This window comes from Colius striatus, chromosome 3 (genome assembly GCF_028858725.1).
Source record: "Colius striatus isolate bColStr4 chromosome 3, bColStr4.1.hap1, whole genome shotgun sequence".
NCBI lineage: Eukaryota > Metazoa > Chordata > Aves > Coliiformes > Coliidae > Colius > Colius striatus.
This window is the reverse complement of record NC_084761.1, coordinates 95,333,800-96,487,232: the sequence shown is the minus strand read 5'-3', so window position 1 is coordinate 96,487,232 and position 1,153,433 is coordinate 95,333,800. Positions and strand designations below refer to the sequence as shown.

Genomic DNA, 1,153,433 nt, shown 5'->3' with positions numbered 1-1,153,433 from the left:
CTCTGCCCTGATGAGGCCTCATCTGGAGTCCTGTGTCCAGTTCTGGGCTCCTCAGCTCAAGAGGGACAGTGAAGTGCTGGAGAGAGGCCAGTGCAGGGACACCAAGATGCTGAGGGGACTGGAGCATCTTCCTGATGAGGAAAGGCTGTGGGAACTGGGGCTGTTTAGCCTGGAGAAGGGGAGACTGAGGGGGGATCTTATTAATATTAAAAAGTTTATAAATGGTGGATGTCAGGAGGTTGGGGCATCCCTTTTTTCTATTATAGCCGGCAACAGGACTAGGGGTAATGGGATGAAGCTGGAACACAAAAAGTTCCATTTAAATATAAGATATAGAAAATATAAGAAAAAATTATTTCACTGTGAGGGTGATGGAGCTGTGGAACAGGCTGCCCAGAGAGGTTGTGGAGGCTCCTTTCTTGGAGGTTTTCAAGACCCACTTGGACATGTTCCTATGAGACCTGATCTAGGTGGATCTACTTCTGCAGGGAAGTTGAACTAGATGATCTCTAAAAGCCCCTTCTAACCCCCACCATTCTGTGAATCTATGATTCCCTCTTTCCAAAAATGGCACCATGTCAAACCATGACACCACGTGCCACAGTATGGACTATGTTGAATGTATTGCAGAGGCAAATCTTGGGAATGGCCTCCACACTTTGCTAAGTGTGCTGTCTTTGACCTTATGGCTTGCTAGAAAAGACGTTGTTTGGGTTTGGGGTTTTTTTTGCACATTCCTGCCAAGTTGTATAGACTAACAAAGCATAATAACTTGGACCTGGAGTCTATTACACACCCACCTCCTAAGCCTTTGGAAATTCTATTGGTCCCCTAATATCTTTGGTCTTGTCACCTGTGAGCTTTATAACTGAAATGTCTCTTCATTTTTTTCTCATATTTCTCTATTGCTATGCATCCCAAAAGGTCATGAAACTGTCAAAACCAATTATGTTAAGGTTCTGATTTGTCAGAATACTCATCCATAAATGATCCAGCTGGTTCTTGCAGGATTTATGTTATCTAGTTTCCATGGTCCAGACCTACAGACATTCAGGAAAATGCTAGAGACAGAATCAGCTCAATTGGTTGTGTTTACAGAGATGTTAGATGCCAAAAGAGTGAAAGCATTTTGAGATACAGGCTCTGTCTCAACAACCGATGAGCTTCATAGGCAAGTTAGCCATAACGTGGTGGTGATGCTTTGCTTCAACAAGGCTTCGCCCAACTAGCTACTGTTCTGGAATAGACATCTTTGTAATTGCTCTTTCTGTGCAAAAAGGATAGAGGGGAGAATTTTTAAATTGACTGGATGTGTGAAAATAACACCTTCTGCAGTTGTTCAGCTGATAGGGAGGGTCTGCCAGGTTTGTGCAAAACATCACACCAGCTTTTATGCTTCCTGCCCCTGTGTTTGGTGCATGTCATGTTACATAAGTAAAGATGATGCTATGTGGCTTAAATAGAGGTGATAGAACAAAAATTGGTCTTTCAAACTTAGCACTGCTTTATTCCATTTTGATGTTTATAAAGAAAGATTTTATCCTCAGATTGCATTGAAATAGTGCTAAAAAATTGAAAAGGTGAGTCCTTTGAGTTGAAAACTGTCAGTGCAAGATTGCTGTCAAGGCAGAGTAAGTTCTGTAGGCAGTTCTAACAGCCTTCCTTTAACTTCACCCAGGAAAACAATCTTTAACATAATGATGTGAAAAGAAGACTTTGGAAGCAATTGAAGAAATGGCCTTTTAGCTCTCTTAGAAAAGATAATGTATTGAAAATTTCAGTAAGAAATGTCTGACACAGAGGTCTGAGAACAGCAAAAATTGTGCAGAAGAGATGCAAGCAGAGGTCGGGCTACAGGTTCACTGGATCAATACTCATGACTTATTCTGTTTTTCTAAACCATCTACATGTGGAAATATGGGTACTCTGGAGAGCTGTTGTTACTATTGCAATAGAAAGGGGGGAGTGTTGTGTCACAGCCTTGTAACCAGGCTGAAGGACTAATCATTTATCTAGCTTTCAGTCCTGTGATGGCTCAGCTCTGGAGCCTCACTCAGTCCTAAACCTTACCAGCCCTGTGAATTACACATACCTCTGCCCAGCTGCCTGAGGGAGTAGGAACAGGAAGGATATACAGAACATGACTGGCTGGATGAGGCTCCATGCACCACTCAAGCAAGGAAAGAAAGGCTTTCTACTCTAGCTGGTAATGTAGGGGAATGTCATGCACTCACCAAGTGTCTGTGAGAAAGCTTTGGTGTTCTGTCCTACCTTGTGTGCTCTCAAACCCATATGCTGTAGGCTGGCTGAAAGAAGGAAGAAGGAAGAGAGATTTGAAGCTTTGGTTTTTGACTTCAGGGAAGAGTGGGACCAGAGGGAAGGAGAAAAACAAAACCACCTGACACAGTAGTCTGTGCTATCCTTTGAAAAATGAGTATCCTTGCTCTCGTAGTAGTTTTCCTCTGGTTAAACAATTGCAAATTTATTTATAATACCTATCTAGTCCTTGAAGAAGACATTAAGGTCTTTGTCCCTAATCTGAACTCAAACCTGAACCTGCTCTTAGTGTCTTAATGGCTTCACAATACAATTATCTCCCTTTTCTACCTTTTCTGGAAAATATACACTCAGTTTATATCTTAAAAAGGAAATTTTCAGTAAAACAAATGGAGAACTGTTCTTTTACCTTGCAGCACATGATGCTGTCCTTGAACACAGTGTTTGAATCCAGCTAATGGGAAAAAAACTAGCACTCTTATCTATTTTGTTTCCCCCAGGTGCTCTGATAACACAGCTGTTTTGTAAATATATAGTAGAAACAACCTGTTTTCCAGTGAAATATTGAAATAACACTCTGCCAAGCTCTGCAAAGAAAGAACCTCAGTTCCTACTTTCAGGAGAAGAGTTAAGCTTTATCAGTCCTAAATACAAACGATTTCCCAACAAACAGAGCACTCCAAAGAATGGAGGGAAATGAAGGTAAACTGTTGCCTTCTGCCTTTGTGCACAGTACCCTGAATCTGATAGCTTTTGTCTCAGCGTTATGATTTTTAAGAATCCTGTTCTGAAACACCTTGCTCTGGCATGAACTCCATACAGCAACCCATGTGGCCATTTTGGAGCCTTGGATGCTGCTCTGTGAGGCCAGGTGCTGATCTCCTGCAGTGCTTCTGGCTCTGCATCCATGTCGTTTTGCAACAACAGATGTTTACAGCATCATAGAAGCGAATACTGGGCTGGGAGGGGGGTCTTTTTTCTGCATTTTAATCTGCTTTGATCACAGAGAAAACAAATAATGTGTTTCCAATTGCACCCTGGCTTTCACATATACATATTCCCCACTAATTTGTGACTTTTGTCTCAAAGACTTCTAGAGTGTTTTATGGATTCTGAGTCTTAAGTATCAGTGCTAACAAGCAAGCAAGATTTCTGGCCTTCCTTACCACTAATGAGTTCAACTATGGCCTATTATACTTCACACTGTGAGGGAAAGCTCAGTTCAAAAAAACCTGTGGATGGCTCAAGGTGTGCAAGTTTAAGCTGCCTCGGCTAAATGCCAAAGGCACAGAGCTGAGGTCCACCAAACTCTGTCAAAGCCTTTTATTTATTAACTTCAACAGACCTTAGATGGGGAATTAAGTTTATTTGCCTGTAGCAATAGCAAATTGTCTAATCCCTTCTGCAAACCCACCACAGTGGAGAAGTCCCAGAGCATGTTGATGAGAACTGTGTGCACTTGAAAAAGCTGTTCATATTGGACATTGCTGTCTGCAAATTTCTCACACTTTCTGTAAGACATTTCCTTTCATTTCAATCTTCAGCTGTATCCCAGCTGTGTAATACTTGAGGGCCTTTTACTCTTTACTTCATTTGTTATGTTCCCATTTGAAAGAGAAACTCTATCTGCACCTTTTTTTAAATTGAAGGCCACAGCCAAAGTTTGAAACTTGGCCTGTAAATTCCTTCTGAGGGAAAGTGGTTTGTAAAGGTAAGGAATGGAGAGATAATCAAGTTTTGTGATCAGTTACCACTTTCTTTGAGCCTTTCACAAAGTCCATAACGCAGACACGTATAGGACAAAGTAGGGATGCAAAGTAAATTCAGGACCCTGAGATCTGAGGGGCTACAATTGAGCTCCCATTCATCTGTTGTCACAAACTACTACATCTCATTCCATAGACATGTAATATCTTTTTATTTGAACCTTTTTTCATATATTTGATTCTCTGCTTTTGTTTGGAAGCACAATACTTCTGTTGGAGTGGAAAAGCTTGGTTGCCAGTACCTATTTTACAACCAATTCCCATATGAATCTCCAAATTACTTGTCAGCATTCTTCTTCTGATATTGCCCGAGGACCTGAGTCATTTACACAAAACACCCAGGAGTGTATGATGAGGCCAAATCTGGGAGTTGTTCTTGAGAAAGAAACCAGAGAGCAATCTAACAGGCTTGCAGTGCTCTTGTCAGATCAAAGCACTAGAGCAAAAACAAACCCAAACCCTACAAATTAATCCCCTGAACCCAAAATTGAAATGAAAATTGAACTTCTCCAGGTTCATCTTGATTCTCTGCTTGAAGGGATTCAGATGTTTGTTTCCTGTGAGAATACTCTAGCAAATCATCAGGCTATAAGTGGAGAAACATAGAAAAGAAAGAAAGGGTACGTTTACAATTCTTCTCATTCAACATTGCCTTCAATGAGTAAATGGCCCAAAATGATGAGAGTAGAATTTCCTAAGGAGGTAAAATAATTTTTTGATGCTGAACTGTCCTGTAGTCCAAAGAAAACTACTCTCACAAAACAACTGAAGGTCTGGAAGGATGAATATGATATCACAAAGATTCAAGGAAGACTTCAATGGCCCTGTCCAAATACTCATATCTGGTAGCTATAGGACATGGAGATGATGGTTTTAAACTGAAAGAGGATTGGTTTAGATTAGATATTAGACAGAAATTCTTTACTGTGGGGGTGGTGAGATACCGGAACATGTTGTCCAGAGAAATTGTAGATAACCCCTGCATGGAAGTGTTCAAAGACAGATTGTCTTTGAGCAGATCTAATGGAAGGTGTCTTTGCTCTTAGAACTAGATGATCTTTAAGGTCCTTTCCAACCCAAACCATTGTATACTCCTTTACTGGACTTTTTGACCCAATACTTGCTTTTTCTTTTTTTCCCATAGAAAAGTTTTTATGCTTTTTAAAAACACAAACAACAATTCCAGTACACTTCCAACCATGTCTCTTAATTGCAGTGGAAAGGAATATTGAGCCTGAATCCTACTTCTTTTAGGGTTGAGGTTAGTCCTGACAGACATGATTCTTGGGTCCAAGATTGATGTGTCCCCACAAGTAGCATTCAGGAAAAATAACCAAGAGACCTACATGAAAAAAAAAAAGAACTGCTGGAAAACAAATAAATCTGTGTGAGGTGGAAAGAGGACCTGGTTGCTTGGGAAGAGAATAGGAAGCTTGATAGAATATGCAGGGATGAAACTAGGAAGGCCAAAGCCCTTCTGGAATTCAACTTGGCAAAGGAAGGAAAGGAAAACAAGAATGGCTTTTTCAAATACATCAGCAGCAAAAGGAAGATTAGGGAGAATGTGAGCCCACTGCTGAACAAAGAGGGTGTCCTCATGACAGAGGACGCAGAGAAGACAGAACTACTGAACGTCTCATTGCTTCAGTCTTCACTGCCAAGACCAGCCCTCAGGAAGCTCAGTCCCTGGAGAATAGTAGGATAGTATGGAGAATGGAAGACTTTCCCTTGGTGGATAAGGATGAGGTTAGAGACCTGATAGGCAAGCTTAACACCCATGAATCTATTGGATCTAACAGGATGCATCCACAAGTGCTGAGGGAGCTGCTGATGTTATTGCTAAGCCACTTTCCATCAGTTTTGAACAATTCTGGAGCACAATTGAGGTGCCCGAGGACAGGAGTAAGGCCACCATCACTCCAGTCCTCAAAAAAGGCAAGAAGGAAGACCTGGGAAATTGCAGGCCAGCCAGTCTCGCCTCCATCCCTGAAAAGGTGATGGAACAACTCATCCTGGATGACATATCAAAAGACATGAAGGAAAAGATGGTTATCAGGGGGAGTCAACATGGCTTCATCAAGGGGAAATCTTGATGACCAACCTGATATCCTTCTATGAGTGCATAACCGTCTGGCCAGATGAGAGGAGAGCAGCGGATGGCATCTGCCTTGACTTCAGCAAGGCTTTGGACACTGTCTCCCATAACATCCTCATCAGAAAGCTCAGGCAGTGTGGCTGGGATGAGTGGGCAGTGAGGTGGATGGAGAGCTGCTGAATGACAGAGCCCAGAGGGTGCTGATCAATGGCATAGAATCGACTTGGAGGCTTGTAGCCAGTGGAGTTCCTCAGGGATCGGTTCTGGGGACAGTCTTGTTCAACATCTTAACAACAACCTGGATGAGGGCACAGAGGGACCAAACTGGGAGCACTGGCTGATTCCCCAGAGCCTGAGCTGCCATTCAGCGGGATCTCGACTGGCTGCAGAGTTGGGCACAGAGGAACCTCCTGAGGTTCAACAAGGACAAGGGCAGAGTCCTGCAGTTGGGGAGGAACAACCCCCTGCACCAGGACAGACTGGGGGTCAAACTGCTGAAGAGCAGCTCTGCAGAGAGACCTGGGAGTCCTGTTGGTAATAAACTAACCATGAGCCAGCAATGTGCCCTTGTGGCCAAGAAGGCCAATGGCATCCTAGGATGCATCAAGAAGACTGTGGGCAGTAGATTGAGGGACGTTCTCCTCCTTCTTTACTCTGCCCTTTTTTTTTTTTTTCAAAACCCACCTGGATGTGTTCCTGAGTGACCTGATCTAGGTGGACCTGCTTTGGGAGAAAGATTGGACTAGATGATCTTTAGAGGCCTCTTCCAACCCCTACCATTCTGTGATTCTATGATGATTTTTACCTACAATAAATTTAAAGCCCCTTGACACAGATGAAATGGTAAATATGAGCTTAACATGCACGAGAACTGGGCCATGTTTCAAGAAAGAAGTGTTTTTCTGGAGAGGTTCCCTAACACAGCAAAGTTCCCTTCTGTCTTGGACTGCAACCAAAGCAGCTGCTGTGCACATGGCTGTTCAAGAACCATTTAGGCCAGAGGGTAAGACAAAGACTGTCCACAGGTCTAAAGTATACTGCCAGCATGCCACCATACTCACTCTTAGCATCAGAGTAAAATGCTGTCTAATGCTTCACAGGGTGAAGGATTGTTCAGATACACTTTCCCCAAATTTATAATTCCCTTGCATGGAAAATTAAGAGAAAATATGCTTAAAGCAGAAAAATCAGCTGATGAGTAATTCCTGCTTCAAAATGAGAAAGCCATAGCTATTACCACTCATGTTTTGCTCTGTGAGTTTCCTCTACAGGGTAGCATTAAACCAGTAACCATTCTGCCTAATGATAATAGCCACAAAATGAATTTCTTCAGACTGGCAGTCACAATTAAATTCAACTGAAGGTCTGATATGATTAATGAAACCATGGAAAAATGCAGTTCTCTGAGTCCTAAGACATCCATATGTATGTGGTTATATCAGAGAAAACTGAGTTAAATTCCTAGTAGGACACACAAAGACACAAATGTCAACACATGCATATTTGCCATCATTGTCTACTGTGTTAAAGAGCATTTGTGTACTTCAGACATTCCACACAGATATTTGAAACCAAATTGAAATGGTGTTCATAATGTTAGTCATCATGAAGGGGAGAAAAATTGGCAGGATAATTGACAGAATAATTTTACATGGAGGCTAAATTGATCAAACAGCTCTTTCTATCCTTGCAAAGCAATGTCATAGGTGTAAGGCTATCTCTGTGTGGGATTATTAGATGAAGGAGTAATAATAAACTATGTAATCTCACAATGCTGTGGATCCAAACACAAAGCCTAATAAAGGCTATGCAAACCTTCCTATTACATTCAGTAGCCTCCCTACTGGTTCATGAGAAAATCTGATTATAAATTCACAAAAACTACATTCATAGAATCATAGAATCATAAAATGGTAGGGGTTGGAAGGGACCTTTAGAGATCATCTAGTCCAACCTCCCTGCAGAAGCAGGTTCACCTACATCAGGTCGCATAGGAACATGTCCAGGCGGGTCTTGAAGATCTCCAAGGAAGAGACTCCACAACTCCCCTGGGCAGTGTGAATACAGTGAATACATTATTCATAAACACTTCTGGACACTGTAGTGGAAGAAGTGTCTTGTCACCTTAAAAAACTATATTTCTGTATAAGATGGAAAAGTCACATGGAAAACACCACAGTTTAAAGTCTGCCACCCTGAAACCAGAAAATGCAAGTCATCCAATTATTTGAGCCATCTAAATCTGTCCTGTTTGAACACATGTACTGGGAAAACAGAATTACAGGGCTGTAGTAATCCACAGGCTGAATGGATCTGCATGTGATATGCTGGCAAATGAACTCTACACCACAATTTAGGATTTAGTCTGTGCAGGTGAAGGTAAGAAATCATTAGCAATTCATAAATAACTAGTAGGACCAGATGGAAATGCGCTGAGGGTTCTCAGTGCAACTCCTCCATCATAATTTGCTAGTAATGCTCATACCTGCTTGGTCTGCAAGCACCTTGTAATCTTTATAATGTGTTTATCTGCATAACATTTTTGTGAGACTGGGTGGGCTATTTTCTCCTGCTTTACAGATAGGTCATTTAAATAGGTCTCCAGAGATTTAGGGTTGACTATGTAAAGGAGTCTTGAATTTGACCATACAACATCTAACTCTGGGATAACTTGTGCCAAGTTTTTCCTGTACACAGGAGAAGAACACCAGAATACTGAATGATGAGTTGTGTAAAACATGAAGTAGAAAATGTGTAGGAAATACGTGTGATTTAGATACCTGTGAAGTACCGTGACAGCTTTTTGCTTGGGTTTTGTCATCTATCAAGCTGTATGGAACTCACTAGTGGTCATCAAGGATATAAATAAGGTTTTTAAAAGAAACTCCTAGGGACTGAAGACTGATTTCCCAATCAGAAACTTGATGGCTACAACAAATGAAGAAAGTGTTCTTTTGTGTGGATGGCTTTGCTGAATGCTTGCTCAGCTCTCAATCTGACATTTCTCTAATTTCTCTAATTCTTAATTTTAGTTGAACAACAAGGAATACAGAAGTAACCCTCTGCCACGTGCCCAACATCTCTCCACTGGTTAACATGAGCCTGCTATAAATACACTGTGTATGTGTCCTCACTGTGCAATGAGACAGCAAAATCAGACTTGAAAAACCAGCAAGATGCCATATCAAGCCAAAGAAGATTCAAAGACAAGCTTACTCTTTTTTTTTTTTTGCAGGCTTACAATTTTTCTACATTTCCTTTTATTTCTTACAGTATTTTTCTACTTCATGAGACAGTGCAAAGGACCCTGGAAAGCAGTGTAATGCTCTCTTCCCCTTGGTTATACATTTGAGTCTATTGCCTGAACCATTCATATAAAGAGATGGAATTATTTTTCTCTCTCTGATTGAAGATCAAGAGAACTCTGTAGAGTAATGGAACAGAAGCAATGAAGCTTTTATCTGGATAGCTATGTCCTGGAAACAGTCACAGAAAGGAAATCCTTTGAAGAAAGTCACAAGTTGGAGGAAATTATGTTCTGCTTGTATCTATTGTAATATTCAAGGCAGAACTCAGAAGGCATGGAAGACTGAGGCATACCAAACATGTCAGTGGCATTGGAATCACAGAATGGTAGGGGTTTTAAGGGATCTCTAAAGATCATCCAATCTAATTCCCCTGCTCAAGCAAGTCCACCTAGATCAGGTCACACAGGAACACATTCAGGCAGGTTTGGAAACCTCCAGAGAAGGAGACTCCACACCCTCCCTGGGCAGCCTGGGCCAGGGCTCTCTCATCCTTACAGTCAGGAAGTTTTTCCTTAAGTTTAAGTGGAACTTCTTCTGTTCCAGCTTTTGTCTGTTATCCCTAGCCACATCACTGGACACTACAGAAAAGAATGTTGCCCATTTCTCTTCACATACACCTTTCAAATACTTGTAAGTATTAATAAGGTCCCCCTCCAGTCGCCTCTTCTCCAGACTAAACAGCCACAGTTCCTGCAGTCTTTCCTCATTAGGAAGATGCTCCAGTCCCCTGATTATCTTGGTGGTCCTGTACTGGACTCTCTCCAGAAATTTTTTGTCCCTCTAGAACTGGGGAGCCCAGAACTGAACACAGAACTCCAGATGAGGCCTCACCAGGGCAGAGCAGAGGGGAAGTAGAACCTCCCTCTATCTGCTGACCACACTCTTCTTGATGCCATTGGCTTCTTGGACAAGAGGGCACATTGCTGGCTCATGGTTAGTTTATTATCAATCAGGACTCCCTTTCGATCTTTCTGCAGAGCTGCTTTCCATTAGATCATCCCCAGCCTGTGCTAGTGCAGGGGGTTGTTCCTCCCCAGCTGCAGGACTCTGCCCTTGTCCTTGTTGAACCTCATGAGGTTCCTCTGTGCCCAACTCTCCAGCCAGTCGAGATCCCGCTGAATGGCAGCTCAGCCTCTGGGGAATCAGCCAGTGCTCCCAGTTTGGTGCCAGCAGGGAACTTGCTGAGGGTACACTCTGTGCCCTCATCCAGGTGATTGATGAAGATGTTAAACAAGGCTGGCCCCAGAACCCATCCCTGTGGAACTCCACTGGCCACAGGCCTCCAGCTTTACTCAGTCACCCTCTGGGGTCTATCATTTAGCCAGTTCTCAGTCCACTGAAGTCACATGGAAATCTTGCTTGGCTACAGCAGGATGGTTCTTCCTGCAGTCTATATGGCCACTCATTTTGCATTTAATAAGACAATATTTAGGTAGCTTCCCCTGGTGAAACTGTGGTCTAAGCTAACTCTGGGATCTTAGTCTCACAAAGGATGATTTCTGGTGCTGTGGAACTAGTACCTTATTTTTGCTTGTTTACTTATTATTTTACTCATAGATTTTGTACCTGACACCTGGTCTGAGCAAGGGTGGTAATTTCTGTGTCTTTCCTATATTTTGTGCTGCAAGAGTATCAGATGTGAACTTGCTTGTAAACAAGTGAAAGGATTCTTCTACATTGTTTCTATTACTTTTTCTCTTCTTTATGCTCATTTTTTCCCTTCATCTTGAGCTTTTTTTGGTCTCTCTTCCGCTTTGTGCTATATGTATTATTTTGGACTATGTCCATCCTCCATGTAATTGCTTCTGAAAGGCTAAGGTAAACACAGAAGAGCAAACTGATAAACAATTGCTGTAAGAAAGCCAAGTATAATAAAAGATAGCAGCATGGAGCAATATTTGGGAGTAGGATGTAATTTTAAAGGTCAATAATGTGCCAAGGAAATTTTGCCTGAAGCACAGCTCACATTGATAACAGAGTTGGTATCTTTGCATTCTTTGGCTACTAAATGAGTTTAACAGTCTACCACTGAGTTTATCTTTCTGTGTCTCATTGCTTCAGTCTTTCTTCTTTCTTTCTTACTTTCTCACTTTCTCACTTTCTTTCTCTTTCTCACTTTCTTTCTTCTCACTTTCTTTCTCTTGCTTTCTCTCTCTTTCTTTCTCTCTTTCTTTCTCTCCTCTCTCTATTTCTCTCTCTTGCTCTCTCTCCCCCTTCCTCCCTCTTTCTCCTCCCTGTCCCCTTTCCTTCCTCCCCTCCTTCCTTCCTCCCTCCCTTCCTGCCTGCCTGCCTTTCTCCTCTTTCTGTATTTCTCTATTTGTCTCTCTCTTTCTTTCTCCATACCAGATTTACCATGATTTATGGTTTCACTTGAAAAATCTTGAAACACATCTCTTTAGCATTTATTAAAATTGCTTTTCATGTCCAGCCTTCTGCAGAACAGTTGGATCAGTACCTCAGCAAGCAGAGAGTAAGTTTCCCTTTCCCAGATTGTTCTGCCTGTTGGATAAGTATCTGTATTATCACAGCTCAGTTTTCTAGCATCTCTGTTTCTGTGTGATCTGAGAACAAACTGCTTGGACTTTCTGTGTTTGTTTCCCTTGTTCATTGTGGCAGTTTCAGTTGAAGTCACAGAGAAACCATAGTCTCCCTGGGGTCTTTGAGTCCTACAGGCATATGACCAACAATCTTAAAAGCAAGGAAAACCACTAATTCAAGAGAGCACAATGAGCTGAAAATGTTGCATTGCACATAATAAGTTCTAAACTTTTATGATAATAAAGCCCCTGACTATAAAGATACAGTGTGCTTGCCCAGATTTTTCAGCAATCCCTTAGGACTCCTCTGTTCTCAGCTGGCATTGTGAAGAAACCTCATTTTTGGAAGGTAGGTGCTCAAGTTCATATTTTTGCCAGTTGAGCTCCAAATTCAGAAACAAATATCCAGCAAACAAACATTTCCTTTAAGCAACATGGCTTATGGTATGAATGCAAATGAAAGTAGCCCATAGATTTTCATTTTGATAATCCCAAGGTTTACATTTGCAGACTCTGTTTGCTACTCTGCTTTTGTATATTTATCTGCATGGACAAATTCCAGTGTTAGTAAGTGAAGTAAAAAATGGATGAGAAGAGCAGGATCTGCCTGATCAAGTGTACTGGAGGTTCTGAAGTGTGTCCTGTTTGGTCCTTTATAAAATGGATTTCGGACTTCTTTAATCTGTCCATCTGTAATTAGGAGCTGACCTTAAATTGTGCAAGAGGAGGTTTCGATTGGAGATGAGGCAGAACTTTTTACCTGAGAGTTATAAGGTACAGGAACAGGCTGCCCAGGGAGGTGGGGGAGTCCCCATCCTTCGAGCTATTGTAAAGCCCTGGAGCTGAGGTGCTGAGGGCCATGAGCTTGTGATGAGCTTGGCAGGGGAGGGCTTGGACTCCAGGACCTTAAAGGTCTTTTCTAACCAAAATGATTCTATGAATGACAGCACAAGTTGCTGACTAATGGCCCATACAATTTTCTTCACGTGTTTATCCAATGTTCCCCTTGTGTCCTAGGCAGAACAGAACAGAGTGGCTGCAATTAGGAGCTCTCAGGTAGATCCTTGGCAGGCTCTGTGTTTACAAGCTCCATGATAAATCATGATGGTTTTTTCTTGTCCAGGTTGTAAAAAAGACAGCAGAAATTTATTGCACTAAGACTTTCTGGCTTTTGCATTTATAGACTCCTGAGCTATAGCAACAGATATTTCAGAGATACAGACCACAGTCTTATAACAGACTTTATGCTATGGGCTAGGCATACAGCACTAGGTTGTAAGTGCTGGGGCATATGCCATCAAATGCAACCACATCTAGGGCTGAATATAGGAAATTATGTTCACCTCCCAACTGCAGTATAGGACATACTAAACACAATTCACACAGAAACACATGTTGCTATTTTGATCCACGTTAAATCAGTGCTGTCCATGAGCACATTTGATGCTTTATTATCCCTAAGATATAATCACGAGTATCTACAGCTCCATGGGGAGAATTAGGCCTGCAGAGGGGAAATGTCTTTTTAATGAAGATTTAAGGCAGAATTCTGATCCAATTTAAAAAATCCCTCCATAAAATATTAAACTTAACCCCATTATTATGAAAAATTTTGAACATGAGTGTTACAAGTCTCCTTGGGGAGATTTTTGAGACTTTTCCTCACACAGGGCTGGTATGTCTCTTCTCCTCAGACTTTCCCAACCTTACTTCTGAAATTAAAGATGAAACAGAGATTGTATTTGCAATATAGCTCTTAGCACATTTGACATACAAATACAAAAGGCAATTAATACCATCAGCTACAATTAATAGTGCTAAAAGAGCAATGCTCAGGAGGCAGCCACATATGGATCTCAACACAAGCTAATGATATTAACAAGGAAGGACTATTATCTGGTATTAACTATGTGTTCCTCTAGGTATTTTCCAACTTTTCTTGCATTGTGACCTGTACCACAAGAAGGAAGAAAACCTTTCACTTTTCCCAGTCTAGAGTTCTAACGTTAAAGAGCAGCTAGTACTAATAGGCTAATGCTAGTCTTCAGCAGTTTGCAATTATCCTTATATTGAAGCAAACATTTCCTGTGTAGACATCTTATTGCCTGTTCCTATGCCCATTTTTAGTTCAATAAAATTCAGCCAAACTCCCTCTGGCCTTACTTGCACTATTTTTCTCTCTGTTAGTTCCCAAATAATGTGAATCTGGACACATGACTGAAAGCACTAAATTATTGCTAACTGGCAGATGCCTGAGAAACAGCCTGAATTGGGTCTTTGGTCCATCACAGTTGCAAAACAAAACACACTGGCTTAAACTGCTTTTGTGGTGATTTCACTACATAATTCTACTTGGCTAAGAATATTTCAGCTATTATTATGAGGTTATGAATTAAACCAGCACCTTACACTGTTCAGGATGACCTTGTATAGTGTAACCTTCTAAAAGAACTGTACTGCTCTATTTCTCTTAGATTTCATGGTAGAAACTCTTAGCTGACAAGTTCAATCAACTCAGTACCCTATACTTCCCACACAAGCATATGATTCATGTGCATATTCTGCATGTAGTGCATGCATTCAGGCAAAGATGAGAACCCTCAACAATATCCCTGCATATGTGTGATTATATATGGGGTCTTAATCTGGAAGTAAATTCTGACTCAGTTCAGATGTGACCTGCAAGGCAGGACCTCAACATTACATCTCCAGTACAGAAAAAAACTCTAAAGTAACCTGTCTTATCTCACTCTAGGTTCACCTTTTCCTTCTTTTTAAATCAGTCTCGTTACCTCAATCAATAATTTGTCATTCTTGTTTCTGAGTGTCATTTGTTCTGCCTCTTCCTGGCATTCAGGTGTCCTGAGCTAAGACAAGACTATTCATCTTCCTGTATTGCAGTTCTGAATAAGTGAACCTAACAGCTTTAGTATTTATGGCAGTTTACATTCACCTAAATACATCCTCATTGCTAAAAGGTAGCCAGATACCTCTTTTATATGTCCCTAGAAGTGTTTCTTATCTCTGGTAAGTGTTTAGGGCCAGGCTTAAATAAGCAGGGGTTTTGCTATTGATTCCAAAAGGCTTTAAGTTTGGCTGTTGCTCCTTTGATAAAAGCAATATCACATTTTCAAAATATAATGACATAAACATGTTTTTATCATGTCTTATCATCCTCCTCTCTGTTCTGTGCACTTTTTGTGTAATAGGTTCTGTACCAGTACCCAAACCTAAAGAAAGATAAACAAGGCAGGAGTTAAACCAACATGAAGAGCTGCTTCCTGCAACAGTGTGACTTTGAAAGTGATGCAGATCTTGCAGCTCTGTGGAGGTGACCTCAATCCTTCCACTGGCACAAATAGACATTTCTTCCTTTGGTTTTTTATTGTTTTGTTATACCTTTCACCACCCAGGCCTGTTGACTTTTGCCATGAATCTGTTAAAAGAGTCTGTTTTTCACCCTGTGCCAGGGACTCTTTTACATCTCAGAGACTGCCTTCCTTTCTGACCTTTACTTTCCTGTGTCCAACAGAATGAAAACTCCAGTATTTACTAGCTGTACTTAGTGTCATAAAAAATATCTTGCTGAAAGACCAGAATCATCGTTCTGTGACTCTGTGATTCCCTGGTATGATTCTGTTTAGGCTGGTGGCAATAGTCCCCTGATTTTTATTCCTGTGGAATTTTGTTTTACTGAAGATTATGAATATCTCTTAAACCTAATGCATTCAGTTTGTGCCCATTTGAAAGACTTTCTAGGACAGAGGTGGGGAGATTTTGAAAACATATTATTATTCATTTCTTATTAATGACATCAGTGCATCATATTATTCTCAACAGCAACTATGATCAGATTTAGCTCATGCTGATCCAGAAAGGGGAAACTAGACATGAAAAATGCACTAACTTTCACTTGCGATTATAGGGAAGTAATTAAAGGAGGAATAAGGCAGCTAGAGAGAAGAAGGAATACAGGAAGGTGTATTCATGGCCTAAGGAAGAACTTTAGGGAATGTCTAAGACTATATGGGGATAGTGATCTACTGGAAAAGGATAAAAAGAGAAGAGACACAAACAAGATTTTGAATTAAATGTAGACTAAATGTTTTTTCCATCACATTTAATATTCAAGCTAATAATTCCAGCATGCATTTTTGCATTCTTCCATCTCCTGTAACGGGAGGATCACATGAACTGAGCTTCAGATAGTTCAAGGGTATGACAAATCCAACCAATAACAGCTTCAACAGAAAACCTACTGGAAAGGGGAAAAATTTAGCTCACCTTTCCTCTACTTGAATTATTTGATTTCCACTGAGAGATGCTCAGCAGAAGCTGCGTGACATTTTGCTTTGGGAAAGGAAAATAGAAAATAAACACAGGAGGCAGGGAAGATATGTGCATAATCACTGCTGCATTGGTCATTTATCACCTGGGACATCATTGCATGAAAGCCACCATGCTTTGGCTTGAGCCTAGATGCTTTGAGTGTAGACTGAAACCTTTTGTGCTACATCTAATCACTTCAGATTGTGTTTGATTCAGAGATAAAAAGTAAATAAATCCCCTTGGTGACCAAGGCAAACTCTCATGGACAGAGATGACAGTGGATAAGGTTGTAGGTTACTGAAGACCTGAAGGTAAAGTTTTAGTTATATTATGGAAAAGAGAAGGGAAGGATTATTCTTTGAACATCTTTGAGTTTCCATTGTACTACCAGAGTTTCCTTTTCACATTGACCAGGGCTGTTTCATTGGTAATAATTTTCCTTATATATTTTCTGTTAATATCTATCTGTTATATCTATTATCTTATGAACTGACAGTTTCTCAATGAGAGGACATTTCTTGGCCTTTCTTAAATAACATTTATCACAGTGATTACATTTGGCCCTCGTTTATACATAAATGAGGAAATAACCTATGCTTTTACTGACATGACAGTCACCACTATGTCCTCTCTGTATTTCAAAGAATCATAGAGTTGTTTCAGTTGGCAAAGGTCTTTCAAATCATCAAGTCCACCCCTCCCCTCACACTGCTAAACCCATCACTAACTCACTTCAATATGTCCAGGTGTGGTGACTCCACCACCTCCCTGGGCAGCCTGTTGCAATGCTTAACAACTCTCTTGGAGAAAAAATTCTTCCTCATCTTCACTCTGAACCTCCCCTCATGCAACTTGAGGCCATTTCCCTTTGTCCTATCGTTCATTACTGGGGAGAAGAGACTGACTCCCACCTCGCTACAGCCTCCTAATTTGGAGGATTTGGGATCCTTTTCTGTAGAGCTTTCTCTACCTTTCAAAAACTCTCTGCCCTGTTGGGTGTTATGGTATAATCACTGACAGCAATTATAAAAAGTTCTAATAAGTGTGCTAGAAAAGTGTTAAGATAGAGTCAGATGCAATCTGGACAAAACAAAGGTGAAATTCTTGTTGGAGAACTGAAATTGCAGCAAACTAGAAGGGAGAGGAGAAAATGAAGAATCACAGAATGGTAGCAGTTGGAAGAGACCTCTAAAGATCATCTAGTCCAATCCCCCTGCTCAAGTAATCCACCTAGATCAGATCACTCAGGAGGGTTTTGAAACTGACCAAAGAAGAAGCCTCCACACCCTCCCTGGGTAGCCTGGGCCAGAGTTACCTCACCTCAACAGTGAAATAGTTTTTCCTTATGCTTAAGTAGAACTTTTTGTGTTCCAGTTTTTGCCCTTTACCCCTTGTCCTATCACTGGACACTACAGAAAAAAGTGTGATCTCCATCCTCTTGACACACACCTTTTAAATACTTGTAAGTATTAATAATGTCTCCCCTTCTGTCTCCTCCAGGCTGAAGAGCCCCAGTTCCCGCAGCCTTTCCTCATATGAAAGATGATCCAGTCCCCTGATCATCTTGATGGCCCTGTGCTGGACTTTCTAGAAGTTCGTTATCCCTCTTGAGCTGAGAAGCCCAAAGAAATGAACTCAGTCTCCAAAGAAAACCAGAGAGGAATACCTTTTAAATATATTAGCAGTTTATAAGTGCCTCCAATCTCTCTGTTAGAATTAAACATGGCCACTACTTTTATCAACATGTGCATGTTCTGGGGAGTGATGCATTAATTAATGCTAAATATCTAACCCGTGGTCTACCTCAGCTTTCAAGGCACATTATAAATATTGACAAGAAAGATCATTAAACACAACACAGATCGAATGTTTAGCTTGATTTGTAGAAATTGCCTGGTGGGAAAGGTGCTGTGAAGATGGATGAGTTTGTTAAAAGGGAGGAAGATTTCAAATATCATTTTGTAATGAAATGAATAACCCTTTCCTGCCTCTGCAATGTGGTCACAAACACACACATACAGCGCGAAGGAAAGAAAAAAAAAGAAGGCAAGCTTTTCTCATTATCAGGGGAAACTCACAAACTACTGAAAAGTAGCATGTGTCTGGTACTTTCACCTGACAGACTTTTTCAAGGTCTGGACCACAATTACCAGCAATTTGTCAAGACTCTTCTATCATCCTTTCTTGTCTGCTGCTCTCTGTTCTACCACACACTGACCTGATTCTATCTCTTACCCCCTGACTCTGATGGGCACAGTGAAATCCAACAGTAGGATCCAGGAAACCTGTATTTTTTCTTCCCTTGAGCAATATATAATTAGAAGCCTTTTGGTTTAGGATATTTTAAATCAGATGATAAAACATCTTAAAACACTTAAAAGAGAATTTTCAAATCACCTGGAATACTTAGGGAATCGTCTTTTAACAGCCAAGGGGGCACCTGTAAAGCCAGATGTTTTTGCATCTCAAGTCTTATTTTGAAGATATTCAATATCATAAAGTTGAAAGTTATTTAGATTCAGAATTATAGAACTACTGTAGTTCCCTGGGTCCTCCTTCCTGCTCTTTTTGTAGATAGGAGTGATGTTTGCTTTCCTCCAATCCTCAGGTTTTTCTTCCAATCAACCCTTCCAATTCAAAGATTTTTGAGAGTGGCTTCGCAATGACATCCACCAGCTCAGCACTCATGGATACATCTCATCAGAGCTCATGGACATCTGCATACCTAAGTATTCTTTAACCTGATCTTCCACCAAATGTATGCCTTTCTTGCTCCAAACTTTACCCCTGGTCCTAGGATTTCCAAAGGCCAGTCCTACTAGTAGAGACTGAGGTACAGAAAGCCTGCAGTACCTCAGTACCATGGTGAAAACTTTCCTTAGGATTAAATGAAGTTCTCATTCACAGTTACATCCACCTAAGATGATGTTCCTACTGAACATGCTGATCTTTTCAGGAGACACTCATGGGCTGAAAATACTTTCTAGAGCCAGGATTTTCATCTACCAAGATTCTTCTGTTAAGGTCACAAGAGCTCTTTCTGAAAAAAATTCTCTGATGCCTTTATCCTTAACTACAACTTCTTCCTTGAAAGTGTGGAGTAATCAACATAGAAACACAGAATCATAGAATGGTGGGGTTGGAAGGGACCTTTGGAGATCATCTAATCCAACTCCCCTGCAGAAGGGGGTCAACCTAGATCAGGTCACATAGGAACATGTCCAGGCAAGTCTCGAAGATCTCTAAGGAAGGAACCTCCACACCCTCCCTGGGCAGCCTGAGCCACTGCTCAGTCACTCTCACAGTGAAATAGTTTTTTCTTATATTTAAATGGAATTTTTTGTGTTCCCTTCATCCCATTACCCTTTGTCCTCTTACTAGCTACCATAGACTACCACTCTTTAGATATTTGTAAATGTTAATAAGATCTCCCCTCAGTCTCCTCTTCTCCAGACTAAAAAGCCCCAATTCCCACAGCCTTTCCTCATATGAAAGATGGTCCAGTCCCCTGATCATCTTGATGGCCCTGCACTGGACTCTCTCCAGAAGTTCTCTGTCCCTCTTGAGCTGAAGAGCCCACAACTGGACACAGGACTCCAAATGAGGTCTAACCAAGGCAGAATAGAGGGTGAGGAGAACCTCCCTTGACCTACTGGCTACACTCTTCTGCATGCATCCCAGGATGCCATGTGTAACATCTTTCCTCATCTATGTTCTTCTCTGGACACAGAGAAAAGTTTATCAGTCAGAGCAATTTATATGACCTTCAAAATTTATTTTGTGTCCTCAGATTCATAATATAGTTGTAACTGATTTAATCAGCATCACTCTTCAGGAAATACTTATGCTGCAATCCTGATGCAGAGAGAGAGAGACAAGGTAAATTTACCCAACACCAAGATTTGCTATGAAATTACTAGTGTTCATGTGCTCAGTTGGGATGTGTTTCACAGTTTCATGGAGATAAAGTGGTACATCATAAACTGTATGGAACCACTTTTTAAATTATTACTACAGAGCTTTCACAAAATATTCTCAAACATCTTTTAAGATGAGGCTCTCAAAAGATTATAAGGATCCACACACCCTCATTCTTTTCCTTTATGTATTATTCCTTTCAGCTTTCCACTCTTCTTTTTTTTCTCCAGAAAGTCTCCCTTCCTATCTTCCCAATGGATTTCATGAAACTGCTGTAGTACATAAAATACCGATTTAAGTACCATTTGGATAATATTCCCTTTCTCCTCCAATTATGAGACAGATATTTTCCCAAGACAATGTAAAATATCACAGATTCTAAGATGACAGTCTGGCAATATCTCATGATCTGGCAAGGGAAGACATAGAATCCTTTGGGGAAACTGATGAAAATGTCAAGGATACAGAAGGAAACAGATAACATCTCCATTGCTGAAACATTCTCACCCACTGATAGGTTACATTTTGCTGTAGATAGAAATGATTGCATGGATGTTGTGCATCATAAAGAAAATGGATGTGCCCACTCTGGAATCTCACTCTCACAGCTTTAAAATACCATGGAAGCTTTATCACAAGCCCATCCACGATTTTGACACCAGCACTAAATATGCTGCTACAAACCCCAAAATCAATAGGCTGGAAGGCGAACCAATCCTTCAAACCAACGCCAGCTGTCACAGCCACTACTGTGTGACCACATCCTTGTAGCTACATCTGTCAACGATCCATGCAGAAAACTTCCCTGTCAGGAACACTGAGAAGTTCTATATGAATTCAGAGGTCAGAATAGAGTCAATTATTTAACTTACAATGGCGTATTACAGGCTTACAAATGTGGGGAACCAAAAGCAGTGGATAGGGATGCCCTGAAAATCAAGCACACCTTTACTTCTTTGGAGCACTTGGAGGTCTCTTGATTAAAGTGCTGTGTAAAACTTAAATGCAATTACATCTAAATATTTGGGAAACATTATACTACTAATACTAGTTTTATTTTCCAGAAAGGTTGCAGAATCAAGGCTTTCATTATCTGTAACCACTTGAGATTCCAAGTTACTTTTGCTAAAGAGGGAATGATAGCTTTGGTGTCTGGGATAAGATCCAAATGAGTAATTACATTTTCAAGCCTACATTCCTCCTCAAGTTTTATATTAGATAAAGTTCTCTTTCACTTAGCAATGTTTCTTTTTAAAGACTGATGTCTTCCAAGCCAGAGGCAGCTGCATTTCACTGATGGGTGGAATAATTCCTGTGTAAACACAATTTGAATAAATCAAGTGCTTTGTGGCTTTCAAAATGCAATGTCCACTCCAATTCATGTTATTCGTTTGTTACATGCATGGAATAAAAACCTCTACTGTAAATAAAGCAAAAAAAATCATTAAATCTTTGATTTCAGGGAACAACCTAAGCAAGGGTAAATGGGGAAAATACTTTGGGCAATTCACATTTACTTTCAAGTGTTTTGTTCATAAACAGCCTTTAATGAAATGGCATTTAAACTGAGTATGATGCATGTAAAAATAAAACAGCTATTCACCTGCTGAAAATACCATTAGCATAACTCCAAATAAGATGAACAGAAATTGATAAATCTGTGAACTTCCTTGAGATACATTTTAGAAGTCTCCAGCTCAGTAAATAATTAATTGATATGAGCTTTTGCGTCTGTTCAGAAATATAAATTCAGCAGCATAGACTAAATGTGCTTTACTTACTAATGCTTCTCAATGCATCAAAACTAGAGGTGGTAAGGCAGAAGAACTGAAATGAATAAGTAAAAGGCAATAGTGAAATTGTCAGGCTTAGCAAAGTGTTTGTAAATCAGACCTTGAACTCAAAATGCAGTTTTGTTCACAACGCACATTTCGGAGAGCTGCTGTTGGCAATCTGTGGAACATTACTCAGTATTATGTTGCTATGACCAATGTTTTATTTCACAGAATCCCTGAATGGTGGGGGTTGGAAGGGACTTCTAAGGATCATCCAGTACAATCATCTGCTAAAGCAGGTTCCCCTCGATCAGGAGGAAGTGTCCAGATAGGTTTGGAAACCTCCCAAGAGGAGACTGCACACCCTCCCTGGGCAGCCTGTGCAGGGCTCCCTCACCTCCATAGCAAAGTTTTTCCTTATGTTTAAGTGTAACTTCCTGTGTTCCAGCTTGTGCCCATTATTCATCCTTCCACTGGCTACCACAGAAAAAAGACTGGCTCTTGTCATTCTCTCTTTGGGTATTTATCAGCATTGATAAGGTCATCTTCATGCCACAGAGCCCCTGAGGCTCACAGCCTTTCCTCATAAGAGAGATGTTCCAGTATGCCAATCATTTCAGGTGAGTAGTTATGGTTAAAGGTACAGGGAGTAGTTTCCTTTGGATATTTTTGCCATGAATGATCCTCTTGTAAAGAAGACAGAGAAAGCTGCTCATACAGCCTTTCTAGGGACAAGAAATGCCATCCTTTTTTAGGATGTGATTCATACATAGATTCCACGAGGGAGAAAAAAGAATAAGACAAAAAAAACAATAGGAAATTTGTTCTAAAAGAATAACTTTCTCAAGATGTGTTGTCTGTACCAAGTATTTCTCTGTGGTAATGGTGCTCTTTACTCCTGCTCATTTTGGATGGACTGTTACCCCCTCATCCCCATTCAGCTTCCACACAAGCCAGGAGCATGTCACTTTCTTGTGATACTATCCAAAAGTCTCTAGGCAATAGCACTGCTCTGTGATATTGTTTTGCTGAAAGACATCAGATTTTGGATTAGAAACTTGGAAGTTAAGCAGAATAAATCATAAACAATGTTATTACTGCACAGTAGTTCTTACCAGGCTAAACCTTGTTATTATAAGATATTGATTAGATTGGATAAATCTCTTATAGTTTAAAGGATTTTACATCATTTACAGTAACTACAGTCTCTTCTTAACTGGCAAAGGTATCTCTGAACTCCCTGAAGGACATCCTGGATGGGCAGAAGTGAGTAATAACTTCCCAGTTACTTTTGTGAAGCCAGGATTTTGTCCACTTTAGGCAACAGAGAGCATTTTATTATACATACACATTTCCATGGGTTCTACTGTCCCAAACCAGCCCAGTACTATGAGGAGTTACAGCTTGGGGAATGGAACAACTGTCCCCACTTTTCACATTGCAGTGGATGTGGTTTATCTTCATTTCAGTAGAGCTTTTGACACCATCTCTTACAGCATCCTTGCAGCAAAACTGAGAAGGTGTGGGCTGAATGGTCAGGTATTGAAGTGGATTGTTAATTGGTTGAAGGTAAGAAGGCAGAGAGTGGTGATCGATGGGGCAGGGCTAGGTGGAGGTCTGTATCTAGTGGAATCCCTCAAGGGTCATTGCTGACACTGTTACTGTTCAATCTATTGATTAATGACTTTGAGGAGGGAACAGAGGCACTGTCAGCAAGTTTGCTAATGATAGTGAATTGAGGGGAGTGGCTGACACACTAGAAGGCTCTTCTGCCATTCAACAAGACCTGGAGGATTGGGCAGATGATGAAGGGAGTGGAGCATCTCCTTTATGATGAAAGGCTGATAGAACTGAGGCTCTTGAGCTTGGAGGAGACTGAGGGGTGACCTCATTAATGTTTACAAGTACATAAAGGGTGGGTGTCAGGAGGATGGAGCCAGGCTGTTCTCAGTGATGGCCAATAGTAGGACAAACTCATTGCAGTAGTACAAGCTGGAAAATAAGAGGTTCCAAAGAAACACAAGGAAGAATTTCTCACCTGTTGAGGTGAGGGAGCACTGGAAGGGGCTGCCCAGTTGAGTTGTAGAGTCTTCTTCTCTGGAGACATTCCAACCCAGCTGGATGAGTTCCTGTGTGACCTACTCTAGGTGGTGCTGCTCTGGTAGGGGGGTTGCACTGGATGAGATTTCCAGGTTCCTTCCAGCCCTTAAGATTCTGTGATTCTGTGATTCTGTGGATCTGTGAATCTGTGAATTTGGCACATGTCTGTGCCCCATCTGCAGGGAAATGCCACACATGGTATTTGGTCACATTAATTCTAAAGTTGGAACTCTGGAGACCCTTCATATTCTCTCAGTGCTGTGACTGGAATAAAACCACTGCAGCTTGCTTCTGCTATACACGTGGGCTGACTGATCTGGAATTTCATTCTGAAAGTTTACCTTCCTAAAGGCAATCATTCCCTGCTGTGACTGTGAGTATGAACCCAGTTTAGATTAAGGTACATTAAGGTATCTTTCTGTGCAGGAAACATGTCCATTTTCCCTGGATGAATAGGTGTTTTTCATGACTGTTCTAGGCACAAGCCTAAGTGTATAATCATTGTATGATAATGACCCTTTCTTTTTTTTACAAAGCAATCAAGGGCTGGCACTCTCATAGTAAATAAGTTTATCAAAGAAGCAATCACAGCGACTCATTTTCATTCATCTAAATGACAGGCAGGACATTAGAATATATCTTGGGACATCTCTTCGTTATTAATAAAATGACTGAGAGAAAAGTGCCTTGAAATTATGGACTGTATTCACAGCTCATTGACAGCTCATGGTGGCACTGATGGTTTTGTCCTAGTACCTGCCAGCCTGGGCTAATATTTAGTGAAAAGTCTCCACTAGGCATCTCTGATGCAGGATCAGATCCCCTGGGTTTAGCACCTCAAATTCAGTTCAGTGGGAACCTTCTGACATGTGGATCATTTTGTGAGGATATATTGAGTGGTACAGTGACACTTCAGACCACTGAAAATTTCCAAGTAATAGGAAAATATCCAAGGTTTCAACTTTAGGGACTTTTCTTCATCTGGTAGCACAGTCCAAAACAAGTAAGTAACTATGGTGAGCATGGAGCAAGGATCCTTGAATTCACCAGCTACTCCTGGCAGGAATTTGGGATGTGACCTTGGGCAAGGTCAAGGTCAAGTTCTCTGTACCTCAGCTTGCCCATTTGCAGAATGGCAACAATAATTCTTACTCCACAAGAAGACTATGAGGCTTAATTAACATCCATAAAGAACCTTGAAATCCTTAGATAAAAGGTTCTGTAAAAGGGCAAATGTAATTACTGTTATTATAGTGGTGCAGCTTTAAAATATTCATGGTATAATGGCCAGTCCAGCTAACAGTCTGAAGCTTGTAAGATCAATTGCTGTGCATGAATGCACAAACACATTAGCAGGTTGTACAAGGTGCAAGGCAATTTCCTTCCAGCTATTAGGGTCCTGTGCTGTAGAGGGTTAAGAGCCCCAGTTTCCCACTGAACTGAATGAGAAGCCCTTTCAAACAGCAGGAAGTAGAAAAAGAAGTTGAAATTCTCATCATGGAACAAGAAAAGTGAGATTTCTTTTTTCCTATTGATCAGCAACATTCGAGTAAACCTCAGAAAACTTGTACTGGCACCCAGCACCAGAACTGGACTCACAACTGATATAAATCATGGTAGCATTTCTAAAGTCAGAGCAGTTACATTGACTTAGAATAGTGAAGTTCTTAAGAACACAAAGTCTTCTTCAGTGAGTTTTTTTCAAGACAGAAATGAGAACTATTCTATCAAATCAGGCTATTTTTACACTGCTAAAATTAAAAAAACAACCAAACAAATAAATGAATCTGTACCTTTTCATGACTCAGTGGCTACATACCTAAACAGAAAAAGTGTCAAGATCAGTTGATCATTGAATTATATCTAAAAAATGAATTACTTAGGATCTAGAACAGCAACTAGATTGTGGATTTTAATTATGACTATTCCTTGTGTTCTTGTCTTTTTTGTCACCCAGAGGTTTACAGAATCAGGTACTTGGTTTTGAAGCAAGTTGTAATTAATGATCTTCTGACCAACTGCATGACATTCTTAACTGACAGTGCTCCTATACAATGCAGATATTTAAGGACTTGTAGCACACAGACAATATTAGAAGCTTAATCATTGCTGGTACACTGGCTAGCTGTATTTTCTCACACATCCATCCTTGCCACTCTCCAGAAAACTATCACATCCCACTCCTCCTTTACACCACACGTGAGCTCATGTTGGTGGCTGTGAGCCCACATGAAAGATGGTACAGTCTTCAAGGTCCATCTGAGCATTTGCCATCTCATCAGCCTCCACCCATGCTTTGGCATCCTCCTTTTCAGTTTATTCCTTCCAATATTCATTTGGCATTTCCTCAGACTGGAACTGTTGGCGAAATAAGATTTCTTAATATATGAATCCCAATGCTGCAAAGGTAATATAAAAATGTACATTCCAGTAAGACGTTATGGGACTGTAACGTCATTTTGGGGAGAAAGAAAACATTTCTCTTCAGCTCTGTGAGTGTGTTCCAGTGATTTATAAAGGGGAAATTTCCCACTGCAAAAGAATGCAGCTGAAGCAGTTAACATTTACCTTTCTCCCTTGTAAGCCCAGTGTAAAGGTTGTGACTTGGAAAATGTCCCTGAAGCTCTGGAGACGCTCTGCGTAACTACAGTTGGGAGTTCTTGGAGCAAAGGCTTCTCCATTAGAAATGGTAGAGTGGAAACTTCAATTAGAGCACCTATTTTCACTGAAGATTGAAGACTGAAAATTGTGCCTGAAATAATAGTGACCTTGGGCTCCTTGATTACTTTGTATATTTTCAGGAAGCTTTGAATGTGGATGATTTAGGATCAACTGTTTCTAAGCTTTTCAGGGCTATGACGTGTCATCTAGCTTCCTTTCAGATGAAAGGTACATCAGAACTTCAAGTACTTTGAGTAAAAATCAAATTTCCCTGAGAGGAAAGCATGTAGCTTCTCCAGCTCATCCCCGTCAGAGGCAGAGACACTGGAAAGCACAGTCTTATTTTAGGGAAACGAGAATAGTGGTGGTGGAATCAGACTGCCTTGGTGGATTTGGAATTAAATGTTGAAATATCTAAGTTCTGCAGAACAAAAATGCAGTGAGGAAACATAAAGTAATGCATTCTCCTTTCTGACACTGATTTCAGATTTTAAGTTTTCCAAGACTTCAGAATCATCTGTGGAACCCACGTTTGCTTTCCAGGTTGCTCTTGTCTATAGCATGAGACATAGGTCACAGAATCGTAGAATTGTTTAGGTTCAAAAAGATCTTCAAGATCACTAAGTCCAGCCATGATGATGACCTTAGCAAAGCTCTCTTGGAGTACAGGAGCCCAGAACATTGCTACAATTTCTGGCAGATGTCTTGAATTTCTGTTCATAGACTGTCCAGTACCCGTGACTCTTCATGCATCCTAGTGTTTCTTCAAATCATATTATCACATAAATATACAAATAAAACATTTAAATCCATGGGAGGACTGAGGCAGAAATGATGCACCAAGTGAGGAAAAAAGTTTTTTAAATATTTAGTGTGAAAATATGAATGATATGGTGATATTCAAAAGAACACAGTGAAACGGTGAGTGCTGTGTACATCAGTAGCTAATAAAAACAGTGACTCATGAGAAAAATCTTTCTCTGCCCAAAATATTCAATATCAACAGCTTTTGAAATCAACATCCTTACATAGAACTATTTTTAACAGGAAAGTTTTTATACAATGTTTCATTGATTTCTTTCTCTCCTTTATAAGCTTATTTGGGGAATATACTTGTGCTTTTTTCAGCATTGGGGTGTGCTCTGTATGAATAGCAGTGAATCCTCAAATCCATTAAAACTGCTACAACATCCACAAACTGCAAAATCAAAGATTTTTTAAAAAAATAATCTCTTTTAGAACCTCAGATGAGATCAGTTCACAGCTCTTGAGTAGAACTACCTACAATTCCTGCCCAAAGAAAGTTTGATTCACGCAATGATTTAGACCAACACTTTACTCCTGCAAGTAACAGCCATATTCAGAGGGACTACTGGAGTTATTCAAATTAGATGTGCATAATTCTTTGCAGAATGTCAGATCTGACCAAATGAGCAAGCTCAACAATCAGCAGGGAGGAGGTAATGGGAGGGAGAAGGAATGTCAGGATTTCTACACCTAAGGAGGTGGGATAATCCATCTAGTCATCTTTATTGATACCTTCAGTTCTTCCCTGCAAGAAGCAGCTGGGAAAGAAATTCATGCACTACCATTTAGCAGCATAATCCTCGCCTCCAAATATCGTGTCTTTTGCTTCAAACTCTTGCACATTGCACTTCAAAATGTTCCCATCCTACATCTATGTCTTTTCTTCTGTTCTTCATACTGAAGAAATTTCATCTTGTGGTAACAAATACACAGAATGAGTGAACAATCAGTCCTTGTGAGTAATAAGTGTATGCATATGCATTAGCTTTTATTTTAATGAATAATCATTATATAACTGATTTCTTGATTCAAGAAGAATGTAATTTTGGGTCGCAGACTTGAAGGATGTGAAAATTTAGACATTCCAGGCATGAGAACGATACCCAAAGTGATGACAATGGAAATATCGAGGCTGGAATGAGTGATGAAGAAATTTTAAATGTGCAAGAAAAAAATAAGAAAGATGAAACTTGTGATGGATTTGATGACTAAGATTAATATAAAAATACTAGACTGGGTACAGAGGGGGAAAAATCAACTTACATCAGGAAAATGTGAGGATGAAGATAGGTAAAAACATAATTTCCACAGCCAGGCTCTAGAAGGATCATTTATAGAAGAAAAGAATAATTTGAGAGCTGCAGTTTGTCATGAGCAAAGGCAAGGATGGATGATGTTCCACTGGCATACAGAGGTGGGTGTATAGGTCAGCCACAATATATTTAGTTTGTCTGCAAAAGCCTGGCTCCTCAAGATGTGATCAATGCAGAGCCAAGCAGTCTTGCAGCTAGCCTGATGTCACTAGCAAGAGACAACTGCCCAGGTGGTAGACTGGATCTTGAAGGAAGGGGGCTGGTGACAAAGGAAAGAAAGAAAGAAACCAGTAAGCTTATAATGGGAAAAGAAGGAGTTAAGAATAGGACTTTATTAAGTCATCCCAGAAGAGCTGTCAGAGAGTCAATCTGATACATGAGAGTAAGGTTGAGAGAGATATATCACAGGCTGAGTACTGTGAGGTTTCAGAAAGATGTTAATATATCTCCATCTTTCACACAGGCTGCATGTGGATTGAAGGTCCCAACACAAAATATGTACTCTACAGAGGGTATGTCACACAGAATTACACAGAGATCCTCCCTCAGTTTTCTCCAGGCTAAACAGCCCCTGGTCTCACAGCCTCTCCTCATAAGGAAGATGTTCATCCCCTCAGCATCTCTGTAGCCCTGAGCTTGCCTCTGTCCAGCAGTTCCCTGTCCCTCTTGAGCTGGGGAGCCCAGAACTGGACACAGGACTCCAGATAAGGCCTTACCAGGGCAGAGCAGAGAAGAAGGATGCCATTGGCCTTCTTGCCCATGAGGGCACATTGCTGGCTAGTGTTTAATTGCTACCCACCAGCACTCCCAGGTCTCTATCCTGGAGATGCTCTCCAGCAGGTCACTCCCAGCCTGTACTGGTGCATGGGGTTGTTCCTCCCCAGGTGCAGGACCCTGCACTTTCCCTTGCTGAATTTCCTGAGGTTCCTCTCTGCTCAACCCTCAGCCTTTTCAGAGCTCTCTGAATGGAAGCACAGTCTTGAGTGCTATCAACCAGTTCTCCCGGGTTTTTTTCATCTGCCATTAAAATGCATCCGCTTCTCTAGTGGGTTGGCCCCTTTTCATTTCTCGTACTAACAACACCAAATAGCTTTGGAATAGTAAGCACAGAGTAATTTCCCCTTTTTAAAACTACTGCAGTAATTTATGTGAGAAAAATATAATTATTCAAACTGAAATTTATCCAGCAGACTGGTTTTACATTTCTTCTAAAGCAAAGCCACCAGAAATAGACAAGATTCCTTCCAGCATGAAGCTAGAGTATGGGATTCAATCCTGACTCAAGTTGAATTAAATGGCCCTGAAGCACTGCTCCTGAAAGGTGCTAGCTCTAGACCTTCCTCTTTTCAACATGACAAGGGTGTTCATTGCCTTTTCTCATGCCCTGATACAGTTTATATGAGAATAATTTGAGAAGCTGACCTTTATGAAGGCAAAAGGAGATTTACTCTCATATTCCACTGGTAAAGGGCTTGGCCAAAGAACATATCCCTTTGTGCTGCCAAAAAAAAAGTCTTGTGTTGATCAAACCTGACCTGAAAGAGAATCAGATTTAACAACATCATAATCCCAAATGCTATAGTTGGAAAATGGCCAGGGCATAACTCAGGGTGGAAAATCTATCTGACCAGATTCAGAGTGGCCCTGGACATTTTAACATGGGTGGTGATGAGGAATGCTGTAATACATTGCCCAGACAAGAATTCCCTGGTGGGTCTGCATGCTGGCCCCTGAGGCATTGCACCTTTACTGCAACCTGACTGGATGGGTTGGAAATAAGAGAAAAGATACTGGGGGTTGGGAGCCTTAATGTGGTTATCCTCTGCCATGGCAACCCTCCTCTGGCACATCTTTGCTGAACATAAGGGACAATCTTGCCTTTGTAGTTAAAGATAAAACAGGAGTCTCAGAAGGCAGTCTCCTGAGCATCTGTGTCACTGTATATTTTACTGTTTCATTCATTCTCTGTAGTGTCCCACTGAAATACTGATTTCTGCCTGCAACATTACATCCTGTGTGGGATAATTTTGAAAAAGGGCCTTATCTATCATGTCACAGTTGTTTGCTCTTTTAATGGACTAATATCAATGAGTCCATCTGTGGAATTTCTCCATGAAAACAGGCCATTAAAGAAAAATGAAGAAACTAAATGTACACTGACATGTCTGCATAGCTACCCCTTCCCACTCTGCTCCAGGGTGCTATGAGGATTCATTATTTCATGTTCATAGAATGATCTGCAAATAAAATGTACCACATAGTTGTAATTCACCTGAGCAACTCTTCTTATCCAGTAGGCACCTTGTCTCATTTAGCCACACATTAGTGACCTATAAACTGGAGTATCACAAAACTCTTGTCTAGTCTTGAAAATCATTGAAGATGTAACTTGTGTAGATGCTACTTTGCTTACTGAACTTGGGTGCAAAAAGCATCTGTCTCTCAGAAGTCACCTGGAAGACTTCTACACACTGGCCATCCATCCTCATCTACAGGGCTGCCTTTGCTTTGTGAAGCAACTTTTCTTAATCCAGTTCTAGGTAAAAAAGGGAGTTTAGAGCTTATTCCTCAGTCACTACTCGTACCTGTCTGGAAAGAATGTTTCATGGACTGCCCATAGAAACATAGAATTGTTACCATTGGAATGGACCTTTAAGATCATTGAGTCCAACCAGTCACCTCACACTGCCAGGCCCAGCACTAACCCATATCCCTAAATATCCACATCCTTCTGAAATGACTGTCTTTAGTAAAACCTTTCCTACTTCTCTTCTGGCACATGTGATGAGGGACCAGTTACGTGGTGTGGTAAGTATGATTAAGGGTGGTTACTTTCGCCCAACTTTAACACGTTCACTCCCAATTTTATGCCCAGATGTTTCACTTAGTCATTAAACTTGGTCATTAAACCAGATTACATGATTGCAATCTCGATCTTCATTTAAAACATACACACAGAATCACATAGAATGGTATGGGTTGGAAGAAACTTCCAGAGATCATCTAGTACAACCCCTTGCTAAAGCAGGTTCCCCTCTATCAGGTGGAACAGGAATGTGTCCAGAGGGGTTTGGAAGAGAGACTCCACACCCTCTCTGGGCAGCCTATGCCATGGGTCCCTCACCTTCACAGCAAAGATTTTTTCTCCTCATGTTCAACTACACAGTCTTTCCTCTTGCTTTGCAAAACTGTCTGCCTTGTTTCTACAGTAGGGTCTGCCTACGGCTTCTCTGCAGTCAATACTTGGAGCCATAGAAGATATTAGCCTTTGAGTGAGATAGTCAGCCCCAGATAAAAGTCTGATGCTGAGAAACATATTGTTTCTAAAAGAGCTCTACAACACAGATTATGTTAACACATTTTAGCAGTTGCCTTTAGGAAGCTGCGTATAGATAAAAAGAGAAGCTTTAAAGCTTTTTAAAGCCTTCTGGGGAATTGGTGTCCTTAGGGATCTTTCCATATGCCTTAAAATAGTCTAAGTTCTCTTCTGAGGGTATTGACTGCTCTAATTTTGCATGCGGGGATTGTTGTATTCCCAAGATAAGACAGCACAAGTACACTGTGATGGTTTCCCTGATTGGGACAATCCTTCCAGGTTCCTCATTCGCAACTACTGAACAGTAGCTGGAGCATAATAGATCTCACCAGGTAACAATTCTCATCAGTATCTCATTTCAACCACCTCCCTAACGTATATATTTTCTTATTTCATTGCCTGAAACCAGGTTCTCCACTTCTTCAAAACCCCCCAGACAGCCACTGTATCCTCCTTGGGACAGATTCTACTACTTTGTCTTTTTTAGGAATGTTTCTCTAGCCTACATACGATGTGCTTAATTTCATGGAGCGGTGATCCCTGTCTCATTGAGTTTCTAATCTAAAAACCAAATTGCACTTGGGTTTCATTTTATATACACATCTACTGAGAAACAGAATTAAAGGCAGTTTTTCTTTCTGAATGGTGCAATACTTAAGAAGTTTCAAAAGTTATGATGCATAAAAAGAACTTGCTGGAAACAATTGAAAGATTTTTGTTTTGCTGTGATATTTGCAGTTTTGGCATTGTTTTCCTTCTTAATTGTTTGAAATTAATTCCTTTTATCTTTCTTTAACTTTAGAGCACAATAATAACAAAAACAAACAGATGTCTAAAATACTGTTGTAATAATTTTCAATATTTAACTGGAAAACCTTTTTCTGTTTTCTTAACAATAACCTTGCTCTTTTAAACACAATGTCCCTTAAAGCCACTTAAATTCATTTTTCAATTCAGAAACCCAGAAAGTTTTGTGAAAAAGATAAAATAAAATAGATTTTCACAACTTTTAATAAGAGACAGTAATTTTTCAAGTCTGTTTCTGAAGGAAAACTTTTTTTTTCTTGGAAAAACCTCAACCAGGGGTACAGGCAAACCTAACAAAGTAGCACAGACTTTGTAAATATGTCTTTTAAATGCATGGTGCACTGGTGTGAAATGTGACAACTGTTTAATAATGCACAGCAGCACTGCACAGCAATTGAAGAGGAGAAGACAAGAAGAATGACATATGGAATTGAAAATGCAGGCTGAGTGTAAGTAGGCAAAATGTAATCATCTGAACGTGGATTTTGCCACAGCAACAGAGTAGGCATCTCTGCACTTAAAGATATTCCCATGAAATCCTTAATGACAACTTGTCAAGGTGTCTTTTTCTATCTGCTTTTTAAGAAATGACATCCAGAAACAGAGTGACCCCAACATCCTACTCGAGTATTTGTTCACAACAACGCAGAGGAAAGAGCTCCCCATGGTGAATCATTAGTACCACTTGTTTTTAATAGTGATTGTATTTGTGGAGTTGCTTAAACTTTGGGGCACCGAGGCAGGTAAAAAATGCATCACAATGAAGGGAGGGTTGAAAACTCCTGTTTTCTATTTGTGTTTTTAAAGTTTGATTTATTTCCTCCCTCTACCATTCCTCTAATAGTTTGTTGTGAAGCCTCATTGGTTTCTTCTGATGTGGATATGCTTATTTGGCTGCTGGAGTGACAGTTTAAAGCCACAGGGGATAGATGACCTGGTGCATTTTTTACTTTCTTCCTTTTTATTTTTTCTCTATAAAAAACCAAATGTCCTTTTGTCCAGCAAGGTATATGTCATCAGAGGATAAAACAATATTTCAACTCATCTTGTCTGAATGTTAAAGAATAGTTTTGTATGTCAAAATTCAAAGGCCAAAAGTTACAATAATGTTATATTAATACCTAACAGTAACATTTCCCAATTTATAATGAATGATTCCTGTATTTTTAATAACAACATTTTGATTTTTTAAAAATATTCCCTGATGCCAGTGGTGTCTGTTTCCAGTCATAATTGTTTAATGGGAAATCAAAACATGGCTATTTCTTCCATTTGTTTGATGGAGCTGGTATTAAAAACTAGGTGGGACGTTATGCTTTCCAGAGGAGGAGCTCTAAGATCCTTAGGTACCTTTAGATGTAGAAAGGTATTACCAGGATATTCAGAAGTGCCCAGGGACCAGTTGACCATGCCAAAGGGAATTGGTCATAAGAACTTTGAGGAAATCTCAGAAAGTTTCTGTCTGATCTTGACTGGGTTTTAGACAATGACAGATGTGGAAAAAAACAGCTGAGAATTAATTGCCTTTGGAATGGAAATAGGTCACAGTTGTTTGGAGGATGCTGGACTTCAAAAAACACTTCATTAGAAGGATAAATTAGAATCCAAGTTGAGTATGCAGCTTACTATTAAAAAATCATAACTTTGTGAGTGAAGTGGTGCTTTTTTTCTCCTCTCCTCTCCTCTCCTCTCCTCTCCTCTCCTCTCCTCTCCTCTCCTCTCCTCTCCTCTCCTCTCCTCTCCTCTCCTCTCCTCTCCTCTCCTCTCCTCTCCTCTCCCTCTCCTCTCCTCTCCTCTCCTCTCCTCTCCTCTCCTCTCCTCTCCTCTCCTCTCCTCTCCTCTCCTCTCCTCTCCTCTCCTCTCCTCTCCTCTCCCTCTCCTCTCCTCTCCTCTCCTCTCCTCTCCTCTCCTCTCCTCTCCTCTCCTCTCCTCTCCTCTCCTCTCCTCTCCCTCTCCTCTCCTCTCCTCTCCTCTCCTCTCCTCTCCTCTCCTCTCCCTCCCCCTCCCCCGCCCCTCCTAAAGCAGGTCCATCTAGATCAGGCCACATAGGAATGTGCCAAGACAGGTTTGGAAACCTCCAGAGGAGACTGTAAACCTTCCCTGGACAGCCTGTGCCAGGGCCCCATCTCTCTTACAATATAGTTTTCCCTTATGTTTAAATGGAACTTGATGTGTTCCAGCTTATACCTGTTATCCCTTTTCCTGTTACTTGAAGCAACAGAAAAAAGTGCCACCCTATCTTCTTTGACAAACACTTTTAAAATACTTCTAAGTGTTAATGGGATTCCTCCTTAGTGTTCTCTAGGCTGAATAATCCCAGATTCCACAACCTTTCCTCATAGGAGAGATGTTCCTATCCTCTCAGCATCTTGGTAGCCCTGCACTGGCCTCTCTCCAGCAGTCCTCTGTCTCTCTTGAGCTGGGGAGCCCAGAACTGGACACAGAACTCCAGATGAAGCATCACCAGGGCGGAGTGAAGAACCTCTCTGCCCAACTCTCAGTCTGTACAGATATCTCTGAACAACAGTACAGTCTCTGGTGAATCAGTTCTGCCAGTTTGGTGTCATCAGTGAACTTGCTGAGAGTACATTCCATTCCTTCATCTAGGTTGTTGATAAAGATGTTGGATAAGACTATATGAAGATTTTCAAAAACCAGTGTATTTAGTGATATAATGATGAAGTTTAGAAATATCATTGTCTCTTAGGTGCAATCTCTGCCTTGACTTATGTGTGTGCAGGGTGCTGAGCACCTTGCCCTTGATCTCCATGCTCTTTGATCTCATAATCACAAAACCTAATGGATTATGGGCAAGGAAAAAGCTGAAGCTACAGAAAGAAACATTCTCTTTGAGACAGTTACTCTCTGTGTTGCAGAAGAAGAAAGAGTAGGCATATTATGGACCTATTTTTATATCAGTACATTTTGCTATATGATATTGCCCACTGTTCTATGACTAAAGAAATAAAGCTCTTTCCATCTTCATCAGGAAGAAAATAACAGGCACAGAGTTGAGGCAGAAAATAAGCAGTGGGATCAGAACAAAGAGAGAAGCAGGCAGACTGAATAGTGAGCAGAAGGAAGCACAGTGGTGGTAAAGCCAGGAGTCAGGACTACATAAAATACAAAGAGAAGCCTGAAAAAGTCACAGTAAGAGGGAGTGAAGCAGGTCAATGAGACAGTAGATACCATGGTCAGACTAGCAGCAAGAAAGATGGAAAAAAATATAAACAAAGATATTGGCAACCATGACTAAAGTGAGATTAAATATCATCCACAAGAAAACAGAGATATGAGTAAATGCTTGTGATATCCCACCTTTTTCATTTCTTGTTTGTTTTATTTCTCTTTTCAGCTGCTTGGCAGTTCATCCTGGAAAGGATGAACATCTTGTTTTTATGGGACCAAGATATAAGGGTGATAAGAAAGGAAATAAAACGAAAATCTGTCTTTCCCAAAACCTACAGGGATTTTTCACTGATGTCAGCAGCCAAGATTTCAGCCATGATGCTTTGTGAATATGGCACTAGAGGTATGTATTTCCAAAAGCAGACATGTACACAGTAGATACCTGCACTCCCTTCATAGTTAATGAAGAGAAATGGGCACTTCAAGGCTGTCATACATCTCTTCCAGAGGGAAATGTGTAGAAGAGGTAACATTCTATTTCTTTCGTAAATAAGCACTAAACCTAGGAGGACCTGGCCCATACATAAATGTCCATAATACACTGGGATGGATCCTGCTGTCTGTATCTGAAGAAGTGTAGTGTGTGATGAAGTCATGAAATAGGACCTGTGAAGCAAACTAATATGTTAGGCTGAGGGTCATTCATTTCACACTTCTTCATCAGGCTTCATTGCTTCTCTCTTTGCTTTCTGAGATAAGTAATTCTCAAGACTGAAAACGAGAGTCCTCCAATTTGTGAGTCATTTGAGTGCATAATATTGCTTGCAATGAGGGCTGACTGAGAGGCCCGAGGCAAGTCTTTTCATCAGCTCTACTGGGACGAGGGAATGATGAAGGGGGTGGATGGAGGAACTGGCTCGAGCTGGTGGAAGGGATTCAGACGCTGAATTAGTCATCTGTCGTGATGAGAAGTAGGAACTAAGCAGGTAAGTTATGGGAACACAAAAATAACATGCGTCACCCTTCAGTCTTCCAGACTCTCATTTCCATTTCCTAATGAAAAATGAACAGGCAAGTAAGTAAAAGTTCCAAAAACTTTAAAAGGCCATCCAAATTCTGACAAGGAAAAAGAAATCTGTAGCACTTCAGAAAGTATTAGATATCTAAGCAGATGGTCTGTTTGCCTTCCTAAAGAATGAAAATGAAATTGATGTTTCTAAAGCAGCATCCAGGCCTTTAAAGATAATGAACAGGCATGATGTCGTTTGCACAGGCATACAGAAAAACTCTGGTAATGAACCATGGGACGGGTCCAGTCCACTTCCTATGAACCAAAAGATGGACGGTGTTATAGGTGCAGATGGCGCAGGCGGACTGAGCTGCTCCTGTATGGCTTTTGTTTAGTAAATACTATGTTTAATGGCCTGCCATTAACTGCTGAACATAGTAAGTTAATTTTGCATTTAAATAGTAAAACTTCAAGGAAGTTCATAATTGCAGATCTTTTTACCAAATGACAAGCCATATGCTGGGAAATTTCAAGCCACTAATTAAACAAAACATGCCCAAGCATGTTTTTTAACAAATACTGTACATCATTATTTAAATTCAGGGCAAATACTGTTCTGAGCACTACAAATAGCTAAAATGGTGTTTAATAAGATACACCATCTGCATTTCTAATCGATGCCACCCACATTTAAATCTCTTTAATAATCCCACTGAACAGTTATTGGGGAAAAGAAAGGCATTCATGGCTCTTTCTGCAGATCTGATACCACTGTTCTCAGCTATTCTGGTTTGGTTGTTAAACTCACTGGGGTAAAACTGCCAAAGTGCTTACTGCCAACTTCCAGATTACACTAATGGAGAAGTGTACAAACCAAAGTGAACTGTCCTTTAAGAGCTCTGAAAAGGGAGTAATTGGAAATAAATCAAAATAATTGTGAAGTTGTTTCTTTCCCCCCACCAACTATATTTAGCTACTCAGAGCTACTCACAAAGCCTGGTAACATATGGAACCCTACAGATTGTATCATCTCCGGATAACTGCTAGGGCCATCCATCCCTTAATCAGCTGAGATGCAGCATGCTGGAAAGGAATGCACAGAATAAACCTTGAAAAGGGAAAATTATGGCATTCAGGCATGTAGACATTTTTCCATCTCTCTCCCCAAACCCCCTATCCCCTCACCCCAAGACAATGAGCCCAAAATGCAACAGCTGTTTCGTTTAGGATCCAAACACCCACCATGTACTGGGTTTGCAGGTGTTTGGAGTCCAAAGCAGATTGCATCATGCATGCCAAGACAGCTGGTGTAAAGTCACGGGATAATTGTTACAATTCTCCTACGGAGGAACTATAGGGGATAGTTATGACAATTAACATGGCAGAAATGGAGCCAGAGAAGGGAGGGATTTCAGCAAAGACATCTGCTGGAAAAATAAAGTCAGTACATCCCCTTTCTATTTTTTTTTCTTTTATTTTTTCAGTTTTGGTGGGTTTTTTATCTACCTCACAGCTGATGTTTTCTTGCAGACAATTACACTCTCCCCGAGATTATTTATCAGTATGCTGTAAAAACTACTTCCAGCAAAAGCTGTGGGATTGTCTTAAAACCTCTGAGAGCTTGGAAATACAGCCAAGGCTTGCGTTCTACCTGGTTGGGTCAGAAATATATTGAACTACACCCAGAAGATTAAGTCAGAGCTGGCCCTCACACTATAAATAGCAAAGCAAAGCAGCAGCTCAGGGCTCCTGCCTTTCAGCATTAACTGAATTTACTTTTTTTTGTGATTTCGAAGGGTGGTGTAAAATGAAATGTATCATTTATCTCTGCGGTATGAAAGGCTCTAAGATTTCTGTGCAGAGCCCCATTACAGCTCCCTACAGCCTCTGTGGTGGCAAAAAGACCATATATTTTCATAGGCAATTGGCCTGTTAGAGATACAACCACCAGGTCAGTTTTACTTTATATCTTCTTCTCCATCTGATCCCTTAAGAACAAGTCCTCTGTGACATACTATATCTTCCCCAAAGGTAAAGATAAACCCAATGGGCCTCTGTAGTAGAAAGCACAGCTTGGCTTGCAATTTTGACCCACCAGCCCTGAGGCTCTGAACCACAACAAATTTTTAAGTTCTTGGTTGAACCATCATTTCTGATGCTGCAGTGTAGTTCCTATCTCCCAGCTCTGTACCAGAACTCATCTGCCATGCTTCATTCACCCATGCTTTCTGGTTTTCACTTATAAGAGGACAGAGGTGAGAAAGCTATTATTGCCCTTAGAGGCTTGTGTCAGTTGCATGTAATAATTCCATTAAAACTTTCTAAATCCATTCTTGCAGCATTTGTTTCATTTCAGCTTCCAAACACTGCTACTACACATGTCTCCAGGTTTCTCCAGTCTATGCATTTAATGCCTTTTTCTACTAGTTGCTCTGAATTTTTGAACCCAACCACAAGGGCTCAAGAGAACTCTTTACAGTCCACAAAATCTGAGATATACATAGTAAAGAGCTCAAGATATTTTTTAGCCAGAAAAAGGAAACTGAACTTAATGGAAACTGCAATGTCCAACACCTTTCAGTGTTTTGAAAATGATCCCTCACCACAACTTCATTTGAGTAGAATTTTAAGAAATCTTCAGCCATACTGTACTCCATCCTTAATGAATTCTGGAGGTGTTTCACAACTGACTTCAAACAAAGCAGAGTTCAGCCAACACTGAGTACTTCTGAAAAAACCCTCATCCTTCTTGTATCAATCTATCTATTTTTAATTAAGTACAAAGAGGACTATGCTCTATGTTATAGATTAATGTTAATGGCTTGAAAAATTTCTTTTAAATTTACATAAGCCAAAGAAATTATAATAAAAGCAATAAATCTAACAGTATTGGTACAATTTGTTTTCTTTATTCTGTCTCTTTTCTCTCTTCTTGCATTACCTTCCTTGAAAAACAGCTGAATAAATATTCCTAATTTTCTTTTAAAGAAAAAAAATTAATTGTGTCCATTTTGACTGTGAAGTTACCAATGTGAGGTTAAGTCTAACAAGATTTTAAATGGAAATATCAAAACCTCTTTAATCTTTACAGCAGTGTGAGTCAATATGCATAGCTAAGAAAGAAAATTAATTAATTATCTGTAATAAACAGAAATAGTTTGAAAAGCAGGAGGGAAGAAGGTTAGCACACAAAAATATTCAACCTAATCAGATCATACAGCAGTATTTCCTTTCATTATCTATTTAGAGACCTCAGTTATGATGATCCACACCTGATTCTACTACTTTTTAAACTAATCCCTTCTTAAAATCCTTCTTTTCTGTTATACTCTCTAGAAATCAAATAAATAAGACTAACCTCATTCTATTTCCTTTCCAAGAGATGAGCTATTCTTTCCTTGAGCTTCCCTGCCTCCTTCATTGTGCTCTGCAGCAAGTTTTGCCACCAGCTCTGTGCTGATGCACCATTTCTGTTCCATCTCCAGGGCCAGAGACTTTGTGGCATTGTCATAATGATTTATATAAATAGCTATATACAGGTACAACAATACAGATAGTTGGGGTGAGAAGGTACCAACCAAACGTGACATAATGACTGGCTTGTAGATATTGCTATAGGAAGACAGGACCTTATCCTTAAAGGAATGATAAGTTTCAGCAGCCTTTCTCATTCAGGCCATTTTTTGAGCTGCCTGCTGAAATCCAGGCTGCTGTTTGAAACTGCTTTTCTACATGGAATCATAGAATCATTTCATTTGGAAAAGACTTTTAAGATAGTGGAGTCTCAGCCCTCCTCTCACATTGCCAAGCCCACCTCTAACCCATGGCCCCCAACACCTCAGCTCCATGGCTTTGCACTGGCTCCAGGGATGGGGACTCCCCCACCTCCCTAGGCAGCACTTTCCAGTGTTTGACAACCCTGTGAGTGAAAAAGTTCTTCCTAATCTCCCATCTAAACCTTCCCTGGGGCAACTTGAGGCCCTTTCCTCTAGTCCTATAATTGATTACTTGGGAGAAGAAGCCAACCTCCACCTCACTACAACCTCCTGTCAGAGAGTTGCAGAAAGAGATCAGCTCTCCTCTCAGCCTCCTCTTCTCCAGGCTAAATAACCACAGCTTCCTCAGCTGCTCCTCATCAGACTTGTGCTCCAGCCCGTTCCCCAGATCTGCTGCCCAACTCTGATGACACTCCAGTATCCTTTTAGTGTCCCTCTGGCAGTGAGGGGCCCACCATTGAACACAGTGCTCTAGCTGTACCCTCACCAGTGCCTAGTACAAGGGGAAAAATCACTTCTCTGTTCTTGCTGGCCACACTATTTCTGATTCAAGCCAGGATGCCACTGGCCTTCTTGGCCACCTGGCAACACAAACGGCTTATATTCAGCTGCTGTCAATTAACACTCCCAGCTCCTTTTCCACTGGACATCTTTGCAGCCAGCTGCAAAGGCACCTGATGTGGTGCTCAGCAGTCTTTATTAGTTCTGGAAAGCACATTTTGCATGACCTACACAAATAGAGACCAGTGAAGCCCAATATATTTACTGACTTAGTAGGTGCAGTCAAGGAGACCACACAGCCAGTGAAACAGAACTCCAGACAAAGAAAGAAAATCTTTACTGCTTGCTGCACAAAATGGGAATCAAAAGCTGTTTGCCAGAAGCCTCACCACTGCTACAATAGAGATCTATCTGCACCTTGGCCTCAAAGGCAGAACCTCATAGGGATTGCAAAACTTATCTGTAAGGAAAACACATTTACTACTCATGTCCAGTTTAAACATGCTGGGTCCCAATTGCATGCAAGAGTCCAGTTTGAGCTGAATTTTCCTATATAATATTTGCCAGCACATGCTCATATTTAACCACTTGTCTAAGACATGATGTATTGTTCTGTAATTACTTTTTTATGCCATGTTCCAGCCACATTCTGAATGTCACACTTTTTAATTAGCTACAAGCCCATTAAAATGATGCCTTTTCAATCCATGTGCCCTGGGAAGGTTGAGCTGTTTTAAAGGAGTGATTGAAGCTTGTAAACTTGAGCTTGTGATATGACTAAATTAACTGTAGTCATTGTTTGGAAAAAAGAAAACTAACAATCTGTGGATAATTATTTTCATCCATTAAATGGAATGCCAGGATATTCTCCTGATGAGACTCTCTCCAGAAATTGTTGTGTGTTTAAGTATTTCACTCCATCACTGTTTTTGGGAACTGTGGCATTCTTTTAATAAGTCATCAAGTTACACCTTGTGGCTTTCTATTTAAAGATGAAATGGACCCCTGACACATCCAATAAATCAAACCTATTATATGCATACATCCATAGAATTACTAAACTGCAGGCTTCAATCTGATTTCTGTTTGGGGATACAATAACAATGAATTCTAGATTTTTCCTGTTTTTTCCCAGGGCTGGAATTTTTAGACCAACCTTGACAGAGAAGGAAGGATGAGAGGGAGGAGGAAAAAAACCCCAGAAGGAATGCAAGAAGATAGGAAGTGCTGTGAGCTGATTGCAGGAACAAATGAGACATAACTGCATTCCATAGGAGAGAAGGATATTGTACAGAAGAAATGGGTCAGATTTGTTCAACTATCCTTTATATATAGTCTCAGGGACTAAGAATTTTTTCTTGAGCAAATAAGCAAACAAAAAGAGAAGCCCCCTCCCCTCAGTCCTATAGATTTTCTTACATAATAAAAAGAAAGATTTGAGATGGAAGGTTGCTTAGGTTTGAGGATTTGTTTTGTTTGTTTTAAAGAGACACACTGAATTCCTCACAGAAAGGAAATACTTCCCATTAAAAATAAAAAGAACGTTTAGTTAATGATCCAGCATTCTATCTGTTTAATTTCTGTGGGAGTTCCTAATATGATTTCAAGGGACAGAATTTTTGCCACCACTGTGACTGTGAATAAAGTTGTGGTGGGGGTATGGCAAAGGAAAAAGGGACCAGAAGCCCAGGTGACTGCTGAGAAGTTGTCTGTGTGTCAGGATGCCAGATCCCAGCAGATACTGCTGATTGATAAAAACCCTGTCAACATCAGAAAGGATGGCAAACAGGCCTTTAACCTGAGGGATTAACACTCTTGGTTTTTTGTACCAGCATGGTAGGAATAAATCTTAATTGAAACTAAGTGTGAAACTGAACTGAGGACAGAGTCATCTAACACTTCTGGGTTTGTTTTTAAATAAATTGCTTTTTAATTGCAAACAGTTATTATTACTGAACCCCACAGTATGTCTCCTTTTGCCTGGCTTCTTTTCAAACACTGTGCTCCTGATCATCAGCAGTGAATGTATAATCTTATCTAGCTGCTTAGCTCCTGCAAAGTACATTGTTAGTATTTTAAATATTAAGAGAAAATTGATTTTCCCGTTTAAGGAACTGTATTTCTGTGTCATGGTGATTAGGTGTGAATATTCCATTACCCTTTCCCAGATAAAGAGAGCCTCCTGGGAGTGCTTGGAGGGGAAGTATTGTACTGTAATGATTATTAGATGAGTTCCACCTCCTCAATACGGAAGTGAGCAGTCTTCAGTGATGCAGTTTATTTACTGAAGGGTTCCTTTAGAAAAAAAATCCCACTTTTACAATACCTTGGATGTTTCCTCTATGCAAGAAAATTGAGAACTGGGTAAGAAGTGAAAAGGCAAGCAGTTAATTTACCAACGGAAAGCTATTCAGGATTTCAGTGGCTGTAGCGTAAATAGAAAACAAAGGAAAGAGGACAGTTAGAGTTGCAAAATAACCACAGCAGGAGATGCTAACCAATGGTCCAAGACTTATGGCACCAGCCCACAAATGAAAATCTAAATCAAATTCCATCTTCTGCTTGAAGAGATTTCAGTCTCTCTGTCCCAGAGGAATGCCCATGCTGCTGCTACGTGGCACATTCCTGTGATGGAGAGGGAGCATTCAATGCCTCCTGTTGATGCAGTTCCATCTGGCATTGCTAATTAAACTTTCACCTGGCACAAGGTTTGGTTATTAATTTTCTTGACTGCTAAACTCATTCTTCTTCCTTGCCTTGGTGAAAATGAAATAGTAGTTTATTAAGATCCAGTTCAGACTTCTCTATTCTGCTGCAGACATGTTATTATTCCCTGGAGGCTGAAGCCTTAGCTGTACATGTATGACCTGCTTGTTTCAGAGACTACAACCTTCAGGGAGGATTGTAGTGCTATTTTCTCCTTCAAATTCTCCTGTCAAAGGAATCCTATTTTATATTTGATATTCCCTGAATCCAAGTGTAAACTGGGACACACATGGGAAGCAAGATACTCATCTAATATCTACACTGAGAATGTACTAGCAAATGGGAAAAGTGGTAAAAGAAATAAATATGCCTCATATTAACCCACAACAGAAGACTTAAATACAGAAATGTGGCTTTTCCAAACAGCAAAGCAAAAGCAGGGATGAAATCTATACCTCCTGCATGCAGGGTCAGTGTTTTGGCAGCTGAGATAAGGAAGCATCTCCTGTTATCCAATGAGAGAATATGGTTCTAAATGCTTTTGGTTTTTGTTTTCATCTTAGTGCTCCAAGCTAGAAATGTTTAAGTTTTGTATTCAGCAGAAGGATTTCTCACTTGGCTTGAGGTGAATAGACTCATGTTGTCCAATTTATTTTGGTTTTTTGGCAAACTGATTCCTTTCTATCCCCTAGCACTGTTATTTGTCTTTCCATTATGGTAGCTGAATCTCAGGTGCCTTTGCATTTGGTCCAATGCACTCAGAAGCATTTCAGACTCGAACTAGAAGCTAACTCTTGTTAAAATTCAGCCATAATTTACAGAAAAGCAAGAATCCTTGCCTTGGGTACAGTATCAGAGCAACATGGAAACCTTGGCTGAGGTACAACACATCCAACAGAGTGCAAGAAGTCTCAGTCTCCTGAGGACATTCAGCACGTCATTTCACCTCATTCATGTTGGTGGTCTAGCAAGATGAGAGAGGTGTCTTACCATCAGATCCTCAAGGAAGGAAAGGCTGGTTTTGGGTTTGTTCCATAATGATTTCTCTTTTGCCCACTGAGCGAAAAAGATGACACCAAATAGCTAGTATTCCACAAATATGTCCCTGAGGAGAGGCATCTGCCAGTGACTGTCACACATGCAGACAGACAGTCTCGCACAGTTTCTGCATACACAAAAACCCAGATCTTGAGCTGAGTGTACAAAGCAACATAAGAAGGGCTCTGTGCTGCTGACAGTTTGTTCTAGAGAAGGAGCTCAGCCTCTAATTAAATATCCCGCTTTAGAAGTCGTACAATTCAGAGCTTTTCATGCAGAATGTGGTTTCACAGAGTTTGCTGTGCTCCGGTGTTTCCTCCCCTTAATGATATCACCAGTATCTGCTCATGACCAGACTGTGGGCACAACCTAGGCTGTGCTGACCCACTTTATGTAGCTCTAACAGCTTTACTCCTAGCAGCGGTTTCACTGTTCTTTGAGGTCCCATGATCAGGCTGGCTATTAGGAATAATTAGTTTAATGAAAGGGTTATCAGGCATTGGAAGGGGCTGCCCACAGAGGTGCTGGAATCACCATCCTTGGAAGTGTTTAAGACATGATTGGATGTTGTACTTAGGGAAATGGTCTAGTGGTTGATAAGGATGGGACAAAGGCTGGACTCAACGATCTTAAAGGTCTCTTCCAGCTGAAATGATTCTATGATCATCCCATGTTGATGAGAGCTGTATATGATTTATGCCAGTAAAGTCAAGGCATACCCAAGCCCTTAGATGGAGATTCTAGCATTAGAGGAAAATGTCCTGACTTCATGTCTCTGAAGACTTAACCCTTCTGTGCAGCCTCAGGGAGTTTGGTCAGAGTCCTTCACACCAGGTTGGTTACATCTTTTTCTGTTTACCAAGACAAGTGTGAACCCTTGACTGAATAAAATTGAACTCAAGTGAAGACATTTTCCATCTGTTGGAAGCCTGACAAATTTTGCAATTCACTTAAATGCACCTTCAGCCTAAAGTTCAGCTGTAATGTAGGGATCAAAGAAGATGTGAAGTTCAAGGACACTGTATTGAAGTTCTCACACTGCACTGGAGTACAAATCAACCCAGTTGTGGAGAAAAAAGAATGCTGATCACCAGTAAAACTCAACTTGCTGCCATATTACATCAACAGGACAGAGCTTTTTCAGCTAAGAGATTGTGGCAAAGAGTTTCTGGTGTAAGTTGTAAAGTAAGCCACGTGTCTTTAAAAAGTGAGTGGGTCAGATAAAAATCTACAGAGGGAGAGAGAGGACTAAATTGACCTCCTCAAGAAGGTTTCAAGACTGAAGGATATGGGAAGAGCAGGAAGACACAGACACTGAGAGTTTATCAAGACCTGGAAGGCTACAGGTTAGGACCAGGAGACTGTTGAAGAGAGCGATGAAATTGTGTGGAAATTGTCGAAACCCAGGAAACCACTGAGCTGACTGAAACCAAAAGGAGAAATAAGGACGTAGCATCTTGTTCTGAAAAAAAACTCAATCTTTCTCTGCTATGCTTAAATCCTTTGAGTTGTCCTGATTAAAATGGTAGCTATTCCAGTCAGTGTAAAACCCAGGTTTTTAAATTTAAAGGTCACCATGGTCTTCACAGGAATATTACTGAATTTTCTGGACACTATCCTGAAAGTTGTGCTTGATTTGTGGTCCCATCACTTTAATGAACAAAACCCCACAGCAATGTTTTCTAAATTGAATCAACCTCATTAATGATGTCTAAAGGCAAGTCATTTTTTCTCTAATCTTCTCTTACAAGTAGTTGTGAGGTTTAACAGGAAGAGTTTTGAAGAGCACCAGGTGCACAGTGACAAATAGTTGTCACACCTTCCATGAACTACAGGAGAGAGTAGACAGTTGTTCTTCTTAACTGTAATCTGGAAAGTGAAATTGCTCCCTCGAAGGCTTGTACTCACCTTTCCTTGTGAACTCAAGGACTTGCTGCATCCATAGTCCAAATACCACCACAACAGACGATGGTAGCATTGACTTGAAGAGATGATTATACCTTCTACCTTTCTTCAGTTTTTCCTTTCTGGGAAATGACAGTCAGCAATCAACTGAGGTTGTATGGGACAGAGCTAGCAAGCAGAGTTCAGGATGTTGTGGACTTGCAATCAACAATATAGGATTAAATGAAGCCCACTTCAAGTGTGTGGGGTTAAAGATCAATGGACCTCTTCCACTAAGGGCATTGTTGGAAGAAGACCAGGTTAAAGAATACTTAAATAAAATAGATATGCAGAAGTCCATAGATCCTGAGCTGGTTGAAGCCACTGCAAGGCCATTCTCAATCTTTGAATGACTGGGTTGATTGGAAGAAGAGTCTGAGGACTGGACAAAAATGAATGTCACTCCTACTTACAAAAAAAAAGTCAGGAAAGAGGACCCAGGGAACGACAATTTGGTCAGCCAGCCTCAATTTCATCCCTGAGTAAGTGATGAACTAACCCTGGAAACCATTTCCAGGCACATGAAGAACATCAGGAGCAGTCAGGCACAATAAAGCACGTGAAATCCTCAAGAATGGTAAGCATAGATTCACAAAGAGGAAGTCATGCTTGGTGCACTTGATAAACTTCTGCAATGAAAATGCCTGGCTTGATAGAGGAGGGGATAGCAATGGGCATTGGCTATATAGATTTCAGCAAGGCTTTTGACACTGCCTGCTGTAAGATCCTCACAGACAAGCTGAAGTATGGACTGAATGAGTGGGGTGGACTGAACACTGACTGAACTGCTGGGTCTGGACATGCTGCCATCCAGAGGCACATTGACATGCAAGAGAAATGAATTGACAAGAACTTCGTGAAACTCAACAAGGGGATGTTCAAAATCTTGAATTTGGGGAGAAATGAACACATCAAGGATTGACTAAATGAAAAGCAGCTTTGCAGAAAAGGATGCCAAGTTGATCATTTGCCAGCAACAGAAAAAAAGCCAACATTATCTTAGACTGCAATAGGAAGATATTGTTAACAGGTTGAGGGAGGTGATCTTTCTCCTTTACCCATCACTGGTGAGACATATGTGGAGTATTTGGTTCAGTTTTGCGCTCCACAATACAAGAGAGACTAGGACATTTGTCCAAGCAAGCAAGCCATAAAAATGACTAATATATTGAAGCATCTCTCAGCAAAGAAAGGCCAAAAGTTGGGGCTGTTTGGATTTGAGAGATCTTCCTTACTGAGGATCTTTTCAGTGTGTATAAATAACTAATGGGTGGGAGAGTAAAGATGATGGAGTCAGACTCTCCTCAGTGGTGCCCAACAGCAGGACAAAAGACTTTGATCACAAATTAAAATACAATAAATGAATTTAAATACAATATAAATATTTTTACTGTCAGGGTGATTGCAAGGGAACAAGTTGCCCAGAGAGATTGTGGAGTGTCCATCCTTAGAGATTTTCCAACCCAGCTGGACATTTTCCTTGTCAACTTGCTGTAGGTGGTGTTTCTCTGATAATGGATATTGGAGCAGACAGTCTCCAGAGGTCTCTTCTGAGTTCAACTCTTCTGTGACTCTGTGATATCATGTGCAGCCTCTCCATGTACCAACAACGAGGACCCCAGCTGTGATGGTTTTTTGCTAATTACTCCAAATACTTTCCTAGAAAAAAAGAGAGGTGCTGTAACCTTTTATGTAATTAAAATGATTTCCTTAATGGAAGTGGCCATGATACTAAACCAGGAAGTTTTGACCTCTCTTTCCATTGATAAGGGTGTTATGGTATTAAGGGTATTATTTTCTGTCTGATGTCCCAGCATGTCCCTTCCCTTATGCTTATGGGAAAATGAATCTTTCCATCTGTGAATTACCCAATATAAATTATTCATCAAGCACTTTTATCAACCCTATTAGCTACACATGATTCTAGGTAAATGTCAAGTCATCTTCGTTAATCCTTCATTCAGGCTGTTGGAAGTGATACTGCACTGAGTGGTAATGCATTTGACCTCCTAGAGTATTCACTTTGCCAGAGACTCACATTTTGATGAGAAAGTCTAAGTGCTTCTCTGTGGCAGAGCCTGGACTGAATTCTTTCTGAATAATTGGGTAGTAGGGAATGGCCCTGATGTTCATGTATTTTCTTCTGGGTTATGTATTTTAAATGGAGGGAAAAAGGACCTATTCACTCATCTCATGTCCATTTGTGTAGTGTCCTCCCTGGTGAGTTGCTCTGGTCTCTTAACTAGTTTTAAGAGTTGCATATCTTTGCATGTCTTCTCTGACCTGGGATATGACTTACTATCTTACATCTAGAAGATATTTCCCATTAAGAACATAACCAGCAAAACTAATCTTCCACTTTAACATTCAAATGAATGACCTGACTTGAACTTCTCAAAGTCATGGATTTAAAATATGTCACTTAGAGTTGTCTGACACAACAACTTTCCTTCTACAAAAAGCTTGAGCTCTTTGGAAAGAGACTTCAGCCCAAATCTGCAACTGCCTTTACAGGTGTCTATGTCCCAAGGGCTTCAATGGAATTTAAGTTGCCAAAAAAAGAGAACTCAGGTACCTAAATTGGGATATTAGTGGGAATTTCCTTGTATATATGCTAGCCTTCATAGCCCATACACCACTGATTCTGTAGTTTTTATACTTTACAGTGTGTTTAGTCACACATACTTTCTCTCCAGCCCAATTGCTTCCTGGATGCTGACGTGTTTTCCAGAGGTAGGACGAAATGGCCTAAGCTGAGGACATCAGCTGCATATATGGGACACACAGAAGCTGGGTGGCAGCAGATCAGGGCCATGGGATGGAGCCCAAGTGAGTGCTCCATCCTACACAAAGTTGGGATTGTTATTTTTCAGTCACTCTTCCAAACAAACAGTTGTCATGACTGCAATGGTGGGAAACCCAATTCCACTGGTCAGTGTCAGGTACAGTCTGAGCAGTTTTAAAGGCTCTGTACTGCCTGTGGAGATGTCAGAGCTCATATGATGATGAGTCCCTCTCAAAGTGTTTCTTTGTTTGGTGTGGTCATACCTTATTGTTTCACTTCTGGCCCTTGAATACTTTTCATGAGTTTACATGGAAGGTCTGTGGCAGAGTAGAAACATGAAAGCCAGTTAGTGCCCAAATCCTTAATTCATCCTACCTGTGTGTACTGCTGTGGTCTTGCAGAATGGCACTACACTAAATAGTAAAAGAAATGAAAACAGATAGATAATATACTTTCTACTTTCCTGGACCCTTTTTACATCTCCCTTGTTGATCCCACATGTAAAACAGTAAATAGTGTCCAATGCCAGCTGGAGTACTGCCTTGGTATCGACATGAAACGATGTTTCCCCTTGGTAGCCTTCTTTTCAAGAACCCTTTTTCTAATCTGCTGGCAAGGAAAGAAACACCATATTAAAGCTACAGCTGCCCATCTTGGATGGATGTAGAGACACATGTTTGCATATATGTTACTCCGTTTCTGTCAACTCCACAACAATAGCAAATTTTACTCTTTAAGACAACAGTGGTGGAAGCATAGACCTTGGGAACTGGAACTATATGATAGAGCAAGAAACTTGTAGATACACCATGCAGATATACAGCAAAATTATCTGAAATGGGCTTGAATCCTTTCTACCAAAAGGGCACTGACAGGGCTGGAACTTGTCCACAAGTCCAGGAGAACTCCAGAGCAGAGGGATGATCACATCCAGAAAGGACAGAGCTGTATGGGGAGGCAGCCATGGTGCAGGATGGGCCAGGCTGAGCACTGGCAGGGGAGATTCAGGAGGGAGGAGGTGGTGAGGAGCTGCCCTCACAATGGACACTCATCTGAGAAGTCCATGCAAGACTGTCTAACACATGAGGGACCCAAGATGGAGGAGGGGAATGGTGAGGAGTCCTCCTGTCCTGAGAGGAGACAAGTGGCAGGAGCCATCAGCGAGGGATTGACTGCACCCACATTCCCTGGCCCCTGTGCCTCTCTGGGCAGGATGAAGTAAAGACACTGGGATCAGGTGCCTGAGACTGGAAAGAAGAGAAGTTTGGGGGGAAGGTGGTCTGAAAGGACTGGTCCTGCTCTTCATCATCATTCCACTCTGTGGTGTTTTCTGTTTATTATGTTTCTCATTGGTTACAGATTGAATGTTTATTTGGTGTGGTTTTTTTGTTTTCTTACCCAAGTTGAATAGTCTTGTCTGTTTTGTTTGAGATTATAAGTGTGAGTGAGCCTTACTTGTCTTTGAGGAGTTCCATGGAGCCCTCGGGACCTTTCTCTTCCCCATCCTTCTGGAAGGGGAGGACTGAGTGAGCAGCTGTGTGGCTCTGTTCTGGTCTGAGCCTAAACAGTGTTTTGGGGGACATAATGGGCCATCATTTATTTGCATTGGTGGAGAAGGAAACTGAAGAGATTTGAAGGAATAAATATCCTACCTTGAGGTCAGTTGAATATGAAAACACCACCTCTCATTTATCAGAGCTCTAAGCCACAAGCAGATGGATATTGAATGAGTCCTTTGACGAAATAGGATGACATGCATGTCTGCTCCTATACTCTTCCCAGGCATCCAGAATTGATTCCTGTCTGAAAGAGAATACTGGGCTAGGAAATGTTTTAGTCTGATCCAGCACAGTCATTCTCACAGTCTCCTATTAATGGCATACTGTGGAGAAATAGCCAGCCAGAGAGCTGAAAAACCACTATGCTGAGTTTGATGTTGAGCAGCTGCAGGAGAAGCAGTGGAGTATCAAGACCACAGCCTTGTGACTCATAGTTTCTCAAGTAAGTCAGAGACATGGCATGGCCCTGTGCTGTGGCAGCTGATGTGAAGGGAACTCTGACATGGCATTATGTTGCATAATGGGAACCAAAAGCACAAAAAAACAAAGGCCAAAAAGCACAATTAAATTGCTCTCTTAGAGAATCTGTAAGATCTGGCTGGTGGAAGCTAGGGCTAACTTCTCCTTGGAAAGATGATTTGCCATATGAAGTGTATTTTCTTACAAGCTGTGTGAACTCTGAGAACTCCCAGACGAAAAATCCATCAATGGAGTCTCTCTCTGTTTTCCACACGGAGGGCAGCTGAACGTTTCTCTCAGCTCCCACTTCTCTCCTGAGCTTGCCTTCCGTTTGCTAGTTAAAAAGTTCCCCTTTATTTTCATCAAACAATTTACGACTGAAGCATTTTTTTATCCTTAAAATACATGGACCAAGAAGAAAACATTACAATCAATCTCTTGCTTTAGCTGGCCCACCAGGAATGTCAATGCTACAGTGCCTCACATTTTGGCTCTATAGTGGCTCATATTTTGATGTCATAATCAAGTTAGGGATTTCAATTTCACACTGTACACAGTCCTATCTTCTTATCTATACTTTATGGGCCGGATAATGAGCATATTGATAATCAAGATGCCTAAAAATCATGCAGGGAAGGGAGAAGGCAAGAAATCCAGTCTGAATGCAAGAAAAAATATGATCCCCAGAAACAAGCAATTGAATGTTGTTGATAGGATATACAGACCACAATCCAAATGATGTGCATATACAATTTTTTAGCTCTGTAAGCATCTAGATAAGCCTATCTGGTAGTAGCAGCAGCTGATCCAGGGACATGTGGAAAACTCAAATCCACCAAATATGAGATTATGCTTTACATTTACAAAGCATCTTTCCCTGAGGATAGCATACCACTTTCAAACTATTAAATATTAACTTGATATCACACTAGTCCACAGCACATATGATGTGTAAGTGGGCAAGTAACTATATTTTTTATGAGACACTCAAAAGCAAGGACAGAACAACCCACCATTATGGATTATGCTTCCTGTTCCTATCTGTTGTAAATGCTAAAGACTATCAATGCATTCATATTCTCTTGACACAAGTGTAAGCACATATCTAGGGTGTGAACAACCCCAACTGGAATGTTGCAGAGACAGTGCAATGAAGAAACTAAGGAAAGACTTGAATATATCTCTCACTCTTGACCTTCTATCCCTGTGTTATTCTGGGCAGACTGCTCAGTCTCTCCATGCCTGTTTTCCATTATTGAAACAGGAATATAAGTCTTTATTTTCTTTTCCTGCCTTACCTATTCACACTACAGTCCCCCAGGATTGGAAGTGGTTATTATTTTGAGTTTGCAAAGCACATATCATGGAAGGGCTCTAGGCTCCAAATGCCACAGTAGTGTAAGCAATAATAAAAATCAAACAATTCTCTTCTGCTCATTACACAGAACTGGCCACAATTCAGGAAATCATGTCTGGTTTGCTACTTCTAACAGGTGGAAAGATCTCACTTCTTTCCCAAAAGACTTTAACAGTAGTCAGGAAGGAAAGATTTCCTGCTGGAAGGACAGCTTATGTACCTGGTGGAAAGACACAATTATATCCAATCTTAAAACCAAACCTTCTATAACTGATATATGAGTTTGTGTGTCTTGGGTGAGAGAGGCTCCAGGAGCCCACACACCTGTGAGCCCATTGAGCAGCCAAGTGATTATCCCATGACAGCAAATTGCAGGAAAAGGAAAAGCTTGTTGCAGGCTAGTGCTACACAGAGATAATAAATGTTCACTGCCTCCAGACTGGGAGGTTTGCAACCTGTTCTACAGACAAGAAAAAGATCATCTTTTAGCCTGTCAGCAGCAAGGAGACAGATGGTCTTTTATGCACTGATCTTTCTCTACATCCCTAGAAAACCAGGGGATTTTGTCAGTGAGAAACTACCTGGCCAAACTCACTTAGAAGAATGTATTGCAAAACGATTTGGGTCATTATGTATTAGGCAAGCTTCCCACTTCTCTGGAAAACTAAACGACTCTTTAAGGGATCTGTGTCAGATATAATCCTCTTTGTTACACTGTCCCGTGTTGGTGTCCTGAAAGGGACTGTACACAGAGAGCTCCTGATTCTCCTCTCTCTCACACCACTCACAGTTAAAGGTAATGTTATTGTTGGGAAGAAACAAGGGCATCTCTCTCCTTTTCATTGTTGTAATCTAAAAGAGAATAGACCACACATCTCCAGATGTGAAAGCCTAAAGTATGCATTAGCTACCTTGTCTTATTTGTTTCTCTCAGGTGCTTCCTGTTACAAAAGTTTCATTCATTAAATCTGAAACCCCATCATCGTCAGTCCTGTGCATAATGAGAGAGGAAATCATTGGAGCTCAGCAAATGATTTCATGATTACTGACTTATTCCATGAGTTTGCTGTAGTTCATAACTACCTTTCCTGAAATGTGATGCCATAGACTGGTTGGGAATATTAAAATACAATGGATGATGTCTATTTATGACTGTGGAATTTGCATGTCCTCGATGCAGCCAGTCAATTTCTACCTTCCACTGGCACAGGTCACTTTGATGTTTACTTTATACATTTCTTTTGATCTATGATCACCTGGTTTCTCCTGAGTAAGTTCCGTAACTTCTGTTTGATGAAAATGGATGTGTTCCTGGATCAGCAACAATGAGAGGATGAAAGAAATTGTTCTATGAGCAGAGGAGCTAGCAAAATCAGCTTTATTATAGGTTTTTGCCTTCACAGCACTAACTGTAGCTCTCCCTCTGGGACTCTCGGCATCTTGCTGGGTGAGAAACAATGTGTGTTATGCCTATTTCTGAGCTATACGCGCCAGTTGTGGGCCAGTACCTGAGAAGCTGGCCAGCTGCCACCACAGAAATTGGCTAATGTGAATTCTTCCTCTTTTCAATTTAGAGGGTGTTAATTCCCTTCTCTTTTCTCCGCCCAATAACATATTTCACCACCCTTGTGGTTATTAAATTCTCTCTGAATTTCCTACCTCCTTCTATTCAAATCAGACTGGGATTGACTAATGCGTTTCAAAAGTCATGAGGGGATGGAGAGAAGAGCAGGAGGAGAACTCTTTTTTTGTAGACATAAGATATAGGAAGTTAATAATGAATGCAAACATGACTGAAGAAGGAATGAATTAAGTTAACAGAAGAATGTTTATCTTTATTCTTCAAGCTCTGGGGAAAAAAACAAATGCAGAAAGGAAAAAAATCCCGTCCCTATTACATTCTCTTACACTAGCTTGTATTCTCAAGCTATAAAACTACAGCACTGACCTCCAGTTAGGATCTGGCCCTACTCATACTAGATGTTTACATATATATATATATATAAATACAATAAAATGAGCAGTGAATCCTTACTGAACAACAGATTAAAGAGCTAGTAGGTAGATTTTTTTGAATTCTACTTTTTTTTTTCTAGATAAGTATTTGGGAATTGTGATTGCTCCAGTTTTAAGACATCAATGCAGTCATGTAACTTCATGTATTTTTGAGAGCTCTACACTGGATGTACCAGCCATTGCAAAGCTCCAGTGCTTCTTATGAGCCCTTCTTTAAGAGGTCGACATTTGCCATGAATTCATTCCATTTCTGTCCCCTGCTGTGAAACACCAGCTTTTCTTCCCACTTTCTGGATTCCCTGCAATAGCATTGTCAGAACTAATGACCACACAATTGCTTAATGAAGAAATTCCAGGCAGAAAGTAACAGACTAGAAACAGTTATTTTGCTGATATATCAAAGTCTTAAAGTATTGACAGGGAGCTGCTCTATGATCCAACACATTAGATATCACAGCACCACTAAGATACCTATTGGATTAAGAGAAAGAAAATGGAAGTTTTATCAGCTGTATTTATGTTAGCTCTTGTTCTGAGATGCTTCAAGAGAGTTAAACTCTATTAAGCACTGACTATAACAGAGGACATGGATACACCTTATGTGATTTTATAACATCACTTTCTCTGAGTAACAGTGACTTCCAGAGGTAAAGAGCTTTTCCCCTGCATTAGGTTTCTGCAATGATGCAACTCTCTTGCTTGCATCTGCATTGCACAAGCATAGACCCATATTACACAGATGTGCTGCAGTAGTGAGAAAGTAGTTTCACTTAAGTACCCTCAAGTGGTTTCCCTCTGATACCCCAGAGTAATGAGTGCTTGTTCTGAAACAGTTCCACAGGTATGGCTGCATTTTTGTTTAAAAGCCAAATTTTCAGTGACACTTAATTTGGATCTCTGAAGGACCAAGGGCAACTAAAATTGAGGCATGCAAAGCCAAACTGCATTTGTTGCAGTGGGAGTAGTGAGAACCCTGAGACAGCTTCAATAAAAAGTCAGGAAAATCCTTCACCATGTGATAGTCTGTAACCACCACATTGCTGCATAGATCAATTTACAGGCACTGATAAAGGAGAAACAGTCTTTGCATGTTTTATTAATACTTGTTTAAAGCAAGCCAGCTATGCAATATATGACATACATAATTTGCTACTAGTCCTCATTATTGGCTTCTTTTTGAATGAGTCATACATACCTGAATTCTCAACTGAGAATTGGTTTTACAAAAACAAACCAACTTACTGCTTCAGTTCACAAACGATGTGGGATTTTTCAAGCAGACACACTGCGAAATCAGAATAGCAGCAACTGCCACTTTGTACGGTGTGCATCGAGAGGAAAATCCCAAAGACAAAAGCTTGCTCTATCACTTATTCATAAAAGGGAGAATCTATGGAACTCCATGATTTTTAACTTTAAAGTGATGGAGATATTTAAACAGTGTGCCTTAAGTGTCATGATATATTTTATCTGAAAGTGTACTGCTTATAACTGAAGCTACTGTGGGAAAATTTCCCCTGACCTCAAGGGAAGCAAATGAACAGATAATATGGCCCAGAATCTGTCTGCCTAACTGTCTGTCACCTAGACCATTCATTTAAAGACTTTCCTACCTTTGCACAGCTGAGGCTTCACTTTTACCTTCAAATTGTCCTAGAAACTTTAATCATTGCATAGATTACAATAACCCGTTCAAATTAATGCTATAATTCAGTGCCTACAAGTTTTCAGAAAACATTATCACCCCTACTGAAATGAAAACTGCACAGCCTTAAGTGTAATTTTGCTATCATTTTGCTGTAATTAACTGCTGAAGACCTGACTTAAATTTACGAAGACATGGGTCAAGTTAATTGTCTCGTTGCTTAGCAAAGAAGGGAGAACTCAGTGAGGTTACTGGAATAGTAGCTACCTATGGTTAATAAAGATTTTGAAATATTGTCTTCTTGAGACCAATACAGCTTCAAAAATATGATTTCCCACAGCCCACAGAGTTCCAGGAGCAATGACTTGCTTTCTAAACCTCTGCAGAAGAACAACGGAGTCACTGCAATTATGTCCAAAGGTGTGTGAGCAACACAAAAAAATCAGTAGGCTGAAGATTTAAAGTCTGGACCTCCTTTGTTTACTCAGAAGAAGGTGCATAAATAGCAGATCAGCTCTTTAAAAAAAATATATAAAACCCCACCTGTTTTAAAAAATAAGCTTATTTTCTAAAGGGAACAAAGAGCCAATCTCTAAATGGAGTATTATGAGTAACAGTTATTTTTATGGACATTTTACTGCTTATACGAGTTCACCTGTATCTCAATAGGGAATGACAGAGTTTTTGGATGTTTATTGGTTGGAGTTTTTTGTTTTTTCAGGTTAAACAAATCAATTTCCTACTCAGGCAAGGACCAGGATGTCAGTGACACTGTCCTGGTCTGAAAGCACAGAGATAACCAAGGGGTTTAATTATCCTTCGTCAGCAAGTCTACGGAAATGTTGAGTTTAAGTCCCTGTGTCAGTGGAATTTAGATTGCTTGAAGACAAATTTCTGAAACTAGGAACTTGTCTACATCTGTGGGTAAATACTCAAGCTTAAAAATCAAGTTTACTAACCAATGTGAGTAAGGATGCCTATATAAATCTGCAATTTGTTTGTCATGCAAAAGCGTCATATGAAAGAAAAATATTACAAATGTGCTGATTAATACTCTAGTTCTATACTGGCCATCTTTGCTTATGCAAAAAGCACCTAAATTTCCCTCCATCCATAAAAACATAAAGCCACCAAAAAATTATCTACCTATCACAGGTCTCTGCCTTAGGACCAGAAATAAACTCTCCAGAGGTGCTCATTTCTCTATATCGTCTATTGAGACTCCAAATAACCACGTTGCAAGATGACAAATATTTAGAGAGCTACAACTAATTGAGAATAAATCTGATCCACTGAGCCTCCCTAGCCTACCCTTTCATCTCCTCTGGCCTTAGTAGCCCTTAGTATGGTCATATAGAGTGAATAATCCCGTTACTTGGAGGGGATCCCATATGTTTTGCTATAATTTCCTCCTCCTCTTTCTAGTTTTCATAACGTTTCTGGAATACACACTATTGATGTGGGTTTGTATTCCTTCGCCCTACCAGAAACTGGCTGCAAACAGATTTATCTCACTGTAATATAATCAAATAAATTAGCATCCAAAAGAACTTTCTATGAAAGCCTGCAAGCCTAGAGGCACAAGAAAATTGGTGTTACTGCAGAAGACAATTATTTGGTTCAGGACGGATAAAGATTCTGCAGGGATTTGATACTAGCTTAAAATTTGCAGGGGCATTATAGCTATAAATCAGCAGGAAAGTAAAAAGCCTCAGATGGTCCAATTTGCTGACAATTTTTCTTCCATGCTTATTTTAAAAAAGATATCTAATAATAAACATGGTTTGTTGCTGTTGGATTTGTTTGTGTTGTGATAGCATCTAAAATACTGCTGCAAGCTTTCCAAACTCAGTACAAGTTTCAGTATCACTCAAAAGTGTATGTTACATCCCCTTCATGCATCTCAGAAGAGTATGGGAAAGAAATCTCATTAAAGGACCAGATACTGTTGTCCTGACTTTGAGCAAATACTGGAATACTGGATCCTAGTCCAGGTTTTGGAAAAGCAATTAATTATTGCAGGTGATTCAGGTATTAGGTGCTCAGCTAGAGGCACCTTGAAGAAGGTTGAGTTTCAGAATATGCTATGTTCTGAATATAATTAGAGGCTTTCACAAACCTTGGCTTTTCTGATGCTCTCTGATGAGGACTGAATCTTAAATTCCCATGGGTGGATTTATATTATCAGATATTAGGGTTTTATTTGTTTGTTGGATGGCTATCATTTGGGTTAGATATTCATAGAGACCTGGACCAAAAGATCATTCCTAAAAGGCTTTATTATATCTTTTGTGTTATGCATTTATTCTACTGAATAGCAGTATTTAAAAGCATCCAAACATGGATCATTTAGGTTAAAAAGAAAGCTGAAACACAAATGCCACTCTGATTCCTTGATAGAGGTTTGAGTGTTCATTTTCCCTTTAAACCATCTATTATCCAGTCAAAGAAAACCATCTCTGACAGATATGTGATCTGTTCCAGCAGAGTAGACCTCTAATTCTCATGTTGGCACCAGAATTGTATTTGTTCTATAGAATTAACCACTCAATCATCAAATAATGCACTGCTAAACAATATATTTGTTTGACTACTGACACTTTTATATATATATATCTATTTTTTTCAGATAAGCCTAATTACATTCTGCTGTACCCTTTCAGGCTACACAGTAGGATTTTATTCTCCCAAGCACAATGTTCTTAAAAAAAAGTCTGACCCAAGATGTATTAAAATCTCTCCATAGTTTTGAAATACTTTTAACTGCCTACTTTTTGTCCTAATACTGGGCTTACCTCCTTGTATCATTTGTCCTAATTTCCTGAGAGCAAGAAAGACAAATCCATTTGGGAATTTCTTTACATTGAACTTGAATTTTTAGGGCTAAAATTAACTTCTTGTATTGATTCCTATGCCTTCAAAAAGAATGCACATAAAGATGTAACACCTGTGCTTAAAATTGTCAATTTACAGAACTATTAAGTTTATGACAAAAACAATGGAAAAATGATGAGCCTAGGTTTTTTTCAGGCCTTTTCTAATTATCCTTTTGCTGTAGAATATTACTCTACTTGGTTATTGCTGGGATCTTGGTTGCCATTTGTGTGTCTTGATCTACATAACGTCAGTCAGCAACAAATCAGACCTTAAATAAAAAGCTATTTTCTCCCTTGGTTTGCTCTATTTGAATTTCGCTATCAGCAGCATGTGGGGCTGTTATGGTTTAATGTTATGACTTATAACAGTAGGGTATCAAAACATTTATTGAAAAGATATGGGATTTCATGGGACTTAGGGTAGGAGTGTGTGCTCCCACAGGATTGTGTTTGTCTGGATTTGTTCTCTTGATGCTCCTGATCCCTCAGGGATCTTTGCTTTATTCCTGCTTTAGCGCTAATGTTATCCACATAACCATCAAGTACTTGCTTAAAGACTGCAGCTAATCTGGGGTAGCAGGGCAAATTTACAGACCTTTAATGAATGATTTTCAAAATAATCTTGATTGAAACTTAACTAGGATGTCCTGTAGTGTCCAGTGATTGGACAAGAGGTAGTGGAAAAAAACTGGAACACAAAATGCTCCACTTAAGGAAAAACTTCTTTCCTGTAAGGGTGAGGGAGCTCTGGCCCAGGCTGCCCAGGGAGGGTTCTTCTCTTCCTTCTTCTCTAGAAGATTTTCAAAACCCAACCGAACGTGTTCCTGTGTGACCTGATCTAGGTGAGACCTGCTTTGGCAGGGGGGTTGGACTGGTTGATCTTAAGAGGTCCCTTCCAACTCCTACCATTCTGTGATTCTGTGGAATGGTACTACTGTGGATCTCGATCTAGGAACATGTCAGAAAAGACAAGTTCTACCAAAGGGAGATTCTGGCTTATTTCCCAGTGTAGGTTTTTGAAAGACTGTGAAGTCTGTCCATATTGTGACCAGCGGTAGAAACCCACCTTGTTTGGATACAGATGTCTCCCTTGGATAGTAGCATAGTCATAACAACTTGGTGCTTAGTCTCTGCTGCTCACCGAGCATCTATCCTCTCTTGGGATGACATCAACTAGTAGGTAAAAACCCCTTTATCTGTATTCTTTATTTAGATTATTTTACTTTACTGCAATCTAAAGCATTGCTTTGCTGTTTTTTTCCTGCATCTCTGTCCCTCTGAACTGACCATACACAACTCCAACAGTGCATACAGGACTCTTCCCATCTAACTTTATCTGTCACATCATTCTGAAGGCCAGTCACTCTGGTATTCCCTCTTGCCACAGCATGAGACAGACCAGCAATCTCTTCAGTTGCCAATCACCATCTGAATGCACCTCTTCCTCCCAGCTGTAGGTATTAAGCTCTGTCTTTGTCTTATACTTGCTACTTGGAATGAGTCTGCCAGTCATTGCAGGTTGAGATTATTTATTCCTCTTTTCACCAAAAAGATGATTTTTCATCTTCTGGTAGCTACTTGTGATAATTTAACCCTCAGTATACAACTGGTAATGAGGCAAGGGAGCTCAACACTGCCTTGAAGCCTTCTGAATCATTTCAGCTTAACTCAGTATTGACAACTTTAAAAAAGCATTATCCATGCCTCAAAAACAGTGCTGAACTCAAACACATGAATACGTCTCTGCTCTCAAAGCTAGCAAAGGAGAAGTATCTATTCTTCTATAAGTATCACCATGTTATTCAGGTTGTAGGACAGTCTCCACCAATTACAGAGGGATTCTGCCTCTGGGAATCCTTACAAAGTGTGAGAGGCTGAATCTGAATCTCTAACAGCAGTTAGGATCTAGCTGCTACTGTGCAGCATTGCAGCCTTGGGAATGTGAAGAAGGTCACTCCTCACCTCAGTCTTTCTCTACTTTTTTGTTTCATCTGTTCTTCCCACTCTCTGCCTTGGCTTTTCCTGCTTTTTTATCTAGATTTTCTTTTATATCCTTTTTACTGCAAGACTCAGACTCTCTGTTTGCTGCAGCTAGGGGAAAATCCTTATGACAAAGGCATTTGACACTCTGCAACACAAAGGGAAATGTCTGGAAAGGGCAGAGTGATGCAGCACAGATTCTGGATGTCAGATAACATTATCAAAGGGTAAAGTTTAACATAGTTCTTAGCATTTGTTCTATCTTTCAGAGTAAGCTTTGCCCTACGCTTCAATCTGTTCTCCAGGTGGTGACCAATCAGATGTACTTATACTTTCAAAGTTATTGTTTAATAAATCCTTGTTGCTTTTTTCTTTTCACTCCAGTCTCTACTTTTATCACCATATTCTAATCTCAAAAAGATGTTGCTTAATACTTGAGAACTGGTATCCTCTTTTCATTTGTAGAGTTATATATTAACTCCTTCATTCCTTAAGTTTAGGATTCTAAATTACACAGACCTAATTGCACCTTGTTTCACAGTTAAGTGTCCAGTGCATTTTAGAAATTATGAGCCCTTGTGAGTTTAGATCAAGTCAGCTAGTTGTCTTTGACATTAAAATCCATTCTTTTGGGTATTTTTAATCCTGGAGTGTAGTTTGCATTGTATAAGCAATTGTGACCTGAGGCCAAACATTTCAACAGCATTGCAGGAAGCTTGCCACCCATTACTATATTTACCACACAGTTAAAATGATCTATTTTGCAGAGGTGTTGAACACCCTTGAATGGTAGTGACATTTCTGGGATATCCATATGTCTGTTACAATCAAAATTCATGTAAAAGAGGAGACTGAGGGAGGATCTTATTAATATTTACAAATATCTAAATGGTGGGTTTCAGAAGGTTGAAGCAACACTTTTTTCTATTGTATCTAGCAACAGGACAAGGGGTAATGGGATGAAGCTGGAACATAAAAAGTTCCATTGAAATATAAGTAAAAACTATTTCACTGTGAGGTGATGGAGCCCTGGCCCATTCTGCCCAGGGAAGATGTGGAGGCTCCTTCCTTGGAGGTCTTCAAGACCTGCCTGGACACATTCCTGTGTGACCTGATCTAGGTGGAGCTGCTTCTGCAGGAGAGTTGGACTGGATGATCTCTAAAGGTCCCTTCCAATCCCTACCATTCTGTGATTCTGTAATATTTAGATAGGTGGACTTAAGCTACCTCATTTGTGTTGCCTGAATTCATACCTAAATACTAACTCTAAATAATTTCTCTTTATTTTCTAAATACCTTACTAGTGCATAGTGAATAAATTGATGAAAATTGAGACTTTTTTTCAATTACAGATATAGAATATACCCAGTTTGTCTCTTTTTCAAGCCTCGGTACAATTGCCAGTGCAGTTGTGTTCCTATATGTATTTCATGGATTAGATTGTTGAAGAGCATTCTAAAAGCATCCTCTACATGTCAAATCTTACTTAAGAAATGAATCAAATCTTTCTACTGAGTCATAGATGTATTTGAAAAGAAAGTATATATTTGTCAAGATGTCCTGTTCTCTTAACATTCTGGATTTTTGGAGTCATCCATTTTGAAGTAGCTTAACCCATTTCAACTGCTTTTCACATCTTGACAACAGCTAAACCGCATTTGATGATCACATTTGCTTAGGCTCTTTAATGTTCTTGAGTATAGTCCTTATTGTAAAGAATATATACTTGAGACACTTTAAAAAAAACAAACTGATCCAAATTCTCTCTGTGCTGTCATGTTTCACAATAGGTACCACACAGCACATTTACTTGCCCTACTGTGCCATTTTTTGCTCCAGCACATAAAGAGACTTACCAGTTGTGTCTTTTGGTTTGAATCTTGTTAAGATTTCTTTTCATGAGTGGTAAATAGATAAAAGACACTTCCACTTTTCTGATGTCATTATGCATGTAGGGGCTTGAGTAGTCCAGTATGTGTACATCTGCTGTTAAAATATCATGAGCAGAGCTTATATTAGTAGATAAAAGCCATAATAAATAAATTTGGATGTTTTGTTTGAGGGAAGGTCAGGGGACTTTTTTGGAGGCATGTAAACCTCCAGCAGCTCTGCTTGGCCTGGTCGGCCCAGAAAATTAAAAGCTCAAGCTACAGTCATAGGATGTCAATTCTTTCATATCAAAGCCTTTACATGTGATGTTTTCTCCTGAAAATGCTTATCTTTGTAGCTTTTGTAAGTGTTCTCTCTCCCTTGGGACAAATGACTTATATCAGCTAACAAAGGCCCTCAAGGAACCATTCATTTATCCAGTGCACTGTGCCTGTGGCCTTCTTATCTCACATGTCTTCATGTATCTTTCTGCCACATCCAGCAGTTGAAGGCGATATATCATCCAATTATGCCAGCTAACCACTAGCAGAAGGTTTATATCAGATGGAGACATGTGGCTAATATCCAGGATATTTGTAACACAACCTCAGTGCAAAGGTATCGTATCAGGGGGAGAATCAGGCCATCATTGTTGTTTAAAATGACCTGTAAATATTAGGTCAGCTTGTTCACCAGCTGTATTGTGCCCCTGATTTCAGTGACAGTTTCTGATCTGTTGTCTTTAGATCCCAATTGGATTTTCAAAGCTAATTGGATGGCACATTAACTTCATTTTGCTTTTCAAGTTAACTGAAGAAGGTCAACAATGAAAATTCTGGGGTTTTAATACAACATGCTTGGCATTGTTACACTCACATTTAGTATATTAGCAGCTTAAAGCAAGGTTACTTCAATGCACAGCAATAAAAAGCAGACTGGTAGACCTAACAAAGGACCTCAGTAAACAGTAAACAGAAATGTACTGACTGAAGAGAGCATCTCAGATGTGGTTTGTGCAGATTTCAGCCAAGTTTGAGTACATAGTAAAAACACATCAAGAATCTTTCGTCCACTTTTCTAACCAAGCAGGCTGCAAAAATCTTTCCTACTTCACCTGTGAGCCTGGAAAGGATCTGACTACTTCTGAAATTAAGTGCTCAAGAGCCTTCCTGCAGGCACCAAAGGCAGTGAATAGGGCTCCTATTCACTTCAGTGTGACTTTTTTGTGTGTGATGAGCTTGAATGCTTTCTCTGTGCTTTAGCTGTGGAGCTGTGGAGATAATACAGTCCCACTGACACTTGAAGTATTACTCCAGGTAAATGTATAAGAGTCAGAAGTGAACTCCAGCTCACAATCCACAACTTCATATCACAATCCTAACATTTTTTGACCATTAATAGAGGAAAAAAAAGAAAAGAGGGGGATAACGCTTTTGCTGTCGATAAGAATATCCATGAGTCTCTCAGTTCATTTTATAGGCCTTAGTCATTTCAACAACCACTGTGATTTAAGAATGTCCTAGAGCACACATTATTTGGAAATGATGCCCCTGGTAACAGGAATGTACATCCATGCTGCAACTTGACAAGATTTTATCTCCACTGCAGGGGACAGTTTAACTTTGCATCACTCCCACATGACACAACTGGATGAACACATTTTACTGGGTGTTCTTGAACTTCATTTTCTCTTTGCTAAGATCTCACCTACTGCGACTTCAAGGAAAAAAAGCAAAGCAAAGAGGGCAACATTTACAGCCCCTCCTCCTCCAGGAATGCAGAGCAAAAATCACATTATGGCTTTATGTCTACAAAGCAATGTGTGGCTCAGTTCACAGGCTATTCTGCAGAGAATATCAGAGGAAGGGAAACTTCTCCTTTGACTACTAAAAGTAATAGAAAGGCTTTGGAATTTACAGTGAAGACAACTCATTTATGCAAACGCATCTAAAATCTCAGTGCCCAATCTAAGGTTGCTGTCTAGGTTCACTCAGCAGAGGATAGAAAAGGGTTGATTAACCCCACTCTTATATATAGATTTCAAATAAGCGGGGTGTTGTCTTCTCTCATTGACTACAGATGATATGAGTTATGCAAAAAGCTACAATAATACTATCCCATTATACATATTTCAATACCACTGCAGTACCTTCATAGGTCATCTATTATCCTAGCAGAGCGGTGCTATATGGTCTGTGAAGGTGAGTTAAAAGAAAAAGCTGAAAATCTTTTCACCCATTGAATGCCTTCTGTTGGCTTTGAGTCAAGCCTTCAGCTTTATAACTTGAAATGTTTCCATTTGTAAAATCCAAAAATCTGGTATATCATCCAATCAGTAAAATGGAACAATACACGTAAAATAAAACAACAGCTATGAATCTTCAGCAATGACATTTGCCACACCTAGACAAAAGAGTAGAAGGAGCTGTGAAAAAGAAGTCACTCTGTTTCTCCTGATTATATGAATCTTGAGTTGAAGATGGTCAAGATTTATGGGAGGTGTTCTGTTTCTGTATGGTTTTGATCTCATCTGATTTGATTTTGTTAAAGTCTCTTGTTTCAGTACAAGATACCAACTTGTTTCTGTTGACTGAAGGTATACATGCTTTGGCAGCAACTTCCTAAGGAACAGACATCAAAAATCATAGGAGATTTCCTGCATTTTTGTGTTTACACCTACATTCTTGTTAAAGATTCATCACCTCAGCAATAGCTTTAGGGCACACTTATTGCTCCTATGCCATCACACATTTACACACTCCTGGTAGGGCTGATACAAGCTCCATATCCACAGATTCTTTTAACTCCCAGCTTAGACCATAGTATTGCATTGTGTATTAGCTGTTTTTCTACTTTGTCTCTTCTGTTCATCTCTCCTTGCCCCACCTGGCTTTGAGGTGAGGTGAAACGTGGTGTTTGTTTTCTCTGCTTCATCATGCCATTAGTTACCTCAAAGGCTTTGTATCTGATACTTCTATCCAAGGCTTTTCCTGCCTTAGTAAATTGCATCTCATGAAGTGTGTAATTCATACCAGGAGGGAATATCAATACCAATTCCAGGAATACCATCTGAGTAAAGAGGTGATTTTTGGCTCTTTGTTGGAACTGTTAGAGCAGAACTAATTCCTTCTAGAGCTCTGGACCCATGAAAAGACTGCCTAATTGATAACAATAGCCTCTGCCAAAGAATTGAGTGTCCCCACCAGCAGAGAAAATCCTTCCTCCAATAACAGAGGTTGAGAAAAGTGCACTTGTGGGATTGCAGGCAGAGTTTGAATGTGGGGTAAGATCAGCAGCAGCAGCTGAAGACTCTATTGTTTGGTCATCTTTGTCCAGTTATGATAGCTTTAGCTATGGTCTGTGTTTGTAAGCCCACAGGATCCTCACAGCATCTATTACAGACCTTTCCTTGGAGGTGCCAAAAGCCAGAAGTTGAAATATCATTCCTACATTCCAGATTGTATCTCACTGGTCATCTCTTCCTGTGACACCTAAGGATTTACTATTAATTGCCCGAGGAAGGGAGAGTAGGTGGCAAAGGGTGAAAAACTAAAGGCAAAGCAGAACAATGGCCTCAAATTTCCTCTACAATTATGCTTTCTATGGTAAAAATGGACTGAAATGCATGTCTTCATTAAATTCCAAAGAATTTCCCTTGATGTCAGTGAACTTTTCACTGGTTCTAGAAGACTGGACCTCAATCAAGACTGGACCTCAATCAGTGTGGGTTTCCAGTATGATCAAACTTTATCTCTGTGGAAGGCAGAGGTTGTTACAGATCTAGATGACTCTATATACCCCACAGCTTTAAAGTGTCAGCTTCAACATGCATTGAATTGAAGGAGCTTATGAAGGTTTGTAAAAACTCTTCAGGAAGTGTGACTGTGGCCACAGTGTGTATGGCATCTGGGAGCAGGGCAGCCCTTCTCATTCACCAGTGTCTGAATAATTGGAAAATCACTCACCCATTGTTATTTGATGGCCACAGCCACAATCCTCCCCTGAGCTGGCGCCTCAGCTGGGATGTTCATTTCCATTTAATACGATGAGAACCATGTGGCTGTGAATCATCTGGTTCTGTCTCTGCTGTCTTAGCATGAGCACGTTCACTCTATTCGATCAACTGTGCTACAGTTCAAATTGATGGCAAGGCTCACATCTCATTTCCACACACAGAGGCTGTGAACTTTCTGAGGCTGTGAACGTTGCCATTGTCAATCTCCTCAGTTCTAGAGGCCTGCTCATTTTCTTATTTTTTGACTGCTATTATGTGTCAGATAGTGTGCAGACAGAATAGGTACTGTCATTCCCTAAACTTTTATTAACAGTACTTCTTCTTTCTGCCCAAGATTTTCTGCCACATTTACTTTCACACACACTCTGGAACATTTGTGTGTGTTAGGATGCCCATGAATCACCATGTAATCCTAACTCTGAGAGTCCAGTTCCACTGTGCTTTGTCTAATCTAAACCAGAGCTACAACAGTCATTCTCTCTCCTTCATCTCCAGTCTCATGTTCCTATCTTCATCTTCAAGATAACACTAGCAGATTCATTACGAAGGGTGATATTTTATGTCATGCTATGCAGGGAGATAGCTCAGGGAGTTAAAAACCAGTCAGGGTAATTTTTTACCTGATTATGTCATTACCCCATGCTGATAATGCAAGTCAGGGAATGATATCATGTGGAAAAGGATACAGTACACATGGAAAAAATCTGTAGATCAGGCATGGGTAAACTACTACACATAGCACTGGGTGTGTAAAAAGCCTAATGAAAAGTTTGAAAGATCCCATTGGGAAGCCTTTACAGGAGCTGCAAAGTGACATTTCCCACGAAGGCAGGCAGCAGTCTGGTACTAATCTCAACCTCTCTGGAGGTGTCATTGGATGAACACTTCAACATACTAAGCAGTCAGTCAGTGATTAACACAGCCCAGCTCATCAGTAGTAACAAGATGTGACTGCCACAGTTTCCCAGTCCATTTCATTATTGGTGGGATGGATGAAATTGACATCCACACCTGTATTTCTTGAGGAGAGTATAATGAGAGGGATGAGTGAGTGCATAAAGGGATGGTGATGAGGCTAGGGTGTATTTTTTTGCAGCTGGAGGACAAGACTGCAATAACAGAGAGATGAGACTGAGTGATAAGCAGAGGGGAAGATAAATTGGGTACAACAGAGATCTTGGTTTGAAATAGCAGAGAGAAGTGCTAGATAAATGTAGTTAACATCCTAACCCACAAGGGCAGTGGAGAATGCATAGAGATTTTCCTTCATTTCTATTTGGATTTTTTCTAAACCCAGGTGTGGGGATTGTTACTCACAGTAGCTCTAATACCTATAGCTACTGCTGTTATCTGCGGATCAGTCAGTGGTAGTGCATGCAATTACTCCATGATTGATTACAGCTGAATAGCTTGTGGCTGCAGACTGCAAGTACAGAAGGCCTTGCAACAGATGTGGTATAAATTGGGATCCTACAGTAGTAGCTCAGTCTGAGTAAGTTGAACCTTTGTAGTGATATGAGAGAGACAAGGCCTGACACCTTTTGCTGCTGGCTGAAGAAGACATCTTCACTTCTGGACAGCAGAAGGCAATCCACCTCCTTCCACTGTGGTGATTCCTCCAAGAGTAAAGCAGCAGCTTAATTGCCTTAGCAGGTAATTCCTTTTTCTCCTTCCTCCTTTGCACTCCTCTTTGTTCTCTGCACTGGTTGTGATTTTTTTTATTTTACCTAGTTTCCACAATGCTAAAATTCTATTCTTCTGCTAATATTGATTCAGCCTTTATTACAAATGCATTCGTTGTGCCATTATTGCTATTATTTAAGCTTTCACTCCTTCCCCATGACTGACAGCTAAATGAACATTTTGTCCCGTTTCTGTGTATTTACTCACTTTTCCAGCATTTATCCTCTGCTTCATATGTAATACAAATCCTCTTTCCTTTGTTTTTTTTTAAGCTAGCAGTGGTTGTGAATGCCAAAACCAGCTTATATTCCCTGCTTCTGAAAGCCATTTAATTTTCCTGCATGAGTTGGTAGTATTCATCCCACCTTCTGAATCATTTGATGATCAATATTTTGTTGGTGTTGATTAATCGCTACAAAACAGTAATCACTGGTGAGATAAGCAAAAAGTAATTATTTGGATATGATTGTATTACACTTTGATTAAACACTTAACAAATATGCCAAAATGCTTGAAGGAAAAGGCACTTCTGGAAAGGTGAGATTAAACTTCATAAACAATGATTTTCTCATCTTTTTCCTTTTGACCACAGAGAAAACCTAAGGTCGCTTACATCTTAGTATAGTCTTCTCAGTTCTATGTCTTTTAAGTGGGTGGGATGGATCAGAGCAAAAATGTGACTAATGCTGAAGAATTTGCATTAGGCTAGTTTTAGGTAGGTTTTCTTCCTCTTTTAAAGCTTATGGAGAAGGAGAAGAATAACCTTTCATAACCCTTGGAAACCACCTGAATTCTCAGGAAGACCTCCTATATCTGTCTGCTGGACTTTGCATGACAATCCCTTTGAGTCCCTCCACAAATACAACAGTTATCTTAGACCAGAGGAAGTTTAGCTAGAGCCATGGTGTCATCAAGTAAGCCCAGAGTTAGTAAATAAGCTCTAACTCTTGTTTCCAACCTGTTTCCTCCTCCCATCTGCTGGATTTCATAATGCTGTTTCCCATGGTCTTTTTTGATCTGCCATTCACTTGTAGGTAAAACTCAAACAAATGTTCATAATTTTTAAGCAAAGAACTCAGAGACTGATTTCTTTACTCCAGATTCTCCCTCCAGGCAAACTAACGTTGTCTTGTGTGTGATTATGTACCAGTTCAATCTCAGTAAGGTCAGATCAGAGTTTATAATCCTTCCCTGTGATCTCTCTGGGCTATCTTCATTCTCTATAACCATTCTTGTGCTCATCCATGAATTCAGACAGCGTTTTCTGCTTGTATCATCCTTCAGGCAAGGAATCTTCATTGGGATTGGGGAAAAGTTATCTTAACAACCTTAAAATAAAAACAAACCCCCTTATCCTTTCCTACTTGACTCCAAGGCAAAATTCATATTCAAATTCCTATCACTTGGCATTCATCTTTTCTAGCTTTAGCTGCATTAGGTATATTTAGGTATGCCTAGCATCCAGTTTAAGCTTGTGATCATGAACTGCTCATGAGCAGCCGGTAAATAGATATAGGAATCCTCCACAGGTTTTGCTTTCCTATCCTTTAGACAGGAAGGCAGGATGGTGTCAGGGTAAATGTAGCAGTGGTGGGTAAATGTATTTCTAGATGTGCTTCTTTCCTCTGAAAAGTCAGAGGAGACTGTGTCCTGTCAAGTACTATCCCTTTCTTTTCCTCTAGTTCCAAGGATAATTGTGTTCATTTGTCTTTGGTCTCTCTTTACATTTCTATTTTTTAGGGAAGACTTGCTTTTCCAGCAGATCCTCTAACACAGGACAGCCCTGCTCTGTCACTGAAGTTTTATGATACTGTGATAGACAGATATAGAAGTAGGACCAAACACACACAAGTTGACTTAAGAAACTTTCCTCGGAAAGTCATTGACCTCAATGTGCAGCCAAGGATGAATCCAGCTGGTGACTCCTTCCTAGCACTCAATTTCTTTGTCTTCTTTAGGTTGTCAGAGACTGTTATTGTTTTTCACACTAAGAAATAACTGTGGGAAGATTTTTTTACTTTTTAATTAAATTGTATTTAATCACCAGGACATTCTGTTATAATAGATTGTAAAAAGACTTATTAAGCAACATTATTGCATTGAATAAATTCCTACATAGACAGGTTTAGCTCCTCCAGTCAATTGTTTGATCACTTTACTTCCAGTTTGTTGCCCACAGCTGATTCAGTGGTTGCTTTGACCACATTGTCATCTAATAAATGATTGCAGCTTGTTGTGAAGACCTTAAAATGTTTGATATATTTCAGTTCAAGTTCATATGGAATGCTTTGCTTAACCTGTTTGTAACCAAGAAGGCTGAATGTCTCTGTACCCATTAAATAGATTTTCAGCTATACTTTGCTGATATTTGAGTGTTCTTGAAAATGTCAAGCAAGGATTACTCTTAATATCAAGACCATAGACAAGCTGTATGCAGAAACTTGACACGATCTTCTCGCAACTCCTGCCAGGGCACTCTATATGTCCAAGACTTCACAGTTAGGCTTTAATATGTGTTTAGCCTCCCTCATTGAATAGAAAAAATAAATCTCAAGCTAAAAGCTGTTGAAAGCTATTCTCAAACTGAGATCTGTGTCACCTGTGTGGAAGGCTAAATTATTGTCACAATCAAGACTCGAGTGATCCAGCAGAGCCTACTGGAACTCAGTAGCCCTGAAATTTATCTTTATTATGTATTTTAAAATTCACTGACTTTCCAACAATAATCATGATGATTGGCCTTTGTTAGGACTCCAAGCCAGGGATATGATTAAAAGCTCTGTGGTAGAACTGGAAATTCAGCATATTCTTGTATGCCCAGTGGAATTTGAGATTGATTCTCAGGTTATTGGACTTACAAGATGTATTCCTGCCTCTTTTTGGAACTACTCAATGGAATACTGGTACTAGGAATATCTAGCAAGGAAAAGTGTTGGGTTTGTAAAGTGATCAATGCCAACAGCTCCTGAAACTTTTGCAGAGTCCTGAAGCAGGCCTGATGGTACTAGGTCTGAAAACTGAAAGGGTGAGGATAAGGGTCATAATTTTTATTGAGACTTTTTTTATAATTAATAAATTCCCCAGCTGTGGGAACCAGATGGTTGGCTAACAGAAAATCAAAGCATGGCTCCAATATAGAATAGGCAGCAGGTTGGTTGTTAAAGATCATGGAACACGTCACTGAATTCTTTGCTCAGTCTTCATATATTTTGCATCCTCTTTTTTTTTAATATGTATCATATACATAATTGAATGCAAAAGACAGACGTATGTTCACTTAAAGATAAGATGAAGTGAGAGAGAGGAAGCTGAAAAGGAGGAGGAAAAGAACTGAGAAGCAAACAAACTTTGACTACCCCTATAGGAAAGCAAACATTCAGTTTGTCAGCCTGGCTCTGAAAAAAAGATTCCCCAGCCTCTTTAACAGGACAAAAAGTAAGATCTTGTTTATTTACGTATATGTATGGATACACAGATGAGAGGGGAAGTATTTGTGTGACATTCAAATGATTCTTGTGTTTATGTCTGAGTTCATCTAGCAATAAATGTTAAGGTCATTTCCCAAAGGATAGTGCAAGGCTCATCTTAGACTGAACTGAAGACAATTCAAAAAGTGCAATACAAACGTGTTTTGATGACACTGAAAGAAATTCAGGCAGGGAATTGGCAAACTTGAATCTATGCCCTTATTAAAATCTATTTCTCCCATATGACTTAGTAAATTCAGCTGTTTTGTTGGGGTTTTTTTTTTCCAATAATAAAATAAGTACTTGAGGTTTGGTGACATTGCCTTCTATGAGAGGCTACTTCCACTAGGATAATGATTTTTCATGTTTGGAAGTAAAAACATAGACTTTTTTTATAAAAAGAACTTTTTATAATAATGGAAAAAAGTACCTGATGGTAAATGGACACACACACAAAAGGTACCTGATGTTAAATGGACACACACACAAAAGGTAGTCAAGGCGTACGTACTTTTCTGACGCTGATGGAAAAGGATAAGTGAATTAGTAGTCTGAAATTTTACTACTCAATATTCTGTTGAATTCTCAGTGTTTTTTAACTGTTTCTGAAGGTAAATGTACGTTGAATTTCCATCTAATGTTAGTCTTACCCCTAGAGAGCAGATTTCTATCTTAGAAGTAAAGCAGGACTGGGCATTTAGATCAGGTACTTCAGATTACTTTCTACACCCACTGTTATATCCTTGAAACTGCTTTGAATGTGTTTCACTTGGTAACTCAGTCCTACACACAGATTGAAAGACTGACTTACCCTTACCATGGTCTGTATGTATGGAACTTTGGCTCTGATCTTTGTTCAACAACTCAAAGTAGGCAAGGAGGGTTCCCCAAAAACCACTGCTCAGGACATTTGACTGAGGGCACTTACAAAAGTGGAACTTCATCACTTAGAGTCAAATGAAAGAAGGACTTGGGTCAAAAATATGGATCATCTTCTGGTGCACCTTGTGTCCTTGAAAATTCACAATCTTAGTAGACTACAGAGGCCTTTAGTTACTTTGAACTTTTCTAGGAAGAAAGATATTTCTTACATATAATATACAGACAACATCTGACCTGAAAGTGGAGGTAGCAAACAAATGATTGCTGGATTCATCTTATACAAGACAATGCAGCAACAAACAGAAATAAAATCTTAAGTGTTTCCAACAATAAATAATGAAATTATTCAGTGTTACAATAGCTATAGGTTCTTCTACTTTTCATCTGCATTCTGCTTTAGCCATATTTCTTCCAGTTCACTAGATAAACCAGCTGCTGATAGATCAGGGAGACATGTACTCCATTCTAATATGTGATGTTGACATACTCTAAGAAAATAAAGAGCTGTAAGAAACCAAGAATTAAGACCTGCTGTCCATGACAGAAGGCAAGTGCAGTGCTGAATGGAAAAGAAATGTCTAATGAATTTTGTGTCTATAAGTGATAGAGATCTGTCACGTCCCTCTAGTGAAGACACCTGTTCCAACTATCCTTGTCAGGATGATAATTAGCAAGATGACTCTTATAACTGGGATGCTAATGAGCAGTCACATACTTTGCTGCAAAGTGTTCCCAGACTAGTATGGATAGCAAATGAGCTGAACAGTTTCTTGTCAACATAGGAATCGAGGAGTCTCTGATCACAAGAAAGGAAAACTGGGAATGCTACATACTTGAGTGTTTTCCTTTTCTATTAGTATAAAGAGGTTTGGACCAGTCTGTGCAAGTTCCAGTCTCTGAGTGTTTCATGACACACATCTTAATGGATCATTTGTGAGTGTTTTGTTGTACGACTTACAAAAAAAGATTAAGCTAATAACTTTAACAGAACGTTCTTGTTCATTCATACAACAAAGATCCTTTACAGAGGACAGTGTGATTCACGTAGGATCTTTAATCAAAACTCCAGATGCTTTCTTAGAAGGTACAATCAGTGCCAGGGGCTGAGACTATCTTCTGTTACATAGGTTTTGTCAGCAATAGGACTTTCTAAGTTAGAAATGAGATCACATCAGATGGGACATGACAACTCCTTTTAATAGACCATGTGAGAAATACCATAAAATCTCAATGGCTGATCTTGCCCTACATTCATCATAGTCAAATTCCCAGCAGTTTCCTTTTAAAGATTTCCCTTTTCAAGTTAACACTTTCATGAACACTGTTTTAAACACAAGATTTCTTGTGAAATTCTTTGTAGTCCTTTGATATAAGATGCAAATAAAAATATACTTGTGATTTATTATTACATACAATGAGACTTTGTAGTGAATCTAGAGTCTAGTCATCTGTTATAAAGTAATTGAATATCACTACCAGAGAGAGACTGTGGTGCTTGAAGAGAGCTGGTACAAACACACTATTAATGAAGAAACTATTTTCTAAGTATCCACAGATCTGTAGTAGTGGCCATCTGGCAAAATCTGAAACATTCTCTACCACATGTTGTGAAGGAGAGGACAGTCTTGTGTGAAATGCTCATGTGAGGTGATGAAAGGAAAATGACCTTCTGAAAAAAAATCTTGTGCAAGATTTGCACTGACAGATGTGCATGAAGTTTTGACTACAGTAATTATGATTTTACATTGATAAACCATTTCTCATTCCGAGCCCCATGGTGCCCTTTGCATGATCACATTCTTGAGGTGTTGACACTTTCAATAGTAAGATACCAGCATGCTAAATCAAGGCATATTAAGTGTGGCATTGAAGGAATGAGAAAATACTGTACTTGCAGGGCTAGAAACACAATGTCTGGTTTTGATAGATTATTTATATGCCAAGTTTGCTGTATCTTTGAGACTGGTTCATGACTTTTACACACCAATTGCTGTCAGCATCGAATGTGTGTGTTTTGATTTCAAGTGCATAGATCCTTCTCTTTTCACAAACACTCTTTTTATAGATGATCTCATACCCTAGGATTAGTTCAGAGCATTCCATTCTTTAGCCTGAGGAGAATGGACACAGATCCTACCTAACTTTTTATTTGTAATTTGCAAGTTCAGAAAAACAGTCTTATTTCATGCACACTCATATTCAGATGAAGGAGAGAAACAGAGCATCTTCTGGTGATAACTTAGATTTTGGAATGGTCTTTGTTCCCAGCTTCATCTTCAGCTTTAGACATCAATAGGAAGATGTGATGACACTAGGATATACTGGCTACCTTTTCCCTCAGTGGGTACCTTTCTTATCTTTTATTTACTCACTCATTGTCTTTTATCTGTCCGTCAAGAAGTACTTAAATGGTGTAAACTGACCCAACCAGAGAACCTTAAATCTCCCTTTCAAAGGAATGTGTCTGAAGATCTAAAATTAATGATAACCATGAGAGGACTAGTGTGAGTCAAATGGAACTTATGGTTTTGAACTTGATAAGACATCAGTCCAAATCCTAAAGTCTTTTCTGCCATTTGGAGCATTCTGCAAGACCAAAGTCTTGGGACAAATCTCTTAACTGGACATGGCAGTGTATAGATTATTGTTTTACTTTCAGTAGGTAGAATACTTAAAAAGACACCAGTTCTAAAAAGCACCTTGTTTTCCTTCTGCATTTTGAGACTTATTTTCACTCACCTTAGGTTATAGCAGAGGAAGAAAAAAAAGAAACTCTGAGGGCTGTATTTTGAATTCACAGGAGAGCTGACCTCTATTCTCTTCTAACTGGTACTTAATAACAAAAGGATTCGGGTTGTTTTTTAAGAAAACAATCAAAAAACTCAACCAAACAAAAAATAAACCCCAAACCCAAAGAACAAAAGATGCTAAATTTTCACAGGCATTTTGTGAGTGGGGAAGAGAGTTGGGGAATCTGCAGAACAAACATTTGTGTTAGAACTTTGCTAGGAAACAATGTGCTCTAACTAGATGGCAGCAGGCTTGCAGTTTCCACACAGTCTTACTCAGCTAATTAATATTTTATGCTAACTGGGACCCATCATGTATTCTTTAACATTCATTTTTTGCGCTTCACAGCTTACACACACTTCACTCTCTGTGTCTATATGAGATTAAATCAAGGTCTTTGGCAAACATTTTACAAAAGAAAATGGGATTTATCTCTATTTTTTTTTACATAGAAAGGTAAGGATTATGATTTAACCACTGCTTGGACATCTACTTACATGTGAATAATAGAAAAGATAGAGAATTGCCTTAAATTGCTTTGAATTATATGTGTACAAAAGTCCTATATTTCCTTTTACAGCTGGGTTTATGTGCATTCTGCATACACAGGTTTGATTTGGAAGGTCAGGCAGTATGATTTCTCATTGCAAATTCAAAGAAGTAATAATACCCAGCAGCCTCTGGCCTACATTTTCAGAAGTATGTGCCTGGCTTTCTTTCATCTGATGTTTCAGCAAGGCATTTTCAAATGGATTTCAGCATATTGCCAAGCACCTGCTCACATGTAGGATCACCACTAAAATGAACTCTGCTGTGAAAATGCATCTTCTGCACAGATGTTCCTGTCTAGATTTCCTTTGGTAAGAAATGGACCAAGAGACTGGTTTCATCCATTTAGTAGTGAATGCTAGCCCACATGAGCCTTCCCTGGCATTGTAGCAAAAAACCTGTTCTCTCTTCAGAGGCCAACACATAAGGTTTGACAGTACAAATGGAGTGATCATTTTATAGCTAGGGAAAAAATTAACATCAAAATGTTCATCCTTACCTTGCAGTAGCAAACTCCTTGATTAGTTTTCAAGTGTGACCATTTAGTCTTTAAACACACTTTCTGTCAATGTTGCCGAGCCAGAGTTTCCCTGCTTTACTTCTGACATTGAGACAAAATGAGAACCTTAATAAAGTGAAAGTTTACCAGAGTTTATGGTTCCTACAACTTGTCCTGACACCTTTATTGTGCTGTAGGAGGCAGGTGGGTATCAGCAGACCCTTGCTGGACACAAAGAAGTGGTGATGGATATTCACTTACTCAAAACCCTTGCCCTATAAATAAGACTGTAGAGGGGGAAATAGGGACAAAACCTTGCTGGGAAAGAGGTTAACACTGCAGAGCAGATATGTAAAAAAGCAGCTGTGACTTTCATACCAAATTTTTCCATCAAACTTCAAGGAAGCAGAGATCTGTCTCTTCAAAATAATTTTCCACTGTGTAGCCTTCTTTGCTACAAACACTGTTCCTTTTCTGTGGTTTCCTACTTTCCCCACTTTTTCCTATCATTGTTTTTTGTTGACTTATCACTTTCTCCATCTCTCTCTTTCCATTTTTCTTACTAAATCTGTTTGATTGTTTCTTCCCTCTACTACTCTACAACAAAACTGTATTGGACTTCTGTGTGGGTAGTTCTTTTTAATCTTAAAGATCTTTTTTTCATCTTCCATTTCCTTTAGAGGTGAGTTTTCTTTCAAATTTATTCTCTTTTCAGCTTCTTATTTATCTTTTGATTTTTTATTTTCTTTGCAGATTGATATTTTGCTCAGATTTCTTTTTACTGTTGTACAGTTAAATTGCTCTTTCTCTGTTAGGCCTCTGACCTCATAAACCTGTGTCTTCTTTATCCATGAAAGAGATCAGAGAATGAAAGGAGAAAAGAAAAGGGGAACTCACTAAGAGAGAAAAAAATCAATACATTATATGCACAACACTGATTTGTGGGAACTCAGGTGCTTCTGCACTATCTGTATTATTAAAGCATCTATGAACTTTACAGGGATCAAGGTCTTGTGCTTCAGGAAGAACTATCCTTGCCTTAAAGAGTTTATATGCTCTCAGCAAATAGGATGTATAAACACTAGAAGAAAGGAGAATTTTCCACCATACAGATGGAGAATTGAGATAAAAGATAAGGTTTGTCCAAAGAGCTCATCTACCATTTAGGAAACAAAATAAACTCAGCTTTTGTCTTCCTCCCTCAGTTTGATATGTCCTTTGGACTGGCTCTAGGCCTTCAGAGAACAATAACATATGGACTTGGGTGAAAGTCATGCAAGAAGAATGACTTTAAAGGCTAAATTTTCCTCAGGATGTTGGACATGAAGCAGTGAACTAAACTGGAAAACCTGGTCATAAATGTCACAGAAATAATTGAGCACTTCTGAATTTGTGGCTTCTTGTGTGCAGAACAAAGCAGAAGAGCAGCCCCTGTGATTCACTGGATGCTTTCATCAGGGGCTCATCTTTCTTTCTGATCCTCGGTCGATTAGAAAGGTTGTACCTATTTGGAGAAGTATGTTCAGCAGGATTTGGATTTTTACTGGTTTACTGTGAGAAGGGTTTGTTTCTTACATACTTATAACCTTTCAAGAGACTGAGGAGAGGAGGAAGGGAGGAAAGGATGGTGAGAAGTAAGGAAGGTGAGAAGGTTTACCCTGAGGACCAAGCAACAAAAAGCAATAACTCTGAAATAAATCTTCTAAATCTTCTCTTCAACTATCTAAATAAATCTAAAAGAGTCTTATATGAAAATGTCTTCACTATATAGTTCTCCATGACTTCATGGTGGCATTCCTGAATCCCACTCATGTAAATGAAGCTAGGGAAAATGGAAAGTAATAGACTTTGTTGAAGACAAACTTTTTCTTTTCCTAGGAAAAACAAAAGAAACAAAACTTAAACCAGGACTTTTACTGCAAACCGTCTTGAAATGAATCTCTTTCTACAAGTAAGGTCATGGAAGCTTCAGAGTTATTGGGTAGACTTTGATAAATCTAGAGTTTGACTGACAAGGTCCCTTGAAGAAATTGTTGTCTATTGTCTGTATTCAAGTAATGAAACAGTTTCAATTAGATGGAAAAAGACCAATTCAACACTGAGGGTTTTGCAGTGATTCACAGTATACCTCTGCTTCAGTGTATTTATCACCAGGTTGGGTTTCACTTGGGTAAATATGGTGTTGATTAGAATCCAAGCCATCAGGCAGCATGTTTGATGTCTGTTTTTATATTGAATTCACACTGTATTTTATTTAAAGACAAAAGCAATATTATGGGATTTACCAGCATTCTTATTGCTTAAGCAGAGCAGCCTTTAGCATCTCTGAAACACATATGTGCTGAGTAATGTTCTACGAGGTGGTGAAGCCCATGATTTTTTGGCAATCATCTTTAACAAAACATATTTGTACATACATTACCAGAGTAAAATCACTGTCTTTGAATCCTTCTAGTGAAAAAGCAGTTGGTAAATGCTGTTTCGTAACTCCTAAACACATTTGGAGGAAAACAGTCGCTCTTTCTACCACATTACATTTCATTAGTGTAAGGGAAGAACATGACAACAGTAAAGTTCACATAATAAAGGCTCAAACACAGGGCAGCATTTTTAAATTCCCTTAAGATCAGATTTTCAAAGATCTCCAGTCTCCTACAGATGCAAACAGACACTTTCTGGGATTTTCTAAGCATGTCTGCTCACAATAGGTGTCTGAAGTACTGTGGGAAAAAAATAAGTTACAATTGGGCCATTAATTATTTTTATAACACACAGAGAAGACTATTTGTGAGTCATGATGTCTGTGAAGGAAGAGAAATGAACTGATTTATATGTCTCCCTGTCTATGTGAATATTCCTTGTGATGCAGTTTTAGTCTGTATTTTCCAAGCATTTGCTGTGGTAGGATTTGTCCAACAGCCAGACATCAAATACAAACTAATTAAGTCATGCTTGGTTAAGTGGAAACAGGTAGACTCTTCCGATAGGATTCAGACTACTGGTTTGGTTATCTATATGAAGGCAAGATAAAAAGCCTTGTAAAAATATCCTTCATTTCTCTGTTCCTACAGACAACTAACTTAAACACTTAACTCTTACGTGGCTAAAGTTCTATTAGAAATCCTCAATGTAATGGTTTCAACTGAGGGTTAAAATCACTTCCACTTCTCCTCCCTTTTTCAGGAAGGACAGTTGTACTCACATCTCTTGTTCTGGACATCATTTAAAGCATGTTAGAAAATACTCATAGCATTTAATTTCTCAGTGGCTGCTGACCAGAGGACTGACAAAAGTCATCTCCTAAATAAACATTAATGGAATTGTACATTTATGTTCTTAATTTTTGAAATTAAAGAAATTATGATGGATGCAAACACATGAAAATAGAACAAGCTAAAAGAAAAGATATTGCATCACTATAAACCAATTAATCTTTCAATGAATGTGATTTTAGACAAAAATAAATGTTTCTTATCAGAAATAGAGAAGAAGAATCATCCTCACTGCTTGGTCCTTTCTAAGTCAGAATACAAAATGTTAAGGGAGGTGTCAGTTCAGAATGAAATCTTATTTTTGGTTGGTTTTATTTGGGTTTTGGTTTGGGAGGGGGGTTGATATCCACTTACTGTTTCAATAAGTCTGTGAATATTTTAAAAGAGATCTCTAATCTTTAAACTCCTCTACATGAGATAACATCTTGATTTCTTATCTTGGCCTAAGATTTGAGGAGCTGGTCTCTCAAAATTAAACATTTTCTCAGTACTTTGCATTTAACTGTGCATCTGGTGTAAAAAGCAGTTTGAGCACAGATGTTTATAGATGAGAAGTCACTAAATCTAATTTTGTTCCTCTGTAATTGCATTTTGTGCCATCAGCTATGAAAATGTGACCCACAGAAACTTAATGCTTCTGTCTTGCATTACCTCACCTCCCATGTGGATACACAGTCCCTGCTAACTGTCTTCTTGTCAAATACAATGATAAACTACCACTTGTGAGAACAATCTGCTGCTGTTCCTTTATTTTCCCGGTTACATTTACCACCAGTTTGGCAGCAATCTTCCAGGTTGACATCAGTAAGAGGCAGTACATATTTCTAGAACACACAATTTGGCAGCAAGGACCATCCTTTTCATCTCTGGTAAGCAGGGATTTGAGATGAAGGTTGGATCATGTTATTAAAGCAATGAGTTTGCATAAGCAGATGGTAATCCGTGACTTCAGGTAACTCACTTATGTTGGCATTCAGCTGTCTAAAGACATATAGGTTTCCAATGCTACTTTAGACAATCCAGAGAGAGGCACTTGGCTTCCAGCTGTCTATAGGACACTGATATATCTGCCAGTCCCACTGTGTAACTCATATACTCAGGGTCATCTTGGATAGCTTTGGCTTCACCCTTAATTCTACTTGTTCTCTATAAAGTGATTGGTGTAGTAGTTTTGTGCTGATATCACTGTTGTTATCAGTATAAAGGAGCATAGGCATTATTTAGGCTTGTCAAGCAATAGCATCATCTTGAAAATGTTCAATTTAAGCCTCAATTAGAGAAAACAGACATTTAATAAATGAACAGGGATTACAAAAGGAAGAAGAAGACTCTTTGTGTGTATATATATATATACACATATGTGGGCCAGATATGCTCTGGAGCATTTGGGGACATACAATGGTGGTGCAGGAGAAGGTATCCCCTCATAGAAGGATTGTGCCCATAAGAACAACCTTTGACCTGGCTGATGAACCAACGAGTTTTTGTAGATTCTGTTAGTGTCCAGGCAGTAACTTACTGAGAAAATCAAATAAAATCATGAGAAAAAAGAGTTTTGCTACAATTTTTACTGTTATAACCAGCAGGTCATAAAAGAAACAATGTGGACATTCCTTTTAATGACTACAAAACATATCTATTTTTATATCATAAATAGGAAGAATTGAGAATATGCTGCATTATTTTAATGCTTTCTTGAGGCTCTTGCTTTGCACAAGAGGATCTACCCAGCAGACTAATGAGACTCCAGGTTTCTCATTATCCAGATTGCATTCCTGTTGCATACAAGATTATTCACAGTGTGGCCAAAGAACCCTTTCCACCTTCTCCAACACCCACAACCTGCCCTGAGTCTTCCAGAAGGCTGGTCCAAAATTGTTTTGAACACTTTAGCTCTTCTATGTACCAGAAAAAGGACTGAATGAATCAGAATGTGAAGAAAAATCCCTATTGTTTTAATAAAACCCGAGTGCATAACCTGTCCAGAGCATTTAAATCTTGTATGGAAAAGAATCTTTGCATTACCCTGCATTGCATGAGGTCAATGTAGGAATGCTGATACTAGTGTTTAAAAATCCTTAATAACAAATCTGCCTTTGGAGGGCCCAAAGGGACTGTTATTAGCTGCTTTTACTGCAGCTGGAGTTATTCTTTCATATCACTGAAAATGTGGCCACCTCAAAGACATGCAGGATAGGTCTAAAGCATTATCAAAACAGCCTTGACAGAGACAATTGCTTATCCAGTTGGGAAAGTGCTCACTGAGGGTAGGGTTGTATCAGAATTACAGTAATATTGAACATTTACTGTAGATAGTGTGTCTAGTCCTTGAATTTCTCACTTGTGATGGAGAAACTTTGCCTCTGGCCATTTCAGGACTATCATACCAGACATTTCAACTCCACTGCCATTAAAGGGATGGATGACAGGCAGACAAACAGACTGTATCCAAGACAAACTGGGCTTGTTAAGGCTTTTTGATATCATTTCTTCTGCCCAGTCATTCATATTTATAGGTCAGCTTGAGGCACACTTGCTAAATCTGCCACTGCTGGACATTGTTGATTTGTGGGAATGGTCCTGGAAAAGTCACTTTTTTCCCCCTCCTTTGTAGCCACAGTAACCTCCTGTGCTCTGATAGTCATGAGAGGTATATGCCCTCTGGATCAGAGCACTCTCCCAGCCCTTGGACTGGCTGCTCCTGATTTGCACCAGCCCGAGGCTGTCTATTCAGGAAGGCTTTAATTTAAAGTGGTAACGTGTGCAAAAGTGCCAAATTGCCTTGCCTTTGCTAGGGTTTTATCTCAAAGTAATGATGCCAAGTTAATTCAAGTTAAGAGTAAGTAGTTTTTTTTCTTTTCTTTGCTAAGTGAAAAGAGAAGCCAGATAACAAGAATGACTTTTAAAGCAGCATTGTTTTCAAAGCAAGCTTAAAGTGAACTGCCAGCAATCTATCAGCCAGACTTCACTGTGCAAGTGCACTAATTTCCCATTTCCACTTCATTTTCTGTTTAGCACTGTAATTTCTACATCTCAGGACTGTTACTGTAAAGCTTCAGACAACCTCAAAAAAAAAAAGGAAAAAGAAAAAAAGGGGAGGGGGAAAGAAAGAAAAAAACCACCTAAAGCAAACCGGGAATAAAAAGCCACAACAAAAAACTAGAAGTGTCTGGACTTATCTGGAATATCAATGTATCAACAACAAAGGCTCTTTGTGAGTGAGCCTGATCTGCATTGCCAGTGCTCTTAATTCTGCAAACCTTTCACATCTACTTAATTGTTCTCTGTGCTAAATCATGCTTCTGTATTTTAGCCCAAATATATGCAATATATTAATTATCTATCTTAAGCCTTAAAAGTGGTCTGTCAGGATGCAAAAATGATGGCTCTTTTATAGTTGTGAAGAGCTTGCATGCACAAGCAGTAGGAGTCCCTGACATGTTGTTCTAAAATTAAATAACATGTATTCATCAGACAATGGGCTACTCTCATAAAGTAAGGGAATATTCAATCAGCTGAAACAGATGCTTAGAGGAAATCTCATTCTTGAGGCAGCATTATGTTACTGACAGGTGCATAAAAGAGTCTTAAATGTACAGACCAAGGATGCAAAATCAAATGCAAAATCCTTTATACTTTTTTTGGGTTTTTTAATGGAGTTGAAAAACAATCAATTTTAATGGGAAACTGTAGCCATTTTTGCAGCTGATGTAAGTTTTAATTGCTTCAATGTGTGATCCGAAAATCAGCCATGAGAAAAGCAGTGGTGCGGAATTGCTCACATCCCATGGAGTGTCTTACACCCAGCCAGGGGTTAAAAGAAGACCTCAAAAGTAACTTTTCAGTTATTCCTCCTATATAGAGAAGAAAAAATCCAGTATGTCATTCCACTCTAATCCCCATGTAGGGAAAGAGCTGCTGTGCTCCTCATACTGCATAAAAGGCTCATTTGCTAAGTGCCATGCTTCATATGGTTAAAAAAAGGATTTCAAAGATAGGGGTATCCCCTTTTCAGTTGGTTTTGGAGACAGGGAGAAAAACATTTTGTGACTGGAGTGTGTACTGGGAAAGTGAATCATTTAGGTTTGGAGTTACTCCTGAATTTTCCATCTAATTAAGAAACTATCAAAAAAACACTTGAGGCAAGTACATTATTGGTTTCTCTTCTTGCTTTTTAAGGGATGTCTACAGATCTTCTGAATGTATTGGCTCTCCCACCCAAGGATCACACATTTCTAGGCACTTTTCACATTTAGGTAGTACCTGTAAGGTAAAAATGGACAGATAAGGCTTCCAGAAAAGAATTATATCAGGCAAAACAGCATTTTCACACAGGAAACCATTCTGCCAGAAAATATCTGACCAGTTTTGTACAGCAACTGCATAAATTAACCAATACTTTTGCCAAGGGGCAAGGAAGGGGAGAAAACTGTTAGTGAAGTTCACTTGCTTTCATATTTTGTTCTTCTTTTCCTATTTCCCTCCAGAATATCAAAGACCTTTTTTTCCAGGGCAAGAGGAAAGAAAAATTCACACTTGTGTCTTCTCTGATTGCAAGAACTCTCAGTTGCAGGGAGTCGACTTTACTGTCTGTCTTCAGAGGGCTCCTTTTGCTTCACAACTGCAGGGATTCAGTTGAGGGAGGTTAGTGAAGGTTTTCTTTTTTTTTTTTCCTTTTCTTTTATTCTCCTTTCTTTTTTTTCTTCTTTTTATTCCTTTCACACTGTGTTTTACATTTTAAGAATTTCTGGGCTTTAGTCAAAAATGCCTGCTGGTGCTTTCAGTTCCTCTGTGTCTCCAGCAACAATTATCCCAGACCAGCTCCCATTTCAGAATCTCATAAAAATAAACTTTGAGATACAGAGACAGACTCTCATACAAGGGTGGCAACTGTCATTCTCTGTCAATTATTTTCTGTGGGAAATTAACTTGCTGCAGGAGATGGGACAAGTCTTATTGAAGTCATCCATGCTGAATGGTTTCTTGGGGTTTTTTTTTTGGGTTCTTTTTGGTAACAGATTCTACAGATCAGTAGCCAAGACTGTATTGTCTTGAGTTTTGCATGCCATTGGTGAACTTAAAATTGTGCACTGGTACTTAGAGATATGTGCCTTTTATAAACACAGACTAAGGATGGTGATGCAGATGTCTTTACCATCTGATCAGCTCAATCTTTTCATGCTCTCATTTAAATGCAACGCAGCTCTCACCACTGTTCTGGCACTTTGCTCAGTGCTGGGTGACATTCATACCAAATGTAAATCATTTCACTGACCACATCTGAGGGCCTCATTGTCAGCTGTACTGTAGCTGTTTTGCAGCTTGCTACCAGTACAAAATAGCCCCAAGGTCACTGTGATCACAGGAGAGCTGCAGCCACAATTGTGAAAAGCTGCATGACCAGAGTAATGGTTTCACCCTGACGAGGACAAGGGATGTGGTTGAGGATCAAGGGCTGTTGCTGGAAATGCACGTGTCTGGCTTTGGCTTGCTGGTACCCAGCTACTAGAAGAGATTTTGGGGCAGTTGGCACAAGTTAAAGGAAGGAACAAAAAAGAAGGACATTGGTTTTTGCTCTCTCCACTAAACCAAGGTGTTGTCCAGACATTTTAACATCTCTTTTGGTGTTACTCTAGGCATTGTACATTTGCAATCTACATGATGAAAGCTATTTAACTGTAACGGGGGTGAAGATTTGGTCTTGCAAGATGACATCTTTTAAATTGTTCCTCATCCAACAGACAGTTGAGTACACATGGATGAGTGTCTCTTACTGTACTCAATAAATGCTCACGTTTAAACAAACCTTTAAGTACTAAAAAATATTATCTGCTAGATAAAAGCCACAGTTGACCAGCTTCTATCTGCTTTGTCTTTCTAAAAATTAAAATTTTACATTTTGGGATGGATCAATATCTAAATCCAGTGGAGTCTTGGACCATGATCCCAGCCTCTGGATGCCTCAAGAGAGAAATGATAGTTATCAGTCCTCTGGGCTGAACACATGCTTGGGGCTGGCAGCTTATGCTCTGCAAATGAGTGCCAGTCAGCAGGGCCAGAGCTTTAGAGACCTTTTTTTATATAGTCACTAAGTGATAGCACCAGAATGCTGTCAGAAAGCTGCAGCAGAATGCACTCAACTGGGTGAAAGCATTGAATCTGTGTCTCTTTTATCCCTATTCAGCACAGTTTTGTGCATGTTATCTCCAGTTCTTTGAATCTGTTAGCTGAAAGGACTCTCTAAGTATTTCAAAAGCACACCAAACTGCTTTCTGGTTTGGTTTCTTTTTGCCTTTTTTGCCTGTTCACACTGGAACAGAAACGCTCAGAGCTTGTTGTTTGGCTGGTGATACCCTCTGAATGTGTGCTCAGGATGTGACAGCAGCATCCTGCAAAAATTGGTGCTTTGCTCTTTGAAAAATGCCACTGACCTGATGAAAAACAATCTTCTGACCCAGACTAAAGGAGTAAATTATAGGTCAGAGTTCATATATGATATTAGTAGTAAAAAACAAATGATAGAGTCCCAAGGACAGCTGCTCAGCTCACCAGCCCTGTATCAGACCACTATAGGGCTGTGACATGAAACCTTCCCTCTGTTGATTCAACATCCTGGTGAGGCTACAAAATGAGTCACTTCAGCTGCATACAGCAGTTGCATTTTATTACTTCATCTGCTGTCAAAAATGATGACAATGGGAGCCATATAACTACCTGACTGTATAGATCACACTAAATATCCTTCCCACTAAAAGGGCTCAGTTCTTCCATCAAGACAATCCTCTTGTACTATGATAGCATCTGAGCACATGCAGTGGTGGGGACAAATATCTCTAAGTGTGTTTTACCCTCCTGATCACCGAAATACTGCTTTCACAGAATCTTAAGGGCTGGAAGGGACCTTGAAAGCTCATCCAGTGCAACCCCCTCCCAGGGCAGCACCACCTAGGGTAGGGCACACAGGAACTCATCCAGCTGGGTTGGAATGTCTCCAGAGAAGGAGACTCCACAGCCCACCTGGGTGGTTCCTTTCAGTGCTCCCTCACCTCAACAGGAAAGAAGTTTTTCCTAATGTTTCTTTGCAACCTCTTCTGTTCCAATTTGTACCCATTACCACTTGTCCTATCATTGGCCATCACTGAGAACAGCCTGGCTCCATCCTCCTCATACCCACCATGTATGGATTTGTAAACATTAAGTCTCCTTAGTCTTGTCTTCTCCAAGCTCAAGAGCCCCAGCTCCCTCAGCCTTTCATAGAATCATAGAATGGTAGAGGTTTGGAAGGGATCTTTAGAGATAATCTAGTCCAACCCCCTCACAGAAGCAGGTCTATCTAGATCAGGTTGCATAGGAACTTGTCCAGATGGGTCTTGAAGCCCTTTGAGGAAGGAGCCTCCACACCCTCCCTGGGCAGCCTGTGCCAGGGCTCCCTCACTGAAACAGTGAAATAGTTTTTTCTTATGTTTAAGTGGAACTTTTTGTGTTCCAGCTTCATCCCATTACCTCTTGTCCCGTCACTAGATACCATCGAAAAAAGGATGCCCCAACCTCTTGACACCCATCATTTATATACTTACAAATATTAATGAGATTCCCCCTCAGTCTCCTCCAGACTAAACAGCCCCAGGTCTCACAGCCCTTCCTCGTAAGGAAGGTGTTCAAGGAAGATATTTCAGTACCCTGATCATCTTGGTAGCCCTGGACTGGCCTCGCTTCAGCAGTTCTCTGTCCTTCTTGATCTGGGGAGCCCAAAACTGGACACAGGACTCCAGATGAGGCCTCAGCAGGGCAGAGTAGAGGGGGAGGAGAACCTCCCTTGACCTGCTGCCCATGCTCGATGCCCTCAGGATGCCTTTGGCCTGCGAAAGGGAGATGCTCCACCCCCTTCATCATTTTGGCCCTGTACTGAACTCTCTCCAGCAGCTCCCTGTCCTTGTTGAACTGAGGGGCCCAGAATTGGACACGATATTCAAGATGTAGTCTCACAAGGGCAGAGGGGGGGGAGAACCTTTCTCAACCTACTGCCCACAGCCCTTATGATACACTCCAGGATACCTTTGGCTGTTCTTTTTTCTTTTTCTTTTTTCTTTTTTTCTTTCTATTCCTATTGCTTCTTTCCCGACTGTCTCTGCCTTATCTCTGTCTGTGTACTAGCACCCTAACCACTAAATCTTCTCTCATCCTCCTTGGTATTAACTGGTGTCTTCATCACCTACTTCCTGTCAACTTTACCTGATCTCCTTTGTGTTTCACCCTGACTTGATTTATTCTATCAGAAATTCATCAGTATATACAGGGATGAAGATACAAGGTGAGGGAATTCTGTCTTTCAATCCTTCTTTATTTGGACAAAAGTCTTTCTCCCTACATGCACAGCTGAAAAGGGAATTGATTTATGTTGCTGCAACTCTACTGATTCCACATGAAGTTTCTCTAATTTCCACTGGTGTAAGGGAGATTAAAATCCATCTCAGAGTACCTCACTGCTGTAGAATTGCCTTTGACTGGGTAAGAGATAGAAGGCACATTTCCAGCCTGAAATAGACTTTCATCGTTATCTCATGCACAGGGCTCAGCGAAAGAGTGTTATTGGAGTTCTCTGCAAATCACCTGAATTACCAATAATCCTTTAGCAGCCCACAAGCAGTAAAACACCGTATGGCATGGGAAGTAATGTTTCTGCATGCCCTGGTTGCAGTGGAAGCACAAAACCAGCTAAGTGCCAGCCAAATGCACAGTGTAGGACTGCAAAAGAATTTCCATAGCTTGTATAAGGGCTGTATTTGGTCTCTAACATTTCCCACGGGCAACCCTGCAACGTGATGATCTCACTGATTTGCAGCCACAGTCTGACTCTGACTTACCTTCTTAAAACCATTCTTTTAGCAGCAAATGTTTTATTTAAGGCTAGGAATACATTTGAAAAGTATAATATAGTGTCTCAATTCATCTTGCCACATACAGTCCATATATCATGGAATATGTTTTATTTGCTCTTCTATTGAGTTAGACTCATGCACGAATCTAGGCAGGGGCAACATTGGGTTTTTTTCTCAACCATTTAAAGGGAGATAGGAATGACACTACTGGTCCAGTCCCCAAATCACTGCTCCATTATCTTCCAGTTTTCATCCACTAAAGATACAGTCCAAATCTTACCGGTTTCCTAGAATATTCATTTATACCTCCTTCATCACAAGTTCTTCAGCATTTCTCTCTTCAAGAGGAAAAAGTTCTAGTTTGGGCAAAGTTGTCCATCTGTTTCCTTGCCTTACTAGAAGTCTCCTCACTCTTCTCCTCTAATCACTCAATGGCTAAACAGATTATGCCACTCTGAGCCTTTATCTTAGCTGGAGGCAAAATGTTTTTTCACTATTTATCTTTGCACACTATCATGATTTCAGCTGATCAGAAGTGAAGCAGCCACTTACTTGGTATACTTTTGCTTTGAAATCAGGGAAAAAAATGGATTTAGTCATATTCACATTGCAAAATAAATGTGTGATATCCTTCTAAGTGTGAGGATTGGTTTGCAATAAAAACAGCAGGATGCCTCAAGCAATATGGCTGTGCTGAAGCAATCATACATCTTAGGTGACTGAATTCATTTTATTCATGGTTTCAGACATGATGAAGGTATGCAATCTCCATTAGATAATGTGTTGTTTCAGCTTGTGAGAAGTTTACGAACTGAGCTTCTGGGGAGTGTGATTCTAGGAGAGAAAGGAGCCAGTTAAGAGTCTGGATGTTATATGATTGATCTCAACATTTATATCTATGCAAAATGGAGCAGGAAGGTGAGTTCTACTTCCAAGTTTCACTCTCGGTCCTGAGCTGAGGTTCTTTGTACTCTAACAAACATGACAATGAGAATTAATACTAGCAATCAACACAAAGAGGGTTGCATTGGGCTACAGCTCCAGACCTGTGTCTGGTTGTGTTGTTTGTGGCTATATTTGTAAGTCTTCAGCTAGTAAAACTAGTGTGTTAATGTCCAGTTCTGACATTCAGATGTTGCTAGTAATGTTTTCTTTTTATATAGTAAATATTCCCCTTGTTAAATGAACATATCAAACACAGACACCACTAAGGGCATCAGTAGACACTTTTTCTGCAGTCTTGACCATCAGTATTTGATGGACAAATTTAGTTCCCAGATTCATTTTGTTAATCTGTGTAATTTCTGCAACTTTATACAATATCCACACATTCTTTGATTAGATTAGTGACAAAAACTACAGTTCAGCAAGTGAGAAATCCTCAGTGCTGGAAAGGACAGAATCTTTTACCTTTGCTCATAATTGCTGTGAAGCCTCAAACTGTGCCAGCTCAGAGCTATTATCTTTACTTTTTTATCTTTACTTAGCAACAGAAGGGAGCTAAAGTATCATTGCACTGGGTTCTGTACAAATATCTGACCAAGAGGGAATCACTGCCACAGAGAATTCAGGCATGAGACTTTGTAGAAGATAGGAGACACAGAGAGAATTATCAGACAATCTGATCAGCCTGAAAATCAGCAGCCTCATTAAACTATCTGCCTAATCATTGCTGAGGTTGGCTCCTTTCTCACTGGCAGCACCACAAAGGGTTTTCAGGGAAAAATATGGAGATGAGTAGTGACTTTGCTCTTTAAATAGATTGCAGATTTTAATTACAGAATTACAGAAGATGAGATTGAAAAGGAGTTGAGGAGGTCATCTAGTCTTGTCACCCTTCTCTGGTTAAGGGATTGATGACAAGAAAGGAAGAAAATAAGTATTCAATACTTTTAACAGACAGTTGTGAGGTCTGTAGGCTGAGCCTGCAGGAGATGTAGGAGACTATCAGCAAGGCTGGGAAAGGCTGCTGAGGTTCTGTGAAAGTGAAGAAGTGTTTTGTGCTGAATAGTGTGCAGTTTTCCAGTAAAGAAATGCAAAAAAGGGACAAGACGCCTTTGTTCCCTTAGCTACAGGAGCAGTCACTTCACCTCTGGTTTAAAAGGATACAAATGTGTGGAGAAGTTGTCAGGGGAAAAAGAAGCAAATGGAGATGTGAGCTGAGAATGACCTCAACAAGAGATTTCCCTTGCAGACAAATCCTAAAGACATTGCATCACCGAGAACAGTATAGTTTAGATCTGGCTGTGCTGGGAGGGCTTAAGGACAAGTCAGAATCAAGCCAAAAGTACCCATTAGAGTAATAGATGAGAACACCAAGCTCCACATGACCAAAGATATAGAGTCAGTGGGTGCTTGGTAGGGGAAAGAATAAAAATTCAGTTTTCACTAAACTCATTTTAGGTCCACTAGGGACTTTGAGGTGGACAATCATAGAATCATAGAATGGTAGGGGTTGGAAGGGGCCTTTAGAGATCATCCAGTCCAACCCCCCTGCAGAAGCAGGGTCACCTAGATCAGGTCGCGTAGGAACGTGATCAGGTGAGTCAGGGAAAAAGAGACCCCAAAGCCATGTTGCAATTCAAGCATCTGGTAGCTTTCTTGAGCTTTTTGGAAGCTTAAGCAACACAAGATCAAATTGCACTTATGCAATTATGTAAAAGGTTGAGATTTAAATACTGGTAAAGCTGATTCATTCCCTGTTACTGTACTATTTTAAAGGGCAGACTGACAGCTAGTACAACAGTGACCCTAATATTTCTTTAGCAAGTGGGCCTCCCATCCCCTTAGAAACCTACCCTGCTCTTGTTTGATTTGAAAAAACTGTGAGAGTAAATGTACAAGACTATGTGACTTGCATAATTCTGAAGCACAGCAAATTCATAAGCCCATAACTCACTGTTTACAAACACATTTACAACTCTTTCAGTGTTGTAATGTGAATGAATGAGCAAACAGACTCAGCATGCACTTACCTGATTTCCCTAGCACATTTAAGGCATTTATGCCAAAAAGCTCTAGAGGATCAGATGGAAGAAGCAGCTCTTCCTGGCTCTAATTTCTAAACATATTAAGTGAAAATGCTTCATTTCTATGAGAAAATTTAACATTTAACTCTGTGAATATGAATCTTTGGTAGCTGTTCAGATGTGGAAGATTATCATCTTTCAATCTCATCACTTCTGTCACATCTATTAGATAAAGTCCTTTTCTGTCATTCTTCCATCCAGCTCAGGGTCTAAGATTACAAAATTAGCACAGGGCTATAAATTCTCCCTCATATCAGATTCTGTCCTCAACAGATGTATTTTTCTCTCTCAGTTTCTTATTATGTCAGTGCATTATATTTCAGAAATGGCTTACTGCTTTTTTGTTAGAGTTTTTTGTTGTTGTTGTTGATCTTCAAACAATTACCAAGCTACAGCTAAAAAAGTCATTTGCCTTGGTGCAAGAAGCCTTCTTCCTCAGTGTCAATATGTAATACTGCAGTATGCTGCAAATCCTTCATTTCTGTTTAGATTTGGAGTGTGCCTATTAGTTTCTAGGGAATAAATCATGACTGTCTGATGAGTGAAATGACCTTCAGTCTCTATAGTAATTTAAAATGAAGCTGAGTTGATTCTCATTAAAAACCTGCAATTTTGCTAAGCATTTCAGTTACTTATTTTCTTTGTTGATACAGTATGTAATTTAAATGCCTTTTCTGCAGCTAATTAACAAACTATACTTAGTTTTAAGTCTGAATGGTATTGCCAGACATCTTTAGAAGCCGTGGTCACAACAGTAAAGTGTGTGCTCATCAAAGGACCAAGAGTTTTCTGGGAACTGAATTTCACCTTGAGTCACTCCAGGTTAGCCACACTATCTGTTTTATTAGCTTACCTGAAAGCCTCTTTCTCCAGACTTCCCTATGTGGTATTTCTCAGAACTCTATATGTACCATTAGCTGATATCACTGCTTATGATATTTAACCTCTCAACTGCTATCCAGACAACACATAGATTTACTGATACTGATTTCCTATCATCAATGACCATTTAGGCTAGTTTAAGCACCTTCAGCAATAAGACACCTGAAATACCCACACTGCAGAAATTTAATGGTTTGAGAGCCAAGATTTTTTATAACTCTTAAGAGCACTTTTTTTATTGCCTTAAGTATGAAGTTAAATTTACCAAGTAGCATAAATCTCTTCCACCTGTGCACACCATGGAAAAGAAATCATTAAAGGGCCATCATCATATCATACATTAAAAGCACTGAAATGAAGAATAAAGATTGAAGTAATATGTTCACAGGTTGGTGCTTGGATTTTAGTATCCAGGACAAGATGTATCACTTCAAATTTCAGACATCTGTGGTGTTGACACTCATCCTACATTCCTTTTAGAGGCATGGAGAGAAATGTGCCCTTGTAGGGGAAGATTCATGTGACCAGCTCTAGATACCTACTTAAAGATGAGATGATTTCTTTTCCATCATGTCTCTTTTCCTCATTGACTGAAGGCAACGTGGACAACCAAGTCAAATAGAAACATCTACAATGTACAGTTGAAGTTGGGCAAGATTAATTCAGTAATTACAGTTGTATTTAAAAATATGACATTGAGCCCAAGCCAACTGTGTTCCATCTTCTCCTTCTAGGCTTATGCAATCAAAAACTTCAAAATGCCTTTTTTCAGATGGTTTGAGTGCTCTAAGTTCTTATCAAAATAGAGACACATATACCCTCCTTGAAAAACAGTGTCTTGGCTCTCAAAATCAATCTAGTCCTGCCTCCACTCAGGACAGTTTTAAACACAATTTTAGCAGAAGTTTTCTGACTCCAAGCTTTAAACAGTTTCTTCTGTATGCTTTCCTAAATCCATATTTTTAGGCGTCAGCCTTAAAAATGTCCCCACTTTCAAAGTCTCTGTTGGCATTAGTCAGAAGCCTTTGTAACAACTGCCTTTGGTTATGATGATTCTGCTTCTTTTTCCCAACTTTTCATTCCTTTTCTCATTTTTCTCTGTTCAACAAAATTAAATAGATCTGCCTCAATTATAAGCCTTCCAGAATTACCAGACTTGTGTGCTGTTTTGGGATTCTAATGCTGCAAAGAATGTTTAAAGTAACAAGAAAATTGTGAAACCAGATGTAAGCATAACAAATTGGCAAAACCTGTTAGGGTTTTTTTTTTTCAGGCTCCATTTTGGTGACCTACCTACTTGGCAAACAACTTCTAATAGTTAAGTCATTTTATCCTCAGAGGAATTTTTAATTTAAATACAACTCCATGCATTTGGCCAAAATGAGCCTGTGAAATTAACACTATTTTGGATAGCAGCAAAAAAACCCTGGAATCATCATCTAACGGCATTTGCAAGCGTTCCAGGAACATCATTACATATGTATTTTTAGTCTTCCTACTGGCAGCAAGAGTAATGTAAGACAAATTTGCATTTCAAGGCTGGAACCAACTGCATTTCACATGGATCTGATAAAAAACATCAGAACAACGAGATACTTTGGCACATACATGAATTTCCTAAAATGACAGAAAAATGAGGATTTCGAGCATACATTTCTACATCTCCCAGTTCAAAGTCTTGCTACTTAATCTCCCTTGAATAAGTTGCAAATATGTCTGACCTCTTAGCAAAATTCATTCATTTCCACATTTTTTGCCATGTAAATCCCACAAAAACACTGTCTCAGTGAGTTTACAGGTACTGCACTGATACTCAGAAAGACTACAGAAACCTTTATATTTATCAAACACAGGTTTTTGCAATCGTGACAAATGGGAGGATATTCACAGCAATCTCTTCTCACTGCAGCTTCAAAATACCTGCTTTTCAAAACTTCCCACAGCACCCAATCTATTACTGTGTCCCTATAGTGAAGGTGGATCAAGAAGGTACAACATGGCTTGCAGACTCAGCTCTTAAGGTTGCTTCCCAGTAGGCTTAAGGAGCACTGATGGAAAAGTTTCCGATGCAAATTAGAAGGTGCAGAATGCTCTAGATCAAAGTGATCAAAATCTTTCAACACTGTTCTCTGGTAGTAATAGTAGGGTGAAGATAAAATCTAGATTATTGCACAAGGTGCTTCACAACTCAGAAAACTTTGATTGCTTTTTATTGCACTTTCTGATTTTGAAGCATCTTGACCTTCATGTGTTGGCAGAAACATTTAATTTTCCAAACTGCTTCGTACTTGTATAGAAGAGATGTGCAAAGACAATAAAATCTCTCTTGGAGATGTTTTATTCCTCCACAGAGTTTTGCTTGATTCCAAGTAAGTGATGTTGGATTGACAGCACACACTTTTCACTCTATTGAAACAGCATATATTCTTTTAGTATTGCAAGCTTAAAAAGGAGTATCGGAAACCAAACATCCTATTTCTCAGGGAAAAGGTCGGAGAAAATAAAAAGCTTATCTGAATATAAAGTAAATATCCACAACATCTCCCTTCTGACGAAAGGCTGAGGGAGCTGGGGCTCTTCAGCTTGGAGAAGAGGAGACTGAGGGGTGACCTCATCAATGTTTCCAAACACATAAAGGATGGGTGTCAGGAGGGTGGAGCCAGGCCGTTCTCAGTGATGGTCAATGATAGGACAAGGGACAATGGGTATAAACTGCAACATAAGAGGTTGCAAAGAAACATTAGGAAAAACTTCTTCCCTGTTGAGGTGGAGGAGCATTGGAAGGGGCTGCCCAGATGAGGTGTGGAGTCTCCTCTGGAGACATCCAAACCCAGCTGGATGAGATCCTATGTGACCTACTCTAGGTGGTGCTGTTCTGGCAGGAGGGTTGGACTGGATGAGCTTTCGAGGTCCCTTCCAACCCTTAAGGTTCTGTGTTTCTGTGAACTACCGCAGAATATAACTTGATAATATGATCTTTCCAGCAAACAGAAATACATTGGCAAAATTTCCTAATCTAGCTGCTCTGCAACTTTTCAGAAGTTTCATATGTGAAATTTGAGCTTCAACCCTGACATTCACCAGCAAACCTACTGTTCCTCCACCTTTGCATTCAGTCAGGCATAGCTCTCCACCTCTCACTGTGCCACTCCAGCTGGCCTTGAAGCCAGCCAGGGAGCAAGAGATGAGACTTCCTCATTGGTGGTGTGTTCCTGTCTCTCCATCCAGCCACTTCTGGAGCATTGTCTGACTTCAATGCTCAGTCAGTACTGGAAATACTCACAAAATCTTCTGCAATATCTCAGATCTGATGGTATTTTGGGATCAACCTCCTTAGAAGCTACTCCAGGATGAAAATTGAACTGCAGTCTACAGCAAACGATCTTTCAAAGTCCCTTCCAACCCTTAAGATTCTGTGAGAAGAAAGACTTTTTTAAACCTCCTTTCTCTCTATCTGATAACCTATCTATGTGTTTCTCTTTCGAACATTTGCTTAGGTTCAACCAGAAAAATCTCCAAGCTGTCAGGCTCCAACAGACTTTTAGAAAGAAAGAAGAAAGACGGAAGTCTTCATTAACATGTTCATCTTGAAGAAATACCTATTAACTAATCAGTGTGTGTATCATATCCAGGACACAGGCCACTTTCTTAATACAGGAGAGGTGGAAATGAGACAAAGGAAAAGGAGGAGTTTAGGATACAAATCTGTAGGTGTCTTAGGTTTGTTACTTCTATTAAGTAACATCTTTAACTTTATTAGTAATTCCATCATGTAGTGATATATCTCAAAGGTTAATTATGATTTTATTGCAAAAATTCTTTTACTTTGCAGTTTAAAATGTGTTGCCTTTCTATTTCAGGAAATGTTGTTTGTTCTAACATTTTAAGAAAGGGTTAACCAGAGTGTTCCAGCCACTTCATCTGTGTAACTTACTTATTTTTATACATTTATCACAGTCTGGATAAAATTTTCCACTCTAAGGTGAGGCACTTTTTAATAGTTGTTGCTACAAATTGCAAAATCCTTTTCATTTCTGCTGTGTCTAATTTTGAGTTTAGGTGACTGGAGCTGCATACAGCATTCAAGAGGAAAGAGTATTTGCACCAACAGAAGTTTGTGTCATTTTTCTTTATTATTCTCCATCATGGCCTTCATGCACCCTAGTAGTTTTGTTCAACTATCCTTACCTCTACAATTAGTGTTTTCATTGGGTTATTGATAATGATTAACAGTCCTCCTGCTAGAGCTGAAGGAGGTGATGTAGAATTTGCACAGACAGCTATATAAAGTAAATACGTATTTCAAGATACTGTCCATTACTTCTGCATTTCAACATTTAATTTCCTCTGCTGTTTATACAACTTGGAAGTTTCCTTCTGCCTAGCTTTCTCTTAGTCTGGAAGCCATAGTAGTTGTTATCTGCAAGTTCCCATCTTTCCTTGCTCACCATCTCTTGTAGATTATTAAAGCATTCTTTAAACACCATCATGGTTGGAGCTTCCCCACTGATAGCTTCTAACTGTGAAGAAAAATGAGCTTTTCCCCACTTCTCAATGGAATATTGAAGGGTTTCAGAAAATTGCCATCTTTATTCCAACACTTCTACTTACATCATTACACCTGGATGCAGCAAAGTGTTTGCAGATCATGATAGATTGGTATTCTGTGATTGCTTTGCATTGCTCTGGTGATGCAAAGAAGATATAAATTCAAATCAGCTGTCTGGCTGGCTCAGGTTTAGGGTAGGAGAAAAATGAGATTGCTGTGGAGCCCAAGTCTTAGGAGAATCCAGAACAGGCAAGCACTGAGCTATTTTCAGGGTATATATTATATTTAGGCATTACTCTTCTAATGTAAACTGTGGGTTTAAACTGAATGTTCATCCTGGTGTGATGACCCATTCATCCATGAACTTCTAAGCTGAATGTATCAGCATGAGACTCTAGTGGTAGTCTGAATGATTTCAGAACGCTTTTTAAAAAACTGATTCCCATACTCCTTAACCAGGCCCATCAAAAACACTTATAATGAGAGGAGATCTTATTAAGATTTATAAATATCTAAAGAGTGGGTGTCAGGAGGTTGGGACATCCCTCTTTTCTATAGTAGCCAGCAACAGGACAAGGGGTGATGGGATGAAGCTGGAACACAAAAAGTTCCACTTAAACATAAGAAAAAACTATTTCACTGTGAGGGTATAAGAAAAAACTATTTCACTGTGAGGGTGAGGGAGCCCTAGCACAGGCTGCTCAGAGGGGTTGTGGAGTCTCCTTCCTTGGAGGTCTTCAAGACCTGCCTGGACATGTTCCTGCGTGACCTGCTCTAGGTGAAACTGCTTCTGCAGGGGGGTTGGACTGGATGATCTCTAAAGGTCTCTTCCAACCCCTACCATTCTGTGATTCTATGATAATTATGCAATGTCTATCCTAACTTCCAGACAGAAATGTAATATCTTTATTTTCATTCTCCCTTTGAAACTCCCTAAATGTTTAGAATGGATGGGGCTGCTAAGCCTGTCTCGGTTCAGAAGTATTGCAAGGACTGGATAGAGCTGTATTCAAAATTCACACAGAGAAAATGTCATATTAGCTGTATGCAAATGAACAGCCTATACCAGCAGCTGCTCAGCTTTCCAATATCTGACAATTCCATATCAAAACCACAGCAGCATCAGGAGGTGACTTGACCAGAGTTTGATTCATTTCCAGTATCAAAACACACAGTTCATTTTTTGCCTTTAAAGTTACTACCCAAGATAACCAAAAAGGCTGAAGAATGCATTGGCTGTTAGTCTGTGTAAAATAATGCTAAATTTAGCTACAACTGTGATTGTATTTTGGGGGTATTTACTTAACTTAATGAGGAATGTGATCAGTGCTAATGGAGAAAGCACTGTGTTTTCATATATATATGCAAATATAAGTAATTAGCATGTGCAAATGAGGAGTGGGTGTCCAGGGGAAGGTTGCTGTTTGCTTACTATCACTTGTGAATATTAATTATCAAAATAAGATTTGAAAATGGTCCTATATCTTTTTATTCCAAGGTTAATAATACAATTCAATGAGCTTTTAAAAGGCCAGTCTTGCATTACAGCTTTGGCAAGCTTCCCAAAATGTTTCAGAGACTCATAGGCTTTCCTGATGTAGTGCTTTTTCACTCTTCACTTGACAAGAAATTTTCCTTTTACAAGATATGGGCATCTGACCTGGACACGTGTACCTCTGATACTGATATTCTAATCAAACCAAGGTTTAAATTTAAGGTTTATGATTTCAAGCAAAGATTTTAATTGTAGACAATTTGTGAATATTTGCATACCTGATATTAATTGACCATGAATCAGTAATTTGTGACTGAGGAGTTTGCAGAGTATTTCTAGAAAAACAGCCTCATGGAAACATTGTTCTTGAAATCTAGAGCATTTCCTTCAATATTTATATAGAAGTACTTAAATCAAACTCCTAGTGTAGTAATTCTTGGACATGTAAAGTTACAAACTTTTATCAGGCAACAACTATTTGCCTCCTATGAACTATCTTTGATTACATCAGTCATGAGCACACTTATCCTATAAAGAAATTGAAACTATTAGGCATGATTCAGCTTAAAGCCTGCAGCCTACTACACACACTAGAGATGCAAAGTAAGTGTCTGTCACAAAGACACCTCATTTCAGGTATTACAGGAAAATTCCAGGAAAATCCCATAAAACAATACTATTTTATCTCTGAACCCTTCCTTTCTTCGTTCATAAATCTCTATCAGGCCACCATCAACCAAGAACTGTTCCAAATCAAATATTCCAACAGCTCCTGGAGTTACCTGAACCAATACAACCTTATGGTGTTCTGACATAACAAATCCACTTCTGAGTGGTATACTCACATTTCACACCTCATTATGTTAAAGTTCTTTATATCAAGGCAGGTTAACATGTACTTCTACCTCCCAGAAGAGAGAGTGCAGAGATGGAGATGAGTTTCCAGTGGCTGAGTGGATAGGAGATGCTAGAATGATTCACACCTGGTTAAATGATCACTGTATACAGCTGTCCTGGGCATCCCTATTCATCTAAAACTTCAAAACCTTGAGATAAACATTTTCCTGTATCCAAAGCAAGAATTTGCCATGCATTTGCATCCTGCTGTTTTCCTAAGCAAACACTCCAGCCAACTGGCTGAAAATCTAGGATTAGTGAAGGACTCAGAAATGAAAAAGAGATTTGCAGAGACAAACATCCTCTGGGAGGCTTAAAGAGGCTTTTCAGATTCCGAACACTCTGTCTAGTTATGGACACCATAGCTAGAGAAAAATATGGTCCAGATGGAAGGAACCCAGAAAGGAGAACTTAGAGTGATTAAGGTGTTAGGTTGAAAGAAGAGGAGGCTGAGATCAAGAGTGATCATAGGACACCAGCTTTTAGGGAGACACTGAAACCACCACTGCAGGATACTTTTTTAGAAGAAGATAGATCAAATGTGTCAGAAATGGTATGGAAATAGTTGTCCTGTTCTGGGGAAAGACTAAGGGATAAGTCTTCCAGTTTAGAGTCCTTCCATCAATCCCTCTCTTTCTACATATTCATACGGCATCCTATAGTCAGGTAAATATCTATCATACTTGAGAGACCAGGAGAGAATGAGGAAATTGGATTTGCTCAGTTTTCAGAAGAAAAGTCTTAGGTTAGACCACAACTACAAAGTGAAAGGACTGCAGTGTGACAGTGACAGATGTTTCCCAAGGATTCACAGTCCAAGGGCAAAAACCAGCAAACACAAGCTGTTATCCAGTTACATAGAAGGAAAATTTTCCCACCATGAAGGCTCACAATCATTGGCAAGAAGTGGAGTAATTTCCTTGAAGAAATTCATCTGGGCAAAACCCTGAGAAACCTGATCTAATTTGTCTAGTTCCTTACAAGATGCTATCAGCCTCACAAGATGTCATGGAAACAAAATAATACTTAGCAAGTAGATGTTGAATTACAAGAGGAATTTAGTCCTGCAAGCATCAGCACTGGCTGCTATTTAGAGTTAGATAACTGTCTCAGGGAGTAAATATCACATGATGGAGTAAACCACCTATGTGGCTACAAGAGCTTTGGGTGAGTATAAAAAATCCTGATTGAGAGTTCTGGAATTCACATGACAAGCCAAGAAGAAATATCAACAGGAGGTGTTTTGTCTGCATTTCAACATGTCTCTTGCATGGCTGAGGAGATGTCTCCGAGGGCTTCAGCTACAGAGCTGTGCATTACTGTAATTTAGACCTAAGGAAACCATTTCAGTCACTTAAGTCACTGTTTTCTCTAACATACTTTACCTTAGACAATTACTCAGTTAAAGAATGAGAAAAGAAAAGCAGAAGGAGATCAAAGGAAAGAAACCTGCTTTTCTTACCTCTACCTAAATGTCCTAGCCAGTAGGCTATAAAGTCATAGCTGCTGTCCCTGGGATTTGAGAAAGCCTTGTTGGCTGCAAGGGGGTTCTGGTTGAATACACTTATCCCTAAGGTCATCTATGCAAAAAAGTGCACATCAGCAGCCTTTAGACAACAGAAGTGTTTAAATCAATATCCCAGGAGACAGCTAACAGAACTCTAATTTCAGACTCAGTGTAAGGAAATAAAAAGCTATGTCTTTCCACAGACAGAAATTAAGTTTATAGGGTATCTTGCAAGAAAGCAAGTTCCATCTTTCCCTTAGTGCTAATGCCTTGAAACTACTACTTCGGACATGTGGAAGAAGGGAAGAAGTAGCAGCTGCTGGAATTACCTGACTCTGGTGAAGCAGAAATATATCCTAGAGGCTAGACAGGAACATATGATATTTAAAAAACATGAGTTGCCCTTTCCAACTCAATGCTAAAAGTGAGTCCATGCACTGCATTGCACCAACCTGCCTCAAAGGTAACAAATGTTTTCCAGGAGCTCAGGCCTCGTGTGACGTTTCTACATCCCTCAACTGCAGCTTAGTCATTAAAAGAATAAGTTAACTCTGTAAAACAGGAGTTTAGCTTAACTGTTGTCATCAACAATTTAGCCACATAACTGAAGTATAAAGCTTACATGTTATACCTAAGCAGACAGATCCTTGAGAGGTGACATAACCTGTCTGCAAAATAGGGATTGCATTCCAGGCAAGGGATTTTTCAGGCAAAGGCACTTTAGCCAAGCTCCTTCACTAGTGACAGATCTTTTTCCCCTTGAAGTGAGTGGACTTTTGCCATTGTCTTCAATAAAATAAGAATTTAGGCAAAACCTCTCATCCCAGGCTGTTGGCATTTAAAAGTGCAGCAGGACTCAAGTCAGCAGGATAGCCTTGACAGAATGTATTATGCATGTTAAAAATGTGCTTGTCTAACAGAATTGTCCTTGAACAATTTTTTCAGCAATTAATATTTTGAAAACATATTGCAAATGTACATGAACAAATTTACTTTTCTTTTTCTTGCTGGATCTAAAAGAAGTTACAGTTGGGGGATGGCCAAAGAGGGTAACCCACAGCCTCATGCTGTGCTCAAGTCACTTGTGCAATAAAATGGCTTAGAGAAATCAGACTTAGGATTCTGTAAGATAAACTGTTCTTACCTCAAAATAGAAATAAAACTAAAATCAAACCACGTTCAGCTACTCTGATGGAGTAGGAGAGGATTGCTCAATGAACAAGTTCAGTTGCTCTTAATCTTCCAAGCATGTCTTGCTTTTCTTCCAGTCAATACTTTATAATGTAAGCCAGACCTATTGTGGCCTCTATTCATGTATTTCAGGGTATGAAACTAGTAAATACTACCTAGAAATGGAAACTATAATATTGGATATACTGAAGACCTCTATGGGGAAAAAAAAGGGCAGCTCATACAGAGTAGGTCCATACAAGCATGCAGAATCTGTGCAGTGACTGATGTGTTCCAAATCATCAGAATCACTGCATATGTCCATATGTTCAGCATGGAGGTATAGGAGTTCCGGCTCACTGCCATGTATCCATAAATCTTAACGATGAAGCAGCTCGGAATGTGTGACCATGCACATATTCTTCAGTTTTTATCTAAAATCTCCCACAGGGAAATGCTCAGCAGCTTGAAAATCATTTCTAAGGCTGCTAAATGTTAAAAAGTTCCAGATAAATTTTAAAAGCTTTCCCATGTTGAGCAGTTGGAGTTTTTTTATAGGAAGAATTCAAGGACAGGTACAAGAAAATATAGTTATAAAGTAGTCCTAAAATTAATTCTTAGGGCTTTCTTTCATATAATTCATAAATCAGTCAAGCTTAGAAGTCAATTAGGATTCATGATGCCATTTCTTCTCTTGGAAGGCTCTGACACACAATCATAGTCTGCTTGCAGTTAGAAGATGTGACTTCTATCCTGAGCTTAATCAGGTTTAGGTAATCGTAATTTTCATCCCAAAACCTGAAGGAACTGCTTAGTTTACAGAGAGCTTCTAGAGGCCTCTTAAATGGCACAGACTCAATAGATGCATATTAACTTCACAGGATTCACAACCCCACTGGGAAATGTTTAGATGCCTACCAAAAAGCATAAACAAAGAAAGTTGTTGATTCCTGTGCTGGACATTAACTTATATTACAGCTCAAATAGTTGTTTCCACACCCCAGTGTTCAACTGTGAAGTAGCAGAGTGCTATCCAATCATTTTGGGGTTATGAAGTTATTTTAGTTTCCTGTTATATGGCTCACTCTTCATTCACCCAGTTTCACTCTTCTCCATTCCCTCCACTCACAGAATAATTTTGAGGTGTCAGCCCTTTACACCTTGTAGTGAGAATGGTTTATCCTGATGAGGTGTGATCAATTGTTCTGCTAACTGTCTTATAACATCACTTACTGAAATGTTCCAGCTTTCCTTGGGGAACACTCTCAGACAAATACTACTTGGATTTGTCACTTAAATCCTTGTGAATACAGTTTATAAAGCACAAGCTGCAGGTACTGTAGCAGAATGCAATGAAGCATTTCAGGTCATATTGGTATTTGACTGCATCTTTTAATAATTATTGCTTCAGTGCACAGTAACTATTAAATACAATACAGCCCGATTTTTTTTCTCCTCTGCAATAACAAAAGGCCATAAAATGCTCATGTCTGACAATTCATTACTTTGACTTTGCTATGGTTTAGGGCAAAAAAAGCCCAGTAGTGTTTAGAACAAAAGCAAATAGACTTAAATCAGTGTTGTCACCACCATTTAAAATCTCTTTACTGTTCTCTGACTAAATGCAAGTAGCATAATACCTGACAATGTCTACCTACAACTCTCACAGCTCACATTTAGAAATTTCTAAAATGCTCACAAGGGTTTAGAAATGCTGATGTGTTGAAAGACTCTTTTTTTTTTTCTTTTTGTCAAGACAAACATGAGGTTGAGTTCTTAAATAAGAAACAAAGTCCACTGGTACAAGCTTGTACAAGTGTTCAGCTTTAGGAGTATGTTTCATACAACTGGTCTAAACCAACTTTCAGCTAATGAGAATGTGTGATGAAAAATAGATTTCTTGAGTTTTATATATACTCTTTGAATATTTATCAAAAAAATAAGCCTCTGAGGTAAAATATCATTTCTAAGAAGAATAGAATGTTTTAGATGGGTTAAATAACTTCTCTCTTTTTTGTCATTTTAAGATTGTGGTTAACTGCCACAAACCATTAATTCTCTCTACCTGTCATCTTTTCAGCTTTGACTAAAGTTAGTGTGTACATTAGAGAGCAATAATAATCTGTGTAGTAACAGTAATCATAGTCACAGAACTCACAACCATCTGAGCTTCTCTCTTTCTGGGATCTTTTGTTTCTGTGATAGGACTTCCCAAAGGTAGCCACGTGTGCTTGACAAAGCTAAACAGCTTCAATCCTTAAAAAAACCAAGACTTACAATGAGTTCTATTTCTTGCTGTTTTACTTGGTGGTTTGAAGTGTGGTTTTGCCCTTACTGGCAAAATTTTGGCAGCAATTTGGGGTTTTTTTGAAACAACTAGATTTTAAGGTAGGCTTTATCTCAGTCATCTCCAGCTTTCTGAAAGTTAGGGATCTGGCTGAAATCTGTCTTGGTCACTCTGCAGGGAAAGAAAACACTCAAACAGCCTCAGAGGTAGAATCTGTAAGTCTGAGGAAACTTAAGATGAGCTCTCCACTTCTAGCTGTTCAGTAACAAGCAGGATGAATCTCATCCTTGCATTTCTTCTTCAGTGCAAACTGAGATTCCTCCATAATGTCATGACTTTTGGTGATGTGACATTAAGAATGATAACAAATGAAGAGTTGGCAAAACCAAGTTCCTTGTCATACCTGATAAATAAATTGGGTATGATTTCCAGGAGCAATAATCAGTTATGAAATGTGTGACCCTAGGTCACATCCTGTTTCCAAAGTTGACATAAATGAATATATTGCTTTGCTTTGTAACAGGGGTACACCAACTGTTCACATTCATTAATCCAAATCATTCAGTGGCAAGGATGGCTGCACATTTCAGTGTAGATGTAGAAACTCCCTGCAAAGATGCAAGATGAGGGCTAAGTGAATGAATAACTGGATGAATCCAATTACAATTATTGCTCAAAATTGACCCTCCCCATCTCTATAGTCTGTCCAAGCTGAACATTCTTTGGTAGATTTATGTATGTTTTTAAGCTTTTAAGAATAGGCTTCCATTCCCACAGGCTATAAATCTTAATGAATCAAATATGTTTTTCCAGTACTGGAATTTATAAACACAAAAATAAAATAACAAAAGAACTTAAAGAGCTGTCTAGAGCAAGAAACAAAATTCAACTGGGCTAATTCCTTATCTCTGATACTGGCCAGTGGCAGATCTGTAGTGAAAGTATACAACTAAGAAGACATTTATAGTGAAATCTTTTCCCTGGCAAATTCTTCAGGCAGTCAATGGCATAAGGACTTACCACTGTGGTTAATAGCTCCTAGCTGATATATACTCACTGAAAAAGTCTAGTCAGTTTCTGAGTACATTCATTCAAATTTCCACAACTTTCTGGGGCAATTTAATTATGCTCCATATGAAAAAGTTGTTCACTTTGTCTGTCTTGAACTGGTTGCTTGATAATTGAATTGTGTGTCCCTTATACTCTGTGTTCCAAGAAAAGAAGAATAATGATTCTCTGCTCACTTTTTCAATGTCATTCATTGTTTTCTACATCTGTAATTCCAGTTGCTGCCATGCTATAGAGACTATTTTACAGGGTTCTTCCTTGTTGCAGAAGTTGACTATTTTTGTAATCTTTGTGTTTTTTCTCCCCTTCTTCTGAGGGGAATGATCTATTCTGAGAGAATATAGTTCTCAGGAGAAGCTACAGATGTGGATTTAAACAGAGTGGTGGTGGTGGATTGGATCTCCATTCCCAGTCTAATGATCCATAAGTTCCCTTCTGCCTCTAAACACCTTTTAAGTGCTGCACCAGTCTGCAATGTCCCCAAGATCTCTGCTCCAAGCGGCAATAATTAATGTAAAGACTTTTGCTGAAAATGGATCTTTATGGTTTCTTCCTTCCATTTTGTGTTTCTCAGTGCTTAATTTCATGTGCCATTCTCTCTTCCAGACACTCATATCATAATTTAAATTAGAAAATCATCCAAACAAATGACATTTGGTCCTTACACTGCTTCTTCAGTGTCCACCAAGGTCAGCAGACAGAATTAGATGGGCTCTCAGTTGAACACAGATGGTACGAGGTTGCCATAGATTTTACAACGTTCTCAAAGTGGAAAACCACTTCTGAAATAAAAATGTTTTCCAACCGTGTTCAGCAGCTGAGCTGCACATTCTGGAGATTAGAAAAGGACTGTCTTACCCACAGAAAGACTGGATGGCAATACCACAAAAAAAGAAAGTGGTACCATACCACAGTTATTCAGATGCAGTTTAATTCAAATTGGATGGGACTGTGGGGGAGGAAATGCTGAAAGCAACAGAAATAGAATTTTTCCTCTCTTGCTTCAGTGTAATTTAAAACATCAAACCATTTTTAATGAGTTTCAGTGAAACCAAGTCTTGGCTGTGAACTGCTATGCCAAAATTTAGCCTGGAGAACATTTTCAAAGCTGATTTATAAATCCTATAAAACAGAGAGTCTGATGGTAGAAACAATGAGCTGTGGATACCAATAGAGTATACCGTTAGAACCTTATTGTTAACTGTTAATCTGCAGAGAGCCTCTGTAAGGTGTATTTACTTTGTATCCCAGTGCTGAAATTCTGTATGAAACTTTGTCCTTATAAAGCTATGACTTTGATACTTTATACTTTGTTAGAATCAAGGAGAAAACTACGTCAGCAAAACAAAACCTATAGGAAGGGACATGTGCCACCAGGCTCTGATCTTCAACAGAGGGACTTCTTTTACAGTAATAAATTGCAAAAAGACCACTAAATTGCTAATGTGGTAGGAGAGCTTCTAATCTTCTGTTGAGCAAGTTGTTTCTGCACCTATTTCTCATTCTGAGAATGAATGAGGTCGTCAAGGTAGACTTTCTTGCTGTCGATAAGGACAGAGACTGTCTCTCAGAAGAGTATCGGATCTCTAGGAGATAACTGTCAGGCAAATGATTAGTAATGACTTTGGTGCATCAGTCATTTTTTCCTGGAGAGTTAGTAATAATAAGATTTTGCAGTCATCAAGTCTCCTGTGTAAAGCTGCCTTATTGATTTCCTTGTCAACAGTTCATATGCTTGGGACCTTTTGCATCAAAATGTAATTTGAGTTAAAGGTAAAGTCCATTATCTCAGAGCCTCTGGCATTCTGCCTTGTAGATGCCAAGGGCACAGGTACATCATATCACACCACTCATGCATTACCCATGCATCTGATCTAGTCAGGTTCTAGTCAGAACTCTGCACTGGTTCCCAACATCTTTATGTCCCCTCAGTGGCACGTTCTCCTGTGAGCTACATACCTGCTTATGCTTATTTTCTCATCTAAGTACTATTCTAGTTTTACCATAGTCCTCCTGGTTCATAAATGTATCAGCTCTTACAGATACAAGTCTCCAGGGTTTATCATTCCTTGGAAAATCCCTTTCACTACTATTCCAGCACATCCATTTTCTCTCCCCTGACTTTGCTATATTGCAATTATTTCATTTATAGAATTTACATAAACTTAATCAAGAGAAAATATTTCTAACAGGCCAAGAAATTAAGTTAGGAAAAAAATTGTGTAGATAAAGGATTTTTGGTTGGCATTTGCTTTCCTTCTAAATTTTGACCTTAGGTATTGTTGCAGTCTACATCTGAGTTGTTTTTTTAAATGGCTCTCACAGGAGTTACCATGCAGACCATCACAGTATATATTTGAGGTATCTACATGAGGGGAGATAAATTGTATGCTGTAGGAGCATTTTTTTCTCTCTGTTGACTAATAAAGGCATAGTCAACAGCTAGCTCAGAGGTAAACTACCTGCTTTGTAAATGCCTCAAGTCAGATGAGCTAAGTCCTTCATTGTCCTTCACGTACCAAACACATTAAATGAACATAACACAGTGCTAACACTCTGTCTTGCACTGACCTTGACAAAAACAGATTCCTGACTAAGAACTGAAATCTTGACTAATTAGTTAATAACAAGCTGCATTTATCAACCTTCTTTGTAAGAACTTCACTGGCTGCACGCAAATGCTGTGTGCACAAACCACTTGGCAAAGCACAAGACTTTAGCCCTTCAAATCCAGTTTAAAGCAACAACCATTGTGATTACACTGAGCAAAACAGAAAGAAAAGTTCAGTGCTGATGACGAACAGCACTCCAGGGAACAATATAAAAAATGGGTTTTATTCTGCACAGAGTAGGAACAGTGGAAGTTGTTCCATCTCCTGAAGAAAACATGTACTTTACTTAACACACTGGTGATGGAGGTGGGGGTTATGGCAGGGGTATTTTATGATTCTATTGTTCTTTTTTTGTACTTTCCACTTTTGTACTTTATTTCCAAAATAAGTGGATGGGAGCCTGGAGATGTGGTGAATAGCTCCATTACTAACTGGCTGCAGTAAATGAAGAGGTCTCTTAACCTCCCTGTACCTCAAATATCCCATTTGTGAAACAGGACTTGTCCTTTTACCTCTATAAAGCGCTTTGGGACTTAAGAGACTATTATCACTATATTCAGCACAAGGCCAACAGCTCAAGCCAAACAGTCCTGGTGCTGATGGTCACAATGCAAACTACGAGGGTTATCCCTACATAGAATCAATTTACAGAGTGTGAAAAAAAATCTAGGTTGTTTAAATATATTCTCTAGTTTTCCAGTCCACTCAAGGACAAAAGGAGAGAAAGGAAGAAGAAAACTCTACTTCAAAGGACAGATCCCTTGCCCAGAGCACAGAGATCTTAAAGCATGCTGTACAACATGGCTATGATTCCCAAGCTAGAGAGAGATCAAAACTGCAGCTTCACCCACCCTTCTTTAAAATAAAGCTAATCACATTAGCCATTTCACAAGAAGAAATCTTTCATTTCCCTTTAACTTTGATTTTCCCTTTCATTTTTATCTTTAATGGGTGATGGTTTTAATAAAAAGAGTTAAGTACAAAGAGACATATCTGGGATGAGACTGCAAGGAAAGGTCACCACCTGAGCAGGTAGGCTTAAAATTTGACCCAATGGTTGATTAATCTTCTTAAGAATGTATAGCATATTCTACAGTGTCCTGGCTTGGAGGAAGTCTATTTTGTTTCAAAGCATCTTAGAAAGAAACACAGAAAGAGGAAGAAATCAAAGCATAAGCAAGGAAATGTCTCATTTTTCACTCCTATGAGTTTTGTCATTGCAGATAAGGATGAAGTCTGATCTGATTTTACCTGAACCCTTTGATAAAAGCCAACGACAACAAGTCAAGGAAGAAAAGAGATAAAAAGACCAAGAAGGCAAAGAAGCCAAAGGTGCTATCCTATCCTTAACACTTTAATTCGGCTATCTATTCCCCATTACATACAAGCTTTTACCCTAAGACCTCTGATGAAGGAGTTCAGGTGTAGAAAGAAAGTAGAAGAGCCTCATGCTTAGTCCTTGTCACTTAATTTGCAATGTATTGCTATTTTCTCCTTTTGTGTGTTGTACAGAATCAGGCCCTTGATTTTTCGTAGACTACCTGTGAAGAAATAGATTATGTGTAAATATGCAGAGAATCTTGACATTTAAGGCAAGTTTTGATTCTTCACATAAAAAAATTAGCAAATCTTGCTTCATTAATTACTTCAGCAAGTAGCATCTCAGTTTCCATACCCCTGGACTAGTTTGTTTTCCTGACAGGGGACTGTGGAGAGGAAGCAAATAAAAATTACTCTAAAAAAATCAGCAAAAGAATTGCCAAGGTCTGCAAATCTTTTCAGCTTCTGGTATGAGCAGAACATCAACACAGTTTGTTGTCCCCTGAAGGAAGCTATTTATTCATGACAATATTAATCAGCTTTTTTCCATTGTTTTCTAACTCTTTCCCTTCCAAAACCCTTCTTTGCCTACGTCCTTCATTTTAAAGGCTTTAAACAAAAATCACCCTAAATATTCAAATTTTACTATCAGTTTCATAATGCAGTCTCATGCAAATGAATACCTGAGGAAAACTGGGCTCAATTTAAGAGTATTCTCTTATGCTATGTTGTTTTAGCTTGGATAGAGGTCTAGGAGCCTACATGAAAAAGGCAGTGGACTTTCTTTTAGAAGGTTGGAGCATCTGTTTTTTTTTTTTTATGGTGTCTAGCAACAGGACAAGGGGTAATGGGATAAAGCTGGAACACAAAAAGTTCAATTTAAACATAAAAAAGCTCTATTTCACTGTTCAGGTGGGGAAGTCCTGGCACAGGCTGCCCAGGGAGAGTGTGGAGGCTCCTTCCTTGGAGGTCTTCAAGACCTGCCTGGACATGTTCCTGTATGACCTGATCTAGGTCGACCTGCTTCTGCAGGGGGGTTGGACTGGATGATCTCTAAAGGTCCCTTCCAACCCCCACCATTCTGTGATTCTATGATTATTTTTCCTTTTATTTTTTAAATTTTATTTCATTATTTGATTTGGTTTGATTCAGTTTTTGTTGTTGTTACAATTGATTCTACAATTGCAATTGAGGTTCGGGGCCAGAAGCTTGCTGTTCGTGACAAAATGGGATGTGCAACTTGTTCTATAAAGAGCTGAAGTTTGCAGAGAGAGCTCTGGTTCTGTGATTTAGACAGGTGTGTGCCCACAGCTTTTTCTGTCCTTATTACAAAGATTTAAGGAAATGTGTGCTGTCTGGCTCCCTGGTACAAAGGCATTTGTGAAGCTCTTACTTTCAGAAGTCAAGGGGTGATTTTAATGACTATTAGGCTAGAAAAAAAATCTGACCTTCAGAGACCTCAGAGATGTCATGACATCTGCATTGATCAAGGAAAGTAAAAATGTTCTGGGTAAAATCAAGTGCAAAACTGGTAGTGAAGGAGTGCATTTTGCTCACTGCTCTGTGCCCTTCCTAAGCTGGGGAGGGAAGGCTGGATGCTCCCTTCACTGCTCCTTTCAGGAGATTTGATCAGAGCTGGAGTTAAACAAGTCTCCTCTTCTGTATTAATAGACATTTGAACATCACTTTAATAGGGGCCATGTCTCCAAATAGTATCATTAGTATGTATACTTTATAAAAGAGGAAGCTGAAGCACAAAGCATTTAAGTGACACAATTCAGTTCTCTTGATGAGACAAAATTTGGATTCCATTGCCACTCCTAGTTCCTATTAGAAAGAAAATAAAGGTTTTATTAACTGCTATTTACAAAAAGTGGAAAACCAAATACAGTATTTTTAAGAAGCATAAATTATCTTCATTTAGTTACTTAAAGAATTACTATATAAAAATGTATGCAAATGTTTATATGGTTTAGGTATCTGAAAATTTATATCAGAAGTTGAAACGGGTCTACAGCCCCTGCTAAGGAACTCAACATGGAAATAGCTCTAAAATTACATAAACAAAGTACAGGCAGCACAAATTCCTAAACATATTTCAGCAACAATGGGCTACACAATGTGGTCACGTGTGATTGAAAGTGTAAGATTAATAACAGGTCTCTTTGACTGGAGAATTGTAATATGATTCAGGCATAAGGCAAAGGTTTGCTGCTATGATATGACAGAGCTGTCACCTTTTAATATGTGGTGTAAAAAAAAAAAAAAAGAGGAGAAAAGAAGGAATCATAGCTCCCTTCTCAGTCAATTTTAATTAGATTGGGGGAGGAGAAGGTTGTTTGTGGAGGAGGAGCCACCATATGCTGGTAATATCTGAACATATACAGACAAATACAATAAAACATTGCTATTTTTGTGCCTCCATCTATCTGCTGCCCTTTTACTAGAATACCTTTAATAAGGAAATCAGTGGGAAAGAAAACCAATCAAACAGATCAAGCAGTATCTCTATGACTAGTTCTAGATCAGCTGTCTTGTCTGGAAATCTTGGACATTTACTCAATACACGCACTATTTTTCACCGAGGCTCCCATTCTTGCAAATGCAGCCAGCTTTGTTTAATCTCCCACATACAATTTAATTGATTTCAGGGGTGCTGCTTTCACTGCTACCATTGAACATCTGCTTAATGCTTGAAGGAGCAGCACCCTAATTTTCTTTTCCAAATAAACCTCACAACACAAAGTAATAACTGACAGACAATAATTGTAAAACTAATTCACCCAGTGTTTACAGGGCTGAGAAAACTAATACAGAGAGAAGTATAGCTTTCAAAAATCTAAGAGAAATTTTCACAAGAGATGCATAAACAATCTTCAAAGTATTATATTTTTCAGGGCATTTGTACCATGCTCATCCCTAGTGTAATCCTAGTGTTTGATGGAAGAATTAAGAAGGAAAAGAGTATGGGAAAACTGGAAAATTAAGGTGCAATTAAGGTGCTGAGGTGTGATTCACTGCCTTGTTCCCCTCCTATCTCTACAACAGCAAACACCCTTTGCAACCTTGGGTTTTACTTTTCTATAGACTATAGAAAAGGACTCATTACTGGAGCTCTATGTACCTCAGAACAGTGCCAGTCCCAGTGGAAAGCCAATGGAAAACGTTCTTTTCAGGGAGACCTGTGGAAGGATGTAAAGATTTCTACTGCCACCTTCCACTTCATTTTACACAGAGCTTTCTCACACATGGGTCAAAGTAAGTAATACCCCTGGCTGTCCTAATTTTACAGCACAAAAATTTGCCAAGCTTACTTTATCCCTACTTTCATCAGTTAGTTTATTAATTTATTTTGGTTTACATTATTTTTCAGGAAGGGCAGAAGTTGAGCACAAGAGGGACAGAAGTCTTGAAGACTCAAAGTGAAAATAAGCAGACTGGAGTAGGAGCCTTTTGGAAATGTGATACTTTTCAGTGGGGGCACAAAGAAGCAGACTGAAACAGCATAATTGCAACATGTGCCTTTGGAACAAAACATGCAGTAACTGCAACCCAGGGTAGAGCCACAAGAGAGTCAAGGTCAAGTTGCATGAACAACTTTAACTGTGGCATTTCCTGAGTTTTACTTATTTGACTTTATAGCCTGGGCCTTTTGTACTTCTAGCGATTTCCTATTGCATATATGAAACACGTTCAACCTGCACATTCTTCATTAATAGCTGGTGTTTAAAAGGAAATGGAATAAACCCATGTGGGTTGTAGATGCTTGTGTGGCAAAAAATCACAAGAGGAATCTCTGTAATATTTCTTTGGCCTTTTGTTTTGAGGAACTGCAGAGTGAAATATTGCCCTCAGGATAGGAAAAAAAGCTGCCTCAGTGTCACATGAGGAAATTTCAGCCTTTAGCTTTAGGCATTGCATCATAATCTAAGTGACTATCTATCCCTAGGTGACGTTTTAACACATTTTCCCTCCACAGGCATTATTTATAGGCTGGGAGAGACTGCAGACAGTGTGGTATGTTATATGCATGTGGTGGGTTTTTTGAGTCTATGTGAGGAACATGAGGTTTGTTCATAACAATTCAGGCAGTTTTATTTTATGTTCTCTGAACATGTGCACTCAGAAAGCTTTTTCATAACAGTTCTAGAAAGCGTGTTGAAAGAAGAGGTTCTCATATTAGATGATAATGGGGAAAAAGGAACAAACCATCAAACAATCCCCCCAAAAAACATATTTGGAGACCTAAAACCTTTCCCTTTGTTCACATCCTCATTTCTTGAAGAAAAAAAAGCCTCCATATCCATCCGAAAAAGGCTAATTGAGTCAATCTAGTGAAGGCTTACATGGATGTAGTTTTAATCCAAACTCAGTCTTTTGCATAGTATTTAACTTAGCAAATGTGAAATATGTGGTGTGAGAGACTGTGCTATGAAACTGATGGTATAATTTGACTAAGTTGATTTTTGTTTAGTGCCTTTAAGATGAAGGTAGTAGGCAGAGAAGGGTTGTAGAAGGGAAGGGGTGAGAAAACAATGGAAAAAAACCTGATTAATATTTTCATTAATATGTCTCATGCAAATTAATACCTGAGGCTCCATTCATTTGACCAACCTGGACCATGAAAAGTCATAACTAAACTAGGCTGGACTCTTATAAGCTTCCTCTATAGAGTTAATGAAGAGTAACAGAGAATTCATTCCAGTTGAGAATGCATTTATGTTAAGCTTTGCCTTTGAAGAAATGTCTTTCTCTCTGTTGACAATGTGGGTAAACTGAAGACAGTATATATCATTTTTGGATAGAAGAAGATCTAAGATGTGGAATCATAGGAAAATTCAAGTTGGAAAGACCATTATGAGTGTGCTCAAAGCACGATCAACTCTGAGATCAGAGCAAGTTACATAAAGTTTTGTCCATCCTAGAGAGACTGTTCTCACAGCCAAGCAGTGGAGATGTCTTATTTCCCTCATCTTTCAAGTCTGATTTCTTATCACAGAAAAAATCCATTCTGAAGAAGACCTCAGGGATTTATGTAGTCCAATCTCATAAATCAAAGCACATCTTGTCTTTTTGAGGGGACAGAGCACTGCATGGCATATGTCATTCATTATGGACCTTGATATCATAAAGAGAAAGGCATTTTCTCCTTTGTAACTTGTATGGAAGAGTTCTTTGTTGTCACACACATTCATCCTCTGGAAACTTCTGGTTTAGATGTTAGAATAACTCATTTAAATATAAGTGATTTTTTTAATAAGATATTCCAAAGAAAGTGTTCAGTGGAAGAACAAAGAGAGAACAGTAGCTACAAGGTAAGTAAGAGGATAAGAGGCAATTAGAAGATCTCAGTGGACTGGGCTGAAGAAGGAAAGAGGTTTTCTGTGACTTTCAAGGATAGGGTGCTGGCAATGATCTCATTTAATTCTTTCACTAATATATATGGGAAAATATGGAGTATGTTAATTGATGAAAAAGAAAAGGGAAACCACTGACAGGGGAGTGCAATCTACTGAAATAATTGAATGGAATCTGAAATAACAGAAATGAGATGAAATGTAATACTTTGAAGTTAAAATGTCACACACTTGAAGACTAGGAACAATTAATACAGTAAAGCTTCAAGCTTTACAGTGCAAATAGCTGACAGGAAAATATAACATAATATATTAGTCAATCTGAGAATGGCTGTGAGCTGCCAATGTGGTAAGGTCATGGAAAGACAAATGTGATTCTAAGGGGTATCATAGAATACTTCAAATAGGTATCAGGGAGTATTGGGCTTTCCAAAGCTGTCATCTGGAGTTGTGCACACAGTTCTAGCCACTCCATAATAAATAAATATATTAAACATGCAATATTACATTCTTCTTTAGTAGAAGGAAACTAAAATTAGATTCAAGTGAGAAAGAGAGATTCCACTTTGACTTGTGATGTTTTCTGAGACTAAAGAAGATTGAGACTAGAGGGAAGCAGAGAGACGCTCTAAATTTCTAATGCATTGAAGCAGCAAAGAAAGCACAATCCAAAATTGCTCTTCACTGGGGTTTCCTTCTTTAATGCTGTTATAAACACTAAATATGCAACCCATATTCTAACAGAAAAACAAAACTTTGTTTCTTTAGAATAAAACATTTTCTTCTTTAAGCTTTTCTGATGTTAAAAGTGAGCTCAGGTCAGTACAAGTGTGCACATATTCTTTCCCTGGTAGCAATAGGTTCAAATGAGGGTGCTACACCACTAAAACCATGGGATTTGCAACTTGATACATGCTGGGAATACAAGAAGTTAGAGCACACTTCCAGCTGCCCTGTAAGAGCCAATGTGTGTCAAACAGTGAGCACAGAATCATTCCTTCTGATAGGTTTCAACTAATATGTCATTTAACAAAAACCTACCCGTTGGCTAAGGCAGACACATCCCACAATGCCAAATAGCTTCACATTATCGACATGACATACCCCACTGAAACTTTTTACCAGAGACTGCCTTATTTCCCAGTTAACCCCAATTACACTCTTTTCCTAACAAGATGAGGTGGTCTGTGAAATCTTAAAAATTGGTTTATTTTCTGTTTTCTCATCATATTTTTTGATCTTTCTGTGTAAATGATAACTGAGAATACAAAAAAAAACCAAACAGGAATAAGACTTTTTCTAAGTTGCATGTGTTTTTTTGCACACAGAATACTCAAGATAGATAATGAGCCTTGACTGTTTTGCATTGCAACAGGTTCCACATTATAATCTTTAAAGACATGTTTAAAAAGAGCTCTTTCCAAAGGCAGGACTCTACAGGTGACCTAATTCACCAAAAAGTCATTTAAAAAAAATTTGCATCATATCTTGTGTAAAATTTAGAGACATAGACCATGAGCATATTAGCAGATATCCAGCAAAGAATCCTCAAGCATGTTTCTTGAGAAAACACCCAGAGGGAAGCTTTACTAGAGCCAAGGCAGTGGAGCTGCAAGTTTGATCAACAGATGGCTGAATATGAGCCAGCAATGTGTTCAGGTGGCCAAGAAGGCCATGAGAATTGGGGTTTGTATCCAAAATAGTTTGACCAGCAGGACCAAGGAAGTGATTATGAACTTGTTCTGGGCACTGGTGAATACAAACACCTCGAATACTGTGTTCAGTTTTGGGCCCCTCACTGCAAGAAGGACATTGAGGTGCTAGAGTGTGTCCAGAGATGCACACCAGAGCTGGGGTAGGGTCTGGAGCACAAGTCTAATGGGGAGGGGCTGAGGGAATGGGGATGTTCAGCCTGGAGAAGAGAAAGCTGAGGAGAGACATCAGCACTCTCTGCAGCCCCCTCACAGGATGCTGCAGTGAGGTGGTGATCAGTCTCTTCTCCCAGGTAATGAGTGATAGGACAAGAGGAAATGGTCTCAAGTTGCACCACAGGAGGTTTAGATTGGAGATAAAGAAGATTTTTTTCCCTGAGAGGATTGTCAGCCCTTTTTCCAGGCTGCCCAGGGAGGTGGGGGAGTCTCGATCCTTGAAGCTCTTGCAAAGCCATGGAGCTGAGGTGCTGAGGGCCATGGGTTAGTGGTGAAGTTGGCAGTGGAAAGTTAGTGGTTGGACTTGACCATTTTCAAGATATTTTCCAACCAAAAAAGTTCTTTGATTATATGATTCTAAGTCCTTCTTCACTGCGGTCTTACATAGGGGTAATTCCACTAAATTCAGGATCCTGACTCCTGAAAACAGGCTTAGCAAGGAGGAATTGAACAGTGCTGTAATGTTGATATTGATTCTAGGGCTAAGGGAAAGGAAAATAAAAATAAAAATTAAGTCCTACAGAAGGTCACATTTAAGATGGAAAATTACAAGGACTCACTGCTGTGGTGTATGCTCCATCCTACAGATATCCTAATTTTTCTTACTGCTCAACTCTGAATGTCTTTCATAAAGAGATTATGACATTGCAAAGTGTCTGGAGATCAAGACAGTATTCTTTCCCCTCTCTTGAGGAACAAAGCATGCATGTAGTCCACAGAGCAGCAATGCATATACCTCAGAAGGATAGAGAACAAAATCCCCAACCTAGCTCTTTCTGTATGTCAAAAAGTGTTTCACTGAAACCAAAACTAAGTGGAACTGAATGCTCTCAACAGTCATCTAGCCAAAGTGAAGAACAGTGGAGGGAAAAAAAAAGATAGTAACAAGCAGAAAAGCAGACAAATTGAGGATAACAGCACCCAATGCAATAATCATAATAAGAGCAATTGAATTGCACCTTGAAAGGTGACATTTGCTTGGATCCCATCCAGGTCTTGGATGTGTGTATTTAATACAGAAAGCCAGATGGCAGGACCCACCCCCTCTATACACAATGTTCTGTCTCTATCCATGCTTACAGTTCCCAAGGGCACTGCCACCTCTGTTATTTCAGACCTCCTGGGGGAATCTTACTATCAGACACAGCACACGCAGCCCTCCCTTATGTTGCTATGTCTCCACATACTACCCTGCCTTTCAGAACATACAATTGATCCCCAAATCCAGATGTTTTTCTACTTAAAGCAACCACTAGGCAGGATTTATTGATGAGCACTTTGCAGCCAACTGATGGACACATTAAAAAGACACACAGCATTAATTTAATTATGTTGTGATCTGGGATAGATCACTGCATGCAAAACAGACCTGGCATAGGTCTGGCTAATCCCAATGTCTAAAAGGAGCCACAGGTTTTGTGTAGGAGTTACTGCAGTGAATGCTTCTCTATCAGTGAAGTTCACAGCAAAAGCTCAGCACAAATAGCAACAATCTTAGAGCCAGGAGAGCCAAAACCCGATGTAAGATCATCGGCTACTGTGCATTTTCCTCCTAATTTTGTAGTTAGTTATCTTTTCAAACAACAGTGCTTAAATAAATGTTAATAGTAAAAGGAGTCTAAATTCAGGTGACACTTCAGAGTCCCATATCATGTCTGTATCCAGTAGCTAATGTTACCAACATCTACCAAAGTCTGAAGCTCAAAGTTACTTGATAGATAGTTCAGTTAAGTGTTTAGTGAAAGCCATGTCCTTGTACTCCTTCTATAGCCAATGGAGAGCATTAGGTAATTCCAGAGGTGCATTAATTTTATCCTTAAAAACACGTGCTGTGCCCTCCTGACAGCTAAAACAAGATGGAAAATATCAATTTCATGTGAAAGTACAACATTCCCTGCTCCTTTGTTATCATGAAATTGAGAGAATTCTGATGATAAAGTCATTCTTTCCACTTGCATTTGGCCTGCAATCAAAGCATCTCTGAATCTTCAAATGAACTCAGAGTACTCTTAAAAAATATATGTGCAGAGAACGTGAACCAATGCAACAAGGATCTCAATGTCAGTGGCTGGGAGCAGGGATAACATGCAGGGGTGCAATCTTTCTCAGTTGCTTTTTGGAAATAACAAACTAAGTGAAGTATCAATATATGAACATTTGAGGACAAAAGCATTACTGCATCAACATGCACCAGGACGTGAGTTTCTCTCATGCACTCCCCTCCAGAAGTTGCATAACCGTGTTAGCACATTAGTAATTCTGGAGAAGACTAAGTCTGTAAAGCTTATGAGCTTCATGGTTTCCTGACAAGAGCTGGCTCATATTCAGCCAGCTAAGAGCTTGGGCAGAGAAGGTTGGGACTGTCTACACACCACCGATGAGCCGTGACTTTGGTTACATTTAAATGTGCAGTGAAGTATCTGAACTCTTTTAAAGAGGGCAATAGACACTCCTGTTGTTTGGCCATGTTGTCCAGTCAACTGTGATTTAGCTTATAAAGAGAGTGAATGCAGTTGGCCAAGTTCTTGCTGTCTAGCGAACAATAAAATCGCTGTCCTCAGCTCTGAACAGTGAAAGTAGCTCACGTTGTGGGTAGTGCATCCAGGCACAAGTGGATAGATATGAAAGCAATCTTAATAAATGCAGGATATATTAAAGTCAATAATCACTGCAAAGTAAAATGTTAAGAGGAGTTGAGGTGTTCCAGGCCACACAGTGACTGGAGTAACTTCACAGAATCACAGAATGTTAAGGGTTGGTAGGGACCTCAAGAGATCTTCTAGTCCAAGTTCCCTGGCAGAGTGGTTCCAGCAAGTCATAGGCATGAAGGGAATGAGGGAACTGCCTGGGACAATGACTGAGGGCATCAGTTGAAGTGCTTTAATATTAGTTGCAGTTAGGGAAGATTTTAAAGAACACTAATAGTGTGTTTTATCCTCAGCCACATTGCCTTTGAAACAGTCCCTTGGGAACCCTCACTTTGGCCCTTCATAAAGCGGTTTGTACCTATGAAGCTGAATGCTCTTTACAGAAAGGAATCACCTCTCCTGAGTCAAGGCATACAGACATGGGAAATCCTTCACAGCAGAATTAGAAATCAAATAGGAATTTTAGCCTTGTCTCATCCATTTGTTCTCACGTTGTTGCCAATCCAGGCACCAAGGCAACATGCACAGAAGCCTCCCCTCTGGTCCATATGCTAATTTTCTGACTGTGAGCTGTAAACATTTCTGTGATATTAATTACACTTCAAAACTTTCCTCTGTCTCTTCCTGGTTGCACCGGTCTGTCCTTACAAGGCATAGTCATACATTTTGAAATTCATACTATGATATCAAAGTAGTACCCTGTGGCCTGAAAAAAGATAAGCTCATCAGTGTTTCAGACTGGAAGAAACACTATCACTAAATATAAGCCAACATCTCTTTTCCTCTTCCTATCTTTTTCAGTATGTTGTTTCACTAGGTAAAGTAAAATCTTGGTCTCTTGAGCTACAGCAACCAATCCTAGCAGTGAGGCTGAACTTCTGCTTAGGAGATGGTTATGTTTTTTATTTCCAGCCACATGCACTTGCTGCCAAATTCCATGTCATTTTTATTTAATCTGATTCTCTATCAAGCTGGTGCTCTGTCTCCCAAGCCTTCCTTTCTTCCAGCTGGGCATTTTTTTTAAAGCAGTGATTTGCAAAACATTAAAGAAGGCATATAAATAAATTACTGTCTGGAGAGTGAGTCATCATTATTTAATAGAAGACTGTATCATAAGTAGTGGCTGCTTGTTGGCAAAGCAGGCCCATGCTGCCCCCAGTTTTATCCTGTTGTTCTCTGCTGCTCTACAGCTTTCTGAGGGCTTGTTCTGCTCTATCACATCCCATGATATTTTACCTCCTGCTAAATGAGGCTTTTCCTCTAGACCCTTGGTATTACAGGAGCTAAGGAGAGGACAGCAAAAGCACATCAACACCTGAGACACAAGAACTACCCTATGTTAACATGGATTCAGAAGATACCTTATGCCTAGAGCCCCATTAATCTCTATTTGCTGGTGATCTGAAGGGCATTCAGAGCACATGAATCATAGTCTATATGCACACTAACGTGTTTAGGCTTCCCCAAAAGAAATTGTGGCCTCTGTCACATCCCTGTTCCAGAAAATGTTGTCTGACTTTGGGAACAGGCTGGGACACAACTTAACTAAGAACATATACATGCCCCAATGAGGCTGCAAATCATGGTTGAATCTTAATTTCTATGACTTTGGAGCCTAAATTAAAGGACTTTATCCAGACGAAGGTCTGACTGTGCTTTAAGGTTTGCAAAGGAGGGAAGCTGTGAAATAGAGAACAGTTTGTATGGAGATAGAGATCCCTCTCTCTTCTAATAGTCCCACTCAGTTGCGTCTCCCAACATCTTTACAGAGACAGAACTGATTTCCTCATGTCCAAAATTCTGCTGCATAAGCCAGCGGGGATGATACAATTAGAATAAACCTCAAGCACTATTCCTTCTTTTGGCCCACCATACATGGATTATAGATACATAGAATTATATTCTATATATTTAAACCCCACCAAAGAGCCATCTACCTGGGGGTCCACTTCAGATTCTCCCACCTCATCACCAGAGTCCTGAACTTATGCCTCCCAGTCACTCAATACTGCTGGCTCCCAGTCATTATCTTACCAGTGGAAAAGCTCCAGCCAACTAGGCGAGCTGCATTTGCTACCTTCAAAAACACCCCTCTTTTTGATTTCCACTCCTTCATTCGTGATACTTCTGTAAGAACCCATGTTAGCTAAGCCCTCTCATATAGTGAGGGATTTTTTAACTGCAATGCTATTCTGACAGGCAGAATTCCCATTGAGAGCCCCAACAATATTGACAAATTTACATGATCACAGAATCTCAAGGGCTGGAGATTCAACCTCCCTGCCAGCACAAGACCACTTAGAGTAGGTCACACAGGAACTCATCCAGATGGGCTGGAATGTCTCCAGAGAAGGAGATTCCAAAGCCCATCTGGGCAACCCCTTCCAGTGCTCCCTCACCTCAACAGGGAAGAAGTTTTGCCTTATGTTTCTTTGGAACCTCTTATGTTCCAGCTTGTACCCCTTGCCCCTTGTCCTATCATTGACTATCACTGAGAACAGCCTGGCTCCATCCTTCTGACATCCACCTTTTATGTATTCATAAACATTAATGAGGTCACCTCTCAGTCTCTTCTTCTCCAAACTAAAGAGCCCCAGCTCCCTCAGCCTTTCATCAGAAGGGAGATACTCCACTCCATCATCTTGGTGTCCCTGCACAGAACTCTCTCAAGCAGCTCCCTGTCTTTCTTGAACTGAGGGACCCAGAACTGATCACAATATTCCAGATTCCTTTTTATTCCCACTGCCTTGAAGTTGCCATTCCATTCTTTCTGTGTGCAGAACAGATGTGACTCTAGACACTTCCCAATGAGAAAGACAGCTAGAAAAAGGATCACGTCTACATCTGATGTCAAACGTTGTAATTCCTGTGAAGTAAAAAACCAAGAACCATAGAAAACTGAAATAATTCCTACAATTTGAGGACCTGATCTGAGCCTCTGTGCATAGGGCCTAATACATCCAAAAGACCATCATAATATAAACAAAGAGAGCTGATTATTATTTTCCTACTTTTTGGTGGCAATTTTCTTGTTCTACTAAGACAGTTTGTTTCTAGAAGTCACAGAGCAGGATTTGGAGTCTTGATGTCAATTGGTGTCCTTATCAACTCTATTATATTTGCCCTACAATGACTTGTAAAGAAAAGCCAAGGAGGTTAGGAAGAGGACAGATGTAAGATCCAAGAAAAATGCTTTATCAGAAACTAGCCATGTCATTTCAGATTTCTGTACTTCTCTTTCTTCTTTGGGTAGGCAAGGCCCATTTCTTCCTGTATGTTTTTATCATACTTAGTTTAGCAAGAAACCTGGCTTTTTGATAAGCCCTTATAAAAAAAGAAATTTACTCCTCCTAAGTTATGTATTAATGCATGTTTTATGGCCCATGGAGATTTCAAAGGGCAGCACATCCAAGTTAAGTATCTAACTCTCTGTATCACTCCTGTGGAATGAAGACTAAACACTTAATTCCTAAATAAAGCATCTAATAGTAAAAGTGCCTTTTTCCATAAAAGTGACTAAGAAGTAATAGAGGGCAACCTATGAATCCCCAGTTATGATGCTCTGAATAACAAAAGGAAATTGGGAAATATTCCAACATAAGGAATATGAGATTAAATTTGGCTTGGAAAGGAATCCTGTTCTTAGTAATGAGAGCAACTGACAGCAATGGTTATACTTGATATGCATCACCAGGTATGGCAATCCTTGTCCTTATTAATGGCCATTTCTACTACCTGGAGAATGCAGAACAAAGTGATAGATAACTATTATGACTTTATGCTCATGGAGGCTACAGATCGATGATCAAGGTTCTCTCTCCTTTTACCCTCCAGCTTTTTCCTTTCTTTGGCTGAGAGTCAGGAGAGAAAATATGTTTACTCTCAGCAAAAAGCCCTATTAAACTAAGCAGAAAAGAAGAAATAATTAGAGGCCCTTAAAAAAGAACAATTTGGGCTAAATTTATTTCTACTAGAAAAGATGATCACCTTCATAGGTAATTTTTATTTGGTCATGGATTATCTGAAATGGGAATCGTTAAATTGCCTTGACAATAAAACAACCAAAGCTACTAACGAGGTGTAATTATAACATCAGATATATATCATTACACACTATAAATTGAGAAGTCCTCGACAGCCTGTAGTGAGCTAATCTCATGGTACAGCTCACAAGTGTTAGCAGTATTCAGTGCCCTTTCTGAGCTAAATGTACATTTGGATAATACATTTTTCTTTTCCAAGCTCCCCATGTTACTAGAATGCACATTTGTTATTTCCTGGCAGTATTTTAAATGGAATTTTAAAAGACCTATTGAAACTTATTTGTGCCAGTATCCTATAATCTAACACACTTGCATCCAGCACTAAACTACTGTGAAGGTTGATGATGTTTTACTGGAAAGGCTGAGGAATATGTGCACTTCCCATTTTAAAACCCACCTGGTGTTGGTATTCATGTAATAAACTTCATAAGCAGGTGATAAATTGCATTGTTATGCTTTCTTCACCTGCACTGTACCCTTTAGTTTATTTGTCTCCCTGAGTTCCTTCCAACTTGCAAAATCTCTGAATGGATTCAAACAGCCACTATATTATTTTAAACATAAACATGTAAAGCCTCTGGGGTTTTTTTCTCCGTTTTGCTTAAATGTGGAATTTTTCTTGCCTGAGGTCAGGGTACTCTCACTTGGATGCAGAATGAACAATAGTGTTCCTATACAAGTTGAAAATCAAGACTCTTGTAACACACAGAGTCTATAAGGAAGTAGAGGAATTTTGTCATTGCAAAATAAAGATCTCCAGCTCCATAACAGATCCAGCATTTCCCCTAGCTCTCAAACTATGATATATAACTTATGGTTTCTTCCAATTACAAAAAACACTGTTTCAGCTTATTTTATATTAAAAGGTTTTTAAACTTTAGCTTTGATTTCTTCTATCTCTTCATCTTTTCTAGTTGGACTAACAGTAACAAAAGCACATGACTGCACACATGGAATGAAAAATGACTCACTAAAAGCTCTGAACCACATTTAATCTTTTTTTCCCTAATCACGAGTAATGCAGTACTCCAAGAGTGGAGTTTTGCTTCCTCAAGTTATCAAGTTATCCAAAAGTTAAGAGCTTCTGCAAACACTAATGTATAGTATTTCTTTTGTTCTGGTCATGAATAGTTTATGGAGGACTCTATAGATTTCAGGCTTCTCTTACAGCTTCACAAGAATGCTCATTTCCTACTCACTGGCAAGAAAACATCTGTGGTCAGAACCTCAGCTGGTACAAATAGGAATGTAATGGAGACTGGATGGCTTTTGCCAGCTGATAATCTGAAAGAAGATATTTCAGCATTGAAAACTGTCCATTTCTGATTAGACAGAGAAGGGAAACACTGTATGATGTGAACAGCAGCTCTTGAAATAAACATTTTGAAACTGGAATGAGGGAAAAGCGTCTGTGTTTCATGAGTAAACTAGTCCAAGAGAATTTTTCTTCTGTTTTGGAATCTTTTCTATGGATACTGAGTTCACCTCTGTAACATCTGGACACTTTCCAACACCACACTGAGCTATATAATATCATTTTGTCACATTTGTTCTTCTACCTTTGTAGTAATGACAATTATGTGAAGTGCCTCACTTTCAAAGGATTTTGAGCTTGGTTCTGGTTTTATTTTTTTAGAATATTAATTAGGGCACATGAAAGCTGGCTGATCTTTTTTTTTATGGAAAGATGAATACATTTTAAAAAGCAAGTATCTGACACTTTGACTTGAAGATGGTGAGATTTATAATGATAGTGTCCTGGCCTCAATGAATTTAGTGCACATCTGACCTTTTAGCAGAAGAAAATAATAATGTGGCAAAGAAATGAGTTTTTCAGCCATAATATTTACTCTGGAGATTTACATGGTCTTTTTGATACTCTGAGCTGACATCCAAGGTCTTGAAAATAGCAAGTAAATTCATGAATGAAAAACAAACGTCTTATTTTTTCTTAAAACAAATAGAAATTTTATGATTGATCTGTCAGTGATAAAGCAGAATTCACTTAAAAAGACAAAAAAATGTAGTTTTTAGTGATGAAAATGTGGAAAAATGTCAATTTTCATATATTCATAGAATCATAGAGTGGTAGGGATTGGAAGGGACCTTTAGAGATCATCTAGTCCAACCCTCCTGCAGAAGCAAGGATATTCTTAATTTACTCTTAAAATCCTACTCAGATAAAAGAGGAGAAGCTAAAGCATCTCAAAAACATAAAAATGATAAAGAGAGATATACATCATAAGAAAGACAGGGAGTGGGAGGAGACAGTGATAAGAAAGTTGGGTATTAGATCCAGAAACTGTGTATGAGAGTCTCAGGGCCAGATTTTCATTCAGAGCTTGATCCCTTCAGACCACCTCCAAAAGTATAAATACCCTTGAGGAGGGAAGGTACAACTGTGTTGCCCAATAATTTTTTGTGGAAAAATGCCTTGCTTTTCTACCCTTAGAATGACAACACTGAAAGGGCAAAGACTGACTGTGATACTTGCACTGCTATTCTACAGTTACTTTATGGAAAATCTTCTTCTTGCAGAAAGCCACTCTTTTGGTTGGTACCAAGAGGAGACAACAGACTAAGCACTCACCAGAGATGCCTTTTAAACCTATAGTCCTCTGATTGTCAGATGTGGCTTCTGTATGAGCCTTTAAAACACGAGACTTCACCATCTGACTTGAAGATCTTTGGCTGGCAATCTGGGGCAGGCTAAGACTCCTCTTGTGGGCTTCTAGAAAAGGGGGGAAACATTTGGACAAGGGAGAAAAACAGGTCCAAGGATTTCTTCCCACCTAGTTAAAAAGTGCCATAGTTGTATTTCACATATAGCTTGGCTGAAAAGGACTGAACACATGCAGAGAAGGTTTTTGCCTCTGTCCCCACAACATGGAGTCCTCTTATGATTCCAGCAGCTCAGTAAAACCATATTGCCTACTCCTTCAGATTGACCTGCACCATTTCGTTCCTCATACTTCTCTCTAACTCAATTGTCTCCTTCAGTTCTCAGAGCTAATCTCTCTATGCCAAAACATTCTCTCCCCCACTCCGCTTTATACCCATTACCTTGCTCAATGGAGCGTTGATCAATGTCCTTGAGATGGAGATGTGACAGCCTAAACAACTATGAATAACAAAGGCAGCTTTGATAGGTCTTTAGTTCTGGAGTAAAAGTTTTTAACTTAATCCTCTTGAAACAGATGAGGAAGATGGATCAATCCAAACCAACTCATTTTCAATCCACTCTTTCAGCATGAACTGACATAACACAAAACGACGTCTATGAGACCAAAAGTGAACAAGCCACGTTAAGCCCAGCCAGTAGAAAACATGTTACTATTTTGTTTCTGTGCATTGATTCATGTCATCTTTTTTGACTTTTTCTTCTTTTTCAGTTATCTGAATTTTACAAAAATAACTGAAAGCTGTAGTTACAGCAGAAATGGTTTTTTGCTTGTACATGTAGATGGCAATTCCTGAACCAGTAAATCCTAAGAACAGCATCTATTAATTTCATTTTACAAATTTGGTTTGTATAAACAGCCAAACCAAACTATTGTACAGGAGTCAAAAATATGCCAAGCATTTCCTAACTTACAAACACTGTGATCAAACTTGCTTAGGATTCAATAAGCTCTTGCAGAGGTTAATTAAATTTTTATAGATTTATTCTTCATTCAGTGCTGTAAAAGGCTCTTCTGTTTGGCTGTTGTTGCCAAGCTGGTGATGGGGGAAATTGAGAATCCTGATCTACATCAATCTTCTGTATTGCCAGACACTGAAATAATTTGCAGTATATTGGTATGGCATAAATTGAGGAGAGAAGGAAGAAACAGAACTACATCTGAAAGCTATTTGGGTGATCTGTGGGCTACCATGAGTGTTAGATTTCTGCAGGCACAAGTGACATATTGAAACTTTATCTCAGTGGGAATTAGCTAGAGAAGAATGATCACTTTTCCTCTTGTTTTCAGGCAAAATAGCCATTTCTTCATCAAGGCTATACAAAAGTGGAATGTGGCAATCTCGGGTTTATGAAAATCTTACTTGCAAATAGTAATCAAGCACATAGGTGGGTTCTCTGCCTTTCCAAATTACTGGAGAGTAATAGTACTGTGGACATCTACAAAGCTTCATTTAGAAAATCCAAGCGGGGATGAGTGTTTTCTTTAACTGTCAGGCAGACAGGTACCACAGTGAAGCAGTCAGTATCCCAGGAGCACTAAAAGTGATGTCTTTCTTATATAGTAAGTGTCTGAGATGGAAAAAAAAAAGATGAAGGCTGAGAGGTCAAGATAACAATATAAAGAATACTTCAAATGTGTGTATTGGGTTTGCATGGTAAGGTTTTGATAGTGTGAGGAGTAGAGGCTTCTATGACAAGCTGCTAGAAGCTTCCTCCATGTCCAATAAAGTCAATGTCAGTTGGCTACAAAACAGACCCTCAGCTGGGCATGGCCTAGCCCACCAGTGAGAGTGGTAGCACCTTTGGGAGAACAGATCTGAGAAGAGGGAAAATGTTATTGCACAAGAGCAATTGCAGCCAGAGAGAAGAGTGATAACATGTGAGAATAAAAAAAAACTGCAGACACCAAGCTGAGTGAAGAATGTGAGGTGGTGCTCCAGGCACCAGAGTAGAGGTTCCCCTGCAGCCCATGCTGCAGCCCATGGTGAGGCCCTGCCCCTGCAGCCATGGGAGCCCCTGGGGGAGCAGATATCTGCAGCCTGGGGAGGACCCCACACTGGAGGAGACGGATATTCAAGGGAGGCTGTGACTCCATGAGAAGCCCATGGTCGAGCAGCTCCTGGCAGAACCTGTGACCCCTTGGAAAGAGGGGCACATACTGAGCAGATTTGCTGTCAGGCCTTGTGACCTTGTGAGGGACCTGCACTGGAGCAACCTGTAACGGAAGGACTGTGTTCACTATGGAAGGGACCCATGCTGGAGCAGTTTGTGATGTAGCCTGTGGGAAAGACTCACATTGTGGAGAACAGTGTCCTGTGGGAGGGACCCCACATTGGACCAGGAGAAGACTGTAACAAAGAAGGAGTTGCAGAGACAGGTGAGGAACTGACTGCAGCCCCATTCTGTGCTGCTGGGGAGTGACAAAGCAGCTTTGGTGGGTACCTGTCCCCCACAACATTAAAGTCTCTTCTCAGCTTCTGCTTAATCTACTCTACAAGTCACCGGTTGGAAACATGCTTAAGTCCAACTCCTTCAGCAAAGCAGTGGCATGTGTTTAGTTTTTAGCTTGTGATGAAATGTTCTGCCAAATATGGATTGACTGCTGAATCTGAGCAAGAGGATGTTGTTAAAATAGTGGTTAGAGGAGATACAGTTAACATTATTTAGTTAAAAGCTTTTAACAAATTATTTACCATATGCTCTTAAGAAACTGATGTATCATGGGGTAAACCTCTGCCTGGGATTAATAACTGGTAAAAAGATAAGAAGAGTCAGGCTTGACAAACATATGTCATGACAGAAGGATGATTGTCACAAGGGTCCACAATAGGAATGAAACTCTGTATTGTTGCCTATGAGAATACCAGCTCTGTACACTGAGAAGCCTGAATTGTATCTGGGAACAGTTGCCATTTTCCAAGAAGTCATCAAAAATTATTGCTTGTCTTTTTTTTTTCTTCTTCTTTTAAAGTAAAATGTAGCTAATGAACAAGCTGAATATTCCAGTTCTGGTGTGGATCCCTTGCCTAAAAATTATGTTTAATAGCTGAACTCCTTAAAGGATACCTCTTGCTTTATTTTGATTTGGAAAATATCTTGCTTAGTCCAGGCAAACAGCAATAAATATTGTTAATAATCTGGAACAAGGCCTTTAGCAACAAAATATTTGCTTTGCCATGAAAAGTGGATTTTATGTGACAGTTTAAACTGGTGAAGACTAAATAAGACTTTGGAGAATTCTAGATGTCCAGACTAAGCTGTTTGCATGACATTTATGACAGGTGAAATTCACTGCAGATAAATTCAAGGTGATACACGATGGAAAGGACAATTCACTTCTCATACGCATAGCTGAGTTATAAATTAACTGTAATCATTCAAGAAAAGGATCTTCCTGTCACTGTGGAGAACTCCATGAAAACATCTGCTCTGTGCACAGCAGCTATCAGGAAGCAAACAAAATGTCAAGATGTATTAAGAGAGGGTTAGAGTTTAAGGCTGGAGGTATTATAACACCATGGCCTAAGTCAATGGTGTGCAGTCACCTTGAACATTGTGACCCACTGTGGCCACTCCCCTTCAGAAGAAATTTATTGGAAAGAAAAAGGGTTCAGAAAAAAAAAAGATGTGGGAGTAACGTTACAATAAACACACAAACATATGGACTGATAACCTCAGTGTTTCCTCTCCTGCTGCACACATTATGGGGCTAGCCACTATCTAGAAGATGAACTGATAGGATTAGTTTTGAGATTTTTAATCTAATTAACATTTGCAACCTATTCCTACAAAAACTCAGTTCAAAAACTACTCTTAATAACTTTCAGACTTAGAGGTAGGTAGCACAAAAGAGAGACAAACCAACCAAAAAGATGGCAGCCAAATGGCAGGCAAGGACATGTGGAGGAAACATCCCATCTGGCCGGGTTATTGAATATATTTCATATTCATTAAAGACCTCTCAATTTACAGTGAGGTTTCTCCAATTTACCTACTATATCCAATATAATCTCATGCTATTTACAATGGATGGTCCACATGTTCAGATGAATCACATCTAGCACAGGCAGAGGTACACTGGCAGAGAATGCTAACAACATTTTTCACTAGTAGCTATTTTACAGTATTAGTATATTCCATTACTCTTAAAGCTTTTTGGAATTTTACCAGATTACCTCGAAGTGCAAAGCTATGGGGTTTGTGCTGGATTACTTCAGAATAACCTACCTGAATAAATGATTGATGAACTAGTATTATAGAATCAAAGAACCACAGAATGATAGGGGATGGAAAGGACCTTTAGAAGTCATCTAGTCCAGCCCCCCTGCCATAGATCAGGTCAAGAACATGTCCAGGTAGGTTTTGAAAACCTCCCGAGAAGGAGCCTCCACACCCTCTCTGGGCCAGGGCTCCCTCACCTCAACACTGAAATAGTTTTTCCTTATGTTAAAATGGAACTTTTTGTGTTCCAGCTTCTTTCCATTACCCCTTATCCTGTCACTGGATACAATAGAAAAAAAGAGATACCCCGACCTCCTGACATCCACCATTTAGATATTTATAGCTACTAATGAGACCCCCTTCAGCCTTCTCTTCTCCAGACTAAACAGCCCCACGGCTCATAGCCTTTCCTCAAGGAAGATGTTCCAGTCCTCTGATCATCTTGGTAGTCCTGTGCTGGCCTCTCTCCAGAAGTTCTCTTTCCTTATAGAGCTGGGGAACCAAGAACTGGACACAGGACTACAGATGAGGCCTCAGCATGGCAGAGCAGAGGGGGAGCAGAACCTCCCTCAACCTCCTGGCCACACTCTTCTTGATTCATCCTAGGATGCCATTGGCCTTCTTGGCCACGAGGGTACATTGCTGTCTCATGGTTAGTTTATTGTTAACCAGCACTCCCAGGTCTCTCTCTGCAGAGCTGCTCTTCAGCAGTTCAACCCCCAGCCTGTACTGGTGCACAGAGTTGTTCCTTCCCAGATGCAGGACTCTGCACTTGTCCTTGTTGAACCTCATGAGGTTCCTCTCTGCCCAACTCTCAAGCAGGTTGAGATCCTGCTGACTGGCAGCACAGCCTCTGGTCAATCAGCCAGTCCTCCCAGTTTGGTGTCATCAGGGAACTTGCTGAGGGTACACTCTGTCCCCTTATCCAGGTTATTGATCAGTCTATACAAATGTCTTGCAAGGGAATGCACCATGCCAAAATGTTAACAAAAAATCATAGCAAGATAAATCTGAAAATACAGCAAACTCAGAAAATAGAAAGAAAGGTAAAATTTAGACTAAAAGACTAGATAAATGAGACTAAAGTTCATATCCTTTAGCAAGTAAAAAGTATAAGAAGAAAGTTCTGTGAAGGAAAAGAAATATTCATCAAATACAGCTTTGCTTCTCTATGCAGCTGATCATGAATTCCTTCAGGCACACAAATCCTATTGACTAAACAAGGTTTATGTGGAGAAAGCAACAACAGAATCAAAACTGAGGTAGCAGACTGGTAATATCAGAGCTGGGCAGAAAGCAGGTCTTCTGGTTTTCAAAAATGTGTGAGATTTGAATAAGAGCACTTGTGAGTGCTTTTCACAGCAGCATTAATTGTGAAAAGGCTGGGGGGGGAGAGGGTGTGAAAGGAGGGAAGGAAAGGCAGGAGGGAGGACAGGAAGGAAGAAGGGGGAGAAAGCCTTATCTTCCAGGTAACTCTGCTGTTTAGAAGATTGGAAAAGAACAGACTGAAAGATAAGACCTGATGTTGTAATGAACATTCACTCAATTTTATGTATAGTAAAATCCAAAAGATTTTAAAGAGATTTCACTCTTGAGTGGTTCATATACTGTCTAAAGAGGAGATGGATGGAGGTCAAGTTCCTCTTAAAGTCCCTTTACAAACTGATACAAACAAAAAATGTTTGTATCAGACAGAGGAAACCAAAAGGTGTTGCACATTGCTACATTATGGCACTTAGACCACACAAATTGACCTATTTGCATTATGAATACAAGATGCCAGTGTTTGATATCTCTTTTCCACTGAACTAATGGCTCTTTGGAATAGCTGGTGGTGTCTCTCTGCCCCTTATCCCCATTCTTCTAAAATCTGACAAGAAATTCTACCAGCACCCAAATGTCTCTTCTGAGAAAATTGATATATAGTTTGTTTCAAGAAAAAATAAAAAGGGTTCTGAGGAAATTGTGTTTTATCAGAGAAATATCCCAAATAGCCCCAAGTAATAATGTTTTCTTTCTTCAGAGACACCTTCCTTGCCTTAAAAGTGTACACACTACAGCATAAAAATGTACACACTACAACAATACACTGCTAGCCAGCTCTTCTTCCAGACACATAATCTCTGGACATATAGCTAAGTAGTGGAGTTAGATTTTGGTGCATTCAATAATTGTAAGAGCTCTCGCTGCAAGTAAGGACTGTCATCATCAACATAATTATGTAGTGTTAAAAATCAAAGCTACTCTGCAACTGTGCTTGAAGTAAGACACAAGTAAATTTATATAGGCTACTGTATAAGAACCTGATCAAAGGTCATAGGATGCTTGATTATTTATTTCAACTATTGTAGTGTTTGTTCCCTATTTTTCCAGTAGCATCTAGAAGCTGTAAGCTGGGTCAACAGTCTCTTCTATTAACTAGTGTTTGTACAGGTAGATTCTTCTAGAAAGGAATTCTGCAAGGATTGGTGTTACTGTGCTTAGTGCAACACCATTTATCAGCTAAAGTACACTCATTGGTCTTTTGCGTGCTCTTATAAGGGAAAACAAGCTAGTTGAAAATTTCTTAGTTTAAAGAAACACATTCTATTTCATATATGTGGCTGATACCGAGCCTGAGTATGCTTGGAGAACTGAATGGACAAAGCCTAGAGCAATCTGATCTGATCTCTCAGCTGACTTTGCTCTAGGAAGGAGGCTGAGCTAGAGGTCTCCTGAGGTCTCCTCCAATAAGGACAATCTCACAGGTAGTGACTGCTGTTAGGAGGAAGAACGGTCTATAACTCATGGTAAAACAGCCACAGGTGATTGGTTACCTTGAGTTTTATTTTTTGGAGGAATTTTGTTATGTCTCACTGAAAAGTGATAGCAACTGACTATCTCAAGAGTCAACATTAGCCCTCACAGTTCAGGAAGTTGATCATTTGAAATAAACTTAGTTGTATCAGAGGCAAAGCACTATTTTCCAAGATGCTTAGTAAGACACACTTTACCTTATGGCTTTGCATTTGATGCTCACCTCTTAACATAGAACACTTAACATAGGCACTTTGCAGTTTGTGGCATAGAATCATAGAATGGTAGGGGTTGGAAGGGACCTTTAGAGATCATCTATTCCACCCCCCCTGCAGAAGCAGGTTCACCTAGATCAGGTCACGCAGGAACATGTCCAGGCAGGTCTTGAAGACCTCCAAGGAAGGAGCCTCCACAACCCCTCTGGGCAACCTGTGCCAGGGCTCCCTCACAGTGAAATAGTTTTTTCTTATATTTAAGTGGAACTTTTTGTGTTCCAGCTTCATCCCATTACCCCTTGTCCTGTTGCTAGCTACTAGCATCTAAAATGGGAAAAAAAAAAAAAAAAGATGAGTTTTACAGTTCCATCCATTGTTTATGTCACCTTTCAACTCAAGATCAGTGTGACAGTGAAGCAGTTCTCATCCTGAACCCCAAGCTGTTGACAACCATGGTTACCTTTTCACTACATACAATGGGTCCTTAAGTGAAGAAAAAAAAATGTACTGAAGAACAACATTAACCAGAAAGTAGAGGATTTGTTCTGTAGGTACAGTTTCAAAGTTGTATAGCTGGAAATCTGGTCTCTTCCTATTAATTTGATCATATATGTGCCAAACAGCATATGAACTATATTAACATTTGCACCTTTTCTTTCTCCTCCTGACCTCTAGTGTCCTGTAGATGTTCCTCTGCCCTCTGACTTATAAATGTGAGAAAACAGACAGCTGCCATTTATTATGCATGTAGCACATCTTAACGATGGCTTTAGTGGGATTCGTTATCCATTGCCTCTTGCCATATAAAAGAGAGAGGGAAGGAAGTATGAAAGGAATAAAGGAGACTGACAATTAGTTTATATCTTGAGCTTTCTTGATTGCTATTACTTTTTTTTCTAAATCATTATGAATCGTGAACATTACTGTAAGTACTTCAATATATTAAATTATCTATTTAATGTCATATATTGACAAACTCATTGATGTGTTTACAGTCACTCATTTGTTAATCTCTCAGTTCTCTCTCTTTAAGATGTGACATTCACCAAGATGCCATGCAGCCATAAGGAACTTGATGAGAGAAGCATTCAGAGTTGGTGCAAACATAATCCAACGGGAATTATGTTACATTGTCTGTCTTGGTTCAGCTTGAAAGCCATACTCTCATTCCATTTTGAATCTACTTGTATCTCCCATATATTGAAATCTTATTTGGAAAAGGCGACATGGATCTTGATATAGGATCCAGTCACAGAGGAAAACCCAAGGTTCTGAGGACAAATTGACTGTGTTTTAACTGTCCCTGCCAAAGACTGGTTTAACCAGTATATAGTGATGAAGAATCCATCTTCTTCCCTACCTTTATACCAAACTGTCTTTAGTAGGAAGATTTTTGTACTTCTAGGCTTTCCTTCTTGAGAATTTAGTGGATTATCTGTGGTCTATCTGTGGAGAGTATATTAGCATCCTTGTACAGCATAGTTCTAAAATAAGAAAATCCTCCCTCTCACTTGCCTCAGTTTCCTTATAAGTTATGAATCACTCATTTTTTACAAACTGAATCAAGCCTCCAGGCTTTGAAGGTTCCCAGCCTTTAGCCCTAGGAGTACAAAAGAGTGATTCTATGTAATCATTCTCAGATTACCATTATATTTCCTTCTGTTCCCCCACTGAGCATCCTGTGGTGCAGACAGGGCACAACTCTCTGTGTCCCAAAATCATTTTCACTGACCCACTAAATCTAATCACATGCAAGGATGAGACATGGCCATGACACATTATAATCCACTGGCAAAGTGGTATTGTTGAAAAGGGAGCTTTCCAAAATGTTTGTGAGAGCAGACCCATTGAGACTGTTCTGGCAGGCTTACAGTACCAGGGAAGCCTTTGTTTTCTGCCCACATTGTGATAAATATCAGTGCATCCACCTGAACGTTCTTGAACAAAACCAGGTTACAAATATCTCAGCAACAAACCTTGGTCAGCCTTTTATCTGCATAAATGTTCAAAATACTTTTATCCTATTTGTCTCACTCTGCTGCACAATGCTATGATTAATTATGCTCATACCAAAGCACTCCAATGACACCACTTTAGCAATAAATGCATAGAATTATGGGCTTCATTTTGTCTGTATATTTCTTGGAGCCATTTTTCTGAGGCAAAAGTCTGATTTGTTACCTTCTAGTTCTGAAACAGGGCATTATGTTTATATATATTTTCAGAGCAGTGTTGACATTTTTTGAGCCTGTTGTTGTGGGAAGAAAAAAAAAATGGAGAAAATTGGAACATTTGCTCCTTGGAAGACAGAACATGATTAAGAAAAAACACTTCAGTATTTTATTGCAATCTGATATAAAAATGTTCCACCACTGACCTGGTGAACCTGCCACAGAACAGTATCTAATATAGAATTAGTTTCTTTCAGTGTAAGAAACGTTAAACAAATGGACAACTGAGAGCCAGCAAAATTGTTCCAACCACTTGAGCATGGCAAATGGGCAAAGTAATTATACTGTATGCACTGCACAGAACAAGAGGGATAACACAAAATAAAGGATAAACATGCCCTCTGACCATCATTTGGGAGCTAGTTCACAAGCATCGAACCAAAATTAAACTCTCTGAGATGAAATCTGAGTAACTTTAAATACAGAGTATCTTTCACTAAAAGGACTCAGAGGACTATGAGATTTTCTCTTAGGGATAGGGTGTTCACTGGAAATATCCTACAGTACTTAAAACTCCTTAAAGCTCTTTTTCCCACTCATTAATCAGAGCTGAAACAGAACCAATTTAGAGGCATTACTGTTGGGGATAAAGGAGGTCTTGAATAGTTGACGTAGTGGCAGAGGTGCCCAAGCTTGGGTGTTCATGCTCCAATTGTTGTTATTCAACACCACCAAATTTCACACAACTCAGCCTCTCCATGTTCCAGGCCCTGTTTTCTAGCACTTGACACCTTTTTGGTCTCACAAGTCACCTCTTTCTTGGCAACTTCCCTGCAGTTTAAGAGAAAGGAGAACCACAGAGAGATGTGACAGGGAGCTGCTGGAAAGAGTTCAGCACAGCACTGCTAAGATGATGGAGTGGAGCATCTCCCTTATGATGAAAGGCTGAGGGAGCTGGGGCTCTTGATCTTGGAGAAGAGGAGACTGAGGGGTGACCTCATTCATGTTTACAAATATGTAAAGAGTGGGTGTGAGGAGGCTGGAGCCAGGCTGTTCTCAGCGATGGCCAATGATAGGACAAGGGACAATGGGTATAAACTGGAACACAAGAGGTTCCAAAAAAACACAAGGAAGAATTTCTTCTGTATTGAGGTGAGGGAGCACTGGAAGGGGCTACCCAGATGGGTTGTGGAGTCTCCTTCTCTGGGGACATTCAAACCCCACCTGGGTGAGTTCCTGTGTGACCTATTCTAGGTGATCCTGCTCTGACAGCGGAGTTGGAGTAGATGAGGCCCCTTCCAACCCTTAAGATTCTGTGATTCTGTAAAGAATCATACAGAGAACACTATTTTATGTCTGTGCCTACTGATTCAGTTATTTGCAGTGCTAAGCTTAATGTATTATTTACCTGTTTATCTTCGAAGACCATGAATGATGAGCTAGTCCGTGGTTTCTATAATATTTCTGCTACAACTGAAATGTGGGTTTGATTCTCTCTAAGAACCTTTTCCATTGGTCCTTTCTTCTTCGTATTCTGACTTGTCTGAACAGTTCAGTCTTAGAGAGTCAGTACTATTCATCTAGCATAGTGCCTCAGTTTGTACTGACTTGTAAGAAGACAGAGCAAACCTTATGCTTGGAAGGATTACTCCCTGTATAAATGCCAGAGCTAGATGCATATGTCAAATCCTTGCATTAGGAGTGTACAAATATTTAACTTGTCCTTGCATAGAAGGGAACTACTGAAATATCTTCCCTCTCTGGAAAATATGATTGCAATTCACTGATGTCTTTTAAAAATGTGTTGTGGCACTACTCACCTTTCATGTCATTTAGTAGTGGAGGAAGAACTCAAGATGAAAGCAGAATACTTAGCTCACTGCCCTTTTGATTTAGAAAGGATTTCAGCCCACATCCCCCACCTAACAAAACAGAAGTTTAATCTTGTTCAACTTCATACTTCACTCTTTAATGCTACTACTCAATACATGTGTACAGGAGAGAAAAATGGCATAAACCTGTCCCTAGCCTGGTGCTTTCCTTGACATGGGAAGGTCTGTTTTGCAGTTGCCTCCTGGGACAGTTTCTATAATTTAACAGTCATGCTGTAACATACTGAAACTGTCCAGAAAAGATAAAGACAGCGCAGAATTACCCTTTTCTCTGATCTGTCAGCAAAAAATTGTAGTCACCTGTTTTTTTACATTATTATCTTTCCTGGCCACTTGACTTGTGCATTCTTGCTGCAAACAGTAGCAGCTTCAAAATAATGTGACAGCAAGTAACTCACCTGTAATATTCCTGCATGACTCCATGTGTGATCCATATATGTCATCTCTTGATTACTGTCTTCTTCTGCAAGCTGGAATATGTGAGATTGAAAGCTCTTGGGCTGAGGCTGGATTTCAGCTTATCTTGGATGAACATGCACTTCACTAAGTAATGGTATCTTAAGGCTGAGATCACAACCATATTTATGCTTGGGTATCCTATGAAGAAGTCTGGTAGTTGAGGGTCCTCAGTATTCCTTGATTCTATTCCAGCTTAAACCAGAGACAGATGTTAAAATTCTTATTATAGGAGAGTTATTTGTGTGAGGACATGCACATTTGACATGTTGTCAGGCTCAACAGAGCCAGGGATTGTAAGGATCATTATTTATGTGCAATGTTCTTTAATTTCCCACAAATTCTCCTCTGAGTTTCTGTCCTTTATTGGGATCTGCCTTCCATTGTCTACACCAGGAGTCATTATCACCAGGGTCTCCCAGCTGTTGTGCCAGTCACTGTATGTAAGGTGTGGGTTTTGCCAAAGGGCAGTAGTGATCAATTAGTTGAAATGATTGAAGTGGAGAAGGTTGCGATGATATTCCTGTGGCGTATCTCTGATGTTTTTTCTCCTGTCTATATCTGTGCATATTTAAGACTCACAGGTTTTCTTTTTATATTCAAGTCACATCATGCTCCAACTAGTGCTTCTGACTTTAAATACCTGTTAAGAGAGAGTATTTTCTTTTGCCTTTTATTTTCTGTCAGCTGCTTTAGGAGGTTTATTTTTTTCTTCATGAATACACTTGTTCTCTTATCATGTATACCTCAGGACTATTAAAAAACAACAATTCAGAAGGACTGGTTTTATTTGATAATGTCAATATCATACAAGCATCAGATTTTGCCTGATCTCAATTGCTCCCATCCCTGCATTACATATCCTAGCAGTTCAGACTTCTGCTTAGGCTTTGTAATTCCAAAAATGTGTCAGAATTTGTATGTTACAATTGTTCAACATATCTAAGTGGAACAGGTAAAACCTCAGGGAAATTATTTGCCTGAAAATTGAAATGGTTCTGGGTTTGTTGTGTGGAATAAACACATACTTTTTTTTTCTTCTCACATCCTTATGTGTTTGCAGTGCCATGTCTTTTGCTGCAAGAAATTAGCTTTATATTTGCACTAGAAATATTTACACTAAAAACATAGGCCACATTGCAAAAGTCAATAATTGCAAAAGGGCATTTTTTTTCCTCAGAAGCATTTCTTTCTAAACCAACCATTTTTCAACAAAGATGTTATATCCACAAAGAAATATAAAAGAACACATACCAAATCTGATTTAAAGCTTTTGGAATAGCTAAGCTTCTCTTGCATTAAAATATTTGAACATCTCTTTTTGGAAGGGAGATTCAAACCTTTTCTTTTTTTTTTTTTCCCTTTCCAATGCTTTATTTCTTCTGGTTCTGGTCTCACTTTTCAGAGAGGGCTCATCATGCTGGGCAGCTGTGATAACAGACTGATGGGCACCAGGCAGGCTCAGGGGAACCTGAGAAAAGAGGCAATTCTTCAACTGTGTGAGATTTTGCTGTGGCTTTTTTTTTTTTTTCAGGAAGAGCTTTCAGATAAAAAAACCTAGCAATGATCCAGGATCATGTAGCTGTGTCCCTCTGGAAACTGGGAAGTGCTGATTGCTACAAATCTGTTTAAGGCTGGAAAATCTGCAGCTGGCAAAGGCAGCGTTGAGGCTTACAGAACTGCCCCTGGGGCTTTCCATCTACTGATGAGATGATGCCGGATTTCAGTGAGTGAGCACGTGCAGGTGTCATTCAGTCCCTTCTCACAGTGAGGATGGCTGCATTCTGGAAATTAATTCCTTTAAATCAGCCACAAAACATATGTAGTGATGGGAATAAGGGTAGCTAAATCTATCCTGAAGAGAAATAACAGAAATTACATATTGCACCTAAAGGAGGTGTGACACAGTGTAAAGTCAAACCACAAGTAGATCAATGTACACTCAAATTTATTTACACAGCTACATGAAATCCCATTGTTCATGATGTGAATAGTAGCTTCTCATTCTCCACCTCTCCAAATACAGAAAGATTAAAGTAAGATGGAGATTTTGATAGAAATGCAGAACTTTCAGCTGCTGGTGGGCAACTTGCAGCCAATTTTGCCTATAGGCTCCCATGAGGAGGTGATCTAAGGTTAAACTGAAGAAAGCATAATGCAAGCAAATGTGACTGACCACAGGATGCTAATGTGAGCTGCTGCCATGGCAAGTGCTCAAGACAGTGCACATTTCTAAGGCTGTCATTACTAGTATCTCAGAGAGTTTGGTAAGGAAAAAGCACTTTGTTTAAATTATTGCACTTGCTCTGAGTGCAAAACGCTTTGAGTTTAAATGAATCAAAGGCAAGGAACACTGCTTATCTTAGACATGGATGTGTCAGTCCTTCAGAGAGATGAAAAAGCACTAATGCTTAATGACTGTGTGCACTTCCAGTAATTACTAAAGAATAAAGTCTGATATCAGTGCTATAGGACAGTTAGGTTATGTAAAACTTGCATTAAGTGAAGGAAGTTTTGTGGAGAAAAGGATGGGCATGCATGACTTCTTCTTCATTTGAAAACTTTTACTACTGGTAATGAAAATATGCTGTCTCTCTTTTAAATAGAATAGCAGATGTTCAATTTCCCCAGGAATACTCCAGAAAAAAACACTTTTCTGAGTTTAAATCAGGAAGCTTGAACTCTGTATTTTCTGCTTTATAATAACTTCTGTTTCCTTGAACAAATTATTAAATCTAGAAAAAATAAAAACACCTCTGACAAGGCTGCCAGTTTCCAAAGGTGCTCAATGCCAACAAATTTGGTTGAAATCAATGAAGTCTGCAGATGTTCATAACCCCAGTAAAGGCAATGGGTGTCTCAAAATTGAAGCAGTTATAATTAGTGGAAAATGGATTCCCACACATGAAATGCAACATTGAGTAGAATTAGAAAGGGGAAAGGACAGAATCAGAAGAGCTACACCAGATGATTTTGACAGTTTCATGTGATGGGTTCAGTATATCCCCCAAAATGTGGCAAGATTGGATTTATTTTGTCATACTCTAAATATTTAGCACTGTTGCAAGCACCTTTCGATCACTAATTCATTCTCCTTGCATCCTCTTGCTCTGAGGAGCATGTTCTGCATGGAGAAGCAGAGTTTTCAAAGGTATGACCACAAGCCAAACATTTGGGCTCTCTGACAACCCTTGCTTTCCTCATCAGAGTGGAACAATAGATTAATATCAGAGGGATTCCTTGCTGCTCCTTTATTTGTGCTTCTGTGGGGTTTTTTTTGTCTTCCTGTCATTCAGCAGTGTTCAGGCACAAATTCCTGCTCTGCCATTGCCAAGAGAGAAGCCTCCCAATACTTTGAGGCGTGAAAGCGGTGAGTGCCGTTTATTTGAGCACATGGCAGGATGCCAGGCAGGTGAGTGGGTGGGCTGGAGGCAGAAGCTGCCTAACACACTAGATAAGGAATGTCTTGAGAGCCAAAACTCCAACCCTCTTGTTTAAACATGAGATTAAAAACAACTCTCCTCCACTCCCAACACACAGAGATGCATAAAGAAATTGAGAAGTTTTTCACTAGTGTCTGTTGCAAGAAAGACAAACCCTGTGCAGGATGGAGGCATAAAAAAAGAAAGGGCAGGAAGGAGGTCTCCTGAATGAGTTATAAATCAGAAGTGCCAAAGAGTGAGAGGAGAAAATGACTCACCCAAAGGTCACACAGCAACTCGGGAGCAACAGCGGTGAAAGAATGTGAAAATTCTAGCTGGTTGCCCTAGTGAGTGGACCCCCTTGCTTCTTGGGCAGCAGTGCTGGAAAGTGACTGGGCAATAAAAGGGTCTCTCCCTGCCTGTTTCCTTGGAGATGGAGAGCAATGTCTGTAGCAGCAAGTGTAAGGGGAAGTTGCCTCCTTGCAAACAGAGCCAGGTATCATCTGGCCCTCAGCAAAAAGTCTGTAGTGTACAAAAGGAGCTGCTTTCAAGTGAATGTGTAGGACATGGTGATAGGAGGTGAGGTTATTTCAGAGGAAGCTGTAGAAAATCCAAAGTTAAAGCTAAACCTGTCCCCAAAGCCTGTGCTTTCAAGTTGCTAGGAGTAAGGTACATTGAATATGCAAGAGATTGGAAAAGGAAGGAGTTTGCCAAGTTATGTAATTCATTTGGATGTTCTTGCTCTAACTACTGACCTGGATCAAATCTGCCGCCAACTTGCTCGTACAGAAGTCAGCAGCTGTTTCTAGTACTGGCCTGAGACACATTATGTTCATTGCATGTGTTTTCCAGTGGAAAACTTATTAGAGAAATCAGAGAATAGTACATTCTTGTACAGATTTTATATATATATTTATATATATATAGCTATACATTAGCACTAAAAAGACTTATTTTTATGTGCTTCCATACAGTTTTGTGGCTTTTGGCACCTTGTGCAAATATCTGTATTTGTTATGGGGTATTTTGTGGAGGAATTTGTGTCTTGTGATGTGCAGGAGTGACAGGAAGGGATGTGAGACTTTGGTGGGCTTAAGAATCTGTGCCAGACTGCCTGTGCTGAGAGGACTGGACTCTGAACACAGAGCATCTCTTTCAGAACTGCTTTATGAAGAGCTCTTCTCGTTAACTCCAATGTGCAGTGGCTGTGAAGTCAGAGATATGCAGCTATTTTAAAGCACCACCTGACAGATTTATATTGTGTGTGGATATGACATTGCATTAAGCCATCTCAGATTTATGGCTCAGCCTGAAAGTTCAGTTATGCACAGCAACCTCCCAGTTTACCTGACTTTTCAGTAAACTTGACCTATCATTTTTATAGCAGCACCTTTTAGCCCCTTTGTTCATTTTCCCCCTTTATTTTCTATGAATTTTCATTTACAAGATTGGATGTAAACATAGACTTCAGTCACTATTATGGTTGGCTAGCCTACATTTAACTCTTCTCTGGTGTGAAATAATTATGCTTTGAAATACTGGAAGGTTGTGACTTCTCCATTATTCTGCTATCTCCACAACTTGACTTCCTTCAGTCACCTCAGCTGAAACAGAAACACTGTGCTATCATGTTTGCATTGAAGTCAAACTCATTAGTCATACTTGCAGGCAGTCACAGCAACTCCAAAGAATCATTGTTGTAGATAAAAGGGAAAATGAATTTATGAAAGCCAATTAAAGCATAATTAATAATTACATGACAGTGTGAATTCTTAACATGAATAGTGGTTTTTCTAGAGAGAATGCTGGCATTTGACAGTAGAGTCTGTGGCTACGTGCTAAACAACACACCAAAGGAGTGGTGTCACTCTACCAAAGTTAATGAAATATTCCAATGGAGTTTGGTCCATTTTACCCAGCTTCTAAATAAAGTGAAGAGATTTTAAGGGGATACATTTGATGTGAAAAATAAGTAACATATTTAGGGAGTGTTTTTAGATTTGTGGCAGGCCCTGTCTCTAACAGATGTCTCTGTTAAAACTGTTGGATCAAGATTTGGCATAGACTTGCAAAGGGTCGTAAATGAAACAAAGAAACACAGAGACAAAAAAGAATCTGTAATATGGTTACACTTTCCTTCCTCAAGCATTTAACTTAGGAAGGCAGATGTACATCCCAGATAGGGTGCTGTGTGTGGGGTTTTTGGCTGTCACAGGAGATTGAAGGAAGGACATACACTACAGGTTATAAAGCACAAACTTCAGCAGCCAAAGCTCATGCTGCTCAGAATAGAAATACAGATACATCTGTGAATGTAGTTGAGTCTTTGGACATCAAGTGGTGTAGAAGATATGAACAAGAGATTTGGGCAGTGTCCTCTTCCTGAACTTTTCTTATGGTAAGGAAACATCTACAAGTAACATACTTTCAGTTGTTTACTCTCCCCTAAGGCTGCACATTTCAGAGGTTCTGCTGTTAAATGTTGATGACTCTCCAGTTTTCTGCCCCATTTTTTTTATATCAGCTTCCCCTTTAAAATTCTAAGATAACTATTTCCCTGCATGCATCCAGCATGAAAGCACAGTATCCTACCTGAACCCAAATGGTTAGGAAGCCCATATTTTAAATGCTTTCTCTCCCCCTACCTCCTTCCTGTACAAAAAATAACCCAAATAAACAAAGCAGGCTTTCTTGAAAAGTTGGCAACAGCTTTCAGAACTCCTGCTGTCATTTATTCTTTAAGATCTTCAACTTGTTTGTTTAAACGTTCATGTCTTTAGGCCTTTCTTCCTGATTTTATTGCTGGAAACCATGAGAGCTGCTATTTGTTTCAGAAAGCAGATTTATTATTTCTTCTCTCCCCCAAGTATGACTTTCCTTCAATTTAAAGTAGAAAAAAACCAATTTACTCTTCCAATATGTGCTTCAATTCCTGTGACTTAAAGCCCCAAGCTGTGAAATAGCACATCTTTGGTGGGTTCTCACTATTGAAAATTAAGAGTGGAAGGCACTCTGTTAAATTTAGGTGATGCATGCAACAAACAGCTGCAATCTCATCAGTTCAAGGGTATGGCCTGGTAATGGGAGTCAATATGCCATAATAAAAGGTTAAAAAATAGTATAAATATGTATTTTGAATATACAATATCAAATCTTGTTAGAACAGAACTGAGGAATTTGCAGGTAATAAGAGTTATGTGGTAGGTACCTGAAATCGTAATGAAGGTTTCTGGAGCTTGGAGGCACATCTCACAAAGGCATAGGGACTGTGGTGGTTAGTGAGCTTTGCTGGGGAGCATGTGAGTGCTTTGCCTCACAGCTACCTCTGTCCAGAGAAGGATGTTGCATTGTGCCAGCAGAAGCCCAAAGCGAAAGAATGGATTAGCAGAGAGCAGACTTTAGGCACAAATGAAAAGAGAAAAGGAACATCTTCATACATACATATACACAAGTCTTGAAATTGTTTGTCCAATTGCAAACTTTCCCAAGGAGTGAACTTCAGTAAAAAATTACCTCACTCAAATGCAATTTTTCTTAGTGCTCCCCAAGAAAATGACAGATATAAGATAATAACAGAAATCCCAGGGATTCTGAGAAGGATCATTTCCTTCTATCCCATTTGAGCAGACAAGGAATCTGAATCCAGTCATCCCAGACTGCCAGTGTATTCTGGGAAGGCGAGGGGTTGTTTTGTACATATAACTGAAAACATACTTGCAAAACTTCAGTTTTGTTCTGCATTAGAGTGGAAATTGCTTTTTCAAACATGCATTTTCCACTAAACACAATTCTGGACTTCTTGCTCTCTTACTTCAGGCATCAGCATCTAAAACTTTGCAATGGTCTTTTGATTACGTACAGAGTCTTGGTTCATCTTTATATGTAAAAAGTTAATTCGGGTCATTCAGTTGTAAATAGGAAGAAGATTGCTGGCAGGCACTGAAATGACTGTGGGAAGTTATTTATTTTTTACACTGACTGTAGTTCTTCATGCTAACCATTCCTGCTTAAAACACAATCACAGCTAGTGGCAGCTGAGCAACCACCATGCTGATTTTTTGAAATACATAACCATCACATCAAAGAAGAACACAAAGAAAGATTAGTGATAAGAAAGCCTTGGTAAAAATGTTTTTTGTGCTGATTGCATTTAAAGATTTCCAAATTCAAAGTTAAAGCATTAAAAAGCTTTTGATGAAAGAAATTCTGCTTTTAATGAAAGCTGTGTTGTGCACAACCACTATGACAAGATGAAGCACAAGGTGAATAACCTGAAATGTTTAAGGGTCACTATGAGTCTGTAGTACTACAGATTGCACATTGGGAGTTAATAGTGGCTCCTTATATCCTCATGAGTTTTCTTTTCCTTGTGAAGAACTACTATAATATAAAAACTCACTTTAAAGCAACAAGGCTGTATCTTCTAGCTGTTGTTTCTGGGGCAGCTTTGGCATTTTTATAATTTTGAAAGGTTCAGCGATGCTGTGGGTGTCTTCTGTGGCAAGAGGAGATCAATAAGAGTGTGAAATGAATAGAATACAGGGTTGGTATATTATGTACCTTTGCAAGAGTGACTCGGGAAGTCATCCTACTTTGCTAACATTTTATCTACACATTGCACAACAGTAAATGAATACAAATGAATATGAGGGTTGGACGAGATGATCTCTAAAGGTCCCTTCCAACCCCTACCATTCTACCATTCTATGAAGTTTCAACAAAATAGGGAGTGTGCATCTGCAATTGTGTGTGTGTGCAGTTGTGTTTGTGGATTTTCCTTCCATCATTTTGCATCTCCTGATTTTCCCATGGGAGAAGGTTTGTGTTGTGATGAGTCATCTGTGAAGATCAGGATTTCTTCCTGTAATGAGGTATTTTTTTCAGTTTTGTGATTCCTGTTCTGTTTGTCTGTTAAATTCTTTTATCTCACATCACTGGCTGCTATAGAAAGGCTACAAATTCCCTGGACAGTAACTGATACTGCTGTTGAAACTCCTGGGAAGAAAATGCCTTTTGACCAGATAAGAACATAGGTGGCTGATCTTACTCTGGCTCTGTGGTTTGTCTTCTCAGGATTCTGAAGTCTCATCTCCATCACACATAGTGTTAACAGACCTTATCACCAGAAGGCCTTATGTTACACTTGCAAAAAGATGACTTCTCTGAAGTCAGCAGAAATCCAGTCATGGTTTGAAGTCAAGCTGAAAAGACAGGAATACAACCAAACTCCAAGCACTCACTTATACAAATACATGGACATACTTGCATCACGCTCATTTATAAGAACAGTCGCTGACGTGCTACCATTATGCTTATTGCAACACAAAGCTACTAAACTAGAACAAGGGGAATCTGTACAGAAGGAAATCTCTCCCAGCACCTGCAAAGATTAACTTTGAGTCCCATTCTAAAAAAGATTATTCTTACCAGATGTCTTTCAGTCTGCCCATAAACTGCAGTTTAGTCTCCCTCTCACAGCTCTATTTCATTTCTCCAGCCTGGACATGTTCAGATGCCATCATGAAAGGAACAGCATCCCTCTTCTACCGTCTCAGTGTTTAAACAGACTGTAAAAAATACATGTACTAATAGAGTAAATTATCCAAGGACAAATCAAACATATTTATCATCTGTCACAGATATAGGTAACTGGACATAACTCAGTAGGATCTTAAGTAAAGATGTGAAATAATAAAGGAAAGTGATTCAGTTCAACTCATGACTCCCTATAAATAACTATGATGTTGTTTTCATTTCTTTTTCTGGAGTTTGACTGTACTCCCACAGGTCTGTGTGTTTATTTCCCACAGTGTCTTAGTGGAAAAACGTCTGATCTTAATGTGAATAAAATTGGTATATGTTAGCAGCCCCATTTGCAATCAATTCAGGCTACCCAGTATGGAGACAGTGATGTCCTTTCCTTGCAAGAAACAGGATTCAGCCATTCCCGTCAAGCTGAGGACTGATAACTGGGTAGAGACTGAATGGAGTGAGAAGGAGTAGGATCTTTGTCTTCTTGTTTACTTTTATCTGTGCAAATTCACTAAAAAAGATTGAATTCAACTGCTGTTTATTTGCCTTGCCTGCACCCAAACCACTGGTGGGTAAGGATCTGTTTTCTATCTCATATTTGCTGTTATAAAATTTATAAGTGAGTCTGCCATTTCAGCATTATTCTCCTCTGCATTTTGATCCCTGAATCTGAGGAATTTGGGAAGATACAGTTGATTTTTCTTCCTTTAAAAGTTGTCTTAAGCCTCATAACATGCCATATGCAATAGGCAATCATTTCAACAGAACCCACTTGAGGCAACCATCTCATATTATCCTATAAGTGTATCCCTATCTAAAAAGTAAATAGAACTGCATTAAGGCTGGGGAGAAGGAAGAAGAGCTTAAGTTAAACAGAATCTTAAAGCTGTTTCTTCTTTGAAGTAGTATTAGTGAAATCATCTTAGAGTGTAAAACTCAGCATTAAAACTCATGTCTTCTTCTCAGATCACCAGTGTGGAATTCATCCACAGTTTACAGAATGAAAAAGCACACATTATAAATCATTGAAGTATTGCCATGTGATGGGATGTTTCATAATCCATGGATGCTACCAGTTTATCCTCTCAGGTCAGGCCCAAAGAAGCTGCATGTCTAGTTTGGATAACCACTTGATTTGTGTTGAACTGTGTTCACTTAGCACATATTAGTTCACATTCTGTACTGAGTTTTGAGCAGTTGCTACACATTATGTTTGGAGGACCAGAGATACTCCAGCAAGATAACATTTAAAGCATATACAGAATGGATATTGGATGTTAAGCACTGAATATTTCAGCCTATAGATCATAGAATCATTTTAATTGGAAAAGCCCTTAAGGCTCATTGAGTCCAAGCCCTCCCCTCACCTTGTCAAGGACACCATGAACCCCTGGCCCTCAGCACCTCAGCTCCATGTCTTTGGGTTCCCTCCAGGGATGGGCACTCCCCCACCTCCCTGGGCAGCCTGGCACAGGGGCTGACAACCCTCTCAGGGAAAAAGTTCTTTATCTCCAATCTCAACCTCCCCTGGAGCAACTTGAAGCTGTTTTCTCTTGTCCTGTCACTTGTTACCTGTGAGCACAGAGTGACACCCAGCTCACTGCTTCCTGTCAGGGAGCTGCAGACAGTGCTCAGTCTCCCCTCAGCCTCCTCCAGGCTGAACATCCCCAGGGACCTCAGCCACTCCACGTCAGATCTGTGCTCCAGACCCTTCCTCATCTTTGTGCCCTTCTTTGCAACACACTCCAGAACACCAATATCTTTCCTGTACTGAGGATCTGGTCCTATAGTGTCACATTGCTTGGCAATGCAGCAGTGGCCACAGACCATCCCACAAAGCCACAGCTAGAGAGGAACGGTAGCAGTGCTACGACACGGATGCTGAAATCCTGAACGTTATTTCCTATTCTGAACAAACACAATGCATCCTCACTGATTCTTTTTAAAAAGTGGAACATTAATTTAATTTCTCTGCCCATTCTTAGTGGGATCATAGCTTGCAATTGTCCTCTAGTTGCATGCCTCACTGCAATTTTACTTTATCTCACACACTGCGATTATGAAAACTGGCTGTGTGGTGTACAGTGAATCATGCTGTGATTTACTTTGAAGAGGTTAGCTTAAAAAATGTCCTGAGAGGAATGTTATTAGATGCAAACTGCACCACAACTGAATTAAAATGCAGCCTATGTATTCTTATATCCATTTCATCAATATCATTATATTTCTCCCTGTTTCACCATTTTAAACTGATACGAGGTGTTTTGTTCTTTAAAGTGAATGGGTCAAAAGAACTTTTCTACAATACAAGGTCAATTGTATTCCACTGAAAATGATAATAAATAGCTCCAAAGCCTCAGTTGCACTCTGTGATTAAGAGGACAAGATGGACAGAGAACGTAATGGAAGGGCAGGTGAGGAAAGTATCATTTAGTAATCACTCAGCCCAGAGCTTTGCAAGCATTTTACCAATGGGTATGAAATGGTTGAGGCCTCTGTGTAATGAAACAACTATTCCCCTCTTCATTTGAGCCAGACCTTAAAGCACAGGTCTCTGCATGTCTTTTCCAGATAAATAGTATAAATTGTTAAGTATTAACATATCACACAGTACAAAATTAGCTATCAGTGCTCAGCTAAGCTACAGCTGTTGGACCTGATTTCATCAACCACCTTGCACTTTGAAAACAAGACCTTCACCCAGAATTTTTGGATCAATCATGTCATCTTTGTGTGAGCTATGAGACCTTGTAGATGAATATTTGTGTTTAAATTGGATGTTGTAGTTCTCATATCTAAGGTAGCCAGGAAAGACAATTATCTTTGTATGTTAGCTAATAGATAAAGTATAAATAAATGATGCCAAAAACAGTGCAGCAGGGTTTTTTAGTTTGTCAGTAAACTTGTTGTTCTGTTCCAGGAATGAATGTTGTTTGTCAATCTACATATGCTCTTAACAACAGTATGTTTTTATTGTTACTAAGGATACTGCAGAGCTATTAAATAACAAAACCTTATCTGCAGTTTTGGTTGAACTGCCACTTTTAATCATATCATTCCAAATGGTTTATGTAAATCAAAAATTGACTTGAAGCACCCGTTAATCTCTACTTGTCAAGATTGAGAAGGCTAGTGAAAATGCAGCATTTCCTGGCATAACAGATCATCCTGGCAACAAGCCTGCAGATCTGGCAGCATGTAGATGAAGACACCTGGCAGGAGGAGTGAATTAGGGAGATATTTTTAGGATTGATGCATATCTGCTTTGAAAGTAGCAGTGGTCAAGCAGTATGCAATGAGTAAATCCTTCTGTACACTCATACATTTTGACATATTCTACTTCCTATACATGCCACCACCTTGCAGAAAATAATTGAATATCTACTGCAGTGATAATAATCCACAAATAAATAAATAAATAAATAGGTGTTTTTAAAGTATTTTCTGAATTCTACCTATTTCTACTTCTTGAATTATCCATGTTGTGTTTTCTTTGGAAAACATTATTTGTATCCATAGCTGAATATTTTCTATGGCTCATTAGTCAACATTTGATTGTAACGATTTTGCATTCAGAGACTCGGTGATGCTGAAAGACATCATTTTATATACTTAAAATAACTTTTTAGATGACTATAAATCATAGACTTAGGTTTCTAACGAGGCTCTTACGAATTTCTAAGTTGATTTCCAAAATTCAGCTGCTACAGTTGCCTTTGAGAATGGGAATTATTAACAAGAAAATACTATAGTGATTTAAAGGCACCTAAAATTAACATTTTCATGCAATCTTCCCCTGGTACTTGCCGAACTCATAATCAAGAGACTCTAGCTCTCCATTTTATTTAATCACAATGCCTAAGACAAGGTATTTCAGTGTTTATAGACCACTCATTTTAGCTTTGTTAATACCTGCACTAAACCAGACCTTTATGTCAGAAAAGCAGCACTAAAAGTCAGGAAGACATTGTCATTTGAATCCCTCTAATGATTTAATTGTATATCATCTGCATATAATCAGAAGCAGGTGCACTGTCAGGCAACAAAGAGGAAACACTAAAAATTTAGTAAAACAGAGGTCTGAGACATATATAGTACTTAGAGAAGATAATTAATCAGCCTAGGACACTATAAAGACAAATTAAATGAGATATGCAATATAATATATTTAGGAAGTTCATTTGTTCATTTTCCTGAATGACTTAAATTATGCCAAGAATGAAGGTGATGGGTTAAACGACATGCTACATACAGCAAACTGGAGACAGTGAGAAAATTTAGCCCTACTAATATGTAAAACCCAAAGTTCTCTGCTTTGTACCCTGCAACATGTTCATGGAATGCTGGTCCCCCAGCATGGACACCTATTCAGAGGTATGTTTAGAAAATTGGGGCTTATGCCTATATAAACAAGAGCCCACCTATGGACTGGCTTTACTTGTCCTAACACTTGCTTCCCATAGTACCAATCCTTTTCATTTCACGTTTCATGGCTTACGTTCTTAACCCAAAGGCTATTCATATCAAGGGGAATTTTTCCATTCACATTCAATGAGCATTGAATCATATCCTAATTTATCAGTTCCCAAGAAAGTGAGGCTAGGAACTGCTGTAAAATCAGTGTTCAGAAACATTCATTTTGACTCAGAATGGGTGTTCAATTCAGCCAAGACTCTTTCTATTATTAGTAGTAAAATCTCTATAAGTAGGTATTTGCCAAATAAACAGCTGTTCTGTGCCTATATTCTTGTGGGCACAATATGATATTATTGTTATTTGTCATTCACTATTCATTATCCTCCTATGAGACATGATTCAGTTTTTGCCTTTTTTCACAAACCCACCATTTCTCAAGGAGCTGTATTTCTCACTTAGACCAGAATTTGACTTTTAATAGATGATAGGGAAGGAAAATGAAAACCTAAATACATTTTTTAGGAGTCAGTAAGCAAAACAAGATGAGCTTTCCAAATTAATTATGATCATTTCTTACAAATCATCTCCACTTTGAAATTTTCAGACTTCTAATCAAAGGAAGAAGAGTAGAAACAGAAAAAAACCCTGAAATCTAAATAGTGTATGAACACATCATGAACTGAAATGTGTTTGCAGAAATTAGTCACTGAACAATTGCAAACAAGAGGGAAATATGCAAGAAAATCAGGGTGATTTGCAAATTATTTGTGAACAGAAAAAGAGCAGCCAAATACACCAGATAACTGATTAATTGTAATTAGAATGTGGGTTCTTAATAGTGCATAGAAAGTTTCCTACTGATTTCAGTGAAAATAGGTTTTGATCCATGCTAATGAATTCTCAAATCAATTGATTTCAGTTCTCCTAAGGAATGCATTTGGTTCATTTCAGAAATAAAAACTACCCCGATTCCCTAAAAAGCTTCATAAATTTATCTGTTGTTTCAGTAAGAAATTGTAACATGGAGAAGAAATGAGAAAGCAAAATAATTCTACAAAGCTTCTTGATGTATGCTTGACACAAGTATTCAGGTCTCTGGTAGCACAACACAGATGGGAATAACAGAATCAAATGACCGACTCAAAAAAAAAGTGGGTATTGATGGATTAATTTCATTTAAACAAAAGTTTTGCAACAACATACTTGAAGATGTGGATTTATAACTTTCTCTTTCTCCAGTAATACCAGCAGCAGCTTTTGATTTCGTTTTCTAGAAAATCTATAATCTTTGTATGTAGCTTGGCAGAGTCAGCATTTTATTCAGAGTATTGTGCTCCTGGTCGCTTTCCAGATGACGCTGTCAAGGGTTTTGCTCCTGACCTCTTTGAGGGCAGGAATAGCAAGTATGTCTCTGTGTTGCCTGCAAAGAGTGGATACATGACTTCTTTCAAGGCCAGAGCCATTGGCAATTTGCACAAATATGTAAGTCTGGCAGAGAAGTGCACTTGGCAGATGCCATCCTAAAGAGCATCCAGGTGGGTTAGCAAACTGCCCAGGGCAGACGATCTGCAGTGCAGTAATTACAAAGTAGTAATGAAGAGAAACTAACCTGAATGCACTGAAATTGCTCTAAAGTGTGCTTGTTTCCCTTCAAACAAGCTCATTCAGTAACATTTCCATCTTTCTTCCATTACTGCTCAGTCTCTGAAAATGATGTGAGAGTTTTGGCATGAATTTTGGGGCACACGTAGGCAAATGAGACTCCCACTCACAGGAGGAAAATTGGAAATCACTAATGTTAAATCTCTGGTTGAAAATTACTTTTGCTTTCTACTGTGTGCAAATGGAAATCAAATAAGTAGAAACAAGACAAAGGAAAAGCTGTGCAATTGGAATCGGGAAGTTCCTGATTTTTCCAGCTCTAAAAAGTAACAACTTAGAGTTAAAATATTTCCACAGTTCTGAATCAGGGTGTTAGCAACCTGAAGATACATTAATTGTCCCAGTGTTATAGAGACTTCCTCAAGCACAGAAGTGACCCAGATAATGTTTAGTCCAGGAACTGAGACTGAAACTGGTTTAACCATGAAGTAACACCAAGGAAATGCAGGAGCATAGAGGTAGAACCCAGAACTAGGAGACTTGATGGGAGTCTCACAAGAGGCACAAAAGGGAAAAATGCATTGAAGAAAACCAAACCTACCCATGTAACTTTGGAAAGGAAATAGATTTTGTGCATAAAAGTGAAATCCACTGAAGCAATATACTGCAAAGAACAGTATTGCAGAGCTCTGATGAGCATCAGAGAACAGTCAGACTTGTAGTAAATAAATGTTATTACGCTGCCACAATTACGGCATCTTCCTGTTTTCAGGCTGCTTGAGCCATCTGGCACAGGCATCCGGATAAAAGTTATGCAATTATTAAAACAAGCTAAATTAAATTAATTTAAATTAATCACAGTGTATAAAAATAACATGATGACCTATTTTTCCATTTTTGCTGGGCCTTTTCTAATGATGAGATAACATGTTGTCTTTGAAACCAGTGGCAAAATTCCAGTTGAGTGAAAAGAGAGATTTGTGCAGGGTACTGTTTCCCTTGTACACTAGCAGCGATGTGGTTCATTAAACAATGTGCACACACAGCACCTAATGAAGGATACAGACACTTTTTTCTTACTGCATGTTGGCCTGTCATGTAGGATGGGAAGCTACAGCATTACATCAACAAGTTTACCAATCTATTTGGGGAAGATCCAAAAGGCTTTTTGCTTATCTTAAATGTTATGAAAAGTTTGTGTCCTTCAAAATATTCATAAACAGATATGGGTCTTTTTATTTAGATGTTCTGATCCAGGTGGACCTGCTTCTGGTGAAGGGTTAGACTAGATGATCTCCAAAGGTCTCTTCCAACCCCTACCTTTATATGATTCTGTGATTCTGTTTCCAAAACAATTGTCTGAATGTCTCATTTGACACAAATGCATGGTTTCTGTTACAAATTCGGCCAACCTTTTGGTGACATGTTTAAAACACAGTGTTAAAAAATGACTAACTGAAGATGGCTTGATTTAACATGCTGAAGAAAATGGGAAGGCGTTCAGCTAACAACCTCCCAGAGCTGCTAGGAATAAAAGCAGTTGAGAAGGAGAATCCCGAGAAGGAGAATCCTGAAGAATTTATTTCTATATTTACTTGGAGGGAAAAGGCAGCATCTTGCCTACTACTTGGTCAGAAGCAGCCTAGTTGCAGGTTTAGAAGTGTTTTTGTCCTACTGATGCAAGGAGATGTGTTTTTTGTACACAAGGCTCTCAATGTATGCCTGACACCCAGCAGAGGAAACACTGAGGATGAAAGGATTGTAGCTTCCACAGCTCAAGTCACGAGCATCCCTAGATTTAGCTAAAGCTCCCTAAAATGATTTCCTGCATCCTAATAACCCATTAAAAGACAAACAGGAAGGATGTACATATCCTGCTACAGCACAGACAAAAGCTTCCTATGAACTCTATCTGGTTTTCTTATTTTTCTTCTCATTTGCCATTTTCCCCCAATTACATTGGCTTTAGGTAAACTTTCTTACAAAAGTTCTTCAAAGCTACAAGTGAATTGCATAAAGAGCCAGTTCAACTAGTTTAATACATTGGATTGGAAGCCAAGCTGCAGATAAAACATGCTGTTTATTTGGTTTTCTGCTCCTGATGTGATGTCCCCCACTGGGAAGAACTGTGTGTCACACAGTGAAGAGGATTTTGTGGCATGCAGGGAAAGTCTGTACTAGATATTGAAAAGTCTTTATTTCAGAAATGTTCAGGGAGGAGGTTGAAGCCGTTTTAAAACAAATCATTTTACCTAAGCGAGGTCCATATTTCTCGGAAGAAAGCATAGGCAGGAACTTTTATAACTGCCTTTTTTTCTTTCTTTCTTTGTTAAATAGGAAATGGTAAAAATGTATTCAGATGGGTCACTCATCACTTACCTAGCAAAATTTAAATGCAGAGGTGCCCATAGCTGTAGAGAAATCCAGGTATGGAATATGTGGCTTAGGCCAATATGAAATAAAAAGTGAGGCAGAGGGAATTCTGTAACTGTAATTAAGTTTTAAGCTTAAGTAGCTGCAATTTTACAAATTTCTCCTCTTTCCAAATTACAAAGTAACTCTTTTGAATGAAGCTGATAATCTGCATAGTTTTAGTCTAAGGAAATGAAAAGGAATAAATTATTCACCCACAATGACACCAGGCATTTACAATGGGAGTCTTATCTCTAATGGCATTATTATTACCATTATAATTGTTACAATAACTTTGTTTAAAAACATCCTCATAACTCTTTTTCTCACATGTACATTTAATTCAGATTCCCTTTCAAGTAAATACCATGCTTATTCTGTCTAGGCTTCAGTAGACTTGCCTGAAATCTCACCTTCTTAAAATGTTATTGATCCTGAGAGGTAATGCGGTTATCTATCAGGGAGAGGCATTAGGAGTCTGGAGATGCAGTCCTATTCTTGGCCTTCTCATTTAAGATTTGTGAACTGTAGCACAACACCTTACAAAAAAAAAATAAAGAAAACCTCAACAGTGGAACAGGATAATGGCCCACATGATTCTTCTCTATTTCAGTCAGTGAGCTTTGCAAAAGTAATAGACCAAATATAAGAATAAGTCATTTTTTTACAAATAAGGTTTCAGATCGTCATCTGAAAGTCCCTAGAAGTGGTAATTATTTTTATCCCAGCATCTCTATATAAATGATCTTGCTGAACAATCAAATACTGCAGCCTTTTATATTTTCTTATGTGGTTAATTCCACTAGGATCAGAGTTATCTTAAAATATACATGAAAGACAGCACTTATTAGCAAAAGCCTTGGAGATTTGTATTGACAGAGAGTACCAGAGGGTTAAAATCAGCCATTTGGAAATTTCTGTATATAAAAATACCCACTAGACACATCAAGCCCTTGTGTATGTATACAATGGAGCATCATGTCAGCTATCTGCCTTTGTAAGCTAATAAACCCCATGCACAACGACCTGATTTATGTATGTCTACCTTGAGCTTTGAACACATGAAAAAGGGCAAGGCCAAATATCTGTGAGCAATTCCCTTTGCCTTACTTTGAAAATCTGCCCCTTAGGCTCAGTCTGTATATTTTGAGGAACTACTCATCTTCCTCCCGAGTGTTCATTACTGTAATGACCAAGTTAGCTGATAAGCATGGTGAAAACAGGTGAATGTTTAGAAATGGGCAAGAGCAGGGAGTTCCTATCATATGATTAATCAGATAAATGAGGTATTTGGAGAGAACTGTTTGCATGCAGCTGAGTTTTCTAAAATGTTATGAAGTAATTGCATTAGGAAAATAATCAGCTGCTCTGCATTCTGATCATTAGAAGCTGATGATATAATTGTGTAATAATGAAAAGCATTCTGGTGATTATTCCACAGAGAACTTCTCTGCAGACAATATTCAAATGTACTTTATTTTGGCATCGTTTCAAAGTACAATGTAAACAGCTGGACTGTGAGGTAATGTTATTATAACTTCTGAAGTACATCCTTTTTTAAAAAAACTATTATCTTGAAAAAGTTCTTTCGAGTTTATCTGCATAATGCCAGCCGAATTTGTTCATGACTTGTGGTAGCTCATTAAAGAACTTTGTTCTGTTTTGCTATTGGGAACTAACAGGGTTTGTGTTTTGTTACTTTTTTTTCTCTAAAAACTTAATTAGAAACCATCCTAAAGCCATAAAGAATCAATAATACTGTAATTCTCTCATATGTTGAGTGATATTTTATCACATTCTCTCTTCTACTGATACTCTGTGACAAATCTTAACAGCATGTAGTACTGGCAACTTAGATTTATGGCATTATGCAGGGTATAATACAAGTTAGATCATCCTCCACTGATAATTTCACTATTGTTCCAAAATAAGCATGTTGCATTTTCTCAAGTTAATCAGCAATCTCCAAACTAGGCAGCTGGTATATAAACCCCTCATCTAGATGAATGAGGATTGCCTCCCAAAGACAATTCAATCCATTGGGGTTTGATGGGACAAACAACTCTCTGGAGGCATCTGCTTCCTACTGCATGCTTGGCAAGCCATGGCTAAGGGTAAATCCATCTCCCAGCTAAATAGGAAAACTAAGTTATTCTGCTGTCTTGTTAAAAGATGTGTCTTTTTCTGCTATTGCTACAGTATTTGAATGTACCTTGAACACTAAAACGTGATTTTATGCTCTGCTGACTACGTTGCTTGCAGGGAGATGTCTGTGCTACAACATGGGCTAATCTTTGACTTGTAACAAGCTCTTTGTTTTCTACTTACTTTCTTCATTATCCTTCCCCAGATAAATGTGTAACTGCAGTCCTACTTAATGGGTAATAGGGGTGAGGATGCAGAGGTGAACACTGCTTTACTCAGTAAGATGCATTAGTTGCTCTTTGGTACAAACAAGCATTTCCAATCTCAGAATTTCCTAGCTGATATAAATCACCTCCCTGCCTTTTTATCCAGGATACACATGGCTGGTTTTTTGAATTTGTTGTTCAGTTCAAAGAGGAAAAAAAATGCCCGTTCAGCGTGGTGTGGAGCCAGCCAAGTCTAGTAGCAGCAATGGTATCTGGGGAGAGAAAGGGAAATCAGTCATAGAGTTATTTGGCTTAGAAGGGACTTTACAGATCATCTCTTTCCATCTCTTTCATGGGCAGGGACATCTTCCACCAGCCCAGGTTGTTCCAAGCCCCATTCAACCTTCCCTTGAACACTTCCAGGGCTGGGGCAGCCACAGCCTCTCTGGGCAATCTGTCTGAGTGCCTCACCACTTTCAGAGGGAAGAACTTTACATCTTTACATCTCTTGTCAACCTCCTCTCTTTCAGTTTAATTTCTCATTGTTCTGTCACTGCAAGCCCTTGTAAAAATTCTCACTCCAGGTTTCTGGTTGGCACGTTTCTAGTAACATTGAACAGGAGATATTGAGATCTTCACCTCAAATGTCCTTCTGTATGGAAAATGTCATGCCAAATACACTGTTGTTGCATTATTATTTGTAATTATTCCAGTGTGGGGTGAGCTTATCTTATTTCCTATAAGGACTTTTTTTGTAGCTGTGGTCTTTCATAGCTGAGCCTGTTCCACTTTTGCCTTCTTAGTCCTGCTGTAAAACCAGAGTAATCAAATAGTTGTCACACTACTCTCAGTGCACAATATCAGTTTCTCCAGCTTTTCTTATTCTCAGGTCTTTAAAAAGTGTGTTTACATCTTTACCCCCATGCACCTGTGATGTGCTGATTGGAGTGAGAAGGCTGGAATAAAATACACTGTTTCATTTGATAATGTTTTTACAAGGGAAGTAAAAGCCCACACCTCTCATTGACTCTAATTAGAACAGCACATAATTGTCAGTGCTGAAAGTAAAGCCACTAGCACAGATGTTTCTCATTGTCTTAGAAATTTAAAAGAAGGGAAAAAAAGACAGCATAAGAACTAGAAAGGGATCTGTAAACTTCTGATAGATATTTAGCTGCTTGATTCCAAATTGCTTTAGTAAAACTTAAGCACCTAGATATACTTAAAGCTGTACATGTATATATTTGTCTGTGATTACTTACTTAAGACAATAAGTAAATCTTAGGCCTTCAGAGGCAGAATTCTATCTTCTGCTTTAACTATTAAGGGCCACTGCCAGATTGTAAGAAGTAGAAAAAGCAACAGGACAGAAACATGTCATTCTCCTCTAGCCTCTCCAGTTGAGTCAACAAAGAGAGATTCTACAGAGTCCAAATGCATTAAAGCTGGAGTTGATGTATCTTAGTCTATTGGCTCACGAAGTTGATTGCTGACTTACTCAAAATGGCATTGTAATAGCAATAGTGCTGTAACAAGGAGTGAGACTGTGACTCCCCAGTTATTATGGGTTTTTTTTTTTACAGAGAGCTGGATTTTTTTCATGTAAGTGCAATGTAAGTTTTTGAGATGTTGCTTTTTCAGGGCTTTTTATTGTACTGCAGTAATCAAAGGGAAAAATCATTTCTTTGACATGTTCTGTGAATCCAACAGAGAAATGCTGGAGGGAGGCTTTGGGGATTGCTAGCTGCATATTCAACTGGCAATAGAAAGGAAGGATTGGGATAATTCCTGTACTTTTGATGGGCTTATGCTGTCTCCAGATATTGCTTAATCATGGAAGCCATAGAACGTCCACCTGGAACTCATAAAAATGTTGGGGACAAGCAGCATTTATGTCTAGAATTTACCACATTGAAACAGGTATTGGATTACCTTTTCTTTTGTTTTATCTTTTAAATGAGAAAAGGACTGGATGTTCCTACCAGGTCTTTTCACTCTCACCCCCAGCATTATCTAGAGGCGTAAATTGAACCTGTGACTATGCAGTTTTTTTGTGGATATCTTTCCAAGCTTTGCATTACTTCATAAATTGATTTACTAAATAGAATACAGTAAAAGAAGTTTTAATCCCTTACTGAGTATTGATAGCTCCCTTTGACACCTTTTCATTAAGCAGCAGAAGTAGACCAGTTAATGTCAAAGTGAGATAGTAAGTGAATATAAAAACACAGGTGTTGGGAAAGGCTTGGGAATCACTGGAGTTGCTGTTACTAGACATGATCTATAGTAAGATAGCCAAGTTATACCTATATAACTGATTACACCTATGAGCAGGGTCTCCTGAGATACTAGAACAGAACATCTGTGTTTTAAGATCATATCTCTGTCAACAATCCCACTAAACTCTAGTTATATTTGGTTATACTACTATTACATGTACTGCTGTGGCATCTCAATATAACATTAACATACTTCAGCAGCATCTAGACATCAACCAAGCTACCTTCTTCTACCTTCTTTGCCCACTGTGCTAGGCAAATGAAAGGCATAGTTAAAGAAATATCCTAGGCATTCTTGTCCCTAAGCCACACAGTTTAAACATTTTGCATAGCATGGTGTTACTAAGAGATGGACTGTTAGGAGTGTATACCATGAATACCTACTAAGGATTGAATAAATTTTTGTGTCAATATTATGGTTGAGGAAATAAAAAAACCTCATGAAGAGTCATTGCTGTGAGTAAGCAGTAGAGTCTGGTGGTTTTAACTGGGAGGGTGGTGGGGAATAGCAAAAGCAATCATTCTATATGATGGAATAACTATTTACATAGCAGTTAATTCCAGTTTGTAAATAGCACAAAAGCTAAATTAAAGGAAATATTAATGATTCACAGTTTGAAACTTTGCAGAAGAAATTTTTAGTGCATGGCAAACTTTTGAAACCTCTCTTAGAAAGATGTTAATGAATGTTTTGAAAGACCTTTAGTTAAGACAGCTTAAGGGAATCCTTTGCAATCCTACCTGTCCTCAGTATCTACCATAATGTTATCACTTCCTCTGGTAATTATAACTCTAACTTCTGTATAGTGAGTCTCCATCTCTATAAAGCTTAATGTTTCACATCCTGTACTATGCTCCCTTGGCAACAGCAGTCTGCTGCTATTGTTGGCTTTTTGTTTTATGTCCCACCGTTGCTGAATATGGTTCGTAATAGCCCATTTCCTCCTCTCTATATTTCTAATTTAAAAGCAATCATTTTTAAAATGCTCATAATATGCATGTCACTCATAGCTGAAATATTTTGCTTAAGGCCAAAGTCTGCTCCTCATTGGTGGGAAAACTCCCATTCACATCAATGAAACAGGATACATCCACAGCTGTTTATACCTCATCTCATTTGGAAAAGTGGGTTAGGTTTGTGCTTGGTGGTTCTGGTATGTCCTTCCAAGAAGCTGATAACTTTTCTACAAATGCCCTTCCTGAAAGGAAACAATCATCAAAATGAGATGAGGAAGAAATTAGTCAACCAGGAGGTGTTAATGGATTAACTCCTTTCTAGGCAGTGTCCCTACCAGTACCCCTCCACCTTCTGAAGGACAGAGTATGTTACCCTGCAGATCTGCTTAGCAAGAGAGTAGCTCAGCTGATCAGAAAACTATGCCCAGGCCTTTTCACCATGGGCTGAATAAATGATCATTTAATCTACAATTAATCAGAATACCTAATGCAAGTGTCAAATTGACCCCTAATACTTCTTTCTCTGACACTTGCAACAAACTGCTCAGAAGCCTTACTTCCTATAGGCTTTGCCCATCCACTGAGGGAGCTGGTGATGTTTAACTTGAAGAAGAGGAGGCTAAGAGACATGATCACTCTCCACAACTGCTTGAAGGAGAGTTGTAGTGAGATGAGGGTCAATCTCTCCAGTAATGAATGACAGAACATGAGGAAATAAGTTCAAGTTGCACCAGGGTAGGTTTAGATTGGACATTAGGAAGAACTTTTTCACAGAAAAGGTTATTAAGCATTGGAACTGGCTGCCCAGGGAGGTAGTGGAGTCACCATCCATGGAGATATTCAAAAGTTGTGTAAATAAAGTGCTGAGGGACATGGTTTAGTTCAGTGCTTGGCAGTGTGAGGTGAGCGGTTGGATTTGATGACCTTAAAGGTCTTTTCCAACTGTAATGATTTGATGATTCTCATATCCAACTTTTATTAAGCTTTCTGCAATAAAAGCAAAGAAGGCCACCTGATTACATTATGCAATAGAGTATCTGACTTACCCTTATAACTATCTTTAAGATTTTTGCAAACCTCAGGATTGCAAATGTTTAAATCAACAAGAAACAAAATTAGTTCTAGCACTTTTCTTAAGGAAGTCAGACACTAAAAAAGAAAATCACTTGGTAAAATTGCTTCCCACTCTTAAATCCTGTGCTGTGTTACAAGCTAAATAATTCTAAATTCCCATGAAGTCTGTCTGCTCTTGAAGGAAGTAATCTATCAGCTTGGTTGTATTGTGTTTGCAGGTTAAATATTCACTAATGGTTTATTAGCACATATATTGTAGATGATCAACTTTGATTAATGTCGAAATGCTACAGAGTTTCTCATTTTTAATAAATATTTTCAGTACTCTCTTATTGGTTTATCAACATAAATTACAATAACTGTCTAATAATTGTAAATCAATACAAACCCTGCAGTAAATCATTCTGAAGCACAGAGCTGTTGAAAAAGTGATATGCCAGCCCAAACTTCTCTTTCACTGCTTTACTATCACCACTAATTTTTATCTTTTCTGAACCATCAGCAACACTAAAACTGTATATTGCTTGAAATACCTCACTTGCATATAATGTTTCTTCTTGTCTCAATTCACTGAGATTAGGATAGTGTTCTTATTTCTGCTATGGATGAAAAGGCAAGTGTGATTATTGAGGTCTTGTGGTTAACTTCATTTTACTTTCCCTCTGGCTCTCTATCTCTTTCTCTTCTGTTCAGTTATTTTAATTGAAACTTGTGCATGCACTGAAACAAGCATAGCCTTGTATGTATACCTTAAAGAGACTACACAACAGATTCTTGGTTTCAGCATAGAGTAGGCCTTAAAGTTGACAAGAAGTCTCTTCTTTAGCCTGCAAGATGTAGTTTTCCAGCAGCTGCTCTCCTGGGTGTCCTCTACTGGCACTGGAAAGAGGGAAATCTTTCTAAAGAGCAGTTCCCAAAGTAGCTATCTAAAGCAGGCAGGATACATCTTCCTCCACAAGTGACAAAAAAGGGATGACTAACTTTGATTCAACACCTACTTTTTGGATGGCTAAAGTTAAGGAGGATGAATCATGCTGTTACTGTACCAGTCTCTCTCCTCCTTACAGAACAATAATTTTGTTATTACTTCTGCCTTTATGTAGTCCTTGCCCCAAAATATCTACTAGATTTATGGTCTTCCAGAGACATTTTACAGAATGACACTACTGAGTTGAAATCACACGCTGGACACCAGGTATTGGAGACCAAAAGACACTGGATTGAACTGCAGTGTATGTTATTTGTTGAACAGGCTTTCAATAACTTTTAACATGGTTATTTGCCCTGGATTGGCCAATCTGTTTAATGCTTTCTACCCTTTCAAAATGTGCCATTACTTCTGGGATGATTTCAGGTAGTTGGGATCCTAATGTGAGTGAAAGTACTTCTAACAACAAAGCACTATGTTGGAGACAGTCAGCCCCTGCCAGCAGACCTGTTTGTTTAAATTGCAATTCCAGCAATTGCAATTCCAGCATTATTTGTTAAATGTCACTTCTCACCATTCTATGTACTAGCACTGGTGTGCCCTCTCTGAAGATTTCTGCTACCAGTAACTTCTGCTCTGTAAAGTCTTTTGGTGCTTGATGAGCATAGCTTAAATTAAGACACCCTCTACACACACCCTTACAGCTAAATATTTGCATTTGGTTTGCTATAGGAAACAGTCTATCTTAATTTCTTTTACTTAACAAAAGAATTATAAACTCCTGATATTGACAGTTGCCTGCTGCTCAGTAAAGTGAACTAATTGTCATTTAGAAAAATCCACAAGTATTCCCACACAGATTACTCCCACTTGAGGCTTTTAAAAACCACATCCACAACTTCAGCTACAGGTAATAGATGCAGAGATGACCTAACATATGACAGAAATGAAGCTTATAAGAGTATTTAGGTGCAGTTGCTCTGCTGGATTTCTTAAAAATATCAGGGACAACAACATTAAAAAAAAAACCCCAAAAGTGAGGAGTGTGGGAGGATGAAGGATCTAAGATATTAATTCTTAGGAGTCAGTGAGCTGTATGTAGTGTAGAGAATGAAGCTCAGGAACATATGTCACATGTTTGTGAAGTGCTAAATGATACCAACTCTCCTTTTTCAGCAGGCACAACAAACAAGTCAGCTAGATGAGAAGATGCCATGAAATGAAAAGGGAAAAAAACCCCATAGAATTATCTACTTTAATTTTTCCAGAGGGACAAGGCAGCTTATCACAAAAACTACAGAAGTGCACAAACTGTGCCCTAATATTTAAGATTTATAGGTTATAAACTTAGAAGACATCATGATGCTCACCCAGTCTGACTTTTGATATAGTTCATAATACATAGTTTCACTGAGCACTTCTTGCATCAAGGCTATAACTTTAGGCAGCGTTAGGACTCCTTTCCTACAAAAACATCCCAAAGTAAAGACTTTGGAATCAATAATGTGCTTAAGTAGTTTGTTGCACAGCAGCCCCATGGTTTAAAAATGTGTATCTCATTTCCAAAATGATTTAAAGTATTTTGTCCACTGGCTTTTGCCATGCTTCCATCAGCTAGACCAAAGAGCTTTCCACTATCAGAAGTCTCTCCATGTTTCTTCTTATAGATTAGGAGGTGACTCAGTCAATGTTTTCTCAGATAAACTAAATATATCAATCTTGTTTAGTCTCTGAACGTAAAGAAGGCTTTCCAGACCTCTATAAATCCAAACACCCTACTAAACTCTCTGCTATTCCAGATGTGGTTTCACATCTTAAATATCTGATGTATTTTGTGCTTCATTTTTCTATGACTTTTCCTGGGCTATTTAAATTTCTGTAGCTTAAATCATTTCATTTCATCAAATGATTCAGAATGCTCTGTGAAATCAGCCCTTCATTATAGTTACTTCTTGTAAGTCAAAGCTCTTCTTGATAATTAGTGTAAGGATGCTGTCTGATCACTTACCCTAGGTTCACAGTCCAGTATTGATAGGATTCAATTTTTTATTCAGGTTTTTAGAGAGTTCTGACGGAGTATGTTCACATCATGTTGGCAAAGACTTTCTCAGAAAAACACAGTCTTCTTCCTTGTATTTATTTTTATCATAGTTTCAAATACCCGTTCATCTTCTCACTTCTGGCTGATTCACAGACAACTTCTGATGACAAAGCTTGAAAAACACTATGATTTCATGTATTTATTTATTACTTTGTTTAAACAGGTTTCATGGTCTTGGTATTGTTTTAGTGAGTAAATATCTTCCTCTAAAATTACTTAAATAGCTAGTAGACTTTACATAGTGATTGGTCAAAGGCTGCAAATACCACAGACTACTTTACTTGTACATGAGAGGTGCTAACAGTATTTGTGACAGCATATGGGCTAGTTTCACATCATTTCTAAGCTACATCATGTGGTGAAGTAGTCAGAGATACTTTGACTTGTTTACTCTGTCACATATATGAGGAAAGGCTCTTGTAGCTCTAAGCCTAAAGGAGACAATTTAGGGAAAAGACTTATCATATTGCCAATTTCTAATGTTTTTCTTTTAACCTTTCTTCTCATTTACATGTGTTTCAACAATCTTACAGAAGGCAGTAGTAGTTACCCTAAAGAAATCTTCATGCCGCTTACATTACTTTCTGTTTTAGGAAATACATGTGTTGTTTTTTCAGTTGGACACCACTTTGCTCTTTAATCCCATGCATTCTTGGAAGGAAGCAGTTGAAGCAATTCTTCTCAAGTGCAAATATGTTAAGGAACAGGTAAATTTTATGTGTTGTTCATGTGTTTATGGCCAAGAAGACAAATCTAAATCCGAATCTCAACACCATAATCTTTTAGCAAATGTTACCAGCTGTTCAACTCCACACTTTTTCCCTTCTAAAAGCAAGTAAGAAAGTGAAAATCCATCAGATCAGTCAGCTAGTGCTGCTTAGTACCCTTACCTTAACAGATGATACATCAGAGTGCTCGTCTTTCTGGAAATTTCAGTTTTAATGGGCTGGGATTCATCTTCCTGTTAATGCTAAAATAAAAATATTCAAGTCATTTATATTTGACTTGAGCTTACATATATAGCCTCTCTTTTGATATGTTCTTCTGAGAAACAGTACTTAATCAGGAGGTTGGGGCATCACTTGTTTTGGTGGCATCTAGCAACAGGACAAGGGGTAATGGGATGAAGTTGGAACACAAAAAGCTCCATTTAAAGGTAAGGAAAAACTATTTCACTGTTCAGGTGAGGAAGCCCTGGCACAGGCTGCCCAGGGACAGTGTGGAGGCTCCTTCCTTGGAGGTCTTCAAGACCTGCCTGGACAAATTCCTATGCAACTTGATCTACATGGACCTGCTTCTGCAGGTGGGTTGGACTGGATGATCTCTAAAGGTCCCTTCCAACTCCTGCCATTCTATGATTCCATGAATTATTCTTTTATGTCTATTTATTATGTCTGACTATATGCTTCTTTATTGAAAGGGCCAATAAAAGTAAGATGGTTGCTTTAGCATTTTGATATCCTTTCAAATGCAAAGAAGTGTAAGAATAGTAAACAAAAAAAATGTAGAAAGTATAATAGATAGAAAATTCCTGAGCAATTTTCCAAAACATTAAATGAGAAAAAAATCGTCTTGAAAAGGAAATTTCAAAAAACCCAAAGAAAGTATTTCCTAAGTGTTACAATCAATGAGATCCCAGAAAAACCTTTCTTCTTCGTATATATATAATTGTATACTGTATATGTTTCTGAAATATGTATATATAATGTGAATATACCATTCCCTATATATTATATTACCTAGATAGCATTCTTCTCTCATAGCCATGCAGAGCTCTGCATGACAAGAGAATTGATGCTAAAAATAACATTGGACACTACTGTAGTAAAGATCAAGCTGTAAATTTACTGTAATAAAGACAAATAAATTATCTGAGGGGGAACATGGTTTTTAAGTACTATAATCTTTTTCCAGACAATAGCAAAACAAGGTTTAACGCTGGACAGCTAAAATATGTGAGGGAAAATAGCCTATAATCTATACTTTTTGCCAGACAGGTGTGAACTTGGTGGCAATGGGAAATAACAGAATGATTAGAACTGTACGTTTCTAGTTCTATAGAAAAAGTCTTGGAAACATGATTTTTATTTTTTTCCCCCCTCTGATAAATAAGAACTACTTTGAAAAGCCAGTTGAAATCATAAATCTTATCTAGCAACCCCTAATGCAAAAGGGTTTTTTTGACAACAAAATTGAAGTAAGTGCAGAAACAAGTGGGGCACATTTAAATCCGTGACATTTTGTATTTCTATATGGAAGAGCTCGTCAAATATTAGAATAACTCAGATGCAAGCTTCATTTCCAGGTCCATATCAACTCATATCTTCTTGTCTTTAAAGTCAAATCCCTTTGTTACTTAGCTCTAATCTGTTTGCCTCATTAACCTTGTAGGATGCTGACCTTTCCCAATATAATAGAATCACAGAATGGTGAGGTTGGAAGGGACCTTTAGAGATCATCCAGTCCAACTCCCCCTGCAGAAGCAGGGTCACGTAGATCAAGTTGCATAGGAACGTGTCCAGATGGGTCTTGAAGACCTCCAAGGAAGGAGCCTCCACACCCTCCCTGGGCAGCCTGTGCCAGGGCTCCCTCACCTGAACAGTGAAATAGTTTTTTCTTATGTTTAAATGGAGCTTTTTGTGTTCCAGCTTCATCCCATCACCCCTTGTCCTGTTGCTAGATGCCATTGAAAAAAAGGATGCCGCAACCTCCTGACACCCACCCTTTAGATATTTGCGAATATCAATAAGATCTGCCCTCGGTCTCCTCTTCTCCAAACTAAACAACCCTAGTTCCCGCACTGTTCAGCTCGTAATTTATCCTGGATATGCATATTTTCCATTGTACTACTTTTCAAACAGAGGAAAAGCTCCATATCAAAATCCAAAGATTCATTAACTAATGTCTGATTCACACTTCTTTTATCCCTCATGTAACCTACTCACGTCTTATTATTTTGCAACTTATTTACTTCCAAATTCTACCCTTGCATTAGCAGCAACAAAAATACCAGAAACGTATGAATATCTGATTTCATTTTTCTTATTATCGACTGAATGAAATGAAAAAGAAAATCAATATTTTCTTTTGTCAGTCTAGCAACAACAAAAAAGAAAGATTAAATTATTTTGAATAGAAAATTCCTGTTCCTAAACATAGTAATTCAAATTAAGTTCAATTTTTCATAGAATCAGAGAATGGTGGGGTTGGAAGGGACCTTTAGAGATCATCTAGTCAACCCCCCTGCAGAAGCAGAGTCACCTAGATCAGGTCACATAGGAACGTGTCCAGGTGAGTCTTGAAGACCTCCAAGGAGGGAGACTCCACAACCCCTGTGGGCAACCTGTTCTACTGCTCCATCACCCTCACAGTGAAAGAGTCTTTTCTTACATTTAAATTGAACTTTTTGTATTCCAGCTTCATCCCATTATCCCTTGTCCTTAGAAAAAAGGGATGTCCCAACCTCCTGACACCCACCCTTTAGATATTTGTAAACGTTAATAAGATCTCCCCTCAATCTCCTCTTCTCCAGACTAAACAGCCCCAGTTCCTGCAGCCTTTCCTCATAAGGAAGGTGCTTCAGTCCCCTGATCATGTTGGTGTCCCTGCGCTGGACTCTCTCCAGCAGTTCCCTGTCCCTTTTGAGCTGAGGAGCCCAGAACTGGACACAGGACTCCAGATGAGGCCTCACCAGGGCAAAGTAGAGACGGAGAAGAACCTTCCTTGACCTGCTAGCCACCCTCTTCTTGATGCATCCCAGGATGCCATTGGCCTTCTTGGCCACAAGGACACATTGCTGGCTCATGTTTAGTTTGTTACCCATCAGGACTCCCAGGTGTCTCTCTGCATTTTTGATTATAAAGGAGTTGATTTATTTAAAAAAAAAAACTATTTAAAAATTATTTTTTTCTGTCTTTTTTCTTTTTTCACTCTAGATCCAGTTCAGCTTCTTTTATTTTCATCAAAACAATTTGATAGGTAAAAATCTCATATTCAGAAATATAAATGGAATAGGAAATGTTTTAATACTTCTTCACTATGTTCATTTACATGTAAAAGCATCCTTCATGTCCTGTTTCTTGTGTTCCTGTCCTAATCTGTAAAGTTTGCTGGGCAATGATGCCTCCATTTACTGTTTGTGAAAGTTGTCACTAAAAAGTTTGGACCTTAGTATGGACTTTTATTTATAGTCCAAACCAGGAAGGACTATAAACCAACTAAACCAGACATTAAGGGAGGCAAATCATGTACCTTTCCTGTCCTTTCCATATTTAAACTTAGATAAAGTGTCTCACAACAAATACACTGAACAGAAATATTCTCATGAATAAAATAATCGTATTTACACAGCCAAGTGGAAGCACTTAATGGTTGTTAAGTACAGAAACATTAACCAGAACATAAATTTTGCCAAGAATGTTGGCAAAAGATGATATATTCCCTAAAGGATTTATCTATACCCATTAATGTAAACTTCAGCAAGACAACATCACTAAAATTTAGTTAAAGTGTCAGCTTAAAGGTCTGAAAAATGTTGGAGAAGTTTTGGACAGGAAAATTCATGCTTTGATATCCTTGAAATGGCTTTCAAAGCCAAAGCTTCTTGTATACAATTGTGACATTGTTTGAGGAGTACTGAGGTCATGGCACATGGCTGCTGTTAGAAGATGTGTGTAGAAGAGAAAATAAAACACCCAACCAAGCAACAACCCACTATCTATCTAGAGATCTGGTGCAGGCAGGTAAAAATGAGTAGAGTACATATATACTTTTTTAATTCTTATTTTTAATGTGACATTTGGAAAATCAATATTCCCCTTGAGTCAGGTTTTGTTTTCACAGGCCATGTCTATCCAGAGCCATTGCTGCTTTGCCCCTACTCCTGGGCTGTATATAGGAACTGGACACTGCAAAATTGTAGGCTTCTGGAATGCTGGGTTTTTGATTCGTGCCATCATAGCCAAATTGACTATTTAAGAAACAAAAGGTAACAGCACAGCATTAGATTTGTCTCCCGTGCTCCTCAGTGGAAGTGTATGACATGTTCTGCAGACTCAGGACTTCCTAGCTCTATCAGAATGTCCCATTCACTGGCAGAAATGCTGCTGTGGAGCAATGATCATCAATTTTTGGCCTATTTTCAATTAGGATCTGCAGTGTCCTTTCACACAAAGGACACAGTTTTAGTATATCCTTAGGATATCATATAAAATAACTACAGTAATTATTCCTGGCTGAATTATAGAATGAAGAGATCCTTCCCCTTCTGATCCTCCTCTGATCTCACAGCACTTTGCATGTTTAGGACTATAATCAAAAATTCTATCTGAAAACTTATCATCTGATTAAGAACTGATGGTTCAAGCTGATAGGAACGATTGTCTAAAAATAAGGGATCAATTTTGAACCAAGTGTTGTCATTTTAAACCCATTACTTAAAAGGTATATGGCAATGTAATGAGTCAGCAATGATAATTAGAAACATTTCAATGATGGCTTGAGCAAATGACATTTGTTGCTTAGCTGTGCATTTTGGAAATGTTACAATCTGATTCAAGTTTTCAAAGTAAGTTTTGTCTTGAGTTTTCTACTCTCTAGAAGAGGAAAAAATAATTGGCAGTTCCTTTGAGGTGATGCTCTTCTGACGCTCCTCCAAAATGTCTTTGCTAAAATATTGCTCTTGTGTGGTAGCCTTTATTCAGATCAAAAAGCAATTTCAAGTAAACCAGCTTCATGTCAAAATGAGCAAAGACTAATCAGATTTTCAATCTTGAAGATATTCTTTAGGGAAGCATGTTGTACAGATGCATTAATACACAGTCTGCTGACTAGCTCTTTCTTAGCCATCTAGTGAAACTTCATGGTGGAGTTACCAATTTCTGTAAGAAATGCTGGAAGAAGGATCCTGGGAACTACGGGGCTGTCTGACCTTGGAGCCAGGAAAGGTTATGGAACAGACCACCATGAGAGCCATTGTGGGGCACAACCAAGGGTTCAGGCGCAGTCAACATGGCTTTATGAAAGGCAGGTCCTGTTAGAACGGCTGTGGATGTGCTCTACATGGACTTTAGTAAAGTCTTCAACACTGTTACCCACAACATCCTCCTGGAGAAAACTGGCTGCCTATGGCTTGGTCACCAGTGGTGTTCCCCAGGGCTGAGTATTAGGGCCTGTTCTGTTTAACATCTTTATTAATAATCTGTATGAGGGGACTGAGTGCACTCTCAGTCAGTTTGCTGACAATGCCAAGCTGGATGGGTGCGTAGATCTGCTTGAGGACAGAAAAGCTCTTCAGAAGGACCTGGAGCGGTGGGCTGAGGCCAGTTGTATGAATTTTAACAAGGGCTGGGTCCTGTACTTGAGCCACAACAACCCAGTGCAACACTACAGTCTTGAGGATGTGTGACTGGAAAGCTGTTTGGCAGAAAAGGACCTGGGAGTGTTGATTGATAGCCAGCTGAACATGAGCCAGCAGTGTGCCCGGGGGAGCAAGAAGGCCAAAGGCATCCTAGCTGGGATCAGCACTGGGGTGGCAGCAAGCCCAGGGCAGGGATTGTCTCCCTGTGCTGGGCCCTGGGAAGGCTGCAGCTCGAGGGCTGTGTTCAGTGCTGGGCCCCTCACTGTCAGAGGGACATTGAGAGGCTGCAGCACGGCCAGAGCCGGGCAGTGGAGGTGGAGAAGGGGCTGGAGCACAAGGGTGCTGGTGAGCACCTGAGACCTGGGTTTATTTAGCCTAGAGGAGGCTGAGAAAAGACATGGTCACTCTCTCAAGTAATGAATGATAGGACAAGGGGAAATGGCTTCATGTTGCACCAGGGGAGGTTTAGATTGGACATTAGGATGAGCTTTCTCAGCAAGAGGGTTGTTAAGCATTGGGATGGGCAGCCCACGGGGGTGTTGAAGTCACCATCCCTGGATACATTTAAAGATGCATAGCTGAGGTGCTCTGGGCCATGGTTTAGCATTGGGCTTTGCAGTGTGAGGTTAGTTGTTGAATTTGATGAGCCTAAAGGTCTTTTCCAGATGTAATGATTCTAATTCTTAGCATGTAACTGTACATAACAGAACTGCAGTTTACCATCCCTGTGGGCATTCACAGCAAACGCCAAGTTAATTTGACTTAAGCCATCCTAGAATGAAAGAGAATCAAACTTATCTGCACTGGCTTACTTCTTTCACAAGGGCACAGGCACATGCATGAAGAAATGTCACACCGTACTTCTCAGTACTTTCCTCCAAGATCTGAAAACATTACAGATTGGAACAAGGAAAGCAATGCTTGGGCTAAGACTACCTTTCGGCTAATGTTCAAAGATTTGACTGTGGGACAGCTTACAAATAAGGATCATTGAAAACTTACACAATTAAGTGGTATTTTGGAGTTGCCTGTTCTAGTTGGGGTTCTGTTGCCAGATGTCATGAACTAATGGCTTTGGTGGAAAACTAGTAAAGAAAGATGCTTTGTGAAAAGGACTTTGATTTGAACAGAGCAATATGAAATGGAGAAGGATAGAAAACACATCACTGACAGTGTTACAGATGGTTCTACATGAATATTAGGAATGAAAATTACAGAATTTGGGATAGAAGTTGGGATTACAACTGTAAGAACAGGCTCCAGTTTGGCAATATAGATATGAAGCCCTTTACACATTGGGGATCTGAATCTGCAGTTTTATCTTTAATGAAGTATTTGCTTTTGAATAAACCACAATTTGTTGGTCTATTTGAACCCTGTTCATTCTAAGAGAAAACAACAGATATTTTTAATGACTAGATGTTCAGAAACAAACTAGTAAACAAAGAATTGCACATCATTTTGATTCTGTGTAAACAAGAACAAAATTGTATCTCTTCAAGGCTGTATAACCTGATCCCTTTTTTTTAATCTCTGTAAAAGCTGGAGGGTTAGGCCTCTGTATAAGTTGCTGAATCAAACGTTCTTTCACATAATCAGTGATAGATGGAACATACAGATGTTTCATCATCATTTAATAGTGAGTAAACTTCTCTCTAGAGTTTCTCCAGATCTCCTTATCTGGTATGTACTACCACATTTAAAACTATGACTGATTTTCACTGCACTAAATCCTTCCCACAGAGTGACTTTAACAGTGTGTCATTGGTTATTTTTCCTATGACATTCTGTTTCCAATTGTTTTGTTATGCCTGGGATTTTTTTCTTTTCTTTTTTTTGTTAAAATTTGGAAAGGATGTTTGGTAGGGTGAATTATTTCAGGAGAAACCTTTCTTTGGAAGGTGGCGTCAGTTCAAAACCTCTGTAGTCCAGACTTAGTGTTTATTGTATCTCAGCTGAGCACAGGAACATGATAAATGTCTGTATTATGGCAACTGTTTTGTTGGCACAATGCAGTAAGTCCACAGCTCAGATGACACTGCAGTCACTGAAAGAGGGACAGTAACAGTAGACCGATTAAACATCAATGCCTTGGATGAAAACTCTGCCTTGCATCCCAGGATATATTTTTCTTGCTTGTGACATCTTGCAGATTTTTGTTTAAAATGTGCATAGTTTTGTGGATACAGCACTTATAGACTTTAATCAGCAGTAAAGATAAAACAGTAGTGCTTTTGTTTCCCTAATAGAGCTCTTTTCATGTAGTGTCACTAGTTGCTCAACAGTCACATTTATTCTGAATGTCTTGTACAGCCCATCCAAGTTAACATGTGTGGTGGTTTGACCCTGGCTGGATGCCAAATGCCCAGCAAGTCATTCTATCACTCCCCCTTCTAAACTGGACAGGGGAGAGAGAAATATACTGAGAGGTTTGTGAGTCAAGATAAGGACAGGGAGATCACTCAGCAATTAGTCACGGGCAAAACAGATTCAACTTGTGCAGAAAAGGTTTGATTTATTAATGAACCATCAGAATAGAGTAGGGAAATGAGAAATAAAACTGAATCCTAAAAATACCTCCCCTCACCCCTCCTTCTTCCCAGGACTTTCCTTCATTACACTCCAATGGTGCAGGGGATGGGGATTGTGGTCAGTTCATTACAGATGGACTCTGCTGCTTTTTCTCAGGGGGAGACCTCATCACACTTCCCACTGCTACACTGTGGAGTCCCTGCACGGGAGAAAGTCCCTCACCAACTTCTCCAGTGTGGGTCCTTACCATGGGCTGCAGCTCCTCACAAACTGCTCCAGCATGAGGCCTCCCACAGGAGCAGCTCCTCACAGCCTGCCCCAGCATGGCTCATCCATGGGGAGAACAGTCCTTCAGGGACAGACTGCTCCAGCCTGGGGCTCTCACAGGATCACAAGCCCTGAGAGCAAACCTGCTCTGGCCTGGGCTTCTCTCTCCCCACGGGCTCCCAGGTCCTTCCAGGAACTTGCTCCAGGCTGAGCTTCCCACAGAGTCACAGCCTCCTTCAGGCATCACCCGCTCCAGCGTGGGCTCCTCCATGGGCTGCAAGTGGGTCTCTGCTCCTTAGTGGCCTCCGTGGGCTGCAGGGGCACAGCTGTCTCACCATGGGCTGCACCACAGGTTGCAGGAGAATCTTTCCTCCAGGGCCTAAGCACCTCATCCTTTTCCATCGATCTTGGTGTCTGCAGAGATGTTCTCACATTCTTACTCCCTGTTGCTGCTGCAGTTTAGCAACTGCCCAGAAACTTCTTCCTCTTCTTCAATAAGTTAATCACAGAGGTGTTACCTCAGTCACTAATTGGCCAGGCCTGGGTCAGCAGTGAGTCCATCTTAGAATTGACTGGAAATGACCCTGTCAGATACAGGGGAAGCTTCTGGCAGATCTTTGTTTAAAGAAGCCACTCCTGTAGCTCCCTTGCTACCAAAATGTGGCCCAGGAAAAACTGCTACAACATGAGTAAGAATGTTTCTCAATCCCTTTTTTTTCCAAAAACATTCACTTTCAACACATTTTTTATCCTAAGTTTGTGCATCACAATTTATCCTGCAGTAACATCTTGCCTTACTCATTTCACAGCTGTGCATGACCCCACAGAATGTCACAGCTTCCTTACTCTTCCATAATCCTCTCGCTTTGCTGATGGCCATGATTTGGCTAAAAACTTCAAAATGTATATGGTGGAGGCAGAGGTCAAACTGATCCCTAACAAGATAGTTTTGACAAAATCACATAGATTTCTTTTCCTTTCAGACCTGGAGGCATATAAGCAGACCAGAACTAACAAGTGACAGATATAAATCTGGCACCAATTGATCTCTTTTTTAGCTGAGTGGAGCATGACAGCTTTCTCCCATCTGATGATTTGGCCCTTTGTTTCTCATTAGTAAGAAAAAAATACATTTTTATGGATAGTGGAAAAAAAAACCCACATGAGCTCTGAAGACCATTCATCAGTTCTTGTGCAAAACCATGCGTTGGGTTTGTGTGGAGATGTTTCTGGTAACAGGGAAGGGGCTTCACTGGTGGCCTCTGTAAGAAGTTGCTTGAAACTTTTCCCAGCTTTAAGTCAGACTCACCTCTGGGGCTGAGCTTATTGGGTACCTACATAATCATTTTTTAAGATACTGGAATTAGGTGTTTAGAGGTGGTGGTGGAGTGGGATGAGAGATAAACAACCATACAGACACCAAAGTCAGTGAGGGGAGAGAGAAGGAAATGTGCTGAATCAGTGGACTATGGTCATATTGTGCTGTTTACAGAGAAATAGTTTTGTGCTGCCCTCATACTAGTGAGGGACAGGCACGAACTTGACATTTACCTCTGCTGTTTGCCAAGAGCCAGCTGGTCTGATAGCATATGTGTATTAGCAGGACAATTGGCATAAGCAAAGCTTTATGTAGCCATGTGATATCTCTTGGAATGGGGGAGTCAAAAACCTGGACACAACAAAAGCTGGCGAAACTTTAAGTTTTTGAAAGCTGGTGATACTTGAAGCTTTTGAGGAGCACATGTAGAAAATATAGGACAGAAACACACAGAAAACTCTTGTAATACTTATTCATGGAGGAGCTTATTACACTCTATGCATATATAACTGAAAATTGGGGTTCTTTTAACATGAGCTCTCCTAGAAATACATTGCTTGAAGTCTCTCATAATGACACAATTTTGAGTTGATTTTTATAAATACAGAAAAATCCATGTCTGAGAAGTTTTTCTTTCCTGTTTTCACATATACAATGCAGAAAATTATGCCTCCTATTCACACTAGTACAGATTTTTGCCTGAGAAAGAGTGTTTGCCCCTGCAGGACTAGAAGTGGTTAAGAATTTGGGTGTCTTAGGTGACTATCTGACCTTAAGACTCAGAAGGATATTGTTATAGTCTCGCTATTTTGGTGCCTAAGAAACTGTAAATACACACACCCTCTTCAAAAAGCAGCAATCAGTCACAGCCCTTTTCCTTAGTAAGCCCAGCAAAGGGGCAGAACCAACCCAGCCTGTTGTTTAACAGCTTGGGAATTAGACCTAGATTGGAGACCAGTCTGTCTGAGGGATTTCAAATTCCCACTTCAAGGGCTTGAGTGCAAAGCTGGAAGTGCCATAACTGTTGGAACTGACTGTTCTGCTGCAGCTAAACCTAAGCACGTAGATACAGAAACAAGTAATTTGGGGACATTTGCAGAAGGGAAAAAAACACCCAGGAACCTAATTATGTAGCATTTGCTAAAGCCTTCTTGCTCAGAGTGGACTGCAGGAGGTGAGGAGAAGGTAAGCAGTCTCCTGTCCTGCTGTTTGGCATGAGAAGAACCTGGAATCCATTGGTTCACAGTTCCCTTCTCCTTTGGCAGTGAAACGTTGGTATTTCCAATTTTCATTTCACTGACACTAAAATGGTTCTAGAATGGAATATAAAGACACAGGAGGCTCAGAAGACTCATATGAGCCAACGCATGGGAGGTCTGCATAACAGTCAGAAACAGCACCTCCTCTCCTGTTACTATTTCACCCTTTCAGAATAAAGGTGTCAGTTTTACTTCAGCTTACACTTTGGTTCCAGATAGCTGGCACCTTATTTTTAATTTCCTCTGTCCTGTCATTACCTAATTTTCCAAGTGTACATCGTTATGGTCATTTACTTCAGTAATTTGGATTGCCTCATTAAATTGCTTCCTTTTTGTCTTTACAGATGAACAATATTTAATGGCTGCTTTGCATAACATACACCTACCAGGACTACTGTGAACTTTCTTGAAGGGCAGTTTAGTTCTGTTCCATCACATTTATCTAAGCATCTAAGTCTCATTTTGAAGATGCCAAATGTTCTTTCAATTACTATTCTGGTCACTTCTTGAGTTTCATTATAATTTATAATGATACAGTTTTCAGAGAGAATCTGGAGATAAAACAGAGGGAGATCAGGCAATTTTTCAAGAGACATCCACTGTCACCTTATAAAAAAGAAAGATTGTTATAAAATAAAAATCCTCTGCATATGAGAATGTATTGGAATACCTAAATGTTTGCCTACTAAGAAAACATTCTTCCTGAAGCATAATGTTTGGAAATAAACAAAAAACTCTGTGAGGGAAAGATGATAATATGATAGTATTAAAACTTATTTGCTCAATATCTTACCTGTGCTGTTTCAGCTTAGATCTGACATCCACACAGCTATAACTCATCAAACTACCTTGTAATTTACATCTTTATAATTCACTGCAATGAATAAAAGGTACAACAATTAAGGTCTTAACTGAACAAATGGAAGATCCTGTGATAAGAACCTTTGCTCACTCCTTCCTTTTTCCCAGTGATTAGCATTAGGTGCTTCATTATGTCAAACTCAGATCATGCTACTCCTTTGTTCTTACACAGTCTTGTATTGCAGGCAGTAACCTGTCAGCCTCCCTTCTGTCATCAGAGATTCCTTGTTGTTCTTATAATGTGAAAGAAGGGAGTTTCATCTGGAGGCAGACTGAGGAGCCAGTATACATCATCATCATGCTTTTGCAGCACTGAGGACAAAAAGAATTCAAGATTATTTGTCACGAATACACACTACCCCACATCCTATGGCTATTGCTCCCAGTTTAGGCATGTCAAGGTCAGAGGAGATACTCATTGAAGATGTACAGGGTTTGGACCCTTTGTTGTGCTAGCTCCTTCTGTACAGTTGGGATTTTTTTTTAAGGGGGCCTCATGTTGTAAATGCAGCCTACACAAGCCTCGACCCACTTTTGGGAAAGGGATATTATTACACACTACCTAAAAGGCTCTTCAGATATTTTTTCTCACTCAATAAATAATGAAAATATATATGCAGCATATTTCTTAATATCCTAAATGGGTCAAGGCATCACATCCACATTCACTAATAAATAATGCTCATGATTGTTTACATGTCTTAAGTCTTAAATCATTGGTAAGATTTTTAAAACATAGAGTCAAATAAATCACAGATTTTAACTACTCTGACAGCTTTTTGCTCTTAGGTAAGTAGAAAAAGTATCAGTAACACACAGCTTGAGCACCCCTCATGGGATGGCCCATATGGCCATTGACTTTCAGAAGATCAGATGCTGAATGCTTTTTTTTTCCTTTCCACATCACCTTTATTTGGTCATTGCCCTTATGATGACTATGTTTCTGATTGTGCTCCCTCAAACATGTTCATAGCTAGAATAGCAATTACATTCTTAGTACTTACAACCTTTTTACAGCTACAAAAATTTACACCTGTTGAGTCTTTACACAGGTTGACTTCCAGTGTTACACTGCTTCTCCATGTCCATAGTCTGACTGACTGCATGATGGTTCTGAGTGACAGCAGAAGTCATCTTTGGACACACACATTGACAGAATCAATTTCTGCGCATATTCCCAATATATGTTGACATGTTCAGCAAAGATACACAGCACAAAGCATCTGAAGCATGCTATTCTTCTGTGCGTAGTACAAAGTAGTGTAATAACAGACATACCTAAACGTGTGTGCGAACGAGTACACTGTCCTCGAGCCAAATGTCCTTTAGCAGAGTCAGAGCCCTCATATAAAACACCTGTTTTCTCATCAGCTTTATACAAATAACCAATATCCCGAGAGCATTTTACTCTCAGCTCTCCCAAACCATATGCATTTATAACTCACTAACAGGACAAAAACTTTGAAACATTAAAATAAAGGCATAACAGAAATGCATCTTGCTCCTTCCAAGTCCACTGTATAAGTCCCATTAATGTCAGTGTGTTGCAAGGGGGGCAGGAAAGAGTTAAGTTAGCTAGAGTATGATATAGAAAACCCCCAAATCAGGAATTCCCTAATATTTTTCATTTTAAGAATCATTTTTCATATGACTATATAACATCTGATGTACATTTATATGGATCACCTTCCACTCCCAACTGCTTAACATCTCTCAGACAACAGTGTGGTTTGGGAGAGAAGGACAAAAGGAAAGTCTGTTCTATCCCTTCAAGCACAATGCCTTTCACCAGGTGCTGAAAAAATGCAGGTAACACTTGTTCCTGCAGTTCCTCAGCTCATCGATCTTAAATCAGCTCTTTCCTACCTGCTTTTTCAGAGTATTAAACCCCCTGCTTGGCTTCCCCTTCTTCTTCAATATGCTCTCTGGTCATCTTGTTCCTTGTTTTGGTACATTAAAACTTCAGAGCACCAGAAATAAGGGGACATGAATCAAATGATTTCTAATTTCTTGACAGAACCCAAGCATATATTGCTGCTCTGCTGGTAGTTCTTGGATCACATTGTGAGACACTGTGACATAAACCAACAAACTTGTCAGCCAGGGAATAAGATTCATCAATAATCCAGAAATACCCCATTTGCATTAAACCCTATGATTAACCCTCTGTAGAGGATACATCTGAGTTAATTTCATGGAGGCATATCTATGAATTTTAATTAAAGAAATATCTGCAGCCACATTTTATCAACCTCATTTCCTTACAGAAGTGAACTCTACCTTTGACACCTCCTTCTCCAACTCACAGTTCTTACAATGTAATGTAAAAAATCTAAAACCTTAAAATACCCAGTCCTTTCTATACCTCTGATTGTGAAGTCTCAACTGCCAATTTGGTAAATACTACCCTCCTTAAGAACTTTTAAGTCAACTTTATCCTGCACTGACATACAAAGGCACATTTTTTTAACCTGTGCTGCTGACCAACACTGCTCCACAGGCACCAATGAGTTGCCCTATGAAGGATTTTATCAATGAAATCTGTATGGCAAACCTGTGCTGTTGTATGTCTGTACCTCTGAGAGTTTGCCTGTTTCTTATTTACTAAAGGGCTAGATGCAAGTCCCTGTATCTACTTAGCTTTCACTTGGCATTTTGCACCTGGAACAAAACCACAACTGTTAACATTTTCTGGCAATGCCTTTGATCTATACCATTGACTTCCATTTCAGAAACCACTAGAAACAGTTTAGCCAAACTTAAGTGTCATTTATTTTTTCAGTCACTTGTTATACAGAGCAGTAAACAAAATCAATTAAATTAACAATACTGTATCTAATGACATTACTCATTTATAAGACTAAAGCTATGTTCTTGTGGGCTTGTGACTATAAAGATAGAAGTCAGAGCATTTGAAATTTGCCTTCATCTTGACTTTGATGAATACTTAAAATTAAAGCACTGAAAAAAAATGCCTGGAAAACTTTCCCAAGAGGAAAAATTTCTGTTTTGACAGGAATGGCTTTGTCTTGACATATTTATAATACAAAAAAAATTTAAATAGAAATATTTGTAGGACCTGTCATAGTAACCTGTTTTGAATTAATTTGCCAGGATTCTGTTATGAAAATTACTCAGTTTTCACCAAGTATTTGATGTTGTTTCCATGAAAAAATCATGAAACGGAATGGATCTTAGTACCCTGTTGAGTCATTTCCAAAATAGGATAGTGGTAGCATTTTCTTCCCCCACCACATATTGTAGCAAGTCCTATGAGGATTATTTGCTAGAGTTTCCTTTAATATTTCTGAGTAAGTTCATTAATTTAATGAAAAAGCATTTTTAATATTGAGGTTTGTATCTCAATGATGTACACTCATTTCACATGGAGAATTCTTCACACATGTCTCTTACTTCCCTCACAATTTTCAGGTCCATGTGGCTTTTTGGAATGTCATTTTCTTTCTGCTTCAAACTACACCGACCTCCAAACCCGAAGTGGATGAGCCTCCTGCTAGATAACTGTCTGCCTATGTCATTATTTGCACTGGTCATCACAGACAGACAAATACAAAAAGGAATCCTTTGTATCATTCTTTAACCATTAAAGTGATGACAGGGTTCAAAAGGGTGTGAAATGCTCCAGATTTATTGCTCATGATTTATTAATTTGTTCATAATTAAAACCTCTGAATTTTATGCTGCTTTATTGCTACTGTAGATGAGAAAAGATTTCTCAGTTGAAGTACATGATCTTTAGCAGAAAAAAAAGGTCTGACCTTTCCAAAAAAAGTTAATTAACAAGAAGGGCTCTGTAAATTAGGTAAAAAGGTCCATTACTATGCAAGAACATTTTAGATTCCAACAGACTGGACACGTAGCTCTTGTCATCAACTTTCTGGTACTTCATTTTGGTTTTGGTTTTCTCCTCTTTTTTTTACTTACAGCTGTTCCTGTTAGAAAAATCAACTCTGTTATTGTCACGATTCACCAAGGCCTGAAGGAAAAGATCAGAATTTTCCATAGTCTTTTAATTTATGATGCAGACTACCAACAACTTCATTCACTTTCTTCAGGCCATGTTTTAGTGTAAAGTCTTTTGTGCATTTCTACAGAAGTTAATGGAATGATGCATCATCTTGGGCTTCTGTCAATAGAAAAAAAAAGAAATTAGAAATTTTACAGACTTTGAGACGTTGGAGATCATTTCTTTAAACATTCTTGTGTCTAAAACAAATCTTAACTCTATCTCACCACTGCTTTAGGCTCACAAGATACAAAATGTATTTAAGTGATTGTATTTCTTCTGATAAAAAATGTTTGGCAAGTCATATATTACAAGTCTCCCCCTTTAACACTCAATTAAGTACACTGCGTCTTTAATGCAGTGCAAACTAGAAGTTATAAACAAGAAAGGTTAATATGAAGTTTACTTTTCTTGCAGACCAAATGTTCTACAGCTAGATACCCCTAGATTACCATAATGTAATGTCAGTTATGGAAACTTCCTGTAACATTTTGTCTCATAAACACAGGAGTTTGTATAATCAGGCCTTATAAAGGATCTAACTTTAGCCTCATACTCATAATTGATATTGCAGAAAAGTCCTATGATTCAGTGAAGGAATCCATCAGTTTTCATGTGGATGAGCAAGTACCAAAAAACTTTTCACTTGACCTCATATGTATAGAAAGGACAACAGGATGTAATAATTGAAAAAGCAGAAGGTTAAGGATAGTAATTTCCATGAAATGAAGCAAATCCATTGGCTGTTTTCTACAATAGGGGAGTATTTAATGATCTGCATTTGGAGCCATGGCAGCAGCACTGAAAATCCTTCTTAAGAGAGTCATTCTTACTCTGTGACAGTTGTTAGGATCTGGAAATTAATCCTTATGCCTAAGATTTCTTTGGTTAGGAAGAGAAAGGAATTATGCAGACAGAGCAGTTCCAGAAGAAAACTTCAACTAGATCTGCAAAGGCATGAGCCAAAAATAAATACTGCCATTTTTAATCTGTTCATCTTCTGCCTAGCTCCTCTATAACCTCCTGTCCCTTCCCTCATACACTCAGCCCAGCTCACTTTGGTTTCTGTCTCAGCATCTTCTCCTCTATACACAAGACTACCTGAAAATGTTCTCTGTGTAGATATGAATCAATTTGCTTTAGAGGTTATCATATAATACTCTGAGTTAAAAGGGACCTCACAGAACACGTAATTTTAGCGCCCCTGCCATAGAAAGAGACATCTTCCACTAGACCAGGTTGCTCCAAGCCCCATCCAACCTGCTCTTGAACACTTGCAGGGATGGAGCAGCCACAATCTCTCTGGGCAACCTGTGCCAGGGCCTCACCACCCTCACAGGGAAGACCTTCTTCCTTACATTTTGTCTAAATCTCCTTTCTTTCGGTTTGGAGCCACCACCTTGTAAAACATTCATTTCTTTGGTCAGCCTCTTTAGGGACTGGAAGGCTGCTTGCAGTTTTACTTGTTTGCCTTTGGTAAGTCTCAGTAATTGAGATCTTTATTAAGAAAAAATATACTCTGGTATTGTGTAGGATTCACAGTCATGGACAGATTTCTTGTCATTTTGATGCAGTGTGCAAACATAAGAAAATGATAGTTCATTTTCCAAGAAGCTTAAAACATCATCAGAACAAGACACGAGGTGTTTACAAACAACAGATGGGAAACAGCTAGAAGGTGGTGGTCAACATGAGAAGCAGCACTGTCTGCTTAAGAGCTACTTTTCTGATCAAGGTTTTTATAGGACATAGAAGAGCTGTATGGAAAGACTTTTTTTTTTAAATAGTATAATTAACATCACTTAGATGTAGAGAAACTGAGGCAGCTTTAAAGAGGTCAAGTCAGTTATTTAAGGAGGCTTGAGGATGAGAAGTAACATCTTCCTGAGTCTCAATCTTTTCCCTAGTTGACATCCAGATAGAAAACGATTCATTTTATAAATGAGAGAGATTTTATGGCACTTGAATTGAATAACTCCAAATTTATAGCACATTCACTGCACGTATGTAAGATTTCAAAACCCTTCATTCTCTACCTTTCCCTTCAAAATATGGAGGAGCAATAATTCTATCACACATTATCCTTCTTGCAACTGAAGACCTCCATGCACCCCTCTGCCCTGCTAAAAGGTTGTATCAAAGTTCAGAAAAAAATTTCAGCAAAACTTAAAATCTACTTCACTGGTTTAGAGAAGTAACCATTTAAGGAAAAGGCCTCATAATAGTCTGCTACGGTGGTCATTAATCTATTTAATGCTAGCCCAAAACCAGCAAAGGGCACATGTCTGTATTGAGTTTCTTTTGAATCTTAAAGCCACCCTTCTGACAGAAGTGAAGGCAGTTACCCCATCCTTTCCAGAATAATTAAAAAAAAAAAGTGGATAGACATACTCCATGTGGTTCTTTGTTTCCAAATAAACTGCATCTGCTACTTGCCTTCTGGTTACTTCAGAGGTACAAGTCAGGGTAAGTCCCTGGGTGCTTTCACTGGCAGATTCTTCTGAGCCACTGAAAACAGTCAAAAGGGGTGGCAGAGGGCATGGCAGGCAGGGGAGTCTTGGTGTCAGAACCCACCTTGCAAGTGACTCTTGATCCAACAGCCAATTTAAATGACCTGCAGGGTGTGGAGGCTTTACTGTTGCTTACTGTGCTGCTCATGCTAATATCAAGCACAGAAGTGTCTCAGTGCAGAGGAGAAGCAAGAAATATTTGCAAGCCAATGCTCAAGTAAACTGACACACCTAAACCAAAACATAAGTCTCCAAAATACCTACCCAAAAGGTACCCAAATGTGCTCAGGGATGGTGAATGTCTTAAGGCAATCCCTGTATATTCATGTGCACTCAAGACAATCAAGTCTGAAAGGTAATGTCTTATTAATACAAGGCACTGAAATACCTTTCAGAGATGCTGACAATCTCCCTTCAGCACAGGCAGGAAACTATCTAAAGAAACAACCTGTTAGTTGGTGTGTCTGTAAAGAGAACTGAGTCTAAAAGAAGCTTAAAGCATTCGAAGTTCTACTTGCAGATTTCAAAGTCTGCTTGAGTTGCCTAACAGATACAGATCCTCTTCAATTTCTCACTTAGATATTATTTAACTGATTATTTCCAGTTAAAAAAAAACAACAACCCTGCTAGTCTTAGCTTTCCTGTTCTGAGAAATTGTCTTTTTCCATGAAGCACAAATGGTGTCCAATCAGGAACAGGGGTTTCAGGATTAGGTGGTGAAAGAAACAAAGTCTATCTAGACACAAAGATGTATTGAGACAATAACAGAAGAAATAGAACTCAAAAAACTTAATGTTCTTGAAGCAAACAATCAAGACTGTTTCTAGCAATAATCTCTCTTCATGTAGAAGAAAATTCTACAAGAGAAAAAATGAGCAAAAGGTGTGGAGGTTTGGTGTTTTTTTGTGTATGCAGACACAATGCTGAGACTTCATGCTGGGCTAAGGGAGATAATTCCTGCTGTGGTACTTTGCTAGATGTAAAGATAAAAACATACTTTGTAATACTTCAAGAAGTAACCTATTTTAAGATTGAGAACATGTCAAATGTTGGCCTTATTGAAGAAGTCGCTATTATGCAGCATTTGGATGACAGGAAAGCAGAAGAAAATGGAGAAAAAAGAGCTAAATGACATGGCAAATATATTATAGCAAAAGATAATGACCAGTAGCTAGGACAAATATGGGGAAAAATACGATAAATGGGTAGCAATGCTGACAAAAAGAAGAAATAAAAAGGAAAAGGTCTGGAATTATCATTAGGATGTAATATTGTGACTACATTTATAAATATGCTGAGATTAATTTTAGATTTACCCTCAGTGTAAATTATTTTTCTATGCTGGACAAGATAAAAATTCCAGATTATTATCCCCATTGTCCAAAAACAATTCGACAGAGAACATAAGCAACACGAAATTTTATGCAGTAAATCTGGATATCATGTCACAGCTATTGTAATAATATGTAACAGACTATGGTTTAATTGCTACACATCTAAATGGCATGCAGAACAAAATTATTACCAGTACATTGTTACATTGTGTCAAGGTACCTGCTACCTAATGTTGCAAATTAAAAAAAAGGTAGAAAAACATTTAATAGATGATTTGGAAAGTGAAGTTCACATTCTAAATCCCCATATAACTACAAATGCCCACATACAGTTCCTTAAGCAGAGACACTTAAAACCCCCTTGATTTCCTTCACTTTTTATCCCGGGGATTACACAGCTTTGAGTTCTTTAAGAGCAGCAGAGAGTACTGCACTTAAAGAATCTAAATGCTCTTTCAGTCATGCAGTCCCTACAACATAAATAATGCAAATTGTCTGCAGAGCTCACAGGACATCAAGACTTCTCCTGTGCATCAACCTTCTGTTTGATCACATGCTGCTACAGACTTAGGTCCTGCATTAATGCCTTTCAATAATCATCCCACTCATTTCCTGATGGAGTTTTATCTGTACAAGGACCACTGCACCTACATGAGGTGACTGGGCACAACTATCTGGCACATGGTGGCATGATGGTGTGGAATGCTGTTTCGAGAACAACTCTTCCTGATGAGGAAAGGCTGTGAGACCTGGGGCTGTTTAGTCTGGAGAAGAGGAGACTGAGGGGAGATCTCATTAATATTTATAAGTATATAAATGGTGGGTATCAGGAGGTTGGAGCATCCATTTTTTTCTATTGTATCTAGCAACAGGATAAGGGGTAATGGGATGAACCTGGATCACAAAAAGCTCCATTTAAACATAAGAAAAAAATATTTTATTGTTCAGGTGAGGGAACCCTGGCACAGGCTGCCCAGGGAGGGTGTGGAGGCTCCTTCCTTGGAAGTCTTCAAGACCTGCTTGGACACGTTCCTGTATGACCTGATTTAGCTGGGACCTGCTTCTGCAGGGGGGTCAAACCGCACGATTTCTAAAGGTCTCTTCCAACCCTACCATTCTGTGATTCTATGAACTCTTCCAGGATTTTTTGCTCATGCATAATTTACACATCTTCAAGTTTATGTTCTCCCCCCAGTTCTACACATCATCTTTCTACGTCACCTGCTCTCTGCAAAAGCTAAGGTGAATGTAACTTTTATCTGACTAGTTACTCCTTTGAGTAACAATGTATTGTGGAACTCAATACAAAAATCTTAACTAAAGGAAAGGTAAAGATGAAAAGGTCAACAGGGTCCACACTCAACAACAAACAAAAAGCATCTCCTTTTTGTACTTTCTTGTAGTTCTTATTCTAATCACTTATTTTCCACATAAATGCCTAAGAATTGGTTTCTCTATTGTGACTGACAGTTCTACAGTTAGTAGAGTACTTAAAAAACCCAACATGTATTTCCAAAAAGCATCTATGCTTGTTTTACTTCATCAAAATTGCTTTTTAGTCTGTTTGGTTAACTGAAATGCCCAATACTTCAGATTCTTTGGTGATGTCTCTTTTTCTATACATAGGTGAACGGTGGCAGTGGGAGATCCCATGGCAGTTGCAAGCATTTGTTAGGAGCTGTCAGTTGGCCTCCCTTGGCTGGTGAGAGCTATGTTCATTTACAGAGCAGCTTAGCAGCTTATCTCAGTTTTTAGTAAACAGTGGTAATAAATTCTGTTTTCTTCCTTTTCTCTGAGACAGTCAACAGTGATAAAAAAATAAAGGTAGCTGCAAAAATTGGTTGATAACCTACAGGAAAGAAGTGTCTAAAGACTGGACAGAGCCTTCTTTCAGGACCATGCAAAAATTAAGTTCATACAGCTTTTACAGACTTCATGATTCCTTTATCGCCTTCTGTCAGACTTCTTAGCAACAGTCCAGCAATCCATGTCTTCTGTCTTAGATAAAAGCAATCTAGACTAGGTAAGTAATCTGATTTGCTTCTTAAATTGACACACTTTAAACAGAAACATGCACAGATATTTGAGTTAGTCCTTTGGTTTGAATTTGCAAGAGATGTATTTGCAGATCAGTTACTGGTAAAGGGAAGAAACGTCACTTTTCATGATCATGCTTATTTACTATTTGTTGTTCTTAGATGTACACTATAGCTCACGCACATTTTGGTCAAATGCCTGGAGAAACATTTAGCTGACATTCAATTAGTGATGTAATGCACTGTGACAAAGGAGCAGGTAATCTACTATGTTTTTTGGGGGAACTTTGCATCTTTCCATTAGTATTCACAATAGACTAGCCAGGTATTGCACTCTCCTAGAAGAACCAGCAACCCAGAAGATGTGAACTACAGAAATGAAGGCAAGAAACAAGGTCTGTAGGTAAAGGTTTCCTCACTTCACATGGCTCCATTCAACAGGATGGTAAAGATAATACCAGTACTTAGAAAAGTCATTTGATACAACCTGAAAGCCCAATAAAGACACAAACTAAATGCTTAGCTTGCCTTACAGCAGTAATTTACACATCATCATAAAGGGCAGGCCAGCCAAGCATGATCTCTGTTTACACACACAGAATAGGTCATGTTACAGTCCCAAATGATACTGTAAGGTTAAAATAATTCAAAGTATTTCTGTATACTACTGATTGTGACTACATACATCTATTCCCCAGTAGCATCAAGTATGTACCAAGTATGATAAATCTGATCACATTTACATTCATATTAAAATGAGTTCTTGCCCAAAAAATTGTTTTTCCTGCTTCAAACTCTTCCCTGCATTCTGTTGTTGTGCCTTGATAGAGTGAATGAAGGTTCCAATCCGTCTGCCTTTATTGTTTATTCATTGTAGAAATGACTATAGATCCTGATTATATTTTTCTTGGGCTGGGGAAGACAGAAGAAAAAGTCTGGCAACTACTGACTCTACTTAAGGCCTAAGACATACTTGTACTACTAACATTATTCCCTTACAGGCTGAGGTGGAGAAATTGTTTTGCCAAGTTTAAGACTAAAACAGGCACAAAAAGGTAAAAGTGTGGAAGCATCCATCTCCCTCCCCTTCTTGTTGCCTGTGAGTTTATGTAGAAGCTGGGGAAGCAGATGGATGCCACAAGAAGTGCAAAGGATGCGTGGAACAACAGCACGTCAGTGGGATTCACACTGCCTTAAAACGGCAGAGTCCCTTCGGCGACACCTACTCCATAGGGATCCTCCATCACTGGGGCTTGTGGGACTTCAGGCTCAGCAATTTTGGAGCAGGATGGTAGCTGCATGTTCCACACAAAAGAAACAGCAGCAGAAGGTGCTGCAGAGGAGCAAAAAAAAGAGAGAAAACCTGTAAGCTTGGTAAGATTAACGATCCAAGTTAAGTAATAGAAAAAAAGGAAAGTGCAGAGTTTTTTGCAGAGAGGGACAAAACCTGACATTTGGTGCAGAGAATGTAGGGCTGTACAAGAGACAAGAAACGAGAAACCGTAAGCAAAGTTTTCATAGCTTAAGAGGAGAAAAGAAGTTCTTGCAATCAGTCCTAATAGTGCGCTCACGGAACAGTTATCTTCCCTCAGCGTAGTATCTGAAGCAGCACAAGAGATCGTTACGCGCATAAATCCACATAGACAGCCTCCCAGCTCTTTGTTCCTCTGTCCCTCCTGTCACGGCTTCTAGCGCTGTCCCTCGGCGGCCAGGTTGCGCTTGCCAAGACTCCGGTGCCGGGCACAGCCTTTCTGCAACTGTCCCTCGGCCTTTTCTGCGTTATAGCGATGGACCCATACAAGATGGACACGCCATAGCCACCGAACCGCACCTCGCCCCGTCGCCGTGCCGCTTTCGGGGCCAGCGCAGCCTGGTTACTCGCCTCGTCGCCGCCGGGCCCCACAGCAGCTTCACCTTCACCTCGGCTCTTCACCTGCCGCAGCTGCGCCCGGCCATCCCGGGTCTCTCCCCGAGCCCTCTCACGGCCCACACGGCAGCCGGCACTCCTCACTCCCTCCTTCCTCCCGGCCCCCTGGCTGCCTCCCGCAAGCCTCGCTCCCCTCCCTTCGCACCCCCAGCCCCATGCCTCCTACGCCGCACCGCCCCCTCTCTCTCTCTCCCTCCCTCCCTCCCTCCCTCCCTCCGCCGGCCGCTTGGTAACGCCGTTTCCATACTCACAGCAACTGCGCACTTGAGGCGGCCCGAAGCCGGCCTGGAGCCCCGCTGAGCCGGGACGAGCAGCGGCGGCCAGGCCTCCCCCCACCCCGTCACCCCCTCGGCGGGCAGCTCCCCGCGCCCAGCGGCGGCGGCGGCGCAGGCGCGCTGCCTCCTCCCCTAGTGGCTGCCGCGGGGAGGCCGGCGGCCGCGGCGGCAGCTCCAGGGTCCTCTCACAGCCGAGCGAGCGCGGCTCGGGCCGGCAGCGGGCAGGCGGGCAGCGAGGGCGGGAGGCGGGGGCCGGGCGCTGTGCGAGGGAGCCGCGCCGCACACCCAGCCCGTCAGTAACCGCTGCTGCTGGGGAGGAGGAGGCGGAGGAGGCGGCGGCGGCGACGACGAGAGATTCTCCCACCCACACCCACCGAGCTGAGGTGAGGCCAGGGCAAAGCATCCTCCTTTCTTCCCCTCATCCCTTCCTCCCTTTCATCCTTTCCCTACCCCCTCTCAGCTCCTTCCTTTCATCCTTCTTTCCTTGTCCTCCTTCCCTCTTATCTCGTCTTCCCCTCATCATTCCTTGCGCTTCCTGGTCCTCCTTTCCTTTCTTCTCTCCTTAGGCACCTTTCTCCACTCCTCCCCATCCCCCAGACTCCTTTTCCCCATGCCCACATTTCACAACCACCAGAAATAAAGATCATGCCTTCTTTTTTTTTTTTTTTTTCTCCTTTGCCTTTTTTTAAAATGCGATTTTTATTCTCACCCAGTGAAAGAGGGAGAAAGAAACAGAGTTGGTCACAGAGATAATCCTCCCTTCTTTAAAGAATAGATTTGAATTAATGGTCATTTTGTTGTGTGTGTATTGTGAGAAGAGGGGGATTATATTTAGGGAAGAAAAGAAAGGGTGAAAGGTGTGTTGGTTCACTTATTCTTCTAATTACCTAACATCCCTTCGAGGTGAAACGTAGCTTTGTATTATTTTAAGTCCTTTTTTAAAGATATGTTCCTTTCTGCAGGCATCAGAGGTTTCTTCCTCCCTTTTATCCATCCACTGTGTGTCTCCGTAATTTACAGTTGCTGCTGCTCTGATTGTCTCAGCCGGGAGCTGACGGGGAAGGGGCGCGGGGAGCAGTGCTGTGCGGTGGGGAGGGGGCGGTGGGTGCCGGCGGAAAGCAGCTCCCTCGATCCCTTCTCTCTAGGCCTCTCCATGCATGAGTCTGAGCGCTTTCAATCCAGCCACTTCTTATCCCATCCTGAATCCAGCTTGAAAGGTGCCAGCTCCCGTTAAAAGGATTTACTCCGGTGGCAGAGTGAAAGTTTAAAAGATGATGTTTAGGTGGAGCGTGCTGGGGATGGTGAAAAGCTGCATGGATGTTGGCTGAAAGGCGGTGGCCAAACTGTCTCATTGCATGGCTTCTGGAGTGGAAGAAGTTTTTGCTCAGAGGTGGTGGTGGTGGGGAGCATCGTCACTGCTGTGAGACTTAGTTGTCGTTTGGGAGTTGGTGTTGTGGATGCGTGTGCTTAGGGGAGCATCAGTATGCCAAGGATTTTGAAAAGTAACTTTATGTGTTTACAACGAGGAGTAGATAGCATGCACCTGCTTCTCTGTAGATTGGAGGGGGGGAGGCACTCCCTTGTGCCTTGCTGGTTGTGTGTGATGCCTATTTTCTTTCTAAGGTGATACTGTCAGTTGAAATGGTCTGTTGGTGGTTGCACTTCCCTCATCATCACTTGTGCAGTGGCAGAACATTTATTTGATTGTTAGCATGCTTCGGTCAATTTCAGCCTTTTTAAGCTTCTGTTTGCTGAAGTTTGTTTATACTTCTTCAGGATAGATGTGTTTCAAAACTCCTGTTATTTCGGAAATCTGTAGTTTCCACAGCAGCCCATACTGAAGCAAAACTATCAGCCTGAATTGTATTAAAACACACGTTATACATTATTTTGGCATGTATGCCCTCAGAAACGTGAATACTATCAAGTTGTCGAGGTTGCAGCAAATTCTGTGTGTTTTGGAGTACAAAATAAATAAATAACATAAATAGGGGTAGTCACAAGTGATGTTGCTGATGCGAACAACAGATCTTACTGGTGTTGTGGCTATTACAATGCTGCTGGTTGTCCTTTTTACCTGTAGAGTCCATGATTGATATTATGTATTGTATCAGGCTTTTTATGCTCCAGGTCAAACAGAATTCATTCTAGAGGAGAAAAAGTACTGTCGTGAAGGATAAACTTTTTGTACTCAAGTGTGTAAATCATTGTTTACAGAAATACCACCTCAGCTGTGTATGAGATAGAGCCCATTAATGGAATTACAGCTGTTGACAAAAGCCTCAACAGGAAAGCTCCAGTGTAACTTGAGCCCTTACATGGAAATGCAACCCTAATTTATGCAGATTTTTGAAAGCTCCTTATTTAATATTTAATGCTGACCATGTATATTACTACTGAAATGCCTTTGAACCACTCAAAACCAAGTGTAATCATAGACTGAGACTTTAAAGCCAAAGGAAGCAATTAGATCTGCTCTGACCCCTTGTCTGCTATGGTCAGTTGGATTTTATCCAGTTACTTTTGAGTGCAGTAACTTGCATTTGACTGAAACATATTTTTCAGAAAAAAAAGTGAGTTTTGATCAGAAGACAGTAAGAAGTGGAGAATCTGCTGTTTATTAAGTTCCTTGGCTTCAGATTCCAGTTACTGGTTACTGATGTGTCTTCCTCCACTATGCTAAAGAACTCAAAGTATTTTCTTACCATGGGGGTATTTATGTGCTGTATCCTAGTGTTCCCTTTCTTTTCTATTTAGGAAAAAAAACCCAACAAGAAATGAGCTAAAATTCTTTAAATTTGTTGCTGCATGCATTTTCCTCACAACTCAGTTCCTCTGGCTTTATTTTCCAAATCCACCTTTCCAGCATTTTTGTGAAAGCGTGAGCTGGATACAGGACGCCAATAGCTTGTCTCAGGCATGTTCTGTGGGTTTAAGTATGACCTCTCCAGTGTTACTCTTCTGTTTATACATCATATTTACATATTAACCCTTCATCTGCAGCACTGCATTTTGATCTCCTTGTCACAAGGGGCCACTTTGCTGTGGCAAAGCCTTTGCAGGACTATTCCTTTCAACAAGAGTTAATTGTTCTAGCATGTGCTTCTTATTGTAGCTTTAGAACTCTGTACATGGCTTTTGTAAAGAATGTTTTGTTTCTAGGGTAAGTTGAAAATACCAAACACCCCTGACCACTTTTTATAACTGATTTATCTCAGTTGTATGGCATTTGATCAAGTTATAACTCATGCAGATTTTGTTATAATTGGTCATGTATGCTTAAGAATAATTGAAAAAGTGTTTTGTGATAGTGGCTCCACCTTTGGGGAACTCAATGTTAATCTGAGTTATGTTGTGATGTGTTCTTGTTGAAAGCTCTGTTTTTTTTCTCTCTTTTTAAGATGTCATGCAATTCTTCCCCTGTTTAATTGGTGCTGTTTTGTTGTCAGGCTGTCATAGAATATTATACCAAGTGCCATACAAGGTTTTACATGTAAACAGATATTTTTACCAATTGGAATTATCAGCTATATCAAAGAATAAATCCAGATTCATTTAAGAAGGTCAATTTTCATTAATGTTACCTCATGTTATTTGTTAAATAGCTCTGATGTATCAGTTTAATCTCATATAATTTTTCCTGCCATCCTTGTAACCTTCCTAGAGCTATAAACACACTCACTTGCCTCACTTGCTCTTTTAGAGTACGCTTGTAACAAGAGCATTCAGTCAGACTTTCCCTGCTATTTTCAGGATTGCTAAAAATTCATGTTGGTGGGATAACCATCTCCTTGGACACTTCTGTAAGAAGCATCTCCTATGATGACTTTGGTCCTGCTGGCACTATTACTGTAGATCAGAGTCTCTGCTCAGTAGCACACCTCTGTGAGGGCTAAGATTTCGTCTTACAAATCCCCTCCACTCCATGTTTTTTTTTGTGTTGCTAAGAAATGCCTTTATCCTCACCTAATATTGCTTTTCACCTATTGTTTCAGAAGGTAGGGAATTTGTTATCCCTTAATACGACTTGTTATGTATGGCTTTTTACTCCTAATAGTGGTATTTATTGAAATGTGTTTTGTTGCCAAATTGTAGCAGTTATGACAATGCCTTCTAGGTATTGCATGCTGTCTGAACACACGAGTGTGAGATTCTATGTGTTTTTCTTTGTACAGTGACATAGCCATAGAACTTATTACATTTTGGAGCAGAATAAGGTTTTGCATATAACATAGTGTGTTTCAAGCCTTGGCTAAAGCAAGCTAAGCTCTTGATTTATTTGCTCCATGCCGCCTTCATGGGCAATACAAAGCACAGGATATAATTTGATTTTTAGATGTAATACCAAATGGTATTGGAAATATGAAGACCAAGTGTACAGCCATAAATAATACAACATATAGTTGGAAATAGGAAAGGCAGGAATAAAGAAATAAAGACAACACTAGCCTAATCATTAATTACAGTAGCATATTAGTTCATAACTTGATTGGAGTTTTTGTGGCTCAGGTCTGTTCTCCAAAAGCTAATTTGAGTTAAGAATTGGGGAGGAAGAAGAAAGTGACAAAAAATAAAGTGGTATTTTAGAGGCTAGCTGAGAGCTGCTTCCTGCCTAAAATAAATTTGTTTATTTTATATAAACATAACATTTGTTAGGATAACTTTCTTGAGGAATTAGATAAACAATGAAGTGCATCAGTTGACCAGAAGAGCTTTCTCAAAGCACAGCTTCCAACACAGCAGGGTTCTGCAGGAAGCTGAAGTGGTCGAGACTCTAGTTCCTTTGTGGAGCTTCGCTACTGATGGGTAAGGTCCTCCAGCTGTATCAACAACACCACGAACCTGACAGTGATCAAACTAGTCTAGCATGGCTTGAAAGCTGTTGGAAAAGAATTGTGTTGATATTTTAATGCAAAAGAGACAAAAGGGTTTAAGACAAGTAAGCTGAAGACATGATAACAAAAAACAAACCAGGTTTTGGTGTATTAAAATAATGGGTTAATAACTAAGTTATTCTTGTATTTCAGCTTTGTACTGTCTTATGGGAATTCATAATACAGCTAAACATTTCTCTGAGAGTGATAACACTGTTGTATTGAGACTTCAGTTGGGCAGATTCAGCACTCTACGGGTGTGAATGAATTTTGTCTCAGATTTCTGGATAACAGCTCTACATCTCAGTTTTCTAAATGATTTCTGCAGTATCGTACATGGACCTTTGAGAGAGCACTAAGATATTTTGTTCCAAACAGTGGTTGTATACAAGAAGGTGTTCCTGAAAGTTTTCAGTCATTAAGATAGGTTGAAGTCACATTTACCTAACAAAAGATCAGCTGCTCTGGGAAATAAAATTGTGACCATCACCAGTACGGTTGTTCAAAGGTCAGGATTTTCATATTCCTCATACTTTGGAATTGTGTTTTCTTTGGTTTGGAATAAACAAGTGTAGACTGCAATTTTAAACTTAATTTTCCAGCAAAATGAAAATTACTTTCCCAAGTAGCAAAATTACCACCCCCCACCAACCCTCCCATATATATATATATGTGTATGTTATGTATATGTTGTTTCCAATTTCATATGCTATCATTAGACAAAGCATTTAGACTTCATAGGTAGGAAGGAGGAAAGCTTTTCAATAGTTTTTCAACAAATGTGTTGACAAAGCACACCTTTCTTTGAAGTACTTTTGCAGTGCTGAATCAGCATTTCTGAAAGCAAGTTGGGGTTTTTTTTCCCTTTGGAATATATTTGGCTAGCTTCACTCTTCAGTCACATCACCTCTTGCATTAGTATTCTAGTATTGAGAACAGTGGAGAAACATTTTCAGCGTTGCTGCAGAGACTGCTCAAGTTTTCAGGCTTCTTAAGTAACCTGAATTATTCAGTTTAGTGAAGTTGAATCCTGTAACAGTGAGAACGTCTCACAGGGTTCTAATCTGAGAGGTAAGAATAATAGTAGATAATGCACTTATACGAAAGAATCTCTGTGTTTAGAGTCTTTAAAAATGATTTTAATAGATATTTCAGTATGTTGTTATTAGTGGTCTTATAACAATTATGATGTGATGTTTCTCTCTCCTGTGTACTTTTGTTCTAATATCTTTGTCTACTTTAAGCATCATGTAACATGTAACTGTTTTTTAAAATACAGAGCTTCAAAGAAAAGGACAATATGAATATAAGTGGAACTTAAATTCTGAGTACACTTTGATAACCAGAAAGTAGAAGTGGATGTTCAGGCTAGGCTCCCAGTTGACTTCTGCAAATGACACTTAACCTTTTAAGTTATCTAAGACTCCTTATAAATAAATTAATTATTTTGTCCTTTTCTACAACTAATCAACTTTAATTTTCAATACTGTATTAAAAGCCACCTGTCTATATTCTGTCTTTATGGAAATTCTCCATCAAAGTGCATTCAGCACAGCAGGGACACAGCTAATTCTCTCAGTTCTCATAAGAAATGGATCAATTGGAAATATTCCTTATATTTTAAATGCAGAAACTGTGTCCACTCTGTGTGGTGCTTTTATAAATTCTCTAAATCTTTTCAAACATCAAATGAAACTCCAAGGCCTCTTCCTAAAGGTTTAACTTTCAAGTTAGATTTTTATTTTGAGTAAAACATTACAACAAAATTGTAGTAAGCACTGGTTTTATTTCTATTGTAGTACCATAATATTAGTAGCAATAGCTGTGTCCTTTCCAAAGGAACTATGTTAACAAGCATGAATAAACCCTCTTGGAAAGTGGCATCAAAATATTTGCAGTTTGACTTTGCTCAAATAATCAGAGACAGATGTATTTATCTGATAAGATTTTATTTTGCTCCCTCACTGCCTCTGGAAAGTAATTTTGGTTTTTGCTCTTTGGTCTAGTAGGATGTCTTCTTTAGAAGAAGAATAGATAGAAGAAGATAGAATCATTATGGTTGGAAAAGATCTTTAAGATCTAGTCCAACCAACTAGCCCACGCTGCCAAGCCCATCACTAAACTAAACTAAACCAAACCATATCCCTCAGTAGTTCATTTCCATGTCTTTTGGATAGCTCTCAGGATGATGTTCTGTAACTTCATGCAGTTTAAAGATTGTTGTAAATAAATAAATGAGTATAAGTAAATAGACAATAATGAGGTTAATGAATATAAATAGAGAACAAAGGTGATGTCCTCTGCCATTAAATATTATCTTCCCATTATCTTATTGAATAGTCTCTGATAGAAAATATGATCTGCTGTGATAAGGACTCATAGTTAATTCTTCAGGAGAGTTGGTATCTGAACCATTACCTTTCCCCCACTGGATGCAATATTACGTCTGTAAGCAAGATGGGGCTAATGCATGGAGGTGAAATTTGGTTTATGGCTAAAGTTGTACTCTAGAACAACTGATTATTTCCTTAGATCAAAGTAGCATAATATCTATTTCCTGTTAAGGTGACTAGGTCTCATGCTTAAATTCCTGGAAGCAAAAACTGCAGTTGCTTTAATATATGCTACCATGTTTATTGAGAATCTTTGAACATTGAAACCAATTCCTTTTTGGTTTTTTTTTCTGCAGCTCTTTAAAAAAATCATGGTAAAAATGGTTATTTCAGTTTTCATAACTTCATAACATTCTGACACAATTTTTAAAAGTTTCAGTAGAATAAATCACATCATTTGTGCTTGATTTTGATTGAAAATTTACCAAAAGTCTTCATAAATGGTTACCCAATGGTTATAAATGTTGATTGTTCAGATAGGAAAAGACTGTGCAGCCTTTCAAGGAAAGGTGTAAGCAGATAAATAAAATTACAAATGATAAACATCCAGACTAGGAAGAATGCATGTTCAAAGTATCTCTTCTGCTTTTGTAGAGATGATGATTAAAAAAATACCTCCATCTTCTAGGATGCTTACACATAGACAAGCTTGTCTTTAAACACTTGTCATTTACTTTTCCTGTTGTTGATGTGTAATAGTTTAATCTTAATCAATATTAACAGTCCTGTTTGAAATAATTTATCAGATTAAAGCAGGGTAGTAGTTATTCCACTTGTAAAACAGAGAAAAACTGTTGAATTTAGGCCTTGCAATTAAAGTTCACAAGTGAAATTTAAAATGAAGTTACAGAAGTGCAAAGAAACAACTGTCATTTGTCACCAGTTAGAAGGAAACAACTGCCATTTGTTACTAACTTTTGTTTTTGATTTGGTGGGTTTTTTTATGGGGGTCAAAGTGAGAGTGATTAATGTATTTTTATTGTAGCATGTGAACTCGTTTCTACTTCTTATACCAATAGTCTTGAGTGCTTACTATAATCAAGTCAGAAATGCAAATTCAGAATTACAGCTGCTTAGTCTAATTTTAAACATATCTATTATCTCTGTAATCTACATTTGCAGTGCTTAGCTGCCACACAGAAATACTTCTAAGAAAAAGAAATTGTCAGGAAGTCCATGAGTGAAAGAAGATGAGGCTGTGTAGGGATAGAATATGAATAAATATATTCAAACAAATACTCTAGTTGGTTGGGAGCACTCAGAGGCCTCAGCAATAAGCAAAAGTGTCACTTGTACTTGGGTGGGCTGCCCATGCTTTCTGTAAAATTCAAATGTATTTCATTCATCTGACAAAATGTTTTGGGTGTTTGAACTTGGTAAATATTGTTTCTGGGTCACATCTGATATGTAGCAAGAACAAGAGCATAAAGAACAAGAGAATTCAGTGCATGGCTAAGACAGCCAACATACTGAATCCCTGCTTGCTTTAATCTTCACTTACACAGTAAAAAGCGATAGGACAAGGGGTGATGGCTTTAAACTGAAGGACAGTGGATTTTGATGAGATATTAAGTAGAAGCTCTTCCCCGTGACGGTGGTGAGGCACAGGTTGCCCAGAGAGGCTGTGGCTGTGGCTACCCCATCCATGGAAGTGTTCAAGGGCAGGTTGGATAGGGCTTGGAGCAACCTGGGCTGCTGGAAGGTGTCCCTGTCATGGCAGAGGGTTAGAACAAAATTATTTTTAAGGTACTTAAAACCAAACCATGCTATGATTCTGTGACTTGCATCTATGAAGAAAGTTACAGGGAAATATTCCCAGTATGGGTCAGTGTAGGTCAGAGTAAGGGAACTGTACAGGTGTTTTCTAAAAGGCAGCTGGGATGTGAGCCCTGAGCAGGACTGTTTCTGTGAAATATCACAGAATCATAGAATCTTAAGGGTTGGAAGGCACCTTGAAAGATCATCAAGTCCAACTCCCCTGCTTGAGCAGGATCACCTAGTTATTCCCTTGCATGTTTTCCTCACCTTCTAAAAAAGTTCATTTCCTTAACAGTTTTCTACAGCCTTATGAATACCTTTTGTCTTGCCTTGTTATAATTTTGTATTTGCTACCAATAGTAATTTTGTTTACAAATTCAGCCTAAGAACCAGAAAATACATGAGGTATCTATGTACAATATTTACCTTCAGTTGTCAAGGTAACAAATAGCATTATATATATATATTTTTAATTATATTGGATATATTTAATTGTAATTTCTCAAATGTGATCAGAGAAACCATCACCTTGCTTCTCATCAAGTCTTCTTGAAATGCTAGTGAGAGGTGTTGTATGCTCCCCGGTGATCTCAAACGCTGCAGCATGAACTAATTGACACGACAGAGTAATATGGAAACATACATTTTATGCATACATAGCCCAAGAGCCTTCAGAATTACTGTCTTGAAGTAGCTGAGAAAGCTGTGTGGCTGTAGTAGCCATGGTGACCTTTTTTTCCCCTTGTTTTTAAGTAGAAGTGTCCTTGATTACTGCCTTTCATCCGAGCCTTAAGCTGGGTATCCATTCAGCAAGCTACAAATTTGGTGACAGCAGAAGAGAAATCATAGATGGACAGATTCAACACATGAAAACCAGTGTGATTTGGATGTAAAAATAGCAGACTTGCAAACAAAATTAGGTTGAGAGCTGTAATGATGACACAAATGCTTCTTTGAGCCTCCACACTGTGTTCTCCTTGTTTGCTACTGGTTTTAGACTATTTGGGCTTGATAGGTGCTGAAGTTGTAGCCTTTAGCTCAGATGCTGCAAGAGATTTAACTTTGGACTGACAGATCCTCCCAAACTTGGTTGCATCCTAAGGGTGGAGTTATTTTAACTTTACTTTGTTTCATGGCTTTTGGGTACATGAGGTTGATGCTGAGATGCTCTGACAACGTGCGTGTACAGGTCTTCTGTCAACTTAATGAGTTTATTTTTGCAGGGTGGTTGACAGTCTGCCAAAAAAAGCAAAATGAAATTATATAGCCTAAGAGTAGCTTCTTGCCTGTTTTTCCATAAAAAGATCAGTCAAGAGGAAGAGGAAACACGAGAGATCACTATTGATCTTTTAAAATATTTTCCATAATGATGTAAAAATTGGGATCTCTTACTTTTTGCTCTCTCTACACCATAAGTCTGTTGGAGGTGGTCCATTCTGTTGACATGATATCCAGAAGGATTTGTTGTACCCCAAAAGAGATTTCAGGATTTATGATGGTTTAAAGCCTTTCCTGTTCAACCCTTGGGAGATAATCCATGGTAATGAAGCATCTCTTGAAACAGAGCAGGGGCAAGATGGACTCTGTAAGGATTAGGACATGGGTGGACATGGGAGTGACCTTGCTCAGCTCTTGGGTGTACTGATTTGGCTTTTCTCTTTCGTTCATGTTCTTCATTAAGAAATTTCTTTTTCACTGTGGTGAATCCAAGATCATGTAACTGAGGAAAGAATTTTGAAATCACTCTTTTAAAAATGTATTTTTTAAAATGATTTCAACCCAACTTTAAGTAGAAATGATTAAGTAATGTTTAGAATTGAAGTCACCTCTTGACCACTACAGCTGCAACATGGGAAATACAGGCAAAGCAGAGCTGCCATGCTAAATGTATGTTGCAGAGAGACTTCCAACAGCTTCAAGTACTTAAAGCCCTTTTAAATAAGAGGAAAGTGTGTTCACACACACACACACAGAGCACTGTATATTCTTTTGTAGTAAATTAAGTTCCTGCAGTCTGAAATACGTTTCTCCAATCTCAAGAAATGTGCAAACCGTGAGAAGCACTTCACAATAACCAAGTAGAAAGATCTGTTTTACTGGGGCCCTCTTCCAACATTGTCTGGTTTTCCGGGTATCTTAGCTAAGAGACTGGTTTGGACATTTAGATTAAGGAAGATTAAATCCTTGATCCTTTAAAATTAATTACAGATTTTTCATTAATGTTGCAAAGCTCTTACTCAGCCCTTCTGGAGCTGGCTTACTGATGGCTGTGGATTGTGTCTCTGTCTTTGAACTGTAGCAGGAGCCAGTCCTGTGTGGTATTACAATGATACATAACAAGTTGCTTAAATCTCTGGGAAATTCAAATGTTTATCAAATGCTTACCTTTTAGAGCTGTTGTGACTATTAATTCTGTTACATGCTTTAGAAGGCAAATGCGAGCAGTATTTTTTTTAGCAAAAAGAAAAAAGTAACAGTAAGCATCCAGTACATCATCTTTGCATCTGGTTTCTCAACTGCTGTGAATATACAACACACACTGCTCAGACTTTTGTTTTCATAAGTTATTTCTTGTCCCTGTTGTGATCTAAAGATGGCTTTTCCTTTGAAGTGAGAAATTTGTTCTGTCATGTTGGACCAGTTGAATGAAATGTTACAGATGGACTCGGTCATTTACACATGAGCTCATGGCACACCATGGTAGACACCTTACAGTATTCAGCTTGCTCTTCAGTTAGGTCATGGGTTTCATACAGGTCCTCCATTGTATCTGTCGCTGATATCTTGCACCTGTACAATGTCCTGGGTTATAGCTCATCTAAGTGACAAAAAAAGCCCTCAAAAATCAGAGCATTCATTTACTTGATGAGTTTCATTATGTTTCTCTCAAATGGTGCTAAGTTGGGTGGAAGGGACTCATAGAAAGAATCACAATTCTTGGTTAGTCTTTGCCATGGCAAAGTGCATGAAATAATTATGAAAGTTGATGAGAGTACTGACATTTCAGAGGTCCCTCTGATAAGTGGAAATAGGGAGAACTATGTCTGTTATCTTACATACACCTATAATACACATAATTATATCTTGTATGTGGAATATGCTGTATGAAGGATCTAAACTTGTTGTGGATCTGTGTTTTAATTACAGAGACTACCATAGAAAATACTAGAAAGTGAGATGCAATATCATCAGTATCTAAATGGTGGATGCCAGGAGGCTGGAGCATCCTTTTTTTCTGTTGTACCTGGTGACGGGCAAGTTATAATGGAAAGAAGCTGAAACAAAAAAGTTCCATTTAAACATAAGGAAAAACTTTTTCAGTGTTGAGGGAGCCCTGGCCCAGGCTGCCCAGGGAGGTTGTGGAGGCTTCTTCTCTGGAGGTCTTCAAAACCTGCCTGCACACATTCCTGTGTTACCTGATTTGGGTGGACCTACTTGGGCTGGGGGATTGAACTATATGATCTATAAATGTCCATTGAACTTGGTATCTCTAAAAGTCCCTTCCAACTCCTACCATTCTCTGATTCTATGATTCTAAGGTATGTCAAGGATGGTGATCATAGTCAGTATCTTGGAAAGGTTTCATTATTGGTATCTCCAAGGGAATTGTGGTATCTGAAGAACAAGTATTGTGTTTCCATTTTTTCTTTCCATTAAATAAAACAGATAAATTTGAGCAAGGTTTCTAATCACTTAGATTTCTTCTATCACAATATTGATACTAGCATGTGCAGTCCTTGCACATATTTAATCACCACTACAGAAAGTGGAATTCTCTTAAGCCATATTCATCAAAGTCCTCTCCTTTGAATGTGCAAAACAAAACAAAAGAACCCCACTTCATTTTACTTCTGTAAAGAAAGTATTCGTCTATTGTCAGTCCTAAACTTTAGTCCAAACTTCAGTCTTAAAAGTGTATGCCTATATAGTTCTAAATAATTTAATGAAAATTAGGATTTGGTGGTATTTTTAAAGTTTAAAATATTTAAATGTGTTAAAATAAGAGTTTTCAAGAGTAGTGTGGAAAAGATGCAAGATATGCAATCTTATTTTTTTGTATTATAATACTGTATGTATACTTTGGATGATTTCCAGATATGTGTTAACATAATGAACAGTTCCACTGCTAACTATTTCATGCTAAGTTGTGTTCTTAAGCCAAAAGAAAACAATAATTTTTGAGCTGTATTTGTGTGAAAACTGTTAGCAAACGTTCATTGTTGTAGTGAGGCCTCAGTGAAGTGTAATCTATTTTTCCTTGTGTTTTGTTTCAACACAACTGAATCTAAGGAGATGGTTTTTTGCTACACACTTACTCAGAGCTGCTGCAGTCCAATATTTGTTGTTTTATTACTGTTTTTGTGAATGCTTTTTGTGGCGGGGGCTTGTGATTTCATTAATGGCTATTTTAAAACCTGAAAAACCTGTCAGAGGGCTGAACAGAAAAGAAATCAGTTTTCCATGTAGATAAGCACAGAAATACATGAATAAAAATCAGCTTGGCCTCTTCTCCACGCTTCAGAAGTCTCCCGTGTAGCTTTAGGAACCTTTGGGAAATGGGCCACGTTATCTTCAATTTTGTAAATAATTAACATTCTCTGAGTGATTATTTTTATCAAAAGTATATTTCTAGATTAATTTGTGGATAATAATTATTTTAGTTCTTAAGAGGCTTTTCTTTTTTTTGTTGTTTTTTTCCTGTGTTTCTGTCAGAGGAGGGTAGGATCTTATCCCATTCAGCTGCCTTCCTTCTGTGGGAAGCTATGCATTGAATCAGGGAGTTAAACAATTTTCACAGTCTTTGAACTTGTGTTATGTTGAGATAGCCCTTGAAACCAAAACATGTATCTTATATGTGAACTCCACCTATGGTTTCCACAAGTTGTCTTAAGAGAGCTTCTTTGGCACTCAGAGAACACAGGGTTATGATTGTCCTTTGAGTTAAGCAACAGTGATTAAATTATACATGCTTTCCCCATCCCCATTTTTCCTCCCAAACAATGGGATGGTGACCTTTTGTTGACACTGTGGAGAATGTGTGCTTTGTTAACTGCATTCAAGATCTACCCCTGAAGTTTAAGCCAGAGACACTTGTTCCAAAACACCAGCTTTGGTTTTTTGGGTTATCAATATCACATCTGGACCTTCATTACCTGAGGTGCCATGTGGTAGTACTTATTCTCCTTGTATTCCCTATATGCCACTTGCTTAATATAAGAAAACAAGCCCATACTACATTTATTTTTAAGTGAAGAGGAAAAAAAAATGAGTCTCTCTGGATTGATGACAATGAGCTGTTTATTACCACAAGCTGTGCGTTTTATTTTCTTTTAGTTAGAAAGCAGTGATTTGTCTGAATTTTTGGAGTGCTTTTTAAGTGAATAATGATATAAGAGCCTTCTTACTTGAGGATTCTTACAAATGTAGTTATTTATATGAGGAAAGACTGTTCAAGCATGGATTATTTATGCAGGGGAGAAAACTGGCTCTTGGATTGATACAATTTTTCTTTCCCATCTTCTTGGAACTAATTTTGTTTTCTCTGTGCACTGAGTGCTCATTACGCTTGCAGCTTTGAGACACTTAGGAGCTCCCTACACCTTTGCTTTTGATAAAACTATGTGATTCAAACCTCACCTTCTATTCTTCAAGGCAAACTTTGTTCCAGCATGGTTTCAAAGAAGTGTTATGGCCTTTCCCCTTTCATTTTTTTAGCAGATCTGATTTCACAGCACATTTAAAAAGTGGAACTGAGATTTCTGTCTTGATCCAGTGGTACTGGCATGTTCTTTCCTTAATTTCTGTGGAGTCTTTTTTTTTTGTGCAACAATTGAGAGATGGATGAGAAGACTAACTTTGCTTTTGCCCCTCCTGTTTTGATTTCACTTTCAAGGCTAATCCTCTCCTAAGACAAGACCAGTCTATGCCTGGAGCCTGGGCTCTGCCTGCTGAGTGAACTTTATTGTGAATCCACTCTGTTTAGCCACCAAATTGTTTCAAAATCAGTAATTCTACCATTGGGAATGTGCAGTCATCAGTAAAAAGAGCATCCAAGAAACCTTCCTAAAGCATTGTTAATTATTGACAGCAAACATAACGAGAAGATGTAGAGGATTTTCTGTCAATAAAGATTTCTCCCACCTAGAGCCAAGAATGACCTGATTTTTTTTTTTTTAAGATACACCAGCAGGATCTGTCTGTAAACAGTTTCTAAGCAACAGCTGCTTGCCCTCTAGAAAGAATGACACTTTTTATCCATGACTCCTGGGTTTTACAGCCTTTCTGCCCAAACCACTGCCGTAGATTAGAGGGATGTTGGAGCAGTCTTGTCAGCAATGGTAGCTCTTCTTTCTTCTAGTATCAACCACCTACAGTTAGCTGAGGTTCAAATTAAATCGCTGTCTCTTTTATTGTTGGTTTCCCAACAGCTTTGCTGTGGCAGTCCAGCACTGTGAATTATTTGTGTGCAGTTTCGTTCTGTAATGATCGAAGATCCCGCATTGCTACTTCCATTTAAATCCAAGATGACAAACCAGAAACGGCTAAATGATTTATTATTTATTTATTTTTAATGATTACAAGCTTTGAACTGGTTTTAAGGCTAAACTGAGTTTTCCCCATGGCGCACTAGGTCTCTTTCTTCATCAAGAGCTGTGGCATCTGTCTCACAGACTGAGGTAATTCAGAAGCAATGAAAACGAGAAGCCCTTTGTGATCAAATTTTTATTACCTGATAGTCTGCAGCTCAAATGACCATTTTTCTGAGCCTTACTTGCATTAAACTCTGCCAAATAATTTGCATCTAGAGGTCAAGCAGCACCCAAGAATGAGAACTATCCTTTTCCTTGGTAATAGAATGATAAATGGGGGGAGGAAGAGAGAGTAGTGTCACTGGACATTGTAAACTCTTGTGATCAGTTTTAAACGGCTGTTATTTTAAAAGAGCAATCACTTCCGTTTTGCCAAAGATCCATGTAAGATGAAGTATAGGAAAACAATTTTTAGAGAGATTTTTTTGTTTGTTTTAGTTTACTACTGGAATCTTTTACAAGAATGTTAACCTGGGGGCTGGGAAGATCAAGTAATTGTTTTGTGCAATTAGAACTTAGTCATAAATGTCAAGTTCTCTGCCTTGTAGCTGAGCTACTGTGTCTTGCCTTAGCTGAGGTTGCTTTTAATGTGGGGAAACACAGATAGAAAACATAGAATCATTTCAGCTGGAAGAGACCTTTAAGATCATTGAGTTCAGCCTTTGTCCCAGCCCTATGAACTACCAGCCCATTTCCCTCAGTGCAACATCCACCCATCTCTGAAATCTTTCCAGGCATGGTGACTCCAGTACCTCCCTGGGCAGCCTATTCCAATGCCTTATGACCCTTGCAGCAAAGAAATTCCTCCTGAGATCCAGCCTGGACCTCCCCTGGTGCAACTTGAGGCCCTTTCCTCTTGTTCTATTGTTTATTACTAGGGAGAACAGACCGAATCCAGCCTCACTTACAGCTTCCTTTCAGGTAGTTGAAGAAATTGAGAAGGTCTCCCCTGAGCCTTCTTTTCTGCAGGCTAAACAGCCCCAGATCCCTCAGCTATTCTTCATCTGAAACATGCTCCAAATCCTTTCCTAGCTTGGTGGCTCACCTCTGGATCATCTCCAGCACCTCAATGTCCTTCTTATAGAGAGGGGCCTAAAACTGGAACAGATGCTGCAGAGCACAGGTTTTGCACCAAAGGTCATTGGAATGGAGTATAAGTGTAAACTCATTTAGTAATAGGTGAGGAAGAGTCAGCTGGAATTTGCCTCCCATAGTATTCAAAGTAGCTCTAGAAAAGGAGCCTTTAAGAAAATATGGTGGACATTACTTACAGAAGAACTTTAAATTTTCACAAACTAATTCCATGTTCTCACTTCTGCGTTGCTTTTGCCAGCTTTCAGTTTGTTGATGATTTGGGACAAAGTAGCCTCATCAGTTACCACAGGATGGTAAGACCTACATAAGTGTGGTGTTTGTGTACTTATTTTTAATTTGCTCTCTCTTATCTGCTATTGTTAGAGTTAAATAGTGTTTCAGTTTGAAAAGTGGTCTTACTGCTTTTACTGATGGTGCCTGAAGAGAAGCCCTGTGGATGTCGGAATTGGTTAGATGTGAGTAATAGTTATGATTGATAATACAGACTGTAGCCTATGGCCTGATTTTAGGGAACTGTAGAATTTATTTCTTCCCTAGAAGAGGTGAAATCATAGGTCTTTGTCTAAGTGCTTTTGTGAAAAACAGATCATCTTATGTTTCTCTGTTACTGGAAGAAGCTGTCTTGTTTCTTACAACTGAATTTCCTTTGTTTCATTTGAAATTGGAGATTTCTGCAATGTACAAAATGAGGAGTTAAAAAGTAATTGAGGTATTTTTCTGGCTTGCATGAAGAAGTGAAAATAAGTAGAAGGAATTCTGATGTAGAAAAGAAAGTTTAGGTGCTGTTATGAACAACTGCCACAAGAAAGGCAATTTAAAATACGTGTATGTTTGGAAAGCTAACGGGAAAGTAAAAAAATGTTGAGGTAAAAGGACCTATGAAACGTGAGCTTTTGAAGAACTTTATATGAAAAGAGCAATAAAACTATGATTTGTGACATTCTTACTTTTTAGGGGCTGCTAGGGTGGCTTCCTGTCAAATAACATAAAAATAGATTGTGATGAAAGACTAAGTAAATTCTGGTTTTTACTGTTTTCAGTATTCTCACTTTCTCCATTACATTTTGGCCAGAAGCAATGTATAGTTAAAAAATTCAGACTAAAAGTAAACTTTTGTGGATTTGGGTTTTTTTTTCTGTTCATATCTTTTGAAAATGAAGCAATAATCTCAAACACTACCAATAATTGGTTGCTATTTCCCTCTAGATTTGGACCAATCTTACTTTGACAGTTTGTCTTTCATGTAGTAATATTTCCTCATTATTATTATTTCTTTGTTATCCTGTGAGACATGGATAAATTCCAACAAAAGTACGTCTTTATTACTAAATATTCTACTGTATACTAAATATTCTTTTCTGTACAAGTATTCTTCTTCCGTCTTTTACAGGCTCTTAGTTTATTAAAACCCCTCCTTTTTCCATAAGCAAACAATTGTAGCTATGTTTCCTACATATGTTAAGAAAGTATTTGAAGACTGAAGGGAGCGAACATGCCGTGAGTCATCTGTTGAGAATAAAACCTCATACATTTGTGAATGAAATCTGGCTTTGTGAAGCAGAGCATGTAATTTGTTGTTATTGTGTTTTGGGAGATTTTTTTTTCTTATTTGCTGTATTTTTACTTTTAACAAATGTTCAGGTTAGGAAAGTTTTAATTAGACCTGGGAAATGGCATCTTACGTGTTTGTAAATCTGTAAATACTGGGATGAATTTGATTTAGTGCCATTTTACTAGGAATATCTTGCCTAGGGTGTTTTGAATAATTTTTGAAGGTGTCTCCATTGACACTATTGAAGAAACTTTGCTTCCTAAACCTAAATACAGACACTAGGATCACAGAATCACAGAATGATACGGGTTGGAAGGGGCCTTTAGAGATCAACTAGTCCAACACCCCTGCTCAAGCAGGTCCACCTAGATCAGGTCACACAGGAACATGTCCAGATGGGTTTTGAAGACCTCCAGAGAAGGAGACTCCAGATGTGATGAATGCTTAAAAAGTTTAAAAGTGAAATGAACGCCAAAAGCTTGATGAAGATCCTTGACTGTTAACTCTCTGTGTTAGAACAAGTATACAGTTGTAGCAAAAATGTGATCTAGTGGCATCAATGAAATAACACAGACTGCAGAAGTCCAAATGTGGATGGAACAAATGTGGATTGGATGGCTGGGACATCCCTTTTTTCTATAGTAGATAGTAACAGGACAAGGGGTAATGGGATGGAGCTGGAACACAAAAAGTTCCACTTAAATATGAGAAAAAACTATTTAACTGTGAGGGTGACGGAGCAGTGGCACAGGCTGCCCAGAGGGGTTGTGGAGTCTCCTTTGGAGGTCTTCAAGACCTGCCTGGACATGTTCCTATGTGACCTGATGTAGGTGAACCTGTTTCTGCAGGGGGGTTGGACTGGATGATCTCTAAAGGTCCCTTCCAACCCCTACCATTCTATAATTCTATGAAGTGTGTGGTGTACAAAGATCTCTGCAACTCAGAAAATAGGACACATAGTAATGAGAGGCAAAGTTAATATCAAAATCAGATTTTCTTTCTGTAACAGTAGTTGAAAACAAAGGGAACATTTATAGGTTGATTCCTGTCTGGTTATACCATCCTAGCCTCTAAGAGCTAGCTGTTTATGGAGTTCTTGAGGCTCAGGGTAGCAACTGGACAATAGTTTTTAATTGAGGACAGCTGTGTTATTGTTTCATAACTTCTCGTTAGTGTTCCCTTCATCTCTGAAACATCCTGCTGCAATTACCAATTGCAAATCTGAGGGAAGTACTGCCTGTTTGATGCTTGGAAACCTGATGACTTTTCCATGTATTGTGGGAAGTATTGGGAGTTCTTTTCATCTCTGTGCTGTATGTCTTGACAGGATGGTGATTGTATGTTTTCTCTGTGGTTTATATTGAAAGTTGAAGATTGAAGTCTGTTAAGACTCACTTCATATGGAAAGCATTCAATGCCTCTCATCACAGAGACTTCATAGATAGATCTTCTAGTTCTACCAGACCTTTTTGGAGATGGAGGAACACACAGCACTAGTCTATCTGTAGATTGTTATTGCAGGGTCAATTGCTAACTTCAAGCCAATCATTTTACATGTTAAATATGGCCATTTTTCTCATATTTCCTCATATTTTGCAATGGTGGAAAATGCATTTTAATTGCTCCCTTTGCCTCTCATGACTGAGCTTGATAAGATCTGCAGTTGTGTGTGGTGAGGTTTATACTAGAGTGTTCTGCTCTTCTTTTTTCCAATTGTTAGCAAGTAGTCAGTTCACCCTTCAATGCCTTTTTTTCCAAGTAGTGGCAGGGATTAATTTTGTGGGTTAGTACTAACTTACAAGTTATATAAGGAAGGTACAAAGTTGTGCTTTACCTTCCAGAAAGCTTGGAATCCAGTTTGGTAAACAAGTTAAGTGTTTTGACAGGTAATATATTGTTATGTACTGAAGTTCTGTGATCAAGTAAGAAAAGTTGACCAGTGATGAGGCTGAGGTAGTTTGTCTGAAAGCAGCTTTGCTGAGGTGTAGTTAAGGGTCACAGAAGATGAAGACTCTTGGTTTTGAATCAGCATAGGACCAAAGCCATTATTATTGAAGACTTCTGACACAATGATCACACACATTTTGGTTCAAAGCCTTGTAGGAGGTAGGAAAAAAGCCAAATTCACTATAATAGTGCTTAATCTCTAAAAGAAAATAACAGGGAGATATGCTAAAAAGGCAATGAAAAAGAACACAAAAATATATTAATTTCTTTTAGGTTTTTGTTCTTAATTTCAAGGCAGTAAGGAATCTTCATTAAAACAGAAAATGAGCAATAGACACTGAGGAATCAGAACAGTAGAGAAAGCTCTTTTGAGATAAGGAAATCTTTTTTTTTTAAAGTATCATAACGTGCGAGTTTCCAATGCACAAAATGTAAGGGAGCCCAAAACTAATTCTGCAGAAATATTGAAGACATGAAAAGCAATTATAAATCTCTTTCAAATCCTTTGGAAGCAAGAAGTGTTCTAGCAAGTTGGAAGCCTATAGAAAAATAAGGTAGAAAAGTTGAGTCAAAGAACACGAGGTCAGCAGAAAACCCTGAGAGATTCTGTGCATCCCTGTGAACTGTGAAACAGCTTATGAAGGATTTTCACAGAGGAGCTTACAGGAAAGGTGTCTGAGACTGAAGTGTTGATTAAAGATGTTTTAGAGGAAGAATGTACCATGAATAGTGTCAGGTCACTAAAATGGAATAATTTTTTAAAATCACCATGTATTCATTTTTTTAATGATTGGTCTCACACTTCCAGCTCTCTGTGTTGGAGATGTGATGATTGACCCAAGAGCTAGGTTTCATACCACAGTGAGAATTGAGTAATTCAGTCTTTTATAATTCCTCAATTGACATTGTCTGTGGGTTTTTTTTCAAATTTTTATAAATGCTTAATATATTATTTTGTATGAAAAGATATTTAAAGGGACAGTTTCACCTTCCATTGTAATCTTATATGAAAATTACTTGTGTTCCATTTAGGTGCCTGTAATAGTTTATTTACCCTTTTCCTCCCTTTTCCTCCCTTTTCCTCCCTTTTCCTCCCTTTTCCTCCCTTTTCCTCCCTTTTCCTCCCTTTTCCTCCCTTTTCCTCCCTTTTCCTCCCTTTTCCTCCCTTCTCCTCCCTTCTCCTCCCTTCTCCTCCCTTCTCCTCCCTTCTCCTCCCTTCTCCTCCCTTCTCCTCCCTTCTCCTCCCTTCTCCTCCCTTCTCCTCCCTTCTCCTCCCTTCTCCTCCCTTCTCCTCCCTTTTCCTCCCTTCTCCTCCCTTCTCCTCCCTTCTCCTCCCTTCTCCTCCCTTCTCCTCCCTTCTCCTCCCTTCTCCTCCCTTCTCCTCCCTTCTCCTCCCTCTCAGAGGATTTTCAGTTTCAGAAAGTCATCTTGTAGTTCAGACTGGAAAAGTGTTCTGAAAACTAAACAGATTAGATATGTTGGTTTCCTCTGTTGTCAGAGCACAAAGTGATAGTAATTGCTTGGACAGGTTGCAACCAATTCAAAATACAGCCCTGCAGTTACTGTACCTTTTTGTTCTGGATTTAAAGATATGGAAAATGCCTACTGTTTTTAAATATCTATATGTATTATTTTTTCTGAGCTGGTTTTATTCACTTCTGTCTTGCTTCTCTAGATCAGTAAATGATGAAATCAGTTTTCTTCTGAGAATAGCACCAGAGCATCTGTGGAAAAAAAAATTACTTTTCTTTAAAATGGCCTTGCATAGAACCTTGTGTAATAAAATTAGACATTTTGTTGTTTATTGGAGAATATTTTTTGTTTTTCCAATCATATTAATTTTGGAATGACTACTTACAGAACTGGGTAGTGCAGCACTGAAAGCATCTGAAATTTAAGTAATCTGACCATATGGATGTGGCTGTTACTTTTCCACATGACTCAATTTTGAGGACTCTCAGCTAAATATCTGACAATGTATCTCTCTCACTAGATCTGTACATTCTGTATCCGTGTGTGTTTATATATGTCTGCAGGTTCAAAAAGTACACTTGCAGAGCAATGGATATTTTAAGCTTCATGCACTGTTCTTCAGGCCTCTTTATGTAAGAGATATAGAAAGATCCCGTGTTTAAATGCTACTTGTTTTCTGGCATAGGGGTTTTTTTCTGAATTTTCAAGATCAGCCAGTCTGTTTTTCCATGCAGAGTTAAGACAAAACTAAGTATGTCAAGTAACTTTTTCATATTTCTCTGTTACCCCTTTGTTTTGTCCTTCTCCACAAAGATGATGGAGTGGAGCATCTCCCTTATGATGGAAGGCTGAGGGAGCTGGGGCTCTTGAGCTTGGAGGAGAGGAGACTGAGGAATGACCTCATTAATGTTTACAAATACATAAAGGGTGGGTGTGAGGAGGATGGAGCCAGGCTGTGCTCAGTGATGGCCAATGATAGGACAAGGAGCAACAGGTACAAGCTGGAACATAAGAGGTTCCAAAGAAGCACAAGGAAAAACTTGTTCCCTGTTGAGGTGTTGGGGCTGCCCAGATGGGTTGTGGAGTCTCCTTCTCTGGAGACATTCGAACCCACCTGATGGGTGAGTTCCTATGAATTCCTATGTTACCTACTCTAGATGGTCCTGCTCTGGCAGGGGGGTTGCACTGGATGAGCTTTCGAGGTCCCTTCCAGCCCTTAACATTCTGTGATTATTCTGATGATTCTGTGGTTCTCAAGAGCAGACATTCATATCTGGGAAGCCACATCAATTTGTAGAATCATTGAATGGTTTGAATTGGAAGGTACTTTACAGATTATCTCATTCCAACTACTGCCATGGGCAAGGACATCTTCCAGCAGCCCGGATTACTCTAAGCTCCATGCAACCTGCCCTTTAACACATCCAGGAATGGGGCAGCCACAGCGTCTCTGGGCAACCTATTCCAGAGCCTCACCACCCTCAAAGGAAGGACTTCCTCCTTACATCTTGTCTAAGTCTCCCCTTTTTCAGGGTAAAGACATTATTCTCTCTACCACTGTGTGTTTTTGTACGATAAGTGCTCTCCTGCGTCTAGTACAGATGCATCAAGGCGGTTTCTGATCCATAGTGACTGCAGGTTTCTTTGAAGTCAATGGATGTCCTGAGCATCCTCTTACACACTTAGCAGAGGGGATTTTTGAACAGCTTTCTAAGTGTAGCAGGCTTCCCACCAACTCCTACGAAGTGGCTGTACTTTTCTCATCTGTTTAAAATTCATGTGCTCCTGGCTTCTTAAGACTGCTTTTTCTCTTTTGTCTCCTTGGTCATGATTCTCTCGCTGTCAGTCAATAATAGGAAATCCTCTGTGAATTTAAAAGCTTGTAGTACCTGGATGTCACTTGGCAGTCACTGTATTCCTTCAAGTCAGTTGTTTTCAAAGGAGAAGAAGATAGTTAATGATAAATATATTTAATAAAATCACACCACTCCTTCAAGTTTTGCTGATTTGCCTGGGGATTTGAATAAAAACATCATCAACTTAAACATGGCATCAGCATTACTGTAAAAAGTATATTAAGCTTTTCATTACAGACTTACCATTTTCAGAGTTCTATATCACCTACCAATTTACTCATTACAAGAATCATAGAATCACAGAAGGGTAGGGGTTGGAAGAGACCTTTAGAGATCATCTAGTCCAACCCCATGCCAAAGCAGGTTCATGTAGATCAGGTCACACAGGAACATGTTACATGAAAAGTCTGTGTTGAGCCAATCAAATTTTATTTGCAGAAAAATGCTCTCCAAACAACCTTTTCACCTGTTCAGGAAGGCAAAAACTGTACTAAAAAATTCCTGGCCCTTTTGTTCAGAGAGAAGGAAATGTCAGATTAGACTCTGTATGCTGAGAAAAAGAAACCAGTTAAGGTTATGAACTACAAACATTTTTTCAGTAATTATTTTTTCAGTATACAGTGATACTCATATAGTTCTTGATTATTTGTTTTAAGATAAATCTAAGTGAAAGAATAACATCTATCCTGAAATGTTCTTTTTCTCTGTTTTCAACATCGACTATTTACATATTTTTGCTTCCCTTGCCTGTGTCCATATAGCAAGAACTTAGAATCAGAATCACAGAGTCATTGAGGCTGGAAAAGACATTTAGGGTCATTGAATCCAACCATTTCCCCAGTACTACCACAGCTACCACTAAACCATGTCCCTCAGCACCATAGCTACATGGCTTTTGAGTATCTCTGGGGATATTCAGACCACTTCTGCCAGCACCTCCAAATTTAGTTCCTGTTTTAAAGAATTGGGGAGTGGTGACAAGCAAGAGAACTTCACCTTGTGGTTGTCATACACATGTAAATAGTGATGTTTTATGATTTGTTGAGTGAAGAAGAGGCTGGTTTTCATATATTTGAGGAGTGCTTGGAAAAGTCTGTGGTATGTAAATACTCAGCAAAACCACTTTCAGTCTCTTTGTTCAAAATGAAAGATATCAACTGGATTTAGGCAGATGGGATGCAAGCACAGACTGAGTTAGAATTGGTCAGTAAGGTCAGGTTTGGTGACAACAACCCATGTCAACCCAAGCCAACTACCATTGAGTTTCTTGCATGGTGTAACTAAGAAAGTTACTAGGAGGAGACTGAAAGAGAACAATGAAGAAATAGGTTTTTGGAAGAGTTTCTTTGCAGGTGTCAAGCACAGCTCTTGAGAAGGTGCAAAGTTAGCTTTTCAGGCAGCTACTTTATGGGATGTTTATAGCTGAAGTCAACTTCCTGTTGCAGGAGGCTCTTAGTCAGTAATTTTTTAGCTCCAGGGCTAACTTAAGTTGTTGATTCTTGTTCAGTGCCAGCTCCTGAGTACTGATGCAATATTTGTGCACAGCTGATCTCTGCTAAATTATCTTTCCTTAAAAAAATGCTTATTTTAAACCTTATTTTTTTCCCTTCTTGGTTTCCTCAGGTTCATTATGCACCTGAACAAGTGCTTGTATGAACAGAACTCAGGGCAGAGCATAGGGATGGGAAGTGATGAATAGGTGGGTGTCACTGAAACCATTCCTGCTGCAGAAGGAAAGGCTCATTAAACTGCAGCCCAGTAGGTGTCTGTAAGTAAAGTTTTGAAAAGTTTTAGATGTGGAGGTGAGCAATGTGATGCAGAAAGGTGAGTTAGTGGAAGAAGTTTGAGAAAGCACTGACTTTACAAAAAAGTATCTTTGTAATAGTTTCCTGAGTGCCTATGATGGAATAAGATTGCTGTTAACAGAAAGTACAGAAAGTGAGATGCAGGATGATAATATCGAAAAGGAGAGGAAGCTTAGCTTAAGGTATCTGGATGACTCAAAATATCATAAGAGTGTAATATCTGGAAGATTTAGAAGCAGCTTGGACTGGATGATGTAAAAGAAAATACAAAAATAATACCTATATAACAGGACAGAGAGACAGTAATTTCATTTTTGACTGTGGATATGATTATCAAGACACAGGGTGTAGAAGCCACATGACTTCCTTCCGTATCTCTCTAGTTTCTTGGTAACTGCTTTAAAATCTGAATATCAGAACGGAATGCAGTATGGCAGTTCTGTTCCTTTCCATATGACCTTTAAAACCTTTTAGTCATTCCTGTTCACACTATTCCCACTTTCTTCAGAAGTAGCTATTTTTTTTTCCTTCTTGCTCTGTCCTTTTCGTTATAGTGCAACAGTTTTCTTGAGTGATCCTAATTTACCAAATAACTTCCATTTTGTGACTGAACTACTTTCTTTGTTGTCTGTTTTCCTTTGTGATGCTTGCAATTTACTTTACCTGTTTCTTCTTTCTCAATTTTTTTTTATTCTTCTATAGGAAAGATAAGGTATTTGGGGAAAATATTTTATTTCAAGTAATGGATTGATTGCAAAGCCTGAAGAGGCTGAAAGAATTTTCTTCCTGAGAAATCATACCAACATCTAAACTCAGTCTCTTGAGACAGGCAGATAAATTGATTATTCAGGAAGGCATTTGTGCTGGAAAAGTCTCACAGCAGGTAGTTAAAACCTTTGATATGATCAATGCTCATTAGTAATGGTAAGAGGAAGGTAAAGCAGTAAAACATTTTGAGGGATTATTTATATTGGTCACCTGAATCTTGTTATAAGCCTTTACCAGTAGCTGCACATTAAACTTTGATGTGCAGATATTCTTAAATGACACTTCTGTTTTTTTAATATCAATGATGATATTTGTATTGATTTTTTTTTTCTATTGTTTTTGGTTGTGGGCAAATATTGGGTTAATATACTCTACATTGACTCATTTGAACGTGTTCCTTTTTCATTTCTTAAAAGTTTTCTTGAAGTTACCTGCAAGGCTAGGCACACTTTCTGCATAGATTAATACTGAAGTCAGAATTAAGTCAACATTTGAATGGAGATGTATGTAAAGAGTAGCTGATAATTCCAATAATTTACATCAATTGTTGTTGCATTCATAGTATTGCTAGACGAAAAGTATGAGTACATAATTAGACATCATTTTTTGCCCTTATACTTTTGAAGGAACCTTATGTTGCACTTATAAATTGGCACAGAAAATCATCAGGTAGAGCATATTCAATTGATATTTGATATATTAACCCCCATCCCTGCCCTTCAAATCTGAGTGCAGTTGTGTGAAAGGGTTAACACAGGACAGGCTTGTGTGATGTTCTCAGAGACTTGAAGTAACGTAGCATCATTGCAGAAATTTTTAGAAGTTAGAATTAAACTGTTAGCTAAAATGGACCTGAAAATATCTCTGTAGTAAAAATTTGCCTTTTTTTAAAAAAAAAAAGTATTTTAGAACCATTCTATGAATTAGCAGGCCTAAGAGAGTTAATTTTCCATTTACAAGGGAATTTAAATATAGTCAAGCTCTTCTGTGGTGAAATTGTGGTATTAAAAGCTATTCTCAAATACTTCAAGTCAGCATAGTGTGCTCATGATTGATGAAAAATTAGCAAATGACAGAAAAGATTAGAGAGATAATTTGTATAATATTTTCCTAAACTTCTTGGCCTATAAAAGAAATGTTTGTGAGCTTGAAAATAATTTTTCATTTGCCTCAATGCTGAATTTCCTGTCTGTATAGTAAGTTTCTTTGTTCAACGTGAAGTCTTAAGTGATTAAGAAATCTCATCTAGTACCTGTAAAGACAAAACTAGAATAAAAAACAGTTGCTTCTAGAGACTGGACGGGGATTCCTTATCAAGGGAAAATCCTGGGTCTATGAGAAATAAGAAATAATTATAGGTGTCTCTCTACTGTGCCCTGCTGAGGCCTCATCTGGAGTCCTGTGTCCAGTTCTGGGCTCCTCAGCTCAAGAGGGACAGGGAACTGCTGGAGAGAGTCCAGCACAGGGCCACTAGGATGATCAGGGGTATGGAACATCTTTCATACGAGGAAAGGCTGCAGGAACTGGGGCTGTTTAGTCTGGAGAAGAGGAGACTGAGGGGAGATCTTATTAACATCTACAAATATCTAAAGGATGGGTGTCAGAAGATTGGGACATCCCTTTTTTCTATAGTAGATAGTAACAGGACAAGGGGTAGTGGGATGAAGCTGGAACACAAAACATTCCACCTAAACATAGGAAAAAACTATTTCACTGTTCAGGTGAGGGAGCCCTGGCACAGGCTGCCCAGAGGGGTTGTGGAGGCTCCTTCCTTGAAGGTCTTCAAGACCCACCTGGACATGTTCCTGTGTGACCTGATCTAGGTGAACCTGCTTCTGCAGGGGGTTTGGACTAGATGATCTCTAAAGGTCCCTTCCAACCCCTACCATTATATGTGTCAACTTTTTAATTTTGAATTTGTTTTTAAAAGAATTGTTGTGAATTTGGCTTTGTTTTGGTTTTTTTTTTGTTGTTGTTGTTTTTTCCTCTTTCAGGTTGTAATACACCCCTCTAAACATTTAGACTGATACCACTAATCTTGCAGGCCTCACAGTTGAAGAAACAGTGTTATTGTAAAAACCAAACAGCAGTTTGTATTGGCTGGTAAGTTTTCTGAGCAGTCTTTACCTGAAAAAGTGATGTAACAGTTTTCTAATTGTAGCCAGGAATTTAAACTAGCAAATTCATTAGATAAGTTCCAGTTCAGTGGCATATGAAATTTCTTCTCATCTCTTCCTCCATCAGTTTAGTTTTGACGTGGATTAGTAACAGTTTATTAATTCATGCACACCAGAAACTGTAAAATAATAAACTGGAAGTTGCAATGTGCAGTCTCCTCTCTTTGGTCTCTGTATTTTGCTACTGCAATTCAGACACCATTTGTAGTTCATGTGCAGTTGTCCATGGTCAGTGCATTGGGAGCAGCTCAGGACATGCAGCCACTTGTGCTGCTTTGAAGATGAAAGTGATGTTCAGACTGCACTTGGGAAGAGCTGAAGAATCATAGAATCAAGGAATCGTTTTGGTTGGAAAAAACCTTGAAGATCATGAAGTCCAACCACTAACCTCACACTGCCAAGCCCAGCACTATCTGCATCTCTCAGCGCCTCATCTATGTATCTTTTAACTATCTCCAGGGATGGTGACTCAACCAACCTCCCTGGGAAGCCCTTTCCAGTGCTTAACAATCCTGCCAGGGAAAAAGTTCTTCATCTCCAATCTAAACTTCCCATGGCACAACTTAAAGCTGATTCCCTTTACCCTGTAATGTTTATAAATACATAAAGGGTGAGTGTTAGGAGGCTGGAGCCAGGCTGTTCTCAGTGATGGCCAATGATAGGACAAGGGCCAATGAGTACAAGTTGGAACATAAAGAGATTCCAAAGAAACACAAGGAAAAACTTAAGTATGAGGGTGAGGGAGCACTGGAAGGGGCTGCCCAGATGGGTTGTGAAGTCTCCTTCTGTAGGGACATTCCAAACCCATCTGGATGAGTTCCTGTGTGACTTACTCTAGGTGGTCCTGCTCTGTCAGGGGGTCTGGACTAGATGAGCTTTTGATGTCCCTTCCAACCCTGAAGATTCTGTGATTCTATGATTCCAGAATGAAAAGTAAAGGAAAAGCTCACATGAATTAGTTGTGGTCTTTTTGCAGGTCAGGCAGTGCCAGCGATGTTAAGATCTTTTGTACAGAGTTGGACCTTTTGAGGTCAGAGAAAACCAGGAAAGAGCAAATATTTAGGTTTTTACCTCCTTGTGCACCATCCTTTCTGGACACTGAGCAGAATTTCCATGATTACTGTTTGTTACCTGTTTTTTGCATGCTTTGTTTAGATGCTCTGCAGTACAACCTTGCACTGCAGAAGAACATGCTCCAGAAATAAATATTGTTTTCAGATATACATATAGTTACATGGATTTGTCCTTTCTGCTCTGTAGAAACAATGCTTTGAGACCTGTTTTATTAAATAGGGAGATATGGGAAATGAGGGTGCTTTTTTATTTCATAAGAGTTTACCATCTTTATTCCAGTAAGTGAAAGAACTTAAATAGGCTGAGAGTTGGTAAGAGAATCTTTCTTTAGAGGTTAAATTTGTATCTCATATGGAGCTCAGTTTTCAGATAAGAGAATATTCCTTACACCCTAACTGAATCTACTGAACTGTGAAAAGTCTGCCCAAAGGACATCTTCCTCACCCTCAGCATTTTTTCACAGACAGATTTTTCTGTCTCAGCCTTTGGAGTTATTGAATCTCTTACTATTGGAAGTTAGATTGATAGGTCTCTTTCTCCTTTCCCAGGTTCTCCTTTAGGAATTCACGGAATTGTTCCTGTTCAAAATCTATCTCCTCCTTGCTCTCTAAAACAACAATGCAAAGCAGCTATGATCAGCGTGAGGCAGAGAGAGAATGTCATTCCAAGTGGCCAAAGTAAAGTTTGTAAGGACCTGAAGTTAAAGGCCAGCAGTAAGATATAATATTCCACCTTTGCTTTGAAAGTACTGTACATGAGAAGGATGCTTAGCTTGAATTTATTGTTCATCTTTGTCTCAACTATGTTTTCCAAGAAGTTCTGTTACACTGTAACTTACTTAAATCCAGCATGACTTCAAAGAACTGCTTGAAAACTACACTTACAATGTCATAAAATATTGCTTTATGTTTTTGAAGAAGATAAAGGTTGAAAATAGCCTAAAACAGCAGTCTGAACTGCAGAATAATGTTTGGAAATGGGGGAAATAAATCATGAACACAGTTCTCTTCCTTGAAAATCTCAGACCTTCATTCAGTAGAACATCCGTAGGTAGTTAAAAATAATAAACAAGTCTTACCATCTCTGGAGATTATTATAGCAGCATTATTATTCCACTGTATATATTTTTCTCTCTACATATATTTCCATACAGAGCATATGCAGTGGATAAAGCTTTTTAATTTAACTTGGTTTAGATGAGCAGTATTCTTCTAAATAGGAAAGGGTTATTCCATATTTAATATGGCTTGTGGTGACATGTTTGTGTGAAAAGGTGACGATGTAATCAATGGATATATTTTATGCTTTTGTTTTTAATTATCAGATAGCTTAAAATGACATAAGAATGTTACAAGTGAATTTAACACAAGCACAGACTGCTGGCAGACATAATTTAAATTTGAAAGGAGATCATCTCTTTTCTGGTGTTTTATTGCTGACATTTTAGGCAGTAGAGCTATGTCTTAAACGCTTCTTACTCTGTTTTGCTGTGGGGTAATATATGATCTGCAAATACCAAAATCCAAGCAATTAGGGTGGGAAAAGACCCGTCAAGTTTGTACAGATTATTTTCTTGACAATGCAAGGTTTTTTTTTTTCTTAAACAACGTTTCCAAATATGTGTGCCTGTTCTGATCACTACTGCTCTTTCTAAAAGCCTTTTCCACAATGTCTGAATACAGGTTGCCATAGGAAAGACATCATATTTATCTCCACTTCAGTGGTTTCCTTGTTTTACTGCTCATTCATCTTAAAGTATTGTGATTTGAAAAATTCATAAATTTGAACTTTGTTCTATTTTTCTCATCAGTTACTTTTTCTTAGAGGGAAATCATTCATCTTGATCAGTGACCTTTAAAACTAGTTGATTTACATTTAAATACAATCAATCATTTACATTCTTAATAACAATAAAGCCAGGAAGCTCTACAATATTCAGATTTAAACAATTTTTATCTTTCACTGTAAAACCAACTTTTTAAAAACATTAAAGCTATGGGAAATACTGTCAATACTGCCACAAACTGAACCAATATAGTTATCTTTTCTATTTCCTTTGCAATCTTTGGTTATCTACTCTTGAGCTTTTAAAATTCCTTTGCTTGATTTATAATTTTAAGGTAATTTACATGTAAAGAATGCCATATAATGTTATTTGAGAGACTGATATTTTGGTTGAACTTCTGAATGGATATTTTAGTTAAAATGCAGAAAAATTGGCAGATAAATGGTTCTTATTTTAATAAAATCTAAATGCAGGATGAATACATTGTTTTTCTTATTGAAATTAGTATAACAAAAGTTAGATGTAGTTATGAGTCTTTGTGTGTATATGTTCATTATAACCTTTCAATTTTAAAAATCATAGATTTCTGGTGTATTTCAGGTGAGTTCTTTTCTATTTTTTCTATAAATGGTCAAATAAATAGAAAAATCATTTTTAAAACATTTTCCAATAGTAGTTAGTTTCTGAATTTTGAATGAAAAAGGTATAAATTAGACTAAACAGTTAAATTGAAATGAATGCAGTTTTCTCACTGCTTCTCCTGAAAATATCTATATCTGAAAATATCTATAAATGAACACATTGGCATCCAGAGCAGAATTTTCTTCCAGTATTTAGGCAATGAATTCCTCTACTTTAATAGTTTGAATTTAACTAAGGTGCATGTAGTGAATGTCTTACATTTAGACATTATTTTGTTTACATTTTGTCACTTCTTTATGATGTCTTTTTTCCCCCTTATTAGTTTTCTTTAAATATGTTACCCATTTTATAATACTGGTTTGTGTAGTGCGTGTATATTACATATGGTCTGTCCTCTAAAGTAGAAACATTAAAGCAATTGTGATTTAGAGTGTGTGCACAGAACTAAAAGCTGCAGTTTGAGCTTCAGTTCTGACCTTGATATGTCCTGTAGAGACTTTCATGCTCTACCTATCTCTGTTTCATGCATGGATGTAATAAGTATACTGAGCATTGGCTTAAAATATAATATTGTATTTATGGCAAAAAGCAATAAAATATGAGTTTGAAAAGTATTGCTGAATAAAATAAAGAAATATAGAAAAATCTTTTTTTTCAATAAACGATGTTACTGAATCTATCTTTTTACCTCACACTTTCATTTCACTAGTCTGTTCAGTTCCTGGCTCTTTTACCAAACTATCAACTGAATTTTTACAGGGATGTATTGTTGTATTTCCTTCTAGTTACATTTTAAAACCTATTCATTATAAATTGTCTGAAAGCAAAATTGAAGTTTCTAAAGATGTGTGATTAAAAAAAAAAATGAAACATCTTATCAGCTTTGCTATAAATTGATGAACTTGCAAATTTAAATTAACTTTGCTCATTAGTTTTCATCTTAGTGAGCCAGAACTGTGGTGTATTGATCAGAAGTTCTAAATTCTGTGTGATTAAAAACCATAACTACTATGTAGCAACAGAAACTGGAGTTGATCTCTGATGTGATTTCTGTTTCAAGATACAATATAGTCATGTTAATTTGCTCAGATGGATGAGATCTTTGCAGATTTTATAATTCATGGCTGGATTGCTGTGCCAAGGCCAACGCCATGAGTTACAATAAGGCCAAGTGCCAGGTCCTGCACTTGAGCTGCGACAACCCCCAGCAGCGCTACAGGCTTGGGGAGCAGTGGCTGGAAAGCTGCCAGGCAGAGAGGGACCTGACTGTTGGTTGACAGCAGCTGAACATGAGCCAGCCGTTTGCCCAGGTGGCCAGAAAGGCCAATGGCATCCTGGCCTGGATCAGGAATAGTGGTGTTAGCATGAGCGGGAAGGTGATCATTCCCCTGTGCTTGGCTTTGGTGAGGCCGCACCTCCAATACTGTGTTGAGTTTTGGGCCTCTTTCTGCAAGAAGGACACTGAGGTGCTGGAGAGGATCCAGAGGCTGGGCTATGAAGCTGGGAAAGGATTTGGAGCATGTCTCAGATGAGGAATGGCTAAGGAGTCTGGTGCTGTTTAGCCTGGAGAAAAGAATGCTCAAAGGAGACCTGAAACACCTGAAAAGGAAGTTGTAACGAGGCCAGGAGTGGTCTGTTCTCCCTAGTAACAAGCAATAGAACAAGAGGAAATGGTCTCAAGTTGCGTCAGGAGAGGTTCAGGCGGGATGTGAAGAGGAATTTCTTGCTGCAAGGGTTGTCAGGCATTGGAAAGGGCTGCTGGAGTCACCATCCCTGGAGGGATTTCAGAGACAGGTGGATATTTCACTGAGGGAAATGGTCTAGTGGTTGATAGGGTTGCGACAAAGGCTGCACTCGATGATCTTAAAGGTCTCTTCCAGCTGAAACAATTCTACGATTCTGTGTTCTAGAAGAGATATCAAGGATATTGAGTGACACATAGTATCTTACTAATCTATATTTTGAGGCTCAATTTAATATAATATTGAGAACTTGTTAACACATTCTCAATTTCACATTATTTCATAATAATCTCTCACTAACATAAAATCAAGTTTCATTCCAGAACTGGGTTATGCAAGAATGAGGAACATGGAAGCAACACACTTGCAGCTGGTACTTGCCTATAGGCAGTTTCTTTTTTTTTTTTATGTGTATCTGACTTTAAGTATAAAAGGAATAACCAGTTATATCTGGATTACTCTGGAGAAAGGTGCCCTTTTTTTTCCCTTACTGTAGCTGCGCTTAAAATCATAAGCAGCTACTCCTATGTGGAATGTGGAAAAGAAGACTACTTCCTAGCAAAATCTGATAAATGGAAAATGCAGACATTGGAATCCTTGATCATAAATACTGTTATGCTGTAGTATTGTGTGTGTGTATGGAGATATGGATCAGTGGAAACATTTTTCTGCTCTTACCTGCAAATTCTCTGTTATAAACTGCCTGCTGACCAGAACCCATCTGTTCACTTTCTTCTATTGGAGCTCACTGTTGCAAATTCTGGGGAAGAGCTTTTCCAAACCTTCTGTTCCTTGAAACAAGAACAGGGCAAAATAAACAATATAGACACACATTCGAAAAGTAGTAATTCAGACTAAATGGGTTCAGAGTTGTGTAAATGTCTGTGTTAAAGTATGCATTTCTTTATTGAAAACATACTGGGAGAGCTGGAGAGTAGCAAGTTTAAAGAGTGTTTTTTGCGAGAGATTGAAGAAATCTTGATCTTGTCCTGCCTCTCCTCCTAACTTGTTTAATGAGTTGATATTTATTTCTGTTTTGTTTTATTTTGCAGTGACCCCTCTCTCTAGAGTAAGCAACTGCTTGCTTGATTAAAATGAGTTGTTTTACATAATCTAATGGGCTTTTTGCCTTTTCTTCCTTCAGGTTTTTTGGTTTGTTTTTTATTTGGGGATTGTTGCTGCTGATGGTCCAGGGATTTTCAGTTTATGGAACTTACGGCTAGTAGGATTTAGTTTACTTTTGGAATGCATTCATGCATTCCAGTAACGTTCTTTTTGAAGGGCTGATGTAATTTAAGATTAGAATGAACATACAAATTGTGTGTTCCACAGTTGTTTCTCATTCTAACTTTTTTTTAAAATTTTTTCTTTACATCACAGTTAATTGAAGACTTTTTAGTGCAAATAATTTACAGTTCAAAGCCTTTGGACTTTAATACCATGGGATATGTTTGAATTTCCTGGATCTCTGATTTTTTGTGTTTTTTTGTTTTTAAATCAATAGTTAAAGCAACAGATGAACACCTTGGAGCATCCTCTTCTCATTTGTTATTTGCAAAGCTCCTCTACTTACTTCAGTCAGTAGTTCCTTTTTTTTTTTCCCTATGACTTTGTGATGCTTCTAGATGTAGATATGTTGCAATCTCTTTTCTTCTTTCTACTCTAAGTTGCTCATTTGATCTGCAAGTTTACATGAATTTATTTCATTTTTAACATATCATTTACACATGGTAAAACTATTTCATAATGATGAGACTGCCTAAAGCAAAGGTTTGATTATCTATAGTCACTTCTCCATCCTTATCAGTACTTAACTAATACTCACCAGTAATTAACTTATGAAACTTGTAAATATATTTGTGTATTTTCAATCAAACAGTTGACGGTTGATAGTGGCCATTCAATTAGATTTCTTCTGACATTGCTGGAACATTAGATGCTTTGATATCTTTGCATTTAAACATTGTCTAAATGAACATGATAACCCCACTCGCTACTTTTTAGTGTGTTAAAACTAGAAATTTCATAGAATGATGCATTTTGAGGTAACTCCAATCATGTTGTTTATATAACCTTAACCGTAATTTTTTTTCTAAGTAGCACACCTACTTAGGAGAGACAGAAATTGCTACTGCTGTAAGAACAAGACTCGGGGCATGTGAGGAAAGGAGGCTCTGGTTGATGACTTAAGATATTTTCGTAGGCAACAAAAACTCTGGGCTGAGGAAAGTGTCAAAGGCAGCTTTCTTCCAGTCCCAATGAAGACTTGTAACTCTGAGATGGGTTATGAGACACCATGATTACTTCTCATGTTTCTAAATTCAAAGTGACCATTGCTCCTCTTTGAATGGGGTGGATTATTGTAGGAGAGATCCTCAAAGAGAAAGTAGGCTTAAGATATACTCTTTTTTGTTTCCAAACAGCTGTTTCCATTGGTATTCCACTCCAAGTGTGGCTAATTTGAAGCTGTTTATCACAGAGGCAATTTAAATCCTGGACTCCACTGGTAGGTTCCTTCAGGAGAACTCAGAAGGACATGAGGCTTAATAATAAGGATTTTTTTGACAGACTCTCTCGTGGATTTGGTGACACTGAAACAAGGTCATGTAGGTCATGTGAAAACAAACGCACACAAAGGGCATGTGAATTGTGTCTACGGCCTTCTGTTTCTGGTCTCCAGCCTGGTTTAGCAACTTAGCATGAATTTTCTTGTGAAAGACAAAGTGAAGTTAATGTTGGAATGTGCCTTCAGTCAAAAGTGAGGAGAATCCCCTGGTAAGAAAAGGCAATGATATTTTGTACTGTTGTATAGGAATTTTATCTTGATAAGAAATATCACCTTTTTTTGTCAAGAAAACTAATATAAATATATTTTGTAATATGGAAGAATGGAGACAGATATATCTTACTAAAATGAGCTTTGATGTTATGACCCTAAAAATCTTGAGACAACAATTATAGAACATCTTTCATATGAGGAAAGGCTGCAGGAACTGGGGCTGTTTAGTCTAGAGAAGAGATTGAAGGAGAACATTTACAAATATCTAAAGAGTGGGTGTCAGGGGGTTGGGGCATCCCTTTTTTCTATTGTAGGACAAGGGATAGTGGGATGAAGCTGGAACACAAAAAGTTCCACTTAAACATAGGAAAAAACTATTTCACTGTTCCAGTGAGGAAGCCCTGGCACAGGCTGCCCAGGGAGGGTGTGGAGTCTTCTTCCTTGGAGGTCTTCAAGACCTGCTTGGACACATTCCTATGTGACCTGATCTAGGTGAACCTGCTTCTGCAGGGAGTTGGACTGGATGACCTCTAAAGGTCCCTTCCAACCTCTACCATTCTATGATTCTATGATAGTAAAGATTACTATCTAGTAATCTAGTAAAGTTACAGTAGAATTGGAATCTACGTTAAGGTGTTTGAGGCTGATAATTTATATTTGTTTATGTAAAAGAATGATTATACAGTACATAGTACACTGGCAGTAATATGTTGCATGGGAGAGAATAGGAGAGAGGATAAATCCCCCAAATGATTGATACTAACTAATCTAAACGTATTCTACTGCAAAAGTTAAAAAAATGCCAAAAGAAGCCCCCTGGAAAAAGAAATTTAAAAAATTTTCTCTCAGTCTTAATAGAGTCTGGATTCTTAAGCAGAAGCTTTGCTTCTTTGTCTTTTTTGCAGTGGAAGATTCCTGTTTAATGTAAAAATCTGCATAAATGCTCATAATTTTATGTGACCATAGACATTTCAAATATTAAAGCAAATTGTTGTAAGAAATGTCTTTAGGATCACCTTAGAGTTTTTGAAACTATAGACTTTGGAAGTTTAACATCTCAATTTCTCTAGGGATCATAGAGCATTCTTCTGATGAAGTTTAGTTCCTAATAAAGTGTCGATATGAAACTGTTCATGACCAATATTAATATTTCTACTTGAACATAGATAAAGAAATCCATCTAGATAGAAACATTGTTCAAAGAACATAACATTTTATGGTGTGATTTAATGAACTGTATTCCTTGGAATAGTTGCTATGGAAATTCTTTTTTTCCTGGGTTTTTGTTATATATGCTATGAGGCATTTAAATAACAGCAGAAATTACAGAGAAAGGTTGAAAAATAGAAGTAAACCTTTTAGTGGAAATAGTCAGAATGATCATCAAATTCTAGGTTGCCTAGCACTGTCTAATTTCTTTTTGCTTTATCTACTCTGTTCACACAAATAGACCCTACACTTCAATTTTAGTGATATAATAGATTATTTTCCAGGAACATTTAGCTAAATAGAATAAACAGGCTATACTGGATATTGACTTTATAGCTAGTGGGTTTATATCTGACTCTCCAAAGCTAGGAACCATAAAGTTGGTCCTGACCCAACACAAGGAGTACCATTTGAGGTCCAGGTCTCCCCTCAAGCTCAATAACCCAGCAGAATTCTTCCCTGACCTTTAGAATGAGTGACTAGAAGTCAAGCGTCTTCTGTAATATGTATTTCTTCATATATAGGTTGTTTTCTTTCCCCAAGTCAAATCTTAAAACATTAGGAGCTTTGTAGACTGACGCTAGTAAACAAAGGTCTGACACTGTAGTTTAACAGTGATTATTGTTTGTATCACTGGGTTTAAAATGTGTGACATTTTAAGTAGCGAGAGATTTCTTCTGATTATTGTGAAGGATTCTGTGAAGTCCATAAATCAATTCTGCTGAGTGTATCACACACTATCAAAGAATCACAGAATCTGAAGGGTTGGAAGAGACCTTGAAAGATCATCCAGTGCAACCCCCTAGAGTAGGTCACACAGAAATTCATCCAGGTGGGTTTGAATATCTCCAGAGAAGGAGACTCCACAGCCCACCTGGGCAGCCCCATCCACTGCTCCCTTACCTCAACAGGGAACAAGTTTTGCCTTGTGTTTCTTTGGAACCTCTTCTGCTCCAGCTTGTACCCATTGCCCCTTGTCCTATCATTGGCCATCACTGAGAAGAGCCTGGCTCCATCCTCCTGGAACCTGCCTTTTACATCAACTTAATATGGTAAAGGATGACAAGAACAAATGGTATTACCCTCCCATTTCTTTGTTTTTTGGTCTGTACAGAGACAACTTTATTTTCAAATACTTAAATGTACCGTATTCAGTTTTTACTTAACTTCAAAAAACCAAAAATGAAATTATGTTAATTAGAAACTGTCAACTGAAAGTAACGTGTCTTTGAAATACCGTGTTCGTAGGAAAAGATAGTTTTAGAGAAGTCTTTGAGAGTTACTGAGAGAAGAAAGAATAGGGACAAGTCATCTGATAAACCAAGTTTAGAAATAGTCTCCAAAGGTTATTAATAAAGCAATGAGTACTGTGTGCAATGCAAAGGGAATAGGAAATAGGGGAAAAAAAATGATGGCCTTCAAAAAGGCACAACAGTAAATCATACTAGAGAACTTTTGGTGCTTCAGTCACCATATAGTCATCATCAATCTTACCTAATAGGAACTCAAATCTTTTTCTCATTGAAAGCAATAGAGAAAATTGATAATGCTTGCAATGGGTTTAGAGCCCATACTGTAGTCTGTAAGGGGAGAAAGCAAATCTTCGGTCTTGTAAGATCCCTCTGTGTCTAACACATCCTTTTAAATTGTCAAACTACTGGTGAATGTTGTCTTAATCTGCAGCACTCGGGGTCGTAATTAGAACTTTAATGTGATGGTTTGACTGCAGCACCGGGAAGTATAGCCTAAGAAAACCAAAGTGATGTCAAATAATCCAAAGAATGTTAAGGTATCATTTGAGACTTGAGTCTCAAGTTTGACCTTTAGGCTTGTGATGAAAAGTCTGAAAATATTGCAGTTCAAGGTTAGCCTTTGAAATTGGTGTGCTGTGTTAGTGGTCAGATTTTTGAAATGGTGTTTTGCAATGGTTTTTAATGAATGTACTGAGATGGCATGGCTCAGAAGATTAATAAATTGTATGTGTTGATTCAGTTATTGCCATTAAATGATCTTTCATTACAAAGACTCAAGAGGGACAGGGAACTTTTGGAGAGTCCAGCGCAGGCCATCACGATGATCAGGGGACTGGAGCATCTTTCTTTATAAGGAAAGGCTGTGGAATCTGGGGCTGTTCAGCTTGGAGAGGAGGAGACTGAAGGGGGGAATCTTATTAATACTTAAAAGCATTTGAAAGGTGGATGTCGACAATATGGGACAACATTTTTCTGTGTTTAGTGATAGGACTAGGAGTAATGGACAAAATCTGGAACATAACAAGTTCCACTTAAGGAAAAACTACTTTACTGTGAGGGTGAGGGAGCCCTGGCCCAGGCTGCCCAGGGAGGGTACAAAGGCACCATCTTGGGAGGTCTTCAAAACTCACCTGGATGTGTTTTGTGCAACCTGATCTAGATGGACCTGCTTTGGCAGGGGGTTTGAATCTTTAGAGGTCCCTTTCAATCCCTACCATTCTGTGATTTTGTAATTGATTTGACTTCTGCCTAGAATGACTTTTATCTATGAGTAGATTGGTTCGATTTTCCTGTAGTTGCAGTCACTTCCTGTTAGTAGCATAAGCCAATACTCTTCTTGACTGCAAAGTTTGGACACCATTGAACTGAACAGTCATAGAAAAGTGGAGTTATTTTCTTGGGCGCAGTCACTACCATTGTTGCAAGCTTCTGTGTTAATTATTGCAGTTTAGTGAATTACATCACTGCCATCAAACTGTCACTTTCTTTCCACAACAAGACTCATTGGTGTAATCTGTAGGGTGGATACTTTACGAGTGGTGATCCCAGGGGGATTTTATAAATAACTGCAGCTTCACGGGGAGATGATACCTATGACTGGCATTAGTGGTGTAATTCAAAGTGATGTATTAGCGTGGAGATTCTGCAGTGAAATAAATGTTCCTGAAAGGTCAAATTGAATGTATGCAGTCAGGTCTGGCCCTGTTCCCAGAATTTATGAATGAAAACATGACATTGGGCTTGTAAAATCATATCCTTTCTCTTTTAGTGGAAAGTAGCCCTTTTAGCATATTTTCTTTAGAATTTGTACCTGCTTGTGTAATCTGGTGTGAAAAATGAGATACTTAGCTCTTCTGGTCCTTATTTCAGATGATTGCTTCCTTTGTGTTAGGTGGTGAATGCCATTATAACATTTTGGCATGACTAAGCTATGTGTATCCATGACTGATACATTCTTTCCATCCAAAAGCTTGCTCAAATGTCTCCTTGATACCTGAGTTGTAGGCCCCCATGGTTAGCAAAGGAGAAGAAAAAAAGACCCAGCAGGTTCATTGGGAAAAACTAATGCATTTTGCTGCAGTACAAGGAAATGACTTGGTAGTTTCTGTAGGATTTACACAGCAGAAGACAAAGCTCAAGTGGTTTATAATAATAGATTCCTAAGTGAAATATATATATATATATATATATATGTATATGTATATATATATATATGTTTTACCTTGGTTTGTTCTGCTTATTATTTTATGAAGTTTAGGGTTTTTTCTTCCCTAAGACTTTTCACTAAAAAGCACAAAAATCATGATGTGTCTGTCAATTGGAATTGAACTTTTCATTTAGCTTTTCAAGAGCTGCTGGAATGTTTTAACTACTTTTCCTTTTCTCAATATACCCTCGCAATACTCATTAGATAACCAGACTCTGTGTTTTACTTATAATCTGGTTTTGAGCATTTTGTCATGTATGAACTACTTTAATTACATATGAAGTCAATACCCAGGTTAGTGAAAAAATAGCTGTCTGCAAAGTCAAGCTATGACACCAGTATGAAAACGAGTGTGTATTCTGTGCCTGGAGAATTCCCCCAGGCTGGTGAAGTCATTAATCAAACATAATTCCATATTTATCTGATAAAGATGAAAATATTAAGGCAATATGTCTCTCTGAAGTATGACATTTTCTAGGTTCTGTTTTTACATGCTTTTTCTCATTGATTATGTCAAACGGTGACAGTAAGCCAGAACATGTCAAGATGAGATTCAAGGGGCAAGATGTAATCAAGTAGTTGCTAGATGACACTGTTCATTTGTAGTGATACACTTTTGTTCTGAAAAAGTTAGAAGCACTGGCCCAGGCTGCCCAGGGAGGGTGTGGACTCTCCTTCCTTGTTGGTCTTCAAGACCCACCTGGACATGTTCCTGTGTGACCTGATCTAGGTGGACCTGTTTCTGCAGGGAGGTTGGACTAGATGATCGATCTCTAAAGGTCTCTTCCAACCCCTACCATTCTGTGATTCTATGAATTTATTGGGCAAACATAGTCATCCAACAAGCTAAATTTGTGATATGACCATGGAATCAGAGGCTAGTGTTTTGAAACTGTGTTGGGATCTGGCATAGATTCATAGATTAAAAAGTAAACCAAGCCATAACTGTTTAATGTTTAGTACTTGCCACCATTTGTACAAAGGAACAAAAAGTTGATTTCCTGCTTTTCTCTTTTCTTCAACCAGTTTCTTTTCAGAAGCATGTTTTCCTCCTTTTCTGTTTTGCATCAAAAGGGAAAAATAACAGTAAGCATTCAGTAAATGGAGATTTCAGTAATTTGAGATAGAAGAATGCTTTGCCTTTTACTTTGTTTTAGTGAAGTTGGAAGTACCATTCAGCCTTATCTGGAAATTCCATCCAGTTCACTGAGATTCATGAGTTTTTAGTATTACGTTGAGCAGAAATAATGTTATATGTGAAAAATCAATGTTGTGCCTTTCCAATTATTATATGTGAGCCTAGGAGAAATTATATAGTTTTTCAGTTGAAGAAATAAACAGATTAGTGATGCAAGTCATGAGAATTTAAATACTTGGTTAAATATCAGGAAACATACATCTCTTGATAGAATTAACAAAGTGTTTCAAAGCATATATACTGTTGTCTGGAGGGAGATGTGCAGACCAGAAGATATGCAAATATTGAATTTAAAGGTAATTTCTGTAAACTGATGATCTAACACTACTAATGCTTGGAATTTATGTATCTGCTAGTAAGTAGGAAAAACTAATTAACCATTTGTGTCTAATGGTTTATAACAGGAAATGGTAACTTGCAGACAAATGTGTGAAGAACTCAGCAGATGCTTGTAAACAGGAGCCATGATTCAGAGTTTTTTGGATTCAGGCTTCTTTATAGTTAGATGCTGCAGTGTTCTGTTGGAACAGCAATGTGCTGTGTTAAGTTTTCTGTGTACTACATGAAAAAATCCTGTATAAGAAATCACATTTCATTTTGAATTGTGTGGCTTGGCAAGTCAGAGAAAGTCAGATCATGGTTAGAGAGGAAATGAGATTAGAAATGGACTGCAGCATTCTAAGTTCTGGATGACAAACCAATAGACAGTGAAAAGCTGAAACTGGACAGTGGGAAAGGCAGGTAATGTGGATCCTGCCAAAACATCACTTTGTTAGAACTGAAATGACTGAAAATGTGTTGACCAACACTCATAAAGAATTGTTTGATTTTTCAATGGGAAAATAAAAACAGGAATGAAAAGATTTATGTAGAATTTTAAAGCTGTTATGTTTAATTTGAAGTTTAAACCCTTCAGTAATTGCCACATTTCTGGTGAAAGGCTTAAGAGAGTGTATAAATGGTAACTTGGTAAATAGGTTAATAAAAAATGATACAAAAATGTTGAATTCTTTCTTCTAATACAAAGTTGGTTTTGTACAGTTTTGTATTCTTAATGAAGCTGTTACCTTGGGGTGGATGAGGAAATTAAGAGCAACTTGTCAAATTGATCTTTTTAATTTTGGGACGAACTATGCATGCTTTTCTCTTACCTAGAAAGAATAACTTGAATTTCCTAGCGTATTTTAAAGTTCACATACTTTTTGCTTAGTTTGTTTTATATTTAGGGAGGGGTAAGGATACAGAAAAAGAGAAATAATCCTTAAAACATCAACAATCTTTTAGACATAGAAATACATTTGTATTATCTCATAAGAAGATGAGTTAAATATTTAGTATATAACTGTAGATTTTCATACATTTTTAGTTGTATTTTTAAGCTGTAGTTTGCACCAAAAGTAGAATCATCATAGAATGGTAGAGTTGGAAGGGACTTTTAGAGATGATCTAGTCCAACCCTCCTGCAGAAGCAGGTCAAGCTAGATCAGGTCGCATAGGAATGTGTCCAGACAGCCCTTGAAAACCTCCAAGGAAGGAGCCTTCGTACCCTCCCTGGGCAGCCTGGGCCAGGACTCCCTCACCTGAACAGTGAAATATTTTTTTTCTTATGTTTAAAGATAATACTGTGGCCATTTGAGATACTGTAATTTATGGGATGTATTTGTTGTTAGGCAGCTGGTAAGAACAGGACGTGAAACAAAAAAAAAATCATTGCCATGGGGAATTGAAGTGACAAAGGAGACACTGATGGGATTCAAACAGGACAGTGTAAAAGGTTATTTCAGAGAGCAAGGTCAACTGTGTCCAAAGCTTCTTCTGAAAATGTTACATTTTAATTAAGTTTATTTTTAGTGGAACTAGAAGTAGTTAGATCCTTACAGGGTATGGCTTTATCTGTCCAGGTTAAACTGAGCTACTTTTCACTCCTCTGTTACTTGCTGGTAAAGTTAAACACGTTATTTTAAGGTATTCTAGGAGAATGGAACTATGGATGATGGATAGATAAGTTTCAGTGACAGCAAGAATCAACAGTGGTGATTAGGGTATTGATTGTATCAAGAACATTTAAGAAATTGTAATTTTTTTTCCCTCTTCTTGTCTCACTGATAACAGGATCAAGATTAATTCCACAGAATAATCTCTTTTGATTTCATGCTTTCTTCTCAGACATGAACACTGTGTTTCTAAATTAAATATGTAGCATCAATAATATTAATGAAAAGAGAAAATGTGTGGCTCCTGTTCTGAAGAAGATTGAATAGAAATTGCAAAAGGTGACGTTATAACTGTAAAAGTGAAGATGAATGCTGAAGGTCAGCATATTCTCAGAGGCAACACTCGTGTTGTCCTGAGATGAGTACAAATGAGAGGAAAGACTAGGACATGTCAAAAATTATGTCAGCCTTCTCAACTGCTGTCAAGTTATCTGATAATGTGAAATATTTACCGTAATGCCACTGTATAATCTTGCACTCAAGCTTTGAATGTGATACTTCGGTTGCAATAGAAATAAAGTGTTTTTTCTTTGTACGTTTTTTACTTTTGGTATTATTTTAGTAAGAAAAAGAGTAAGTAACTTGAGTTGTCAGCCTCACTTTAAAAATAATGCAAAGACATGTATTTCTGTGATATTACTGGCAAAAAGCTTCTGGCCCATAAATCTCATGTCCAGTATTTCAATTTTTAGTAAATACTATCTTAAATTGCCCCCATAAAGTTACAGATTTCAAACCTGTGTTTCTATAAACAAATTTTACTACACAGAGATAGGCAGGATAATGGTAGATTTCTGGGACTAGTGTTTTTCATTATTCAGTAATATAGTCTATGGCATCCCTTGATCTTTGCATCTGTTACTAGGTTGGATTCATTGATGGATTTGTTTCAATGTGCTCTTTGATGGGATGCATTATATTGTTTCAAGGCTTACATAGCTAAGATGTATCTCCAGTTCTGGGCTCCCCAGCTCGAGAGGGACAGGGAACTTCTGGAGAGAGTCCAGTGCAGGGCCACCAAGATGCTGAGGGGACTGGAGCATCTTCCTGCTGAGGAAAAGTTGCAGGATTGGGGCTGTTTAGTCTGGAGGAGACTGCGAGGAGTTCTCATTAATATTTACAAATATCCATATGGTGGATTGTCAGGAGGTTGGAGTATCCCTTTTTTCTGCGGTATCTAGAAACAGGACAAGGGGTGATGGGATGAAATTGCAACACAAAAAGTTCCATTGAAACATAAGGAAAAAATATTTCACTATTTCAGTGAGGGAGCCCTGGCCCAGGCTGCCCAGGGAGGGTGTGGAGGCTCGTTCTTGGGAGGTTTCCAAACCTGCCTGGACATGTTCCTGTGTGACTTGATCTAGGTGAGACCTGCTTTGGCAAGGGGGCTGGACCAGATGATCTCTAAATGTCCCTTCCAACACTACCATTCTATGTTTCTATGATAATATTTTGATTTCCTTTACTTACTTGCAGTAAGCTAATGAAGCTGTGTAGAGCTAGTTTTTTTTCTTCAAGTTGCATCAGGGGTTACCAATACTTCCTCAAAGATTGCTTGTGATGCCAACTGCATGATGATGTTCCCAAATTCATATCCTTAATTTTGGAAGGTTCAATATTAACTTAATTAATATCTAACTCTCAAACAACAGGGAATTTCAAAGTTATGGAAGGTTCAACATTCCAAATTCATGAACAAAATAGATTAAGAACCAGAAAATTTCTGATGCTACTGCTCTTGCAAAGTTTTAATGTCATTGATGCTGTCACTTGAGATAACTTCAGGGAGAGTGAAGAAAAGAGATAAATAGAAAGAAATGGATGGAAGGATTTACTTTGTTGTAATTTTTCTGGCATTTATACCATTGTCGTTTTACCAACACAAGCTTTGTTACAAAGTTATCTGACACTGTTCTAGCTATTTTTTCTTAGTAATAGTTAAATATGTAAGCACTTTAACAGAATTAAACAGGAAAGTAGAGATAATTTGATAGGGTTTCATAATTTGACCTATCATTTTTTTTTCCCCAATGTGAGAATTTAAGAATGTTTTGTTTGTGCTGGAAAAAAAAACCCATAACAATAGTAATTTATTGGTATCTTTTTGAATATAGTGTATTTTATACTTAAAGAGTTTTCTTTAAAGCTAAAATGTAAACAATAATGGCATATCATTTTCAATGCATTTATTACAAATAAATTGAGGGGACTAGTTTGGTAATAATTTTGTATTTGGAGAAAAGCGATGTCTTTTTGCACTGGTGTTATAGAAATGACAAATGAAAGACAATCATAACATTTGTACAGAATGTGGTGGAATATACTGCTAAAGCATCTAGTTTGATTTGTCAGATTATAGAATTGTTTGGGTTGGAAGAGACCTTTAAAGGTCATCTAGTCCAACCCCCAAGGACATGTTCAACTAGACCAGGTTGCTCAGAGCCTCATCCAACCTGACCTGGAATGTTTCTAGGCATTGGGCATCTACCATCTCTGAGTAACCTGTGCCAGTGTTTCAGCACCCTGGAAAAAATTCTTCCTTATATCTAGTCTGAGTCTGTCCTCTTTTAGTTTAAAAGCATTGCTGTGGTCCTACTGCGACAGGCCCTGCTGTGAAGTCTGTCCACATCTTTCTTATAAGCCCCCTTTAATGACTGAAAGGCTGCAGTAAGGTCTCCTTAGAGCCTTCTCCTGGTTGAATGATCTGAACTCTCTCAGCCTTTCTTCTTAACAGAAGTGTTTCAGTCCTCTGATAATTTTTATGGCCTTTTAGTGGTTTTGCCTGGGCCAGTTTTTTTGGTAGTGGGGAGTCTACAGGGGTGGCTTTTTTAAACAAAGAGTTGCCAGAAGCTTCCTGTGTAGCTCACAGGGTTAGGGACAGTCAATTCTAAGCTGGACTCTGCACCTGACCCAGACCTGGCAAATTAGCGACAGAGGTAATGCTTCTGTGAATAACATATATGAAAAGCATAAGTTGTTCTGCATTTGCAAAATTGCAGCAGCAATGGGGAGGGAGAATGTGAAAACATCTCCCCAGACACCAAGGTCAGTGGAGAAGGAGAGGGAGGAGGGTGCTTAGGCACTGAAAAGGCTCCCCTGTGAAATGTGGTGAGGACCATGGTGAAGCAGGTTGTCCCCCTGCAGTTCCTGGAGGCCACCAAGAAGCAGAGACCCACTTGCAGCCCGTGGAGGAGCCCACGCCGGAGCAGGTGGATGCCTGAAGGAGGCTGTGACTCTGTGGAAAGCTCATCCTGGAGCAGATTCCTGGCAGGACGTGGGAGCCTGTCGGGAGACAGGAGCCCACGCCAGAGCAGGTTTGCTGTCAGGACTTGTGATCCCATGAGGGATCCAGGCTGGAGCAGTCTGTCCCTGAAGGACTGTTCTCCTGGTGGATGACCCATGCTGAGGCAGAGTGTGAGGAGCTGCCCCCGTGGCAGGTCCTATGCTGGAGCAGTTGGTGAGTGACTGTCTCCCATGGGAGGGACCCCACAGTGTAAGGAGTGGGAAGTGTGAGGGGGCCTCCCGTGAGAAGCAGCGACGGCAAAGTCCATCTGTAATGAACTGACTGCAACCCCCATCCCCTGCGCCGCTGGTGGGGAGGAAAGGGAGTCCTGGGAAGAGGAGGGATGGGGGAGGTGTTTTTAAGACAGTTTTTATTTCTCATCCCCCTGCTTTTATTGTTTCTTTAATAAATAAAACTTTTTTCTCCCTAAGTTGAGTCTGTTTTGCCCATGACGCCAATTGCCAAGTGATCTCCCCATCCTTATCTCAACTCACAAGCTGTTTGTTATATTTCTCTCTCTTCTGTCCAGTTTTCAAGGGGGAGTGAATTTATGACTTGGTGGACACGGGGCTAAACCACCACAGACCTCTGGAAACACTCCAACAGGTCAATATCTTTCCTGAGGGCCGCAGAGCTGAATACAGCACTACAGGAGGGGTCTTAACAGAGCAGAGTAGAAGGGCAGAATCTCTTGACTTGCTGCCCACACTGCTGGCGATGCAGTCCAGGGTATGGTTTGCTTTCTGAGCTGCGAGCTCACATTGATTTAATTGCTGATGTGAATATTTGAGTTCCTCTCTGTGATCTAAGGAAGTAATTAAATGCTGTTAAATAGAATCCTATTACTTGAAATGAGTTAACTTTTGTCTGAGTTTTTTCATTAGGTACTATCTAACTGTTAAGTAAATGTGCAAGATCTTCATGGATTAGAATTAGTACTGAGAATTTAAACATAGATTACTTCTTTTGAGAATGCATAAACTATCTAGAGTCCTTTAAATGCTGTGATGAGAGAAGAGAAAAAGTGTAGAAAAAATGTGAATGCTTGATTGAATATGACATTTTCTTGTTAGACTGATATGGTAGTAAGGAGCTAATCAACTTGAAATGGAATAACAAGTGGTCTTTATATTTTGTTGCTTGAAATGAGGCATAAGGGAGAGAAGGGGATGTGTTTTACCTCTGTAGACAAGACAAAAATAAATGTCCTCATTTTGTGTAATAAATAGGTCATGGATCCATCTACATTTTCTACATATATGTTGTTTCTGATGTGTTTTCTATCTCTTTTGATGCCAGTAGCTCATATAGTCTTGTGTGAATCTTCCTTTTGACTTCTGCCGGTGTGAGAGGCATTGAAAGCAGAATTGCTGCCTTTTAGATACCAAAGAAGGTGTCACTACCACTTCAACACTTGAGTTATGCTCTGTGCCTGTCATTCTCAGTACTGATTCCTCACTTCCAGGAACACTGTAGATCTATGATATGAAGTAATTTTCTCGAGTGCCTGTGTGCTAAGCTGAATGATTCCTCTGTGCACGTCTTTTAGTAAATGAAGCTGCTCGTGCTTGAAAGGCAAATTGGAGCTGTCATCTATGTGTTTACTCTCACTATCTAGTAGGTTACTCAATTCCTGATCTGCCTTGTCAGGGCAAAGCTATTCCTGCTGTATTAGTGTAGCACCATATACCCTATTTTTTTTGTCACATAAGGAGAGGAAAGGGAGTAGGTTTCTCTCACTTCCCAAAAGTTGACCCAATCTTTTATCCTTACTACACTTTGTTGGACTGCCCTCCAAGCCTCAGACAGCTTGCAGCTCAGGGGTTTCAGGTCAATCTGTTGGATGTTTTGTTTTCTTTGTGCTTTTCTCCCCCTTCACCTTCCTTTCCCTTCAGTGACTATTATTTTATGAGCTGGTGTAAACTTAGAGCATCTGTAGTACCCTATGCCAAAGAATTTGAACAACTTTCCTGGTAACTTAACATGTAGGTTGTTTACCTGACCTTTTCTCTTTTTTTTAAATGGAAAAAACAAAATCAAAAGATTGTTTCACTTTATCCATGATACTTCAGGCTTTGTCAGCTATACTGTATTCCCCTTCAGTTTTTACTCTGCATAACTATGATTTTTAATCTATTTAGTTGTTACTTGAACTCCTTGATCATCCTTGTTGCCATTATATTTCTCAGTTTTGCAATATTCTTTGTAGAAAAGTGATGGCCAAATAGTATTCGTGATATGGATTTATAATGTCATAATGGTGTTTGCTGTTTTGTTCTTTCCCTTTCAGAATAATTCCTCAATTTATTTTTGGTTCCTTTTCTGTGTTAAGCCGATATTTGCATAAAGCCATTACAATTCAGATTGCATTTCTGAGTATTAATAACCAATTCAGAGTCCATCATTATGTATGCAATCAGGATACTGGTCCCTTTTCCTGGTTTTTATCACTTCACATTTATCAAAGTTAAATTTCATCTTTCTTGTTTGCAGCCATTTTAATAACTTCAAAGCAATTCCGCTCTTATGGTTCTCGTTTGGTTGGAAAGAAGGAAAAAGGGAGAAACAGCTAAATGATCAGATTGTGTGGGTTGATGTTTTGCACTTCAGTGGAGGTATTCAGTCCTGAGTTGGCTTAATTTAGTTTCAGCAACTAGGTTTTTCAGAAACATATGAGGAAGGGGAAAGGACATGAAAGTAACAGAAAATAATAAAGCTTGGACTGTCTATACTTGGTTTGAATTATAAGAGTATATTGGATCAGAAAGGCAGCATGAGATATAGAAGCAAGTCTGGTATCTGTAGCATTGCCAAAAACCTGATGCCTTCTTGAGAAGTAATAAATAGACACCCGAGAAGATGTGTTATAATAGTATTGGAAGTTGATTTTTTCAGGCTATGAAAGACATAGTAAAATCTGTTGCTACCCAGCAAGCCTCTCCAAAGTGCTAGATCTGAGACTGAGATCGAAGGAAAAGATCTATCCTAGAAGGACACAGTAGAAAGCAGATGCAATTGTTCATAACTCCTTTCATTTTGATTCTCTCTTTCAGAATTTTCTGTATTGTGATGTCCAAGCTGTGTTCTAATACAATCTAGTTTTACTAATTCAAAGTCCATGTTGTATTTGTGTTTCATTTAATGGAAAGAAAATTGAGAAGTAGGTCCAGGTCGAAATAGTGGTTGATATAGGGCCCAATTACAGTCACAGTATTGAATCTGAGAAATTATCTCAATCTCTAAATGATGGCAGGTGTAGTCTAGACTGGTCACTGATTTCGTTGAAGTGTCTTGTATTCACTTGCTGTTGATATCTATGATATGACCACTACTTCAAAAAAACCCGTGTTTCTAAAGAACAGTGAATGTAGAAGTTCTACGGAGTATGGATGACATACCCATATGTGTAACAGTCAACTCACAAAAACTAGAAAGTTGAAAATTGAGTTTGCCACTAGTTGCTTTTTTTGTTTGTTTCCCTCCCCCCCACATGCCCCGTATTTCAGATGTTGGTTAATAACACAAGTCTGAGGAATTAATTTATCATTTTGAACCTTTGGAAAGCAGAACGTTATTGAAAGGCCACTTGTGTTCTGCAGGTGTTTCAAGTAATATTGAGTTTGATTCCAAATTAATTCTAAGAGGATGGTACAATTGTATCTCAGACCAAAAAGGAATTAATAAGTCATGAAATCTGCGAACAGGGAAATAATAAAGTTGTAGACTGTCGTTTGTCCTTGAAATGTTTCCTTCATGGATGAGACGGGGAGAAAAAAAGGTTTAGCTATGAGTACCACACAGAAAACAAAAAATACAGACTCATAATAATACGTTGGATATCATCTGGAGTATTAATGGTGTCATACTGGAGTATTAGTGGATTTTCTGAGGAGGCTAGAAGCAGCCATATCTAGGCTGCTCTCAGACATTAGAAAGCTGGAGCTGCAGTGATAAGAATGATTTAAAAAAGTAGCATGGCACAGTGGAATTATGTAAAGACAAATAGGGAATTTAAAGAGTGGGATGTAAAAATGTAGCGAAAACCAACAGAACAACAACAAAATACTCACAAGGGACAAGCTCAGAGTGCTTTCTACGTGGCAGCAGAACAAGTGATAGGATGCTGTGGATTAGTGTGAGCAGAAAAATCACTTATTGACTTGAATACAGCATAAAACCAAAAAACTACTCAGTTTTTAAGAATCAGCTTACCATGATCAGGGACAAATGGTGATGCTGCACATGTTCCATACCTGTGTAGTTGAAGAAAAACAATGATGACACTTTGACTATTGAATTGTCTTGTTTTCTTTAATTCTACAATGAGGACCTTTGTAAAATCCAGCCACGTTCAAGTGTCATTGTGATGACTGGTGACATACACTGAAGTTATTAAAGACCTGGATGTGAGACGAACAAATTTGCTGTTTTGAAGCCAGGCTTTTTAGTTAAAAAGGAGGAAACTTTAAAATAGCATTATGGTTAGGAAATCATCTACAATGGTAGTAACTTTTTATGCTACTGCTCTGTGTGTATAATGTAAATATTAATTGTCACTAGATTCACAGAATCTCAAGGGCTGGAAGGGACCTCAAAAGCTCATCCAGTCCAACCCCCCTGCCAGAGCAGCACCACCTAGAGTAGATCACACAGGAACTCGTCCAGGTGGGTTTGAATGTCCCCAGAGAAGGAGATTCCACAGCCCATCTGGGCAGCCCCTTCCAGTGCTCCCTCACCTCAACAAGGAAGAAATTCTTCCTTCTACTTCTTTGGAACCTCTTCTGTTTCAGCTTGTACTCATTGCCCCTTGTCCTATCATTGGCCATCACTGAGAACAGCCTGGCTCCATTCTCCTGACACCTGCCTTTACATGAATGAGGTCACCCTTCAGTCTCCTCCAAGCTAAAGAGCCCCAGCTCCCTCAGCCTTTATCTCTTGCTTCTGTAAGGAATCACAGAATTGCTGGAGAAACATTGCTTAAAACAAACAAACCTCAAAGTGTTTATTCTTCACATCAAATAGTTTTTGGTGTTTTACTGGTAGTTTTACAGAAATGTGGATTGTGCCAGTCAGTGCCAGTGGTTTTCCATTCATGTGAATTATGTTGCTGTGGAACATAAATCTCCAGGTGTTACTGGCCCATCTGACCTGGGCTGGCACATTTGTAATTAGAGGGAAGTCTTAAATCTATGTGCTTCTTATCTTAATGGAAAGCAGTGTTGTAGATTGTATATACTGTTCACTGCTAGAGTTCAAGGGTTCTGGAATTTAGTTCGATAAAAGCTGAATTTAGTTGTTGCTGGAGCGTGTGAATCAGCTTCTTTGGAAACCTGGTTATTTGTTGGGTTCCATAAAATGACCTTCAAAGCAATGGTACAGAATTTTCTGAAATTAAGCCAGATTCTATCCTTGACTTTTGTTTTGTCAAGGGTTTTTTTATGTCTTGTGGTGCATTTGAGGTTAAGTAGCAAGATTCCCCAGGTGCCGTACAGTAATAGTTTCATATTTTGATTGAACTGAGCATTCCCTCTACAAGACTTGAAGGAGTGTGTTTTCACACGTGGACAGAATGGCATGCTGGAGGGGAGAGATGAGATTAGTGTAACCACCTGCATAACATGCACCGTATCTTTCAATGAAGTCAGTCCTGTTTAAAGTAACCCTTCCCTCTGAGGCACTGGAGTTCAGAATTTAAAATAAGCAGTGATGGAAAGTCTGTGTCAGGTTCTTGTAAATTGTTTCCCATAAACATTTTCTCTATCTAAAAATATTTTAAAAGCCGGTTATTTCTATAAAAACTTGTTTAATTTCAGTTTTCACTCACTGGATTTTAGTACACCTGGGCCTGTACTGAGGAATTTCTTCCAGTGATTTGTTATTTTTACAATCTCTAAAGTTCTCTTACTTATAAACCTATAAATCTATGATACCAACAGTAGTTTTGTAACCTCTGTGTAATACTTTAACAGATTCACGTGTCTGCTTTTCTCACTGTTTTATGAGAGGTTAACATTGAATTGACAATCTTTCTCTCAGATTATTCCGTCTTCAAATTATAAGCAAAGTCTCAATTTTTTCCCACCTACTTCTATTGAATTTATTCAGTACTCCACATATAAAAGCAAAAATAAGGAAATATCAAAATCATTCCAAACATATAATAGATTAAATAGAGAAGACAAGTGTTAGGAGGACTGATCTCTCTCATTACATTATATTTTTTTCAAGAGTGTGTGTGTTTGGAACAAATAGCTGCTATTTTACTTTTTAAAGTTATTTTCATTAAGCATATCGTCTGCACTGTTATGGCCTCAGATGTCATCTTTACATTAGGAATTATGATTTGTCTGCATTAATTAGTCATTTTTTGAATAAAGAACTGTTCTGCATAGAAAACACAGACCTTTGTGATCTTTAATTAAGTTAATTAAATTAAGACTATAATGGTGATGTGATTCTTATGCCACGTTGTATTTAAGTATTTCCAAACTAGCAAAACTACAGCAAATCCTACAGACACACAGCTGAGGAAGATGAAAGTTTTTGGATATGGCTTTGTCTTTTATTTAAAACATCCACCAGCGTGAGAATATCAGGAAAAGCTTCAGTAACAAGAGATGAAGCAACATGAAACAATTTAGTTCTTAGTAAAAATGTGTAATGATGGAAATAAATTTTAGGAATTTGGCCTGTTTTTTGATTAGTGGAACTGTGGTAAATAATGATGGAATAATACATGTGGTTTCAATCAGAACATGGGGCCTATTCTGAATGGGTTTATTAGGGATAGAGCAAATTTCTTTTCCATGTTTAAAGAAAGAGTAGCTTTCATAGAATCATAGAATGGTAGGGGTTGGAGAAGGCCCCTAAAGATCATCTAGTCCATCCTCCCTGCAGAAGCAGGTCCACCTAGATCAGATCACACAGGAATCAAGCAGGTTTTGAAACCTCCAAAGAAGGAGCCTCCACACCCTCCCTGGGCAGCCTGGGCCATGGCTCCCTCACCTCAACAGTGAAATAGTGTTTCTTTATGTTTCAATAGAACTTTTTTTGTTCTAGCTTCATTCCATTACTTCTTGTCCTGTTTTTAGATACCATAGAAAAAAGGGGTGCCCCAACCTCCTGACAATCCACCATTTAGATATTTGTAACTAATAATGAGATCCACCCTCAATCTCCTCTTCTCCAGACTGAACAGCCCCAGATCCTGCAAACTTTCCTCATATGAAAGATGTTCCAGTCCCCTGATCATCTTGGTGTCTCTGCCTCTCTCCAGCACTTCCCTGTCCCTCTTGAGCTGAGGAGCCCAGAACTGGACACAAGACTCCAGATGAGCCTTCACCAGGGCAGAGTATAGGGGAAGCAGAACCTCCCTTTACCTACTGGCCACACTCTTCTTGATGCCCCCAGGATGCCATTGGCCTCTTGACCACGAGGGCACATTGCTGACTCATGTTTAGTTTATTATCAACCAGGACTCCCAGGTCCCTCTCCTGGAGCAGCTCTCCAGCCGGTCACTTGCAGCCTGTACTGGTGCGTGGGGTTGTTCCTTCCCAGATTCAGGTCTCTGCACTTGTCTTTGTTGAACCTCATGAGGTTCCTTTAATGAACACAAGGTTAGATTTTAAATTTCTCCATGATTTTTTTAGGAATGTCTCAGGGGCAATTGCTGAACAGCTGGCCAAATACAGATACCAGCAATAAGACAATGTGTACTCCTAGAAGTTGATGGCAATGTTCAGAAAGGTTATTACTGGCCCTTGCTATTAATGGCTGAGAAAAATGTCAACTCTGCTCCCACAGGACTTTGTCTGAAGACAAGTCTGTTTAATGTGTTAATTGTGGAGTTGGAATATGGAATAACTCGTTCTCCATGCTATGGAAGCTTGTAGACTTTGCTAGGACAAAAGCAGGCTCTTATCATCTAGTATGGCACAGTGACATTGTACAAGCTTTGGGCTGGTTGTATCTGTAGTACTTGTAGATCTTACAAGATGCTATTCAGTGCAGGAAAATAACCTTCCATTTGTATGAAACAAGAGCAAAAACCTGTTAATTAAAATAATTCATATATAGATAGTGAAGACAGACTCATAGAGATGACACAATCAATAATGCTATTATGAAATAGCAGGGAAATAGCCTCCTTAAAAGGCCAATCAAACCAATAAAGGAAAAAAAAAACCCTAAAGCTTTTACACTCCATAGGAAAGAAAAAGTAAATTGTTTAACCCTAACATAGAAAACATTGATCTAGTGAAATACAGAGTTATCTTTCAGAAAAATGAATAAGAGCTGCAAGAATGTGTAGAGGTAAGGTTAATTGTAGTTCCCAACTATGAGGAATTGTAAATAGGAAACTACATGCAGAAGGAGAAGCTTGCCAAGTCAGTGTTAAAGCCAAGTTCAAGAACTCTTTTTTTTTCCTGTATTGTAATTTCCTGACATGCTTAATACTCCTCTACTCTTGTAAAATATAAGCTGCTCTTACTAACAACAGTTTAGTACAGTGAATTAAAACAATGAGTTTAAATAGATTCAGTAGATAAAAGCTAATATATATCTTTTCTTTTAGACATGAGACTAATGCTTTAAAAAAGTTCTTAGAAGTTATGGTTTTACTAATAGGATGCTCATTTTTGTAAATTGATCATATCTATAGTAATCTAAACATCTTATACAGGAATTACTTTGCTCTGTGTAGAGATTTGTAGTCATTTGAGGAGAAATATGATGGAGAGACAAAGCAGAGCATAGAATCTGCACCAAGGGTGTGATTTAAAATAATTTGATTTTCCTGGGCTTTCAATATGACCCTACATGAACCAGCATCTCAGCAGCACTGAGCTCAGAGTCTTTGATCACATCCAGAACTCTGTGAGAAGACTTTTATGAGAAGGCACTGACGAGGTATGTGAATACAGAGCGGTGTGTGGAAAAATCTGCAGTTGTATAGAAGTGACTAAGTGACTTGGCTATCTTTTGCTGCAGCTTGGTCTCCCTTTTGGTATAGATTCCTTAAAATCTTCACTTGCACTAAGCATTTTTAGAAACTCCCCTACCTTGACAGGAAAATTTACTTAGTAGACAAAAACGTTCTTATGAATAATGCAAGATGAATTATTTGAACATAGAATTTTTATGTATAGCCATTTAAAACCACTTTCAAGCGTTTTCATTGCTTACTCATCTCTGAGTAAATTTCCTTTCACATCAAACAATTCTACTCCTAATATTTGTTAGAGCAAACAAATGTGAATATACCCCTATTTTTCATCCTTCCTACTGATAGCCCTCCCCAAATTGTCAGGTTACTACTCACGGAGAACTAACTTATGTTTTTAGGTGATTTAAGAATTAGATATTGTCTCTAACATCCTCCTAGTGTGAGGATCTTCTGGGTGTTAAACTCCACTTGAGACTTGATTTCCTAGTCTGGCTTCTTTCTTGTCCTGGTATCCACAAGTTGTCCTTGGATTCATATGATAGTTTGTCTATACCTTCAGAAATGAGAAGATGATGAGAGGAGTGCAGCATCTCCCTAATGATGAAAAGCTGAGGGAGCTGAGTCTCTTTAACTTGAAGAAGAGCCTGAGGGGCAACCTCATTAATGTTTACAAATACATAAAGGGTGGGTGTGATGAGGATGGAGCCAGGCTGTTCTCAGTGATGGCCAATGATATGACAAGGGGCAATTGGTACAAACTGGAACAGAAGAGGTTCCAAAAATCACAAGGAAGATTTTTTTCCCTGTTCAAGTGATTGAGCACTGGCAGGGGCTGCCCAGATGGGCAATGAAGTTTCCTTCTCTGGAGACATTCCAACCCAGCTGGATGAGTTCCTGTGTGACCTACACTAGGTGGTGCTGCTCTGGCAGGAGGATTGCGTTGGATGAGATTTCAAGGTCCCTTCCAACCCTTCAGATTCTGTGACCCTCTGAAGTGACCCCTCTGAGGGACTGGATGCAGCTCGAAGGTGTGCTGGACCAAATGGGATGTAGGTTTGTACAACCACTGCCACATTGTGGTACCATGGTCCTCAGGAGCAGCTCAGACACTACAGATGGAAGAGTCCAAACAGGCAGTCAATCCATAGCTGTGGATATGTGAGCCTTTAAAGCAGGATTATTTTTCTGAGCCATAGAATAGATGACAACAATTTGGACACTGCACACAGCTTGGCTTCACACAGAATTTTGAAGCGTGTTAACACTGCTTTTAGTTAAAGCAGAAGAGGAAGCAGGTTGTGTGGGTGGGTGTAGGTGGAACCTTGCTGTTATTCTGACCCTTACACTGTAGTTTGCACCTTCTCTGTGAGTTCTTCATGGCCTCTTTATTTCTGAAGGCAATTTTCACTTCCGGCGCAGTCAGGTCTTGGTGTAGGCAGTTGCCTTCAAGACTGAGCTGGTTAATGTGACTGAAAAGCGTGAATGATTCAGCCCTTGCCTTTTTATAGCTTTTCCTGTTTCTATGTCAGGACACTGTGTGGTCACTATCCCACTGTCTGTGTTACCAAGGTAATCCTCCCCTTGTTAAGGTCTTTCTCCTCTTAACGGCTTATTGGCTAGAAGTCTGAGTTTGCATAATGAGCTCCTTCCATTTAAGAACTTTGTTTTCTTGAGGCCAGACCAGAATCTCAACCCAACGTGGAGGTGGAGGGTTAGATAAAGAGGAGAGGGTTGTGAGTTCAAAAGGAAGTGGAGAGCTCAGAAAAGTTCAAATTAAAAATTCTCTACGATATTAAGCTTGGGAATGGGACCCAAAGGTTTGTTTTGGCTTTTAGGAAAGAAGGCAGAGAAGTCACATCTAGGAAACAAAATAGAAAAGTATGTAAAAACCTTGTTTCAGAGTCAGATATTCCTCCAAACTGTGCTACTCCATTTTTTCCTCTCCCCTTTTGAAGCAAGGATGGGAACTGCATGTGTTAACCGATTGTTTCAGCCAGATCTGCTGGAGGCTTTACTAGGCTGTCAGTGACTAATGACAAGTGCTTTTATCTATAGAAAAGGATGTTCTCTGTTCCCTTTTCCAGTGCTCTTTTACTCCCCTTTGTTAGTCTCTGTCCTCTTAGTGTTTTCCCCTCCATTTCTCATCTTTGCAAACATTATGCTCTCATTCTTCTCTGTGTCCTTCTGTCTTATGTTCTTTTATTAGTAGAGATAGAGAGTGGGCAAATGGATTGAGAATACTGTTTGAATCCAGGCTTCCTTGAGTATTGGAGCTTTTGCAATGGTACTTTATGCTGCTCAGGACAGATCCCAAGGTATGACTGCATTGCTCAATACTTCAATGCAAGGAAACAGTAGGATCTCCATGATGTATTCAACCAGCTATCACTTTAGTCCTCTGCCAGCCAGATCAGCCAGGTGGTGGGGTTTCTAGGACTGTGTGTGTGTTGATAGAGTTTCTAATGTCTCTTGTGCTCCAGCCTACCCTGTACCCATGTGAGGTAATTCAGAGCCTGTGTGTGCACCTCTAATGTCACACTGTTGTACTCTGCAGGCATACTCAAGGATATAGCCATGCAAGTATTTAGATTTCTAGCTCCCCAGTGAAGCATAGAAATGTGTCTGTGAAGTCAGAATTTGTATCTGTCTCAAGAGATTGTGTATCCTGCTGTAAGGAATTCCATGTTCTTCACATAAGTCTGTCTCTCTGTAGAGAGGTGTTTGTTTTGACATGGTTCTCAATCTAAGGATGAAAATCAAGAAAGCACAGACCGTCTGTCATTCAGTTTCTCAGTCATCTTAAACCAGTCTGTGTCTGTGCTGCTGCTGAAGAGGCTATCCTGTCCTCTCCTTCCCCTCTGCTGCCATATTTGGAGCTTTGATTGTTACTGGTGCTGTCATGCCCGTGGCTCCCCAGTCAGGCAAGGAACTGAAAATTCGTTTTTCTTATGTAGGATTAATTAATGTTCAACCAGTTTGTGTTCTTGATGGCATTCATAGCACAGCTAGAAAGCATGAAGGATAGAAACCTGTAGGAAGAACTGAACTGGCCTCTCTGCTGTGGAAGACCAAGCCAGTTAAAGCATGTATGGAAATGGCCCATTAATTTCGAGATGAGGATTGTAAGCCAAGCTGGTAATCAATGGGTGACAATAATTACCTCAAGGGATTTATATGGAATATTTAAAAAAGTTTGCTTTACAAGTTATTGCCTTTGGCTTCCTCTGAATTTACTGACTTTGCACCTTGCTGTCTCATCAATGAAGATGATTTTTTGTCTTCCAGTAGCAGATATCCTGTGAGAGGAGCAAATTTCTGCTGTCAATGTTTACATTTCTAGGAAAAAAACCTTAAAAAAATCAGTTTTCTTCAGTAAATGTTGCTGGTACCTGGGGTTCTTCTTTCCCAGATGCAAGACTCTACACCTACCCTTGTTGAATTTCATTAGATTTCTCCCTGCCCAATTCTCCAGCCTGTCCAGGTCTGGTTGAATGGCAGCACAGCCTTCTGGGGTGTCAGCCACTCCCCCCAGTTTAGTATCATCAGCAAACAGAGATTAGGTATCACTGAGACTTTCTGCTAAAATTGCTTTCTTAAGTCTGCAATCATAAAAACACCATGTGAATTTTAATTCAATGAGGTTTACCACAAAGAACAGTCAGTACATGTTGCTTAATTACAGAAGTTGGAACTCAGAGAAGAAACCCAATTTCATGTTTTGAAGAAGGAATGGATTTTTTTTCCAAATATGTTACTGAGAAGTTAAAAAATAACAATGGGTTGGAAAGTCCAGGGAAAAGCAAAAAATAAAGATACTTAAGAAAATGTCTGCCCATCCAGTCTAGATGGTAAGAGAAAAAGGGATGTGTTTTACTTATGGCTGCTACGGGTTTTACTGATGTCAGGAGGCTGGAGCCAGGCTGTTCTCAGTGATGGCCAATGATAGGACAAGGGGCAATGGGTACAAGCTGGAATAGAAGAGGGTCCAAAGAAACACAAGGACAAACTTGTTCCCTGTTGAGATGAGGGAGCACTGGAAGGGGCTGCCCAGATGGGCTGTGGAGTCTCCTCTGGAGACATTCAAACCCACTTGGATGATTTCCTGTGTGACCTACTCTAGGTGGCCCTGCTCTGGCAGCAGTGTTGGTCTAGATGAGCTTTCGACATCCCTTCCAACTCTTAGGATTCTGTGATTCTGAAATACACTTTCATCTTTATATGAGAAGTGTTATTGGATGCCATTAACCTCTGCTTACAGAGGTTATCTTCTTTGCAGGTATTGCCTGACTCAAGCAAAGTGTAAGCTATGAAGCAATTTGTGTTTTCAGTGAATTAGAGCTAATTGTTTGGGGAATATTTAGTCAAATAGTCATATAATTAGCATCCTTCTCTTTATCCAACTGAGCAGTCTCTGTTTAACTGTTCAGTCTAGGAGGATCTTTGTGGATATGACAAGGAGGAAATACCCCATCTATTCATATACGTGCACTGGGGCAGGTAACTTTGGAGCCTTTGGTCATTTAAAATTGCTGTAGTGACAGCAGCTGGAGAAATGTTGGGGAAAATGCACTGATTTGACATTTTACATTTACTTGTTTGCTTTTTAATAGATTTTGCTGCAAATGAAAAAAATCTTACAGGTTTTTCATATAGCTTTTTCTTGAATATATCCTTTTTACACTCGAAAGCATTGCTCACCCTTTCACACTGAATTTTGAAGGCTGTTTTTCTCTTATTCTTACTAAAGGTTAAAACTGAATCAGTATTCTGTCTGAAACAACAAATCCTCCTGGTTTTTTGTGTCACTTTTATGATTGCCATCCAATGGAATTAGTTTTGTATGCTTTTGTATGCTTTGGACTAGGCTACAGCTTTGAATGTGTTTTTGTATACTGAGAAGTGTTTGTTTGAGTAGCCATATTAATAGTTAGTGAGGAAAAGTGTGGTTATTAAAAAGAAAGAAACTGTATCTGACACATGTAATAGTATCATAACTCATAAATTATTGACTAGAATAATTGTCTACCTAAAACTTCCTTTCTGAATACAGATGCTAATAGAGTATGCCTCTTTATATAAAAAAGAAACAGTTTCTGAAAGATCATCAGACATTGTCTGTTGGAAAAATGAATATAGCTCCCACATTGTGGTGTTGTGTTTACAGCAACTAGAATCTGTCTCAGATTTCTTTACTCACAGGTGTGCTTGTTTTCAATGTTGTTAAATAGGAAGCCTATGATTTTTTTTCAGAAGAATGGAAACTGAATAATAGCAATTTCAGCACACTCTAGATATTATCAGATAATTCTGCTACCAAATGTTTACAAATGAGAGGAGGCTGGGAGCTGGTTTTCATCTGTGATTTAGAAATGCATTGATTAGAGAGTTCTGGTACGCCTCTTTTTGAGCAAGTATTTTTAAGTTGTCTGCTAGTATCACAGTAAAAATCTTTAGCAGACTGTGAATGAATTTTGCATTAACTTACTAGGCTGTTAATTTTGAGTGATAGTTAGTCAAGACATTCTGCTGACTAAAGCAGCAGAATTTCATCTGTATATACTGGATAATGTTACTAAGTGCTGAGTATATTCCTTATTGAATTAAGCTTTATGAAGTAGATTGTTATTCAAGGAGCAGTAGCTGAACTTCTTTGGATTTCATTCACTGAGTTGGTTTTTAGGTGCTTTTTATTTTTTGTTGTATGACAATTGTCAATTAAACATAGTTTTTTTGAGAAAGCAACTTTAAATGTTTGGGATATTGTACAGAGGGTGTGATTTGGATCTCACTTGCACAATGTACAATATGGTATTCTTGGTTTGTCTTTCCCAGCTAGAGTTCTCATTGTGTTTTTGGTATATGGGACTTTTAACATTTTTATTTTGAAATAAAGGGAAATATTTAAAGCAGAATTCTCTAAGAGTTTTTTTTTAATCCCATATTTATGTGTCTTGGGTTTTTTTTGTGGCTTTTTTAAGGGATTTTTTTTTTTTTTGTGGATAAGTTAGACAAAATCTAACACACCTTCTTCCACTGTCAGTGTTTTCCCAGTCTCAACTTCACTCCTGACTGATTGCACTCAGCATGTAATGCTTTGTCTCTGCTGCTCCTTCCTAGTTTTAAATTGTTCCAGTGTTGGTCCTTTTCATAGGCTGTGGTCCTTAAGGATATGATTCTTTTTGTGCTTGTGCTCTCCTTGAGATGCAGTTCCTTCAGGACATGTGCATCTGCTGTGGTATTAGGTCCTCTGTGACCTGCAGTAATATCTGCTCTGATGTAATCCTCTATGGGCTGCAGAAAAATACCTGCCTCACTACTCAACCAGGATGGGGAGGTAGATGAGATGTTTTTTAGGCAATGGGGAAAACTCTTGGGATTGCTGACCCTCATTCTTATAGGAGACTTCAACTTAATGTCTGCTGGGAATACAACACAGCAGAGAGAAGAAAGTCCAGGAGGTTCATGGAGTGTGTGGAAAATAACTTCCTCACGCAGCTAGTGAGAGAGCTGAGGATGACAAGATGACTCACTTAGTGGATGAGGGAAAGACTGTGCATTTGGTCTTCCTGGACTTCACTAAGGCCTTTGACACAGTCTCCCACAGCATCCTCCTGGAGAATCTGACTGTCTGTAGCATGGATGGACCTACTCTGAGATAGATGGAAAACTGACTGGATGGTCGAGCCCAGAGGGTTGCAGTAAATGGGAGTTAAATCCAGTTGATGATCAGTCACCAGTGGTTTTCCCCAGGGCTCACTGCTGGGGCCGGTTTTGTTTCATATCTTTATCAATGATCTGGATGAGGGGATTGAGTGTACCCTCAGTGAATTTGCAGATGACACTAAGCAGGGTGGATGCATAGACCTGCTTAGAATCATAGGATCATAGAATGGTAGGGGTTGGAAGGGACCTTTAGAGATCTAGTCCAACCCCCCTGCAGAAGCAGGGTCACCTAGATCAGGTCACATAGGAACATGTCCAGACGGGTCTTGAAGACATCCAAAGAAGGAGCCTCCACAACCCCTCTGGGCAGCCTGTGCCAGGGCTCCCTCACTGAAACAGTGAAATAGGGTTTTTTTTTAATGTTTAATTTGTGTTCCAGCTTCATCCCATTACCTCTTGTCCTATTCCTAGCTACTATAAAGGGATGTCCCAACCTCCTGACACCCACCCTTTAGATATTTGTAAATGTTAATAAGATCTCCCCTCAATCTCCTCTTCCCAGTCTAAACAGCCCCAGTTCCTGCAGCCTTTCCTCATATAAAAGATGTTCCATTCCCCTGATCATCTTGGTGTCCCTGCACTGGCCTCTCTCCAGCACTTCCCTGTCCCTCTTGAGCTGAGGAGCCCAGAACTGGACACAGGACTCCAGATGAGGCCTCACCAGGGCAGAGTAGAGGGGGAGAAGAACCTCCCTCGACCTGCTGGCCACACTCTTCTGATGCATCTCAGGATGCCATTGGCCTTCTTCGCTACAAGGGCACTTTGCTGGCTCATGTTTAGTTTATTATCAATCAGGACTCCCAGGTCTCTCTCCTGGAGCTGCTCTCCAGTATGTCAACCCCCAGCCTGTACTGGTGCATGGGGTTGTTCCTCCCCAGCTGCAGGACTCTGCCCTTGTCCTTGTTGAACCTCAGCAGGTTCCTCTGTGCCCAACTCTCCAGCCAGTCGAGATCCCGCTGAATGGCAGCACAGCCTCTGGGGAATCAGCCAGTGCTCCCAGTTTGGTGTCATCAGGGAACTTCCTGAGGGTACATTTTGTCCCCTCATCCAGGTCATTGATGAAGATGTCGAACAAGACTGGCCCCAGAATTGATCCCTGTGGAACTCCACTGGCCACAGGCCTCCAGCTCGATTCTGTGCCATTGATCACCACCCTCTGGACTCTGTCATTCAGCCAGATCTTGATCCACCTCACTGTCCACTTATCCAAGCCACACTGCTTGAGCTTTTTGATGAGGATGTTATGGGAGACAGCATCAAAAGCCTTGCTGAGGTCAAGGCAGATGCTTGAGAGCAGGAAAGCTCTTCACAGGGACCTGGACAGGCTGGAGCAATGGGATAAGGCCAATTACATGAGGTTCAACAAGGCCAAGAGCCAGGTATCAGAAATAGTGTGATCAGCAGGACCAAGGAGGTGATTATCTCCTTGTACATGGAGCTCACATTGAATACTTTGTCCAGTTCTGGGCCTCTCACCACAAGAAGGACACTGAGGTGCTGATATACTTCTTCACCCAGAGAGTTGCTGGACACTGGCACAGGCTGCCCTGGGAGGTGATGGAGTCCCCATCCCTAGAGATATTCAAAAGACAGATAGCTGAGGTACTGAGGGATATGGTTTAGTTTAGTGCCAGGCTTGGCAGTGTTGAGGTGAGTGGTTGGACTTGACAATCTTAAAGGTCTTTTCCAAACATAAGTGTTCTATGGTGATTCTATGATTCTGTAAATGTAGAACATACTGTCAAATGGTCTAATGGGCTCAGCTATGCCCTGTGGTGGTTCCATGCTGTGTTGGGTTTGTGTAGAGCTATTTCTGGTAATGGAAGAGAGTCTGCAGTGGTGACTCCTGGAAGAAGTTGCTCAAAACTTTCCCTGGCTCTTTGTCAGACTCACCGCTGTGGCTGGGTCAGTTGAGCACCTCTGTGGTCACTGTTTAAGATGTGAAAATCTGCAGGAGGAGGTGGAAGGAGTGGCATGAGAGTGGAATGACTGTGCAGACCCTGCAGTCAGTGAGAGAGGAGGGGAGGGATGTGCTGGAGCAGACACCACCCTGTGTCCTGTGATGAGGTGGGGGCTGTGGTCCTGTAAGTGAAAAGTTATGGTGGGGCTGAGATTTGCTTCCAGCTCGTGGAGGACTTCCAGCCAGAGATGACTATGCCTGGAGGAAATGTGACTTTGTGAGAGAACAACATTGGAGCAGAATGTGTCTGGAGTTGTGCTGCTGCAGAGGAGACCCACAGGGAGGTGTTTGTGAGGAGCTGCAGCCTCAGGGAAGGACTCACACTGGAGAGGTTCGTTAGGGACTGTATTCTGTGGGAGGGACCTTGTGTTGGAGCAGGGGAAGAATGTGAGGAGTTCTCCTCCTCCTCTGAGGAAGAAGCAGCAGACTACTTCTGATGGACTGACTGCAACTCTCGTTCCTTGTCCCCCTGTGGTGTTGAGGGGAAGGATGCAGAGATAGCAGGAGTAGAGCTGAGCCTGGGAGGAGAGGTAGGAGAAAGCGGTCTTACAGGGCTGGTTGCATGTTCTCTGCTGTCTTGTTGGTGGCAGTATAAACTTGTTTCTTCCTCAGGTTGAGTTGTTTTGTCTGTTTTGCCCAGGACTACAACTGGCGAGAGCCCTCACTGTCCTTGTCTCAGTCCTTAGTTACCTTTTCTTCTCCCTGTCACAGGTCATAGGGTGGGGAGATCAATGAGAGAGGGTCTGCGTGGTGCTTTGTTCCTGGCTAGGCTTAAACCACAACCCCAGTATAGGGAAGCCCCTGGCTTCTTCTCTCAAAGAGCACCTTGCAGTCCTCTGCTTGTAAAATCTTGCCACATAGACCTTGTGCAATATGTGTGCAGCATGATAGGATAACTATTCTTAACAAATATAAGAGAGGAAAAAAAGTCAGAATATAAATGTTTAAACACTCAGTGGATGTTCCAGTGTGGCACTTGGGAGTTTCAGGGCTGGAGGAACACTAGGGAGACTATAGAGTAGTATTTTGTACATGAACAGAAACAGCATATATGCTCTTCTCTAAATAAATTATATGCAGCATTTGGATATTAGACTATTAATTTTCATGGATGTTGTGTAATTTTGTCTGTTCCAGGGAGTATGACTTCTGCAACATCACCTATCATTCTGAAATGGGACCCCAAAAGTTTGGAAATCAGGACTCTCACAGTAGAGAGGCTATTGGAGCCACTTGTTACCCAGGCAAGTATCTTTGATTTATTTTGCTTCTTCCTTTAGCCCGATGCTATATTTACTTATTTTATATGATTATCGTAATGGTCTTTGATAATAAAAAAGGTGAACAGTTTTTGTTTGTGATCTCTAGTGGAAAGCTCTGTTCAAACATGTTTAGAAGTTCTGGTTTAAATAATTTATAGTCTCAAAGTATGAGCAGGAGTTCAGTAGCAACAACTATTTACTTACAAAGCAGTTGAGAAATTTATGATACACTCAATTTAAGACAAGGATCAGACCAAGTGCATACTCTTGGTTTCTTATTATACCACAGAAGACAGCTTCACATTAAAGAAACTCTTAAAACCTCTTTTGTTTCATGCTGTGATCTATTCAAAAGCATGCTCAACCAGTTATCTTTCGACTGAGTAAAATTTGCTATTGAAGCTACAACTTTGTCCAGTTATCCAAAAGAAGTGATGCTAAGTAACTCATATTACATATATATTAGTGTTATCCAGGTAGACCAGATCCTTTATTGTCAGAGAAAATCTATGTGTGTCTCTGCATGTCATGATTCCTCTGCCTTTACAAATGTACACGTGCTGTGACTGCATACACAGGGGCAGGAGCTCTGCAGCCCAGAGAAATATGGCACTAGACATCAAACTTCTGTCCTCATCAGTGTGATTTGCTGAGTCTGTGGACAGGTGCCTTTCTGTTCCTGACTTGCCATTAATAACAGGAAGATGGTTAGATGATTTTATTCTAGTAACCTTCAAGATGGGTCACTCCATTGTTTAAAATACACACAGAAGTTATTTTTTCTTGTAAGACTGCTCATGATATTAAAAATGAATGCCAGCTCACCCCATCTGTCCATCCACCTGTTACTGACAATTTTCTTACAGACATCATGGATCTTGAGACTGGTCTATTGGATAGGAAACATAGAATCATAGAATTGTTTCAACTGTAGGAGACCTTTAAGATCATTGAGTCCAGGCTTTGTCCCAGCCCTATCAACCACCAGCCCAATTCCTTCAGTGCAACATCCACTCATCTCTGAAACCCCTCCAGGGACATTGACTCCAGCACCTCCCTGTGCAGCCCGTTCCAATGCCTGACAGCCCTTGCAGCAAAGAAATTCCTCCTCACATCCAGCCTGAACCTCTCCTGGAGCAACTTGAGGCCATTTCCTGTTCTATTGCTTGTCACTAGGAAGAACAGACCAACCCCCACCTCCCTACAACTTCCTTTCAGGTAGTTGTTGAAAGTGAGAAGGTCTCCTTTGAGGCTTCTTTTCTCCAGGCTAAACATCCTCAGATCCTTCGGCCGTTCCTTGTATGAGATGTGCTCCACAACCTTTCCTAGCTTGGCAGCCCACCTCTGGATCCTCTCCAGCACCTCAGTGTCCTTCTTGTAGAGAGGGGCCCAAAACCAGACACAGTATTCGAGATGCAGCTGAGTACAGGGGAAGATGACACTCTTAAATCACAGACTCTTAAAGGTTGGCTTTCTTTTGAGTGTGAGATCAGATTGACATTTTTGTTTTGACAAGAAAACAGTGATAAAATACAAGCCACTATTTCTTTAATTCCCCCCAAATGATGTCTCTGTATTGTTCCTCTGCTCCTTACAATGCTCTTCAGAAAGAAATCTCACATATCCTTTGTTTTTTAAAAAAAACCCCTCACATTGCCTTTCTACAAATTCTTCTGAATGTGAAAGTCTTTAACAAAATACAGAGCTTCACAGACTCAAAGGCACAGAGATGTATGTTTCATTTGACATCACTGTTGATAACATGTTAGTTAATTTCCATTATAAACTTAGATAATTTTGTTGTTGATATGAAAGAAAGTCTAAAGTTGTTGTAGTATCATAGAATCACAGAATGGTAGGGTTGGAAAGGATCTTTAGAGATGATCCAGTCCAACCCCCTTGCTAAAGCAGGTCCACCTAGATCAGGTCACACAGGAACTTATCCAGGCGGGTCTTGAAGACCTCCAGAGAAGCAGTCTCCACAGCTCCCTGAGCAGCCTGTGCCAGGGCTCCCTCACCTCAACACTGAAATAGTTTTCCTATGTTTAAATGGATCCTACCTTTGTATATAGATGAGGAACAACGTACTTATCTTTTAGCAGTATGTCAAGAAGACTAGAGAAAAAGTTCAGTCCAGAAGGGGTAGAGAAATATTTTCCTATTGTTTTATTCAACATTTAGGAATGTTTCCGTTCTGATTTCTTAGTTTCATAGGTTTCTAGATAGTATGGATATGTAAAGCAATCTTTTGAACACTTCATTTCTTGTATTACAGAAATAAGTGGTTTTATTTGTTTTTTTACTTTGAATCCAATAAAATCTGTTTGACTAAAACATATTTTTGTCACCCTCACAGACATAATCACAAAAGCTTGAAATGATGAGAAACATGGTTCAGATTGTGTTTATCTGTGGCATTTTTAGCCTAAGTTATTCAGCTGCTCTTTCTGTTTTTCTTATGTAAGTTAACGATCATCTCAGTTTAAGGGCTTTTCTTTCTGATGCTTAAAATTGCATATACAGTCTGATCAAGTCAAGAATAGTATCTCATTTGCCTCTATTTGGGCTTAGATTGCAATCTGTCTGTGTAGTGACAACCTCCACAAGATACCATGTGCCCATTCCACATACACAGATTTGGATCTCCTTAAAAAGTTTCAAAGCACTTTCTTTCCTAAACAGAACATCTAATTTCAAGGGGACTGGAGCATCTTGTGAGGAAAGGTTGTGGGATGTAGGGCTGTTTAGTTTAGATAAGAGGAGACTGCAGGAGGATCTCATTAATATTTACACATATCTAAATGGTGGATGTCAGGAGATTGGGGCATCACTGTTTCCTGTTGTATTCAGTGACAGGACAAGGGCTAATGGGATGAAACTGGAACACCAAAAGTTCCATTTAAACATAAGTAAAAGCCTCTTTTACTGTTGAGGTGAGGGAGCCCTGGCCAAGGCTGCCCAGGGAGGGTGTGGAGGCTCCTTTTCTCGAGGTTTTCAGGAGCTGCCTGGACACATTGCTGTGTGACCTGATCTAAGTGGACCTGCTTTGGCAGGGCTGTTGGACTAGATGGTCTTTAAAGGTCTCTTCCAACCACTACCATTCTATGATTCTATGAAATGCGTAAATATTTAATGCCTGTTCAGTTTGAACTCTGAAGTCCACTGTAGATTCATAAGAGATATTTAACATGGAAATCATTGAAATGTGAAGTTCTTACATAAATCATTAAAAACAGGTCACCATGTAGAACAAGGAGATTTAATGACCACAAAATGCGACAGAACTCTGCTGCAGAAGTTCTTCAGCAACCTGATCTGACTTTGAAGGCACTTTGACCAAGTGTTTGAAGTAGATGACATCCTGAGATCCCATACAGCCAAAATTTGTCTGATTCTTCGACTTCTAGCATCTCCAAGACAAATTATACACAGAATCACAGAATCTTAAGGGTTGGAAGGGACCTCAAAAGAGTATCCAGTCTAACCCCCTGCCAGAGGAGGACCACCTGGAGTCAGTCACATAGGAACTCATCCAGGTGGGTTTGGAATGTCTCCAGAGGAGACTCCATAACCCACCTGGGCAGCCTGTTCTAGTGCTCTGTTATTCATACTTGAATACTGAGAGAATCCTTTTGTTATCCAAGCTATGTATGATTTTGGAGAATGCCAGAAACTGTTGCACACAAATCTTTGGGCTCCAGAAATGTGAACTGAGCCTTTCACATATCTGTGGTGTCAGGGATTTAGGCTCTGAAGTCAGTGAGCAGAGCACAAGTGACAGATTTTGAAATAATGACACATCCACTGATTTCTACCAAAATGTTTGGAAGTAATACAGAAATTTGGTGTTTATTTAAAAGAAAAACCACCTCAGTAAGTGAGGAGAATGGTGTATTATGATTGAATTGTAGACAAGCTCATTAATGTTCCAGATGAGAAAATATGGATAACCTGTGAATTGATTTAGAAGAAATTATTAAGACAGGAAGGTTATCTGAGCTTGAGGCAAAGAAAAAACCAAAAATCCATTAACTGTTCATGAGAACACATTAGAAATGACAGAACTGCATTTATTCTAGGAAGCCTTGAACTAACAAACTAATTAAAACTCTCTGGCTATCAGAGACTTAAGAATATTGGAACTTGCTGCAGTACCTGTTTTCCCAGTGCTTGTTGTCCTATTGAAAGAGTAACAGATACTCCCTGCCACACATCTGTTATCACATTACCATTACTGAGATTCAGGGAGAAATGTGATGGAAAAATTGATTTAAATTTCTGTTCTTGACTATATTGAATGTAACAATTGCAATACTTTTCTTTTCTCTGGCTTGACTGCCTCAATTATCTAAAAGTATAAGGTAATAGTATTTATTGCTAGTGTTTTTTTTCTGAGAGTTTCTGACAGCTAACCATTTTTTACCTTAAATCTTATCACTTCTAATTCTATGAAATGTTTCTAAGGAAATGTATAACTAAATTATATCCTTGAGGGTTACTGCCTCTTATTCTCAACTTCATGCATAGGAACCAAGATTAATTGTGATTTTTCACAGCTAGAGTGTGAAGGGTTTTCATAAGAAAACAAAAAGACGTTTTTAGGAAGATCTTCACTGCTCTTAGAATCACAGAATGGCAGGGGTTGGAAGGGACCTTTAGAGATCATCTATTCCAACCCTCCTGCAGAAGCAGGGTCACCTAGATCAGGTTGCATAGGAACATGTCCAGGCCAGTCTTGAAGACCCAAGGAAGGAGCCTCCACAACTCCCCTGGGCAGCCTGTGCCAGGGCTCCCTCACCCTCACAGTGAAATAGTTTTTTCTTATGTTTAAGTGGAACTTTTTATGTTCCAGCTTCATCCCATTACCCCTTGTCCTGTTGCTAGTTACATGATAACTCTTACATGATATTATATGTGGAACTGGAAAAAAATACCCATAAAGAATCAGGGGATATTTTCTGGTGGTTTTGAGTAATAATTAAATACAAATATGAATACAAAGTGTATGTATGAAGATGAGAAAAAAAACCCCAACCCAAAATAACAAAAAACAATCATAAACCAGCAATATCAATGTAATTTTTTGGGGGGAAAACCCCCTAGAACACTCATGTGTGAACACATGGATGAAAAGATGGAATTGGAATTGTGTATGTTTCTTGGTGATAAGATTTGCTCTTTTGATGAGATTTCAGTTTTTTAGTGTCACTCTGTTGTTCTTTTCTCTAGTTTTCCCTGGGTATCTTAAATAGCAGTGTGACTGCTTTACAAATGTACCTTTGTGACCAGAGCTATGCAATAGTTGTGTCTTTTAGGATGTTTAAATTTTGGAACTGTCAGGTATCATTACAGCATTTTAACAATACTACAAATTGAGTGAGTATTCCTGTTGCAATTTTTTACAACTGGTTGTGTTTTCCCTTAGACAGACAAAAATGTGCCACACTGGATTTGCTGTGAGGAGATAAATCTGATTTGCAGTGCATTTTTGGGTGTTCTTATCCAAGAAATTTAAGATGCTCATTACCTCAGTACCTTAGAATGAAACAACAGTATGTCCTAAGGCATACAAAATAATGATTTTACTTTTTTCTTGTGTATCACAGAATCATAGAATGGTAGGGGTTGGAAGGGACCTTTAGAAATCATCTACTCCAACCCCCGTGCAGAAGCAGGGTCACCTAGATCAGGTCACATAGGAACATGTCCAGGTGGGTCTTGAAGACCTCCAAGGAAGGAGCCTCCACAACCCCTCTGGGCAGCCTGGTCCAGGGCTCTGTCACCATCACAGTGAAATAGTTTTTTTCTCATATTTAGGTGGAACTTTTTGTGTTCCAAGTTCATCCCATTACCCCTTGTCCTGTTACTATCTACTATAGAAAAAATGGATGTCACAACCTCCTGACACCCATCATTTGGATATTTGTAAATGTTAATAAGATCTCAGTAAATATGGTATCACTCAGTAAAATTAAACATTTAGAGGTTTAAAATAAATCATTAGATAAAATTCCAAATACTTCTATTCAGTGCAATTTCTTCAAAGAATCATAATAACTTTTGCTGATGTTGCACTGCATGAACTTCATGTGCCTAATCTGTTTGCTTCTGCAGTGTGTTTGGAAAATGGACCAGTTTCTATCTTGCCATAAGAAATAGAAATATACTCCAAACCATTCCAGTTAACTGGGTATTATTTGTATTCAGTGAACCTTGCTTTTATTTCATTTGAACCCTAAATCTACTGCACTAACTAATGTCCATGGGCAACATATTATTGATTAGTATCGTCAGGGAGCTGTATCTGAATAACACCTCTACAGTTATAATGACGGTTTTCCTTTTGAAGACTTTGTAAATGTGTATACATGTTTCAAACAGTTTTGGGAACAGCTGAGTAACTGGTGATGGAGCACTCCACTTGTTTTAATAATGGTACATAATTTTTGAGCAGCTTTTCTATTTGCTGGCTGTAAGTTCCTGCAGCCTTTCCTCATAAGGAAGATGCTCCAGTCCCCTGATCATCTTGGTGTTCCTGTGCTGGACTCTCTCTAGAAGTTCTCTGTCCCTCTTGAGCTGGGGAGCCAAAAACTGGGCACAGTATTCCAAATCACACCTCACCAGGTCAGGACACCTCCCTCGACCTGCAGCCCACACTCTTCTTGGTGCCCCCAGGATGCCATTGGCCTCTTGACTACGAGGGCACATTGCTGGCTCATGTTTAGTTTATTATCAACCAGCACTCCCAGGTCCCTCTTCTGGAGCTACTCCCTGGCAAGTCACCTCCAGCCTGTCCTGGCGCATGGGGTTGTTCCTTCCCACATGCAGGCCTCTGCACTTGTCCTTATTGAACCCTGTGAGATTCATCTCCACTCAATTCTCATTTTTTTTTGTTTATTTATTATAGTTTCTTTTGTTTCAAATGATTGTTTTTTTCACTAGAACAAGACTATTCTCCCAATTGTGAAAGTGAATTCTATTTAAGGTCTGTTTCTCTTAGAATACTCCCAGATCTCTGGTGTTTCTGGGAGTGCTGGAAGTTGAACTGTGGCATCAGACATCTCTGGCATGGGCTAATTAGGTGATGGTCATTTATGTCAGGGAGTGGAAGCCAAATCTGGAAACTAATCACGATTTTTTTTCTTTTCTAACTAAAGCTGAAATTTAAACATTATTTATGAAGTTATTGTATTGAAAAGGAATAGAATCCACCATACTTTCTCCAATGTCATGGTAAATAATTTCTGAACTAAGACTTAACAGGTGCCTGTTTACTTCAGGGTGGGTTCTTTCATCTATTAGAATCTGCAAGAATCATATGCTGCATTCTGGCCATCATTGTGTCTTATTTGCTGTCAGATTCACTAACATCTGTGCCTACCTGTGAGCTCTAGTTGGTATCCTTTCAATATGGAGAGTTTTTCTGCTGGCTAAGAGAACCTTTTATCTTTTCTATTTTTAATCTCCTTTGCTAGAAAACTGTGGGCTATTTATAGTACGTAATGTCCTCTAAGGTCTGAACCTTGTCAAGCTATACCTCTCGCTGATTTCATTTACTGTGTAAAGGTGTTTGTGTATGTGTTTGTACTTCTGAGTTCATGCATATGCAGGTTAGCATTTGCTGGGGGGAGAATAAAGACTTGGAGGGCATTAGATTTCATTCATTACTCACATGGACTTTTAATGGAATAATGGTGCTTAAAATCAGAGCAATGCAATATGATAACTACTTCAAGATCTTCATCAACGACCTGGATGAGGGGACAGAGTGTACCCTGAGCAACTTCACTGATGGCACCAAAATGGGAGGACTGGCTGATTCCTCAGAGGCTGTGCTGCCATTCAGCAGGATCTCGACCAGCTTGAGAGTTGGGCAGAGAGGAACCTCATGAGGTTCAACAAGGAAAAGTGCAGAGTCCTGCATCTGGGAAGGAACAGCCCCATGCACCAATACAGGCTGGGGATTGACCTGCTGGAGAGCAGCTCTGCAGAGAGAGACCTGGGAGTCCTGATTGATCTCTAAAGGTCCCTTCCAACCCCTACCATTCTATGACTGTAAATCTGGGATTTTTTTATAATCTGAATTCTTTAACAGGGGATTAACTTGAAAAAAAAAATATATCAAGAAATGTGAATAAAATATATTAAAAATAAATAATATCAGTCACATAATGTGCTGAGTAAAGTGTTGGGGAGAATTGTGAAGCATCAGCTTTGGAATAGCTCTTATGATAGCCAGATGAATGTGAGCTCATGGTAGCAAAAGATAATATGATCCTTAAGTGAATAAGCTGATAGCTACAAAGTAGATTTCATGAGATAATATTATTGTTAAAACATAGCAGTAACAAGATTATTATTGGAAGGATTCCCCATTCTAAAAGAAAAAATATGTCAAATTGGGAAGAGATCAGAGAAGAATTATGTGAATGGTTTGAGTTTTGTCTTTTACTGGAAGACTAAAGACTTAAGCTTTATGTATACGCAGGCTTATCAATAAAAGGAAATTGTCTGGAATTAACTGGCAGTATAAATTTTAAGACTTTTTGGTAGCACTTACAGTGTAAATAATGTTCTAGAATTAAACTAAATTCAACTATAGGAGTTACACCCTGAAACCAAAGCATCTCTACGTTAAACTGATATTGACTAGGAAAGCAAGTTGGTGCTTACAGGAGTAGGCTATACAAAATCCTTTGACTGGAAACTGGAATGATAAGTAAGTATAAAATATAAATAAAGTGTAAATAACATATAAGCTGAAGTAGTTCTCCTAAAATGGTGAGCAACTGCCAAATTCTTAGGTTAAGAAGTGGATATATGTTTGAAGGACATGTTTTAGATCTACCAAGAGGTATGAAACTGGCTGTTCTCAGTGGTGTCCAATGATAGGACAAGGGGCAATGGGTATAAGCTGGAACATATGAGATTCCAAAGAAATACAAGGAAGAATTTCTTTGCTGTAAGGGTGATGGAGCGTTAGAACAGGCTGCCCAGATGGACTTTGAAGTCTTCTTCTGAGGAGACATTCAAAACCTACCTGGATGAGTTCCTGCGTGACCTACTCTAGCTGGTCCTGCTCTGGCAGGGGGTTTGCACTGGATGATCTCTAAAGGTCCCTTCCAACCCTTAAGATTCTGTGATTCTGTGAAAAGAATTACTGGAAAAAAACCCCACAGTAATAATGTGACTTGTCACTTTATGAATCGGGGAGAAAGCAGGAGCAGTGTTGCTTCTTTTCTGTTATAGATCAGATTTGCGAGGGGATAAAAAATAGGTACTCAACCCATGAGATTAAATATGTATGCTTCTAATGACTTTGGAAGCAATTTGGACATTCAAGTTTGTTATCTGTCTTAGCTTCATTCTTGAAAGGGATGTCAAAATCTTATTCTCTGTCTTATTTTTCATTAACTGAATTGGCTGAATGTCATCGATCTGCGGAACTCAGGCTGTAAAACAATCTCGATTACAAAAAGGGTATGCTAATTAAAAAAAAATTGCTTCGAGGTGTTAATTAAGCTAATTATAATAGATCCATGTTTGAAAAGCAATGACTTTTTTTTTTTCTTCATTTCCCTTTAATATGTATTTCTGAAGATTGACTGATTTATTTGGAATTCAAAGAGTGGATGTTATCGTTTCTCACGTTAATCTTCTTGGAATATTGATTCTATTGGATGTGCACCTTTTAATGGCTCCAAATAATTTCTTTAGTGACCTCTGAGTGTTTTATAAAATGCAACAGTATGCAACTAGTGAGACTGGAGCTTTTGTGATATTTTAGAGAAGACATTGATTTTTTCCAGCCAGAGAAATTTAGAGAAATGTGTTGCAGTTTTGCCTTGAGCACATGGGCTAAGTTACCATATTTAGTTTCCTGATTGGTATATTAATTTTTAATATCTCTTCCCACAATTTCTAAGTGGCTGATGTTTTAAAATATGATGTGTCTGGGAAGCAAATACTCACTGTGAAGAAATGTTCTCTTCTGCTTGTCTCTTTCAGCAGAGAAGAGAAATATTTTCCCCTTGAGGTATTGAAGTTTCTCTCCTATTTAGTGTATTTCTGTATACTACCATGGTCATTCAGTATTCATTGATGAGACTTCTCAAAGCTTTTGCTAGTGTATAATGGGAGTATTAAGGATATGTAACTCATGCTTAGCATATTGAAGACAAATGTGGTCAGTATTGTGCAGATGACCTTGGAAGAATACACAAGCAATATTGCTCTACTGAGTAGAAATTCTCCTTTCTGAACATACCTGGTTTTTAGAATAAGTATTTTTGAAATCCTAAATAGTAATAAAATTGCTAGAGTGATACTGTACTAGATTTTTCATTCTCATTTAGTTTGTTAGGTCAGTGTGGAGCAAGAGATTAGTTCAAATTTTCACTCTTGGCTAGTTCATAAATATAAGGATATTTAACAAAACTACCCAAAACCTTATGCTATAAAAGTAGCCCTAACACCTTGTGTTATCCATTTCTCTTTAGAAATCAGTTTTACAGATGTAAATAGGTGGGATTGATTATACATACTCTTTTAAACCAAAAATTACAACTTAATTTTAGCTTAAGAAACTTGGTATGGAAGAGGATAAATCAAAAATAACTCTTAGAATCATAGAATGGTAGGGGTTGGAAGGGACCTTTAGAGATAATCCAGTCCAACCCCCCTGCAGAAGCAGGGTCACCTAGATCAGGTCGCATAGGAATATGTCCAGGCAAGTCTTGAAGACCTCCAAGGAAGGAGACTCCACAACCCCTCTGGGCACCCCTCTTCATCTGCTAAATGTTCCTGCAGACAAGACTCTTCAGATTACACTATCTGCTCTCCTCTTCTAGATCACCTGCTGCAAACACTGATGTAAGTGTGGCTTACCAAAGTCCTGAGCTGTGTCCCCTGCTCTAGGCTGTGCCTGATACGGTGGATCTGGGAGCAGAGGAGCTGTGGCACAGCCCTGTGCAGCTCCCACGCCAAGTTGTTTCTTCCTGTTTTCCTATTGCTTGGCAGCAGCCTGGTGTAGCCCCTTGCTCTGTCATAGCCAAGGACATCGTGTTGTTGGCCTGAGATCTCACACAGCTTTCATGTAACCTGACTCTTTTGACCCATTTTCTTACTCTGTATCCTATGATCTAACACTTGCAGATTTTTCCACCTTTTGCCCCACCTTGAAAACTCTTGATGACATATGGTATGTTCATTTGTTTGCCTTTTGCCCCCAAACTGCATTTTGGCTGTCAACATGCATTTAGGATTAATGAGGTGGAGAACAGATGAATCCTCAACTCTGTTTTCCTGACAGACATGGTCATGTACTTTCTCTGACTTACTACAGAGCATTTGTTGCACCAAGTCCAGGTCTAGTTGTAATTCCTTTCTTAAAGCAACAATCAGATTGAGAGTCAGTCAGCCTTTCAAAGTTAGTTCATGATCCTTAGGATATACAAGAATATACTGACCTTTCAAGTTGTGAAATGTCAAGCCAGCCCTCTGCTTGTGAGCATCACATTATGAGACGTGCACTTTCTTGTTCTAAAACCTGATCTGCTTGTACAAATAGTTAGACTAAGTTTCAGGAAAGGGTTTTGGAGAAAGATTTGCAACAAGACTTAATTTTCCTGATTCATTTCATTTTGCTCTATAGTAATGAAAATGTATTGTATCTGCTTATGCTAATGGTAAATTCTTTTATTAGGAGGCATTGATGTAGATGCATAATGAAAGCAGTGTACTGAATGGCTACTGAATATTGAGTTGTTTCCAGGGGATATGTATTAACCTATTCAATTTTTCCCAGCAAATTATACATATCTGCACTCTATAGTGCAAAATGATTAAGCTTTTACCACTCTACTTGAAATACTTTAATTGCCAGGTAGGTTTTTTACTTCTCTGAAAAAGCAGTTGGCTGAAGGAATTGAGAGAAATGCGTGAGTGAGGCACAACATATATATGTGTGAATATATACAGATATTTTCCTGTCTTTCACTCAGTCATAGAATCATAGAATGGTGGGGGTTGGAAGGGACTTTTAGAGATCATCTAGTCTAACTCCCCTGTTGAAGCAGGTAAACCTAGATCAGGTCGCATAGGAACATATTCTTTAACTCTGCTTCCTTGAGATGTTCCATCACCTGATATCTATTTTAATCCTTTCATGAACACGTAATATTGTGGTTTTTTCATTTATTTCTCAACTAGGGAGCTCAATGCTTCCATGTATGTGCAGTATGAGATTGTTGACTGTTTGAAAGTGATATGTTACAAAAGTTTGTGGTAGTGTTTTTATCCTTTGTAGGCGTTCCTGTCTGATACAGCTGAAGTGCTTGTTAGAGTAATTCTTGGTGGTATACTGACTACCATCAGTAAGTTCATTTTATAATGTGGTCCATGCTCTGTAAAATAAACTCTTCTTTGTGAGCCACTCATGAAGAATAGATTCACTGTCAAATACATATCTTTATTTGGGAGTTAAGCAATGTTCTAGCTTGTTTGTTCAAGACGTATCTGGGTTACATCATTTATTTCCAACCAGAAATGAATGCCACTTCACAGACATGCTTGCTCATCCACAGCATATTTTTAATTGTATTATTGCAAATATCAAGAATTCAGGAAGGATAATTATATTCTGTTTGTGTTTGGACACAGAACAAGAAAATCTAGGCTGTGAGCTACATCTATCTGCTTCCTGATGAGGCAGACGTATCTGGAGACAGAAGTTCCTACTTCCTTGCTGGTTGGTTTGGACAGTAAGAAGGAGTTAGGAATGTTAGTTTCTATTTGTGTATGCTAGTGGGTATCTCATTGCTTGAAGTCTCTTTGTTGGGAGTTTTCCTGTGTTCCTGGCTTGCCTGCGTGTCAAGTTCTCTTGGGTTCATCAAATGCTGTAAAGTCAGGTAGAAGGCTGTAGTACCATATCATGAAGAGTGGAAAGTGAGTCGTCTGTTCTCGATCAAGGTAAAACGCAGGACCCTCAGCACTTTATCAAATGTACTTTATCAGTATTCCTCAGCGTTTGACAGTTTGAACTATGATGACTTGAAAGTGAAGTGGCCAGACCTGGTTTTGAAGTATGCACATCTGCTAACATGACAGGCCACACTTTATTTTCTTTTTATTAGTATACCCTGTTACACAAGTATTATAAATCCTTTTGTGCAAAATGATTGAAGCCATCCCTATTCCCATTACTTCCTGTCAACTTTGTTGATAGATGTGTACCAGTAGAATACTATATGGAATAGACTGATGCAGCTCAAAGCTATCTCTTTTTCTCTCTCAAAGGGCATCTTCTGAGTGATCCTCTTTCTTTATGTTTTAGTTTTGAATATTTTGTAGTAAGTATTAAGAGATTTTTATTAAAGGAAAAGTTGGGGAGAGTAGTTTGTGACATTAATAAGATTGCAGTGGTTGTAGTGCTCTTTAGGGTCGTCTCCTATAAAAATTTACTTTCTTCTGGCAACAGATGAACTGCAAAAGCAGAAAATATTATTGCAATCATCCTCCTAGAGCTTTTGCAGGTGTTTAAATTTTACTGAACAAAAGTTACTAAGTTACTAAGCACGTTGAAACTAAAGTCTGAAATTTTGAGCTCAATGTAGTAGTCACTGAAAAATCTTTTAAGCATCCTTAATGAGACCTAAGAAATGTATTTGTTCTTCACACCTCTCAGCCTTTTTCATTGAGCTAAAAATGCTCAAGAGTAAAATTGGTATAATTGAGTTACACAATTGTGCTTTCTTTTCAAGTGATTGGCCCTGCAGTTTTCTCTTTAGCCTTAGCAGAGTGCTCAATTAATGTGAGGGATTTTGCCTTTTCTGATTGTGTTTTTTTTTCTGTGGTTTTGGTTTGTTTTTTAGTGGGTTTTTTTCTGTGTTTAGGACTGGTGTGTTGGGTTTTGATGGGTTTTTTTTCTTTTTTCCTTTCATAGAATCATAGAATAGTAGGGGTTGGAAGAGACATTTAGAGATTATCTAGTCCAACCTGCCTGCTAAAGCAGGTCCATCTAGATCAGGTCATACAGGAACATGTCCAGGTGGGTTTGAAAACCTTCTCTGGAGCCTCCACAACCTCCCTGGGCAGCCTGTGCCAGGGCTCCCTCACTCTCCCAGTGAAATAGTTTTTCTTGATGTTTAAAGGAGATCCCCCCACGGTCTTCTCTTACCTAAATTAAACAGCATCAGTGCCCGCAGCCTTTCCTCATAAGGAAGATGCTCCAGTCCCCTGATCATCTTGGTAGCCCTGCACTGGCCTCTCTCCAGCAGTTCCCTGTCCTTCTCGAGCTGGGGAGCCCAGAATTGGACACAGGATTCCAGATGAGGCCTCACCAGGTCAGAGAGGGAGGAGAATCTCCCTCAACTTGCTGGCCACACTCTTCTTGATGCATCCAAGGATGCCATTGGCCTTCTTGGATTTCATTGGCTTTTCTTTGGCTTTTCTTTCCTTTGTTTTGCAGCTGTTTTTTTTGTACAACCCAGCATTAGCCCTTTAGGCTGAATGAATCAGCAAGGATATTAAACACCCATAAATAACTTATTTTACATCCCTCATGGATATGAGATAGAAAGCCTGGAATATCAGTTTCTACTGAGCAGTGATAAGTCCTTTGTATAATTAAATAGTGCTAATGGTGTATTTTTATATATACTTTATGTATAATTTCTCAGCAGAGACGTTCTAAAACAGTTATGTCAGAAACCAAGTCAGAATAAATTAAGATACTTATATGGTGCTTTCCTATTCACTAGCAATGGTCCCTCTAAAGCTTGAAGGGTGATGCATCCTTCAGAGGTCTTCTGTCTTTAACCTTCCCTCCAAGTCAGAGGCAAGGGAAGAGCAAGGGAAGCAAGATTGACATTTTTTAGTGGATATAGTAGATAAGCTACTATCAGTTGTAATAGGAGAGCTGTGATCGTATTGAAGATGTCTCTGTCAAAGCTCTTGTGAGCTGATGCCCATAGAATTCCTATTAAGCAGCCAATAATTTGGTGCTTAAATCTTTTGGAAATGGGATCACTACTCCTGTGAGGAATCAAAGTGCAAGTTTCTTTGAGTGGCATAGCACTCAAATGTTGTGCATCTAAAAATCATCAGTTGAAGAAGCTACATGCTGACATGCAGTTCATGTGTAGTTGTTAAACCATTGCTCCATTGGTTCCTTATTCATGACAGTCCCTCTGCTACTTGAGACCAAGGACTTCAATGACTCCAGCACTTACATTTTTATCTGGAGTACTATTCTGTTCTAAAATCTTACATGATGTTGAGTGACTTATTGGTAGGTACATACCACAGTTGAATCCAATTAAGGTTAAAGACTCTTGATGCTTCTCAGGAGTCTATGTTCTGATAGCAGAGAAGTAATTTTATAGAGTATTTCTTAGTCCCACACTAGAATCAGATGTAATTGTAGAGCTGCTATGAAGGAGAAAACCTTGACCTGAAATGATTATCCGCTGCTACTTCTGATTGTGGCTTCAACTAGACTGAAGTCGAATGTTACGCCATGACAGCTGTGGTTGTTTAACTCAAAGTGAGGTGTCAGGTGCCCACCAAGTTGTTCTATCTCTCACCCTCCTAATCTTGACAGGAGAGAGAGAAATGTAAGAAAAGGCTCATGAGATAAGGACAAGGAGATCACTTGGAAATTACCATCATGGGCAAAACAGACTCAACTTGGGGAATATTTGCTTCATTTATTAATGAACAGTCAGAACAGAGTAGGGAAATGAGAAATAGAAATTGAATCTTAAAACACCTTCTTCCTGTGTTTCTACCTCCTCCCCAACAGCAGGGGAATGGAGGATGGGAGTTTACAGTCAGTTCATTACAGATGGCCTTTGCTGCTGCTTCTCAGGGGGAGGCCTACTCACATTTCCCACTGCTACAGTGTGGGGTCCTGCCCAAAGGAGATAGTCCCTCATGAACTGCTTCTGCATGGGTCTCACCCATGGGGAAAACGGTCTTTTAGGAATGAATTGCTCCACTATGGTTCCCTGGTTTAGTCACAAGTCTTGATAACAAGCCTTCTCAGCCTGGGCTCCTCTCTCCATGTGTCCACAGGTCCCTCCAGGGACTTGTTCCAGTGTGGGCTTCCCACAGAGTCACAGGCTCCTTCAGGCATCCACCTGCTCCAGCATGGGCTCCCCCATGGTCTGTAAGTGTGTCTGTGCTCCCCAGTGGCTCCCCAGCTCCCTTACTATGGGTTGCATCACAGGTCACAAGGGAGTCTCTCTTCCAGTGCCTGGGTACCTCCTCCCCCTCCTACTGCACTGACCTTGGTGTCTGCAGAGATATTCTCACACTTTCACTCCCTGTTGCTGCTGCAGTTTGGCAACTGCGCTGTAGTTTCTTCCCCTTTCCAATCTGTCAGTCCCAGAGGCATTCCATTGCTAATTGTCTCAGCCTTGATCAGCAGTGGATTCATCTTAGAGCCAGCTTACACCAGCCCTGTCAGACTTAGGGGAAGCTTCCAGCAGCTCTGTTTTTTTAAGAAGCCCTTCCTGTAGCCTGCCACTCTCAAAACCTGCCCATACAAACCCATTACAACAAGAGAGCAAACGGATCATTATGTAATATAATCATCTCATCTCAGTGTCCTCTCGGCTTCTTCTCCAATCTTTTTATTTTACCAAGTTCTTGGTTTTGTCCTCAGGCACCATTCTGTTCCAAAATATCAATAAAACTTACGAATTGCAAGTCGAGAAAGTGTCATTAAATACTTTTGGATTGGAAGGAAAACTAATGAAAATATTTATGCTCTTGTTCTTTATGGAGTGGAAATTCAGTAGAGACGCAGTTTTAGAACTTTGGAGGAGATGGTTTTAGAAGTTTAATTTCAGTTTTTAGCATCCTATAGTAATTTTAAACAGTATTGTCTAACTAGTCCCACTTGACCATTTTTGTCTATTTCCTAAAATATTTCCCTTGGCCAAAAAAAATATAGTTATTACACCATCAATCTGCATCTTGTGACAATTTCTTCTCTTTTCTTCTTCCTTCTTGTTCTTTTTGGTTATACTATCAGGGTAATTGACATTCTTTTAAAATCATTGCATTAAAAGATTGCTACTCCTTTTAACACAGAAATCCTTGTGCCTTTCTTCAGGCCAAACTCTGTGGTGGTCTGTGTTTTTCTCTGCTAAACTCGTAGTAGGTCCTTGATTTTTACAGTAGGTACGTCAGTAGTTTCTTAAGGCTCCCATGGTAACATCTGATTCCTAGGTACTTCTCTCTAACAAAGCTTTTGTTCTCGTGTGTTTTTATTACAGAAAAGGGCAGGAATCAGCAGGGTTACATTTTTTGGTTTAGAATTTCCTGTTTTAGAGAGAAGTATTTTAGGTTAACAGGCTGTTGGGTCTAAATTCATCCGCTGGCTATATATTGAGTTTTATAAGTCTCATTTAAAGAAATCTCATTCATTTGTTGGACCATCAGTCATGTTACAAGTTTTCTGTGTACTTGGCAGGCTGAACTTCAAATTTAATTACAAATTTTCCATGGAGCTGCTGGCAAATAACTTAGGTAGTGTATCCTCTTTATGAGTCAACTCTGTTGCAATGAGTCATCTGCTCTAAGGTGTCTGTTTTCACTGACATGACTGTCAGAAAGCTGAGGCTCCAAAGGCCACCCATTAAGAAGATATATATTTGAACAGAATAGATCCTTTTTTTTAATGTCCATTTCCTCCATCACACTACCCAGTACTGTACAGAACATTATCTTCATTGATTTCTTTGTCGGTGGCTGCTGTAAGTTTATGTGATATATGCTTTGAGGTTATATGTACTTTAGGTGATATGATGGGTACTGTCACTGCACTCTCTACATAAGGTGATATATTTGTCACTGAACACTCTGCAAGAGGCCTATTTAGCCAGAAATGAATATGTGTAATCAACATCTAATTTCACAAAAGTCCAACAGGGAAGCTTATGCTGGGTTCCTGCCTTTCCACTTACGTAGGGGGGAACTATCAAAAAACTAATTGTTTTGTCAAAATGAGCCTTATGCTTAAAGGTCTGTTCTAACCTAAATGATTGTGTGATTCATTAAGCTCCACTTTGGTCCACTGAAAGTGTGTGAGCAACTAGATATTCCTAAAGCCTTTATTAACATTTATAATTACATTTAATTCTGCTACATAACTAATTTTAACTTTTTGTGAGAGTTTTATGATGTTACTTGCCTTTGTAAATTTATTTACTACCATGGCAATACAGTAAATAAAAGACATTGAAGAATTTAACATAAATAACACCATCACAGGCCTTTTTATTGAATTTCGTTCTTGTTTGACACATTTTCTCAATCTGTGTATTTGAAGTGCTTCTGAGACTTAGTAGAGATTGAGATTTAATAGGTTCTGGGTTTAGTAAAGATTCTATCTTGATATAAGGTGCGTAGATGAAAACATAGTAGTATTTCACATTCCATTTTCCATATTGATCAAGTCAATGTGTTCTGTTGACCATATTGATCAACTCAGATTAACCACCTTAGCCCTGAATAGTCAATTACTTGTGTGGCAAGAGTTGCATGTTACTCAAATGTTTTTCCTTTTATAGAAACCTTTTAGAGGGGTGTCATCCATCCTTATCACTGTTCCTAAGCTAAAGAAAAAAGAAAACAAAGTTTTATTTCATTGTATCATTTCTGGTCTTAAAAGAATTTGGAGAATATTATTTTATTGTCTTATGTAAGACTTTGTTGTATTTTATGCCCCAGCACAGTTTACATTCTAAAATCAGTTCTACTTAGAGATGATATGCATATGATAGTTCATTATTTATCAGGCATTTCTGTTTGCCATGTCATATTTATTCATTTCTGTCATGGTTTAGGCCCATCCAGGGACAAAAGACCACGATCAGACTTAAGTACCACTGACCCTGGAACTCATGAAGGACAAGGAGGGCTTAATTGCCACTTATGGGCCTGGACAAAACAGACCACACTACTCAGCTTGGGGAAGAAAAGGAAATTAATCTGCCTCAAAATAAAACATAACAAACAGAAATATCCAATGGGAAAATAATACAGAGTAGGAAGAATGATGGAAGTGAAATTAGCCCTTTTCCCTTACTCTTGTCCCTTCCCTGGCTCAGAGCCCTGAGCCAGGTATTGTTGTCTCCTCCCCTCATAAGCAGTGCCGGGGGGCAGGGAATGGGAGGTGCAGTCAGTCCCTTCCTGATGCTTATCTTTCTTGCTGCTTATCTCAGTCCTGAAGAGAAGTGCTCCTTGCCAGTCCTTCCTTGCTGCAGCCTGGGGTCTCCCACACACCAGGCAGCCTTGCACGGACCACTCTGACGGGTGCTGCAACCTCAGTTTGTCTCCTCTGGCTTGGGGTTCAAACTCCTCGCTCCTCTTACCTGGAGTCTCCTTCATCCCCTCTGACCCAGAGTCTCTAACTGTCACTCCTTCTGTCACGGGGTGTCCATCTCTCACTGCAGGCTGCAAGGGTGTCTCTGGTCCAGCATCCTCCTGGCCTTTCCTGACTGGGGAGTCCCCATGGTCATCTCCATCTTTCCCTTCCACCTCCTCACAAGCACTTCAAATTTCTTTCAAATAGTGCTGGCAGAGGCACCAGATTGGCCCAGCTGGGCTGGAGGTGAGTCCAAACTTCAGAGCCTGGGGAAAATCTGAGAACTCTTTACTGGGACTGCACTGCAGCCCTTTCCTGCTGTTACCAAGCAAAAGCAGCTCCTCACAAAACCACGACAATTTAACATACACTTTGTTTTTGTAAATTGATCCAGACAGGGAAATATAAGCCAGTTGATAATCTCCATGCAGTTGGTCAGCTAGTTAGCTCATCTGTAGTGGAAAAATGTGTACTGAGAAGCAAGTGATGAGGAGTGGGGAGAAAACACTGCACTTTAGAGATAAAGATGCTTATTGAACAAGTGCTCACAGAACAGTCTTGTCTTACTTATTCTGAGCACTTCATCCAAAACAAAGAAACTACTTCAAGGCTTATCATCCCAAGTTAAATTTTTATGACAATAATGTTGTCCCCAAGTCTCTTACCAGACTTGTACAAAAGATAATCTTGTTATAAGAAAAATCTGACCTGCTTTTGTCTTGCTTCCTAAATGGCTGTTGGGGAAAAATCCCCTCCATGTTTCCAGAGAAGACAGATGAGCAGTCTTCTCACTGCTTGAGGGAAGGACAAAACCTAACAAAAACCTGTGTTTGGAGAATGCCATATTCAAATCTGAATTCTTTAGAGCCCAAAAGAGAGACTGCTGCTTTGTGAATTCGTTTTTGAGATGCTGTGGTGTTGCAATAATAATATACCAATATGCTTTGAAATAAATTTTTAATAAAAGGTTGGTATTTGTTCTGTAGGCTTATGCCAGAATTTTTTTCTGGAATGCTTGCCCAGCCATGGGATATAATTGTAGAACATTCTTTTAATCCACAGCTAGTCCATAATCAGAATACTTGGCAAGCATTGCATTGTTATTAATGCGTTATGCAAAAGATGCAGGTTTCAGATCTGCCCTACTTAAAGCAATATTTTGTTATAGTCTGACATTGGAGAGTGAACTTATTTTTAAAGTACTTGTGAAAAACAACAAAGTTAGGAAAAGATGCTGTGAGTTTGTGAATTGCTCCTGCTTGTTGTTTCATTCTGATATTTCTGCAGTAGAGAGGTGTGGAAATCATTAGGGCCACGTTTTTGAGGATTTTCAAGTGACAGTAAAAGCAGAAACAGCATCTCCATGTTTGTGTTGGAGTCATTGCTTGTCTTCAATAAAGAGAATGCAACACTGGGTCTCCTCAACAAAAGGACTGTAGGATATTTGCAGAATAACGCCTTTTTGAGTAACATTGGTCTGGAAATGGTAGAACCATTGTTAATGATCCTATTCACAAGAATGTAATATAATATGTACATCCAGAGTGGGAAGCTGGAGCAAGCAGGAAGATACAATTCCACTGAAATTTGTAAATATTTGGAAGCAGAGTGTTAGCAGGAGATTGTCTCAAGTCTAATGCTCACTACTTATTTGTCTAGGAGCTGAGAGTAATTAAAATTTCTACTTTCTAGTTCTTACAAGTCTGTATTGTTAGAAATGTCATGCCTAACAAGCATTTTTTCTCATTTACAATTTGTTTTTTGTAATTCTGTTGCATGACTCTGGGATTTACTGTGAGCAATGTGCTGGTTCACTCTTACTCACTTGATTTATGAAAACAATTGAAACCCCTGTTAATTCTACTGTAAGTACTTGTTTAATGCTAAATACATACTTAAGTGCCATCCTGACTACATGTGTTTTCTTGAGATGTGCTCCTGACAAGAATCATAACTTTCAGTCCCATGTGTGTTTTTAGCTCTTTTATGTACAAGTGCCAGTTAAAAAGAAGAAATAGAGAAGAGAAAGAAACAACCAAACCCAGAAACCTCAGGATCTAATTTCTTTTAGTTTGTGACAGTGGAAAACAATAGGTCTGTGCTGGATTGATTTTTGTACCTATGGTAAATAAATAGACATTTATCTTAAGTGGTATAATCTTAATTCTTTTTACAGTTGTGTGCCAACATCTGAAACATTTACATTAACTTTCTTGGGAACGTATGACAGTAACTTGACTATAAAATAAACTTTTGAAAAAAATGAGGCTTCTGCAGGGGGGTTGGACTAGATGATCTCTAAAGGTCCCTTCCAACCCTACCATTCTATGATTCTATGACAAGATTTTAGCTTATAGATTCTACAAGTGGCCCTACATTTCTTTTAAATAACAGATGCCTTTTGGAAACGATTTTTACAGGTAAAAGTAAAATCAAGTCATTCAAAGACTGAATAAATACAAGTGCTTTTTTATGTGTAGGAGTATTATAGCTAAAAGCCTTTTTATTGTTTGTTTTTCCATTCTTTATTTTGTTAAAGGAGATGTCCAAGCTTTAACATTCTGTTTTTCTATATGTTAAAATGAAAAGTATATGGTATGACCATAACCATGCAGAGATGGTAATAAGGTAATTAAAAAATGATGCTGCAGAAGAGCTGTTCGTTGCCATACTCTGCCACTGCACCTGTGAGTAATGTTTCACATTACTCATTCAGCTACTTTAACCCATCTTTCCTTTCCTCACTCTCAAATACAGTAGTAGACCTGGGCAGATTTATTAGCATTTGTTAACATATCAGTGGAGCTGAATGACCCGGTTGCTAGGCAATATTTAAACATATTTTTTCAGGTAGTATTGGATGTGGTTTCTAGTACTCTGGTAGCCAAGAAATAATTTTTCAGTGGCAAAAAATCAAATTAGTTCTCTTGAAATTTTCAAACTCTCTACATTTTAACACTCTGTTACAGGAGTTGCCAGTGCTGTGAGATAACTACCACGTCCAGGCAGCATCTTTTAGAGGCAAAGTCCTGTTAAAAACCAACACGGAACCCTTAAGGACAGATGCTTTGATAAGACATAATGCTCCTAAAGGCTATCAGGCTGAGCTGTGGTTTGCCATGTCTCTTGTCTTCACCAATGTCCAACAGAAGATAGTTATAGGAGATTATAAGGCTCAATAAATGTGCAGAGATTACTGTCTTTGAACCACTGATTGGCAGGATCCAAGTCTTCCTGAGCCTGAGACTTGGGGACAGAAAGGAGGGAGGATGACAGAATTCATTATGATTTCACAGGTATCATGAAGGTGTGTGTGAAGGGATGAGATGATTTGCTGTCTCGGGGCACACCCTCAAAAAAGGTGATTGTGGAACAGGAACATAAAACTGAGGAAGAAATTTGAGTCTCAGCTAGTGGTCACCGATAGTTCTTTTTGAGCTTGTACAAAGGTGTTAGAAATGTGGAGTCTTGCAATTACCTCCTCTAACAGGGACTAGGCCAAATAAGAAAAAGTTACTGTCATGCATCTTGACTTCATTAAGACTTTTAATACAGCCTGAAATGGCAGTCTCAGAAGGAAGCTGTAGTTTAGGTGAAGGGGCTGTGAAATGAGCTTTACTATATAACTGCATATATTCTATGTATTCTATATAAATGTATAAATATACATCAGTGACCTGCTGCAGTAGAGGCAAGGAATGATTGTGGATCAAAGCTGAGCATGTCAAGAGCGTCATGGTTTACTAAACAGACATGCATTAAAATCGGATATAGAACAGAAACACACATTCCTCAAAAACAGTCCTCCTGTGCTTTTCAGCCCTGGTAGAGCTGTGCTGGTCATGTAAGGTGCAATATGCTGTCCAGTTTAAGCATGGCATTTGAGGAGAGATATTTCAAGAGTTACAAGGACTCTCAAAAGAAGCAATGACAAAGATCAGAAGTCTATAAAACACGACCTTTTGTGAAAGATTGGACAAACTGGAGCTGTTGTTCAAAGGAAAGATGACTGAAGTGGAATGTAACAAGTTCTCAAAATACATGAAGATGGAGTGGGACAATTTATTCTCCATTCTGGAGTGGGTAGGATGAAAAACAATGGGCTTAAACTGCAATTCCAGGTAGAGAACAGAAAAAGGTTTCTCATAGTAAGACTAGTGAAGCATTGAAATGGATTTCCTGAGGAAGTCACTCAATGGATGACACTGAAAGATTTTAAAATGGGAGTAGATGACAGTTCTGCCAGCCCACTCCTGGGAATGGCAGAGGTATTGCAGATTCTGTTTTGAGGTGAGATAGTCTAGATTTATTTTTTTTCCCACATTTTCCACACATATGGTGCCAGAATGGTTGGTTGATTTGTTTTTCTAAATTTCTTTCCTGATAAGTCTTTACGTTTTGACCCTCAGTGAGTAGTAATGTTCACAGCATCTCTTTGGTCTCTTAGCAGTGGTAACTTTGTTTATATGCTTGCTTTTTCCTCACCATGCATACCTCTGTGTTTTCAGTGTTGAAGTTAATCTATCATTTTATCATCAAATGCAACAAGTCTGTGTGCTTCTTTGTGGTTGGCTTTAGCTTTGGTTAATTTCATTACCATAATATTGTACTTCATGCTTAACTGTGTCGTCAATTTCTTTTCTACTTTATTCATATATCAAATACCAAAATTGTGCTTGAGTTCTCCAGTATCTTTCCTATGTCATTTGATGAATTTGAAGGCTGAAGTATTACATGTAAAAATCTCTATCAGGGACTCAAGAGGAAGAAAGTTATCTGATGGAGACCTTTTATAATTAGAGGTACTATTTATGTAAGAAGTTGAATCCAGGGAACATAACTGCTACATTTGAATTACTTTTATTGTTAAGTTATATTATTCTGGGGTTTGACTGGGTTAGGACTGCAATCTGAGCAATTTCCTGATAAAAAAACCATATGAACAAACACAGGACATAATATTAAGGTTTTTCTCATAGACAAAGCAGGAAAGGTCATAATGCTTATTTTGATCTTTCAATTCTCAAGACATTTTTCTTTAAGAAGAAAAAGATTGACAGATTCTACTAAGAAAGCTGTAAAGTTTTTATTAACTATTGTGATCTGGATTAAGGACTGAGTCACGAATGAACAACCACAAGGTTTGTCCTCACTCAGAGACTGATAATCAGAAATACAAGCAATCAAATTTTAACTGAATATCACGGGAGACTCTGTGGTGGTTTACTTTTTTTTCTCCTGTGGAAATAGTCTGCTGTCTCTTGAAAGAATGACTCTTTTCTCTGTATTAAGAACAGACAGGTAATGTGCTCCTGGAGAATGTGTGTGTATGTGTAGGTTTTCATTTTAATTATTTTTAGTTTCAGGTCATCATCAAGGCTTCTTGTTCTGGTAACAAATTATTCCCTTCCACTTAGTCTAAAAGTGCCTAATATCCTTGGTAAGGAAGTTCTGGTTCCCCACCCTCCACCCCACAGCTGGTGCTCAAGTTTGAGACTAATAAGCAACCTAATGCCTTCTTAAAAATGGAGACATTTATCAGCTGGTGATAAATCATCAGACATTCTTCCTGTGGTAACAGGATTTTAAACGGGGACTTTATCTTTCAGCGCAAGCTGTGCCCCCAAGTCATTGCGAAGTGAAGTTATGATTCATTACAAAGTGTTCAGGCATTAATATCATATGCCTCATGAATAATGTCAGGTATTTAGACATCAGTGTCTTCTAACTTGTGCTGCGCTGAATCAGAGCTCTTTTGCACCATGTGTTGTACCAACTCACAACAAAGTGACTGTTTATTCTTTCAACAGCTTTTTGCTCCCTTAGTCGGTGCTACTTCCCTGGGTTTTTTTGGTTCTTTGTGCTTCTATCTTTTACATTCAGGGAATTTTTATAAAGCTGTTTAAGAGTGGCTTGTTTGAGAAAAACTGTAGCTTCAGTAGTAGCTTTATCTTTTGTTTCAAAGACATGAAAATGGAAGAGGAGAAACACCCTTCAGAGAACTTGTAAACAGGAAATATTCTGGTTTTCAAAATTATTAGGTGTGAAACCTTTGCTTGTGCAACCAAATATTAAAATTAATCAATTTTCCATTTGTAACTGATATTAAAAAGATCAGAAATACTTGACTACTCAAATTCATATTCTGGATAAAAATATTTAACAAATGTAAGTGGATTTCTGTGGTAGTTTCCCAAGGTTTTCTAATTTGATGCCCTTTCTGTGATTTCAGTTTCATTATTGGAACAAATACTTAAGCCTCTTGAACACTTTGCTCCCACCTACCTTTGCCTATGTAGGTAACCATTAGATTATTTAGCTTTGGGCATCAAATTTGATCATTGGTGTCAGATACTGGCAACACTGAAGATCTGTGTGTGAATTCTGCTTGTGGGAAAAAAAAAAATGATCATTATTTAGAAGCAATTCTTGCCTCATTTAGAAGCAAGGTTTGTTGCTTACCATTTGTTTTCATATTATGAAATCAATTTTTGTTTTAAATGTAATTTAATTATGTCTTAGGTACTTTGTACAGTCAATATTATTTAAAAACAAAAAAACCCACCACCCCAAAATGCAAAAGTTTCTGTTAATTTTGTATTCCTAAATATGCTTTTGAGGGAAGATAAACACACCAATGTCTATTCCAGTAGTGAGGAGCTTCTAGCTCTTCTGAAAATCTGAATGTATTAATAGAAATTCTGCTTGTCTTATACTAGAGAATATCTCTGTGAACTTGGATTGATTTAGTTACTTAAGAATAGAACCTTTCCTGCTGATTGTATATCGATTCATCAATTTCCACACTGTTTGTATGCAGTCATGGGTAATTTTTTTTCAAATTATTACACCTGACAATAACAACAAACCTTGAATACACAGAGGAATATTAGACAAGAGAGGACAACATCCAGGAAGTGTAAATCTTCCTAATTATATGTTACACATTTATTTATCTTCCTGGAAATTAACATTTCCTGCTATTCAATGTGTATAATCCCTTTCTTAATTTCATATAAATACTTCTAAGATGTTTGTTCTCTTTAAACTCATCCCTCTTAACTGCTGATGTTGTCAAGATGTTTGTTAAGATGCTTGTCAAGCTCTAGAGTTTCTTGTTAACTAATAACAGTTGCAACAAGATTCTCCTACTTTTTTCTCACAAATTAAATAACCTTAATAATTCTGTTAATATATTTCTGCAAGTCACTCTGTGGCAGACCTGTGTGATTATCTACTGGGATAAGTACAAATGATTGTTCTTCTAAGTTCCTCTTGACGTTGTGGCTTACCAATTACAATTTAGAACATATTAATTCTTTTTTTGTGTGTGTTTAGAGATTATATTTTCTTACTTTAGAAACAATCTGACCAACCAGGTGGAAAAAAAATTGCTTAGCATGCTTGGAATGTTTTATATTGAAACTGGGGGAGGGGCTGGACTAGATGATCTTTAGAGGTCCCTTCCAACCCCTACCAGTCTGTGAAATGCAGATTCTTTTTTCATGGTAAAGCACAGAGTTCAGAAATCTCACAGTTTCTGGAGTTTCAGAGTGCTAATAGTTTAATTTGGCTGAAATATGGAACAGTCCCTTTCTTCTTCCTTGTGAGTCGTGATTTGAGATTAGATGAAACTGAGAATTTAAATGAAATTATGTCAAATATAGACTAATGACCTGATTAGATCTAACCTACATTTAGCTTTCAAAGGACTACAGGTCATCGGCACTATATAATGTAGAACTGATCAAAGTTGTCAAAAGGGTATTCCACAGGATGAGTTCTATATTTTTTCTTCTACTTCAGATATTAAAAACAAACAAGCAGTGCACAATGCCTCCCCCAAACCCCAACAACATTTAATAGGCATGTGCTTCTGTATATCATATTCCCACATCTACTACTAAAGCCTCTTTCCACCTTTCTGCCAGTTTGTCTACACAGTGAATCGCTTTTATTTGGCCTAAATGCAATGGAAAAGTAGTTCATTTAACAAAGGTCTTCAGGCTTAAAACCTGGGATTTTAAATACTGTTTTAGTTAATAAAGGGTACCAAGTAAGTATAATTTTTAAGACTGACATTTAATCTTCAGTCCTTAATGCTAGTATTCAGGAAACACTTTCTGGTTAAAGCTCTATCATAAAAACTTTGTGTGTGGAAAAGGTTTGCATGAGTTTCTATTAACAAACTCGAGGCCAAAAGTAGTAAGGCAAAGTAAGAATTTGGAATAAAAGAACAAAACCAGCTTGCAGAGTCTTGTTTGAACTTTTATACGTGGTGTCATAATGGATAAAAGTAGTCTGAATGTGTTGACTTATACATAAGAAAGTTCATTTGACTATTATCGTAATTAAAATGTCAAGGAAAATTACATTGAAGAAGTGTGAGATTTACATATTGAATGGAAAAGTGCACAATCACAGTATTTTCATAGGTGCATAAACACTGAAATAATAAGATCAATTTTTGCATAAGAACTGTTCTGCTGACTAACAAGATATTGTTATGTGTATTAAGCCATTTGTAGTCTGGCAAAATTATAAGGCAAAAAGGGCTGTATTTTAAATGCACAGTAATTGGCCATAGTGGGCATTGCTCTGCTTTAACTCAACCAATTTGTGAACCAGGCAATTTAATGAGCTGAGTGAAATTCTGGTGTGGTTATGGTCAAAAGCTGTAGAGAGATCAGCAGCTGCAAGTCAGAGAGTTTTGTTCATGTTGGGCCATAGCTGCTGCCTACAGAAATCCCCGTTGAAGCTATAGGGCACAAAGCAGTTTGTGGAAGAGGAGATTCAGCAACACTTCAGGCAGTGAATCTTTCTAGTATAGATTTGACCTCAGATAAAGTCTTATAGTAATACAAAATAAATGGAGCTGGTTTACACTAGGCTTTTATCTCTCTCTTATCCCTTCTTTTCCATGAACCTCTGGTGACTCCTTCAAAATTTCACAGAATCACAGAATGGTAGGGTTTAGAAGGGACCTTTAGAGATCATCTAGTCCAACCCCCTGCAGAAGCAGGTCCCACCTAGATCAGGTCACATAGGAACATGTCCAGGCACAGGCTGAACACATCATTCTGTCATCCTTGTGAAAAATTCCCATACATAAGAAATCATAGAATTTGCATTGCTGGATAAATCTTACAGAAACTGATGGTCAGTGGTGTAGAATTATGTTGTGTAGTGATTCAGACCCCTGATAGGATGTTGTAGCAAGGACTTGATCTCTTCTCCCAAGTTGTAAGTGACAAGACAGAGGAAATGGCCTCAAGTTATGCCAGGTGAGATTTATTTAGACTGCAGATTGGGAAAAATGTCTTCACTGAAAAAGTTGTTAAGCACTGGCACAAGCTGCCCAGGGAGGTGGTATAGTCCCTATCCCCATCCCTGGGTAGCTGAGGTACTGAGGGCCATGGGTTAGTGCTGGGCTTGGCAGTGTGAGGTGAGTGGTTGCACTTGATGATCTTAAAGGTGTTTTCCAAGCAAACAATTCTATGAACAGAAAAAAAAAAATCACCTGTTATTTCCTTCCAGAATGTGCCTAGGTAAATCTATATATTACACAATATAAATGTAATTCCCTTTTCATTTATGAGAATACATTTTCTGTAGCAACTCAGAGCCCTGTGCTTCATAAAAAAAATAGAAAGAAAATGATTTGTTTTGTTCCTTCCTTGATAATAATGTTAATATAGTTTACAGGAAACAGCAAATGTCTGGAAGCAGTGCAGGGGATGCATTCAGATCTGAATGTCATTTTAATCAGGGTTTTTAATCAGGATTAATTTAAAGAAAATAATCTTTGTAGTTCGTTGTATCTGAGATAAAAGTACACACACAATAGCCAACCCAAGTATAAACAACACCCTCCTTGACACAGCAGTCAGGATAGAACTTGGCCTCTTGTGCAATCTTTCAAGTGTCAGAGCGGAAGAGTCTTTACATTTAGTTTAAGTAAATGATCGCTCCTTTAATCCTTTGCTCTACTTTCACTGTGGTACTTAGCAAACATTTCCACTCATAGATAATAATCTTAATAATTCTACTCAACTTCTAGAGTCTCTTTGGGTACAGGTAGTGTTTTTACAAGCTGTTACACATTCCCCCTGATAGCTGCCTGAAACTTCACGGGTTGTTCATTCAGACGTATTTATTTACAAATATTTCATCTTGTGTTAGTTGATACTTTCTTTTTTCTTTTTCCTAATTGAAGATGTACAAATGTCTACTAATTCTATGCATTGCCCCTAAAATGAAGAAATTAGATTGTTGAGGTGAGGGAGCACTGGCAGGGGCTGCCCAGATGGGCTGTGGAGTCTCCTTCTCTGGAGACATTCCAACCCAGCTGGATGAGTTCCTGTGTGACCTACTCTAGGTGGTGCTGCTCTGGCAGGGGGGTTGCACTGGATGATCTTTTGAGGTCCCTTCCAGCCCTTGAGATTCTGTGATTCTGTGAAACTGCATCCTTAAAGATCATGTAGGGGGGTGGCTTTCAACATGTCTGGCAGCATTTGTGAAAAACTACCTTTCTTTTCAGCAGTACTTAGTGTCAGAAGAAAGTTATGTAACATAACAGTTGTATTCTCTTCTGTAACAGTTATGTTGGAGAATTTGAGCATTTCTGAAAGGCTTTTCTTTTCATAATTAAAGAAAAAGCAGTTAAGAGAAGCATGTTAGGAAGCTGACTGGGGGAAAAAAATCTCCTTTAAAATTTTTTTAGCAGTAATAGCCTACTGAGATAATTGGTCAACAAATGTTATATGGAATTATTTATTGTTAAGGATGACGTCCTTGTTAAATAACTCATTGTAAAAATACAGCCTGAAGTTCATATACTTGAATGTTAATTAATACACTTGTTCTTTAATAAAAAAGCTTATTTTGTGTGTCTTGCCTTGTGCTGGAACGAGCTGAAAACCAACTTAATGTCACTTTCTGTGTTTCAGACGTAACACCCTCTCTTTGGTACCTACTGTTCTGTTCTGCTGGTTGCCACTTGCTGCTTGGAATATATATATCAGATTCTTTTCTTTTACATCTCTAAGACTTTTATTAGCTGTCACTGCCAGTTGGGGTTATTTCCCCTCAAATTTGTAATTTTCTTCGTTCCTTTTCCACATGGTTAAGTTTAATCCAAAGTTATTGGTACTGTGTTACTATTAAGAAAATTGATGCTAACAGTGGTAATGGTAAGAGATAGTGGTTTAGGAAGGGCTATTTCATTTGCAGCAGGAGGGAAAAATAATCTGATCACTTTACCATGGGGGGGAAAAGCACAAATCCAAATTCATTTACCAGGTAGGCAGAAAAATGCCTAATACTGTGGTGATTAGGATTAGATACCATATGCAGTGGGATAATTAGATGTATTACTCACGGTTTTGTTGAAACAAACAATGAAAAAATCATTGATGTCTTCTCAACTAGATCTGTGGAATGTGTGTGACAGAAGTTGATAGTTCTGTGTGGGATGATTTGCTTCTCTCTATTCTGACAAAAATCAAGAGCAGCAGCAAGAGTACAGAGATAGGTTCTGTTCCTGGCAAATCCTGGGTGAAAGCCAGTACTTCCTTCTAGTTTGACCAAAAGTGGGGTTTGGATAGATTGTCTTTTGCCAAGTCTAGAATTCTGTTTCTGAATAAGTTATTTGAATTAACAAGCTGTACAACCATGGCGGGTCCCCAGTCATGAAATTGTAAAATCACTGTGTTTTCATGCCAGCATAGCACAACAACTTTTTAATGCATGGAATATGCTCTACTGAAAAGTAACATATTTTCCCAGCCCAAATGGATGAGGTGATTTTTCTCTAGTGGAAGATGCACCACATGTATGACCATCAAAACCAGCTTTGAATCTCATTTTAGTTCAACAGTAACAAGTGGAAAGCCTAATCAGTTGGTATGAAAAAAGAAACACCAAATCAAACAAAACTATCTTTCTTCAATCTCTTTGAAGTCTGTCACAAGGGGTTTTTTTGGTGTAAAAATGCCATTGTATTATTTTTCTGGTTTTCGGATAGCTTGTTTTCCTGTATTGCTGTGTAAAAGGTACACAACAGGGAAACCAAGTGCTTTGTCAAGGGAATGGATCTTGACTACAGATGAAATACAGTCTTTGCCTCTGTGCAATGTGTAGGTGGTAGCTGGACTACAAAACAGGTCAAAAACTGGCTGCACTTCTGGACTTTAGGAGTAGTGGTCAATGAGTGATGGCCACCAGTTGCCAAAGGCATTCTACAGTGCTTGATTTGAAGCTGATATTGTTTAATGTCTTGTCATTTCTTTGGGCAATGAGGTGAAATGCACCCTCAGTAAATTTCCAGACAATGCCAATTTGGGGAGGAAGGTCAGTCTGCTCAACAGCTAGAGCTGCCATGAGGAATATCGCAACAGGCTGAAGAAATGGGCTGACAGAAACCTAGCAAAGCTCAACAAAAGGCAATGCAAAGTCCTGTGGTGGGATGGAGTAATGTGATATCATGGTATGAGTGGGGGATGAGATATCTGGGGACATATGTGCAAAAAGGGATGCAAGAGTCTGTCCTGGTGCACAAGAAATCCAGACCATGAGATTGGAGAGCAACCCTGTAAGGAAGGTGGCCAAACTCTTCATGAGCTTTTTGGTGAGTTTAGCATAAGCATAAACAGAGGCTCAAGGTAAGTGATTGTTTGCCTCTTGTCAATAGTTAGAAGACTACATCTGCAGTACTGAAACCTATTTAGGGCTTACAGGTAAACATTGCTGTACTGGAAAAAAAAGCCTTATCTTACATCCAATTTGTCCTTGCTTTGAAGAGGGGTAAGGCTGGAGAGCTCCAGAGGTCTCTTCCAGCCATTATTATTATATATAACACAACATGATTTTTGAACTTTAAGTTAACAAAGGAGATTTTGTATAGCATGTGAAATGTGCAGAATAATCATCCTAAAAAAGAACCATTCAAGGAATTCTCCCTTCTGTCTTTTGGAGGGAGGATTCAGAGGTGCTCTGTATTTACAATCTCCATAGTGTTTTCTTCACTCTTCATCATGTAAGCACAACTACAGTTGAATGGTAGATGTGTGCCTACTGCTGCTGTTATGCAGTTCTTTCCAGACAACACTTCCAAACACTTTAGAACTGAATCAATTGGCAGAATAAAATGGAAAGACAAAAACTGTTATTTACCTTTGCCTGTGTATTTGCACTTCTTCTGGAGGTTGTCATCACTGTGAAGGTGAAATGTGCCAATATCTGAATTTTCGTGATCAGCAATGTTGCTTTGTTCAAACTGTGGAATTCAAGTCATTCTTTCTCCAAACTGGATACCTGAGTGATGTGTGCTTGCTAGTTGATTAAGGGTATAAAATGTTGGGGAAAGATAATAAAAGATATAATGATCTGGTCTCATCTGGGCTGTCTCTGATGATACTGTTTTGTAGCGCTATGATTTCATTTAAATAAATTTACTTTGGTTAAGGATTGAAATAACAGGGTAATAGAATTGGCTTTAACCTGTCTGCATTTTGCATTTAAAAAGTTTACACAGTATTCTTGGAAAAAAACAAATTACTTAATTTGTAGTGAGAGGGACAGGGAAGTGCTGGAGAGAGTCCAGTGCAGGGCCACCAAGATGATCAGGGGTATGGAACATCTTTCATACGAGGAAAGGCTGTGGGATCTGGGGCTGTTCAGTCTGGAGAAGAGGAGATTGAGGGGTGATCTTATGAACATTTACAAATATCTAAAGGGTGAGTGTCAGGAGGTTGGGACATCCCTTTTTTCTGTAGTAGCCAGCAACAGGACAAGGGGTGATGGGATGAAGCTGGAACACAAAAAGTTCCACTTAAATATAACAAAAAACTATTTCCCTGTGAGGGTGAGGGAGCCCTGGCACAGGCTGCCCAGGGAGGGTGTGGAAGCTCCTTCCTTGAAGGTCTTCAAGACCCACCTGGACACGTTCCTATGTGACCTGATCTAGGTGAATCTGCTTCTGCAGGGGGGTTGGACTAGATGAACTCTAAAGGTCCTTTCCAATCCCTACCATTCTATAACACTATGTTTTTCTTAGGAGTCATTTTAAAGACTTTTCAACATTTTCCACAGTTTTTCATGATTTGAATATAAAAAAAAAGACTGGAATGATAAGTTAATTTTGTTGTTCTTCATACTATTGGCAATAGAACTCCAGAATATTAAATGATACTTATTTAAAGGGCATTTTGAATTCATCTGTTGTCTAAATAGTGGAAGGTTTTTTGCTTCTGTTTTGTGCTGTTCTTTATGGGAAAGGTTTTCATTAAAAAAAGAAATATTACTTGTTATGGAGAAACTGAAGTAGTAACTCACTGCATATGTCTGAAGTATTTTACTTCTTTCACTTCCAGTGCTTTACATTAACATAAATGAGAACTCCTGGGAATCTTTTTTTCCTTAGGTTTTTAGGGATGTATAAGATTGTTTTAAATGCTGTTTAGGAGAGTTCACAAAGAATAATGTGACCCTAGGTGAGCCAGTCTTCGATACTCTGTTTATAGCTAATGGAAGGCATTCCCAGGAGCACCAGCTTCTCTTCTTTGACTACTGGAACTCTGGGGAGATTAGCCTGACAATGTCAATATGAAAGTGGTGCCTTTAAATCAATGTAAAAGGTGTGCCTTTAAAGTTGCTTACTATCTTAGTTTATAAAACACTAGAACTGTTTAGATTGGTTCCCTCAGCACTGCTGTGGCCACCACTAAATCATGTCCCTCAGCCCCACAGCTACATGACTTTAGGATCCCTCCAGGAATGAGGACTCCACTACAGCCCTGGGCAACCTGTGCCAGGGTTTGACAATCCTTCTGGGAACAAAGTGTTTCCTGATATCTAGTCTAAACCTCCTCTGGTTCAACTTAAAGCTGTTTCCTCTAGTCCTGTCATTTGAGAGAAGAGACTGACCTCTACCTCACTACAACCTCCTCTCAGGTAGTTGTACAGTGCAATAAGGTCTCCTCTCAGCCTTTAATATCCAGTTAAAGATTATTTAAATCCTCTTACGCGATTTCCTATAACACAATGTCTCGTTCATTGTAAAAAATCCACAAACCCAACATAGACAATATTAAAGCTTCTATTCTAGATGCAATATCTATTCAAGTAGGAAATAAAACTCACCCTTCCTCATCCAAATAACTGCAGAATTAGTTAGAAAAAATTGTAGAACGTTACTAAGGTTTGGGGTTTTTTTTCTTCCTAGGCAATACAACAGTTGTCTGGTTTGTGATTGAGTTCCTTTGAAAACTAATCATACATAATGCTACCTTTAAGATTGTTAACAGATTTTTTTTAACAAAAAAGAAGGAAATGGTTCATTAAATTTCAACCAGGAATTTGATTTTGTAAAGTATGTGCTGCTTAGAGCAACTAGTCTCATACAGATCTAATAACAAAGCATAAACTACAATGAACCCGGGAATGACATAAATAGCTGGTTTATTATTGCTCTAGTGTGGTGTGCCCTCATGTGGTTAACAGAAATATCTTCCTTGAACGAGCCAGACACCCTTTGAATTTGTGTATTCTACTGAAGAATTGGGAGAACTAAGGCAATTAGCTAAATGGGTGATAGTTTGATGCTAAGTACATTTTGGTGGCTTTACGGCTCTCAATTGGTTCGTTATGTAGAACTTCGTACAAATACTCTTGCATTTGGTTCTGATGCAAGAACAGATGTGTTCATTTCTCTTGTTTCTTTTAATATATATTTTGAGGGTACACTTACCAATATTTAGGATAAAGTACCTTCATTTATGAGTGGTTAATAACGTGTTGCAAATTAGTGATTTAGGTGTTGGATCATTTAAAAAAAGCACCATCAAAGATGCGATTTTAATCTGAATTTGTAAAAGATGATTTAAGAGAGTTCAGTGGCAAGGTTCCCTCTACTACTTACTACAGAGAAGACACATACAAAGGGAAATCATGTTAAGGTTGTTTTGGAATCATTTATATAGAGATTGGAGACAGAAAGGGTAAGGGATACCCTCCTGTTGAGTCAGGAGGTTCAGAATGGACCTGTTGCTTTCACAAAGAGGAGTCTTGATGCTGCTGGATACAGACTTAAGTTTAGACTTGATCAACAGTTTATGTCAAATGGAATTAATACAGACAGTAAAGAGAATCTTTTAACAATATTTAATAATCATTTAATTATCACAGTAATTAAATAATACTTGCTATAATCAGCACAATGATTTGACAGTAAGGTTTGTATAAAGCTTCTGAATCTGCCTGGATGTGTTTCTATGTGACCTGATCTAGGTGACCCTTCTTCTGCAGGGGGGTTGGACTAGATGATCTCTAAAGGTCCCTTCCAACCCCTACCATTCTATGATTCTATGAATCACGTATACACACACACACAGGTATAGAGGTTAACCCAACTTTCTCTCTGGTTGGACCAATTGTAAAATCAAATAAATAACCTTTTTCTCCCAAATCCTTAATCCTTATCTTCGAATCCGTGTGAAACCCTACTGTAACCAAGATCTCTTGCCCTGTAAGATGACACAGATCAAGGAAAGAATCAGGGGCACATCCTGCTGTGGCCCCAGGTATCTTAAAATGTCTCTTTTTAGGACCACTATTTACAGGACTGCAAGGAGTTTGCCTTTGGTCAGTAATTCTTCATTTTGCTGTAATACTTGTCAGGTAATGTCTTACCTTACAACTCCCAGAGCAGGCTATGAGCCAGACAGTTTGAATGCTTTTTAGGGAGCACTTAATCATTCTAACTCTCTGGACTTGCACCCTAGACAGAGTACAGGGTTGTCTTGACTCACTGCACTGGTAGTTGAGATGAGAGAGTTTTAGGATGTCTTTGGTCACCACACAGGTAATCAAGACAAGAACACAGTGTTGTCTGACTCCAATACAGCAATGCAGCCTAGGGAGAGGAGTCTGTACCACCGTGGAACTCTAAGCATGGAAATGAAAACTTGTTTGTTGATTTTCTCCCACACAGTGTGTAATACTAATAATCTTTTAATTTTGGTACCATTTGAGTACCTAAGTCTTAATTTTGTGATAATAATTCATAGCTAGCAGCTCTACATATCTCATTATGTTTGTTGTATGTTTGTGAGCTTGCCTATTAGTTCTGTATTCAGTTTTGGAAGGCACTAGAGTTTATGAAGTGTTGTGTTTTTTTATATCTCATGATTCACATAGATTGAGATCAGCTTTTCTTGAGGACTTCATATCCTTTTAGCAAATTGCCATGATAATGTCCTTTCTTGTACTTATGAAAGTAGTGTAACACAGTTGTGTCCCAAATGAAAAATGGGAGAAAACAAGAAAATATGCTTATGGCAACAGGGACATTTACTGTTGTAATTAATATAGAAAACAACAGATGTCAGCAGGGGGTGTGCACTAGTAATAACTTCTTAAAAATGCAAAAAATTATTTAATCCTCAATTACTGCTCAGGTTTTGCTAAGGCCATTTGATACAGCACTGAAAGTTAACATTTCTGTCTGCTTTGAGGTCACTTCTGCTTAATGTGTATTTACTGATTATCAGATAGACTGTGGCTTTCTGATTATTTTTAGCTGAGCTAAGATAAACTTTGTATTCTGCTGTTAAAAGGAAAGTTTTTTGAATTATAGCCTATCAACCACTACATAGTTGCACAGAGATAATCATTTGGAGTTTACAAACTTGCCTTTACTGGTTTCAACATTTTAAGTTCCCACATGGATATGTTGTGTTGTCTCAGTAGGATAATGATAAACAGAAGAAAGATGATCATCAGGTTAGAAGCAGGAGGGATTGCTATCTCCAAATGTTGCTCCAGTTAAAATTAAATCTGTGCTATACAAAACTCATAAGCATCCTTGGTGTAGAGCTAGAGAAGACTCAAGGGTATGAAGATACCAAGTCCTTTTAGGTTCCTGGAGTGTAATTCATAAACCAAAGTTATATGATTAGTTTTTGCCTGGAGAAGATGGAGGGGTGATCCCTATCCATGCTCATAAATCCCTAAAGGGTGGGTGTTGAGAAAATGGGGCCAGTCTTTGTTGTATGGTGGCCAGTGACAGGACAAGCAGTAACTGGAACACAGGAAGTTCCACTGGAACACAAGGAGAAACTCCTTAAGTGCTGAGGTGAGGGAGCCCTGGCCCAGGCTGCCCAGGGAGGGTGTGGAGGCTGTTTTTTGGAAGGTTTCCAAACGCACCTGGACACGTTCCTGTGCCCCCTGATCGAGGGGAACCTGCTTTGGCAGGAGATTGGGCTGCAGCAGCTCTGCAGGGCCCTTCCAACCCCCACTATGCTGTGATTCTGTGATGAGCAGGCTCAACTTGGGAGAATAGAGACACTTAGGAGTGAGACTGAGAAGACAGCAAGTGGAAGAGATGTCAAAAAAGTGGACTTTTTTTAATTTCCACTCCTTTCTGGTACTTGTATGCTCAACTGAGCCCACAGAGGGGAGCATATATCATATGGTAATTATTAGACAGCAATTTTGCTTGGAGTTAGTCTGAAGTTGTCCTTCAGGGTGAAAAAATTGATTATACTTCTCTTTTTGAAGCCAACCACAATAGTGCTGTGGCCTTCCTTCTTATATAATATTCTAGATGTTGAGATAGAGATGAAGGAAAAAGACATGGTTCACTTCTCTCCTGAGCCTGAAGTGTACTTCAAAGCCACACTTTTTAACCCTCAAGACGATGCTGTGGCCACTAGTTCATATACTGTTCTCTAAACTTTGTAAAATATCCATCTTGTTAAAATGATGCCATTAAGTGGGAAAGAATTCTTGTTCATCTCTCCATCTTAACACAATCATCAGCTATTCTTACCCGTAACAAATAAAGAAGCTTCATTTCAGTGAACTGGGAGCAAGCCCTTTTGAGAGTGCCTAAGTGCAATTGGAAGGAACACAGTGAATTAGAAAGAGAATGGAACATCTTAAAATTTGACTTTTATGTTTTGCTTGCCTTAAAGACATTGAACGGATTTTTTAGGGGTCAGATTGTGGCAGTGATTTCGTTGGAGACTATTTTCTCAAAGTGATAGTAACCTATTGTGTAACTGGTCTCAGTAAACACCTGCTTAAGCTTTTCTAGCTTGTAAAAAAGCTGGAATTATCAAAATTCCTAAAGAGATACTAGAAAGCCATATTCAGGAAGGGGTTTATTTAGTTCCTGAGGGATTTTGCAATCCACAAGGACAGTATCTTGTAATTATTGTTACTGTTTGTACTGACAGTTCTATGTCCAGTCTTGGTCCCTGTGGTATAACCAGTTGACATGTGTCCACAACACAGTGCAGCACGGCCATGAAGGGCACTTGTTGGCATTCTTCTTGTCAGGCTCTGCACAGAGGCTGAATGAGCTGCAGCAATTGAACAACTATTTCTGTTTCTTAAGGGCGTTTCCTGGGGTCACAGTTGAGGCAAGTTATCTGGGCAGGGTGGGGAACCTTGAGTCATGTACATGAATCATGAATCAAGTGAATCACAGAATCTTAAGGGCTGGAAGGGACCTTGAAAAATCATCTAGCCCAAGCCCCCTGTCAAAGTGAGACCACCTAGAGTAGGTCACATAGGAACTCATCCAGGTGGGTTTTGAACATCTCCAGATGAGGAGACTCCACAACCCATCTGGGCATCCTGTGCCAGTGCTCTGTCACCCTCACAGTAAAGAATTTTTACCTTATGTTTCCTTGGAACCTCTTATGCTCCAGCTTGTACTTGTTGCCTCTTGTCCTTTACTTGGACATCACTGAGAAGAGCCTGGCTCCATCTTCCTGATACTTCTTAGCACACTCAATTTTGCCTTATCAGACTTTGAAGGAACCTAGAGCAGCATGGCTCCCAGTTAGGAAACTTGATGAATATAAATCTTCTGTCTTTCATGAGTGGAATATTAACATAATCTCTTTTTCTTATCTACCAGAAAACTTTTTATATGATGATTCTATGGAGTTATAGGAAAAGAAGCTGGAATTCATATTGACCTTCTAAATAGCATCATAGTAGTTTAGTGCCAATTAACTGTAGAACTTTGTCACAAAAGGAGAACTAAAAAATTTTGCTCCTATTTACTGCAAATTAGAGGCAAAATATATTTGGGAGACATCTTATTAGCTTTATTTATACTGATTTTTGTTTTAGTTGTGGGAGAATCAGTGAAAACATTGCAGGCTTGTATGTCTGTTGTATAAAAGGTGTTGTTCCAGGAAGATTTGAGAAAAATAAGCATGATGGTGTTTTTTAATTGCTATTTTCTTCTTTTTGTTAATCAAACAGGTAGTAGGAAATCTTGTAGAGCATTAATACTTGTTGAAGAACTTTAAAATACTTCCTGGAGGACTTGGAAATAGTTGCTGAAGAACTTTAAAAGTGCCTTATATTATATTCATTCACATTGGCTGGGATAGAGGTCTCTTCCCATGGTGTGAACACTGATAAGGAGAATGTAAATTAACAGTAATGGTGTTGCTATCTCTAAATTACATCCTAAAGGTACATCATGGAGATAGAATAGAAGTATGCAAATTTCTTCAGGAATTTCTATTTGGCAACGGAAATGTGAATCAGAGCAGCTAGCTGTCCCTCAAGCTAGGTTGGATTAAAATATACCTGCTCTAATCAGCATTGCCTGAATTATCTATGTACTTTACATCCAAAATGTAGGTGTGTCACTGTCATTTTTTTTTTTAACATCCCAGCTAATAATTTATACATTAGAGAGAACAGTGTGCTTATTTATTAATTCTTTGAACCAGCAGGTGTTTGCAAACACTGAAGGGAACTGGAAGGAGCACAAAAAGATTGGGTTAAAACACTGGGATTTGGTGTGGAAAGTGAAAGTTATACTTGTCACTGAACATTCAAATATCTATATTTAACAGAAAAAGCATTTCAGTTTTATGAGTTAGGTAGACAGCTGGTGCTAATTGTGAAAAGATAACTACAAGAGTTAATTATGTAAGCTGTTATGATTTATGGGCTCAGGACACTGGGAAATTACTTAATAGGGAAAATTATTGAAAAAGAGGAGTCATAGAGTTATATTAAGGACTGAGTCGTACTCAGCAGGACACTTGTATTTGTGCTTATGTTAGTATAATAAGGAAAAAACCACCCTTTTTTAACAACAAGATATTAAAATAAGGAAAAAGATGGAAGGGATCCAAATTAGCTGCTTCTCTTTTTTGTATGTGGATGGAGAAGTAGTTGTTGGAAAGTATTTTCTACTATTTTTTTCCCAAGAATGTCTTCTGCCTGGATTAGGATTACATAATGAGCTTCTGCTGACAGCCAGATCATAAAGTAAATTTATGATGTGCAGCCATAAAGCAAACACATGTTTTTGCTCAGATTCTGGATGGTCACAGGGAACAAGGTCACTAACAGGTCTGTTCTCCACTTCATTTTGAGTGAGGAATTGCATCTGATCTTCCTACAGCTACTGTAGTGTTTTAACCCATGTCAGTGCTCTTTAACCCATAGCACACATTCTCACCCAAAGCATTTTGAGAGATCTCTGTTTGATACGGCTGCCAAAGTGACCAAAAAAGGAAGATCCAACCCTGAGCTTGTTTGGAAAATGAAGTTCTTGTTTTCCAGACCATTGTAGTGACTTTTTTTTCTTTGATGAAACAAACTTATTTTGGAAACAAGAGGATTTTGACAACCAGTGCTCAAGGGGATACCATTAGTATAAGCAGTGAGGCAATAAGATGGTGCATTTGAGTGGAAGGATAGACTTATATCTGGAAGCAAAAGGGCCCTTGCACTAAAATGTCACTGCCGTCTTTTTTTCAGATAATTAAGGATTTCCAGTAGCTTGCTGATATATGAGTGTATGAGAGGAATAACTTGTAGCTGTTCATTTTCAAGAAATGTCATTGGGAAGAACAAGTAATATTTACTTGAAAATAGAGGGGACAGAGGGGAGAATAGTGAACGTTCTTGCTGATAATGAATGGTCTTTCAGAGAGACCCTTTTGCAACCGAAATAAAGTATTTGGGTGAATGGTTTTCATAACATATATGCTTTCATAGCTGTATTTGATTTACCTGCTTCAGTTTATTAAAAACAATCAAACTTGTGAATGCTATTAATCCTCTAAAAAAAGTCCTAACAGCCTCTGTCATTGGTATTTAAAAAACAGAGAATCGGAGTCATACGGTGATTTGGGTTGGACCTTGTAGCGGTTTTGCCTGGGCCAGGTTTTGGTAGTGGGGTGCTACAGGAGTGGCTTCTTTAAACAAAGAGCTGCCAGAAGTTTTCCCTGTAGCTGACAGGGCTAAGGCCAGTCAGTTCTAAGATGAACTCCACAGCTGACCAAGGCCTGGCCAACTAGTGACTGAGGGAACCCCTCTGTGAGTAACATATTGCAGAAGGGGAAGAAGTTGCTGTGCAATTGCTAAGCTGCAGCAGTGACAGGGAGTGAGAATGTGAGAATATCTCTGCATATACCAAGGTCACTGGAGAAGAAGGGGGAGGAGGGAGCTTAGGCCCTGGAAGAAAGACTCCCCTGTGACCTGTGGTGAAGCCCATGGTGAGGCAGCTGTGCCCATGCAGTCCATGATGGCCAGGGGGAAGGAAGGAAAGTCACTGGAAGAAGGAGGGGTGGGGGGAGGTATTTTAAGATTTGATTTTTTTTCTCATCTCCCTGTTCTGATGATTCATTAATAAATCAGATCTTTTTCTCCCTAAGTTGAGTCTCTTTTACCTGTGATGTTAATTGCTGAGTGATCTCCTTGTCCTTAACTTGACTTACAAACCTCTCGTTATATTTCTCTCTCCTGTAGAGTTAAGGAAGGGGAGTGATATTACGACTTGGTGGGCATCTGGCACTCAGCCTGATCTAAACCACTGCAGACCTTTAAAGAGCATCTGGTCCAATCCCCCTTCAATGCACAGGGATATCTTTCACTAGGATCAGGTTGTTCCCATCCAACCTCATGCTGAATACATCCAGTTCTCTGGTCAACGTGTTTCAGTGTGTCACCACCCTCATCACTAAAAAGAAAAAACGTCTTCCTTGTATTTAATCTAAATCTATCCAGTTTTAGTTTAAAACCATTACCCCTTTTTCTCTCACTACAGGCCCTGGTAAAAAAAATCTCTTTCCATTTTTCTTATAGACCTTCTTTAAGTATTGAAAAGCTGCAGTAATGTCTCTCTGAAGCTGCCTTTTTCAGACCGAACAACCCCAGATCCCTCCGCTTTTCCTCCCAGGAGAGGTGCTCCAGCCCTCTGATCATTTTCATAGCTTCCTCTGGATCAAACCTAACAGGTTTGGTGCTGGAGACCTCAGAGCTAGATGCAGTACTGAAGGTGGGGTGTCACAAGAGTGGGGTAGAATCACCTTCCTTGACCTGCTGGCTGCACTTTGGATGCAAAGCAGGATGTGACTGGTTGTAAGCACAGTTGCAATATAATTTAAACATAAGTATCAATAACTTCTTCTAAAATTGTCAATGTAGGTATATTTTGTAATGTGGTTTTGGAAAATTTTGGTTGATACTGAGGAAAGAAAGGAGGGGAGGTATTAAAAGTGAACTTTTGGCCCATGTGTTTCAGAAATCTGTAGGGAAGACAGTTTAATTCACAGAGCCAGGAATGTTCTTCTATGAACTGTTGCTGCTGACTGGGAATTAATTTGATGAGTATGTGGCCTAGCTCTATCCCCTTTCATTCCTGGCATCCCTGCCTCCACATGACCTCTGCAACAGGGAAATCCATGCTAATAGAATTTTCTGCTTTTAGCAAAGACATCCTCACCTTTTTTTTTCTTTTGTGCTACTGGAGCTGTGTAAGGAAGATTCAATTCAGAATGGGTTTGAACTATTAATTAGTGAATTTCTGCTTTTCCAACAGAGATCTGTGCTAGAAGTGTTTGAAGCTTCTTTAATAAAATAAGAGAACAATCTTCCCTAGTGTGATCACAAAGCAAGGATCATTATAGGGTTGCCAAGTGAGCTTATGGTAATTATCAAGTGATATATTTGATGATTGTACAGAATTTTGGGTGAGGTCTGCATTAATTAGTAACAGAAGCTAATAGAGACATCCTTTCCTTTGTACCAGCATAGGTGGGAGAATATATTTAAAATAAACCAGTTACCTTTAAAGCCCTGCCAGAAAACTGAGCTGATCTTGTCCTTTTCCTTTCTAATTTATTTTTTTTGTTAACATGAGTTAAGTTAAAGTGTTCTGGATAGACTCTTCTGAGGAAAGTATGGTGTTAGTAAGGTAATGACTTATTATTTTTTGCTCTTTTTATCATGTAATTTATATTAAGTGATAGGTTGATACATGGCTTGTCTGAAAGAGAAAGTAGCTAATATGCTATGGGTTTTACTGTCAGTGGTGTAAGAAGTCTTTCCCCTTCCCCTCTCCCAGTACAGCTGACTTTTCTGAATGGTACTTCTGATTTTAGAAAAGACTGCTTTCTCAGCATTTCCAGCTAGTATTTTAAAAGAAGCTGATGCAAGGTGAGAAAAATTGCAAGATTCTCATTTTTATGAGTGGTTTTGTTCCTGTGAAGGCCATGTGCTTTGCAGAGCCCAACCTGTTAGTGGAACGACTAGAATCCAGAGTTGCCCTTCCCCCCAGGTGAATGTCCTAACCCCACACAGAGAATGATTCCTCTCCTTGCTTACTGCCTTTTGGTCATATAAATCTTCTGTCTCTTGCTGCGTGATGGTCCAACTTTGGAGAGAAGACCTTATCATTCCAGTTAACCTACAGTTCATTAATTACATTACTTCCTTGGGAGTGGGAGAACTAATTTGTATCAGGATGGCCTGAACTTTAACTTTTCTTTGCTCTTTTTATTATACCTTTGTGTTAAAATGAAAAAGAATGTCAACAGCCGTCTGAACATGAGCCAGCAGTGTGCCCAGGTGGCCAAAAAGGCCAAAGACTACCTGGCCTGTACCAGAAATATGGTGACCAGCAGGACCAGGGAAGTGATTGTCCCCCTGTACTGGACACTGATGAGGCCACATCTTGAATATTATGTCCATTTCTGGGCCTCTTGCTACAAGGAGAACACTGAGGTGCTGGAGTGTCTCCAGAGACTGGCAATGGGAAGGGTCTAGAGAATAGCTCTTATGAGGAGCTGCTGAGGGAGCTGGGGGTGCTTAGCCTAGAGAAGAGGACACTGAGCGGAGATAAGATCACTCTCTACATGAAGGAGAGTTGTGGTGGGGTGGGGGTCAATCTTTTCTCTCCAGTAATGAATGGGCTGCCCAGATGAGTTGTGGAGTCGCCTTCCCTAGGGACATTCCAGACCCATCTGGATGAGTTCGTGTGTGACTTACTCTAGATGGTCCTGTTCTGGCAGGGGGATTTTGGACTTGATGATCTTTTGAGGTCCTTTCCAACCATTAAGATTCTGTGACACAAGGAAATGGATTCAAGTTGTGTGAGAGAAGGTTTAGATTGGGCATTAGGAGGGTTATTAAGCATTGGCATGGGCTGCCCAGGGAGATGGTGGATTCACCATCCCTAGATATATTCAAAACATGCATAGATGAAGTGTTGAGAAATATGGTTTAATTTGAGTGATTGAACTCAATGATCTCAAATATCTTTTCCAACTGCAATGATTCTATGATTCTGTGACTTACCTCATACCAGTTTTAGGACGAAAGCCTATCTTGTCACTCAACAGAATTGGTATAAATTATATCATAGAATTATAGAATGGTAGGGGTTAGAAGGGGCCTTTAGAGATCATCTAGTCCAATTCCCCTGCTCAAGCAGGTCCACCTAGATCAGGTCACACAGGAATGTGTCCAGGAGGGTATTGAAAACCTCCTGAGAAGGAGCCTTCACACCCTCCCTCGGCAGCCTGGGCCAGGGCTCCCTCACCTCAACAATCAAATAACTTTTCCTTATGTTTAAATGGAACTTTTTGTGCTCCAGCTTCTTTCCATTACCGCTTGTCCTGTCACTGGATACAATAGAATAAAGGATGGATATTTAGTTTTCTTTTGAGGTATGTTTTATTTAAAACTGCCTGGAAATAATTCTTGTTTTATGAGTACAGTATATAAAATGGTTTGTTGGTTTTCCTGAGACGTTTGTTGTACTAGTGAATCCAACACATAGAAACATTTTGTTCAAGAACACACACACAGAGTCACTCTATATGTAGAAATATATATATATATATATATATATATATATACACCACCAAAATATTTTGGAGATTGCAATGGTAAAATATAGAATCATAGAATCATAGAATGGTAGGGGTTGGAAGGGACCTTTAGAGATCGTCTAGTCCAACGCCCCTGCAGAAGCAGGGTCACCTAGATCAGGTTGCATAGGAACGTGTCCAGGTGGGTCTTGAAGACCTCCAAGGAAGGAGCCTCCACAACCCCTCTGGGCAGCCTGTGCCACGGCTCCATCACCCTCACAGTGAAATAGTATTTTCTTATGTTTAAGTGGAACTTTTTGTGTTCCAGCTTCATCCCATCACGCCTTGTCCTGTTACTATCTACTATAGAAAAAAGGGATGTCCCAACCTCCTGACACCCACGCTTTAGATTCAGGAGTTTAGATTCAGGAGTTGTTTCACTACAACAGTCTAATGCCTGTTAGCTTGTTCTCAGTCTGATTTTCTAGGTTCCCTTCCTTGTGAATGATGTCTCATTGACTGTGAAGGCACAAATTTATTGTATCCTGCGACAGCTGTAGTCCCTGTTCCCATCCATTGACTGCATTAATTCAGTACTTCTAAGTGATCTGACAATAGATGTGCTAACTTTTTTGTTGGTAATAAGCGAAAAGAATCTCATCTGATAGTTAAATGATACAAAGAAGGAGCAGACCTGCAGATTTACAATGCAGTAACAGTGATTTTGATTATTTTTCATAGAATCATAGAATGGTAGGGGTTGGAAGGGACCTTTAGAGATCATCTAGTCCAACCCTCCTGCAGAAGCAGGTTCGCCTAGATCAGGTCACATAGGAACATGTCCAAGTGGGTCTTGAAGACCTCCAAGGAAGGAGACTCCACAATCCCTCTGGGCAGCCTGTGCCAGGGCTCCTTCACCCTCACAGGGAAATAGTTTTTTCTTATGTTTAAATGGAACTTTTTGTGTTCCAGTTTCATCCCATCACCCCTTGTGCTGTTACTAGCTACTATAGAAAAAAGGGATGTCCTAACCTCCTGACACCCACCTTTTAGATATTTATAAATGTTAATAAGATCCCCCCTCAGTCTCCTCTTCTCCAGATTAAATAGCCCCAGGTCCCGCAGCCTTTCCTCTTCCGAAAGATGTTCCCTGATCATCTTGGTGTCCCTGCACTGGCCTCTCGCCAGCACTTCCCTGTCCTTGGCCTTCTTGTCCACGAGGGCACATTGCTGGCTGATGTTTAGTTTATTATCAACCAGCACTCCCAGGTCTCTCTCTGCAGAGCTGCTCTTCAGCAGATTATACTTATTTTCAAAATCTTTTGCTTTATAGTCTCTTTATTGCAAAGGTTTCATTTTCTTACAGTAAATTTCTGGATTAGCACTTTGATAACATCCCTTCAGCTGCCTTTGTTTGTATCCTGATTAGAATGAATTGCATCTCTGAGCATTATGGATCCATTGTTATTTTTTTCATGCATTTCACAACTGATGATATCCCAATCAGTGTTCCCGTGTTCTGGAAAGGCAGCCTTTTACTGGTGGAGTGACAAAAGATTTTCTTTGGTTCAGCAAAAAGCTGTGGTATCTGCTGTACTCTATTGTTAAGCTTTGTGGTTCAAAACAGTTTATTGACAGCTCAGTAAGGAATTCCTTTAGGAGATTCTACAAACGTGGGAACAGACTTTCTTTCTTTTTAGCTACTGAGGAGAAAGATGGATCATTTCACTATCTGCTTCACATGGGAGCAATGCTAAACTGAATATTTTTAACCTATATACTCTTTGCAGCACAAGCTCTTCATTCCTTAATGTCTGGAAAACAGCCATAATGGTTTTGTCACCACTTGAGTGTAACGGACAGTGTTTAACTCAAGGGACAATTGCTTTTTTGAATGGTTTCTGACCTGTGTGTGTTAGGTTTTCATTTTCTTGGCTTGTTATTTTTCTTTAATAAAAAACAGTGACAAAAATGATGCTTTATCAGAAATGCCTTTCCATAGCTGTTTCTTGTCTAATTCTCCTTCAGTCGTTGACTGTGATGTGCTTAGCCCAGCCTAACTAGATGTTAAAAGTAAAATCCTTTTTCCAGGTATATGCTGCCATGCTTTAAATTTTCAACTTTGCAATTTCATTTGTTCAATACACCTGTCCATTACATATTTTCAATGAGAAAGCAAATATTGAGGGTATAGAATTAGATGACCATCTATTGTACTATTATTACTCAAAAGAATCATTCAAACTGACAAAAATCTTTGGTTTTCTTTCCCAAAGGTGACAACGCTTGTTAATACAAGCAATAAAGGACCATCTGGCAAGAAGAAAGGACGTTCTAAGAAGGCTCATGTGTTGGCTGCTTCAGTAGAACAGGCCACTCAGAACTTTTTAGAAAAAGGAGATCAAATTGCTAAAGAGAGCCAGGATCTCAAGGAGGAATTGATTGCTGCTGTAGAGGATGTACGCAAACAAGGTATGTGGAACAAAATACTTAATGAGGTAGCTGCTTTATTTGATTATTTCTAAGATTTATTCCAAAACAAGTATTTCACCTGCTTTAATAAGATAATTCAAACTATGTAGAGGATATCTGTAATATGACATATAAAGATTACAATACCTAGGCCTTTGTGAATGGCAATGAGTATAAACAGTGTTCTGACTTCAGTTAAAAAGTGTTTGCTTTTGGTTTGTTTTTGAGTTTGGGGTTTTTTTTTTTCCATTTTAGCTGTTCCATCACCAAATAGTGAACTCAAATATTACTTAGCAGACATGCTGCCCAGTGCCAAAGCTTCCTCTTTGCTTTTCAACTTGCTTTTTATTCTGCTATGTGACCTAATCTAGGTTGACCTGCTTCTGCAGGGGAGTTGGTCTACATGATCTCAAAAGGTCCCTTCCAACTCCTACCATTCTATGATTCTGTGAAAATAACACTAATTTTTCACTAAATTTGAGCAGTAGTTTAAAGCCAGTGGATGGAAGTGTAGAGCTAGGGTTATGGTGCATACATTTCTGAACAATCTAACAATTATCAACCAAATAGTATAGCAATATAGAATGACTTGATTTTTTTCAAGTTTGTATTGAAATATATACAAAGATTATACAAGTCTGAAAATATACATATAACAGCAATAGTAAAACATTTCTTGGGTGTTGGTAAGATAAATGTTAGCATTGAGTTTCATTATTGCATAGGTTAAACTGCAACTTTCAAGACAGACAATGTTACAAAAATGTACCTATTTGCTCATGGGAATTAGTCGTGGGAAAATAACGTTTTCTTTACAGGCAGAAATAATCCTGGATCTGTGCAATTCAATTTTTGAAACTGAAATTGGTGTTGTAAGAAAACTGCTTTCAAAAAAAGCTTTGAAATTTTACAAATATCATGGATATAATTAGACCATTTTCTGTCAAAATGTATGTCAGGTGCTTTTAAATTTACATGTGTGGTAGGGGGAAAGTATGCTTTCAATATATACCCATAACAAAACATTTCCTTTTTATTGCCTTTATTGTAAGGATATTTATTGCAGCAGAATTAAATACCATTCATTTTTTCCCATTGTGAATCCTATAACCTAGAGATACCATCTGCCAGTATTGTCAGTCTTGGGTTATAGAACAAGACTGAGAGATCTCCAACTGAGATTTCAGAACAAGTCTAAAGGACTTAGGTATAAAATACTGATTTTCAGTGAGTTAGTCCCCAGTTCTCATAGAATGTTTTTTTCAGTTTGTGAAAATTGGACCCAAACAATCATATGAGCAGGTAGGGTGAAGATATTGCATACATGAAGTCCTAGATGATCTCCAAAGATCCCTTCCAACCCCTACCATTCTATTAGTCTATGAATATTGCAGTCTCTTCTATCCTGAGGCTATTTCTTCCTCCCACCCACTAAGTGTTTGGCTTCACTGTTTTCCTGTTTGGATGTGGACTTGCTTATGGAGAGGGGTTGGACTAGATAATGTCTAAAGGTCCCTTCTATGATTCTATGATGTGTTTTGAGGTTTTTTAAAATATTCCATTGCCAGTACCTCAGAGTAAGCAAAGAATTTGATGTATACTCTATGTTCAGTGTTATTCCAAGTGACGTTTTCTTCTTCTTCTTGTTGGAGATTTTGGGTTTGTTGTAAAGAGTTGTGATGGTAATTCCTGGTTGTTCTGGCATACAGTTTCATTTGTCAACTACTTCAATTTCCCATCTCTTACATTACTTATTTTGTGTAACATCACATTCTGTTGCAACATTTTTAGTGCTGACATCAAGTGGCCTTGTTGCCTCTGAATTTAAAGCTCTCTCCTTTGGGACTGCAATGCTGACTCAGCTTTACTAGTTTATCCCAAGAAACCTTCTACTGAATTGGGATCATAAGTCTAAATTGTTGAACGCTCTCTAATCTTGGCAAATACACCACATTCATTAGCGTGGTATCAGAGCTTGTTCTTGTCTTTCTTTATCATTAGAGCTTTTATTAGTAACAGTGATTTCTTTGCAGACTTTTGCTTTATGAAGCTGAAGACATCTGAGATGATTTGCTTTAGAGAGTTTTGGTTTTCTTGACTGAATTTCTGACTTTTTAACTTCTAATAAGCCTTTTCTTCTTTTTTTTAATACAGATTTTTTGAAATATGAAACAATGCAGGAAGCAAGAGGGGAAAAAGCTCTTAAAGAGTATTATGCAGAATGATATAGACGTTCATCTTTTGTCAACACTGCAGGCTAGAAAAAACGTCTGTCTGAAAAGCAGAGCAGTTTTTGGGGTCTGTACAACATGAGTCCGTAATTAGGAGAGCAGGAGGCACAAAACACCATTATTAGCACACATGAGCTGCACAAACTAGAGCAGCCTTGGTGCAATGTGAAATGATATGTTTAGCCGAGTGACATAAAGAGCTGGATTAATGAACTGAGGCTGTGTTTTGCCCAGAGTATTGCTAGCTGATTTTCTGGCAAAATTCCAGCTTGGGTAATTACACCATCAACCTAAAAATGTCTCCTGGAGTTACATCTGGCTCTTGTGTGCTTGTTGCAATTCATCCTGAAGAGAGTTGCTTTCTGTTGACAGGTATGAAATGAATGTACTATAACATTTGCAAAATACTTTGGAATGAACATGAATGCAAAGAATAAATAGTTTTAAGTTTCTTGTTACTTTAATAATGTGGAAGCTTAAGATATAGTTGCTGTGCAAAACTAATGATCAACTTAGGAAGCTGATTTCTAAAAAAAGAACCCTACAGAGAAAAAAGATTATTTTTTTTTGTGTCCAGTTCAGGGCTCCCCAGCTCAAGAGGGACAGGGAACTGCTGGAGCCAGGCCAGTGCAGGGACACCAAGATCATCAGAGGACTGCAGCATCTTCCTTATGAGGAAAGGCGGCGGGGACCTGGGACTGTTTAGTCTAGAGAAGAAGAGACTGAGGGGAGATCTCATTAGTATTTGCAGATATCTAAATGGTGAATGTCAGGAGGTTGAGGTGTCCCTTTTTTCTGTTGTATCCATTGTCAGGACAAGGGGTAATGGATGAAAACTGAAACACAACAAGTTTCCTTCTAACATAAAGGAAAACTATTTCACTGTTGAGGTGAGGGAGCCCTGGCCCAGGCTGCCCTGGGAGAGTGTGGAGTCTCCTTCTCTGGAGGTTTTCAAGACCCTCCTGGACACATTCCTGTGCGACCTGATCTAGATGGGCCTGCTTTAGCAGGGGGGTTGGACTAAATTATCTCTAAAGGTCCCTTCTAATCTCCACCATTATGTGATTCTGTGAGTTTTTTAAATGTTTTTAATTTCACATAATTTTATGGAAAGGAGCAAATATTTTACACATAAAACTCACAAAAATGTATCTATGAGTATGTATCCTATTATAATTACATAATAGTCTTAAAAATACCAAAATAGTGAAAGTAACCTTTAGTTCAAAACCATCCATCTGTTGCTATGCCATTGAATACTTGGTGTATGGATATTTATCCCCATGTTGTTAGAGCTGTGTAAAATATCTCCCTGACAAATGAGACTTTGGAAGTACTGATGTTTGTTGTTCATGTCGTCTTATATTAGAGGCAAGGGAACGCAGATAGTCTTCAGCATACTAAAGTTTTGGGAGGATTGAGATATTTTCTGTGTGTTTTTGGTTATAGTAACCCCTAAATAAAACCCTATGAAGCTTGAGAAGTGCAGGGAAATGAAGAAGTACTCATAGAAATAAGAAGGAGGAGGGGAACAGAGAGGTGTGTTCTCAGAGCGTAGGTGTCTAAATGCAAATGAACTTTTCTTGATCATTAAGGAAGAAGGAGATTTTCTGTTCCTATTTTGATTAGAAAAAACAAAAACAACAAAGAACTGCAGGTCCATTGGGCTCAGGTCTGGTGAAATTTATTAAGAAACAGTCCAGGGTGCCAAGGGAAGCAAGACAAGGAAATGGATTATATTTATGTAAATTTATTCTATCTGTTAAATGATTCTGTCAATGTCTATCTTGTAGGTATGTGCTAGTGACTGCCTGATTTTAATATCCTTTTCCTAGAGGTTTTCTGGCACGTAGCTGAAACAATCATTAAAAACATGATTTACACCAGCAGCTGGTTGTTGTGTTTTGATTTCTTTTCTGCTTTTCAAGCAGAGTAGATACAACCTCGCTCTATAATCTGAAATTTATATCTCAGTTGAGGCACAGAAAAGAGCTGTTGATGATTTGTGTGTTTGAAGACAGTGTAAACTTCACATAGACTTAATTTTTTGTTCATGCAAATTTATGTACATTGTGGAAAAAGAATATGATCCATGTACTCTGTGACTGTCAGTAAGCTTGAAAGTATGTATCAACATCTGACATACGAAAATGGCTTTCTTGGTAACTTCTTTCCTCTGTGACGGAACATATGAAAAAGGAATTTTTTAGTATTTTAATGCTTTTAACTACCTAGTTTTTAAAAGTTTTGAAATGGAGATTTTAAACGAAACCCTATGGAGGGTATTATTCCTCACTGATCCTTCCTTCAATTACCTTGGCAGAAAAGCAGGAAATCTGCACATCTAAGGTGATAGGAGCAGATGCTCTCTGTTTTAATAGTAATTTATAATGCTATTCGAGCTCATTATGTTCTTTAGGTTTCAATAACAACCATATGACAAGACCATCTTGAGAGTTGTGATGTCACACACATTGTCTTAGACTCATAGAACAGTTTCAGCTGGAAGAGACCTTTAAATCGAGTCCAGTCTTTGTCCCAGCCCTATCAACCACCAGCCCATTTCCCTCAGTGCAACATCTACCCATCTCTGAAACCCCTCCAGGGACAGTGACTCCAGCACCTCCCTGGGCAGCCTATTGCAAGGCCTGAAAACCCTTGCAGCAAAGAAATTCCTCCTCACATCCAGCCTGAACCTCTCCTGACACAACCTGAGGCCATTTCCTCTTGTTCTATTGTTTGTTAGCAGGGAGAACAGACCAACCCCCACCTCAATACAACTTCCTTTCAGGTAGTTGTAGAGAGCAAGAAGGTGTCCCATGAGCCTTCTTTTCTCCAGTCTAAACAGCCCCAGACGCCTCAGCCATTCCTCATCCGAGACATGCTCCAAATCCTTTCCTAGTTTGGAAGACCGCCTCTGGATCCTCTCCAGCACCTCAGTGTCCTTCTTGTAGAGAGAGTCCAATACTGGACACAGTATTCGATGTACAGCCTCACTAAAGCCGAGTCCAGGGGGAAAATTACCTCCCTGCTCCTGCTGACAACACTATTCCTTATTCAGGCCAGGATGTCCTTGGCCTTCTTGACCACCTGGGCACATGGCTGGATCATGTTCAGCCTCTGTCAACCAACAGTCTTTACAACTATTTAAGTTTTGTGTTTCCCAGAGACTGACGAACTCTTAGCCTGGTTCAGATAACAATTTGTATTTTAGGAGATCTTTCCTGATTGGACAATTTTCTTTTAAGTTAGACCCCATTAGACCAACAGATCTTTCCTAAGACCCAGTCTTCACAGTGCCATGTTATCCCAAGACTTGCTGCCTGGAGCTCTGTTTCTGAAACAAAATCCCTGTTCAGATTTTACCCTCCTTAGAACTGTTCTACTGTCTCTAGATTTCTTTCTGCCCTTTAATCCAATCAGTTTTATTTTTAACTGCATAATACAACCTTGCAGCCATTGCTGTTTCCCAAGAAATCTGGACTGCTCTTCTCTATACTCTTCTGTTTCCCTTTTCTTTGCTATTTCCATGTGGTCAATACTTTGTCTTATTTGCAATTTGGGGCCTGAAATTTACCCTGTCTCATGATCTCTTTAGAATTCTCATTCCCTGTTAACCCTTCTTTCTTTGGTCTCCTCTTTGTACCCTTGTTCTGTATTGGTGTAATTTCTTTTTCCTTGTCTCTTGTGTTTGGTGGGAGATTTATAATGCAAAGCAGAAGGAAAAAAGAACTCCAAACAAATGTCTTTTTATTACTCTCTTTTTTTCTTCCTTCATAAACTTATGATACTTTATTGTTCTAGTTTTCTCTACCAGTACACTGCACTTCTCTTTCAATCCTTCTCTGACCCTGGATACCCAATTCACTCTCTTCTGTTGGTTCATCTATCTGATTGTACTTATTGTCATCGATTTAGTCTCTTTTTCCTCTAAACTGCCTTCCTTTCTCACACTGTAAGCATTCCTAGTAATCCTATCTTATTTACATCAAAGTCCGGGGTGTGAACCTTTTAGTACCTAGCATGTTACATTGATTCCTCAGAAGTACTTGCTTAGCAAAGTCAGCTGTGACAGCAACAGGAGCCCTGATTTACCTGCTCCACTCTCTCTGCTGTCCTTTTGACTTGTTTAAAACCAAAAGAAAATATTTTTTTAAAGGTTTGTAACCATTAGCATCTGAAAGCTTTCCTGGAATAGTTTGGGTGTAACACTTAAAGTGATGTTTAAAACATAAAACCCCCTTAGCTGGATGCATTATACTTTGGTTCATTTGGTTAATAAGAATTCAGCTAATGGATGTGGACTTGCGCTCTCTGTCTCTCTGCTAATTCTCCAGCATTGTCCCTAGTTTATAAAATATATGCAAGTGGACTTGCTTCATGAGGGTGTTTCTGCAGAAGCCATTAAATGGCTTGTCATGATATAACAGTCACTTGATGTGGGAAAGGAGGAAATTGGTTTTTATAGAAAAAGCAAAGGATAAGTATTGCCTGATTTCTGCATCTGTTTCCAACTCTGACTCCCAATGTCAGGATTCAAAATGAAGTGTTGACCTGTCATTGAAGATATGTAAAGGTATATCTTAAAGTAATAACCAAGCACTGATTACTTTAGAGCTTTTTTGTCGTTTCTCTAAGTTTTTCTGGCTGATTGTTATTCCCCATGTCTGAGAACTGTAGGATATTGGATTTGAATCTGACAAATATGAAGGAATAACAGAAACTTTTTTTTTTTAGAAAAAGAAAATCTGATACTAGTATTTTATCCTTTAAATTTGTCTACATAATGTGAGCTATTGTTTCTTACCTGGATTTGGGACTAGATAAATGGTTTTTGAGGAAAAAAAAAAATCTCATCTTCCCTGAAATCATGGAATCATGGAATCGTTTCAGCTGGAAGAGTTGTTCAAGATCACTGAGTCCAGTCTCTGTCCCAGCCCTATCAACCACTAGACCATTCCCCTAAGTGCAACATCCACCCATCTCTGAAAGCCCTCCAGGGATGGTGACTACAGCACCTCCCTGGGCAGCCCATTCCAATGCCTGACAATGCTTTCAGTCAAGAAATTCCACCTCAGATCCAACTGTTCCTCATCTGAGACGTGCTCCAAATCCTTTCCTAGCTTGGCAACTCACCTCTGGATCCTCTCCAGCACCTCAATGTCCTTCTTGTAGAGAGGGGTCCAAAACTGGACACAGTGTTTGAGGTGTAGCCTCACCAAAGCCAAGCACAGGGCAATGATCACCTCGCTGCTCCTGCTGACAACACTGTTCCTTATTCAGACCAGGATGTCCTTGGCCTTCTTGACCACCTGGGCACACGGCTGGATCATGTTCAGCCGCTGTCAACCAGCACTCCCAGACCCCTCTCTGCCTGGCAGCTTTCCAGCCACTACTCCCCAAGCCTGTAGCACTGTTGGGGGTTATTGTGCAGGTCCTAGCACTTGGCCTTTTTGAAACTCATGACATTGACCTTGGCCCAGCCATCCAGCCTATCCAGATCTCTCTGTAAAGCTTCTCTATCTTCAAGCAGTTTAACACTTTTTACTATTTTTTTGCTTACAGAAGTTTGCTATTTCTTGATAGAGGACAAAATGTACATGCATAGAAAGAAATTACTGAAAAGCAGTTACTTTTGACAAAGTAGACTTTCTCTGCATTTCTGATGAGGTTTGTGGTCAGTCCTGCTTAATGGGAGAATGAACCTTAGTCTTCACTTTGGAAAGAACCAACGTATATGAAGCATATTCTCCATTTTGCTAATAGTATCTCTGATGAGCTACTCTGCAACTTGCTTTTTGCACATGTCGACAATGGCTCATGCCTATCCAACAGAAAGCTGTACATATGATAATATGAAATCTTATCTTCAGAAAGTCACTGAAGCCGTGGCCTGAAAAAACTCTGTATTGTTATTCAAAACTAGTCATAATCTCTTTTGAATTGCTTATTACATATAGAAGCCACTTCAATTGTTATTCATGTTTGCAGTGCTCATCCCAAGAAATACAGCATGCTAAATGTCATTGTATGCAAATACTCTAATGCCAGCTCTTTCAGATCCTTTTTAAATCCATTAATTACCTCTTAGAGAATTTAGCTTCTGAAAGACATTGATGTTCCTTTTCTAAAATGATTTAAACCACTTCTGATGAAAAAACAGACATTGTACAGAATCTCAAAGAGTTGCTGTACAGATAAGTAGTGTCAGGGGTTACCAAATCCAGTAATAAGTCTGCTGCAGCTCTGTGGCCCCTGATTCCAGAAGTAATAAGGCTGATAATATATTCCCAGTAGGCACATGCACATAAACACACATATGCAGTGCTCAAATGTATAATACTGTCCTGGTTTAGCCAGGAGCAGCTTTTGGCTTGGTAACAGGGGGAGCGGGTTGCAGTGAAGACCCTCCCCCGGCTCCTAGGTTCAGACCCACCTCCGGCCCGGCTGGGCCAATCTGGCGCCTCTGCGATCCCTATTTAGGGGATGGGAATTTGAAATGCGAGATGGAGGTGGAGAGTGATACAAGATGGAGGTCACCACGCGGACCCTTCAGCCAGAGAAGGAGGAAGGAACGAGAAGCAGTAGACCGGAGACCCCTCTGCAAGCCGTGGCGAGAATACAAGCTGTGCCCCTGAAACCTATGGAGATTCGTGGCAGGACTGAGAGCCACCAACAGCTCCGTGTGGGTGAGCCCGGACGGGCGGGGGACTGTGTGGGGAGATGGCCATGGCCCAGGCCGTGCTGGAGAGCCTGCGTGCCGCAGAGCAGCCCCACACGAGAGGCAGAGAGGAGCTGCAGCCTTTGGAATAAGTGGGCATCGGAGCAGCCCGTGCAAGTCTGCCATGCTTGTGAGTTACCCCACGGACTCGCAGGGAGGACTGGTGTGGAGTTCACCCGTCCTGAGGAGGGACAAACGGCAGAAGCTCTCGGAAACCGACTGACTGAACCCCCCACTGCCTGCCCCCCCCCGAACCGTTCAGGGGGGGGCAAGGTAAAAACACCGGGATCAGGGCTCTGAACCCGGGAAGAGGGGAGGGGTGGCAAGAAGATGTTCTTAAAAAGGCTGGTTGGACTCTCCATTGATGTATTACTCTGGGTTGTTTCATTTTGGTTATGTTTTGGTTGATTTTGCATAAAATTATTTTCTGTTTTCTTCCCCAAAACCGAGTAGCCTGGTCTGTTTTGTCCTGAACCTTAAGCGGCAATTAAGCCCTCCCTGCCCTCGAGCAATCCTCAGCCTCTTCGGTACTCGAGGCTAATCGTGGCCTTTGTTCCCTGATGGGCCTAAACCACGACAAATACATACATACATAACTGACCATATACATCAAATATTCAGCCCTTACTATTCAATGATTCTATGAAAGACTGGAGAAGGTTGCCCAGAGAGGTAGTAAATGTCCCACCCCTGGAAACGTTCCAGGTCAGGTTGGATGAGACTCTGAGAAACCTGGTCTGGTTGAAGTTGTTCCTGCTCATTGTAGGGGATGTGGACTAAGTGATCCAGAGATTGGCAACAAAACTGGGAAAGGGTCTAGAGAACAGGTCTTTTGAGGAGTGGCTGAGGGAGCTGGGTATGCTTACCCTGGAGAACAGGAGGCTGAGAGGAGACATGATCACTCTCTATGGCTACCTGAAGGGGAGTTGTACTGTGTCTTTTCTCACCAGTAGTGAATAACAGGACATGAGGAAATAGGTTCAAATTGGGCAGTTGGACAGGTCTTGAACTGATGGTGATACTGGTTCTGGGTAACATCACCTGACTGACAGCCTGTGCTTATTCTCTGCACTGTTTTCAAAGGGTTTCTTTCCACTACAGCATTGGCTGAAGCTTTCCTGGTATTCATTTAACTTTCCAAGATTTTGTTTAAGCTTATGTTAGTTGAAATTTATGAAAGCAACTTTTATCTCCCAAATATGTTATTAAGGGTAGTTGGCAATTGATATATTGACCAAATGTGACAGCTGAGACAGATTTTACAAATGCATAAGGATACATGTTTGAGAAATAATATAAATTAAGATAATTTTCTTCTTTCTTACTATATTTCCTTTTATTGTCTTTCCTGAAGATTTTATTACTATAGTGACTATAGCAGGGAAGAATGAAATCACTTTAAAATGTCAACTTCTGACAGTTGTCAAACATTAAATTATACTCACAAATTGAACAATATAGAAATTGTGTTTCTTCTTGGATTCCAAAATCAGATCCTAGAAGTACTACTTGTTCTTTAAGAAACAATAGTTCTATTCAGAAAGATTTCATTTAAGAAAGGACTGCAGAAATACATCATAGTTAAAAAAAATAAGTAAAACCCAATCTATCCAGGGATTGTAACTAGGGTATATTTTTCAGTAAATGTTTTACCCCACCATCTGTCAGAGTGTAGTATTAATGTGCATGAATTTACTGAATTCAAGTCAAATTTGGACCATAGTTTCACTAGGATTTTTTAAAAATATAGAGTCTGACAAATTGGAAGAGGCACTGTAGGCAATTATCTTGCCCTGTTCTTTCTGCAGGCAGTAATTCCAAAACTGGGTAGACTTAGTCCACAGTTAGTAATCCTCAGCAGTATTCAAGGTGCAGCCTTTTCAATTAAGTTGAGAGATAACCATGAGCAATGTTCTGCAAGAAGATTTTCCAGCATGCATGAAATCTGTATTTAAGTCCTCTCTCTGTGTAATTCAATATAGAAATTTGAATTGAAGTCTCTGAGGCCTCAGAAGAACAGTGTTACCGTGAAGCCACAGAGCAGCATGGGATGAGCATCTCAGCCTCTCCTTTTGAAGCTGTTCTAATTCGTGTGCTAGTGAAGCACCATCTGGATTGCAGCTGAGCGCTTGAAATCACTATTGATTCGTTGGGCAGAAATGCTGAACTGAATTGCTTTTTGTTCATGTCAACGTTGGAGAAAAAAATAAGAGACTGATTCACCCTTTGAACTGCAAAATCAGTTATTGTAGTCTGTCAGATTGAAAGTATTTGGAAGGAGATTCCTTGAAGCTTGGCAATGAATTGACCTCAGATGACGGTGTGTAGGTGCTCTGGTAAAACTTTCATCACCAATGATGGGCGGAAGTTTTAACAGAGCAAAGGTACTGAGTGTTTCACCGTCTTTCCAACGTAGCAATGGACAGGACAAACTGAGAGGAGATCTAGGGCGATGCATAGACTTTATCTTGGATATTTAAATTGGAACTTAGCCTGTTGAAGGGAGAAAGTCCAGGAGAAGAGCTTCAGATTGGTCATTACCTCATGCTTCAGTTGCGTTGCTTTGAATGAAAATCTGATGAGCAACACGGGATGTGTAATAAAGCCAAACTTCACCCAAAGGGAATGTGATTTCCTTCTGCACTACCACTGTTATCACACAATCACAGAATGGTAGGGAAGGGACCTCTAAAGATCCAATTCAATCCCCCTGCCAAAGCAGATCCCACCTAGATCAGGTCAGGGGAATGTGTCCAGGTGGGTTTGAAAACCTCCAGAGAAGGAGCATCCACACCCTCTCTGGGCAGCCTGGACCAGGACTCCCTCACCCTTACAGTAAAGAAGTTTTTCCTTACATTTAAATGGCACTTTTTGTGTTCCAGCTTTTGCCCATTACCCCTTGTCCTGACACTGCACACGACAAATAAAAGGACTGCCTCATCCACTTCACAAATAGCTTTTAAATATTTTAAGTATTAATGAGGTTCCCCCTCAGTCTCCTTCAGGGTGAACAGTCCCAGTCCCTGCAACCTTTCCTCATAAGGAAGATACTTCAGTCCCTTGATCATCTTAGTGTTCCTGTGCTGGACTCTCTCTAGAAGTTCCCTGTCCCTCTTGAGCTGGGGAGCCCTGAATTACCCTGCTCTGTTGCCTCCATCTCTCTAGTCCTTCCTAGCTGTGCTGAATGATGAATTTTCAAAAACTGTCTACTGGAAAGTTTCAGAGTGATTTTGCAATGATTGCATAGATAAAATAACTAACAAACTTATACAAAAATACTGTTCTCTTGAGTAAGTCATATGAAGGAAATGGTGAAATATATTTTCAGTTGAAAAAATCAAGCTTTTCTTTGTTAGGAATGTAATTATAAATAGTACTATATTTCACCTAAGAAGTAGGAACCTTGGGTTCTGATCTGTGTTACCAGGCTTATTTCTGCTACTTGTCAGATTTAATGATAAAGGTATAAGCAGTCCTTGGAACAATAAACTTTATCTAAACTTTAGTTCCTTGCATTTTCCTCAGTCCTCCTTCTTGTCTAAAGTATGTTTTCTTCTGTGTTCTTTATTTTTTACTGTGTTTTCATGGCAGTCAAGCAGCTTTAAAAACACTTGTGAAGAAGCTTCATTCTCCCATACAGTTTAGGCTCGAATTTTAGATATGGTTTTAGAAAGTGGTATTCGATGACAGGGCTAATCAAAATGGCAGCCTGAAAATTTGAAATACACTTCCTAATACCTGAATCCTAAAAGGTTCTTAGTCAATATATAAAAGACTTTAGTTTATTGTTTTTCCATTCACATAGTACAAAGGCCAGCATTCCCAGTAATACTTTACAGAGTGATGGAGTATGAAGTGTTGTAATCAAATGACATGCAGTGATTTCCTCAGAAAATGTCAAATTACAGTCTTTTGGTTGCCAGCTATTTTGTTCTCTCTGTTACAGTCCCTTTATCAGAGCCAAATACTCTTTAAACTTTAGGTCTGCAAGATGTTATGGCTGCTCTTTATATATGAAAGCTGGAAAAGGAGACCGTTCTATAGTGCCTGTGGAGTATAGGATTATTTTTATGACTGCTAAAAATAAAAGTCTAGACTCTCCATTGATTTTGAGTTGTGGTGTTTGCAAATCTCATTCACCCGTAATTGTTCCAAATTTGACTTTCAGAGCTGTTCTGGGTTTTCTTTATTTGTTTGTTTTAGTTACAGATAAATCAGTTTATAGCCTCTGTTTATATTATTATGTGATTTCTACATCATTTGTTGAAACACATGTTTCTTCACAAAAATGTATCATCCCTATCTTCCTTTCACCTCTGTATTCTGGATCTTATGGTTTTAAGTAGCTCTTATTTTTATTACTTTGGTCATGCTGTTATTTTATGGCTAACTTGCTAGCTATGGTTGTCCACAAACAGGGGCCTGAATTAAACTATTGTTCAGTTATTTCAATGTATTTCCCACAGGCTGAAGCAGTTTCCATTTTTTTTCCTCATTCATCTTGTAGTGTGCTCCTTCCCTATTTCTGCTACATCCAAGAACATTTTCTGTGCAGAGAAAAACCTTTCTATCTGTTCTGGATCTGTAGAGCTAATAGAAGAAACTACTGTTGAGCATTAGGACTGTCCTTTAGAGAGACCTGGGTATGGCAGAAATGATGTTGAATTTATAGTATAACATTGGGGTTGAAATCCTCATGAATACTATATGCTGGGGAATTACAAGTTTCAAAGTCAGAGAAATGAGGTTCTGGAATGACACAGGTACAGCAATAACAAGCAGAAGGTGATGAGGGAGTTGTAGAAGCAGTCTGTTTGTTTGTGATGGATACAGGAAGACTGTATACTATGATTGCAGGTGGAAGCAACTAGCTAGATGTGATAATCTAGGGCACCTTCCAGTCCTGCCTCAACATAATGTAAGGATCATACATGGTACTTGCAAAGTCATTTTGACACATTTTTAATTCTGTCCAAGGGATCATAGAATCATATAATAGTTTGGGTTCAAAGGGACCTTTAAAGGACATCTAGTCCATTCCCCCTGCCACAAGCAGCGGCATTTTCAACTAGATCAGATTGCTCAGACACCTGTCCAGTGTTTCCCAGCATGGGACATCTACCGCCTTTCTGGGCAACCTGTGTCAGTGTTTCACCACCCTCACCATAAAAAAATTCTGTATCTAGCCTGAATCTACCTTCTTTCAGTTTGAAACCATTCCCCCTTGTCCTGTCACAACAGGCCTTCCTTCTTGTCAGCCACCCTTCTTGTCAGCCCTTTTAGGTACTGGAAGCCTGCTAGAAGGTCTCTCTGGAGCCTTCTACAGGCTGAACACCCCAACTCTCAGCTTTGTATTGTCTCCAGCCCTCTGATCATTTCTGTGGCCTCCTCTGGACCCACTCCAACAAGTTCATGCCTTTCCTGTGCTGAGGGCCACAGAGCTAGAGGAAGCACTGCAGTTTGGGACTCACTAGAGCAGAATCCCCTCCCTCGACTTGCTGTCAGCACTGCTCGTGATGCAGCCCAGGATATGGTTGGCTTTGTAGGCTGCAAGTGCACATTACTAGCTCACATCCAGTTTTTCATCCACCAGCACTTCCAAATCCTTCTTTGCAGGGCTATTCTCAATCCCTTTAGTCTCCAACCTGTATTGATACTGGGAATTGCTCTCATTCATAAGGACCTTCTTGTCTCTTGTGCATAGGCCCACTTCTTGAGCTTGTTTAGAACCCTCAGGATGCCATCCTGTCCCTCAGGTGTGATGCACCACTCAGTTTGATGTCTTCTGCAGACTTGCTGAGGACACACTCAGTCCCACAATCTAAGTCACTGATGAAGATATTAAACAGTACTGGTCCTGGTACAGAGGCCTGAGTGATACCACTCGTCACTAGTCTCCATTTCAACATTGAGCCGTTGATCACTACCCTCTGATACCTTGAGATTGCATGAGAGAACAAACTTATTTCCTTTGTTCATTTCTCTGTGTCTCTTCCTATCCTGGATTCACTTGATTCTTTTCTTTTTCCCTCTATATTTTGGCTATGCCTTTCTTGACTAATACAGTCTCCATTTTCTGCTTTTGCCTCAGTGAATAGTAAAGATGTGCAATATGTTTTTTGGGGTTTTTTTTTTTGCAATTCAATGTGAGGTAGAAATAGTCAATTAGCTCTAAATATACGAGTTTAAATAGCAGAGATAGTCTAGGCTAGAATAGAAATCTACATGGACTAATACATCTTCTGACAAATGCATCAAATAGATGCACATCATTAGTTCTGATAGTTAAGCACAGTTTTTACGCCTCTTACATTCCTTAATATGCTTCCACTATGGCACCTCTATATGCACTTCTCACTAATGATTGATTCTTTCTGTTCTCTTTAAAGATCTAACAGTCTTACATTGTTTATAAATGTTTTATGATACTTTATACAACCTGCTTTTTGATATGTTGTTAGTCATGGTCTCTAGGTTGACTTTGTGTTTTGATCCCTGCACCGGAGTATAATTTTGCAGTATGAAGTTGAGGTATCTCTTTATCTCTCTGCACAGAAGCTCTTTCAGTTTTTTAGTGCAAACTGTATAGTTATTTAAGAGGCTATGTTCTATTAACACCTGTATGATACGTGAATTACGATCAAAACAGATAACAAAATGTGAGAACATGAGCATTTTACCAAGTTGAGTTTAAATGAAAAATTTCTAGAGTATTTGTAAATTATGTTATTTAATGTAATTCTCAATTTTGAAAAGGTAGTTTTCATCTAGATTGATGCTCTGGGCAAGATTTCAAAAATCCTTGAGATGTTCTTTAATTGTGTAAAAATAGCTGCCTTGGGTCTTAAATATAAGTTACCATAAGTAATGTGTGCAGGCTATGTGAACAGATTGTAGAAATAACTCTTTAAAAGGGCTGCTGTGCTGTCTATCTCATTCTTTGTGTAAACCTGCAAATATTCCTCGTTGCCTTCTTTTTTCTTATCATAGACTTCCCCTGTGTTGGTGACTCTCCTTGTTCTGCTTGTCTCCTTTCTTATGCTATCTCATACTGGAATACTTTTCTTTCAATTTTTGTATCTACTTTTTTTCCTCTTATTTTTATTGTCTTGGCCACAAAACCATGAATTGCCAAACATTAACATGCCCATTCTCTTAATGCCAGTCAGGGTGTTGCAGAAAGGCCTCTTTTTTGTTTGTACTTTTAGTCATTTTTGTTCCCCAGATTTATATACCATCATCATTTTAATAATCTACCCATTTCCTTCATCTCAGGCCCATCAGAAAGCTGGATGGATGATCAGCAGGCAGCACTACCTCTTGCTATATTCATCCCTAGGCTACACTGTGCTTAGAAAGGTGCTCTGTTCAGAGCCAGGTGGTCCCTGCTTCTCTTACCATTTCCATTAAGTTATTCACAGGTAGAAACTAAGCATAAGAAGCAGCATAAATTATCAGGGATACTAAACTTCCCCTTAAAACATCTAGTGGGCTGATCAATCCACCATCAGTCCTCCTCGCCTTCTGACAGAGCTTCCCATGAGCTGACACTAGTAACTTGCTGATCCTTCAGTTCTCAAAGCTCATTTGGGATTTGTTGAGGAAACGTGGCTTGCTGAAAAATATCAACTCTTTGAAATGGAAGCTTATCTCAAAAAAAGAAATCAATTTCAACTAAACTTTTCATTGGGTAATTTTTTTAATGTGATAATAAAGAATGATGGGACTGATTCTAATTATGATTTTGAACTTGGTTTACAGTGCCTAGGGCATAGATATTATCTGCCCTCTAACTTGCTTGGCTATACAATGTTTGTAAGCCTCTTGAAGCTGCAGAATGAAAGTGGTATCCAGAATGATGGAACCTATCTGCCTGATGAAGAATGCCCACAGTAGTTTTCTTAGAGTGCTTCCTTTTCTATGCCTGTTAGAAATTTATATGAGGTTTTTAGATGTTGTTCTTTTCTATAGATGGTATGTTTCACTCAGATTTATGAATCCCAGGTCTCTTTAATATTCATAAATTGTTACACAGAAACCCATTAACTGATTAAATTCAAGACTTTAATTGCTAGGACTCACAGAACAATATTTTTCTTTGTCAGTTACATTCATTTTAGTCTTTTTTTTACAATAATTATTTTAATGAATTTACCATGCACAGTCCAGGGAAAAGAAGGCAGCTTTTCCTACAAATAGCCACTGTAGTTCTTTGAATAGTTTTATCTTGTTTCTGTCATAAAATATTCTACTCATTTTGAATGTCCTTCTTATATCAGCTCTGCAGCTGCCTGCTAAGGAAGGAAATACTTATTTGTAATTAGAAATCTCAAATTTTTAGAATAAATATAAAATTTATGAAAGGACTACTAGCTGAACAAAAACCCTACAGGCTTCCTACAGTGCTGAATCATATGACCCAGTATCTTCTCAGAATCTTAGAACGATGAGAGTTGGAAGGGACCTCTAGAGCTCATCCAGCCCAACTCCCTGCTAAAGCAGATTCCCCTAGATCCGGGGCACAGGAATGTATCCAGCTGGGTTTGGAAATCTCCCAAGAAGGAGCCTCCACACCCTCCCTGGGCTGCCTGAGCCAGGGCTCCTTCACCTCAGGACCAAAGGAGTTTCTCCTCCTGTGCCAGGGGCACTGCCTGTGTGCCAGCTTGTGCCCATTATCCCTTGTCCTGGCACTGGCCACCACAAGAAAATGACATGCTTCATCCTCTTGAAACCTGTTCTTTGGGTATTTATGAGCACTGATAAGGTCCCCTTTCAGTCTCCTTCAGACTGAATAGCTCAGGGTCTTGCAGCCTTTCCTCATCAGTGAGATGTTCCAGTCCCTTCAGCATCTTGGTAGCCCTGTGCTGGTCTCTCTCCAGCAGTTCCCTATCTTTCTTTAGCTGGGAAGCCAGAACTGGACACAGCACTCCAGGTAGAGTAAAAGGGGGGAAGAAACTCCCTCCACCTGCTGCCCACACTCTTCTTAATGCCCCTCAGGATGTCATTTGCCTTATTGCTGCATGACAGAAATCTGTTCTACTTTTTACTGATTGTTGGAAGACAATCCTACCGCTTTCAGTCTCAGAACTATCCAAAGAAGCAAACTCAGTTTTCCTCTGAAAGGATTTTATAACATTGAGTTCAGTCTTGGCTGGAGTCTGAGAGATAACTAGTTTGTGTACAGCCTCAGACAATCTGGTTTATCAGGCTACTGGAACAAAACAAGGAGTGAGCCAATTTGGCAACACAGATGCTACCCTTGAGATAAAAGAAATATTTTCCTTGACATCTGTGGAACGTTGCAGTTGAGCTGCATGGCTTTTGCCAGGATACAAATAAGGCCACATCATAATTCTTTTGAGTTTGAATTTGTAAATTTCCTTCTGTATTCCTTGATATCTTAAAGAGTTCCAGTGTGTTTTCATGTTCCCTAGCACCAACAGCGGTGTCAAACATCTAAAATGTTAGTTTTGATGTTCTTGAAGTCTCCAATTCAGTGCAGGCTAATCAGTTTTATAGTTTATCCCTGAAGGATGTTGCACTGCAAAGTAAGTGAGAGCTGCAGACAAAAAGAGACGAGAAATGGTAATGAATTCTCATGTCCAAACCAACTGGCTTTTGAATTCAAATTTAATGAGTGTTTTATTGTACTTAAGTATATCAGTGATGTTTCAAATGCATTATTAATCTGACTGTTAAATTAGAAAAGTTCTTTCTGAAATAAAACATTTGTGAAGTAATTCTATTAGAAAGTCATAGATAGATGGTTAAATATCTTGAAGTTGTCTATTCTTGGTATTTTACTGTCCCTTAGGAAAGTAATATTTTGGTTAATTGAAATTACATATTTTAATGGTCTGTGAAGGGAATGAGCTGGTGTGTTACTGGACCTAAATGCAAATAGTGAATCTTAAACATATACTAGCTTTAAGGATACCCATTATTCTTTTAAATTCTTTAAATTCTTTAAGTAGTTCATCTTCCATTGCTGTATATAAATGTCAAATGTGAAGTGAGTAAAACCTAAGTGAACTTGATTGTCTGTATAATCAGTTCCACAGAAACACAGATCTAGTAGCTGAAATGGAATTGGAAAAGATCAGGTTAGATCACACATGGCCTTTTCTGGCCTTGAAATCTATTAATATGATGAAAACATTGGTCATTCTTCCACAGGTAGAGAAGAAAATCCCAGCTGCAAGTGAGAGGGGAAATAAGCTTAAGGGACGTGATTCTATGACATAGTAGTAAATATTTAAAAGAAAAGTATGAGGTAATAGGAGATGAAGTTTTAACAGTCATTTGTGTGAAGCTTTTGGGAATTCTGGACAGCATTTTTCATGCATATTTAGGAAGTATCCAGCATTCTTCAGTATGAAAAGACAAGTTACTTCCCGAATTTACCAAATGATTGTGTTATGTCAAATAGAGTTTACTACTAAAATAAAGTATTTTCAGTAACAGAGAATGGATTTTAAAGTACCATAAGCAAAACATGCTGTTTTATGTGATTATTAAGGTAAGAGGAATATAGGCAGTGAGAAATCAACCATCAAAGACCAGATTTAGATCATTATTCATGAGTTGGAACTGTCTATTGCCAAGTATAACTGGTATGAACAGTAGGTGCTCCTACTCTATTTGGTGAGTTTCTAGACAAATCCAAAAGGGATAAAATTACATATCTTTGCATCCTGAAGGGTTTGATTTTGTTTGTTTTAATAACAGATCAGCATCTGTGAGGAAAGGATTAAAAACCTGCTTACCTTATTTTAAGTATAACCTATGGGTTAGTCATATATTTCATGTTATCATTTAATGTCATCAACACTCTTCTGTATCGAATCTGCAACTCAGTTTGGGTCTATAGTATAATTTAAAATAGACTCATAACAATGCTGTTGCTCTAATTATAGGGTGAACACTCTAAAATACTTTAATTAGGTCATGGATGGGCTGTCATGTCTTTTTAATCTTGGTCATGTATAACAAAAACAAAACCTGTATAGATTAATTAGACCGTAGCTTTATTAATTTCTTCCATTTGAGAACTCAGGAACACTACATACAGTCAAGCTGTCATTGTTTCCTCAATTATTTCCAGGTGATTGTAGTATTGTCAGCATCCTCTACTGCTTTGTCCTTACCGTCTTCTGACTCGTAATAAACAGTTCTTTAGAAAAACAGCATTTTCTCAATATGTTAACCATTAAGATCTTTAGTCCCTTCCTTTCTTCACTGGTAGATGCTTACCTTTATGTCTGCTTATGATTCCAAAATTTTTAGTAGCCCAACACAGTTTGTTTATTCACCTCTACCAAAAAATGTTGGTAATCAACATATGCATCTCTCAGACATCCCTTTACTCTTTTTTCCTCTATGCCACCCCCAGTAAGTTCCACCAGGCTAAAACAAGAACTGCTTTTTCAAAGACATGGATCAGAAGGGATCTTCTTTACCCATGTTAAGTCCAATCAATGGTTTCCATATTAAATGGTACATAAAAATTGTCAGATTTTAAAGTGTGCACATGATGATGCATATCTGTCTCTACACCTCTGTCAGCTGCATGGGATCAAAGTCATAGTTTATTATTTAAATGCTATACATTGTACAATGACTTTCCAATGTATTTTCAGCCTATCATTTTGGCTTTGACATTTGTCTGATGTAAGAAAAGATAGTTCAGTGTGATGAGAAAAGGAGTAGTATTTTTAATCTGATTAGATTTTTACCAGCTTGTAGAAAAACCAGTTTACCATGGTGAGAAATACCCACTGGTGTTGACATAGTGTAGGCAGGAGAGTGCATGTGTGTGTCAGGCAAAGGAAATCCAATTGTTCCTGCTTCAACCTAGACATCTATTATAAAACAAAACAATGACTGAAGAGAGTAAATTCTTTTGACCAGGATTCCTGTTCTATATCCAGAAAATAAAGTGATTGTGCCTTTGTTTTTCAATTGACTGCAAATTACATATTAACCCTAAAGGTGCCATGATCAAGATACTTGTTTTGCTTTTGTTGGTAGTGTTAAACATTGTGTGGCTGCATCTGAAGAAAAGAGTTGGTAAGATCCAGAGAGCAGATTATCTTGACTTCCAGTGTTAAGAAATTGTACAGTTCAGGTTTTGTTCCAACACTGTAGTGGTACCAGCTGTAATGCACACTCCTGAAGTTGTTTGGCATCAGGAGGAAGGCGAAATTTCACAAAATCCAGAGGCTGGGAGAGATCTCTAGTGATGCTCTAACTCAATGCTCCTCCTTAAAGCAGGATCACCTAGAGCATGGTACTCAGAACCACATCCTGTCAAGTTTTGCATAACTCCATGATGGAGACTTCATAACCTCCCTGGGAAATCTGTTCTAGTTTTCAGTCACTCTCTCAGTAACAATAACAATAAAAAATAGTAATAAAAATGTGCAAACCCCATTTCAATTTATGCCTTTGCCTCTCAATGCCACAGAGTAGAGCTTTGGTCTTCATTCCCTCTTTTCAGGTATTTCTATGTGTGGATAGGATCTCCTTGAGCTATCCAGCTCTATCATCCAGTCAGTGTATGACAGATACTCCAATGCCATAGCTGTCTAGTGGCCCTGTGTTGTTTTTTTGCCCCAGTATTTGCATTTTTCTTCTACAGAGGAGCCCAGCACTGGACAGAGCACTCTAGGTATGCTCTGACCTGTTCAGAACAGAGAATAGGGATCACCTTCCCTCCTGCCCTGATCTTGCTGGCAATACTATTCCTAATGCCCAGAATTCCTTTGGTCTTTGGTCAAGGGTACATTCCTGATTTATGTTCATATTGTTATCCACTAGGATCCTGGTGTTCAGGATCCTCTATGTTTCCGTTTGTGCCCATTACCCCTTATCCTGGCACTGGGCACCACTGGAATGAACCTGACTCTGTCCTCTTGGCATCCTCCCCTCAGGTATTTACTGGTAGTAGTACAAGCAGAAATCATTAGAATTCACGAATAAACTGAATTTCCCTGTTAGTTTTCTTGTTGTTGATGGGTATTTTTTCAGGTGATGTTTTTTGGTTGCTGTTGGTTTTCATTTTGGTTTTTGATTTATTTTTTGTTTATTTTTTAATGATTTATCTGGAAATAAAAGCTTTCTCCACTGAGTGTTCTGGGTCTTGTAAATCACCTTCTAACCCAACTAAAACTGTTCATTTACTGAATGTAAATGAAATTCATACATTCTTCTGAAAGCTAGATACCAAAGAATTTAGTGTGTGGGTCGTTAGGAGAAAGTTACTGACACTATGTGTCTATCCAAAAAGGTATATGAATCCTGCAATGTATCAGGTGAAGAATTTATTCTAAATGCAAATGATATATCCTAGAAAACTGCAGGGTTTATCACATGTATTCCAGGGACATAATTGTTTCATGGGACTGCTGTAATGATTATAGGAATGGATATTCTGTGCAATAAGAGGAGACTGAAGTACTGCCTATGATCTGTCATGGCTCATTGCAAAAGTGCATGAAGTGAGAAAGAGACAATAGGAAACACAGTGGAAGAAGAATACTTACTGAAATTGAAGGGCAAATGGACCATGAGAAGAAATGGGTATAGATTATCTACAAATATAGTCAGTATGGCATTTGGGTATCTGTAATGAAAAAAACCTGTCAGAGTCTGGAGTTTACTTTGGAATGAATTTCCTGCTTCCAGTAGGATTAATTGAGGTTAAATGCCTGAGCTGTTTCTAAGACAGAAGTTTGATAAGTTTATGAGTGCATTTATTATCATATTAAGATTATTATTAATTATATTATGACAGGACTGTCTGCAGTGGCAAGGAAGCAGACCTGATGACTCAAGATGTCTGTGTTTCTTGCGTTGACCTAATTTTCACTGAAAGTAATTGAACATAGATTACAGAGTAACTCAAAATGAATTTGGAAGGAAATGGATAACTGAAAGTAAGGTTGATTTTTTCCAGATAAAAAGATTTCTCTGAAACACAATTTGACAAGCTGTAGCTCCAATATTACCTTTGGCTTAGGAGGAGTTCAAATACCATTGCTGTACAAGGATGAAAATATGTTAATTGGCACTGAGATAGACAATCCTTCCTGCCCCATGACCACTAGTTTTCTAGGTTATGAGATTTTAAATTATGAGCTAATAGTTCTTTGTAAGTTTTAATCAACTGGCTACAAAGTTCTATACAAACACTTTTTTTCTTTACTTCTTTGCTTATGTCTATTTAATACTTTCTACTTAATTATTTTGGAGGAGATTAATTTCATCTAACTTCAGCTTTCCAAGGTTAAATGACCAATCCAAATTTGAACTGTCTTTTTTTGACTCTCCATGTATTTTCCCTCTGTCCACTAGTGTTGATTTTCAAATGTATTTGCTAACTGTATCTCCTTGGATGGTCAAGCCTAAGAAGGTAATTTTCCTGCTTGGTTTCCTGGTGCCACTGGTCAATTATGAGATATTGTTTCCTTCTTTCATAGTTCAGTAGTAATATTTATCTGAAGGTTCATATTGTTCATTTTGCTGAAAAAGGTAAAAATCTCTTCAGTACCAAACTGGAACCAGGGATTCTTTTTTGTAGCACTGGGGAACACGAGGGATTTCTCCATCAAATGTACCCACCTCAACCTTTGGATTTTTGGTTTATATTTAAAGCAAACATGAATATTCATCACATTTCCAGGAAAGGATCCACCCATAGTCCTGTCTTGGTCCACCTAAGTTATGCCTCCATCATGCTTCTTTTGGTGTCCTCTTGCTTCCTTGAGTGGTCATTAGGGATTGCTGTTGGATTAAGATCCGAACTTTCCTTGCGATGTATCTTTACTCTTGGATCCTTGGACAGGATGAAAACTGGCCTAAAACCTCTGCCATCCCAGATAACAGTTTTATTTAGGGCTAGGCAGGCCTTGTAATTATCAGCGGTATACAATGTCCAAACGTTCAAGTGTAGAATTAACGTAATAGCTTTGCCATAGTAACTTAGTTTAGGAACATACCAGCCTTAAACCTATCAGTGCTAAGCAATAGTTATGTTATAAGAAATAGCTATGACTTTCTCATAGCTCTTTTTGTGGACTTACAAGACTAGCAGTTTCATAAAACTATGTATGAGATTTTCTAACTGATATTGTAAGTTTTGATAAGCAAGCTTCCATAACCTAAACTTATCTACCTATGAATCATACTATTAAAAACAGTGTAAGTATTGTGATCTAATGTTAGAAGTACTGACTTCTAATCTATTTAAAGGGCTATCCAGTTTCAACCTATGCAAAACAATGTAAACATAATTTTAAAATTGAAGAAAAATGAGCAACTGGAGAGAGAAGAAAGCCAAATAAAACTTCAGACTTGTGTTCACACCAAGGGCAAGGCAGGTAAAATTCAGCCCTGCCTTTGCCACTGTGTCTGGCTGGTCAGGCAATGCATGCATAATCCAGACCAGGCAGAGAATGTAGTTTCTCTCTGATTGAAAGGATTGTGGAGAAAATATGATGGAGTGGGTTTTGAGGAAGTATAGTAATAAATGGAGATGAATACAAATCTATTAATTTATCTGTGCAGACATAAATCAGTTATATGAATTAATAAAATTGTGGTTTGAAAAAAGATCATACCCAAATTTAAATATAGAAATTTCTTCAACTTTATGATGCATTTAGAATATGCTGAATTGTAAACAATCAACTTGTAGACAGAACTTTCTTTTGCTAATAGATAGAAATAACGCCAAATCATTAGCTCATCTTAAAAAATCAGTTTTTGCTTGGCATAGCCACAACATAATTCCAGGCAATATTAATGACATTTTATCTACTACATAGGCTGACTTATTTGAAATACTTTTAATAAGTCTATAAAGCAGAAAACTACATTTTGGAGATACTTAAGCTGATCTGAAAGTGGTAAAGCTGTGTAATAGCAGGGCAGCTATTACAGAAGCTAAACAGCTACAATAGCTTGGATCTTGAGTCATCAGTGTGGCACAGTCCAACCTAACTAGAACTGTCTCTGAGCAAGGCTCATCAGCTGGTACATGACAGTATGCAGACACAGCTTAAATTGCTTCTGAGCGCAGAGACAGAGTGTCAGTTTTCCTCTTGAAGTCCTTTAAAATGCACAAGAGTTTTTCTCCTAGATTGCATTAATAGTAACATCTCTGAATTTCTACTTTTTAACACATCATTTTTTTCCCATTTCTTGAATTATGAAGGTGGATGATGCATTTTCACTTCAGTATTTTTCATCTGACACTGTTAAGAAGTAAGGTGGTTGTGACCTGATCTAGATGGACCTGCTTCTGCAGGAAGGTTGGACTAGGTGATCTCTAAAGGTCCCTTTCAACCCCTACCATTCTATGATTGTATGAATCACCAATTTCCTACAAGGATGAAGGTAGATAGCAAGTGATACATGTTTTCCCTGTTGCTTAGAGTAACATTCTATCAGGTTATAACAATTTTTGAGATGGCAGCTTACTCAGAAAAATTCTAATAACCTTTTTGAATCAGACAGTTTTTCTGGGAGCCTCAGCACTTAGTATTAAGGAACCAACTATTAGGAACTGTTTATCTGCTAAAAAGAAGTAAAATCTTTTTTTATTTAGCTACTAAGTACCACACTTGAATAAGATGCTTGTTGCTGGATTTAAACAGGAATAATATGTGTAAGCACCAGCATGTTTCACTTGAGAGGAAACATGATCACTCTCTACAACTTTCTAACAGGGAGTTGTAGTAAAGTGGGATCAAGTCTCGTCTCCCAAGTAACAAGTGACAGGACAAGAAGAAATAGCCTCAAGTTGTGCCAGAGAAGGTTTACATTGGAGCTTGGGAACATTTTCTTCCCCCAGAGGTTTGTTAGACACTGGTACAGGCTGCCCAGGGCAGTAGTGGAGTCACTAGCCCTGGAGGGAATTCAAAACTGTGTAGCTGAGGTGCTGAGACACATGGTTTAGTGGTGCCCCTGTCAGTGTTAGGTTAGTGGTTGGACTTTTCCAGCCTGAATGATTCAATGATTCCGTGATTGATGCAAAACTAATAAATCTTTAAGGGGAGTGATAGCTTTTCCATGTGGAGGAGAGCCGAGAAAGTATCTGATCATGAAAGCAAGGATTGAAGAGAGGGAATGAAGGACAGGGTTGTAGTTTGAAAGCAGAATGTAGATATACAATTGAGCTGATACCATTGGGGTGCTCTGTCCTGTCCTCTCTACCATTGCAGGTGAGTTCTGTATTTCTGCAATGCATGCTTCTGCTTTTCTTATATTTTGCTGGTTGTGCTCAGCAGTCTCATGGTGTTTTAGTTTCCTTTTTTAGGTGTTACAGGTGACAATTCTAGAAGAACAGATCAGTAATCAAGAAAAAAAAGGCAAAGAGTATTGAAGAAATCCCTGCACATATTTTTTCCTGAGCAATTCAATAATTATTAACTAAGACATTGTTTTTTCCTAACAGCAGTTAGTGAGTTGTTTAATTTATCACATTCAGTGAAAAGATCCAAGTCTAAAAATGATCATTAATTACTTTTTTTGTTTGTTTGTTCTAGGAGAAACAATGAGAATTGCCTCTTCAGAGTTTGCTGATGACCCGTGCTCTTCAGTGAAACGGGGCACCATGGTGCGGGCTGCTCGTGCCTTGCTTTCTGCTGTCACTCGCTTACTCATCCTGGCTGATATGGCTGATGTCATGAGGCTTCTATCACATCTGAAAATTGTATGCATTTTTAACTTTTATATTGTACTTACATAGTTTGTGTGTAGAAGAATAGGGGACAAATCAGTAATGGATGTCACTAATGGCCAAAAAAGCCAATGGCATCCTGGGGTATATTAGAAGGGATGTGGTTGAGGGAGGTTTCCTTCCTCTGTACTCTGCCCTTCTGAGACCACTTCTCGAATGTTGTGTCCAGTTCTGGGCCTTTCAGTTCAAGGAAGACAGGGAATTGCTGGAGATATTCCTTCTAGGTGATTCACTCTAGGTAGTCCTGCTCTTGCAGGGGGGTTGCACTCGATCTTTCAAGGTCCCTTCCAACCCTTAAGAGTCTCTGGTTCTGTGATTTTCTTTAAGTGCTGATAAAGAAATTGGAGATAACACAGTTCTACATTAGTCTCATTTATTTACAAGTTTTATGGAAATTAATTTTTTGAGACCTAAAGTAAACGTTATTAGATATCTCCCATGACTGGAGCAAGTTCAGTAGCTTTCTGAACTGTACAAATCCGTCTTAACGCGCGTCTCATCTACTCATTGTAGGCTATTGCCATCTTGTGGCCGACTTCACGTACTGCAAGTCTAATTTTTCCCCCCTCTGCACGAGTTCTGGGTGTATTAAGAGTGTTTAATTTGGACTGAGGCAATGGTACCAGTGTCTAATCACTCACTAAAGAGCAAAATTAGAGTAAGGAGGAATAAAAAATTGCCAGAGATTTTTATATAGGAATATTAAAAGACTTCGCAATTGAAACTGGGAAATATGATTGAGGGTTTTTTGCTAGTTATTGGACTATTGGACTATTTCTTTTTTTATTTCATTATAAAACTCGAACCCTCTGAAACAAACCAATTTTTTTTTTAGTAATTAATATATGGAATGTTTTAAAGTTTGCAGATGCATGTTTGAGTTTAGCAGAGGACATGGAGAGTTACTTTTTTTTAATGATAGTCCTAAAAGTTGTGGGTTTGTTGATTATTTTTAGTTTTTTTATATTTTAACAGTGTAACTGTACAACAATATTCTATTCTGGTAAAACAATGAGAACCTTTCAACTTGCAAACTGTAAAGCGAAGCTAAATAGTTTTAAAACCGTTTTCGGAATGAAAAAGGCAGGTTTCTCTGCACAGATTCTAGTGAGCTCTGCTCTAATGAACAGAATGCAGCTCTCCTAATTGTCAGCATGTGGCTGTGATTATGTGCAGTGTAAGCAGGGTCTCTCTCGAATATGCTTTTAATTTTGCCCCACTATAATACTCTGTGAAACTGTATTGTGTTGTGTTGTATATGTTCTGGACCCCTCAGTTCCAGAAGGACGGGGAGTTGCTGGAGCGAGTTCAGCGCAGGGCCACAAAGATGATGGAGTGGAGCATCTCCCTTCTGATGAAAGGCTGAGGGAGCTGGGGCTCTTGAGCTTGGAGGAGACTGAGGCGTGACCTCATTCATGCTTACAAATACATAAAGGGTGGGTGCCGGGAGGATGGAGCTTTCTCAGTGATTGCCAATGATAGGACGAGGGACAAAGGATATAAACTCGAACATCAGAAGTTCCAAGGAAACATAAAGAAAAGCTTCTTCCCTGTTGAGGTGAGGGAGCCCTGGCAGGGGCTGCCCAGATGGGATGTGGAGTCTCCTTCTCTGGAGACACTCAAACTCAGTTGGACGAGTTCCTGTGTGTCCTACTCTAGGTGGTCCTGCTCTGGGAGGGGGGTTGCACTGGATGATCTTTTGAGATCCATTCCAGCCCTTAAGATTCTATGAAATCATCCTTTGCTAGTGAGACTAACATTTTAATATTATAAACAACAGCTTTTTTTAAACATTACGATCAAGATTCAGATTCAATGTCTGTTACAGACGATGAGAAGTACTGTTCTTAAATCTGAGATTTCCTCTTTCTATTGCAGCAGTGTATTCAGTTGTTTCAAGCACAAATGTCTGATACTGGTTTGTAAATGAATGCATTAACTTACACAGTTTGCATCCTAGGTTTTCAAGGGCAGTGTGTTGCAGTGTGGTCTGTAATCTCTGCATTAATCAGATGTTATTATAAATGCTCTTTCCAAGAATCCAGACACGTCTGGTTGGTTTTAGCAAAATTCAACATATGAACTTTAAGTTTGATGTATCTATTTTTTTCAGGTCAAAAATGGTAATTAATTTGTGAGGATTATTTATCTTAGCATTTGGGAATGCAAACTAGCTTAGATAAATAAAAGAATGCTAGGCAAAAGCAGTGTTCACATTTTACAGAGCTGATGAAGGGACGGGTCTTTTATTGAGTGAAAGGTAACATAGAAAGACTGGTGCATATTACCCATAAAATTAATGAGCTATAGTCATTCTGCATGTTAAAGTTATGAAGCCTCATATATACTGAAATGTATTGCAATCAATTCTCACAGAAAGCATGTCAAATGCCTCAGACTTACAGGAAATAGTGTATTTTAATTAATGTTTTAGAGTGAATATATGCAGATGCCTTCTGGAGGGACACTTGGGCATTTCTTTCAGATTATTTTTTGGATTAAAAAATTATTAATAATGCTTATTGCAATGAATAATGTGTTAACACTCATAAAGTAGCATATGGCATGTGATATTGTAGATATGTAGAATTATGGGTCTAGTGTAATTAATTACATGCAAGTTAATTGGAGCACATTGGTACAGCTGAGTGAAGCTGTGGTTTTTTTGAGCATAGAGAACTTATTCCAACATTATTGGTAAAAGAAATTATAATTTTAAAAGGGAGTTATACTCATGTCCTTTCACATACTTTGGATAACCAGTTTCTTAATTTTGAAATTTCATGGTCTTAAGCCCAAACTGGCATCATAGAGTATGAACAACATCTGTCAAAATCTGATTATCAGACTGGAATCTGAAGGCTATCCTGTTTGGCCAACCTGATGCCTTCTATGAGTGCATAAGCTGCTGTCTAGATGAGGGGAGAGCAGTGGATGTCATCTACCTTGACTTCAGCAAGGCTTTTGACACTGTCTCCCACAACATCCTCATCAGAAAGCTCAGGCAGTGTGGCTGGATGGAGAGCTGCTGAATGACAGAGCCCAGAGGGTGCTGAGCAATGGCACAGAGTCGAGTTGGAGGCCTGTGGCCAGTGGAGTTCCACAGGGATGGGTTCTGGGGCCAGTCTTGTTCAACGTCTTCATCAACCACCTGGGTGAGGGCACAGAGGGACCCTCAGCAAGTTCCCTGCTGGCACCAAACTGGGAGCACTGGCTGATTCCCAGAGGCTGAGCTGCCATTCAGCGGGATCTCGACCGGCTGCAGAGTTGAGCAGAGAGGAACCTCATGAGGTTCAACAAGGACAAGGGCAGAGTCCTGCATCTGGGAAGGAACAACCCCATGCACCAGGACAGGCTGCTGGAGAGTTCAGCTTTAAAGACTGCTTTTCTTTTTAAGAGTAAAAGAAGAGGCAACTGGTTTCTGAATAAGAGGTAGCTTGCAACTCTCAAACTTAGTATACAGTTTTCAACATAATATCTATGGATTTATAGGCTTGAATTATACATTTTACTATAGAAGTGTATGGATTTGGTGCTCTACTGCCTTGTTATTTGTAAATCTGCAGTAAGAAGCTAAAAAGCTCAAAATAAAAATCTACTCTCTCGCTGGTAGGAAAACATAAAGCAACACAAATGGTAAAAAAGTAGGTTCTGCACATAATTCTGCCTTTCTGATTTCATTAGATTCCAGCTACTGTTGAACTTAGGGATTTAGAGACTAAGGTGCAAACCTGTGCTCGTACTTGTCAGCTTCAAAATTAGAGGTTTCTCTTTGAGGGGAAAGTTTGTCTGTTGAAATCTTCTGTACATTCTTGTGAATTGAAGCACTAGGTTTCAGAAAGAAGGATGAATAGAAGCTTTCCATTTTTCAATGTTTTTGCCTGGAATTGCATTTTTATCTTGTGAGGGAGTGAAATACAGCTTTGGATTCCCATCCATTCACAGGAAAATTTCCTTTACTAATTATATGAAAAGAGCATTTTATCCCTTCAGGTGTTTTTTCTTGCTGTATGCAAAGTAAAGTTTCACAGTAGATTTGGTGATATAACTGGATTTTATACCTTTGCCTGTTATCTACAGGTGCATCAGGGTAACTGCAGGAATGTTTTCTGTGGTAGATTATTTTCTCCATTTTAAAGTGACAAAGCTGAGAGGGGAGAAAAAAAGAATGAATAAATACATTCTGAGTTAAATCTGTTGTTTCATTTATTTCACAAAGATACAGAGTTTTGGATATCATGGTAAATTTAAATCTTAATGGTACATTTGAGCTTATGTTTAAAATGTTATTTCTTGACCAGAATTAATAGCTTCCTCTGGTTTCCCATAAAGCCTGTACCACACATGAATAACATACTCATCTCTTTTGTTTTAAACCCCACAGATATTAAACATTTAATCTGATAACTGCAAGTGGGGAAATGAATAGAAATATGCCATTTATATTAGCTTTACATCATCCCAAAGCACAGTAAATGGAAAGTAATGTGGAATGACAATCAGACAGCTTCTTTATTAAGAAACTTCATTAAAATTAGTGGGACTGTAATAAAGCCACCGTACAGTGATGGACATAAAAGCTAAATTGTGTCCTTATAATAGAGAGTATTGGATAGAATAATTACAGACTTTGTCAAAGGGTGCACTCAGATTGAGATGCTAACACAGTTGATTTCTTATGTTCCAGGTAGAGGAAGCACTAGAAGCAGTGAAAAATGCAACAAATGAGCAAGATTTAGCAAATCGCTTTAAAGAATTTGGAAAAGAGATGGTAAAACTGAACTATGTAGCTGCCAGACGACAACAGGTGAGTACGTCTTGAAGGAGTGGTTGAGAAGGTTGGGCTTGGTTCTGAGGTCGTGTATTTTAAGTTGAAGTCTGGTATAAAATGTACAATAAGTCATTGCTGTGTCGTGGCCTATAATTCAATTGCATTGATATTTTTGAATCTGATGAAATTTATGAAAGATGCAATTTCTTGATGAGTATTTTCCAAGCCGCTTCAGTTAACAGCAGAATGAAGGATGAAAAGGAAAGAATAGTTTTCATTTACTGATTATTCCCATTGAATTCTAACCTATGCTGATTTGAGGTCACTGTAACAGCTAGGTGAAGCACAAGCTCCTTCGTAGTCTAGTGTAATTCAAATTTGAGAAGAACAGAAATCTACTTTGTGTTTTAAACTCTCATTATTAATTTTCAGATACTTAAAAAACCCCTAGTACTCTATTCATTTGTAAGACAGATGGAAAAAGACCAGAAAGTCATGGTGACATATGTTCAATGCCTGCTATTGTATGACTTTGCAATGGAGATAACTTTCTTCTGAATGCCATTTTATTTAAAATTCCAGACATGGCTGTCAATGTGGAGTTGTTGGATATCTCTCTAACTTTGATTGTGTTTGATTACCACCAGTCATTCAGGATTATGCAATCTTTGTATTGTGTAGCACACCACAATAGAAAGCTTCCTTTCCACATTTATCGGTCTATTTTCTGTGTTACAGTAATAATAGTTTTCTTATGTTCCACTCTTTTATTTTCTATTGAAATATATCATTTTCAGAGTTACACTGAAATTAAATAAGCTTTATATTTAAACTCTAGTCACTGCTTCTGCAGGGGATTGGACTAGATGATCTCTAAAGGTCCCTTCACCATTCTATGATTCTATGATTCTGTGAACTACGTACTATTCTGTATGGTCAGACAGTTCTCTTATGCAAATACAGCTACAATTATGGGAAAAAGAGAAAAATGTAGAAACTAATGAAAGTGTATGTCCCTTAAACTCTTGTTGAAGGTGTGGAAAGATGAAAGTCTTAACTATAAAGCTGTTGAAGTTTTCTTCTTAAGGTGCATTTTTATAATGATAGAAAGATTTTCCATATAACTGGAAAATCCTGACAGCATTGGAATATTTGTACTACTACTACTTAGATATTAATACATTTACCTTTAGTTTATTTTGTTTTGAAGACTGATAAAGCTTTTAAGAACTTAATTCTCTCTGCAAACTGTTACCTATTAGTTACGTGTGAACATAAATAAACACTTCAGCTCTCCAGACTTCTGTTCATACTTTTAAAATGCAAGTAATAATGTTTTGTTATTCCTTATGGATATTGTTAGGTCTGCCTTACCTAATGCATGAAAGACTTTCCTGACTAGTGTACTGTATTCTATAATTAAATACATTCATGGATTATTCTAGTGACATATTGTACAGTACCTGATGCATGTTGTCAGTGGAAACAAGGTGATATGAAGGATACAGCAAAATGAGAAAAAAAGGCTAAAAATGATGAGTGGCATATTTATTAGGTCCTTAAGAACTAAAAAATGTGTTCATCAATATAATATTTTGGGGGTTTTTTTTCAGAGTTTACCTTATGATGATTTTATAAGGTACTTACAAAAATATGGCACTTGCTGCAACAGGGTGTTTGCACTCTCATTGCCTTTATGGAATGAGCAGAGTGAACTCAAGCAATCAGAAGAGTTAATATTTTATATAGATTTTCTGTGGCTCTTTCAATAAGGGAAGCATCTATACTCTTTGATAGTCCATACTGTGAGCAGACTGTAGCTGTGTAGAAGGAATGGACTTGGGATAGGAGAGGGATTTCTTTCTATGGTTTATGGTAGATTCTACCATTGACTCCATCTCTGCTCAATCACCAGACTATGCATGGATCCTTAAGCTGTGTAGGTAATACATTCTAACATGAAAAATTTCATTCACATGTATAAAAATGATGTGTTTTTGTATAGGAACTGAAAGATCCTCACTGCAGGGATGAAATGGCTGCAGCTCGAGGTGCTCTGAAGAAAAATGCCACGATGTTGTATACTGCATCCCAAGCATTTCTCCGTCATCCTGATGTTGCAGCCACAAGGGCCAACAGAGACTATGTCTTCAAGCAGGTACAAGAGGCAATTGCTGGCATCTCCAATGCCGCCCAGGCCACTTCGCCCACTGATGAGAACAAGGGGCACACTGGCATAGGAGAGCTTGCTGCTGCACTAAATGAATTTGATGTAAGTATCAGAAATGTATGGAAAATCAGGTGTTCCTCCATGAAATCTATAATGCTTTTAACTAAGTGATTTTTAAACGGGACTTAAATTTCCCTTTTCATTCAAACTGCAAAGGAAAATTACAGACATTGATTTGTGCTATTTTTAATGAGGAGTAGTTGTTTGATGCTAATGGAGTTGAATTATAAGGAGTTATTTGTGCTTATATGTGGTATCTGTGATAAAGAGAAGGAAGATGTCTTTTGCCTTAGTGGCCTTGAAAGATCCGGCTACATTGTTCTAAATAACGCAGAGTCTGATTAATCTGTCAGTTTAGTTCTGTGACCAAGATCTGTGATTGTTTGAATGGTTGAAAATCATGACTGTCTGGCAAGTCTGGAAGTCAAGACAATAAAATAAAGATGGTGATGGAGCTGAGCATCCTGGGAACATTAACATTCAACTAGAATCATGAATCATATTGATAAGATGTAGAAAAAAAAGCACATTTCAAGCACAGGTGATACCAGTCACTTCAACTGCAGGCAAAGGGCTGCAGCCTCTATTCCAGCAATAGCTACAGTTTTGCTTATGCAACTTTCTTGACAGCTAATTATTCAACTGTTAATTTTATTGCCAGCCATGTCTTACAATTTTTTCCTTTCCTTAAGGAATTTTCCTAAGAAAATTGAAACCAAAAACCTTCATTGCAGACAGTATCTGAAAATATTTTCCTCTTTCATTCTCATGTACCAACCAACTACTCAATCCTGCTCTGTTTAGGGCTGAAAGTGGAGTTGTAGTGCAGGTGGCTGATCTCATCTCATGTTGGACTGGACTTGTCTTCTCCTTCTGTGACTTACTGTCATTGAATTTACTGTGGAGACAGTAGGGTAAATATTACAGGATCAATGGAAGCTCCAGGGCTGAGTAAGATACTGAAAAATGGCAGAAAATGAGTATACAATGATAGCAAAAGGGAAGTGGGGTTAGAGGCAGAAACATGGCAGCAGAGAATGTGTGGATAGGTGTAGCAAGCGTCAAGCAAGGAGAGTCAAACCATTCAGAACTACTGCAGGACCCAGAGGTTGACTCCAATTCCATCACACTTTTCAGGTTAAATGAAATATCACTGCCTGCATCGTCTATACTGATGTTATTTTAAGAAGCTTTTTTAAGAGCAATAGTTTTACCTGTAAAACTATTGTGGATGAAGATTTAAGGAATTCTGTGTGGTTTTCAGGGCCTCCTAATCTCATACATCCCTTATTGGTAAGATCTGGAGAATAATACTGCTGTTTGACCTGATTGTACTTTGGCTTCTGTGGGAGACTCTGCATGTTATGGACAGCAGAGGTTTGACAAACAGTAACAGAAAACATGTGACTTCTCAATCCCAAACTGATGATGCTGCTGCTCTCTGGAAAAGGCTACTATTCAATGGAAAGAGGGTCAGTGTGCTCAGTGAAAGTCAATTTAGAGAAGACTATGTGAGACATTTGATATTCCCTGCCTCTTTGTTGGAACAACTGTACATTACTTTTCTCCTCAGGTAAAGGCTTTTCCTCTTCGTGTGAGACTGCAGGCATCACAAACGTGTGTATGAGACCTATGGCCATAGTATTGTGTTCTGTTCTCAGTTACATGTAAAAAGACAACCCGTCCTTTTTGAGGATTTTCTCTTCCTAATTTTAAGAAACTAAATGAAAACTTTCTCTTCTGACTTACTGAATATATAAAGATTGAAAGTGTTGTTTTGTCTGCTTTCTAACCATATTTCCTGTTGTTTTGCTTTGCTGCATATCTCTTGAAAGAGATTTATTCTCATTTAATTTTTCAACGGAGATGACATTCCCTAAAGTCCAGGGAAAACCAAAATTTACAGCTGTGGTGGTGAGATGATTGTGAATTGATGTTTATATTTCACAAGCGAGAAAGCAAGAAAAATTACCAGACTGGTGAAACTGTGTCATGGGTGAAAAAGAGGTAGAGAAAAAAGTTTAACTTTCATGCTGACAATATATTTCTTCAAGGGAAGGGAAGTTTATATTTCCTGTTGCAAACACTTTTGCACTCTCAGTCATATTGATTGAGATAAAGTTGTATTTTGTATGAAGTGCACACTGAATTTGTGTGATGTGACAAGTTAATTCTTCTATATTAAACGTTTTCAGGTTTTCTTCATTGTATTTGGCACTTCTCAGCCTTCATTATTTTGAATTTCAGAATCAACTCTCTGTGGCTTAATGCTTCACATAACTGCAGTGCACATCCTCTGAAAACATTGTCAATCAAAATAGCATCACATGTAATATAAATAATTACCTGTTTCAAGCACTTCAGCTATTGTTTGGTGTCAAGTTAGTGATCAGACTCTGTACAATGGTGACTTGTGATATGAAGTCATCTGTGAGTTATTAGCAGCACAGCTTTGGAACTTCTCAGAGATAATTTATGTTGACATGAGGAGAGTTCACAAATCTGTTTCTTCTTAGATGTGCTGCTATAAAGTGCTGTTTGAAGTTGATTGATTGCAAAAGTACATGTTTAATGTCTCATTTTTTTGTCCTTTAGCTTAAACGTTCCTACTTTACTTTTAGAACATTTAAATTCAGATATTCATGGTTTTATTAGTAAAATCTGGAATATATTTTATGCTCATGAAAAATTTTGGCATTCTTACTGCAGCTGAGGGTGCATCTTCTGTCTCCCCTCATGACACCTGCCCCAGTTTATCCAAGTTACACAGAAAAGTTTATTAAGAACTTACTGTGAATTCTGAAAATATTCTGATGAGTAATGGCTGAGGGCTCTGGGGATGTTCAGCCTGGAGAAGAGGTTGCTGAGGGGAGACATGAGATCTCTCTGCAAGTCCCTCAGAGGAGCTTGTAGGAAGTTGGGAGTCAGTTTCTACTCCCAAGTAATAAGTGACAGCACAAGAAGAACTAGGCTCAAGTTACTCCAGGGGAAGTTTAGATTAGAGCTCATGAAGAACTTTTTCCCTGAGAGGGTTGTCAGCCCCTGTGCCAGGCTGCCCAGGGAGGTGGGGGAGTGCCCAGCCCTGGAGGGATTCCAAGGCAGTGGAGCTGAGGTGCTGAGGGCCATGGGGTAGTGCTGGGCTGGGCAGGGTGAGGGTCAGGATTTGACTTGGTGTTCTTAAAGCTCTTTTCCAAGCAAACAGTTTTATGATTGTATGTGTACTAGAGAGAGGACTTGTTCTAGATGTTCAGCCTGAGAATGGAATTTTGCAGAATATTTATGATATCTCAATTTACTAGTAAATATGCTCTTCAGGGAAGTGATTTGTGATGCTGGAGACAAAAGGACAAAATGTGAGCTCCAAAATAAGACTTGAAACATGTTTGTTTCAGTCTCAAAAATAATAAAATCCAATTACACAAGTATTTTTACACATCCCACATAGCAATCTGAGACTGGACCTGTTGAGTTGTAGTGTCTAGAGAAGCACAGCAGAATGACTGTTCCTGTATATACTGAATTTAAATAGGAATGCCTGTGTTGTTATGCACTGCAGAAAAGTGTGTTGCAAATTCAAATAATGTTGTATTTGACTTTGAATGAGATGCAGGTGGTTTGTTTTGGATTTTGTTTTTCCCTTGTGCAGCTGAAGTGGCTTTTAAACTGGAAGGGTGTTGAGTCAGTCATTTCAAGTCAGTTGAGCTACATCCTGATGCTTCGAAAGCTTCATTTCAGTAATAAGAACCTTTGGCACTTTCTGTGCTCTTCACATCTCTCCTCAGTGGGGAAAAAAGACCATAGAATGGTCATCCTTCGCATATCAAGAAAATAATGAACAACAGCACAATGTTTTGGTTTATAGTATACTTATAAAGTTAATCACTTCACAGAAAACTGTATTTGAGGGTACTGAACTGACCTTTCAAGGCAGGAAGAAGCAGAGTAAATTTTCAGAGTCCTGATAACTCTTAAGAGGGTGAAGAAGATTTTTCTTTCTTGCCAGTGCTGCACTTTCTTGCCCAGCACAACCTCTTCTGTATACTACTTTTGTTGGGTTTTTGTGTGTTTTTTCCACCAGAATTCTACATGCACAACTAGAATAGTTTAGCAGCAAGAACCTCAAATTGCTTTAATCACTTCAATCTTAGTTGTTGACTTTTTGACACATTATGATTACTGTTTTTATTATGTGTGGGAATGTATATAATTTTTCAAATGAGCTCTAGAGTATGAGGGACTGCACTGGAAATGACAGGATTTTCATATCAAAGGCATAGTTGAAGTGTGACCTCTGTAAGTGCAGCACCTTCCTTACTGGTATTCAGATCCATGGTACCTTCCTTTGCCTTCAGCGGTGAGCTGGTGCTGCTGATCTGCATTTGCTGTACAGCAGCACCATCTAGTGGGATTCTTGATAGGATTTATCTATTTATTTATTTGTTTCCCCTGAAGAGTTCCAGTATAGTAAATTAGTGATTGTAAAAAGATATGGCAATCAGAAGTGCTATTTGTAAGATTAACCATACTGCATTGATACCACTTCTTTGGTGGTGGACAAAGTAGTATGCCAACAGATCAGGTGCTTTGCCTGTTTTCCTGTCAGAGACATTCAATGTGCTGAAATTTAACAGCAATGAGTTTATTTTCAAAGGAGTTTTTGTAGTGAACCCTCATCCAAACAATTTGTCAGAGATAGTCAAAATACACAAATAAAACACATTTCAGAAATATCTAATCAATATCTATATAGGGAAATATGTTTTCTGTAGCAATGCAATTAGCTCATTATTGCTCGATATATTACAGGTCACTTAATAATTGTTAATAATGACTATCTGAAATGTTACATTCAAAATATATTCCAATGATGTCGGATTATGTATAATAGCTCAAAAGTTGCACTTAGTGGAATTTCCCAATTAGACTTCACTTGGTACTATTCTGAGTCTATTTATCACCATCTCCTTCTGTAACTCGTGTCTGTGAGAAGTGAACAGCACCAATATTTCAGGGAAACAACATCTTCATTTACATTTTGAGAATGAGAGGACTGCTGGGGGCTGTAGAGGGCTGTTGCTACTCCAACTGCTCTCAGTTGTGTGTTTCAACTTCAATTTACTACTGCCATACTGCTGTGAATTTAGTCATCCCACTGTCCCCAAAGGAAAGGTATTAATTTATTTCTCTGAATTAGTTCTCTGGTCTTTTAACACACCAGGCCAGCTCGTTGAAAGCTGCAGTGTGGCACTGTACTGTCACAGAGTATAGCTGTATGGTGTGTTTGTGAAGCACAGCATAGTGACAGGTACAAACATTTGATTTATCACTAAACAGGAACTAAATAGCCTTGTTAGCACTTTGGGGGACACTGACGTATGTACATAAACCAATCCTGCAAGCTCACTGCATTTGTTTTCATCATAGTGCAGGCACTTCTGACAAAGAAATGCATTGAATGCACTTTATTTATACAGTCTTGACTCCCAAGTTGTTCTGCAAACCTATATATCTCAGTATATCTTTTCACACAAAGGCAGTTTTTCATACCACCTTGTGGTTGTGACACTGTTTATCTAAGGTATCTATCATTTTGATTTTTTAATGGCATTTGTCACTGTGGTTTTGGTTCCTTCTTCTGACATGCTGTTCACTTTATAGTGGCTGTTGCTTAAAAATTCCATTTTCCTTATGCTAAATCACTGAGAAGCATGTTCCGAAATGGCCTCTGCTCTGAAAGTTTTACATTCTAAATAGATGAATTAATAAAGTGTAGAAAGAGAAATGGGAGAAAGGAGGTATCATTTGTCCACAGTCACACAGTGCATTAATACGAGAGTCAATAAAGGACGTGCAAAGCCCTAAATTCCAATTAAGTGCCTCTTCTCCTGTTCTGTAGTTCTTACTGTGGTATGTAATCAACTGTTTGAGTTTATTGGGATTTTCTTAGATGTAAATTTTTGTAAAACTGTCTTATACAGAAGTTTCTTACTCAAAAGTATTTCTGTCTATGATAATTAATCTGCAGAGCCCCAGCTAGACAGTGGAATGATTGCAGCAGCTTCTGTATCATTCCTATGCTACTACATTGTCTTATATGAGTAGTTTTAAAACTGTACTTTTTTCCCTTACAATGTCTCATATTAGATTCATAACTGTGGTGTTCTGCCCTCAAAGATGCTTTTCCTATCTTTGAGAATAAGTCTGAAAAACCAATTCCACTTTCCTTCCTCCCACAGCCTTATAGAAGAGCAGGAGTTGTTTTTATAACTTTGATTTGGGTTTTTGTGTGATGTGGTATATTTTGCTAAACAATGCTTTGAAAATATTTCTTTTCTCAAATAGAGTGTTTTCCTATTAGAACAGAACAAACTGATACTGGGCTTCTTTGATATAATTTCTTAAATAAGAAGTAGTTTCTTTAAAAATTCACTTTTACTCAATTGCAAGAAGAAATAACTTTTGGGGGTTTCTTGTTTGTGTGTTTTAAAGTGCAAAGCAGAGTAAATTATATAAAGGACCCAACAGGAGCCACTTTTACTTTTATACACATATAAACAACTGTACAAACAGGAAATCTCTTCAGACCAGTTTGTTGGTATTTTGTTTTTCTTTCTTCCAAAAATGTTGTCACAATGTTTATTGTTAGTGATAGCAACGGTATAATTTAAGAATCTTTTTGTCACTAGCTCTAAGGTTCTGTGATTTAATTAACCATCTCCCACAGCATCCTCGTAGCAGAACTGAGAAAGTGTGGGCTGGATGCTCAGGTAGTGGGATGGATTTTTAACTGGTTGGAGGGAAGAGAAGGGAAGGGCAGTCAGAGTGTGGTGATCAATGGGGCAGGATCTAATTGGAGTCTGGTGTCTAGTGGAGTCCCTCAGGGATTGGTGTCAGGACCAGTACTGTTCAATATATTCATTAATGACCTTGATAAGGGAACAGAGGCACTATCAGCAAGTTTACTGATGATACTAAACCGGGGGCAGTGGCTGACAAAACCAGAAGGCTGTACTGACATTCAACGAGACCTGAAAGATGTGGAGAGTTGGGCAGGGAGAAATCTAATGAAATTCAACAAGGGCAGGTGTAGGATCTTGTATCTGGGAAAGAATAACCCTATACCTGTACTAGTACAGGTTGGGGAATGAACTCCTAGAGTACAGGGGAAAGGGACCTGGGAAGTGCTGGTCGGCAGCAGGATGAGCATGAGCCAGCAATGTGCCATCATGGCCAGGAAGGCCAATGGCATCCTGGGGTATATTAGAAGCGCTGTGGGCAGTAGGTCGAGAGAGGTTCTTCTCCTGCTCTGCTCTGCCCTTGTGAGACCACATCTGGAATAGTGTGTCCAGTTCTGGGCCCCTCAGTTCCAGAAGGACTGGGACCGAGTTCAGTGCAAGACCACAAAGATGATGAAGGGAGTGGAGCATCTCCCTTCCAGTGAAAGGCTGAGGGAGCTGGGGCTCTTGAGCTTGTGGAGACTGAGGGTTGACCTCATTTAGGTTTAAAAATACAAAAAGGGCAGATGTCAGGAGGATAGGGCCAGGCTGTTCTCAGTGATGGCCAATGAGAGGGCAAGGGGCAACAGGTACGAGCTGGAAGACGAGGGGTTCCAAAGAAACACAAGGAAAAAGATTTTCCCTGTTGAGGTGAGGGAGCACTGGAAGGGACTGCCCAGATGGATTGTGGAGTCTCCTTCTCTAGAGACATTCAGACCCACCTGGATGAGTTCCTGTGTGAGCAGGTCAAGGGAGGTTCTTCTCCCTCTCTACTCTGCCCTAGTGAGGCCTCATCTGGAGTCCTGTGTCCAGTTCTGGGCTCCTCAGCTCAAGAGGGACAGGGAAGTGCTGGAGAGAGTCCAGCGCAGGGCCACCAAGATGATCAGGGGTATGGAACATCTTTCATACGAGGAAAGGCTGTGGGATCTGGGGCTGTTCAGTCTGGAGAAGAGGAGATTGAGGGGTGATCTTATTAACATTTATAAATATCTAAAGGGTGGATGTCAGGAGGTTGGGACATCCCTTTTTTCTATGGTATCTAGCAACAGGACCAGGGGTGATGGGATGAAGCTGGAACACAAAAAGTTCCACTTAAACATAAGAAAAAACTATTTCACTGTTCAGGTAAGGGAGCCCTGGCACAGGCTGCCCAGGGAGGGTGTGGAGGCTCCTTCCTTGGAGGTCTTCAAGACCCACATGGACACATTCCTATGCAACCTGATCTAGGTGACCCTGCTTCTGCAGGGGGTTTGGACTGAATGATCTCTAAAGATCCCTTCCAGCCCCTATCATTCTATGCTTCTACTCTGATTCTACTCTAGGATGAGCTTTTGAGGTCCCTTCCAGCCCTTGTGATTCTGTGATTTTAAAAAATGATGTTTTTGGTGTGCTTTTTTCAAGCTTACCAAAATACTGAGCACCCTTAAAGTTTATGAGTCTATCCATGGAGTTTGCAAAATGAGTTTACACACATTTTTAATCAACTTTTTCAGAACTGGAACTTCCTCCAGCCCCCTAAACCACGAATATTAGTAATGTGTTTAAAAAGTAAATAGAGCTAAAGTTCTGAAGAAACTGCTGTAATTTCCTTAAGACTCTACTAGTGGAAATGAGTAGTTTTTTTTTCAAGAGCAGTAAGGTAATGCACATAGTAAATAAGTTTTTTCAGTACTTAATTTGGACAACACTGACAGTGATACAATAATCATACTTCTTTGGGAGTTGTAAAATGGTGTTAAAAGATGAATGGTTTTGATTTACTTTATAATAACTGTTGGATTTTTATTTGTATTATTGAAAACGTATACCATTCCATATAAATTTCACCAAATGAAATAAGTATGTATTCTCTTATAACACAATGCAGTTATATAGAATATGTGGTTATTTTCAGTATTTTACCTGAAGTGTAAATAATTTGTCTGATACTTTAAATTTCAAGCGTGATGCCCTGTAGTTCATTACTATTTGTAGTAGTTTATTCCTGTTTGAGCAAGATAAAGATGACTTCTAATACTAACTAGTACGAAGAGGTCTCTTTTCTGCAAGTTTTTATTCTCTGTGGAAACATTGTAACTACTTTATAAACACACACAGACTTATATTTTTTTAAATGGAGAGTACAGGAGAAATTAGTTAACTATAATATGCTTAAAGAAGATATCACAAATTTCAGGTTTTAAATAAGTCTCCAATTATATTTAAATTACTTTTCTTGGACTTTGTTTCAGAAACTAAGCCAAAAATTATGTATCTTCACAGTGAAAGTTACAGTTTACATTAATCTGTCTGCCGTTGTAAAGAGGCTTGAAACATTTAATTAGAAGGCCTGAGTTATGATGTCAGTCCTTGATTTATGGCTTTCATGTTGTTTAACTAATTAGAAATGGAAAACAATTCAATTCATTTGCATTCATCCTTCACTAACTGACTATGAAGAAGTCGTGAGAACTTGGGACTTTTAAAGGAGTTTATTTAGCCAGATTTCCTGGTGACTGTTTTTTTTCCTTCCAAGAAGACATTATTTCCTTGTTGACATGATGTTAATAGATATATAAGAACATTGTATGTGTCATAACATAGACTGAAAGTACCAAGCTTTCTTTGAAAAGGAGTAAAACCTTTCAGAAGTAAAAAATAATGTCTCTTAGGGAACTGAATGTCAAGAACTGTCATGTTGCAGGCTCTTTTCTCTGTTCTCTTTTTCCCAAAGCTCCAAAACTTTTGTCTTTTGAGATATTTGAGAAATGTTTAGAATAAAAAAAACCCCACATATAAAATGCACTTTATTTAGAATTTATTTATATAAAAATTATTTGGATATACAGAAGATATGGTTTATTATATAATTATAATGATAATAGAATATATCTATTCTGATGATATTTATTTCTCATCAGAAAGTACTAGACCATTATTTATTATGTTTTTTAGAAAGTTCTCTTTTTTGCCTTAGATTCTCTAAGGTTTTCTTTCCCAGCAGTGTTTCTTGGTTTAAAAGTGAATTCAGAAAGGTCTGAAAGTGAGCTCTGGTCATTTTGTATGATGTTAGGGTTAAAGCAGTGGGACAAACAAAGGCATCCTGCTGGACAGCAAGCTTAGCCTGAATCAGCTGTGCAGATTATCACCTACGAAGCTGCATGTAAGAGTGTAGGCAGTAGGTCAAGAAGAGTGATTTTTCTTTTCCTCCTATATTTGGAGTGTGTTAAAGTGCCTCAGGCCTTCTGGGTACATTTTGGGGCTTCCTAGTAAAAGGAAGACTGACATAGTTAAACAGATCCTGCAAATTTGACAAGATGATGAGGGGGCTGCTGGGCATGTCAAATTTTGAGGAGATGGCAGAGCTGGGGGTTCTTTGGGCTGTAGAATAGGAGGCTTTGAGGAGGGATCTGTCTGATGTCTTCAACATGTTAATAGAATGGCGTAGAGAAAACAGAGTAGTATACTTGAGCTTCACAGTATTGGGGTGAGAGGCAACTGCCACAAGTTAATTTAAGAAAATTCTGTTTGGATATTGGTGAGGAAATAAACATAAAGATGGTAAAACACTAAAACTGAGCATAGAGAGATTTGGAAAATCTCCAAGGATCTCATTTTGACTGAATGAGTCTGAGCAACCTGGCCTGATGTCAAAACTGACTTTACTTTAAGGAGGTGTTTAAAATGGGTAACCTCAATAAGTCCTGTGCAACCTACATGATTCTTTGATTCTGAATTTTCATTACCAGAATATCTCAAGCAAATACTTAACTGACTTCTGAAGCCTAGAAATTAATTATAAACAAAATAGCTTTTGTGAGATATGGACGAAAAATTACTCAATGGCTTTTATTATTCATGAGCTGGGGTTTGATGGCCACAAAGATCTCTTCTTATTAAGAAAAAACCCTCCACAAATATGTTCGTTTTCTATGTATTATAGTGAGGAAAGCTGTCTTGGATTAATTATACACTCTTAATGAGACACAACCTATTATTTAAAATGTAAATGGTATTTGCATGTAGCCTGTACAGAATTTCCCAAAGTTATTAATGGAGTATGATGTAACAGCCTGTGAAAGTAGTGCATTTGGTTTCAGTGATCAGAAATATTGGAGATATGTGATCTGCACTTTGTTTATCCTCAAGACTTGAAAAGGATGGAAATATTTCAGGAATACATTCTTGGTACGTCCTTGGGTCTCATGGAAGACTGACTGCAGGGTCTTCAAAGCCTCTAAGGTGAAAAATGTGATTTCTGACTCAGAGAGGTGTAAGATCTGAAGTTTGAAATTTGCTGTTTATGTAGAGAACCTTACACCTATGGTTATAAGGAAAAGATGGAAAAGTGAGATGTTTCTGGAAGGACTGCTTATGTGACCATAACTGAAACATAAATATTGACATAGTGCTATATGGATATTTCTTTGATCAAATCTATGGACTGAGAAAGAAATTCTGCTCCAAGTCGAATATGTGTTGGGTATTGGAAGTCTTCCAGTCTCTAGTAAAAAAGAATACTTCCTGTCTTTAATAATGACCATTTTTTTATGGACATATAAAAAACCCAAAAACACATGACCATTGACATGACCACTTACTGGTCATTTAAAGAAAACCCACAACCAGATTTGAATAAGAAAACATTGAACATAATTGTCACTATTATTTTTAAATAACTTTTCTTTCAGATAGAATTAGTTGCTAAGGTAGTTCCTTCGATGCCATTTCAGTCCTGCTACTACTGAATTAAATATGATGTTGTAAAAATGAATTGATGTAGTTGATATCTGAAAATCCCAATGCTGATGAAGAAAAGTGTGGCAGCGAACTCTTTTCTTTAAGTATTATCACTGGAAGAGAAAAGCACAGCTACATAAATATGCATAAGCTCAACTCTAAGAGAAGTCATTCCTAATTTAGACTCTTGTAAAACTGCTCTGCTTACTGCAGTAAAACATAGACCCTGGAAGATACAGAGGAGATGTTATTTCACATTCTTGGTAATGCTGCATTTATTTCTGCTAAGTCAGCAGTTCCTGGAGCTGGCACAAGATGCAACCTGATTGAAATTCTTCTATTTGTAATTTTCATTAAAAACTTAGCCTTCATAAATTTCCTAATATCTTTACCTTTATTGTTATTTAACTGTTACACTTTCAGTTAAGTTGGAGATTTCTAAGGGCTTGATCTTTCTCTGTGTAGTAATGAGAGTCAGGGTTTTTGTGTGAGGGGTTAATTGGAAGTTTTATTAAGAAATAAGCAAATCTTTTGTAAAAGCCTTGTTCCACCCATTTCAAAAAAACTTATTCACTTGGAATCAGATTTTAGAATCACAGAGTCACAGAATGGTAGGGATTGGAAGGGACTTTTAGAGATAATCTAGTCCAACCCTCCTGCCAGAGCAGGTCCACTGAGATCAGGTCACACAGGAATGAGTCCAGGAAGGTTTTGAAGACCTCCCAAGAAGGAGACTCCACACCCTCCCTGGGCAGCCTGTTCCAGGGCTCCCTCACACTCACAGTCAAATATTTTTCCCTTATGTTTAAATGGAACTTTTTGTGTTCCGGCTTTATCCCATTACCTCTTGTCCTATCATATTTTAGCCTAGTATAAGTTAATCTGAACATGTTCTAATATAAAGATGTATCCGTATAAACGAAAACAATTTTCAATGCTAAAGGCAGATGCTGGTTACATATCATGTTCCCAAATCCTGATTTACATTTTAATAAACTGGGGTATATTTTTTCCAAATTAACTGTGTCATTTGGCTTGAACTTGTTGATTACTCTTGGATATTAAAGGAAATAGACTAATCATGAAGTTCTGAAAATGTTAAGAAAATTAAAGTGGTTCATTAACAAAACTATAATGTGCTTTAAAATAGGTGTGATTATTAGAGAACAGAATGTATTTAACTGCTTCAGAGCTGCTTCTTACATTTCTGTCACTTGACTTAGTTTCCCTTAAAGCAAAAGCAAGAAGTGTCGGGCTTATAAAGCATTTTTAGACAATATACAGTTATGAAAACTCTTTGCATGATTGCAGTAGAAAGTCACTAAATTACATAGTGTTGCTAATGTGCCTGTAAGTGGAAGCAGGACATTATTTCTTTTGATTTTGTTGCCTTAAACTATGAAGAGAGAAAAGCAAGTAAAAGTTAAATCTAGTGGTGACTCAAAACCTGTAATATTACATAAGCCTTTACACAAATAGGGGTCAAATCCAGGTGACTTAGTCCTATTTGATAGGAATTAGTTAACAGAGAATATTCTACTTTCTCTTCAGTCATAAAGAACTTTCACCTTTCACAGAATCAGATAATGGTAGGAGTTGGAAGGGACCTTTAGTGATCATTTTGTCCAGTCCCCCTGTCAAAGCAGGTCCCACCTAGATCAGGTCACATGGGAACATGTCCAGGGAGGTTTGGAAGCCTCCAGAGAAGGAGCCTCCACACCCTCCCTGGGCAACCTGGGCCAGGGCTCCACCACCCTCACAGTAAAATGGTATTTTCATGTGTTGAAATGGAACTTTTTGCATTCAGCTTTTTTACATTACCCTTTGTCTTTTCATCTGAGTTTCCTGAATATCCAGGAAATTCTCAGAAGATTCAGGAAAGGTTAATATTAGTTTACTTCAAGGTGACATATATACAGATAATATGTCGAGGTCAAGAGGCACACACAGTTTGCATGCATACTATAGTAGTTACTGTTAATTTGTTTTATACTTCATTTCGCAAATGTGTATTTGAGCCAATTATGTTACTTTTGACAGTAGCATTTTGCAACTATAGGTTGTGAATTATTCACAAATATAATGATTTTTAATTTGAGAGACATATATATGGATGTCAGATCTACCATGTATTTCTGTAATACTGATTTTTCAGGAATTTACTAGATAATTTCTTTATATGAAAGGCTAAAAACCCCATGAGGCCGCTGAAATAAGAGAGGAAAAAATACCAAAGGCTCACATACACTCATAATTTTCCTGCTCACGTTTTGTCTTTCAGAACAAAATCATTTTAGACCCAATGACTTTCAGCGAGGCCCGATTCAGACCATCTCTTGAGGAGAGGCTGGAGAGCATCATCAGTGGAGCAGCACTGATGGCAGACTCCTCATGCACGCGGGACGACCGGCGGGAACGCATCGTAGCCGAGTGCAACGCCGTGCGGCAAGCCCTGCAGGATCTGCTCAGCGAGTACATGAATAACGTAAGTTACACGCTTTTCTTACTGCCTGCTTTTAAACCTTCCTGATGCTGCTGTCATACTTAAAAATACCCAATAATGCATCTTTATACCAGGAGTAAAACTAATTCCATTTGAATTATTTAACTTCTCAGTACATGTTTGACAGAAGTTTGGTACAATCAGAAGCTCGAGGGAATATTTTTCTTACCTGCAAAGGACCTCTGTGCTGCCCTTAACTTCAGAATGTTTCTTATGTAATATATAGCCAACAAGTATTTCTTTTGAGATAAAAGACTTTTAAAATGAAAACTAACGGTAAACAATGTAAGTGGGAAATGACCTAAGAACTATTTTCGTAATGATAGTGAACATGTTTAATTTTTGTTGTGATTTCCACTCTACTGGTGGTCATCATGTTTGTTTATTAGGATGTTACTTATAGATACTCATGTTAAGTTGTCAGTTTACTATGTGGGTTAAACCCATGAAGGTCTTCAATTGCTGTTGGAGCTGTTAAATATTCAGTTGCCATGAAAGTAGTGAGTTAAGCTCTAGTGATTTAGTGATACTGCTTAGTAATACTACTAAGTGTCTGCAGTATATTAACTACAGCTATCCTTGTAGGGTTTGGAGAGAACTTTGGTGTTAAGTTCTTCAATATGGTGCTAACCATAGTAATGTGTGACCTTTGTTCTGAGCAAGTTATCCCAGAAGATTATCTCCTCATAACATTGTATATTAAAACTCTTAAGTAGTGTCTTTGTGTCCTTTGGAGGATGTGTGAAAAAATCCTAAGCAACATCAACAACTTTCTTGAAAATGGCAATGTTTGCAAATAAGTATCAATCTGAGCATCCTATAATTTGCTATTTTTTGTCTGCCATTGCTACCAGAGATCAGATGGTACATTTTGATCCAGTTTTACTAGATTCAGCAAAATAATGTTGAAGAAACTGCTCAAGAATGAATTTATAATGTTGCTATTTTCATTGGTATTCTAGTTAGTTGGTAGAATGATACAATACAATATCAACTTCAGTCTTTGTGTCGTTTTATTGGACAGTTCAAAATGAATGTTTTTTAGAGGTGTTATTCTGTATAACAACCATGTCAAGGAATATCTGGTTCTGATGGTGCAGAATTTAAAAGCGTATATTTTCAGGTTTTGTGAAGTGAAATTTGAAAGGTTCTTGTGCTGCAATTGCAGGAAAGTCTGTGCTATTTTGTTACTGATTAGAAATTAGAAGTCAAACATTAACAGAAGATGAGACTGTGGTGAAGTTGCTGGGTTGCTTTCCTACAGAATCTTGCTTTGTAGAGCTATTAGTGTTAGGTGTAACCTTTAGAAGTCTTTTGAGAACTGGTGGACTATGGCTTCTTATTTTATTGTCGTGCCTCTTTCACAGTATATGGGTTTTTAGCAATGATGCAATCTGCCCTTGGACCACAAACATTTGTAATTTATTTCTTACCACATTTGCAGAGGAAGAAGAGTTTTAAATGACTGGAGGCATTTATGACCATGCTGAAAGTGGCTAATATAATTTCATAGATTTTACTTAAACACATAATGGTGTGAACAGATGTTTTTATTGTAACTATGGCATATTCCTTGAATTTGACTCTTCTTTTTACTACTTTTTTTTTTCCTGTTCTAATTAATCTGAGCTGCAGCATTCCTTTTTAACATTTTCTTGCTTATTATTGAAATTAAATAAAATGAAGCGACTTTTTTACAGCTATTGACTAAATACTGTAAGGACTGGATGCATACTTAAATTGCAGAAAGTTAAGTACTTTGAATTTAAACATATCACAGATGGTAGAATTTGAGAATGATATTGCATTAAAGCTTATCTTTCAAGCAGATCTTAGCAGGTATAAGGGATGGGATTTGCATTACAGATTAGGACATTAGAATTTAGCTTTCTATGAGTAAATATAGGCAGATAAACTCAGGGTCTCAATTCACTTGTTTAAAGATAGATGCCTAGTGCCATTTTAAACTATCAGTTTAAGTAGTCCAGTATGCATGTGAACAGAGGCTCCTCAATCTGCCACTCAGAAGCGTTTGAATCTACCATGGATCTTGTGTTGTAGCTGCCAACCCGACTTCCATGTCATCTGTGCTCTAGGGAAGAACAAATGGCCAGGATCTTGCTTTCATGAAATTGAAGCCTCAGTTGCTTAAGCTTCTGTTGTAATAGATGTGGATCAGAACAATATGGGAGAACAGATCAGTACTGCCAAGGAAATCTGAAAAATTCAGATGATTAAATGTTATAATGTAAAATGGGATAAGTTAAGTAACTCTATACTCTGACTGTATTAACAATATCCCCATTAATTCACATAGAAGATTAGATATTAGCTTTTAGGCAGCTCTAATTTAGGCAACTCTGTGCAGTGTAACTTTCACCTATTTGTCTGCCCTGGCAGAATTTGCTTTTGTACTTGACCATTTGCTTGAAATCTGGGAACTGATTTCCTTGGGTTCGTGGTGATGCTGAACATGTTCATTATGACAAAAGATTTTCCTTGGCAAGGTTCTTAAAAGCTTGAAGGGATGTCAAAAGAGTAGAACTGAAAAGCATACAACAAGTATGACATATTATAAGTCTGGGCAAGAGCTGGCTAGACTGTTAGAGAACATTAGCTTTGGGATGATTTGATGAAGATGGACATCTTGAACATCTTCTGCTCATATATCCTTAAACCACTGCAGTCCTGCTCTTGCTTCAAAGCTTGGGAAATTAACAAGACATTAACGTTTTAATTTTTCCTGCTATTCAATTATATTTGGGTAATGATGGGTTACTTTTTGGTTGATGATTGTTGATCAAACGTGCATGCTGCTTTTGATACTTGCCATGAGATACAAAGTACGTTGAACAAAATACCTATTTTGTGGTCATAATTAAAGGATACAGGCATGAAGTGCAATGTACTGTACAGATAATGTTAGTTCAGTCCTTTTCCAGCTTAAAACTGTTTCTTTATCTACTTCCCTGATTTGGGTTCAGAGGAATGTTTCTTTTTGTATACAAGAACATTTCTATTTCTTGGGGGTGAAGTAAACTTCCCATAAGTAAAAGTCCATATAAATTGGTTGTTATTTGTGTTCCAATTTAGATTAAATTTTTATAGACACTAAGGAAAACATCAAATGCAAAAGAATATATAAGGAATGGAGATGTTGTTCTTGAAACTTGACTGATCTTTTGCTTTTGCACCCATGGATGGTATTGCAAGCATGAATTGGGAAGTGAAAGGTTTACAAGCAGCTCTATGAAACGAAAGGCTGACTATGCCATGTGCAGTTCTACATACTTGCTAGCATTTCAAATGATAAATGCTGAAAGCAATGTAAGGAGAAAGAATGATGTTCCCAAGTTTGTGTGCAAGAAAAGAAAATAGCTTCCAACTTAACAATGTAGGAACTTTAGCCTTTTAAGTAGTACAAGATGTATGAGAAAACCTCCTCCACCTCCAGAACACTCCCTTGTGTCCATCTCCATTTTCTTAGAAAGTTCCCTGTAGAGAGGCACGTGTCTTATCTCCCATGCTGCTGCAGAGCTTTTCAAGTACATCCATATCTCTAGGCATATTCTCTGCACCTGTGATGTGTTTTATCACTAGTTGCTTTGCCAGACTTTACTAGATCAATATGCTCTGCTACATGGAAAAAGAAAATTTAACATGAATGACAATGGTGTTTTCCCTGTTTTTCCACTCAGTTTATACAGATCCATGACAGGCTAACAAGTAGATAACTGTGTTCTTACAGTTATACTCCAGAGGTAAAATCTCTCTGTGTATTATCCAGAGTTTTACTGAAGTGAGATAAAGATGTTTTTGCACTTCAGAAAACCAGGTAGACAGTTGCTGCAGGTTGTCTTCTCATTTGATGAGGAGGACACAAGATTGGCTAAACAAAACTTCAGGAAGTGAGGCAAAGGAATTTAAAAATCACTGAGTAAAAAAAAAATGCAGATAGTGACTTTCAAAATGTTGGCAACCAAAGTTAAAAAAGAAATTCTTTAAAGAGGGGAATAGGGCAGATTTCAATGCAGATGAGTAAAAATAACGGGTTTGCAGTTGTATTATTTACCATTGTAGAAGTTATAGGAAAAGTGCCAATAATGTATTTAGAGGAATGCAAAATGACAGGGTTAAATAGATATGTTGTGGTTCCTCCTTTTCATCAGACAAATGGTGGTTTATTCCATTTCCTACATATCAAATAGGATTTAAAATACTTTTTTTTCAAGCTATGTTCACAAATACTCAGATATTCTGATCCTAATCCAGAGGTTATTTAAGCAATTATTATTGTAGGAGGTTTTTGAATGATGAGTGCTACAGGAAAATTAGTCCCTGGGATCTTTAGCAGTTCTGTGAATAACTATGTATAGTGTATTGCATTGACTGGAGTCTCATGATACATGAGCGCTCCACAAGAACTTCCATGGAGATGAGATGTAAACTGTTTCATTGTTATTTTTATAGTAATATGCATTAGTTTTATTTGTCTTATCAGTAACTCTGCCAAAATATTTTCCAAGCATGGTATCCATTATTTCTATGGTGAATTCAGATGAACTTTACAATCTTTCTGGGAGAAGAGGGCAGGAAGACTCTCTGTCTACTATGTCCTGTGACTTTTTCCCAGTCTCACAGAAAATTGATTGTTTTTTTGGTGAGGTTTTTTTTTTTTTTCAGATTCTTCTGTATATGTGATAAATCCCAACAGTGATTTCAAAATCAAATGACATTTCTAGGCTTTTGTCTTACAGAGGACTAAATGGAGCTCCACAGAAACTCGTAATGCAATTGTTTTCCAATTGTCTAAATGAAAAATTTATATAATGGTTGGTTAACTCTTCTTGTGGTCTAGTTTCCTCCTGGTTTACTTTCCTGGATCCTTCATGACTTGTATTGCAATTTATCAGGGAGCATAAATCCTAGAATCCTGAGAGTTCTAGTTCTTAAACTCAGATTCCTGGATGGGATGGAATCCTGCTGGGATGTAGCAATGAGTAATTTGGAAAGTAATTGACAAGTGAGTAAGCCATACCTTTTAAAGACCTCTGTAATCACTTAAATACTGGCTTGGCAGTAATTCAAGTCTGCAAGGCAATTCCTATCTGGTTTAAGCACAAAGTTATCTTTCTTAAACTTTTGGGCTCATTGTTTAAGCCAACTTTCATTTTCCTGCCTTTTTTTCTCACCCAATGCTCCTACTCCAAGCAAACACTTCACAACAGTTTGGAATTTGTTTTAATTGTAACTGGGTTTTGGGACAGAGAATAGTTCTATGTATCCAAGCGGAATGAACAGTACTTTATGAAGTCCTTGTATTAGGGGCAGTAGATTTGATGTTTAGATGTGAAGACCAGAGCACTGCAGGGTAGACTTTTTTTAGATTTTACTGATATTACCCCAGGAATAACATTGCAGAGTGTTTGCTCTTTGTAATCTTGTTCTCTGAAGATATTCCTGGTGTTTGTTCACTGTAACTGAGATGATGTAGGTTCTAATTCTTGAAGAAAAGGTAATACATTGAAAATGCAAAATATAAGGAATGAAAAAGCACAAGTCAACAGGCAGTTTCTCTTCAGAAATATATTGGTAAAAAAAATTTAATCACTCAAAGTAAAATTATAGCACCGCAGTACACGAAAACGAAATGTCCTTAACAGACAGCTGGAGTTATTGTGCTTGATTGGAGAACGAAAAACATGATAGCAAATGAAAATCTGTAAACTGTCAAGATACTGTCAGCTTCCATATTTAACAACTCTATCAGAATTCGTCTTTAAGAGAAAAGTAATAATTCGTGTGTACATTGCAGTTCTGGTGCTGACTTGCATAAGGCAATCTGGGTGGGCAGTAAATTCCAGTTAGGAGACAAGAGAAGTGTCTGTGGATGTCCTGAGATGAGTAATCAAGGATGAATGACAGGAGAGTGACTACTGGGTCACTGGCGTTGACTGATTCAGACATCAATGTCTTAGCAGGAAAATTTTTCCATTGCTACTGTTGCCACATTCCTAGCTTTTGGAATAATTTTTAGAGGACAATGGCTTGTTTAATGCTTCCTTCTCTATTTCAAGCTGTAATTAAGTTACTTTACTATTCACATTCCTTATTTAGAGGCTATATGAACAGTTTTGTCTTTCCTAACTTGGAAGAAAAAAGTGTAAATGACAGTTATTACCGGAGGAAGAGGATGTATTCCCAAATGGGTATATGCTTTATAATGTGCCACAGCACTGCTTCTCAGTCAGTTTAGGCTTCTTTGCACTTATGTGTCCCTCCTGAATGCCTCAACTTCTCATGATTGTAAATAAATCATTGCTTAAGTATGCTACCTACAATGCAACTTGAGCCACCTTTTAAGGAACCTTCTCTCTCTTTTGATTATGTCATCAGGCCTCATAGGGCCTTCCTTTTTGCTATTTCTCTTTAAAGGCATATGATGGTATATCATGAGGAAGGTTCCTTGTATCTTTTTTAAGTAAATCATACAAATTTTGTTGGAATCTAAGGCTAAATTGCTGTATTAGGTTGAGTGATGTTTCTTACAAGATATTTCTCTCCAAATTAGCTTGGAAATTTTCTAGACTGCCAGTAAATCCAACGAAGTGTCTGCACATGAGGATTTATTTTCTTGCTTTCTTTTATGTGTCTGTGTAATTACAGAATCACAGAATCTTAAGGGTTGGAAGAGACCTTGAAAGGTCATCTAGTCCAATCCCCCTGCCAGAGCAGGACCACCTAGAGTAGGCCACACAGGAACTCATCCAGGTGGGTTTGAATGTCTCCAGAGAAGGAGACTCCACAGCCCACCTGTGCAGCCCCTTCCAGTGCTGTTTTACATTTTATGTAATGTCTGGCTATTCAAGGAGTATTAAAGATAATTCTTATGCATTTGTTTTCAGCTACTATGAAGCAATTTGTAAGAGGGATTGAAATCAATACATTACCAGAAAATAATGATGCCTATAAAACGACACCTGACCTAAGTTTTGGGAAATTCTGAAGAATAACATTTACCAAATCTACAAATAATACAGAAATAATTTTCTTGACAACTGTGTTTTTAGTGTTGGCAGTTTTTAATGCTTCTCAGGCCACAGTGTGTCCTAAACATGTTTAAAATTAAGCGTTACAATTTCAGTCATGTGTATGAACAGTCCCATTTCTTTGGGGTTATGAGGGCAGACAATTTTGAGATGACTTGTTCAGGTGGAGATATTTTATCTTCCACATCCTACTTGACATCCCTGTCAGTTCACAGAAGACAATAAAAGTTCATCCAGCATTAGCTAACTCAACTCTTAAGAATGGTATTAAATAATAATTATTTTCTTGTTGTCTCATATCATCTTTTTTTAATAATTAATATTTCTAATATATTCTAAATTTCTATCAGATACTATATTCTCTGCATTTTCCACTTTTTTACATGTCTTTGGCTTTAAAAGTACTGGATGCCTAGTCAGGAAACACTATATATAAATTCTACATGTTTTGTACATTTAAATTCAAATGTTTCAGTTTCATAAAAAGTGGAAGCATATAGGAGAATTCTGTAAGTTGTATTTTCTCTTCTCTTTACTATTTATCTTAGTAGAATGGAATGATTAGTGGTTAAGGCACAGACCTAAAAGTGATTTTCTAGATTCATATAGTGCTTGGTCTTCCTAGGCCTCTCTTACTCCAAAATTGAAAATTAGGTCAAGTCAGTCTTAACTGATTGAAGTTCAGGTGCCTTGTTGTTTCTACATTAAAAAATCCTGTAATAATACTGGATTATTTATGCAATTGTAGTGTTTGACTATTGGAGAGTTGCATAATGTCTGTCTACTCAAAGACACAGGATTTCTCAGTTTAATATCTTCCTCCGTAAGGAGGAGAATCTTCCTATTGAATCTCCTCAGCACTTGCACTGAAGTTTTTGCTGTAACTAGGGAAATAATGAATTGCTTTGGTTTGCCTATTGAAAAGTAGGAGAAAAATGACATGGAGCAGAATGAGATGGACACAACAGTCATGGGAATAAATGATTTATTGACTCCAATAACCAATCAATCAAACTCCATCAATACTTTGTCTCTAGAAAACTTGACTTTTTTTTTGTCAAATATTTGTATTGTTCCTCTTTGTTCTACCTCATATCCATATGGATGCATACAAATGTCTGGCTGTACTTCTGATACCTTACTGGAATATGTGCTCATTGTAAATGCAATGTATTGAGATAAAAAATGTGGATTTTTTGATAGTAGAGGCAAAAATAAAAAGGCATTGCATTTTCTTGCTGTCATTTTCACATTTTAGCTCATTTTATTTTGCATTAATTAGTTTTATTTTTTTCTAGATTATGTTCTTATAGAAGTAATGACTTCTGCATCAATGCTTCTCATATGCTGGGAAGCATTGCCTTAATGTTTGCAAGACAGGCTGTCTGACAATAAAGTTGTTAAAACTATTTGCTCACCTGTAGAAAACTCCTTTATCAATCTCATGTAGATGGTGTGATTCACAACTTCTGTAATTTTTCTTTATACTGAAGTTAGCATTTATGGGTCATTAATTTGTTGTTTTCCATGTTTGCAAGTCAGTATAAGTGTGAAAGAAGTTTTGTATACATGTTACACTATACCAATAGCAAGATAATTTTTAGCTTTACGTATAAGTACTTTTGGTGTATGGTTTGTCCTTTCAGTATTTGCACAGTCTCGATTAACATTGTTATGCATTCTTTTGGATGCAAAGGAAACTATTCCAGATGAATGTAGAGTTATTTGGAGTGCATAAAAATAAGCTTAGCGTGGACTTACTGAAATTAATGAGCTTTCAGAAAACCACAAGAAAAATGTGTCTTCTGGAGGCTACAGAATGTTTTTTTGTGCATTCAAGGTTGGGGTGTTTTGTTTTGGTATGCATAATATGTCTCTTGCGAAAAACCTGTGACAACAATAGAAACATAAAGAGTAAATTAGCTATGCACTTTCATTTCTCTGACATATGATTCTGCTGCAGGTGAGCAGTGGGGGGAATAACTATAAACAGGCTTTGGGCTCAGAAGGGTGCAAATGCCCATCAGCAATGTGTTGTTAAGTATAAGTTTGCCCTTGTTTAGGAAATAAGTCTATAACTCCTCTTGAGAATTGTCAAAATCTAATACAGCCAAATATATTAACATCATGATGTACATTAAATCAGTTCTGAGCGCTTTGTAGTAGTTTTTTCTTAGCTCTTGTTATGACCAGAAGGCTGTAACACCTCTGCTGTGAGAAAAGGCTGAGACATTTGGGGTTGTTCAGGCTGGAGAAGGGAAGAGTCTGGGGAGAGCTTTCAATAATTCAGGAAAGATGAGGACAGACTTTTTAGCAGAGACTGTAATGATTGGACAAGGGATAATCATTTTAAACTAAAAGAGGGAAGAATCAGACTTAGATATAAGGAAAACATTTTTTTCAGTGAAAAATGCAGGATGGTGAAACACTGGCATACATCCCCCAGAGAGGTGGTAGATGCCCTGCCTCTGGAAACATTCAAGGTCAGGTTGGACGGGGCTCTGAACAGCTTGACGTAGTTGAAGATATCTGTGCTTAGTGCAAGGAATTGGACTAGATGACCTTTAAAGTACCCTTTTATCCAAACCATTATGTGAAACCATCACTCATTAGAAGCCAATAGAAAAGCATGTCGAAGTAGGGGAAGAGTAGAGTATGGAAGTGAAATTTGTCCCCTTTAGTATATTAGATCATTATTAGATAGCCAAGGTTACACTATACTACAGGCGAAGGTCAAAACACTTTTGATAGTACTGTCATTGCAGTCTGTACACTTTGATAATTACAATACTGTGTGTAAAGCTGCAGTTTATATATCCTACATTGGTTTACATTAATTGTAGGGGTTTTGTTCATATAAGCAGTTCTTTTACAAATGAGAAGAAGTTAGTGCTGGAAGAATTCAGTGTAATTCAGACAATTGTCATCTGAAATGATAGTGTGAGGTGTCCACGAGAGGGCATGCTTGCACACCAGAAGTGTTTTGTACATCATTATGGATCTGCATGCTGATGTGGTATAGCTGTAATCAGAGAAAACGTAATAACAGAGAAAATGAAGAGATTATCTTGTTTGCAGTTGTGAGATCTTTAGGAAAAAAAAATAGATTCAAAAGGTTATTTGGGGGGGGAAAAATAATCAAATTAATATTAAGTGCATGAACCATCAAATAGAAATAAAGTGTTAAATTCTACTCATGTTTTTAAAAGGCATTGATGTTTTGATTTCAAAAAGACATTTGACAGGCAAGAGGTAAGAGCCTCTTCTACCTTTTTAAATTTATTTGAGGTGTAGGTGAATGATGTAGAACTCAAGAACAGAGGCATTGTAATACAAGCTGATTTCCAACTTGTGTTTTCAACGAGCAAATGTATGATAATGGGAAATGAGATATATCAGTGTTTAATGGGATTTTATATTTGCCCTGGAAAATTATCTTACAACTCCCAAAATACATTCAAAGTGCAAGGACATCATATCTTATGACACAGTATCTTGTCACTTTTTCTAGAATTGTGTAGTGGCCAGATGTTGGGAGCACATGTGTTTTGGTTTTTTACTTGAGAAAGGAATGACAGAAAAAGCACCTCTACAATAACCAATTCCCTGAAAATGAAGTGAAAGAAGAGTGTTTCATTCCTTTTAAGATGACTGAGGCTGAAGCAATAGGTAATTTTCATTTTGACTTGGATTTATTTTGGAATGTTAAATATTGATCCAGTTTTCATAACGTTTAATAGGATTTGAAAACTTTGTCAGAACCATTTTAACAGCTATTGCAACTTTGTAATAACATACATTTGGCTTCAACAGAAAGGAATTTAGCAGTTTGTGAAATTAATTTGTCTATAATAAAGCTTGAAGCTTGCCCGCTTTATAGAGTAAGCTACGATTAAGTTTGGATACACACTTTGACAGTACCTATATTCTGTAGGCTTTTTATTTGTTTGTCAGATTAATCAACTGCTACTTTGATGAATTCTTTCACTGCTTAACTGAATTATTTTAAAACAAAAACAACACTGGAAGAATGACAACCCAGATGTATGCATTGTAATTGTAATTATGCACTAACATTGTAATGAAATTTATACATTTCAGTGTAAAATCAGAGATTCCCCAATAGGTAATTCTGTAGCTTCAAGTGAGCAATGACTGAGCTCTTTTTGACATAATCTAAAATACCTTGGGGCGCGATGTGTAGTAATGTAGTTACTATAAGGCTGTCAAATGCATTGCCAGATAGTATTTGAATCCTGGGATCAGATAAATTAGATTTTAATTGGGTTTTAAGGGTAAGCTGAATAAGTAGATAAGGTGGAATTAAACAGAGACGTATTAACGTAATGAAACCTTTGACTCTCTGAAAGCTATTGTATTAAACACCATACAATGTCTTGTTGAAAAGAGACATCATGGTAGGGTAGAAAGAGATTGACAGTGATGGGTAAGACAGTGATATCTAACAGAATCACATAAACAGATGATAGCATAACCACGTTATCTGGAACACCCTAAGAAACTGGAGAAAATTCTATTACTTGTCTTTTGTTTTAACGTTTTGAAGGGAAAGAAAACAATAAACAAAGTCCAAAACTGAGTTTTTTCAAGCTGGTGGGACCTAGGGAATTTAGTGAGGCTACTGAATAAGGGGTTTTTTGTTTCTTACACAGCAATGTGAAATCAGCAGAACACTTATCTGTGTATTTCTTTATGAACTAACTTACAACAGTCAGTGGAATTTTTATTTTTATTGGATACCATGACCTTTTTCTTTCTTGTAACTTTCCTTTTCCTTCTATAATGACACATCCATGGAATCTCAATTTTTAAGTTATAGAATTCAAGCACTTGAAACCATTTGTTGTTCCATTGGTTTATCTTTAAATGCATTTTTACTATTTAAAATGAAACGATGTGTTTAACTACTAAAGAACTTTTAATGCAAAGTTTAATCTAGATAAAGTATTGCATAATTAAAAATAGAGGCCTACCTCTTGAGTGGGACTGCAGAGTAGCAGAGAGTATCCAAAAAAAATATAGATACTTTTTTTAAAGATTTTCTGCATAAATTAAAAAAGAAAATAGAAAAAAGAGCAAGAAAGTGAGAGGAGGAGTTTTTTATTATTAATACCAGTTATAAATCCATCAGTTCATCACAAAATCATGCCTTATTCTTGTGACTGGTTATGTGAGCAACAATCCCTTATACAGTACTTCTGATTTCTGCATATAGGACAAGAAAGAGCCAAATCCTATGGATATGAGTGAAGATTCATTCATTGTTACAGAAATGCTTAAGGGATTCAGTTAGGAGTATAAAATGCCTGACTTTCAGTTTATAGATATCCCCAGGAAAGGCAAGACTATCAAGATTTGAAAGTTAATTACATACATAGTTAGATTTGGGTCTTGGGTTTTATGGGAACTGGTTCTTCCTGATGTGTTCTGCGTGGATAGCCATCACATGATTAATGTAAATGTTAATTGTGAGCATTTTTTTTGGTGTGAATTTCAATTAAAGCTACAAAATCAAGTGTTGGGGGAAAAAAAGCATAAAGAAATTTTGCAATTTCCTATCATGGTTTAACTACTGAAATACATTTTAAATCAGAAATGCAAAGGCTTATTTTCACTTGATTTTGTTGTTGTCAGAAGCTATTGAGGAACTTTGCTTAAAAGGAATCTGCCCATACCTTCCATGAATTTCCCTGCTCATGCAATTTCTTATTTCAATACAAATAAATAAGTGAATAAGTAAAAGGTGTGTCTGATGGTGAGTGTGCAAGACTAGGCTTACAGAGGAGATCTGCATCCAACCGTTTGTATGTACCAAACAATAAAACTCGAAGGCTCATTAGCTTTGAATGACCCAACTGTGTTTTATACATTGGGGTCATTTCTTTCCTAATGAGCCACTAAGCCAGATGGCTAACCCCACAGTAGTCTAACTGCATTAGGGTGATTTAAATTTTTAGGCAAACTGCCTTATTTTGAATTCTTTTTGTTTGTTTTGCAAACAGGAGCTAGAGAGACAGAGCTTTTCTGAACTGTGTAAAAGGCTTTTTGCCTTAGAAGACGAATGGCTAAAGTGACTCTGTACTTCGGGGTTTATATCACTATGTCATTTTTTTGCTGTTTTTTAGTGATTAGAGTCTGTTAGATACTCTCCTCCCTGGAAACTGTTTTGTGCTTTTCTTTTTTGGACTATCTTTATATTGGAATTTATTTCAATGCATAATAATAAGACCCATTCTGATTGCTTCATTTCTGAGTGCATAAGAAAGTACTTGTGTAAAGTGCGAAAGAATAATGATTCCACACAGGTGACAGTGCAAGAATCATATTACCTTTTTATTGTGTTTTCTTATAGATTTTTTGCTTTTCTTTATGAATTTAAGATGTTTCAATTACTTAACATGAGGAATGGTTGCTTATTTGGACCTAGATTCTTATCACTCAAGAAACCTTTTTCAGGCAGGTAAAAGAAGAAGAGCCAAGTCATTGTAGTTTCCCCTGAGTCAATAGAAAGAGATTAATACCTTCAAAGCATACTGGATTTTAAGTGACCTGGATTATTCTCTGGGAATGCTTTCTCTCACCATTCACTTCATCATGCACAAGGCAAGTTCAGAAATGACTTAAAAATCTATGGAAAGAACAGCCATAAAGAGAAGAGTACTTAAAGGAGGGTCGTTTATGAGGAACAATATAATCAAGATGGATTTGAAAGTTTGTTACAAACATACTGTGCAAGTGAGCACCCATGGTCCTTTCAGCAGTACCATGTTTAAATGAAATTTTGATGTAGCAAGTCATCTGTAACTCTGAAGAACTTCATACGATTTGCTCATATAGGAGTTTGTTGTAATTATGTTGGATAATGGTATAGAAGTTCTTAACACTCAACCTTATACTGAGATAAGGGTTAGTCTTTTCTCCCAAGCCACACATGACAAGAGAAACTGCCTTAAGTTGTGCCAGGGGAGGTTTAGAATAAATATAAGGAAAACTTCTTCCCTGAAAGGATTGTTAATCATTAGCAAGGCTGCCAAGGGAAGTCATGGAGTCTCCATCCGTGGAGACATTTGGAAGATGTATAGATGTGGCTCTTCGGTACATGGCTTCATAGTGCACATGACAGTGCTGGGTTAATGGTTACACTTGATCATAAAGGTCTTTTCTAACCAAAATGATTTTTTCATTCTATGAAGCTGGTCTTTCCTTCAAAGAAAGTTGCTTCATTTGAGGGAATAAGAACATAAAATGGCTCAGAATAAAGCTTCATCTGGCCTAATATCTTATCTCTGATAATAGTCATAAGGGATGACTAAAGAAGAATGTAAAAGCTTTGTGATTATTCTTGGGGAAACTTAAAATCTTAGCCTCCAGAAATTTATGATTCAGGGAGTCCCTGAAGCAAAGGTGATATTTACAACTTAAAAGTGAGTAATTAATGATCCTTAAACAGCCTGTGGAGCATTAAGATTTTTTAGGTCTCTAGAACAGTTACTTTGCATAATTTTGACCCCCTACCTTTTTTTTTTTTCTTCTCCATTGAGTTTTACAAGATGTTTAGTCCACGTGGGTACATGTATCTCACACTTCTTAGCTTCTATCTCTCAACCAAAGTCTAGAGAAGGGTCTAGAGAAGACTAGTCTAGATAAGAGGAGACTGTGGGGAGAATCTCATTGATAGTTGGGACATCACTTTTTTCTGTTGTAGCCAGTGACAGGACAAGGGGTAAAGGACAGAAGCTGGAACACAAAAAGTTCCATTTAAACATAAGAAAAAGCTATTTTACTATTGAGGTGAGGGAGCCCTGGCACAGGCTGCCCAGAGGGGTTGTGGAGTCTCCTTCCTTGGAGGTCTTCAAGACCCGCCTGGACACGTTCCTGTGTGATCTGCAGGGGGATTGGACTAGATGATCTCCACAGATCCCTTCCAACCCCTACCATTCTATGATTCTGTGATTCAAAGACAAATGAAGTCTCTCAATGAATATTAAATATAAGGAAAAAGTTATATCCCAGTCCATCATTGCTTTAAAGATTTATCTGTGAAGATGAAACTTCTACTTTCTAACTGAGAATTTGAATCTGATCTCCAAATCATACCTTAATTTGTAGTCTGGGAAATCTAAGTGGTGGGTTTTTTTTCTCTTTACTTAGTGCTACCAGACTAACTGGGGGAAATAATATAACTGTTTTTTGTCCAACCATGTAATTAAATGCCTATGAAAACTAAAGAGCCTTCCATTCACTGAAGAGTGGTTACACTTTTACTGCCATGTAAACAAACTTGTAATAGCAAAATGATAGCACATCATATACTGTGTATGTTTTTATTTGTTAATAACAAGTTTAAAATGATAAAAGCTTTTCCTTCTGTAAAATTCTTACTGAATCTCTTGAGAATTCGGTAGCAATGTAATTGTAATCTGCAGTTCTTTACATTTATATTTTAAATAGACCAAGTCTAAAGGGAGTCTGCCTATTTGATCTCCAAATCTGCATCACTTAAAATCCAATCAGACCAACTGTTCAGATTTTTATTAGATATGAAATACACAAATGGGTTCAAGGCCATGCTATGTATAGCAAATACACACCTTGTTTTACAGCATGGTTTATCTAACTTGTTACTTAGCATGTGGTTTGACCTTCAGCCCACAAACACTGCTTAGTGACTTCTTGAATTGTTACTATATAAAATCCTTCGATTTTCAGTAACTGGTGTTTTACAGGCCAGCAGATTGCATTTGCTTTTGTGAATTTGGTGTAACATATTGAGTTTAACGGATTTATGCAAGAATGTAAAACAAAAATAATACAGCAGGCTCTCAGATTTTTAGAACACAAGGGCATTAGGCTTGCAGATGGTTGATACGGATAATGACATTGAATAATTTAGTGTGGAAGGTAATCTGGTTTTGACAGAATACATTAACATTTAGGCAATGCATACAGGTGTTTGGGTAGTGATCTGCATGCTCTGATGTAAGGCAGACTGGAGTGACTGTGTGAAGTGCAGCATTATAATCTCAGCGACTACGCTTAAAGCAGCTGCTCAAAATGTGCTAAAATAGATTTAGAAGACCCTCAGTACAGCAGTCCTTAAAATAATTTCTCACTATGTGATTATGGGAGGAAAGGAGGAATGTTTGTTTAATGGTAATTAAACTGGTAATTATCTGTTCATCACAGGGTGGATATAAGAAAACAAAGCGGAGGAAAACACGGCAATTAAAATAAGCGCTTTCTCTCTTTTTCATGTCTCTTATGTCAAAACATGGCCTCTACCTTTTCCATCCAAATTCATGATGAGCTACTCCAATCTTTTTTGCCATGGAAACATCTTTAAAATGTAGCAGACACAATGTTAATCTTGATAGTTGAGAATTAGAAGGAAGCAATCAGTCTAAGAACCTGTGACTAGTGTTCAGATCAACCTACAGGAGCTCTTTGGGTTGCATTTTCTTGGCTGTGTCTGCATTCCAGGAACGAGTTGTGTCAAATCTTTGCAAGTGTCTCTTCCTTACACACACACAAACACACACACAGTCAGTTACCATCACTGTTATTTTAGTTAAAGGCTGTGTCTGGAAGAGAGTAACCAGTTCTCCCCAACTCTTCAATGAAAACCCATATCAATAAATGTAACAAATACATTTGCTTTAGAGACTCTTCATAATGACATTGGATAATGACTTGAATTATGTGCATAATCGTTTTCAAATTTAATTCTGATATATTTTCAGGCAAATCCTGAAGTATTTTTGCCTTGGCAGGAAGGAATCTTCCAGTTTCAGTCTTAGAAAGTTAAGGAGCAAAACAGTTCCATTGTCCACATGTTAATCATAACTTTTTTGGTTCCCAGCTGTAGTGCTTGAACAATGCATCAGTTCTTCCAAGCCATGAGTGTGGCCCTGACTTTACTGTGTGATCAGCAGCAGAGCTGGGCTAATCCAAATATCCAGCTTTCAGCAGAAACATAGCACTGGAAGCTTGCTGATGGAGACATTAAGATTCGATTTCAGATGGAGCCTTGTGTGGACTGGATCATTTTCATAACCACACAAGCACTGCTTGAGTCCCTGAATGATTGTCATTATTGAACCCAAATAAGAACCTGATGGAGGAAAGGAGCTTTCATCAAAGCATATGATAGGGCTTAAATTGAGTTAAACTTGCTGTTTTCTGTGTTTTTTGTCTTACCTATTCAAAAAGGCAATAACTGTCAGATTTTCTGAAAGAAACACTAGTTGAAGGCAGAAGTGGAGAATTTCTGTTGAATAGGTGAAGTTTTTCAGTATCATAGGAATCTGAAAACTGGAGGGTCTAAGGGGAAGAAACCTTAATACAGTTAGTACACACTCTTTTTATAACATAAAACAGAAGTATTATGAATGCCAAGCATAGCCTAAACATCATATTGATTTTATAACATTGTTCCTGACTCTAGTATTGCAGTGCAGTGACATTTCATAGAATCATTTCATTACAGCCATTGGAACTACAGTAACTGAAGTGCAACATCAGCTGATGGAAATGAAATCTATCTTCAGTAATAAAGAAGTGATGTTCACGAAGAATAGTATACCAGTTTTCTGGTTTTAAAATGCTCAATTACAACAAGCTGTAAATAACAAGAAGAATTTGTTGTAAGAATAATTCACATATATGAACTGAGAATCAGATACTCTAATTTCTCTTTGATTCTCAACAAAAAGTTCCTATAATGAAATGTATCTCCAGCCACACTATTGTGAAATTTATATTCTACAAAATATTTAACAAAGTTTCTTAAATATCTTCACACAAAATACCCCCAAAATACCCTTTCTTAGGAAAATATAAATCCAGCTCTGCTTCAATGATTACACAAACTCAATATATTTGGAATTTTAAGGACCTTGAAGTATTAAATCATAGAATGGTAGGATTGGAAGGAACTTTTAGAGATGATCTACTCCAACTCCCTTGCAGAAGCAGATTCACCTAGATCAGGTCACATAAGAACATGTCCAGGCGGGTCTTGAAGACTTCCAAGGAAGGAGATTCCACAATCTCCCTGGGCAGCCTGTGCCAGGGCTCCCTCATCTCAGCAGTGAAATAATTTTTCCTTATGTTTAAATGGAACTTTTTGTGTTCCAGCTTCATCCCATTGCCCCTTGTCCTGTTGCTAGATAAATTAGAAAAAAGGGATGTCCCAACCTCCCGACACCTACCATTTAGATATTTATAAATATTAATAAGAACCTCCCTTAATCTTCTCTTCTCCAGACTAAACAGCCCCAGTTCCCTCAGCCTTTCCTCATACGAAAGATGCTCCAGTCCCCTGATCATGTTGATGGCCCTATGCTGGCCTCTCTCTAGCAGTTCCCTGTCCCTCTTGAGCTGGGGAGCACAGAACCAGACACTGGACTCCAGATGAGGCCTTACTAGGACAGAGTATAGGGGGAGCAGAACCTCCCTTGACCTACTGGCCCCACACTCTTCTTGTTGCATCCCGGGATGCCATTGGCCTTCTTGTCCACAATGGCACATTACTGACTCATGGTTAGTTTATTGTCAACTAGGACTCCCAACTGACATCAGTTGGAATACAAACATCACTTTGGAATACAAACTTGTCCTGTTTATCTCAGTCACTGAGCTATAGCAAGTTTGTTAAAAATTAGTAGATTAACCTCTGACCTACAAAAGAAATACCATAGTCTCTATATTTGAAGTCATGGGGTTGTCCTGCACAAATATAAAAATACTGGGAGTAATTTGGCTCTGAAAGCATTCATAATTCATAGTATAGCCTTGCATGTATTATCTTAAGTTTTTCCAGGTTCTATTTTAGTATTTGAGAGTGTCTTTAATACACTGTTACTATATGAATAGATAGTAGGATTGTGGTTTTAGAGCCTCATGCACATTTTGGCTTGCATAAGAGGCCCAATATTGAAAATGGGATAAAGATATCTTGAAAAGGATTTTGAAGCTAGAAAAAATATAAAGCGAAATAACAATATACTTTGTCAATGGAAAGAAAAGTTAGTTAACATTAGTGGGAGTGGGAAATTTGACACACAGGAAATTACTTCATGTAAGTAACATGATGTATTTACACCATTTGTAAAGCTGGTTAGCAATGAGGCCTTGAAAGAGGAATGTCATTTTTTCATTGTCTTGGGGAAATGAATTTTGTAGATAAGGGATTTAGAACTAACCAAACAAACTTCAATTAACTCCACAAATAAACAAAAAAGCAAATTAAAAGAACCTCAAAACTTGCATTTGGTCTACAGTCCACTTGCTAAACTATAGAGTTTTTGCTCTTCTCGGGGATTGCTATTTCCCCACTGTAACTGTCATGATGTTGGAAAATACAGGTAATAGAGAGCTGTGAAGGAAGTATGATGACTTTTTTAAAGCTCAAATTAAGGCAGCCGCTTGACATTAACATACATTGTGATATTTATATAAGTGTGTGTTTTATCCGATTCAGAGCCTGGACAGACAGAGAGTAGATAGAGAAGCAGGTAATAGATGAAGCCTTTGAAGATATTAGGCTTAAGTACCTGTTTTTTTAATACTTGCACAGGATTTTATGACAGTCTCCATGGCAAAAGGCTGAAACAAGCTCCCATGTTAATGTGTATTATACAATACCCCAGAATTTCCAATCTGAATTAAATCTTCCCAGTAATGGCAAAAAGATCTTTGACCTAGAGATATTTCTTGTTTTGTTTAATTGTTTTCTTAAAGAAAATAAATTTACTGTCTTTGCTTGCATTCTTCATCAGCCATCTTTAAAACCAGCATTTACCCTTGACAAACAACCTGACCTTCCAGCTCACCAACATGGGGAAGAGAACCTCTTGCCTTCCTTTTTGTCCTTTTATCTGAATACTGGTTGAATTAGGTGTAATATTTGACTCTGAATATCCAAGTCATCACTTCAGATGCAAATTTTCCTTCCTTTCTTTTCTGGGACACCAAAAGCCCTTGTGTAGGCATTTATTATGGCTCATTCCATTCATGACATTCAGCTAAGGATTACTGTAATTGGATTTTGTGAATCCAAAGAAGGGAGAAACTTGGGTCATTTGTGGGATCATAATAGTTTAATGCAAAAAGAATGCTAGTGGTCTATTAAAAGATTGGACTTCACAACCAATGTATGGGTAGTTATAGTGCCCAGTTCTTCAGTTCATGTTCTCATAGCTTTCTGTGAACTGCAAACCTTTATGTAGAGAGAGGCAAGAAGGTGGATGTTTCTCTATATGATATGTTATTGCAAAAGAAATTGTAAACTGTATGCACATTGTGCCATAACTAACATGCAAAATGGCATTTTTTTACTATTCTACTATGTTTTTGGAAAGCAAAGTAATAAAAATTATCTTTTTTAGTTCATTCACTTTATGGAAAAAGCACCTAAACTCAGAGTTGCAAAATGACCTTTTGAAAGAGTTATTAAGAATTCAGAACAATTCTTACCATTTTCATCTCAATCTTGATGTCTGTATTACTCTTAGTAGAATCATTTTCATTTCCCTGTCTCCTTTCCAAATTTCCTGACATATATCTGACAAGCTCTACCTGGAACATAATGCGTGAAGACCCTAGCTGAAAGGGAGCAGAAGGAGCCTGACACTGGGATATGAAATGCAACCTTCTCCTGTCACTTTATGATATTAAAGTGAGTCTGGCACCTGTGACCATATTTCTATGAGGGTGATGGTAAAAAGTGGAGTTGAGAGAAGTTGTAAACTGATCTGGTTTTGCTTTCTAATGGTCCTATTTTTTTTGTTGTTTTCTTCATGACTTTAATTTTATGGGTTTGGGGAACTATAAATAACTTCAATTTTCTTCCATCTTCTAGAAAGAATATTTCTTCCTCTCCTGGTGTGTTTATTTTCTTAAGTAAAGGGGCAGAAGTGAATCATGGCTGTTGGTAAAACTTGAGTTATTCCTTTCCCTTTTAAAATTTAAAAACAGTTTCAGTGAGTTCTTTTAAAATACTATAATGTGCATAGAGAGCATTGGGGAATGTGGGTGTGGAAATTAGTGACTGCTTTTCATCACTGTTGTTGTACCAGGGTGCCTGAGGGGCATATGTATGACTTTACTTGCCAATACACATTGTATGCTTTGTTCACCTGGTAAAAGGAACATTTGTAGCTGAAAGTGTCTTGGGCTTCACTAATGAAATTGAAGAAGGGGAAAAAGAACAGACCCCAAAGAAGTCTACATCGCTGAGAAGGGCTGATCTTTCAACTGGTGGTTTCTTACTGAGTTGCTAGCTAGCACCTGTAATTTCTAACAGGGAGTTTTTATTAGAGTACTATGGCAAACTTCCCTAAAGAGATTTGACATTTAACAAGATTATCACTTTTCTTCCAAGAGTGCAGTCAGGCATTGGAATGGGTTGCTCAGATAGGCTGTTCAATCTGCATCCATGGAGCTTTTCAATACCAGACAGGATAAAGCTCTGAGTGACCTGGTTTGGCCTTATAGCTGACCCTGCTTGTAGCAGGAGGTTTGAACTATGTGACCTCTGAAGTCCCTTCCAGACCGGGTTATTTTATGATACTATGATAGTTAAGAGAGTTTAGGCACAGTGGCAGCCTGTTGCACGTTCAGAGTTCCTGTATATTTCCAGCTGGCAGGTATTTGTATTTCTGGCATTTTGCAGAGTGGTAGGACTCATAATCCTGTCAGCTGATGAAGCAGCACAAAAGTAGAGTATTAATTAAAACTGAGTACTGGTTTCACATATAAAGATAGTACAAAGGTACACTTTACTCCCAGTTGATTCTTCATTGTTTGTCATTTTACACAAGAAATAAAAGTATTCTGTCATTAGTTTTTAGTATAATTTTGCTTCTACATGTTTTGAGACCAAATAATTGGTGTACATGAGAGCCAAGCACACTGGCAGTCTTTCACGCTGTCCATTTGTAGTTACCTTTAAAAGTTACACAGTTTTATATTCTTGTCAAGGATGCTGAACAGTGAACACTACTCCTACCCTGTTTCCCTTATATAATTGCAACTTACAAATAAATTAGCTAGATTTGAAGCCTAAAGACTATAAACCAAGAAACTCTCATGTTATTAACTTATGCTACCAACGTCATTACAATACAAAGGAACTTGGCAGCTAACTTATTTTCTAGTTACCATGTCAAATAGAGAGATTGATATGTTCATGTTTCAGGGAAAATGGTGTTGTGCAAACCCTATCTTTCATGAAGTAAAAGACTAATTAAGGCTATCTTTGTTTTAGAAAAGAAATTGAGATTCCTTGGGAATGTTTCCGATTTCTCCTCTTGTGTCTATGTGAATAACAAACTTGTTGATCTGCATTTGGTGGTAGTCAATCTGTAAGTCAAGAACTTGCTTTTGAAATAGGTTTTCCCTATTTGCTTTTCACTAATATTCTTTGAATTCTCTGACAGTAGCTTGTGAGTTGTGTTTTAGTTAACCTAATTAAAACACATTGACTGTCATAAACTGTGCTGAGACTATGAAAATCAATCTGCCAGCTGTAGGAAGCAGGCTTTAAAAATGAGATTTATTTGAGAATATTTTTTTTCCCTTTAGAAGTCTTTAAAAAAGATTAAAATTATGAAAAAACTAATGTAGTTAAATCCCTAAAATTAGCTTCATACAAACAAAAACAACTGTTCTGATCTGATGCAAAAAAAAGAGTTACTGTTTAAAATGAGTGGCCTTTTAAAGAGCTTTATACAATAATGTCATGTTTGTCTTTCCCAAGGTATTCCCTAAAAGGCTCAGATATGTGAAATACAAGTGCTGTTCAGTGGCATTGGAAAAGAGTGTAATTTTGGTTAAGAGATCAATCCATATTTGAATATGTCAAACACTTTACTGGAATAATTTCATGATAGTTTACTGTGCAATCAGCATCTGCATAGAATCACAGAATGTTAAGGTTGGAAGGGACCTTTAGAGATCATCCAGTCCAACTCCCCTGCTAAAGCAGCTCAACCTATATCAGGTCATAATTTGAACCTCATAGAAGTGCCACAGTAACATAACTTTAAGTTGTGGTGTTAGTGATGACTTGCTTAACTTCTTAACTAAGACTATGTATTTGATTAGTAAAGAAGATACTATAAGTATCCTTTGAAATATTGATATTGTAGAGATTCATTTAGGATCAGAAAAATACTGAAACATTCTTTCGATGTTGATCACATGTTGAGGGTGATGAGAGATCTGCATGTTCCCTGCAAGGATGAAAAGAATTCACACATTTTAAAATGCATTCAAAGATGTATAATAGAAATAATACAGTTGTGCTTGCTTTTGTCCCATGTAACAAGTCACACTGATAAGATTTGACTGGAGCATGATGTTGAATAGATCATTTGATTTTGAAATAATGGTCAGGAATGAGAACTTTCTAATTTTGTGTTCATAAATTCTGTTTTCATTCCAAAAGGCATTTTTTTGTTAGTCCAGGCTCTAAGCAGAGGCTCCTATATTTCATTATTGTTGTTCGTGAAGGTGATGATATGACTGATGATTTGCAACACCATTTAATTGTACAAGGGGGGGGGAAGTTACTTGTATTCTTTGCTCCCAGTGTCCCTTCTTATTGTTAAGTGTACTAACCAGGAACATAAGGGTTTTGAGGGATTTGAAAGTACCTTTCCCTTTTCTATTGAAACTAGTTTGATTATGTGTATTGGGGACAAGGAATTGTTTCCAGCACAATGTGCTTTTTTATTCAGATCTTTTGATTACAGTATCTTTTTCTATATGTGTTATGTTCTTAATTTTTATTTAGAAAGAGAAAAGAAAATAGAAACAATAATATTTTTATGGAATGGCAGAATGAATATTATGCCCTTGCTTCTGAAAGAATCTTTTACATCCATATTCATGTTGGAAGAGAAATAACAAATTCCTTGTTCATTTCTTTTTTCCCCAGGCTTTCTGGAAAAACAAGGCTTTTCTTTTTTTTTCTATAGATCTCAACATACTTGCAGTACTTTTCACTCTAAGAGAATAATTGTTATCCAGTCTTTTAAGGTAGACACTTTAGGTGAGTGTTTAAGGCATAACCACTATGTTATTCAGTGGGTAAATTGAAATGTTGGGAAGCCAGAGTAAGTTTTCCTTTGTTCTCTGCCTTCACCAAGGTGAAGGTAAGTGACATTCAGCAGTATATGACTGATCTGTTGCTCACAGTCTTTTCTTTATACTACATCAGTCTGGAAAAAAATATCTGTCCATTATAAATGTAGTGAGACATTAAGGTTTTGCATGTCTTTAATGAGCCACTAACTCTATTTTTTAATGTGTAACTAACTTCTCTTTTAAAAATTATGGATCAGTACAGAGATTAAAAGAAATACAAGCACTGAAGAATTTTTTTTTCCTTTAGGACTATAGCATGGAAATGTAATCACCCTGGAAGAGATCTGGGTTCTCAGAAATGAGTTCACCTTGGCAACAAAATCTTCTCTTATTGTCTGAAAGAAGCTAATCAGTGATTTGGCAGAGCAGGAGAATGATAAAAGGGACCTCTGAGCCCTTTCCTCTCTTTTTGGTCCTCTTCTGCTGTACAAGATGATGGTAAGGAGCTTGCATCAGAAGCTAGAGGAGGCTCCTGCCTTTGCTCAGTGCATACAGACTCTCAGAGGACCAAAGGGAATTAGTGAACTCTCTTGGGACAGCATGTATTCAGCCTTTTCTGCTGATCTGTAACAGCTGGGGTTTCATTCATTGACTAAAAGCCATGATGTGTTCAGAATGATGTGAAACATTTCTATGTATTCCCTTGTGCTCGTTTGTTTGTTGAAGTTTGCCCTGGAGGATTAGACTGAAACTCATGGAGGGTTGATGGGGGATGGGGGGATGCTAGGAAATGAATGAGTACAGGTGGAAAGTATGGGAGGGCTGCTGGCTCAGAACTCATTCCTGGGTAACTGGGCTGTCAAATTGCAGGATGGAGTCATAGAATCATAGAATGGTAGGGATTGGAAGGGACCTTTAGAGATCATCTAGTCCAACCCCCCTGCAGAAGCAGAGTCACCTAGATCAGGTCACATAGGAACACGTCCAGGTGGGTCTTAAAGACCTCCAAGGAAGAGACTCCACAACGCCTCTGGACAGCCTGTTCCACTGGTCCCTCACCTGAACAGTAAAATAGTTTTTTCTTATATTTAAGTGGAACTTCTTGTGTTCCAGCTTCATCCCATTACCCCTTGTCCTGTTGCTAGCTAGTATAGGAAAAAAGGATGTCCCAACCTCCTGATACCCACCCTTTAGATATTTGTTAATGTTAATAAGATCACCCCTCCATCTCCTCTTCTCCAGACTAAACAGCGCCAGTTCCTGCAGCCTTTCCTCATATGAAAGATGTTCCAAATCATGTACAATATCTCAGGATTCCTGAGATTCAGGAGTCCTGCATCTGGGAAGGAACAACCCCATGCAAAAGTACAGGCTGGGGTTTGAACTACTGAAGAGAAGCTCTGCAGAGAGAGACCTGGGAGTCCTGATTGATAATAAGCTAAATATGAGCCAGCAATGTGCCCTCTTGGCCAAGAAGGCTAATGGCATTCTGGGGTGCATCAAGAAGAGTGTGGCCAGCAGGTCGAGGGAGGTTCTTCTCCCCCTCTACTCTGCCCTGGTGAGACCTCATCTGGAGTCCTGTGTCCAGTTCTGGGCTCCTCAGCTCAAGAGGGACAGGGAAGTGCTGGCGAGAGTCCAGCACAGGGCCACCAAGATGATCAGGGGACTGGAACATCTTTCATATGAGGAGAGGCTTTTAGTGACAATGTACCTTTTAGACGTGTCTCCTGTGATGTATCTCCCAAATCATTTACAGGGGCAACTTCTAGAGAGGAAAATATAATTGAATTTTCTCCCAGCTTAGGTAGACAGAGAAGCTTGCTTTATTCTATTCTTGCTTTATTTGTTTGCTTCTGACTTTCCCTGACACACTTTTGCTCACGTGGCTTTTACATTGCTCTAGTAATTAATTCTCTGCCAGTACAGTTCCTTATACCCTTTTTATTTTCTTACTGTGGTGTGCTTGCTTTGTTTGTTAGGGAGACTTAGAGGGAAGATGTGAAATACTTAACCCAATTGAAGTCTTTACATGGCATATTTGGATGAAATATAATCAGGTGAATTATACTCGGTCTTGTACTAGATGATCTAATGCTCTTCTTTGGCTTTGCTTCCTATTGATCAGTGAATCAATAGCAAGACATTATGTATTTACTTGTCTGAGTATTAGCCTGTTTCCTCACCCAGAAAACAATTTCTGGTATTGTCAATAGGGCTTACAGTTTACAATGAACTCTCTAATGCCGTGGTGGAAATCATACAGGAGTAACAGGCTCAGTCTTGCCATGTGCTTTTTGCCTTGTGAAAGAAACATTTGAACCAGATCAGGTAAAGGAGATAAAAGGAGTACAAAAATCCACCCTAGAACCTTTGGAATGAAATTCTGTGTCAAAAGAGGAATTTTAGATACAGAGCTATTGACATTACACCTATTTGGTTAGTGTCAGACACTTGGCTGAAAGTGTCTGTGATTGGAAAAGGTAATTAGAGTCTGGAAATTAATGTTTCTGTTTCTACATAGAGTGGACATCATGTTGAGGTATTAGTCACCAAACTCATTTTTTGGAGCAACTATTTATGAAATCATCAAGAAGAGAGAGAAGCATTTATCTGGTCATCCTTAAGGACCAGTCGTGATTCAAGATATCACTACCAAATACATTTAGGTTTGATGCCGAGAAGCTGTCAGTCAGGATTCAATAGCCAATGTGATTATCAAGCAGGTGTTCTTTATTGCAACTGTGCTCCAAGTGTTTAAAGCAAAACCTTCTACATTTATACAGACTGGATATGCATATTCTTAGAAAAGGCAGGGTTATGCTAATTACTTCTAAGAACTCATTATCATTAGTTGCACCTATTGTCCCACCTTAGTCTGCCCAGGGTATGCCTCCATCACACCTCCTTTCAGTCAATGGTCCCTGGGGGTCATTGAGGATCTAGATTGAAGTCTTCTTCACAGTGTACTTTTCACCTTTGGGATCCTATTTTTTTTTCCCAAACCACAGGACAGGATAAAATTAGTCTCTTTTCAGGCTGGAAAGGTTGTTATTCCTTTGACTCCCTCTGATTGGTCCAAGATAAGTTCTGTAGGCTTGCTAGATAACAATAAGAGTTAGATATTGTGCAATGAAGGCTTCTTGTGACTCTACAAGATTAGCAATTTTGTAAAGCTAGTACTTCTACCGGATCAGCAATTTTGTAAAGCTAATATCTCAAATACCTAAGAGTTATAACCGTATTCTTGCAGTTTTCTAGCTAGTACGTTATGCTTTGTATGATGCTTCCATAACTTCTTAAATTGAGGTTGCCAGTATGCATTTAAAGGGATGAAAAACATAGAGATAAAAACCTCAAACAACAAAGCCAACTATGATCAGTTGCTAGTTACAAGAGCAGTCAGTTGGATAATGTTTCCAAGAAACATGGAGAACTTTTAAATATAGCAATGGGCATGAAGCTACATGCAAATCTGAAAACTCCCTATTTTATTCTGTAGCACAGGAAAAGTGCATTTTTTAAAAAGTGCTACCAATGAGGAAAACTGGTAAGTAAAAGATAAATTGAATGTAAAACCCAAGAAGAGATAGACTGAAGAAATATTTGAGAAATGTGCTGCTGAGGGCCAGTTGATTTCAAATATACCTGAAGAAAGAAATGGGTTGTAACTCATGGTGGTAAATTCAGTACTGTAGGGACACATTAGGTGGTTAAAAAGAAGATTACTGAATGTCCATTCTCACTCACTAACTCTGCATTAGCTGTTATCATTCAGGCCAGTGTAGGAGAGAGGAAGATAAGACTTGGAGTCATTGTGGATACTTTGGTGAAAATATCAGGCCAGTGGCCTCAGAAGGGCAATGGAATACTGGGAAATGTTGGTAAAGGAAGAGACAGTAAAGTGGTAATTGCCTCGCTGTCACTGTGAGAATTTATTGTAAATCTCTGTTTTGTATAGCTGTAGTTCAATTTATATATTAAGTACAAAGATGGTTCAACGAAGCTTGGTGATGATCAGAAATTTGGAGATGCTTTATCATAGAACCATAGAATCATAGATGGTAGGGTTGGAAGGGATCTTAGTAATCATCTAGTCCAAGACCCCTGCAGAACCAGGTCCACCTAGATCAGGTTGCATAGGAACATGTCCAGGAGGGTCTTGAAGACCTCCAAAGAAGGAGACTCCACACCCTCCCTGGGCAGCCTGGGCCAGGGCTCCCTCACCCTCACAGTGAAAGAGTGAGGGTGAATCCAACCCTACCATTCTATTATTCTATGAATAGGAAATGAATGAATGAATAGGAAAGAAATTATTCTGCATCTTGCTTAAGGGATGATTGAAGAGGGACGCTGTAGGAAATCTGAGAAAACCAAGAATGTTGTGTCAAAAATAAATAGGGAATGATCTTTCCATGGTACCATAAAAATAGGGAAAAGGTTAAACAATCATATCTAAAGCAAAGGAGAAATAAGTACATTTTTTTGTTTGTGTGTTATATTTGTAGAATTCTTAACCTTAAGATGATTTGAAATGATTTCAAAGAGGGGTTATATGCATCCAAGGACAGTAGAATCACAAAATCACAGAATCTCAAGGGCTGGAAGGGACCTTAAAAGCTCATTCAGTCCAATCCCCCTGCCAGAGCAAGACCACCTAGAGTCTAGGTGGGTTTGAATGTCTCCAGAGAAGGAGACTCAACAACACTTCTGAGCAACATTTGGTTGTGTCAGATCCAGATAGTCCCTGAGTTTTAAACCTTTAGATTGCATGAAGGCAGGCTAAGGAGAAGTTATAATATTTCCCTGATACGGCTCCTATTTCTTCTACTTTTGCATCCAATTATTACTGATACTGGTTTATAGTGATGTTGATTTAAGGTATGTGCATGCAGGGGATATGTTATTACACCATGTCCTAATGAAGCTGCTAAGAGGTTTACAGCCCTCCTGCACACTGTTAAATTGAAACAAATGTAGGGAAAATCGCATTTACATGATCCTGCCCCTAATTTCATCTCTGATTTCTACTGTAAAGATATATTTATTTTGAATCAATATTTCTATTAAATATCTCTGAAAAACGCCCTGCATGTTAGTTATACCTTAACCAGCATGTTTTTAGAATTGAGCTTGTAGATTAAATCTTGATTGTAGGCAATTATTACTAGAAAGCCTTTGGGCTTGACTGACATTGACTCTAACCATAGGAAAGGCTAACACCCAACGTAGTTCATATACTATTGTATACTGATAAGGTTTTCTCACTGCTAACTAAAAGGTAAAAGAAATAAAGAATCAAATATTTGCATGTTCTTGTGAAAAACCCATTAATTTATACATTTTTTTGTGTCACACTAATATTTAATGAAAAAGAAACCTGACATTGTAGATGGAAAGATGAAATCAAAGCACGAAATGGACATGTAAATTCTTGCTCATTCTGCTAGTTATTCACAGTTCCTCACTAGCTTAATTTTTTTCCATCTGCAAATATTGTACTCACATTTTTTAGGTTATCTATTCTAGGCTTCTATTTTTTAGGCTATCCAGAGAAAGACAGTGTGTCAGGTGAAAAGGAGTGGAAATTCAAAGCTATATGGAGCATTGGAGAATGACTAAAACACAATCACAACAGTCCTTTTTAAAAAGAATGAGGTGCAAACTACAAAATTTTTAATGAAGAATATCTGTGATTTAATTTGATATTTTTAGTTTTAAACACTTGTATTCTGTGTCTTTTAAATACATGGAAAGTTGTGCAAAATAGATTCCTGTTAAATCTTTAACTGTTGAATTCAAGATCAAGGAAACTTTCTTATCAGCAGAAAAATTGACCTGGAAACCAAGCTTGTAAATCCCTGAAATTTGAAACAAGATAAGTTCTGATGTTTTTATTTCTCCCTAATTTAAAAAAAAAAAAAAAAAACAACACACCATAAACCAACCCCTCCCCACCCCATCTCCCCAAACTCCAACAACTGCAGACCTGGATCTGGCAGCTGACTGATGACATTCCTTACAACTGATCTACCTTATATTTAATAGTGATGTGAAGTGCTGTGGCTGTGCAAAATAAGCCTTCATCCTGTGAGTCACTTGATGTGTTAAGTAGGAAATGTTGTATAGACTACAGCAGCCACATACTTGTTACAGTTAACTAGGAATGGAAATCAAAGCTGCTTTTATCAATGGGAATCTATCTCAGTATTTCCAAAGGACAGGACCTGTATCTTTTTTTTTTGTGGGTGAATATCTTCAGATAAGCACATGTGGGTTTTTTTCTATTTATTCAGCCAAGTATGTTTTTGAGTATTTTGATTTATATTTCACAGATTTATTTTAATCAATGATGCAGTTAATAGTCTTGAAATTAGGAGTGTGTTGAAAGCATAGCCACTTGTGTGGATTTGAAAGTCGGTTTGTAAAATACAGTTTTTTTTCCTGTTTTACCTTAATCTTTTTTTCTCTTTTTCCTTTTCTTGCCTTGTATTTAAAAATCTTTTTTTTTTGTATCTTTCTTGGAGTATTGCAAAGTAGAATAACCTGAGAGTTAAGTCCCTGGCATTGTGTAATGGGACTACTTTTATCTCTTTCTTCAGTCTTCTTGTTCAAACAAGAAGTCTGAGGAAGTCATGGATGAATTCACAAGTCTGAAGCCTGAATCTAACACCTTCTCCTCAGCTGTACTCAAGCACTACTGATATTTAGTTTTGCCTCATGTTGTCTTTGACACAAGGACTACCCTGAACATGACTGTTAAATACTCAAATGAATTAATATGGAAAGGCAGGAGATTGTCAAGGCACTGACATAGACCTTTGCTGTATCTGAGCCTAACATTGTCTCCATTTATTAAACCATATTATGTTATGTTGGAGTTTGTAACACAGCACAAGCATGGTATGAAATGTTATCTTTTCACAGCAGGAAATTAATTATTTTCTTCACACAGATAGAAGGCCCTCTTATTTTCACCCATCTTTGGCTACAAGCCTATAAGTGTTCATCCCTTGACCCTTTTTATTGTTAAAGAGAAACAAAATATCAGGCCTAATTTTGTAGAAAAATTACCAGTTGAAGAGGTTGCAAGTCAGTCTTCAAGAATTTGAAGTTTAGGAAGTCATACCAGTGTGAAGTCATACCACAAGTTTATTAATATCCTGCACGATTATTTTCTTAATAATTGATAAAGCAACTCAATTATACTAAACATGATAGAAAAAATGTCTGTGAAAATATTAAACTGGCCTGTTTTATAGTGACCTTCACCACCAGCACAATATCACAATTTCAGCAATAGCACAAATCATAGCTATAGTATGAAAAACACATATGAATGGGACTAAATTTCTCCTGTAACGGTTAATATACAGGAAATCACAAAATGCAGTGTGAGCAAGGGGAGTGGTGAGGAAGAAGACTATACTGGAGGAAATGTGTCACCCAAGCTGAAGAGCAGGAGCTAGTGTGCATTTGTTCAGTGTCTTGTAACAAAGATATTCTTTTTATGATGTATATTTACAACATTATTTGATTTTTAATGATGTATTGTGGTAGGGAACAAATGATCCAAAGTAGGACAGTTTTTTTAGTTAGCAGAGATGAGATCTATTTCTTCCTGATTTTATTACAGGGCATGAGCATCTGTTAGTGCTTGTATGTGTAGCTTAGCAACAGTTCATGTCACTGTGATTCAGAATATAGGTAATCCTACTGAAAGTATGAAAATAAAACTCTCAGTAGTAATATTGACACAAAACCTCAAAATAGGGTCCACTAACTCATGTTAAAACCATTTTTTTTTGAGAAGCTGGCTGAATATGTAAGTGGTACTTCTCAAAATGGGAGTGAACAGAATTTGCTTATCTAGTACCAGCTCTTAGCTTCAGTGATTCAAGAAAGTCTTTGTTTTTGGGGGGTGGGGTGTTTTTTTTTGTGTTTAGTGGGGTTTTTTTAAGTTTTCTTAATGACTAAAGAAAAATTCAGCATTTGAAACGTGCAGAAATTTTGAACACCTAGGGTTTTTTTTTTTCAATTATGCTATTGTGTAAATCTATTTTTAAATCTATAAAACATTAAATTAATAGAATTATAGAATGGTAGGGTTTGGAAGGGACCTTTATAGATCATCTAGTCCAACCATTCTGCAGAAGCAGGGTCACCTAGATCAGGTCACACAGGAAACATGTCCAGGTGGGTTTTGAAGACCTCCAAGAAAGCCTCCACACCCTCCCTGCGCAGCCTGTGCCAGGGCTACCTCACCCTCACAGTAAAATAGTTTTTTCTTATGTTTAAATGGAACTTTTTGTGTTCTGACTTCATCCCATTACGCCTTGTCCTGTTGCTAGATATCATCGAAAAAAGGGATGCCCCAACCTCCTCACACCCACCATTTATATATGGAAAGGATATTTCTTTCACATATTCAGTATGGAGTAATGTATTTAACGTGAATATAAGAGGATTTCTGGTCAGGGAGAATAGGAACCTTTGTTATATTTGTAAAAGCCACTTCTTCCATCTACAGACATTGAATGTGGATAGAGAAGGTGATTGCCAAAAGATGGTAGAAAACTCTTAGAGATCCTAGAGGGTTTGGTGTGAGAAGAGGGAGTACTGATCAATATCAAGCATTTGTGGTAGTCTGCAAGGCAGGAATTTCACTTTCTGTAACTGAGTGCTGCATAATTTGCCACAGCCATTTCATCATGATGAATCTGCAGTTTATTGCACCCTGTGTAGCAGTAGTGCATACATTGCAGAGATAATATGAATTTATTACAAGGAATTAAAGCAAATGCTGCTGTGATTTTCATTGGTAGAACTTTGATATCTTTAATTACATTTAAATATTTTCTTGAATTTTTGATCATGCTGAGGGCTGCCATGTTTCTTTTTTTCTATAAATAGCTTGAATTCCATCTTTATGACTGAGTATATGAACACAAGCTGGGTTTTTACTTGCTTTTGCAAGTAAAACTAAAATGTCTTATGATTTTATCAGGCTTTCTTAGAGAATATAAATTAACTGTCCTTCACATAGGAATAATTGTCTCTTGAAGGTAAAAAAGAAAATAAACCTCTCAACTTAGTTTTGTTTTAAAGGAAACTAGTTAGAAGCATTTCCATGAAGTATGAACTACTCAGTTTTGCTTCTTCAAAACTCTAATAATGGATCAAATTACAGAGTGTTAGGAAAAAAATGGAATTTCTAGTTCTGACCTATTGACATTCTCCACTGAAAAGCCAGTCCATCTTTAAAAAAATAGTGGTAAATTTGGAGTTTATTTTTAAAACACTGATATTCACTTGCTATTTTTTTCTTTTTTCTTTTACCCATAGCAATATATTTCACAATTTACTTACGTCTCTCGTTGTCTGAGTTGGTAAACTTCAGCACTTAATATCTGTAAACAAAGATGCAAACTCTAATTTACTGAATTCCTAAGGTAAAATTACTTAAAGGATCTGCTAAAGGTAACTAACACACATTTTCTAAGAGCACAGTAAACTTCTCCAGAATGCCCTCACGTGATTATGAGGATAAGGAAGAGGTTAAAGAGTTGTTGCGCAAGCTTAACACTCTTAAAGAAATGGGTCCTGATGGGATGCATCCTAGAGTGCTGAGAGAGCTGGCTGATGTGATTGCTAAGCCTCTCTCCATCAATTTTTAACAATCATGGAGGACAGGTGAGGTGCCTGAGGACTGGAGAAAGACCAATGTCACTCCAGTCTTCAAAAAGGGCAAGAAGGACAATCCAGGAAACTACAGGCTGGTCAGCCTCACCTCCATCCCTGGAAAAGTGATGGAACAGCTCATCAATACAGAATGTTCATTGACTTAATTGACCCCCACCCTTCTATGATTCTATGAAAATTAAACACAAAAAATCACAAGAAACCCATCCAAACAAAAATTGACTTTGTAATGCATTTATTTCATTCTGTAGCGTAATGCATAGAGAAAGAGGGCTCTCAACCTTATCCATATTGGAATCAATGTGAAATATTAATCTAAAACATATTAAAATCTAAAATAATTAAAAAATTAAATTAGTGATTGCTTGATGTTATTCTGCAATCACTGAGCTCTTTTAACAGATGTCTGCAGAGGACAATGTACAATTCAGTAATGAATAGTGGTTCCAAATGGAAATTTTTTTCTATGCTTCACTTGTTGGAAGGAAAATTTAGTTACTGTTTTCAGGTGTGAGGAAATTAATGGGTAGTTATATTAATTCCTTTATAAATGGACCCTGAATAGAGCCTGCAAGAAATTATATTGTTTGGTTAATCTCTTGCAATAGTATCAAAGAAATATTTTTTGTTCTGTGAGGCACATTTAATGAGATACTAGTGCACGTAGCAGATTAAAGAGGTACCAATTAGATCCTAGAAAAATGCTTCTCTAAGGTAGACAATATATTGGATATGTAATAGTTAACTAATACCTTCAGTTAACACTAGATTCTTAATTAAATATGATTGTGCCTTTAGTGGCAGGAAGAGCTCTCACCACGCTTTTGTCTCATTGCATCACTTGCTACATTAAGTTCATTAGAAACATTAAGCAGTGAATAAAGGCCAAGAGCAATGAATCATTTTTAGTGAATGATGAATGTTACTGAGACTATTTATTAAGGAGGAATAATAGTTGCAAAGAATGTTCTTCTTCTATGATCTACTAAAATATAGACATTCCTGGTGCATTTTGGGATGGTGTTTTGGTGGGTTTTTTTTTAATTAAATCAATAAATGTCTCATGAAAAAAAAGATAACCAGAGCTCAAAACCATCTAATAATTTCTTTTAATTTCCTTCAAAGTTTTGACAATGCAAGGATAAACACTTATGTGAGCACTTCTATGACAGAAGTGTCACAAGAGGGCAAAAGGTTGCTTCTAAAGATATTTACTTCATCCTACTTTGAATGAAGTATCCTTAAGCAAACCTTAGAAAAGAGGAAGAACACAGAGCTATTCAGCCAGGTCAGAAGTTAGCTTTGGAAACCAAGGATTTGTCAAAAAATTCAGTGACAGTGGCTTCTTCTCATCCACAGGGAAGAAATCTACCATGAATGCCCATGTAGCTCTCAACAATATAAATGTGGAGGATATCTACTGTAACTCAGTTTTCAATAATCTCAGTTTCTATATGTGATTATCAACATTCTCAGTTGCAAAGAACTCATTTTAGACCTCAGTGTACCCTACTTTAACTCAAAAAAATAAACCCCATACCATCAAAGTTTGCTTTATAGAAAAAGTTTGATTAATTCTTCATTCTTTGCTGATATCACAGAATTGTTGAGGTTGGAACACGCCTTTGGAAGTCCTCTAGTCCAGCCCTCTGCAGTTGGTCCAGTTTTCCCAGATCCATGCCTAGTTGAGATTTTAACATTTCCAATTTCTCCCAAAATATTTCCTTCTAAATACATTGTTATACAGCCTTACTGCCAGTTACATATGAAGCCTTATTTGTTTGTGAGACAAGGTTAACACTGGTGAGTTATATATACTCTCTTGCTCTTATTCTGCTTGACTCTCTGTCTCTTACTGAGTTGTTCTGTCCTGCCTTTTTACTTCATCATCATTTCTTTGCCCTACTTTTGCAATCATTTCCCTGTGTATTGACAGTAATTTCAGTTGATACTAGACTTTGTGAATCACTTTCCTTAGGCAAAATCAGGTAAGAAATGAGAGCATGCTATAGAGAAGGAATAAATCATGCTTGCAGAAGCTACTACTGGCTGTAAGACTGCAGGAGCATTGACATTTACTATTCCCAATCTTGATATTTACTATTACTGAAACAGATCTTTGTAACAGTATTATTTAATAATATTTTATGAAGTAGTTTCTTTGTTATTACTAACACAGCTGTACCTGTATCTGAAGGAGGGGATTGCAGTTTTAAAAACTTCAGAGAAAACCCAGCAACTGAATTAGTAGGTTTTGAAATTATTTCTCTTGCCTTGCATGATATTTTAACTTGCTGTCTCTACCCAGGATGTTACCTGTGTAAGATTCCTAGGAAAATGTATTCTAGTTCTACAATACTAGTAATGCTGAACAGCACCAGAAGTTGCTTGCAGGTTTTTTTAAGGAGACTTAAGAAAGCCTGTCAGTTTAACTGGGAGACTTTTCAAGAAATTAGGCTTTTTGTGTAAGAAATTTGCTTCAAACATCTTGGGTACTGTCAAAAGTAAAATTGTTGCTGCTTAGAATTAAAACCAGTAAGTTTGTAGTTTTGTGTGGGTTTTTTTCTTTAAGATTATTTCCTTCTTAGCCTTGGTATACGAAGGTGCTGCTAAAATCACAACATTGTTAAAACTCATTGAAATGAAAGAAACAATCTTTCCTTAAATTAGCAGTTAGAAGCTTTTCTAGTTATGGAAGTGCCACATGAGGATTTTGTTGCACAGGAAGTTCATGTTGATTGATCACAGAATACTTTATGTTTTATCTGATTACTCTCCTCAGAAATTTCTCCCCAACATTAACACTTGTCTTCAATTAAGTTTATATAAACAATTATACATCCAAGTAGGTAGAAAATCGTTGAGGAAATTTAATTGACGTACTTCCATTGCTGCACTTCATTTGGAAAAAGGTCACCTTTTAGGAAGTTTGTGGTATCTTAGTATTTTAATGTTTATGCACAACTTGCGTGACTCAAGTCTGGGGAAGTCAGGAAGATACATTTGCATATTTAAGAAGAAAGTTTTTTGAGTGACTTGACATTTGTATTTTCTTTTCAAGGTAATGGAGTGGAGAATGCATAAATGAATTCCATCCAGAATTATTCTGAGTTTTATAACAATTGTATTGGGCTGTGTTGCTCAATTTTCTTTATATGCTTCATTACATAAATAGTTTTTCCTTATTGTTACAGGATTTTGTGCAGATTAAAATAATTCAGGAAGTGAACAAAAGTGTTAGACAATGAGATACATAGGCTTGTACAGGGAGTTCCACATTTCTGTGCTATCATCTCTAGTGTTTTTAGAACCTTGCTAAGAGGGCTTCTGAGGGCAAACAACTGAAAGTACTTGAGATGGTCAGAACAAAAAGCGGTAAAACTCACAATTGAAATGAAAGAGAAAAAGGAAAATTAAGAAACCATCTTTGAAGTTTTTCTGGTAACCTAGGATTGTTCCATTAGCAACTGAACAGCTCCAGTTCTGTCTTCAATCTTTTCTGATTTTGAAGTCAAAAACACTTCCAGGAAATACATACTACTCATTTAACAGAATCATAGAATGGTAGGGGTTGGAAAGGACCTTTAGAGATCATCTAGTCCAACCCCCCTGCAGAAGCAGGTTCACCTAGATCAAATCACCCAGGAACACATCCAGGCAGATTTTGAGAAGAGAGAGGAGACTCCACATTTTGTCACATTCACAGTGAAATAGTTTTTTCTATGTCTAGCTGGAACCTTTTGTGTTCCAACTTCTTTCCATTACCGCTTGTCATGTTGCTAGATACGACAGAAAAAAATGATATCCCACCCTCCTGAAACCCACCATTTAGATATTTGTAAATATTAATGAGATTCCCTCTACAGTCTCCCCTTCTCCAGACTAAACAGCCACAGGTCTCACATTCAAATGCACTAGTTATCTTTATATTCAGGGCATTTTGACTGTTTTATGCTCAAACTATTACAAGTTTTGATCTTGATCTTTTGTATAACTATATGAAGCAATCAAATGTTCTTTATTTTCAGGATGGGAGATGTTTAAAACAATGCTTAATAAGTGTATCTTTTCTTTATTTTCTTCTTTTATTAAAAAAAATCCAGAGCTTTTTATTAGTGATTGATTTGTTGTCACAGAACTATATTTTTTTCTCCCGTCTTTAGCTGTCAGCTTTCTGTCCCCCTGAAGTCTGCGGTGCTGAAGTGATTACAGGCAAATACATCAGATGGCTTGTCAAATGATGCTGATTCCCTTTCTAATCTCATTGCAAACTTTCACCTCTGGTCTAGGAAGGTTATGAAATGAAATTCAACAGTTAAAGAAAACTTCTTGCAAATACAGAAAATAGCCTGTTGTTCAGAGCTTGTTTTTACTTTATCCATGCTATAGGATTTACCTGTTATCCCAAGGGCAGAGGCTGAAATCAAAATATTAAGTGATGCCAAACAAAAACATAGTTTTTTCTACTTTCATTTTTATGCAGTTGTTTCCTAAGAGCAAAATACAATATCTGTATTTAAAAATATATAAATCACATTCCATTCATTCTTTATTATTTTTGAGTCATTTAATTTTCAGTCTTTACTAAATTACTTTGTTTTCTGTCGTAAATTTAAGCTAGGGAAGTTACTGACCTGCTAATTGTAAAATCTGATTGTTTCTTCATATTTCTGATCCTGTACTTTTCTCTCTCTTTTTTTTTTTTAAAATTCAATTTGAGTACTACCTACTAATTAGAAATAAAAGGATATTACTTTAATTACCTTCCATTATAAGTGTGAAAATAAGCAAGCAGTTATCATAGCCATTACACCAAATGGTGCAACATAAAATTTCTGACCCTACTACTAGCAGACAGAGCTGTTCAGTTGCAATAGCATCTTTGTGTATTTGAGTAGTTCTAATTATTGCCTTCTGTGAATGCTATAATTTGAACTTTGTACCCTGGACTGTCTTGTTCCCAACTAAGAAATAACAAGTGCCTTCATCAAAATGCAATGAATTCTCTGACATTTTGAAGTAGCTGCTGGAATCAGCTGAGGGTTAGAAAATAATTGCCGTTCAAATCTATCATCTTTTGGGGTTTTCCTTCCTGCTTCACTGCTCTCCTGTGCAGTAAAGTTTAGTGAAGTTACTAAACCATAAGTAGGAACAAACATTTTTGAGGGAAATCAATTCTGTTTAAGTAATGTCTCGTTGAAATTTTCTTCACCTTGCTCCAGATGGAGAAGTTTGCTTTAAAACACCAACTGTAGTTCTTTTTAGTGGATAAAGGTCAATTCTCAAAACATCCCAAACTGCAAGATCTGTTAGATCCCCCATCTTCTGGTGAGAGTCTGGGGAATGGGCAGAAATGTGAGGTATCACACCCATTTTGGGTAGTCTCAGCATAGACTTCTGAGGACAGGTGCTCTGATGGTAATAAGAGCCTTCTGCCTGTGCTTTGCAAAATGAAGAGGATGGATTCATATTGTATTTAAGTCTGTTTGAAATATGGGGGAGAGAAAAGGGCAGAAAGCATAGTATTTCATCATATCCAAACTCATGCAGTTGTTGCCTTTGAAATACGTACCTTAGAAGCTAATATCATGGTTTATAACCTATCAGTCTGGGATGTGTGTTCTCTGGCCTGCAAGAGAAAAAAGAAAATGGTCCTTGAAGCGTTGAGAGTTAGGAAAATGAGTTTGCTAGAGTGGAAAAAAGGACATAGCCATAGCATTTTCAGCAGGATAGGATGGGTGGTGTATCTGCTGCAGTTGTCTGTGTGGGAAATGAGATCCATAAGAGCTTAAAGTGTCCAGAAAGCTCAAGAATTGACTAAAGTAAAGGATATTGCAGGAGAGTGGTCAAAGACTTAAACAGTTGCTTCATTGCTGACAATTCTATGCAGTAAAGATCCTGTACATGTTCATCTTTATTAAAGAGCCCAGAAACTGCACTGCATTTACAGAAACAGACTGCCCAGGGAGAGTGTGGAGGCTCCTTCTCTGGAGACATGTTCCTATGTGAGCTGATCTAGGTGGAACCTGCTTTGACTGGGGGATTGGACTAGATGGTCTCTACAGGTCCCTTCCAACCCCTACCATTCTATGTTTTAGAGAAAGACCTCCATATTGGTTACTTAGAGTATGTTGAGGTGTTAATATATTTAATCAGCCCAAAGCCTGTGGTGTTGAGTCAGAAGTTGCACATAAATAGGTGTCCCATTGCTTTTGGTGAAGCATTTTCACACACGTATCAATACACCCATCCAAAACTGAATCATAAGTGAATGAGCTGATGAACCTTCAGCTGCCAGAGAAAATTGTGTTGTAGGAAATCTACTTTAGCATTTCTGCAGCACAAAAATTCATTACATTGCTTTATTTATACATATTTGTCATTTGTTTCTGACATGCATTTGACTATCTGAAATACTGTATAAATAATAGAAAAAGACATATATGTAGTTCTCCTAATTTCCTATGTGAGGGACTCTAACCTTCTTTCAAACACTGAGTGGAATTTCATGCCTATTTTATATTGGCTTGAAGACCAAAAAACAGGATCAATGGAATTGCAGCTTCTACTGTTAACATCTTTAAACCTGTGAAGAATTGCCAATATGGGCAAAACTTGTTTTTCACTTTGATCCTCTTAATGAACTGAGAAACTGATGGATTTCTTTTCCTTGTTCAATGAGAAATGGTAATTTTTTGTCTGCTTGCTGTAAGAATAGTATAGGAGTATTGTCTCTTTGTTCTGTGTTATACCTCTTCTGCTTTAACATGGGCTTTATCTGTAATTTAATAATCACAGATTTACTTGTGCTTAGATAAATAAGTATCCTAGCAATCCCCAGTGAACTGAACTTCTTACTCAATGACCCATATTTATTATTTTGACTTAATTTCATTGATATTTATCAACAGGTGCAATATATACACATTCTCAAAATAGGAATGTAGACATTCTAGTAACTTTGCTCTGTTAGCTGTCTCTGAAATACCCTTTGTAATACTGGAAGAGATTTGTGCTTGGCATAAAAATTTGAAAAGGCAGTAAATAATATTATCCTTATTATACTAATGTTTTCCTTTCTAACTTTGCAAAACCTGCAGGATTGCCTCCTGTATTAACTTCTTAGTATACATACCCTAAATTCCTATTTAAAGGGTGAAAAATGTCTTTGCTTTATGAAATTTTCATCAAAAAGAACAGTATTCTAACTTTTAAGCTCAACACATACAGAAGTCAAAGGATTAGATTTGTGCTGGATAATCAGGAGTACATAGTTAATTGCATTAATGTTTAGTGTTATTATTCCACTCTTTATGATTGGAGTGTTTCTAATTTTTTTCAGTTTGCTTTATATTCAGTGAGAGACCTTAGAGCATTTGAGGTAGGTTTTGTGGTTTGACTTTGGTTAAGTATGTTTCTTCTTAAGTATTTGCCAGAGGTTGCATTGCATCCTTGTATTAGTGTGCCACTGAAATTCTATATTCCAAAAAGCAATCTATTCTTGACTGGCTAATGACATAGACTTTCTCTCTGGTCTATATTTTTCTCTACATTAATGTTTATACTAAAGTTTAATTTATTGATGAGAGAGCCAGTAAGGGAGGAAAGGAATGAGAGGATCATCCATTGATAGAAACAGTCACTACTAGCAAAGACAGAAACAGTGAAGACAAGTAAGTATTGAGTCTATTCCTGCACTGTTGATTGAGAGACGATGGAACAGAGACAAGATTTTTATTATCTATATGCCAAGGGTGGTTGTGGGACGAAGGTGTTGCAGGGAGGTTGAGGAAAAGCATCAGCCGCAATGCCCTGCAGAGACTTAGAGGTGGAAAGTAATAAAACTCCTAAAATATAATACAGCAATAAGTGATGCAAGATAGCTAGACATTTTCTCCTCTTTGCAGCTTGTCTAGGATATCAGAAAGAAAAATATGAGTCTTTAATTGGATCCTGTCTTTTTTTCCTTATTCCATGTAGGCTATATAGCTGGTAGAATGTAAAGGACCTTTACCATAAAAAGTACTTTAAATCATCTTTGTTTATGCAGCAAGGGCAAGCAAGAGACAGGCCAGAATGTCTATCTAGCTTTTAAATGCCTATGCATAGCACCAAGGAATATAGCTGTGGGTCATTGCTATGACTTTCTATTTTCTTTTGTTCTTTGTTTTTTTTTTTTTTCCTGGAAACATAGTAGAAAGCTGGTTATGAAGTTGCTCTGAGGTTTTATGCTTTCCACTGATTCCTCTTGCAAAGTGAAAACTCTGAAGACAATCTGTGCTAGTCTAACACTATAACAGAGCTCTTTGTTTTTCTCTGAGAAAAACAAATGAAAAATAAGGCATTGTGTAGGACACTTACACCTTGTTATGATCAAATAACAAAGTCAGAATTGGCTGCTACAGTTGATTTTGATGAAAAAGCAAAACAAATGAACTTTAATGCCATAGGATTATACAAAATAAATGCTGAGATTAATGTGGTGATGAATTTAAAGAATCTCAGGTAATCCAGGTAATCTCTAGTTCATCCATGTTTTTTCTGTGTCATCAATTATAAATAAACTATTTCAGACAAAAGAAAGAAGTGAGCTTTCTAGTGTGTGAAAAAGATACATGAAGACTCGTGAGTTTGAATTCAGAGGAGGGAAAAGCCAACAGCCTAACTCTTAATATATATAAATATACTCTAAAAGGGGTTATTTTCATTTTCTCTTTGTTAAGTTTCATGATACTTTTATATAGAAATAGGGTTTAACCCCAATGTTTGAGAAAGGACTCCTCTGGAATATCAGAAAGTGATACAGGAAATATATATATATTAATAGAAGGATTTATTTTATAACCCAATACGGCCTTTCCACTTCTTTTGTCTAAGATTGTTTCCACATTTATGTTTTATCTATTTGACTTTCATAGAGAATTAGCAAGGAAATCTATATTTAAGATCTTAGAGTCTCTGTACATTTTAATAAGGCTTAAATATAACATTCTGCTAAACATTGTGGGGAAAAGGCCAACTGAAATCACTAATTGCCAGCCACTTTTTTTAGAATGGCAGAATTATTTTTGCCTGTAATAATCCTCAGCACTTTGCTTTGCTATTGTTGGAACATGTTTGACTACCAGTTGTTAAATGAGCTTGTATCATTTAAGAGTGGGAGAAGAACACTCGAAGAAGGAATTGGAGTATATTTATTTTAAATAGGGAAATTAAGCTGTCATAAATATCATTAAGAATAATTTCTAATAGATAACCTTCACATGATTTTTGAAATTAGCCGTTTCAACCTCCCTGCGTGTAGATTTCCTTTATAAATTCCTTCTGCATTAATTTTGCTTCTCTAAATAATATTTTTCCCTGCTTTTCTTTGTATTTAATTTGTTGCTACATATTCCTAGCTCTTATTTTTCTAATTTCTTTTCTTTTTAACCTCAATTAAATGTTATGAATATGAGAGTGTACAGTTCTGGACAATGTCTGTGCAATACTCCACACATTTTTGTTGAAATTATTTTATCTGTTCAGAAAATTGTGTGGATTTTGAAATCATTCAGTCTCTTATAATACCCAAAAACATGATGAACCAAATTGATACTTTTCACTCTCAGATAAATTCCTCTTATCAATTTGCCTGTCCTTTTTGGTTAAAAAAAAAGACATGATTATCTGCCCCAGTGGACACATCCATCCTCATCACTGGTAACACCATGATGGTGTTATCAGATGTCGGGTAGGAATTATATCACTTAAAGCTGCTTGTGCTCAGCTCATGGCCATCTAGAGCTAAGCTGTCAATAAGTATTGGTATTTGACATTCTCTCACTCCTGGCTGTTTCTCCTAGGAGTGTGGAGTTCTTTTGCCTCCAGCTTGTTTGAGAAATTATGCTAGCAGCTACGTCACACTACTGCAGTCTATATTCCCAGCCTTAAAAGACGTGTGTGCTGTTTGTGTCTTTGGAAACTGGTACAATGATGTGTATCATGAGGCAAATGAGAGGTAGTATTGCATTGTGTTGGAAAACGATGTTTTAAAATTAATATTTGAAGAGCAGACGAAGTGATGCACCTTCATAAGTGAAAGAATTGGCTGTTATTCCAGTTATTTACAAGTTGAAAACTAAAGATCTGTCATTGCAAGAAGACCTATATGCTGTCTTGTCCAAAAAAGACACCAACCAGCAAAGGTAAGCTCCATGCATGTGTGAACACATTTGTGTCATTATTTCACTATATATTTTCTCTCTATCCCTGATGACTGCCTATTTATGATGTAATGTGTTACATCAAATAAAAATGGGTAAAAGTCAGAGTAATGATGTAGATAAGCACTCATTTAAGCCTTAGTTGCCAGAATAATTAGTTTTGAGGAAGATACTTATTAAGAGCACAGCAGTTTTGGTGACATCTTGTAAAAGTGAAAAAGAAACAAATCAAAGACCACTGGGCAGTTAAGGGATTCATCTTGCAAATAAGGGATAGGAACAGGAGAGAGACGTGTTAACTGCCTGAGCAGAATGACACACAAATCAATACAAAAATAAGGAGTGGATCTGTGTAATATAGACTCTGGGGTGCAAAAAGGAGATTTTTGTAAAGGAGCTGAATTGTATGTAGACAAGTTACTAAATAGCGGAGACAGCACATGTGCACCTTAGAAAGAAAGAAATATTCATCTTCTGAAGTAGTGTGCTTGCATTTCAATTAAAGTCTGCTTTATTTTTGGAAAGAATTGCTTCTGGAAGAAAAGAGTTTTTTTTAGTGGAAATTTATTCTGTCCCAGGTTTTTAGAGGAATAGAGTTTTAATCTAAACTCCTTAAAGTGACTCGTAACTGAATATTTCCAAGGAAGAGTGACAGTACTATGTAGTTCCATCTATGGACGACTTGCATCACAGGGTAAGGAGGCCTGAAAGGTTTCAAAATTAAACTTGCTTCATAAATTACATTAAAACAGTTAAAATGAAGAAAAATACCCATTAAACCTGCAAAGAAAGAAATAGCACTTTACTGATTAGGAAAAATATATGATGTAATATATTGCATTCTGAGATGTGATTCTATATGTCCATATATCATATTTATTTTTCATAGAAAAGTGCCTACTGTCACTTGCCTGAATATTTACTGGGAGGAAAACAATGAAGTCAGAAAAGTTGTAAATATGGATTGCTCAAATTAGAAGAACTCTATTACAAACATTAAATATGTGGCTAGATCTGCAGTACAGGCCAGTATGCTTATTTTCTGGAGTGAAATGCAGTAATAGATCATATTAGCTTTTAAACTTCTTGGCACACACATACTAATTTTCTTCTTAAAAAGAAATCTTCATGTCAATAGGTGAATTGTGTAAACAGTTGTAGATATGGGAGGGAAATCAGTCACAAGTAATATCCACTTCTTTTAACGTTTATCATTTTCATAGAATCATAGAATGGTAGGAGTTGGAAGGGACCTTTAGAGATCATCTAGTCCAACCCCCCTGCAGAAGCAGAGTCATCTAGATCAGGTCACATAGGAACATGTCCAGGCAGGTCTTGAAGACCTCCAAGGAAGGAGCCTGCACAACCTCCTTGGGCAGCCTGTGCCAGGGCTCCCTCACCTCAACAGTGAAATAGCTTTTTCTTATATTTAAGTGGAACTTTTTATGTTCCAGCATCATCCCATCACCCCTTGTCCTGTTGCTAGCTACTATAGAAAAAAGGGATGTCCCAACCTCCTGATATGCACCCTTTAGATATATAGAAATGTTAATAAGATTCCCCCTCAATCTCCTCTTCTCCAGACTAAACAGCCCCAGTTCCCGCAGCCTTTCCTCATATAAAAGATGTTCCATTGCCCTGATCATCTTTGTTGCCCTGTGCTGTCTCCAGCACTTTCCTGTCCTTGAGCTGAGGAGCCCAGAACTGGACACAGGACTCCAGATGAGGCCTCACCAGGGAGAGGGAGAAGAAACTCCCTTGACCTGCTGGCCACACTTTTCTTGATGCATCCCAGAATGCCATTGGTCTTCTTGTCCACTAGGGCACATTACTGGCTCATCTTTAGGTTATTATCAATCAGGACTCCCAGGTGTGTCTCTGCAGAGCTGCTCTTCAGCAGTTCGACTCCCCTCCATTTTCTTATAAACAGCTTCTTAAACCTGTGATCAGAACTTTAATACTGGAAAAGCTTTGTTTTCTGTGGTTATTTCTATAAACTCTCTGTGGATCAAAGTCTGATTTAAGGGTTAATTAGTTTTCTCCGTTGTATTTGAAGGCCTACATACATATACAAGTACAATACTAATTTTGTGGGGATCTTGAAAACTCACACTCAAACCTCTTTGGTCCTTATAGTTTGCAAATATAATTTGTAAAACATTGGAGCATTTCACATTGGTGATGAATGTTTTATGGACCAAATGTAGAGAGGAAAATGTAGCTTCAAATATTTGAACCTTTCAAGTTAAGTTGTATTCTGCATAGGCAGAGAACAACCAATTTTCCTTATAATGTCAAGCTCATCTAAGTTTTTGAAAGATGGGTTATATTCTGTTTGCATACAATAACTATGTAATTAAATTAACAGTGCTGAAGGGAAATATTTCATCTAACTCATGGAACTGGAATTTCTGGGGTTTACAGCCTTGTATATATTGTACAGAATTCTACATATTTTTGGTACTTGAACTCCCTGAGAAATATTAATATCTTTTTACTCTTAAAATAGACTCGTTCTCTAAATATCAGTGTACCAGCATTTACCAGAGTTTGAATACTGAAGCAAGAAATGGAAAGAGAAGACTTGCAGCAAATTCTATAAAAAAAGGCCCAAAGGATTTTCAAGTGGGTATCCAGAAGAAAAGCTTGAGGGAGAGTTGAATTAGCTTTGGTCTAAACCATTTGTATGTAAAAAAAACCCATAAAGCAGTGTGGTGTCTTGGATGTTTCTGTCCATTGTAACACTTAAAAGCTGGATTAGGTTTAGAAGGTAAGTAATCTCAAATTCTTAAGTTTTTTATTAAATCAAATTACCACTGGAAGCATAACCCTGAAACAAAATATTACAGTCATTCTGTATGAATGAAGAAGAATGTGTCCAGCAGGTCAGGGGAGGTTCCTCTCCCTCTCTGCTGTACCCTGATGAAGTCTCATCTGGAGTCCTGTGCCCAGGTATGGGCTCCTCAGCTCAGGAAAGACAGGGAACTGCTGGAGAGAGTCCAGTACAGGGCCACCAAGATGACTGGGGGACTGGAGAATGAAGCACTGGAGCTGTGGTAGTTGCAGAATTCCATTTCAAACTAATGAGCTGTTAAAGGAGAACTCTGTGCTTTGAGAAGGGTTAAAAAAATGCAGATGTTGGATAGGCTCCTTCAAGTGAATCTCTTGATTTTTTAACTTCACATACAAGACTTCATTTATTCTTAAACTGTAGATCTGCAACTTTTTTTGCCATAATATGAGGACTTTAGTTTAAAAAATGAAGTATGCTCTTTAGAGGTTATCCTGAAGGTATACAATAAGCTCTAACACTAAAGAGCTCTAGTTAAATGGTGTAACTTTTATTGTCTGTTAGATTATACTTTCTTACTTTTTCTCCCTCTTTTTTTTTTAACATGATATCTTTAGAACTGTTATTCTTGGGTGAAATGTGTATGAAGATGAGCTTACAAATAACTGTTAGCTATTAAATCTTCGTGGTTACATAATGAGTTATTGTTCCTGCTCTTGCATCATTCTCCAAGGGATGTGATACTCTTTTTTTCTTCATCATCTTTCAAAATTTTATGTAAAAAAGAATGAAATACACTAAGGATATTTAATCTTTTCTTTTGGTGTCATTGCCATGGAAACATTAAAAGTAAAAGGAACTGTAGGAATAAGATGAAAAGGTAGAGACAAAGAAGGAGATACAGAACAGTAATGAAGAAAGGGAAGGCATGAGACAGTGCATTAAGTTGTAAGAATCAATATTTGGACGCTGGTTTGGTTCAGAAATTCTGTCATCTTTGGAAAAGCTAGACTTTTTAGACCTGAAATGCAGATTAGTTTGAACAATTTGTTTAAAAATTAGAATTGTTTTTCCATTCGTTAGAAATGGTGAAAATCCCACTTGAATTCCTGTATTTTCTTATGTTTTCATAGTAGTGTGTCTCTGTTAATGGTAGAGATTTATGGCTCAGTGGCGTTAAGCTAAGATGAATGCTGCAGGGCTAGGATGCACATTCTATTTGCTCTTCTATCTCTTTTACATGTCTTGGACCATTGCCCAAACCCTTTGGAAAGAAAGACCTTCCTGATAACTGTGAAGAATTCACTGAAGTCAGGATCCTTAAACTTAATTCGATCTGAAAGACTTAAGAGTAACACTGTTCTTTTCTCAGATATGTGACTCTAATCCAATCTTATCTGGATGCGCTGACTATAAATACCACAATACTTTAACCAGCCACTCCCTTTTCTTCACCCAGCAGCTAGTACTTTATCAGTCCTGCCTCGATATTTGTATATGGTCTAGTTCCAGCAGGTGGCAGCCCTGCAGCATTATCTCTGCGTTTTCTAGAATGACTAAAACTTACTGAGCATTGCAAATGGCTTCTTTTGCAAAAGTCTTTGCAGTAATTCTGAAGTTCTCATCCCTTTCCACTCAGAGAGAATAATGGCTCCAAATCTCCATTCTATATATATTTTGTCCTGTGATGATATCTGCTATTATATTCCACAGTAAAACACCTATTAGTTCTTTTTTTGATTTGTTACTGTTGGAATTTGTTCTTCAGTCCCATATTGTTAACTCAGAAATGCACACAGCATTAAAATGATGAAGCCATTCTGTGCACAAAGACCTGTTCTTTTCTTTAGCTTTAATAAATAGATGTTAAGTGGCTTGCAGCCATCATTTTCTTTTGAGGAGTTAATATCTTGTTTGCATAGTCCAGTGCTGTGTGGGAATGAAGTGAGATGTTGTGAGAATTTAGGCTGGCATGAGCATCTCAGTATCACCTCTCCAGTCCCCTCTTCATAATCTGATACCATTACAGGATTCCCACAGCATCTATTTATCCCCTTTTTTTCATCTGTTAAGTGAACATTCACCTTGTCCATTTTTTAAGATGTCTGGGGTTTCACAAACACAGAATAGAACCTGGTAATGTAGTAATTTCTCCTCCCAAAGGAGGAAGAATAAGTGTACTGAAAACCTATTTATTAGGACTATGTTCTTAAACATTTCAAAGCTGGAAGTTCATGGTCTGTGTAACGTTATTTTAGTCTTCCACGTACTGATTCTGTAAATCTTATTTGGGTTTTGGGATGAGAACCTGCTCCTTCAAGAGAACAAGGACATAAGACACAAGAACTCGGCTTTCTAGATAAAGCAGTGGTATAAATGTCATAAAGCTGTTATTTTTTTGGACCTATTCATACATATGTTATTGCCACAGCCCTTTAAATAGCGTTGGTGTTGCTAAGCAATATTCAAATCACTCAAAGATATTTTGAAAGCAGTGAATACCTGTTAACAGTCCTTTGGGCTATACTAGTTGTTTTACTACAGAACAGTATTCATGTTATTTCCTCTGTTTTTTTTCCTTTTTTTTTTTTTATTTGATTCGTGGTTTGTTTGGGTTTTTTTAGCTCCAAGAATTTAACCTTCATAAGTACAAAAAAATGCAAAAACTGAAACGAGTTAGAGAAGTGAACCAGTGAGGGGAATTGGGGAGGAAGGTACACAAAGGGAAATACTCTGCTCATTAATGCACATTTCCTATTGTTCTGCACCTTGAATTTGAGAAATTTATAAAGTGGAGGTAAGAATTGTCAGACAGTGTGTTGTTGCCTGGCAGCCTGTAGAAATCATACGATGCTACATGAAGCTGCCTGACCTAAGTGAAATAGATATTTTTGCCTCTTTCTTCTTCCTGTTAGTTCTTGAAAGAGCTATTGGGATGCTGCCTGGCTCTATTGCTAAAAATTTCTTCCGTTAAGGAACACATATAGATACCAATATATTTTTAGAGATGATGCAATTCGTATTTTAGTTAGGGTGGTATATTTTTACATTCTTATTTGGAAATGAAAGAAGATGTTCTCATAAAGGAAGGCTTTATAGTGATTTGTGATGTTAGTGTAGGCTGATACTAATTGTGACTAATATAAGTAAACTCTAGATACTTTAGATTTGGCATTTTTATTTTTTTGCTTTTATTTCAAAGACACTGTAATCTTTTCATTTAAATGAATTACATCTTTGCAGTAAATATTCCTCTTTAAGCCTTTAAGGGGTTTTTTTTCCCTAATTTTTAAAGCAAAATCACACTGATAGCAAACCAGAGATATTCTTACTTCAGTATGCTGCATATGAATCTCCTGCATGTCAATACAGCCTGTTAAAGCAAGATGTACAGATAAATCTTGTTAGGTATATATGAGTTCCTCTTTATATTAGCTAGTCCTATTAAGGACAGAAAAGCAGCACTTGAGTTTTAAATTTGTGGAACTCATTTATTAACTTAGTGAACATGCATCTTTTTTTTTTCCACCTTCTAATTGGATCTTGAAGAAATAATTTCCTGAAGAGATGACAGTTTTAAAACCTGGTGTTTTACTGGTGTGTTGTAAAATGTCTACACTGGGTCTCTGTTACAAGTAATGATGACAGCAGTTTATTACAGAAGGAAGTAGATAACAAGACCGTGGTTCAGAGCTCCATTCTGGTAGGTGCCACACATGGTAATTGGCATCATGTTTTTAGGAGACTATTAATGAGTTTTCTGAATCAATCTGAAAATGTTGGAACTCTTTACCAAATAGCAAGTTAATAAGCATTAAGGGAAATAGCTTGTGAGGAAAATATTGGAAAGTCTAAAATATATGTTACAAATACAACTTTTCAACCAGAATATATTTTGAATGTTCCTTGTTACATTTCAATGCAGTTTACATGCAAGAGCAGTTACCTTATGCTTCCTCCTGCCAAAAGAGAAATAATATATTGAGTTATAAGCTATTATGTTCTTCATGAGTTCTCAGATATTATCTGATGCGTTCTTTATAGTCAAAGCATTGAAGATAACAAGTCTGGACAGTGCTGCTGATCTCTGGTTCACTCTTCTAAGGTTGATTTTTTATTGAGCTGGAAGCTTATACTGTACTTGCTTGGTTGCAGATAGTCTTGTTGCAGAGGCTGTAATTTAGATGATTCTATATTAAATCACAATTCATCTTTTATTTTTTTTCTCACGATATTTATGAAAAGATTATGACAATTCTGTTTTTAACTTTACTGAGTATGTGGTCAGATAATCTGGTCCTAAGATTTTTATTACACATATTTCAGCAGACATCATTGTGAGATACAATGTGTTACCCGGGAATATGGAAATGCCAAATACCTGATTTGAAATGGTTAACCTTTTAGGAGAAAATGTTGACAATCCTGCCTTGAGGTAGTGTATTTAAATGCACATTCTTTCATAAGCAATTAAGCTCATAACATTATATATTTGACTGTTATCTTTCATCATTGCTTTTGTAATTTTCTAACAACTACACATCAGATGACATCTGCAGCAGCAGTAGTAGGAATGCTCCTTCTTTGAAGGTAAGACTAAAAATCCAGAATTAATATCTGATGTTTCCCAGATTTGCATACAAATGCAAATCTAACTTTGGAGCACGGATCTATAATGGAATTTTGTTTGGTTTTTAGTGCTTTGAGTGAATTTGTCTTTTTAAGGATGTTTACATGGACACTTCTGACCTCTGGTCCATCTCCTAGTAAAGTTTGAATTGTCCAACTTGTAAGTAATACGGAGACTATGGTTCTTCTGACATTAACAAAACCAGAAAAACTTACATATCAGCAGAGTTTGATCTTACTAACTGGTCCATTATACCTTTTTTTTCCTCCTCTGCAAAACTTACTGTAATATTTACTTTTATTTGGGTAAAGTTTTTGTTGTTCAAATAAAAAATCAGGATTTTAAATACCCTGTTTTAAAATCCTTCTCAGATTTTGACAATTCTTCTCTACTGAATTCAGGACTTCATGATCCTTGTGGAGTCTTGCACTTGTCTTAATTTCTCCTGTTGCTATTACTCTACACTGCTTAATAATGTAGACACAGCCAGCAATGGGCAAAAGTCACTATAAAACCATCTCCCTCAAAAATACAACAACCCAATAATCTAAGGTGTGATGGAAAACCTGGTTCTGGATCTGAAAGACGTCCTATATGTTCATTAGTCAAATTTACACACCTATTCCAACACATTGGTAATTTAAAAAATCAATTGTGATTGAGGTCAATTTGTGTCATCAGTCAGGGCCATTACAGAGAAATACAGCTGTCTTTGTAATTAAGTAAGTAATAAACTAGATAATCCCTTAAAGACAAGAGTTTGACTATGCTAAGAAGATAAATAAACTCTACTCTTGCCACCAGTAACCATGCTATTTCTGTATTCAGATGCTAGTATCCCAAGATATGTCCCAATATGTTTCAGTCCTTTTCTTGACCTATGATATTCCAAACTCCACAACTTCAGAGCAAAATGTAGTTGTGGAGATATTGAACAAATTTTGTCAATGAATGCGTCCCTTTCAATGACTCAGTCTTTCATGTGAGTATTGTCAATGAATCCCATCCCTATCTTTGAAATGCTAAAATTACCCAGCACTAGATGCTCAGAGCTTGCTGAACTTATCCTATTGTGACTATTCCAGTGCTTATGTCACCCATACGTTTTGAGTTGTCTTGCCAGACATATCTATTACTTTATACTAACTGAGAGGGCAGTTACCTTCACAATGCTGCCAGATATTCTGAGTGTATCATAGGCAGTGAAGCTTTTCCTTTTATAGCTTTGCAATAGTGCAAGAATCCTGACTCGTGACACTATTTTGGGATCAAAGAAGAACATGTTTTCTTCTTCTGCAGAACTCCTATCTGTTTCAGTCAAGCAAAACCACATTGCAGTGTTTGTAACTATCAGTGACAAAGAAACTTTCTATTTTGTGTGTCTGCATCATGGGTACTAATGAGCCATATAATGCTACACATTTGTTACTAACTTCAAGATGATTGATCATTTTCATCATGTATGGATAATTATGTCCCTAAATAGAATTCCTAATATCATGACAACTCGCTCAGCCTCCTCAAACTGATTCACTCGTGTAACTATGGCAGCTTCTCGTTGTATTGTGCTGCAAAGATTGTCTGATAAGTAAGGAATTATGATATATTTAAAGAATCAAAGTCAACATACTTAACAAGGAAACAATGCTCTCTTAGAAGTTCTCACTGTGAATTATCTTCTCAATAGCACAATAACATCAGGGTTCATTCCTTCAACTAACACAGAGAATGGAAATTTATGAATAACTAGTACTGCACTAATACAGAATCAGAGAAAAAGTTTGATTGGAAGGAACCAGTGGATGTTATATAGTTCAAATCTGCTCAAAGCAAAGCCATCTTCAGTGTTAGATTATATTGCTCAGAGCTTTATCCTGTCACGCTGTCTCCAAGGATAGATGCTCCTCCACAGTCTCTTTGGGCAACCTTAGTTTAGCAATATGTTAGGATTTGCCTGGACATCCGTTGAACTCAATTTGAAAGAAAATTCTCAATGAGAACAGTCAGTCACTGGAAAAATCTTCCCAGGAAAGTGATGGATTTCCTAGCTTCAGACATCTTTAAAATTCATCAGGGCAAGGTGCGGGGCCTGTGCTTTTGACAAGTCTAGATGATACTTAAGGTCCTTTCCAACCTGGTATTCTATGATTCTATGAAAATGCTTGTACCTAAACTAAAAGAGTAATTTTGTCATAATATTGAACTAAGTAATGTGTAAATAGTGGACCCTCTTATTCATGCTGTTGTTCAGGCTGGATTTCGAGTACTGACTCTGGCTTAGCAATAGTAAACTGATAATACATTTGATTGTCATAATTAACGGCATTTGATTACATCAACTTGGAACATTTTATATAATATGATTAAAATTGCTCTGGAACACATTCAGCAGTTTTACACTTCAATAATACACAATATGAAATGAAAACCTGGCAGCAGACTGATGAAGTCAATGTTGCATGCAGGAATACAGAGTAAGCACAATTACAGTGTTTTAGAAAGAGTGGACAAGGAATGCATTTCAACAGATTTTGCTTTTGTCTTTGCTTAGTCTTCAAAATGAAGCTTTGGATTTCACAAATGCAACTTGTAACTTGTTCAAGGTTAAATGGTTGTTTTCGAAAATGTTCAAAGATCAGGATGCACACTTTATTATTTGTATGTACTTTATGATTTAAATTAAATGCTTAGATGACTTACTTTCTACATTGAAAAATCTTGTTTTGTTTGCTTCCTGATTCTATTTTTCCTCTCTCTCATTTTCAACACCACAAGTATATTACTTATTTTTCTACTTTGACTTCTGTGGGATTTTTTTTTTCCCCTTTTTCTTTTAAACCTCCCATTCTCCATCTCTTACACATTCTTTGGTTTCCCTCAATTTATTTCTTCCCATTAGAGAAATATCATACTGATATCACTAAAGGGATATTCTTTGAAAGGATCTTTCTTCTAAGTTAAATGTCTAAAGGAAACTTTGCTCTCTTTGGTCAGTTTGATTCCTCTTCTTCCTTCAGTGCTATCAGCTAGTCCCTTTTCCTTTGTTATGTCTAATATCCCCAACAGTTGGAGAAAAAATCAATAGAGAAGGGCAGGTTGAATTGAACCTTAAGAGTAACCAAAAATTGAGACATCATGGAAAGGGACTGAGAGCTTAGAAGAGCAACTAAACTGTCAGCAAGCAAACAGTTGAATAGTGCAGAAGTGACATAATGGTAAAATATTTTTTGTCTGTACTGTTACCCTGTTTATTTATCTCCATTTTCTAAACCTGTAAAATTTTTGAAGGATTGTGTATCTTTTTTTTTTTTAGTGCTAAGCAGCATACAAGTATTTTTTGAGCATTAGGGTAATAATTTAACACAGGCTGGTAAGTCTGTTACTCCTATTTTTTTAATTTTCGTCAGCTAAAGTCTTACCCATAGAATGAAAGTTTACTTCTCTACATGTGTGACTAGTATAAATCAATCTCAACCATACTGAAAATGTAAGGTCTGGAAGTGCTGTCTTGACAGGCTCAAGATTTAGTCTGAAAACATTGCTGATAAGATTGTATTAAAACCAAAAGATTTCTTTGTGCCTCTGAAGTGGCAATGTCACAGCAACAAAAAAGTGATAGAATGGGCTTCTCTTGGCAGAAAGTTTACATTACTAAATTGATGAATCATAGAATCCTAGACCATCTTGAGTTGGAAAGGACTCATAAAGATCATTGAGTCCAACTCCCTGCTTCTCACAGCACTACCTAAATGTAAACCATGTGACTTAAGTGCATTGTCCAGACAGGCTTGGTGCCATGTTATTCTAAAGCAAAGCAGCACTCTGGATTCAGAGCTTAGAAAACCTTGATGACTGTGTGATAGAAGCAGATCTATATAAGAAGGAGTGTATCTTCAGGATAAAGGAGTACTGATGCTGTGGAATTGATATACACATTGCATATGTCTCAGGTTGTTTTGTGATGAATCCAGGCTAGGCCTAGGTGATGATGACATGAGTACCTGGCTGGAGCTCCTAAATCACACCATCTGCTTTAGTTTTACCTAGAATGAGTCCAGTTCATAAATCTGAAGACCGAGCCAGGGTATGAACCAAAGTGCAGGAAACTATTAGAGGCACAATCCTAAAATGCAAATGTAGAGTCACTTTTAGTTCCTGAAATGAATGAATTCGGACAGATGAGACTCATCTGGACAGATGAGTCCCCACTCCTCTTCAGCTTTGGAGTCACATATCACAACTCTGTTCTTCCAGTTAAACGTTTTTCTCTTTGCTGTCATGTTATGACTTGTAGTTTCCACTTGATGCCCATGAATCATTGTTAGTTTCAAAAGGATTCACAAAATAATAAAAAATTCTAAGTGCCAGGTGTTGTTTCTTACATGTTCAAATAACACAATTACAATTAAAAAAGCTGTCACTACAAAATGCAAAGAAAGAAATTAAAACCCTAAAAAAAAAGTCAGTGTTATTGTTCATAATTTGATTTAGTGCATTTTATATCTCTTTTTTGGTAGGTGTTAATCTCCAAAAGTAAATGAAATGCTTTACTTTGTCACAGGAATATGCATGCAGAAAAAAAAAAAAAAGATGACTTTCCTGGGACTGAGGAATAATTATTTTTCAATCTAAACCAGAGAATTTAATCACATTGAAATTTAATGATATACAAACTCTACTTGTAGTGCTTTGCATTTTGATTGTTCTATTCACTTGGAAAGAAGTCTTTCTTTCATATACTAGTTTAATTCATTAAATGAATGTGATTTTGTGAGAACTTTTACCAGTACCACCAGCAAATAGTGTCTGCTGTCAGTTCAAACATTTCAAAAGAAGTCGCTGCCTCACATACACATTCACCAGTACAGGCTAGGGGTAACCTGCTGGAGAGCAGCTTTCCAGAGAGAGACCAGGGAGTCCTGGTTGATAATAAACTGAACATGAGCCAACAATGTGCCCTCGTGGCCAAGAAGGCCAATGGCAGCCTGGGATGCATCAAGAAGAGTGTGGCCAGCAGGTCGAGGGAGGTTCTGCTGCCTCTCTACTCTGCCCTGCTGAGGCCTCATCTGGAGTCCTGTGTGCAGTTCTGAGCTCCTCAGCTCAAGAGGGACAGGGAACTGCTGGAGAGAGTCCAGCATAGGGCTACCAAGATGATCAGGGGACTGGAGCATCTTCCATACAAGGAAAGGCTGCAGGAACTGGGGCTGTTTAGTCTGGAAAAGAGGAGACTGAGGAGGGATCTTATTAATAGTTTCAATTATCTAAGTGGTGAGTGTCAGGAGATTGGGGCAGCACTTTTTTCGATAGTATCTAGCAATAGGACAAGGGGTGATGGGATGAAGCTGGAACACAAAAAGTTCCATTTAAACATAAGAAAAAACTATTTCACTGCTGAGGTGAGGGAGCCTTGGCACAGGCTTCCCCGGGAGAGTGTGGAGTCTCCTTCCTTGGAGGTCTTCAAGACCTGCCTGGACACGTTCCTATGCAACCTGATCTAGGTGAACCTGCTCCTGCAGGGGGGTTTGACTGGATGATCTCTAAAGGTCCCTTCCAACCCTACCATTCTAAAATTACATTAAAATTAAATCATGTAGCGTAATCAAGACATCCTGTGTCATTCTTGGTTATTCCAAAGGTGAACTACATAGGAGTGATTTTAGGGTTCATTTACAACTATAGGCTACCTAATATTCAGTATATAAATAAAATCAAAATGAGTAATAGAATTCTCTTGCAAAGATTGAAATGTCATTATTACCACTTACCTTTGAGACATCAGTGTTCATTTATAGGCTGAAATGTTGGTTATGATTGGGGTTTTTTTTTTAAACATGTTTTTATTATTTGGTCAACATTATACTACTGTACAATCAATGTTAATGTGGTAGAAATTGTCAAAATCAGTGAACTTTATGTCAAAGTTGACACAGTAACATAGGCTCAAGACAGCTTTTGAGAAGATGAATTAGAGTAGAAAATGCCAGTGGAATCTTGGGACTTAGATTTAGTTTTCACTTCTATTCATGGGAGAAATGTGCAAAAATCCTCCCAAGAAAGGACTTCATTGTCAGTAGCTTTGCATTGTGCATCTGTGACCTTTACTGCTGAAACCTTGATTCCTACTTAGGAGGAACATAAGAGTTATATTTGGAAAGTGATAAAGTCTGTTTATTTGCATACAACACTACATGAGCCAGGAGTGTCCCACAGAGGTAAGCAAGCCTGTGCTTGAAAATTGACAACAATATTTGGAAAATACTTAAGAGTGTACTCACATGTCAAATTATTTAGAAAATATTTGCTCATCAGCTAACTCTGACAGGTAAAACCAAAACCCAAATAAGAAGATTTATTTTTCTTCTAAAAATGAGATAAATATACTAAGTAATGTTTGCATTTCTTGAGAGATATTAGAAGAAAAAGGGCTCAATATTTTTATTTTTAAAAAGAAAACAATACAAATGGGGGAAAAATACAGAGAGATAATTGGGATTTCAGAAGAAAAGAGAAAATAAGGCCAGAACACAGCTGTCACAGTGGGTCAGATGAGCAGACCTTTAGCTTGCAGTTCTGGTGTTGGTATTTGCAGGTAGCAGATGTGTAACACAGAGTGAAAGGAAAGCCTGAGGTGAGCCTTTCCCTGCTCTGTCCTCCAAGCTTCCACTCAGCTGTGATTTAGAAACTTCCTGAGTTGAAATTAGCATCTGAATCACTGTTTTAATAGCCATCAATGGACCTATAATCCACTCATTTTGCTAAAGACTTACTGAACCCACTCATGTGTTTGAGCTTCCCTGAAACAATGAGTTTCTGAAATTAATTACATATTATATGAAATGGTAATAATTGTTGTTAGTTTAAAATGTTCTACCTGATTATCCTTTTTTTAGATCTCCTAATTTATTGATTACTGCCCAAGTTACAAAATAACAGTCTCTCCCTCTTTTGCTGACTTAATGGCCATTTTGTTTCTTTTGAAACTGAACTGCTCCATCTATTAATCTCTCAAGAAATGCCAAACCCTCAAATACATATTTTGCTTTGTCATTTCATTTCTTAAGAGAGAATACTTTGGTTTTACAATGGGTATATGCTTATCACAGAATCACAGAATGGTAGGGTTGGAAGGGACCTTTAGAGATTATCTAGTCCAACCCCCCTGCCAAAGCAAGTCCCACCTAGATCAGTTCTTGGAGGAAAGTGTCAAGGCTTATCTTTTTTTTTTCATACAGTTTTTAGTAACTTGGTGGTATTTAATAAGTTAAAAAATGTCGAGGCAGTGCTTGTATTTGACTGCATAATGTCTTCAAGGAAAGATGTTGTGATAAGCCTTGAAGTGCACCTTATTAACCTTAGGTGTACGGTTAGCAATTGCTTCATATCTTCACAGAACCAAAAAGAATGGGATCAAATCCAAATCTATACAAATCTAATTTTCAGACAAATGTTTCAGTATTTTTTTTTCCCTTATAATTGGCTGTAAGTGAAAAAGTGATACCAGACTGGAGTGGTGAGTATCCAGAGAGGGTGTCTACTTCATTATTCGCAGCCACTGATGACAGCAATGAAATACAACATGACTAGTTTGTGCTGATCTTACACAGTTTATTATCTTTGAGTGACCTTTGGCTGACAGTTAGCAACAGCTGAATAATATTGACGTATTGAGGTGGATCAGTTTCATTTGCTTTTAATACAATTTGCTAATTACTCTTTAAATTAGATTTTCTTGAGATTTCCTTGTAATGTTGGGAAAGGGTATTGAGGAACAATTGAAAACTTGCAGCGATAAGCACAATGCCTTCATTTTAGGCTATTTCTGTAAAACATTACTGCCATTTTAACAACAAATAAGGGATCAAAATAAGAAGGGGATGCTCGGGGAAAAAAAATGAGGAAGAGTAATAAAGTTACAGCTATCTGTTTAATGAGATGAGATGATGAGGAAAATAAGTTTGCAGATTTGACATGCGCTCTCTCCATTTTGCCTTGATTCATTTGCAATGTTAGGCACATTCCTTAGATTTCCTCAATCCAATGTGTACTTTTTTAAAGGAAAGTAATTTGGCCATCATATGTTAATTTGTAATGTATTAAGGTAATTTGCCATTGCATTTTAGAAATAATTATGGTAGTGTAAAACAAGTTACTGGTCTTCCTAAATTAATTGAAGAATAGGGAAATTAATCATAAGCAGGGGACAACCCAACTGAATGTTAATATAGAAGAATGAAATGGGATTATTTGGAACACACCATCTCTTATCCCTCTTCTGTTAAAAAAAACCACAACAGAACAAGACAGGAAATATTCCATTCTGTGAATGGATTTTCCTAGGGCAGTGTATGAGTGCTAAGCAGATGAGGTCAAGGAATAAAACCTCCCTGTGAGTTGCTGTGTGATGTGGTGCCTTGATGCATGCTGTGCTTTCAGAATGTGGTCAAACTCAGGTTATACTTTGAAAAAATTATAAATTTAAGTCTTAACAAGGTGATGGTATCTCCAAAAGAGAAAGATAGTCATGAGAAAAGCATGAAGGAGAGGTAAAGAGGAATGACTGCAAGTACTTCTGGAGGCTTACCATGTGAGATTGCTTTCACTGGCCCTCTCTGTGAGGTGGAAGAGTAAAAAGCTGAGGACTGAGTTGTCCATGGCTTTGCTCTCTGTTTCTTATGTGACAAGAACCTCCATTCACCACCTGTTTCCATAAATAGCATGTAGAGTGCTCATCACAGATTCTCACTGGTGATTTAACTCAGACAAGTGGGTGTAGATCCATCAAGTTGTCATTCTTTTTGTGCATTGAGAAGTATTCAGGTTTTCTCTACTTACAGCAGGTTAATGTGGTGGAAAAGTACATGATGATTTAATAATTTTACAGACTTAATTTTTGTTTCAAATAAACAGGATCATTAGATAGTTGCATTTCATGGAAATATTTTGTCTAATCAAGGTCTTGGACAACAGAGGATTTTCAGAAGAGAGTAGGTCTTATCAAATATTCTCAGACTATGAGATACCATGCCATATGGGATATTAAGGAAGACACTTGTCCAATCACAGGAACTGTTTTGCCATTTCACATGATGCAAATAGAAATGTATTGAAAAGCTAGACAATAATAAGAATTTTCAATAGATAAAGCAAGGTAAGTGGGATGTTTGACTTTCCAGTTAGTCAGACTTTTCTCATTAACAAGATTGGTTACAACCTGAAAAAAAAAAAGCTATCGTGAGCTGTTTGTTTGAGGTCTGTGTAGATCAGCCAACATCCTAGGCTTTTCATTAAACTACTTTTGTAAAGAATGACAATTTTCTTCTGATACATGTTATTGATAGTTTGACAGCAGCATGAAGCACAGTGTGAAAGCCTGGAGAGTTACCCAATTCATTTTGTACTTTGAGCCTGTGCTTTGCAAAAGAACCCAAACAGCTTTGGACAAACAAATCTGCTTTTGTTATTATGGTAGATTTGACACAATGTTCTTGGATATTTAATATTTGATCATGATTACTTTTGTTTTTATGGTTTTGAATGGTTTATGGCTTGTGTGGTGAGATTTTGCGACCTGATCTAGGTGGATCTGTGACCTGATCTAGGTTGACCTGCTTCTGCAGGAGGGTTGGACTAGATGATCTCTAAAGATCCCTTCCAATCCTACCATTCTATGATTCTGTGTTAAGTAGCTTTGAAATATAATAATTCTGAAGTTACTAGTCAAAGATATGGTTTAGAACCATAGAATCATTATGGTTGGAAAAGACTTTTAAGATTATTGAGTACAGCCACTAATCTTACACTGCCAAGCCCATCATTAACCCATGTCCTTCTGCACCTCAGCTACATAGCTTTGAAATAGCTTCAGGGATGATGATTACACCACCTTCCTGGGCAGCTCATTCCAATGCATAATAACCCTCTTGTTGAAAAAGTTCTTCCTAATGTCTAATCTAAACCTCCCCATGTGCAACTTGGGCCCATTTGCTCTTGTCTTGTAACTATATATATATATATATATATATATATATATATAAACTTAAAATGAGGTTTGTAGCTATGAAAAGAAGTTAAATCCATGCAGGAGACATGAATGTTACCAGAAGAAGTAATATCTAAAACTTTCTTTTAGAACATTTCTTAATGTTTAGCAAGACTAGTTCAAGTTCTGTTACATCAAGTGGTAGTTTACTGAGATTTAGAGTCATTGAATGGTTCGAGTTGGAAGGTACCTTAAAGATCATCCAGTTGCAGCCCCTTTACCATGGGCAGTGATGTGTTGCAGACTGTTCTGTTTCCTTTAACAAGTAATTTTTAGAGTACTTTAAGGCAGCCTCAGAAATTAAACTAGATAGTTCCTAAATTGTCAAAGGATATCAGGGCTCTGGAAATGTTATTTTAGTACTACTGTGCTGGCCTGTCTCTTGCCTGAAGTTATTTATGGAGCATTCCCAAGGTGGTTTGCGTTTGCCAAGAATAAAGTTCATATGCCCTAGACACCTACATTCTCTATTCTCACTTAGAATGTCACAAAACTTCATTTTTCTTCCACAAATGACACTTATTCCAGACACTGTACCCCTCTGATTTTCCCATTTTGGGAGACATTTTGACCTGTAGTACTTTTAAGTGTTTTTTTATCCTCTTCTGCAGGTGCTTCTTCTTATTTCACCCTCGGAGAACTAGATGTGTGCATTCATAGCCTGTAAGATAAGTAAGGACTCTGAGGCAGTGGTGGTAAGGAGAGCTCTGAGAGAGACATCGTACTCACCCAAATAGGATAAATCCAAATACCATAAAATTAAGGTCTGCTTTGACTGATGAATTTGCAGATGTAACAAAAACTTGTGGAAAAAAAACCCTCTTATTCCTGAATTTACCTCTGTGTGATGGAGTACTTTGGAATTGTGGAAGTAATTTTTCAGGTGCAAAAATGGATTTTAGTGTGCTTGCAGCTTGGAGGCTCTTGAAACCATCACCAGCCATCGTGTTGTGCATCTAAATGGCAGAGTCTAAGAAATGACAATCTGACATTTTAATTGCATTTAAAAATTACTACTAAAAATGGGCCTCAAGTAAACTAGTTACTCTAAACCAATGTTCTTAAATATAGGAATTATTAGAAGATGTCTAACACCCGCAACTAGATACTAGCTACTAGGTCAATTAGGGAAAGTGCAGGACTATATGTTCTCTGTGCGGGAAAACTGTTGACAACAGAAGTTCCTTGTGATTCTTCTCTTCACAGAACTATTTCCCAGAAATAGTGGCAAATTTGTTCTGAAGAATACTGAATATTCTAGAACCCGAACAGGAGTGATGTGTGTGTTTCTGAGCCTCTGTGTATTGCTGAACAGCAGGTCACTTGAACACCATGGCTTGTGCTTTGAAGTAATTCGTTTCCTCCCTTCCATTCTTCTGTACTACAAACAGCCCATCTGTTAAAGTGACTAGATTGTAGACAGCATTTTAACTTTTGGTATATGAAATGTTTTTGATGTTTTCTGTAGAAATACGAGGTCCTCATGCATCTGCAATGTACTCATTCTCTGTAGTGAAGGGTTTGCTGTTTTTTTTCCTACATATGAGAGCTAAAAAAGTATAGATATATACTTTTTTATTATATATAAATAATGGTAAAGAGAATGAACAGTACAGATTGGCTCATTTCTGATTTTCCCTTTTTGGAAAAATATTACAAAATCCATGACAACAACGATCACAAGCCATTTACTATTGCCAGATCATCCTGATCTTTATCACTTTGATTTCTTTTTGATGAGCATGGCAGACAAACTAGATTATTTTTGTTGTCTTAATATCTGCACTATGGTCTCATCTTGGACACTCGATACTGTCATGACAGAGTTACAGTTATTCAAATGAGAACATCTTTATAAATGATGGTATTTGTTGTGCAATTGTACCTTCCCATTTGACCATAGTAATTTAAAATGTTTGTAACATCAGTAAATACTATTTATGTTTTGCAAGTTTTAGAGGGATCTGAATCTAACCACTAGACTGCTGGTTCACAAAGTTTATATTGAGCCTTTGGTGTAAAGTAGGAAGAGCCTTCAGTAGGAGTAACTGGCAACGTATACAGGATACTTGAGGCTGAATAAATAATGGCATTGGCATGTTTCATCCAGTTTGCAGTAGTGTGGTTACACATTGGCTTAGTCTCATTGAGGATCTTGTATTTTTGGACTGTTGTGAATTCAACTTCCAGAGAAGCACTGAGAATGGATGAAGCTTGGACACATTTATAGGCTTAAATACCACTTCAAACCCACAATCCCTTCTCCTGTATTGCTGAAGGAAGATAAGATTTGGTAAGACCCTAATGGAAATATAAACTCTAAATATTTGTGTTTCTTCTGGTTTCTCAAAAATCTGTGTGTTTTTCAATCAAAGCCAAAATTTTCATGAAACAGAATGTTGTAGGTTCCCTGGCATAGTCAGTTTGGAATCCCCCAGGTAATGATGAATAGAATCATAGAATCATTTACCGTCCCTCAGCAAGATGACTAGAACAATGGAATCATTTAAGTTGGAAAATACCTTTAAGAACCTTGAGTCCAACTGTTCCCTCAGCAGTGCCACAGCCACCACTAACCCGTGTCCCTCAGCCCCATGACTATACAGCTTTGGAATCCCTCTAGGGATGGGAATTGCACCACTGCCCTGGGAAGCCTGTTCAATGCTTGATAATCCTTTTGGTGATTCTTTTTTTTTTTTAATAGTTTACATATATTCAAGATGGATACTTTCACCAAAGGTATATTATAAAAAGTGATTTAAAGCACAAGGGCGCCATCTTTTTCCTAAACGAGTTGTAGAAGAAGAGTTTTCTTAATGACTGAAAGTATTTGAAAATGCCCTTAAGAATATAAAGGATTTACTGATTTTCAAACTATAAATGTAGTTCCAGTATCAAACTTGGGCTCTTTTATTACAATAGAGGCTATATGTCATATAAAACTTTGAGAAAATGTTAGGTCACTCTTTTCTTAATCTTATGCAACTTCAAATGTCTATACAAGAACCTTTACTAAATTTTTCCCTTATCCTGTCTAAGGAGATATTATGCATATTCCTCCTCACATTCTAGCTGTGCTTCACCATGGGGTCTCTCCCACAGGACACAGTTCTCCAATATGGGTCTTTCCCACAGAGTGCAGTCCTACAGGAATAAACTTTTCCAGTCCAGGTCCCCTATGGGTTCACAAGTCCTAACAGCAAACCTGCTCCAGTGTGGGCTTTCCACAGGACCACAGCCTCCCTCAGGCATGCACCTGCTCTGGTGTGGGGTCTTCCCTGGCTTCAGATGGATCTCCACTCCCCTGTGGCCTCCATGGCAGGGGTAGGGCCTCACTAGGGGAACCTCTGCTCTGGGCCTTGAGCAACTCCTCTTGTCCTTCTTTGCTGACCTTGGAGTCTGCAGAGTTGTTGCGCTGACATATTCTCACTCCTCTCTTGAGCTGCAACTTGTTCCCATGCAGTAACTTTTTTTCCCCCTTCTTAAACATTTTGTCCCAGAGGTGCTGCTGCTGTCACCACTTGACACAGCCTTGGCCTGTGGTAGGTCTGTCTTGTAGCCAGTTGGCATTGACTATATTGATTGTGGAGGGAGCTTCTAGCGGCTTCTCACCATTCTGCTACCAAAACCTGGCCACACACACCCAGTACAGCCTCTTGTTCATTTTAGAATGCTCAAATATTAAGGAGTCTTTCAGTGTACTGGGGAATTACCCAGCAATTAATTATATAATGAGAATTTCTTTCTTGATTGAGAAGGTCATAATGGTTTATCAGTATCCTGTGCAAAACAGATCAAGACACTATTTCAGATCCTGGTGATATGGATGTTTAAAGATAAACTGAATGAACATCATGGTAAAGAATAACACCAAGGAAAGCCAGGAGAAATAGGAATGTGGGCTCTTCCTAAAGAAAACTCCTTGTAAAAAAAGTAAAGTTGAACAGTTTGGACAATGCTTGAAGTTGTTGAATGTCACCATGTAAATCTGTGTGAAATAGTATCTAATAACATTTTGAGTCTTTTCTCTGTTGTTGCAAGCAGGTGAAATGTTTGAGTGTTTTTATTTTCCCCTCAACTCTTGAGACAGGGTATATGCACTGAAACTCTTGGTTCTTGATAAAACAGAACTAGATACTTCCAAATATGTGCAGTTTCTGTGATGTCTTGCTTTTGTGATGGTTCTGGGAAGCATGATCAGGAAAGCCTTGTAAAATGTATAAATACTAATCTGTAAATTTTAATTGTAAGTTGTAAATTTTAATGTTAATTCTGTAATCTGTAAATATTAAATGGAAACTGAAAAAAGGATTGACTTTAGTAGGGTTGTGTTTCACTGACTGCTACTGCTGATTTGATGTTTTAGGTAGAGAATAACAAAAGATTTTGATTTCTTTTCCTCCTCTAATCACCATTTCTGACAAATTGAGAACTGATGGAATATGACATTAAGAAAGCAAGCACTGCAATGTGCCATTAAGGATTTATTTTTCATTTGGGTGACATTTGGGGCATAGGCTGCAAACATCATGCTTTTCAGTTGAAGGAGGAAGAGATGTTCTCTCATTCTCTCTTTTTCTCCATATGCTGGTGATAATATTGGTTACATGTTTATTTGTCTCTATCTCATTTTTCGCACATTGCTACATCCTTACTAAGACAGTGTATTTGTTACTTCTTTCACCAAGTTTTTCTCTGGATATTTCTAATTGTTTTCTCAAGTCCCTGCCTCCAGGTCATGCTGCCATTGTGCTATTTTTTTCTGAGGGGGAATTAATATCTAGTAAGGCAAGCAAGCTCCAGGGTAAGCACAGAAGCCTGTCAATTAATAGCTAAATGACAATAACAGCTGTAAAATTGATCTAGCACATTTCAATCAAATCTCATGTTATCTCAGACTGTTTGAGTCCCATGTTGGACACCAAAAAGGACTGTCATGGTTTAACCCCAGCCCGCAACTAAGCTTCCTACAGCTGCTCACTCATTCACCCCTGGTAGGATTGAGGAGAGAAAAGGAAGGGTAAAAATAGAGAAAATCATGGGTTATGAGCCACACACACTAAAGCAAACCAAGGAATTCACTTACCATGTCCCATTGCAGACAGATGTTCAGCCATCCACAGGACAGAGGGACTCCATCACATGTAAAGGTGACTTGGGAAGACAAACACCATCACTCTGAACATCTCCCCTATTCCTTCTTCCTGCAGCTTTTCTTGCTGACCATGGCCCTATATGGTCTGGGACATCCTCTGGGTCAGTTGAGGTCAGCTGTCCTAGCTGTGTGTCCCCCAAACTCCTTGTGCATTCCCAGCCCACTCACTGGTGATGAGGTAAAGAGCAGAAAAGTCTGTGTAAGCTCTGCTCAGGGGTAACCAAAATATCTCTGTGTTATCAGCACAGTTTCCAGCACAAACCCAAAACATAGTCCAAGATCGTCTACTGTGAAGAAAACCAACTCCACTCCAGCCAAAACCAGCACAATCATTTTTCACATTTTTTTCTGTTGGAAATATTTTAGTTCTGGTGATCCACAGAAACAACTTTTTTACTATTTCCCACTATGAAACTAAGACAAATTGTCCATAGATATTTATGTCATTCCATGTCTATGGGACTTTTTTTGTTTTCAAGGTTCTATGGATTTCTTTGCAAATAGGTACAAGTTAAATCTTAGCCTGTTAACCTTCCCAGCCCTTCAGCCAAATGCAATAAAGCCTCCATGTTGTACAATCAGAGATGTGAATTTCTACCATAAGGTAGTTTTACCATTTATTGTTAAAAGCTGTGCAAACAGTTAATAAACCTGAGAAAGAATAGAAAGAAAAAATAGTATTCTGTCCTTCAGGATGTTAGTGGTCTCTGAGATGAAGGGACTTATTTACTGTACTGCACATGCCTGTGCTATTGTATTGATGCTTCACATAACAAGAGAAAAGAGATAAAATAGAGAGAAGAGTGTAAACCCATTCTTTCTCTTCACTTAGTGCTTTAGCCAGAAGCAATTAAACTGCAGTTAAATCACTGAAGTACAACATGTACATTTAAAAATAGGAAAGGTGATTGGAAATCGGTGAGATCAGCAAAGCTACTTGAAACTACATTTGCATTCTTTCATCAGACTGATAAAATTTCAAGTTGCTTGTGTCCACACAAACAGCTAGTTCGATCTGCAGATAATGTCAAAGTCAAGCTCATGATTAGGGAGGAGATTCATGGTGCTCTGCCCTGCTTAAATCACTGAAACAAAATTTTCTTTCAAGCAGGAAACAGGCCCAATCCAAAACACTTTCTTTTGGCAATCATTTATCATGCTAAAGAGAAATACCAGGTAACTGGATACTTGAGTTCCTAGTACGATATGAACAGAGAAGAGAGGGTTGGAGAGAGAGTATATTAAACTTCTTTGATCTTTTCTTCAGCAAATCCATGCACCTTGCAAGTGCATTTTTGTTCATCTTTGTGCTCGTTGCTATTCTACTTCTTTGCTTGCAATTATTTGTACTGTATATAATTACATAATTGGTTAATTTTATGATGTTTATGTATTCAAAATTGTACTCAGGTTTCTGCAGGAACTGGTACACTTGTAGCAATAGGAGGTTACGGAAATATTTCTGAAAAAGACAGGACAAAACTACTGGTGTGTTTACTTATAACATTTGAGAGGGTTTTTTTTCTTCTCCTTTTCTGCCCTTGAACTGGGTAGCTGCAATGGAATGGCAGAAAGATATAATTTAATCTGAAGGAGCATGCTACGTTGAAAGTAACTTCAAAGCTATGATTAAATGTACTTACAATAATTAGTTTCAAAGCATTCTAATTCCTAGCAGTGTTTGAAGAATTCGGCATCTAATGAAGTAAAATAAATTACACACCACTTTGTTCATTGAATAACCCATTTTTTTTTCTCCTAACCACCATTTATCAACAGAGCCTTTCACTAGAGAACTCAGTTTTCCTTTAAATATACTGAGACACAAGCACACTCTTCATTTCCCCTCACACATACACACGCACACAGTGAGCTTGATTATAAAACCTTCATTGGATTATAATGTACAAAAACTAATAGTTCACTTTGGATTAGGAGTTGAAGCAAGAGAGAGGAAATGTTCAGTGCAAGCTCTGTAGTGCTTTTCTTTAAAGGACTCCTGTATTTATGAAAGAAGAAAAATTCCATTTCCCAAATCTTTTTTTCTACTATTCTTAAGTAATGCTAAACTGAGAAGCCCTGTGTGCTGTGTAATTTGAGCTGTAATTTTTTTGTGGAGGAAATGTGAAACTTTGTCATTATTGATCTGCACCAAATGAATAGGTTAATGGTTTGGATGTGTTTCTATGTGTGTATACGAGTGACAGTATTTGTATGTCCGTGAGAAATCTCACTGACAGGACTGAAAATCTTTACCTTACATTTGGACCAGAGGAGGTGAAGTATCATGTAATGTCCCTCCCAACAACATACTGTTGAAGAAGAAAATTTAGGTGAGAAATTGAGAGAAACAGGAAAGTTTCCTTGTGGGGGTGAGTGCAAGAGGAAAAGGGGCTATCTGGTGGTCGTATAGTCTGACCTTCTCACTTTTTATATATTACAATGAGAAAGTAACTTGAAATTTCTTCTGAACTAGAAATGATTTGCAGTGCAAATGATGCATCAGCTCTTCTGCATATTACCCTTCCAGAATACAAAAGGGTGAGCTGAAACAGGGTACTTGGTAAAACTGAGAATCCAGCACATAGGAACTCCCTGATGCCATTGGGATATCAAAAAGTACATTGGGGGAGAAAAAAAAAAAGGCAAAGAGGTTTGATTTTACCTAACAAGTCTGAAGTAATCTATGTCCTTTAATGGGGTTTAAGCTCTGACTGGCTTTTGAGATGATGCTGTTTTATTTTTCATAAGTAGGAATACAACATAATTAGTCTTTCTATCTGCCCATACAGTAATTTAACCAGAAAACCACGGTACTCATTACTCTTCCTGTTTTAGGATCTAAATAGTGTATTAGTGTATTCTACTGGAGTTTGCAGCACACCTTGATGATCTGTACAGCTTGAACACTGAGGATGAAAAAAGGGAAACTGATGCATTCTTTCTTCTCCAGTTTGACATTTTTCTTTCATGGAAAATGGAACAATTCATCCTCAACATATAAAGGAAAATACAGTTATTGGGGGAGTCAACATGGATTCATTACAGGGAAATCCTGTCTGACCAACCTGATGCCTTCTGTGAGGGCATAATCAGCTGGCTAGATGAGGGGAGAGTTGCAGATGTCATTTACTTTGACTTCAGCAAGGCTTTTGACACTGTCTTCCATAACATCCTCATCAGAAAGCTCAGGCAGTGTGGATTGGATATGTGGACGGTGAGGTGGATGGAGAGCTGGCTGAATGACAGAGCCCAGAGGTTGCTGATCGGTGGCACAGAATCGAGTTGGAGACCTGTGGCCAGTGGAGTTCCACAGGAATCGGTTCTGAGGCCAGTCTTGTTCAATATCTTAATCAATAACCCGGAAGAGGGGACAGAGTGACCCTCAGCAAGTTCGCTGATGACACCAAACTGGGAGGACTGGCTGATTCCCCAGAAGGCTGTGCTGCCATTCAGAGGGAACTTCATTGGCTTTAGAGTTGGGCAGAGAGGAATCTCATGAGGTTCTATAAGTTCAAGTGCAGAGTCCTGAAACTGGGGTTTCACATTGGACCTGTCTAAATTTAGAGTTCACATACTATCTGTACTAACCATTCTTGGGCCTATCAACATTAATAATAGAACTTTGTAAGTGCAGAACAGTTTGAATAAGTTTACTGTAGTGTCAGTCTGTTGATATGCCACAATAGTATTCACAATGATAAAAACACCAGAAGATTAATTTAATAGTAATTATGAGAAATCACATGACTTATTTATTACTGAAAACCATAACATATCAAAATGAGCTGGGATGCACTTTAAAAATGTAAATCTTAAACCCCTGGGAAACTGGAGACAGTTTTTAAAATAGTTTCCTCATTAATTTTCCATTAATAATGATCATTGTACAGGAGCATTTAACACCTCTTGGGAACAGGTTGTCATAAATTTGTCTCTTTGTGACGTAATACTTTGTTTAGTTAGAGCAATGAATAAGCAGACATTTAGAGAGAGATACATATGTATCTCATCATCTAAATACACATGTTTTAGTAATTAACTTTTATTAACAGATATAACAGAGACACAAGTGAAGGCCATAGAACACTTATGACACAAACCAATGAAATGCAGAAATTAGGAACAGAAGGAAATATTCTGTCTGTAATCTAGATCTGTTATTATCATTCTGTGTTGTCTATTGAATTTGGATTACTTATTGGAGAAATCCTGTGCATAAAATATATAGTTTACCCACTCTTCACTGAGGATATGAAGGATTCAAACTCTTTTTTCTTATAAAGTTTTAGTGGATGTTCTCTGCAATCCTTTTTATTGATTTGGCATTATTATTACTGTAACTCTGTATAGATACAAAATGTGGCATTGAATGTATAAGAAGGAAAGTACTTTGTTAAAGTTGTTCTTTACTTTGAAAGCTTTGGTTTCTCACTGTTACTATGCAGAGATTTTAGGACTATACTTAGCTATTCCATGACCATACTAAGCAGGTTTAGCTTTTGTTTTGATTTTTTTGCTTCCTGTATAGAAAATACATTCTGTTCTGCTTGTACTGAATTACCAGACCTATATATATATATATGTGTGTGTATACATATATATATATTGCAGCCTTTGCACATTGAAGCTGCTGCCTCTGTATTCCCGGCACTGAAAGAAGCCTGTAGGACTAGACTTTTGCATATGTTTTTTTCCCCCCCTGTAATTCAATATGCCCAATGAATTGCATAATTTCTTTGGAAAACATTTTGTAATAAGATTCCCACGACTTTGAGAAAACATAGAACAGCAGAGGCAACAGGAGGTGCCTAGAAAAAAAGATACATCCGTAGAACAAGTGTGGAGTGATGTTTCCCTAGAATGCTTTCCCAGCCTGTGATAAATCATAGCTTGTAAAGTAAGATGAGGCTGAAAATGAAAATGCATTTGTTAAAATGTTAGGGAATAAGTTTTTTAAGTTTTTAAGTGTTCAAAGGCAGGTTGGATGGGACTATGAACAACCTGTTCTAGTGGAAGGTGTCCCTGGCCATGGCAGGGGGAGTTGGAATGAAATGAGCTTTAAGGTGCCTTCCAACCCAAATAATTCTGTGATTCTCTGATTCTTTCCAGTACTTCTTTGTGCACTTATTAGAAATATATGTACAATGTGCACAGTTCTGAGCTGTTATGATTAACTGACTTCTGGTATTCTTTGTTATATTTTTTGCAAGTAAATCCAAACTTCTATCAGGATTTATAATCCAGTGCTTTTGTTACTTTATTTCTAAGGTGATTCCATATGTGTATATTTCAAAATGAAGACATATATTCATGCTGATATTATGTCACATTTGGAAAGCTTAAGCAGATTTAGATTTTCTTTTTTCCTGAAGTTTAAATTGTTCTGTTATCTCATCTATTTCTTTCAGTAGAATATACACTCTTATTGAAAGGCATAGGTCATAACAATACAAACCTCTACAATGAAAAGTGTTTTCAAGTATCTGTACTCCCTTTGTTGCTTTTAACATACAGACAGGATTTTTTTTCTTTTGCAAGAGTCAACAGATTCTTTTGTTTCATTGAGTTATCAAGCAACATCACAAACAAGTTATAAAGATTATTAAAATGTTAAAAGGGAAAATGAAAGGAGAAAAGGCCTGGTATTTTTCAAAATGTCTCATCTGGCTGTATGTACACAAACATGTGTTCAAGGTTATAAGGATTTTACAGTAATGAATACTCTGTTTTCTTATTGTATTTCTGCTTTTTGGTATTAAAACCAATGTGAGCTTTGCCACTTAAAGTTCCACTGGAAGGTGCTAAACTGATCCTTTATAGTAATTAGGATTGTATAAGAACATGCCCAGAAAAGGAAAGACCATATTCTTAGGTGCTGAAACTGAGTGTTTGAACTCACAGAATCACAGAATCTTATGGGTTGGAAGGGGAAGGTACCCATCTAGTCTTTACTGAAGCAGACTCCTTGCTGTGCCAGCTTTTATTGTGTTCCCAGCAGAAAAGACAAGATTTACCATCAGTGTGATGATCAATGTCAAATTTTTGTCAATATTTTCTGGATTTGTTTTGAAAATTGCATTAAAAAAAAAAAAAAATAACCCAGAAACCCAACAAAGGAACAGTGGTCTCATAACTGCATCACCTTGATTTCTTGATTTCCAACAAATTGGGGAGAATATGAAGTCCACTTGTTACTTTAGTGTAAGACCACTGGGCTTCCTGATGCCTTTATCAGACAATTTACACACAGAATACCAGAATGGTGGCTGTTAGATGGAACCTCTAGAGATCATCCATCCCAATGTCCTGCTAAAGCAGGTTCCCCTTGATCAGGAGCAGAGGAACATTTCCAGGCAGGTTTGGAAACCTCCTGAGGAGGGGTCTCGACACCCTCCCTGGGCAGCCTGGGCCCAGGCTCCCTCACCTCACCACCAAAGGAGTTTTTCCCCATGTTTCAGTGGAACTTTTGTTGTTTCAGCTTGTGCCCATTTTCCCTTGTCCTGCAGCTGGTGACCATGATAAAAAATACTTTCCTCATCTTACACCCACCCTTTAGGTACTTAGAAGCATTGATAAAGTGCCCCCTTAGCCTTCTCCTCTCCACGCTGAACAGCCCTGGGTCCCACAGCCTTTCCTCATAGGAAAGATGTTCCAGTCCCCTCAGTATCTTGGTGGCCCTGCACTGGACTCCTTCCAGAATGCAGATGAGGTGGAACCCAGTTAATGTATCAGTGATACACAATCTCACAGGCTGTGAGATCTACATAAATTTGCACTTTCAACAGAAAACTGTACTCAAGTCATAATCAAATAATGTCTTTTGTTAGTAGTAGTAATTGTCCCATATTGCAGGAAATGGATCCTTAAAATTTATCTACTCAAGACACAGAATATGTATTTGTGTATAAATTATTTTATTTAGTAATTATGCAGAGTTTTGGGCTCCTACCTCTACTAGTCCCTTCTTTTCCACCAATATTATCTTTCTGGTTATGGTTTGTTGGGGTTTGAGGTTTTTTTCCCCCAAAGGAATATTAATTGGTGCCATATAGATTTATGTAACATTGATGGAAGGCTGAAAAAATTATAGGCATCTCTACAGTAACTAATAGGCATTTTAACTCCCTGACCATTAGTCATCTTGGGACCTATATTTTAAATCTGTCTGCTCCTTTGGTTTAGGTGCTTCCTTCTATAGCTATTTCACTCTGTCCAGATCCACTTACAGGCTCCAACTATCCCCTTTGGATGTCGGAGACGATGGTGAGGCCCAGAGTGCTGTTTTTGATTTGGGGCTGCTCTCATGGGCTTAGGTACATTATACCAAGTAAAAGAGGCAAGGTTATGGTTTTTCATGTACAGATAGGAAATACTAATCAGAGGGAAGGGGGTTGTTGGAAGACCTTGTCCAGTTTTACGTACAGAACAGTAGCTGATAGGTAATGATTCAAAGAAAGACAAATAGATAACTCTTTTGTTTAGTGTTTTATTCATAACATTCCTTTGTGGTACAGGCAATAAAAAAACCCCCATCCATCCTTGACTCCTTCAGCAATGTTACAAAAGAAATCATTATTTCAGCATACATACAAGTAGAAGACAAATATTGCCTAGATGAATGGGGCTAGATTTTATGGGATTTTTTTTTCCTTTTTGACTTCAAAGGCAAGTTCTGCTTGTCCCTCTGCTGTTGAATTTTGCAGAGAGGAGATCAGCCTTTGCAGATCACAGATTAACAATACTGGACTTGTTCAAGGCAAGAATCAAAATTAATAACCTGTAAAGGTTATAGGCCATCTTGTTACTGAAAATCAGATAGTTAAATTGTATTTCTGAATTTGTACTGTAGATCACAGAAATATAAAGAAAATTACTTTCAGAGGTCATCTTATCCTAAAGGAAGAACAACTGAAGTAGTGCAGATGTATATGCAGGAATATTTTCTATGGAGTATGTGCATGTAGCATGTCAAAACGAGCTATCCTGTGTGTATGATAGTTTTGCCCTCAGATCATTATTCAGCTTAACCTTGGATATTTGTATGATCACTAAGACTCAAAGTATTGATACTTTTGACTGGTATCTGGAATATTATGTTAAGGTTCCTGTAAGTCTTTGAACAGGGAAGGGGAAGGATGTGGAAAATCTGAAAAACAATTGGCCATAAATGATAGAGGGACATTTAGAATCATATGCATTAGAAGTGAAAAAAAAATATCCAGTATAGCAATACTTAATGGTATCTTCCATGGACCATTTAAGTCAATGAATTTCAAGTTCAGCCATTTGTGCTAAGCAAGGTTAAAATGGCTAAAAGACTGACTATATTTTAATGTGCTATAAAGGAATTAAGAGCCTCCAGCAGTCCACTGAAATAGCATCATTCAGTTCTGAATGCAATGTCCATTAGCACAGAAAGATTTAGTCAATCATAGGGCACTAAGTAACTCTCTAGGGCTGTTGTAATTGCTAATTTAATTGTATAACTGAGGTTTACCCAATTTAAATTTCATTGTTGCCTATTCCTTTAGCAAGAAATAAAGTTTCTTCATTCTTTAAAGACTTACTATTATATTTACTTCATTTAATATACAGCTAAATAGTCTAATTACTGGTGACATGGTATCTGATATTTAGTTTATTGAAGGGATAATGACACATGCATTTACTTTGAAATAATATACAATAAAAAGTGTTTACTTTTATGTTTCATTCTGGTATTGCAATTAACCCCTTGAATGTCAGGTTGTTTGCAGATACATCATGCATGATATTATGTTGCACTGTTTCAACGCTCTCAGCTCATCAATCTGTTTCTGTGTCCTCCCAATAGTAATTTAATCAGGTAAGACCCATCAGCAACAATACAGTCAAAGTATTTGATTGCCTCTATGTCAAAAGTGAATGTGAGGGATTTTTTTTTTTTGTCAAAATAGCTGGTTTTAGAACTGGATTTGAAACTTTAGATTTAGATGAGTTACCATTTTCTGAGTGGTGCAGATTGTGTTATCAGAGAGATCACTTGGTGCAGCAGACATTACATCCTTCACTGGTGTAAGAGATGACTGCAGTACTGTATGTAGAGGCTGAACAAATGTGTTTGCACCCTTCAGGTCAGGGGTACCTGCAACTGCCAAGAGCTGAAAAACTACATGTGAGGCAAGGGCCTCCTCTTGGTGAAAGTCCAGAAAGGACAAAAAATGTTGCAGTAACAGAGTGAACATAGAAGTGGAACTAGGAGACCCACTCTCTTTTCACTTCCTCCTCTCTGCTCCCGTTTTGTTCTTTCTTTTCTTTTGTGCAGGACACTGTGCTTGCCTTTAGAAAGAGGACTGCTTTTCAATTCCAGTTCTTTCTAATTGTTTCTTTTTATCATCAGAAGCTGACATATTAGACAAGCAGGAACGAAACTTGCTTGCAAGTTAGCAACAGCAAGTGGTGAGGAGGCACTCTGAAAAAGTGAGAAAAGTTGCTTTTGTGTTTTATTTTTTTTTTAAATTTCACTGTGACTGCTTGGCATCTCATTTTGAGCAGCAACAGAGGAACTGCAGCTGTCAGGCTAGGAGGCAGCTATGGCACTGATATTGCTGCTTTCATGTTTCAGCAGTTATCTTTGCAACTATAAATGACAGAACTTCTTTTTAATATCATTTCAAAGAAACGCTAGAATTCTGTAGACGTTGATGGGAATCATGTGGGAAGCATCTCTACTTACCATGAAAATATGGCCATGTTAAGTTTAAGAAAAGAAGTGGATGAGATACCTTGAACAGAAAAATTGGGTTTATTTGCTGTGTTGTTATTGATGAATATGGTTTGATAATCATATGGTGAGTTTTGCAATGGCAGATCCTCTGGTCCTGATGTAGTAGACTTTATATAGAATCATAGAATCACAGAATAGTAGGGTTTGGAAGGGACCTTTAGAGATCATCTAGTCCAACCCCCCCTGCAGAAGCAGGTTTACCTAGATCAGGTCACTCAGGAACATGTCCAGGCGGGTCTTGAAGACCTCCAAGGAAGGAGCCTCCACACCCTCCCTGGGCAGCCTGTGCCAGGGCTCCCTCACCCTCACAGTAAAATAGTTTTCTCTTATGTTTAAATGGAACTTTTCATGTTCCAACTTCATTCCATTACCCCTTGCCCTGTGGCTAGATACCATAGAGAAAAAAGATGCCCCAACCTCCTGACATCCACCATTTATGTACTTGAAAATATTAATGAGATGCCCCCTCAGTCTCCTCTTCTTCAGATCAAACAGCCCCAGTTCCTGTAGTCTTTCCTCATAAGGAAGATGCTCCAGTCCCCTGAGAATGAAGATTAACATCAAGACTCAAGGAGGAAGAATCACAATATGGTTTGAGTTGGAAGGGATCTTTAAAGGTCGTCTAGTCCAAACTCCACAGTGAACAGGGACATCTTCAACTAGATCAAGTTGCTCAGAGCCCTGGTTAACCTCATCTTCAAGATTTCCAGGGATAGGTCATCTACCACCTCTCTGGGAAACCTTTGTCAGTGTTTCACCATCCTCATGGTAATGAATTCCTCCTTGTATCTAGTCTGAAGACAAAAATTGTGTGTGCTAAAGAGGAAAATGTTGTATCTTGGCATTCAAACCTGTGTTAGAGAAGCAGGCTGTTTAGCACGTGCATTTGCTTACAGCGTGATGATGATTGGAGCTGTGCCTTAAAACAGTAGAGAAAGGGTAAGCAGCAATTCTTATCGTACCAAAAGCAAGAGGGCAGGAGTAAGAATTTTTCCAAGTGATGCTAAATTGTGAGATAAGGCCCTTTTAAAGGTGAAAAGAACAAAGAAGATAATATACTACACATTTTTGAATCATGGATAAACAGAAAGACTTTATTGATGTAGTTACCATTTGTTTGTCAAGTACAGAAATAATGAATGAAACAAATGTTTATTACATGCAGAATCCTTGTTCCTATTGAGTGAGAAATGTGGAATAAATTACAAATAAATGGAATTCAAACTGGATTTTTTCATAATGCAAAAAAATAAAGCTACAGTTGAGTGCATTCTCCTAAAACTAAGAGCAGAAGGAGAGTGGGAACAGAAGAACATGATTAATCTTTAACAGTAAACTTTTTCCTTGTCACTCTGAATCAAAGGCAGCCATGCGTCAGATGTTGAGCTTGAACTAAATAAATGATAAAAATGCATGATTTGATGAAGCCAGTGAAAGTTACTGATTACTGATATCTGGTCACACAAAAAGTCTCTTTTCACTCATCTTTAACACTGAGTAGCTATTGTCTCCTATGAGTCTCTTAGTTAACTTTTGAAAATTAAAATTATTAACGATTATGTTATTTTAGCAGAGAAGAGAAAGAGCAGGGACAAGACAAAAGAGAAAGAGGGGAGGATATTTTGGAATTACTTGGCTTTAAGCGTAGGGTAGATCCCATGGACTGCCAATACTGTGTGGCTATAATTATATTTAAGATTTTGCCTTTAAGCAACAAACTTAGAGCAGCCATAATTTCATTCCTACCTGAAAGCTGTAACATCAGTTGACAGTCACCTATTAGCCTAGGGTAAATTTTTGCTATAGAAAGTGGAGCTCAGGAGAAGCTACTGCAGGGATGTCTTTTCATTCACATGGTGTTAAAGAAATGCTCAGACATGAATCCTATGTTGCAGCAATTTAGGAATTGATCAGCTTTGTATATGAATGTCTTTACATTTCCTTTACTTTCTTCAGATGGATGGAGTTGGCAGTGTCTTCACTGCTTAAAAGAAATCCCAAAGCAGCAAAAAAAACAACACAAAATATTGTGAGAGTCAACAAGCTTGAGATGAAGCCTCAATTCTACCTGTAACCCTTGCATATGGTGAGATTATTGTTTCTGGGGAGTCATCCTATCCTTGGTGCAGTTGCACCAGGCAGTGCTGGCAGACCAAATGCTGTGAAACAACACCAGCTATTTTAATTCCTCAACCTGCATTACTGCATCCAACTCTGGAGTCCTTGGTGCAGGAAAGGGATGGACTTTTTGGAGAGAGTCCAGAGGAGGGCCCTGAAAATGATCAGAAGGCAGAAACACCTATGGCTTTGGGGAAAGGCTGAGAAATTTGGGGTTGTTCAGCTTGGAGAAGGCTTGTGCAGATCTTGTTACAGCCTTTAAATATATAAAGAGGGATTAGCATTAGAGTAGGCTTAGAGTAGATATAAGGAGGGAACTCTTTACAATGAGGCTGCTGAAACACTGTCACAGGTTGCCCAGAGAGGTAGTAGATGCCCCATCCCTGGAAACCTTCAAGGTCAGGTTGGACAGGGTTAGAGCAACGTGATGTAGTTGAAAATGTCCCTGCTCATGACAATGGGTTGGACTACATGAACTTTAAAGGTCACTTCCAACCCAAACCATTTTGTGACTCTGTGAATGACAAGAAGAGGTAAAGCTAAGGACAGAAATGTGCATTTCTAAATTAGTACCTGATGCATGAAGATTTCTTGGTTTCTTTATATCTGGCAAGACATGTTCTAACTGTATCTCATGGCACCAGATATTAAAGGTTATAATCAAAACCTGCATTGTATTTTTATGTACTAAAGGTTTGTTTGGGAAAAAACCCAAAACCTTCTTCCTTTCTCTCATAATGACCTCTATCTTTCTACGAGCCAAGGGAAATGTGAAGAAAAAAGGACAAAAGCACCTGCCAACAAAACCCTTCCTACAGAATCTGTGTAACAAAACCGAAACGTAATTATACACATGCATTGAAAGAAATTCTACTTGGCATTGCATGTAGAGGGCTAAAGCCCATCTATGGTGCTAGAGTAAATTAATTCCAGCCTTGTCTCTTTCTTTTTCTTCCTCAATTACCAAGCACTTCAGAGAGTCACTGCAGAAAGCTATGTCAAAAAAAAAAAGGGTTTTTTTGTGTATTTCAAAGCCAACACCAAGTTATACTGTGTGTTTCTTGTCTCCAAATTCATGGAGATATACTTAGAAATACTCTTTTGCCCAAGAGGTTAACTGAGTGCTGTGAGAATCTGTATTCTTGCTGAAGTTGCCAGAAATTTGTTTTATAAGAAGAAAACGTGCTGCAGCACATGCTCTTGGTTTTCTGTCTGTCTGAGTGTGGAGTGAGAGCAGGGTAAATCCTCTGGCTTGCTTATGAAGTGCATTGTGGATACCCTATGAAGGAGAAAACAAGTTTAATGTGCCACAGTAAAGGGCTTGACTGAGATATGTATCCCTTCTGGTTTTTTTTTTTCAGTATTACCAACATAACTTATTGTGTATAAGAAGATCAGTTTAATGAGTAAGGGGCAGGGATCTGCCCTTTGGTTTTGGTGTAGCCTGAAGCATATTCCACAATAGAAACAGGAGTTAAAAAGTCTCTGGTACAATTTTCTGCATTCAGGATCATTTATTCACACATGTACACTTAGTAATAGAGTTCTAACTATCTAACCTATTGTTATTTTTGTGATAGATGCCATCATTTCACTCAGTAACAGAGGAAATGGAGTTTAAAAACATAAGTTTAAGTGTCTGTACATGTGTATTGTGTCCTTTTAAAGTTTTATGGCAATTTAACTAAATGAAACTGCAATAAGGGATGTGAGAAAGGGATGTTAGCTGTAGCACTTCTGCACTGAAACACATTTCTGTCTGTTTGTGAGAAAACAGATGATAGGTAAATAACATATGTATTTTAATGGCTTTAAATGTATGAAAGAAGCCCTTATGCCCCTAAGTGATAGGTAAATTTCTTCTAAGTTTTGTTATTTGAAGGTCTTTCAGATGACCCCTATAATTATGGCACATGCAGAGGAAAGGGATCATCACATATTGAGTACAAGAACATGCCAAGGCAGGGCCCTCTTCTCTAGTCAGTAATAGTGGACATTCTGATTTCATGTTGGTACCAGCTTTTAGTTTACTTTCAACATGTGCCCACTGACAGCATAGACTGGCAAAGCTTACTGTGCCTAGCCTGACAGCCACAGTGTCTCCTCCAGCTCTGGATGCTGTCAGCAATGGGATGGGTTACAATGTCCAACATGCAGTGAGTGCTAATGTCTTCTTACAAGTGGTTATTTCCAGCTTTCTACAGAATAAGCTGCTGTGATCCTGCAACACGGAGCAGTGGGAGAGGTAACAGATAGTGACTGTTATGTAGGACTCGAAGCAATGATGATTGATCTTAATGCTTCACTGCCTTTTGATCACTCTCATGACTTTCAAAGTCATCTCTGATCCCCAGTTTCCTACTGGTGAAGATAAATAGAAATACTTAGCTTATTAATTGGAGTTTTCTATTCCTTTCTAACAATAAGTTGAGTCTCTTCTGCCCATAAATGGAAATTTTTCCACCTTGTTTCAGAATGTCAAGAGTGATGTCATACATAGTGGCATCCTCATGGCTAAAAAAACCGTAAAATCTTTGAGAGATGGGAAGAAATGAGGCATTTTCCTCATCATAAGTTAAATAAAACCCATTGATGCCAACACCTGAAGCTGTGATGTTACTGTGGCATCTGTGTTGCACTTTGGAAGCTGTTTCCAGGAAAGAAAAACAATGTTTCTCACAGAGAGTCTTTGTATAAAAGGATGTGGCTGGTGGACTGTTTCCTTCAGGTGATGCCTCTCCTTCTGTGATATATGCTGGTTTTTTTAGACAGATGTTTCTCCTAGGTCACGATTTTCATTGCTCTTTTGCTTGACTCGATGCTTTCTGAATCAACTCATGGTATGATAGATCTGAGTGTAACATTTCACATATACATGAGCTGTACATGGAAGAAGATCATGTTTATTAGGATGGGAATAAGAATTTGGAAGTATAACCTCCCTCCAAATGTAGTATGTGTGTATATAGGATGTGTGGATTGGAAAGTAAAAGCAGGATGATAAATAGATTGATTTTCTGCTTTAACATTTAATTTAGTGCCTATATTTAACACACCATTCTGGCATACTGGTAACTTATTTTTTTAATCTATTTTTTAAGTCAAGGTTAGGGGTGTAATTGTGGAGGAAAAAAATCACAGCCAACTGTCCCACAAGTGCTGAATTCTTTGTAAATATAAGAAAGGAAAACCAGCCACTGTTAATTCCATATTTCATATGCATATTTCCTCTCTTTTCATAAACAAGATAATTTTAGTATTGTCTGCATTGTCTTCACCCATCCCCTCTTCCCCCACTCCCAATACAGAAAAAAAACCAAACTGTCAAGTTTTTCTTTTTCCATCTGCTTTTCAGTATCTCTCAGCCAGGTTTTTACACCTCCAGGTATATTTATTTCATACACCTTTACCATTCTTGATCTTATGTAAAGCAAGGTGGTCATTACTGGTAATTGGAGAATGAACATAGCTGTGCAGTGGAAATGAGCTGATAGTTGTTGCTGCAGTCGAATATACTAGGGAAACCAAGGCAAAGGTTTGATGGGAATTGATTATTTCATACAATCATAGAATGGTAGGGGTTGGAAGAGACCTTTAGAGATCATCTGATCCAACCCCCCTGCATCATATTTAAGTAATGTAAAATTCTGGAATTGGGAAATATGTCCACAAAGTTATTTAAAAACTCAGACAGGTAGAATTAGGGAAGTACATAAGAATCAGATACACTGACATTATGTGGTGAATCTCTCCTTTTGTTCAGGAGACCAGATTTTTGGTCATGAAGACTTAACTGGCATCAATATAGTTTCATTTTTCATTCATATTTTGCAGTTTATGGTTCGATCACACACTCGTGGTGTCATCATTCTCCGTCACACTGTGCTGCATATTTGTGTCTCTGTCTTTCAGATTGTAAGCACTTTAGGATAAAACTATGCTACTACCCTTTACAATGTGGGCATTTAATATACAATAAATGTAAATCCACTGGAGGATAATTTTAGGAGGAGTTGTCCATCCCAGCTTTTCATGCTCTCTACCAGAATTGCTTATTCTTAAGATTTTTATTGCTTGGTAGGTACTTCTAGCTACCCAGGCATAAGTATAACCATGCATTATGATACCATAATATATATGTTTATCTTAGACATCTCTGTGCCCCATTTGTAATCAGTAGGAGCAAGAGTTGAAATGTGATAAGTGCATGGAGGGAGGAATCTCAAATTGTTAACAACACCTTGCACCTAGGAGCAGTAGAACTGGTGATTTGTGCCTAAACTAAGCCCAGAGAGAAGGAAGAAAATGCCAGTGTAAGTTGAAGTTTTAGACAGGGAGTGTCAAAGCTCCAGATCATGGAATGAAGGACTGTTTTGAAAACCTGGCAGCATTTCAATCCTCCTTCTGCATTATATTTTCCTAAACTATTTAGTCCACATAAAAAAAATAATCTTATGGAGTCTTTTTTTTGTTTATATGTTTGAGAAAGTCAGGGTTTTTGTCTCCAACATTAATTCTTCCAAAGGAGGTTCTTCAGTTCTATGACTCACGGTGCTTTTGTTTTTGGTACAAGCATCAATATTCAACTTAAAATCATTGTATTTGTATTTCTTTTCTAAAGTGTAGTTATTTTTTTTCTCTTACCTTTTTTTTTTTTACTCATGTTCTCCATGTTATTGATAAACTGACTGAGAGGTTTGGTCTCCCCATCTGCACAGCACATCTGCCTTCTGAGTGAAAAGGGATTGCTAGAGAAAGTGAGAGTAAAATGCAGGATAAGCAGGGAGAAGGAAAGTAGGGTGGATATATAAAAGAAATGTAGATGGTACAATTAAAGAAAGTAAGTTAGAGAAAGGGAATTGAAGAAGGGGAATAAAAGGAGGGATAATAGGTGAGAAGGGTGTCGTGCACATTGTTTGTAAATCTTAAGCTCTGACAGCTTTTCATTTCAAGTATGGGAAAAAAGAAATCAATACACAAAATATTGCTGAGGACCAAGCTTATTAGCAAGCAGAGAAGAAAAATACTGTTGAGTCCTGCTTATCCACAATAAGACTGTATAAATCTGTGAAAAATATTTTAGAAGTCTGTGTATAATATAATCTCCTTACATACCAGAAAGTAACACTGAGAACTGCTCAAATGAAAGCAACCCTATAAACAGTAGTACCTCAGATACCATAGGTGAGAAAAAAAAAGCTTCAAGAGTGTACCAGCACCATATTGATAAGAAGAAATATTTACATATTGCTTCCAAAAAAGAAGTGATTTTGTGTATTTTGGGAGTGTTAATACAGCAGAAGTTAGGAGTCTGCATTAAGTTGTGTATGTATAAATTCAATGGACATCATTAAAATATTGCAAATCATGTAATTAAAAAATGGTCTCTCATAAGTCTACAATTAGGTTACCTTATCTTTGTATGTTTCTATATGTCTTATAAATGAGTTATTTTAGTATTCAGTTGAATATCACGTTAGGTGGAAGGTAACTTGACCCTTCATTTCTTCAGCAGTTAAGAGTTTATGAATAGTTTGAAATATTTCTTTCCAAATGTAGATTTCTTTTCCTTTAATGAGCACTGAATAATAGTGAACACATCATTGCCTTTGTACAATATGTTTCCCTAAAAAAACTCCATGTGACTTTGCTGTCAATGGTATAGATTGCAGTGCAGCACAAGTTAAATTTCCCCAGACTTTAATTCATTCTACCTTAGTGAAGTATCTTTCATTCTTATCCTCCTTCACAAACACATAAATACAATTTCCAGTGAAAGACATTTAAAGATGATAAATCAAGGAAGGATCATTTGGATCATCTGTTTTGACCTCAGCATAACACGGAACAAAGAATTTCCCTCATTAAATACCTATTGGTGCTGAGTTTGCATGGTCAGGTTTTGGTAGTGGAGGAGGGGGGTACAGGGCTTCAGTGAGAAGCTGCTGGAAGTTTCCCGTATGTCAGATGGAGTCTATGCCAACTGGCTCTGAAATGGACCTGCTACTGGCCAAAGCTTTGTGATCAGTGATGGTGGTAGCACCAATGGGAGAACACATTTCAGAAGGGAGATAAAGCTGCATAGCTGCAGCCAAGGAGTGGAAGAAATCAGAATGTGTGAGAGCAACCACCCTGCAGACCTCAAGGTGGGAGAAGAAAGAGAGGAGGAGGTGCTCCAGGCCCAGAGCAAAGGTTCCGCTGCAGCCCATGGTGCAGCCCACAGTGAGGCACTGCCCGTGCAACCACGTAGGCCACAGGGTAGCAGAGATCCACCTGCAGCCCAGAGAGGCTGTGACATGGAGCAGGTTTGCTGCCAGGATTGTTACAACGTGTGAGAGCCAAGTTGTAGCAGTCTGTCTCTATAGAAAGATTCCAAGATGAAGCAGTTTGTGAAAAACTGAAGCCTGAGGTAGGACCCATATTGGAGCAGATAATGGCGGACTGTCTCCACTGGGAGAGATCCCACGCTAGAGCAGAGGAAGAGTTTGAGGAATCTTCCCCCTGAGTTGGAAGGAGCAACAGGTACGTGTGATGAACTGACTGCAACCCCCATGCCCCATCCCCCTGTGCCTCTGATGGAGTGGAAGTACAAAAGTCAGGACTGAATATGAATCTGGTAATAAGAGAGGGGTGGGGTGGGAGGTATTTTAAGACTTGGTTTTATTTCTCATTATCCTACTCTAATTTGATTGATGATAAATTAAGCAAATATCCACAAGATGTGTCTGTTTCGGCCGTGATGGTAATTGGTAAATGATCTCTCCCTGTCCTTATCTTGACTCATGAGCCTTTTATTGTATTTTCTTTCTCCTGTCCAGCTGAGGAGGGGCAGTGGTAGAATGGCTTTGGTAGGCACTTGTCATCCAGACAGGGTCAATTCACCACAGTGCTCAAAGTAGGGCATATCTTCCAGAAATAAATCTTTTCTTCGTTTTTAAGTAGTCCATTATGAAAAATCAAGCATAACCATTAGCAGGCTTTTCTAATGATTCATCATTCTCATTGTTTAAAAAGTGTGCTTATTTCTTGTCTGAATTTGATAATTTCAACATTCAGTAATTGTTTATTCTCATATTGTTGTCTGCCATTATCCCATTTTCCTCTTCTGGGGCCAGAAATAGAGCAAGAATCTAGAGGAGCAGGCAACTGAGATGGTAGATACTCTCTAGATGTTCTGTAGCTTTTCCTGGGGGTCTCTGTGTATCATAGAGAAAACAGAGGGTTTCCAGGCACTCCTTTTGAACTCACAGGTTGGAGAGCTCAGTAAACAAAATGCTTCTTTCTTGATGTTTTTTCTGTATCTATCGTTTTTTAAGAAGCATCGTCTGTCAAAAGGTTCCTATGTGAGTGACAGATTTTGAACACTTTGTAATAACTAACCAGTGTTGGCCAGCTTTCATCTTTTCTGGTTCAAGAAGCTTAGAGACTGATTCCAAGCTCATTATCTGTTGTTTTTGACAAGATGATGCCGTACTTGCACTTTGTCAAAATGATTCTTTCTCCTGATGCTGTTGGTGGAGGTTGTTCTTGAGTTTCCCTGTTTTTGCATCTCCAGTCAGGCTGCTTTTGAGAGTACTTGCAGCAGAGCAGTAAGTCACAACGGAAGACAAGCTGGCAAGAACAGAGCAACAGAGTGGTTATGGAGCGCCTACTGCTTTGGCAGCAGGGAAAAAAACAAGGCTAGTTCTACCAAATGGAATAAGAAAAATGTTTGCTAATAGAACTTCTTAGCATACAAAATCAGCTTTCTCTTTCTGGAATGATTCAAACAGGCCTTGATTGTTATGTTTTATCTTGGGTCTCTGTGCAAGAAATACTGATACAGACCAAATAGTCACTGACCAATCATCTAGATGGCAGAAGGCAGGGGCATCTAAAAAATGCAATGTGAAGGGCCAGGACAGGTTTGTGCATGGGGAAGATTGTAGAGGTGGTAGAGGAGAGAAAAGCAGGAGAGCTCAGTCAAATTGCAACTTTAAGATAGCACATCCCAAAAAAAAACTAGGGAGTTCTTCTATATCCTTTGAAGAGTCTGTTTGATGCCGAGGACTGGCTGAGAGCTGAGACAGGGCTGTTAAGAATTACTTACTTTGGCTTTTCTAAAGTGAAAGTTGACAAGTCTTGACCTTTTCCAAGGACATCAGCAGAACCTAATTGCCCACTGAGGCATGTCTCCCTTTGTTTTGTGTTTTGTTGTTTCTTTAAAAAGTGGCTCTTTAACACAGTGTAGTTACTATTTTTACGGAGGAAACAAACCATGAAATACGTTAATGTTCCATGGATCAATAATGAGGGATTTCAAGCCTAAAAAGATAGCTGTCTGGTTTTCTTTCAAGTTCTCAATTGTATGGAAAAGTAAGTTGAAATTTTCTGTGACAGTCTCCGTCATAAGGAGTGGTTAGAGCTCACCCATATGCAGAAGTGTTGTAAGGAGCTTAGATGCAGATGATCTGAAATTGCGATTGTTCAGTGATTTTGCAATTAAGCAGAGAGTAAGAAAATATGATTTGAGGTCAGTAGGTCATTACTTATGGACTGGACTTTAGATTTTTTACATGGTTTCTTAACTATGTAAAAATATATATGTTTTCCTCCATTTTTGATTCTTTGTTAGAAATGACCTGTGAAAATTATAGTCACCACAAGGTCATGCCTCAGTACTTTAATTAGTATTTATCTACAATCTAAAAGTAGAAACACTCCCTAAAATCTCACTTTTACTGAGTCCTGTATAGCTGAAAGTTAAAAAATAACCAGATAATATCTCAATACCTGTATGTGCTCCTGTCTAAATTGATCAGACAGCTAGATGGTAAAAACTTTAATTCATCTAATGTATTTGTTAGTCATAAAAACAGTTAAATTAATTAGAGCAGTGACTTCATAGAATCATAGAATCATAGAGTGGTAAGGGTTGGAAGGGACCTTTAGAGATCATCTAGTCCAACTCCCCTGCAGAAGCAGATTCACCTAGATCATGTCGCATAGGAACTTCATTCCCACGTCTGATAGAGATGAACATAAATGGACTCCGTGTTGCTAAAAGTCATCTGGAAGCAAACACACAAAATTAAGAGCATGATAGGAAGTTCAGAAAGGTGTTGGACTGTTTTAATTATTTAAGGAAAAAGATTCATAACTATTACTGCTAATATCCAATTATAGAAGCAGTTTTTTATCTGGAAAGGGAATAACTAAATGCAGACAAGTTTGGTTTATGCCCATGAACAGAGTCTTCCAATTTTAAATAGTCGTTTGGTTGGGAATCAGGGCCCATAGACTGTGATCCCACCATAATTTAGGGATTCATTTGCTTAGATAAGTCACTTAATCTCCCTGTATCTGTTTCTCAATAGTAAAACAGAAATAACAAACCTTCACACTCTAATTATGGGTGTCTTGTTAGGCTGAATTAATTTGTAAGGAATGTTAATATCCCCATATGAAAACTGGCATGTGGTGTGAAGTGTGTGTGTGTATAATGTAATTATACACTGACACCCCCCACGTTGTTACAGGAGCACTGTTAGGGTTGCAAGGCCAAGCAGTCAGAAGGAGATACAAGTTTTGCATATGAACACTCCCTTGGGATTACTTATTATGGTAAATATTTAATTACACTATCATATGCTGTCATCCCAGCAGAAAGCCTGTCTCATCTAGTTCACATCAGCTGCAAATTTTACAACTCTTTTAGCCAGCCCTCTCTGGTAACTCACTTTAACCATCCAATTGTCCTTCTTTCTGCTTTGTGATCGTACTTCCAGGTCCCTTCCCTATCTCCCTAATGTCCTAAAATAGTTATGCCAAGATCTTTTTTCTTGACATCTCAAGAACAGTTCTTTGGTGTTCAACAGACTGATGCTTATGTGAAAACAGTGGCACTGCCTTCCTGATTACAGATACATGTCATGAGTCAGCTTCTAAGTTGACTTACAAAAAACCAGGACTAAATTTGACAGAAAGTTTTGATCAGCTGAGATGTGAGTGGTGCAGTTCAGCTTTGGGTACTTTAACTTGAATATTATAGTACAGGTATTGAACAGATGCTTATTGACTTTGGAAAAGATTCTAAATTGACCCATTTTGCATAGGTCAAAGAATGCTAAGACTTCCATTTGTTGTAACATTTCCTATTAAATTTCAGATCTATGAACCGGGACTTTTGTGCCAGTGCTCGTTGTTTTACTACGTTTGTTTTGAGGGAGAAAAACCATCTAGTACATGGGGGTTCTGGCATCCACATTTCATGTTCCTAGGAATAACTCTTTTATATTCAAGAAACTGGTGAGCAAGACAACTGTTTTCTAAAATTAGAGATTAAGAAATCCATGGAACAATCACAGAAGGCAATGAAATGGAATTACAGGGTATCTTACTGCACACTTTGCATTGCATTTCCCCAAGCTATATGGATTTGCTGCCTCTCTTGAAATTTTCTTTAGAAAGGTTAATTTTGTTTTAAAGAGCATTTCCTAGTGAGGACTGCAAATACAGCCAATCTATTACCTACTGCAGCTAGTTGAAGTATGTGTATTTTCCGTGTTCAGAGGTGCTCTACAATGCTGTTGCATTGCTGCATGGTGTTGAAATGTCTGTATTTATTGAGTTCCATTGAATAAAGCCTGTTTCACTCAGCTGGGAGAAAGGATTAGCAGAATTAGCAGAAGTCCCATCATTAATACCTATTATTCTTGTATTTTCAATAGAAGATAACCTTGCACATTGTTTTTCAGAAAATAGAGGTGTTTTTTCCAGGGCAGAAATTACAACTTTCTTTTATCTCTTCTTGAAAACTGTTAATTATTTTGAAAGGAACAAGGAAAATACAGTAGGATAGAAGTAGTATTTCCCATAGATTCAGACTTCTCTGAGAGCCAAAATGTTTAGAGAGGGAGAAGATTGTTAAATGAATTTGAAAATATTACCAGTTTTACATTGTGATGGAGACCAACTCCTTGTAGGCTTTTTTTTAATCTTTCTTGTGATAACAGTAAATTGTTCTTAAGATACAGCCTGCATTTTGACTTGCAATTCAAGATGCATCTAGTACTCTAGTGAAGCGGTGATAAATGATAGAAAAGACCAGAAGACTTAAAGATATATCTAAACAGAAGGATGCAGGAGTGTTTTCAACCCTCAGATCCATGTGCATGTATTGTTGTGCTTCAACTGTGTATCAGGAGTAGCTTTGAGCACTGTCTGCCCTGGCTTCATGTGACCACTTGAAGGAACTTGAAAGAATGGGATGGCCAGCAGATAAATGAGTGTCCAGCAGGTTGAGGGAGGTTCTCCTACCCCTCTGCTCTGCCCTGGTGAGGCCTCATCTGGAGTTCTGGATCCAGTTTTGGACTCCCCAGCTCAAGAGAGACAGAGACCTGCTGGGGAGAGGCCAGTGCAGGGCCACTAAGATGCTGAGGGGACTGCAACACCTTTCATATGAGGAAAGGCTGTGGGACCTGGGGCTTTTTAGGCTGGAGAAGAGGAGACTGAGGAGGGATGTCATTAATATTTACAAAAATCTAAATGATGTGTGTCAGGAGGTTGGGCCACCACTTTTTCCTGTTGTGTCCAGTGACAGGACAAGGGGTAATGGGATGAAGCTGGAACATAAAAAGTTCCATTTAAACATAAGAAAAAACTGTTTCAGTGCTGAGATGAGAGAGCCCTGGCCCAGGCTGCCCAGAGAGGCTGTGGAGTCTCCTTCCTTGGAGGTCTTCAAGACCCACCTGGATATGGTTCCTATGCAACCTGATTTAGGTGACCCTGCTTTGGCAGGGAGTTGGATGAGAAAATCTCTAAAAGTCTCTTACATCCCCTACCATTCTATGATTCTATGAATTTGCTCCCATGTGCAGACTAGTGTGTCAAACCATTCTCCCAGTCCAAAGTATCTGGGATGAGGAGCATGCCATGAACTTTGGGGATCTAAGGATGCTGGAGAGTCAAAAGGACACAGTCACACTCAGAGTGTCTCTGCTGGTAGACTGAGTTTCTGTCACTTCCTTGGTTTGGAGCAGTATCACCATTACTTCCTGTAATGTTTGATTGAATTATAGAGATTCAACAAGAAAAACAGCCACTGATTTGGTAACCCTAGGCTTCTGTTTCTCAAGTCACTACATAAAATAGCTACATAATTGGACTGTCATGTTGACCACATGGGCAGCAATGCACGACTGCAACATTTGGGCATTAATTCTCACATGAAAACGGCTTATAGAATCTGTTCCTTAGAAAAACAATTTCAGAGAACAAATACCAAAAACAACAACAGAGAAGACAACATGTAATGAGCGAGCCGATATGTCAACTTATTGTTTGATTTTGCTGCCAACAATTACTTCAAAGGCGTTATGGCCAAGATTATTGCTGCTAACTTTGTAATATTAGTGAAAGCTATAGAAATGTCTTTGAAAGGTGATGTTATATGGTGTCTTAAGTATTTACAGCCTTCTACCCGTGTTGCATGTTTTTCTGTTCAAGGACTGAGGTTCAAATAATTGCAAAAACTCTGAAATGCCAAAATCATAATGATCATTTTAGAAATGACCTTTAGAAGGCATTTGTATACACTTTGTACTCAGATTGTTTTGAGTAATCAAACTTCTACTTTAAATTCTAAATCTACTATAATAAGAATAATGTGGTGATAAACAGACACTAAACTTTAATGATAAAACTTTAATGTACCTGAAAACCTATAACATATATATGCTAACAATTTATGAGCAAAAGTATAATTCTCCCAGGTATTGAATAATTGCAAAGTATTGTCAATGTATTTCTGTAACTCAACTGTGTCTTTCTCTTTGTCGGGCTATGAAGCAATTGTAGGTGCATGGATGTGATTTGAGTGATGAGAGAAATTTGTCAGAATCACTGAACTGAAGGCTCACGTGCTGCAAGGTCCACTAGGAATCATGTTTAATCTCGAATGTGCAGATGGTGAGGATTAGGTGTGAAAAGATGTAAAAAGCAAGTGCAACTGGGGCCGATGAAGTTCATTATAAACCTATTGAATATTTTGAACTGCTAGGTGGGAGCTAGGTGAAATATGAAGCATGAGATGGCATTTTATTGATTCGGTATACGTATTATTTAAAAAAATCTTGCTTTAAAGCAAAGAAGTATTTGATGAGCATCTGCAGCACCATAAAGCTTGAATGTGTTAAACCGATTGGGTTCACCACGTAAATGATCCTTGAAGTTTTTGGATCCTTGAGCTTGGGTGTGTATCTTAAAGGCTCAGAGAGAAAGAGTGTAAGTCCACATGCTACCAAAGCTGGTTAGAATGAAGAGTGAGAGTAAAACAAAAAGTCAGAGGGGTCAGTGATAAGAAAGAAAGAAAAAAGAATAGTAACTTATTTCAGCTGTAGAGTTCAAATTACTTTCTAAAGGATTGAATATTAATAAATGAAATTTAGATGGAAAACTGAAGGATAGAAAGAGGGTACTTGAAGAGCATCCATCATTCAAAAGCAAATGTCAGAACTGGGAATAGGATCCCTGTACCTTGAGTTGCATTCCTATGAACATTGCATGAGGTAATCAATATGTGTTAGCAATCCACTGCAGCCATAATTTACCAGTGGACCACATCCCTTTCACTGGCCAACTCAATGCTGACTGATTTGGCAAAGGGAGAAGGTGGAGCAGGTGGACGGAGAGAAGAGAAAGCAGGGCTTGTAACTGGAGTAGATGTGTAGAAACTGTAGAGAAGAGCCAATGGAGCACACAGTTCCTTTGCTACTCAAGCTATAGTCCAGCAAAAAGAGTTTGAATTGTTCTAAGAGTTTGGATTTGGGGAGCTGACATTTTCAGCATTTCAGTGGTACCACCTGACAAGTGAAGAGGCATTATGCAGTTGCCATTCAGCAAGAGAAAGTCCTTGGAAACAAACATATGAAAAAGAGAGATGTCCAAGCATTATGCAAATTATGCACATGGAACAGAGCAGGGAAGAGCCACATTGCATTAAAACATATTTTCTGTAACTGTTGTCTTTTCAAGGAGATAGAAGATTGAAATTTGGAGGTTGAAACTTTTTGGTTCCTAGAAAATTGCATCAAAATTACTTTTGGTTTCTAAAAACTCCTTTTTTAATGATATTTATATCTTATAGTACCTGTCAATTCTGTCATGATGGTGAAAACCTTCTCATCTTCTCCCTGATGTCTGAAGCTCTTCACTGTTACTGGGAAAGAACGTGTTTCCCATGAGGTTGTCCCAGCACTGAAACCCAAGCATATTGTGGAAAAGCAGTGGAGGAGGTCACTGGCAATACAAAAGTTTATTTTTTGGGAGAAGGCCCCTTGTTAGCAGATCACTGCAAGAGCCACAGGAACATGTTTGTCCAGAAATCACATGTAGTCATACTTATAGTAGAGCCATTTTCATCAATGCTGTCCACTATCTTTGGCAAGAAAAATGGGATAGAAAAGACATTCTCTGTGTTCTTTAAGGTGCTATTCTGAGTGACATGCCTTTCCCTTGATAAGATTCCCAATTCAGGCTCACTCTTTAGGCATTGAAGAAAGTTTTTTCTTAAGGAGATAGTTTCATTAACTTAGAGAGATTTTAGAGAGCTAAGTATGGTAACCAGTGAGTTTAGATTTTCTGCTATTGGATATTAGAGATGTGGTTTAATGTCAGGCTTGGCAGTGTGAATTTGATGAACTTACCGTTCTTTTCCAAACAGAACAATTATAAGATTCTCTGATTAAGGGATCTTAGGCAGCTAACTCTGATATAGACATCTTGTGTCTGTGCTGGAGACATATCTGTTTGCTCAGAGAAGTCCCACTCTCTGTCAGAAGAGGTGTATAAAATTGACACAATAGTGAGCTGGTGTATGGTAACTACCTCCTGCTGGGTAGAAGCAGGCTGACATGTACCAGGGGCTTTCTAATCAACAAAACCTTGGGATCTTTTCCTTTTTTTTTCCCTTAGGAATGCTAAATACTAAGGTAGAATATTGAACTTCTTAAATAAGTAGAGAAGGCTCAAAGGATGTAGTGTAGCATTTAATAAAGCTGAGAAATCATTCTCCATTTGCTGTGTCCTTGGTGATCCCTTCCTCAGCACAGATTTCCTGACCAGCAGCTTACAGTCATTTTCTGTTGAACAAACTCCATGCAGCCTCTCATCTACTCCTAGGAAAGTGGAAGGGGATGCTAAAACGTGTGTTTTAGAAGTGTCATTGATGTCTCTTTTCTCAGTACACTTGTAGTTATATTGCTAGTCCTGATTGTTTACGATTTTATGCTCTTCTCATAAACCATCTCTTTAAAATAAAAATTGTTAAAAGTCTTTACAAAAAGAGAACTTTTATTTTTCTTCCTTGTAACTAAATTGAGTTGGTTCAGGGGTGAAAATTGGAGGTACTTACAACTTTGTTAAACCATAGAAAATAAAACTTTCTAAAGCCTTTGAAAATAGTGCTAAAAGACCAATTTTTTTTTCAAGCAATGCATTGGTCACTGAAGATGCCAAATTGACAGTCCTGCTACATAACAACCTCCATTCACAAACAAAAGCAGTAGATGCAATGGATTGTGATGCTAATTTCCATATTTTGAGCTTTAAAATTGTTCAGGGCACTACTATTTAAGCACAAAAGAGTTCTTCAGATAGTGCTGATGCTATGAAATTTTAATTGTTTCCCCCTTTAGCTCGAAATGGCAAGTGAAAAATTGGTTCTTCTGACTAACTTCTCTTTGTAGATGTATCTCTGCTGAAAGTTCATGCTGAGATTCTCATACATTATCTAAAGACATTTGTTATTCTTCTTTCCCCAGTTTTATGTATTTTTATGTATAACTATTGACTTTAATGGGTCTGCTCTCAGCCTTCCCTGCATGTCTTGCATTTATTTTATTTTTGGTTTTCCTTGGGCACTATTATGAAGTCAGAATAAAGCCACCAGTTTGTCCTTTGGAGATATCCACCATTATTGATATTTATTAGAAGCATTATGACAACTATGAGCTAAATGGAGACTATGTGAGGAGAATTATAATTTGACCGATAGAGAGAACGTAGGCATTTGGAAAATGGTGCCTTTCACCCTGGGGATCAGTTTGATTGTTCTTGTGTGGAAGATTATTCACTTATTCTCCTTTTAATATGCTGATAAATATATATTGTTGTGGATAAAGCTGATTTTTGTTGTTGTTATTCTGAGAACTCCAGGCTAAGTTATGAACTTTGTATTTCTTCTTCTCTAATTTGTTAAAGAAAACCAACAGGGAAAAAAGTAGAAGAATCTAAAGTAAGACCTAGTCCAAATCTTTAATTCTGAAAGCAGACTGATTTTATCTATATAAATCCTATACTTAAAGAAGAGCTGTGTAAAACCTCAGACTGTACAGTGAAAATAACAGGAAGGTGTCTGACTTGATTCTTACTTATAGGCACTGCACATCCTTTGTGTCAAGGCTACAGGTAAGCAGTTTGCATTTTGTTAGTCGATCTGTATTATAAACCATGAGGATACTCTGAAAATCTAAGTCCCAGAGTGTGTTATTAGTGAGGCCAACAGAGAAATACCAGGAATTAACTTGTTGGCAGCACAGTGTGTGGCATCACTCAGATATGTCCCAGTTTATCCCCAGATGTTTATCCCCAGCTGGCATCTGATGGGATGGGGAGGAGAATTATGAAAAAAGAAAAGTAACGTTTGTAAAATCAGTTTGGGTCAGCTGTCCTGGCCATGCTCCCTGCCAGCTTATTGTGCAACACTTTACTGGCAGAGGATGGGAAACTGGGAAATCCCTCACATCCTTAGGATAAGCACTACTTAGTAATGACTAGACTGTAAGAGTGTTATCAACATTATTCTCATACTGAATCCAAAACACAGCACTGTACCAGCTGCTAGGAAGAAAATTAACTCTGTCCCAGTCAAAACCAGGACACTCAGCTGCTACTTTCACTGAATGAGAACTTCAATGAGCAAAGTGTGGTTAATATGCAATTGCACCTTTCCAGACATTGGGATTGACAGTGTTTCATTTTACTGTCAAGAGTTATCAAAATGTGGATTTTCTTCCCCGTGATATTCCCTTAATATAAACTTTGCAGTAGTAGAGGAATGCAATTGATATGCAGTCAAATTGCTCCTGACAGAGAGATTTTAAAAGCTTTTAGAGTAGATGTAAAGGAGGAAATTTTGTCTTCACAGAGTCTACTTAGCCCATCTATCTGCATTAAGCATCTAACAGTTACATTAAACAGAAATGACATCTTAAAGAAGACTAAGTGCTGCTTAACTTTTTTTATGTCATTCTTGGGAGATCTGAAGTTGATCTTTTTTTTTTTTTCTTTTTTCCTGGTTACTGTATCACTCCATCATAGCATTTCACAAAAAATGTGTTCTTAATAGTGGACTTTCTATTCTTCTTTTTTGCATCATGGAGATAGGAGTTTGTGTCTCAGCATATGGAGTGGAAGCACCACACTGATAAACAATTGATGTATGCTCCAATAATATGGATTTATGAGAGACAAAATACAAACGAAAAAAGAAACCTTTTGCATTTCTTATGACCATACCCCCATTATTGCAGATATGTCTTTTAATCCTGCTCTTGAATCTGTGAACTGAGATTCATAGAATGATAAAATGGTAGGGTTGTAAGGGACCTTTAGAGATCATCTAGTCCAATTTTCTCATGTGGTGTTATTTTTGACCAAACACTTCCTGAAAGGTACTTTCAATACCCCAGTCTTGTTATTGTCAGACTTTACATTTTTTATCTTTTATATTTATTCCTACTCAATTAATACCTGATTTTCTGCCAGTAGAGTCCATCTTAAATAAATCTTACTCCTTACAGTTGCACTACATATCTTTCAGTGGAGCAGTTCTACAGTGTCCCCTCACAGCCTTCTTTTTGCTGTAACTACACAATCCCAGCTTTTTGAACACTTTTACCTTTTTTCATCAGTCTTCCTAACTCCTTTTTTCCTGCTTTGCTCGTTTAAATTCCTCTTTCTTGAACACAAATGACTAGAAGTGCAATGTTCCAGATGAAGACCTACCACTGCTTTATGCAATACCATTAATATTCCCTATCTCCGCTCACCCGACACTCCTAGTATTGCATTTCCTGATTCACAGTCACATTGTACTTTTAGATTGTACTTATTTAGAGTAATAGATCTTTCCTCCATTACCATTTCCACCTGATGATTGTCTGACTTACAGCAAATTCTTACCAGCAATCCCTAGTGTAAGCAGTTGAGCTTCATACTCTTAATTTCTAACTGGTGTCTTATTTTTAAACCTGATGGTTATACAGTTCTTCACAGTGGTTGTCATTCACATTTGAGGATTCTATCCAATTCTTCTACATAATCAAATCTCACAAGTGCCAGCACGAATATTTGATGGTGCTATCTACTTAGTCTCATCCACGTTAAATTGAGGTATATCAATCTTTCAAACAAATTAAAAAATGGTTTTTTTCTCCATAGTTATTTTAATTAAATGTAACCACTTCTTAGAACAAATAGTCAGGTCAGCAGCCTGGGTCAGATGATAGCACAAACTCTACAAGTCTATCTCCAGCTCATAGCGTTTGGCAATGAGTTAAATTCTCTCCTGCACTATTTCTCCCTGGCCAAGCTCTGCCCTATCATTTCTCCCTTCATCATACTAGAGCACTCTGCAGGTAGGCTCCAGCCATTGCCTTTTTCCTGGCCCTGCCATTACTACTTTTTACTCAAACTTCCCCTCACTGCCAGGACACTGAGGGGCTGGAGTCTGTCCAGAGCGAGGCACTGGAGCTGGGGAGGGGGGTGGAGCACAAGCCTGATGAGGATAGGCTGAGAGAATGGGAGTGTTCAGCCTGGAGGAGGCTGAGGGAAGATGTGATGTGTGTTCAGGTGGGGGTTGGTCTCTTCTCCCAAGTAACAAGTGACAGGACAAGATGAAATGGCCTCAAGGTGCCCCAGGAGAGGTTGAGATTGGAGCTGAGGCAGAACTGTTTCCCTGAGAGGGGTGTCAGCCCCTGTGCCAGGCTGCCCAGGGAGGTGGGGGAGTGCCCAGCCCTGGAGGGATCCCAAAACCATGGAGGTGAGGTGCGGAGGGCCATAGGATAGTGCTGGCAATGTGAGGGAAATGGGTTGGACTTAACAGTCTTTAAGATTTTTTCCATCTGAAATGATTCAATATTCTGTTTTGCCATATTCCTGACCTTGTTGCATTTGGATGGGCAAAGTGAAGGCGTGCATTCTGAGTGCAATCTGCATTTCTCCTTCTTTAATTCCTCTCCTCAGTGTTTAGCTATGTTTCTATTTGAACTCGGGATATTTAAACCTGTGGATAAGCTTTCATTATTAATGAAATAATCTGAAAATGTAACATTTCTTAAAGTGTTTTTTTGGATTGAATGTTACCTACAAAGGCTTTATTGAAACTGACATTTCTGCCTCTGAGTTATACTTAAAAGAAATACAGAAAAGGTCTATGACCACTTAATGTGCAATAGTTATTATAGCTAAGAATAGTCCAAGGAAGTTTTACTTTGGAGAAGGATTTATTTGAGGGGAAAAGTATTTAGCTATTCACATGAGCTAGATCATATAAATGTAAAAGTTATTTTCAACATTGTATCAAATTCAAGGTTAAAAGCTCATTCAACTTTTATATTAAAGGTAATATTTATGGTATTGGTTACATTGGGTTGTGCTGCTTGAGACATTTTAATATTAACAACGTAAATGGTACAACAATGGTACCTCTCAGAAATATGTAATATATATATGTGCTGCTAGCACTATTCTTATTACCATTATCTACTTTATCTCATTTCCATTAAAGTGATGGATATTGAGCAATATGAAATAGAAATGGCCATTTTCTCTATTTTCTGCTTTGCTAGCTGGCAGTATGCAACTGATGAAAACTCTTACTTTATCAAGCACATTTTATATTCCAAAACTGGAATATAATGAGTGAACAGCAGAAATAATACTAACAATGAGTTTGGTCATTATAGAGATATTTATGAGATGTGCTAAAGGTATTCAGTAACTAGCTTGAGAAACATGGCAATTCTTGTAGCAATGTCTAATTTAAATACCTTTTTGCTCTTTGTAGCCATGTAACAAATATATAGGAAACGACAGTTTATGTAACCAATGAAAGCTGCTTAGCTGTTGTAGAACTTAAAGCCCCAGATAGTTTAAGGCTTCTTTCAGTTTCAGATTTTCCTTTTCATGGGTTTTTTTTTAAAGAAGAAGAATCATAGAGTTTCCTACAAGACATCTAAAGAATTCACCTTGTCCCTTCTTCTCATGTAATGTCAGGATAAAATAAAATACCCCAACCAAAGATGTTCTTTTAGCCTTCTAGGATTATCTCCAGATTGGTATTAATCATGTTGTACCTTATTAATGCATAACTATCCATCCTTTTTATTTCCTAAGAGTAACCAAAGAATCTTCTCTCTTAGGACATATTTTCTGTATCAAATTAATGTGCTTACAGTTCCCTTTGTATTTTCTGCAGATGCTTGCAGTTATCTTAAAGTAGGATGCCATAACTAGAATCACAGAATCACAGAATCTTAAGGGCTGGAAGGGATCTTGAAAGACCTTTAAGTTTCTATGATTCTGTGATAGTTCCTGAAAGTACTCCCTTCAATTATGTGTTGCATGAGTGTGTGGATGTGAGACTCTTAAAAGCAAGGAAACAAACATTCTTTTTTTTTCACTTCATAACTACTTTTTTTTCCAAGAGCCACTAAAAAGAACACTGCAATTTATGTCATTTTCATTTTCCACAGAAAACATCTAAGGGAAAAAAACCCCAAAGTGAATATGAGCCATTAGTATGCAAAGCCATAAGCAAATACAGTAAATGGAATGTATGGGCTTGTGATTACATTCTCCAGTTAATTGACTCACACTTCTTTATTACTTATAAACTGTGAATAAAACTTGGGAAAGGCATACACATATATGCTTGCATTTATTTTATTAATCAGTAAATGTATTTTGTATGGTGATATTTATTTTTGTATTACAGTATTAATATTGCAATTAAAAGAAAGATCCTGAAATGAAAAAAGAAATACATCTGGATCCTCAGCTTTCTATTGGTATCAGCAGCACAGTGAGAACTTTGGGAAAGAGCCTCAAGGCCACCACATATACCTTGTGAAGCTGAGACACACAGTTTTTTTTTTGCTTTCTCCTACCTGCAGAACTCGTAACAACTTTCTTTTTCTCTGTTTTTTTGAGTCACTTGGTTGTGATGTTTCTTTGTTGATAAATAATGCAAAGGATTGAGAGGAGTTACAAGCCCAGGATGCCCAACATTGCTTAATATAAAGCCCTAGGAAATAGGTAATTGAAAATCTTAATTGACTTTATGTAATTATATCCCTAATTTTCAGAACATTGGTATGATAATCCCCAGCCAAAATCTGAAATCCACTCTTCCAGGTTATTTGCTTGTTATAAAAAGAGAATATTAAAAAACTTTGTGTTATTCCCTTGCCTAATTGTGTACCACAGAGATGAAATTGCACAAATATAATGTGCTGGGACAATTCAACACTGAGCACAGCAGCCACCCTGCTATTTAAATGCTGGATAGCTGCCAGACAAACAAATAATTCATTTCATATCACATTATTTTGAACACTTACACAAAATAGGGAAAGGCAACAAGGCATTAATTTAATGGCTCTGCCAAACTCTGCAACTTTTAGCTAAGTGTTTTAACTCTCCTTTGCAAGACTTTACTCAGAATTGAAATGGTGCCAAAATCTGTATGTACTTTTTTAGTGCAGGTTGGGGCCATCAATCTGGAAACTACTTTAGGATCAACAGTGACACAAAAATCAAAATATTCTACTTATTTATTAGTCCCACTGTGTTACAGTCCCATCCTGTTCCAAGCTTTGGTAAAGACTCATATGAACTGAAGCTGAAGGCTAAACCGAGGCATACGGACAGGAAACAATTTGCCTAGATGAATTCTTTTTCAGCTTCTCCTTCTGTGTTCTAATTCCCATCCTCTGAAAACTGATTTGAAATAAGATCCTTTACTGGGAGAATGTAGTTTTTAGAAAAAAAAAAAATTAAGTTTCTCCTCTATTAGTGCAGAGATTGTTCTGGGAAAGCTGTCAAATTCCATGAAGAGCTGTAAATACTACTTTACTAAGTCACTCTATGGGCCTAAAGCCAAGTTGTGCTTTAAGAGTTCCCACAGTGACACAGGTGGTACAGGTGTGTTTCTAAACTCAAGGTCTAATTGAGAGAGAGAACCCTTTTCCTATTAAATACTCCATCACAATGGTCTGAAAGACATGCTAGGAACTCTCAAATGATGTTTATACAACACAGTTCCCAGAACAGATAGCAGGGCACGTTCTGGTGTCCAAATGTATCTACTTCCCTTCACTCTTACTGGACTGTCCTCCTCTGCCAAGCTCTGCCAGATAGAAAAAAGCAAAGCCAGTGCTGTGTTTTGAGTTTCAGAAAATTAAGCTATTTTGCCTGATTTTATGATTGCTGTCCTTTCTGCTTGGCTACTATAGTTTGAGGAGACTTGAGGCAAACAAACCTGGAAAAGATGTGCATCTTTGCTGGCCTGAAATCTTGCTTTTGTTGTGTCGTTTAAAATGCTCTCTGCAATCTTTCCAACATCAACTGGCTTCAGGATGTGTTAAGACCTTGACTTATGGTCTCCCTAAGGTTACAGTAGCCTCTGAGAGCTGTAAGGGGAAGCCCTTACTCCACCCCAGTTCCATGTCAGTTCAGCTCTTTAACACAGGAGATAGAGAGCAGACTGTATTCTTTTAGTGTATTTATAGGAAGCCTTCAGCAGCTGAAGGATGGGGAGTATTTGTGCTCAGCAGTTACACTCTCCTGCTGAGCCAGAAAGGTTTGGCATTGATCTACAGTATCTGTAACCACATAGGAACCATTTTTTCCTCTTTTTTTCATATTGGTCTTAGGGGATGAAACACAGCCTTGCACTTGGGATACAATCTGCATTCTCCTCAGTTTAAGTAGTGCTTGAAAACATATTGCTCAGTGACTCGAGTGGTGGCCAAACAAATGTGAATGTTACTAGAGCATCTACTAAAGAACTGTTAGAAAGGCTGATGGATTTCTACTGATTTTCTTGTGTTTCTACTTGTAAGATTTTAGGCTGAAAGAGGTCTTGCACCTCCTCATTCCTATCTGTGCTATATTTTCTGAATATGCTTTCTGAATGTGCACTGAAGGACTCTCAAATCTAAATCACTTTTTTTTTTTTCCCCAAGAAGTGAGAATGTCAGGATAAACAAAAAAAAACCCACCCCAGTTTAGAGAAAATGAGTAAGAAAAAAAATCCATGGATGTGTTAGAAAGTGCAAAATAAAATGATACCCTCTCAGGTGAACACCATGTGGTGTTATGCTGCTGATCTCAGCAGGTTGGATCTACTATTATATAGAAAGATATGCAGCATTGCTAAATAATTGTGAAAGCTCATGTAGAAAACTCCTAATAACTACATGGCTTGGGTTATTTAGATCAAAATATTTAAGCAAATTTAGAGAACAGTAGAAAAAGGATTGTAGAACTTGGGCAAAAAATTGTAAATCGTGATTAAGAGGATGCCTATATGCCATCCTCTTCAGGATTTATATACTGTAAGTATATACCAGGCTTATAAGTAACAATGAAAAGATGAGATGGCTAGAATTAAAGGATTTTAAACATATCTGGAGGATCCTGTGAGAGAGACAATAACAGTAGTTAATAGAACAGTAGTCTTTCTTGCATTACACATCAAAAAGGGAGGCAAAACACTCCAGCTGTATATAAAGGCTTCAGAAATTTAGAGTGGAGCATCTCCCTTCTTATGAAAGGCTGAGGGAGCTGAGACTCTTCAGCTTGAAGAAGAGGAGACTGAGAGGTGACCTCATTAATGTTTACAAATATATAAAGGATGGGTATCAGAAGGATGGAGCCAGGCTGTTGTCAATGATGGCCAACGACAGGACAAGGGACAATGGGTACAAGATGGAACATAAGAGGTTCTAATGAAACCTAAGGAAAAGCTTCCTGTTGAGGTGAGGGATCACTGGAAGGGGCTGCGCAGATGGGTGGTGGAGTCTCCTTCTCTAGAGACATTCAAGCCCACCTAGAGGAGTTCCCGTGTGATCTACTCTAGGTGGTGCTGCTCTGGTAGAAGGGTTGCACTGGATGAGCTTTCAAGGTCCCTTCCAACCCTTAAGATTCTGGGGTTCTGTGTGATTCAGTCTTTGCCATTCAAAGCCTATGACATCTGCTTACAAACAAGACCCTAAGAAAATTATGCAGAGAAAGGTCTGCTTTGACATAGTGGCTGATTAGTTACACAATGTATCTTGAGATTGATTTTACTTCCAAACCTCTATCCACTTTTTTTCCTTTTTTTTTTTTTTTAAACTAAGAAGAAGAAATCAATCTACTATCAATGAATTTTGTTTGGATTTCCAAAGGAACAGTTAGACAGCAGTGTTGGATGTAATTAGCAGTAGTGAAGCTGCACATGTCAGTACATTCCACTGTCTCAAAACTAAGAGCTTAGACTCTCATAGTCTTTCAGACTGTGAAACTGTCTTGATGGTAGTAAATGGAGCACTCTTCCTTTACTTAAGAAAAAAGGAGGATATTAGTGTCTTTGTGTGGTATGTGGGAGTGTTTGAGACTGACATGCATTTATCTGCTTTCTCTGCTGTGATTTACCAAACCTTCCCCAGTCTGGGCTCCCTGCACAGGAGCCTGACAGCTGTGATGGGCACCCAGTGCTTGCTGCTGCACGGCGCTTCTTCCAGTGAGCTCATACCCATTGCTCATGGAAAGGAAAAGAGCATTTAATCAAGCAACAGAGTCCTATTCAAAATGTGAATAATTGCCATAGTTTAGTTTATACAGATCAGCAGAAAATGATCCCATGCAGTTTCATAATGGCTGGGGAAACAGAACAGATACCATGATTGGGTCACTGAAAAGGAAAGGAAAATTAAAAAGACGACCTTTAAAAATAACGACAACAGCCTTAAATCTTGGAAGGTGCCTCTTCCCTTCTGTTTTCAGTGCCTTGGAGCCACCATTATAGACCTGGAGCCAAACCTTCTAAGAAAGTCACTTACATTAGCTCAATCTTTTTCTTTAACTGAATCTTTTCTCTGTGCACAACAGCTCATCCTGCAGCCATTTAAGTGCATTGAGATCCAGTTTACCACCCAAGTATGCATTAGCAGGGTTGTGGTAAGTTGTTAGCAAAGAGGTACAGAGGTAAGTATTTAACCTTAAAATGTGCTGTCATTGTAGCCTAGATGTAGGCTACTTGAGTTTTTATTTCCCTTTGACTACAGTCCTGCTGTAGGATGAGCTTACTAACGAGAGCAAGAGAAGTTCCAACTAGTCTCATTCTGGGCCAAAGAATGTGTTTCCTGGATTTAAGAAGGATCTCTGGTTACCATTCAGTGGTTTATTTCCCACCTCTATGTTTGCTTTCTGAATTCTGCATCATGGAGGTTTTATCTCATTAAGAATAGATGAGGAAGGACAGATCCAGAGTGGGCAAATTTGTGAACTGTAGATAAGAAAACAAGACAATGCCTCTGAGTTTCATACCTGGATGTGCCAAGCATTTGCTAACAGCCTGTTGGGTATTAAGGCGTAATATGAAACGAGAAACAAAATCTGACATTTAAGAAAAGGAAAACTTTGTCATAGTTAATAGAAATGATTAGAATTGTAATCTCCCTGAGACACGTTAATTAAAATAACACAACAAATGGTGCCTCAGTGCAGGGTTTGACATGCACTGTGGCTTTAAGTTGTTTTTAATAAACATAGTAGACAGTAATATCAATTTAGGAAAAAAAGATAAGCAGGAATAAAATTCAAATTTAAATGCAAAGGTTAGAGTAGAACAGATGACTCATGCTTTATCTATATAGAAGTAATTATACAGTGAGAACTGAGAACACTGGCTTTGGACTTATAAAGAGCAAATCACCACAGTGAGATTTATCTTCTAGCTAATTTTATGGGCAATACAAAAGTTTCTAAAAACTGCTTCTTGAAGGATGGGTATGAAAGGTCATTGCTTCTTCATTTCCCTCTTATTTGCCACTGAAGGACTTAACAATCAATCATGTTTATAAAATTATTTTACTTTTTCCTGAAATTTCCTATTGGGGCTGTTGATTGCTTTTTCTGTGCATCTCTAAACTTTTCAAATTACATTCATGTCTCTTTATATGATAGGCTAAAAATGGTTGCCAATGCATTTGTAGTGTAAGAGTCTGCAGGCATGGTGATAAACAACACATTCTCCAAGGAGATTTGCTAGATTACTGTGCTTTTTATTGTGCCTTAACTCACCTGTGAGCATCTTGAGTGCTTGCTGGGACCGGTAGCTATGTTTTCTGAAATGTTTGATCATAAAACAGAACAAAGACATTTTAGTTATGAGCATTATAGAGATCTTGATTGAAGCATTTTTAAAGTCTGATGCCAATAGATGTCAACCTGCAGTGTGTTAGAAAGTCAGATTAGTGGGAGGCTATAAGGTGGTTTGCAGATGGCAGAAATGCTGCACCAAAACATTAGAAGAGATGATTTGTAATGTTTATTTTCCCCTCAATCACAATTTCTCATTTTAAATGTGTTTCTCTTTTTAAATGTGTTTCTCTTATTTTTCCACTCAAAATCAAGGTTAAAAAATTATTAGTGTCTAATCTGTTTTCTCCCTGCATTCATGAACACCAAATTATCAAATACCATAATTAAATGCTTTACAGATTAGATTCTACATCTTTTGACAAAAGGACTAAAAGATTAATTAACTCTGTGTTGTGAAATTAGTTTTCACTCTTCTAGGGAAACACTTGGAGTGTGCAAGTGGGAAGATGTGTTTTGGGGAGACGCTAAAGAAACCATCCTCTTTCTTTATTGTCTCTTTCCTTCTCTTCTCTTCTTTACATCCAGTTGCAGACCTGGATGAAGTGCAGTTAAACTCAGTGATGACTGGTAAGGACAGAAAGAGTTAATAGTGTTCTAGGAAATTACGGTGAGGTTTGTTTTTCAATATCTGAGTACCCATGCTGTAGAAGTTGTGAAAATAATTGAAGTAGTTACAAGACAAATACATGTTTCTAGCTTAACATTTTGTATCCTATTTACTGGTTTGGAAATAATTTACTCCTTTGAACAGTTATTAAGCATTTGTCTACTACTATCCATCTTCAGATTCCTAAGAAACATTTTTTTCAGTCTTTTAGTCCATTAACCAGACTATTTCCTCCCTCTGGCCACTTAGGAAATTGTCTCAGTTTTCTTGGTAAATTACCTTTCATGTTAAATTTTCAGTTTACTCTTCTGTTTTATATGAATCTTAACAGAACTTGCTTTTCTCAGTGGTATGCTGTGGTGTAGTTCATAAACAGTTTCCGTTTGCATTTTACCTAAGAGTCCCTTTTGCATGTCATGGTAGGAGGATATGGGCAGTCTTCCTCTTTGGGAGAGCTGACAGTCCATCTTCATTCAGTCCTGCTGGCACAAGTAGAGTAAAGCACCAGAAAATGGAGCATGTGGACTAGAGGAAGGGTGGAATGATATTCTTGCAGGATGAATCTGTGGGCTTGGATGTGTGAAAAAAATCAATATCCAGCTTCTTGTAATATTAAATTCCTATTGTTCCTGGAAGTTCTAAAGGGAGGGTTTTGATAAGAGGAATGGGATTTGGTAACACTGGCAACCTCAATCTTCAGCCTGAGTACATGCTTTCGTATATATATGTGTATTTATATATATATAAGTAGATACGTGCACTATTTAATTTTTATAATTAATATTTTTCCATTTCTACCTACATTTTAAAATAGTTTGCATATTAAACTATAAACTTGTGATATAATACAAGAACAACCCTGGTTTCTCTTACATTGCAAAATGTTTGTTTGGCTTTTTTCTCATCAACACTTCTACCTATATGACTTGGGATTATGCAGATGGACTTTACTAAAGGTTTCTTTGTTGAGTAGGAGTCAGTTAAAGGACCGAGAATGGTCAACTCAAGCAAAACCAACTGCACCTTTGTGTCATCCTGTATTTCACTGTTTGAATGTTGCAGCTCAGATACTGGTGTACTGTGCATATATTCAATGCAGATATACACTATGTGATATTTTACCTTATGCTGAGGTGTCATAACCAATGGAGTGAAGAACTTTCTGTTAGATAGTTTGACTAGTACTAAAGGCAAAGTCTTTCTTCTCAAAATGGTGGATAAAAGCAAGAAAACGGCATCTCCTGTAACTCAGAGTCTACTGTGGTCAGTAGAAAAGTACTGGGTAGAGATATTTCTTGATTAATTGTATACCAGTTAGTAATCCATGCAATGAGGGAAAGGCTAAAAGTCCTTGGACTAGCACTACTTATTTCTGGAGTGGGAAGACAGGTAAACCTTCCTCCCTCTTACCTTAAAAAGGCTGTTGTCTTAAATATCTTTCTTTAAATAAAAATAACTTAGCTTCTTTTAAAATATACTTTTTATAAACAGAGTCTTGCATCAAACATTATCAAATCTTCCTGGCTGGCACATAAAATGTTACAGATATTGAGATTCTTTTAAAGGATTTCTGGTTTAGCTTTTGGACTTTTAAGGGATGAATTATAGTAATAAACATTTTTGTTAAAGTTTAGTAACTTTTGATTTAAAAACAAATGAGTGAAAACAGATGTAGTATTTTTTTTCCTGCATAATATAGTTTTGTCAGCTAATCAGTTAAGAAAATAAACTCCCAGCAATAAATAATTTTGTTCAACCTAAAGAATGATAGTCCTTAGAGGGCAAGTGTTTCCAAGACTACAGTATAGAATCCTAGAATCATAGAATGGTAGGGGGTGGAAGGGACCTTTAGAGATCATCTAGCCCATTCCCCTGCAGAACCAGGTTCACCTAGATCAGGTCACACAGGAACATGTCCAGATGGATTTGGAAACCTCCCAAGAAGGGGCCTCCACACCCTCTGTGGGCAGCCTGGGCCAGGGCTCCAGCTTCATCCCATTACCCCGTGTCCTGTTGCTAGCTACTATAGAAAAAAGAGATGTTCCAACCTCCTGACACTCACCATTTAGATATTTGTAAATATTAATGAGACCCACCCTGCAGTCTCCTCTTCTCTAGACTAAACAGACTCAGTTCCTGCAGCCTTTGCTCTTTAAGAAGATATTCCAATCCCCTGATCATTTTGGTGGCCCTGCACTGGCATCTCTCCAGTAGTTCCCTGTTCCTCTTGAGCTGGGGAGCCCAGAACTGGACACGGGACTCCAGATGAGGCCTCAGCAGGGCAGAGTAGAGGAGGAGGAGAACCTCCCTCAACCTGCTGCCCACACTCAACTCTTCTTGAGTATGAAGTGAACCTGGAGCCCCAGTACACTTAGATGCCTACAATTACTTGAAGATGCTTTGTATGTGAAAGAACCTTTGAGTTCTAAGGGAAAAAGATAAATACATGGCAAAAGAAACAAATAAAGCTTGACACCTATGGTAGTATCAGGAGACTTTGGTAGGTAGTAGTTAACAGCAAGTTTAACTATGAATAATTAGTTGTATTTCACAAGAGGCACCTTTTGCTAGAATCAATATGAAAATCTTCTGGCATTTCGTGTCTTCTGTTCCACCTTCCCTACAACTTTTCCCAAGTAGTCCATATGTGTATTAACAAATTGAAATTGGTAAATGATGCAAGCTCTCATGTTCAGTCTTGTTTTCTCTGGAGTCACTAATATAATTTTAGATGGATTTGTGACAGATGGGCTCTAAGGCAGATCTGGCTGTGTGGAAGTTTAGGTAGTTGCTATGACATCACAGGCCCTGAAATGTTGGTGGGAGGATGATTTTGGAGAAAACACTTGGCATACATAAGCTATCACCTGTACTGTGCCATGAATAGTCTTTTGGGAGATCTGACAGCAAAATGATAACTTGGGAAAGATATATATTTCTTTTATAAAAATACTCCACCAAGCATGAAAATGCTGTAAAGGGCAAGAAGGCTATTCTAAAAATAGTCCTTCTGCTAACCTGTTTCTGGCTTCCTGTCTTGAGCAAAAAAAAAAACAAGCAAAGATACTGATACACAGAACTTTTCAAAACAAACTAGTCCTGGACTCGAAGTGTGAAGTAGTTAGGAATCGTTTTTTCTTTCCTCTGTTTTAAAGGTTGGTTTTGAAGGGTAGCTCTGCAGGGATGGAGTGCTGCTCCAATCCTCTTGCCTTCTCCTCTCAGGAGAGTTCACAAAGAAATCCTGTTTGGCATCTTGAATTTCATCATACTGGGTTAAATGTGAACATTCTGTAACCTTTTTTCCCATTTTTGAAATGAAATATTTGGTCTCTCACCGCTGTTTTAATCAGTTAACATTTTTATTACTGAAAAGAACTGAAATGAACCTGGCAGGTAGGAGACACAGAATTTCCATGAGAGCAAGAAATTCAAGCAGATGGGTTCATGCAGGTAGATCTGTTGGAGATTTTGCAATGTGTGGTACTTTTCTCATGTCAGTGGAAGAGTGGTTTCAGTCAAGTCCCTCATGTGGGCTGTTAAACAGTGCTGTTGAGCAAAAGATAAGCAGCAGAAAGCCTTCAAATGTGGTAGTGTCCACACTCTGTCTTGTCCCTTCTCTGAAAGTTATTGCTCCTTTATGAGATTCAACAGAGTAAACATGTGAAGATGCATTTCCATCACTATGCACAAATGTCATCGATGGTGGCCAGTGCTTAAGCATAGTCTGAATTGGTGAATTTCTGGAAACTAGTATCTGGCAGAGGGATAGAGTGAGCAGCTGGAGAACAGGAATATCTTAAATCACTACAGCTGTTTCCTTTTGTGCAGCTGAGCCAGAACTTCAGTCAATTCCCCATTAACTTAAACTGTAACAAGATAAATTGAAATAAAGCAAGGTTATATTCAACTAAATCAAGTTGTGAACGGTTAAATTGAAACAGTGTTCTCACGTAGACGAATCCTATGACACATTAGAAAGATAATTTAAAATGGAGTTAACTGCAGAAGGACTTCATTTAGGAGTCCAGATTAAGAAAACCAATAAAAATAATCTCTTTTTGATTGAGATTTTGTTATACTGAATGATGAAGGAGGATGTTTTGGGAAATAGCTTCAGCCTAATTGAAACAACTTTTAGGGAACACTGAAACATGAGTCTAGTCCTTTACTCCCAGTCACCAATATCTAAACTGCCAGAAAGTAAATGCTTGATAAACAGGTAGAATAGCTGTTTGCTTCAGTAAAATTAGTCTAGATTCTGCTATTGGGGCTGATATGACTGACAGGTTTGTGTGCCAAGGCAGCAGCTGTCTTATCTAATACAAAGCTATGCTGTTGAAATTCCAGATACAGGTGGAAAAGGTACAGAAAATCAGGAGAAGAACAGTGAGAAGTGCAGATGCAGCTGGTTCACAGGTCAGATGGCACCTAAAGTCAGCTAGAGTCACCCACTGACGTTTAAAAAACAAATCAAAATCATAGTGATGGTAGAGAAGGTGAAGTGATAGTTGAGATATGTCAGTGCTTTATTCTGATTACTGTGATTTGCTCTCTCCAAGTTCACATTAGTTTTATCCTCAGATCTATAAATTGCATTTTCTTTATCATTTAGTGCATGACATGGGCATATTTTTTCCAATGAGTTTCTTTTACTTTTCAAGTTTGTAATACCTGTAATACCAGATGGAATTGTTGGTTTGGGGTTTTTTTTTCCTTAGAATGAGAATTCTTTATAGCTCTCTAACATTTAAGGATTTTGAAACCACAATAGTAATGAATATTTTGGGATTTAAAAAAAAAAAAATTATACAAATATTAAATATAAATTATTATTAAAAAATCCAGCTGCTGAAATCCCTACAATTTCTTTCTCTCATGCTTATCAGCTTCTGTTTCTTCCATCTCACTGCCATTGCAGTGGAGTATTTTCCAGTAATATTTATTGGGTGATATGTCAAACAACTGCTATGAACCATTTCTCCTTCCTCTAATCCTTCTCAGAGTAAAAATACTTTTTTCTGTAGGAGACACATTGCATTATTAATGTTTCGTTTTCATTACATTGTTCTCTGGATCTGTTTCCTCATCTCCCTATACCTATAGCTTCATTTTTTTATCTCTATGATTCTACATCTTTATATATTCTTTAACTTTCTCTATATTTTTATTGAATACAGACATTTCTGTTATTTTCTGTGGTTATTTTTTTTTGCTTCTGTAGTTTCAAGCTGAGCAATAAAAGCTATCTCCTGCAGTGAAGAGTTTTACCTGTGTTAAAGGAGAGAAGGACAGGTTTGCTGTTCTGTCTTCAGCTTGCACAACTGAGAAATCAGTGCTGTTCACTACATTGCTCTCTTCTAGCTAAAGCTTCCAGCAGGTTGATGGCATCTTGCCCAGCAGGATGAGACAAAGTTGGTTACAGGTTTTACGAAGGAAAAATAACTCTTAAGTTCCCGAACTAACATCTATCCATGAGTTCCAGACTGTAACTCACTGGAAAATTAGTTCTGTTTAATTTTCATTAGATAGACACTTTTGTTAGTGATTTAAGATACTTTTCTTGGTTCAGTTGAAATTCTAGACAGAAATGGATGGTGGGAAAGAGTTGATAACAGTTTGAGGTGTTCCAGTTAGTTGGCATGGGTACAGGGATGAATTACACATTACTTTGTTTTATTTTGACCTAGAAAAATGTTATTCTGGTAGAGGATCATTGCTTTCACCTTGCAGAAGGCCAGTCCATAGGCACAGTGTAAACATTATTAATCATCAAGTAAAGCATGTGTGTTAAGGGTGATAATCAGATGATGGAAATTAACTAAGGGAGACGATTTTGAAAACCAGATGTATTTTTCAAATCAAAGTACTCTATTATTACTGACTTTCACTGTAACACAAACATTTACTTGAAGGCATAGTATCTTGTGTTGGATAAGAGATTTCTCTCATGGAACAAGAATAGCTTAAAAAGTAATGATTGTGTGATTCTTTTGTTGTTGTTTTCCTTGACTCAGTACAAAGTATCTGGTTGACATTTGGGAAGATTTGAGGCAGTTAATCCCACCTTCGGGTAAATTATTAGTACACTTTCCAAACAATCTCTGCAGTCATAAGCAAGATCAGGTTCTGACCCTTTTTGAATCAAGGGAAGATCAGCTTGTGGGAGAAGAGAGACTAATTAAAATGAAGTCTCCAGGCCCAATCAACTCTCTGTGGCAGGCAGCTGCAGAACTTGAAAAATGACTTTAGGTTGCTCAGCCAAATTCTGGTTATTTGCTTGGCTGGATGATAAAACCATCCATGACCTTCAGCAATGCAGAACACTACAAATCTTTTGTGGTGAGGAAAAACTCAGAAGCAGTAGGAAAACTAAAATTTCTTAAGTGGAAACTCTCAAATAATCTTTCATACTTAAGTAAAAGAATTGGCTAAATGTAGATTGACAGAAAAAAGGCCATGGAAATATCCAAGATGTGTTTATGTCTAAAGCATAATGTAAAATAGTCGTGTTTTAATAAGCTTAACATGTCTGGGTTTTAATGTTTGGATTTATGTAGATGCACAGAATTTTACCTGCTTTACCTGTCCAGCAATATATCAGAAGTACAAAAACAGGCAGTGTTGCAAACAAGTACAGAAAACTGGCCAAATGCAGATATTGTGGAGTGCCAAGCAATTAAAATATATTGAAAAAAACACCTATAAAAGTGCAAAGTTCTGGCTTTTTAGTAGCACTGAATGGGTTTGCTGGTACTGTGATTCAGCTTTTTTTTCTGTTCAAATTATCTAATGGGCAGATAACAGTTGCCAGGGCAAGTGATGTCTAAAACTCCTTCTCACCTTAAAATGGACTCATGCCAATTACTGATTATTATGTTAGTCCATGGAATCTGATGTAGGGATTTGTACTATTTTCTGTCGGCAATTGTCTGTGTTATGTGCTTTGATGTAATATAGCTAAATGCAAGTAGTGCAGCTATATCTACTTTTTGTTATGAAAAGATTTCCCATTTTATATATATATATATATATACACACACACCTTTCTGATGATGTTGGTAATGATGATGAATAATGAGGGCTCATAAATTTACTCAATTTGGGTAATACTGCCATTAGTGCAGCAGCAGCAGCACTGTTTGCCTGCATATGAAGTGCAGGCAGGCCCAGGAAAAGATGTAATCAGCACTGCTGCCCTTGTAGCCAAAAAGCTAAAACTGTGTCCTGGCTGCATCAGCAGGGAAGCAGCTAGGAGGCTAAGGGATGCTCATCACACTACTCAGCACTGGTTATACCATACTTGAAATAGAATGCACAAATTGTTTCTGCATATGCATATAATATTACATATCATTGCATGAGATATACATGGATGTGTGTAATATTGGTATGTGGCATTTTAGTCGCCTATATCATGTGGTTTCAGCCTTTGTCTCTCCTGTGTATGAGTCTATCCCGTTACAATTTATTGATTGCTAATTCATAGAATCAGTCTATATGGGATTGAGTTACTCAACATCTCAGATATTTATTCTTACTGTCTGGACAGTCATATAATTAAAAAAAGAACAAAGTTTCCAGAGCTTTCATTGCTGCTCTGCTAAAGTGGCCAGGGAAAGGAAGAGGAAGTCAGGACCATCACACCATGGTAATAGTGCCAGTGCAGGTTTTCAACTCCCGAGCAATTGCTTTAAACCCATCAGGAGTACAACTGCTGGGGAGACATGAGCAGTGAGAGACATGAGGAGTTTTACCCCTTCTTGCTGAGCACTGGGAATGTCTAAACTCTAGTCTTGCTACACTTACACCTTGAGTTATAACCTGCTTGGTCATTCTATCAATGGTTTGACTGTACCTAGCAATAAAGGCATCAATAGGTTCCTTTAAGTCTAAAAGAGTTTCCATTTAGCCACTTTAATTCAAAATAACCAGTGTTGTTTCCTGTAGCCCTGTATCAGCAGAATGCATCCTTTCAGATATATGATACAAAATATGACCAGAATAAAAAAGGAATTCATTTAAAATCCAATAGTTTTAATATAGAGATATCTCTATAAAGTTTAAAATATTGTAGAGGAGAGAACAACATCTGCTGTTGTTGCAGAACAAATATTGGCTTTAGTCAGACTAACAGTATTAAAAAGCCTGTGTTATATTAAGTAGTTTAACTCTGTAACTCTTGGGGGAAGCTCAATGGGGAAGACAACTTGAAGAGTGGACAATTATGTATATTTGTAAATGAGTGGAAAAGTGTGGTTTATTTATGAGGGAATTTATATGGATATATTAGTACACAGGTTTTATATCCAGATATCTCACTTGAACACTTTTAATTATTTTTTTTCTAAAGTAAGTTGATACTATATATTGATGGGCTTCATTTAGGTACCTAAGTACTTACCTATATGCAGATGGATTCCTTAGGACCTTAAAAGGTTAAAGAGTCATCATGATGCTATACATTCAAAGAGAAAAAGGGAATATGTGGGGTTTGTGGTTTTATTTAAACCTAATTGAAAAACATAAAGCAATGGAAATTCCTTAGACAATTAAAGGTTCATTCACAAACAATTATATCAAGCTTACTTTTGTACCCCAGATAAGAAGGAAAGTGACACTCTGGTGCCACAGAACTCAAAAGCACTGCCTCACTGATCAATAGCTCCTCTAGATAGTTAAGAGAGAGGAGTCATCTGTAACCAAAATGAAGTATTGGCAATAAAATCTTAAAATACACAGATCAAGACCCCCATATCATAACCTGTAGTATGATTTTTATCCCCTTGCAATTAAAAATATGGTTTTATAACACAGCAGCAGTAAGTTCAACTTTCCATATCATCACATTAATGATATTGGAAAAGTAAAGAAGATTCACACTTCCATTTTTTTAATGTGTTTAGTTTTGAAATGGAACACTATAAACACTGTGAACTTTGGTAGTTTACAACCCAAAAGCTGTGAGATTTGCCCCCAAATCATGATTTTCTGTGTTTATAGGGTTCTTCTAGCAGCTATGTAAAAGTTGTGCACCTGCTGTAAGATAATCAGCCTTCCATAGTCAATGGAGAGGTACACAAAGGAATAAAAACTTCATAGACTATTTAAGACACCTCTTTGAAGTGAATTAATTATCCCTTGGAACTGTCAAGTGTAATGATCTTTTATTCTTTCTTTTCCTAACCTAACTTTCTATCACTTAGCATAATATAAAGTTGGATTTTGAAACTCCCTGTAACTAACTACTCACTTTAAAGAGAAAAAAAAAGCAAAAGCTTAGAAAGTTATGTGGATAAAGATAATTGCATTCATCATAAATAGTTTCATATTACTTATCTGTCTTTATGCCTTTTATCTAGAGATGTCAAAATACATGACAAAGGGTAAGTATCGCTATTGAATTTTGCAGACAGGAAAACTAAGTACTGTCTATTATTTAACTCAAAGTCAGAGAAGACTGCAGTAACATCCCAAGTTATTTCACCGTGTCTAATGCCTTCTCCATTGGTACACACTGCATCCAAGTAATGTTTTAACCCAAATTGGATTTCCATTACCACTCACACCTTTGAGTTGAACAATGTATAAAATCTACAGTGCTGTTTAAAAAAGGTAATAAGCTCTAAATGGCTTTCTCAGTCACAGGGTCACATTCAAATTGATGCTTTTCAAAATTACCATTTCTTGCCTTTTTTCCAAGAGAGAAAGAATGAGCTTTCAGCATCCTCTCCTTTTGGCAAAGAATACTTGACCTGTTGCTGATCCTAGGAGAAAGGTTTATTTGTATTTCTTTGACAAGTGAAATTGATATTGGTACTTCATCACAACTGAAGGTGCTTTGTGTAATAGCTGTACAGTTTTTTATTATTTTTATTGTTTATTTAAGAAAATATCTTTTGTACTTAATTATTTCTCTTAACTTTTCCTTTCTTCTGATATTCTACCATCAAAGGGCAAACACTGCAATGTGCAGAACTTCCTAGAAAGTATTTTATAAAGGCATTTTTGGTACTAAAAGTGAGAATCACAGAATCTCAAAGGCTGAAAAAGGAACTTGGAAATATCATCTAGTCTACCCGTCCTGCCAGAGAAGGACCACCTAGAGTAGGTCACACAGGAACTCATCCAACTGGGTTGGAATGTCTCCAGAGAAGGAATCTCCACAACCCATCTGGGCAGCCCCTTCCAGTGCTCCCTCACCTCAACAGGGAAGAAGCTTTTCCTTATGATTCTTTGGAAACTCTTATCACAGAATCACAGAATCTTATGTTCCAGCCTGTACCCATTGCCTCTTGTCCTATCATTGGCCATGGCTGAGAACAACCTGGCTCCATCCTCCTGATACCCACCCTTTACACATTTGTAAACATTAATGAGGTTACTCCTCAGTTTCCTCAAGTTAAAGAGCCCCAGTATCTTTAGCCTTTCATCATAAGAGAGTCATAATTTAGTATTAAATCATCTCAGAAAACGCCTGTGTGTTCATATGTATCACCTACTCCAGCTTTGCTGTGAAGTCGTAGTGTGACTATTATCTTACAGAAAAATCCTTTTCCATGAGGATTTTTCATGTTCCCAAATCACAACAGTTGTTCAACATTTTGGGAATTGTTAGGAATTGTGATATATTTGTAAAATTCAAACTTTGTAAACATTCAGTAGTTTTAAAAGATCATTAGCTACAGTTTATGGGGGAAAAAAAAGAAAAAGGAGCAAAAATGTTCTTCAGTTGCTAGAAAAAAGATCAGTTTTTGTAGCCTAATGAGGCTCATAGGTTAGATTTTACAACCCTTAGTTATTGTGAGAACTCGTTCTGAGCTGCATCTGAAAAGCATCATGTGAAACATGGATAATTTCATTTTGTTTTGCATAATCAGCTGCAGAGTGGAGTGACAGTATGTGAAAACGTGCAGCCCAGATCAAACTCACTGGGGGAAAAGGTTTCCAGTCTATAGATTTTTCCCACAGTTGGTGACATCGTGCCAAAATATAAGATACTTTATCGTTTTAATAAAATAATAATATTTTATAAAGTGTCTGTATTTTATAACAAGAGCAAATAAACATTTACAAGTTCGGTTTTTAATCTTTTAGTGGCTGTTTAAGCATAGCTGTATCTAAATGTGTAGGTGTGTGCATGTGAGGACATGGATAGCTTTATATAAATATATGTATACATAAAATACAAATATATATAGGTAAATATATAGAAAAACAGAGTGGTGGATAGGAAAGCTGAATGTTTAGTGCTTAAGGTACTTTCCAGCATTACCAGGAAGCAGTATAAATATTCCATCTGTTTTCCCTGGAAAATGCCAGAAAATATTGCAGATTTGTTCTGTGGGAGGAAAGAGGTGAAAAAATGATAATGGTGCTGAAAAATTGTACACTCTAGGAGAAAAAATTGGCTTAACTGTAGTTAGTAAAATTTTACACTCTCTGTATAAAAACATTTATTTGGATTTTAAGTTTATAAATCATCCATCTCTGTATATGGGCTGTATGGAAATAGACTATTGCGTTTTGTTACATTTTTAATCATTTTCCTAACAGAAAGGATACAACAATTAAGCTGATGTAGCTTTCTCTTAAGATAAATCAATCCAAAACTACAATGTCCCATCTTCGCTTTTTAATAATGTGTTTTACACATTATGTCTTTGCCTTTAGCCTATGAGAATAATAATATCTTGTCTGTTTTGCATTTTAGGTGAGCTTAGTAGTTAAATGACAGATGTCTCAGTTCTCTAATTTCGTTTACAGTGTCTAGAGTTGCATTTAATTTTCTTTTCTTGCAAGGTGCCTGGTTAAGCTTAAAGAATATATTCTAAACAAACCATAATACACAAAAAAATGTTTCTTTTTAATAATGAAATAGTTCTGCATTTGTGATTTCAAACCAGTGTCATCTTTTTCAACACAGTCATGTTAAATAGATAACAATAAGAAATTCAAGCTTGATAAAATATAAGCTGGAAGGATTTTGGGAGGATATTTTGGTCACTCTTCTACACTACCAAAGTTCAGACATGAGGACCTGGTTGTAAAAAATATATATGATGAAAGGTGAGATGGGGAGAGGGGAAAAGGAAAGACTCCCAAATATCAAACCCAGAAAACTTCTGAACTGAATGGCCAAATATAAAAGGCAGGTTTCATCTCCCAAGTAAATGACAGGTAGATAGCTCAGAATAACTCGTCTTTTAATTAAACTTAAATATTTAAACCTTTTGTCTTTGGTATTTAACACAGATCAGCAATTTATGTTTTGAGATTGTGTTTTATAATGAATGAGGCTGCTTCTGTAGGCTCTTTACTTCATTAAGTGTCCATTTTGAAAGACTGCAGTTGGAAACAGGAATAGTCAGCAGGAAGAAAAAAGAAAAATATAAGAAACCTTATGGGTAAGCTTCAGGGTCCTGACTTCAGTTTTGATGATAAATAATTTGATATGAAAAAAAAGTAGTGTGATACTTATCAAGGTGTGCAGGATTTTCATAGTGCCCAGAGTGAGTTCCTTTACTCCTGACAAGTGATGCAAAAATTGTATGTGAATGTGAGTTACCTCTGATGTTGATGTATGATCTGAAGGAAGCATGACTTCTAGAGCTCTCTTCCCTTTGATCCTTCTCTGAAAAGAGGTTAACACGAGTTATGTGGAAATTTCCCAGTTTAACATTTTTCTTTCCATGGGAAATATTGAGATTGAAAGTTTCAATTTCAGTTAAGTTATGTTTATGTCAGCTGTCCAAGGTCCTTATTCACTTTTTCAGTGCTTGCTGATGGTGAGGGTAACTCCAGATAGCTCTGAGATACTGAAAATACTTGGTAATTGAATGGTAGCTTGAGTTTTAATAAACTAAAACATTTCCACAAGATAAGAAACATGATATTTGTTCAAAAACACTGTCCAAGGACATTTTTTCTGAAATGGGAATTCCAGTTTCCCTTCAACTCTTAGAGCATCCCTGTATTGCATGAGACACTGCTTTTATATTATAAATATAGGTCTGTTTCTGGTTTATGTAGTTTGGGATGGCATTAGTCCACTGACAAGTATTTTGACAAACAAAGCCTAATCAAATCAAGTTAGTAAAAAAATATGGATCTTATGATAAAGTTGAAGAGTTTTAGCAGTTTGCTTCTAGCAAGCTCTTACAGCAAAGAGTGCAAATAATGATTTTCTGAAACTTACAGTTTGGCCAAGTACAAACAGGTTAGCTTGAGGACATCTCCTTGATGACTGCTAACTCTTGGATAAATTTCAAATTACCATTGCAAATTACAGAAGTATTAGGGTTATTAAGAAAACAGCTGGGAAAATGAGTATCATGAGGATTGTTAAATGACCTTAATAAAGGGATTGATACTGTTTTCTCATATCTTCTGACAATTCTCAAGAGGACCTGGGAAAGAAATTAAAGTCATCATCCTGCAGAACTGAGGCTGGAATATTATGTTGTGAGGACATATATTCCAAAACAAGAAAAGCCTAAGATTTTTTTCCAAAACAAGGGATAAAGAGACTGATAGAAAGCAGTCTAGCAAAAAGTGAGTGAAGTTTATATTGCTTTTAATGTCACATATTTTCCTCCCACTTTCAAACACCTTCATGGTATTTATTTCACTTAACTTTCTCTTTCTCTTTGTTATTGTCTTCTTCTCCTTTATCCCCTTTTTTGTGTCTTTCCCTCTCTTTTCTTCTTCTCAGGTTTAAAACAGCACCAGAAGAATATCTCCATGTGCCTCCTAAGATGTACTTTTGAAAAAAAAAATGATAAATTGTATACATCCCTTTTCCCTTCAAAGCATACAGAATGTTTCTCTTGCCCTTTTTTTAGTTATTACAATACAGCCATCCTCTAAAAGGCTGCAGCAGATGCAACAGCATTTGGAAAATACAGAAGAATTAAAGAATATAAATTATATTAGGGCAAAAGTGCAGAGAAGAAAAACAATTAGGCAAATTGGAGTGTGGTGAAAAGGGGCATGTTCATTGGAATTACCAGAAGCACTTTGGAGGCCCATTGCAGTAGATATTGCAATAAAGGAAGAATTCTGCTCTAAAGAACATAACACTCTATGTAAGCAATGAGTAAAGGGGTTTATATCAGTCTAGTTCAGAAGATCTGTGCTACAAGAAAGACTTTTTGCAGGTAGTCCCATGAAAGAGCTTCTTACTGTACAAATAGTCCCATCAAGTAGAATCACAGTCATCTTGAACAGAGCACTATCTTTGTTTCAGAAATCTAATGATATATCCTACATCATGCAAGAAATGTCAGTGGATTATCTTGATTACACTACCATAATTCCTGTGTTTTTTTCATTCCAACACTTACCTTGCCACTTCCATTGACCTCAAGCTGTTCAGACTTTATTTGATGTTATACCATTTGACATCTAATAGTTCACCACTGTCTCAGTTTGTATTAAATCTCTAATTTGCTGTTGGCATGGAGAGAAGTGGGCCAGCTGCAATCTCACATCAACACTGCGGCTTCCTGCAACACCCTTGATTACTGTTGGAGGCTTTCTGTGTAAGTACTGACCACTGCTAGGCTTCTCCTTGCATGCACCAGATGCCACTGTTGCCTTTGAAGGCATGGTAGTAAATCTATTCCTTCCTGTACACTCCAGCATTGAAATAAAGAAGTGTCTTTCTGTGGCGAGGGAGGAAGCGTAGGTGTGCTTCATTCCACCTATGTGACAGGTTGCATTGCCATCTACACAAGTCATGAATCTGGCCATGACTCAGGTGGACGAGCCACCTTCGTTTAACCCAGAAAAGAGACAGCTTGTCTGTCTTTCAAAATAACATTGCTGCAATATGTAAATCACAGAATCCCAGAATGATGATGGTTGGAAGGGCCCTGCAGAGCTGCTCCAGCCCAAGCCCCTGCTAAAGCAGGTTCCCCTCGATCGGGAGGCACAGGAACATGTTCAGATGGGTTTGGAAACCTCCCAAGAAGGAGTCTCCACACTCTCCCTGGGCAGCCTGGGCCAAGGCTCCCTTACCTCAACACCAAAGGAGTTTCTTCTCCTGTTCCAGTGGAACTTCCTGTGTTCCAGTTTATATCCTTTATCCTGTCACTGAGAACTGCAGAAAGAAGATTGGCCCCATCCTCTTGACACCTGCCCTTTAGGTATTTATCAACATTGATAAAGTCCCTCCTCAGTCTTCTAGAGGCTAAAGGAGTGAAGAAAGAGCTGACCTGAACTCAAGATTCCTGAGTGCTAAAGAGATCTGAAGTAGTCTTAGAACAGTATTTTCATCTGTGTTATGTCATTTTAAGTCCCGTTTTTTCAAATATTGCTTTTTTCTTCTTTTTTTCTTTCTTTAAATTGGAATCTACTCACTGCCAAGATCATTGGGGCACTTTTGCTTTCTCTGTAAAATCATTTCACTCCCTTTAGAATAGAAATGCAGCCATTTTCTGAGCTGATTTCTCTTCACTGAGTGTTGCAGGTGGTGATGAATTTACTCATAGTAATCAGTTGAATTGTTTTACCCCCAGCAAAAGAGAAAACAGGTGAGTCTGTCATGCAGAACAGAGGAGGAGTGAGGAGAAATTCTCATGATAGGGACAGGGTGCATTTAAACTGAAACAGAATTTGAAAAGAGAAGACCCATAGGCCATTACTGGTGTGTGTTTAGAAAGGGCATGGGGTTGACAATAGATAGGTGGGGGAAACAAGACGATCTCAATATAGACAAAGCTTAGGGCATAACATGGGAAACCTAAGATATTTTCATGGATCATTTCACTTAGGTGAAGGTATAGAATTGAGGTAATGGATGAAAAGATGTGAGACAAAAAGTGGTAGACGCATATTCAGTCTCTTGTCTATCAGTAGGACTAATTGTCACAGGAAAATTCCAGTGGTAGCTGAGCTTCTGAAATCATTGAAGGAGATTGTAAAATAAAATATAAAGGAAAGGCTATTGTATTAGTCAGAGGAGAGACTGAGCTTGGTCAAAAGAAAAGAAATAAAGAAGAAGAAAAAAAAGAAGACAGAATAGTGCTAGAAAATGGATGTAAAGGGAGAGATAAAACAGAACTTGCCTTCTGTAGCCCCAGGAAGCATGTATTTTTATAGGTGCTGGGTTTCATGGGGGCTTTTTCCTCAAGCAAGGAAGGAAACAAACTCCATGGAATATTATTTTTGATGCTCTTTCTTCAGATTTACTTTTAGTATCCAGAAAGGATCCCTTAATTAACATATATGTTGATGTATCCAAGTGGATATTGCGGAAATGCAAGAACAGATAGAATCCTTTTTTCTCTTGAGCTTAGCCCTCTTCGGTTTACTTTAGTAAGTCACTGACTTGGTCAATGTTATTTCTATAACTTTATGTTTGGATGTTAGTGGATGAAATTCCATGAGTTAATAAAATCAACAGGTTTGGAACATTTTCTCTGCGACACAAGATCTTAAAAGGTTCATATATCATTCACACTCCACATCTACTAAGACATGATGATTTTTATAACACACCATAAGAATGATTTTTAGCTCTTTAAATACAGTCAGGACCACCTTAAACAAGTAGCACTTTTTTTCTTAGAAAGCATACTTGTAAAGTTAGTTTAATTACTTTTTTAAGTACTTCAAAATTACTTTCATTCATTTTATAAAATCAAAAGCACTATTGTAAAAACAAATTGGAAGTGCTTTAGTCAGTGGATATGGGAGATTTCTTCCATGATATTTGGAAAGCTTTGGGGTAAAAAGAGGAAGAAGTTCTTTAAATCAAAATTTCATTACAAATATCGATAGGTTCAGTGAAGAATGAACATTTGTTGAGGGAATTCTAAGAAAAAGGAAAGAGTAAAAAATGAAATTCCATTTTTCTACTGTTCTTGATACAGGATATTTAGGCATAAAATTGGGAAAAAAAAGTCATATTTCCATTTAAGTTACAACTTTTTACAAATGTTTGGAACCTTTTAAAAAAAAAAAAACTGGGACATGGTATATAGGGAGTTGGAATTTTTCATTAACATTTTCTACTCAGTCTTAGAAAAGCATGAAATGTGAGATGCTGCCAGCTGCATACAGATCTGTATGCTCTATGCACCATGGCCTATGGATGGATGAACCTGGGGACTTTATTGGACAAACTGACTGTGTTCTGTACACTATCAATGAGAAAATTTATTATAGAATCGTAGAATAGTAGAGATTGAAAGGGACTTTTAGAGATCATCTGGTCCAATCCCCCTGCCGAAGCAGGTACACCTAGATCAGGTCAAATACCAATGGATCCAGATGTGTCTTGAAGACCTCCAAGGAGGAGCCTTCACAACCCCTCTGGACAGCCTGTGCCAGGGCTCCCTCACTGAAACAGTGAAAGATTTTTTTTTTGTTGTGTTTAAATGGAAATTTTTGTGTTCCAGCTTCATCCCATCACCCCTTGTCCTGTGGATAGATACCATAGAAAAAAGGGATGCCCCAACCTCCTGACACCCACCATTTAGTGGCAACGAAGGCAAAATCATAGAATCATAGAATTCATATTTTCCTTTTTTCTCCTCAGAAATCAGAATGATAAAAAGTGTCCAATGTAGCCTCCATCATTTCCTAAAAGAAAATAGCAGACTACACAGGATTTCAAGGAAACTGAAAGATTTTCAGGTTTGAGTTTTACTCACCCTTCCGTTTGTTGATCTTCTTTCTAGCAACTCCCAGCTTACTCACGTTAACATTACTGTAGACATTGCTAGTACAGAAGAAGGTCAATTTGAAAGACTCTATGTTTTGAATTAACTTCTTTATTATGACACTTTATGCCTATTAATTAGGTGAGTCATATACTTAATTCGCCATAGAGTTTATCTTTCTAAACAGTCATGAAATAATTACTCAAAGCCTGCCAGCTAGACCTCTAATTTGAAGCAGTCTTCTAATAATGCTAAAATGCTAGGATTTATCTTTGTTAAAAAAACAAACAAAACTAAGCAAAAAAAAAAAAAAAATTACCCAATTAAGAGAAATGTAGGAAAGAAGAAACTTCAGAAATGTAAAACAATGGAAATATATGGACCTGATCTATATGGACCTACTTTGTCAGGAGGCTTAGACTAGATGATCACCAGTACAGACTGGGGGTTGAACTGCTGAAGAGCAGCTCTGCAGAGAGAGACCTGGGAGTCCTGATTGATAATAAACTAAATATGAGCCAGCAATGTGCCCTTGTGGCCAAGAAGGCCAATGGCATCTTGGGATGCATAAAGAAGAATGTGGCCAGTAGATCGAGGGAGGATCTTCTCCCCTTCTACTCTGCCCTGGTGAGGCCTCATCTGGAGTCCTGTGTCCAGTTCTGGGCTCCTCAGCTCAAGAGGGACAGGGAAGTGTTGGAGAGAGTCCAGTGCAGGGCCACCAAGATGATCAGGGGTATAGAACATCTTTCATATGAGGAAAGACTGCAGGAACTGGGACTGTTTAGTCTGGAGAAGAGGAGACTGAGGGGAGATCTTATGAACATTTATAAATATCTAAAGGGTGGGTGTCAGGAGGTTGGGACATCCCTTTTTTCTATAGTAGATAGTAACAGGACAAGGGGTAATGAAATGAAGCTGGGACACAAAAAGTTCCACTTAAACATAAGAAAAAACTATTTCCCTGTGAGGATGAGGGAGCCCTGGAACAGGCTGCCCTGGGAGGGTGTGGAGTCTCCTTCCTTGGAGGTCTTCAAGACTCTCCTGGACATGTTCCTATGTGAACTGATCTAGGTTATCCTGCTTCTGCAGGGGGGTTGGACTAAATGATCTCTAAAGCTCCCTTCCAACCCCTACTATTCTATGATTCTATGGAAAGGTGCTATCATGAATAATCTTTCATGGAGCACATGTTAACAAATCACATCAGTCTTCTGTTAGTTTTAAGCATAATACTTCAGTATCTGTAAGAATAATTTTCAAACAATTTCTTTTTTAAAATTAATAGAAGAACTTTCATGGAATCATTATAAAAAGTGGAGAAAAATAAAGTCACCATCAGTAATAAGTTATATAATGCTGTACAGTGACACTGAATTCAGAGACTGCTTATATTTACTCAGGATGTAACATTGGATATCCTAAGATTAGTAGGAGAATTAGAGAATAATGATTATAGGTGTATGTTTTAGTGGAGCAAAACAAAAGGGAACAAAGAGTATTAATAACTGAATATTATACTGGAAAAATGTGAGTTCTTTTTACTTTTACCAGCATGCAATTGCATCTATCCAGAGGGAAGAAGTTTGTTTTTCAAGAAGTAAATCTAGACAGTAAGTTGATTCATCCTTGAGGATAGAAGCTGAGTCTTTCTTTGACAGGTGACACAGATGGATTTATTATTACTTTTTAAGTGGGGGAAAGGGATGTATTTGAGGAAGGAATAATTCTGTCTTAATGTTCGTGTACATGTGGAGAAAAGAAGAGAGTATCATTGATTAAACTTCCAGCCACTGTTAGCATAAAAGATAGAGAAAGGAGCAGATGTGGGTGTTTTTTTTTTTTGACACAGACCTTGATTCATCCATCTTGGGACATCTTATCACAGTGTGAAATACGGTTGTCATTTGGCTTTTATGGCTTTTGAGAACTCAGCGTTTGAGAATTGGTGTGTGTGCTGTATGAGAGGGGCAAAGTCAAGGCCAGCTCTGTAGATGGACAGGACAGAGAGGCATTCTGAGCCTGGTTAAATAAGATGTTTGATTTAATGGAACACAGATGACAAACCAAGTCCATTTTCTTACAGCTGCTCAGCACAGATCTTGCTAAATTAAAAAGCATGTTTCTAAGGAACATGGTGTGAGAGCTGCAATTCATGAAAGCTGCTGTTTTGTCCTTGACCTTTACATTTAAACACTTCCACAGCCTGCTGGAGTCTGTTGTAACACCAGCCTGGAGTTAGGAAGGCATGAAAAATTATCAATTATAAAAAAGAATCACCTTTCAAGTCAAGATCAATACAAATCCTCATATTAAGGCAAACAGAGCAATATGCAAAAGCATTCAAATTCAGCAACACAGGGAAGTATTTGTATTCTGACAGCACAAGCAATGGCAGGGTGAAAGTGGCTGCTTTTTACTGTGGGTAAGTCAGCGTGAAGATCATTGTCACCTGTTGAGAGGGAGACAGCTCATAGAAAAGCAGCCATTCACCATAATACTTGGGAGTTTCTAGCTGTTCAAACAGCAGAGATATTGGGATATGATGATGACATAAGCCAGCTTTTAAGGGTTTTATGCAACTACATCAGTGAAGTTTGCCTATCAGGGGTTAGGGGATATGTAACAGCAGCATGCTTCACCCCAAAGTAGACAATGGTTCATACAGTCTTCCAAAATGCCACAGCCACCTGTCCTTTGCAAAAGGCGTAGTTAATGGTAAACCCAGGAAATTTTAGCAGATGCTTCAGCTGATATGTTTTACACATCTAGTTGAAGATAGGTTTTCAGTGAAAAGAAAGTATCCTGGCCTTATTATACATAAGTATAGGGATGACTGTGACCCAGCAATGTGCCCTCATGGCCAAGGCCAATGGCACCCTGGGCTATATTAGAAGGGCTGTGTGCAGCAGGTCAAGAGAGGTTCTCCTCCCCTTCTACTCTGCCCTCATGAGACTGCATGTGGAATATTATGTCCAGTTCTGGGCCCCTCAATTCCAGAAGGACAGGGAGCTGCTGGAGAGAGTTCAGCACAAGGCTGCAAAGATGATGAAAGGAGTGGAGCATCTCCCTCACGATGAAAGACTGAGGGAGCTGGGGCTCTTGAGCTTGGGGAAGAGGAGACTGAGGAGTGACCTCATTAATGTTTACAAATATGTAAAGGGCAAGTGTCAGAAGGATGGAGACAAGTTCTTCTCAGTGATGGCCAATGATAGGACAAGGGGCAATGGGTACAAGCTAGAACATAAATGGTTCCAAAGAAACACAAGGAAAAACGTCTTCCCTGTTGAGGTGAGGGATCACTGGAAGGGACTGCCCAGGTGGGTGGTGGAGTCTCTCTGGAGACATTCAAACCCACCTGGCTGAGTTCCTGTGTGACCTACTCTAGATGGCCCTGCTCTGGCAGGGGAGTTCAACTGGATGATCTTTTACAGTCACTTCCAACCCTTGAGATTCTGTGTTTCTGTGACTCTATCAGAGTAGAGATCTGCATTATAAATGTATTTCAGAGCTCAGATTTAAAAGCCTTTTTATTTTAATAATTACTACATTCCCCTACTGTGTTGTTTTTCTTACAGCACCCTTAATTTATTGCTCTGTGTGCTGATGTTCACTGTGGGAAGGAAAATACCACATCAACAGATGTAGAATTCAGGTGTGAATTTGTGGGAAAAAGAGAGCTCGAATGATTGAATCATAGAATCAAAGAATGGTAGGGGTTGGAAGGGACCTTTAGAGATCATCTAGTTCAACCCCCACTGGAGGGGGAGCATTGGATGCTCCCATTGGAGCATCCACACCTCTTGAATTTCATAATACTCCATCTATGCTCCAGGACATGTTACATACAAGAGTCTTTGCATTTGAAAATCACAGTTTCCACTCCAAGTAGGGCTCCATGCAGCTCTGATTGACTTTACAATTCAAATAAAGGTGCTTGAAGACTTTTAAGGGTATAGAAAATGCTACCTAACTAATGTTAAGTAACATGACTAATAATAAATGTTACTTCAGAGTGGTAAAGGTTTAGGAAATTCAAAAGAGAATATAAAGAAGGCTTGAGATATTTCCACAAAGGTGCTGATATTTTCACAGCGGTGCTAATTCCCTTATCTTGTGCACATCTACATTTAAAATGTTAAAACAAGATTTTAAGCTGTTCAGTTGCATTTCTCTCAGATGGCTCTGAGTTTTGTTTAAATTTGGTTTTGTTTTTTTTTAAATGCTGAGGCTTGGCCTTGTTCCAGTCAGAATCCTCCCCCTCGCAAACAAACTGGGATTGCAAATGTGTGGCAGAGTGTAATAGCCCTTATTAATTGTGTATATTCCATATATTGTCTGGTATTAATAAAAAACAACAAAAAAGGCATAGGAGAAAAAAAAAGATTATTTCAGAGAAGTCTTGTATGTTCTGGGGACAGATGTATATGCAAATACAATGAAAGCATGATTTCTACTTCCGAATGTTCTAATTAAAACTGTCAGCATAATATTTTAATAGAAAAAAAAACCTGGCATATTAGTTGCTATTTAGAATTGGTAGGCTAAATAATATTTTTAAATTACCTTTACAAGGCTTTTCTAACACTTTAAAATGTTTACAAGAAAATTATATGATCCAGGATAGACTATCTCTAAGTCACAAGCGTGTGAAATTTCAGCTATCTTAAAAATCTGAACTTTGTTTTTCTTTGATATTCCACTTTCAAAATGTCAAAAAAAAAAAGAAGACAGTATAAAAGACAGGAAAAGTTACAATAGTTTTAGAAATTACCTGGTTTCTCTCTTCTGACCTTTTATTTAATACTTGTTATAAAATCTGGCAATAGCACAAAACATATGAGGGCACTCTGAATTATCTTCAAACCCTTCAGAAGGAAAGGTTTCTGTTAGACAGCTGCCTGGTATTATTTTGTTTAAGCACTTTGGAAAATAGCTTCTGAGATGAGATAAATGCAACTGCACATTTAAATTAAGATTATCTTTAGGCTAGTAATCTCATTTACTGTTCAGCAATTTTAATTCAGGTCAAGACAGTGCAATTAGTGTCATCATCCTACTGGTATTTTTCATTGCTATGTGGTTGTATTTACTGTTGTACAGGCAAGACAACTCATATAAAGTGTAAATCAAAATAATACATTATTAAAGGCAGAATACATCAGCAAGTATTGCTAGTACAGCCTGATGAGATGGACTTCCCTTCAGACATTGATTTTGTCTGAAGCTATAAGAAAAATATCTCATTAAAACACTTGAGAAACTTAATAAGTTTCTGTTTTAACATGGAGTTAATTTTATTTCAAACAACATTGTGAAATGTGTTTTGCTCTTTTCCCCTTCTTTTAGCTGCAGTCTTAAAATTGTAGCTGTTTTCAGTATTTATAGGATGGATATTAAAATTAAAGGAGCCATAAGAGTATGATAAATTGTATCCTCACTAATAAGAAGGACTTTAGCTTTTACCTCTTCTAAGTTACATTATGCTGCAGTTGTCATGAATATAAAAATGTCAGCCATTTCAGGAATACAAAGTGGAACAGTAGCTCTGGACATATTTGCCTTCCCAACTTGCACGGGTCTCAGGGCTTTTTATTTGTAGCATTCTTTACATCTACACTAGCAGGTCCCAGAGGGACCCACAGGGTTTCCATGGGTGGATGATTTTCTTCAAGCCTGCAACATTAATTACGTTTCTGAATTTGGAATCCTGGCAGTCTAATATGATCCCTTTAAAAAATAAAATAAAATGTTGTTCATATGAGTGATTCTGGATGTGATCTGGCAAGATATGGTGCTTCAACTAGATTTCAGTAGCAATGTATTCCCCGAGCCCCACCAGTAATGTTTTTCTTTTACAAAGAACTGTTATGTTGCTGCAAGAAGTCCATTCCAGGAAGAGTAAAAGAGGTTTGGTACATACAAGGGATGCTCCTCTGAATATACTGCTGTTATATTCAATAATTTCTTGACAGAGATGAGGTCTCCCCACCATACCATCTGCTAGGTCAGATACAAGTGCAATCATGAGAGAGTTTTTTACAAGGAAAAGGAGAGACATAAAAGAATGAATCAAAAGCACAAGGAAACTTTAAGTAAAAACAGGAGGCATTGGGTTGCACTTGAATTGCACCTTCCATGTATGGTTTAGTGTCAAACTTATAAATGTACATGTCATTTAAAAATAGGTAGAGAGATACAAGAGCATGTCTATATATAGATAGTGTTGTGTGGTAGGCAATGTAAACTGTGACAGAAGTATGTCGTGCCAGAAATGTTTCTAGATTCTGATTGTTCAGGTTTCTTACTATAGCAATGTTTAATGTATACATGTCCTTAAACTTAGGAGTAATGGGATTCTAGTGGACTATTCATGTCTAATTTACTGCTACCAACTACCTTACTGCTTTACCAAACAAAAGTATATGGTGCTATAAAGACCTTGAACTCTACTCAGAGCTACTTGATTGTGTGTGATATGCACACATGGTCTCAATGTATTTATATATTTATATCTGTGTTCACCATTAAGGAAACTATTTTAGAAGGACTTCCCTGCTCTCATATAGATCCTCCTCTTTATGTATTTGTGAATCTATCCTGCATAAAATTACTTTTCTCCTGGCTAATAAATATGCTTTTAAAGATCTGATCCCTTTCTGATTTTCATTTCCTTGTTTTTGGAATATACAGTATTGTATTTAATAAAGAGCATTTGGGGAAAAGGAGGGAGTGGTTAAGAGAAAATTCCACAGAGCATGGAGAATGCTATTATAGCAGTCCCTCATGCCTCTTTTTTCTATAAGATATTGAGTCTGTTTGGTACCATTCTTAAGGTAATACTCTGATTTCTCAAATCTGATAATCCTATTCTGTAGTCATGGCTAAAAATGTTGGAAAGTGGCAGGATTTAGCAGCTTGAGCAGAAAATCGAGATAAACCAGTTCCTAGTTGTTTAGCTATGAGGTTATAGTAAAAAAATAACACAAACCAAGATCACCTGTCAGTTGTCAAGCAACAAGAATTTTGAACTTGTTTGCATAGCTGAATGGCATAAGTGATAACTTTTTGACACTGAAAAGTACCAGAAGAACTTCAGGTCATTTAAGACTGATTCAAACGAATCATAGAATCATTTCAGCTGGAAGAGACCTTTAAGATCATTGAGTCCCTATCAACTACGAGACCATTTCCCTAAGTGCAACATCCACGCCTCTCTTAAACCCTTCCAGGGACAGTGACTCCAGCACCTCCCTGGGCAGCCTATTCCAGCCTGAACCTCCCGTGGTGTAACTTGAGGCTATTTCCTCTTATTCTATTGCCTGTCACTAGGGAGAACACTGACCTCCACCTTGCTACAACTTCCTTTCAGGTAATTGTAGAGAGCGAAAAAGTCTCCCCTGAACCTTCTTTTCTCCAGGCTAAACAGCCCCAGATCCCTCAGCCCTTCCTCATTTGAGATGTGCTCCACATCCTTTCCTAGCTTGGCAGCCCACCTCTGGATCCTCTCCAGCACCTCAATGTCCTTGTAGAGAGGAGTCTAAAATTGGACACAGTATTCGAGGTGCGACCTCACCAAAGCCAAGTACAGGGGAATGATCACCTCCCTGCTCTTGCTGACAACACTGCTCCTGATCGAGGCCAGGATGCCCTTGGCCTTAAATCATGTTATAACAAAGCTGAGACATGGGTTCTTGTGATCTATTTAGAGAAGGGTATATAGTGTTTAAGTCTACATAGGTACATGAAAGCCTGCAGATGGGTTCACAAGGGCACACATGAGTGCACAAACTTCAGTTCCTTGAGGCTGCAGTCGCCAAACAGCACAGGATTCACAGTCAACAAACACAGACTTCCTATGCTTAATTCCTGAAAATTTAAAAGCCCTGTGTTTAAGATTTTGATCAGTAAATAAAATATTTCCTTGGAATAAACAAGTTGATTAAAAGTATTCAGATTTATTGGAAAAGATTGTTTTATTTGGCTAGACATGTTTATCAGCCAGATTTGGGTCCCATGATGCTAAATGCTCTACACCGAAGGAAAATTACATTTCCTGCCCTAAAGCAATTGCTTCATTTATGTATTTTCCTAAACTGAATATTGGATGCAATTTGTTGCAGTTGCATTTCTGACTTTTTAATCAAATGCTGGTAGTTATTTCACAGTTATTTATGCAGCAGATTTATTTGTATTATAGAAGGTTATCATAAGAAGGCTGAGACTGTGACTTTAAGTCTCATGCATCACAGAAATAATTGCCTGAGTAAGCACTGGGAAATGTTTTGTCGTAAGACACTTGCTAAAGTATGGTACCTATGCCAGGCAAAGTGTATATGAAAATGTTCACCTCAATCAGAGAATCTCAGCTTTTCTGAGATGCTGTTTGTATCCCACTTCTCTGTTCAGTTTAAATGAAAGATATGGTAGGAAAAAGGTGAATAAACACTGAATAAAATAGGTTTATATTTCACTTCTGCTTGTGAATGTTTTGTAGGGAATTTACAGGGTAAGATGTTTCAAGTAGCTGTGTCATCTGCAAGTGATGGGAATGGAGAACTTTGCAGGTATTAACACTGGGTCCACCCTACGGGTTACCAGTGCAGAGTTCGTTATTTGATATTTTGTTAGTTTTTCAGGAGCAATATACCGTGTCTTTAGGCAGACCCTCACTATATTGGTTTGCAAATAGTTCAATGTGCAGAAGTTTGTATATATCATACGAAATTCCACCATATTTTCCCCTCTGAAATTAAGAAAAGTACAGATAATAAATGAAATAAAAAATATTAAAATATATTTGACAGCACCCCCTGCAGTCATCTGGAAAATACTTCTGTGTTTGTAGAATATGCAATTGAATACATCTTTGTACACTACCACAATGTTATTCACCTAGATTATGGTCTCCATATGCAATGACAAAGCAATAAATCTAAAGCATTGTGCCGTGGTTATGATTTGGAAAGGAAATGATTGGTTCAGCTTCAAGTAATTGTTCTCTTCTGGATTTATTTCCATTTTTGATCAGTGCTGTCCCTTTAGTTTTCCTTTCAAAGGGTTTCCAAGTATGCATGGAAATGTTTGGTCATTTATATGCAGTTCCTAGATTTTAAACCATTTGCAAAGGCCACATTAATGCTGGAACTTTGATTTTAAAACAGTGGTATGTAGTTCTTTTCCCAGGTACATTGTCCTGGTTTTGCCAGAGTCTGTAATGAATAGCATTAAGTAGGTAAAAATATATTCCTAAATCCTATGCTATACCTTTAGTAAGGTTAACATAATATGTTTTATCCTTTTAACAGATTGAACCAAATACAAGTGGATGCCAAGCAATCACCTCACATTTTTTTCATAATTCAGTTAACACAATGCTTAGACCAGCTTTCAAAGCATGACGGTGGAGTTCAGTTCTAACTACACAGTTAGAAAAGCTTGCCACAGTTCTGCCCTCTGTTTTCTGTTATGCATGATCAAAAGAATGACAACCACATATGTTTGGGGCAAACTCAGTTAATTCACCCTGAAAAAGGAGCAGTCATTAATTGTGCTATTTCATGTGTAAAGGGATAAAATTTATCTGTGTGACTCTATATACACGAGGAAAATTAATGAAAAAGTTGCTTAGGGACCATTCTTCTTAATTTCCACTCAGTGCTGAGCTGGGCTGTTGCAGTTACAAAATCCAGACTCTCGTTTTCTGTGTTTCACCTGCTCTTTAGACAATTTAAATTAAGCATCTCTGTGTTTTCCACAATGTCAGCAAAAGGAGGTAAGAGGATAATTTTATCCACTGCCTCAGGTGCCTATCATAGGATAGGAGAAGGAAGCAGATTCTGAATATCACAGAATGATGGGGGTTGGAAGGTCTCTGCAGAGCTGCTCCAGCCCAAGTCCCTGCTAAAGCAGGTTCCCCTGGCTCAGGGGGCACAGGAACGTGTCCAGGTGGGTTTGGAAACCTCCTGAGAAGGAGCCTCCACACCCTCCCTGGGCAGCCTGGGCTGGGGCTCCCTCGACTCAACACCAAAGAATATGCATTTCTCTTTCCTGAATAAGGTAGTTTATAGACAGAATTTAGGGTGGCTCATATCACATAAGATAATTTTTTTCTCCTTCCCTTTCTCTGCCTTCATGTTCTGCTTTCGGTGCTCACTGTTGTGGGAATGTCAATCCCAAACTGATATGACAGCTCCTTAGTCTTACTCACTTTTGCCTACAGGGGAGCATTACCTATTTGGGCAATAGTTTTGCTCATTCCCTTGACAATGTTGATACAAGGTGAATGAAATGCTGGTTTAGTTTATTCATTCCATTGCTACAAAATCGGGGTTTTTCTCCTACTGTGATGTTTTAAAATCTGCCAATTAAAGATCTTCTGCCTCTTATCCTGGGAGTATATTCCACCTCCAAACACACATCACTTGGCAGAGCTTGACAGGCTTCTTCTTGAATGAATATCAACCAGTATTATGGTTATAGTAATAACTGATCTTATAATATTATAGTTATCTTGAGAACGTTCTCATCTGTGTGTTTTAAGAGGCAATATAATATTGCTTCTTGAAGTTTCCATTTTCCTACTATCTTTAATATGGTCACAAATTTTTCCTGTGAAGTGTAAGTATACCTTTGCTGATGAATGTCATGTTCCATCCTGTGCACATGATGCTATAATTGTATTTAGTTAATTATATCATTTAGTTATACAGAACCTATCCAGAAATCTTGTTTTACAGGTAATAAAAGTAAAAATAGTAAACTATTTTATTTACATCGTGATTATACAAGTTGTATTAATGGAGCTGTACAAAATAGCTGTAGCTAATATTTGTGCATTAATATTTATAGATAAATGACATTTGCAATGGAAATTTTCTTGCAGATACTCCATTATGGTATAAAACTGATTTCTGTAGAATATTTAACCAGCCTCATATACTGGCTTTTGGTCCTTTCTTCCCTACAATTTACGTCTGCTCCATTATAAACCAAACTCTTAATAACAGAGTTTTGTTTAAGTGAAATCTCTCTAACACTTAAGTTACATTTTACAGAAATCAGTGTGTTAAATGTTGACAGTGTTTGTGGAAAAAGCAGTTTTGTAAGGGATCTTCATTTAAACTTCTGTAAAAATTAATATATGAAGTTTACATGGCAATCATGTCATGATAATTTTTGGCCTTATATATTTATAACTTTAGCAATCACCTCTCTTTTCTTCCCATAAATAAGTAAATAAATAAACAAATGAAATTAATTAATCTATAGATTTACTTGATAGTTTACAGTCATGTATTTTAAAAGGGAAATAATTTTTGCAGAGCTTGCATTATAATTCTGGCATTAGGTTAAGCACAGCTGTATTTTTATGCCTGCCACTTAAGGAAAAGTTGAAGTATCATGCTAAGCTCGCTGATGGAAAAACCAAATAGATTTGGCATCTGAGACAGGTGTGACTGTATGAAAAATCTCATGAACCCCATGCAGGTGGAGAAGGAGTAGTGTTTCTTTTAAGATCGCTTCCAGCACTCACATTGACACAGCTTGGGACAAATGCCAGTCTTTGAAAAAAGGTTTAAACACACTACAAACTCACTTAAATTGAAGCTGCAATATGTGTTATTTCATGATTATTGGCTTTTATCTTATAGAATCAGGTGCTCTGCCAAAACCTGAAGATTTTAGTCTCTTCTTCTGCTAGGTTTGACAGGAGATTTATCAGTTTACACTGAAGCTCTACTCTCAGATATCTGTTATTCAGATTTCTTGCAAGTAGTGGGTGTCCTTTGGCCGCTGGAGCAACGTGAACAGTATCCAAGAGATATCATAGTGCTACACTGCTCCAAATATCTTAATGGGAAATAGTTGTAGAATTACAGATTTGTAGAATGGTTTGGGTTGGAAAAGACCTTTAGAGGTCATCTAGTCCCTGTAGTGAGCAGGGACATCTTAAACTGGAACAGGTTGCTCAGAGCCTTGTGCAGCCTTACCTTAAAGATTTTTTGGGATGGGACACCTATCACCTTTCTGGGAAACCTGTGTCAGTGTTTCACCACCCTCATTGTAAAAAAATTCTTCCTTATATCTAGTCTGAATCTACCTTCTTTCAATTTAAAATGATTCCCCCCCTCTGCTGTTGTAACAGACTCTATTAAACAATGTCTCCCATCTTTCTTATAACCCCCCTTTAAGTATTGAAAGGCCTTCTCTTCTCCAGGCTGAACCACCACAACTGTCTCAGCCTGTCTTTATAGCAGAGATGTTCCCGTCTTCTGATGATCTTCATGGCCTCATCTTGACCCACTCCAGCATCTCCATGTCTGTCAGGCTGTGTTCTCCAAGCTGGACACAGTACTCCACATGGACTTTTGTGTCTCCAGTGCAAGACAGTGGTGGCTGTAGCACAAAGTCAGTTTTTAATAATGACTACTCTTTCTTTTATTCCTGTATCTGGAAGTTTGGGTTTGATGTGATAAAGTATCTAAAATTCTATACCTACCTAAAACATATAGATGGGCTTAGTCTATGTGCACAATAAAGTACTTCACTAGAACTGGGCCTAAAATACATACCTTGATAGGAAACTGATTGCTTCTGCTTTATGTAACGATTTACTGCATTTCTTATTTGTGCTGTGCCTTGTTTTCTGTGAATTATAATGGCAGAGCTAATCAAAAACTGCAATAAATACAGATATCAGTGACATCAGATCAGCAAAGAACATTAATATTCATTGCAAAAAAAAATCTGCAAGATAAATTATTAGAGGAAGGACACCAGGAATTAAAATGCAGTGCAATATTGAAATTAAAGTATGCTTTCCATTATTTGATTTGTTCAGTAATACAATCAATTTCTTCAGTATATTTTTCACACTTAGGACATAATAGTTTTGGTTGAGCTAAAAATCAAAACAATAGCACTGCTCTAAAACTAAAACATGTTCTAGTGCTTAAATCCTTTTTACAGATCTTCTTCCACTGAAATATTTCTACTTGCATGTGTAGCAATTAAACATGGCATAATTTGGCATGCTGACATTATTGATCAAGTTATGAGTAGCTCTCAGAATGTTGTTACCCACCAATTCTTTCCCAGCAAATATACACATCCTGCTGCGATCTGCAGTTGTACATTGGCTCACCAGCTGAAAAATGTTTAACCTACATCTGAAGAAAAATAACATTAAGCCTAAGAGGAATTAGTAGACATAGGATAAACCTCCCAACATTTCTTTTTCCATGAGCTCATGTTCTTTAGGAAATCTGTCATCGAGGGTATTCCCTTGGGCGATTGTAATTTTCTGTGTATTTTATTCTGGAAGGAGGAATCATTCTGTCTAGGAGACAGGGAAATGAAGCAAATCTCATTTGGAGAACCTGTGCTGGTTCCTAATTTCTGTATTGTTAAAGCACGAAATTAAATTCTTGGTAGCTATGCAGTTTCATGTAATTACCACCATTTTTCACAGAGTAAGAAAAAAATCAAGTACTGTTTACATTAAGTACCATACAGTGATGCTGCAGGAGTATGTAGCCAGAGTTCAGGTCCTCTAAAAGTACAAATATTGATGAGTTCATACCCTCTTGCCCTTAATCTTTTATTCCTGCAGTCTTTCATCCCTCAGACAACATTCCACTCTGAAATTCATGATGTCCGGCACTGGATCGCAAACCAACAACTGCATCCCAATTCCAGCAGCTGCATCTGACATGCTATAAGAAAAAATGGTGCTCAGATTTAAGATTCATGATCCTAGCTGACCTGACATTTGTGAGGGAATGAGATTTCACTGCTGCTTCTTCTCTCAGGAAAGAAAAAATCCTGTGTTTTCTGTTTTAACATCTCTATAGTTTTGATCCAGCATTATAAACATGCTCACCAGTTCTTCCCTGGCATGTTTCGAAAGTGCAAAATGCAAAATCAGTAACAACCCCTAGAGGAACATACTTCATTTTGGATTAGTTTTTAAGTCTGGGAATAATTTTTGTTTGTAGGTAAAGGTTTCCACCTTAAAGCACAACCACCTTTATCAGAATGTTTTTCTTCACTGTGGAAAGAAACTTATTCTAAGAAGTTCAGTACCGTTGATTTGGATGCCTCTCAGCCTCAGTTAAGCAGTGGCATCTAAAAACACCTGATTTATCGTCTAAAGAAAAGAGCACATGTTTCCAATATATTCTATTGAGAAGCTGAGAGCTCCACTGATAGATTATTTCTCAAGTCACTGCAAGAAATAAACAACCTTGCAAATTTAATCAAACAGGGATCAGCAGCAGTATAAAGCTCTTTAAATGTTTAGAGCTAGAGAAAGAGGGTACAGAAGTTAAGTAAGGAGGAGGAGAGGAGATGAAATTGTTACTTAACTATCAGTTTCTGAAGGGAAATATGTTTAGGGAGTGCATTTTGTCTTGTATGTATTGAAAAGGAGACAGCATTATGAGAAGATTTTTACACCTACTGGGACTTTTATGTTGTTGTAGACAGGAATAGAAGAGCAGAATTGATGCACTGTGTGTAGGAAGCACATCCATTTCAAAATTTCCCTGGATTTAGCAGTGTAACCTATTCTTTCCCCTTTAACATTTTAAAACTTTATTTTTGTTAGATTTCATTGCAGTGCCAGTACAAAAATACATTAAGCTATAATACAGACCTTGGGCTTCATCCAGGTATGATGATGTCAGTAGGAGTCTTCCTACTGACTCTGGATGAGACTTATGAGCATTCTCCCAGCAATTATTTATGCCTTCTGAAAAAGAAGCATTTTTAACACAAAAGTCCAACCCATACACAGGCTCATTCTGGAGTTCTCAAGGTTTTTTAAACCCTTCTAAGATAAAACAGCATAGAAACCATTGAATCCCAGTGTATTTTTAGTTTTTTAAAAAAGATTACAGAAAGGAAATAAATTTCTATTATATCTGCTGTTAGACATTTGAATACATTGCCTGATTGTTAAGGATACCAAACATTCAGCCTTCAGAAAAGCATTTCATGTTAGTAAATGAGGCAGGATGTTTTTCCACCCAAAATGAAGCACAGAAAACAGAAGCAAATGTTCTGAAAATTAGTCACCAGAACCTATTCTGCCTGGTAACAAACTGTACCTGGTTTGGGTTTTTTTTCTCCTTTATGCCCTCCTTTTTTCAGCTTTCAGAGTCATGTAATTTTTTCAATAACAGCTTTCTGCCTGAGGGGTTTTGTTGGATTTTGATCTTTGTTGAGAACAAGTGCAAGGGCTTTACTTCTTCAGGGACAGTGAAATTTGTAGGATCACTCAGCATCAGAGAGTAGCCAGCTCTGTGGCTGGCTGTGCACAGTTTGGAGCCTCATGCAGTGGAGCAGGAGGAGCTGCAACAGACGGGAAGGGCTCTGAGCAGGATTGTATTGAAAGGTTTGAGATGGATGGGCTCCCGGGTTGAATGGGAAGAGATGTTGTGAATGACATCGAGAAGATTAAGGCACAGCATGAAATAATGGGTTCTTTGTGGAGAGAAGTTTGAGATGTGGGGACATATCATGATCTCTGAGTAAGGAATGTGGGAGTGGAGAGAAGTTAGGATGTTTACCCCAAGTTAAGAATATACTTAGATCTGCAGAGGCAGAGAGACCAAAACAGAGATCTCTAAGGTTAACCTGTTTCTCACAGTATCTGTTAACAAGCAACTAACAAGTTAACAAGCTAAACAATAAACCAAGACTAACCCTGAGTGATCTTTCTCTTTAGATTCAAGGAATTTTGGAGATAAAAGTTGCATCTGAGGCATCTTGTGTAATAATTTCTGAATTTGTTTTACTGCTTCTTAGGTACTTTTATATATGACTCCAAGATATCTGTGACAAATGTTTGTATAAGGGAAAGGATTTTTTTTTTCCTCTGACTAACCATTCAGTGCAGTTGTCCCCAAGGTCTTGTGTAATGAGAACTATGAATAATTCCCTCCTATTCACCTTTTCCATTAAGTTTATAAATGCATAACTCTGTCTTTTTTCCCCTTTTCTCCACAAAGCTCATTTTGAATGGAAAAAAAACCCCAAAAACCTTTCTTATTCTTGTATGTATTTTCTGTTCTTTGGTTCACCCGTGGCATTAAAGGCACATGTACACCCTTCATCAGTTTGATTTCATGGCAGTGGTCTCCCTGGTGTTCTCTGACCAGGAATTATTCTCAGAAATTCCTTCTCTTTGTGTTCTTGATCATCTGAGAACATTATAGAAATGCACTTCTAGAAAAAGTCAAACTGGCACAAGATTTCCTTCCTGAGTGAATTGCTAAGTAGTGAATATTGTTGTTAATATGCTTTTGGGGTGCTACATGCACTTTAGTAGTGAATTTTAGCTGGGCTGCTTGGTTTGTTTCTTTGTTTATGAGGTCTCTGAAACCTTTCACACTGTCAGTTAGTTTTGACTACACTGAGTATTTTAGTATCATAAGCAGCTTTCACTACCTCCCCAGCACTATATCAATTATGAACACAAAGATGAGCCAAGACCCAAAGCAGATCCCTGTGGGATTCTGCTAGTAATTTTCCCTCAGGGGGAAAATTGACTGTCTTTGATCTTTTAACAGGAGACAAATCTAGGAGGGAATTTTCCCTTGTACTGAATAGATTATTGTAGAGCTTCTCTTAAGGAATCAATCACAAAATCCTACCAGTGTCAATTGTACCTTACTCATCTATTCTTGCTTGTGATGAGTTTGTATGCAATAGACAGATCTCAAAATCTCTAATTTGAAAACCAGGGAGACACGAACTGACTAAAAAACTGACTTGTACTATTGAGTAGCAAAACTTTGATAGCAAATGGAAAAGAGAACCTAAATCTGAGTAAATTTAATCAAAATTGAAAGTCAGCTATAAAGAAGTACTTTATTTACATGTTTTTCCTAGCAATGACTGTGATGATAAGAAGAGTTTTTCTTGAAAATGCAGCCTTTCCACATGCCTAACATTTGGAGTGTGTCTATACTGTACTCATACCATAACCCAAGGCTTTTCATGATCATTAAGTCTTTACTCCTGTGCCTACTTTGGTTTTGTAATTTCTCTGACTCTTTTTACCTTGTGTTATGCTACTGGAGAATCTCACCTAGAGATGTTTTACAGACAGGATAGTCCTACTGGGATTAAGCTCCTCTGCTTAAGGCTGTTAAAGTCACCAAACTTGGGGTCATTCAGAATTTTTTTCTGTGTTACAAAAAATTTACAGGCAGTTTTGTGACTGAGTTATCTGATCTACTTTTTGAAACTGCCTTGCTCCATGTAATCCATATGGTTAAATGGAGTTAGGGCAATGCTGACGGGCTTTAAGATATTATGTCTTCTTCCTTGTTTACGTATTAACTTGTAACATTTGCACTCAGAATTTAGGCTTTAACTTAATTTTAAGAGTTTTTTTATAGTATTTCATAACCCTCAAGGCAACTGTTACAGGCTACCTGGTTTTCCAGTTCAGTTCTGAGTTTTGAAGTTGAGAGAGTCCAAGTTGTTTTTATTTCTATTTCTTAAGAGTCTTCAGATAAGTAAATTACTGATAAATAAAATTATATTAACAACACTTCAGAGAAAATCATAGCTATAAGATCTGGTTTCTACTATTCACTGAACATGTCTACCCTTCACAACCATGCTAAATGACAATTTCTCTTGTGTTTTATTTTGTTTCTGTTAGTGTATTAATAAAAATGTCAGTATGTGACTAAAGTATATCATTTTATTTTGTCACTGCAGAACTGCAATTTAAGAAAAAAAATAGAGACAGTCTGTTATATTGTTCTGACTGGGGAAAATAATCATATTTAAATACAAATCATGAAGATGCCAAAATATGAAAGGTTTATAGTACACATTTTAAGAAAAATATGTTCTCTGATTCTATTGTGATGTATCTATTTTACTAGTGAATTCTAGTCCTGTACACAGTTATATCTCATTCCTGTTTATGTAGGTGCATGCTTCTGGCAAATCCCAGTGAAAACATCCAAACTGAATGGAGTAAAATATTAGAAGATTGTCAGACAATCTTTATTTAAAAAGGATGTAAATCTGAGGTTATTTCATTTTCCCCACACACAGTCAACTGAGTTATTACATTTGTTAAAGTGTGTGTTTGCATTATTTCCAGACACAAGTCAGAACCCAATATTCTATACAGATAAAATATAATGGTTTGTTAGGAAATGGAAGAATTTTATATCATCTATCTCTTGAGACAGTATTAATATGTATTGGGTAAAAAAAGCCATTTTTAAAAAAAAAAGATGTCAGCAAATATGGGACAGCTTAGGATATATTTCTCTGATGCAAGGTACAGACCATGTTCTCAGCTTTATGTACCTGATAAATGTTGTTCAGATTTTGTCAATGTCACAAGAGCCATTAGCAGATCGCTTCAAAAAGTTCAGTCATTTAAAAATGAACTGAGATGTTCTTTATGGAGATCCATTATTAAAAAAGAAATATAACAGAGTTGCTGTGAATGACTTTCATCTCACATCAATTCCCCATCCATGTTACTGCATTGACTTCAAGGGAACTGTTTGTAATCTATAACCACCATAGATTTTAAAGTCAGAAGTAGCATTTTGATTATGTGTAAGCTGACCTTTGGCATAGCATATGACATAAATTTCCACCTGCATTAGGTGTGATCATTAAACCTGTACTTCTTTTAAAGGTAATGAATAATCTATCTCACATAACTACATCTCTCAAGAAATAGTCATATAGCCTCAGCTTTCTTAAGTAAGTGGAAAAAAGAGAGATACCTTTTAAGAAAGATGCATCCTACATTTTCAGTTGCTTAAAATGTCATAAATTGAGCTGCCTGCTGGGGATCTTGTCTGTCCCCACTACCTGTACACTGGTTTAGATTGGCCTCACACTTCAACTAGCTCAAATTAGTTGATAAGAAACCTTCCCATGAAGCTTTGATCTAAAGATTTCACTAAGCTTTGATCACTTTTCATCTGGGTTTATTATTCTCACTTAAGAGTTTATTGATATTCTGAATTTATCTCCAACAGCCAAGTATTGAATCTTGTAAAAAGACCTCTTTCAGCCATCATAGGTAGAGTCAGAATCTTTTCCTTCTATAAAGACAGGTAAAACTGAAGACAAAACTGGTTCAGAAGACCATGCTATTTGCTTTTCATCCAAAGTCTGCCAGATACCTAGGATGAGTCTATCCAGATGCAGGCTTTTGCTTTTGAATCAATTCATCAAAATACATATCCAGAATATTCCAACTGAATACTACTAAATATCTCAGGGAAAGTACTTGGGATATCAGTGCCTCAGTTCTACTTGTAACTATTCAGGAGAGCCATTATTTTTGTCCATATGTGGATGTATGAACCCTTTAAATGTTAAACTGCTTCCTCCAGAGATGAATTACTGAGTGCCACCAAAACAAATCCAAGAAAATTGTTTCACAATTGTTTTTCTCTCATATCAGGGGATTACATTTTGGTGTAGGATTGGTTTTTTTTTCCAAATCATGTTTCATTGATGTTCAAAGGAGCAGGACTGCAACTTTTGGCAGTAAACAGTCCATAAATGCAGTTGCCCTGCATAAGAGATATGCTGAAAATATGTTCAGAGTAGCTATTGTGACTAGAGATAAGAGCAGTGAATTTTTCTTAGTTACAGATTGCTGCTGCTATAACACTGGACCCTTCTATATTATGAAATTTTTAGTCAATGCATCTGAAAGAAAGGTATTTTAAAATTAATATCATTTTGTATTTTTTTTTTTTCCTCTCAGAGCGTCTTAATGTTAAATTTTCTGCAATGCATGGCATTTACTCCTCCTGCCCTCAAACATGGAAAATTAGGTGTCTTCCTATGATGATCCCAGCCTCACCAGGGGAAAGGACACTCATTTGGGACAGTTTGATTAATCAATCCACTGAAGGTGCCTGTTAGAAAAACAAGGTGTGAACCATATCAGCCTGATGGTTTTGAGATCTCTCCTGTTTCTAGGCTTTTTGGACAAACACCCCTGGGCTAGATGACCCCTCATGTTTCTTTACTCACTGATATTTCAGAGCTTATGATGTCGATGCTGAAGGAGCTCACTGGTCTGGTGACTCAGCTGCCCATCAATTTGTTGGAAATCTGCAGGGCAGTGAAGGGGTAACAAAGTTCACAAGAGCAGAGAGAACAGAAGTCTTGATATGTAGAACTTCACTGTTTCTATGGACCCTCAGATGACTATTGAAATAAAAAAACCCACCTCTTAGTGAGGAACAGTCTGGCAGTCTAATTTGGAGAACTGTTAAAATACAGCCCTGGATGAAAAAAGGTACAGAAGTGCTGCAACTTATTTGTTTCACTGATTATATTATACAACTGCTTTTATTTCTTAACTGGGAGTGAAATTCTGCTGTTAACTGAGTGAATACAGTTTTTGTGACTGTAAGAGTTTTGTGTGCAGGGCAAATTAAACCTTAGATTTCTTTTATTGTTTGCATCATTAGCAGCCAAGAGAAAGCTTTCCTTCTCCAAACATTGCCAAAAATTATCTTGTTGCTTGTTTTAAATTATAAAATTAGTAAGATTGTCAGAGAACAGGCTCCTGATATGCTTCTGAAAGGCATCAGAGACACATACCATCACCTATGAAATGAGGATGAGTGAACAGTTTTTGAGCTACAATATGTCTCTGTGAAAGGGCTACGTAAACTGCCTGATTAACTAATATCAACCCTGGAAAGTCCAACTGAATCGTTACATGGTATAATTTAATCAGGTACTTGAATACATTACAGGGTTTTCTAGTTGCTGTTTCATTCCCCAGTGTAAATGCTAAACTTGGTAAAGCAGTTCTAAGCCAGAATGTTTAAAAATGTGCCTAGTGGTAGGCAATTTATCTTACATTTCTGCCTTTACAATGCTACCACTAAAGATTAAGTCTGTTTTTTTTGCTCTTGTATCCCCTTGGGTGGCACAGCTTGGCCTCCAATTTGCTGTGTCAGTACAGCCTTTGGGCTCTGGTCATAGCAACTGGGGCTTGGACCATCTACCAGCCCTCCTGCACTTTCTTGCTTTATCCTTTAAACTGCCTTGATTCAGCCAGCATGAGTTTGTCTTATTAATAAGGCCAGATGAGTAGCAATGACCTTATTATTGTATAGCCATGCCATATAACATCCTTGTTAAATACATACATTGCAATGGATCTCTTGAGGGACTGGGTTGCAGCTTTATTCATATCCTTCTATGTTATCCATCAGTTCGCATCAGCACTGTGTTTTACACACTGCCTTCCTAGGAACAGTTTGTATCATGCAGTATTTGTAAAGGAACAATGTCTTTTGTGAAGGTAGAAAGAGAACAAGGTGTCTTCAGGTGTTCAGTGCTCTGTGAAGCTGTTTAATGTAACGGTGGTTTAATATGCTGCTTTATGCGTGTTCACAGACCACAGCGAGACAACTCTGCCTGAAGATCATTTGTTAATTGAAGTTTCAAAGTGTTCAGCTGATGTATGTTTTCTGGTAGAGGGTATATTGGAAATAACGTATTTTGTTCAGGACTCATCAGTGGAACTTGAGAGTCACGTGCAAATTCTGCTGCTCTCCTTCACGGTGAGCCAGCAGCCTGCTCTGAGAGGGGAATAAGGCCAGATAAAGAAAACTGAAAGAAAAACTTTATTTATTTGTTGAACTTTAAATGAGAAACCTCTATATACTCAAAAAGTCATTCCCTGCTACTTTGTGTCTTTTAATGAAGAATTATATTTAATCAGCACTGCCTCTGACTTCAAATCAGAGAAGTCCCATGTAAGGCTTTCAGTTCTTCCTTGGAAATGTTAATCCTTTTCATAGTAAATGAGAAAGGACTCCTAATGACACCAATTAAGAGATGTGAAGGCCTTGTTCCACTCTTCATGGTCTGATAGGTCAGTTAAAATGAGACAACAAAACATACAGCTCAGATGGGAACAATTTGGGCTCTTTGTGGAAAGATGAATGTCTGTGACTTAACTAGCAGAGGGATGAATGAGCTTGCACAGCCCACCCAATTATAGTCACTTTCTCTCTCCCTCAGGAAAATGAAATAATTTGGAAACTTCACCAACATCACTGTGTATTTCTGTGCAAAGATAAAAGGGCACTTTTATGGGAGTGTGAAGGTCTGGAATCTCTTTGTCAAACATGTAACCTTTCCTCAACCAAATCTGCCATTATCTGGCTACCATTATACAGACTGAACCCCATCAGTAAGGACTGAACTATTTGTATGACCAAAGCTGGCAGGACTTTGAGGAAGATAGTTCCAACACTGACAGAGTGATCTCTTCAGTGCAAGGTAGAAATTTTGCAGTTTTGCCCCTGCAAAGTGTTCATGAGAAATCTGAAGCTCCATGAGATTTCCCTTCTAATTGCACACCCTAGATTCAAGCTCTTAAAGACGTACATGTTTTATTAATTGCAAAAAAACAACTGTTACTTTTCTTTGTGTTAGCCTATTGCTCTAGGTGTCTGCTCCAATCTCACTTTAACCAATGAAGGATTTGAGTTCAAAAAGGAAGAGGGTGTAAATAATTCCAACACCTTGGTAATTACTTTGGTAGACAGCATATGATGTGTCTGGAAAATCAACCACAGGAAGGTTGTCACCATGGAAGATTGATGTCTCACCCTGATGTAATATTCTTTTCTGGTAAAGCTCTGTCTTTTATATTCCATATTAGAAAACTCAATCACTCAGTTTCTGGACTCAGTGTTGCTTGTTAAATTATCATAGGATCTCATTCACATGAGGGTTTGGGGAAACATTTCTTCATTAAAACCACTTTTCAAGTTGCACTTTCTCTTCCATTTTACAACCAATCCAGACTATTTAGTGTGTGACGTTTTTTTCTGAACATACCAAAAATACATGATCTCAGTCATGAATATCATGTAAATCCTTCCATATTTCAGAGGCAAGTTATGAAAGCCAAGCTGCAAAGAATAAATCTTTCCTTCCACTTTCACCTGGGGGCATTAGATTTGTCTTGTAATTTGAATTTTCACTAGTTTGCTTGAATTTGTTACAGAATCCTGTCAGCTCTTGCAGTCTCTTTGAAGACTGTCTGTGGTCTTCACACCTCAAATTTCCAAATGTCTCTTGAAGATCACAGGGAAGGACTTGTGTTTTGTGGGTTTTGCCTAGGAAATGGCAAAGTGTTTATAAGTTAGGATGTTTCTGGATAATGCTAATAGTGAGTTGATTGGATGGGAAAAGGAGAAACAATACAAGACTGGTAGTTAATCATCCTGTGGGATTCATCATTCTGGAGGGTTTGTGCAGTGCTATTGTGAGGGGGAAAGAAAGCAACGCCTTTTAGGACTGACCAAACTGTTCCTACTGAAATCACAGATGACAGTGTTATTTTGAATGTTTTCAAAGGTCCAACTGCTGCAACTTTTGTAAAACACTACTTATATGGAAATAGTACAAATAAATGTACATGGGAGGTGAGGGGAAAAAGCTTTCCGTAATACTGGGAATTAAAGCTGGTTCCAATACTTGGGCGTCCATGGGCTATATAAAGCTTTTCAATAAATGACTATTGAGAGGAGCTGTTTGAAAACTCATTTACAAATTTGGCATATGAAATTTGAAGTACAAATATATGGTGTGACACTGCATTGTTTGTTCAACACACCAGTATTGTACAGGCATTCTTAACACGAAGAATGAAATGAAGGCAGTTGTTGCTAGAAAAAGGTAAGGAGAAACTATAGGAATAGAGATACAATAGAGACCCAGGTAGGAAGTGACCCAGACACCACCATCTTTGTTAATAATAAAGGGAACTAATCTAGGTGGATCTGCTTCTGCAGGGGGGTTGGACTAGATGACCTCTAAAGGTCCCTTCCAACCCCTACCATTCTAGACCTGAGAAACATTTTCCATTGAGTTAAACACTGTCTGATTACATGGGTGAAGTTATACAAACTAAGAAATGCAATCTGTACAGAGATAGCTGGTTTGCCCTTTTTTTTTTTTTGGGAGGGGGTTGTTTGTTTGTTTGTTCTTTACCCCCGTTACTTTGAGTTAGTTTGCTAAATACTATCCCCAAAAATCACCTTGAAGTTGAAACTTCAGAAAAGTCTCCACTTTGAGTATTTTGTGAAGCATCACCAAAATTGTATCTGCAGATTATGTACTCGTAATAAATGGTACTGATCCAAGAATGTGACAGCAATTGTGCTTGTGTAACAGCAGCAGAGAGGGGTCTTGCCTTCTCCTGCTCTAACTGACGTTATCTGGTGAAGCACCTAATGTGTCAGTATTTGGAGTTACACTGTTCCCCATTGATGAGACTGGTCTGTCTCATTCAGTGCTTAATTCTGATTACCTCTTACCTGTGTAGAGCACAAACCAAGGCACCTCCCAGGTTAAATACACGATGTGTGCCAAGAATTAAGGCAATATGTAAGTTAGAGGAATAAATTAATCACAAAAGAGGAATATTAACATCTAAATCATGCAAATCCAATGTCCTGTATGTAGTATGAAGTCTGTGCAACAGAAGAGAATAGTTTTGCAGTATTTACATTCAGTATTATTAAAACTGAATGGTATGGGCCTAGGATTATAAACATGTTATCACACTGCTGTGACATCTGATTAATAATATAAGTACACTTGTAAGTTATAGTGTTGTGTATACAAATATAAATAATTCATTTAACATGTATTAGAACCCCATTGGTAGCTGCTCACACATCAGCTCTTAACAAATAATGCAATGAGAAGGAATGAAGATTGTTCTTGAGTAGTACCATCTGGTTCCTTATCACAGATAAATGATTACTACGTTATAGTGTGTTGTTTTGTTGAGGTAGAAAATACATGAAATATTTTGAGACAGTAAAATGTTGAAACACAATAAACTAAAAATCAAATTAAATGTGTGGTGTGCATTCCTTTTCATGACTTATATCAACCAAATGCAGAAGAAAATAATATTATCATAGAATCATAGAATGGTAGGGGTTGGAAGGGACCTTTAGAGATTATCTAGTCCAACCCCCTGCAGAAGCAGGTCAACCTAGATCAGGTTGCATAGGAACACTTCCAGGAGGGTCTTGAAGACCTTCAGAAAACCAGTGTGAGGGGATTTTTTCTCTTTTTCCAATAGGGATTCTGTCATATAGCTTTGAGAAATGGAGAAAAGCCTACCTTAATATTAGCTGGCCAGATACTACTCCCAGCTGAGAAGTCATTTCAGAAACCTTAGAATTTTAATGGTTATTTATCTTTTCTGAATTAGTCTAAATTAATTGATTATCATATCTACTTGTTCTTGAGCCAGAATTGCCCTCTAGCGTGACTCTATCATCGCTGCTCCTTTCTTGTAGAGATAGTGACTGTTCATTATACTATGTCCTTCTGGTTTTATTTGCTCATCTAAACATAGCAAGTTCCATGGGGTCTCATTCCTTGTCTAGACATTCTGAGTCTTCTTTCAGTACTTATATTTGGAGTTTATACATCCTGAATAGGCATCACAGAGTTTTTTTATCATGATTGAGTATCAATGCCTCACACAAAGTAATGTTATCTGTCTTTACTGACTGATACATGAACTCCATCATTCAGCTGAAAACCATCTTTGTCTTGCTGTTTGCTGGTTTAAAATCTCAGCTGGACATTTTATTTGCATTAATAAAGAGCAGAGATAGAATCAAGTTATATAGGGAAGGTTTTAAAGATTGTGTTAAAATGTAGAAGGTCGGGACACTAAAGGTAAATAGTTTAGTGTGTCTGGATTGATGTGTTTTTTTGCACTAACTGGCTTGCTGCAGCTACTTCTCTGATGAATATCAGCCTCTCAGCAATGCAGTTTCAACGCAGAAATATACATTGAATTATAAGATTTCAGCACCATCCAGAGTATTATTATTAGAACACTGAAATAATTTCAAGCTGTATTTCAGAAATGGTGTGTTCATCCAGAAATAGCACTGTTCAGACATAAGGAATGTTGTATAAAAAGGCATGGAACAGGTTTTGTTTTCCTTTGGAGTTGGTTTGATATGTTTTTTTCTGAGAACATGACAGCTTTCCATACCTTCAGGAAGGTACATTTTCTTACAAAATAAGTTAATTAAGAGTAGCAATGGTGGTTTTAGTAACAAGATAGGTTCATAAGTAATATGTAGAATAGGAATTTATAGATTTATATATAGAACTTAACACAAGGAATGACTAATACACAGAAATATTAACACAAGACATCTTGGGCACCAGCATTTTCATCCACCCTGTAGAAATACAGTGGTAGCTGACACCTAGTGGGGTTTAACATAACTACAGGAATGTGCCTGAGCCTGCAAACTGTTCCTGATTGGATTTAAAAGAGAAAAATATAGATTCCTGGAGCTGTTGAGCTGTACTGTTCCTCTTGTTCTAGTTACGGATAGGAGTTTTGTAACACTACTGAATTCTTTTTCGTGTTAAAAAACAATAGTCATGATGAGAATGTAACAAGAGGGAGCACAAAGCCTTTTTCGGCTACTACACTTTTCCACTTGCTATTTATTTTATACTTCTCAAGGATGCAGGATTCAAAACCATAAATACATTGATTTTATCTACTTTTAATGTTAAAAAAATCTTTACATAAGATTTATTGTACCAAATCATACTATAGGAAAATCAGAAATTAGCTTTTCCTGACAAAGAAGAGCATCTGTTGTATTTGGCTGTTATCAAGGGCTTTCTCAATGTGTAATGTCGTTACACAAAAAGATAAGCACCTCAGTTATACTGGTTGTCAGCTCACCAAAGAACTCAGTTATTTTTCAGTCTGAGGAGTTGGTTTTGAGACCTTCTTTTGAGTCATGCATTTATTAGGAAGCTTAAATGTTGTTTTACTGGTGCATCAAAAAGAATCTTTCTTTCTTTCTTTCTGTAGATAGCTCAGGGTTAAGGAAATAGGTGTCTTATAGTCAGATGTGGATCCCTAACAAAAATATAGTTCAGTTCTTAATCTGAAGAACATAAAAATAGTGAGTTACAAGAACCACCATTTACTGTGCTAGATACTCTTGGCCTACAGCTTAGTGGATGCATACTGGTTTTGATTTGCAAGATTATTTGGATTTGTGTTGGGAATTACACTCTTTTGGGATGTTACTGACTTTTTTTTTTCAATTTAGTATAGATTTAATTAACATTTCTTATACTTATTTGCTCATGGCCACATTGAAGAAATTGTTATAAACCTATGTGTTGGATCTGATCACCAGTCCCCTGATCATCTTGGTAGCCCTGTGCTGGACTCTCTCCACCAGTTCTCTGTCTCTCTTGAGCTGAGGAGCCCAGAACATGGTCACCTCAGTGAACACACAGAGTTATAATACATCCAAAGATATTTCTGGGGATGGTGTAAAAGGGCAAGTGCAAAGTCCTGCATCTGGGAAGGAACAACCCCACGCACCGGTACAGGCTGGAGACTGACCTGTTGGAGACCTGGCAGTCCTGGTTGATAATAAACTAAGCATGAGCAAGCAATGTGCCTTCATGGGCAAGAAGCCAATGGCATCCTCGAGGCATCAAGAAGAGTGTGGCCAGCAGGTCAAGGGAGGTTCTCCTCCCTCTCTACTCTGCCCTGATGAGGCTTCATCTCGAATCCTGTGTCCAGTTCTGGGCTCCCCAGCTCAAGAGGGACAGAGAACTGCTGGAGAGAGTCCAGTGCAGGGCTACCAAGATGATCAGGGGATTGGAGCACCTTCCTTATGAGGAAAGGCTGTGGGACCTTGGGGCTGTTTAGTCTGAAGAAGAGAAGACTGAGGGGACACTGAGGGAATATTTACAAGTATTTGAAAAGGGTATGTCGAGTGGTTGGGGCAACACTTTTTTCCTGTAGTGTCCAGTGATATGACAAGGGGTAATGGGATGAAACTGGAACACAAGAAGTTCCACTTAAGAAAAACTCCTAGACTGTAAGGGAGAGAGGGCCCTGGTCCAGGGTGCCCAGGGAGGATGTGGAGGCTCCTTCTCTGGAGGTTTTCAAAACCTACCTGGATGTGATCCTGTGTGACCTGATCTAGGTGGACCTGCTTCTGCAGGGGAGCGTTGGACCAGATGATCTTTAGAGATCACTTCCAACCCCTACCCCTCTATGATTCTATGAATAAAGAACATTTGTCCCAGTGAGAGACAGCTGACACACTACCGTGTCTTTCATGCTCTTTATGTGTCTGGAGAAACTTCATTTAATAATCCATCTTCCCTGAAAACACCAGTGGTTGATGTTCCTCCATGACAGATGTGCTAAATTGGCCAGACTCCATTTTAAACTCTCATTTACTGGTTCTGATTATAAAGTCTTGACCTCCCAGCAGATGGGACCTGCAAAGCAGTTCTGCTTTCTGGTAACACAATCTGTGGGCCAATCTGTGCCTGAGCATGTGTCTTTTATATCCAGTGGAGTGGCATATTGGGTCAGGGACTACAGGGTGCTGAGGTCAGAATATAACTCTTGGAATTACTAAACAAGCATACACACATGCCACACAACAAGACGATGACTACAGTAGTCTCATTTCACTATGGTCTCATCATATGTCTTTCTAGTTAGTATGTTCAATACAAGCATTAGCTTCCAAAGCTGTTTGCAACCACTTAGATCAGTAGACAACTCTGGAGATCAGTACAAGTTGCCATGCTTTGTCTTCCAATGATGGGGTGATGATAGGTGTGATGCAACTTTGAGATAATTAACTTTAACAGGAGTATTAGACCACTTGGTAAATGTGGAAGTTGGAAGGTGGTGGTATTTGCACATCTGCATCTAATGCTCAAGTTTCTTAAAAGAGTTGATTTAAAATGTATTCTCAGAAAATAAAGTCATTCCAATGCAGTAGAAAGAAATTAATACATCCATTGATTTGCATTCATTACAGTGTGCTTCATTTACTCTATGGAAACTTCTGTCATTTAATCAAAATGCAAACCACAAATTGTTACATACCCAAGAGTAAACCCTGTTGAACATAGAGGCAGAGTGTATCCCGAGGCAACTGTGATAACCAGAGTTGCTGTCCCCTGGCACTGCTCCCTGTGTGGTGCTTCCTCTCATGCCCTGTGATGCATGAGGGATGTCCATCGCTGAGGAATGCAAGGATGTGCTGTCATACCACACAACCCCGTTGGTTCTCAGTATTGATTGGTGGCATGCGGCCACATCGCAGATGTAATTTGTTTAGACTCCAAATTAACATGCTGATGGGTGTGAGTGCTGGGCAGATGGGCTGCTTTGGCATAATAACACACTTGGACAGTCGCAGAGGCAGCTTATCTTAAATACAGAGGCACAGAAGTCGCATTGCACAGAAATGTTTATGGAGAGCACCAAGGGATAATCATATTATATTTGGCACCCAGTTTGGGAAGACTTAGAGCACCTGTGGCAGACAGTAATTCGATTTCTTCTCTGAATGGCCTTCTAATATCACCTGCATTTGTCTGTTAATGTTATGAGGAACCAAAGCTATATTATATACCTCATGTTAGTTGGCAAATACCCATTGATTTGTTCCATGTGAGGGTGTGGTAGTACCAACCTTATGTAGTTTGTATGGGTAAGAGATCAGAGCACTTTCAAAGTCCTTCTGGTGAATAATTTCTGGAACTGTTCACTTCTGTTATCTCTCATGAAGAGACAACCATAAATCAAAGCTTGTCTTCATCACAGCATGCCTGACTTGAAAGTTGCCACATACTTAAAGCAGTTGCATATACAGCACCGGCACACAAATGCCTTGGTTTCCCTGCCATTTTGCATTTGAGTGAGCTTATCTGTGTGTGCCATGCACTCAGCTGAAGCACGAGTGAGTTTGGTGTTTGACACCAGATGGTGAAGGCAGCCTCATTGTCCCAGATGCTGGGTCCATATGGAAAAATCTAAAATAAGGGGTTTGCTTTCAATCCTCAGAAGTCTTCTCAACTTCACTAACATCAGGCTAGGGGTTGACTTGCTGGAGAGCAGCTCTGCAGGGAATGACCTGGAAGTTCTTGTGGGCAGCAAACTAAACATGAACAGCAATGTGCCCTCATGGCCAAGAAGGCCAATGGAATCCTGGGAGGCATTGGTAAGAGTGTGAGCAAATCAAGCGAGGTCCTTGTCCCTCTCCACTGTGCCCTGGAACTGTATGCCAGGGTACCAGAGTACTGTGTTCAGTGGTTCTGGGCTCTCTGGTTTAAGAATGATAGAGAACTGCTGGAGAAAGTCCATCAGAGGGCTAGAGAGATGATGAGAGGACTGACACATACCTTTCTGGGATTCTGTGATATTCTTGAGGTTTTTGTGCAATCTGAATGTAAAATTACCCACTAGGAGACACTACCATTGGAGTTTCCAAAAGATGGCTCTGCAAAACTATTTGCAAACCTTTTGTTGGCGGGCTACAGAGGTAGGTGAACTCACTCTGCTGCCCTTAAAACCTGACCAGCCTAAATTCCAAATTCACCCAATGTGCTGACTCAGCTGTCACCACTATGAGTAAATCTGAGCCCGAGGATGAGATCTGTATTTATGCAGTGTGTGCTAAGGACAGACTTTCCTCGAGTCAGCGCTTTGGGGCTCAGTGTGTGGTGAATATACATTGAAACAAAACATACAAGTTCTGCCTTGTCCAGCAGCTCACAATAGCCTTGACATTAAAAGAAAAACTAGAGAGCAACTTTCCTGCACTGGTGTTGGCCATGGTGCCTAGAATGAAAAGAAGTTAAAGACTTTTCCATTGCAAAAGACTTGCAAAAATTAATCTTACAACAGCCCACACTGAGGGATTAAATACTTTACTGACCAAATTGGTGTTCAGAGTCTGTTGCAAAAATTAGGAAGGGCTTGCATCAGTTCTTCTTTGCCATATAATACCCTTCCAGCCATACAGCTTTAGGCAGGTCTGGCTCTTTGGGTGTTACTATTAAGCTGCTGATCTGCATTTACTTTTATTTGATACAAGTGGGATAAAAGCCCTGGCATGATGTTCTGTAAAATCTGTAGGTGTTCAGAAGTGTAATACCAGTAGCAATTTCAGCATCTGCTCCACATTTGGTAAAATAAACTGTGGTCTTTACAGTTAAATCTAGCCATGTAATAAGCTGCAGTCTTTGGAAGATAACTGTTCTCTATGGCCAGGCTGGTTTCTGTGCCCTTCGTCTATTTTCCAGTGGGATGCAGGTTTTGGAGCACATGCTGCAGTGATCCTACTTAGATGGAGCAGGGAGACAGCAGCATTGTATAGATTGGACCATAGGGGCAAACCCACATGATTATCTGGCAGGGGAAAGAAAAGAGAAGAGAGGAGAGAATGGAATGAGGCAGAAGTGAAAAAAGGAGTATGTGAAGAAGGAAAGAACAGAGTAAAGACAATTCTTTTTGAAAACTAAAGCCTCTCATGAGATGTGCAATAGTAATAGAGGAAACCATGAAAACAGATGTTGGATCTTATTTTTAGTCCCCAAGTATATATTTTTTTCTCTAATCTCTATTTTCTTATGTTTCTACTTTCTTCATCTTTCGTCATAACTGGAAATAAAGTGAGATTTTTCGTAGATAAAATTGTAATTTTGTCTGGAGAGTTTTACTTAAAGCTGAAGTATCCTTAGGAATGCTTTAAAGTCAGGAATGTTTTGCAATCATAGTTTTCATTGTTTACTTTCTGTAGGGAAGAATTAACTTCATTTGATTACTCCAGACATATTCTTCATAAACTACCCTACCATGTGACTTAACTCCACTTTTATTGCTCCGTTTGTTTGTTTTCTTGTTGTTACAATGAAAACTAAGGTGTTCTGTTGTGATTTTTCCCATTGCTGGTGTTAACTATTGTTAAAAAGAAGTATTATTTCACTTGATACTTGTAATATGCGCCCTAAGCATAAAGCTACAACTTGATAGTCAGGTAGTGAAAGTAGCCAGCTCCATTACAGAGTTTGCCATCTTGATCGTTTTGAGATATTAGGAAAGTGTTGGCGGGAAAGAAAATGATTAATGTAGTAAACAGGTTTGTTACTGAGTGATCTGTGTGAAACTGAAGTGGGATAAATCAGCAGAAAGTTATAACTGATTGGTGTTGGTTTTTAATGGAATTTCTCAAAACATACTTTTCATTTATAAATTGCAGAACAATTGAGCAAATCTTCCTCCAACACAAGGGTAACTACTATTACAATAAGAATAGATCACATGCTGTTAAAATCAGTAGTATTCCTCACAGACATAGGTAGGGTTTTAATCAGACCATACTGTTCTGAGATTGTCCTTCCTCCCATCATACTGGTTACATCAATTTCTGGAGAGTTCTGGGTAATTCTAACTACGATAACTGAAGATATATGTTTTAATAAAGAGCAGCTTGGGCCCTGCTGGTAATCCACTCTGCTTTACATAAGGATTTCCTTTAGGGGAGAGTTTCACATTACTCTTTCTTTGCTAAAAAAAAAAAAAAGAAGTGATTAATAATTTCAGTTATCCTTGGTTGCTCATTTTTACTATCACACCATGCAAAGCTGCCCTCTCGTTGTACTTCTCAGTGAAATAATATGAGACTGTACTGAAAACTCAATCAATAAAGATAGGAAAAAAAATAAAAAGGCAAGGACTATCCCCAAAATAAAAAACTTTTTTTTTTCTTAATCCAAGTATTCTAAATCTGTTTATGAATCTCTTCTCTCCAACATACTCTGTTCTACGTCCTTTATATTATGCATTTACAGTGGTCTATCAGCTGGAGAAATGGTCAAGTGTAGAAAACAAATGTCTGGAGGAGACAAAGGAAAGTCAGTCTTGGAGGCACTTTTCAGTTGCAGAATCTCTGCCAGTGCCCTGTAATGAAGCAAGAGTTTCACTGTACTATGGTGTCTCTTAAATGCTGTTACCTGAAGCAAACATAACTGAGTGGTCACTGGCTGTCTGGTGAATATTAAACATGGAAGAAAATTTCATAGGTATTGCTACCAGGGTCACTGAACATGCCACCAGCATGAAAACACTGAGCACTGTAGAGGCAACAAAAATTAGCAGTTCAAAATAAAGAATTTTCTGCCCTATTTGGGGACAGAATGGGACAAGAAATTCTAGAGGCATTAAGGCGATTTGATGTGTGTTTTGATGTGTTTTGGTGACTCTCATCCTCAATGAGTTGGATCATTGCTCATAAGCTTTCGACATTTTCTCTTTCATGGAATAAAATAGTGAAAGAGGAGACACTACAGAGTTAGAACTGTGGTGTCTGGGAATAGCCTTGAAAATGTTAATGGATCTCTAATTAGAAGCAGGAGTGTTCATGGGAATTGTGAATCATTTGCTGAGAAAAGCAGACCTGAGCAAATGAAATGCCTCCAAATAGCAAAGACAGGGAGCTAAAAATAGAATTGGAGTTCAGGATGACTTTACCTTGGTATCCACAAAGTAACAAAAGGTGGTGACAAAGGCAAAAATTGTAAGCAAGACTTCAAGACAAAAGAAAGCAAGTCAAGAAAATATAGAGCCCAACTATACAGATTTCATGGATGATATTCAGCACCAAGACAAACTAGTCAACCTAGATTCTGATGCCCATTTTTGTTGTTCATTACATAGCAGGATGTGAAATAACAGGATAATTTGAATTGTAAGGTCTCTGATCTAAGCCACTGTCATCTTGGATCAGGTTTCTCAAGGACTTATCTGGGCAAGTTTTGAATATCCTCAAATATGAGAATTCCAGGATAACAGAGAAGGAGCAAAACAGAAATAAGGAAAATTGGATTAATAAAAAGGAGACTGTACCTATTAAAAAAGCTTAATGCAGCAATGGAGATTAGAAGCTGAGATGGACAATGAGTTGATAGTTCAGACCTCAAAAAGTTGTTAATATTTACAAATATGTAAAGAGTGAGTGTCAGGAGGATGGATCCAGGCTGTTCTCAGTGATGGCCAATGGTATGACAAGGGGCAATGGGTACAAGCTGGAACAGAAGAGGTTCCAAAGAAATACTGTTCAGGTGAGGGAGCCCTGGCTCAGGCTGCCCAGAGGGGTTGTGGCGTCTCCTTCCTTGGGGGTCTTCAAGACTCGCCTGACATGTTCCTGTGTGACCTGATCTAGGTGACCCTGCTTCTGCAGGGGGGTTGGACTAGATGATCTCTAAAGGTCCCTTCCAACCCCTACCATTCTATGATTCTATGAAATACAAGGAAGAGTTTCTTCCCTATTGAGGTGAGGGAGCATTGGAAGGGGCTGCCCAGATGGGCTGTGGAGTTTCCTTCTGTGAAGATATTCAAACCCACCTGGACGAGTTCCCATGTGACCTACTCTAAGTGATCCTGCTCTGGCAGGGGGGTTGGACTGGATGAGCTTTCAAGGTCTTTTCCAACCCTTGTGATTCTGTGACAGCAGCTGAGGCTGTGATGAGTCAGAAACCATATGCAGCAACTATAGAGCTCTGAGTAGCACAGATATTAGTAGAGAAATGTAGAAGTAGAGTAGTAGTAAAAGGGACGAATGTTAGAGCCAGGCAGGTATAGAAAAACTTGGTGCAAGAAAGTCAAATAAAAGTAGACATAAGCAATTCAAAGACATTCTAGTCTGCTGTCTGGTGGGGAAAAATCATCAATGGTAAGCCAAGTTTCATCCAACCATGAAAAACTAAACCAGAATTAATTCTTCTTTGAGAATTACTTGAGTGCACTTGAAAGCAAATACATTAAAATAAGATGGCATTCAATACCATGTCTTTGTGCTGAACTCTGTAGTGATAACCCTGGGCTTCCACAGGGCAGCAAATACACGTGTGAAAGGAATATTAACAGATAAAAGGGATAAAATAGGGTGCATGGCAGGCACAGAGCTAAGAGGAAGGAACATGGCTTGCAAGTGCTATGAATGTGATATGAAACAAGAAAAAGGAATATATATATATATATATATATATATATATATATATATACACACACCCTGGGATGCAAATAAATGCAAGTTAGCTGTAGATATAGCATTGCAGTGTATACTACATTATGTACTTGTAGCATATATGCCAGTATTTATGTTAGTAATGAACCAGTCTGAACCAGTCTAGTTGTACAGTTAAGAAATTACCCAGTGCAAGGTATATAGTCCTTAAGTAATCAATAATACAGACTTCAGAGTAAATTTAGAAAGAAGGAATTTGCAGTTTATTACAATAACATGTAAATTTTGCTTCTGTCCAGCAAAGCTGCTACTTTCCTGCTGTGAAATGACTAAAATCCCTGTATTGGAGCAAGGCAGAGTTTATGACCAGCATTTTCAGTAGGAGTAAATGTTTTCAGTTCCTTCTTTCTTTTACTTTTTTCAGTTTCCAATTTCAGACAACTTCAGGCAGGTCCTTTGGGACTGTTGAGGTGCTCCACATTTCTTGAAATCAGAGACAGCTTACCTTAAACTTTACAATCTGCATTTGAAGCTTTTTGCTATTCATATATTCCTTTGGGCTGTCGTGAGCTTGGGCAAAGGCACGGAGGAGTCAGTAGTGGGATGTGGAGTTACTGTCTGTCATTTTGCTCCTCTAGGACTTTACCAAAAGGAGAATTATGTCAGTGAGAGGAGTCTTACTGTATCCTACACTTTAGGTGCACAGCAATTGGAGCACATTCTAGCTCCTGTGAAAATACATGAGAAGCACAAAGTAAGAAATAAATCAGATCACCATCACCAGTACAATTCCAATCTATTTTCTATTTGGCATATAGTTGGGTATAGTACAAGTTTTTCTTTCTTTCTTTTTTTATTCCTTTTAATAGGCCTGAAACAAATGGAAAATTAAAGTCTGAACAAAAGATATTCTACTCCATTGAAATATATTTTCTTCCTCAATTTCTGTTGTGAATTCATTTTCTGAGAAGATCGTTTAGGTCTCCAAAATTTTCATGCTTGATACAAAGAATAGCTTACACCACCTCCTTCCTTTAACTTAGAGTGAATGTTAGGCACAAGATAGCTGACACAGAGTTATGATATTACCAGCATCATTTAACTTCTTGCACTTAATTTACCTCATTAACATTTTTATTACATTTTGCTATTATTGCATATTGAGAAAACTTGGTTGTGTAAGTCATAGGATAAGCACTTACATGTGACTTAGGGTTGTCAGCATGGTTTTATTGTCACATTAAACTGGATTCAATAGTTAAGCTTTCCAGCTGCTCTAGTACCAATCCACTTGGCAAAGGTGGGGAATAATCTACGACTCAGGGTTTTCCAATTTTCAAGATCACATTTCTCCAGTCTGACCAAATGATATGCTGGAAAGAAAAATGGTGTGTTGACCGTGGGACCGGTATTTGATTTCAAGCCTTGATGCACCAATACTTCAGTGGGAAATGATTTTGACAGTTTGCAATCTATCCTCAGATAGCATGAAGGCTGTAAATTACCATACCTGGACTTTACCATTGTTTCTTACTGATAATAGGTGGGAAGTTTCTGTGTGTGTTTATGATGTTTTATTGATTGAGCTACTGAAGGTCATGGATTCAAAACATTGAAGGGTTTTTTCTGCAGTTATGTGGTATATTTTAATGAGTTTTTTTAAGTATGCTATTTTAATATATATCATTCTCATAAGCATGCTATATTATCATCTAAACCTTTAGAGTTCCAAAAGTTCTTCTAGAGTTTCTGTAAATGTCTACAGTTGGATTTTTTTTTGGTAATGTTAATGATATCTGGATATTTGGAACATATCATTTCACTTCAACTTCTATGTTAAAGAACTGGAGGTTATGTAATTTGTTTAAAAATCTCCTTTCCTTTCAATTTTGTAATGTTTTTTTGTAGCTTATGGACTTTTTAATAATCACAGAAGTTATGTAGGATACCAAAAAAATACTTTTCTTTCATAGAGTTCCTAGCAGTCTGCAACTTTACAGTAAGAAGCTCAGTTTAGCCTTTATGACTCAGTTTATTTGAAGTAAGCTATCAAACAGGTTTCTTAAATTACTAATCTCTGATATTTTGCTATTTTAAGTTTCCTATAAATGCAAAAGAAAATAAATAGTTACATCCTCTTTGGATACCTAATCATTACTGAAGAGACTTGGTTATGATGCTTCTGAAGCGAAAGGGTGTATCAAATTTCTTTCATAAAAACTGTGAATCCTTGCATAAACTTGCTAATGAATTTTATTTTTGGTTTTTCTGACTGGCTGGGAGGTATTAAAATCTCTTTTAAATTCAATTGTATTTTTTTCCATTCAATCAATGCTAATAGATTAACTTATTTTCAGCTATTATTGTTACTTATTTGGTAATAAAACAAAAACACCAGGAGACATTTTGAGATGAAGTATCGTTTTGCAGTGAGCAACAGGCAGTGTCAGGGTGTGAGACAGCTTCTGCCATGAAGCATTTAGCAGTTACATTAGATAAGTCAGTGTGGCTAAAATTAGTGTTTAGATCGTTTAGCTTCCTTGACTTTCAATTATTCTCTTTTTTTTTCACATTTGAAGCAGCCACTGGAAGATATTTATATGGAATTAAGGGGTGAGAAAAGAGCCATTAAAGACTCGGGAGTAGTAACAACGAGAAAGGAAAATCAAGTGTAGGCAAAGGCAGGATGAGAGTAAGGGACAGTGCATATGGCTCAACAACACAGTTTATCAACAGCTCTAGTGATGATCTCTGTGGTATGCACCAGTAAACTACTGGAAGTAGGGTTCTGAGACCATATTCACTTAATAGTGAATTTCAAGAAGAGTGTTTGCAGCAGGTCAAGGGAGGTTCTTCTCCCTCTCTACTCTGCCATGGTGAGGCCTCATCTGGAGCCCTGTGTCCAGTTCTGGACTCGTCAGCTCAAGAGGGACTGAGAACTTCTGGAGAGAGTCCAGTGCAGGGCTGGAACATCTTTCATACGAGGAAAGGCTGCAGGAACTGGGGTTATTTAGTCTGGAGGAGACTGAGGGGAGATTTTATTAATATTTACAGATATCTAGATGGTGGGTGTCAGGATGTTGGGACATCCCTTTTCTCTGTTGTAGCTAGCAACAGGACAAGGGGTTATGGGATGAAGCTGGAACACAAAAAGTTCCACTTAAACATAAGAAAAAAATATTTTACTGTAAGGGTGAGGGAGCCCTGGCACAGGCTGCCCAGGGGGGTTGTGGAGTCTCCTTCCTTGGAGGTCTGCAAGACCCACCTGGACATGTTCCTATGTGACCTGATCTAGGTGAACCTACTTCTGCAGGGGGGTTGGACTAGATGATCTCTAAATGTTCTTTCCAACTCTTACCATTCTATGATTCTATGATTCTAATTTTCTGTTCTAATGATAGAATCATGTGTTGTGCTGCTTAGCCTAAACATAGCTATTAGTTTCTCTGCTTTATTAGGCCTTACTTAATTTGGAAAGCCTTCTGAGTACAGACAGAGGACTTCCCTCTGCAACTTTCACTTCAAACCTTAGATTTTTACAATTATTTCAATGAATGACACGTATGTCACAGATGTACCACTTCTATCTCTGAGCATCTTTGTCAGCAGCCTTCAGAATCAGCATCCAGGTTTGATTTTCCCTGAATCACTGTTTATTCATACGGAGGAAACGTATTTCTCTGAGGAATACATCCACATCTGGTTATCACTACTATACTTGGAACTAGACTTTTGCTCATCCCAATCAGTTATTTCTGACAGATGCAAAACCATAATCCCTCTGATACCTGGCATCAAGCACAGTTAAATAGAAAAGAGAGATGTGTAGGTTGGGGAACTGTTAAGAGTATTTTAAAACAATTAAATCAGATTCCATTTTGGTTATTCTGGTGCCATCTGAAAGCTTTTTCTTTTAATATTTGTTTTCAATCTTAAAATGTCTGAATTGCAAAATACATACACTTTACCAGAAAAAGAAAAGCAAAAAAGAAAAGGCAGCTGTATTCATTACTGTATAATACTGTACTTGTACAGTTCTCTAATCTGCTTTTTCCAGCATTTCCTCCCACTTTGCTCTTCTCCACATCTTCCCAAAATGCAAGTTTTGAAACTTGAGGAAAGAATATAGGAGAAAAAGAACCTAACTCTCACCGTGATTTGCTGTCTCCCAACATCTCAAGCCACAAGAGATCTAAGCCTTGATGATTTGGAATAGTTTCTTAAAAGGATCCAAGAGGAGCTTGCTGCTTGATTAATTGAATAATTAAGCATTGCAGTTGTTTAAATTAATATTAATAGAGTGTTATTTCTAAGAATGGAAATAATCTTTTTCAATCAAATCATAATTTCATACGTTGCTCTTTGTGGTTTTCATTTATGCCTTTCATTTTCATGGTGCCTTCGTTGTTTTATCTGCATATATATACCCATAAGTGTATGTGTTTGTGTGTCTACAGACCAGAACAAATTACCACTTCTCATCCTGTGAAGCTTTCTCATGGAGTATAAAAGATATTTTGAAACAGGGACCTATACTACTCTTTTAACACAGAATACCTGAGGGAAACTGAGTCTTCTGTACCAGAATTGATACAGGAGTCTGAACCTGCCAATCAAAACAATTAGCAGGGCCATAAGAGTGTGGAATTAGTGTCTCCCTTTGCAACTCTCAGTTTGTATGCACAATTAAAGATTCACTGGTCTACACAGAGAGGAATTATTTATTCTTCCCTTTGTCTATCTGAATGATTTTATGTCTGTCTTCCTTATTTCAAAGAGTGCATTCAGGAGAGTGAAGAAAAGTCTTGACAAAATTGTCAAATAGTGATGAATCAGGATTTTCCAATTAAAAAGAAATCCCAAACATTGACTTTATCCTGTATACAGATTTGATTTTCCATTTGCAAGTCATTTACAGAGACAAAGAATTTAAGATCACAGCATCTTTTAAGATAACAAAAAAAAAGCAGTTGGAAAAATGGCATGATGTGATTAACGTGGGAGTTCTGGCACTGTTATATGTCGATTAGGGAGAGATGATTAGCGTGGAAATAAGCCTGTGTTTGTAGATCAGTTTATCTTCTCAGATGAACTCTATTGTCACCCATTCACTTGAGAGACACAGTAGCATGGATGGATCTAGAAAAAGTAAATAACAAAGCTAGTGAGTAAGCTGAGAATAACAGATTTATGTCATAACTGTCTTGCCCGTTTTACTGAGTGATTTGAGGTAATTCGTGTATTTGTATTTCAGACTGGTATTCCTCTGCACATGGCTTAGTAACACTGACTCTGAAACAAGCTCAGTAAAGCTTTGAATCTACAGATTATTTCATAGCACTTCAAATATAAAAGAATCACCTGTTTTTCCTCACAGTCATGATTTTGGTTTATCTTCTGGTCGTTATACGCAGAGGACTTTGTCATTGTGTCCTGTGCTGGTTCTCACACGCATACTGATTTCAGCTATAAATCCTCAGCTGTGCTGATTTTCTAGTTTTGTTTTCATTTTATTTTGTCACTGGTTTCTGTGTTCTTCCTGGAACTATTTATTCCATACAAATAAGTGGAAGGATCTTTTTGACAAGAACAAATATGAGTGTGAAGGTTTGTGGAAGTTATGAGCACAGGGGATGTAGAACATTCTGCCATCTCACATAAAGCATTTGCTGTCAACCAACCACATCTGCAGTATTGGTAAGCATATCATTATATGCTCGTATGAAGTATTTCTCTTTAAGCTGTTTTATGACCTCAGGATTGCAAAGTAGGGAGCAGGGAAGGCCTCCCTGATTTAAAGGAAGCTCTCCCAGCCTACCAGCTACCAGCTTACGTTGACCCTTTCCTAAACAGACCAGGCTGTGTCTTGAATACCATATATTCCAATCCCTCATACTAGGATATTTTTTTTCACTTGTTTTGTCCAGTTGTTGATATGTACTATTAACTGACATATTTTGATATGTATGGAAACTCTTTTCTGAACAGCAAAGACCTCCTTGTCTAGTGGCATGAAGACAGGGAGAAATGCAAAGACTTCATAACTTGGGGATGATAAGGTCAAAGTTTATCTATGTATAAATTTGGCACTCATTAATTGACAATATTTCAGATTAACGCTGTCACTGTCTATACTGAAACTGGCCAAGGTTGCCTGGATGCCTGATAAATTCCAGTGAAAATCCATGCTGTTCTCTGGCACTGATCTTTATGTAGGTGTTTTGAAGTCAAAGATCCAGAGACACAAAAAACTTCAAGCTTTTGATTATCAACAATGGCTTTTTGATCTTAGGGTGACCCTCAGAGCTGGAAACAAATTTATCTTTGCAAAATGTGAAAAGAGACATCTAAGACCTCTGAAAGGCAGCAATAATAGGGACCAGTATGTCGAAATCTCACAGCCAAAGAGAAGATGTGAGAAGAGTTAACTTTATTGAATTGTACAATAATGTTTTATGTCTGCTACATTTTCTGTAAGGTTTAATAGATTTTGCCACTTTGATATGCTTTTCCAAAAAAGCATTAGATTTCTGTATTAAAATTAGGAAAATCAGGCTATGGCAGGTCATTTAGGAGCCAAGATACTCCCTTTTTTACTTCTCCTGCTGAACATTTCTCTTTTTTCCCCCTGATATTAATCTATCCTACAAAAAAACAAACCCACAACCAAAACTAGTCTCTTAACTGAGCTGAAAGTTATCCACAGGAGGAGAATTCATAGGCCACCTACTCAAAGACTGCTTTTGAACACCTTCTAAGAAATTTCTGTTCATTAGGGAAAGACCAAAGCTACAAGTACAATAGACTATTAAAAAGTTGTCCTGGATCCTTGCAATAAGGGAACATTGGCTGAAAAAGACTCCCAAATAAGCAGGGAAAGCAGACCAGCTGATCCATCTTTAAGTGGAGGATTATAAAGCAGCCTGGCAGGACTTTTTCTTTGGGATAGTGGCCAGCTATTTGTGCCATGCTGTTTCCATTTGAATGAAAAATCAGCCACCTTACAGACTTATTGTTCTCCACGCCTAGTGCTGTGGTCGATGCAGGGAGGTTTGCTGCTCTTTTGAAGGTTTCAGCACAAAATGGAAGATAAAATAGCATTCATAAAATAAAATTGAATTGTTACCCTGCATAAATGCAGTAAGTACATATCAAGCTCCTGCATAATGTTGACAATGGCTGTGATTTTTCTGCAGAATGGTGGGATTTTGGCTGGGATTGGATTATCCTTCCAATGACATAAGATCATGGGTCACTAACTCTTATCAGTAACAAAACCATGTGGAAAATTTAGTGCTGCCTAGATGAGAAATATCCATGGTTGTCTGCCTGTGTATCCCTTCCTGTCTGCATCTTTTTTGTTTGGACATCTTTTACTGAGAACAGGGAAACTCTGTAAGCAGTATACACACAATTTAAGACTACAGAGCAAATATTTATTGGCTATTACAGGGTATTTCTAAGCTAAATACTACTCAACTAAGCATCGGTGCTGGCTTGGAGGTTTTCATCCAGGCGTAAAAGAGTTCTCCTTCATTGCTCCTTGGAACAGGCTTTAAACTCCTTGCTGTGATTTTTCTTTTCCTTGGGATCTTAGCAAGCTTTTCACAGTATTTTTCTGTCTGAATCTTTAAGTTGTATCTTTGACTCCAAGGGAAGAGATGAAATCTTGAAAGAGTGATGGGAAGAGAAGCAGGTAGGGAGGTTGAAGGGCAGAAGAAATGATGGAGATCTCCGTGGGGAAAAGAATGGATATGGACTTGTCAGCAGCAGAAATGAAAGCTGAAAGACAGGAATAGTTAACATGGAAGCAAATATTTTTAGGCTAGATGAAAGCTAATGAAACGGGCGAAAAAAACCCAGCAAGGTTTTGCGAGCAGTGTTTTTTTTTCCCCAGTAAATTGTAGAGTGAGCACAATGATTAATTGTTACACATACCATCAGGATGCAGATCAAAGCAAAACCAAGATCAAAACCCAAACAATGTTATTTTAATAAAGTATTGGTTTATGGGGATTTGGGCCATTAACAGTTTTCAGTTATGCATGAAGTTTCTGTGTTACTGTGGTGGAAATTAGCACAGCTCCTCAGAAGTTGATGAAATAGAGCAGCGCCCATTAAGTGTGAATTTGGCCCTCTAGATCTGATCAGTGTATGGTTTGACACCACTGTACTTCTGTAGACTTCACTGGTGTTAATCCTACCTCAGGCTTATAAGAATTTTGCAGCTGAATTCAAAAGAAAGTAATTCTGAGGACATTAACTCAACTTGTAACTCTGGACAGTCACTCTCCTAATTTTAATAATTGCTTAAATTGCTTCCTAAAATTGTCTCATTTTAAAACTGACCCTTTTTTTTTTTTTTTTGTAAATATTGTATATATGCATCACTTCTGTGCAAATCCATCAAAATCAGTGGATCAGAGAGATGGGGAATCAGGTAATTTTTGGCTCTATAGTATTTTTAAACTACTGGTTCATCCTCAGCAGCTGCCTTGAATTTTATAGGTGCACTAAATCCAATGACTGTGAAAGATTGTTAAGAAATATACTATGATAAAAATAGTTCCCTTTGCTGACATTATGTGGTTTTTCCTAAACTAGATCCATGAATTACATCAACTAAAACTAGTTGCACTTTTGTTTGTTTGTTTCAAAATTGGAGTCAGGTAAAGTAAATTATCTCTATAGAAGTGAGAGCAAAAAGAGGAACAAATAAATGATTGACTTAGCCCTCCAGTAGCTATTCATACTAAATTACCTTCTTCTTTCAAATACTATTATTTAAAGACTGGACTTTTACATGACACTGTGACTGGACCATGTACACAAGAGACTCTTACACACTGTCCTTCTTACAAGGGTTTTGTAGAGCTTGACATCTGAATACAATTAACGAATTCCTGTTTGTATTTCAAACTAAGTGAAGCGATATGATGCTTAACAAGTGAATTGAAAGCATTAACCAACCTGGGTATTTCTGAAGAAATTTAATGTACTGACAGGTTTATAGAAGTTTGCTTATATTATACATAGGATGAAATAAGATTGGTATTTAAATGAGGCCTTAAATAGTATCATTTAAATAAGAAATAAGCATTCAATTACTTTGTTCTAACAGGTCAAAGAGTTAACACTGTGGAACATGCTGACAATTTCAGTGGAATAAAAGTAAAGGAGAGAATATATTGCTCTGACTCAAGAAAGATTGCAATAGAGAGAATGGTATTTAGAGGACAGGCAATGTAGAGTGGTGATAATAAGCAGTATCATAACAGGAAAGGTCATTCAAGGAAATAACAGCTTGATTATTCAGCTAATCAAAAGAATCAAGAAGACACTTTTACCTCCTGTCATTTCTCAACTTCATACAAGGACATATGCTATAATCTAATAAAGGTATCATATTTACATGTCTACATTTTGTCTTCCAGCTCTTATCCTTCATATTGAGTGTGTGAAGTCAAAAAGATTATATAAACTGTAGGAAGCACAATCAAGAAGAACTGTGTGATATGTTTTGTTTTGAGAAGTTAACTGCTGGAATTTTTTATCAGTTGGAATAGAAGTTCAGACATTCAGTGAAAATTCAGTGCCTAAGAGGTAAATTTCTAAAAATTCCAGCCTGAAAATAGCAGTTACAGAACATTCCCCTTTCCCCTGAGGTCCCATCACACTGATCATCTTACTCTTTTAAGACTCTTTAATGCAAATCAGTTAAACATGCTAATTTGAAATCTCCAACTTCAATTGGAGTTCCTATTTCATATCTTCCTTGTTACTGTGGAATGTGATATATTTCATTGTCAGATGACACAAATCCAGAAGACAGATACTTACTGAACACAGTTCTTATTTGGATTGATACTAATGTTGTAGGAGATGAATTATTGCTCATTTTACTACACATATGCTCAGTAGTAGTGTGTTAATTTATGATCTAACCACTCATTTGCTTTTCATAAATATCCTTTAATTTAAGTAATATAGGAATAAATTACCAGATTCCATTTGGAAGATAAAATAACCAATAATAACCCCTCCACACAAAACCAAGCTATTAACCAAAAGCCTACATATCATGAAAGATTGGGTTTTTGCTTTCAGCTGTACTTTTAATACCTGTTATGATCTACTTGATCTTAATGAACAGTCCTTGGAAAGTTGTTTGTGGTATGAGGCTGAAGTCCTTGGAGTGAGAAAAAGAAAAGCAAAAAGACAGACAAATTCAGGACATCCAGACTCTCATTATGTGGTGCTCTGTTAGTTTTACTTTCTGATTATTTCCTATTGTTGGAGTGTTTCAGCTATGGCATCCAGACAACTGAACTTCAAAAGCCAGTTATGCATTTACACAATTTGATAGTGTTTCTTGAGATGTTGCCATTTGTTCTGAGTGAAAAAAAAATGCATCAACTTTTGTAAATATTGTTGGAAAGGGGAAAAAGTTGACAAGATGAGCTCATAAATCAGTGATGATGAAGATAAATCTGTCAGCAGCTCAGCTGAATTACAAATTGAAAATAGTAAAAAAGAGTCAAAAGAGTAATAATTATGCCAGATTTCCTCTTGTGTGGTCTGACTTGGTTTTTTGTTATTATTTTCTTCAGATGTATATATAAAATTGATTGGTGATACTTTACAGCAACTTAAAAGATAAATATTCTTTATTTTCACATTTTTATTCTCCTGCTTCTGTAAGAGCATGCATTTATGAAACACCCACCTTAACAATGCTTGTTAAAGGATATTTAGTTAAAAAATTAAATAGACTTTTAAACTTTCTATCTATTTTACAAGAGCCCATGAAAAATACCTGTGAATTACACCATCATATCTTTTCCATTGTTTGTGAAGGGCAAGGAAAGTTGACAACACATAATTTGTCAAGAGCTCTGCTGTGCCTTAGCTTCCTCACCTCTTCTGCTCCAATGATGAAAACTGAACATAATTCTCATATAATCCCTTATAGCAACAGGCTATCACATGCTTCAGAACAAAGCAACAGAAACAAACCTCACAGAAAAAAAGAGGTTAAAAAGCTATTCTCAGAAATGCAGGTAAGTGCAGCTGAATCAAGCCCTCCCCAAAATCAGCTCTCAACGCTTTGCTATATAATGATTGGGAAGATGCTTGAATATTACATTTGACAATCCATGACTCAATAATACTTGACATTGACAAACTGTCATGAAGAATTAGTTGAAACATCGGATCTAGAGTAACTAAGGAGGATGTGATATGTATGTAGGTGTTCAAAAAGCATGGATATGGGGGGAAAAAAAAAAGAGAAGATAAATTGTTGAAGCTTATTATGTAACTGTTAGTTCCAACTGTGTAACTTGGTGGGAAGAGATGAACCCAAGAAGGAATAAGACTGAACATTAACAATGTCTTGGTTAAGTGGGTCAACAAAAGTACTCCAGGCTCAGTAAACATGAGTAAAAGTCTCGTGACCACTTTACTGATAGATAAAAATAATTTCTTGGTAATACACATTATGTTGGAGTCAGAAAGAAAATATTGTTGCCTTCTCTGAGTGTTGTGTAAGGAGTAGATGACTTTGCAGCTATCTCCTGGTTAATTGTTTTATGCACATGAGAAAATTAACTGCTTTAGTCAAGTCTTCCTTACAGAAAGACATCTCTTACCAAGTAAGACTTTACCAAATCTTGTTGTATGCCTTTCTGTGAATATAAACATAGTAACTGAAGCAAATTCACTGTTTAAAGTCTGAGATTCAGAAATGGAAAGTCCTCTGTATGACACAGGGTCATGAAACAATAGCCAAGAAAAAAGAGAGCCAGTAAATCACTTCCAAAGGTCTCATCTGCATCAATTCTTGTTGACACTGTTGTTGCATCAAGTCATTCGTGACACTTAAAATCTGTAAGGATATGTGGTACTTCCAGAGTCTACCTCTTAAAGTTAAAAAAGATAGGTAATTTGTTTGTTCTCCTGAGTTAAGGAAATAGCATCTCAGAAATAATGGACAATGTTGCCACTGTAGATCAGAGTTGTATTACTTTCTGCATATATCTCCCTCCTTCCTGAAACTCAATCAAACACATCCAAAAAATACTCCAGTGGAATGAGATTCCTTTCCAAGTGTTGAGGTTGCATCATCTTTCCCTGAAAAGCAATGTGTCTTTGTCTGGTCTTTCAGACATAAAAATTAAACTGTCCTAAGGAACAAGTCAGGATTCCTTTCTGGAGGGCTAAGAAGATCATTTGTCACTGAAATCTTGTTAGTTTGGCTGCTGACAAGTCAGAAAGAAATATGTTTTAGCAAAGCTATATAAAGATCCCAGTAAAAGAGTGGATGCTCCTTTTTACCAGCAGGATTATTACCTAATCATATTACAGGCCTCTTTGAGATCTTTGCCAAATATTGACTAGTAATCACTGTTAGGTCTTCACTAAGGTTATATGTTTTGAAAAGCAATACCTTTAGTTAAATAAAAAATAGATAAGTAATGGGAAACTAAAGGAAGCATTGTCTCTGTCTTTATAATAGAGACTTTTTCTCCTAAAGGCTCTCTCTCTTCACTGCATCTGTGTTTTCAATAGGGTGGGCAGACTCTTAGCTTTGCTGGTAGAATTAATTTGAAGAGATCGAAAACCAACTGATAACTATTAACTTATTGTTAACTTTAAATTATTGTAAATGCAATACAAAGAGTTCTGTAAATTCCTCAAGATTGTCATGATTAATAGTGAGTATCATGGCTGGAACAGAAATATTGGTCAGCAGGAATATATATGTTTGTATCTATCTCTCTATATGTGCATGCAGGATCTATAAGCTTATATATGCTTAAATATGCAGAGAGGTGGTGGGGGGAGATTATATTTGATGCTTGCCCTGCCTGTGCTAAACTATATAGTAAAGGATCAAGGCCAGGCTGTGAATTCATTAATTCAGCTGCTGATTGCGCTGGAGCTAAGAGATGAACTTCTGCTTCTAAGAGTCTTGGAATGTCTGTGTGAAATATAACAATGATTTATACAAATTGCTCATGTGACCTCTCAAATGAATTGATTAAATTCAAGCTCTTGACAGTCCTTGCTTTAAAATCTGAAAATGAGGTAGTTAAGAAATCGTTTTTATTAAAAAATATATTTGATCCTGAATATACAAAATAAAGATTCTAAGGTGTGGGAATCAGCATTTCTGTCTATTTCCACATAGTAATAATTTTTAGGAATAACTGTAATGAAAAAGAAGTAAACTCAGGAAGTACCAGCCTATGGTTATTCATACATGTATGTAGAAAAAAAGTATATCAAATCAGATAATTTTTAGCATTAAAATACATATATATTTATATATGAAAGTATTCTTTTTCATAATTTATCTCTAGATTATTCCTCTGGATTCGTTTACTTAATGGAAAACTTCCAGTGTTCACAGATGTATTACATCAGTCTGGATTTAGTTCAGAGATTTCATTAAATCCAGCAAAAACTTCCCTCATTTCAGACTGAATAGAAACTTTCTAAAGACAGAACTTTTCCAGATATAGCTGCAATGCTAAAGCCACAAGTGACAATAAAATCAGTTCTTAGAATAATTTATTAACTGTTGTGTGCAGAATATAAATGAAGACACAGAGTATGTCCCAAAGAGATTATAACTGGAATAGAAACTGGATTAAATGCCTGAAAACCTGAAATCACAGCTACACTTAGAAAACTGATATATTTGGAAGTAATTCTAGCTTAATATACACATTGAGTAACAGTGTGCCTTGAGGATGTAGTGCATTTGTAGGAATTGTATGCATCAGATTAGCAAAAGGAAGAGAAAGAGGAAGAGTTATGTACAGAAACATGAAAAAATAAGGATGTGGCTAGATATGAGAAATTAGTCTTAAAAATGATGTCTGTAGCCAAGGGAGATATATAGTGAAAGATCTTTTCATGAGTGCTCATGTGAAGATGTTTTTGTCATAAAACGAGGGAAGAGTTAGAGATAAGAGAGAGATGAGGAAGAGATGTTGGTGCCAGGTATAAAAACACACAAGAAGAGCTCTGTAATGTCTCTCAAATATCAGCATACTTGGGTCCCATCCAGAGAAGCACTGCAGTACCATCAGGAGAGCTCTGGAAGGGATAAGAATATGGAACTTTCATCTTCATATAGCAGAAAAAAAAATGTGGTGAATGAGAGTTTAAATGAGAAAGTGGATAAGAATGGTGAATAGCCCAAACTCATTACTCTGGAAGACAGAGAAAAGGGCAGATTTGTGTGTGCACACAACTATTTCTGTGCGGGGACAGAAAAACAAACACAGAGAATTTCTGTGTATTGACTGTTGAGGCTGATCTTGGACTGATTCAAATGTGATTAATATGTTTGTTTCAATGGGCTTTGCATCAGGACATTAAAATGTTTTGAGTATTACCATACTCTCTGGTGAAACAGAGTCCCATCTCCCCTCCAGATATTCATATTCTCATGAAAGCATTACTCCTGATGTGTGGTTTTTTATATTGAATTAAAAATGGACATAAAACAAAGACTGGTGTTTAAAATAATATTTAGGAGTTAATTTAACCCCAGTGTGTTTTACAAGATGCTGAATTACATCATACTGTTTGAGGTATAGTGAAGACAGCTTTGACTTTTCATGATAATTAGTATAGCTCCTCTCAACTCTGTAAGGTCTCTCAAACACCAACTTACTCGGGTCTTATCCAGAGTAAGCACTGCAGTACCATTCTCTGGAAGTTAAGAACATGGAGCCTGTGTCTTCATGCAGCAGAATAAAACCTAAATATACCTTAAAAAATGATATTATCTAGTAATGTCTTGTCCAATATTTCTGTATTCCAATGACTAAATATTTTCTGAGAAAAAATATTTGTATTAAAACAGTTTTTAAAGGTGCTTTCCAATACTTTCCAATGTATTTCCAGACTGTAGTTTAGCAGAGGAAAGTTTTACTATCTTATATTGAATGACTGGCTTATTCCCAGTTTTAAGTCACTGCAGAGTATAATTCCAGTTAAATACATGATTAAGTGCCTGGCTGAAATAGGCAGATAAATTAACAACCTTGCTTGTGCAAATATATTTATGTGTGGTGGATTTAGGTGAATGAACTGCTTCCTTAAAACAAAAGTGATTCCTTAAAAGAATGGAGTTTGATTTATACACCATAGTGAGAAAATCAAACTTTGTGAATACATTTGAGATATTAATGACACAAAATAGAAACTATAGTGAGGAAAAAAATCTATTTCTTTAAATTATTTATGATTTCAATAGTTATTCATAAGAAGAGAGATCCTAAACATGTTTTCTTGATCTACTTATCATCCCTAAATATCTTTACAGAAGAAAATGTGCATTTTATAAGCAGAAAAAACTCACTGAAGAAATAGAAGGTCTGTAGAGTGATGTAAATGAGGTATAGTACATCATAATCTATTCATAGGTGAGCCATGTATAAGGCAGATATGTTACCTAACTGCATTTTTAAGATCTTTGCTGAAGTACTGTGACGATTTGGGGTACAGACTGAAAGAAAGATGAAGCCTGATTGAAAAGGAAAGTAAAAATAATGATCAAAGACCTAGAAAAATATGACTGATGAGAGAAGATTGGTGAAAATTGGAGAAAGTGAAAATTGTTTGAATTTTTACCGTAGGTCCTGAACTATGTAAAATGCTGCTGCAAAGTGGAGTAGAATAAACAGGTTTCATTTTTCCTGCTGGACAGGAGAAATAGTTCTGGAATAACACTGCAGCAGGGAAGATTCAGATTTGAGTTAAGGACAATATGTTAGTAGTAAAGAGGGTTCAGCACAGAAGAATATTGCCTGAGGACTCTGCAAAATGCTTATCAGTGGAGGGTTTTGATAACAGCCAAACAGTTGTCTGGAATGATACAATTGATTTTGCCTTTTTGTAGGAAAGTGAGCTCAATAACTTCTCAGAAAGCTTTCAGTTATTTTTTTTCTTATCATTTTTGCAGCCAAATAACAATATTTAATAGACTTGTATACAATGTTTTAGAAAATGAAAGCATCAAGACATCTTTGAATTAAACTGTACCATATCACTGTTGTCAAACTCATCTGGAAGTGTTAAAAGTTTTAGTCCTGTTCTGAATTATGAAAACTTTGTGTTAGTGATACCCATTCTTTCTCCTGGCTGTCTTTCTTCTTTACACTACTGCAAAAGAATAACAATTATTGGAACAAAAGGCAAGTGAAAAGTGCAGGGATCAAAAATAGTCCAATTTATAAACTTGTGTCTTAATAAAACAAAACCAGGTACTTAAAGACACATACTACTCTGCTTTGGTTATTCATAAAACAAGTAAATATAATGAAACTATCATCTGTCTCAAACTTGCACTTTATCTTAAACATGACTAAGCAGTGATCTGCCTGTGCTATCAAGTCAACAGGACTTTTCGTTAACCTGAAGCAGTATTAGGTCTATTTGTATTGTATTAGTGACAAAATGTAGAAGCACTTACAGTGAAAAGTATGAGTTTGTGCTTGTATGAGTGCACCTTTTCGATCAAACCGTGCTGTAAGATTCAGGACAAGAGGAAATGTGCTCAAGTTGCACCAAGGGAGGTTTAGACTGGACATTAAGAAGAACTTTTTCACTGAGAGGGAGGTCATAAAGCCACCATCCCTAGAGATATTTGAAAGACTCATAGATGAGGTGCTGAAAGCCTATGGTTTAGTGATGGGCTTGGCAGTGTGAGGTGAGTTGTTGGACTCTGTGATCTTAAAGGTCTTTTCCAACTGTAGTGATTCTCACTAGTGAAATTCTCACTACAGCTGCCTACTTACCTGACTGAAAGTTGGTGGCCACTCAATAATTTCACAGTTCAAATGTACGTATGTACAAATCCAGGAGGATGGATTTCTACACAACAGCTTTAATGTTAATTGTTCCCTGCCAATCACCTTAATGCAGTTTAATGATTTCATTATATGTCTGTTTGCATGCTGTCAAAATGTAAAAGTACACATGTATGCACATATGTATTTCACTCGAATCTTTGTGTGTATAGATAAGTTTAAATTATCAAAACTGATGAGATGACAGTAAGTGAAAAAGGTCTTTATTTTTGAAAAGTAAAATTCAAAGTGCTTCTCTTGTTCCTAAAAAGCAATATGATATGGACAGTTATTTGGAGGAGTTCTGATACATTTCTCTTGGAAGCAAGGATTAAAATGCCAAAATTCTTGGCACAGACAAAAGTTATTTCATGTTCTATGCTGAACTGTATTTACAATTGGAAAATGCTTTCTAAAATGTAACCCAAATCACTTTTGTTACAAATTGGAATGATTACCTCTTGTCTTACCCTGTGTAGACATAGAGGGTGACTGAATACAGTTTCCCTTACAAAAGATTTGTTAACCTTGTGTTTTTTTTCAGAGCCATTTTTGTCTTATCCAATGAATACTGTCTGATGCTATTCTATTCTCTGTTTAGACTAGCCTAAATTGGAACTATTCAATTAGCTTTAATTCATCCATTTGATATGCCAGCAACACTTCCTTATTACTACGAATTCTTTTTTATTTCCTGACATTAAGCAAATTTCTATTTTCAAACATTACTTACCTACTTGAGGAAATTACTCTGAAGAAGGGTGTGAATTTGGAATGCAACAATTCCAGAGCCCTTGGGGAAACTTGTATAACACAATCAATCGTAGATAAAAGACCTCGCTGGAGGTGATTTCAGTTCTTTTAGTGGATTTTGCTGCTGAAATAATGGCTGCTTCTGGAAGTAACTGTTCAAAGTCACTTTCAGCAACTGTCTGTCCTCTCTGGTGGGACATGTGTGGTGTTATGTGGCTTAGATACTGTTTCTTCTCAGTTTATTTTCTCTCAGTGTGAGGAAATGCTGTGTCCGCAGCCCTGGCTTCAAAAGACCACAATGCTCCAGATCTCTGGGATAAGCTGATACTCCCTTGCCAGTAGAATTCTGGAGAAAATTCACTCATTTCTGAAAAATCTGAAGCCAGCCAACTGAATACATAAATTTAGCAGAAACTCCCAGCAAAATGAAGACTGTAATATCACTAGAGAAGTAGAAACCTTCTGGATTAACCAGACTACCTGTGAGCTGAAAAACATGCCTTTTAGTTAATATGGCAGAAATAAAACCAAAAAAAGTACTTTTTCTTCTTTGATGGCCCTGATATATTAATTTAAAATCTCTTTATGCTACAATCAACCTGTTTCACAGACTTGTAAGGAATGGTCTCATCCTTCGTGTTTCCATTTAATTAGCTGTCAAGCACTGTCTAACAAAGGTGGGCAGTGACAGTGAGACAACAACAAGGTTGTGTAGGAGCACTGTATTGATAGGTGAGAATTAAAGATTGGTATGAGATTTAACCAAGTCCTCGATGGAGTGATGTGTTTAAGGCAAAAAACACAACCTCCTTCTCCAGATCCATCCAGACGTGTTTCAGTTTAATCAGCAGCATCAATGTATAGCTCCATCTGTAGAAGTGAGCATAGGGAAAGAGCTTTGAAACCAAAGAGACTCTCGTTTCTCTGTGATATTGGTGTAATTGTTAAGCTTTTAAATTCCCATGATGAAATTAGACTGTTAAATTAACTGAACTGATCTACGAGCTTCTCAGGACAGGAGTAAAAGTAACCTGTTGGCTATGAAAACCTAAATCAAATAGGAAGATTGCAGTTGAGCTCCTCTGCACAATTAGCTTGACTTCCAAGACTTCTGTGATGTGGTAAACGACTCACCTACAGATACTGCCATTTCAGACATTAATTCCTCAACATCCTGCATTCTCTGGGAAAACACACTTGATCCTGAGGATTGATCTCATTAATATTCACAAATATGCAAAGGACAGGTGTCAGGAGGATGGAGCCAGGCTGCTCTCAGTGATGGCCAATGATAGGACAAGGGGCAACAGAGACAAGCTGGAATATAAGAGGTTCTAAAGAAATAAAAGGAAGAATTTCTTTTCTGTTGAGGTGAGGGAGCACTGGAAAGGGCTGCACAGATGGATTGTGGAGTCTCCTTCTCTGGAGATATTCAAACCCACCTGGATGAGTTCCTGTGTGACCTAGTCTAGGTGATCTTGCTCTGGCAAGAGGATTGGACTGGATGAGCTTTTGAGGTCCTTTCCAGCCCTTAAGATTCTATGATTCTGATTCTGTAATCCATGTTCCGATAGGGAGACGTCTTGCTGTTCAGATCAGATGCAAATAGCAATGCTGATGGCAGCATGTCATCAATGACCCTAGATTTGGGTTCCTGCAAAAAAGGATGTCTGAAATAACAGTGACAGAATCAATCCAGCAGTGTGATCCACCAGTTTTTAAAAAAAGGCATACAAATTTTGATGGTGTGCATTAAATTCAGGTATAGACATTTAGTACTTTATTAACCACCAATACTGTATTTTAAATCTAAAACTGGGATCTTTGCCTGTGAATACTCCTACTCCTTGGCAAAGCTAAAGAGTCAAGGCTGTATATCTTCATATAGGTTTGTGGCAAATGCCAAATGTGTTCCTGCCTGATTTTGTCATGTCAGCTGCCATTCTGCTTAAAGAACTGTTGAGGAAATGGGCAGATTTCAATTCAGAAATACTAAAGTATTGATTTCATTATCATACCAGCAGAAGTATCCTCATAAGATAAGGTTAAGATCAAATTATTAGAGATACCAGGCTCTTTAGTCTAGAGAAGAGGAGACTGAGGGGAGATCTTATTAACATTTATAAATAGCTAAAGGGTGAGTGTCAGGAGGTTGGTACATCCTTTTTTCTATAGTAGCCAGCAACAGGACAAGGGGTGATGGGATGAAGCTGGAACACAAAAAGTTCCACTTAAATATAAGAAAAAATTATTTCACTGTGAGGATGATGGAGCAGTGGAACAGGCTGCCCAGAGGGGTTGTGGAGTCTCCTTCCTTGGAGATCTTCAAGACCCATCTGGACATGTTTCTGTGGACCTGCTTTGCCAGGGAAGTTGGACCGGGTGATCTCTAAAGGCACCTTCCAACCCCCATCATTCTATGATTCTATGATACCAGAAAGTATTTATTTCAAAGAAGGCAAATCTTTTTATATATATTTACATTTGTCCGTTCAAACTAAGATGGATACAGTAAAAGGCACTGAGCTTGTGTATACACCTGCATTATACAACACAGGACCTTTCCATTCCCATTACCTTGTTTCTTGGTTTAGTCTTTTGGTGAATTGAGTGCTGGAAATTTGGTGAGCTTTTCAGTCTCAAATAGTCTGAAAGTTTTGCCTAGGAATTGTTTATCTGTTTTACCATCGTCATTATTACTGACTTTCCATTGTTCTTTCTGGCTTCTGCTGGGCTCACTTAAAAGTGAGTGCACATACGATGGTCTTCATAGGCCTTTCAGGGATGACAGACTTGACTGTGACATGTTTTCTTGTTGCATGTTTCCTAGGAGGCGTTATTTAGTTGTTAGCCACATTATTATGACTCCAAGTACACAACTGTCAATAGCTGTTTTGTATGGGAATGAAATATTTTAGATCTTGTAATATGCAGTTTCCTTAATTTTGTGTTTTTCTTTGACATACCACTTCATGCAAATATAAATAATAAACTACTTAGCTCATACATATCAATAAGAAAGTCTGTGAGAAGTGAGAGATTGCTTGCTTAATACCAACAAGTACTTTGGAGAACATCAAATCCCCTGACAGGTGAGTGTTACCAGAAGGATTTATTTCGTTCAGGCTGTAACTAAAATAGCTTCAGTTGCATTTTGCTATTTAAGGATATTGAAGGAGAAGGTTATAGCAAAATGATTTATAGATAGTAATTGCATTTCCCAGCTCACCTATTTCCATAAATGAAATAACAGATTCAATTTGTACTTGATCTTGAGCACAACGATGTCAATATTTGTATATTCATCAGTTTAACTAACAGTTTTCTTTTGTTCCTCCCAAAATACATATAGTTTTAGGTCACATGTTACGGTCAATTTTGGTTTTCTCCTCATAAGATACACAGAAATGTGTTTCTGTGTTTGGAGTATTTAGATTGTTAACCAAAAGAAGCATCTGCATTTTAAAGCATAAAGGAAACACAGAAAAGGTATGTGCTCTTACATTGTGTTTTTATATGTGATATAATCAGCATCCTACAACATGGGAATCAGAAAAAATACTGAGCCCTGCCTTGTGTCTGGAAGTTGAATCCTAATTAACTCATATTTAGCTGCAGAGATAACACAATATTACATCTATTGTTTCATTAATTTAATTAGACAAAATTGTATTGGGCTGAAGGAACAAGAACCATCGTATTTTGACCACTTGCTATAGGGTAAATGTTCACAAGGAATATCACAGCACCCAGTTGTGAGTTAGGCAACTGAGTTAATTTTCTGTTAGGGAAATGAAGAATGGAAAAATTAAGTGATTTATGTAACGTCATATATCTCCAATCAATCCAAGATGATTTCCAGGCAACTTCTAAAACTGAATATGGAGTTGAGCACTTCAGTGAATGTAAGCAAGTTTCCAATCCTGTGCTATAAATAGATAAATTACTTAAAATGATAGAATTTCTTAGTCCAACAAGCAATAAAACAAGAGGAAATGATCTCTAGTTGCACCAGGGGAGGTTCAGGCTGAGGAGGAATTTCTTTACTGAAAGGGTTGTCAGTCATTGCAACAGTCTGCCCAGGGAGGTGCTGGAGTCACCATCCCTGGAGGGGTTTCAGAGCTGGGTGGATTTTTCCCTAATGTCCTCCTTGATAATGTCGCTATTAAAAGAAAGTTTTTTCTGAATATCTCACCTTCTCATTGCTTCAGTGCTGTCTTTTTGCTGTGTCAGCCTTTCTTTTGTTGCCTCCCCAGTTGTCCATGCTTGAAATCACAAGCAGACCAGTAGGCCAAGCTGAGAACGTATGCTTCATATGCTTGGTGTCACAGCTATTTAGACACTTGAAATTTCTTTCAATTACTGAGTTTTATTAGAATCTGTTACTGTGGTCTGCTAGCCAAAACAAGGATTTTACTAAAAAAAATAATAAATTGCTGGCTAATATTATTTGCATGGTAATTGCTTTGCAGTGCCTATTAAATCAGTGTTTCTGGCACAGCTTTGTGACAGCAGAAGTAGGGATATTAATAAACTATGACAAAAAGCTTTTCTCTTTTTCTGTTTTTTAGATTAATTACTATTTTCTCATGATGGGGTTCAGTGGGAAGTGTATCTGTTGTTACCCTCAGCTTGGTGGGATTTTGATGAAGGATGTTGCATAGGCTGGAAAATCGATGATGTTTGCAGATGTTCTGGGAAATGTTTAATGGGACAGAGTCATCTCTGCTGTAAACTTCTTGTGTCTTTGTGACTCAGCTGATAGGCACAAAAGCAGAAAACCAGACTGTCTCCAGCTTGAAAATTACTGATGACATGTGCCATTCATCAGTCTTAAATGCCTGCCATGCAGCCTCAGCACAATTAATGTGCATGTGTGCTGGAATTGCAATACCTTCAGACCACACTGGATTTATGGTCTTTGCCTTCATTACCAGTTAACACGTCCACAATCATTTTCACGCATCCAGATCACGTAGACTCTCTGTCCATAGACTGAATGACAAAGATGTCCATATTCCCATCTGGGATTTGCAGGCAGGAAGTACATGAGCTTCAGTTATTAACTTCTAATTCAGGATGTATAAATCAACAGCTCTCTCATGGTTTGATCTCAGTTTGATTTCTCCCTCTGGAGCATTAATGGCAATTATATAGCATATATGTTGTCTGGGAAGAGTCTGTTGAACCTGACTGAATTTTTTAGATCTGGTCACAATTCCTAGCTGGTGTCAGTGAGCATTTGGTGAAGTTTGAGAATACAAAAAATGCTCTTACAGGAACAAATTTTAATGTTATGTAACCTCTCTTGCTTTAAGAATTTCTAAGATACTTCATACCAGAGCTCTTTTGTCTGCTTTGCCTCATTGCATACCATTATTTTTAGCTGCCATGATTTAAAAATGTTACCAGAAAGATACTATCACACATTTTCTGCATGTTTGGCGTTTTTTTCTCATGTGCTCACAGGACTCAGTGCAATTTGTATCTGGAGTTTAATTAATTATTAGGCATATGTAACTGTCAATCAATAATTTAGATACTTCTGGCTCACAGTTTTTGGAATGGAGCTTGTTGTATGAAGAGTGAACAAATATACCATTCCATCTGTTAGCCAAACCACCTGGCACAAAATCATTTGGGGCATAATTATGTAGTTGGCAAGAATTTGAAAAAATGTGATTTCTAGACTTTTATTCCCAATTGATGCTTTACTTTGTAGTGATGGAAACCTGAGTAATGCATCAAGGACCAGTTCTCTTTTTTCACACCTCTGAATAAAATAACTTGTGTTCACCTTGCAAAAAAATGCCTAACATTGACAAATATAGGAACCAAGAGACAGGCATGAAATAATCCTGAGAGTGTAATCACAGGAATGGAGCTGAAGCTGGACTGTTGTTAGAAGCAGTTGAAAGTAGGAATGTAGGAAGAGGCTTGGGACAATTTGGGATATTTTTTTCCTTCTTGATGGTAGTGTGTGAATGTTTTTGTGAACTCCGGGTTTTACAAGATTGCAATATCTGCAAATCTACTTTCCAGTTCCTTCGGTGATACAATTTCTTCTTTAGCCCTCTGGAAGCCCAGAATACACACAGAAGAGACTTAGTAAATTGTTTTTGACATGTAAAAAACTTTTTCCTTTAACTCTCAGAAGGAGAAAACAAACCAGGTTAGCTGTAGGTTAGATAAAACTCCTGAAGTAGGAGCAAACGGATACATCATTTAAAAAGACAAAGGAATAACTCCAACGAAGTGCTTATTGCTGGATGAAAACACTCTTTATATGTACAGCTGCATATCATGCAGAAATTTCACAAAAGGTGTACATCTGGTCTGTATGGAAAGATACAGATGGGACAAGGCTGATTTAGTCACGTAACTGGTGATTGTAGGGAGCACCAGGAGATTTAAGCACATAGGTAACATAAAACTTAGTCCTTTTTTATTAAAATCAGTGAGACTATCAAACAGAACCTGGGCCTTGTATTGAACTTTTACTGTTGGCTCTTGATCAGAGGATATGGTCACACCTGAGCAGCTTGTTCTGCATCTTACAGAATGACTCAGGTAAAAAAAATACAATTGAAAATGCAAATAAATTAGCTTTTGAAGAGAGGTCTTACTTATGAATCAGAAACACCTACTCTGAATAGTTTACTTTGTTAAAGGTTTTCTTCCTTGTTGTAAATCATTGGAATGCCACATTTCAGTGTCTGGGGAGAAAGCATCCTTAGTTTTAATTCTTTGCATGGTTAAAGTCATTCAGTTATCATTCAGTTTAATTAAATGGCTTTTAAGATTTAATTTTAGTGAAGGGAAAAGTGATCTATCATTAAAATTATGATTGAATGTTTTCTGGAGGTTTTTTTTATGCCAGATATTGAGAAAGAGCCTTTGAGATAACTTTAGTAATAAAAAATGCTTCTTGTAGTCTGTTAAATGTGTTATCCATAACGAAAAAAGGATTGTTGATATTCTTAATTGATAAGTGATGAATTAGTCTGGGACCTGACACTTAATTTACGCCAGTAATGGTGTTCAAGGGAAATCGCAGATTACATTAGGCTGTCATTCTGAAGAAGCCCCATTTCTTCCATTTCTAGAAATGTAAGGCTTCCCCATGCACCAGTACAAGCTGGGGACTGACCTGCTGGAGAACAGCTCTGCAGGGAGAGACATGGGAGTCCTGGCTGATAATGGAGGGAGATCTTATTAATATTTACAGATATCTAGATGGCAGATGTCAGGAAGTTGGGGCATCCCGTTTTTCTGTTTTATCCACTGACAGGACAAGGGCAATGGAAAAAAGCTGGAACACAAAAGTTCCATTTAAATATAAGGAAAAACTATTTTACTCTTCAGGTGAGGGAGCCCTGGCACAGGCTACCCAATGAGGGTTTGGAGGCTCCTTCCTGGGAGGTCTTCAAAACCCACCTGGACACATTCCTGTGTGACTTGATCTAGGTGGGACCTGCTTCATCAGGGGGATTGGACCTGATGATCTCTAAAAGTCCCTTCCAACCCCTACCATTCTGTGATTCTATAATTCTTCAGCTCAAAAATGAAATGAAGCAGATTATTGCAGTTGGATAAAGTGGACAATGGGTAAAGAATTCCCACCTAGAATGAGGTGTCCAGCCAAATACTTGAAGTCACTCATTTGCAATCATTTCTGTAATTGCCAGAAATATATATGTGCCTCTGTACATATTGATGGAAAAATAGATATCTGTCTGGATGTATTCTTTCCATATTGAGCAGAGGATCAGTTTTCTTTTGGTTTTCCCATAAACTTTTTCTTCTACTTGCACCCATCCTCATAGTACTCAGGTAACTTTTTGTTATTATTATTGAAATTGTCTGTACAGTTCCTTTTATTCCCATTCTTGTCTTGGCAGTGGACATTATGAAAACAGGAGTTGTCTGAAATTACATCTGTAAGGGATAGACTTGCCCTGACTGTGGATAGAATTGAATGAATATTTATGATGACAGAGCGAATTGCTTAGATTGTTATATACAAATCATTGGAATAATCCATTTTCTGAATATTTTTAATTAGGTAAAATTATTGAGACACATTGGAAATAGGTTCTTTTTTTAAACTTAAAATCTGAGAACTCAAACTGTTCCTTGTTTGTTATGTTATTTAGTTTCAGTTAAAGAAATTAATAACATTGTAATTAACATAAAAGAGCTCACTCTGAAACAGATCTAAACTAATATTCAGTTTTAAGATACAGCAAGGCATAGTCTGAAATAATTAACAGGTAATTTCTCAATAACCTATAGAAAGGCATTAACCTTGCTTTATTAAAATGCATACAAGTGTGTGTACTGTGCTACAAGCCTTAATTAAAAATACATTCTTGGGCAATTTCTTTGCAAATCACTTGTAGAGTTACTTAATTTGGCTATCTGGTCCATAAATCAACCTATATCTAAAAAAAAAAAAAACAAAACACCAACAAGGCTAATATCTGAAGCAGAGACTGAAAAAATGGAAGTGATGGGTTGTCGAGTCTCTGGAGACAATCAAAACCCATCTGGGTGAGTTCCTGTATGACCTACTCTAGATGGTCCTGCTCTGGGAGAAGGGATTGGACTGAATGAGCTTTCAAAGTCCCTTCCAGCCCTGATGATTCTGTGATGGAAAGATTTTACAAGAGAAAAAAATTAATCCCCCTATGCTTCTCATCTTCCTTGTAACTACAAGCTATTATAACAAAGTTTATTTGCTTGAGGATGTAGTAAAATCTCTGAAAATGCAACCAAAGGATGTTTGCTTCTACTCCAAGCCACAAAGTTTCTTCTTCTGTTTTGTTTTGGGCTTTTTTTTTGGTAGAGAATAGGAACTTAAGTAAAAGATATAGTCATAACAAAGGGTTTGGTGTTAGCTGAACCAGAAGCAGAGCACAGCTCCTTTCATTCCTCAGCATCACCCTTTAGTGTATCCAGCCTAACATCTTAGCTCCTTCAGATCACAAAATGTTGTAGGTTAGGATTGTTAGAAGACATGGTCAGGAAATGTTCAGTTATAGTGTATTAATCAGATAAATTGTTAAAATGAGGATTCTTCCCATTTTATCAAGTGTCCTACAGAAGGAGTAACTGACCAAGAAGAACTTGTGTGCGTTTGAAACATGGGGATGTGTACAGTTCGTCTGGCCTCAGTTTCTCCAAGTGACTGTAGCTCTGTAGGTTGGTTATAAACACTGAAATTCTGGAGAATGAGTAGGAAACTCAACAGATCATTTCCACCACTCATTGTGCTTTGTCCCAGATAGTCTTCCTAAAAAAGAACCTTTTTCAATGTAAAAAATGTTAGGGATATCTGTATAAAATTAACGAAGCGTTCCCCTTTTTTTAAGACTGTTCCTTTTTTTTTAATGTCTGTGTTTTGCATCAGCAATGTCTTGTACAATGAGTTCCAAAGTTTATTTTTTAATGTAGCATTATTTCTGGAGTATGCTGGAGTGTGAACAAGCCTCTGTCACAGTTCGTATCCTCTTCTGGCAGGTAGGAATGAGTATATAAGCAAAAACCCCTACCTCTGCTGTAAAGTAGCTTCTGTGCTAAGTAATGGCAAGAAACAATGAAGGATTACAACAGAAAGTTTAATGATCAATAGCAAATAATAACAATATAAAGTGAAGCAACATAAAATTCTTATGGGAATAAAAAAAGAGGGAGTTATGCTTGTTTTAAAATCAGTTGCCAGCATATTGCCTTTCCGCTTGGTGATTTTGATTTTTGCAGTAGCCCTTTGTGGACTGGCCACTAGAGGGGGAATGGATACATGTTTTGGTCTCCTGCTGCAATAACAGATCCAGTTTCTTCGCCTCTCGTTACATACAAACTTTCCCAAATCAAGCAGCCTTTTACTTATCAGTAGCTTAGCTTTATCTAGCAGTTATATTCTTTCCTAACTTATGCTTAGCAGAACCGAGGACTATTTTCTAACTGAAAGCATAGAAATGATTTATATCATGCTATTTAATTTCTTGAGAGCTGCACCATTATGTATAGATTTGAGATATAATTCCACTTTTCCTTTTTTCCTCCTTTTTTTTTTTTTCCCTCTACAAACTGAGCAGAGCTTTTTCAGTGCAATATCCAGAAAGACAGGTGTCCGGTTCTTGCAGATATCTTACATCTCCAAGGCATGCATGAACAATTCTCCTTATATCTTGTCTTTTACTTTGTATTTGCCGATTCAGAATTTCATCCATCAAAGCTTATATAATCTTCAGCTTTTGGAAGTCACTTTGCACATCCTTATGATTTTCATTACTTTTTGTGATATAAATAATCTGTCATTTGAAAAATGCCATACATTTCCTGACTATAGCTAGGATGATTCAGCAGTCCTGGCCTTGGGACTATACTGCACTCTATTTTTTCTTTGAGTAAAAGGCCACTGTATTTTTGGATGTCTAGCTTGTTTTCCATGACCATGTAGTTTGACTTATTTATGGGAAACTGAATATCTTTATGAGGCATTTTTTCAAAAACTCTTGAAAGATGCAAATAGAAACATGCCCCTTGTTATATACCATTTTGTTAATGCTATATTTGTTGTGCAAAAGTTCACAAGTGCACATTATTAAAGAAGCATGTTGTTACTCCACATTTAACTAGTCAATTTATGCCTATTGTATGATATTACAGACCTTAATAAATCTTGAAATTAACCTAACAGCTACTGAGACAAGATTTACAGGTCCATTCTGTGATTATGATCATCTCTAATCAGTTCTAAATTAGGGGAAGTGCAGTGTATTTTAGCTATTCAGATTTTGGTGCAGCAGCTCCTTTTACTGAAGTATGCATCTACCAGTGCCTCCACTTCATTTTTCCCCTTTTTTGGTTTCTTAATCAACTTTATTTTGGCCTACTGTTTTGTTGTTTTAAATGCCCTAGTTGCTTTAAACTCTCATTTCCCAATTGCTAACCTATTACCTGGAAACAATAGATCTGAGATATCTCTTAGTATTTGTTTCGAGTCTGATTTTCCAGGATTTATTCATCAAATCCTCATTAAGAGTTGTCATTGACAGCCATAGCTTGACTCCTTTGCTGATGAAAAATGACAGATTTGAGCTAAATTATTCTACATCATAGGAAAATGTAGACAGGGAATAAAGAGAAAAGTTTTCAAATCCTTTTTTTTTTTTTTTGTGAAAGATACACAGTATAACTTCATAAAACTACTTGGAGTAACTTTTGGGGAAGAGCTTCATTCTACCAGCTAGAATAACCTAATGTAATCCCTAAATGTTGATAGAATCAAGGAAATACAGTCACAAACCCAACACAATAGGGTTTACTTCAATCTGAAGCTATTAATAGAATCGTAGATTCATTACAGTTGGAAAAGACCTTTTGGATCAAGTCCAACCACTCACCTCACATTGCCAGGCCCATCACTAAACTAAACCATATATCTCAGTACTTCATCTACATGTATTTTTAATATCTCTATGGATGGTGACTCCTCCACCTGCCTGGACAGCCCATTCCAATGCTTCCTAACCAATGCTCTTGGTGAAAAAGTTCTCCCTAACGTCTAATCTAAATCTCCCCTGATGCAACTTGAACCCATTCCCTTGTGTCCTGTCATTTGTTACTGGAGAGATAGACTCCCATCTCACTACAACTACCCCTCAGGTCGTTGTAGAGAGTGATTATATGTCCTCTTAGTCTCTCTTCTCTAGGCTAAACATCCCCAGCTCCCTCAGCTGTTCCTCGTAAGACCTGTTCTGTAGACCCTTCACCAACTTTGTTGCCTCCAGCACCTCAATGTTCTTCTTGTAGTGAAGGGCCCAGAACTGGACACAATATTTGATGTGCAGCCTCACTAGGATTAAGTACAGGGTGACAATCACCTCCTTGGTCACGCTGGTCATGCTATTTTTGGTACGGGCCAGGATGTCATTGGCTTAGCAGGGGTCCAGTTCTGTGTGTAACAGCAGTAAAATAATTATGATTTTTTAAAATATACCCAAGAGCCCATTGTGACCCATCAAAGATGGACAGAGGAATAAGCTCAGGATTCAGCTTCATGGGATTTCATGGATTGCAGTTTCCCCTCACTGCAAATACATGTTTGTATATGCTCATATTGTCATCAAATATCACCACTCTGCTTTGTCATCCCTTGACGAGTTTCTCCTATGTTGTTTATCACCTAATTCTGATTAATCTGCTATGGGCACTTTCCCCTTTTCAATTTTCTCATTTTGTAGCAGTGATTTTTCCTCTGTCTCATGTAATTCACCTTTCTGCAGCTGACACTCATTGCCCTCCACCTTCTGCAAGCTTAAGCTTTGTCCCACACTGGTTTTTTTGGTTTATAGGTTTTTTTTTTCCCAAAGAGTGTGTCAGATGCATTTTGTCTACTCATTTACTTGTCTCCAATATTTCTTTGTCTTTCAGGCAGTAGGATTCACATTCTATTTATTAGACTACAACAATTACATGATAAATTCATTACATGCAGTTGTTGTTTGGGAATTTGATCTGACAGTAGCATTGGGTTCTGGGCTGTTTGCAAATGGAGTTATGGTGCAAGGGGAAAGTTCCTGAAGGTGGAGACAGCTGCATATGCCAGTAAAGAAATACAGAATGTCCAATAAGGAATGACATTTACATGAAATTAAGGTAAACATTTGACATGCTGTGGCCTCTTTAGCATGAGTATTGCAAACCTTTTAGCAGCAGCCACAAATTTCTGTTTGCTGTTGAAAAATTGCTTTGGGAAATAATCTGGATCAGAGAAGTAAATTTTCTGTCAAGATAAACTTCAGTATAGAGCCAAGTTTAAAAAAAAAAAAAAGAGAGAGGGGAAAAGAAATCCCTAGGTGATTTTTCTCATTATTATTAACATTCTTCAATATTTACCAGGCTCTCTTTGAAAGCCAGACTGTCAGTAGAGGCAGTGAACTATAGAGGCAGATCCAGGTTTACTCCCAGGAGCTCACTTTACCTCTTGTCTTGCAAAGAGGGTTGATAGCAGATGGGTTTCAAAGGGCTGGCAGTTGTTAAAAGAATCAAAACCTCTGGAATTCAATAGCTTTGGACTGCTCTTGCAGTTGATTTTTGTGACTTTTCAGGGTTTCCCTCTTCCCCGCTCCCCTCCCTCTTTTGATTCACTCTACCTGTGAGGTTCTGGGAATGAAAAATTGGAGAATGTGTAAGAAGGGATGAAAAAATAGAGGGAACATATATATTTCAAAGCATTTTTGGAACTCTATTTTCAGTTTGAGTCCCCCTGCTATCAGGAGGATATTTACTTATCCAGGGTACAGAGGTGTGCTGCTTCAGGGACACTCGGTGTATGTAAGCTGCATCGCCTTCACTGGATAAGCCCTTAAATCAATTTGATATGTCCATGCATATATCTATATATATATATTTCTTTTTTTCTACCTTAGCTTTTACTGAAAATACAATTTTTAGCCTTTTCTCTGGTGTCATGCTCTGTTTTGCTATTAGGAGGATGATATGTCTTGTAAAAGGCCAGACCAAAGTTTGTAATAAATGAACGAGGGGGCTTAGTGTCAAATTGTGCCAGTTAGAGAAATCTGCTGTGCTAAAAATGGTAATTTGGTGATGATGTAGATTTTTGTACTTACCTATTGCCTTTGAAATCTTGGGTTTAGTCTTTGTTAGCTCAGAAATGGAAGCGAATTGGTCATGTTCCCATAGCACCCGTGTTGAAAGACATCTTTCTGGCGATAGTTACTGCGTCTGGTGAGGATGTGAAGAACACAAGAGCAGCGAAATGGTTTAAAATAAAAAGTGCCTTAGCAGAATAGTAGGTGCTGTTTGCCAAGCAGAGGCACACGTAATATCATCCTTTAGCCACTGCCAATTATCTCTCATTTCTGTAAGTGATGTACATATTTGGATTTTCTGGAAGAGGAGAAATGGAGGAAAAGGTGAAAAGCTGGTGTTTATTTTAAACTGAATTTCTTCTCTTGTAATGCAAATCTGGGTACTTTGAACTCAAAACTCCTTTCAATGCAGCCTCTTACATTTGACTGTCTCACCCAACTATCATACCAGCAAAAGCAAATAAGAACAATAATTGCTTTAAAGGCTGAATAATTGTGTCTGAATACCAACTAGTGACATTATCTTTATAACAAAAACAATCCCTCCGTTCTCAGGGATATACAAATTTCATTGCAAATATGTTCACTTTAAAGAAGACACACTGCAATAAAATTACAGTGCTCTGCAGCATTCATCTCAGATCTTCACAGCCACCCACCCAATTACAGGCTGTGTCTTGCCAGTAGAAGATTGTTGCTTGGTTTCTGTAATATTTTTGTAGCCTTGCTTTCCTCTACATAACTTTAGAGGTAGACTGCACTTACTGCTTTCCTTTCACCAAGTTTTTCTGCTATAAAAAAGAAAAATTGGCTGGTGTGGAACATCTTTGGCATGGCACTGAAAGTGATGTTTTTTTTTTACATGGAATATACTCTGAATAGTTGTTTCTAATACCTTAATAGCTCTGGTTTATGTCAGTAATTATATGAAAGGTTAATCTTTAAATCACTAGCATTTCCTAAATTCCTAATCAGCTTCAGGCTTGGAAAAGAACCTGGATAAATGCTCAATTTGTTAATATTAGACTGGGTCAAGCAGGTCAAGGAAAAGTATAACCTTGTTGCATAGTGATAAATTGAACCCAGCAAAAATATCTTGAATCTGTTTGTCATAATAGCTGTGAACACGAAAGCTGAATATGAGGGAAAATATGTGTGGATATAATTAGTAGGAAAATATGCTATAGCTCAAGTTCACTTCTCTCTCTAAATTACAGATTCTTAAGGGATGGGGGAAAACAAGATGTTTGGAGTTAAAAGTCTGATTTTCTAGAAAGTCTGTGATGAACTGTGACTAGGATAGCAAGAAGTCCAGCCAAAAAAAAAAGTGGAAGATGCATAGTGCTGGAGTTCAGCAGACAAAATGTTGCATGATGGGGACATTGTGCTCCCGGATTACAGGGAGGTGGCAGAGGGAATGATGTTGTTGCGTGCATGTGTGTTTGTGGAAGCATGTCCATATTTGCCTCTGTAAATGCGAGAGTGTATGTGTGACTAAGAGTTTGAAAAGACAGGGAGAAAGAGACAGATGCTGGGTATTTTTCTGAAATCTCTGCTGTTACCCTTGTCACAGTTTCAACCTGGAAGGTGATGGCAGTGAAAAATGTCGCTTTCCATGTGTGCACAGTGGTCCCCTTGCCTTCGTATTAGTTCTCATCTTCCCTTTCCTCTTGTGCCCTCACGCTTTCCTCTTCTCTTTCTTACTCAGTGAAGCTGTTTACTGTTGTACCCTCCTTTCTAGAAGCTGTTTCATCCCTGCTTGCACAGTTTTTAAAACTGCTTTCTCCACCCACCTTCAGTCTTGGTTATTCATCTGTGATAGAGCTTTAGATTTATAGTCTATAAAAAAAGAAAAGGCAAAGCAATCCAGCAACAACCCAATTCAGTTGTCATTACTCCAGTCTTTTCTCCTGTCTTTTGTCACTTCTTCATTTCTTTCAGTATTATTATTATCATAGCACTAAAAATAAGCCTCCTAATTAAACACTGAGTACCATCGGAGAAGCTAAGGGGAAGGCAAGGGGTATTCTGTATCCTTTTCTACTAATGCAGAATGAGACACATCCAGGAATCAAATTTAATCCATCTCAAAAGCAGATGAGGGGCTTTTTATCAGAACCAAAGAAAATGATCAAACATGTTCATTCCAAATGCCCCTCAATTCCTTAGCCATAAAACCATACAGAATACATTAGAGCATACAAAAATATCCTTAGGTACCATTAATGATCTTTCTCTGACACCTCTATACAAGGCAGGTAAGAACCAGATGTGTGACCACATCTTCAGACAGGTACAGAGCATTGGGCTGTTGCTGCACACATGGAGAAACAGGTTATACCCTTGGTCTCACCCCTTGCAGTACTCAAACAGCATCATAAAGGAGGGAATTTGCAGCTTTAACACAGAATTTCTTTGTATTTTTTTTCTTTATATTCAGGCCAGAAACAGAATGTGGTACATCAGCATTGATTCTGTGGTTTCATATCACTTTTTGGGTTTTTTTATAGGAGTACATAAAGGAAGGAAAAGAGACAGAAAGGAAAATAAATCATCCCTTATATACATTCAAAGCATACACAGCAACAGTTCCTTCATCACTGGGTGCACTGAGAGTGTGTATTGATGTTAGCAGCAAGAGATTGCATATTAGAGATCTCTAACACTGGTTAACCATCCTCAAAAAAGATAGTTCTTTTGTTTGCCTTTCACCCTGTCTTGTATGTTGAAAGACACTTAAATATAAAGAACTTTATGTTAATTGTAAAAGAGAGATCAATCCTATTAAGTGGTACGTTAAAAGGGGAATAGTTAAAATATATTCCTTCCTTCAATATTCCCCAAGCATCTCCTGAACAAAATACTGTCACAACTAGCCCCCTTCCTTTTCCTTTTGATTTTGAAACCATTTTTTAAGCCAGGAAAAAAAGAAAATGACATCAAAAGAGAGGGAATGATGTACCTCTGGACGGTGGATGAACAAGAAATTTGGAAGGAGGGAAAATATCTCCCTGTAGTTGCTATAAATGCAGTACAAATATATTAACTCTCATATAGACCAATGCAAGCAGCCTGGAGCAGGATGAATAACTAGATTTTTAGCAGCTGGATTGAAATAAAGTATTTGCTCTTTCATTTCTTTATTAGCCACATATTTTTAATGTCAATGTTCAGATTAGGTGTGGGCACCTGTGCAATACTGTCATACCATGTAGCAGCAGCAATACCACTCTTTCGACCAGTAAATATTCAGAGGCTATCAAGATCTCCAGATACCCTCTGGAGATCATTAAGAGGTTGGCTCTAGAAGATATTCCACTTAGAAAAGATTTCTGCATGAAGAAATTTGAAATATATTGTTTTCTGAAGTTTAATAAGTGCTATGCTCTAAATAGAGGATCCATCAATCATCCTGCCAAGTCTGGCAAGTCATTGGTGGTCATTACCTCTCTTCAGGAGAAATGGCAACAGGCAAGACTGAAATCAGCTCTCATTTAGGAGATCACTGCACCTTTAAAGAAAAATGTTCTGTTCAGTTTACTTGAGCTGTCAATGCAAGACGTGTGAAGCACAGAGGTGAATAAATTCCAAAGGCGGAATTGCTCATGTCTTTGCAAACGTAGCTTGAGGTTGCTAACACCAATAAACAGAAGCAGTTAATTCCAGAGGGGTGCAATCACTAGTGTGTTTAAAATACAACCCACAAATATGCTAAAAATACATAGAAATACAACCACGGGATGATTGTCAGTATCAGTCTTGCATCAGATTTACAAGGGGCAAAAGCATGACTGCACTAATGTGTTTCTTTATAGCAACAGGGGGACACTATAGAAACAAAGCTAATTCATCTCTTTTCATTTTGTTTTATTTTGCCATATGCAGACAGTGTTTTAACAATCTCAGTTGGATCTGAAAGCTTCCTGGCAACTAGCTGTAATCAGTCCTAGCTGCAGTGCTGCATGTTGGTTCGAGGAACATACATAACGTAGTCCAAAGTTAGATGATTTTTCACAGGTAAATTCCCTATTGATTTCAGAGTAGGGTTTAGAGGGGGTAATCCAGGTACTTTGGCCCTCGGTTAGCATGGCATGAAGTATTTTCTCTTAAAATATGATCAGGCACCCAAAGAGACAAGGAGTTCTGTACCTACTGTCTGCCCTCACTGATAGGTTTGTACTTGGACTCTCAACCCCTCAGGTCACTTGGGAGTTTCAGGATGGATCAGGCCCTTGTGGGCTTGAGGCACAGAAACAGAAATATGCATTTATTTAAAGAGAGAAAAGTCATAGATTTAGCAGTGCTTGCTTGTTTCAAAGCAATGGGTGAATTTTTCAGTGGCTTTAGTAAGAAAGCAGTTGGTTTTCGTTATTTTTTTAATGAAAAAGTCCTTTCCCAGTACATAATGTCATTGCTTTCACAGGTAACACTATAGTCTTACTAAATAAAAGTTTTCATTACAAGGCTATCATTATATTTAATGTTAAACAGGATGAGGTATACCAAATAGAGGAAAATAATATTTATATTTGATGTTAAACAGGATGAGGTGTACCAAAAAGAGGAAAATAAGTTCTGACTCCTTAAAAATGTAAGTCAGAAAAAAAAATATATATAAAATTCACTCTTTTCATTCAAAATTAATGGCTAAAACTTGCCATGGAGAGAAACAAAATGGTTTATTCTGTGCCTATTTTCTGCTCTATAAGTCTGCTGTAGCCTTTTAAGAGTAGGTGGCACCTCGATGCTATAAAAAACTAAAACACTTGAGTAGAAAGATATATTACATTTCTTATTTTTTCCTCTATTGGTGGTAACTTAAGGAGAGAGAAATCTGTGCAAAGCACAGAAATGTTATCCAATTCGTTATCTGTAACATTTTATTATCATGTAATGCTGTAAGAAGAACATTTCAAGATGCTCTGCCTGATGTTATAAAACTACCTCATCTTCATTAGCATGAGAGGAGCTGTGGAAAAGATCAATCAGTAGGTTGTTCACATACTGGATTGAAAAATCCAAAATAGGTGGAAAGGAAGCTGTAGGGGCAGTCACATAAAACAGCTGTGTGATTCTGTATTATTAAATCACTGTTTAGATCCATCACTTCCATGAATCAGTCATTAATAAGGAGGGTTTGTATGCTTTCAGCATCTACAGGGATTTTAGACTTGCTTTGTTAGTGAAGGCTGGTGGTGAAAGTGAGGGACACGAGACAGATTTTGCTAGCAGTTTACTACAGGACCCAAAAGTATGCTCTGATAACTCTCTGTCTCACTTGGGCAGTGTTACAGCCAAGGTTTTACTCTTGGAAGACACACAGGTTTCACTGCTGAGAACCAAATAGCTTTTGCTCTTTTCCCTTCACCAGGGCACCACTGTGCACAAAGCAAGGGTTTCTTTGCTCTTAGCAGATCTCAAAACAAGAACAAAAGTGGGAAATGCTAGTAAAAGCCCTTATATAAGGGCTTTTCTTTTTGTCTTATTTTAAAGGAAACCGTGATGAGCACATTTGGGCAGTATTTCAGTTGTTTGGGTTTTGTTGTTTCTTGGTTGTATGTTGGTTTTTCTTTTAGTGAGACTTTGCAATATGATCAGTTTTGATACAAAATACTTTCAGGGGTTATGATGCAGTTTTCACAGATCTTGCAGCAACTAACAAGTGAGGTATGCTTGAAAATCCTCAGAAATCCTGTCCCAGGGACATGGTCAAAAACTTCAGCCTTTCTGAGGTGCACTGGATCCTTGTAGTACTGACATCCAGTTACAGGTAGCACATTAACAAAAATATAATTCCAATGTCATGCTTCATATCTTCAGTAACATGATGTAAGTGAACATGTGCTAATTACAATGTGAAGCCATCTGTTTCATTTTAAGCTTTTCTATGTTACGTGGCTTCTTTGCTCCTAAACTTTCATTTCAACACTCAGTATGAAGAGAAAAAGAGGTTAAACTGTTGCATTTTGTATACAGGGAACAATTCATGTAATGTACACCAGTCTGTAAAAACTGTAAATGCTATTTTTTTTTATTTTAAACAGTTTTCTTAGTTTACAAAAGGTCAATAGTTGGTACTTTTTTACACTCTCAGATTCCTGAATATTGACAGATCTTCAAAGGGAGTATTAGCATATGAAATCTTAAGATTGACTGTCCTGAAGGTTTTTAAGACACAATAAAGCTAAAATATCAAGTCTTTTAGACAGCCCCTCTTAACAATTTCACTAGAGGAGCGTATCAGAAATCACCAGCAAAGCACAGCAACCCCCCCACCCCCGTGCCACTGTCTGCCTGCACGCTGTTATTTGGTTGCACACTGTTTAAATCCCCAAGGAAAATCACACCTCGCATTCCCTCGCTGGCTGCTGGTGACAGGAACAAGATCCGTACTCATTAATGATCACCAGGGCTCCCTCAATGTGGTTGGGTTTGTAATCAACGTAATACTCCTGGGCTGACATGGCAGCCATTTGATGCATGGTCTGTTTTTGCTTCTGCTTCCTGCGCTGTGTTACAAAGCACTGTCTTAGTTGCCTTAAGCCGGCTGGAAAGCACTTCCAGGAGACGTACAACACTAAAACCACGATGAGGAAGGAAAAAATCAGCGCCATGGTCCCCGTCACCACCTTGTGAATCTGAACGGCGTTCTCCGAGTTCTCGCCGGGCATGGTCACGGTTATGGCGTACGTCGTGGGGTCCCCGTCACCGTCCTCCACGTCGTAGGTGGCGGTGGCCAAGCCATAGCTGAACGTTTGGTCACTGTTGTTGGTTACCGGGGAGAGGGTGTTAACGCTCGTTGGGTCTGCCGCGTCTTCACACAAGTGAAAAGCGTACACGGCGTCCAAAACATCCTCGCCCTGGGCGTAGTCGGGGGTGGCACAGAGCAGATTGCTGTCGTAGCGACCCTTGAAGTTGCTCAACCAGGAGGCCAGGGCACAAACATTACGGCTGCAATCCCAGGCGTTGGCAGAAAGGCTGATGCTAGTGAGGGACTTCCAGGAGTCGAGGACTCGGGAGTCGATGTAGGTCAGTCGATTGGAGTCCAGCTGCAGGGATTTGAGGTGAGGTACGCTTTCAAAAACGTGAGGCTCGATGTATTCGATTTCGTTGCCGGAGAGATCCATTTTCTCGAGTTGCCATATCCAGTCCAAAGTGTTTACTACGATGGTAACTTTATTCCTTCGCAAGCAGAGGGAGTGCAGGGAGATGAGCCTGGGAAAATGAGCTAAATTCACCTTCACCAAGTCATTGTGCTCGAGGTGCAGCTCGGTGAGTTTGAACAAGCCTGCAAAAGAGTTTCGAGCCAGGCTCTTTAACTGATTGTATCCTATGTCTAGAAACTTCAGGCTGCGACAGTCCTGAAAAATTCTCACTGGCACGAACTTGATGGCGTTCGACCGCATGTGCAAAGTTGTTAGTTTTCTCAGCCCGTGAAACAGGTCAGGCTCCAAAGACTGTAGATTGTTGTACGATAAATCCACACTGCGCAAGTTTGGCATGGGTCGGAAAGTGTTGTTGGGCAGTTGGGTTATTTTGTTGGAACTCAGGGTGAGCTCTTTAAGTCGCCGCAATTTTTGAAAGGCATTCCCCTCCACTGAGCAAATGTGATTGTGATCCAGATAGAGCCACGTGAGCTGCATTAACCCTGTGAACTGTCCATCATGCAGCTCTGAAAGGCTGTTGTACCGCAGAGACAAGCCCATCATGCCCGACAGGTTGCGAGGCATCTCTGTAAGATTCAGTGATTCACAGTACAAAAGCCTGCCCTCACACCGACATAGCTGTGGACACCCACTATTCACGGCTGGAAGCATTTTAGAAAAGATACCCAGCGTACACAATATCAACCCCGGGGGCTTCCTCAGCAGCCAGTTTAAACAGAGCCCAATAAGAAGGAAATCCATTAGCAAGAATATTTCCAAATATGCTTGAGAATGTCCATTGAATCTTTTCAAATTCTACATCATATTTTATTTAAGGAAAAAGAAAAAGAATCAAAAAACCCCCCCAAAAAACCCCCAAAAACACGAAGCAAAGCCAGAAAACCAAAGCAAAACAGCAAACAGAACAAACACAGAGGCAAATATTTCACTTTACAGCATGCAGGAGCTGTGCAGCATTAAAGTTCACAGACATTCAAAGGTAAAATGATAGTGATTTTGTTCATGTTAAATGCTGCGGCAAAGGAAAAAAAAATCTTTCTTCATGAAAGAATTTAATTAAAAAGTGTCTTACCCACCCTTTTCCAGAGAGTGACAACCTCCATTCAGTTGCTTCCTTTGTGTTTGGACTAATTATATGCAGAGCTAAAAAAGACCCCTCTGTGCTACAAATTCAGTCCCTTTCAATGTTGTGCAAGGCTGGCAAGCTCACAATGTCTCACTTTGCTTCTGCTCAACGAGCGAAAGGCTTGTCCAGCTAGCTTTTTAGCTGACTCCTAGGACCTGCAAGTTTCAGAACTATGTACATGAGCTTGATCTTCTCCTTCTCCCTCTGTCCTTTCCTCTGCAGTTAACACTGTGGCGTGAAAAAAACTCCAAACTCTTTACTAACGACTCCACAGGATTTGTCAATCTCTTTAATGTCCGTCATTTGCAACGACCACAGACCGGCACAACCTTTACTCCATAGAGAGATTACCATTCATGCACTGACCGGCTAAGGGTAGCTTTATTTCCCATTCTTTGTTCGCTTTGCTTGTTAGGTGATGCTTAGAGCAGAGAGAGACAGCAAGAATCCCTTCCCTTCAGCTGAGCAGTGTGTTGCTAGAGCATGCAGAGGCACCTAGTGTTCACTGAGTGTCGTAAGCTGCTCAGGATTGTACGCCTGCACTCTGCATCTCAGGCATGGGCAGATGGAAAAGGGGTGGGCATAAAACCAATGCTGGAGCGAACCGGGAAAGTAATAGATGCTCTTTGATGAAATGGAAAATACTTTAAGCCTATCTCGCCATTTCTCAAACGGGCACGCACGCACAGCCGCACAAATCATCAAGATCGAGGCAGTGCTAAGTAGGAAGCTTGAGAATTAGGATGCTTTGCTTTTTAGGGTTGTTTTCTTTTCCTTGCTTTTGTTTGAAGTCTGAATTTCTAAGCTATTAGCAGGGAGAGGGAGATACTTGATTCCTTGGTTTGGGAAGGAATATGTAAACCAGTATCTTTGGATTGCTTTTTTCTCTCTAATTCTGATGATGAGATTTGCCTTTTGGAGTCTTGGGGTAGGGGAGTGGTGGGGTGGGATGGAGTGGGGGGGAGACGTGTTTTTTTCTTCTGACATTGTCTAAATAGAGTATGATTTGAAATTCTGTGCATTCTTTCTCATAGAAATGCAGCCAGAGCTCTGCAAATAGGAATGTCTCGTTTCATATAAGCTTTAATTACATTTGGTCTTTTTTCCATCCTGCATATTTTGTGTATGTTCAGCACGTGCCTTTCCAAAAGGCTTTTGTTTTTTTTTTCTTTTTGCAGTATATTCTGTGGCACACAGAACTATAATTCTTGCAGCATAAAGATTACTGTGCTTTTGGAGTAAGATCAATGTATAGGTTGCTCTGACCATGTCGGCAGCATGCAAAGAAGGGGTTTCAAACTCAATCAGTTAATAAGTTCTGAAGATTGTGCTGGTTCTGTGTACCAAGAAAAAAAAAAATCCTTGCCTGATAATTTGCAGTCCTCATTAGCTATGGGAAATGCATCAACAATGAGCTCTCTCTGCAATTTTTACTGACTGAAAAATCTACGATACTTCTGTCAGGAAAATGCTGGCCATCTTTTCCTATTATGAAATAAGAGTCTGAAGCCTATGTGCCGGTGAACGATCAGAGCTGACAGCTCACAATTCTGCTTGAATTCTCTATGAAGAAGTTTCTCTTGGAAATACAAGTGTTGCAGAAGATTTGGGCTCATTCTGAGTCGCCCTTGGTTGTGAAATACTTTCTTTTCCACAACCATTTCATTTTTCACATATCTTTTCAAAGTGTCTGTTGCAGAGAGACAAAATGCTAGAGCTGTTCGTTGTGTTTTAGTGTGGCAGGCTGCTGTGAATGTGTGCTGGTAGAGATCAAGGAATGCAGTAATTTGATGCAGTAAAAGTTGTTTTACAGAAGTCCTGGAGAACTTAAGCTCTCGTGCATAAAGGAGAAGGAGATTCTTTACAAATGTATGTGCCAAAAAAATTCTTAAATAAATTACAAATATAAACCACTATGGCTGCAGTTTCAGAACGTGGGGATCAATGTGCTCTTATGTTCCTAATTCAGCTAATTTACATTTTTCTGCTATTCACAGCCCTTGCATTTCGGTGATAAAAATGTGATGCTTTAATAGTATGTTATCTTCTTCTATGCTTTACCATTTGGGCAGGAACGCTGAATGTGGTTTTCCTCTCCTCAGATCATGCTGTTTTATTCAAAGCAGACTGTTTATGCAAGTGTCCACTGGTTGCAGTACACCTTAATTCTGTTTCTCAGTACACAGATGCAGGAGGGAGAGCAATGACAGAAGGGAAAGAGCATTGAAGCAGAAGAGACTAAGAAACCCTTGTCCAGGGTTATATCCCAAATTGCATTTCTGAATATTTTGATGCAATTAGAAAGAAAAAAATCTCAAAGATAACTTGAACTTTACTGAAAGTAAATACTGAATACTGATACTGAAAAAAAAAAAAAAGCTTACAAGCAAAAAGGTTGTATCCCTTAAACTGCAACCCTAGAAGTATTTGTGGGGAAGGTCCTAATGCCTAGTAATAATAATTTGGGGAGAGATTGCAACAGTCTCCCTAAAAATTTTAACTACATCTTCCAGGAAAGCTGACATTTTCAGCAAATCAGGTGGTAATAGTGATCACTTAGCTACTGTCTAAATGCTATGTATAAGGTGAAGAATCTTTCTAGTAGAGACGAAACTTCATGATACATCACTGTGAAGAGCTGAATGATTTTTTTTGACTGCTTCTTCTTGCTACCACCTGGGATACAGCTTGGATCCTGACCAATCTGCCTGTTCCCACACTGGCATATAATCTATTATCATTTGGTTTCCAGGGGAAGAAATTAGAGCAGACAGTAGCAAACCTATATAACATCATCTGGAAGACTGACAACTAGAATTAGAGACCCAGAATTAATGGCCCTAAGCACTGTCTTGCAGCTCAGTCAGAGGTCTATTGCATGAGAGACTCAGCTCTTGTTTGTCCAAAATTTGTTTGTAAAAAAGAATCCAGGTGCTCTTAAAATGAGAAACCTCAATATACGTGTTGGGTTGTGATGTGGAGGCAGAATAGTGACCAAATTCAAGAGCTGTGGATCTGAAAAGACAAACTTGAGGTGAATATGTGTCTTAGCCCTCAAATACCTTTTGGAAGTTTGGTTTTCTTCTTTGGTTTTGAAATGTACTTTTTCTTTCAATAAAACTAGGAATCCACTTTGAACACGATCGTAATGCAAAGGGCTTAATTTCCACTGTCTGAGCTGTTATCACAGCCAAACTGTTAAGTTTACACATTTTTTGAAGTTTCAAAGCCTCTGGCAAATCTCTGTAAATTAGCAGATTTAAATTAGCTTTATTAAATGTGCTATTATAAAACATTTTAAGAAGCACAAAGTAAGTTTATATGTGTTTAAGGCAGATTGATTAAATCAATGGAAAGTAGGTTACAGAAGAACAACGTGAGTAAATTTTACAAAGTTCAGCTGAGAAGCTATTTCTTGGAGCCATATCAAGTGTAATTCACTGGCAACACCCAGCAGTGGTTGTCAAAATTATTGAGGTTGGAAAAGGAAAACATTTTTCCACCTATTTAGTCTACCCATTTGTAATGTTGCATTCAGATTAATGTCACATGACTAAATTATCTTTCGAGGTGCCTTCCAACCCTTAAGATTCTGTGATTTGACTAGCCCCAGAATCATTTCAGTCTTCCTAATTCCTCATATTACATGTTTGTACCTAGATATTGAACCTGCCTGAGTTTGGAATCCAGTGATGAGCACAGAGGGAATAAGATCAGAATCTGACCACTAATGTCTAACTGTGCATACATAAATGTTTTAATATCTTAACCAGCAAAATATACAAAAAAAAAAAAGACAAAACAGTATATTAAATACTGAGTGCATTTCTTCCTTCTGATGTTTTCTGAGTGGTTGCTATCAATAGAAGAAAAAATGGGACTTTTAGTGGTGATTTTAATTTCCTTTCATGAATGGACAGACTTAAATCTTGATCTTACATGCTAGTCTTTAATTTTCAAGTGCACTGAACCGTAGCATTTTTTATAAAGGAAACATTTAAAAAACAGAAAAGGGAAGGAAAAGATGTGACTCAAAGAAAAGCAAAAGAAATCTGTTATTTCTCTGGTATTTATATCTTGGTCATCCCTGGCATTTGGCCGTCTGTCATTTTTATTCAGGGTTTCAGCTGATAAGAAGTCCATCACCTATTAAAAAAACATGTCTGGTTTAGTAAATATAAAAATGCAATATATTTCCCAAGCTTTGACCAAACTACTTCTGGCGATTCAAGATGTGAAAGAAATAATGGTAATTACCATTAAATTATTGCAGTGAAAAATTGGCCACATTGGATTTGTTAGCACCTTTAAATAATATTGTTTCTGACAATTTGATAAACACTTTTATATCTCATTACAGTCAATCCATTCTCATCATCAGCCACATTCAATAGGAGGTAGTCATGCACAGCTCTATAAAGACCTAAGTGCAGAATGGTCAAGGCAGTACAGAAATGTCAGTGTTTAGGAAAATGCATCAGTGTTAAAAGAAAGTGTCTCTCTCCTCCATTCATTACTTATAGACTACTTGAATTAACTAGAGAATTACAGACTCTCTTAAGTAGCTGTGAAATTACCTGTGGATTTCTGGATGTGCTGTCAAAGCTCTAGCCAGCGTTATTGATTGTGAATATCCAACTATAATGGAAAAATGACAAGTCAAAAGCGTTCTTTTGTGATTAACTCATTGCTAAGTATCATGCAGCATCACGGTTAAGTAAGGACTGGTGTGTTACAGGCAAGTTACTGTGTTGTTGGAACTCCTGGTTTCTTGAAGGTGGAAATTTAAACCTTGATTTTTAATGAACTCTTGCTGATTCGTATCTAAAAAGATGTTGTGGGTATTTTGGGAGGTAGTGTGTAGTATTTGTAAAGGTGTTAGTTAGTCAATGTTTCATTGGAAATCAGTTAGTTCCACCTTCAGAAATGCTAGGCATGACAGTCTAGAAAGGTTCATCTCAAGACCTTCCTAGACTTTTCTGACAGTGTCAGCAAATGAGCTGGAATTGTTTTCCAATTAGCTTAAGAGCAAAGAGGGCCGTAGCTTATCCATGCATTTGAATACCTCTACTTTGTCCTCTTCTGCTGTTGATGGTTCAACTGTAAGGATTATTTTTTAATAAACTATTATCCTATATGGTCTTTTATTTGTGTTTTAAGACTCCTTTGTACTGAAATCATTCTGTTCATAGATGGCTGTTGCTAATCCAAGATGGCTATTGATGCCGTTGCATTGATTGGTTGGTTGGTGGTTGGTTGGTTGATTGGTTGGTTGGTTGGCTGACTGAGTATCGTAGTGTATTTACTTAAATTCCTCAAGCCTGTAAAAGGTTGATTGATAGTGCAACCATGAGTACACCTCAAAGTTACAGAATAGCAGAACTGATTAGGACTGTGAAACATCTCCCCTGTAGCTAAATTGGTTAATGCTCCAAACTCATCATGTGTCCATGATTTACTAGCATTTTGCGTCCCCTGAAATAACTTTTGGTGCTCAGAAAGCTGGTAAGTCCCATCTGGGGATGCCAGGTATAATCGTGTAGACAAACTCCTGCTGTACAGAAGTAATTCCTGTTATTTTGGGATAGCCTTCTTGATGCAAACCAGTTCACTCTTTTTATCAATGGCATAACTTTAATGGCAGTAAACACTTTTCAGACTTTAAGACATTTAAGTAGAGAGAATTGAGCAGAATTTATGAAATCAATTATTAAAAGCTAGGATGAACAAGTTCAAAGCTGTTCTTGGCAGCCTCCTGGAAAGTCTTTTTTACAAATGGATGAACTGGTCTTGGAAATTTTTCCCAGAGCAGAAAATCTATTCTTCTCTGTATTAAACAATCAGTTGTTCTTAATCCATTTCTTTTGCTTCTTCCCAAATGTATTTTAAAGTTCAATCAGAAAAAGATAATAAACCTTATGCTGGCCTTTGTAGGTGTGCTATTGGAAGAAATATGGGGTGGTGGTAAAGTTGCTGCCAAACTAGTATTTTGGAAAAGAATAAAGCCTTTTGTTGAATTCTCTTCCATCACAGAGGGTACCATTTGAATTGGCTCCAAAGGGAGTTTTTACAGGAAAATACTTTGGACTAATGTTACCAGGAAATAATACAATAGATTATAACACTACAATGATACAATAATACAATAGATTATGTAGTCATGGAAACAGATGTTGAACTGTAGCAGAGTGCCCTATAGCAAACAGGAAATCAGATCTTTGACAGACTGTATTATTTTCAGTTATGTGGGCTTCTTGGTATATTTTGACAGAAGAAAAAGGCAGGATTTTTGTTTCCATCCTTCTGCTCTGATGATATCCACAATCTGAAGAGAAAATGCTGGCTGAAATTTGTGGAAGTCCTGGTTGGTTGTCTATTCCACCTTATTGGGAGGTTAGAGGAAATCTGAATCATTAGCTCATGGAAGTAATAATGCAGATACCACGTTGAACATTCACATTTCAGATTGAAGTCATTGTGATTTTTGCAAACTTAAAGGAGACAGTTTGTTGACTACCTGAAATATTTATGGCTTCATTACGCACTATTTGCAACTGATGTAATGTCTAAGAGCAATAATCACGGGTCAGGAGTCTGAGAAGGACATATTTAAAGGCATAGCAAAAGATAATCATGCCTTCTAAAAAAAAAAAATAGGCAATAACCTGACCTTTTTTTCTTTAAAAATACTGAGGCAGTACTGAACAGTTTCATATGATGGGGGTGGTTTGTGTGTGGTGTGTGTTTAATCTTAGAAACTCAGCTTTGCTCAACAGCTGATTTAATTTTGTGAGATCCAATGGCAGTCTTTGACATGTGCCTTCCTCACTCTTGTTCGGTTTTACTTCAACGTATTTATGTCTCTGTGTTAAAGACTTTCTATGTTCTTATAAGGAAAAAACACAGAACATAATCAATACTTTGTGTTGCTACTTTACTCTCAATAAATGCATATAAAGGTCTAGTGAATTCTAATAACATACCAAAGATCCTCAATTAACCTGCAGAGCTACAGAACAAGTATGCAAACCACATTCTCAACATGCATGCAATAATATCAATGTAAGTTTCCCTCAATGCTCTTATGATGTATACTTTTAAAGGTGAAACAGCAGATTTGGGGGGCAAATAAAAACAAAGCCATAGAGTTTGCTTCAAATATGTTTCAGGGTCATATTTTCTCTCCTACCCTGTAATTTTGAATCTTTAATATTTGTGTAAAATGAAGGGCTTATTGTTTCTTAGGACTCAATTCATAATTTTAATGAGCGGAAAGATGTGTAATCAGCTTGAACAGACAGGAAAAGATCATCCTGTTTTTCAAGAAATAGGACATTTTACTGTGTGTTTTGAATTCTGGAGACCAGTTTTAAAGAACACTTGGCTTACTTCTACTCTTTTTTTTGTAGTGCAAATTAATTATAATTTGACAAGAGTATGCTTGATTTTCTTCTTCAGATTTGGTGCAGAGCCAAGCTTTATTAGTTAGAGCTTCTAAATCAAAATCAAAGGTCAGTATCTGTGAAATGCCTGTGGCTCAAGATATATTGTGTTTCTTTCCCCATTATTCAGGGATTTTTTGTCTATGAAAAGGTGTTTATGTATTTAAGTGGATGCCGTATGATGAATGCATGGCTGTGGAAGAATAACCATTTTTCATTGTTACATCAGTAATGTTCCTAACAGCAATACTAAAGATGTAGGGAACCACTGGACTGAAACTTCTCTGTGAGCACACTTCTTTGATGTGGTCTATAATTACTGGCTGAGGGTTCATGTCCCACAGCATATTGTACTCAGTGATTTCACTTCTCCCACCTGCCCTGAGGATGGGGGAAGCTGTTTTCAAATCTTCCCCCATCAGCAGCATCCTCAGCCCCTAGAAACTGAACAGGCATCACCATCTGCATTCTTCCACAGGGATCTATTGGGGAAACCAGCAGGCAGGAGAGAAAAAGTGACTAAGCAAGCTACAGTGGTGATTGCCAAATATGTCACCTGAGATCAGACAGGGACCCAGAATGGCAAATGGGCATCATTTTTGTACTTAAAAAACAAGAACTATCCATGCCAGAGCAGAGAGGTGTTTAAGAAAAAAGGTAATAATTTAATCTTGAAGGTAATCCTTGAAGCAGTACTATGTATCCTGATCCTCACTTCTGCTGCTTCTAATTGTATGGGGTATTTTTTGCTTATTCTATGCCCATGTTCTTCCTGCATCTAAAGGGATTTTTTTTTTTTTATGTTTCCAGCTCTTAATTTCAGGAATTGTCTCTTCCTATGTCCCTGCATAATACCCAGCTTGGAGTATCTTTTACTATGTCCTAATGAATATGATAATCAACCCAACTCGGGTATTTGAGGTAATAATTATAGGACAAGAATTAGTGACTTACAATACTCCCTGATGTGTAATCTGTACAACTGAGATTTGGTCACGTTGTCTTTCTGCAGCCTGTTTTGCTAGCTGAGCTTGGACTGTGACCTTATGTCAGAAGTCACTTCTAGCTTTTTTTCAGGGCCAGGAAGGCCGTGAGCTTTAGAAGACACTGAAAATGTAGTAGGAAGAAGCTTTCCTAAGGCCAGAGGGACAAAGCTGGGAGGTATTTGCTTCTTTACCTTCCACCCAAAGAAAATTGTATTGACAGCAGTTATAAAAGCATTTAGAGCAAAATAAAAAGCCAGCCCTTTGATATATGCTGCCTTTTCATGATTTTCTGTCTGCTGGACCATGGAGCTTGTTGGATACATCTGCAGCGCTGCAGAGTAATGCTGACCTTGGGATAATTCCCGAAACACATTCAGCTCTGAGTCTTTTGAGATGTGTTCTCTGACTTTCTGGATTTGCTGGCACAGTTGTATCCATTAAATACTGATTAGATTTAAGAAATCCAAGAGACCAAATAATGCTATCATCTGTTCCATGCTTATCTTAATAATAATGCCAGTAGTATTCCAATGTATCAGTTATAGGACATTCTATACATAATCTGATGCGTGAAAAGTAGGTACAGTACGCTTTTTTTGTTTCAGAGGCAGGATAAAAACAGTTTATTTATTGATTGAATTTTGCTGTATTACCTAGAGATGAGGTTAAAAAGCAAATTAACTACTTTGAAGGACTAATAGAGAAAGACATCATTTTTCATAATGTTTGATGAATTGCTTACAGTACTTGTTTTACTTAAAACTGCAATTAAAATTGCCCTCCAGTCAAAAGAAAAATGTGATAAAAATGTGACATGAAACTGGACAGAAAATTTTCTAAAGCCTTTTGGGATTAATTCCAGTAATTATTCAATCTGACATGTTCCAAAGAAATAACCCTTTATGCATGAACTCCATTAATCATAATAACATAGTTCACATGTCAAATACTTCTGTCCAGTCACTTCATACTCTGCATTTAGTAAGAGACTAATAAACATTTGCACTAAAGATGGGAGTATATTAAACTGATGTTAGAAAATACCACTCCATGTGTATAGTTCCTAACTAGGATTTGGTCTCATGAGGTGAGACATGTCGTGCTCATGTCTACAAATACACTGAAATTCCAGGCTGTAGCTGTCATCCTGTGAATTTTGTGTCATTTCATTCGCAGCACTTTAAGGACATTCTGCAAATGTAATACTTTTCTTTTTCTTTCATATGAACTTATTACATGTTGTTGGAACTACACAGTGAATATTGAGTAACTGCCCTTGATGATAAGCAACTCGAAGGTTTTTGTTGTGTTTGTCAGTGTTTCATCAACAGAAGATATTTTGTTATATTATCTTGTGATTTAAAAATGCAACAGAGATTAAATGCTCATAGTTGAAGAATTTACCATTCTCTTATTTTCAGATTCTGATGTTGTTTTGTGTTTTTGAAACTGGAAGGGAAAGGGCAATTATCTGTGTTCTGATCAGAAGTGATAAATATAATCCTTTGCTGAAAGTGGATAAAAGATGTAGGCAAATGAAGTTGCTTTAACATAGCCTCCTTGTGTATCTTCTCATCATTTGAAAAGCTAAGAATGAAGAATAATAACTTGCCTTTGGAAATTGGCTGTATATTTATGGCTTTTAGTTATGGAGCAATATACGATGTACCTAGATTTCTAGTGTGACTAATGCTTTCCCTTCATGATTTTTGCATGGCAGTTGTCATTCTTTACACACTCCAGTAGATGGCAACTCCAGTCTTCTTGACATTTAATCTCCATTCAACCTAGAAATATTTTCTCAGCCCCCCCACCCCACCCCCGCATCTCATCTATATAAATGGCTACGAGTTTCACAGAAACGTGATCCAATTTTGATTTTACTGAAATCACCATATAGTATCTTACTTGAACTCAAAAAGACACAAAAAAAGACCTGTAAGCACCAATCCTCCTGGATCATAAAGCACAGACAGATTCCCCTCATAACTTTTAAAAATATTTTAGGAGTTTTCATAATAAGGATTAGTAGTCAAAACTTCTTTTTATGTGAAATAAATGAATGGGCTGGCTGCAAATACTGGCTTTAAGCTTGATAGTTTGACTGTGAAGCTTATGGTCAATACCTCCCCGTTCTTTATGTTAAAGTGTTTGTTTGTGCTATGAACAATAAGTATTTGATCAGTCTTTTTCAAAGTTGAAAATGGCATTTCTTTGTGGATTTGATAACCTAGATGTATATTGTTACCAGTGACAGTGAGAGTAAGACCAGAGGTTTCCTGCGTTGTGTTAGACATGAGAGTACTCTGTGATTCCCCCTCATGCTCTCTTCAGCTTATCTTGTTTTTGCTTTTTTATTCTAATCAATTGTATTATCAAAACATCAAGGCAGAGGAGTCCATTTCTCTGTTTTCCACTGATGACTTCTACAACTTAAATACTTGCCTGTAGAATTTGAAGATGTAAAACAAAGCATCTCTCTGTAAATGAATCCCAGACATCAACAACAGGCACAAAAGATTGTGCTTTCTCTGCCTGGGATAGAGACTAATGATCATAACATTCACAAAGAATCCTTTATCTCTCTGTATCAAGACTGTGGTTTAATTTTCAAATCACTTCCAGAGTGTCTAGCAAGGGTTTATTTTGCTGTTGGTGGTTAAAAAGGGGCACAGTGAGGTGCAGTTGATTTTTACTTTTAGTTTTTAAAAATAAATACAGCCCTAACTTCAGAAGAACACATTCTACTTAACAGGTTTTGTTGTTGCTGTTTACCTGCTTCATCCATAGAGTTTTCAGTAATTTCATGAGGAGCCTTCAAACTGCCACAGTCTGTAGTATCGGTGATGCTATTTGATGCTACATCTTATGGTCACAGACAGATGCAAATATTTATTGTTTAAAGCAAGCTGCAAAAAGTTCTAAAGCACTGCAATGTTTAAGGCCATATTTAGACATTCACACCTTTATTGGTTTATTCAAAACTTTGTTTTTTAACCCAGACTTGATTAGTCTGTGGACATCTTTACTTCACAGAAGCAGTATTAAAATAAATTATGCTCATATAGGACAAGCAGAATATTGGTCCATTTAAGCCTGGCTGATTTTTATGTAACAAATTAGTGAGCAAGGTAATTAAATCTCTTTTGCATGCCTGTTTCATCTCTGGAAAGAATCCCAAGAACCTCGGAAAACTGACTTTCAGGTTATATACAGGTCCTGGGTCTATTGCAGCTAAGTGGCTTGTTTCTCATTATCGCATTTAGTGCTATAGAAACTACTCCACCAGAGTCTTTATTAAAACTTGCTTAAGGCTAGTATTTTCCCTCGGGTCAATAATGACTTTAGAGGAATGGATGTAGAAGCTAGATTTGTTCTAGCTACTGGAAAGAATTATGTGTCATTGGGGCCCCCAGGCTACTATTTCAAATTCGCCACCAGGCACTTCATCAAAAATTCTATTCCAGTATTGAAAAGACCTTGTGCTCCCATTAGTAAATGCAGAATATACATTTGAAGATCTTCCACAGCACCCAAACTATAAGACCGTATATTTTGCACTGCTAAAAGCCATTGAATTGCCACATGTGTCAGTGAGGATGTGGTTTAGAAATGTATCCTGAAGATCTTGTGCATCAGGGAGATGTTTGATAGTTATTTCACAGAATCACAGAATGGTAGGGGTTGGAAGGGGTCTCTAAAGATAATCTAGTCAGATTAAATATGGAGCACAAAACATCAAGCTAACTTCTGTGATGTGCCTGCTGGTAAAAACCATTCATATCCCACAGCTGATTCTCTTGATGTGAACACAGTATTTATGACACAGATAGTGTGGAAGTATCTTTTCCTCTTGCAGGTCCTTGCTCGTGGTAATCCAGTCAAGACCAGCATTGCTTATCATTGTGTGTCATAGAATGGTTTGAGTCAGAAGGAACCTTTAAAAGGCATCTAGTCCAACCTCTTGCAGTAAGAAGGGACAGTTTCAACTAGATGAGTTTGCTCAGGGACCCATCCAACCTGATCTTGAAGATTTCCAAGGATAGGGCACTTACCACCTCTCTGTGCTACCTGTACCCTTTACATTAAAAACCAAAAAATCTTCCTCAAAATGTCTGTCCTACTCAATGAACTTGTATTTCTAAAACATGTGGTTCCTCTATTAAGTAAAACCACCTGGCATTCTTTCTGGTTTGGAAAACCTGCTCATGTTGGTGGAAAGCTAAAATACTGGCTTAGAAAAGACTTTGGATTTGTGATCCCTGAACCAAATTGCTTTTTCCATTACTGATCTGGTTCTTAAAAAAGATTGTGTGACGTTTACAAAAACAGAAGCATTTGTTCTCTTTCACTGTTTTTACAGATTGAAGCATCTGTTGAAATTCAGTGGTATTTGGTATTAAAAAGAGATTGGTAATGGATAATAGGCAGACAGGTATTTGGCTTTTATTTGTGCTTGTCAAGGACAAAGTCTTCCATCATGTTACTTGGATAGCTCACAAGCACATTCACATTCTCATCTTGCTTTTTCTTGCTGACTGGATTTTCCCTGAGTGCTGTGTTCAGAGATTTCAAAATGCAACATTACCTAATAGGTGCCATTAAAATCTGAATCAAATGGTGAATGATAGGATGGATATTGCACTTTAACTGCTTTGTCTGTAGCCCAGTATTAGATATAAATAAATATTTTTTATATACAGTGATTTTTTCCCCATGACCATTTCCGCGGTTTATTTCTAGACCAACAACTGCAGGAACTGATAAAAAAATCTTCTCTTTTTGCCATATACTATACGCTACACTCCTTACTCTTTTCATTCCAGAGTAGATTTTCCAGATGTTCCTCTACAAAACAGAATTGACTACTTTAGCAACTACAGCAGACTGTAAAACTATATCTACTGCCTTGCAATTCTCTATTGGACTTTTGGGAATACCATTGTGGACACTATTATGGCAAGGCTAACTGAGTAAATTCTGTGTATAGGTCAGTTTCTCTTGATAGTTTGTGAGACTGAAGCAGCATTTCAAATAGTAGAAAAAAAATACCCACCAAAACTCCTTCATACGGGCTTGGTGATCTTAAAGGTCTTTTCCAACCATAACTGTCCAAGCATGAACTGCCTCAGTTTAGTTTCTGCCTTTACCGATACTATAGTGGAGTATATTTTAAGTGCTTGTTTTATATTTATATTTTAAAAGTCTTTTTACTATCAATCTAAAATTAGAGTTCAGGTTTTCTTGAATATGGAGAATAAACAGAATTTAAGAGCACATGTTGTGATCTGAAGATCTTGTGAAGCATTTTGGAGACTTCTAAAAAACTGTTCCTTGGAGGTTCCCATTTAACTCATTGTACTCAAAGAAATACAAACCATTGTGAATAACAGCTTAAAAGCTGCTCTTCTCAGTTGCATGGGATTCTTTCTTTTGTTTATAGCTGGGCAAATCATTTGGACATAAAACTTCTTAGTTAAAACAAGTACAATGGATTTAAGAAATCACTTGGTCCATCCTTTGCTCTAAGGCAGTTTTAGTTTTGTTATTCCTCGTATGAGCATTGACTCCTCCTATAAATTCCAGAACCAAAGACTTCTCAAGGAAATCCATTCCAGTGCTTTACTTCTCAAATTCTGAGCATTTAAAAACCCCAATGTGTCCAAGATTTTACCATTGGTGATGTTTGGGTTTTTTTTAATGGTTTTTCATAATTGCTTTTGGTCATTTTTGGATCTGTTTTAAATCGTCCACATATTCTTGATGCATAAGTAACAAAATCCCATGGGATCTGAGCAGAGACCTTGGGTTTTCTGCTTGAGAATAGTGCTTGCCTTTCCTGCAGCTGGGTGACACTGATGACTCATGTTCAGTCTGTGATGCACAAAAGCCCCTGGAACCTTTTCTGCAGATTTTCTACATAGCTACTACTCATTCTGCATTTTATAGCTGGTTATTCCTGACTGAGTGAACATCTTGCACATGACCCTGTTGGATAGCATCTCTTCTTTTATTTTTTTTTCCTTTTTGAGGACATAAGTGCAATTTGTTAGAATCATTTTGAATTTTTATTCTGCCCTCCAGAGTACTTTCAGTGCTGCTCAGCTTGATGTCACCTCTAAATTTAATAAGTGTATTCCGTGTTCTATCACCTAGGTCATTAATGACAATATGAAACATTGATGGACCTGGAAAAGACCTTTCTATGTCATTTCTAAGTGAGTCAAAGAATTGTTTTTAGGTAGCCAGCTTATTATATGGCATGGATAATTATATTAGTGAAACTGTGTAAAAGAGGGACATGTCCACATCTAACAGTGATGATGGAAGAAGAACTCACCTACACCAAAGTTTCCTTTCCTCCTTTCAGTTTTTGCATCAGTTGAAGTTACATGACTATGCTTAGTTGCTATCTAAGGCTCACAAGCAGGACATGGGAAGAACTTGGGAAATTTTACTGTGAGGGTGAGGCAGCAGTGGCATAGGCTGCCCAGAGGGGGCTGTGGAGTCTCCTTCCTTGGAGGTCTTCAAGACCTGCCTGGACATGTTCCTATGCAACCTGCTTCTGCATGGGGGTTGGACTATGATGATCCCTTCTAACCCCACCATTCTGTGATTCTATGATTCTCCTCCACAATGTAGAGCTGAACTGGACATTCACTGGATCACTGGGGAGATCTTATTAACATTCACAAATATCTAAAGGATGAGTATCAGGAGGTTGGGACATCCCTTTTTTTCTATAGCAGCTAGCAACAGGACAAGGGATAATGGGATGAAGGTGGAACACAAAAAGTTCCACTTAAACCTAAGAAAAAACTATTTTACTATGAGAGCGACAGAGCAGTGGCACAGGCTGCCCAGAGGGGTTGTGGAGTCTCCTTCCTTGGAGGTCTTCAAGATCCACCTGGACACGTTCCTATGTGACCTGACCTAGATGAACCTGCTTCTGCAGGGGGGTTGGACTGGATGAGCTCTAAAGGTCCCTTCCAAACCCTACCATTCTATGATTCTATGATTGTATGATTTAAGAGTCCTGTAAAGCAAAGAGTGTTTAGGCAACATTCATAAGCAATGTAAGACATGCATAATTCCTCTGCCTGCTCAGAAAGTCTGTCTAGTATAAATAAACTCTGTTATTTAAATAGGGAGACCTTCAAGGATTACCAATAAAGGAATATTCTTCCTATTTGCTCTCATCTCATAGATGCTTAGACAACTTCATCATTTCAGTTGTGTAGCAGCCTTTCTTCTAGAGCTCAATGATGCTGAGTGTTCACTGCAATGCAAAAATCCTTTTGTTGAATGAATTATATATCTTCTTAACTTTTATTTTAATATGAAATAAGACGGTAAAAAATATTTTTGGTGTTCTACTATGGAGATAGATACATCTCCTCATGTCTAGCTGCACAGTTTCTGTACTACATTTATATATCCTGTCTCTATGAGGTTGACATAACATTTGAATTACTGATTACCTGCATTATATGTAAAGATTCGTGGATCCAGAAAGCTATGCCCCTGAGGATTCTCAAAGGCATGAACTATTTCAGTGAAGTCCTGGAATATATTATATCCATGAAAATGCATGTGTATTTGCCTGCCTTAAACTGTATCACCTCAATATCATCCAAATTAGTCAATAACCATCATATATGTAGAATATATTCAAGTAGGAGACTCATTTACTGCTTTGATTGGCCTACTTAAAATAAAGCTTCTGGGATTTTTTTTCAGTAGTATTGTTCTCATAGGAATATACTAAAAGAGTTTTGTTTTGGTTTGTTAGGATGGTTATTTACAAGCTCCCCACAAACAATAAATGACAAGCTGATATGATTTTTTGTTACCTAAACAGCATTTCCATGAAACTTTGGCTCATGTGGAATAATCTATTATATTATTACTTTCAATTTGTTTGACACCTGTCCAATACTCTACATACTTCTAGCTATCTCAAGGAGATCTGTAGCTTCCATTACAATAGTATTTTTGCACTTCCAGTATTTTGCTTTATGTTATTCATCTTCAAAATACCCATGTGAAATATTTGTGCTTATAAATAGATAGAGAAGGTGGACAGAAACAAAAGTAACTTAACAAACACCACACAGGAATCCTATGCTGAAGCAGAGATTTTGTGTTTCAGAAGTCGTAAAGTGGCACCCCGGGCATCCAACCCTTTTCTTCTGTAGCTCGTGGCATAAAACGCATGGTGCTCAGCTCATCCCCACATAGCGATTTGGTTTTCATGTCTACGAGGTCGTAATACCTTAATGAGGGATGTAAAGAAGAAAGAACAGCTTGTCCAGACCTGGCTTATTCCTTTGTATTTCTCATTCTTTTATTTTCATCGCAACTATTGTTGTGTTGTAACCTGCCTCTCAGAAGAGATTGACTGTCACACATGAGCTGTTTCGCTGACTGTCCCAACACCCAGGCACTTACACGCCCCATTTCGTCAGCCCTTGGTAAATCAGAGAAGTCATGCTGTCTTCTAGGCATACATTTCCAGCACGGGGTCTGTAAAGGGTTGGCAGCAGGTGGACTCAGAGCTATTCTGCTCAATCCTCTTGACATCAGAGGCTTAAAATCTCTATAGAAGTATTTTGCTGAATCATATTGCAGTTTTTAAATGCTCTCTGTGGTATGATATATCCCCCAGTGCAGCTTCAAATCTCATGTCCCTTATTAAATGCTACAGGGATATTTTTCCCAATGTGGTTATGTCTATCATATCTATTAATAATTATGATTTTCTTCTCATTTAATCCTGCTGCTACTCCTTCCTTTAGGGCCTGATCCAATCCCAGTACTTTGTTTTAAGGGGGGTTGTAGCGGGAGGCAGCCACATGTCAATGGCCATGAAGGTTTCATATGATCATAGAATCATAGGGATTGGAAGAGACCTTTAAAGATGATCTGGTCCAACTCCCCTGCCAAAGCAGGTCCACCTACATCAGGTCGCAAAGGATTATGTCCAAGTGGGTCTTGAAGACCTCCAAGAAAGGAGCCTCCACACCCTCCCTGGGCAGCCTGTCCAGGGCTCCCTCACCCTCACAGTGAAATAGTTTTTTTCTTATGCTTAAATGCAACTTTTTTGTGTTCCAGCTTCATCCCATTACCCCTTGTCTTGTTGCTAGTTATCATCGAAAAAAAAGGATGTCCCAACCTCCTGTCACCCACCATTTAGATATCTATACATATTAATAAGATCCCCCCTCAGTCTCCTCTTTTCTAGACTAAACAATTTGAGGTGGATTTGTTTATTTTTTTTTCACCCAAGCATTTGCTATGCAGAAACATTTACAGAAGCAATCCCAAAAGCAGATCCCAAAGGCAATCCCAATGCCTCTGGGATCTGCATATCCCTAGAAACAGATAATGCAGAGTGTGTCTCATGTGGCAGCGTGTCTTGCTTGACTGGCCCAGGAAAGGCTGTTAGAGCAGCTCCTGGATGACAGTTGAATATATTCAAATGCATAATTTCTTGTACTCACTTACTGTTATGGATTACAGATAAAGGAGGAATTCTCTGCACTGTGTATTTTTAACTTGGACCTACCTGTGTCACAGAAATGGGGAAAGCTTAGCTGAGAGGAGTTTTGCCACCACTGCCTCCAAAAGGACTCTCTTGCCTTACAGATGAGTGTGTATTTTTGGCATGAACTTCTCTTATGGATTGCATATTCCCTCTCAGTACTTCCACTAAGCTCCCTTTTCTGTGTCCCATATTTTTGTTCCCAAATTGGCAACCCCAGATATGCTCCTGTTTCTGCCCATAATGGAATCTCAGATCTGGATCTGGACAAAACACTTGTAAATGGACAATTGTAAGTCAGGAACCACTAGCAGCATTTGGAGCCCTTTCTCCTCACCTATGAATCTCAGACACTCATATGGCCAAAACCCAGGGGGATTGGACTGGATGATCATTCAAGGTCCCTTCCAACCCTTAAGTTTCTGAGATTCTGTGATTCTGTGTATAATCCCAAGCTGGTCAAGGTTCCTTGGCTGTTTATGGGGAGTTGGGTTAAAACACTGCTTGTAAATGGAGAGTCAAAATTAGAGCTGCCTTGGAAAAGCAAGAAAGTAGGGGCTGCGAATTTGTGAGGCTGAGATGGTGAGTAATGAGAGAAGAGAGAAAATAGGGACAGAATTGATTCAGAAGGATTTAAAGCAGAAAGTTATTGGTATGGAGAAATACAGTATTGGACAACAGCAGGAAAACAAGAATAAATTTACAGATACTGGTGTTGTGAGAAAGTTTCAAGAATTTGAGAGGACTGATAGGAACAGTTTAATTTTGGAGACAAAAGCTAGATGAATATACATGTCTAGTGATCTAATGTTTGTGATCTTAGGAGAAAAATATGTCCAATACAACTGATTTATGAACAGGTGCAGATCTACTGGAGCAATTATGCAGTCTCTTATAGAGGTACAAAGACCACATTCATTGGGTTTACTCACACCAGAGAGGAATATAGCATATGGATGATACAGTTTGACCTGCTTAACATAGGGAGAAAACAGTATAATGCCAATTTTCTGCTACCTTGGTATGTTGCCTAATATTTTGAGATAGTTCAGTGTGCAATTAAAACCTGTGAACGTAAAGATACTCAGTAGTTTTGGAATAAGGGGATGGGGGAAAGACAGTAGCAATAGTGAGGAAGTCTAATAGTGGAAATTTAAAATGACATTTCAATTAAATTCTTGCCTTTGTAAATGTGGCAGTGTTTAATCCAGTTTTGATCAGTGCAATATGCTATCCTTATATCAGCATAGAAACGAGATTTGTTCACAGCATCAGGTTCTTGTGGGTGGTGGGGGATGTCCCTTTATAACAAGCAGTTGATTTAAGTGGGACAAATGAGTTAGATACAAGTCTGTGTCTATAGACACAGAAAACCAAGCTAAATGTCCGTTTCTGTTCCTCACAGAGCTGATTCAGTGCTTTGTGAGTGCCCCTGAGCCCAGGAGAAATTCAGACAAGCAGAAAAGGTCACTTAATACCCCAAAGAAATTACTCTCAACTGAATAATCTATAGAGGCAACAGGGAAGACACAGGGTTTTTTGATTTTACCCTACATTTCTACTTTGAACAGATGTCTTCAGAAAGTTTGTGAGATGTTTCCAGGAAAGTCTCATACACTTAAATTTTGTTTCTTAAGTCCGGTAATGATTTCAGAGATGACTGATGCTATTATTTTGGCTAGTTTAGAACATTCTGTGTTCCAATTCTTTTTATTGTGTTTACACAAATACAAATAGCTGCAATATTAATCGCTGCACTAAATCACAGAAAAAAAAATACATAGAATTACACTTTAAAAAATAATCTTTTCTTGGGCTTGTGAAATATCCCTGTACAGTTTTTTTTCTTCCATCACAGATTTAACTGATACTCCTGTCTGTCTGTGAGGACAGTCGTACTAGTCATTGATAACATTCAACTTCACTGTTCAAAATAACTCTTTTTCTTTATCCTGTATGTCTGGAGAGACTGAAAGCTGAATAGACAATTGGACCAAACATTTGGGGCAGAACTGAAGTAAAGAAATGGAACCAACAAGGCAGAGGTTAGTTTTAACAGAGATATTTTAAGGGATTGCATTTTCAGCAGAGTAGCTTCAGGTATTTGCAGGTGTCTAGTCCAGAAACTATTTCATGGGTGAAAGAGAATGACTTAGATAAGTGAGAAGGCATAAGAAAACATACTGAACCATGATAGCTTCCTGAGTCAGGAAAACAACTAGAGTGTTGTGGAACTGAGGCAAATCCTTGTAGGTGTTCTACAACTCAGTTTTTAGTGTCTAACAGACAAAACCCACCTTATTTAGTGGGTACATGGAAAGGGGGAAATGAGCTTATGAAAAGGACCACAAAGTTCATTTTGATTCTGTTCTAAAACAGATTGTTCTTACCACTAGCTAAGTGGTCAATTCGAGATTATTTCTACAGCAAGAAATTAGACAATAAACAATAGAAATGCTGCTAACAGGAGCAAACCTTGACTCATACTTTTGATGTGGATAAGACAAACAGACATAAGAGTCTAGGAACTGAAGAGGCAAGTCACTAAACCATCCACTTCTATGCCTTTGACTAGCCCCTCTGACAACACCATTTTTACTAATCTGCCTTCACCTTGCCTTTTTCCACTCCTTGTAATGCACATCTCAATTAGACTCTTTGGGATGGGAGCCACAAGTCTAAGGATCCTGACCTTGATGGAGGGATTTCAGTTTTATTCTGGAGGTGTGTCTATGTTCTCATACATATGGATAGGCATTTGCATGTGTTTGTATAACAGAAAATAAATGTTAGATAGCATTTGCAGGCTTCATCGAAGTGATTTAGAGGGAGTAGGTGGTTACTGCCCTAGAACATGGAAGGGATTTGATGATATGAGAGTAGGAGGATAATTAAGATTGCAAATATTATTTATGTTTTCTAGTTACTGTAACTAACTCTTCTGCTTCTGTATCTCCAAACAGTTTTCCCTAAATTTCCACATCTTTGTTTCATGCAAGATGTTCTTAATTTTGTTTTAATAAAGCAAACTTCTAGCCAATGGGCATGCATAGAAATATCTGAAATGTAGTTCCTTAAGGCATAAAGCCAAAAAGCAAATAAGCATAACGATAAAGAAGTGTTATGTTTTTAAAAGGTTTTGTATTTCAAGCAGATTGTTTTGTTTTCATTGTCTATATTATGATTTTAAAGTGATTAGTCTGTCATACAATGTCTAGGGATCATATCTTTATTGTTTCCAGTACAATATGCTAATGCTATCTGCAAGGGATGTAAAAAAGGGAGTCACTCCACAAAGGTGCTCAGGAGATATTTTTGGAAGGATATTAACTATCAAAATTCATTAAAATTTTCCTGCTATATTTATAATGTGTGTTCTAGGAACCAGTAGAGGAGTTTATACCCCATCCTGCAAGTGGATTAAATGGAAAAGATACTCTCTTGTGGTCATAGAACATTTATTACAGTGAACTGATTAAAGCATCATTTACCTGTATGATTACTCTCTGATGCTATACTAGTTGACATTTAGAAAAAGATTAGGATATAAGAATGTTTAGGTTATTATCTTTTTTAAATAAATATTTGCAGGTCATGTTTTGAAAACAATGTTTTACCCTCTGTTTGTGAAGCAGCAAACAGATCTGTTCATTTTCTGTGTGTTTTTTTAAAAAGATTGGTGTACCTGAATACTGATTTTATAGAGTTCAATTAAATACAATCCAGTACTGTCCAAATTAATTATTTTTATGGTGTGTATCTGCACAGGAAATCACAAAGTGGCTGTTCTTATTATTTACAATTTAGGTGGAGCCGTGCTTCTTGTTTACTGGTGACAGATAAAATATGTGCCCAAATTCTCCTTCAAATTCACTGAATTACCCAGTTGATCCTACCACTGCTGCACATCGATTTCCAATAGAGCACAACCAGGCTCTCATAGATACTACACAGATACTTCTTATAGTATAGGAGAATGAAGAGAAGAAACTTGGGCCATATTCAGAAATAAAACTTTTGTTCCTTAGACTAGTGGATTATTTCTCATTCTGGTAATACAGAGGGCACAACTTGATAAATTCCAATTGCTCTGATTAGGAAAAAGAAATAATAAATAAAAACCAAATACCAGAGTCCCAGTGCCTCATGGAATAGTTTCAGCCAGAAGAGTTCTTTAAGAATTATCTGGTCCAATTTCTCTGCTATAGGCAGGGACATCTTTCTCTAGATTAGGTTGTTCAAAGCCCCATCCAGCCTGTCCTTGAAAACTTCCAGGGATGAGACATTCAATTTCAAAATCTGAACTTTGAAATTCTTAAAGTGTTATGTGTGTGGGGGGGAAATATCTCTGTTTACTCTGACTTTCTGTATTTATTTCAGCACGTCATCTAGGGAACAATATAGCCTATAAATAGTGTAGAGCAACACAAAAAGCAATAGGAGTATTTGTTATTCTTGCCACTGTGTTTTTATACTAATATCTGTGGTGTATAAAATAGTTTGTGATCTCATTCAATGACCTTTGAAGTCAGTGAGCTTTTCAACTCAGTATCATAAACTTATTGTCAGGCACAGGAGATTAGCCCTGATCATGGCTTCTAGTCGAAGAAACTGAAAATCGGTCTGTATTCATGAACGTGCTACATAATAGGCTGATATAAATCCAGTTGAGTTATTAGGATTTATTTCCAAAGGGAAGAATCGTGATTACATTTAACACAATAGAATCAAAGTTTACAAAAATAACGAGTAAGAATAATGTTTCTCTTTTCTTATAAGAAAAAAAATATGAGAAGTGATAGCAAAACTAGTTAAGTCAATATAATTCAAAAGTCAATTTAAATCCCAGGTCATGAGGGTACCAATCTAAAACCTTTTGTGATATTCTACATATAGAAGAAAATATTTTTCTGGAACAGTTTTTACTGTTCTAAGACATTACTCTGCAGATACTTAATAGTCAATTAATGTAACTATTCCATGACTTTTAAATAGAGAGCTAGTTTCATAATTTCATTACTTTTAAATTATTTCCTGATACCATTCCTTCCAGTATCATTCCAATACAAATCCCTCCCCATCACTCCTGGGGAGCTATTTTGTTGGTTTTTTATTCCCTTGTGAGCAAGAATACAGTGGCATCCTGGGATACATCAAGGAGAGTGTGGCCAGCAGGTGGAGGGAGGTTCTGCTTCCCCTCTTCTGCCTTAGTGAAGCCTCATCCAGTTTTGGGCTCCCCAGCCCAAGAGAGACAGAGAACTGCTGGAAAGAGTCCATTGCACGGCTACCAAGATGATCAGGGGACTGAAGCATCTTCCTTATGAGGAAAGGCTGTGGGAACTGAGGCTGTTTAGTCTGGAAAAGAGGAGACTGAGGGGGGATCTCATTAATATTTACAAATATCTAAATGGTGGGTGTCAGGAGGTCGGGGCAGCACTTTTTTACTGTTGTATCCAGTAACAGGACAAGGGATAATGGGATGAAGCTGGAACACAAAAAGTTCCACTTATATATAAGGAAAATTTCTTCCATTATGAGGGTGATGGAGCACTGGAACAGGCTGCCCAGTGAGGGTGTGGAAGGAAAACCTGCCTGGACACATTCCTGTGTGACTTGATCTAAGTGGATCTGTTTTTAGCAAGGGGCTTGGACTAAATGTTCCCTAAAGGTCCCTTCCAACACCTACCATTCTGTGATTCTGTGATACAGTACAAACAGGTCTGAGCAAAAGTGATAATTAAACATTACCATGACACTTTGCATTACATTGTAAGCCCCATGTTAATGCCAACTCAGAACAACAACTATTTTGGTTATAGAAGCATTTACTCTGATATTTCAAAGGAGAAAGTTGTTCTGTACTGCTATGCCTACAATATTAAATACTATGTTTTCTTGCAATTAAACTGTGGATTGGATTTTCTAAGAAACTGTAGAAATATCCAGCAACATTTTTAGATTACTATATTAATGTATGTGAATTTTGCAAACAACATATTTTAGCTATATAAACAACTGAGCAACAAATGAGACTCATCTATCCTGTGCACTTTTACAGAGTTCCTATGGAAAAATTAAGATGTGCTCATATAATTGAGGACTGTACAATAACATGTGTGGATGAAAACAGGGGAAATTCTAGCTGAGCAGGCAGCTATAATCGTAGTATTTATTTTCAACTGTGTAGTTCTGCAATTTAAACGCATTGTGGCATTAAAAAAAAGAAGTAGCATTTGAAATGAGATATTTAACATAACACTTAATATTGGGCATTGCTCTTTTTAGCACTGAAAATATTAAATATGTCAGTCAAGACATTGTGGCTATTTTGAATTTTGTTTCAATTTGATTGTAAAGTCCAAGAAGATGTGAGTGATAATAACATACAGACACTCACACAAATGCATAAATATGCATCATCCGTATTTCTTTTTGTCTTGAACACATTGAAATTATGTGGAATATTGGAAATAACTTTATGAGGCTACAGCTTGTTCTTCTGAGGTTTCTTTCTGATGCAAAAAAAAATGTTTTTGGAGAGTGATATTAGCAGTAGAGAATTTTACTAAGACTAAGTTTATTTCAACTAAGTTACTAAGTTTATTTTAACTGTTTCTTGAAATAAACTACTCTGGAATCCACCAATCAGAATAAATGCTGCTGTAGGGAGTAATTCTACTAGTAGCATTTTCCTTTCTAAAAAAAACACTTTTATTCAAAATTTCTGCTCTTTAGCTTTATTAGATGATTAATACACATTATTAACTTGATTTAGAACATTATCTAAGAAATTAAATGTACAAATATCTGTAAATATGTGCACGGTTGTGCATTTAAGGCTCTTTTTTTAAGAAAAGAAGAGGAGTCTATGAAATATCAATTTTGTTTTGTATGCTCATGTGATAGTACTAAAACATTTTTACCAGAAATGTTTATAGGTATCTCACTTGATGTGATCATGGATTTGAGGTTGTCTGCTTCCTATCTTGTCCATGCATATGAGGGCTACATCCAGCAGTAGGTGTAACACAATGGCCAGACTACCTTCCTGCTTTATTCTTGTTGATTTGGCTTAATTTTCCTACATTATGGGGAAGCTTCCAAAATGACTTGACAACAGTCATTGCATACATTTAAATACAGACTAACCTCACCTTACAATAACTGTACTTGAAATGATATATTTTTTAACTATTTAAATATAATGTAAAATATCAAGATATTAAATTGATGAAATCTATTTATCAGTATTAAGTATTAAAAAAGTAATAAAAATTTGAAATCATAAAATAGAATTTCAAAGCTCTGCACTTCTCGATCCCAGAGAACAAGCTATTCACATACAGATTTTTCAGCAGAGAACTCACTTGATATATTTAGAGGCTTGTTCTGCATCGTTACAGAGTGCTTTGCAACACTGACTTGTTAAATGCTTTCCTGTGGCCAACCCTAGTCAACCCATCTGTCTTATGTGAAGCTCAGCTGAAGGTCAAACTTCAAAGATAGTTTCAGGACTGAGGCCAAAATGAGTTTACACTTCGTAGATACACTTTTGCTCTTTCTCCTGAGCGGGTCACTAAATGGCTCTGTGTGTGTTCTGAAGTCATGCCTTTGCAAAGTATGATTCAGATATCCTTATGATATTCAATCTGAGAAAATAACCCTTTCAGATCTTTTTGGAATGAATCTCTTATGTATATGACTAATACAAAACAAAAGCCTGTGTTGCATGTTCTTGAAAAGAATTATTAAGGAAAAATGTTTTGTCTTATTTGTGCTTGTCAGACATTAACCCCAAACTACTAATCTCTTTTTTAATCTCTGCTACCTCTTGCTTTTGATCTGGGACTGAATTTCACATATATTCTGCATAAATATTTTAATATATGTGCAATTATTCTTTAAAGAGACAGCAGTATTTTAGCCACCTGCTATACAATATTAATTACTACCAATTTGTGTCTTGGAGAAGGCTCTTTTTGATTCCTGTGTGATTCTCCTCCTTCTTTTCCTCAGTCTTTGTCAACAACAAAAAAAGGAAGAATCAAAAATAACCCTTTCTTCATGTTGAAGCAGCCTGTTATGCATCTAGGTATTAATTGCAAGAATCCCCTCTGTTCTCTCAGAAGCAATCATAAGGGTATTTTCCTGATACATGCTGAGATCATAACTCTTCTATTAAACCTTATTTCACCACTGGTTTTAAGACTGGGGAACAGAATAGTTGTGCAGCATGACAGTTGCAAGATGTACTTCAGGGCAAACTATGTTCTGCATTCTTTTACAAATTAATTCTGAACTGGTGTGCATCCCTTAACATTCCCAGAAATACTGTTTTTTAACAGAGAAGATCACGTCTCCATCATGCATTCCTTAAATGGAGAAGGGGAGACTTCCTTGGAGAAGAGGAGACTGAGGGTTGACCTCATTAATGTTTACAAATACATATCTACATAAAGGATGGAGCCAGGCTGTTCTCAATGATGGCCAATGATAGGACAAGGGACAACGGGTACAAGCTGGAACAGAAGGGGTTCCAAAGAAACATAAAGAAATACTTTTTCTCTGTTGAGATGAGGAAGCACTGGAAGGGGCTGCCTGGATGTAGTGTGGAGTCTCCTTCTCTGGAGACATTCCAACCCACCTGGAGGAGTTCCTGTGTGACCTACTCTAGGTGGTCCTGCTCTGGCAGGGGGATTGGACTGGATGATCTTTCAAGGTCCCTTCCAGCCCTTAAGATTCTGTAATTCTGTCAAATGGGAACAGTAGCCAATTATATTTACATTTTATTGGTTGTTTCCTGACAGCTCACAAAGCTCTAGAAGATTGTTTGTCTTGGAGAAGGCTCTTTTTCATTCCTGTGTGGTTCTCCTCCTCAGTCTCTGCAACTTCTAATAATGGTTGGGATAATGGGATGAGTCAGGGTGATGGGATGAAGCTGGAATACAAAAAGTTCCATTGAAATATAAGAAAAAACTATTTCACTGTGAGGGTGACAGTGCAGTGGCACAGGCTGCCCAGAGAGGTCTTAGAGTCTCCTTACTTGGAGGTCTTCAAGACCTGCCTCAACACGTTCCTATGTGACATTATCTAGGTTGACCTGCTTCTGCAGGGGATTTGAACTAGATGATCTATAAAGGTCCCTTCCAACCCTACCATTCTATAATTCTTTGATTCTATGATTCTTCCAGAAGCAGAAGTGAGGTACAAATAATGGAGCACAGCATAGTTTCACAGGTTGAGTCTTTACACTTCTCTCCCACATAAAAGATCATTAGAAAAATAAAGATTTCATTCCTGTGCTTGCTCCTGCAAGATTTAAAAAAAACAAAAAGAGACTGTTCACTTTATACTAGCGAGGTAATATGCATCATGGCCCTACTTTAAGATGAGATACTTCCTACCCGTTTCACACTTTAGAAATAATTACTTAACACAGTGCAACCCGTTTTATTCACAATAACTTTTTCTCGGTAATTTACTTAGTAGTTTTGAAGTGAAAAGCATCATGTGGTGTGGAAAGCTGCAGAGCTTCCCCTGCAGGGCTTTAGTTTATTTTTTCAATTTCTTTAGGCGTTTGATCATCATGGAATTGACTCACCCTTAATGTTAATTGCCATACTAAAGAAAACTTCACTAAAATATAGTCTATTAGAAATGGAACTGGACTGGGAATTGGTAGTAGAGTCTCATTCCCACAGACTATGGATTCAGTTTTTATCTTGTTGGTGTGCATCATGACCATGTGTAACGTGCAGAGTCTATATAGTTGTCTCTATTATACTGAAGTCATTGTTTTTCCTAGGAAGTGTTTATTCAATCATAACTTTGTAGATAACACATGAAATTATAGGGTACAGCATTTAAGAATATATTATAAATAGGAAATATGGAATGGTTCATTTTATTATTACTGAAATTCCTGTTGAAATGACTAAAAATTACTCAGTTATTACAAAAATGCTATTTAAAATAGTTGGTATAATTATATGTTAAAAAGTGGTTTAATTTTGAACATCAAATTTCAAGTTATTCAGGAAGGAAAGAAAGAAACCAGATGTAGAGGTCAGTTAACACTTTACCATTTGCAATTAGTTTCTATATGAATGTTTCAATAAAAGGTATTCTAACCAACTGCAGATGTCTGTGGATCACTTTTGATAGTATATCATTTCTACTGAGATTTGCTGACTAGCATGTTTATCTCAGTGCAGAACATGAATTATTTTCCAGTCAAAAATCTCCTGCAGTGAATAAGTTCAGATCAGTAGTTCACCCTCAAAGTCAATGCTAATCATTATGGGAAGGCATATCCAGGATATCTCAAAAATTCAAAGTCCATAGACTGTCAACTCTTAGGAAAGTTTACACACTTGTTTCATTGGGTGAATTTTACATCTAAAAAATTTAGCAGGTTTTAAATATCTTTTGCATCTGACAAATAAAATCTAAGCACATATGAATGTTCATTGGATGGACTGTCTTCCTTTGGCAACTTTGAAGGCTTGTTTGGTTTCACTTGTGAACATCAGAATGAAGGTAGTGCCAATTAACATCTGTTTCAAAGCTATTTCAGGTCTTGCACTGTAACCACAGGTTTCACTCTGCTGTGATTTCATTTAACATCCTTTAACTTTCTTTACACTTCATTTCCTACAGGAAGTCTTTGTGGCAATCTACCAAAAGAACTATCATGCTTTTAACCTCTTTTGCACTATTTGGGGGATTTTAGTTGTGATAGAAGATGATGCTGTATCTAGGAAATTTGCAAAATAGGATTGACTTTACTTTAAAAGGTTAGGCAGAGTGTAAACTGTGCAGTGGTTTTGCATGTTGTATATTAATATACTTTCCTTCCATTTCCATTAGCTGTGAGATGGGCTGCACTGGCACTTACCTTAACAGTTTCAATGCCATCATTATCAATGTAGCAGAGTTAACTTGTCATATTGCACATTTACAGTAATAACTCTTTTTGGAGGCATTTATGTGGATGTGCAGAGCTATTAATTCAATTACCCTATGGACCAGGCAGGGATGGTCAAATTAATTACTGTCTCATGAATATAGAAGATAAAGGGCCAAATCCAATTAAAGACCTCAGAGTCTGTGAGCTGGGAATTACAACATGAACATTTTAAGTGTTTTTTTTAACCACAGAGGTACCAGGACCTGGGCTATGCATTGTGACTACTGAAAAATGTGACATCACCTCAATCCAGGAAATAAACCATGCTAAGTAGAGTCCAAGCCCCATGGATCTTAAGAAGTAAATTAGGACTGGAAAGGGGAAGGCTTGTTCCACCTTATGCTCTTATCCTGAAGACATGTATTGACAGAGTCCTTTCAAAAAGGCTAGGTGAGGTTCAAAATCACATAGGGTTTTTTTTAACTTCCTTTTTTCATATTTTTTAAATGATAGTTGACTATCACCCAGGAAATGAAGCCTTGTCTGATTTCTTGTTGTAGATGTTTATGAACCTTTATTTCCTTTCTAACTTAAGACTGTTTATATGTTTCCTTCACCTGCTGAAACTGAGCTTTGATACAGTTTGAAGTAAAAGAGTCAGAGAGACACCAGAGCCCACTCAAGCATACCCAGCATATCTGGGAAGTCCAGACAAGGCTTCAGGGATGAGTTTGCATTTATTTGTCCTTTGGAATCTGCCAGACTTGCATCTCTGCCTTCAGGGAGGGAAGGAGGAGTACCCTTCCCTTCCCTTCCCTTCCCTTCCCTTCCCTTCCCTTCCCTTCCCTTCCCTTCCCTTCCCTTCCCTTCCCTTCCCTTCCCTTCCCTTCCCTTCCCTCTTTTCATCCACTTAATCTCAGTCATATGTTTGATGATTCCAAAAACACAGCTTATATTTGATGGAAATTTTGAGTGTTGAGTGTCCATGAAACATGAATGTTCCAATCATTTAATGGAAATAAAGGTAACTCTCCTGCTGACTGGAGAAGGAGCACATAGAGGCTTTGTGAGTGCAGCAGTTATCATTTAGTAAATGTCTTTAAGCATTTTATTCTAAGAACAAAACAAAAACAACAAATTCCAGTATCTACAAGGAGAAATAAGGGCTCTGATCAGTTTGTAGATTTACAGCATTATTTTATGCCTAATTAGTTTGTAATGGAATTTACAAAGGTTTTGGGGTTTTTTTCTGTAAAAAGACTGTCGAGTTGAAGAATCAGGGAATTATTTTCAACAAGCTTTTGCTTCAGATATCCCACATGGACATTCTGCTGTTTTGTGCTGGCTTTTACGCTAATACCCTGTAATTGTGTTTCACTTCCTCTGATTAAACAGACAAGTAATTTGAATGGATATCACTTAGCACATTGATCTGAGGTGGCGACAGGAATAGACCACAGCTTTGCTCTGTAAAAATAGAAGCTGGTCCTTTGCTCTTGCTTTCTTTTGAAAGTCTGCTTGGAGTTTTAACAGCTCTTTTAATTTGTGTTGTTTTATTTCATCATTACTGTTTGTGATGTCCTACAAAGGAACATGTGGACACAAAAATGGCAGTACTCAAAGTGAATGATTAATTACAATAATGAGGATTGAGGGCTTTTTTTCTTTCCCAGGCTTTCCTCTGTTTCCATTCATTCAAAGTGGTAGCTAAAGTTACAATATGTGTCCAATTCAACCTCAAGCGTATTATTTGCTTACAGGTGGGGGTTTTCACTGTAGATGTGCCAGACACACATCACTGTCCTCAGAAAGTCTGACACGTGTACTAACCTGATATTGTGTAGGCTGCACAATATATTGCCAAGTCAGAGCTGGAAGCTAGTGGTGGTTTCACTGACTGCAAGAAACATCAACTAAAATTATTTCAAATGTTGCTTCACTGTAGACTCTATTTGAAAGAGTTCTGAACAGACTGGAGGACAAAGAGATAACAAACAAAATCAACAAACAAAAAACCCCACCTGGGTGGTCTAGAGGGAATGGGCAAGATAAGGGAAAAGAAAGTAGCAATGGATTTGAAAAAGTGTTTAATTCTCTGTTAGAAGTTCACATTGACCAGCAGCTGCTTTCATCAACAAACACGTTTTGATTGTAAAAAAAAAAAATGCAGGATCTAATTTCCTTGTAGAATGTCCAAGGGATATAAGTTTGATGCAATTAAATAGAAAGAAATGCAGATGTAATTATATATTTCTCAGAGAGATCTATTAGATACTGACAGATGCAACCAAGTACTTGAAATTTTACTTTTCAATGATATTTGATAATCAAAGCACAGTCAAGACAACTCTGGGCCTCCTACAGACAGGGTAGATGTAAAAAGGGTTAAACTCTAAGGCTATATAATACCTGTCTTTAAGCAATTCTGCATCTAAATGGAATGGCAGAGTTGGAACTTCAACTTATTAATGATTTTCAGTTTACAGCTGTAAACTGTTATGAACTCTTTGATGTATTTTCAGCCGTCTCTTCATATGTCAGGGACATCTGTGTGTTTAAAAACCTGCTTTACTGAAAAAAATACATAAAGGTCCATGCTACATAAGCCAATGTTATAGCCAAATATTATCATTGAATGGAGACATTTTCTTAAACAACAAAGTCTTGTTGGTTCTTCTATTCCTCCAAGAGGGAGATCTGAACAATACTAAAGGATTTTTTCAAGGAACATGAAGACGTCTCAGGAAGTCCTGCGTTTAATTCAGTGACTAACACACCTCTGTGACCTGTAATATAAACTTTAATCTAAAACCAACTAGGAAGAGATTGGCTATAACTATTTTCCAGTGAGTGAGACATAAAACCCATGGCAATAGTCATACCAGATATCAGTATCACTTCCATTAAGAATTCTAGCAAATATTTCCACTAACAGAGATGGAACAAAGATTTATTCAATAAATTCTGTGACTTCAGATGCATATAGTATTGTTTGTTAGATGTTGTAAGATGTGTTCAACTTCTCTACCACTCCTCTTAGTTGCCTGTTCAACTTTTTAATACATAAAATTTAATTGAAAATATGATGGAAGGCTATAATAATAACTATTTCCTTTCTTAGTACCATTAATTATTATGCTTACAATTATAGAATGGACTTTTCTTAAAAGCATGTATTTAAGTGGGTAAATTTTAACATTTTTTTATTTACATAGTACTTCACTATGGGCTTCCATATCTGAAGGGAAAGAAAAATGTATACTGTCTGCTTTTCCTCCAGTTATTTTAGATTAAGAGAAGCCATCCAGAAGCAATTTAAAAGCAGATTGCAGTTTACAGCTGGAAAGCAGTTGGTGGTTAAATGAGGAGTTTGTAGTGGACCCTTTGCAAGTAGATGTCTGTGAAGAAATTAGAATAATTTCAAATTCTAGAGTAAACATTTCTGACCTGCTAAATGGAAGCATCTGCAAGATTTCATTTAACTGATGAGTAGGGAGATTCTCAGCTGGTGTAAATTAGTGTGGCTTCAGTGAAGTTGATAGTTTATTAACAGATTACACTATACGCATTTCATTCCTCAGAAATTCTGGGTTTTTCATGTGTTTAAGTGTAACAGCATCAATTTTGTGTACTGACATCTTCTGAATAGAAATTTGCAGATGATTCTATGAAAACGCTTGTTTTTGCCTCTTTGAATCCTCTGAGTATGCATTGCAAAGGAAAAGAAATATTCTGCAGATCAACATTCTAATACATATTGTTATTAACTCACCCCTCTCAAACAAGAAGGAATGACAGTAAGCTTCAGAGACCTCAGTTCTCAAGAACATTAGGACAGATACCTGGATCAGAAGTACATTTGCATGGTAGCACTTGTATTACCTGCATTTGCAGTGATATAAATCACAGTACACACCTATTGGAAAGATTTCTTGAAGCCATGTAGGAAAATCTGTCTCAGACTATCTGTCTTGGCTCCTCAAACTGAATTTCCTTGGGTTTCCTTATTATCAAAAAGTTCAATTTCAAATTAGGGTAATGTGTGTTTATGTGTTCATCTGAGAAATCTCAGAATAGAGACATCCAGTTATAACTGCAGTTTTTCTTTGGTTTGTTCATTAGGTTGTGATGTTTCTGTGACCAGCAACTGTCTGTCTCTTAGAGTCACAACTAGAATTACACAGATAAAAGCCAGTTTTTACACAGTATTGTCCTAAGGCCATTGGTAGCGATGACCAAAGTACTAAAGTGTGTCTGTGTGTGTTTTTATATTAAGAGCTTCCAAAGGGTGAAAACGAGCATGGAGAAACAAGCAGGGTTATCATAGAATACCAGGTTGCAAAGGACCTCTAGGGTCATCTGGTCAAACCTTCTTTGGCAAACATGTGTTCTAGACAACTGTCTAACTGAATCTTCAAAAGGCCCGGTGTTAGAAGTTCCCTAAAACTTCCTTGGCTGATTGTTCTCATTGTGAAAAATTTTCCTTCTGTCCAATCACAATCTCCCAGTTAGTAACTTGTACCCATTACTCTTCATCTTTTCCATATGACTCACTGTAAAAAATAGTCTCCATCTTCCTTTTATGTACTGGAACAGGGTGATGAGATTTTCCCTAAGCCTTCTTTCCTCAAGACCGAACAAACCGAATTGTCTCAGCTTTTACTCATACTGTGGGCTTCCCAATTCTTTGATCATTTTTTTGGCCCTTCTCTGGACCCTTCCCACCCTGCCCACAGTTTTTTTGCAAAGTGGGGACAAAAACTGAACATATTATTCCAGGTGTGGCCTAAGAAACACTGAGTAGAGTGGGATGACTTTTATCTCTACTGATGATGCCCTTGTTGATGCAACTCAGCATCCTCTTGGCTAGCTTTGCCAGTGCTGCAGCTGTTCACTCATATTAAGCTTGTGCACCAGCACCCCTGTGTCCCTTTCCACAGAAACGCTCTCCAACTGGGTAGATCCCAGCTTGTGCTGCACTCCTGGTTTCTGTTTTCTCAGGTACAAGAGCTCACTGAACTTGATAAGATTCTTGTTAGCTCTCCCTTCCAAACTACCTGCTTTACTACTCAGTTTGATATCACCAGCAAACTTCATTTGGATAAACTTAATCCCATCATCCAGGTGATTTATGAAGATATTAAACATTGAGTCTGGTATTGATGCCTGGGGGATCAATTTGTGCCAGTTAGAAAAGGAACTAAGATTGTTGAGAACCAATGCCAAATCTAAAATTTATGAAGTGTATTTCTTTTGGACAGTGAGAAGAAATTTAGTTATTTACAGGATCTCAAATCAGAGTCTGAAGTACAGGAATGTATTTTAGGTACCCTTATGATGCTAATATTTTTTAATTTTCTGCAAGAAAATCATCCAAAACACACATAATTTTTCCAAGATGCAGCCTCTACCCTGATCATTACTAAGAAGGTGTTTATCTTGTGTAACTTATTGAAGAGTTACTCGTCTAGCACCACAAGATTCCCTCCACTGTCAATGGAGAGAAGCAACCCCATGTGGTGATACGCATCTCGTGTTAAAACGGGTGCTCTAAAAATGCCTCTCAATATTATATATTGAATACAGAAGGAGATAACTGTACTTGATTCAGTATTTCTAGATAGTAAAATTAAATGAGATGGTCCTACTCTGAACACTATCACTACTTTCTCAAATTGCAGTGTATGCAACATTATGATCTGAATGTAATTAAGTGACACAACTCTTAAATGATAACAGGGTAGTCTTGCCTTGGGGAAGAACTTGTAATAGATGCATGACTTTCCTCTCCCTTTAAAAAAAAAAAAAAAGATAATAGAGCCAATGCATATGTTTTGCCAGTGAAAAATCAATGAGATGTTTATGTAACACTTGTCTTGTAACTTAGTCCCACCAGTTGCCTTTTCTGCATTTTTTTTGCCTCAGTATACTGTAAAATCCAGTCTTGGCTAGCAGCTAGAAGGAAAGAGTGTGTCCTCACCACAGTGATATTTGAAACTTGAGTTCAAAAATACAGAAATATTGAATATAAATCTGCGCATGAAAAAGAAACTCAAGAAATTGCTGCCTTCATGCTCAAGCATTTAAAAGTCCTTCATTATAGGCAACATTTAATATCATTATAACTATAAAGTCTCCAGCCAGTTTGGGGTTTTTTTTAAGGCTGAGATGCCAGTATGTGGTTATGGGTAAATATCAATTAGTAGTAGCAGGTGCCACTTGGGAACTAGTAAGATTAAGCCCTAATCCTAACTGGTCTTTCAAATCAAATTGCTGTAAAGAAGTAGTTATAACAATGAATTATGCAAAACAGGAAAGTAACAACCACAAACCACCCAAAGTAAAATCATAGAATCATAGAATCGTTTTGGTTAGAAAAAACCTTTAAGATCATCAAGTCCAACCCCTCACCTCACACTGCCAAGCCCAGTACCAAACCACGGCACTCAGTACCTCATCTGTATGTCTTTTAAATATCTCCAGGGATGGGGACTACACCATCTCCCTGACAGCCTGTGCCATTGTCTCTCAGGGAAAAAGCTCTTATTATTCAATCCAGTCATTCCTTGGTGCAACTTGAAGCCGTTTTCTCTTGTCCTATCTTGTCCTATTGTTACTTGGGAGGAGAGACTGACCCCCTCCTTACAAGCTCCTTTCAGGTTGTTGTAGAGAATGGTCATTTCTTCCCTCAGCTTTCATCTCTCCAGACAAAACATCCACAGTTTCCTCAGCTGCTCCTCAAAAGACTTCTGCTCTAATAATCCCCTACACAGAAGTTCTCCCTCTTGTGAAAAGATGAAAGAATAAACCACATGTCTGATATTAAGCACACCACTTAATTCACCAATTCACTTGTTTGAAGGCATTTAGATATTTTGATAATGACTACTGCATGAAAACATACATAAAATAGTGAAAGAGAATCTTATTCAACTGTATTATACAGTCAGTATAATTTCTTTATTTTGTCACATATTTAGTTTTAATAATGTACAGATCTAGATCAAACTTGCTTGGATCCAGGCCAAGAACAAGATTTGCTCACCTTAGGTACTGAAATTGTGTCCCTTTATGGTTCATTTATATTTTATTGACATTATTTACTATCAGGGATTGCAAGGATGTGGCTTACCCAGTTTTCTGCTTAGTTGTGATTATTTATTGTACGCTGGAACCAATTACACTCACTGTGATCTGGTCACAATTTTGTAAGGTAATTAAAAACTGCTGAAAGCAATTGTTTTATTTTAGGAGCACTTCTTGTCCGTAACAAACATTTATGAGCATGTTATTTAGTAAATGGCATTCTGCAACTGAGTAATATTGTGGAAGGACCATGAATAAAGCCTGTAATTCAATGTTTTATTGCAGAGCACAAAGATAATATACATACTGGGATCTTTCTGTCTCATCCTTTCTCTGTGGTGACTGAACCTTTCTCTTTTGCAGCTGCATAAATAGAGGCCAAAAGATCTCAGTAGAAAAAGAATCTGTAAACAACCGGTTTTCCCTCATTTATACATTTTTTTTCCTCGAGAAAAAAGTTGACTAAAAGGAAAAGAGTGCATAGAAATTTTCATTCCAGGTGAAATGGCTCTGTTGTTAAACTGAAGATGGAAAGTAGGTGCTTACAGAACCTCCAATGTAATGACAATACTAAAATCCAAAGTAATTTGTAGGAATAAACATAATATATGGATGAAATCACTGAGCTGAGTAGAGCAGTAATTCACGTTCACACCATGCTCCTAAGAGACTTCTCACCATTCATTTATCTTTTATTTACTCAAAGATGTCTTCTTCAACTCATCCATAGAAGAACCATACAGCTTTTTCTTTTAATCCATCTCTTTGTCACCTAGGTAGGATTTTCAACTTCCAGTGAAATTTAGTCTCTACTCACTTCTGTTAGGATATACAGTTTAGCCTGTTCCTGACCCAAAATTAGTCTTCCTAACCTGTCAGAAGGAGACTATGTATTGGTACACTTAAAGCCAGCTTTCTGCTTAAAATCACTGATGAAGCTTTTGTCTGTTGTTCAAAATGTTTTTCTTCTTAGTACTAAGCTTCTCTTCATCACTTTTAAAAGGGCTATTGAACATGAGCATAGTTTTTTAAAGAGTGGTGTTGTTCAACATTTAAAATAAAATATTAGGACAGATACATTTTTGAGCAGCAATTTACACCTTAATAAAACATTGTGATGTTGAGGCCCTGAATAAACTGTAAACAATGGGACCCTCTACCTAGAAGATGATGAAAATATAAAAGTATATCAAGGTTTGGTAGCTTTTGGATCAATAGATAATCTTTCCACCTGTCTCCTGGAGGCTAAATTACTCCATTAATGGCAGTGAGGATGACTTGGACATATACCACATAATATGTTAGGAGACTGAGCCCTCCCAGGTGTTTTGGCTGATATCTAAAGCAGCAGAGAAAACAGAGGAATGTGTGAAAACAGTGGTCCCAATACTTCTCAGGGTAGTAGTATTAGCAGTAGTGGTGGTGCTGGTCATGGTAAATTGAAACACTTAGCTTCTAAACTAGACACTTTAAAGAAAAAGGATAATAGCTCTCTCTAACATCACTCATTTATTTGTCATATACATGACATTTTTTCTATAATATTATGTTGTAGGCCTGCAATTGCTGCACTTCTTGTGTATTCCTTGGCATTCCATCTCTTTCTTTAATAGGTTACTACTGTCAGCTGTGTTCATCTGGCATTGATTATGTATTTTTCTTTAAATAATGTGCTCTAAATAGTGGGTTTGCAGGTCACATAACTAATTAATTGTATTCAGTAATCCTAACTTTTTAATAAAAGCATATTCTTTATCATAATATCTAAGCCATCTTTATAATAATACTTTTGTTAGTAGCAATTTTCACTGTTTCATCTACTGAAATTTAAGCTCTATAATTTCGATATTCATAGTACTTGGAACTATTCAAAACTAGCCACACAGTTGCAGTTGCAACCTTCTTCCAAGGTTGAGTATTTCATACAAAATGTGCTACGTCTCTAGGCTGACTGTCCTGGCTGTCCAATTCTTGGATTCTGTGATTCTTTAGGGTTAAAAAAGGCTGTCCTATTAAGTATCTCATGCTGATCAAAATAGTTCTGTAATGAGCAAATCATAGGATATAAATGTTCTTAATAGTCAGAAAAAATATTTTGGGAGATTTGTATTTGACTCCAACAGCATAAACTGTGAACAGCTCATGAAAACTAGGAAAGGAAGGACAGGTCTCTTTAAAAGGATAAATAGTGCTATATCTTAGCAGAGATCATTCTACCAGATGCTAAAATTTCTTACCATCCTCAAGTGCTTTTTGTTATATTTCTCTTCCTAAATAAATGAAGATCCCTAAGTGCTTACTTTAATATCATGCAGTTTTAACTGTGAAGCTTTTTAGACTTTGCTTAGTATAAGAAAGACAATGATTGTATTCTGTATTTATTTTATTGTTCAAGTAATAATTTGGACAGTGTTTGCAACTGTAGGCATTTTCTAGAGGAATAGAGTAGTACTTAGATTTCTTCCACTAACTGAAAATGGCTGTGTTGGAAAACTACTCAACTTCTCATGCCAGGTGGCAAACCAGGCTTAAAAATGCTTGAAAAATATATTGAAGGAGCTGGACCTTATGTTGTATGATCTGGAAGGGAGACTGCAGCCTTGGGGTAGAAGTGCATTAGAAGACCCATTCCTGAGACTCTACAGACAGCACAGCCTCTGGTCAAGAGCCTGTGGAAATTAGCTCTTGCTGATCAACTGAGAATAAATCAAACAGGCAGGGAAGAGCTTTAAGGAAATTAGAATGGGGGTAGCACAGATTGAGAGAGTCATTTGAAAGTGTCTTAAATAAAAAAGGGTATTCAGATTCTGTTAATGGTCACTGGAAACCATAGACCAGATTAATATATTCTCCTGTAGCAAAGTTCTCCTTATTTCACAATGAACAGATGTAATTCTGTCCACAGGAACTCTGAATTTTGTCAGCCAAGAAATTCTGTGCATTTCTCCTCCTCCTCCTTTTAACTCAATGCCAGCAGCAATTTTTATTTCCTTTTTATCCCATCTCCAAAGTATCTTTCTTCCCTTTGCTGAAAAAGATTAACAGAGAAATGCTGTAAGGCACAATACTAAGCTTTATGGGTTTTTTTCAGGAAAGCACTACATTCCTTTCTATCCTTTCTAGGAATGAAGGCCAAAAATTTATCACAGAGCAACATTAATATAAGAGTATTTAAGGACTTAAATAAATAAACTTTAATAAACTTGTATTTTCAGCAAAGAGCAGATGGTATTTGACAGACCTGCCTGAAGCTATGTAACATCACATGCCATGCTATTTATTTTTCAATAATGTGATTTACTAAACAAATTTCTCCTTCTTTGAAATCATACAGTGTAAAGGGTTTCTGTGTACAGGTTAGAAGGTAGTAACCATTTTCTAAGTAACAGGTGAAGGGCACTTAAAATTCCTGGGTAAAGAAAAACTGTGCAGAAAGTGAGAAGTGTCTCTACAGCTTCATCCGTGTTCATATGTGTTAATTAAATATTGCCACTGAGAGAGGTCAAATGGATCTCTGCCCACTTGGTTTGGTAGCCTGTTTCCCAGCACAGATTGGTTGATATCATTTAGCATCTTGGACAGCATGGAGGCATGATTTAGGCAATTGCACAGAGGAAGGAGTTTTTCGGGAAACAATACAGAACAGCCTTTGCACTGTTTTGAAGGGAGGAGGACTTGGCCAGATGGATATGGACAGTTTGTGTTGTGTCGCCTAAGGTTCACAGAAGGATTGCCAGTTGTCTTGTGTTTCACAAGAGGATGTACCTTAAGGGCCACTGTTTATGTAACTTTAAACTAGATTTCAAAAGTTACGGGATGAATTTGAGGAAAGGCTTAGAAGACGTGCAAGATGTAGGCGACCATGGGCTTATTCTCAGTGATAGTTTTCTCGTAGAAGCAATACAAAACACCTAGGTAGGAATATAAATTACAAACTTTTAAGTCCATCTCAACACTCCTACTTTTTTCCAATGACCATTTAGGGAAGGTCAGGAGCCTCTGATCCTAAACTGTGGAGTTTCTCAAATGCCCAATTTATTCAGTGTCATTCTATCCCATAGCTAACTACCCTGGAAGAAGTCAGAAGCTCCTATTCGGGACAGTTTTCTGATCCCCTAAAGGGGTACTTGACTTGACATGAGAGTGATGAATACAGAAGACATCTGCCCTGAGTAACAGCAGTGGAGAATTAATAACTACTTCTTTTATTTAAAAGCTGTAAAACATCATCACAGGTGTAGCCTTATTGCCATTGTATTTGCTTTTTGATAATTCACATTGTGTTAATATCCACTACATTTTTGATAGTTTAGCACATTATTCCCTGATCTTATTTAAAAAAAGACAGTCTCTCTTTGCCCTAGCAAAACATTTCAAAACATGCTGTGTACTTTTGTATCTTCCTAAGTCAATGCATTAAAGCTTAAACAATGAAAAGGAAAATAACTTAGACAATATTAAAGAAATTGAAGTATTTGTCTGGGAAAATAAAGCATCTGAAAACGCTAGTGTCACCAAGGATACTTGGTTCAGACAGTGCACAGCACACAGGGTAAATGAAAGTTTGCTTGGAATATATCTTTGTAGCTATGTTTTACAACCAATCAACCAAGGAATCTGGCTGCGACTATCTCATCTGGCAGTCCCCATCACACCATTTCAAAACTTAAGAGAAACCTCCTATATCAAACTTACCTGCCTCATTTTCACTGTGAAATTCCAGCTTGAAAAACTATAGATGATGTGTACATGTGACAGCTGCTGTCTTGGACAAAATAGCAGGCACCAAATTCAGGATACATAATACTAAAAGCATGTGCTGACATTGCTTAGACTAAAGAGCCATAGGTATTTAGCTGAGGGCCAGAAGAACTCAATCAAAGGATGAACACAGGAAAGGTGAGATAAAAATACCAGCAGGTTACACAGATTCCTCCTCTTGTATCACAGCAATTACTTTCTCTTAATTTTCTGGTGTCACTTTGTACAATTAACTCCTGAATTTTTGATGGATTCTTTTTTAAAACCAGGAGGCAAGTTTAGATTCTGTGTTGAATTCTGGAGGCATTTGATATGTTTGTGTTTGAATTTCTAAATAAAAGAAGGAATGGGTGTTACAGTTTTCTAAAAGATCATCAGTGTCTTGGTCTCTTCTCATAATTACTGACAATAACAGAAAGCAGGCATTCACTTGAATGAATGCTTAAAGCAGGAGAGTGGAATGCAGGCCACTTGCCAATGTGGCCATATCGAGCTGATAAGAGTGCTGTACATTTGAGAGATGGTTGCTGAAAGGGTATGTTTAATCCCCATCCCACTGCAAAAGTGACTTCTCAGTAGTTCCCAGAAATGTATGCTATTAGGCTCAGCTGGAAACAGAAAATCGTTCTTAATCATATGCAAGGAACAGTTCTAAATAGAAGTATTTGAAAACAGCATTGGGAAGGAAAGAGTACTGCCAGGAAGAATGGAAGATCGTTTTGATTCTTGATGAAAAGCTATCAAACGGAGTTCAATGCGATGAGAGATATGACAAATCTTTAGAGAAGCAGTTTTCTCTTAAGAGAAAGGCAATGCAGCTGACAAAGTCATATAATGCTTTTTGTACCATTGAACCTTTAAAAAATGTTTCTTTTTCATTGCTTATGAGCCACAAAAAGCTGCTTTTTTTTCCCTCCTTTTTAATCTTCGTGAGGATTTTTGCTTTGAGACTTCCTGCAGGAAAGTGTTTTAAGTGGAATTCTTCTTTATACTGCACCTAGTGTCTGCCAATATGATTCCTGTTTCAGGCACGGGGACCATTTTCCTTCTGTCCTCAAGCTGTGTTGCTGCTTATTATCATGTTTAACATTCCCAGTGCCTGGTAGGATGAAGATTAGAACCTCTTAATATTCGTTTTATAGTGAAAGGTCTTGCCAGGTTTTTTGGAGTATAGACTATAATGTATGCACATAGTTTATTGGTGGAAAAGTTCTGAACTCTCCAGTGAGTCACCTTAATCTTTCTTCTTAGGATTTTAGAATTGTTTTAAAGTAATCTGCTATGCTCCCCACACGTAAACATGTTAAAAACGTTACATTACAAGTAAGAACTCGATGGAAGAAAATTAAAGGAGGTACACGGATTTCTTCTGATAAACATGTATTCTTATTGTTTTTCAGTTCTATATTTTCTGGAGTATTTTTTTCTAACTCCAAAATTTCCTTTTTTAACAGACTGGAAGGAAGGAGAAGGGTGATCCACTCAACATTGCTATTGACAAGATGACCAAGAAAACACGAGACCTTCGAAGACAGGTAATCTATGCTTTTTATAATGCTTCTTCATTTTCCAAGGAAGTCATTGCTTTTCAGCTTCAGACTGGTTCTGCCACCTGTAGTGGTATAAAGAAATTGTGGCCATATTTAGATATGACACTACATTACATGTGACATTAAGCAAAGGAATAGTGTTTCCTGAGCCAAAAACAAATGGAGACTGAAACATATTCCAAGTGTAACCCTCAATGGTCTTATTATGTGGGAGGGTAGGCAGATTGGCCAGACCTTCACTGCCTTTGCAGCCCAGCAACCCTAGTCATAAAAACACTGGCATATGTGCTCATTTGTATTTATTTGAATACTCTCCTTGAAATAACAGGAACAATGAGCAGAATATGATAAAAGTTTGTAAGAGCAGAATATTTTCAAATAAAACTTCTAAGGTACTGTATTATATAAAGAAGGCTAATAAAGAACAGGTTGTCCAGAGAGGTGGTAAATGGCTGACCCCAGGAAACATTCCAGGTCAGGTTAGATGGGGCTCTGAGCAACATGATCCACTTGACAATGTCCCTGCTCATTGCAGGGTGATTGGACTAGATGACCTTTAAAGGTCACTTCCAACACAAACTATTCTATGATTCTATGAATAAGTACATGTGTTATGAATATGTAAAGCATAGTTAAAAGCATAAAGGATGACTTTCCTATGTTACATTCATTATAGTGTTTGGTATATAAGACAGAAAGATTAATTAAAAGAAAGCTAGAGATGAAAAAGACTAGAAGTGATACTGGCTGTGGCCAGCAGGTCAAGGGAGGTTCTTCTCCCCCTCTATTCTGCCCTGGTGAGGCCTCATCTGGAGTCCTGTGTCCAGTTCTGGGCTCCTCAGCTCAAGAGGGACAGGGAACTGCTGGAGAGAGTCCAGCACAGGGCCACCAAGATGATCAGGGGACTGGAGCATCTTCCTTAGTAGGAAAGGCTGTGGGAACTGGGACTGTTTAGTCCAGAAAAGAGGAGACTGAAGGGAGATCTTATTGATATTTACAAATATCTAAAGGGTAGGTGTCAGGAGGTTGGGGCATCCCTTTTTTTCTATGGCATCTAGCAACAGGACAAGGGGTAATGGGATGAAGCTGGAACACAAAAAGTTCCACTTAAACATAAGAAAAAAACTATTTCACTGTGAGGATGAGGGAGCCCTGGCACAGGCTGCCCAGAGGGGTTGTGGAGGCTCCTTCCTTGGAGGTCTTCAAGACCCGCCTGGACATGTTCCTATGTGACCTTATCTAGATGGAGCTGCTTGTGCAGGGAGGTTGGACTAGATGATCTATAAAGGTCCCTTCCAACCCTACCATTCTATGATTCTATTAAAAGGGAGAAAGCCTCTACAGGTTTACATTTCCATATTTAAAGTTAAAACAGAGGAGGTTGCCTCTTATATCTCTTTTTTTTTTCCTTTTAAGAGTATCTCAATTCTCAAAGAATCAAAGAAAGAAACAAACTCTACCTGACCAATGAAAGGTTGCCTCTGTGAAAATGATCCCAAATCCACAAATCTTCATGACCATGTACAGACTTATATTTATCTTCAGATACTTGTTTGTAATGTGATAGTTTCAGAAACAATGGCCCCTACAGACATTTTGAAATCAGTGCTCCACGCTGCTAAAACTCAGCTCATTTCCTCTCTTCCTTAACTCTCAGCAAACATATTTGAGGATGATATTCTCAGAGCTTATTTCTCCAAATCGTTAAAATATTGCAGTGGACTTAAAGACAATATGAATCATTGACTCTCCTGTATAAAGCCTAGCATCACATCTGTTGCTTGGCTAATGACAGAAGAAAAATCTCCACTGTTCTGACCTCCAAATTTGTGGGATCCTGGGTTCTGCAGTGGAGTTTGTACCATGTGTTGCCTCCCACCTCTGTTCTTATTGCTTGAAGGAAGTAGCAGACTAACACATGAGTTACTGTTCTGTGTGAGGCTCTCAGCAGTTGCCTGAATTACTCATCTCTAAAGCCAAATTTACTCCAAAACGTGATGTAAAAATGGCACCTTTCTTAATAAACTGTGTGCTTCTCGTGTATATTCAGCCCCATGGGTGTTGAATTTAATCTGAGAAAGGTCGGAACTCTGTATATGTGTAAAGTGAAGCACATAGATGATATTTTCCTGCTTGGAGATGAAGCTTTTAATATAGTTTGTGATATTTGTCAAAGTTCATCACATAAGTATAATGTTTATTAAATTGTGGTAGTTGCTAGTAAACTAATGAAGATCAGCTCATACTTGTGCCAGGCTTTGCATGAGCACAGAGGAAGGTGAAGTCTCTGCTTTCAGCAACGTGTATTCTGACTATAAATCATTATGCTTTTAGAATCACAGTCAGTGTCCTACTCCATCACATGCATCATCACAGTACACATGTGTACACCTACCCAGACCTGCCTATACCCTCTCTGCTGAAGTCCAGAACATGTGAATGTCACTGAGGGCTTAGTTTAATGGCAGAAGAGAGAGGCTTGAAGATTAGGAAGAAATAAACCACAGTTGAGACTGCAATGTTGTATTGTTTCAGTCTTTCTGTTTTGGGCTAAATGGGGGAAGAGACAAGGAACTTTGAATACCATAATGCCTTTTGTTTTTAATGAATCCAATTTAAAGCTTGCTTGTCAGATTTATGAAGCTTAATCCATCAAACTAGACAATCTACAAAATCTATTTCGGTAATGAAGAAGGTATATGTATATATATTTCATTTGGTAGTCAGGCTCCCTTGCAAGGCTTCAGTAGTCAACCATCTAAGACTGATTTTCCTTCCTCTCCCCAGGTTACTTAGCTCTTTATTTCTGAAGACTTTATTTGATTATCTACAGAACACATAGACATGTGGAACGGCTGTGGATGGGATACAGGGTGCTAAAATTCCATCTCACAATTTACAGTCACATCAGTATTTCCTATTCAGATTGAATTACATCTTTTATACTCATCATTTAAATTCTCCTGGGCATTGGAAGACTATCATGGAGATCTAATTATATATCTTGATATAAACTGCCAGTAAGAACATCAAGCTAATCAGACTGAACAAGTTCTTGGAAGCAGATAGGTCTCACCAGCCCATAGCTTACTGCTGTCATTTCTTACCTGATTTTGTATTTGGATTTGACTTTGAACTTGGAAAAAACACAGGGTTCTATATTTGATAACAAATTGTGCCATTTGGCAGGATTTGGTGTCTTTTTGCCCCCTGGACTACAAGCTTGTTTAAAAAAAAAAAAAGCACACAAAAAGACCCCCACAAACAAACAAAACCCATCTAAAAGCAAAACAAAAGCATCTTTCACTGTGTGATACAGCAAGTTAGACCAGCAGCAGGGTGCTTGTTGATGTCAGTTATAATTTCCCTCCATAGAGAAAAAAAATATACTATCCCCATAGTTTAAATACTACAGCTGATCATAAAACAGGAGGCACAGACAGTACTTCAAACATTGCAACTCTGCAGTGACATTGAGACAAAGATAAGCAGGAAGGACACACCAAAGAGTTTGGCTAAGACAGAAACTGGATGCCTGGCGAGGATCAGCATGGTCTATAGATCATTCGGAGTTGCATGAGCAGGGCACCAGCTGTTCTACTGTCACCACCACTGCTGTCCCACCTGGCACTGCCACTTCTTCCTTCCCTGCTGCTGTCTTGTCGTTGCCTCTTGTCCTGTTCCAGTTGATCAGCTGAGCTTACTCAGTCTCTATTAGCCATTCAGTTTCTCCGCAAGGTGTAATAACCAAAACCATTAGTTTTCTCTTAAAGACCAGATATCTGTACTGTTATTAATTTAAAGAGTAGGCTCTGTGCAATATTCTATGCTGTAGATTGAAATAAAATTATTCTTCATTTTTATCCATTTAGGATAGATTAATACTTCCTATATCTCTAAGCAGAAGGAATTGTAAAGAAATAGAACAGTTTTTTACCAGTGATTCTCAGTTTATATTGGAAATGATGCTCTCATATAGCTGTTAACAATTCATCTGTCACCTGCAGACTTAGGTTTATGTCATTATAAAGCTACTTAGAAATACTGTACCAACTACAGACTCCACAAAAAATTCATCCTTTCTTTAAAACTGAAAATCATCAGAAATTATCCAGAACTTTAATTTTGAAAACAAAATCTAAAAGCCTGAAAGTGTTGAAAAGTCACTTTGGGATTTTTTTCACTAGTTTCCAGTTTTCAAAGTTTTTTGAAAGTTATTAGTTTATTCTAGTTTAGCATTGCAAAGATAAATACATGGATATAAAGAAATATTGGAAATTAGAACCACTTTTTCAGAATTGCCAAGGAAGTTTTCCATGGTTTTGAGGTGTTTTATACAATAGTTTTGACAATTTTGAAATATTCAGGTTTCATTCCATGAATAAAGCAAAAATTTAAAAACACTATTTTTTTAAAGTTCTGCTTCTCCTTCCAGTTTTAGGCAATGAAACTTCATTATAAAATATATTGATAGGAACTGCAAAGCAGAAAGTATGGAAATAACTACATTATCAGTTGCATTTTGATAAATACTTTGAAAATTCAAATTGTTGTCACAAGCTTCTGTTTTAATTCAATGGATATCTAATAGAAATGAATGCTATTCTTAGATATCTAGGTCTATGTGTGCAGTACAAAAAGCATTTTTTTGCCATCTGATTATTTTTTAGGAGCCTTAGACTGAGTGTTGTTGGTTTCAGTGTGTTGGGCAGGTGCCACAAAAAGCAAAATAACATTGACATCCTATTAGTAGCTACATGCAGTTAGTATTCAGGATGGTGATTTTGAATATGGAAAGATATCATCATTACTGGACTCAGGATACCTGTGTCTATTCTCATGGCTTGATAAATTCTTCACACTATTCCCTGAGGTAAAACATTCTGATTTAGCATTTTTTTATCAAAAATATCCTCTCCCCACATTGTCTTCTCCAGACAACATCCTACAAACCTCTGAGGAATGCATATTGTATAGCCACAGGACTGAAAACTAAAGTTGTGAACCACTGAATTAATGTAGTCTTACTTTCCATAGCATTGTACTGTGCAGGGCATCCTACAGCAATAACCTCACCCTTATGGTTTCTGATTTTCATACTCCTTTTCATTGTCCCAAATTCATCTTCCTCCTCTTTGCTGCTACCTCATCTGCTGTAGCTCACTTGTTACTCCAGGCTGGTTGGTGAAAGGAAGAGGTGAGGCTGGTTTTGACATCTGCTCTGCCAACTGCCCAGCTGGTACCCACATAGTGGTCAGCAAACTGGACCTGTGTGGGATGCTGGCTGGCTGGCTACTGACTACACAGGACAAATTGCCCTCCATAGGGCTCTTAATTCAAATCACCAGTCTACCCAGACAATTTTTCTATGAAAAGATATTTAGCATCCTCATCCTTTTCTGTCTTTCAGATGGTTTTAAGACTGGCCGAGAGGTCAAAATGTATTTGAAAAAGGGACAGTTACTCTAATGAGCTTCATTTTCTCAATGTCTGCTTTTTCCCAGTAGCCACTGCTGGCCCCCTAGAAATGGTGACACATTTTTGGGTACTCAAGATCAGATTTGGTCGTTTAGGTATAATCTGATATGAATAATGAGTGTGCTATGGTTTCTTTCTAACAGCCACACATTCAGGCTTGTTCAATCATGTACTTTGCAGCAGCTAAATTTAAAATGTATGTATACATATCTCTCTCTCCAGGTCATATTTGCCCTTTCTATACCTCTAATCTATTCTTTATGCATGATGTAGTCAGTACATCCTTTCACATGACCCTTATGTTTTTTTTGTTATTGTATTTAGATTCTCCTTATGCTAAGCTGTGCTCTTGCAAATACCTTTCTAAGCCTCTTGATGGACTACAGACATGGCAAGCTATAGTCTGTTGTCAGGCATATTCTCTAGTATACCCCCATTCAGTTGCACAGCTACAATTACTATACTCCTTGTCTTTTAGCCTTTGATAGAACAGTTTCGGTAGCAGCATTAGGCTACAAGTCAACCTTTCAAAAGATGAAGGGTTGATGAGACAAATTTATTCATGCAAATTCAGTAAAACAAATATCTAGAGGATTACATCTTGATCATACTCAGTTTTTACCAACTTCAGAGATCTGTGAAAGTACTTGCAGTTTGGTGTCTTTTTTTTTAAGATGGGTTGCAGCAGTTGGAATTAGATAACAGCCTTCATAACATTCTTGGGCTTATTTGTCATATCTTTTTTTTTTCCTAGCTCTTGAGAGGCAGCATATCCCTATTTGCTCTTTATGTCAGTCACTTCCACTTAGATTAAGTTGTATCACTACTGTTTATGAATGCTGTTTGCGGTAGAAAAAAATATGCTGTTTAGCACTTTGAAACCTGCCAGAAATTGACATAGACTCTAGAGACTCTCAGAATAAAAAACGTGAATATTAGCTTATGCAATTAGACTAAAGGGACACCTAAAGCTGAAAAAACTTGTTCCATTGGAACAGATCTCGCTGTAGCTAACCCTTACAATGCACATTATATTACAGATAGACACTTGCATCTTGTTTTCAGCCTGTGGATTTAAATCCCTTTCCAAGTATATGTGTGTCTTGCTTCTTTACTGTATGCAAACAGTTTTGAAGTAAAAACAGGAACTCTTCCAAAAGAGGAGATTTTATCCTCATCATTTTGCAGATGAATTACTGCCTCATATACAGACCAGATGACCTGTCAAATGCCTTAGGAGCAGCACCTAGAAATTAAATCCAGTTGCCCTGAATCATGATTTACTGACTTAATTTTGTTGTTCATTCTCACTTACTTCTACAATGCTTTATGAAAAAAACAAAAGTTACTGACCAGTTTTAAAAGAATAATCTGAAACACAGAAAAGTAAAGTTGCTTCTGAAGGGGAAGCTGCCTCAATGTAGGTATTCTGTGTTGTACTAGCTTGAAGAGGCACACAGTGTCTGTACTTTAAGATATGAGCCCAAGGGAAGTATGAGTGCTGGGAAAGCAAAACAAAACTAAAATCTTCAGAAGAAAACAGTAAACCTAATGCTAATCAAACATAATAGATATTAGATAACTAACTACTTTCAGCTTCTTTGAGAAGCTGAACAGCATACACAAAGAAATAAAAACTCATATGGAGGAGGTGAGGGGAAGAGAAAAGAGAGAACCTTGAGAATTCTCACCAGCTGATGTCAAGTATAGAAATTGGGTGATAATATAAGGAGGCTGGTTTTCCTTCAGTCAATAGAGAATTTGTCTTCAGAGGGTGGTTTGGAATTTCAAGGACCTACTTTGCAGAAGCTCTTTTTTTGTTTTTTTTTTTTCTTTGTATATTGGGAGTCATGAACAAACTAATTCTTAATTTAGGCACTCAAAAGATAGGAGTTTAAAGGTAGGTTTGTATGAATACTCTTTTGACTTTGTAGCTATAGAACCAGTCAACACTGCAGCAATAGGTGTGTTTTTAGGAGAGCTGGGAGGGCTAGTTCTGCCTTATGTTACCATAAAAGTAGTTTTTGACATGCCCTTTGATGCAGACAAGAGAGCACTAGTTGAGGTTCTAAATCCTGAAGGTGGTGGGGTTTTTTTTAATTTGAGGTTTGTATAATAAAAAGAGGTCTAAAAACAGCCAGAGAGAGGGTCATGGACCTTACATAGCTCTCATAACACTGAGAATTGGCAAGAGAGTTGATATGGCATTTTGAAGATGCAAAACTTTATGCAAGTGTTAAGTAGTAGCAGAATATCCAAGAAGGCTGTAACTTCTAAAAGTTAGTCTTGTGTGAATGTTTACTAAAGATTTCCTTTGTGAAGGCAATGTTGAAGCAAAGTCACATTTAAGCAGATGATTCACAGGAGTCTTGCTAGGGTTGAGCTGTGTTTCTAAAGATGAAGTATCAGTTGTTCCCATGAGAAAAGATGATGTGACTTATGACATTTCCCTATTCTGTTGCATGAAAAGTCTTCTTGACAAAATGTTGGCATTTTTTTAAGGGAGCCAGCCATAAGTTAATCTAAATGTCTTTGAACCTAAAGCCACCTGTGGTATCAGCTCATTAGAAACTCAACACCTTTTCCTTGTTGCTTAATAGGTTATGTTTTGGCCTAATGATTCTAGTGCTCTTGATTATGGAAATCTGGAAGCAAGGTCTCTAAAAACAGTCTACGAAATGCTAATACAGAGTTGTTTCTGTGCCAGTACAACACGTTTGTTTCTTCTGTTCATTTAATATGGATACACCCCATCGTGTGTACATCAGCACTTCTTTACTGGGTTTCTCTAGCAGCTTATACAAAGGTATTAGACAGAAGTCTAGTGTAATATGGGCTTATAAAGCAGAGATAGTAATGCTCCACTTGATAAAGTCTTTCAGCTTCCACTGAATTTGTAGCTGCTCCTTAAAGCAACAGAAGTAGAAATACTCTGAATTTCACCAGCTTGGACTGAAAGGACTGTAAGCCACTGTAAGGTGCTCAATATTGCATCCAGGTCTTTTTCTGTTTTCATTTGGTAGACTAACTGGTATATTGACTTTAGGAAAGGTTTTTTTAGAAAACTGTCTAAAAATCTGATCTGAAAAATTAGAGGCAATGAACTGTTATTTAAATTGCACTTAGTCATGAGTTGGACTCTCACTTATTTGAGTGCATATATCTGTCTCCCTCAAAATGCAGTTCTTCTAGATGTTTATCACTGTGACATTGAGGGGTTTATGGTGCTCTGAAGTGCTTCAGAGGAAATGGAGAGTGTTTTAATACTGCTGATTTACTCTTTCAGGTCTATAGTAATTTCCTTACTGCCTAATTATAAGGCTTGGTTTAATTTACTCTACATGTAATGTTTACTGATGCACATATGGTGCCATATTTCCGGAAACTATACCCATATCAGGTAGTTTTTTGTAAGGCTACCACATGTAACATTTACATCAAATGAAGACAACTTTGATCTCTAACATGAGGCTTTTGTTGAATTCTTTTATCTGACAAAACCCCAAGAATGTAGTAGCTATAGCTGCTTTTGCTTTTTGAAGCAGGGACTAGATAATTTTTCCTTCTTAAACTGAATGAAGTTGTGAGCACAGAGGGTTGGCTTTTCAAAGTGGCTTGTGAGGAATTGAGGCAAAACTCAGTGACAGCTATATTGTGTTAGAGTAGATTACTGCACATAGTTTGTCTATTATTCCTTAAATAATGAGTCTTCATAAAAGCTCATATATTTCAACAAATCTTTGTACTCACTCCAGGAACTTTAGGAGATGCCTAGCTCTGTAATCATTGCAGAGAAACAAGAGTGGAGTTTTAAAACTTTTTAATGAGACACTGTAAATATGGGAGAAGCCTAACAGAAGTGTATAATGTTGCTTCTCAAAAAACCTCCAAATAACAAACCAAACAAAGAAAGAAAACAACCAAATAAAAACCTATTCCAAGAAATTGCTATTGATGATAGCTCTTCTGTAGTGTCAGCTAGAGAATGAGCTGTAGTCACATCAGCTAAAGAAACTTAAATAAAAGCTTGGATTCTTAAAGACAGCTTCAAAAGTTGGTGTTTATTATTAATAATGCTGTAGCATGAGTTAGGAAGCACTAACTCATGTTAGTGCTAACTACTACTAAGTGTAGATGAAACTGCAATACTTTTTCAAAGACTTTCATAATTCTCCTCCTAATGCATTTATGAGCAATGGCAAAGTAGATAAAACTTAATTTCCAAATGAGATTTTAACATTGCATTTGTTTCTTGACTAACTTTTTCAGTAATACTATTTCTGAAGCATTACAATATATCATTAATACTTGTTATTAAGCAACCAGAAAAATAAAAAGATTTGTTTTCAGATTTTGCTTTGTAGAAGTTACTGCAAAGGAGAAGGAAACAAAATAAAATAAAAACAAATCAGGCATAAAACTAGCAAAAGCTCCAGCAAAACAAAAACAAACCAAAGGAAAAAAACCTCAGGCTGTGATCTCACTGCAATGAGGGCTCTTGAGAGATATTGGATGTTAATCATTCCCTGTTCATATGGCAGGATCAGTTTGTGACTTTGAGTGGCTCTTGGAAAGGGTGATGAAAAATCCATTTTTGCAGAACACAATCGATTTTTAATCTCATTTCAGCCATTGTCTGGAACTCCAATAGATAGATCTACCAAGGCAGCTGTCACTAGCTTCTGTTGGGACAAAATCTCTAGATTTTAGAGAAGCTGATGATAATATTTAGTATGCCAGGCTTTTCATGCAGCTGTGGGACATGGGAATGCAAGTGTGACACATGTAGCACTTACTCTAAACCTTATTGGATCTAACTGCTTTTAAGTGAAATTACTATGCATGCTTATAGTGAGGATAGCTTCATGAAGGGTTTTTATTGACAACTTCCTTCCTAAGAGTGACCAAAGAGCTATCTAACCTCCTCAAAACAGTTTTGTCCTAAATATTTTTCAAAATTTACAATATTTGTTAAAAAAAACCCATAAAGCTCCAAATGTACTCGACTAAAGTATCATGTCAATAGATGCTGGGATAGTAGTGGAAGATACACAATGTTTTACAGTTCTCAGTTTAATCCATAATTTTTCTTCGTAGAATCACAGAACTGTTTTGATTGGGAAAAAACTTTTAAGATCATCAAGTCCAACCACTCTTTTAAATATCTCCAGTGATGGGGACTACCACACCTCCCAGGGAAGCCTGAGACAGTGTCTGTTAACCCTCCCAGGGAAAAAGTTCTTCCTAATCATCAATTTAAACATCCCCTGGTACAACTTTTTTTGCATCTGACCATCTAGACTTGCAATCTCGGTGACTTTTTTTGACACTTCATAGTACTCCTTGGTTTTCACAAGCATATGTTTCAAAGTCCCCTCCCTTACAGAGTGCTTGGCCTGTAATATTCATATGTTTAGAGGCTATGTGGATGTCTGTCCCCTAAGCTTATAAATCTTTCTCTGCTATTATGTAACTGCACTGATGTTGTTAGCAACCTTTTGTACAGTCAATATAAACCTTCTGAAAAGACAGTGTAAAAGTTTTAAGTCAAAAATTGATAGACCACCTCTGCCCCTCCAACAAAACAAGTTGCAGAATTGTCTGAGGCTTTCTCTTTAGCAGTGTATTGTAGTAGCTTTGAATGGTCAGTCTCTTATTCTCCAGAACGCAGTTTCCCAATATATTGGGGAAGATACATTTTAGCTGCAGTGAATAAAGCTTTATTTTCATCCCTTTCAATTAAATTAATAATTGTTTGGGGATCTCTGCAGCTGCAAAACTGAGTTTGGTTCAGCTTGTAATGCACATTAAATAAAAAACATTGAATAAAGCTCACCTTGGTAAAATTTTGTTACAGGTTGCTTTACGCTGCCAGTCTTTATAAAGTTTAACAATCTGTAGGAGTCATTAATCTCCTGCTGTTACTTTACCTTCCAGTGTTAGTATTAGACATTTAATTCTGTACTAGACTGTAAGTAGCACTGAGACATTTTGGTTCTGAAATTGTTATATAGCCTTGGAAAACATCATTTCAGTGGGCAGTTTAACCTCTTTGAGCTCTATTATAGCCGTGAACTGACAATGATAAAACAGCCTTAAATAGTGCTTAGAACAGAAGAACATGATGCTATCAAAACCAGCAACTGACTCTGTGCACCATAAACTGTCTAAATTGAACTGGAACAAATTGAACTGCCCTGTGATACACTATTCATACTTGTAAAAAATATTTGCAAGTCCTGATGTTTCCCTTTTATGTCTTTGTGCTGGTTTGGTAAACTAATTATGCTTTCAGCTGTATGCTAACTAATAAAGTTTTCTCCATGATAAAATGAATTAAATGAGACTTTTATTTAATGTGCTTGCTCCAAAAACAAATGGAGCTTCATGTAGTGGAAACTACCCATACTTTGAAGTCACCTCTAACTTAAAAATTCAGTGGGGGGAAAAAAAACCCTAAAGCATTGTCTTATAAGTAATAGTATGTGTCATAATATTTACATCAGAATGATGGGTAAATTAAGGCATTGCAAAGACAATTGTTAATGTACGTGAAGCCTCAAGATCTCATAGGGCTTTTGGAATAGAACTTGACATGGTTTTCCTGCATGCCTTATGACTGTTTAAATTCGAGTCACAGAATTCTCCTGTCCCCTTCTGAACTGATGTCAGTTGCATGAAACTGCAAAATCTCTGCATACATAAGCCATCATTTTGGTTTGACTTCGTTGCAGTATACAGAGGAATATACAAGATTAGTTTTCCAGTACTTATTTACCTTGATGTATAGCCGTAATTGGATCAAATAGATTGGTAATGCTGAGCTAATACTTTTAAATGTCTTATCTGGTGCAATTAATATTACCTTGTCATGTATTCATTTCAGCTATTGGATGAATGTCTTATGTTCATACTCCTGTCACATTTAACAAATGATTTTGTCAAGTCATTCTTTATGACTTTGGTGATGGATAGCAAAATTTGTGGTCTCCTGCGTATATAAAACCTGTTAACTATACCTTTCAACTTCAATGCAAGGGCGTCCTAAAACTCAGATAACCATTTTCTAAAGGAATTATAATGCATGTTTACATGAGGGGTTAGAACTGTGCTACTGACATCTATGATTAATACAGCATAGAAAAACAGAATTTGTTAATTTTATATTGATCAAACCTGTGACAGTCAGAAATGATTTTTTTTTCAGCTATTGCAGCTCTGAACTGTAGAAGGCAATATACAGTTACCAGTAGAAATAAGATATCCATTTTATTCAAATATAACTCTACTATATACTTAGAATGATAAACCCCAAATTGCTAGTTTGCTGATCTTCTGAGTGTCCTTTGTTACAAATTTCTAGGATGTGATTGTAGACTGAAGGTATTTAATACAGATTAAAATAAGCTGTGTACTTAAACATTGTGAGGTTTTTCTTACAGTTTGTTAGGGCATATTGTTATAATCAGATCTACAATACCCCATTAACCTTGATTAAATGGTGACTTGCTTGTTCATTGAACACGACACTTTGAAACAGATACCTCTTTATGGAATGTTATAAACAGAAAAATGTCAGTGTTCATTTATTCAGAGTAGGTTTTTTTCAGTCTGGTGGATAGTAGATTTTACTGATAACAATATTGAAGTTGTGGAAGTACCTTTCTCTTTTTTTAAGGATTTTTCCTGTGAATGAGATGAAAGATACATGGGATTTTTAAAACTTATATATTCCTCTGGAGCTGCTACCATTGGACATGTTTTGGTACAATGGACTTCAAAAAGTCTAACTATAGATGCTAAAAGTGAGTCATCTAACTTGAGAGTAGAGTTTCTCAGCAAGTGCTGGGATATGGACATCTGTAGGGACTGATTAACAAATGTGAGACAAACTTTCTCTAGCAGATTCTATGAGGACTCCTGCTGGCTCAGTAGGGAATCATAGAATGGTAGGGATTAGAAGAGACCTTTAAAGATCATCTAGTCTAACTCCCTTGTTCAAGTAGGTCCACCTAAATCAAGTCACACAGGAAAGTGTCCAGTCAGATTTTGAAAACATCCAGAGAAGGAGACTCCACACCCTCCCTGGGCAGCCTGTGCCAGGGCTCCCTCACCTCACAGTGAAATAGTTTTTCCTTGTGTTTAAGTGGAACTTTTGGTGTTCCAGCTTCTTCCTATTAAGCCTTGTTTTGTCACTGGATACAACAGAAAAAAGAGATGCTTCAATGTCCTGACATCCACCACTTAGATACTTGTAAATATTAATAAGATCCCCCTGCAATCTCCTCTTCTCCAGACTAAACAGCCCCAGGTCCTGCAGCCTTTGTTCATAAGGCAGATGCTTCAGTCCCCTGATCATATTGCTGGCCCTGTGCTGGGCTCTCTCTAGCAGTTCCCTGTCCTTCTTGAGCTGGGGAGCCCAGAACTAGACTAGAGAGTGAGGACTCAGGATGAGGTCTCACCAGGGCATAGTAGAGGGAGAGCAGAGCCTCCTTTGACCTGCTGCCCCCCGGTATGCCATTAGCCTTCTCAGCCACAAGGGCACATTGCTGGCTCATATTCAGTTTATTATCAATCAGGGCTCCCAGGTCTCTCTCTGCAGAGCTGCTTTTCAGCAGGTCAACCCTCAGCCTGTTCTGGTGCTTGGGGTTGTTCCTCCCAAGAGGAAGGATTGATATACATAGTGATTAGAAATCTACTAGCCATATAACATAGAGTGCTACACTGGTACACTGTTCTCTGACATTTAACTTATTTGTGTATTTGTCTTTTCTTTTTTGGCAATGCTTTGATATATTTGTAGCAATTTTAGTGTTTATCTTTGCATTGAGACAGTACTTGTGAAAATATTCATGGATCAGGATCTTGTTGTGTAAGATGCTATACAAACAGACCCAAAGGACAATCTGAAAGAGCTTTCAATTTAATAATAAAATAAGAATCAGCAAGTGGATATCAGCAGATTGATGAGGGAAAAAAAGAATAAGGGACAATCTGATACTAACCACATACCAGCTTCCTAATTCTTAGCAGGTCTACTCAATATATTTCTCTCCTCTTTATTGCCTTTCCTCCCAATGCCCCATTTGTATGTATTAACATATTAGCTATTTTGAGTGCCTTTAATCACTTTGTTAGTGGAAAAATACTTTCCAGGTATAATCTGAGTGGAATTAATTTTTAAGACGAATTAAGAGTTGCTATTCTTGATATATTAGCTGCTGTGATTGTAATAGAAATAAAAGGATTACCTCGTGCAAATGCATAGATGTTATTTTGCTTTGCTTGTTTTTGCCACACCTCTCAGGGGTTATGGAAATACTTAAAGCCAGCTTTCTCCAGTTGCTGATGCCAAACAGCAACTGCATCTTGGATCATGTATTTATGACACCTAACAATATAGAATCATACAACGGTTTGGGGTGGAAGGGATCTTAAAGACGATGTAGGATCAATTTCCAGTGCATCTGGGTGTTTTGATGATGCTATATCTAGCTAGAGCTTTCTCTTCTGACTGCAAATAAAGAAAATTACTTTTCCTGCTGTTTCATCTAACTAGAAATGCATGATTTAAGGAGATCAATGACTAGCCAGACCTCCAGGCTGCATCTTGTCTTTTGAGCCCTCAGTTTTTTATTCTTAACAATCAAAAAGCTGGAGAAAACATACTGGAAACGTTTCTGATCCAAAATGTTTCTGAAACAATTAAGTTTCCAGGAAGAATCACTTCAGGTTTCAGTCATCTTCCTGGCTATCTTTCAAATTTTAGTGAAGTTTGATGTTAATTAGTGTTTATTAGCAAGGTAGAGATGGTAGTGACATCATTCTTACAGTAATATTTTTTCAAGCAGATGTTTTTATGAAATAACAGATGTTTAACCATCAGTAACTTGAAGGATGCTGTTAGTTTTTTCCTTTGGAATAAATTGTAGTATATTTTCTAATCCATCTGGAAAATGCTTAGAAAGATTTTCTGTTTTTACCTGTTGGGGTTATTTGAAAGACAACGTGAAATATTAGGCATGTGCTAAACAAAATACTATTCAGTGCAGAAATTAGAACAGACTTAAAAATATTCAGAGTAATATTTTTAGGGAATGTTTGAAGTTAAGCTTCTTAATACTTGGTTTTTAAATGAGCTGAACTGATTTTTTCAAGTAGTGTGCAGCTTTCAATTCTCATCAGTTTGCAATGTATTATGTGAGTAATCGCTATCATTCTGTATAGATCCATCCAGTCCGGTAGGATTAAATGCATGTCAGCACGAATCTCAGGTTTTTTTCAGGCTCTTAAGAGTTTGATATTTGTATACTTGCTGCAAATACATAACTTGGAGGAAAGAAAGAAAAGAAATCTGAAACTCAGATACAGTGCTGTGAGATGCCACACATCAGTGCTTAAATATAAGTAGCCAATGAATACAATGTGAATGTGCATTGATAATTCTCCTTTTATTTACTGGTCTGTTTTCTTTTGTCACAGCTACGGAAGGCAGTAATGGATCATATATCAGATTCATTCCTGGAGACCAATGTCCCATTACTGGTTCTCATTGAGGCTGCAAAAAGTGGTAATGAGAAAGAAGTGAAGGAGTATGCTCAGGTCTTCCGTGAACACGCCAACAAGTTAGTTGAGGTAAGTGACCATATTGACAGAGCTAGATTTCCATCTTGCCCCTCTAGTAGAGTCAAGAAAAATTCTAAACTGGATGAAATGTTAGAGGTAGCATTTCTGTGATACAAGTTTCAGGCATTTTGGTCAACTTTATCACAGTGATTGCACGGCAAATATCCATATGACTGCCAGAGAGGAGCATGTGCTACATTTCTGTAGTTCATTAAAGCATCTGAGCCTGTTAAAAATGGTACTTCCAGTATTTTATCAGAAGTCATAAGCAGCAATAATTAAATTTCAATTCAGCTTTAACAATATGATAAATCTTAATCCCTATTAAGTAAGAGCCAAATAATTGTATCACAATAATGTATCATGTATTGGCCAAAGATTGCTCTAGATTTAAGAGATTGTCAGTGTGAAGTAGAATAGGAAAAGAACATCTAGAGAAGGCATAGCCTTAAGACCTTATCTATTCTTGAAAGGTCTGTATTACAGAATAACAGAATGGTAGGGATTGGAAGGGACTGCTAGAGATCAACTATCTAGGCCAGCCCCTCCTTCTTGTTCTTTATGAAGACTGGAGGGACACTGGGACATCCTTCAGTCCTCAGACACCTCACCTGTGTACCATACTCATTCAAAAATGATGGAGAGCAATTTAGCAATAACATCAGCCAGCTCCCTCAGCATTCATAAGTATATCCCATCGGGACTCATGGATTGATGGGTGTCCAGTTTACCAACCATGTCTCTAACCCCATCCTCATGCACTAAGGGAAGGTCTTCCATTCTCCAGACTGTCTTACTCTTACCTCCAGGGATTGGGCTTCCAGAGGGCCGACCTTGACAGTAAAGACAGCCAAAGAAGGAATTCAGTAGTTCTGCTTTCTCGGCATCCTCCATCACTAGGGCACCCACCTTATTCAGCAGTGGGCTCTCACATTCTCCCTAATCTTCCTTTTGCTACTGATGTACTTGAAGAAGCCCTTGGTTCCATCCGCACTCTTTTCCAAGGATGGATTCTTTTAGAAGGATCTTAGAAAGAGTCCTTACAGATAAAAGACTATTCAGATAATAAAGTATCTTGAAGAAATTAATATGTAGTGAAGCAGAAACTGGAAACTCAAGTTTCAGGTTCTGCATTGACTTCAAGACTTCACAAGAAAAAAAAATCTGGAATAGATTTATATCCTTTGTAAACTACATTTTGCACTGAAAATAGTTTCCTCATTTTTAACTTAACGATTCACAATAGTACCTTAGCACATGGGCTTCTACAGTTTTGTGGGTCAAGTGTTTTGCAAATAGTAAAATGTAGTTTAAAGATGAGACATAATCAAGTGACTATGAAATGTAAGATTCTTTCTCAGGCGCAGGGCCAGAATTGCTTGCTAATATATGCAAACACTGTTCCACTAAAGTATGTGGAGTGGCACTTTCTTATGTTAGAGGAATTTGTCACTGCAAATCCAATACTAAGAAAACTCCGTAATATTAATCATTAATTTTAAAATCATAATCTGAATTTCTTGGAAGTTTTACCAAGCTCAAGGGAAAGCCTATCAAAAGGTCAAGAAAAATAACCCGTTTTAATACTTCTTTATGTTAAAAGCTACATTTTAACATCTGAGGAAAAAGAAAATTTCTTGGTATTTGATGAATACAAATGACAACATTTTCTTTGCACATCCAATACATTTTCAAAGGTATATGCTTTAAGAAAGAGGCTTATGGAAGTTAACTTTCTTTTATAGTCCATATTGCAGAATCATTAGATCTTTTCTGTAGTGCTGTTTACATGATTTATGCAATCGCCCTTCCCCACCTCTTATCATAATGTTTTGTCTTTTGCTTTCATTTGACTTGCTATGAAATGCCTCATTTCAGAAGAACAACCTGTAAGATGAATTCACATTTTTCTATATATTCACTGACAACCAATTTTATCTGGGTAATGTTGGAAACCCAGAATACGGTGTTATCTCACGAAGCCTGAGGTACCTTATCTGTGGTACCTATGTTTAGAAACCTTGTCTCAGGCTTCTCAGAGCATCTCAAGAAAGAGACACAGCTTAACTATAATGCAAAATATCCAAAATGACTTACAGATACTAGAGGTTAACATTACTAATAAAATAAACCATAATTTAGATGGTACTATTCCAGGCTTGGAAGGCTAACTCCTTTTTCTCGAATGTTGTTTCATCAGTCATCTGTCAACTTTTCTGCCTTCTGAAACTGAAATTAGAGAAATGATGGTACCTTGCTAGGTCATGATCTTTACCCCATGAAACCTTTTAATGTCTTTCAATCATCAGAGACTTTTTTTTTTTTTTAAGTCAATAGATGCCTGAGTTGTATTGCCAGTTAAAAATGTGACCTTGGAAAATCATTTAACTTCTATATCCAAGCACCTTCATTTGTAGCATAAGGTTAATGACAGATAATTCTAATACCTACCACATAAAGGCTTTTGACTGATAAATCAGCTCAGGTTTATTCGATGCATTTATCAAGACCCTATATGTCAGCTAATTAATTATTTTTTATTATTCCATTTAGTAAAGCTTCCTTGGTTTAACTGTTAGTTATCTGGACCGTTTCTTGAAATTATTAAATCCAATCTGTTTTCCTGGGAAATCGTAGAATCATTGAGCACTAGGGGTTGGAAGGGACCTTTAGAGATCATCTGGTCCAACTCCCCTGCAGAAATAAGTTCACCTAGATCAGATCGCATAGGAACATGTCCAGGTGAGTCTTGAAGACCTCCAAGGAAAGAGACTCCATAACCCCTCTGAGCAGCCTGTGCCACTGCTCCGTCACACCCACAGTGAACTATTTTTTTCTTATATTTAAGTGGAACTTTTTGTGTTCCAGCTTCATCCTGTTACCCCTTGTCCTGTTGCTAGATACTATGGAAAAAAGGGATGTCCCAGCTTCCTGACATCACCCTTTAGGTATTTGTAAATAAGATCTCCCCTCAGTCTCCTCTTCTCCAGACTAAACAGCCCCAGTTCCTGCAGCCTTTCCTCATATGAAAGATGTTCCAGACCCTGATCATCTTGGTGGCCCTGTGCTGGACTCTCTTCAGAAGTTCTATGTCCCTCTTGAGCTGAAGAGCCCAGAACTGGACACAGGACTCCAGATGAGGCCTCACCAGGGCAGAGTCAAGGGGGAGCAGAACCTCCCTTGACCTGCTGGCCACAGTCTTCTTGATGCATCCCAGGCTGCCATTGGCCTTCTTGGCCACGAGGGCACATTGCTGGTTCATATTTAGTTTATTAGCAATCAGGACTCCCAGGTCTCTCTCTGCAGAGCTGCTCTTCAGTAGTTTGACCCCCAGCCTGTGCTGGTGCAGGGGGTTGTTCCTCCCCAGCTGCAGGACTCTGCCCTTGTCCTTGTTGAACCTCATGAGGTTCCTCTGTGCCCAACTCTGCAGCCGGTCGAGATCCCGCTGAATGGCAGCTCAGCCTCTGGGGAATCAGCCAGTGCTCCCAGTTTGGTGCCAGCAGGGAACTTGCTGAGGATCCCTCTGTGCCCTCATCCAGGTTGTTGATGAAGATTTTGAACAAGACTGACCCCAGAACTGATCCCTGTGGCCACAGGCCTCCAACTTGATTCTTAGCCATTGATCACCACCCTCTGAGCTCTGTCAGCCAGCTCTTGATCCACCTCACTGTCGACTCATCCAAGCCACACTACTTGAGCTTTCTGATGAGGATGTTACAGGAGACAGTGTCAAAAGCCTTGCTGAAATTCAGCATTCATTGACCCCTTAAGAGTCATGACAGGAAACTATTTACTTTTGTCCTTATGAAACATCAGCGTATTTGAAGTTAAATTAAGAATTGTGAAAATTCAGATTATAAAGTCTAGTGGATTGGATCAGGCTTTCCTTCTTCAGAAGGATGGATAAAAGTCTGAGGGAGTTCTACTAATGATTTAACTTTTGTGGGGGTTAAATATTTTTATGGAAGACTTCAGGTGGTCATTTTCATTTACAAGAGTTAAATTTAGTTGCATTATTCTTCCTTGAAATTTATTTCCAAGAAAATTACAAGAAAGAGAATTTATGTTCTTTAGCATGAACTGATGCAACATCAAATTTGAAAAGGCAAAAAATAGCCTTTTGAAAGACAGTGCCTTACCAACTTTGCATTAATTAATTTTTGTCAAGAATTTTGTGCAGCCTACGTGTATCTATCAGTTTCATCTCATACAAACTTAAAGATTTCTGGAGACATCCAAAATAATCCACATTATCTTCTGAGAACACTTGGCTAGTGAAAGAACTGTGTTAGGCAATGCTTTATGGTGATTAAAGTTTGATACAGTGCAAGTAAATCAATAGTATCACAAGGTTGGATAGTAATTTGTAGCAGATGAAACCCAACAGCAGCGTTTCTGTTTTGTAGTCTCTTTGTCCATTAGGCTTGCAAGAGTCTATTAACTTTCTCCTGAAAGTGTAATTGCCACTTTGAAGTTGATACTGGGGTTTAGGTTTTTTTACTGGAGTTTAGGGTTTGGTGTTTTTTTCTTTTACAGCATCAAGGAAAAAAAAGTTAGTTGTTTGAACTTCTTTTTAAGACACAATGCAGGCTGCCCTTCATCTTCCAAGAAGCATGGTATTTGTAGTGCTCAAATTTAGGCTGGTTTCATGTTTCCCATCATAAATGTGGAAACACGCTTGCGTACTGAAGACAAGAGGGGGAAAGAAAACTCTTCTAGCATGCACAGCACACAAAGCAAGCAATTAGACCTGCTCAGTGACCCCTGCTTACTTGATTTGGTGATGAGAAGAGAGAGGGGGAAAGTGTGAAGAAAAATTTTACTATGGTGATCAACAGTGAATTTAATCTAGATTTACATCAGCAGTAGCAGAGCTAATATCCGACCCAGTAATTTTTTGTACCAGAAATATCTCTCAGTAAAACATGCAGAGTGTTTTGTCCCTAAGAAACACAAAGCTAGACTTTCTGTTAGGGAGTGAAGATCTGTGCAAATCTGCAATGCACTTGAGGTCGATGGAGCTCTGACAGTTTTTACAGGGTAGCACTCTAGCTCACATTCAGGAAGTATTAGTGTTCTCCATGAATATGTAATAGTGTTTTGTTTGTGCTTTTGTAAGTATTGTATAAGTTCATTAACCGAGTATGATTTTTATTTAAGATACGTAAAGCCTACACTAGCAAGTATACAAACTAAAAATTTGTCTCATTTATTTCTGCAACTATAGTTGCAGTAAGAACAAAGAGTGTTCTTGCAGATATATTTCACAAATACTGTCCATACTTGAGATGTTGTATTTTTTTATTTAAGTGCACATCACTGCATTTTCAGAGTATACAACTGTTTGCCTCTGGTAATGAAGAAAAACTGTCAATATTATTTCACAGCTTCTGTATCCAACTTGCATCATGAAAAATGTATATGTCCCTGGATTTCCTCTTACAGACTGATCAGCTTTTATTCTTATATTTTTCTTTCAGTTAACATTAAGCTGAATAAGAGATAATATCTGGAAGATAGTAATCCTTGGTTCTAATCAAGGAGTGTTAAGAAGGTCATAGATTAGTTTAATTCAAGCCCTTCAAGTTGAGAGATTTTATTTGAAATTAAAGCTGTGGGCTACCTCAGTGTCCTAGTGTTTCATCTGCTCATTTTACTCTTAATATCTCTCTCAGGCCTTTCTTCCCTGCATGGGCAACAGATGTTCTTAATTCCTAGTAAACAACATGAGTATGTTGACGATAGCTAAGACCACGAGTCCAATTACCTGCAATGAGAGCATGAAAAGCTTGAACTCCTTGCATTTATTTCTTCCAAGTCCCTGCTGCAGCCAGATCTAGTTAGTCCATCTCTTCACCTTGGAGGTGTATTTGTCTTTGAGGCAAAGAGAACTCAAAAATCTTTCACCATAAAACTTTCTGGTAATACTATGTCATTGGCAAACTCTTTATGCTGACTTCTTTACTTACATAAGCCACTAGATATTCGTTGTCCACTGAGATCTATGCCAGTTTCTTCATCTTGTGTCTAGATTAACACTGAAATAAGATCAAATTGCCTTACAGAAAACGTGAGGCACAGAAGTAACTGCTGCTTTGTGAATTTTTGAGCCTCTTGTGTACCTGTATCTGAAGAAGATAGGTTATTAAAGGAGTTAAATAATTGGTGTCTACATTTTCAAGACTCCTTTCATCCAAAAACTTCTGTGCCTTTAGGCAATGTGGGTCTGTCTCTGTGGCTTACAAAGTCTGCTGTAGGAGGAAGCAGTTGTAGAACCTGTTTGTGATCTGCAGTCTGTAGTGTTAACACAGAAACATGGGTGAAATTCAACAATTTGGCAATGGAGAACTTGGCTATGGTGGATGTTGAAGGATTTGGATGCTGGTCTCTCAGCATTTACACTTAGCAGAAATTTCTACTTTTCTGGTGAAAAGCAGAAATTCAGGATGACTAAAAAGGGAGGATGAGTTCCTATGTGACCTACTCTAGGAAGTCTTGCTCTGGCAGGGGGGTTGGGCTAGATGATCTTTCAAAATCCTTTCCAACCCTTAAGATTCTGTGATTCTTTATCTCACAGTTATTTTGGCAATATAGTTGTTTCCAAAATTTCTTCCCACTAATAAACACCCAGGTAAACAAGCACATTAGAATCTGTGAGACAATTAGCAATATCCCGAGTAAACATTTTCTATTCATTTGCCCTTTATTCTGACATTGTTAACTTTCTACATCTCATGGCAACATCAAAGGATGATTTTATTTGTTCACACATATTTCTGTAATGTACATAATAAGCAAATGCTGCAAATAGTTAGCAACCTGTGGGTAAGGATGGTTCTTTTCACTTTTACTTCTGAGAAAGTACAGGATTAATGTTTTGTTTTCAGAGTGATAAATAGCTGCAGAATCTCTATGTCAACTTGAATGCATCTCTAGCATTGGAACTGTAGCCGGTGTTGTGTTGATTCTCTTATGATTTCCTATAGGTCATGATTCATTAGCAAATGGCTGTATTATGTAGTTTCACAACTGGAACAAAAGAAAAAAAGGAGGATTTCCTACAAATGAAAATGTACTTTGGCCACTTCACCTTTGTTCTATAATTCCTTAACATGTGTTTTCATTGTATACTCTACTTTCATGAAATACACCTGGTTTTCTCCTTGCAGAAAAAGTTTATTACTGATAATTTCCCAATATTTTCCAGTCAACTGGTTTGGGTGTTTTAAGATAATTAACTTTTAACAATGTTTATTTATGGCCTCTGTAAAAGAGATGAAAGGCAATCACTCCCTTTTTAATCACTGAGTAATTTAAAAAAATATATTTTTCTAGTGAATAACACCTGCTCAGCCAGGGACTCACTTCTGCAGTTCAATCATGCTGCTGTGCTATGTGATTCATGTGGTACATGGTCCCAAAATAAAATGACTCCTACAAACTCTAGTATCAATTTATGTCTACTGTCTCTTACAGTCCAATCACATAGCAGTCTATGTGATTTAAAGCTTCTTAGCAATACAATCAAGAGCTTTTGGTACCATTTTAATTAACATAAATTATGGATTTAGCTACTCCTAACCAATTGAATTTAGAACTAGTACACTAAAATGCCATACAACATCTAGGCTGGAAGTAATCCTCTAACTTTTCCATGGGAAGGACTGCTTTGAAGGGAAGGAGTATGTGAACCTTTTAGTGGAAGAGGCCCTCTGAAACACAAGTGTCCTTTTGCCATAAACTTCAACACTTCTGAAAGACATGGTATTTATTTACGTGTCATCTCTTCCATTGGGGAAGAGATGAAAATAAGTGGAAGCTTCTGAGACAGATACAAGCCTTCCTTAATTAGTCTCTCATTAGTGAGAGAAGTAAAACTAGTTGTTATCAGAGGCATTGCACTCAAATTGTCAGGATGAATCCATGGCATCTGTGTGATGACATGGTGTAAAATTCCCAGCTGTATGACTGCTCAGCTCGCTCTGTTTTACAGCTAGAAATTAATACTGGCAGGTGTGTAGCTTACCTACCTTCACTTTCCTTTAGGTTTGTCAGTTTTTAATATCTTCACTAGGCAGCAAATATGAAAACCTCTTCACTTAAAAGATTTAATATATTACCAGCATTTTTCCTTGACCAATCTGTTTTTTGGCAACATGGAAGAAAGGGGTCTCTTACCCCCTAAATGTATTACAATTGGAAATGGGAAGTTCATCAAGTACTATTAATATTTGGGAGAAGTTAATAAAAGAAGGTGCTAACTGCCTGTCCTGATAGTCATTTGATGTGCCTTTCATAATTCACATGTTAGCAAGACATCATGAGACTACTTTTTCCGCTCCCAATGACTGATCTTTCTAGCAATAGGAAGAAGAGTATGTTAGAGCTGATAGGCAGCCTGTAATAAGTTACACAGTTGGAGCTAAAAGGGAGAAAGACTTGTTTGAGCAAACCTATCTCTTTGGGCTAACATGGTTAGAATACATCAGGTAATGCGACAGCTGGCTTCTTTTAGTTTCTTTGTCTTTCACTCTGCTTCAGATGTAATAAGGGCACTGGATAACTTTTCAAGTATAACCCAGAGCAAAGCTCTTTCATTATTGATTGCTTTAAGATTTGTGGTTTTAATATTCAGAATGGCTTCTATCTATTAAGTTCTTAAACTCTTAGTTTCATTTTACTATCCTCAATGTGTTGTATAATGCAGACATCTTCCCTACTTCCATTTACCACCTGTGAGGTGGAGAAGGGCATATGTTCTTTTAAAGACAGAGAGAATGAAATACTTGGCATTTTAGTTATTCAAAGGTGATTATTTTCTAGACAGCCCCACCTGGCTATCCCCATTCTTTATTTTTACTCTCACATTGTATTTTATCAAGTGTTTTATTTGTATCTGGCAAGAAGCATTAGCCACAGCTGATGCTCTTCTCAGTGTTTCTTTAAAAAGGGTACTTCAGCCTATAGAACACCTATACTTGGATTAATTTTTGCTATTCAAGACAGGTTAACATTTTACTATGTAAAAAGCTAAGCATCTAGGCCTTTGTTCCATGATGTACTAGCATGGTGATATTTCAATTGGTGCATATTAAAAACTCTGCTTTTATTAACACATCTTAGTTTTCACTGTAAGAAAGAAGAGTTTAATCAAGTAGCCTGTCTTAGAGCATGAAATTTAAGAGATATAAAAGGAACAATCAGGAATTTAAAAAAAGAATTAAATACAAGAAGTTAAACTCACTACAAAGTGGGAAATAAAACAAACAGCTTGTATGACTATATAGAAAGGGATTTTATCATCCATGACTGAGCTGTTAGCAGCATGCCAAACAGAGGTAGAGGGGCTAGAATTATTTGAGAAGCCAAAAAGTTCAAGCAGGAAGCACTTCTGAGAAAACTGAAAAGTGAATTTACAAGAAAATAGTGAGTCAAAAAGTAAAGGAGAGCATTCAGTCATGCTCAAAAAAATCAACAAGTAATGTCCAAGGAAAAGCCAGGTCAAAGGCTTGAGGATAGAAGGATGTATTTAATGAAATTTTAAATGTAGGTTAAAAAAAATCATAACCAAGAAACGTCAGAATTTTGAACAAAAGTCATAGCAACTTTGACTTTTAAAAGGATTGCAATTGAGAGATATGTGCCAAAATTTCAAGTATAAACTCTTGAGTAATAAAGTTTATTAATTCAGTACAAAATATGCCAATGCAAAAAGCATCATCTTCAAATATTAGCATTATAGGTACACTGGAGTTGTACATGACTGTGTTGCTTTAACATCTTCACATAGGTATGTCATTCTGCTTCTACTAGAGTGTCAAGACTATAGCTGTTCAGTTGGTAGTGCATGAATGTCCAAATAATCCTTACTGTCTAACTGTTTCTGGTCAAGGATGCTGTCTGTGTTGGCTTTTCAAATCTCCTATTGCAGAGTGATACACTGAGAACTTTTGAGAAAACTGTGTTTAGTGGCACCTACATCCATTTCCCTTGATATATTTACAGTAATCAATTATGTCACATAACTTCAACAGTGAATTTGCCTCAGTAGTAAGGTTTGTTAGTCTATCTGTAATCTGAATATGGGTATTTCACATTTTTCAGCCCTCAAAGTTTGCTTTATGTCTTATCTGCAGCTTTGTTAAGAAAGTGCTTTCTTATAATAGATCTGTTCTCCACATAGATACTTACAAATTTTGATCCAACAGCTTCCAAACTTCAGGCTTTAAAATGAGGTTCTTTGGTCTCTTCCTGTAAGCCATTTTTTTCCCAAAAACCTTTGGCTTATCTCAATATCACCTGTTTTTCCACAAATTTTACTAGTATGTCTATGTACAAACATTAAATGTCCTACTTTTACTTAATATTTACTAAATGGAAGTACTACCTGTAGTCATGGTGGGTTTTAACTGTACTTGAATTAAAAACTCTTTTCACATTGATAAGTTTTATGTGTTTTCCTGGAATTCCAGGTAATTTTCAGTAATGAAGTGCACCTTTTGCCATTTTAGATAAGTTCAATACCTGTTGTTATTGTGTTTTCACAACTATATTCTAAGGCTTGGATGGCCTGTGCAGGTTTAAATATTTTTCTGTCAAAGTAACGAATAGAATCAGATAAACCACGTCTTTGTTTGCCCCAGGATACTTGTTATTTGGACAAAATTTACATCTCTTGCTGGAATATTGCATGAAGGAAATGGCAACAGAATTCAGGATGATGGTAGGAATAGACTCAGTGTACTGTGAGAAATAAGAGTCTGGAAGGGCTATTGGGGGAAGAGAAGATTTTAGGGTGGATTTTCAGTGAAGTTCTGTATATATCCTTGCAATACTGCTGCTGATTTTTAAGTATCTGTAGGACTAGATCTTTTTGTTGTTGTTTACTCATGATTTTTCTTTATTTATGGACAACTCATGGATTCAACAAGAAAATTCAACACTTCATATAATATAGATCCAGAAAATAAATATTCTCAATCATAATTTCCTTAGGTAAAAACTTGAGATCTGTTATGAAAAAGAGACATTGGAAAACCTGTAATAATGCAACTCTGGTACACCTCGTTAGATAAATACAATAGTAAGCCCATTCAGAAAATATTTCAATATTACTGAGTAAAATACTGTAATCATAACAATTTCCTCATTATTTGAAAATGTATTTTATACTTTAATTTGGAGTTAAATTTCCAAAGGAAAAAAGAACTTCACCACTCCATTAGAATAACACGACAACAAATGTGTGCATCGTGTTTCAGTAGAAAATCCTTAGAGATATTGAGATAGTAAAGAAAGACTGACTTTATGACTTAGGATAAAAAGCCATTGGATTTATTGCTATATTTCCAAGCTTGGATTTCTGAAAATCAAATAAAATAATTAAGTGGATTTTCTTCAAAATACCAGAAAGTTTTTCCTATGGCCTTAGAGCAAGCGTGAGCAACTTCAGCCCGAGGACAATTTAAGAAACTTCTTCTAAGTAGCAGAGAAAAGGATTTTAGCATGAAAGTGTAATCTCAACAGTAAGTTTAGTATCATAGTATAACTTAGGCTATAAATCTTGTGTTTTGATGGTCCTGAAGTGCTTCCCAGATTTCAAAAGTTCAGGCAGAGAGGTTCTATAAGCCTTAATCTCTTTGCAGTATGTTATGCTTGAAAAGCACCAGTTGGAGAAGAGATGAAAAGTCAAGATTTTGTGAGTGCCCATACTTCTGGCAGTCAAAAGGATTGTAGGACAGAGGTCCTTCTTCTAAAAGATGAGTGCCTTATAGACGAGTGATATCACCCTAATGTCTGGATCATTATACCTAGGTGAGAAAGTCAAGTCATTGCTTTATACGAGAAGCTTTTATCCCAGAGCCAAAAATGGTGGCATGTGTCTCTTTGTAGAGCATTAATCCCAGTTGTACCCTTTGAAGTACCAATTAAGTGACTCAGTTGGATAATTATTCTTTCTGGGATGCCAATGTAGCTGATTAGAGTTTATGTAGGAGAGGGAAAGAACTGAAGCTTTGTGTTAACCTTCTCAGGTAATAACAGAATCAAAGGTCATCCCTTGTTAGAAAAGAAATGTAGTAATTTTGTAGGTTTAAATGATAAAAAATGTAAGTGTACACAAGAAATAATTGAAATGGTTTCTATGGACTACTATTCTTACAATACTGTATAATATTTAACCTCTAATAATATTCAAACTAAGTGCTGGGTTACCTTGACATCCACTGGTTTAAAGACAATCAAGCACTGAAATAACATAAGTAGGAAACTGTAACATTTCATAGTCTGTGTAAGAGAAAGAAAGAGGAGACGAAATTTTGTACCTTGGTTTGCACAGACATATCTCCATATTACTGTGATCTTTGCCCAATTAATTGAATAATGGTAAATATAAAGGATGACTAGATCACTGGTAACCTTATACAAAATGTTCTACATCACTGCAAAACATTAATTATCCTAATTTGTGACACATGATTTTCAAAAGCCTAACAGATAAAAGCATTAAGACCATGAATCATTAATTTAATCTGATTATTTTCAGTCAGCTTTTTATTTACTGTCTACTCAATTAAAAACTGAGGTTAATGAATTTTTTAAATGCACTGCAATATTCTACAATTCATTATTTCTTCCTCCTCTCCCCAGGTAAAAATCTGTCTTTTTTTTTTCCTATCCATCCTTTTTTTGTATTAGAGAGGAACTTGTGAGCAACACCATATATTTTCATCTCTGAAAGTCACTGATAGCAGTTTTCCCATCTGAACTTGTGTACAGAGAATGAGATGGCAAAAAGCCAGAAAGCAGTAGGAGCTCTGGAGTGCAATGTGCAAGTAGAGTTTTACCTTAAGTCTTACCTGACATCTTTCTGTCTTTGTAATTTGCTACAGAAGTTACTTTCTTTTTCATCCATACCATGGCCAGAAATCATCTTTTACATTAGTTTTATGTTTAGTAAAACTCAGAATTCTGCTGAAAAAACTTGCATCTCCTTCCTCAGTTTTTAATTTGCTGATTTACAAATGAAGGAGGTGAAAATTGGTAGCAATCGTTAGAATGAAGCTCTTCCCCAAGTTTATTTTTGCTAAATATGATCCCATTCCTTGTCTCTAACTGCCTTTTTGCCTTATAAAGGCTTTTATCTTTTAAAGAAGAATTATTTTCCACATCTTCAATGTAGAAGAATGGAAGCTTTTGTTCCTTCTCATTTTGTAACGTTTAACACAAAAATGTCTTGCATTTTGCAGACCTTGGATAAATACTGGATGTTAAATTCAAAGTCTTCCTCCACCTTCACAGGTGCAATATCTGTCTCCATCAATCAGGTGTAAGTTCAAGGCTTCTAACTTGACTGAACTAAAGCTTACTATAACTCAGATTGTCTTAACATTTGGGTGATGCTTCTTTCCTCAAACACCTTTTAGTACTCAGGAGCACCAAAAATCTGTGGCAAAAGTTTTTGGCAGTTTTAGGTTAGTGTTTTGATTTGATGATCTTAAAGGTCTTTTCTAAGTAAACTACTTCTATGATTCTGTCTGCATCAGCTTACTTTTTGTTGTTGTGATTGATCTCAAAATACTCGTTAAATTCAATCATTAATATGATGTACACTTTGTAGGAGACATCCTACAAGATGAAATGGTTTGCCTTGATTTTATTAGTGGACCTGTAGCCGATTCAGGAAAAGAATCTGATTACTGTGATGTCTGAGTGGTTTATCAGTGAGACTTTCACACTCCTCGTCCCGTCTTCTAGATTTTAATAGTAGTATTTTTTGCATTTTTATTAACTTGTTTTTTACATATGACTTAAAATAGAAAACTAGATACAAGTGAGAAAAGAGCTTCGGGCACTTAGAAACCATTAGTTACCGCCTACACTTTACTATATATAAACCAGGAAGAGTAAACATAGTATATTTCCAGGATTAATTTTAAATAGCTAGAACCTTTCTGACATGTAGGATGAAATTAATTTTGCTCTACTTTTACCATAGGCAAATCTTTTAGCCCTTGACATGGCCATTGTCTACACCCTCTGGTAGACAAGGTAAAGAGATATAGTTCTAAAAGATGTTTTTTACCATGCCAAAGTAGGGCTGTCTGTCAAAATATGTGGGCTGCATTGCTTCTGAAGATAACTTTCTCTCCTGTGCAACTTTGTACGGTTCATAGACAACTGGGTGGCAAAAAATACCTTTTAGCTAATGTTGAGTTACACATCTATAATGACAAATTTAATGTCTGTGGTAAAAGATTTTTACTGCAGAAGTCATTGCTATTGCCTGTGATGTGCTTCTAACTCTACCCTCAGTCACTTGAAGTGATATTCTTGCTGTTCTTGCTATTACCTTCTCATGAAAGCTCAGAATGCTTCGTTTGCATCAAATTCTTCCCTTATAACAATGCTATAATATCAAGTCTCTTGTGTCTCTTGAACATGAGACAACCAGTGGCACACGTGTCTGAGAGCATAATCATTTTCCACCTCATACAGGTTGGAGATATCTTACTCTAGGCAGCAAAAGAATACTACCACTGCCTGTGGTTGGTTGAATATTCACCTGTTTGAGCTTTGAGCTTATTTTAGTCTGCAGTGTCTGTCAACGATGCTCCTGTTTCTATCTTATGTACATTGAAAGCTATCTTGGCATGTAACTTTAACACAACAGATGGGACACAGTGCAACTTGGCTGACCTCTACTTTCAGCATTTAAATAGCTAAACTGATTTAATTACCATAAAATAAACTTCCAAGAACTTCTTACACTGTTGACCAAGATAACAAGTGCCAGTTGGAATCCCTTAACTGCAAGAGATGAAGAGATTGGTTTTCACAACGGTTTCATGGGACTGAAAGATATTTCCATTGATTTTTAATGAGAGCCATAGGGATGAAAAGCCTAGAAGACTTACGCTTTCTTCTGACTAAGGAAGCCAGAATAACATTGGTAGTAGTGCACATGGACTTCATTAGTGTGTGTTTTCAAAGTCATACTCATATTTTTCTGTATCATTGAAAAGAGCCAGGATAAACAGGGATTGCAACATTCAGAACTGAAAAATTGTCCTTAAAAGTGACCAGCCCACTTCATCTCAAGGCTGAAGGTTTTCTACTTAGTATCATTGTTCTGTTTTCAGTTTCTGATGCCCTGTTTTGCTCCTGTTATTTACCCTCCATTTAGGCTGGATTGTAAGTCCATTGGCTACCAGCTCAAAATCTTTAGTAGGCCTGATTTTATTTTCTGCTAGGGACTTCCTGGAGGAATTTAAAATACTAATGGAAAACTCAAGAATACCATTCTCTGAAGAAAAATAAACACTTTAGGTTTATATATCTATGATGACATGAAAGTCAGAAGGCTGTAGTTGCTAAAAAGCTTGGAATCAACACATACTTTGGCACTGTTTGGGGTTTCAAATATTACCAAAAAATGACATAAATCAATGGGCATATAGCCCAAAAAGTTTGACACATTCTTTACAAATATGGAATATTTATATTTTAATACTTGTTTCCTTTGGATTGCTGGGAATGTGTTGTGCTCTGTGGAAGGGCGTTTGTGTCTGATTTTTTCAGTTATACCGACTGCAAATCTTGTACACATAGTTACAGATATAACACTAATTGTATTATGATCTAATAACACAGACATGAGATAAAACTGATCTTCTTTTACTGAATGTGAACACACTGTTTAAGTCTAGTTCTAAATGGATTAGTTGGGGTTTTTTTACCATTTTCAGAGAAAAAAGGACAAAATAACTATTCAATTAAATAACTATGTCTTTTACAACAGTTATTAGAGCAGGGAGGCAGAAATCTGTGTTTTAACTTTCTGATCCTGTTCCTTACAGTTTTTTTCTGCAGAGATTTCTTTACTTGTTTTCATTCTTCCTGCTTGCATCTTCCTGAGTAATACAATAAATAAAAAGAAACTCTTGTGTGTTGTTCTCTGTATCTTGTACTGTAATTATGACATTTTTGTTGTGATATTGATTTGGAAAAGAGAAAGGCCATCTGTACATCTGTGTGTAAAGAAATGAAATCTTAGGAAGTTTTTTAATCTTTATTGAGGCGATTTGTAGAAGGCTTGCAGGATAGAGAAATGAAGGAAGACTATTGTGATTTGAAACTCTGCTTTTGAAACTTTATGATAAGATGAGGAATATATATATATTATATAAATAACCATCTTCAGTAAGTTCTTGTGATCAAAATAAAATCTCATGTTTTTACTTCACTCTGCGACTCTGTCATACTTACATGATAATTATCATCATTAGTTTTTTCATCTTGATGTCTGTTTAAGAGAGCTTTTCTTTGTGTTATAAGACATTTAAGACAGAATTTTCTTAATTACTTCTCATATAGTATATGAGATCCTACACTTAGCAGGGGAGCAGAATACTTGCTATGAAGGTTCAGGAGGCTGTCTGTAAAGTCAAACAAAAGCAAACAAACAAAAAAGCGTTTACAAATGGTGTTGAACACTGCTTATATGCTGTGTGCTATAGAAATGAAGTTCAAGAATGGTCACTGAGATTGGTAAATCATCAGATTAAATTCCCTAAATATTCAAATATCTAATTTCTTATTCTAAACGGATTTCTAATTTTTGGAAATTACAGAGCTTCTCAAGCATATGTCAAAGAGCTATTTAGAAAGTGATTCCAGAATTTTATTCCCTCAATGATTATAAATCACCTAAATTTCATTTTGAAAATCTAACCAGAATATGAAGCTGTTGTTTTTTTTTTCCTTCCAAGCACTTATCTTGAAAGACCTCACTCATATGACTAAGTGATGTTTTCCAGTGTTTTGTCTGACAATTTAATATATTTGCCTAAATTATCAGGGTTTATTATTTTTCTTCAGCATCTTGATCTATTCCTGTGTCTTAGATGCTTTATCTTTGATCTCATCTGTTTAGCCTTGAAAACTGATTGCACAAGTATGGCTCTTATGATAGCTTATCATCTGTGCTTGTAGCCTGTCAGAGTTGTTATAATTCCTTATGATTGATCAGGCAATATAATTTCTATTTCTGCTTAATCTTCTCCGTGCTCTGCAGTTACTTGGTCTGATAGACTTTGAGGTAATCCATGTTCCTTTGGCAATTCCTCATGGCACTGAATCTAAGCCTTTTGGCCTTGTAGATGCATCTATAATTCTAAATAAAAGAGAAGGAGTGCTAACATAAGAGCTGAGACCATTCAGTAGAATTCTCTTATTTAACAATATAAATAGAGTAAAATATTCCTTTCTTAAAGCAACTGTTTACATCACTTGCTACATGAGTGAATTACATTTGAAAACAAGAAGGATCTACTGGAAATATATATAATCTAAAGAAACATGGAGGCTATGTTTAATCATTTGTGGAAGTCACTTTGTGCCAGATGAGTCTTGTGAAACTGTCCTTGAAAAGAAAGGCTCCTTTCCAGTATACTGTTTGTTGAAGTCTGCACAGGCAGAGCTGTTTTATTTTCCACCTCCTTTTTTAGTTATGCAGTTTCAACTATTTTACAACATACTGACACGTATTTTGTCATGTCAGTAACCCTGAAAAAGTCTTGGGAATTCGTAAAATGTCTGTGAAGCTTGAAGTCTAGGGAATTGATGATAATTGTTTGATAAATATACTTGCACCTACAATGTGTGACTGCGTAAGGCTGAAAAATGGCAGAATGGAGCAGCAAAATGTCAGTTCTGTGAAAAATAAGTAGAAATTTTCAGTGAAAAGGGTTCTCTGTGGAAGAATAAGACAGCTCATTAAATTTTGTTGGTGATGTCAGATGCTAATCTAAACACTACAAGAATAGCCTTAACAATAAAGAATAAAGCTTGTAGGTGGCAGGTAAAAGTAGTTTTATTTGCATGGTAACAGGTGGAGCTGTTCTGAAGCTGACGCAATGAATCCATACAACAAAGTCTTCCAGGCCTTCTAAAGAAATATAGATTGGGGATGTTAAATACAGAAATGCATACTGTATAGTTACGAGTTTGAATTGTTCTAGGGAAATCTGGAAATACAGAGAGGCTGTGTGAAATTGCTCATATGAATGCTTTCACAGAATCTTAAGGGTTGGAAGAGACCTTGAAAGCTCATCCAATCTAACCTCCATGCCAGAGCAGGATCACCTAGAATAGGTCATACAGGAACTTATCCCCCTGCTAAGAAATACAGTTTTAGGTCAATAGAAAGTATTTGTAAAAGCTTACTGAATTTGGCCAATAGGAATATTCCTCGTGTCAACCTGAGACAGCTTTTTGTGATTGTTTTTCATTGCAGCCACTGAACAGAAAAAAAAAAGTATTATTTAAACAGCTCTGATTTTTGGCACACATTTCACATACAGATAGTCTGTCTGGCACTGTTTCTGTGTTTTCATTCTCTTATTATGAAAAAATACTCCTGAATCTGTCATATATGTTTACAATAAATCTCAGCCCTCACCCATGAATGTATTCGACTTAACTAACGATAATGATCTGGAGGAAAGAAACAAAGATAAATTAATGTATTAATAATATCTTTTCAAATGTGTGTGGGAATCCTTGCATATTTTAGAAACTTGATCATGTTTCCTGCAATAGTGTATAATACCAAACATAATGCCCTGACTACTGTTGGAATTCATTTACTCAGTCCCCCTCACTTGTGTTTAGTTAGCTGTGAGTTTGAGGAAAAATAGCATGTAGCTATTAAAGAAAATAAAATTGATCTTGACATTGTATTTAATGCATACATTAGAGAGGAAAAATTACTATAACAGGATGATATGATATTGGGTTATTTCTTGATGTAAACTTATTTATTTAAGGTATTCAGTGAGCCACAGCTGTCCAGGAACAAAGAAGCCATTAAAAGGAAACAATTTATAATGTTATATTTCTTATTTGTCCTTCTTACTTGGAAGTCAATGGACTGAGAAACATGATTGATACAGATCATGGAGCAGATCCTCTGGGAAACTATGCTAGGGCACTTGGAAACTAGGGAGGTGATTGGTGAGAGACAACATGGCTTCACTAAGGACAAATCATGCCTGACAAACTTGGTGACTTTCTATGATAGGATTACAGTATTGATGAATAAAAGTGACTGACATCACTTCTGCAAAGCATTTGGCACTGTCCTGCACTACACACTCATGTCTAAATTGGAGAGATATGGATTAAATGGATGGACCATTCAGTGGATAAGGAATTGGCTGGGTGGTCCGACTCAAACAGTTCCAATCAATAGCTCCATGTCCAAGTGGACTGTAGTGACAAGTATTGTTCCTCAAGTTGGTGCTGGTACCAACACTGTTTAATGTCTTGGGCAACATGCACAGCAGGATTGAGTGCACCCTCAGCAAACTTGCAATGACACCAAGGTATGTGGTGTGATTAACATGCTGGACGGAAGGGATGATATCCAGAGGGACCTTGAGAGACTGAATGGATGGCTGTGTGAACCTCATGAAGTTCAACAAGGCCCAGTGCAAAGTCCTGCACACGTGTTGGGGCAATCCAAGTTACAAATACAGGCTGGGCAGAGAATGGATTGAGAGCAGTCGTGAGGACAGGAGTGTTGGTTGAGGAGTAGCTCAACATAACCCAGCAGTGTGCACTCGCAGCCCAGAAAGGCACCTGTATCCTGGGAAGCATCATGACCAGCAGGTTGAGAGAGGTATTTCTCCCTCTCTAATCTACATCTGTACTGAGTCCAGCTCAGGACATGAGAAGGACATAAGCTCTTCAAAATCAGAAGGATATGGATCTGTTGGAGTGAATGCAGATGAGACCACAAAGATGATCAGAGAACTGGAGCACCTATTCTTTGGAGACAGGCTGAGAGAGTTGGGGTTGTTCAGCCTGGAGAAGCAAAGACTCTAAGGAGACCTTATAGCATCCTTCTAGTATCTAAAAAAGTGGACAAGAAAGCTGAGGACAAACTTTAGAAGGGCTTGTAGTGACAGAACAAGGTGTAATGACTTCAAACTAAAAGACAATAGGTTTAGGTTAGATATAAGGAATAAATTTTTTACTATGAGGGTGGTGACCTCAGAGAGGCTGTGGCTGCCCCATCCCTGAAGTGTTCAAGGGCAGATTGGATGGGGTTTGGAGCAACCTGGTCTGGTGGAAAGTGTCCCTACTCTTGGCAGGGGAGCTGAAACTAGATCAGCTTTAAGGGTTCTTCCAATCTGGACCATTCTATCATTCTATAATTTAAGATAAACAAATCTTGTAAAGATACATTTTACTTATGTTGAAGAAATGTATTATCTTCATTGAAAAAAAAAGTAAACTAGTGTTATAGTGATCAGAAAAAGTATTTATGTTAGTACTTTTAAACCCTGTAGCAGTTTAATGCAGGATCATATACTATAAACACAAAGGATTATATGTAATTACTGTCCTTGACTAAATGCATTTTCATTAAATGTTGGAGAAAAATACCAATAAACAAATGCTGGTATTTTTTTCCTTTTTGAGGCATAAATGAATGGGTAGGATTGCTTTGATTTTCAAGAACTAGAATTTCCTTGCATTAGCACTTTCAACTGCTTTAGCCTGAGTTTTACCAAAGGATGACTGTGTTTTATTTAAAAACTTCCTTTTGAAGGAGATTCTGAATTATGTGTAATTGATTGCATTTCAATGCAGAGCAAAATGTTCTCTTGATTTTCACCAAAGCTTTAAGGTTTTTCTGCATAGTGTTAAAACTTTGATACAAAGATGGCAAGAAGTGCTTTGTAGCCTTTGTCTGCAGAGGCTAAAGCTGTGGTTTTGGGCAACTTCAGGCAAAGAATGGAAATAATGGCTAAAAATCAAACTGTACAAAGATGGGAATGTGTTAACTGCTCTTCCCAACTTGTTTCAAAATCAATAAGATACCTCTAGTTTGGGGAAGGTGGCACAAGAGAGAACATACATTCTCACTTCCAGGAAAATGTTATTGACTGTGAGCCTTTGGTGCAGAAGATTTTCCCTCGGTTCTCACATTTATGCTATGAGAGCAAAACCAACTTGACTTCTGTAAAGCTAGTTTCTTACAAATTGCTCTGAGATCTTGAAGCCAGTTTTCACTGCTAATGCTGAATGAAAAAGAGGAGTGTTTCTTTAGCTACGGTAGTCAAGCTGAAATCTGAGAGCTTGAATAAGAATAGATTTCTAGATTTTGTTAAAATCAAGAAAAAATATATCATATGATTTTGATACTCAAGTTTTTCATCAGCTATAGCAACCGAGTTTCAAATCTGTAATGTTACAGACAGAAGCTGAGCCCTCCCTGCTCCTCCCTTCCAAACTTCATAACCACCTGACATGTTGAAGTAATTTGTAAAAACTCATGTATCAGAAAAAACTGTTATCCTTGGTGTCTCTGATCCATCTTTGACAGCACTTTACCTTACAGAGAACTTATCTTTTGTCTACTAAAAAAAAAAAGATTGAGACATTCCTGATGAGTTAAAATGCTCACCAAATTTAGATTGGTTAATTATACATTATCTACCCTTTTTACAGAGATTTTAGCTTGTTAAAGAAGAAAATTATTTGATAGCAGCAGCTGTGCTATCAGTGAATATTAAGGAAGATGATTATTTTAGTTAATTTGAAACAGTCTGTGTGCCAGCAATCTAGAGAGGAAACCTCTAGTCCCAAAAATCCTCTCAAATTGTTCTCAAGTTTGTTAAGAGTAGCTATTATTTGGACTGGGTAGGAATTCCTTTCTAATTGGCTCAGCTACTGGGTTTTCCTCAGAATTAGAGTGGAGAAAATAAGAGTTTGTGTATTTAATAAATAAAGAGCTTCTGCCAAGTAAATGCTAGAGAACTTATGAAAGGCTGATTCTCAAGGAGGTGCTTGGAGCTTGTGGTGTTAGGATTTGCATTGTCTTCTCCCATGTTTCAGGAGCTTTGTGGAAGCCTGTATTCTGACATATATTAGCTTTTGTCTGGAAAGCAAGCTCATCAGGTTGGTTTTAGGAGTGATCAGCTTTGCTTTTCTTCATTTTGATACCAGCATGGCAGGGACTAACTCCTCCTCCACACTGTCTGACCTTGATATACAAGGAAGCACAAGGGTCTTGTGGAGGCAGGAACACAGAAGTGCAAGCAAGGATTGTCAGCTTTTGTCATTATATGGTCACCTTGCATATGCAGAGATGATATATAAAGAACTGGAAAGCAAATACTGACATCCTTTGAAAAATAGACCTGTTTAGTAACCAAAAAGGAAAACCGATTCTTCCCCGGGCCATTTGGGAATAAAAGAGCGCAATTCAAATGTGAAGAACAACTCACTGAAGCCAATGAGTGATTCTGAAAGTGAATAAAAATGCTTTCAAATACTTTTAAATGTTTCATGGTAATACTGCAAGCTTGTACTGTTATATTTGGACATCTTTTCTTAATTCTGGTTTGAACAATGTTTCTTGGGGAAAAGAACTGTCACTTGAGCCCTCTCAGCGGTATATTTGGTGTTTTTCTTAAGACTGAAGGGTAGGCTTCAGTTTCACTGCACAAATCCAGAGTAAGAACATGAGTTCAGTCCAGTATGTCTAATTATACCAGTATAAAGGAATGCAGTATCTGCCCTATTTTCTATTTAGGATTTGTCAAAAGAAGATTTATTCTTAGCTGAAATGTTCATTTGAATGTCAGTGTCGAATGTCAGCTGGAGTGTTAAATGTTAGTTTCTCTGTTGTTTGAATTTGAGTTCTTTTAGCCCATGTAGATGAAACTAGCGTTTCTCAGCCTGCTGAAATAGCATAGGGGTTGGTTGGGTTTTTTTTTCGGTTCCCATAAATCATGTGAATTCAAGTAGAACATTAAGACTTTCAACTTGACTGTGTTTGCGTTTAAGTCATTCTCTTGAAATGAGATCGAGATATTAAATGTAAATCACCTCTGTGCTCGCTTCTCAGATTGAATGCTTGCCTAAACTGGGAATAACACAATGTGAAAATCAGCTGTTCCTCTATGAACTTCTAAAATGAGTAAAGCTGATCTTAAGTACACCAGTGTTTTCTCGACATATGTTCTGTTCAAATATTGTCAGTGCAGGTCTGTTTACCATCATTTATATTGGGATTTGACAGCTAGGAAAACAAAATTTAGGAATTTTGGTCTCGAGTGATAAACAGAATCGTATTTTTCCTTCGAATTTCTCATAAACAAAGAATCCTGAGCAGCTGCATGAATACCTCTGTTTCTGTGTGTGGTGTTTTATTTCTTTTTTGGTGGTTTTAACTGAACAGATGAACATGCTTTGCAGAAATATATTCACAACCTAATTCAGGAGGCATTCTAATATTACTACACAATTCTGTAGGATTTTACATTGTTTCTTGATGTATTTCTTAAGAATACAGTGTAATGTTAGTATAACAGGTAGAGGGTAATAGCTTACAGAATATTTGACTGTCATTTTCTCAGAAAAGGTACTTTCTCAGATGGGAACTGCCTAGGGTAGGTTATGTTTCCTTGACTCAGAAATTAAATTGATTTCCTTGTGTTTATGCAAATAAACCCTTCCAACAGCTGTTACCCTCCAACTACTGAGCTCATTTCTCCTGTCACTCATGCTGATATAAATCAGGATTAATTCTACTGAAGCTGATGACCATGTAATGCTAAACATATAGAAAGAAAAGAATCAATGATTTGAAAGCAAACCAGAATTTTTGAAGAAAGAGCAAAAAGTAGCATTAGAAGCTTTTAGCACCAAGAAGTTGCAACGTGTGTTGCCATTTGGGAATCAGTGTCTCTGGGGCAAAACCCCGTCATACGCTTGGTTTGGCTACACGCTGTCAGACCACTTGTGCCCTTCCTTCCCCTGCCCTTTTAGCTGGCAGGAGGCTGTCATCATGGCAGCTGTCAAGGGCTTTAAAGAGCTTAAGAAAAAAACAAAAAATGAGGAAAAGAAGGTAAGAATTTAAAAAAAAAAACGTAAAAATAGTCACATTAAGCTTTCTGACAGTGAAAAAAGTATGTGTATATAACAGCTGAAGCAAGTACTCACCTGAGTCTTTGGCTTATTGTTATTCTGGCTTCATTCTAATGCAGTTTCTCCCTGTTCAATATGAGTTTATAAAACTGTGTTACATGTTCAGTGACCCCTGATAACTAAACAAATCCCAGTGTGCAGATAGATGAATAAATTCCAGTTTGTAGTAGTGCAAATGTATGCTGACGGCTCTTCAGTGAATTCATAACAAATTAACCATTAAAAAGGTGCAGGTTAGAAGAATAAAAAGGGATATAGAAACAATGTATTTTTGTAATACATTCCCCATTATTTCTGGTAGTAATGATATATACATTTTTAATAGAGACTGCAGAAGTTTCCTCAGTTAACCATTGTGTCTTTAATGCCAGTGAAAGAAAAGCTTTGGTGATCAATTTCCATGTTTAGAAAATCCTGTTTGATTTACCTCTTTCTTTATATGAACTGATACTACAGAGACACCATTACATAGAGTCCTTGTAGACATTTCTGGAATGACATTGTACATAGAGTGAAGTGAAAACAGGGCAACATTTACTACCATTAGTGTTTCGTTGGTGGATTGATTGTGGAATTCATTTCTCCCTCAGTTTGTCAAAGCTACAATTTATTGACTAAAGAGTGTGTTATATGAGCCAAGGCTGGAGTAAATCACTGAAGCTTTGCTGAAGCGAAACAAAGCTGCCATACATCAGCTGCTGTACATTACCTTTGTCTCATTGGCTGGATTGAATGAAGAAACTTGGTCATATTATGTTAGAGTTAGTGAGTTTTGTATTTCTACTGTAGAATCATGTCATTGAGTGAAATACTGAATGTGATCTGCATTTCTCTGCTGTCCAAGTGCTTGTTTGTGTTTATAGCTTCACTTTAAGCACCTCTATCTCTTACACACAACTGAGAGAATCTATATTTAATTTAAACATAAGAAAAAGACTATTTCAGTGTTGAGATGAGGGAGCCCTGGCAGAGGCTGCCCAGAAAGGTTGTGGAGTCTCCTTCCTTGGAGGTCTTCAAGACCCGCCTGGACATGTTCCTAAGCCACCTGATCTAGGTGGACCTGCTGCAAGGGGGTTGAACTAGATGATCTCTAAAGGTCCCTTCCAACCCCTACCATTCTATGACTCCATGATTCTATGTTCGGGGCTTCTGTTGGTGTTTCTCACTGTGACAACGGGGATTGGCTTTCAAATAAATAGAATTGAGTTGACCATGGTCCTTTTCAAATAACATAAATAATGATCAAACATTTTATCATTATATTTGTGTCATTAGAGGAGTCTAAAATACTACAGACATATGAGTAGAGACAGCAATAACAATACATTAAACAGATTAGAGGAACCAGCATGTCACCTGTTCTCAAGATAACTTGGCAGAGAAATAAAAATCCTTCAAAGATCTGTTTTAATTTTTTTTGTTCCTTTGATCTTTCAAATGCAGAAGAATAGCATAAGAACCCGGGTAATATGTGGAAATTTAATTTACAAGATGAATTCTTTAGACTCAAGCAATAATCCTTTGTGGTGGTGTTTCAAGCACAAAAATGCACAGGCTCAAAATGAAGTGCAGCGGGACGTCAACATTTAGTTTAGCTAAAAATGTTGCCTACACTGATGTATGAAGCTTCTTGGTAGGTCTCATTTTAAGGGCTTTTTTGGTTTGTACTTCATTTAAAAGTACTAAAGTTCTGTGAATCTGTCATAAGCATGTAAAGATAGTCCTAATGGATGCAAATAGCCTTACTGTTGTGCAACAGATAAATATTTTCTTCCTTGTTCTCGTAATTCACAGTCTAATAACTCAGATTTTGGCTAAAAAATTACTCTGCAAAGGAGAAATATGCAGAGAAAAGAAAAATTCTGTGCTGCTGGTGGGGGGGGGTGTTTTGTTTTTCTTATTGCTGTCATTACTCAGTCTCTTAATATGTATTTTAATGGGCCCTGAGTGCAGCTCAGTGCACATTTATTCCAGTTAGTCTAGTAAATCTGACCTCCTCACACACTGTTGCTATTTGTTTTCTCTCTGTAGAAGTAGAAATGCATACAACTAGTATCAGTGCAGACTCATGAGACTAAGTGGATCAAACATCTGCCAGGAATGGCTTAGTTACAGCTGATCCTGCCTTCCAACAGGAGCATCATCTGTCAAGTTTCCTTTGGCTCCAGTTTCCACAACTTGTAGTAGTATTATATTAATATTGGTGTAGTGAAATGGTTGTTACTGTGTTATCTAGTCTCCTGAAAAAACTGATGAGACTTGGCCAGGATGTTCCCAACACTGAAAGAAACTTTGTTTGCCTATCCCTAAAGAGATAGACCTAGGAAGATGTTAATCCTCCTGCTCCATTAATATGCAATGTATGGGTTTAAAAAAAAAACATTGTTAATGTCCATCACTTTATCTGGGATATTCATGGATGCAACAAGTAATGCTTCTCAAAGCAGCATGAAACTGGTCTGCAAGGAGACTTAATAATGCTCAATTTTATTGTATGTCTTTGCATTTCCCAAGTTTTTCATTATTCTTCTGTTCCAGGATGGTATTTCAGAAACCACAGAGTCTTAAGAGTTGTAAGGGACCTCAAAAGATCATCCAGTCCAACTCCCCTGCCAGAGACTTCCTAGAGTAGGTCACACAGGAACTCATCCACATGGGTTTTGAATGTCTCCAGAGAAGGAGACTCCATAACCCATCTGGACAGCCCCTTCCAGTGCTCCCTCACCTGGACTGGGACCTCTTATATTCCAGTTTGTACTCGTTGCCCCTTGTCCTATCATTAGACATCACTGAGAACAGCCTGGCTCTATCCTCCTGACATCCACCCTTTACATATTTCTAATCAAGAAAGTGGTCATCCCTCAGTCTCCTTTTTCTCCAAGCTCAAGAGCCTCAGCTCCCTCAGCCTTTCATCATAAGGGAGATGCTCCACTCCCTTTGTCATCTTTGTGACCCTGTACTGAACTCCCAGCAACACCCTATTCTACTAAAGACAGATCTTGAAAAATTAGCATGTAATTTGAAGAAGGATTGCTTCCTAATCAACATAGAAGAAAAAAACTACCCTTATAATTAATTAATTAACCTGTGACTAATTTTAAAGTTGATTTACTGAAAAATTCCTATAGAAACCTAAAACTAAAGGGCCAGAGCAGCTCCTGAGTCCAACCAGGGTTTCACACGTCCAAAGTGATATAAAAAGTGTTAGTTTCAACACATCACAAAGGTTAGGACTCCCTCTAAGAGTATGCTAAAACATCTTTTTACTCTAAACTTGTTTTCTCATAATCAATATGTAGCCCCTGAGAAACACAGGAACTCTCCTGCTTCATAGTTAAAGATTTTTCAGATGTGCAACTGTTGCTTTAGTTTTGTAGGAAAAAGGAATTACTTTTAATAAATAATTCTGTAACACACTAGACATTATGAATCCCAGTTTCTTAGAGGTTTCAATATCCAGCTGAAACTTTTCCCACAGAATTTATTAAATCTCTCACCTACTTGGATCCCTCAGTGTGGCCTGTCAGGTAAACTCATTCCTCATTGAGGCATTAAGAGGATAATAAGGTTTGTGTCCTCAATACAGTTGCCTGTTTATATTGAAATTTTGGAATTTAATTTTCACTGGAACATTGAGACTTATCTGTTATTTTGAATTAATCAAAAGCTCAAAAATTATTAAGATGGACTGGTAGGGAGACTTTCTGCAACTTTATCATGGACCCACTGGCCACAGACTTCGAAACAGCAGTTTGCAAAAGAGTACAAATGCACACTGATATTGCCATTAATAGCAGAGACAATGGACCAAGAGGACCATGAATCAAAGCACAGTGGATTAAAGATCTTTGTCTGAACTCCTATTTAGAAGTTTGACGTTGGTTTTGATTTCTTAGATATGTGTTTGTTCCCATTTTGTTTAATGCTAAAAGTCACATGAAAAGCTCTTGATATAAAAACTAATTATTAAAACTATTTGCTTGTCAGTTGCATTCATATGGGTTTCTTTTTTATTTTATTTTTTTTTAATTCCAAGAAAAAGCCAGAAACAGCACTGTAATACACGAGAAATAATCCTGGTTTGGTTCAAATGTTTTTTGGATATTTATGAGCTAGTGATGATCCTTTGAAAAGGTAATCAGATTTCATGCATGGAGCTGCAAATATGTGAGAAGAGGGATAAAATGTAAAGTGGAGTCAGAATGTAAGTTTTTAATGAAATAAACCATAGGATTGAATTTACAACAAAGAGGAAAAATTCAGCATTTTTATTAGCACTATAACAAAAACAAAATTAGATGAAAAATCTCTAACAATGTAGCCTTAAATTAATAGAAAATATAATTTGAGAATATAAGTTCCAGCACACTGGATAATTGATACTGCCTTTTGTCTTTTTTTTTTTAATGAATTCCCTTTCAGTGGAGGAGAGGGAACTAAATATAAATACTTTTTCTTCTCATGTCATTGTCCTTTATTTCGCTGTAAGAACAGCTCAAGATGCAAGGTTTCTCAGGGCCATCTCTTTTGCCTCCATCATTTTAACATATATGAAAGACCATGTGTTATACAAATAAGGTGTCTTAGGATTATGTTCACTGTTGAAATGAGTTTGTGCAAGTACTCAGGGCTGTACCTTGGCTATGGTTACCTCACTGGTATAAATCCAGCTGCTGTTAAACAACTGCATGTAAGTACTCTGTTTCTGATCGTACAAGAATCACAGAATCATATAATGGTGGGGGTTGGAAGAGACCTTTAGATATCATCTAGTCCAACCCCACTGCAGAAGCAGGTTCACCTAGATCAGGTTGTATAGGAACATGTCCAGGTGGGTTTTCAAGACCTCCAAGGAAGGAGACTCCACAACCCCTCTGGGCAGCCTGTGCCAGGGCTCCCTCACTGAAACACTGAAATAGTTTTTTTCTTATGTTTAAGTGGAACTTTTTGTGTTCCAGCTTCATCCCATTACCCCTTGTCCTGTTGCTAGATACCATTGAAAAAGGGATGTCCCAACCTCCTGACACCCACCATTTAGATATTTGTCAATATTTATAAGATCTCCTCTCAGTCTCCTCTTCTCTAAACAGCCCCAGTTCCCTCAGCCTTTCCTCCTATGAAAGATGCTCCAGTCCCCTGATCATCTTGGTGGCCCTTCACTGGCCTCTCTCCAGAAGTTCTCTATCCCTCTTGAACTGAGAAATATGGCTATACAGTGATAGAATAAAAAGGGAGGAGTAATTACTTTTTATAATACAGAAATGGGGAAATACTTCTTATATATACATCTTATTTTTTCAGTTAAATTCTCTGGGTCCTTCTTTCTTGATGTTAGATACTCATATTTTAAAAATAATTACATAAGTCTGACTATTCCAAGAGAAAGTGGGATATATTAGCAGGAAAAAGAGCTACTAAGCAGATGAGTAAACTAAATGATGTTTTGAGCCAACATGAGCTCTCTCTGTGTTGGGGTTAAAACATACTGACAGGAGGAACGGAAAAGGGAACATCTAGTTCTGTTGCCTTGTCTACACATTCTCCTTCTGGGCAGATGACATCATTTTGCATTATTGTTGAACCATTACTAAACTGTTGTAAGAACATTTTAGAGACTAATATTGCACAAAAATTGGATACATGTAAAATCAGTCTTTCTCTGAATGTGACTTTGCAAACCTTTAAAATACTGTTGTAAATAGTATTCACCCCTGTGAAGGCAATCACAGATTTTGTCTATGAGAGAGGGAACTAATAATCTTCATTTCTTTTTAAAAGTAGTTTCCATTCTACTTGTCCTCTACTATGATAATCTCAGTTTTCTTTCACACCATCTTCCTTCTCATGCAATGCCAACACTTTTTTTTCTCCAGTTTTTATAATGGTGAGTCACATTTGTACTTTTGTAATATCTTCAGTTTCTATCTATCCCCACATTCTTTCATCCTCATTACTTTCCTCATATTCGAATTCTCCTTCAGTGTTTCATAGAGTCACAGAATGGTAGGAGTTTCCTTTGATGGCTGGACAAATGCAGCATGAGCTGTGGCTAAGTAAGTGATTGTGCTGACCAGACTGCCAAGTAGGCAAAAAAAAAAAAGCTGAATTCTCCCTCAATGGGATATTCAACACAGATGTGGACTTTCCAAAAGAGACTTGTGGGAAGAGAGGTTGCAGGTGAAGACTGAGGCAGAAAAGTTGTTGGGTACTTCAGCCTTCTCCTCTTCCATTCTTACTAGTTTTCCAGTCTTGCTTATTGCAGGGCTACATTTCCTTGGACCTTTCTTTTCTGCCTGACATACCTGTAGGAGATTTCCTCATTGTTCTGTGCGTCTCTTCACAAGTTCAGATCCACCCACGTTGGTCAGTTAACTACAATTGATTCTCTCTGACTCACAGGTTAAGTTTCTCTTGGGATCAGTAATTATAATTTGTGCTTTGTGTATACACTGGAGTATCTGGTATCATGCTGTGTTAGTATTTTCAAAGCTTCTGTTACTACCCTGAACTTTTTTTAGTTCCTAGCACAGTCCTCTGTTTTTCTTCAACAGCTGCCAAAATACAGCTTCCTGATAAACATAAGTAATGTTATACTATCACAGACATGCATCCCTGTTCTAGGGTCACTGAATAGTTTGGCAAAATAATGGACTATTACTGGAGAGATAGATTGCTTTGGTAACTATTTGCTATTAATATCTATTCATTATAGCATTGTATATTGTCAAAATTGTTTTATGGGATCAACTCATGCACATTGCAGTCTTGTAAATCTTATTTCCATGAGACATCAACTACCCTCTCACCCCTTGAGTATTTCAGTATACATTGTTCATACTAAATTATGAATTTTAATAGCAATGGCCTTGATTGCAGATTGACCAGAAAGGATTAATACACAAACAACCTGAATTTCTTCACCATTTGTTGGAATATCAAAACAAGACATTATTTTGGCCATTTTGCATTCTTTGAAGAATAATGGTTAGTGTTGGTTAAAGGTTCTGTTGGTTGTCTGATGTTTCAGATACGTTGCTGTAGGTTTGATGTTCCTCTATATTCTTTGTTCTCTGTTGTTTTTCAGTATCAATAGACCAGGTATGGAAGAATGATGTAAGAAAGCCCTTATCTATTGTCAGATTAAATAGAAAAATAAGCTGATCCTGTTAACAGAGGTAAAAAGAGCACAGAGTTGGGTTGTTAGTCTCTGACCTATACAGAAGGAATTTTGTAGTAGGACATTTTGCATTTTCTTTGGATGAAAGGAAGAAATTAAATATGTATCATTGCAATGTAAAATGCATTCATACCTGTAACTCAGAAAATCATTAAATCAAACTAATCATTTCAGCTATACTACTTAGATGCAGTAGTCATGTTAGCTATGTGGTTTAGAACACAATAACTAATCCATAGCCCACCTGAATAGGTGGACAATGGAGAACAGATTCCCTATGGCTTTATAAGCTGCTTTTTTTTTGTGGGAGAAAGATTTGCTGCATTTTGACAGTCCAATATTGCTCAAGATTAGTTAAAATTAAAGTAGGAATCTGGTCTTAACTATGTTCTTGTTCTCTTTCCGATTTACTGCACCTGTTTGCTGTTTATCTCTTCAGTGATGGATACACATGTATACAGAAAAAAATCAGAAATTACCTCAGTGTAGCGAGAGAAATCATTGAAGGGAGAGATCCCATATATCTGAACCTGGGAGTCCCATTGTAATTCCCAACTCCTGTGGTAGTGAACCTCTAGAGAAAAGCTCTTTTCTGCTGTCCACATCTCCTTCCCTCCTGCTCATCTGGCATACATATGGGTTCCCCACTACTACTGACTACCAATTAATTGTATTCCAGCGGGATGCCTGTGGAGCACACTTGAGATAACAAGGGAGGATTGTCGGTAATTACTAGGGAGTTGGGGTTTTTTTGTCAAAGCAGGAATCATTTCCATTAATTCCAGCTCTGGGAATCAACACCCGCACCCATTTTTCTAAGTATTTCAATTTCAAACTATTTAGAGGTATAGTTGGACAAAGAACCTCTAGTAGACGTATGCCTAGGCTTTTAATTGTAGGATTGGGTCTTCATGTATGGTGACTGCAAGAGCCCTGAGCATGTTTGTTCTAGCTGAGGACTGAGGTTAATGATTCTGGGCAGCACTCTGATCAAAGTGCCTATCAACACTGCTTGAATAATTTTACAAGGGAAACTTAAGAAGTATCCAGAATTATTTTCCTGGATGAATATTGAAACATGCTCTGAAATAATCACTTTTTCATAATCAATTTGCTTTCCCCCATTTTCTGTAGAGAATGTTTGGGCTGATTCAACTGAGAAATCACAGCGACCTGGAAAGTGGGTCTAAAATCTCAGATACACCTTAGTATCATACCCCTTTTGTTAGATCTTTGGACCACAGTTGGGAGTTTCTTGTGCTTGCAATCAGGCATGTTTATAGTAGTTGGAGTTTGTCAATGTGGTGTAAATACTTGATCTGTTTCAGGAAGAGAGCTTTATGGTCAAATTCCATCTAAAAAGAGAGGGGGAAAAAGTATTTCCTTCTAGTGAACAGGTATTTGTTCATATCTAAAATAATTATTATTGTGTAATATTAAAAGTACAGCATCAGACATAACTCTTGTATTCTTTACTGGCAGATGTCAAATGTAACAGAAGCCAATGTCTTTTATTCAGTTGTGAAAATAGTGAAGTAGAAGAATTTTGAAGATGTTTCATTTTTTATCTCACTTCTATTCCATCTTACAGGTAATAATCATGGCATATACCATAGTGATCCTAGAAAATGGAGGAGATTCAGATTGCATTAACAACACTTCATGGAAACTATCCAAGGCTAGGATTTTGGCATTTTGAATTGAGCTTTCAGTACACATGAAACTTCTAACACTGTTGAGTTTCTATCAAAAATCTCAGCCTAAGAGTCACTGAATTTATTCAAGTCAGAGTTACTTTGAACTTTACCAAAAGCAGAAATCTCTTAAAGCTCTTCCAACTAAATTTGATACAAAGAAAGTCTGAAGGGACTTTGAATGAGTGGAAAAGCCTTATTCCTGTAGTAAGTATGAGTGAATATGCTATTGACTTTTTGAGAAGTGCAAAGAGTTTTTCATCAGTTCAGTGGGCAACATATAAGACATGAAATAAAACATTAAACTGTTACGCTTAAAATTCTTTGTAGCTTTCTCCCATCCTGCTGCTACCAACCTGCTTAGCTATGTCCACAGTATTGTAAATGTTCAAGCATTTTATATTAAATACGTTCAGGGTTTGGTACTGAGAAAGAGACTTTGGTCTGATATTTCCATGGTAGTACAAATTGGCACTGCAGTGCATGAAGAGGAAGAGGAATTTGCTGCAATATGTACTCTCGGTGACATTTTGATTTTTGGCACTTGTTCGTGTATGTGCAAAAACATCCCATCTTCTGATAAATAGTTTTGCTCATAATATAATGCTTGAGTGCATAGAGTGAGGATAAATAAGTTGGAGATCTTGTGTAACTTAGCTTCAACTCTGTGCTCCCCTTTAGAAAAAAATATCTTATTAGTGGCACCATGAATATCACTGGACTGCCTACGCCAATACCAACATTAATATATGTCAAAACTTTGAAGGCTTTGGAGATTGTAATGTTATCTGGATAAATTACTAAGTGGATGGATAAATAATTATAAATAGTTAAGATACTACAGTTCATCAACTTATATTCATCAGCTGAAACACTGTAATTGATTATTTGCTTGGCTGTAGTCCACTGTGAATGTTACAAAGCCTGACTTAAACCACCTTCAACTCAAGTTGAATAACGCAGAAGGTTGCAGTTGCTCAAATGTATGGTGCAGACAGATAAGACTCACAGTATCTTGGGTTTCTTTAAGCTATTCTGTATTTCCCTGAAAAAATTAATAACTGGCTGTGGATTTTTGTCTTCTTAATATTTTCATCTCTTAATTATAGAAAAAATAAGAAAAACATCTATAACAAAAAGAAAACCAAACCAACCAAACTCAAACATATTTCACGGAGTCACAGAATCACAGAATCTTAAGGATTGGAGGGGACCTTGAAAGATCATTCAGCCCAAGAATACAAAGAACTAAGATAGAAATTAGTTGCATTCTCTATCCTAGAATGGTTAAATGGTTGGGGAAACTGAATATAGCTTTTTTATTTTTCTGGTATCATTTCTTCTCAACAATCTATGGTTGGAAAAAAGAATGAAAGGTAAAAAAATCATAGAATACATACATTAGCTGCAATAATCTGCAGCCTTTGTGTTGATATTGCTCCTTTGCTATAGCATATACTGCTCCGTTTTTTTACGTTTTTACTCTAAACGATGAATTTCTTTTTTGGACCTTTTCACTTACATTAAAATCATAGTGGCCATGTTAAATCTTTGAATTTAATTTAGAAGCAAAGTATAGAACATTTTTTTTTCAAGTCAAAATTGGAAATAGTCTAGTTTCAAAACACAATGAAATATAACTACACCTGACTGTCATTAGTGTAAAGAGAAAGTATATTGCTATGAAAGATCTCTGACTGCTTTTCTAACTTGGAGTGCATTTTATTTGGCAGAAATAAAGTTTTCCTGTCCTAAGTGGTATCTGTGGCAAGAGCAATGAAAAAATGCTAATCCATGCTTCAGTTGCTACTTAATGAAAAACTAATGTACGCATTGACTACCCATACAGAACTTACACTTTCAGCTGCCATATAAATATATCTTTAGATAAATCTCATCCTTGGCATGTCCTTTCAACAACGGTAATAAAAATCTGCATTAGAAAGAAAGTCCTTCCCTACCTCTATACAGCAGAAAACTTCTTGAGGCTGAAATACAAGCAAATACATTTTATTGGGACTGATCCTGCATATATTTTGAATAATTGAAACTAAGGGAAGTATTTACATAATTAAAGACAGATACCTAGTGAGGTGCAGGCAGAGGAAGTTAATATGGCATTGACCTGTGTCTTGTGGAGTCCCTCAGGAGCCAGTGCTGGGACCAGTACTGTTCAGTCTATTCATTACTGACCTTCCTGAGGGAACAGAGGCATTGTCAGCAAGTTTGTTGACAATACTAAACTGGAGGGAGTGGCTGACACACCAGAAGGTTGTGCTGCCACTCAGTGATACCTGGAGAGTTGGGCAGAGAGAAACCTAATGAAATTCAACAAGGGCAAGTGTAGTTTTGTGTCTGGGAAAGAATCACCCCATGTACCAGTACAGATTGGGGAGTGAATTGTTAGAGTGTAGTAGAGGGATCTGGGGGTGCTGGTCGGCAGCAGGATGAGCATGAGCCAGCAATGTGCCCTCGTGGCCAAAGAGGCCAATGGCATCCTGGGGTGTATTAGAATGATTGTGATTAGTAGGTCAAGGAGCTGCTTGAGAGAGTTCAGTGGAGGGCCACAATGATGAAGCGAGAGGAGCACTTCCCTTAAGATGAAAGGCTGAGGGAGCTGGGGCTCTTTAGCTTGGAGAAGAGGAGACTGAGAGGTGACAACATTCATCTTAAAATGCATAAAGGGCAGATGTCAGGAGGATGGAGCCAGGCTGTTCTCAGTGATGTCCAATGATAGGACAAGGGGCAACGGGTACAAGCTGGCAAGTTAGAGATTCTAAAGAAATACAAGGAATAACTTGGAAGAAGCTACCCAGATGGGTTGTGGAGTCTCCTCTGGAGACATTCCACACTCACCTGGACAAGTTCCTGTGTGACCTACTCTAGGTGGTCCTGTTCTGGCAGGAGGGTTGCACTGGATGATCTTTTGAGGTCTCTTCCAACCCTTAAAAATCTGTGATTCTGTGATTGCAGGAAAATGCAGCATCACTGGACTTTAGTGTTTCTTCTCATGCTCATCAGTTTTCCATGCCCTTGCAGGACAATTTTACAGTGTTTAGCAATTGTTTTGATGGTGTAAGAGTAGTTTGGCAGACTTGACATTCTGGACAATGATGTTTTTCTAGACAGCAGTTTCACTGATTTTAAGTTCCCTATGCATTTTGAGAAGGAATGTATTCAGTCATATACATTTTCAGACAGTTCACGTTGATCTTAATAGGAACTCAGTTTCTGTTTAGGCAATCAGTGAATTCAATATGATCGAGGAACTTGGTAAACAGAAAAAAAAAAAGAAAAAAGAAGGAAATATTAATTACCTAGTTTCTTCCACAGCCTCTCATGAAGTCTCCTCTTCAATGCTTTGATGGAGACAGAGCACTTGAAGCGTAAAGATAAAGGCTGTCAAATCAAAGGTTTGGCAAATTGGTAGCTATGATAACATGCAGCCTTTTTATTTTCCTTTCCAAGCTATCTGCTCCATCCAACTTAGGAGTGATGTATTAAATGAATTCCCAACCTTGAAGAGTCTGAGTACCTTGCAATATATGTTATATTAAAAATGCACATGCAAAACAAGGTATTATGTACCATTAAAGCCTCTTTTATTTCAGTAATACATTTTTCAACAATCATCAGGGCCAGCTGTAATCTAAATTTAATAATCTAGATACAGCTAGAGGATGAGTTAGTCAACCAAGGACCTGAAACAGTCTCTGGAAGTGCATTTCTCTTTTCATACATTATCCAAAGTGATCCTTTTGGCATCTAACCAAAGTGTCTCAGCTAACTGAGGTGGAATTTGGTCTAAGCTGTTTTGGTCATGGTTTTAGGTAAGAAAAATACTTGAGGTTGCTGAATTTGTAGTAGGCTAAAGCATGGTGAATTACCTTACGGTTTCTGTTGACTGAGAGCATGCATATGGACATTGCTGTGCCAAGAATCTTAATTGATTGTAACTTCACTGTGTAGTTGATAACAAAGTCAATCAAAATAATGAAACAGTGTCATATCTGGTGATTGAGTGCATTTAAACTTGTACTATGTCTCAGATCTATGCTTAAATGGTGGCACTAAAATGTAGACTTTAGCAAGAAATGTCTATTTCTTGCCATGTTTTAAAAATAAGTTTTGGGTGAGGTCATAGTATTTCTGATTTATAGTTCCAAAATTCAATTTTATCCAGATTGCATCTACCTTTGTAGGATTTGCTTATCTCTGTGCTTATTTGACATAATCAGATCTTCCCATGGTACAGGCTAGCATACTCCCTGATGAATTCTGAACGTATCTGACTTTCTGACTGCTGATGATACATGTATATTTTTATGCAAGACTTGAAATATACCACAGAAACTATTTAGATTAGGATTATACATGTTGTGTATCCCCTTTTCCTTTTTAAATAGATAACTTTAATGCTGTTTGGATGCACATTTAATTTAGGAATAGGTTACATTTGTACTCCAGTATTGATGGTAACATTCAAACCAATGTACTGAACTCTAAATTATTTTACATTAAATGCAAAAAGCTTTCTCTGGTTATGACTGTATCCTTCTTTGGAAAACCAGAGCACTTTACAGTATCCACATATTATCTCATCAGATTCTATTGAGTAATTAATAGAAGAAATAAGTTTTATTTCCATTGGTTTTTCCTCTGTCTCTTCCAAGAGAAATTGAAGACTTGCTCGATAGTTTGCCATTTCATGACATGCAGCCCTTTTCAGTTACACTTCTCACTGCTCTCTGAGAAAAAAGTAAGATACATGGTACATCTGAAGCCTTAGGACAGATTTTCATCATGATATTCACAAAATGAAAGGTCAATCTGAAAAACCACTTATTTAAAATACAGGAAGATGGCTTTTGCTGAACTTAATACTGTTTGCTAGTTCCTAAGGTCTGTACTTTCCACTCATATTAATGCAGACTAATTATTATCCTGCTTAGCTTTTGTTTCTCATGAAGATTAAAGTGGTCTGTTTGATGTGTGCAAAGAAGTGACTGCAGAAAATGGTAAATTAATTGGAAGATGTCAGCTTAGGAGAATGGTTTTTGACATGAGCACTGTAAGGCTGTTAACAAACAGACTAACTCATTTGTCTCACCATGAAATGAAAATAAAAATCACAACATTATGGTAAAATCTTGACTAGGAAATGCCTGCAAGACTCTTTGAAGCCTTAGGTTATTTTCTTCCCTGGGCTTTGGCAACGTGATATATGCAAACCACGTTCTACGAAACTGTGAAGTGAAATAGGTTCTATGCAGAACAGATGGACCAGGGCTAATGTGGTGATGTGTACTGGAGATGAGAACAGATTAATACCACAAGGGGAGACTGGAGGAAAATTGGAAAGATGGGGATATTTGAACTAATTCATGAATCATTTCCAACTGATACTTATGCCTTCAGGCACAGTGAGTAATATCAAGGAAGCATGTTTAAAATTGTATAAGTTTGTTTTAATGCAGATTAGAATTAAGAGACATATTTTGGGATGATTAAAAAAAATGTCTTGTATTCCACCATCCCAGAATGTACATTTGTGATTTAAGAATCATTGATGAACTTAATTATGTGCACTATGATATGAATTGCTTTTTTGAAAACCCACGGCAGAATCATGGACTTGGCACAAAGCTTTTGGGAATGTTTTTTTTTCCAAGAAACACTGTTTGAACTAGGAGAATGTGCTCTGTCACTTGCATTCAAGGCATACAGATGCAGCTCTGTAGGCATGGTCTGATCTTATTCAGGTGTCTCTCTGTCTACCCTGTCTTCATCTTCTCTAAAGTCATGTGAGGTTCAGAGTTCCCAAAGCTCTGCCAGAGTAAGAACATATAGATACCTACAGCTTTGAATCTTCAGGTATGTTATAGAATAAGGCCTTCAGAGTCATTTCACATGACCAAGTTACAACACTCTTGCTAATGGACTTTTTAGAGCAGACAATCATGGAGAAATAGAAGTCCACCTGAAACCAATTTTAACATGCATAAAACCATCATCAAGATCTGAAACAATGAAGATTCCTGGGAAATATGTCACTTCCCAGTACCAGAGAAGGTATCAGTTTTGTTCATGGGTGGAAAAGCACAATTCCATATGTTAGGACATTAAAGATTCTTCATTTTACTTGTGTTCATAAAGGACATGGTTAATAAAAGGAAAAAGAAACAGTGAGGACAGGAAATGTATAGAAAATTATCTGCATGCTCTGCATTCACTAAAAAATTCTCAGGAGATTTTTCTTGAGATATAGAGGAGGATGTGAAACATTTGATGGTGAGGAAAGAAAAATCTGATTAAATGGCGAATTCAGTTTACTACTAAGGAAATCATTTACATGCATTTCTGTTCACTGGCACAGATGATGTGATATCATTCTTCTTGTATACATTTATTTCTTTCTAGGCAAGGCTCAATAAAAGAGAAAGGTAAAAAATATCTCACTTGCTTAAAACTTGATTCTCATTTTGCTGATTGCAGGTTGCAAATCTGGCTTGTTCAATCTCGAATAATGAAGAAGGTGTGAAGTTAGTCCGTATGGCAGCAACACAGATTGATAGTTTGTGCCCACAGGTAAGTAAGATTCCTCCTAAAAAGTACTCAGGAATTCTTGGGATCTATTAACTGAGATGGGGAAAACAGCCTAGATGAAGATTATAACTTTACCTTCATCATTCCATTGTTGCCTGCTTTCCATGAGCTGTGAAAAAACCCATTCATATTTTGAGACCTGCATATTAAATGTGGTGTAATGCTGTATTTTTAACAGGGTCTGTAATCTATTTGTTTTTTCCCTTGTTAAAAAATGTTGACACTCCTCATAACAAATGATTTTGAATAACAGGTAATAAATGCTGCGCTAACATTGGCTGCCAGACCCCAGAGCAAAGTAGCACAGGACAACATGGATGTCTTTAAAGATCAGTGGGAGAAACAAGTGCGAGTTCTCACTGAAGCTGTTGATGACATCACTTCAGTGGATGATTTCCTCTCTGTTTCAGGTACTGGGATCAAGGGACTCGTCTAAAAAAATCCATTTCTAAATGCAAGTAATGGCTTGGAGAAGTGAAAAGTTGTAATTACTAAAGCATCATTAGTCCATTAATCTGTCTCTATTGGAGTGCTGATCTTCTACACTTGGTAGAAGACATACTAAATAATCCCTGATAGCAATGATTAATTTTTCACCTCCCAGAAAATAATATCTTATTTCTACTTCTGTTTCTAATGAAGTTTTATTTCAACTCAGCCAAAAAGTAAGATTTTTGACCACCTTTTAAAAATGTATTCCAGACCTGTGACAGATCCTTGTGCAGTCACAGACACGAGGAGGAAAGATTAAGTTTCTTTTATCTTGTAGCTTTGCTCAGATCAACTGTGTCTAAATAGTAGGTTAGATGTACCATTCAGTTGTGGGACCCTGGTCATGCATACCAGGTTGCCAGGCCCTGAAGATGGATATGAAGGAGAGAAACAGACAAATGTTGCATGATAGTCCCATCTAGGCATGTTATCAAGACATGATCAATGTACATACTTCCAGAGATTTGGGAAGCACTTCTGGATCCTTAAATTTTTAATGTAACAGTGCAACAAAACAGAGAGAACGAGTAAAGTAGTATAAGAAACAGCACATCTTTGCACTTCTCTGACCTTGCTAGGAAAGATTACAGTGCAAAGCAAGTTCTACAAACACAAAGTGTCCACATCCTTACATGAAGAAAGGAAATTGACTCTTTGGATCACAGGTTATCCTCCATTCTCCTTATGAAGTGTTGCAACTTCTGATAGAATATGTTACAATATAGTCATATACAACGAGTACTATAATTGTCAAGTGCTGCATGTCTTGGGTTAATTGACGACTGCAGAACAAAAAGAAAAAAAAACCATTTCCCTATTACAGTTTGAAAGAGTGGAATTTCATTGTTGGGAATAACATTGTTGGGGGTTGGACTAGATGATCTTTAAAGGTGTCTTCCAACCCTACCATTCTATGATTCTGTGAATAAGGACATAGAGTGTGCCAAGTGTGCTCAGCTTATTCTAACATCTCAAAAGAGCCAAACTTCAGGAGATAACTTGGCTTTAATTTTAAGTTTCATTTTACATTCTTTTCCATGATGTTTCCTAAGTTTCCTATGAAAAGTTAAAGATGTTTGGAGAAAAAAACCCACCTTATATTTTTTAAAAATCCATATTTTTCTTTTTTTTTGTTTTATTTCACTATTATTAGTAACAGGAAGATGGTTTGGTTTAGTGTAATTACACTTCACTGTCCAACACTGCTGCTAGAGTGTTTACTGAAAGTCATGACAAGAAAATGAAAGTGAGCTCTCAGAATAAAAGGGTACTTGAGGATCTGGTAACAGATAGATTTTTCAGTTTTGAAGCTGGCAAACACTTTTCAACAGACTTAGTTCTACATTGAAAGGGCACACCAAGCTGTAAACTGCAGATCTAGTCCGCAAGCCAAAGTGACAGCAAACTTGCTTAAATGACCATTTAGTTATTTCTTTGAGGACTTTGTTCGTTACAAATGTTTGCTTGGAGTGTAAAACCAGAAGTTGTCTGTAGAGATGACATTTTTATTTTTGTTTTTCTCTAATCCTATTTTTTTCTGACATAGTCTTGACTTCAGAGAGCAACTTAGACATAGTATTTCTGTCGGGCTTAGATTTTTTGTGATACTGCCCACAGACATCTCTGTTCAATGTAAGAAAATATCTGATATATTCAGAAAGCTGGTTGAAGCAAGCTGTAAGCTTAGAAGCCTCCGTTTACACAGGGCAGTTTTATTTTTGGATGTTAAACTAGCATCTGGTTAAATGTACCTCATGAAAGAAGGCCAATGGCATTGTGAGATGCATCAAAAAGAATGTAGCCAGCAGGTCGAGGGAGGTTCTGCTCCCCCTCTACTCTGGCCCTGGTGAGGCCTCATCTGGAGTACTGTGTCCCCTTCTCAGCCCCCCAGCTCAAGAGGGACAGAGAACTTCTGGAGAGAGTCCAATGCAGGGACACTTCCTTATGAGAAAAGGCTGTGGAACCTGTGGCTATTCACTCTGGAGAAGAGGAAGAGAGATCTCGTTAATATTTACAAATATCTAAATGATAGGTGTCAGGAGGTTGGGGTGTCCCTTTTTTCGATGGTATCTAGCAACAGGACAAGGGATAATGGGATGAAGCTAGAATACAAAAAGTTCCACTTAAATATAAGGAAAAACTATTTCTCTGTTCAGGTGAGGGAGCCCTGGCACAGGCTGCCCAGAGAGATTGTGGAGTCTCCTTCCTTGGAGGTCTTCAAGACCCACCTGGACATGTTCCTATGCGACTTGTTCTAGGTGACCCTGCTTCTGCGAAGGGTTTGGACTAGATGATCTCTAAAGGTCCCTTCCAAACCCTACCATTCTATGATTCTATGAAATGCCACCTTCTCTAAATAATGAGTGTCACATTTGATGGTGTTTTGTATCACTGTGGTGGCAACTGGAAGAAAAACAACCATAATTTTAATCAGTTACTTTACATTCCAAATGCCTTGCCAGTGCAAATCCATAGGGCACTGCTTGTTGACTATGCCATGGTAAAAAAATTGCTGATGTTGAGGAGGAAATAAGGAAGAAGTATTTTAGCAAAGAAATTTTTTCCTAAAATATGGATGGGGAGTTTTTTAAACAAAGAATTCTGCCTTGCAAGTCACTGATTCATAGCTCAGGGGACTTTCATTTTTCATTCAGAGTTGTTATAGTCTAAATTTCAACATCATGTAAAACAATTCTGAATCCCTCAAATGATCCAACTGTGGGATTTTTAACAGTGAAGATTAGTATGTCATTATAGTTTTGTGTCCAACAACAATTAATAAAAAGCAATTGGTGAACTGATTAATTACTACTGCACAAACAGCATTTCATTTTCAGTTAAGTGGTGTCTGTGATAGAAAAGGAAGTTGTTTAGAGTCTCTGAATTTCTCAGAGTAACTTTGCTCATATAGGAAATTCAGTCATAGTTTTATTGAAATGTTTTTTTACTCTGCTGGCTACAGGGAAATAATGCCTGGCCTAGTGAAAATATGCTTCATTCCAGTCAAGATCTGCTTCATTCTTTCACATTATCTGTATGTGAGAATACTGCATAAACTATGGTACTGCAGCACATGAGAGTTGATAGTGGCCTGACTCTGAGATGAGAAAAGCAATGCAGCTCCCAAAGTTTCAGTAAAGCTACTTGATAATACATCATCTGAGCAGACTCACTGTTGTCAACTCTTACTTCAGAATGTACACAGTCACATACAATTATACTATGTGTCATGAAAAATTCACAGCTTCATCTGTAGCCTAGGTGGAGTAAAGGAGATGGAACTGCTCATGCACAGGCTCCCTGCTATCTATAAACAGCGTTTGCTGTTGTCTTTTCAAAATGGTTTATTTTCTAACTTACTTGGGCATACATATTATATATTTATGGGAATGTATAAATTCATCTTTAGAAAATTGCCAAACTGTTTATTAGAGCATCTACATAATATTAGACTCCTTTCCTTTTTGTATTGACCTGTGTTATGTTTTCATTATGATACAATTGTGTGTCATGTTTGAAATTATTATGACTGATTGTCAAAGAATTACAGGTTGGTGCTCACAATACAGGTGAGAGGACATAGCTCAGTCCCTTTCAAAGATAAATATCACACTTGGGATTTTTGCTGTTATGCAGCAGAGTATCACAGAATGATATTTGTTTTGCAGACCTGGATAAGGACAGACATCAATTTTTCAATGTACTGACATTTGCAGTTTACCCAAATGAGAAAGGTTTGCTATGAGGAATAACTAAATGTAATGAGCCTTATTTTCTTTTTTTTTTTCCTGCATTCCAGAAAACCATATATTGGAAGATGTGAATAAGTGTGTGATTGCTCTCCAAGAGGGGGATGTCGATACACTGGACAGAACTGCGGGTGCCATCCGAGGCCGTGCAGCCAGAGTTATTCACATCATTAATGCAGAGATGGAAAACTATGAAACTGGAGTTTATACTGAGAAGGTACTGGAAGCTACAAAGCTGCTCTCTGAAACTGGTAAGCTTACCTGAAATATTTTCAGTATTAAGTCACTTAAAACTTCCAGTTAGCTCTGAGATCTGTAACTCAGAGGGGAACCTAAGCTTGAAACAAGATAAAACTCAACAAATTAATGACCATTATTCATTATTTGTCACACAATGCTAGTGCAGAAGTCATGTGGTAAAGAGCTATATAAGAGATGTGATTCAAGACTAGTCTGCATCATAGAGGGAGGACTACCAAGATGATCGAAGGTCTGCAGGATCTGTTTAGACTCAAGGCTGAGGGGGAATCTCCTCAACATTCATAAATATCTAAAGGGTAGATGTAAAGAGGATGGTGCAGCACTTTCTTCTATAGTTTCCAGTGACAGCACTGGGGGTAAAGGACATAGGTTGGAACACAAAAAGTTCCACTTAAACACAAGGAAAAACTTCTCTGCTGCTCAGGTGAGGGAGCTCTGGCCCAGGCTGCCCAGGCAGGGTGTGCAGGCTCCTTCTTGGGAGGTTTCCAAACCCACCTGGACATGCTCCTCTATCCCCTGATTGAGGTGAACCTGCTTTAGCAGAGGCTTGGGCTGGATGATCTCTAGAAATCCCTTCCAACCCCTACCACTCTGTGATTCATCAAAGTTTCAATTATTTGAGTAAATAATGCACAGCTTTTTCTTCAAGTTCTTTCTGAGTTGGTTGATTATATATTATGTGTCTCCAGAAAATCATTACAAACATTACTCTGTGGTCTGTGCAGGCAAATGTACTTGTTGGTGACTGAACTTGTGTTTCTAAACAAAACAATTTTTCATTGAAAATACATTGGAGCAACTGAAAGTAAATTACCTGAATTACCTGAAATACAAAAGTCTGCTAGATTATATAAAATAAATAAATTATATAAAAGTCTGATAGATGCACAGACTGGGAAAAAGCACAGAGTTTTTTAATTTTAGCTTGTTTTTGCCTTCACAGAGCAAGGGTTGGATTCATCTAAGTGTAGGTGATTACATCTACGCTGGTTATTTTAGGCTCCTTTTTGCTCAGTATTGTCTACTGGTACGTGCGTCTGAATTGTTCAGTGCAGGCAGTACTATCAAGTACTCTCATCTTAAAGCAGTGTTCTGCATTTGTTTGGATGAATCATGCTTTGAATTTAATTGACTTTATGAACTAGATCTCCACTCACTATACAAGTGACCAGCTATGGAATAGATGCTTGTAGCATAGATGTCTGAAAACATCTGAGCTGACCTTCTTGTATCTGACTGCCCTTGCTCAGATGGCCTTTAAAATCATCAGGATTATTTTAGTAAGAACAAATGAGAATGAACTACTTCAGGACATAACAAATGAAACATTCAGGAAAAAACAACCAAGCCATCTCCCTATGAGATGGAAAAATAAAACCTGTTGTCGCTCTGGCAGGCTGTGTGTCAGCTTTGAAAACAGAAATCAGGAAAACAAGCTAAAATAATCTTGCACACACAGGAAGTCACACACATTTAGGTTGGAAAAGAAATGTAGATCATCTAGTCCTACCATTAACCCAGCACTGACACTTTCATCACTAAACCATGTCCATAAGTGCCTGATCTACACATCTTTTGAATCCCTCCAGGGGTGGGGACTCCACCACTGTACTGGGCAGCCAGTGCCAGGGCTTGACAATACTTTAGAGGAAGAATTTTTTTCCCACTCTCCAATCTTCCCTGACACAACTTGAGGTCTTTAACTCTTGTCTTGTCTCTCAGAGCTTGGGAGCAGAGACTAACCACTCCTGGCTACAATCTCCTGTCAGGTAGTTGCAGAGAGTGAGAAGGTCTCCCTGCAGCTTCCTTTTCTCCAGGCTCTTCATCAGACTTGTCCTCTAGACCCTTGGGCTTCGGAAGATTTAATATTACTTATTGTGTTGTTCCTATCTCCAGCTTGTTATCATTTAGCCCTAAAAGGGATCTCAAGCCTTATTAGCACAGATAAATCCCAATGATTGAAATCAAGAATTTTTTCTTTTTCTGACCTTTCATTGTGATTTATTGGAAATTACAGCTGAAGTTTGGGTGCTTGCAATGGCGATTATGACTAGAAAGTTGTGCCTTGAAGACCTGAAATCCTTGTAGATTGACATCAATGCTTCAATACTGCTAGAAATTAACTTTCACAGACTTTTTTTATTGTGAGCTGCAGAGACAGTTTTGGGAAGAGATCAGAATCAGTAACATGTTCTTCAGCCTATGATACACACTCTAGCTCTACACAGCTGTTTCCTATGCAGCATTTCTGTTCACTTTACATGAAGTCAGAAGCTTCAACCCAGAGGGTTGAGATTTGGCCATATACAGCTTGAAGATAATTGGCTTATTTTTTTCCTCAAAGTTTAGTGATTCTGATTGTATCATGTTTCTTAGTTGTGAGAAGTAAAAATGAGTCTGAAAATTGTTTTTAGTAGTCTCCTTTTTTATTATTACTCAACAAGAGATCAATGGAATGAGTACTGTAAATTTAGATTATTTGAAACAGTCTATGAACTGGTATTAAAGTAATAAAATTATCTATTGGGTTTGATGGGGTCAAATATTTTGTTGCACTCTTGTGTTAAAGTCTCCTTTTGGTAAAGAAGAGATTTTGAAGAATTTTTCCTATCACTAAGGTTTCTTTATTCAGCAAAAACTATCTTCAGGTTTTTTATTTAGCTAACATTTCTGACCTAATTTTTTGTAAAATTTTTTTATGAATGATTTTTCAAGAGAATAACTGACAGTTATAAAACACAGTTAATGTAGATCGATAACAGGCACAATAAACACTTGCTTTCCATATTTAATGGAATTTTTAATATATTTTGACTTATAACCAAGTACTAGAAGCTCTGAACTATATGCATCTTGACAACATCAGCTTGGTAATGCTGGGATTCAATACTTAAGACCGAGTCCTTGAGCTTTAAAGTCCAAGGTATTACTTATTTTGTATTAAAAATATAAGTAACTTAATGAGTAGTTTAAAATATATATTTTATATGTCAAGAATGGTTTTTCATGTACAAATTATGCAACAGAAGTTCAGAAGACAGACTGGGGCCAAATTCAATGGAGTCAATGAAGCTGAAAAAAATTCATGCCTGACATGAATGTAGATTATTAATATTATAGCACAATTTCTATCTGCAGCTTTTGAGGCCATTTGCAAAGGCATTGGTTATTGTTTCTCTGTGTTGATTAAAAAAGATAGACTTTACTGACTCATTTTGTCACCCTAGAATAAAGTGGTGAAAATGGTATTTAAATCTCTTTATACCATTCTGTTCCCTGCCCATTTATACTCTGCCCTCCCACCCAGAATTGTTAAGTGTAGCTACAAAATGTAGAGGTACAAGATGTGTGAACACTTACAGTTCTATATTCATTCTGTTTATCAGTTTATCAAATACTCAAGAATGGTAAGAGTCGGGTTTCAGCACAGATGCACATAACAAAATCTCTGAGAGAAACACAATGATGAACACTTTATCTTTTTCATTTTTGTTCCTCCTTCTTTTTAGTTGAACCTTTATTTTTAAATCAAGCACTTTTGAAAGCTGAGGGGGAAAAGAATTAGTTAAATGCAATGGAAGGGAAATAAGCACATTACAATTCTCTTATAATTATGATGCAATTGTAACTATCAGCTCAGGGAAGGAAAGCCCTCTGTTAAGTCTTTCTATTCAGGAATTTAATGTTGTCACATTAGTACTGGGTTTAATCCAGAAATGTGGATACACTGTTTTATAAAGAGAAACTCCTTGCTAATTTTTTTCCAGGGTTTAGAAACCCGACCTTTAATGAAAATGGTATCAGTAGGTTCTGAGAAATTGAAACTATGCAGACCTTACTTTAATAACTAGTCTCATTTTAAAACTTTATTTGATTGTTATTTTCATTTACAGCCTTTGGAGTATATGGGAGATGGGTTTTTTTAGTGTTTTAGTGCTTTCTTGCCTTCACTTGACTAGCCAACTGCCTTTATAGCCAAGTGTTTGGTGGAGGCTAGGTTCTTATCTCTGACAGGGGTATTAGGGAGTGACATATTGGTTAATGTATTTTTTAAATTGTGTACTTCTATTTTCCCTTAAAACTAAAACAAAAAATTAACTCTCACTTATTGACTTTTTTATAAATCCAAGATGAAAACTATAAACCACAGAGTCTACAAGTTTTGCTGGGAACAAAAAAAACCTAATCTGTTGTTTGCAGGAGTAAACCAGAGCTTCAGGGTTTAATACTTTTTGGTTTGCTTTTTAGGACACTGTGAAGTTTTACTTTAGCTTAGTTTCCTAAAGAGCAAGGCCCAGTCCTGGGCATCAGGCACCTTCTTGGGGATAGGGATGTCCTGAGGGCAGGCTGGATGTCAGCCCACAGATGGGAGCCCAGTGAGTAGAACCAGGGTCAGATGCAGCCCTGGGATCTGTAGGCAAGACTATGCAAATGTCTCCTGTTATATTGTTCCATTGGTATGCAGCATTTGTAGAGAACTTTGAGATTATCCTGCTATTGAAGGTCCATAAAAAAAAAAAAAGGGAAGGAGAGAAAGATGGAAAGGAAGAGAGAGGAGATTAAAGGGGATGAAAAGTGCAGAAAGCAAAGCAAGAAAGATAAAACAGAGAACACAGTTTATGTCTGAATATTGAGATCTCCCATACTGATCAGCGCCCTGTCTTAGTGACTAAAGCCAGCTGAGAGTATCCCATTGGCTTTGATAAGAAGGAGATCACAGAGGATCTTAAGGGTTGGAAGGGACCTTGAAAGCTCATCCAGTCCAATCCCCTGCCAGAGCAGGACCACCTAGAGTAGGTCACACAGGAACTCATCCAGCTGGGTTTGAATGTCTCTAGAGAAGGAGACTCCACAACCCATCTGGGCAGCCCCTGCCAGGGCTCCCTCACCTCAACAGGGAACAAGTTTTTCCTTATGTTTCTTTGGAACCTTTTATGTTCCAGCTTGTGCCCATCGCCCCTTGTTCTATCATTGAGAACAGCCTGGCTCCATCCTCCTGACACCCACCCTTTATGTATTTGTAAACATTAATGAGGTCACTCCTCAGTCTCTTCCAAGCTCAAGAGCTCCAGCTCCCTCAGCTTCTCATCTTAAGGGAAATGCTCCACTCCATCATCTTTGTGGCCCTGCACTGAGCTCTCAAGCAGCTCCCTGACCTTCTCGAACTAAAGGGCTACTCAGCTGTTGCTCGTAAAGCTGTAACAACTCAAGAGAAGAATATTGAGTTTCTAAATGAGTAAAAGGAATTGTCCATAGGAAGAAATCAAGTAACAAGCTGAATATTATTTTTTGAGGTTTCTGAGATGTGATGAGGACAAAAAGCTGTGACATGCTTTAAAGGTTAGAGGGTTAAATGTAAATTGGCAAAAGCAGAGTAGACTTTGTAAGGTTATAATGAAAGGGAATGAATGGGAAATGAAGGAGAAAAAGTAGAACAAGATAAGACCAAAAGTACCTGAGATGTGAAGACTTCCTGATTTTTATATTTTTTTTCAGTTTGCATTGGAATGTCTGGAAACCATCCTAGAAGAGCAAGTACTGTGGTAGTCACTCATGTGAAGGGCATTGGATATTTGAAATCAACTGATTCAGACTAGAAATTTGAGTTTCAGCTTTTAGCATAATTTAAAAATACCTTAGCAATTTTGTAGCTGGCTGCTTTTAAATAGGTCACTCTCTGACTTCTGTTTTGACTCACATTTTTTATTTTGTCTTTATCAGAATGGACTAGAGTTGAAAATCAGCACTGCTGGCAAATCAGCAATAAACCTGTGAGAGTTTTATCAGTGTGAATAGGAAAAACTTTAAAGATATTTATCACTAGGGAAAGACAGCTCAATGATATTATCAAAGCTAATACTGAAATGTGGTGAAGATGGATTTTTGAGCAGTGATATGAAAGGAAACAAAATATCGAAGCAAGAAGATGAATTTAAACATAGCTGTAATAAAAAATACCCACCATATTGAATATGAGAGAGAGGTAAAAATTGCATAACGGAAACTATTTAAAAGATAAATGATGTTAAATTCATATTTTATGGGAGTTTCAAGTAGTTGTAGTGCAACTTATAGGTATCATCATCCTGAGAACATGAGGTTGCTTATCCGGGGATTTCGATGAAATTATGAGTTTTATTTTGCAAAACACTGTAACATTTTCTTTAAACTTTTGTGAAACTGAAATCCAAAAGTCTAAATATCACCAACAAAAAAAAGTTATGCATTATTAAAAAACAGCAATTTTACAAAAGAACCAGTAAATACTCAACATTATGTTCCAGGAGTGCTTGGTTTGATCCAAAGAATTTTTAACAAGAGAGACTGTGTTCAATATGCAGAGGGATACAATAAGAAATAATGTAAACTCTATCGTAGAAAAATTGAGACACATAAGAGACGAATAAATCACCATGATGTCTAAAAGGTTAAATACTATTTCTTTTCATTTTCACTTTTTGAGAGTTTAAAAATAGAATACAGTACTTAAGGAAGAATATAATGTAATTGGGTTAAATTTTTAAAGGCTTTTCATAAAGTCCTGCAAACACAGCTGCTTGGAAAATAGGTAACCATGGAGTGAATGTTAAGCCTTTTGATGGATTAAGAGCTGGTTATAAGGCACAAGCAAAGGATAAATGACCATTTCTCAGCAGGCAGAAAGATAAATCCTGCGATGCTTCAGGGGTCAGCACTGTAGTTGGTGTCTAATATATTAATTAACAGGTGACTAGACAGAAGCAAAATTTGCAGAAAGGAAAATGTCGGTTTGGCTGAAGAGAGGAGTTTCCTTATCAGAAAGACAATAGTAAAAGATAATTGTATTTAATTTCTCTAGGTAAATGGAAAAAATTAAACTATATTATCTACACTGACAGGAAGGTTCTGAGCTAATTCATCCTCTCAGAAAAAATATGGCATTATTATGGGCAACTGGGAAAAGGTACCTTTTCCATGCACAATAGCTCTCATGATAGGGTTTGAGATGTCAGCCTGTACTTTAAGGAGTATATTCACTAAATATCCAAAAAAGTTGTTTCAGTTTTGATCTCTAAAACCTAATGGGCTTCTGAAAATGGAAGAAGGTCAAGATAAGAATGACAAAATTAATGAAATGTAGGGATTTTTGACAGAAATTAATTCAAGTAGAGTTTAAAAAGACTAGAATTATCTATTTTGGATATGCCAGACATCCTAGGTAATACATAGTAGGTCCATACAATATAAGTGCCCATTTTGATAAACCATTATTACTTAGTCACTGTTCAGTCTTTTCTCAAAAACATCTTGTGTTCCTAAGAGTCATTTTTTAAAGCAAAGAGGATGGTTGTGGAGGCAGAAAAAAGAAATTATACCAAGTCTAGAAATTATAGGCAGAAAAGGCAGTGAATATTGACTAACTCCAGCAGAATGTTTTGTGAATATAAATGTGAATTGTACAATAATCTTTTCAAATAAAAACACTGGCATTCCTTGCACCCATTTGCCTACACACACCTACATACAGATATACACAAACTTATAGCTAAAGCAAGAGAGTGCTTTACTTGTGTTATATAAGCTATTTTGTGTCCCACAGCATGCTACTCTTGAGGAGATTTTTTTTAAAAAGCTGCAGATAGCTTGTATTTGAAGTATTAACCTGAAGGGAGTTTCACTTAATAATAATTATACTTTGATGGTACTAATTGTATGCAGTCCTTATTTGCACAAGAAGGCAGGAGTATGAGCAAGACATCTGAAATTGGTGAGACACACATGTCCCCACAGACATCATTACTTATCCTTCTTTGTATCCTTTGTGATGTACCCTTTCATTATATGCTTGCCTACTCTGCTGGCCATGAGGCGCCTTCCTTCAGACACCACTTACCTTGGTTCTCCTCTGACATTTCATCTGTCTGCAAATGACAACTCTGTCAGGAAAAAGTTTGAAGGATTGGGGTTTCTTTTTACTTTCTGTGCATCCACATTTCACAATACTAGGTAACATAACTCCTGACATCCTATTCATTTGTGTAACATATAGCTCGTAGCTCGTCTGTGCTGCACATGAGCAAATCCAACATTTGCTGAGAGTGTTATCATGTCTGTACTGCAGAAGTTCATATACCAATAGATAAATGATGAGCCCTCTGAAAAGTGCCAGAAGACTTACTTAACACATATGGGTCAGGGCTTGACCATAAACTCAAGGCACCCCGAGAACATTGATTTTATAGTCTGTGTCTAAAATCAGTGATGCAGAGTTGTCAGTGAAGGTTGATTCTTCCTGAAAGTCTTGTGTCTACTGTAAAAAGCTCTAGAGTATGTGTAGTCATTATTTTACATTTATCCTTTAATGATTTAATTAGGGGAAATGCAGATCAGTAAATAGCAAAAAAAGATAATCTTACACTTTGTACAGTGTTATCTCATCCTTTCCTATTCCATAGCACTTAAACCAACATGCTGCAAATTTGCCCTAATTTTGCTTTCCTTCTTTCCTGAGTAACCAATATGAGGTACATAGGGTTTGATATCCAGAACTGATGAAGACTCACATATGTACTGATGAGTGTTTTGCTGTAACAGAAGTCAATGATTGCTTCTCTGAGCACAGAATGCTAAACACTGATAACCCAATCCAGTGATGTAAAACACAGACATCGTTATATGTGGTCATGTCTCCATTCATGACAAGAAAATACGATAAATGTATGTGTGTGTATGCATAATACGACTATACACAATGTATGCTACAGAGATACACAGATAGAAACATACAGCAGCCCAAGCAACAAGATATTTAAATTGAATCTACTTCTCAGAACACCAGTTGCTGTAATATTGTTGTGTCAGGTAATAAAAGGCAGTGAAGCAAGTGAAGGGCCTGTAGCAGAAGTCTGATGAGGAGCAGCTGAGGGACTTAGGGTTGTTTAGCCTGGAGAAGAAGGATAAGGGGAGACCTTCTCACTCTCCGAAACTCCCTGACAGGAGATTGTGGCCAGGAGTGGTTGGTCTCTGCTCCAAAGCTGCAAGAGACAAGGAAATGGCCTCAAATTGTGTCAGGGGAGATTTACATTGGTGAATGAGAAAAAAGTTTCAGCAAAAGTGTTATCCTGGCACATGATGCCCAGGGCAGTGGTGGAGTCTTCATCCATGGAAGGATTCCAAAGTTGTGTAGCTGTGGGGCTGGGTGACATGGTTTAGTGGTAGCAATAGCAGTGCTGGGTGAACAGTTGAATTTCATGATCTTAACAGTCTTTTCCAACATAAACAATTCTATGATTCTATGATTTATTTTCTAATATTTCTATACAGCTTTATAAAGCTATTTCTTTTTAATTAGCAATGTAATAATAGTGACTGAAATGTTGGAAATTATAAGATATGAGGGTAGGGAAATGTCAGAATTTGATTTAGCTGAACTTCAGTTGCTTTCTTAAAGTAGGTGTGATTAATTGTCTAATGGAAACATCTATTACTCTCCATTTTGTGTAGGGAAATGTGTATTTCTAACTTTGAGATACTTGAACTAGAATGAAACGAATCAAAGTTCCAAACTCCCATTGATGCCACTAAGAATTAGAAACCTGGAGGGACCTTGACCTTTATTACTTTTTGTGTCTTAATTATCCCTTTCTAGATTTGTGAACATTCACATCTAGTTAAGACTATGAGGAATTAAAGTTCCTAAATAATAACGCCATAAAAGTGCATTCAATTAGCTAGGCACTCATTTAATCTTGCATAGTAATGAAAAAATATTCTAGTAGTGTGAAGAATAACACACAAACAGTTTTAATTTTGTTATCTTAATAATTTTATTATGTAACCTAACTTTTCCCTGTCTATCAGTGATCTGATACCATTCCCAGATACCTCAATAAAATTTGCAGGTTTAAGTATAATCACAGAATCATAGAATGGTAGGGATTGGAAAGGACCTCTAGAGATCATCTAGTCCAAACCCCCTGCAGAAGCAGGTCCACCTAGATCAAGTCACACAGGAACATGTCCAAGCGAGGGGTCCAAGGGGTCTTGAAGACCTCCAAGGAAGGAGACTCCACACCCTCCCTGGGCAGCCTGTTCCAGTGCTCCCTCACATTATTTTTTTCTTATGTTTACATCTAACTTTTTGTGTTCCAGCTTCATCCCATTACCCCTTGTCCTGTTCATGGCAGTATAAACTAAATTTTATAAAAGAAAAAGTCAATAGAGAACATATTTTTAGGAAATAGGTAACAATTTGGTAATTTAAAGGGTAGAAAATATAGCTGAGATGTGACAAAAACCAAGAAAGCTTTAGAGAAAATATTTTCTGTGGGGAGTAGGATGTTTCACTAGAAAATACAGATTATATTGAGGCATGAATTTACCTGTGGTGCTAGTTTTTTATTATGCTCATAGTAAAAAAAATAGGTAAAAAGTAATCAATAAGTGACATGGAAGTAATTTTATATTTACTGTTTCCCAGTTTTTCTCCAGCAGCCATTCAACTTAGATTTTATTGGCAAGTCTTACTTTCAGTGCCATTGAAAATTCTGCAGAAAAGCTTTCAAATCTGTGTTAGAATGGCAAAGTAAATTAGAAGTGTTGCTATTAACTAGAGACTTGATTCTGTGTATGTTTATGCAGGTGCCTAATTAATTCATGTATTTAGCCTACGTTATAGATGTTAATGGATCATATTTTTCAGTCTAAGTGTATTCATAATTGTTTTCAAGATCTCAACTCAAACTGAGACCAAAGTCCAATTTTTTGTTCCATAATATTGATTTACTTCTGAATCTTAAATCCATAGCAAATCTTTCTATAGTTAATAAATGAATCATCCTCTCTCTGATGTATTTACAACTCTCAACTCCAGATACAGATTTTATGCCTTTGCATGAATTTTGCATGTAGCTTGTTCACTGTTGACATAAGAATATCCTCTGCCCAGTAAATAATAGACAAAAAGATTGAAGGTCTTGTGGGTTTGACTGAGTTAGGTATTTCCCCATACATCACTGTCATGGAGCTCTCAAAGTGTTGCCCACTAACCTTAACTGGAGAATAATACAGTTCTTGTTTGACCTGATCTAGTTGGACTTGCTTCTGCAGGGGGGTTGAACTAGATGATCTCTAAAGGTCCCTTCCAACCCTACCATTCTGTGATCAAGAACTTTACTGCATTAAGTGACAACATATGCTTAGAGAAGCTCTAAGTACGAGCATCTTAGTAGTGTTAGATGATTTTTTCTTGCTAGTCTGATAAAAACCACTGATGTGAAAATGGAATCACCAAGCAAGAAATTTCTAATGTGGTTTAAGAACTATTTTCATTTCAAAATGCAATGTTCACATGTAATAATGTAAATTAAGGACAAAATTATAGCCAGGTCTGAAAGGTTAAAATTGTTAAAGAAGCTTTCACATTCAATGGGCAGTCACCATGGTAATATATGTGGTCAAGAATGAGTACCTCATGTTCACCAAAATGAATAAAATAACTTTCTATCTCCCCACTATGGCCTAATGCTCCTACTGGTTTTTAAATGAACAAATGGAGTAATAACTTTTGGCACACTGAGAAAAATAACTTGTGGGGCTTCAATCCAGAAAATTATTAGTGTTAGGCCTCATTGGCTGAACTGAAAGTCTTTAAAATTTAGATAGAAAGGGGAAAAAAAATCCCATAAAGAGAGAATATGGAAAAATATGGAAGATCCTGTTATCCTGTATAAAATTTGAAAAAAAGCCTCTTGTTACTTCAAGGAATGCCTTAAAACTATTTGAATAAGTAAATAATTGCTTAAGATATGTATTTTAAAATCTTATACCACATTTTATGATACCAGTAGCTAAAATCTATGACTATTTTTTTCTCTGGTAGCTAGGATGAGAGTAAAGAAATACAATGCTCATTTACATGTCTTCACAGAAGTATGACTAGATGATCTCTAAAGGTCCCTTCCAAATCCTACCATTCTATGATTTTGCATTTTGTCCCTCATGCAACTGTTATTATTCAATATGAGCTAGATTGCAATTAGTTACCAAAATCAATAGATGTAATGGCTGTGTTTTGCTTTGATCATTTGATATAAATATGCAGTGTTCATTCCAAGTTGTAAAGGTTTTAAACATGCTTACTGATAGATCAAATATCTGTATATCTTTTAAAAGTTAGTAAAGGAAGCTTTACATTTTTTGTTACGCAATTGGAGGAGAGACTATGAAGATCACTATTTTCATGCTATCAGAGCTCCACATGTGTAGAGTTGGTACAAATCCATGCCAAGAGCCTTCCTGGGTCTTGCAATTGTAACAATAGGATGTACTATGTCTACTAGAAAGTATTTATGCCCAAGGACAGGGAAAAAATGTTCATGACAGAAGGTGACTAATCTCACTGCCTTTCATTTTGTTTAATCTAGTTATGCCACGTTTTGCTGAACAAGTTGAGGTTGCCATTGAAGCTTTAAGTGCGAATGTCCCACAGCCATTTGAAGAGAATGAGTTCATAGATGCCTCTCGCTTGGTTTATGATGGAGTTCGTGACATCAGGAAAGCTGTTCTGATGATAAGGGTATGTAAAGTACCTGGGAAATAAAAGCTGGAACTTACATAAAAGTATCGCACTGGGTGAGAGGATTATAAAAGCTTATTGGAATTAACTTTATTTGTTAATAAGCCAGAAAAGCTTGACATGGAAACAAGTGTAAAACAAAAGTATATGCAAGAAAAAACAATTTTTAAGTGAAGAGATGAGGATGTTTTAAGAGATGAACCACAATTACTTTATTAATGACCTAGGAGAAGATTTAATCACAACTGTCAATAAATTAATTAATTTGCTAAGATCTTTAAAGTTTGTGGTGAATATTGTTGCTTTGGTGGTTTCTTTTTCATAATGTATGTGTGGTGCCTAGGATATGAGGTAAGTCTAGTTAAAATCTAAATGAATAAATTAATTATCTTGCTGCTTCAGTCAGCCTCTGCGGGGATGGTTTTGAATGTTTACTGAGGTAAAGAATGTGTCATTTCAGCATCAACTAACCAATTGATTCAATTTGCTTAGGCATCTTTAAAAAACAACCCCAAACAAATGAAAAACCCAACCACAGGATACCATAATTATTGTAAGAGTAGATATGTGTCTTGCTTTTAGGTATAGTCTGAGGTGAAAGATTAAAAAAAAAGCCCAACAAATAAAACCTACTTTGGAGATCTCTTCAGTAACTGAAACTCTTATTTGAAACCGACATTGGTTTGAATCTTCCCCAGTGAAAGCCACATACAAAGGCATCTGTGGTGAAAATCACTGAAAAAAACTTCTGAAGTAAATAACAATGCTAAAACAACAACTGATCCCTTTGAGCAGAGAGGTAACATAACACTTGTGGTTGTGACTATATTATGGCACTAATGTAAGACTCCAGACGGTTGGAGCAATCCAAAATAGCTTCATTTTAATCATCTGTCACTATATATTAACATTTACAGAAAAAGCTTTTGACAGGCTTAATTCCACATAAATTCCATTCCTGTATCTAGTGCTAATCTCAGGTAGCCTGAACTATAGCTGTAACTATGGCAATATCATCCTGTTTTCTGGGTGTACAACATTGGGGTGCTTGCAAATCTTCAGGAGTGAGACAGAATAAAAAAGAACTTCACAGTAACTGATCTAACTGTTTCCTATCATTATCCAGTTCCTTAGTCTGCAATAGCAGTTTCCAAGTTTCTCTTAGGACAAGAACTTCTAAGCACATTTTAATCTGTTAAAGTCTCTCAAGAGTCCTTTTAAATTGCCTCATGAGGCACAATGAGAAGGTGGAATCTGCTATAGAGCGACACTTTACCATCTCCTACACAAAGTTCTGGCTTCTAGCATCCTTCTATACATCAGAGTTGTCCCAGAGAGGTTGCCATGAGGCTGTCCATACCGGGTGAGATGTTCCTGATAAACACAAAGCACCATTTTAAATTCTGCAGACCAGTTCACTTGTTTCATTGCTGTCTTATTGTTATGTTAACTACTAGCTTGGAGAGCTGATCAGCATACAGATTTCGAAGTCTTCTTAGAAACATTCCAGGTTACTTTTGCAATTGTATCACTACTACTTTTCACTCATTGTATGATATGAGTTAGTGAATTTTGCTTATTCAGATTAGAAAGATGTATTTTTCCATTCAGATAATTAACTTCTGTATGAAGCTAAATGGAATACTCCTTACTCAGGCAGGCAACTGAAACACATAAATGGACTCATTATCCTTGTGAGTTAACTGTAAAATCCATGTATATGAAGTTACATAGACTCGAGTTTGTTGAATCAGAACCTTATTTTGTATAGAAAATAAAATTAGTTTTAGTTTGAGACAATATTTAGCATTCCTATCCAAACACCTCACATTGAAATGGAATGTATAATTAAAGTGTAAAGCATTAAGCTATAAAAGTCTTTAGAATATTTTTATCTAACAATCAATCAAATCTCATGCACCTCTTTAATTCAGGCTATAAAAATTCTTGCAGTTATTAAAAAAAACCCGAAAACTTGTAAACTTTTTAGAGCACCTGACAATTATTTTCAGGCAGTAATTGTTCATGTGCATGCCATGAAAGATAGAATTTATCTGAGATGATTCCCTCAGAGAGGGAAATAAGGAAAAAATAAGCCACTTTTTAAATTAATTTTTGTTGATATTATTACTTCTAGTAAGCTGAAGGAAAGAGGGATAATCTCTGTTCTTCTCTTTTCCCTTGGAAAGGGAAAATTTTATTGTCCCTTTGGTGGAGAAAGGATGCTCGTTTTTGTATCGAGGACTATTATTAACGATCTGTACAGAAGCATCTCTTTCACAACTTAGGAAGCAGTATAAATAAGTTTAGGTGTATAATTATAGAACCTAAAAATAAGATAGAAAATAATAACTTACATCCAACATATTTTCTATTACTGCATAGGGATCAACTTATACTTTGTTTTTTTCATAGCTGCTTATGAAACTCCCTCACATATTACAAACCCTCTCTACAATTAGGAAGAATCATAATGGCAAATTTTCTCATTTTTACATATCTCTGAGGACAGTGTTCCCTTTTCACATGTGACCTTTGTTGTTGACAGCCTCAATGTTAGTTGGATCTGCTTTAGCCTTAGGGTTACATTTGTTTGGATTAGGAGTGCACATTTGGAGCCAGTCTTCAGTTGTTCCCTTTTGCTGTGTTTTAGTTCATGTTACAGAGCAGTCTTAGAGCATATACACTTGATTCTTTGGGGTTTAGATTGGATATTAGGAAGAACTTTTTCACTGAGAGGTTTGTCAGACACTCTCCCAGGCCACCTAGGGAGGTGGTGAAGTCCTCATCCCTGCAGATATTTAGAGGACGTAGATGAGGTGCTGTGGGACACTGTGATGACCTTAGAGGTCTTTTCCAACCCAATGTTTCTATGATGCACTCCAGTAGCATCTTAGATGCACTTCTCTTCCATACCATTGTTAAGGCATTTACAGCCTATGAGAGAAGACTACAGCAAGTCTGAGAATAAAAATTAAGTGAGAATAGTGCAAGAGCGGCGTCCTTAATCCCAACTGTTTGGATATATGAAAACTCTTCTGCTCTTCCACACTCGTCAATGGTCAATACATCTCAGATACTCTGGAAAATTAGACTTGGTGTAGAATACCATCATTTTTTTTTTCAATAACCTGTCTCCAAAGGGTTTTATAGGGTCTGTTGTCTGCATTCACTGCTTGTTGCTCCTCAGGTTGAATTTAAAGAGGTAAATTTTACTGTAAACTGTTAAGACCTGCTGTGAGAGAGACTCTCTACCTTTGCCACTCAGGTGCTGCTTGCAGCACTTGAGTCACTCAGGCGGCGAGTGCCTTTGTACAAAAACAAATGTACAAAACAGTGTGGAGTTGAATGGAAAAGCATATTAAAAAGGCCTTTTTTTCTCCTTAGCTCTTAGAATTAGAGGGTATTTTCCTGTTAAAAAATGAGGGAATACCTTTTCAGTCTTTCCTCTTGTTGCAAGTTTAGCTTGACTTGGTGTTTACAGCGATGAAATTCTTAGAACTGTATCTTACAATTTTAAGTGTATATAACATTATAGCTTAGTGGGGTTTCTGTCTTCATCAAGTATATTTGAATTGGTGAAATATTAAACAAGTAGCATTTCTGAATCTGCATCTATATACCATTTTATGACTTATACATGCATAATTCACATTTTTATGCTGCAGTTACAAGAGATAAGACAAAATTATATTGATGAAAGATATCTTGTTTACAGCAAGATCTTCAGTCTGGCAGACAAGAGAGATTTTTCTTTTTATTTAAAAAGAAAAAGTATTCCAAGCTCAGAGTCGCCAAATTCATATTAAAAATACAGTATGCATCTTAAGAGAGAAAGAAAGTATTTACTCAATGGTGTATATGAGATTGTGAAAGCATGTTCTTCACTGGGAGAATTCATGTGAATTAAATGTGAAAAATATGTGTAGTAGAGATACTGTATTTGAACAAATCCTAGTCCTGGCTAGTCATATGACACAGACACACCTGTGCACAGGTCCATTTTTCTGCTTAAATCACCTACTTACTAAAATACATTACTTTTGAAAATTAGTCTGCCTCCTCCTGCCACTGACGGTTGTCAGAGTTTTGTTTGGAAGCTGTCTCCAATCTCAAATCCAAGTTTCCTATGACTGTGTGACTATAGATTCAGGTATCTGCAAGACTGATTCAGTCATTCTGTCTCCCATTTCAGATAAATTAAGTTTCAGACTTTGTTGTCTTGGAAACTAGATTTTAAATACTGTTAGTTGTGCACAAAAATTAGACTTGTTATGGTATGTTTAGAAGGCCCCACTAAGAGTAAAAATCTTTAAGTCAAGTTATATACCTTTGTGTCTATACAAATAGGAGACCTTATTACATACAGGCTGGAACTCCAAGAGAGCAGAAAAGCAAAACAACACTGCAGGAGTGAATAGCATGCAACATATTCGAAATGGCAGCAGATAACAGTTAATTACTGTTCTTCATCTTTATGAAATGTAGCTATTTTTGGAAGAAAATGAGGGTGTTAAATTCATCACATTTGAAAACCTTAAGAAAGTGATTCTGAAAGTTAGTTTTGAATTAGATTTCACTTGTTCAGAGGGGAAATACTGAGATTTCTTATGCTTGTAGAATATTGTTAACAGTTACTTTAATTGTCCTTTTGGTTTGCACTACATTTTCTCCAAGTCCAACATCAATACCCATTTAATTTCAGTCTTTTAAAGGCCACAAATTTTAAGGTTATGAAGGTCAGGTAGTGAGAACAATACTTTTTTTGCTGAATGTTTCTTTAGAAAAAAAATCCCTGAAATACAGAATTTTCAGAATATAAGAGGAATCCTCATTTCTTTTCTAATTACAGCATTGAGATGTAATAATTTTAGTTTTATGCCCTTACTTTACAGAATCACAAAATCTCAAGGATTGGAAGGGACGTCAAAAGCTCATCCAGCCCAACCTCCCCTGTCAGAGCAGGACCACCTAGAGTAGGTCACACAGGAAATTTCCAGATGGATTTGGAATGTCTCCGGAGAAGGAGACTCCACAACCCATCTGGAGCCCCTTTCAGTGCTTCCTCACTGGAGAAATTCTTCCTTATATTTCTTTGGAACCTCTTCTGTTCCAGCTTGTACCCATTGCCCCTTGTCCTATCATTGGCCATCATTAAGAAGATCCTGACTCCATCTTCCTGACATCCATCCTTTATGTATTTGTAAACATTAATGAGGTCACCCCTCAGTCTCTTTTTCTCCAAGCTAAAGAGCCCCAGCTCCCTCACCCTTTTATCAGAAGGGAGATGCTCCACTCCCTTCATCATTGTGGCCCTGCACTGAACTCTCTCCAGTGGCTCCCTGTCCTTCTTGAATGGAGGGGCCAAGAACTGGACACAATATTCCAGGTGTGGTCTCACGAGGGCAGAGTAGAGGGGGAGCAGAACCTCTCTTGACCTATTGCCCACAACCCTTCTAATCTATCCCAGGATGCCATTGGCCTTCTTGGCCATGAGAGCACATTGCTGGCTCATGCTCATCCTGCTGCCCAGCAGCACCCCCAGGTCCCTTTCCCCTGTACTACACTAACAGTTCATTCCTCAGCCTATACTGGTATATGAGGTTATTCTTTCCCAGATGCAAGACTCTACACTTACCCTTGTTGAATTTCATTAGATCCCTCTCAGCTCAACCCACCAGCCTGTCCAGGTCTCACTGAATGGCAGCACAACCTTCTGGGGTGTCAGCCACTCCCCACAGTTTACTATCATCAGCAAACTTGCTGACAGTGCCTCTGACCCCTGAGGGTCTCTACTAGACACAGGCCTCCAACTAGACCCTGCCCCATTGATCACAACTCTCTACCTTCTTCCCTTCAAGCAGTTCACAATCTACCTCACTACCTGATCATCCGGCTCATACTGTCTCTGTTTTGCAGTAAGGATGATGTGGAAGATGGTGTCTAATGCTTTACTGAAGATAAACCACATCCACTGTACTACCACCATCTATCCACCTGGTTACATCCTCATGAAAGGCTCTCCAGTTGGTCAAACATGACTTCCTTTGGTAAAGCCATGTTGACTGCTCCTAACAACCCTCTTGTCCTTTAAGTGCCTGGAGACAGCACCCAGGATAAGTCGTTCCATCACCTTTCCAGGGATGGAGGTGAGGCTGACCACTTTGTAGTTACCCAGCTTCACCTTCTTGCCCTTTTTGAAGACTGGAGTGACATTTGCTTTCCCCCAGTCCTCAGGCCTTCTCTTTATCCTCTTTCACCAGGGCATCCACCTCATTCAGCAGTGGGCCTACGTTGCCTCTGGCATTTAGTTTTATCTGCAATGTATATGAAGAAGACTTTCCTGTTATCATTGACCTCCCTTGCAAGGTACAACTGCAATGAAGCTTTAGCTCTCCCAGTCACCTCTCCACATCCTCTAACGACAGTCTTATTGTTTTCCCCAGTGGCCATCCCCTTGTTCCATGTTCTATATACTCTTTTTTTCTGCAAATCTGGCTGAAAATCTGAGAAAGGGCTGAACATTATCTTTTATAATGTTTACAGAAGTGGAGACAGAAGAAACTCAGAAGAGTATACTTGGAAGAGGAGTACTGGTTTTGGAATGGCCAGTGTAACTGGCTACTTGAATGAACTGGTTTATGAACAAGGGGGTTTATGAAGAAGGAGTTGAAACTCTTCATCCTGTTCTTCACAGTAAAGCCCAGAGAGATGAAAAGCTGAGCCCTATGATAGAAAATGCTCTCTTTTGCTCAGGAAGGTGTATAATTCTCTTAGTAGCTGGTTTGCTTATGGTAGATTTTAAAGTCACATCCTGCCCTCAGGCAGCTGAGCAGAGAGAATAAAAGTGATTAAAGGCAATTGGAAAGCAAGACCTTTGGACATTACAGCGATGGGTACCAATCTTTCTTCTTTGTTTTTTTTTTTCCTATGGCAGTAGAGAAAAGATTAATTCATTTTTTCACCTAAACTTCATCATTTCTATCCTGTTATGCAATCTATTTGTACATGCATCTCTTCAGAGAAGCAGCCTGTTTCATTACCATACTGTCATACTTGGTTATTTCTTCCTCCAGTACTCAGCATCAAAACACATATTTCATTCATACTCTTTAAGCCAAATGAAGATGGCTGTGTGTTACTCTCCCCATCATGTGCACTTCACCATGTAGCTAGCAAAGCAGCTGATTTTCCGTTACAAACACTGATGTGCACTTCACGTTGGAAACCAGGCTGTAAGATAACTATCTCCAAAAGACTTCTCTGCATTATGTCAGAGGGTTTGGACCAGTTCCTAGTGAATGAGCATCTTTAAGACAGAGCTGTAATGACAACTGGCAATGATTAGCACCTCTGCTAGCAAACTTGACGTTGCCTCCAAGCACGCAATGCTAGCATGGATGATTTCTTCTGTAATGGTTGGCCCTCTAGGTTAACACTGAGGCATATGGATATCTAGTAAGGTGAGGATTTCTCTTCACAGATGCTGTGATCTTTTTTCTATTACTGTGATCATGTATTGTACCTACTGAAGTAATTTGTGGACAGATTTTTGTACTAGATCCTATTCAAGAACAAAAGGGAATATAAACTGCCTTCTAAAGACTAGTTTTGCACTGTCTATATTAAATGTATTAAATATTTTAAGAACATTAAATACATTAAATATATTAAATAGTGATTTAAAATTAAAGTCTCTCTGTTTATACATAAGTATTTTGCTCCTAATTTTTTACTAGAAGGTGAAAAAACACAAATAAGCAGATCTATCAGTTACCTTTTTTTTTTCCTCTTCCCTCCAAAGTTTTGAACAACCTGAAACTAGCATATATGCAACTAGATTTAAACAATCTGCCCAGACACCCTCACTCCATTCCTAGACCGACAATGGTGATAATGTGGTTTCAGTTTAGGGGATGAGGCAAATTCCAAAGCTCTGTATCTGAAAAGAACTATGTGAACCAAAAAGATAAAGTAGGTTATAAAGTTTACATTTGTTTCAAGTACAGTTGGCATCGTTTACATTTTCTTTCATGGGGAAATCTGTTACTTGATAACTTTTTCTTCCAGGACATCATTTTTTCCAGGTATTTATCTCTCATTTGAAGTTTACATGGAGATTCCAGAAATATAATAGTATTCGTGTCCATTTATATATGAAATAACACTATTTTGAAGTACTGCATTCTAATTGTTAGAGTTTCCAAAGGGTATTTGTTCCTGGAACTGCATTCATCATGTTAACATGTTGAGTTAATAAAAATTGCAGCAAGGTAATGATAAATGCCATTTGTAAAGAAAACTAAAGTTGAAACAACTTAATTTTTAAGACAATTCAATTTCAGCTCTTGACTGCTTGGGCAGACAAGTTAATTTAAAAGGAAGGAGAAATAGCATTTCCTAGGCAGGTAGTCAATGAAAAAAGAACTTCCTGTACGTTGGACTTTGTCTATATACTTTGTAAGTTTGTCATCTCTTTTCTTTTTATTTTCTCTCCCTGTCTCTCTGTCTAGACCCCTGAAGAGCTGGAGGATGATTCAGACTTTGAGCAGGAAGATTACGATGTTCGCAGCCGAACAAGTGTTCAGACTGAAGATGACCAGCTTATTGCTGGCCAGAGTGCAAGGGTAAGTATAAAACTCACGTACTACTTTAAGTGTCTGTAAAAACTGCAAATAAAAAGCTATGCCTCGGAAAGCAAATGCAGTCATTTCAAATCTTCAGGATCACTTAAGAAAGAACGGGAGCAAGTTAACTAAGATGTTGAAAGATTTTCACATCTCACCTATTTGAAAAGCACTGACTTTATTGAATGATCTTCTTTTGGCTTAAGTGATGCCTTGTTTCAGCTGTTTTCTCCAGCTAGTGCTGTAGGAGAAGGCCTTGCAGGTTTGGAATGTGCTGAAACTGTGGGAGTAGAAAGCAAATTAAAAGGAAAAGAAAAAATAAATCCCATCAGGGCACCATGTGCTGCATCTAGAGAAATCTTACATTAGTCATGTTTCCCAGTGTGCAAACCTGTCAAGAAGATCTGTTTAAGCTACTGAGTAGTCCCTGTAATTTAATTGTAATTGAAGACATTTGTTACTGAGTCAATGTAATTTTACCAGGGTAATTACATCATGATAAACTGAAGTCATTGTGATTTGCGACCTTAGCTTGTGCATGGGGATTGCAAATTAAGCTGACGAGCGCTTTAGGGGTCACAGGTGCTGGAAGAGTGAAGATGGTTAACGCTCAGGATTATGCCACTGTCTGATGAATATTTACCTTTTACTAAATATGCTGCTCAGCTCAGATTATTAAAAAAACCCAAACAAAACAGAATACCACTTTGGGGACAAACTGCATCATTCACCTTCAGCTAAATTGCAGAGGACACCAAGCTGAGTGGGGCAGTTGACACACTGAGGGATGAGATGTCATCCAGAGGAACCTGGAAAAACTGGAGAAGTGGTCCTAGATGATGTTCATGAGAGTCAACACAGCCAGGTGCAAGGTCCCACACATGGGTTGGGGGAATTACTAGTATCAATATAGCCTGAAGGATGAAGGGACTGAGAGAAGCCCTGCAGAAAATGACTTGGGGATGCTGGTGGATGAAAATCTGGACATAAGCCAACAATGTGCACTTGCAGCCCAGAAGACCAGTCCTACCCTGGACTATCATCACTAAACAGTGTGGCCAGCAGGTTGAGAGAGGGGGAAATCCTACCCCTCTGCTAGCATGAGACCTCCCTACACTACTGTGTCCAGCTCTGGGGCCTCTAGCACAGGGAGAATGTGGAGCTCCACATTGGAGTGAGTCCAGAGGAGGTCACACTGATGATCAGAGTGCTGCGGCCCCTCTGCTATGGAGACAGGCTGAGAGAGGTGATGAACGTTTTAGCAGGATCCGTTTCAATAGGAAATGGGATAATGGTTTAAAACTATAAAAAGATAGATTTAGACTAGATATAAGGAAGAACTTATTTACTGTGAGGATCATGTGCTTGATCAGATTGCCTAGAGATATTATGCATGTCTCATCATTTGGAAACATTACAGGTCAGATTGGACAGGCTCTGAGCAACCTGATCTAGTTAAAGATGTCCCTGCTTATTGTAAGGGAGTTGGACAAGAGGACCTCTAAAGGTGTCTTCCAGCCCAAAGTATTCTATCAAATATATATTTGACTGGAAAGAGCTTTGAAAACAAAGCCTTAAATTTTCCCAGCAGATGAGCATTAGGGAACTAAGAATTATCTGAATCATGAGACATATACTCAAACACTGGCAAAAACTGATAAATGGAACAATGCCTTGAATTTTGAAAGATGATTTTAGGGCTGAGAACCTAAAGACCAAAAGGCAATAATGCTTTGAAATATAAATTCAGAGGACCAGGAAGGAGAAGTTTTCAGCTTCTGTAGGGAGATCCAATTATATTAAGGCTTGACAAAAACACCCTGGAAAGAAACAGTAAAGTAATATAAACCTAAATGAAGCTTATTTAGAAATATGGCAAGAATGGGAGACATGGATATAGTGGATGGGCAGAAGTTTCTTATTTTCTTAAATTAATTTCATTGAATATTGAATAAAGATGGAAAATAAAGTATAGTATGTATGAGAAAGACTAGGTTTCTATCACAACATTCTAATGACAAAAACTTTTGCCCTTGCATATCAAGGACATACCATATATATCATTAGCAGCTAGGCAAGAGCAGGTGGATTGTAGTTCCCATCCAAGACACCTGGGTGACTACAAACTGTCACCGAGAACCTTGCAGTCAGAGGAATTGCAGAATAAAATCTGGACACCTTGCCTTCAGAATGATGACAGAACTGTGTTCTGGTTACAACTGACCATCTTTCAGGTTTTTTTAATAAATAATCTAAAGCCCTGTTTGTTATAGTCAAAGAATTGACTGTTAAACTAAGTCTCAGTTACAAAAGTATTGAGATATGCTACAGTTCCTTCACAGGGTTTGGGCTCTTTCTTTTTATTGAATCTAAGATAATGTAGTATATCATCCTTTCTTGATCTGAAAAACAAGTATAGAATGCAGTAGTACTTTTTGCTAAGAGTCTAGTTCACCAAGGGACTTCAGAATCTTAAATTCTATTACATTTATTGCAGTTATTATCTCTACTGCACTTAAAGCCTTCTGCTTTGATCAGCCACACACTGTATAAACACAACATATTATAAAGACAGTCCCATTCCTGAATTACATAGAATGCAATATATCACAAGAAGCAGCAAATGATGAAAACCTAAAAAGAAAACATACTAAGCAGAAGCCACCCAGTCCACAGTCTTGAGTGACTCATTTCAGTGAGTCTGCTAAGAATAATAGTGTCTGATTTGAACCTTTCCTGTAGAAAAGCTGGATTTTTATTTGTGGAATGTAATGGATTTGTTTAATATGCTTAATCCATAAAGGCATTAGTGTTTCAGTAGAAAGACTTGTATTTGTCTTCAACAGAAGTAAAACTTGAATATGCGACCTGCATTTGCTGTAGGTTATAGCTTTTTTTCAAAACAAAGCAGCAGCTGGAATAGAAATCTTAAAACACTGCATCCCAGTTTAAAGGGCGTGCAGGTGAAGCTGTGCACAGAGAGAAACCACACACAAGACATACAGATGAGCTTCCAAATGTTACTACTCCTATCCCATTCTCTTTATTTCAGTTAATTCATCTGTTCTGGTGTTTCATGTGTATTTTATATATTTATTTATTAGCTTAAATTGCACTTCATTTTTCTGTGGAAAGACTAATATGCTAACATTTGAAACTGCTGAGTTGCATTGATAAGGCCTAATTAAAACTCATGTGTTGAATTTTAATTTGATTAACTTGCATATTTCTCATTTTCTGATCTACTGTTTATAACCTTTTTTTAATTTCAGTTTTGGAAAAGGTCAATTATGAATTTTTAAAAGCCAAGAGCATTTTAAGAACATGTAGAGAAAGACTTCAGCTGATTGAAAGTGACATAAACAACAAAAAAATGTAATGACACTTAAATATATGTCACACCCCATTAAATGCTTAATGCAATCTTCAGAACCCCTAAAGCCAAATAGTAGCTCGACTTAGAAATTGCTATGGGCAGTGTCCATTTGCTCTTCAAATGTAATTATTATAATTTTTTAGGGTTCTCTTTTTCTATTTTTTGGGGAGAGGGCATGGAACTTTTTGCTTTGTTGATAATGTCAACATAGATTAATATCAACCTGTTTAGTGCCTTTCTGCATATTTTCCAAGAGACAATTAGACCACTAAGTATTATTGAAAGGTACACGCACTACAATTCACTTGAAATGAATTATCTTGTGTGTCATAGCTTATTGTACTATTGAGTTAAGCAGAAATCCTCTCTGTCAGATAATGAGAATGAGAAAGCTACTGTCAATTCAGTCTGCCTTTGCTCATGGATTTCATTCATTTTATTCTTCATAAAAGTTAACATTTATCAGGAATCTTCTTAGATCTTCCTGTATAGACTGGTGAGGGAGCAAAGCATTTGACACTGTCTTGTATGACATCTTTGTCCCTAAATTGGAGAGATATGGATTTGACAGATGGATAAGTAATTGACTGGATGGTCACACTCAGAGATCTGCGATCAATGACTTGATGTCCAAATGGAGAGCAGTCATGAGTGGTGTTTCTCGGGTTGGTACCGGGACCAGTGCTGTTTAACATCTTTATGGGTGATATAGACAGTGGGACTGAGAGCTCAGCACCTTCAGCAAGTTTGCCAATGACACCAAGCTGTGTTGTAAGTTCAAGACGCTGGAGGATAGGGATGATATCCAGGTGGACCTGGACAGGCTGGAGAGGTGGGCCCATGCAAATCTCGTGAGGTGTAACAAGGCCAAGTGCAAGGTCCAGCATATGGATTAGGGCAATCCCAAGCACAAGTACAATCTGAGTGGAGAATGGATTGAGAGCAGCCCTAAGGAGAAGGACTTGGAGATGATGGCTGGGGAGTAGCTCAACATGATCCAGAATATGTTTGAAGCCCAGAAAGCCAATCATATCCTAGGCTGCATCCTAAGCAGGGTGTGTAGTAAGTCAAGGGATGCTGCCCTCTGCTCTCATGAGAGTCTACCTGTAGTGCTGCATCCAGCTCTGGGAACCTCAGCAGAGGAAAGACGTGGGTCTGACATAAGGTCTAAGGAAATTTTTCCCTGTGAGGACGATGAGACCTCTGGGACAGATTGTCCAGAGAGGCTGTGGCTGCCACATCTCTGGAAGTGTTCAAGATCAGGTTGGATGGGGCTTGGAGCAACCTGGTCTGGTGAAAAGTGTCCCTGCACATGGCAGGAGCTTGGAACTATATGATCTTTAAGGTTACTTCCTACCTAAGCCATTCTATGATTCTATATCGTGGCATCACATATATAATGTTTTAATTCTTGAAGGTGTAAGACAAGCTATGTTTTTGCCCATTCTGACAGAAATCTAATGTCTACTAGTTTTTGGCTTTTTCAACTCTGATAAAAAGAAACTTGAAGTTGGAACCACTGAAACTGTATATAGTTTATGTCTTCCTTCTTGCCTAACTTGTCCCATTTTTTCTCTAGGCTATCATGGCTCAGCTTCCTCAGGAAGAGAAAGCCAAGATTGCCGAGCAGGTAGAGATATTCCACCAAGAAAAGAGCAAACTGGATGCAGAAGTGGCCAAGTGGGATGACAGTGGTAATGACATCATTGTGTTGGCAAAGCAGATGTGCATGATTATGATGGAAATGACAGACTTTACTAGGTAAGGACAAAATAACCTGCGTGGAGGACTTCGACATCCCACATCTTTTCTTTTGGTTGCAATTTGTAGCCTGTTGAGATGATGTACTGTGTTTTGGGCCATGCAAAGCCAGGTAACACACATCATATATCGTGGGATGAGTTATATACATGATTGTTCTGGATATTTCTCCAGATTAACTGCATGAAGCTTTTATCCTATTTGCAAATCTGTTTTATTTGAAGATCAACTTGAATTTCTGCAGGAAAGATAGTCTGTGACCTTACAGACATCCAAATGACATTTCATTTAGTACCCGTTTAAATGCATGTGCCTCTCCGAACTTTCAACATTTCAACACAATTTGTGTCAATCAAAAATAATGGCAAAACTATTTATATCATTTTGAACACTGAACTCCTTTCAAAATTAACCCAAATGCAATGAAACTATTTTGATCTCGTACTTCATTTGAGACTGTCAGCAGTGATCTTTTTTTTTGCTTTCATCTGTTTTTCTTCTATCCATGTCTTGTTCTTTACTAATTGCAAAGCATCAAAAGGCCATTCATTAATGATATTCGATAAAAAGAATTATTTTGTTTAAGTATAGTCATATTGTTAATCACACCAGGGAGAACATTTTACAAGATTTTTTGAATTACAGATCATCATAATAAATTAAAGGGATTTCAGTGTTTATTTTTAATGGGAGTTCAAAAGTTTAAATGGTATTTATCAAAATGTGATTAGACAAAACTGGACAAAAATCTTCATATTTTCATTCAGAATTTAAATCAGACATCCATTTATTCATCTCACTGAGATGCTCAAATAAGTTCCTTAATCTCCAGCTGATCACACGTCTTGTGTATGGAGCCTTCAAACTATTTTGTAGGAGTCTCTGCATTGACCATATAGGGTTTGCACATAACCTACATATGGGTAGGTAGATAGATAGATAGGGGTGGGGGGTGTATAAATACCGTTAATCTACAAATAACTTGACTATTTACACATGCATAATTAGTTAATTGGTAATAGGCAACAGCAAATATTTCATCCATTTTAAATTGAATTATGCATATAGAAAATTTGCTTAGTTTAATAGATTACAACTGTACTTCTTTCCAAGCAATTATTCTCACAACTTATTTGTTTTTCTCTCAGATCGTGACTTTACAACTGCTGTTTTCAAAGTAGACTCACCACTCCTGTATACCAAATGACAGTGTAGAGCCTCCTGTGAGGGATGATATTTTAGAGGAACCTTAATTGCTTTTGTATTTGTTTTGTCTTTGGGTCTCTGATCCTTCTGTCCAAAACCAGACTGAAAAACTGTCTAAACAGTGCCATTTCATGGAAGGAAGAAATAACATTCTAAAGCAACAGGCCAGAATATGAGCACTTTCTGCAACCTCACAGAGAACCTTTGATACATTGAACATCAAATCGAAAGATTTGTAATTACATTTTCTGCCATCAAAAGAACAGAACTAATATGAGAATGAGGGAAAACTACTGTCATATTAAAAAAAAAAAAAAAGAATCAAAGTGCACCTCTGCCTACATCAGATTTAATAAAAAACTTGTTTAATATATTCCATTAAAACAGAACAAAGCCTTTCACACCTTTTGGGTTGACTGTAACCTCAGCAGTGTTAAAATAGAATAGTTTTTCAAATGCATGGAATTTGTGACAGTCAGATCTACTGATATAATTAATGTAGAAGCATACGAGGTCACTATGAAGGATTTTTGCTACAGTTTAAGTTCAGTAAAATTGAGATACTTGTTATGTTGCAATATTTGTTTAATGTGGAAAAAGCTAAGGAAAAGAAAGATCAAAATGGAAATATGTTTCAATATGTTATTCTTAGCATTATAGATGTTTTTAAAAATCAAATATTATGTTATGCTTAGAAAAAGTGCCTTTAATTTTAGTTAAAAAACCTAATGATTTTCCTAAAAACCCAAATGATTTTCCATCAGTCTTATCAGAAGCTGTATTTCACCACATAATATTAAATAAAACACATTAAAGAAAGGATAAACAGATGACTTCTAAGTGAGCCATTCTCATGAGCAGCAGCAAAAGTCTAAAGCCAACTCTGAGAAGACTGCAATGATTCTTTTCATTTTGTCTGTATACATTCTGATAACTTTAATGACTAAAATCAGAGATTTGTGCATTACCCTAAAAATATAGTGAAAAATTAGTCTTAAGGCTAATAATATATGTTTTAATTGTAACATTGAAGTTTGCAGTAAGGATTGTACTTAATGTGTCCCAGTTTTCTGACCAGAATCTACTACAAAAGTTTTTCTAAAATGCGACATTCTTGCTCTAGATGTGACAGGCTTAACATTTAGCACTGTCTGGGGGATAACATAGTTTAGAAACAGTGGTGTGTTCCAGAAAGAATGTTGGTGTAATGACCAATTAAAAATAAATATACTATTAAGTATAGATCACATGCTGGGAGGCACCATCAGACTGAATTGCTAGTGAGGCATGTTTTTGAGAGAGGATATATAGCAGACCGATTTCTTTATCAAGCTGTATCATAAAGTAGTTAAAAAGTGAAATTGTAATAAATTAAAAAGTCATTCATGTTACTATTTTAAAATCAAACACTAAACCAGGTCACTAAAATTGTTGCCTTTCATAATGTATTTAGATTGTTCGTAATTGTATTGTATTTCACAGAGGCAAAGGCCCCCTGAAGAATACATCAGATGTCATTAATGCTGCCAAGAAGATTGCAGAGGCAGGATCAAGGATGGACAAATTGGCACGGGCAGTGGCTGATCAGGTAACAAAAACAAGCAGAAATAGAATGTTGCCTTTATTAATGAGGCAGAAAAGTAACTGTACTTGGCATAAAATTAACTCTTTAAAGTCCCTGCCTGGATCTACCCACTGAATTCAAGTTCTTTCTTCTATACCGATGGGATTGGGTATCGTAGTACAGAAAAGTCATAAACATGTGTCTCAAACAGAGAAATATCTCAATTTTTCCACAGCCTCACGTCTGTACCGAGATGATTGTATTAAAATTAGACAGATATATTTGCTGTCATGAAAGCAGTAGAGACTTGGATGCTCTGTTACCCTTATTGTATGCCTAGGAATCCTTATATGCTTTACAGCTCTTCCAGCAGTTTCCCTTGATAGGGTACTTTTTCAAGATTCCCCATCTTCCTTTCTGCTTTGCACCAAGGTATTATGGTTTCACCTTACAGCCCCTTGTTCCATGTTCTAGGGTCTATGTCTTCATTACATTTTCTGCTTCAAATAAGCCTATCATAATGTGTAACATGCTGCCAGGGAATATGGAGCAGAGTGGCAAGAAACCTTAAACTGCCCATTTTCTTATTCCTTCAGAAATTTTAGGTTTAGATTGTCTTCAGTATCAGCAAGTATTTTTCCTGCAGTTAGCCCACTCCAATCCTTCAAATGTAGCATCTGTTCCTTTTAGTATGAGAAAGAAGAAATCCATCTGTCAGCTAATGAAATTCCTGATCTATAGTATTTGCAGAGGTGGAATATGTTAAAGAAAGAAACACAAAGAGACTTGATATGCTTAGAGGGCATTGGCTTGAGTAACATTTGAATTTCATAAGAATGTGAGATGCACACTTCAATAATAAACAGTAAAATCACTATGAGAATGAAGTATTTGTTTTAATGCTTGTATGTTAATGGCATTTTACAGAGCTTTGGAGACACTCATGCGATATCAACTTTTTATGGACAGTTCCATTTTTAATTACTGTTACAATGAAAGAGATCTTACATTTTATTTTGCTCCAAGGTACTTGTATTTAAAGCCTTGTCAGCTCTCTAGAAGTATTGCTTTAAAGTTAATTTCTTTCACTTCATAGACTTCCAGAGAGGGTAAATATGTCTGTATTAAATTGTCACTGGTAGTGAGAAGAGGTCACTTAGGGATTCACACCTGAAAGATGTGGCAACTGTCTGAGAAAGAGCCATTATAGCATTGCCATAAGTGTAGAGTAGATTAAACCTAACAGCCACTGTGAACTTCCAGTTTGGTTTATTGCTAGTTTGGGGACTAGAGCAGTCATCTCAAGTCAGAGGTTGTGATGCTGTTGACTTGTGTGTGTTTAATTCCATTGGTTTTTGTTTAAGTGCTCTGATAATGTTTTACAAAAATTGACTATAAACTTTATAAGATACTAAAAAGATATATTCAGAAGTCCTGAAGTCTTTATTCCCCAAAATATACATCCAAACATTCAGATATACAACTCTGTGTTATCAGTCAGTCGTTGGGTTGCTCCAAAGAGTCTTTATTGAGGATATACTGTTAGTAATGGACCATTTTAGCAATGTTTCATTGAGTGAATTACTGAGTCTCTTCTCTTGAGGCAGAACTTTGAGTATTGACTATGAAAGTGGTTTTTATTGTGCTGTTGCTGTTGTTGGGGGATGATGCAGTTTCTATTAAAGGTTCTAAAGGCTATGAATAAATTGTATTCAGACCTTTTCTAGTTACATTGGTAATAAAACCTTCACCAAGCCTATCACCTAGTGTAGATGTAGGTACATTTATCTAATGTTATTCTTATCAAAAAGCTTTTGACATGCACAGTATCCAATATGGTACAGAGCTGTAGATAGCCTTCCCTCTAGTATGAAGAGATTTCCCTTAAAACATGCGGACAGATCATCTTTTCTCTGTGTTCTTGAGATGGACTGCAAGACTGACAACTTTCTGTGAGACTCTGTAACATGTCACTTATACTTTAGTAAATAATTTCCTTCTATCACAGATTAAAGTCTTTATGCATTAACAATAAGCATTCCAAATCTGTCAATACCAAACCCAAGCAGCCTCCTTCCTCTCTGCCTCTTGAGTCCTTCATGTGCCTGTAAAGGGCCTGGCATCTGCCAACCTAGAAGCAGAGCTGTGTCCTCTGAAGTCTGCATAAATGGCAGGGAAGCTGGCTAGACAGTCAAGAGTTGACAGTAGAGTAGATGTAATCAGTCAAAACCATGTTTATCTGGACTTGAACTGGCCCATGCTGCATCTTAACCTGGACACTCAGGAGGCAACTTGGAGTTTTGGATTGAGCTTAGTCTTTTGCCTGGTTAATAGATTCTTCCGTTCCACACAAACTGATATCACAAGTGAACCATGGCAATCATATTATTTGTATTGCCTTTCATTAATGGCTGATAGAGGAGTTTTTTTTTACAAAAATCTGATAGTCCATCTTCAGGTTAGAATTTGTAAGTCTTCAGTTAAATGAGAGGTAGAGTTTGACTTATCACATTTCATCAGGTATTTCCTGTGAAGAGGAAGTGAAATGGACCCCCTCAATACACACATGTTGCCATTATCTGCTCTGATTACTTCTCTATAATCATATAAACTCAGCTACATTTAATCAATCATTTCTTTTGCCTGTAGTGCCCCGACTCAGCCTGCAAACAGGATCTACTAGCCTACCTGCAGCGCATTGCCCTCTACTGCCACCAACTCAATATCTGCAGCAAAGTGAAGGCAGAAGTTCAGAACCTGGGAGGAGAACTTATTGTATCAGGGGTAAGCTGGTATTTGTATTTAGCTGGTTTTGTTTCCCTTGTAGCACTTGAAAGGGAGCATTTTTGATGGCAATAATGTACAAAGCAAAAATATAGTGATTCATAAGCAAGCTTTTTAAAATGTTATTGCCATTATTCCAGACCTTACAATAACTTGTGTGGGGCAATTTGATTTTCCAATTACCCTTTGTTTATACTAACCTTATAAAATCTTCATTCTTTCAAAAGAAAAGTAATTTCATAGCCTAGAAAGTCATTGCCAAGCTGTGAATATAATTATTTGTAGCTTTTGTATATTTACTCATTATAAATCTTCTTTCCTTTGTTAGTGCTGGTAATTTCTCTCCTCTGCAGAAGCCAGCTCTGTATGAAGTGCATATTGTTAAGATGGTGATGACTAATGGAATTTCATTCACTCAGGTTCCAATGCATACTAGGTTTAGCAAAAACTCTGGAAGGCCAGCAAAATACTTATATTTTTGATGCATGTGCTGTTTTCAAATGCCAGTGGCAAACACAAATATGATGTATTCTAATTCCTATCCAGTTATTTCAGTTATTTTCAGTGAACACTACAGACTTTTTACAGACAAACTCTTTTAGAAATAAAGACAGGAATGTGCAGCAGCAGTAATCTTACTAAAAATTAGTTTTCTAAATTTTTTAATGATTTTTTCTTTTCTTCTCCTAATGTTGGACTCAGTGCCTCTGGGAGATTAGTAGAACCAAGCAGCAGCAATTGCTGCTCTTCATGATTTTCTTATTTTGCTATTTTAACTAATCACCTTAGTACAGCCTCACGACACCTTTGCTATTTTTTAACTCAAATACAGGCCATAGGCATGTAAATGTATAATGTTTCACTCTCCTGAGTGTGCTTTAAAAATGATGGTGATTTGTGAGACCCAAGATACCTGAAACAAGATTGTTTTCAAATGTGGTTTTGAAAAAGCACCCTTTCATTGTTTAAGCCCAATCAAGTACGAAGAGTGTTAGGACAACTAACTTTATGCATTTCATCCATAAGATTCCCCAGTGAAATCACTGGCCTTCCTCAAACACATCAAAAGTCAGAGCAAATGTTCTCAACTACATGCCATTTTGATTTTTTGCAAAGCACATTAGAAGGTCTTAAACATTTTCTTTCTTGAATCAGACATTCTGAAGTCATATATGCAATCCTAAAAGGAGCAACTTAAATGTTCCTGTGTCTGTGCCACTATTGGTCTTCACTTCTTGACATATGTACATATGTAATTTTAATACCTTGATCCTCCCACAGCAATGAAAAGATCCTCTTCTATTTTCCTCATATTAATGAAGTGATCTGTCCTTGTATCGCTGACAGTTATGCTGCATAGTAAATGCTGTGATCTTTTCTTACCTACTTCCATCTCGGTTCAGCTTTTCATATCCATTGAATTGTCATATTCATCTATTTATTCCAGTTACCAAAATCAGTGCTTCTGCCAGCTTGGCTTTTGTGGTTGTGTGTGTTTCTTTTTGAAGTCTCTTTATTCAGTGTATGTGGATGCTGAATAAGTCATTGTGAATCTCCAGCATCTATTTGTTATCGGAACATCACCATCCGTTGTGAAATTGAAGTGGCCGAATCGCTTGACTTCATCATTTCCAGTCTGGCATTGTTAGCATCTGCTGCTTACCAGGCTTCATCACCATTGTGTTTCTGTTTGGTTGGGTTCTTTTTACAGTTAGTGACAGATGGGCAAATCTAGCTTCAACCACAAAAATTATCTGAGTCTGTCCCCAAGCCTCAGTACTGACATACAGAAAAGTTTCAGATTGCCCAGCTTGCTTCTTCCGCTGCTGCTCTGAACAGGAGGTGATGTAGAGACTTGAACCCCTGTGCATCCCTTTCTGAGAGCATTGTCTTGTTATTTGGTCTAGCACAGTTACTACAGTGCTTTCCTGATAGTGTTTTCCAAGCTATTTATCTTCAAGGTGCTGGGTACTGTATGCTCTTTTGCTATCCAGAGATCTAGTATCCAAATGCACATCTACATCTGCTTGTCTACTTGCTGCTTCTGCTTCCATCTTCTTATTCATTTTCTCTTGGATAGCCAAGTACAAATAAACAGTATTTTATTTACATTAAAATGAAATACCATTATTTGGCAACTTGCATACAGTACGATGTTAGAAGTAAAATAGACTCCAGAATTCAAGCTTCCTAACCTATGACTATAGAAGTTTCTGAGAATGTACTATATTTGTTTTGATGTGACTATGAAGCATCAGGATAATTATTACAATATTGTAAATTACTACTGTGTTTACAAACAAACACAGTACAATTCATTTTGATTCAAAAGATGAGTTATGATTCTGAACTATTACAGGGAGTACAAATTGCTGGAATTTTTGCATTATGACAACTACTAATCAGTACTTATAAATGAAACTGTTGTGTGCATATATATGTATGAATCTTACATGTGGGCATATGTGTATTTATGTTAAAAAAGAGACATAAAACTTACTAAAACCTGAAATACAGATGAAAGCCACTCCACAGTTCTTATAGTTCTGTTAGAAAAAACTGCATTGCAACAACTTCAAAACTACTGTGTACAGAACATATAATGCACTACATATCTTTTGGTGAAACTTCTATGTCTTTCTTTTTCCCACTGGATTCAATAGTTCAATATGGTTTATCTCTGAAAATGAGCATAAAGCTGATCTTGTTTGCTTTTTCCTCCATAGATTGATATGATACCAGCTTAGCATATGAAGGAGTTCTTTTTGACATCATTGAATTTGCTGGAAATAGAAAAACAGATCAAAAAAATAAGGAAATGTCAAACTCCTGAAGTGTAAATTATTTCAGTAAAGGAAGAAACTCACTGTTGTTTTTTCCTTTCTTCTATTCCTTTCCCCCCACTTTTTTCTGTCCTTTGATCTTCCTCACCAAATTCCCTGCATGCAAGTAGCAAAATTATTTTCACCAGATAAGTAAAATCTGTCAATTCAAAGTTAACAGGCTAACCTCATTAATATTGACTTGGCCCTTTATGTTGCAGAGTGAGACTCTCAATTCCCAATTCCAATTGAGTTTTGAAAAGTAAAATAAAGAAAACTATGTGATACCTGTTCTTCAATAAGGAGCCTTGTAAACTTGAAGATTATTATAGGGAACAAAGTAAATAAAAGGGGTAAGGAGGAAGTTAGATAAAAGTAAAAAAGGAACTGATATGTTTTGAAATGCAAAAGATTTTTAAAATATTTATAATCTGTGTAGAATGTATCCTTGTTCCTAATACAAGTTCCTTTGACCTTGGTCCATAAACAGATACATGATTCTATAGTTTTATATTTGAATATTTAATTTCTAATTCCCCTCTAAGAATAAAAAGCCTCCTTGAATTAAGTCACAGACTAAGAGCAAAATAATTTCCTTTCTCTCTTGTCTTGGTTTATTTGATGTAATGGATATTTGCTTCACAATCAGTTGCACCGTTACATTGGAATAAATCCTCTGAGGTGCTGAGCATAGGCTACTGGAGCAAATACCATTTCCACATTCTTAGCTCTTGCTGATAGCTTTTTTGTGGTAGCAGCTTTTGTTGAACAGAGTTGGTTTTAACAGTGATGTTTGTTGTTTTGATAAAAATTTAGGCAACTTCTCACTCTAAGGATGCTTTATGTTTTTTTAGTATTCCTAAATATCCGATTCTTGTTAGCTAGACCATTACAACCAAATAGAATCTATATATTCATTTCTTACTCTAGAATAAATATCCACCTGTTCTGGTTACTGCTGCTCTGAAGCTGATCAACTCATTTATGTGCAATCCATTTAGGCTGTGAGGTTGCATTTTCTTTTAATTCTTGTTTATGTTAGTAGCTTTTCTACGGTCTTTCCTGCAGGATTAGATTGAACAGAGTCTAAGAAAATCCCTTATCCAAGACAACCCCCTGTCATGTTCAGGTTTGATTTAAAGCTCTACAGACACAATCATCTGTATTATCAGAAAATTTACCCAGTCTTAAACTTCTGAGCCAGATAGACACACAGAGTCACAGAGTAACAGCCATACACCTTTGAACACTATCCAAAAGTACTGAATCAACAGCCAAAGCACACTCCAAATATATACATTAGCTGGATCAAGTTTTCAGGTTTTTTCTCTCATGGTTTAGACCCATCCACAAGCAAAGGACCAGAATCAGCATCTCATTCACTCCTCTCCCTCCTGACAGGACAGGAATGAGAAAAGTGAGTGAGGGATTTTGGAACCCCCCAAGGACAGGGAGGGCTCATCACTTATAGTCCTGGGCAAAACAGACAGGACTACTCAACTTAGGGAAGAAAACAAGACCTGATTTTATCTGCTACCAACCAAAAATATAATAAACAGAAAGCACAGAGCATTGCAACAATAAAGAGCAAAATCAATCCCTTTAAGATCCCCCTCCTTTCTTCGAACACCTGATCCTGGTGTTTTTACCTCCTCCCCTGCTGAGTGGAGCAGGGAGGCAGGGAATGGGGGCGTAGTCAGTCCATTTCCAGCAGCTCCTGCTACTGGTCTTGCCTCTGGGCAGGTGACGTCTCAACATTCCCCTCCTCCAGCTCAGGGTCTCTCACACATTGGGCAGCCCTGCAAGGGCTACTCCAACATGCATTCATCCCAAGGGCTGCATCTCCTCTCTGCTTCATCGGGGTCCACAACACTCACCCCCTCTGGCATGGGGTCCTTCCAGTGCTACTGGCAGCCATTGGTCTTGCCATTACCTTATATGGGTTGCAGGGCAACAGCTACACTCTCTCCATTGGCAGCAAGGAGGTCTTCAATCCAGCACTTTCCCTCCCTTCCTCCTTCCCTGACCCCATGGTTGCCTCTTCCTATGAAATACCCATTTCCCTTCTAAATAGTGTTAACAGAGGTGCCAGATTGGCCCATCTGGGCTGGAGGTGGATCCAAACTCAGAGCTGGGGAACTTTTGGGAACTGTTTATAGGGGCAGCACTGCAGCCCCCTCAAGCAGCTCCCCCCAAACCCAACAGATTTTCTAAGGCCTATTTATCTCAGCATAATGGGCTCAGCTATGATTCCAAGAGAACAATTCTTATAATGTATTGAAGTTACAATTCAGATCAGATTGTGACTTCATGTAGGAGTTCTTACATGGTGAATGAAAGTGAGGACATTATTGGGAAAAGGAAGGTAAAAGACCTGGAGCTACTCTATTAACTTTGAGTAGGACATTATGAAAATTCCTGTAACACTTGGACTGGGAGGTTGGATAGATAAAAATATGAACAGTTGTGGGATACACTGTAAAATAATTGTATGTTTATTCTCAATCAGTGATAAGACTAAACTGGAAATATCTACCCATCAAAAAAAGAATGAGCCTCATTATTTGTCACAGAATAAGACTGCACATCCAGCAGTTATTTCAGGTGAGCTGGCAGTTTCCCTGTCAATTCTGCCTATGAATCTCGCATTTAATAAAATAAAATGATTTATAGGTCCTACTTTTCTTTCCTTTGAGGCCATATCACTTGAAACTACCTTGTGCTATAAAAGCCAGTTGGTATATGTATGGGCAGTGAAGTACCAGCTATTTATGAATTCTATAGACTCAAAGAAAGGTCAGGTAATTTGAAGTTCACCTAGTATTAAAAGCAAGTAAGTCTGTCTTTCACTGAATTTGGATTAAGAGCATGTGCATAAGCAGTAACTTAAGACTTACTGATATGGTATTTTATTTCTCCACATCAGAAGGCCTCTCTGGGGTTTTCCTTTGTTGGCTTTTAAAGTAGGCAATCAGAACCTTTGCATTTAAAGTACTTAAGAGTATGGAAAAATGTTTTGGAGTTTGGTGAACAAAGTGAATCAGGCAAGAATTTAGTATCATATATTAGAATGTTTTCAGAAGGGAGAGTTGGCAAATTGACAAAACTGTTGGATTCCTTTTCTTCAAGATTCTCAGGAGTGCAAAAGGTTACTTCTGTTACTTAGGTCTATCAACAAATTAAGTTTTGCTATTAGTAAATGGAATAAAGCTACTTGAAACAGTCTGCCAAAACAAGGTTTGTAGATATTCCGGGACGGGGCTTTTTGGACTGACAAGCTGTCAATGTTTCCAGGAGAAAACACCTGAGCTAAGACCTAGCTGTACTTAATGATTAATAGATATCACTAACAGAAATTCTGTGCTTTGTCTGCTAGTGATTCAGTTTCCTTGGAGTTGAGGAGTAAGAGCAGTTATTCCTAAATATTTACTCTGTTCACGTTTGCTGGACAATGTGTGCTCAAGAGTTACACACCACAAAGTTATATAGTCTGATATCTAGACTAGAGTTTTGGTTCTGGTTAATATGACAAGAGGATATAACACAAGTGAATATACTAAATTTCATAGAGGGAAGAGACTCTATAGATACTTGATAAATTACTTCAGAATTTTATTTTACTTCTGTGATTTTTAATTTAGACTTTTTTTTTTTCCTAGTTGTTTTACACATTTACCCACTGTTTCACACAGAAGATTATAGTAAGAATTTAGAACAGCCAAAAAGGGAGTTTGCAAATATGAAGAGAGTATCATATGTACCAATGCTGTGAAAATAATTAAGATAGGACTCATGGAAAGATTTTTGTCTACAATGCATGTGGTGGAAGGCAATTCTGTTACGAGGCTTGGAATGAAAGTAGTGGGTAAAGGAGAGAACTTTGAAAATATAAGTAAGCCAAAGAACTTGAAATATGAGATCTGAAAGGGTCTGGGGAAGAAAAAGCAAACTAAAAGCAAAATAGGAATACAAAATCAAAGAATGACAATGGTAGGATTGATATGATGTGGTAGGACCGATATGATGAGGGGACTGGAACATCTCTGTGAGGAGGAAAGGCTGGAGGATCTGGGGATGTTTAGCCTGGAGAAGCGAATGCTGAATGGGGACCTTATCAATGCTGATAAACACTTAAAGGACAAGTATTGACAATATGGAGCCAGTTTTCTTTTATGTAAAGCTGGTGACAGGACAAGGGGTAATGGGCACAAGCTGAAACACAAGAATTCCACTAGAATATGGGGAAAAACTCCTTTGGTGCTGAGGTGAGGGAGCCCTATCCCAGGCTGCCCAGGGAGGCTGTGGAGGCTCCTTCTCTGGAGGTTTCAGAAGGTGCCTGGATGCATTCCTGTACTTCTTTATTGAGGGGAATCTGATTTAGCAAGAGGTTAGGCTGCATGAGCTCTAGAGGGCTCTTCTATCCTTGACCGTTCTGAGATTCTGAAAAAGTTTGGTTGGACAATCTGTACTGTCAAACAAGTGAGGAGAGAATCTATAAACTTAAGAGTCTTTATTTTGCCTCTGAAGTTACTACTTCCAGTATAGAAAAGCTGTGGCTCAATGGGGAAGGTGAGAGACTTTGATTTATACTGTGTGTTCAGCTAGCTTGTGTCATCAGCTTTGGAAGAAATTAAAGAAATGAAAAATACAGTGAGATGTTTCATCTATGCCTTTTAGAACGGAGATATAATTAAGTAACCTCTGTGTATGTGTTTGAAAGCATGCAGATATATTGATATATGAGAGAGTGAAATAGACCCATAGTAAGTGTCCTCTGTTCCAAAATATATGGCTGTATGGAGCACATGATACTTATAAATATACAGGTTTTGATAAGCCTTTATCTGGAACAAATAGCTTGAGCTTGTGACTAACACAGTAGTCTCCAACTCCTGCTGGCACAGGCTGTATCCCTCGATACACTGTCCAAGAAAGGGTCTACCTGATGATGTGGTAACATAAAAAATTTATCATCCTGACACTGAGTCAATTTACTACTCCTAAAGGATAAAGGCATCAGTGACTTACACAGGTTAATCAAAATGAGTGCCGATAAAATCCCTCATAGTCACATATTCATTATATATGATATATTTTATGGAAACACTGTCATAGGGCTTTCTGAAAGTTAAAACAGGGAAGAATCCCAGTAAAACTAGTGGGGACCAAGACCCCAGAGGGTTTATACAATCCTGAGGGAGATTCAAGCCCTAGGTACACAATGCAGCAAATGAGTGGATCTAATGATGGTAATCAACTCATTTCAAGTCAAAATTTGTGCTGGAGATCTCCAGAGGTCTCTTTGAAGTGACATTGTACATTTTTTTTATTCAGCTAAGTGAAAGGTCCTGTAGGGTCTTGTTTCTATGCCTGTGAGTTCTCACTGTTTTTCCTTTATAACTGTTGCTGGATTGGACAATAGTCTATATCCCGAGCCTTGGGCATCTGAGGGATTGTGTGATCCACATAAAGAATAGCACAGAAGACTTTGGAAAGGTTGATTTATTTATATCAGCGTTATGGTTATTTCTTCAAAGCAGCTGAGTGCAGGTGGATTGGTGGTGGGCAGAGTTTACATTATGTAAGGAAAAGTAGAATGAAGCTTAAGACATAACTGAAAAATGAGACAAGGGAGCATTTAGTCATGAAATAATCTCATTTCTTTTGAAGCCATGATGTTCTAAGTCTATTTCCAGGACTAAGAAAACATTTCATTGTATGTAAATGCACATGTAGACATATGTACACAGAAATATGAAACAATATATCCTGCATAAATGGAAAGATATTGTCTAGAATTTCATTTGCAAAGTAAAATCACACTGTACTCATCTTCATTAGAGTATATTCATGGAGACAAGAAGCATGCACACCATCTATATATCTACATTTAGTAGGTTACCATTTAGACAAGTCAGAATTTTATCCTTATTAAAAAGCATTTTGACTATAGTGAATATGTTCTTGTGCTTTATTGTGTAACAAATATTCATGAATTACCAAAGATAACATTTATTGAACTTTCACATTAGAAGAGTTTTCTGCAAAGAAAAGTATTTCTGATACCAAATAATGTTAAGCCATTTAATTCCTTGCAAAGCAAAGTGTTAGAGATTCAAGACTGAGGCTTGAAACAAATACAATCATAGAAAAAGAGAAGAGAATTAAAGGAAATGTATGTACTTCATTATATGCTGTATTTGTTTTAAAAATAGTAACCACTCCAAAATCCAAATCTTGGCTGCAACAGCAATTACTGCTTCTGTCCAGCTTGTTTTCCTATTCCAGGCCATGCTGAATGAGATGGGGAGAAAATGGAAACACGGCTTTCCGATCTACAAACTGCCCCAGCCCTGCAATAATTAGTAAAGCCTAGAGACCATTCTAACATACCCTAAGGTATGGTTTTAAAGGACTATTCCTAAAAAAGTACTATAAGGAAAGAGAGCACTTCAGTGCTATCTCATGTTCGCTTCTCCTGTCTTCCTAACTTTAAAGGAGGTAGTTTGAGACCAAGCTTCACCATTTTGTATTAAATAAGAAGTCCCCTGGGGCATTTTCAATTGTCCTCATGAATGTACAGCATAGTTGCTCATAGGTACATCCTAAGACTTTAAAAAAAAAAATTAGGCTTGTTTCTTGCACATGGAATTACCAAGAACTGAATTTACATTATGACAGATTTAACCCACAATGGGAGATTTTGGACCATGTTTCTTGTACAGAAAGTACATCTTTTAGCTCTTGCAGATTGTAACTTCCTGGTTTTGATAGTGGTGAGACTTATTCTCAGTTCTAAAGGTACTATCAAATGATGCTTTTGCTGGTATTAAAAGAATAACAACTTCAGTTCAGACTCATCAGTTTCTTTGACTTTAATTATAGTTCTTGACAACCTTACTTGCAGATGAGTAACACACACAGAGAAACACTCACAGGCAAGAAGACATACCCTGAAGGGAAAACATCATCAGGTTTTCCCAGCCTGAGCAGAATCAATTGCAAATACTGAACAAAACAGCTTACAACCATTTAATAAAGCTCACAATAGGAATGTATTTCTATTAAATGTAAGAGGTCATAAAAGCCTTTAGGAAGATATCAAACTGAGTGAGGAAGGTTAAAAGTTGCCTTATATCTTTAATGTCTGAAATAGCTTCATACACACTTGAAACTCATTTTTTACTATGAATGTTGTTAGCTATGAACCTTATAAGAGTAAAAGAAAAAAATGTCTGTTCTCACATTACATTCTTAATCTTAGGTGACCTAAAAGTGGCTGCATCAACAAAAAGCATTTGTTTTGGATGATGTATTCAAGACATTGATAAAGAGTCAAAGTAAAAAAATCTATCCTGTATCAGAAAAATCAATCATAAGCCCTTACTGCTAGATATTCTCTAATGCTTTCTTTTAACATGAGTTTTTCTAATCCTGGCTAATACTTCATCAAAATATCTTGTAAACTAAGTTACGAAATAGATAATAGCATTACTAGAAAATGAGACCAATCATACAAGTGATGTGTCCTAAATCTCATCAAAGACTAAATTAGAACTCTATAAAACTGGATTAGAGCATCAATATCTGATCAAGAGGATGTAGCATTTTCATCCTTTTCTGTACCTGCAATTAGATTCAGCTTTCCCATTGTCAAAAGAAATTAGAGAAGTTACAGTTTTATCCTCTCTCAGATGAGACTTTACATATTTTATCATTACTTAGCTATGACAGATAGTAATAAAAAAGATTTTCCCATTCATCTATCAAGCTGATCCACCTCAGTAATGGGATATCTTTGGGTCAGAGATGTGTCTATGATGGAGTCTCAAACTGTTACAGAATGTGTCACCTTGGCCGATTCAGCTGATATTTCAATTTCTTAAAATATATCCATTCTTACTTACTATAGTTTTACCAATATATTGCAAGTGTCTATGTGATTGGTATTCCTCAGCTTTTCACAGTCTTGCTAGACTCGAGCTTTATGGACAGCAGCCACTGGTGCTTTAGTGGCACCTGCCCATTCCCCATCATCTGTCCACCTTTTTAAGCAAGAAAGCAAGTACTTTTGTTGTTGTTTTCTGACAGATCTTTGATGTCAAACTGAACATGGACTCTGCTTTCAAGTGATTAAATCAAAATTACTTGATCTACATTCACATAGTTTTCTTATGCTGTTAGGCTGAACTGACATCCGTATTAAAGTCTTCATTAAAGTCTCTTTACATTTTCATGCATTCATTTAATTAGTTTTAGTTGTATTCCCTGGAACACTTGGAAAATGTGTTCAAGATTTCTTGACTGCATATACATTTTAAAAATGTTTTCAGCTAGTTATATTTCTCTGCTTTTGTGCACTGTTTAGGTGAGAAATGTGTTCTAGTGTGTGTTCACAAATCAATCTTATCTTACTTGCTCTTTCCTTAGTTTTCTCTTTATCATCTACAGATATCATACTAAGCAGGTCAAAACAAGATTTCAGATTTGAACAGTGCTAGCTCAAAATACCATCTGGGGTATTATCTGCCATCTAATCTATTAAACTGTTTATATCGCATTATCATGATGTAATCTACCATATTTCCCCATATTTCTCATCTTTCATTGTTATTGAAGAGTATTCTTGGCCATATTCAGTCTTCCAGAATTTAATTGTGCTACATCCATAAGTTTCTACTCCAATAAAAAACAAATTATTTCTTTTTAGTAGACATTATAACTGCTACTATAAGTGTGAAATTTCTCATATTTAAAGAAATATCTTCTGAACATTCTTCTCTTTATCAGAAATAACAGGCTTGCTTAGGCTTCTTAAGGTCTGGTGATCACTTGAGTTCGAAATACATTCCTACTTCATTTGGCAAAAACAACTGTGGTGCAATACTCAAGTTGTAGGTTACCTAAGTTATGAATTAACTGAATTCTATCTGGTATATTTTACCATAAAAGCCTTTAAAAGTTCCATTTTTCTGTTCTGTGGCAGACTAGTAGACATACATGTTAATAAAGACTAGACAAAATACAAGGGACCAGAGGTATTTTTCCTCCTCTCTGTCAAATGCACATAGCTTGAAATCAAGAGGATGTCATGAGAAATCAGATAGACATTTGTTTAACTCAATTATTAACTGAAATGTACAGCACTATCATCACTTTGCATTACTCAGACACAGCCTAGTTTTGCATTGTGTTCCTGAAGTTATAGATCATCTCTAACAGTCACAATAGCTCTTCATGTAGTCAATTGGACTAGCTGATTTGTTGTTTAAAGTAACATCAGCAGATGCTGCAGGGTAAGGTTATGTTAAGAATTTTGAAGTTAAAGAAGAAAACCACTTGAATTCTGTTGTTAGGTGCAGTGACTGGTACTAGGCATTAGTAGCAGCCTTTTTTCAATAGAAGGCAAGGAGAGAAAAACAAAGAGCACACAAACGGAGCAGAGAATACACATTAATCATTACTAAGACTTAAAAAATAAGCATGAGTAGGTTACAATTCATATGATCCGTGTAGCAACAAAAAGCCCAAAGGAAAACGTCAATATTTAACTCTGTGTGCTTATAATACATACTCTTAAAAGAGATTTAAAGGGCATTCATTTTTTGTCTTCCAAAAGGCAGGATCTTTTGCTAGCACTCTTTACTGGCACTGAGTAGTCTCTCCTTCTCTGAGCAGTTTTATTTAATGGAGTTAAGTTTAGCAGCATATACTATTTTTTTTCAATTTTAACATACAGCCAGGTTATTAAGAATATCCCAGTAGATAGTACAAGCAATTATATTGACTCTCAAACCTGCTTTCCCAGAATTTGGATGATAAAAAAATCCATTTACAATAAATTAGAATGACTATCCCACTTTAAGCCTTCCAGTTTTAGTTCTTGGGCACCTCTTTGAAAAAAATATGCTTCAACCCATAAGGTGGTCATTGTCTAAAAATGTATGGTCTTTAAAAGCATCACCTCTTTGCAATTTTGTTGATATTTTCTGCAACTTTAAGTGTGCTCTGTAAATAAATGTATGCCCAGAATCTTTTATACTTCTCTCACTTGTTCTTTCAGCACAGTTTGTCGATTCTCATTTTAAAAGTGAGAAAAATGTAATTCTTTCTTGACCTCCTTCATATAGTGGTGTAGGTGTCCTACCCTCTGGCTTACTCTATTCAAGGGTCATCCCAGAGGGCTGGATTGTGTAATGATTATTCAGCACAGGTGGACACAAGTGTCATTCCAGTTGTAGTCACTGGCGTTTCATCTACTTGCATGAGTGTTCATGTTTTGTGCAGTTCAGCTGTTCAAAACCATACACAAAATAATGTGACTTGGAAGTCTGTTACCCAAATTCATGCTCAGTCTGCTGTCAAATGGCTTTTAATGGGGACAGAGCATTCTGTCCTCTCTGACTTTCATCAAAAGGTGCCCAAATTGATCGCTTTCCCAATCAGCAAAGCCTGGAGGTCTTGTATGCTTAACCTGTGCTTTCAGAGCAAGTGAGAGAAACCACCAGACAGTGGGGTTACTCATCGTGGGAGAGTCCCTGTTTTTCTTTGACCAAGCATAGCTCCTTCAGCACACACTTTCCTCTCCTCTCACCTCTACGGCACAATATTTCTCTTGCTTTCTCTCTCACTATCTCTTTTCTGTATCTCTCGGAAATCAGACTGGAGTTCAGAACACTTTCACTACCTTTTATGAGGTAGAATGTGATGTCATAGATGGGGGCAGGGCTAGTCAACTTTCTACCCACCCACCCACCTGTGCTGAGGGAGCTACGCTTGAGACCGGAAGCAGTGACTCCTCGACGGTGAGTAACTTCCTGTCTCATCTCTATCTTTGACTCTCTTTATAGACCTGGGGGTGGAGGGAAAAATCATGAAAAATGGGGGATTTCTTTTTAATTAACCATAGGAATCACAGAATGAATTGCTTATGTTGTCTTAGTCACCTGGGAAAAGTCATTTCCTTACTGTTCCGAAGTCAGAGTTTATGTCAAGTGAAATGCAACGATTGTATTTCTTTGCAGAGGTTGACCGTTTGCTGGTGGTTAAATTGATTCTTCAATGTTTATCTTGCATTGTGAAAAGGCAGAGAGTCTAGTCCTCTTGAACTCTATGGCTAGACTTTCATTAATTTAATTACAGTAGTACTGGGCCAGTATTTTTCAAAACTATTTTGTGATAAAATGGTGATTGATGGTGTATTCTATGTATTTACTATCATTAACTATTGATCATGCTTGTTTATACAGCACAGGATTTTTATTTTCTGCATTCTCTGCTACTGTTTCCATCTGTTTTATCCAGCATGTTGGTGAAACTATATATTGACAATAGGCCAATTACAGGGCTTATTTTATAGATGAAATAAAATTAATAAGTTATTTGTGGGAGATGTAAAATTAATCAGGAAATCAAAACCCCGAGTTGTAACTGAAGTTTAACTTTTGAAATTAGAAAACAAAGCATTTGATTTTTTCTGTGATGAGATGGCCAGGGATATTGCTAAGTAAATTTCTTGGTGTTTTTCTTGTGTCGCTGCCTAAACATTACTATTTTACTTTAAAGCACTGTCTTTTTCCCTAATTTCCTTGGCCTCAAGTATTGCTGCTTCACTGTTTTAATGTCCCTCAGCATTTTAAAAAAGACAAGACGGACTACGAAGATCTTCCCTTCTTGCACTGCCTCTTGGGTATATATTAAAGCTGTCAAGATGCCAGAGCTCTCATACTAAAGGGCAGAAGAAGAATCGTATGAAGATTTTGGGCCCTAGGGATACCACAAATCTAAGGATATCACAAATCTTGCCATTCTTGTTCATTCGAAGCTCTTTAGCAGCTTCATGTGGGGTCGCGTCATATCTCAGTGAAAGGAACTCCATAAATCAAAGACAAAATAGAGTGCAATCACAGCCTCTTCAGCAGAGGTGGTGCATAGCCTGATTGATGAAGTACTTCTATTTTCAGGTGACTAGATGGCTTAGAGAAATTGGGTATAGGATGCAAACCATTCCATCTTCTGGTCAGTGGCATGTATTGGGGATTGGTCCGTAGTGATGGATAGCTATTCCTCCCCTATGACTCAGTGATGCTCTTTGTATCAGTGCACAGGAGATCTGAAAGAAATTCGGGGAGAATGAAAGTCTTGTTTACAAAGCTACCAAAACTTTCATTAATGACTGTTTCCTTTCCTGTCACAGAGAAAAATAAGGACTAAGAATATTAGAATTGGTTTCATGTCAGTGGTGGCTTTTCTACCTTTGACCAGGTGCAAGGTGTTACATTACTACTGCTTGTTCCTTTAGTGAAACAAACATTGAGATCTCCCAATCTCCCTTTGCAAAGCCAAGAACTTGTCCGGCAAATTTAGCTCGCCTAGCAAACTTTGATCTTTTCAGTAGGAAAGGAAAAGCAGATTAGTCAATCTCTAATGTTTCATTGGGTTAACTTTATAGGAATTGCTGCTATTAAAGATAATTTGAGGTTTGTTCTTTTTACAGGCAAATGCTTTGAGGTAAAATTTAATTTAGATACTAAACACATTCTTTGCTGATGAGTTTACGAAATTGTCTTTGCATAATGCAGGAGACTTTATTTTTGAAGGGAATTTGTGAAACATAAGGACCAAGTACACAGTGTCCCTAATCCCACTTCAATGATAAGAAAGGGTTTTGATGGCATAGAGAGGGAAAGTGTTTTAAAAAGTGGGTATAAAGACTGGGAACAGGAAACAAAAATTGGTATCACTTAGCAATTATGGTGAATTAGAGATTGTGATCAACACTGAGGGAATATTGTGGAACAGATTTGTCAATGGATTACTTTAAATTCAGTGAAATTTACTGTCTAAATTTATCTTGTGAGATAAGGTAATTAGTAGGTATCATGTGTATGTATAGGGGGGAGTTTGTAGATGGAGTGGTACTCAAAATGACATAAACTGTTGTGATAATTAACCTAGAATCTACCTGTGCCAAATCTAATAATTTTTGTCCATGCAGCTCTACCATGTCAGTTTTCTTGAGTAACTTAACACTGGAATAATAAATAGCCTAATTTTACATTTACTGAGCTAATTCCCCTGTTAAATTATTTTACTGGCAGCTATGATTAAAAGGTGCACAAATTCCTGTATTTTACAGCTTTGGCTCAAAGGTGTATTTAGTGAATTGCAGTGTTTGTTTTAAATATATATTATTTATATGTACATAAAGTAAAATATAGCAAGGGCTAAATTTCAGCTGATTTTATTTAGTGTAGAATATGAAAACTTTTAAAGCAAATCTCTGAGCAACTTCCTCCAACATATACTAATTTTAAATGAATTGAATGTTCAGCAGTGTTTTGCAAATTGAAAGTTACTTTGCAATAAGACATTGTTAATTCTTAAATGTTCGATGTTTGCAAGCACATTGTGTGTTACTGACTGAAAGCAAAATCAGTAACAGGTATATTTAAACCTATATGTTTAAGGAGACCAGCATTTAAATCACAGATTTGTTCCTCAGTTATACTGGCAAGGGCTGAGCAATACTCTAATGATGTAAGATCATTAAAAGAGATCAAACATTTTTTCAGTACAATTAAGATGGCTGTGTAAAATTCCCAAATTTCTCTGTATTTGCTGGGCTGATTTCTCTTACAACTTGAATTAAAACTTTGTGGGTTGGGTCTTACCTTCTCTTTCTATATGAGAAGTTGAGGGAGAGCTGTGAAACTCACCATCTGTTCGCAAACCATGTCAGCTGGCAGATAGATGCTTGTCACCCTGCCCTCTCTTACTGCAGTTTTAGGCTGATATAACACCATTGACTCAAAATGAATTACTTTTGATTTCATGTTATTTAGGCAAAAGAAGTCACAATGATGGTGCACAGCATTCTAGAGGAATCTTTTGTCTTGATTTAAATTACAGTCCTTTTAAACTTTGACTTCAGTTCATTTGAATTGTCAACAAAAATGCTCAATAGCACTTGGACTGAGTATAGTTCTTGGAGAAAACTGACTTAAACTCCCCAGAGTCTCTGGGGTTTCTGGGACAGTTGCATCTCAAAAGCATTAAACATGATTCTGTTCAATCAAAATGCTGTAGGTTTTTATCAGCCCCATCTGAGGGTCTCAGAGCAAACAAGATGCTGTACTCTCATAAAACTGAAAACAGAAGCAAATATTGTCATTAATTTCCTTCTGCAAATGGAAATACAGAGCCATGCTCAAGGCAGAAAAGATCTATAGAATCATATTGAGTTTCAAATGGTGCATCCTCCTTCAAGAACAGCATTTTTCTGTCTTTCAATCCATATTCCAGTTTCCACTCTGAGTAGTCAAATTAAAATAAAAACAAAAAAAACCCAAACCCAAACAAAAAATCCCTCCCAAAACAGGAGGAAGAATTCACTGTAATTAAGAAGTATGGCTTGAAAAAGTAAGAAAGAAATCTTGCAGTAACAAAGAAAGGCTCAAGTCATGAGTAAGATGAGAGTAAGTCTCATAACAATCATGAACAGGTGAATTAAACTATGTATTCAGACATATTCAGAGCCAGGGGGTTACTTTGGAAGTCTTTTGAGGGTACATATTCAGATCTACTAAGCATCATAAACTTTCTGTGGACTTAGGTGCTGGAGAAAGGACAGAAATACTTACATTATTTTGTAGGTAGCATTTATCTATAAAGTATATCTCTTGGGGCACTAATCTCATTAGTTTCTGTAGATTGGAGAGATTTCTATGTTTTGTAGTATGCATTTTTCCCCATTTGATATTTTGAGGGATCAAAAGAGAAGAATTAACAAAGTCTCAAAAATAATCTTGGACTACTGGGTCAAATCCAAGGATGATTTTTTTTTTCAGATGTTGAGCATCTCTGCCCATTGTACTGTCTTTAGGATTCTAATATAATTTAGGACCTCTAAATATAATTTAAAAGGTGACGTACATATCTCCATAGAAAATAAACCCATGAAAGATCTCAAGTGCTTCATGATTCCTGATCTCCACCAAGCACAAAAGAAGACTAGTATGCCTTGGTCCAGCAACTGGAATTAGGTAGAATGAGTTCAGGATAAGACTTCATTTTTAGTAATGGAAACTGAAAACCTTGCCTAGGTCACCAAACAAATCGTCTCAGTGTTTTTTATGAGCAGCCTTATTTTTCTTGCCTGCATTCCTAGAGAAATAGTTCAATTACAGATATCTGAAAAAGTGCTTCTAGGGCTTCTTGTGCCACCAGCAATGAGCAGCTCTTAGATCCTGACTAATAGTAAAAGACATTCAGTCTCAACTTTTCTGATGCCATGTAACTGCAGACAACTCTATAGATAATCATGACTAAAATACAATACCTGTTAGGTAAGAGCTTTTTAAGAAAAAAGCCAGTCCAAATGCTTTTATATTTCACTGTTCTTCTAAATAACAACAGTGTTTATATCTTTATCTCCTTTACATAAATTCTGGATTAGAGGGAATATGTGGTGATTATTTTTTTTACTTTCTGTAGAGAAGATTGTCCTGAGGTGAAAGCACAGAAACCATTTGGATTATGTGAATCATTGAGGCTATAAGTACTTCTGCACTTGTTGTTCAGGGAAAATGCTATCTGAAGTACTGAATCACAAAAGAAAAGAGAGATCAAGTAAATTAGAATTTCCTACCACAAACTTTTTCTCAATAGAGTAGTACAGGACTTAACCAACCTGAGTGTACTCTCAAACATTTATCAATAATTGGTGATATTTTTTACTCCCTTCTACAGTTACTCACTTTTTTTGTTTGGATAAGACACTTGTTCTTGTAACAGTGAAAATGAAATTGCCAATACCATCTACACTGCTCTTGTAAAGACATTTGCATGTCTACAGAAGAGAAGGCGAAGGGGAGATGTTGTTTACAACTACCTAGTGGGAGGATCTAGAATAGCCAAATCCAAACTTGTCAGAGGTGCATAGTGTCAGGAAAAGGGACAACAAACACAAGTTTTACCATGTGTAATTCCAATTAGAGATAAGGAAAGAAAGATTTACCTCAAGGGTAGTGAAAGGCAAGTGCAAGGTGGAGGTGTCTAGCCCAGAGATATGGGAGACTATCCAGCCTTAGACATACGCAGAATTTGAGAAAAAACCTGAACAATCTCATCTAATTTAATTTGTTTTGAACTAGATGTGACCTCAAAAGGTTCTTTTCATCCTAAAGTTTTCTGTGACTTTGTGATTATTTGCATAATAAAATGTGAGTAGTAAAAATGAGCCTTTACAAATCAGAGCAAGATTTTACTCATTCCAAGTTATTCTTAATTTGTTGTTATCTCGCTGATTCTTTCTCATGAACTGCGAAAAACCTGTTTTGTTCTGTTTCATTTTCAATCTCCAGTAATTTTTACTTGATTTATTGTTTTTCAATAACTAAAGTTTAAAATGTAATGAACAAATGCATTCACAAATTGTATATTCAGTAATTGACCACGTAAAAACCTAGTAAGGAACACTTGATGAATGTTATTAATCATTGCTTGGTTTGGCCAAACAAATAGAACAGTTAATTGGGAATAATGTATTTAGAGTAAAATGTTAGCATTTGATTTAAAAATGATTTGCCATATATCAGTAAGCCAGCTTTGTCAGTACAATGACATTTCTGATGAGCTGAAATGGGTCTCTGTCTTGGAGACTACTGTGGATTTTGTTTCTTTATTTCATTTCTTACTGTTGTAAAGTCCTGGAAAGTGCTCAGAGAATCAGAGAAAGAAATGCTTTTGCTGTTTGATTTGAGTAACACTGCAAGGTCCCTCAAATCCAAGAAAATAAAAGCCTTTTAGCAGCTTAGAAGCATTCAGTATCTTGAACAATCAAGCCCTTTATCTGCATTTGAGACACAGAATATACATGAACAGAAGCAGGCAAATGTTAGGAAGTAAGGAACATTTGTCTTGGTACTATCTTCTATTCTAGAGGAGGATTTTGTTTTATTCTTTTTGACTCTGATGCATTGTTTCCTGAGACAAACCAGCTATGCCTGTAGAGCAGCTATCTTCAAAGTGTGTCTGTGCTGACCTGGGCAAGTGTAACTTTAGAGATATGAAGCTAACTGATGGAGCAAATTTGCCTCAGAATGTGACGGATCCTCACAGTTGAAGACACGGAGATAACTTGCATGCAGATACCATTCTGCCACTTTTACAAATTAAAAAAGAAGTTAGGAAAATACCACATTTCTCAACTTTGCAGTCTGAAGTCCTGCATTATAGTACTTTCCTTTTTGTTTTCTTTATGACAAAATTGGGAGGATTAGCAGGAGATTAAACATTCTCATGTAAAGAATATAGTGTTTCTATTCTTTATTGGGTTTTTTTATTCAAAGTTTCCTGCGTTTTATCACTGAGAGCACAATTTCCAGGCAACCAGACATGATTTGGACTCCCTTCAGGTAAGACTGTAAGAATGATATGCTTTTCTTGTTCTTATACCTATCCTCTTGATAAAGAACAAAAGGTTTGCTTCCAAAACTCAATTTCAAAGAGCATTAGATTATTTTTGGCTTTTAAAACTGCCATCTATCTTCAAATTACATACAACTCAGAACTCAAGTCACGAGGAGAGAGATCAGCATCACAGACTATTTAGACATTCTATCTTTCCTGTTTCAGATTTAACTGTAATTGGATATGAAAGTGGAAATTTGTACTGAGATACTTTTGACAGTCCTGTCTGTATTTTTCTGTCTGTGGCATCAGGTTCAGATTGTGACATATCTTGTGTAGTTTCTAGCAAATTAATGCCTGTATAAAATATTATACACAGTCCTGGCAATACACAGACCACCTGCACAAAATTTTGCATGAATGACTTTTTTATTAGGCCTCATACTGAGCTCTGACAGACTTTTTACTCTCATGTTCTTCAGTAACCCTCCTGGCAATATCAAAATGTCTTTTAGTTTGAGTTAGCCTATCCTGTCATCTTCCTTCATCCTCTGTTGGAGACATTTTATCTCTTCCTTGAAGATTAGGTAGGAGCGTATACTCCAATCATACCTCTGAAAATCCTTTGCCTGTAAATCATCCAAAAATTCAAATCAAAACATTCCATGAGGCAGAATGAGTTTATAGTTGTCAACGCAGTTGTGCTAATTTTGATAGAATTAGTAATGCATCTTTGATGGCCATTAGACGATCATGACATCCCATAATAGGCGTCATCCTCCAGATGTTAGTTCTATGCAAAATGAGGCCAATTTAGAAGAAAAAAAAATCCTCAAATCATCATGGTAGAAGAGATATTCCAATGTTTGTCAATTCTAGGTTGATGTAGAAAGTGTTTCTTCCTCTACATTCAAACTTTGCAAAGAAAATTTGTAGTATGTGCAAACATAGTACTGGCAAAGTTGTGGAGTGAAATCCTTTTCCCATCTAGAAAACTCCTTTGGCTTTGCTGTCTGAGGATTTCTTCTTTGGTCTGTGAGATTGTTTCAGGCGTTTGAGCATTCAGGCTGATGTGAAATATCCTAGTTTAGTAACACATTCTGAAAGTTTTGAGGCAGTGTTGTAGCATGAAAATTACTGATAAAGCAAGTTTGTTTTAAAAAATTTAATGCTATATAAGTTTGCTTGTCCTTACACTGTTTCTGGTGTATGATAGGAAATTGGTACTGTTTATGCATCTTTTTTCTTGCTGTGCACTGGCAAGTAAAAGAACTGGTTCTGAGAAACATTTTATTATAGAATCATAGAATACAGTTGTGTATGTAGGAAAAGACCTTTAAGCTCATTGAGTCTAATTGTTGCACCAACACTACTGTGACCAGCACTAACCCATGGCCCCCAGCCCCACAGCTACACAGCTGTGGAATCTTACTAGGCACTAGGACTCCACCACTTCTCTGGGCAGCCTGTGCCAAGGCTTCACTACCCTTTGAGGGAAGAAAGTGTTCCCAATCTCCAGTCTAAACCTCCCCTGATTCAACTTGAGGCCATTTCCTCTTGTCCTGTCACTTGTACCTTGGGAGCAGAGTCTGACCTAGGCCACAACCTCCAGTCAGGGAGTTGCAGAGAATGAGAAAGTCTCCCCTCAGCCTCTTTTCTTCAGAATAAACAATCTCATTATGGATCAAAATATTCTGACAAGAATCTAAGAATGCAACAATATATTTATTATATATTGAGGAAATAACCTACATTAGGTTTGGTATGGACCAAAGAAGAAATGTAAATGTTGTGCTCTAGCAGAAATGTCTTATTGGATTAATAACGTATTGATTGTAATTAAAGTTGATGAATAGAAAAACTTTAGTATCTATCAGAAATTCCAAAATACATTTTTCACCTTTGAGACCTGTCAGGTTGGAGAGAGATGAGTAATAATTATATTTCACAAAAGTATAATTGAGTAACATTAATTTTGTTTCCAATTGGCTTCTTTTTCAGTTCACTATTACAGTTGTTAAAATTTTGTCTTTCATGCTACCTCATTAGAAAGACAAACCCTGACAATACGGAAAATCAGCCATTGATCTAAAAATGACATTTTGAGTGGTTGGATTTGATGATCTTCAAGGTCTTTTCTAACCAAAATGATTTTATGGTAACATCTAAATCAGAAAGTCTTTTATTGGTTTCCAAAAGTACAACAAATCTTATGTAAAACTAGATGTACTAAAGTAAAAGATAATAAGTGTCTGAGTCCTGCCTGAAACTCATATTAACTCTCATCCCTGAGCTGTGATCCTCAAACTCCAGCCACAATGTCAAAGTGAAGTAAATAGGCAGATGATCATGATGCTGAAGTCCATATTTCTGTCTCTCACCTGAGAAAGCCAACATACATTTTTCCTCAAAATAAGAAATATTGCTAAGCTTTCTGGCACCCACTATGAAATTTAAGCACTGTCCCCACTATCTGAGCATTCCTGAATTGGTGTATAGCTTACTCTTTCAGATGCTTACAGAGAAACAAAATATGTGCAAGGCTTCTGATGTTTCAGAGATGAAGATTTTATGTCCTACAATCAAATTAAAAGAGCTTTTGTGGGACTGTTGGATATGTTTGAGGGCATTTAGGTGGTATTCCTTAACTTTATAAGTTTAGTATTCTTATTTTATAATAAACTTACATTGCTTCTTCAGGTCTCTTCAAACTTCCTACGTTAGTGTATGAAATATAGCCCCTCCCAATTTTAGTGATATCCAGTGTTGAATTGTGTTTTACGATTATATCTATAAATGGTTTTAGTTCCATATTAAATATTCACCTCAAAGCAAATCAATTAGGATATCATTTTATCTTTTATCCTTTCTCTTTTAAAATAGCCTGAATAAGTAAATCAACTGTATGAATGCATCTCTCCACATTTTTTTGTATTATGTGTATTATCTTTTATTGGGAATGCCACTACTGTATTTTTATATTCTTATGCTTTTTCAAACTGGCATAAAGCAGTTGGTAACCTGCTGACCTAGTAAATTAAACAAGTGGTTTAAAATGGCAATAGTCCATAGAAGACTGAAGATACCCGTGGTTCTTGGTATACTTGTGTGCTTTCTGATGTCCTAAGAGATGGCAGCCTTTGTTAAATACAGCCAGATGGACTTGGGAATCCCTATGGGTTTCTTAGCTGTAATTAAAAAAAAACATGCAGACAGGACAGTTATTCAGTGGATTGGCCACCTATAAAACACAGCTACCTCCAGAATGAATTAAAGATTCAATAGTTAATTGCAAGCAAACGTGAAAATAAATATCTAGGAAAAGAGGAGTGCAATAGTATTTTCTCTATGTAGCCACAGAGCCCTTTCTAACACACTTGTGTTTCAGATAATTACATCTTGTTTGTTACAGAATTTCAAATATGTAGGATAGTTTTCTCACAATGGATCCATATCTAGCAAAAACCTTATGTGCATTTTCAAGTGACTGACTGAAATATGTCTTCAGCCACTGCATAGTAGTGCTGACAAATAGCAGATGTCTCCCACCATAGGGATGAGTGCATCTGAATAGCAAATAGCCATTCTTGCATTGACTGTCACTGATAGTATTGTGTTTTATGCAGGAAATGTGCCGGAGAAATGTAAGACATAAGTATTATGAATAAGATATTTTTCTTACATATATCTTACATACATATGCAGGACTGGATTTACTATTAAGCACAGCTGGGAGGAAAATGTTCTGCTGCATAAGAATGTAGTCTGTCAAAATAATAGTCCTGATTCACTGGCCAGATTCATAATAGTTCCGTGTAACCTTAGTTGCTCTAGAGGCTGTTAATTGACTTCTGGTTTGTGATAACAGCAACTGCACCTGTCCATGAAGGTATGAACTTGCTTTGAAAAGCAGGAGAAGCAGGAAATGCACCCAGAATTTGTGATAGCCTCAAGGGTCTGGAAGTATCTAAATTACCTACTAAGGGCATACAAACCAACTCTTATCCAAGACTATTCAAAAGGTTAGAGGTCCTTCTTCAACATATCAAATACATGACATTTGCCCTCCCAAATCTATACAAAATAAACCAGACTTATCTCTATTTTTCAGTAATTACCAACACGAAATTTATGCATTCATACATTTCAAGGTTAAGACAGGCTTTTGTTATCATCTGTGCTGTCTTCCTGCATGACTGATGCATAAGCTCCCTGAATTAATGTGCATTAAAAATGTCCAATAGTTATGCTTGGAGTGTACATATTAAGCAAAGGCATCCAATATTGATTTCACAATTTCTAGAGATAGAATCACCATCTTTCATGAGTTCTTGTGCTTAATTAATATCACTGCTAAATTTTTTTTCAGCTAATTAATAGCTAAAACAACCTTCTTCACCTTTCAGCCATTAAGATCTGTTATATCTTTGTCTAATCTGTTGAAATATTATCAGCTTTATGTTACTACGTTCTTGCTGATTTTGATCAAGTAATTTTTTAATCATGCACTTTATTAAAGAAAAGAAACAGAGCTGCCTGAATCTTCTCTATAAAAGATATTTTTTTGTTATTGAGGTTCTTTCAATTCTTTCCAGGTCCTCAGTGTTGATCTTGCATTGAGGAATCAGTATTTAATAAATGTGGACAGATAATAAGCTAAATATGATAATTTAACTTCTTTGAGCTGTGTTCTCCTTTTTGTCTGCTCAGGGAGTGATTTCTTAGGATCCTGCATAGGACAAAGTTCTTTATTGTATAAGTATGTACCATCTGTTATGAAGTTGGCCAAACTGAAATCTACATTTCTGACTTTTACCAGCTTATTGGATATCAGTCACTTGCCATCTGTAGAACTTACCACTTTCCCATTTGTTATCTGCAAATATCATCAGTTAAGTGACTGTTATCTGAGTTTTTGACAATTATTAATGTATATATAAACTGACAAGTGGTTTCTCCAAGAGCCCACTGCAAAAGTCACTGTGTAGCATTGATTTTTTTTGTGTATACATACTTTTGGCAATTCAACTCTTAGAGAATTTGGAATCATTCTATATGTGCGTTGTTGATTTTGCTTCGGTTGAGTTTTCAATCAAACTTTCATGTAGTAGCAAGCAAAACACCTTTCAAAGGTCCAACTGTATCAGCAGTATTATTTTAAGCAATCCAAAGTTTAATCACATCAAAATATGATGTAGGTTACTTTGAAAATATTTTTACCCACAAAACCATTTGTTTACCATCAGCTGTATTTATTTATGGAGTCTGTCATAGATACTGCATTATTTGATTTGGGACTGCTGTCAGCTGTACTGGCCTAGAATTTCACAGGTCATTCTATTTGTGCTACTCAAATGTATTCAGACCACTCACTACTTACAATTCTTTTGATATCTTCCACTCTTCAAGGTTTGTTAAAACCAATAATAATGATATAGAACATTATTAAACAACCATCTCTTTTAAAACTACCTGTATTATATTCTTACTGACTGGAAAAGCAGATTTTTTTTTTCTCTCTTTTGCTTACCTTCTGGGATAAGTTTCTGATAATAAATATAGAGATTTCTCTGGAAATTAAATTTTCTCTGTGACAAATCACAGAGTCACAGAATGGTAGGGGTTGGAAGGAACCTTTAGAGATCATCTAGTCCAGCCCCCCCTGCAGAAGCAGGTCCCACCTAGATCAGGTCACACAGGAACGTGTCCAGATGGGCTTTGAAAATCTCTCAAGAAGGAGCCTTCACACCTTCCCTGGGCAGCTTGTGCCAGGGCTCCCTCACTCTTCCAGTAAAGAATTGTTTTCCTTAAGCGGAACATTTTGTCTTCTAGCTTTTGTCCATTACCTGTAGTCCTATCACTGGACACTACAGAAAAAAAGAGCTGCTCCATCCTCATTACATACAGCTTTTAAATATCTGTAAGTCTTAATGAGGTCTCCCCTCAGTCTCCTCCAAGCTGAACAGTCCCAGATCCTACAGCCTTGTCATAAGAAAGATATTCCAGTTACCTGATCATCTTGGTGGCCCTGCACTGGACTCTCTCGAGCAGTTACCTGTCCTTGAGCTGGGGAGCCCAGAACTGGACACAGGACTCCAGATGAGGCCTCACCAGAGCAGAGCAGAGGGGGAGAAGAACCTCCCTTGACCTTGATGTCGTTGGCCTTCTTGGCCACGAGACCACATATATAAGTGGTTTAGTTCTTCCCCATAACAGTGATGTGACAATACAGGGAGAACATCTCTTTGTGCTTTTCTGTTATGGAGAAAAAATTCCAGCATTATTGTCTTCTGATTCTTCAGCTATTTTGGTGGTATAATTGCTGGTTATTTTATTTAGATTACATGTATATGTAAAGGAAACAAGAAATCTTGATTGTCACGAGATTCTGGAAAATTCTGCATGTAGCACAGGAAAAATGGAGCACAACTTATAAGCAGATCAAAAACTCGTCAAAGCCTTAAGGATTTTTTTGGGGGGGAAAAAAACCACAACCCTGAAATTATCTTCTTGGCAGATAATAGGCTCTGCTTCTCCACTGTTCTACCCTTGCATTCACTAATTGCAAATTCAGCTTGTAGCAAAATCTGTAGGGTTTTTTCTGAATGATTTATACCTTCCCTGGATAGATGGCAGTTTTGACCTGGGTAAGTGGCCAGCTCCAGTGCTGTCATTCTCAGGATCTGTATGAATTTTGAATTTTTCTCAATGTTCTCTGTTCTTGGAGTTTTATGGGCCAATAACCTAGATTTATCTCTTATGTTTAAGGAGGTTTTTTTCCCCTAAATGGAGGCAAACATACTTGCAAAGACATCTAAGTAGCAGAACACTATTACTTTGTGTAGCAAGTCGAAGGCTCCTTTAGCTGTTAGCATAGAAAGCTATTGTTATAATCCTAATTCCCTAACCATTTCTAGGGACTCAAGTTTGCCTTATGTACTGTGCAATAATTTCCTAGTGGTACTTTTATTTGAAATGTTAATTTTCCTTCTTATGTGTTTTTTTTATTATTAACATTATCTGTTTGGAAAAGTGCATACATTTCTGTGCCCAGATTTCATAAGGAATTAACACACTAAGGGCTTGATTCACTGCTGCCTCGTTCCAGCTTTATGCCACTGTAGCTCTGCTGATTACAAAGCACAGCTTAAAACTAGAGTAACACAGTGGTGTAGTAAGATCTAAAAGTTAATTGGAATTGTATTCGTTCAGTTTAATTCTTCTTTACTGAGCCATAATGCAAGCAAGGAGCTGGAGGCAATAAGAAAATCACTGGAAATGCTTAGGTAGCCAAATTGGGTACATGGGATGGCTACCAGCAGATTTTGGAGAACACTCATAGCCTAATGCTATTATGGAGGTTTTATGTCTCTTTTCTGATTTCAAGACCTGAAAGCATTTTGCAATACGAATGGGTATTAAGGGCAAGGACCAAGTATCTGCGTGTTAAAGTGTGATTAATAATGATGAAAACAGGGAGCTCTTATCTGCTATAACAGCAGATTGAAACTAGAGATAATTAAAATTAAAACCAGATGTAACGTGGTTTTCTCACAGACATCATTGCAATCCACACTGCAGAATTACATGCTTCTTGCAGAAGTACATGCTTCTGCACACCCTTGTCCTTATACTCCATAAAATTACTAATCTGTTTAAAGACATAGATTGCATCCTTTGTATGGTTTTAAGCATCTAATTTAGGTGCCACCTCATTTCAAAATGCTTCCTTTAATCATTCTGTTCTTTAATATATGCCCCATGTAAAACACCTACCAGAGCTCCTTTCATAAAGAAACACTGGAAAATGTGAGGCTATTAGAAACCCTCAGCAAATAGAACTCATTCAGGAATGTGCCATAGAGGCCTAATCCAGTCACTTTATCCACATTGATTATGAAGTAAATACTGTTTGACGGTATCACTTTATATTCAATATCAATCCACCAGTGTTTCAAAAAGAATCATTTAACAATGAATAATGCTTGATTGTAGATCTCTGCAGTAAATTAGAATATCCTAATTTAATAGAGTATGATCTGTTATTTACCAACAAACATACAGATTGCTTTATAAATCATGCAGTAGTGTGGTTATAGAATAACACTGTACTGAATTATATTTCATTACTCCCTATTGAACAGTCATGTTTCTGCCATATAATGTAATTTTCCATCTTTTAACTTAGTTTCTTTTACTGAGAGAAAATACAAATTAGTCCTGAGGAAAAATATTTACTGGGGGCAGGAAATTAACTGTGCATTTCAGGGAACGGCACCAAGTACGTGGAGATCATTAAAATGGGGTTTTGTTGTTCACCTCACTGTATGCAGCTGTTTACATGTTTAATGAATCATATTGAATATAAGACCACAGCTGAGGAAATAAAAATGGGTAAGTCTATGGATTATGTGGTTCCAGACACAGGCTTTCTGTAACACCTACTCTCGTTCACATCAATCACTGACGCTTCAGAAAGAGGTTTCTCCGGAACAATTCTTCTGTTAATGATTCAAAATACTTGAGGTGAAGTATCATATGGTTTTTGTTATTCCCTTTTGAGTATTTATCGTGATTATCTTGCTTAGAATTTGTGTTAAAGAATCATAATACTCCCAAAATATGGAGCAGGAAAGATTTGGAGAGAAAGAGAGAGTCTTTTTGTAATAACTACAAATAGCTAAGAACTTACTGAGCAAGAGGGGTGGAAAGACTTTTTAAAATTAGGGGCAGCTTCCATGGTAGAACTGAAAGTCTTTCTCATAAACAGTATGCCCTGATTTTTCAGTATTTTGGGAAAGGGATAATTGAACATTTTAAATAGTAAACCTGGGTTGCTATATAAGTACAGGAGAACATATTTTTAGCACCTGCTAATTTGAGGATGTGTGGTTGGATTTGCCAAGTGCCTCATTTACATTTTGGAACACTGAGCCATTGCTTTGCAAGGCCCCATTATCTAGTTAAATGCTTTTGAAAAATTTGGCCAGGGGGATATACTTGCTTTCAGTGTATGATGGAAGCTTGATGACTGGAAGTCCCAATGGTTTGAGGCTCAAGTTCTTAAGGTCTCTAACATGCAGAAGACCCAGGAAACACAGGCAGGCTCATGCATGGGAGAAACACAAGGGTATATGTATCGAAAAGCTTGTAAATTGTAAAGTAAGATTCTTTGTGAGCATAAGCAGCTCAGATATTACAGTAGCTACAAAAGCCTGCAGTTAACTGTTTCATTTTTTTTATTTCTTTAGGGGTTTCAAAATCTCCTTTCATCTTTTCAAATGGAATTCTCTAACAAACTTAGCACTCACCTCTTTGGAGTTGTTATCCTGGGCTTAATAGGAGTAATTAGAACAACCCTGAATGCTTTGAAAAATTCCTGTTGACCTGTTTTGTGGGTTTTGACATGTAGAAATGATTCTTAAAGTTTAAAGTGAGAAGTCAGAGTGTGTTTGGTTTTGGTTTTGTTTTGTTTTTAAAAAGAGGTAACTTACCATTAGGAAAAGAAAAAAATAAAATAACTCAGCCAACACAACTTTTCTGTTGCATTATTAAAATATCTAATGTGAGGTATCACAGTCTTACCTTTACAGTTCGATGCTGGTGCTTGTTACTACTAGCCACTTGATTAATCATGAGGGAAAGGATTTGTCTCATCTTTAATGAAGTCTGAGGCTATCCAGACTTCAGTCAGGAAACGGTCCAGTGATCCAACCATGGAGTAACCATGCTGTATTTCATTTTCTTTTCTATTTGTAGCTGGACAGTGCCACTTCTCTCATCCAGGCAGCTAAAAATCTGATGAACGCTGTGGTCCTTACAGTGAAAGCATCATATGTGGCTTCTACTAAGTATCAGAAGGTCTATGGTACTGCTGCAGTGAACTCTCCGGTTGTATCTTGGAAGATGAAGGCCCCTGAGAAGAAACCACTAGTAAAGAGAGAAAAACCAGAAGAATATCAGACAAGAGTGAGAAGAGGGTCCCAGAAGAAACATATTTCCCCTGTACAGGCCTTAAGTGAATTTAAAGCTATGGATTCATTCTAAATCACTAAGCTTTACCAGGAGGGTTTTATATTCTTTTTGTATGCATACCTGCTGACTTGTATGCGTCTGGCATGGGGTGGGGGGAAGCAGTGTCAATTTGCATGCAATCTGAGACTCTATTGAAGTAATTAACTTTCTGCAATGCCAAAATTTAGGACACTCTCTCCTGATGTTAAATGGACTTACTCCAGGCTTCCTTTTTAAACTGAACTATAGCATAAAATTGGCCAAAGAATTTGCATCGCAGGGGTATATGTGGGTTAACTAATAGATTCAAATCTAAACCCAGAAATTTTTATGCATGCAAGAAACATTAGGTTGGCAGGTATATTAAGTGAATTAAAAAAAAATGGAATTGTAATGGTAGACCATAAAGCTTGTATTGCTTCTGTTCCAGTGCAAAAATGTACTAGCCAATATGCTTAAATGTGTGGCCCAATAATTAAATGATATAACTTTTAAGTCATCTTCATCGTAGTATGTGGATTTTTAAAACATACAAACTAATTCATCTTAAAAATGCTTCTTTTAAACCATTTTTGTTCTTTATATTCCAGTAGTGTTATGATTGCTCACATTGCAATTAATCCCATTAATATGACCAGAGGTTTACTTTTGCCAATTGAATTCCTTATGGTGGAGTATGAAGCACAATATGGTGATTGACATTGCCTTTTATATTATGATTATTATTATATTATTAGTAATAGAAGACCTGGTGGTGGAATGTTTAGAGACACGGAAAATAACAGTGTGAGAATTTAGAGGCAAATACGTAGGTGTAGCTTGGATTACAGGTATCTGACATACCATTGTAACCACTAACTCAATAAACTCATTTAACCTTGGAATCCTCAATGACTCATCTCTTTTAATGCAAATTTATCTCCTGAATCATAGTCGATGTGGACAGTGATTAATTTTGCCTCATGCTTCCTTTTTTGTTTGCTTATTTGTGAAGGAAAGACAACATTAGATTAATTTTCACATTTTTTGTAACCAGGATAACCAAACATGGTCAGTGGGAGAAAAACAGTTTAAATCTGAGACAGATTAAGATGAGACACATCTGTCAAGTGTGGGATGAAACTGTTTGTTTAAATACAGCGTCTCAGAAGTAGCATAAAGGTAGCTGAATTTATTAAGTTTATAAGGTTAGCATCTCAGAACCTTGGAAAACATCTATTGTGCCACACTGAATAAAATCATAGAATGGTGAGGTTGGAAGGGACGTTTAGAGATCATCTAGTCCAAGCCCCTGCAGAAGCAGGTCCACCTAGATCAGGCTGCATAGGAACATGTCCGGATAGGTCTTGAAGACCTCCAAGGAAGGAGACTCCACAACCTTCCTGGGCAGCCTATTCTGGAAATTACTTGTATAAAGACCACTGTGAAAAGAAATGTAGTGCCTGCTATTTTTTCTTTTAATCCCAACAGTTCAGCTACAGAGATTGTATTATTGTTAATGAAATGGTCTTGATATATATAAAATTAAAACAATGATCAATTTAAGTTTCATATAATTAAATACTACCAATTTAAAAGGACATTTGTGACCTCATGAGGGATTTGAAACACTGTGATAAACAGTGAGGTATACTCTAAGTGACATATATAACTCTTACAAAGTTTGTGAGAAATGTTTGCATGCTTGTCTCAGATACACTGATTATTCCTCAGAATAGCAAAGCACCAAATTTTGTTCTATTGCCTTCCTACACATTCTATATAAAGAAATGTACTCTCAGAGGGCTCTTAGGAAATTACTATTTCTGCTTTGTTTAGTTGCAGCACGTAAAAAAAGTTTCTCCAGTCAGAACTGGAGACTGTATATATGATCTAAATACATTAGAAGGTGTGGGGAAGTCCTTGAAGAGCTTTCCCTCTAATGGCCTGTAGTCTGACATAGACTGGGATGATTTCTGGTACCAATAGACTGCTTGAAAGTAACTGGGATATTTACAAATGAATTTACAGAGATGCAAGAGGCATCTCGTACTTAAAGATGCTTAGAAGAAAGCATGTAGACAATAAGATCTCTGAACATGAAGAGTCTCCACTGGTTAAGGCTCCATGGCTAAAGAGGAAAACTGTAAAGAAGGAATCCATTATCAGCCGATCCATCAATATGTCTGCAAAATGCTCTAGGAATATAAGAGTCTCTGAAGGTAAAACTCAGACTGGTATTGGGCAACTTAGTTCACATGAATAAGAGTCCTACTTCAGGATGGATTATTTGCCTTTGAACGGGTCTGAATACTCCTAAGTCTCTTTATGGTAGGATGATAACAATTAGTGTTGATACAACAATGCACATGAAAACAAGATCTAAAACACAAAACATACCAGTTCAGTGCTCAGCTTATGTAGTAAAGTCAACAGAATGTTAAGATTAATGGGGAGGGGTTTAATGGAAAATATTGGGTGATGCTTTACATCGAGGATGTGTCTATGTGACTTCATGGAGTTTTTGTCAACTCAGCTGAAAGAAGAAATGGTGTAGAATGGAAACGCACATGGAGACATAAGAAGCATTGCTAAGGCTGATTCGTGTAAGGATGGAATAATAAGGTAAGAGTCTTTAGTTTCTTCAGGGTCATCAATAGTGAGTCTATGAGATCATTAAATAAGGAATAAGTAATTATAAATCAAAGCTTAGGGGTGACACAAGGAAATATCAAACAGGAAATTCAATATTTTAGGAAAATATTTTTTTCTTAAACTCTGGAATTAATTTTCACAATGTTACAGTTCCCACAATGATAAAAATTCCATTGACTACACCAAAAGTACACCCCACAGACTTGTCATTTTAAAATCTTGCAGATTTTGAAGATCTAGAAGCCCTTTAATTCTAATATAATATGTAGGCATAAAATAATGTGTGTGGATTTGGGAATATTTGCCACAGCCAATCCTCCCCTGAGGTAAGGAAACTCAGAGCTCCAGCATAGTGTAACAAAGAACTGCTGGGCCTTCACAGCCTTCAATCACAAAGCCACATTTCTCATGACTGTCGTCTAGGTTCAAAAGTCAAATGTAGAGGTAACATACATATTCCTAAATATGTTACCACCTTGAAAATTTTCTCTCCAAATTCCACTTACAATGCAAGATAAGCAATTATATTGCTGTTTCTATAAAGTTCAGCTATGTATTTCTTGATGGCAGAACTTAGTTACTTTTAAATAATCATTATGCGACCTGATCTAGGTGAACCTGCTTCTGCAGGGGGGTTGGACTAGATGATCTCTAAAGGTCCCTTTCAACCCTACCATTCTATGATTCTGTGATTTGCTTTCAGCAAATGACAGGTTTGAAGATCAGCATGGAGATGAGACTGAGCTAGGAGCAGTTTCTGTCTTGAGTCTTCAGTGCTATGGTCACACTTTGTGTTATTCACAGGCCAGGAATCGTTTCTTCTGCATGAGCAACTGGAAGCCCAAGTTACAAGAGTGAGTTATATGCTTCTTCCAGGAATGGCTGCTTTTTTTGATTTGTGCCTATGAAGAAAAGGCTTAGAGAAAGGATTTTTGGCTTGCTTCCTGTCAATAAAATATGGAAAAGAGGCTAGCAGAATATTTCAGTTTGATATAGTTCTTCAGTAAGAACAGCAGCCAGTTTCTGAATTTAGAAGTCAGACAAAACAACCTGAGAACTTTTAGATAACTTGCAAAAGAATGTGACTAAGATTCCTTATTGAGTTATTTATTGAATTAGGAATTTGAAAGTGAGAAGAGTTAGAAGAGCTAAATATGTCATGGAGATACTGAGCAAGCCATGTTACTGCAAAGGAATAGAAATGAAACTTGAGTGTAGTAAAATAACTTAGCACATTACTCATACATAGTACTTTCTTATCCTTAATACCTAGTGGTCTCAATTACATCACTAAACTTATATACATGAGTTTTAAGTGCTTGCCTGCATATAAATGATAGTATTCATATGCTTAAAATTGGACAAATGCTTTGATAATAAGGAAGCAGGGGATAAAGCTCAGCACAGATTTGCTTTGATCCGGAATTTTCATGTGACTGTGTCCTTAGAGTATGAAGTGCCGATCAATAGTTCAGTTATTTTACATTTTAAAAAGAGGTGGACCAAGGTGTGGAAACAGTGGGAAATAATCCACAAAGACAAAAATACTGGGGGCGTTATTTTATATTTAGCACAATGTCTTACATGGCCAAATGAAAGCTGGCCAAAACAAGTTTCCTATCTCTATGAAACTCGACTTTAATAAAAAGGATGTGTATTTATAGGCTTAAAATGACATTTCTGCATATAAAATGTAAGTTTCAATGGGATTTTCAAACAAAAACCAAGTGAGGGTTGGTTTGTTGTGTTTTTTTAATGAACCCCTTAGTATGAATCTAAATTAAAGGCTTATAATGGAAATAAGGCAATGTATCTCCTTTCACTCTATTTCTAAATATGTCTTCAAGCAACCTTTCAGATCAGACTTGGTTATTGAGTTATTTTTGCAAGGCAGAGGATGAACATGTGTGTGGAGAAGGAAGGAAGCTGGAATAGAAAGAGAAACTGGAACAGAAAAACTTCTCATCAGTAGAGTAAGGTCACAGCTGAAGCTGTGTCCAAGGACAGAATATCCCATGCCATCTTAGCAGTGAATTCAAATATTTCTTTGGAAGTTTAGCAGATACTGAACTTGCTGCTGACTTGCACCTGCAGAGATCAAGAATAGTCTCAAGTATTTTTCTGGCTTCTCACTGAAGGACCAAGTGCATCCTCAGGCAAGAGTTCACACATTTCTCCTGCTTTCGATATTTTTCCCTTTATGACTCAGTTAACATCCAGCTATGGAGAACTTGACAGCTTGATAAAAGCCGTGGGAGGCAGAAATGTATTTTTGTGCTCTAGTTATACCTTTAAAGGAATAAATATTTAATTACTTGAGCAGTGTTTCCTTCTTTTGATAATGTTAGGTGAGGTGTTGTAGGTGAGTAACTGCTGCCCAATATTAGCCTCTCCCTTTGGGTAAAATTTCAAAGTTCAGAGTTGTCTGGTAATTCCTGCATAATAATAGACTTGAAAAGAGATGTATCTTTGCAGAATGGGAAATGTTTTTACTTATCTGCTTTGTCTGAGCTCACTAAAAATTAAATATGAAGAAGAAAGAGAAATAATGTTTCCAAAGCCTCCTAGAATATTCAAAGGTAATGACTTTGCTAGAAAGATGTATTCAATCTATTACTCTCATTTTGAAACATTCCATGCAGAGATTATAAAAAGAAGGTTCGTTTGCCTGCATTACCAGATCATATTAAATTGTCTTAATGGATCTGTCTCCTCCCTGAACCATAGATTTGGCTGCTAACAGGAGGAGAAATGAGAAAAACTCCCTTAGTTTCTCTTAATCTATTTGATGATTTTACTTTAACCGTATCTGTTTTTATTTATGTACACTTTGTGTGTGTGCATATATGCACACATAAATCTTCCTGGGATACACAGACATTTAGATGGCTGAAAATACACCAATTAGATGTGTGCTGCCCAGGAAGCAGGTGTTGCTTTTATGTAGCTAGAATATCACAAGGATATCACTAGACCTTCTGTATGGAATCTCTGAAGATCCCATTGCTTGACTTTTCAAATACATATATTCATATATATATATATGTCAATAGATATGTGTGGTGTGGGTTTTTTGGGGTGGGCTTTGGAGGATTTTTGGCTATGTGGAAGTCAAGTCTATTTCAGTGAAACCATAGGCTCCTTGTATTCATTAGCTTACCAGCAGCATCACTGCCCAGCATTACTCAGAGTTAGGCAGTCCACTGTCTGGAACCTGGGGAAGCTGACACAGACACTGGTAGTTGTCATATACAATTTTCATTATTAATTAGGCCTTGGTCTACAACTGAGACCATAAGGAAGATCCATTATTTAGATCATAATTAGGAATAAATTAAGATCACCAGACTTTGTCAAAGAGCTATGTGAAGCCTACGTGCCTCTTAGTTTCATTTGTCCCTTACGACAGGGTTTTAAATCTGCAGTGTGCACAGCTGAGAGATTGGAGAAGCTGTGTGGTATTTCAACACAGTCATTTATTCACCTTGTGAAGAAAAGCTCCTCTGGTTTTCCCTAGTGCCCTGGTCTGTGATTGTTTGAATGATCACACAATTGTGTATGTTGAGAGGGCAGGGGGAGACATTTATGACCTTCACTATTAATGATACCTCAAAAATCACATTAGCTGGATCTCACACACTGTGAGAGATTCCTTTAACTGAGAGCAGTTTAAACTAAGCATTCCCTGCTCTCTTTAACTGAGAGCAGTTTAAACAAAGCAATCCTTGCAACTCAGTGCTTATTTTGCATGTGTGCAATATGAGAGAAATGTCTATGGGAGGAAGAAGGAGTGATACAAGTTCTTAAATTATAGGTATTTTCTTTACTCACAAAAACTGTATTTGATAAGACCCCACTGGTTGCTTTCTGTCTTTGTCTCTTTATGTTATGCTTTGATTGATCTGTTTCTACCTATTGGTTTATAGAAAGTCTTTCATCACTTCAGCATGAACAAGCTATAGCATAAGTGTAAATACAAGTGGCATGGATGGGAGAGTTATCTAAAGGACTGCAACAGTGCAAAGTCTTATGATTAAAGGAGACTTGGATAACTGTTTTAACTACTGACATTTCAGGGCTGGTATTGGAGTTTTGCACAATTAAAGCAAACATTTTTCTAATTACTTCAAAGAGAGTCATGAGAAGGGGATTGTATTCCATATCTGTATGACAGTGTTGGTGTGAAAGTCATTATACTTTGTACCTTGTAAACTTTAAATTATCTTTGGGAGGAAAAGGAGAAAGAAAAATTGACACTACCATCTCTGAAAAGACACTCTGGAATTAAGCCTCAAAAACTAAATCCTGAGATAGAATAAGAAATTGACAGGTATAGAAATCTTAAAATTCTGTCAGGGTCATGTTAGAAATGACTATTTCCTTGGAAACAGCTGAAGAAAAAGGACAAAATAACTTTAGAGAAATATTTATTTAGATGTATCTCATGTGATGTTAAATTTTAAAGAGAAGTAAAGGTGTTTGGAAGCTTTATGGTTTAAAATTTAATGAAGCTGAAGGAAGAATGTAGGAAACACAAGGTTTCAATCAATCTTCAATGTCTCTCTCCATACCTTTTCATTGTCCTGAGGACTTCTCATGGCGATATCAGCAGTCAGACGAGCACATCATACTTACCCAGACAGATGCAATGTTTCCCATTTGACTCTGTGTAAATATCATGAATCCACAGAACAGGTACCAGCATCTTCACCACAAGAATTGTCTATAGGAATTTAGGGTTTGTTCAATATAGACATGAACAGCTTTGACTCCTTTAGCTGGTGTGTGGCCATGCAGGGTCAGGACAAGGTATGCAGAGACCTGGGCTGTAGCATGCACACCATCACCCAGTCTGTGATCCACACTCGGGGAAAATGTATTTTTCTGTATATTCAAAAAGAAAATATAAGTTAAAAAAAAAAAAAATAAAAAGTTTGCAAAGGTTTTATATGAATTCTCACATTAAAAAAATCCCAAACCACCATGGCTGCTGTGTCTCCTGAATGAGAAGCAGATGATGGAAACTCCCACTTCACCCCAATAATCAGGTTGATGGTAAGAAAAACAAAACAGAGCGTCAAGTATTAATCTAAGACTACACCCACACAGATACTCAGATATAAGTCAGTAATCTGTATTAACTTGTTAACACATTTCATCAGTGAAAACAACATTTTTTTTCACTGTTGTGGGTTGAGTTTTCAGACACGCTTTGCTACTACATCCCACTTCATCACTATCAGTTTCCTCAGATAATTTTTATTTATCTAGTGCAATTACAGAGAATCATAGAATCTCAAAGGCTGTAAGGGACCTTGAAATATCATCCAGTCCAACCCCCCTGACAGAGAAGGACGATCTAGAATAGGTCACACAGGAACTCATCCAGTTGGGTTTGAATGTCTCCAGAGAAGGAGACTCCACACCCCATCTGGGCAGCCCCTTCCAGTGCTCCTTCACCTCAACAGGGAAGAAGTTATGTCTCATATTTCTTTGGAATCTCTTATATTCCAGCTTGTACTTATTGCCTCTTGTTGTATCATTGGCCATCACTGAGAAGAGTCTGGCTCCATCCTCCTGACACTCACCCTTTGTGTATGTGTAAATATTAATGAGGTCACTCCTCAGTCTCCTCCAAGCAGAAGAGCCCCAGCTCCCTCAGCCTTTCATCATAAGGGAGATTCTTCACTCCATCATCTTAGTGGCCCTGCACTGAACTCTCTCCAGCAGCTCTGTGGCCTTCTGAGAAGTCCAGAAGTGGACAAAATACTTCCAAATTGCCAAGAATCCTTAAAAGAATTTATTTCTGGTTTGTTGTTTTTTTTTAATTAAGTACAAGTAAATTAAAACCACTAAAAAAACCCCAAAACCCAAAAAGAAAACAAAAGAGAATCCCTGATAAATATTTTGTTATCTCTTGATTCTTCCAGATATCACATCTACTATTATGTCATAAAGCAAATAAGGAACATCTGCAACTCAAGTACTCTTAAAGAGCTGTACCCTGTGGTCACCTTCTTTCAAATTACTTCAGATTTTCCAGGAGCAGTTTTCAAATTTAAGTCTGAAATTACATGATACATGTGAACTGACTTCATGGATAAAGATTTTCAAATTGACAGGTGTATTTGCCAGGCTGGATCTAGGTGAAAATATAAATTAGATTGAGAAAAAAACCACCCTGACTCTTTTTCCCCTATCAAGTACTTGTATATAGCTAGTCATAATGATTTTTAAGTTCTTCAGCTACAGAAAATTAAAGCAGAAAGCTTTCTAGACTCACATATAACTGTAAAAGCCTGGCATTTGTCTCAATTTCAGAAGCTCCTGCCTTGTTTTAATGAAGATGTGAAGAAATCGCTCCTTAAATGACTTTTTTTTTCCTTAATCTCCTTCTCAAATGCTTTTCAGACTTAAAGAAAAAGAAAATTACTAGGGCTGTTCCAAAGCCTGTTAATTTATACTGTTCTTACTAACAAAAATGTCTGACTGAGAATATGGTTTGTTAATTGACCTTATAATTGACCTGTAGAGCATCATGTGTTGGGCATACTAAGTCGTCTCATGATAATGTCTTCCTCATCAAGGCTTATTGCTTTAGTGCAGCTCGTTAGGAAATGAGAACATAAATTAAACTTGAAAAGAGAAATGGAAATGCTGCAGTTGATGTGGGAATGTCTCAGGGTATCTTGCATGCTGCAGAGGGTAAGCTGGCCTTTGCTTCCTGATGCCTTGGCTAAGAAATGCATTTATTTAGGAGTTACGCCTCCTATTAAATTTAATTGCTTCCCCTGAGGCTCTGCTGGTAAAAGCCTACTTAGTTGAATGAAAGGTGCTTCCTATCTGAGAGTACATGGCAAAGGTGTGGCTATTGGCAAGGAAGAGTTTCACATTTATCTGTTCAGCAGGTGGCCTCCCTTTCTGTAAAGGTGATGGTAGGGGCTTCAAGGGCTGGTGGTCACAGAGTTAGATCTAGTTGAGTTGGAAAGCAGAACACATCTTTTATGACATGGCAAAGGTTACTCATGGTAAGTAATATGTATTTGTAACAGTTTTACAGGAAACAATGAGCTAACAGAACTCATTCAAAAGCATTTTCTATTTTTTATTAATGACCCATTTTAGATTGCAGAGAAGTTTTGTTTTTCTTTTCAGATTTTGTGTTTGTCATTTGGGAAACCTCTTTTACATTATTAATTCAATCATACAGAGCACTTTGCTTGTTAATTTTTTGCTTTCAGATTCTTCTCCCTCCTTCCAAAGCCGTGGAATTTTAGGTTTGCAGTCAAACTAAGAAAGCTTTGCTCTCATTTAGATAAATACTTGATTACTGAGGATTTTATGGGTTTAAAACTTTCTAGCATTGTGTCTCAAGTATAGTCACTTTCACTTTTTTCTTCTTCTCCTCTACCTCAACACTTTGTGTTCAGGAGGAAGTTCCATTACTTAGGTTAACCTAATTGAGTGGGCATCTTATAACCCCATGTGACAATAACAGAAAGCTTTTTCAGTAGCCTGAGATGAAGGAAATTTTGTTAAAGAGCTTTATCCTTTATTACACACTTCTGCAAGAGAAAGCTTGGACTAAAGGCCTCTGAAAAACAATGGCTTCTATGACAGAAAATGCTCATGGATCTTCATCTTGCACTATTCAGAGGAGTCCAAGCTCTTCTCTAGTTCTGCTTTATTGTCTGTGTTGTCTTCCAAGATTGTGTCTATCTACTATTGCACTGGCTGAAAATACCCATAAGGCATTTGGGGTTTCAATGCAGAAAATATGTCTCTTCCCCATAATAATCTTTTCAAGGCAGATAAAAACATCTGTAAAAGTCAAGTTTTATTAGAACACATGCCATAGTATTTATTAACATAAATAAATTGCAAAAATGTCATGAGCAAACAGGATAGTCATTAAAAAAAAGACAATGCAAACAACTTTACCTTTGTCCACTCCACTATTGCAGCTGCTTCCTTGCACTCAGGTTTAGTTTACATCAATTATTGTCTTTTTGACTGATAGCAAACACAGTCCTCAAAGAATCTCCTTTCTCATCTCCGTTGTTGCCTGGATTGGATGTTTGCTGCCTGCATCACACCACTGCCCTTGTCTTTCTCTTTTCTTATGGCCCCATTCTGGAGCCTGATTTCCCCTCTTCTCCAGGGAGAGTGTGCTTTGTGCCACCACTTCTCCCAACATTTCTGTGTCTACTCAAAGCTGACTTGAAGGTCTCTGCCTCATTCTCTGCCGTAGGGTGAAGATGTACTCTCTGTTTCAGGTATGTAAATTATGATTCTTCAAAGCAGGGCACTCCCAGACTGTCTTCAAAATGTAATTTATCCAAAGTAAGGTGTTCCTTCTAGATTATACACTGTATGGCGATAACATTGATAAAAGGCATAATAGCTTTTTCTGTATTGTCTTGTTATAATGCACTTGGCAGTGACCCTTGAGATCCTTTGTTCAGGTTGGTACCTGAGAGGGGCTTACTATTTCTCTGCAGCAATTCCATACACCTTTGGGACATCTTTCATTTCCCAACTACTTCAAGCTTGAAATTGGACTATTTTCTCCTCAGTTTGGCTATGTTGGGGTTTTCTGGGGGTTGATTTTTTTTTTTTGTTTGTTTTCCATGTGGCCAATGTTCTGTCAAGATACAACTTCTCTGAGCAGGCTTTGATAAGAGAGCTTAGTGTCTAAGTTTACATGACAGGGATGCGTGTGTCTTACTGAAGTGAAATTGGGCATTGCATGGTTCAGCTCTTACTATGGGAATCATAGAATGGTAGGGATTGGAAGGGACCTTTAGAGATCATCTAGTCCAATCCCCCTGTAGAAGCAGGTTCACCTAGATCAGGTCAAATAGGAACGTGTTCAGGTGGATCCTGAAGACCTCTAAGGAAGGAGACTCCACAGTTGCCCTGGGCAGCCCGTGCCACTGCTCCATCACCCTCACAGTAAAAGAGTGTTTTCTTATACTTACTTACTTTTCTTAACTTTTTGTGTTACAGCTTCATCCCATTACCCCTTGTCAAGTATTCAACATTGGTCCTGTTAGCAAGAGCTTCCTTTGCCTGTAAATCTTTTTTTCCTAGGCTTTTAATCTATTATAAGGACAGACAAATTAAAAATGCTAGTATGTTTATTATGATCATGTGATTGGCTCCATTTCTGGGCTAGTGAATTTGTAAGACTCACAAAACTTGTTTGCAGTCTGCAATATAGAAACATGAATGCTGGATAACAATAAATGGTTGGATTGCTTCCTACAAGTAGGGCATACGAGGCAATGTTGGAGCATCTAACGTAATTATTTGGATTAGGTTTAATTTGGAGATGTAACTAAGCTCCTCTGAAATGTCAGATCAGTTAAGAAGTGAGCAGAAGTCTGTCAGACGTGGGAATTGCTGGTGGAAGTGGTGAAGAAAACCAGTCCATCATTGAAAAGTAAGAGTAGGAGATAAATTTCATTGATTTATTCAGAATACGCAAAACTTCTAAGTGGAAGTGTTTTGAGTTGCCTTTTGTGGTCAAGTTTGGTGTTGAAGTGTTTCGTACTGCCCAGCCTGTGTGTTCAGAATAAATCCATGACTGTAGTGCGTAGAGTGTTAGAGCTGGTTGAGTAGCTTGGATGCCAGAAGCGGCCTCTGTAATGACATGAATCTCATTGAAGTTTTGCTTAACCTAGTCGCTTTGCTTTTATTCTCACTCCTGTCTCATTAACCTGCATGATCTGCCTGTGTGTCTGTGTGAGGCCACTTGAGCACAGAAGCTCTCTGCCTGAGGAAGCTCCAGAAACCAATTTAAATTTGACAATAAGTGATCAAGAAGTTGCAAAAGACTCACTTCTGAAGTCATAAATACATATCAATGAATAGGAGCTTCAGAAATATGCCACGTAAAATCTTCTGTCCACAATTAATTCTATATTAAAATCCATACATTGGCAGACTAGGCATCAGTAAAGAATGACTAATAGTAAAGCAATGATTCATAGCACCTGTGCCTCAGCCCCTTGTGAAAAAAATTATCAGGAGATTAATATAATCTTATTTGAAACTGTCACAAACATCCTTTACTCTAATTATCTTTGCCTGAGGTTCTGGTAAGAAAACATGTATCAATTTGTAACATAAATGCTTCATAACTGTGGATTCTTGTCCTGTGCAGTAACATTAAAGTGACTTTATATTCCTTATATATACAAATTTAACTGAAGAAAATTCAAAATACCCTCTCTGTAGCATAAATTGCCTATAATTATTTTGTCACAATAACTCTTCAGTCATAACTTAGCTTAGGTTATAATATACTGTTATTGAATAAAGATCTTGTTCTTATACATTTATTTTCTTGAACAGTAGTGATTTGGCCCACATTTAAATTTACACTAGCAAAGACATCTTTTCCACCAGCAGTGAAGTTTTTCTTGTTTGTTTTGTTTAAGTTGGAGTCCTGTGTCCAGTTTTGGGCTCCTCAGCTCAAGAGAGACAGTTGCTGGAGAGAGGCCAGCGCAGGGCCACCAAGATGATCAGGGGACTGGAGCATTTTCCTTATGAGGAAAGGCTGCAGGAACTGGGGCTGTTTAGTCCGGAGAAGAGAAGACTGTGGGGGGATCTTATTAATATTTATAAATATCTAAATGATGGGTGTCAGGAGGTTGGGACATCTCTTTTTTCTATTGTATCTAGCAACAGGAAAAGGGGTAATGGGATGAAGCTGGAACACAAAAAGTTCCATTTAAATATAAGAAAAAACTATTTTACTGTTCCAGTTGAGGGAGCCTTGGCACAGGCTGCCCAGGGAGGGTGTGGAGTCTCCTTCAAGACCCACCTGGACACATTCCTATTTGACCTGATCTAGGTGGAACCTGCTTCTGCAGGGGAATTAGACTGGATGATCTCTTAAGGTCCCTTCCAACCCCTACCATTCTATGTTTCTATGATAAGAGAATATTTCTTTATTCAATTTAATATCAGCCAATAGCAGCTGAATGCCTTCTTTTGAATCCTGGGTATTCTTTGTATTAAATTGAAAATGCTAGCCCATGTTTTCCTGTAGTATCTTTTGCAGGCAGCTCTGGGAATGCTTGACCGCTGGAGCTTGGCTGCTTGCTCATACTGGGCAGATAAATGTGCTGGAAGTTTAAGTAACATAGTGACTAATCCATATCATGTAAGAAGCCAAAGAATAGGAGTGAGGAGGTGAGAAGCTCTTGGGTAGGAGTAGCCGAAGGACTGTTTTGCACCATGTCAGGGATCTGTGGAATGCAAACCATGTTCAAAATGCTTTTCTTTTTCCTGACAGCATATTCAATAGCTCCCTTTAAAGAGATCACCAACTCCATGAGTCTCATGCTCTTTGAATTCTCTATGAGTAAAACAACTTGAGAAATGACTTAGCCCTGTTGTGACTCTCACAGGGGAAAGGACCAACTACTATTTAACTACACTAATGAAGCATCAGGCCCAGATTCACCTAGTAGATGGGTTTTTATTTCTTTTTACAATTTGTAAACCTGTATATCTATATAGACTTGGGAGATGCAAGTAGGAGCAGAATATGATTCTCCAGCTTTGGTTTTAGCAGTAGACTATTTGAATCAGTGAGTTCAGATAAGCTAAAAAAGACATTAACAATTAACAGCTTTAAGTTTCTGGTGAACTTCTAAGGTATTCAAACTGCAGGAAACTATTTATTTGATGAACTCTCACTAAAAATTATAAATAATAAGAACCTAACAGATAATCTTATGCAAGCAAAAGGAGAACTGTTCATCAATAACTGATGGCTAAGGGTTTAATTTGGCTTCAACTGTGCTTATACATGTTAAATATCGTTATTGCACTGTAACTTCACTGTGATTTCTGTTTTTATTGAAAGAGGCATTCCTGTAGGCATTTAAACCTACTCTCAGAAACATACAACAGGTACAAGACACAGTATTGTCTCTGGTCATAGCTAATAAAGAAATTGGAGAACTATGTTACTAATGAGTACGTGTTCATGTTAGAGTCTGAGTATTTATGAATAACTCCTGAAACATAGCGCACCTTGATATCAACAGAGTAAAATGTCAAGCAGGCAGAGAAAATGAAGTCTGGAAGCACTCAAGTTTCTGTATTTTACAACATTTTGGTGAAAATTAAGGAGGCACTTGACACTTTATATTTCCTGGACAGTTAAAGACTTGTGATGCTCCATGCAAGAAACAACCATTGACAGTTCTGATCTCTCCCTAACAAACTCTGACCCATATTAGGCAGAGCCTGGTTATTATTTTTTCTAGAGTCAGACATAAAATTATATTTATCAAATAATGTATCATATCAACACCTCTGCCATAGAAATTAAGAATAAGCTGGAACAAAAGAGGTTCCAAAGAAATACAAGGAAGAATTTCTTCCCCGTTGAGGTGAGGGAGCACCAGAAGGGACTGCCCAGATGGGTTGTGGAGTCTCCTTCTCTGGAGACATTCAAACCACCCTGAATGAGTTGTGTGTGACCCACTCTAAGTTGTCCTGCTCTGGCAGGGGGGTTAGACTGGATGGTCTTTCAAAGTCCCTTCCAACCCTTGAGATTCTGTGATTCTGAGAATAAGATTCTAAGAACTGCTGGTGAAGGTTTTAGTTTATATATAGTCTTGAAAGATTTCTGTGCACCATATTTTCCATATTTTTTAGATTTTTTCCCCCCCTCAATTCTGAAGAAAATTGTGGATGGAATTAGCTTCTTACAAGTAGTATTGTCATGTACTTCTGATTCTGTAGGGGTTTTCAATAGTCAAGGTAGCCAAGTAGTTGAGATCTCTTGATCAAACAAAGCAATATTGGACTCTTGGTTTCCATAGTAGTTGGAACTACTTGGGATTTTGTCTTTTTTTCTTTTTGGAAATAAGGTCAGATTCAGACTGGAATTGAAGATCTCCTCTCTCTCCTCTCTCTCCTCTCTCTCTCCTCTCTCTCTCCTCTCTCTCTCCTCTCTCTCTCCTCTCTCTCTCCTCTCTCTCTCCTCTCTCTCTCCTCTCTCTCTCCTCTCTCTCTCCTCTCTCTCTCCTCTCTCTCTCCTCTCTCTCTCCTCTCTCTCCTGTAATTTGTTTCATACATATCTTAGGTTTTCTGTGGGACAGCTCTAAGTGGAATCATAAGGAGCTGTTCCATTATGCTGATAGGTAGGATATGCATGTGGGGCTTATGCACCTGTAGACTGAAGAGATTGTGCACCCGTTTCCATCTCAGACCCTTGGGTTGAATTTTCATTATGGCTTGTAAACTCCTTTTTTGATATCACCAGTGGTGTAGAGTCAAGTGCCTTCTCCAGATGCACTTTCTGGGACTGGTCAGCCTGGAGAAAAGAAGGCTCAGGGTACACCTACTAGCTCTCTACAACTGTCTGAACGGAAGCTGTAGCGATATGGGGGTTGGTCTGTTCTCCCTAGTAACAAACAATAGAACAAGAGGAAACAGCCTCAAGTTGCATCAGGGGAGGTTCAGGCTGCATATGAGGAGAAATTTCTTTCCTGCAAGGGCTGTCAGGCATTGGAAGGGACTGCCCAGGGAGGCACTGGAGTTACTGTCACTGGAGGGGTTTCAGAAATGGGTGGATGTTGCACTTAGTGAAATGGTCTAGTGGTTGATAGGGCTGGGACAAAGCCTGGACTCAGTGATTTTAAAGATCTCTTCCAGGTGAAACTGTTCTATTAGTCTATGACTTCTCTCCACTGTCTGGAGCCAAATCCACAACTCTTGGTACTGATTTACCTGTGACCATCTCTGAGGACCACTACCCAGTGTGAATTGTGTTCCCTTTACCATGTAAAAGGAGCATTACAATATGCCATTGGGGTCATGAGCTGAAATGGTTTCTAGAGTAGCTTTATATAGATCAGCGCAGCTTACATTGTCTCTGAGGAACTAAGTGTGGGCAATATGAACAGGAATAACTTTGTATTAAACATCTTTTCAGTGATAATACTTCATGTATACTTGCCTTTCAGTGCAGAGGTAGGCCACTGGAAGGCTAGTTTTCAACATATTAAATATTCTTCCTCTCAGAGATTATTATTTTTTTTTTAACTCAAATGGTGTATGATCTCACGAAAAAATGCCTGCTGGAAATCTCAGTCTGCAAAACTGACACTTGTACAATCAACCAAATGTGCAATTTCATGAAAGAAGGTATCAAATTAACTTGATAGGATCTATTTTCGGAAGAAAATATGGATTATAGTACCCTCCTTCAGGTGTTTATCTTCTATATCCCATGTTAACCATTATTTTCCTCAGAACCAGCGTCAGGCTTGATGTGCCTGTAACTACTTGGTTTATCTAAATATTAACACAATCTCCATTTGAAGCATGTGGATGCAGGACACACAGGATTGCTGTGTATTTCAGATTTATTTTTTCAGAGATTGGAGATCACACACATTCATCTAGCTTAATGTGGGTGCATAAATCTTACAGTCAAAGATGACACTGCTAGGTACAGCTGAGCTCCACTTCATTACGTCCTAACACATAATCATGAAATATGTGAGATTAACTGAGTGCCTGGAAATGCCTATTTCTCACTGTTGGTTATGAAGGCAGTTTAGGATGATTTGGTCATAGGTGTCCACACTGTCAATTTCTCAAATTCAATACTATTCAAAGAAAGTAAATAGAAGAATGGAAGCAGACCAAAGCCTGTCAGTTGAGCAATGTTTCTTAGGGAAATGCGGTATGATTACTGATTGCCAAGGAGAAAATTGCAATGCTTGGATGTAGAACAAAATATAGCTAATAACATACCTTTAATACTGAAAAATTAGGGAAAATTCAAAGTTGAGATGCCTGGCTCTCCGTTACTCACAGGCAAATTTCTGTTCCCTGCTTGGTCTAGACTTTGATTTAATCTTTAATTACTTAATCACATTTTTTTTTCACAAGATCCTGTCCTACTCCACATGTCTGATGGACTTCTGGGGATTTATAACAGCTACATAGTAGAGGAAGCTGTCTGTCAGACTTTCTTCTCACATTCTGTCAGAAACTGTACTGAGTAAGCCAAAGAATTGAATAAAGAAGTGATAGCCTCATGGTGAGGTAACTGGTTGCTGCTCTGGAGAGACAATTGTATTTCATAGACTCACAGAATCATTTTCAGTTGGAAAAAATCTTTAAGATCATCGAGTTCCAGCCCTTCCTTCACGTTGCCAAACCCACTACTAACCCATGGCCCTCAGCACCTCAGTTCCATGGCTTTGCAATATCTCCAGGAATGAGGACTCCTCCACCTCCCTGGGCAGCCTGGGGCAGTGTCAAACAGCCTTCTCAAGGAAAATGTTTTTACCTATCTCCAATCTCAACGTTCCTATCACAACTTCAGGCTGTCTTGTTTTGTCCTATCACTTGTTACTTAGTAGAAAAAAACAACTCCCACGTTGGTACAATGTCCTTTCAGCTAGTTGTAGAGAGTGTTGACATCTCCCCTCAGCCTCCTCTCCTTCAGACTGAATAGCCCCAACACTCTCAGCTGATCCTCATCAGACTTGTTCTCTAGCTCTGATGCTCATCTCTGGAAATGCTCCAGCTCCTCGATGTCCCTCTTGAAGCCGAAAACTGAACATAATATTCAAGATGTAGTTTTACCATGACAAGTACAAGGGCATAATTACTACCCTGGCCCTTCTGGCCACATTAAATTTCAACTTCTGCATTCATCTTGTGTGATACCTAGCAAATCACTTAAAGCAAACTTTGCACAAATGTTTGTTAATTGACTGTCCCTCTCTTCCTGGTCTCACAACTTGAGACCTTAGGTGATGACTGGCAGGAGTCTGAGCTTCTGCAGTAGTAGTCAAAGTACTGTGCATGTGAAAAACCATGATATAGGGATAAGTACTCTGAAAAAATAACATTCCAGGTATTTCAGGCTGGACACTCCCAATTACTGTGTGTATTTGAATTTAATCCATTTATGCTTCAGTTGCCCATCAATAGACTGGCGATGCTGTTATCTACCAGCAAAGGTAACATAATATTTATGAGATGCTTTGTTTCTATAGTGATGAACACCCTAAAAGGATCAGGAAGAAATCCTTAACTGGAGTTGACTTGGGCAAAGCAAATAAAGGGAGGGTCAGTAAATTAAAAGATGAAAGTATCAAGTGACAGCTGATTGTGAGCATTCTCCTTCCTGCTCTGTGAATGAGGTATGAAACAAAACCAGTTTGCTTTCTGTCTGTCTTCAGCCCTAAGCAATCAGGAAAGTGTAAAACTGGAAAATATTTTCTATGGAGTTTTATCATGAAAGCTTTCTTTTGAACATTTTGTTGCCTTGTGAAAATAATTTACATTTTCTTATTCAAATAATTTTACAATTATTAAGAATTTCTCTCTCTCAACTGAGAAAAGAAGAAAAAAAATCATTAAAGCATTTTACTCAAGATAACATATTTTAAACTTTTTCAAAAGTGGAAAGAGATGATGACCAAACTCCAAGTCTTTGTATGTTTTATTGTGCAGACTTCCATGAAATCTAAAACCAGATTTAAAGATTACATATTAATATCTGTAATACCTGACTATACCTAAGAAATACAAGTATCTATGTCAGGTCGTTCTTGTGATATGGCAAGGAACAAGGTTGGGTCAGCTAATAATGGAAGCATAGATTTGCTATATTTTGAATCCTTGACATTTCATTTATTCAATGTGCTTGTGAAAATCTTGTCCTGTAATAATTGCAAATAATAATTATATTGTTTTGTTGTGGTTTTTTTTAACTAAAATACAATTGCAATGAAAATGTTTCAGGGTTAAAAACTTTAATTCTCACACAAAACTTTTCACCAGTGTAATTTTTGTTTTGGGGATGGAGAAAGACAAGAGAAAGAGAATAGGCACAATCACTGTCTCAGTTTTACAGATAGAGAAATTGAGGTCAGTTATATTATAGACAGCAGAAAGCGAAGTGTCATAAAATGTCTTTTCCACAGTGTCATGCATCATAAAGGTATGCTAAGTAAATTAATGCTTGTTTCTCAAATAAATAAACAAGTAATTGTTAAAATATACAGTAGAGCAACCATTCCTCTTGTGCCAGATAAGTCATCTGTTTTCAGTGCAATATGTACCAGCAAAAGAAGATTGAATAGGACGCTGTTACTATTCTTAACAGTGCTGTTTGAAAATGCTGGAAAAAATGACTTAAAAAAATTCAATAGAACAATCTGACAAAAAGGGAGTTTGAGGGTGGTTTTTTTTTTGATAGTGAGAATTACAAAGGGTTTTTTTCAGCTTTTAGAAGAAAATCTACATCTTCTGAACAGACAGATCTAAACTAGTTAAAGTGAGAAAGTACTAATTTTGTATCACCCTTTTCCTGAAAACGTTTTATTTTTGTAAGTCATACTTATAAACAAAACTTTTGTTTCATTTGTTAAAATTTAAATTGAGATATAATTTTCCTACTCACTATGGAGATTATCATGCACTTTTTTTCCTGTTGACCCTAAGATTAAGCAAATTACTTATATATAACAAAATATTGAGGGCAAATTAACATAGATTCATAGAATGGTGGGGGTTGGAAGGGACCTTAAGAGATCATCTAGTCCAAGGCCCATACAGAAGCAGGTCCACCTACATCAGGTCGCATAGGAATGTGTCCAGGTTGGTCTTTAAGACCGCCAAAGAAGGAGCCTCCACACTCTCCCTTGGCAGCCTGTGCCAAGGCTCCCTCATCTGAACAGTGAAATAGTTTTTTCTTATGTTTAAATGGAACTTTTTGTGTTCCAGCTTCATCCCATCACCCCTTGTCCTGTTGCTAAATTCTACCATCTTTACCCTGAGAAGCACAAGACTATTTGAGAAGGTGAAAACATTGTTTAGCAGGAGCATAGGTTGAGGAATCTGCTCACTGAGACATCCATGAAATGTTGTGACTAATTGGAAAAGCGACTCTGAAATTAGCATTTGCTGAATGGTTTAATAAAATCAGCGTGGTATGAAAAAAAAATATAACAGCAATTATAGTGTTGCATAACTCCCAGGAAACATCTATCAGACATCACAGACTAGCTGAAGATGTATAATTTAGCATTGCCCTTCCTCAGAACTGCTTGTTCTTGCTCAAGATGGTCTCTTTCCACCAAATCCCCCATCTGCTCCACCCCCGCTTCCTATCCTGTCTGATTGCTTGTACACTTTTTCTTTTTTAAATTTTATTTTTTATTACTGGTATTCATTTTAAGAAATCAATATCAGTTCTGCTGCTGAATCTTCAATCTGCTGAAGGCCCCTGACAGTTAAAAAGTGATTCCAACTCCTATTAGCTTCAACTCACTGATTTCAATTTAATCTACCAGTTTATTTATCCAGGCTGATATTACTGTCTACCAGTGCTGTCAGTGCTCGGATTCCAACTGTGTGTTGTTAGGAAAATTTCACAGAGGAGTCCCTTCTTTTAATTTCCCGTGGACAGTGCTGACTCTTAATTCATTTGTGATCATAGGAATAAAATGTCACGGTTCAGAAGGAGAATGGCTGGGAGACACCGGTGTGTTCTCAGGTTAAATCCAATCCCATGTAGAGTATTTCTGATTATTTTAAAAAATTTCTTTAAAAAAATGATTCTATTTCTGGAGCTGTGAAAGTTTAAAGTTGTGAGGTTTATGGCCAGGGTTTGGAAATGTTTGATGTCTGATGAGAGAACTTATGAAGACTTCACTAAGGCTTCAGTGCTTTGCGTCATCACTCACCATCAGTGTTAAGGACTGCAGAGAGCATCAAGGATATATCTGAGACACAGTTTTATGAGGATAAACGGTATAAACTTCTTGATCCAACACCGTTGTAGTAATGTAAGCAGGTAATGTAGCGAGAAGGCTACAGGGATAAAATCCCTCATTCCCAGCAAGGTCCCTCTTAACTCCAATAGCCCCAAACCCTCTGACTCCCCTTAGCCTTTCATAGTCATTCAACAGCTCTTCTATATCTCATGACTCCTGCCTCTCACTTTTGCAGGTCATTTGACCATGCAAACTATTTGAAATTTAATTTCAAGGAATGGTGCTTGTAAAGATGTGTAAATCATCTAAGACAAGACATGTAAGATTGAAAATTTAGTAATAGGTTTGCTGACTTGAAGAGAGAATGAGTCTTTCAGGTGAAATTTGGATCGAATTATCTGGTGAATTTAGATACTTTTGAATGCATTCATTTTTTTTTTCCTAATGGTGACTGACAATCTGTGAACACATAAAACCCTACTTGCATATCTTCAGAGGTCTCTGTTACCAAAAATTCTAATATGAAAGCACATCTCTCCCAGACCACACAGCCTCCTCTTTAAATGTCAGCAACACATCAGTTTCCAGCTCTTACAGGAAAGAACAACTTCTACAGTGCATGGATACTGCATGTAACAAAACAGACGGAAGCTTATAACTGCCTGGTTTTATTTTATTGACATTTCTGATGTGTGTAAAATTACTGTAATATAAAGTAAACTAGCCACAGTCTTTACCTGAGTGCTAAAAAAAGTGACTGAAAACGAGTGGCTCAGTAATAATGACAGGCAATTAAAACAAAAACAAAAACCAAACAAAAGGGTAGGAATCTTGCTTAATAAATAGGTCACTGGGGAAAAGTCCAAAAGAGGGGAAAAAGAAATCAATAACTCCAACACGAGTGGAAAGGTAAAAGCCGTGGAGGAATAAATTTTCTAACCTGGTCTGACAACATCACTTCTCTTGATAGTGTCATAATTGTTTGTGCAATTTAGTGTGACAACAAAATTCTAGTTACGCTGAAAAGTTTTATGACCTGTTCAATTTCCCATCAAACAGTCACCTCTTGAATTCTCCTGCAATTTTTAGCTCTCACTTCTGACTACAGGTTTTGGTTTTGACTGGGATAGAGTTAATTTTCTTCCTAATAGCTGGTACAGAGCTGGGGTTTGGGTTTACACTGAAGAGAATGTTGATAACCCTACCCTGCCAGTAAGTGAGCTGGGAGTGAACAAGCAACTGAGAGGGATCACAGCCAGGACAGTTGACCCCAACTAGTCAAAGGACTATTCCATACCACAGAACATCACAATCAGTATAGAAACTGAGGATAGTTGGTGGGGAGAAGCTGCTTGCTGCTCAGGTATTAGTCAGAGGATGGTGAGCAATTGCATTGGACATCCCTTGGATTTTTTTGTTGTTTGTTTGGGCTTTTTCCTTGGTTTTGTTTCTTTTTTTATCTTTTTCTTTATTGTTGTTATTATTATTAGATATTATAAATGTTATTGTTGTATTTTATTTTCATTTCAGACAGTAAAACATTTCTTATTACAACCCATGACTTTTAATCTTCTTTTCCTCAGTTTTGCCCCCCATCCCTTGGAGGGGCAGAAGGAGTGAGTGAGCAGCTGTGTGGTATGTAGATGCTGGCTAGGGTTAAACCCTGACACCACAGAAAGACCTCTTCTTGTTGTTTTCTGTTTCCTTTCTATGTAATCATGACAATTTTGCACTTGTCAGTAGCAATGAAACATGGTTCAGCCTTGAGGACAATAGACAGTTCTGTTCAGTTCTTCATTGGAGACAGAACATATGAATTCTCGAGGGAAAAGGAAATGGAAAGAAAACCTGATATTCCTACAGATAGGTAGGAATATGAACCCCATGAAGGCCACATGAGGGCTTGTTTTTGTGGAAGGAAATGGAACTAGATTACATGCCTCTGTAAGGCAATTTAGTGAAGCTGCTGTACAACAAGGAGTAGCAAATGACATATTGGAAAACAAACCATAAGAGTCTCTAAAGAGAATAAGCTCCCTGAGCTGTGCTCATGGGCAGCACTGTGAAGAAGGTGTTGATTTGTCCTCTTGTGAAACTTTTGTCTATTCTTATGTACCGTGGGAATGTGGCAGCTGCACTATTCTCATATTCCTTGGGGAGATGAGCAAGTGTTGGCATCACTGGGATTGATTCAGATGTCCCCTCTTTTATTTATATTTTTATTGTCTTCACATTTAAGTCAAAGTAATGAAAATATAAGGATTCACGTGCAACAGATTTCACAGAACACAGTATAGAACTGACTGGTTTGTTCAACGTATTAAGTTTTGATGTCCCCAGTAGAAGCCTAAATAATCAGAGATTACATGACTAGTTTATGAATCTGGTATCAGGGATGAGATTTGTCTGACCAAAGAAGGACCTATACAGTGCAGATTTTTAAGTTGTTATGTTGAGTCACTGAAGACTTCACTATAGAAGTAAAACAAGCAAACAACTGTAGGGTGCTCTTAATTGCATGCCAAATGCCTTAGTCAGGCAAACAACGCTCTAAGATATTTTTTCCTTTTTTCTCTCCTAAAGAGAGCCTAAGATGACTTGCTTAGGAGTTAGATGAAGTTAGGAGACATGAATCCTAATCCACACAAACTAGAAGAGAGAGCATTAAGGAATACATAGGTAGATCAGGGATTAATATTATTTCATTAATGAATATTAGAGGACAACCACAATGCCTGAATTATAAAAGGAGAATTAAAAAAAAAGAAATCTTTATTGTGATTCTTCCTGAATGTCAAGGTTATTTTGAGATGAAAGTGAACTTTCTATCAACTCTTCCACTGAAGGATAATTTAAGCTTGATGAGCACAGAGATGAGTAAAGTATGTTCCACCTTGTGAGAAGGGTTTCACTGTTTCAGGCCTTTACACAGCTAGGGAGGCCAGGATTAGCATTACTGCAATGTTGGGGTTTTTTTAAGTCCAGCATTTCCTAGTGAAATATTGTCTAAAAAACGAGAAGAGTGTGAAAATTAAAAAGGAGAGATCTCTGCCAGCATTTAAAGAGCTGCTTGCTTTACCTCTTGGAAACAGCGTATGGTTTCTAGTATGCTTTCTGGGGGTTTTTTTAGGACAAATATGTCTCAGTCTGCAGTCTCAGTTGATATAGCTTTTCTCTTATTGATTGTATCTATTCTTCTTTAACCTTTAAAGATTAGAAAGATAAATATTTCATGTTATATAGAACAAACACACATAAAAATATTTTCCTGTTCACTGCATTACTCAGTCGTTTAACAGTCTCTTAACTGCAAGTTGGATAATACTGAGATGCCATCTGAAGATTGTTAAGGTTATTGTTACTGGAAGATTATTCTGGTCATATGGAGGAGAGGAACAGTATATATTAACAAACTATGTTGTAATAGAATATTGCTAGGCAGATATTCTAAATGAGGGATACAGGAAGTATAAGGTTCTGCTTTATGCATATAATATGTCTGAAGCTTAAATTAGCCATATGTCGCCAAAAAATGCAAGAGATATGAGGAGTTGTTGGAAAATTTAAGCTAAACACATACATTTTTCATTGTTCTCTTTATTCTTACCTCCATACACCACATTCTTCAGAAAGAAGATAGTAGAGGAAAAGTTCACTCGGGATGATATTAACATGGCTATAGAAAGAGTGAAGTTCAACCTTTTCAAAATGTTCCTGGCTAGCCTTAGGCAAGGTCCAACTCCACTGTCTACCATCAAATACCAAAGTGTCTAAGCCCTGCCAGAAGTTATTAATAAGCAATAATTCCTTTCTCTATATTGCTTGAATGCCCTGATGATAAACTACAATGAGTTCACTTCACATAGCAAGGTCCTAAGAAGTCACTGCAGCAACCATTGCTTTCATGTACCCTCAAAAGGCCATAAAAGGAGCACTATTTCCAGTTCTGGGCTCCCCAGTTCAAGACAGGGAACTGTTGGAGGAAGTCCAGTGGATGGCTACAGAGATGATGAGGACACTGGAGCATTTCTCTTATAAGGAAGTGCTGCAAGACCTGTGACTGTTTAGCCTGGAGAGGAGAAGGCTGAGGGGGGATCTTATCAACACTTATAACTACCTAAAGGGCAAGTGTCAAGAGGATGGTGTCAGCCTTTTTTCTGTAGTGCCTAGTGACAGGACAAGAGGCAATAGGCACAAGCTGGATCACAGGAAGTTCCACTGGATCATGAGAAGAAACATCTTTCCTGTGAGGATGAGGGAGCCCCGGCCCAAGGCTGCCCAGGGACAGTGTGGAGGCTCCTTCTCGGAAGGTTTCCAAACCTTCCTGGACACATTCCTGTGCCCCCTGATCGAGTAGATCTTGCTTTAGCAGAGGGCTGGACTGGATGAGCTCTAGAAAGCCCTTTCCGTGACTGCCACTATTTTGTGATTCACTGGAGGAGAGGAGATGAGGTCAAGCCCTTGCATAGAGCATGCTGTTAAAGATATTGTGGATGAAAGCAAGTTATCTCCCTTCTGTCCTTCATCTTCATGCCTCCATGACCTATATATAAGGTTAAAGTCTTTTTCAGCCTTTTATATATGATATACAGAAAGAAGTGGTTCATCTGAGAGAGTAGGAAGTGAGAGTAAGAGAAAAAATTGATAATTGCACTATTGTTTATAACTTAGTTTCCTTTTCCTGTCAGTATCTAAACACCAAATATTGATGATGTCTTCACAATGAAAAAGTTACCATATAAATTACAGTAAAAAATCTTTGGAGCAGGAAACATAAATCGGAACTTTCCCAGCCAAAGAAATCAACCACTAGACAATGAATCATTAATTGCATTAAATGGAATGAAACAGACCCAGAAGAAAAGAGTTGAGGACTTCCTTCTTGCCTTTCACCCTGGGATAGTTATAGTCTGGTGGTTAGTGCATTCTCCTGGAGAAAGATGTGGTTTTCAATCCTCTCAGGAAAAGAGTAAATCAGGCATGTATTCCACATCCTGGCTGAGTGTACTGAGTTCTGAACTGTTAAAGAAAGCAAAGACAAATCCAAAGATTCAGGGTTATGCAGACTTGAAGGGATCTCTGGAGGTCATGGAGACCTGCCTTCTGCTTAGACTAGGCCACTAAAGTTGCACCTAGCTTTTAAATTAGACCACTTATTCAAGATCTGGTCATGTGATTTCTTTAGAGAGGGAGATTCCACAATTTCTCTATACAACTTGTTACAGTGTTTGAAAATTGTGATTTATTTTTTATTCTTTAATATTTAGTTGGAACTTCCCTAGCTGTGATTTATGATCACCATCCTCAGTCTGTTGTTATGTTGATCCATAGGATAATTTCTAATTGAAGAGATTAGGAACCAAATCAGTGACAATCTTCACTTTTTATTCTCCAAACACCTAAAACTTCCAAGAGGTTTCGATCTGATAAAGAGATATCTGATTCATGCCTCAAGACAGATAAGAAGTCATTACCTGCAAAAGTAATGTAATTGTGTGCTGACCCACAGGACCATTTCTCATTCATGACTAACAAGGTTTGCAGGATTTCACACCTTTAGGGGCCAGCAGTGTGCCTCTTACGCACAAGATGTCACCTTTACATGTTGTCTGCACATATTTATTTCCCAAGGGAATACAGAAAGAGTCAGTATCTCTTCTGTTTCCAGAGTGTAATATCAGTAGATATTTTATATATGGAATATAATACATTTTTATATGTATATTAAACAATACAGTATAATATATATATGGAATATAGTAAAGGATGAAGATTTCCTTTGAAGCCTGGAGTTGTATGTACAAAAAGGTAACAGTTAAGTTGCATAAGCTTTAATAAATGTCATAGAATCATAGAATGGTAGGAGTTGGAAAGGACCTTTACAGCTCATCTAGTCCAACTCCCCTGCAGAAGCAGATTCACCTAGATCAGGTCACATAGGAACATGTCCAGGAGGGTCTTGAAGACTTCCAAGGAAGGAGTCTCCACAACCCACCTGGGCAGCCTGTGCCAGGGCTCCCTCACTCTCATAGTGAAATATTTTTTTCTTATATTTAAGTGGAACTTTTTGTTGCATCCCATTACCTTCATCCCATTACCCCTTGTCCTGTTACTGGCTACTATAGAAAAAAGGGATGTCCCAACCTCCTGACACCCACCCTTTAGATATTTATAAATGTTAATGAGATCTCCCCTTAATCTCCTCTTCTCCAGACTGAACAGCCCCAGTTCCTGCAGCCTTTCCTCATATGAAAGATGTTCCATTCCCCTGATGATCTTGATGGCCCTGTGCTGGACTCTCTCCAGCAGTTCCCTGTCCTTCTTGAGCTGAGGAGCCCAGAACTGGACACGGGACTCCAGATGAGGCCTCACCAGGCCAGAGTAGAGAGGGAGAAGAACCTCTCTTAACCTAATGGTTACACTCTTCTTGATGCATTCCAGGATGCCATTGGCCTTCTTGGCCACGAAGGCACATTGCTGGCTCATGTTTAGTTTATTATCGATCAAGACTCCCAGGTCTCTCCCAGTTGAACAAGACTGGCCCCAGAACCGATCCCTGTGGAACTACACTGCCCACAGGCCTTCAACTTGATTCTGTGCTGTTGATCACCACCCTCTGGGCTCTGTCATTCAGCCAGCTCTCGATGTCCAAGGTTTTGCACTTCACATAGGCCAGATTTAAACTCATAAAAAGTGGGGTAGATTGAAAAAGTGTTTAATATTTTTTGAGAGTTTAATATTCATAGTTTCTCTCCAGGATCCATTTCTTAAGTAATATTGTTGAAGCTGCTCCAGAAATTAATCTTTCTGATGACTTAATCACCAATGTCTTCTCCAGATCATTCATTAGTACAGCATCTAACAAATTCAAAAGGCTTTAAGTTAAACAAAAATACTTTTGTAAAATCTAAAGAAACATTGAGTAGATGACTGCAACACCTTAAGTATTTAATACTCTATTATTATGAAGAATTAATCTCTTAAGATTGACTCCACAATTATTATATTTAACTGTCTGGGGCTAGTTTTAATAAAGTTAGTGGAAAGTTGTAAATATTTTCTTATGATAAAATTTAGTCACCTTAGTTATCGTGTTTTATGGATAATTAATGATTTATTTTTATAAGATGGCTTCCAAACATGCAAAACCCAATTTTCATAAGTATCAAGAATATCACAGTCTACAGAAGTCCTTTGCTAATCTGGGTATAATAAGTAATACTACAGAAGCTATAGAGAGCATGGTCAGAAAATTCAGAAGAGGTACATTCAAAGATCATAAGAAATGCATTTTCTCTTTCTGCTGCTTTTCTAATACTTTGTTTTCCTATTGGAAAGCTGTGGAGATAGTCTTCCCAATCTGTGCAGTACCTCTCATCATTACTTCCATGGTTTTGTTTGAGGACTGCAATTGCAACTGCATCATAATTAGTAACACTAAAACAATGACAGAAGAGGACAGAAGGTGGGACAAAACCAAGACCTGATTTTATACTGTCCAAAATGGCCATATTTCAAAGTGAAAAAGATGGCAGAGGGAGGAAAAAAGAAAAAGGTACAGTAGAAATACTACTTGGAAAGAAATACAATAATCTTGTTTAATCCTGAATCATTGTTGCAATCAATTCAATTTTGTAGGCAAGCTCCCATGACACATCTATTCCAAGACTAACAAGAGACAGAGCCGAAATACCAACAACCCCAATAGGAGATCAAATTTTCTCTTATGATGAAAATCTCTGCTTGGAGAGGTTTCAGATCAGCATGATCAGTGTGAAATTGAAATTACTCCAAGTGGTTCTGATGAGTGACTGTCTTCACAGACGAATTGATGTTAATGCAAGAAAGGAAACAGAGTGATATGAGATCAAATAAAAACTTTGGGAAGGGGGGGAAAGAAGTTTTCCTATGGGTTTTTTGACTAATCACCATCAATATATGATAGAATAAATTTAAAAAAAAAAAAAAAGGAAAAAAAGAAGACTAGAAAGTTGAGCAGGATTAGGCACAAATGTGAACTTTATTCTTTGTACAAGAAAAGAAAAATTACATGACAGCAGAAGATAATGTTCTGCATCACATCAATAGCTGAAATGTGTGTATCAACTGAAACCTTTGCTTTGAGTTAAAGGAGTATTATATTAAAACAAAAGGGATCTTATGCAATTTCTGTAACTCATAATAAAATTACTGCTTTTAAACGGGATGAGACCTTTTAATCATGAGCCAGTAATGTGCCCTTTTGGTCAAGAAGGCCGATGACATCCTGGGATGCACCAAGAAGAGTGTGGGCAGCAGGGCAAGCGAGGTTCTGCTCCCCCTCTACTCTGCCCTGATGAGGCCTCATCTGGAGTCCTGTGTCCAGATTTGGGCTTGTCATCTCAAGAAGGACAGGGAAGTGCTTGGGAGAGTCCAGTGTAGGGCCACCAAGGTGATCAGAGGATTGCAAGATGTTCCTTATGAGGAAAGGCTATAGGAACTGGAACTGTTTAATCTAGAAAAGAGGAGACTGAGGAGTGATATTATAGATATTTACAAATATCTAAAAGGTGGGTGTCAGTAGGTTGGGACTTCCCTTTTTTCTATTCTATCTAGCAACAGGACAAGGGTTACCCTTAGGGTTGAAACTGGGACACAAAAAGTTCCACTTAAAGATAAGAATCCTGTTTCTGCAGAGGGTTGGACTAGATGATCTCTAAAGGTCCCTTGCAACCCCTACCATTCTATGATTCATACTGAAAAATAAGTCAACTCATTTACATTAGGCAATTGTTCATCTCCTTATTAGTTTGTGTCTCTAGCAGCTCTGACTGAGACAGGGCCACTTTGATGTCAGGAGCTGGTGTTGTGCAAAGTGACACATGGTCCTGCTTTCCTCTTACTTATTATGCCATAATTAACCCTTAAGTCTCTTCTATCCCTAGAGATATTAAAAAACTCGTAGATGAACTGCTGAGGGATATGGCTTAGTTTAGTGATGGGCTTGGCAGTGTGAGATTAATGGTTGAACTCAATGATTTTAAAAGTCTTTTCCAACCATAACGATCCTATGAGTAGTCTCACTTCTCTATGGGGAGCCTGACATTTTATGGTGCATTTGATGTATAGGGAAACTTCAGTCTGATCCTCTGAATGTAGGTCAAGTACATGTGAGATGATATTTCTAGGATTAGGCTTGAGCTTTCCAAAAACTGAAGCTTTTCAGTTTTTAGAGCTATTACTTACCAACACAGCATGTTGCATTGTCTCTGGTTTTTAAAATGAAAGGTCACAGAATATTGGAATTATGCAATAAGTCTTCTGGTGTTTTTGTATATTTTTCATCTTAATTTGATTATTATATACATACTTTCTCCAAGATGCTATTGTCTACTGGGTTATAAAAGTACAAAATACCTTTAAATACTGCTAATCAAGCTAAAGGGGCAGCTAATGGAAGTAATTTTAGACATTACTGTGGGGCTATGTACAATTTTGCTGCCTAGCAAGCAAAGCTGCATCAAAGTTTTGAACTTCAGGTGTTCAAAAAACTCGATCCTTGCTTCACTGTTATCTGGAGGATAGAAAACTATGCCAGCTCCCTACTTGGCATGGCTTAACTCTTTTTACATGCTCGGTCAGGTTGGCTTAGCTCCACTAGGTGATGTATTGACAAGATGGAATCAACACTTTCTGTGTTTGTTCTTTAAAATTTGATTTTTATGTTGTCCACCCTCAGTAAAAAAAAAAACCCATAAAAAATAAAATAGCCTCCCACAAGCATACACTGCTGACATAGATACAAGCACTACAAGGCTACCTAGTGCTCTTTTTTTCCTCCTTATATTGCTGTGCAAGTGACTTGGAAAGAAATCTTTATATATTCTTGTAGGGCCTACAGTAAGATTGCTGTGCAACTTAGTCACATAGTAGAAGTGCACTTGAGTTGGTCTGGGACACGTTTTTTTTCAACTGACTCTGGGAAGTAGGAGTTTCACAGCTATTTCTTTGGAAAATGGATTTCCATGACAAACCTGAAAGAGTATTCTTTCTTGCAAGAAAATACCCAAGTCTGGTTCTTAAGGTCTTGAATGACTCGTTCCACAGCAGTTTATCTTCAACATTATATAATTGTGTCATCTTCCACTTGGAGGACTTCTTTTTAAGAGGAAAGGTTATTTGGTTTTGGTGTTTTTTCTTTAGGCCAGAAAGCAATACAAATTGTTAAGTTCTTCATCTCAGGATATGTGGGACAGCACTGTTTATGCCATGTAATTTATACTTTGGTTGGTCTGGGTAAACTAAAATTCAGAGTGAATGGAAATTTGATCTGTGTGTTGTATAGAACATACATATATATACAACATACATACATACATACAGAACATATAACACACAGAGATATCTATTGTGTTGTTTTCTACTTGGAACAGTAAAGGACCTGAATTGTCAATATGTTTGGGTATCTGAAGATGTAAATAGGGATTTAGGAAGATGAACAAAGGCAGGTAAGTGTCCATGTTTGTCAGGTGTTTTATAATATTCATTGTATCAAGTCATACAGTAAGATGTGCATACTACTTCTGCAGGGGGGTTGGACTGGGTGATCTCTAAAGGTCCCTTCCAACCCTTACCATTCTATGATTCTATATATGTGCCCCATTAGAGATACCTTCAAAAATCTGGTAAAAAATGCCACAGGAAACTTCATACCTCTCAAAGGCAAAGAAATAAAAAATTACAGGAACACTATGACACTGGTGCTATGGAATGCAGGGGAATTGGACTACACAATCTCTAGAGGTCCCTTCCAACCCCTACCATTCTGTAATTCTGTGAATGGAAAGTAAAAAGTGATAGAAAGCTCTGTGAAATAACTTCCAGATATCCTTAGCACACTCAGTTTTCTTCACTTTGAAGACACTGCGGCTTTTTTTCCAAAGCTTGTTCAAGGAATTAATGTCATAATTTATTGCTATTTCTCTTCCCCAGTAAAGCATAGTAGGATCCGTTCATATTTCCTAAATCTCTCTAATGCCAGGTTGTCTTAAAGTAGATTTCAGGTATTAAAGACATTTACAAGAGAGTGAAAAAAAGGGGACAGATGTACCTTGAAAAGGCTGAGCATTTATACTCTAGATCTTCTGTGTCCAGTGGCTGAATAATCGAATTCCAGTCCAATTTGGGCCTTTTCAGAAAAAAAAAAAAGTAGAATTCTTTTTTAAGAAAAAAGTAGTTGTCTTCTTTAAAAAGAAATTACATTTCCGATGTTTCTTTTATTCTGCTGGGTACTAAAATGTTTATTAAATTGTCTATGTGCAGAAGTCGTTGACATAAGGTTTATGTTCAGTTGTGGACTGAAGCATCCAAATGTTAAGACCAGAAGCTATCCTGTGGATGGGTACGAAATTTAATGTGTTTTTCTCTCTCCTACTATATATAAAAATAACAGCAACCATCTGATCTTCCTAAAATACACTGTGTAAATCAGAGTGGTCTTGCTCTGGCAGGGGCATTGTACTGGATGATCTTTTGAAGTCCCTTCCAGCCCCTGATATTCTGTGATCCTGTGAACATTTGAATGTGTAAGTCTCTCTTTAAAAATTGCCTTTGAATCAAGAGTTATCTGTTTAATATGAAGTAAGTTTCAGGGATATTTTATCTCCAGGATAGTACTCATAATTACTGGTAGATTTTAGAAAAAAGCTGAATGGCTCATTCTGAATGAATCTGGAGTATCTACTAACTGGTCTCCACAGTGGTAGTGGAATCAAGAGGTCAGTGAAATACATTACTGAATCAGTGACTGGTTTTGTTCTTACTCAGGGTAAATCAAATAACCCTCCTGTCAGCTGCAGATACCACAGTGCTTAGAAAAAAAGGTCACATCTCACTTTTCATTTTCTTAGATGTACTTATAGGGCCACCTAGCTTAACTTGTGAGTGGCAATGGCAGCCTGGGACAGTTTGGCTGCGTGCACCTCATCAGCCTCTGTGGGACAATTAGGTTCATCAGAACAGAATCCTGTTGCTAAAAGTACAATCCAAATCGCTTTGAAATAACTGGAAAAGCTGCCACAGGTTTTGGATCAGACCCCCTAGTGCAAGCTGGATGCAAGAAAAGCTGCTAAATTCAGCTGGTATTCTTTTCATCCAGATAAAAGATAAGCTCTTACTCAAGCTGTGAACTCCCAGAGGGAGAAAAATGAATAGAAGAGTTGTTCAAACACAACGGGTTTGATTGTGCCTGACCCTGTGTGGGTGCTGGGGAAATGAGAGATGAGTGCAAACAATCTTTCCCAGCTCTCTCTAGAGAGCCTACTCCAGGCTAGACACGGTTGTGGTCCCTGAGATCAGGGAGTCCAGGGGCTAACACAAAAGATAATGCCTGTAGCAGGGAAGAGGAAAAGGATGTCAGGATGTAGAGCGGCTTACCCCGTTAGTACATTATGAATCCTTTAAAGCGGGGCAGCTGCTGTTGCACACTGGGTGAGATGCTGGCATCAATAAATCAGTTCAGTTTAGCACGTGCTTGGAGTTGCACATAAACTGATCTACTTAAGGAGATTTGTTTTTGTGCTCCCAGGAAACCTTGCTGGGATGGTACATGTTGCAACTGTGTGTTCTACACAGGGTTAGCACTGAAAAGAAATCAAGTAGTTCTATAAAAAAAACCCCTCAATTGATAAAAGCTCCACAACACAGTTTAAAAAATATACAATCTTATATGTCCTGTCAATATACATATACTGCTCTTCTGTGAGGACATACTGGCTTCTCCACTGCAAAACAAGGAGGCCCAGCTAAATGGAGTCAAGATATTAAGGACAACGTATAGTTCGTATTTACCAGAGCAGCAATCCACAGTTTGTCAGACTGGATTATCAGGCAGATCTGGAACAAAGTGCAAATGTGGAGATGCAGGTGACAAATCCAGGTGGAAGAACAGTGTAATGACCAAATCAGTTATAGAGGAGACTGAGGAGGGATCTCATTAATATTTACAAATGTCAAATGGTGGGTGTCAGGAAGTTGGGACATCCCATTTTTCTGTAGTAGCCAGCAACAGGACAAGGGGTGATGGAATGAAGCTGGAACACAAAAAATTCCATTTAAACATAAGAATAAACTATTTTACTGAGGGTGATGGAGCCCTGGAACAAGTTGCCCAGGGAGAGTGTGGAGTCTCTTTCCCTGGAGGTCTTCAAGGCCCTCCTGGACATGTTCCTGTGTGACCTGATCTAGGTGGATCTGCTTCTGCAAAGGGACTAGATGATCTCTAAAGGTATGATCTCTATGAAATCTGGATTCTATGTAACCTGTTGTGAGTGGTCAAAAATTGTAGTGGTCAAAAATTGTAGTGGTCAAAAATGGTGGAATATCTGTAACTTTGAGGTTACTTTAAAAGCCTGGACTCCACTGTGTGCTCAGCAACATCCCTACGGCAGTGTCATAGGAAAAAACAATGATCTCTCTTCAGAGTATTATTCCCTTGTAAAAAGAAAGAATGATCATTCATGACTCATCTGGTGCAAGCAGCAATAATCCACCACAGCCATTCAGAAAGGACCTGGGGAAAATACATGCACATCATGATATTTCAGACCGTGCTTCCTGTTGCTGCATTTTTGTAGTGATGTATGGAAATAAATTCTGGCTGTTTTATCGATTCAAAAGATCAGATTATTATTTGGAATAGTGTTTGTAGCAAGAGATGAGTCAGTATCATTAATATATTGTTACGGTTACTGGGTAAATAAGACCAGAGTGTTGATGCAAACTAAAGCAAAGCACTCAGTGCCAGTGATAGTTCTTGGGCTCTTTAGCAAGGATAGTTTTTCTCTGTCCATTTGCTGTATTTTTTCTTCAGACTTTTGACCTTTATAATCAACAAGAAAAGGCAGTCAATACTGCCTGTTACTGAAAGAACATTTCCCTTTATCACTGAAAGGGAGAAGTCAATGGGCCATTTTTTTCTGAGCTGGCATAACTCCACTAACTAATATTTTTACAGCAAATTCGGGACTTGTGATGATTGATTCACCCTTTTAATGACAAAACAGGCAAGTACTGCACAGATGATGGCAGAAAAATTGTCTGTGTACTTCATGAATGATCTGGAAGGACCATGATGAGAAAGCCATTATTTCATCTTCCATTTTAATTTCTTTGTCCTGTTGAGCTTGCTGTTCAGTGCCAGTTGAATATAAAACTCATATCTGGAGCTATGCAAAAATCCAAAAAGTTTCAGTTTGTTTCCATGTGACCGCTTCTAAAAACCTAGTTATGTGTAGCCTCTTTTCATAGAATCATAGGGGTTGGAAGGGAACTTTAGAGATCATCTGGTCCAACCCCCCTGCAGGAGTAGGTTCACCTAGATCAGGTCAAGGAGGAACATGTCCAGACGGGTCTTGAAGACCTGCAGGGAAGGAGACTTTTGAACCGTTTCACGTTGATTGTGGGTATAGTGGAAAGGAATACTGTTTCAAGGTACAAAATTGAATGAGTTTGTGTTGAGTGTACCAAAAAACACTAATATTAGGGCCTTTCTGAAATGTACTTTATTTTTTTTCATACTGAAATTATTTGAGAAATGTGATGTGCATTTTCAAACCTTTGGGGTCAAACATAACTAGAATTTTTTGGAGATCATGCTGTCGGACTCACTCAAAACTGATTGAAGACAAATAATTTAAAACCATTAGTAAAATTTCTGTGAGCTTAATTGAGTTTAAATCTGTATCTTCCTAAGAAGATAAATCTTATTACCAATTGACCCCCTCCTTTCTCTGCCTAAAGTATAACGTTATAAAGTACTTGCCAATATTGTCAGGTCCTTTTATTTCCCTAAACTCAAGCCAGGGCTTAGTCAGCAGCATTTGCTTTCACTCCTAGCTTTCAGATGCAAGGAGGAAATCTTAAATACCGCAAAACTCTTTCAGCATAGCCAGATTTTCACTTTGAAATGTGGAATCTTTATACAACTCGAAGGCTCAGTGACATTTTGCTGTGTCACTAAATCCAAACAAGCAGAAGTAACTTTTGCCAATGTGAAGAATATGAAGCTGTTACACACAGTTAAGCTTTAAGGGTTATGCCAGAACAGTTCCTCGAGTCTTTCTAAATCCAGTTCAAGGTGGCATCAAATTTATCTTCCTAGACTTTACGCAGGAGGGTAAGACTAAAATATCAAATCTCTCTCTGAACCAAGTCTCTATTTAGAAATAAATACTCTGGTTATCTAGACAAGGTGTTTTATGCACACATATGCAAACATATATATCTCTTCCTTTAAGTTAGTGGGAGTTTTGTGATTTGTTTCACCATGTTTAGATGGATTAGATCACCTGAGGTTACTGAATAAATGGTTCATCATACATATTTCATTTCCTGTTGAAGAATTCATCACTGCACACAAAGATTAGATGTTTTAAAACAAACTACTGTAGCTTTAGCAGTCACATCTCCTTGACTAATTTAGGCTACGGTGGTATAATTCAATATCAGGAAGATTGTATCTTGTGCCACTTATTATTTGTTGTCCCAGATAAATACTCTTTAAAAGTGGTTTATTTGTCATCCCCCTTTAGAACATTCTGGCAGAATGACATTTAAGTTATCTGAGCAACTCAAATAACTGTATGCCCAATTTTTGGTCAAAAATAGCAAAAATTTTTTGGATTAACTGAATTTCAGTATTTTCTCTTATAGCAAGTTTATAAAAAGACTGTAAAAATCCCCAACTATTGGATTAGAACAGGTATTCAAAGAAATTAATGTAATTAACACTTACTTTTAAGAGGAAGTTTAACATTGATTTAATAAATCTGTTCATATATCATGGTTTGGTATCACAGAATATTTATTAGGCTTCTATGTGAGACGTAGTTCAGATAGTCAAGGATTCTGGGTGAGGTTGTGAAGATGACAGTTTCACCTATTTGTAGTGAAATGTTCAAGAGTTTTAGAAGCTGGCAAGATCTCTGAGGCTTTCTTGTCTATAAGTCATGGCTTAGCAGTGGGAGATGATCTCCCTCATCATCTGATTTCAAATCAGCACAGTTTGGTGCTCTCCATCAAGAAGATTATGCCTGGTTATACTTCCAGATCATTGAGTTTCTAGTGGTTCAGCTGGGGCAAAAATCTAGCTCTGTCTTCTAACCTGTTACAGAGGTTGTGTGTAAGTGCAACATGTGCCCAGGTAATTAAAGATTGTCACAATTGCTCAGTGGTTTGAAATACATATTTTCATAAGAATTACACTTGGGACTGTTTTTCTGGATTTGCTGTATCAATTCCTGATGCAGACATTTGAATAAATAAAACATAGCCTGGTATTACTTAATATCATTTCATACAATTGGTGAAAACTAATTTGATGATCTTGTAGCACCGTTTCTTATTTCCCAAAAGAGACAACGGATGACATCCATCTAATTTGACAGTTAAAATTTGTACATGGAGCTTATATGAGAAAATTGATTTGAACTCACTTGCCTATTGAATGAGATTCACATCAGAAGATATAGTGACTGCATTAGTATTAAACTTCCGAATTGCAAAATACATTTTGTCTCATTTTGTTTGTAGATGAATGGCACAATTATTTGGTGAATAATCAACTTCTCAATTTAGTCACAATTACATCCTGTTTATTACACTCATATTTAAATTATTTGATGGAATAATTCTTAGCTTAAGTTTTAACTAATCTTTCTTTTTGATCCCAACCTTCAAAAACCAAGATTATGTTAAAATCTTATCTGAGTTCTGCACTTCTGTTCAGTCTTCCTTTGATTCAATCCACAGTGCCAAAATATAGTTACCTGAATGCCAATGACTAAAATTCTTTAACTGTCTTATATGAATTGCTCTTTGTGAAGAGACTTTGCCATTGGGCTATTCACAGAAAAAGAGGAATTTCCGTCAGGTTATGACTGAAGTCTCATTTACTTCAGCATCTTGTACTTGTTGGTGACTGGCAGATAATGCAAAATACTGTACAGTAGACAGTTACTTTATGCATAGCATCAAGGAAATCTCCTCAGGAAATGTCGAGGATTTATACATAGTCCCTAATCCTTATATGTTCACTATTTAAAACTCTTAAGTCTAAAGACTTAAATATTTGCTTTCTGTTCTTAAATGCACTTTGATCCACTTATGACTTTAGAAATCTAGTTTCTGTGTTTTTCCTACATCCTGTATTTTAGTAGCAAATGAAGTCAGTGGAATATCTGCTCTGATGTAAGCTTCAATAAAGATACGTTCCCTATGTCCCTCGCCTTAAGAAGAGGGTTTTCTCAGTAATCCTTTTGCTTCAATCACGTTTCTGTGCAGCATCTAAACAAGGCAAAATACAGAAATGACATACATATGTCTTCTCTCCTTCACTTTTGGAGATTTTCTTCCTTTTCTTTTATCCATGAGTGGTCTTGTTCTCTGCTAAACATCAGAACTCATATTTCAACTCTCCATGTGCAAACCAAGAACAGGATCTCTGCCAAGCCCAATCCATTATAAAATTTTAGCAGATCTGACACATATGGGTTGATGAATCTTCTGATGGCTCCTACTGTCACTTTTCACAGCACCAACAGGATGAAATGATTGTCTCCAACTCCCCAGTTTCAGCTCACACAACTATTCAGGAAATTGCCTGCACCAAAATAGCACAATGTGTAAGATGATATTATACAGAGATAATGTTTTGGGGAACATTAATGTTTATGTGAAGTAATTAAAGTAAACTTAGGAGGTTTCACTAGAGCAAGTGAGCTGAATAATACTTTATTCTGTGCTTTGATCATAGTTCTGTCCATCACATAAAACCTTAAATGTGAGTACCGTTTCAATATTCGTAACAGAACTGTGAAGACATTTTGTACAAGAAAAAACATCCCTGCAGTAAGGATGAATGCCTACCACTTGGTGAAAATGGTGGGTATAATACTGGATTATAAAAATTTAGACCTACCCTGAGAAAGTGCTTCGTTCTGCATCAGCAATCTCAGTGCCTTTCTAGGTACAACTCACAGCTTAGTAATAAATAAGCTGTAGGATACATTAGTATTCTATGATACCACACAGCTCTTTTCACATGCAGAGATATTATATTTTTCCATATATTTTTTTCACAATTAAATAACTTATAAAGGTACATTAGAGAAGAAAGAGAGTTAAATTTGTTGTTATCCTTAGCTTCACTGTATGAAAGTGCACAAAAAACCCCCTCATAATAGTTAAGACATTAAATATTCTTCTGAGGTCCTTTACACCTGGTCATCTGTTATTTGAATAATTTGAAATCTGTGTGTAAAGTATCCAAACATCTGTACTACATTCAAAGAAACATCCAGCAGTAATACATAATCAATTAGTACTTCATGTATCAAGAAGAGTGTGGGCAGCAGGTCAAGGGAGGTTCTTCTCCCCCCTCTACTCTGCCCTGATGAGGCCTCATCTGGAGTCCTGTGTCCAGTTCTGGGTTCCTCAACTCAAGGAGGGCAGATAACTGCTGGAGAGAGTCCACTGCAGGGTCACTAAGATGATCAGGGGAATGGAACATCATTCATACGAGGAAAGACTGTGGGAACTGGGGCTGTTTAGTCTGGAGAAGAGGAATATGAGAGGAGATCTTATTAACATTTACAAATATCTAAACAGTGGGTGTCAGGAGGTTGGGACATCCCTTTTTTCTATAGTAGCTAGCAACAGGACAAGGAGTGATGGCATGAAACTGGAACACAAAAAGTTCCACTTAAATATAAGAAAAACCTATTTCACTATGAGGGTGAGGGAGCAGTGGAGCAGGCTGCCCAGAGGGCTTGTGGAGGCTCCTTCCTTGGAGGTCTTCAAGACCTGTCTGGACACGTTCCTATGCAACCTGATCTAGGTGAACCTGCTTCTGCAGAGGAGTTGGACTTTATGATCTCTAAAGGTCCCATCCAACCCTTACCATTCTATGCTTCATGAAAATGTTTTTTGCTTAGCCATTTGTATTTGAAGCCTAGTGTTGTGGTTTCAATAATATAGCCATTTCAATTTCTGACCCTGATGAAGGTTCATCGGGCTCATATTTCTGTATCTCAATCATCTCTACAAAATAAGAATAATAAAGTTTATCTGTCTCAAAAAGGATTTAAAAAGTACAAGTGTAGAATATATATATGAGAACAACCTGATATAAATACATTCTCTGGCTTCATTCTCTTTGTTCATTACAACTGCACTCAGTTTCCAAGCCATTTCCAAAACTTTGTGTCTTTTTAGAGGAATTTTGAGCCTCAAGCCACGAGGACTCAAGCCTTTGCAGTATCAGCGTGTATTTCTATGGAATTCCAAGAAAGCAAGTAGGTCTACCCTAGGTTTATCTAGATTCTATCTTTGCACAGTAAAAGAAGTAATATTTTTATATGATCATGGCTAGTCCAAAAAATGAAAATAATATAGGATTTTACTGCACACATTTATTGATGTCCTAAATAATGCCACAAATTCCATGCTTAATTTCTTTTCAAGACTGAACAAGCCTGAAGGCTCTTCTTCTAGACTATTATTTTCAACTCTGAAGTACTCATTTTATGGCCTGTGTATATTTTTATGTTCTGTTATAATTGCTGTTAAAAAGATGGCAACTAAATTTTGTGCAAACCCAAGGATATCACAAAACTTGCACTGAAGAAGTGTTACCTGGATAAACAAGATGGGCAGAGTATGTGATACCCAGCATTTGAATTAATTGCATGAACAGTACAGGGTATATTAAAGTTTTGGTCATGGTAAAGAGTAAAGGCCTAAGCTGCAACAATGGTATTTATGTAAGGGGAATAGCTTTAAGAAAAGGAAACATGAAATGGGCAGATCCTATGAGGACTGTAAGAAAAACAGGTGTGAGTAGTCTAAGAAGGACTGAGACGTAGTGGCATAGATGATCAATTAGCATGGGAGAAAGACTATTCAGACAACACTGTAGGTATCACTCTGTAAAGGAATAAAGTTTTTTCATCCTTTTAGCTACTTTTATGCCCATTTTTCTAGCAAGTGCAAGTTCTCTTTACTTCTCATCATGTTTTTGTTCATCTGTGACAATCTAGGAAGAGAGGATGTCATATAGACTCTGCTGTCAATAACTCACAGATTCTACACAGTTTGGGGTTTAAGAACCCAGAAAAAGATTTTACTCTGTATTTCTCTTTTCCCACTGCAATGATATCTATTTTTCTTGGTCCTGCTTCTTAGACTCTCAGCAGCATTTATTTGCTGGCACTATTACTCAAAGCTGTGAGCTTGTCATCTCCAGTTTGAGAAAACATTGAGGAAGTCATCAGCTGTTTCTGCTTCAGTTGAATTCTAAATTCTACCAGGTTGTTTGCACAGACATTGCCTGCCTGACCCAGCTATATGCTTTATGTGAAGTGTTAAAGTAGATATAGTTGCTTTTCATATCCCAGTGAATTTAGTAGATGGGAAAGGGCATGTCAAAGGGATTAGGAGCTTCAGTGTGGGTCTGCTGGAAGGTGGTATGGTGGTACCAAGAGATGATGTTGAATATAGCTAGGAAGTTACTGGAAAAATCTAGAAAGCAAAATAGAAATTTAAAAATGAAAACCCTGAGGTTTTTTCTGCTTCTGATTACTGTAATTTCAGTCTGGCACCTGCCTAATTTTGAAAAAAAGTCATGAGTCTGCCTGTTAGGACACAAGCTCCCAAGAACATGATTGTTTGTCTGTCGTTGTTGCTATAAATAAAACATTTTCTAATAGCAAATATCTTGCTGCTTCTGAGAGGATTTTTTTTTTTTTTTAATGATTTGGACTCAATGGGGCTAATTTGATGAAGCAGATTGCTGCCTGCCAAACTGCTGGAGTTACATGGATCTGGGATTCAGCTACATACAAAGCTTTGCCTAGGTGGAAAAAGTCAGCAGAGCACTGGAGCTTGCTTTATGCAGGAGCTGCTGGCTTTGTAACTCTGACCCTAGGCTGGAAACCTGGCTCTGACAGGGGTCTATAAAAATCCCTGAATTACATGGTATAATATTGACTATTTTCATTTCAGCTGTGAAGTCAGTCAAGGGAAAGTTCTTTGGCCTCCTAAAATTCCACCAGAGAACCCAAGCTTTAGGCAAAAGCTCATACCCAAAAGCTTCTTTTTACCTCTGAAGCTCAGCCGGCGCAAAATCCCATCCTAATTTAGAGTAGCTGAAACCTAACTGGGAAAAAGATTACTATGAATCTACTGTAACTAAATGTCTTGTGAATTAAGCTTTTGTCTGTATTGGACTCTAATTTTTAGCTATTTACTTTTGAGGGTTTTTTAAAAACTTTTATTTTTAAAGACTTTGTGTGTCTTTGTCCTTTTTCTCCTTCACAGTAGCTGAGTCCATGACTTCCAATTCGAATGTGTTAGATTGCTATGACAGATTGACACTCTGGTGTTGATATGGTTTGAAAGTAATAGCCACATTTCTAAATGTGGGGTTCACCTGGGGAAAAAAGGCACCCCCCCCGCTACCCCCACCCACCAGTTCTTCTTGCTGTATGGTTCTAGCACTGAGTCTTTGTTTTGAGGGATGAACAATTTCACTTCAAATCACAAAGCAGAGGCAGAGCAGGACAGAAAGCTTAGTCATATGAGAAATGCACTAAGTTCATTCTTTACACCTAGATGTATAAACCACTTACTAATAAAAAAATGCATTTAATAAAAGTTGTCTATTTTAATGTCTCAATAACATTGCTTCCCACCTCTTAATTGTAAATCTGTGTTTTCAGCTCTTTATAGCTTCATAATATTTAGTGGTTTTTTGAGGTGAAGTTTTATCTTCTTGATGACTTCTCTGTGATTAATTTCTTGGGGTGGATTTTGGAGAAGAAAAGACACAGAAGTTTCTGCTTTTTTCCCCCTACAGTAAATACAAAACATACACATGCTAATTTAGACTAAACTATTTGGTTAAAGCATCTAACAGGATTATAGCCTGAAATTTAGGAATAAATAGATTATGGTGAGTATCCTCAGAATTGGAGAGTAAGCAGGAAAAAGAAAAGATCTGGGACTGATTAGTATTAGGACTGGGGCTGCCTGGTTGGACCATGAATGAAGATTGTTATCTCCTGAAGAGATAACTTCAAGTGCTAGTGCATCAAGAGGGGCACTAGAAAGCAAGAGCTGGCAAGAGAAGGGGAGAATAATCAGGTGAGGAAGGTGAAAGAGAAAACAATAAAGAGGGAAAATGGGAATGGATGGTCTGATTGTTGAACTGTGTATCAAGAAATTTTCAAGAAGTATGAAGAAAAGAGAAATAATAGAACTCAAGTCTGGGAACAAACATTCAGGAGTGTAAAACAGTTTAAATAATTTCTTGGTTTCAAGACTCATCTGAGTTCTGTTTTTAGCAAATATCTGAGAATTACACTGTGTCCATACTGCTTTTCTGTAGATTCCTGTAAAGGATAAATATCCCCTAGGGTTACCAGTAACTTTACTAGCTTACTTAACAGAGAGTCATGTGATGGAAATGAATCACCAAGCCCACTTGTGAACCATGTGGTTGTCAGAAGAACTTCTTATATGGGGGTTGGATGTATTTTTTGTTTACAGTTAGCTGTAAACACTAGAAAACTGCAAATGTTACTTTTCTTTTTAGATAGATGTGCTGTGTCTCAATTCAGGCACAAAAGCCAGAAACTGTCAGCACCAAAGTTGTCTCTGCAACCTTAGTTTCTGTGCCTTTATGCACCATAATTCAAATTAGTGAATATAAGACACGGAGACACTACCCTTTCTACCTTCTTAGGGCCTATTTTATTCACTATGTGAGTGGAAAATTCTTTTGTGAGAGATTTAAAATTAACCCAAGACTGTTCCTGGATGGATTTACCAAATGAAACATTGAGCTGACTATATTTTTTCATGATTAAAAAAAAGTAAAGGACTCCCAGGAGATGGATTCTCCTCAAGAAAATCTTAACAACTCAGGTAGTGCTAGGACAGTTTGCTAGCTGTCATGTCTGTGAGTGCTGGTTGAGTTTTGAGATTGTCAGTTCTTTGGTACTCAAGGAAAAACTATATCTCATAGAAAAAGAAACCTGAAGATGGAGAAAGCTATTCTTTGAAAAGACAGATGCCAATATGCCTAAAATATTGTACAAAGGCTTTTTGAAAGGGTCTTAATCATATTTTTCACAAAATAACAGAGCAATTGAGGCTGGAAGGGACATCTGGAGGTGATCTGGTTCAAACACTCTGCTCAAGCATGACCACCTGGAGCCAGTTGTCCAGGACGATGTCCAGACAGCTTTATTTCCACAGAAATGTTTTGGGAGTTAATTAATCGTTTTGGACATCTTGGTTTCTATAGTAATAAGTATCTCTTAAGAACTCAGGAGGAAATTGAATACTATTCACTCTGTGGAAAGCAACAGAAAAGAATTTGCATGACCTCAAGGTATTAGAAAACATATTATAATGCACACTGGAGTACATTGGCTGATTTTCATGGTTTTGATGCTGTGACCTTTGGAAACCTGTGGTGCAATTTCTTTGTTTCTGTTTTATAAATGCTTTAGTGGCCAAACCAGCAAGTCCTGGCTAGAAAATATTTTATTATGTTGATACTTAAGTTATCTTTTATTAAAGCTTTGTGAGAACTCTTTGTGAGAGTGCTTACCCATAAATAGCAGACAATGATATACTGCTTTACCTGACATCTTATTTATTATGTGCATAGCATAAGTATTGGTCAAGTGAATCAATAAACACTGAATATGAAGAATATGAATCTAGTAACCACTCAGGCTGTATTATCTCAGACTTCAGCCAAGTTTCTCTTTTGTTTAGCAGCATAATTCTGTGACAGCAGATGAACTTTGTCCTGAGGATGTGATGGGAAAGTGTTTAATTAAGATCAAAATAAATGCTGTACTTTCTCTTCAATTTCATAGCTTCCATTCACTGAATGCAAACAAAATTCACATTAAATTAAGTGGAACAAAATTAAGTGGAACACAAAAAGTTCCACTTAAATATGAGGAAAAACTAATTCACTGTGAGGGCGAGGGAGCCCTGACAGAGGCTGCCCAGAGGGGTTGTGGAGGCTCCTTCCTTGGAGGTCTTCAAGACCCACCTGGACATGTTCCTATGTGAACTAATCTAGGTAAACCTGCTTCTGCAGAGAGATTGGACCAGGTGATCTCTAAAGGTCCCTTCCAACCCCTGTCATTCTATGATTCTATGAAAATTAATTATCTTCGCTATTTTAACAGTATTCTGTGAATGAACATAAAGAAAGGGATAACACTTCCTAATTTTCTTTGATGTAAAAATGAGGAATATAAAACCTGAACTTCCAGCACCTTATCGCCTCAGATATTGTTCTTTCTTCATGCCTCTATACATATTTCTGGATTTTCAGGTAAAGATTTTTATATTCCTACCTCCACTTTATCCAGTTAGGAATCAATGATTTGAATTCTACTTTCTGACTCTGAACTGAATCCTTACTTACCTATGACTATTTTCTAACTCTAAGAGTGTTTTGTCCACTTCATCCAGCATTAGACACGCATTGAGTGTGGTAGGTTCTACTGGTGGGCTTGCTCTAGCGTTTTGGAGTGCAATGAAAAAGTTAAATCAAGCAGGACCATATCCATCTCCATTTTTTATCAAGTGGATTCCATTTGTCTACATTTGCAATAGTCTTTGCTGGAATACCATGGTTGGTCAGGAACCTGTATAGAAGAAAAAGAAATATTTTATAAATGTGGGGTTTTGTGGCTTATAGGGAACTGAGAGGTAAAGGTATATGGGAGTCATTGGTATATGAGGAATGACAATTTAATGTGTAGGTGACACGTGCATATCCCGTGTGGGACTGTCAGTTTTTTGTAGACCCAGATTATCACCAGATTGCACTTAATGTTGTGATCTTGGTCATTACATCAGGGCAAGGTACATAATTATATTAAGTGGGTGATGTTTTTTATTCTCTTTTAACTAACAGTGTAAGAGGGTAATGGTCAGTGCAGGTGGATGGTCACTTATTGGGAATCATAAATGAAGCAGAAAATAGAGGGGGTCTGGGCAATTTACAGTCTTTTTCTGGGCATTGAGGCAAATCAAATTAGGAGTTGCAAAATCTCAAGGTCACATTTTCTTCATGCAGCTCTACACTGTTTAAGGACCAGAATAATAAATCTCTCCAATATTCTGAAGAGTCTGGTTTTGGCTTCCACTCAGCAGCCATCCATCTAAGAGATGTACAGCCCACATCACCTCAAATATCTGAATGCCTTGCATCCTTAATGTATTGATCCACCCAGAATTCCTCAGAGGCAGAAAAGTGCTATTACCCCTATTTTAGAAACAGGGAACTAAGGCACAGGAGATAAAGACTTAAAGTGCACAGAAAGTCTGTCAAGGAGCAGGGAACTTAACCTGTCTTAAAAGTTGCAATGCAATGCTCAAATGATCTTAAAGGAATTTACAATCTCTACTACAGCAAAGACTCAGTTGTGTTTTTAAACATTTGCTGTTCTTCAAGAAAGCTTTAGGTCAGAAAAAAAACCCTTGGGACTTTAACTTCTAAACCTTTACACCTTTTTTTCTGGTAGCTGTATAAAGATATTCTTGTTTTCTCTGCTTCTAAACAAACCAGAAAACTTGCATATTCCTTTGCAGGCCTTTGATTTGTGTTCAGAACTCCTCACAAATTATCTTCCACTAATACAGTTCACCATTTCCAAAGCAGGCAAAATCTTGATCACAGAGAATGCAATCAAAACATTTTTCTTTTTATTTGGTAATCTATCTTGAGACACTATTCATTCAAAATGCTATGTAACAGTTTTTACGTCATCCTACTCTTTTCTTCATTCAACTCCATTATACAACATACATTGAGAAGGAGCGAGCATGTAATAAGAGTATAAAAGGAGCTAGTCATGTACAAGTGGATTGCTGGATAGTGTGCTTGTCTCACCTGTCATCCCATTAAACTCCATTTCAAACTATTTTGCTAGGTAAGAGAGTGTTATCTGTGCATATGTGTGTATGCGGGTCTGAGTGACAGCAACTGGATTCAGACTATGGGTCAGAGGGATCTGTATGTCTATGTTGACAGTAATTGGAAGAATCAGAGTGCGTGCATATAGTGTGGGTGCACAAGTCACTGTATAATTGCTAGAGAACATTAAACAGAACTAGCCCTCAAGAAGAGTAAGAGAGCCAGATAACAAGTAAAATCTGAACCTGAGCCAGATACGGGAGAGGCCAGAGAGTCTTCAAGTTGACAGCTGGAGAGATCAGAAAGATCAAAGCCAGATTCAGAGGGAACTATGACATCTGGGAGTCAATTGAGACTTGTTTGCATATGTATGTGTGTTTATAAAGCAAGGGGAGATGGAGGATGAAGGGGCCAGTTACTGAAAAGTCTGTTTCAGCCCTGTTACTGTAGAGATCTGTATTGTAGACAATATGTCTCTATTTCACACTAATGGATCATCATCCTCATCAGAGAGAGGAGGGAGGCAGAATCAGGATGTTTGTGCCATCTATGTTTGCATAAGTTTGTCTCAATTTGTGTGGCCAGGTGTGTTTAAATGTGTATATGTGTATTGTGTATCTGTGTCTCTTGGGAACGCGTGTTTAACCTCACTGACTGGACCAGATTTGGCTCCAATAATTTTTAATTATGCGTTTTGATCTAGAGTCCAGAAGTCTTTTTTATAGCCTAATATCTTCTTTAAGTAGTCAATTTATGATCAACAGTCTAAACCCAGTTTTCTTAATTATAAATTTTGAAGCAACTTTCCCTACAAGGAATCTATTTTCTCAAAGCTTCATCTTTGACAGTGATTGGTAACTTGGCCATTTAATGTAACAATTCTCTATTTCTAAGCAATGCCTCTATAGCATGGTCATCAATGAAGTTATTTGTGTCAACTCGTTTTTCTCTCCCTCTCTTCCTCTCTGTCCTGAATCACAGTTTCCCAAATTGTTCTATATTTGGTTAGAAGGGAACTATTCAAGCTAAACATATTCCAAACCTTACTCAAACAGCATTGCTATTCTGAAGTATACTCAAGGCTGGTTAACCTCAATGGGACTGGTACAACATACAAAGCAAACAAATAATGTTCCTTATTGAGTTAGAACCATTATTTGGTTTGCCACTAATGCAATTCCATTGAGTTAAACTGATTTCTGACAACTGAAGAGAGAACAGAATCAGTGTCAAGGTCTCACATTACTCTCCACAGCTGGTAATTTACTGGGTGAGTACTGGCACGAAATCTCCCAATGCCTTTAAGTTCTTTTGAGATCATGTTCCAAGACTGAAATGGGACTTCCCACAGATGCCTAATGCATATGGATTATGGAATTACACCTGGTGACAGTGAAAAGGTCTGTTTGTGAACAGACTTATATTGTTTGGGCTAACCTCACATCTGCAATAAGCTATCTTGGGAAAGATACAGTCATACTGTGTGATTTTGCTGTTGTGTGCTCAAGAAAACTTATGATAAAGACCTGAGAGATTAAGCAGTTGTTAAAAAAAAACAGAGTAAATCCATTATTTTGATTTGATTTTATTTTGAATGAGACTAAAGCTTTTGATTCTTTCTGTCCTGTATCTTTGCAGAAAAAGTTATGAAAGGAGTCAAGGAGTCTCAGGAGGCAAGAAACCTCAAAACAGGAGAGTAAGTCTCTTTCACCATACAGAAAATCTAGCTGGAAGAGCTAAGGAGCATTTCTGAAATAAATTTGCACTGATAGAAGGCAAAAAAAATTGAAAATTAATTAACTTTTGACAAAGATTTGGTGACAGAAACAATGAGAGGTTACTAGAAACAGGACTGGTTGCATCCCGATAACTTCTTAGTCTTTGGTATCGTTATTTATCCAAATAGTCCTTCAAGCAGTTTACTTTTCTTTTTTGTGTCTTTAATTAGATTTAGAAAACTAAACTTTACATGTAGTTGGATGGATTCTATCCTGGTTTTTTTGGAAAGGTCAGTTAAATTTGGTTAAGGTCAAAGTGAAATGTTCAACATGACTGGTAAAACCGGAGCTGAGATCTTAAGCCACCACTCTTGCCACACGAGTTGCGAGATGGCACAAGTGAAGACACGAGTCATGACGTGAACTACTATTAAAAGAACTTTGGAAAAAAAAATTCTATTCCACTGTGATAAAAGCTAAAAGTAAAAACATATTGCAGATTTAGAATTTAAACATTTCACAAATGTGTTGTGGTTTAACCCCAGGCAGTAACCACACAACCTCTCCCTCACTTCTCTCCCTCCCAGCTGGATGGGGAGGAGAATCCAAAAACCAGTAAAACTCGTGGGTGGAGATAAGACTACTTTAATAAATAAAATATAATAGCTAATAGTAGTAATAAAAATTATTATAACAACAACAAAAAAGGATAAATAAAACACAAGAACAGGTGATGCATTATGCAGTTGCTCACCACCCACTGACCAATGCTCAAGCAGCAATTCACTGCTCCCAATTCCAGTAGTTTATATACTGAGCATGATTTTCTATGGCATGGAACATGGCTTCAGCTAGTTTGAGTCAGCTGTCCTGGCTGTGCTCCCTCCAAGATTCTTGAGCATCTCCTCCCTGTTAGAGCATGGAAAACTGAAAAACACTTCACTTAGCATAAGCACTACTTAATAACAACTGAACCATCAGTGTGTTATCCAAAACATAGCACTGTAACAGCTACTAGGAAGAAAACTAATTCTATCCCACTTGAAACCAGGAAAAAATTCTAATAAAATTCTTTTATATGTTCTTGTCCTGCTGGGTGTTCTCAGCCTTTCTAAGTTTGACATATTTCAGCAGTATTAAGACAGGTTTTTTTTTTCTTTCCTTTCTTCTCATAAGCTTATATAATGTAGATATTTAATAAAAGTGATCAAGAAAAAAAGAAGAAAACCACACCTAGTTTAAAATTTTTTGTTTACTCTCCCCTCTTCTTCCTGCAATCTGAAAGTCACTTGCAAGATCTATAAACAATAGAACAAAACATAAGGAACAAAACTTTACAAAAGTATCATCAAATTCTCTCCTATCAGTTGAAAAGAATGAGTTTTAGCAGTGAAATTTTGTTAGCATTTGAAAATATAGAGCAGTTCTAAGATCCAGCAAAACCCAGGATTTTGGAGTATTAGAGGCTTTACTCCTGCACTCCTGTTTAACATATTCATCTAATTTTCCTCGTTTTCTGAGATTACATGGAATGGATATATATGCTAGTATATAGGCTGTAAATAACATTTCATGAGGTATTACATCCAACTGTCTTTGGTAAATTCCAACGTGGATGTGAGATACAAAATAAGAAATCATGGATCTCTCTATGTCTTCATTAGTGGAGCATAATTTACCCTTCATTCCTTTCTTTTATGAATCCAATAATGTTTCACTAATGATAATTTAGAAAAAAATAAGTAAATTACTCCTAGAGACGAGAGACTGAAATAATAACTTTTAGCACAGAGGTAGGGTGATTCCAGACTTCACTGTGATAAGTCCTCTGAAAACTAAATAAAAAGATGTTCCCTTTGCTGAACTTGGTGATTGAGGAGTATATAAAATAAACTCTCTGACACTAAATTTTTGAACTTCACTATTTTTAAGGCAGACTTGGAGGGCAGCAGTTTCAAGGTATTTTTTGATAATCTCAGCCTAGAAGTCTTTGTTTTATTTTTAGCTTGTTTATGTCCTTCTTCCAATAAACCACAGGTAACGTTTCGTGTGAATTTGTTCTCTGGAGCCTGATCATTTGTGCTGTCTTTGTTACAGTGGCTACAAAATGTCACACTGAAGGTAGGTATTGATGGGAATATAATAAGTTTTTTAAAAGAACTGTCATAGATGTTAGCGAGGGGGAAGCTGAAGACAGATGAGATAAGGACAAAAAGTCACTGCAGAAACTTCATAGAAAAAGGAAAAGGTTGCCAAAGTATTATAGGGATAGGTTTTCCTTGCTCTAGAAATGGAGACAAGTGGATTAAGTAAGAGTGGGGAGAATTGCCTTTTTGGAGAAACAAACATAAAGAATTCAAACCCTAGCTATTAGAAGGAGATAGGGAATGAAGTTACCCACAAGACAGGAAACTGAGAGGATGCTCTTCTGCTACAGCTGTTGCTCTTTGTGAAATACATAGTCCCAGCTCTGACTAAGAACTTCTGGGATCAGGTTGGGAAATGTTTAATTAAGGCAGTAATTTAAAGATCATTGCCATCAGGAAAAGCTCATTTTCTGCCTCTTCCACAGTCATTGGAGAATTTCTAATTCAGTACTCTCAAGGACCTGGAATCCTTCAGTGCTTTCAGTTTTATGAACCTTCAATGCTTTCAGTTTTATGAACCCATTATCCTATGGAGAGAAAGCAAAAGAGACTGTACAAATTTCCCAAAAGGATGGAAAGTTGGCTTGTTTGTTACAACAGGTGCAATCTATTACACATAGCTGCAGTATGTAACACCCACGGGGTAGCCAGCAGAAAAAATAGCTTCTCAAGCAATCAACATGGGCAGGCCTGTCCCCCAGTAAAAGAGAAGGCAAGATGGTGGGTGATGGGCTAAGAAAAGTCTGTGCAAGGAAAGACAAAGGAGAGGTAAGTTGTGTTATTCAACTACTAGAGATATAAATAATTAAGCTTTGATAGTTTTGTTTTTCATTCAACTGCTTTTTGAAATGATATTCAATGTTTACAGTTAAGCTGTAGGATTTATTCCTATAGCTAAATCTGTAGATGAGAGGTTGGACCTCTTTATTTTCAGAAGATGCTTACAGATTTATGGTCAGTAAAGGAAATTCTGTGTAGTGAGGGGAAGGTCTAATTGCAGAGAAGTCTCAGTCCTTTTTTCACTTAGATATCTTTGCACCTTTTGGAATCACTTCTGTTAACTTGCTGGCTGTGTGTGTGTTCCACTGTTTGGCTCTCTGTACTGATGTTTCTGTATATAAACAGTATCTATAATACCAGCAATTCAGTTTAATACTAAATGTCAGATTGGAAAGCTCTGTGTATAACTATGACTTGAAATAGGGAGTATGATTTTTCAAGTGATGGTTATTAGAGATATGGGGTTTTTTTCTCAGTGCTATTAGGTTTGATTACCCATATTGATACTGCTATGAGTCATTTACTTCTCTGTAATTGGTGTCTGAGGAGCAGCCTTTAAAGAATACCCAGTTATGTGCTGATTGTGCTCCTCTAATGTTTGCTGCTGGGGCAGGTGGAAAGCATGCAGTTTGGATGCCTCCTTTGAAGACAATTTCTTACAAGGTCTTGAGGTGTGATTCCCATCAAGACACCACTTCTTTTTTTTCCCATGATTACTTGGCCTTAAAGTTATGTGAGACATACAGCTGAATTTCTGAACTTGAACTCTTTGAGATAAACTTTCCCTAAACTCATTAGAGACATCCCAGTGACCAGAGACTAGTTTAGAAAAAGTGTAAGATCTATTTTGCATCAAGAGTCATGTCAGATCTGGAGGGGGGAGTTGGTGGGGTGGATGAGGAAGATACAGTGTCAATATATCACTGTACTGCTTGTGATAGAGCCCCATTTCAAAGGCAGTAAGGAAAGCAATACATCATGAGCTGACTCTTGAATTTTCTCTGTGTCTCTTGTGTTATATTGCCTGACCCCCAAAACTGCTGATGTATGCTCTCTTGAGATGCTCTTTTCTTCCCTAGTTGACCTTCTTCCCGCTAGCAGTTTAAAAGTTGGGGAGTAGTTCAGATTTAATCAGGACTTGAAATTCAAGTGGAAAGATTTAGAAGCCCGAGTTAACAGTACTACAGTCTATTCTCACTAAGCTTTTGTCTGAAGGTTGATGGGGTAACAGGATAGATGACAAAGAAGAATGTCATATAAAACTAATTCAAACAGACTTACACTTCAATCTTGAAACTAGTACTGCAGTTTACAGTTTAAAACTCAACTAGCAATGCTAAAACTAAATATAATAAAAGATATCAATATCTGATAAACAGTAGAAAAAAACCTGAGAATATATATTTTTATGGATCATTTAAATAGAAAGTGATCACTGTAGTGGCCTCAAAAGAGAAGGACATGTAGGTAAATGAGAAAAAGAATACAAAATATTACGAGCACGTTGAAAAAAACCCCACTATACAGAGAGAAGAGGGGAATGGCTGCAATAGTAAGATTTAAAAAGCCACAAATAGCACTGCAAAACCAGCCAAGAAGTCAGAGTGTCACTCTCTTAAGTCTTTCACCTGTACTTGTCATTAGAAGCGGGAGTTGAAATGTTAATGAATATGCCTTAATATAGTAGCCTCAGGAAGCGCTACCTCTACCAAATTAAAGGTGAAGAAAATGAAGCAGAGAGGCACAGGTTCTGTAACTTTGTGCATCTTGTCTAACCTTGTCATCTAGCTTCCATCTGTGGTTCCTGGAGAGACAGTAGCACTTGCAGAGGGCAATTCAATTTTCCTCTGTTGACTTCCTAAAGCCATTGAAAAGCTTGACTATCAGTTAGTTTCAATGAATCCTACTTTAAGTGATGCTTTCAAGGACATGCAAACCTTCTGTGGCTATTTGGGGAATTGAATGCAGGGCTTTTTTTTCTTATGCAACTCAGGAAAGCATATCATTTTCTACAATAGTGCCATAGATATTGGAAAGTACAAGCACCAATCTCTGAAAGCCACTGAGGGTTTCAGCAGGAATGGGGTGGAGAGATGCAAAGCGGCTGACTGTCTGTACTGTTTACGTGGGCTCCTAAGGCTTGCAGTTCAGTACAGAGACCAAAGCAATCCCCATATGGCAAATGAATCTTCCAAAATCATAAAAAATATTGTTTTTTTTTTTTCATTTCAATGAGGGAGAAAAAAACCATCCATCTGTACATTAAATACACCTATTTAATCTGATGTATTTTCATTCCAGTGTCTGAACCAGAAGTCTATTATTTATCTCATTCTTTTACTTCACTTCCTCCAATTAAAATGAATAAATGAATTTCTACTCTTCTGCAGTCTTGGATCAATATAAATGTTCCTTAGCATCTACAATCTTGCTAGTGATAGCTTTGTCTCTAGTATATCACAGGACATAAAATACTAACCTAAACTGTTCAGAATTAGTACCTGTTGTCTGACATAGTCATCTTTCTGCTTGGCACTTTTACTCTGTATCATAATTAATCAAAGCTTTCAAAAATCAGTGTAATTAAGAATAACAGAGTTCTAATGGACAAACTGCAAGCTGTCTGCACTATGTCTAAATAAAGCAACCAGTTAGTGTTATCATTTCCTTGACAAAACAGAAAGTATCTGATCCTTCTCTGTCTTGTTTCAAAAAATTTGAGTGTCTGTGTGCTCCCGCTAGACATTGTTTCCCCACTTTTTAGAGAGAAAATGAAATGCCAAAGTACTGAATCACTAGGGAAAATGACCTTGCTGAAAAGATGAAATCTGAAAACTAACTACCTTGCCACTTGTGAGTGTACAGAATAAAACCTGCTATTTGTGAACCTCTCAGGATAAGAAGTACTTTAGCAGGAATGGCTTTAGCAGACTGTAGTGTTTCTTAAGAAGAGGGGAAAAATCACTGTTCTGTTTTGATCACTTGTTTTTCTACTGCAGTAATGCATTCAGCTCAGCAGTCAATCTTACAGTAATAAACTTAGTGCAAGCAAACTTAACTCTTGAAGTGTTCTTAAGGTGAGCTGGTAGGTAAAATCTATATGTGGATCAGTAACACGTACGTGACGTAGCTTCCTCTAGTTGAAGGCATGTCAGTCATCAACCACTTGATCTGTATTGCAGGATTTGGAGACTGAGGTGAGGTAAAAAGTGATATGAAAGAGAAAGGTGAAACCTAATTAAGCTTCATGGAGTTTCAAAGAAATGCCGGTTAACATGTATAGAATCATAGAATGGTTTGGGTCAGGAAGGACCTTTACAACTAATCTAGTCCAACCCAGAGGCAGAGACATAGAATCATAGACTCCCAGAATGTTAGGGGTTGGAAGGGACCTGTAGAGATCATCTAGTCCAACTCCTCTACAAAAGCCTGTCCACCGAGATCAGATCTCACAGGAACGTGTCTGGGTGGGTTTTGGATCAGGTTACTCAGAGACATGTACAACCTGAGCTTGAATGTAGCCTTCAAGATGTTTCAATGTCAACTCTTGACAGGAAGGATGTTTGGTTTGATTAGGGTTTTTAAGTTTTGTTTGGTCTGTTTGTTGTTTGTTTTGTTTTTTTCTTAAACGGGTTTAATTTATTTAACTTTCCTTGAGCTGGCTCTAAATGGTCAGCTATATCTTTGATCACTATCACCTCCTATAAATATCCAGGTCACTCTGAGTCTACCACAGCAGAGCATCTCGTATTGGACAACACTCTCTGTTTAAAAGTGTGACCATGACCCAAAGTTACCAGTCACAGGTAGAACATGACAGACAGGTGCTGCAGGGACTTGCTGAAGGATGATGCTCTATTTACATCACAGTGTTTTCCATGACAGGTGCCTCTAACAAAGACTTAATTAGGCAGGCCTGATTCAACTGAGGGAAATGACAATGGACTGCTTGGTATTTTATGCCACTCCAGAACTGTTGTTTACAATATGTGTTTAAAGATGAGCTGTCACAGTAAAATGGAGAAAAATAAATCCTTCCAAACTATTCTGAAGTCAAAATGGATTTGGAATCAGTTTAACTCAGATCTGTATCTCTTCTGTACTGGAGGTAATACAATAATCTTCCTATAAGACCTTCATATACTGTGATTATTGGCTGCTTTACTCCTGCTGCTGATTTTGATCTTTTCAACTTGCATAGCTGCACATCCAGGAAAGCTGTTCAGTTATATCTTATTTTGATGTTTCAATATCTTATCAATGCACTCACACACGCAGTCAGAAAACTAAAAATATTTGAAGTACAAAGTTCCATTCTAAGCCATAATGTGATCATAAAGCCAGTTTTTCAAAGAACAGTACAGGGCTATATTTTTAATGCATTTACCATTTATTTCCATTATGCTGTATGGTACAAGTCTGATAAAATTTCTTGGGATGTATTGAAGCTTTAAGATATTGCTATGAAATGTTAGCCTCACTCAGAAATCCAAATGCATTCCATGATTTGTTTACTTGGTCTGTATTGACAACAGTAATTAGCATTAAATATTAATGTGAATGCAGAAGTCTGCAAATCCATTAGATACAGTATCAGTTTAAGCCTTTATGGTGTTTAAAATTCCAGAACGTGACAGTTGTCAGTTGCATATGCAGAAAGAATCACAGAAAGATCATTCTTGATGGGGATGAGACTAGTATGGTTTTTGACAGAGGAAGATAAAATTGCTAATGATTATATACCAGTTTTCATATGAGTCTTGGAAGAAGCATGTGACCAAGCTGAAATAAGAATAGGATACATTAAATCATACTATGGTTCAATATTTAATTACTGAAAGTTGGAGTAACTGTGCTTTTTTTAACCTTCCTTTTCCCCTCCTTTAAAAATAAACACAGTAATTAACTCTCCATTTAAGATTGAGTGTCTTCAATGCAGAATTTGTTACCTGGGAGTTTCTGATTGACAGCTAGAGAATATAGTCTCAGTTATACACTTCTCCCTCAAAAGCTGTTCCCTCTTCACACACTGCACCTTCCAAAAACACCCCAAACACCAATGGTAGAAAAACATGTAACGGCCTCCATATGGGCATTGTATGACCTGAAAGATATTAAAGGAAGCTGCTGCTTTTTTTACTGATGAAAGCAAAAATGTCTTAGACTCTTGGGAAATAAATAGGCAGTGAATGTGGAAGCACACCAGGGTTGTAATATTACAGATTCAGTTCTTTTCTAGTTGACCAGTAAAAATATAGTTCTTTTTATGAGTTTGAATTTCATTTCCTCGATACAAAGAGACTGTTGTAATATCATTGCAGTTATCGGGGGGGAAAAAATAAAACCTTAAATTTAAAAGAGCACACTACAAACCAGTTCTTTTATGCATTAATACAATTCATTAGGTAGAGTTCAAATTGCTCTATTTTATCTACCTTTCCAGAACATCAGCAGGTGACACTCAAGTAGACTGAAAAAGAGAAGACAGATAAATGATAAATACTAATGTGATTAAGACTCTTTCTACCCCCAAACTGGTGATAATTCCAGATGTCGACCTGCAGTCACCAAACTGCTTTTGCTTTGAGGGAGTGGCAAGAAGTGATATGTGAGAGGAGGAAAGCTGTGCTAACAGCTACTGGAAATGCTCTGCTGCTTCTGTGTGATTGAAGGTGCTTGTCAATATTGTGAGGCTCAGAATTTATCTCCTGAATATTGCCATTGATGCTGTCAACTGTAAAGAGTAGTACTTTTGCAGTCTCTAGTTGCAGTAGTTGGCAGGAGAGCACAGTGTGGAATAATAGACAATGAGTCACAAAAGACATGTGAAGATGATCCTAGGAGAGACCTAGGGACTGAGACTAAAACAGGTACTTTCTCTAGTAGGGTTTGGCTAGACTGCTTTTCCTTTTCAAGGGAAAGGTGATTTAAGTGCTAAGCAATAATTGTCATGGACCTTCTTCTCCATAAAGTGCCTAATCTGCAAGTGCTATATTTGAGCTTTTCATTAACTACAGTCAAGATATTGCCATATAATTTGTATTCCCTAGCTGGAAAAGTACTACTACGAACAATCTTCAAAGAACACAATCTAAGTTCCACATTAACAAAATTCATGTGATGGTGCCTTTTTCAAGTTATTGTCTGTCTTAATGACAAAAGAATATTTACTTCGGGGAGTAAGTGTCAGTCAAATAGGTACACAGGCTACGTGACTTGTAAAGTTAAAGAGTATCTTGATCTCTTGCAGTGCTTGTTATAAGCAGATCATTTTCCTTTGTAGAGGTGGGAAAGGGAATTTGTGGGAAGAGGCAAAGTGATTGCCGTAGGCCACCCTGCAGAGCAAAAAGTAAAGCTTGAGGCTCTTGGGTCCTGACTAAACAACCTGTTCACTGGCAAAGCAGATATTTTGTGACTGCAGAATATTGTCTGCTTTACCTCCAGTGGTAAATTTGTTATGGTATAGATAAAATTTGCAATTTGATATGTTTGGAAACTTATTTCACTGCAGTAACAGAATGAATGGCAGGAACAAGTAGAATTCAGGTTTTCTGAAATTTAGCCTAGTAAAGAAAGTATTACATCATGAGTACAATATCATGTGTGTGAGAAATGCCTGCTGGCATATTCTTCTCTTTTTTTCCCCGTATTTAGATTATATTATAGGTTTTAAAATAAACCTTGAGTGTAAAATTCTTACAAATAATTCTCAGAAGTTCTTTAAGTCTAAAACCTATCTTTGGCAGCATATCAGACAGATATATTGATTATAAGCACATTCCCTTGACTCATCTAGGCTCGTGTGAAAACTGACTGCTTTAAAATTCTCGTGGCTGCTAATGTTGATGTGTAACTTGCAATATATTGTCTATGTATTGGTCTGTTTTTTTTTTCCCCAAGCCATTTTTCAATCTTGTCTCCTCAATTGATTGTTGGACATACTGTACCGGAAGAGCTTAATATTCAACAACTGAAATAATTTCAAGTATGATCAGAGCCATTACTATACCCTGAAGTATGAAAAGTACAACCTCTGTGAATTTAAGGAAACTGTGGTTTTGGCTAGGAACATGCCAGGATGCCATGTGCAGGGATTAGCCTGTGCTAAATCAAGTGGTAAATACTGAGAAAGCCGTACTTACATGGTGCAATCCCTAAATCTGATGTAACATGACCACAGTACCAATAAACTCACAGTTGGATGAACTCACTCTCAGTTTTGGATACTTAGCTTTCACTGTACAACCTATTTATTTGGACACAGCTGCAATTTGCTTGAGGCTTAGTTTTGAAGCTTTGTGCCTCTGTTTAGGTCTCACAGCATCACCAATTGTTTGCTTAGAAGATATTTTGGATTGTTTAACATCATTTGAGTAAAAGTTTGCTTTTCTTCCAGGAGACATAGATCACTGGGAATCAACACAGGCATTTATTTAGATTTTGACATGTTTAATGAAAACACTGAAACAACGAGCTTTCTTACCTTTCTGTAGGAAAGCTATTGCTTTCCTCAGTGCTGTCTGAGTGTCATAGCAAATACCTCCCTTGGACTAATATAGGAATTGATAATACTGGATATCTGTCCATATTTTCCTACCAGAGCTGTCCAGGTCTGGATGGCCATGAACACCAAAGAACTTCTTAACACCAGAACTGACCCATCTAACTCATGGTTCAGTACCTTATAAACATACAGAAATACAGGGAAACTGCTAAGGTTTTCTAATAAATACTTTTCTTCAGGTTCTGTTGGCAATTGTTAAAAAAAAACCCCTATACACAGCATCATAGAATGGTAGGAATTGGAAGGGGTTGGAAGCTTAACCCCATTACCCCTTATCCTGTTGCTAGATACCATAGAAAAAAGTGATACCCCAACCTCCTAACATCCACTATTTAGATCCTTGTAAATATTAATGAGATCCCCAATGGGTATCTCATTAATACATTGCTACTTGATGCTGTGGTGCAAGCAATTGACTCCTAGGATACAAAAAGATCATAGAATCATAGAATGGTAGGATTGGAAGGGACCTTTAGAAATTCTCTAATACAATCCTCTGCAGAAGCAGGTCCACTTAGATCAAGTTGCATATGAACATGTCCAGGTGGGTCTTGAAGACCTCCAAAGAAGGAGCCTCCACAACCCCTCTGGACAGCCTGTTCTAATGATCCCTCACCTCAACAGTAAAGTGGTTATTTCTTATATTTTAGTGGAACTTTTTGTGTTCCAGCTTCATCCCATTACCCCTTGTCCTGTTACTAGATACAATAGAAAAAAAGATGATATATATTCTTTTGCTCTCTTTTGTTCTGCTGATATGATGACACAGATTCACATAAATCACTGTGCTTTTTGATGATCTGGTCTCAATAGATGAACTGAATGTCAATGGGTTCTTTTGTCATGAGAATATGAGACTGAGAATTTTAGGGGATAAATCTGAAAAAATGTTGAATACATTGCAAAAAGTTCCATTTAAACATAAGGAAAAGCTATTTGACTGTTGAAGTGAGGGAGCCCTGGCCCAGGCTGCCCAGGGAGGATGTGGAGGCTCCTTCTCAGGAGGTTTTCAAACCCACCTGGACATATTCTCCTGTGACCTGATCTAGGTGGATCTGTTTTGGCAGAGGGGTTGGAATAGATGATCTGTAAAGGTCCCTTCCAATCCCTACATATCACTATGATTCCATGATCACCTGCCACTAAAATAATGTGATTTCATACATTAAAGCTTGAAAATATTTTTTACCCTTTTTCTTCTGTATCTGAGAAAATTAACAAGGTAATCAATATTCTTCTTGATTTATTTAGAGAGATACACTCAAACCATCAGGGTGTTTGTGTGGGAATTTTTCCTTCCACATACACATTTTCAGAGCACTTTAAGATATAGAGTTTTAATCTCTTGTAATAAAGTCACAGTACTCTTGTTTTCAGTCAGAGACTACAGTCTTTTGTCACTGCAACACAGCTTATGGCTTGCACTCAAATTGTGTTATCTTTCTTTTTTTTTTCCCCTTATTTCAAAGTGTAAATTGTTTCCTGCCACTCTACAGGATTTTTCTCCCTTAATGATATGGAGGGAGATAACTACTCATAGTGCTGACAGAGGTAAGAGTACTAGAATAAGTAATACTTCAGATACAGAATGATATACTGCTAGTGGGAGTAAACTCAACAAAGATTCATATCCCAAAACACTTGTTAGTCTATCAGTAATTCTGCCATTATCTCCTAGGCCACAAATCTGAGAGAAAGTTTCAAGGTCAGCTGTAACTATATTGAAAATCTGTAGATCTAAGGAGAGACCAGTGAATTAGCAACTGTTATCTTGGATTTTGTTTCTGATGTGAGGCCATTTAGATGCCCCCATTTGTCTGGGTCAATGTAATAGGATAAGGGTAAATATAAAACCTACATAAAGATATATTTTAGGGAGGGGAGAGGTAGTATTTGAGAAAACCATCAGGTATTTTAGCCCACAGAAATATGAGGTCAGAAGGCATTTTGTGTTGAGGCTTATGTATTTACCTGTGTAAATACACATATGTCATTAATACTAGCACTGTGTCAATTTGTCCAGAAAAGACTGATTGAATCAGTTCATTTAAACTGTTTTAATTGCTTCAAAGCCTTTAAAAAGAGGAAAAAATAAAAGCAGAGGCGGGGAAATAATGTGCCTAAATTTAAGGCAGAGTTTGTAACCTGCTAGCCATTTATCCCTCAGGAATATGAAGTTCTTCTGTCTCTACATAATTAGTCTGAGTAATCATCATTATTGGAAAAGGATTGTTCCACAATGGTAATTTGTAGTCTATTAATATTGTTTTTCACTGTCTGGTGTGAAAAATTTGCTACTCTGATCCTTAGCAGAGACTTCTCGAGTCTCTCCCTTCAGTTTCTGGCATTAGCTTTATTACAAATGTGAGTACAAGCTGCCTAAAGCGGTGGAAGAACAGAAAATACAGCTGAGATTAACTTAATTACATGATGAAGCTAAAGAAGAGTTCATATGTACAATTAAAAAAAAATAAACTGGAAACTAGTCTTGTTGATTCAGAAGAGATCAGAAGGGTAGACTAGGAAAAGCCCAAGCCAACAGGAGAGGCATTTTATGGCTTTTGTGTGTGGTAACAGGAAACTTTCTGGAGAGATTTGTTACCAGTAAAAGGAAAAAAAAATCTATGAAGCTGTTGATCTGCAACTTGGAGAAGAGAAAATACTATTGACAGATAGAGAAGGAAAAGGCTTAAAAGTTTAATGGTATTCTCTATCAGTCCTTCTGGGAAGGAAAACTGCAATTACATCAGCTAGCATTTGCAACAGTAGATTTTTCTTCCGCGAGAGAGAAAATACATACAAATATATACAAAAAATATATATAAATTTTTGAATTGGCTGGGTTTGATCTCCAACTGCTGTATGTCTCATTCTCAGAGGTTTTTATCTTCTAAAGGAAGTATCAGCAGGAAGAATCAACAATATTTCATACAAATCATTCTCATAAAAAAGCGTGTTCCAGACCACCACCAAAACTGATGCCATCCACCACCATTATTTATAATAATATCCTCTTCCAGGACATGTACCCAAGGGAAATAATAATAATAATAATTTTTTAGCAGGGCTTGTTGCAACAGGATGAGGGATAATGGTTTTAAAATAAAAGAAGGTAGATTCAGACTTAATATAACAAAGAAAATTGTTTACAATGAGGATGATATGAAACACTGGTAAAGGTTGCCCAGAGAGGTGGTAGATGCCCCATTGCTGGAAACATTCAAAGTCAGGTTAAATGGGGCTCTGAGGAACCTTATCTACTTGGAGATGTCCCTGCTGACTTCAGAGGGGTTGGATTAGGTGACCTGTGAAGGTCCCTTCAAACTCAAACTATCCTCTAATTCTATGAAAATAAAAAACAAACTTGTGACTCCCTAGTACATATAAAATGACTGTTGGGGAAGGCGGGTTGCAAAGCTGGTTAATGATCTGTTTTCAGAGTATTTAGCATGAGTCACAAATAGAAATGGAAGCATGAATCAAGTGAGACTCTTCAGGGATATGTCCTAGCGTGGTGCTATTAAATCTTTTCATTAAAATCCAGATGATGGAATAGAAACTTTGTTATTGAATATCAAGCTGCGCCAAGCTGGGGGAAACTGCAAGTACATGGGAGGACACATTGAGAATTCAGAATCATCCTGTCAGATTAGAGATATGGTATGGAAAAAAAAAAAAGAGTTTGGATTTGTCAGAGAAATGTTCAAAATTCTACACTTAGGTAGATGTATTCAACACTAGTGTGGATCAGCTGAGGAAAGCAATAAGAATTTTTTAGGAGCCTAGAAATATCTCCTCTGAAGAAAACTGGAGTGATCTGGGTTATCCCTTGTAGGAAAGAGGAGATATAATGTGTAATGTGAGTGCTACCGCAGAGAGGAAGGAAAAGGGTAATGAATGGGAAGCCAGTGACAAACTCAATGGCACAACTGATTTGTTGGCCAAACTTTCATTGTGAGCTCACATATGCACGGTCTTGCAAACTGGGTGGTTTATTGACTGCATGGTATAAACCTGTCTAAAATAAATTTCCCACTGGTATCAAAACCTGAGTCTCTCAGCAAAGCAGATCATCTTTTGCTTTGCTGTTGTTTCTCTGCAATCTATTAGCATGAGCTTGGCACTAATGCTTTTTCCTACATATGAGATCAGGAACTGTGAAGCTATTGTATGGGTAAACTGTTCTTCTATCTGTATCCATCAATGAATTTGACACTGAAGTGTACATGCTCAAAGTAGGCTTTAACCTTCATCTTAACTTCTTGAGTAGCTTTTTACATTAATATGCTGTAGCTGTCTCATAGTCTCATATTACTATCTGCATTTAAGACCGAAAGTACATCTAACTTGGGCAATTGCTTGTCACTCACCTGTTGAAATCTGCATTTATATTGCTAATTACAGCCAGCAATTTCTTTTCCCTAGCACTATGCCCACTAGACTACCTACCACTTACCTGAATTTTCAGAAACCATTTTCCATAATAGGTCAAGAGAACTCCAGAATAATATCCTTTCTGCTAATGCAAAAAGTATTTTCTTTTTTAAAACAGTAATAGTTTCAGCACTTTCTGCTTTTTGTGTTTGTTCATGCTCCCTGGAGCTTGGCTTTAGATGAAATGAAAGTGTATTGGATGGATGCTTTCTTTCTTATGACCTGAAATTGGCTTTAAACAGCCGTTTAGGAGCAATTCTTGCTCATTCTTATGAAACTTTAAAGACCATATGTGATTATGTGCTCATGTAACTTCTCAGATTAATCATTTATACTATGCATTATCACCTTCAAAAGTGACTCTTTGGACATTCTGCTGCATACAGCAAACATAATCCTGTATTTTCCAAAACATAGTTTGTCAGCTGTTGTATGACTCTAATGAAAACAGCATGTTTTCTTTGAAATTAACTGAATTTTGCCCTTATTCATGGGATGCTGACCTGGAGTTGTTAAATAATCCACTAAGTGTTGATTTGGGATGAGATGCTTTTAGAACATGTTGCCGCACAAATTCTATAAAGGAAAATCTTTGTGAGAGGAGAATGTAAACAAATCTTAGAGATAGGTTGGCTACTGAAATTGCAAAATGCTTTTTCGTAGTACTTTGAAAAGAATTAGAGATTAAGTAGGTTTTTGTCTTGTTTTAGGTTGCAAAATGTGCTTTTTATGTTGCCTATACAGTCAATGGGAATGGGTTACCTGAAAAGTTCTTCATCTTTGGCAATGTTCAAGGTTCAGGTTGAATGTTGCTTTGAGCAACCTGGTCTAGTGGAAGATATTTCTGCCCATGACAGGGGGCGTGGACTAGGTGATGATTAAAGGTTCTTTCCAATCCCATTCTACATTTGTATCTTCATGGGATGACTGATATGTACTTAATCTGTAATTTCAAGTACAGGGCCTGAATAATGATGTTGAAGATTGCTTCTCTGCCAAATGTTTCCCCAGTGCCACTTTCTATAAGAGTATACATTGTTCTTTTTGTATTTTTAACTTTTTAACACTGCCCATTTACACTACAGAACAACTTGTTATCTCTCAAAAATGGATGATACATTTAACTTTTATAAGAAATGGGAGAATCTTAATCCCAGCCTGAAGACTTCTGTTTTAGATGAGTTATGAATGACTGAAGGAATGCATGACAGAGGTATGGACTGATTTTGCTGTAGAGTTGAGACTGCTGTTCTCCAGTGATCAGATGATCCTTGGAGGTTGTGGAGTCGTACATAGATCTGGACATTTATCACAGATTATAGTGTCTTTGAGCTCTTGAAGATCAGAGACTAGAAAAATAGTTCTAATTTTCTTTCCACTTAACTCCAAGCTGTATATTTTGATAGCAGCTGGCATATGGAAAGCTGAGACAAAAAAAATGCGTTGAAATATAAGTAATGTTTGTCAGAAATAGAAACCTTATACTGATATGATGATAACCAAAACAGGTTGCATGGCCCCTTAAGTGTATTATTTGCTTTGATTTGACTGCAATAGGAAACATCCATCCACAGCCTCAGTCTGGATTGTCAGTTATTTAAAATCACAAGCCCTAAATCAATGCTATCAGCTCCTGCTTTCTGCTAAACGACAGCACAATCAAATGCTACCACCTGCAGACACTGGCCTGTATCTCAGTCCACCTTTTCTGTTGAAGGCAGTGAGCAAGAACCATCTACAGAGTTCAGCAAAAGCCTAAAGATGTTCTATATGCTTATGTGGATTTACCTTGTACATACTCAACCCCACTATTGGTTGGCACTTTTGTATTATTAGAGTACAGACTATATAAAACTTAAGTTGTGAGGGACCTTAAGAGGTCTGTAGTCCAATCTACTGCTCAAAGACCAGAACTAACTTCAAAGTCAGAGCATATTCCTCAGGATTCCATCCAGCTGAGCCTTGAAAATCCCCAAGGATGAAGACTGAAATGACTCCTTTGGAACTGTTCTGGTACTTAACCAGTCACACTAGGAAAATCTTTCTCTACCTGTGCACCTTGTATGCAATTTTACTATTATCACTTGTGCTTTTACTGTGATCAGTAGTCTTGAATTTTCCTTCTTTTAGATAAAGACTACTTTAATAAAGTTATCTCTCGTCCAGGCTAAACAAGCTCTCAGCATTTCTGTGTTACTCTTCAGATTCTCCATGCCTTACACTGGGACAAAAGCACAAAGCTGCACAAAGTGCTGCAGACACTTTCTTCTAAATGCTGGGAAGAGGAGAAAAAAAATTCCCTTAATTGACCGGTCAAACTCTTTCAAATGTAGTTAACTGTGCAATTTACCATTGCTATGGTTAAGGCACACATTAACCTATGTTCAACTTCTCTGCTGAGATACCCAAGTCTTTTTTGACTTTATCTAGTCAAGGCACCAGCCTGTTTTATCATGGACTTACTTTGTCGAGGGCTCATATTGTGGATTCACAGAATGGTAGGGGTTAGAAGACACCTCTAGAAATCATCCAGTCCAATCCCCCTGCCAGGTTCCACTAGATCAGGTCACACAGGAACACATCCAGATGGATTTTGAAAACCTCCAGAAAAGGAGTCTCTACATCTTCCCTGTGCAGCCTGTACTAAGATTCCCTCACCCTTTCAGTAAAATACTTTTTCCTTATGTTTAAGTGGAACTTTTTTTTTGCAGCCAAAATATTTGTCCAACTTCCTAACCTACCATCTAACCAAGAAGGACAATAGCATCTAGGCTTAGATTAGAAATAGTGTGACTATCAGAAGTAGGAAAATTATTGTTAGCCTGTACATGGCACTGGTATGGCCCTACCTCAAATACTGCGTTCAGTTTTGGGCCCCTCACAACCAGAGGCACACTGATATGCTGGATCATGCCCAAAGAAAGGCAATGCCGCTGGTGAAAGTTCTTGTGAACAAGTCTGGTGGTGAGTGGCTGAGAGAAATGAGGTTGTTTAGTCAGGAAAATAGGAGGCTGAGGGGAGACTTTCTTTCTCTCTACAACTCCCTGTAGGTTGTGTTAGGGTGGGGGTTAGTCTCTTCTCCCAAGTAAGAAGTGAAAATACAATGTGAAATGGCCTCAAGTGGCACTAGGGGAGATTAAGTTTGGAGGTTAGGATAAAGTTCCTCACTGAAAGGATCATCAAGTCCTGGAACAGGCTTTTCAGGGAAGTGGTAGATTCACCATCCCTGGAGGTGTTTGTAACACTTGTAGATGAGGTACCGAGGAAGACGGTGTAATGGTGGTCTTGGCAGTGCAAGATCGGTGGTTGGATTTGATCTTAAAGGTCTTTTGCAACCTAAATGTTCCTATAATTCCAATAGTTGTTTCCCAGATTTGTTTCATGCCTTTGCTTGTTGAGAGTTTCTACTGTCACTAGAGGCATAAGCTAAAGCTAATTTTTCTACTCCTTTCCTGGAAGAGTTGGCAGACTGCAGAAAAGAATCAAACGATTTGCTACACCTCCAATGGCAAGAGAATGGCACGTGTTGGAGTCTTGGGGTGCAAGGTTTTTTGTGTTCAGACATTGTACTGGTTCCCAACAGTTAATGAATACCATATGGAGGGAAGGATAGTATTCAGATGCCCTGCACAGATAACTACTTGATTGAAAAACTGTCTGGAAGTAATGCATGTGGAAAAGATTTAAAGAGCAGCTATGAAGGAAAAGCAACTAATTTGTAGTGGAAGCTGCACTCAAAATCACCATGTCCTGGTAAATCTGATCATGGTTCTCTCTTCTTCAGATCCAAGACTCTATATCTGAGCTATATTTGCTTGGAGAGAGAGAGGCACACTTAAAAAATAAGCAAATGTGTTTAATGTGAGATATATATTCAGAACGAATTTTCTGCAGAAGCTGAGAAAGCAGTGGCTTTGCCTGATAGATCCTCCCAAAGGAACTATTGCTTACAGCAGTATCATACTTGTCTTCATCTTTACAAAGAAGCAATCCTGGAAGCAGATAAAGTGCATAGAATGAACACATAAAAGAAAAACGTAAGTTTGCCAGAGAAAAATAACATTCATTCAAAGCCTGTGAGAGTTGTTCCGGGTGCATTTCTTAGCCTTATTTTGTTAAACTTCAGTCTGATAGCAACTAGAGCTCGACAGCAGTTTAAAAGCCATGACAGGACAAAACCAGTCATTCTATTGCCCAGCTTATGTCAGCTTATTTTGATTCAATAGAAATGTTAGAGCCAGACCTGGGTACTGCTGTATGCACTATGTGGATATAGTTAAGTGCTCAACCTTTCTTTACACAATGCCTAGACTTAAGAGGTTTAACAATAAGCTAGCTGAAGGGAAGGAAAAGAAGGAAGAAGGGAATAAAGCCCACTTTTTCACTTGCTCTGTGCATCCATATGGTTTCTGAGGTGAAAAAATACAATGTTCATGATGGTACACTTCCTAAGAAAAACACCTCCTTCTTGGTTTGATCACGAGGGAAATAAAGTGCACAACTTATTTTTAGATTCAAAGCAAGTGGCTTGTAGACACTTTGTTTGATGAGTTTCTGTTTCATACTGCAACAGGGGCAAAAATCTCATGTGCCAGCCTGTAAATGAAGAACTCTTCTGGCTGAGGTATGAATAACTGCCACTACAGTCCCTATGTAGGTTAATTCCTAAACCCAAAGGACTGAGGTGTTTCCAAAAGTGGATATCCCCAGAATGATAGGCTTTCAAAAGTGACTTAAGCACTTGAAGCTACAAGTAACTCCTAGGTCATTTTCCAATGAACTATCAAATATTTTTTAACTATCGTTAAAATCATTAACTGTTATGTGCCTTTCCTTTGTGACCTCCAGGACCTGGAATATAGGTTACATCCACATGGTGACCTGAACCTAGACCTTGACTTGCTAACAAGCTTTCTGTGAAGCTAATTCAGGATATGATTTAAGAGTCAGGACACCACTGAGGTTATTTCTACCAGTTTACAACCAGCTATCATTTTTCAGACCCTATAGCCACATACTCTTTCCAAAGCATTTAGCTTTTAGTGTTGTAAATGTTAGCAGGAATACTGAATTTTGGGATATAGCTGGAACCAGTCTCCTTGACTATCTGTAGAGTTTATGACACAGGTCTGTAATTATTTGTAGAGATTCAGATGATAACTGCTTACTGCAAATTTCAGCTTGCTCTACATTTCTTGGCTAAGCCTCTTAAAACATTTAACACATCAGATGGATGATTGTGAAGTCTAAAAAAATATGAATAGTACCTGATTGTTTGAAGCTGCAGAATAATAAACAGAATTCTGAAAGAAGCAGAAGGTCAGAAAATACTCACTGGTATGTGATGTTTTGTACATGCAAAACCATGGACATAACCAAATTAATTTCTTTGGGCAGCAAGGTAAGGAGCAAAGGAAAGAACAAGTTAGATGGGAGAAGAGAGTTCTAACATATTGTAGAAGAGTGCCAGTACTGCTATAGAACAATAAAACATCTTCCCGAGTAAAGCCTAAAACTTAGGGCTGGAATCCTCTAAACTATTTTTTTAAAAATTCTATACACTTCATTTATTTAGATTGTAGAAATTACACAAGAAATGGTCAACAAAATGTTGTCGTCAGAATTATCTGCAGAAACTTAACTCTGTCATAGAATCATAGAATGGTAGGGTTGGAAGGGACCTTTAGAGATCATCCAGTCCAACCCCTCTGAAGAAGCAGGTCCACCTAGATCAGGTCACATAGGAACATGTCCAGGTGGGTCTTGAAGACCTCCAAGGAAGGAGCCTCCACATTCTCCCTGGGCAGCCTGTGCCACTGCTCGCTCACCTCAACAGTGAAATAGCTTTTTATTACGTTTAAGTGGAACTTTTTGTGTTCTGGCTTCATCCCATTACCCCTTGTCCTGTTGCTAGATACAACAGAAAAAAGCGCTGCCTCAACCTCCTGACACCCACCATTTAGATTATTTATAAATATTAATATGATCCCCCCTCAGTCTCCTCCAGACTAAACAGCCCCAGTTCCCCCAGCCTTTCCTCATAACGAAGATGCTCCAGTCCCCTGATCATCTTGGTGGCTCTGTGCTGAACTCTCTCCAACAGTTCCCTGTCCCTCTTGAACTGAGGAGCCTGGAACTGGACACAGTACTCCAGATGAGGCCTCATCAGGGTAGAGTGAGGCTACACAAGCATGACAATGGAAACTTAAATGACTTTAACTTCAGCCCTGGTTATAAGAATACTTCTTTCTTATACAAAAAGGAAACGTAAGAGCTTCATATTTAGCAGGGAACAGGAAATTATGAATGCAACCTATACAATGTTCTCCTCTTTCTTGATCATACCTTAAATTCTATAGGTACTAAATGAAGGGAAGAAAATAAAGGCTCTCCAGTTGTTTGAATCCATGATCAATAGGATCTCTCATATAAAATTCAGCAGCACATCAAGGCTAGTATCTCTGTTCTTGCAGTGATTAAGGGTCATGTCAGAGAAGACATATTTCTTTGACTGTTTTTGTTATTCACATCTAATTTGGATTGAAATCATTCATGACCAGTCAGATGATCCAGCCTGAAGCAGTTTAAATGTATGCTGTGACTTCAACAATGGATAGAGTTCAACTTTTGCTGCACATATCACATATATATTGTGTGGGATTTTCTGAGAAATACACCAAGGTTTTAAGGATTGGCTGTTGCCAGTGGGCATGTTCTCCTGGTTTGTCTATTTTGATCTTCCCTGTCGGAAACACTTCAAAGCCAGTCTGAGGGCAAGAAACACTTGGAGATTTCCAGCTGCCCTTTTCTCTACCTGGGCCTTTAAGGAAGGTCTCTATTATACAGATTTGCTGAGAGGGAACAAAAATGTGTTGATAAGTGTATAAGAAGGTTATTATTCAAACATCGCAGATCATTGGCAGTAGCACACCAATGGACAGTAGCCTATTTTAGCTGCTACTGAGGGGGTCTGTGGAAAACCTTAGCCCTAAGGCTAAGAAACTGTCTCTTGTACTGGGACTGGAGTACAGGATGCTTGTGAATGAGAGACGATAAGTTGCAAAGGCAGTTATAGTAACCTTTTCTTCCACTGGGTATGGGTTCATAGAGAGGAAATAGGCTCTTCTTGAGGTTGCACAAGGACAGACCAAGAGGTAAAGGCCACGAGTTTCAGCCATGTCAACTCTGACTGGCTATTCTTTTTTTTGGCACATCACAGTGCTTATGCACAGGAGCACAGTTCCAGTAAAGAAGCAGCAGAATCACTCCACAGATTTTCCTAACTCACTTGCACAATTTCCCAAGGAATTTGATTTATTTTTTAGGTTCTCCAGTTTTGAGCAAGAGTTTGCAAAACAGACATTCAGAGGTCACTTACAGACACAATTATTACCCAATTCTTTGATTCTGATTATATGTAATCTCTCCTGGAGAAAAGGGAGATCGCCTTTGAAATAAAAAGTGGCACTGGAGAAGCAGGCAATGCAATGTTTTTTTTTATTATGAGGATGATCTTAAAAGGCTTTTGTCAGCTCAGTTCAGAGTAGTTACATATGATATAACACAAAAATCAAGAAAATAAAAGTTGTAAAGATCTATAAATACTTTGATAATTTTGAGAGGCATTGCAAAGTCTATATATCTTCTGTTAATAAACCAAACATTTCTAATTATTGTAAGTGACCACAAAACTATAATGAAAGAGCATAAATTAGAGAAAGCATAGCCTAATTTAATGACTCTAGAATTTATTACCTGCCTACATGAAGTCTGGCGTAAGGCAAGTATTGACTGAATTATGTGGATTGAATGGGAAGCCACCAGGCTTTTGTGCCAAGTGGAGGAAGGGGTGTGGAGTGAAGGAAGGTGGAAAAGAAAGGAAAATTTGGCTTATGATGGAGAAACTCATTTACCCCAGATCTGAAATCCATATGCTTGTTAACTAAGAACTGGCTACATCTCAACATGAAAAACGAAGTTTACGTTGTGTGTGTGAACCAACAATTTGCATTGATTTGCACATGATTTGTCTAATTTGTTAATCATTAAATTTTATGTAGTATGTAAATAGGTAGAAAGTGAAACCTGAGGTTTTACATTCATTCACATTGACAACTTAATCTCGTTGGCAGGAGTTGCCTTCTCTCACATAATCTGAGTACAAAGGAGTCCATCCTGCATGAAAGGCAGAAAGGTCTTTCACTCAGATTGTTTCCTTCTATTGCTACTGTCCAAAGGTAGATTGACCTTCTTCAGCAGTGACCTGTTTCTTAGGATTTTTAAAATACTTAGATTATTCCACAGCCATTTATATGACTTGTGGTCCATCTACAGGTGAGACTGACCAGTACAGCTAATTATCACTTTGAGATATCTGAAATACAGGTGGGATACAGAGCAGCAAATGTAAGAATGGCAAAAGTAGAAAAAGCTGCCTGCAAGACACTCTAAGACTGGTGTTAATGTGAGCAGGATCAGGCCAAAAATTTGCAAGCAGACCTTCTAATATTTTGGAGAAATACATATTTTTATTTTAAATGGGTTTAAATGCAAAAGGATGATCATTGTATTGCAACCCTTAAAGAAAATAAACTAATAACTTCCATCTTTTTTCAACAGAAATAGTAATGAGATGGTTACAAAGGGATATTATCAGTGCTTCAATCAGAATGATTTCAGGATCATGAGGGAGGTGTTGTTATAAAAGCTGTAACAAGGAAACATAAATATGTTTCAAAGACCAAATGGAATTTGACCTTCTGTTAAACAAGGCCTTGTCAGAAATGCATTCAGTACTAATAGTGTAGCAACACTTTAAGTTTTCCTGATGTCCTAGGAAACCAAAATGGTACATAAATTAACTTGTTTCATGTGTGTGCTTTTGGTTAATTTCTTTGAAAAATGCTATTCAAACAAAAAGCATTTTATCAACACAATAATTAACAAATCACTGTGACTCAATGAATGGAACACTGGATTAATTAAAAAAATGAATAGATTTTCTCCAACTTGCTTTGTCATCAAGGAAAGACACAGTTAAAAGGTATAGGAAAATGCTGATTTTTAGCTGAAGGATGTCAAGATAGTACAGTCCCCATGTTGTGTGGTGTATGTATGCTAGAATCTGGGAGCCTAAACTTGTTAGAGGTGGCAAAGTCTAATGGTGCATAAGCAGATACTGAACAGGATGAAACACAAGAGAACCATTTATTCTATGCCAAGGATACTTACAGTTCATATGGGCTTGTACTGAATATACAGCAGCTAAACACAGCTTCAGATAAAACTAATGTGAAAAGAATCTGAAAAGTTAGCATAGACTATGAAGCAGGTAAAGTTTACTATTTCAGTCTGTAGTTAAATATAAGTTTTGAGGTTTTTTTCTCTGAAATATTGTTTCAGAGAAAGGTGCAGCATGTATAAGGCATCTCACTTAAGGGAAGATGCTTTTCACGGTCACACACCATGACTCTTCTTGAAGAGTGTTAAGGTTAAGTGACCAGGGTCCTATAAACCCTGACTGGAACAGTGCCATATTGAGACTCTTACTTTTTACTCATTTCCTTTTCCCCTTCAGGTAGGGAATATACATGCTGTCATACAGTCCTGAACACCAGTGAAAAAGCTTTTGTATCCAAACTATGGAAGATCTTGTTTCTGTTCCCCTGGCAGCTTTCTAAAATCTGGTTTGTTGGTTCAGGTTCTAGCTGTCTTTGGTAGAATTACTTGGCTCAGATATTCCCACAACCTACTCCTCAAAGAACATGTGACTTTCTTCAGCTACTACTACTTAAATCATAAGTGGAACCGTAATTCCAATGACACGTGTGAATATCTATAAGATTAATTGGAAAAGTAACACCACGTAGAACAATTTTTGTCTGATTTCAAATTACTCTGTGTCAAAATGAGTCTAATGAAATCAAAACACAGAGGAATAAGCACATAAGGTTAATTAGACTGTCTCCATTGATATTATAGAGTTTAACATGCTTCCTAATCCATTAAAAAACCAGACATTTGCTCTTAAATCTAAATATAGCAATTAGCATTTTCAGTAAGGTTGTAACAGTTATAGCAAAGACTCTGTTTTTCCAATGTCTTTGAAAATTAGACTGAATTATTTATGTCTCCATAACATTTTGAATTGAATTAATTTAGGCTAAAGGAAAATATTTATCAGATAGGTATAGATGTCTCCATAGAAAAAGAGAGTAAATCATTAGCATCCTTTCAATTTAACTGAATCATGTAACATTTTAAAAAATCTTCAGCAGAGGTTTTGCAGGCATTGCAGAAGTGTTGCAGGTTTTGTTGTGCAAATGATAGAAAATCTGTATTGTGTAATAAATACAGAACTCCATCTGAAATCAAGAAAGCTGAGAGGATATTTAATAATTCTTTCCTAGTCACCTGTTTTCTTCACCTCTTTTGTTAGCTATACTCAACACAGGTTTTCTAATGTAGGACAGAAGTAGCTACTGAAGAATGTGACTTAGTAAATTTTTCAGCAGGGATCATTGATTTCTTATCAATACACCAACATTATCACCTTCTCCTGTTCAATAAACCACTTTTGTGCACCTGAAGTAATCACTTTTTTTTTTCCACAATAGTTTCAATTTGTGTGAAATGAAAGAAAGCAGGTGATCTGATCTAGGTGAACCTGCTTCTGCAGGGGGGTTGGACTAGACGATCTCTAAAGGTCCCTTCCAACCCCTACCATTCTATGATTCAAATACAGTACCTGTACATAGATATACCACCTATGTTCATTTATTCAAAGCTACCTACTTGTGTTTATTCCTAACATAAAAACTAGGCAAAGGAGTGAAAAGAGAGTGAACTACCTGTGCTGAGTACCTCCCCATTCAGAAATCATAGAATTGTAGAATAATAGAATTATTTTGGTTAGAAAAGACCAAAAAAATGTCCTCGTGGTGCTAAGGAACCAAAGAGAGCTTAGAATTTGTTTTGCATAATACACTTACTTGTGTAATGGAAGGAGCATTAAGCTAAGGTTTGAAAAACTGAGTCTACACAATTTTCTCATGTCAGTGCTCCTGTGATAATAATCATGTTGGACTGAGATGAGTAACCTACACATTGTTCTACTCTGTAAAGCAAGAAATACAAGGGATCATGACGACTAAAGGTGAGATTTTTAAAAACCTCATTAACTTCATTAGAAATGATTCTAGATTTGACCTGTGAGGCCAAAGGGAGCTAAATCTTTGACAAGTGTTTTGGAGGTCAGAATTTTTTGCCTTTTGCTTATAAGTTCACAGTTTTCCACTAGTTGATGGGCTACCTCATCTAGTTTGCAAGACAAAAGGAGCTGGGCCCATGCAACTGTTTACCTTTGAAAATAAAAACATATTTTGTCAAAGCCATATCTGATGTCAACTTTTTCTAGAGTCCTTGTTTTCTTTAAAGAAAGAATAGTCCTGGGAACTGCTTTTCCAATACCAATGTGTTGTGATCTTGAAAACTGGGGACTAATGAATTGGATGAAATGAGGAACAAGACATCGAGAAAGGTTAAAGTACTGCTATTGCATGGAGAGAATCTTCAGTTCTTAGTTTCTGGTCTCTACTGGTTCATTATGTTTTATCAGGCTGTTGGCTCCTCTCTTTCTCAGTTAATTCAGTCTATTCGTTAATGCTCTCAAGTTACATAATAATAATAATAATAATCCCTGTTATAAGTGACAGGACGAGAGGAAAGGGCCTCAAGTTGTGCCAGAGGAGACTTAGATTCTAAACTGAGAAAAAATTCTTCACTGAAAGGGTTGTCAAGCCCTGGAACAAGCTGCCCAGGGCAATAGTGTAATCATTATCCCTGAAGGTATTTAAATAAAGAGTAGATATGGTGCTTAGGGACATGGTTTATTAATGGGTTAAGGGTTAGACTTGATGCTAGAGATGTTTTTCTGTGATTCTTTAATTCCTCAGAAGGAGAGAAGTAATTAAGCACAATAGAGTATGAGCAAGAGGCTTCAAAGTAGACTTTACATAGCTAATGAACACTAATAAATAGATAACATATCAATGGACCTAATCCTACACCACTAATGTCAGGAGAAGCATTTGTTTTGCCAAGGGTTCAACACCTGATCTTTGAGTCTGAGGTCAATTTGAATCCTGCCAGCAGTGTCTTATGAATCTTATGGTTGTCCTTCCATTTCACTGCCTTGTGCCTTGCAGACATCAAATATTGGACTATGTAATTAGTTCAACACTATTTTGCTTGTATTATGATGTAAATTCTGACCTTGATAAGGGAAGGCTTTTACTTTTTTACTTTTTTTTTGTAGTTGCCAGTGTAGCAATTAATATGTACTTAATAGAATCCAAAATTAGCCACTCCTGAAAGTAATTATGTGCTAATTATGTAATTATTTTATTTTATATAGGCAGTAGAAAAAAATAGCAAAGTACTTCAATTACAGTTTCTTCAAAAAAATCAAGTCAACTGCTACTTGAGTTAAATAGACATTTATGAAATAATTCGTCACTTGACATTTGAAGACTTTAGGTATTTTTACAGTATTGTTATTTTGTACCTAACAAAGCTGCTCTTTTTTTTTAATCTGGGATTTTTTTCCAGTATTAGAAATTGGACATGATTTTGTCTTCTGTATTTTTCTGGCAAAATTCAGTCTCTTAAGTAATGAATGACAGGACAAGAAGAAATGGCCTCAAGTTGCAGTCAGGAAGGTTTAGATTGGAGATCAGAAATAACTTGAGTGAGACACTGGTCCAGGTTGCCCAGGGCAGTGGTAGAGTTCCCTATCCCTGGAGATATTGCAAAGCCTGGTAGCTCAGGTGCTGAGGGACATGCTTTAGGGGTGGGCTTGGCAGTATGAGGGAAGTGGATGGACTTGGTGATCTTAAAAGGTCTTTTCCAACCAAAATGATTCTATGGTTCTGTTAAAATCTCCAGACATAAAGGTCAAAATGTTTGTGACAAGTCTGTCTGAACAGGCAAATGATGCAAAGTAGTGTTTCCAATCAAAGAGCAAATACATAAGCTCAGTTTATTCTGTTTGTCCTGCCAGTGAATTACCTACTGCTTGCTGATTGACATATAGGTAACTTAAAACCAAGTACAGCTCCCCAGAGAATAGTCCATAGTATATGGAAGATTGCCATGGCTTGCCCTGTTGAGTATTGCAACAGAGAGAAGGTTTTAGGAGCAATTGATGAGGAAAAGCAGTAGGAGATAGGGCTGAAATTCACAGGAAAGCAGGTTTCTTTAGTTCAGGTGCATATGTGTTATTTATGTCTCTATATTGCCTTACCTCCATAACAATATTGTTCAAGACAGTATCTACTGTGCTCAGAAGGGACTCTCATTTGTGTACAGGAAACAAATATTGTCAATCAAATAGTATTCATGACCCTTTCTACACAGTACTACAATAATGTGGTTCTGATTTACTATTAATCAGACTACACTGGTAATTAGGACTCTAAATGACTTTGAAGCCTTATTGTTGTAAGCAATATAGGAAAATATCCAGAGCACATTTGCAAAATAATTTTATGCTGTTTGGTAGTTGAAAATATAAGGCAAAGAGGGGTAAGTTATAAGCCTGATATTTCAAGTGCTTGTTGACTCTAGCATTTAATAAGTCTTGGTTGATTGTGAGTTTTCATCAGTGGCAAAAATCAAGAAATATTAAGATGTTTACATTTACTGACAAGGATTTTTCCCAAACTTTTGTACATTTTGGATAGAAAAGCAGGATTGAAATCCAGCCTATCTTTACAAGAAAACTGTCTGTCTTCTCTTCCCCAAAGAAGAATTTTTATCATTGTCCTGAGACGTGGTTAGGTGTTCCTTACTGTTTGCTCTGAATATGGTCACTTTTGTAAGTTTCAGCACAAAAAGTTTTTTGTCATTCTTGTCAGTAAGGGGCTGGGAAGAAAAGAAGGAGTCCTTGATCTGATCCGGCTAGCAACTAGACACTGTTCCCTGAGGACCTATATCCTATAACCCAGAATTACTTCTTGCTCTTTCCTAAAGGGATTGTGTGGGGTATAGTGTGTGTCTCATCTGAGCTTGAAGTGTAAAGATTTAAACTTGGACTATAGGGACTGGATCTTTATAAAATGCTGCATATAAAATTATATTGTAGACACTCTGATAATACTGCTAAATACAAAATATTCCCCACCATCTATCTTTTCCTTCAATGCCTTCTGTAATCAGCTCCCTTATTCTGTTTTTATCTCACTGTCTCATACTGTTGTGAATGACAATGCTGTGGTCTGACAGTCAATTTACATTAGCAATCAACAGAGCGCTTAAATTTCCAATGACAGTATTAACATTCATTTAATAAACATCAAAATTAACTCTCAGCTGACATTTATGACTATATACTGAAGCAGAAACACTTAACAATGTGATTAGACAGAATTCTTCCTTGATGCGATTGTCTTATAAGCCTCTGTTTTTCAGTTTCCTTCTCAGACACTGCTCAGGACTCCTAATGAAAAGCTCTAAAATATTTTACCTTTTGACATCAGAATGTATAGATATATACACATATAATTTTAACTGAGAGATAGAAAAATATCAAGGAGCTCAGATACAGTCATAAGGATGAGGTGCAACTTCCTTAGTTTGTACAGTTTAGAAACTTTTTAATATTTATTTTAGAGTATATTTGCCTTGCAAAGTCACTTTAAGTAATTCATCTAGATTCGAGCAGCAAGGGTAAGCTAGCATGTTACTGAGCAACTACACTGTGAAGTATACTTGCTCAATTACACACAAGGAATTTGCCCTTCTTCCAATCTTAAGCCATCACAGTGGTATGAGAATCTTGTCTTTGGTCTGCTGGGTCAAAAGTGGAGTGGGGACCTGCTATGCAAGTCCAGCTGAAGATAGCACATCTCTTTTTGTGACTCAGATGTGCCACCTCTATAGGAAATGAATCAGGAAACAATATGCCTGTTCAAGGGAAAGCAAGTAGAAAATAGGAGAGAACAACTGGAGAGGTGTCAATGCAAACAATTCATTTTCCCTCATTTCAGAGTGGGTATGCTATTGTTTTGAACTATAACAAGCTGTCTCAATTTCATACTTCTAGCTAGATTGTCTATGACACTACAAATGCAGGCTGAGGTCTCTGCTTGATCAAGGGAGGCAAAAGACCTGTGAACAATTGAGACTAAGACTCAAGTTACATACAAGAAATGTTTCATGAAGCTCTGTAGTGAAAATATAGCTTTACTTCAACATGAGGTAAGTAGATAGTAGGGGAAAGAACAAAAGAAAAGCTGGTAGGAAATGCACAGGATGCATATCTCCTTTGTTATAGGTTGCAGAAGCTGTGAGAAACAGTTGTATTGGGTTTGCATGAGAAGGTTTTGGTTGTGGGGGGGCTATAGAGATTGCTTCTATGAGAAGCTGTTAGAAGCTTCCAGCATATCCAGTAGAGTCACTGGCTACTGCTGAGTCCATCAATGACAGTGTTATCACCTTTATGATAAAGCATTTATGTAGCAGAAAAAAAACCCCAAAAGTGCTGCAGGACAGGAGTCAGAAGAAAGAATTGAGAATATGTGAAACAGCTCTGCAGACCCCAAGGTGTGCAAAAGGAGCAGAGGTTCCCCCGCAGCCTGTGATGCAGCCCATGGTGAGGCCCTGCCCCTACAGACATGGAGGCCAAGGGGGAACAGAGATCCACCTGCAGCCTGGGGAAGACCCTACTCTGGAGCAGATGGATGCCCAAGGGAAGCTGTGATCCTCTGGGAAGCCCAGGCTAGAGTGAGTTCCTGTCAGGACCTGTGGACAGAGAGGAGCTCATGCTGAGCAGATTTGCTCCATGCTGGAGCAGTCTATTCCTGAAGGAAGGTACCCCATGGAAGCAGTTCATGGAGGACTGTAGCCTGTGGAAGGATATGCTTTTAAGAACTTCATGGAAAGCTGTCTCCTGTGGGAGACTCTGTGCTGTAGTAGAGAAAGTTCGAGGAGGAAGGTCCAGTAGAGATAACATGTGATGAACTGAGTGCAATTGCCATTTCCTGTCTACCAGCACTGCTCAGAGAGGAGGTAGAGAAAATTGAGAGACAAGTCAAGCCCAGGAAGAAGAGATGGGTGGGGGAAAGGTGTTTTCAGATTTGAGTTTATTTCTCATTGCAAATCAGGAGTCAGAGTAGGGTAATAAATTAATTTCTCTCAGTTGATTCTGTTTTGGCCATGATGATTAATAGATGAGTGATCTCCCTGTCTTATCTCAAGCCACAAGCCTTTCATTATAGTTTCTCTCCCTTGTCCAGCTGGGGAGGGGGGAGTGATAGAATGGCTTTAGTGGACACCTGACATACAGTTGGCACAGGGGCTGGCAGAAGTCTGTCAGTGAATCCCATATTCACTACTTTGGACTTGTAGCTTCATGCATACCTATCATACTCAGTCTCATATCACTATAAAGAATTATATTTTGTCACTATAAAAAATTAGTCAATACCGTGTTTGTGCTAGAAAACCAGTAAAAACATAATTTAAAATGGCTAAGTGCTACATGGACATTCATAAGTGGAATGGGCACTAAGTTAGGGCTCATTTTGCAGATATTCCTCTTTTTCTGTGGGGTTTTTATTTTTTTAGAGAGAAAGAAGATAGGTTTTCCAGGGAGATTATTTAAACAGCTAAATTATTGGAGGTTTTGGCACCTGGGATGGCACAACTGGGATATACTTACTAGTTCTTATGAAGTTATGACTGAATAATTAAGGTATTTACATCACTCTTTTTTTGAAAGTTCAGCATTTATCTGTAAACTGCAGAATCACAGAGGTTGTAAGGGAAGCAGTAAATGAGACCATAAAACCTCTCTGGGCAATCTATTACAGTGTTCAGTCACCTTCCCAACAACAAAAGCTACTTCTTATGTTTAGATAGATTTTCCTGTGTTTTAATTAATGCCTTTTGCCATTCACTGACCACCACTGAGAGGATCTGGGCTCTCTTTCCTTCACTACCAACCACCAGGTATTTATACACGTAGATAAGATCGTCCTGAGCGTTCTCTTTTCCAGACTGAGCATCCCAAGTGATATCAGCTTTCTCATACGACAGGTTCTCTAATCCCTTAACCACCATCTGGCCCTGGACACATTCTGGTCATTGTTGACTCTAAGCTGTGTTTTCAGGATTTTTGTATTTTTGGGGAAGAAAATTTCAGTTATCCTTTATTTCCTGTTTTGCCATTGCTACCTCTTTTGAAAGCACAGGAGAAAAAATGCCTGTATATAAGCAGCCTTAGAAGGAATGATAAGGGGGGAGGAGAAGCTTCACCTTAGTGTAGCAAATTTAAATCCCAATACTGGAGAGGAAAAGAACCTATTTTTGTAGCAGCAGGAGGATTTCAAAGTTGCCAAGATTTAGGGAACTTTTATGCTTTTAAATATTTAAACTTTTGCTTCTTTTAAAGGCCAAAAAACCCAAAAAAACTGGGGAAGGAGAATGGAAAAAAAAAAAACAAACCTGCCTAATGTGAAATTTCTCTTTTAGGAAATATCAGGAGAAAGATTTAAAATCAGAAAACAAAATTCAGAAGACAAAATAACCAAGGGAATTCAGTGGCTGATGTTTTAAAAAGACTCTCCTTTTTACAGTAGTAAACACAGAGTTGGATTGAGTATCTGAATTTATTTTGCAGTTTGTTATTTTAGGGGCATGAGTTATTCCTTGCTGAAGAAAGACTCCAAAATTTATGGATGGATGTTGGAAATACCGGAAAAAAAAAGTTCAGTACTAAATGCACTGTAATGAAGAGTAAAATACATTTTCATGTTAATTCTTGCTGGCATTATTTCATTTTCTCTATGTAAAAGTTTTAGTACTGAGTAGACCAGAATTGCATCACAATGGAAATAAGTAACTATGCTGTCCACTAAAAAAGGTTGTTTTCACTTGCTGATATTAATCATTCAGACATGAAATCAGATATGCCACCTGCAATTCCTGTTATTTGGACTTTTCTATTGTTAGACTGCTCTATAAATATATCCCTAGGATCCTTTGAGTCTTATGTCTTCTTAACAGTAGTAATTAGAAGCTTAAAGTGTGTTCCTGGGTGTCACAGTTGGAAAACGAAAATAAGAATTGGTTTTATTAACATATGGGAAAGGAAGACAAAATTGCACTTTGACAAAATAGGAGCCTGACTTTAAATGTATCGAAAAAGAAATCAGAGAATACTATTGCAATGCTTATAATTTTGTGTTAGGAAGTTATACACTTACTGGCAGAGTAAGAGCTTATGGCAAGTCCAAAGACTTGGCTGAGTAGAAAGGATGCACATTAATAATATTGAAATCTTTTAGTTGTGAATGGTGTCATGGAGTAATTAGATTGGCTGAAGGTCTCTAAAGAAGTTGGCAATAACCTCACCTTTGCTAAATCTAGTTTCCCAGCTGCAAGGTCATCTTTCATCTCAAGAATAAAGAAGTTCTCTCTATTCATAAAGAGAAAAACACAAAGACATAGTCAAAAGACACAGACATTGTATAAAAATAAGTTTTCTGGCTTCTGAACTTTTTTTTTCCCCTCTCTACTGTATTATTTAAATTGAAATTTGGGAACTTAAAATTCATTCTAATACCTGTGCTTGTCCCTTCAGTGAAAGAGAAGAGGAGACAGGGTCCCATCCTTATAAATTTTTCTCTCCCAAGTGCTAAAAAGACTGTGTTTTTACGATTAGTGATAATCTTTAAGATGTAAGTCTATTCTCCTGAGTCACTTCTGATTTCTTTAGTTTGGTCTTTTAATCTATTTTTTACTGAATATTGATTTCAGTTCACTGGTTTTCTGGAAGTATTGTACCAAAGATTATCTTTCAATAGACTCCAAGGATGAGTAGCTTAGTAAAAGTCTCTCATCGTATTAGAGGTTTATATTCTTATAGTAGGCTCCTTCTCTTGTAACACATAGGCTAGTATTGCAGACAGTATATCTCCAAAGTTTTTTTTAACTCTTCAGATAACTGCTTGCCATGACATGGAATCCTGCACAGTTGTTAAAAAGGAGACACAGACTTCATGTTTGTATTTTGTTTCATATCTTATATCAAGTCTTCATTAAGATATTTTCTACCAGAAGAATTTTGGAATAAATTTAATGTAATTCTTGTTTGAAATCTGCAGGAAAAAGGAAATTTTTTTTCCAGAAAAAATTTGTGGTAGATAGTGGAAAATTAATTAAGTGCATTCACCTAACTGATCAGATAGGCTGATGTGTGATTAAACAGATAATGTCCAGGGAAGCATTCTAGTTACAACAAAATATTTCTTTAATCCCAAATAAATCTAATCAATTCTCTCTTACTCCAGTCTCTGAGGTCACATTTCAGTTTTGTGTTAGTGTGACTGTGAGATGACAGAGAGAGACTCAACATCTTCAAATCAAATGTTCAGAAAAAGTATTTGAATTGTGAGAAGAAAAAAAAAAAAAACCATAAAAGCACCAAGGTGCTTTATGTGAGGTTTGCTGACTGAGTCCAGTTGCACTTCTCAATACCTATAATCAATTTACTAAGGATTGTCTGTGTGACTCCATGTTGTATTTGCAGAGAAATGCCTGAGCTATCTGTGAAAGAAGTAATGTGAGGACTAGAACCAACGTGTCTATTAGTGATGGAATGTTGTTGAAGAGCTGGGTTAAATAACTTTGGTCTGTCTGCACAGTTTTGCACTGTGCCAAGTCTGTAGCTGTTCACCTGTTCTAATGGATCTCTAGTGGGGCTGGAAATCTTAGTGCTTGAGCCTCCGTGCTGTTCCTTTTGTCTATCTGATACAGGGTCTGACCTTGTCCCTCTGAGCTTGCCTAAAACACTGCAGGAGTGAACACTGCACACCCAGCCAGGATTCCATCTTCAGCTCACTTTAACTTAAAAAAAATAAAAAGGTTAAAATTTTTCTCAAATCCAAGTAAAGCTGAGAAGTATCATTGTGCAGAAGAGATTTTAAGACTCTTTGGAGGGATAGAAGCAGAAACTTGCTTCCTTGGGACAATGAGAAAACCTGAATTCAAACTCTTTCTTTCAGGACTCTTTGTGCTTTGCAGAACACATCCTCACTGGGCTTCCCATAGGGTGCTTTACTGTATAGATGAGTCTTTCTGGCTCCTGGATGGTTTTGCAAATTCTGTAACTCACTCGTAGAGACAGTAAGATCTGGCTTCATGAACTGTGACCTTTCCATCACTGAACTCCTAAAACTCTAGGAAACAGCAACTCCCACGATGGAAAAGTTGGACATCATTGTGAGATAGCATTTCTGAGGAAATCATCTAGATTGTAGATCTTCAGTTTGCCACGTGAGCACTGGAGTCCCAGAGACAGACAAATTTACACACATCATTTGTCATATCTGTCTCTGCTCAACTTGGACATAATTAAAAATGCTGTAGGGAGGAAATTTATAATTAGGAGACAGTGGGAGTGTGAAAAAGCCTCTGCACTAGTATTAGCGTAAGTAGTCTGCGTGTCTGGATGTCCATATAGTCTGTACATTGCTCATTTTTCCATTTAGAAAAAAAAATAGAGCAGATGTGAGGATTTCCTGCCTTGGTTAAAAATATTTGGAACTCTAACAGTCTTAACAGTGCAAGAGCTACAGCAGTCTGCCAACTGTCTATCAAGAAACTTCAGAACATCCATTGTCATGACAGGAAGAGAAAAGCCACTGTGCATCTATGAAGAAGGTTGAACATATATGTTAAATGAAATTGCTACATGTGAGCTGTGTGTGATGTCTTAGGTAGGTATCTCTGGCCTAAAAATTGCAGCAGCAATGTGAGTATTTTGCTCTGATTTACAGTTGCATAAGTTAAAAAGGTCCCAAATGCCTCTGCAGTGATACCTCTACTGAATGACCATCAAGGATTACATTGATTTAGTTTTGTTTATAGGCCTTTTGTTGAGTCAAAGACTGAATTCTAGAGACAATGTAACTGCATAGCAATAAGCCTCTACAGCATTGCAACTGTCTTGAAAGCCTTTTGGGAATGGCTTAATACAAAATAAGAATATACATTTATTGAGAAGGAATAAAATATAGTTTATCTGTTTGAAAATCCAACTGCTTTAAGAAACAAAAACAAAACCAAAAAACACCTGGGGATTTATTAAGAATTCATGAAGTATCCTAAATTGATTTTATCAAAGAAATATCAGTTACTCTTGCTTTTCACAGCTCTCTTCCCCTGTAGAATGGAGGCAAACAGTGGAGAACAAAATCCTCATCTTTAATTTGAACTTTAGAAAGTCCTAATAGTTCCATCTGCTTCAATCTTTGTAGGAAAAAAACACATGCTAATGATTCTGACTCCATTAATCATGAAAAAAACAAATTATCTGAATTCTAGCACATCACAGAATATAATACACAAAAGATTTCTACATAAGCTGTCTTGCTCTTAGTTAATATTCTGTTTTCTGTGACATTAAAATAAACATGAATTTTTCCTTTGCCAGTTTTGGTTGTATTTCTTCATTTGTAGTTTCATTTTATTAATTTTTTAAATTATTTAGGGGACTGTATTTTGCTTTTTAAATCTTCCAATGTAATTGGCTTTTGGTAGGGCTCTCTATTAAAATCAGACAAATGACACCCAAATAAAATATGCCCATTGGTTCTCAGAACAATCTTGATTGGTAAACTTTTTTATCAAAACTCTAGTTTTGATGCTAACTTTCTGAAAGATTGTTAAACTCTTGTTAGGTATAACTAGTATTGTGATGTCCAGGTGTATCTGATATATGGATTTAAAATGAGACTAACTCGGATTAAACTGAGATTCCCACTCTGCTCCAATCTGGAAACAGCAGGATAAAGAAGTAAACAGTTGTGTGTTATTATTCTGATTTCAGATTTGATAATTGATCACCTTGGGAGATCAAACATCAGATAGTTAGGTGCAGGATTTTTTGTAGTTTTCTGATTAGGAAAGAGGACTTGAGTAAAGAAACAAAGCACATGGCCTCTTATCTCCTACTTGCCAAGGATATTGCAGTATATATTAAAGGAAAAAAAACCCCATATTTATACCATAGATGAGGAAAAAGAACATACTTCCAGACTTAATGGTCTTTGTTCTACACGCAGATCACAGCATTGCTGGTAGAGCTGACTGAAGATTTCAAATAATATTCGTGAATCTCATTGTCTGGAATCATCTTCATTACCACAACCTCCTTTTCTCATGTACTGGACAGTGTCTTACATCTAAAAATTGCTTCAAAGGCTCGTGTAAAATGTTCTTACAACCTCATTACTCTGATTGTGTTAGAAATTTCCCCCACATGTTCTATCTGTCTCTGTGTTTGCTTGTTTGTTTGTTTGTTTTAAGGTCCTTTCTGATTTAGCCTCTACTGAGGTTTCTTATTTTTTTCATAGAGTGCAAAGTAGTAATTCTAGGCTAGCTAGAATTAATATTTCATGATTTTCTTTTAATTCTTACACATAATTTGAAAATAGAAAGTGAAATGGTCATAGAAAATATACTCTGGACTATTCTCAGTTCTACATCATCTCCAATATAATCCACATAGTGTTTATACCTGTTCAGTTTGTTTTTGTCATCTAACTCTTATTTGGTGAACACAATGTTCTAAAGGTTCGATATTTTAAAGAAGTTCAGATATTTTATCTTCTTGATTGTGTTCTACATTCCCTGTCCTCTGGATTGCTCATAAATCTAAGCTGGTGGGTTGCTATTTTCTCTCTGTTTTGCTCCAGTACTTCCTGTAGCCTTTGTGGGACAAAACTGGATAGTTCATCACATTTCCAGTCCATTTGAATGTAACATCTGTCACTGAACATAAGACTGTTTACTGTCCTCAGCTGAATAAGATATTCATAACGGGGAAAATAAAGGTTTTCTTTAAGCTGAACGAGATTGCTTTATTTTTTTTTTAATTAATCACATTAATCATAGACTTGGTTTTGATTTCCTGATGGACTGAGCCTGTCTTGGGAGTAATAGCATCAGCTATTTCCCCTTTACTCTGCTCTTTGGTGGGAGAAGGCAGAAGGGGCGAGAGGAATAACAGCATAAAGTCATACTCTAACAATAGACTGAGTATGGGGAAAAAGAAAACCCAAACCCTGAATGAAAATGTTTCACTGCCCCTGATAAAGAGAATAGTACATAAACTGAAATGTTCCATCTCTTCTCCATGCTGCCTAGTAGCACATGGGAAAATGTATTTTCCATCCAAGAAGAATTTGTTGATTGTTTTCAACTTCTATTGCTTTTGAGGCTCCATTCATGAACAATTCTCTTCATCTGATATGTCCATGGTATGTAGGGCAAGTAGAGATTTCCTGAGATGTTGCAGCAGCCCCTTTTCTTTTATGTGCAAGCAAACTGGAGTTTATTCTGAGATTAGTGAAACATTGTGCCATGTCAAACTATTCCAATGTATTTTCACTCCACGCTTGAGTATATTATCATTTAGGTTTCACTTTAACATAGGTTTTTATGCCATTTATTATTTTTGAAACAGTATTATTTATATTAGATTACAATTATATAGCCTGCTAGCACAGTTAATAGAAAGATGATAAGACTACCTTGGTGGTCTCAACTCCTATTGAAACTGCTTTAAATAATCTAATTTCTAAGGCACGCACTTAAGAGAATGTAAAAACTGTGCTTGAAGAAGACTGAGATTCACAGTTTTGTATGCCAGGGAAATGGTATTATGGTCTTCTAATGTAACCTTTTTCATATCATAGACTGTCAGCCCTCACATGATAAGAGCTAAATCACACCCATGTGAGAGCAGTGAGAGTTACTATTACTATCATTGCCCAATGTCTGACCTTTCTCCGGGCACAGCTGTCCATTATATCTAAGATGTATCCAGACAATCTGATTTCCATACTCAGGAAGTAATCCTTTGATTTCTTTTAAATACGTTTTTCATGTTGTTTTTTGTAGCCAAATTTGCAGAGATTTTCTGACTACTTTAAGAAGTTTAGTCTGAAGACTAATAACCATTTGATATTGAGCCCAAAATTCTCTTTACTGTATTGCCAGCTATGGATTTTTGTTTTGCTTTGTTGAGTTTTTAAATGAAGTCGGTCCTCTCTCTGCTGCCTTAAAAATTAAAAATCCTTTCTTGGTGCTTGGTTTTCAAATACACTGAGATAGTTATCTTCTTTTTCCCCCCAGCCATCATTCAAACATGCTGTACATAATTAGTTCTTTTAATCTTTGTTAATAATGCATCATTTGATTAAAAGCTAGCAAAGCATTTATTATCGAATGTACTTTCATTTGAAATCAGCAGAGTTATGTCATGTCCTAGAAAATCATATCAGAGCAGCCTTAAGTTTTTAAATAGTCAAAAGGTTCTGTAAGTAATAGAAGAAATTGTATACAATGATAGTTAAGCGAGAATCACTGTTTTAGTTCAATGTAGATATACTCCTTGCATTGTCCTATAGCTGAAGAGAGAATCTAGTGCTTGACTTCCTTTTCTGTTCAGAGAAAATTAACATACCATCAGGTATGATGGTATTTATGATATTAAGTTTAAGACTACCTGGGCTGGTTTTTGCCTTAGGCATTTCCTCATGCATTTTGGCAGAAATACACAGTGCCACAGTGCATTAGTTTTCATGGAACAGTTTAATGTGTAACTGCAAGATATGTGCCATGCAGTTCTGCACACACATAGGATGTTCACATTAAAAAAGAAATTAAAATATTACTATATTTTGAATCCACTGTATTTATATGCAGGAAAAAATTAGGAGGTATTACAGAGATACATTAACTGTAAGATCGAGTCAGTTACTTTCGTAGGTGGACAAAACAATAATTCTCTTAAGTCTCAAAATACATGCCTGCATTGTTAACTTATTTCTTATTTTGTTAAAGATTAGGATTTGAAGAATTTATGGGATTGTGTGAAATAATAGCGTCACAAAACAGCATATAGCATGGATTGGAAGAGACCTTGAAAGATCATCTGGTTCAAATTTTGTGGGAAAGAGAGCCTAGATGTGATTAACTAGCACCCTGTCCAGTTATGTCTTGAATTTTTCCAGTGGTGGACACTACCACGCTCTTGGGGAGTTTGTTCCAGTGACTGATTGTGCTCATTGGAAAAATTTCTTTTTTAATATCAGGATAAATACTCTTCTGGCACAAGCTGTACTTGTTGTCCCGTGTCATGTCCATGTGTCTCTTTTTGAAGAGAGAGACTCCATCTTCTTTGTAGCCATCCTTTTAAGTAGTGAAATACTATGATGAGATTCCCTGGAGCCTTTACTTTTCCAGGAAGAAAAGACTCAAGTCCTCCAGTATTTCCTGAAGGCTTTCCAGCTCTTTGATCATATTCGTGGTCTTCCTTTGGACCATATCTGTTTTGTATACATCTTTCTTCAATTGTGGAGGCCAGAACTGGACACAATACTTCAGGTGCAGCCTGTCAAATGCTGAGTGGGATGATCACAACTCTACCTCTGCTAGTAATGCCCGTGTGGATGCAGCCCACGATCTGATTTGCCTTTGCTGCTGTGGTTTACTGCTGACTCTCATTCAGCTTCTTGTCCATCAGGATCTCCGGGTCCCTTTCAGATAGGCTGTTCTCTAGCCACACAGATGGTAGCCTGTACTGGTGTCTCTAGTTATTCCATCCCAGGTGCAGGACTTTGTTAAACTTCATACAGTTCTTGCTATCTTGCTTTTCTAGTTTCTCCAGATACTGTAACATGTATTTCTCTTGTTTATCTTTTTTATTTGAATTAATAAGGAATTGCCGTTCCTTATCCTTGTTACATTTCTTTATGAAAAGAACATATAGGTTAATAATGTTGCAGGCCTAACAAGATGGATTTGTTTATAAGTTTTTCAAGTTCAGGTGTGGTTTGGGTGGGTTTTTCTTCAGCATTATTAATCTATATTTTGCTTGTTCATTGTGTTTGAGCATTTTCAAGAGGAAGCTTCGCTATTGGCTTCTTCAAACTTTTTTGTCCGCAGGGAACTATCTGTTTCTGTGTTTTTCTAGCCTGCTACTAAGTGGAATATGAGACTATAAAGGGTTTCTTTGAGGGAAATTTTGCCTGGTTCGTTATTCATTTTCCTCACCTCTGCTGATGGTGAAAAATGTCATTACTTTAATGATCATCGTTACCCATTGTCATAATTAAGGAAGATTATTTAATGAAACTGAATATAACATTACTTAATGCATCAAATTAAGAAATATGTCATGACTGGGTACACAATATCACCCATCATTTTTAAAGGTGAATCAATAAATTAAACCTTTCCTCCTTACTAATATGACAACATCATCCTTTTAAAGGTTCACAGCAGAAAGAGGGACAGATGGTCCTTTTCCCTTATTTCTTCCCAATTCAGTGATGACATGAGAAGCTGGATTCTTCTGCCATTTTCTGGGGCTTGCCTTATGCCTGGCTTGTGTTTATCTGTCCATCTCTAAATAGCTTGTTAGGCATGTGATCCCCAAGTATTGCAGCTTAATATTGCTACAGCTAACAAACATTTCCTTAATTTAAGTGGCAAGCATCTGTATCTCTGCAACAGATGGCCATGAGCTATGTATCTGTGGGTGGTCTGGCTGGACCAGTCTCTGTACCACTTTTTTTTGCAGAAGCCACTCTCTATGAAGTGCCAGTGCTCCATAATAGGAATAGCAATAATCCTTCATAACAGAGAAACCCACTGAAGGTCCAATCATGGTGTCAACTCTTTCCATTTCAACAAGTGAAGCCCACAATTGAGAAAGCTATTTTACCTTTTGTGGGCAGATGTGTACTAGATGTCCAGCACACTCACTTTGGACTGTGTACTGATGATCTATCCTGTCTTCGAGATTCTGTAAGCCATCTGTGCCAACACAGCAAAGAATATGTGCTGATCATGGGAGTTTGGATTTGGTATGCTCAAATATCCATATGGTAAGTGGGCAATGAGGAAGAGAAATTTAGAGACGGAACAGAGATAGAAAAAAGGACAAGATCGAAAGGGAGGGAATGAAAAGATCCATATATGTGGTTAGACGTGTCAGGAGAAGCATTTGTCAGGCATGTGGGAAGGAGGCTTATCCATGGATGTTTGTGGCTTTGCCATAAACAAAGGTCTAGACTCACTTGTACAGTCTACATTTTGTCTAAGCAATTGAGGACAAGTCAACTCATCTCTTTGAAAAAGAAAAGACCTTTTCAAAAGGTACAAGGTTCATTTGGCAGTGAATAAATTATATTCATATCTTACAACATCTATGTTTTAAGCAACTTGTGCAGATGTGTGTATGTTAATAAGCTTCTATTTGAATATTGACAGGTCTTGACTTAGTTTAGCTTATGAATCCAAGGAAATCAGACCGGTAGCAGAGCTGCAAACTAATTGTTTACCTTGCAACTACATTTACTGATACAAGAGAGAATAACCACAGGTTTGCAGTTCTGATTTAGAGCTGAGCCTTAATGTTGACAGTGAAGAGTACAGCAGAGTCCAAAGCATTAAAAATTATGTCCTTCTGGGCTGAAAAATCCTGAACAGCAGGTTGGGGTTTTTTTTCAGGACACGCAGTCATTTCTTAAATATTTATTGGTGGTTGTCAGTAAATCAATGGCCAGTTAGGCCCACTGATTTGGATTGATAAACTGTAAAAAGTGTTACTCTCTCTAAGATTTCTTTTTTTTTCCTCAGTCATAGGAATAACTCTTTGAGAGCACTTTCAGCCTCAAGGACAGAATGCATAACTGTGTTCATGAGGTACATCTATCACAATAGGGAAACAATTCCCTTGTAAGTGTTAAATGTGAGATATGGGGACAGAAATACTTACCAAAAAAAAAAAAAAAAAAGATTAAAGCACATTCTACCTTCCCTTCACAAGCTTTAGATCACAGCTTCCACTATAATTTAAATCAGAAAGCTGTAAAATAGGTAATCTGTGTCCAGCCGTTTTACACATCTCATTGATTCTCGGTCCATGCTAAAGCATGACAAAGTGTGTGCATTTGTGGCACCAAATAAGAAAATATGAATCTCATTTAGAAAAAGAGAAAAAACCCAACTCAAACACCAAGCAAAAAAAGACAACACAAACAACCCCTCAAAAGTAGTTACTCCTCAAGAAACCTATCCCTCATTTTCTCTCTCTTCTTTCTGAAACTGAGGAATAGATTAAAAGTGTAGTGATATAATTTACAGTTACCCTTAGCCAGTTATGAGTTATACACTGTTCACATCTTAAATAGCACAAGGAAGCAGGCAGCACTAGATCAAAACATCCACATTTTCTTCACTTTAGTTCAATTCATGAATATGTACTCTATGGTGCGTTAATTTATCTGTCTGAAGAACAGTTTGGGGGGAGGAATAACAACCATCAAAACAAAGAAAAAAAATCCTCACTGAAAAATTCCCTCTGGGAACTATAAATATTGCATGTTTTAAAACTTCTTTAGGATTTTAACCATTATTGAGGGTGTGTCCTTTTATTAATGTTACAGTTCCAGTTATTGACATGGGCATCAGTGCTATGTGTCTGCAAAATGCATGAAGAGGCTGTCTCCTTCCTAAATAGCTATTATCTCCTTAAACAAAATAAGTCAATACTGATGGAAAAATAAGGCTTTAAAATTTACTCATATTTCCAACTCATTTCCAATCAGCCCCCACAAGGCCATGTTTAACTTATTGTTGTGTACAGTGTAGCATATTTCTTCTTTCTCAGTGGAATTCTTCTTTCTGGGGTTTCACCCTTCAGTATCTCAAACTTAACGCAAGGAGTTTGGAGAAATTTTACTCCAGTACACTGAGATAATCCAAAGGTACTTCAACCAAATCAGTGGAGGTATTGTAAAGTTATGTTAGTATTATTCCATCTCAGTGGACTTAATTTCATTGTTGCATTTTTTTTGTGAGACTGTACTAAAGAAAAAAACCTTGTTGTGATACTGAACTTCTGCACTGAAATGAATTGAAATCAATCAGATTTGTAAGTGTAGATTAATATGTATTGGGACAGAAGTGGTACTAGATATTTGTTTTTCAGCAAGATTCTCTGGATTATCTGAATTTAACATATTTTATTAATTTAACCCAGCAAACTCACTGTTTCTGTGATTCTATATTGAAAAATCCTATTTAAGACATTTGATGGATGGGTTATATGCCTGTTCAGTTCTGAGAACTGTAACATTTAAATGACTGTTTGGAATAGAGAAGAGATAGCAAGAAAGTAAGTCAATTAAAGCAAAACATTTAGTTTTATAATTTAATAGACAATATAAATGTGTCTTCTCAAAGCTTCCAGGGTATCTCTGAGTACTTGCCATTATACATAACTTAGGATATTTGTATTCAGGACTGAAGGGAAGAAATTAGATGTGTGGAATTCTTTTCCTAACCCTCGTGCTGAGTTGGCTTTTAATTTCAATGTACCACTCTTTAAAGTGGCAACTCATGATAATTTGCCTCTCAGGAGTGCTGTAAGATTTCATAAATGTTTTTAAGAGTTTTGAGATCCTTGGATGAAGTGGATGATAAAGGGAAAATGAAAAAATGTATAGAGTTCAAGTGTGCTTCATTGCTGATGTTTAGTCTTTTGACTGCTATTTAGCTTAACTTATCCAGTATTCTGCCTGGTTTATGTATTGGAACCTGAAGCAACTAAAATATCTACTTCAGTTTGCTGTCAAGTGTCTCTGTGCTTCCCTTTTTTAAGATAATGTAGACTGCATGTAGAAATAACATTTTGTTTATGAGCAGAACCCTCGTATGATCAAGGAAAAAGGGAAACAATGTGAACAGCTGGGAACTGAATGCTGATAATGAGTAAAAGTTCAAAGCCTCTTATCTCCGATGAATAGTTCTAGAATAGAAGACAGATTCAGCCTGTAGATTCTGGAAGTTAGATGTCAGTTACTTGCGTAAGGTTTTGAAGTGGTATAGAATTCAAATGTGTTGCATAGAATCACACAATGATAGGGGTTGGAAAGGACCTTTAGAGATCATCTAGTCCAACCCCCCTGCAGAAGCAGGTTCACCTAGATCAGGTCGCACAATTTGATGCATCTTCAGGTATGCGTAATTCAGAGTGACAAGTGGCTACTGTGCAGAGGACAATGCACCACACATCTCAGCAACTCCTTATCTAAGAAATAATAAGATTAGGTTAGAAATTAAATACTTTAATTCATGATCAATTTGTTAATTCTCTGAAAGCACTGAGTTGTAAAGAAGTTAATATATAAACTAGAAGGTAAAATGCTTCAGTTACTTAAATACTAATAGAATAAAGTGATTACTGTAGCAATAAGCACACACCTCAATATAGAAATATTTTCATAGAATCATATACTGGTAGGGGTTGGAAGGGACCTTTAAAGATCATCTAGTCCAACCCCCCTGCAGAAACAGGGTCACCTAGATAAGGTCACATAGGAACATGTCCAGGTGGATCTTGAAGACCTCCAAGGAAGGAGCCTCCACAACCCCTCTGGGCAGCCTGTGCCAGAGCTCCATCACCTGAACAGTGAAATAGTTTTTTCTTATGTTTAGGTGGAACTTTTTGTTTTCCACCTTCATCCCGTTGCCTCTTGTCCTGTTGCTAGCTACTGTAGAAAAAAGCAATGTCCCAACCTCATGACACCCACCCTTTAGATATTTGTAAACGTTAATAAGATCTCCCCTCAGTCTCCCCTTTTCTATATTAAACAGTCCCGGTTCCCACAGCCTTTCCTTTTATGAAAGATGTGATAAATAGGAAAAAAACATAAATTCTCTTATTTGGTGGATAGCAAAAAAGATTTCTGCTACATCTTCCCTAAGAGGAGTTGTAAATTGCATTTCCTTGTCTTTACCTGCATCACCACCTCAAATAAAGTGCTTGGGAGTTATTCCATGCCTATCCACTAGTGTCCGAAGTGAGTTAAGACACAGCAAATTGGACTCCTTTACTTGTTTTTACTACATAGATCATTGCATGTACTCGGATCTAACCTGTGTAACCTTGGGAATATATTTCATGATTCTACATTTCAATTCTTACTGTAAATGGAGATGAGATTCTACTAAGCTTTGTTGGTTTTCTTTGTTTGGTTTGTTTGTAGGCTTTGTATATTTAGATGTCCAAACTTTATATTTGTAACTGTTGTTTTGCTTGATAAATCAGTGGTCATCTTATGTATGTTGTCTCAAGAGAGAGTTCTTAGTTTTTCCTGGTTCTGTTGTAACAACTGTGGAAAAGTGTTGTTTAATCAACTCATGCAGAGGTAAAAATCTGTATAACCTGCAATATTTCTTTTTTTCCTAAGTTATGTTCCAAATTGTATATACTTTATTTAAATACATTTACATATATTTACATTTCAAGTATTTACATCAATGTTCACATCAGTTTAATTTTTAGTGGCTGGCCAATTCAGATTTATTGTCTCAATTTTTCTGCCTAGGTATTTACAGTTCTGTCATTATAAATAACCTATTAGAGATGATAACCCCAACACTTTATATCTTGATGTATCTAATATATCTAATTCATAATTTTATGAATTGTAGATTTGTGGGTGTTCTGCTTTGAAGTTCCTTGACCTTTTTTTGAACCTCTTTTCCCTGCTTGAATAGTTTACCTTGATGCCAGCTTTGTGATATAATTTATCTTTAGCTCCAGATAGATTTATTCCTGAGTACTAAGAGTATGATCTTTGAAAACTATGAATGATAGACCTGAGAAATGTAGTTAGAGTGATTCTGTCACGAAAAGTGAAATTATGAATAATAGGTTGCTCTTAACAATAGGTGTCCAGTGATACTTGTGTTTGAAGTGCGACTGTGAACTGATAATTAGAAAGCTGGTTTCCTCTCAAAGCAGGTGCTTCACATTTATAACCTGATAGTCTCTGAGGGCTTAAAATTTCAGGAGTGATGAGCTGCATTAGATTAAATGTTTTTTGAAGGCTACTAGCCTTATTGTGACCTATCACTATAAAATACTCTGCAGTTTCTTTCTCCTTTTGCACACTTGTTCAGTTCTTTTTCAGAGAACAGCACACTTTAAATATTTTTTTTTTTTTAAGTTCACAGTATACTTAGAACAATTCACTTTTTTTGTGGGATAAGGCACAGGAAAATTTGGCTTGACATTTGAACTCAAAAGGTATTTTTTAAGGAAATGGTGTATTACCATGTATTAGTAATGGTCTATCCCTTACATTTCTGCAGTGATTAGGTATAAATGCAGTCCTGTCTATATGTTTTACCATAATTTAACTTGAAATTGAAAATTTCATCGTATTCAAATGTAATATAATATTCAAGTGTAGTATAATAAAAGAGTAGAGGTTTGGAGATTTAATGGAGGAGATAGATAGTTTTATTAATATCAGTATGAAGAAAGTATTTGATACTCAGAAGGATCTTTGAGCTGATAGAAGCATCTTAATATCCAGTAGGTCAAAGGAAGAAGCGGGAAGCCACAGAGAAGGTACGACACAGCTTTTAACACACAGAAAAATAACCCGATATGCTCAGTTCATGATAATTCTGATTCAAGACCATTTGACTTTCTTAATAGAGAGTCTATCATTCAACTATAATTTATTGAGACTAGTGCTGAAATTGGATAGGCTCTGAAGCTTCTACTACTTAGAGTTATTAATTATAGACTTTTTACTTGGAACTCCTGTATGAAAAAAAGACCAAATGGATAATCTAATATATTCATAAAATGAATCAACCTGATTTTTAACAGATTTTGTTTCAACATACTTTCTTCAAAGATTATACATAGATTTGACACACTTTAAGACTTAAATTACTACTTCTCTTATTTCAGCCCATTGTAACAAGAAACTTTACCAATAGGAAAGTTTTTTCATTCCTGACAGGATGTTCCATATTGTGTAGTTTTAAATCATGTCTCAGCAATTCCTTTGTTTGTTGAAGCTGTTACCAGACTTTAAACTAACAGTTGTAATACCAATCCAATGCAACCCAGTACACAAATGGGTGTTTTTTTTAGTTATGAATGATTTCCTAACACATAGTAGATCTTATCTTTTGCATTAATGAACCACCTTCATGTATGAAGTACAACACTTGTATTTAAAAGTAGCCATCTGTTACAACTTGGCAATCACAACAATGGCTTATTCATGGAATCATAGAATCACTTGGTTGGAAAAGACCTTTAAGATTTTTCAAGTCCAACCACTAACCATACACTGCCAAGCCCTCTAAGCCCTAGATCGATAAAGTTCGAGAGCAATATGATTCTTATGATCTTTCATCTGCATGACATTTCATTATTTTGTAGAACTTATCAAGTCTCTGCAGCACAGCAGTGCTTAGATATCTGCATTGTTTTAAAAGACATAGATTTGCAGAAACTTAAGGCACATTCTACTTTCCCTCTGGATTTGTGAAGGACTAAGGAAAACACCAAAACTGTCTTTCCTTCAGACAGACTGGCACTCCACCATTTCTGTACAACTTGCCTATATTTCTTATATGATTTATTTTGTCCATGACCCACACTTCTGTTAAAACATTACTTTCTTCTGGTGCTAAATGTCATTCAGGATTTCAGCATTTTAAATGTTTGGAATTGGAGCTGAACAGGAGAGTTAATACTGATTAATTTAACTGTTTTTGTGGTCTATGAGTAATTACACAGCTAGTTGAGACCAGTAGGCTTGGAAGTAAACTGTCAGGAGCTCTGTGTGCTGATGCATTTTACTATTCCAACATTCTGATTACCATCAAATCAATATTTTTTTCACTGAGGCTTATACAATTCCATGAAAATCTGAACCTGATGAGCTACTACCAGGTACAGCCCTGCTATAAGTCAGTAAGGGTCTCACAGAACACCAGGTTATACATTTATGCTCATTTCATTCTTAGATGAAACATGGCCTCTGATGGATTTCTGTGGATGTAAGAAAATCATTTGAAGGTTATTTTCTTATCATTAGAGAAAGAAGTATGCATAAAATTATAACAGTGCAAAATCTAATATATGAAGTTCTGTTTAGTTGGTTAGCTATGGTTAAATTAAATCCTTCTTTTTTCATAGTCAAACATTTTTTTCATTAAAATACAGTTTGAAAATACAAAATAGTTTCATCTTTTCCCAGTTCACTTAAACAATAGGTCTAGAATTTGAAGGGTAACAGTGTTGCTTCACATGAAACTCACACAGTTGTGTGCACTAGATGCAGAAATTAAACCTAAAAAGGAAATGCCACTTGCAAATTTTAGCTTGGACCATACATACTTGGTAGATTATACCAAAATCTGAAACAACAGTTTCCTGTATCAGACATAAGACAGTGCTAACTAAAAAGCTTTGTGTATCTTCAAAAGGGAAGATGAGGACACCATGGTCATCAAGTTACAATATAGCATACACACTACAAGGCAGGTTGTTATGGGCCAGACTGTTGTTTGTAAATCATCCAAATTTATCCATTTCAGATGGGGTTCAGCTTCAAGATTTTTACACCTAAACTAGTTGCCTATTGCCAGTTTAGGCTGTCTAAACTCGTATTACAGTAGCAGGAGATCTAAACAACACAGTCAGTTCAGGTATTCAGGCCATCCCACAACAGATACACATTAGGTAAGCTCTGTAGGTCTCTACATTCCTCTGACTATATTGGATAATTAATTCAGTTGCCCACTCAAAGGTTCCTAGTGTCACCAGAAACACCCTAAGATGTCAAGACTGATATCCATTTATTGATCCAAAGACACAAGATCCTGTGTCTCATCTGTGAATCACACCTCAGAGCTAAGATTTGAGCACATTAGCCTATGAGCAAAATCTCCCCCTTCATTTCTATTGTTCAGTGTTTATGTATATTTTTTAATGCTCTACATTAGGGGATCTTGAAACTCCAGAAAACACATCAAATTTAGAAGCAATACAGGAAGGACTGGGTTAAAGGAAAGATATCTATTCTTACAAAACATTTCACAGAGTCACAGAATCTTAAGGGCTGGAAGGGACCTTGAAAGATCATCCAGTCCAAGCCCTCTGCCAGAGCAGGATCACTGGGCATCATTGAAAACAGCCTGGCTCCATCCTCCTGACGCTCGCCCTTTACGTATCTGTAAATATTAATGAGGTCACCCCTCAGTCTCCTCCAAGCTGAATAGCCCCAGCTTCCTCAGCCTTTCATCACAAGGGAGATGCTCCACTCCCTTCATCATTGTGGCCCTGCACTGAACTCTCTCCAGCAGCTCCCCATTCCTTTTGAACTGAGGGACCCAGAACTGGACACAATATTCCAGATGCAATCTCATGAGGGCAGAGTAGAGAGTGAGGAGAATCTCCTCCATCTACTGCCCACAGCCCTTCTAATCCACCCCAGGATGCCATTGGCCTTCTTGGCCATGAGAGCACATTGCTGGCTCATGCTCATCCTGCTTCCCACCAACATCCCCAGGTCCCTTTCACCTACACTACTCTCTAAGAGTTCATTCCCAAACCTATACTGGTAACGGGGTTCTTCTTTCCCAGATGCAAGACTCTACACTTCCCCTTGTTGAATTTCATTAGATTTCATTAGATTTCTCTCTGCCCAACCCTCCAGCCTGTCCAGGTCTCTTGGAATGGCAGCACAGCCTTCTGGGGTGTCAGCCATTTCTTGTCTTTATATAAGAAATAATTTTTAGAAGATGAAATCATCATTAAATTAGCAAATACAATGCTGCATGTAAAATTAAGGCAATAGTGACTGATAATACAAATTCACTAGTGCTTATAGATAAAGTATTAAAGTAGGAACATTGCTGAATTTAAACATTCAGATGAAAAGTTATAGTTGTTCTGGAAAATCAGTCTAACATGAATAAATTACTAAATACATAAGACACTCAAGCATTTAACTTAGCAAATGAAGGTTAAGAGGGGATCTACTGATGTTCTATGTAAATTCATCCACATGAAGAGCAGACTTCTGAAAGCAAAGGCCACTTAAGTCTATCAGAAAAAATAATAAGTATAAGAAGCTGTAAAGTATACTATGTTAACAATTGGTATCATTAGTCATTACAACACCACCACTATCATTTATCTTCTTTGAATTGAAAATTAATGACTTCTTAAAAGACAAGTACAAGGTCAAGTACAAGTTTTTAATTTTGATGTAGCAATGTGTCGGAGAAAAATTTCTAGTAAAATATTCAAAAACATTGAGTTAATGAAGTGACTAAACTGTGATATTTTATAGAAAAAGAGTGAAAAGAAATACTTTTATTGTCAAATTATCAGATGAACTCCTCTGCCTGGATCAACAAGTCAGAAATATGCAGTTTCCATATTAAGAACTAGACAAGATTTTACTTATTACCATGGTCTATCTTTTCTTTGTTTTCCTGAGTTTGATTTGTTTTTTTTTTCTTATTTTTATAACCATAATGTCCATCTTTTACACAGAATTTGAATTTGCTTGGAAAAAATCTAATTGACAGAACAGCTGTTTAGTCTTTCAGTTTGAAGTTAATTGAGAACAAAACACAAGCAGTGACTTACCCACTTCTCAGACCTGAAATTGCATGTATAATCAATAAGTGTATGTATTTCTGGCTTTTAGGTTAAAAGTAGGAGTGGGATAGACATAATATAACATAATATTTTTGCTATTTGCATATCATTGAATCACAGAATCTTAAGGGTTGGAAGCGACCTTGAAAGATCATCCAGCCCAACCCCCCTGCTATTTTAACTTATTGTTAAAACCACGGTCTATTTGTACTTTAAGAAATTGTAAGGTGACTGGCACCAAATGTTTATGTATTGGAAGTCTATTCTTATCAATTTTCAGCTTCCACTTTGTAATTCAGGAAAAATGCAAGGAAATAGACAAAGTACATTACTTAATTATTTTTTTATTCCTGTATTCAATAAATCACATATAGTGAAAACTTTTACTGAAGAGATAATTAAAATTGGAATTAGGAAGTATGGAGTGCTACTTTGGAGAAGAAATCAGAATAGTTGGAAAAACAGTGATCTATTACTGTGACCCATATGTGAAAGTGGAAAAAGATGAAAAAGAGAAGTCTCAACATCTTCTTCTGATATGAATGTTACAAGAAATCTACTGACTAACGGTGGTTTGTGGTACAGATGGATGGAATTCACTCACTGTATTTCTACCAATTATTAAATGTCAAAGGCATATAAAAATAGCATATATTTTCCCCATATATTCATTCATAAGCTCCAGCCCACTTGCAGTTTTGACTATCTGAAATGAAAACTGTAATCCTTAAAACTCCTTCATTTGCTACCACTTTACCCTAGATGTTCTTAAACTATAGTTTTCAATGTTGATTTCCTATGAACCTGAAGTTCCACTTCTTGGCATGACCAGACTCCGAAAGACTTCATGTCACCAACAACAAAGAGACATTCACCACACACTACACTTCTGGGCTACTGTCCTCCCTTAGAAAATACTGTGCAAGCCAGCACAGGCAGCACACAGGAACCACCACAAAAACACAGATGAAATGCAAAGAGTAAATTTATTCCTATTATCTCACAAAAAGGAGGATCTCTGAAGCAGCACTCAGGCAGAGGCACAGAAGGGATACAGGCACCAGGAAGCTCTGTCCTTGCTAAAAAGAGAGGTGGGGTTTGAATCTGCTACTTTTGCCTGTACATCAAGATTTTTTTTTTTTCAGGCAGGGTTTCTACTTTGCTTTTATCTTTCCCATAGCAGGGCAGGAATCTGAAGCACATTCAGTAGGTTGCCTTTGAGTCTCTCACAGGCTGATTTTGCCTAAGCATGGATGCTCTACTTGTTAAACACACGAGACTAAACAATGATGAGCATGATATATTTGTTTTTTGACATCCCAACTGCAAGTCACCTGAGCATGTTTACAGTCCTCCTTGTCAGCTTTTCATTATTTTCCTACAATACTATTGCTGACATTATATTATCTTTTGTGTTTGAGTGTGGCTTAAATAGAAACGTTGGATTAGTGATCATGAATCCACTTTAATACTGTCTGCAAAGAATCTCTGCTAAACTTATCCTGAATTACACCTCATACTGTCTTCCTTCTCAAACTTTGTTTTTTGTTAAGTATCCCATTCAACAGGATGTATTTAAGTCTCATCAGCAACCACAAATGACATTCATTTATGTCACCACAGGGGTTAGCTGGCTGAGTCAGTGGCCAACAGAGAAAGTAAATGTTCATCACCCAAAGGTGAGAGCTGTTGTTTCCCTGGAGCAGAGTAGGCAGATATCTTAATCCAATAGGTGAATATCTTAGCAGATTGCTAATGGAAAGCTGACTTTCACTCAAACTTTACTCATTCCATGAGAAGTGCAATAGCTTCTATAAGAGGGATAGGAAATGTCTCCATTCCCAATACAACCGTTGCAAGCTACTCACCAAGCTTTTCTTTAAAATGAGATTTTTTTTTTCTCACCATTTCCTTCTGGTTTTTCCCTTAAAAGAAAAATGTATCTGCTGCTATGATACTGAAAGGAATATCACAAAGGTCTACCTTTAGTAAATGGTTTGTGCTATTGGTGCCTAGTGGTAAAAAAATTATTCTATTTGAATACCGAAGTCATGGAGAGTGGTTAGGTTTAGAAGGTACCTTATTTCCAGTGCTGGACTTAAAGTAACCCAGTCATAGAGCTGGCAAGCAAAGAACTAGGCATGAAGCCTTTCACTGTAATAAAGTATAACTTGTATTGTCTGACAGTTTATACATAGCTGGAGCACGGTTCTCTGGAAACTGAGAAAAAAACAATCCAAGAAAAAGAAGTAGGTAATATGGCAGTCAAAACCACAAGGAGTAAGAAATAATGGCTGACAAAGTTCCTCAGAATACAGAGAAATTTTTTTCACAGTTACAACTAGGAGTCTATGACAAATTAATAGCTAGAGAATAAAATGAAGAAGTAAACAGAAGGAAACAGGTTCTGATCTAAAAACATCAAGAAACAACATAAGGACTGACAGTCCCCTGTGGTGATGCATAACATTTGAAGTATCTCACTTAATTATAGCTCTGCTAATTTGTAGCAGTTGCTAAATAAATGTACTGTATCCTGTGGTCTTTCATAATGAAATATTGGTAAAATGACCTGCTATTCTATTTGTGCTTTAGAGTCTCACAGTAAGCTGGAGCAAGTATTTGCTCGCACTGTTGAGAATCCTCTGCTTGCTCTCTTCTGCAAGCTCTCCTCAGTGAACATATCAAAAGTGATGTCTCAATTGGCAGCCCAAGCAGATTCCTTAAGTGGGTAACGAAGGAGAAGTCTCCTAAAATTAGGAGTTATGATATTGAGTATAACAGTATGTAAATCCTTGTCTGCATTTGAGATTTCATTCTCCAAGACAAGAACAGTTTTGTAGTAGTTGTGTACCAACTTTGCAATTACTTTGGATACACCCTGGAGCCTTACTTGATAGCGGAATTTGATTGCCAGAAGCATAGGCTTAGCTGTAGGAGTTATGTAAGGGAAAGTGCAATTAGGTCATGGAGTAGAATTGTTCCCACTGGTCTCTCCTAATTTAAAATTAGATTCATTTGAGAAGCAGATATACCTCATTGTTCTTCAGATAGTCTCAAGGGGGTTTGGCAGCTGGACTAAGGCAGAAATTCATCCCAATGGTAACACAGTGATCTGGCTCTGGAATGGCTTCATGCTTACGTGAACGTATTTCTACAAAGCATTCTGTATATATTTTATAACCAGAATAAATGTGCTGGCAATTGAAAACTTGAAGCCTGTTCATGGAAATTATTTTTGCAAACTGTACTTATCCAGTGGCAATAACACATTTTAACATCTGCTGTTACCTTGACGAAGCATACGGATTGAGCTATTACCAGAAGCTTAATAAGCCCAGTGCTTTCATCAACTGCTTTCCAAATCACTGTATCATATGAAGAATTCTTTAAGGAATCAAAGCCATGGTGTGTCATAACGCATTTAGCAAATGATAAATGCAAACACATTGAAATATATATACAGGGAAAGGAAAAATATATCTCCTTGACTGGACACTTATTGGACTGTGAAAGCAGTCTAAAAAGCAAATAAAGACCTAGAAAGTAGCTGGCATTAAAAAAAAATCTCTGGCTATGAAAGCAGATGGACTAGATGATGGTGATAAAATATGTGCAGAAATGGGCTAGATTCATCAATATACTCCAGCTGTTTTACTATGATGGTAAAAAGCAGCAATAACAGTTAAATCAAGCTTATGCCTGATTTGCATTGTTTGACTGAGTCAAAACATCTAAAGCAGAACAGTATTCCACAGTTTGTGTCCATGGAAATAGTTGTTTGTTCCTTGTATTGTGTTGTCCATCACAAAAGATACAGAGTTTTACTCTTTTGTAACTTATGCCTAATACCAATAAACAAAGGCAAACAAGTGGTACTTAATTCTCTAAGCTGATCATTTCAGGTCTTATCTGAGAAAGATTTCCTGTGATTTTTGCACTTGATGTGCCCCATTGGTACCTCAGAGCCATGTTAAGATGAGTCTTAGGATGTTTTCTGGTTTGTTGCAAGGGAGTCTTGCTCCTCGTGTTCTTGCATCTTTGCTGTCAGTTGTGCTGTTTCCTTCACCTTTCCTATGTCTTATCAGTCATTTTTAATGGATGTATCAATAACAAGCAGAACTAATTTTATCTAGAGACATTATCACATCCTTTGTGGAGTGTTAGGTCTTGTTTTATGCTGCTTCCACTTGCTGCAGCTTTCAATATAGTTTCTGTTATCACTGAGTTACTTAAATGCAACTAACACATTCTTTATTACGAAGTCGTGTTCTTTCCATGTCCTTGTTTGATAACTCTCTTTTGGGGCCTGAATGACAAAGCTAACTCCCACTAATTATCTGAAGGGCATCTGCAGTGATTTTGAGTAATCACTCAGACAATAATTTTACAAATAGTTCATAGGTGCCATAGAATGCATGTATTTTCACTTTCTGTCTGTCTTGTACGAACTTCCAACTTCAGCTTCCAAATCTTAAATTTTAGCTGTTTACAGCAGAGTCTTTTTAGGAGAGCTTTTAAGGCAGAGTCTATTATTTTTTTGTAAGGACCTGAACATATCTTATATCAGAACCGTATCATCTTAACACCTCTCTGCTCAGTACAGTAATTCCGTTACCCTTCTGTTACAAAGAGACTACTGTGTAGGTCTTTTAAAGAGGGAAGGAAAGAGCATTGTCTTCTAAAGCTTGACTATTTCAGTTATTGCTTTTCTTTTGGTTTGGAAGAGTGTTATGAGAGGAATGGAAAGTTCAAATGTGAGAAAAATAATTGATTCCAACCTGCTCAGTTTACTTGTTGTGGCTGTGTTGGTCTCCCTTGGGTAGACACCTTCTGAATAATTCTGAGAGAAAAATCTACAACACGTGAGATCATGCTGAAATTTATATTAATCCAGGCAGAACAAATGGGTTTCATTATGGAAACTCCTAAAAAGTAGCAGATTACAAGTCTGTATGTGAATTATACAATAAAGACATACATAATAATAAAAGTTTACTACTGTACTGCGAGAACAAGTGTGAAATAGTAGCTGTAGCATATTGTGCACTCACGAATAGGAGAAGAGTGTGGCTATGACTCTAAATACAAGACAAAGTAGCTTTCAAATTTTTACTAATGCTCATAGGTCTATGGTAGTGTTTCATAAAGAGTGCTGTGTTGTCCTTCTAAAAAGAGGATGGATATGACTCTCTTCTGAGTTTCAACGGCCTGAAGAGCCGTAATTGCTGATGATTTTGGAGGACTGACTTGATTTCCCTTGCATAAGTAATTAGCAAACTGTTTACATATTATTGAACATATACTTCTGACAGCTTAAATTTCCAATTTCCTTGAAAGACAGGGATGTGTTGTAATAGTTTTAACTGGCCCTTTACACTTCCAGTTCTCTCCTCCATCACACTAATGGGGAATGTGAGAGCAGCTGTGTGTTGCTAGTTGTTTGCTGGAGTTAAATCACAACAGAGATTTGGGACGTGTAGGAGGAAGAAGTGAAATGTTTCAAGAGGCAGGTACAATGCAAAGCTCTCTGTGCAGTGTGTTAAACATTCTAACAAACCTGAATCTGCATTCATCTTTTGCCAGCTTTTAAGTTGAATCAGGCAAATGAATGTACAATCACCTGAAATGAATGTCTTTTTGAATATTCCTTTTCACCACTATAATTTTTGGACGTCATAGGCTTTATCAAAGGAAATAGGATTCTATAAAGCATTAAAGAAAGGAAAAAGGCAAATAAAAGAATTCTAATGAAATTTGTGATTAGTATCAAATCAAAGTCAAGTTTATCTATCAGTCTCCAGAGGCAGCAGGGAGGCAAAAAAATAAACACACTATCTTGTTGATATAATGATAGATTGAATTAATTAGGAACAGACATTTTCAGCTTGGTAATTAATGCATGGGTGCAAAGGACTGTATTGAGGAACAATATGTGCATTAGTAATGAAAGCTAACCCATGACTGTGCTTTGTGAAAAAAGGGAGTTTTAGGTCAACCTTTGCTTTCCAGAAGAAGCGACAGGAAGCCAAATCCTTTGAAACCATAGAAAAAGTTCTTATTCAATCCTTCATATCAAGTTTCTGGGGCTCACTTTAAGACAGTTTACTCAGAGCGGCAAAGTTATGGATGGAGACCTACTTCTTTTTTCCCATTTCTTGCTGCTAAATGTATAAGATTACCATATTTTGCAGAAACATCTGCAAGATTGCACAATGGTTGCAGGAAGGAAAGGTCATCTTACTCTCCACTCTGGCTTGTCCCTTCATATCTATGTTAGAAGATATTTGTAGTCACGAATTTGAAACCACACACCCACAAACTTGATCACCTTGTCCATCCTGAACATTATACTCTGTGGTATCATCAGGTTAGGTCATGATTGAATGTCTCTGTTTCATGATTAACCATTTCATCTGATTTCTGGATGTTTGATATCTGATCTTGAGTTTTGATACCTGTCAATGCTGTTGCAAAAGAAAAGACCACAGGTCTGTCTCACACTTCCATGCTTTCTCTAGGCAGAGCTCACTCCAGACCTTCCCAGAATTGCCTGCATGTCCGTGTACCACTGCACATTTTTGTTCCGTGCAGAGAGTCTTAAACTTGAAAGCACATTGATGTGACAAATCCTCCTGTAATATTAGCGCCAAAGACATGCATTTCAATATCAGCATATGAGAGGGAAAGATTTCATTAATTACTTCCAAGTGAATAAGAGGTACAAGTTTACCCAGCTAATAGAAAATGTGTTGTGATCCATTGTCACAGAACATGAACCTGTTAGTAATTTGATAGGTCTTCAGGTATGCTTAATTCAGAGTGACAAGTGACTATTGTGAAGAGAATGATGCAGCACATGCCTCAGCAATTCCTTATCTAAGAAATAATAAGATTAGGTTAGAAATTAAATACTTTAATTCATGATCAATTTGTTAATTCTCTGAAAGCAATGAGTTTTAAAGAAGTTAAAATATAAACTAGAAGGTAAAATGCTTCAGTTACTTAAATACTAATAGAATTAAGTGATTACTGTAGCAATAAGCACACACCTCAACATAGAAATATTTTGCCAGAACCTGAGAAACTAAGCTCTGCTATCACATTTTTTAAAAGCATTTCATTGATTTAAGGATCAAAAAATATTTAGGTTTGAAGTTGCTGAAGCTCCAGAATGATTGAAATGGGTTTGATAGTTTGAGCATTCAAATTTTTATGTTGCATCTGTTAGGTGACACAATCTGTGAGCAAGCAAACAAAAAGAAGATTGATCAAGTAGAACAAAGCTGAACAAATTAACATCCATGGAAGAGCTTCTGACCAGATCAACAGGCACCTAATTACTGAGAAAGATAATAAGAAACAGAGTCCTAAAGAGAACCATTGTTTTTATCCCTACTTAGAGACCTTAAGCAAAGAGCTTTCATTATCCATACCTTGAAAGCATCAAAAAGAGCTACATTATACAGAATTATACAACAATTAATGTGACAAAAAGCTGAAGACAACATTGTGCATGTACTTTCACAGATATAGCAGCAATATACTTTCCAGAAGCTTCTAATCAATCATATGATAAAATCATAATACATGTACACAGACAGTCAATGACACTCATCCAACATTTCCCCTGTTCTTGACTTTCTTTGCATTTGCAAATACAAAAATCTTTTGATGCAACTGTACAATCAAGGGAGATTGTAATTGGGAAGATCACTGATTAGAATTTTAGCAATGCCTTTTTTGTAATGAATTTATTTAACAAATGCACAAACATACGAAATTGAAAGTTGTTGGATAGAGTCCCAGGCACTTAAGAGACATTTTCTATGTCATCCAGTGGTATCTGATTTGAAGAACTTCAAAAGTAAATGATTTATTAATTATCTCCTTTTCCAAGGGAATCTATGTTTCACCTACACAATAAATTTAAGGGAGAAAAATAAAGAGAATATGAATATGAAAATATCTATGTTTGAACATACCATTATTGATGTTTGCATATATTGTGTTCCCATTCAGTAAAAAAATATTACAGTGAAAAATCTATTGGCACTTACATATTAAAAATGTCGTTTTTTAAAAAAAGTTAGCAGTCCAAACAGCTTATTTATAGTGTTACTTTTCACAAGGATATCATAGGAACTATATCTCAATGCACTTAGATACAAAGCTCAGTTGCAGAACCAATGTAGATGGCCCCTTCCCTTCTCAAATATATTGGGCAAAATCCTAATAATATGTCTAAGAAAAAGTGAGTTTCTCCCAAAATATGTTCCATCTCATTCACTTTCATAAAAATAATGAAACAAATAGGATATAACAGTGTATTTATTGCTGTTTATACTGAGAATCTCCTCCTTCATAGATAATCTTATTGATTCTTTTCTTTATCAATATAACTGTAATTCTAGAATGCTTGTGTGTATGTGCATTTTACATTGGATGTTCAGATAATCATCCACTGAACTGATGAGGGAAGGAGGATGCTTACTTAGACTACTCGGTTAACAACTCGAACATATGGCCTCCACTTTCTGCTTTATCTTAAATTTTCATTGTGACTCTTTTACAGTATCCTCTGTCTGTGTGTAAAATACCTCATTGTCTAAAATGGGAAGAGTGTGGCTTGATTTCTTTCATTCGTGTCTTTTCTATTCCAAACGTGTTGTCTTGTTATAATATTTGCCATAATGAAGCTCTAGTGTTAGGTTCTATCACAAGGTATTTGTTCTATGACAAATACTGTTTATCTGCTGTGGGAAACGTAGCATAAAATAATGAATTATATACACTTTCAAACCACTGTACTGTAGTTACAACTATACGCATTTCACCCTTATTCCCTCTTGCAAATGCTTAAAAAGGTTTACCTTGGAAATTGACAGGATGAATAATATGAAGAATGGACTATTAGACAGAGCTTCAAATTAGGAATAGTACTAAGCATATTGAATTCTTTTCTTTCATAAGAGCATATTAGTACAGAGTCAATTATTAACTCTGTTACTTGATTTATTCCAACATTTTGAATGTATTAGAGGTCTATGTATTTGAGGGTGACTTTTTTTTAATTATTATTTCAAATGGAAATTAGGTTCTCAGAGGGTAAGTAGATTATAATAGATCCCAGCTCCTGGGCCCATGAACTGGTATGTCAGTAGGATTTATTATAATTCATACCTTCAGAGAATAAGAATTACATGTAATTTTCTCTTTTAGCTAATAAGATTATATGTTGCTCAATACATATTTTCAGTGTGATTTGATAGTGAATCCTTACTGAGAGATCCAGGTCTTAGCCTTATATGCATAATTTCTTAATATCTCATCACTTTAATTTTCTACCTTTCCAATTTAAAGTCATATTCAAAGTTTAGTATGCAAATTGATCAGGTACAGTCATACTGCATCACTTAGGAGAATATTAGGCTGTGCAGGTCCCGTGAAAGTTCATTGAGCAGTTAAATGAAGGCAGAGAGTTTGCAAAAGTTTTTTTTAAGAGTTAAACAGCTGAATTGACTTGTGTGATGTAAAAGGGTCAGAAATGAGAGACCATCACCTGCAATTCTGGGACAGAAGCTCAGGATGTAAATGATCTTGAGAGGATCTAGAACATATTAGGGAATATACTGTTTATTAAATCAGACTTTTGTAACCTAAACATTTTTTTATTTCATTAAGATGCTACGATGAAGAAAGATTGAAGCAGTTTAATCTCCTAACTGATTTACTATTTTCTTAGAAGCTGAACTGATATGATAAGTTATTAAAATATCTGGAGATATTTTAATATCTGGAGCTTTTTCCCTAATCTAAAGAAACACAAACCACAATAGTTTCAGAAAATATTGTATCTATCAGAAAATTATATGTCTTTTCAGACACAAGAAGAGATCACATTGTTCCTGTGTCTTGTTTAGGCATGAAGTGGAGAGAACATAACAGCAAAGAAAAAATAGAGTCAGTTTTTTCCACCTGTAGATTGGGTGGCAATGATACTTTTCCTTTCCTTCAAGTCTGAAAGAAATGCTGTCCTTATTGCTTTTAAGAACCAAACGAAGTTTCTTTCTAACTTAGGTGCAAATAATTTTTTGATAATTAGTGCCACTGAGCATAAGTGGTGAGACTCATTACTTTTGGGGTAAACAAAGGGTTTGTATGTAAAAGATTTCTGGGAGAAATGGATTTTTCTTCACTCGTCAGTGGACAGTGAGGTGGATTGAGAACTGACTGATTGATGGAGCCAGACGGGAGTGATCAATGGAACCAAGTCAAGTTGGAGGCTTGTGGGTAGTGGAGTTTCACAGGGATAGGTTCTGTAGCCAGTCTTGTTCATGAATAACCTAGATGAGGGGATAGAGTGTACCCTCAGCAAGTTTGCTGATGACACCAAACTAGAAGGACTGGCTGATTCCTCAGAAGGCTGTGCTGCCATTCAGTGGATTCTTAAGTGGCTTGAGAACTGGGCAGAGAGGAATCTCATGAGGTTAAACAAAGACAAAGGCAGAGTCTTGTATCTGGGAAGGAATAATCCCATGCACCAGTACAGGCTGGGGGTCAAGCTGCTGAAGAGCAGCTCTACAGACAGAGACTAAGGAGTGCTGGTTGATAATAAACTAAATATGAGCCAGCAACGTGCCCTCATGGGCAAGAAGGCCAATGGCATCCTGGGATACATCAAGAAGAGTGAGGGCAGCAAGTCAAGGGAGGTTCTTATCCCTCTCTACTCTGCCCTGGTGAGACCTCATCTGGAGTACTGTGTCCAGTTCTGGGCTCCTCAGCTCAAGAAGGACAGAGAACTGGAGAGAGTCCATCACAGGGCCACCAAGATGATCAGGGGATTGGAACATCTTCCTTATGAGAAAAGGTTGCGGGAACTGGGGCTGTTTAGTCTAGAAGAGATTGAGGGGGGTCCTCATTAATACTTACAAGTATTTGAAAGGTGTATGTCAAGTGGATGGGGCAACACCTTTTTCTGTAGTGTCCAGTGACAGGACAAGAGGTAATGGACAAAAGCTGGAACACAAAAAGTTCCACTTAAACTGAAGGAAAAGCTTCCTTAATGTAAAGCTGAGGGAGCATTGGAACAGGCTGCCCAGGGAGAGTATAGAGTCTCCTTTTCTGGAAGTTTTTAAGCTTGTCTGCATACATTCTTATGTGACCTGATCTAGATGGACCTGGTTTAGCAGGGGGATTGGACTAGATGATCTCTAAAGGTCCCTTCCAACCCCTACTGTTCTGTGATGTTGTGGTTCTGTTATTTTCAGAATATTGAAAAGTCTGTTTTGAGAATCAGTACATTATTAGCAATACTATGACAATCCCCAAGTGATTTTTTTTTAAGCAAATATATGCCTGCAGTATAAAGGGGTCATTTTGTCTTTGACTGAGGCAAAAATTCTAACTTCTAAGTAGAAATCAGGCTTATCTACTTTCCTGAATTGACCTGAATTCAAGAGAAGTGTAAGTAAATTACTGCAAATGTATAGTAGAAAACCGAGAGAGAGGAATATCAGATTGTCTCAATTTAGGAAGAAATAAGGACTTCCCTTGGTATTTCTGATTATACCTTGGCAATTTAACTTCAATCTTAAAATAGAATGACATGAAATCCAGGAATGTCAGAAATCTACCTTCTTTATGTAATTAAATTATTATACTACAGTTATTTGAAGTGGTGTAATTTTCTGTACCAATTCTTTTCAGGGAAGAACTCTATTGATCCTGACACAATAGATTTCTCATTATGTTGGGTTCAAGCCCTACTAAAATTGTAGGTTAGATCCTCATCTAGTGCCATCAGGTATAAACTTCAAAGAATGAAATCTCCAATTGCGTCAGGTAAGTAACTTTCTCCAGGATAAGAGTAGTATCTAATAAGCATCCAAGACGCTTCAATTTAAATATTGTAATGTACTGCAAATGTTAATTTCATCACGTGAGATCTGCAAAAAAAATGCAGGATGCTTCTTGACAGTTTTACAAATAATTGAGATAATTATTTATTGCTAGAGAAGTTAATGTCAGGATTGTTTGGTGAATAAAGTGGTTTCTTGTGTTGTTAGCAGCTTGTGTCACATTTGTCAACTCAAGCAAAGGGTAGAGGCAATGATGGTGTTCTTGTTATCAATAATTATTTATTGATACTGTTCCTGCAAGTGGTGCATAACAAATAGAAGTCAGGGCAAGTTTTCCCTGGTGGGATTTGGATGAACTTGTTAGACAAACACTGCCTGAGACAGAAATTCAAAAAGCAGGGAGGAAAATGGAAAAATAGAGGGCAGGCATAGCTGATGAAATCGTATCTTCATAGAATGGAATCATAAAATCACAGAATGGGAGGGCTTGGAAGGGACCTTTAGAGATAATCTAGTCCAATCCTGCTGCAGAAGCAGGTCAACTAAGAGGCATATATGGACAAGTGGAGAAGTTCTATTTGGGCCTCAATGGGGCTGATACCATGACGCTTGATAAAGAGGAGAAATGAAAGAATGATGGTGATAATAAACCAGGGTAGTGATCCCTCTTCACTGTGTCCTCATTTGGCTGATGTGCTACAGCACGATTTCCTCATTAGCTATAAATAAAAAGTGTTACTTCAGTTTATAGGAACAGGAAAAAAAAAAAAAAGCACTTTCACTGGTGTCTGATGGTAAAAAGAATTAGAGACATTATACTTTTGCATATTGGTGGTGATTTAGCTTTTTTATTGCAGTATTTCCTACACATAATATTAAAACTAAACTCTGGTTCACAATCTGTAAGCTTTTGGGAACAAAGTTCCCCAGAAGCATTGTTTGGGGTAATCATCAGCCTCTGTTATCAGAACTCTTTCATAATGAATTCCTGTGCCCCATATAATTTGGGTTGATTTTCATGGAGAAATTATTCTCAAAAAAGAATGTGAAATGAAAACATTATTATTATGAAATTATTTTGGAAAGCTGGTGACTTTGTTAAAGAAATTTAATGTGAATCAACTAAAACCAAATATTTTTGAACTTGTGTGATTGCATAATGCCATGTACGTGCAGTTCTCATATAGCCTGGCTTGTAATATTCCCTATGAAGATTATCTTGTGTATAGATTAAATGTAAGTACTAGCAGAAGTTTTTATTCATTATGCTAGTCATTTAGAGTACTAACTGTAGTTCCAACTGCACAGTGGTCTGAAAATTTTTACTATTAGGCTCCACTTTCCTCACAGAGGTGGGTAGATGCTGCCAGAATTCATGGTGCTTAGAGAAAACAGATTTTTTAAAGAGAGTTCTGGCCACAGCATATTTGAAGGCAATTGTGAGGTTTTTTTTTTTCAAATGGCCCCAGGGAAGCTCTCAAAAGACCTTAAATAATTCACATGGCAAAAATGCATCCAGATGCTTAAAGTCAATAAAGCCTCTAGCTCTTTATAGTACTTTATGACTGATTCCTAGTATATATACTAATTCAAGCTCTCAGAGGCAAAGACACCATATTCTCAATCTGCTTGGGTGCAAATGTGAGATACCATATGGGACTTAGCCCCAAGAGGGAGGACACAGTAAACCCACAGTCAGAAAGCTTAAATAAGAAGTGGGATTGGTTTCTTTAGCATAAATAACACTTTTGCTACCCTGCATTTCATGAGCCTACATTTCTGATGTGAATAATTTTGAGAAAACGTGTGATAGAGTAGAAATCTGTGTGGGATGGGAGATAAATTTAGGACTGTAATGAGGGATAGTTTGAATTATGTGCCCAGACTATCAGCTGTAAAAGATATTTCTCTTGATTCTCAAGATGCAGAGGTTTCAAAACATTTTGCATCCAACACTTTCCGTTCCCTTCCTATAGATGTTGTGGGTTTCTTAAAAAGAAAAAAAAATCTGCAAATAATGGAAAAAAAACTTTCAGCAGAGCCCATGACTGATTTCTTACAGCCTGTACTCAAGGGAAATGAAATCCAGCTCTGACCAAGTAGCTAATTTATATTAAAAATATAACGCTTCACCAGATGCAAATAATGTAAAAGACAGATTTGTTGACATAATTGAAAACAATTACTGATGTTTGAGTTAAAATTAATATTCATTTTTGTCCGTTACAAGAAGATTTTTCAAGCTCACTTATAAAAACTTGTTTAAAATCTAATTGGATTATAAGGAGCCTGTTTATATCCATGACTTTTACCATTCTATTTATACAATCTAGCTAAGTTAGAAACACTGGATCTGTGAACATAGATGGAGGGTATATATATTACCACTATTGATGTCAATCATGTGCTTACCGCCAAATTTTAGGAGGAAAGAACAAATCCCAGGACAGCAGCAAGAGTTAAAGTGTGGAAAATATGATCATTGTTTGTCTTTTAGGTTACCACTTTCTATTAGAAAATTTCTTCACAGATTGTACCTGTTCAAATAGAAGTGATTATTCCATTCTCATAAGATTCAGGTGAAGAAGCAAGAAAAATGGTGACATGGTTAAATAAATTAAGGTCTCCAAGAAAACAAGGTGGAATAAACTTCATATGCAGTTTTGTGGAAAATAACTCCTCAGTCTTCAAGTCTATAACAATCAGTTAATAATTTTTCCACTTACAGGGATAACCATTTCAGGTTAACTGAAATTTTCAAGAGTGTGAAGGTCTGAGCTGAATCTTGCACACCACTTACTGTTGAAGTCCTGGGAATATATGTGAAAGAATAATCTCAGTTTTCTAAACAATAGTTGTAAATATTTGAGAAGACTGTCCATACAAGTTAAAAATACTAATCATTGAGAAATTTCCTCTTCATGTCTCTAAACTTTCTCTGTTGCCTTCCATTTCTACATGTGTCCTGTACTGTTCTGAAAAAAAAAAGACCTGTAATTTGACATCAGTCTTTCTTGGTTTGACTTCTGATCCTTCAAAAGGCAGCATCTTTTAGGCAGAGATTATAAACAAAATGTCCTTTTAAAAGATTTCCCTTTCTTACTACTGAGAAATTCTCTTTTAATGCCTGCTGTTTCTTAAGCAGCTAGCAAGAGAATATAGACTCAAGCCACAATGTCCAGTACAAAATCCAGTGTCCTACAGTGCATAGTACTAGATATCCCAGAAAGAGATACAAGATTTTCACATCAGGCAGAAATGTAATAATCTATTCTTTACATTGTGTTTTTTGCTAATCTGTAATATTCAAAGTCTGTATTAAACTGAAAGATGGTGCTTAATAATCTTTCTGAACTTATTAACATTAAATACTAGAGCTCTACATACTTTTTATAGTTTCACCGGCATCCAATCCTTCTTGCAGTCTATTAAATTTTATGACCTGGAAGTGTTTTTTGTTTGACTGTCAGTAATTCTCTGAATTTTGATGCTCTGTGTTGATTAGAGCTGAAGTGCTACCCTTGTGCTTGCAGTAAGTGCCATACTTCATCTTGCATTTGACTGTTAAGGGTAGAGAAGACAGTCTGAGAACAAGGAATGTATTTTCTTTTAACTTCCTGTTAAAAGATCTTAGAAGCAAAACAATTATGAATGGCAGAAGCCCCACAATCTTGTCCTTCTTCTGTGTCTAAATTGCAGAGTGAATATAACATATTAATGAGTCAGGTCCTCAACTCAGCTGCCGACAGATGAAAGCTGGGAGATAGCATGCTCAGAAGTTGTCACTGGAACTGAAAGACTCTTCTGTGTGTTTGACAGGTGAATTCAGAAAGTTCTGTCCATCCACCCACCTACTCACCCATTCAGATATCCTTATGGTGTCAGCAGATGCTGAAGTGAGTCACAGCCTGCTTCCCTCTCCAAAGGCACAGTTGTGTTAACGAAGGATGTGCAGAGAGTGCTCTTGGCAGACAGGGCTTTAATGGTTCATGTAGGCAAATAGTCCCATTCAAAACAGAGTAAAGTGCAGATACGACTAACAGGGCATCCATAATTAGCAATTGTCACAAAGAAGAGAATGCTAAAAGAAGTGGACAGGTTTTGGTGCAAAGTTGAGAAGATATCTGGTCAATTTGTGGGGAATGGATGCAAACACCATGACTGAGGTATCAGCAAGACTAGAAGACTGAAACCTGAGGTTACCATCTTTATTGGACTCAATGACAAAGCATTTGGCACTGTTCCTCACAGTCTGGAAAGCTTCAGTGCTCTGTGTGGAAAGATGAAAGTTAAAAATATCCAGGCTATCCATAAATTTCACAGAAAACCTGCTATCCTGGAATAGAGGGAGGAGAGAGATGATACTGAAATTAAGTGTTTAAATGGCATCAGACTGGTACTTTTGACCAACAAATATTGGGTCAAGTATAAGTACAGGGAGAGTAGGTTGTATGAATATGGTGTCCTTCATCTAAATCTTTTCATAGCCATAAATGAACAAGATTAAAAATGAACCAGTCATATCTGAATACTTGGGCATGAAATCTGAGCTGGAAATCCTTTATATCTGAGAAAATCAACCTCCAAATTGTTTATTAAGAGCAAGGATGTGTGCACTGTCATCAACACCATACTCAGAAAGGAAATGTGATGGTTTGATCATCAAATGAGTTGATGATTCTCAAGAATCAGAATGCAAAAAGAAATGCTGGGGTCAATATCAGATGCTCATAATTGGAGATGACTGAGAATTACAGGACTCTAAATACTAATTCATTAAAGTTCTATGTAATGAAATTGCTGGGCAGGAATTTATTATAGACTACCTAATCTCTCTAAAGACTGACCTAAACTACATCAAAAATTGTGTTATGCTGAGCAAATTTAGCTGAGGAATATTAATTAGACATTACAGCAAAACCCACTTAATTCTCAAAACATCAGAAAAACAGCAAAGTCCTGTAGCAAGGGATAAATTTTATATTCTCTGTAAAAAGTTAATCACTTTAAAAATACAGCATCTTTACAACTAACCCATGATTATTGCCTGCTCAGGCTTGTTTTGTGCAAAGAATTAGAGGTCAATAAGAAAATGTGGAAAGCCTACAAATGAAATCAAAGGAAGCAATGAACTACAACAGGCATTAAAAATAAATATGAAGCAGGACATCTTAAAGACAGATCTACCTTTCCCCAAGTCTAGGGGCACAGGAAGGGAAGGATTGCTTTTGTTTGTTTAGAAAGTAAAGGGGAGACAACTTCTGATGCAGAAGGTGAGGGAGAAAAATAAAGTGCTGTTCTTTTGCTATGTGTCAGCTACAAGCTGTTTATCCCTCCTGCAAAAGATGATCAAGGTTCCTCTGGTCTTGTAGATGGAACAGAAAACTTGAAAATCCTAATAAATCAGCACAGTGTTACTCTTTTTGCAATTTATGCAATTAGCAAATGACCAATAATAGGATAAGGGGCAATGGGTATAAACTGGGACACAAGCAGTTCCAAAGAAATACAAGGAAGAATTTCTGCATTGTGAAGGTGAGGAAGCACTGGAATGGGCTGCCCAGATGGGTTGCTGAGTCTCCTTCAATGGACACATTCAAACAAACCTGGATGAGTTCCCGTGTGACCTACTCCAGGTGGTCCTGCTCTGGCAGAGGAATTGGACTGGATGAGCTTTCAAGGTCCATTCCAAACCTTAAGATTCTGTCAGTTAACCAAGGGACCCTCTGAATTATGAATATTTCTTAGTAACCCAGTTTGGGTTCCAAACTGGAAGATTGATAAGTTCAATATTGAAAAGAGATAAAAGTAATTAAGTGGGGAAATATGTTGCAACAATCAGTTGATTTATTGTAGACAAAGTAGCATATATAGTAAAGTATGGAAGCAGACTCCAGCAGTAAAGGGCTAGAAGAAAAAAATCCATGAGATTTAAGTCAGTGTAGCTTCAGAGAAAGTTTTGTAAAACAAGAGCACATTGTATTCCACAGAATTTTACATCTAGCAGAAAAGTTCTGTTTGTGGTAGTGAACTTTTGGTTTTTATAAAGCATATGATGTATAACTGTCTGACATTTGAATAAAAGAATCTTTCCATACATAGAGTGAACAAAGAACATTAGGTAGATTAATGACTTCATAACAGACAGATCACAAATTAAGTTCTTAATGGGGAGATGTCATAAAAAAAATTGTTTCTCATGGCTTCCAGACCTATATCCAATGACCTATATCTTGTCAAGTCATTTATATAGCAGATAGATTGCTGGGATATAAATAAAGTTGGCCAGAATTGAGACGCCTGGGAAAACAGGCACAATTTACCAAAATTACTGATATATTTGATATATTTACTGATATATTTAGGATCTAGTGATACATTTAGGAATACATTTAGGATATATTACATTTAATTTATATTACATTAGGATATAATACATTTAGGATATATTTAGGAATATAGAACTTACTTTTTTTTTCCCCCCCTGCAGGATAGGAGAGTGTCCTGGAGTGTGGAGACCTAGAGAAGATGTAAATTATCATCTCAAACAGTCATCTTAGTGTTCATTCACTGTTTTTTTAACCAAAGACTGCAGCAGCTCTCCTTTTCGGTTTGGTTTGGTAGGAGAAATTTTCAGCCATCAGTGAAATCTCAGGACACTGAGGTTTGTATTTAACTATTCTGACAACATTTTAAACAGCTTTTGTGTACTGAATCTTTGCATTCTTTGCATTGAAAATTTCTCAAAAGGAAATTCTCAAAATTACTTCTCCCTTCTTCTACTCTGATATTTTTATTGAAGTATTTATGTGGAAGAGATAGGGAGGGTGGACTGGCTTGAAAATGTTTTACAGGTAAAGAGAAGACCCACTCAATTATTTTCCTGTGTTAAACTTTAGACAAAACGGTGCTGATGAAGGGATAGCAATTTGGCAGCCTGTTACAGCAGTCTATATGAACCTTAATAACAAGTGAAATGGAGTAAATTGTGCTTTTCTTTCCACATAGAGGAGAGGAGAGGAGAGGAGAGGAGAGGAGAGGAGAGGAGAGGAGAGGAGAGGAGAGGAGAGGAGAGGAGAGGAGAGGAGAGGAGAGGAGAGGAGAGGAGAGATCTTTATGTAGTGCAAGGAGAAATAACACTGACAGCCAGAAAAATCAAACAGGAGATATCAAGCATAACTAAATCCTAGGCAGATGTGAGAGCTTTTTGGCTGGCAGAGGAATTCTGCCTCTTATCTCATTCCTAATGGAAATGGTATTTATACTCCATCAGTCCCTTCAGGTGTTCTGGTAGACTTATTCCAATTATTCTACCTTTATAACAAACTTGGTGAAGTCCTGTTGTGTCCCATGTTTCTTGCTGAGAGATGTAGAATGGAATAGTTACTGCTGGATGATGAGCTACCAACTGGATCTTTATTACAGTTAGAAGGAAATCTTTTTTCTGTCTTCCTATATTTGTCTATTAAGGCTAGGAGATTCAAAGAAATATGACAGCTATTCAGAATAGTTTGCAAACCTGTGGGAGTGAAATGGAATTATTTATGCTTTTAAAGATTTCCTTTTTAGGGTACCTAAATGGTTATCCCAATGGGAAGATTGTTACTAAGATTTCCTGAAAAGACAAGAACCTCCCAAGGCGTTTTACAGTTATAACCTGAAAGATTCACTTGTAATTGTTTCCATTCAGTCTTATCTTGAAGCTTGTCCAGTGAAACCACATCCAAACTTATGAATATGGCTCTTCTTCAACCCTGTGCATTTGCACAGAACATCTCATAAAGCAATGCTGCTCTCATGCAGGCATGAATTTGAAGCAGCTTAAGCACTTCAAATTTAAACTAAGACAAGTAATTATCTTTTTGCTTATACTAGAACAGCATAAGCCAGACTTTTATTCAAAATTGTCTAGGTTTGAGGGACTTATTTTGTTCTGATTGATTTCAGTGAAGTTGATTTACCTTGCACAGCAGGTATCGATACTAGAACAGAACCAATGAAGATCAGTGGTGCTTTGATTTCAAACTGGCATCAGACATTGATACTACCAGGCCTGTGAACACAGAAGTTGTAACACAATCATTAAAGAAAGCAAGCTTCTAAAAAGCCTCAAACATTTGTTGATGTTTATGACAGAAACTGAAGAGGAAGAAGCTTCAATACTGTGTATCATTTCAACTGATTTTGTCAATATCTTTGAGCTTAATTCAGTGTTTAGCTCTATTTCTTTGACAGTGCAATCCTGTAGAGAATAATGAGATTGTGATAGGTAAAACTGGAGGTACAGAGCAATCAGTTTTATATCCTCTTCTCATCTTTCAAAATGACCAGCATCAATCTACTGCAGATGTCTTTGCTGCTCTAATGTAGAATGCTAATTAAAGATGCTGACTTGTCTTTTCCTAGCTATTTCTTTATTCAAACATTCAAAACAAGTCTAATTAGTCTGGCTATATAAAAAACAACAGTCTCAAACTGGTTTAGTTCCAGTTCCATATATTCTCTATGCAAAGATCCCTTTCTTGCCTTTAGTGTGCCTATGCATGTAGTTTTGCTTCAAAATAATTATCCTAATGCCAGAAATGTTCAGCCCAGTAATTCCCAGAGATTATTTCCATTCCCTAGTGTACACAGCCTTGTATGTACTGCTCAAGCATGGGAGCATGGCTGTGTGTCTGTACACGTTTAAGTGGATGTTTAGCTTTTTGCTTTTTTTTTCCTAAAAGGATCTGAAATTATCTTGTTTAGGGATACCGTGATGGTTCAGTTTGTTATTTGGCTTCTTGTCAGAGGCTTTTGAGGGTTAATGTCTTTTGATGATCGGTGTCCTTTGAGGGTACTGATGATAAATTCAAGAGATTTGTTCAAAGTCTTGTAATGACTCATATTCCTCTGCCCCTCCTCCCATTCCATGCCCCCAATGAGAGTTTTTATTGTAATAACTTACTATTTACAGGATTATTTTTAATAGAGTTTTTCAGTCAGTATTTGATAGTCTGAAATTTTTTCATTGTTTACTACTTCTTTATACTACTGGGCACTTTTAAAAATCATCAGGTATGACATTCCTTCACTTTTTCCTCCAGGTTTGTTGCCTCTACTTTTTGTCTGAACTTCATTATCTTTACTCCAATTCTCCCTAAAAATAAATTAGGTCTGAATATTTTTAATATTATTCTTATACATTATGTATCAGGTACTATAATAACTCCAGCTTCTGGCACCACCCTGCTTTTGTAGATGCCTTTTTGTCACCTATCTAACATTATAGTTTGTTTCCAGCCCACTGCACATCTCTGTCACTCACATATAGACATACACAAGCACAGACACATACACACTGCTTCCCTCCCTACTCAGGCTGCATACTGAATGTAAGAAATCAAAACCCGCAGCAAGGCTGAGCCTGTTAAAACCAGTGGGCCTGGTACTGATGGGTATATTGATTTTCTACAACTTCCAGGGAGGTAACAACAAGCATTTTATCATCAACTGTACTGCAAGGTCTTCTTAACTCACACCTGCAGGCTGCAGTCCAGATGGGCTCTTTGCTCAGCGTGGTACTGCATATTGTGTTTTCATTTTCAAAATTCAGTATCTTACCCGGAGTCTGAAGAATAATGTCTACTTCTGCTGGAAATACAACGGAGACTTTGTCAAATACATTTTGCACTGTTCTTACCTGAAATCCACTGTTGCACTACGTGATTATATATATAATCCTTATTGTAGTTATCCTTAGAATTTATGTGACAGAGGGCATCACAATTCTGCAATTGACAGTTAAAAAACAAAGGTCTATTTCTCCAAAGTTACACAAGTATCTAATTCCAATCTGAAAGCCTGTTTAGATTTAAGCTTTAAAATCAGGGATTAAATTTTATGTTCAAGGGCAAAATAGTAGCTTAAAGTTACAGTGAACAAGTCCTATTTTGAGTTTTCTACCTTGTCAGTGTCTTAAAGCTGCACTTCTACAGAACAGATAATTTCTAACAATTTCACCTTAAAATCATTTATGTCATTATACTCTTACATTTTCTCAAATATATTGGGTCCTCACCTTGTTATTGAAATACTTTTTAATGTTACAAGTCAGGAATCTGAGGGCAGAGGCTATGGGAAGACTGCCGTTTGCAATGTTATCATTTTGCCTAAGCCCCTGCAGCTTCTCCTTTTCCATTTCTCCTCCTGTGCGTAATCACCTCTTGAATTTGCACAGCTCTGCGCTTCCCTCACTTGTTGCTCATCATATTTTATACTGATGTGTATTGAGACTCAAGCTGTGACTAATTAGTCTATAGTGAGATTTTCACATCATTCTGTAGGCCCTGGCCTATCATACCTTCAGATAATACCCTTTGTGGTGCCATGGTTGGGGATGTTCACAGGTTCCTGCCTGGATCTGAGCACAGTAGAAGCTTGCAGGTTGCTCCTTTTACTTGCCCTCACTCCATTCTTTCAAGGTTATGACTTTTTCCTTGCTAAAGAAAAAGATTTCTATAAATCATGTCTGGATCATTTTGTTTTTGCTGACTACTGTTCTATCATCTTTGCTCCCAGAGTACCTTTGATTTAGTGAAAGTGAAAGGATATTTTATGATCCTGGGAGATACGCTAGTCACAGCTTTACTGTCAGCACTTCTACCAGCCCAGACAGCTTGATGCTGGGGTTTGGAGTGGGGAAACATGTTCTCCTTCTCCAGACTAACCATAAGCTCAGCACCTTTATTTCCTTGAAAAACATAAACCCAACAGCTGTTAAATCACAACAGTGAAAACCTCAGTGTTGTTCAAAAGGCTCTAATGCCACGGCTGAAAAACACTGTCAATACTCTTTCTCACCTATTTTATGTGGGTTTAAATCCTGTTACTACTCTGCCTCAAATTGGTGCTGAACATGAATTAAAGCTTCTTGGATCAGATGCCTTTTCTTACTTGCCAGCAAAATATCCAGCTTTAAGGATTTGGTTTCTTTGTTGTTGTTTTTTTTTCTCTGTATGTAATACTGATTGTTAATTGGGAAGATAAGTTAGATTGACCAGAAGCTGCAGGATAGGTAGACTTCTTCTTGTACATTTCTTTCTCAAATGTGTGGAATCTGTGTCTAATGCTTTTGTATTTGACTTATCAATCTCAAAATAGGAGACCTATCTTAGACATTGAGGTGTGTGAGTCAGCACTTAGAACTTTTTTTAATGAGGCAAGTGAATCAAACATGGCTGATCTGAAATCAGTAATAAAAGACATTTTAGATATTGGCCTATATCTCTACTACACAAAGAGATGGAAAAGAAAAAGGATCAAGTTTTATTTCTGTCCAGTGTTCTTTCTGTTGGATATTTGTGCAGGTGTACATAGAGGAAAAGGTGGTACCATAGCTTTAACAAGTAATTCAGCTTCTTCTTCTTAGAGACCAGTTTGGGTCATGTTTTCGGGGGAAGATGCTTGGACATAGTAGCAGAGAAGTTTGGAGGCTTCAGCCTTCCAATTTTACAACACTTAACTATGCAGGCTCCCTTTTTGCTTTCATGTAGGGACTGTCACAAGAGGGCTGATTCAGGAAAGTGGCAGTCTAATCTAGCTAAACACTAGGTTCCAGGTAGAAGATGTGTGGGTTAAAGGAGGACAGTTGATTCTGCCAAGTACCTGATCATGAAACAGTAACAACTAGAAATGAATGCTTTACTTCTGCAAGCCAAATATTAGCACATTTATTACTTTCCAAAATTATTATGAAAAGGCTGCAATAATTGCTATTAATCAATCTATTAAAAGTAATGGGGCATGATACCTATTAACTTAATAATGAGCTTTAGTGTGAGAGAGTCCATCCATATTACTTTTATACATTGAAGTCCACATTCTTATTTAGTGATAGTCTAGGCTGGAAATGAAATCCCTTGCCAGGAGATTAATTCTGCCTTAGCCTTGATTTATTTTAATAAACACATGGAACAATAGGTGAGGACAAACATTTTTTTGGTAGCAAATATAATTACCCAGCAGAGTTTGTCACAGAGAGTAGTTGCTTTTCATTTAAGGCAAAGCAAAAACACTGAGGAAATTTCCATGATGGATTTTGGATGGATCAGGGTGTCTGTTCTCCTAGCCATGTTTATAAATACAAATGCCAGAAGAGAAGAGGTGGCCAAGACATTGTGTTTCTGCTTAAGGAAACACAAATCCTTGCTCTGTGCCATGGTATGGAGGTGCTCCTGGTTTGCCTAAATTTTTTCTTCACCTGTAAAGCGGGGAAACCTGGATTCTTTTCTATATCACTGACATAGTGAGAGGCTTAGTTCATTACCACTCATTATGAGATCTCAGACACTGATCTTGAACAAGTGATGTGTAAGAACATGGACGGACCATTCTGCAGACCAGTAAGTTTTCAAGTGCCAATTTTCCTCTTCCCAATGGTTGATGAACACACGTTTTCTCTCCCTTAATTGTTGTCAGGGTAATTAAAGCTAGACAGTCAATTTCTGTCAACTGTGATGGAACAGAAGTTTTCTAAGCATATTCTTTCAGATTGTTTTAAGGAATACCACTGGGTTTAGAAGTTCTACTAAACAAGTGATTAATATTCTAACAGATGATACATGAGAGATAGTCTTTCATAACCAAGGTAGGATGTGATTATGATCTCTGACGAGAAGTGCAAAGCCTGCAGGTGTTACAGGTAACTCATGAACTCTTTTTTTTTAGGATAATAGTATCTTGTGCCTTGCGACTTCAGTAGTTAGAATCTGATAAGTAGAAACCTCAGAGAGCTAATGTTAATGTTGCAATTTTACATGGAATTTTGACAGGTTCCAGTGTAAAGAATTGAGAGATCTGGTTTGTTCTTCCCTTAAGCAAACTGTTCAGTCAGCTTTACTGAGGCCTACTTTTATCTTTTTGCTTTCACTTCTGTCTCAACCAACACTCCCTCATGAGCTACAAGCATCATTTCTATTGATGTATGATTAGGAATTTACCTGTTAATATGAAATATAAGGTTAAATGTATAGAAAAAGCTTCACAAAGAGATTTACTCATTTTCTGTCCAAGTAGGGGAGAACTGTTAATATTTTTCTAATGTTTAGTCAAGTGCAAGAGATGGCACTTGTATTTCTGAAGGGCTATTATCATTTCCAAAGCAGTAAGAGCAGTCAATACCTGGAAGAAGGAGTGCTGAGACTGCCTCCTAAATAGATTAAGGATCAATAATGTTTTGTGAATGGAAGGAGGATTTTAATCTAAATGGAACCCCAGAGAGATTTAAGAAAAGGATTGAGCATAAAAACTAGCACACTTTGCCAAGAAAAACCTGTTTCTGCCTGTTTCCTGTTAAAGCAACCTGAGCAAAGAGAATGGGCAGGAGAACATGTTGCTGACTATGGGAGTAAAACAAAATGTGTTAGACAAAAAGGGAAACAGAGAACTTTTGGGTTTGATCTTATCATAGTTAGTTTAGGCATTCTTTTAGTTTTCCTCTGCCTCCTCTCCACCATATTATCTACCCATGTATTCATGAATCTTTGTTGCTGTGCCATTGGTTGGATACTGAAGGTAAATTTGAATTGCTTTCAACAAAAATAGCTCCAAGTAGAGATTTTTATGGTCAGGAAGGGGTTATGTCTGCTCTCTCACACTAAGGATAGCACTCTGATCTCCTCCTGGAGGGATTTCAGTCTATATCCATCCAACTTATGTTGGTTAGAAGGAGACAGCACAGGAGCTGAAGTTGGACAAGTCTTTCTGTGATCAATGTTACAAACAAAGCTTTCCAGGTTTGAGAACATGGTTATCACCTATAGATCTCAATTGAGATTGTACCATCTCATGGTAAAACTGAAAAGCAAAGAATATAAATACATACTCCAACATCTCTGCAGAGCAAAGGGTCTTGAAATTATAGCCCTTTGTTTTGACCCTCCCTTTGGATAAAGTGGTCAAAATCAGCAGGAATGTTGCTGAAGTAGATGAGCATACAACAGATACAAATAAGTCACTACACCGAGCCGAACATTTTGTGTACATAGTCTGAATCATGAAATCTACCCATCCCCTGAAGCTGTGGGATTAATAGAGATTTACAGAAATCCTTGAATTAATACAATCTAATTTAACACTTGAGTATGAATTTTACCAGCATTTGAACCACACTTGGGCAAGCACATAATTTAATGAACTTGTATTATGCACACATACTTTCTTTAATTTGACATTTTAAAATGCACTTATTACAGTGAAAATCTAAGACAGACTTTTTTTGGTACTTAAAGCTACAATCCCTTCCTTTTCAAAGTTTGTGTCAAGTTATTTAATCTTTATATAGTTTAATGTGTCTAAATTAAGAAAAAAGTGTCTTGATCTTTCAGATTTTTCCCTTTTTCTTTAAAAAACACAAAGTTTCACTTGCAAACTGGGGTTTTTGGGTAACAATAATTTCAAAATGCACTTATTACTGAATAGCAGCTGGAACTGTACTAGTAACAGATTTTTCTAATGTTAATTTAATTGACTAATCAGAGTTCTGGGGATTTTAAATTTTAGATTAACTTATTGAAGCAGAATATTAGACTTGAAATAAACATTTTCTTAGGCAATTTGAAAAAAATAATTTGACTTGTTCATTTCAACAAAAAATTAATAATTTGTACTCAGATTAAATCTGAGACAAAAATGTGTGAAGAGAAGGAAATGACACTGTTGGGTGAAGAAGTCAGAATTCAAATTCTGAAAGGCAATAACTAAACTGTTTGCCAGTAGTTCATAAGATTTCAACTAACCCAAACTTCAATTTTCTCTTTAAGATATTGACTGGAAATTAATACTCAACTTTATCAGATATTTCTCTTTTCTTTTGTTTTATCCTTTGACTGTTCTAGAGAGAGTACAGGTGTCCAAAGCTGAATGGATTATATTACTAAGAAACGACCAAAATCCAGACCTCTGATGTCAAACACCTTTATCAAGCAGCTATTACTCATTTGTACAGGTTGAGTCTGAGAGCACACAGAAATCACTCAGTGATGAAATTAAATGTTTGGAAACTGGTAGTTTAGAGACTGGTGTTTACTTCTAAGGGTTTTAGGTCTCTTTGTGGGTGAAGAATTCACACAAGTACATTCAGATCCATATGAGAAACCCATAGTATTCTTGTAGTCAAAGTACCTTTTTTCAAATGTGACTTTAATTTGGGCAAGCATTCACCCCCTCCCCTTAAGAAAGTGCAAGAAATTAAAAGGGATATTAGCAGATCAAAGACTGTGATTCTTCTATAAAGCTGCACAGAAGAAAATCCATAATACCATGGAATCCTACACATTTTCATCAATGTAAGCAGTTTGATTGGCCAATGAATGACAGCATAGCAAGAGAAATTCTAATGATCACTTTCAACCATTCTGGAAAACCAGAACCTAACTAAGGGAGATCTTTTAGTATGTTTCTGTAGGGCTGACCTTAGCACTAAATTGTGCATTTAATGAGTCTAGTAAGTAAATTTACTTCACTGATCCCTCTCAGCATACTAGTAAAAAATATATTTTGTCCCACTTGCAAATCATCTGTGAAAGAAAGGAGGAACTCTCACACAATGTATGTCTAAGTAACAGGAGTGTATCTTTTTTTACATGGTCCTGTATAACACAAAAATCATAATGTAATCACACTCTTGACTTCACAGTGACAATTATTCTGATGGCATGCTAAGATTTCTACCAAATATTATCCTGTCAGAAATTGCAATTATTTCCAAAACTATTCAAGCTGACAACTTTAGGTTACAGTATCAGACATCATTATTTTTGCCAGAACTTTTCCTGTAGAAAACTAATGGAAAAGTTGCATTACATTTCTTTCTTCCACTTTCCAGTTATCTATCAAGCTGTTCTTCTCTTTACAAAATTAGAGGACAAAGATATTGTTTCTGCAATCTGAAACTGTCACTTTTCTGGCAGTTTATGATGAATTAGTATAGTACAATATAATGTAGTATAATATTTATTTTAGCAAGGCATGTGATTTTTCATTTGTTCTTCTGACACTTTTACAGACCTTGGTCTCATGAAAGGCAGGAAGGGTAGATTCTCAAAGGAATTCAGGTATCTTAATGCATAAATACATACATTTAAGCAATATATGCATAGGAATGTCACTGAGTGTTTTGTTATCAGAACAACTTAATAGAAACATAGATTGGTAGGGGTTGGAAGGGATGTTTAAAGGTCATCCAGCCCAATTCCATGCTAAAGCAGCACAAGAACATGTCGAGATGGGTTTTGAAAGCCTCCAGAGAAATAGACTCCACACCCTCCTTGGTCAGCCTGGACCAGGGCTCCTTCACCCTCACAGTAAAGACTTTGTTTTCTTTGTTTAAGTGGAACTTGTTGTGTTCCAGCTCATGTCCATTATCCCTTGTCTTGTCATTGGATGCTACAGATATGTTACCCCTTCCTCCTGACATCCACCTTGTAAGTTATTACAATTCTTAATGAGGTAGCACCTTAGTCTTATACAAATGAAACAAATGAGGCAGTTATGTATCAAATGCTAACTTCCAGAACTAGAAGGGAGGAACACTTTTTTTAATTGATTAAATTTTGCTTCATTGTAAACTTCTACTCTCATTCTCAAAAGGAACTTGCTTTTGAGCTATCATATCCAAAAAATTGTGATGAAATTTTGATAAACACTGCTCCAAGATGTATAGATCTTAAGGTGAAAAGTGATGCCTACAGATCCTCTCCTCACCTACCTCACGATCTAGAATAAATATTTTCACTCACTGTAGATATACTTCACTGCTAATAGTTCAGTTCTGTAGACATCAGTTATACATTGGCCTCTCCTAACATTAGCTAGTATTTTTGTGCTGTGTAAGTATTTTTGTTCAGTAATTAGGTGGTTTTGTCTTAGACAAATTTACAGTCATCAGTCTTCAGAAGTCTCATTTGTACCTGCTAGCAGAGTATGATTCCTTCACAAAAATGTCTTTATCTTTTCATGTAACTGCTTCTCATTTACACCTGCCTAGGTGTCATTGTAGCAATTGTTTGACCAGTCTTACCCCTTAAATCTTTTGATTCTTTTCATATCTCATTCTTCCCATTTAATAAAGGAAAATGAGGTATCGTGATGGTATAACCTGTTCAGTTTGCTTTAATGATTACCTGATACCCAATACTCTTCATTCCGGGCAAAACCAGAATGAAAACTTCATTGTGGATCTCATACTATAAATCTTTACTGTGATGTTAGTTACTTTTACTCGAATAGGGACTAGCTGCATGAGAAATCTCAATTGCCATGAATGAGGATTTGTAGTTGAAGCTTCACTGTCATTATCCTCTTGCTGAGGTTGTATTGATTTCCTTCACAAATCTACTTCAGTTTGCAGCTAATTAGAGTTCTGATTAGCCACTGTATTTCTTAAATCGCCGTTCAGTCGATCATCCCCTACCAATGGTGTGTAAAAAGTGGTGTAAATACATTATATAATTTGTATTTTATATCATACTGTCTTAGTTAGGAACAAGCCATTTCAGCTCACAAACTTTCTCTTACTCCTGTGGTGATATATTGAACTTATATTAATTTAATTAAATACAAGACACATAGTATATTGACGTTTGTAAAATTCCTGGTCAAGTATTATCTTTGTTAATGCACTACACTTCAGTGTCTTGCTGAAGTATTAGCAGGAGGCTGAAAAAAACCTACTTCTACTTTTGTCCCTGTCAATGATTTACAAAACAAGCTAGCATTGATCACACTTTGATGACATACATTTCTTTCAGTGTTCATGAGCATGGAAAAAGAGGAACATGATCATCAGAGTCTAAGAACAATTAATTATATTTGAAGCTTTTGCACAAAGTTGGAACTATTCTTTCTATTTAATTGTTAAGTGATTTTTTTTTTAATTCCAATTAGATTTATAAATTCCTTCCTCATCAACTTGATAAACTGTTTTTCTGAACTAAGAAAGCAAAATTACATCAGTGAATGGAATGTTTTGATTTCTCGTTTGAACAAAAGAAATCAAAAGTATTTTCTATAACTCACATCTAAACAAAGTTAGCTTTCTGTTTAATTCAGAGAAAGAAAACAATGAAATTAAGTAAAAGGCACTGTACCTTGAATTTACCTTTATCAGAGAAAGTTGGAGAGTGAGAAGAGACTTTAGTCTGTTGTTTAGAATAGGTGAAGTTACTTGCCATCCATACTTTCTATTTCTGGTTCTGCCAGAACTTGCCCTGTGACCTTGTACAAATAGTTCCTTCCTATATTTCAGAAGTTGAAATCTCTCAGGTAGCAAGAGCATAGAGAAATTATTTAGAACTTAGTGTGTCGTTGCCTTGACATGAACTTGGATACCTCAGGGTTCCTGTCAATGGTAACAAGGAGCAGCAGTCCATCCATCCCAAATATGTTCATTTATCTTTATTAGTAGACTTTATTAACAGAGGGAAAAAGCTTCCTAAGGAATAAAATAGCATACGTTCTCCCTGAAGAGAAGTTGTTAATCTTTTACTTTTTATTGTAGAAACTGTGACATTTAGTGGAATATGATCATGGTTTAGGACTAGATTTTCAGGCACTGTGATAGTCACAAATATTAAGAATAATAACAATAGCATATTATACAGAACATAGATTTTATGGCCAGAGTCCCTTAAGGTTATCATTTATTTCCTTATTCTGCACACCTTTCGTCATCTGGCATACCACCAGATTTGCAATCAGCACTACTAGAAAGCAACTAGGATTAAGTGCCAAAAAACTTCGCAGCCAGGTGAAATGGAGCCAGCTCTCCAGCTCCAAACACAATAATGGGTCAACCTTAGCAGAGCTGCGGAGCTTCACTCATGCAATTATTTGTAGCCCTAGATAAACCCTGTAGGTTCTTGGGGGGAAAAAATAATACTTGGAAATTTTTGCATTCTTTTTTGAACCTGCATATCCTTTGGACATTGAAAGAACTACTCAGCATTTGACAACCCCTGGCTCTATATGAACTTACTTTTGCTTTCTTTATTTTACCTCCATTTTCTGCAGGCAGAGGGCAAGAAACTCTTGCTGTGTTAGCTGCAGAGTCCAGAAGGGTTCAGTTTTTAATATTGGAACAAAATCTAAAAAACCTCTTAGGGTTGTGTGCTAAACTATTTCCTTCTGGGAGAGTTTCCCATGAAAGCATACAGGGTTTTGACATCTGTTTTTAAATAACAGCAGTGTTCATTTTTGAAATACTAGTCTTGAATTCCATATTCTTAATCAAACTGAATTACCTGTCCTGCTTGATATGATCAGAAACAGTTCATAGAATCACAGAATGGTAGGGGTTGGAAGGGACCTCCAGCTCCAGCTTCATCTCATTACCCCGTGTCCTGTTACTATCTACTATAGAAAAGAGGGATGTCCCAACCTCCTGACACTCACCCTTTAGATATTTATAAATGTTAATAAGATCATCCTTCAATCTCCTCTTCTCCAGACTAAACAGCCACAGTTCCTGCAGCCTTTCCTCATATGAAAGATGTTCTATACCCTTGATCATCTTGGTGACCTTGTGCTGGACTCTCTCCAGCACTTCCCTGTCCCTCTTGAGCTGAGGAGCCCGGAACTGGACACAGGACTCCAGATGAGGCCTCACTAGGGCAGTGTAGAGGAGGAAAAGAGCCTCCCTTGACCTGTTCTTCAGCTATCACTAATTGTCATCCACTGAAGACCAGTCTCTATTGTGAAATAAAGGGGTATTTGAACATTCAGACTGATTGTTCACATTGCAGCTGTTGCTCACTTCTCCAATTCTCAATTACCCCAGCTGTTCCCCAATGTGTTACAGATTAGAATAACTTTGAGAAATTTCCACACCTTGTTTCCAAAGTGTGGATTGATCTCTCTTTCTTTATCATCATAAACCTTGTCTGTGTAATCCCACAACACAGATGGCCATATTGCTATGCTTTTCCACAGCACTAGCACAACTTGCACTTGTCCACAGCAGTTCTACAAATGCTACAGAATAAGGAGTCCTAGAGATTTCTTCCAAAAATGAAACAATGGTGGGCAACAGAGAAAAGAGAGTTTCTCACAAAAATTTTAGAAGTATCTGTCATCTGATCATTTTAGGATGAGAATCTGGATTTGCACTATTTTAAATAAATTATATGGACAAGGGTGTCAAATTTTGGTGGGAAGGTGGAAGATAGGAGTGATGCCACCATGTACATCTCTCTTTTGTTATCTGGAGCCCTTTGTCTTTTTAATTGATCATTTTTTATAGTAAGAAGAATGGAGGCCACAGAAAATGTATCACACCACTAGATATGATGGGATAAGAGAGGGAGGAATTTGTTGTTGACTGTATTTAATGTATGTTGTATATAAGATGTATATTGTGTTTATGTTGTATGGTTATCAAGGTGCCTTTGGTATAACTGAAGAGTTTTTAGAAACTGGCATCAACTTAAGATCAAATAAAGATACAGACTTCTGTGTTATGTCAAGAATACCACTACGTTTCTCACAAAGAAACATTTCAGATTGTTATTACATCTATATAATATACTTATGGGAAATTATTGCCTTGCAGCCACATATAGTTCAACATGATGACCTAAGTTTTTAAGCTCAGCAGTGGGCAAGCTCACTGTGGCTGCAGGAGAATATTTGAATACTTGAAGTGCTTCAATCACCAGGTTCTACTTTTAACGGTTCTTAAATATTCAGGCAAAAATGATGGTCTATTATGTTATTTCTTGTCTTGCAGATCCAGCATGTCATAATAAATTGCATTGCTATGTGGCCTGGTTTACCATTCCATAGCCTTGCAGTAGCATGTGGTGAATAATTGAAAAGCTTATTTGTAAAAACAATTAAAAAGAACTGTAGTTTCAGAATGAGTGAAACTAATTACAAATTCACAGTAAATTAGTCTAACTCTTTCAACTTGGAATCAGGGGAAGAGTGGAGATGGAGGAATCAAAGATGTTTATGTCATCACTTCTGAAATTAAAGATTTTTTAGCAAAACGCTTGTGTTTGGAAGTTTATTTGGATTTAATTAAAATAATATATAAGAATGTATGGTAAATATGAAAAATAGTAATTTCTTTCTGTGCCACTCCTGCCTTTCTCTTCTGTTATTTGCACTAAAATATATTATTTGAATAATTCAAATCTGAACTGAATGCTGCACTGTGGAATTAGCAAAAGGTCTCATGCAGAATTTTAGAATGAAATCATCCCCAGGCTCCAACTCCAGCCTGGGCAGTGACTCACAACACAGTTGTGGTCAAGTTTCCTCTCAGTATCACACCAGTGAGGGCTCTCAGCAAGAAGAGATACCTGCTTGCCTTCTGCTGCCAGACACAAGCACTATCCATCAACTACAGAAGAACACTGATGAGAATGAAACCACAGGTTGCAAGTGTCAGTATCTTCTTACAAGTAACACAACCATGTAATATTTTTGTCCTGTATAAATGTTTCTGCCAAGAATCTGCTGTGAAAATCAAGATAGGAGTGGATTTCCAGTGTTTAATTCAATGAAAGCTGCACTCATGCGTTGCCCAAGGCTGCACAACTCTTACCTAATCTCTGAATTACTTCTGGATGGTTTTATTTTATTACTTGATGGTTTTATTTTGGGTGTTTTTTAGTATAAAGATGTACGGACATTATTTTCCTGATAAAAGGCATTATTTTCCTGATAAAAGTACATACATACCTGCCTTGTGCTTTCCCTTAGTAACTATCCTATTGTATATAACATTTCTGCACAGAAAGGCCTCTTGAAGTTGTCTTCCCTTACGTTTATAGAGAGCTGCTATAGGAGGTAAAATGTAAGATACTAGAAGATAAATTTCTAATTATTCTATTTCCCAGCTTGTTTAATGTTACAGAATGTTGATTAAATAAGGGTATTTTAATAAGGGTATGGAGGTTGGACTAGATGATCTCTAAAGGTCCCTTCCAACCCCTATCATTCTACTGTTCCATTCTATGATTTTTTTGGGCAATGATACTCATCTGGAATACTATGTCCAGTTCTGGTCTCCTCAGCTCAAGAGAGACAGGGAAGTGCTGGAGAGAGGCCAGCACAGGGCCACCAAGATGATCAGGGGACTGGAGCATCTTCGTTATGAGGAAAGGCTGCAGGAACTGGGGCTGTTTAGTCTGGAGGAGATTGAGGGGGGATCTTATTAACATTTATAAATATCTAAAGAGTGGATGTCAGGACATTGGAACATCCCTTTTTTCTATGATATCTAGCAACAGGACAAGGGGTGATGGGATGAAGCTGGAACATAAAATGTTCCACTTAAACATAAGAAAAAACTATTTCACCGTGAGGTGAGGGAGCCCTGGCACAGGCTGCCCAGAGGGGTTGTGGAGTCTCCTTCCTTGGAGGTCTTCAAGACATGTTCCTAGGAGACCTGATCTAGGTGACCCTGCTTCTGCATGGGGTTGGACTAGATGATCTTTAAAGGTCCCTTCCAACCCCTACCATTTTATGATTCCCTGTAGACTGTGGCTACCCCTCTATTCCCTTATAATTACTTAAAAAATGGATTGTTCTGACCTTTTCTCTATTTATCTATCTACTTAAATAAGAAATTACAGATATACATGCAAAGAAATAAACCGATCTTTTGGTAAATCTTTGTTAAACCTATTGCTAGAATAGACTAAAAAGAAAGTCTTCAGGCTGCTATATGAGCCTACTGGTTTGGGGCCAATAATTATTCATGAGTTATGACACCATGCACTGTGAGTAAGCTTTTCTGAAACTGCTTTTATCCAGAAGTCACCATCTATCACTCATCAGACACATAAAAGTTAATCTGTATTTGGCAGAAAATTAAACAATTAGTGGCAGGAGAAAGAAAAGAGAATTGAACAAGTGAATAATGGCCCTTCTATTGAGTAATGGTCCATCCTGAAACCTCTTCAACAGTCCAGGCTATTAAGAAATGGTCCTGCTGGCCTTGTCCAATGCAAAATGTTTTATTTGCTGGAATTAAGTATGTAGAAAGAAGTTCAACAACAAGCTGTTTACTCAACACTGCAGTATGATTAATTAACTCTGTTTCATACAGTGCCCTTTTAAAAAAGTTCAGATCCAGTGTTATACATAGCTATGGTAGTGGTCTACTACTGGAAGCCACATTTTCAAAGAAAATGAAAACTGAAAGCCTGACCCAATTTTTGAATTTTAGAGGGTCTTCTGTGAACTAGATAACCTTCCAGTTCAAATGTACAAATACCAAACACATATACTGGTGTTTAAAACCAGATAACAGAATGAGACATTCTGGATTCTGTTCCTAGCCTAACTTTTTATTTGTTATTTGATCTCACCTAAATCATTCACTCTCTATATCCCATTTTCTCTATCTGTAAAACAAGAAACATGACACTATGAACTCCACAAAAGCTGCTGTTTAAAGCAGATAGTTACTTTTATTTGCTGCTACAGAACTTATGAAATACTCCCATACACTTGAGCCATCTGGTGGCACCTTGTCTAGCAATAATTTATGATCATAGACATTAGAAAACTTAAGCACAGCTTCCAGAGAAGACAGAATGAGTCTTTACTCTTAGATGCCTACTTCCCTGTCACTAGAGCAGTCACACACTGAGCATATCATCACATAAGTCTCATTGCATTTTCCTGAAATTCTCTTTTGGTAGGGGCAGCATGTACTTGGAAAACCTCTGAATTAAGAGACAATTGATACATGAGAAGACTCCTATTAATTCATTCCCTCTAAAGGAGAGCCATTTAAAATATGTGATTTCATTTTCTATATATTTAATTGTAGCAAACAGAGGCATGTGAAATAAAACATGAACATCATCTTTAGAGCTGTAATTGGTATCCAGGCAGAGAAGTACTGAAAATGGTTTTAGCCATAAGCATCAGGGCGAGCAGAGGAAAAAAAAAAAGTGGGGAGTAGTAGTTTATTTTAATAAACTTGCTGTTTATCATTAGGATAAAATTGCTTTTCCTCTTATCACATGACAAATGGCACTTGATTTGCATGAAGAAAACTGTTAGGGTTCTGCAAGTGAACTTCTCTTGATTTAGTATTCAAAGTGATACCTTTCCATTAGTATTTATCAGGCTTCTCTCCTTGCATCAACAATGAAACAGAAATAATGTGGATAAAAGAAATTTGGAACACTGAATCTCCAAAGTTAACTCTCACTACTTCTTCCTCTTCAGTTCCTATCTCCAATTCTCACCACATTTGCAGTTAGAGTCACACATTTGATATTTTACTAACAGGTACTTTGCCTCCTGCCCTGCCTCACGGTAAATAACAATACAGGGGTTCATAAGTAGTATTACTCAAATCCCCATGAAAATCTAACGTAACTGTGGTATTTCTATCTCTTAAATTACACTTTCCTTTTCTGCTTGCAAATCATGATTGAAATACAAAATATTTCACTTGTTTGTCAAGGGGTAAGCAGCCATAAATGTAATAGCATAACTGACAACAAGCAGGACTCATTCTCTCCTTGTTATATCTCCATGTGTTTCAATATTGGATAGGATTTATGATGTGCTGTGATTTCTCATTCACGAGGTTGTTTCAGGAATAGCCCATAAGGCCAGAGCTGTGATTTGTACTTTCATGGAGGCTTGTGTTTATGATTCAAATGGAAGCAACTGGAAAATCCCACTTCAACACATGTATTTTACTAGGCCTATAAAAAAACAAAAGCAGCAGTGAGACCAAGCTAATTCTTTAAAGAGTGAAATCCATGATGTATGCAGAGTAGCAGACGTTACTCTTACTCAAGTGTCTGTGCTTATACAGAGCAAGGTGATAGTAAAGATGGTTCATTCAAACTCCATTGAGAACAACTAATCAGCTACATATCATCTAAAGTACTCTGCCTTCCCTATGAAAGTGCAAGAGATCCAATTAAGAGTGAGGGAGGCTCTGCTGTGAATTCTTTAATAACTTCACAGTAGAAGGAAGCAACATATGGATTATATTGCCAAGGCAGAAAAAAAGCAGAAAAGAACAAATAATCTGATGTCTTGAAGATCTTGAAAAATATACAATAATACAGCCTTGAGAAATTCACTTTGTGGGTTAGAAAATGTGGGCAGGCACAAGATCCTGCCTTAGGAAAGAAAGAGAGATTAAATGATCACCTGAAGTTCAGTTCAACCTTATCTTTTTCCTAGTAATAAGTGTTTAGGTCAGTGGTAATTAGCTGTAGAGATGCCATTCAAGGAAATAAATGTTCCATGGCCACCATAGTGCTTCAGTGCTGCACCAAATGATATCATGCTTCTAGGTGAGTATAAAAGACTATGCTTTGGTTTACTCTATTAAAATGAAGAGACCAATAATTAAGAAGCTTCAAAATATGCCTTCACAGACAGATGGTTCTGGCTTTAGCAGGAAGTTTCAAAGGTTTGATTAATACAAGCTATTGGGACATATACCTCATAGTCAGAAAAGAAAGTTGAATTGAAAGTGGAACAATGATCTAGACTATCTCCTTTCCCCATCCCAGGATGACTCGTAATTAGGTAAGGATCAGGAAAAGATGTATCAGTGAGAGGCAAGGAAGGATGTACAGAAGTGAGGGTATGATCATTAAATATTGGGATTAAACATTTTAATTATGTGAGTTGTCTGTCATATAACACAGATTGACTAGACCTTCTGTACAGGGACCTGACCTAGATGGACCTGCTTTAGCAGGAAGGTTGGACTACATAATCTCTAAAATTCCCTTTCAACCTCTACCATGCTATGATTCTGTGAGTCTATATTCTATATAACCTCTGCCTCATCTTTCCTCTTGATAAAGTATCCATGAAAGTATCCTTTTCCCAGAAAATTAACTTTTAAATGTGTTGTTAAAAAAACATAACAAAAACCCCAGCCTACCAGTAACCCTAGGCTGCACATTTATTATCTGTCTAAAGAATTTGATGGGTGAAACTGAAAAAAAAAAAATCCCCTAACAAATAATAGTGTTATTAATGAGGCTTCTCAAAGTATATTTTCTTGGCAATATAAGTATGCCAATAAAGGTTAATTAAAATAGCAGGCAATCATGATCAGATTAAATGGGGTGTATACTAAACTCATGCACTTGCATGCGAACCTAAAAAGCATATGACTTGAGGATGACAAGTTAAAGCAGGGTATTTTTAGCTAGAATCAATAGAACTTTCTTCCACTCAATTAATTTTCTGCATAATATGGAGATGAAACATTTGCTTTTCTTCCTATCATCTCCATAGGAGGACTGAGGCATAATAACATTTTTGGCACAAAAAATGTGTATGAAAAGTTGAGAGTATTTCGGGAAAAAGTAATGCACCTATGAAAGATTCAGTAAAGTGATAGTAATTTATTTTTCCATTTTCTTCCCAGCTTTTCTTGTGTAGGATAGGCTACATATGCTTATATCTTTTGCGTGTGTGTGAGCAATGTGTATGTTTACGTATGCACAGATAGACATGCTTTCAACCCTTTTCAGGAAAAGGAGAAGGAAAACATAAGAGGAAGCATAATGGAAGACTGTTGAAACAGTTAATGTTGTGTGATGTTCTTGTTTTCTGTCCAATAATAAAAATAACACTGTTTTTGCTGTTCAAATCTCAGTGTTAAAAAACATTATACAATGATGTTTAAGTCTATAGCTCAAATAATTGTCATTACACATTTTTGGGGATGCAGAGCTATCCCTAACATCTTTTACTGAAGAAGTTCTGGTAAAACTTTTACATCTGTAGGTATCTGTTTTGGCAAAGAAACACTCAGACACTGAAGAGTAAAGAAAGGAATGGAATAAAGACATAGAGAGATAGATTGATATCTATTGAAGTATGAAATGGCAGTTCTAGGCACTCATTAAAACAAATAAATGCAAAAAAAAGTCCCCAAAGAGAAGTTTTTGTCTTCAGAGAATCTAAGAACAGTTCTAGAGAAGGGGAAAAAGTATATTTGTTCTCATGGGATGATTTTGCTCTTTGAAGACTGTCTACGACAATTCACTAAGAGCTCTACGTGGTTGTTAAGGATGTGAAATTATAACTTTTAACAGAAACAGTTCAAAATATTATGACTTTATGATTAAACACTCAAAGTCAGATTTTTCTTTTTCCAGACATATTCTTCTTATTCCAACTGCTCTGATAATAAATGGTTACCAGGAGTCAGATTCAGACATCCCCTCTCCATCCGTGAGCAGGGAAGAACTGTTTCAGAATGGTAGAAAATGACTTGAAGGGAAATGGTTGCAATGAGAAAACTTGGATGATGCTGTCTGTTTTAATTTTTTCCCGTACTATAATGGTTCACGTGAGCTAAGCATTAATACTTCAAAATACCTGGGAACCTGCAGGGAAGGAAATGCAAATGAACTACCATGAAAACTGTTGTTTGCTCACATTACGCTAATGCATTATAAAGATATGGTAGTATTTACCATAAAACAAGGTTTGCTTTAATTTGTAGACTTCTTTACATCCATACTCCTGTATCCCTTAGGGCCATAAACAGAAAATATTAATAGAAAATACAAAATGAATAAAATATATCTTGGCTTCATTTGTGTCAAAATCAAAATAAAAAGAGGAAATATAATCAGCTTAGATGCTGTTGTGCTTATATTTATAAAGGTTATTGTTCCAGTCTGATTTAATTATCTACATAGAGGCTACTAAACTGTGGCAGAACAGAGGAGACTGTATCCCACCTCAACAGACAGATTAGTAACTGGTTCTAAATGGAGGGCATTTACTTTACAACTAGTTTTATAAATCATTCCCCAATCCTATGTCTTTTGTATTTTTGCTCTATCATTAATTTTTTACCAGTGCATTTCTCTTTGATTTCACAGGTGTTAGTGGATAATTCTTTGCATCTGGAGGAAGAGAACAGAAAATGTATAACACTGTATAAAGGCGACATATTTTACTTCTATATGAATGATATATGGAGTTGTGTCTTCCCTAGGGCAAAGCAAAATATGTTGAACTAGATTCAATTGCTGAAAAACAGTAACATTCATTTTTATCAACAAAATTGGTGCAGAAGAGGAAAATCGAGAGGGACTATCAGAAAGCATCCAAAACAATGCTGATATTTTTCTTTTATCACTGCAACACATCTAAGACCATCACTTTTTTTGGTTGTTTTTTTTAATCAGAGAAACAAATAAAGTCTTTTCATATTCGAATTGCTCTTTCTATAACTCTTTTAAGCACCATACAAATCTCACTACAATTTGATTGAATGGCCATAGTTTGGTGCATTGTAATCTGCTCATCAGTTTACAGTATGCAATTTATTGCTGCTTGCTGTGCTTCTGTGAAAGAATGTCCAGCAAACAACAATACACTGCCTCTTAATAGATTCTCTGCAGAGAGCAAATAGCATACCGAGACTTACTCTGCTCTACAATGCAAAATGCTATGTGCTCAGGGCAGAGATGCACCTTCTCAAATTAAAGTATTGAAAAGATATATAAAAAGCCTTTTGGTACTTTTGATTATTAAAGCAACCATTGTAGTAGGTAGGGGTGGTGGCTTGTAAGGTTTAATCCTGGTTGAGTGGATTAATTATAGATACCTTAATGAAGGACAGTACAATCTTGTGTTTTTGTTCTTTCATACCATTAAACTATTGAGGTTACTAAAATCGTGGTTTTGTTGATCTATATTAGTGTTGGGTTCTTTTTTAATTACTACAGATAATTAAAATAATTATCTGAACAGGTTCTCAACAGAATTGCAGCAAGAGACCTGGGAGACCTGATTGATAATAAACTAAACACGAGCCAGCAATGTGCCCTTGTGGCCAGTAAGGTCAATGGCATCCTGGGATGCATCAAGAAGAGTGTGGCCAGTAGATCAAGTGAACTTCTCCCCCTCTACTCTGCCCTGGTGAGGTCTCATCTGGAGTCCTGTGTCCAGTTCTGGGCTCCCCAGCTCAAGAGGGACAGAGAACTTCTGGAGAGAGTCCAGCACAGACTTGCCAAGATGGTCAGTGGACTGGAACATCTTTCATCTGAGAAAAGGCTGTGGAAACTGGGGCTGTTTAGTCTGGAGAAGAGGAGACTGAGGGGAGATCTTATTAACATTTATAAATATCTAAAGGGTGGAGGTCAGGAGGTTGGGACATTCCTTTTTTCTACGGTATCTAGCAACAGGACAAGAGGTAATGGGATGAAGTTAGAACATAAAAAGTTCCATTTAAATATGAGAAAAAACTATTTCACTGTGAGGGTGAGGGAGCCCTGGCACAGGCTGCCCAGGGAGAGTGTGGAGTCTCCTTCCTTGGAGGCTGGCAAGACCTGCCTGGACATATTCCTATACGACCTGATCTAGGTGAACCTGCTTCTGCAGGGGGCTTGGACTGGATGATCTCTGGAGGTCCCTTCCAACCCCTGCCATTCTGTTATTCTATGAACTCTGTTTTCTTCCTTTAAAAATATTAACCAGGAATGAAGTGTACTACAGACAGTGTTATTTTATAAGCATAGACAAATTTGATCAGTTATTCGAGGAGGAAAATAATGTGAACACAAAAGCCTGTTCTACTACAACCACACAATACATATATGCTAACTCCATACTATTTACAAGCAGCTTGTGAAGAGAAGTGAAATGATCTCAGATAATTCTGCTACACATAGTAATAGCCCAAAAAAGTCTGGGAAAAGATGCTTCTTTATGGCTAAAGTTCACTTACTTCCCTCAGAATTGTTGGGTGAAGCTGGTGGAAGTGGAAACAGCTCAAATCCCTCTGTCCCATGCATTGAAGACAGTATGTGCCTTGTAATACAATAAATAAAAAGACTAATTGGGTTATGTCAGGGCACTCGATTTGACTACTTTTGTTTCAAGCATTGAATGTATGGATGAATTTTATCAGAATTTTCCAATTTTTAAGCGTGGTATTCCTGTGCTGTACTGGTTTTGAGAATGTAGTGTGTATATTTAATATAGTGGCGATGTGAGAATAAAAAAATTCTACCTGGATGTCAGACACAGAAGTCTTTAATGCCTTAAGTTTCTAGATTAGCAAGCACAAAGAGGGAGAAATTTCCCATTCAACTCTACATCAAAAGATTTGCTTAACAGAATGTTTTCTCATCCTGGCATTATGATTTGCTCCAGTGAATAATGGAATATTTCCATTTGTCCTGCTGATTTGGAAGAATTCAGTGCTACCACAAAAGACTACTTTAAGAGCTTTTCTCACAGCACAGATTCAACTGTTCCCCAATTTTTATTTTTAAACCTGACAGGTTTGGCACAGTCAGAAATACGTTAAACTCTTAAACTTTACCCAGCAATCTGTTGGATATATAAACTCACAGTTTTCTCATAGGAAATATGTTACACATCTTCAATGACCTAAAATGACCTACAGGATTTGCAACATGTGAGTGGTTTCCTTCTGGATTATTTTGGTTTTGTTTCTATGTAATAGCATGAGAAATATCTGACTATGCTGATTGTACATCTGTGCAGATGCAACGTTCACATTTACCAATCCTCTTTAATCAAAGGATTACTTAGGAAAGGCCTAGTGAACCACCTCAAATCTCAGCTGGGTTGCACAAAGGAATTTTATGATAGCAATGAAAATTTTAGAAGATCTCAAATATGCCTAGAGCCATGAAAAGCCAAATGCCTCTGATCTTGTATCAACATCTGTTCATGTTAGGTGAATCTGTTCGTGTTAACTTTTTAACAGTTGTTTCACATATCACCTCTGATCTCTTATGGAGAAGTAATGCATAAGAGCCTTTTGTTCTGTAAAAAGTTCATTTCATATCTCTATTAGCTGTTATTTGCCATGGACTCATTTGGGTCCCTATCCTTGGTTATTAAATTCATACATCAAATAGCTGAAATATGAAGCAGAACAACAGAACCCAAACCTTTCATAATCAATGAATTTGCCACAGTTTTGTTCATACTTTGTCCATAGAGCAAGAAATGAGAACATAAAACCAAAGAGAAGTTTAACAAAGAAATTACAGAATTCTCTGCTTTGGACTATTCCACCACAACATTGCAGCAGATCTGAATACTGAAATAAAGGGATTTACTCCTTCTAGGACAACTTATTTTTATTATATTTATAATTATGATACTCAAACAATATGCAAAAAATATGACAGTAGAACAGAGCCCTGATATCATACTTTTATGTCACCATTTACATTGCCTCCACATATAAGTTAGTCACCATTTGAAACAAGCATCTTGGAAAATCCTCCCTCTTCTAAGGACTTCATTAAAACAAACCTTGAAAACCAAACTATCTAGAATTAACTTTCTAGATGAAGAGACAAGATTTTCTTTAAGAAAACAACTCCCCTGACCTGCTAGATACAATCCTTTTCATAGAGCCAAGTAAAACTGATTTTTCTGGGCTACAAGCACATATTATCAGCTCACATCTAGTTTTTCACTTACCAATGTCTCCAAGTCCTTCTCCACAAAGCTGCTTTCAACCCGTTCATCACCCAGTTTGTACTCATATTGGTAATTGTCTTCACCCAGGTGCAAGACTCAGCACTCGGCCTTGTTGAACTTCACAAGGTTCACATGGGCCCAATTCTCCAGCCTGTCAAGGTCTCTCTGGATACCATCCCTTCCCTTGTGTATCAGCTGCAGCACTCAGCTTTCTGTTATCCACAAAATTGCTGAGGGTGCACTCCATCCCTCTGCTTATATCACTAATAAAGATATTGAACAATACAGACCTATGAGGGACACCACTTGTTACTGATCTGTTGCACTTATTGACTGCAACTCTTTGGCTGCACTCATTCAGCCAATTCCTTATCCATTGAATAGCCTTCCATCACACAATTTAGCAATTTAGCAACAAGGATATTGTATGAGATGATGTCAAAAACTTTGAAAGAGACTCAGAGACATTTCAAATAAACACCTTGAGATATTTAGATAGCTAGAAGGCCTGGACAGTTCATCTGTTTTCAAATATGTACCTGAATTAAGAGTAGTTATAAGGAATTTCAGTCCACAAATGTTAGAAAGCTTTCCTAGCACTAATGATTTCCTTGCACAGTGGTGAAGGGAGAATATTTTCTTATCTTTATTTTACAAATAGGGAAAACAAAGGGGCAGAACGTTACTTTGCAGTAAGCTGAGTAGCTTCAGTTCCTGCTGATTTCAAGGACTGCAGAAATGAGCTTGAAGAATCAAAGTTGCTAAAAACTTCTAGGCTGGATTTTTTTTAAATGTTTGTATCTTTCCACTTATGAATCACTTTCGAGTGTCTGTCCTCAGTTTTTGCTAATAAAACATTTTCAGAATGTCTCATTTAAAGGATTTGCCTAGAGGAAATGGATCAGCTTTTAATCAAGGTGAAACTTTTAATCAAGGGGAAAGAGAGATCAAGCTGGATCTCTCAGTTTCTTCCTATGCTCTTAGCCACAATAACATCCTTTTAGTGTTTGCTTTATTTTCGGCAGCCAGTCTGACCTTTTGCATGACCCTAGAAATTTCCATGGAGAGGTGATCAAAGAAGAACAGTGAGAATAACAGCATGTTGGGTTTTTTATTTCCATTTGTCTGCATGTGGATTTCAAGACATCAAGAAAACAGATTTCAACAAAGTCTATTAGATGGGAGAAATGAGTAGCAAAAAATGGATAGAGAAGATACCTACCCACAGAGAGGCTAATAAGAATATTTCGTTTCCATTGTGGAATCTTTAATTCCTAAAATTGAAAAATAAAGCAAAAAATCATATTAATCGAGATTACATTTCTGTCTTTAGTTGATTGAATATTCTTAGTAGTTTTGCAGCTATGAGTTTTACTATCCCTAAGAGATACTGGAAGCTCAAATTATTTCTATAATACTTAAATATAACACTTTGTTGCATGTATTTTATGCTGTTTAAATAAAGATTTCACACCGTCTGCACTTTAAGCCTCACTATTCTCCAGTATCATGGGGAAGGTAAAGCAAATACCTTTGGACATCTAACTCCCCCAAATCATATGCTTTAATTTATAAACTGATCAAATAATTCTGTAGACTGTGTGCAGTACTGACTTTCTTCCTGTCTTCTCCCAGTTCATTTTGCATTGCCCCAGGTGACGGATTAGTTTTAAACATTTGTAATATATTACGGTGCTACTGAGAAGCCTGTCAAAAGTTCCCCAGAATTGGGCATGGATGTCGTCTTCCTGCTCTGCTGTGTTTCTATATCAAGGTGCTAAGTTCTCTCACTCAAAGGCCTCTCTGAGGGTGTAGCTTAACTGATGTTTAATCGATCTCAATACAAAAACAAAGCATGGAAAAATTTAGCTTGGAGTGATTAGTTTAGTCTTACTGGAGTAAATGAATGCAATCCTTTTGCATGCTGCAGCGCATGCTGTAAGACTATACACTCACATTTGTATGAAAAAATATAGGTCTACTCTTTGACAGTGCAGGAGTTTCTCATAGACAAAAAAAAAATCTGTGTTTTTACAGGTACAGTTTTCCCAATCACATCTGCACCTCTGTTTTGCCAAATTGTAGATGAAACCAAAAGATTTTTTTCCATTTAGACAGTAATTGTTTTTATTTCTAGTTAAATGATCCTCATTTGCCTTGATTTGTTTTCCATTACTTTTTATTTCAGAGTCACATACCAAGGAAATTTACTTTCAAAATAGCATGTACTGTTAAGCAGTATGTACCATAAGTAACATTCCTCACTGTTGACTGAAACTGGAAAATAATAGTGCAAAATAGCAAAGTGAGAATAAGGGGTGTAAATGTAAAAGGAAACAGACAAATTTTGCCATTCTCTCCACTAACATAGTACTGCATATCAGTATGTTACTCAATAGTAACTTATATCTATGTATATAAATAAGAAATTCACTGGCACGTATCTATTTCTATGCATTAATATATTTATATATGCAGTAAACAGTTTGACCAAAACAATATATGTAAGCCAACAAAAAAACATAAATTCCATGGAAACTGGGATTTTCTTGTGAAATATTTTGTTCTTAAAAGAATTGCAAAGAATTGTGAAAGAGATTATTTTTTTTTCAGCACATTTATCTGAAAGACATGACCTAACTTTGTAAATTGAGACTACATAAGCAGGAGGCATAAGTACATGAGAAATAAAGCAGATTATCTTGTCTACATAGAGCTATTAATGAGCAATAAACAATTAGCAAGACAAAAAAAAATCTATTTGGAAACCACATATTTTACAGTGGTTCAATCACTATGTCTTTAAACTGCAGTTGTAATTATGCAAATAATTTATCGAGACATCATCTCAATATGTGAGAACTTAAAGCCAAATGAAATGTGAAGAATATTTAGTACCAAATAGCTTGTATTCACAATGATCTAATGACATGGAACTGAAAAACATGTGCCCTTCCTGGAAGAAAAGCATTATAATATTTATATTATATGCCTTGTAATATTTCTAACTGACTGATCGGATGCCTTATGGTGTTACAGAAGGTGTCAGCTTAGTGTGAGACTAGTCAGGAACAAAATGTCAGTGGTCTGAGATATCTACCAGTGAAAGTATATATGGTAGAGACAGTTGGCAGAAAGAGATATATTCAAGTGTGGTATTCATATTTTTGTTATTTAAGGCACATATACAGCCCGTGATGGGAATATATTGGCCAATACTTGAATACTTTGAAGACCATTGATGTGGATATAAGATCTTACCTGTTTATCAAAGAAGATCTGCATGCTTCTGGTTTGGGCAGGTGGGGTTTTTTTGACCATCCTATATTCTCTTGGAAACTATCTCTCTTGGTTTACTTTATGTGTTCTTTCTCTTGAAAATATTTTCTTTTCCCCAGTCTCACATTCAGTCTATCTTTGGCACATGCCTTGGCCAGCCCAGAAGCAGGCAGCAGATTTACAGTATTGGGTTTTTTTTGAGGGCATGGGGATATTATGACAACTGTTGACTCAGAGAATTGTAGAATCATTTTGATTGGAAAAGACCTTTAAAATCATTGGATCCAGTCACTAGCCTCACACTGCCAAACTCACTGCTAAACCATGTCCCTCAACAACTCATCTACGTGTCTTTTAAGTATATTCAGGGATGAGGACTCTACCATCTCTCTGGGCAGCCTGTACTAGTGTCCAACAACCCTCTCAATGAAAAAGTTCTTTCTAATGTCCAACCTAAACCTCTCCTGATGTAATTTAAGGCCATTTCCTCTTGTCCAGTTATCTGGGAGAAGAGACCAATCCTTATCTCACTACAATCTCCTTTCAGGTGATTGTGGAGAGTGATCATGTCTCTCCTCAGCCTCCTCTTCTCCAGACTAAACAACCCCAATTCCCTCAGCTACATCGCATAAATTTCTTAACTGTGAGGGTGAGGGAGCACTGGAAGTGGCTGCCCAGATAGGTTGTGGAGTCTCCTCTGGAGACATTCAAACCCATCTGGACAAGTTCCTGTGTGACCTACTCTGGCAGGGGAGTTGGACTGGGTGATATTTTGACTACCCTTGAAATTCTGTGATTCTTCTGGAAACCCGTCCCTTACATGTTCAAATATATGAAATGCATCAAAACCTGTTTTGGGGTTAAACACAATTTAATAAGAGAGGTGATCATCTCCTCTTTTGTCACAAAGCAATTCAATATGAACTCTGACACCTGAAACTTTCCTAGCTGTGTATTGGTTTATCGATAAGTATCATATTATTGAAAGATAAAAATTAAGAAAGCCTTGGGTATTAATTTTAATCAACCACTTTATCCCCCAATCTTATTCCTAGTATTTGTCTACAACTTAGCTATAACAGCCCTATTCAATTCCTTCTTCTTAGCTACAAAAGACTTTTAATGCTGGTTTTATTCTGGCATCACAGATCTTAGGCTGTAAGACCTAAACTCCTGGGACTCAAACTGCTGTGGCATGTTTGCAACTAGTCAAAGCATGAGCTTTGTTAGTAACGCAGTTTTCTTCTTGTAGATATACTCAGAATACTTTTTGCAGTGACTTTTTCTCTTGCTACTTTAAGTTTAAAAATTCATGGTTATCAATACCTGCTATGTATGCAGAGAAGTCAGATGGAGCCATGATTCATTCTAAATATTTCTTTTGAGGTTAACATAAGTGAATTGCTTTTCAGGTGGAATTTATCAGGTCCCCAGAATATGCTCTTTTCTGCATTTTTTTCCTGCTGCATTGTATTGCTCTTCTTCAAAATGTGAAATGTCTTGATTTGCATTTGCATGACTTGATTGAGCCCTTGTTCTTGTTTGCATGCATAACAGTTGCATTTTATCCTCCCTTTTTCTTTCATTCTAGTTCTTAGCTCTTGCTTCTTTCAGGACCATTGTTATATATACTTAATATTAAAATAATTTCACATATATTTTCCATAACATATTCTTCTATTGTCACTGTGAATTGTGATGAAAAAAAGAATTGGCTGTAATTTCTTTCCTTCTCATATAGTACTCTATTCACTTTTTTAAATCTTCAGTTGCATCTTCTGATTGAGACTGAATGAAATGCTATCTTTGTTTAAAAAATTGCTCCATGAGTAGCTAGGTCAAATTGTTTATTCCAGGAAAAAGAGGAAAAAAATCAAAGAAATTGAGATTTTTATCAAATTATATTATAATCCAGAATTTCAATGGTGCCATTATACTGATCTGTGTGAGAGTTGAGAATAAAGGATCCTATTTCTATGATTCTATGATCCTCTTTTTTAGTAAAAGAGAGACCTTCTCTTCTCTTCTCTTCTCTTCTCTTCTCTTCTCTTCTCTTCTCTTCTCTTCTCTTCTCTTCTCTTCTCTTCTCTTCTCTTCTCTTCTCTTCTCTTCTCTTCTCTTCTCTTCTCTTCTCTTCTCTTCTCTCCTCTCCTCTCCTCTCCTCTCCTCTCCTCTCCTCTCCTCTCCTCTCCTCTCCTCTCCTCTCCTCTCCTCTCCTCTCCTCTCCTCTCCTCTCCTCTCCTCTTAGAGATCCTCCTTAGAGATCAATGAAATATTTTAAATAGACACATTTTAGGAATAACTCATATTTTGATAAAGTATTTCACATCTATATTTGTCTTCAGAAATTGGAGATTTTACTGAGATGACTTGTTAAAACAAGACTGACTAGAAGGTTTAAGGGTGAAATGGGAGAAGACAGGTTCTTTCACTCTTCACTTATGGTAGAAGGATTTCTTTATTTGTTTGTTTGATAGTAAAATCACCATTCCAAGTTCAAATATCTCTTGTCAACTTGCCAATGTGATCTGATGTATTTTTACTCTTGAAGATGTTAAGTGATAACTTCTCTTATTGATAATTCCCCTCTGAAAAGCACACCAGATGTGCAAATGCTTAATGCAAATATACTTGCAGATTCTGGTACCCATTCAGAGTAAGCATTGTAGATTTATGAACAGGTCTTTATATCATCTACTCCACCTGAACACATTTACAGTTTATAAACTAGGAGTACCACTATCCTAGTCTGTCTCTACAAACACCAGTCTCAAACACTCAGCAGACTAGTAGCATCATACATGATTTAAACTGTGCCATGCTGGCACCACTTCTCCAACATCCACCATCTACAAAAAGCCTGTGATGACTAAGATCCTAACTTAGTCCTTACATTTAGGAGCGGAGGGGAATTCACAAACACAAGCTGGCACTGTATGAGACAAACTTGGACTTGGAATCACTTTGCAGAGATGGCTCATTCTGATTTAGATCTAGTCTGGATGGAAATAATCACATTCAGGTGATGCTGTGAGAGACAAGTATAGCTTATTTTAGGACTGACTATGTTTTACTATTATCAACATCTGTGATTCATCATTAAATGAATTCTGAATGCAAAAGTGAGTGTGGAAACTACTTGTGGTCCCTAAAACTCTCTCTATAACTTACCTGCTATTGCTCTGTACCATTTTAACTTTCTTTGCCTTTCCTTTGATTTAGTGAAACGGTAAAGCAAGTGGCAAGACAAATTATCTTCAGTGGCTTATATATCTAAGATATAGGGCCTTGTAAAAAAATGATGGTGGATGTATACATGATTGATTAGAGGATGGTTTTTCGTACCGTATTTGGAAATGAAAATGCAAGAAGTAGGGAATATCAATAGCAAAGTGGAAATGATTGTCATCAAGGATGAATGTTAAATGATTGTTCATATGTGCCTTATCTCACACTAAGTTTTCTTTGACGGAATTTTAATAATGTAGACTTTATTGTGCGTTGCGGTGATAAGATCCTGCTAATGTTTATTTGAGCTGGTTAATTTATAGGAGTTAATTTAAAAGGCAGCTACTGTATTAGTGAATCTGTCTTGTTGGATTGATTCTCCTGATTTTAGGGTATTATTTCCACAGGAAAGAGATCATCATCTTTTCTCCTTGTCTTTGCCATTGCTTTTCAGCTTCTAGTTATTCAAGTGTGACAAGAATTTCTGTAGTTTGTAGACATAAACATCTTCACCACACGATTTATGAGGTCATCTGTGAAGCAAACTTGCTTTTTTGACTTGTAAGTATTTCTATGGGATTTTGTAATACATTAAGTTTGCATGTAAGGATAAATATAAAGCCTAGCTGATATAATCCTATCTTGGAGTGAGATGTTTTCCCCTGAAAACATTTAATATATTTACTCACAAGATCTTCAAACATAATAATGCAGCATATAACTCATGCATTATTATAACACTTCACAAACACTTCTCTCACCACTGAAACTGAACCACTGAAGTTGAATGTGGCAGCTCTTTAACAATTCTCGTCTGTGCAACGTAAGAGTTTAAACAGAAAATGGCTTTAGTACTTTCCCAACTTTAATGTATATTCATTTCTTTTCCGTCAACTGTCACTTAGTTTCAGAATCTCCTTTGTGTGATGCACTGTCGTCTCTGTTGTCAGTCTGAGATGAAACGTGATATCTTCTCTAAAGATTTTATTCTATATTTGCCTTTGTACAGTCCTCAGCACTGTAGAATTCAGAGAAATTTCAAACAATTCATTGAAAAATGTGACCGACAAATTCTCTGGCTGGTTCCTTTAGCCAGCTCTCAACTGTTCATCAGCCACAGTGAAAAATGCAAAAAACATTTAGCTATAAGGGGTTACAAAAGCTCATATGTCCTTTCTGCTCACTTTCTGCAGATATTCAGACAACAAAGTTTTACTGGCACAAATGTTCACAGCAAATGAAAGTCAAAGCCTCATATGAGCATCTGCAGAAGGTGAGATTTAAATCTGTCCAGGAAAGCATCCTGTGGGAAGTCCTTTTGTGTTTGGTCATTGAAAGGACAGGAAGATAGGAAACATGGCATATTTTCTAATCAAAAGTGAAGAGCAACACATGTTGAATCTCAAATATTTGCAGTCAGTCCCCAGAGTAAAATACTGGAAGATGACAATGGGGAAATAAATTCATACAGCATCCAATCTAACACTCATTAAATGAAAAAAACAGTGTGAAATTGGACTAGGCCTATTGGTCCCAGCCTAGTAAGGTAGGAAAGCATGTGAGAGGTCTTATTGTCTTTAAAGACATTTAAAGTTATGCATATGTTTAAATGACAAGTTGCTTTGGAGACTAAAGAAATTAAATTAAAGAAACTTCAACTTGCCCTCTGGGAAAAGACAAAAAGAGGGCTAGATTTACTTCATACATTTTAAAAGTTTAACACAACATATCCTCTATTTTAATAGAGATAGGTATTCAAAGGAAGTTTCCTATCGAATTCTCATTGGCAGAATGTTAAACGCTTCACCTTTTTGAAGTGGCAGAATACTTGATTATTTCTCAAAATCCTTTGGGATTTTTTTGGAAAATGACTGTTCTCTGCTACACAAGTATGCTTTTGTGAAGAGATGAGAATTTTCCTTCTTCCCCTTAGAAATACAAAATAAAGCACTTCAACAAAAGTCTACGCAAATAAATCTACTTGAAAGCTCCATATTGTCCATATTCCAAGCTGGATTCTAAAATCTATTCAGAATACATTCTCCAAACTTATTTTTTTCCCTAAAGCCTTGTGTTTTTCTTTGAAACATTTTTATTAAGTATTTACCAAATCTGACATTTTTGATTCTGTGAACTAATCAGAGCTATGTGTTATAGCTGGAGATGATTTTCTCTATCCTTAGGTTAAATACGACTTTAGTCCAAATACAGTTCCAGTAATCCTGAAACTTCTGGCATGGCCAACATCAGTAAATGTGATTTTGTTGGTACTTTAAGAAGATAGATTATTCAAAAACATTTCAGAGGAGTTTTGCATTTGAGGAATATCAAAATTAAATTGTGTCTGAAACATATTTCTGAACTTATATTCTAATTACGTAAACATGAACAAAAACTGCATATACCAAAGCAAAAGAAAATGGAACTTTGTATATAATAACATAAGGAATAGGCAGAGGCAATGGACTATATTAATGCTTCGATTTTAATTTCAAGTTCTGGTCTTCTCTGATTGCAAAGCATTGCTCACTTTAGTACTTTAATGTCTCTGTACATGAAATGTGACATTTTCCAGGTTGCTCATCAAAGAGATCATATTTATTCTCAGAAATATGGAATGTATGTAATTGGAATGTTTCATTGTGCTTCGTTATCAACTTTGTCATGGAATAAAATAAATTCAGTTTCAGATTGTACTCAAAACTGAAATTATCTGTTGTTGTCATGACAGCTGAAGATCCTTCCATATTTCAATTCTGACATCATAAATTTGATACCTTAGCCCTCAGACATTTAATTAAAAACAAATCCTTAACAAACTTTAATTTGAAAAATAACGTCATGAATCGCTGTTCATTAACTTTTCTCTAACATGCTTCCTTTGTATCTTATCACTTTGTGGATGTGCACATCCAAACATTATAAATCAAATTTCATACCTGCATAAAGCATATATACTGCATATATTATTGAAATAAACGGCTTTATACTGGCATAAAAAAAACAGTGATGAACTGGACTGAGTTCCTGCTTGTTTTGTTCTCTTGGGAAATAAGAAAGGAAGACAAAGACAAGTGAAACATCAAGAGAAAGATCAAATCTGAGACAACATAAATGGCTTGAAATGGATTCCTTTTACTTTGGTGACATTTCATTAACTTCAGTGAAGTTTTGGAGGATTTTTATAGAAAGGCAAATGAGTAGAGAATAGAGAGAAAGGAAAGAAAGACTTTTCTTGCAGACCTCAATAGTCTGATTTGCTGAACTGTGATTTTATATACGGAAGAGCAATATGGTACTTTGAACTCTCAAAAATAACCTTGTCTCTCAGCTCTTTATTCACATGTGACTCTGCAGGTCATTTATATCAAGGATTTCTGGGAAATATACTAGCCATGTAGCAGTCCAGAAAAAAGGTTCATGCATAATAATACTGATCACAACTCTGGTATTTTTAAATGAAAGCTGTCTTCAGCTTTCTTACTAGTTGCAACAACAAGCTGCTGCTCCTTGATTATTCAGAAATGTTCCAGGAAAATATTTCATCTACAGATCTCAAATATATTGTGTTTTTTATCTACTGGTGATACTGGTTTTCTATCTACTTTTTCTGTTACTTCAAACAGAACAAACTGTACAGACGCATAGTCACTGTGAACTGGAGTTTCTTAATTAAGATTAAGCAATGAATAGCAGCAATCTGTATTTGGAATATCCCCCCTTCTAAATATTCAGTGGGGAAAAATGAACACTAAAACATTTCCTGAGTTCAAAATGAGTCAAACAGAATAAGGCTAAGAGTTTGTATTGTTTTTATAGTTGTATGATTTAGTACTTTTCCTGCTTTAGGAGAAACATGAAAATTCTGATAATTCTAAATGTAGATGCTCACATGAGAGAGTCTTGAGTCATTTGCTGAAAACTAGCTGTCTGGAGTAATTTCAAACACAGTAGTGGATCTGTGGCATCTCCCAAAGTGTGGAAAGTATGATATATGACCAGTAAAAAACCTATGTCTTCTTGACTGGCAGAAGGGATTAAACAGTTACTGAGGTTGTTAGATAACAGCACAATGATTGATAACTTTACATTCTCATTTTAATGAAGACTAAGAATAATTAGATTTAGATAATTTAGATTTAATCTGTTCAATCCTCTGTGGCAGGCCACATAGGACATCTTAGAGCATCCCAAATGACACCAGATGCTTTTAGTAAATGAACTGCACCCTAAGCTCCCATAGTAGCCACTGTAGCTCAGATAAAGAACTGATCAATAGACACCTTCACCGAATAGCTTTCAAGGCTCTATTAAGTTTATAGCCAGGGCAGATCTAACCAGCATTGTAATTACCTGTATGTACAGGGGTAAATTCAGATGTTCTAGTCTGAATGATGTACTTTACTTTGACTGGACAAATAAGTGTTACGGCAGTCAAGAGAACCACTCTCCTGTAGCAAACATAGGATTGCTTTATGATTGTAAAACAGCTGATAACAAAACATGAATAAATCACTGTGTCTTGAAAACAAATCGAAAAAGTTCCCTGTAACTCAAGGTTTGTACTGCACACTGCATTTAAGAACTAGTCTGGTATCAATATCTTCTTGCTCTTGCTCTTTAAAATCTGTTGATTTTATTTTCTTTTAAAAATAAGTTTAAAATCCCCTTCACGACAGTCAGCAATGGTTTCAAAGCAACCTTTATAGGCAACTAAAATCCATGAAAATCTGTACTCCTTATAGAAACATTGATGCAGCTGCTGGTGCAAACGGCAGTGCCCTAAGGTATGCCTATATTATTTTGCAAATGATGCATGCTGTGAAGGGTGGTTGAGCACAAAGCTGCCAGATGCTCTCTGTGACTTGCATATTTGTAGGTCATTTATGCATTCTGATGGCTGAGGTGTAAATGATAAAATTATGGAACAAACAAAAAAAATCTATATCAGGCCTGAAATTTGTCTTGTGACTGCAATGATACAGCACTAGATCAACTTTAAATGTGACTAAATTTAACTCAGAAGCAGCAGACTTGTGCCATGATTCCACCTGTCGTCAGCTGCTGCTAGCACAGATTTCTCTCCCACGCTTTCAAAGGTTGAAATTGTGAAGCAAAAAGTACTTATGTGTATTTATTGATCTCATGCATAACTTCCAGTTTTAGTCATCTAGGAGACCTCTTGATTGTTCTGGTTTGTGAGATGAATGATATGTAGAAAGGAGCAAATTATTCTTACTCTTCATTAAAACAGGAAGTTATCAATCATTGTGGTGTTGTCTAAAAACCTCAACAACTGTTTAATCCTTTGTGCCATTCTGCCATCAGAATAAAGAGGAACTCCTGATGATATTCTAGGCTAAATTCACAGTTGAAAAGATTGAACTGAAAGGGAACACTGAGACAGAGATGTTCACAGCAAATAATGATGTACAGTATGCAATATGTTGATCAATCACCCAGACACAAATCTGAAATTACTCTTAATAAAACTTCAGAGATGACCCAAAGATTTGCTTTATATTAAATAAAAAAGGGAGTGCACAAAAAATCACAGAATCTTAAAGATTGGAAGGGACCTCAAAAGCTCATCCAGTGCAACACCCCTGCCACCTACAGTAGGTCAAACAGGAACTTGTCCAGGTGGGTTTTGAACGTCTCCAGAGAAGGAAATTCAACAATCCATCTGGGCAGCCTGTTGCAGTGCTCCCTCACTCTCACAGTGAATGAATTCTTCTTTTTACTTTTTTTGGAACCTCTTGTGTTCCAGTTTATACTCATTGCCTTTATCATTGGCCATCATTGAGAAGAGTCTGGTTCCATCCTCCTGACACCTACCCTTCACATATTTGTACATGTTTATGAAATCACCCCTCAGTCTCCTCTTCTCCAAGATGAAGAGCCCCCCAGCTCACTCAGCCTTTCATCAGAAGGGTGATGCTTCGAAACTCCCCAATCACACGAAGAAGCTTACTTCATAACTTTGGACATGTCAAAGTGTGCATCAGTAGAGATGAATGAAGCATTAGAGACCATGGAACAATAAGTGTCAGTCATGTTGAATGGGAGACTGTGTGCTCAAAATTTTTAAGGAGGTATAAAGATTGAAAAGTTGTAGTTGTCAGGAAAATCAAGCTTTTTGTGCAATGATATGACTGTGATTCACGATAGACAAAGCAGGGATTAAGTCATTAAAAATTAGCTATCATGTGGCATTTGTGAGCCTGGTACTGTAATACTGTGCACATAGTGAGAGCCCAGTGATTTTAATAGGAAGAGATGAGAAATGCTTGGACAGGAGGCACAAAAAACAGGTTTCAAAGACTCGAGAAATGCCATAGAGTGATTAAATCTGTGTTTTTTCACAAGCAAATCGAGAAGTGACTTCGCTAGAGCACATAAATAGTCTCACATAAACAGTCCAAATATTAAAGGACCTTTACCCTACTCAAATAAAATGACTGGAATTCAGAATTATGTTACTACAAATTGCAAATAAAGCAAAAATCCTTAACATGGAGAATAACTGCTGCAAACTACAAAAACAGTGAAAACTTTTCAGTGTCCCAAAATTGTACAAGTGTATGGAATAAAAAGTGACTGCTGTCAACCAAAATGATTCAGTAACATTAAGTGGACTCTGGTATATAGGAATCTTGGCTGGGTGGTCTAATAATCTGAAACATTTAAAACTATAGAAAGAGTTTGCAGAAGCTCTTCCAGGATACTACAAAGCAGGAGAATTGGGAAGAATGAACCAGGAGGCATCTTATGCTGAGAAACATGAAAGATGTTGGGGTGAGCCACAGAGAAAATTGGTAGCACAACTATAGTTTGAAGCATGCTGAAACACACATGTTTCAGAATACAAAGCAGCTTTGAACTCAATCTCAAAGCCAAAGCACTGCTATATGAGTACTAGAAAGCCTTGCTCAATGCTCACATGCAGTTTCTGGATAAGACTATTGACCATGCCACTTTCTTTACTTTCTTTGCACATATCACTTCTATCAATCTTAATTTGAATTTCTTTCAGGAGCAAAGATAGTCTCAAGAAACCAGAGCAAATGGTCTTCCGAGACCTAGATTTTTATAGGTTTACGTCATGCATCTGTAATGAGACCAGCAAGAGGAATACAGTTCCCATGTCCAAATACACTAGTCTATTAGTATATATCAGAAAAGAAATACTCTCTAGAAGTACAAAGATTGAAAAGAAAATAAATGACAAATATTTTTCATATTAATCATGGAAATGATATTAAATAGAGGATGGAAAAAATATTAGGAAACTGAAATACAGCACTCTCATAGGACACCTTGTTTATCATGTTTCCAAACCAATTCATGGATCAGATAGTTATGGATAGCTTTAATTAGGCTCAAATATTTTTCTTTACATCAGTAAACTTTCTAACTTTCTCAGATTCACTTATACCATTAACTGTAGTTAGGGATAGGCAAACATGAAGAGCTACAGCCCACATACTCAATCTAAGTGTACCCAGATATGCATTCAGATTAATTTTTTGTTAGTTTATTCTTATTTCCACAGCTTATGAGTACTTATTTATGAATTGTAAAAGACAGCGGAGTGAGAAGATGTTAATGTAGTCTTTTGAAAGCGAAGGCAAATGTTTGGCAAGAGCCACACAATGTTTTATGCTTGCAATTAGCTTTTGGGGTCATTTTACATATCAGTGTGAGTCTCATTTGACAAATCATCCATTATCGCTAAGCCTTTTCTGTTATATTTATAGACTCTAAAGCCAGAATGCTCTGCTCATAGCATTTTATCCAATGATACCTATTTTAATTCCCTAAAATCTCTGGTTAAACTTGCTAATATCACTTCAAAAGGCTTCTAATCTTGATTTGAATACTTTAGCTGATGGAAGTGATCATGTTCTTAGATAAATTTGTGAAACGGTTAATTAACCTTCTTCTTAAAATATGTGACTAATTTCTGATGTAAATTTATCTATCATTGAGCCCCAGAGATAACATTTTATTTCTTCAGTGGTTCTGGGTATCAATGTAGACGTTTCCCCTTCATCCATAGGGTGCATATCCATAAAAGGTGATCAAACTGAGATTGTTCAGTGCTTCCCTGTAGGATATTCATATACAGATGACAATCCTGCATATGACAGGGGAATTGTAACACTTAGTTCTTGTCTTTAGGGCAACGTGTTCTTGTTTTGCATAGTTGCCTCTGTAGTAGTACTGTTCATTATGGTAGGCAAAGTAATGATGATTTCTGGTGATGTAAATTTTTTTTAAAAATCCCTTGTTTCATAAGCTTTCTTATATAGTTGTTATTTCTTATTGACCATAACGAGGAAAAGAAAAAAGAGCTTAAGCCATACTGTTCCCTAGTCACTACGTTTGTGAGTAAAAGTGTCTGGAATGGATATATCCTTAATTATGGTATCATATTCCAATGTCCCTCTACTTTTCTCATTAAACCAGACTGTATTCTATCTATTCAGATTCATCCTCAGTACTATCAGAGCACTCAAAATCCACTCATGTCATGCCTCTAGTCAGTAAACCATAGCTGTGTCTGAAATAGGTTTTGGATACAAGACACTGAGGTCTTACTTTCTCAACTTGCTTAATACATTCTGGTAAAGACAGTCTTAATTGTCTTCAAAATAATTGTTTTATGTTCTTTAGATATTCCTGCTTCAATAAGACGTGAATTGGTTGAAAATATATGATGGAGGACATTTCCTACTGTTCTTCTAAGGTAAAGTTGTAGTCCTGACTCCTGCACCAATGTTAGTACAAGAGTATGATTAAATATACTATTGTATTTGTTTATGTTACACACATTTGTTTATAGTAGTAAAGACAAATCAGACTGCAGTATTCAATGAGAAATAGTAAGGATTTTAGCTTACTGTTCCACCACATTACTTTAATTAGAGGAACTAAACAAACAAGCTAACAAAAACAATAATCAAAGCAGCAAATATTCCAGGTTAGAAGAAAACTTTATCATTAAGCTTGTGGATGCCACAAGTGAAAGTATATCCAATTCAGACCAGTCCATGACTGTAGCCTTGAAATTACTTCTAGATTATCTAAATCATATACTGCTTCTAAAAAAAAAAGCACTTCAAATGATAAATTCCACAAACTCTAAAAATAATCTTGATTTAGCTACTCACTGAGGTTAACTCAAAAAATTAATGACATGCAATTTTAAAAAGATTTCTACATGTTTCCACATGTTAGGGTTAACACTCTCTGTACGGTGGACCAGATCATTTTTTCTTTCCTTCAGAAATATAACCAAGAAGATATATTTTGTTCAATTTCTTATTCTCCTTTATTTCATAGAATCATAGAATCATGGAATGGTAGGGGTTGGAAGGAACCTTTAGAGATCATCTAGTTCAACACCCCTGTAGAATCAGGACAACCTAGATCAAGTTGCATAGGAACATGTCCAGGCAGGTCTTGAAGACCTCCAAGGAAGAAGGCTCCAAAACCCCTCTGGGCAGCCTGTGTCACTGCTCCGTCACCCTCACAGTGAAATAGTTTTTTCTTATGTTTAAGTGGTACTTCTTGTGTTCCAGTTTCATCCCATTACCCCTTGTCCTGTTGCTAGCTACTATAGAAAAAAGGGATGCCCCAACCTCCTGACATCCACTATTTAAATATAAAAGATCCCTCCATAAGATTTGCCCATAATCTTAAAATGTACATCCCAGTTCCCAACTGCTCCTCTTTCTTAGTCTCCAGAAAGCCCTGTAAATGTTTCTCAGCCCAGGGTTGCCTGGCCAGATCACCCCTTACAATGTCCCGACTATGCCATCCTAGGACAATGTGCAGGGATGCACTGTTACCAGTTCTGGCTAGCAGACAGAAAACTATCTCCGTGGTGAAATCTACAGACTATAGGCAAGAAAAAACCTACTTAACGGCTAGGAAGAAACCAAAAAAGTTAAAAATTCAAAAGGAGAAATATTGACCTTGTTTTATGTGGAATGATGGAAATGATATTTTTTTCTTAATGTCTTAGTTCTTCTAGCTGCAATAAATGACTCCACTTGTAGAATGAAGAGCAATTATCTCAAACCACCTTATAGTGATAAAACTTATACAAAGATAGAAGGTATCAAATATTTCTACTGTGTAGATCTTTTAGTGTCAATTTACTGCTTTGGTTATTTTGACTCATAAAGCAGTTAAAAATGTATACAGCACCTATTTACACATAGAAATGTACTTCCCACAAATCTTCACTTCCAGACATATTTCATTCTAGGCTTAAAAGTCACATTGGTGGTGAATGGTTTTATGTAAATATAGAATTAATTTGCATTGTTAAAACAATTCCTTTCCTATCAAAACAAAAGGAAGAAATAAACCAGAACAAATAAAAGTTAACAATAGTTTATAATTCCATTAATGGATATTTACCAGCTAGAGGGTTATGCCATTTCTCACTGAAAGATTTTTGTTTATAAAATTCAAATAAAAGTAAAGAAGTCATTTGCTTTATAAAAGAAATATCCTTCTAATATCTATGCCATGAACATCTACTATGTAAGTTGAGTATCTATATCAGTCAGGGTCAATGTTCTAGAAAAAACAATAGCAAATCTATTGTTTGAGACAATCTGGTTACATGGAGGTAGGGGGATGATTTTAGCTCTATATATGATTCTTCAACTTGTCTCTTTTATGTGTTTGACAAGAGACTAACCTATTGTAGAGAACTGTGGTCCAGGAAGTCAAAGAAAAGCAGTTTTTAAGGTCTTATGTAAGATGTTATTGATCTATTCAAAGCTGGTTGAAATGTTTCCAATATGCATACTCAAGTTATCACTAAATTACAATACCAGTACTAGAGATATAAAAGGACCTGTCCTTCTGCATTCCTGAAAACATCTTAGTTTGTCATTGTCCTGGATTTGGAAATGAGTAGTTCTCTAGGGACCTGCCCATATTCTCCCACATACCATTCCACTCATTACTATCCACCTTTGGGGCAGGTCTTTGGGTGAGACTCTTAACAAATTTTACAACCCTAAGCAAGATGTGAAGGATCTTCAGGAGACATAACAGTAAAAGCAAGAGGACTGGAATGTCCTAAGAATATCCAGATTTCTCAAATGCTGTTGTAGTTAGCCAGAAGGAGAAAGAGGTAAAAAGGTGGGAGAAAGCATCCGTCCCTGCCTTCTCCATAAGTTGGATCAGATTAGTAATGAATTCTGAGAGGAAAAGCCTGAGGTATGAGAGTGACCACAATGGTGTGTACAAATACCAGCTAAGCACCATAACCAATGATATATCATAAGCTGAAAGAGCCCAATGTAACAAGATAAGAGCTGAAAAATCACCATGTAAACAGCTGAGTGAGCATTGTGACCAGCTGCCTTATATAACCAATATAAGGAGACTGTATAATGAATTTCAACACCCTCTTTGTCAGATCTGTCCTTATCTCAACCCATCGGGCCCCATGTTGGGCTCCAAAAAGACTGTGATGGTTTAGTCCTGGCTGAACAATAACCCAGTCAAAGAGTTCCTCACTCCTTCCCACTTCAGGTGGTGGCCATTCTGAAGATACTTGTGAAAGTTTAATTGTTTTTACTACTATTTCCGTAAGTTCTTGTTTTATCTATTTGTCAATAATCAATAATGTCTGTCCATTGCCTGTAAATATGCACAGAATTTCTCTTCATTCCACTCTTTAAAATCCACTGAAATCTGAACACCTGAGGTGTTACCATCAATGGAATCCTTTGAAATATCATACACAAGCCTGGTAAATAAAATTAATAGGTAAAGCTAAAATTGTGTTGTTCTAACATAATCCTACACATCTTTATCACAATGACAATCTTTTCCCCAATCTTCTTCCTAGAAAAAGTCATATATTATTAGTGTTGTTCTCGTTGTTATTCACTTTGTTCTTATTTCTGGTTCTTATTTCTGTATACATGGACAAAGATTCAGCATTCCCTAGGATACATGAATCTATGCAGTAGGATGCAAAGAATCATCACAAATTAAAACTTGAAGGTGACTTTATATGAAATTAACTGCTCATTCCTGATCAATGTTCAATAGGTCCAAACCACCAAGAGAAAGACTGAATGCACATAGAAAAGAAACTGCATACTTTGCCCTTCCTAAGACTTTCCTAAACCACATTGAATATCCAGTGATGGAGGAATATTTGCACTTACTTTCCTAGTCTTAGCATCCTTTCCACAGACAGCTTCTTCAGAACTGTCAGCCTGGTAACTCTAACCAGAATTTAGCTCACTTAGAAGAAATACATATTACTAATTTTTAATTCATTATCCTACATTTCAGTGATGAGCTTTTACATTGCTTCACTATAGCTAGATTTGTTCTTTTTCTTTGTAATGTCTCACTTCCCAGCTATTCACCCTCTGCCAGTTACATTTCTTTATAATGTCATAGGTGAGCTGTTTTCATCTACAGTGTTCTTAAGAACATTAGTTTGCGAAAGGCTCCTTCCAAGACAGAATTATACACACAAAAAAGAAGTCAGAAGCACTTATAGGAAGAAGAGATTACACTGGATGTCTTCATCCTGACACTTAAATGGAGTGTGACATTCTTAAAATATTAGTAGAACACAGAATGTCAAGAAAATAGTAAAATACTTGTGTTCTATTCACAAAAAAAGATGTGTAGATGTATAAAGGAAGACTCAAAACCAGAAATGACAGGATGGGTTAGGAAAAAAATCTAGTAAGGCAGTAATACTATCATGTGGAGAAAACAGTATTGTACTTTATAACAGATGAAAGCTTCTGTCTACTGTATGAAAGAGATAAAATAGAAAAGCAATAAATACTGTATAATCCAAAGTCATTGTTCAAGTCATACAGTGCTCATTCCCTGGCAGCAATCCAAGGATAAACATCAGTACTGTGTATGTAAAGGCTTCTTTCCTAAATATTTTAAAAATACTGTACTGAGTCAGTGCAGTAAATAATGCAGTTTATTAAAATAAATAGAATATGCAAATGAAGGTCACTTGCTAAGAACAGAGGCATCAGTCTAGTTTTGCTAAACCCTGAGACCAGCAGACTCAGGTTTTTTTCCCTCTCATAGAAATATTAACTGAAATATGTAAAGAGGGAAGAGTTCAAGCCTGTGACCCTCTCATGTACTTGTTCTGTTTAAATAACAATTTACAGGGGCAACTAAGAAACAATGAAAATTAAAAATATCATTCCACATTGCTCTTAATCTGTTTATCATCTTGTCATGTTCAGGGAATATTGAAAACTTATTTTTCTCTGCCACATATGTAGCTCTTAGATATGTAACTAAATAAAGCATAATGTACTGTTTGTTTTATTGATACTCATGCTGAATTCAGCAACTTTTAATGTTTTCTTGCTCTGATCAAAGTGCTTATGGCCTTGTACATGGGGAAATCTACTAGAGATAGAGTTCAATTGAGCTTTTTCTTTGATGGAAACAATGGAATTTCTTTAACATTGGCCAATATCTCAGTGTAACAGTAGAAAGAATGTAAGAAATAATAAACATCAACATTAATATGATGAAGTTGTAGCAAAGCAGGGATCAGTCTGTTCTTCCTAGTAACAAGCAATAGAACAAGAGGAAATGATGTCAAGTTGTACCAGGGGAGGTTCAGGCTGGATTTGAGGAGGAATTTCTTTGCCGTAAATGTTGTCAGGCATTGGAACGGGCTGCCCAGGGAGGTGCTGGAGTCACTGTCCCTGGAGGGATTTCAGAGCTGGATGGATGTTGCACTGAGGGAAATGGTCTAGTGGTTGATAGGGCTGGACTTGATGATCTCAAATGTCTCTTCCAGCTGAAACAATTCTATGATTCTGTGATTTTTTTTTACATGCATAACTCCACAGGCTGCAAATGAAAATGTTGCATGTTTAGATTATTCAAATGTTCCTCAGAAAGTTGAATAAAGAATCTTCAGAGGATGAGAATTTTATCAATCAATCCTTCTTTGAGAAAAAAATCCAAATTTTTGAAGTGATTCTGTTGGAACAAAATCCATATTTTTAATTTTTAACTGCTGCAGATGATGATTACCATATTAACTAATATCTCTACCTCCCAAGCTTTTCCTAAAAGCTAGTTACTCTCTCCCAGAAACAAAAAATACACGCTCTGAGGTTTGTGTATCACCATCACCAGTACTAAAAGTCAGTTGCTATTTTTGGTATCATGGAACAATGACTCTACAGGTAAGTGCATCCCTCCTTAATTTAACTTCTAATGAAGAAATATCTTTAATAGAATTAACTCTTCTTGTGTTACTGTATTAATTCTAGTGAGGAAGGGAAAAAAAAGTCATTTGTTCTCATCACTATGAGAAGCAGAATATACAAAGGAAAAAAAATGGATTGGATTAGTAATAGGATACTGTATCTATGAACAGACATCTAATACATACTCTACATTTACCTATTTATTTTTTTCTTCCTCATAAGGGTGATTCTTGTATTAAGCTCATGATAACTTGTAGGTGTATTAATGAACTTCTTTCAGAAAATGATTCCCAAATGTCAAGTGATGAAATAGCCACTATGCTCCTAAGGACAATGTTCCAGTGGTTAATTACATTCATCCTTAAAAACATTTTCTTTATTTCTATTCTGAATATATCTAGTTCCATCTTCCAGACAGAGCATCTCATTATACTTTTGACCAGTAAATTAAAGAAATCTCATCCTTCAGAAATATTTTTGTGTTAATACTGATATCAGTAAGTTGAATTTTGATGTTGTTGAAGTTGATTTGATTTTTCACAACCCTTTTGACTCTTACACTAAATGCAAAGTTGAAATGACCGACATATTTCATACTGCTTTATTTTGGTCTTTGTTTGACAATCTGAATGACTATTGAAAGTTGGAAGGGTTTCTAATTGTCAGAATAGTTGCTTTTCTAAAATATTTTCCAAAACCTGTGAGACTCCAAATATCCTTTTTTTTTTTTCCAAGTGCAATAGCCAATGATCTAGTCATGGGATAATGTTTAAAGTCATCCTTTTTCTGCCTGAAGTGATATTACATTCTGAGAAAGGGATGCACTTTGGAAAAAAAACCCCTCAGTCCTTGAGACTTGGTATGTAACAGGATATGGAAAGTATATTAAAGTTAAATCACCTTATGCAATTTAGCTAGGCAATATAATTTTAAGAAATTGCTTTAAAGCAACCTTACAGTGACTCACTTTTTTGTTGTCATTTCTTCAATAAAAATTGATAACACTTTCTTGTCCTTGCAGAATTACTGTATTGTCAGAGGAAATTTAACTCCATGCATGATTAATGACCAAGTTAACACTCTATCAAACATGCAACATACACTGGGATATTCGATGCATCTGACAGCTCAAAAATGATTATCCTTTGGAGGAATGGAAAGCAGACCATGACAAAATTACAGTTGCAGATGCATCCTGCCACATCAATAAAATGGCACACCACAACAAATGAGACTCTTGACCTCATTACTTACAGTGGAGCAGATCATTTGTATAAACAAGTTATTTAGGTGCTTTAGACAGTTTTCTTTAATGTACTTTGTGGTTGATTAATAAGGCCTCCCTCTGACTTTTGCACAAAAACAGAGATACAAAAGGACCTGTCCTTCTCCATCCCTGAAAGCATCTTAGCTTGTCATCAGTAATCACAGCCATTCTAAATATATGTGTGATAATCTAATTATTTTTACTACTATTTCATTAAGTTCCTGTTTTATCTATTTATCAAAGGATGAATTAATCGATAATTTCTGTTCATAGCTTTAAATATGCACAGAATTTCTCTTCATTCCACTCTTTAAAGCCCACTGAAATCTGAACACCTGAGGTGCTACCAACAATGGAATCCTTTGAAATATCCTACACAAGCCTGGTAAATAAAATTAATAGGTAAAGCTAAAATTGTGTTGTTCTAACATAATCCTACACATCTTTATCACAATGACAATCTTTTCCCCAATCTTCTTCCTAGAAAAAGTCATATATTATTAGTGTTGTTCTCGTTCTTATTCACTTTGTTCTTATTTCTGGTTCTTATTTCTGTATACTTGGACAAAGATTCAGCATTCCCTAGGATACACAAATCTGTGCAGTAGGATGCAAAGAACTGTCACAAAGTAAAACTTGAAGGTGACTTTATATGAAATTAACTGATCATTCCTGATCAGTGTTCAATAGATCCAAACCACCAAGAGAAAGACTGAATGCACACAGAAAAAAAGCTGCATACTTTGCCCTTACTAAAACTTTCCTAAGCCACATTGAATGTCCAGTGATGGAGAAATATTTGCACTTTCCTAGTTTTAGCATCCTTTCCACAGACAGCTTCTTTAGAACTCCATTTTCATGGCAGACCTTTTGTACATGTTATTGTTAGAGTTGTACCAAGCAGCACAACATCCTAATCTTTAAACTAACACAACTAGTATTTTCTCTCTTAACTACAGATATCTGTTCTCCTAGCAAACCATTAGGTAACTTTCATTGTAGTTCTGGTAATATTTCTCCTTTCTGTCTCTTATTTGTGAATTTGATAATGTGGGAGAAAACAGAGCTATTGCTATTATAGCCAGAGAGTTTAGCTGAAACTCTATGCTGTGTATATACATCAGAAAATGAGAAGTCAAAATCAAAGTTATGTGTTATTGAAAAATTGATTTAAACTAATATTTTCCAAAATAGAAAGTTTTCTATGCCCATCTGTTTAACTTGTAAGGATTGAATTTTCATAGATCATTCTAGGTATCCTAGTATTTCAAGTTGTCATTGTTTCTGAACTGTAATGCAGGGAAATGACTTGAATGCAAAGTTATGTGATTAGAAAATGGAAATAGAAAGCCTTTAACTTCAGGGGGCTCTATATAAACTACTCATAGAACCACCATGCATTGGTCAGCCTGCATCTGCCTCTTTCCTGAAAATAACAAAACATTGTATTGATTTTATTTTCCTAAAACAGATTTTAGTTTTTGTTTGAGGTTTGGGTTTTTTTTGTAATATTTAGTCTATGTTTCAATTTAGAACAAACCTATTTAATTCTGATTTGTCTACAGAAAGAAATAGAGCACTAATAGTGTAGGCAATACTGTATTCAGTTTTTGTTTCTGTCCTTTTATTTAGGCTCAGATTTCGTAAAGTCTGGCTGGTTATCTTGCTTTTGTCTTTCTCATTGTTTCTTGGCAACATTCAAAGTCAAAAGAGGACATTGCTGAATAAAATAATAAATCTGTAATCAAACTTCAGTTCCAGATAGTCAGATCTTAGAAACCTGTTGGGAATATTTGTTCTTGTCCATTAAAAAATAAAAATAATATCATTACCTAGACAGTTTAAGGCATTTTGGGAAGTCCTTTATATCAACATCTCAAAAGAGCTGTAAAAACAAGTAGACTGTATTCTGCAGTCATATGTAAAGTATTATTTTACATATATTCTTCAGTTTTACTCACTTTTATATTTTGCTTATTTTTAGTACATTAATAATTATATTAAAGTAAGAATGAAACATTTTGCATTTTTGCCTTCTTGACAATTGTTGGATCACATATGAAGAAATATTGATCTGCAGTTTAAGCTACTTTAACTCATCTAGACTTCCATAGTCTCCTCTAATAGTTTACCTTTTCTTCCACACACCATACAACATATTATGGGTCCCCCAGAAGAATTCTTTTTGCTTGGTTTGTAGTTTTCAAGGAAACGTCTCCTCACTTGATAGAAGTCTTATGATTAAACAATAATAAAACAAACTGGAACTTGTTCAGTGCTTCACGTCAATGCAGTAGGGGAAAAAATGCTTTGCTACTGCATGGCTTCTTGGATAGACTGTCCATTTAGTGCTCCACTTCCCTCTGTTAAAGTCTGCCCATTTCCCCACTGGGACAATGCAAACCTCTCTCTAAAGAGCATACGATAACTTGCATCTACAGCTAACGGTCTTACAAGGATTTTACTAATTATGGTGGCTGTCAGAGTTATGGAAATCAAAAATATCACCTCTTACAATCTCTTTCCTCCATGTCTAGAGTCCAGTGAAACATGGTAAGAGAGACTAAGCAGTGTTGAGTTACTCAGTGTTGCACTGAATTATTGTTGTCTTGCTGCAATCCATCCTTCTGCCCCAGGAGCAGGCAAATGAGTGACTGATGTATGGTTGGTATTGGGCAGGTCTGACTGATAGTTACTCTATTTTGCTGCTCCTAGCTTTTTTTCTGTGTAGTTGTTAATACAACCTATGCTGGACATTGCACTAAACAATGTTGACCCTTAATGTTCTGCATAAATATATAGCTCTGTATCAAAATCTTGGAGATTCATGTACTGATCTTTGCATTATCACAAGCGTCTATGTTCTATCAAGAAGTAACTTCATCTGGTTAGTATAGCTCTTTGTCTTTTCTGATAGTCATGTTTCCACACTACGTTGCAGCTAAATCGTGACAGGATCTAAACATGGTGGTTGTTCTGTATGTGATCGATACTCATTTACACAGTCAATATTCATTGCACTGTTGGAGTCACAGGTCAGTACTGTGGTCACTGCCTTATGCAGCTTTCAGCACAGGAGGGGCATTGCTTTCCTGGAATTGTCATTATTCTTCTCTGTAATCTTCTTCTCATCAAGAGACTGCTGTGTTTCATATGTTCCTGGCTATGTCAACAGAGAGAAGCTCAGTCCAATACCTAGATGAAAACACAGCTTGATTTTGCAGCTAATAATATGACTAGGACCGAAACCAAAAGCTTGTACTTTCTTTTAAACCTAATCCTAGCTCTGTCTATAAGTAGATCTTCCTATTACAGCATGAGTGATTCTGAAAAGATTCTGCATATGTATGACTGAATCTAACAATTCAGAGAACAGGAGATACCTGTCAGTATAGATGAATTGCTATAGTATCCATTCATTTTAACTAAGAGTGTATAAATTAATACTTCTTATTCCGTTACACAGTCTTTGTTGAAGGATACTGCCTCCTTTGTGATGAATGTTGTAATACCTCCCTTGAAAAAGGAGAACCCTTGAAAAAGGGAAACCCTTAAAAAAGGAGGTAGTAAACGTAATCTTGCTATCTGGATGTAGTTTTAAAAGACATGACTGATTCACTGTTACTACAGGTAAAGGAGAAAGAGCTATCAGTACTACACTAAAAATATTTGCATCTAAAGTATAATCTTTTTATTCTTCTCATAGCCACAGATAACAATTAGTTAATAATACCATCCTAAGGATTCGTTGACAGTACCATGTGCTTTGGTACAGGAAAAGTTTCAACTGCACTGGAACTACTTGCAGTCAAAAATGTACTTTTTTTTTGTTCCTGATGTAAGAAGAAGGGAAAAAAAAAAAAGCCAGCAGTCTTTCAAAATCATCTCAGAATGTATTGTACTGCCAAGCATCTTAGTGGTTTGCTGCTAAATCAGTACTGTGCTGAAGCTGAAGCTTCTTGGTGAAATCATTCCTAAAGATATGGTGAAATGTCATTTCTACCCTGTGATACACGGCTCAATATCTCTTGCCCTGGGGAACCTGCAACTACTCCTGTGTTACAGAGGAATGATTGATACATGTACCAATGTGACATGTCATGATCATATCATCCTAAACTCTGAAAGTCAAGTGATAAAACTTGTTTCACCATTATAAGCCTGCATTTGTGACAATTCCCTCTTGCTGAACCTTCAGTTTTTCCAGAGATGAGGCCACACGGTGTTTCTGTGAGGTCATGACCCTCAGGCTCAATAATAATTTCCACAGTTTTCTCATTGAATTTCATTAACCTGGAAAAGAGAAGAAGAAGTAAGACATGTTTTAATGTATACTAGCAAGTTTCAGGGTCAGGCAGACACTTCTATTTCTACCTCAATCTCACACATAGCACCTTGCATTACAGAGTTCACGCGACTTAAGATACATCCAAGAATTCATTGTGTTACAACAAATTCTGTGCAGCACTGTGGACAAGGAGTTAGAAAGGTAAATAAGACCAATATACATACCTGCACCAAAGAGAAGAAATTGGAACAAAACTCTAAGAGTCATGCTGTGAAGATTTTTAATTCTACTTGCTTTCACAAGGACTATGAGCAAACAAAATGTTTTATTTTCTATAAAAAAGGAAAAGCCAAGTAATAGAGATGAATGCACAAAGTGACTTTTTATTCTGGATTCACACAGAAAGCATTGCAGACACTCCGAGATCTCACAGCACTTTGGGAAACAGTGGCAGCAGGGAAGATGAGATTTGGCATGTGACAAGAGGGAAAAAAAAATTAAACTCAAATGGAGAAATAAATTGAGGATTGTAGTAATGTCATAAAAAACCAACAGAGCAAACAGACGAGAATCTCACACAGTGTTTTTTTCATGTTGACTAGGAGGCACATCTTATAATAACAATTTTGACATCTAAATGCCAAAGATGTCAATAAAAGTATTCCTCAAAGATGTAGAAAAAAATCAGTATTGCCCTAGGCTCTGGTCTGTCTGAAGCCACCTTTCAGATATTCACAGTACTTACTCATAGTTATGTTGCTTATAAACCACAGTCATCATAGAGCACCACCTCCCCCGAGGCTAATTCAGTAAAGAGAAAAGAAATAATTTCTTTTCTGTCTCCTTGCAAGGTAAGACAAGAGTAGCATGTTTAATTTATGGCAAGAAAAATACACGTTAAATGAAAGACTGTCAGGGCTGTGATATAAAGAGATATATTGACTAGCAAGCTGTGGATTTGCCAGCGTGGGAGATCATTATGAACAGGTATACAAACATCTCTTAGGAATGACAGAAAGAACTGAACCTACTTTGAAGCATGCAGAAAAACTACACGATTTTTGGCTCTCCCTGTCATATAGCTCTATATTTCTGCATGATCTGGGATAAAATAGGAGACCATCTGACAATTAAAATAAAAAAGGCCAGCAGAGAGTTTATTCTAAAGTACTTTCCTTCCCTGTGTCTTATAACCCTCTTCTGCCAGACAAACTCCTTCACAGTTCAGGACCATCTCCTTAAGCAGTCTATCTCCATGAAGAGTCTCTCTCTGCCTCGTTTCCTGCTGGGTAAAACACTAAACAGATCTCAAGCATTCCTACAAAAGGAACACACAAACTATGAGGCTTCTGGCAGCCTCACACCGTCTTGGCTTTTTTTGCCAGTTCTCTTTCTTTTTGTGTGTTTTAGTGTACAGATATGTAATTTTGCTTTTGCTACCTGTTCAAATTTTGAAAGATATAGCCCCTATCTCACGAGTTCATTTTTCAGTAGTATTGCTTTTTCTTTTTTTTAATATGTGTGAGAGCAGATTCCTCTTTCCAAGGTGATTTTTGAGTCCTGGTCACTCTTCTCATGCATATTAGCAAATTTTAGGTGCTCTGCATTGCAGTATTCCCCTCATAGCCTCTCACTCTCAATTAACTGCATAGGGAATTTAAACTTTTCTACATTGTAATATATTTAAACTAACGATCTATGCTATATGTTGTCATCAGTAGTCTGGGAAAGTTTATATTAGAGAATTAGCACAAGATATAGTTTGGATTTTGTTTTTTGCATAAGGGTTTTTAGCTGTTGATTTATACTACCACTGTGAAAACAAGTACTTTAAAAAAAACCCCAACAATTAGACATGCAGTTCTAAGTTTGCCAGCTCAATATGCTTATGCTCCTCAAAATACTCCACATTCAACATTATTATTATCTTCCATGAGACTAACTGCATAAGTAAAAATTTCTCATATGAGCAAATTCTATGTCCCAGATGAGATTCAGTCATACCTGCAGCCTTCTCAGCTTTCAAATTATACTCTTGGCAGTACTGCTGAACTTCACTATTTGCATTGTGTGTTTTCAAAGGGAAAAAGAGTTGGACTGTAATTTGGCAGTTCTGGATTGTCTAACCCTCTCTCACTTGTCTTCTATGACTTCAGGAATATTTCCTCCGCAGTTTCTGCCTTTATACAACAGTAACAATAGTATTGATGTAGAGCGGTTGTATCATAAAAATACACCTGTAAAATATTTCCCAGTGTTACAGTATCAGAGACCAGATCAAGTCTAAGCCACTAATTACAGATAAACTAGAAGGCAAAGGTTAATTTAATGGAAGTTGTGTGTTATTGAAATTGACTTGATATATGAGGGAAGAAGGAAAGCAAGAGAACTTCCATCCAGAAATGAGCAAAATAAAGTGTGGTGGGTTTTTTTTTTCCAAAAAAACCATTGAGGGCTCCTATCTTTATTGATCCGGATTTACTGCAATTGTTTTCACTACTGCACAATCTTTAAAACTTAGAGTTCACAAATTGGCTGAGTGTATGGTATATCATGCCAACATTTACTCTCTTTTACTGCAGTGCTTTAAGGGTAAGACCTACCTATATATTAGAGGAATAAAAGAGGTTTGTAATTTCATCACTCTCCAAGTAATATGGTAGCACTGCAATACTTATAGCATGGATATTGACTCAGTACTCACAGATATTCAGCCCTTAATCACTACTTGTGTGGCTGATACGGGAACAATACTAGTAGGCTGTATTGCAAAGAAATGACGTGCTTGGCTACACATGACTAAATGTATTAATTTGATGCATAGAATATGGAGATCTACCATTACTTCAGAAAGATAACAACCTACAGAAGGAGTTCAGGCTTGAAGGTGACAGTTGCCTGTCGATATGTAAAACCACAACTAGGTAAAGTGAATACTACTATTATATTCAAGGTATTTTGTATGGGTTTGTTTTCTTTTTAGCAGCAAATATACTATTCTTTCTATGAAGCTATTCTTCCCTGTAAACACTATCTGACTAATTGCAGGAATGAATGTGAATTTGCAGATAAAGTTGTGTGAACAGCATCAGGTTTTCATAGACTCATAGAATCATTTTGGTTGGAAAAGACCTTTATGATCAAGCCCAACCACTAACCTAACACTGCCACCACTAAACCAAGTCCCTCAGCATCTCAATGGGATGTCTGTATGCACTGTATTTTGGTTTCAGTTTGCATGGATTTCTGCCTCCTGAGCTACAGGTTCAGACAAGTCATGAAAACCCACTCCAAACCTCACCATTCATTCTGGCTTCATGTTGAAAACACCATAAACACTTGGCTCTTATATTTGAAAATGAAAAAACATGACTCAACCCCACTTTCTTCCGTATTTATGCCATTTCTAACTCCACTGATTTCAGTGTTGGCCTGATTTTGGAGAAAATAAACTGACATAAAGTTAAAAAGACACAACATTGAATCAGATCCCTCAGGCTTAAAAGATATATGGCAATGATATCTGTTCACTGACCTTTGTGAAATGAATATGGAGATTGCAGATCAGTTCTTATTCACAGCACATAGTCAGCACTGAAGCCACCATCATTAATATGTCTCCTCTCTGCAGTGCAAGAGCACTGCAAGAAATATAGTCCTCTACTCCATTAGAAAAAGTATAAAAGACAGTGTCATATATCTTAAGAGGAGAGGGCATCTCTGAGGTCATCAAATACTGCATTCTGCATCCATATCACACACACAAAAGATCTCTTTTACGCATTGAAAGTCTTTCTCTCAAAGACACGGTATTTTGTTTTTTGCTTGACAACAATCCTCTTCAGCTATCAGATTGGTCAGTGAAAAGGCTTCTGACAGGACCTCAGTGAATGCCTTCAGTTTGTGTTTTTCAGCTTTCAGCTCCCTGACATGGAATAATAAAACATTCAAACCTTAAATAAAGGTAAAATATTTAGAAATTGCAGGATAATCCTGCCACTAGTACTGTCCATGCATTGGGAGCTACATGAGTGGAATCATAGCATCATAAAATAGGTTTGGCTGGAAGAGACCTTTAAGATCATCATGTCCAGCCTTTGTCCCAGTCCTATCAATCACTAGACCATTTCCCTCAGTGCATCATCCACTGGTCTCTTCGACATCTCCAGGGATGATGACTCCACCACCTCCCCGGGTAGATTGTTCCAATTCCTGTAGCTAAGAACTGAAGTGATTTTGCCTATTCAATAGCTTACTTTTTAGAAATTTAGTTCCCCTCTTCCCCATGGGACTGGGTAGTGACCCTTCTTTATCCTCTCAGAGCAGCTTTGTGACCTGGGCATGCCTGTTTTATCTTTCCCTGCATTAACCATTCTGATCTGCACTCAGAGAATATTTACACGTGTAAAGACCCTAATTACAACGGTATGTGGATTACTTCAAAAACATTTTTATTTCCAGTTTATTTTAGATGATTTCTTATTTCCTTTTCATTTTGGATGAATAGTAATTTTAAAGAAGTAGTAAACAAATTGCAAATTTCTTCTCAATGTTTCAGGCAATTGCGATTTCTGTGACAACACAAATGTACATGACTGAGATGTAGCTTGTACTTTCTGCTAAAAACCTGCCTGATGTCTGGGAAAGTTGGTGGAAATTACATTGTTCTGTTTTTCCTTCTTATGTAAAATCTGATGAAAATGTATTTTAGTTAGAATTTTTTCAAATCTTTCTCAAGATCACCTGCTTTGAAAAATACCGTCAAATTTACTGATGAAAAGCACAGTGGGTAGTAGCTGTATATTATTACAAACACACTGGACGGGAGATCTGAAATACTTTTATCATTATGTCCTGACTTATTCTTACATTGAAAAAACACATAGATTTCTGCTTTCATCTATCTTCTGTTGCTTGAAAATGTCAAATCACTGTTAATGGTGAAAATGTGCAGTTTAATAGGTTTTTTTACTTATGTATTTATCTTGGCAGACCACAGAGAATCTTGATATATTCACTTTCCCTAGCCTATTAAAATTGTCACCTTTTTTTCCCTTGATTTATACACAAGGCTCTAATCATAAACCATCTTAAAAAGAAAACTTGTGTGTGTGTGTCTGCCAGAGCTTTCAGGAAGGGCTTGTCATAACTCAACAACTATTCTAAAAATAATTTCCAAAAACTTAATTTTCTTATACTTTTAAAGTTTAACTGTTAGTTCCACATCTGTGTTCTTAAGGGGGAAAAAATGCATAGTCTAGGCTTGTTGTAATAAACTACCTCTTCTCAAAGAAAAAGAAGAAAACTCAAAACCTTTTAATCTTCTTTTCACATGAAAATTAAAATGAAAAAGTACATAACTGCAATTTCATTGAGCAGTAAACAATGAGATGTTTTGGCTGAAATATTCTGTAAGGAGAATGAGTGTGAATGGCGTGAATGGGACTATCTACCTAAAATAACATTATAGATAGGAAATGCTATTATATATTTCTTATCCAAAATCTTTTTATCAATAGATAATAAAAATATATTCCACATATTTTTATATACATACACACAATCACACACTCATATATAAGTACATATGTGTGTATACATATCTATCTCTCAAATGTGTGTCTGTGTATTTAGGTAGATAGAGCTATATCTACAAAATTAGTATCTAATTTGGAAGTTATGAAAAAGATTAATTCTTCCATAGCAGCTGGGAAGAATCATAATGTGTCATCATAGTGCATGTAAAGAACATTTCAATTTTGCAATGTTATTAAACAATAATTTGTTCTGTCTAGAAGGGATTTACTCATTGGGCAAGGAGTTGAGTTTTCAGAAAACTGTTAGTTGAGAAATCATATCTCCCCAATGCTTCAAATTTAATTCACAAGTATATTGTCCCATACGCTTCCATTTTTAGTTCAACTTTCCCTATCTGACTTTTGAGCCAAAGTAGCTGCACACATATTCAGGACTCAGTCTTATCTGAGCTATCTTTGAAATGAGTTCAAGAGGTATCAGACTATCAGTGAAGAAACTTTCCTTATTTTATTAGTGCTGCCATTAAGTCATTAGAGTAATTTTTTGCAAAGAGGGGATTTTTGTGCTTACATATCTCATGAAAATTCTACTGATATTAGATTTTCTTTAGTATTTAAATATCTAGTGGGTCCTCTATGTACTTCTGCCATTGCAATAGTCAATGAGTTTTCATTTTTCAATAAAACAATGAATTGATGAATCAACCACTATTTAATGATGTAAAGAAATACTGAGATAAAATAAGCCAGCATTTTAGGAACTGGTTGCAACAAATATGCTACTTGGTAATTTGAAAGAGACTGAAACCTTCCCTTCCTTCCCATAGGAAGTGGTAGGAGCAATTAAATGTTGAGTAAGTATAAGATGGAAAGTAATATATACAGTTACAAAACTTTAATTTGCTGAAGTAAATCCTTTGTCCATGGTCATTTGTGGCGGTTTAGCCCTGGCTGAGTGCCAGGTGCCCACCAAGTCATAATATCACTCCCCCTCCTAAGCCGGACAAGGGCAGATGATAAATATGAGAGGTTTGAATCAAGGTAAGGATAGGGAGATCACTCAGCAACTGGCATCATGGGCGAAACATACTCAACTTGGGGAGAAATAGTTTCATTTCTCAATGAACAATTGGAACAGAGCAGGGAAAATGAAAGGTGAACTCGAATCTTAATCTCCCCTCATGTCTCCCTCTTCCCAGGATTATTCTTCTTTCCTCCCCAACAGCACAGAGGATTACGTTCAGTTCATTACAGATGGACTTTGCTGCTGGTTTTTCTTAGGGGGAGGCTTCCTCCCACTTCCCACTGCTACACTGTGGGGTCACTCCCCACAGAAGACAATCCCTCACCAACTTCTTCAATGTGCGTCCTTCCCGCGGGGGCAGCTCCTCACACCCTGTCCCATCATGGGTCATCCATGGGAAGAACAGTCCTTCAGGTACCGACTGCTCCAGCCTGGGTCCCTCACAGGATCACAAGTCCTGACAGCAAACCTACTCTGGCGTGGGCTTCTCTCTTCATGAGTTCTCAGGTCCTGCCAGGAACTTGCTCCAGAGTGGGCTTCCCACAGAGTCACAGCCTTCTTCAGGCATCCACCCGCTCTGGCGTGGGCTCCTTCACAGGCTGCGAGTGGATCTCTGCTCCCTGGTGGCCTCCATGTACTGCAGGGACACAGCTGCCTCACCATCATCTTCACCACAGTTCATGGGGGAGTCTTTCTTGCAGTGTCTTGATACCTCCTTCCCCTCCTTCTCCACTGACCTTGGTGTCTGTAGAGATGTTGTTCTTACATGCTCACTTCCTGTTGCTGCAGTTTAGCAGCTACCTAGCAACTTCTTTTCCTTCTCAAATATGTCTTTCACAGAGATATTACCTCAGTCGCTAATTGGCCAGGCCTGGGTCAGTAGCAGGGTCCAGCTTAGAACTGACTGTCCTTAGCCCTGTCAGCTACAGGGGAAGCTTCTGACAGATCTTTGTTTAAAGAAGTCACCCTTGTAGCCCCCCGCTACCAACACCTGTCCCAGACGATACCATTGCACTATTGCACAAAGAGAATGAGACAAAAGAAAAAAGCAGGATAAGATCTATTCAAATTCTCAGAATGAACCAGGTATCCAAAGAGTCAGACAACACTTACTTATGTAAATTTCATATAAGGCCTGGAAAGTAAAGCATGAGGTTTAACTCTTAGACTCAAAGAATAATTTATGTTGGAAAGGACTCTTCATCTGGCTGCCTAAATATTGCTTCCAGGAGTTTTTATTCCAAGAGGATTTTCCTTTTTATAGATGTCTAGATTTCTTGGCTTATAGATGGTTAATAAAGCAAACATCTTGCAGGACTAAAAATTTGAATTTGTCTCTCATTAATCCTGACCAGTGGATTATGCCAAGCTCTTTGAAATCATTGGAACTTCCATTAACTTGTACAATCATGTAAATTAATACTGTTTAACTGTGGTGTCAGTGTATATATGTGTGTCTATCTATCTATTTATCTGTCTGTCTGTCTATCTATCATTGAATCATAGAATGGTAGAGTTGGAAGGGACTTCAGAGATCATCTAGTCCAATCTGCAGAAGCAGGTTCACCTAGATCTATTTCTCTCCCTCTCTCTTTCTCATTACCTCAGCCTGGCTAAATGGCATAATTTCAATGCAAGTGAATCAGTTTCAGTGCCCAAGTGCAATTTCAGATATTGGATAGGATTTAAAAGTATCTAGAAAGAAGTTTGCCAGTTCTACTGGACATCTTTCACACACCCACACCTGCTTACTTATCATGCATACTTAGGATGGGTGCACGTCCTTGAGTCACCTGTATCCAGTGATTTTCTACAGGGAGCTCTACATATTACCTTAGACTAAACTCTTGACATTTGGGAAAAATGAAAGTAAGTGACACTGTCCTTAATTTTACAGAAATTGCCAGTAATTTTATCGTTTTGAATACTCTTTGAATACGATCTCATTTGTAAATCTCAAAGAACATTAATTAATCATTCATCATTTTATGGATGGGCTGTTAACTGAGCTTTAGAAAACCCAAATTCTTGTTCTGCCACAGATTTGTTGCGTGACACTAGAAAATGCAATTAATTTCTGTTATCAACAGGAGTAAACCCCTACATTACTCTTGGCTGTGCTGTATCTTTTTAGAATATATGAATGGAATTGTGTTTGTTCAGGGTTTAACACAGTGCATTTTGACAGTCATTTTGACAGCCTTAAAGCATTACTGTGGTGTTACCAATTAACTCTGTGTTCCAATTCACTCTTTGGGGTTGCATCACACGCAGTTTCAGCTCTATCTCTGTTCTTTCTTCTGATGTCCTTTGGGAGGTTCTTAGAATCATAGAATTGTTTGGGTTGGAAGGAACCTTTAAAAGTCATCTAGTCCAAATCCCTGCAATGAGTGGGGACATCTTTAAGTAATCTGATCTTTAAGATCAGATTGCTCAGAGCCCCATCCAACCTGACCTGGAATGCTTCCAGACATGGGACGTCTACCACCTCTCTGGGCAACCTGTGCCAGTGTTTCATCAATTTCATTGTCGAAACATTCTTCCTTATATCTAGACTAAATCTACCCTGTTTAGTTTAAAATTACCCCTTGTCCTCTTGCAACAAATCTTACTAAAAGATGTGTCCCCATCTTTCTTGAAAGCCACTTTTAAGCATAAACCAGTTCTAAGTATTGAAGGGCCACAATAAAGGCCACATTAAACTGTAGACTTCTCCAAATTACAATAAATACTTTTTTTTTTATCTGCTAATTTTAATTTAGGGAGAATCTCTCAGAAGATTCTGCTGTCTAGGGAACAAGTAGCTCTAACAAGAGACTTGGGTAATGACATGTTCAAACCAGAAATATTCCAGAGAAGATGTATCAGCAGGAAATGCATGTGTGAAGGAGAACATCTGAACACTGGCAACATGAAACTTATGTCACAGCACACTGAAACACTGAAATGTTAAATTGTCACAATGCTTGTCCTATCTCGGATTAAGGTTTTGCTCAGCTTCAGAACAGGATTGGCATTTGAAATAGTGTAAAAATCTTTGTCTTTGTAGTCCCTTTGAAGCAGGATGAACTGTTTTGTTTTCTCCTCAGTGATTTTAGATACCACGTTTTTTTTCCTTACCAGATGAACCACAAGTACAGTCACTAATCAGATCACAGAAACACATCCTGTTTCGAACATTGATACAATAATCTATGAAGACAGCAGTATTTCATAGCCTTTGTCACATGAATACTAAGTCTTTGCAAATTTCTTACACTTCCAGTTGCTGCTGTTCTAATTAATAATCCTTCCTTTAAAAAAGAAAAAAGTCCATTCAGTGTAAGTGGGCTAAGTGCTATTTATCTAAAAGCCTCTGGCAGCTGAAGTCTGGATTAATCTTCTAGCCCAAATCAAATCATGTCAACTCAAATCAGCTTCCTCGCATAATTTGATTTTTTGTGGGAAAGTCAGCTTCTCCCTCTGTATGTGACCTATGACAGCAACGTGAAGAAGGAAACTCAGCATCATAAGGAAAAACTATTTCACTGTGAGGGTGAGGGAGCCCTGGCCCAGGCTGCCTAGGGAGAATGTGGAGGCTTCTTCTCTGGAGGATTTCAAAATCCACCTGCATCTGTTCCTGTGTGATCTGACCTAGGTTGACCTGCTCCTGCAGGGAGGCTGAACTAGATGATCTCTAAAGGTGTCTTCCAACCCTTATCATTCTGTGATTTTGTGATCTCTGTGTGAGGTGGACCCTGATAGTGGATTCAGCACAGATTTCTTCCTTCTCCTTGATCTTTTAGCAATTTAAATCATCTAAAAATTTGGCTTGAACTTTTTAATACATTTCATAGACCATAAATTTGGAAAGTAATAAATCCAAAACCTTATCTTCCTGTTTTACTGCATTCTCTTGTGGTAAAGTTTGTGTGTCTATTCAAAAATCCTAGCTTCTCTGGATAATTTTAAGAACGGCAACATAAATTCTCATACTTCTTCCCCATATGCATATTGTTATATTTAGCTACACTGTTAGCTTTTATGCTTCTTTACAGCATTATTTCACAAACTTTATGCATAAGGAAATCTATGCAAGTCTCCATTTAAAACTGAAATTTCTGTAAGTGGCCAGTGGAAATTACAGTAAGCAGCAAATGTTCCTGAAGATAGATATTGACTTTATAGTGTGATTAAATTATATCTGTTTCCTCTCTCTCTTTCTGTCATGCTTTTGGGCTAGACTTCAGTCACATGGGTTTAAATTCTCCTTTCCAGGCTAATGCTTTTCAGCAGTGACAATTGTTGATGATAATTTTATACTCTAAGCAGGTCAATGTATTATTTTTTTTCCTAAGCAAGTTGCCAAGTATGGTACATCCAGGTGCAATTTAGGTTCTGATTCTAGTTTGGCTTCTGTGAGTCTGCTCTTAGCCTTAATAATGTTGTTATTCTGAACACAGAGCTGCTGATCTGATCTACATTCCAGCCTACAGACTCAAGGTCAGTGATATCAGAGTATCATTACAGTAAATTCCAGTCACAGGAAAGAGTGCTTGACAAAGCATAGGTGTCATAAAAGTGTTCAAGTCTATCCAAAATATCCCATAATCCCAAATGCAGAACTGGAGAGTCGGAGAATCACAAATAAGGGAGAATTTTGGCTCAGGCAGTTATATATGTACTGTTTGGATTTTTTTTCTCTTCTTCTTTCTGTATTTTTAATTCTCAAAGACAGTGTTAATTCTAAATCAATAATAAACTAGCTATAAATTGGGTCACTGCTGGCATTAATTTCATTTTATATGTTATGGCTTTTCTGTCAGGAAGCTAAATTTGCCTCTCATTATAAGTGAATATTATTTCTCTCTCTCTTTTTTCTTTTTTTTTTTTTTACTTATTCAGTATCTTTGACAAGGAGAGATAGCCCTGTCTTTAGATTACTACCTGGATGCTATGTCAAATTGACTGCTTCTTGCAAAAAGAGTCCTCTGAACAGAGCAACCTAATCATAAAAAGGAGTTATTTAGGGTTGAATCCATAAAGGAAATTAAAGTGTCAAGTCTGACTCTTGCATTGAAGACATAAACCCCAAACTGAGGTATCTAGATCTCTCTATGACATTCCTCTCCTGTATTTCCTAAACTGAAGATCTGCAGGTGATGTGACTTGTGATGCAGAGGTTCCCCAGGAGTCTCAGATTTCCTTTGGAGTACTTCCAAAACCATCTTATTCTTGACAAAACTAATCTTTTGCATCTGTCAGATGCCTAATCCCTCTCAGAATCACAAACTGAGATTTGTTATGCCTGCCATTAGTGCTAGGCGTGAGGGGAACAAAATCTTACACAGTATGTGGATGTATTGATATGTGACTGCCCAGGGATTTCAATGCCATAACTCCTACCTCCTCCAGCTTTATTCCAATCATCAGTAAATAAGTATTCCTTTGTGTCAGGAGGTAAACATCTTTCAATTTCTTTTAATGAACTACTTTGATGTTGTGCAGAAAAATTGAAGCATCTTTAAGTTATGAAGCAGACAGTACTAGAATGACAGTGTGACCTGATGGTTGAGGTATCTAGATTGAAAAGGAAGATTAAGGGATGCACTGTGCTGCAGTGCCCTCTAAATTATTTTATCTACTATATCTTGGAAAAATTGCTATAAAATAGACTTTTCAAATCTTTTGATGTGATTAAGCAGACACTTTAGGACTAATATTCTGACTGGAAAGAGTCTATTGACTAAAATATTATCTATAAATACCTGAACACCAAGAAATGATTATTAACAAGATCTTCATGACCTATTTAAAATATCAGTTATAAAAATAAGACTTAAAATTTCAAGAACTGAGTAATGTCTATTTATTTTTGCAGAGACAAGAGCTTTTGGATCTTATGTTACTTGACATCAAAATTGAAGAATAGGTGACAGTAATACTGTCCTTCAACATTTTCCTCTGTCCTCTACTATGTTGAAATGCCTTTTAAGCCCATGCCTGAATTCTATCTTTTTTGTTTAAAAAAATATTCTAAGATCTTCATATTAGAAGTCCCAGATAATAGAGCATAACATCAAATACTTTACATTATGCTACTGTGAGGCAGGTGAGATGGCAAAGCTGGAAATGACACTAGCATGAGCCACTGAAATCCCAGTGTAAGCGTCTAAGCTCTGCTGTTCTGGTTCACTTGTCCTCTGGGAAATTTTAGCTGGAGCTGTGAATCTACAAAAATAATGTCTCCACATCAGAGAACAGTCTGTACATACTCGGTTTAGCCATTAGTTTCCCTGGAAACTTAGCAGAAACACCAGAGCAAAGTGCTTTCACTAGGAAGTACTGTTCAGGAGTTGAAATCCTGCTGTCTGCACAGTGCTTACCATCTGTAGGTTAGTACTAGGTTTCCTTTGGAAGCTCCATCTGCTTTTACTTCTTTCAGTGACTCATAACTACACAATACTCGGTATTTTTAACACTAAGGTTTCCAGCTGAGATCATTGACTGAATCAAAAGAAAAAAAAAAGGTGGTGGCATATGTGAGTAATGTATACATTACTGATCTATAAAAACAAGCACAGCAAAAAAATGATGAGCTACTTAGGGAAGAAGAGCAACCACTACTTTGTTTAAACATGTCCCAGTTTGTCTACTTGCTTACCATATTCTTGAATCTCCCTTTCTTTCTGTAGTAATTGGTACCTACTTTCCTCTTTGCTGCAAGGCTTCTGGCTTTTAATGATACATTTCACAGAATCACAGAATCTTAAGAATTGGAAGGGACCTCAAAAGATCATCCAGTCCAATCCCCCTGCCAGAGCAGGATCACCTAGAGTAGGTCACACAGGAACTCGTCCAGGTGGGTTTGGAATATCTCCAGAGAAGGAGTCTCCACAGCCCATCTGGGCAGCCCCTACCAGTGCTCCCTCACCTCAACAGGCAAGAAGTTTTTCCTTGTATTTCTTTGGAACCTCTTATATGCCAGCTTCACTGAAGATAATGCCAAGCACAAGGAAAATATGAGATTTCTGTGAAATTTCTTCTGTTCCAGCTTGTATCTGTTGCCTCTTGTCCTATCATTGGCTATCAATGGGAACAGCCTGGCTCCATCCTCCTGACTCCCACCCTTTATGTATTTGTAAACATTAATGAGCTCACCCCTCATTCTCCTCTTCTCCAAGTTGCTTTATATGAAAATTTCTAGCATTGCTATCAGTGTCACCTCTTACAACAAACTTTTATCATAATTACTCTTGTTGCTTTTCTAGGCTTTGACCCATTAATCTATCCAGAATTAACTTTTATCTTAGGTACAGTTTTGTTATTGATATCAGGAAAATTCCTGGGTAACACTGAGATTGTGGAAAGAAGAGTGGTAAAGCTACTTCAAAATCAAGGTACCAGGAGTACTCTATATTCAGTTTTAACTTTGAAAAGTTACAGACTTACATGGGGATCAGAAACAAAGACTATATACTCCATGGGTCCACAAGAAATCCATGGAATGTTAGTTCAGGTTTTTTTCTTGTACATCTGTAAAAAAGATAAGATTTCTCACTGAAAATCTAGAGTGAAAGTGTCTGCATTTAATAATAAAAACAATTATTAATATAATCATTAAAAACGACAAGAAAAAAAGATAATATTAATTGCTTAACCTTCTCCAGGCTTCTACCACAGCTATGGTTCTTTCTAATTTATATACAGGTGGAAGCAATTGGATCCCTCTTATTAATCTTTGTCATTATTTGCATCTTCAAATCTGAATGAGTATCTAACAAAGCAGCACATATTCTATACAAATGTGAAGTGATCAGAATGAAGGGGTCTGGCTAGAACCTGATGAGAAATATAAACCCAGAAAAGCCCAGTAATCTATATAAATTAAGGCAATTAAGGCTCGTTGAACACTCATCTGGACCCACTGTCAGAGCAGATAAACAATCTTCCAGTGGTGTGTGAATGTGTAATCAGATAGAGTCTGGAATTCACTGAGACATGTGATTATGCTTTGGACACAATGTCAAAATCATTATTTTTCCTTACACTCTTCTGTTTCTTATACCTCTGCCTCAAGCTCAATAATTTATTTAAAAGAACACAAGATAAACAGCAAAAGATTAGTAAACAGAAACTAGCATAGCTCTACACAATGGGAATTCAAACAATGACATAAAATAAACTGTATTTAAAAGTTGGTAGAAAATAGAACAGTGATTAAGTTGGAGAGATATTATTAACTTAATGGAATATTAATAGGATATTCCATTTATATCTCCTGCTCTGTCCCAAAGAATCCTGACATATTTTCCCTTTAGTTTTTAATAATAATATCATAGTATCATAGAATGGTAGGGGTTGGAAGGGACCTTTAGAGATCATCTAGTCCAACCCCCCTGCAGAAGCAGTGTCACCTAGATCAGGTAGCATAAGAACATGTCCAGGCAGGTCTTGAAGACCTGCAAGGAAGGAGACTCCATAACCACTCTGGGCAGCCTGTTCCACATCTCCCACAGTGAAAAAGTTTTTTCTTATGTTTAAGTGGAACTTTTTGTGTTCCAGCTTCATCCCATTACCCCTTGTCCTGTTGCTAGCTACTATAGAAAAGAGGGATGTCCCAACCTCCTGACACCCATCCTTTAGATATTTCTAAATATTAATAAGATCTCCCCTCAATCTCCTCTTCTCCAGACTAAACAGCACCAGTTCTCCCAGCCTTTCCTCATATGAAAAATGTTCCAGACCCCTGATCATCTTGATGGGCTTACACTGGTCTCTCTCCAGAAGCTCCCTGTCCCTCTGGAGCTGAGGAGCCCAGAACTGGACACAGGACTCCAGATGAGGCCTCACCAGGGCAGAGTAGATGGGGAGCAGAACTTCCCTTGACCTGCTAGCCACCCGCTAGCCACGAGGACACATTGCTGGCTCATGTTTAGTTTATTATTAATCAGGACTCCCAGATCTCTCTCTGCAGAGTTGCTCTTCAGTAGTTCGACCCCCAGCCTGTACTGGTGCATAAACCACATCTACTTCTGGGACAAAGTTCCATCAAAAAAATTAGTAACAGATCAATCATTTTAAAATTGGATCAGAATTTGCCACCTAATTCCATACACTGGAATACAGCAAGACATGTTTCTAAACCTTCCCGTGCAGTCATTCAAAATCCACACAATATGTTAAAAGCACAAAACCTAAGGTTATATTACAGACTCATAGAATCATTTTGGTCCAATCATAAACCTAACATTGCAATGGCCACCGCTAAACAATGTCCTTGTGACACATTTACACATCTTTGGCCTCCCCCAGGTATGGTGACTCCACTAGTTCCCTAAGCAGCCTGTTCCAGGGCTTAGCAACAGTTTCAGTGAGCAAATTTTTCCTAAACTCCAATTAAACCTCCTTTGTTGCAACTTGAGGACATTTCCTCTTATCCTGTCTCTCGTAATTGGCAGAACAGACCAACTACCTCATCCCCACCTCACTACAACCTCTTTTCAGGTAGCTGTAGAAGGTGATAAGGTTTCTCCTCAGCCTTCTTGTCTCCAGGCTTTTATCTGTTTCATTTTGTACACTCATTGTTATTCTTTTTCTCATTTTAACTTAAATACAGCTCGAAGTAACATAGTCTATAGCCATGTGGTAAAATATGGAAGTCTTTGCTTCTAATCCGCTGACAATTTCCTTTTCTGCTTTCTTTCACTAATCAAGCAGTTTTTCTGAGTTCTGTGAGGAAACATGGAAAAAAAACCATGAAGTTGTAGGAAAGGGAAGAGGATATTTCAGATTTGTTGGGGGCATGTAACAAAGCCTAAAGTATTTATTTCTCTTTTATGTTTTCTTAACATCCTTTTAGCTTACATTAACAACAAAACTTACTTAACAATTCCAAAGAAAGCTTAAATGTCTTAAGGGTTAAACTGTCAGGTACCAGGGACTTCAAGATGGTCTGTTGAACATAATGAATATATTTACACTTGGTTTTGCTTTTTAAAATCATACAGATATTAACCTACTGGATGTATTACTTTACACTACATTCTTGCATTTACAATGTGTCTTCTAATGGTTTAAACCTCATAACTTTCAGGAAAAATGTCATATTGGTCTAAATTGTGAACACTTCCAAGGATGGGACATCTACACGTTTCCGTGGACAACTTATTGTATTTCACTACCCTCATGGTGAAGAATGTCTTCCTTCTATCAAATCTAAATCTAGCTAAATTTAAATTTAAATTTAGTCTAAAACCATTACTCCTTGTCATATCACTACAGGTCATGGAAAAAATGTGTCTTTCCATCTTTCTTATAAGCTCCCCTTAGGTATTGATAGGCAACAATTAGGTCTCCCCAGAGCCTTCTCTTCTCCAGGCTGAATAGTCCCATCTCTCTCAGTTTTTCTTCACAGAAGAAATGTTCTAGCTCCCTGTTTATTTCTGTGGCACTCCTATTGATGCAATTTAACAGGTCCATGTCTACCTTGTGCTAAGTGCTTCAGAGATAGACACGGGACTCCATGTGGGGTCTCAGCAGACCAGGAGAAACACCTTCCTCAACCTGGTGGTCATGATTCTTTGGATATGGTTGGCTTTGTGGGCAGCAGGTACACATTCCTGGATCATGTATAGCTCTCCTACCCTTGGCTTTAGCCTTTAAAAGTCCAGTGATTTATTTTATATACACTACAATTTTCTTCAGGTCTTCAGGTTATTGCTTTCTGTTAGAGTTTTTTTTAATCAGATTCTGCACATTTCTGAATGACATATCATATCATATCAACAGTAAAAAACAAGATGTTAAAACAAACTATCAGGTACATTTACATTTTCTGTCAGACTCAGCTTCTTCTCTCTTCCCACTCCCTAAACTAAAAATATTTGGCAAATTAACAATTTCTGATTAATAAGCTCTGTGCTCACAAATCTCTGCTCCCACACTGATGCTAGACCAACGGATGTCTGCCATTTATGTAACTGCCCTGAAAGATGTACTGTCTTTTCATTATAAAACTATAAGTGACCTACTTAGTAGGTAATATGCTTGATGTCTAAAACAAAGGAAGAGGGAGCTGGGCCGAGGGGACCACAGCGAAATAGATAGCATTGCCATTTTCCTGATGTAAGACAGGTGAAAGGATCAGGTCATAATCACATGCTTATTGTGGTAGGACAAATTGTTACTGTGGCATTTTTTCCTATTTTTCAATTGTGCCTTCATTGGTTGCTATAGTATTGAATCAATGTTTACAGAACCACATTCTCCACTCTATAGTGCAGCCTTAAAAGGCTGCTTGAAGTATCATCTTTTGTATGAGGTGTAAAACTGAGTTAGTGGTGGTAGTGATTAACAAGATCTATCTGGAAGCTGGTTTGTTGGAGTAAAAAGCATATATCCATTTCATAGTAATAATTTCATTCCATACTAATGATATGTAAGTAGACATCTGTCCTTATATTGACAAATTGAGACTGCTGAGGACCTACAAGAAGCACACAGAAGACACTCAGTCTCCTGAACAAGTACCATTCTGGTTCATTGCATTATATGTCAAGTTCCTCTGTACTTCAGCACAATGTAATAGAACAGGCACACACAGCTCTTTCCCAGATGAGATCCCAAAAAGCTTTGTAAAGTACAGACTATAATATCAAAGCCAAATTTCACTGAGAAAGTCCCACTACTTTCTTCCCAAAGTGGCCATTCTATGTCAGATATCAAAGCATAGTACTGACTGTGCTTCATATAAAATAAACATGTGAGGTTTATTGTTTTTGAGGTTTTTGGTTTTTTTAATGTATAACTGGCTTTAAAAAAAATCACCAAAAACGTGCTCAAAGACAGACTTTTCTGCTCCACGTTTCCCCAAAAACTCCTTCACATTATTTATAAAAGTTGTAAAAGATTTACAAAGTTCTGATTAAGTATGAGAAGATATACTTAAATTATTGTTCTTTTTATTATGTTTAATTCATTGAGACAGATCATGGATGCTTTAGCTATCCTGTTGTTCCACACAATTTAGACACAGGTACAAGAAAGCAAACGTGAATCCAAAAAGCCTACAGTTAAAGCATCAGAACAACTTTGCCTCCAAATTTGGAGATGGAATTTCCCTTTTTACGAGAAATATCTACCTTCAGTTTAGCAGACAAATTACTGTAAGATGTCACTGAAGACAGGTCTTCAAGAGGTTGTTTTCTACTTTGCTATCTCAAGCTTTAACAAATCTATCATTTTTCTGTTTTAAAGGACATTATTAGAATCATAGAATCCTTACAGTTGTAAGAGACTTTTCAGGTCACTGAGTCTAACCGCTAACCTCATGCTGCCAAGCCCATCATGAAACTACACTATATCTCTCAGCACCTCACCTTTTGAATGTATCTAGGGATGGGGACTCCATCACCTCCCTGGGAAGTCCATTGCAATGCTTAGTAAAAAAGTTCTTCCTAATGTCCAATCTAAACCTTCCCTGATGCAACTTAAATCCCTTTCTTCGTGTCCTATCACTAATTACTGGAGAGAAGAGACTGACCCCCACCTCAGTACAACTCCCTTCCAGGCAGCTGTAGCTGTATAATCTGAACAGTGGTATCCCTTTGCCTTTTATATAACATTGTATTTAAAAAAACTAAGTTCTATTTATAATGCATTTGTAGAATATTGAATAGCAAGATATAATTAGCTGAGAGTGTTTCAATTCTCTCAGAGCTGAAGATACCTAGTTGTGAAAATTATTAATTACAATTTATTCTGATTCAGATGTTGGACGGTCTGATGTTACTCTAATTAAAACATTTATTAAGAAGCTAGCAAAGTACTATGATGAGGTATAATCTTAAAGTACGTGTCTTTAGTGACCTTATCTTTCCTGGCTATGTGCCAGGTACTTTTAAAGGGGGACACTCATTAATAATGTATACTGTAAAATAGAGTTCTTTTCATAACAGATGCCATTTTGCAGCACTATCACTTGACCTCTGAGAATTAGTACAATAATAACAATAATCATCCAGACAGGGAGAAATCATTTTCATACTTTCATTTCCTACTTCTAGGGTAAATTACCATATTTACAATGAAGCTAACTACCTTTTAGGAAAGTAGAAAACAAAGTCATATATGACACGGAATACGTAAGAGATCATTTACAAAAAAGGGGATGCGAGTTGTTTGCTCATAAGTTATATGATTTTGTATGTTTTATCGCTCTGGATTTCCTTCTTGGGGATATAAACAAGGAAATAAAAGAAAATCTAGATGAGGATTTGTATATAACATCATCAACTTTACTATAGGAAAAAAAAGATCACATATTTGTCTGAATAGCAGAACATTAGACAATCAGAGATATAAGGAAGGGAAGAATTACTTATTCTTTCTTCTGGTCACTGAAAAACTGTTTCCTAACAATTATATTATATTATAATATAATGTTAATAAGATCACCCCTCAGTCTCCTCTTCTCCAGACTAAACAGCACCAGTTCCCCCAGCCTTTCCTCGTACAAAAGATGTTCCATTCCCCTGATCATCTTGGTGGCCCTGTGCTGGACTCTCTCCAGCACTTCCTTGTCCTCGAGCTGAGGAGCCCAGAACTGGACACAGGACTCCAGATGAGGCCTCACCAGGGCAGAGTAGAGGGGGAGCAGAACCTCCCTTGACCTGCTGGCCATACTCTTCTTGATGCATCCCAGGATGCCATTGGCCTTCTTGGCCACGAGGACACATTGCTGGCTCATGGTTAGTTTATTATCAATCAGGACTCCCAGATCTGTCTCTGCAGAGTTGCTCTTCAGCAGTTCGACCCCCAGCCTGTCCTGGTGCATGGGATTGTTCCTTCCCAGATTCAGGACTCTGCACTTGTCTTTGTCGAACCTCATGAGATTCCTCTCTGCCCAACTCTCAAGCCGGTGGAGATCCCACTGAATGGCAGCACAGCCTCTGGGGAATCAGCCAGTCCTCCCAGTTTAGTGTCATCAGCCAACTTGCTGAGGGTCACTCTGTCCCGTCATCCAAGTCGTTGATTGGAACATCATTTTGGGATATCATTTTGAGTCACATTTTGGGATATCATGTTTGGTGAGTCATCTGTCCTACAGCAAAAAAGGACAACTTGGGGGTGCTATTGGTCATGAAGAGAACCTTGAAGGTAAACAGCTTACTATTTACCAAGTGTTTGCAATTTCACTGTTTCCACATGCCTAATCTGTAATTCAACTGTATTCTTTCTTTGAATAGAGATGAGAGGGTCAACTTTTAAAGCGGAATCACAAATCGTTTTATACCTTCCTGGGATTTCACAATTCTTTCATTTGAACACAGCCTACTGCTTTAAATAAGCAAACAAACCCAGAAAAAGATCTCACATTCTATTCAGAAAATACAAAACTAATATAGCCTAATCTTTCCAGCATTTAGATATTTTAATGGTGTCAAGGGAAATGTGTGTGTGCAGTTTTGCTGAAGGGGAAGAAATATGTTGAACTCAGTGCTTCTTACAGTAAGGTTTGGATAGTGAAAGGTAATGCTCGAATTCACAGCACTGAATTCACATGAATGGAAGTAGACAGATAAAACATGGGTAACTTTAATTTAAATCTATTAAACTGAGACATAAAACAATGGTATCGTTTGGGAAAATGATTCTGCAATGTGCACAGATTTACAGGAGGTTAAGGATGTTAAGGATATCAAAATTTGAAAGCTCTCTAGGTATCTGTGAAAATTCAGTCTGCAAGTATCAAAAAATGAAAATTCACTTAAGTACTGGTGGAACTTTTCGAGCCTTTCCACTTCTACTTCATTCTCCCTTGAGTATTTTCCCTAAGACATCACAGGCATGTCCAAGCACTATGGGTTTACCCCTTTCCAAAATGACAGGGATCATGCCTGACAATATCTCTGTCTTTCTTTTCATGCTTGCCACTAGCCACAGGCAAATTGATTCTTTCACTTTAACAAGAAAAATATCTCTATTCTTAAGATATAAAGATAAACCAGGGAGCGATTGTCTCTCTGTGTTGACTTATTTGAAGTCTTTGCTTTCACAGAAGTGCTGTGCTGTGAGTGTGAAATGCACCTGACTCCACTTTAAACATTGTGTAAGCATAAAGTACAAAGTAAATGGGTTTTATTGAAAAAATGGGAAAGATTACAGCTTTGTTTATAGAGTTGGAAACACATTTACATAAGAAACACATAAAACCAAATACTGTGTGCATACTGATATGGCAGTCTACTTATAGCTGTGATTTTAGATTTTTTTCTGATGTGTCTATCAGGAAGTTAAAGCTCCTACTTTGTAGAGCTTTACAACCAAATAAAGAGAGCAGATTTTTTTCAGTGTAATTTTCAGTCTCTGAATTTCCATCCCTGGTTTTTGTTTCATATTTTTGCTTTTATCTTATCTACTGCTGAATGTAAATTACATTTCAGAGCATGTCTCATTTTTCTATTAATACCAGAGACCTTTCCTACTGTGATCTTTTCTTTTTTTGTTGTTGTGTAGTGTCTAACAGAATAATAAATGGAAACTCTAGAACTTATCTAGGAGTGAATCTCTTACAGAGTTAGAGAGAGACCTTAAAGTACTTCTCATAGTCTTCATTCCACTCTTCTTTAAAAACAAGAAGTTGACTTGTACTTTTTCATTGTAATTCAGCATAAGCCTTTTTGAGCAAATAAGTTGTTTTTGCACACCATATTTGATAAGGTGTTTAGTGTCATGTAACTGCTTGTCTTTTGTCTAATTGAACCTCATATGTGATTATACATGCTATGTAACCACATGCTTTCCATTCATAAGGTTTTATTCATTCAGGGAATAGAACTGTGATCATCTATAGACTCTTCAACTGTTCTATTGCCCATCTCTGGCCATGCTCCAGCTTCTCTGTGTCCCTCTGGCCCAACATTGAACACAGCACTTGAGCTACAGCCTCACTAGGGCCCAGGTTAGTGAGGTTAGTGGTTGGACTTGATGGTCTTAAAGGTCTTTTATAACTGAAATAGTTATATGATTCTATGATGTCACCTCAGTACAAATATTCTCCATCAGTTATTTTGTATCTACTATAATACACTCATGTCCGAGGGATTGCACTTGTGAAGTAACTGAGAATAAGACTGAAATTCACATTATTTTTCCTTCAATGAATCTTTTACATGTGGTAGATCTGAGCGAAATTTACATTTCTCATTAGTTCAGTGTTACATAATATTATGTACATAAAAGTGACCTTCAAGTATAATGTTTTCTATCCAGGTAACTCCATAGAAAGAGATAGAAAACACTGAAAGCAGAAAGCTTGAGTGGTATACATTGTGAGTACTGTGTCCTTTTTATCTAAGAGCAATTTCATTATGTCTGTTTTTAAAGGTTTTGCACTAAGAGCACGTGCAGGAGAGCTCTTGTGATGCTGGGGACTCTGATAAAGCTATTCTCCTCTATATGGTCACCCCTGCTCAAGCTTTAGACAAATTTTTTTGATATCTATTATTTAGATCCAAGTCTTTAAGTAAAGTTAGTCAAACATAGCTGTAAGAGCCTCAGAAAGAGGGTCCTCTGCATCTGTGACTGCTGAGATTGTGAAGAGAAGTTGGATATTTGGTGGAAAACTTTGAGGCCCTTGTCCTAGGGTGAAGTTAGCCCTTCTTTGTGTTGTTTTTCTTTGATTTTATTTTCCAATTAAATAAACTACAGCTTGAAGTATTTTTTTCTTGGTGTACAATCCTTGCTGTGTGTAGGTCATGTTTTTTACTATATGTTTTGGCGAAGCAAGAGCACAAGCAAATGGATAAGCCTCAAAATTATTATTTTGGCTATGGAATAATTTTAAACTCTGTTTCTGCAATGATGAGCTCCAAGTGGGAATGACTGACTTCAACAAGGATAATTTGTTCACTAGGAAAAAACTGAACAAATATAAACATTTAATAAATTGAACTCCAGAGAAATTGTTCTCTTCATTCCCTCACAACCCATTACATTTAAAAATCATATATATGAAGACATTTTAGACAGGAAATAAAATATGTAGTGAACACCTGTTCATATCACTATTTCAAAACTCTTCTTGATAAGCAGCATTTATGTTGTCATTTTTTAATAAAGTAGTTTCATATGGAACGCTGTCAGTGTCAGAACTCTTATCATCTAAACAATTTAATTCCATCTCATACAGAAAATCTTTCAGCTTTGTTATTTTAAATACACTTTTCCTACATTTTTGCCCTCTATGTTGACTTTTTTTTTTCCTTTGAGAGCTTCATGGTACTGTATATTCAAGCTTTGCATTGAAATCTTTCTAATGGCTTCTAATGAAGAGTGAGGCAATCTGCATTAGGCTGATTTGAGTTTTGTGGTTTTTCTCAATGGAAGCTCTTACTTTTTAAAATCTAAGGTTACTATTTCAAGTTCAGTTTTTATGATGACCACAGTAGACCTCAATAGGATTTTGGTCAAGTCCTAAAATAAAGTTTGGGCACAGAGACTATTAATCCATTACAATCCTACTAAAACTAGAATTTTACATTGCTTAACCTGAATGTGCCTCTTTCCTTGGCATCTAGCTTTTTCATACTGTAGATCACTTGGTAGAGGTAAAGTGTCTTTAAGGAAATATCAACAATAAAATTTGCTATTTCTCATAAGCTGCATAAAACAAAGCTCAAAACTGTTCTGTGTACAATCAAACAAGGAACAAGGGACTGAGAAAGACCCCATGGGTTATTAAATACAATAACTTTCCTATCATATTCAATTAACCATGTCTCTAAAAGACCTTGTGTTCAATGTTCAGGATGGGAGAAAAGAATTGGGAGATCAGCAAGACTCAGAACACATAAACGGCCAGAGTATCCTCATTGGGATATTTGACTGCTATGTGAGCACACTGTAAGTGTACTAGTCATCTTTATTATTGTAGCTACCACAATAAAATGTCTCTCATGATCCAGCCACAGGAGGTAGGGACTATTTTGCCTTTGCTTGTGATGTGATTGGGCTGTTACATCACTGATAACACTAATTTTTCTATTCTTTTGAACTGCGAAGCACTTGGCAGCTGATAAAATGTTATTGCAGTGGGTCTAGTTACCTGATGTGTGATTCCATGTTGCACACTACAAAGGTTTAAACCAAAGGAGGCCAACAAGATCCTTAGTATACTAGAAATAAAATCACCAACAGAAAATCCCATGTGCATCATTATAAAATCATCTGTCAAGCTGCCTCATTCAATTTTTAATAGGCAGAACAGAGTGTAGCAATTAATGTCACTAACTGTTATTTTCTTTGTAAATGATGTGGTTTTTTTCTTCAAATAGTCCCTGATTTGCACTAATCTGCTTCAGTAATACCTAAATCCCTTTCCACTGGGATAAAGTTCAATCCAATTCCTTTGAGTTTTAAGAAATGTCATGAATGTGTCCTGCATCTCATAATAAGAAGAGAACACACCAAGATGCTTTCATCAGGAGTTCACTTAAAACTAGAGCTGTCCAGGTAAATGAAACAGGTACCCTTTATTAAAAAGGCATGAGATTCACTGTAAAGCATAGATTCACCCAACTCAAATTAATTGAAGTGTAGTTTTATTTCTCTCTCTAAGCTGTCTCTGCTATCAAAACACATCTCCAAACGTGGTTATATTTTTTTGTCTTCCTGACAAAATGAAGAGAAACTTTGTCATTCTCTTTAGAATGTGATTTTTATTTGTTTATGGAATGCCTTGCTATGTGGAGAAAGGGTACAGCTGAGCTAAGCAGTCAGCATATATGCAGCTACTAAGGGCACTGTACTCAATGAGATAGTTTGCAGTTTTAAGATTTAAAAATACTTGAACATAGTCTCTTACTGATTCGTCTTTCCTTGCTTTCTCTTCACCCTTGAAAAAGAGTGTCTGTTCTAATGACTCACTTTTAACGTGACCATGGAAGAAATTTGAATGTTCACATGTTCATAGGATCTGGTGAGATGCATCTGAGGATCAGAGTCACAGAATCACAGAATCTTAAGGGTTGGAAGAGACCTTGAAAGATCGTCTAGTCCAAACCCTCTGCCAGAGCAGGACCACCTAGAGTAGGTCACACAGGAACTCGTCCAGGTGAGTTTTGAATGTCTCCAGAGAAGGAGACTCAACAGCCCATCTGGGCAGCCTATTCCAGTGCTCCCTCACTCTCACAGTGAAGAAATTCTTCCTTTTATTTCTTTGGAACCTCTTCTGTTTCAGTTTATACCCATTGCCCCTTGTCCTATCATTAGTCATCATTGAGAACAGCCTGGCTCCATCCTCCTGACCTGAAGGAACTGGTAGATGAAGCTAATAAGCCACCATCTATCCTGTTTGAAAAGTCATGACAGTCTGGTGAAGTATACAGTGACTGGAAAAGCAGAAACATAACCTTCATTTTTAAAAAGTTAAAAACAGGAGGACCCAGTGAACTGCAGGTCAGTCAGTCTCATCTTTGGTGGAGATCCTCCTGGAAACTATGTTAAGGCACATGAGAAATGGATGGCTCGTGACAGACAGCCAACGTGGCTTCACTAAGGGTAAATTATACCTGACAAAATTGGTGAAGAGTGACTGACATCTTCTACCCAGACTTGTACAAAGCATTTTATAGTGTCCCACACAACATCCTTGTGTCTAAATTGAAGACACATGGATTCAATGAATGGACTACTCAGTGGATAAGTAATTGGGCGTATGGTCACAAAGAGTTGCAGTCAAAAGACTGTGGAGAACAGAAATGAGTGGTGTCCCTCAGGAGGCCGTACTGGGACCAGTAATGTTTAACATATTTGTCAGTGACATGGATGGGGAGGTGAGGTACACTCTCAGCAGCTTTGTGAATGGCACCAACTAGCTGCCCAGCCTAGTGATGAGAGATTTAAACTAGGAACAGGTGATAATGGATGTACTTAAGGATGAATGTACTTAAGTGAGGTAGCACAGACTGATGTAGAAAGCAGAAGGATTGGAAAAAGAGATACCTGAGGAATGTCTGAGATGCAGTGACAACTTGCACAAATGTTTCTATCGTTGAATACAAGCTCTTCAAGAAAGACAGGCAAGAAGGATGCTACTGGTTCCTACATGGAATTCTTTGGGACAGATGACAATTTTGTTGAGAATTAGTAGATCAGGATCAAAACTCTTTTTTAAACAACTCAATAAAGGCTTTAGATGACAGAACCTTGTTCTCATGGAAGAATTTAAAATCCCTGACTTCTGTTGGAAGGACAACACAGCAAGACACAACCAATTAGGAAGATTTCTGGTGAGAGATAGGGATAATTTCCTAACACAGGTATTGAATGGGTTAGCCAGGAGAGATGCATAGCTGGATCTATTATTAACCAAGAGGAAAAACCTGAGTGAGGATGTTGTAGCTTTGGCAGACACCCATGTGGTAGCTGGCATTAATAAGATCCATGAAGAGACTCTGATAGAATGGGCTTGTTCAGCCTTGAGAGGACAAGACTGTAAGAAGATCTATTATCAGCCTTCCAGTACCAGTAGGCAGTTCATTGAGAAGATACTATGGGAGACTGGGAATCAACAGGTACACTGTCTTCCAAGGTACTATATTTTCATTTGAATAAGTGAGTTTTCATGAACATACCTGATTTAAGATATAGTCAACTGCTTCTATATTGGTTTACTCAAGATCTGCTTGCTGGATGAGTTCCTGGTTAGGATGGCATACAAGTCTACAAATGAGTAATTTTAACTCATGATGATTAAGCTGAAGACTTTAATCAGAACTTGTTCCATGACTATTTCTTCTCAGTACATGGTGGAGACTGAATTGAAGCCAGTTAAAACTTTACAGAAAGAAAGTGGAAATAACACAGCAAATCAGAAAGAACAATCAAAGGTAAAGCGATGATTTAAGACTATTTCTGAGCAAAAATAGGATTAACTACTGCATGTATTAAACTTCTATTTGTGTCAGATGTTCATCTAGTTACCAGGAGAGCTGTCTTACATTCCCTTTTTAAAAATGGCAGATTGTGACAATGTTCCTGTACTTGAAAGATACTCTGCTGTAGCATGTTCTGCATACAACAGCTCAGACCTCAAGTGATTTTAGAAACTGAAACTACAGCAGACTGCATGTCAGCTTGCCTCCTAAATGTCTCATGGGTTCTGCCTATTTAAAAAAATCTTTCTCTCTGTGTCATAGTGTAATTAGCAAACCAGCTCATTATGAAATCTCTCTTGGTTATGTATAAAAGGACTTAAATTATGAGATATTTTGTATATCTCTGCATCAATCTAATAGCTCTTATTTCATAGTCTTATTATTACTCGTTCTTTTTGGCCAAGGAACACAATGACCTAGGCTTTTGAAATCTATGATATATGGCTATGATCAGGTGTATCCTCTCTGTATGGTCCTTTCTGACTGACTTTCTGTATCAATTGTCTTGACTTTTTGATGTAGAGAGGCCTTGGCAGACATTTTGTTAGTGTCTCATTAAGATCAAAAAGACTCAAGATGATTATCTAAGCTGACCTTCTGTGTAGCACCGAATTTCTGTCCACAATTATTCTTTTGGTAAGATTATATAAAGAAGTCTTTGCAACTTTAAGTAAACTACTAATAGATATAGAATATATCAATTTCAGAACTGCATTAATAAATCCATCTGGTTTTGGAATTCACTTCCTCAAGACCATCATCTGTTACAGATCTAGAGAGCTGTAAGTGTAGAAAAATATAAATAAAGCTGAGAAATCCCTAGCTGAGTAAAGATTTTGAAGACTGTAAGTGTGATAGGGCTGCACTCAACATATGGCTCTGCAAGTGGTCAGTACCAGACAGTACATTGAAACTTTGCTCATTCCTTGTTCCATGATGATTGTATGACCTGAACCATGTACACACTGTCCAGTCTCACAATCTGAATAGTTCCTCAGGCTAGGGAAATTAACACAGCAATTCAGCTCCTGTTATTGCCCCACTAGAAGCACCCAACCCACTTCAGCTTCCAAGCTCCAAATGATTGTATTAAACTCCTTTTGCAAAGACTGGGGAATGTTTAAGTAAGTTAACATACTGTTCCTCTGCTGTCTCAGCTGCTCTGAAAGTGGAATCTGAGAACAGAGGGCATGGCTGCAAACAGTCAAGGCATCACACTATAAATACACGACAAATAAGTCATTAAACACCTCACACACTTTTCTTCCTCTCTTCAAGCACAGAGTCATCATCAGCTATAACCCAATCAAATTGAGCTATTCACAGGTGTTCAGTAGAATGGCCATAACACAAAACCACTTTTCTCTTTAGACTTCCTTAATGTTTTCACTGCTATTTGAGTTTCATGTATTTAAAATAAATAAATAAATAAATGGAGGACTAAAGCCTGAAATTGTACAAAAGGAAGAAATATTTCCTGATACAGTTTGAAGTTAATGAAAGCACCTCTGCAAACTGTCCCATACCTCTTGTTTCACTGCCCTACAACTCCTAATATTTAAGGAATCTCATGTTACATAATTAGTATGAAGACTCATTATAAAAGCAGAGCATGTATTTTACAGAAGAACAACGGAATTTGGTCAAATAATATTACAGTAGCTCAAAAGATCCCTTTGTCATATGACAGCTTTCTTGTGATAACCAGCTTGTAAAGGAACCTCTGGATGCTGGTGGGCAGCAGGATGAGCATGAGCCAGCAATGTGCCCTCATTGCCAAGAAGGCCAACGGTATCCTGGGGTGTATTAGAAGGGGTGTATTCAGTAAGTTGAGGGAAGTTCTTCTCTTCTACTCTGCCCTCCATGAGGCTGCATCTGGAATATTGTGTCCAGTTCTGGGCCCCTCAGTTCCAGAAGGACAGGGAGCTGCTAGAGAGAGTTCAATGCAGGGCCATAAAGATTGATGGAGTGAAGCATCTCCCTTGTGATGAAAGGCTGAGGGAGCTGGGGCTCTTTAGCTTGGAGGAGACAGAAGGGTGATCACATTAATGTTTACAAATACATAAAGGCTGGGTGTTAGGAGGATGGAACCAGGCTATTCTCAGTGATGGCCAATGATAGGACAAGGGACAATGGGTACAAGCTGGAATATAAGAGGTTCCAAAGAAACACAAGGAAAAACTTCTTCCCTGTTGAGGTGAGGGAGCACTGGAAGGGGCTGCCCAGACGGGGTGTGGAGTCTACTTCTCTGGAGACATTCAAAACCCACCTGGACTAGTTCCTGTGTGACATACTCTAGGAGGTCCTGTTCTGGCAGGTGGGTTGAACTAAATGATCTGTTGAGGTCCCTTCCGATCCTTAAGATTCTGTGATTCTGTGATTTGTACAGCTTATATCAGATGCCTATTTGACAACTTTAAAATCCAGGCCTATGAGATAATTTTTACAGCACTTGCTGCAGGTGTTCTCATTTAACCTTGAGTCTTTGGAATCAGTATAGGATCTCTCCCTGGGAGAAATTATTTGCCCAATATATAAGGGTCAGTCTAGATGATGGTACCTTTACCTTCTTTAAATTTTATGAAGATTTGAAAGTACCTGCTCTTTGTCTCAAAATTGACATAGCACAACTGATTGTATTTATAAAATACATCACAGCAAAGAGAATTTATGGACTTTATCATGAAAGTTATTTTGAATATATTAGGATTTTACATATTCCCGAATGGATTTAGATTTAGGTACCTCTTGAAAACAGTGAAGCCTTCAAATAAACTTCAAATGATCTCGGTCTGTGTTATCTGGGAGCACAGAATGCTCTTTATTTTACATTTGGACTACACCTTGCACAGTGAGAATCCTGTGCAAGAAACCAGAACATGAAATAATTACAGATGATAGTATATAAACAAAAGGATTTTTTTTCAATCTTTTGTTTTTGTATGTCAGTACTTATTTCACCTCTACTTCATTTCATGCTATTCCCATTGTCTTGTGTAGTATTATGGTATTTATTTTCCTTACTACTAAAGAAGGAGAAATGTACTTTCAAATTTCCGAAGAAAACTACACTTTTCAAATATACGTTAGACTTCCCAATGACTGTTGGGAAGAGAACCCCAGTACTGGGCTTCCCATTTCGAGACATGGACGTATTAGATTGAGTCCAATGATTTTACACAAAAAATACTGAAAGACAGTCTCACCTCACAGGAACATCTACCAAAAAAAGCAATTCATAGGAGAGTCATGTGAAAGATCGAAACATTGGTTTCAGGTTTGTTTCTAAACACAGAACAAATGTTCTACTGTGTATGTTGTTGTTTCCAAACAAACTCACTCTTTAATCAGTTAGGTAACTACAACTTTACTCAAAATGAGAAAGACACATTTTTATATCTAATATATTCAGTCCTTTGCAGGTGTACTTGCTATAAGGAAGGAAAGCAGTTCTGGTTAATAGCTGAAGGCATAGATATCAGGCATCACTGTTTAAATAATTGCAGCCCTGAGCCTGGTTTTACATCAGCTAAGCAATTACCTCTTTCTTTTGTCTTCTCTAAGTTCAAAGAATTCCAACAAGGATGTGCAGAGATTTTTCACAAGCTAATCCATTTACTACGACATTGTGTGAATGTCGTGTAGGAAAGATGTTGCAGAAGTTACAGCTCTGTAAACTCGCTCCATAAAGACCAGATGTTGGATCTATAGATTTTGTTGAAATACTTAAAATGTGGTGCTTTTGGGATTTTTTTCAGGTAAAAATAAAACAGCGGATATAACCATGTAAGTGAAGTAGGAATTTTCACTGATGCCAGTAACAATGACAAAAATGAGCATAAACATGACAGTGAAAGCTGAAGATCAGCTATATAGAGGTTCAGCATCAATTTGCAAAGGACTTTGTCCCTATTTTTGGCTACATTTAAATCCTTACCTGGTTAACAGAATTTATTTAATAGACCAATGTGGAAATCCTGAATTTATAGCACTTTCCACTGCTCCATTTTACAGTTTAAACTCCTAGTCATGCTGATCTCCCTCACAGCCATTGCTGTATGCAGTTGGACATTTGCTTCTTTCTTTTCTGTACATTTTCCACTTTTAGTTTATGTTTCTTTGACGTAAAGAGAGGTAGCTGTTCAAGATGTGATTACTCCTAAGGAGATACACCATGGCTTAATGACATTTTCTCTTTTATTTTCTATTTCCTTCCCAAGAACTTGACATTGATTTCCTCTTTGAATTACTACCACAGGTTAAGCTAATCCTTTCTCAGAGTTATAACAGAATCACAGAATGGTGGGGGCTGGAAGCGACTTTTAGAGATCATCTAGTCCAACCCCTCTGCTCAAGCAGGTCAACCTAGACCAGGTCAAACAGGAACACATCCAGGCAAGGTTTGAAAAGCTCCAGAGAAGGAGCCTCCACACCTTCCCTGGGCAGCCTGTGCCAGGGCTCCCTCACCTGAACACTGAAGCAGTTTTTCCTTATGTTGGAACATTTTGTGTTCCAGTTTCTTTCCATTACCTCTTGTCCTATTACTAGGTGCAACAGAAAATGTGATGCCCCAGCCTCCTGACACCCATCATTTAGATATTTGTAAATATTAGTAAGATATATCACTCTCCTCCAGAGTAAACAGCCCCAGTTCCTGCAGCCTTTCTTCATAGGGAAGATGCTCCAGTCCACTGATCATCTTGGTGGCCCTGCAGTGGCCTCTCTCCAGCAGTTCCCTGTCCCTCTTGAGCTGAGGAGCCTAGAACTGGCCACAGGACTCCAGATGAGGCCTCATCAGGGTAGAGTAGAGCAGAACCTCCCCCAGCCTGCTGCCCATGCTCTTCTTGATGCATCCCAGGATGCCATTGGTCTTCTTGTTCACAAGGACACATTGCTGGCTCATGGTTAGTTTATTGCATTTAGTTTATTATAACAAAAAACTATATAACTATATACAGTTTGTACTATATATAGTATATATATAGTTTATACTATATATAGTATCTATAGTATCTATACTTTATATAGTATCTATAGTTTACGTAGAACATCAACTATATAATAACTATATATCTATATATAAAATATATAATTATCATATTTAGTGTGTTGTAGCTCCAAGACATCTGTTTTGAGTGTTAATAAAACTCTGATCTGTATACTTTGGACTGTCTTTTCCCTGCAATTATTTTCATTTATCAAGATAAAATTTCATGGTTTAGTTTTCCGTCACTCAAAACTGTGACCTCCCTCTGCGATTCTTATGATCAACTTTCCCTTTTGCTCCTTTAGCTAAATTAGAATCATTGGTAACATTTGTCGGCTCGCTATCCCTATCTTTTTCTAACTTACCTGTGAACACATCAGAACGCACAGGTCTTAGCAAGATCTATTGGGATTATGTTTGCAACTTCACCTCATTGTGAAAACTAATTATTTCCTTCCTTTTTTTCCCTAGTCATTAATCAGTGGTTAATCCATGAGAGGATTTTCCTTTTTATCCCATGACAACTTAGTTTCCTTTGAAGAAAAATGTTTTCAAAAGCTCTTTGGAAATCCAAGTATACTATTTGTACGTGAGTTTAAGAAGTGTACCTTTAAAGGACATTTTTTATGTATGGAAAAGTGACTTTCATTACTTCTTTTTTTTTTTTTTGTGGATGTGATTACTTCTTTATGCTTTGTTTGACATTTTGATAATATTTCTATGGAACCCCATGAATATTATAAGGTTTGATGAATAAAATTCATTAATATTCTATGCAATGCAATGAACTAGTTCATGATGTATTCCAAGATAATATCACCAGGACCATTTTTGTGATCTTAATCTTATATTCTATTAAACTTATGCTTGGAATAATTTCTTTAATCTTGATGTAATATTCCATCAAAATTTAAGATGGAATATTACATAACATTTAAGATTTAAGAAACTAGATATGATTTCTAAAAATGGCTTGTCTCTTTGTGTTGCTGAACTGGGCTGTGTCCAGAGATGAAGAGCGGACAACTATGGATAGGTTTCCAGAAAGCAAACTACATCTTCCCAATGGGTGAGTACTCAGCAGCTCTGCTGCCACATGGTGCTCAGAGATGTCAAGGTGAAGGACAGTATTAATCATCAAGAATATCTGAGGATAAAAATGAGAACATTTTTCAAGTTTGAAATGCCACTTTTATGGCTTTTCTTCACCAGGAATTGGTCAGAATGGAGCTGAGCTGATGTTTTACGTACTGTGAGCTAAATTAGCCTCTGGGGCTATGGCAGCCAAGACTTAGAGAAGAAAAATAAGGCTTTGTTGGCCATTCTCATGGTGGTAAAGCAAATCCCTAATCAGTGGGACAAAAAAATCCTACTTTATTTTTCCTTGAATGGTTGGAGAGATGACTAAAAGTTAAAAGTTACCTGACTGCCATAACTAAAATGGTTCCTTATGAGATGCTCCCAGGATATAGCTTGTCTATGCTGGAAAAAGAGGCAAGACACTTGTGCTTTGTAATAGAAAATCCATTGCAAGGAATTGCTTTATTGTACTTCATGTTTCTTGTGGACAAACATATGAAAAACATATTGTCAGAAGCAGAGGGATTAGCAGTGTTCTCAGATTCTTTCCTCACTTGCACTCTAATGCATTTCTATACTTTCACATGTATTTACTGAATTATTTCCACTGAAGAGTTTACCTGCTGCTAAAAAGCTATGTTCTGCACTGGATGAAATGTCTACATAAATGGCTTTAAAATATATGTGTTGAATTATATGATAAAATGCTATTAAAATAAACCTCTCACAGTGATATGATGAAGTAGTCTGAAATGTACCTCATCACACGCAAACATAAAACACATAGTTCTGTGATAGGATGCTTTGAACAGCATCTCAAAATGAAATTCTATGAAACCTGTTACCAGTATAAAACAGTGATCAAACGTCAAGGCAAATTGAATGCTGTTTAGTTTTTGCAGTACTTGATAAATGTGTTTCTAGTTAAGTTTTTTATCACTACAAATTACAGGGACAGTGGGAGACTGGGCAGTAGGAGACTGAAATTTGGGTGTATATGGATTGGGAGGAACAAGGAGTTGTTAGGGTCTACCAAACTGCTCATTCTTAAAGCAGTAGTATTTTTTGCAGTTGAGACACCCAGCACGTTTGTTTTGAAGATGTGGACAATAATTGTGTATTTGGTTTCCATGGCAAGGTTTTGGTAGCAGAGGGGTCTACAGGGGTGGCTTTTGTGAGAAGCTGTTAGAGGCTTCCCCCTTGGCCAATAGAGCCGGTGCCGACTTGCTACAAGACAGACTTACCACTAACCAAGGCTGGGTCAAGCAGTGAGAGTGGCAGCATCTCTGTGATATTATATTTAAGAAGAGGAAAAATAAAATCTTCTGAGGAACAGTAGACTGAGATAGAAGTGAAAACGTATGAGAGCAATATCTCTGCAGACCCCAAGGTCAGCGTAGAAGGAGGGAAGGAGGTGCTGCAGTCCATGGTGCAGCCCATGGTGATGCCCTGCCCCTGCAGACACAGAGACCATGGGAGAGTAGAGATACAGCCTCAGCCTGTAGAGGAACCCAATCTGGAGCAGGGGGATGTCTGAAAAATGCTGTGACCCCAAGGGAAGCCCACACTGGAGTAGCTCCTGGGAGGACCTGTGGAGAGAGATAACCTTGGAGCAGGTTTCTGTCAGGATTGTGGCCCCACAGAGGACCCACAATGGGTCATGAAGAACTGTAGCCCATGGGAAAGACCCACATTGGAGAAATTAATTCATGGATGTCTCCCATGGGAGGGATCCCATGTTGGAGCAGAGGAAGAGTGTGAGGAGGAAGAAGCAGCAGAGACAACATGTGATGAGCTGACCATAACAATCATTTCCCATCCCCGTGCATCACTTCGAAGAGAAGGCAGAGAACTGTGAGCAGAGCTGAGCTCAGGTAGGGGGTGGGGTGAAGATTTACTATTCCATTTTAATTCTCGTTATCCTACTCTGATTTTGATTTGCAAAAAATAAAAAGTAAAGTTCCCCAAGTCGAGTCTGTTTTGCTCATGATCATAACTGGTGAGTAATCTCCTTGTCCACATCTTGACCCATGAGACTTTCATTGTACTTTCTCTCCCTTGGCCAGCAGAGGAGAAGAAATTATTAGAGTGCCTTTGGTGGGCACCTGGTATAAAATGGAATGAAAAGTTTGGATAGGTTGTCTGGGGAGGTAAGTTTTCCGTTTGCTTTAGTCCCAAAGAATGAAGACACTGTATAAAATCTAATGTTATCCATGCCTCTACATTTAAAAAGATATCTAAAATAAATCTATTTAATGGCAGATGAGAAATCCTTTCTTTGTTAAGTGCCCTACACAGGACTTCCAACACCTTCAAGTTGATGTCTCTAGCTGTCTCCTGCTCCCTTATGCTACTAAGAGACTGTAACGAGGGATACATCCTCCTCAGAATGAAAATCACAGAAATCTTATATCTTCCTTGTGCTTGGCATTATCTTCAGTGAAGCTGGCACATAAGAAGTTCCAAAGAAACACAAGGAAAAACTTCTTCCCTGTTGAGGTGAGGGAGCACTGGAAGGGGCTGCCCAGATGGAGTGTGGAGTCTCCTTCTCTAGAGATATTCCAAACCCACCTGGACGAGTTCCTGTGTGACCTACTCTAGGTAATCCTGCTCTGGCAGGGGGATTGGACTGGATGATCTTTTGAGGTCCCTTCTAACCCTTAAGATTCTGTGAAATGTATCTTGAACCAGAATCTCAAACAGATCTTGTCAAATTCTTCAAGATAAGGATAGCTGCCAGATGCACTGCCAGAAAAGCATTTTTCCCCTTTAGTCATTGACTTTCTTAAAATCCAATTTCAGCTCCTTGACCTAGAAGTGCTCTATTTTTTAGGCCTCACTCCTCAGCTTTCCCTTAAGTAATGGATTTATTTATTATATTCAAATGGTTCCTTCCTAGAGTTTCCTATATTTTCACCTCTCCCCAAGAAGCAAGGACCTCATCACATTTTGGTCCAATGCATGGAATAACACCACTGAACTCCAGGTAGCCTTTTAAACACTAATTTAAGAGTAATATAAGCATCTTGGTTAATGAAACACAGAGGTGCAGTCTTCAATATCAGACAGGGTGTCCTGGTTTAGGCCCATCAGGGAACAAAAGACCACGATTAGCCTAGAGTACCGAGGAGCCTGAGAATTGCTCGAGGGCAGGGAGGGCTTAATTGCCGCTTAAGGTTCAGGACAAAGCAGACCAGGCTACTCGGTTTGGGGAAGAAAAAAAAACCAGAAAATAATTTAATGCAACATCAACTAAAACATACCCACAAAAACCCAAAACATAACCAAAACGAAACAACACAGAGGAATACGTCAATGAAGAGTCCAACCAGCCTTTTTAAGAACACCTTCCCGCCACACCTCCCCTCTTCCCGGGCTCAGAGCCCTGATCCCGGGGTTTTTACCTTGCCCCCCCCCTGAACGGTTCGGGGGGGCAGGCAGTGGGGGTCTCAGTCAGTCTGCTCCCAATAGCTTCTGCCGTTCGTCCCTCCTCAGGATGGGCCAACTCCACACCAGTCCTCCCTGCAAGTCCGTGGGGTAGCTCACACGCATGGCAGCCCTGCACGGGCTGCTCCGACACGCACCCAGTCCAAAGGCTGCAGCTCCTCTCTGCCTCTCGTGTGGGGCTGCTCTGCGGCGTGCAGGCTCTCCAACACGGCCTGGGCCATGGCCGTCTCCCCACACAGTCCCTCGCCCGTCCGGGCTCACTCACATGGAGCTGTTGGTGGCTCTCAGTCCTGCCACGGATCTCCATAAGTTTCAGGGGCACAGCCTGCATTCTCACCACGGCTTGCAGAAGGGTCTCCGGTCTACTGCTTCTCCTTCCTTCCTCCTTCTCTGGCCGAAGGGTCCGCGTGGTCACCTCCATCTTGTATCCCTCTTACACCTCCCTACTCGCATTCCAAATTCCCGTCCCCTAAATAGTGATGGCAGAGGCGCCAGATTGGCCCAGCCGGGCCGGAGGTGGGTGTGAACCCAGGAGCCGGGGGAGGGTCTGCAAACTCTTTACCGGGTCTTCACTGCAACCCGCTCCCCCTGTTACTAAGCCAAAAGCTGCTCCTTGCTAAACCAGAACACAGGGGAAAATCAAATGAATTCAAAACAGGGATTCATCTACACAAAACTTTAATCTGATAACTCAATGAGACGTTTACCTAATGCAGTCAGATAGAAATACAGCTACTTGTGGTTGGAGCAGTGAATTCAACCAAGAATATATTTTCATGGCAGTGCCTTAGACAGTGATAAATACAGTCAGTATGAATGAATGAGAGGGAATCAAGCAGTGCTGTAGAAAAGAGTGCTTTGAAGTCTACGCCATTTACAGAATCACAGAATAGCTGAATTTAGATAAGTTTGAGAAATCTACCCCTATATTGGTTTCTTTTATCCAACAGTGCTTTGTACTTATACCCTCAGTAAGAGCTGAAATCTTGAAACTATAGAATAATTTGTCCTCGGGGAGAGTTCAAAGGAGGCTGGCCTAAACCTATACCAAAGACACTAGCACCATTAGCAGACTATTGCTTTTTTTAGCATCTATATACTTTTATATGTAGCCTTCTGCATTGTAGACAGGTGTTACTTGTACTGGCAGCATAGTCCTAAAAATTCTAAATATTAAGTTGCATTTTAATCTCTTTCAATTCCATTCAGTTTCTAATTTTTGAGACAGAAAAAGAAAATTTGTATAAACCATTTTTTTTATCTGAAGCCAGTGAAGCTAAGTTCTGCTCCCATAAACTTTGAGAATGGCTGCTTCCATATATCCACCCATTTGAAGATGTAATGAAGAAATAAAAATTCCATTTTTCTTCCTTGCCAGGACTCCAACTGAGTCTTATTTCTGAAGGCAATGAAGTTGTTTTCATTAATAACTTTTGGTATCATATCTATCAGCCTGAGAAAACACCTCAGGAGCTGTAAGAAATCTTACATGAAGGTAGAAACTGGTGTTTTGGCAATGTTATCAAGCCCTTGATTGATTCACCCGCTGACATGTAAAGAGAAATTCATCCAGGGTAAGCTGAATAGCTCTCTGACCCGGATACATGGTATACAGTAATCAAAGTTCCATTTAAACAGAAGGAAAAACTATTTTACTGTGAGGAAGCCCTGGCCCAAACTGCCCAGGGAGGTTGTAGAGTCTCCTTCCTTGGAGATCTTCAAGACCAGCTGGACACATTTCTGTGTGACCTGATCTAGGTGACCCTGCTTCTGCAGGGGGATTGGACTAGATGATCTCTAAAGGTCCCTTCCAACTCCTACCATTCTTCGACTCTGTGATTCTGTGAATGATTGCTGGAGATCATGCAGGGTACTTCAGGGCATCTCAGATGCTGCTAAACATTTTTTCCTGATTATTGCACTATTATTACACTTTGTATAGGTATGCTCAATTTTTTCAAAATGGGTAGTCTCTCAAATCCTGATTTCTGAAAATGTTCCCTTGATCCTGGGAAGATAAGTTATTGAGAGTGTGTGAAGAGCAACAGGAAAAAATACTGTCATTCACCTTTGCAGTGTTTGTATTCCCTACAGGTAACACTAGTATGACAGAAGGTAACTGTATGAGCAGTGTTACTGCACAGCTGCCCTCAAGGGTGCTCCCATTACACCTTACAGGTGAGACCAAAGATATTTAATTACATGCCAAGGTCATCCAGGAAAAATGTTCCCGAGTAGGGAACTCCAATACATTGCCACGTACCCATACTCTTCTGTTTTTCTTCTATCCAAATGGCATACACAGAGCCTGAGAGCACCGACAGTCATACATTACTCCCTTGCAATCTTTTTTTCATTCTTATCCTGAGAAGAGAGACAAGTTATCTGTTTGGCAGCAACCTGCATACTGCCTGCATATGGTATTCCATTTGCTACTAATCAATACTAATATAAAACTGATTTCTGTGAAAAGAAAATTAATATGTAAGAATACACGTAAAATTATATCTGTGGGTGCATTAAAAGCACAAACCATCCAGAATACATATACCAAGCTAAATAGTTTAATTGTTATTTCAAATTTTGAATTAGTTACAGTTAAAATCTGCCTATAGCTGTTGCTTTTTGAATGAATTTTTCAATAATTTCTTGAATTAAAATGGTTTTGTCTTCCTCTTCAGTTACTCACAAAAGACATGGGTGAAAATAAAGAAATCCCCACCTCCTCAGATATAGACAGTACGAATTTATAAAACATGAGTGTGCCATCCTGTGTGAAGTTAAGAGAGAGGTGTATTTAAACTTATAACTGATTATTAACTCGGTATCTTTGTTGTTTGCCAGACTGAATCAAAAATAGCATCCTATTCATGTAGTGACAGCTAATACTGCCCTATTTTAGGACATGTTACTGTGTTTTTTGACACGAAAGATGCCTGGGATGTGTTTAAGGTAAAGCATCCTAGTTTTAAATTTCCACATCAAAATAGCATGACAGTAGTGACTGCTCAGCTCTGTTTCTGAACAAATGGGAGGGAAGCTTTCATTATCCACTGTCCTGGACTCTGTTCTTCAATGCGAGGAATACATTTCAGTTTTGAAATAGACTGGTGAGACAGACATATTTTGGCAATTTAAGAATGAGTATTTATAGTCTTCTACCCAACTATTTTCTACAAGTCCCTCCTGCAAAACAGGAATCTTTGTTTTGGATTAACAGTCACTTAGCATGTAGACAGAAATAACAGTTTTGGAGTGAAGAATTGGATGTAAATATCTCATGATTTGTGAGCCAGTGCTGCTTATAGGCACAGGACAGTCAAAGGGCTTTTTATTAAAACAACAACAAAAAAGTCATTTGTTTCTTATAGTGCAAATTTTGCTAAACATCAGTACCCATAGACCTATGAATATTGGGTACCATTGACAGAGGGTTTCCTGAATGCTCAGAAAACTCAACTAACTTCAAGTTTTTGTCTATATTTGAAAAAGTTTCAAAGGTAATTCATCATGACTGTGTTTAAAACCTACTACAAAGGTCCTTCCTATTCCACCTTGGTCCTCTGACATTTGCCTTAGAACTCTTCACACTGAGATACTTGCAGTATCTTTGTTCAGTGTATTTAGTGTAATCGATTTTACTCCTGTTACTTTTTAAAATTCTACACTCTATCTCGTGTTGATCAAGCCAGGGAAGAATGAGGAATCATCAGCATGCTGATAGAATAGAATCAGATTTCAAATCAGAAACAACAACCCTGTCTTTCTGTATCAGAGTATTTCCATAGACGCTGTGTCTGTGTTGGGTTTAGAAAGAAATTCAAGTGGAAGAAAACTCTGTGCTGTACCTGTGTGAGAAATCTTCCTGTGTCTCCCCGAGAGTCTGCCGCTTAATCATTAACAGATTTCATTCTCTGCAAACTTCCTCAGTTAATGTTGAGTTTTGTTGTGAATACTTCCAGTGAAAGCAATTTCACAAACTCCTCTGGCAGTTAATTTCACTGTCTAAGCAGAATTTAGATGATGAACTTTGAGAGAAAGTTGTCTTCAACTTCCAGATGAAAATCTGTGTTCTAAACTGACCTAAAAGGAACTGATACAACCAGGTCTATAGAGTGGAATGTAATACAAAACAAGAATACAACAATGTACATTTATCTATCTCAAGTAAGATCTTTTATTATCTACTGTATTTTCTGCATGTAAAAAATAAACAGTTATTAAAAAAGATCCCAAAACCCAAATAACCAACAAATTAATGCTTGGAAAAAAAAAAACTGTTAAGAGAGTAAGTTACATGCTTGACATCTAGACACTTAGAGTGCAGCAGTTACTAAACAGGGAACAAAAGCAATGCTGAAGGGTTTTTATAACTTAGCTATGGACCAGGAGAAAAAAAAAAAGGTAAATGTAAATTGAATTGAATAAGCTCTTGCTTAATTTATTTGATTAATTTTAAAATACACCTCATAATGACTTTATCCTCTGAGAAGTTTCAGAAGCTTTGAATGCTTAAAAGGCCAGATGCTGTACTGTGCTGTGTATATCCAAACATAGTGGGTCTTACTAGATGAAGAAATAACATCCTTAAAAGGTTTTTGTGCCTCAGAAATGCACACATGGGTAATTTGCCTGACATTTTAAAAATTTAATTTAGGGTTCTTAGGAAAGAGACATAATCATCAAATAACAGCTCACTTTCCCTCCGTAGAAATTCCTTAATGGTTCTAAATATGATGTGTACTCTGAAAAAAAATTACTTGACTCACAACCATGAACTTTTAACACAATTAATTTAATTTGTAAATTGAACAATATGCATCATTAATGACTCACAATTTCCAATTTGCTGAATGGTTTCTGCCTCGTGTCTTAGGCATTTCAGTCAAGCCATTTTCTGCAGCATTACATTGTCTTTAGGTTTGTGATACTTTCCCACCTTAACTCCATAATGTCCAATTTGCACTTTACTGCTAACTACTATTGGTGGAGAGACTAGTCTTGTTCAATAGTTGTTCACATAGACTGAGTCCTGTATTTTTCTCCCTCCTTCCAGGTGATGTGTGGGTTAAGATTTTAACTGGTGAACTTTTCCAGGGCTGCAGCAACTCTTTACAAAGACATTTTCAGTGAGTTCTCAATCTACTTGAGAGTTCAGCAAAGAGGAACCTCATGAGGTTCAAAAAGGACAAGCGCAGAGTCTTACATCTGAGGAGAAACAACCTCATGCACCAGTACAGGCTGGGAGTGACCTGCTGGAGAGTAGCTCTGCAGAGAGACCTGGGAGTCCTGGTGGGCAGCAAGTAACTACGAACCATAAAATGCACACTCATGGGCAAGAAGGCCAATGACATCCTGGGTTGCATCAAGAAGAGTGTGGGCAGCAGATTGAGAGAGATTCTTCTCCCCCTCTCCTCTGCCCTGATGAGGCCTCATCTGGAATCCTGTGGCCAGTTCTGGGCTCCCCAGCTCAAGAGGGACAGGGAACTGCTGGAGAGAGTCCAGTGAAGGGCTACCAAGATGGATCTTCAAGGAAAGGCTGTGGGAACTGGGGCTGTTCGGTGTGGACAAGACTGAGGGAGGATCTCATTAATATTTACAAATATCTAAATGGTGGTCAGGAGGTTGGAGTAATACTTTTTTCTGTTGTATCTAGTAATAGTACAAGGGATAATAGAAGGAAGCTGGAACACAAAAAGTTCTACTTAAACAAAAGGTAAAAACATTTTACTGTTGAGGTGAGGGAGCCCTGGCACAGGCTGCCCAGGGAGGGTGTGGAGGCTCCTCTGGAGCTTTTCAAAACCTGCCTTGACATGTTCCTATGTGACCTGATCTAGGTGGACCTACTTTGGCAGGGGAGTCAGACTAGAGGATCTCTAAAGATCCCTTCCAACCCCTACTATTCTGTGATTCAATGATTTTCAAACAAGACGTTGCCAAGGCAAAGTACACCCAAGACTAACCAAAATTTTTGTATTCATACAAATTGGTGGCCTACTCCACCACTGAATTATCATTACATTTGGGATTGCTGTTTTGGAGATTGCCTTAGAGCAGGAATTATAACAGACTTGATGAGTTTTGAGCAACTTTCTGAGAATACAAAATGCAATGAAATAACGGAATCAAATGATTGCAAGATTCTGTAATTTCTAAGTTGCCCAAAATTGCCAAGCATTTTAGTCAGGTAAAAAAGGCAAGTGGAGGAGATAGTGGTATGGTCATGATACATCACACTGCTGAACAAGCCCAGCAAACAGAATTGCTCTGTGTGCCAGGGGTGCTTACTTCTGTGCTCCAAGAAGGTAATGAGTGATGCTCATGTTGTCATATTTGAGCAATGATCACAGGGTACAGGACCCAGCTGTCTGTGAAAAGGGAAAAGTAGTTGCTGCTCAATGACTGAATGAAAAAGATTACTGTTATGAACCTCTTTGAGAGTTTTCCTCTTAAATGGTTGTGCCAAATCATGAGCATGATAAAACCGTCCTTTGGAAAAATGAAGCATCAATAGAACAATAAATTCTGGCTACCTTTAAGAATGACATACCACGAAGCTATGCAACATTTTGAAGTTCTGAATGGGTGCTGATGTTCTTTGAACATACCATGGTATGGGATGTTTCAACAAGATGAGGCAGATGGTGTGACAAGTCTGAGAGACTTTGATCACTGAGATTCCTTATTTATGAGGCAGCTTGTGATGAAAACCGTGTTCCCATTCTGAAGCCCAGGAGAAGATGAATAGAGAAGATTTCCATTCAACATTGATGCAAGTGATACTGGATCAAATAATTCAGCTCTTCAACATTTTGGGATGATGGATCAGCAGGATTAATTATTCCAGGAGTTTGAAAAACTTTTTTTCCCAGAGGTTTCTGAACTACATGAAAATAATGGATCTATCAATAGGATGATACTTATTGTCATAGTCATACAGCCTTAATAAGACTAGAAACAGCCCAGCAAAAGGTAAATTCTGTCTCAACTCACATATAGTGTGAATTAATATTAAATACTTTGTAGGATGACAGTATATGGAGGTATGTGATGAGATCTGAACTGTGCATTTAGCCATTGTAACACAGTCATTATAATATTTGTAATCCGTATTTTACATTTTAACATGAAAAAACATGGGAAAGACAGATTCAATAGGTTGAGGATTGAATAGAGTAGGACTTACTGCAAACTATGCACAGCTGCAGGTAATTTCCTTAGTGTGACTTAAATCAACTCATTGTCTCATAAAGACCCTACATGTAAAAATTGAATCCACATAACTCAGCAGTTGCTGAGGTGTGTTTGACCCAAAGGCAAGTGACAGCTGAAAGTACCAGAAGAAAATCTGGGAATGAAAAATAGTCTTTATTTGGACATGATTTTTTTCGCTACAGTTATCACAGCTTTTTAAATTATAAACCAATTATTAGGATGCTTAATGTAGTAAAAATCTCAGTTTTGGTAATATGTAAACACATATTTCAATTTTAAAAACTGAAACATCCATCCAGTTTTGAATTAAGAAAAAAAAAAAGCCTTTTGTTTTTCTTTCTACTTTGTAAATCTTAAGTGTTCTATAAGTTAATGACCATAATACATAATTTCTTTCCTTATGAAAATATAGTATGGCTATGTGCTGTTTAATTTTTCAAAGAAATGATTTATCCACACAGCAATCTCCATTGAGAGGCTCTGTAGAGAAATGAATTGGAGCATTGGTGGAGTAATAATGTGATTACATTATTGATCAGATAAGTTTTTTTGAATTGCAGTTAGGTTTAACTTACCAAGTGGGGAAGGTATTTTTATTTGTAAATATCTTAATCTCAACATTTGCATATAAATTGTATAACATGGGTATTTTGCGAAAAAAAATAATCAAGGTTATATTGATGCTGAAATAAAGTATGCTTAATGAAGTCTACACAGAAATAATTACCATAAACCTTATTGAATGCAAATCGGATGTAGACTGACTGGACTAAGTAATCTGGAGCATTGCACATCATATCAGGTCAAAAAGATTATGAAGTGAAATGGCAATAAACTAATTCACTTGTGGTTTCAAATCTCCATCTGCAAATAGCTCTGGGTTACATAGGAGGGAATGTCAAAACTACTTTGAAGACATCCCTTAGCAAGCTTGCTGACAGCATCGTGTTGTGTGCACATTGAAAGGAAGAGATGGCATCCAATGGGGCCTGGACAGGCTGGAGAGATGGGCCCGTGCAAACCTTGTAAGGTTTAAAAAGGCCAAGTGAAAGGCCCTGCACATGGTTCAGGTCAATCTCAAGCAGAAATGCAGGCTGGGCAGAGAATGGATTGACAGCATCTCTAAGGAGAAAGATTTGGGAGTGTTCAAGTGTGAAAAACAAAAGAGAAGTTGTCAATGTGCACTCACAGTCCAGTAAGCCAACAGTATCCTGGGCTGCATCACCAGCAGTGTGGCCACCAAGTTGAGGGAGGGGATTCTGTCCCTATACTCCACTCTGGTGAGAACCCCTTGCACTGTTGCATCCAGCTCTGTGGCACCAGCATCAGGACATGGAACTGTTGAGATGAGTCCAGAGGAGACCATAAAGATGCTCAGAGGGTTGAATCCCCTCTGCTCTGGGGACAGACTGAGAGAATTGGGGGTGTTCAGCCTAGAGAGAAGAAAGCTCCAGGGAGACTTTAGAGCAGCCTCCAGTCCCTGAAGGGGCCAACAAGAAAGCTGAAGAGGGACTTTTTACAAGAGCATATAATAACAAGAAAATGGCGTGATGGCTTTAAACTGAAAGAGGGAAGATTTAGACTAGCTATCAGGAAGCAATTCTTCACTGTGAGGGTGGTAAGGACTGGGACACATTGCCTGGAAGGGTTGTGATTGCCCCATCTCTGGAAGTATTCGAGGTTAGGTTGGATGGGGCTTGGAGCAACTTGGTCTGGTGTCCCTGCCCATGGCAAGGGGACTTTTAAGGTAATAATAAGAGGTAAACTGTATTTCACTCAATATCTGTATGATTTTTCAGTAGATAAGATACTCTTGTGCAAAGTGATAAAACTGTTTGGTTCTCCATCTCAGTCCTCCATCATGTGAAATTCTTCATATTGGAAATGTAACCGAAATGGATATACTGATTAAAGTTCAGTAAAGCTCTTAGTGTAAACTTTCTGTGGAAACTCCTGATTATGCTACAGTTTTTGTCCATGCATCACATACACAGTTCCATCTGTGTAAGGGAATATAGACACTGGTTTACAGATAGGAAGAGAATATATGATAGACCTAAGAACCTTACAGCTTAACAGAATGAAACCTACGTATTGGTCCCACTTCCCTCACGCCTCTGCAGTAATTTAGAAGCATTGAAACTAATTACTTAGCTTCTTTCATGTGAAGACATGCCTACTTACTATGTTTGGATCTTCACTCAAGGCAAGGTACTTCCTTGTCAGTCTCTGTCATTGCAGAGACTGCAGTTCTAAACACAGCTTCCTCACTATGGCTAAATTAATTGAAGTTAGTTCTTGTTTGTAAAAAAAACCCCAACTAATTTTGTAATTACTCTACCCTGATGTGTCAAAATGATAATGTCACTAAATTCTAGTGAAAAGGTCAGAGGAAATAAATAATTACAACTGGTATTATATCTGGCATTAGAAGAGAGAACACTATTAGTGCTTTAAACCACATGAAAAACAAATAATGTATTTACTTTGATTTCTCATTATAATAAGTCCACATTTTAATTTTCCCATTGCACAGACTGTGGTTTGTTGTCTGTCTTTTCCTTTTTCTGAAGACGTCAGGATCTTATTGTGGGAAAAAAAATAATTGATCCCTTCAAAATGTACAAGGGCTCTGGAAAGTGCAGTTTAAAACGTCAAGCATACTCTCTTTTTTAATAAAACCTTTCTGAATTCTAGGGCAGAGCTATGATTTTTATGATCATATGCAATAGAATGGTTAGTCTAAGCCAGCTAATCAATTTTATTACATTCAGCTGCACTTTACCATTCATATATAGTATATATGTGCATACTCAGACAGAAAGACGGTTCTGCCTGCTTGCATTTATATATATTAGGTCAAATTTTGGGTTACATCAGTATCTAACACATCTTCACGGATCATAGATATTTAACTTTGTTTCTATACAGCTTTGAAATCCTTCTTGTTTATGAATTCTATACACACTGCACTGCCGAAAGCTTATTCAGTCCAGAATACTTCTGTTTAGTTTTGAATGGCTTACACAACAGCAAGGCAAAGCAGATTGTGTTATTTATTCTTACTATTTATTGTCATTTCAGCCAATTAAACATATACTCCTCTGGTCCCATAGGACATATAATTCTGTTGGGAACATATTTTATTTTCAAATACAAGAACATATATTGAACTCTTATGTACATTCATGTTAATTAGAAAAACAGGGATTGGTAAATAAGAACAGCACTACTCAGCCCTCTGTTTTACAGATATAATACATGTTGAAAATGACTTCTTGAAAGACAGAGGGGTTGTTCTTCAGCTTCTGTCATATATATATAAATAAGAGCTACATAGCCAACTTAGCATTTCTCTTAAATGATAAGCACAATTTGTGTGTGAGCTTTGAGACAGGTGTCAATTCAGAGACAACACATCTGCACTTTCAGGACTGTGTGCAAAGAAAGCTTTTGCCTCATACATAGATGAAATTGGAAATGAATGGACTGTGCTAAAATTAAGTCAGCGAGAGAAAAAGAAAAGCATGGAGTTACATTGAAATCTATTACGTCACATTTGACATACAATACAGAAAACAATCTTTCTCATACCATGTTATCATAAAAGTTTTATCTGCTTTACATTGCTTTTTAATTCTCTTTACCAAACTTGGTATGAATTTGAGCTGAACAGATGCATTTACTGTATTTTCTGCTTTATGTTGAGAGCTTCCATATTTCAGTATAGAAAGATGAAAAACAGCTCTTACTTTCACTACTTGCAAAAAGAAATCAGATGGTTTTGAGGGAAATTTGCAATCCAGACCTGGTTTAAATTCTAGGGGCACCAAATGGACAAATGTAAGTAAAGAACATGACCTGTCTTTTAGTCAGTAATCCACTGTTTCAGGCACTGAAACAAGAGTTAGGGGAGGTAATTAAATCTTCTTCTGTATCTGTCGAGATTCAATCCCAGATTTCTCATTACTTACAAGTGTACCCCAGTTAACTTGCAATATGTGATTATGCTATGCCTTTCTCTGAAGTTATCCCCCTGACAGTGCTCCACTTGCCTTCATGGTGCTTAGATATTCATTGAAATTAGGACTCAAATCCTGGCATTCAAGATTAGCTGCTAATCCCTAATTTATGGTGTTATTTTCCCTTGTTCTCTCACTTTGGCTTAATAAACAGCACCGGCTGGAAAGAGTGCAAGTGCCCTATAGTGAAATATGATTCACTGTATGAGTAGAATGCTTTCAGCAGGATGAGAACAATAAACCTTGATCTCCCATCCCTAGGTGAGTGGCTGAATGATAGGGCAATGCAGTAAAGGGTAGTTAGATAGCATTACTTCATTTTCCATTTAGAAACAAGTGCCTATGACAAACCCTTTGTTGTTTTGCTAGAGAGCTACAAATATCCAAACATCAAACAAAACTCTCTTAGTTCATACTGTGAAAATAATTAACCCCTGGAAGAATTTACCTAGGGATATTGCTGATTCTCTATCATGTGAAGTTCTGAAATAAAGCCTGGATATTCTTTGAAGACAGAAGTTTGTCTCACTTGAACATACATGTGCCTTTTTAGAAGTAGTTGTTGGTTCTATGCAAGAGTTGGTAGGTGAAATTTGAAGCCTTTTTAGCTGCAGTGCAGAGTCTTTTGTGTCTAAAATTCACGAATCTATGAAAAATGATGCCTCGTGTTCGTTGTGTGGTGTTATTTACTGTCCATTCCTTTTGTTGCTTGCTTCATACTTCTGGAAAAATCCTATATTTTTATTCAGTACAATGTACATTTAAAGCCTGTTTCATGTAATGTGTTCTTGTAATTAACATTTCAATGTTTGTTAACATAATGGCACTTACAGTATTGGAAAATGAAAACCATTAATCTTAAGAATTAGACAAGCTACTGTATTTGATTAAAATATTCTGGAAAATGTTTTGGCATGACACTAAACAAGAGAATGAAAAGGTCACAAAACATATTTTTACCAGTCTTTTCATTGGTAGCTGGTTCAATGAGTTTAAATTATGAGTTTTTCAATAGAGAAAGGGGAAGGGAAAGAAAAATTTTATAAAGCTGCTTTGCCATCCATAGATTAATACATCTTAACTAAATAATGTATTAATGGATAACAGAAATGGATTATCTTTTACACTCAGATCTGTAAGTAATATTAGGTCTGAAGTAAGTATACACCACCTAACTTGGGGGTGAATCCTAAATGATTGGCTTCCTTCTTGAAAGGCCTCTATACCAATGCAAGTAGCATGGGGAATAAACAGGAGGAGCTAGAAGGGATTATGATCTGGTGGCTACTGCAGAGACATGGTGGAACAGCTCACATGACTGGACTGGGGTCATGGATGGCTTTATCCTTTCTAGGAAAGACAGGCTGGCAAGGCGAGGTGCTGGAGTTGCTCTTTATGTGAAAGAGCAGCTGGAATGTGCTGAATTCTGTCCAGGAGATGATGAGGGGCAAGTTGAGAGTTTGTGGGTTAGAATTAAGGGTCAGGCTAGAATGTGTGTGACACTGCTGTGGATGTCCATTATAGGCCATCTGATCAGGATGGGGAAGTTGATGAGGTCTTCCACAGGGAGGTGGGAGTTGCTTTAAAATCACAGGCCCTAGTTCTGATGGGAAATTTCAACTACCCAGACATCTGCTGGAAGACCTCATGAGACTGCATCTGGAACATTGTGTCCAGTTCTGGACTCCTCAGTCCAAGGACAGGGAGCTGATGCAGAGAGTTCAGCACAGGGCCACAAAGATGATGGAGTGGAGCATGTCCTTTATGATGAAAGGCTGAGAGAGCTGAGGCTCTTGAGCTTGGAGAATAGAAGACCGAGGGGTGACCTCATTCACCTTCACAAATACGTAAAGAGTGGATGCCAGGAGGATGGAGCCAAGCTGTTCTCAATGATGGCCAATGATAGGACAAGGAGTAACAGATACAATCTGGAACAGAAGAGGTTCCAAAGAAATACAAGGCAGAATGTCTTCCCTGTTGAGGTGAGGAAGCTCTGGAAGAGGCTGCCCAAATGATTTGTGGTGTCTCCTTCTCTGGGGACATTCAAACCCACCTGGATAGTTCCTTTGTGGCCTACTCTAGTCAGTCATTCTCTGGTAGGGGGGGTTGGACTGGATGAGCTTTAGAGGTCCCTTCCAAACATTAATATTCTGTGATTCTGTGTGATTCTGTTGTCTACTAAAGGTGCAGCAAGCATGTGGTCTGTGACCTATGACTGGGACCTGTCTGAGACCCATCTCTAGGCAACCAGACCAGCAGTGCCTTGTGCTGCCCACTCACCACTTTTCACAGGATCACCAGTCACAGAGGTATTTTCTTTTTTAAAATGTTATAGCTACTTTTGAATACAGAAAGGCCATGCAAAAGTAATAACAACAGAGGAAAAATAATTCAGAATTTCTAAGGGACCTGAGATGGTCTCTGCTCCAGTCTCCTTGAAAGCATGTTCAAATGCTGCACATGGCCTTGTCCCATCCGGCTCTGAATATCTCTAAGGATGGAGATTTGTCAGCCTGTCATGCAGAACTTTTCCTCATATTTAATTAGTATTTCCTGGATTTCAATTACTGTCTGTTGTCCTTTGTCTCTTCCCTGTGCTTATCCAAGAAGAGCCTGGATCTGTCACCTCCATATTCTCCTATCAGGTCATTGAAGACAGCAATATGATCTCTTGTTACTCTTATGTTCTTAAGGCAAAACAAATCCAATTGCTTCGACTTCTTATACTATGTTGTCCAAGGCAAAGCACGGAGCATATTTTTTCGCTGACCTATAGGATTTACATCTCTAAGTCACTGCAGCTATGAAGCTGGGATAAGTTTTATAGAAGAACTAGAATGGCTGCTGTTCTGGAAGAATCTCAGATACATTCACCTAACCACGTGTCATAGAACAGGAGAGAAAATTTCTATTTCTATCCCACCATGATGAACTGAGTGTTCTGACTGGACATTAATGATTTCTGGTCAATCTTCTGAAACTGTTAATATGGATCTATTACAATCTTGGATACATCTATGCATTCGTGTGCCAAATACTGCTGATAATTGCTGTGTTATGTTATTGTCAAACCAGTCTCAATAGTTGGTTACTAAATCTTAACTGGCCATTTTCTGCAGCTGAAACAAGACAAGAATACTAAATTTTTCTTACCTGCCTGTAAAGAAAAAAAATGGAGATCTAGAAATACTTCAAGTAAGGCAGAGAGATTGAGGTGATTTGTGAAGAGTTAAGGATTCAAAGAAGGATTTTTAAAAGGTAAAAAAAAATGCAGAGGCACCACAGGGAGCTCTAGACAGGAGGCAGAAAGGCACAGACAGTCTTTTGTAGTGGGAAAGGCTGCTGTAGTGGCAAGACCATCCAAGAATAGTGAAAGGACTGTAGAAAACTTCCTTGGTGAAAAAAGAAACTGTGACCTTGGAGCATCTCTGCTTTTAACTATGGCATACAAGCTAAAAGAAGTTTATAGCACGACCCTCTTTTAGATTAGGACCTCACACAATCTTATAGGAAGTATTTGGCAGAAAAAACTTAACTAGATTTACTAGACAATAACCAATGGCTGTGAAGTAGGGGGAAGGAAACTAATGCACTGGACTACTCGTCTGTTCCTACATTACTCTTTAATCCACTAGATAAAGGGATATTATGATTCAGTGGGAGAAAACATCAAGATTGGCCATATCTTTCAAATATATGCTTTAATTCCATGCAACTGGTGTGGAATTGCTCAAATTACATTGTCTATTTGAGGTATGACCAGGTTATGACTATGGCAATGGATGTTCTTTACCCTGAAACTCAATAGATGAAATTTAAGTGATGGTTTAAGCTGAAGTGAATTTTCCCTTGACTTCTCTAAGCCAGGATTTTGCCAGATATCTGCAAAAACTGTGTTCCTGAAAATGCTGGGTTGATTTCTATCACAAGCAGAGACTGATGATCAAATTAAAGGAAAACATGTCCTAATCAATGCAAATGACTTTACTGTTGAGTGCTTAGAGCTTTGAAATAAATACTGCTTAGTAACACAGAGACTGGAAGGCAAGTCACAGAAAGATTATTCTGTAAAATATGCCAGAAGAGAGGCACATAAATCTGAATTAATCACAATGCAGAAAGGTATTTATTCATTAACAGATCCTACGTAGGTACTAAACCAAATATTGCAGTTTTATTTTAAAATATAAAGCTATTTAAATGTATGTCAATCAAACATTTTTTCAATTTTCCTGCAAATTCACATAATCTTTACAAATATATACTGATTTGAAGTAATGGTTTATTAACTTAAAGGCAGTTTTTAAAACCCCTAAATACCTAAACTGATGTTGGTATAAAGCTCAGTCAATTAATTTGTCCCAAATATGGCTCCATCAAATTATATAATCCTAATGCCAGAACCCAATGTATTTAATCATAAGGACAAAACACCTTTTGCAGATATAATCATTTTTTTTTTTCAGTAAGTGTAGATTTTTAGAACAAATGTGTGAGTAGGAATTTAGAAAGAATACTTTAACTCCTCACTACAGGTGCTGTTTCACCACAATTTTGAGAAGCCTCAAGCTGACCTGAAATCAAACATTTATGTTCTGGTTTACACGAAATGCTTTCCTAAATAACAACCATTTCATAACAGGCCATGACAGGGCATTAATTGTTCACTATGGTACCACTGCATTCTGTATTTCCAGACCAAAGAATATAAAAGATTCATACCAGTATAACCTAAACTTCTGGTACATTATATATAGTAAAAGTTGATGCTTATAGGAAAGAATATGACTGAGGATGTCATTACAGGCAAATAATCAAGTCATATAGATAACTAAAAATCTGAAAGGGCATAAAATACCAAAGAAATTCAAATTTGGCACCTTAAATAATCAAGCCGAAGTTGAGGTTTTTGGAGGAGAGGGGGAGGTGTTTTTTTGTTTTCATTTAATTCTTCAGTGATATCCAACAGATAAAAAGAAAGACTATTACTAATATCCAACACTGAATCTACTATATATTATTAGGCCCTTTGAATTAAAGTTGTATGATTCTTACTCTTGTAAAATGTCAAAAATTAATGAACAAGTTCTTGGTGTCACCAGCACAACAGGTTTTAAAAAATAATGTAGACTATCAGTGCCTTACTTTTCCCATGTTCCCAGCTGTATGACAACTAGAATAGATAAAATAGTATTAAACAGTTGTTTCAAGTCCCCTTTTGTTCTGTTACAAAGCATGTACCAGAAAGTGGATGACTGACAGGTTTGCACATAAAATAAAATGGTCCGTTGGCCAGTTTAATCTGTGCGTTGGACCAATGATAAGGGTTACTTTCTCAAAATACCAAATAACTTTTGAGATACAGTTGGAAAAATATGCCCTTTAGTGAATGCATTATCTCTCTAGCCTTCTGCTTTCTTTCAGCTTTTAGCATACATATGCATTTCCCTGGGGTTAAGCTAATGCATTTCTCAATTCCTAGATTGCTTTAACAACAAGAATCGAAAACGATAACAAAATGAATTCCCAAACCCATTCTGAAGCACATGAGTTTTGAATTTTAAGTATTTTGTTGTTTCAAGGTAAGAGCTATAAACAGTATCTTTTGAATCAAACAAAAAAGCTTCAGCTTGTGAAATGCCTCCATGTTATCATCTCAAATTAAATATCATACTTGTGTCACAAAGAGTAAAGCAATTATGATAACTTTCAGAAAATTAATTAGGAGCAGAGGATTCTGAAAGACCACTAGCTATTTCAGACAAAGCATAATGTTAGGGAGTTTTCAGATTTAAAATGTGGAAAAGAAAATCAACATGTATTTATACTTCCTACTGTCAAGTATTTTGGATTCCTGTCAAGTCTTTGATATTTTAAACCCACAGAAATTGGAAAGCAAACAGTAAATAACAGAATCATTTGTCAGATTAATGACACTAAGGCTTGGTGTCTTCGTAGTTTGGATGGTATTACATTTTTTCAGATTTTGACCTCTCTAACATTTCCCAAGGAAGTTGTAGTTCCTTGTATGAGTTTACAGACATGAGGCTTGATTTTCTTATTAACTTGTCATAGACACTTAAAAGTCTCCAATGTTTCATGGGTAACAAAGTAAAAACCACTGACTTGCTCTAAAATATACATGAACTGAATTAACTCGTTTGCCTTGGGTAACCTCTGGAATTCCTGTGATTTTAGGTGTATAAAATTTATAAATTACTATAATTCAATGATGTAGATTTCTTCTAATGTCAAGAAAGAAATCTCAAGATATTTGGAATCACGTATGCTCCTAAACTGGACCTTTTTAAGCCTTACAGATCAGCTTACACTAAGGCATCAATACATTTAGATGGCTAAAGCAGCTGATGCAAAACTAGTTTAAGTCCCTACACAAAATTGTTCAAGATCTACAAAATAAAAATGGATTTACATTACAGTTCAAAAGCTTTTCATAGAAGTAAAAGTTTTGAGCTGCTTTAAATTCAACAGTATCACAAAGGAAAACAGAAATGGCTTGGCTTCTGCTTTATCTGTTTATCTACAGAGTATTTTTTGCTTTGAAAAAACCTCTCCAAGTGCACAGCTTCTGGGAGCTTGAAAGAGGCACTGAAATTTGTGATAGGTGCACTAAGGACATAGGATCTAAAAATGACTAGAAGATAACCCAGTTTGTACTTTCAGCAGAAGCACATGCTATTTCTGCGAGGACAATGCAAATAAGCTTAACTATTTGTGCTTGTAATAGAATACTGTGCTCTTTAAATGACTTTTCTCTCAGAGTAAACAAGGTTTTGTTGAATACTATCACATGCTACATCATGCTACTCAATTCTTACAGCTGGTGCAGCTTTGTGCTTACTAGAGACAGACTGTCTTAAAGTGAGAACATGCAAAGATGGACTCATATACATCTACTCTGCCAGTAAGAATGAGTTGGTATTTAAGAGTAAAACCACAATTTTTCAGGAGAAAAAAAACCTAATTTCTTAATTAAGGCACTGGAATAGCATGAAAAACAGGATTTCGTTCCTATGGTACATCCATTTTTTCAGTCAATTCCCTATGATTTTGAGGACACTATCAAGTAACAAAGTGAGAAGGAAATAAAAATTCAGATCTGTAGCTGTTGACGTGACAACAAGAAAAATTATGCAGGACCAAAAGAGATCTTTGGCTCCATCAAATCTGGAACTTTTTTGTTTCTAACAGACACAGCTATCCTAAACAATTTCTATCCCAAACTTACCATATTTCACATTAAAATGAGTTATGGTATTTGCCTCTTATATACTTCAGTAAAAGCTAGAGACTCACTCTGTTGGCAGTTAGAAGCATTTCTGGTTTTAGTCCAAATTGTTTATAGCAACTTTATGTTTTTCCATTGAGTCTGATTGCTCATAGGGCTGTATATCCTGTTCAGTAATTTGGACTCTGAGTTGGGACTGTAGTCCATCCTTCTGAACAATGATCTAGTTCCTGATCTGGCCAAAGTAGAAAGAAAACTAGCAGATTTTTGGTCTTTTAGAAGATTAGATTCCAGATTATTTCCAAGTAACAGCCATGCTGTTGAGATTACACTAAAAGGCTAGTAAAGACCTCAGTAACCTTTTTTTCCTCCCTTTTTTTTTGATGATATAGGTGCCAGTCTTCATTTATGTGGAACTACCCCTTGCAATCAGAACAAATCTTGCAAATAGACTTGCAGTTTCATTTTCTTTTATTCCAAGATGTAGTTTATCATGTTTTCTCTCTTGAATACATTAAACACTTTCAGTTGATAGAATAAAACTATCTATTATTCTGCAGAGAGTGTAACTCCCTGTCGTTTCCATTGTGTCTGTCCTTTAGTAAAGTAACAAATATCACCAGACAGAGGCCAGGCATGGAAGTCAAGCTGAGTTTCACTTTCCAAAGGGAAGAAGGATGACTTGGAGACAGAGAGGGTCAGAGTCACGTGGTTCTGCTCAAGGTTGTCTATTTTATCTCCCTTATTAGGGACTTGGGCTCTACATCTGCTTTGGGTTCATTACTTGGCTGTACAGAGAACCAGAGCTATCACAGCAGCAGCAGCAGCAGGGAAGATGGAGAAATCATGTGGCAAAAAAAAGAGTCATAAAAATTCTAAATTATAAAGAAAACAGCTTGAAATGTTATATGCTCTCTCTCTATATATATATTTATATTTATATGTATATGACAAAATATATGAACCAAAAGCTGACCAAGTGATACTTTTTGCTTTTATGGAAAATTTGTGGCATTTTTATATTTTAGGAATGTCATCCTGTCATTATAATTAACTGACTTTAAAAAAACAATTAAGCTTAAAACATATAGTTTGGTAGATATTTTGTTTAAATAATAGATATGAATGTTCACAGAATTTAGGGAACAGGGCAACAATTGCAAAGAGATTTGATGTCCCTGAACCTGTTCTTCATCACAGATTGAAATATGATGACACATAGATGCTCTACAACAACTGTATTCGCCTTTCTAAATGAGTTAGGATTCATCACCAACTGAGCAACAAAACTGCATAAACCAAGTTCATCTCAATCACAAGCAGTGTATTAAGTTACCTTCACAAGCCACTGTGATAATACAGTTTTGGGATCTTTTTTCTTTAATATGTTCAGTAAATTAGAAAAGGCTTCAATTTGGTGACTTGAGAGTAAGTCAATAGGCCACAGTAACTCAATCATTTGTAATTACTTCTCCTTATCCATACTAAATGACCTGTGAGAGACTTAAGAAGAGATGGCAGAGAGAAAAGGAAGAACAGGAAGCGTTCAAATAAAGTGAATCAATCTTAATAAGTATCTTAAAGATGATTGTTGGGAAGCTCATACAGTGTTTTTGTTCCAGTTCTGGATGTAAATCCTAAAGTACCACAGAGTAAATGACGAGTTAAAAAATGTATTAACAATCTATGTAATGATTTCCTTCCAACTTTTGAGCTAATAGAAATAAACGTCTTGTGAGAAAAATGTCACAGAATTTTGTTGGGAGACTACCATAATGTAAGCACTGTAGTGGGTTAGATGCAAAGGCAGCTGTCAGTTTTGGCACTCAGTAAGCTTTGAGTGCCTGGATTTGCAGCCTTAGAGACTATCTTGCAGAATAGTTTTTTGATCATGAAATATCTGAAGGGCTTTTTTTTTTTGGTGTGTTATTGCATCACATGGCATCAGAATCGTTCCAATTTGGGTCATTGGACAGACTGAAGTCCTCAGATACATAGAACAAACATCTGTCACTTCAACTGCTTTAGTGACAGACAGATGTAGGAGGTTGTTTTCCATCATATGGCCAGTGATTAGAAAAAGAAGAAAAATATAACTTGGTGGTAAGTTTTAATGATGTTGACTGAGAAAAAAAAAGGTTAAGAAAAATAAGCCAACTTTCTCCCAGTTCATCAGTTCCTATCTCTCCCCGTGGTTATACTTTTTCCTGGTCACAACAAGATATCTCTGTTTTTTCTGTTCCCATCTATTCAATACATTTTTCAAGCTACACTTATTCTTGTGTACCTTTCTGTTCCTGATTTCTTAGCAAACCAATCAGTGCTTTTATTTTTCCCCTCTATGCTTCTTGAGTATATTGCAAATAGACTATCAATCTTGAATTTCAGCGTTTCTTGTAACGAAGGTTAGTTGCAACAAAAACTTCTCAGCTTTCTAATAACAAGGACAAGTGCAGAGTCCTGCATCTGGGAAGGAACAACCCCATGCACCAGTACAGGCTGGGGGTTGACCTACTGCTGAAGAGCAACTCTGCAGAGAGAGGTCTGGGAGTCCTGGTTAATAATGAACTAAATATGAGCCAGCCACATGCCCTCATGGCCAAGAAGACCAATGGCATCCTGGGATGCATCAAGAATGTGGCCAGCAGGTCAAGGGTGATTCTGCTCCCCCTCTACTCTGCCCTGGTGAGACCTCATCTGGAGTCCTGTGGCCAGTTCTGGGCTCCTCAGCTCAAGAGGGACAGGGAACTGCTGGAGAGAGTCCAGTGCAGGGCCACCAAGATGATCAGGGGACTGGAGCATCTTTCATACTAGGAAAGGCTGCTTAAACTGGGGCTGTTTAGTCTTGAAAAGAGAAGATTGAGGTGGGATATTATTAACATTTACAAATATCTAAAGGGTGCATATCAGGAGGCTGGGGCATTCCTTTTTTTCTGGTATCTAGCAACAGGACAAAGGATAATGGGATGAAGCTGGAACACCAAAAGTTCCACTTAAACATAAGAAAAAACTATTCCACTGTTCAGATGATGGAGCAGTGGAACAGGCTGCCCAGAGGGGTTGTGGAGTCTCCTTCCTTGGAGGTCTTCAAGACTTGTCTGGACATGTTCCTATGCGACCTGATCTAGGTGAATCTGCTTCTGCAGGGAGTTGGACTGGATGATCTCTAAAGATCCCTTCCAGCCCCTACCATTCTATGATTCTATGATACGTTACCCAGAGTAGAAAGAATGGTTTGTACATACCACCAAACTCTCCCAAGATTATTCTGAACACATACTACCTTTAATTTTCAAATATGTGCTAATACAAATATGTATTCACAAAATTGTACAGACAATTACCACTGCCCTTGACAACTGGATATCTTTTAAACTCCTGATCCTGTGTCAAAGGTTTGAAGCACTAATATTTCTATGTGTTTGGGTTATCATAGAATCACAGAATGATGGGGATTGGAATGGACCTTTAGAGTAAAACAAAACCAAAAAAATCTTCTGCCCACTCAAACTTGTATTGGAGAAGGTAGAGCTGCATTATTTGAAATTTCCAGAATCACACACACTGTGAGGCAGACATCTGACAGAATATACGTAATCCTGAACAGTTAAAGCTTTAGAAAAATATATGTCCATTTTAAAGCCTTATTAATGAAAGTATTAAGCTACATTGTTTAGTTGTTCTTACCAAGGAAACTCATAACAAAGTTGTGTGGATTTTGATTTTCCCCTGCATAAAGAATGCGGACAATATATTACAGCTGATGTACAATGTTCATGCAGTTCAAGCAATCTCAACAGAACTGATTCCTGTTCTCTTCATTGTCAATAAACCATTCAAATGCTTCAATTCCTGTGAATCTTTTCAGAGTTTTAGGGCAGACCAAGCAATGTATGCTTTGTTTCACACCAGAAACTTAAATTATTGTTTTTACTCTATTTTTATGTCCTGTCTTTTAATAAATCTAGTGAAACCAGTCATCTCCTGAACATCAAAGGAACTATTTATCTTCCGTGCAACCATGAAACCAGCTTCCAAAAATCCTATTTGAAGGTTGCAATGAGTCAGATCATGCATCTTTTAAGGCAGAATATGATTTAGGTTCTTTTCAGTGTACAAACAGTTTTTAAGAGGACTTGTCCTTCCTGAATACAGTGGCTAGGAATTTTCATGTAAAATACTCATCAAATTGACAAACAGAGTAGAGATGATGTACTCGAGTTGGGACTCCATGTAGTTGCAATGATACCTGGTAGATTAATGAACAATCAGAGTAAGTGCAATATTCCCTTCCAGAGCTGCAGGCTAAAGATTTATCCTTTAGAATACACAGTAGTATTTTCCTTCCTCTTCTCCCCAGGAGACAGAGGAAAATATTTGCAACCATGACTATGTTAACAAGAAAGTATGAACTGACAGCACCAGAAACAACAGCCCTTTTCCTCCAGGCCTCAGAAAAAAGTCTGTGTTTCATCACAAACTCAACTTAGGAGACATATATATCTCTCAAACCATGACTCCTTATTTCTGATTTCTGTACCAGAGCAGTAGGATTCCTTTCTTGGTTCTGCAAGTAATATTTGGATCAGTTTGAGCAACTTTATATATATGGGTAAGGATGAAACCTTTAAAGAAGAAACTGGCAACTCCCATGAACCTATCACTCACTGACAGTTAGCAATAATTAGTAGAAAATAATTAGCTTTTTATTGGATGTCTGTGGCAAGGTGTTGTCAGCAGGGTCTTGAGGGAAGACTCTGTAAGGAGAGTAATGAAAAGTAGAAGAGTCAGGAAGAAGCAGAAGAAATAAATAGTCATTATCTACCTCCACTGCTCAGGGTAAGATGGAATAGATGGTAGCAAACTTGGGTTTGGAAGCAAGCAAGGAAAGATGTTATTTTAATGTTTACCTTTCTTTTTCCTTACTACCCAAACATATTTTAAATGGCAACAAATTAATGTCAACCTAATTTGAATCAGTTATGCCTATGACAGTAACCTGGAAGTGATCTCCCTGTCTTTATCTTGACCCACAGTCTTTGTTCCTGTTTTTCATCTGATTTTCTTCTCGCCTCACTGGGGAGAGGGAAGGACTGAGCAATCTTCCAATAGCAGATAGCGATATTCTTTCAATATCTGGTTAATTTTTGAACATTTGTACAGGCATATGTTCTTCAAACTCTGCTCTGTCTGATCTTACTGTGAGTGGAAAGTGTAACACTATCATGTTGTAGCAAGAAGCCGTGACCCACAGTTTCCATTGTTTAGTCTAAATGTGCATGGCATAATTAAAAGTTTTCATAAGTGTGGTGGTGTATATTGGCTGTGCTATATTTTTTATCAGTCCAAAATAAAATCTGAACCATGTTTTGCTGAGTAAAAGCTGTCAAAAGCCAAACTCTGCTAAGACTTAAACAGAATTGTTAACTTTTCAGAGACATGATTGATTGCCCATTGCAAATTGCTGAAACCCAACTGATTAGGCATTTAGATAATCAACTGCATAATGATCAGCAGCAAATGATGAGGAACCAATAAAATGCATATGCTTTGAAACAAATGACTTGTAAAGACTCTAACTCATCCATGTCAAGCAATTTAGTCATAAGGAGTGCAAGCTCTGACCTCTGAGTGGGATGTGATAATCTGACAATCAAGAAGGTAGCGGAGGCATGATGCATTGGTCTTTCTTTGCTTGACCAGAAAGAAATGGTGAGATTGTTTGTGCAAACTGCCATAGCCTGAAGTCATAGTGTGACAACACTTCTACTGTTTCAGATTTCAGCAAATCTCTCTATTGCATAATTATTTTCTTAAGAAAAATGTGTAATCTGTAAATTCACATGCCATATTATAACATAATCCCTTACAAAACATGGCAGGTTTTCTCATAGCCTTTCTTTGTTTTCTTCTGACTTCTTTTCAGAAGATGTGCTTGAACCTGTCCCAGCAATTAAGAACCATTTCAATTCTTAGAATGGGATTTGATGAAGCAAAAAACCAGTCTGTAAGACTGGTAGAGTTCAAGGCTGGGAAGAATTTCATATTAATATGCAAAGATAAAAATAATTTTCCTCCTAAAAATTATTAAAAGAAACAGAAGATAGATTGTTGCATTTATTTCTTTGAATGAACAGTTTGTCTTTGCAAAAAGCTTTCCAGCAGTAATCAGAGACATTAGTTAAATGAAAAGCCAAACACTTTCTTTCCAGCTCAACAGAGAAGTAATCAAATCCTTTTTTCATCATTAAAAAAAAATCAGATATTGGACACTCCTGCTTTAGATGCCTAAGCAACATGGCAGGCTGAAGCTAAATCTGTGAGGCTGGCTTTTATATCATCTCCTACACATACACACACCTAACACAAATACTTCAATAACCACAAAGTCTCAAGCCAACAAAAGAAAAAAGTCAATTCATCCTCACTCTGTTCTACATGGGACTGTCAGGCCTTGGCTTCCTGAAGACTCCATGAGGAGAAACAGCCAGGGTAAATGAGCTGGTGGCTTCTGTAGGTAATACATCAACCTATTCACTGCAAAATCTCTTACACCTAGGTGAGCAAGATGCAATCCTTCTAGACCATAACTGGTTTGAAATGATCTTTGCTCTCTCACCACTGCAATCTACAGTAGATCTGATGACTGAGTTGTGGGTGGATGTTGCCCAACAGATATTTTTGAGACACATGCAGGAACCATGTTTTGGGTGAGTATCATTCTCACACATCCAAGAAATAGTGAATATGATTTTGGAAGGAGAGAAAAAGATCCATTTTGGCAGGGAATTTGCTGAAGTGACAGATTTGGAGATTTCTAAGTGAGGAAGCTTTGTGATACTTGTATATGCCTGAGTGAATGTGTGTGTGTGCATCTGTATAAAAGGGAGAAAGCACTTATAGTTCCCAGATATATGTATTGGTAAAGATTTATATTGCCTACTCATTCTGCTCGTTTCTGGTCAGTAGCTGCCATATCTTCCTACTGATTTTAACCAATACGGTGCAGTAGATTAAGATAAAATTAATGACACCCGTTGACCTTTATATTTTTTGGCTTTTAAATTTTTATGAGGCGATTTCATAGTCATAAAACTTAACACTGTTTTTCATTACAGATTTCTTCTGCCTGATTTGTCAGCTACAATAAATAAGATTTTGTTGGATTAATATTGGTATATTCATGAACAGCAACCACATCAAGTAATATCTGAGCTGAAATTATCTGTACTTTCACTAGAGAAGGGAAATCCAAGCACTATGAAGAGACTTCTTAAGAAAAGCAATCAAATAAAATGTATGACTAATGATGTCAATTCCTTGCAGTGAGCATCTTTGCTCTAATCATTTGGAAATTGAAAGTTGTTCGGATTTTGCTGAAATAAAAATATTTTCTTCCTCTGTTTTATGTCAGCCTTGGGTTAGTTATTGCATTCAGCTAGAGTCTAATAGCAATGCAGTACTGGGGAGAATCAGCATCTTACTCTGCTCTTTTAAAATGAAATATACTTCTTTGCAGTAAATACACTGGGAAGCAAATATGATTAAACAGCTACTTTTATAAACATGACTGTGGTGCCTACTGATTACTTCACACCACCAATGTACTTTAAATAAATAAAAATAATAGAATAACAGATTTCTCTTTTTTTAAAAGAAAGAAAAAGGAATATAAAAAATGTCAATGAGACCATAATGGAATTAAAAGCAATATACATTGTACATGAAAACACTTTAGGAAGCCATTCAGATGCGGTTGTTTGGCAATACTCTGTATTCCTTTGCTCTTGGAGGACACTCAACCAAATTTTAAATAATGTATTGTCTTTTTCACTGAAAAGGACTAAATGGAAAGTTTACCATGTCAATTACTTACTAGTCAGGTAAGGAGGTGGTAACTTAGCTGGATGATAAAAAATGTTTAAAATATGACATGTTTTGTCAGTAGAACTAACCCATGACTTTCACATTGGAAATAGAAAGCTTAATTCACTTTTTTCCAGAATATAGAGGTTAAAGGTAATTGTATGTACCTTTCATAGAGCACATCTCATATATTGACCTTCAAGCACTTGAAGTGATCACTCTCTACAGCTACCTGAAAGCAGGTTGTAGTGAGATGGGGATCAGTCTCTTCTTCTAAGTAACAAGCAATAGGTCAAGAGGAAATGGCCTCAAGTTGTGCCACAGAAGGTTTAGACTGGGCCTCTTCACTGAGAGGGTTGTTAGACACTGTCCCAAGCTGCCCATGGATGTGGTGGAGTCCACATCTCTGGGGACACTTACAAGCCATGTAGATGAGGTGCTGAGGGATGTGAGTTAGTGGTGAGTTTGGCAGTGTGAGGTGAGTAGTTGGACTTGATGGTCTTGAAAATCTTTTCCAACTGAAATAATTCTATGATTCTTTAAAGAGATAAACTTAAAGCCATCTAAAATAGTTTTCATGAATAATTCTACCTAACCTCAAACCATAAAGGATATAAATATGGACATATACAGAAAAAATCTGCATGCAGAAGTGGTTTGTCCATGGAAACAGGTAGTTGTGTCTATATACATGAATTCAGGGAGTAAAGTTGCTGACTTTGTTTAGTTGTAAAGGACAGCATATACTAATTACAGGAGATAGCTTGAATCACAGTTTGTCTTGACTGTAAGAGCTACCAAAGTTTAAAGCAAGACAGTAATTTTCACAATTAAATGTGGGATTGTGATATGCAACCTAAAATTTCTTTCCCTTAATTCAGGTCACCTTGTTGGCTTCACATAGCCTTGAAAGCTGTATTAAGTTTCAGAATATATTATAAAGATAAATATTAGACCTTTCCACATATGGCTCTAACCATTACTATCCAGCTATATGTGAAAAGGTCCAACATAGTCAGAGGAATAACAACAGTCTTTCCCGTCTCACTTGCTTTTTAACAGGTTTTAAACATAAGACAAATTGAAGTAATTACACACATATACAAGTCTCTGTTGAAATGTGGCTGCAAGATTTACAGAGCTTTTGGGTTTCACATTGAGTTGCCCATCAGATGAAATCAGTGTTAACATAATAAGCCAGTTATTGTTGGTATTAAAAAAAAAAAAAGAAGTATTCTCATACAGCAAGTGCAGTAGGAGTTCAACAGCTGCAGAATAGCACTGAAAGAGCAGTAGTAGTCTGAAGTAAAAATCAAAGTAATTACATCTCTCACAGAAGTGGTGAGCAGCAGAGCTGGATGAATGAGATGAAAGTAACATAACCTCTTCACTTAGCATATTCTTTTGCGAGAGAAATACTTTCTTCTACTTCAGAGTAGAGAGCTTCCAACTGCAGCTCTTCCTACTCCAGCCACAGGTACCACCACTTTTAGGTTGGAAGATTCAAACATTGATTTAAATTGCCCTCACAACAAGCAAAATGCAAATGCAAGGTAGGCACTGAGTGCAGGGTATCCATCTCCACACATTACCCGAATTCCACAAAGCAACATCAGTTTTAGCATGTTGTGTGCATGAAGGTGGAAGGAAGGACTTCAGTACCTATGTACTACCATGGATTTACTGTTTCTGAATAAATGTATTAGTATTAAACCATTTAGTAAATAAAATTTCATTCAGCTCTTCACAGTGCAGATGCTGCCTGTTCAATACACTTGTTAATATTTTGTCCAGTCTCAACTGAAGAATCTTATCTGAATGGGAGTGCTACATGTGATGGGAGTGTAGGAGTTGAATGGACACCCACAGTAGTGGGAAGAAAGAGGGACATCAGAAATATCAGTTAGCTGTTCCTGGAATACCATGACCAGTTCTGATGTCTAGCCTTTTAAAAAATTGCAGACATTTCTGAGAAATTGTATAAAGCTGTCTTGTATTCTTAGATGTATACCTCACAGACAAATCACACAAGCTACTTAATCTGCTTCAGGAAAAGATAGGAAGATAATTTATGATTATCTGTAAGTACCTATGCAGTGAAAGATCTCTTTTACTAAATGTTTCCTTAGTATAAAAACCAAAGGCATAGCAAAATACAGTGGCTGAAAACTTGAGCATCTTATTTATGAGGAAAGGCTGTAGGATGTGGGACTGTTCAGCCTGGAGAAGACTGAGAGAAGTCCTCATTAATTTTACAAGTACTTGAAAGGTGTATGTCAAGGGGATGAGGCAACACTTTTTTGTAGCATTCAGTGATAGGACAAGGGGTAATGGACAAAAGCCGGAACACAAAAAGTTCCACTTAAGGAAAACCTACCTTATTGTAAGGGTGATGGAGCCCTGGCACAGGCTGCCTTGGGAGATTGTGAAGTCTCCTTCTCTAGAGATCTTCAAAAACTCATCTGGGCATGTTCCTGTGAGACCTGATCTAGGTGGACCTGCTTTGGCAGGGCAATTGGACTACATGATCTTTAGAGGTCTCTTCCAGTCCCTACCATTCTATGATTCTGTGAAAATTAAAATCAGACTCACTCAGGGTAAGATCAGTTAACAGAAGATGGAATCAGTAGTTGGGGGCCTGCCTGAGGAGACAGCTGGTGCCTCTATATCTGGTAAAACCTGTCATCTGCTTTATAAGTAACATTAGTTTAACAGGCTCACACAGGCATTTAAGTGCAGCCAGTGTCACTAGTTAAAAAAAAAAAAAAAAAGAAGGTTAATAGCTAATAACAAACCAGAAAGTCAATCAACTTCTCACAGGAAGAGGGCTCATTTGGATTATCGTGAGTTATCAGTGGGAATCATTTTGCCTTATCCTCTAAGTTCCTGCCTTGCTAATGGAGGCATCTCGGTGGCTCAGACTACACTTATCTCTTAAGCATGGACATAGTAAGATTCAGTTCACTAATTTTTTTATAGCTCCTTCTTCAGTCTAATATTTGCTGCTGAAGGCTTTGACACTGTCCTTCCAGAGTTACAGTTTCCCAAAGGCCAGTAACAGCACAAGTCACTGGTTTCCTTTACAGCATTGCTGCCTGAGTGATGTTTTAGGCAATCCTGTCTCAGAAGAACTTATGACAAAGAAGGAGGAGAGAGAATCTCCATTGACAAGTTCTTCCAGCTGATCTAGAAAAATATCTACTGAATGATCTCAGAAGAAAAAAAATGAAACATTCTGATACTGATCCACTGAAAATTACTTAGAAATTTCTGTGACTTTATCAACAGGAGTGAAGAAAACACAGAACCTAATACTTACTATAAAATCACAGACTGAAATTCTGATCTTATCTCCTTCTCTCTCTGCCCTTCAGGTTATCATTTTCTATTTGGGAATACTGAAAAAGATGGGATTACCAGAGTAATAAAAAAATAATGTCAAGAGTGTGCATTGTTAAGGTTCTGTGTGGTCACTGAGGAAACCATAGCACGTGGCATAATTTAGATCACAGCCTGCGATAATAATTTCCACAGTTCCAGACATTGGTGAAAATATAGTTTTGAAAATGAATGGCTTATACTTGTTTCCTTGTCAACCTTCCATCACTGCCTGTAGGAAAGGAAAGAAGGAGAGACAGAAATCCAGTAAAAACCCCTAAGCCCCTAATAGGGAGTGCACCTACATATTTTTTTGGGTTAAAACATATAATAATAGAATTAAATGCGTATGAAAAAGAGGTCAAAGAGTTAAAAATGAATTCTAGATGGAGAAGTTAGTGCCTGTACTATTATATACATTACTTATATAACTATATATTTTGTGTATAAAAGGAGTTATTTAACAGCACATATGTTAACATATGACTTTTTCAAATACCAAGTAAGAAGCTTATAAATGATAATATAACAAACATCCCCAAGGAGCAGAATACTTGGTATATAATTTTCTGTTCTGTAACACAAAATGTTTACTTTTAATTTGAAGAATGAGATATTGTATGAGAGACTTATTCATCAATGATATAAACTTTTATGAGTCTAACTAAACTTTTGCCAGCAGGTGTATCTAGTGTCTTCCTAAAAGACTCAGGAAAGCAGGCTTTTCCTAGAGAGGGACCAGGCTCATGTACATGAGAAGCAGGACTTGTGTTAAAGAGGACCTCTTGTCCTTGAGACAACTTAAAGATCATTTCCTCACTTCTTTCTCACTGTAGATATGTACACAATATGAGATTTCAGTACATTTAGAATCTGTTGAGGTTTATGTATTTGCAATCATTCAGTTTTCATTGTGTGAAGTACATGTGGTTTTAATTTCATCTTTTCAGCTAAGTAGAGATCATGTCTCATCTTTTAAGAATATCATTCAGTTTCTTTGTGTTCTATCTTTTAATATAATTCTTTTTTGTGTTTTTATCTATTTTCTGCTTTCTGTTGTCATCAGGAATGATCTTCCATAAAAAATACTTATTGATATCCATATATAAATATATATACAAGAACAGGGATAAGTATTTTGTTACAGAGGAGGTTACTGGAAATTCTAGAATGAGACAAAAGTACAGGGACAAAAAAGGAAAATCACATAACATGTCAGCACAAAAAAAGAAATTAACAAACAAAAAGCCATTAAGTTTTAAACTTGTGCAACCACTTGCATGCTGGAAGATTTAAACCTTGACTGACAGCAGTAACATTTAATTACATATTAAAATGTCACATTTCTGCTCTACTTTTATAAATATTTTTTGTACATTGAGTTTTAAATGATCCACTTAAGTTGCAACTATGGATAGGTAAAATCTACTTGCATGTGAAAGAAAAGATGAGTCTGCTTCTAAGATTGGGCCAAGTACAAGAAAGCAGGAAAGTTATGATCTAGCTGCTACTGGGTGCACACTCTCATTATGAAAATAGCATTGAATTCAGCTGTTTTAGGGTTGATATGTGGACATTTTCAAGCTTTAATAATTGGGTAAGAATATTTAATAAGTGTGATGACAGAAAGTAAGCAAATGCCAGGTTTTAGGAAATGGACAAATACACTGGTACAGAAAGAATGTCAGCTCACTCTGGATTTCAACTACTGAACAGTCGGCCTTTATTATGCTGCATGATCAATAATACATCATCTTACACTTAAGCCAGAGTACTAAAGGACTCTGAGTACTGAACTTGAGGCATAGTGAAGCTCTATGTCTCAGTAAGACAGAGCAAATATTCATCTATAAGATATGAGAAGCAGAGTTTGGAGCAGATAATTATGATTAATAGTGAAATAGCTGCACAAGACAACAGGGAGAAAGGTCATAGAAAAGGGAAGACAATCCTGGTAGTTTTGTTTGTTACTCCTTGTTTGTGAATGCTGTTGATTGCCATAAAAAGAAAGGTGAAGTAATGGAGTATAATATGTACATAATTTAAACTGAACTAGAATAACTCCAGCATTTCATGAGAGAAGGAGTTGCAAAACAAAGTCAGTATGTTAGCACAACCAAAACATCAATGATACAGATATCATCTCTAATGTGGGCACTGGGATGCAAAAAGTGACATGGTTCCATATGACCAGAACACTTTCCACAGTCAGGCTTTTCTTACAGGATCTATAATTTTATTATTTTTTATTATTCATGATTGTTATTAAATTTACAATACTTTTCAGTTCTTCAATAATTCCTGTATTTTATCCTGAGGCAAAATCTCTTTAGCCTCTGGCACTTCAATTCAAAGACTTCTCACTCATCTGCAATAACTATACTACCTGGCTTGAAACAAAAGAATAAATATATGGCATGACACAGGGCAGATATCCAACACTGTTATAATTTAATATGTTAGCCACTCACCTCAGGAAAATTGGCTAATAGTTCACTCACCAGGAAGGCAGTTTTACTTCATGATGTCACAGGGGCATCAATACTATTGTCCTGGGTTTGGCCAGTCCAAAAATCTACAGCAAGTGCTTGTAATTATGCACCTAAAAAGCTTTTCTCTGTTCTTTGATTAGAGAGGAAGCCTTAAAATGGTGTAGCAAATAATTCAGTAAAAGTGAACCTGCTTAAATGGGGTGATTAACTTTCTCCACCACTCTTTTACACATTTTTGTTTGCTACCATAACATCGGTCTAGACAAACCCTTGGATTAGGACTCGAGGATTAGCAACATGAATAAAACACATGATTTGCAGTTAATTTTTACTCTTTTTCCTCAGGAAAAACTGTATGTACATTGTGGAATGCTTTGTTTCCTAAGATTCAGTTTGAAGACATGTCTTTCCATTTTTTTTCTTTTTTTTTTTCTCATTGAAAACATTTATTTTGCTGTGTCGGTGAAAGTAGACCAAGACATTATCTTGATATAAAGCACAAGCTGATTATGACTTTGATGATCCTTAGTTTGCAAATAAATCTCAGTCTCCTGCCTAAACAAAGGTTATTAATGTGAGAGAAATTTTTTCATTCTAAGAACAAAGTAAAAGATCACAGATGTCCTTCTATGGCTTTAGGTGTTCATTTTGGTTTTCTAAACCTAAGCCACTCATGCCAAAATAATACTTCTGGAGTTTTCATAGGAAATCCCTGAAGAACATAAAAAGAGAGAGAATTTAAGTTGGGGAGGAGGGGGGAGGGACATGCAGGCAAACACAGCTTGTACCTATTCCAAGTATTAATGACAAAACTGCTCCATGGAATATTTTGTCACAAAACTGTGACCATGGAGCAGAGGTCAGGGCATATATATCATAGAATCATAGAATAGTAGTAGTTGGAAGGGACTGTTAGATATCATCCAATCCATCCCCCCTGCAGAAGCAGGGTCACCCAGATCAGGTCGTATAGGAACATGTCCAGAAACGTCTTGAAGACCTCCAAGGAAGGAGACTCCACAACCCCTCTGGGCAGCCTGTTCCACTGCTCCATCACTCTCACAGTGAAATAGATTTTTCTTATATTTAAGTGGAACTTTTTGTGTTCCAACTTCAATCCATTACCCTGTGTCCTGTTGCTAGCTACTATAGAAAAGAGGGATGTCCCAACCTCCTGACACCCACCCTTTAGATATTTGTAAATGTTACTAAGATCACCTCTCAGTCTTGTCCAGACTAAAAACCTCTAGTTCCCGCAGCCTTTCCTCATATGAAAGATGTTCCATTCCCCTGATCATCTTGGTGGCCCTCTGCTGGACACTCTCTAGCACTTCCCTGTCCCTCTTGAGCTGAGGAGCCCAGAACTGGACACAGAACTCCAGATGAGGCCTCACCAGGGCAGAGTAGAGAGGCAGCAGAACCTCCCTTGACCTGCTGGCCACACTCTTCTTGATGCATCTCAGGATGCCATTGACTTTCTTGGCCATGAGGGCACATTGCTGGCTCATATTTAGCTCATATATATGCTTAGGAACCACCCAGGGCTTCCTCACAAAGAGGTGTAGAGTGGTGCATGGTTGAAGTCTATTGCTCTGCAGTTGAGAGTAATTAGATTCAGCTTCAAATTAAGGATTTGAAATTTTAAATATCTGCATGCCAATATCTGCAAGCACTGTAGCTGTCCAAGCTCCCATTTATACTCTGTGGAGATGTTAGATGCATCTTGAAATCTAGTCAGCTTACCCTGACCTAGTTACCTGAATTTAATCAGTTGAGTTACCGTCCAGATTTCATTCACTATATTGCCTAGATATTATTTGACTTTTGGCCTGGAATTGATTCAGATAAAACAGAGCTTTACATTACATTTATGTCACTTGACTGTGACTTTCCAGGAAAACAAACAAAAGGGAAAATTGTTAGGTGTATTTCTATCACTTATTTTATCTGTCTTCATTCTGTAGCTAGAGTTTACTTTTTCCCATAGCATGTTCACCAACGTGTAAATTCTACAAAGATCTATATTTAAGGACAGAATCAAAGAGGCAAATTTTCCTTTCCGAGGTTTTTCCTATTGTTGTTTGCTCTTACAAAAAGTACACCAAATTCCTGAGTACAGCCACAGTGTCATGCCTTCCTAAACAACCAGGACTGAAGGAACATTCTGTTCTTTTTCATCTTTCTTTGGCAGATTCACATTTTCCATCAAAAGCAAAATCATCTTTCTGTCTATCATTTTGTTTACTTACTTGGCAAATGTTTCCTATGGAAAACACTCCAGAAAAGGTTGCAGCCAGTATGACATTGCTTTAGGATGAATGTGTGGGCTTTTTACACAATGTAAAAACAGAAGGTAACTTCTCAGTTGGTGCCAGAAATCTGGGTTCAATCTCCATTTCTAGCAAGGCTGTTTGGATATTAATCACAGATTAGTAGGGGTAGGAAGGGACCTTTAGAGATCACCTAGTCCAATCCCACTACTGAAAACCTACAGAGAAGGAGACTCCACACCCTACTTGGATAGCCTGTGCCAGGGCTCCCTCACCTGAACAGTAAAATAGCTCTTCCTTATGTTTAAATAGAACATTTTGTATTCCAGCTTCATCCCATTACCCCTTGTCCTGTTGCTAGATACAACAGAAAAAAGTGATGCCACAAGCTCCTGACATCCACCATTTAGATATTTGTGAGATTTGTGAGATTTGATATTAATAAATCCCCTCTCAGTCTCCTCTTCTCTAGACTAAACAGCCCCAGTTCCCGCAGCCTTTCCTCATAAGAAAGATGCTCCATTCCCCTGATCATCTTGATGACCCTGCCCTGGACTCTGTCCCCTCATCCAGGTGGTTGATAAAGATGTTGAATCAGACTGGCCCCAGAACCGACCTCTGTGGAACTCCCTGGCCACAGGCCTCCAACTCGACTCTGTGTCATTGATCAGCACCCTCTGGGCTCTGTCATCCAGCCAGTTCTCTATCCACCTCACTGTCCACTCATCCAAGACACACTGTCTGAGCTTTCTGATGAGGATGTTGTGGGAGCCAGTGTGAAAAGCCTTGCTGAAGTCAAGGTAGATGACATCAATGTTATGTTACATTACGTTACTTTACATTACATTACATTATATTATATTATGTTATATTATGCAAGTTATTTCAGATCAAATCACATGGAATCACAGAATTTTAAGGGTTGGAAGGGACCTTGAAAGATCATCCAGTCCAACTCCCCTGCCAGAGTAGGCCCACCTAGATAGGTCTCCAGAGAAGGAGGAGACTCCACAATCCATCTGGGCAGCCTGTTCCAGTGCTCCTTCGCCTTCACAGTGAAGAAGTTTTTCCTTATGTTTCTTTGGAACCTCTTATGTTTCAGCTTGTACCTGTAGCCCTTATTCTGTCACTGGACATCATTGAGAACAGCCTGGCTTCATCGAAATGTGTCAAAATGGACCAAAATTTCTGGGGTAGGATTGAAATATTTGAGTTAGTTAGTTATGTTCCTTATCCTGTACCTGAGAAGAATCAGCATTCCTTTGCATAAAATTGAGTTTAGCAATACACACCACACTCAAGAGATAGGGGCATCCAGTTTAGGCTATAGGAGGCAGTGGAAAATGGTGTGATTCTGTGATATTGTCTCTTTCTGGACTCTGCACTAATATATAATTAAATTTTAGGATCAGGTGAAAACTCATTTCCGTAGAATTTCTTGTCATATATAAGCTTCTAAGACACTCTTTTGGACAAAACTGACTCACTTTGGGTTTGGGCTTTTTTAACATACTGATGTATCATTTGATGTCATTTTGAGACTGGATTAAGAATCCAGGAAGAGATGACATTTGTTCCACACTTTCTTCAGCTGCAGTTTTCAGATTTCCAACTTCCTCTCTCTACAGATGCACTCTCATGAGAAGACTCATGCTACTTTCACCATTCATTTTGGATTAATGGGTAATATTTTTTCTCTCATGAGAGACATCACAAAAACATATATTCTTTAAAAATATTTTTTAATGCTATTTTGTAATGTAAAACTATTTCCAAGTTGTTCTACTGATAATTCTATTTACTGAATGCTTTATGAGCTTCTATTAATTTTATCCTTGCATGACTTTTGTGATGTAAACCACTCAAAACTATGCTTTCTGTTGGAACAGTACATGGGAGAGACTAAATGTGTTACTTGACATTGCAAACAAAGTGAGTTTGGAAATATCCAGTTCTTTTAAGTCCTTGAATGTCACTGCCCACTTGTGGATCCTTCCCCTTTATATGTTCCTGGAAACAATATTCTCAATCCTGAGACGGGATCAAGAAAAGGGAAGAGATGGACTGTTTTCAAGAAGGTCAGGCTAGGTTAAATGCTTGGTCTACACAATTTGATTGAGTTCCTTTAAATGTACTATTGGAAGCCTTGTGGTAACAGAGATGTAACTTACTTGCTTTCCAAGGACTCTCCATAAGTCATTCATCAACTGGCTTTTTATCACTCTGAAATCTTTTTCTTCTTCTACTTCTTTTTTTTTTTTTCCTTTTTCATCTTCTTTTGCTTTTCTGCTCTTGCAGAAGCACTTTTTAGGAATCAGAGAGACAAAATTTCACTTGAAAAGAAGTGATTTCCTATGGCCAATGTCACTGCTAATATGAGATGTCCAAAATCAGATATTGGTTGCTTCAGGCTGCCCTAAGACATTCTTTTAGTCCTTGACGGTGTATCATGGGTAACTGGTAAACTGTATTCACACAGGTACAGTTTGTGAAGTTTTGAAGTCATTAACAACCCTGGAAAATTCATACTCTCCTGAATAAACTGCACAATAATAGTTTTGCCCTCTGCACAAGGCTTTCAAAAGGGCTCCAGATGAAAGAGACATGTAATTCAGAACAGACGAAGCATAAAGAAGCATAAATATTGTACAATGGCTCCAAAAAATGGTCATACATGACTGCATTCATCCTAATTGTCCTTCATTTGTTTGCAGCTATGCAGATTTAACAGTGTGCACACCAGTGCTGTACCATTAACACTACCAACATGCATTTATAAGCTAACCTCAGGAAACAGTGTCAGAAAAAGACACTTGATCATTAGTGCATGATTTAGACCCAGAAAGGACTACTGGAAAACTACCCAAGTGTTCTGGCAGCACAGCGGGCTCATTATCTGTATTAAAGTCATTACTTCTGTAGAGAAAAAACTATGCACAAAAACCCCCTAAAACCAAATAAGGTGTTTAAAGGCAGGAGGAAAAAGTGTGCTGCACATATGCAATGTGTAAGAGACTGTGCTGCAGTGAGGGTTGCCATGGAGACTGTTGGATAGCAGTAAAAATGCAACAGGATCTGAAAGTGAGGTGCGAGAGCATCCCATACAAACCCTCAGCTCCCACTGAAGTTGGGGCAAGTCGAGATCTGTCCTTGTTTATTGCCAAAGCAATCTTGCACTGGACAAGATGAGACTCAGATGGGCAGCAATAGTTAGTGGCACAGGGAGCTGCCAGGAGCTATTACATTCATAGGAGCTATTCCCTAAGAATCAGCCACCCCAGGAAGAAAAAATAGGATTTAATTATTGCTTAACAAGAATGCTGCCTGTACAACAGCTTGCTTTTTTCAGATTGAGGAGTAAATTACTATGTCTTTTAAAAAAGGAAAAAAAATCTTACCTCAGCTAGTCTGGCTGGTGAAGCATGAGACCTATGTCCTATTCCCACCTCTCATAAACCCATTCTTTTCTCCAATGGATTATTAAAAGAGCAGCTGCTTCCTGTCTTATAACTAAGGATGGAGTAGGGAGTGATAAAAAGATGAGCATTATTATTCTGTATAGCAAAGTACAGATGTGACAGCTCCATCCTCTGTTTCCACACAACCATTGCAAATAACAATGGTGCTATACCACATTGGGAAGCACCTGTAGGCTGTCACACTGGGTTTAAGTGTGACAAACCATCTCAAAATACATGACTGGAATTTTGGCTCTCCTGAAAGGATATGGGAGTCTTTCACAGAGCACAATAAGGTCACATTTCTTTCATATAACATGCACTATAATAGAACAGATGCTGTTCACAAGGTCATCAGACCTCACTGAGGCTGTTCAGATTGATACTGTTTAACCTTGTGGGTTTTTTTTTTAATGATTCATTGCTGTTCACATTCATGTTCACCACGACCCAGACACCCTGGGCCCAGGCAGAGTCCCATTGACCAAACAGCACCAAATTGTAGGGTTCAAATGTACTTGAGGACCTCTCATTCCTATACCAAATCATCCATCTCTTCCTTAGTCCAAATGATGACATCAATTTAAAACTTTCCTAATAAAAAAACAATGGGAAGCAGTCCATTTGTCTCTTTGCTTTAATTAGATTTTTAAAAAGAATTTTCAGGGTTTTTTTTCCTTTCTTTTTTCTTGAATACACCTCTCATTTGCTCTGATTCTGACTTTTTTAGCAAGGGAAACTAACCGACTTCCTAAACAATGAGTAAATCAGTTTATCAGTATAGACATCACAGTAGGTTTCAGTGGTGGTGAAATTATATAACCACTAATTGCTTGTTAAAGCAATTCTAAAAAAACCCCACAAATTGCAATGCAGCTTAGCTTGTAAAGCAACTGCATGGCCTACAGTCCTTGAGAAATTATCTCTCTGTACAAGAAGCTGAAGTTTCTTTCACATACACAGCACGTTTCTTCAGATCTAGTTTGGAACCAGCAAAAAAAGAATCTGCTCTTATAAAAGTAAAACTTTTGGGGACTACTTTTGATCCAAAATAACAATGCATAGTTGATTAATGGGCACATCCATGAGGGGAAAAAAACCAATCTGGAAATGAAACCCTAAAACCTGAAAACTGCTAAAAAATTCTGAAAAGCTCTAAGACCAATTTTTCCACTAACATTTGTGATAGATGGAAGAGACTATTTATTACAGTCAAGAAGTTTAAGGGTTTTTTTCACATTAGAAACTTAATTGAGAAAACTTAACATATAATTTTGAAATCACTTAAATTACTTTTCATTGTGCCTACAGAAAAGCACTTCCTTCCACATATTACTAAGTTCAGCTTTCATTTTAGGTTTTTTTTTATCGACATCTCTCTGAGTAACAGAATATTACTTCTTTCTAATCACCCTATTATGCACACTATAAATAAAAGACAGTGATTGCCTGCTACCTGTCATTAGTTATGCTTATCAAGCATTTGGGGGAGGCTTAGCTTGCTTTTATTTTTAAAAATGCCCATTTGGAATATCGATATGAGTAGCACACAGTGCCTAACTTCTGATGTTACATATGTAGACGTTTCTTTTGCCAAAATTAAGATCTATACAATCTAAATACTATCTTTTTATCCTCTGTGCCTCTATATAGCATTTAACCATGTGTGGTATTTTGTCTCATTGTAGGAATTTAAGCTTATTCAATCTGTATTTTGGGTGGTTACTGAGGAAAGATGAGGAAAAGGCCTGGAGCTCTTTCTCCAAAGATTGACTGGGTTCTGAAAATCATCTTTTTGAGTCCAGCAGTTTCCAGATAAAATGCAGAATATGACCCAGTGTTATCTATATTCAGCATATGAAATTATAATCCAGTTGTTTCAGTACTTTCAGTAGTCTGACTGGTGAATTAACACAGCTAAAGAAGCTGCTCTAGGAGTTCACAAATCCTATAAATCACCAAGCTGTTGCTTCAGTGTTTACTCAATATCCCATTTCTTCCAAACATAACATGTATTGTGCTGCTTCAGAAAAGTCTATATTTTGATGACACAGTCGATTGAGCCTATTTTCAACCTTGTGAAATGAAATAAAACCTACAACAATTTCTGTATAGCTTAATTACTCTGTAGTGCCCTGTATTTCCTGGCCTGGATATTTTCCTTTTTGACCTCACACCACCCAATCACTACAAAAATTTGTGTCACACACAAGTCCTGTGACATTCAAGGACTTTGAATCTTAAATCCTGCAAAGCAGTTAGACTCAGAATCATGACAGTGCCCTGTGAAGAAACACATATTTTGAAATAAGGGAATAAATTAGAATTTTAAAAATTCACACATTTTCTATTCATCAAGTTGTCATTCCTATGTCAGACTTTGACAAAATTTGCTGGTATCTGACTACTATATCATCACCAAGAGTTAAGAAATGAATACACATGACGTGTGGCTGCTTCTTCACTTTGTTACTAATCAACCGTCTTGCCTGTCTGAGATCCCAATCCACGCAGATACTGCTATTCAACTTGTTGATTTTGGCACCTTGCTTCAATTACATCAGTCCCTCTGTGATGTGTGGCCTGTTCTTCTGCATACATGAAGCAAGTTTTTAAGGTTTTTTTAAAGTGCTAGCTTTTAAAAAATTCTTCACTTTGCCCAATTCCCCTAATACCTGTAATTTGAGCAAGATATTAGCCCTCAACTTTGCACTGTTGTTGATCAGTTTGATTTTTCTATGAATACTTCTATTCTTCATGATGTTGGAAAAGTCACTCCATGTATTTGTATTATCCATTTGAAATCCTTCCTTAAAATCCACCTTGTCACAAGACTATCCATTCCTCCAGTTTTGAACTGGGTACAGAGGAAGTTTTTTACTTATCCTTCTCAATGTCATTTTAAAATTGACATCTGTTTCTTTATGCTGGGATAACTCACCAGCAATCCTTTGTTGACCTCAAACACCACAGATAGACAATATGTCTTTTTTCCCTTGTACAGCTCCTTCCTACACATTGATCTTTGATTACAGCTCTTAAGGTTACATCAGCAATCAAGGCTTGTGCAATGCAATCAAGACTAATATTAACAACAACAATCATTAACAACAACACTGATATAGTGATTCTCTAACAGAAATTCCCAACTGTTTTGGTAGAAAACCAGTTACTTTAGATATTTAAATATCATCTGCTTCAAGGAGTGGAATATCTACCCCAAGGAATAATGCAATTGTTAATAAATAGCCTAAGTTGCATGCTAGATATAATTTTATTCTTTTCTATGATTTGTGAAACCATAGCATCACTCCTTACAGCTCCACAACTGTTTGAACATAAGGCTTGAGTTTCAGTATGAGTACTGTCATCTATCCTCTGGAGAGTCCAGCAATGCAAATGCCTTGCTGAGGAGACAGTGTTCTTGAGTTTCAGTCTAGTAACTTTCACTTGTATAGCTGCACTGTAAGAACTGTCTTGGGAACCTGTGATGTGATCAGCAGGGTATGGTAAAAAGTGGCAACTGGAAGAAGAAAAAAAGAAATGGACTAAAGCAAGCTGAGAACTGTCATTGAAAAGTATCCTGGTAGTAAATGGGAAGTGTCATGGAATTCCCTAGTGAAGCTGGGGGATATATAAAAGAAACACTTGGGTTATTTGCTTGAGACAATAAATAAAAAATAGATAGGCACATAAGAAGAAGTACCAGGGAAGCTTTCTAAAGACATGTGGATCAAAAACCACTTCAGAAACAGAGACACATTCAGATTTGTGGGGCGTGTTGTTGTTGGATAACAAAAGATTTCTTTTTCTTTTCATGTGAGATAAAATCTGTGTTTTCTTCTGTAAGTTAAGCAAATGGAAAACAATTGTAGATTCCTGGAAGCTGAAGCCAGACCAGAGACAACTGCCAGCTGGTCATACGTAAATATCTCAGGAAAATACCTCGTGTGATTGTCAGAGTATATACATGGTTATTCAGTTTCTTTAATTGCTTTATAGGAAAAGTAGGTAGTTTTGTCTTATTTTTCTTTTTGAGGAGGAAAAGTTTCCTTCTTTTTGGAGGAAAAATCAGGGAGGAACACATATAAAGGTTTTTAGACATTAAAAAAAAAGTTAAAAATATATGCAAAATACAGACACAAGCTGAGTTAGCACAAAGTAGTACTCATTTCTTAGGCTTATTTTGAGCTGCTTCAAGGTCCTTCAAATATATCAGCTTAAATTTAAAAATGCAGCATACAATAAACAAAACCACATTTCCCTTGCACCTCTCATTGACGACATACTCCATGGAGCTCAAGTGGGAAAAGAAGGAGTAACATAACATAATTCCCAGACTAATGGTCTCGATATAGACATTTCTAGAGTAGTTCTAGTACTTTACTACAGAAATTGTTATTTAAAGAAACTAATGATATGGTGTTCTATGATTCTATGAGTTTAAACCCAATGCAAACTGTATCTTAAGTAGAGTATAGATGCACCTCACCTGGGTTATCTTTAAATTAATATTGGCCACAAGTTATCACTATCACAAAGGAAATCTTGGAGGTACAAAGTCCTCTAAAAACAAAGCAAACTATCCCATTCTGTACTCCCACGTCTTTATGGATATGAACATGTGAAATATATATCTCATAAATGACCGTCCTAGACAGAAATGATATGTATGCACTCAAGGCATACCTTAGTGCTTTGTCATAACAAAATCAGGTTACAGCACTTACTAACTCAATAATTTAGAGTGAAGAAAGCATTCTTTTGACTTCTTTCAGGATTAAACTCTATATTTTTTCCCAATTAAACAGTTTCACTCATAATGTGAGATATTCCATGCGTTTCTTTCTCAGGAAAGAACTACATAGAACTATTCAGAAATCTAACAAGTGTAGCCCAGTAGAGAGCAGGAGGGTAACAGTCAAAATTGGGACCTCTCATTTCATAGAAATGTCTACATTTTTTTGAGATTTTCAGTGTCCTGTGCTGAACAGCTGTTTCTTCTGATCCATCTTTCTCTGTCTCTCCCTGGATTTTCACCTTAGAAACATTTCTTCCCAGTGCTCCATATCCTTCCCTTTGTACCTTCACATGATTCCCTCCCTGTTCCCTCTCTCTTCTATTCTTATATACTCACTTTCTCCTGTAGCCAAATAGGATGCTGGCTGACATTAGACTGTTAGCTATATTTGCTTTATCATCCCAAGTCTCTTTGGCATCAGCCTGTAAACAGACTGGGACAAGACAGTCTCACTTTGCATTGCAAAGTATAGGTCCATTCTGTCCCTTGACAGGATGCTAATGAAGAGGACTCCTGAGATAGATAATTAACCTCAATATGCATCACAAAAATGAATTAACATTGGTTGTAATGCAAATTTAAAAATTGGAAAAATACAACTACTAGTGCTGTTGGATATACACCTTGAATAGTATTGGAATAAAAGTTTGATAACCAAGAAGTTCCAGTGTGTAATGCTATCTTGTACTGAGAGTTTCTACCATCAGCACCCTCCAGAGTACCCTAAATCAATGTCTTCCATGGACCATGTGAAGCTGTACATTTGTGCCCACTACACATTGCTCCTTCAGTCACTTTATCACTTGCCTTTTCACACTTTCCCCATTGCTCTTCTGACCCTTTCCTATCCTCACAAAGCTGGTTTCAAGTTTCTTCTGCTAAGTGAAGCATGATATATATCTATCCTGAGTCTAAACATTTCTTCTAGAAAAATAGCTGTATTTATTGATTTATTCCTTCTTCCCTTTCCTCCTATCCCTTTAGCTTAAATGCTACACATAGTAAAAGTCAGAACATCTTGTTCTGTGTTCTTTGTATAGCAGACATGGACTTTGTCACAGGATCCTCTGCTTATATTGGATCTATTGTTATACCAGTTATAGGAGCACGAGTCTTCTACAATCCCCACAAAAAACTCTGGTACAGTAAATCACAGTTTTCAATCAAAATATACCTAGTTATATTCTCATTTTGTCAATCAAGGTGGCAATCCAGAAATCAAAGAAGTCAGATGGATTTTGGCCTGACCTCAACTTCGGTGTATGATTTGAAATTCCTTTTCCACAAGAATCAGAAATGTATCTGCTGAATATAGACAGAACATCCCTGACTAGGGTAAAGGGTTTGTTTGCAATCAGAAGCTTTGTGCTTTTGGTCTTTGGAATTGCACCTACTGTGGCTGCAAAATTTTTAGCTGTAGATTTTCTATAGATGGACATTAATTAGAGTGAGGGAAGGATTATTTGAGTTTAGCATTAGGAGTGTAAAAAAATGACACTAAGCCACTATCTTTCCCTTCACAGACTTCCTCCATGTACATCTCAACACTACAGAGCTGAGATTTAGTATTTTTTTCTTTTGAGTTACTATCAACTAATGAGATGGCTTGCCAAGTATGCCTAACTGACAGATATTTTCAGAAAGCTTGTCCTTAAAGGATAATGGGACAAATTCACTGTTTGGTCCCATGAAGGTACAGCTAGCCAGTGTTGCTGGACTGACTCCATATATAAGCTGAAAAAAAACACTGCAGAATTTAGTCCATTGCCTTTAGTATTAATGCCTGAATGACATAGCTAAGGTAGGTCTGACAGTTTTTTCTGTTAATGTAATTGTATTGCACAGTATTATGAATACTATTAATTAATACTCCATTTGCAGGTGATCTAAACACTTAATACACACCTTTGAAAAATGTAATATTGCCCTACTGCAAATGGATATTTAAGCTGACTTGTAGAAATCTATTTCTGTTCCTTTCCATTTCAATATTCCTATTTCTAACTTCATTGCTTCAACATTTGGCAGGGAACGTTCCGACTGTGTGAGACATCTCATGATCAGTATCCATGGACTAAAAATGCTGGTAGAAATCAGAGTGGGAACTGCAGGGTTTCCTCTATAAGTGCTAGCTCTCTGTTTGATCTCTCTCTCTTAACAACACCTCTGACAAGCAAGGGAAAAAAAAAGCCAACAGTTTCACTAGAATGCATTCATGTCAGCATAAGCGAACTCTCATAAATTTTTATGGGACATGTATGTAGATGGGAATAAGGAAATAAAATGAATGGAAAGTGCAACATAATCCATTTAGGAGAGTTCTTCTTTTATGCAAGAATCATATACAGTCTCAAATTCATGATTAATCATAAAAACTATAAGAGACCTTTTCTCGTCCTTTGCCAGTATTTCCACAGTTCTTGCTTTGTGTTAAGCTATAATTTGTTGATTAAATTAACATTTTCTACCGGCATGTTCATGGAATGAGCAGTAAGGGTTGTTATAGTCTTAAAGCAGTTTCCTTGGCATTTTACAAGGCAAGCATAAATCACATTTCGTGTTTCAGAGTTTCCACTTCCCTTGAGGGCCTTCAATGAGAAAACTGCTAACTTAAGCAAAAGAAAATGAAATGCCTGTATTTTTGGAGAGTTATTGCAAGAGGAAAGCAGCTATAGGTGGAAGGAATATGCTTTTTAAACCAGCATGGACATTTTCACTGTAGTTGCGTGGCCTAGAACTTTACTGTTTCTTTGATGAGGATGGAAACTGCAACAGTATTTATTGTTTCACCAACTTATTTTCCTGGGTGCAGTACTTGTTGTTTAGAAAAAAAAAGGTTGAATCATGTCTAATTAAGGTTAAGGAATGAATAAAATAACTGGAGTATGAATTTGTCAACCCAGATATTCTCAAGCAGTTGGAACTAATCAACGGCACATCAGATTATCAGAAAAGCATAAGTGTCATTCCTAGATCATTATCTATATAAATATTCATATAGAGAAAGCAAAATTGTATTATCAGAATTGTTTACTTAAAGGACAGTTGTAAGCAAGTGAGAGTTGTGTAAATGCTGATGAAAAACATTTTAGACACAGACGTTTTAATGGGTTCACCACCACACAGCTAAAGCCATATATTTCCATCATGGTGAAAGCAATGTCTATATGAGAACACAATCGTAGGCATTTTGTTTTTCCCAGTTATAAATATGCAGAACATATTTATGCTAGAGAATAAATTAAAAAGTAAGGACCCTGAAGCTACAGATGACTAGATATGGTTGGCTGACACAGTCCAATACAGCAGCACAAGGAGATACTAAGTAAAATCCCAAAGCACCAAATGCCAACCTGTGTCTGAGGTAACAAGCTCTATTTCTCAGCATCCATTAAAATCACACCAACAGCATGCACATGCAATGATATTTCTACATGAACCTATGAGCATTTTCTTGGTTATCTCTGTCTCATTTTCTGTAGTATGGTGTAGATATAGATATAGCTGCTTATCTTACTCAGTATCATGTATTTGTTTGCCAGTCACAACCTGATTTATTATGTTGCTTGAGTGTGCCTATACTCCATGTGGAACACATCTGAGATCATCTTTAAGAGTCAGACTTGCCATGCATGCAGAAGGGTGATTTGCAACAGCAAAACTAGATTTGGAATAAGCCAGTAATGATTTATCCATAAGGCTAAGTAGGATTGCAAGTTTAAATCTACTGCAACAGGTTGCTCATTTCCACTATGGGAAACAGCAGCACAGAAGAAAAATGAAGTACTCCCAGACCAAGCTTCTTTCATCTCAGAACAGTCAGTTCTGGTTATTACTGCACTTCTAGAGCATAGTGTCTTCCAGAATGCAAGTGGAATTTATAGGCACTTGGAGTATTTTCTTGCAAAAAAAGACAGCAAAATGTGTCTAGTGGGGCAAAGATTTGCCTTGCATAACCCAGTGATTTTCAAGTTTACTATAAAAGCTAGGTTACCATGTTTGCACAATTCTGTCAGGTTGATGAAAGTCAGAATTGCTCTGGAAAACAAAATGAAAACAAGAAAACAAAACTATGCTGAAAGAGAAGGTAGAGTTTGTCCCAGATAAAACAAATTTTATGCCTGCGGTCAACATAAACATTAGAAGACAGTATCAGTTACATAACCGGCTAGTCGTGCTAAGTAGTTTTCTCCATTCAGACTCTTGACTTGTATCTTACTTAGTTGCCCTTCATTTATTTTAGCTTCATTGGGCCCAATTCCAGTCACCTGGAGTGGAAGAGTGGGATGGGAAGTGAAGAACATATACAGCAACAGAACTTAAATCATGGACCTATCAACAGCTGCAGAAGCTTCATTCCCACAAAATATTGTTACTGATGTTTTCTCATTTTTAGACAAACAAATGTGACACTCCATGACTGGGATTAGTTATGACAAATTGTTAATAGCTAAGAACAATACCTTTCTATATGACAGAGGATCTAACTGGAGAGCTTCAGATTGGTCTTTTTTTTACATCAGGACAATTTCTTTATGTCAGTTTTAATCTTGTCTAAGAGAATTAGCTGTAAATTTAGAAAAAAACTGCTTTGCTTGACATTCATTTCTTCATTACCAGAATAGATTTGGAGTACTTAAAAAAAGCTTTCATAAAGTGACTGCTTGAATGAAAAAAAATAGTAACAATAAAGAAACCTAAATACAATCAAGAGAGATTATAAATGTCTACTAAAATTGATGACAAAAACTCACTCCTCCTCAAAAACATCCAAATTCTTAATCCCAAAAAGGGATAGGGCATTAAAAAGCTTCCTTAGAATTTAACACTTCCAAATTTTTACTTCCAAGCCTATGCAACCAGAAATGCTCAAATATTGCAGAACTATCAGTGTCTATTCACTGAGAAATACAACTGATTTATAGCTATGCATATGAGAGAAAAACTATCAGAGAAACTCTTCCCTAATACCAAAACCAAAAAATGATGTCATAATATTTTCCACTTTTCAACTTCAGTAGCCATTTCAAATAGTTTAATTTTGCTGACTGGTGACTATGAGAACATGATAGGAGTCTGAAAAGGGTATTAGGCCAGGTGAGTAAAATTTTAGGTCCTTCAAGGGAGCATAACTGAAAGCAAGGCAATTACAACTAGAAAAATCAGTGTCCTGATCCTCTAAACACCCACCAGCTGATATCACACTTCTTATTTTGAGAGCCCCTAATTAATTCCTATCTTTATTTTTTGATAACATTCATCAGATATTTATAGAATACCACCTCTTCCTTGTTCATTGCTAAGTGAAGCAACATTAATGGACTGATTTCAATAGCAAACATGACTCAACACTACATGTTTACAGAAGTAAGTGATCGAGGCTATCCAACACCTTAATAGGAATTTACTTTGAAATGTGTCATTTTGTCTTTTTAGTCTTCCATGTGAAGTGTGAAAATCCAAGAATGAGTCTTTTAAAGGAGACTTGCAGCAAAAAAGCTTGTTGCAGTTGTTTTAAAAGGCTTCCGATATGACTATCTTTCTATAAATCCTCCAGGCCATTTGTAGACCAGCAGAATCTATCATCCAATTTCCAATGCATTATTATAGACCTTTTCCTGAATGCGACTTGGGAATAGGCTGATGGTTTTCCCTGACAATGGCAAGAGGCTGTTCTGTGCCACAGGCTTTCTGAGCTGCTCCACTAGGTGATAGATGCTCATGTGGAAACGATTCAGAGGAAAAGACCAAAGGTTTCTTTCACATCCCAGGAAAAGACGGCATCCCAGAGCAGCAGCAGGAAAATTAATTTAGCATGCAAGTCAGTTGTAGCTTAGGTCTGAGGAACATGCCTTGGACACAGGTCTCCAAAGATCAGCTTGTAAAATAGGTCGCTCTGGCAGAAGCCTATTGCTGGATGTCTTCTTTCCAGGCTTTTCTCTGATACAACAAGATTAATAAACACAGTACAGTGTTTGATTTATACTCATGTGGTCAATCGCACTGATTATGTGTAACAGAAACATTTTTGTGGATAGTAGTGACATCTTGTCACAACAGAGGTATGTGTAAGACCGGCTTTGCCTGATGTAGGGAGAGCACAGTTCAAGCAGAAGCTCATCAGCTGTAGCTAATGAGAAGTCTTATTATCTGCATTTTACTATGGAAATAACAGATCAGAGAACTCACATGAGTTATAGAAATTGGAGATTAGATGTTAAAAAAGACTACGGCTTTTAATGAAACCTCAGACCTTTGATTTAATTCATCCTTGAAATAATTTTATCTGAGAGACTGAAACTAAAAATAGAGATAGGTATGCAGTTCTCAGCTGCAGAAAACTGGGGACTACATGCTTTCTTTGGGGAAGTTTTAATTTTATTTTTTCCATTTTTCAATTTCTTCATCTTTACTTTTACTCTTCACATATATTAACTCCTACCTAAATCCTTCACACTGCATTTAGAACCAAATAAAGCATTAATATGTTCATCTGTGTGAAATGTTCTCTTAACTATTACCTCGGGCAGTCATTTAGTTGAATCTGATAGGGGAATACATTGACATTGTTAAGGTTAATGACCCAATGATTAACAATACACATTTTGCAGCTCAATGCTTCCAGTTACTGTTTCACAGAATAATGTGAACAACTACATGTATATTATGCTACAGTATCTGGAATGGAGTCTTTTTTCTACGTCATAAGTCATGTAAAAGAAATCACCCCATGCTCAAATTATTAATTCTAGAAGAGGGACAAAGTTTTACACTTATTAAAAATGTGAGGAATTTGACTGAGCTCATAGATGATCCTATATTAATCCTGATTAGCTCATAAAATCAGTCAGCTTATCATTTGTGGCCCAGTGTGTTTAGGTAAATCATCCCCAGTTTAAAAAAGATAATTTTTATGCTCACAATTACATCTTACTGAAGCTTTAGTCTATGCTGGATCACCCACAGCACAGATCTGATCTGAACTGATGATCCATGTGATTGCGTTTCTATCCAGAGCACACAATATGACTTCTATGCCAACCATGGGCAGACAGCTGTATTTGGCATAAAGATAGACCAGTAGGGAAGAGCAACACTCAGTCTCACATAAGATAAAATTAATCTTTTAAAAAATTTTGAACAAATCTGAAATAAGAGTGTGATTTGGTAATGTTTCTGTGTGTGCACCACAAGGCCACAATGGGTGTGATTAGTGCTATACATGTGTACCATTCTCTGCAAATGGGATGTCTTCAGATGAAACTGCTGCATCTGAAATAGGGTTCCTTCTTCTTGAATACCATGTTCTTTGGATGGACATACTATTTAGTTGACAAGAACCAGTTGCCTTTAAAAAATAGGATTTACTTTCTTAGATTTATCATACTATTTTGGGAGCACTGGTATATACAAATAGAATTACTGCAAGTCATCACTAATAATAATAATAATAATAAATATATTATTGCTGTTGTTATTGTTTCAGCAATGAAACAAAAGGAGGCAGGAGGCCTCCATGGATGAACAAAGATCTGCTGGGACAAGTCAGGGAGAAAGTAGCTATCTGTGAGAGGTGGAAATAGGGCCTGATTTCTTTGGATGAGTGAAGGAACATCGTCAGAGCATGCAGGGGTGCAACCAGGAAAGCCAAAGCCCTTCCAGAATTTTTAGACATCAATGTCATTCAGTTTTCAAAAAGAGTAAGAAGCTACAGGTCAGTCAGCCGCACCTCCATCCCTGGGAAGGTGATAGAACAACTCATCCTGAAAGTAGTCACTAACCATATGAAGGAAAAGATTGTTATTAGGTGGAGTCAACATGGATTTACCAAGGGGAAATACTGTTTGACCAATCTGATAGCCTTCTATGAGTGCTTAACTGGCTGGCTAGATGAGGGGAGAGCAGCGGATGTAATCTACCTTGACTTCAGCAAGGCTTTTGACACTGTCTCCCATAACATCCTCATCAGAAAGTTCAAGCAGTGTCGTTTGGATGAGTGGACAGTGAGGTGGATCAAGAGCTGGCTAATTGACAGAGCCTAGAGGGTGGTATCAATGGCATAGAATCAAGTTGGAGGCCTGTGGCCAGTGGAGTTCCACAGAGATTGGTTCTGAGCCCAGTCTTGTTCAACATCTTCATCAATCACATGGATGAGGGGGCAGAGTGTACCCTCAGCAAGTTCCCTGATGACACCAAACTGGGAGGACTGGCTGATTCCCCAGAGATTGTGCTGCCATTTAGCAGGATCTCAACCAGCTTGAGAGTTGGGCAGAGAGGAACCTCATGAGGTGCAACAAGGACAAGGACTGGGAAGGAATGTCTAAGAAATGTAACAAATCACTAACCATTTCTCTGGGGATTATGGGGAATTCTTTTCCCTGTATCTAATAAAGGATGGAGATTTTCCTTGATCTTTCTTTTGTTGCTAACATGTTTATAGACTTGTGTTTTACAACAGTAGCCAGATTAAGATCTATTTCGGCTCAGGACCTTCTAATATTCTCCCTACACACCCCCACAACCTCCTTGCAGTCCTCCTGAGTTGCCTGCCTCTTCTTCCAAATACAATAAACTCTCCTTGTTTTTCCTAATTTCCAGGATGGCAAGGTTCATTCTAACATGGACAATCTCATCCTCAAGTGGTTTCACTGGATCTATTTCTTTTCTAAAGTAATTAAACATTTTACTTCTGCTACTCTTATTGGAAAGCTTTTCCAGGCTCTTATCATCCTGACAGTTAAAAGTAGTCTTCTCTCATATGTTGTTTTCTTGCCTCAACCTTGTCTTTCAGCCTAAATAGTTTTTCCTTATTCATAGCAATTTATATCCCTGTTATTTCTAGACATGTCATCATTGATCAGTTTATTTTCATGGATTTAAGCAAGGCCACTATATAATTTCCCTATAGAAAACTGTCTTTCCATCTCTGCCAGAAGCTTGATGGCCAATGTGTGCATCATTTGTAGTCTGAATTCTTCAGTGTGGGGAGAATACTCTTAATGAGACCTCATTGGTCCTTTGAGCAATGGTGTTAATACCTCCTTGTAGCTGCTATTCCCATTCCCATGAGGAACAGGAAGTTAGTGACCTGTCATCTGCTCTATTTCATTCAGCTCCCTCAGGATGATTAGCAGCAGCATCCAGATGCCTGTGTACAAGCTAGTCACTACAGTACAGTGCATCTAAATTTTACTCCTCACTTCTGGATGGCAAAAGTTACATGAGATTAATTTTGGCACAGAAGCAAGACATTGCACTTTGTTCTTTTTAATTTTGTTTCACTTATTGCCCATCTGCTCTTTAGATTAATAACTAAATGAAATCAGTGCCAAGGTGTTCCTTTTGAAACTTCTCCACTTTTTGAGGCTATTACATCCTCTTTCAAATTAGTCTTGCATTCATTCCAGTGGATGAAGAAAAATCTTTTACCTTAATGTCTAATGGCTTCAAAGAATTACAAACAAATAATCTGTTGCCTCTCAGAGTATTTTTTCCCCCAACATTTGTTTCTTACATTCTTTAAAAGAAGAGAAAAGAAAATATAAAACCATTTACTTTTAAAACAAGACATATATATATATATATATATGCATATGCACAAATAGCATATTGCAAAGGAAATATCTCTTTCTGTTGCTCTGACTGGAGATTTTTTTCTATTCAGAAAAGTTTTAGAAGGCATGTCCTAAAATTTTAAGAGTAGAATGATTCAAGTCTCAGGGCTCAGAAATATGGTCTGTCACCATGTAATTTGCTAGTATAGACACAGTCTAAGACTCTGATGAACCAAGTGATAACATGGTGGCAGACACATTTCTTTAATTAACAATCATACCTTAAATGCTTTGAGAGCTTTTTATATTATATTATTGTTCAAGTGACCTTCCTGAACGGTGCATAGGCCAGGTCCCTTTTCATATACGAAAGAGTTAGGAAGATATTATTATTGTATAACTGCATAAGTATGTAATTGCAGTTAATTTTTGCAAAAGAATTTTGTCATCTCAAATATTCAAGAAACACTTGACACTGTACACTACAGAGGAAATATGAATCTAGTAACATTCTTGTACAGAATTTCAAAATCAGTAAGTTTTTTGAACTTTTAAGACTTTTGTTTACAGAGTTACAGATGATACAATCCTCACCACAACAGGTGAGATGAGTATTTCCTCACACAGACTCACATTAGCACCCAGGGAAGTATATTTTGTAACAAATATGACGGCAGGGATCAATAATTGGACTGTATAAAAAAAAAAAAGTACTTTCAACTACAATGTCCCTCTCACTTTTTGATGGATTCAAAGGTAGACACTTTTGTTTATGAAAATTCAAGAAAGTCCTGCCTATTGCTTGCCACGGTTCATAGCAATCTCTACAAGTCCCTGTTCCTAATTTTTACTATTTGTTTTGTAAGACCAAAAATATCCATCAACCCTTGATAATTCACAATGAACCATTGTCTCATAGAAGTATTGGGTTTGGATAACACAGTTTGACTATTGACTCAATATTTGTCTACATCTCAAGTCCTGTTCTTCAAAGTTCTGTTGAAGTTACTGAATTCTGAAATAAGCTAAGGAGGAAATTTACAATTTTCTCTCAAGATCTCTTTTCTGCTTTGCTTTATATCACTATTGAGGTCTTCAGTCAACATCAATCATAAAAAAAAGTTTCAAATATTTACTTTGAATAACGAGGTATCTTGCAGGTACTGTTTAATTTTAATGCCAGAATATATGAAAGTAATATTCACATTAATTCTGGGTAAAAATAGATATCTATATATGACTTTTAAAACTTCTCCCAAAACAAGAGACAAATTGAACTAAAAAAAATAATTCCTAGAAAAAAGGGCACAATCTCCTGACAAAATCCTTTTTTTTGGTTTCATATTTGCATTACTATATGTAAGTGGACTCTTTAGTAAAGCTAAAATACAATTAAACAAATCTTTCAAAAAAAGTTCTTCTCTAATGCAAGATTAAAATTATTAACAGAAAAGAAACAACCACAATTCTTTAACTTCATAAGAAGTAGAATTTTGCACTGTTAATCAGTTGTTTGTACCAGGACACTTATAGCTCTGATGTATACACATGAAGTTCCCCTCTGCAGTCTGAGTGTTGGTTTGCAAAGAACTTTTGGTAATCTTGCTGTTGAAATTGCTCTTAAAATAATGAGTTACTAACAAGGAATATTTATGTTTCTAGAAGTCCAGATTTAAAACAAACAATGATATCAGTGATTTTTGCTTGTGAATTTTCCTTCTTCATCCAGGAGTATAAATGTATACTTGGAATATAGAACAAGTTTTATCTTTTTTTAAAGATCAAAAATATATATTATTTTACCTACTGGGGAATTTTCTTAGTCCCTTCTCTCACTTTGTAAAAGTCAAATATATGGCAAATTGATACAGTGTAACACTCAACTATGATACTGCTAAAATTTTTGCTGTATTGGAGACTTTGTCTAACAAGGTCTTTACAGAAGGATATGAAAAGTGGAGATCATTTAAAACAACACATTCCTAGAGTCATAGAATGGTAGGGGTTGCAAGAGACCTTTAGAGATCACCTAGTCCAATTTGCCTGCCAAAGCAGGTGCACCTAAAACAAGTCAAATAGGAATGTGTCCAGGTAGGTTTTGAAGACCTCCAGAGAAGCAGCCTCCACATCCTCCCTGGGCAGCCTGTACCAGGGCTCCCTCATCTTAACAGTGAAATAGTTTTGCTCTATGTTTAAATGGAACTTTTTCTTTTTCAGCTTCTTTCCATTATCACTTGTCCTATCACCAAATACAACAGAAAAAAAGTGATGTCTCCATTTCGATATTTGTAGCTATTAATGAGATCCCCCTGCAGTCTCCTCTTTTCCAGACTGAACAGCCCCATATCCCACAGTCTTTCCTCACAAGGAAGATGCTCCAGTCCCCTGATCATCTTGGTGGCTCTGTATTGGATTCTCTCTATCAATTCCCTGTCCCTCTTGAGCCCAGAAATGGCCACAGGACTCCAGATGAGGCCTCACCAGGGCAGAGTAGAGGAGGAGAACAACCTTTCTTGACCTGCTGGCCACACTCTTCTGGATGCATCCCAGGCTGCCATTGGCTTTCTTTGCCACAAGGGCACATTGCTGGCTCATGTTTAGTTTATTATCAATCAGGGCTCTCAGGTCTCTCTCTGCAGAGCTGCTCTCCAGCAGGTCAATTCCCAACCTGTACTGGTGCATGGGATTGTTCCTTCCCAGATGCAGGACTCTACACATGTCTTTGTTGAATCTCCTGAAGTTTCTCTCTGCCCAACACTCAAGATGGTCGAGATCCTGCTGAATGGCAGCACAGCCTCTGGGGAATTAGCCAGTCCTCCCTGTTTGGTGTCATCAGTGAACTTGTTGAGGGTCCCTCTGTCCCCTCATCCGTGTGATTGATGAAAATGTTGAACTAGACTGGCCCTAGAACCAATCCCTGAGGAACTCCCCTAGCCACAGGCCTCCAACTCCATTCATCAGTCATGACTGGTGGCAGCTATTTAAGCAACTGTGTGGCATCAAGACAGTTTTCCTTCTGTTACACAAGACACATAATACACTTCACAGTGCTTAAGGGAATAGTTTTGCTTTCTTAAAATATGTATATTTTAAAAAATCACGTAATGTATATATTTAAAGGGATTCCATGGTTATAGCACTACCCAACAAAAGCAACTAGCAATTCAAATTTAGGACCAAGTGTCTGTATTTTCATTTTCTTTTCTTTTCTTTTTTCCTTATCCTATGGGGTATCACATCCTTTCAAGATACAAGAAAAAACTGACAGCTAATTTTGATTTTTTGTTAAAATGTCTTTGTGATACAGAAAACACAGTATATAAAGTGGGGATGGTGGTTCTACACTCTCCAGAGAAGCACACTCTTTAGTCAAATGCTGTGGACCACATTTAATTATTAATGAAAGGTAATACAAAATCTAACATCAGCTACCTGAAGCTTCCACTAAATTGACCTACTTGTGCTCCACCTCCTGCTCCACCTCTGACCTGAAAGAATCAAGCTCTCTACAAGCAAAATTACTTACTAGTTTTAAATTAATTATGTCTTCTTACAAGTTAAACTGAGGAACATTACTGTTAGTTTTATATTGTCCATTAGAATATCAGAAGGAAGATATGCCCCACCAGGTATTCAGACACATTTAGTACTCAACAAACACAGCTGCTTTGTAATTGATGTCAGAATTCAGAACGGGCTGTAGAGAGGTCTCTGGTCCAACACTCATCTTTTCTTCCTCCTTGTCTGACAGGTCTGTGTGACTGCCTCCATCTTGCCCTACTCCTCACTTCCTCCTATGCACCAGGAATTTCCATTCTTTGTAGCTATTAATGAGATCCCCCTGCAGTCTCCTCTTTTCCAGACTAATAGTGATTGCAGAGGGGCCAGATTGCCCCAACCATGCCTGAGGTGGGTCCAAAACTCAGAGCCAGGAGACAGGGAGCAGCACTGCAGCCCCTTCCTCCTGTTACCAAGAAAAAGTAGCTTATTAATGCTTATAAATATCCAAAGGGTGGGTGCTGAGAGGATGGGGCCAGTCTTTTTTCTGTGGTGCTCAGTGACAGGACAAGCAGTAATGGTCACAAGTTGGAACATGAGAAATTCCACTGGAACGTGAGGAAAAACTTACCTGCTATGAGATGGCACAGGCTGCCCAGAGAGGGTGTGGAGTCTCCTTCTCTGGAGGTTTCCAAAACTTCTTGGACACGTTTCTGTGCCACCTGATAGAGGGGAACCTGCTTTAGGAGAAAGTTGGGCTGGATGAGCTCTGGAGGTCCCTTTCAACCTGAACCATTTTGTATTTCTGTGTGATTCTGAGTGATTCCATGATTCAAGACTTGAGGAGTACAGCCATGTGTGCAGGAAAGGTTACAGTGAAAAGCTGTAGCTAAGATTGAGAGGAGTTCACTGCTGACAGTACTAAAACAAACAAACAAACAAACAAAACAAACAAAAGGTAACTGTTTTGGAAAATAGTCAGTATATATATGGAAATGCCACATTGTCAATTCAATGCCAGCTCTTGACAAGTTGAAGCATACAGAGCTGTTTTCTTCAGCTGGGGTAGAAAAAGGTTAATTTACATCAGTAGTGTCTGGAAGTTACATTGGACTACCTAAATGGGCACTGATACAGCTCCACAGCTGCTCACCAGTCGTTGTCGTAGAAGAAATGAAATTCCTCCATTATAATAGAGGATGTGAAACCATATTAAAGATCAGTTTAATCAAAGATCTGTCTAGAACTGTTTCACTGAGATAGCAAGATTAAGATTAACCATCATCCTTACTAGAACTCACCTAGAGACTGATAATGTATGTCTCAAACTCCTGTTCTAAGACACCTTTGAAGCTCCACTACTAAATGCTCCACTATTAAATCTTTTGTCTAAGGGCTGAGCTCTTCCACCAAAGATTTTGCAATCTGGTTAGACAGGTTAGACAAAGGATACTGAAGGTACACAAGAGAGCTGACTTGTCCCATGAAGATACACTGCCAGGTACAGCAAGAAGAAATCTTCACCAATATCATCTACAGCTTATTTCATGGCCAATTGTAACTGCTTCTCATTTTGTAAGGACAGTGACTGGCACATCACCCACACCAATTATTAAAACAAAGCCCTAAAAACCTTCAAAGCAGTAGATAAAAACAGTATTTGAAGCACTGTCATATCAGTACAGAGAGTGGGGCTTTTGCTTTTAATTATGTTTTTAAATGATCCTCTATCACAGGCAAAAAAAGCTGAACACCAGTGAATATCTCTAAGAAGCAGAAATGTTAATCATAGCAAAATAATTCTGTCTTCATCAGAGCAAGTAAAATGCCACTTTAACAAGACTGCACAAACAAATTAATTCTAAATGAGGCAGTACCGTCCTGCCAGTTCTCTCACAGGGCTCAGTTCTACCTTCTGCTGGTTTTATTACTCTGGAAATTTCTGTGAGGGAAGGAAGGGGAGATTTCCACTGTATGAAAACACTACACTCTAAAATACATACAAAAAGGAGGTGATTGTTCTTGATGTCCAATGATAGGACAAGGGGCAATGAGTGCAAGATGGAACATAAGCGATTCCGAAGAAACACAAGGAAGAATTTCTTCACCATGAGGGTGAAGGAGCACTGGCAGGGGCTGCCCAGATGGGCTGTTGGGTCTCTTTGTCTGGAGACATTCAAAACCCACCCGGATGAGTTCCTGTGTGACCTACTCAGGTGGTCCTGCTCTGGCAGGGGGGTTGGACTGGATAATCTTGAAAGGTCCCTTCCAACCCTTAAGATTCTGTGATTCTGTGAAAACCACTTGATCCTGAATACATCCTATTCAACTTTAGAGAATTAACTCAGGCACACATTTGGCACCTATTTTTCCTAGACTTTTGTTAGAAGAAAGTGTTCAAAAGTAAGCAACATGGGCATTTCTGAAGTGTGAATTAGAGGTAAATGCACTGTGAATAGAAATACTTCATTGCAAAGGCCTGGAGACAGGTGGAGTGAAATTAAGTCCTCCTGCATCTGAAGCACCACCCTGAAGTGTGGGAGATGAGATAGAATGGGAAGGTGCCACAGCTCAAAGTCAAGAGCTATGAGGTATTCTGCACCATCAGAGTGGGAAGGTGTCTAAATCTTATTTTACTACTATTTTCTATGCTATCAATGAAGCAAAGAGACCCTGAGACCTCACTGGGATGCTGAGCCATTACTTACTAAGAAACTTTTGTAGTCTAAACTGACAAGGTGGAAATTAGAGACACTATTCCTATTTGAGAGGAATGAAATTAGGATAGATTTGTCTTAGGTGACCCAGGAAAACAAGTGGTGTGCAAGGAATGTCTGACAGATCTCCTGAACCTCAGTCAGATACCTCAGTCACATAAACTTCTGTTTCTCAAATTGTGGAATCCTCTGCTTATACATAACAAGCTGGAGGTGATTTGACTAGGTGAAGAAAAGAAGTGGAGGGCAAGAGAGGAGAATTCCTCCATTTCACCTGTTGCCTTCTCACAGCTAAAGGAGAAGCTTTTCCTATCCATGATTTTCAAATCATAGTCTGTGAATTCTCTCTCTTTTTCTCTTTTTCCAAGAACATCTTTTCTTTTTTTACCTTCCTCTTGCTTTCATCTTTCCCTGCTCCCTTCCTCTATATGGCTCTTTCGCAGTTGCGTAGCAACAGCACGTTCCTTAAAAAAGAGAGTTGCTGGCTATAAAAGACCAAATGAAAAAAAAAAAAGTGAGTTGTACAAGGTCTTAACGAGAGCAGAAAACAACCACACTTTCTGTCTGCTTCTTTCCAAAGAAGTAACTAGGGAGGTGTGTGGGCTGAGGGGAGGCAGGAGTCAAAAAGAATGATCATTTTTTACAGATATTTTCAGCTGTCCTATTCTAGGCCCCTAGGCAGAGCCCTCTGTAGCTTGTGTTTGGAAAGACCAAAGAAGAGTGTATGATAAAAGAAGGAATGAGAGTTTAAGGCCCAAACAACCAATGAGAAACCCATACCAAGGAAACAAAGGAAAGGAAATAAACCTGGTGGTTTTGTTCACAGCCACACTTAACTCCTGCAAAAGCCCTAACTGTACTGATAAATCTGTGGCTCTAAAGGTTCCTTCCCCAAAGGTGAACTGATTTGTTCTAGGACATGTGAACAAAAAGAAGTAAACTGAAAAGTTATTGATTCTTCTCAACACATAAAATAACCCCTAGAGATCCCATTGTGATACCTTATTTACTGTATATATCATAGACAACACTGAGCCAAGCAGGATACTCTCAAAAAAAGGCCAGTCAAGCAAGTTATACACACAAAATGGAAGCCAGGCATTTGACAGCATGTTGTTGAAGCAGAGCAGAAGATCAATACTATACAGAAGGTTAATAGTGAGGATCAAAAGAGTTTTCTCCAACTTTAAAACATTATTGTTCTAAGACTGAAATCTAGTGACATGGCATGTCATGTCAAGTTGTTGCAAATAACAGAAGTCTATCAGACCGAAGTTGACGTATTTTTCAATCCTTATGAATCCTTCAATGTGAAGTACCTTCTCTTCCATTTAGATCCATCACTTCTTTCACTCGCTCAGTGTGGAGGAAAACAAGAAGGTAAGAGCATGAGAAAGGACAGATTCCTGTGTCAGATGATGCCTTTAGTTTGATCTGACTCTTCTATGTGTCAACAGAGTCAGTATCCACAGCCTTGACCTACTCAGCCTCAATCATTGTTCAGGTTCTCAGCATGCAGACGAAGACATTTGTGCACAATGATGGAGGTAATGAAATGAACATTTTGTCAGGAAAAAGTTCAAAAACAGCTTGTCAATGACAGGTGTAGCAGCAGACACTATGAAACAGTAGCTGTGTTCAGATTTAATACTTTTCCAGCACATCTACTAGATGCATGATAGGTTACAAAGAAATGCCCGTCCTGATCATAAAGCTAGCATACAAATAGCTAGATACTGAGAGATACTGTAAATCCTGGTCAATCTGTTTTTTTGATCTTGATTTTATCTTGATCTATTTATTTGACTTCTCTGATTAATCCTTTCCTGTAAAGCAGAAATAGTGTAGTTCTATTTCAGGAAAGCTGTGTGATGAACGTTTATAAAGTCTATGAGGATAAAAGCCAGATTCAAGTACTAAGTATTAAATGAATGAGATGAATTAAGATAAAGTTTAGAGAAAACCATACCCCATAATTCTCTTCAACTATTAGGAAATTTGCCCATATCTTCACTTTATTTTAAAATGACCAGCAGTCAGACACTAGACTTGAGCTTTGGAGTAGCAATTTTTTCCTTTGAAATTTTCTAGGAAGAAAAAGATTTGATTCCTTATTATCTTTTCTGCAAAAATGAAATAATGGTATACTTAGAGAATAAAAACATTTTTAATTCTATGACAGAAGGTCCAGGAAGGTGGGACTTGGAGTCAGATTGGGCTGAAATGGGTGAGGTATGAGAAAAAGATCTGTGTAGGAACGGATGAAGAACTCAAAAGTTAGAGGTCTTGAGCCAATCTTGATCCTAGATTATTAGAAAGGAATTCAGAAGAGAAGATTAGGTATTTCGAAGGAGCTTTAGGATCAATGAATCCATGGAAAGGCTGATAAATAAGACAAGGCAGCTGAGCAGAAGCTATTAGGAGAAAGGATTAGTTATCTGTAACATAATGGGGTTAGGTAAAGCAAAAAGATTTTTAAGTGCAGGAGACTGAGTGTATCTAGTTGTGCCTCCCCCTGAAAACAGAATACTGGTCTTGCCCAGTGTTTGTCTGGGAAAACACCTGGTAATCCCACCTGTACAGACATGGAAGAAAAGGATAGCTGAATATACACAAACTTATACACTGCATTAGGCTCAAGTGTTTTACTGTAAAAAGGGTTGGAGTATCCTCTCATAAACATAGGAAGTATAAATATCTGATGTAAACCAGAACAGAAATGCATCAAGGTAGGAGACTTATAGGAACCAAATATGTCAAGTTTGAGTAGATTGACATTGCAATAGCTTGAGTTTTATTTTGGATGTAGATGGAAATAATTTTTAGTGTTTCATCAGAAACTAAGATGCACAGATAGCATCAAGAGAACTCCAGTTTCAATTGTCTGAACACATCAAAAAGTTCCTGAAGATATTTAAATCTAAGACAGTATGGCAATGAAATTTCAATTTAAATACTCATGTTCAGCTAAACTACATCCCTATGACTGATGTTGATGATACAGTGCAGAAAATGCAGATACTTCATTGCCTCTCCCACCTAAACACCCTCACCTTCTTCACCTCCTGTCTAAAAACCACCCCCTAGATGGTTTTTTATCACTTGAATCCAGATACATATAGTATTTATAAAGTGCACATTCTTCTCTAAAATGCAGTTCAGTAATTATTATACCCACATGCACTTTTACAATTGATGAGCATTGCCCTTGTTTGCCAAGTTCCGGTAACTACTCTGTTAAATAAAGTCTTTCAAATATTGTTTTGTGGATAATTGTGATGCTGGTGCAGGGGAAATTACAACACTAATAAATTAAGCTCTCTAGATAACATGAACATTGATGAAACTACCTAGACTACTCTGTCAAGAACTGCATACAAGACTACAGCTTTCTTTTAAGAGTAAGAGGAACTAATCTCTCCTGATCTGTATCTTCTAGCAGTAGTGAAGTATTCCATTTGTTCACTTTGCCCTGTCTTTTCATCTAATCTAAGACTGTCAGTAAATGTTACATTGGTTTGTGAATACAGAATACTGTACGAACTTGTGTTGGAAGACACTAAATTCCTATCAGTTGACTACTGAGTAGCAGTAAGATAGGAAAACTAATTTCATGGTGACATTCACCTCCTGGGACAAAATTCATCCATTCTCAATATCAGTAGTGGCTGAGATGAATTACTTTCTGGAGGTGACTAGTGCTCTTCTTTGACTACAGAGAAAGTCTATAAAACTAACTTAATCTATGTACTGAAACTGTAGCTGGTTTAAGTACATCCTTAATGACTTTCTGTTCAGTCTGTGACTTCACAATGAATACTTCATCCCATGACCAACTCTGTGATTATGAATATTTTTGCATTAATTATTTGCCATATCCAGTATGATACTCACCAAAAAAAATCTAACAGAATTCAAATTTGAAACTATAACACTGGATGTTAAGATAGGTCATAAATAAAGAGCAAAAAAGCACATTTTTAAAATAAATTCAGTGGCATTTCAGCTTCCTCTATGTCCTAATAAGGAAGAAAGCAACTGTAACAGATCACCTCATAACATTTACTCTGGTGTTTAATTTAATGAATCGTGTTCATTTTCAGAGATGAGCTCTCCAGATGATCTCTGGAGAATCTTGTGTAGTGTTTTAACACATAAGAGTCATCAGCTCTCTGTGCATCCATCTATTGGTGTTTATCACACCCTTCACATAGTATAAAAGAACACATCCCAACATATGTGCCACTGCAATTCATTGTTCAGTAGCTGAACTTATAACTGGTGTGGTGACTTGTGAAGTGGAGCAAACTGCCAGATAACCACTCTTCTATTGAAAAAGAAAATTCTGTTTGGCACAGATAAACACAACAGAGATAGTATCATCTATTTCTTACCATTAGTGCAAATAATTCCTTTAGACCCATGAGGATGTGGGGAAACAACTAGAACAGCTACCACAGACCAAAGAAATTATATCTAGGTAATAAACTTCAGGGTATATATGAAAAAGAGACTAATCATAGCTAATGATCATCTCTAGCACTGCAGAGGATTTTGGTAAAGAGAGTGAGCTGATGTTCAAACAAATTAGCATAGCCAGGAGAACTACAAAATATGTATAACATATATGCATTAGAGATGAACATGATGTGTGTACTGGGAGCTTAAGTAGTGATCGGATGCAAGCCTGAACGCAAAAAATAAACCTGTGAACTACCTGCTAGAGACATGTGTCCCAATGCTGGGAGGGGCAGATTGGAGGAGGAAAGTTGCTGCTTTCTTGCATGTTGAAGTCAGATCCAGTTATGTCTTCAGTGTGTCTAGTTAATTTTCATCTGTCCAGTCATCAGTAAAGTCACTGCAGCATGGATCAGAGCATTTTCTCTCTCTGTGTTGACAGTAACAATGAGATTTCTTTCAAGCTCATCTGGTGTTCTGAACAGCAACTAGAAGAAGTAATCAGATCTGGACAGGACCATGCCATTGCAATTGGACTGCTGTTGCTAGCTGGGATGAGGCTACTTGATGAACACCTACACACATTACAGTGTAACACATGCTACCGGGTGGTACTGAACAGGAAACAATTCATCTCTGAAGGCCATGGACATCACAAGGTCAAGAGAGGAGTAGAGACTAAATTAGGACTCAGAGAATGAAAAATAAAAGATGCTCTCTACTCAGGCCTTTAAATGGAGATACTAATCTAATCTGTGAGAAGTCTCATGTGAAGTGAAATCAATCTACCCTTACACCTGATTGCTTTGGAATAATCATTAGAATAACAAGTGGAGAGGCTAAAATGGAACGGAACCAAAGAATCATTTCTGTTTCAAGCGACTGCCAAAATACCTATTTACCATTGAGACCAGAACAACTCTGAAGCAGCTGTTGTGCTCTTCTGGGTAAATAATATGTGTTAAAAAATGTATAAACATTTATACATGTTTACCTTTGAGACATCAGCTTCTCTGAAGCAGACATTTCCCTTGCTGCATACATAATACATGCTTTGTTTGAAATACTGCTTAAATTCATAAAGGGAGAAAAACCTGTAGGGCACTGTATATGTACAGTAGTGTAATCTCTTGTAAATACAGACGTAGTGGAGCCTTAACATAATATATGGTCATATTCTTGTGTGTAAAGTCTTCTGCAAGATGCTCAAAGCAGTCCTGTAAGTTTGGCAAATACTGTTGTTTACCCATTTCAAAGAAAGGGTGGTATTTTGAAAACTATTCACTGAACTACAGGCCTTTTGATAAGTCTGGTGTGAGCCACAGCAAAGAAAAAGAGAAAACCTCCTCAACCAGTGGTGCTCCATAAGGCTTTCATCACTTTATGCCTGACTATCACGCCTGATGCCTGACTAGGCATCTAGTCTCAGCTAACGGTTGAGCCTCACCACAGTTCATGAAGAGTGAAAAATGCACTGTGTGTAGATAACAATTCAACATAAATATTATCACAAGTGACTAGCTGATCTACCAAAAGAAAATTATGTTTAGCTAATTCGTGTATCAGTTCACACACTCAAACCTTACTCCTGACCACTGAGCACTACTCCAGTTGATCAAGTTATAAAAGGGCACCTGATCCTCCAGACAGCAGCTCCCTCCTTGAGTACAGGATCTTCTGTGGTATTACTTGCTTAAGTCAGATGAGGTATCTTTACTCAGAGGTATCTTCGTGTTTCATTGCAATCGTGTTTAAGATCCACAAGTGTAAACCACTGCTCTATGAAGCTTACATGGAGAGATATAACCCAGTTTTCCTCTGCATCATCTTTTCCACTCTTCAAACTCTGGTTACTAAACATGCATCAAATTAATCATGTTTGCTAGCAGAGTCTATGAAGTGCCTTATTGGAAGTCAACAGTGATCACGTAAAGCAGCACTGACTGATGAATTAGACAAAGGTCTGTCTGTCTATCTATCTATCCATCTACCTGACTTTTGACTGCTATCTGTTGGCAATCATGTTATTTGCTCAAGATTCACATTTAAAGATAATTATTTTACTGTTTAATCAAAATGAATTAGTCTGATTGTCCACATTACCCCACCTCCACACCCTACTCATCACTTGGCATTTCATATGCAAATCTGTAATAACAGCATATTGTAAATAGTTGGTTCACAGTAGCAGGGAAGTTAAAAAGTATGGAATTGAAAAAAATAAAGGGCAAGTTTTAGTTTGTTAGCAAATTCCTTATTAAGGAAGAAATAAAACCACATCTATTATTCTTACTGTTTTAATCTCAAAGCACAAAGGATAGGTGACAACTTACAAGGTGAGTGCCTTGCAGTTACGTTCCATCTTTTCTTGTTCAAATGTCAATAATTTTATCAAGCATTATTACAGAATCATAGATTCTTAAGGGTTAGTTCTCCATCTAGCATTCCTCTCATTGCCAAGGTAGCATTATACTCTCTAGAAAGGCCTAATTGAGTCTACAGTTTATAATTAATGGAGCTTTCATTAACAGTTGATATATTATTGATAAAATCATTATGAGAGGTCATGGTCTTTTTAACATTAATGTGGGGGAGAATCCTATGGCATGTTTTTACACCTCTTTATCTCAGAGATCTTTGTCTTTTTTAATATGTATTTTATTACTCATGGGATACTCTTAACAGATTAGTATTATTCCAACCGCATGACAACTCTACTCTGAACCAATATTATCGATGTACCCACTAGTGCAAGAGTATGAAGGTAAAAAACCATAAAATCTATCTAAGTCTTTTCACAGACCTTTGATGATTTCTCTGTGCATGGAAATGTACTCCATGGGAGTAATATTGTTAAATAAAACCTGGTTTTCAGAACACAGACACCTCCTGCTGAAAATCATCTGAAACTACTCATTCTCACCACCTCCACAAGCTACTGATCGAGTCTATTTGTTTTTTTATAAGTTCAGGTTCTGCAGAAGCATTTTCATCTGACACAGATCTTTGAAGAGCTGAGCTCTGCAGTGGAATCCCTGGATATAGCTCTGTTCTCTATTATTGAAAGGCCATTCTAGATGATCTAATGATCTTCCCTGCCCTTAGTCACTGTGTTTCTGCAACAGCCTTTAACATTAGCTATGTGACAAAATTTGGTATGACAGGCAGTCAAGAATATCAAGAATCCATGAAAATTGAGGAGTATGGTTGTGTCTGACCAGATATGACAGCTTGGAAAGCGGTGCTCCACAGTAGTTACAATAAGTGCTCAGTTTCTTGTTAATTTGGTGCAAAATATATCATGGAAAACATATAAAAAAGAATAGAAATGAAACAGGTCATAAATATAAAATTAAAAAAGAAGCAATTGCCAAATTCGGAATTTAGCTTTAATTCCATACAAAGCAAATAAAGAAAAAAGAGCCCAAAGCAAGAACAAACTTTCTTTTTACGTAGTCAAATAATTTTCCAGGGATTTAATAAGAAATTATTCCAATACTGTAATGCATTCAGTGAATTGCCAACATTTGCATTTTATGGCTAAGATACTACTTTATTTTTGAAGCTGGTATAAAAATTTCATATTATGCCAAGGTTTTGGATTGTTCTGGTCTCTGAAGAAATGAAAATTCTAGTATCTTTTTGCAGCTGATGTAGCTTTCATTAGTTCTGTTTGTGTTCAACAATTCTATTGGTCTTTCCTTTGAAGAAACTAGAAATAATTTTCAGTGTTAGAGGGAAACAAGCAGCATGTGTGGGCAGCAAGCATATCCTGACTCTGGTCAGAGGAGTAAAGGAAAACCTTCATCCTGCTGAGGTACTGGCTAAAAAATTCATTACTTCCAGTGTCAGACATTTCAGCTGCATGTGGTAGAAGATGAAAGAAATGTTCCACTCCAGAATTACGGAAAAGAAAACCTTCCTGACTATAAAAACTGACAACTAATTTTGTCATTGTATTCCAAGCTTTTTCCTTGGTGTTCTTTGCTAATAACCCTTCCTTAAATCTCTCTCTCCCATGTTCAGGAGCTGAAATAAGACTGACTTTTCCCGGTAGCTCATCTCTGACAGTGCACAGAAGCCATAGCAATGCATTTAAATTCAAACTTGGCATTGTGTTTGTAAGACAGAATATTAATAGGATATCCAGACTAAAGGGAATGCAAATAGCCATTTCCATAGAGTATTCTCTTATTATAGTCACATCTAGAATTTCCCTAGAGCCAAAGCCAAGCTCATGAGAGCAAGGCAAAGAGAAGAAAAGGTAAAGAGGAGCTGACAATTAGTCAGATACCATGCTTAACTGTCTTGAGAAGCTGGGGAATATATAAAGTTGCTTTTTCTTGAAGTGGCTACTTGAGCACACTTCTAACATTTCAGAACATTGACTTTCACCTCTAAAATAAACTTCCATCATAACGGAGTAATTCCAAACCTGAAGACAAAATCCCTTCACTTATACTGATGTAGCATGACTACATTGACTTATATCATGGACTAGGCAATTGTTGAATTTACCAACATCTGCTAAACGTGCTGAGAAATAGCTACAAACAATGAAAGAGTTATCATACAGGTGTTGCAAGAAGTGGGCATACTCTCTGAATTAAATCTGTAGACAACTTCTGTAAGAAGTACATAGTGTTTTAATCTGCTTACATATGTTACATGTCTATTAGGGACAAGAACTTGATTGGATATACATCATTCAGATGGAGGCAATAAGGAGTCTTTCCTAAGCAGCAAATATTAGTTCTTCTGCCAGTCTTATGTGGAACTGCACTCTTGTATTAATTTAGGAGATAAAGTGTGTTTAATAAGATTAATTACCCTTCAGCAGTACATTAGTTGTTATCACTAATAAATAATCTAAAAAGAAAAAAAGAACTCAAGGAATTTATCCAGTTTTATATCCAACCTCTTTCTTAAATGAAAATACACTTCAGTGCAACTGAAGTCAGCAGAAAGTACATGATACAAGAGAGCTCTAAATGTACAAATTTGGACATTTTACAAGCTTGGTTTGACTTCAAAATGCCCACTTGAACGTTGCAAGTGCAAATCACAGCCCTTATAATTTCAAATCTGAGTCACACTGATGGAGCTGAGTAGCTCTGCAGTGCATGTTTGAGCTTTCAGGAGCAGTCACTCTGTGGCTAAAGTCATTATATTCTTTCTTCCCTGCTCTTTTGGAGAGTAAGATTGAAAAAGATGTCTGTATCAGGTGCTATTTTCATACCTATTATTTTAGGTACAAAATAATCTTGACATCTGATGATGAGACATTCTCTGCCTTCCAAAAACATCAAAAGCATTCATCTGTGGCAAACCTAAAACAAGCAACAAATCTCTGTAGCATATGTCACTAAGACTTTTTTTTGTAAAAGTTTAATTTTCTATTTCCAAAAAGCAAATTGAGCTTCCAACAGATAATCTTTGAATCCTGTCCTCACCAGAAAGATAAGCATCCTCACATTCACTGTATTGAAATTATTCTCCAAATGCCTTATTTCTTTCCAAGTCAAAGTTCTTCCTCCATCACTTCTATGCTAATCTTCCCTCTCAGTACCTCTTCATAGTCTTTTGCTTTCTAATTAGCTTCTTCTTTATACAATATAGCAACATCGATCTTTTTTTTTTTCTCTTTTCAGCATTTTAAGTCCCTCAGCAATCTGACCCCTGGGGCCTGTTCAGCAGGAATCATAAGCTCAGCATAAGGTCACTTTTCATGCAAGAGACACAAAAACTTTTGCCCTGCTTAGTTCACCCAGCAAGTTAAACACAGAATCAGTATTCTGCATGGACTAGCAGATGAGATTGTTTTGAGAAATCACTGCAGAAGCTGCAAGGGTGACAGCAAAGCACAGCAAAGTAAATAATCAGGGAGAAAAGAAAATTGAATAATTAAAATATATTCACCAGAAACATTAAAACATCCAATGGCTCCACTTTTTTCTTAAGAATTATGCATAAAGGAGAATTGTATTCAGACATACATAACCTACACATCCCCTCAACATAAAATACTAATTGTATTTAAAACTGATTGGATTTTTAATTTACAATTAATTTAAAATTATTGTCCTAAAAAGTAAGAAAAATTCATCAGAAAGGAAGGAGGTTATTACTTTTACTTCTGCCAATGAATGCACATGAAATATGAGAGGAGTTAAATGATCTTTGGTGGGAGGACTCAAATCTAGAAGATCTCCAGTTTTGGTGTGTGTCTTAGAGAAAAAGATTCATGCCTTATGCTGTTTCCTCCTTCTGTATTTTTGAAGAGTCACCCATATTTACTCAGCTTCCACAGGAGATTTGTTTACTTCTACTAAGTTCAAACTGTGTTAACTAGATATGTGTCACTGCAAGATGAATACAAAAATGCTCTTCCATCGTGGACTAGAACTATAAATTGAGCTATTACTGTTATACTGCTTTACAGGGTATGAGGAGGATAACTGCATTAAAAATAATTATGTGCTCCAATGCTACAACAGCAAAGGACTAGTAAATTCTGAAGAAAGTAAAGGTCCAGAGATGCCCAAGTTCATAAGGATAAGATTAAACTACACTTTCAAAACATAAACTGTGACAAAAACTGCCTCTTATAAACATAGCAAATACACGTGTATTTATAAAAAGAATTGTGAATCTCCAAAAGTTTATTCATTGCAGTGTCCTCATTTATATTTGCCAATCAATATAGTGGTAGCCTGTATTTAACTGGCAGGCATGTGAAAATCATGTTTCATGTGTGATAATTGTGCAGCTGTTGATGTTTTATTGTTGGCACTGGTTTCTCATGCAGATACCTGAGTTTCAAAATGAGATGCAGTTTCAAAGACATGAATATTTATTCATTATTTGACCTGGGAAACTACACACCAGTCAGCCTCAACTCCATTCCTGGAAAGGTGATGGAACAATGCAAACTGAAAGTCATCACTAAATATATGAAGGAAAAGGTGGTTATCAGGGGAACTCAACATGGATTCACCAAGGGGAAACCTGATGCCTTGTATGAGAGCATAACTGGCTGGCTAGATGAGGGAAGAGCAGCAGCAGATGTCATCTACCTTGACTTCAGCAAGGCTTTTGACATTGTCTCCCATAACATCCTCATCAGAAAGCTCAAGCTTATAAGTATATTTATATGTACTTTTTTGAGATTGAAACAATTTTTTAGCTTTTTTTTATAATTTTTTTTTATCTTTTCCCAGAATTAGATGATATTGTTCAGAATTATTCATGTAATCTTCTGGTTATAAGTCCTTTAAACTAACAAGGTTGAGAGAATAAAATCCTTCCCCTTCTGTATTAGGAAAGCAACTAATTTCTCCCTAACATCACTTATGAGACACAGAAGCATAAAAACCAAACTTATGCAAACAGCAAAAAACAGAAATTGAATTACAGCAAAATAGAATGGTTTGGGTTGGAAAAGAACTTAAAGATTACACTGTTCCAGCCCCCTTGCCATGGGTAGGGACACCTTTCACCAGACCAGGATGCTCAAAGCTCTATCCAATCTGCCCTTGAACACTTCTAGAGATAGAGCAGCCACAGCCTCTCTGGGCAACCATTCCAAGGCCTCACTGTCCTCATAGTAAACAATTTCTTCCTAGTATCTAGTCTAGATCTCTTCTCTGTCAGTTTGGAACCATCACCCTTTGTTCTGTCTCTCGAGGCCCCTGTACAAAGTCCCTCTGACTTTCTTATCATCCCCTTTAGGGACTGGAGAGTGCTGTAAAGTCTCTCCAGAGCCTTCTCTTCTCCAGGCTGAACACTGCCAACTATCTCAGCCTGTCTCCACAACAGAGGGGCTCCAGACCTCTGATCATCTCCATGGTCTTCTCTGGACTCACTACAATGGCTCCATGTCCTTCTTATGTTGGTGGCCTAGATCTGAATGCTACACTACAGAGAGGTCTCACCAGAGCAGAGGGGAACAATTTGTCCCTCAGCCTACTCCCTACACTGGTGCTGGTGCAGCCTAGGATATGTTTGGCTTTATGGGCTGCAAACAGATTGCTGGGTCATGTCAAGCTTCTCATCAACCAACACCTCCAAGTCCTGAAATAGAGGAGCTCTGAGAAGCTGGAGTTTTTTTCTTCAGCAATTCTTGTGTTTTCAGTTTTCAAACAGTAGCCATCTAAATCCTCTTAGAGATGAAGTTTCACTTAATGGAGAAAAACTGCAAGACCTGACACTAAATACTCTGAATTGATACTAGCAGGAATATAATGCCTTCAGACCAAAAGGATGGTCAGATTGTTGAATATTCAGGGACAACAACATTGTAGGTCCCAGCTTTACAAAGGGAGACAGAAATTGCAAAATCGTTCATGAGATGTAAAAAATGAAGCTAAGCAAAGAGAAGTCCTTGGCGGAGAGCTTCAGAATTCATAAAAGCTAAAGATTATGCAAAGGAAATACAACACAGTGAGTATGTACAAAGGAAATACTTGACCAAAGAACACGAGGAGCATTCAGTTGTATGTGTCAGGGGACAGTCACACCACCCAAAGTCAGCTTTTCCCTGAAATCCTGTGTCAGAGTATGAGCCACTCACCTCTATCCTGTGCCACTTTAGCCCAATTTACTCATCTTTATGGTATGAAATACCAATCTCACACAGATCTTGTGTATTTGAGGTAAAGAGCTTCAAAGAGAGCCCGGTGGAAGACAAAGTTGGCTCTATACTCTGCTAAAATATGTAGTTACCCAAGAATTGTGGGCTCATGGGGTCCATCTGCATAGTGAAGAGCAGGAGTCAAGATCCATTCTTTGGCTTTTGGGGAGAGCAACACGGGATGGATAGATGCATGTAGCTTTTACTTATATATAGTGGTTTCAAGCACAATAGCTGCTAGGGCCAGGTTGCTACACAGGCCATGAGAGGGGACCTGCTAGCAAAAAGCTAGCTAGCAAACATCAAATTAACATGGAGCACGATAACTCAATAGGCTCCAGAACAGTTCCCAAAGAGAGAGCAAAAGGCATCTTCCCCACTGTCAGATGTAGCTGGGTCTTTCAGGACTGAGATTTGCAGGTGCTGGTGAAACGCAAGTGAAAAATGAGGAGATGTGCATATTTTTATCAAACAAGTAAACGATTTCTCAAATCAATCTCTCTGTTTCAAAGATTTATAATAGAACTTTCTTCACTGGAAGAACTCTTTAGTCTCTTCCTTTTCTCAAAGAGACAAAACCAACTGTTACAAAATTTACAAAGGAAACGTATTTCAATTCCCCGGAGCAGTGCAAAGTTATGCCTACATGCTCTAAAAGCTAAGGGAAACAATATAAAATCAAATTTCTTATATAAAAAAGAATTGAAAGGAGTATCTTCAGAGAGCAGGTATATTTTCAATCAGTCTTTGTGAGGAAATTCCCAAGAAGCAGAATAGTAATATTAGTAAACCAATGCAGAACCAAACATTTGAATACACAAGAATGACTCAATATGATACTTGAACAAAATATAGAGACAAAAATAAAACACTGTATTTAAATTACTATTTTCTTGCTGTATGACTATGCAGGGGAAGATTTTATATCAGCCACAGCTTCAGAACTGTTTTTTTCCCTGCATAAAATTCTGACTGCAACGTATCTCTAATTTGAGTGATTGACATTTTGTGTGCTATTCTAAATTCAAACCTATCCTGTTCTATTTACTTTAGAAGATGACAGGGGTTTTTTAACAGTTATTTTATACCTCATCATCAAAAGAAAAAGCTTAAGTAATTTCATTTATAAAGGAATTAATGGTACAACTCACTGCTAATATTGACTGACACATCCATGAAGTAAATAGAGGATTATTTTTTTTTCCCTATGTTAAAATGTGTGTTGTCTCTTTAAATGGATGGGTTGAAACATTTTCAAATGACTCAAAGCTGTCCTTCTCCACTGATATATCTTTTCATCCAGTCCCTAGAATTAAATCAGAATTGAATTCTGAACTCGGATTAGGTTGGATCAGTTCTCCTGATGCTTTTATGTGTAGCTCCTTGAGATTGAGAGAGGGACAGATGGGAGGACATCCCTCTTTGCTTTTACCCTATGTCACCATTATAAGTTACCTATTTTCTCTTTACTGCAGTAAAAAATATGAATATAGCACTTAATTCCTTTGCAGAAATACCTTTGCAATCATCAGAAATGAGAGCTCTGACAAAGAGCAACAGAAGATTGTTAAGATTTTAAGGGAAAAATATCCTTTTGTTCTAGGAGTGATTTACCCTTTTTTGTATACTGGATAATTATGGTTGCTAAGTTTAAATCTTTTCCTCTAGCAGTTCTTTCCGGTTTAGCTTCTGAAGTTTAAGAATAATGAATGTTACAGGAAGAGTCATTCATAATATACTTCCCATCAACTGTTGTACTGGAAAGAATCCAAGTGCAAGTGATCAATACATCATAATACACCACAGTTGGTATACACACATCTTCTCTTTATTTTTAATCTTTTTTTCTAAAGTTTGCAATACTCTTTGTTGAGGGAGTTAACTGACTTCTGATAGGAGTGTTAAAAAAACAAACAAATGCTTCCAGCAAGTACAGGACATATATCAGAGATGTTAACAAAGGCCCTACATCCTTCTCTGAAGAACTCGGGAATTCAACATCTTACAAGTATTGTCTTTAGTTTTTGGATGACATGTGCAACTGACATCCGTGAAAGTACAGACAGGTGAGTATATATGGGGAAATAATCAGCTACAATAATGTATGTGTGTCTTCTCCAAAAAAGAAATAAATATAAGCTGTTGCTGTCTGCTGCCAAGGTCTATCAGCTAGCCTTGTAGAGATTAATGTTATTAGCAACTGTTTCCTGGCGGGGGGGATGGTTGCTTGGATATTCTTTTTTGCTTGTTTTCCCTCCCATGCTATGTTCTTTACAGTTGTTACTTAGATTGGAACTGTCCTAGTCAAACCCTACAAACTGTTGTACTCATGCTATGCCCTTGTTTGTGTTCTACCTCTCTTTAGGATGTTGGAGAACAGCTATTCAGAAGTCTCAAAAGATTAAAACCACTTTCATTCCATAATCCCAATGTCAGATATCTGAAAGGCGACTTGAGTTTACTATTGTGGCAATCAGTCTGTTGGAATTTCATCCTCTTGAATCTTTCTTCTCTCGGTAGTAAATAAATTTGATTTATATTGACTAAATAGTGATTAAAAGATTAATAAATGTGATTTATATTGATTGTCAGAATACTTAAGTGTTGGAAGGGACCTTGAAAGATCATCTAGTCCAATCCCCCTGCCAGAGCAGAGCCACCAAGAGTAGGTCACACAGGAACCCATTCAGGTGGGTTTTGAATGTCTCCAGAGAAGGAGACTCCACAACCCATTTGGGCAGCCTGTTCCAATGCTCCATCATCCCCATAGTGTAGAAATTCTTCTTTATATTTCTTTGGAACCTCTTGTGTTCCAGTTTATACCCATTGCCCCTTGTCCTATCATTGCCTATCACTGAGAAGAGCCTGACTTCATTCTCCTGACACCCATCCTTTACATATTTGTCAACATTAATATGTTGCCTTCAATATGTACAGTCAAAGGGTCATTCAAATGATTCTCCACTTTTATCTGATGTCCTTTATATAAATGCCACATTTTGTAGCTTATTTCTCTAAAATTATTGAATACTATTACTGTCATGTCAATAATGGCATCTTCCTCAAAAGTCTGTTCTTCTACACGAGCTTCTGCTTAACAAAGACTTTCCATGATAATATAAGCTTTTAGAGTTTTTGAATATAAAAGAAAAGATCATTTTCTGAATATGAATCCAATAATAGCAGAGATGCTATAATTTGTTTTGATGTCTTGGCTAGTAAGTCTCCATAGCTTTCTGAGTAGCCTTCACACTGCAACATGCTATGGTTTAATTTCTCTGTATCTTTTAGATATGAATACAATAGAATGCATTTCTTTTCTCCTGACAGTTTTTCTTTGATGAGGAGATAGATATACACACCAACCAACCATGAATCCCTTCTCTTTACTTTTGTATGACAGGCACAAATATTGTGCCAAAGAAGTAGATGTATCAATGCTTCTTTAATTATCACAAATGACTTTGTTACTTTGTTCCAATCTGATCTTCCTGACCATTGCAACATTTCTGCATTTACAAACTTCATTGGGCTTTTCCTGGAACTGCAGAAACGCAGCGGTTCACCAGAACTTCCTATTTCTTAATACTAATCAGCACGTATTTTATCTGCTCCTTTTCACAGGTAGTAGTCTCATTCAGAATAAGGCCAGCTTGCTGAAAATACCTCAAACTTCACCATGCTCATTTTATATCTGTCATAAACCAACACATCTTCTGCATGGTAAAGGATGCCAAGCAACCCTGGCACCATCTGAGATTTCTTTTTCAGAAATTTTCTGTTGCTAGAGTGATGCTGATTTGGAGCCAGCTGACACAGTACCTTCCAAATATAAGGATGAATACAGTTAATGCTGAGATTCTTTCATGAAAAAGTCAGGGAGGAGAAAGGTCAAGAGGACTTTCAAAGTATGTAACTTTGTGAATATTTGGTTTATGGTAAACAAGCTAATATAAGAAGCTTGTTTTATTTCTACACATATGTACAGTAATTTTCTGCTGAGCTTCAGGACTTCCATTGTATGTGAGTCCTTCAGTAATTTTATCTGTCAAATACCTCTCATATCTTCCATTCTCTTTTTTTCCTTTCTTACCCTCTCTAGCAAGAAAGTACAGAGGTCAGAGACTGTTGTTAGAATTGCTGATGTCACAGGTTTAATTTTATATTCTCTTGGCAACTGTTCTGTTCCTGTAAAGACATGTGGCTACATTTATTCAGTTATTTATTGTTTTGCTACTGATCCATCTTTGACCTTGTTTTGCTGGTTACCTAGTGGGAAAGCATCAATCTTAGCAATATGTTTTTGCAAGAACTGTATCGTTCTGCAGTTAATCTGGATACTGACCACAAACATCCTGTTGTTGCATTCCATGCAACTCCTCCTGTATATATCTTAATTTCCCTTTACAAATATTTATTATTAGATTGACTATAAATTGTTTTTGAAATGATAATGATCTAGGTTGACCTGCTTCTGCAAGGGGTTGGACTGGATGATCTTTAAAGGTCCCTTCCAACCCTACCATTTTATGATTCTATGATTCTATGATAATGACTATTTTTCACTAAGAATTTTGTCATTTTGTTTACACTGTTTTTTTCCTGTTATAGCAGACATAATGATTCTCTGTTAAGCTGATAATTTTTATTATTCTGGGAAACTGGCATGTTGCTGTACAATGCTCCACTTTCTGGTGTGAACTATATCCTCTTTCTTCTGTTAAACACACTTGACAGTTGTACTTTCTGCTTTACTACATCTTCCACAGATTTTCCATCTCCCTGGCCTACTGGTGTTTTTTGCTTTTCCAATTCTCAGTGTAGTAAATTCAAAAGAACTTTTCCCATATTTGTGTCTGCAAACCTTAATCAATCAATATTGTCTGAGATTATCTCCCTTTCTGTATTAAAAATAGAGTAATATAGCAACTTTTCCATCTTATTGTGCTCAATCTTCTACCAGAGTAAGATCTGGATGTAAATGAAATTGTGCTTATAGATCACTGTGACTCCAGCAACCACCCTTACTCTTACTAGGTCTTCTTTTACCATATCCCAATATTTTGTTAGATTGATCAGGGTAATAAAATTTGCTTCTTCTTGGACCTGGTTTCTCCATTTATATTTGACCCTTCTATATATTTTATCATTTCTACATTGAAATGAACATCACAAAACCTTTGCTTTGTTGTAATCTGTTTCTGTCTCTGGCACGAGTATATAGTTTATAATCTGCCATTATTGGGCTATTCCCTCCTGAAGTAGGAACCTACTGTTATCTTCTGCCTGGAACCAGCTGGGCCAGATGTCTGAAATACCAAAATTAAATTGCCAATCAAAGAGACATTTCCCATCTCTTTTCTCATACTGAAATCAATACTTCGTTAATAAAATTTTCATGGAACTTAACCCTCAACTTTCCCTTTGCTTTTTATTCTCATGTTTCTAGTTGCTATTGTGTAGTCTATAATTTATTTTGTACCTTAAATGGTGTAAGATAAAAAAAAAGTGACAGAGTTGTTGATTTGCCCTTCATGATCTCCCTGCCTATTATATGTTCCTCATTTCATATATATTCTAGCTTTTCAGCAACATATTTCCTTTTTCCTCTTTTTTCCCCCTCTCCAATATTTCTTGTCCTCAATTTTTTTACAAAGTAGGAAAATATCTCTAACTTAAAAAAAAAATATATCTTGAAAGTCACCATTTCCTTCCAGTACTACTCATACTACATATTCTTACAGGTACCAGTATATCCACTGGCTGTAAAGATACTAGGTCATTAGATGAGGCAAAGAGCCTTGTGGAAACCTACAGGAGGACTCATCTCACTTCATTAACCACACAGGCAACCTGTGCCACTGATTTCTGATGACTGGTTTCCTTTCTATGAGCTCTACTAAAAAACTAATCATGTCCATATCTACCTTAGGTTCCTAAAGCAATTACCCTAGATCAGAGTCCCTGATTATTTATGCATTTACTATCTGCAAAGGATATAGTTTCAGGAAGTGTAAATTCAAAACTATATCCGACTATATGCAACTGTATTAGTGGGTTCACTTAGTGACAAGAGACTGGTTTGACTTCAAGGAGAAAGACAAACACTTTGGACATTTTTGACTGGACAGTAAAAATGCTAAAAGCAAACCTTAGGCCACATTCTAATTAGAATCCTTCTTTGATCTCTCAATTAATTTTATATTTTAGATTATTTATATAATTCATTTTAGATACTTTTTAATTTTAAACTTAAAAAACATATAATTTATTTATATATAAAGTAGGCAGGAAGAATCTGTAGTACTATTTACTTTAACATAATCTAAAGACAGATGTTTTCTCTCACATGTATACATATATGTCGTTACACTCAATGTCATATGTCAGTAAAAAGAAAGATTCACTCAAGACATACTGCCTTTTGCTTGTAATGATACATTGTTCCATATTTTATATATATTTTATATATATTTTATATATATTTTTCCAGTGTAAAGCTTCAAGGTTTTTATTGCATGCTTGTAAACTCAAGGAAGTTTTTGGCTTTCTTTCCCTGTTAGACAGTTTTTCCCCTTTCCCCCTTCCCTTCCCTTCCCTTCCCTTCCCTTCCCTTCCCTTCCCTTCCCTTCCCTTCCCTTCCCTTCCCTTCCCTTCCCTTCCCTTCCCTTCCCTTCCCTCTCTTTAGACCGATTTTGCTCCTCCCCCTCTGCTCTGCCCTCTTGAGACTGCATCTGGAATACTGTGTCCAGTTCTGGGCCCCTCAGTTAAAGAAGGACAGGGAGCTGATGGAGATACTTCACCATAGGGCCACAAAGATGATTGAGTGGAGCGTCTCCCTTCTGATGAAAGGCTGAGGGAGCTGGGGATCTTTAGCTTGGAGGAACTTCATTAATGTTTACAAATAGATAAAAGGTGAGTGCCAGGAGGATGGAACCAGGCTGTTCTTAGTGGTGTCTAATGATAGGACAAGGGGTAATGGGTATAAAGTGGAACAAAAGAGGTTCTAAAGAAACACAAGGAAAAACTTCTTCCCTGTTCAGGTGAGGGAGCACTGGAAGAGGCTGCTGAGCTATGGAGTCTCCTTCTCTGGAGACATTCAAACCCACCTGGACAAGTTCCTGTGTGACCTTCTGTAGGTGGTCCTGCTCTGGCAGGGGTGTTAGACTAGATGATCTTTTAAGGTCCCTTCCAGACCTGAGATTCTGTGATTCTGTGGTTCTGTGATTCATCTTGAACACCAAAGTTCTTAAGTATGCTGATATGTTAATTTACCTTTTTTTTTCTTCATAACACTTTCGAGTTTTCTTGGCTCTATACACAACATTTCAATTCCTCCACTGGCAAATGTTCCCAGAAAAGCAACTTGTATGAAGAATTGTTATTTTATCTTTTTATTTTTTTAATTCTGTTTTTTTCCCCCAGTCTTCCAAATAATCATTCTGTACACATACAACTCAAATGCTCTGTATGCAGAGCAATGTTATGTTGGGGTCACAGTCATGTCCTGCACAAGAAATATTTGGATTCAATCCCCATTTTGCTGCCTGTAATTTAGAGGTTTGCTAACAGGACCTCATTTCAAGAGTCTAATTAGAAATGGCTTGGAAAATTAAAGTACTCCAGGGCTAATCGCGAGATAGCTTGTTCTGCTGCCGATAATGCCAAAATTCACCTACTCCTTTGATGCTTGCAAAATGTTAACCTGTCATGCTTGTTATTTTTTTTATTTTTAATGTACTATAAAATTATATTTTCCTCAATATTTTATGCTTTTATTTCTATTTTATGGATGCAAATAATGCCTGTAAAGCATTCAGGAAGCAGATTTCTACTTGCCTGGCAGGGAAGCGTGCTGAACATGCAGTAACAACCACAAAGTGTTTCAGAGAAAAAAGGTGTAAAGTTTGTGAAGACCAAAAATTGTTTGGTAGCATTGTGACCTGATTCATCAGCTCTTTTGGCTCTTGGTGTTGACATCTCAGCCTGTGTAAAATCAGCATAAAAACTCATCATCCCTTGTTAATAGCAAACCAGTGAAAAAAAAAAATGTCCTAATTTTTTTCACATTCCTCCCAGCTCTCATCTGTGTGTCTTACAGTGAGAAAAGGCAAACGGAAGTGGGTGCCTAGACATCATAGGATCATTTCAGCTGGAAGAAACCTTTAAGCACATTGAGTCCAGCCTTTGTTCCAGCCCTATCAACTACCAGACCATTTTCCCCAGTGCAACATCCACCTGTCTCTGAAACTCCTCCAAGGACAGTGACTCCGGCAGCTCCCTGGGCATCCCCTTCCAATGCCTGACAACCCTTTCAGTCAAGAAATTCCTTCTTATATTCAGTCTGAACCTCCCTTGGTGCAACTTGAGGCAATTTCCTCTTGTTCTATTATCTGTTGCTAGGGAGAACAGACCGACCCCCGACTTGCTACGGCTTCCTTTCAGGGAGTTTGATACAGCAAGAAGGTTTCACCTGAGCCTTCTTTTCTCCAGGCTAAACAGTTCCAGATCTCTCAGTCATTTTTCATGAGAGACATGCTCCAAATTCTTTCCGAGCTTTGGTAGCCCACCTCTGGATCCTCTCCAGCACCTCAGTGTCCTTCATGTAGAGAAGGACATCACAAAACTGAGTCACAGACACTGTTGCAATGGATATGACATAAAACTGTGCAGAATGGGAGGGGTCCAACCTAGAGTTATCAAGTTCATCACTTTATTTTTTTCCTGAAATTAGTTAAATGATGCACAGCTCTGAGTAGATATCCCTACACACACTGGTTTTACAGTGCATTATGTAACCATCTCTGTTTTTACAGTGCATTATGCACCAGCTCTTGATTTCCTTTGGAGATTCATGTTATGATTGTAATAATTTTAATTGTGGGACAGTCAGTGTAGACTTTAGATAATTATGCCTTCCTTCAAACAATCATAAAAGAGAAGAAGTAATAACTTATATTTTATCTCTTTAGTTTAGTAAGTTCCAAGTGCAATAATGTAAAGGTTATGGACTGATACTTACGGATTTTCTCCATCTATCTTTTTTATCACCAAAATACAGATTAAAATGAATTGTTTACACAATTTTGTAATTTTGAGGGAAAAAATATTGTGTGAAATGCATTTTTATTTTTTTTTTTTTAAATAGAAATTTACTGGGCACTGGTGAAGCTGTGCCTCAAATACTGCATTCAGTTTGGGGCCCCGCACTACAAGGAGGACACTGAGGTACTGGAGCTTGTCCAGACACAGGCACTAGAGCTGAGGAAGGGTCTGGAACACAAATCTAATGGAGAACAGTTGAAGGAAATGGGAGCATTTAGTCTGGAGAAAAGGAAACTCAGAGGAGACCTCGGCCTCTACAGCTACCTGAGAGAAGGTTGTAGCAAGGTGGAGGTCAGTTTCTTCTCCCAAATAATGAATAATAGGACAAGAGGAAATGGCCTCAAGTTGCACCAGGGGAGTTTTAGATTGAAGACTGGAAAGAACTTCTTCACTGAAATGGTTGTTAAACACTTGAGCGGGCTGCCCAGGTTGGTGATGGAGTCACCATCCCTTGACATATGGAGAAACTGTGTAGATGAGCTTCTGAGAGACATAGTTTAGTAGTGGCCTTGGCAATGTGAAGTGAGTGGATGATTTAATGACCTTAAAGGTCTTTTCCAACTGAAACGATGCTACTATTCTACAATCCTAGCAAATCCTTACTTATAACAGTTTGAAACCCTAAGTAAAACATGGTTTAGTTCCCACTGTCCTTTTACTGGTGTGCCATAATTTGGATGAATTACTTCCAGGCATCAGTATCTTGAATTAAAAGATGTGATCTACAATATTGTAGAAAAACTATTTAAAATTTTGAAAAAAGCATTCATTTGGGATAAAACGACATCACACAGTGGCAAGAATAAATACTAAATCCATTTAAATATTGAGGATAATACAAATCAAGCTCTAGCTTTACCTATATTTTTCTTTCATAAATATCACACAAAGAGAAAGAAGAAGTTTATATTTAGATGCAGTTGTATGGCTGCAGGAGTCAGCAAAACTGATGAGCTAAATCCTGCAAGTTACGTGAGGACATTGAATTTGCCACTGTAAGAGCTCAGTTAACTTTAGGAACAGAGTTGTTGCCATTAGCAACGGGCCAGTCATTTATAGAGGAAGAGATGTTTATCACTCAGTGTTGTTCTGAATTTTTAGTGCTTTGATCGGAGTTTAAATAAAAAAAAGATGTGGCTGTGCTTATTTTGTATAAGCTCTGGTCTGGTGCTGCTTGGGAATTAATTTACTGTCTAGTGCAAAGTGCAGTTTGCACAGAACCATGTACCTATATTTGCTATTGAATGTATTTACTTTGTTAGTATTTTATTTCAGAGCTTGTGAGGAGAAGTTTACTTTGATTCTGCATTGCCTTGCACAGGCTTTTATACTCTTCTCGCTGTAAAGTCTCAGAAAGGCATTTCTTAATCCCTCATATACAGATATGGACAATTTTAAGTGAATAATAGTATAAATTTTTATCTGTCCTGTTTTGACAAAACTCTTCTTCTTGCTTCATTTGATATTACTGCTTGTAGTATGATGTTTGTTCTAGTTCCCTCAGCATAGCTCTCTTCTGTCAATAGATCCTCTATTTCTTATTTCTTCTGGTTTTAATGTTTTAAGGATTTTGGCTATAGCCCCCTCTTTTTCTTACTTGATACTCTCATTCGATATTTGCTCAAAAATATTAACTATTATCCTACCTCTCCTGCTTTCATAGTTTATATCACCAAAATATCCTGATCGTTTGGCCTGTGCTCTGGTTGTTATATTCTCCTTCCCATCTCAACATAGAATTCTATGTAGTTGTCAACTAGTTAAATAGCAGCTCCTATCTTGATTATTGCAATATTTTCCCCCTCTATTAACTGACATCATAGATTTGTCCATTGAGACAAATGTAGACAAGAACAGCTAGAATTGTCATGAAATAGTCTGAGGCATAACCAGAATTGTCTTTGTTTACTTTAGTAAAACACAGCTTGTCTGTAAAGTTTGGCTTAAAAAACCAAAATCTGTAAAATAATTACAGAAAGAAGTTTAACAACACAGAAGAAACTAATAAACTCTGGCTGCATTCACTTTGAAACAAGTACCTCTCTAGTAATGGAAGCTGTGAGGTCCAGAAAAGTCCCACAGCAGAAGTATTTGTTTTAAAAATGTAAATATCTTTAAAGGAAGCTTCGTGTTCTTATTAACAAGATTATGTCATAATATTATACATATGTGGATACAGATACAGGAAGTTTGTTTGAGAACATTCATTACACAACTATCTCTTTTCAATAATGTCTGTAGGATAATCTTACACTTGAGGACTAAATGTGAATATGAGTCTCTTGTACATTGTTCTCTTGTCATTTGCTTATCTGTCTTAAAATTCAGTGCTGTAAAATAAGTCAGCTATGAGGCTGCTGAAACAAGAAAATGTGAACACATAATTCTTTCATAACTGGAATGTGCAGTTCCTTAGTCCATGGTCCAGAAAAAAAGAGACAGTAGTATCAGCACTAAAATCTTTAGGGATCTATAAATGATAGTGCACAGTGTTAGTGCAGAAAGAATAATTAAGAGCTGAGTACTAGTAAACTCTATTTTATTTGAAATGTTATAACTCTCAGCTATTTTGTGAGGTTTTTTATAATATGGTATATAGCTCAAATAGAAAGACAATTCCAGTCAGTAAGGCATAGTGCAAAAGCAGATTAAAAATTACTCAGATTTTTAAACAGATGAAGGAGAAAAAGAATAGGAAAGGCACATGGGAGAAAGAAGTACTATGGAAGCTTAACAGATGAGGAGTTTAATCGTTATAGCTGTGCAACTGAAATAATGAGCTTAACATAGTAACTGAGGAAGAGCTGCATATTAGACTAACAAGGTGGATGTCTGTAATGCATGAAAGAATTTGTGAAAGTCTTCATAATATTTGCATGGCATGGCACAGAAAAGATCTCTGTGACACTCAGTAGGAAAGGACACAAATTAGAAAATGCCCAAATATGTCACTAAAATACAAAAAACCATAAACTGTAATAGATGTTGACACTACAGTCTAGAATTTGTGTTCATGCTGATGACTTAGGTAGAATAATTAACTGCTTGAAAACTGTGTGAGAGAAGATGAAAACCATGAGAAGATATATGATATATTGCATAAGAGAGCGATTAAATACATATTTTAAAGGACACATGGCTTGGATTATTTAGTTTCAAGCTGGTGGAAAACTTTTCCTATTCTGTTCTATTTGATCAGTGATGCACAATGGCTACACTTGTAGTAGAAAATTAAACATCCTTGGGACTGTTCTTTGGTTATTCAGAGCAATGGTTATGGTACAATCCATATCTGAACTCTTATGGAAATCATTTGGAAGAATACTCCATAGCCAGAGACAAAATCTATTTGACAGTTTAACAATATGAACAGTCTGGTTTTTGTGAATAGATGGGTGAGAAAATACTGCAGTGTTAGTAAAAAGCTGAGATACTAGAACTAGTAGTCTTTAAAGTGTCAGTAAGCCAAAGAAACTACAGTAGTGTTCTTTAATTTACAGCTTGAGGTCCTTGAGAGGCCTGAAGGCACAGTCCAAGTAGCCTTTCCTCTTTGGGATCCTCCAGTATCAGCTACTGATACAACGTCTTGGTGCCAGGACAATGGCCACCACTGTTTTTTCAGAGGATAAAATACATCTCTATCATTTCACATGGCCAGATGTGAAGGACAGAAAAGCTTTTGAAAGAGACAGTCATCAGGAGAAGGCTGGTTTAGTCAGAGCCACCTGGTTCTCAGTCTGAGGAACATCCAGAAGAGAAGCCACTCAAGTGGGTTGAGTGAGTAGCTCTGCTAGCAGCGGTTTCCCTTGCTTGCTAACATTCCTGGACACTTTCTGCTCAGGCAAGGATATGAATAGTGACACTGTGCATTTGATCAGACAGTCTGGGTATGTACAGTTAATCTGGTGCTTCCTGAACACATGAATCTTCTGAATATGTGAAGATGGACACTGGTATGTCTGACTATTTTGATCAGTGTATGGTCCTTCTCAGTCACTGGAAGAAGGCTCAGGAACTGCCTGGATGAGAAGATTATGACAAAATATATCCTTTGTAGAACATAATCTTCAAAAAAAAAAAAGGAACTGTTTTCCAACTGACAATTTTTAAAATGCTAAGGATAATCTATCTTAATATATAGTAATATTCAGATTGAAAGCTAGATCAGATACCTTTAGAGGTGATAGTGTGTAAGACTAGTACTCTGAACTTAGACTTGGTCCATCAAGTTCAAATCCAAAGAAAATATCAGAAAAATTTGGTGATTTCTATTATGAAATCTGCATGTGAAGACATAACTTTTCTTCTTCCTAGTGCTTACTGGTCAGTTTACACTGGAAAGAATGATGCTTTCATATCCCTGAAATATCATTTTGCTGACAGGTATAACGGTTACTTATTCTTCTAGGATGTTAATCTTTTGACCTTAATAATCTAGCCTAGATATTTATTTCTTGTGGCTTTGTGTTTATTCATTTGTGTTATTTTAAAGCAGAAATAAAGAATTAACATATGCAAAGATATGCAAGTATTTCTGTCCTTAGTTTTGACCTTAAGAGATTATCCACTTACTTCTCTGCTTTTGACTGACATTCTAGAAATGCCAGTCTTTAAGACATTAATGTATCATCAAGTATTTAACTTACATTTTATAGAAATCTTTCTAAAATCATTTTTCACCATTAACTTGGGTTAAAAACAACTCCAATATGTCTACATTGAGTAAGTGTTTGTAATAGAGGCTGTAATAGAGGCTGTTTAGCCTCTACATGAAAACTTCCATGTGTGTTCTGCAGACACTCACATTTGTGTAAAAATACAGAGTACTCTGAATGTGTTAACCACTTTTCCTCTCTGAAAGACACTGACATTATGGAAGGAAGTGTATATATATGTATATTGGTTAACTTTATATCATCAAGGGTCTATCATTGTGGTAAAAAATGTCAAGACTGTTGTCTAAATTAATTATATTAAAAAAATAAAGACAAAAGCAGCAGGCTCCTTCATTTTTTTTTTTTTTTTGGAGACTTCTTCAGGCTTATCAGCATGGTGCAGCTGGGAAACAGACAGACTTCTGACATTCAGATAAGCTCCACAAGAGATAATGCACTTGTGTAGGGATACTGGTGATCAACCTCTTTGTCTGAAGTTGCTTCAAATGCCGTTCAGCCTCAGAACCAACTTATTCTGTAGTTTTAATGACTTAAGGTATATAGCATTATTCCTGGAATATTTAACATGTGGGATATAGGTGGTCTATAGCTAATTACTTATTTCTTTGATACCATGGAAATTAGAACATTGCGTGAATGACACACCTAGTCTGAAAGATCCTAGTTGAAAAGAGAGAGAAAAGGTGAGGTCAAATATTTATTAGCTCTATTGATGTTAGTAACTAAGACAGGTCAGTTCCTGTTCTCTGAAACAGAAAGAAAAAGTCATGGCATTCACATAGTTGAAAACTCCCTGCAGAGCAGCTTGCTTCAGCTACAGTGACTACTTGAGAGCAGATTTTTGTGCTGCCCACCAGACTGAGACCACATCTAGTCTGAGAGATTGAGAATGAGCCAAAACTATGTTAGAGGGAATATTAATAATTAAACAGTTTGTGCAACCTATCAATGTTTAAGATCACACATTGGACCACTTTAGATGTTAGTACAGACATAGCAATTAAATATTCAAGAGATATGGCTTCTGTCTATTTGCCTGTATAGTACTCATTTGCATATGCACAGGAGCCTTTTACAAATAGAGAATTCAATTAATAAATTGAGAACTGTGTTCCTGAAGATTAACAAAATAACTTGTTATTAGAAGTGTTGATCAACAGGAATGCATGTTTTATGCAAATCTTCAATGAGGAATTGAAGTTTCAGCATGATGTGTAGTATCATTTAAAGATTAAACCAACTCAAATTAGTAATTTTCATGTGAGTGTCTATATGTGAAATACTTGTCTATTCTCCCATTAGAGTCAAAGGTGATGTAATTAAAGGAATGTAAGGATGTAATGACTTAACTCTGTTTGACTGCCATGGGAGCTTAGAAGTCTAACTGCCATTTAGACATCTAGACAGACACACATAAATGTATTTGTTTTGATCCACATACTGAATCCAGCTCACAACAATCTTCCTGTGTGTGACTTGACCAACACTAGATAAAAGCCATCAGCCAGTTTTAACTCCACATTTTCCAATACATGGTTTTCTCTATTTCCAAAAAGTATTTGTCCATAGTGTTTGAAATTTTTTCCAATGAGATCTGATGGTTACATATAGATTACCAGAGTATATGACGTAGCCATAGTTTGACACTGTATTTCTATTTGTATTAAAGGTATTTCTAATGACAATATTTCCAAAACTTAGGAATTAATATGGTTTCTTCCCTCAGAGAAGAAAAGTTGTTTTTCTCCCTTTGGATCCCTCAGGCTAAGGGAGGATCACATGGTGCAAGTCAACGTCAAGGTTGTAAATGGTTTATCTTTCATAGAATCTTAGACTCATAGAATGATAGGGGTTGGAAGGGACTTTTAGAGATCATCTATGATTCCATGATATAAAAAAGTAATATGATGCTGATTGTATTCTTTTAGGATGTGCTTTCCATTTATGCTTAATCTTTGTGATGTAATCCTAAGTCTGGATGGGAGTAAGGAATTAATTACATCCTGTACATGCCTATTTCTCTCTGTCAACTCAAAAATAGGCTAAGAGTATATCGTGTGAATGAGTCAACAGGTCAAATTCTGTCCAACTATTGACTTCATAATCAAATTGTACACTAAGTGACCATTCCTTTGTCTTGTGTATACCCAGAACTTAACACAGAAAACTCACAAGTAATATGAAAATTATGCATAAACAATAAATTTCAATTTGATATATAGAAATTGATATACAGAAAATCTATTTCAAGTTGATATAAAGCAAGTCTATTCCTTCATATATAGAATTTATTTTCTCAGTTCAGAAACTGTCAGGGCTCTTTTATTATTTGTTAGAACTAGTCAGGAAAATAACACAAAAACTAATAGTACACAGGAGTTCATACAACAACAGATAGAGCTAATTGTCATTCTTGCTGCTTAGTGCTGTGTTTCTTATAACCTTATATCTATGAAGGTAATTATTTGAAGAATTAGTTAATCCCCTAAACATCAGCTTTACTTGCATTATTTTAAGTAACATAGGTACTGCGCAATGCATACAGTCTGCATAGAGATGGAAAACACTAGGTAGACCGGTAAACATATACATATGAGCAAACACTATTTTGGGGCAGATCGTAAAGCAAGCTGTACACTTCCTAAAACAGAGACAGACAATCCCTTCTGAAATCTATGCTATCTGTCAGAAAAAGATGAATTCATCTTGGAAGACGTCACTTAAGCAGTATTAACTTGCACATCACAGAGAACAGGTGTCCCATTGCAAGATTTATCCCATAGTTACTACTTGATGAAACTTGAAAACACTTATCCCCTTTAATCTTAGGGAATGAGGGCATTCAGCTGAAAAAGGGAGATGTGGTATCTGAGAAGATATATGTTGATATCAAGAGAAGACCATATAGTAACTTATATGCTGTTGGATGGAGAAAGTGGCATCAGACCTCAAAGGGTAAGTTTTACAGATATGCAGTGTAGGAACCAGCATCTGAGGTCTGTCTTGATATCAATAGCAGAAAAGGAGAACAGGGCAGTTCTGGGACCTACCGTCAAGCTTCTACTCTCTCCACACTTGCATTATCCACAATGCTGTCAAACATGAAGCCTCAAAGGCAGGCAGAGACACAGAGTCAATGTAGTGATGAGATGGTGGTGTAGTAAAGAGAGACTTAAATTTATTACGAACTGCAGAGCTTCCTGGTATTTAAAGAACTTTTAACAGAAGGAAGAGTTATGCTTAATCCAAATGGACCCAAGGAGGGACATGGAAAATTATTTCAACCAGGAATGAGGGAAAGCCAAAAATCACACAGGAAATAGAACTGAAGCTAGTTTTCTTCAACTAAACAAACTTACTGATTGAGAAACATGTATAATTAATGTATAAATGAAACAGTTACATCTGCAGATGCTTGTTATCTCTTTCTGGTAATCAAAAAAAAAAAATCACATTGAGGGTTAGGAACTACAAAAAGAGCTCATAAAACTGACTGAATCATGAAAAGAATGGTAGAACTACTTTTATGTAGATAGAAGTAATGCATACACAGAACAATCATGTAAACCATATCTACAATATGTCAACTTTGAACTGAAATTTTCTACTACAGGTGGCAGTATGCAAAGGCAGCCAAAGGAGTTAATGAACCAAGAACAGTATCAAGAACTAGGCAAAGGTGTGATTCTTTCAATGCTCAAAAAAGCAAAATTTTATTTCATCTTCTCATTTTGAAACAGTTATCTAGAAGTTTAGAAACTTTTCTTTTTTGCAGTAAAATACAAGTAAAGTAACCAAGAGCCTCCCATATGCTTTATCTGGCTTGACTGTTGCCTCTGAGAATAGATAAAGATGTGAATAAAAGCAGCTCAAAATGTGTAGAGAGAGTGAAAGACATACTTTGATTTTCCTAATGAAAGCCCTTCTCCCTAGTTTACAAGTTGTTCCTCATCTTTTTTTTTTACTATGATTCTGCTGCCAGATTCCTCAAGGCATGGCAACTTAAGAAGAAAGTGAATATATCCACCAATCTGCAGGAGCAGTGTGCTTAAAAGATTCTCCAAACATCGTTATCTTAAGAATGTTTCTTAAATAATACAAGAGGTGGACCAAGAGCTTTGGAAATGTTAATCAAGCAAACCTTTTGTGACTCAGTGGGAACTGAGCCCTATATGGATTTATTCCAGAAGTGCTGAGAGCTATCAGTTCAGTTTACTGAAATAAAACATTGCAGACTGGTGTTTTTTTCCTAAATAATAAATGAATGGATAGAGTTATAGTGAGAGTTTGAAGCTTCATCTTAGAATTTCCTAGGTTTGATTTGAGTTCACACTTAAGAGATTAGTTAGTGTCACATTTTGCCTGTCACTGACATTAAGGCTGATATTGACAGTTGATATAATATACTATAGACTGCAATGCTCCACTGGCAGATGTTTGAAACCCAAAGTATGAAATGATTTCCAACTCTAGCTATTAAATTTAAGCATTGTTTCTAGAGCTTATTCTTTAAAAAATGCCAAAATCAAAACATCTGTATTTTAAGAGCAGCAGGGCAAAATACTTATCCCAAAACCTGAGCTTCAGGTCCTTAGCTGGGTTTTGAGCTGTAAGGTGTCTGAAAGTTAACCATTGGTTTAAAAGTAGAATTTATAACCTTGAGCAAAGTATCTGAAGTGAAATGCAATTTAAACTCAAGTGTTGAATTTTGGCCTTTAAAACCTTTGTTACTGTAAGGGTGGGGGAGCCCTGGCCCAGGCTGCCCAGGAAGGATGTATAGTCTCCTTCTTGGGAGACCCAAACCCGCCTGGATGTGTTCCTGTGCCCCCTGTGAAGGGAAACTTGCTTTAGCAGGTGGTTGGACTAGGTGATCTCTAGAGATCCCTTCCAATCTGGACCATTGTATGATTTCAAAGATGTCTATATGTTCTGGTTTAGCAAGGAGCAGCTTTTGGCTTAGTAACAGGGGGAGTGGGTTGCAGTGAAAACCCAGTAAAGAGTTTTTGGACTCTCCCCTGGCTCCTGGGTTCACACCCATCTCCAGCCTGGCTGGACCAATCTGGCGCCTCTGCGATCACTATTTAGGGGAAGGGAATTTGAAGTGCTGGCAGGAGGTGTTTGAGTGATACATGACGGAGGCAACCATGTGGACCCTTCAGCCAGAGAGGAGGAAGGAAGGAAGGAGAAGCACCAGACCAGAGACCCCACTGCAAGCTGTGGCAAGAATGCAGCTGTACCCCTGCAACCCCTGAGTGAGTGTGAGTGAGCCCAGACGGGCGAGGGACTGTGTGGGGAGACGGCCATGGCACAGGCCGTGCTGGAGCCTGCGGGCCCAGAGCAGCCCCACACGAGAGGCAGAGAGGAGCTGCAGCCTTTGGGATCAATGCACGTCGGAGCAGCCCGTGCAGGTCTGCCGTGTTTGTGAGGTACCCCATGGACTTGCACGGAGGATGAGTGCAGAGCACATCTGTCCTGAGGAGGGACAAAGGGCAGAAGCTATTTGGAACAGACTGCCTGAAACCCCCACTCCCTGTCCCCCAGAGCCTTTCAAGGGGGGAGGAGGTAAAAACTCTGGGATCAGGGCTCTGAGCCCGGGAAGAGGGGAGGTGTGGCAAGAAGGTGTTCTTAAAAAGGCTGGTCAGACTCTTCATTGATGTATTACTCTGGGTTGTTTTATTTTGATTATGTTTTGGGTTTGGGGGTTATGTTTTAGTTGATGTTGCATTAAATTATTTTCTGTTTTCTTCCCTAAGCCAAGTGGCCTGGTCTGTTTTGGCCTGAACCTTCAGCTGCAATTAAGCCCTCCCTGCCCTTAGGCAATTCTCAGCCTTTTCGGTGCTCGAGGCTAATTGTGGTCTTTTGTTCCCTGATGGGCCTAAACCAGGACACTGTAATATGTTCAGAGAAACCTCTGCAGTGAAAAGCACAGATAATCAATCCAGGTTCTAATACCTGGCTCATAACCGAGTAACAATGTGGGCATTATTTGGTGATCAGCTTCTACTAACCCGTCCTGGTCTTCAGAAGGGTGTTGTAAACGGAACTAAAACTATGCTGCTGTGACTAAATGGATAAATTTAACCTTCTTAGGTAATATCAAGCTTAGATGTTTCACTTCTCCATGGCCAACAGCTCTGTGGGCTCTGGCTCATGTTAGCATGCTTTATTGCCTGAAAGGATTCTCAAGCACTAGCTGTTCTACCCAGTCAGAAGATAGAGGGAGTCTGTCTTTCCTTGAAAAAGGATGCTATAGACCACAATTTACAGCTTGAGTAGTATATACTGCAAGAAGTGGGTGGTATGACGAATGTCATACCGTGTAACATGGTGAGCCACTGCAGCAGCTCTGTCACCACAACTGTAAGTTGTCTTATGCAATCCTCTCCCAATCCCCTCCTGCTCCCAGCAGATACTGGTAAACATTGAACTCTTCTAGGAGATGCTTTGTGCCTCCAATTCAGCAGAAACTAAATCCAGAGAAAAAGAAGCTGGATTGTTTTCCTACATACAAGTGACTTCATGGAGGATCCAACAAGCACTGAAGTTGAAAAAAGGCAGGAGATAAGGCTGAGAGGTCAGCAGTGAGTCAGAGAGAAGCAGAACTAAGAGAGATCAAGAGACTGGAAGATATCTCCTTTCACTGTTGAAAGCTCCAAGAGAAAGATAAAACTACCTGTGAAACTATCAGGACTATAAGTTATATAAACCACAGTGACACAAGATTTGCTACACCTCCATTTCAAGCATCCATGTTTCATATATGTTCCGTCCTTACAGCTGCTGAGGTCAGTAGCTCCCTGCCTGTGAACATGTGAAACCATTCTGGCAGAGTGTATTAGAGCAGTTACAGAATCACAGATGTTTGCTCAGTGTTTTCATTGGATATTGTGTCAGACAATTAACACTCACAGCTCTGCATGAAACAGGCATCACTATATTCAGGGGCTGGAACTATAGCTAGACACAGTAGGTAACATCAGAGAAATCTAAGTTGTTGCAATTTGCACTTCCTCCAGGCCCCATTAAAACAGAAGTTATACCAACTTGTGCTCCCTTAGGCTACTCATGAAACAAACATCTCTCTGTGTGTGCCTCTATCAATCTGCCAACCCTATTTTCAATGTATAGCTGTTTCTTCTCAGATGTTCTGTTAGACTGAAACTAAAGACCGACAGATGAGGTTTTTTAAATGAGGATGATCCTCCAAACCACAAAGAAAATCTTAAACCCAAAAGAATCTCAAACCAAGAGTCTGATACTCTGTCAGGAGGAAGGATTCATCAAAACAAGTAAGTATTGGTTTTGACTGGGATAGAGTTAATTTTCTTTGGAAATAGTTTGTACTCTAAATATAAAATAATTCATTAAGTATCTTTGATACTTTTAGGATTGTGAATTAAAATTGATGTTTTTCATCATCTAACCCCACCAACTCAAATGAATTTGATTTGGACTTGATTTTCTTCAACAGATTTTTTCATAGATTCCCACACAGCATTCACTAAAGAGCAAAACCCATTGAAATCGGGTTTTAAGAATGTCCTCTTTCTGTGCTTCTGGAAAAGACCAGATTCTGTTCTTTACCATAGTTTTTGTCAATTATATATAATCCTCTAGCAAATCTGCCTTGGGAGAGTTCAACTACAGCAAAATACAGGCTGTTCAAAAGTCAGGCTGACTTAAGTACATGGAGTTTGGGGGTTAAGCACTTGAGCTGCTGTAGAGGTCACCAAGTTGAACTGAGAATTCTTACATCACAAGTAGATTAAAAAAATATACCAAAAAATGACTGTAAAGTGAGATTGGTGCAAACATTGCAGCCAGCTAAGGGCCAGTGACTTTCATAAGTTGGGCTCAATTAATGAAGGGAAACCATTTAATCTACTTTCCATCTGGTCCTCAAAGGAGATGGACAGGGATCTCTTTCACAGGGACTAGTACAGATTACTACAGCACTTTAAAATATAAATACTGTGAGAGATTTTATCATCTAGGGTGTGACTTTATCATCAAGTCTACAGATTATGCCAAATTAGCTCTACACCTTTCACAAATGAGCTAAGTTACAGTCAAGAGAGTCTGAATCAGATTTTATGGATCTCCATATGGAGTTTAGCTTCTGGTGATTCTTGGATATTGTTACTGTCTCTGCTCATATTAGGCTGAATACTATTTTTTTATCTTTTCTTCCCTTGCTCTCCAGTGCATGAGTCACCCTTTATAAGCTCTGATTAGGCAAAAACTTATATTTTTTTCCTTTCAGCAGCTTCAGCATTTCTGCCAGAGGCAGTTGATATCCTCTATCTGCAGTAGTCTTCAAATATTTTTAAAATTCCTTTGTGCTATTGATAAATCAGGTGCAAATATATTCTATTACAAGGCCAGCTGCTCTTTAGTTCCTTTCTTATAATCACATCAAATCAAGTATCTTGGGAAGGCGAAGAATACTACGTGAACAATTTTGTACAGATATTTCTAATATAGGAAGCTCTATCAATATCCATATACTAGAATCTATACCTATACTTACACTAAAGAGATTAAAAACCACTAAGACCTGTAAATTGGGACTATAAGTTATATAAACCACAGTGACACAAGATTTGCTACACCTCCATTTCAAACATCCATGTTTCATTGACCCAACAATCATGCTCAGCTCTATCACTGATGCCCTCAAATAAGAAAACAAGGAAAAATCACTAAGCAAAAATATTAGTAACTATTAGTAACTATTTAAGAAAAATACGTTCGCTATGCATTTGGGTTTTTTATGGCTTTCTTGTTCTGTCTGATTTGCTTTTCTAATATTTATATTCACTGACTGAAGTTCTTTTATGTGCAGCTTTTTGATTGATTTGGGAATGAGATGAGATGACATCTAAACATTAGCTCATAGGCAGTTATAAGAAAACCAGGCACAGCAGTAACAATGATATAAACAGATATCATAAAAATATTTTTTAAAACAATCCAGCAATTAATGGATATTGAAATCATTACTTCTCTGAGATAAATTTTTAGTCTTTTATCGATTCTCTTTTCTCTAAGATTCTGATGAAAAAAACACCTCTCAGTTCTTCCTTCTTTGAGTATGAAGGGAACAGGGCTGGAAATTTTTCTGATCAAGATAGAAAACGAAAATTTTTTCATCAGACCTATTTGTACTGTGAACTTCCTGTCACTCCAGAGCTGCAAATTCAGGGGAAAGAAATGGCAACAAAATGCACATTTAAAGCAACAATCAGCTGTTATATTGCTAATGAAGGTAATTGTATGTTCATTCTCTTCAAGGATAAGAGGCTGCAAATAGGCACATGGAAATTAATCAGGTCATTTATAGCCTTCTTACAATATGTACCGAAATTTATTTAAGAATCAGTCAAAAAAATGGTCTAAATCTCATACAGCAGAGAACAAATAGTCTTTAACCCTATGCAATGCTATATTAACTATAAAAATTAAATCTATTAATTAATATTTTTTCATCTCACCGTAAAGCAAAAGCAAAATAAACAAAAACTAGACTAAGAAGTTACCCTCAGTTATTAAGAGAGTTCTTCACACTTTTGTTACCTATTTGAGATGGAAAAATATGAGACAAATTCCAAGAAATACTTAAATAATTTTATAGAAACCTTTTATAAGCCACATTTTGCTTTGCATTTGGCTAATGGTTGTGGATGAATGCCTGTAGTTGCTGAAGCATATGATGAATCAGACTGTATAACGTAACTCCTTTGCTTCTGTGAGTCACTCGTAACCAGTCTGGAATATCTTATATACATAGAAGAGTTTTACGGTTACACCAGTCAAAAGCAAAAGGTATTAAGCACACAATGTAACACAAGTTTGAGCTGCAAATTAAGGGCCAGATCCTGTCCATATGCTCAGAAGACCAAGATTTACCACCTTAATATTCATAGTAAACTTGTCAGGGCAACAATAAACAGTGATTTTATCTGCCTCTCTTTTGAAAGTTGGTCCAGTGTAAAGGTTTTGGTGGTATCTTGCTTTGTTGCTCGGTCAGGTTTTATCTAGAAGTTTGTAGAGATTCTCTATGGAGAAGCTAAACAATCACCTTAATCTACATATTTAAATTAGATATGAAGACTCCCACAGTCATTGCCTCAAAAATCCTGTTGCCGTACAGAGGGAGATGCAATCTATGTCAGTCAGAATTTTTGTGTTCTCAGTGTGATGTAGAGAATACACAAAACACTGAGTAACGTCCTATTCATTATATGTGTAGCTGCCCCATTACTTTACAGGTTTCAGTCCATAAAAATTCACTCATTTGCTATAAAGAATTCAATGTATTATAGTTCACATAAACAGGGATTTTGAATGAAGCATCTGATTTATTCACCATAAAATACTAAATAACATGATGACCTCTAACTGATCTATGGTGTACAAATCATTCCTGAGGAATTTCAATTTTCCTTCAATCTATACAAATCATGTTCAGGTGCACATTACGAGAAGGTTCATGCAAACTGTCCTGTTGTGCAAATAAAGTATGCAAGAGGCCAATGGCATATGTCATCTACTTTGAGGACTTCATGGTTTTATTTAGCATAATTGCACTTAGCTGAACAAAAGAAATTCAAGTTTTCTCTGACAGTTTAAAATAGTAATTGCAGGGGAAAATTAAAATGATTAGAAATGGTTTGAAAGAGAAAAACGAGGAAATACTAATATAAGGACTAAAGGTTCATTTTCTAAGTGAAAACACCCTTTTTTCACCCTTCCTTTCATACCCAAAGCAATACTTCTGTTCCATATGAATGCCAGGAAGTCCTTGTATGTTCATCCAATAAATGCAGATTTCTGAAGGCTGGTCCTTGTAATGGCACACTGAGCAGAATGATTGAAATAATGGTAATTGAAATTACTAATTTTCAGTCATGATTTAAACAAACATTTATGATATAAATCCAAAGGAGTAACTGCAGATGGTTGTACGGGGTCAAAACAGATGTCCTCATATGCAGATGTCTACAGAGTATAAAACACAGAAACATCTCCTTGAGAATCCTCACAGACTTTGTTTTTAATCTAAGGTTTTAATAAGGAGATTTAATTTCACTTTGTATTTTGTTCTGTTCAATAACTATTCTAAAGAAAGACTGGAACACCTTCCTTATGAGGAAAGGCTGCGAGAACTGGGGCTGTTTAGTCTGGAGAAGAGGAGACTGAGGTGGAATCTCATTAAAATTTATAAACATCTATATGGTGGATGTTAGGAGGTTGGGACATCCCTTTTTTCTGTTGTATCTAGCAACAGGATAAGGGGCAATGGAAAGAAACTGGAACCCAGAAAGTTATATTTAAACAAAAGAAAAAACTGTGAGGGTGAGGGAGCCCTGGCACAGGCTGCCCAGGGAGGGTGTGGAGTCTCCTTCTCTGGAGGTCTTCAAAACCCTCCTGGACATGTTCATGTATGACCTGATCTAGGTGAACCTGCTTCTGCAGGGGGCTTGGACTAGATCTCTAAAAGTACCTTCAAACCCCTACCATTCTGTGGTTCTATGATAGATATGGATACATATATAGGTATGAACATTACCAGTTTTGATACTTCTTTCCTTCCAGGCCTGCACAGCTTCTGTACCAACACACATGGGATTTAGTGAAACCACGTCCTTACAAAAAATTTATATTGCTTTTAATTTCCTTTTCATATGGAATCAGACCTCTGAAGGTCAGAAAACAAGCTGAATGACTACTACAATGGATTAAAGAAAGCAAACTGCCTCACTTTCCTACTTCAGAGCTTGCGGGGCATTTTACAACAAAGAAGGTATCTCTACAGATGGTTGCACCTCACCTTTTTTTTCACTTATTAAAGGATTCATGAAGACCTTTAGAATTCTGTAGACTCTTGAAATCCAAATATAAACCGAATTCCTCTTTCTCATCTCCAGACAGTGCAGGCACTTTGAGATTCTTGCTGTTAACAGTGAATATCCAAATCTCACTCACTTTGCATTCAGTGTAGCTACCAGTGCCACTGCAAGATGACCGAGTGTGAAGCAGAAGACAAAGTTTATCAAATCAGAATAGTAACCTGCCATTTTCATATATCCTATTTTTACATATGTGCACTGACTTTGTCACATAGTCTTTTTTTTTTTTTCCCTAACATTGCATCCTGCTGCAACTAAATCCTGTGGATTTTTGTCATTGATTTCAGTGACAGTAGAACCATTATTTAAGTTACTGCACAGACCATGTAATAAGTCTTGTCTTCATGATTTCAAATTCTTGAAACTGTTTCCCTGGCTGTTAGGTGCTCTTTCTTTCCCTGTCAATTCTTTCTTTGTTCATGTTTGTTCATTCCTGTTCATGTTTAAATCATGCAGTGAGATGCTCAGTTCAGGGATGAGCAGTTAATTATTATTTTTCTCCAAATGTTTGAGATGCCTCAATGTGCTGCAAAAACGGGGTCAGGACTGATATAAACCTGTCAGAGCTTTTCATAAAAGAAGGCTAGTACCAGTCATGTAGACATTGTTGCTTAGGACGGGAGACTACTTAAAGGACAATGTGGTTCTAAGAAACTTCTAAATGATGAGTCTTTCAGAAAAACAAAAGGCATATTTCAGAAGCTTTTAGATGCTAAGAATTATATAATGATTAGGGACAGGACTGTGCAATTCCTAAGAGCTAGCTCAGCTGGAAAGAGCTAGGTCTCCCCAGGAATGTTAATATTAAATTCTCCAGGAGGGGGGCTGCAGAGCAAGGGTAGAGGGGAAAGAGAGTTTTGGTAGAAAAGTTGCTGATTGAGTAAGAAAAAAAAAGAACATTTTCTTCTTAATCTAACTGAGCAATGATCTTTGCATTGTTCAAGCCATACATTCTAAAACCTAGGAAAAGTACATTCATAGAATGGTAGGAAAATCCATTAAACACCATTGAGTCCAACCACTGACTACATATATATCTTCTGCTTCTTTGCATACTGGTCTGGCCACTATGTCCTGTTTCCAGTCTTATGCCATTGCTTGTTACAGAGTTGCACCTACTTTACTGGCTACGCCCATAGCTTGCTGTGAGATGTTTCTCTGACCTAAACTGATGTGAAGGCAGAACAAAATATAAGCAAGGTAAGGCAACTTGTAACGCTGAAGAATTGTCCCCTAATGAGAAAATCTCAGCTACAAAGTGAAGAAGAAAAAATGGCATAAAAAAAAACAACACAGAGAAGAATGTGATGGGACTTGGGGATAAGGCTGTGTTTTTACAGGACCCTTCTATTGTGCAACTCCTTTCAAGGGAAAACCACAGTTAACAATGGGACCCTGTTGTCAGACTGATTGTGCTTTACTGCTTTAGAGCATACAACTGATTGCTGGTCTTGCTTCATCATGTAAGTGCTCTCTGTATTCATATCCCTCGCTCTATTACCTGCAGCTGCAAGTCATCTCTGCTGCTAGAATCGGATTTTTCCATTGCCAGTTCATGGATGTGTTATAACTGAGTGCACTTGAAGTATCTACCATATGCACTACTGATATTTAGAACTTCACAAAAGCATTTGTTATTCTTTCTTAGATTCTTTTAAAATTCTTGTATCCTGAGATTTTGTCGTGTAGATCCTCTCCATTTTCACTGGCCACTGCTCGTTAAGACTGGACAAGTCAATGACACATTCTACTGGGGTAGAGAGCTGAATGATGTGTTTGATTTTTATTGAGACCCCATCTTCTAACAGTATAAGTTCTTGATATCTGTGATATTTGCTCTTAAGGAAAGCAGACCATCACATATTTTGCTTTCAACTCATTAGAATCATGTCTCTGATCTGGTTACAGCATCTTAGTCCTGTTGGTTTCACTTTCTCTCTGAATATTACAGAACGTCCCCTGGTACTATCAGAGAGTTCAAGAAGATCTGAGCAACTGAAGAGAAGACACCCAATACTCAGTGTTAAGCAATTGTATTACAGTCAAATTAGATTAATAGTTAAGGTGGTGGAACAAAGACAGTTGAGCTCACTGGAACATCTGAAGAGTATAGTCAGGTAGTCAGTCATAACTCTTAGTATGAGGTCTGGTAGTAAGGGTGAGGAAAGTCCCAAAACATCTATTAGAATGAATTCCCAGTTGGTATAAATTGGCCTGGCCATATCAGAGCTCCAGGGCAGGCAGAGGGCAATGCTATAAGGATTTACAGAAATCTTATGTGTTAAGGAGAGAGGACTAAAAGAGAGAAGGGGACACTAAGCTTAGAAAAGTGGGAGTTACCTAGGGGGCCTAAAGGCAGAGATTGATGACTATTTTAAGTAATAAAACTACTAGCTCCTAATTTTCCTGCATGATCCCAGGGATATATCACCAAATTACTTCAACATACATTTAGAATTTGTCTATTGCGTTGCATCTATGCTGAAAGTATTACAAACTACAATGCCTTAAACTGTTTTCACCTTGCACATGTGAAAAACCCAACAGAACACATAATGCAATAACAAATCTGGCTTTTTATAAACATTTCAACATCTTTCTAACATTTCAATTTTTCACAAACTAAGTTATTCAATTTCTAATAGCAAGTCTGAAATAAAATTCAGACTAGGCTGATGTGTCAGGCTTCATATCCAGGGAGGTATATTGATTGCAACAGCCATTTTACCAGCATATTTATCCCACTTTAAACCTACAATATATATTATTTTTGTCCATAAACAAGTGAGTGAAATTTGAACTTCACTGTGATGTATAATTTTAAAAGGAGAGGAATATATGAGTATGGATCTTGGAATATTTCTCTCTCAGAAAAGTTACAGGAAACAGTTGTTTTGTTTTTTTTTTTATTGTAAGTCTGTTCAATGGTGCTAGAGAAACGGAAAGTGAATTCACTAGGACTTGATTCGCAGGAGAAAGGATTGAAGACAATGTCTTGATAATTGTTTTATGGTGGTACTAACAAAATAGATTTTCTTCTGAATTAAGAAAATAAAAGGTATATAAGTATACTGGGTGTAGCAAGGAACTGTCTGAGAGACAATCATTAGTGAGAACATCAGATAGACTTAGAAGAAAACTACATTTATCTGGTGCCAAAAGACAACAGTCAATAGCTCTTCAGCCTCGATGGAGCTGAACATATGGAAATGATGCCTGTTTTACCAAAAAAACCCAAAAGCAGTTTTGCAGGCATATATGTGACTTTTAAAATAAAGGGTTATAACTTAAACACTCAGAAAAACACATTTTTCTTCGCAGCTCTTGCATAGGACAGGCTTCTTTGTACTGTTGATAAAATATAGCACTGTGAAAAGATCAAGTCTACACTTGGGTGTTGAGTTTGTTTGAGGAATCAAAAGAGTTCCAGTGCCCTGACAGTCTACTCAGAGATAATGCAGAAATTCCCTTCTTGACTGTAACCCCAGTTCCTTCCAAAATAAACTAAACTACCTTGTGGATAATCTAGTCTTCCCTCAGCACAATATCAGCACAGATAGAGTATGGCCTCAGGGATCAAAAGTGAAGGATACAATGCACAATTCTGTAGTAGTAAACAAAGAAAAAGGCAAGACAAGTTATTCAATACATTTGATTGAAATTAAGATGACAAAATGGCAATTGATACTGGATACAGTTCTGAAGCCAGTGTGTGCTTTGCTCTTATTTGCATTTCTGCTCCCAGTGTGTTTGCAGCTCTGTAAGCACTTGAGATTATTCAAGCTGATAGACTTAGCCTTATTTTTCAGTAAGAGCAAGTTCCATTGAGACAGAATGTGGTTTTCCTTGCCTACATAAGTGTTTTGTTCTAATATAATCATATCAATGGCTGAAATAAAGTGTTTATTCTCATCTCCTACACCTTGACAGTTAAAGGGAACAGGCAAAAAAAGAGGGAGAACCATTTAGTAGCTACACGTATCACCAATTATTTACAATAGAAAATGACTCTGATACAAAATCCTAAATATGGATCCATCAAAAGGAAAGATTTCCCTAGATTTGTGTGAAAAGATGTTTTTAAATTTGTAGTAGAGAACTGGTTGACCTGTGGCCAAATGCAATCTGCCTAGATAACACTTACTGAAGTGAACACAAGAACAGTGCCACATACACTAGAGTCCTTACCACAGTCTTACGAAGAGTTAGAAAAGTGAAAACAACACTATTATGCTACTGGAGCATTTTAGTGGTGGGAGCAAGGATCTAGATTAGCTACATCATGCAAAGTAGAAAACTGAGATGTCCTAAGGACAGAAGAGGGCAAAAATGATGAAAAGCAAATTTGCTGAGGTCTTTTAGTTTCTGTGTTTCAGGAAGTTAGCAGTGTTAGTACCATAGACTTCATTATGAGTCTTCATCCTCCTGACCAAACTTACCCAGGACCCCTACCCCCAGCCTTTGCCCATGGGCTCAGAAATTCCATCTAAGGTCTATCTGGGGTCTTCAACCCTTGTCTGTTCTACACTGCAGACTTAATCAGTCCTGTTTCTGTCTCCTTGACGTACCTTGGCTGATTGTTAAGTGTATCCATCTCCAGTCATGTCTCTACCTCCTAGATGGATAAGACCTATGTTGTAGCACTTTCTCCAGTTCTGTCTTTGGCCTCATCTCCTGGTGCTGAGTTTGGAGACTTCCTGGATGGACCTACAACTTGATTTCTCAGTTTGGCTCCCTGAGACTACCAGTAGACTTTTTTAACACCACACTCCCCTGCTAGCAGTGTTGGGATACTGTGGGACTGCACCTTGGCTGGTCAAGGCAGTGCCTGGGCTGTGATCACTCTTGGCTTGTCCCCTTTTGTGCTGCTTGTTTCCTGCATGTTCTGGATGAAACTACAGATGACACTATAAGCTATAGGTAGATGTATTATCCTATCTGTATCTCCTTTAAGTATATTTGGGAGTGGGAAGGAGAATTGTTCATTAGCCTTGTTCCTGCTATTATTGTTGAGATCCTCAATACAGTGCAATGGTACTTAACACATTTCTGATCCTATCCATCATGTTAAACTCTTTTTTTCCATACAAACTCCTCAAACTTGCTGTTGACTAACATAAGGTATTGACCACAATTGAGAGTATTGTTCAGACCCATCCAGACAGATTTGTTTCTATCAGCTCCCAGCTATGCAGACCAGTGTAGTGTGCAAATAGAAATGCATTGCAGAAGCTGCATTTGCATTTTTATTCTATTTACTCCTTCTGACTGCAGGACACTGGTGTGAAGGAAGGGTAGCTGATGTTCTATAGGCAGAGCAACAGATAGTGTGGATATATATACACACATAGCATTCAGAAGTTAAATTTTAAACATTCATTGTCATGACATCAAGGGCAGAGGGAAGTATGTGCTATCCAGAGCCTATGGAGGAAGGGAGGTTGATGCTAATGGTAGTTATAGTGATGAAGAGAAAGATATGGGCAAATGCTTCCATGCAGACAGACATATTACAGAAAAATATGATGTTATTACTGAGGTAATGATGTTACATACTATAGACCTTTCAATGAAGATCATTACTGATTACAAGTCCTGGCATTCTAAAGTGCTAATGGGAGGTAGGAGAACCATGAGGACTTGATTGTGATTAAATTTGATCAAGCAACACAAATAGAGGAGCATTTCTCAGGAAACGTTTTCCTCTTCACGGAGGATATGTAGACATGATGTAGGTAGGTTTTCAAAGTACAGAGCAACATCATAACAAGAAGCATCACAACGTAGTGCAGGGATACTGACTTGTGGTAGATGACTGACTTTTGGATATGTAGCAGCATATCATTAACAAGATGGTGTCTTGCAGGGGTTCTTCATTATGTGAGACAGGAGTGACATGCTACAATTCATGACAATTTGTTAATACTAAGGATATTTTTCTAATCTCATCCAAATAATTCAAGTGAAACTGTCATAAGTCAAGAACTCACATGTGGCTCAAGAACTGACTGAATGACAGAGCCCAGAGGATGCTGATCAATGGCACACAGTACAGTTGGAGGCCTGTGGCCAGTGGAGTTCTACAGGAATTAATTCTGGGGACAGTCTTGTTCAACATCTTCATCAACTACATTTATGAGGGGACAGAGTGTACCCTCAGCAAATTCACTGATGACACCAAACTGGGAGCACTGGCTGATTCCCCAGAGGCTGTGCTGCCATTCAGTGGGATTTCAACCGACTTGCGAGTTGGGCTGAGAGGAACCTCATGAAGTTCAACAAGGACAAGTGCAGAGTCCTGCACCTGGGAAGGCACAACTCCATGCACCAGTACAGGCTGGAGGTCAAACTGCTGAAGAACAGCTCTGCAGAGAGACCTGGGAGTCCTGGTTGATTGAACATGAGCCAGCAATGTGCCCTTGCGGCCAAGAAGGCCAACGGCATTCTGGGATGCATCAAGAACAGTGTGGCCAGCAGGTTGAGGGAGGTTCTTCTCTCCCTGTACTCTGCCCTGGTGAGGCCTCATCTGGAGTCCTGTGTCTGGTTCTGGGATCCCAATCTCAAGAGTGACAGAGAACTTCAGGAGAGAGTCCAATGCAGAGCCATCAAGATGATCAGGGGATTGGAGCATCTTCATTATGGGGAAGGGTTGTGGGAACTGGGGCTATTTAGTCTGCAGGAGACTGAAGGGGGACCTCAAAAATACAAGTATTTGAAAGGTGTATGTCAAGAGGATGGGGCAATATCTTTTTCTATAGTGTCTAGAGATAGGACAAGGGGTAATGGACAAAAGCTGCAACACAAAATTCCACTTAAGGAAAAAATTCTTTACTGTAAGGGTGAAGGGAAGGTGTGGAGTCTCCTCTGCAGGTTTTCAAAACTCCCCTGGATGTGTTCCTAAATGACCTGATCCAGGTGGACTTGCTTGAGTAGAGGGTTGGACTGGATGAAAAATTTCTGCTATCTACAAGTCAAGGAAGAACTAAGATAATCTACCTAGCACAGCAATTTATTTCTTGTCAACGGTAAAAAATTGATTCCTAATAGGAATCAATGCAGGAAATATATATACATTTGACGTTTGCTCTCATGTGCCGGATGTTTCTAGCTCAGTCTTCCCAAGTCAGATGTGGTTACTATGCATTAGTAAATCTAATCCATCTGCCTAATCTAATGATTTAAACCACCTTAAAAACTATGGTAGAGAATGACAGACATCTCCAAGGAATGATTAATCCTCTCTGACTGTGGGTGTCCAGGGTAGTAAGCTCTCTCCACTTTCCTACTTTCAAATACTCTGTTAACTAAAGCTCCATTTTAGTAACATATTACACCTTAAAGTGTGACAAATTCTTCGAACGTAGCTAGAAAAGTAAAGGCAGAAATTCAATTGACAACATGAGAAACATAAAATCCAGTTATAGCAAACTCACTACAATTTGCAGTTTTAATCAACACATCTCATTTGAAAACTTCTCACACTGTTGGGTCAATTTGGCTCAAGACACATAAAACAGATATCCTTCACATTCTTAGGTAGATCAGGTGAACTGCCAAGGTCACTAAATGAGGTTGTGACTGAGAAATAAGAAGTTTTCTATCTCAGCCTGTACTCTAGATGTTAGCATTTGCCTGATCTCATCTTCCAAATTGTACTGCAGGTTTTCATAGAATCATAGAATCGTTAAGGTTGGAAAAGACCTTTAAGATCATTGAGTCCAACCACGCACTCATACTACCAAGCCCAGCACTAAACCATATCCCTCACTATTTCATCTATGTATCTTTTGAATATCGCTATGGATGATGACTCCACCATCTCCCTGTATAGCCTGTTCCAATGCTTAATAACCCTCTCTGTGAAAAAGTTCTTCCTAATGTCCAATCTAAACCTCCTCTGGCACAACCTAAATCCATTTCCTCATGTTATATTATATATTACTGGACAGAAGAGATTGGCCCCCACCTCACTACAACTCCCCTTCAGGAAGTTGTAGAGAGTTTTGAGAGCTCCTACATGCAAAGGAGGGGAGAAGAGTTGAAAAACTGGGAAACCCTGATATTTTCCATTCAGCTGTTGGGTAAGGAGCAAAGAGATGCAAATATCATAGCGATGTATATTTGTTTTGATTAAACATATTATGTAAATATAATATGCAAATTCTATGCAGGCATTAGGCTCTTGGTAAATTGCTAATGCAGTCTTTGCTATTGTGAGGTTTGGGCTTCCCCACTGTTGATTAAGAAGTTTCCTTGACAGATCTATAAATATGGAACATTAATCTGATGAATGTGATAATTCACTACTGCAGAAGTGTGTATAAATGCAAATTGATACTGCTATTCTTCTGCATGACATTGAGTGAACAGAGGGGAGAAAAATGAAATAAATATTATCTTTGCCTGCCTGGATACTGAGAAGTCAGCACTTGAACACTGAGTCCTTCATGACTATAAAGCAAAGTGGAGATAAAGCCTGAAGCCAGATTCAGACAGGGAAACCAGTCCTAGTTGTAGTTTTGATGTATGACACACCAGCCATTGCTTCTTTGCAGACTCACTGATTTTGCACAGCTTCACCTATTATTCAAGCAGCAGTGGAGAGGTTGTATTGCAAAATGTGCACAACAAAAGACATTTGTTTGTCCTCTGCAGGGTTGGAACGTGAATGTTATTTTTGACAGTCGTTGCAGGGAAATCAATGTCATGGGAATGTGATGTCAGCTCAAAACAAACACAGACATTTAAAGATATTTTGTTTATCTGAAGAAATAGTAATGTGTCCATCTATGAAGAATAATTGCAGCTATCAAATTCAGCATAGAACAGCTTTTTGGTAAGATGTTGGTATGGGAAGATGCTTAATAGGGAAACAGGACAAAGATAACTAATCCTTTCTGTGTCACTCATTCTTTAGTTTTTAGTTCAGAGCAGAGTGAAAGGATTTTTCACTTCCATGAGACGTTTGGATAGGAGCAGCAGTGAGAATACAATGGTCAAAGCACAGAGCTACAGATTAAAAAATTTAGTTCAGAACTGCCACTGTTCAAAAGTCATTGGGGAAAACAGTGAAGATATATCTCAACTAGGCTGTGGAACAATCTGAGCTTGAAATCAAGTCCCCTAAATACTTCTCAGTATTTAGTTCAGCTCTGCCTTCTCAGCAAATGGTAGATCTCTTAATTATGGATCCTGTGTAAATTTTGGAAGTAGATAAAATAAATGAAAAAAAATTTTCTTCTTGGAGAAAAAGAAGGGAAAAAATGGGGAAAAGAAGGAAAAGGGGAAAAAAAAGGGAAAAAAAGGGAAAAGAAGAGAAAAGAGAAAATACTTCAAACACTCTGTTCAACTTTGAGCCTCTCAATACGAGAAAGACACTGAGGTTCTGGAGTGTATGCAAAAAAGGTAACAAAGTTGGTGAAGGATCTATAGAACAAGTCTTATGAGGACCAGCAGAGGGAACTGAGTTTTTAGTTTGGAGGAGGAGAAAGCTGAGGAGGAGACATGGTCACTCTCTACAACTCCCTGACAGGAGGCTGTAGTAAGGTGGGAGTCAGTCTCTTCTCCCAAGTTACAAGTGAAAGGACAAAAGGAAATGGGCTCAAGTTGCCCCAGGGGAGGAAATGGACAGATTGGGAAAAATATCTTCACTGGGGATGTTGTTAGACACTGGCACAGGCTGCCCAGGGAGGTGGTGGATTGACTGTCTCCGGAGATATTGCAAAGCTGTGTAGTGCTGAGGGATGTGGTTTAGGGGTGGGCTTGGCAGTGTGAGGGGAGGGCTTGGATTTGATTGTAACAATTTTTTCCGACTGAAATGATTCTTTGATACTATGATCTTGGTAAATATTTCATTGTAACAGTTTGAAACCCTAAGTAACACATGGTTTAGTTCCAAGTGCCCTTTTAGTGATGTCCTGTAATTTGGATGAATTACTTCTAGCCATCTGTATCCGGAACTACAGTTTTGTCATTTTAAATGAAAAAGTCATTCATTTGGGATAAAATGGGACCACACAACTGCAAGACTGAATATGGAATCCGTTTACAGGATTCAAAAAGAGAACAGCACATTAGGAAGTGGGTATTCTGGTTGGTTAGAAAATGAATGTAAAACAACGATATCAGTCTGCTACTAGAAAGAGAAAGTGTCTTAAGTTTTACACTAAACTGCTAAAATCTCTCTTAGAGTAAGCTGTGCTGACTGACTGTATTTCCAGAATGACAGAGGATTCAGAAAGCCTTAACAACAATAATTGAAGAACTAGAAAACATGACCTAGGACAGCATTTATGGAATCCCTAAAGAAAAGAAGGCTTTCAGGACACATAATACTGATTTTCAAACACAATAAACTTGCAAAGAAGAGCTGCAAAGATGAAAAGATAAAATTATTCTCCACATCCACTGTGGATAGAACAAGATGTCTCAGGCTTTATATCTATCTTTAAACTCCCTGGTAAGTATAGTGAAGTACTAAGTAAAGTGAAGCACTATGCTTACTATATAGAGTTAAAAGGGTGTGCAACCTTTGTCCTTTGATGCTGTTAAGATTTAGATGTTTGCCAGGAAAGATGTAAGCAGCATAGATGTCAACTTGGCTAGGATAATTCAGATATTCTTGCGGTCTTTCAGTCTGGTTTTCTCCTCTTCTTTAGGAATATTCAATAATCAGTGGGTAACATGAGGCTATCAAGGTGTTTATTTACCAAAGGATATCCAACAAAGTTCCTGAAAGCTTGATATGAAGACGAAAATTAATCAAATCAATACGTAAAAATTATTTTCAAGTGACTAAATCTTCCATACTTTTGGAGATCTATTATGCATTTTCAACAACATGCTAAGACATGTACACTAAAATTTTGTCTTGCTCTATGAAGGTCAAAGCTGTAAAGACATAAAACACGCAAAACCAAGCATGGAGATTGGTTGGTTTAGATTCTTACCACCCCGCTGCAAAGCCATCACAAAAACCAAATTTTATATTCTTTCTTTTTTAACATGAGACTAAAGAAACAAAAACCTCCCAAGCTCTTTCAGTGTTCTGGCTTTTAAATAGCAAGACTTTTGTAGCTATATAAAAATACAGGCAGGGAGGGAAGGGGCACGAGTCTTCCTTCTTTTATCCTAGTAGAAGTCAAGAGTAATCCCATGGACATCCATGGAATTACAATGATGTAAAACTGGTGTATATAAGGGAAAAACAAGCCATCCAGAGTATAATACTTCATTGGTTTCAATAAATTCTCTCCCTTTTTAACACCAGCTGTATAAAACCTCCAATAAAATTTTATGTGCTAAGTCTGGTGCTGAAATGACCAGACTTTTTCCAATAACATAAAACTGCAGTAAGCAATTAGAATATTTCTGCTTAAATACTTTCCAATTTGTTTAGTATCTCATCCTGGAGTAATTCTCCCACATCATCCACTATCTCCAATATTATCAGCATGATTTTCTCGAAGATACAGAAGAATATGATATTGAAACTTGCATTTATGCATTTATAGCTACATCCTTTTGAATATGTATTACCCCAGATGTTACATTCCAAAGTATTTCTCCTGAAGTTTTGTTGTCACTGTCTTAACAATTACATTCAAAATATTTATGTTTTGTACTAATTTATTCAAATCATGATGGTATCAAACCATGTCCAGCACAAATAGCTTGCAATCATTGAAACTCACAGATTTAAATATTATAGTGCATATTGTTTAGTATTACAGTCTTGTATGAGTTCACTTCTTATCTTACCATCATGTCTTTATGCTACCATATCCATATGCTATCATTTGGGTAGCAGCATATGAAATTTTTACTACGAAAGAGCAGACTTCGAAAGTAATTTGGTTAGAATTTAGATTAAGTTGAAAAATTCTTTAAATATATGTTATTGCTTTAAATTCCACATTTTCCATTTCAGTTAATGAATAAATACATTTTAGCAAAATTGTGTAAATGTGCAATCTGTGGTCACCCACTTACATGTTGTGCCATTGCTTCTGTTACTGTGAGTAATCTACCAAATAGTCAAGACTGACTTTCTTCCTACAACTACCATGACTATTACATTGAGTGGAAACAAGTATTTTAAGTGCTTCCCTATTGATTAACACAGGTAGTTGCTACAAGTTATAAAATGTGAGGACAAGGTTTTAAATGCCGGTGACAATCACTATCAGGTGATGATCTAGTTAAGATACAGAACAAAGGTAACAGAAATAGTCCTTGCTTGGTGAGGACATCAGAGTACAAATTGTGGCTGTGAACTCATTTTTCAGTTGCTCATCAAAGTTAGCTAAAAATAAATAAACTATTTTAGAACAAAAACATAATTTCTACACTTAGGCTAATACAAATCCTTTGATGATATCAAGAAATTTTTTTAGCTCATGCCATCATATGTATACTCTTTAACAAAGTTTGTTATCCTCCACCTTTTAAAATATAAGTAGATATTAAAAAGTAATCCATCTTTTCAAACTGAATTAAAATACATAATTCAGAAAAGTGTCACATTTGCACTGGCTATAGTGTTTTCTTGTAGTAGCTTCAGTATCTCAATTTAGTATTTCCTACATATTTTACTGGAGTAGACTGCAAACCTCTAAGACCTATGATCCTGATTTTGTGGATCATTAACTCACTCTTCTCTGTATAGTCCTGTGTCTATGGAAGAGTCTGATTACTTTAACAACTGTGAAGCAGAGAATTTTCATGAAAAAGAATGGGAATATTTGAAATGCAGGTACAACACTAGTTTTACATTAAAGTGAAACCATTTAAACAGTTGGAGAAGAAATGTCAGAGTTCAAATGCAAAAACTATTAAGCTGTGAATTTCTGACACCCTTTCCCAAGCGCTAATTCTTCAAGGTGAAAATGTTTTCCTCCCTGTAAAACTGGGATTTCTCTTGTTCCAGCATGTGTTTTGCAAAACACAAAAAATTGCAACGTGCTGCAACAGTACACAGCAAGATGCATTCAGTCACTGAATTCCAGGACCTGTGCTGCAATTTGCGATGTCTATGTTTATGCAGATGTAAATGAACATAGATAGACCATTTATGTTTGTAAATAATACATGCATAGCGTGTAACTTAAATACACTTTATAGAGGAATATTTAGTCACAAAATAGTTAAAACTACTAAAGAAACTGCAGCCATCTCTATAAAAAGCATCAAGTGAATTAAGAACTCCTGAACCCTTATTTAAACCAATTCTCCCAATTCACCAATTCTGACAGATTAAGAACTCAGTTTCTAATAAAAATTCATGGAGCTTAACAACCTGAAAATCCCCTTCCACGCTCTTTCATTCTTATTGTTTCAACTTATGTTAAAAAATATCTCTCTAAAAAGCATCTCTGCAAATCTTAAGAGTTTTGGTTTCAAAAGAAATATGAACATGTAGGTTTCTCTGAAAATATCAAATAATGTCACCAAAATTCTCTTCCCAATACCAAGTTAAAATAAAAACAAAACAAATCTAATATGTGAGGTGAATTTAAAAGACTAATTATAATTACAGGGAATTCTGTGGTTAGACCATCCAAAAATTATGTAGTTAGTTTTTATGTACTTATGTAGTTTTAATTTCTCGTAGAATCATAGAATGGTAGGGGTTGGAATAGACATTAAGAGATCATCTAGTCCAACTCCCCTGCAGAAGCAGGGTCACCTAGATCAGGTCTCATAGGAACATGTCCAGGCGGGTCTTGAAGACCTCCAAGGAAGGAGACTCCACAATCCCTCTGGGCAGTCTGTTCCACTGCTCTGTCACCCTCACAGTGAAACAGTTTTTTCTTATGTTTAAGTGGAACTTTTTGTGTTTCAGCTTCATCCCATTACCCCTTGTCCTATTACAATCTACTATAGAAAAAAGGGATGTCCCAACCTCCTGATACCCACCCTTTAGATATTTATAAATGTTAATAAGATCTCCCCTCAGTCTCCTCTTCTCCAGACTAATCAGCCCCAGTTCCCGCAGCCTTTCCTCGTATGAAAGATGTTCCAATCCCCTGATCATGCCCTGCTCTGGTCTCTCTCCAGCACTTCCCTGTCCCTCTTGAGCTGAGGAGCCCAGAACTGGACACAGGACTCCAGATGAGGTCTCACCAGGGCAGAGTAGAGAGTGAGAAAAATGTCCCTTGACCTGCCGGCCATACTCTTCTTGATGCATCCCAGGATGCCATTGGCCTTCTTGGCCACGAGGGCACATTGCTGCTTACATGTTTAATTTATGTAGTTATGTAGTTAGTGGTTCTAAAATAGATGTCAGACAGCAAGATATTAGTAATTACAATAAGCCTGATTTTAAACAGCTTATAACTTCATATTTCAATGAGTATAAAATGTGGCTCCAGATGCAGAATTATCTGAAATTCTTACAGTTTCTATTTGATGAAGTATTCTCATGATGTATGCAACGGCCATATTTTTGGTCATTCAGTTCTCTTTAGCTTGGTTTCTCATCACTGTTCTCAGCTTTTCTTCTTTCTTGGGTGAAACCTTACACAATAATTTTTGTTCTTTTGATTTTTTATGAAGATGACTAGTTTTCATTTTCACAGCTCCAGATATTTTCACACATCTGGCAAATAATCAGTGACTAATTTTTAACACTCATGTCCTGGATAAAATTACTGTATTTCTATTACTTAATAGATAAAATCACTCATGTAATAAATTCATTAAGAGTTAAGGAAAACAAACAACTTTGCCATTTCTTATTGTGCCTGTTTTTCATGTTGCTGAGGTGTTACAGTCCCCATCTGAAAGTGATGTGAAAAGAACATATTAGCTCAGGTCAAAGTAGGAGTATTGAATAAATGAGTCCACTAAATCTGGCAAGGCACAATTTCATGATATAAGGAATATCAGAGCAGTACCTATCTGGATATACATCCTTTATCATAATAAGAAAAATAGCCTGCCAGCTTTTCATCAGGTGAAAAGTATCCATGGATCTCACCTTTGTATGGATCGCATCTCTGTCATACGCAAACGCAGGTTTGAGTGCATTCAAACTACTAAGTAAAATTCATTGAAATCAATCCAATTCAGTTGTACTACTTTCAGAGAATGAAATTTCAATTAACAAATAATGCAAGAATGTCCTAGTTTTGGATGGGAAGGAGTTAATTATCTTCCTAGTAGCTGGTATGGTGATGTGTTTTGGATTTAGTGTGAGAATATTGTTGGTAACACACTGACGTTTCAGTTGTTGCTTATCCTAAGTGAAGGACTTTTCAGTTCCAGTGATGGGGTGCAGTAAAAGCTGGGGGGATGCATGACCAGGAAAGCTAACCCAAACTAGCCAAAGGGTATTCTATACCATAGAACATCATGCTTAGTACATAAACTTGGGGAAGCTGGCCATGAGAGGGGATCATTGCTCAGGGAACAGCTAAGCATCAGTCAGTGGATGGTGTGCTTTGTGCACCACTTGGCTGTCTTGGATTTCACTCTCATTATCTTCCTTTTCATTACTGTTATTATTATTATTTTTCAACCAACTTAAAGTGTTCTTATCTCAAACCATGTGTTTTACTTGTTTTCAGTTCTCATCTCCATCTCACCAGGGTGGAGTAGGAGGCACTGAGGGAGGAGTGAGGAAGCAGATATGTATTGCTTAGCTGCTGGCTGGAGTTAAATCACTACAAACAGTAAATTACAGGGAAGGAAATTCATTAAAATATTTTTAAAGTAATAAAAATCATAGTAGGTGACAAAAAATATACTTTATTCCTTTGCTACCACCTGAGACAACAGTATCATTGTAGTCACGTATCCAGCACTCATTTTCTCCTCATTGACTGAATTTAACACATTAACATTTTCTTAGCCTATGTCAATCAGTATTATCATCCTCTTTAGAATTCTGTACCTATGTTCAGTTTAATCTCATTTGTGTTCACACAAAATGTGACAGAATACTAAAACAATTATTTAATGTATCTATTCTTTTAGTAATGGCAAACGTAAGGTCAGATGTGTCCACGTGCCTGAGACTATTACACTTCTGTTTCAGCTGCACTCCTGACTGGAATTCTTTTCTTAAATGTTTACCATGTCTGAGATCATCATATTTGGAATTAGATGATAGACGCAAAAGGAGTTTTGGTATCTGTGACTAGAGTTAAACTTTCAAAGCTGAACTTTGATGTTGAATCTTTGTAGGGATGTCAGGTGATTTTTTTGTTAATTGAATTTACATTTTTGTATTCAAAGATAGTTTTTACATTTGATACCTATAATCTAGAAAAGGTTAGAGCCTTCATATACCCAGGCTTATGAACTTTTTATATTTTTTTACAATCTTTTGGATGCTTCAGTTATCAGTGTGGTATCTGAGTGTTATCTGTGTATAAGCATTGTGCTTAGAATTAATCCTGTGTGGCTCAGACATGGCACTGAATATTTTACAGTGATCTTCCTGAGAGTTGCTTCGGGAGAGAAATGAGAGACAAAGAAAGAAGTTAGTTATCAAGTATCAGGAAAGATATTCTGAGGGTGGTATAGCCACACTGGTGGTTAATAACCTCTGGAACAGGACTGGAGTCATCCTTTTTGTTTCAAACCTCCTCAGAACTGGGCTAGGAGAACATATTAGACATACATGCACAGATACATAGGTTATTAACTAAGTAAATTAAACCAGAGGAGGAAAAAAGATGAGATATTCTGCACATTAATATTGCATATAGCTACAGAGATATGAATTATATACTATGTATCTTTGGGGCAGCAAAGCTAATGAGGGCATCTTGTCTGAGAAACAAAGAATAACAAGGCTTACAGTAATTTTTAAACTGTCATATCAAAATCTATTCCTTTTGACTTAAAGTCAAAGAGATTTTGTTAGAAACCATGTTCTCTGAGCTAACTCTTAACCCAGTATTAAAGAGGGTGATTACTAATTTCTGTTTTTTCTTCTGTTCACGCAAAAGTAGAAGTGATGGGGAGCTCTCTATAAATAACTCTATCAAGGAGGCACTTGGAATTATGATACTTATGGAAAAGGAATATTCCATCCAATTTATGCATTTGTCTAAATGACTTCTCTTGATGATGCCTCTATGAATTCATACTTGAGAGACAGATGTCCAGAGAAGCACTGTTCAACTGCTTCCCCAAATCAGTATTATAATTCTAATTCTTACTGCTTTCATATATATATATATTTATATCTTACAGTAAACATCAAAGGTCATGTTCCTATCTGCATTTCCATCAAGAGAATTTCCAAATCATAGCTGATTAATTTAGCGACTTCAGTTAGTCACTCCCATTTGTAATTTTGGTTTCTCAGATACTAGTTAAATGCAAATTAGAGAAATCAAGACAATATGCTTCTCATGTGAACCACCAAAGAAGACATTTTAGATTAGAGAACTGTCTGAAAACCAAGTTATAATCCTTTAGTTATCAAATATGTGGCAGAATATAAAATATTAAGAGATATTTATGCTTTCTACACACAAATTGGAGTGATTATACCATTTTCCAGAAAGAAATTATATAGCACATATATGAAAATCTGTAAATACAGATGGGTGATAAGGGTGAATCCATCAAGTTTAAAAATATGAAGAAACTGTAAACACAATGAAAAAAAAAAATTGGTCAGTCAAGTAGACTCTTTGAAATTTTAATCAATCTTGGTTAAACCAAAGTCAGAAACTGTATAAAGAAGCTATTACTGATCAAAGAAATTACCTTGAATTTATGACCAAGGGATGCGAACAACTTCATATGAATTGAGGCAAGATATATATATGGAAGCATGTTTGGATGAAAATGGGAAGATTTCATGGACAATTAAAGTCTATATAGCAGAAAAGGCAACTTCATTTAATATCAACATGATTATGATCCTGATTCTGCATGAAATTCAATTTATGTTTATCTATTTTGTATCTTTTTGAGATTTGAAAGTTGGATGCATTCTTAAGTACCTCGATGAACTGTGTCACTTTGTGTGACAACACTAACAGATGTGACAAAATAAATATTCAAATTAATTCTATATATCTTATATATGAGAATTAGGTTTTTAATACTTAATTTATTACAAACTGAAGCTCCATGAAAAATGACAAACAATCAGAGCATGAAGCTGAATTATGCAAAACAAACCAACAGCAGATCAGAATGTTTTGTTTACCAATGTATAACCACAAATGGATCAAATGGATAGACTTTATTCTGTATTAAAATATTTGGAAAATACCTGTCAGCAATTATTGTGCCTCCAGGAATGCACAGGCCACAGGAATTAATTTTCTAATTTATTTCAATTACTTATATGGTACAAACATATATGCATCACCTTTGTAACTGTTACGAACTCAGTAATGAAACATTGCTTGGGTGTGTCTAAAACATATCCCTGAATACAATGAAATTTGAATATAAATGAGTGTATGGAATCTCTTGTTTAAAATGTTAACTTGTTCCACGATACAAATATCTTTACTTTCAACATAAATATACTTTCCATTCAAATTTTTCTTTCTATCAGATACAGTGATAGAAAAGTAGTGTCAATAAAAGTGATTGAAAACCCAAAAACATCAACAAGCAAAGTTGTCTTACCAATAGAAGAATATTTTTCACAATAGGAAAAACTATTGTCAACAGGCTTTGTCTTAAAAAAAATAATCTATATTTCAAACATAGTGTAGAGTTTCTAGTCCTGCTGCTGTTGGTGTGTGAATTAAGGAAAGCAAATGGTACTTCATAGTACTAATTTCAGCAGTCACTGAGGTTTTTGTTCACTCACTATTTTGGCTGTGAGATATTGTGTATAGAAAATCATCTTATTTTGTGGCAATACTTCCCCTGCTATTCTTATAAAGTCAATGTCTTTCCTACCTCTAGCACAGAATTTCACCATGGTGGGGGTTTGAAGGGACCTGTAGAGATAATCCAGCATAAATCCCTGATAAAGCAAGTTCTCCTTGTTGAGGGGGCACAGGAATGAACACGTCCAGACAGGTTTGGAAACCTCCAGAGAAGAAGCCTCTAAACCCTCCCTGGGCAGCCTGGGCCAAGGCCCAGGCACCCTCAAGGTAAAGAAGTTTTTCCTTAAGTTTAAGTGGAACTTTATGTGTTCCAGCTTTTGTCCATTAGCCCTTGTCCTATCACTGAACACTACAGAAGAAAGAGTTGCCTCTTCCTCCTAACATACACCTTTTAAATACTTGTAAGTCTTACTGAGATCCCTCCCACAGTCTCTTCTTCTCCAGGCTGAATATTTCCAGTTCCTGCAGCCTTCTCACATAAGAAAGATGCTCCATTCCCCTAATCATCTTGCTGGCCCTGTGCTGGACTCTTTCCAGCAGTTTCCTGTCTCTCTTGAATGAGGAGCCCAGAACTGGACACTTCTTGTTCATCCATCTCTCTATTAACTAGCTAAGGAAATCATGTGTCTTTATCTGATACTGAAAATTCAGAAATTTTCTTGACATTTTCAGTTTCCTGCACCACTCCAGCAGAATTTTTTCATATTGCTAAATAAGCCTGAAATGACGTGGGACAGATGGCTTTCTGCACATTTTTGTTGGTTTTTTGATTGATTTTTCTTCTCTTATTCCTTTAACCTTTGTTACAAGCTACACAGAGAAGTTGCTACTGGCATAGTCAGGATTTTTTTTTCAGCACATTGTGCATCAAAACAACCATGATGAGATTAAGGACATTAAATGTTCACAAATTTTCCCCATCCATAGCTAGGTCCGGAGAGCAAGAATATGCCATGAAAAGTTGGAATTGTCCCAAGGAACTCTCCCTGGAGCACTACTTCATTTTACAAGAGACTTTGGACTTAGTATTGAGAATGGAATGTATATTCAAGAACATTTAATTGATCAGAATTCAGCACCACAGCTCACTTGAATTCACTGATACCATTTTGCATTGGTGTTTTCAACTAATTGAGAATCAGCGTTTCTCAGGATGCTCCACTTCATATTTATGTGAATATGACAGCAGTAAAAATGGCTGTTTCTACAATTAACAAATTAATTTCAGATATTGATGATATCATGGTAAATATTTTCCTCTTATGGTTACAACTTCAAACACAACAAAAGGTACCACAATATAAAAGAAAAACCAGTATCCTACTTCACTCTCACTGGTATTTTTCCATCAAATGCACTACTCAAGTGAAATGCTAAGGATTAAAAGGCATTTTTTACGCTACACAACAGAGAAATGGCCTAGCTTCCAAATGCTCAAACTGCTATTTTCCCAAAGTACATAGCTAAAACAGGCAACTTAGTTCAGGCATTTATTAGCCACATGAACATGACGCTGTATCTGCCACATAGTCTCTCTGTTGAACCTGGTATAATGTTGCAGAGGTTTCACAGAAGCTTAGACATATCCACATTGTGCCTACTGATGCCACCTAGTCTTGAGTTAGGATATGACCAGGGATTTGAACGTTTCTGCTCCCCCTATGTAGAGTAAGCTTTGTAAATCTAGCTGTGAAAATTCTCCAAGAAGGAACTAACCTGGGAAAATGGCTCCAGGCCACAGAAGAGCCCATTCTTGGCTAAATCCAACTGTAATCAAATCCTGCAGTATGTGAGTAGAAAGAGAAGAGCCCTACACTCTATACTTTGTTCAGTTAAAGCTTCTTCTGAGACAAAAGCAATCATAAAGGCTTAACCAGTTCTACCTTACATAGCCTTGGGTCAGCATTAGTTAACCTACACAGATCACCACTATTGTAACTACTGACAGACAAAACCCAAGAGGAGGTGTGCTAATATATGGCACTTTCATTTTTCTCTTTCCAACTGTTTGTTGTTATTTCAACTCTGTGAACAACCCACAAAAGATAAAGCCAAGAAAAAATGGGGACTGTTTGTCTGTGACCCATCATCTGCCTGGGAGCAACAGGATTGCCTTGAACATTTTGACTAAGAGTATTTCCACAGACTCTGAAGACAGCTGCTGTGTTGTCACTGTGACCCAAAATTCGCAACAGAAACTCTTGACAACTCAGAAACAGCAGGTGAAGAGAGATCTGACAATGCAAACTTTGAAGAACAACAGGCAGATTGACCCCTGGGGAGTGCCTAACAAAATATCTCTGTTCAGTCAAGCATAGGAGATAGAATTTAATCCAACAGCTATAAAAAAGTACAGACAAAAGAGGAAGCAAAAGAAACACAGGAGGAAAAAAACCCAAGAAATTTGTGAAATAACAAATAATGTTAGCAAGGCAGGTGAGGATATCACTCTTCTGATCAGCTATCCCAAGTACAGACATAAACAGCTTTGAGTATCTAAGGACCTTCCTATAGCAGAGGATTCTCAAAGACCTATTGTGGGAGCATCAGTGTAGGCAGTTTTCATGGCTAGCCAGAATATTCATCAGGGTATTAATAACACTGTATGGAGGGAAACTTTTTAATGATGGAGGAGGTGAATAGGGAGGTGGTCTCTGCTATATAGCTAAAAGGAAAGAAGGAATAGTTTTCCTTTGACATACACTCAGCTTGTCTCCTGCAGAAGTAGCAAAAAGTGTGTGTTAGAATGATCTACAAAAGACCTGCTTTCCCACCTTTCCTTCAGAAAGAACAAGGATAGTTCAAAATCCTACAGCACTTTCAGTTTAGCTGACCTTTGATAGGGAATGTTTGCAGATATTCTCCTTCTACTAAGTTGATTGCTACATATGGAGCAGACAGACTAATGTTTTCCAGAGTTTCTTCACTCTGATCACAGTGTCTGATGTTATCATTTTCCAGAACCTCAAAATATATACATACAGTTACTTGGATCAAGCTTCACTCATCATATGATCTAAATGCCCACTTTATATATTTATTTCAGAATGGATTTAATTCATCTTATTGATCCAAATATTCCTATCTCTGGAAACATCTTTGAAAAGAGCCCAGGCTGCTTTCTCACAAGTTAGACATCTAACTTGCACATGGAAAATTTATATATAAATGAATGATAGTACAGTATCTGTTATAAACAATTGTGATGAGAAGGAAATAGATGTATACTTATTGTCACAAGATACTTCTCACTACCTTACTATAATCTACCAATTCAGTAGTGCACCAATGCAATAATATAACCACTTAAGACACCTGTGTAAGGAAAGCTCCCAGAAGTATATTTGTAATGAATGGAGATGTATATTCAGACAGACTAAAAATACATTTAGAAATGCATATTACTCTAGTGTATAAGTATAGTATCTCATACTAAAAAGCATGGTTTAAAACAATTGTAATATATGCAGTGAGTAGGGATTAGAGTTCAAGAGAAATGAAGCAGGTTTTATTTTTTTACTATGAACAGATAATACCAGACTTTGAGAACATCATATTTGCCAGACATTGTATATTACTCTTACACTTTTTTCATATATAAAGTACAGCAAAATTGCTCAAAGATGTTATTATGTAAATACCAAGGCAAATACTAAGTGCCACTGTACTACATAGGCCAGTTTTGATGTTTATGTCAATTAAATGCTACCTATTTTCTTTGCTAGGGATATAGAAATTTTGAATCTGTTCTGCAATAAAGACTATATAAAAAGCTTTATATATCATAGAAGTAGTAAGGAAGGAAACAAGTTGTCTGATAGATATGGAAATTTCCAACACAGTCACATTAAATACTGATTAAATTTTGCACTTCAGCATGGTCCCACAGGCTACACTGCCTACAGTCACATCTGTGGGTAATTCCAGTTAAATAAACACATGGTCAAGGGTGAGACTCTGTTAAAACTCTTAATCCATAATTTGTAACATACTGAGCAGAAGCACCACCCATAGCACCTCCCTTGCAAAATTAGCAACTGATTTAACTCAGTAACAACCTGCAGCAATGTGTAACTTAGTCTTGCATGAGCATCCAGATTTGCATTTCTTCATTCAGTCATGCTCCTGGGTTACCCTGTAGCACCATGACAACAATGTGGCATTCTGTTTTTAAAGCATTTGACAAGGGCACAGCTTAGGGGACACTGAAAACACCTGGCTATGCAGTCAATAAGGGATCTTGCAGGTGAATGCTATTCAACTCACTTTTTTATACATTTTTTGATGAATTTAAACTGAATTTCATGATACTTTTTTTGCCCAAAGAAACACATTCTGATCTCACCCAATATTAACTAATGTGTTTGGTGATTTGCTGACCTCAGGAGAGATCCTGAGTCAAATGTTTTGCATTGTTAACTTTTCCAGCTATAATAGCAAAATGAGACAAGGATCACATCTCTTTTCCCCTTGAAGATACCCTCACAACTGTGTGTAAACTATCATTACAGAATTTTACTCACCGTTTCATTCACGACTTCTGGTCTCTTGATCACTTGGGTGACCTATGTACTACTTTTCTTGGGAAACCAGCTAGTTTGCTCCAAGAGTAAACCTAGACAAAGCAGAGTAAATGCTTGTTTGTTTGGTTTTTTACACAGTCTGTTGCAGGCAGCATATACATATAGACCATAACACGCTAGTTTGTCTCCCAAACCTACCCAACTACCCTTGTGCCCTAAAATGCCCCCAGTATCCTCAAGCTATATCACACATGAAAGCCCTGTGCTGCTGGATCAAAACACACATTTTGTATTATCTTAGGAACTTTGAATTAAAAATTCTTATGAAAATGATCATGAAAAAAAAAAAAAAAAGCAGGCCAATGCAATGCAGTAATGGATTGAAAGCATCAGTCAGTCCTCTCTACAGAGGCTGACCCTGAGCAATGTGGATATAAAACACTTTCCTCCACTCAGCCTGAGGGCCAATGATCATTTTTAGGGGCAGATGGCATTTGACAGGTTAAATGAGCCCATGATAGAATCAGCAGCTGTTGTTGTACTCATCAGTTGCTGCATTGTCTGTAATCCCATCCTAAAGACCTCAGTTCCAGTGTGAGTGGTATCCAGACATGCCAGTGCTCAAACAACACAAGGCATTGTTGCAAGTTTGCTTTGGCAGCACAATTTCAACACGTCTGATCATGAGATATAGCCCTAACATGCTAATAGGTACCAAAAATTTACATATATACATATGGAAGAGTTCATTAACAGAAAACTATGTCTGCTACATCAATTTACAATATATAGAATTTCTGACTTCATTTATATAGAATCATAGAATCATAGGGGTTGGAAAGGACCTTTGGAGAGAATCTAGTCCAACTCCCCCAAACAGTGATCTGATACAGTGATCAGTACAATTCTGTATTAACATGACATCTATAATTGGGCTGTGGAGTTCACAAAGATCTGTTTCATAGTCATAGAAGCACCTGATGTCTCATAAATATATTTCCCTTATTCTCTTCCTTTAGCTGTGATACTATTCTCCTTGCCGTATTTTATATATAGATACATATATGTATTATATATATATATATATATATATATATATATATTTATATATATATATACTCATCTTAACCCATTCTACTGTTGGTCATTCTTTCCATAAGGTATACTTTGATTAATGTTTTAGCAATGACTTTATAGAAGTAAACATACTAAGCAAAACTCCAGCCAGGCTTAAGGCAACAAGCAAAATGAATACATCAAAGGAAATAAGCCTTCAAAAGTAACCTAAATGAAACTGGTTTGCACTCATTTTCCAGAATGTGACTTCACAGTCATCTAAGATATATAGGACTATAAATATATAGTGAGAAAACACAGACACACACATGCATGTAAATATGACATGAAGATCTTTGCTCATATAGCTGGTCATTTCATCACACAAGGTGATCACGTTAGCCAAGCCTGAGCTGTCCTTGGAAAATGTGTTCACCATTTCCAATTAACTTCTTCTCATTCATAGTTCTTTCTTGACTTTTTAAATAAAATGAGTGCAATATTAACATTTTCTCCTTCTCTGACTGTGATGGGGTTTTTTCCACAAGATGGGACAGCTTTCTCCTGTTCACACTGGCCAACTCTCCAGCTCTTTCAGCACCCCAGAGTTGGGCATGTTCAGCTTGCCTTGTTAATCCTTAATCTGATCCCTTACTGCTAGCTGCCCTTTTATTTTCCACATCTTTTTGGAATGCAGAGCTATCATCTATCCCACCCATTAAGGGACTCATTGTCCCTGAACTGTTACTGCCTGTGAACCACTACTGTGAGCCTTCATCTGCAGGTTCAGAAACAAGACTGGGCAAGAGACATGGCACTTCATCATAAATGAAAGCAGAGGAGGAATGCTCCCTGGGCAGTCCACATTCTTATTCTTCTCCTGCTTCATCTGCTATAGTTGCCTAGGGACTCCTCAAAGAATTAAATAAAAATTTCTGTTCAGTAACTGCCACAGGACAGACTCAGGCAGCATTGTGCTATCTAATGTAATATTAGAGCAGCTGTCTCACAGTGGTAGAAAGACAGCTTCTGTACTGTGCAGAAAGCAGAATTTCTCTTCTGTGTACATGAAATCAATGGTTGCCTGCAGAAGGGGTCCATTGTTTTCTTAAGAAATGGAAATGTTGTCACAGCAGGGAACAGGGTAACAACTGAATAGCATTACAGACACAGTTTAAAGACCAGAAGGAGAATGAGGAAGGTAAGGAAAACATAGAGAAAAAGACAGACAATATTCAAGGCAAAGACAAAGAAGAAAGAAAAGGGAGAAAGACCAGAGGTGCAATACACAGAACAAGCAATCAGAAAGCAGAGAAATGGGAGGCCAAATACAAACCAGATCAAGCGTTCTAACAAAATCTCATTATGTCAAAGAGGGAAATACACTGTCTCACCAAATTGATTTAAAGGAAGAAAACAGTAAGGTGATGAGAAAGCATGAACCATAAAGAAAATTAAAGTTAGTCTATCAGTTCAAAATAGATTTTGATGTTAGATTTTTGTTGATTTTCACAGATGTCTCTGAAATCATCGACTGTCTCCTCCAGTCAATGACCATGTTCTCTTTCAAAGAAAAGAGACTTGTGAGTTGCAAAGCAGAGAGGGAAAGTAATGTGTTCTCCAGAGTCCCTTAAGATAAATGTGGAGATAATAATGTACTGATAAGGAAAAAGAATTCTGTTTTCTACACTTTTAGGAATTTGCAATGCTCTAGGCTGCTCTGAGTCGTTATTGTCTCAAAGCCTTGGAGTTTGTTCCAAGAGTGCTGAACATACTGTACACATGCTGCATAACGAGACATCTCTGTATCTTACCTCAGAAGCTCTGTCATTTCCTAATCTGTCTGTTTTTATTTAATACAGGAAAGACAATGTATGAAACTATCAGCACAGAAAATGCATCCCATTAGATGCAGAGAGGACTGTTTCTGTTTATATATTAGAAGTTCTTTTTTAAAGATAAAGCTCTCCCAAAGAGTTCTTTACAGCAGATTGAGATTTATTTAAATGTAACTGCACATTATTGGTGAGTCCTGAGTGTTGATTATAAAATTGCTATCTTGAATGTTAATATTCATTTTCATAACTAACATGAAGATTTTTAACTGTATATGCACAAAGTTATGATTTATTAAAAACTTTGGTTTTGTTGAGCAAAAGAAATACATTAAAGTTGATTTTTTCTATGTGTGTTCTGTAGACTCTAATGATTCCATCACCAGGTAGTAGACTTTCCTCTTTTATTCAATTATTAATAAAGTGACATCAGAGATCATCTTTCATTCAGAGAACAAGAAGGAAAAGATAATTTTTATAAGTACCATTTATGAACATAAATTCCTTCCTTCTAATCAACCTGGTAATTAAACTCTCAAGAAAAAGTGCTAGCAAATAAGGAAAAAGAAACAAAAATATCTTGCAAAAGCTTTTTCCTTGTCACAAAGAATTTTTTCACTCAAGTTTTCTAAGTAAAGTTGTCTTCACCTATTATCATAGCACTTAAGAATTTTTAATGCCTTTTTCTAAAGTGTCCCTGTTTTCTTTCCGTTTCCTGTTCTTAAGGCTGACTGTACTTACACCAATGAAAAATAATGAGGTTTTTGAAAAATGTTGTAATTAAGATCACCTCCAGAAAACTTTGGTGAATATATTTACCAATTTCTACTTTCATTACAGAAGTATTTGAAGGACTCTCTGTGATAGGTGAAATACAAACACTTCTTGAAACATAGTTCTGCTCTAATATTTTTGTAATATGAAAAGGAAAGGGAGAAGGATTTAACTGATGTGAGGATTATTATTTCCATTTGTGAATGGATACTTGAAGCACTGATAAATGAAATGTCATTCTGAGAGACATGAAGGAGAACTGTGCCAGAATTAGAAATACATTGCCTCCTGAGTCACAGAATCACAGAATGGTAGGGGTTGGAAGGGACCTGTAGAGATCATCTAGTCCAACCCCACTGCAAAAGCACGTCCACTTAGATCAGGTCACACAGGAATGGGTCAAGGTGGGTTTTGAAAACCTCCAGAGAAGGAGATTACACACTGTCTCTAGGCATTCCAGTTTAACTGGATTTTTTTTTGTTCCAGCATTTTTCCATTATCCCTTGTCCTATCACTGGACACAGAAAAAGTGTTGCTCCATCCGCCTGGCATAGACCTTTCAAACACTTGTAAGCATTAATGAGGTCCCCCTTCAGCCTCCTCTTCTCCAAGCTGAACAGCCCCTGATCCTGCAGCCTTTCCTCATAAGGAAGATGCTCCAGTCTCCTCAGCATCTTGGTGGCCCTGTGCTGGACTCTCTCCAGCAATTCTCTGTCCCTCTTGAGCTGAGGAGCCCAGTACTGGACACAGGACTCCAGATGAGGCCTCAGCAGGGCAGAGTAGAGGAGGAGTCCCCACCTTGGGTTTCATCCATGAAACAATTTACACCTTTCCATACACTTTCTCCCTTCACTTTCTTCTAAGAGGTTCACACTTTGAAGTTCTCAATCATATTCTAAACTACTGAAACACATTTATGGGTAAAATGAAGCTACCTTATCAACCTAACAGACCATCTGTTAGAATTTACCATGCACATAAAAACAAATCTCTTGAACAAATGACTGGTTTAATTCTATCACCAGTGTTCTGTTTTCAACCAGATACTCAGTTTTCTTCTTACTCCTTGTTCCACATAGCTGTGTTACTCCCATCAATAGAATTATTGGGTATTCCTTGCACAGCCCAACAGGTTTTGTGGGATCAGCCACAAAATATGGTATGAAGTTCCTGGGAAATGGACCGTTTTTTCTGTTTGAGTCAATCTGGCAGACTTGAGGACCTCCCTAAAAGAAGAGTGTAAGTGAAGTTCTTTGACATTATTTGTTGGGGTTCAGCAATCTCAGATGTATGTGAACAAATAGTGATAAAAGCGTTTTCTGACTCTTAATAAAGTAACTCTCAGCTCTAATAAAACGTTAAGAGTTTTGTAAAGACTATCATGAGTCTTTTAGCTTGTACTAAACTCTGGCAAATTAACACAGACATCTCCCAAAGACTGCTGTGACAAGAGAATCCAAGACTTCCATGTACTACCCTTTCAAGTATCTGCTACATTATGCTTTAATATCAGCTTCATTTTAACTTGTTAATGCACTGTAAAAATATCCAAATTGATCTTATGTGTAATAGAAACATTATGGGACTCGCTTGACTGTTCCTTACATAGGGCAGGAGATTTCACATGGCATCAATGCATTATACTTATGCAGCTCTTATGAGGTGGTGTTTTCATGTTATAGATCTCAATCCAACAACATTTATCATTAATTAATTATCTTCATCAGCAGGGAAGTCAATCCTTTAATGTAAACACTTGGGTTGCTCTTGGCCATTCAAATATTACAGAAAATACAGGAAATGTGATTACAGTAAAATCCAAACAGTTTCAGTCTCAGATTAGGATCCAAATATATCTCATCAATAATAATTTAGAAGCTTTTTCTACAAAATATGTAAAGTTTCCAAAGAATATTTATAAACCCAAAGTTTTTGTCATTGATGTTAATAATATACAACTCAATGTTACATTTATTTTAATCCAGGTTTTCTTTACTTATTTGCTTGGAAAACCTCCCAAATATCACAGCAAGTTTATTTTTCTTGACTGAAATTAAGATTTCAGTTTGTACAGTCAGTGGTAAACAATATTATAAAAATGAAATATTAATGTCTGAGCTAAGTATTTAAGACCTCTTACTAGTAGCTGCCAGAGACTGATCTATTTATCACTAGCCGCTAAACAAGCAAGAGGGTGACCAAACTTTTCTATCATAACCTTTGCAGCTGAAAAATTACATGTAAGCTGTTAAATTCACTATGGGAGTTTTCATAGAAGGGATTTGACAACATCAACTGAATTTAAAGCCAGAGGAGACCATTAGATAAATGGATGTTGCTTTCTGTGTAATAAAGAAGGAAAATGTGTATCTCATTACCCTTGCAAAGATCCTAATAACTTGTACTTATCTACCTGTTCAGAAGCCTTCAAGACATCAATACAGAAGCTGTAGAGTTGTTTTGTTGGAAGGAGCTAGTACCACAGAGATTTCAGGAGACTTTGTAATTGAGAACTTCAGTATGACCAGATAAAAAACATGGAACTTTGAAGAGTTCTGTTTGATACACATTAAATTATGGTGTCTTCCTGTGTAAGTGTAGACAGTTTTGAGGCATTTATCAGCAGATTACTTATATAATAATTTGGATTAAAGAATGAAAATATAGAATGACATCATAACAGAAAAAATACCAAAACAATCATCTAGGAACAAATTTCCCTACCATTTGGAAAGAATAGAAGCAATGAAGAGAAACACAAAATGAGTAAATAAAGCTGAAATAAAAACTAGATCATAAGACATCAGGTTGGAAAGTAACATGGAGTCTGGAAGAGCAAAAACTCAGTCTATAAATATCTTCAAGTTAAGGATATAAAGCATAGGAGAGAATTATTCAGTGTCAAGCTATAAGTACTGGATGAAAAGGCCTGGACCTAAGAAGGAATTTTAGGTAAAAGTTTTTAGCTACAGGAAGAGATGAAACAGTCAGCAGGCTGAAAGTGTGATATTCAAGGTACTGACCCTGAAACGGGGTGTTCACACCAATAGATATGGTTCACTTGTGCATTGTCATCTAACAAATTTCCTGCTACTACAGGAACCTGAACTGCCTTTGATTTCTCTTGATCTCCTCTCAGGCGGCATTTAAGTTTCCGACATTCTAGCGTACTGTCATAGGTTATATGGTAACAGAAAGATATTTCATGGCCTGAGATAAGTATATCTTTACAAGGTTGAATGGGGAAGGTAGAAGAAATATTTTCATAGATCTTTCTGGAGAAATTACACAGATACCAACTTTTGTGGATGTTAGGAAGGCTCTCTTCTGGAGTAATTTCCAAACATCATGTCTATCCCTGTTCTTGATGTAGACGTTTCATGTAACAGACACTTCATTATCCTTCCTAAGATTCATATCTTGATTCACTGGAGTACCTCCTTAAAAATATTCCTACCTTATTCAAATAGCTTCAGATACCTTTTTTTACTGCTATTGCTGCTCTTTTTATGATCCTACCTTCAATCTAGTCCTTGATCATAACCTCAAACTTGTAAGAACATCTGAAGATACCTTCACAAATTGTGAATGTTCTAAGGAAGGAACTTCCAAAGCTTTCTCTCCCCTTCCCTCATCTTTTATCATACTATTTAAAATATGAGATAAGGTTTATCTCAGCTTAGATACAGCTATTTCCAAAGTCAGTCTGCCAGTCCTCTGTCAGCTCATATATGACCATGAATTGAAAACTTACCACATCTTGGTAATTTCTATATTCAAATAAAAATACTAAGGTCTGTTTAATAAGCTTAGCAGACATTGATGGCACTTCTAAGCCACCATAAGCTTTTACATGTTGCTTTTAGTGAAGAATGTAGCACTCATTTCTAAAAACATGCAGGAAATCTAATGGTAGCACATAAGAGCTGATCATCGCAGGAAGAGCAGCTGCAGAGTCTTCAACTATATAAGACTGCTGGAAGAAAAAAGAATTAATCTGTTTTTCTTCTTCACAATGGATGGAACAAGTAATAAGAAGCTTATATTTCTGGAATAGAGATTTAAGTTAGACCTCAGGAAAAGGCTTTCTAAAGATAAGTATAGTTAAGTACTGGAATAGATTTATTGGGGAGATTATGAATCGCAGAATCATTTGAGTCTTCCAAGAACAGTTTAAATAAACTCTAGTTAAGAATGGTTTAGATAGAGTCAATCCTGCCCTGAGGCAACAAAAACTTGGATTTGATTCTGCCAAGAAGCAGAAGGATGGCCAAGACAGTCTCTTGAAATCCCTTTCAAGGCATTTCCAGTGATAAGGTTTAATGAATGAATGTTTTAGCTAACATTTCATTTAGATGATGGATAAAATCTGTATTTTTAACGGGGAAGATAATTTAGTAGTGAACAACTATCAGTGCTATGATTGATTCTCTTCCCATTTAAAACATTTTTAAAAGTAAGACTGAACACAGAAATTTAAAACAATAGCCAACTGCAGTTGTAGCTAATTGCCCAGACAAAGGACTAATTTCAGAAGTCTTGTGGCCTGTGTTATGCAGGATGTTACAGTGGCTCTCAGTGCTTTAATAATCTATGATTTAGTTTTTATTTTGTTTGCTTTCTCCATTGGTCATGTTCCTTTATCAAACTGTTTGCTGGCTCTTGGTCTCTGACAGTATGTAAAATGCTTAAGAATATTCTGAAGAGATAACAGCTTATCTCATATACCCTTTCTAGTTGTTAATGCTTCCATACTTAGTGATTTACCCACTATGGGTAGGGGAAACAATCCCCTTTTAATGACTCCAGACAGGAGGATAAAAAAAATCCACTAATGTGTTTGAGGCAAACATCTTTATAATAGTAAAGTTAATGAGGACATGATTAATGGAAATACAGATGAAATGCTTTCTCCACCTCCATAGAAACATCCCTAATTAAGATAAATTTAAGTACTAGGCATTAGATTGCAAATGGAAGCTAGAACAATGAAAGTACTGAGAACAGTTTCTTTCCTTTCATGCAGCTTTTTAACATATTTAAATAATTACTTGATTTACTGTCTAGTTTGCAGATATGGGGCTACATGCCTGAGCAAAACAAGAAACCATGCATTAGACAAAGAGTTGTATTCATCCTCATCTGCCACTTTCTTCCCTAAAGCACAGAGGTGTCTACAACACAGACCAAAGGCCATTTTGCCTTTATTAGTTTTAGTGCAGTTTAAGGGCAGCTGGTCCACATAAAAGTAGAAGAGAGAAATTTGAGCCACTGGGTAATTCAAACAGTCTTTACTTATGAAACCTACTTCTACACTGAAATAAAAGGTGAATTTCCACTTTGTACGGACATGGCACCTTCCAAGAAAAAGATAAGATTAAGTGAATAGATATTTTAATTCAAAATCTTTGCAAAAGTATAAAGAAATTAGACCAAAGAGTCAGGTTCCTGACATTCGTTCAATGGACTTTATTATCTCACAAAGTTTTATTTCATTCCCCTATGATCTCTTAGATGACTATCTCATTTCTATTGGAAAAAGACATTCCACCTTTTTCCTTATGCCTCCTGCTTGCAATCTGTGAAGGATGGTAATACAGTAATAATGAAAAAAAGGAGGGATAAAAAAGACCCAAGAAGGCATGTTATGGGAGTTCTGAGTACCTATTTACATAATTGTTATTCAGGACGACAATTACATCCTTCTGTGTACCACAGCCCAAAACAAAAGGTAAAATTTTTTAGCCCATCTCTTGTCTTCTCCTAGGGCTTTTAGATGATCTAGATCAACTCTGCTGCTTCTCTGCAGCAGGAATTTAATCCTAAGTGAGGTAAATAATATACAGCAGGAAGTTCCTCTGCACTGAAGTAACAATTTTAGTTAGATCTCAGCATTACTTTTTAGAGATTATTTAATTCAAGATGCAAACAAGAGGGAAGGTTTTATTACTGAGTAACAGACATTTCAGTTCCATCTGCAGTCTCAGTTAAAGGGGTGTCTCAGACAATGGGAGAAAGGGCTAAAAAGCTCACTGTCAATTTTGATACTGACTATTCATATGACAAACGAAAGCAAGATGAATATTTGAACTGCTTGCAAAAACATATCATGTTGAACAGGGTAAGTGCATCTCCATTTATTATGCAAGGAGCTTAGGAAGGCAGAATATATTTATTGTTAATAGAATATTCACCTCAAGCTATACCAATATGTTTTTTGTTTTGATAAAACTTGTCCTTAGGGAGCCAAACAAACTTCTGAGCTATTGCAAAGAATGATATATATTTTCTGTTTAACTCAGTATAGGACTGAGTTACTGTCTGACTTCTATTCTGAAGGTGATTCTGCATCTTTACAGAGGCAGTGAAACTATAAAAACTGAGAACAGAAGTGTTCTCTCTGCTTTTTGCATCTGTGACTCATATTTGGGTAACCAGTTTCAGATAGTTATGAGTAACACAAATGAAGAAGTTGTGACTATGGAGCAACTTTGTAGGAAAGGAGAGAATATAATGTTATTCTTTATCATCTCTACACTAGTGATAAATTTATTTTCAGGAATACAAAATGAAGCTCCCGATTAAGATTTCATGAAACACAAACTGGATGTTTAGGACTTGTATGCAGACGAACTACATGAAATAAAGAATTAAACACATTCTGGGAAATGGTGAGTAATACAGGAAAGTCTGGACAGTACAATATGTTTTTATCTTCTCAGAGATGACAGTATCAGGGTAACAGCAATAATAGATCTTTTCCAAACAGATGTTATAGTCCAATACAGTTCCAACTGAACTTCACATGCTTCTGGAGACAGAAACAAAAATGCTTTAGAATGAGATTGTACAAATCATCGTTTACAGTGAAGTCACTTGTGTCACTAAGGTTTTGCTTCAGGTTAGCAGTGGCTTAGACTAGGTGATCTCTAAAGGTCTCTTCCAAACATTACCATTTTATGATTTTAAATTCACTAGTAGTTTTGAATTCCGGACTGAGTGGAGAATCACTGCAATGCTTTCTGACATCCTAAAGGCAGCAGCATCAAATGAGCAAGAGACGATTTACTCCAAGTGAAATGAATGACAAAACTCAAAATTAATTGACAGTTGTTCAGCTTTCGTTAATATACCTCTACAGATAAAACTTTCCAACTGCTGTTTTGTTCGTCTGACAAATTGTTCAAGTGGTTTTCCTTAGTATACCAGAAAGCAGCAAATGAAATAAAAGCAACCAAAACTTCTCCAAACACTCTTCTTGGAAGGTATGATGGCTGATAAATTAAAAGAAATCTAGTATGAAAACACTGCTTTTTTTCTAGAAAGATTTCATTGCCTGATCACGTTTTTTTTTTTTAAAAAAGACAAATTTGCAATATGAGATTATTTTCCAATTTATAGACATATCCATTTTACTTCCATTAAACATAAAGACAACAGTATTAGCATGTAAGAATGTAAATCCAAGTACGGAAGTTAAACATTTGCCTGAATCTGACTTGCTTGGAATCCCAAATGCTTGAGTAGGGTGGTAAGAAGAAGAGGAAGGGTTGCTATTCTTATAGACTCAAGGGGAAGGCTGCTCTTGTGGGCTCAATTCTTAGCCACAATCTTCTATGTTAGAGTTGCTGGGGTTTTTTTAAAAGTGGATTCTTTCTAATCTAGATTGATATGATTTTTTCAGGTGATTATGGTGAAAGGTGACATTCTCCTGTAATTAATTAGTAACATTAACAGACTGGTAAAAGAAATTCAAGTTGAAACGTGTACAAAAGCATTTAAGAATGACTTTGAGTAATCTGGCATCTCTTAGACAATCTCTCTGTTTTATATTTGTCTTTTTTAATAATTTGATAAAGCTATGAAAACTGCCCTTTGTGATGGGGAGTCCTTGAAGGAAACAGAATGCAAATGATTCCTTTCTAGGCTTTTCTATTGCTGTAAGCAGTCCAGAGAGGGAGCAGCAAGCTGGACGACCTGGTGGGCTTGATAGTATTAGGCTAGCAATTGAACTCAAGCTTCTTAATGGTCTTTCCCATCCAAAACGGTTCTATGATTCTGTGAACATCTGTAGGGACTGGTGCTGGCGGACTTCCCCTGCTTAAGGATTTAATGAGTGAAATAAAATTGGCAAACTTTGAGCCCTCAAGTCTGAAAGTTTTGCTGAAAAATATATTGGCTAGATTAATTCAGTGACAAGGTGTGTTCTCTTAATTTTCTCTTTTTTTTCTGCTTCTCTTTTATCTCTAGCATAGAACTCAAATTAGTTCTAGATCTATCTTTGATTTTTCTTTGCTACTATAATTTTAATAAAAAAGATAATACAGTAGTATATCTGAAAAAAGTACTGTGAGGATTTTTGTTTTCTCTACTTCCTTCTTGTTTGCTCCATTATTTATAGCTCTGTTCTACAGAGCAGAAACCCATCATTGAAGTCTGAGCTAAATCTTCAGTCTATACTATTTATTTAAATTTTATACCAGGGAGGAAGGAAAGGAAACTTGTTTTCCACAAAATAAGGCCTACTTTTCCTCAACCCAAACATCAAATCTCCCAGAATCACAGAATCTCAAGGGTTGGAAGGGGCTTCGAAAGATCATCCAGTTCAACCTCGCTGCCAGAGCAGGACCACCTAGAGTAGGTCACATTGGAACTCGTCGAGAAGGGATTTGAATGTTCTCAGAGAAGGAGACTCCACAACCCATCTGGGCAGCCCCTGCCAGTGCTCCCTCACCTCAATAGGGAAAAAATTCTTCCTTGTATTTCCTTGGAACCTCTTCTGTTCCAGCTTGTACTTGTTGCCCCTTGTCCAATCATTTGCCATCACTGAGAGGAGCCTGGCTCCAGCCTCCTCACACCCTCTCTTTACATTTTTGTGAATATTAATGAGATCTCCAGTCCAGGATGCGACTTTTGAGAGCTAGCAAGTAATGATGAAGAAACAGAAGAAAGAATTATGTAAAGAAAGACAGAAAAGAATTATTTACTGAAAGAGTACAAGTGTAAAAACTTCAGATTGAAAAAGTATATAAAGACTTCAGATTGAAGGAGTATATAAGAAACAAAAAAAGACAGTATATTAGAAAACTTAAGAACCCCTCTCTATGCTTCACATCTATAAATGAGTGCCTACAATGCAATAGTCAGTCTGGAAAGGACATTTTTAGTATCTCGTCACAGATACTCAGTAGTGATGAAGTATACCAAAGATATTTACTTGTATAGGCAATATCCTGGGTAAGAAAGAAAACAAACAATAGCCAGCATAAATCAGAATTAAATTCAAATCTGAAAAAAAATGTTCTTACAACAGTGAATGCTGTGCTTACAATATATTAATTGGAATGATTCCTCCTATTGGAGAACTATTTCAAATCAGAAGCAATTAAGAAAAATATTTCTTGTTTCTTTTGTGAGATACTCAGAATGTATATATATATTAAAAGACCTTGTGATTGCCATTAGGTAAGGGTGCACATTATGCAAGCTATCCAACTATATGATGTCTCTCTCTTTGGAGAGATGATCATAGTGGGCAGGTAGATTCCGGTGCAAGAGATTTTGAAGCTTCCACAAATTTCAAGGTCTCGGATCTGCCAAAGTAATGTTGAAAGAAGCAAAGAAAAATTGTGCCATACAGTTAATTTCTGCTTCTGAATTATATGCAGCAGGGTAATAGTTGTCAATTCAGTAAGGGAGCATAAAAGAGGTACTTGTCAGCCTTGACAAGTCAAAATCATGGTCATCTCCTTAGAAGCATATGATTTGTGGTTTTTAAAGCTGAGGATCGCACAAGTTTCAAGTCTGCCATTGACAAATCAGCCTTTTCAGAAAAATCTGAAATCTGTCACCATTTCTTGTAATGCACAATAGTGCTGCTTTCAGAAGAAAATGTAAAGATATAAAAGTGCCATTTCTGACAAAAAATGATCTGAAGGTAGTTTCAGATTAGTTTGCAAAGGTACAGCATACAGCTTTGGATTACATATATAGCAATTTAGTGCTTCAATTTACTTGAGCTATATAGTAGAGTGCATTCTATAGTCATTGTTTCACAAAAGAAAAAAAAAGAAACATTATTTTTGTATGGAAGAAAGTCACATTGTGAATTCAATATCAGCTCAAGGAAATACACTGCCAAATTATAAATCATAACCAGGGATAGAAGAACTAAAGGTGCAGACACAAAATTCTCTCAAGATTCCTTCATTTTTGTAGAGAAGTGATTCGACTTGCTTTGATAAATTCCTAATGTAGTGTGGAAATGGGTTTACTAGACATATAGTGTATCCTCTGGTTACCTGCCAAGGAATGCAAAGCTCACTGGGAATCCTATTCAACGTCAATTTTGATATCCCAGTGAAACTAAATGCCTGTTAGCTTAAAGGGTCAAATAAGTGAGCAGTGTCAAGAGGATTTCAGTTATTTTTATCCCTGTATGCACTCACTACTTAATTCTTTTTGTTCTGTATGTGTGCCCATGCCTGAACAGGTATTAGCTAATCCCTGATGGTTGTATTACAAACAATCATGCTAATGGAGGGGGACTGCTAGTAGGAGAAGAAGCCTATAACCTCTACTTGTCAGTTCAAAGGATGTCTAGGTCGATAATAATCAGAAGTCCTTTATCACCTGATGCCTATCAGATGATGTAAATGAAATAGAGTGATTCCTCTTTCTAAAACACAAATAAAGTGGATCAATGGTAGAGTAAGGAGGTTCATTTTAAAGAACTATATGGGATCAACTCTCCAGAGCACAAGACTACTTTTAAAACTTAAAACATGTAAAACACGCCAGCATTTACTGTACTTCTGTGGAACAGTCATGCTTCCTAAATCTATTTACATCCTACATGGGACTACCGATATGGTAAGTTGAAGGCTGCTTATTTGGTATTAGCCACTGAAGGCATTGTCTGATCACTTGGAGTACACGTGTTCAGAGACCTACCTGGTATGGAGGACAGAGAAAATCAGTCAGTCAGACATGAAGAAATGACTAAACCTCACCTCTCATATTTAGATTCATTTTGCATCTGTTGCATCTATTAACATCTATGTTTCAGGAAGTTGCTTCCAGATGTACCTAATAACCGACTAAGCACATTTTGGGGCCATGACTAAAAATTGTGTGAGAAGAATCAATGTCCTCAGAAATAAAAAACCCATTCTATCAGCTGTAAGAAGTCTATTAGAAATAACCAACAGGTAATGCTGAGCAGAGTGGGACCTTTTTTTATGTCTCAGTGATGGCTGCCAGGACAGGTCTTCCTTTTATAAAAAAAGTTTTTGCCTTGATGGTATATAAAGCTGCACTGATACCTCAGAAGATTTAGGTGCCACCTCATTCAGAAATCTAGTGAGACTTGTAAACTAACTGCTCAGAACAAGCAGTTTTGGAAACAAAAAGCCTTTATTTTGTGTTATATGTTATGTTACGTTACGTTATGCTATAATGGTTATGTTATAACCTTTATGTTATTTGAATTTTCTGGCCTAGGAAATGGCAAATGTGTTTTGCACTATATACAGCCAACATAACCAGTTTGTAAGTCTGAACTTTCTGTTAGAGAACTTCAGATTTCAATCCTGGCTGATCCACATCTTGGTCTGTTTTCTGTAGAAAAGAGATAGGAATATTTCTCTACATTCCTGAGATGTTGTGTGAACTACTTCTTGTGTGAAGGCCCAAATAAGAGGTATCATATGGCATAAAATAACCTAATTTGCATGTGCTTACAGCTGTGCTATACAGACCTTTCAAACAGAGCACTGATTTATTTAATGAAAAAAAAACGTGGGTGTGATGAAGTAGTATGATTTTATGCATGTGTTGTACCAGGTTACACAGTCTTATACTTTAAAAACTTAGCTTGTAAGATGTATTTATGCATGCTTAGCTTGTGGGGTTTTTTTTAATGAATATCCTTTTTTAAGGTTTATGGTTGTTCATACATTTTCTCTTGACCTCCACACAACAGCCTAAACTGAAAATAGAGCATTTGGAAAAATCATCTGCTTAATTATTAAAATAACTCACTCATTTTTAACCAATCTAGCCTCTCCAATGCTAAAGGCAAACCTTTTCTGTGCTTCCAGGGGAGCAGAGTTAAAATGCAGATGAGCACACTGGAAAAACTCCACTCCAGTTGGGCACTGTTCTACAATATCTTTATCACATACTACATGAATTTATCTTCTGTATAAGTGTATAGCATGCATTATATAACCTCAATGTACAACAGGGTAGCCAGTGATATAACTTGGGGGAAAAAAATGGAAAACCAGTAGAAAAATAAGACAGAAAAAAGATTTAAATTCCACACGAGTTGCATCATTAGTCTGAGAAGCATTTTGCAGAGTGGTGATTCATTTTCATATTAATGTGTTTGGAAGCAAATAATTTAATTTTATCTACTTTTGATAGTTTCATTGATAAAATATATATTTTTTCATTTGCCTCCATGCCTGAAAACATTGCTCAAATTGGAGACAATGAGCTCCAGCATCATTCTGTGCATTTCTACAATACAATTATTATCAAGGAAAAGGGCAAGCACAGAACCTAGTATCTCACAACACAAGAGGACAAAATGTTGCCTAGTCTCCCTGCCATGAATTTTTCTCCACAAAACACTAGTTGTGACATACAACTCTGCCCAGAGGATTGATTTCTATCAATTAGACCAGCATGGCAACAAGTATGAAGTGATGAACTTTGTTAGAAAGTTTGAAAGATGTCAAGGGCTGAATGGGATATATGGAAGGAGCTATTTTTTCCAAACTCCCGAAATATATGTTGGAAGAGGGTTATATGGAAATATATAATATGGTTACATATCCTTTAACTGAACTGTGAATCTCAGTATCAGAGAAAAGCAATATTTAACTCCTTTCCTGACAGTAAAGCTTGGAGAGGTTCTAATACTATGTGACTTTTAACTAATTGTATAAAAAATGAAAGTTTCTATTAAGATCCATTTCCACTGATTTCCATCCAATCCTTTATACCTTTTACATGGTGATAAGAAGTAGACATGTTGTTAACACATCTGATGTTCAAATATGCAATACAACTTGAAATTCTTTAATGCTGTTGTACCTGTGATACTTTCTGATGGAAATATATGCATGTACAGGGAGAAATAAGAAATCAAAACATGTTTGAATTTCTGTTTTAATTTATGAACTTTTGTCTACCAGAGCAGTCTCATGGGCAGTTACTTATCCATGTAAGAAATCAAATAACTTGTATGAGTGAAATGGGAATTTACAGTAATTTTTAGCCACATGTAAATATGAACTTCATTAGTCAGTCCCTGCATGTATTTTGGGTGGGGGAGGCAGAGAAGAAAAACCTAATCTATGCAAAGCACCTCCATTCTGTAGCTTTCATTTTACTTTCAGAAAGGCAGTGGGAAAACCTACATCTACAGATTTACATTACAGAAAACAGTAATACAATTCCCAGAAAATTAGAAGATGTCCTCATTTATATTCTCTCTGGTTTAGGAAAGTAATGAGAAGTTGATAACAGATCTATGTTAAATTTTAAGTTTTGTGGTTAACTTCCTGACCAAATAGACTCTACTGTAGCTACTCATCACCAGATGAATAAAGAAAAGAAGTACCGTAGTGTGATACATACGTAAATGCATTATCTCTGCAGATGTTTGTCCTTCTTTGAAGAAAATGAGCAAGGTTCTGGCATATTATCACAGCCCTTTCCTGACGTCTGGTGGGAAAAGCTGTCATTAGCTGAAGAACCTGAGATTTGGGTTTTTTTCCTCCTTTGGACATCATACTTTTGAAGTGATCTGTTATGGTTTGAAAATCATCTCAGCTATAATCATAGAATCATGGATGGTAAGGTTGGAAGGGACCTTTAGAAATCACCCAGTCTAATCCCCCTGCAGAAGCAGGTTCATCTAGATCAGGTCTCATAGGAACATGTCCAGGCAGATCTTGAAGACCTCCAAGGAAGGAGACTCCACAATGTCCCTGAGAAACCTGTTCCACTGCTCCGTCATCCTCACAGTAGAACAGGTTTTTTTAAGTGGAACTTTTTGTGTTCCAGCTTCATCCCATTACCCCTTGTCCCGTTTCTAGATAACATCAAAAAAAAGGGATGCCCCAACCTCCTGAAACCCACTATTTATGTAAATGTTAATAAGATCTCCCCTCAGTCTCCTCGAGACTAAACAGCCCAAGTTCCCGCAGCCTTTCCTCATATGAAAGATGTTCCAGTCCCCTGATCATCTTGATGACCCTGTGCTGGACTCTCTCGAGACATTCTCTGTCCCTCTTGAGCTGAGGAGCCCAGAACTGGACACAATACTCCAGATGAGGCCTCAGTTCAATTTAAACAAGACCCGCATGGACACGTTCCTATGTGACCTGATCTAGGTGAACCCGCTTCTGTAGGGAAGTTGGACTAGATGATCTCTAAAGGTCCCTTCCAAACCCCTACCGTTCTATGATTCATGATGAAGACAACAAGAAAGTCCCATGTGTTCCTTGTCTGACAGGAAAGGAAGATGAACAAATTACTGTTAAACTTACATGTCACCCTCTTCCCTGTCAGTCTGCTTCTTCACAGTAGAAAATACAAGACACTATAAAAATGTATGTAATCAGATAGTTCAGCAATATCTATGCAGGATTTATCCTTGTATATGCTTTGTAGAAAAAAATTTCCATATACTTTGTGAAAGGAATGAGACAGATTGAAACTGATTTGTAGCTAGACTGTTTTATAGGTGCATAGAGTCATAAGTTTGAAATGGAAAGGAATTATCTTTGATGTTGAGCTATTTAGTCAATACTTTTTCCACTGCTGGACTTTCTTTTGCTGTAGTACTTACTTATTTCTGCAGTAAAACTCTGAATTGGCTCAACTGTGTCCTTTCTATAATCACAGTTGTTCATCAAATCCAGGAGGCTGATCAAACCTTCTTAAAACAGAAGGATTCAAAATGCTTTTTTTTGATAGCTATCCAAATATAAAGTCTCAACACTTCAGAAATCTGTGCTAATTATCACATTCCTGCATAATTCATAACTGGGAAAAGTTCCACTACTTTGTGAACCTTTTAAAATCACAGGAAAACTAATGTATCATCTTACAGTCCATGAAGTATGTAAACCTCATGGCTCAATAATTGATTTGCTTTTCCCAAAATGTCTTTGACTTTTACATTTGGTTGTTTTTTTCTTGTCATCATATTATATAGTTTATAGTATTTTATGCAATATACAGATTTATTTGCACACGGTAGTGTGAATTTTATATGGAAGATTAGATTTACGTATATCTAAGCAGTTATGTTATCAAAACCCCTGTAAGACTGAGAGGGTTTTTGTCAGGACCAAGGACAGCTTCCTTTTGAAAAAGACTCATGAATAAAAGTTTACAAGACTACCAGCCCCCAAAAGTCATGCTGTTCATGAAAACATCTTTAGGACTAAACAACAACAACCCTCTATTTATTTATTTTTTTAAAGTTCATTATTCAACATAAACAGTTGTAAAACTTTAAGAGAGCTCTGGGAAACACAAGTTTAAGTACGCTAGAGCCAACGAGCTGAAAACATTTTATGCAGTGACTGCAAAAGTATCAACTCAGGCATATAAATTGCCTAAAATACACATTAAACCAGTGCTCTAAGTAGCCATATCCAGATCAAGAATTACAAGTGAGCTGAATTCAGGCAGAATGCATAAGATTATGGATGAAGCACTTTGTAAGGTGTAAGAATCAATGAGTTACACAGTTAATGTACTGTTGGCCTTGCAAATATGAAGTCTGGTCTGAAGAGGAAATTGGGAAGAGAGTGGATTAAATAAACTCAATGGAAAAAGAAATTTGCTAGGAATTATAAACTCTGATATATTGAACCGTGGAAATCAATAAAGTACTGCTCAGGCAATGAAGACAACTGAGAGAGTACTAGCAAAAACCTGGTCTAATTGAGTAAACATTGAAACAAGTCTTGTTGGAGAGAAATGAATGGCAAGAGCTAATAAGAAGCACAAAAAATAAAAAGCTACAGAAAAGTAAGGAAGTATGAAGCATTATCTGCTCTGATTGTGAAACATGACTGAGTGATAAAAGGGTCATCTGGCATGCTGAGAAGGCAAAAAGTGATCTGAGAATAAGAAGATAATGAGCACCATAGATCACACACAATAAGAAGATAAATGGAGGGGTGATAATACTGGCAGCTAGGGAGAACATTAGCATGAAGAGGTGATAATAGTATGCAATTGGGAAAGAAGACTGTAAAAATGCAAAGATAAATCTGATAATAAATATACTGGAAAGTAAATGAAAGAAAAATCCATGCATGTGCACAGGTTTAAGTATCTTTCTGAAGATTACAATGGTTTAAATTCAATACTGTAAACAGGTAAAATAGATCTTATTTTAAGGAGAAACAAGTCCTACTATGAGCAGCATCTCTGAGGGAAGCCCTAATGTCACAGTAGGAAACCACAGCTGGTTGATGTCTGGGAATATTAAGGCTCCTTTGCAGATTAGGCCAGGTGTGATCTCAGCTGCTCTGCAGTCACCCCAGATATAACTCTATTCATTCTTTGGTTTAACCATGGTAGTTGAACGTAAAATTGCATGCTATAAGACCAGCTGGTTAAAATTGTTATCTATATTTTTGTCTTGGTTTCAGCTGAGATAGAGCATAATTTTGAATTTTTGAAAGTTGTTGCAACAGATTGGCTCTGTACGTTTTTTTCACAGAGTATTAAAAGTAACATGCCTTAGAGAAAAAAATCAAAATAAAAAAATCACCACAACCTAACAAAGAAATGTTGAATCCCACTTGTAAGAGAGATGAATGGATCATTTCCAAAAAAACCCCAACCCCAACTCTAAACTAAAACCCATTTGAAGTTTAAGAAGTTGTCTTATAAAGTCAAGTTTCATTTTCTCACATATTCATGCCACTTGAGATCCAAATTCGAAGCTAAATAAATAAAACCCTAACTACCACACTCATTACTGTCTCATGAAATCTGCACTGAATAAACCTTCTAAAAACTTCTTCTTGCAAACCAAACAATATCTCTGTGGGATGCATTAGCTTTACTGTTTTTTTGGTTCGATTAGGGAAACCGACACATACAGCCAGAGGGGAAATTACCCTTCCTGCTGTCATACTATTCATAGAGATGAGAGTGGAGTGATTTAAATTCAAGTATTCATCCTAAGTCCATTCCAAATGATTAAATTCACAAAGACCAATAGCAAAACATTATTTATGTTGGAGAAGAAATTATAAACTTTTTTTTTTTTACTATGGTAAGCTACATATTTCCTTACTGGAGCCCTGATAAGCAAAGCAGAAAGTACCAGGTTTTAAGAACAATTGGCCTGTCCCACAATTCATGATATGATCACACCTAGGTGTGCCCAGAAATGTGGAAACATCGTGGGCATGGGCTGCAACAATTATCCCAGACCTTGTGTTCCATACAGTAGACAACATGGGTTGTGAACTCCAATATACTGATGAAGGAAAAACATGTCAAATGTTCTGCATGTTTGAAAGCACCTCTACTAAAAGTGCATTACTAAGCTTTTTATCACCTTATGGATCATTGTTTAAGAATATAATCATGAAGATGAGAATGTTTTGTCATTTACAGGAAAAGATTTGAAGAATCAGGAGAGTGAGACCAGCAATAATATTAATTTTAATTTTCTTAAATATTCTGAGATTTAGCTATACTTCTCATGCACTCTGGCTCTGTTTGCTGTTTACAAATTACTTTTCATTTACAACAGTTGTAGTTTACTGCAAAGGTTATACTGTCTTGCATGTCGGTTGAGACACTAAAGCCTATAAGTAGCCAATTGACAATAAAGTAAACATGAGCCAGTAATGTGCCCTTGTGGACAAGAAGACCAATGGCATCCTGTGATGCATCAAGAAGAGTGTGGCCAGCAGTTCGAGGGAGGTTCCCCTCCCTCTCTGCTCTGCCCTGGTGAGGTCTCATCTGGAGTCCTGTGTTCAGTTCCGGGCTCCTCAGCTCAAGAGGTACAGAGAACTTATGGAGAGAGTCCACCGCAGGGCCACCAAGATGATCAGGGGACTGGAGCATCTTCCTTATAAGGAAAGAGTGCGGAAACTGGGGCTGTTTAGTGTGGAAAAGAGGAGACTGAAGGGGGATCTCATTAATATTTATAAGTATGTAAATGGTGGATATCAGGAGGTTGGAGCATCCTTTTTCTCCCTGGTGTCTTGCAACAGGAGAAGGGGTAATGGCATGAAGTTGGAACACAAAAAGTTTCATTTAAGTAGAAGAAAAAAACTATTTTTCTGTCAGGGTGAGGGAGCCCTGGCACAGGCTGCCCAGGGACGTTGTAGAATCTCCTTCCTAGGAGGTCTTAAAGACCTGCCTGGACATATTCCTATGTGATCTGATCTAGGTGGACCTGCTTCTTCAAGGGGGTTGGACTGGATGATCTCTAAAGGTTCCTTCCAACTCTACTATTCTATGACTCTATCCAGAAAGAGACTGTAATCATACTGCAACAGGCCTTTTTAAAGAAAGTGAACCTCCACTACCTTAGATGAACTTCAAATACAAGTAAAGACAAGAGAAAGGTGGAAAGGAAATGTGGAGAACTCCAAAATGCTGTTGAAAGCAGATAGGCAGGACTTCTCAGCTTTTACTTCAGTATCTAAAACCAGTTTGAATTCAAAGCTACTACACCCTTTGTAATGAATAGGTAGAAAGAGAGAAGAAAATCACATCTGATATCTTAGGTCAAATGAACTGTCCCCTTGAAGTACTTGGGGCAGTTACTTCAGAGCTATCTAATGTTTAGATTCCCCTTTGCAAAAGATGAATTCAACTCCATCTTCTCAGAGTCCTAATCCAATGCCCTCTCTGTTGTATAATTGAGCCTCTTCTGCTGTAACTTCTTTGATTTTACAGCGTTAAAGTAAGACGATAAAGGTTTTATTAGAGTGAGTCCCCTCAGGTTGTTCCTTTAGGTATGAGCAAACTGGCTTTATGTTTTATCCAATTATATTCAGCAAGTGCTGTTGTATGGAGAATCTGAACAGGCTTCTACAGTTCTTGATTGATTACTTTGCTGGACTGACAAAGGATATTTCTCACCCTCAGATAGACCAATTCCACTGAACATGCTCCAGTAGTTTTCTGCAGAAACGGAGTTTGTGTATGAGTGCATTCATATACTTTATTTTCCTTTAGTTTATTAAACTCATATTTAATACTAGAAAATCTCAGCTACTACTGCATGTCAGCTAATACACAGGATCATTTCTGTTTCAGTGCTGAATCAGATATTACCCACCAAAACCATTAAAATCTCATTGGTATCACTATAATCAGCACTGGAGATTAGTAATGACTCTAAGGAACAGATGAACAATTAGAGCTTAAGGTACATATGCCTCCCTGCATTTCAAATTATGGTTTTGGGGTTATGCTGCTGAATTGCACTGATCTTCATCATCACAGTTATAAGAATCTGATGATGAACAAGCAATAATGTAGGGAAAAAAACAGGGAATGGACGGCTTTGAGAATAGTTTTATGGGTCATTGACATGAAAACTAAAGGCTGTGAAAGCAATGTACTGATGGATATTTTCCCATTTTCTGACTTGACAGAGATTGTATTGCTTTGTTTTTTTAATCGGAAATTGGGTATATTTTTCTGCTCTTAGCCTATACACCAGTATGTGTCAGACAAGGTAGAAGAGGTAAAATGATAATGACCTTGAAGGCAGAATTTCAATTTAGAGGTACCTCTTTTCCACTTTAATGACTTTTATAGAAAGTGCAGACAATAGGATTTAATCATTCAGCACTGTTACCCATATAAAAGTGATGGCGACTTCTAAAGCAGTTCACCTCATAATGAAGCATCAGGAAAAGTATTTGTATGCAAGAGAAGACAGAAGCTGATGTAGCACTGAAAGTCAGAAGTCTTTTACTCTCCAGAGGTAAATTCATAAAGATTGCCCTTCAGTAAACAGAGTAGTAAAGTGTTCTAACTCTGCCAACTTTTCACATTTGTGCTGTGAGTGACAGAAACTGGTGAGATGTATTTGGTGATTAGGGATGCAATTTAAATTTTACTAGGTTTATGAGCATTTGATGTTAAATACCCTAAACACTGGCAATGCCGTGTCCTTTGGTGTGATTATGTCACACTTGAAGTTTGAAGCTATCTAAATCACTCACTACTCACATACCACCTGGCTATATTTTATAGGTTTTCTCCACCAGTGAAAGCAAAATACTCCACAGGAACCTAGAACCCACAGAAAACAGTCCAGTCTCATAGTAACTATAATTTCTAAGCGTACTTTTCATGCAGGGCATTTAGATTTCTGATTCTGACAGAAGAAGAAAGAGAGAGAAAAAGAAAAGGAAAAGAAAAATGGAGGATTTGTAAACATCAACCAAAGTAAGGCACCACAGCATTGAGGGTTTTATACTCAGTTCCTCTAGATGATGATAAAGAAATTTTTTTTAGAGGAAAACTGATTCGTAAAAAGAGAGGTGAGTACAATCAATGTATTCCAACATGCACATTCCATCCATAAGTAACAGGAAAAGGACCTGGTATCCCTGCCCTTCTAACCACTATTGTTTCAACTCATAGCTATAGAAGTGCACTTGTTTAATTAGACATACATAATTAATTTAATTAAAGCACAAAGGTGATAATTGCTTATTACAGTCGTTGGTGATCATTTACAAAATCATTAAGTGACAATCATTTTCATAATTTTATTTGTTAGCCAGGGATATTCAAGCCTTATTTTTTACTAGTAGGCAGTGAGAGAAGGGAAAGAAAAAGTGGTTTTACATGCAAGATTGTTACTGCGATTTCTTACTCGTAGCAACTGAAAGAACAATCGCTTAGCATGCAAAACCCCAGATGAAATCAATATAATCTTCAGATTTGCAAGTACTTCAGACATCGACACTGTGTAGCTGGTAAAATAAATAAATTGAAGAAATTGCCATCTATAAATGAGAAGGAATCCCAACAGTCTCCAACTTAGAAATCCTCTCTTTCCTCACTGCTGAAAGTCATGTCATGGTTATGCTATGCTTGTTCTTTTTCTCACTTTCCCTCCTTGAGTGAAAATGCCGTCCACCGTGAGAAATATAAGATTACACTGCTAAGGCTGCTGGAAACTCTGATCTGATCCAGGACAGCATGTCTTTAAACACTATCTTCTCATTTTTCTCTTCAAATTGTGGCTTTTTATGTAGGATTCAATTCACATTTATCAAAAATATTCCCAATGGATGAACACAGAAGATACACAATGACAAAATATTCTGTTGCAGCTGTTGGCTCACTGTCAGCTGTGAGGAACTAATCAATACAGCTCTAGCATTTTAATGAAAAAATTTCTGCTAGGAATTTTCACTTCCATTATCCCAGTGAGGGGGAACATATTTAACTAAGGGTTAATCTTGATGTTTTCTTCCCCTCCCCACTTTTTAATTCCTCTGAAATACGAAATTATTAGTCTTTTTCAAATTTAAAGGCAGAGATTGCTCCCAGGAGTTGACCTCTATTTGTCTGTCCTTTCATGTAACTTTGGAATATTATGTCATCGTTTTTCTATTTCTTTTTCCACATGCACTTGATGTTCTATTAGATTATGGTTGAAAGACGTTTCTAAAGTAATGTGGTTATTCTAATGAATTCTACAGATTCTCCCTTTGAGAAGGATCACTAATGCAGTTGAACTATCCTCATGTTACTTGCGACATGATACTAACCTCCCAGAAAACATTGTAAGCTGCCAGAGCTTCTGCATCTCCTAAGAACATATTTTTTTATTTTTAAATCATCCCACATACAAGATGTCACATTTCAGAGACTTGACAGAAAGCTCTCATTACCAAATCTGTTTGGTTTGCTTCTTCCTGCTGTCTTTTCTGGGATAGGTCCGTACAACAACAAATCAGTCTGATAATACTAAATTTGGAAGCCAGATGTAAGAAAGTGATACTAGTAAATAGAATTTAAAAGAAGTTCAGAAGGTTCATTGAATTATTTCTTTAATTTATTTTTCCACAAAAAAAGAGCAAGGGATAAGACACAGCTTATGTATTGAGATTTCTGACAGCTCTTCTAGGATGGGAAAGAGGATACAACATTGGCAACTTCAGCTTTCCAGTTAGAGTATCAATCAGTAGTGATTGCTGAACATCACATAAAACAAGTAACTATATAAAATGAATCTATATAAACTATATAAAATGAATCTATATAAACTATATAAAATGAAGGACATGTGGTCTATGCATGACAACTCACAACGTAATTGAGGTAACAGTTCAGCTAGATATCATTTTCTCAAACAGAATATGACACAGTCTGGCAGAACCCTCATCACAACTTGACTTAACAGGATTTGATGTTGTCTCATACTTGCTTCAACTCCTTTCAATCTAGCGTCATACAACACAAGAGACTGTCACTGCACTATCTGGAGATTTGGGTTAGGTTGTCATCATCACAGGGCTTAATCCCTGTTACCACAGTGCTATTGGGCAGAAGACATAATTTTAACATTAAGCTGGACTTCACACTGTGATTGGGGCCAGTTGAGCTGTCCCAAACACTATACAACTGGGAAAGTGGAAGGATTCTATTGACCTTAGGGTTTGGATTTATGGAACTTGTGATGCTTGTTGCCTACACAATGTTAACTATGAAACAAGACTCACAAACAGTCTTAATACAAAACTAAGTTATGCTATCTTTTGAACCTTTAGTCTCATAACATCAAATCTCATCCAATTTAAACTGGAATTAGGGTGTAGAGATCAGTTTCTTTCAGTGTCATCCAGCAGCTGTTTTCCTCCTTCCATCTTAATAATTACTTTTATAGATTGCATGCCCTTTGGGCCTGAATCCTGCTAGCTCTTTCTACAGCAAAGGTAAGAAAACTTTGTAATTCACAGTTTAAAAGATTTTTTTGTAGCCTTTACCAGAGGAAGGTATCATTCATAGGAAAATGTTGAACTGAGCAGGAAAAAGGGAAGCTCAACCTATGTTCAGAGGAGGTGATTTTGGCTACCAATCCTCTCTGGAAGCTGGGTTGACAACTGTCTTGTGCTTCTGCATGTTGAGGGCAAACAAGAATGTTGCCAGCAAACCACGGACAGCTCCTCAGCAAAAAACAGTCCTGCAGGGTGGGAAGAGAGAGCATGCATTTGTATGGGTAGGCACTTGTATTCTCTGTTACTAGTGTTTATGACTTTCCCCACACAGTGCATGGCTTCAGTCACTTAAGAACAGTTTCACAAGTGAAAATCATACACATATATATATGAATATGTGCTCTTAAAACTGGTTTGTTTGTTTGTTTGTTTTCTAATAAGAGTGAAAGCACTACAGAAGAAATCCTCCTTACAGACATGAAAATGACAGGTCACATCTACATTTCATTTCCTCTTCCCTCTACGCCATTGATATTGTAATATTAATTTACAGCAATAAAGAGGCATATAATAAACCACTCTATGATGTACATTAGCTTCCATATGTTAACTTCTGCTTTTTTATCCAGAGACATTAGCTGAAGGCATAACATTCCTTTCTCTTTGCTGCTGTGAGAAGAGATACTTACTAGCTTAGAGTAAAACTTTAAACATTCTTCTCCCAGGAAATAAATTGTGCATCTTCTCAATTATTTTACTAGGTTAGGTTTTCTGCTTCATATTCCCTTCAATAATTAATTGCATAAAGTAACCTGCTTTCATGTTCACTTCTCTAATGTGCATTTTTCAGTTCCCACTAAAGGATCATTTCACTGAATGATGTGAGAGAATTATAGTGAAGGAATTATACATAATAAAAGAATGACAGACAAAATAAACAAAGCTTTTTAAAAAACTCTTTGTCATTTATACTAATGCAAATTCTATCTCATCTCCCAAGCCCTTAATATAATTTCTCTATATTATGCACTAGAGGTTGTCCCTATAGACAAGTTGAAGGGAAGTGCCATCAGGGCACTGAATAATTTTTATCTTTTAAAGAGTTTTGTTTGTTCACCTCAGGTCATTCAGTCTGACTCTCCCCTTTGGCTTGAATTATTTCCTTAATTCCTCTCATCACCCCTCTCTGCCAAAACCTAACAAAAAAACGTGTCACAACTGGAGGCAACAGCTGCCAGGTGGATGCAGGGTAAAGTCTTATTCCCCTTGTAATAGACCAACCATGGATTAAATTCACTTAAATTCCTAATCTACAGTGCAGTGTCAAAGCTGGCATTATCATCAGATCTTGTGAGTGAGCAGAGCTATCATTGTTTAGTGAGCTACTCTGTCAGTTATAGGTCAATTTATCACTTCAGAGTTTGTACTCTCTATATTTGCTGACATTCTTGACTTGACCTCTGGTGGGTATAATATAAGCTTCATACTGTACTGTGGATGCCTGCTATTAGATGTTAATCTGCAAAGTAAATTCTAATATGTGCCTCAGTTCCAATTCCTATGCTGCACATATATCATTGTCATTTAGTGCCTTCACACTGTTACAGTGCAGTCAATAGCACCAACACTAGCTATGGTTACAGCAATTCAATTTGCTTTTGAAGGTATATTAACAACCAAAAAGCTCTGCAGCATTGCATTTTCAGGGTTTTTTTTTGTTCCATACAACAGTAAATATTCTACAGAAACATGTTTGTGAAATAGAGGCCCAACAAGAGAACTGAAAAAAACCCGAGAAATTACAATGAACACATCTCATGGCGCTTCCATTGTTAAAAAAATGTCATAATTAAAGTAAATCAAAGAATGTAAAACCATATAAGTGTATCCAATTACTAGGATGACACTGGTGCTTAAAATGGGACACTGCAAAGCAATGCATTGTAAATTCACAGCCTGACGTCAGAAATACTGAAGCATCCATCTGAAAAATAACCTAAGAACAGAAGCTAAGTTATCAGTTGATAGCATGCATACCGTCATCATTCAAATCAGAGTGTACACAGGAGGTACAAAAATCCTCACCATCCAACATAAAATTCATGATTCTCTGTTACCCATGTTGGTGCAGAACTGTTACATAATGTAAAAGAAAGATTGTCTTCTACTAGAGAAATTCATTTTTTTCAGACACACACAGAGAAAATATGATAGAGTCCAAAATCCACAGTTTAATGATACAGTAACAGTGGAAATCATTTTGCTTTACCATAGGATTCCAGATGAAATAAGGATTCCAGGCAGACATTGGCCTGCTATTCATAAATAACTCATTTTGACAGTACTTGCTGATATACAGGTTCAAGTGCACCACGCCAACCCATCACTATGCACAATCAATGGGCTAGCAGGACAAACAACTCTCCTTTAATAATTTACACCACCACATGTTTTGATTATGGATTCCCTAGTTGCTAATGTGTTTTTCACAGTGGGGTAGAATGGATGTTCTCAGTGTGCTGAACCCTAAAATCAAATAGGTTATGAGATGTGCACATGAGAAATTAAAGATATCAAAATTTAGATTTTTACGTGGGCACTGCAGAATCTTATTACATTTCAGTAGACTTAATAATTATACTATTATATCTAAATACTAAGATTGTTAAAGATTTCTTCTAAATGCTGTAAAATTTTGAATTCCTTACAACAACAATTTCCTTTAAAACACAAACCAAAACCTCCTTCTCTCCCTCTTTCTTTTTAAAGTACCGATTTTGGAAAAGATATTTCACAGTAGATTAGATTATAGTGATATGAAAGTATTACAGCAGGAGAAATGGAGGTGGGGCAGAGAAGATCCCTTAATGTCCTCTCTCTTTCCCAGTAAGTCTCAATTCTTACCGAACCTTTCAATAGCACATACACCTTCCATAATTCCCTTTCCAGAGGTAACAGTTATGTTGAAGATATTGAAAAAACTGCTATTTCTGTAACACTTTATCATATAAGCAGAACTATAATTTTATTGTTAAAGTAGCAGTAGAGTACATGGGGCATCAAGAATAAAATATAAGTTTAAAGATGATATTTCCTCAGGCTGTTAAAAACCAGAAAACTGATTAGATGCCTTAGATATTCCTATGAGGTAAGGGAGGAGACATGAACAATTTGTCTTGCCTTTATTTTATGCTTTTATCAGATCAACATCTTCCTCAAATATTGTTTTTAGTTCTAGTCAGGATTTCCTCAGTATCACAGATTAGTTTATCTAAATTATTATCAGAATGCTTAGTGTCCCCATAAAACTAGTGTTGGATTGCAAGAGTAACACAGAACTGTTTCTTACTTACAATATAACTCAATATTCACAGAGGACTCAGATCATCAATTTCTCCTCCTCTGTGTTTTACAGCCATGTTTTCATATGACTTTGATTAGTTCTATTGTGGTCTTCTCATGTTTTATTTACAGATTTTATATACTAGTGATGAAAAAAAAAAGATTTGCCATTTAAATATAAATCTACAGCATTACTTTTCTACAATTAGTTTAGTAACAACAAGATATGTTTCTTTGGACAGCAGAGAGCTTGGTTTATTCCTGAAAGTAAATACTCAAACAGCAGAATTTAAATAATTTTTTTACCATGGAATTAAATTGAAGGCACCTGGAAGCAAGGGACAGCCTTGTCTTGGCTCACATCTACCTTAAAATGGAGGAATTATGTGCCTTTATATTTTAATGAAAGTGTGACATAGAATCATAGAATGGTAGGGGTTGGAAGGGACCTTTAGAGATCATCTAGTCCAACCCCCCTGCAGAAGCAAGTTCACTTAGATCAAGTCGCATAGGAACATGTCCAGGTAGGTCTTGAAGACCTCCAAGGAAGGAGACTCCACAACCCCTCTGAGCAGCCTGTGCCACTGCTCCGTCACCCTTACAATAAAAGGACTCAGTTTGGTATAGGACTCAGTTTGGAGTCCTATTTAGACATAGGACTCAGTTTGGTATAGGAAATTGACGTTGGCTCCTGTGTCTGACTCTTTTTATAATAAGCTACCCTGCTGAAAAAAAAACAAATTTAAAAAATCCTCCAGAAACCAATGTTAATGCTGCCAAAAGCCTTCATCTAATAAGAAACAAATGGAGACCAATGAAAGATTTAAATAGTCCAGAGATGATTAACTTAACACTTATAGCTCATCTTTAGTGGTTTTTGGTACTTCCATCCCCTGTGTGCTCTAACCTCTCCATTTTACTTAAGAACAACTAAATACTTGGTGTCCCATAATATGGCTGAAAAAGCTCTCTTGAATATGGTAAAACACAACCAAGTCCATTTTCCTTGAAGAATGCAGAAAATCTCTAACTGAATAAGTTTATGCAAAAAGATTTGTTTGAATAGCACTCCCTAGTGAATACAAAAAACTGTGTATAGAAGGATTTTCAAGAGATATAAACTGCACAAAATTTCATTGGTCATCTCCCTCATATCCCCTCATGCCTCTGATACAAAGCAACTACAAAACAGTTATTTTTGAATGCTAGGCAACATACACAGTTTGAGAAGGAAATCTTAAAAACTTGATAGAGATAGATACATCCATAGCAGTTCCAACAGAAAATAGATGTGATGTTTCTATTGTTGTCAGAATCACAGAGATACAAGTCTCTGCATGGAGGCCAATCCGTGATTCTCACTGATGTTGTGCAAAGATGTAGAAATCATAGAATCATTATGGTTGGAAAAAGCTTTTAAGATCATTGAGTCCCACCATTAACTTCACACTGCCAAGCCTGTCACTAAACTAAACCAAATCCCTCAGCACTTCATCTAGGTATATAGACAGTCTATGGTTTGTTAGCATGTCTTGTAAGCAGCCAACTTGTATACACATGCATGATATCTGCATTAGAGATGTTTGTACAATCTGGAAGTCAGATAACAATATACATCCAGACAGAGGCATGATCTGAGAGGCAAGGAATTTTCTAGCCCTTAAGTTTTTGGTCTAAACTCTTCTAATGAAAGATGAAAATGATGGGAAGTGACAGTAATGGAAGTTTCTTCCAAGCAGTGGTCAAAACTAGTGACTTTTTCCAGTTCCTGGTGTACCATCCTAATTTTCAGTGATCCTACTGCTTTCTAGTCTCTCTGGCCTCTTCTCTTGATAGTCAACACAATTCCCTTTGCCATGTTGATGTAACTGACCAATATGCAAACAGAGATTGATAAAAGTCATCTGGCTTTGCATGAAAGGTTGCACAAGTTAAAGATATTGTTCTTAAGGAAAAGAGTAACTGTTGAGAGACATTAAATACAGAAAGCTGAGTGAACTTCAGATAAAACGAAACCTTCAGTCTGCAAAGAGTGCTGCCATGAAAGATACTTTCTAAGAATAATTTGAGAAAATACCTGACAGTAGCCTGTAGATTTGTATAGATTGAAATCTAAAATTTGTGGTATGGAGTTGTGGGAACTCCTCCTGTGACATACAGACAACCCAAGGAACTACATAAGTGCACACTCTGTAATCCTAACACTGCAGAAATGGTAACCTCTATCACACTCATGTAAAAAATCTCAACAACCTGTGTGCTCTATTTTAGTAATCACATCTGAAATGTGACAGTGTGGGCTATTGCCCTGCAATACATCACTTTTCTGTTTAGTTAGAAAGTGATAAAAAGGGCAAAGGAAAATAATAGATGACATGTTTCATTTTTAACACTTCTTTGTGTATAAAAAATAACCTATAAGGCCTTCTAAGCCATCTGTTATCTGTACCTGTCACATTGTTACAGATGAGAGACAGTTTATTTTTTAATACCAGAAGGAATTTATAGGAATTCCTTGCAAAGTTCAGTTCAAAGCATATGGTAGTGTCCATAATGCACTTATTTTAGTGTTCAGCACTCATTACTTTGTGGATTTAATAGATTGTCCATTATTAGTTCTTTTAGCCACAAGATAATCATCAGATGTGTTTTAATGAAAGTTGTTCAAGTCAAAATTATCAAATTTGGAATGAAAATAAATTACACATTTTACTTGAATGAAGTTTTAATATTTTGAGTTCTTAGATAATATTTTATACTACTACAGTTTCTTTCAAGTGGCATACAATTATTACTGAGAAAGGACTTTTTTTCTACATGTAAATAATACAGCTACGTTATATATTCAGCAAAGCTAACACTTTCAGCTTCTCTAATCCATTAAGACAAGCACATTATTGCATACTTGCAGCCAGAGTAGAATACAAGCACATTTAGAAACCATAAAACTCGAGTTAAGAAACTGTCAGAGGTGCTTGAATTTCAACTGTCAAGTTGATATTCACGTAACTAACTTTCAGACTAATTATCTTTTTTGTAATTAATAGATTCTTTGTCATGTTTGCTTACATTCAGTTCCTATTCTCTGCCCTGTTGTTTTTATGTCTGGCTTCCAAGAGAGAAAAGTGGTACTATAGAAGTTTTTATGAATAACCAAAATGCCCACAAAGTTATTAGTCTTCGTTGTGGGCAGATAAATCTGACAGGCTTTGAGACTCAGGAGAATCAGGCTACTAGAGCCAGCGGATTCCTCCCATCCCTGGCTACTCGATGGGACTCCTGTGGTTTTGCATTTTCAGATTTAGCCAGCAAAGCTGACCACATACTCCAAAAATGCGAACACACACACGATCAACCATACAGATTAACATGGACCAAGAACTGTGCTTTTACCAGCAGTCACATTACCACAAGACATTGATACATACATGTGAGCAAAACAGTATGACCTTGTTCCTCCTTTCCACTGACCAAGACTGTATCAAGAGCTGATTAAGAGCTGACCAAGCTCTGCTTGCAAGCAGAGCATACATACTAACGTCCACAGATACAGAATATCAGCATGACTTTTAAGTCTATCCACAATTCCGTGAACCAGGGAGGCATGGACCCAGATCCCTTTCCCATGTTTCATAACATAAACATACACACTCTGGATCTCTCCAACGGCCAATCTCAGGTGTGATCTCTACAGTAGCACTCAGTCCACGGGGCATCCAGTTGCTGGATACACAGATCTGTATTCTACTTCCTAGTTAGTCCAGTCAAGCTGACAGCACATCAGGGATATAAGACACACCTACAAAAACAAGGGCACTCACATGACAAACACTTAGGAACAATTTTTATTTTAATAAGCAGATAGGGCTGACTGTAGTGATCAGACATAAATCTCATCCAGAAAAGCATAGCAACCAGCACCTTGTATACAAGTAACTAATTAAATCCAGGTGCTATGCTGAGAAACCAGGTAAAGGCCTTTTCTCTGAATCAATCATTAAACTGAACCTGGTTCTTCCCTAGTCACTATCTGACCAGAAAAACATAAATAGTAACAGTTTCATTTAAATGGAGAATAGATTTTGAAACTGCAACATATTTTTAATAGAACTAAATTATTACTTTCCCCCTAAATATTCCTACTGTATTTTTTTTCTTTGACAGAAGAGAACTAGACACAAAGAAGTGACCAGATAAAAGAAACTGATACTCTCTAGTTGATTAATTATGTGTAAAAATGTATTTGTACATGTTGTGCTGTTGGTGAATGACTAAACAATATATTGTCCATAGCAAACAGTCTTTGACAAAGGTAAGACTGCCTGTAGCAATATCAAAAGCTTCCATTACATTTCTCAGCAGGCTGAGGGAGGTCATTCCTCCCCATCTACTTAGCACTGGCAAAAACAGTTCTGTGTCCCCTGGTACAAGAGAGATATGGACATACTGTAGAATCCAGCAAAGGGTCACAAGGATAATGAAGGGACCCAAGCACCTCTGCTATGAGGAAAGGCTGAGAGAGCTGCGATTGCTCAGCCTGGAGAAGAGAAGGTTCAGGGAGTATCTATTAATATACAGAAATATCCAAAAGGAGGATGCAAAGAGGATAGAGTCAAGCTCCTTTGAATGGTGCCCAGCAACCTTTTTCATTGACAAGAGGTAATGGGCACAAACTGTAACACAGAAGGGACCTTCTGAACATCAGGTAACACTTTCTGACAGTGAGAAGTGACTAAGTACAGGCACAGGTTGACCAAAGCAGTTGTGGAGTTTCCATCTTGAAGATCTTCAAAAGCCATCTGGATGAGGTTGTGCGCAACTAGTTCTAGGTGACCCTACTTAAACAGGGACTTAGACCACATGATCTCCAGAAGTCCTTTCCTATCTAAATTACTTTATGATTCTTTGATTTATTTTACATAATGTACTTCGGTACTTGAATTCCTCATCTCTTCACAGTACTACCTGAACAAGACAAAATCTAATACATTTTAACTTGCTTATCGAGAAGTCTTCCAAATGCTTCCAGTTTTGAACCTGGCATTAAATAATAAGTTGTTCCTACAACTTAGATTAATGGAATTCTTAAATGCATTTAAACTGAAACCATGTTAACATTACAAAATATTTTAAATTAAATGCAATTCTTGGCATGGATAGCACCAAAAAGAAAAAAAAAAATTAATTGAAAATACTACTGTGAAGCTAACAAATCTAATTATCAGTGGCTATCCAACTAATGCTCTTTTTCACACAGAACAAGATGTCCTCTAAATTATCTGTGTATTACTTGAAGAGGGAGACCAGAAGACTTGGTCTTTTAGCCTTTAGATAGCACCTCTAACATGTGGCAAAGTAACATCTGTCCTTGGAATGAAAAGTTGACTTGTACCTCTATGTTATCTATTCATATTCTCCTTTTCTTAAAGCATTTCCCTGCTCCTCATCTGTAATTATTTTGTCAAGTGCTTTTCTGACAGAAACCACTAATGAACTTGTTCCTCAATATCAAACTCCCTTCCCCGTTGCCTCACGTAAGATACTGTAGGTGTTATCTCCTTCTTAAAACTCTTTCAGTCCAGAAATCCACTATACTTTTAAAACCTCCAAGTATTTTATGCATACCCATGTGCTTAGAATTCATAAAAGCTTAAACAATGTTGGTTGAAAGCAACCTATAGAGGACATCTGGTCCAACCCCTCATTCAAACAAGGGCTAATTTAGAAGGGTCATAATTAGAGAGGGTTTAAGAGGAGATCATTCATAAGAGCAAGCTTCCACAGACTAACAGGACCCCTTTACAACACCATGAATTTAGGGTTCTGAATCTCTCCAACTGGTAGTCATTTTTCTGGCAAGTTGGCGTTAGCATCCACAATTGTTGCCAGCAGATATAAACCACTGTTTCAGCAGTTGCACAGATGAATCCTTTCCAGATTCTATGGTATTCTAGAAACATATAAAAATGTTCTGTTTAACTTAATTTTTTAACCTTTCTTTGTCCATTCATGTAAAGTGCCCCCATACAGGAGTGTGGACTGGAACTAGGCGAGCAGGTCTCCATCTTCATGAGTATTTGTCAAAATTCCAAATTGACATAATCAGGTAAACTTTCTGTGGTTCATTTTCTGTTGTTCTCATTTTGATGACAGTTATTATTTTCCTAATAAGTAAAATGCTGTGTTTTGGATTTAGTATAAAAATAATGCTACTAACACACTGATTTAGTCATTGCTAAGCAGTGCTTATGAAGAACTTTTCAGTTTCAGCAAGGAGATGTACAAGAAGCTGAGAGAGATCGCAGCCATAACAGCTGACAGAAACCAGGCAGAGGGCTATTCCATACCACAGGATGTCATGCCCAGTGTATAAACTGGAGAGAGAGTTAGTAGAGGTACATCACTGCTCAGGCATTGGTCAGCAAGTTGTGAGCTTTGTACATCACTTGTCTTGGATTTTATTTATGTCTTTTTGTTACACATCTTTTTATTATAAATATTTTTTAATTATATTTTATTTTGTTTTAGTTAACAAGCTGTTCTTATCCCAACCCATGAGTTTTACTTTTCTGTTTCCCTGATTCTACTCCCCACTCCACTGGGAGAAGGCAGAGTAACCATGCAGCTGTGTGGTGCTCAGTTGCTGGCTGGGATTCAATCACGACATATGTTATGGAGGGAAATACCATATCTAATTTACCTTTTGCATTACATTGAAACTTAAAAACAAGAAAATTTTACACATAAGCCAAGAACAAATTGTTAGAACCATATAAAACAGGTGGAGAGGCACATAGTAGGTGGTTACAATACCACAGTAGTGTCTCTAAACCATTATGTTCCTGCACAAGAATGTTCACTAGCTACGCTTAGAAAAGAAGAATAATAAACCAAATCGCTTTGTCCTTCTGTGAGTGAGGAAAAAGACATCGATTCCACCACCTTGAGTAATTCTGAAGGGGCAGTAAGGAATAGTTAGCAGTGCATTTTCAATATCATACCTGGTGGTTTCCATAACTTACACTGTTATTGCTCTCAGGAGAGGCATAACTGGTTGTCTAATAGGTTAGGCAATGTCTTGAAGGATTACTTATTAAGCAAGAAAATATGCCAGTAGTAATTCTATGCTCACAAAAAAAAAAAGTAAAAATATTTCAAAGAGAGTAATTACACAACTGTCTTCAAATTACTATCATTAGTTATCCCCATCAGAAAGCTGGTTCTTTCATCAAAATGCTATGAAAAGTGTTTGCATGTCAAATTACTGTCTATTAAATGACAGCAGAATGTCTTATGGAAGAGGAAGGAGAATTTAGGACTGGAGGGACCTGCATTTAGATTTCTCCTGCATTACCGGTATCCACTGGTATCTCCAGCAAGTCATGATGATGAACATCAAGATGGCCCTCTGTAGCATTTTGCAAAAACATTGAGCTAGCTGTAATATGATAAAACACATTGCTATACACTGACAATCCAAACCCTGTATCATAGCTGAGTAGTGACAGAGCGGAGTACCTTCTTCATGACTTTATACTGCTTATAACACCTGAACAGCTCAGATATATCACCACACATGTGAACACAGCTACATAATTGATTTTTTTTTTTTCTTGAGATGACTGATACTGCAAGAACAGACAGGAAACAAAAGAACTGGGGAGTATCCAGAAAGTAGTAGTAGAGACATAAGCGTACATAGACTATATAACCTTTATTTTTAAGGAGACCTATTTACAAAGATCATTGGTGACTATTTTTTTTAAAAAATGTCCTTCCTTATTAATTTCTGACTTCTAACACAAACCACAGGGTATCAACAATACAAAATCTTATAGAAAATTATACCACCTATGGTTAAATGAGAGAATGCATTCTGTACAAGCATATAAAACTCCTGATAACCTTGCTGACAGTGAATGTCAAGTCCAATACTCTGAACAAGTTATTTTGGCTATTCCACACACAGATGATGCAATGTTTAATATAAAATTTACTTATTTGAAGATAGATGATTATTATATGAGATTTACATTTTAGCACATTGCTACAAGATATACTAAAAACACAATAGAAACATAAGTTGCATGTAAACATATAATGCTAAGTGTAAAACACAGTTCTATCACACTATTAGGGTGGTTCCTATTACTGACTCTAGAATGTGGTCACCACTACACTGCTGACCATCTTTAATCCTTCCTACAAAGTCCATCCTAGGAAGAAATATGTGGATTGAAGTCACCTCGAGCCCAGTACTGTCTTTGAAATTCTTTTGTTAGTTGTTCAGATTTTGTACTTTATATTGGGTTGAGCCAATTATTCACTCTCTTTGTACTGGTCTGGCTAACTCAAGGAGACATCCATACTCTTTTATGAGATCAGGGAGAAATATTTATACCATAGCTGATCCGTTCAGCTGATAGCTTTTTATCTAAATCAAAGGCCAGCCTCCAGACTCCTTTGTGTTGTGCTGAAGTCAGCTTCTTTGCAACAGCTGTGGTCAGTCCCATCCTGCACTATTCCCTGAGCTTCAAGGATCCATCACCCTTACTCATCTCACAGTCTTAAGTGTTGGAAGAGACCTCAAAAGATCGTCCAGTCCAAATCTCTGTCAGAGCAGGACTACTTAGAGTAAGTCACACAGGAACTCATCTACGTGGGGCTTGAATGTCTCCAGAGAAATAGAGTCAACAGCCCATCTGGGCAGCCCATTCCAGTGCTCCATCAGCCTCACAGTGAAGTTTTCCCTTGTGTTTTTATGAAGCCTCTAGCCTTCTAGCTTGTACCCATTGCCCCTTGTCCTATTCACTGAGGCTTCTTCCATTGTAGGGGTTTATTGATCAGCAAGATACATAAATATTTGATTAAATACTGTAATATTCATCCTTAATTTTCTTTAAATGTTAAGCTACCTCTAAAAGTCTCTTTTTCCCCTCTTGACTTATCTAGTGTCAGTTTCAAGTCAATAAATTGGTTACTTTTCCTGATAAGAAGTCTCTGCTACTATATGTCTTCTTTCAGTGCAAATGTTTACCCACTTAACAGATGTGTATATGCAAGCAACTATAAGAACAGAGATGCTCAAGTCTGACTCTTCTACATTCCAGGTTAATATGTTCATGTCACCACAAGTTCCTGCAGGAGTTAAACCTCCGTATACTATTAAACTAAAATCCTTGGCAAACGTTTGTAGTAAGAACTGAATGACTGGTGTTTTTTCCTCTTACAGAGAAGCATTCAGTAACTTGAAAGCTAGTTCTCCCTCTTACAGGGACAGTTTTTGTTATATATGTTAACTCATGCCTTTTCAGATTAGAAAATTCAGATCTTGATGTGTACATTTCTTTCAAAATTCCTCACAGACTTCTAAGATTTTATTTATAGCTTTGATAAAACATTAAAAAAATTAAGCCTATATTCTGTCAGGATTGCTTCTGAACTCAGAGTATGTTTATCATACATCTCTGTCCACTAGATAACACTCTCCAAAAGCTCTTTGAAGAATTTAAAGAACCAAGAGAAAGATTTTTACTATTTTCTTGTGTATTTATTAAAGCTAGTAGAAGAATGTGTTTTATAAACTACCCTGAAGGATTCTTGCCCATCATTGCTTCCAGAATGGCTACCACTGAAATGTTTCTTGGTGATGGTTTTTGGTGAGTTAGGGTTTTTTTTGGCTTGGGATTTTCTGGTTTGGTTTGGGGGATGTTGTGTGAGTTGTGTTGGTATGCTTCAGGCAGAGGCAGAGTGCTTTTCTTGAGACTAGGAGCTTTTACCTCAATGTCAACATGACCTGAAGACCCAAACTAAGCCAGGTCTTCCACCCGAGAACATCCCACATCAACGGCAAAACTAGAGGTTTAGCCTTCGGTGAAATCAGGAATGTAACCACAGCCAGAAATGCAATCAACTCAGTTTCAGGATAAATCCTGCCATGTGACATCCATATCACCTGGACAGAACACATACTACATAGAACAAGTACATACTAATTACATGAGCAATTATGTTTAGCCCATCCCTTAACTTGAGCAATTTGACTGTTCTACAAAATTGTATTGTAACATATATAAACCCCAATTTCTTTGGGGTCCCCTATGCATTAGGCTAGGGCACTACTATGCACATAGCTAAAGTATAAAAGAATAAATTCCCTTGGCAATTCTACACTAAGCATTCTCACCTCTCCCCACAGCTGATGACGAACTGACTTTTACAAAGGTCACGTAAGGAAACAAAAAGCAACTGTGTGCAATCTAGCATGCATTTTATTACTTTAGGTTAACTTGGGAATAGAAAACCACCCACCACCTTCATATCCAGTGTGTCTTACATTAGTGAGCTACATGTTTGCCCCTTCAGATCAGACAAGGATATATGAAGATTTAAAGCCCCACAGAATTCAATTCTTTGAGGAAATGAAAGAACTGTAGGTGTTGCTTGAAAACTACTCTGTACTTTTGCAAAACTTTTTACAAGTATTTTTAATACAGTACAGACAGACAATTTTAGCAGAGGAACATTTTAGTCTAGCTCTTTGAAAACGTGAGAAATTCAGAAACGTATGAAATATTCTACTGAGAGTTAGGCCAGCCGTCTACTTTCTGAAATGTTACAACATTTTGTACTCAAACATTTTTCCTGTCATATAATTTTATGGGTTACATCTCTATTTCAAATTCACTATCAAGATACTTTCTGCTGAGTTTGCTGTACACTGACAAACTTCCTTGAGACATTTCTTCTTACAACATTCACAATAAAGTGGTCAGTCCTAATTATTCTGGCCAGTAAAAAGGAATTGTACTTGGTAATCATTACTACATAGAAGAGAGATGCAATTGCTGACTTCTATCCTAAATGGAACTGTGTATTCTATTACACTCTTCCATGAAGCACAATGCATTCTTAGAAAATAAAACAATGATTATGCCATAAGCATGTAACTTTACCTACATAAGTGGATCAAGCATGAAACATCTAACTATTAAACAAACAGTATAGAGAGATGCACAAGACATTGGGGTTTTATTTGTTGGGGAGTGGTGGTGCTGCTGTTTAGTTTTGTGAGGTTTTGCTTGTTTTGGAGTTGATGGGTTTTGGCTCTTGCTTGAGTTTCTCCCTCTCAAGATCACAAAGCAGTAGATGCTTTGTAACAAGCTAAGCAATCTCAATACCTTCCTAGTCTACCTTGACGTTTCAGTAGCTGGCATGATCCACGTTCACTACACTTTAAATAAATGCAAGCAAATGATAAAGCATTATTTCAGATAGGTATAAAACATGACATGAGAAAACTGAAGGTAGTTAAATTAGTAGCTGCTGTACACAGACAAACTCAGCAGTGCAACTGGAAATCCAGCAGCGACACATTCTCCTGAATTGTATCTTTATGATGAGCTCCTCTAGGGATCATAGTAGTCCCACTTTAATTGACTAAGAAAATTGCTAGACTATATGCAATAAGCCAATTTCTGGCAGAGACAACAAAACCTTTTGTCTCAGCTACCATGTGAATTAGAGCAGGCCCTAGGTGAATATTTCTACATTTATTTCCTCCGCAGATTTTATAATAAAATCTCTGCCTTCCAAAAGGTAAAAATATTATTTAATCTTTTGGGAGTATTAAAATTCAAAGCAAACACCAAATTCACATTTACACAGTTAAGAACCAACATAACTAATATGAAGTATTCTCCTGCTGACACTCCTATGCTGTGAGGTTCTATAATGTACTAAAGCGTATATTTTTATACTCTAATTGTTAACACAGGTGGGTACCATTGACATCCATCTTCAACCTTACTTATTGTTTGCCTTTGCTCAGTTGAAATCTAAGTATAGCAGCAAAGATCTTCAGGAAAAAGGGAGAGAAATTTAATTGGAGTACTTTTAAAATGTTTCAGTTAAACTTGATGCACATTTTTAAGAAGATGGGAATTTATGACCAGAGTTTTACTACCTGTATCACTCCAATACAAGAGAGGTGATATTCTATGTCAGCTGGTTAGAACACTTTGCATCTGATTTTAAAATTACTTATCCCCAAACACTTCTCATCCTGAGACTAAAGTTGTCCAATAGAGCTTGGTATCAAACAACTCCAAACTTTGGAAATATCCTGCTGTCTACTTTGGTGGTAAAAGGGAAATTGAGCTATTTGCCAATACTGCTGCCAACTGGCATACTAACCAGAGACAGATTTGACAAGAGTCATCAGTCAGTTGAAAATACTCTAAATACTCAGTCACATTGAAAATACTCTAAATTTTAAAGGTTTGATTACACTATCTGTGATATGTTCTCTCGCAGTCTGAGGGACAGATTCATCTCAGATCGATAGGATTGAAAAGACTCAAGAAATATTTCTGTTCACCCTTCTGCAGAGCAGAATCAACTGTATCTGCAATTCTTCATGACAGATGATGGTCCTGAAATTCTTCAAAGTTGGCAATGAAGCCGCATATTTTCTAGTAGTTTATTATACTAGCCCTTCATTTTAAGTGGATCTTCCTTGTGCAATTGCCTAATATGACTTTTCCTAGCTGTCAAGTCACATCACTGCTTTGCAATCAACATCTGATGAGTAGGGAAAACATTCTTCTTCTACACAGCCACATATAGCATATACTGTATATGTTACACTCCACCCCACTAACTCTTTTTAGAGTATAGAAAAATCTACATGATCAGATTGCATCAGGCTATGGAAGTTTTTTCTTTGCAATAGCAGTCAGTGACATATAGTTTATAGTTTCCTGTAAAAAATGCAAATGGACAGACCTCACTTGTACTATTCCAGAAAATTTCAGCAGCTGCAGTCCAGAGCTTCCTATGTTACTCTCAAGAGTGGTTTTTTGGGATTTTGGTTTTTTTTTTCTTTTGTCTGTTTGCTTTGGCTTTGCCTTGCATAATAACATCCTTTGAAAGTTCTGCAGTTCAGTTATTCATCACTTGAAAAGAGAAAGTTGAATAACCACCTTTTCTCTATTACTGAAGACTTTATGTTCTCTGTCATGTTTTAATTACAGCAGTCTCAGGTGACACTGTCCTTCTTCACAGTTCACGGTTTCCAGACCTCTATTCTTTACCAGACTCCTGTGTACCATATCCTCGAAATACAATCCTGCAAGTCAGGATGGTGTCACACATTATTAAGTCTTACTGGTCTGCTATCTGTTTCCTCTCTCAGATTTTTTTTTTTACTCATTACTTGTGTGTCAAAGTAAAACCTTGATTGTTTTTTCTGTATTGAATAGCATTTTTTAAACATTTTCAAACTGTATCTTATAACTGGCAAAATTCATTTGAACTTATATTTTTTTTTCTTTCACTGTATCTGTAGCCATGTAAATCTAATGACTCTAGGATATGATCTATCCTCTAAAAAGTTGACTCTAGGAAACTTCTCTTTATATATTCTCTTGTTTCAATAATAAATCACTGATAACTACTCCCCATATGTTTTCATAGACAGTTTTGTATCCATCTTGGCATATTTTAAATTATATTTAGGATATGGATCCCTGGGCTGCTTATGAGAATGTCAGGCAAAAAGATTTAGTAAAACTGTTATCATTACTTACTAAAAGGTGAAAATTGTTGCTAATACAACTATTGGTTCAGACACCCTTTTTTGTTTACAGCATTTGTTAAAGTGCTGTAGAACGAACTGGATCAATTGACCTAAATCCATACCATTATTTATCTCCTTGTTTTCTTGTTGGTGTTATGAAGAGCTTATTTCTCTACTTTTTTTTTTTTTTTTTTTTTTTTTTGAGAATTAACCTGAATCTGATACATCCACAACTCCCAACTCCTCTTCTCCCCTTCTCTTTTTCAAGATTAATAGCAAATTTTCCCTTTACCAGTCTTCTGGTACCTCATCTATTCCCCAAACCTTAACTGCTTTACAGACCATTGTCACCTCTTAAGTACCTAGAATGAAGTTTACTGAGCACTGCTGTTTAAAAGTCTGTAAAATATAATTAGAGAGTGCTAATGTGTTCTGTGCTGAGGCATCCTGTGTTTCTCAGTGGCTGATTTTATATAACAACAGCCCAATAAGAGCCGTGAGGAAAAAAAAATGAGGAGGAAAATGCTTCAGTCATGTCAGTATATCAATCTGCTATTTTACTCCTCTTCCAAACACCAGATAGATACTTTAGTAAATGTATTTTTGAGAGTTAAAAAGATCCATTATTCCCTTCTCCCTCCTATAACTTCAAATACTATTGAAAAAAAGGAAGTAAATTTTACACAAAACCACAATTCACTTATATACAAAACTATTTTTTTCCTAGATGAAGAATGAACTCTTAGACTTAAATGTAGAGTGTTGCTAGTGCCCACAGAAAATTAGGTACAGGATCATCAGAAAAGTAGTTGGGAACAGCATTATGCCATTATATAAATCCAGAGATTACTTTTATCTGAGAAGTGACTTGAGTATGCTCTGCCATTCCAGAAATAATACCAGATGACTGAGAAAGGCTCAAGTTAAAACAATGACAACATACTAGAGATATGATGTCATTATTATATCATCTTATCTTGGAAAAAGATAACTGAGGTAGTGGATAAAAAGATAGAAAATTATGAGTGATAAGAAGACAGTAAATGGAGAAAGGCTAATGTTGGCTCCTTCCACAGAAGAAATAATGATCATTGATTAACCAAAGTTAACAGGAAGAAAGAAAAACAAAACAAAGAATTCCTGTTGTGTATTTACCCATGTTGGAGAACCCTTTCACAGCAGGCTACAGATGTTAGAAGTTTACAAAGATTCTGATAGAGTTTGGACAATGTTTTTGAACAAAAAGCTTGGTGAGGATTGCTACAAACACAGAAGTCAGTGTGTTCACTGGAAGAGTTTAACTTTTAAAATGGCTGAAAGCATGAAGAACATTTGGGAGTGCTTTGTATGATAGCTTGACTCCTCTGATTTTCCTGAAACACTCACTTTTGCCTGAAACATGATGCTGGGGTAGGGATCCAAATAACACATATCTTTCCAGTTTCTCCTTTTCACTGGAAACACAGCCTTGTTAAGAACCTACTCTACAGCATTTAATCTCATGTGTAGCACTTCTTGGCTTCACGTGATAACATTCCTTTTAAGCCACAAATATTGACACTATTTCAGTACTTCTCCAATTCTTTCACATATGTTAATATCAAGAATTGTGAAGCTTATTTTCTTAATTTAGTATCCCAGCATTGGCTTTTCACACAATTAATAATGTATTAACACCTAATTTAAAAGCTTTTCTCATGGTTGGGACAGTAATAACTTCTTTTTCGCTACCATATTTCCCAATTTCTAATAAAGTGACTGGATATTCTTATGACCTTTCTTGTAGTAAAGGCCATGAATATGGTCTCTGTCTGTTACAAGATTGCCTAGATACATAATGTCTCTAGGAACATATTGCTTTTAACTTCCTCTACCTATTTCAACAAAATTTAGTAGAAGCCAGAAGTTATAATTGCAAAGGAAGTATATAGGTATGTCTTACTTCTTCAGGAACTCAAGCCAAAAAAACATTAATTAACTGCAATATATAGCAAAGATCTATCTTCAATACCAGACAACTCATTAAAAATAATATGCCTATTTCATAAAAATACTCAGCAGTACATTCTGTGTTCTAAGTTAAATTTTTGTTACAGAATTATTTTGTTTGATATTTAAGAACATTTTTTCATTATTGAAAGAACTACTTTGTGACAATAAGCAAGTAGTTCCTGAACAACTTCCTTTTGTTCCAAATTCCCATTATTCTCCTGATAAAACAGGAACACTAAAACCAATAAAAACTTTTACTTCCATACCTCCAGTATTTTCAGAAGCTTTATGTCTCAAGTTGAACTATTCCAATGAGAAAATTCACTGCACTGCTAACATACACTGCAAACAAATTTTCTATCCAATGCTCTAACTCTTCATGATGACATTTACGATGAAAATAATTAAAATATCTCATTCACCTTTACTTGTCTCTTTATATATTTAATCTAGAAAAGAGGAGGCTGAGGGAAATATCTAAAGGGTGGGTGTCAGGAGGCTGGGACATCCCTTTTTTCTATAGTAGCCAGCAACAGGAGAAGGGGTAATGGGATGAAGCTGGAACACAAAAAGTTCCACTTAAATATAGGAAAGAACTATTTTACTGTGAGGGTGATGGAGCAGTGGCACAGGCTGCCCAGAGGGGTTGTAGAGTCTCCTTCCTTGGAGGTCTTCAAGACCCGCCTGGACATGTTTCTATGCAACCCGATCTAGGTGAACCTGCTTCTGCAGGAGGGTTGGACTAGATGATCTCTAAAGGTCCCTTCCAACCCCTACTATTCTATGATTCTATGTACAAGAAAGAACACAAAATTAATCTTCCCTTTAACACCTCCCCATCGTAAAAATCCAACTGGTAAATCCTTCAAATAATTTACTGTAGTGCAAACTCAGAGGAGGAGGGTTTTTCCAGTCATAACTTCAATGGAGCAGATTATTATGGATAGGGTTGGAAAATATACATCAGATGGCATAGCATTGCTTATATAGCAAGAAACTGACAGGCCCATCTTAAACAGAAGGACTTCATTCCACCGATATTGTCACAACCTTAAATTCATGACTTCACAATATTAATAGACATTTCCTATTTATGTAATCAATGTGTAAAAATATGAACAGTAAACTGAATATCTTTTCTAAAAAGAGGAAATCCTTCTCCTCCTACTATCTCTCTTTCTAGGTCATTTCCTCATTTGTTACTCATTAAGAATTATAATTTATGCCATACATGCCCATACTTTGCAATGACATATGAAAATCACTGTGAAAATATGATTAATTATTTCTCAGCATACATCAGAGGCAAGTCCTAAATGAAGTATGAGAAAATATTTTAAGACATGCATTGTGGCACCTCTTGAACTGAATCCCAGGAGAAACATTTTGTAGAAGCTCAAAATCTCAAATGACTGGGATTAATCTAAATGGAGAGCATAGAAAAGAGGGAAGACGTAACCACAGAAGAAAGTTTCACAAGCTGTGAAAATGATTAAGCCTGTTTTCCTCTGACTGTGAATAAGCTACTACTGAATTATATGTATACAAGACCTAGTGGAAATTCTACATAATGTTAAGTATGCTCACCACATTCTCTGTCCAAAACCTTTTTCTGGTTCCCTCCCCAGTATAGATTCTTTACTAATACAAAAGGAAAAGTTCCAGGTACTGTAATACAGATCTTGAGTTATTCCCCATAGCTGTTCTTTTAAGAATATATAAACATATATTTTAATTCATAATAAATAGATTTGCTTTTATTATTTACTTTAACTCCCACACTTCCCTAGAAATAAGCCAATAAACTCAGAAGTCACAGATGAGGAAAAGGAAGCTGGGAACACAGGCAGACAACACATTTACACACACAACACACAAAAGCAGTCCTAATAATCCAATGTAAAATGCAAATTAGCATCTCTGGCACATGGCAGAACATGGAAGTTATTGTCTTTAAAACATTTTCCTCTTTAAAAATACTGAACTGGAAAGTAACCTGCATTTACTCTGCAGTACCACAGAATCTTGATTTCTTTCTCTCTCCCCAATGCACTCAAAGTTAATTGAACGTTGATGGGTTTAAAAGACAGCTTTGACTTAGTTATCTACTGATCTTCAAAAAACTCTGAGCAAAACTGAAGATATATGTCAGTACCATAGAATGATAGGGGTTGGAAGGGATCTTTAGAGATCATCTAGCCCAATCTCTCTGCAGCATTGACTAGTCCACCCAGTATTGACTAATTAATTTAAGAAATGGATTAAAAAAAAAAGATCTCAAACTGTCTGAATATTTTCCATTGTAACTATTTTAAAGAGGGACAAAAAGGAAGTATTTTCAGTTGATACTAAGATTTTGTTTTAAACTATAAGAAATTGAGATCAATATTAAATGCTTTTTGAAACTTTTTTATGGGGAAGATTAACCTGAAATACTTTTCTTCCATTTGCTGATTTGCAAAGGTCTGAAACAGATTGATTTTTTTCCCTTCTCTGAGAAATACATGAAATAAACATTTGCTGGTTTAGAAAGCTACTGAGCCAAGGGTGATCTTGCTTCAGAGTTGGTGCTTTCACACATTTTAGTTTCAGTATCAATGCTACTCTAGCATAATTTTGGGGAGGTAATTTAATCCCTATCTTGTTTCCCATGTGTCAAAATAAACCAAATTTGTTTGCAAGACTTACTTTTTCAATGTTGTTAATATAGTTTTTTGGAACAAGAAACATTCTCATTACATCTTGAAAAATCCATCTTTGGTTAGTACAGAGTATTCTGGCACATGCACGGACAAACACAATGTCTTTAAATATTTATTTCAGCATACATCATCTTGATAGTCTGCATATTGAAGTAGGTTCTTGAAATTATTTCTGTATCTTAAAATATTAATATTAAATGTTTTGGGTACCAAAACCCTCTGATTCATTTAGTTTGGACAACTTTGTAATCTCTGCAATTTATCTATCCATGTGCTTAACTCCTGGTAAATCTTCATCTGCCAAAACCCTGGTGAGAAGTGTAACAACTGTGAAATGGGTTGTTCTAGTATGAATCTGGAACAAGGGGTCATCCAAGGAGGCTTCCATTGAAACTAACACATCTCTCTGGGAAATTCCAGCTCCCCAGTACCACAAGCTGTTTAACATGTGTTATTGCCAGAGAATGCCACACAGTTTTACTCAATGTTCTTTAGAAGCCTACGTTTTTTTTCCTTCCCCAAGCTAACTAAGTCTTTGCCTATTTTCTGTAACCCTTGCCAGTGTTTAAGAGATTTGATTTTCCCTAAAACTGCGATTTTCATCCTTCTGATATTTTACAATGGGAATAATTCCCATGCTTGGAATCTCCAACCCACAGTAACTATTCAGATCTTATTTTTCTAGTAAGAACAGAGAGGTGGACTATTCAGATGTCTAGCCAGCAGATAAGTGATGTTCCTAGACCATAAACATTTTCTTAATCTGCAGAGACGTTTAAGGTCTTCTAAAGTTGAAATAAATACCTATTTCAGATGAGGCACTTAAAAGCATTTACTACAATGTGGGGACATATTAATACCTATTCTCAGCCTCATTTACTGCAGAGGCTTGAACCAGTCTCCTCTATCACAATCACTGGGACACCAGTAAGTATTTCACAGCATGTGCAACATACTCATAATAGCACAGGCAGGGAGTATTTGAGAGTGAAATTTCTTGTCAAAACAAGAAGAAAGGCACTCAGTTCAGCTATTTATCTGAAGATATCTGAAGGAAATTTTACACTTGTTCCATTTACGGCCTATATTTCAGAGCACTGAACAGTTCAGTGATAAGGACGCTCATTGGATTTTCAAACCTGTAAGATTTTCACCTATATGTAGGTACATAGAGACATATACAGATATAATGCCCATAGCCAAGAGTATGCCAATATCTATTGAATAGCTGATGAGTAGTGTACCTTTCCACCCTGAAGACATAGTACTGACATATTTCTTTGATTTCCAAGGATGAAATATGTTTCTCTGACTCTTGCAGTAAACCAAATCAGCTTGACAGTGGGAATACGAAACCCCTCAGAATACTTAAATTATACAACAGCTCTATGTTTTGTGGCTTAGAATTGTTCTCACAACAAGAACATACTAGCTAGCAGCATGGGAATTGCTAGGAACTATACAGTAGTAAGATAGCCAAGGATTTACATTATCTTTACATTGGGATCTGGAAAATACCCATAAGATAACCTTAGGTAGGAGAGAATAAAGAGTCAGTGGTTCATCACTCATCTGTCACAGTAGCATGACAACAGATAGATCTAACTTATTTTCATTTGCCAAAAAGAGATAAAAATAGTTAATTTACACATTTCACAGAATCATAGAATGGTAGGATTGATCTAGAGATCAACTAGTCCAATCTTCCTTGCTAAAGCAGGTTTACTTGGATCAGGTCAAACAGGACTATTTTCTCATAATAACTTCAGATGAAAGATTTACAGCATACTGGGGAAAAAAGAATTAAAAATACATAAATATTTAAAAAAAAATAAAATCACAGAATCACGGAATCTCAGGGACTAGAAAGGACTTTGAGAGATCATCTAGTCCAGTTCCCATGCCAGAGCAAGACCATCTTGAGTAGGTCACACAGAAGCTCATCCAGGTTGAGTTTGAATGTCTCCAGAGAATCAGACTCCACGACCCATCTGGGCAGCTGAAATGGATACGCTTTTAAAAAAAAAAACTAATTAAAGAAAAGATAAAAAAGCATTTGCAGTTCACTGAGTAGCTGTCTTAAGTCTTTGGGAATCAGAAAGTTCTATTGGAGAGCTGAATTTTATTCCATGATCATCTAAAACTTTAAATCTTTTTTTTTTTCCCTTGCTACCACCTATATTTAACTAATCATAACTTTTAAAATAGCTTTGCTTTATTTATTTTATTTTTTTTAATCTCCTCTCTTTTGCCCATCCTCTCAGGCCAGGCAGCCTCTTTCTACTGGTTATTATTCCATTTCTTTGCAATTTACCCAGAAAAAATGTCTTACATATGAACTTTAATGACACATACATATGCATTATTGAAATGTGTAGAAGTGTTTCCAACAGAACTCTCTAAAACTTGGACAAAATATAACCCTTTATAGTCTCAGCACACACATGGTAAGCTCTTAATGTAAGCAAGCCCTGTATTATTTTTGAGACAAGCTGATGGTGAAAAAAATCCCTGTCCTCTTGAGTGCTAATGTACAATGCTGGTTGCTGTGCCATGCTCTGCATTTGTTTCATACGAGGAACACTGATTGAAATTGATGGGAGCCTTCATTTACAACATATAAATTAATTGTGTGGTAATTCTATCAGTCTGTTCAGGTCAAACAATTTAGCAAACTAGTTATGTGGCAATACTGGAATGCATTCACCTATGCAATAGAGATGAGACAGCAGAGAATAAGAATCTTAAGAAACCAAGTACTTTGAGGAAACACTCATTTTTATACAGAAAAGTATCATTGAGATTTGATCTAGAAAGAGAAAGAACCTTGTTTCTCTTGATTTTTCCCAAAGACTCCAGATCAGTTAACTAACATGCTCCTGCTTGACTCACTCCTAACAGGAGGAAGAAAGAACTTCTACTCAAATCTGGACATTTTAGAATCTGTGATTTAAGTTTAATTGTGACCTTAGGACAGTGCTCCTAGAATCATAGAATAGTTTAAATTCCAAACCAGTAAACCACATTAGCAGGTTATCAGCTTAAAGAAAAGGAACTATTATACTTAACTGGGACTATAAATTATTAGAGAAGTGAAATAATTTTTAGTATTTAACATTAATATTAACTTTCAGATTTCCTTTTTATCTTCTGTCTCAGGTACCAAATGGACTGAGTCAAGAAGTCAGGAAGAGAAGCCAAGAAAAGGAACATTCCTTCATCCAGCCCCAAGAACCATGACATTACTTCTTTGAACTATATTAATTACTATCAAAGGAAAAGCTCTATTCTTTCATAGTCACAAGGAGCCTTCTGAATCCTTTGACACATTATCATGCCTAATAGTATAATGCCAGACTAAACTACACTACAATAAGCTGAGCTCTGCTAGACACCCTGGTAGTGTCCAACACCAGAAGGAAGATGAGATTTGAAAAAACAAAGCATACAAGAAAAAAAAAAAACAACCAAAGCAAACATGCCCTTTCTGAATCAAGTCAGGGATTAATAGTGACTTTATTCCTATCTTATAAACAGTAAACAGTGGAAGATTCAGATACAGAGCCACACAGGTAAATGAACTGCATGAGTGACAAGGTGAAAATAAAGAGTGTATTTTAACAAATATGCAGCTGAGACGACAGTGATTGTAAGTGGACGTATCTTGGAGTCAAGAGCTAAAACACATTTCTTACAGCTGGTGATGACAGAAAGTGAACATATGGAACAAGTGAGGAGAAAAAAGTTGGTGAAATGAAGAACATTTGGAAAGCTAAATCATATTACAAGAAGCAATCTATCAATTTTTTAATCAGTGTACCCTTCCTACAATGACTTATGGATGGGAATGTTGAAAATTTGCTAGAATATATATTAAGAAAGAAAGAAAAACCAATAAAAGTTATTTGGGACTGAGAAATAAAAGGAAATATAAATATTATTTGCTGTCCAACCTAGGAGTGAGTGGTTGCCAACCTGACCATAGTTACATTTTAAGACTTAAAAGGTAAAAACCATGATCCATTGCTTCTGCTGTCATTACTTCTGATGATAGACTCTCTGTACTGGAGAAAGCCACAACTCTTTCTTCAGAGGCCAATGACACACATGTTTTAACAATTCAGGACACCATTCAAAACAGCAAAGTGGTCTCTCTCTCTCAAAAGACATATATATATATATATATAGATCTCAATATTCCTAGAATTGAATTTTACTCAAAAAAAGTTTACACAAAAGTTTTGTCCTAATTTAACCAGACACATGTAGATAATCTTTACGACACCATAAATAAAAATGACAATTAAAAAAGGGTCAATCTAATTCATCAAGACTGAATTTTAAAAGTATTAAGTATGAAACACATAGATGATATATAGGCAAAGAATATTTCAGAGTTTAATCACTTTTGCTAGTGTTCAGGAAGAACTGATATCTGGCTGAGTGGCTCCCTACACTTCTGATCAAATGCAAAGCAAGGTCAGTACTCTGTTTTATAGCGCTCCAAGGAAGATTAAGTAGAAGGTCCTGAATTATAAACAGCAGGTAAGGATATGCAAGCATCAGTTACCACAAATGAGCTGATGTAAGATAATCTGTTGAAGAAGAGAGTTGGTCTTAACTGTTCAGGAGCAAGAAGACCAGAGCAATCATTTGGCTTCCCCAACAACATTTATATTTAACTCTGGCTGGTCCCAGAACTTCCAGGACTTTGTTGTGTAACTAATGTGATTTTAAAATGAGCTAAACACTCACTGTTCACATATATCTCAGTAGAAAGCTACTGACTACAGAGCAAGGCTAAATAACCAACAGGGAAACAGATATTTTATAGATTAGCTACTCCATGAGATGTGTTCCACCACTTATGCCAGATGGTCTTCTACAAAGTGACAGTGTATTTCAGATGCATAACTGTGGAGTGATCTGCAGCAGGCCTAGACAGACAAGCAAAACAGAAAAGCAGAAGGAACCAAAAAGAGTCTGTAGCAGCTCTTGGATTTGGAATAACCATTTTAAGAACCAGAAGCCAAAAAGTGAGTCTTGCTACTACACTGAACATCTTCCTAACTAGAAACAAGTATTTTACATGAATGACAATACTGGAGCACAATCATGAAGCAGATCATCCTGGAAACCATGCTAAGGCACATGGAAAATAAGGAGGTTATTGGTCCCAGTCAACATAGCTTTACTAAGGGTAAATCATACCTGAAAAATCTGGTGGCCTTCTATGACAGGATTATAGCATTAGTGGGTGAAGAGAAAGTGACTGATATCATCTGCCTGGACTTGTGCAAAGCATTTGACACTGTTCTGCACAACACCTTTGTCTCTAAATCCAAAGGTCCAAACAGGCCCAAAATGATAGGATGGAGAAAAGATAATCAAAGGCCTCATGGAAATCACCAAGGACAGGTAGGGCTTTCTCATCAATTACAGTCTCAGGCAAAACAGACAGGACTACTACTCAACTTGAGGAAGAATAAAAGTTAACTTCATCTGCCACCAACCAAAATCAGAATAAAATACAGTAGAATAATGAGGAAAAAAAATATATCCATCACTTTAAGACTACCTTCTCCCCTCTGCTCCTCCTCCTGAGCTCAGCTCCCTGCTCCCAATATCTCTACCTCCTCCCTCCTCAGCAGCACAGGGGGACAATAAGTGGTGGTTATGGTTAGTCTATCACAGATGCTCTCTGTCACTCCTTCAGTCTCAAGGCAATCTCACATTCTCTACCTTCTTCAGTGTGAGGTCCCTCCCACCTGAGACAGTCCTACCCAGATCATTTCGACCAGAGTTCTTCCCAAGGGCTACAGCTCCTCATCAACTGCTTCAGCACAAAGCTCCTCCACAGACAACATATTGGAAGCCCATTCTGCTGCAATTTCATCTCACAGAATCACGACCTCTTCAGGCATAGCCACCCCCTATGGCGTGGGGTCCTCCATGAGCTGCTGATAGGTGTCAGCTCCACCATTAACCTCCATGGGTCACAGGGGAACAGTCTGCAGCCTCATCTGCAGGAATATCTCTGCTTTGGCTCATCTCTTTCCTCATTGGCTGTGAGGTCTGCACAGTCATTTCCCTCTTATTCCACTCCTTCTACCACCTCCTCCACCACAGATTTTCAATTATTGAGTAGTGATCACAATGACACCCCATTGGCTAGTGTAGGTCACAGGTGGGTCTGACTTAGAGAAGCTCCATCTCATGCTACCAAAAACCAGCTGATTACAAACCTAATACAATCAGAAAGACATGGATTTGAGAGATCGACCACTCAGTGGATAAGGAATTGGCTGGATGGTCACAGCATTTAAAGTGGTGAAGTCAATGTTTAAGTAGGGAATAGTGATGGTATTCCTCAGGGGCTGGTACTGGGACTGATGCATTGTAATATATCTCTGTCAGCAACATAGTGAGGTGGATTTCACCCTCAGTAGCTTTGCTAACACCACCAAGCTGTGTGCTACAATCAAAAGACTAGAAGGAAGGGATGCAGGATGCCATCCAGAGGAACCTAAAGAGGTTCAACATGAGACCAAGTACAAGGTCTTGCCTTGCCAAGGTTATGGCAATCCCAAGCACAAATACAGGCAGGACAATGAGTGGACTGGTAACTTCAAGGTAAAGATTTTTTTCATTAAGGGGAGAAATATGTCTTTATCACTATTACAAAGCAGCAAAATCTGCATGTTCATCATATATAGGTCTTCATAGTGAAGAGTAATCAGCTATCACTATGGTAACACAGTGCAACATGTCAAGCTTGAGTAGGTTTCTTCTCTTTCATTGAGTTTAGTGAGTTTACACTCATATGAAACCAACAAAAGAGGACATCTTAAAAGGCATTATGACTTGAGAATGCAGATAAAGAGGAAAAGTAGAAGTAGTTATTCTGAATTGAAGGAAAAGAAAAATCAGAGGAAGTTCTCAGAGTGTTTCTTGGCGACTGCTCATTTTAATTCAATCGTTGAGTAATAACCAAGGAATGTACTCTCTATGACCAAAATGACAAATTTAAACATATAAATAGAGGGCAACTTTACACATTTACTGGCTCATTATTTTCAGATAATGAAGCATACAAAAGAGAAGAAAGTAAACTGTATAAATAGATGTTAGAGGCAAGGTTCTACATGTTCATTTCTAGGCAGTCCCACTACACCTCATGGATCTGTTTGCATGAGTAAAGTGAAAAGCATTGACTCTAAATCAGTGCAAGACACACACAATTACTTAATCCCACTCTGAAGGATCATACATGGCAATGATACAGTGGCCTTTGAGAAACACAGGAGAATCTCTTTACTACTTCATAAGAACAAAATATGCAGCATTGTATCTATATTTGTAAAAGATTTATTAGAAATGCAAAGTAAAGTCAAGCCTTTTAGTGGTCCCTATTTTCTGGTAGGTAAATCTAATGGCAGGATAGCTTTTCCAAATGCAGTAATATTGATCTGGGCAATGCAGCATCAGTAAATTACAATCAGCTTTAAAAAAAAATCCTTCTTCATAGCCACTATGCAGGATGTACTTGCAACAAAAGACCATAGACCAGATAATTAAAGCCACACTTAGAAGCAGGGACCCACAGAACAAAGTACAATAGAATGTGACAAAGATTTAAAAGCTTAGAAATATTATTTGTTTCAATAAAAATAATTTCTCAAAGTCCAAGATCAAACATTCCAATCTTATACTTTTCACTATTCAACTGAAAGTTATTAGGTGGTGTTATAGATCCAAGGTCAACATCATTAACTAGATGTAGGTTATGAGGTTTTACTGCAGAAGGAACTAGCAAATGCAGAGGGTTGTTATTTATTTAGCTTGCAGTGTTTCATGATAAATGCTCTGCAATTCTGCATCAGTTCTGTGTTCTCCCTTTTGGCATTCAAAGCAAGCAAACTAATCAATCAATAGTTTAAGGAGAAGAGACACATCCCATATTACCATGAAATCCTTGCAGATTCCTGTGCAACAGAAGTCCACACATCACAAGAAGAGAGCTTCTTGTGCTCTCTTTCAGAAAAATTATCTGGCTGAGAGCAAGGTGATGTTAATTTCAAGTGTGACTTTCTAGGTCTGGAAAACTATGAAGAGAGGAGTGAGGAACTGGTGATCAATCTATTACTAACTTTAACTTTCTGGAAACAGGATTCAAAAATTGGATCCATTGAAACTTTTCCTGCTGCATCACAAGTAAAAATAGGAAAATACAGAGAGTCTTCAAATGGTATCCCTGGGTGCAGTGAAGAAAATCAAATATCTGCAGGATATCAATGCTTTGGGATATAAGTTCATCCTGCAATTACACAGAAAATCCAGTTACTAAATATAAAGAGAAGTGTGAACACTCCTTATATGTTTGCTACAAGCAAAACAGTCTGAACTAGGAGTTTCACTTTATTGCCAATCAACACAGACTTTTGGTTACTGAGGCTGATATCAATGAAAAAAAAAAAACTAAAACTCACAATGAAACAGACCTTCTCTCCAGAATCCACTACACCTCTGCTGTCCCATTGTCAGTCTCCATCTCACTGTTTTTGCTATGTGCTACATTCAGTCCTGTCCTAATCCCTTTGGTTTGACAATAAATAGTTCAGAATACTGGAGTCAACATATAGTGTATCCACCTGGATTTATCAAAAAGGTTAATCTCCCAAGAAAAGTCATACAAGTTTCTGGAAGAAGTGGTGTAAGAAGGAGACCTTACTGATGTTGTCATAGAGAAGGAGGTATGAGGACATGCTCTACAGAGCACAAAATCAATGGCTGTCAATTAGGTTAATCCTTTAAAGATCTGGAAGTAGGAACAAGCCAGACACGAAATCTGGTATTAACCTTTAAAATTAAGTTTGGAACATGAAAATACAAAGAGATATTGAAAACAGTTCAGAGGCTATTCAGATTTGACCCTGGAAATCAATGAGCAAGCATTAATATTAACCTTCAGTTCTGAAAACACCTGGTAATGGCAGAACTCTCTGCACTTTATAGCATTTAATAAACAGATTGTGCCATAATCAGCAATAGAATATATTGAAGGAAGTAATTTTAAGAACTTAATTTAAAATTGCATCACATCTTCCTCTCATAACGCAACCTAGCTACTCTGCTTTTCAGTTTGCTTACTGAAGTAATATTCTGCTTACATTGAAGAGTTAAGTAAACATATCTTGAAAGGTCTTAAGGACAACTATTACTGTGCTTCTCTGATCTTTCCTAACTCAGATTGCTTTATGGGAACAGGACTACTATTATTTCCAGTGTTTATTTACATAGACAACAAAGTAAGGAAAACACTGGATTAAAAAACCCCTTATTTTCCTTTTATATTCTTTCAATATTCACAACACCAAAAACATGCAAAACTATCTCATCATAAACAGATACATAAAATGGAGTAGTTTGGGTATTTTACAAGAATTAAATAGGATACATACCCCAGAAAGAAAACACAAAGACAAAAGTGCTGTAGCTTACTATGGTATGCTTGAATGCTCATCAAGAGAAAGAGTTAATCACTGGCAGGATGAAAACAGTAAGAAAAAATATCTGGTTTGAAAGACAGAAGCAAAATAAAAGAGTATCCCTAAGAAGGATGAAACTAATCAAATCAGTACACAGGGATCAACAAAAGATTTTTTTAAAAAAACTCATGAACACTTTACAACTGTGATGTTGCAGGGAATTAGATACATGACTCTTTCCAGCCAGGGAAATGGCAATATTGTTTGTACAAAGTGTGCCAGGCATAAAGGATTGGAAGTCTTTGTGTTTGATTGTTAATGTCACTTGTTCAAAATGCACACAGGGACATACTTTGATAATTTCTAGTTTCTCTGTAAGTGGTTGTAGTCTGTATTGCTGTTATTTCTTTAAACTCTCTTGCTATTCATTTTGCATTACTTAAGGGAAATCATACACACTGTTTTAACCACTTTGATCTATAGATTTTTTTTTTGTCAGTTGTACTCATTGTTACACTTATTTTGCAAGGTCATAATTGCTAACTATTGCTCCTAGGGCCATTTCCCAGATCAACTTAAATCAACACCCTGTGTTATCCCAAACTAGCCTGGAGACATCCAATAATCACTCAGGTTTCACCTTCTTCTGCTCCAGGTACTGATGTATGTAGTTTGAAACTACATATTTAAAGTTTTAACAAAACATGATACTCTTATTTCAAGCACTCTTTTCTGTGAGAGGAGACAATAGGTAGCTAACATCAATTATATTGCTTAAACTATGATAAGCCACTTAGATACACAAGGTACCAGCATAGTATGCAAACTTACACAAAAGAAAACTCTACCTTAAAACTCATGATTTAGTCATAACTCTTATTTATACAGCAGATAATGTCTTCCAAGTTTCTATTGTACTCTCAGACATGAAGAGTTACATTTCATACAATCATCCAATAATTTCAAATGGGGATGGCATTATAACATACCTAAAAATTCACACTATTCATACATACATAGTTTATGTATCTACTTAAACACATTCATGCTTACTCGTCCCTCTGACACACCCTTGCTCCAGGCCAGACCACTATACATTGAAACATCTTGGTCAGGAACTCAAACTGAATTAACTCCACTTTCAAGGAATAGATTCTATGGACATTAAAACTATCTGAAGAGTCTATCAAAACATGAGCTCTAAGAAGCATGGATACAGAAAACTATAGTCAGACACCTAGGTTTAGATTTGAAAAAAGAAGTACTTGCATTCAAACACAAGGATGCAACGATGTAGTGCAAGCACGAAAGGTATCACACCTGGCATACACCTGGCATATCCTCAAGGAACCACACTCTGAATACAGAATGCATTTTCACAGTAATGCAATTGCTGTTCCTTCAAATTGTCTTTACATTCTACATATTCTTTACATTCTTAAAGGAATATTTGCTATTGGTGTAACTCAAACTTTGAAGCACACGTTAGACTGGAGTAAGGAAAATGACACACACTCTCATCTCTCCCCCTGTGGTCTAACAGCACCCCTCCCCTGCAGAATTATGATCAACATTTAACAAAGCAGGAGCACTGTCTCACTTCCTTCTGTCACTTTACATAATACTGAAACAAATAGAGCAGGTTGTTTTTTTCCCCAAAGATCCCTGACATTATTGAAATGTGCAGAAGCTTTTAAACTCTTTAGGTAGAGTTCAGCATATTAACAATGCTTATTTATTTATTGCTTTTGTAGTTCAGAGATGAGAACGTTAGAAGTTTGCAACAACCTGCGGAAAAAAAAAAAACAAAAAACCCACAAAAACCAAACAAAATAAGGTACTTTCCTCTGTTTGAGCTTTTCTTTTCATAGCAAAATGTGAGTGGATGCCTTTTAATCCCTCTCCCTTCTTCCCTATTTCTAATTTTTTGTCTAGCATTCCCCCACCCTCTTTTTTGCCCTACTTGTAAGATATTCTTGGTGATGAATGAACTAGAAGTGAAAACATCACATGAAATAAGGATTCAAAAGGTCTAAACGTTTATGCAAAATATGATAGTCAGTGTTCCAGGTATCAATTCAGAACTCAACTTGCTCTCGTTTTTCCCATGTCAGTCTTTACTCCAGGTCCATCTTTAATCCAAAACCTTTGCAAATAAAAAAAAAAAACACCTCTCATATGAGCAATTTGAGAATTAAAAGTTAATAGTTTGTAATAGAATGCTCAGTTTTGGAACTCTTTGCCACAAGATATTGTTGGGTTTAACTGGATTAAAAAAATAATTGAGTGTTCCTGTTATCCGCTTAAATGCCCAGAGTTATAAATATTAAAAACAGATGACAGGAGTTCTGAGAAGATTATAGACTGACATGCTTTTGGTCTTAAGCTAATTTTAATGGAGATTTAGCAGAACCCCCCTCTGTGAGCAGGTCATTTCATAGTATCTTTCCAAAGATTTTCTTGTGCTGCTCTGTGAAAGTGTCTTTTACTCAACTGTCTCACAGTCACCTATTTCATGGGAGATTTGTTGATTTTATTACCAACTGGCAAGTTTTGTGTGTCAAAAAGCATAATCCCTATGGCTATATCAGATGTCAGAGGTCACTTAACAGCAGATGATAAGCAGAGGACAGCTGTACAAACAGAAAGTGAAGATTCTGGGTAATACACATGCAGATGTTGAGTTCAAGTTGTTAGAAAATACCTGCAGGAACCAACATGGGAGAAATAGTTTGGGCATTGAAAGATGCAGTTCACAACAGGCATTGCAACACTTCTTTTAAGCCTCCACTGAGATGTTGTGTTTTGTCAATGAACCAGGAGCCAAAGAAAGAATAAGGTCTGAATCATAAAAAATTATTAGGAAATTAATGCAGTCTAGACAGGATAAACAAGCTAATTCCATTTGTTCAGGAATTCTGGTAATTGCACCTTCTGGCTAATCCACAAATAGTTAAAACATCTTTGAACTGACTGGACAGATACAGAGGAGATGACAGCAATGAAGACAGAAAGTCTAGGTCAGCTGCACATTTTCCTTTCTAACTCAATGATGCTGATTTTGATTATGCTACTTTGTGCACACGCCTTCAGAAGGAAGGGCATCCCAGCAGGCAGTCTGACAGTAAAAGCCCTTCAGAGCCCTTCAGCCACATATCTCAAAGCTCTGTCAGCTCATTTCCCTCTCCTCCCCAGGGCTTTTCCTCCAGGCAAACACATTGACACTTGCAAGGAAGCCAAGTCAGACATCAGTGGAGACAACAAGATCACCTCTGAGGAAAGATGACAGCTCAAATAATAAATGGACACAGAAATAAGCAAAGTTTCAAAAAAGAGCCAGGAGAGGAAGCTGTCAGATAGTTTGATTAAGGGTCTTTGCATTCTGGCTTTACTGTCAGAGAGACACATTTCCAGGGAAATTTCCTGGTCATTTAAATGTCTTTATTTCAATGCATAGAGGAGTTTCATTTAAACATGAAGGATCAAGATCATGGTTTAATACACAGAAATTCAACAGTTATACCCTACAGACATACAATATCAATACATTCAAAGTACATGCTGAAGTTATGCTTCAGTCACAACCAAGAAACAGTTTTTAAATACCTACTTTAGGAGATGGTAATAGTCTAGATGCAAAACCAGACAGCTTATCACATCACAAAAGCATCCGCTGCATATGTTCTGCTGTTAAGTGACTCCTGATATCTGATGTAGCCATAGACATTCCTTTTTTTGATACATAAAAGCTATGGGACAGTATGGTAGACCATACTGAGAACAATGTAGTAGAGTCAAGACTAAATTCAGTAGGTTTATCCTCTGGGAGTTAAACTGTATCTAATAATTTTCCCATGATATAAATACTTGCTATGCATGCTAGAAAGTGAGTGGATTTAGACACAGATCTCGTAATGCAGTTGCAGGACAGTAAGGATATATACAATATGCAATAGTCACTAAGACTTTTTAATCATCTAGTCAGGCACAAAATTCACATCATATTTGTGTTTCTGGGCTTTTGCTGTGAAATATAATGCTTTTGTGTAACATAAGTAGAAAATGAGACCTCTTTATCTCCATTTTCTGTGTATTAAAATGAAGTCTATTATGAGACACTTCAACTAAAATCCCTTTCACAATACCTATGCCAAGGGTAAGCACAAGCTATTTACTCATAATGACCACAATCATTTAAGGAAGCAATAATACAAATCCAGAAACATATGAAATTTTATCTTCCCTTTAGTTGCATTTATTCAACTTGCCTTCTAAATCACATCCCCAAAGCCAAGCTGCATTCCTTCCATATTCTTGTTTTATCCACAAGAAAAGAATCACTATTTTTGAAGTCCTGATCTACTCTCTGTAGTTATTGTTGAGTGCCCTGACTCCCTTATCTTTAGCTCTGGGCATAATCTTTACAAGTACCTACAAAAGGGGAGGTTTACTTTGGAGATGAAGTTTCTCACAAAGAGGGTTGCTAGACACTGGTACTGGTTGTCCAGGAGGGTGGGGGAGTCCCCGTCCCTGGAGATATTGCAAAGCTGTATAGCTGAGGTGTTGACGGCCATGGGTTAGCAGTGGGCTTGGTAGTGTGCGGGTAGTGGTTGGACTTGATCTTAAAGGTCTTTCCAATCAATTCTATGATCCTATGAAAATATTTAAATAAGAACAATAATTTTTTCGCAGAACATCTCAATACCCTTATTATCTAAATTTATTATTAAATAGATAGCAACATTCAGTGAAGTTCTTGGGTTTTTTTGTTTTTAAAGATTGCATTAGAGACTTTTCTAGTCATCCTACCAAAGGACAGTTAGATTGTCAGGTCTTTAGTGCAACAGGCTCTGTTCTCCTTTTATTTTTCTTGTGAATGAACAACCTTTAGCATAAAAGTCCAATTGTATGACTGGAGACTATTAGACATTGCCACAATAGTGACTAATGATACTGAACAATTTATCCAAAATATCAATCAATTCTTCAAATTGATCAGTGTCATAACAGGACTTTAAGTCAAATAAGATAGATTTTTTACAAGGAAAACAAAGTTCATGTAGTTCCAAAAATACCTGAACTTTTCATTGTGCTAATATTTACCAAAAGTTTGAGGACCAAATGAGGCTTTATATCATGAAAAAGTTGGAATAATAAAGCTGAAAACCTTGCAGTCAAGATGAGATTAAATACTTCAATTTATCTCATGTTTTCTTAAGGTCATATCTTCTAATTGAAATTACTTGTCAGCACTGACACATAAGTTGTGTTATTTCTTCATTAATTTGAATTTGCAGTTTTCTGCATAGCACTTTTGGCTGAAAAGTTCAGCCTAGATGCAACGAGTGATTAATTTCACAATGAGAAAGGCCTGACTCATATCTTGACTAATTTCTCAGTTTACATTAGTCACTGTAATGAGTAGACAATCTTACTGATATATTCACAGTACAACTAGTTCCTCTATACCATGGTGTACAAGAGGAAGAAAGAGATTTCTGAGTATCGTCAAAAGGAAACTTTTAAACTTTGAATGGCAATACAAAATAAGCATCACTGGAAGACTTGGTTGAGAGTTCAAACACAAGGAACAGAAAAAGAAAAAAGAGAATCAACACCTTCTACTGTGAAGGTTACTGGAACATGTTTGCCCAGAGATTTTGTGGAGTTTCCATCCTTTGAGATACTCAAAGTCCTGTTTGATGTGGCCATGAGCAATTTGCTCTAGGTGACCTCACATTAAGCATAAGGATGAGACTACATAATCTCAAGAGCTCTTTACCAGTCTCAATAGTTCTGCACTTTTCTTAGGTTCATACATTTCCTTTGAAGAAAATGTAACAGGCTTCAAAGCTCAGGCTCTCCTCCCCTAAGGCATTTAACGCTTTTCAAGACAGCCTTTAGTTTACACTAGAAGAGATGCTAGACAACATACTGTCATATTCAAAAGAGTTCAACTCCTACACCACAAAATCATCCTACTTTTTGGTGCTTTTATGGCACCATAATAATTGAAAAGTTGGTTCCATGGTGATCCAGTTTTACTAAAAAGTGTGGAGGGTATTTCTGACCAATGTGTTCTCTAAAATGCTACTCTCCCACTTCTCTGTCAACTATTTAAGTGGCCAACAAGTATCCAAGACAACTAATATTTTGTGCTTAGATGGACATCTTAAAGACATGTACCCAGTTAGCTACAATCAACCAACAGGATTACTGTCTTTTTCAAGAAAAATACATATATACCTCATAAAATTGCATGCTTACTCATGTTTTTAATGTTTAAAGACACTATGTTCTGCCTTCGTGAACAAATTATATTGCTCTGTCTCCATTTCTACTTATTTTGCAGCAGGAGATATTAGGGCTATATTAATATTTTTCATTTTTCAACTCCAAAACACAAGTTTCCTCACTGAGCAAATGCATTCCTGTCATTTATGAAGAGTCAGTGGTAGTACTCTGTGTCTGGAAGAAGTGATTTAGTCCTTCAGGCAACTCTAGATGAATTGAAGGTCAAAGAGTTAAGTCTGTTATGCTGCATAGGGTAATCCCATTTTTTTTATCACAGCTTTCATCAGATTTTAATGAAACTACTAGAGTAGATGTGCTCAAATGATATATTGTGCAGGCTCTTGTATAAAAAACAAAAAAAAAAAATCCAAAACATAACACTTCAATGTATCCAATTGACACATATACATAGCACTGTAAACTTGCATTCAGAGCATGCAAGAGAGGAGTAAACCCCTTGACCATACCTACATTGGCACCTCCATGGGTGCCTCTACCATTTCATGAATAGAACACACTATAAAAATTAGTAGTGTTAAAAATCCACTAAGTACATTCTTTATAATTACTCACACTGTCCATTCACATACATGAATGTATCCCTCAATTACCTCACTTGTTTTTCTTAAACCAGCTCTCATAGAAGCAACTTTCATCTACTTTATAGAAAGGCCAGTAATTGTACTATTTATGTTTTGTTCTCAGTCCAGTCACTTCTGCTCTGAGCATCCATGTCTTAACTTGTCTGTTTAGATTTCACACTCCTAAATGCATGATCTATTCTTCACTTTATATCAAATCTTAAAAGATTAAGGTGCTGGTGTTCTCTGTGTAGCTTGATAACTCACTTTGTGCTTGCTCTGAACAGCAAATTCCATATTAAAGATTTTCCAGCCAGACAAGGCAAAACCCAAATGAGGGAAGTATAAGTAATCCTATGAGCTTGAGACAACTATGAAAACTGAACATAACTAAAGTTGCATTCTGTTGACTGCAACATCCAGAGAGAAAGATACAGTAGCCTGGAAAAAGATTGCAGTTTAAATATCCAAAGAAAGTCTGACACAGCAGAAAAGTATCAGCCAAATAAGAAATGAGCAACTATTTTGTTAGCCATGCTTAGCTCACCAAAAGGATGACTGATGACAGGCAACAAGGCCAATTGCTTACACTGAGTATTGGGAAGAGTAAATTCTTGCAGCTAAAGATTCATAGGTTTATCTTTTTATCATTTTGTATATATTCATTAAAATGACACTTCAGACATATAGCTGAATGCAATATTAAGTTTTTCTGCTCACTTTGCAGTGCATCAGATAAATTCTTCAGAAATTAATTGGTATAGTGGTATCATCTTTGCTTTTTTAGTTAAGAGCTATGGCTGAACCTCAAACATTCAGATAAGTCCCAGATAGGCAAGAAAAACACTGCTTTACTACTGTGGTTTCTCTTTGATTACATCATCCATTTTTTTTTTTAGCTGTCACTCACTGCTGATAGAAAGTTTTAATAAAAGGAATATTAAAAACTATTTAACTACAATGAAGTCTACTTTAAGAATGGAAACCTACCTTCAAACTCTTAAGGTCTCTTAATAACTTATTGATTCTAGGGGACTCATGCCTTTCTTAGCATCTTTGTAATTTGAGAATGTGGAAGTAAACCAGGTCAGTATAACTCCTTGAGATCTCTGTCATTTACATTCAGTTAAAAAATCTTTAAGAGATTTGAACACAGCTCCACAAACTGCAATGACATATGAATTCTGAATCTTATAGTCCACAAGCTATTACTCTAAGTCAAGGTATCTCTCTTCTCACTGCACAATTCTGAAGACTCTTGTCACCTCCATCTGTCTTTTCAGCTCATTCTCCTCAAATATGGTTATAAATGCCTTACATGTAACAAAGATATAGAAGAGCACTAAGCTTAATAAGCCAGTTCCTATATCTGAATGTCATTCTTTTCCAAGTAGACCAAAGACCACTGTAGCCACTTACAAATCTTTTCAGTAGCTCCACTTTTACATACCTAGAAAAAAAAAAAATGCATGTTGGTTTTGGTTTTTTTTACAGCAAGCAACATCTTGTCAGTGAAAGAACACAGATGACCAGGTGTATGTGATACTGTTCTGTGCTGATTCTTCCTTGTTGAACCTTGGCCAGAATCCTGTTCTGATTTTCAGAATTTTAAAAAGAAACAACTCTGTATACTTTGCTGAGAAGCTGGGCTTTCCTAAACATATGCCATTGTTGCCTGATGCAGGGGAGGTCATGATGGTGGGAGCAAGAACATCTATAGTAAATGAATCAAACAAAAATTTCAGAGCCAGATGGAATAAAAGCAGCCTGTGAACACATATCACTAAGCCAGATAAAAAGCCTGACAAAGATCTGCTCAAGTTCAGCAGTTCCTTCAAATTCATTCATTTAAAAAGCACAGAGAAATCCCCCAGCCTGCTTCTTTGGATACAGTAGGGAGTGAGCAAGAGAGAACACGGACATGGTTTATTTAATGGACTAGGCTCAGATACTCTAGTGATAAATGCATAAAGGTGTACAGATCACTTGAGAGCCTGTCAGTTCTAATCTATCATCCATGGAAAAGCTATTGTTAAGTAAATAAATAATTACAGCATACACTGGTAAGATGAAGTCATGACTCTAGCTTTTCCATCTCTCCTTCCCAGAGTTCAGTGTTGAACTTGATCCAATTGCTTTCTCTGTATTGGACTGCAGGTACCTTGGGGATGGCACTTTGGGCTGACCAAAATGACTGCCAATGTTACAACAGCAGTTCTATAGAAACAGTTCTTGCATCTCTAGACCAGTATAAATGTTTGCTCATCATCCTCACAGCAACAGATGAGCTACATGGTACATACAGGAGTATACATTTGCAAGTTAAACTGTCTGCTTATAGATCCATCAATGTTCTTGCTGCACCAGGCACTAGTCTTGGCCTCATAGCACTCATTCAAACAGGAATTTGCAATATTTAACTCCCTGGAGAGTAAACTAGTAGATCTAATGAATCTCTTAGGCACCAAAAAATAGGTGAGAAAACAGGAAATAAAGAGTCAGTAATTGAGATGATGTCATGAGGATTTTAACAGAGCTCACCATAACTGAAGGCTTCTAAGGGTGCCAATGCAGATCCATGTATCTTTTTGAAAAGCAAAATAACTGTAATGCTTGCATCATGGCCAAGTTTTGAACTACCTTAACTGAAACATGCCCATCAGCAGAGCTAGACACTCTATATTTTGATGTGTAAACCAGCATTATTAGCAAGGGAAGCATTATACTTCAGTATAAGTCATTTCATGAAAACCACAGCAATAATACTGTAAAATCTGATTAAAAGTTGCATGATACATTAATGTTTTCTATAAATAAATATCTAAGAAATAAAACATATGCTGATGGAGAAGACTTTATAACCATACCTGACAAAAACAGATGGAAAGAATTTGAAGAATTCTCAAAAAAAAAAATCCAAGGCCTTTAAAAAAAATGCACATTCTTCCAAAAAATAAAAAAACCAGGGAATAGCTGGAATCCTAGATTTCATCTGAGATTTTAGCCCAGTTCTTTTAGTTTATCAGAACAGAAAATATCTCTGTACTATTTTGCAAGTGCAACTGATAGATCTATCTAAAGATTGTTAAGATAGGGGCTTTTCCTCCAAGGCAAAAAAAGAAGAAAAGTAGTATTGAAATGATCTATTAGACAATGAGAGAGCCCCCTAGCACAGCCAGGAATAGAAACATTGCCTGAGGCTTATGAGTACCACAAATTAGTATTAAAAAAATACAACCACGATTTTAAAAGATTCCCTTTTCAGATTTGTGTTTTAAAAGGTAGAACACATATATACATCCTTTACTTTGTCTTTTCTGGAGGACTGAAACACTGTACATTCCCTCTGGCTGAAAAGCTCTAACACTTGCTTTGCTCACATCTCCCATCCCAATCTGCTCTGTACAAATAAGATGGGAGTCCTGTTTTAATTTTTAAAATAAATTATCAAAAATTAAGATTTAACATTCAGAAAAAAGCTAAGCTGCTCCTCATTAGAAAGGCAAGCATTTCTAGACTTCACGACCCTAGCACTACAGCAATGTTGGTAAACAAAAATAACCTGAAATCTGTAAAGAAATACCAATATCTGCAGGATTTTTTTTTTTAAAAAAGGTAAGTAGATAGTACATAGAATAATTTCAGCTGGAAGAAACCTTTAAGCTTATTGAGTCCAGCCTTTGTCCCAGTCCTAGACCATTTCCCTAAGTGCAACATCCAAATATCTCTTAAACCTCTCCAGGGATGATGACTCCAGCACCTCTCTGCTCAGTCTGTTCCAATGCCTGACAACCCTTGCAGGAAAGAAATTCCTCCTCATATGCATTCTGAACCTCCCTTGGTGCAACCTGAGGCCATTCACTATTGTTCTATTTTTTGTTAATGAAATGCAATGAACATTGTTTCTTTAAGAAACCAACTGTGGTATACATGAACCAGAAGACAGAACTGCAATTTACCTCTGCTAAACCTGGCCTATAACACAGGGGTGTAATGTCAATATTAGATTTGCTGAGCTTTCACAGGTAAGAATACACAGCAGTAATTCCAAACCCACTCATGAAGGCAGTTATTATCCTAATCCAATACCTACTGCAGTTAATGAAGTCATTGTATTTAGGTTTCCTCACCAAAATCTTCAGCTCTATTTTTTTGCCCTTGAGTGAAAAGTATAAAGAACAAATTATGAGCCTCTCCACACACACATTTTGAACGTAGGCAATTCAGCAATACTGCATTATCTTGTACAAAAGCCTAAAGCAGAAAGTTTAGCTCATGAAGAAAGTAGTTGCATCTGAAACTCAAATATCCTACTCGTAACTACTGCTCTTCAACTTTATGTTAGTGTTTTTTTCCAGTTAGCACTCTATTAAGTTTCATGCCTGTAGAAACATTATATTCATATCATTGCACTGTGGCTTTCAGTCACTCTAGTAACTATTCTGATGATATATCATGTCTGAGAGCAAAGAATGCTTCAAAACACAGAAAACTAGCTTTGGAAATGCGATTTGAATATCCAAATATATGGCAGATTTTGACTGCTTAGGAAATGCAGCAGTTTTGAAGGAATAAGGTTGTATCATAAAAATAAATAAACCCACCACCCTGACAAAGTGACAGATGAATCAGAACTATCCAGCTCCCACAGAAGCAAGAGATTGAACACAGCATGCTGTGGAAAAAAAACAAAATAATATCATCCTGATTGTTGGCTCACAATAAGGCTTAAAAGTAACTTCTCTACTTCAATTTAAATCACTGTGAAGGAACTCATATACAGTTTTTGTATTTCTACATTTTGCAGGTACTCACAGAAAGACCACAGGACTGATGTGAACAAAAACAGCTCAGATTTCCCTTTGCCCCTTCACATAGGCAATCATATGGACTGCACGTGTAAACTGACTCATATGCTAGGGAACACAAGAGATCAGATGACAGGCTAGGGTCTCTGAGCTTCCTGAGCAAGTCTTCTCATTTCTTATCACCTCCTACCCACATACTTCTGCCTCAACACCAACTACCTCCCCTGACAACAATATAGGACATCAGACAGCAACCAAAATCTGGCATAGGGCATTGTGGTGGACTTGCTGGGGGTTTGAGTATAAGATGCAGAGAAGACTAAACTAATGAATGCCTTCTTTGCTTCAGCTTCTACAGTCAAGGCCAGCCCTCAGAAAGCTCAGTCCAGCAAGGATAGTAGGATGGTCTGGACAAAAGGGGACTTAGCTTGAGAAAGAGGTTAAAGGCTTGTTGGGCAAGTTTAACACTCAATTCAATGGGATCTGAGGGGATGCATCCAAGAGTGCTGAGGGAATTGGCTGATGTGATTGCTAAGCTGCTCTCCATCATTTTTGAACAATCATGGAGGACAGGCAAGGTGTCTGAGGATTGGAGAAAGGCCAATGTCACTCCAGTCTTCAAAAAGGGCAGGAGGATGACCAAGGAAACTACAGGCAGGTCAGCCTCACCTCCATCCCTGGAAAGGATCTCATCCTCAATGTTGTTAAAAAACATATAAAGGAAAAGATGGTTATCAGGCAGAGTCAACAGATTCACCCAATAGCCTTCTATGAGTGTGTAACTAGCTGGCTAGATGAGAGGAGAGCAGCAGATGTCATCTGCTTTGACTTCAGCAAGGCTTTTGACACTGTTTCCCATAACATCCTCATCAGAAAGCTCAGGCAGAGTGGCTTGGATGAGAGGGTAGTGAGGTGAATCAGGAACAGGCTGAATGACAGAGCTGACAATGTGGTGATTAAAGTAATCAGGTTTTGTGGGAGGTCTGCGATCAGTGGTGTTCCACAACAGCTGGTTCTGTGGCCAGTCTTGTTCAATATATCCATCAATGACCTGGATGAGGAGACAGAGTGTACCCTCAGCAAGTTCCCTGATGACATCAAACTGGGAGCACTGGCTGATTCCCCAGAGGCTGTGCTGCCATTCAGTGGGATCTCGACCGGCTGCAGAGTTGGGCACAGGGGAACCTCATGAGGTTCAACAAGGACAAGCACAGAGTCCTGTAGCTGGGGAGGAACAACTCCATGCACCAGTACAAGCTGGGGACTGACCTACTAGAGAGCAGCTCTGCAGAGAGACCTGGGAGTCCTGGTTAATAATAAACTAAATAAGCCAGCAAGGTGCCCTCGTGGCCAAGAAGGCCAATGGTATTCTGGGATTCATCAAGAAGAGTGTGGCCAGCAGGTCAAGGGAGGTTCTACTCCCCCTCTACTCTGCCCTGGTAAGGTCTTATCTGGAATCCTGTGTCCAATTCTGGTCTCCCCAGCTCAAAAGAGACAGGGAACTTCTGGAGAGAAACCAGTGCAGGGCCATCAAACTGATCAGGAGACTGGAGCATCTTCCTTATGAGGAAAGGCTGCAGGAATTGGGGCTATTCAGCTTGCAGGAGACTGAAGGAGGGAAGGATGTCAATATTTACAAATATCTAAATGGTGGATGTCAGGAGATTGGGACATGCCTTTTTTTCTATTATATTCTGTGAAAGGGCAAGGGATAAAGGAAAGAAGCTGGAACACAAAAAGCTCCATTTAAACGTAAGAAAAAATTATTTTATTGTGAGGGTGAGGGGCCCCTGGCACAGGCTGCCCAGGGAGGGTGGGGAGGGTGGTGAAAACTTCCTTATCTGGAGGTTTTCAGAACCCATCTGAACATGTTCCCATGAGTTGCAATGGTGAAAATAATATTCATCCAAAGATGTAGAGAAACTAGGTAAGGCACATACAGAGACATACACAGACAACATAGTGCAACCAACAGAGTTCAATCAAAACCACACTTCTTTTGCTAGCTACTTTTTTATATGCTGCTTCTCCCCATGCGATTACCCAGGGCCCAATTGATTAACTCGCAGCACCTGTTTCTGATAATTGGCAGTAGCTTGCCAGCTGTATTAACTTGTCCCTACCATCTTTATACAAGCTGAGGAAATATCTGAATGGTCCAAGTCAAATTTATACCTACACCATGTGACCTGATTTAAGTGGACCTGCTTTAGCAAGGGGATTGACTGGATGATCTCTAAAAGTCCCTTCCAACATCCGCTATTCTATGATTCAATGAGAGACCTGGGAGTCCTGACTGATAATAAACTAACCATGAGCCAGCAATGTGCCCTCGTGGCCAAGAAGGCCAATGGCATCCTGGGATACATCAAGAAGAGTGTGGCCAGTAGATCAAGGAAGGTTCTGCTCCCCCTCTCCACTGCCCTGGTGAGGCTTCATCTGGAGTCCCGTGTCCAGTTCTGGGCTCCTCAGCTTAAGAGGAACAGAGAACTTCTGGAAAGAGTCCAGCGCAGGGCCACCAAGATGCTGAAGGGGACTGGAACATCTTTCATACAAGGAAAGACTGCAGGAGCTGAGACTGTTTAGTCCAGAAAAGAGGAGGCTGAGGGGTGAATCTTATTTATAAATATCTAAATGGTGGATGTCAGGAGGTAGGGGCATGCCTTTTTTTCTATAGGAGTAATGAGATGAAGGTGCAACACAAAATGTTCCATTTAAATATAAGAAAAAACTATTTTGCTGTGAGGATGACAGAGCAGTGGAACAGGCTGCTCAGAGGGGTTGTGGAGTCTCCTTCCTTGGTGGTGTTCAAGACCTGCCAGGACAGGTTCCTAAGCATCCTTGTTCAGTATGATCTGATCTAGGTGAACCTGCTTCTGCAGGGGGGTTGGACTAGATGATTTCTAAAGGTCCCTTCCAATCCTACTATTCTATGATTCTATGATTGTGCAGTGACAGCACTACAGCAAGACAGTTGGAGCTATGCAGGTCAGAGTAAAAAGAACTCCTTTCCTTTCCCTCCAGGAACACCTAATCTGTAGCCCTGCATGCGTGCACACGCAGCACAAAAATCCCCTAACCTTGCTGCTAAGTATGACTTCAGAATGACCGTAACGCCAGCATCTCCTACACCATTTAGGCAGAATGTGTGCTTACATTTTCCAAAGGCAATCTCCAAGACATCCTGACTGTGTTCAGGACTTAAAAAAACCCCAGACTTCTCTAATAAAGAACAACTTTTATATGGAGATAAAAACAAAGGTGAAGGATATGCAAAATTGTTTGACAGAATTCAGAGAAGAGATTTGTAACAGGATTTCATGTTCTGCAATAAGAATGTTTGTTGAATAAACATGCCTGTTGCACGTTACTTTTGGTGACAAGGCAGACATTTATGCAGAGTGTATGCAAAGATGCCAGTCTATTAAGTTATGTTAAAACATTAGATTTCAAATATATATTAAAAAAAAATTAAAATTGAGCAAAGATCTCTGCAACTTTTGTCCCGTATGGGTAGCATTTAGTGGAATTTCTGCATTATAGTTACATAATACATCAAAGCATATCACATATTTATAATTACAGGTGGTTAGTACCTACTTTATACATCTGTTTAGATTAAAAATATCCAAGCTAAAAATACTTAATATGTCTTGAGAGAAAACTATGTATACCCTTTATTCTCTATAGATTTCTACACAGAAAAGGTTCTTAACCTTAAGTAGCTTTGTAATAAATATTTATCACATCCTTGATTCATTGTTAGCTTTAACTACTATGGGTAGAAGATCTGACATATGTGCATTATTTTCCTCATCCCTCAGAGGTTTTGAAAGTCAACTCAAGAAATATGCTCTGTCTGTTGCATTACTTCTTAAAATTCAGATTATTGGTTAACAAATCCTTTATTATTTTTGCAGGCATAAAGGTAAAGATGATGTAGTTATTGTTATGAAACTCTAACAAGGAACACAGCAAGTTTGATTTAGTTTTCTATTAGTTAAATGCCTTACCAGGACCTAAACTTGGTAAGTGTGAAAAGTATTCTGCATTTCACAAGAATTCTTTCTAGGTATCCTCTCTTCCTGTCCCAAACCAAAGATGAAAACATTACAAAACCAGTTACATAAGTATATAATTACTTGCTGGTCACCCAGGAACATGTCCAGGTGGGTCTTGAAGACCTCCAAGGAAGGAGCCTCCACACCCTCCCTGGGCAGCCTGGGCCAGGGCTCCCTCACCTGAACCGTGAAACAGTTTTTGCTTCTGTTTAAATAGAACTCTGTGTTCCAGCTTCATCTCATTGCCCCTTTTCCTGTCACCGCATACAAAAGAAAAAAGGGATGCCTCAACCTCCTGATATTAACATTTACAAATATTTAAGTGGTGAATAAGATTCCTCCCTCAGTCTCCTCCAGACTGAACAGTCCCAGTTCCCACAGCCTTTCCACATAAGGAAGATGTTCCAGTCCCCTTCAGCATCTTGGTGGCCCTGCACTGGACTCTCTCCAGAAGTTCTCTGTCCCTCTTGAGCTGAGGAGCCCAGACCTGGACACAGAACTCCAGATGAAGCCTCACAAGGTCAGGGTAGAGAGGAAAGGAACCTCTCTCGACCTGCTAGCCACATTCTTCTTGATGGATCCCAGATCATGAAGTATTTAGAGGAAACTGAGGGTCAAAAACCCTCATTTTTTTTTCCTGTAAAACTTTTTTTCTTATTTTCATTTCAGCCAGATATAAAAAGTTGTTGGACTAGGGTTATGTCTTTTGTATCAATTAATTTTTCTCATCTCCTAATAGTTTAACTTTCAAAAAGAATTACTTCTAGTGTGTATATATATATATATATATGTGAAATGAATGAAGAGAAAAAAATAAAATCAGAATCTCCTCATACCTTTCAGGAAATACAGAGTTTATAAAACACAACAAGTTTCACTTCCATATTGTATATTCAGAATTATGACATTAAAAACATTAGTCAATTTTTTCCCTCACATCTGACTTTGTATTCCAAGAAACAAATTTCCTTACCTTGTTGGTAGAAAATGACTTTCTTACAATGATAAAGAGATAACACTGTACAAAATTTTGCAAATGCAGAATGCTACATGAAAAATTGTTTTATGTATTACACAGGAGGGAAAAAGGATTTAGTGTGACATACAGCAAGTTCCATGTATTACTACTAACCTTTTTGAACCTCTTCTATCTAGTGTAAATTATAAATGACTTTTGCACTGATCAGAATGACAATCTGGAAGCTTTATTACATCCCACACAGTTTAGTTTCCCATCTGGAGAATAATTCCCTGAATAAGGTATAAATAGACTTTAAAGAAAATATCATAATTTAATGCAGGATAGCCTTATGCTTATTGCTTTTTTATTGGGTATGTATATGTTCCATTTAACAGTCTAGCAATGTTTCTCCCCAGTTTTAAACACCCAACAGTAACTCAGTTTTTTATCTAAAATAACCATCTCAGACTGGATAATCAAATCATATTAATACAGCACCACATCAGACAAATAACCATGTCAGACTTCATAACCAAAATTATGGTACTTTTTTTCCCTTTCATGTAATAGTAAAGATCCTAAATAAGACGGAAACATGCAGGTCAGCTCTTGTAACATTCACCAATTTACAGTGACATCCACCAATTTACAGGGTTCAACTAATCAGTCCACAATTATCTAAGCCACTGCTAAAGAAACATAAGGCTAGCAAATCAGCCATCCCCTTTTACAAGACAGGCCATTCCCAAATCAATATGTGGCAGCACCTGTGCCAATCAATTTAAAAAAACAAAACAACCAAAAAACCCGACCAAAAATACTCCTACCAAAACCAAACACAAAAACTACAAAAAAAACCCAACCCCACAACACGCTACACATACCCTACAAAACCAAATAAACGACATCACACTCCATAGATACATCTCAGGAATTAGAAATTACAGTCAGTCCTCACTGTAGTATCTCATATAAAGGGAATTGTACCAGGACTCTACATTTGATGAAAAGGATTCATCCTGCTGTGTGTTTTGGCACTCAGTGGGGATTGTTGGAAGTGTCTGTGACCAGCACAGGGCAGTTCATGGCCTGTTCACCCCAACAGGTCACCCCAATTGCCCCTGCTACTAAAACTCTGCAATTTATGCCCAATACATTCCACCACTTGCCTCTGTGAAGCATATACCCAAAGACTGTTTTAATATACAATCATCACAAGCTCTACCTTCAATATCATCACAGTATTAATAAAAACACTGAAAAACCGTCACCTGTTTAGAATCATAGAATGCCTTTAGTCAGAAAAGACCTTTAAGATACTCAAGTTCAACCACTCACCTCACATTGCCAAGCCCACCACTTCCCCATGTCCCTCAGCACCTCAGCTACACAGCTTTTAAGTATCTCCAGGGATAGAGACTCCACCACCTCCCTGGGCAGCCTGGGAGAGCATCTAACAACCCTCTCAGTGAAGTGGTTCTTCCTAATCTCCAATCTAATCCTCTACTGGTGTAACTGGTTCTCTTTTCCAGTCACTCATTACTTGGGAGAAGAGACCTCCACCTCAGCACAACCTACTTTCAGGTAGTTGTAGAGACTGATCACAGTTTACACACTGTTTGCTCCTAGCAAAACCTACTGGTTTCCAATTCTAATCCCAGGCCACGCCTGGTCCTGGTGTTGCCCACGTACATGTTCTATCAGTGGACAATATAGTCTCAACTCACCACATTTCCTTTAAATTACTATCAAGTAACATAACCGTTTCATTATTTGTGTATTGAGGAGAAACAAATAAACACCACTTAGGCTTATATAGGAAAAAAAATCCCCAATCAGTCACAAGTACTAAAGGCCTCTGGAACCCCTTAAGGACATAGAGGACTCAGTTGCCATTTATGGTTCCAGGTAAAACAGACGACTACTCGACTTGGGGAGGAAAAAACCATAAAAACATAAAAAACAACCAGGTAACAAACAGAAAGCAACACAGCAGTACAGTTATGAAGGACAGAACTGACCCTTTAATGTTACCTTCCCCCCACCCCTCCTCTAAGAGCCCAGATCCCAGTGTTTTTACCTCCTCACTCTCCGAACGGCTCAGGGGGGTAGGAAAAGGAGGGTTTCAGTCAGTCCTTTCCCGATGGCTCCTGTCATTTGTCTCACCTCAGGGCTGATGAACTTCTTACTGGTCCTTCCTGCTCCTCCGTGGGGTCCCTCACAGGTTGGGCAGCCCTGCACTGCCCACTCTGACATGTTTATCCTAAGGGCTGCAGCTCCTCTCCACCTCCTGTGTGGGTTTCTGCCGCCCTCAGTCTCTCCAGCACGGCCTGCGCCACAGCCGCCTCCTCACATAGTCTCTTGCCCAATGGGGTACACTCACCAGAAGCTGCTGATGACTGTCAGTTCAACCATCATCTTCCTTGGGTTGCAGGGGCACAGCCTGCATTCTCACAGTAGGCTACAGAGGGGTCTCCAGTCTAGCACTCCTCCTTCTCTGACTATGTAGTCCACATGGTTGTCTCCATCTTGTAACATCCATCTACCTCCTCTTCCAGCTGCAGATTTCCCTTCTTAAGTAACGACCACAGAGGCACCAGGCTGACCCAGTTAGGCCAGGTAGCTCCACCTCAGAGCCAGGGCATGTTTTGAGAACTGCTTACTGGGACAGCACTGCAGCTCACTTTCTCTGTCACCAAGCAAAAAGCATCTCCACATAAACCTGTAACACATCTCCTTCCCTTTCTGCAGGCTCAACTCTCGTCCAGTACCTCTCCTGCCTTCTTTTAGCCTTAACTTGCCTTTTTTTCACTGGGAGTTACTTAGTCCCTCCCCATCCCTTCCATGAAGCAACAAGCAGCCCAGGATATTGGTGTCAGCAAGTAATCACTTGCACCTGCTGCTCTCCTTGCTTCTTTCCTGCATGTACCTTTGTTTCTTCCAGCACAGACCACAGTGCCTCAGAGCAGCCCATCACTAGACAGTTGGTGACTTGCAGGCTGCTGCTAGTGGAAGACCTCAGTTCTTTGAGGTAACCCTGTCCTAAGATGAGTCACCTGTAGACCGCAGACCCCTCAGAGACAAGCCTTTCCTCTAGCATAGAGCATATACCATCAGCCTCAAAAAACCCCACAATCACTCCCTAGCAGCACTATGCACTCTCCTGTAAAGTTTTGGAGTGAGGTGGGTAGTTCCTAGCTCTTTCTGAGCTGTCTGGAATCCCCTGTGACCAGCTCAGAACAGTTCACAGCCTCCCTCTCCTATCTGAAAAGTGACATTATTTATCCCATCTGTGAGATGCGAATATATAGTGGTATTTTATTGCATATTCATACAGATACAGATGCTAGGTGGTAATCCACAAAGCTAGCAGTACCTCTTGTACTGTATTTGCACACAAAAATTTAGCATATTCTATATTCTAATACATTATGTATTGTTGTTTGATTCAGTGATTAATTAGCAGTCCTTCACCTGACATATGATAAATGTGCATGCTTAGTTCATTTCTTTTGTCCTCTTCCTTAAGGTGTCTGGGGTATGAATTGGGTAGATGATCTGTGAGTAGGTGGTCACTACGTCCCCCTGCTGCAATCATCCTTTCCCCCAGTTACTGCACGTTTGATGACTTCATGCTAGTTAGGTACAATCTAACCTTTCAGCCTTCTGAGGCAGGAGGTTTCCTCCTTAGCAATCTCCAGTCCATCTTGAAGGATACAAAGTAGTCAGGCTTACACAGTGAAATAATTGATTTATGATCATCTCATCCTAAACAATGTTACTCCAGCCTTGGCATTAACCCCGTCTTCTAACCACCAGAGCTTGTTTCTCAAGACATTTGTGTTCTGATCCTTGCTTAAAGGAAAATTCTATTTTATAGCATAGATCACCCATATCAGGTATTCTTGTAGCTCCCTGCTACCAAAACATTACCATTTATGCCCAAGGCACTTTCATATAATCCAGTGTGATGTTTTCATGTGTAACATGATGTTCTTTAGGATAATAAATAAAATGAATGTCATCCCTTACCAGACAGAAAATAAGAAATGCTGTAGATAGTGACTAGTTCCAAAAATGGTTTCTTTATAGCTGCCAGGGTACCAATGCTCTCCCCAAACTGGGGTCAGAGGTAGCAGCAAGTGGCATGATTATGCAGCAGCCTCTATATTAACACTGCAGGATGTCTGCAGGTGGAGCACTTCTCAGTGATTGGGGTAGTCAGCATGTCTGTGAAGCAACCTCCCACCCACTAGGCATGTGGTCTACAAAGGCATGAAGTGGTGAAGCACAAGGAGAAGTGGAACAGCTTGTCCTGCTGTATTAAAAGGCTGTATGGATGTGACTGAGTCACTCTAAAGAGACTGAGATAGTTGTAACAAATTGTGCAGCTGTTATTATTTAAGCAACAGCATCAAATGATTGTGTACCTGTATTGAGTAGCTGTGGTAAGGTCTAGGGGGAAAAACTACAGGGAAGACTCTGTGAGGCAAGTTTGGAGGCTGCCTTATGCTTGGCACAATTAATTTCTCTGTGCACCCACCACAGAGCACTGCTGAGCAAAGATTGTGGTGTCACTGGGAAAATACACCTAAGAAAGAAGAGAAAATGATGGAAAGAGAGAGGAGGAGAGAAAAGAGTGAGGAATAACTGAAAGAACTGAGAGTAGGAAAGGTAGAAGAGGTACTGCATGGTGGAGTAGATGCTACCTTGCAGCCTGTGGCAGAACACATGCTAGAGCACATGGATGTTTCCTCAAGGAACTGCTGCTTGTGGAGAGCCTGTGCTGGGGAAGATTTTTTTTTTTGTGCAAGACTGCAGCTAGGACATAGTCTACACTGGAAGAAGAGAAAAGGTGAGAGGCCCAAGAGAAACTGTGTGGGCTGACTGTCTTCCTCCTTTTCCCCTTTTGCTACTTGGAAGGGTCTGGAGTGAAGTTGAGCTTGGGAGAGGAGAGAGTAAAGGTGGTGGTTTAATATTTCATTTTTTTTCTCACTATCCAAATCTAGTTTAATTGGCAACAAGATAAAATAATAGTCATGGAGTGGTAGGGGTTGAAAGGGACCTTTAGAGATCATCTAGTCCAACCCACATGCCAAAGCAGGTCCACCTAGATCAAATTGCACAGGAATGCATCCACATGGGTTTTGAAGACCTCCAGGGAAGATGCCTCCACACCCGCCCTGGGCAGCCTGTGCCAGGGCTCCCTCATCTGAACAGTGAAATAATTTTTCCTTACATTTAAATGGAACTGTTTATGTTCCAACTTCTTTCCATTATCCCTTTTCCTGTCACTAGGTAAAAGTGATGCCCCAACCTCCTGACATCCACTATTTAGATATTTGTAAATATTAATGAGATCTCCCCTCAGTCTCCTCCAGACTAAACAGCCCTAGTTCTCCACGGCCTTCATAAAGAAGATTTATTTATGTTGGAAAAGATCCTTAATATCAAGTGAAACTTTAAACCCAACTATGCCAAGTATACCACTAAACTATGCCTACCACATCTACATATCTTTTAAATACCTCTAGGATGTCAACTCAACCATTTCCCTAGACAACCTGTTCCAATCTTAGATAAATTTCCCCAAGCTGAGCCTGTTCTACCTCTTGATATCCTTCTATTTGTCTCCACTCAGGAGTTTTCTCATCCTGTTTTCTCACAGCCTGCTCGTAAGGGGGGCATAAGTGAGCCTGTGGGTAGGAATTTGGCCCTTTACCAATGTTAACTCACCACAAGAGGACTTGTGATGTCTACAACAAGAGGAGCCCACAAGAAGAGTTAAAAAAAAGAAATGAAGTTTTTGTGAACACAAAGTACAACGCCAGGCTAATGATTTATTGTGTAGTAAACAGACAATGTTCCTTGCATGAATGAAGTAGCTATTTGTATTTAAATCTATAAAGAATATCTATTTGATGCAATGCTAAATATAACAAAACATTACAGCTAATCTGTTCAATTTATAGCACCTAGATAGCTTTTTGTGCTTCTATTTTCTGGACTATTAAAACATATAACTATAATAAAATAATATCTATGAGGGTTAATATTCACAACAGCAATACCGTTGCATCAGAACTTGAGAACAGAAAACATTCAAATTACATTACATTTAAATGACTTCTCAGAAATTAAATTTGATCTTATAAATAAGATGGGCAAAATCAAACAGAGCAAAAATGTTTACTGAGACTTCTCTGCAGGGAACAGATGCATAATGTGAGAGAAAATATCGTACTAATACTGGACTTGGAAAATGTGATTTTAAGTGTCCTGAGAGCCCTTTCTGTGATATTGGGGAAGTATTCCAGGTCTGATTAATTCCCATAACAGGATCATGAGAGACCTTTTCAGTCAGGGTATCTCTGCTTCCAGCCAATATGGGCAAACACAGAAGCTTTTCTCCAGGTAACATGTTACTGCCATGGGAGCAAGTGACAAGGCTAATGTCATGAGGGCTTCAGTGGTGTTCTGTGTGGGATCAAGCTGTGAACTGCCTTGTGCTGGTCACAACAGCTTCTAGGGCAGGAATATCTATGACAGAGAGTAGCATTAGGTGATTCAGGGGCTGCAGATATGGGTGTCCATTTTAGTTTTTCTTTAAAAGCATGTGTCCTCCTTTTTCTCAGTACCAGAACCAGTGATCAGATGTTTGTATTGATTAGAGATAAAATAAGTAAAATTCCATGACTTAAGACAATTCTGCCTCCAGTGATAATTGCCTGAAGAGAGCTGGATTAGTGTATTATTTACCAGTGCTGCATAGTAAAAGAAATGGGGTAAGTAATATAAAAACAGAGCCAAATTTTATGTCCTCTGGGAACAGACTTCTATACCAAACAACTAGTGTCCATACCTCCTAGTCTGTCTAAAGAAGGGTAGTGAGAAACCAATTCCACTGGCTCGGTCTGTCTTTCATAGAGTGGAACAGAGCAATTTAATCTTTTTCATCACCTCCTTATAAAATGATTGGATCCAGATGTTCTTGTCCTGTAACAAATATGTAAGCATGCCCAAAATGATCTTTTTCTTCTGCAGCACCCATAACTGTGAGTTGTCTCAACATCTTATTTGAGGTGGAGGAAGAGAAGAGTACGGAAGCCAGGACAGAGAGCAATGAGTCAGGAAACAAGACAAAATATCAGGTGTCAGGGACTCATCAGCTGGAAGGAGTCCTGTTATTTTATTGATATAAAGTAAAACACTAGTTTATTCTCCCTTCCCAAAAACCTTATAGGCAAAGAAGAAGCCTATTTCAATCCATCTGTAAAGAGCATACTGTGCAAAGCAGTCTGTGATCATCTAGAAGTCTTTACAGAAAGAACTCTTGTTCCCCACTGCTTTGCACAAAACTTAACAAGGAGCCACAAGTGGGCTACTGGCATCCTGAGATAAAATACTGTCTGAAAGTACTTGCTAAAAGAAATCTTCTTCTTGTCTTTCAAATGACTGTGCCCCTGTCCACACTTGTCCTTAGCCAGGAAAGAATCCTACCCAATTTTTATGTCCTATTTTGGCTTTGTCTAGGAATAGGGGCTGTCTGCCCAAGGACTGAGGCAGCTGGCCTAGGGAAAGCAATAAAGGACTCGGATCATGAGCACACTCCTTAGTTATTTGTGCCTGGACTTCATGCTTTTCTAAAAACTGTTTCCAAGTCACAGGCTCTGGGCTCTGTCAGACCTTGATCTCTGCTGGAGATGGCTTTGGAGGTTATCCAAAGCTCGTTTGGAAAAGCCTTTCTCATCTAAATGTCTACTGAATACATAAATCATGCCAACATACATCTCCTTAAATTCCTGATTCCAGACAGGAGGGATGGAACCTTGATTCTTCTGACACTGGAAGATAGCTCTCACTTTATAAAAGCTTGAAGTAATTTGTTTTGCAGATTTAAGAAAAGGTATTCAGCCTGTCTCCTTACAGATGCACAAATGAATCTATAGGGTTTGTGAATAGAAGAGGTTCCAAAGAAACACAAAGCAAAGCTTCTTCCCTGTTCAGATGAGGGAAGCACTGGAAGGGGCTGCCCAGATGGGCTGTGGAGTCTCCTTCTCTTGAGACATTCAAACCCACGTGGATGAGTTCCTTTGTGACCTACTCTAGGTGTTCCTGCTCTGGCAGGGGGGTTGGACTGGATGAGCTTTTGAGGTCCCTTCTAACCTTTAACATTCTATGAACATGAAGATTGGAATTGGCCAATCCTGGGTTATTTGTTTACCTAATGCGGTTGTGTGAAGAAGACAAGGAAGAGCAGACCTTCAAAGTTACTGGACTTTCATGTAACATAGTTTTATATTTTACTTACCCCTGAAACCTCTGCATATATTTTGATGTGTTGTTTCTGAGACTGCCTGAGAGGCAGAGAGAGCCCAGTCAATTTGTACTCTGCTCTTTGTTTTTATTTAGCAGTGTTAGAGGTGGGACACTAAGCTGAGATGAGGGCTGGAAAGGTGACAGAAGCATTCTCACCAGAAGTCAAAGAGTTTTAGAGGTCCTGTGGATCAGCTGTTTGTTGGATATACTTTCCTATTCCACAAAATACATTGTGTTAGGAAGTCTGGTCCATGTCAGTTTATGTGTCCTTGTCATTAGTCCTTGTCATATTCCTCCAGTCATAGATAAAAATCATAGGTAAGTAAGATTGGATCAACAATTATTTTTTCTTCTCAAAAAAGTCATAACCATCTCACAGACATGGAAGCTGCTGATGCATATTTCAGGGAATGATAGCAGAAAATGCATTTTTGAAGTAATTGAATCAACTCTCCAGGTTCAGCAAGAGGAAGTCCTATGTAATTGTCACAGAAACTTTCTTTACCCATGTTCTTGACTGCTTGTCTTTCTATTTATTTAATTGCTATTTTTTAATTGATTAATGAATTCTGTGTTTTTGTCCATACTAAGAAAATAAGCAAATAACCAGACAGTATGATTACCAATTATAATGATCTGACCCAAAATCCCTTGAGTGATCCAAAATCCCTTTTAGTGAAGAAACACTCTTCTTCCTCTCTTTCCCATCTGATAACACATCATTTCTCCTTTTAACTTCTACTCACTTGCAATAGATTTTGAGCAGTGTGAAAATATATTTTTTTAATTTTTATTTGAATCTCTGTTTTTCAAAACACATAAAATGTGACTTTGTGTGCAAGTGAGTGTCACAGAGTTTGAAGATTCATTTAGAAAAACATTTGAAAAAGACTAATACTTATTTCAATACTTATATTCATAGGTAGACATAGGTGATAAGATGCTAAGAAATCTACAGATTTTGTCCTTTTTCCTGTTTTCAGGAAAATACTAAAGCTAAATTCTCAGTTTCAAGAAATTCAGTCAGCAGAGAAAGATTTCTGTTTCTGGTTACATGAAATAATACAAGATTAAAACACAAGAGACAGTGTTACTGCATTGTGAAGAGACTGTAAACCATGAAGCAGAGTTGGCAGCTGTTTAGGCCCTAGTTTTGAGAAAACATGTACGTAAAACAAAACTGATTTAGTATGGGCACTGATGTAGATCTCATCAATTTTATTCAAGGCATTGAACTTAGAGCTTTCTTAACTTCTTGGTACAGGAAAGTTTTCCTCCTGTAGTTTGCTTCAGAACCTTATCCAGGCTCTTTTGATTGCTGCCTCTTGATGTTCTGTGCCTTCTGTTTACAATTTTTATACTCTTTGCTATTAGGTCCTCATTGACTTAGACAGGAAGTTAGTTGAGGCAGAAATTTCTAGCTCTGAGGTAAGAAGGTAATTCATGACTGGAAACATCCTGTGTAATGACATACAAATGGAACTGACTCATACTAATGAAAATAGATTTACCACATTAACCTAATTTGTTACCTTCACTATGGTCTTCTCAGTCTCTTCCCAGAAAATGAAATTGAAGTATTAGTTTTTGTTACAATTCTATTTTGTGCTTTTCCTCTCATCACATATGATGGGACAGCTGTTTGGGTTTTTTTTTCCTTTGGAGGATGACAAAATTGTAGAGGTTGGGGACTATGTATTTGAATAGCTCTAGATAGTATGGCAGACAGAATTCTCTTAAACATTCTCTATTTTTGAAACAACATAAGAAATAAACTTTGTGACAAATACAGATCAAATAAATAGACTTGAAATTCCATTAAAATTTCATTAGTCTATTCAGCCACTCTTCACACTTCATTCCTTCCCTTCATGGCTTAAATCAGATGTTAATGCACATATGTTTTTGTCAGATTTTTATAACTTTCGTTGCTTCTTAGAGATTAAAACTGACAATCCAGTAGACCCATTCTATGACTGGAAATATGGAGATGGCAATAATTATTTTAGGCAGGGGACATTGTGCTAAGAGCAGTTTTCAAATAAAGCAGAAATAAGTGAAGTGCATTAAGAAAATCTTTAAAATCTCAAAGCATTTCCTCTTTTCCATTTCTATAAAATTATAGTAAATTTCTATGAAGAGTTTAATGACAGAACCATTTGCTGTTGCAGTAGCTGTAAAAAAAAATGACTTAATGAACATGAACACATAACAAAAAGTTGCAGCACCAAATGTTAATATAAAAGGATGTTTTCCCAGCCAGGGAACATAAGTTTTGTTTACTAACATGAAAATTTATAAACTCTTACACAATCTAATTACAAATAAATAATTGCATTGAAAAACAATTCCATTAATTTCCTGAAATAAGGGAGCAAAGCTGAATTCATAGGGAGATAGGGAATATTAGAATTAACAATCTCAAGTTTTGCTACTATATTTTTTCTAGAATTGTTTTCCACTTAGTAAACTGAAAACCAAAATTACATTGTCTGGAGAAACCTAAAGCTCTCAGGAGTGGTCAGTAGGTCTAATGGGCACAGTAGAGCTTCACTGTGTAGACTGACATGCCTAGGGTCATCACTGAGCCTTGAAGGAACGTTCTCTAGAACATGCTGTGTCCTATCTCAAGCCTGAGCTCTCAGACTAGTCCCTGATACAGGTTTTCCTCTTTCTCATGAGCAACTGCTCATTTTAGGCTTGCTCTTTATACTGAATAACCAAATCTTTGCTATTCCTTTGGCGACCCATTATTTGTTTATGTCAAAAAGTCCTGGTTTCTCCAATTCAGATTCCCTAACCAGGGCCCCAATATCTCTAAATATGACATCTTCCTGTCTTCTTCACACATTTGATAATTTATTTTCCAGTCACTTTGCTGAATTGGCTTCATTGCTTCTCCTAACTCTTTTTATTACCTTGGTTTATAAGTGCTTATCCTTCATACAGCCTTAATTTATAATCAGCCTCTCCTATTTCTGTCCATCAACTCCTTGACTTAATTAGGTATTGAATTTGCCCACTGCTTGTCTCAAACTCCTTGCTCAGTTTCCACTGCCAGCTCTGTAATCTTCAGCAGGGAAAAAAAAATCTTTTCTCCTCCTACTCCCAAATCATTTAACTCACTGACTTACCTTCTTTCTGAATGACAAGAATGTGAAAGGCCAAGACTTTTTCACCTAATGAGTTTGATTTTCTTATTTCCTCCAAGTCTTTTTCTTCTGAAGCAGTCCTTCTGAATGTCGTCCAGTTCTCAGACAGCACAGGATTCATTCTCAGAGAGCACAGAATTCATTCTATCTAACTGCAGTTATGTTTAATTTAAGAGTTTATTCTGAAGTGGCTTGCTGATCTTGATTCACTGTAAGTTTTGAGAGAGTAAATTACACTCTTACAGATAGCCTCAGTATGAAATATGCTTTGTTACTGTTGCTCTCTTTTAATTGAGCTAAGAAACCTTAAAAAAAAAGGATCAGTTTTCAAATGATTAGTGGTGAAATGAGATAATTTCTGAACTTTTCTGCAATCTAGTTGTCTCTTGAAATTCTCTTTTCTTAGAATCTCACTACTTAAGTAACATTTAAAAGAAATCTCTAGTTGTGATTTAAAATTCCTCAGGTAAGAGTCTTTTCTTAACAAAAGAAACATATTTTACATATTTTCCCCTTATGTTGTCTTTAGAAACATATGACTGTTTTGGCTGAAAACTTCCAAAAGAATTTTAGCCCAATGTAGACATTTAGCATGCAAAATCATCAGTTTGAGTGTTTTAGGTTTGTCAACCAAAGTTCTGTGTGGTCAAAATTAAATCTTGGTTTCTGTAGATAACCTTGAAAGACCACAGTTATGATGGTAGGAAACAGGTCAGATTGCAGAAGTTAGTAATAGACCATGAGAAATCTCATTTTCCTACTCACTGTTCAGTCATTAAAACTGCAGCCTTTAGTAACATTCATTTGTTAATGGCAAAAGAAGAATTAATTACTGGCTAAGAGCTCTGTTAAACACTTTTTAAAAAGTCTAATTGAAAGCACATTAAATTCAACAGAAAAGCTTAATATTTCTTTGTTGCACATTTTTAGAGAAAGAAAAGAGATGTGTCCCTGTACAGCCTGGAGAGAACACTGAACTCCTTAGCATACATTAGCAATTAGGGTGGAAATTACTTTGTATTTCTATTAAAATATCTTCTCCTGACTAACCCCATTTAGTCACATACTCATTTAGCAAGCAAAGTTGGATGTCTCCTCCAGGGTATCAGTAGTGTGAGTTGCAATTTCCTAAAAACCTAGTTTTGAGTCTGTACTAGGACAGGATCTAAACCCATAGCTATAGACCATTGTCTGAGAAGATTCTTTTCCATTTCTCCCTCATTTCTCCTTGCCCATAGTTAACTCATGTATGCCATAGACAATATATGCAAAATTATTTTCTCTCTGTCTGACTATGCATATTGTATAAGGAAAGAGAATAGTCCTTGAGCAGATTCTATACTTCTATTTGTGTCAGCTTTGCTGTCCTTGCTTCAGGTTTATTTCTCAGTTTGGCTTTTCAAAGCTGGCTTATATTTCAACCTAGAGAAACTTATCTCCTATAAAGACAATATCTAGAGGTAGCAAAATTTTCTGCTGACTCTTGGCCCAGATGCTCAGCTTCCAGCTGCTTATGATTTCTGAATAGGTTTTGATTCATAAACAGGCAGTATGGACAATAATCCCTCACAAAACCATTGCCTCATATCAGACATTTGCAGCACATAAATCCTATTCTCCAAGGAAAATAGATTATGTTTTTGCCTTTATATATTCAGAAACACTGCACACAATACATAATATCATTTCCTCATAAAGAAATTTAATAAAACAAGAACAAGTAGCCATAACCTACTTCCACCAGTATGTGCAAAGATATCTCTCTTGCATTATCACTGAGGATATGGATAGATAGAATGAGCATTTGCCAGAAAAATGCACTGATTTGTCCTCTTTCTGAATTAACAGATTTATTTCCCACCCCCTCTACCCTCCAAGATTTCATGTATTGTCTCTTCAGGAAGTTTTCTGAATCTCAATAAGAGCTTAACATACAAGTTATGAAGCCACTTCTGTGAGTTCTGCTGGCTACTCAGTGGAAACCTTAAGCATTCTTTGTAAATCAAGATATTAAGCTTCTAAATCACTGAGACTCCTCTAAAGTCCATATCAGACACCTACAGTACAGGAATTGCACTGTGAGTCAAAGATTAGTACAGGAAAAAGAGGGATCACTGATCAAATTAGGTGACTGAATGTAAAGATGGACAAATGACAAAAGTTTTCTATGGCACTGATGTGTTAATTTCAGATTTTATTATACATTTTAAAATAAAACATAGCTTGCAGATATTATTAAAGAAATAGGATCTTTATACATGAGTAAGTGCACAAAACAGATGATAAAGACCTGCATTAATCTCTATTCATAAATGTATTTGGCCATTTAAACATAAGAAAAAATTATTTTACTGTGAAGGTGAGGGAGCCCTGGCAGAGGCTGCCCAGAGAGGTTTTGGAATCTCCTTCCTTGGACGTCTTCAAGACCTGCCTGGACACGTTCCTATACGACCCCATCTAGGTTGACCTGCTTCTGCAGAGGGGTTGAACTAGATGATCTCTAAAGGTCCCTTCTAATCCCTACTGTTCTATGATTTGATGATTCTGCGAGAGACCATAATTAAGGTGCTAAAAGAAAACACAGTTTTGCCAAGTTTTTGACGGTAAGTCTATAAAAATGAAGAGAAGATTTTGATTGGCTTCAGCTAACTTCGAAGAAGATCCACAGATAAAATGATTTTATACTGTTTATGATATATAGAGGGGAAAGAACCCTAAAATGCAAGGAATGAGCATACCTTAAGCTTGATCTAGTACTTACCACTACTAATTCTGTAACAGAACTTCCTCATCTGTTTAAGCAGGAATGTATCTTCAAATACTAGTAATTCAGACCACAGGATCATAAGATTACTAGAAAGAGATGACTGCAGCTCAGGGATTTGCAGACAGTCCCTATACAAGGAGGAACAACTCACTGAAATAAGTGCATATGGGGATAAAAAGATTGATGTTCCCAACTTCCTCTTGAAGACTTCCAGAACATTTGTATGATAGACTATATATCTACAAACCCAGTTGTTGTTGTTTTCATTGTTTTAAAGAAAAAGGAGAAACACACTATTTATGGGATTTAGCTCTATGGACAATTAAGCAGTATTTTTCAGATTGAATTGGCAGGTAACCTGATGTTGAGCGACTGCCTGGCAACACTTTCATTAATGATCAGAAGGATTTATAAACAGAAGCTCAACAAGACACATAAGAAGACATCACCTGTTTCAATAAAGGACATTGTATTTCATAGTTGGGGCTCTAAATAAAGCTTAGTTTCAATAGATTTTTTGAGGCTCCTGTGACACAGAAATCTGTGTTCAAATTTTGTGTTGGATCACAATCAAGCCATTTCCTGTTTATTTCTATACAGAGGATTTTTTCTCTTGGTAGATATTTTGTCTTGCTTTTCCCTGATGTTGCTTCATGCTACTTGTCCCTCTCAACCTGCCCAGAGAGAAAAGAGGGGTCTGATCTGCTCCTGACAGTGCTTCATATATTTCAATTTTGCCAGTCATCCTTCATATGCATTAGACAGGGATATCCAAGCCATTTGCAATACTTTGTACCTATCTTGTTCTTTATTTGGCACTTTTATTATCATTTAGGATTTTATTTTATCATTTATAGCATTTTCCCACCTTTAGTCATCACAGTGCTCTGATGCTGTAAGTGTTACAAACAAGTTATGTGTTGTTGGTTACACTATTTAATACACATATATTTTGAGTTGAGGGGAATTAAAATTTGTTGTATCCTGATTAGTGCATTTTTACTTTGTAAGTGTCTCTGACCTCTGTTTTTGCTACATCAGTCATCCCTGTTTAAGTACGTAAAAAAAAAAAGTTAGCTAACATAGGAGATCTAAAGGAAAATCTCTTCAAGGGAGGCATATTCCTCAAATTTGGCTTGAAGTTGGGACACTTTTCTCATGTGACTAACAAAGTTAATGACTCAGCAAGATTCCCTTAGAAATAGCTACTATAAAAACTCCATGTAAAGCTTGGATCTTTATTTGTGGTGTGCTTGTCTGCCTTCTCTCTAATACTTGCCCTCACATTTCCTTTCTCTTGAGTTATTAGATTAACGAATGTCAGACTGTATTGGCTTCAGAGATCAGTCAGCAGAACAACGTCTCCACTAAGGTGAGATGAAGTAGAATAATCCAACTGCTAGCGCATTAGAAGGACAACTAGGAAACCTGATTCTATTCTGACTCTATCACTAATAGTTTGTATGATTGTGAGCAAGTAATTCTGTTCTCTTATTTATGAAAACATTAGAAGGACACTTTGTTTTATTATGTGTGAAGTTAGTGTATTGAATATAATGTGTGAAAGTAAATATGGCCAGGCATCCTGAGGTTTATTTGAATTAATTGACTTCCTTTTTAATCCAATGGGAAAAAAAAAGACCTGCAGAATGAAACAGGAAAAGGATTAGGATTCAGTATTGTATGACGGTTTTGTTGCCAGTTTTGGCTTTCCTGTAGCTTGGAATAGAGGAAAATAAGCTCATTTTTGTCCTGTAATTTTTCACTTACACTTAATTGCTGAATTATACCTAATTGCTAGATTATTCTACACCGGCTTGAAATTTTGGACCAAAATATCCTTTAGTTGTCATTTTAACCAGAGATATAATTGAAAAATAAACATATAAAAATATTTAGTAGGTAAATTTAAAATAGAAACATAGTCTGTTTTTATTTATTTATTTAAAAAATCAAGAGTTTACTTGACAAACAAAAATCAAAGCCTATGTAATAATTTTACCTAATTGTTTTTAGATTTCATTAGCTTCATAAACAATGCCATATATTTGACATTTCAGTGCTTGTGGTAGGTTCAGGATTCTGTAAGCAGAGTTCTCTGGCTGATATCACGGAAAAATTTAGACTATATATTTTCTTTTGACATGATACAGTTATTCTTTCAGTAGTAATCATTTTTAGGTTTATGCATTGCTGGAATAGAGATATTCCAAAATCTGGAGTTGTCACACCTCCCAGAGAGGCTTATGGGTGGGGATTTCTGGGTCTACTAAGGTTGAGGAGTAAGAAAAGAAACTCGTAAGAAACAGAAGATGAAGTTTGAGGCAGGGAGTCAGAAAGAACTGCTAGTTGAACAAGGCAGGCTTCTGGGACATAGAACAGCAGTGATGAGAAGCAAAAATCAGGTAGATTCTGAGAGACAGTATGAGAACTGAGTATGATCCTAGCACCTCTGTGAGCAAAGACTAATTTGTCTCTTGTGCGGTCCTAATGCTGTGAGATCTTTTTGCACTCATAATAAATCAGAATTTAAAACAGGGGTCTGATGAATGTCCATGTAGCAAAGAGGTCTTCAGAGAAAAATAGGGCTGTTTCCACAGATAAATAGTTTTTTATATTGTCTCTTAACAGAGCGGAGACACCTCACTTCTATGTTATAGATAGCAAAAAATTTAAGTAGTCAGAAAATGGAAGTAAAAGCAGAAGAAAAACCAAGTGGAAAGTTAAATAACCAGGAAAGTACCTTAAGGAATTAAAAAAGATGTACTGACATGGCTGAGTTGCTTGTAGGAGTATGTAATAATTCTTATTAAAGCCACAGGACCCAGTGATACTTTTAAAATGCACCAAATGGACCCTACATACTCCATTCATTGCTGGGGATCTGCACAGAAACAGATTATGACTGCTTGATGCATGGACTTCTGTTGAGGCTCCAGTTTAACTTTTAAGACTGATATAAATGTCCCAGTATAGCCTTTATTGTATTGTGCTTTCAAAATAACAAATACTGTGTACTATCTAAATTGATAACTGTATAGCAGTTTGCTATATTTATATTCCAGAACATCGTTAACATCATCTGGATTCAACTGAGTAGATTAGGTTGTAAATGAAAGCAGATCTCTCCAGTAGATACTGTATATATCAGATCTTGGCTGCATGTGAAGAGCTGTCACAAAATTAGAGCTTCTACATTGTCTTCAAAAATGATGTTGCACAAATCTGCCACTATATTCTAGTCTTCTGTATCCCAAGACTCTTCTCTGCTTTAACTTCAATATTTTCTTACTCATACAGAAATACTATTTATTTTGACCATCTGGAAAAAATATCTTCGATTGTTAACAGTTTTTTTGAAAACATATCAGTCTTGATGATTACATTATATAAAGCAAATATGTATGTTGCTCTTTCTTTAGCTCCAGAGACTTCAAACAAAAATAGGTATTGTCATTACATACAAAGAACCAAAATTCATTTGTCGTCTTGCCTACTAAATCAGCAGACTAGAGGTTTGGGAAAGATTCAGCTAATCCTTTTCAAAATAGGTCAGTATTCTGAAAGCAGAATTTACTTTTACCTTAGTGCTGATATATTTCTTGGAACACATTGTGGTGAAGTACTAGTCAGTCTTCAGTGGAGTCACATTCTTGTATGAGTTGAACATATAACTTGGTTTTACTCAAAGCCATTCATAGAATCATAGAATGGCAGGGGTTGGAAGGGACCATTAGAGATCATCCAGTCCAACCCCCCTGCAGAAGCAGGTCCACGTAGATCAAGTTGCATAGGAACGTGTCCAGATGGGTTGAAGACCTCCAAGGAAGGAGCCTTTACAACCCCTCTGGGCAGCCTGGGCCACAGCTCCGTCACCCTCACAGTAAAATAGTTTTTTCTTATGTTTAAGTGAAACTTTTTGTGTTCCAGCTTCATCCCATTACCCCTTGTCTTGTTGCTAGATATCATTGAAAAAAGAGATGCCCTAACATCCTGATACCCACCAATTAGATATTTGTAAATATTAATGAGATCCCCCCTCAATCTTCTCTTCTCCAGACTAAACAGCCTCAGTTCCCACAGTCTTTCCTCATATGAAAGATGTTCCAGTCCCCGAAAGATGTATTTGAACCCTTTGCAGGTCTTCTAAACTGTTGGCTTTCTAAGGGTAAAGAAATAATAAAGCTCCATGTATTTATCTCAGATAAGCATGCAATGGGCTTCCATTGTTAATTTATTGAATCTTCTCTTTCAGTTGTGTTTCCCCACTGGAAAGGTTCATATGAATAACTTCAGAAGAATAAGATTCTGAAAAATGGGATCCACTCATAGTCTACCTTTCAAAGAAAAAGTTTTTACCTTTTTCTGCCCATGCAGGTAGAAAAGTAAATGAGAAAAAAAAAGACATGCACGATGTGTGCTGCTGCCTAAGACCACCTGAAAGAATGGTTCTGTTAAATGTGACTGTCATCTTACAGTCTTTTAAGACTTAAAACTTTTTTAAGACTTAAATCTTTTAAGTCAAGTATTGACTAATTACATAAGCTTATACAGGGATTTCACACAGTAGGGCTATATTTTTAGATCAACTTGAGATATTTTTGAGATGATACCATAGAAGTTGCACATGTTTCTCCAGATGTTCTTCATTCTTAATACTAGAACTGGATAAAATCACAGAATCACAAAATCTTAAGGGCTGGAAGAAACCTTGAAAGATCATCCAGTGCAAACCCCCTGCCAGAGCACCTAGAGTAGTTCACACAGGAACTCGTCCAGGTGGGTTTTGAATGTCTCCAGAGAAGGAGACTCCACAAGGCATCTTGGCAGCCCCTTGTAGTGCTCCCTCACCTAAACAAGGAAGAAATTCTTTCTTACGTTTCTTTGGAGCCTCATATGTTTCAGCTTGTACACTCCTTGCCTTGTCATTGGCCACCACTGAGAACAGCCTGGCTCCATCCTCCTGACACCCACCCTTTATGTATTTGTAAACATTCATGAGTTCACCCCTTAATCTCCCTTTCTCCAAGCTGAAGAGCCCCAACTCCCTCAGCCTTTTGTCCTAAGAGAGATGCTCCCTTAGTATTCATCATCCTTCTGGCCCTGCACCAAACTCTCTCCAGCAGCAACCTGTCCTTCTGGAACTGAGAGGCCCAAAAGTGGACACAATATTCCAGATGTGGTCTCATGAGGGTAGAGTAGAGGGGGAGGAGAACTTCTCTTGACCTACTGTCCATATGCTTTCTAATACACCCCAGATTACCATTGGCCTTCCTGGCCACGAGGGCACATTGCTCGTTCACGCTCATCCAGCTGCCCACTAGGACCCCCAGATCACTTTCCCCTGTCCTACTCTCTAATATTTTATTCCGCAGTCTGTGCTGGTACATGGAGTTGTTCTTTCCCAGATGTAATCTTCTTTTTTTATTACTAAGTCAAATGTAACCTATGAGAAGAATTTTTTTAAGCTTGAAATACTTTTTTTTTTTTTTTTTTTTTTTTAATCCATGGGGTTTTTTCTGGCAGAAAATGTAACAAATTGGTAAAAGGTAATTGAATCTTTATATTTTTCAACTTTAAAAAACCAAACTAAATTCACAATGTATGTTTTTTTCAAGACATAATAAAAGAGAACTTTTTTATGCTGTAGTCTATTTATTTGCTGATAAGTAGTAGAGTTTTCACAAACTTTCTTACAAAGTTTCTTATAAGTATTGCTATCACTTTAAAGATCTTGATACAGAAAGTAATTTGAAGACTTCTACTAGAAGTTTCCAATGAGAAATACCTTTCATGACTGTATTTCAAACTTTGGGAAGAGAAAGGTACAGCCATAAAAATTAAAAAAACCCTCAAAAAACAAAAAACCCGAAAAAATCTGTCATGATTCTGAATTTGCAGAAAAGATATTTGACTGTGTAACAAAAAATTTGCTGGAGATGGTAGCGGCAAAAGAGTTTAGAAGAACATCGGGGAAATCATAGTTGTTACTATCACAAATTGTCAGTTTTGCTATGAATAACTCAGTGATAATTTTACATTAATGTGTGATGAAATTCTCACTAGCTTCAGTATGCTGCAGACACTGTCTGATAAAAAGGGGATAAAAACGATAAAAACGTAAGGAAAAGTTTCCCACACAAGTTCATTGAGTTTTAATTAGCTTCCTGATTCTTTTAATGTATGTCAAACATACATGCCACTTCATCACACAGATGTCTCAGAGTAACCACCTAGATGCCTTGCTCCACTTATCACCCTCATACTTATCAAGTGTGTTCAGTCTTGGATCCCTCACTACAAGAAGGGCATAGAGGTGCTGGAGTGTGTCCAGACATGGGCACCAGAGCTGGGGAAGGCTGTGACTATGGGGGAGTGACTGAGGGCACTGTGGGTGTTCAACCTGGAGAAGAAGAGGCTGAGAGGAGACATAATCACTGTCTTCAATTCTCTTGACAGGAGGTTGTTGTGAGGTGGGGGATTGGTCTCTTCTCCCTAGTAATGAATGACAGGACAAGAGGAAATTACCTCAAATTGCATCAGGGGTGGTTTAGATGGGAGAATAGGAAGAACTTTTTCACCAAGAGGGTTATTATGCATTGGAATGGACTTCCAAGGAAGATGATGGAGTACCCACCTCTGAAGATATTTAAAAGATGCATAGATGAAGTGCTGAGAGATATGATTTAGTCATGACAGTGTGATGTTAGTGGTTAGACTTGATGATCTTAAAAGTCTAGTCCAACTGAAATGACTCTTTGATTCTACGTTTCTAAATGGTTGGTCCTCCTTCCCCCCTGCAACTGACTTGGCAAAGGTTGATGTTGTGAATAACCGTCTCCTTTGAGTTTTTCAGCTTTTTTACTTCCAACTGTTACATACAAATAAATGAAAGTCTATGAATTATAGAAGGGAAAAAGAAGGTTATGTTGATTTAGCTAATCTTCTCCTAAAGTACAGTACTTTCTATTTCTTAAAATGCTGGAGAATAAGAATTCAGTAAGGAACAAGAAATGGGACATAAGTTGTGAAATCCATTTCTTTCATTTACTTCTTCAAATGTTCAGTACTACATACTGGACTGTACCACCTGATGGGCAGCCATGATGGATTTGTTGTTACCAGGCACTCTTTTAATACAGGAAATGATCAGAAATCAAATACATGAGAGTAGTCCAGATGGCAAATGAAATCTTCTTCAGTCCCCTTGACAGAAAAGGTGTTCTGTTTTTCATTGAGATAGAGTTAATTTTCTTCCTAGTAAATGATACAGTGCTGTGTTTTGGATTTAGTATGAGAATAAACCTGATAACACAATGGTTTTGTATTCACTAAGTAGAGCTTATCTTAAGTGAAGGACTTTACATTTCAGTGAAGAGAGGCACAAGAAGCTGGGAGGGAGCATGGCCAGGAAAACTGATTCAAACTAGCCAAAGAGCTACTCTATACCATAGAATGTCATACCCAGTATATAAACTGAGAGGACTTGGCTGGGAGAGGCGGATGACTGCTCAGTTATCTGTCAGTGAGTGGTGAGCAATTAACTTGTGCATCATTTGTGTTTTCTGGGGTTTTATTTCTCTCTATTTTGATTATATTCCTTTTCATTATATTTTTTATTATTACTGTTCTTATTTTATTTCATTTACGTAACTAAACTGTTCTTAATGCACAAGTTTTACTTGTTTTCCTCCCAATTCTCCTCCCTGCCCCATTGACGAGAAGGGAGTGAGAGAGTAGCTATGTGTTACTTAGTTGCTGGCTGAGCCTAAACCATGACTTAAAAAACTTGGGAAGAGAAAACTTTATCTTCACTTCCAATATTTGTAGTCTATAGTAATATTGGAGGAAATTGTCTGCAGCTTCATTTTGTAGTGCCAGTGTTGTTCCTGTAGAGATTACACATGTTTTAGTGTTGATTCCAGTCAGTCATTAGACAACAGAGACTCCTGAAGTTTAGTTATGGTTTAAGCAAGTATCTTCAATAAAGATGAAATGGATTAGACCTACATTATGCAACACAGCTTATTTTATGAGGAAGGAGTTTAAAATCACAGATGTTAACCAATCACTTTTTGTTGTTGAAGTGATTACAAACTTGATTAAAAACTGCACAATGCTTACTGAGTAGAAACGTTATAGCACCCATGGAACATGGATTCTAGAAATGACACATTAATCTGCATAAACCCTGCACGTATGTGTGCTTGGCAGTATAAGCCCAAGCTGTTCTGTTTAGGGCTTGACTGACTTTGGTTTTCATAAATACATAGAACCATCTCAGAGGCTATGAAATCCCTTTTCTGCTAGCTTGGCTAATGGAACTCTGTCCTCCTCTTCAGCTGAATCACAATATACTATTTACCACAGGTAATGACCTGCAAAGTGTATTGTACTTCCATTTTGTAGTAGGAGCCTATCACATTGAATAATTCTTACTGTAGTGTGAAATGTTCCTGTTCTGAACTGCCATGACAGCCACAACAATTGAGGCACAACTTTTTTCTCTTTATTTAAGACTTGAAAATTCAGGAGGATTTTTGAGAACTGAAGGACAGGCAGATGAGAAATATTCAAATATTACTAGTATGTATATAAACCCACTCATGTCACTGAAAGAAGATGCAGAGGTTTTTCACTTGTAAAGATCTAATTCATGCATTTGTATTAACCTTGAGTGAGTCTACTTTGAAGAGGAGCTGTCTGTTAGATACAGATGATATTCTGGAAGTCAATGATTAGTTGAATTGCTTCTAATGTTAATAGTCTTATAATTAAAGCCAATGCTATTCATCCATCCTTCTCGTCCCATTTTCTTTAAATACTTTCTATATCATGAATGCCATTCTCTGCAGCCCAACAAGCTGATCTGATGGAGAGGGCTAATAAAAAAATCCCTTTGTCCAAATGCTTGCTTGGAGTATACTGCAGAAGGCCGTAAAGAACATTGATGCCAGTTTGCTTAGTAAATGAAGAAAGTGAATGTATACTGAGTAATTCAGAAAGAATCTGAAGAGTTTAAATAAAGCTCAGTAATCACTCAATTTAACTGTTATAAGAAAATAATATTTATTTCTGATCCTTTCCTGCAAGGGTATGATGCAGTTATAGAGGTTAACCTGATGACAAAAGGCAATGACAATTCTGAACAGGGATCATCAGGTGAAAAACATTCATAATAGCTAAAAATAGAATGAATTCTTTTTCTATGACGGAGCTGTGCCACTGGTGATTTCTCACTGATGTTGACAGAGGTGGAATGGTCAAATGTTGTCACTACTCTTTTTTTATATTTTTAAAAGAACTTTTATTTATAAAAGAGTAATTGCTTCATGAATCGTTGTCAAGAACAATAGATTTCTTCAAGTAACCAATGAGAAGACTGTTACCAAATCTTATGAACTGCTCCTCCAGGCTCATCTAAGCCTGAATGGAAAGGCCATTGATACTACTGTCAACTTTAGGCCTTGTTTGGTAGAATAAGTCTCACAATTCTAGGATAAATTCAGTCAATTTCTGTTATCTCTGTCTTTTCTGTCATCACTTGTTCCTGAGTCCAAGGGGAAAGGATTTTACTGGCAGGTAAACTCATCTCTGGTTGTCACAGCTGCTTCTCAAGAATCTTTCTATAGCAACTGTGAATTCTTATGTCTAGTCCATGCACCCATTTTTACACTGAGAGCCACTCTTCAATCATTCTGTAACCTGTATCACTTATGTGCATCTTTTTGCCGAAGAAACTTCAGAGTTCTAGAACTGGGCCTTGGAGGGGAAAAATAGAAAATATATCTGGTTGAGGCTTTGTCCTTTTTAGCTACTAAAATGTTTAGGTACTCCAGAGAGCAACTGAATCACTGTGACCTGTACAATAGATGGACAAGTGTTTTCATCTTTTAGATGTTTTGGTGGTTTGTTTGTTTTTTACAAGTGGAAGATAGTACTACCAATTTGTATTCAGCTCTTAATTGGATTTGCTTTCTATTTTAGTTGTCATTTGGTAAATGACATATTAATGGAAATAAAAGTTCAAGATAGATGTGCTACTAAAAGCACATTAAACCTGCTAGACAATGAGAAGATTAGCCCCAAAATGCTAAATCTATAGAGAGATTTCTGATTTTCCCAAAGAAATGCTTACTTAAGTCTCACCCAAGGCTTACCAAGGAGAGAGGAATAAAGGCTTAGCCCACTGACTGATCCCACGAGTCACTTTCGCTTGACTTGCTCACGATGGTGTCTTCCACCATATCCCCCCTTTCTTTAGTCATTTTTATATCTTTTTTTAACTTTAAGGTAGAGTTTGAGTGACTTTTAGTCATAAATACCTTCATTATGATTGGTGTAAAATGCTCTTGCCCTGCATCTAAAGAGTAGCTGTAGCCCACACTCTTCGGAGATTTTATAATTATGATGGGCATTGCACATTTCTATGTAACAAATACATCATCTGTTACAAGGTAATATTCTTGCCCTGATTTCTACTGTCTCAGATCTGTAAGTATATCAGTACAAAATTAATCACATTCACTCCTTTTAAAGCAGATTTATAGATTTCATCAAGCAGTTATATGATATCTGTATGAGTTACAAATAGTTATACTGGAATAAAGCCCTCTATTTTGGACTTAACGTAATTCAAAAAGGAATGGAAATTATTTCCTTCACCATTTAATTGGGGCTGTTGCTTTTGGCTGTTCCTATTTGATCCAGAGTGAATCACAGACACATTGATAACTAGTTTTTTTTCCTAGTGTTATCCTCATGGTTCTGAGGATTGCTTTCACTAGCAGAGTAAAATAACAGATGAAGGAATAAACACACAGAAGAAAGCATCAGAGAGATGAGAAAGGACTATTATTGTCCATTGTACTGAAATTGGAATGTTTTTATATTCCTTGCAGTCCATTTGATTTATGTTCCATTCAGCTGAGACCCAGAACTGTGATACTAAGACTGTCTTATTGCAAGAGTTATAATTAACAGATATCATTAATAGTTTGTGCATGGATCACGAGCTTAAACCCCAGATGATAATAACATGACAACAGAGCAATCAAGTGTAGAACTAGAGAGCAAAAATGCAAACCAAATATTTATTAAGCACAATTACAAGCCAAAATTCTTGAAAGCTCAAATTTAAAATTTGAAGGTGTTAGCTTGTTCCTCAAACAGTTTTCAATGTGAAGACAACACTTTATTTTTTTTTAATCCCTTTCTTTCTTGCTTTTACAGTTAAGTTAAATTTTACCCACAATATTTTCTTAAGTTTCAGCTGAGCCTTCATTAGTACTTTGATTTTATGAACCTAGAAGCAAAATTTCCAAGTGTAACCAAAGCTCACTTGACCAGGGCAGAGTTTGTCTCTCAGCTGGAGTACATTTTCATAAAATCATAGAATCATAGAATGGTAGGGGTTGGAAGGGACCTCCAGAGATTATCTAGTCCAATCCCCCTGCAGAAGCAGGTCCACCTAGATCAGGTCACATGTATCCAGGAACGTGTCAAGGTGGGTTTGAAGACCTCCAGTGACAGAGCCTCCACACCCTCCCTGGGCAGCCTGGGCCACTGCTCTGTCACCCTCACAGTAAAATAGTTTTTCCTTGTGTTTAAATGGAACTTTTTGTATTCCAGCTTCATCTCATTACCCCTTGTCATGTTACTAGATACAACAGAAAAAAGTGATGTTCCAACCTCCTGACATCCATCATTTAGATATTTGTAAATATTCATAAGATCTCCCCTCAGTCTCCTCTTCTCTAGACTAAGGAAGATGTTCCAGTCCCCTGATCATTTTGGTGGCCTTGCACTGGACTCTCTCCAGAAGTTTCCTGTCCCTCAATAAAAGTTGTTATATTAGGATGACAGTATCTACTCAGTAGTAACACAGCAGAGAATGAGACCCCCAAGCCTCAGATTCACACTAAAATCTAATAAGTCAATGAAAATGAATGCAAAGTAAAACCTTTCTAGGTCACAAAAGGAACAGTGAAAAAAATGTTGCCACCGTCTTCTTGACCCACGTCCCATTCCAAGCAACCTGCTGGACAAAGTAAATTTGGAAGTAAAAAAAAAAAAATACAGAGCTTTGTTTCCTGAGCCTTTTGTTAGTTGTCTTTATCTAGCAAATGATTTTGTGGTTAGACTTATATGTCTAATGGTACTTACTGCTCTATGGAAATAACATCAGAAGACCCTGAGCATCTGCCTCCTCATTTAGGAATAAGCATAGTAAAAAGAATTATAACACTAAAAGGGACTATGAGAGAGCTTGTGTTTGTCTTCTGTCCCCCATTTTTCTATCTAGGAGCCCTTGAAGAAATTTAGCAATGTGAAAAAGCCTTACAGTAGAGCCATCACAGTCCTGCAACAACTCTGGAAGAGATACATGGCAATGAGAATCTGGAACATCTTTCTAATTATTGTGCACATCTGTCCTAGATGGGAAACCAAATATCTTGCTTGGGTACTTGAACCAGAGGAGGAGATCCACTGACAATGATCAGGGCTTGTGAACGAAAAATAAGTTAACAATCAGAACACAGATCTGAGATCAAATCAAGAAGGCAGATGAGCAGATTAAGATCAGCACAGAATCAAATACAAAGCACAGTCAGTACAACTCAGGCAAATAATGGAACCATCTGTCTGAGCTTCATGCAGTACCTGGTCAAAGGGAACCTGTGGATGAGTGGAGGTCCTAGCTGAGGCTGTTCAGGGCAATGAGAGCCTGTTGGGGTAGTCAAGGCCCTGACAGCACTGTTTAAGGACATTAGTATGACAGATTTTATCCTTTAGGAAGGATAGATAAAATAATATCTTTAAAAAATTTTATTTGATGAAGTATTTTTAGAGAAGTGATGTAGGAAACAATGCTGATAGATTTGTTTGAAAGATGGGAGTGGAATTCAGGTAGCAGTATAATGTCTCACCTTTCCTTTAGGTTTTACTAACAGACACTGTTTTGTTTGGGTGGTTTTTTTTTTTCCCTAGGAGACTTTACTCTCCAGTGTGTTTGGCTTTTAAAATCATAACTCAATTATCTGGGGAAAGTGTGAAGTAGGATCTTAATAATGAAAAGATGGTTCTGAACTGTGAGTAGTTTTGGGTGAAGCCATGAGGCTTATTAGGAATGTTTTGCAACAGCTGCTATATGAATAACTATGGCAAGAGATGTGTAGAGATGGATCCCTGACTATATGAAACAGTTGAATTCTAAGTGTTCATGCACTTCCTAAAAGATTTGAAATTATCCATCAGTGTGTGCAGCTCTTGCTTTTTTCCTTGCATCTGGTTGCCTAAAATGGTGTTCCTTTCACCAAGAGAGCTTAATGAATATTCCTAAATGATAGGATTTTATTGCATTGCAATTGGTTATCTTGCTTTGGTGGTTTCTTAATGCAAATGTTGCTTTAGTGAAAATGTTGGCTGTGTATATCAGTGTAACATTTCTGAAAATATTCAGACTTGCATGTAAAATAGCAAGAAATCTTATCAGAATGGAACCTGTCTCATAAAACTTAGTGTAGTTATGACTGACAGGCAGAATGAGGAACTAGAATGGATCTACTTTAAATGCCTCAGTACTTCCTGGGACAGTTGTGATTCAAATACAAAAACCAGTGATAAAATGAATTGTATTGATCTAGCTGATATTTCCATAAGTTGTTATTAGTTTTGATGCAGTTACAGAAAGGAAGTTCTTGGAAACCTCATTCAAAGCCTCACCAATCCTGAATAATTTTCTGGTTTTGAACCTCACAGAGGAAAAAAATGAGAAGTAGAAGAGATGCAGGAAAAGATGTTTGCAGATAGATGATTACAGTTGAAAGATTAGGAACAACTGTCTTGTTTTCACTCTTGAGGAGACATGTACTTTTAGAACCTTTTTTCTTGCAGAGAAAAACCCATCTCACTGAAGATCTGTATCTCAAGATACAGGATGAGCATCTTATGGGTCAAATCTGCAAACACCAGAAAGTGGAATTGGAGAGAAATCTCCCTGAAAGGTGGATCCAGCTCCACGTGGTTAGGGCTATGCTGAATGTACGGGGGAGTCTCCATCAGCATTACATTCTTGGGCTATATATGTAAATCAGATTTAGTTGTATACATATAATTAATTAGCTTTATTTACAGAGTGATTCTTTCTGTCTCCAATCGTGCCTAGATAGCATCATCAGGCAAGAGTGCCAGTTTTAAAAGAGAATCTATATAGAATCCTAAAAATAACAGATGGTGATGCTCCTCCAGAAGGGGCAAGCTGGACTACTGAAGCAACTCTCTACATGGCTCAGTTACTCAGGAGTAATTCTGTTGCAGTCTCTACATCCCATGATGTTGAAGAGAAGACCACTATTACTGCAAAGCCCATAGCACAAAAGTTTTCTATTTTTTTGGTGTATTCTGGACTAGAAACTGGTGCTGCAGCATACATGTGCCCAAAGTCAAGCTATCTGTTTAAACATTTCTGAATTTTGTTTGTACTGGTTTGCCACTACTGCATCATGTGGATCATCTGGTTCTGCCGCTGCCAACAATGCTTGCAGTGATAACAACACTGTTCTTGGAATCATTGCTGCTGCCCATTGATCTCTCAGAATATCCAAACAAATGGCTCCAGTGACTGAGCTAATATTAGGATGTCATATTTTTGGTGATTAATCGCACCTTGGGAGGATTAAATGGATATGTTTCTGGAATTTTTATCTCTAGTTGATATCTTCCGCCTTCATATGGTGTGTCTGGAGGTCCTGCTATTTCTCCTCTTAATTCTGTAAAATTCTCATCTACAAGGTCTACTTTAATTTGGTTTTTGCTCGTCTCCCTGGTCTTCAGCACCTCCTTGAACTCCCGCTTGATCCTCTGCACTGCGATGTTAGCCATCTCTGCAGCGGGCACCCACTCGCCATGGCCTCTGAGCTGGGCCCAGTGAGCTCCACTGCCACTCTCGTTGGAGAACTCCCGGCCCCACCAAAAAGCTTCCATGTGAATATATGTCTTTCTCCTCAAAGCGAGAGTATGTGCTGATGATTTTAGCTCATAAGTACTTATTTGCTAAGGGTTTATTTGTACTATTTGGGGTACAAATCTCAAAGCTTTTTAGGCCAGGACCTTAGAGGTTTGAAGAGAACTAGAATGCTGTATTGCTTAGCCAGGAACTAAGCTATGAACTTAGCTACGTGTTTTTATTATTTCTTTTTAAAAAAGAACGAATTGATTAGGAGGTCCTTGCAGCTGCTTTTTTCCCCCATTCCTTCAGTATCACTCTGTTTCTGTTAAATTGACTTGTCATTTTTTTTAAATATACAATTAGATATATTTATTACTTTAAATAGATTTCCAGGGCAAATTGTTATCCATTGTAATAGTGTAAGTCCATATTAGTGGCACACAATTGGAGTCTCATTAAAAGTAAGAAGCTTTGCAATGGTACCATAAGGGATAAGGGATTTTAGGAGTCCTCCACGCAGAAGTATATGATCACAAAGTGTGTCAGGAAAGATATAACATAATAAACCTCTGATTCTTCACAGAGTAACCATGAGAGATTTCACAGCTGTTTAACTTGTTTGCAGTTACTATATGCACATCATGCTCTCTTAAACATGTGTGGCTGAGTGCCAGGGTGGTAGTTTGACCATTTCTCTTTCATTTTTTGGAGTACTTCCCAGTGGGAAAACTCTGGAGGAAGATTGAGACTGCCTTTTCCCAGAAAACAACTGTCTACACTTGGAGAAGGATTTTTGTGGAATACAGAGGTGTGTATGTGAATAGCAGGAGAGATGTTTCCTGAAGCACAGCAAAGACAAGAAAATGCTGAGAAAGGTAGAAATGACACATAACCAGGTCTCCTGTAATAGAAAATATTTTTTTTCCCCTGGTGACCAGAGGTGACTTTTGTCGCAATTCAAGATTCCTTTGCAAAGAGTTTGGACTGAGATCAAGCTTAAATGAAAACAAACCTTTGCACTTAAAGCACAATGCACAGGGTCCATCAGAAGGAGGATAGTTACTTTTTTTACCTTTTTGTCTTTATTTTTCTTTTCTGTTTTGTTAGATTGAATGCAGTTTGTTACTCAGCACCTTAGCTTTTTTGATCACTCTTCAGTAGTCTTTACATCCCATAGCTCATAACATTTCGTTAGCCACATGAAAATTGAGAATGGATTCCCATCACCAGGCAGTTTCTGATACAAGTATGTGTATTTTAGTGCCCAGTGACAGGACAAGGTGTACCGGGTACAAGCTGGAACAAAGGAATAATCTTTGGTGTTGAAGTGAGGGAGCCCTGGCCCACGCTGTCCAGGAAGGGTGTGAAGGCTCCTTCTAGACATGATTCCAAACCTGTCTTGGCACATTACTATGCCCCCTTATTGAAGGGAACCTGCTTTAGCCCAGGGTTGAACTGGATGATCCCTAGAGGTCCTGTTCAACACATACCTTTCTGTGATTTTGTGTTATTCAAGTAAATGTACATTCCTCTTCTCCTGCCCTCATCCTTCTGCCAGCATTACAATGTGCTACTCTCCCTGAGGGAAGGAACATGTTGTCACAGGAAGTTTGTTGCTTACCAGGAGTAATCTGAGAAACCACAGAGAGATTACTGAGGCTTGTCAAACCCCAGAACCAGTAATGCACTTTGTTCATCAGCATCAGTACCATCTGTATTAGAACCAGTACCAAGGGAGGCCTGGAGCAAATTAAGAGACAATACAGAGCTCTAGGAACAGAAGTGAAGAATGTGGGAGCCCTAATAGGCTCTCTGTAGTCCTAAATTGGACTTTCTATGGGGGTCTCTGATAGAAATGAGTGGATTATGTGAGTTAATAACTGTCTGTATGGCTCGCAATGCAGGCAGCTCCCTGCCTTTTGTAACCATGGATCCTTCTTTGAAGAACAGAGCAGGAGACAGGATCCATCCACAAACTATAGAAGACTACTTTCACAAATAGGGTAATCAAGGAGATGGAATTTTAAAGTATGTATGTATGTATGTATGTTCATGGTTGGCATTAATGTATTCGAGTAAGATGAAGCAAACTATGGCAGGAGTGGTAAGTGCATGAGGTAGAGTCTTGGAAAGGGTCAAAAGAGAGCACACTGTTCAAAAGAGAGCACAGCAATGTCTGTACAGAAATGCATATAGCCTGGTAAATAAGAAGGAGCTAGATCTCCTGAATGTGGATGCCCAAATGCAATGCCATTAGAAATGTAAGGATAGAGTAGAATGACTTTCATGATTGGAGCTCTGTGATGATGGAAAGATAAATGCTTTTCAGGGAAGGTAAACAAATAGAAGAAAAAGAGCCGCTCATAAATGTGGAGCTTTTCTGTAGACTAGACAACATCTTGATTAAGTTCTTTTAGGTCAGACTCAGAGGAGAAGCAGGTGAGAGTGACATTGTGCAGGGTAAAATATGGAATGAGATCTCCAGATTATTGAAACTTAAAAAAAAAGAAACCCACAGCATAAACATATTGACAAAGCACAAGGCCGGTTGAGACAGTTCAGAAGGCAGTAGCAGAAACATACTTTATCAATCTGTATTTTTAAAAGCTAACAAATTAAATGTAGATGAATAGTTAAATCCAGTCAGGCTATTGTCATGATGATTATGAAGTCCAACTGATTTATGCTGTGACCAAGTAATGCTCTCAGGAAATGCTATATGTTACTTACATTCAGATCCCGATACTTAAGTTACTAGCATCAAATACCTTCAGGAAGATGTCCTTGAATTGAATGGAGGAGCTCATCCTTTCCAGAGAATCTCATTTCTAAACCCACAGGACTAAATGCATGTTTCTGACAATTATCACCTAGAGAAGTAGAATGGACATGGTTATTTTAACAAAAAAAAAAAAAAAAGAAGAAAAGATTGTAGATTGTAGCAGAATTATCACTTGGAAGGAGTATTAACATCTCTAGTTTACTTCTGGGTCCTTCTTTTCCTCTGTTCTGTAGTCTTGAAAGATTAAGATAGCATGTATGTTCTCTGTCCTACTGATTAGCAACTGCAAACAAAAATTCAAATGTCATTTAACATTTGCAGAAGACTATAGGTCATTATTGATATATTTTCCTAAAAAGAATAAAAATCATATCTATCTCTACTTCTAGCCTTGGTGTTTGACTGTGCCCATGTGACACCTCTTTGAGGCATCAACATACATTTCTGAAAGTCAGTAAAATTGGTGGTAATTCTTCCGAATGTTCACTTCTGTCCTCTTTAAACATATGTAATGGTTAATGTTAGAAACAGAACTGATCTTTACTTTACTAAAATTTTGAAAAGGAAGGAATGAAATATTCTTCTGTGCAACAGTAACTGACTATTCAGATCACTTCTCTAAAACATTTTGATCTAAAAGTATTAGAGGGGACCTCTCCTTCCACAAAATCAAGATCTTACCATTTAAGTTTTAGCATCTTTGGAGAGGCTGGAGGAGCAGTAATCTGCCTGAAAGTAGGTTTCCCTATTCTCATTACTATTGACAAGAAGCTGGATAAGTACTTAGCTAAAGAGACATGTGGTTGGGAATCAAGTTCACCAGACAAGATCCCTAAGGAGTATGAAACACTCCATTGGAATGGGTATGAGAAATCACAGAAAAAATGAAAAGTGATGTGGTGACTTGTAGTCTTTCCATTCAACTATTTATTGTCTACTTATTTTAGAGTTTTGAGTTTTGTGAATGTATGGTGAGCATCACCGATGATGCAAATTCAAGCCTAAGGAATTTGCAGTGTCCGCTGTTTACACAGTCTTCTCTATGACTTCTTTGGGAAGTAGATGGCTCATAATTTAAAATCTCTGTAGCTGATCTCTCCCCATCAGCATCCTAAGAATTAATATCCTACAATATGCTTTGGGAGTTGAACAAAGTTCTCATCCACTTCTTTTTAAGATATTTAAGATATTAAGCTGTTATGCTTGCAGAACATACAATATCTTTCATTCACAATGCAGTTTGTCTTCCTGACTACAAAAATTGCTATATTTACTCTGCATTTTCATTTGTCTCAAATTTAAAGGGAGTGAAAACCAATTGTAATCATAAACACCCATAAATATGCATTAATTTATGTGATGTGTTTCACTTTCAGAAAGAGGTATTGAACATGATGAAACAAATACTGCCTAAATTAGGAGAGTTATGCCACATACTTAGAGGTTTTATCTGGATATCTTTGCTTAGTCCAAATAAAAGTGCCAGAATTAATGTTATTCTTATAAAATGCAGTGCAGGGAGACTTAACAGTAAAATCTAACAATTCCCTGACTCTTCTAGATGAAGTAAGAAAAAATATCTTTATGGATGATGATTAAATGAAAGACATGCATTTCGATTCAAAACAGTATAATGTTATGCTGGTCATTAAAGTGAACTGCTGTTTTCCTCTCATTTTTATGAGAGAAATGAAGAGAAAAGCACTTGAAAAATACTGATCTTATAGGATGAAAGAGTATAGTATGATCCTTTGCAAGTGGCAATTTGCAGAAATAAGTGCTGAGTTCATGGTTGTACAGGGAGAGGGATTTATTTCCTTTGAAGGAAAGAAGCCAGTAACTTCTACAGTCAATGAAGAGAAATAGTCACTATATGGAAACAGTTTCAGGATATTATTCTCTTCAGGAAAAGATTCCTTATATTAGAGAATCAGTCCTTTTTCAAAGAATTCACCTTGTGTTCAGACAAAAACACAAGGGGAGTCTATGTTTTATGATTAGCATGCCTATTCCGATCTGAGGAGGCTAATAGAACAGAATCCTAGAAAGATTTAAATAAAAGAGACTTCCAGTGAACTACGTTTTCAAAGAAGGGCTAAAAAAGTCAGATCAATTTGCTCAGCACCTTTTCCAGTCAAATTCTGAAAATCTTCAAAGACAGAGATTCCAGAACTTGTTGGGAAAATTAATACTTAACCACCATCATAGCAAAGGCTTTTTTTCCTTATTTCCAACTAGAATTTCTCTTCTTGTAACTTTTCTCTACCCTGAGGTTTTCTTTTCTGATCTGTCCCCAGCATCAAGTCTTCATCACATTTGTCATGTGCCACTTCTATCACAGGATATCTGTGAACAATGTTGTCTTAATTTCAAAAGATGTCCAGGCTTCTCATTTGGCGTAATTAGTATGAACTCATCTATTTCTCACTAGTGTTTTGGGAGTTTGATATCTATCATCTTTCTATCACTGGAAACTGTGAAGTTCACATCTCTTTTGATATGTTGATAATCCTGGTTGATAATAAACAAACCATGAGCCAGCAATGTGCCCTTGTGGCCAAAAAGGCCAATGGCATCCTGGGATGCATCAAGAATGTGGCCAGCAGGTCAAAGGAGGTTGTGCTCCCCATCTGCTCCAACCTGGTGAGGCCTCATCTGGAGTCCTGTGTCCATTTCTGGGCTCTCCAGCTCAAGAGGGACAGGGAACTGCTGGAGAGAGTCCAGTGCAGGGCTACCAAGATGATCAGGGGACTGGAGCATCTTCCGTATGAGGAAAGGCTGCAGGAACTAGGGCTGTTTAGTCTGGAGAAGGGGAGACTGAGGGGGGAATCTCATTATCTCATTAATGTTTAGAAGTATCTAAATGGTGGATGTCAGGAGGTTGGGGCATCCCTTTTTTCTATTGTGTCTAGGAACAGGACAAGGGGTAATGGGATTAAGCTGGAAAGCAAAAAGTTCCATTTAAACATAAGAAAAAACTATTTTACTGTGAGGGTGAGGGAGCCCTGGCACAGGCTGCACAGAGGGGTTGTGGCGTCTCCTTCTATTTAGGTCTTCAAGACCCACCTGGACATGTTTCTGTGTGACCTGATCTAGGTGGGACATGCTTCTGCAGGGGGATTGTACTAGGTGGTCTCTAAAGGTCCCTTCCAACTCCTACCATTCTATGATGTTGTAGGCGCTCGAAGATCTCGGGTTGTAACGCGTGAGGTGCAGAGTACAGAAGAGGTGGACACGGGGTGGAGTGAAAAGAGATGCTTGTATTAGCAGATAAAAGTGCATGGCGTAAGCAATAAGCTGGAACAAAGCATTATCCATACTGAGTATGCAGTGATCTTGTCCCCTCAGCAGTCAGTGAGCTGAATGATCCATGCGGGTGGCCTGGTGATGTTGTTTGTAGCGGCAACACTATGATTCTATGATTCTGTGTTTTTTCCAAGTGGATATCCAGTTACATAAGGATTAGCTATGATGTACCAAATTCATCCATGCCTTTGTTTATTCTAGACTACAACATATTACAGACAATGTTAATGTACTGTTATGTTCCAGAAATTTCTTTTTAAGACTTCTGTTCAAATCCATATCATTTGATGGGCAGCAGCAAAATTCAGATAATCTGACTGACAGGAAGAATGGCAAGGAATCCAATTGAATTATTTGATTACACTTCAGCAATGAGTACAGTGCAAACTAAAATATCCTTTTTAAAAATTATTTTAGTCAGAAGCATGGACATTTGGAACACTCTTGAAAAGCTCACCAATTCTTTTCTGCTCCTGTTCTGCCTCTTCATTTTGTTTCTTACCAATCCTAATTCATAACAAAGATATTGGAATGGAGATAAATTAAGTATAAGTCAAGTATTGTGAGGGTACTTGTGCTATAGAAGATTCACTGTGTTCTTGTCTTTTGTCTTTCAAGCTT

At 37.6% G+C, this 1,153,433-nt stretch overlaps 3 protein-coding genes and 1 long non-coding RNA gene across 4 annotated transcripts; 1 reads left to right on the top strand and 3 right to left on the bottom strand.

Moving 5' to 3' along the window:
• Nucleotides 1-182,607: 182,607 nt before the first annotated feature.
• LOC133625091 (uncharacterized) lies at nt 182,608-190,746 on the bottom strand. Its single transcript, XR_009818378.1, has 3 exons — nt 190,675-190,746; nt 189,723-189,829; nt 182,608-182,736 (listed from the first exon to the last, which is right to left on the bottom strand). It is a non-coding gene; the product is annotated as an uncharacterized LOC133625091 (long non-coding RNA).
• Nucleotides 190,747-191,033: 287 nt separating this feature from the next.
• On the top strand, nt 191,034-715,218 carry CTNNA2 (catenin alpha 2). The gene is made up of 19 exons (XM_061992337.1): nt 191,034-191,081; nt 256,920-257,026; nt 304,834-305,029; nt 331,531-331,697; nt 336,412-336,531; nt 338,501-338,767; nt 352,721-352,924; nt 592,882-592,962; nt 608,938-609,090; nt 648,451-648,543; nt 648,815-648,971; nt 652,853-653,053; nt 665,468-665,619; nt 674,133-674,246; nt 679,202-679,383; nt 682,072-682,177; nt 684,803-684,937; nt 698,421-698,564; nt 714,931-715,218. The coding sequence occupies exons 2-19, from the start codon at nt 256,925-256,927 to the stop codon at nt 715,216-715,218; spliced, it is 2,862 nt and encodes a 953-aa protein (XP_061848321.1). The 5' UTR covers nt 191,034-191,081; nt 256,920-256,924.
• On the bottom strand, nt 548,749-550,314 carry LRRTM1 (leucine rich repeat transmembrane neuronal 1). The gene has a single exon (XM_010199949.2). The coding sequence runs from the start codon at nt 550,312-550,314 to the stop codon at nt 548,749-548,751; it is 1,566 nt and encodes a 521-aa protein (XP_010198251.1).
• Nucleotides 715,219-1,145,914: 430,696 nt separating the features above from the next.
• LOC104552623 (ubiquitin-conjugating enzyme E2 K-like) lies at nt 1,145,915-1,146,659 on the bottom strand. The gene is given in 3 exon segments (XM_061993341.1): nt 1,145,915-1,146,206; nt 1,146,208-1,146,257; nt 1,146,442-1,146,659. Coding segments are annotated over 3 exon segments (408 nt in total). The 5' UTR covers nt 1,146,658-1,146,659; the 3' UTR covers nt 1,145,915-1,146,064.
• Between the last annotated feature and the right edge of the window lie 6,774 nt (nt 1,146,660-1,153,433).

Excerpts from the sequence above, each read along its gene's own strand:
- LRRTM1 (XM_010199949.2), bottom strand. The coding sequence starts at position 550,314 with ATGGATTTCCTTCTTATTGGGCTCTGTTTAAACTGGCTGCTGAGGAAG.
- CTNNA2 (XM_061992337.1), top strand. The coding sequence starts at position 256,925 with ATGACTTCTGCAACATCACCTATCATTCTGAAATGGGACCCCAAAAGT. Across the intron at positions 305,030-331,530 it reads AGAGGATGTACGCAAACAAG|GAGAAACAATGAGAATTGCC; the intron begins GTATGTGGAACA and ends TGTTTGTTCTAG. Across the intron at positions 338,768-352,720 it reads CTGCACTAAATGAATTTGAT|AACAAAATCATTTTAGACCC; the intron begins GTAAGTATCAGA and ends TTTGTCTTTCAG.